The sequence below is a fragment of the Homo sapiens genome, chromosome 8, assembly GCF_000001405.40.
Source record: "Homo sapiens chromosome 8, GRCh38.p14 Primary Assembly".
Classification (NCBI taxonomy): Eukaryota; Metazoa; Chordata; class Mammalia; order Primates; family Hominidae; genus Homo; species Homo sapiens.
In genome coordinates this window covers 130446750-131600182 of record NC_000008.11, presented here as the reverse complement: position 1 = coordinate 131600182, position 1153433 = coordinate 130446750, and the positions used below count along the sequence as shown (strand labels likewise).

At 39.9% G+C, this 1153433-nt stretch overlaps 1 protein-coding gene, 8 long non-coding RNA genes and 1 pseudogene across 20 annotated transcripts, besides 20 other annotated features; 5 read left to right on the top strand and 5 right to left on the bottom strand.

The window, feature by feature from the left end:
* Positions 95151 to 95338: a silencer, noted in NCBI's record as "fragment chr8:132517092-132517279 (GRCh37/hg19 assembly coordinates)". NCBI's record gives its function as "represses an EF-1alpha promoter that drives an FKBP-Casp9 reporter gene in an ReSE screen in HepG2 liver carcinoma cells {active_cell/tissue: HepG2}" and the evidence as "EXISTENCE:reporter gene assay evidence [ECO:0000049][PMID:32094911]".
* Positions 129840 to 137073, top strand: LOC105375763 (uncharacterized). The gene is made up of 3 exons (XR_928659.2): positions 129840 to 130333; positions 132564 to 132669; positions 136676 to 137073. It is a non-coding gene; the product is annotated as an uncharacterized LOC105375763 (long non-coding RNA).
* Positions 166039 to 166582: an enhancer, noted in NCBI's record as "OCT4-NANOG hESC enhancer chr8:132445848-132446391 (GRCh37/hg19 assembly coordinates)". NCBI's record gives its function as "activates a minimal SCP1, AML or CMV promoter by ChIP-STARR-seq in primed H9 embryonic stem cells {active_cell/tissue: H9 hESC(primed)}" and the evidence as "EXISTENCE:reporter gene assay evidence [ECO:0000049][PMID:30033119]".
* On the top strand, positions 167228 to 167407 carry LOC124900258 (uncharacterized; annotated as a pseudogene).
* Positions 172584 to 172692: a silencer, noted in NCBI's record as "fragment chr8:132439738-132439846 (GRCh37/hg19 assembly coordinates)". NCBI's record gives its function as "represses an EF-1alpha promoter that drives an FKBP-Casp9 reporter gene in an ReSE screen in HepG2 liver carcinoma cells {active_cell/tissue: HepG2}" and the evidence as "EXISTENCE:reporter gene assay evidence [ECO:0000049][PMID:32094911]".
* Positions 207110 to 207757: an enhancer, noted in NCBI's record as "OCT4-NANOG-H3K27ac-H3K4me1 hESC enhancer chr8:132404673-132405320 (GRCh37/hg19 assembly coordinates)". NCBI's record gives its function as "activates a minimal SCP1, AML or CMV promoter by ChIP-STARR-seq in primed H9 embryonic stem cells {active_cell/tissue: H9 hESC(primed)}" and the evidence as "EXISTENCE:reporter gene assay evidence [ECO:0000049][PMID:30033119]".
* Positions 242896 to 243048: a silencer, noted in NCBI's record as "fragment chr8:132369382-132369534 (GRCh37/hg19 assembly coordinates)". NCBI's record gives its function as "represses an EF-1alpha promoter that drives an FKBP-Casp9 reporter gene in an ReSE screen in K562 erythroleukemia cells {active_cell/tissue: K562}" and the evidence as "EXISTENCE:reporter gene assay evidence [ECO:0000049][PMID:32094911]".
* On the bottom strand, positions 282296 to 287704 carry IADEN (IGF2BP1 associated definitive endoderm lncRNA). The gene is made up of 2 exons (XR_007061185.1): positions 284300 to 287704; positions 282296 to 282849 (listed from the first exon to the last, which is right to left on the bottom strand). It is a non-coding gene; the product is annotated as an IGF2BP1 associated definitive endoderm lncRNA (long non-coding RNA).
* Positions 287705 to 303334: 15630 nt separating this feature from the next.
* Positions 303335 to 560661, bottom strand: LOC105375760 (uncharacterized). 3 transcript variants are annotated; one of them, XR_928653.3, is made up of 6 exons: positions 560573 to 560653; positions 522951 to 523062; positions 470202 to 470304; positions 310097 to 310295; positions 306060 to 306274; positions 303335 to 304736 (listed from the first exon to the last, which is right to left on the bottom strand). It is a non-coding gene; the product is annotated as an uncharacterized LOC105375760 (long non-coding RNA). The 3 variants fall into 3 exon arrangements; XR_007061183.1 differs by lacking the exon at positions 303335 to 304736 and adding an exon at positions 546401 to 546530 and having other exon boundaries at positions 305945 to 306274; positions 560573 to 560661; XR_007061182.1 differs by lacking the exons at positions 303335 to 304736; positions 306060 to 306274; positions 310097 to 310295; positions 470202 to 470304 and adding exons at positions 510600 to 510848; positions 546401 to 546530 and having other exon boundaries at positions 560573 to 560661.
* Positions 380798 to 381997: an enhancer, noted in NCBI's record as "P300/CBP strongly-dependent group 1 enhancer chr8:132230433-132231632 (GRCh37/hg19 assembly coordinates)". NCBI's record gives its function as "activates an origin of replication core promoter dependent on BRD2, BRD4, P300/CBP, MED14 and CDK7 cofactors, with strong dependence on P300/CBP, by STARR-seq in HCT116 cells {active_cell/tissue: HCT116}" and the evidence as "EXISTENCE:reporter gene assay evidence [ECO:0000049][PMID:35650434]".
* On the top strand, positions 455282 to 470410 carry LOC105375759 (uncharacterized). The gene is made up of 3 exons (NR_188078.1): positions 455282 to 455349; positions 468966 to 469107; positions 469495 to 470410. It is a non-coding gene; the product is annotated as an uncharacterized LOC105375759 (long non-coding RNA).
* Positions 461861 to 462048: a silencer, noted in NCBI's record as "fragment chr8:132150382-132150569 (GRCh37/hg19 assembly coordinates)". NCBI's record gives its function as "represses an EF-1alpha promoter that drives an FKBP-Casp9 reporter gene in an ReSE screen in K562 erythroleukemia cells {active_cell/tissue: K562}" and the evidence as "EXISTENCE:reporter gene assay evidence [ECO:0000049][PMID:32094911]".
* Positions 558996 to 559534: an enhancer, noted in NCBI's record as "H3K4me1 hESC enhancer chr8:132052895-132053433 (GRCh37/hg19 assembly coordinates)". NCBI's record gives its function as "activates a minimal SCP1, AML or CMV promoter by ChIP-STARR-seq in primed H9 embryonic stem cells {active_cell/tissue: H9 hESC(primed)}" and the evidence as "EXISTENCE:reporter gene assay evidence [ECO:0000049][PMID:30033119]".
* On the top strand, positions 559274 to 819882 carry ADCY8 (adenylate cyclase 8). Of its 5 annotated transcripts, NM_001115.3 has the most exons (18): positions 559274 to 560809; positions 609641 to 609790; positions 648185 to 648315; positions 656721 to 656832; positions 662983 to 663110; positions 690317 to 690475; positions 696141 to 696411; positions 715422 to 715619; positions 732237 to 732337; positions 750380 to 750581; positions 752670 to 752759; positions 763734 to 763906; positions 778763 to 778841; positions 785956 to 786114; positions 799611 to 799757; positions 814708 to 814800; positions 816378 to 816492; positions 819306 to 819882. In NM_001115.3, exons 1-18 carry the CDS (start codon positions 559850 to 559852, stop codon positions 819791 to 819793), a joined length of 3756 nt encoding a protein of 1251 aa, NP_001106.1. In that variant the 5' UTR covers positions 559274 to 559849; the 3' UTR covers positions 819794 to 819882. The 5 variants fall into 5 exon arrangements, with proteins under 5 accessions (NP_001106.1, XP_006716564.1, XP_005250826.1 ...); XM_006716501.4 differs by lacking the exon at positions 715422 to 715619; XM_005250769.4 differs by lacking the exon at positions 752670 to 752759.
* Positions 559535 to 560074: an enhancer, noted in NCBI's record as "H3K4me1 hESC enhancer chr8:132052355-132052894 (GRCh37/hg19 assembly coordinates)". NCBI's record gives its function as "activates a minimal SCP1, AML or CMV promoter by ChIP-STARR-seq in primed H9 embryonic stem cells {active_cell/tissue: H9 hESC(primed)}" and the evidence as "EXISTENCE:reporter gene assay evidence [ECO:0000049][PMID:30033119]".
* On the bottom strand, positions 693204 to 714240 carry LOC124902068 (uncharacterized). Its single transcript, XR_007061184.1, has 3 exons — positions 714056 to 714240; positions 711632 to 711777; positions 693204 to 693268 (listed from the first exon to the last, which is right to left on the bottom strand). It is a non-coding gene; the product is annotated as an uncharacterized LOC124902068 (long non-coding RNA).
* Positions 695249 to 696448: an enhancer, noted in NCBI's record as "BRD4-independent group 4 enhancer chr8:131915981-131917180 (GRCh37/hg19 assembly coordinates)". NCBI's record gives its function as "activates an origin of replication core promoter dependent on BRD2, P300/CBP, MED14 and CDK7 cofactors, and independent of BRD4, by STARR-seq in HCT116 cells {active_cell/tissue: HCT116}" and the evidence as "EXISTENCE:reporter gene assay evidence [ECO:0000049][PMID:35650434]".
* LOC105375761 (uncharacterized) lies at positions 714285 to 715638 on the bottom strand. Its single transcript, XR_001746091.3, has 3 exons — positions 715532 to 715638; positions 714644 to 714787; positions 714285 to 714342 (listed from the first exon to the last, which is right to left on the bottom strand). It is a non-coding gene; the product is annotated as an uncharacterized LOC105375761 (long non-coding RNA).
* Positions 716033 to 750046, bottom strand: LOC105375762 (uncharacterized). Of its 2 annotated transcripts, none has more exons than XR_928658.2 (4): positions 750019 to 750046; positions 749104 to 749219; positions 716415 to 716526; positions 716033 to 716109 (listed from the first exon to the last, which is right to left on the bottom strand). It is a non-coding gene; the product is annotated as an uncharacterized LOC105375762 (long non-coding RNA). The 2 variants fall into 2 exon arrangements; XR_928656.3 differs by having other exon boundaries at positions 749941 to 750036.
* Positions 791046 to 791095: a silencer, noted in NCBI's record as "silent region_19555". NCBI's record gives its function as "represses an Ori minimal core promoter by ATAC-STARR-seq in GM12878 lymphoblastoid cells {active_cell/tissue: GM12878}" and the evidence as "EXISTENCE:reporter gene assay evidence [ECO:0000049][PMID:35858748]".
* Positions 852746 to 852932: a silencer, noted in NCBI's record as "fragment chr8:131759497-131759683 (GRCh37/hg19 assembly coordinates)". NCBI's record gives its function as "represses an EF-1alpha promoter that drives an FKBP-Casp9 reporter gene in an ReSE screen in K562 erythroleukemia cells {active_cell/tissue: K562}" and the evidence as "EXISTENCE:reporter gene assay evidence [ECO:0000049][PMID:32094911]".
* Positions 871772 to 872971: an enhancer, noted in NCBI's record as "CDK7 strongly-dependent group 2 enhancer chr8:131739458-131740657 (GRCh37/hg19 assembly coordinates)". NCBI's record gives its function as "activates an origin of replication core promoter dependent on BRD2, BRD4, P300/CBP, MED14 and CDK7 cofactors, with strong dependence on CDK7, by STARR-seq in HCT116 cells {active_cell/tissue: HCT116}" and the evidence as "EXISTENCE:reporter gene assay evidence [ECO:0000049][PMID:35650434]".
* Positions 883942 to 884111: an enhancer, noted in NCBI's record as "experimental_101181 CRE fragment used in MPRA reporter constructs". NCBI's record gives its function as "activates a minimal promoter by MPRAs in K562 erythroleukemia cells, with activity observed for both the introgressed and non-introgressed 8:131728403 variant alleles {active_cell/tissue: K562}" and the evidence as "EXISTENCE:reporter gene assay evidence [ECO:0000049][PMID:34662402]".
* Positions 924395 to 924484: an enhancer, noted in NCBI's record as "active region_27988". NCBI's record gives its function as "activates an Ori minimal core promoter by ATAC-STARR-seq in GM12878 lymphoblastoid cells {active_cell/tissue: GM12878}" and the evidence as "EXISTENCE:reporter gene assay evidence [ECO:0000049][PMID:35858748]".
* Positions 924535 to 924584: an enhancer, noted in NCBI's record as "active region_27987". NCBI's record gives its function as "activates an Ori minimal core promoter by ATAC-STARR-seq in GM12878 lymphoblastoid cells {active_cell/tissue: GM12878}" and the evidence as "EXISTENCE:reporter gene assay evidence [ECO:0000049][PMID:35858748]".
* Positions 927202 to 927346: an enhancer, noted in NCBI's record as "145 bp enhancer 239 fragment used in the MPRA reporter construct; PK_construct_3773". NCBI's record gives its function as "activates an SV40 promoter by MPRA in K562 cells {active_cell/tissue: K562}" and the evidence as "EXISTENCE:reporter gene assay evidence [ECO:0000049][PMID:23512712]".
* Positions 927269 to 927279: a transcriptional cis regulatory region, noted in NCBI's record as "NFE2L2 motif; enhancer 43 activity is reduced when this motif is scrambled". NCBI's record gives its function as "necessary for full MPRA enhancer 239 activity {active_cell/tissue: K562}" and the evidence as "EXISTENCE:site-directed mutagenesis evidence [ECO:0005528][PMID:23512712]".
* LOC105375758 (uncharacterized) lies at positions 1050982 to 1073239 on the top strand. Of its 5 annotated transcripts, none has more exons than XR_928646.2 (5): positions 1050982 to 1051173; positions 1060080 to 1060278; positions 1064989 to 1065046; positions 1071269 to 1071339; positions 1072632 to 1073239. It is a non-coding gene; the product is annotated as an uncharacterized LOC105375758 (long non-coding RNA). The 5 variants fall into 5 exon arrangements; XR_928647.2 differs by having other exon boundaries at positions 1059927 to 1060278; XR_928648.2 differs by lacking the exon at positions 1072632 to 1073239 and adding an exon at positions 1071564 to 1071743.
* Positions 1071082 to 1072281: an enhancer, noted in NCBI's record as "CDK7 strongly-dependent group 2 enhancer chr8:131540148-131541347 (GRCh37/hg19 assembly coordinates)". NCBI's record gives its function as "activates an origin of replication core promoter dependent on BRD2, BRD4, P300/CBP, MED14 and CDK7 cofactors, with strong dependence on CDK7, by STARR-seq in HCT116 cells {active_cell/tissue: HCT116}" and the evidence as "EXISTENCE:reporter gene assay evidence [ECO:0000049][PMID:35650434]".
* Positions 1151646 to 1151940: an enhancer, noted in NCBI's record as "tiled region #3250; HepG2 Activating DNase matched - State 9:DNaseU, and K562 Activating DNase unmatched - State 20:ReprD". NCBI's record gives its function as "activates a minimal TATA promoter and a strong SV40 promoter by Sharpr-MPRA in HepG2 and K562 cells {active_cell/tissue: HepG2 | K562}" and the evidence as "EXISTENCE:reporter gene assay evidence [ECO:0000049][PMID:27701403]".

The window sequence follows — 1153433 nt, the reverse complement described above, 5'->3', positions numbered from 1 at the left end:
TGTGTGTGTGTGTTTATAAACCTAGAAGAAAGAAAAAAAATTCAGAGCCTGGAATTAATGTAAGTTCAGTTCCAAGCTAGGATAATTTCTTTTATCTGGTTTAAATACATGAAACAAGGGGGAATTTGTTGAGCACCTGGTTATTAGCTCCAATGCAAGGGGACTCAAGAAGGAGAAAGGCAGATTTTTCTCTTGGAGGCAATCCCATACTTGAAGTGGGCTCCAAATACCAGTCTACAGAGGTCAGCCTGTGCTGAACGTCTAACAATGCTAGTTATTTCCTCATTATTATGTTCATTTTTGCTTTGGTAAAAGGAGAATCCCTGGGCTTTCCTGGGGAATGCAGTTATGGGGTCATGGATAGGAAGATCCCTACTTTCTTGCCCATTCTTTTTTTTCCCTCAATACTATGCCGAGGCAGTTCTGACATCTTGATCTCATTTACTGGGGGTCATCACTGTGTCTAAGGTTCAAGAAGTCAACCTAGCAAACCAATATCCAATCCTTCCTGGAATCTAATTATGGAGTTGCATTTGAGTTCTCTAGGTTACTGAATTCTGTAGTCATGTTCCCCTAGTTCCTGTAGTACATAGTCATGTTTTGCAATTGTTTAGATGTATATGTTTTTTTCTTCTGGATCAGGGATTATATATTGTCACTTAAATTGGTCTCAGGTCTAACCTTCGTTATTAGCCTGAATGCTTTGAGGGGTAATGAAGTAAATATACAAAAAAAGCCATTTTGTGAGGCATCTGTTTAGGTGAGGCCATTGCATGTTTGGAGGCAAATGGAAGATACACTATTTTAGCAAATTGGCCTGGATTCCCCCAGGGATACAGCCTAGCCATGATGCAAATGTGGCATAATAATGTGATGCTGTGTCTGTGGCTACATGTGGGGCTGGCTGTGGCAGTAGTAGAAACCTGGATTGAAGCCATAAGGACATAGCAACCCATTGCTAAGACCTCTGTAGGCCAGGGGAGTAGAAGGTGTGTTGGTCTAAGGTGATGTAAAAATCAAATTCAACAGAGACTCCTTTTTTGTAAGCATGCTGAAATGTCCTGGCACTTCCACTTTGCTTTACTGTAAGCCATCTTCCAGTCCAGGCCTGGAGGAGCCATCTATCTCACCAAACTCATCTCAGATCATTAATATCAAGTATTAGGTAAGTGCCTTCATGCCAATAAATTCTATCCTGTTCATTGTTCTATTTTTCTCACCTGGTTAACAGCCACCATACTTACTCTTACATGCATTTATTCAGTTCCTTCCAGATCATATGAGCTAGATTTTACAAGTCTGTTAGTGTATAGCCCTTCTCTTCTGGGACTCTGCTAAACTTGACTCTAGTTATAAAGCTGGGGACAGGGAAAGTGGTAGGAGATCAAGTATCATAGTGCAAGGCACCAGTTCAGGTGAATCCATTGCATGATCCCCAGGCAAAAGGAGATCTCATCTGGAAAAGAGTAAAACGCTTCTTCTGCTATGTGGAGAGTTTAGAGGATTAGAGTTTAGAAGATTAGGAGGTGGCTAATATCTGGCTCATTAGCCTAGATATTCCTATCCAACACCTATCTTATATCGTATCCCAAATAATCCTTTTCCAAGATTCAGCTTTCTTCTTATCAGGCCTCTGATTTTGATATATGAGACTTGTTGAGACAGTTCCTTTAATCTTTGCAATTCTTCCACCCCTGCTACAATCTATTCTACTGCATAGTCTGTCCTTTGGCTGCCAGGGCTAAAAGTGTCTTTTAATTTATCATAGATGTTTCTGGCTTTTAGATCATGCTTACAGTTGACAATTAACCAGCACTGGAATTTTTTTTGGTGTGTGTAGAAAATCTCCCATGCCCCCTCCCCCCAGAAAATGACTCTGCTCCACAATTCTTATAATTTTCATAGGTACCAAATTGATTAAGCATCAGAGCTACTCAATCTCCCAAAGTTTTCTTCTGATCCCATTAATGACAGATAGAAACCTATGTACTCATGATGCCACTTACTACAAGCAATAGAGTTTTATTGCCTTCACACCAGTGGGAAATCCAATTCCTAAATTCTTTCTGAGAGTGTTTGTAAGACCACTTCTGTTACCAATAATCTTAGGTAGGGTTTTCTAGAAGCAGAACCTGAGATATAAATTAACTGTCAATGTTTTATTTGGGAAATATAATCTTAGGAGGCAAGAGGGAGGGAAAAGTGAAGAAAGTAAGCAAACATGGGAAACAATGCAAAACAATGCATTAACCACTCTGGCCTCTGCTTCATGTTGAGCCAAGAAGAGCCCTATTTGGTTTCTATGAAGGTATGTCCTGTTTGTCATGAGGGCATTCTTGACATATCTGGCTGTACAGAACAGCGCATTGACATGTTGTAGAGAGAAACAGAAAATTGGCCACAGGCTCTCTACTTTTTCCCGTCCCACTGGTTAAAATTTCCAACACTGAACTGACCCCTTTGACAGCTGCTATGGAACCCAGGTCCTGGGACACACAGGTGGGAAGAGGGAAGAAGAGCCAGAGACCCTAAACTGTTCAATATCAGGTCATAGATGGCCTGGGTTCACATGTGGTCTGTGAGTCATGGTGATAGCTGAGGCTAAGTTTGTGAGTATATGTGTGGGAGACAGTTGAGAATGAGAGACTCTGAGAAGGCACATAGATATGTTTGATGTATGAGGTTTTGTGAGAGAATGACTGAGTCCACTCAAGGAGAAACAGGGATAAAATGCAAATACCCATTAGTTATAAGGTTTGTTTTCTGACTTGCCTTGATCAGAAGTTGTGCACAATCTCAAAAACCCTACCAGGAATAAGAACCAGAGTATACGTATTAAATATGTACAGTGTGTAAATAATTGTCCTAAACACTTTGTATGTTATATCTTCTTTTGTCCTCACAATAGTTTATGAGGTAAGTGCTGCTATTAACCTCGTTTTCATATTAGAAAACTGAAGTTCAAAAATATGAAGTAACGTTCTGAATATCATGCAGCCATTAACTGACAAGGCCATGATTCAAACTGACAGCCACCTGATTCTAAAGACCACCTCTTAAACTAAATATGAACTGCCTTGAATATCTGAACATAGTTCAAAATATTTCTCCTAGTGTTCTCTTTTTTACAGGCAAATATACTTACATGCCAGGAGCACTTATTGCCCATAAGACATTTGAAAATTCAACATTAAACTTGTTGAAGCTTAGCTCCAAAGCCACCCTCAAATAAAGACAGGCCTAGCCTAGGTCCCTTGGGTGGCACACGTCTGGCCTGCAGTAACCCTGACCTCTCACGGAGCACACACATACGGCAGAGACCTGACCTGAATGTGGTTCTCAGGCAGAAGCTTATTGTGTAGAACCTTGGCACACTGTCAAGGGGGAATAGGGCCTCTTTTAGTGAGATACTGGACCTCACAGGCTCTGAACCAACAGTGATGGCTACTGTAGCCTTGTAGTATAGTTTGAAGTCAGGTAGCGTGATGCCTCCAGCTTTGTTCTTTTGGCTTAGGACTGACTTGGCAATGCGGGCTCTTTTTTGGTTCCATATGAACTTTAAAGTAGTTTTTTCCAATTCTGTGAAGAAAGTCATTGGTAGCTTGATGGGGATGGCATTGAATCTATAAATTACTTTGGGCAGTATGGCCATTTTCACGATGTTGATTCTTCCTATCCATGAGCATGGAATGTTCTTCCATTTGTTTGTGTCCTCTTTTATTTCATTAAGCAGTGGTTTGTAGTTCTCCTTGAAGAGGTCCTTCACATCCCTTGTAAGTTGGATTCCTAGGTATTTTATTCTCTTTGAAGCAATTGTGAATGGGAGTTCACTCATGATTTGGCTCTCTGTTTGTCTGTTATTGGTGTATAAGAATGCTTGTGATTTTTGCACATTGATTTTGTATCCTGAGACTTTGCTGAAGTTGCTTATCAGCTTAAGGAGATTTTTGGCTGAGACAATGGGATTTTCTAAGTATATGATCATGTCATCTGCAAAGAGGGACACTTTGACTTCCTCTTTTCCTAATTGAATACCTTTTATTTATTTTTCCTGCCTGATTGCTCTGGCCAGAACTTCCAACACTATGTTGAATAGGAGTGGTGAGGGAGGGTACCAAAACAGAGATATAGACCAGTGGAACAGAACAGAGCCCTCAGAAATATTACCACACATCTACAAACATTGGATCTTTGACAAACTTGACAAAAACAAGAAATGGGGAAAGGATTCCCTATTTAATAAATGGAGCTGGGAAAACTGGCTAGCCATAGGTAGAAAGCTGAAACCGGATCCTTCCTTACACCTTATACAAAAATTAATTCAAGATGGATTAAAGACTTAAATGTTAGACCTAAAACCATAAAAACCCTAGAAGAAAACCTAGGCATTACCATTCAGGACATAGGCATGGGCAAGGACTTTATGTCTAAAACACCAAAAGCAACGGCAAAATTGACAAATGGTATCTAATTAAACTAAAGAGCTTCTGCACAGCAAAAGAAACTACCATCAGAGTAAATGGGCAACCTACAGAGTGGGAGAAAATTTTTGCACTCATCTGACAAAGGGCTAATATCCAGAATCTACAAAGAACTCAAATTAATTTACAAGAAAAAACAAACAACCCCATCAAAAAGTAGGTGAAGGATATGAACAGACACTTCTCAAAAGAAGACATTTATGCAGCCAACAAACATATGAAAAAATGCTCATCATCACTGGCCATCAGAGAAATGCAAATCAAAACCACAATGAGATACCATCTCACACCAGTTAGAATGGCAATCATTAAAAAGTCAGGAAACAACAGGTGCTGGAGAGGATGTGGAGAAATAGGAACACTTTTACACTGTTGGTGGGAGTGTAAACTAGTTCAACCATTGTGGAAGACAGTGTGGCGATTCCTCAAGGATTTAGAACTAGAAATACCATTTGACCCAGCCATCCCATTACTGGGTATATACCCAAAGAATTATAAATCATGCTGCTATAAAGACACATGCATACGTATGTTTATTGCGGCACTATTCACAATAGCAAAGACTTGGAACCAACCCAAATGTCCATCAGTGATAGACTGGATTAAGAAAATGTGGCACATATACACCATGGAATACTATGCAGCCATAAAAAATGATGAGTTCATGTCCTTTGTAGGGACATGGATGAAACTGGAAACCATCATTCTCAGCAAACTATGGCAAGGACAAAAGACCAAATACCGCATATTCTCACTCATAGGTGGGAATTGAACAATGAGAACACTTGGACACAGGAAAGGGAACATCGCACATTGGGGTCTGTCGTGGAGTGGGGAGAGTGGGGAGGGATAGCATTAGGAGATATACCTAAAGTAAATGAGGAGTTAATGGGTGCAGCACACCAACATGGCACATGTATACATATGTAACAAACATGCATGTTGTGCACATGTACCCTAGAACTTAAAGTATAATATTAAAAAAAAACAGTGATGGCTCTTTCATGCTTAGGGTGAGCAGGTTCCATGAAGAGAGAAAATGGACCATGTCTCCTTGGGCCTGAGTGTTCACACCTGCACAGTAGTTTTCTGATTCAGCAGTCTGGAAACAACCTTCTGTTTCACCCAGTCACAATCCAACAATGGTGAATCCTATTATTTTAATCATCACAGGTTCTTCATTGGTAGTAAAATATTTTACTTTTTCTCTATTCTTCAGCCATGGAGGTTCCAGGCATTCTTTATTTCAATTTTAAAAATAATAAACTTTTGGAAGAAAAGCCCTTCTTGATTCCACATAAATATTAGTTACTCTGATATACATGCTTAATCTTTTTTTTTCTCCTTCTTAACAACTTACATCAATTACTTTTAGGCTTCATTTCTTACATGAATATGTTTTCCCCTCTGCTAAACTGCAAGTTTCCTAAGGGTAGGGAGCATGGTTGTCTTCTTTTCTGCAATATTTCCATTGCTTGTTACAGTGCTGGGTATCTAGTACATGCCCCAAAACAATTTTTGTCTTTTTGAATAAATGAATAAAACTGCACCTCTTAACACCTCAGAATTAGAGGAGTTATTTGAGTCATCCCTGCATTCTGAAACTAGACTTTCTTTCCTAAATATTGGGCAAATATAAAGGTTTTCCATCCTTTTCTTAAGATCCTCTTCTTGTAGGCTGTTCATCGATTTATGCATGTATTTCTGAAACTATAATGTATGTCTCAGTCAGAATGAAGTTCTTTAGATCCCTACATGTTTAGGTTAGTATTGACCCTCAGACCCAGGCAGAGATGGGCCTGAAGATAAGGATTAGATTTTTCCAGCCCTGAGAGAATGGGAGCCAGGAAGTACATTGCCAAGACAGCTAGTATATAGATTGATGTCTTTGATGTCTCGCTAGTGCCTTCTTCCCTGCTCCAGAAAAATCATATACTTTTGGGATGACATATAATTAACAATAAAAATGCTAGTGAGAAAAGCACACATTTTTAATATTTAGATAATGACTATGTTAGTGATTATCATACTAGATATGAGTTAATGATTAATTGGGATTATTATTGTAATAGTAGCAGGAGAACAGTTTTACAAAAGAGATTAATTAGAAATAAATTTTCAAGAAGCTGGAATGGATAAGACAAAGAGGACGAGGCTTAATTATATAGTGTAAAGAGCATCAGATATGTCACTAGAGATGTAGATTTGATTGGCTAACAGACACATGCATTTATTCTGTAAGTATACATTGGTCATCTATGATGTGCTAGACAATCTATGTTTTGGAGTTATGGCAGTGATCACAAGAAAAAATTGGTATCTTCACTGAGTTTACATTCTGTTATAGGTTGAGTTGTGACACTCCCCCCAAAATTAGTATGCTGAAGTACTAACCTCCAGTACCTCAGGATGTAACCTTATTTGAAAATAAGATCACTGCAGTTAAGGTGAGTTCATAATGAAGAAAGATCATCTCCTAATCCAATAAGACTGGTATCTTTTGCAAATGGGTAGCCCACTTTAAGAAGGGACAAGACAATATTGAAGATGAAGCCTAAGATGGGAGACCATCCATAAAAATCTGAGAGGAAAAAAATCAATCTTGTTCATGCCAAAATGGAAGAGAACCAATGATTAACAGTACAAACAATAGCCAACACCATAGACATTTCAGTTGATTCAGCTTACATGATTCTGACTGAAAAATTGAAGTTGTGCAAAGTTTCCACTCGATGGGTGCCAAAGCCATTGTACCCAGATCAGCTGCAGACAAGAGCAGAGCTTTCAAAAAAATGTTAAACAAGTAAGATCAAGATTCTGAAGCATTTCTTCAAGGAATTGTAATAGAAGATGAAATAGGTTAACGGTATGATCCTGAAGACAAAGCACAGTCAAAGCAATGGCTACCAAGAGGTGGAAGTGGTCCACTCAAAGCAAAAGCACATTGATCAAGAGCAGAAATCATGGCAACGTTTTTTGGGAGATTGTATTAGTCTGTTTTCATGCTGCTGATAAAGACATACCCAGGACTGGGCAATTTACAAAAGAAAGAGGTTTAACTGACTTACAGTTCCATGGGGCTGGGGACGCCTCACAAGCATGGTGAAAGATGAAAGGTATGTCTCACATGGTAGCAGACAAGAGAAGAGAGCTTGTGCATGGAAACTCCCCTTTTTAAAACCATCGGATCTCATGAGACGTAGTCACTGACACAAGAACAGCACGGGAAAGACCTGCCCTCATAATTCAATTACCTCCCATCAGGTTCCTCCCACAACATGTGGAAATTCAAGATGAGATTTGGGTGGGAACAAAGCCAAACCATATGAGGGATGCTCAAGGTATTTTTCCTGTGACATTTCTGGAAGGCAAAAGAACACTAACATCTGCCTATTATGAGACTGTTTTGGGAAAGTTAGCCAAAGGTTTAGCAGAAAAATGCCCTGGAAAGCTTCATCAGAGAGTGCTTCTTCATGGTGACAATCCTCCTGCTCATTCCTCTCATCAAACATGGATAATTCTGTGAGATTTTCAGTGGGAAAGTATTAGGCATCCACCTTCCAGCTATGATTTGGCTTGTTCTGACTTCTTTTTGTTTCCTAATCTAAAAACATCTGTAAAGGGCACCCATTTTTCTTCAGTTAATAATTTTAAAAAGATTGCATTGACATGGCTAAATTCTCAGGATTCTCACTTTTTAGGGATGGACTAAATGATTGATATTGTCACTAAAAAAGTGTCTTGAACTTGATGGGGCTTATATTGGGATATAAAGTTTATATTTTTAATTTTTATCTTTCCACAAACTTTTTGAAGTCTCCTTGTAAACTAATATGAATAATTTCTCCCATCCCTAAATTTAAGCCCTGATTTGCTTGCCAATAAATTTAAAGGCTTTTTTTCTTCCTTTTTTTGTCCCCTCAAACATAACAAAGACACACTCTCTGAAACTCTAACAGTGAAGACATAGGGAGAAAGTATGAGACTTTAGCCTCGGGACTGAATGGAGTCAGAGTTGAATGCCCTGCATCATTAGGCATTTCTCATACTTTTGCTTGCCCTGGTGATTGATGAAGTCATCTAGTCGTCTTCTTGTTTGGTAGATGCATGGTTCATATTTGGAATTTACTAACTTTGTTCTTGTTTTTGTTCTTCTTTAAGATATATTAAGGTTCCAAATCCTCATAAATGGAAAACACAGAGAGTAAAGGGATGTTGTTCACTGATCATGTTCCTTTTTTTTCTTTCTTTTATCCATTTAATTAGTTATCATTAATTTAGATAGTTCCCAAAGGCATTTTCCTCAGGAAGTAGCTGAACTCAGGAGGCTGAGATGAAAGGATTGCCTGAGCCCAAGAGGTCAAGGCTGCAGTGAGCTGTGATCGTGCCACTGCACTCAAGCCTAGGTGACAGGGCAAGATCCTGTCTCCGAAAAAAAACCAAAATTGTCATGGAACAAAAGGTAAAAATAGGGCTGGGCATGGTGGCTCATGTCTGTAATACCAGCACTTTGGGAGGCCGAGGCAGGTGTATCACTTGAGGTCAGGAGTTCGAGACCAGCCTGGCCAACATGATGAAACCCCGTCCCTACTAAAAATACAAAAATTAGTTGGGTGTGTGGTGTGTGCCTGTAATCCCAGCTACTCAGGAGGCTGAGTCAGGGGAATCCCTTGAACCTGGGAGGTGGAGGTTGCAGTGAGCTGAGATCATGCCCCTGCACTCTAGCCTGGGCCACAGAGCAAGACTCCATCTCAAAAAATAAATAAATAAATAAATAAATAAATAAATAAATAAATAAATGTGATGAAACTAATATCAGATGAAAGTATTTTCTTCATTTGCTTATTTACTCATTCAGTCATTCCTACTAACTCATTTATTTGTCCATGCATTCATGAAGGCCAGGCACTGTGATAGCAGCTAGAAACATAATGATAAACCAAATAGCCTTGGTCCATGTCCTCATGTAGCTCACACTGTAGACAAGAGGAAAAATGATATTACATGCAATAGAAGTAACATGTAAGAAATCCTATGATACTAAAATAACAGGATGCCATAGGAGCAGGTAAATGTCCCCCAGTTGTCTAGTGTGGTCATGGAAGAACATAAACCAATTTGTGACTCATGAAGTCTCCTGGTATTGAATCCCATTTCCTTTTTAATTAAAGGTGCAAGAATTCATGTGATTCAGAAACTGAATAGCAAAAAATTGAGATGAATATATTACTCTATAAAAATGAATCTGAAACATCAGAGTACTAAAGAACCAACTGAAAAATATTTTTAAGTATGTGGATTCCTGGGCCTCATGCCTCCCCCACCAAACTCCCATCCTCTAGCCCAGAGATTCTGATTAAATAGGATTGGTGTGGGGCTCAGAAATTTGTATGTTTGGTGGGCATGAAAGCTGATTCTCATGGTGGGTGAAAAGGCTATGAGACTCATAGAATCACTGGTTTAAGATACCTACTATAGAATATTTTAATAAATTATTCCCTTTTAATTGAAAAATAAATGCTATACCTCTGCATCGTTTTGTCAATTCATCACTCTGGCTCATTCTGTCCTAAAATGTGAGTTTATAAAGAAATGATAATATTACTGTAATAATTTTCCATTTCTATCTCACATTGTAATTCATAAATTAATTAATTCCTTTATTCATTCACCAAAATGCCAATGCAGCATCAGGATTTGTGGCAAGTGCTAGGAATTCAGAAAACAATCGTATATGCTCCCTCTCCTAAAGCTCATACACCTGGCATGAAACAGGCACAGTGTGGTGTTCCTGCTACCATGAATAGGAAGAAAGGTGGCATAAAAAAGGGAGAGGTCAGTTTTTCTCAGGGGTGAGGGGACATGCATGTGTCAGGAATGGCTTTTTACCTTTTACTAGTAATTATTATTCTTTCTAACAGAATAATTAATATAATAATAATAGTTGGTGGTGGTGGTGATAGTATTTTTATTATCCCTGTGACAAAAGCATAGTCAGCATCTGTCACCTTGCAATGTATAAGGCCTGATGTAAGTATGTCTGGTGGGGTCCTTATCTAAACATGCAATTTGATTAAAAATACAGTTATAAAACTAATGAGTCCATGTGAAGCATAGTGGTTTATCAGTGAGGATTTAGAATTATGTGTAGAGAAGAGGTACTTACATATTTGTTTTTTGTCCAATCATTGCACATAAAGACTTTTTCTAGTATCTGGGCACTGTCTCTTTGTGTTCAAGTACAGGAGTCATTTCTCCATATTCTTTATTTGTCAAACATGCCATTCTTAATATCAAATTTCATATTTCACATTAGAAGAAACTGTAGCATTACTCATAATGCATGGCTCTTTGGAGCCTGTTTGTGTTGGAACAATATAGATTCTCTTACATCTGCAGTTCCCTAATATAATTTACAACAAATTACCAGCTATAACATTACTCCGATGCAGCATCATTCTTTAACCCACTTGTGTATATTGACTTTCAGTGGCTCTCTGATGTTATTATGGTGCTTTATTGATGATGAACAAAAGTGCAAGTCTTACCCAAAATATGCAGGAAAACTTGAATGATGATTCATTTTCTAGCCATGTTATATTAACTGTTCAGAATTGTATAGCATAAAGGTGCATCCATCAACCATCCCTGCTCCTGAACTCTTAAGGCAGTAATCACTGCATTCTTAGAATGTGATCTCTTCCAATGGTGATCACACTTTTGCCTCTAATGTATTGACCCCGGCATGGAGGAATGTGTACAGAATAGTCCAATTTATTTAAAAAATCTCTATCTCTCATTCAGCATGACTTAAGATCTACCTGGGGAGAGTACAATGTCACTATATTAGTCAGAAGCAAGAGTAGCATCAATTGGAAGGGCTCGTTGCTGTTGAGCAAATCTCTGAAGATTTTGCGGGAGACAGATGTAGCCAACTCTTGAGGAATATCTTCAATATAACACAGAACCTTCAATGGGGGTCAGTGACTGGGACCCCAGATGTCAGTGGCACAGCATTAAAAATTTATAACTCTACTTCAGCTACCCTCAGGTGCTGTAGACCAAAGATGGTACCACAGTCGATACATAAATGGATGGTAACTGATGCACAGGCCTATACATGTAGCTTAGGTTGAAGGGTTGGCAGTGGGCTCTTGTTGGGTCAGAGACCTGAACTTTTCCTATATGCAGTGTGAGTGAAAGTCACCCCAAATCAACACATTAGTACCTTTCTGGAAGCTTAATTTTGCCCTTTACCATGAAAGAAAAACCACACCGACCAATGGAAGTAATTTGTTCACCAGGCCATACTCCTAGAAGCAGGGCTAGGCCCAAAAATGACCTCATAGACACAGATCTCAGAGCAGCTTGGGACAACTGGTTGACCCCACACAGGGAAGATGGTTGGATACTGCTCTGAAGGGTAGAAATGGGGGACTGAAGTCCACCCAAGTCCTGGTACAAGATTGGAGTCCTCTGTCTGGGTTGTACTGTTGTTCTCAGCAGGTTCCAAGCAATGGGGGGTAGCGGGGAAGGGGCAGACTTAGACCACTTTCAGGAAATACTGCAAAGCTCTGAGCCCACTGAGGCACAGGGTTCAGGCAGGGATCCCCCCGTGAGAGTCTAAGGGTATTATTTGTCAATATTATTATTGTTATTTTACCAGGAGGCCAAATGACTTGCTCAGGGTCATATTCGTAGGGAGATAATAGCTGAAATCTGGGTTTCAAAGCTTCTTACAAGTAAACAACCAATTGATTTAACTTCATCCCAGTCATAACAAATCTGACAAATAAAATTTCACTAACAGAAAATTCGACAACGTAAAATAAGCCAGAGCCAAATTAAAATAAACCTTTAGTTGTTGACTGTCTCAGATTATGTGAGACAATGTGCCTCTTTAATGACAGAAATGCTAATGATTCTTCAAAAAATATTTTATGTCTGTGTAGCCTTTTATCACAGCATCCCTGGGAGTTTAGTAGGGCAATGCTTAACACTTGTACATCCCAGCTGGGGAAATGCAGTTCAGAGAGTTTCACTGTTTTGCCTGGGTTTTACACTTTTCAATGGAGGGTTGGGATTCAACTCAGTCTCTTCGAATCTAAAGCTCATGCTTTACCTACTAATTCTCTCCGAGTTTTTTAACCATACTGAATATTTTCTTACTCAGCATTTTTCAGGTTTATTACTGATTACCATTCTCATAGTTTCCTCTATTTTCAACTCACATCCTGTTCATAGTGAGTTACTATGGAGACATGACATATTATTGGTTTCCCTGTAGGACAATGACCTGGCATATTTAAAAATGTTCTGGGTTTCTTAGCAACTCGACCAACGTTATCCATTTCTGCTTCCATGATATGTTATTTTACCTCAGCAAATGAAACCTGGATTATGGGCTAGGTTCTGGGATGGTAATGGAGTTTTAGAAAGGAAGTGAGGATTAAATGTATCAAATATAGACTCTATTCCTACAAATGCCTCTCCTCTTTCTCTTAAAGTATTTTTGAAAATGATTAGCAGAGATGGAACGGAAAACTAGTGAATGGGATTAGAACCTCCAGAGCTTTAATTTCTACCCACTCCTTTGCCATTGCAACATTGAATGACATTAACCTAACCCTCAGTTCTTCAGTCTCAGTTTCCCCATATCTAAAATAGACATGAAGATTGTACCTACTTCATAGCCTTATTTTTATCAGAGTCAATTATGTGAAAATGCTCTATACATGATGAAACCTTGAGTTACTACTTTTGATGCTGATTCAAGGGCTCATTCATTCATTTTTTTTCAATTAAGTGTCTATTTTGTGGAGAGCCTTCTCCAAAACATCAAGGGGAGAAGAGGATGCAGTGCCTGCCACTGGATACCTCAGAATCTAATTAGGAGAGTAAGTTAAATAATACATCAATCCAGTTGTTCAGTTCAAGGGATGTGGGCAGGTAACGTGCATGCAAGTGCCTATGAGACTCCAAAAGAGGAGAGTGTTACAGTCCGTTGAGAGTGGCCAGGGAAGGCATCCAGAAATTTTTACAGACCTAAGGAAGGCATAAAAGACCCTCTGTGAGATGGCAGCTCCTTTCTTATGTGACTTCATCTCACTCTTCTCCTGTATTACAGCCACATAAAAGCAATTGAGCAACCAGATCTTAGAACACAAAAGTCTAAGTTTCAGCCCTTGCTCCAGTAATTAACTGGCTCTGTGACCCGTGGTTTCACGTTTCTTGTTTGTGTGATGGGCATAATAATAAAACAAAATTTAAAGTGTTACTGAGTTAAGCTACTTAGGCAGTACCTGAAACACTCTATGCACCCCAAAAATATTAGCTATTGTTGTCAGGCACTATTCTTCAAATATATTTTGCTTCCAACCTTTGTGCTTTTGCATGTATTTTTCCTCCCGACTGGACAGCTCTTTGTCTTTGTGTATGTCATAACATTAATATTCAAGATTTTGCTCTTAGACACTTCTGCTGGAAAGTTGTCCCTGCTCTTATCTTCTCTTTTAGTCCTCCCTAGAAGATTTGTCTCTTCAATGTGTATATGTGTGTGTGGGTGTGTGTGCATGTGTGTGTGCACCTATTGTGTCTTATAAATTTCTCTGTAATGAGCTGATCACATTGTATTGCAAACTTCATTGCTTACATATTTGTCTTTTTAAGTTTCTTTAAGGCAGATAAAAAACCTTAGCTGTGTATGTACCTCCAGGACCTAATACAGTATCAGATAAATGCTTGTGGGTTGACGGGTAGATGGAAGAAGGAAGGAAAGAAGAAAGAAGGGGAAATAGGTAAGGATCCAAAGAGGAAAAGAAGAGTGAAGAATAGAAAGGAAGAATTTATATTGAGGAGGTAACATGAGCAAAGTCAGGGAAACTAGAATGAATACATGTTTGGGGGAAGCATTGGATAAATTGGCTAGACAGGAGGCTATGATTTCCGTAAGTGAATAGTGTTGGCTCAAGTTGATTTGTAATAACTTCCTAGATGGGCCTCACTCCAGAGAAGAGTCTATCTTAACATGGTCTGGAGTTAAGACAGATGGAGAAACACAGGGGCAAAAGTGATACATAAAATAACGTCTACCATGGATCTCAAAATACTTCAAAATGCAGTTGTAGTAATAAAAATAAACTTGTTTTGAAATATATTGTGGCTTTATTGAGCTCCAGGGAAATAATCAAATATACTATTCTGCCTCTGTCAAAGATTTGTATTAGTTTTCTGAAAATCTGTTGTTTTATAAACCTAGAAGGATGCTCCTTCTGCTGGGTGAAATTTAGTACTAAGTTGACTAAAGGCTGTGCATGTAAATAAAGTGTTTTCCTGAATCTTTTTCTAGAATGTGTTCTCAGGCAGAGGGGACTGTTTTATTAGCTAATTCTAAATCAATGAGTTTCTCTGGCCAATTAAGTTTGGGAAAATATGCCTTGGATGTGTATGACAGCATCACTGTACTGAAGACTTTGAAATTTTTGCAGTTAAAAAGCTTCATTAACTCTTTGAAAGATGCACTGTATTCAAAACTGAGCTACCACCGAATTATGTTTTTCAAAATACCTAATTTTGTGATATTGCTGCTTTAACAAAATCATTTCCTGAAAAAATGCCAAAATGTATCTATATTTTCAATACCTCACTCCCCATGGTTCTTTTTCTTAATTTTACACATTGATAGGTGCCTTTTAAACATCATCTCTTTTAAACCTTACAAATTTCTAGTAAGGTAATGAAAGAGGGATCATGACTCTCATTTTATAGTGACAAAACTGAAACCCAGAGTGGTTCATATTATTGAAAAGAAATGAATGAAAAATAAATGAATGGATGTGTGAATCACACACTGAGTGAGTCAGTGGGCTGGACATTTACAATGAGTGGAAGATTTCCCCAGGCTTTGTTTCATTGATTTGATAAATGTCTTTTCAGTGTTTGCTTTGAACCAAGCACTTTGCTTCAGAGATCATAGAGAGCAGTAAGACAACATCTCCAATCTCATGGAACATACAAAGTAGCTGCAGAAACTGACAAACCCTAAACAGAATTCTTCATGCTACAATCATAGTAAGTTCCAACAAGTTACAGAAAGTAGGGGGAATGCTGCCACTATATGAGTCTTTGTTTAAATTAGGCAAAAGGGCTCCTTCAAGTGGAGACAAATCACATGAGTACAGGCATGGTTAACAGACCCCTTTGTGTGAGAACAACAAAAACATACCTGAGTATAAGCCTTGGTGAGAAGCACCAGGTAATACCTTTTCTCTCTCTGCATAGTGGACAATTACACCTTTGGCATACCATCATCCCCAGACTTTGGGCTCAAGGAAAGTATTGTTTGGAGTAGAATGGAAAATCAATAGAGGCTCCTGGAAGATGCACCAAGAGCTTGTTCTTGGAGGATGATTACATGCTGACAAAGTGGACAACGGGATTTGAGTAGATGGAGGAAACACCAGGGGTGAAAGCCCAGTGGTGATGAAGTGTGTAGTGCCTTCTAGGATCTGATAGGAGAGAGTGATATGGCTTGCTTCTGGGTTCCTACCCAAATCTCATCTCAAACTGTAAACCCCACAGGGAGGGAGCTGGTGGGAGGTGATTGGATCACGGGGGTGATTTCCCCTGTGCTGTTTTCATGATACTGAGTGAGTTCTCATGAGATCTGGTGGTTTTATAAGTGGCTGTTTTCTCTGCTTGCCCCTGCTTTGTGAAGAAGTTGCCCGCTTCACCTTTGTCTTCTTCCATGATTGTAAGTTTCCTGAGGAATCCCCAGCTATGTGTTACTGTGAGTCAATTAAACCTCTTTTGTTTATAAATGACCCCGTCTCAGGTATTCTTTATAGCAGTGTGAGAACAGACTAATACAGAGAGGCAAGAGGTTGCTAGAGATGAGTGGCAAGGGAGCCAGAGCACTGATTCAGGGGAAGAGTTAAGTTTATTTTAAGAAAAGTATAGGAGAGAATCCACCTCTGTCTTTTCAAAGCTGGGTACAGTACAAGGCACAGGGTTGTCACTCAATAAAGTTTGTTGAATATTAGAGGGGGCTGGAAACCAGAGCAGCTTTTCTTGTTAATCTCAGACACATTAGTCGTTACCAAAATTTTCTCTGAGATACCTTCATAGTAACACATATTTATGGTGCAACTACTATGACCCAGGCCGGTGAAGTGACAGCAGCCTTAAAAACAGGCACAGTGATTATAGCACTATGTAATGAGTGTGAAATTAGAGGCAATGCAGGGGTAGAGAGGAAAGACATCCAACCCAGCAAGAAGTGGTAACCTGGCGGGTCTTGGAGGATGAATAGGGTTGTGCCCAGATGAAGAAACAGGGCTGCCTCCAGCACAAGCCGTTTTTCAGAATTTGAAAAATTATTCACTTTGAACATATAAATCCACAAAAGCATATGCCCTCTGAGCATTCAATTAGGTAAAGGTATCCCTGCCTCCATATTGACAGCACCCTGGGACAAGCTGGATTTTGGCTCTGGGTTGAGGCCCCTCAGCCTTTCACTGGCAAGAGCTTGCACAACCATTTACCCAATCTCAGTAGACCTAAGTGGAGAAGGGCATTCCAGAGTGAGAACACCAACAGAAAAAGTACCTAGGCCTGCTAGAGCATGGGGGAGAGTGGGGAGCCACAGATGGTTTGGTGTTGCTGAAGAGTGTACACAAGAAGGCATGGAGAAGTGGGGCATGAAACCAGGTGCAGGTGAGGTTAGATCACGCAGGGCCTTGCTTGCCATGCTAAGGAATTATAGGCTTTATGCCAAAATGTTGGGATTCACTCAGGATGGTGGCAGAAATATTAAAGAGAAATATTAGAGAAAGTTATAGGAAATAGTCACAAACATTTTGGAAGGCCGAAAGGTTACACAGCTTGTAATAATTGAACAGGCTGAAGGCAGCCAGTTCTTACTTTAGAGCATTAGGTCATAGGGTAAATACTCGGGACAATAGAGGCTTCCCCAGTTAAGTCTGTTTACCCTACCTCCATTAACTAACCTTTGAGCCAGTTGGCCCTCTTGGTGGGGGGGAGGTTGACCAAGGATGTTGCCCCCAGTGATATTTACTTTAGACCAAGGTACCTGAGCTTTAATCATTCGTAGAACTACTCTCCTAACCATGTTAATTATCCACAAGTGTGTTTACTCAAAGCTTCTGCTGTTAATTGTATACTAAATAAATGCCTGGAGTGCGAGCTGCTCAGGACCAGCCGCAGTGACAAACCTCTCTTGGTGTGTAGGTGGTCAGACACTCAGCAGGACTGGCAAAACAGAATATCTGTGTGTCAGTGTACGTTTTATTCATCCATCATTTGGGTCAGGGTCTGCGGGCAGACCCCACAGCAAATGCTCTCAAGTGTGAGGAGCAATACCTCAACCGGCGCCCCGTGTGAGGAGCCATACCACACCACAAGCCATTGCAGCATACAAAACCATGTATTTTCTCTGGGACACTGTATTGGAACCCACTGGGCTGCTAATTAAATATAAACTTGGACTCCATCAAATATAAACTACCTTAGAATCTTTGAATGTGGGCCCCAGGAATGTCTGTGTAACAATTTCTCCAAATGATCTTTACCTCCATGAAAGTTTGAGGATCATGCCGTGGTGGATGGAAAGGACTTTGTTTGTGTTTTGGAAAGATTACTGTGGCTGCTACATGAATGTGGCATTGTTATGGGAACGCTGGTAATAGGAAGCTCTAAGAGAGAGCTGATGAAATAAACTGGAGAAGTCTAAGCAAGTATCTGTTTGACCTGTTTTAAGCAAATTTCTTTATCCAGAAACTTATCCCCTCCTCAGATGAATCAAATTATGACTAATATGGACATCCATGTATTCCTCAAATTGGGCACTATTATTATAATTTCACATGTGTAGGGGACTCATTAGATTATTTTTTGGTAACAGAAGTCATTTGGGAGAATCCTCCCTTGCTATCATACCCATGACTCAAAGATGAACCAAAAGTTCTTATGAAGTTCTTTATTCATGCCTATTTCTTATTGTAAATAGATTTTTCTCATGTCCTTTTATTAATGATGCAATGGAATTGTTTTGAGTGACTCAAAACCACCTAATTAATCGCATTCAGTTTTGATTGCAATAATTAATTGTCCCAAGCCAGCCAGCATTATAGCTGAATATAATTAGTCATCCGCAATGGTAGTGGCTGGTAGGTGGTTAGTCATGGATGACCTACACGATGTGCTAACTGATTAGGCTAAAACTCTTGCTAAAAGTCCCAAGTAGGCTGTATCTTAAGGTCAGGAAACCATTTTAAGTCTAGGGCTACATACTGGAAACTTGGATCCTAAATTGCTCTAATTTGACAGATAATTGGGATCATTTAAAAATAACTTATACACATTCTATCCCATGGATCTACCTGCCAGTCCATGAGACTCAGTCATGTGTAGGATATTCTAGTCAAGGATCGTTCTTTTATCAAACAAGTTTAAGAAAAACATTTTTTTGTTTTGTTGTTGTTTTTTTTTTGGAAAGGATAAAGGACCCTCACTGAGAACTCAAAGACAAGAAGTTAAACAAGGGGAGTTCATAGGAACCTCAAAATCATTAGACATCTTCTCTCTATTCCTTTCTTGGGACAAAATATGTATTTATTTTTTCTCTATAAGAATGCTCCATTTTTTCCTCTGCAAACCAGCTTCCTTGATAAGGCACTATTCTGTTAACTTTGAGTTAACACTGTTAACTCGAATTCTAAATCTGTCTTCTCTATGTGCGCTTAGACCTTCACTTCCCAATATGCACTGCTTTTGATGTTTGAGTTCAGATTCTCAAAAGTGGGGATCAGCTAAAGGACCACAATTCTGCAATGTGTCCAATTACCTTTGGTAAGACTAAGGCACAATCTGATACAAACATGTAGTTCCAGGCCTACTTCTTCAGCAGAACAGGGCTGGAAGCTTCTGAGAAGGGAAACTGAACTGGGTACATAGGAAAGTGATCGAAACAGGTTAAGGTCACAAGAGCAACTCTGTCTTAGATGTCTCAGGTAACATGCACCTAACCCATGGTATCTATTATTTAGGAGAAATCATATCTCACCTTCCTGAATCGTGAAATACCACTTTCTTATGCCTGCCTTTATCCCAAAACATATTCAAAATCCTGGTAACCATATCTTGAGAAAGGCATAAACTTCTATATGTTTCCTCAAGTTTGGACCCTGGGAAAGAGTAGTAGAAGCCACCACATTTTGCACAGGTTTAAACTCAGAGGGAAAAGAGAGACACAAAGTCTTTTGGGGACACAAGGATCACTGAGATGAAGAAAAGAGTAACTTAAAGAACCATATGGTGAAAGTGAAATTCAAGCAGTATAATATATTGTATTTCCTGAGCTGGAAAGTTATGCCATATTATGGCATAAAGGGTGTGTTTGTGCATGTGTGTGTGCACACACTTTATTTTCTTTAGGACATTGACCACTAGACTGTTTTAAGATTAAAGAGGATAGTGCTACCTTAATTTGATTATTACACAGCGTATAAATGTATTGAAACATCACATTCCATGCTGTAAATATGTAAAATTACTATACATCAACAGAAAAAAAATTAATATAAAATAAATTTTAAAAAAGATTAAAAGGGAGCAATCACTGATGAACCCCTGTTATTCAGCATTGTTGAGAACAAAATTATCTGTTTTAACCCTATGTCTTTTATTCAGGGCTAGTCCACCTGTGCACTATATAACCAAGAACTGTTGGAAGACCCCACTGAATCTTCAGTCCCACTCTAACTCTTAACTTGGGGTTTCTTGTTTGGATTGTGTTTTTCTTACTTTCTACTCCATTCTAAAATCCAATCAACTTTGAAACCTCTTAGCTTTGTCTGGATTTCAAGTCCTGAGCTTAAAAATAATAGCATTCAATTTCACCAGCTTTGACTCTTAAGTGTTTACTAAGATGCTGGCTATTCTCTCTTTCTCTAGCTCTTCCCACTCCTAGGCTAGTTGAATAACTATAGTACTTGATCTAATTCTGAGCCTTTGAAAAAGTCCTTAACTCTTCCTAAATGGGCCTATCCAAATTTCAGGAGGAAAAACTATGCATTCTTGCTTTGCAACTATAGCTCCTGAAATATGCTCATTATTACAAATGTTTAGTAGTCTTTACATGTATCTGTAGTCACTACACCTGTAGAGTGAAGTAGAGCACTCTTCTACAGCTCTGTTGATAGTCATCTTGTGTTACCTCTTCCCTATCTCATAGAAATTTCCCCAGCATTCATGATGCATGGAAAACCAAGTTCACAATGGCAACAGCATAAAAGCTGGAGTTTCTCATGATCTTCCAGAGCTGAACACAATGCTTGTAATAGGGTCTGCTTGTTTTCCCAGGAGAGAATGGGAGTGGAGTAGGAGGGAGTTTTAGTTGTTCACTCAAGAAGTATCATGTAATGATTTCTAGTTTAGAGGGAATTCCCAAGAGATACTCAGTCTTTATCCTGCATTGGCCTACTAGTAAAGCCAACCACCTAACACAATCACTTAGCCCTCTTGAGCTGGGGTCTAGCATGAGAAATTTTTGTGTTGGGTATGAAAGAAATCCTTCCATCCTCCTTCTTAACAGTCACACACTTTTAATGAACTTTTGCTTAATGTACTGCCAACAAAGAAAATAGTTACATCTTTTGGGGATTTACACTAGTCATTTTGAGAACTGTTGCTGTAAGACATGAAGCCTTATTGAAAGGCTCTATGGAAAGAATGACATGTCGGAGACAGTTGCCACACCGCCATCATAAGTTACCATGGCTCCTGGGAAGCAACTAAAGCCTAACCCACTTCCACTTCCACCATCCTGAGCTAGGGCATACATTTTTGCTGTTGGAGAAATTTGGGGATTTTAAACTGGGTAAGAGTGAAATCTAGATGTTCAGTCTGGCTTGTGGGCTCTGCTGTAGTTTATATTGGGTGTATCTCCTGTTGATAACACATTCAGTAATGTGAGAGATGATAACAAGAAATATTTCTGTAGAGGAAAGATCATGACATGCAGCCTCCAGAAGCCTGGCTGCCATTTTACTTCCAGATGTGAGGACTGGGTCAATCCCTTCACGTCTTCTGAGATACAATTTATTTGATTGTAATATTAAGATAACAAATAAAAATTAAATTATATATATGCATATTGCTTATAACTTATAAAGTGTTGTAAGATACCTACATTGGCTTTAGTCAACTACTGGAGTTAACTAAACTGGAGTTATTTCCCTTCTGTCTTTATATTCATTCTATCATCCTACATCAATTTTATAAGCATATAAAGAGTATTTATTATGCACTTTATCTCAACTCTCCTTAGTGAGTGCCTGCTATACACTAATATCATATCCATTTGTAAATTGATTTTTCAAAGGAAGCAAGCAGCTATTAACAGCTGCTTTCTATTCAAGGCTTAATACATACCTGGCACTAAACTGAACATGTTGCATAAATTAGTTATTTAACTTAATTTATCCCTCAACTATCAAATGTAGGAATAAAATCCCCTAAGCATAGGCAATTAAAAATTATTGAGTAACTTGCCTTAAAATCCACAGATAGTAAGTGGCAGCTTCAAATTTAAACCCAAATCTTGATATTCCTAATAATGGACCCTTTTAAAAAATGGTCTATATTCCCAACGTAGCTACTTAGCTTTGAAATGTCTACTTTTAGTATTTGAAGTTTGATTTCAAGAAAGGTACTTTTTCAATCAACTTTATCTCCTGTTAGTAAAATATTTTCTGTTATTGTTATTATTACTTATTGGGAATTGTCTTCTCCGATAGTGACATAGTGAACTATTAGAACAGGCAAAAAGGAAGACAGTTGAGGGAGACTGAAAATACTGAAGGCAAAACAACAAAACATGATGTGATATCCTTGTTAATTGATGTTGCACTGGAGCAAAAGTCTTAGAAAGCAGAGCAATCACCCATTATTTTGATAACAGGAGAAAAGTTAGAGAAAATGAGTTTTGCAAGCGTTTTACTGTGTGTTTTAAAAACTTAAAAATATCAGGCACACCTCACAAGTGTTATTGAAATCCATGGAAATTATTGGAAAACTCAATAATTCATTCGTATTTTCCCATCTTTTATTAATTCAACTATCTCTTTACCCATGTATCTATCCATCTATCCCTCATCCACGTATTTATTTCCCTGCTCTCTTTATGTTCATTCTATCATCCAACATCAATTTTATAAGTGTATAGAGAGTGTTTATTATGCTCTTTAACTCATCTATGCTTAGTGAGTGCCTGCTATACACTAATATGAAAATGACATATATATATGTGTATATATATATATGTGTGTATGTATATATATATATTTTTTTTCAGCCTACTGCCAGGCACTTTGTAGTGATGGAAAAAATATGTGTCTGAGACAGCTATCTACTCTCAAGTCTTTAAGAATGGGAACAAGGCATTACTATTGTGAAAGTCGTCAGAATCAAAATGAAGTCACTAATGTTAAGAAAAGCGGCTGGGCGCAGTGGCTCAAACCTGTAATCCCAGCACTTTGGGAGGCCGAGGCAGGCGGATCACAAGGTCAGGAGATCAAGACCATCCTGGCTAACATGGTGAAACCCCGTCTCTACTAAAAAAATACAAAAAATTAGCCGGTCGTGGCGGTGGGCGCCTGTAGTCCCAGCTACTAGAGAGGCTGAGGCAGGAGAATGGCATGAACCTGGGAGGCAGAGCTTGCAGTGAGCCAAGATCGTGCCACTGCACTCCATCCAGCCTGGGCGACAGAGCCAGACTCCGTCTCAAAAAAAAAAAAAAAAAAAAAAAAAGAAAAAAAAAGAAAAAAGAAAAGCTTGGCAAACAGAGCTAGGAAAGGCCATGAAGAGTGGGTTCTCACATTTATACACCTGATAACAAAAACTATCACAAGTACTGCAAAAACAACGTTGCACAAAAGCTATCACAATCTTATACAAAAAATACTTCTGTATGGACATTCTCCAAGCAACTCCCTGCACAACCTCACACTGGTGTCACCTTTATTATTGATCTTTGCAGCCAAGGATAATTACTTCAAAACAATTATATAATCCTTCTCATTTTTTTCCTTTAAAAACCTTTATATTCCTTTACTTCCCTAATGTGCACGTAGTTTACTATGGAATACGCATTCCCACTGTAATGCTTTTTTCCTGAATACATATACTTTTTCTTTAAGAGATCCTGCCTCTGTTTGTTATTTAGGTTGACAACATAAAAATAAATTAGCTGAGAATTCAAAGGTATATTCCTCCAAAGATAAAACCATAAAAGTGGTTATGCAGGAAATCATATAATTGAGTTCTAAATAAAAGTCTCTAAGAGGAAATGTCTAAGAGAAAAAATGGGACAAATCAAGGCTCCTCATCTTCCAATGTTTATTTTTAATTTTATGAAAAACCCGTGTGATTTTTAGTTTTTAATTTTTATTTATGTTTTTTAACTTTTATTTTAGGTTCCGGGTACATGTGCAGGTTTGTTATATAAGAAAACTCATGTCACAAGGGTTTGTTATACAGATTATTTCATCACCCAGGTACTAAGCCTAGTACCCAACAGTAATTTTTTTTTATTCCTCTTCCACTTCCCACCTTCCACCCTCAGGAATACCCCAGTAATTGTTGTTTCCCTCTTGGTGTCCATGTGTTCTCATCATTTAGCTCCCACTCATAAATGAGAACATGCAGTATTTGGTTCTCTGTTCCTGCGTTAGTTTGCTAAAGATAATGGCCTCCAGCTCTCTCCATGTTCCTGCAAATGACATGATATCGTTCCATGAACAGTGTTCCATTTTGTATATGTACCACATTTTCTTTATCCAGTATACCATTGGTGGACATTTAGGTTGATTAGGACATTAGGTTGATTCCATGCCTTTGCTATTGTGAATAGTGCTGCAATGAACAAACACATTCATCTGGCTTTATGACAGAATGATTTCTATTCCTTTTGGTATATGCCCAGTAATGGTATTGCTGGCTTGAATGGCATTTCTGTTTTTAGCTCTGAGCAATCATCCCACAGATTTCCACAATGGTTGAATTAATTTACACTCCCATCAACAATATATAAACATTACTTTTTCACCACAATCTCTCCAACACCTGTTATTTTTTGACATTTTAGTAACAGTTTTTTTGACCTGTGAGAGATAATATCTCACTGTGGTTTTGACTTGCATTTCTTTTTTATTTTAATTTTTTAATTTTAATTTTAAGTTCTAGGGTATACGTGCAGGATGTGCAGGTTTGTTACATAAGTAAATGTGTGCCATGGTGGCTTGATGCACCTACAAACCTATCACCTAGGTATTAAGCCCAGCATGCATTAACTCTTTTTCTTGATGTTCTCCCTTTCTCCACCCCATGCCCTAACAGGCCCCAGTGTGTGTTGTTTCCCTCCCTATTTCCATGTGTTCTCATTGCTCAGCTCCCACTTATATATGGTGTTTGGTTCTCTGTTCCTGTGTTAGTTTGTTGAGGATAATGGCTGCTAGCTCCATCCATGTCCCTGCAAAGGACATGATCTCATTCCATTTTATGGCTGCACAGTATTACATGGTGTGTATGTACCACATTTTCTTTATCCAATCTATCATTGGTGGGCAATTGGGTTGATTCCATGTCTTTGCTATTGTGAACAGTGCTGCAATGAACATATCTGTGCATGTATCTTTGTAATAGAATGATTTGTATTCCTTTGGGTATATACCCAGTATTGGAATTGCTGGGTCAAATGGTATTTCTGGTTCTAGCTCTTTGAGGAATTGCCACGTCATCTTCCACAATGATTAAACTAATTAACATTCCCACCAACAGTGCAAAAGCATTCCTATTTCTCCACAACCTCGCCAGCTTCTGTTGCTTCTTGACTTTTTAATAATTGCCTTTCTGACTGACATGAGATGGCATCTCATTGTGGTTTTGATTTGTGTTTCTCTAATGATCAGTGATGTTAAGCTTTTCTTCACATGTTTGTTGTTCATATGCTTGTTCATGAACGTCTTCTTTTCAGAAGTGTCTGTTCATGTCCTTTGCCTACTTTTTAATGGGGTTGTTTGTTTTATTTTCTTATAAATTTGTTTAAGCTCTTTGTAGATTCTGGATATTAGACCTTTGCTGGATGGATAGATTGCAAAATTTTTCTCCCACTCTGTAGGTTGCTTGTTCACTCTGATGATAGTTTCTTTTGCTGTGCAGAAGCTTTTTAGTTTAATTAGATCCCATTTTTCAGTTGAATCCATATTATGAAAATGGCCATACTGCCCAAAGTAATTTATAGATTCAATGCTATTCCCACTAAACTTCCATTGACATTCTTCACAGAAATAGAAGAAACGATTTTAAAATTCATATGGAACCAAAAAAGAACTTGTATGGCCAAGACAATCCTAAGCAAAAAGAACAAAGCTGGAGGCATCATGCTACTGGACTTCAAATTGTACTAAAAGGCTACAATAACTAAAACAGTATGGTACTAGTAGAAAAACAGACACACAGACCAATGGAACAGAATAGATAACTCAGAAATAAGACCGCACATCTACAACCATCTGATCTTCAACAAACCTGACAAAAACAAGCAATGGGGAAAGGATTCCCTATTTAATAAACATTACTGTGAGAACTGGCTAGCCATATGCAGAAAATTGAAACTGGACCCCTTCCTTACATCTTAAAACTTCTCCAATTCTGTGGTTGCTTATTCTGTTGATAGTTTCTTTTGCTATGCAGAAGCTCTTAAATTTAATTTGTTCCCGTTTGTCAATTATTGATTTTGTCGTGATTGTTTGGGCAGCTTTGTCATGAAATCTTTGCCAGTTTCTATGTTCAGAAAGGCATCTTACAGAAGGTAAAAGAAATGAGGGGAAAATCTTCAGTGAAATAGATAGTACAAATAAAAAACAATAAAAACTTCAGGAAATAATGGATGCACTTAGAGAAATGCAAAATATTCTGGAAAGTCTCAGCAATAGAATTGAGCACGCAGAAGAAAGAACTTCAGAGCCTGAAGACAAGGTTTTTGAATTAACCCAATCCAACAAAGACAAAAAAAGAATAAGAAAAAATGAACAGAGTCTCCAAGAAGTTTGGGATTATGTTAAATGACCAAACCTAAGAATAATTGGCATTCCTGAGGAAGAAGAGAAATCTAAAAGTTTGAAAAACATATTTGGGGAAATAACCAAGGAAAACATCTCTGTCCTTGATAGAGACCTAGACATCCAAATACAAGAAGCTCAAAAAACAACTGGGAAATTCATTGTAAATGATCATCATTTAGGCACATTGTAATCAGGTTATCTAAAGTCAAGGCAAGGTGAGGTGCAGTGGCTTATGCTTGTAATCCCAGCACTTTGGGAGGCCAAGGCGGGTGGATCGCTTCAGGTCATGAGTTTGAGACTGGCCTGTCCAATATGGTGAAACCCCATCTTTACTAATAGCTGGGCATGGTGGCAGGTGCCTGTAATCATAACTGCTCGGGACACTGAGGCAGGAGAATCTCTTGAACCTGAGAGGTGGAGGTTGCAGTGAACCAAGATCATGCTACTGCATTTGACTCCATCTGGAAAAAAAAAAAAGTCAAGATAAAGGAAGAATTTAACAGCTGTGAGGCAAAAGCACCAGGTAACCTAGAAAAGAAAACCTGTAAGATGAACAACAACTTTCTCTGCAGAAACTCTACAAGCTAGAAGGGATTGGGGCCCTATCTTCAGCCTCCTTAAACAAAACAATTTTTAGCTAAGAATTTTGTATCCAGTGAAACTAAGCTTCATAAATGAAGGAAAGATACAGTCTTTTTCAGACAAACAAATGCTGAGAGAATTTGCCACTACCAAGCAGCACAACAAGAACTGCTAAAAGGAGCTCTAAATCTTGAAAAAAGTGCTGGAAACACACCAGAACAGAACCTCTTTAAAGCAGAAATCTCACAGGACTTATGAAACAAAAATGTAATTAAATAAAAAACAAGGTATACAGGCAACAAATAGCATGATGAATGGAATAGTACCTTGCATCTCAGTACTAACATTGAATGATTGAATGCAAATGGCCTAAATGCTCCGCTTAAAAGCTACAGACCTTCAGAATGGATAAGAGTTCACCAACCAAGTATCTGCTGCCTTTAAGAGACTCATTTGACATATAAGGACTCATGTAAACTTAAGGTAAAGGGATAGAAAAAGACATTCCATGCAAATGGACACCAAAAACAAGCAGGAGTAGCTATTCTTGTATCAGACAAAACAAACTTTAAAGCAACAGCAGTTAAAAAAGAGAAAGAGGGGCAATATATAATGATAAAAGGCCTTGTTCAACAGGAAAATATAACAATCCTAAATGTATATATAATACACCTAACACTGGAACTCCCAAATTTATAAAACAATTACTACTAGACCTAAGAAATGAGACAGCTGCACAATAATAGTGGGGGACTTCAATACTCCACTGATAGCACTAGACAGGTCATCAAAACAGAAAGTCAACAAAGAAACAATGGATTTAAACTATACCCTGGAACAAATGGACTTAACAGATATTTACAGAACATTCTACACAACGACCACAGAATATGCATTCTATTCATCAATGCATGGAGCTTTCTCCAAGATAGACTGTATGATGGATCATAAAACAAGTCTCAATGAATTTAAGAAAATTGAAATTTGATCAAGCACTCTGTCAGACCACAGTATAATAGAACTGGAAATCAACTCCAAAAGGAATCTTCAAAACCATGCAAATACATGGAAATTAACCTGTTCCTGAATGATCATCTGGCTAACCATGAAATCAAGATGAAAATTAAAAAAATTCTTTGAACTGAACAACAGTAGTGACACAACCAATTAAAACCTCTGGGATACAGCAAAGGTGGTGCTAAGAGGAAACTTCATAGCCCTAAATGCCTACATCAAAAAGTCTGAAAGAGCACGAGTAGACAATCTAAGGTCACACCTCAAGGAACTAGAGTAACAAGAACAAACCAAACCCAAACCCAGCAGAAGAAAGAAAATAACAAAGATCACAGCAGAATCAAATGAAATGGAAACAAAAAAATTACAAAAGATAAATGAAACAAAAGGCTGGTTTTATGAAAAGATTTTAAAAAATTGATAGACCATTAGCAAGATTAACCAAGAAAAGAAGAGAGAAAATCCAAATAAGCTCAATTAGAAATGAAGGGGGAGATATTACAACTGACACCACAAAAATACAAAAGATCATTCAAGGCTACCTTTACACACAAAAACTAGAAAACCTAGAGGAGACGGATAAATTCCTGAGAAAAAATACAACCCTCCTAGCTTAAATCAGGAAGAATTAGATACTCTGAACATACCAATAAAGAGCAGCAAGATTGAAATGGTAATAAAAAAATTACCAACAAAAAAGGTTCAGGACTAGACAGATTCACAGCTTAATTCTACCAGACATTCAAAGAAGAATTGGTATGAATCCTATTGACACTATTTCACAAGACAGAGAAAGAGGGAATCCTCCATAAATCATTCTATGAAGCCGGTATTACCCTAATACCAAAACCGGGAAAGGACATAACCAAAAAAGAAAACTACAGACCAATACCCCTGATGAACATAGATGCAAAGATCCTTAACAAAATGCTAGCTAACCAAATCCAACAACATATCCAAAAGATACTCCACCATGATCAAGTGGGTTTTATACCAGGGATGCAGGGATGGTTTAACATATGCAAGTCAATAAATGTAATGCACTACACAAAATTCAGAACAAAAATCACATGATCATCTCAACAGACACAGAAAAGAAGCATTTGACAAAATCCAGCATCTCTTTATGATTAAAACTCTCAGCAAAATCGACATACAAGGGACATACCTCAATGTAATAAAGGCCATCTATGACAAACCCACAGCCAACATAATACTGAATGAGGAAAAGTTGAAAGCATTCCCTCTGAGAACTGGAACAAGACAAGGATGTCCTCTCTCACCAATTCTATTCAACATAGTCCTGGAAGTCCTAGTGAGAGAAATCAGACAAGAAAAAGAAATAAAGGGCACCCAGATGGGTAAAGAGGAAGTCAAATTGTCACTGTTTGCTGATAATATGATTAATAAAAATCCTAAAGACTCCTCCAAAAATATCCTAGAACTCATAAAAGAATTCAGCAAAGTTGCAGGATACAAAATTAATGTACGCAAATCAGTAGCTCTCCTATACATCAACAGCAACCAAGCTGAGAATCAAGTCAAGAACTTCACTCCTTTTACAATGGCTGAAAAAAAAATTCTTAGGAATACACCTAACCAAGGAGGTGAAAGACCTCTACAAGGAAAACTACAAAACAGTGCTGAAATAAATTATAGACAACATGAACAAATGGAAATACATCCCATGCTCATGGATGGATATAATTAATATTGTGAAAATGACCATACTGCCAAAAGCAATCTACAAATTCAATGCAATTCTCATCAAAATACCACCATTATTCTTCACAGAACTAGGAAAAAAATCCTAAAATTCACATGGAGCCAAAAAGGAGCCTGCATAACCAAAGCAAGACTAAGCAGAAAGAACAAATCTGGAGACATCATATTACCTGATATACTATAAGGCCATAGTAACCAAAACAGCATGGTACTGTTATAAAGATAGGCACATAGACCAATGGAACAAAATAGAGCATCCAGAAATAAGCTCAAATACTTACAGCCAACCAATCTTTTACAAAGCAAGCAAAAACGTAAAGTGAGGAAATGCACCCAATTCAACAAATTGTGCTTGAATAATTGGCAGGCCACATGTAGGATAATGAAACTGGATCCTCATCTCTTACCTTATACAAAAATCAACTCAAAATGGAACAAGGACTTAAATCTAAGACCTGAAGCTATAAAATTCTAGAAGATAACATCAGGAAAAATCCTTCTAGACATTGGCTTAGGCAATGATTTCATGACCAAGAACCAAAAAGCAAATGCAATAAAAATAAAGAAAAATAGCCTGGACTTAATTAAATTAAAGAGCTATTGCATGGCAAAAGGAACAGTCAGCAGAGTAAAAGACAACCCACAGAGTTGGAGAAAATCTTCACAATCTATACATCTGACAAAGGACTAACATCCAGAATCTACAACGAACTCAGACCAATTGACAAGAAAAAAACACATATTTCCCATCAAAAAAGTGGGCTAAGGGCATGAATAGACAATTCTCAAAAGAAGATAATACAAATGGCCAACAAACATTAAAAAATGCTCAGAATCACTAATGATCAGGGAAATGCAAATCAAAACCACAATGTGATACCACCTTACTCTTGTAAGAATGGCAGTAATCAAAAAATTGAAAAATAAGAGATGTTGGCCTGGATGTGGTGAAAAGGGGACACTTCGACACTGCTGGTGGGACTGTAAACTAGTACAACCACTACAGAAAACAGTGTGGAGATTCCTTAAGTAACTAAAAGTAGAACTACCATTTGATCCAGCAGTTCCACTACTGGGTATCTGCCCAGAAAAAAAAGAAGTAATTATACATAAAAGATACTTGCACATGCATGTGTGTGTGTGTATATGTATATATATATATATGTTATATATACTTGCACATGCATATATATATATATATAATGTTGGAATATTACTGAGCCATAAAAAGGAATAAATTAGTGGCATTTGCAGCAACGTGGATGGGATTGGAGACTACTATTCTAAGAGAAGTAACTAAGGAATGGAAAACCAAACATCGTATGTTCTCATTCATAAGTGGGAGCTAAGCTATGAGGTACAAGGCATAAGAATGACACAGTGGACTTTGGGGACTCAGGGGCAAAGGGTAGGAGGGGGATGAGGGATAAAAGACTACAAATTGGGTTTGTTGTATACTGGTTGGATGATGGGTACACCACAATCTCACAAATCACTACTAAAGAACTTACTGAGGTAACCAAATACCACCTGTTCCCAAAAACCTATGGAAATAATCTTTTTTTAAAAAAATTAAGTTACATTAAATAATAGTAATAATAAAAGGAGCAGATGAGGGATTGGCATCTCTGTAGAGTAGTCACCCTGTAACAAATGGTAAATATTTTCTGAATTTCTCTTTTCAAAGAGGATCAGCATCTCCTAGTGGAACTGTTAGCTGAAATGCAAACATTTCCTGAAAATAATAATAGCAATGCCTTGGCCAGGCACAGTGGTTCACGCCTATAATCCCAGCAATTTGGGAGGCCAAGGTGAGCGGATCACCTGAGGTCAGGAGATTGAGACCAGCCTGTCCAACATGGCGAAACCCCATCTCTACTAAAAATGCAAAAATTAGCCAGGTGTGGTGGTGCGTGCCTGTCATCCCAGCTACTCAGGAGGCTGAGGCAGGAGAAGAGCTTGAACCTGGGAGGCGGAAGTTGCAGTGAGCCGAGATTGCACCATTGCACTCCAGCCTGGGCGACAAGAGCGAGACTCTGTCTCAAAAAAAAAAAAAAAAAAAAAAAAAAGCAACACCTTTAATGATGTTATGGGACAACAATGTTATTAGAATTCTTTACTTTCTTTCAGAGAATGTATATTTTACATCTTAATGAGGTACTGTACTTATCAGATCTAGATTCTATTTTCTGAAGATTCTTGAATTATAGGAGTTAAAGATTTATAAACAACGGTAATTCAACAAACCAAATCTACAAAATGCTGAATATACTAGGTGGTCACACCCTGAAAACAAGCAATCCACAGGAGTATAATTTATTATCAAAACTGATCTCAAAATACACACACAAAATGCATAGTACAACTTTTAACATAAAATGAGAATTATACTACTTTCTACAAAGGATTGTAATGAATACTAAACCTGTTATTAAATATTGATAAACACATCTGGTCTGAGCACATAGTAACTGCTTAATAAAAGTTAGTTCCCTCTGCCTCCCTTCTCTCAATTTTATTATATCAGTTCATACATTAGTGTCTGAATCCTCCCCTTTATTTGTCTCTTCCACTTTGTTTTCCTTTCTCTTCTTTCTTGCTCCTCTTACACATAACAATTTTATCTCTATTGAGAACATGGGAAATATTTTCAGACTACATTCCATTCCATTGTATTTCCATTAGGCAAAATACTTTTTTATTAAAACAGACTTGGAATTTACTAGTCTGAAATATTCTGGTTGTTCCTGAAAGCTGTGAATATTAATTACTCACTGGCCTTATCAGATCTTTTCCATGAGAATGAAGGCACGTACTTTTACCTCATACAAGCTAAGAATTCTTAGAGGACACCTTTAATTTGGAGTGTCAAAGCCCACTTTGGACTCTTCTGCTGGACCTGAAGCATCAAATTGTCTCTGGTACTATACTCCTGATCTCCTCCAACTGGGAAGCTAGACTCTATAATTCTGACATTGGAAAATGTGCAGCCAGGGTACTGTGACCTACAAATTGCTTTATGGCTAAGAGAGAGATAGTATGTGGGGTAATGTCAGTCCCTTGTGTGTGTTTGGGCATGTTTGTGTGTGCATGTGTTTATTAACATTCACGTAGATTTAAACTGTAGGGATGAATGAAGAGCTCTTTCTCTAGGAGGAGGAGAAGAGGAAGTCCCCAAAGAGTAAATTTAGGGGCTGAGGTAATTCAAGAGAAGATTATTAGTACTCAGAATATTTTGCACATTTTTTCAAGATTTTATTTAAACCCCTTTGTTTTTCTTTCCCATATTTGGGGTCTAAATTTCAATAAAATCTGATGCAGATGATTTGGTATTGGTAGTTAAACTCTAAAGGGATGTTTGGGCTTCCTCATATTGCCCTGCTAATGAGATCCGAGTGGAAGTGGCAGCACTTATGTACGGGACACAGTGGTTCTGAAGTTACAGCATCAAAGAAAAGAATCCAGCGGCACGACTGAATGTGGTACAGAGAAATAATCTCAGCTCATTCAATCCCAGGAGTGGGCATGAAGTATCATTGGTATAATGGAAGCATGTGATTCTTCAGGTGAAAGTAGACTCAATACTTCAAGTTACACTACTATGAGAGACAATCACTGTAAGTTAGCTGAGCTTGAATCTGAATCATTTTCCAATGAAGGCCAATCTTTTTTTTTTCACTTGTGAAAAAAATATGCTTCAGAACCTCTTCAGTTTTTTGTCATATTGTATATATCCTCAATCCTTTGCTGCAACTAACCTACCTTCAGAGTTTCTGATATTGGATGGAAAGCCTGCAACTTCAGAATACTACAGTGATCCAGTGATCTCTCCCTTAAAAAGAACTCTTCATCTAATGAAATGATCATTGATGCATAACTAAAGTGATGATTTTGATGGCCTTTAAGACGTGCTGAAAAATATAAACAGTCAGAAAGGATTCCAAGAATAAAAGGCTCCCTATTCTAAGAAACACTTAACTCCCTCCACCTCCATACAGGCAGCATTTTATAAAAAGCCAACAACTGTTAAAAATAAATTATATGAGAAATCTAGTTGCAGTGCTGGGTATCAAAGTGTACAGAGTTTGAAATCAGAAAGTTCTAGGACTGAATGCTAGCTGTTTGCTATACTTTTTTCTCTGATGATGCTAATACCATATACAAAGACACACTGTATATATTTATAACTATATATTTTTATATGTAGCAGGGAGTTGATAAATATTAATTTGTTCTCTGTTTAGCTTCCTTTTATATATTTAACTGCTGATTTATACTTGTCTTCTCTACATCAAATGAGGTGTATTTTCTGCAAGATTAAAGAGTCAAGGAAAATGGTAAATACATGGTTAAACATAGATGAAAATTAACTGCACAATAAAATAATAATATCATGTGGAATTTTAATCATTTGTAGATTTAAATAACTGGAACCAAAATGAGAAAGACATAAGCTAATTGAACTCTTTTAAGATCCTTGTGTTGTCAGGAAAGTAGTAAAATTATTAATTTATATTTTATTATAATAAAGCACTTGTGTTTTAGTCTCTAGGATAATCATTATAATAAAAGTAAAATAATCTATGAGATAAAGAAGGTGGGTAAAATAAAAATAAATTACTTGACTAATACTAAATAATAAACAAACAAGTAAATACATAACTGAATAACCAAATAAATATATAACCACAGTGAAAAGAGTTGAAAAAAACAAGTAAGAATTTTTTTGAAGTGCGTAGAAAGTCATGGAAATGGGCTTCTGTCTTACAGTCATCTGAAAAGATCTTATATAATGAGATGGCAGGTTTTCTGAGATATGGCTCACTCATAGAGGCCCGGCCTGAAAGAGTTAGTGGTAGAGTATTGCACTCAGAAGAAACAAAAATTACAAAGGAAGAATCGAGCTTGCTATCCTAGAGGAATAGGAGGAATAGTAAGGCTGCTGGAATGGAGTGGAGTTGAACTATCCCCTCCTAGGCACAGAGTGCTGAACTATACCATATGTTTATAGCCTACATTGCTCTATCAGAGCTCTACAGTATAAATATTATCAGCCTTAATTTACAGATACTGATATGCCAAGTAATTAAGTGAATTGAGTAGCATTAGTAGGTACATTTTCATCAAATGTGTTTTGTAGACAATCATTTGAAACTAGTCTGCCATTAATGAGAGCAATTTGGAAAATTTACTTAAGCTTCACCTTACATATTTGATAAATGGAGATAGCAATAGTATGAAATGCAAGGGTAAGATGTGCTGAGAACAAAATCAGATAATGTAAAGTGCTTAACAAAATGGATGAAACATATGAGTAAGAGTTAATTCATGAAATTGTCTCAGATATTCCATATGATAAGAAAAGGAGACTGTATTCTTTTTTTTTTTCTTCTTTTTGAGACAGAATCCCACTCTGTAGCCTAGGCTGGTGTGCAGTGGTGTGATCTTGGCTCAGTGCAGCCTCAACTCCCCAGGCTCAAGTGATTTTCCCACCTCAGCCTCCTATGTAGCTGGGACTATAGGTATGCACCACCATGCCTGGCTAATTTTGCTCATTTTTTTGGTAGATGTGGGGTCTCACTATATTGCCCGGGTTGGTCTTGAACTCCTGTACTCAAGCGATCCTCCTGCCTCAGCCTCCCAAAGTGCTGGGGTTACAGGTGTGAGCCTCCCTGCCCAGTCTGGGGACTGTATTCTGACCCAAATTATATTTTAATGAAGTCTTTGCTCCCTCTATTTCACCTCACATTCTCTTGAAATACCAAGGAGACAAAAGTGAAAGACTATGAGTGATCTAAGAAAAGCTGGAGCAAAATACTATGGAGTACAGCAGAAAAGGCACAATAAGTTCAGTCTTACGGAGTGGAGTCAGGCATCATCAAAGGCTTATCAGAGGGAGGAATGTTTGAGTAAAACTTTGGAAGATGGGGAAAACATGAGTGCTGGGCCGAAGGGGGACAAAGCTGGGAACTTCATCCTGTATGGCACTACTACACACCAGTACTCCTTACTGGTCCCCAAGGACTCCTGTGGAATGGGTGAATTGAACTGGCAACAAGCAACCTGCTCTCACCACAGATCTCTGGAATCCTAGCAGGAGGAGACCGCACTACTGCCACAGACACTTGAGTTGGCAGGCAGAGCTGCTTAGAGAAGGGCTAGGGATGGAACTCCAGCCAGCGTGGAGCCCAGAGGGTTTGGGGCAGAAGCATCTGTAGTGGAGCATGACCAGGGCTGCACATCCCCCTAGGCTCTACTTGCTCCCATAGAAGATAGCCCTAGAGGAACTGTTGAACCTGAACTCTGCAGAGCCATCGTTCCCATGAGACAGGGCCAATATGACCTGAGCCCTCCTTGGTCTACTGGCTTCTCCCAGGACCCCAGCCCAGCCACACACATGCTTCTGGTGCAGCCTTGGGTGCCCATGAGTGGCACCTCCTAGGGACCAACATCATAGGTCCTGCACTGGTGGAACACACCTGACTGCAGAGAGTTCCAGCAAAGCAATCTTCATGGACACACAGCAGCCCACTCACACCCTCCCCCCCAATGCAGACTCCCCATGCCACTTTGCCTGCATGCCCTTACCCATGACTACCCCCGACATTGTTCTGCAGGAATGTGCGTGCATGGGCAGACCTTGCCTCTCCTTCCCATCTAGCACGTATCTGTGTGTGCACCCTGTCATGCCACTGCTGCTGGTATGAATACACCCTGCTCCCCACCCCCACACCACCACACCACCACACCACGACACAGCCATTACCGTTGGAGCAATGGCTGACATAGAGCCCACTGACCCCACCCCCATCAGCATCTTGCCTCTGTGCTATCACTGCTGCCACCGTGGAACTAAGCATGGAGAACAGAGGACCCATCCCTGCCTTGAGGAGCCACCACTGCCCCCATGAACATGCACAGGGGACACACACAGTCCTGTGCCCACAACTGCCTAACACCTAGCCTAACACCACCACCAGGATGAATGCATGCCCCCAGTCTTCCCCATGCCATGCTGCGACCACCACTGATGCAAACGCCCAGATGGAGGCTAGTACCTGCTAACACTCCACTCGAGCTGAGGAGCATGAACCCATGTGCTGCTGCTGACACATGGGAACAAGGACAGATCCCACTGCCTTCATCACCCTATGAAATACTTCAGTTGGCACCACCCATTGTAGCATTGTGACCAGCAATCCACAAGCACCTCAGACTCTCCAGTGCAGCAGGTTCCTAACTTCAAGGAGCCAAAGAAAGGATATACAGTGGAATGTTACATCACTTTTTTTTTTTTTTTTTATTAAGACGGAGTTTTGCTGTTGTTGCCCAGGCTGGAGTGCAATGGCATGATCTCGGCTCACCACAACCTCCGCCTCCCAGGTTCAAGCAATTCTTCTGCCTCAGCCTCCCGAGTAGCTGGGATTACAGGCATGCACCACCATGTCCGGATAATTTTTGGTATTTTTACTAGAGACGGGGTTTCTCCATGTTGAAGCTGGTCTTGAACCCCTGACCTCAGGTGATCCACCCGCCTCGGCCTCCCAAAGTGCTGGGTTACAGGCGTGAGCTACCGCGTCCGGCCACATCACTCTTTTAAACTGATAACCTTTATTCAGCTCAAGCCTCAAATGCTCAGGCAAGAATGGTTTGCTCCTTGCAGACTTTGTAAGTGGCTCCCACGCTGTGGTTTTACATTTCTTATGCACATTTTCTATTAATCAGGATCATCTGTTTCCTCATTCACATCTCAACTAGACTATGAGCCTCTCATGAACATATATGGGACTGTATTTATCATTCCATTCTCAGCACCTAGTGTAGTACTGGTCCGGAGTGAGGACAGTAACTGTTTTTTTTTTTTTTTAATTTTGTTTTTATGTGGGTACATAGTAGGTGTATATATTTATGGGATACCTGATATATTTTGGTACAGGCTTACAATGTATAATAATTACATCAGGGTAAATGGGGTATCCATCACCTCAAGCATTTATCCTTTCTTTGTGTTACAAACAATCAAATTATACTTTTAGTTTCGTTTAAGTGTACAATAAATTGTTTTTGACTGTATGACCCTGTTGTGCTACCAAATATTCAATCTTACTCATTCTATCCAACTATATTTTTGAAACCATTAACCATCCTCCCTTTTCCCTGACGCTACCCATCGTAGCCTCTGGTAACTACCATTCTATTCTGTATCTCCATGTGTTCGATTGTTTTAATATCTCCCACAAATAAGTGAGAACATGCAAACTTTGTCTTTCTGTGCCTGGCTTATTTCACTTAACATAATGACCTCCAGTTCAACTTATGTTGTAGCAAATGACAAAATCTCATCCTTTTTTATGTCTGAATAGTACCCCATTGTGTATATGTACCATGTCGCCTTTATCCATTCTTCTGCTTCCAAATCTTGGCTATAGTGAATAGTGCTGCAATGAACATGGGAATGCAGATATCTCTTCAATATACTGATTTCCTTTTTTTTTTTTTTGAGTATATACCTAGCAGTGGGATTCCTGGATAATATGGTAGCTTTATTTTTAGTTTTTCAAGGAGCCTGTGAACTGTTGTCCTTAATGGTTGTACTAATTTATGTTTCTATTAGCAGTGTATGTCGGTTCCCTTTTCTCCACATCCTCACCAGTATTTGTTATTGCCTGTCTTTTGGATATAAGCCATTTTAACTGCGGTGAGATGAGATCTCATTATAGTTATAATTTGCACTTCTCTGATGATCAATGATGTTAAGCACCTTTTCATATACCTGTTTGCTATTTGCATGTCTTCCTTTGAGAATTGTCTATTTAGATGTTTTGCCCATTTTAAAATTGGATTATTAGATTTTTTTTCCTATAGAGTTGTTTGAGCTCATTATATATTCTGGTTATTAATCCCTAGTCCAATGGGTAGTTTGCAAATATTTTGTGCCATTCTGTGGGTTGTCTCTTCACTCTGTTGATTGTACCTTTGTTGTGCAGAAGCATTTTAACTTGATGTGATCCTGTTTGTCCAGTTTTGCTTTGGTTGCCTATGTTTGTGGGGTATTATTCAAGAAATCTTGTCCCAGTTCAAAGTCCTAGAGAGATTCCCAAATGTTTTCTTCTAATAGTTTCATAGTTTGATGTCTTAGATCTAAGTCTTTGATCTATTTTGATTTGATTTTTATATATGGTGAGAGACAGGGGTCTAGTTTCAATCTTCTGCATATAAAGAAGAAAACTGCATATGCTGCAGTTTTCCCAGCAGCATTTATTGAAAAGACTGTTTTTTTCCTTAATGCGTGTTCTTGGCACCTTGGTCAAAGACGAGCTCACTGTAGGTGTATAAATTTTCTTCTGGAGTTCTCTATTCTGTTCCATTGGTTTATGTTCTGTTTTTATGCCAGTACCAAGTTGTTTTGGTTACTATAGCTTTGTAGCACATTTGAAGTCAGGCAATGTGATTCATTCAGTTTTGTTATTTTTGCTCAGGATAGTTTTGGCTATTCTGGGGCTTTTGTGGTTCCATATAAATTTTAAGATTGCATATTCTATTTTGGTGAAGAATGCCTTTGGTATGATGATAGGGATTGCACAGAATCTATAGATTGCTTTAGATAGTATGGACATTTTAACAATACTGATTCTTCCAATCCATGAACATGGAATTTCTTTCCGTTTTCTGTGTCCCCTTCAATTTATTGCATCACTGTCTTATACTTCTCATTGTAGAGATCTTTCACTTCTTTGGTTAATTTTGAAGTATTTTATTTTACTTGTAGCTATTGTAAATGGGATTACTTTCTTGATTTTGTTGTCAGATTGCTGGCTGTTCGCATATAGAGATGCTAATAATTTTTGTGTATTGATTTTGTTTCCTACAAATTTACTGAATTTGTTTTTCAATTCTAGCGGTTTTTTGATGGAGTCTTTAGGTTTTTCCAAATATAAGATTATATCATCTGCAAACAAGGATAATTTGACTTCTTCCTTTCCAATTTTGATGGCCTTTATTTCTATCTCTTGTCTGGTTGTTCTAGCTAGTACTTCCAGTACTATGTTGAATAACAGTGGTGAAAGTGAGCATCTTTGTCTTGTTCCAGATCTTAGAAGAAAGGTTTTCAGTTTTCCCCAATTCGGTATGACAGTAGCTGTAGGTCTGTCATATATAGATTTGTTGTGTTGAGGTATGTTCTTTCTATACCTAGTTTTTGACAGTTTTTATCATGAAGGGATGTTGAATTTTGTCAAATGCTTTTTTGACACCAGTTGAAGTGATCAGATAATTTTCGTCCTTCATTCTGTTGATATGATGTGTCATTGATTGATTTGTATATGTTGAACAATTCTTGCATCCCAGGGTTAAGTCCCACTTCATCATGATGAATGATTTTTTTTTTTTTTTTTTTTTTTTGAGACGGAGTCTCGCTCTGTCACCCAGGCTGGAGTGCAGTGGTGCTATCTTGGCTCACTGCAAGCTCCGCCTCCTGGGTTCATGCCATTCTCCTGCCTCAGCCTTCCATGTAGCTGGGACTACAGGCGCCTGCCACCAGGCCCGGCTAATATTTTGTATTTTTAGTAGAGACGGTGTTTCACTGTGTTAGCCAGGATGGTCTCCATCTCCTGACCTCGTGATCTGCCCACCTCAGCCTCCCAAAGTGCTGGGATTACAGGCATGAGCCACCGCGCCTGGCCAAATGATCTTTTTAATGAGTTGTTGAATTCAGTTTGCTAGTATTTCATTGAGGATTATTGCATCAATGTTCATCAGATAAATTCGCCTGTAGTTTTCTTGTTTCCATGTATCTTTGGTTTTGGTATAAGGGTAATATTTGCCTCATAGAATGAGTTTGGAACTGTTTTTTGGAGCTGTTTGAGTAGGATTGGTATTAGTTCTTTAAATGTTTCGTAGAATTCAGTAATGAAGCCATCAGGTCCCAGGCTTTTTGCTTAGCTAAGTTTATATATGGCTTCGACCTCATTGCTTATTATTGGTCTTTTCAGGGATTTAATTTCTTCATGGTTCAATATTGGTAGGTTTAATGTGTCTAGAAATGTATTCATTTCTTCTAGGTTTTTCAATTTATTGGCATATTGTCACTTATAGTAGCCTGTAATGATCCTTTGAATTTCAGCAGTATTGGTTGTAATGTCTCATTTTTCATCTCTGATTTTATTTACTTGGGTCTTCTCTCTTTTTGTATTAATTAGTCTGACTAATGGTTTGTCAGTTTTGCTTATCTTTTCAAAAAACAAACGTGATTCATTGATCTCTTGTATTCTTTTATTTCCATTTCATTTATTTCTCCTCTGATCTTTATTATTTATTTTTTTCTACTAACTAGGTTTGGTTTGCTCTTGCTTTTCTAGATCTTTAAGATGCAATGTTAGGTTGCTTGTTTGAAGTTTTTCTACTTTTTTGATGTAGGCACCTATAGCTATTAACTTTCCTTTGAGTGCTTATTTTGCTGTACCCCATAGGTTTTGGTGTGTTGTGTTTCCATCATTATTTGTTTCAAGAAATTTGTTAATTTCCTTCCTAATTTCTTCACTGACCCATTGGTCATTCGAGAGCATATTGCTTTAGTTCCATGCATTTGCATAGTTTTTTAAATTCCTCATGTTATTGATTTTTAGTTGATACAGAAACTTGATATAGTTTCTTTTTTTATTTTTTAAAGATTTGTTTTGTGGCATAACATATGGTCTATTCTTGAGAATAATCCCTGTGCTGATGAGAAGAATGTTTATTCTGCAGCCATTAGATGAAATGAAATTTTCTGTAAATATCTATTAGGGTCATTAATCTATATATACTGCAGATTAATTCTCATGTTTCTTTATTGATTTTTTAATCTGGATGACATGTCCAATACTGAAAGTGGGGCACTGAAGTTTCCAGGTATTGTATTGTGTTCTTTCTATCTCTTTATCTCTAATAATATTTGCTTCATATATTTGGATGCTTCAGTATTGAGTGCATATATTTACAATTGCTATATTCTTTTGCTGAATTTATCCCTTTATTATTAAATAATGACTTGTTTCTTTTTAGTTTTTGTCTTGAAATCTATTTTTATGATATGAATATAGCAATTTGTTCTCATTTTTGGTTTCTATCCCCATAGAATATATTTTTCCATTCTTTTATTTTTAGTCCATATGTGTCTTTATAGGTGAATCATGTTTCTTGTAGGCAACAGATCATTGGGTCTTTTTTAAAAATCCATTTATCCACTCTATGTTTTTGATTGGAGTGTTTAGTCCATTTACATTTAATGCTATTTTTGATAAGTAAGAACTTACTCCTGCCATTTTATTATTTGTTTGCTGGTTGTTTGGTCATCTTCCCTTTCTTCTATATTTCCTTCCTTTCTTCCTTTTAGAGAAAACTTATCCTCTGGTGATAAGTTTTAATCTCTTGCTTTTAATTTTTTTGTGTATCTTTTGTATGTATTTTTATTTGAGATTACTATGAGGCTTGCAGATAATATCTTTTAAGCCATTAGTTCAAACTGATGACCATATTGCATAAACAAAGCAGCAAGCAAGCAAAGAAAAAACTATTAAAAACTCTACACTTTAATTTTATCTTCCTGCTTTTAATTTTTTCTTGTTATATTTATATCTTATTGTACTGCCTATGCATTGAAAAGTCATTGTCATTTTGATCAGTTCATCTTTTTTCTTTGTACTAAAGATATCAGTATTTTACACACCACAATTACAGTGATACAATATGTGTTTTTTTTCTGTGTACTTACTATTACCAATGAGTTTTGTACCTTCAGATGATTTTTTATTGCTCATTAATGTTCTTTTCTTTCAGTTTTCTTTCAGTTCTTATAGAACTGGCCTGGTGTTGATGGAATCCTTCTGCTTTTGTTTGCTTGGAGAACTTTTATTTCTCCTTCATGTTTGAAGGATATTTTTCCTGCATATGCTATTCTAGGGTAAAAGTTTTTTTTTTCCTTAGACACTTTAAATATGTCATGCCTCTCTCTCCTGGCCTGCAAGGTTTCCACTAAAAAGTCTGCTGCCAGATGCATTGGAGCTCTATTTTGTGTCATTTATTTCTATTATCTTGCTGCTTTTAGGATCCTTTATCTATCCTTGACCTTTGGGAGTCTGATTATTAAATATCTTGAGGTAGTCTTATTTGGTTTAAATCTGCTTGGTGTTCTATAACTTTCTTGTATGTGAATATTGACATCTTTCTCTAGGTTTGAGAAGTTCTCTGTTATTATTTCTTTGAATAAACTTTCTACCCCATCTCTCTCTGTATCCTGTCTTTATTACCAATAACTCTTATATTTGCCCTTTTGAGGCTATTTTGACATATTACAGGTCATTTTTTTTCTTTGCTGAGTATTTTTAAATAGCCTGTCTTCAAGAACACTAATTCTTCTGCTTGATCAATTCTCTAACTAAGATACTTTGGTACATTCTTCAGTATGTCAATTGCAGTTTTCAAGTCCAGAATTTCTGCTTGATTCTTTGTAATTATTTCAATTTCTTTGTTAAATTTATCTGATAGAATTCTGAATTCCTTCTCTTTGTTATCTTGAATTTCATAGAGGTTCTTTAAAACTGCTATTTTCAATTCGCTGTGTGAAAGATTACATATCTCTGTCTCTCCAGAATTGGTCCCTTGTACCCTATTTAGTTATTTGTTGAGACCATCTTTTTTGGATGGTCTCTATACTTGAGAATGTTCATTGGTGTCTGGGCATTGAAGAATTAAGCATTTATTATAATCTTCACAGTCTGGGCTTGTTTGTACTTATCCATCTTGGGAAGGCTTTTCACGTATTTGAAGGGACTTGGGTGTTGTAATCCAAGTTTTGGTTTTATTACAGCCATATCTGCATTAGGGGGCACCCAAGCCCAGTAACGTGATGGTTCTTGGAGACTTACAGAGGTACCGTCTTGGTGATCTTGGATAAGATTCAGAAGAATTCTCTTAATTACAAAGCAGAGACTCTTATTATCTTCCTTAAATTTTGCCAAACAAAAGGAGTCTATATTGAGCTGCCTGGAGCTGTGGGTCAGGTGGCACAATAATCCCCGTGGCCACCACCACTGGGACTGTGCTGGGTCAGACTTGAAGCCAGTGTGGTACTGTGTCTTTCCCAAGTCCTACAGTTACCACTGCCTCACTACTGCCTATGTTTTTTCAAGGCCTAGGGCTCTGCAATTATCAAATGACAAAGCCAGCCAGCCTTGTTTCCTTCCCTTCAGGTGGCAAGTTCCCCCTTTCCCAGGTAGATCCAGAGATGCCATCTGGGAACTGGGACCTAGAGTTGGAAACCTTAGCAATCTACCTGATGCTTCCTCCTACTTGAGCTGATCTGGCACCCAAGACACAAGAGAAGTCTTTCCCATTCTTCCTTCCCATTTTTACAATCATAGGAGCATTTCTTTGTGGCCACCACTGCCCCAGGCCCTGCATAAAACTGTCTGGCTACCATCAATGCTCATGCAAGGCTCAACGGCTCTTCAGTCAGCTTGTGGTGAATGCTGCCTGGCCTGGGACTCAACCTTCAGGAAAGTGGGCTCTCTTCTTGCCCAGGATAGGTCCAGAAATGCCATTCAAGAGCTAAGGCCTGGAATCGGGGATCCTAAGAGCCCACTTTGTGCTCTTCCCAACTGTGGCTGAGCTGGCATCTAAGCTGCAGGACAAATTCATCTTTCCTCTTCTGTTCTCAAGCAGAAGGAGGCTTTCCCCATAGCAACTACAGCTGGTAATGTGCTGGGTTACACCTGAAGCGAGCATATCTCAGAGCCTCGCCAAGGTCCATGGTGAGTACTGCCTGGGTATTGGTGCTGATCATTCAGGACCCAATGGCTCTTTAGTCAGCAGGTGATGAATCCTGCCAGAACTGAGTCCTTCTCTTCAAGGTGATGAATTCCTTTATGCTTAAGGTGTGTATAGAAATGTCATTTGGGATCTAGGGCCTGGAAGGGGGGCATCAGGACTCTCCCCAGTGTCCTATTCTACTGTAGTTGAGCTGGTATCCATGTTGCAAGGCAAAGTCTTCTTTACTCTTCCCTCCCCTATCCTCAAGCAGAGGGAAGGAGTCTCTCCTGGTGCCTAGTGTTGTGGGAGGTTGCACGCCCTTGGCCACCTCAGCTGGTGTTTCAGTAGGTCATATGTAAGCCATGTCCACTGGCTCTGAGCTCAGCATGGCACCAGAACCTGCCTAGACTGCCTTTCAAATTTATATAGGACCCCAGGGCACTTTACCTTCCAGTGTTGAGGCTTGCCATAACTCAGGTTCTGACTGCTGGGGCGGACAATTTGCCTCTGTCTAGCGCTAATCTAAATGCTCTGTCCATGGGTACTGGCTAATTTCTTCCTGGCAATGCTTTCTGCTGTGACAGGGCAGCACTCAGTTCCAAAGCAAAGTCCCACAGTCACTGTGCTCTCCCTCCATCAAGTGCACAGATTCATTCTTCACGCCAGGAGGCCACTGCCAGGAAATAAAGCAGGGGTGGCATTGGTGATTCAAGCCTGTTTTTTCTACCATCTTCAGTGTCTCTTTCAACAATTAAAAGTTAAAACTAATTGCTGTGATTGCTTACCTCATTTTTGGTTCTTATGAAGGTGCTTTTCTTGTGTAGATAGTTGTTAAATTTGGTGTCCCTATGGGGGTGTGGGGGAAATGATTGATGAAGACTTCTATTCAACTGTCTTGTCCACCTTCTCACCTGATTTTGGTTCTTATGAATGTGCTTTTTATGTGTGTAGGTAGTTGATCAATTTGATGTTCCTGCAGGGAGGACAATCACTGGAGGCTTCTATTTGATCATCTTGCTCTGCCTCCCTCCTCAGTAACTGTTTATGACTGAGAGATACGTAATCTTTTAGCTCTTCTTATGATATAGTCGAATCTTGAAATGTTAGAATGTTTTACTACTTGGATTTATGTATCCAGTAGCCCAAATCATACTCACTCTTCTCTGACAATGTCAATATTATGAGTAAAGTTCAGAGGCAACCATATCAATAGCTATTAATTATTAAGCACCTATTGTATGACAAAATTAATAACTCTTTTGCATATAGTTTTTTTAGTGTAAAATTAGTGGAGTAGTACCTTTTATAACCAGAGTTATTGTGACTACCCAAATCAAAATGAAATATTTACCTGCAAGTAGTTTGAAGAAGGCAAAGTAGTGGGTGTGTATATATCCTGTAGTATATATATATATACGTATATATATATATATATATATATATATACACACATATATATATACACATATATATACACATATATATATATACATATATATATACACATATATATATACACATATATATATACACATATATATATACATATATATATACACATATATATATATACATATATATATATATACACAAACACACACACACATACACACACACAAAGATTTTTCCAGCCACTGCCTTCTTCTTCATAAAATTTCCACTGTTCCTACCTTTATTCCTAAGTACAGAATAGACCTCTATTTATTTAGGTATTTATTGTTTATTTTTCCCTCTATTTATTTAGGTATTTATTGCTAACATGCCATAGAAACTTAGTTCAATTACTTTGATTAATTAATCCCCACCCCAAGCCTGAGTCCTTTCTTTCTAACCTACGAATAATGCTTAATTGACAGTTTATAGAAAATAAATTTATGTGGAACATTCAACATAATCTGTGGCATATAGTGTGCTCACAATAAATATTTTTCTTCCCTTCTATCTATCCCTGTCATACTCCCTGTTAAAATTATTTTGGTATATTCTCTGGATCCAATACAGCTTTCTTCTTTCCACTTACAGGAACCTGTGCTTTTATTTTTAACACAGAGTAGTGCATTAATGTGTTTTCTCATGAGAAGTGTCCTTGTTAACATTATCCTGAAAGGTAATTGTAGAATTGGATTACACAGTAAGCATGTATTCAAGTCTTCAATTATTCATAATGAACGGCTGAGCAATTAACAAGTCAAGGTACATTTGCTGGAAAGTGCATGATGGCAATGTTTTTATTCAGTGATCAGAGCAACAATTTCTGAATTTTATCTGACCATCCACAAGTGGAGAACAGTATTCTCCCAGCGGCATATCATTGTGATCCATCTTTACACTCAGTGAGGCTTAACAAGTCATTTTGAAATCCAGGAGCTCTCAGATAGTATTTTTTGGCTTGTACTTGCTCATATTCCAGGCAGAGTTAATAGCACCATACAACAGAAAGCTTGATACCTACAATATTGGCATGGAGAGTTGGCAGATATTTACTAGTTACACACATGTATGAAGTGAAGTTGTTACTTCACGCAGTGTTATTCCAGTGGCATACATGTTGAAATTTTGTTTTGCTTTGTTTTTATATAATTGAAAAATCAATGAGTTGATAATCTTTATTAGGGGTTTTAATACTAAATACATGCAGGACCAAGAAATTAAATGAGTGAAGCAGGCAAGGTGCAAGAAAATTATAGTAACTAAAGAAGGTAGTGGAACAGTGGTTAACTGGAGAGTTATGACCCATCTTATGGGACAACCAGTATTTAGCCGAAGGGAGATATTGGACTGTTGAAAGGGAAGCCAGAAATCTAATTTTTTTCAGTACAACATCTTTCACTTTTTTAGTGTTGGCAACTAATATGATTCGGTTTTTGAAGCATGGTGTGAGACAAGCTAAATATCTTTGCAGGCTGTATACTCAAACTTCTGATCCTAAAAGTGTAAATGACATGTTTGGTGTATCTGTTACTGTTTCTTTGTTGACAGTGAACTAAAAACATGTGAAATGTTTTGTCCTCATTCTTGGTCAATGATTTTATTCCTTTTCGGGTGCTTGCATTATGCCTCTTCTGATAACTTCCTAAGATCTGGGACTTTTGTTCATTTCCTTTCTTTGAAGATTGCAAAACACCACAGAAAACTGTTAAGTTATTTCCCTTGCCTATGAGCATTTTGTCCAGGTGAGTATCCTTGCCTGGAATAATATTTCACCCAATCTCTCATTTTCCCCCCAGTTCTCAAATTAGGCAGTCATTGTTCGTGCAAGCCTTCCTTGACTTCATTTATTCTCTTATGGCACCTGCTCAGGAAGGTGGCACAGGGTGTTGGTTAAGAGATTTAGTGTGACAAATGTTATCATATTTCAGTGTCTAATATATTATAGTACTTAGATTAAATACTAATTATACCTATTTTCCCCGTCAATGTCTGCTTTTGGGTAGTCAAAAGTATGTTTTGTTTATTTCTATAACCAGTTTTCACCAAGGTACCTAGCACATACTAAGCATTCATTTAAAAATGAAACATTTACTATCCTGCCCTGAATTATAAGGCTTTGGTGATCAGTAGATGAACATCCAGTTTCCCTTTCATCTTTTTTTTGAATTGTGCCTTCTTGGTCCCTATCTGCAATGATTTCTTAAAAGACATCTTGGCTATACCCTTCCTCTATTTTCCTTTCACTCCAATTGGATAGTGGATAGATAGGATAAAATCAGTTGAAGAAAGAATAAAAAAGATAGTAGGAAAGAGAAGATATCAGATAGCTTATAGGATTTGGTAAGAGAAAAATATTTGGCAAGATCTGAAAAGATTAGTTTGAAGAAGTTGAATGAAGAGAAGAGGAGATAAGACAAAGAAAATAAGAAATAGGCAGAAAGATAAAGGGATAGAATATCGATTAGGATTGGCTAAATTGTGTTGGAGTGATAAGCCACTCCAAAGGCCACAGTGACTTATAGCAACAAAGGTTAACTCTTCTCCTATGTCCTTGTGGGTCACTTACAGCTTTGCTCTTTATCTTCTTTCTTCCAACACACAGGCCAATTAAACATTCCTTTCTGGAACACTAACAGTCTATGGGGATGAGAGAGAAACATTTGAAAACATGAGTTGGCTCTTAAAGGCTCAGATATCAATTCTGTTTATATTCATTGACAAAGTGAGTCTTCTCTCACTCCTTGGTTCAACATGGTGCAGCACATATGCTCTTCAAGGGAGGAACTCAGAAGAGTTTTAAGAGTAATAAAGTTTATACAGATGTAGAAATTGTAAAACATGTCAAATAATATAAGTTTTCGGGAAATCTTTTTTTTATTTTATTATTATTATACTTTAAGTTTTAGGGTACATGTGCACAATGTGCAGGTTAGTTACATATGTATACATGTGCCATGCTGGTGTGCTGCACCCATTAACTCATCATTTAGCATTAGGTATATCTCCTAATGCTATCCCTCCCCTCTCCCCCTACCCCACAACAGTCCCCAGAGTGTGATATTCCCCTGCCTGTGTCCATGTGTTCTCATTGTTCAATTCCCACCTATGAGTGAGAATATGCGGTGTTTGGTTTTTTGTCCTTGCGATAGTTTGCTGAGAATGATGATTTCCAATTTCATCCATGTCCCTACAAAGGACATGAACTCATCATTTTTTATGGCTGCATAGTATTCCATGGTGTATATGTGCCACATTTTCTTAATCCAGTCTATCATTGTTGGACATTTAGGTTGGTTCCAAGTCTTTGCTATTGTGAATAGTGCTGCAATAAACATACGTGTGCATGTGTCTTTATAGCAGCATGATTTATAGTCCTTTGGGTATATACCCAGTAATGGGATGGCTGGGTCAAATGGTATTTCTAGTTCTAGATCCCTGAGGAATCACCACACTGACTTCCACAATGGTTGAACTAGTTTACAGTCCCACTAACAGTGTAAAAGTGTTCCTATTTCTCCACATCCTCTCCAGCACCTGTTGTTTCCTGACTTTTTAATGATTGCCATTCTAACTGGTGTGAGATGGTATCTCACTGTGGTTTTGATTTGCATTTCTCTGATGGCCAGTGATGGTGAGCACTTTTTCATGTGTTTTTTGGCTGCACAAATGTCTTATTTTGAGAAGTGTCTGTTCATATCCTTTGCCCACTTTTTGATGGGTTTGTTTGTTTTTTTCTTGTAAATTTGTTTGAGTTCATTGTAGATTCTGGATATTAGCCCTTTGTCTGATGAGTAGGTTGCGAAAATTTTCTCCCATTTTGTAGGTTGCCTGTTCACTCTGATGGTAGTTTCTTTTGCTGTGCAGAAGCTCTTTAGTTTAATTAGATCCCATTTGTCAATTTTGGCTTTTGTTGCCATTGCTTTTGGTGTTTTAGACATGAAGTCCTTGTCCATGCCTATGTCCTGAATGGTAATGCCCAGGTTTTCTTCTAGGGTTTTTATGGTTTTAGATCTAATGTTTAAATCTTTAATCCATCTTGAATTAATTTTTGTATAAGGTGTAAGGAAGGGATCCAGTTTCAGCTTTCTACATATGGCTAGCCAGTTTTCCCAGCACCATTTATTAAATAGGGAATCCTTTCCCCATTGCTTGTTTTTCTCAGGTTTGTCAAAGATCAGATAGTTGTAGATGTGTGGTGTTATTTCTGAGGGCTCTGTTCTGTTCCATTGATCTATATCTCTGTTTTGGTACCAGTACCATGCTGTTTTGGTTACTGTAGCCTTGAAAAGAATTTTCAACCCAGAATTTCATATCCAGCCAAACTAAGCTTCATAAGTGAAGGAGAAATAAAATACTTTACAGACAAGCAAATGCTGAAAGATTTTGTCACCACCAGGCCTGCCCTGAAAGAGCTCCTGAAGGAAGCACTAAACATAGAAAGGAACAAACGGTACCAGCCACTGCAAAATCATGCCAAATTGTAAAGACCTTCGAGGCTAGGAAGAAACTGCATCCACTAATGAGCAAAATAACCAGCTAACATCATAATGACAGGATCAAATTCACACATAACAATATTAACTTTAAATGTAAATGGACTAAATGCCCCAATTAAAAGACACAGACTGGCAAATTGGATAAAGAGTCAAGACCCATCAGTGTGCTGTATTCAGGAAACCCATCTCATGTGCAGAGACACACATTGGCTCAAAATAAAAGGGTGGAGGAAGAGCTACTCAAGCAAATGGAAAACAAAAAAAGGCAGGGATTGCAATCCTAGTCTCTGATAAAACAGACTTTAAACCAATAAAGATCAAAAGAGGCAAAGAAGGCCTTACATAATGGTAAAGGGATCAATTCAACAAGAAGAGCTAACTATCCTAAATATACATGCACCCAATACAGGAGCATCCAGATTCATAAAGCAAGTCCTGAGTGACCTACAAAGAGACTTAGACTCCCACACATTAATAATGGGAGACTTTAACACCCCACTGTCAACATTAGACAGATCAACGAGACAGAAAGTTAACAAGGATACCCAGGAATTGAACTCAGCTCTGCACCAAGTGGACCTAATAGACATCTACAGAACTCTCCACCTTAATCAACAGAATATACATTTTTTTTCAGCACCACACCACACCTATTCCAAAATTGACCACATAGTTGGAAGTAAAGCTCTCCTCAGCAAATGTAAAAGATCAGAAATTATAACAAACTATCTCTCAGACCACAGTGCAATCAAACTAGAACTCAGGATTAAGAATTTCACTCAAAACCGCTCAACTACATGGAAATTGAACAACCTGCTCCTGAATGACTACTGGGTACATAATGAAATGAAGGCAGAAATAAAGATGTTCTTTGAAACCAAAGAGAACAAAGACACAACATACCAGAATCTCTGGGTCGCATTCAAAGCAGTGTGTAGAGGGAAATTTATAGCACTAAATACCCACAAGAGAAAGCAGGAAAGATCCAAAATTGACACCCTAACATCACAATTAAAAGAAGTAGAAAAGCAAGAGCAAACACATTCAAAAGCTAGCAGAAGGCAAGAAATAACTAAAATCAGAGCAGAACTGAACGAAATAGAGACACAAAAAACCCTTCAAAAAATTAATCCAGGAACTGGTTTTTTGAAAAGATCAACAAAATTGATAGACCATTAGCAAGACTAATAAAGAAGAGAGAAGAATCAAATAAACCCAATAAAAAATGATAAAGGGGATAGCACCACCGATCCCACAGAAATACAAACTACCATCAGAGAATACTACAAACACCTCTACGCAAATAAACTAGAAAGTCTAGAAGAAATGGATAAATTCCTTGACACATACACCCTCACAAGACTAAACCAGGGAGAAGTTGACTCTCTGAATAGACCAATAACAGACACTGAAATTGTGTCAATAATCAATAGCTTACCAACCAAAAACAGTCCAGGACCAGATGGATTCACAGCCGAATTGTACCAGAGGTACAAGGAGGAACTGGTACCATTCCTTCTGAAATTATTCCAATCAATAGAAAAAGAGGGAATCCTCCCTGACTCATTTTATGAGGCCAACATCATCCTGATACCAAAGCCAGGCAGAGACACAACCAAAAAAGAGAATTTTAGACCAATATCCTTGATGAACATTGATGCAAAAATCATCAATAAAATACTGGCAAACCGAACCCAGCAGCACATCAAAAAGCTTATCCACCATGATCAAGTGGCCTTCATCCCTGGGATGCAAGGCTGGTTCAATATATGCAAATCAATAAATGTAATCCAGCATATAAACAGAACCAAAGACAAAAACCAAATGATTATCTCAATAGATGCAGAAAAGGCCTTTGAGAAAATTCAACACTTCATGCTAAAAACTCTCAATAAATTAGGTATTGATGGGACATATCTCAAAATAATGAGAGCTATCTATGACAAACCCACAGCCAATATCATACTGAATGGGCAAAAACTGGAAGCATTCCCTTTGAAAACTGGCACAAGACAGGGATGCCCTCTCTCACCACTCCTATTCAACATAGTGTTGGAATTCTGGACAGGGCAATTAGGCAGGAGAAGGAAATAAAGTGTATTCAATTAGGAAAAGAGGAAGTCACATAGTCCCTGTTTGCAGATGACATGATTGTATATCTAGAAAACCCCATTGTCTCAGCCCAAAATCTCCTTCAGCTGATAAGCAACTTCAGCAAAGTCTCAGGGTAAAAATCAATGTACAAAAATCACAAGCATTCTTACACACCAATAACAGATAAACAGAGAGCCAAATCATGAGTGAACTCCCATTCACAATTGCTTCAAAGAGAATAAAATACCTAGGAATCTAACTTACAAGGGACGTGAAGAACCTCTTCAAGGAGATCTACAAACCACTGCTCAATGAAATAAAAGAGGATGCAAAGAAATGGAAGAATATTCCATGCTCATGGGTAGGAAGAATCAATATCATGAAAATGGCCATACTGCCCAAGGTAATTTACAGATTCAATGCCATCCCCATCAAGCTACCAATGACTTTCTTCACAGAATTGGAAAAAACTACTTTAAAGTTCATATGGAACCAAAAAAGAGCCCGCATCGCCAAGTCAATCCTAAGCCAAAAGAACAAAGCTGGAGGCATCACGCTACCTGACTTCAAACTATACTACAAGGGAAATCTTTTTTTTTTTTTTTAAAGAAAATATTTGGGGAGTGATTAGAAAGTGGCTGAAGGCGGATGAAAGTCAAGAGACAAAATGGTAGTTGAAGGGGAAATGAAAGAGTTAGAAACCAGGGAAGATGAAGATAAAGAATAAAGGCCTCCCATATTTGGGTTGATAATATAGTACAGTGAAAACATGGCTTAGAGAATACAAGTACGAGCTGTACCATCAGGCAGACCTGGGCTCATCACAGCCCTTTATTTTCCTGTCTATATTTATGGTTCCTATCTTATACTGTTACCTAGAGAATTAAGTGACACAAATATGCATGTAATTAGACATTGATTTGTGCTTTTTCTGTTGCCATGAGTATTGTGAACTGTGACCTCCAGTTAAAAGAAAACGCACCACTATTATTCCACATCCTAAAAAATGCTGTCAGCAAATGAGCTTATGAGATGGAAAACAAATCTAGCTACAAGTGATCTCCACTCTAAATTGCACCCATCCCAGTGGAAGGTTTCTAGAGTTTTGCCAAAACTATAGTGAGAGGAGACAGTGTTATAATGTGCCTGGAAAGAGGACATTGCCAATGGCCTTTTCTGACTCATTTTACAAGTGCATAAGAAAACCTGAGATATTTTTATCACTCCATTTAAAGAAACAAGGAATTTTAAGGGAGTGGCAGGATCTGTGAGTTTGTCTAGTCCATATCCAAGAGAAGAGACTGGTGGTATTGACCATATTAGCTCATGAGTAAGGTGAGGCGTGACTGCCTCTCTCTAAGGATGTCTTTCATGATGAAGGAAGCTGGGAGAAGGTAAAGATGCCCAAGAAAATCACACATGTCACCAAGCTAGAGGTCGTCTGTAGTGAGGTAACTAGGTGAGAAGAATAGGCAGAGATGCTGGCCATCACTGACAGCTGGGATGTTCTCCAAGGTAAAGGTTACCTTCATTACCCTAATTCTCCTCTTCCTCCCCACTTCCTCCTTCTCCTCCAGCTCCTTCTGTAGATCTATTACAGGTAGTTAGACAAGCATAAATGGGGTAGGAGAGGGCTCTCCCCCATCCACTAGGAATGTTGGGTGATGGTTCAGCAATTATCACATTGCCTCTCTAAAAGTAATAAATTGGTAGCCAGAATCAGGGAGAGATTATTCATGATGGTTCACACCTGTTGCCCTAAAGTGTTAATTGAATGCAGTGAGAAGCAACTTCCTGGGCATGTGCATTAAGAGACAAAATTGTGGAGCATGACCTTCCGGGGGCACACCACAAGAAAAGGGAGGAAAGCCTCAGATGAGCACGCATACAACTTCCTAAACTCACTGCAGATGCTCACCTCCCAAGGGTAAGGAGGGCACTGTGCATGCAGGCAGCCCACCCTAAAGGAGGAATCATGGGAAAGAGGTCAGCCTATAAACTCCTAGGATCAAGGTTAAACACTGTACTTGACCTTCAGGTGCCCACTTGGGTCTCTTTCAGGTGAACTTTCTTAATTTCCTGTTCTGAAGCCTTTCTAAATAAACTTCCACTCCTGTTCTGAAGCTTGCCTCGGTCTCTTTTTCTGCCTTATGCCCTTCAATCAAATTCTTTCTTCTAAGAAGGCAAGAACTGAAGTTCCTGCAGATCCATATGGATTCACCACTGGTTGGCTACCTTCCACTGGTAACATATTTATAGGAGTAGATATTAAACAGGGAGGAAGATGACTCTCCCAGAATCTGACCAGGCCCTCCTTCTCAAGGTGCTTGGGATGAAGGACTGAAATAAAAGTCAGTTCAGGTGGCAACTTGCCACTGCCTACCTCAGGTCTCTTGATCCACGAAGTAAGGGGAAGTGGGACAAAGAGATTTAACTCAAGTTTGTGATTGAAGCTTCAGAATGAAATGGAAAGTTATTAACTGAAAGCGATGGGAAATTTTCTGGAATCTAACCAAGATATAATTAAGGATGAAAAAGAGAGATTTGATAAAGCAGAGTTGAAGGCAGTGATTGAAAAGAAAGACAATTTTATTTTTATATCCCTACTGAGATGGGACCTATATTAGTCTTCTAGGGCTTCTATAACAAAATGCCACAAACAGGGTGTCTCAAGCAACAGAAATTTATTTTCTTACAGTTCTGGAGCCTGGAAGTCTCAAATCAAGGGGCTGTGTCAGGTGGTTGGTTGCTCTTGAGGCCTCTCTCCTTGGCTTGCCAATGGTCACCTTCTAGCTGTGTCCTCACATGGTTCTGTTCCATGTGCGTGTGCATCCCTGGTTTCTCTTCCTCTTCTTATAAAGACTTTAGTTGTATTGGATTAGGGCCCACTCTAATGACTTCATTTAACCTTAATTACTTCTTTAAAGGCCCTATCTCTAAACACAGTCACATTGGGGGTTACGGCATCAACATATGAATTGGAGTTTGAGGGAGAAACAACTCAGTTTATAACAAGACTAAAGTGGTTTCACATGTGAGGCATCTGGCTTGGAGATAGAAGCATTCACATATGCTACATGTATGATGAAGGTAGCCAAGGAGATGCTTACATGAGTGGGAATGATGGAGGCTTGGAACATGAGGAAATGACATTGTGGTGAGATGTGTAAGGCAACCCATGACCCCAAAAATGCCAGAAGGATCCTGAGTTGTTAATAGAATGTTTCTTTGATTATAATAATGATAATGACAAAAACATTACTAACATTTCATGAGAACTTACTATATAGCAGGCAGGGATAGAAGTTCATACACATATTTTGAAAACTTAGTTTTCACTACTGGTTATTATTTTCATTTTACAGATAAGGTAACTGAGGCTCAGAGTGCAAAGATCACTTAAGGGGTAATGGGGGGGCAACATTCCAGCCAAGGTACCCTGACCTCACATATTATACCCTTAACCATACCATAAATCAGCCATGCTTTATGGCTTTTCCGGCCAAAGGAAGAATAGCAATTGAATCCATCTTCAAATCTATCCACCTCTACCTTCTTGAGGTCAGCCTGAAAATGGACTCTGCTCTGTGAGGGGTAGTGGGCTTAACCATGGCCACAGGGTGTCTTCTGTGATGAAGAAAACCTGGGAGAAGGTAAAGACTGCCCAAGATGACCACACATGTCACCACCCTAGAGATCATCTGTAGTGAGGTAACCAGGTAAGAAGAGCAAGCAGAGTGGGCACCCACTTCTTCCTGTAGCATTCCTTTTGTGATGAGCTGCAGACCTTTTAATGCTTTCCTGCTTCTGCTTTTTCTAAAAATTTCAGCCTACCTTGAAAAAATATATAGCCTTGGAAAACAGCAATATGGTGACCTGAATATCACAAAACTCATGTTACTAAGTAACATGAGTCTCTCTCTCTCTTTTTTTCTTTCTCTCCACACACACACAACACACACATACACACACACAGTGTGTGTGTGTATGTGTGCATAATTCATGATGATAAATGTATATGTCCCAGTTAAAAAGAAAATTATGTGTACTTTCCCCAAACTTTCCCAAACTAAAATTTACCTATATTTCAGTTGTAGAGAGTGTGGACTAAAGTAATGTTTAATAACTTATAAAACCTTTTCTTTAAAAATTAAAATCAGATTAAATTGCATCTCTTGAATGTTTTAATTAGGGAACAATCACTGATTGCTCCCAAAAGAGCTCATCATTTTCTGTTTCCTATCTATTTTTTTCTTTTTCTTTCTTTTTTTCTATTTATTACAGTCCAGTTTGTTCACTAAAGTTTGGTGGAGAGTTTGGGAGAAGGCTCCCAAACTTTTTTTAATGGCTCTCCACAAAGCTGTATGACCTTAACTCCAAACATGGAAAATCCAATAGTCAGAGACCACTTTCCACTTTCCCCCAGCCACCCACATTACAGAGGATGAAATCGAATTTGAACATGTTTTAAATTATTGTTTTTGAAGTTTTCTGGCTGACCAGAGAAAGTTACTTTTATGAAGCTCTTAGAAGAACAAAGATGTGTTCAGCACCTGCAATGTAGAGATAAGGAAACAACCTCACTTTTTGCAGCAATATCTTGAACTGAAGTATTCTTAGCAGTCTTGGGGTTGGTTGCTCCCACTAGAGAAAAGGAAGAAGAACAGAAAAAGAGGAAAGAAAGAAGAAAGGAAAATTTGTGCAGATGAATGGAACAATGTAGCATTGAATTTTTCCTCCTTAGTTCTAAGCAAAATTAATTCCTCAAATGTTTGAAAGGTAGGAGCAGACACCCAAACCATATGGGCATTCTAGATCAGAGTTACAAGTCTTAAAAACCTGCAGCAAAATAGATCTGCTGTATGTTAATTGTGGGTATTAACAGAGCTGAAGACTGACATGCTAACAGAGGACAAGCAGGCAAACAATTATGTAAAGAAGCCTAGAAATATGAAAAATTTCATGTTCCTTTTAGTTAAATTTTCTCTGACTTTTGGTAGACTTAGGACATTAAAAAGTTTTGTACTCCAAGAAAATAATGTAAATATAATGATAAACAGAATTCTACAATTAAATTCAGTGAAGGGAGACAATAAATTGGGGTATCGTATTGGCTGTTCCTATGCAACAATGCGTTTCCAAACATAGAGATTTAAAATGACCATTAATTTGGCTTATGACCCTTTGGCTCAATAATTTAAGTTGGTCTCAGCTGGGCAGCGCTGCATTTGGCCTATCTCATTCTCAGATCTGCTGCCAGTTGATGGTTGGCTGGGTAAAGACTGATGATTTCACATGGAATGGCTTGTCTCTGGTCCATATGCTCTCTCAGCTTCCAACAGGCAAGCCTATTGTTCAAATGGAGACTGAATAAATTTCCAAGTTACTTTGTCTGGAAGTGTATAAGGCCTCTTGAGGCTATATTCAGACCTGTTTTAACATCACTTCTGCCACATTTTATTGATCAAACTAAATCAAAAGACCAGCGTAGAGAAAAAGGATGGATAAATAGGTCTAACCTCTTGATGAGAAGTGCTACAGTCACATTGCAAAGTGGAATGGGCACAGGAAGGGGAAAATTATGGACACTGTATTAGTTCATTTTCACACTGCTGATAAAGACTTACCCAAAACTGGGTAATTTATGAAGGAAAAGAGGCTTAATGGACTCACAGTTCCACATGGCTGGGGAGGCCTCACAATTATGGCAGAAGGTGAAAGGCACATCTTACATGGTGGCAGGTAAAGAGTGAAAGAGAGCCAGGTGAAAGTGGTTTCCCTTATAAAACCATCAAGTCTCGTGAGATTTATTCACTTCTGCCAGAATAGTATGGGAGAAACTGCCCCCCACAATTCAATTATCTCCCACCAGGTCTCTACCACAACACACAGGAATTATGGGAGCTACAATTTAAGATGAGATTTGGGTGGCAACAAAGAAAAATTATAACACTGTGCAAGCAAACAACCACAGAAGGACACTGAAGAGTAAATGTCATGATTTTAGGGGGCTCTGCTCATAGTAATTGTCAAGTAGAAATTCAGATCGCAAAAGATTATAATTTCCACTTGTCCAAGAAAAATCTCAAAATATGACTTTAATATGAAATTTCTATAATTAAAAAATGTTAGCTTACAGTTTTGTCATACAACATCATTTGGGCAAAGAAAACATGTCCACAGGTGGGAAATAGCCTGCAGACCATGTGTTTGCAAACTCTGTTATTGGAGTGAAAGACAAATGCTGGATTTGAGTTTTGATGCCACTGAGCTGTGTGAACTGAAGGAAAGCTCCTTTCCTTACCCATCAAAAATAGATGAAAATATCATCCACACAGTTTTGTTGTGAAGATTAAATAGAATAATGCAGTTGAAATTGCATTATAAACTATTAAAAAATATATGTAAGTTATTTTTGCCATTGTTATTTTAATAATGTCTCCAAGGTAGTTTATAGTTCCAAATATATCTCTAATTTCTATTTCTTTAGATCAAGTGTTGGCAAACTTTTTCTCTACAGAGAAAAAGAGTAAATAGTTTAGGCTTATGGGACTATAGTTTGTATCACAGCTGCTAAGCCTTGTAACATAAAAGCAGCCATAGATAATATATAAATTAAGGAGAGTGGCTGTATTTTAAACAATTTCATTTATAAAATCAAGATTGGATTTGTTCTATAGAACAAGATTTTCTGACACCTGCCTTAGATTAATAATCCACATGAACAAAGAGAATGTGATTCTTAATATCAACCTTCCTTGACTCAACAGACTTGGTTAAGTCCCTTGTTATACATTTCTATTGTCTACTCTAGTTTCCTTCCTTACATTTTTCATTACCGTAGTTCACAAATAATTTGTGTAATTTTTTTAAATTCTCTTTACCCAGTGAGACACTGAGTATTTTGAGATGAAGAACTATGTCTTTCTTTGTTTATAATTGCATCTTCAGCAACTGTAACCTTATAGATGCTCAATAAAGGTTTGTTTAATGAATTTGTGAACAAATATTCAGTCATCATTAGACTATGGGTGTCATAGTGTTCTTTCCCTAATATCTATAAAAGGTCATTCTGATCACAGTATTTGATGATATCTAGTCCTCATTTCAGACATAGACACATTAATGAAACAACTTGGATTTAGTTACCTACTTTATATGACATTATTTTATATGTTCTTATTTGATATGGTTGTGCTTTGTGTCCCTACCCAAATTTCATCTTGAAATGCAACCCCCATAATCCCCATATGTCAAGGGAGAGAACAGGTGGAGGTAATTGGATCATGGGTAGTTCCCCCATGTTGTTCTTGTGAGCTTACAGTTTTGTCATGCAACATGAGTGAGTTCTCTTGAGATCTGATGGTTTTATAATGGGCTCTTCCTCCTTAGCTCTTCCTCCTTAGCTTCCTGCTGCCTTGTGAAGAAGGTACCTTGCTTCCCCTTCACCTTCTGCCATGATTGTAAGTCTCCTGAGGTGTCCTCAGACATGCTGAACTGTGAGCCAATTAAACTCTTTCCTTCATAAATCACTTAGTCTCAGGCAGTTCTTTATAGAAGTATGAAAACGGACTAATACATAATTCTTTGTTTACCAACCATTCCAGTGAGTCTCTTACAACAAAGGGAGGTGTGGACCTTAAGGACTGAGCCTGGAATCTTAGTCAAAAGCCAGAGACAACAAAAACCTAACTTATCTCAAAATGTTCCTCTGTCTTTTGTCTTCATCCCTGGCTGTGGGATGAATAGGGGTGCTGGAATTTATTGAGTGCCTTATAAGTACCAGTCTCTGTAAAAGCACTTTAAACATACATTATTCATGTATTTGTTCATCCTTTTATTCATCAATTCACTCAACAAATAACTAAGACTGTTTTTAGCATTGGAGATACAGTGAATAAGGAAATGAAAAATCCTTACTCTTGTGGAGCTTTCGTGCTATGAAGAGTAGAGGCAGATAATAAACAAGATAAGTGAGAAAATTGTGCAAGTTTAGAGGATAACTAATATGGGAATGTAGAGAGGATGGGAAATGTCAGGATAGATGCAGGGAAAAAATTCTATTTGCTTCTCACTATAGTTCTGTCTTCTCCCTATAGCTGTGTCTCTAAGTGAGGCATAATTGTCCTCATTGTACAAATAAGACAGAGGGAAATTCAAAGCTATACCTTTAGAAATAGGGAAACTGAGTTTCAAACTCAAGTTTATCTGATTCCAGAGCCCATGGTACCTCTAAGGACTCTTTCCCCCTCTCTTGGATACCAAATAAGAGATACTGGTGGCAGTCCTGTTCATCTCTCTACCACCAATATTTTGGCTTTAAGTGAGTCTATGTTCTTAATATCTATGCTTGAAGGACATGCTATAAAAATGTGAGATGATCGAGAATATACTAAGGTAGGATTATGGTGGGTTAAAAAGAATAACTAAGACTGTTGTTTAATGAGGTTTCTGTCAGCAGGAAAGGTTTGAGATAGAAGTGAAGTTGGGGTGATCACTGAAACATCAGGCTCTGTTATAATCATCCACATGTTCAATATTTTTGTCTACTCTTTGAGAAGAGACATAGACACCTACTCAGGCTTCTAAAGGTACAAAGTGGAGGTACTTGTTAATGTGTTGGATGACATAGCCAACACGTGAAAGAGAATTTTCACACACTAGATTAGCAAACTGAAACAAGCTACATGACATTAAAAATAAGTATTAAACTCTGCCTATAGGTTAAAATAAAATCTCACAAGGAACAGTTAGGTGAGACTTAGCTTGACAGATACTTTTATAAAACAACTTGGAGATTTTCATCAACTGCAAAGTAAGTAAGAACCGGCAGGATGACACTGCTGCTGATATGCTCCTGCACCATGGGCTTGCCACATATTGTATGAGAGAGGGACAAATTAGAGCTGCAATGCAATATTTTATGAAGAACAGCTGGATAAACTAACTTGGGATGTTTGATTTCTAAATGCATAAATGTAAATTTTTTTTAACTTTAGAGTCATTTTTTACATGAAAAAGAGAGGATATGTGTTTTTTATGGACCCAGAGAACCAAATTGAGACCATAAAGATAGAAGTGGCTAGACAACTGATTTTAGCCTAATAGAGCTTTTGAAAATTCAGAGCTACCCATAAATGGAATGAGTGGCAGAGTTGGTGGCATACATTGAGGCTTTACTTTTTCCCAGACCTTGCATGCTTTGTAGGCATGTGTTATTATTATTTCTCTTTGTAGATGAGAAAAACTATGATAGTGAAGCTAACTATTTTACATAAGAACACACAACTGTGTAGAGGCAAAATGTGAATTCAGGGAAATGTAATTCTAAATAAAGACCTCTAAAAAATCACCTCCTCCATAAACTAAATGAGAATACTGGCAAAAAAAAATGTCAAAATAAACTTTTTCAGAACTCCAGACATTAGTCAGAGACTAGAAGAAGTCAGGAAAACATATATTTAGAAAAAAGCTAAATATCAGTAAGAATAATGGGTTTTTGGCATTTGAACTTGCCCTGTTTCCATCTCCTCCTACCCTGAAACATGGTAGACTTTAAAACCAAAAGCCAATGTTTCCTGTAAAAACCAGAAGCCTGGATGCCACTGGACAGAGAAAAATATGTTTGGGGTTCTTTCAAAATCCACTTTCAAGAGAATAGACATCATTTGACTTGTTCAGTGGTTTTCTGGAAGATAATGCCATCTTTATTCGACCAGACCTGGAGCTTGGCCAATGTGAAGAGTCTTTTCTCCAGGGACATTTGTCAAAAACAATCAGAGGTAATTGTTTAATATCAGCTTCCTGAAGTAGTAATAGTTGTGGAAATAGGCTGACCAAAAACACTTAAAAGGAGAAGCTGGGGGGTGAGATATCTAGAAACGGCTTTGAAAAGCTCCAACATGTTTACATAAAACTAGAAGACCACATGCATTTATAGGGCTGAGCACACATACAGGGTTATGTACATGCTTAGGAAAGACCTCAGAAGGCCCTAAGCTTTCATCTTTGGCTAATTTTGTGGCTTCATCTAAACAGGAGCTGAAGACTATGAGAGCTGTAAAATGTATGATGAGTATTGAAGTTGTATCCTAACAAGCATACAGATTCCTTTGGAAAAGACTGGGAGACTTACAGTTTTCAGGAGTTCAAGAAAATCTCTGTCCAATCACTAGCCACATATAACAAAAGTATAAACTATATAATTAGTTCAAAGAAATTACCAAAACAACAACAATAACAACAACAAACCCTGGGGAAAAGAGAATGTGATTGCTAGTGTTGCTACATTATAGTATTACAAATGTCCAAATCTGAACATAATATTATAAAACATATGAGGAAACAAGGAAATACGGCCCATACACAGAGGAGAAAAGCATTCAATAGAAACTGCCTCTCTGAAGAAGCCCAGACATTAGACAATACAAAAATATTTTACTACAGTTATTTTAAATATGTTCAAAGACCTAAAAGTACTGATGGACAAGGAGCTAAAGGAAACCAGAAGAATGATGTTTCAATAGTATAGTACATCCATAGATAGAAATTATAAAAGGAAACAAATAGAAATCCTGGAGTTGAAACGTGGCAAAACTCATTACAGAAATTCACCAGCAGATCTGAGCAGTAGATGGAAGACTTGGCAAAACAAAGATAAGTCAATTGAAATTATCCAATCTAGAGCAGAAAAAACGATGTGAGAAACAAAAATGAATAGAGACTTCGAGATCTAGGAGACATCATTAAGGCAACAAAAATATGCATAATAGGAGTTCTTGAAGGAGAAAAGAGAGAGAACACAATATACATAACAGTCAAAAATTAACTAAATTTGATGAAAAACATTAATTGACACATCTAGGAAGCTAAACATACCAAAGTAGGATAAAATTAAAGAGCACCACATCTAGTCACATCATAATTTAATTATCCATAGCCAAAGACAGAGAATTGTGCATGATGAATATATAAAAGTTTTGTCAATCAAAACAGATACATAATTTTTGAAAAGTGTATAAAGAGATACCGCTTCATACTAAGAACCTATACTTAAAAAGCAGATAGTACCAAGTGTTGAAGATGATGTGAAGAAGTTGAAACTCTCATATAGTGTTGTTGTGAATATAAAATGGAGGAGCCACTTGACAATTTAGCAGGTCATAGAAAATTTAAACATAGAGTTAGCATATAACCAAATAAACCTACTCCTAGAAATATACTCAATGTAAATAAAAGCATGTTTACATATAAAAACTTGTATATGAATGTTCTAGCAGCATATTTATCATAGCTAAAAAGTGCAAACAACCCAAATGTCTATCAGCAAGACTGTACAAGCAAAATGTGATATATTCATACAATGAGATATTCAGTTACAGAAAGAAATAAAATATAGGCTATAACATAGTGAACCTTTAAAATGTTATGCCAAGTGACAGAAGTTAGACACAGAAGTCCACATACTGTATGATTCTATTTATATTAAATGTCCAGAATAGTCAAATCCATAGAGACAGAAAGTAGTTTAGTGGTTGCCAAGGGCTGTGAGAAGGAGGAAATGGGGAGTGGTTACTAATTGGTACAGGGTTTCTTTTTGCAATAATGAAAATGTTCTGTAATTAGATAATGCTTGTGGTTGTAAAATATTGTGGATATCCTGAAAATCAGTGAATTATATACTTTTAAAGGTTGAATTTTATGTCATGTAAATTATACAACAACAACAAAAATCCCCACTGAGGAGCATTCTATAAAATACATGACCAGTAATCATCAAAACTGTCACGGTCACCAAAACCAAGAAAAATCTGATAAACTATTACAACAAAGATGAGTCTAAGGAGAGTTGACTGCTAAATGTTAATGGTAACCTAGATGGTACTGTAGACCTTAAGAAAGGACCTAAAACTTAATAATGGAAAAACTGAGGAAGTGTAAAGTATGGACTTTGGTAACAATTATGTATCAATATTAGCTCATTAATCAGGCCAAATGTACTATAATAATCAAAGATATAAATAACAGGGGTAACTGAATCTGTAGTATATGGGGACCCTTTGAACTGTCTTCAAAATAGTTTTGTAAATCTAAAATTGTTAATTAAGAACAAAATAAACAATTGAAGCATAGCAGTTGGTAAAAGCATTGTTTAGGCAGAAAGACATTGTCGAGTGAAGAATGATCCAGCGAGGTTTGAATGCCTGATACCAGATGTTTTTCAAACTTATCAGTACTTACCTGCCTGGGAGAGGAACTTAGGAAGGGAATATAATGTGGTAGAAAGAAAATAAGTTTAAAGGATGTAAAGACGTACATTTGAATCTCAACCATTACTAAGGAATTTTTTTGTTTGTTTGCTTGTTTTCATTTATCCTCCATGAGCCTCTGTTTTCTGACTTACACTGTGGAAATAATGATATATGATTTAAAGTGCTGTGCAAAAGATTACATGAAAAGCTATGTGCAAAAGTTTGGCCTTAAGAACTAGATTATAGTAAGTGCATAACAATGTTTCCTTTTTAAATGACTAAAAAATTCATTTAAAATTATTAATTTAAGAAGTACACTTAGGGTTTTTCCCACCGGTTTCTTATAATGAATTTAAGGTTGCAAATTTTGGGCATATCTACCAAAAGGCAAAATGAAGTCTGGTGTGATCTAATAGGTTTGATTTTAAAATGTATAAGCCAAAGTATTGGCAGCAATCAGGCTGGGTCTGGACATTCTGAAACTCTGAACGGCTCATTGTCTTACTGGATCACTAACATGCCAAATTCTAAATGAAATTTGGAAATGTTTTTTTAATTTTGATTTTTAGTTTTCATTCCAGCAGTGCAGATGTCTGTAGCCATCCTCATTATTTCCATCAGCTGTTAGTTTATGGCGTTACATTCATCTCTATTTCTTGTTCCAAGTCATGCTCATTTCATGTCTGCACATTCAACCAAAGATGAACAGTAAGCCTGTTTCCCATACTGGGAATGGTATTTGCTAATTTATCCACTCTGATCTTAACATCTGCTTCCCTCTTTATGCATTAAGAAAATTGTACTTAATGGACATGCTGGTCAGTCTTTTCAGATGCAATTCAGATTAGATGGAAGCTTCCCCCATTTCTCCTGGTCTGTTTCCAGACTTGCTCAGAGTACATTGTCTGCAGCCTACATCTCTTAATTACCTATGCCCCCACTGGCATTTATTATTATTCTTGTAAATCGTCATTACCTACTTGGCATTTAGGCCTGCACATTTGCGTGCAAAAGGATCCAAGAGGACGCCTCACCATTGTGTGGCTGTAATTATCAGGGACACACAATAATGACTTTAGACCCTGCTGTTTTTGTGCAGTAATTAACAGGTGGCAAGCTTTTACTGCAACATTTTCCCCAACAGTTACTGGAGAAAACACTGACATCTGGGTAAATAGATTCAACATTGAAAAATGGCTCTGAAAGGGCCTCCTCATCTGACCCTGCCATTAGCCTGAGTTTGCCAAGTTTCAATACACTACATACATTTAGCACAGGAAGAAAGGTTATGCCTTTTAGAGTCATTCAATGTGTATCCAAATTCTGGCTCTCCCTCTCTCTGGAACATGATGAGATCTTTACAAGGGTTAGCTTCCATTATTATGATACTGCTGGATTGGTATACCTGGTATAGTCTTTGCTTCCAGGTTCTTAACATGTCATTCAGATCCCTTCATTGTCTGATGCTAGCTGTGTTTCACCTATCTCTAATGTGACTTTATCTCTAGACATTCTGGACTGGTTACCATTCCCAAATGTGCCCTACACAACAACAAATTCCAACAATTATTATTATCATTTTAATTATTCTTTTTATTGATTGAAACATCCCATTCATTCTCTTTTTCCAATATCCTAGGCTTCTATTCATCCTTTAATTTGAAAACACCCTTTTTAGATTTCTTTAGCTTCATCTGTGCCCCCAAACCTTAGTGTCTTGCTCAGCCTTAGATGACAACTTGGCAACCGACTCTGTATATTTCCCCCTAATGCTCAAGACTAGACACACTCTGCTCCCTCACCATAGTCCAAGACTTATATGAAACACTGTGCTATGAAACAGCAGCTTTCAGAGAGGGCAGGCAGTTCTGGAGAGTTTTGTACCTGTGAGCATACTTTGACTGAAAAGAGAAAGAATATGAAAAGAACCTAGAAGATAAACATATCTTTCTTCCTTTTCATTGGACTATGCCAAACATGAATTTCTGCCATATAGGAGGCACACTGTGTGGCCAAGGAGGGCTGCCTGAGGAATGACGGGCTGGGTCTCTCTGAGACTTGTCATGGAACAATGGTAAGCATGGCAATTTATCATTATACTTTGCTTCTCCTCCTTGCTTGCCTCATTTTATGTTTGCTTTACTCGTCCTGCTCTGGGGCTGTACTTCCCAACAAAGAAGTAGCATGTAATATTTTGCCTCTGTATTAGTCTATTTTCATGCTGCTAATAAAGACATATTGAGACTGGGTAATTTATAAAGAAAAAGAAGTTTAATGGACTCACAATTCCACGTGGCTGGGGAGGCCTCACAAGGCAAGGAGGAGTAAGTCACATCTTATGTAATGGCAGGGAAGAAAAGAGAGTTTGTGCAGGCAAACTCCCCTTTATAAAACCATCAGATCTCATGAGACTTATTTACTATCATGAGAATAGCACTCAAAAGGCTTGCTCCCATGATTCGATTACCTCCCACTGGGTCTCTCCCACAACACGTGGGAATTGTGGGAGTTACAATTCAAGATGAGATTTGGGTACGGACAAAGCCAAATCATACCATTCTGCCCCTGGCCCCTCCCAAATTTCATGTTCTCACATTTCAAAACCGATCACGCCTTCCCAACTGTCCCCCAAAGTCTTAACTCATTTCAGCATTAACTCAAAAGTCCACAGTCCAAAGTCTCATGTGAGACAAGGCAAGTCCTTTCCACCTATGAGCCTATAAAATCAAAAGCAAGTTAGTTACTACCTGGATACAATGAGGGTACAGGCATTGGATAAATACACCCATTCTAAAAGGGAGAAATCGGCCAAAACAAAGGGGCTAAAGGCCCCATGCAAGTCTGAAATCCAGCAGGGCAGTCAAATCTTAAAAATCCAAAATGATCTCCTTTGACTCCATGTCTCACATCCAAGTCACAGTGACACAAGAAGTGGGTTCCCACAGTGATGGGGGGCTTTGCAGGGTACAGGCCCTCTCCTGGCTGCTTTCACAGGCTAACATTGAGTGTCTGTGGCTTTTTCAGGGGCATGGTACAAGCTGTCACTGGATCTATCATTTCCACTTCTCACAGCTTCACTAGGCATTGCCCCAGTGGGGAATCTGTGTGGAGGCACCCATTCCACATTTCCCTTCCACACTACCCTAGCAGAGGTTCTCCATGAGTGTCCTGGCCCTGCAGCAAACCTCTGCCTGGACATCCAGGAATTTCCATACATCCTCTGTAATTTAAGTGGAAGTTCCCAAACCTCAATTTTTGACTTCCATGCACCCACAGGTTCAACACCACGTGGAAGTTGCCAAGGCTTGGGGTTTGCACCCTCTGAAGTGATGGCCTGAGCTGTACCTTATCGCCTTTTAGTCACAGCTGGAGTGGCTGGGACTCAGGGAAGCAAGTCCCTAGGCTGCACACAGTAGGGGGACCCTGGGCCCAGCCCAGGAAACCAATTTTTCCTCCTACGCCCTAGGCCTGTGATGGGAGGGGCTGCCATGAAGACCTCTGACATGCCCTGGAGACATTTTCCCCATGGTCTTAGGGATTAACATTCACTTCCTCTTATACAAATTTCTGCAGCTGGCTTGAATTTCTCCTCAGAAAATGGAATTTTTTTTTTTCGAATGCATTGTCAGGCTACAAATTTTCTGAACTTTTATGCTTTGCTTCCCTTATAAAACTAATGCCTTTAACAGCACCCAAGTCACTTCTTGAATGCTTTGCTGCTTCTAAATTTCTTCTGCTAGATACCCTAAATAATCTCTCTCAAGTTCAAAGTTCCACAAATCTCCATGGCAGGGACAAAATGCTGCCAGTCTCTTTGCTAAAACATAGTAAGAGTCACCTTCACTACAATTCCCAACAAGTTCCTTATCTCCATTTGAGACCACCTCAGCCTGGATTTCATTGTCCATATCATTATCAGCATTTTGGTCAAAGCCATTCAACAGGTCTCTAGGAAGTTCCAAACTTTTGTTAAAAGTCCAGTGTGATGTGGCTACCATCTGGCCCATAGATTGAGTTCTATACCACTACTCAAGGGTTTCCACATATGGGTAATTGTGTATAAATTTCTGGGGAGAACCCAAGAACTCTACCTTCAAACATTATTGTCCAACAGGATAGGACCAGGAAACCAGAGTTCTTGAGACCACATCAGAGCCATCAGAGTCAGGGTACATATTGAGACCCTTTGGGCATCATAATTGGAGCCCACCATAGCTGGAGTTGAAAGTTTCCATGAGAAAGAGGAAGGGAACCAATGTTGCTTTTCTTATGAAACACATTTAGTCTCTCTCTCTCTTTCCCCATATGTCAGCTATGGTAACATAACCTATGAAGATGCCCTGTTAGAAAAGGTAGGGCTAGGGAAGAGCCAGGGGAAGGAAAGCATGAAAGGGGAGGCTTTTTGAGAGGTAAGTACAAAAGAAGCCTCTGGGTATGGTACTAAATATTCCAGCTTAGCTCACTAGAGTGGAAGAGCTGGTGGGCCATTGAAAACCTTATTGGTTGGAAATAACAACTCTTATTTCCTCTGGCATGTCCACTATACCTATTACTTACAAGATATAAGTATGGCAGTGTCTTTGGCTGAACAGTCAGAATGACAATTCTATCCAAGAAACATAGCTCATCATCCCATGTATTTTTTTTCCCAGTAATTCTTTAAGAATTATCCAAAACAGGAAATGTAAACTTTATCTTGAAGCTTAGAGTTCTGAGGGACAGTAAATAACATAACTGGAAATCTATGCTATTAGATTGACCCATAGTTTATCCAGGGGCAGGAGCAAACAATTCAACAAAGTGGTTTTATAGGAGTTGAAGTAAGAAAGTATGCATCTTCTTTCTGTTTACATCCTACCAACCAAATATAATTTTTCATCAAGTAAATAATTGTTATTGATATTATTTTTATTATGAATATACTCATTGAGTAAATTAGGGTGAATGCCTATGGTCACCATATTAGGATAGAGCTGGAAAATTTATTAAAATCAGAACAGTGAGTGTGAAATTCAAAGCTAGAAAACCTGGGATCAAAAGTCAATGGGTCTGAATCTCCCTTTCTTCTTTAACATTAAAATATATTTTTAATTGATAATTTATAATTGCATATGCTTATATTGTACAAAATGATGTTATGATTTATGAATATAATATGGAATACTTAAATCAAGCTAGTTAACATATCCATCATGTCAAATACTTAACATTTTTTGTGGTAAGAATATTTGAAATTTACTCTTTTAGCACTTTTGAAATGAATTATAATCTATTGTTAACTATATTTACTATAATGTGCTATAGATCTTAAAAAAACCGTATTTCTACTGTCTGACAGATATTTTATAACTTTTGACTAGCACCTTCCCATTCTCCCCACCCCACATCCTCTCTGTAATCAGCATTCTACTCTCTGCTTCTGAGTTTGATTATTTTATATTTCACACTTACATCACGTGGTATTTGTCTTTTTGTCCTTGCCTTATTTCACTTAAAAGAATGCTCTTCAACTCATCCATGTCATCAGAAATAATAAAATTTTCTTTTTTTAAGGATGAATAATATTCCATTGTGTGTGTGTGTGTGTGTGTGTGTGTGTGTGTGTGTGTGTGTGTATTTTTTTTTTTTGAGACAGAGTCTTATTTTGTCACCCAGGCTGGAGTGCAGTAGCACAATCTCAGCTCACTGCAACCTCCACTTCCCAGGCTCAAGCAATTTTTGTGCCTCAGCCTCCCAAGTAGCTAGGACTACAGGCACACACCACCATGCCTGGCTAATTTTTGTATTTTTAGTAGAGACGGTGTTTCGCCATGTTGGCCAGGCTATTCTCAAACTTCTGACCTCAAGTGATCTGCCCGCATTGGCCTCCCAAAGTGTTAGGATTACAGGCACGAGCCACTGCATCCAGCCTATACTATATATTCTTTATCTATTCATGGGAACTATTCAATACTTTATTCATAAATGGATTAAAAAAGTATATATACATAATGCATATATTGTGTATATATACTACATCAAACAAAGTCTTCTACATAGCAAAGGAAATAGCAGTGGGCAAAGGCAACCTACAGATTGAGAAAAAATATTTGATTAGGTTGATTAATGTTGATTTCTTAATAAATAGTACTTAGGTTGATTTCTTAATAAATAGTATTTCAGTGAATATGGGGTGCAGCCATCTCTAAAACAAACTGATTTCAAATCTCTTGGATAAATACACATAAGTAAGATTGCTGGATCATATGCTAATCCTATTTTTAGTTTTCTGAAGAACCTCCATAGAGTTTTCCCTAATAACTGTACTAATTGACTTTACTGTTTGCAGTGTGTAAGGGTTCCCTTTTCTTCACATCCTTGCCAACACTTATCTTTCATCTTTTTGATTTTAGCCATTCTGACAGCTATAAGATGCCATCTCATTGTTTTAATTATGTTTTCCTAATTACTACCAATGTTAAGCATTTTTTTCCATACATCTGTTTGCCATTTGTATGTCTTCTTCTGAGAAATGTCTGTTCAGGTCCCTTGACCACTTTGCAATTGGGTGTTTTGTTTCCTTGCTATTGAGTTGTTTGTGTTCCTTATATATTTTGGATATTAACCCCTTATTGGATGTATGGCTTACAAATATTTTCTCTCAGTCTGTAGGTTGTCTTTGCACACTGTTATTTCCTTTGCTATGTAGAAGATTTTGAGTTTGATGTAATCTCATTTGTCTATGTTTGCTTTTGTTGCTTGCCCTTTTGGGGTCAAATCCAAAGGAAAAGCATTGCCCAGACTAATGTTATGTAGTTTATCCCCTATGTTTTCTTCTTGAAGTTTTAAATTTCCTAGTACTTACATTTAAGTTTTTAATTTATTTTGAGTTGATTTTTCTATATGTTGTGAGATAAGAATACAATTTCATTCTTTAGCACATGGAAATTCAGTTTTCCCAACAGCATTTACTGAAGAGACTATCCTTTTCCCATTAAGTATTCTTGACACCTTTGTTGAAAGTTGATAGACCATATGTACCATGAATAAACCCATATTTATTTCTGGGCTCTCTATTCTGTTCCATTGATTGATTGATGTATCTAATTTTTTGCCATACCATGCTGTTTTAATTACCGTAACCTCGTATTAAAGTTTGAAAACAGGTAGTGTGATACCTGCAGCTTTGTTCTTTTTGCCCATGATTTTTTTACTTATTTGGGTTTTTGGTGGTTACATATGGATTTTAAAATTTCTTTTTACATTTCTATGAAAAATGATATTGGAATTTTGACAGGGATTACATGGAATTTGTGAACTGCTTTGGGTAGCATGGATATTTTAACAATATTATTCCTTCCAGTCCGTGAATGTGAGATATGTTTTTGCTTATTTGTATCCTCTTCAACTTCTTTCATCAACCCTTTACAATTTTCAGTATACAAGTCTTTTACCTCCTTGGTTAAATATATTCCTAAGTATTTTTTATTGCTATTGTGAATGGGATTGTTCTCTTGATTTCTTTTTCAGATAGTTTATTGCTAGTGTTTAGATATTCTACTGATTGTGCGTGTTGCTTTTGACTACCTCCTCCTCCCTTTCCAACCCAGAGACAATTGGCCACTCTTTTTTGTCACTGTATGTCCCATCTGTTATCACATGTGTAACATAAGCCTTTTTACCGCATTAACTGTGAGATTTTTAAGGTGAGGGACTCAACCTTGGCAATAACAAATGTTTCAAGAAGGAAGGGAGGAAAAGAAGGAGAAGAAAAGGAGGTGTTATTATCAATTTTATAGCCAAGAAAGTTTACGTTCAGATAGGTTAAATGCATGTTTATATGCTATTTCTTATTTCTAGGCATAAAATATAAAACTGAGGCTTAGAAAATTTAAGCTCACTTATTCCAAGAGCTCCTGGTTAAAATTCAAACCTAGGGCTTTTAACAACAAATCCACTATACTATCAACGTAGGGGAATCCACTTTGTATTGGTTAAGAGCTTCAGCAATGAGTCAGGTACTCTGGGCCCAAATCCTGGCTTGACTACTTGCTATCTGCCTAACATGGGGCATGTCTATAAATCTCTCTAGTCTGCAATTCCCTCACCTGAAACAGAGCAAATAATATTGACTATCTTATGAAATTGTTGTAATTATTTAAGTGAAAAAAATCCATTTAAAACATTTAGTATGGTGCTTAGCTTCTGGTTGACAGTCAAATATTAGCTACATTTATTATTATTTCTTGTTGTACTATAGCTGAATAATACTGCACTAAGAAAATGGTAAGATTAATTCCACATGAAAGAAAACACTATCCACCCTCATCACCAACACCCTGTGTTGGTAGTCAGGACCCAACAAATTTAACCCAAAGCTAGCGTTTTCTGTTCTCTACAAATCTAACCTTATTCACTACTTCTAATGTTTGCCACTGATTGACAGTACAGAAAAGGAATTGTAGTATCCTTGGGGAACTTGACTTTCAACTATTAACTGTAAGAAATGATGGCATCCCCGTCAGTTAAGTCTCTCAGCTTCACTTCTTCCTTAATTCTAAGACTGAGATAAATAATCAAGTCATTTTCAAGGATACCCACAATTACTACTACTACTATACTACTAGTAGTACTAGTAATAATGTCTACAATGTATCTCACACATACAAGGGCCAGGTACTTTATGCACAATATCTATATGCACCTAGTTGAGCCATCTTATTACTAGAAGTATGAATATTAATGCTACTTTTCCTAATAGGCACTTGAACCTCCACTTGGCTTTGTTAGCAGAAAATCCAGTATCTGATACTAATTGAGCATCCTCCACACCCTGAATTTTCCAATCACTCTGGGAGGTAGTTCAGCCCCCAAATGTCCAGTCTGCTACGAGGAAAAGGCAAGAGAATAAATGAAGTCTTATATGTCCGCTAACTGTGGCTTTCATTGTAGTCTCATGGGTCTTGCTTCATCTGGGCTGTTGCTTTATTGATGCCTGGGCTCATCCCCTTTCTTCTGATTCCCACAGTGGAGTGACTGTCGTCACTTGCATGCTTAGTAAGGACTCTCAAAGTGTAGTGCCAAGCTATGGTCCAGATGAGCTTCTAGTCGATTCTGTGTAATGTGAAACTCTATGTCCTTATGTTGAACATGTATGAGCCACCCATACTTGTTGTGTTCCAACTCCTCAACTGGGACTATGGAGTTCTTTTTTTTTTTTTTTTTTCTAATTGACCACATTCGGACCATTCTAATGCAACAGAGAAATTCTTATCTTGTTGACCCTTAAAAGGGAATGGTTGTAGAATTCCAAATCTCCTTTCTCCTAGGAGTTTTTAAATCCCTAGGCCTTATAGCTACTGTGGGGAATGTCTTATAATATTAAAATGTCATTAAGAAAGAACATGTTTTGTTAAGCACAAATTATTTATTTGTATGCTCTCCTAGGACTGTGGAGATAGTTTTACATTATATTTGTTTAACGCCTGTGTTTATTGAATATTATGCAGCAGCTGAAGATCCAAGCTCATTTTCCTCCTAGGTCAGAAAGCAGCTGGAAGCTTCTCTTCATAACACTCTTTGAGTATTGTCTCATCAGCATCCTCATCAGCACCATATTTAAGTCTAAGTAGCTCTTCAAGTAGTTATTACTACCCTCATTTCTTGTATAATGAAGTAAGTAATAGAGGTTACTACCTCTGGGTCACACTGCTAGCAAGCAATAAAAGTAGGATTCTAAAAGAAATAGGATGTTAATTCAGATCTACCTGACTCTAAGAATCTGGCTTATATGCAGGGCTTGTCCTTGTTCCAGAGCCTAAGAGCAGCCACATTTGTGTCTTTCTTCAAGCTGAAATGCTGGAACTTAGAGGACATTCCTTTCATCTCCCCTTTCAACATTTCTCTTTCTTACTCTCTCCTTTTCTCTCTGCCTGTCTCTCTGTCACATACACACACCAAATAAGAACTTTGCCCAGGATTGAGCACCACTCTAAAGTCTAAAATCTTATATTTGTCTATGCTCCTTACAGATAAATATCTGACCCCTTCTGAGACCTAAGAGAGTTCCATTCAGGGTTCATACTTCTCCACAGTTAATGGTAGTCACTTGCTTCTGTAGAATCAAAAGTTAATAGGGAAAGCTTCAGATCCCAGTTTCATTCATTCTCAAAGAAACTTTTGGTATTTATTTTCCAGGAGGCTTCAGATTTCCAACTACAGCTTTCCATCCATATGCCCACTAAAATAATCTGATGGATGAAGGCTAGTCTTGATGAAACTGTAGAAATAACTCCTTCATTTTTTTTCAAGCAAGGCTAGGAAAGTAATTGGATTGACCCCTGAAAGCTAATCCCATCTCCCACTGGAAGGCAGGGCAACATCCTAATATTGGGTACTTGTTGCCAAGACTGCTGTCCAAGTTGCTGCCAAGATTTATAAATATTTTACTAACCTTCCTTGAAAGCTTGTCACTCCCCTGCCCTTTCACTCGAAGGATGCGCCTGAGTCTCAGGGCTATAAATGTTAGGTGTATTCTAATTGATTATCTGAGACCAAAAGCTTTCATAAGTGACTCATGGAGTGAATTTCTTGAATGAGTTCTAATTTTCCAGTGCACTTAAAACAGAATTAAAAGAATAATATATATTCAACAACATCTAAAAATAATTTAAATAGCAACACATATTAATAGCCATGGCCATTATTATTTATAGCATGTCAGCCCTATACTATCATTTTAATTGTTAACTTTTTTATTATTATACTTTAGGTTCTGGGGTACATGTGCAGAACCTGCAATTTTGTTACATAGGTATACATGTGCCATGGTGGTTTACTATGCCCACCTTTTTAATTCACAAATAAAATTATACACATTTATGTTGTACAACATGATTGTTTGAAATATGTATACTTTGTGGAATGGCTAAATCAAGCTAATTAACATATGCATTACTTCACATGCTTAGCATTTTTTTGTAAGAACACTTAAAATCTACTCTTTCAGCAATTTTCAAGTGCACAATACATTTATTAATTATAGTCACTATGTTGTACAGTAGATCTCTTAAACTTAGTCTTCCTGTCTAATTAAAATTGTGTCTCCTTTGACCAACATCTTCTCAATCCCCCTTGTCCCCCAGGCCCTGGTAAAACCACCTTACTCTCTGTTTCTGTGAATTTGTCTTTTTAACATTCCACACAAGTGACACCATGTGGTATTTGTCTTTCTTCTGTGCCTGGCTTATTTCACTTAGCACAATGTCCTTCAGGTTCATCTATATTGTCACAAATGACAGAATTTCCTTCATTTCTTAAGACTGAATCGTATTCCGTTATGTATATACCACATTTTAAAAATCCGTTCATCCACTGATAGATGCTTAACTGATTCCATATCTTGGCTACTCTGAAGAGCGCTGCAATGAACATGGGAGTGCAGATGTTTCCTCAACAAACTAATATTATTTCCTTTGGCTATAAACACAGTAGTGGGATTGATAGGTCATATAGTAGTCCTATGTTTACTTTTAGATGATCCTCCATACTGTTTTCTATAAACGGCTGTAATGATTTACACTCCCACCAAAAGAGTGCCAGTGTTCCCTTTTCTCCACATCTTCACCAACACTTGTTATTTTTTGTCTTTTTGACATGGTCATTCTAACAGGTATGATGTGACATCTCACTGTAGTTTTAATTTTCATTTCCCTGAGGATTTGTGATGTTGAGCACCTTTTCAGATACTTGTATGTCTTTTTTTTTTTTTTTTTTTTTTTTTTTTTTTTTTTTTTTTTTTTGAGAACTGTCCATTCAGGTCCTCTACCCATTTTTAAATTGAATTATTTGGTTTTTTTGCTATTGAATTTTTGAGTTTCTTACATATTTTGTATATTCACTCTTTATCAGATATATGGCTTACAAATATTCTCTTTAATTCTGCAGGTTGTCTTTTTACTGTGTTGATTATTTCCTTTGCTGTGCAGAAGCTTTTTAGTTTTGATATAATCTTATTTGTCTGCTTTTGCTTTTGTTGCCTGTGCTTTTGGGCTCATATCCAAAAAGTCATTGCCCAGACACCTGTGATAGAGATTTTCTCATATATTTTCTCCTAGTAGTTTTATAATTTCAGGTCTTGCATTTCAGTCTTGTTTATTTTTATTTTTTTTTTACTTTTTGTGGGTACATAGTAGGTATACATATTTATGGGGTAATAGAAGATATTTTGACATAGGCATACAATACATAATAATCACATCAGTGTAAATAGGGTATTCAGCATTTAAGTATTTAATTCATTTTGAATTGATTTTTGTATATGGTGTGAGAAGAGGGTTGAATTACATTCTTCTGCATATGGATATTGTTTTTCCAAAGCAATTTATTGAAGAGATTATCCTTTCCCCAATGTTGTTTTTAATACCTTTGTCTAAAAACAATTGACTGTAAATGTGTGGATATCCCATGTTTATGGTTTGAAAGAATTAATATTTTAAAAATACTCATACTACCCAAAGTGATCTACAGATTCAATTCAATCCCTATCAAAATTCCAATGACTTTTTCCACACATATGGAACAAACAAACCTCAAATTTATATTAAATCCCAGAAAACTAGATAGCCGAAGCAATATTGGGCAAAAAAAGAAAAAAAGAAAAAAGAAAAGTTGGAGGCATTACACTACCTATTTCACAATATACCACAAATCTATAGTAATCAAAATAGCATGATACTGACAGACTAACAGACTCATGGACCAATGTGACAGAATAGAGAGCTTTGAAATAACACACATTTACAGTCAGTTGATTTTATACTATCAATTTTTAACCTATATATATTGTTCTTAGTAACACTTTATAAAGTGTTATTAAGGGTTATAAATATTATTATCCTCTCTTTACAGAGGATGAAACTGAGACTCACAGAAGTTGTTACCTTCTAAGGCCACAGAGAGCATAGTTGAAGTTCAAACCAGGCTGAAATAAGTGAATTCTGTAATTTTTCATAAACATATATTTTCTATATTAATGCTTAGTTTATTTCACTATCTCTACTATCTCTAACAGGTCACTAACCTATTTCTGTATCTTTGAAATCCTACTGTGTTATGAAACTTAACAGTTATATTCAATTCAATAAGTATTTATCAACTTTCTGCTACATATAAAAATACAATATTGGGTTTTGGGGCATTGAAAAGTGATGTTAGAAAACATCCTGTTCATGCAGTAGCTTAACTTTTATGTAGTCTTGATTTCTTTTGTAAGTGTTTCATTTATATTAATGATAACTTAAGGACTTTAAATGTATTTACAACTTACCATGTTCCAGAAAATTTTACATATGATTTTATTTAATCCTTACAACAATTCTGCCATACCCACTTCATAAAGATGAAGTGACTTCTCCCAAATCATCAAGATTGGTGCCACAGTCACAGTTTGATTCTAGAGCTTTCCAGCTCTTAATTTTAGTGGACATTTGTCAATGTCTGGGAGAATTTTTTAATTGTCACAATTTAAGGGAATTGGCATCTAGTGGGTGTAGGCAGGAGATGCTGTTAAAATCCTACAGTGTTCAGGCAGTCCCCACACTAAAAATATCAGTAGTGTTGAGGTTCAGAAACTCTGCAGTATACCAGAAAGTTTTCTAAGAATAAGTGTTATATTTTACACATTTTTAGTACCAGATATGTTTGTAAAGTCGTTAAGTCTTACAGCCAGCATTTTAATAAACATTGAATTTCTGTTATGTATATGCAGGGTTTTGCTTTAGGTATTTTTTCATTTATTTGATAATCCAGGATTTATTGGAAGCACAGTTTCTAATCACACACTCATATACTGAGAGTTCTAATATGTGCAAAAGGGGTTTCTGAGACTGCAGAGCAAGTGGACAAGTTAAATCATATGGTTGTTAGCATAATTCAATAGAAATGCTTTTGTTGTTGTAAGAGTACTTTTTTTTAACTTTCAGGAGCTTCAAAGAGAGACAAGAAAGATAACACAGAGAAAAATGAAATGACATGTGTATTAGTCTGTTCTCATGCTGCTAATACATACCAAAGACTGGGTAATTTATAAAGAAAAGGAGGTTTAATGGACTCACAGTTCCACATGGCTGAGGAGGCCTCACAATCATGGCAGAAGGCAAAGGAGGAGCAAAGCCACATCCCACATGGTGGCAAACAAGAGAGAGAGAGAGCATGTGCAGGGGAACTCCTCTTTATAAAACCATCAGATTTTGTGAGACTTATTCACTATCATGAGAACAGCATGAGAAAGACCCACCACCATAATTCAGTTACCTCGCACTGGGTCCCTCCCATGACATGTGGTAATTATGGGAGCTACCCATTTAAGATTTGGATGGGGGCAGAGCCAAACCATATCAACATGTTAACTTCTTCCGGCACAGCAGGAAGGACTGAGTACCTACAAAGTCTGGTGAAATTCAGGCCACAAGCAGTTTTATTTTGCAGCCTAAGAGCTCAAGTATAGCCCTGAGTAGGCAAGAGGAGGGAGCCTCTTCCTCCATATCCTGCCCCAGAGCACCTTCTAGCCTGGCCACCATAAGAGCTCAACATGGTCTCCAGGAAGATTTACAAGCTCATAGCAGCAGAGTCCTAGAAACATCTGACTCTGGCAGTGGTGAAACCCTCAGCAGGGGCTGAAGCAGAGATTCGAAGGGCTCTGCTTGACAGCTCCAGAGGCACTTAAGGGATTTTGGAGGTAAACAAAGACCATCTTGAGAAGAGGTGGTCAGCCTAAGGCCCTGAAAACCATTGCATTTTGAACAGGGCTGATAAAATGATGGTATTTAAGATCAAAGTCTCCTGGAAACTGGGATGTTTGGATTTCACAAGCGAAGGCATAGACATGCCCTCAGGAGATTTAGAGTGGAATTAGAAAGAGGTAATATGCACATAATTTTAGGGGAAAGTATTGTTTATTCATCAACTATACTATACATTACTCCTGCTAGATACTTCACATAACATGTGGAATTCTTATTCCCTCACTTCTCTCCACAATAATTGAAGATAGAGATCAATATACTCACTTTATAGACAAGGAAACTACAACTCAAAAATGTTTCCAAGGTCAAACAGTTTCCCAGATATCCTTGCTCTTTTATGATTTTGGGCCTTCATATATTTTATTATTTCTTGCTGAAATATTTCTGCCCACCATTGGCACCTGGCTAACTCCTCCTCATCCTATTAACTTCAGCTTAGAGGTTTCTCTGACCCATCAAGCCTGGATCAACATTCTCTTATATGCTTATGGGATTCTTTTTTTTTTTTTTTTTTTTTACTTTGTATAATAGTCATAAACTTTACTCTTGATGTTTTCAATTTTATTAATCTTTGTTTTCTCTACTAAATTGAAAGCCTCTTAGGGCAAGAGTGACAACTTCTTTGTTCACCTTTGTATTCTTAGTCTATGCAACTGTGCTGGGTTTATAGTAAGCCCTCAATACAATTTGTTGATGGAATGCCTGATGACTGAGGTGTAGGGAACACCAGAAAGTAGAATTTTGTATAGCCACAGAGAATACAAAGGGAGCTAAAACAAACAGCTGGAAAGTTAAAATGTTACCAGGTGTAAAATAGAAAATACCAACTATGGCATTTGAACTTTGTTCCGTAGACATTGGGAGGCACTGATGATTTAGAGCAGGGGAGTGGCTTCATTCTCTCTCTTCTTCTTAGTGATCTTCTGGAAGCTCCATGCATGTTGATTCACAATAGGAGTAACTGAGATGGAGAGATACATTAGGTGGCTGTTGCAACTATTGCAGTTGGAGGTAATCAGATCTGAAGTATGACACAACAGAAAAAGGAGGGAAGGGAATATGATGGGAACTATTTCAGGAACATAATAGAAAAGGACAAAAACAGACATGCTGGAGCAGGAAAGAACATGTTGTCAGAGAAAATTTCTGATTTTCAAACACGATGTTGAGAAGGATGGTAAGGTCATTAACAGAAACATGAAACAGTTTTGAGGGTAAGAGAATGAGCTCATGTATGGCCTGTTCTCTATGGGTTTGTCTTGGCTGTCTTTTCTTCCTTCTCCCTCTACTCTTTCTTAGTCACATCATTTCATCTCAGGGTTAGGAGAGGTAATTGAAGCCAGCATAATGTCATAGAATGATGCAAAGAGTGTGCTTTGGGAACTTTAATGCATCAGGTTCAAATCCTGGTTCTACTTTTTTTTCCTCTCTGTAGCCTTGAGTAAGTCAGTAAATCTCAGAAACCCTCAGTGTCTTCATCTATTAAAAAAAATAGTACAATATATTCATAATAAAGCCATAATTAGGATTAACAATGATTTCTTCATAGCTCCTAGTACATAATAACTGATCAATAATTTCTTGACCACATAGGTGATTAGGAATTCCAGTGCTGAATTGCACTCCATAAGGGGATTTTATGGTCATTGAAATAGTGACCTGATTCTAAATGAAGCCTTCCCACTTTTGGAGGCCTAGGTGAGAGAATTGCTTGAGCCCAGGAGTTTGGGACCAACATGGGCAACATTGTGAGATCCTGTCACTACAAAAAATTTTTTTTAAAGTAACTAGGCATGGTGGCGAGCCCCTGTGGGCCCAGATACTCAAGAGACTGAGACAGGAGGATCACTTGACCCCAGGAGTTCAAGGCTGCAGTGAGCCATGATCACACCATTGCACTCCAGCCTGGGCAATAGAATGAGACCCAGGCTCCAAAAACAAACAGTAACAAAAATGAAGTCTTTCCACATTGTCTTAGGGATACATTTTTCTCTAAATTAAATATTGTTGTGCCAAATAATTATTGTCTTCATGACTGCTCATATAAATATTTGATATTATAATTAATATTTTAAAGTGCCCAGTATATGTAAGACAGGCTGTAAGTGCTTTCTATTCCCTATATTTTCTTATATTTATATTCCTTATATTTTGACACACCACACAAAATGTATAAGTTAGAAGTTGCTGCATAACAACCACCATATTGAGCTCACAATTCTGTGAGTTAGTACATTTTGTTGAGCTCAACTGAACTGTTGTAGTCTGCGTTAGTCTTGGCTGATCTTGGTTGGATTTACTCGTGTTTCAGTTAGCTGACAAGTAGGCTAGAGCTGGCTAGTCTAAAGTGGCATGGCAGCTAGACTTCAAAGATGGACTTAATGAACTATGCCTCCTGGTATCCATGCCCTTCTACAGTTCCCTCTCACACCCAATCTGGGCTGGCCATGTGGCTTACTTTACCAATAAAGTGCAGAAGAAGTGACTGCAAATTTGAAGTAAGCTTAAGAAAGCCTGAGCACTTTGACGTTTGCTTTTTTGAGAATCCTGAGCTGATAAGAAGTTTAGCTATCATACTGGAAAGATCTTGTGGAGATACAACAGAATATTCAAAAGGAGAGGCCTTGAGAGTTGCGAGAAAGGAAGGAGAGAAGAGACAGGGAGGAAGAAGAGAGGGGAGAGGAAGAAGGAGAGGAAGCAGAGAGGAGAAGAGAGGAGAGGAAAAGAGAAGAGAGGAAAGAACAGGAGAAAGGAGAAGAGGAGGGGAGAGAAGATGACAGAAGAGAAGAGAGGACATGATAGATACCTGGCTATTTCAGCATCTCAACCTTCTCTACTGAGGCACCTGACATCCAGACATGTGAATGAGCCATCTAGGGTGTTCCAGTCCAGAAGAGCTCTCAAATGACTGCCATCCCAGCCAACATAATATAGAACAGAAGAAGAACCCAGAAAAACTCAATCAACACACATAATTATAAGAAATTTTTTTGTCAATGTCACTGTGTTTTGGGGTTGGTCGCAGCAACATATACCCAAAACAGATGGCCTCTTTCATGTGTCTAACACATAGCTAGCTGTCAAAACAGTGGTGCAACAGAAATGACTGGGACACATGTCTCTCATCCTCCACCAAGGTAGTCCAGATTTGTTCCCATAGTTGAAGCAGAGATCCAAGAGGGTAAGCAGAAGGATGCAGGTCCTTTTAAGATTTGGGCTCAGAACGGGCACAAAGTGTCTTTTCCTGAATTCTATTGTCTAACAAGTCAAAGGCCAACCAGAATCCCAAGGCAGAGATAGACTCCACCTCTTAATAGAAGGTGCTGCAAAATAGCATTGCAAAAATACCATGAATACAGAGAGGGATGGAAAACCGCAATCATTTTTGCAGTCTACCACACAAGGCAATGATTATTATATCTACTTTTACAATGATGCAATCAGGGCTCAAGAGAGATTACATGATTTGCCCAAGGCCACAGAACTAATATATAACAGGGTTGGGATTCCCAAATAGGTATGTCTTCCCCAGAGCTCACATTCTATCTCTTCTATCACGCTGTGTCTATGTGTTAGTGATTTCTTTTGGGTGCATTTATTTTAGCTCTAGTAATCTTTCCCAAGTGAATCTTTAAGGTTTTCTGGGTCTGGTGATTCTCCACAACTTAAAAGTGAGAATATTCTGGTTACATGTCTGTGACTTCAAAGTTGGATGCTGAATACATTAACCTTTAAGTCAGAACTGCCCAGGGAGCTATTGACTCCCCCTCTTGAGCATCTGGGTTTGTCACTAATCTTCTCAAATGGGTTAGTCATCAAGGCTCTTTATTAACTGTCAAGCAATTGATTCCAGATGAAAGTTTTCAGAATTGCTGCTGAAAACGTGCAGGAGGCCCTAGAGATTGGACACGTTTCTGATGAGTCGATTTGCCTTTATTCCACCATTTTCAATGTCCATTTTGATGGTGCAACTAGAGTAATCTCAGCTAATGAAAAAATAATTTAGTCCAAAGTGGCTGTTGATAGAGTTGTGTAATGACGTATATGTGCTTGATGTATTATAATTCATAATAAATTTATAAAAATATTATTCATAATAATATTTATACCGATTATTATTGCTTTATTATAAATCATCATTGCATTTTTATGATGGGAAGATTACACTATAAGACTACCTTATTTTCCCCCCAGAGAGGGACTATGACCTGCACCAGAAACCTGTGTTTCTTTTTTCCTTTGTACTGCATCCAATGGTGCACGTGTTATATCTTTCTCAGCCACTTTGGAGAATCACTTGACAATGAATTGGAATTTGGCTGGAAACTTGGATCTCTAAACTCTTTAAATCCTAAATATCCCATGAAGCTTTGAAGAGGACATGGTGTTTTGAAGATGAAGCAAGAAAAAAATTTTTTTATCATAAGACTCTTGCCCCACATCCTCCTCATCTCCAAAAAAATAAAAGCCTTATCTCACCTAGTGAGCTCGACCAGAACCCAAGAGGGCCCCTGTTATTCAGAGGTTCACATATAATGCTCTCTTCAATGATGTCAAGGTGAATCAAAGAAAACAAGATTTTCACTGGGAGTTCTAGATTTGGAATATTCTGTTTATCTTGAGCCTTCTCCAAAAGAAGCAGATTCTGGTAAGAGCAGCCCTACACTCAACTTACCTCATCTGCTTCATAGAGGTAAGAACATTTCCAGATAATATCGCCACTCTTTTATTACTGAGATACTGCAATTTCCTTGCATTTGACCCGTTCATCCACTCCTTATTGGTGGAGTAGGGGTTGAGGAGGGAAAAGAGTCTTGGGCTCTCACTAGATACCACCACATTCTCAAACCAGAAAATGCCAAGCTTTATTTAACTCCTATCCTCCTTTTCTTTTGTAGAAGTAGACTTCAGTAAAGAATGCCAGGTTGATGAATCCTATGTTTGGCATACTAAGATTCCATTTTCTGTCTTCTCCCTCCCTCTATAACTGAGTTAGTTTTGTTCATGTAAGTCTAAAACTATCATTGAGAAGAACTGTAGTTTTATGGGAAGAAAGCAAGGAAAGCCAGTGGGGCTTAAATGCTGTGGTTTGGCCTTTTCTGCTGTAGATGAAAATGTACCGCTTCCACTACCTCCACTTCACTCTTGATTAAGAAGCTATGAGCAGAGAATGCTTGTTGTTTCTTTCTTCGTTTTTTGTTTGTTCATGTCTATCCTCAATAGCTTATCCATTATTTGATGCTAGCACTTAATAGCATCCCTATTTGAACTAAGATTAAATGAATTCACTAAGCCAAAATATAAGATGCTGAATATTCTTATGAAGAAGAGGTCAGAAAAATTGATACTAGCTGAGGGCTGCAAATTTACTTGCATGCACATGATCCACACAAGATATGAAAGGGCCTCTGGATAGACAGAGTTTGACAGACTTACCCATGAGATTCCAAGGCAGTGTGCTTACTTCAGCAGCAGAAAGTCCTGTATAGCTCCATATTGTAAAGGGGACAGTTCCTGGCTCTCCATAACTGGTATCTAGTAGTAATAGTAGTCTAGTAGTATTGATAGTAACGTTAGTAGTAATAGTAGTAGAATGATAGTAACAATTGTCATTGTCCCCTTGCCATTCCAAAAACATTGTCTTTACTCATGATGTTCCCTCACCTATTCTTTCTTCTTAAGCTATTGAAGTTCTGGATATCTTTTCAGTATTTACTATACATGCCACCACTTCAGGGAATCCTTCCTTGCTTATATAGTTTGGAATCAAAAATATCTCATCTTTCTCCCACAACAATTTAACCATACTTCTCTTAGAGTTATCAATTTATAAATATATGAAAATAATCTGTTCATTGAGCTAGCTCTCCCTTTATGTTGCAAACGAAGGTTCTGTCTACTAACTTTTCTGAATTAAAAAAGTGCTTAGCTTAGTATCTTGCCCATCTGTATTAGCCCATTCTTGCACTGCTATTAAAAAAAAAAACCCTGAGACTGGGTAATTTATTTTTTTAAAAAAAGGTTTAATTGGCTGATGGTTCTGCAGGCTATATAGCTATCTAGGAAGCATGGTGCTGGTATCTGCTCACCTTCTGGTGAAGGCTCAGGGAGTTTTCAATCATGACAGGTGGAACAGGCACATCTATGGCAAAAGCAGGAGCAAGGGGTCGGGGTGGGTGGCTCATACTTTTAAATAGCCATATCTTGGTAGAACTCACTACCATGAAAACAACACCAAGCCATGAGGAATACACCCCCAAACACCTCCACCAGGCTCCACTTCCAGCACTGGGGGTTACAATTCAACATGAGAGCTCAACTATATCACTATCATATGCAGTAAAGTTTGCTGAATTATGAATAAACAAATGTAAACTAAATTCAGTGAGGGTTAAATTACAGAATAAAAAACATTTTCAATAGTGAGATTTCTAAGGTGTCATGTAAGATATTTCAACATACAGCAGGACTCCGTAATACAGATAGACTCTGCTAAGTAATGTTACATATTCATCCAAATATGTAGATCATGACAAAAATCTAATGATCTCCCAAATGATGACTTGAATTAGTCAATATGAATATATAGACGGATATATGACTCGGGTTAAATCTTACTAAGGACAAGCACAGATTTGTAAGCCACCACTAAATTGATACCATTTGATTCTAGCAATTGAAGTGTGTGGGTGATTACTCAGTTAATGAAACATTCCCATTATTGGCTCTCAAGAATTAACATTAGTCAGATGTTTAATCCAATATAAAGAAAGTGATTAACCTTTGCCAAAATATTAGACCTTAGAATTATTCCTTTAATAGTAGCAATTTCTTTTTGTGTGTAATTATTCATAAGTCTTCTGGAAATTAACATCCTAAATGAGGCCACATATCTCAATGAATTCATTGAAATATTCCATATAATTTTTGTGTATGCAAAAGCACAGAAAATTGTTTTACGTCTGCAAAAACACATAAAAAACAGAATCCTTCAATCCCAGGGATTGACATGTTTTTTGTTTGTTTGTTTTTGATAAAACACTTCACGTGATGAATATCCCAATTAACCTAAATTGATTGTACAAATGTATCAAATGATCACATGTACCCCCAATATGTATATTCAATGTGTATCAATAAATAAATAAATTTTTAACACACTTCATAAAATAATTTTAAAAATGACTTTATCTGATAATCAAATACTTGATGAACATTTAGAGATTCATAATAAATATTTATAAAATGATGTATTTATCTATAATTTGTCTTGTTACTGAAAAAATCTGAGTAGGTTATAAGATTACATAAAATACCAGAAAATAAAAATAGGTAAGATTAAATAAAATATGGGTGAGAAAGGACAGTAAACCTGAGTACAAATATGACATAAAGCAGGAATAAGTTTAATGGAAAGTTAGTCTCCATAAACGTCCAATATTTCTTACTGCAAGAGTAGAGAAGATTCGTATACAAGGCTCTGAGAGCTCCAACAGGATTACAAGAAAATAATTTTGATAAATCCTTGCAGTAAAAATGACTAAAATGCTCAGAAAAGTGTAAGTGACTCAGACAGAAATGTGCAGTGAAAACTAATGAACAATATCTTCAACCGCATCTCTATAGTAGATTCAATAATGAATTTCATAAAGCTGTATCATAGACCATCTTTCAATACAGGCCATAGCATTTAGTCCAGCATACTGAACTAGCATACTCTAGCCATAAACTGTTTCTAGATCAAGGAAATAAGGAGTGGCATGATACAGTGGGAGCAGGACAGTCTTGGACCGGAAATACCTGTGTTTCAATTGTATTTGTGTCTTTAATTAGCTGTGTAACTTTAGAAAATAAATACGTTAAAACCTAAAACTGGGCCTATGCCAGGTCAATCTATGTGATGGTTCATACTGAGTGTTAACTTGAGTGTATTGAAAGATACAAAGTAGTGATTCTGGGTGTGTCTGTGAGGGTGCTACCAAAGGAGGTTAACATTTGAGTCAGTGGGCTGGGAAAGGCACACCCACCCTTAATCCCATCTGATCAGCTCCCAACAAGGCCAGAATATAAAGCAGGCAGAAAAAACGTGAAAAGGTTAGACTGGCCTAGCCCCCTAGCCTACATCTTTCTCCGGTGCTGGATGCTTCCTGCCCTCAAATATCAGACTCCACGTTCTTCAGTTTTGGGACCTGTGCTAGCTCTCCTTTCTCCTCAGCTTGCAGACAGCCTATTGTGCGACCGTGTGATCATGTGGGTTAATATTTAATAAACTCCCATTTACATATATATAACTCCCCTTTATATATATAAAATATATATATGTATATATGATATATATATCCTATTAGTTCTGTCCCTCTAGAGAACCGTGACTAATACAATCTACTTTCTAGATTATTTATGAAAATCTAAATGAGATAATAGTTATAGATGCTAATACTGTAAAAATAAGAATTACTTAATTCTGAATAGGTCAAATTAATTTTCTTTATTTCCTGAGAGAATTCTAGTATTTTATTTAACTTAAATGATTTTTTAAAATAGAAATAAAGAAAAGTCTAATATTGCCAAGATTTCTGTCACTTATATTTAATTCAAGAATTATTTAATGAGCACTTCTCTTGTGCCAGATATTTGCTAGTCACAGGTAACTACTTATATGGTATAAACTCCCCCTTTCTCTTTCTTTGTCTTCATTTACATTTTGAAGGTTGAAACTCTCTAATTAAACATTTCCCACCCACAGTAAAATTTATTTATACTTTTAAGCAAGTGGCTTTTCTCACTCTGCAACCCATTCCTTTTGTGGGCATTTTTATTAGTTAGAAAATCCTTCCAGGAGATCGTTTAAGAATTAGAAATTAATATTAATTATTTCTCCTACCCAAACTTATTTCCTCTGCCCAAGCCCTTTTATACTAACAGGTCCTCTGATGCCCTTTCCTATAGAAATGGAACCTAAAATATCCAGTATCAATCCAGATAGAGGTGGGACACATCCCAACCCTTTAAGGTTCCTGATCTGTGGGTATTACTAAGGCATTATCCTTCAAACCAAACAGTGTCTTGATTCCCCATGAGGATCATTCACCATTGTGATCCCTATCCATGCTTTTCTTCAAGCCTCTCCTCTACTTCAAGATGGCCTAGGATAAGAACTGGACTCCATCCAGCTCATACTACTAGGTTTCTAAGAGTGGCTCTGAAGATAAACTTTTACCATTAGGACTATACCCCTATCCAGAGTGGTGTCATTTTTTCTATCCCGGGGAGCCTCGTCCTGAATAGCGACCAGTAACTGGGTTTCACCACCCAAGAACAGGCCCTTAGGTGAAGGAAAACTCAATTAAAAACACACATTTATCCTTCCATTTTATTCATTCAACAGATACTTATTGTGTACCAATCAAGTATCAGGTACTCTTCTAGGAATTGAGGATGAGAGACAAATTACACGGAGATGACAAATCACAGATAACACAGAGAATGGAGATATATCAGTAAACAGGTAATTCTAATTCAGCTCACAAAGTGGTAAGTACAGGGTACTTTGGAGCTAAAGAATGGGTCTCAATTTAGCTTTAGATAAATGAGAAGGCTTCCTGGGAATAGTAACATTTAAACTGAAGCCTGAAGGTGTGTGAGATGACGCTAGGTGAAGATGAAGGTGAAGGAGTTAGATGAAGAAAGTACTGGTAGAGGGAGTAAGAAAGCCATGAAGACAGGAAAGAGGTGGGTGCATCCATGGGAAAACAAGATGCTCAGTGTGGGTGGACTGCAAGGGACAGTGTCCATAGATAAAGCTACAGAGGTGGGCTGGAATTAGGTTTGAAGCACTATTGACCCCTGATAGTCAAAGTGATATAGGAGTTAAGAAGAAATCACTCAGGCAGATAGCAAGGGTATGGGAGTCTTCAGTAAAGCTTTTATTTTTAATGAAAAGCAGCCCAATTTTCTAACAAAGAGCAGTCTGTAAATTTGAGCTGCAGACATAGACAAGCAAACTGGGAGTTTGCATGGGTGAATGCCGGCAGGAACTAAGGACTAGATATTTTCAAGATGGCAGCTTCATCTTCCTTTCTCTGCCAGCCACGTGTATTGTAAGGAGCAGATAAGACGGCAGAGATCAACTGGAAAGCCCACTTGCATAATAAGATTAGGGTGGGATGACCAGCCTTCTCCATGTGCTAGGTGAACATCATACCTGATCGAAACAATCTATAAGCCCTATGTAAATCAGACACCGCCCGCTCAAACTGGACTATAAAATTCAGCACATTTGCTGCAAGCCAGTCCTTTCTGCTTGGAGACCCCTTTCTCTACAGAGGAAGCCATTTCTCTGTCTCTTCTCTTCTGCTTTTTAAACCTCCACTCCTAAACTCCTTGTCTGTGTTCCTGTCTAAATTTCCCTAGTGGATGACGACAAACCCCGGGTTTATACCCCAGACAATGTAGCTGCTTCAAAAGTGTGGTCTAAGGGCCGGGCGCGGTGGCTCACGCCTGTAATCCCAGCACTTTGGGAGGCCGAGGCGGGAGGATCACGAGGTCAGGAAATCGAGACCATCCTGGCTAACACGGTGAAACCCCGTCTCTACTAAAAAAAAAAAAAATGCAAAAAATTAGCCAGGCTTGGCGGCGGGTGCCTGTAGTCCCAGCTACTCGGGAGGCTGAGGCAGGAGAATGGCGTGAACCTGGGAGGCGGAGCTTGCAGTGAGCCGAGGTTGTGCCACTGCACTCCATCCAGCCTGGGCACAGAGAAGACTCCGTCTCAAAAAAAAAAAAGTGCGTTCTGAGAACCAGCAGCATGGGACTAGTTAGAACTACAGAATCTCAGATTCCACCTTAGACCCCTTAAATCAGACTCTGCATCACAACGAAGTTCTACAGCGATTTCTATGCACATTTAAGTTTGAGAATCTGAGTCTAGGCCACACCCGTAAGTTTGCAGCTGGTCCTAAGGTCCTGGGGGGTGACACTGAAAAGTTCTAAACAGAGGAGTGGCACGATCATTGTTATGCTTTAGAGAAATCTTTCTGCTTGTTGAGGAGAAATGGATGAGAGAAGTGAGGTCTAACAGTTGTCTGGGACTTTAAAACGCTATTGCTTTTATTTTCACTGAAGAGCTTACTGCCAGCTGCTCTTTGAATTATAGGTGAGCTTTACCCTGTTGTTACATCTGTCTCATCCTGATGAGATCCAGGGCCATCTATTCTCTTAGACCATTCCCTGAAATTGTCCTACCATCAGGAGGAGGGGCACTAGGTTTTGCATATTACCAATAATGATTTTTTTAGGGAAGGCTTCTTTCCTTTCCATTCCCCCTCCCATGGTCTCAATCAAACCATCTCTTCTTCCCTGGATCTTTGCTATAATCACCTCCAAATGCAGCATTGAAGCTGAGAATCTATTAACTAGACAATTTTTTCAAATCCCAGGTATACATTTATTTACTATTAAACTTGGACAAGTTATTTAACCTCTCTGGGCCTCAGTTTCCTAAACTGTAAAATGGAAATGATAATAATAATATTGAGTTTGAATGTTTCTCTGGGAGATATAATAATAGCTCAGTACAATTCAAATATAGAAGTTACTCTACTTGTCATCAGTCTTATTTTTCTTCAATCAATCTCACTGCTGATGTGTATTTGCATTCACTGGACAAGCTTAAGGCCTGTACAAGGGTTGGTTTCCAGCAAGCCTTAAATGGGATGCAACAGGGCCATGTGTTGCAGAATGTGGCTCTGAGGAGATATTGAAAGCGTAAGTTAAAAGTGGACATCTGGTCAGTCTAATAACAACATTAAACTGAGAGGACAAAGAAAAGACAACTAAAAAGAGACTTAACCTGGTAAAAGGACAAAAAACTGGGCCAGGCACAGTGGCTTATGCCTGCAATCCCAGCACTTTGGGAGGCTGAGGCGGGCGGATCACCTGAGGTTGGAAGTTCGAGACCAGCCTGACCAACATGGTGAAACCTCATCTGTACTAAAAATACAAAAATTACCCGGGCTTGGTGGTGCATGCCTGTAATCCCAGCTACTCAGGAGGCTGAGGCAGGAGAATCGCTTGAACCCAGGAGGTGGAGGTTGCAGTGAGCCGAGATCATGCCACTGCACTCCAGGCTGGGCAACAAAGTGAGACTCTGTCTAAAAAAAAAAAACTGGACAAAAAACTGAGAATCTAGGATAGGACAAACAAATTTGGGCAGGAAGTAAGGGAATAAGGAGGCTTGGAAAATTTCTCTGACGTGCTGGAGTGCAGCAGTTATTATTTTTTTAAAGGACAGGAGTCCCTACTCTCTGGGTTATGATGGAGAGTCTGTTAAATGTGCATGTTGATTTGGAGAGCATAGTGATCTTCTAAAAGTAAAATCTTATGAGGTTTCTCCTCTGCTTGCAACCTGCGTGGTCCCCATAGTATTCTTTATAATGAGATACAAGTGGAGCTTGACTTGGGGCCTTACCTCTCTAATTTACGTCTCATCACTGCTCAATGTATACTCAGGACTCTAACCGTGTGAAGAACTACAGATTACTCAACTTATCCTACCTTTCTGCATGGTTCTGACTCCAGTGAGAAATCTCTCTCCCACAGTGCAAGCATATGCCTGACAATTCTTGAATGTTAAATTTAAATATCAACTTCCTTTTTGAAAAATTGATTTCTGAAAAAAATCAATTGCTTCCTGATCTGCATCCCTTCAACGGTGCTCACCTTGCTTATTTTAGAGCAATTATCACTTTATATGCAGGCATTTATATACCTATATTCATATACATATATTTGTATGCATGTGTGTACGTATTTATGTATGTATATTAGTCAGTTTTCATACTGCTATAAAGAATACCTGAGACTGGGTAATTTATAAAGGAAACAGGTTTAATTGATTCACAGTTCAACATGGCTAGGGAGGCCTCAGGAAACTTACAATCATGGTGGAAGGTAAAGGAGAAGCAAGGCACCTGCTTCAAAAGGCGGCAGGAAGGAGAAGTGCAGAGTGAAGGGGGAAGAACCTCTTATAAAACCATTAGGTTTCATGAGAACTCACTCACTGTCACAAGAGCAACATGGGGGAAACTGCCTCCATGATTCGATTACCCCCTTCTGGTATCTCCCTTGATATGTGGAGATTGTGGAGATTATGGAGATTACAATTCAAGGTGAGATTTTGGTGGTGACACAAAGTCTAACCATATCATTATGCTTTCTGAATTCATTTCCCCCTAACAAGCAGAAGGATCTGCCACCCCATCTTACTCTATTCAAGGTGAGATGTAGACTTACTGTTTCTAAGAATTGAATCAACTCAATGGGAATATAAGTTTATTTAAACAGACCAATGTCAATGTCACTTGAAAAAAGACTGGATAAAGAAAATGTGGCACATATACACCATGAAATACTATGCAGTAATAAAAAAGGATGAGTTCATGTCCTTTGCAGGGACATGGATGAAGCTGGAAACCATCATTCTTAGCAAACTAACACAGGAATAGAAAACCAAACATTGCATGTTCTCACTCATAAGTTGGAGTTAAACAATGAGAACACATGAACACAGGGAGGGGAACATCAGACACTGGGGCCTGTCAGCGGTTGGGGGGCTAGGGGAGAGATAGCATTAGGAGAAACACCTAATCAACTCATAGATGACGGGTTGATGGGTGGAGCAAACCACCATGGCACGTGTATACCTATGTAAAAAACCTGCACATTCTGTAGGTGTATCCCAGAACTTAAAGTATAATAAGAAAAAAGAAGAAAAATAAGCAGAGCCTATTTTATTGTATAGTATCAAAAATTAGCTGCCTTCTTGATAGGTGGTGATTAGTAATCATAACTCTTGCAACTACAGCTGAAAGGTGGTATTGTCTTTTGCCTATGTTCTTCCAACTTAAACTGTAGCTTGGAAGCTGGTAGATAAGCATACATCTCTCAATGATGTTTAAGCAGAGAACAACTTCTTCCTCCACCACACCAACAGCTATTCAGACAATGCCGAGCTGACAGGATGATTCAGGCCAGTTGTTATTAGTAGTTGAACCATTGGGCATCCCAAGAGCATAACAAGAGAAGAGCTCTTTCTTCTCAGTTCTAAACTGAGTCTTGATTCAACTCACTGGAACAGAACTTCTGACTTCTCAAGGCTCCTCTTTGGTTCCAATCTTCCATTTGCTGCCATCTTCTTCATCAGTGCCAGTTCCAGGAATTGTCTTGTCTGTGTGTGAGAAAGAGTGATAAATCACTTTGTATAGTTCCCAAAAGAACCCCTTCCCCTTCCCAAGCAATCTAAAAGTTCTTACAATTATACAATTGAAATACAAGTCATGACCTTTCTATACCTCAGCACAAGTTTCCTACTTCCCCTAGCAAACAGATCATCTCACTTCACAAAACCATCCATCTTTTATAGAAACTACGCACTAGCCACTGCTGTTGAATTTGTATTCATAGTACATTTTTTAGAATATTTCTGTAGTCTATGAATTTGTTCACTGAAGGAAGAAGCCACTTTAGAATCCCATTGAAATATTCTAGTTTGATAGGTGCTTGTGGTTAAAGAGAGAGGGAGAGAGAGAGAGAGAGTCTTTGCCTGTAGAATTTCATACTTTAATAAGGAATACGGAAAAATACAAATAACTGCAAAAAATAATGTGGCCAATACTATGGTTTAGAGACTTGGTCAAGATCTAGGGGAGCAACACAAAGGAGAAAATAATCCATGAATTGGACAGCCTGGGAATACAACGTTGAAGTGGTGATATACGGGGACTAATCTCCACAACATGAGTAAAAATTGTCCAGGCAGAAACTTGCACAAGTGTATTCTCAGCAAAGGAGGCAGCTGGAGCAAAGTTGTAGGGATATTAAGGAATATAAACCATTTGAAAAACTGCTGGTGCTTCATTGTAGCTGGATAATATAGTGGAAATCAGAAGTGGCTGAGGAGAGGCTACCAAGGACAAAAGCAGATTGTGGAGGGCCTGTGGAGGGGAGAGATCGCCACTCAATCCCCAAAAGAACCCCTTCCCCTATCCAAGCAATCTAAATGTTCTTCTAATAATACAATCAAAATACAAGCCATGATCTTTCTATACCTGAGGACAAGCTTCCCCTTGCAAACAGATTGCTTCACCTCTCAACACCATCCATTCTTGGTAGAAAATATTGAAGTATGTATCTATACATATATGTACATATTCTTAAGGGAGAAAGGGCAAGATAGGTCAGATAACTCTCCAAACAAAGCTGACTGCTAATCTTGGATCGAGCCTTTGGGCCAGGAGTTGTTATTGTTTCCAGGGAATATGTTATTGATGGGGATGGAGTGGGTTGACATTGGTGTTAGAAATGTAAGGCTTCAGGTGAGGCTGTTGCTTATTGGCCGGCTTTCAGAGGCTGTGGCCTAGAGTGACTGGCTAGATGGCAAAGCTGAGGGTGTCACTTGCTGGCTGGCTTTCAGTAGCATGTTCCCTGAAGCAAGCTGTCAGTAATGATTAGACTGAGGGAGCTGTCACTGGTCAAGCAGGCTTAAAACCATTTCTCCTTTACATAACTGGCCACAGTCTTCCCCTAGGGGTATTTGGGGACCATGTTGGTGCTTGGACTTATGAGCAATGAGGAGTCACTGAAGGCTTTTATGAAGAGTGATAAGATTTGTAACTTGAAAAGGCTATTTTGACCTGAGTGAGATGATAGTGGAGGGATAAATGCTCAGTGTCCAGTCAGCAGCTCTTCTAATAGAGAATGGAAGGAGTCCTGGGGGAAAGTGAGTTTTCAGAGAAGGTGGTTAGTGTCTGCAGGCTGGAGAATGTGAGAAGCCATAAAACAAAGCTCCACAGATTCAAAAGAATTGAAACTATTCACCGGACATGATGGAATTAATTTAGAAATCAATGACAGAAAGACAGTAAGAGAATCTTTAAACATGTGGAATGCAAACAGCAAACTTTTAAATAAACCATAGATGAAAGAGGAAGTCTGAAATGAAATAAAACAATATACAGCACTGAAGAAAACAAAAACCTGTTATATCAAAGTTCATGGGACACAGTTACAGCAGTGCTGAAAGGAAAATTTACACTAACTGCTTTCATTAGAAACAAGAAAAAAACTCAAATCAATATCTTAAGCTTCTACCTCCAGAAACAGAAAAAGGAAGATGAAGATAAGCCAAAGAATGCAGAGGGAAAAAAATGAAGCTAAAAATGTGATTTAATGATGTTGAAAATAGAAAAAATATAGAGAAATTCAATTTAAAAAGTCAAATGTTAAAAAGAAATCAGGAAAATTTGATAAACTTCTATCAGAACTGAGAAAAATGAAAAGAAGGAAGACAGAAATTACCAGTATCAGGAACCAGGTAGGGGATATGATGATGCTACCACAGGCATTAAACATGTACGAAGGATATACGATGAACTTTACACCACAAATTCAACAACTTAGATGAACTAGAAGACCAGTTCCTCAACTTTGGTTAAACTGTTTTTATGTTTTGTTGCCTTGAATGTGTCATTCTATTGTTTTCTGGCCTCCATTGTTTCTGATGGAAGTTCAGTCAACTGTATTGTTTTCCTAGACATGAGTTATTTCTCTCTTGCTTCATTCAGTATTTTCTCTTTATTTTTGTTTTTCAGCAGCGTGACCATAATGTGGTTAGGTGAGGTTCTTTTTGTGTGTATACTACTTGGGATTCATTGGCCTTCTTGGATCTGTTGATTAATAACTTTTATCAAATTTGGGAAGTGTTCGGCAATTATCTCTTTTTAAAAAGTATGTCTTCTTTCTTTCTTTCTCCTTTCTTTGTGGACTCCCATTGCATTGGTATAGTATAATGACTTTAATCTCCCTATCATCTTCCCAGAGAATGTCATCTATTATTTTAGTTTTACCTTGTAGTAAACTTTATATTGGTATTATTATGGATTTCAACATAATTTATCAGTATTTCTAAGGTGGTGGTACTGTTTTTTGCAACATTGCATCTTGCATCTTGTTTCTTCTAAATTCATTGTTTCCTTCTTATTAATGTACATATGTCATTTGCTGTTCTCTAAGACTCTAAGAGTGGTCTAATCTCTGGATTTTTGATACTCTGAAGATATCTTCACTATTTCCTCATTCTTGAATGTTATTTTAGTTGGGTAAGCAGTTATAGATGTGATGAATGTCCTTGCAAAATGTTCGGCTGTAGGTTTTGGAGTCAGACTATCTTGTTTGATTCCGAGCTGTGCTCCTTGCCAGCTTTACTTAAGTGATTTTTAAAAATTCAATTTTCTAGTTATTTGTTTCTGTTATATATGAAATTGACATCTGCATATTGATCTTAAATTCAATCACCTTTCTTAAATCTGTTATTATTTGAATAATTTATTTGAATATATTATTTCATGGTTTCAATATGGTTGATCATATAATCTTCAAATAATGTCACTTTAGTAATTTCCAGTCTTTTTGCAACCAAGATCAAAATAATATTTAATGCTTATTCTGAATGCAAAAATAAAAGAGTTTAATAATACCAAATGTTAAAGAGGATGCACAGTGACAGGATATCTCAACTGCTGGCAAAAGTGTCAATTGCTACATCCATTTTGAAAAACAAATTATTTTGTAAGCTACAAACACATTATATGGTCAAGTTATCTTGCTAGGTATCTATCTAAGAGGAACTCCAGTGTATTTTTTCAGGAGATATTTACAAAAATAATCAAGTAGATATGTTCTCAATAGCCACTTGGTACAATACAATGAAATATTATGAAGTTTAAATTAACAAATGACAGATGTACACCATATAAAGGATGTTTAGTGATATAATACTGAGTAAAAATATAATTAGCAGTATATGAGTAAGTACAAAATAAACTGCAAAACTGGCATACAATATATCCCTTTTCATGAATCGAATAAAGCTGAACAATACAGAACAATACATTTTTAGAAATACAAATGAATATAATACCATGACATTTTCTTCAAAAAAAATCTTAGTATTAACACAAAATTTTTAGATGGGGCTTGTTTTTTTGGGGGGGATGGGGGGGGAGATTTTGAGACAAGGGCTTAAAATTGGAGATAATCAAATAAGTAGATGTTAGTCACAGTGTTCCAGTTTCTGTGCCAGTGGTGAACCCACGGTAAAACAAATAAACAAATACATAAATAATAAAAGAAGAAAATACATGGACCAATAATGAGAAGTTTCCGTGAGTCAAGATTATGATTACTCGATGACTGTGCACCTGAGTTTTTGACAAAGGAGAAGGAAATTCCTTGGTTCTGCCTCTGTTTCAACAAAGTAATTCCCTATGTACTTATTCTTCTCAGAAAACATATATGTCAGTTTAAGTATTATTAGCTACTCAGAGAGTTAAGAAACCAATTAAAATTTCAGATTTTATGAGTTACAGATTTATTTCATGGGAAATAGCAATATGTTATGAGGTTCAAAGGCTTACACAAATCCTTCATACAAGTGACCTTTACAAGGACAGGTTTTAAATTGTTAATTGGCTTATTGAGGTGTAATTTGGATGCAATAAGACTTACCAGTTTTAAATGCTCCAATTGGTGTGTTTTGATATATTAGTATAACCACCACCAAAGTCATGATCTAGATTATTTCCATCATTCCCAAATTTTCTCATGTGTCTTTTCAATCATTTTTTTCCCCATCTTTGGCCCCTTGGCAAAGACTGATCTGCTTTCTGTCAGTAGATTTTTGCCTTTTCTAAAATTTTATATAAATGTAAGTATATAACATATAATATTTTGCGTCTGGCTACTCTTGATTAGCATAATGCTTTTGGAATTAAATTATATTTCTGAGTATATTTGTAGATTGCTATTGTTTGTTACTCAGTGACATTCTATTTTATGATGTATCACCCTTTGTTTGCCTACTTACCACGTGATGGCCATTTGTATTATTTTTTTACTATTACTATGAGCATTTGAGTAAAAATCTATCTGTGAACATGTTTTAATTTCTCTTGGGAAATAACTAGTGATGGGACTTCTGGGTTGTATAAGTGTATGTTTAAGTGTATAGGAAATTGCCAATCCACTTTCCAAGTGACTGCACCATTTTGTATTTCCACTAGTAGTATATCAGAGTTCCAAATGCTCCACAGCCTCAGCAACACTTGTTATTGTCTTTTAAAAAAATTTAGCCATCCTAGTGGATGTGTAGTGGTGTCTCATTGTAATGTACATATACTTGTGAATAAATCATGGTGATTGTCTTTTCATATACTTTTTTTCATACATAAATCTTTATGGGTTTATTTCTTTTCTTTTCTTGAGTTTTGAGAGATCCTTACATTTTCTATGTATAAGTCCTTTATAGATATATTTTTGGCAAGTATACTCTCTCAGTCTATGGTTTGTCTTTTTATTTTCTTACCAGTTTCTTTTGAAGAGCAGAAGTGACTAATATTGATGAAGTCCAGTTTATCAAATGATAAAACAGTTTATTTTTGTCACATATAAAATTTTTTTGCCTAATTCAGGGTAATACATATTTTTCCATGATTTGTTTTAGAAACTTTTAACTGTTGGCTCTTACTTTTAGATCTATGATCCATTTATTTCTGCTTTTTTTTTGTTGTTCTTGTTTTTGAGATGAGGAGTGTCATGCTGTGCTATCCAGGCTGGCCTCGAGCTCCAGGTCTCAAGCAATCCACCTGCCTCAGCCTCCCAAGTAGTTGAGACTATAGGCCCGAGCCACCACACCTGGCTATGATCCATTTTCAGTTAATTTTTTCATATAGTGTGAGGCTGACTGTCAAGGTTCAGTTTTTTTGTTTTTTTTGTTTTTGCAAATAGGTGTCCATTCTAGCACTATTTGTTAGAGTATCCTCTCTCCAACAATTACTTTAGAAAGTCTGTCAACAGCCAATTGGCCATGTTTGTGTGGGTCTACATTTTAAATCTATTCTGTGCAGTTATCTATATGTTTTTATGCCAGTGCCACATTACTGAGGGCAATTTTAATTTTAACAGCAGAAAGAAAAAGAACAGAGTTGCACACTTTCACTTTACATTGGGGTAGAATGTAATACTAATATGTTAAAAATATTTTTATAGTAAATAAAAAGTAAACCTCCACTTTTTCAGAACTAGGGCAAAATAATATATTTTATTTTTGTTACTATCCTTATATTGCTTATAGATATTACACTGGAATTATGTTGGAAAGCATTGAAAAGATGAAAAAAGTACATCTGAGGAAATTAAATGGGCATAAGAGAATATTAAGAAATGGACTACAAATATTTTTTGCCTGTGTATGCTAAGATAGGATACTTTTTAATCATATGATGTTTGATTGTCCTTTTTTTCCCTGATACCTCTCTAAATGATGAAGACATCATACACATATAAATTGTTCAACAGAAATTTACCAAATGAAATGAAATAAACAAATAGTAGGGTGTGAGCTGTGGCTCATGCCTATAATTCCAACACTATGGGAAGCCAAGGCAGGTGGATTGTGTGAGCCCAAGAGTTCAAGACCAGCCTGGACAACATGACGAAATATCATCTCTACGAAAAAATGCAAAATTAGCTGGGCAAGGTGGCATGTGCCTGTAGTCCCAGTTACTTGGGATATTGAGGTGGGAGGCTTGCTTGAGCCCAGGAGGTGGAGGTTGCAGTGAGCTGAGATCATGCCAGTGCACTCCAGTCTGGGTGACAGAGAAAAAAAAAAAAAAAGAAAGAAAGAAAGAAAAAAGAATTAGAAACTGATGAAATTAATAATTTATTATTCTGCCTTGTTTTCTTTTTTCTGATGGTGCTGGCCGACTAAATTTTTGTCATGTTTCTCCCCCAAAATAGTAACAACAATTTAGTTGTGTTGATTTGTGTTTTAGAAAAGCCAAATAGGAAAGCATACACCATACTTCAGAGTATGTTTAGAATGCACTCTTTAGGGCAAAACATGGTGGCTTCCCCCTGTAATCCCAGCATTTTGGGAGGCTGAGGCAGGAGGATTACTTGAGGCAAGGAGTTTGAGATCAGCCTAGACAACATAGCAAGACCCCATATCTATGAAAAATTAAAATTAAAATTAAATTAAAAAATAAAAACTTAACCAGGCATGGTGGTGTGTGCCTATAGTCCTAACCACTTGGGAGGCTGAGGCAATAGGATTGCTTCAGCACAGGAGGTTGAGGCTGCTATAAGCCATGATCATACCACTGTACTCCGGCCTGGGCGACAGAGAGAGACACCATCTCTGAATAAAATAATAATAATACTAATAAAATAAAATTCCCTTTTAACATCAGCAGCTTTTGACTACTAGAATATGAGAGAGTGTCAAAACTAAGATGGAAATTAGAAATGGTGTGGGCCAACCCATTTACTTTAGAGATGATGAAAGCAATAGCTATTGAGATGTTCTAGTCAATTTGATGTGGAATAAAATTAGTAGTAGAAATTACACTTCCTTATATTCACTTAGAGCTTTGAATTTTAAAAAGGAATTTCATATTCATAATTCTATTGGATCCTAATGACAATAATATGAAATTGTGTTATTTTTCCATTTTACTGTCAATAATAAAAGCTCATATTCCTAGGTATTTACCATGTACAAGTAGACACTTTTCTAATGTTTCCAGGTAAATAAACTTGCTTATTCTCACACAATCCTATGAGATAATCACTATCACTTTAACTTTTAAAGATGGAGAAAATAAACCACAAAAGTAGTCACCTAATTAATAAATGGCAGAGCCAAAATTCAAACTCATCTAGTCATCTTTGGAGATTGTGTCATTAAGGACACTGCCAAGCAACTCTCAGGAAATAAAACCACGGCCTTACTAGACTAAAGAATTAACTTCATTTTCATGGCTAGGAAGTAGCTAAGATTTTCAACTCCAATTGTCAGACTCTAAGTTACCTACTCTTTCTATCTTTTCTGGGAGATAATGAGTTCTGAAGGAGAGAGACAGGGATGAAATGACTTGACACACTAAGATATCCAGCAGTTTGAGTCAAGAAATCCATAGTTTTGTCTCTGATCTTTAAGGCACTATTTTTCTGAAGAATATCAATTTAACCCATCTTTGTCATTCTGAGGCACACACTGGAATCAATAGGTTTGCTTGTTAAATAGACTAGATATGCCAATTAGTCTGTTTGTAGTGCTAAACCTTGAACTTGACTTCTGACAGCACTAGAGGCCCATGGAAGGGTGTTTATCATGATATTTCCATTGGGCATCTTTATTTTACTTCCTCCCCCAGGCAAGCCATGAGGACTCCATAATGGTGATAGAGGGATATTGCCTGTTTCTCAGGGAAAAGGAACAGGGGTGAGAGTTATGTCTTACATTTATCTTTAGGAATCCAGATCCTAGGACTTTACCTGGTGTGTATAAATTCTCCATCAACATTTGGTGATGACGGTGAAGATGACTCAAATTCTACATGTTAGGGACTGTGCATACATTCGGGTATTTAGTCCTTACCACAGTGGGATGAATGGTATTATCCTCATTTTATAGATGAATAAATCTCAGAGAGATGACCTTTTCTAAAATCCTACAACTCCTTAATGTTAGAAGTAGATAGAAAAAACAAGTGGACAAAAAGGGAGAAAGTAGCAGTAAAAGAAAGGTAGAGTGGGAAGGTTTGTAGACACTTGGTTTTCAGTAAATAACTACATATACATAAATATGATTTGCTGTAGTCATTGTTCTAAATAATTAGAAAGTCATGTTAGCTATATTTCTTAAACTGTTAGAGTAAAGCCAATATTTAAGGAACCACTTTGACTTCCACCATAACTTCACCTCTGTGATACTAAACTGGAAGGATTTGGCCCAAACAAAAACTGTTAGAATTATTTATACACACACACAACATGGAAAAAAGAACAAACAAACATCCACTTCTTCAATCAAACAGTCCACATTGCCTGTAAGGTTAACTGTTTTAATTCATTCTCTCACTGCTATGAATAACTGCCAGAGACTGGGTAACTTATAAAGGAAAGATGTTTAATTGACTCACAGTTCAGCATGGCTGGGGAGGTCTTAGGAAACTTACAATCATGGCAGAAGGGGAAGCAGGCACATCTTACATGGCGGCAGGTGAGAGAGAGAGTGAACAAAGGGGGAAGATCCCCTTATTAAACCATCAGATCTCATGAGAACTCACTATCATGAGAACAGCATGGGGGAAACCACCCTCGTGATTCAATCACCTCCCACCAGATCCCTCCCTCAACACCTGGGGTTTACAATTCAAGATGATATTTGGGTGTGGACACAAAGCCTAACCATATCAGTCACTAATAGTAGAAGGGTATTGAAATGAGTTTGCAGGTTAAAGCCTCAGTTTTGGAGTTGTGGAGATCTGATTCTATTTCCACATTTCTTTGTTCATTCAATATTTGTTGTTCAATGTCATGCTCCAGGCCCAAGAATCACAAGAGTGAACAAAATATTCACAGTTCCCAACCTCAGAAAACAGAGAGGCAAAGACAATTAAGAGTAATTGCCATAAAGGTATTCTGTGACAGTGACTTTTTAGAGAGTTTAGAGATACCCAAGGAAATGAGAATTGAAATGAGACCTGAAGGATAAGTGGAAGTGAGCCAAACTTTGGTCAGGGAAATGGGAATAAAGTAAATCCTGGGCCCCAAAAGAGGAATAAACACTGTAACCTCAGGTTATGTAGTTGCAAAATGGGAATAATAATAGCTATGTTAGAGGATCATTGTTAAGATTAAATGGCATAAAACAAGTTGCTTAGCATTAAGCCTGGCCCAGCTTGCACACTCCCTAGTCATTTCCATTAATGATTGGATTCATTAGGGACACACTTAAGTCCCATTCTATTTGGTGTGCCCATGCTATGTTAGAGATAAGCACTAAATTATTATTCCAGTTAATCCATGGCTTAGTAAAATTAGCATAAGTCAAGGATTGACAAGGCATCCTGAGGGACATTTTGCAGAAGACTTTGGACCACAGTAGCTGGTCATTTATGATGAGCATGTGTGTCCTTGGTACCTAGGGCCGTGCCTGACATGTAAGAGATACTTAATAAGTGTTTGCTGACATAATATGATAAAATATGATAAACACAAAAAATAAGATAAACACTATTTTTGGTCCATCAGTTGGAAGAAAATATAAAAATTAAGGTTTCTTTGGCATATGAAAAATTTTTAATTATGAAATGTAAGTAAATTATTTCCTCAATTAACTGAATTGCTAAAACTGAGAGTTAACATTGTAGAGAAAGTTGAGCATTGGAAAATGCTACCTGTTATTTTTTCCCTGCAATTCATTTTTCTTTTAATACATTTTTGGCCCTTTTTTGGTTTGGCTTGCTAAGCACACTATTATGATTGAATTATGATTTAAACAACAGAATTAGTTCCACCACTTTATCAAGTCTGAGGGGGGAGTCAACCCACCACATTGATATTTGTGGTTCTCATTGCTGTGATCAATTGTAATAAAAGCCTGTCCTTTGAATGCAAAATGCTGTTTCCTTATTCTACACCTGGGGAATGCCTGTGAAGTTGTTTCTTCTAAAATGTTGTGAGTAATTTAATGGGATTATAGCTCAATTTGTCAAATATTGTACATATGCATAAATGCACACACAAAACTGATTATTTAAAGATAAAATTCAATGCCACTCAATTGATTTCACCTTAAATATTTTATCAGCTCTAGTTTACAAAGATTCAAAATTTTAAAATATGTACTTGTGTCATGGCCCTTTGAATCCATATGAAGGGGAGATATTTTGCATTTCGGCAAGGTATTTTGTCTTAATTAATTTATAATTTTATGAAGACATACATATCCATGGTTTGAAAAGACAAACAATCCTAAAATGTCCATGCTATCCTGTCAACTCATTTTCTTTAAGGCTGCTTCATTAACAATTGTAGAATCATTCCCTAGTATTTATTTAAATACTTCTAAATAACATGCTGAAATTTCATAATTACTATTTTTCTTTTTCATAATAGCTCTTGGCTTTCTGTAATGATATGATAAAAGAAAACTAAGCTTTTATTAAAAGTACTGAAAACCATTCTGTCTCCTAATTTCTAGTGTTATTGTTAAGAATAATATTGCTTAGAGGATTTTTGATGCTTTTTATGAGACTTGGTTTTCTTTCTCTCTGAGCGATTTAAAGGTCTCCTCTTCTTCCTTGCTATTGTGGAATTCTGGAAATATATGCTTGATGTGTACTTCTTTTCTCCATTCAGTGCTAAACACGTACTGTACCACAAACTTGTATTTTTCATTACTAGGACATTGTACTATCTTTTATTGTTGCTGTTGTTGTTAACTTCCTCTTTTCTGCCTTCCCTGTTCAGTGTCTCTCGGCTTTGTCTTTTTAAACTCCTATTGGTTGAATACTGCACTTCATAGGACGATGCTCTGATCTTTATGTACTTCCTCTTGTTTTCTTTTCTGGGAGATTTTATCAATCTTATTTTCCAACTTTTCTAACGATATTTTAACCTCAGCTATTAGAGTTTTATATTTCCAGAGCTTTTTCTTGTTTAGTAATTATTTCTTTTTCAAGCATTCTGTTTTTATTTCATGCAGGCAACCTCATCTTTAGGCTCTCTCAGAACATTAATTCCAGTTAGGGTTATTTTGTAATGCATGTCGGGGAAGAGGAAAAGTAGTCTATTTTTTCCTAATTTGGATATTATTTCAGTTCCTTCCAGTTTCTTTTTTGTATCACTATTTTGATCTTTCATTTATGTTGGAGATTTTTTTAAGTAGCTGGTTTGCTTTTGTTTTATAATGAGAAGGCACTGAAAAGCTGAAGCCCTGTGTCTGTGAGCTGGTTTTGTCCACTGCTGGGCTTCAGTGCAAGGAGATTGAATCACTGTTAGTGTCTTGCTTGTAGAATTTTGGAAGTCTGATGAACTTCTTTCATTTTGCTTAGTCTCCATCCCTTTCAGTTCAAGCTGTCAACATTTCTGCTGGTATAACATTCTCAAAAATACTGTGGGCCTCCCATGTATGTCACCCAGATTTACATTTTTAGACAAGAGGCTACTCTCCAAATCCTTCCTAAATAACTCCATCTCTATTCCGGAATTCTGCTGAAATCATTGATTAGATTCATGAGGGACACACCTAATCTCTTTAGCTGAAGTTTATCTTGCCCTACCTTCATCATCTCTCCAGAGCAATGCATTTCCAAGCAAGGTTCAGCTGAGTTGACAGAAGTCCTCAAATTAAAGTCACCTACTGGAGGAGTCCCGATGGGCTTGCATTAGTATTTCTGTTGTGCTCAGCCATTAGCTAAACTTAGTCTCAGTATAGATACAGTAGTGAATCTGTACTAATTAATTAATGTAGATATAGTGGGGGCAGAAGCTGGGGTTATCAATCACCTATGCTTTCTGTAGCAGGATCTGATGAGCACATTTTCATGACTGTCTGATACAATATATTTTAAAAATTAGATCACACAAAAATTTACATAATTGTCATGAAAAAATCAGGAATATATTGGTTCTTCTTACACTTATTTTATAGTCTGGTATGGTTTTTCTTTAAATTTACATAAAGTTGGAGTGAACTCCATAATGCATCCGGCACCTACGATCTCTATTGGACTCGGACTACATTGTGGACAACAAGAATCACCTTGCTTTCTGTATTTCCTTATTTTTGTCTTATCACACTTGAAAATATTGCTTTGCTAATAGCAATACCCAATGCTGTGCTTTGTATACAAGTCCCATTAACAAATGTTGTCTGTCTACCTACCATGTGTATATGTGTGTGTATGTGTACGTGTATGTGTGTGTGTGTGTGTGTGTGCTGAAGTATTTAGGATTGGTTTGCTGCTCTTATATCTGACTATGCTTCTTTCAGAAACTCGAGAAAGAAAAACTGCTCTCGATTAAAAGAGAAAAATTACAGTTTATTCAGGCTGAGAAAAATAAAGAGGACCCATTATTCTATCATTAAGTGACTCCTTGTCCTTTTTGGGAATTTATGTCCTTATCACTACAAAGAAAAAGTGGGATTAAGTGTAATTTCTTACATTCCTCCCTGGTTGAGTGGCCTGGGATCCCAGTTAAGACTTGATTATTCTCAGGGTGAACTGTGTTTCTCATTGATTGCTTCTATTCTCTGCCTTAACCGTACTGTATTTCTTACGTAGTACCTCCAGTGAGGAGGAACATCTGGCATACTGCAAAGCAGCACTTATTTTTAGCCAGTGATGAGCTGCAGATGTTGAATTTTTCTAAAATCTCTGTTTCACACAATAAAAGGGAATTTGTCATTCTCCCCACTTGTCCCCTTCCCCCAATGAGACACTATCTATAAGCTCAGGTCTGGAAAACTGAACAATTTTCTCTTGGTGGACAATTTGTACAACACTGTTAGAAGTGAGGTCCTGAAAGAAGTATCCACATTGATGGGCTTATTTACTTGATCTAAATCTGTACTTTTATTATAAGTCCAAGGTGGGGGATGCACAAGACACATTGTCAATAATTCAGAGAGAGACTGTCATTTTTCCTTTGGTGTTGATCACTTTATATTGAATTCATTTGTTTACCTGTCTGCCTTCCTAACTAGACCGTTAGTGCCTGGTGGTCAAGAACTGTCCTATTCATCATCCTCTTCACAGCACTAAACACAGTAACAGTTTCTTGGTTTTATTTGCTGAGCAATGGGTCAATGGATTAATGAATAAGTTAAATAAGTAAGTGGTTAGACTTTGTAGAATCATAGTTCTACAAAGATTTCTAAGATGTCATCCAATATTTTCCCTGTCCTCAGGCCTGATTTTTCAACTGGTACCTTCTTGTCAGTTTCAGTAGCTCTTTAATAATCAACAAATACATACTGAACATCTAGCCTTGTATTAGTCAGGGTTCTCTGGAGGGACAGAACTAATAGGATAGATGTATAAAGAAAGGGGAGTTTATTTAGGAATATTGACTCACATGATCACAAGGTGAGGTCCCACAATAGGCTATCTGCAAGCTGAGGAGGGAGCAAGAAAGCCAGTCCGTCCCAAAACTTCAAAAGCAGGAAAGCCAACAGAGCAGCCTTCAGTCTGTGGTTGAAGGTTCAAGAGTTCCAAAGCTGAAGAACCTGGAATCTGATGTTTGAGGGCAGGAAGCATCCAGCACAGGAGAAAGATGTAGGCTGGAAGACTAAGCCAGTCTAGACTTTCCACATTCTTCTGCCTGCTTTTATTCTGGCCGCACTGGCAACTGATTAGATTGTGTCCACCAGATTGAAGGTTGGTCTTCCTCTCCCAGTCCACTGACTCAAATATTAATCTCCTTTGGCAACACCCTCACAGACACACCCTGGAACAGTACATCGCATCCTTCAATCCAATCAAGTTGACAATATTAAACATCACCAGCCTGTTCTAGGCACTGTCCAAAGTGCTAAGGATCCAATAGTGAATTTGAAAGATTGGGTCCTTGCCTACGTGAGACCACGTTAAAAGGGATACATTTCAGGTAATAATAGACACTATTAAGAAGAACAAAGCAGATTATGGTAATTATTAACGCTGTTTACCAAGAACTTCCAGTCTTCCCTCCAGACAGATGATAGAATTGCACCTGAACTCGTGATATTATATATACTTAGGACTCACTTTGATCAATTAAACATGACAGGTATTGCTTCTGGGTGAAAGCTTTAAAAGCCAGTGCTTGACTTTCCTTACTCTTACCCAAAGTGGTGGATGATCTGCCAGTTTGTTTCCTGGAGTGAGGAAACATGGAGTAGAGCCCACAGCTGGCTTGTGATGGACATGAGAGTGAGCAAGAACTAAAGCTTGGTAGTGATAAGCCCATGTTTGTTTTGTTTTGTTTCTGCAGTATAACTGAGTCTATCCCAAGTAATTTATATTGGTTGATGGTATAGATAAAAGAGGATCAATGCAGTGAAGTTGAGAAAGGGAAAGCATTTATAAATAAATATTAGAATATTTGAGTACATTATAAATGATGAGGAGTGAGGCTTCTGAATATCTTGGGGGAGAGATTTCCAGCTAGAGATGTTATGCCTAGGCTTGGAGGAGGAAACAGACTTGGCTTGTGTCAGGAACAGAAGAAGGTCAGCATGCCTGGGTGGCCGTGAGCACAGGGGAGACCATTAATGCAGCCAGTGTCCACATCAGGTAGTGCTTAAAAGGCCATGGGTGAGAGTGTGGATGGGGGATTATTGAAGGTTTTAGCAATGGAGAGGTTACCTGATTCACATTTGTAAAAACTCACTGTCATATTGGATGGGGATCCTGTTACTTGAGTTCAAAGGATACATAATGTCTCTAATGAGGAGGCCATTGTAGTGGTCTAGGGAGGAGATGATGGTGGATTCAAGTCAGGTGGTGATGGGAGGATTGGTGACAAATGGTCATTATCAGGATATTATTTTAAAATGTCATGTAAGTCTGAGGCAAAGTATCTCCCTGTTAGAAATCACAGTTCCTGTGTTGCCCAGGTTTTCTTTCTCATCTTTCCCATAACACTTTCTGCCTGATATAATATGACCTTTACCCTATCTTCTCCCTGAATCTAATTGCCTTCCATAAAAGATGACTTCAAGTTATCTCCCTTTCATGTGACCCTCTCTAACCAGCCTTACCAATTATCATATTTCTATAACAAGAGTTATTGATTCATTCTTTCACTCAATCATTGGAGAACTAATTTTTAAGGACTTAGGATGTTCCAGGTACCAGTCTAGGCACAGGCACAGGGGATGATGACAGACTACACAGATATATTTTAGCCTTTATGGAGCTTACATTTATAACTAAAAAGAACACATTAAAATACGTATTTATTTAAATATGTAATTATTTCATTGAAATTGTTTAAGATGTTGCAAATGGGAAGTCAAGGGTATTACGAAAACATACAAAAAAGAATATAACCTAATTTTGGAGAAGAGGTAAAAAATGTTATTGAAGAAGATTATTTTAATCGAGTTCTGAAGAATATGTCAGAATCAGAAAAGTGAAGAGAAAAAGGAACTCATTCTGAGACTCTTGGAAAGAAAGAAACTTTAAATTAGTCACTCTTGTAAACTAGCATTTCATCAAGTTTTGAAAATTAAAAGTGCATAGATCTAGTCATGGCTTACACTATCACAGGCAAAGTTTTTCTCCTGTTGGAACCTTATGCAGACATTTTAAGAGTTCATATAAGGTTATGGGTATAGTCACTTCAGACTTTAAATTACATTATTTCTCCCTTCCCCATCGTTTTTGAATACAACTAACTTGAGCCATTCACTGCCTGGTGGAAGGGGGCAAATGTGTTTCTTTTTATTGAGAGAGGGCAGTAATTTCCTCATTTTAAGTGTCATTAAAATGTGTATCTCCTTTCAGTGTTCATTATCCTTCATAATAGATGCGTTGCCGCATGTAACTGGTCCCCATATTATATCTGTAGATCATGGAAAGTGTAATATTGGCCAATCTTCTGCTTGGAGAAGTATGTAAACCATTCAACTGGTTACTTAAAACTTATAAAATGCATTTTAACCTGACTTTTCTATTTTGATGTGGGTAGAAAATAATGCACAAAGCTGGGACACTGGCTGAATTGTCAGCTAAATGAAAAAAGTAAGCAAATCAAAATGTATTCAGGTCTTTATTTCCTCATCAATCAAAAGGCTAATAATATACACTGCGTTAAAGTGCAATATAAGGCTGACATCAAACAGAGTAATAGTTAAGGAAATTGTCATGGAGATGTGTAAATGCTTCATGATCACAAGTTGCTATTTATTCTGGAGTGAATAATGTAATTATACTGGTATTCAAAGGTATTGAAGATAGGCAATTTGCTCAAGTATTACTTGATTTTCAAAACCTGATGAGTTATATATTAATAGCCTATTTTTCACACGAGTGGATTAGAACTCAGAGAATTTAAAGTACCTGCCCAAAATGACCCAGATGGTGGAACTAAAGCTGGAACTTAGATCTGCTTGAACTCAGAACTTCATAAGCTCCGTTCCCTAAGGCTTTTTAATTTCAAAACACTTGGTGAAATTCTCGTTTAGATTGGTGGTTAATGTGAAGTTCCTTTCTTTCCAAGAATCTTAGCTTATGTTCTTCTTTGTACCAGGGTATTTCCAGAGACAAGGAAAGGTGTTGATAAATCAACTGGACACAAACCTGTACTTCAGATTATGTACACTGATTAAACCAGAGGTATACTTAGGCCTGTATTTCTTTTATTCTTTTCTTCCTTTTTTTTTTTTCTTTTTGAGACAGAGTCTTGCTCTACCAGCCAACCTGGAGTGCAGTGGCACGACCTCGGCTCACTGCAACCTCCACCTCCTGGGTTCTAGTGATCTTCCCGCCTCAGCCTCTTGAGTAGCTGAGACCACAGGTGTGCATCACCACGCTTGGCTAATTTCTGTATTTTTAGTATGTTTAGTAGAGACGGGGTTTCACCATGTTGGCCAAGCTAGTCTTGAACTCCTGGGCTCCAGTGATCTGCCCACCTTGGGCTCTGAAAGTGCTGGGATTATAGGCATGAGCCACAGCACCTGGCCTTAAGAGTGCATTTCTTAGTGCCCCCTATGTGATCATATGACAAGCTTAATCACCAGTGCCAGATAAAAGGAAGCACAGGCTCCTTTCCACATCTGCTCACAAATCTGGCAGAATTCAGTAGAACACATACAGATTCTGGAGTCAGAAGGAGCTCTGCTGGAGTTCAAATCTACAACATCCTAATGTGTAATGTGAATAGACTTGGAGCAAGTTGTTTAATCTCAGCAAGCATTGGTCCCTCTGTGTCCAGAATGGGTGGGTTCTTGGTCTCACTAACTTCAAGAATGAAGCCGCGGACCCTCGCGGTGAGTGTTATAGTTCTTGATGTGTCCAGAGTTTGTTCCTTCTGATGTTCGGACATGTTCAGAGTTTCTTCCTTCTGGTGGGTTTGTGGTCTCACTGGCTTCAGGAGTGAAGCTGCAGACCTTCACAGTGAGTGTTACAGCTCTTAAGGCGGCACGTCTATAGTTGTTTGTTCCTCCCCTCTGGAGTTGTTCATTCCTCCTGGTGGGTTCTTGGTCTCTCTGGCCTCAGGAGTGAAGTTGCAGCCCTTCACGGTGCGTGTAATAGCTCATAAAGGCAGGAAGGACCTAAAGAGTGAGCAGCAGCAAGATTTATTGCAAAGAGCAAAAGAACAAAGCTTCCAGTGTGGAAGGTGACCCAAGTGCATTGCCACTGCTGGCTCGGGCAGCCTGCTTTTATTCCCTTATCTGGCCCCACCCACATCCTGCTGATTGATCCATTTTACAGAGAGCTGATTGGTCTGTTTTACAGACAGCTGATTGGTCCGTTTTGACAAGGTGCTGATTGGTGTGTTTACAATCCCTGAGCTAGACACAAAAATTCTCCAAGTCCCCACAGAGCACTGATTGGTGCACTTACAAATCTTGAGCTAGACACAGGGTGCTGATTGGTGTGCTTGCAAATCTTGAGCTAGACACAGAGTGCTGATTGGTGTATTAACAATCCCTTAGCTAGACATAAAGGTTCTCCAAGTCCCCACCAGATTAGCTAGACACAGAGTGCTGATTGGTGCATTTACAAACCTTGAGATAGACACAGGGTGCTGATTGGTGTGTTTACAAACCTTGAGCTCGACACAGGGTGCTGATTGGTGCATTTACAAACCTTGAGCTAGACACAGAGTGCTGATTGGTGTATTTACAATCCCTTAGCTAGACATAAAGGTTCTCCAAGTTCCCACCAGATTAGCTAGATACAGAGCGCTGATTGGTGCATTCATGAACCTTGAGCTAGACACAGAGTGCTGATTGGTGTATTTACAATCCCTTAGCTAGACATAAAGGTTCTCCAAGCCCCCACTAGACTCAGGAGCCCAGCTGGCTTCACCCAGTGGATCAGGCACCGGGGTGCAGGTGGAGCTGCCTGCCAGTCCTGCACCGCGCGCCCGCACTCCTCAGCCCTTGGGCAGTCAATGGGGCCAGACGCCTTGGAGCAGGGGGCGGTGCTCGTCGGGGAGGCTATGGCCACTCAGGAGACCACGGCCTGGGGAGAGGCTCAGGCATGGCGGGCTGCAGGTCCCAAGCCCTGCCCTGCGGGGAGGCAGCTGAGGCCGGGCAAGAATTCGAGTGCAGTGACAGCGCCTGGCACTGCTGGGGGACCCGGTGTGCCCTCCACAGCTGCTGGCCCGGGTGCTAAACCCCTCACTGCCTGGGGCCTTTGGCGCCAGCCTGCCGCTAGGAGTGCACAGCCCACCCGGAACTCGCGCTGGCCCGTGAGTACCGCGCGAAGCCCTGGTTTCCGCCCGCGCCTCGCCCTCTACACCTCCCTGGAAGCTGAGGGAGCTGGCTCCCGCCTCAGCCAACCCAGAAAGGGGCTCCCACAGTGCAGCGGCGGGCTGAAGGGCTCCTCAAGCGTGGCCAGAGTGGGCGCCGAGGAGGCGCCTAGAGCGAGTGAGGGCTGGGAGGGCGCCAGCACGCTGTCACCTCTCACCTCTATCTGTAAAACGGAGGTAATAATAAACCCTCTATTTATACATGCACATGTGTATTAATCAAACGAGGCAACACACGTGAGGTAGTTATCACTGAATGCCTCATTCACTGAAGCCAGTCTTACTTACTGTTTATCACCTGAGAAATAATATCCTACAATATTATCGGTCATAGAAAAGTGTTATCAGAGAATTTATGGTCTACTTAAAGGAAAATAACTCCATTCCTATATCTTGGGAAGAATAGGGTATCTTTATCGCCCTTGAACATGACTAAGATTTTTTTTTTAGTTGAATTACTGATTTCAGCTCTACAGGTCTGAGATTCTTGTTTATGGAGGTCAAGTGTATATGGTCACACTTCTGGACTATTTCCCATTAGTCAGGGCACTTCTCATCTCAGGAAAATCACTCACCTGCCTCAGCAAATCTATCCTTGTGTCTTAGAGGAAACTTAAAATCTTATCTAAAATTCCTTTTCGAAAATTCCACAAGAAAGCATACACCCAGAGTTGCTACTGTTACATAAACAGTAATAGTTTATGTCTTGAAAGTTCCTATATCTCTAGATACTTTGATCTTTCAGAATGGAATCTAAAACTTAGAATCCCCTAAGTTCTGCTTATGTCTGATTCTGCCCACTAAGATAAAGACAGGAAGGGCTTTCTATTCTCTGGTGCTTACTAAGTAGCAGGTAGAACAGAGTATAAATAATCAGATCTCTGCTTTGGAAAGATGACATCACCTCAACATAGAAGACAGAGTGGAGGAAAGTGACTCAGATGGGGACAGAGCTAATGTGGTGAAGAAGTTAAGAAACGTCTGGGCACAGTGGCTCACACCTGTAATCCCAGCACTTTGGTAGGCCAACATGGGCGGCTTATGAGGTCAGAAGATCGAGACCATCCTGGCTAACACAGTGAAACCCCATCTCTACTAAAAATAGAAAAAATTATCCGGGTGTGGTGGCGGGTGCCTGTAGTCCCAGCTACTTGGGAGGCTGAGCATATTCCTGAGTATGGCGTGAAACCGGGGAGGCGGAGCTTGCAGTGAGCCGAGATCGCACCACTCCACTCCAGCCTGGGCGACAGAGCGAGACACTGTCCCCACCTCCAAAAAAAAGAAGAAGTTAAGAAACATGGGCTCAGCATCCTATTGCTGGTTCCACCACTTATTTATTTTCTTTGCCTCTGCTTCCACATCTGAAAAATGAAAATATTCACTGTGTCTATCTGATAAGGCTGTTGTGAGGATTAAAATAATCCATGTAAGTAAGCACTTAGAATGATACCTGTCATAGGTTATGCATTCTATATTAATTCCATATTATATTAGAGCCATAATATTAATCCATATTTGATGATGGAGTTCTGACATGGAGCAATGACAAAAGGGAGATGATATCTACAATTTGATGACAGAGAATGCAGTAGGAGAGGGATAAGGCCAAAAGGAAGCTCAACAAACCAGGAATTTATAATAAGAGTAGGGGCTGTCATTGATAAGCACTGGGAAAAAGGTAAAAGGGGAGTTGAAAATAGCTAGAGGAAGATCAAGCCTGAAGATGAATAGGTCCAGGTAGAACGAAAATGATAAGCAAAGATATGGAATTGAGGAAGTCCATGATGAATAAAATAAGTGGAGAGCTGGAACTTAGACCCTGGTTTGTCTAGATATGTCCCAACTCTAGACACATGTTATTAGATAAATTTCCAAAGCCTGCTGGCTCTCTCCCTTGGGTGATTTGTAAAACTTGGAGTTTTCCTGGTTCCAAGGCGGAGCTTATGTTTCTCTGCCACCAGACAGCCTGGTAGTTGCCACTCAGTCTGCTTCCAAAAAATAGAAATAAGCAAAAGACCTGCTTACATTGGGCCAGTCCAAAGTAGCAACTTATTAAAACATTGCCACATGCCTGCTGGCAAGGACAGCTAGACAATGTGACAGCTTGTGTTTGTCAAGCATGGGGGACAGATCCCAATTCAGAAGTTTAGGCTATAATTTTTCATCTGGCTGGGTCCCTCTTTTCTTCTCTCTGCTACCCAGCAGGAGGTCTACCTGGACCCCAGACTGATGCCACCTGACTCTCTTTTCCCAGTCTTCAAAGGAATAAGATTAAAAGACAACGGACTTCGAAGTGTCATGAGAGTGAGTGCGTGGAATTTGTGGTGTCTGGGATTAGGACACTGGTCAAGCTTATTTTGCCACAAATCAAACTGTACTCAGAAAATAAGAGTATGTTTCTGTCTCTTCTTCTGTATGTCCATTTCTAGCTCTCAAAATATCTCCCTCCTTCTGAAATACAGACATGATCATTTGATTAAAGACTTTCACATGTTCGTCTTGACCTCAGATAAATATTTAAGCCTTTTAGTATGGAATTCAATGGGTATTGACATGTTGCCCTGGCTTCAGCTCTAGTTATTCTCCTGCCCACCTTCTTCTCGGATGATATCCTGATGTGTCACACACTTTTATTTATTTATTTTTTTTGAGATGGAATCTCGCTCTTCTCACCGAGGCTGGAGTTCAATGGCACGATCTCGGCTCACTGCAACCTCTGCCTCCTGGGTTCAAGTGATCTCTTGCCTCAGCCTTCCGAGTAGCTGGGATTACAAGTGCCCGCCACCACGCTTGGCTAACTTTTGTATTTTTAGCAGAGATGGAGTTTCACCATGTTGGCCAGGCTATTCTCAAACTCCTGACCTCAGGTGATCAGCCCACCTTAGCCTCCCAAAGTGCTGAGATTATAGGTGTGAGCCACTGCACCCGGCTGTGTCACACACTTTCATACATTTGTGGCTTTAAACATCCTCCCCACACTTGGAACACATGCTCTCTGACTTTTCCAACTTTCTAGGGCTCACTCTAGTAATTTCCGCTACTGGAATCCATTACCGCACCCTAGTGTTCCTTCTTTGGCATTTATCTGTGTGGCTACAAAGCAGGGCCACATCTTTTCAGTCTCCACTTGAGCACTTGGCACAGTGCCTAAAACATAGCTGAAAAATGGAAGTGAGAAAATTGGCTTGATCTTTTCTATTTATGTGTCTCTTTCCATTTTTCTTTGGGAGTCTGAGTTTCACTCTCTCTTTGTTGCTGTGTCTCTCATCTTTACCACCACTCCCCAGTAAACCAAGGCCTTTTCTCCTCTCCCTGTTCCACTGTCTTTGGGCTAATTCTTTGCTTGCTAAGCACCAAGTTCTCACCCTGATTTGGTGAGTTTTTCTTTATGCCTTTCATAAGCCAAAACATTTAGTCCACTCATTCAACGGCTCTAGGTCCAGGGCAGTAAGGATGCTCCTTTTAGACCTCTTTTTGAGAATATCTTATGAGAAAACAGCTGGAAAATCAAACCTGAAGAATGAGCTGAATTTCTGATTCTTCTTTGGGGCCATAGACAGTTAACTTATTACCACTCTGCCATCCAGTGTTGCCCAGCCACAACTCATATCTGGAGGATGAGCCTAGGGTATGTTAGCACAATGGCTTGTGTCAAGAAATAATTGACACATTATCCTCATTTTGCAGATACACTGGTAAGAGGAAGCAAGGCTTGTGAAAGTCATACATATTTGAGGGAGAATGAATTTTGGATGATGTAAGCATGCAACCCCAATAAAAGATGCTGAAACTCATTCATCAGTGAAAATCATATTACAGATATTCTGTGCTCCAAGGTCTATACCAGGTACTGTGGAAACACTGATCAATAATGTCATGTCTTGGCCTTCAAGCAGTTTATAGCTCAGTATGCAAGCTCATCAGGGAAACTAACAATTATAACATAATGTGATAATTTCTGTCCTAGAAGCCACATCTTTTCTCTCCGGAAGAGGGGCTGGTTTTACATCAGAACACATCGGTTCATCCTGTCAAACTAGGTTCAAATTTTCAAAGCCCCCTGGTCCATTGTCTTTGAAGGAAATTGTCAGGTGGCATAGTCTCTCATCTTAGACCTCCAGCAAGTTCCTGAAATTGAGGATAAGCTCTTTTGCCACAAAGTTATTTTAAGAAATTTAATAAGCAGAAAATGCTCTATGACACCCTATTAAGTACTACCTGTGCAGGCTGCTTGAGGTGTGCTAGAGAGTAAGAACTTCTGGGTGACCTCAGTTTGCACATCATTGTTATATACCTTCTTCCAAGTGCTCCTAAGAGATGTGACCTGTGTTGCTTTGGTTTACAACCTTGAAGCATATCATGCCTTCCCTGATGCACAAAATCTTTGACATGACCTATAATTTTCTGTTGCACTCAATTTCAGTCAAAATATTCCCTCTTGCATTCAAGTTCAGCTCTCTCTTCTGTCTCCTGATTTGCTATCCAGTACAACCACAGGGGAGAAAACTTAATTTTTTGTTACTTTGTTACCTTCTTTTTTGTTCCCTCTTTACATAAGATGAACTGTGTGTGTCCATTGACTTTCTAAGGCCCACTCAGTCTAAACGTTTGTTCACACAGGTCTGTTTCACAGTCTTGTCACATTAGGTGTGGCTTGCCTGTAATACGGATGCTGCTAGTGGCTGAGTGACTGCAGAGTGCATTGCTGAAATTGATCAGGAGAAACTTAATTGATTAAAATTAAGCACCAGATACTATAAGCCCTGCCTTAATGAAAACTTTGTTTTTAAGCATAGGGGCTTGGATGCAGTCATGGAATTTAAATATAGGAAAGGATGTAGAACAACAATAACACATATTTCTACCTGTCAAAATAAACTACCACTCACAATTTGGCACTACTGGTTCCAGTCATTTTTTTAGGCATATTATTGTTTTAAAATTATATAAGTAATATATGTACAGATAGTATTTACCTTTTTCAAAAACATCTACAGCATTCTGGTTAAATTTTAAAGTCCCACTTGACCTCTGTCTCTAAACACAGCCTTTTCCTAAACATTTTTCCATCTCAAAACCACACATCCTCCTTCAAGAACAATATTATTTTAAATTTGGGTGAATCCTTCCAGTCTTTTCTGTATTCTATATACATACTTATAAAAATATGAAATATAATTTTTCAATTTACATTTTGCATTACCTGCTTTGTAATGTATGTAACATTCTACCATTCACTTTTTAAAATTTTAAAGTACTGTTTGGGGAACTTTTCATACTGTTACAAGTAGACACAATTTACTTATTTGAACTTCTAGTCTATCATATGTATTTATTAGTTTTTAATCTATTCCTTTTTGTTAGACATTTAAGTCATTTCTAATTTTTCCCAGTACAAACAATGTTATGAGTAGTATTCTTATGTTCGTTTTGTGCTTTTATGACCAGAATAGGTATCTTAGTTCACTTTGTGTTGCTATAACAGAATACTAAAGACTGAGTAACTTATAAAGAAAAGAAGTTTGTATAGTTCATAGTTCTGGGGACATGGAAGTCCAAGGGCATGGTGCCTGCATCAGACAAGGGATTTTTGTGCTGAGTCATCCTATGGTAGAAGACAGAAAAGCAAAGGAGGGTGAGAGTGAGAGAAAGAAGAGGAGGCTAAATACACTTTTATAACAAGTCCATCCTTGCAATAACTAACCCAGTCCCAAGAATACAGCATTAATCCATTGATGAAGGCAGAACCTTCATTATCTAATTATGTCTTATTTGTCAACTTCTGCCAATGCATTAGGAATTAAGTTACCAGCACATGAACTTTAGTGAACCCATTCAAACTATAGGATTGGGTATCCCAAGAGCAATTACTGGACATAGGGTAAACGTATTTTTAGATTTTTATCAATAATGTGTGAGAATGTACTCTGTTAAGGATTTCAGCAAGGGGCTTGAATGTCCTCAAAAATATAATTTCTTAAGCTACAGATTGGACCTATTATGCTCATCAAAGCCAACAGCTGGTAGAAGCACCATGAAACAATGAGAGGATAAATTTCAGAGTAATTTGGATTTTGTGTGGAAACCTTAAAGAGTTTCAACATTTTCAGGTATGATATTTAGGACCTTGACAAGTTAAACTCAGCTCAAACTTCTAGGGGAGAAGTCTAAAATGAGATGCCACTGCTTTTGAAAAACAACATGGCCCTTAGCTATTGTTGAGTGAGAAATTTTGCAAAGATTTCTAAAGCAGCTTGCCCTTTTATTCAAATAAAATCTTACTGAGAAGATCTCAATACAATACAGAGGAAAGTGGAGCTTCTCTGCTAGAGTGGGGAAAAACTACCTATATGATATGGTTTGGCTGTGTCCCCGCCCAAATCTCATCTTGAATTGTAGCTCCCATAATCCCCATATGTTGTGGGAGGGACCAGTGGGAGCTAACTGAATAATAGGGGAGGTTTTCACATGCTGTTCTCGTGATAGCGAATAAGTTTCATGAGATCTGGTGGTTTTATAAAGGGCAGTTCCCCTGCACACACTCCCTTGCTTGCCACCATGTAAGATGTGCCTTTGCTCCTCCTTTGCCTTCCACCATGATTGTAAGGCCTCCCCAGCCATATGGAACTGTGAGTCCATTAAACCTCTTTTTCTTTATAAATTACCCAGTCTTGGGTAAGTCTTTATTAGCAGGGTAAGAACAGACTAATACACTGTAGATCCTCTGTCCTGTCTCCACACATCCTCCATAATCTATGACAAGGCAGCCTCTGAGGTCTATCAGTGATGCGCCCTTTGGAAATCAGTGGGTTAGTCCAATCTCATTATTTTTCTGAAGATGTTGAAATTCTGAAAAATAAATTTATTGCAAGTGTTTTAGATGTTTCCAAAACTTAGGCCTGGGTTTCTTTCATAACCATGCTTTTCTTTTATCTGGGACATCTATTATATTCCTTATCTAAAAGGATGCTAAGCAACCTTTAAGGCTTATCTGTACTGCTTGAAGCCTTCTACCAAAGATGGGATTTATCCTTTTTCCTTCTTTAATATCTCCATTTAGTTGTAGACCTCAAGCTGAGAGAGCTCACTGGGACTCAGAGGCAGACACAGACACGTTGAAATTCACCAAAAAGTCCTGACTCTAGAAAAGGCAGGTATGTGAATTCATTATTATCCCCTTAAGGCAGAGATGATGAGCTATGGTTGTATTCAACAATATGTTCATGACCCCACTGGAGCATGATCAACAAGATAGCCCCTTTTTTGCACATTAATACACTAGATAAATATCCTTTTTAGAGAAACAAAAATGTTTTCAACATTATATGTTTTTAGCCGTTGTTGAAATGTGTCTAAATTTCCTTTTTAGAAGGGTCATTCAGAGCTTAGTGAGACTTAATTAAGAACAATCAGCAATAGTCACAGCACAGTTTGCTAATTTCCTGCTTTCTCTCTCTCTCTTTCTCTGTCTCTCTCCTCTCTTTTCTCTCCCTCTCTCTCTTCTTTGCTTTCTCTCTTTCTTTCCTTCATTTGCTTCTAGAGACTCTTAGGACTTCATGCCAAGAATAGGAGGTTTAACTCAAAGTCTCCAGGACATACTGTCATGCATTTTGGGGGAAATCAAACTTCTCTGTGATTCTAGCCTTCTAAAAAGTATACTAGGCTGCTGTTTCAAATTCACTATTTCCTTCCCCTCAGAAGTGTTATGCAGTAATCCTTGTACTGATAAAAACAACCAAAAAAACTAAAGTCACATGGGGAGGAAACACAATATTCCCTATAAATAAAAAACTACCTATTTTTTAAGTCCTACGTTGCTATACTTCCTAAATGGTATCTTGTGGCTCATATATGTGCCATGAATGGTTTACAAGTGGCCACAATATGTTTCTCTTCAGCACTAGGGCAGAGGCAAAGGTTTGGTTTGTGGGATCTGCCAGCTGGAGGCTTTTGGGAGGCAACTATTAATGGCTTCACCTACTTACCCAGTGTACCATTAAAATATTGTCATTTTCTGCATGTTCCGTGATGTGAGAAAGGTTGGGAAACTTGAGGAATACCATGAGAAATTGGTTACCAAACAGATAGATAGTCAGAAAATATTAAATGGAAAATTCCAGAAATAAACAATTCATGAGTTTTAAATTGCATGCTATTTTGAGTAACATGGAGAAAATCTCACACTGTCCCTCTCCATCCTGCTCAGAGACATGAATTGTTCCTTTGTCCAGCATAACCAAGCTGTATACTCTGCCTGCCCATGAGTCACTTAGAGGCTATCTCAGTTATCAGATCAACTGTCACAGTATTGCAGTGCTTGTGTTCAAGAAATACTTATTTTACTTAATAATAGTCCCAAAGCATAAGAGCAGTGATGCTGACAGTCTCAATAGCCAAAGAGCAGCCATAAAGTGCTTACTTTAAGTGAAAGGGTAAAAGCTCTCCACTTAAGAAAAAAAAAATGTATGCTGAGGTTGTTAAGATCTAAGGTAAGAGTGAATCTTCTATTCCTGAAGTTGTGAAGAAGAAAAAATAAATTTATGCTAGTTTTGCTGTCACACCTCAAACTGCAAAAGTTATGGCCACAGTGCATAAGTGCTTAGTTGAGATGGAAAGGCATTAAATTTGTGGATGCAAGAAATGAATAGGAATATGTTCTGACTGATGGCAATCAGGTTTGATACTATATGCGGTTTCATATATGCAGCATCCAGTGAAGGTCTTGGAACATATTCTCCTGAGAAAATGGGGAACTACTGTAACTTTTAACTTCAAGATGCTCAATGCATCTTAGATGAAAGGATCCATGCATAATGAAAGAGGATTCTTGTGTATGAGACTTCACCATTGCACTGTAGGCACCTTGAGAGCAGGAGCTGCATCTTATGTATCTCTGCATCCCTCAAGGTTGCATAGTGGCTAATACTAGCTCCAGTGGGTCTGCCTAAGTTTAGATTCTAGTTCTAGGTCTACCACTTTCTATCTGTGCAGCTTTGGGAAGTCAAGAAACTTTTTGTGTCTCAATTTCTTCAACTGCAAAATGGATATCATTCATTCATTCATTTATTCACTAAATAGGTATCTAATGGTACTGGTGATACAGAACAGAGGTTAGCAAAACAGACAAAATTCCTGCCTTAATGAAGCTTTCATTATTTTGAGAAAGAAAGACAGCATATATATCCAGATTCTTTTATGTTCTAAAGCAAAATAAAGCAAGGTAAGGGGAGATAAGATGATGAAGTCTAATATTTTAAATATGGTGTTTAGGAAAGTTGTCCCAGAAAATTAAACGGCATAGAGATGAGCCATGTGGCTATCTATCACAAAAGCATTTCATGCAAAGGGAATTGCAAAGACCAGCATCCCTGATAATATCGGCATTTATGTCATAGATGCGTATAATTATAAGAATTAAATGAGATAATAGAGAGTGAAAAATGTTAGCTTTATGATCTGGCATGGTTTCAGATATATATTAACATCTTTTAAAATGCTTAGTAAATAAATTATTGATCGGGAAGAAAATGAACATGTTAATATTTGTTGGGTTTCTAATATGAGCCATTGTTTTGAGTGCTTTCCAACATTCTCTTGAAGATTGTAACAACCTTGTGTTATGGTTACGTAAGTTCTCTGGAGTTTTACTTTCAAGGATCACATCTCTACCACTTATTAGCTGTGCAATCTTAAAAAAGAAATTTAATCTCTCTGTGACTCAATTTTCTCATTTGTAAAATAAGGCTAATAAGAGTGCTATCTTCCTAGGGTTCTTGTAAAAATTAAATGACTATTATATGTGAAACACTTACAGTAGTACCTAGCACATTAAGCCCTCTCTGTGTTTTTGCGATCAACATCTTATAGATGAAGAGAGCTGAGACCAGATAGATTAAGAAACTTGCCCAAAGCAACCCAGCCCATGAATAGTAGTAAAGAGATATAAATCCAGGTCTTTCTGGCTGCAATGTCCATGTGATTTCCTAGGCACACCGCACATGGAATTGGAATGATAGCAATGGAGTACCACCCAGAGTCATTTGTTTCTCATTCCATACCCTTGAGGATGACCTTGATTATAGAATCTCAAAAATAACAATTGCTCAGCAGCATTTTTCTCAGCTGGCTTTCTGAATTAGCTCTGATCTTCTTTAATTATGCAACACATACGTCCTCTGAGTGAAGACAGTTAGGCTTCAGTGGAAGATATCTATATTTAGTCTCATAAAATCACCAAATGCTTCAGGGCAAGTTCGTTAATTCTCCTCCACCCACTCCTCAGTAATGTATGATTTTCACTTAAAGTCTCCTATTTACTACCCCTTAGTGAGGCCCACATTTATTTTCTAGTTGTCAAAGGATTTAATTTTCACTCTCTGAACCACACATACCCACACAGAGGCACCCCAGGGTCTTAGCAAAGGGTTTTGTACTAAATCCCTTAATTCTGACATACGTTATTTAACTCTATTCCTAATGACTTTCGGTTTTAAATTGAAGATTCACTGTACTGTTTTGTCTCTGCAGATGGCAAACAGACTGTTATTTCTCCATCTGGAGCTGTCACTGTGTATATTTTTGGCTTGAAAGTTTGATAAAGGGGAGTAAGAAGGGGAATTTTATTTCTTTGTGCTATTGTCTTTCTTCCCCTTTTCCTGTATTTGTTCCCATTTATTCGTTTTCCTCTCCAACTTGGTTCACGCATGTCTACTTACCATGTTATTGGATGTGGAATCTCTGTTATCCCTGACTTGCAGCTGTCTGGTAATTATTCAGAAAGAACAGACTAAAAGAAAGAGAGGAAGAGAGAGAGAGAGAGAGAGAGGGACTTTGTGAGTACAATTGACAAAACAAATATCTCATGATAACATATTTTACTTGCTCTAAATTGGTTTGGCATTGGTTTACTCATCAAAATGCCAAAAGACAAATGGGACCTCATAAAGACAAATGAGGAGTTTGCATATTTACAAAAATACACTTAACTTCATTCCGGCTATTAGGGCACACACTTCCCACCTAATCATTACAATGTAATCTATACTGAAAAATTGTCCTTTCATAAAAGGATTTCTAAATGAACTGCTAATAGATGGGGAAGGATTGCTTAGAAAAGGTTGGATTCTGGAATGAGGAATCTGTAAGCGATCTTAGAGGTATTCTAACCTGAGATACTCATTTTACAGATGAAAACACAAAGCATAAGTGACTTAACCAAAGTCCCAGCAATTTTTGAATGGCATAGCCATGGCTGAAACCCAGCCAGCAATGTGTTTCATTGTGCTGTGTTGGTGGCTGAAATGAAAATAAATAATACTGATAATTTTTATTTTATTTTTAATGAATTGGGCTCTAGTACATAATTTAAGAGAAACAAAAATTCAAGTGACTTTAGACCTAGCATAGACGTGAGACATTGTTTTGTCTAGGAGCTTCCCAATGACTCTTTATGGAGAACTTGTCATTCTGTGGAAGTGCCTCAGAGAACACAAGCAGGAGAGGGTGGGTCTCAGTGTCTGGAACTTTAGCAGACCTCTCACTCCACCAGTATCTGTTATTAACTTAGGGCTTTGCTTTTATCATCTTACATTTTATTTCTTAAATTTTATTTTTGAAAATGTATTCATCAACCAAGGAACATTAAGAAAATCTGATTGAGTTCCACCAGGCTGTTTGAAGATAAGCAGATAAATTAAATATTTTCTCAAAATGATTAGTTGAGTTAATGAAAAAGAATTAACAAGATCTCACATCTCCAAACTCATCCATCCAATTTTTGCTCAGTCAGACTGCTTCAGAGACATCATGTTATGAGAGCTTGAGAGTGGAAGGGATGTGAACACCAAATCTCTGAGTATGCCTTCTCTTGCCTTGTTGCAAGGTAAACCAGGAAAGGCAATCAAATAAAAGATGCCGGCTGGACACAGTGTCTCAGTAATACTAGAACTTTGGGAGGCTGACACAGGTGGATCACAAGGTCAGGAGATCGAGACCATCCTGGCCAACATGGTGAAACCCTGTCTCTACTAAAATACAAAAAATTATCAGCATGGTGGCACGCACCTGTAGTCCCAGCTACTCAGGAGGCTGAGGCAGGGGAATCACTTGAACCTGGGGAGCAGAGGTTGCAGTGAGTGGAGATTGTGCCACTGCACTCCAGCCTGGTGACAGAGCAAGACTCTGTCTCAAAAAAAATGCCACATTTTAACCTTTTCATACAGGAATAGATTAAAAAATTAATAAAGGATTACAGGGATAGGTTTTCCTAACCTTTGTAAGCTGGTGTATTAGTTCATTTTCACGTGGCTACAAAGAACTGCCTGAGACTGGGCAATATACGTATAAAAAAGAGGTTTCATTGACTCACAGTTCTGCATACGTGGGGAGGCCTCAGGAAACTTACAATCATGGCAGAAGGCAAAGGGGAAGCCAGGACCTTTTTCACATGGCAGCAGGAGAAAGAAGAGTGAGTGAAGGAGGAACTTACCAAGCACATAAAACCATCAAATTTCATGAGAACTCACTCACTATCCAAGAACAGCATGGGGAAAACTGCCCCCTGATCCAATTGTTGTCTCCCACCAGGTCTCTCTCTCAATAGCTGGGGATTACGATTCAAGGTGAGATTTCGGTGGGGACAAAGTCAAACCATACCATTCTGCCCCGGGCCCCTCCCAAATCTCATGTCCTCACATTTCAAAATCAATCATGCCTTCCTAACAGTCCCCCACAGTCTTTACTCATTTCAGCATTAACACAAAAGTCCACAGTCCAAAGTCTTGTCTGAGACAAAGCAAGTCCCTTCTGCCTAGGAGCCTGTAAAATCAAAAGCAAGTTAGTTACATCCTAGATACAATGGGGGATACTGGCATTGGAGAAATGTTCCCATTCCAAATGAGAGAAATTGGCTAAAATGAAGGGGCTACAGGTTCCATGTAAGTCTCAAATCCAGCAGGGCAGTCAAATCTTAAAACTCCAAAATAATCTTTGACTCCATGTCTCACAACCAGGTCACCCTGATGTAAGAAGTGGGTTTCCACTTTCTTGGGCAGCTCCACCTCTGTTGTTTTGCAGAGTACAGACCCCCTCCCACTGCTTTCAGAGGTTGGCATTAAGTGTCTGTGGCTTTTCTAGGTGCACAGTGCAAACTGTGTGTGGATCTACCATTCTGGGTTCTGGAGGACTGTTGCACTCTTCTCACAGTTCCAGTAGGCAGTGCCCTAGTGAAGACTCTTTGTGGAGGCTTCTATCCCACATTTCCCTTCTGCATTGCCCTGGCAGAGGTTCTCCATGAGGTCTCCACCCCTGCAGCACACCTCTGCCTGGACATCCAGTTCTTTACATACATCCTCTGAAATCTAGGCGGACGTTCCCAAACCTCAATTCCTGACTTCTGTGGACTCAGAGGCTCAACTCTATGTAGAAGCTGCCAAGGCTTGGGGCTTCCACCTCTGAAGCCGTGGCCCGAGCTATACCTTTTTCCCTTTTAGCCATGAATGGAGTGGCTGGGATACAGGGCATCAAGTCCCTAGGATGCACTCAGCTTGGGGGCCCTGGGCCCAGCCCTTGAAACCATTTTCCCTTCTAGGCCTCTGGACCTGTGATGGGAAGGGCTGCCGTGAAGGTCTCTGGCATACCCTGGAGACATTTTCCTCATCTTTATCTGAGACCACCTAAACCTGACTTTACTGTCCATATCACTATCAGTATTTTGGTCGAAGCCATTCAACAAGTCTCTAGGAAGTTCCAAACTTTTTCACATCTTCCTGTTCTCTTATGAGCCCTCCAAACTGTTCCAACCTCTGTCTGTTACCCAGTTCCAAAGTCGCTTCCACATTTTTGGGTATCTTTACAGCAGCACCCCACTCTACTGGTACCAATTTAATATATTAGTCTGTTCTCATGCTGCTAATAAAGATATACCTAAGACTGGGTAATTTATAAAGAAAAGAGGTCTAACTGACTCACTGTTCCACATGGCTCGGGAGGCCTCACAATCATGGCAGAAGAGCAAGGGGTGTCTTTAATGGTGGCAGGCAAGAGAGAGCTTGTGCAGGGGAACTCCCATTCAAAAAACCATCAGACCTTGTGAGACTTATTCACTACTGCAGAAACAATATTGGGGAAACTAGTCCCATGATTCAATTATCTCCACCTGGTCCTGGTCTTAACATGTGGAGATTATTACAATTCAAGGTGAGATTTGGATGGGGACACAGCAAAACCATATAATTTTGTGCCTACCCATTCCCAAATCTCATGTCTTCACCTTTCAAAACAATCACGCCTTCCCAACAGTCCCCCAAAGTCTTAACTCATTTCAGCATTAACGCAAAAGTCCACAGTCCAAAGTCTCATCTGAGACAAGGCAAGTCCCTTCCACCTAGGAGCCTGTAAAATCAAAAGCAAGTTATTTACTTCCAAGACACAATTGGGGTACAGGATAAATGCTCCCATTTCCAAATGGGAGAAATTGGCCAAAACCAAGAGCCTACAGGCCCCATGAAAGTCCAAAATCCTGCAGGGCAGTCATTAAATATTAAAACTCCACAATAATCTCCTTTGACTCCATGTCTCACATCCAGGCCAGGCTGATTCAAGAGGTGGGCTCCCATGGCATTGGGCAGTTCTGCCCCTGTGGCTTTGCAGGGTACAGTCCTGCCCTGGCTGCTTTCACAGCTGGCATTGAGTGTCTGCAGCTTTTCCAGAAATATTGTACAAGCTGTCAGTGGATCTACCATTCTGGGGTCTGGAGGATGTTGGCCCTCTTCTCACAGCTCTACTAGGCAGTGCCCCAGTGGGGTCTCTGGGTGGGGGCTCCAACCCCACATTTCCTGTTTGCACTGCCCTAGCAGAAGTTCTCCATGAGGGCTCTGCCCTGCAACACACCTCTTCCTGGACATCCAGGCGTTTCCATACATCCTCTGAAATCTAGGTGGAGGATCCCAAACCTCAATTCTTGTCTTCTGTGCATCCACCGGACCAACACTATGTGGAAGCTATAAAGGCTTGGGGCTTGCACCCTCTGAAGCAACAGCTTGAGCTGTACCTTGGCCCCTTTTAGCCATGACTAGAGTGACTGGGATGCAGGGCACCAAGTCCAGAGGCTGCACATATCAAGACCTTGGACCTGGCCCACAGCCTTTTTTACCTCTTAAGCCTTCTGGCCTGTGATGAAAGGGACTGCTCTGAAGGTTTCTGACATGTCCTGGAGACATTTTCCCCATTGTCTTGGAAATTAACATTTGGCACCTCATTACTTATGCAAATTTCTGCAGCTGGCTTGAATTTCTCTCAGAAAATTGGTTTTTCTTTTCTACTGCATCATCGGGCTGCAAATTCTCCAAACTTTTATGATTTGCCTCTCTTTTAAAAATAAGTTCCAATTTCAGATCATCTCTCTCAAGTTCAAAGTTCCACAGATCTCTAAAGTAGGGGCAAAATGCTGCCTGTCTCTTGTTAAAGCACAGCAAGAGTCACCTTTACTTCAGATCCCAATTAGTTCCTCATCTCCATCTGAGACCACCTCAGCTTGGACTTCATTGACTATATCACTATTGACATTTTGGTCAAAACCACTCAACAAGTTCATAAGAACTTCCAAAATTCCCCACATCTTCCTGTCTTCTTCTGAGCCCTCCAAACTGTTCCAACCTGTGCCTGTTACCCAGTTCCAAAGTTACTTCAACATTTTTTAGTATCTTTATAGCAGTACATTAAAGTACTGTATCTTTAATACAGTAAATTGGTACCTACTTCTGGTACCAATTTACTGTATTAGCCTGCTTGTTTTCACACTACTATCAATAACTTCCCGAGACTGGGTAATTTATTTTAAAAAGAGGTTTAATTGACTCACAGTTCTGAATGGCTGGGGAGGCATCAGGAAATTTACAAGCATGGCAGAAGGCAAAGGGGAAGCATGAATCTTCTTCACATGGTGGCAGGAGAGAGAACAGTGAGCAAAGGAGAAGCTTGCCGAGCACTTACAAAATCATCAGATCTCATGAGAACTCACTCACTATCCTAAGGACAGCATGGGGGAAACCACCCCCATGATCCAATCACCTCCCACCAGCTCTCTCCCTCAACACCTGGGGGTTACAATTCAAGATGAGATTTGGGTAGGGACACAAAACTTAACTATATCAGACAGGAAGGCAAAACAAGTTCTAAAGCAAATAAGAAATCACAAATCTAATCTAGGAGGCATCATATCACAAAGGAGATAAGAGTGTGGTTTTTGTTTTTGTTTTTGTTTTTTGTTTTTTGTTTTTGTTTTCGTTTCTGTTTGAGGCAGAATCTCACTCTGCCACCCAGGCTGGAGTGCAGTGTGCAGTGGCACGATCATGGCTCACTGCAGCCTCCACCTCCCATGCTCAGGTGACTCTCCCACCTCAGCCTCCCAAGTAACTGGGACTACAAACACATGCCACTATGTCAGCTAATTTTTGTAATTTTTGTAGAGGTGGGATTTTGCATGTTGTCTAGGCTGATCTGAAACTCCTGGACTTGGCATCCACCCATCTTGGCCTCCCAAAGTGCTGGGATTACAGGTGTGAGCCACTGCACCTGGCCAAGAAGTGGAGTTTCTGATACAATGGCCTTGGTGGAATTCAGAATTTAGAATAGCAGTGAGAGTCTGGTGAGAGTCCAGTGATGGCAAGGGGCCTGATAAAAGTGGCCAATGAAAGGCAGAAGAAGATGGAAGAAGAAGCAATTGGCTCTCACAAGACTAAAATCCTAGGGCCTTCAGTCATCAACTTCTAGTCAATTTTCTGAAGCTTCTGGGCATACAGCAGCGTGTGCCCTAAAAAGCTTCCATACAGTCACTGCAGCTGGGTGCTGGTCACTCCACGGAATCTCTTGAGATAGTTCCTCTTACATTTGAACTGTCACTTTCATGTGGACAGTTTTTTATCCTTAACTTTGGCACATACTTAGATTTTTAAATTCTGTTCAGTCCTCTATAATTGGCACCATAATTTGCAGAGTTCCTGGCTTTTATTATTGCATTGCATATAGTCTCAGCCAAGCTCTAAGAGACTATACAGCCCCTGGCTGGAATCGGATTCAATGCTGTAGTGCAGAGCTCAAAACTGGTTGAGGAAATCTGAAAGACCAGTTACTGAGAGACCAGAATGAATCAGTAGAGTGAGTGTGGTTCTTCAGCTGAAGGTAAGGGGTTTAGGGAGAACACGGTTTTGTTTTCCTTATCTCTAGGGAATATTCTTATCTCCAAATACGTGGAATATAGTTGTAAAAACTGTTTTGATATCCCTGTGTGCTAATTATCACATCTGTGCCAGTTCTGGTTAATTTAGATGGAAGTTTTCTTTTCATTATGGGTATGGGTGATGTTTTCCTGCCTTTCGCATGGTTGTAATATTGCATTAAAACTTAGACATTCTGAATTTTATCTGGTTGGACATTGCATATTTTTGTATTTCTGTCAATATTCTTGAGCTTTGTTCTGAAATGCATTACAGTCATTGAAAACAGTTTAATTATTTTCCTGCAAGAAAACAGTTTCTTGCATTTCGGACGTGTTCAGACAAGACTGGAGCAGCAGTTTGTCTAGTGCTTATTAGTCCCCACTAATGAGTCAAGAGCCTTCTGTATACTCTATCCAATGCCCATGAATCATAAGATTTTCCAACCTGGTTGGTGGTTCTATGCACTATTTCAGTCCTTGTGTAGGCAATAGGCACTGTTACCATTAATCCTTTCAGGTAGTTCTCTCCTTGACCTCCAGTCATTTTCTCGTATGTGTACACTGACTGGTAACTACCTGAATGCTTGGGGTGAATCCTTTGCAAACATTTAGAGTTTTCTTCCTGTTCAGCCGTTTTCCTCCGTGGTACTCTCTCCTGAAGGTTCAAGCTATCTTTCCTGACTTTCGGCTCTGCCTCCTCAACCCAGCCAGTTCTCATGGCTCTGGGTTCTCCCTGTCTTTTTGTGAGCTGGAAATTCTCTCAAGGTAGAAAACTGAGGACATGATAGTGCTAACTTCATCTCCTCCTCCTTTCATGGGTCTCTTTTCTTCTACTAGACATCTTGAAAACTGTTTTTCACATATTTTGGTCCATATTTTGAATGTTTAATACAGCAGAATAATCCCTATCCTTGCTAATTCTTCTTGGTGACGTGACATTTTTAGGAAAAAAATTTTAAGAGCTTGCTTTGCAGTTTCCTGCAGAGCAGACACAGAGGTGGAAGGAGCATAGGTTTTGTACACACAAGTCCGTGTTTAAATTTTAGCTCCACTACTATGAGACCTTGGGAGGTATTGTACTTTTAAAATGGCAGTTTCCTCATGTTTGAAATGGAGATAATGGTAATGCCTGTTCTGTGTATGTAGATGAGAGATTAGCTGAGACTGTGCATGTAAAGCATCTATTAAATGTTGGCTGCCAGAGTAACACTGAAACACGGATTTACTCTCCCCTCACTACAGCTATCATTTCCCTCTCCCTTTTCCTTCATTCTACTTTTATCAACAGATCAACTTGTTTTATAATTTTTGTGTATTAGCCAGTGTGCTAAATTCTTTACACCTTTTAACTCATGAAGCTTCGCAACAACCTATGACATAGGTACTTGGCATTATTTTACAGATAAGCTGAAGCTACCACTTGTCACAGCAAAACAAAAGACTAGAAGCAAGAGCCATCCATCGTATTCCAGACAATCCACAGAATATGACAGATAATAATATATCGGTATTTTTAGCCACTACGTTTTGGAGTGATTTGTTAGTGGATGGCCAATCTTTCCTTTTGCTTAGAGTTGAAGGCTTTTGTGGGATGCAGGACTTTGAGTGGTAAAACTGGAACAGTCTTAGGCAAACCAAGATAGACAGCAATAGATAATTAGAACAAGCCTGTGATCACCACTGTTTGATCACCATTGATGCATGGTGATTAAGCAATAGATACTGGGTATAAAAACCAGCTGCTTTGACGGTGGACCTCCCTATGTTATTCTGCCTCCAGAGTCAAATCAGAATGTTAGATTAAGTCAACCTTAAATTCATTTCCATTTCCAAATCCTAAGTTCCTTAGCACATCTTCAGGGAAGACCTTCAGGTAGCCCCGGTCCTCTTCTGAATCAGATGAGATTCCTGCAACATCACACACATACTTTGTGATGGTCAGTTTTGCAATTATTTTATTAAAATGTGTTTTGCTCACTAGACAGTGAGTTCAATATTGAATATCCAGCACCTACCTTAGTGTTCATTATGTGCAAAATGTCACTTCAATATTGGTTAAAATAATAAATGTTTTAAAGCTCCATAGACTCATTTGAAATTTTCTTTAAAATGTGAGAGAACCAATTTTGATGCTGGTAAATGTCAACATTGTATTTCCGGATTGATGTACTTTGATTTTATATCTTCTCATAGGCAAGATGGAGAGGAAGGCATAAATTGGTTAATTTATACTTCATCCTATAAAGAACAGATTCAAAAGGAATGTATAAAAATTCTAACAGTATCTGAAAATGTCAAGGTAAACTTGTATATTAAAACATATTTAAGTTGAACATTTGAAATGGTCATACCTAAAAAGCTTTTCTATTTCTGTTATGTTCTGCAATTTAAATAAAATTGTTATATTTAAAATTGTAACATGTTTATTTTAAAGTATGTGATGTATTTTGTATAACCTTTTTTGATAGAAATATTAAACTCTGGACTATATCCAATTATCTAAAATTCTGTTCATAACACCAAAAGCTCAAAATAAAAAAGGAAAAATAGTTAATAAGAAACAGTTTCCATGCCCCCAAAATCTTATCTGTACGTCTTGACATCAAGAAAATCCACTGGCTTTTTGCCTCACTGAGAATCCAGAATGCAATTAAACTAAGCAATTTCAAATGACTTACTTAAATAACATTTTTTTTTAAATTGAGTAACAAAGTAGGCCGAAATAAACCTGAATAAATTAGAAAACTGAGTTGGGAATAAGAGTGCTTCAGTCTCTGTTTTCCATGGATTTTGTGAAGTTTAACAAGCTCTGCTCTTGTTTTGCCGTGTCTAACAAAATTGCAGTTTGCTAAAATAGTCTGGTGTTCAAATCATGTTGACTTTTTCAGTTAAATTGTATTGTCCTGGGGCCCTAAAGTGTCATCTAGAATTCCCCTCCTTCGTTGACAGATGAAACTTGGAGCACAAGAATGGAAAGGTCTGAAAGGATCTTTCTCCAGATAATTCAGCGAATAGATGGCGCAACTGAAACTGAAAGCCAGGCTGGCCAAGGCTTAGTTCCAGTTTTTGTTTGTTTCTTTGTTTACCTGTGTTTTTGTTTTTGTGGCTATGGGCAGAGAAGGGAGGGAAGAAAGAGAGCTGCAAGGATGCCTTCCTTTTCAGGGTTTTTCCTTTGCATCCTTCCCTACACTTTCAGGACCAAAATTTTATTTGTAATATTTTAGCCCACTGTTTAACTTAACATGACAGTAAAAGCACTTTTTCATGTTGCTTATAAAATCTTTGTGACTTCATTTTTGATGGCTATACACTGGTATATTGAATGCATGTGCCATTATTTATTAGATTCAATCATATGACTACCATTTTGTAGGTTAAAAATTGTCCACATTCGCAATTCATATCATTCAACCTTTAACTATCCATTCTATGTTATGGGACATGTTTAGGTTTTTAAATTAGCTACAATAGATACCTTGAGGGAAAGTGACATTTGGTTAACTCACTTTTGCAGCACACATCATGCATGTGCCAGAGTGTCACCAGCCACATTCTCCCGGGGAGCAGGTAGCATCGTAGCCAGCCAGAGTCTCTAGGACCGTTAGTAGGAGTCATTTACAGTTCCTACCTCCAGCCCAGGCCTTGGAAAAATGGCAAAGAAATTATTCCAAAGACCCTGACACTGTCCTCACCCACCAGGCTTCTGTTTGTGGGAAAGCACCTTTGCAGGTCTTGGCAAGGCCAGATGAGACAGCTTTTGAGAGTTTATTGCATTTGGATGCCGCTTCATCTGTGCTCTGTCTCTGTAGCCACCAGGAAAGAACAGCCTGCCTTCTATTCTACTGCCTTTGGATCTTTAAATGGCTAGCTTGTTTTTTTAAGCATTGGAGTTGATGTTCCAAGGCAAAAATAACAGCCTGGCTTTTTACCATTATATTTGAATTGAGTAATGCTTGGAAAATTTTAAAAAGTTCTTATCTATAAATTAGGGTTAATAGTGATAGTTTTTAGGGTTGGGAAAAAAGCACAATACCCTTAAATGATTATAAGTAATTATTGAGAGTATTAGCAAGTCCTGATCTAATCATTATCACCCATACACAAATATTTTCTCTGGATCTAATGAGCTGTGGAATGGAAAGAAGCCATAGACAGAATTCACAAGGCTGAACTAGATGTAATGTCTGGAAATGCAGGCAAAACCACAGCCTCTGTCAATTATTAACTATATAGCTTCAGAGAAGGCTTTTTTTTTTTTTTTTTGAGACAAGATCTCCTTCTTTTACCCAGTGCAGTGGTGCAATCACAGCTCACTGCACCCTCAACCTCCAGAGCTTCAGCCATCCTCTCACCTCAGTCTCCTGAGTAGCTTGGACTATAAGCACATGCCTTGATACCCAGCTAATTTTTGTACATTTTGTAGAGATGGGGTTTGGCCATGTTGTCCAGGCTGATCTCAAACTCCTGGGCTCAAGCAATCTACCTGCCTTCGCCTCCCAAAGTGCTGGGATTACAGGCCTGAGCCACCACGCCCGGCTCCTTTTCTTTGCTGAGCCCCAGTGTTCTCACTGCTGAGCTTGGTGTAGCTGAAGAGATTCCTGTTCGTGAATGTAAAAAAATACCTGGTACATTGGAGAAGCCCCCATCGATGCTAGTAAGGAGGCGTGCAGTGTATCAACTTAAGAGCACAGGCTTGGCCGGGCACAGTGGCTCACGCCTGTAATCCCAGCACTTTGGGAGGCTAAGGCGGGCGGATCATGAGGTCAGGAGATCGAGACCATCCTAGCTAACACGGTGAAACCCCATGTCTACTAAAAATACAAAAAAATTAGCCAGGCGTGGTGGTGGGCGCCTGTAGTCCCAGCTACTCAGGAGGCTGAGACAGGATAATGGCGTGAACCCAGGAGGCGGAGCTTGCAGTGAGCCGGAATCACACCACTGCACTCCAGCCTGGGAAGCAGAGTGAGACTCTGCCTCTAAAAAAAAAAAAAAAAAAAAAAAAAAAAAAAAGAGCACAGGCTTTCAGCATGTAGATCTGAATTCAAATATTATCGCCATTAGATTTTTTTTAACACTCAGGGATTCAGTTTCTTCGTTTGGTAAAATAATTATACCTGCATTTAGAGATGTTGTTAAAGATCAAAGGAGAGAATGTATGTGTTGTGTTCAATCTAGCACCTGATATATGGTAAATGTTAACTAAATGGTGGTTGATTTATATTTTTAGATTATAATATTTTCTTCCACTCTTCTTTTGACAAGCACTTAGAATGCAGTCAGATTCCTTTTCCAATCCAGTTATTAATATGTGCCCCAGTATGCTTTCCAAACTCTGGCTGCTTGTCAAAAATGAATATTGTGTGTCATTTTGATCTGCTATTCTTTTCACGGTACCTTCATGGTGGCAAGTTCTTTCTTCTCTATATGTCACAAAAATGCTTAATAATAGACGCTAATCCTACGGCACTCTAGTAACAATTTCTAACTGCTTGTATTCCAAAACCACGGTTGTTTTACATGCTCTAAGCATGCTTAATTAAATCTCTGTTTTCACCAGCTGAATGAAATGAAAGGTTAACCAAAAGAAAGCCTCTATGTATGTGTATGTGTGTATATATATATATGTGTGTGTGTATATGTCTCTGTGTGTTATGTATGCACAAAGATAGATATGTATAAAGAAAGAAAGATGACAGGTGATTGACAGAGATAAGTAGGTAGATAGATACATAGATAGATACATAGATAGGAGACAAATAGACATGGGGGCCCACATTTAATTACCAAGATCATGAAATTATTATAAGTGTGCCATGAAGTCTTTCTCCTTTTACATTTATTTTTTTTTTTTACAATAAGGATTCTATGCAAAAGTATGAGACTCTTCTGCCAATTTCTGCCTGCCTGCTAAAAAATTCAGACATTGTAATAGTTAATTTCCAGCTCATGTGGATCAAATTTCTGTAGGTTAGCAGAAAGCAAATAGGAGTCCCAAATGTCTGTCACTTAAATAAGAGATACATTATTTAAACTAAAAGGACACTTATTACAGCAGGAATTCTATTACACATCAATCAAAACCAGGGATTTGCCTAAGGTTAGTCTTGTCCTTGTTGTTCAGCCAAACTCTGCTCTTCAACTTTAGATTTAACCTTTAGAAGAACGTATGACTGAATTTTAGCTTTATTTCCTCCGTCCTTGAACTTAAGTGATTGTATGTAGAAGTATGTGAAAAAGCACTAGAAATAAAAATTACATATATGAAATAAGTAATTATATTTATCTTAAATCTGCTTCTGTCCCAGGATACGCGCCAGCCTCCTACATGACCTACATCACACATAGGATGATTGGAACCGTTGTAGCTGTGGAACCAGGGTCCTTAGGATCTGAACATGGAGACTGGATACTCCTACTCTTGCTAGTCTAGGGTGAAATGCCACACCACAGAATACGGGATGTGACTTCCTGGACACTTACCAAAAATAGGCCAGGTGAATAAAACTCAGAAAGTGCAGGGAAATCATTTTCTCATTGAGTGAAGTTTGACCAACTAGGAGAATATGGGAAACAGTCTACATGCTCTGTAGTCTGTTTCTCCTCCTGCAGGTGTAATAGATAGGCCTAAATGAGAAACCAGCTGTCTTTTTGTGGCAATGTAGTTTCAAAATTCACCATCTTGATTTTCTTCTCCTCTTCCCTGCTTGAGCATGAGCACTTCCTTTATTCCTATTCTTGTTTTGTTGGAATTAGACCTCCAAATAAAACATCAACACTTAAGTTTTGACTAATGCTATTTTGTAGGGAAGCTGAGATAAGATGGCTGGTTACGGGAATAGTTCTAGAATGCATACCTACCGGTTGAGATTTAGTACTAAAATAGATTCTCTGTCTAGAAGCAATGGGCACCTTTGTTATTACCAGTAGGTGCAGTGTTAATAACCCGTAGCATGCAATGGCATAAAAATTATTAAAATTTTTATCTGTAGATAGTGTGATGAGGTACAGGATGAGATCGAATCATTGGAGGATCAGTTGATGCTACATTAATCCATATGAAGGAAATGGTAATTTAAAAATTGCAGTGTGATAGCTTCTTTTGACAACATCGGAGGCTTTGCAAGCAGAAAAGGATAGGTTTAATGCAGTTAATTACTGATATAATACTTTTTATGAAAATCAGAAGGCTATTATAGTAGCTTTTAAAAAACAATTATCTCCTGCAACCACAGGGACACGTTGCAAAATAATAGTTGTTCTTTTCAGCACCCAGTTCCACCACACTTTATTGCCCTCAAGACAACAACTAGAGCTAAGTCTCAGCATGAACCAACAAGAAAATTATAGCCCCTTATCCAAAAATAAATAATCCATACCTAAAAGAATTGCAGCATGTGGTTAATAGATACCAGGAAGATAGGAGAGAGCACATGTGAAGATGTATCTTGAGGGTACTATACCCAGGAACATGGAATATAATGCTGGATGGGTAATAATTCATTGAGAATTGGCCACTCACCTGTTGTTAGGGATTTGATGTTCTGGGAAGGACATCTGAAAATATCCCTATTAGCATTGCAGATGGCTCCAAAGCCTGGACTTATTAATCACCGATAGTAATAAAAGTAAAGATTCCAGAACTTCCTTCTTATACTACTGGAGAAGGATTCACAAGTCTTAGAGAGGTAGTATATTAGGCTGTTCTTGCATTGGTATAAAGGAATACCTGAGGCTGGAAAATTTATAAGGAAAAAAGTTTAATTGGCTCATGGTTCTGCAGGCTATACAAGCTTAACGTTAGCATCTGCTTGGCTTCTGTGGAGGCCTCGGGAACCTTTTACTCATGGTAGAAAGCTCAGTGGGAGCAGGCACATTATGTGGCCAGAGTAGGAACAAGAGGGGGCTGAGGTAGGTGCTACACACTTTTAAACAACCAGATCTCATGAGAACTCACTATCGTGAGGTCAGCACCAAACCATGAAGGATATGCCCCCATGACCCAAACGCCTCCCACTGGGCCTCATTTCTGATGCTGGAGATCACATTTCATGATGAGATTTGGGGAGACAAATATCCAAACTATATCAGATAGCAATGACAGAATGGATTTATTATGCAATTTTAGAACCCATCACCTGACTATATTTTCTTGGAAGGCCAGAACTCACCTTTCTATTAAAACAATGACTAATGTGCTGGTTAAGAGTCCACTATTGCCTTTGAGATCCACTTGAGTGGCTCTTGTATACAGGCCATGGTTGACAGTGGATGATCCTACCATGGAGCTAAGCCCCCTAATCTCTTAGGGAAGATGGGATTCTGTACTAGAAGAAGCCACGTTGTAGGACCATCATAAGCAAGGTTGATATAATGGGCTTCATGGTTAGAGTAGCAGTAAAGTGCATTGACCCACAGGAATCTGTGTCTATAGTAATTAATATTCCTTCAGGGAGATAGAAGGATACCCTAATAGGTATAACTTGGTTTCTAAAATCAGAAGAAATCTAGATCTGGTGAGCAAAAGGCTGACATCAGCCACCAAAATTTAAAATGACAGAACCTCATCCAGTTCTCAGACCTGACTCCCTTCACAGTCTCATAACTCACTGATTGAGGGAGAGTCCAGGTTCTCTTGAATAAGAATCCTGTAGTGCCACCAAATGTGTGTATAATGGTGTGTTATTAGTTATCATTAATCCTTTCCCATAGAAATCTCTGCCATTTTCCAGAATAACCATGCAGTGAAGAAGTAAATCACCCAGACTTTTTGAAGACAGTTAAATACAGGGTCTAAACTGACACTGATGTCAGGGAAACAAAAATGCCATTTTAGTCCCCTTGTTACCATGGGACTTATATAAGGTATTTGGTAAATTACCTTGGCTCTTGTCTTTCTTAAAATGGATACAATCGGTCTACACACTCATATTGTATGTATTTATTTTCACTCATCATATTCTGTGCTTGCTTATCTGTGCCCCAAATGAATAACTGGGATATATAATGGCTTCATGAAAGGGACAACCAAATGGAGTTCTTTAAAGTGCCCATATATCAAAATGGGAAATCAGAAGCAATGCCTAATTCCTGGATGGTTGATGTAGAGATTAGTGCCTGTCCTTCAGCTAACCATGTCCTTTATCTTTACCGGTGGGGGAGTTTCTTTCTGCACTGACTGCACCACACATACCTCAAGCAACTCCCACACCCATTCTTCAGTGGCAGTCCTCAACCAAGGAGCATGAGTGTTGGTGGGTAAATGCCCTAGTCTCTCAATCTTTGGAGGGAAAATTTTGAAGCACATTCTACAGAATTCCTCAATCAGTGCCCAGAAACACTGATCTCCAATATCCCACAGTAGCTCCATAACACAAAATATATTGGCTCTTCCTCCTTCCCAGTCCCACTTTCAGGCTCTGCTTCTGGTGAAACACAAACTAAGAGAATGCTTCCATCAAAGACTTGAAAGATTCGTAGGCTATGTTTCCCCCATACCCCAATTCAATTAGACTTTTGCAAGCCTGATCTGTCATGCTAGCTGTCAGTGGCCCACTGAAAATGAATCAGGTTGTAGTTTTTATTTATTTTTATTATACTTTAAGTTTTAGGTTACATGTGCACAACGTGCAGGTTTGTTACATATGTATACATGTGCCATGTTGGTGTGCTGCACTCATTAACTCGTCATTTAACATTAGGTATATCTCCTAATGCTATTCCTCCCCCCACCCCACCCCACAACAGGCCCCGGTGTGTGATGTTCCCCTTCCTGTGTCCACGAGGTTGTAGTTTTTATTGTAGTAGCTGTGCTGGAAGCTTTGTCTTTACCAGAGACAAACAATACAGCCTCTGGCAATTTGTATGTCACCATTGATTAAGTAAATGCTTTTTCCCCCCTCTATACCAATCAAGAGTGAGGATCCAGCAATATATGCTTACTTTCTTGCTTCAGAACTATGGAGGCAAGGCATGGGTCCCACAGTGCAGGTCCCATGTACTGTCAACAGCAGAAACTGATGCTGAGCATTAATTTTGGGCCCATTCCTCATGCAGACCAGACAACCAACTGATGGCAAGTTGACTCTATTTAATTCCTTCCACATTGGAAAGGGTAGTTATTTTTCCATACCAGGATTAATACATATTTCACATATAAAAATATAGGGGAGTTACTGCCCTTGGCATAATAATTGATAAATGATGGACAAGAGACAAAAGAGAACCAGCAAATGAACTTCTCTCCTTTCCTCCCCCTAGGGGACTATTCTAAGGCAGCATGTTTCTGTCGGGCCTGATCGGAGGTGTCCTGTACAACCAAATGACTGTTCACAACTTTGCATTGAGCTGTGGCGAGCTCACAAATACGCCCACTTTCCACTTTCTTTCCTGCTCACTTCACTTTCCCCTCAATCTTACTGCTCTGAATTTCACCTCCTGATAAAGTGTTAGTGCTTGAAATTTGCCATAGGCTCTGCTTTTTAGGGAAGCTGGACTAAGTCCATGTCTTCTTTAATGAGTAAACAAAGCTTTGCATTGAAAGTTTTATTCAATAAAATTTTTTCACTACTCTCAACTAAATATTTAAGTCCATGACTTAAAGAGAATACAAGCATATGCTTAAATCATTTAAAATCAGAGCAGAAGGCAAGCTTAAACTCTTGGACATAACATTTAGCTTATACCTTCAGAGATAGCAAATAAAGGAAAATCCTTGCTCCACAACCGATTTTAAAATAAAATAATAATTTAGTGTTACAAAGTATAGTATAGGGACATAAGAAAAAATCTTGAATCTGACAATGCTGAGAAATCATTGCTTATTAACATTTAGAAATACAAATATCAGAATTTTAAAAGCTTACTGGATTTTAACAATGAAATGCTGGTGAGAATAATATTTACTTTTTAAATTAAATTCCAGATTTAATTGGTATCCTATAAAATGAGGTGGCAATATTTGGCTCTGGCTTTGGCTTTGGTCAAATATTGATCTTTCTACTCAGTCCTTTGACATTTGTCCAATATGAATTTTTAAGACACATCTGAAGTGAATCCCCCTCTTTAAATTCCACTGAATGGCATTTGTTAAGAATATAATACAGAAGCTAATAATACTTACAGTAGTCGTAGTAACAAGTAGTTAAATATATTGAACAAATCCTTTGTTACAGGCACTCCACAGAACACTTTAAATGCACAATTAATTTAGTCTTTGTGATAATTTTTCACAAAGTACATAATAATTATCACAAAAGTACAAGATAATTTTTCATTTATGTGCACAATAATTTCTTTAGGTGAGCACATTTACCATCAGGAAACTGAAAGACAGAGAGTTTCACAAATTGCTCACTGTCATCCAGCTTATAATGATAGATACAAGTAGGATTTCAGGTCAGTCTCAGCCACAGCATATGCTCTTTATAACAGGGAGTATTTATTCTCTGCTGGGCATTGTACTATGACGCTTTTCATGTTCTAAATCCCAACAAACAAAAGAGATAGCTATTGCAATTGTTTCCATTTGACAAATGAGGAAAGGAAAGGCAGTGAGAGATGAAGTAATTTGCCCAAAGTTACACAATTAGTAACTGGAAGTGCAGGGATTCAAGAAATCTGACCCTAAAGCTTACTCTGTATCAATCACTCACTTTCTCCAGTTCCAGCCAGAGAGAAAGTGTATCTTTAAGGATTACTGTAATTGATTAATATAACATCTTTATTTTTTGACTGTGACCTCAGTCTGTCTTTTATTTATTTATTTATTTATGGTTTTTTTTTATTTTTATTTTTGAGACAGAGTCTCACTCTGTTGCCCAGGCTGGAGGGCAGTGGCGCAATCTCGGCTCACTGCAAGCTCCTCCTCCCGGGTTCCCGCCATTCTCCTGCCTCAGCCTCTCAAGTAGCTGGGATTACAGGTGCCCACCACCATGCCTGGCTAATTTTTTGTATTTTTAGTAGAGATGGGATTTCACCGTGTTCACCAGGATGGTCTCAATCTCCTGACCTCATGATCCGCCCGCCTTGGCCTTCCAAAGTGCTGGGATTACAGGCATGAGCCACCACACCCAGCCCTCAGTCTTTCTTAACAAATCCTTTGCTGGCCTTATAATGTCTTGAATACAAGAATTCTGCCAGATTTTTATGTAGAGGCGTATCCAGATCAGGTAGCCTCACGTACAGTGGGCATGACATAGGTAAGCAGCCCTTCTAGAGAGAATGGTTTTATAATGAAACTATTTTTGGAGCCTGAGTGCTCTACATATAATATATGCAGGAGGTGGGACAGTTCTGATGCTCTCCTAGACAGCAAAAAATCCATGGGAAAAATCATACCTTATAGAAGATACAACAGAGTCAGCTTTTGACACTGATGAATACATTAAAGGAAGACAGCTTCAGGCTGTACCTTCTTTACTTTTTCAAAATCCCTGCCTTCCTTATAAAAATAAGCACTTCACAGTCTTCATGAGAGTTGCTATTGTTCTGCTTGGATGACTTTGGAAGATAGGTGGTAACTAAAATAATTTTAGTCCACTTGATTCTAATAGCTCATTTGCTTGACAATACTTGAAAAGGTCTAAAATTTAAGATTTTATAAAACACTAAAGGGAATATTTACATAATAAATATTCCCATGGCATAAGTGTTCTTAGAATTTTTAAAATAAACATATATGAACTTCTTACAAAAAGAAATTGCAAAGATAAATGTCATGCAATCCTAGTGCTAATTAATGCATCTTCACTACTCTCACGGTTATGATGAGCTAATATTATAATCTATTACCTACACATTCCCAAATTCACAGAGAGTTCAGTTCTTCACCAGTGTAAAGGCTGAAATTATGTAATTTCTATTTCTATGATTTATTCTATAAAAATCGTATGGAATGATTGAATAAATCTTTACGCCATTTTTAAACTAAAGTGTAATTCTCAAGCAGTAAAATTTCCTCTTTTTGTGTTAAGCATGTTTTGAAAAAAATGCATACTACCTTGTAATCATCACCAGAATCAAGATATAAAGATAGAGAACATGTTTATCACTTCCAAAATAAATTCTCTTTGCCCCCATTTAATCAATCCCTCCACTCCAATTTATTATTCATATTAATGGGATCATGTAGTACATAGACTTTTGAGTCTGTTTTCTTTCATTTAGCACAATGCATGTTTTAGTAGTTCTTTCCTTCTAATTGGCAGCAGGCAGGGTGCATTCCATTGTATAAATGTGCTATGTCTTGCTTATCTATTCACCAGTTGAAGGCCATTTGAGTTGCTTCTAGTTTGGGGCTGTTAATAACAAAGCTACTACAAACACAGACAAAAGTTTTTGTATGAACAAAAAGTTTTATTTTTTCTAGATAAATATTTCTGAGTAGAATGAAATTGTGTGGCTCATTTATATTTAACTTTATAAGAAATTGCCATACTGTCTTTCAAAGAGGCCATACTATTTTGCATTTGCATGAATGACATATGAAAATTCCTATGTGTATCCTTGTCAGCATAGGGTATTATCAATGATTATTTTAGCCATTCTAGTAGATTAGAATAGCAGTCCCTGCTTTTTCTTCTGTTTTCCATTTGCTTGTAGATTTTTTCCCCATTCCTTTATTTTGAGCCTATGGGTGTCACTGCATGTGAAACGAGTCTTTTAAAGACAGCATACTATCGAGTCTTGCTTCCTTATGCAACTTCCCACCCTATGTGTTGTTGTTGTTGTTGTTGTTGTTGTTGTTGTTTTTGAGATGGAGTCTTGCTCTGTAGCGCAGTCTGGAGTGCAGTGGCTTAATCTCCACTCACTGCAAGCTCTGCCTCCTGGATTCACACCATCCTCCTGCCTCAGCCTCTCTAGTAGCTGGGACTACAGGCACCCGCCACCATGCCTGGCTAATTTTTGTATTTTTAGTAGAGATGGGGTTTCACCATGTTAGCCAGGATGGTCTCGACTTCCTGACCTCGTGATCCGCCCACCTTGGCCTCCCAAAGTGCTGGGATTACAGGCATGAGCCCAGCCCACCCTATGTCTTTTAATTGGAGCATTTAGCTGTTTACATTCAAGGTTTAAATTGATATACATGGATTTGATTCTGTCATCATGTTGTTAGGTGGTTGTTATGCAGACTTGTTTGTATGGTTGCTTTATAGTGTCAATGGTCTTTGTACATAAGTATGCTTTAGTAGTGGCCAGTAGTTGTCTTTCTTTTTCATGTTTAGCACTCCCTTCAGGACCTCTTATAAGGCAAGTCTGTTGGTAAGGAATTCCATTAGCATTTGCTTCCCTGAAAAGGGTGTTATGTCTCCTTCACTTATGAAGCTTAGTTTGGTGGGATATGAAATTCTTGGTTGGAATTTCTTTTCTTTGACAATGCTGAGTACAAGCCCCCAATCTCTTCTGGCCTGTCAGATGTCTGCTGAATGGTCCACTGGTAGCCTAATGGGGTAGCCTTTGTAGGTGACCTGCCTCTTCTCTCCAGCTGACTTTAATATTTTTTCTTTCATTTCAAACTTGGAGAATCTGACAACCAGGTGTCTTGAGATAGTCATCTTGTATAGTACCTGGCAGGGGTTCTCTTCATTTCCTGAATTTGAATGTAACCCTCTCTAGCAAGGTTGGGGAAATTTTCATGGATGATATCCTGAAATATGTTTTCCAAGTTGCTTGCTTTCTCTCTCTCTCTTTCAGGAATATCATATCAATGAGTTACAGATTTGGTCTCTACATAATCCCATATTTCTTGAAGGATTTTTTTCATTCTTCTTTAATCTCTTTTCTTTATTTTTGCCTGATTTATTTGGGAGAACCTATCTTTGAGTTCTGAGATTCTTTCCTCAGCTTGGTTGATTCTGTTGTGGATAATTGCAATTGTTTTTTGAAATTCTTAAAGTGAGTTTTTTAGCTTTATCAGTTCAGTTCAGTTCTTTCTTAAAATGGTCATTTCATCTTTTATATCCTTTATTATTTTATTATTTTTCTTAGAATCCTAGGATTGGGTTTCAACTTTCTCCTGAATCTTGATGACTTTTGTTCCTATCCATATTCTGAATTCTATTACTGTCATTTCAACCATTTCAGCCTGGTTAAGAACCGTTCATTACTGGGGAACTGGTATGATCATTTGGAGGTAAGAAGACACTGGCTTTTTGAGTCACCAGAGTTCTTGCACTGGTTCTTTCTCTTTTGTGTGGGCTGATGTTCCTTCAATCTTTGAAGCTGCTGCCCTTTGGATTTATTTTTTCTTTTATCTTCTTTGATGCTGTTGGGGATTTGATTGTGGTATAAGGTGGGCTTAGTCAACTGGTCATTTCTGAAAGAATTTCGGGGGCTAGGGCTCAACTCAACACTCCAGGGCTGTGTGCTCTAACTCTGGGGGGCTGGTTTCAGACCCCTGGCTTTGTTCTCTGGCCCCTCCAGGTTAGAACCTGCTGCACTAGAGTGGACAAGGTGTTCCCAGAGAGATGACTACATCAATCTGCTGGGTGGTGCTGGACAAAGCAGTTAGTTGGGGTGGTGGCAGTGGGATTGAGGCTTGTTTGTGTATGCCAACAGGAGAGGCAGCAGGCAGGGTACATGTGCATTGGCTGAGGTGGGGTCCTGGTGGGAGCAAGGCTGCTATGTTCCTGTGCATGCTCATGTTGGTGGTGATGATGGCAGTGGCAGAATGCTGGATGGATCAGGGCTTCTAGTCTCTGTGTGTGAGTTTGCAGCCATGATGGTGGCTGCATGGGAGGAGGTTGCCAGCAGATGTGGTGGGGGACAGGGTGTGCTCACCCTGGCAGCAGTGTTGTGGTGGAAGGGATGGTGTTGCAGTGAGCTCACATGGTCTGGCAGGGAAGAGGAGGTAATGAGGTCCACGCATCACAAACTGGCAAGGTGATGAGGGGATGGAGACTAGCCATGGGCAAGTGCACTCTGGTGAAGTAGCGTAGGACAGGCTGTGGCAAGGGAAGGGTGCACATGGACTGGTGATGTAAGCAGGGATGCTCTGCTGGAGTTCTCTGACAGTTAGGTGTGGTTTACCAGCAAATAAGCTGTGATGAGGGCCCCCGGAAAGCACCCTGGTCGGACATCTGAGGCTGCACTGCAAGAAGGCACTGCCAGGCTGTGTACCCAGGGGAGACCTGCGGACAGAGGGGACACTCAGGTTGGACTGGTGCCAACTCATGGGCACACCTGCTCTATCCAGGTCTGACAGTCCCTTAAGGTTTCTGTGTGTGAGAGGAGCATGGTGACTTTTAGGGGATAGGTGTCCCTGGCCATGCTCCAATGCAGAAATTTCCACATCAGACTCTCTGGGTTCCACACAGGCTTGAGTCCTGCCCCTACCATCTCTCCAAGCAGCTCTACCTGCCAGCTCAAGTGTCCATGAAGGTTGTAGGGTCTCCTGCTGCCAGGATTCCAGAGGTTCCTGGTGAGAATAGATCATTTCTCACCCGTTCAAGTCATCTCTTCCCCAGGAATCACAGAGGGTCAGGAACGAGTCCTGTGTGCAATAGCTACATGCAGGGATTCCAGGTTCCATGCCTTTGATCTTAGCATCTGTGTCTTCTCTCCCTTCACTCTCAATGCTTTCCCTCAACAGATCAGCTCAGGGTCCACCAATCTTCTTGATATCCTGCATATATTCCTCCTGGCTGCATTTAGTTGGCTATCTGAGTCCCCTGGATTTCTGTGTTCCATTGATCTCTGTGTTTTTGCTTTTGTCAATATTACACTGTTTTGATGACTGCAGCTGTGTAGTAACTCTTGAAATTGGGCAGTGTGAGTTTTTCCACTGTGTTCTGTTTTCAAAGTGTTTTGCTTATTAGTTCCTCTACCTTTTCATATATCTACCAAAAATCTTGCTAGAATTTTGATTAAAATTGTATTCCATTTATAGAAATCTTTGGGAAACGTTGACATCCTAACATTATTGAGACTTGCATTCCATAAATGTGAACTACATTTCCATTTATTTAAAGCTTTGATTTATTTTATCAGTGTTTTGTAGTTTTCAGCATATAGACATTGCACATACGTTGTTAGATTTATACCTGCATATTCTTTTACTTTATTTCTTTCTTAAATTTCACAAATATTTATTCAACCCTTTCTTTGTGGCAGAAAATTTTCTTAAGAACTAAATAGGACTGAATTTTTCTAAAAGTAACTGACTTCATGGACCATTAATTAGAGACAGACAATAAATACATCAAATCTTTAATATTTTTCAAAGTGATAAATTTTATCAGACAAATGTCTTAGGTGGGACTAATGTAGAGTGTGGTGGTTAATTAAACAGTGTAGCCATAGAAGGCCCTACTTTCAAGGTTAAATGAAGAAAAAAAACACTTGAAGGCATTTCTTAGCAGTAGTTGATGAAAAGATTAACAAAGCAAATGCCCTGAGGAAAGAGTGTCTGTGTATTAGAGAAACTGCAAGGCAAACAGTGTGGCTGAGTGAAGTAATAGACAGGACTAGGAAAACATAGTCAGATAGATAAAAGGGAATGATGTGTATAAGGCATTGTTGGCTATCATAAGAAACTTGGGATTTAGTCTGAATGAAGTAGAAGTCATTCTAGAGTTCTGAGCATAGGGAAGTCATGAATTAACTTATATTTTATGTATTTATTTATTTTACATTAAAACAAAATTTTTTTAATTCTTTTTTTTTAAATTATACTTTAAGTTCTGGAGTACATGTGCAGAACGTGCAGGTTTGTTACATAGGTATACACGTGCCATGGTGGTTTGCTGCACCCATCAACCCATCATCTACATTAGGTATTTCTCCTATTGCTATCCTTCCTTTAGTCCCCCACCCCCCAACAGGCCCCAGTATGTGATGTTTCCCTCCCTATGCTTTTACACTGTCGGTGGGAGTGTAAATTAGTTCAACCATTGTGGAAGACAGTGTGGCAATTCCTCAAGGATCTAGAACCAGAAATACCATTTGACCCAGCAATTCTATTACTAGATATATACCCCTAGGATTATAAATCATTCTACTATAAGAGCACATGGACACACATGTTTATTGTGGCACTGTTCACAATATCAAAGACTTGGAACCAACCCAAATGCCCATCAATGATAAACTGGATAAAGAAAATGTGGCACATATACACTGTGGCATAATGCAGCCATAGAAAAGGATGAGTTCATGTCCTTTGCAGGGACATGGATGAAGCTGGAAACCATCATTCACAGCAAACTAACACAAGAACAGAAAACCAAACACCACATGTTCTCACTCCTAAGTGGGAGTTAAACAATGAAAATTAACTTATATTCTAAAAGAACTTCATTCAGACTAAATCCCAAGGTTCTTATGATGGCCAACAATGCCTCAGATTGCACCACTGCACTCTGGCCTGAGCAACAGAGTGAGACTCTGCTATCATGGCTGTGTTAAGACTAAACAGTAGGGGAATAATACTGAAAGGAGAGAGACCAATTAGGAGACCGCTGCAATAATTAAGACATGAAACTATTAATACAATGCACCAGCAATCATATTTTAACAAGCTCAACATCACTGGTCATTAGAGAAATGCAAATCAAAACCACAATGAGATACCATCTCACACCAGTCAGAATGGCTATTACTAAAAAGTCAAAAAATAATAGATACTGGCAAGGTTGTGGAGAAAAAGGAGAGCTTACAGAGCATTGGTGGGAGTGTAAATTAATTCAACCATTGTGGAAAACAGTGTAGTAATTCTTCAGAAACCTAAAAACAGAAATACCATTTGACTCAGCAATCTCATTACTGGGCATATACCCGAAGGAATATAAGTCATTGTAGTATAAGGACGCATGCACGCATATGTTCATTGCAGCACTATTCACAATAGCAAAGACATAGAATCAACCTAAATGCCCATCAATGATATATTGAATAAAGAAAATATGGTACATATACACCATGAAATACTATGCAGCCATGAAAAAGAATGAGATAATGTCTTTTGCAGGACATGGATGGATCTGGAGGCCACTATCCTAAGCAAACTAAAGTGGGAACAGAAAACCAAATACCACATGTTCTCACTGACAAGTGGGTGCTAAATGACGAGAACACATGAACACAAAGAGGGCAACAAAACACACTGGGGCCTATCAAAGAGTGGAGGGTAGGAGAAGCGGGAAGATCAGGAAAAATAACTAATGGGTACCAGGCTTAATACTTGGGTGATGAAATAATCTGTACAACAAATCCCCGTAACACAAGTTTACCTATATAACAAACCTGCACATGTACTCTTGAACATAAAAGAAAAGTTAAAAAAAAAAAAGAAAGTACAATGGATTGAACTGCAATATTTCTGGAAAATGTGAGATGATTTAGTGTTCTGGTTATATTTTGGTAAAAGAGAGAAGAATTTTCAGATGGATTGTAAGTAGGCTGTTTTAAAAGGAAAGCAGTGAAAAAAAAGGATTCAACGAAGTTCTTCAGGCTAAAGGAAAAAGAAATAGAAAAAATTTGTTATGCACAAAGAACGAAGAGTGTTAGAAACACTAAATATAAGGACAAATAAACAGGCATTTATTAAAACATAATTTAATGTATAAATCAAATTAATGACAATGCATTGTGGGATTTATAAAATATGTAGAAGAAAATAGCCCAGAGAACAGGAAGGGATAAATATAAGCATACAACAAGGTTCTTACATTATGCATGAAGTAAGTATAATATTATGTGAGGTTAGATTGTGATGATTTTAGGATATATTTTACAAACTTTAGAGCACTTGTTCACAAAGTGTAGTCTTCTCCAACCTAATAAAGGATATAATGAACTGTTGTTGCTCACAACATTTGTGACACGAAATGTGCGTGTTTCCTCTCCCCACCACATCAACCAATTCTCCAACTGTCCAGACAATCAATTCTCCAACTATCCAGTGTGTACACCAAAAAAATAGAAAAACTTCAGATAAACAACCAATGTTGCATCTTAAAGAACTAGAAAAGCAAGAGCAAACGAAACCCCAAATTAGCAGAAGAAAAGAAATAATAAAAATCCGAGCAAAAATGAATGAAATTGAAATGAAAAAAATACAAAAGATCAATGAGTGAAAAGTTGGCTTTTTGAAAAGATAAAGAAAATTTACAAACCTTTAGCCAGACTAAGAAAAAAGAGAAGACACAAATAAATAAAATCGAAGATGAGAAAGGAAACATTACAACTGATACTGTAGGAATTTAAAAGATCATTAGTGGTTAATATGAGAAACTGTATGACAATAAATTGTAAAAACCTGAAAGAAATGGGTAAGTTCCTAGACACATATAACCTACCAAGATTGAACCATGAAGAAATCCTAAACCTGAACAGCCCAGTAACAAGTAATGAGATTGAAGCCATAATAAAATGTCTCCTGGCAAAGAAAAGCCCAGGACCAGATGGCTTCACTGCTGAACATTTATTTGATTTGATTTTAAATATTTTTTATCTCAATAGCTTTTGGGGTACAAGTAGTTTATGGTTACATGGATGAATTGTAGAGTGATTAAGTCTGAGATTTTAGTACACCTATAACCTGAGTAGTTTTTATCCCTTTTATACATTGAGGAAAGAACAGTCTCTTCAATAAATGGTGCTGGGAAAACTGGATATCCATATAAAGAAGAATAAAACTAGACCCTTATATCTCACAATATAAAAAAAGTCAAACCAAAGCTGATTAAATTTAAATCTAAGACCTCATACTATAAAATTACTATAATAAAACTTTAGGGAATTAGACTGAGCAAAGATTTCTTGAATAATAGCCCACAAACATGAGCAATAAAAGCAAAACTGGACAAATGCGATCTCATCAACTTAAAATGTTTCTGCACAGCAAAGGAAACAGTCAACAAGGTGAAAAGACAGCCTACAGAATGGGAGAAAATATTTGCAAACTACCCATCTGACAAGGGATTAATAACCAGAATATATAAGGAGCTCAAACAAGTCTGGTAGGAAAAACATCTAATAGAAGTACAAGAAAAAATAGACAAATCCATAAATATGGTCAGTGATTTCAATACCCCTCTCACAATAATTGATAGAGCAAGTAGAAAACCAGTAAAGATGTAGGAAACTTTCATTATCAACCAACTAGAGCTATTTTACATTTCCATAACACATCATCCAACAATAGCAAAATGTACATCCTTTTTGAATGCACATGGAACATTACTGAAATGGACCCTATTCTGAACCACAAAATAAGCCTCAGTAAATGTAAAATATTTCAGTTTATACAAGGTGTGTTCTCTCATCACAATTGACTTAAATTAGAAATCAATTACAGGCCAGGCCAGGTGGCTTACCTGAGGTCAGGAGTTCAACACCAGCCTGAGCAACATGGTGAAACCTCGTCTCTACTAAAAATACAAAAATTAGCTGGCTGTGGTTGCATGTGCCTGTAATCCCAGCTACTTGGGAGCCTGAGGCACAAGAATTGCTTGAACCCCGGAGGTGGAGGTTGCAGTGAGCCAAGACCGCACCACTGCACTCTGGCCTGGGCAACAGAGTGACTCTGTCTCAAAAAGAGAAAAAAAAAGTAACCAGTAACAGAAAGATCTCTAAAAACATCCAAAATATTTGGAAACCAAAGAACATACTTCTAAATCACCATTGGATCAAAGGAAAGAGCATGAGAGAAATTAGAAAGTATTATTTGAACTGAATGAAGATGAAAACAGAATATATAACTTGTGAGATCTGTTAAAATAATACTTAGAAATTTATAGTACTATATGCCTTTCCCAAATCAATGACCTCTTCTTTCTCTTTAAGAAACCAGAAACAAAATAGCAAATTAAAGCCAAAGCACATAGGAGAATGAAAATAATAAAAACCAAATAAAAATCAATGAAATAAAATTCAGAAAAATAATAGTCAGTGAATCTATAAGCTGGTTCTTTGAGAAAATCCATAAAATTGAAAAAGAGATATATTTATCAGGAAAAAAGAGAAGATACAAATTATCAATATAAATAATGAGAGAGGTTACATACAACAAATTCTACACATTCTAGAAAGATAATAGGGGAATATTATGAACAATGTTATGTCAGTAATTTTGACAAGATAGACAAAATGAAAAAAATTCCTTGAAAAATGTAATCTGTAATCTACCAGATCTCAGTCCAAAAGAAATAGCTAACATTAATAGTTCTATGTCTATTAAAGATATTAAAATTATAGTTTAAAACTTCACCAGGACTTCTCTTTTTTGCGAAGATGGAATAGACATACTTTTACCTACTCCCTCTTGCTAAGTACAACTAAAAATCTTAGACATTGTGTATTAAGGAAACATAAGAACACTGAGAAATGGAGACAAGAAGACAAAAATGTTAAGGACTGAGGGATTCAAGGAACATGGATGAGTTTCCAGTTTCCTGTGTTTTCTTTTTGACTTGTAGCTGATGAAGGTGACAGTGAAGAAATGCCAATGGGGACAAACCAAAAGCCTGAACAGTCTGCTCTCTATTGTCAAAGGATCAGGAAAGAGGCAGCCTAGTGAGGCAGAACATTTAGACAGTCACTGCTCTGCTATACCAAAGGGTGGAGCCTAGACTTCTACCTTCTTCAGGCTGGATTAAGGCACCCCATTCTGCTGCCAGGCTGGTATGAGAGAATGCTGAGTAGAAAGCTTATAATCTAATTTCCCATGGGAGGTAATGAAGCCCCTGCCCCTCCAAAGTGGCAGTGAAGACCACGTGGAAATCTTGGATTTCCAGGCTGAAATGTCTTGACTCTATCAATGTCAATATTCTGGTTCTAATATTGTAATAGATTTTTCACAAGATGTTACTATGAGGGGAAACTGGGTATGATGCACAATATTTCTGTATTACTTATAACTGTATGTGAATCTACAATTGTCTAAAAATAAAATGTTTAATTAAAATTATGTCCTATTATTAGGTAAAATTAAATACTTCTCAGTTATAATAAAGAAATTCAGTTTCCGTTAATAAACAGAAGCAAAAACATAACTTCACACAAAGAAAACTCAAGGCCTAAATGGCTTCAATAGTGATTTCTACCACATTTTGATAAAGAAGCAATATCCATTCTACACAAACTCTTCCAGAAAACTGAAGAGAAAGGATTAGTTCCCTATTCATTTGATCAGACCAATATTGCCTTGGCACCAAACCAGACAAAGGTATTCCAAGCAAAGAAATCTACAGGCCAATATCCCTCAGGAGTATAGATGTAAAAATTCTAAACAACTTTTAGCAGATAAAATCTAAAAACATATTCAAGGACTAATACATCATCACCAAGTAGGATTTTGCCTGGAATGCAAAGTTGTATCAGGTTAAAAATCAGTATAATTCATTACAGTATCCATCTAAAAAGTAAAACTCTATGGCCATCTCCACAGACACAGAAAGAATCATTTTTAAAAAGCCAACATCTATTCCTAATAATAACTTTAATTGTGCTAGGAATAAAAGAGAACTTTTTCAACCTGATCACAGGCTTCTATAATAACCTAACAGCTAATATCATATTTAATGGTGAAAGACTAAATGCCTTTTCTCTACAATATCAGGAACAAATCAAGGATACTTGCAATCAACACTTCTATTCAATATTGTTCTAGAGATTGTAGCCTGCTTACAGTCTCTGTTTGGTACCTACTTATTAGGAACAAAAAAAGCATTCAGATCAGAAAAGAAGAAGTGAAACTATGTCAACATGGGAATGGATAATTAAACTGTAGTATAGCCATACAATGGTGTAAAAAGCAAGGAAAAAGAAGGCTATTGATACAATTACGTTGATGCTACAATGTGAATGGATTTCAAAATACTTAGGCTGAGTCAAGGACGTCAGACAAAAAAGAGAACTTACTGATTCAATTCATCTGAAAGTTTAAAACATGCAAACTAATCTATAATAATAGAAAGCATCTTTGTTGTTAGGCTGAGATAAAAGATAATGGTGGGGACGAGATGAGTGAGAGAAAGTGACTGCAGAAGTAGGAGAGAAAACTTTGGGGGTTGATGAATATATTCACTATCTTGATTATGATGATAGTTTCACGAGTGTATATGTATGTCAACATTTAAAACTGTATGCTTTATATGTGGATTAGTTTATGCATATTATGCCTGAATAAAAATACTTAACAAAATAGAAACAATAAGGATAGCCAAAGAATGGGGAAAATATTCACAAATGTATACTTGATAGAGCAATTTTGTCCAGGATATCTAAAACCTCTTGCAACTCTATATAAGTTAAAGAATCAGATTAAAAAATGTGCTGGAAGATTTAAATATGCAGTTCCAAAAGAAGATTCATAGATAGTCTCAATAAATAATTGAATGGCACTCAGCATCAATAACGAACAGGGAAATACAATGAAAACAATGAGAATACTACATAGCCACTACAATGGATAACATTAAAAAGCTGATTATACCAATTGTTGAGGATGAGGCAGAATACCCTTCCTGTCTGCAGATGACTGTCACAAGGAGATATTCTGAACCAAAGATCTGATGGTGAGGATTAAAAATAATAGATCTAGGGAAAAAGGAGGGAGAATGTGTGAAAGTGACTTTGTGAATCAAAGGGTACATTAGGCCAAGAAGCACCGGGGGAAAAATGCATACTTAATAGTGTTCAAGGAGAAAGAGTGTTTTCAGAGGAAAGGCAGATTTCTGTTGGAGCAAGAAGGTAAAAAGGACATTCAGAAAATTGAGTGAAAATGTGTAGTGTTTTGTTGATGATGGAGACTTATGTTTGAATGTGCTCATAAAAGGGTCTCTGGGACTGGGGAAGAATGAAAAATGTATCCAAAATGGAAATAGACACTTCTGTATAGATTTGAGGAGTTTAGGGATAGAAGAAATGTTGGCAGTCTTGGTCTTTTGACTGATACAAAGAGTTACAAATTGCATGGTAAGATTCATTCTGATCTTGTCTACATTAACAGTGGATGTTGAAGAAACATGAGGTGAAGACTTTTTCCAGAATCTTGCAGTGCCACCACTGGCCCTGCTCTGTAACTTTTGTAATTCTTTTATGGAAAAGATAAACTCTTATGTTTAAACCTTTGTTATTTGGGGATTTTTCTATTATGTGCAACCAAACTGAATTGCACTTGATATAGTTTGCTTTCTCTGATGCACTCAAGAGTTTAGAAACCAAAATGTATAATCTATTAGGCTATAGTATGTCACTGATGTTTATCTATGACAGTGAGATGAATTAACCTAAAACAATTTGTAGACCCAAAACAAATTTACTTTAGCTTAGTCCCAAGAGCTTAGAATTCTTTTCATAGAGAGATGTGAAAATTTTTCTAAGAAAGTGGTAAATTTGAGCCGTCAGGAATTGACCTGCTACCGCAAGCCACTTGAGAAATTGTTTTGGTTTCCATTTGGCTTAGCAAAATTAAGAGAAGATTCATTCTCTTGTACCTTTAACACCAGTCATTTCACTTTTATTGTCAATGTTCCTAGGAAAAAGATGTATTGTGGTAAGTAGGTAATTAAACCAAAGCCTCTATTCTTCCAGACCTAGCTCCCCAGGTGCTATGTACAGATAAAGTTGCTCCTTAGGAGTAACAAATGCACAAACAATATCAGAGGAGGAGAGCCACCCGGCAGTGCTAGGCAATTGACAAATGAGGCCAACAGTCCCAGTATCTCAGTACATCTGCTGCCTCTGCAAGAGTCATCCATCAATGCATGCCTGAAAAGGGCCAAGCCCCCTTGGCATCCTGCTTCATGTCTTGGCTTCCAGCTGCCTCGCTAAACATGGCTATCATCAGCATGCCTGAGTGGCCAAGCCTCCCACATCTCAGGCTGGTCTGAATGCTTGATGGTTGCTTTAATTTTGGCCCTGGTGAAGGGTAGCATACATTTCAATTAAAATGTGACCAGAAATCCCCCTTGAGCAATGTCATGGAGGCTGAGTATAGAAGAGTTTGAGTTATGAACTTAAGTTCAAATCTTGGTTAATTCGCCTGCTGATTATGTGAGCCTGGATAAGTCACATAACTGTTATGAGTCTCTATTTCTCATGCTACAACTGACCCAGATTCACAGAATAGTTAACAAACACCTAGTAAGAGCTAAACGGTGTGCTAGGGAGAGGTGTAAATAAAACAAGATACAGTTCCTGCCTCAAACCTCAGAGGTTAGTGAAAAAGGTCTAGATTATATGGGTAATACCTTCTCATAGGGTTGTTGAGAAGAGTTACATGAAGTGCTACATATTTAAAAAAAAAACGTAAAAGCCTGATGTCAATAAATGCAAGCTGACACTATAGTTCTTGAAAAGGTACAAATCGGTAGCACATTTAATGGCAAGCTTAACTTCATTTGGGATGCTCTAACACTTGTATGGTAGAGGTTTCTAGAAGACACTCATTCAGGACAGTTCTCTGAGTGCCCTTTCACTGACCCAATTCTCCCTCCCTTTCTTATTTACAATCTCAAGAATAACTGTAGAATGTGCTGGGAATTTAACCACCTGAGATAAGTGGGTACTGGCCAGAAAAGCCTGTGTTATTTTTATCTACCTCCCCTGCTCCTTGAAAAAGATGTTTTTCAATACTTTAGCCAAATGTGTCATGTTACCCCAGGGTATAAAACTCAGATTAGGCTGATTTCTGGGGTTCTCCACCTGTGGTGCAAGTAAGGCATGTGCAGATGAGACACCATCCGCCCCAGCCAGCTTTTCTAAGCCTTGAGGGATTGACTCTCAATGAATCCTAGGCTTCTGTTGTCCCTTGCTGTCTATCTTTAGGTAATAAACCCATCTCATGTAACACCTTGTATGTGTGTGTGTGTGTTCTGTCTCACTGGACCCAGGCAAGTTTGTAACCAGTACACAGTGAACCTGCTTCACAACTCGTGTTGGGTCCTCCCTATCATCCCAGACCATGGGAGAATTACACTTCTTTACTCCCATGTAACTAACTTTGGCCAATAGGCTATGACCAGAGGTGATAATGCATTATTTGGGATGAAAGTATGTAATTGTTGATGAGAAGTCTTCAGTAGTCATGTCTCCTGCCATGAGTGATGAGTATGCCTTAATTTGCAGGTGGTTCAAGTAAAAGATGCTGGAGCCTTTGTGGGCTTAGATTGTTGAATTGCCTCATGGAGGACATTTGCCCTGGAAATTTTCCCAGATTTGCACTTGATTTTTCATGAGTAAGAAATACATTTTGCTGGTTTAATCCATTGAAATGTGGATGTTGTCTTATTACCTCATGATAGGCTCACTTAACCTAACACGTTTGTTAGCTATAAGGTCTTACTTTGGTAAAAGGCTCCACATAACTGATCCTAACTGAAACTAAGCTGCCTTTTTACAGTGGTATAATTAGATTATTTTTATTTACATGAGAGGCTTCAGTTGGCTTTTTTCTGTAGCCCATGGTCAGTGCTACACCTTGGGCTCCAAAACGGCCGCCTTTTCCCTTGGTTCTTGGTAGAGTCAAATTAGCCATGTGTTAAGAGGTCACATTTCTGAAGTTAGATCATCAAAAGCTTCAATCTTGTCATTGCCATTATTAGTTTTGTGACCTTAAACAATTAACCTAACTCTTTGAATCCCAATTTCCTTATCTAAGAGAATGAGATGTCCACAATTTATACCAGTCAGGGTTGATGTGGGGATTCAATGAGATGATCCCGGGGAATCATTTAGCCTGATATGCAGTAAGTGCTTAAAAACTGATGTTTATTATTGCTGATGATTTTATTATTATTTCTCATTCCATGAATACAGGGTATAAATAAAATATAAATCTCTCCTAACCTGTAGTTAACTGCATGCCTACCTCTTCTATCTCTAAGGATGCTGTAAGTTACCCCCAGAAAGGCTACAGCTAGAACTTATTTGGCAATCTCTAGACAAACAATAACCAGATCTCTGATAAACAATACTTGTTCCCTTTTTCTTTATTTGATTCTAAGTGTCTTTGCCCTGGTTTTTCTGAACTAAAGCCTTTCTCACTTTTATAAAATCTGCACAGAGTACTCAGCTTTTTTTGTTTATATGTGCCCCAGAGTAACAAGAAACAACTCAAAGTAACTCCACATAAGCTTTTAAATAATTCTTCTCTTCAATAAATTCAATGATGATAATAAAATCTATCCTGCAAATCTGTTGTATATATTCGGTGAATTACAAAATGTGAAAGTACTTTATAAACTACACAGAGTTGTAGAAATGAGGGGGCTTTATAATAAAGTTGCTATAGATGTTAATCCTAGGATTATAATCTCCTACTTGAGAGAGTTAGAAAAGAGCAGGGAAGTTAGAAAGGAAATTAGCCTAGGTCTGTATTACTGTGGCTCTGGTATGAGGTTTCCTCTAGCTCCTGCCTACTTACCATGGTCATGAGTACAGAACCCCACGAGCCCAGTGCTGCTGCTGAGGAAGTTTCTGTCTCAGAATGTAGAAGTTGCTCATTTATTCACAGGAGAAAGGGAACCCTGAATGAGGAAAAGAGTGAGGTTTTCTGAATAGGGCAGTTATCTTCCTTTAGTTTTCCCTTCTTCAGTCCCGATTAACCCAGCCTTCTGAAAATTGTCTTTACTGAGCTGTAGGCAAGGAACATGTTATATTCTCCTTGCTGTGGCTGGTAAATGGCCCTCAAAACTCAATCTTATTCCACTGAAGTCCTAAAACCTATTAGATACTCACCTCCATCCACCTCTAGTATTTCATATGTGTACAGAATGGCAAGTAAGAAGAAGTGGCTTCAAGTGTGCAGAGGCCTCCTATGGGGAAGAAAAATCAGGCTTATTCCATGCAGCTCAGAAGAGCTGGAAAAGAATCAATGGATAAAAATTTAGTGAAACAGCTTTCAGATATTGGAGGACTGTGGGCTATGAAGATAAAACTACATATTCCATATCCTCAAGGAACACAAAAGAGAGAAGAGGTATACATGTAGGCAGATGCATACCAAATAATATGATGCTTGCAGTACTACACTGCTATAAATAGTTGCTGTGCCCATGTCAGCTGCACTCACACAAAATACCACTTACTCTACCTTCAAAACACTATAGGCATTCTGGATTTCTAGAATCCAACTCTTTTGTTATCTCCTTTGTTATCTCTCTGGTCTAAGACACTATAATATCTCCTGGATTATTGAAGTGACTTGCTGATTCATTGAGTTCTTGCCTAAACAGTCTGTTCTCTACATAGCAGTGAGAGATCCTGTTAAAGCACAAGGCAGAAATTTCATATCTAGGTATGGAAAAAGACCTGATACAGATAGAGATTTCTTGCTGTATGTATGTGCATATACATACACACACAATATAACTATTTTCTGCCATCACTTCTTTGCTCAAACCCTTCCAGTGACTCCCCATTTCAATCCGTGTAAAATAAGAAAAGTTCTTATAATAATCTAAGAGGATTTGCAGATTGGGCTCTTTGCTATTTCTCCTCCCTCCCCTTTTAAATCCTATCTCTTGCTCACTCTAAATAGCTGCAGTGGCTCCTTCACTGTTCCTCAAATACTAAAGGCATTTTCCAACTCAGGACATTTTCAGTTGCTACTCCTTCTGCCCAGGCTGCACTTCCCAAATATATCTACCTCAGATGTTTGTTATCAGTGAAGTCTTCCCTAATTCCTTATTTAAAATTGATTTTTTCTTCTACTGACACTCTATACATTCCTTCTACTTAATTTTTCTCCATAGTGCTTATAATGACATCACACTGTATATAATTTGATTATTGACTTCACTTTTTGTTTCTTCCTATTAAAATGTAAGTGTCATGAGAAATTAGGAAAATTGTCTATGTTTAGCACTTAAAACGGTACCTGGAAAAGAGCAGGTGCTTAGTAATATTTATTCATATATAGCTAAGTGAATGTACTCACTTTAGAAAAACTAGTTTCTCAGTGGTAAATACTATTTATTTATAGTCTTTCTTCAGGCCCAAAGGGAATTAAAGCATCTTTAAAAATACATTTATGATAATATTTAATATCTCTACTTAAATATCACCTCCATAAAGAGGTCATCCCTTAATGTCATTTGTTTTTAACATAATAACTAAAGGAGAGGAAACCCTTTTAAATTAATGGCAGAGTAGTAAACTTATAGCATGAACTCTTCCACAAATGAAAATTTTTAAAACAGTATAATTAGAAAAAAAAACTAGTTTAAGATACTAGAATGATTGTCCAACCTGGTAAAAGTCTCTAAAGAGTATAATTGAAAAAAACACAAATAGAAGGGGTAAAGATTGGTTGTGTGTGTGTGTGTTTTGCATTAGGAAACTGTCCAACCACTTTGACTACAGCTTTAGAAACATAGTTTTACTGGCTTAAGGTGCCAAAAAAATGTCAGGGCTATGAATAAAAAAACCGCTGTAAATTTAAATGGGGAATTTTTGAAGACAAAGAACAGCAAAAAGAATAAGAATTAAAACGATTCCCTATTTAATAAATGGTGCTGGGAAAACTGGCTAGCCATATGTAGAAAGCTGAAACTGGATCCCTTCCTTACACCTTATACAAAAATCAATTCAAGACAGATTAAAGACTTACATGGTAGACCTAAAACCATAAAAACCCTAGAAGAAAACCTAGGCAATACCATTCAGGACATAGGCATGGGCAAGGACTTCATGTCGAAAACACCAAAAGCAATGGCAACAAAAGCCAAAATTGACAAATGGGATCTAATTAAACTAAAGAGCTTCTGCACAGCAAAAGAAACTACCATCAGAGTGAACAGGCAACCTACAGAATGGGAGAAAATTTTTGCAATCTACTCATCTGACGAAGGGCTAATATCCAGAATGTACAATGAACTCAAACAAATTTACAAGAAAAAAACAAACAACCCCATCAAAAAGTGGGTGAAGGATAAGAACAGACACTTCTCAAAAGAAGACATTTATGCAGCCAAAAGACACATGAAAAAATGCTCATCATCACTGGCCATCAGAGAAATGCAAATCAAAACCACAATGAGATACCATCTCACACCAGTTAGAATGGCGATAATTAAAAAGTCAGGAAACAACAGGTGCTGGAGAGGCTGTGGAGAAATAGGAACAGTTTTACACTGTTGGTGGGACTGTAAACTAGTTCAACCATTGTGGAAGTCAGTTTGGTGATTCCTCAGGGATCTAGAATTAGAAATACCATTTGACCCAGCCATCCCATTACTGGGTATACACCTAAAGGATTATACATGATGCTGCTGCAAAGACACATGCACACGTACGTTTATTACGGCACTATTCACAATAGCAAAGACTTGGAACCAAGCCAAATGTCCAACAATGATAGACTGGATTAAGAAAATGTGGCACATATACACCATGGAATACTATGCAGCCATAAAAAAATGATGAGTTCACATCCTTTGTAGGGACATGGATGAAGCCGGAAGCCATCATTCTCAGCAAACTATCGCAAGAACAAAAAACCAAACACCGCATGTTCTCACTCATAGGTGGGAATTGAACAATGAGAACACATGGACACAGGAAGGGGAACATCACACACCGGGGCTGTTGTGGGGTGGGGGGAAGGGGAAGGGATAGCATTAGGAGATATACCTAATGTTAAATGACGAGTTAATGGGTGCAGCACACCAACATGGCACATGTATACATATGTAACAAACCTGCACATTGTGCACATGTACCCTAAAACTTGAAGTATAATAAAAAAAAGAATTAATTCTGATTACGTATTCTGCCGAAATCTCTAGAAGACAGTTAAATTATTATTGCATAAGCAGACTCTGGAGTCCATATAAACTGCAGACAAAATCCAAGAAGAAATCTAATCTAGAAAGAGAGAGCAAAGTGGGTCTAACCTGTGAGCTTGCTGGGTTTTGAACTAATTGGACACATTCGCCAACTTTGAACAGATCAGGTGGCAAAGTCCTGAAGCTTCACAGGCTTGAAGTGTCAGAGGACAAAGTTTTAAACCAGCAGAACCGCTGAAAACTAGGAGGGAGTCCCTACAAGAAGCCCTGAAGAAGGTGAGCTCCAATGCCACCCACATTTTGGGATGAATGCCAAATTCTTCAGGCCTAGGAGAGACCCCTAGTACAGTAAGGAGGCTAAAAGCAAACACACAAACAAAAAACAGAAATGTAAAATACAAAAGCAGAATAGAGATATCAGCTACTATATAATGCTTGAAAAAGAAGGTTACATTTTAAATTCAGGCATGTTAAATTCCCAATAGAACGACAACAAAATAATAACAAAACAATAATTCTGAGGAGAAAACAATAGAATCCAGAGCTGCTATAAAATACTGTATTATTTACAATGTTCATTTCTGAAGCAAAAATTACTAGCTATGCAAAAACAGTAGAAAGGGTACTCAATAGAAATTGAATCCAAGATGTCTCAAATATTTGATTTAGCAGAAAATGACATATATATATGTATACATATATGTGCATCACTAAATAAATAAATAGATTGGGAAAGTCAACAGAGAAATGGAAATTATTAACAGACAAAATATCAACAGATGAAAAGTTGAAAAGCAGAATCACTGAAGTAAATTTTTAAAGTATTTTTGTTGATGTATAATAATTGTACATATTTGGGGGTGCATGTGATATTTGGACTCATTTATACAATGTGGTGTAATTATCAAATCATGGTATTTAGGATATTCATCATATCAAACATTTATCACTTATTAGTGTTGGGAATATTTCAAACCTTTTCTTCTAGCTATTTTGAAATATTCAATAAATTGTTGTTAACTGTATTCACGCTACAGTGCTACACAACCTTAGAACTTAGAATTTATTTCTTCTATCTAGTTGTATGTCTGTGCCCATTAACCAACTTCTATTCATACCCCTCACACCTTCCCAGCCTCTGGTAACCATCATTCCACTCTTTACATTTGTGAGATTAGCTTTCTTTAGTTCCCATCAATGAATGAGAACCTGCAAAATTTGTCTTTCTGTGCCTATTTCACTTAACATAATGACCTCCAGCTCAATCTATGTTGCTGCAAATGATAGGATTTCATTCTTTTTTATGGCTGAATAGTATTGCATTGTGTATACATACCACATTTACTTTGTCCACTCATTGATGGGCACGTAGGTTGATTCCATATCTTGGCCATTGTGAATAGTTCTGCAATAAACAGAGACACAGTTATTCGTTTGATATACTGATTACCTTTCCTTTGGATAAATATCAAGTAGTGGGATTGTTAGATCATATAGTATTACTATTTTTGTGTTTTTGAGAACCTCCATACTACTTTCTATAATGTCGATACTAACTTACATTCCCACCAAGAGTGTATAACAGATTCCTTTCTCTGCATTCTCATCAGCATTTGGTAATTTTTCTGTCTTTTTGATAATAGCCATTTTAACTGATACTTCATTGTGGTCTTGATTTACATTTCCCTAATGCTCAGTGATGTTGAGCATTTTTTCATATACCTTGTGGCCATTTGTGTGACTTCTTTTGAGGAATATCTATTCAGATCCTTTGCCCAATTTTGAATGAGATTAGTTGTGATTTATTGTTGAGTTTCTAGTATATTCTAGATTTTAGTCCTTTGTCAGATAAATAGTTTGCAAATATTTTCTCCCATTCTACAGGATGTTAACTCTGCTGATCATTTACTTTGCTACGAGGTAGCTTTTTAGTTTGGGACTACCATTTGTCTTTTGTTTTTGTTTTTGTTTTCTGTGGTTTTGAGGTCTTATCCTAGACCAATATCCTGAAGTGTTTCCACAATGCTTTTTACTAGTACTTTTATAGTTTCAGGTCTTATGTTTAAGGTTTTAGTTCACTCTGAGTTGACCATTGTATATAATGAGAGATAGGGGTCTAGTTTCATTCTTCTGTATACTGATATCCAGTTTTTCCAGCACCATTTATTGAACAGGGAGTTCTTTCTCTCATGTGTGTTTTTGACACCTTTATTAAGCATCAATTGACTGTAAATATCTGGATTTATTGCTCTATTCTCTTCCATTTATCTATGTGTCTGTTTTTATACCAAAACCATGCCATTTTAATTACAATAGTTTTGTAGTATCATTTGAAGTCAGGTAGTGTAATGCCTCCAGCTTTATTCTTTTTGCTCAGTATTACTTTGGCTTATTAGGGTCTCGTGGTTCCATATGAATTTCAGGACTGTTATTTCTGTTTCTATGAAGAATTTAATTAATATTTTGAGGGGGCTGCACTGAATCTATAAATTTTTTTAGTAGTATGGTCATTTTAGTAATTTCAATTCTTTTGATTCATGAGCATGGGATGTCTTTTAGCTCTGTCAAGCTTTGTTTTATTTATATTAATGGGTTGTTGTTTACTGAATGGACATTTAGAATTGCTGTGTCTCCTGTATCCTGGGTCCCCTTATTATTACATAATCACCCTTTCTATCTTCAGTGACTTTTTTTGCTCTGAAGTCAACCTTAGCTGATGCTAATATAGCCTTGCTTTTAAGAAAAGCCTGTGTGGTATACATTTTTTTTTATCCTTTTACTTTCAGCCTACCTATGTTATTTTATTTGAAATGAGTTACTCGTAGTCACTATATCATATCGTTTGATCATGGTTATTTTTTTACAACCATTCAAATAATGTTTTTTAAATCATGTATTTAGACCACTAATTACCTAAGGTAATTATTTACATGTTAGGCTTAAGTCTTCCATATTATTATTTCTTTTTTAACTTTGTTTTTCTTTTTCTTTATTTTTCTGCTTTGGCCTTTCTTTTGAAACTCCCCTGTGGGTTAATTAAACATATTTTAGAATTTCATTTTTACTTATTTATAGTGTTTTTGAGTATACTGCTTTGTTTAGTTCCTCAGCAGCCATTTTAGGTATTATAATATGTGTATATTATTTACTAAATCCTACTGATATGTTTTATCACTCTAAAGTATGTAAACTTTACTTCCTTTTAGGTCATTTAATTTTCCCACTTTTAAAATATAATTATTTTTATTATTTCTCTATATAAATTGAGCACTAAATCAAAAGATATTATTTTACATAAGCCATCAAATATGATTTAAGACACTCTGGAGAGAAAAATATTTAATTTATTTCTACTTTTGTTGACTTTTATGTTCTATTTTTTCTTTCTGAAGTTCCAAGTTTTTTTTTCCAATTTCTTTCTGTTTAGAGAACTTTCTTTAATCATTTTATAAAAGTAGATTTGCTAGCAACAGTTTTTCTATCTATATATTCAGTGTAATCCCAATCAAAAATCCCAGTGAGATTTTGTGTAGAAATTTAAAAACTCGCTCTAAAAATCATTAGATATGCAAAGAAACTAAAGCAGTCTTAGCAAATGTAAAAAAAACTTAATTTCTGGGGACATATGCTAACTGACTTTAAGAAATTAAAATTAAGACAGTACTTATGTATCTCAATAAAGCTTTTAAACACAACAATAAAAGTGTTCGTTCTTTGAGAGAGATACTATCAATACAATATATAACAAGGCACAGGCTGAAAGAAAGTAACAAAATGCAAATTTCTGACGGGAACTTACATATATAAATAACTTTTAGAATTTAATAATAAGAAGACTATTCAATAAAAATGACAAAAGAGCAAAGTGTTCAAGAAGGCATTCCACATACACACAAAAAAAGATATACACAAATGTCCAATAAGCACAGAAAAACAAATGGTCATCCTCATAAATCATTAGGGAAATGTAAGCTTCCCCAAAGACGTGCCACCACACATCCACTAGTGTAGCCAAAATTACTGTAACCCAAGGTGCCTAGGTTTTCACTGCAAAGAAGTAGCCACTTGTAACTGCTCCATCTTGAGTTCTTGTTGTTTCAGAAAAGTTTCAGAGCAAAGGTGAAAGTAAAGCTCTTACTGGGCTGGTTAGCTGAGTCATTGCATGTAGAGGTAGAATAAAGGCAGCACAGGCGCAGTCATTGATCATGCTGTGCCACTGATTATGACCAGCCCCAGCAAAACAAAAACAAGATGGATCCAGAGATGCCTGAGTTGCAGGTGAATTTGGCAAACTCTCATCATTGCCATACTAAAAACACAGCCCAGGGAGGAGCTTACTCTCCATTTTCCACACATGCGTCTTAGGTAGAAGCATGATCAATGACTGTGCCTGCACTGCCTTTACTCCACCTCCATATGCAATGACTCAGCTAATCAGCCCAGTAAAAGCCTTATTTTCACCTTTGTTCAGGGAGGCACTGCTTTGGGGGACTACCTCTGGTTTCTTCCTTACCTGTTGCAAGTAATAAAATGTCCTTGTTAAATCCTCCTTGGTTGTGGTCATTGGACTGTCACCCACCAAGCAATTGAACCCACCTGTTGTGTCGGTAACATTACTGACAATACCAAATGTTGGTGAGGACAATATCAAGTATTTGTGTTGCTTTCATATGTAGCTTGTAGGAAACATTGTCCATTTCTTTTTTTTTTAATAGTTTAACTTTTATTTTAGCTTCAGGGGAACAAGTGCAGGTTTGTTATATAGGTAAACTCACGACTCAGGGTTTTGGTGTACAGATTATTTCACTTACCATGAGATCCAGAAGTCCCACTCTTGAGTTTTTATTCCGGTGAGATGAAAACTTATGTCCATGTAAATACTTTTATGTGCATTCATAGAGATAATTTATAATATTGCCAAGTTAGAAACAACTCAAATGTCCACTAATAGAAGAGTGAATGGAAAATGTAATGGAGAGCTAGTCAGCAAAAGAAAGGAATGATCTACTCATATATTCAGGAACATGGATCAATCTCAAAAGCATTGTGCTAGCGAAGGAAGACAGACACAAAAGACTATATTGTGTATGTACACAATTAATATTAAATTGTAGAAAAGACAAAACTCTGCCAATATTCTCATTGCTCTGATTTTGTAATAGTCAGGACAGCCTAAACATTTGCTATATTTTTTTAATTTTTAATTTTAATTTTTGTGGGTATAACATTCACTATATTAAGATCATGCATGTGCCCCCAAACCTAATTCTTTTCTTAAGTCTAGTTTTATAAATGCTAATGATGAACGCAGAAAAGAAAAAGGAGATAAAAAAGACAAAGAAAAGGCATAACTTTAGTAATAGAAACAGCTCAATGGTTTCCCAGGGCTGCATTTGGGGGAAGACATTAATTACAAAAGGTCATGAGGAAAGTTTCTGGGGTGATATAAATTTTCTGTATCTCAATTTTGGTGGGTAAGTGGCTATACCAGTTTGTAAAAACATATGAAATATGTACACTTAAACAAATTTTATTTTATCCAAATTATACTTACAAAATGGCCTTTTTAAATGATTGACAGTAGCAAGTACTTCTGGTTAAGCACCTGGCTGAGAGGTGAAAGAGGTTGAACTCCTATACACTTGTTGATGAGAAAGTAAAATGGAACAAACACTTTGGGAAACTGACCACTTCCCTCTCAAAGCTAGATACATTATTCATTAAATATTCCAGGAGTTCCATTCCTAAGTATTTGCCAAAAATAAATGAAAATGTACCTTTATGCAAAGGCTTGTACAGAAATGCTTATTGAAGCTTTATTCACAGTAGCAAAAACAAGAAAATCGTATATACAAGTATTAATCAAGAAGTGAACAATAAATAAAATGAGGTATATCCATATAATAGGATAACAATATAAATGACCATAACAGTAACAATATAAGTGAGCTATAGATATGCAAAAACATGGATGAATCTCAAAGTCGCTATGTAGATTGAAAGATGCCATATACAAAAAGTCCACATTGTACAATTCTACTTACAAAATTTTTTAAAATGCCAACTAATCTACAGTGAAAGAAAACTAATCAGTGGTTGCTTGTCCATAATGTTCACTGCTGATGGTCCAGTGCCTCCCAAAAGCCTTACACATAACAGGAATGACAATGATGATGATGATGATGATGATGATAGTAACTATTTGATATGTATTTATTGAATATATAATGTATTAAGAGACTATTAATAATGACCCTAACTCCTAAAGTGGTATTATGGTGGAGGCCCTTTATAAATCTCAACACCAGAGACCAATAATTAAGGGGTATGTAGTGGGGAGTAGGCAAGTGATATGAGAGCATTGGTTTAAAAAAAATGTATTGAGAAATGTGGAAGCAATTAATCAGTCGTGTGTGGATGGGATGAAGACAGTCTTATGTAACTGGGGACTTCGACTAATTCTTCAGTGAGTTACTGGATTTAAGAAAATAATACCTAAGGGGATAGGGCCTGAGGCCCATTCATGTAGGTGGGAGTGACAACGGGAGCTCTGCAGAGCAGTTACATTTACTGTGATATCAGAAAACCAATGTAAATAATTGTCATGTGTCCTACAAGTAGTCTGTTATTAACAGCAGTACAGATATATGAATGTTGTACTTTGGATTGTATAAGTAAAGTGGATCCAAGGTTAATTCAGTAATAAGTTTGCTCTTACTTACTTGCCTTCTGATACATTTTTTTGAATGGGTCAGAAAAAGTTTAGGTTAATATGAATGTACATCTTAAGTCTACATGTACTAGTAGTATGTTGCACAGATTCATGCCTTCTGTCACGTGTTCTTCCACACAGTAAAGGTAGAGAAGTGCTGCTGTGAGTTATACCTGAGTGTTTAAGAAAATGTGGTACAGATGGAATATGCAGCCACAAAAAAGAATGAGATCATGGTTTTTTTAAGGAACACAAATGGATCTGGAGGCCATTATCCTTAGCAAACTAACACAGGAACAGAAAATCAAATACTGCATGTTCTCACTTGTAAGTGGGAGCTAAATGATGAAAATTTGTGAACACAAAGAAAGGAACAAGAGACAGTGAGGTTGGAGGGTGGGAGGAGGGAAAGGAGTAGGAAAAAATAACCATTGGGTCCTAGGCTTAGTACCTGGGTGATGAAGTAATCTATACAACAAACCCACATGACACAAGTTTACCTATATAATAAACCTACACAAGTACACCTGAACCTAAAATAAAAGTTAAAAAAAGAAAAAAGAAAACTAAGAGGGCTGAGCTTGGAGCCCCTTGAGGCAACAATGGAGTTGGATATTTAGGTCTAGTAAACCTTACACTGGGTGCAACAATAACTAACATGTTCTCTAATAGACTGAACTGTCTCATAGTGATAGGTTTTAGGGATGCAAAAATGAACTAGAGACAGAAATGTGTTCCCAAGAAATCTGAAGTATTGCAGGGGATCAAAAACTCTTCCCTTAGGCTTGATTTTCATGCTTTCTTCTCAGAAAGTGACTCCCTGAAAAAGTTTAAGAACTTCCTCCTCTTTATCCTCCTTCCAACTCTTTCCCCCAATTCAATTTTTATTATTACTTTCAATTTTATTTATATATTTATTTATTTATTTTGGGAAACACAGTCTTTCTTACTCTATCACCCATGCTGGAGAGCAGTGGTACAATCTCAGCTCACTGTAGCCTGGACCTCCAGGGCTGAGGCAATCCTCCCACCTCAGCCTTCTGAGTAGTTGGGACTACAGGTGCATGACATCATGCCCAGCTAATTTTTGTATTATTTTGTGTAGAGATGGGATTTTGTCATATTGTTCATGCTGATCTAATTTTTAATGTTTGTGGATACTTATATTTGTTTGTTTAACATCTTCCCTATCCTATAAGCTCTCTGAGAGCAAGGACCACTTTTTTTTCACAATGTATACACAGGGCTTCATACAATATGTGGCACAAAGAAACACTGTAAATATTTATTGAAGAAATATATTCAAAGATAAATAAATTAAAAGGTGAACAAATGAATAAACATATGTATGTATTTTTCAGTTTTTAACCTCAGGGCAAGCTCTGTTAGGAGGGGGGTTTATTTTTGTTTGTTTGTTTCAAAAGCTGTTCACAGGGGCTTATGAGAAGTGTCGAAAAGTCATTTCTGATTAGCGTGTATGTGTCCAGCAGCACCACCTGTGACTAATTCACTCTTATTTTCCAGAGATGGATTTCAGAGCTTGGTAATGAGTGGCTACATAGCTTTAATGGCAGTGCTACCTGGACATGAGTGCTTAGCAGACAGTTCTTGTGGGAAGCAAGGGGCAAATCCCAGATGGCCAATGTTTCAAAGCCTAGCAACACCTTGCACCCATCCCACCACATGACATTAAACTGCCCATTATTTAGACTGAAATCATCACCTATGTCCTACCAAAGGAGACACTGATTAACAGGATTCCCAACTCTACCAGACTCCCAATTCTGTGTGCATTAGGTCGACCTGAGAAATGTGGTGGTATTGGCTGGTAAGTGAACACTGGGCCAGCTAAGAGGTCCCGGGCAGGAGAAAGAAGGCCAACATATGGTCTTAGTGAGGTATGACTTTGGGAAGCCACTTATCTACCTTGAGCTTCACTTGGCTCATCTATCCAGTGTAGATACACATAATTTTCCAACAAATCATGGTAGGTTACATGAAATTAGGCACACTCCAACTGTTTGGCCTTAACATGTATATGCACATGCAAGGCATGTACTCAAAAACACTTTGTGTCTATTTGTTCTTTAAAAATTACATTTAAATATTTTTAATTTTTCAATTAAAATGGTAGATGCTTTTACACATACAAGAAGGTACAAAGGATAATAAAATGAATATTCATGAATTCACTACCCATTTTTATAACATTGAGTCTTCCAACTCATAAATGTACATACTACAATCTCTATTTATATAAATCAACTCCAATGTCTTTCAAGAAAGTTTTTAATGCTCTCCATAAAGGCTTTGCATATTGTTAAATTCTTTTGTAGATTCCTTTATGTTCAGTTACTATTTCAACTGTATCTTGTCTTTTTAAAACTTGCAATTGCTGTGTACTTCTTGTGTTTCATATATTGATCTGATATCTAGCAAACTTAATGAACATCTTTTGTCATCCTAACATTTAATATGTATATTTCTTGGCTTTTCTATATTACATCACCTGTAAATAATCCAGTTTGGATTATTTTTCAGTACTTTTCATTATTTAGTTTTTGATTATATGATACCAGCTAGAATCTCCAGTTAAGTGGTGATAGGGTTTTGCTGTGTCCCCACCCAAATTTCATCTTGAGTTGTAGCTCCCCAAATTCCCTCTTGTTGTGGGAGGGACCTGGTGGGAGATAATTGAATCATGGGGGCAGGTGTTTCCAATGCTGTTCTTGTGATACTGAATAAGTCTCATGAGATCTGATGGTTTTTATAAAGGGGAGTTCCCCTTCACAAACTGTCTTGCCTGTGGTCATGTAAGATGTGCCTTTGCTTCACCTTCCACAATGATTGTGAGGCCTCCCCAGCCATGTGGAACTGTGAGTCCATTAAACCTCTTTTTCTTTATAAATTTCTCAGTCTCAGGTATGTCTTTATTAGCAGCATGAAAACAGACTAATACAGTAAATTGTTACTGGGAGAGGAGCATTGCTGTAAAGGTACCTGAAAATATGGAAGCGCCTTTGGAACTGGCTAACACGCAGAGGTTGGAACAGTTTAGAGGGCTCAGAAGAAGACAGGAAAAAGTGGGAAAGTTTGGACCTTCCTATAGACTTGTTGAATGGCTTTGACCAAAATGCTGATAGTGATATGGAGAATAAAATCCAGGCTGAGGCGGTCTCAGATGAAGATGAGGAACTTGTTGGGAACTGGAGTAATTCACTTTTGCTGTGCAAAAGGACTGGCAGCATTTTGCCCCACCTTAGAGGCTTGTGGAACTTTGAACTTGAGAGAGATGATTTAGGGTACATGGCAGAAGAAATTTCTAAGCACCAAACTATTCAAGCGGAAACAGTATAAAAGTTTGGAAAATTTTCAGGCTGACAACGCAATAGAAAAGAAAAACCCATTTTCTGGGGAGAAATTCAAGCCCTCTGCAGAAATTTGCAAAAGTAACAAGGACCTGAACGTTAATCACCAAAACAATGGAGAAAATGTCTCCAGGGCATGTCAGAGACTGTCACAGCACCCCTTCCATCACAGGCCTGAAGGCCTAGGAGGTCAAAATAGTTTCGTGGGCTGGACCCCGGGTGCCCCTGCTCTGTGCAGCCTAGGGACTTGGTATCCTGTGTCCCAGCTGCTCTAGCCATGGCTAAAAGGGCCCAAGGTATAGCTCAGGCCATGGCTGTAGAGGGCCCAAGCCCCAGGCCTTGGTGGCTTATGCATGGTGTTGGGCCTGTGGGTACACAGAAGTAAATAATTGAGGTTTGGGAACCTCCACCTGGATTTCAGAGGATGTATGGAGACCCCTGGATGACCAGGCAGAAGTTTACTGCAGGGGTGGGGCCCTCATGAAGAACCTCTGCTAGGACAGCATGGAAGGAAAATGTGAGGTGCAAGCCTCCACATAGAGTCCCCTCTGGGGCACTGTCTAGTGGAGTTGTGAGAAGAGGGCCACCATTCTCCAGACCCCAGAAGGGTAAATCCACAAACAGCTTGTACTGTGCACATGGAAAAGCTGCAGACACTCAATGCCAGCCCATGAAAGCAGCCAGGAAGGAGGCTGTACCCAGCAAAGCCACAGGGGTGGAGCCCAAGACCATGGAGATCCACCTCTTGCATCAGCCTGAATGGATGTAAGACATGGAGTCAAAGGAGATCATTTTGGAACTTTGAAATTTGACTGCCCCATTGGATTTTGGACTTGGATGAGGCCTTTAGCCCCTTCTATTTGACCAATTTCTCCCATTTGGAATGGGTGTATTTACCCAATGCCTGTACCCCAGTTGTATCTAGGAAGTAACTAACTTGCTTTTGATTTTTGATTTTACAGGCTCATAGGTGAAACAGACTTGCCTTGTCTCAGATGAGACTGTGGACTTTTGAGTTAATGTTAAAATGAGTTAAGACTCTGGGAGACTGTTGTGAAGGCATGATTGGTTTTAAAATGTGAGGACATGACATTTGAGAGGGGCCAGGGGCAGGATGATACAGTTTGGTTGTGTCCCAAGGCCTCCCTAGCCATTTGGAACTGTGAGTCCATTAAAGCTATTTTTCCTTTATAATTTATCCAGTCTTGGGTACACCTTTATTAGCAGCATGAGAACAGATTAATACAAGTGGTAAATGTAAACATGCAATGAACGCCTTATGCTCCCAAAGTTGGTTTTAGGTGATCATTCTTTTGCAGTTTACCAAAATTTCTATCTATTCCTATTTACTTTTAAATCTCAAGCCTCTAGCTCTGCAACAAAGTAGATATCTAATAATTAGCTGAATGTTGAATGAATATTATAAAGTTGTTTATGCTGAATTACTGAAAAAATGGCACATATAGACAATGTTTTCAGGACTTAGAGGTGAGTTTGTACTGTGGATTCTAATAATTAAGTGACTTTAAACTAATAGATTAAAAATATGAGTTGGACATTAAAACTATTAAGTGCCAAATCTGATTTCTTTATTTTAATGTGGTAAGAATATATAAAATGAGATCTTCATGTTGTTATCTGTAGATAAAATATTGTGCAGCAAATTTTCAGGACTTATTTATTTTGCATAACTGAAATTTTATCCTCATTCATTTGCATCTCCCCATTTCCCCTTCCTTATGGATAAATGGATTTAAAAATTGCAGTATAAACATACAATAGTATATTATTTCACCATAATTTAGAAAGAAATCCCGCTACAGGCAACATCATGGATGAAACTGGAGAACATTATGTTAAGTGAAATAATCCAGTCTCAAGGACAAATATTGCATGAGGTGGCTAAAATCTTCAAATTCATTAAATACAGAGAGTAGAATGGTGATATTCTTATATGGAACTCTTATATCAACTTAAGGATTAAATGTTATCTCTGCTTTTCCATAAAGAAACTATTAAGGGAAAAGTGAGACTTTGAGCATGCTTTCAGGTTCATGATCTCTACATTATGCCCAGGCCCACCTTAGACACCTCTGTCTATGCATGATAATATGAGGCTTGGATAGGCAGGACAGAGAAAAAGAACAAAGTCAGGATGCCTAGGCCATCCCTTAGAGTATATAGCACCTGCAACAGATGCCCTAACACACTGTATAATCTAAAACAAAAAGGAATTGGTCTTTAACATAATTGCCTTGCCTGTCTTCTTAGCTATTGATGAACTAAGGCATCATCTTAAAAAAGAGGTTGTTTCAGATCACTGTGCATCAACATTTTGCATCTGTGACTAGACCTGCTGATCCAGGATGTTTTACATCTCAATCCACAACTATTAACCAATGTTCATGCAGTGCCTGAGCACACATACAGAACTTGTGATCTGCAGCACTGGCTGAGGATGTCAGTCCACTGGTGTATATTGGAAAGCTAATTGGGGATTCTTTAAAGGGAACTATTGTTTGTTGAATAACTTTTATGTTTGCTCTATGTTTTTACCTTGGATTCTGATAGGTTGATAAATAAACTCTCTTGACCTAATTTATTGCTAGAATCATAGACTCATTGTTAAATTCAGCTCCAAGGTAATATTAAGGATCAAGTAGGTGCCAGACACTGTGCTAGTTGCACTCAGAGGCAAGTAAGCAATTGCCCTTGCATTCTAATTGGAATACAGGCCACCATTTTCATGTGCCCTCATTCCCCCTAGTATTAGATAGGACCCTCCCACACATTTTCTTCATATCACATTTTATGATAAGATTTTGTTCCTGTTTAATATTCTTAAATACCTTGAGCAAGAAAGTGGCTAAGAAGGGCTCAGGAATAGGATAAAAGATAATTTTAGCCTTAGCAGATATCAGTAAGAAATGACTCTAGAGAATGGTAATGAGAAGCAGAATAAGTACTGCATTTGCAGGTATTAAAAATGTTGCAAAAATTACCTGTACAAATGAACCTACCTGAGTATAAATATTGAGAAATTGGGATAGGGAAGGTGTCACCAGCATGGTGCACAGGAAGGAAAGGCTAGAATGGTGATCTTGCTTCTGTTGGGGGAAAGGAGACTGGATATCTAGCCAGACTTCTGCTCCTCTGCTCTGAGACTGACTGCACAGGTATGCCAGCTGGCAGTACACATGGAGAAAACCACAATTAATGCAGACAGCTTTCATGTATTTGCATTTGATGTTTGGGGGGATTCCTCTGTGTGTTGAGGTTTTCTCATTTTATTCAGACCTTGGTTCAAATGCCATTTCTATAATAAGGACTTTCTTGACCAACCTATTTAAAATAATACCCCCTATATCCACTCAATCTCTGTTCCTTTTATCTTTTATACTTTTTATCTTGGAATGTATTACCAGCTTTGTCTATTTGTTTGTCTATTTGTTTATTTTTTATTTTCCCCTTCTAGAAAGTAAGTTGTATAAAATGAGAACTTCACCATCTTTGGTTCACTGTTCCATTCCTAGTGTCTATAACAATGCCTCAAAGTGGACTAGCATCTACACTATTTTTCTTTGGACCTAAATTTTCTTAAGGTTGTGTATCTGATTCATTCAGTCTACTATGCTCTTTGAGAAAGATTGGGCTTTTTTCCAAGAGTCTCTAAGGTGGTATGCCATTCCCAGCTGTATTGTAAACTGACTAGTAATTTCCACTCTTCAATAGACAGCAGAATTAAAACAGGCTCTTTTTCAGAGGCCAACTGAGAACTCACCTGGAACTGTTAGCATTACCCATGCAGTAATGACTTTAACTAAAAGTTCTCACAAGATAGCCAAGTGAACCTTACTTGATCATTTGTTTTTCAATAAAGATGCTATATTTTTATTTTTTCTTTGTAATGTGATCCAATTGTGGATCCCTATAGTGCCCTATACTGATGATTCTGAGCATTCCAATCACATAGCCAATATCTGTCCTCCTTGAAGACAGATTATAATATATGAAATACATATGAATATAATGTAATGTTTACATATTACATATAATGATATATAATTATATAATATATGTTATGTAATGTATCATAATATATAATGATTACACACTATTATAATAATATATATTATGTATAATACACGTGCTACTACACTTACTCATTGTATGTTAAACCCATCATAAATTGAAACCCATAAACCCATCATAAATCGAAAATATCACAAATCGACCAGCCTGGGAAACATGGCGAAACCCCATCTCTACTAAAAATACAAAAATTAGCCTGGCGCAGTGGTGTACACCTGCGCACCTCCAGCTACTTGGGAGGCTGGGGCAGGAGAATGGCTTGAACCCGAGAGAGGGAGGTTGCAGTGAGCTGAGATTGCACTCCAGCCCAGATGATGAGAGTGAAACCCTGTTTCAAAAATGAAAAGAAAAGAGAAAAGATCACAAATCTCAAGTGCATTTAATATATCTAATCTACTGAATGTCATAGTTTATCTTATCCTATCTTAAATGTGCTCAGAACACTTACATTAGCCTGCAGTTAAGCAAAAATCAACTACCACAAAGCTTATTTTATAATAAAGTGTTAAATGCTTATAATACAGGGATGTAATTTATTGAATACTGTATCGAAAGTGAAAGCAGAATGGTTGTATGAGTACCCAAAGTATGGTTTCTACTGGATGCATATTGCTTTTGCACCACTTTGAAGTAGAAAAATTGAAAGTCGAACCACTGTACTTTGGAGACATCTTTATCATATTACATTTTATGTTAATATTATATATGTTTATATATGTTAATATATAATATAATATATTGTAATTAATACATTATGTTAATATAATTATATATTAATTATGCATGATTAATATATTTAATTATATTAATTATGCATGATTAATATATTTAATTATATTAATTATGATAGCATTAATGATACAGCTAACAATTATATATTGATATATTCAGTTAATATATAATCCAGCCCTTGGCAGAAAACCTTGCCAAATCTGTTAAATATTCATGACAAAATTATGAAATTTTTCTCTCTACATTTTTTCATTTCTTAAGTAAGGATAATTGCAGTGCATATCCCATAAGGTTAAATAACTTAATAAATATAAATGCTTTGGAACGATATTTGGCATTTTGTACTAACACAATAAATATTACCTATTGTGATGATAAGTAATCACACCCTTCTCCTTTATGGAATCTGAAATAATTGAGAAAGAATTGCTGAAGTGTTTTGTACCTTTAGCTTATATAAATATACCACATAGAACATACCTTGTGTTTAGCACTCTTCCAAGCACTTTACAAATGTTAATTTACTTCATCTTCATAATGACTCTTTGAGGTGGTTACTGTTATTACTGCAGTTTTATAGATGGGGAAACCAAGGCACAGAAAGATTTTTATTGTTGTTGTTGTTGCTTTGGTTGTAACTTGCCTGAGGTCACATAGCTAGTCGGTGAAGGAATCACTATAAACCTCCTGAAGCTTGACTGGGACTCCCCTGAGCATTTGACCATGCTCCTATTGAATTAGTCTAATTTTCCCACTAAGTGGCAGATGAAGAAACCTCATCTGGTGGGCGGAGACTTGGGATCTGCAGAGGGGAACTAAAGATCCTGCAGGAACAGAACCTTTCTCCCAGGCACCACAATCAGGTACCTACTCCCACTCTCCAAGGGCTGAGTGTGTCAGATTGGTGAGAATACAGTGTCAATTCGTATAGTTCTGTCCTGCAGGGAGGAATGGGAGTCCTCTCTCCTCACTCCAAGCTTGAGGCATTTGAGTAAGGGCTTCCCTCTATGGGAAGCAGTACTTGCTTCTAGAGGAGGCTTCCCTGCACTCACTCAGGACATGCTGGAAAAGCTTTATTTCCATAAAGTGGCAGATTCTAGGAATCTCTTGTTTAGGGAGGACTGGTGGTGAGTCACTGCTGATAACTACAGAGAGAGGCAGAACTGCTGTCTTGAATCAGAAAGCAATCAAAGTAACAAGATCTAACATGTATTGAGCAAATGCTACATTACCTCTAACCATCACAATCGCCCTGTGTGGTGGGTGTCTTTATGCCTATTTTACAGATAAGATAATTTAGAGTCACAGAGAGTCACTAATTTCCCCAAAGCCACGAGGTAGATAAATGACAGTGACAGAATTTGAACCAAGATAGGTCTGAATGCAAAACCAACCCTCTTAACACCTGGCCTAGAAGCTAGACAAGGTCTTAAGCTGATTATTACACACAACTCCCAGTGCCTGACAGTGGGAAGGAGTTTATGCCATGACCTCCTGGAGGGATGGGACAGGTCTTATTAATATTGGTGGCCCCAAGCCTATCACAGTACTTACCATATGATAAGTGCTCCCCCCCAGGAGGGCTGACATTTGGACCCTACATTCCCACAATTCAACTTGGAGACTCTGACTATTTGGGAAGGCTATAGGTGCCATAATTAAATGCACAGGACGTACAATGAGCAGATTGTGGTCCAACCCCTAGGACCTCCCCTTACATTTTCCTTACTTAGCAGATGGCCACGTCTCCTGGGTGTGCTGTGAGAATTTCCTGAGCACTGGTAAGTGAAATTCCCACTTCAGAATGCAAGCCCAAATAAGTCATGCCTATTCACCATCACTACTACTACTGCTACTACTACTGGGATCCCAGTGTCTTCTCTTGTAATATGATATGTTTGAGTGAATAGTCTTTAAGGCATCCTTCAACTTTCAGTTTCTAGGATCCCAAGACCCTGCTTATTTACTGAGCAGGACCTCTCAAACTCTCAGAGACTTTAGTAATTCATTTGAAAATGACTACTGACCAAAGCTTTACTCCAGATTTTTTCTTCTATAAGGATTTCTTACATTTGAAGTTTAGAGTTGTCTGCTATAAGGTTCCAACAGTTAACCTAACCTGTCCTGGAGCCTAATATGGCTAATGACTGTTTTGTGTATGTGGTAGCAATTTTCTTCCTTTCTGTCATGACTTGCATTGCCCCTCTCCCTGGAATAATGCCCCCACACTCAAACATACACATGTTTGCATTCTTTCATCATCAGATCAATGCCATATTTTTATGTCCTCCTAGTATTTTTATCTGTACTGTCCATAGCACTCCATATCATTTATGATGATTACTTATAGCTATGTCCTAAACTTATATTCTAAATGAGAGATACTTGAGAGTAGAAGTTATATCCTATTCATTCTTTTCCTCTTTGCGTAATGTCTTGCACTCAGTAATTATAGAGTAATATTTTTGGAATGAAGGAAAAAAAAGAGGAAGGAAGACAGAATTTGTTTGGTCATATTAATTTTCTATTAATAAACTAATAATTGGGTAGTGTTTTAATCCACTGCATTGGTGATGATTGTTGCACAGATTACCACAAATGCAGTGGGTCGAAATATTACCTAATTATTAGTTTACAGTTCTGTAGTTCAGAAGTCCATCATGGGATGACTAGGTCATCTTCACAAACCTGAAATCAAGGTATCAAAACACTGAGTTCTCATCTGGATGCATTGGGGAAAAGTCTGCTTCCAAGCTTCTTTTGTTTGATTGCAAAATTTAGCTCCTTGTGCTTATAGGACTTGAGGTCACTGCTTTCCTGCTGGATGTAAGGTGGGGGCTACTTTCAGCAACTAGAGGCCACCCACATTCCTCTGCATGTGGTCCCCTCCATTTTCCATCTTTAAGCTAGGATCAAGAGGTCTAAATCTCTGATTTTGTCTCTGACCTCTAGACCCAGACTTAAAGGGCTTCTGTGATTAGGTCAGATTCACCCAGATAATCTCCATATCTTAAGGATATGATAATCTCCATATCAACCGATTTGAGACCTTAAATGTGTCTTCAAAATCCCTTTACAATAACACCCACATCAGTGTTTGCTTATATAACTGGGAGATGTATGTACATCAAGAAGTCAAGGATTTGGGAAACAACTTAAAATGTCTGCCTGATACACTGATCAGTTACCTTGTTGAGCTAAATTGTTTTGGACTTTTATTAGTACGAGAACATTTATGAGTAAAAAGTCTGGGATCCACATACATAGTTTACATCTTGGCTTGCTGAACTATGATGATATAATAAAATGGAAATACTTCTAGGTTTGGAGTCACTAGACCCTATTAGGATCCTGTTTTACCACTTACACCATCTGACTTCCACTCAGGTCTCTTAAATGTTGAATGAAGACATTGTAATTAACTCATGGAATTGCTGGGCCATTAACTTCATTTAAGAGCTTCCCAGCACCTAAGAATTGGTGTGTCTGGCAGCTTTTATTTAGGTTCAGACCCAGGTCTTCTGGCCTCACTTGTCTCCAGGGCCCTTGCCACTTGTTCCACATCATGCACCTCTTTGGGCACAGGATCTGCATGTGCTATCAACTCTTACACTCTGTGGCTCTCAAATAGACACTGCAGCATCCGCCTCATCTCACAGGCTGACCTGGCCCACCTGTGGCTATTGCCCCCTGCTCTCTAGTTCTGTGGCATAACTTGAATCAGCTTCACCCAGAGGGTGACCCTTTGGGCTTCCTCAGAATCTGCTGAAGGGGCCAGGTAATAATCTGGAAGTGCAAAAGGATTAATTCCTCTGGGATGAAAGTTGGCCAGTAGCAGCCAGGAGGAAATAATCTGAAAATTTTCCTATCTCTCCCATTCCCTAAAAGCAAGACTGTTCCAATGAGCAGCAGCCTCATTTTCTCTGAGTTTGTCTCAGAAGAATAGTAAGCAGCTTATTAGTAATATGTATCCATCTGTACTATGGTGTAGACAAGCAGGCTAAAAACAAACAATTGATGTTTAATAGGTGTGAAGCAATCAATTTTGTTGCATCTTAAAACTACCTGGGTACTGGAACCCATGGCTTAGAAGGTCTCTCTCTGGCTCTTCTTTAGCTACTTTTTGCCCAGGTAATATGTTTTCAGTGCCAATGGATTTCCCCACCTGGGTCACACCCTAGTTGAAATTTCTGCATGTGACACTCTCTTCCTCTTGCTTTATTTTTCCCTATCTCCCAACCCATATTTGCAAGCAAATTATTCATAAATATATTTGTCTATATTCACTGTCAGATATGAAACTCTCTGAGTTCATGACTGCTCTTTTATATATATAGTTTATTACACATATAATACTTCATATACATTCTCCCAAAAAACTTGAAAGAACATGCTATTTTTATCTCTATTTCATAAGTGAGAAAACTGAGGAGCAGTGTACTAAAGACATTAACTCTCAAGATTCCATAGCTAGGCAATAGTGCAATGAGGATTTTTAACCACTGTATTGTGCAAAAGCAGCATCATAGAGGGTGATGTAAGCCACAGGAGGGAACAAATTAACTGGGAAAGTTCATAAAGTAGGAACTTACCCAATCTGGGACTAAGCCTGAGAAGCCCCAACATTACATAGATGAGTTAGGATAAGGTGGTTGCAGAGGTACCTGAGAAAGAATGACCTCAGAGGCAAGAAGAAAACCAAGTATTTGTGTCACAGATGTCAAGGGAAGACTGTGTTTCCTTTAGCTTTCCCTGGACTGATTCCATGTGTTCTCGTTGTCATTTCTATGGATGATATTAGGTTCTGCTTTTCACAGATGATCCAAGAAGGGTCCAGAGTCACTATCACTGGAAGTCAGTGGCCTCCTCTCCACTCACCTTGGCCTGATCTGCAGTCAGATCCATGCATACCCTACAAGGGTACCTCTCCATAGATTTTCAAAGGATGAATAAATAAATCAGAGAGCTGATTTTCACAAGTCATATGTACCCATGGATTCATTTCCTACGGCTGCCATAACAAAACAAAAAAACAAAAAAAACTGAGTGATCCAAATGACAGAAATTTATTCTGGAGTTTAGAAGTCTGAGAGCAAGGTGTCTTCAGTGCCACGTTCCCTCTGAAGTTTCAAAGGAAGAATCTATCCTAGGCCTCTCTCTTACATTCTGGTAGTTCCTTGGCTTATGGCACCATAACCCTTATATTTACACATCATTCTTTTCATGTATGTGTTTTTCTCCAAATTTCCCCTTTTTATAAGAACACAAGTCATATTGGATTAGGGGCCCATGCTACTCTAGCATGACCTTGTCTTAACTAATTACATTTGCAATGACATCATTTTGAAATAAGGTCACATTCTGAGGTAACTGTGGTTAAAACTTCAACATATTTTTTTTTTGTAGGGGGACACAATTCAACCCATAACAGCATATATACTCTTTCTGTTTCAGCATCCTTATTTCCTTCTGATCACTGATGTCAGCCTTGGAAGCCATACGACATCACAGCTAAGATGATGGGCTCTGGGTTCTGTTTGCTATTCACCAGCTGTGTGATTTTGAGCAAGCTACTTTGCCTCTCTATTCTCAGTTTCCTTATTTGTAAACTTGGAATAACAATGGTTCCTATTCTTCTGAGTTGTCATGAGGAGCCAAAGAATGCATGAAGCATTTATCATGGCACCTGGAATCTAGTATGTACTAGATATATTTACTTGTTTATTACTATAAATCTATGACCTTGCATTTAGGTGGAGTTTGAATTTATAAAGCAGGTTTCCACATCTAACATCATTTGATCAACATAGAACCTTATAGATTATGCCAGAATTTTGATCTTCATTTCCAAGACATGAAGATGTAGAGGTACAGAAGAATGAGTCACTCATTACACAAGGAGGTAATGCAAAACAGAATTAGAACCCAAGGGATGGGATTTCCAGGCTTGTTGTCTTTAATCTATACCAGGCTATGTGGCTGATAAGATTAAATTCAAATATAAAGATTTGAATTTCAAAAATCTTTCAATTGACCATGACATGAAGAAAATGCTTAAGTATGGTCAAACTTTAAGCAGAGAGAATACCATGACAGTATTACGATTTATAGATGTGTGCCATCTCATTTTTTCTTTGGAAATCCAATTTGCTGTTTTAGGTTCTGTGGTAGTTCTACTACATTTGTCTCTAATATGTTATTCCTGAAATCTTTAGAAGGGGAAAGATTGAAAATCATGTAGATTGCTCAGGCCTTCTGAAAATTATGGAAGGAAAGAGTGATGGCATTATGTTAGCCTCTGAAAATCACCCAGAAATGAAATGACACCTTATTTTAAAACCTTTCTAAGGCTTTCAACATGGACCACATGAGTAACTAATTTTGAAATTGCTTTGCATTTACAATTAGAACTCCTGTGGTGTCCGAGGAATCCAATTATGGCTGGGAAGTCATATAATAGTATGGAACCTATTCTGATCAAAATGAGATTTTACTAAGTTCGTTGAAGATTAAGATTGAATAATGCTGAAGTGTGAAATCCTCAATTATACGTTCAGCTCCAAAGAAAGAGGTGCCTTTTTACCAGATATTTGTGATTTTTCTCACCCTAGAAATATTGATTATGAACTCTCTCAGATTTTTTGAAAATGCCATTCTAAACATGAATAAACAAGGCAGAATAAAAAGTGATGTAGGGCAGTGGAGGAGAATGACTGACTCAGGAAACCTGGCTTTAGTCCTTGCTCTGCTTGTCTTTTATTACCATCTTACTCTGAGCATACAACTCCACCTCTCCGTGCCTCAGTTCCTTCTCTGTTAATGGCATGATAGCACTATGAGATCATCAACAGTTCCTTAGCTTCATGATTGAATTGTTCTGTAGTTCTTGGCATGAAATAGTAATATTATTACTCCGGGGTTTTCCATATGGGATTTCTTAATCAATACAAATTAAACAGCAAACATACAAAAAGTCTAACATACAACTTTCAGCTTTTGCTTTTTCAAAGTAAAGTAACTTTTTAAAATAATTTCATCTTTAAAAAAATCCCATAATTATATTATATATATAATTATAAAAGAAACAACAATTTAGCATCAAAACTAAAAAGGGAGGAAAGATCATCTCTAATATAAAAAAGACAAATTTGTAGCAACTATAGGGCATGCACATTCATACACATACACACCCACAATGGTTCAGTTTCTTTTTGCATGGTCTAATGAGAATTTTATTATGCACTAGAATTTGTAAACCTTTGAGGGTAAAATGCATATAAGTAAAATAGACAAAAATGTATTAGGAAGTTCAAATTTTAATAGTATTTCAGAAAAATGTTGACAACAAATTTGTTTTGTACACAAAATAAGAAAAGAACAAAATACATGGGGAGGAATAAATTAGATGAGCAGTTCAACATCTGTGGGTGTCTATATTATAGAACACTAAGTAACACCTGGATATATGCAAAATTTAATTATAGAAAAGTTATAATTTTAGAAAATTTTGGAAGGAAATCAACCAGGAAGGAAAGATAATGCAGATGCAAAATGAAACAATGAGTCTATGATGCTCAGTCTTTGATATGGTTTGGCTGTGTCCCCACCCAAATCTTGAATTGTAGCTCCTATAATTTCCATGTGTCATCAGAAAGACTCAGTGGGAAGTAACTGAACTATGAGCGTGGGTCTTTCCTATGCTGTTCTTGTGATAGTGAATAAGTCTCACGTGATCTGATGGTTTTATAAATGGAAGTTCCCCTGCACATACTCTCTCTTGCCTGCCACCATGTCAGATGTACCTTTGCTCTTCCTTTGCCTTCCACCATGATTGTGAGGCCTCCCCAGCCATGTGGAACTGTGATTCCATTAAGCCTCTTTCCTTTATAAATCACCCAGTCTTGGCTATGTCTTTATTAGCAGTGTGAGAACAAACTAATACAGTCTGCATTCCTCCAATATGATCTTTTATTTGTCAGCAAGGCTGGGCTAAAAAATGCCCAGAGAGCTGGTAAAAAACTATTTTTTGATATGTTTGTGAAAGTGTTTCCAGAAGAAATTAGTATTTGAACTTGTAGCCAGAGTAAAGAAGTTTTCCTTCAGCAATGTGAATGGGTGTCATCCAATAAGTTGAGGCTCTGAATAGGATAAAATGGCAGAGGAAGGGCAAATTTGCTCTCTTTATATGAGCTGGGACATCCATCTTCTTCTGTCCTGGGACATCAGCACTCCTGGTTCTCAGGCCTTTGGACTCAGACTCGGAGTTATGCAAGCAGGCTCCCTGATTCTCAGGCATCTGGGCTTGAATTGGAACACACCACTGGCTTTCCAGGACCTCTAGCTTGTATATGGCAAATTATGGGACTTCTCAGTATCCATGATTGCATGAGCAAATTCCTCCTAATAACTTTCTTTCTATATATCTACATATGTTCTATGAGTTCTGTTTCTCTGGATAACCCTAACAATACATCTGGATATACAAGGAGGTAACTACACACATCTAATTTGGGAAAAATGGAGTGAAAACAGAAAACAATGGAAGGGGAAGTTGTTTTTTTCTCTATCTCCTTTTTTCTTGCAGAGATATATAAGTCCAAGTGTGTTTGAAAACTTCTGGAGATGTTCCAATTTGTGGCTTCTCCTGCTAATTCCAGTTAAGATGAGCATATTTAGTAAATCTTGTACTTGTAAATCTTCATTGCCTCATTTCTCCTGACAATCAATTTCCATCACTGCCTGAAGGAAAAGGTAGAAGTCCATACTTCTGATGCTGAGTTTGAGCCAGAACTCTTCAGGACACCATATGAAAAACGGCTTTCTTTCTCAAGTATGGATTGCATGTTGATGTCCACGATGTGTTTATTTGCCTCAAGTATGTTTTGGATGATGATGTCCAGATAGAGAAATAGAACTGGGAGTCAATAGGAAGAAAATGTCATACCTCATTCAAGAAGCAACTTTTTTTTGCCTTCTTTATTTAGTCAACATCATTTACTTGGCCACTACTGCATGCTGGGCATCATTTCAGGCACTGTAGATACAGCAATAAATAAATCTGTGAATGGGTGTGAGCACAGATTAATTTACAATTAAAATACAAAGTGAAAAGTCATACTGGAAAGGAAACTGACCTTGGTAATGCACAATCTTTACTACATTTTTGCCTGTGATGGTAGTAGTGGAATGGAGGGGTGTTCCAGACAAAGGGATGACTGTATATAGTTCCTGATGCTCAAGTGTGCATGGCATATTCCAAGAATGGCAAGCACTGCGGACTGGCAGGTGCATTAGATATCATTCTATTAGTGGAAGGAGAGAGAGAGTCTAGGAATACTGAGTTTGTAAAACAAGAGATTGCATTTTGTATGAGTTGCTAGGATAGGGTGGTTTAGGAACAGGACAAGTGGATTTCCTGAAAAGTTACTGTACCTTCTTCTACAGGGTCCTCAATATTCACCAGCATAGAACCTTCCTTTTGTGTGCTGTTGGAACACCAATCCTTTTGTGCACCCATTTAGCCAATTCTGAGGCATGCAGAGACAGATTCCTCCCAGGAGGGCCAGCTCCACTTCTCCTGAGCGGTGCCCATCCATTCTAACCGTGGCAGAGGTGTTTTGTGGTTCTCCATTACTCCCTTTTAAAATTCCCGGTAAACTCTAAACCACAAGTAATTTTCTTTTTTTCTTTTTTTTGTATTCATTTTGTTTTTCTCATCAGCTAGATAGAATCCATGATATAAACAGTTCTCAGCACACTTACTTCTATGAGAGTTTGAGCGAGGCTTTAACTTATTACATCCCATCTCCACTGGACCCTGAAAATTCACCTGAAAGATGTACAGAAATAGAAGCCTCCCTACAATTGAACTCTTCAATATGAGTTTAAGAGCCTATGAATGGCCTTCAAAATTCAATATGAGTTTAAGAGCCTATGAATGGCCTTCAAAACCATTCCTCCTGCCTCCTGCTTCCCTTTCTTAGTAGACAGGAATCACCACCATGAAGAGTACACAAGTATTATAATTCAATGTGGAATTTTACAAAGGCTTAGTATGGAAATTCTCTTATACTTGTTTGAATCAAGCTCTTTGATCACAGAATCTGGATTTGTTTTGCTACTTTATATGTCAATTCAATGTATAAATCATTTTTATAACATCCCTGATGGGGTGTCTTGCCTTATTTGAACACCTTTACAAATTATAAGCTCATGACTTCAAAAAGCAGCTTATTCCCCATAAAGTTAGCACTAATTACTAAAAACTATTTTCCTATATTCAACTAAAATCTGCTTTCTGATAACTTCCATCCTAGCTTTTAATTAAGCAACACTAAGAAAATCTCTATCCCCTTCCACATGGTATCACTTTATATATTTGAAATTAACCATGAAGAAGGCAGTCATACTTGGAGAGGTTAAAGAGATGCACAGGACACACAAAATACTCAAACAATCAGATTAGCCTATACCATTATGTTTAAGAAGAGGCAAATTTTTGAAATGTTTACAGTAGAATTCTATAATTATGTACTAAAGCTCTATTGAAGTATATAGGAATCCTTATTTCTACATTAAATGATTTCAGAACGCTACTCTTTTTGAATTGGTCCATCTGTTTCTTTCCCTGTTTGGAATTTCTCTGTTTCCTTATTTTAGTGTGCTTCTTTGGGGGCAATTTCTTCATTTGTTTCCCTTTCTTTAATCTATTAAAGAAATAGTGACCTATTTGCAAAATAAGCAAATAAGAGTCAGTAGGCTCAGAGTGATGCTGGCCAATAGAATAGGAAAGGCAGCTGGTGATGAGCTGCACCTTTGAACTTTTAAAAGCTAGTTTTCAATTCCAACATCTTATTAATTATGCTCTGTCATCACTCACATGGCCTTTATTTCATTAAATGTAATTATGTTTAAAGCAATGTCTTCAATGAAATGGGAAGTTGCAAATGCTTTGGGCATCGCAGAGGCCCTGTTTCAGCAATTAGGTCAAGTAATTGTCCCTCTTGAAGGATTCTGAGTGCCTTTTGGTAGTTTTTTAAATTCCTCCTGCTTGTTTACTGCCTGTAATATTTTATGAGCTCAGTATGTGTAGTGTGACATTTCTAAATATCCCATTGAGTCTGACTCTGTGCCAATCACTTCCTGTTTTAATACATGAAGAATATCATCTAGTTAAAGTATTATACTTGGTTTTACTTATTGGGGGACTAGGAACTCCTTTGAGAATATCATGCTAGTAGTAAACCCTTTCTTTCTCCAGCAAAACTGCTTTTTGTATTGCTATCTATGGGTCCATAGATCTCTGAGACCCAATCATGACATTCTTAACACCTGTGGATTCCAATTAACTATCCTGATTTAAAAGAATCCTTTGTTCCTCATATCAGCAATCTGGTTCCATGCTGGAAAGGGCCATTTTGCTGACACCTGGTTCCCCCAAATGGCCTGAGGCCTCTCTCCCAGCTCTGATCAGGTGCCTTCCCCAAGGACATCCCTCTAGCTGCTATGTGAGGTCCTGCTCCTAGTGCCCTTATTCTTGGAATCAAGAATCCAGGCTGATTCTCAAGGTAATGCTGTGAGACAGAATATTTCATGTGTATTTGAGTGTGTGGAACTTCTGTGCCAGACCTTCCAGAATAACGTATCTATCATAAATAGAGTAACACTAGCTCCTGACCCCTTTAATACTGTTCTCCACAAAGATATAAATTCTGCCATAATGAGGATACTTTCTGTCTTGGTTCAGCCACCATCAAACAGGGTGAGCTAAAATTCTTACTTTGCACAGGAGAAGGAAGAGATGAAAGTGAGAGTAAAGTCAGGCAACAAATAGCAGAGAAAATGCAAGAAAGGACAAATAAGATCTTCACATCCCTAATACCTCTAATAGCCCCCTGGTGTTTCATGTCTCTCTGGATTGGATCAATCTCCCGGTCTCCAGCCAGGAGATTTTTGGAATAAGATTTTTTTGTCCTTCAAGCTCCGGTGGGCCACAGAAGCATAATCACAATAATCCCCTCAACAGTCAAGCTGAAGTAGACCACATCCTGTTGGCCCCAAACTAAATAGAAACACGGAAATAATTGGAGAGCACAGAAGGCCGGGCGGAACTCCTGACTAGCTGTCTGCACAGGCTTGCCTTGATCCTTGCTTTAACATCCCCATAATACAACCATATGTTGTTTAAATTTTGATATCTGTATTTTACCTTGTGATGGGGTTTCCTTATATTACTGCTACCAGTGAATACCCCTTTGACGATGATGATCCCATGGTATTTACAAGACTCTTACCTAGTTCATCCACTTGTTTCAGATTTCACCATCCTCATTTCTTGGTCTGGAATCTAGGTGAATAAGCTGAGACTTTGAAGGTTGTCCAAGGCTACAGAGTCAGGTAGTAGCAAATCTGTGATTTGAACAGAGATTGGTCTTTTTTCCAAACTCCAAAACCCACTGGTCTTTTCTATTCTCAAAATTATGTGCATTTCACCAGCTATAATTTTTTGGTTTTTGTTTTATTTTGTTTTTAAGGCAAGAAATAATCCTTTCTCAGAGTCCTCAGTCCTCACCCTGTAGTATGTACTCAATAAATACTGCTTGAACTAAATTTGAGTTTTAAAATTAGAGCACTAGCTTCTTAAATGGGCTGCAGGCAAAAACCTCACACCTGGAAATAGTAGCTACATACACTTTATTTCTCTCCTTTAATAGATGCTCAGAGAGTTTCCTTCCCAGGGTCTCTAGGAGACTGATCTCAGGAAAAGTCTAGAGCACGGTCACTTTTACAAGAGCTTTGCAGCCTTCAAAATCCTGGAAAAACTGCACAGGGCTAAATTTTGCCATTGAAGGAGGTAATCTTGAGCTCTGAGGGATTAATTACTTATGCAAAAACAAAAGAGCCAGTTTAATAGGATAATTGCCAATGAAAGAAAATTAAATGGAATCAAAAGAAAAATTGAAGCCACAATATTCTTTTGCCTGCTGGAGGAACAAAGCTAATTGTTTTCTATCTGAAGTTCCCTTTTGGATGTTTCCTCCCAGCTAATTTTTCATGTTATTTGTATTGCACTGAAGATTCTCATTTTAACTTGTAGGAAGTGAGGATTCTTTAATTCTAGTTTTTGGAGTTGATTTGTTTAACTTGAGTGCAGTGCTTTGGGTTGTAAAAGTTGACATCGGAAGTTATAAGATAAAATAAAGGGACTATATGAATGATGGTAATGAGCTCAACTCCTTTGTGATAAACCAGTTTGATAGTGCTGCCAGAAACCTTTGTAATCGTAGTTTTATTTAGGGAAATTGTATTTAGAACAAGGAAGGCATAAATCAGTCCTACTCTGCATCAGCCATTTTGCACTTAAAACCATAATTAATTACAAACAGCCAACATTTTGAGAAACGCTAGCAAATTGGAATGGCTCCCCAGGACAAATAGGTGACAGTTGATGCACTGTTTTGAAAGAGAAAATTGTAATACCCAGTGTTAGTGTGGTTGTAGGGGGAAAGTCCTTCTTATGCACTGTTGAAATGAAAATTGACTGCTACAGTATTTCTGGATGTATCTTGGAAGCACACACAAGAACTTTAAAAACTGTATGTGCTGATGTGCTGTGACACAACTCTCACACTCCTAGAAATTTATTCAAAAAAAGAACAAGTGCAGCAAAGATAACATTGCAAAATTGCTGGTTTTTTTTTTTTTTGTTTTTTTTTTTGCATTTTGAGCTATTGGAAATTCAATGAATTCTTAAAATTGTGATTAGTTAAATACATTATAGTGTTCACAACGGTGTAATATGTAGCCATAAAATGAAATCTTAAATTGCTGTTTACTGATGCAGAAAGTTTATAATATAGAGTGTATTGTATAAACTTGAATGAATATTTGTTTAGAAATTATCATATGTATACACCTAAGCATAAGACAAAGTATGGGAGATTATATCATATGTTAATATTGGTTATATATAAAATTGTTTTCTCCAAAAGTTTATCTTCTATGATGTCTATAGTTTTATTTCTATGAGTTTTTAAACTATAAAATAAAAATAAAAGAATAGCTAAAATTCAGGGATGATTTAGCTGGGTTAATAATTGATCTGCAAAGATTTACGCTGCTCTTGAAAAATGAAATAAATGAATAGAATAAAATTGTACATTTATTCACGATAACTTCAAACAGATGCCAGAATGAAGGAGAGGATGCTTTAGAGGGCATCTGGACCATATACAAAGAAAATCTACACAGCAATGGAATGAGTGACCTTAGGGGTAGCAGGCACTCTAGATAGAAATATAGGTGGATGCTGGATAATTACTTATTATGTAAATGCTAACTAAATATATTTTGAGTGAATGAATAATTCATAATATTTTTGTATATTTTGAACCAACACAGAGGTTCTATATAAGAAAATAACATAATAAAATCAAATAATCTATTTATTGAACAATATTCAACTGGCACAGGCAACCAAAACAAAAATGGACACTTGGGATCACATCAAGTTAAAAAGCTTCTGCACAGCAAAGGAAACAATCAACAAAGTGGAGAGACAACCCACAGAATGGGAGAAAATATTTGCCACCTACCCATCTGACAGGGGATTAATAACCAAAATATATAAGGAGCTCAAACAACTTTGTAGAAAAAATCTAATAATCTGATTAAAAAATGGACAAAAGATCAGAATAGACATTTCTCAAAAGAAGACATACAAGTGACAAACAGTTATATGAAAAGGTGCTCAACATCACTGATCATAGAGGAAATGCAAATCAAATCCACAATATCATCTTACACCAATTAAAATGGCTTTTATCCAAAAGACAGGCAATAATGAATGCTGGCAAGCATGCAGAGGAAAGGGAACCCTCATGCAGTGTTGGTGGGAATGTACCTTAGAACAACAACTATGGAGAACAGTTTGAAGATTTCTCAAAAAAAACTAAAAATAGGGCTACTATATGTTCCAGCAATCCCACTACTGGGTATAAACCCAAAAGACAGGGAATCAGTATATTGAAGATACATCTGCACTCTTTGTTGCAGCACTGTTCACAATAGCTAAGATTTGGAAGCAACCTAAGTGTCCATCAACAGATGACCAGATAGAGAAAATATGGTATATATACACAATGGAGTACTATTCAGCCATTAAAAAGAATGAGATCCGTCATTTGCAACAACAGGAATGGAACTGGAGATCATTATGCTCACTGAAATAGTCAGGCACAGAAATACAAACATCACATGATCTCACTTATTTGTGTGATGTAAAAATCAAAACAATTGAACTTATGGACATAGAGAGAAGAAGGATGATTACCAGAGGCTGAAAAGGGTAGTGGGGGAATGGGGAGAGGTGGGGATGGTTAATGATTATAAAAAAATAGAAAGAATGAATAAGACCCACTATTTGATAGCACAACAGGGTGACTATAGTCAATAACTTAATTGTACATTTTTAAATAATGAAAGGAGTGTAATTGGATTGTTTGTAACACAAAGGACAAAGGCTGAGGAGGTGGATACCCCATTCTCCATGACATGAGTATTTCACATTGCAGGCCTGCATCAAAACATCACATGTGCCCCATAAATACATACACTTATGATGAAGCACAAAAATTAAAAATTAAAAAAAATTAGAAATCAAATAATCTTGTCTAGCCTGTCCACTAATGAGAATATGTACTTCTTACTCCAAGCAAAAATAGAATATTGACTCTACATCTCAGAAGTTATATAAGACTTTGCTTGGTTTTGGTAGAAATATTTTTTATAGATGTAATTTAAATTTTTAAAATGTTTTCCCTAGATCTGTAGAAAATCTAGATGAATTAGAACAGGGCACTCAACAGTTCAAAGAATAATTTCTGTTTCTGTTAATCAGTTAACAAATTAGAGAATATTAATGTGAAAATTCTTTTTCTACCCTGAAACTGTAGTTTATTCAGCTCATTAAAAAGACAGGGTGGTGCAGTAAGCTCCAGGAGCAGAGAAACTCTCTGTCTTGTTCACAATCTATGCCAGTTGTAAGTTTGGAGAGTAACATATAGCAGGTAGTCAGTAAAATTATGTTGAGTGAATAAAATGAATTTGAATCAAGCTTAGAAATTAATGGTTGGGCAAATAACTTTTTAAGCTTCCATTTATTCGTTGGTAAAAGAATGCTATCTTTCTGGAGGGCTGCTTGGAGAATTAAACATAATATATACAACTGTCATATTGCAGTGCCTAACACTCAGTAAAAGGTATTTGTTATTATCATAATATTGTTGCTAATTTGTGATTACTATTTTCCCATTTTGGTCTAGGCAAAATAACATGTATGTACTGTTTTCTCTTTCTTAGCTTACCTCAACTGCCAGTGGGCTTTTCACTTTGTATAATAAGGGACTCCAAACCATTGAGTTTATGAAAGTCAATATAGGCACAAACTATTAATATGTTAGGCATCAATATATAAGTGGCTATAGCTGTGGTTAAAATTGTTTTGCCAAAAGTAGCATTTTCTTGTTTTCTCCACAAATCCAAATTCTACTCATTCTTTCTTTTGCTTCAGTCTTCTTTTTCTCATAAAGCCTTCCCTCCTTTCAATGCTTCTGCCTACTGTGCTATATTTTCCTTCATGCAATAGATCCTTTTCTTTGAGAAAGGGTCTAGGTATTTGACCAGACCTATTAGTCCATGGATGAGTGTGTGATGCAAGTTGAGCCAATCAGAATTATCTTGACTGATTTGAGAGAATTTCTCCCTTTATTCAACGTGCTAAGCCGAACTTATTTGTGTCTGGAGTTGCTTTAGGCGATGTTCTCTTCCAGTCATTGGAGGAAAGCCCACATTCAGGAAAGAGGGGACTATAACTGAGAAAGGAAGCTTTGAAAAAATTGGTTCCTATATCTGGCCTGCCAGTAGAATCACCCTTGTATTTCACTGGTTTTCATATGCTTAAAATAGAATGAGTTTGATTTGTCTTGCAACCAAGTGAGTCTGTTACATATTGAAATGTGACTTAAATTCAATTTGTCACTGAAATTTAATGGACTCATTGATGAATTTTCAACCAGAAACAATCTTCTTTCTGATCATCCATTGTGCCAGGGTCTATGTTTCCAAGAAAAAAAGCAACTTCCACTTACAGAGTGCCAAATAATGTGCTCAGCTTTGTGTTCAGTGTGCTATGTCTAGCATCTCAATTACTCTCCCAGTAATCCTATGAGGTAGATGCTATGATCACTCCGATTTTATACATGAGAAAAATTGGCTCCAAGAAGCTAACTGGGCTGACTAGGTGGAAGATTAGCTCTACACTTCACCCTCTGGAGATTATGGCACTACTGCATTATTTCCAGATTTGGTAAGCTTGGCACAAAGGAGTGCTGAAGATATTGTTATTAAGACCAATGCCTGGGCAACTCTTCAGTGACCCACTGGTTATTAATCTCAAGCCTGGTTCACATAAACCAGAAATTATTATGATACCAATACCAGGCAGTGAACATCTGATATATATTGAGACTTCATATGCATTAGCTGTAGTCCTTATAAAATTCTATAGAGAACAGATGACAAGTTCATGTCTGGCATGGATTCTGGTCTGGTTATGGCTACCTTGAGCATGTTTTAAAAAGAAATATTGGGTTTCAATTGGGTTCAGTTAAAAAAAATTATGCCTGTAATGTAAACCAAGAGCAGAAAATGGAAGAAGGCACATGGTAAATTCTCTACTCCTTCTTCAGGATTATCTTAATTATTCACATCTTGTAGATGAATTAACTGAGGTTTGAGAAGTTAACTAACTTGTCCATGGTCATTCTTTTAGGGAACTGCGATTTGAACCTGGGTTTATCTGAATCCAAACCCCCTACTCTTTCTATTTTATGTGATTCTCTCTCACTGTGGCAACTTATGCTGTTAGTTCTTTAGTGACATTCGACTGAAATAAAAGGTAAGTCTTCAGTTTTGTTTCCAAGGATCTATTGTGACACTCAATGTAGATGGTAATTGACATAAAATGTAAATACGTGAAGATGATCTGAAGATTTAATTGTTCCCATATACCTAAAAGCCATGTGTGCATTTCAGCCTAGTATTGAAAATTACATACCCATAAGGCAGATACATTTGCTAGTAGACAGTGATTTGTGTCATAAATTAGATGCATGTAAAGAAGGTAAAATAGGAGTTTATACAAAGAAAATCATGTCTTTTACCCATCAATTTATTCATTTATTCATTCCTCATGAATGCACTCATCAAACAGTAATACTATTCTACAGGCACTGGACTGATTTAGGAACACAAATTTGTAGGGAGTTAACTCAATTCTTGTCTTTATAGAGTTTAAAACCATGTGAGAGATTACTGAGGTATACCATAATAATGTTGAATTTAACCATAACTCTGTGACCCTAGATAAAAGTGACAAATAAATCCACACCCCCACCACTTTGTGTTTCACAGATGACCTTCTGCAAGGCACTGTCCTCTCTCTATGGTTTGAATAAGATTCACCGATGATGCTCGCTTGTTTACTGGTGACAAATCCTATCATGGTCATGGTTTATTTGGAATGTCATGGTTTATTTGGAATATCAGGAAATAAATTTCTTTGTGATGATATGTGATGAGTAAGGATTTTGCACAAAGGGCAAAACCTTGACAAGTATGTTAGAATTTCTTAATGACTCCCTCATAGAGTTATTAAGTTGTGAGAGAAATGAACTTAAGTGGAGATTATGGAAATTTGGCTTATAAAATAAGTGTGCATGCACCTTTTTCTAAATTGTACTTGGGCCACAATGTTGCTTAACTAGTTTTAATGCTGGATACCACGTGCCAAGATATTTCTCTTAGAATTATGTTGGTTGTGATGCAGGCACACACCAAGTTTGGGCTTAGCCCAAAAGCGTTCTTGGCTTCACTTAGGAAAGAATTCAAGGGTAACTGAGCAGTGAAAATAAGCAAGCTTATTAGAGTAACAGTGTACAGCAAAATGTCTGCTCCCACAGCATGGGAGCAGCAGCCACAGCATGGATTGCTGGCTGGCTACAGTTATATCCACTCTTGACTATATGCTAATTAAAGGGAGGATTATTCAGAATTTTCTAGAAAAGAAGCGAGGACTTCCTGGAACCATATGAGGTAACTTCTAGGTGGTTGCCATGGCATTTGTAAACTGTCATAGTACCAGTGGGAGTGTCTTTAATAATGATCTGTGAGGACGGCCTGGTGCGGTAGCTTACTGCGTATAATCCCAGCACTTTGGGAGGCCAAGGAGGGCGGATCACGAGGTCAGGAGATCGAGACCATCCTGGCTAACACGGTGAAACCACATGTCTACTAAAAATACAAAAAATTAGCCAGGCGTGGTGGTGGGCATCTGTAGTCCCAGCTACTTGGGAGGCTGAGGCAGGAGAATGGCATGAACCCGGGAAGCGGAGCGTGTAGTGAGCTGAGATCGCACCACTGAGCTCCAGCCTGGGAGACAGAGCAAGACTCCATCTTAAATAAATAAAGAAATATTTAAAAAAATAAAAAATAAAAAATAATGATCAGTGAGGGCAACCAGAGGTTGCTTTCGTCACCATCTGCTGGTTTCAGCCAATTTCCTTACCGCATCCTGTTTTTGATCAGCAGGCTCCTTACTGGTGCTCCGCTGATCTCCTCCCTCAGCTGGTCTTCAAATTATCCAAGATAATTTCCTGCCCAAAGGGCCCCAACCACTTAGAGAATGTATCATAGTATCAATAACAATTTTTACATGTTTATTTTAGGGGATTGTAGGTTTTCCAAATGAGGTAAAATTCAGAATGCTAAATAAAATTCAAGAGAGAATTTGGGAATTGATAAATAGGTAATAAAATAGAGCTGTGAGTGTGGATGAGATAGCATAAGAAGTACACAGAGTGAGAAAGGGAGAGGGCCTGGAACAGAAGCCCAAGGTCACTTATGTGAAGGGTAGACATTGCAATAACAGCCAGCAAAGTCTACTGAATAGAACACATTTGTGATGTGCAAAGGCACAAAGCTAGAACTAAGAAAAGAGACAGTTCAAGTAGGAAGAGAGGAGCGAACCTCTTGAGAGCTTGAGAATTCAGGTAAGAGGAGGACTAAAAAGCACTTGTTATCCCTAACCACTGAGACTACAGATAATCTAGGTAAGGACATTTCAGGGCAACATGAAGGAGGAGGCCAAATTAAAATGAATTCAGAATAATAATGTCAGGTGATCCAGTTGATGTAGACAAATCTCTCAAGAAGTTGATCCTGCAGAAAAGGGGATAAAGAAGTAGCTGAAGGGAAAAGAGGAGTTGCTGGAGGTTGTTCGCCCCACCCTTTTTTCCTTGTTTAACAAAAGGAGATTTTAAGATGTTTAAATGCTGTTGGAAAAAGCCAGTTTATAACGGGAAAGGGGGATAATGGAGTGTGTCCCTAGCAGTGGGAGGGTATGAACCATGATGCACAACTCAAATGACCACCCTTAGAGGAAAGAAAAGACTTGCTTTCCTCCACATACAAATGGGGGATTCGGAAAGAATGTGCCACTGTAGGGCAGGGCAGAAAGTTTGGTGCTGTGGAAGAAATGAGACAATTGAATTAGGGAAGGACAGTGGCTGAGGGATAATGCCAATGGCACAGGAAAGACTGCACACCATGATTTCTAAAGGTACCAGTCTAAGAGGTTGTATAATTTTCCTGTAATTATTCCGTATCCTAGGTGGAGAGAACAAGAACACAGATTCATTCTCTGCCCAGCGAAGTTAAATAATTAAGCCAGTATCACACAATGAGTTACTTCCATACATTTATTCCCCTGGGTGTGAATATCCAGTTTTCCCAACACCATTTATTGAAGAGACTGTCCTTTCCCCACATGTGTTCTCATATTCTTCAACAAATATTTATCACACATTATGAGTCAGGCAAAGTATTTTAAGCACTTGTGAACAAATAGACTTTTTAGTCTATTAAAGTTTCAGTTATGGAGCTTACATTTTAGTGAACTCAATTTTAGAATCAGATCCGGAGATGTGTAAGTTCAAAATGTTTCCATCTCCTAAAAATGAATCTCTTTGCCTGCCTTTGGAGAAAAATAAAGCCCTAAACTTTCTGAATGAAAACATATAATGTTAGTGGAATTAATGTTTATATTTTGTACTTACAGCATAAATGCCACACTGAGGAGAATATAGTCTTACTTAGACTCTAAGGAGCAAGTCGTACTTTATTTCTTTATTTTTTCAATAATGCATAAAACTTTTGGTACTAGAGTTATTTCCACTAGACTCTATGCTGTTTGAATTTCAGGAATGTTTCTTACTCATGTTTATATTTTCTATACCTAGCATAATACCTCACACATATTATGTCTCAATAAAGAGTTGTTGAACTAATGAGTGAATTAATTCAAACATGACACCATTAAATAAATGGAAACAGTGATTTATAATAAGAAATTGGATATTGCATCAAAGAGAAATATGATGTCTCAGGATTCTTTTCCATCACCTTCAATACCAGGCATACACAGGGCTCGTTAACAATGTCAGATGCATCCCTCATTACCACTCACTAAAAACCAACAACAACAAAAACTCTCTACAGTGGTCATAAAATATGTGGAAAATAGGGAAGACAAATTATAACCCTAATATTAATTTCAGCAATTTTCACTCAAACTGTAAGTTTCAGGGTGTTTTATTGCTAGACTTTTATAACCTTCAAATTCTTGCCATGAACTACAATAAATTTTGAGTAGAAGATCCACTTAGCTGTGAAAAATAGTCATGGCCTTGATGTATTCTGGGTAATTTGGGGCCATAAATCTAGGGGAAACACAAGAAACAACATTGTTTGTGGTAGTTGCTTTCCTGAAAATAAAGAACAAAAATTGGAGTCATGGAAGGGACCTCATCTTCACAGATTTCTTGTTGGGTTACCCATGCAGATAATTTAAATTTGCTAAAGCTCTGTTTGATTACCTATAAAATGGGCATTATAATAACAACTGGAATATAGTAGTTGTTTAATAAATGTGTGTTTGGGCAAATGTTCTGCAAAGAGAACAATTTTTGGAGTACACAGAACTGAGTTCAAATCATAGCTCTGTCACTGACGTGTATGTGTTTGTGTGTGCGTGTGTCTTCTAGTCATGGTCATTATGCTATTTAATACACATAACAAACTGATGAGGCAAGCACTATGATTCTTCCATTTTACAGATAAAAAATACAAGTACAGATGAAGAGATTAAAGAACTTTCCCAAGAGCTAGGAATTTACAAAGCCAATAGTCTATCCCAGAAATTCTGACTCTAAGTCTGTGTTTTAGGATGTATGAGATATAAATGACATCCAGACAAAAAATATTGGCATCAGGAGCAGAAAGAAAAGATGTCAACTAATTAATTTATTCATGCAGAATATTTATTGAGAACCTACTATATGCCCCACACTCTGCTGGTGCTGTGAATATGGTGGTGATTCACAATAGAAACAGACATCGTTCCTGGCCTCATAGAGCTAACAATACACAGAAGGAAGATGAACCATATCGTGCCATAAAGAAATAAATATAGATGGCAAGGCTTTAAAATGAAGATGTGTTTGCATATGTGGTCTTTTTTTCTTTTAGACTGGTCTCAAAAAGCAAAAGGAAAGTGCCAGCTACTGGATAGAGGCTCAATAAGTAAACCTTGAATGAAAATCAAAGACCTAAAGACAGATACCATTTGACTCAGCAACCCATTGCTGGGTATATACCCAAAGGAATAGAAATCACTCTATTATAAATACACATGCATGTATATGTTCATTGCAGTACTATTCACAAGAGCAAAAACATGGAATCAACCTAAATGCCCATCAGTGATAGACTGGATAAAAAAAATGTGGTACATATACACCATGGAACACTATGCAACCATAAAAAAGAACAAGATTGTATCCTTTGTAGGGTCATGGATTGATATGAAGGCCATTTTCCTCAGCAAACTAACACAGAAACAGAAAACCAAATACCGCATGTTCTCACTTATAGGTGGCAGATAAATGATGAGAACACATGGACACATAGAGGGGGACAACACGCTGGGGCCTATTGAAGGATAGAGGGTGGGTGCAGGGTTGGAGGAGAAGGAGAACCAGGATAAATAGCTAATGAGCACTAGGCTTAATACTTGGGTGATGAAATAATCTGTACAACAAACCCCTATGACACAAGTTTATCTACGTAACAAACCTGCACATATACCACTGAACTTAAAAGTTAAAAAAAAAAATCATACAGATGTTAAATCATGTTTAAAAATGCTGTTTTGAGAAAGCAGAAAATATATATTTCAAAATGTTTCAAAATCAATTCGATATAGAATAGATGATATTAGAAGAAAGTTTGTAAACATAAAAAATGCTTAGCTTTAGCTTCTAGTAATGTTAATTTATGTGGATAGTCTTAATTTCTCACAATGTAAGATAATGAAGTATGATGCACGTCGTTCTCCTCTGTCTTAAATATCTCTATGATAAAACATAAAAAATAAATATGGTATTTGGGGCCAAATAATGGAAGAGGTTTCATCAATATAAATGGACAAAGATTCAAAGGTATGAGCCTTGTACTGTGAATAAAGCAAGCATCATAGCCTAATTGTCTTCAGGATAAAGGCCCAGCTGTTTGTTTGTTTTAAAGGATCTCCTCAATCCTTCGTTTGATCACCCCTCTACTCTATACTCCTGGAACTTCTTACATAAATCTTCAATGCTGCAGTCTCTCTTCTCAGTCTGGGCCCCTCTCTCACAATGGTCCATGTGTTTGGCATCGTTACTAACCATGCTTTACTGCCTTACTCATCCATTAAGGCCAAACACAAGCTCTACCTCTTCTTGGCTTACTTCTGTCATGGAACTCAATGACTTCTCCCTTGATGTGTTAGTTTGTTCTGGTTTGTTTTTTTAACATGTTCTGCCCCTGATATCTCATCACATCCCTCTATGTATTTAGGATATACTCCCAATATAGAATGATAAACTTGTAAATGATGGTAATGTCCCTTTGGCTCTATTGTGGAATAAGCCTGTTCCCAACACAGAATCTAAGTTACATGTTAACATGTGTGGCAGAGCACAGCTGAATGTACCAGTCCTGTTTCTTCTTCCTAGCCACATCAAAAAAAGACTATATTCCCCACTTTATCACAAAAAGTTTGGGCGTTGAGATGAAATTGTGGTCAGGGTAAGATAGACAATAACAGCAAAAACTATGCTTTTCCTCCGCTCTTTATTGCAGATGGAAGCAAAGGGTTCCATGACATCAGAACCACATGAAGGAAGGAATCAGAGTCCTTCAGCTGTTGCTCTCCTGGAGGACAGCCACCATGAGAGCCCCAGAACTATATAGAACTGTGACACAGACTGGAAACAAATTTCAATCATGTTGAACCACTAAGATATAAGGACATTGGCTAGTATAAATTATTCAGACTAATTTTAAAAATAAATTAATTAAAAAAAATTCTTGCACAGCTAGGGAAATAATCAATGAAATGAAAAGGCAACCTATGGAATAGAAGAAAACATTTGCAACCCAAATACCTGATAAGGGGTTAATTTCCAAAATATATAAGTAAATCATATAACTCAATAACAAAAACAAAGAAGCAAACACAAAAAACTCAATTAAAAGTTGTGAAAGGACCTCAATAGATATTTTTCCAACGAAAATATACAAATGGCCAGTAGATTCATGAAATGGTGCTCAAAATCACTAACCGTCAGGGAAATACAAACCAAAACCACAAGATATGACCTCACACCTGTTAGAATGGCTATTACCGAAAAGACAAGTGGTAACAAGTGCTGACAAGGATATGGATAAAGGGATTTCTTGTGAGCTGTTGGAGGGAAAGTAAATTGTACTGCCATTATGGAAAACAATAAAGAGGTTTATCAAAAAATTAATCAAGTTAATCAATTCGTTTGTTCCAGTAATCTCACTTCTGGGTATATATTCATAGGAAATGAAATCAACATTTGAAAGAGATATCTGCACTCCCACGTTCATTGCAGCATTATTCACAATAGGCAAGATGTGGAAATAATAGTGTTCATCAACAGATAGATGTATCAATAAGTAAATATGCCACAATTTCTCTCTCTCTCTTTCTCTCTTTCACACACACACACACCACACACACACACACACACACACACACACACACACACATTCATACACGATGGAATATAATTCAACCTTAAAAATGAAGGGGCCAGGCACGGTGGCTCACGCCTGTAACCCCACCACTTTGGGAGGCCGAGGCGGACAGATCACGAGGTCAGGAGATGGAGACCCTCCTGGCTAACATGGTGAAACCCCGTCTCTACTAAAAAATACAAAAAAATTAGACAGGTGTGGTGGCGGGCGCCTGTAGTCCCAGCTACACGGGAGGCTGAGGCAGGAGAATGGCATGAACCCGGGAGGCAGAGCTTGCAGTGAGCTAAGATCCTGCCACTGCACTCCAGCCTGCAGAGCGAGACTCCATTTCAAAAAAAAAAAAAAAAGAAGAAGAAGAAGAAGTAACTTCTGCCTGGGAAATAGCCCCTTCCTTCATCTTCAAAGCTATCAGAATAGCATCTTCAAATCTCTTTTTTCATGTAAGGTAACATATTGAAAGGCCTTGGAAATTTGGAACTGAACATCTTTGGGATACCATTATTCTTTGATCACAAAGAGGATCATTCCATGTCCTTTTTTTTTTTTTAAGATGGAGTTTTGCTCTTGTCGCCCAGGCTGGAGGGCAGTGGCACGATCTCAGCTCACTCAACCTCCGCTTCCTGGAATCAAGCGATTCTCCTGCCTCAGCCTCCCAAGTAGCTGGGATTAGGCACCTGCCACCAGGCCCAGATAACTTTTGTATTTTCAGTAGAGAGGGTTTCACCATGTTGGCCAGGCTGGTCTCGAACTCCTGACCTCAAGTGATCCACACACCTTGGCCTCCCAGATGCTGGGATTACAGGCGCAAGCCACTGCACCCAGCCCATTCCATGTCACTTGACTAAGCCTGACATTCGTAGAATAGGAAAATATAATACCCCCAGCAAAGAGCAGCAACTTCTCTGAATTAATCTATTGCAAATTAATAAAATTTGGTACTCATATTTTGATGCCAGAGAAAACCTCCTAAAATTGGCTATAACAATCCAGTTTAATGCCAGCAGCTCTAACAATAGAAATGCATACCAAGTACAAAGTCAGTAAAAGAAGAAATTGATTGCAGCCTGATAAGGTAGAGGGAGAAATGAAGGTGAAAAAGGGGAGACATAATTAGTAATTTTGTTAATGTAACTAGAATGTTTCTGGCTGCAAGTAACAGAAGGTTCAAACACTGGTGTTTTGAATCATAAAGACAGTTATTATTTACTTAATGAGAAATATGGAAGCAAGCTATCCCAGGGTTCCTTCACAGATCAATGATGCCACAAAGATGCGGACTTTTGGCATCTTTCCCTTCTGTGATGCTTAGCATGTTAGGTTTCTTATTTTCATACTTACTGCCTCAGATACGAGACGGTTATATCATTATATCAGCTCTAGGCATTATATCCTGACATTCACTTCCTCAGCAATAAGAAATGGCAATGTGCAGTCCCAGTTAGTTCCAGAAAGTCAAATATATTTCCCAGAAGCCTCCAGCAGATATCCCCTCACTTTATTTGTCAATTTGTTTACTTATATTTTGGTGAGAACATTGTCTTAGGACTAGACTCCATTAATTGCAATTGGAGCTAGAAATATGGTTGTTGAGTGCAGAGAATCAGGATTGTCATGGATGGCATCGTTGCTCCTGTTATGATTCAGTGCCTGGGCTCATGACAGCCTTGAACAAAACTTGGGTTCTATGGTTGGAAATGATGGTTTTATAGTCAAATAAGACTACTGGCCATACAGCACACTAGTGGCAAAAAATCAGCCCTGAAAGGAATGTCTCCTGATTTCTATCTCCACAAACTTCACTTCTTGTCATGAATTTACTGCTTCTTTGAATTCTGCTGGGCTAAATGTGTGTTCCCACGACTCCTCTGTGAATGCTGTTGCGTGTGTCCTTCCTGGGAGAAAGTGGACATTACAGTTGCCCTGCTCTTACCCTCGAGAGATACAGTCCAAGATCCCCAGTGGATGCCCCAAACCTAGGATAGTATGGAACCTGATGGTCATCAATTGGAGGGCATTTCTGTGCATGTCTTCCACCCACAAATTTAATGCCTTTTTTCATCTTAAGCCCTTATCATGCACTGTGGCCGTGACTTTGTAGTTTCAGGTGCAACAGCAAAACTAGCACAAATTTCTTTTTCCTTCTTCACAATTTTATAGATAGATGATTCCTTCTTACATAGATCTAAGCAACCCCAGCATAGGATTTTTTTCTTTCCATTGAGTTGAGAACTTTTGCCTTTTCTCTTAAAGGGAGCACTTAAGCCTTCTCTTTGGCTTGAGTTGCCAGTATCACTACTCTTTGTGCTTTTAGGGAAGTGTTACGGAAAATAAAGGTGACTTGAACACAGGCACTGTGATGCCAGGACAGTGGTACCATGGAGGGTTGATAACATGGGGGGCTGATAACCTGGAGGGCTATTAAGTGACTCACTCACTGTCAGGTAACATATACAGCATGGATATGCTGGACAAAGGGATGATTCACATCACAGGCAGAACGGAGAGGGACAGTGCAAGATTTCATCACGCTACTCAGAATGGCATGTCATTTAACATTTATGAATTGTTTATTTCTGGCATTTATCATTGGATATTTTCTGACCACAGCTGACCTTGGGTAACTGAAACCACTGCAAGTAAAACCCTGGTTAAGGAGGGACTACCATTTATTGTACTAAGGAGAAAATCTAAGTCATTTTTTTCCATGCAGCAGATTTACAATAATCATCAAACCAGCCTGAAGGCAGTTAAATGCGACCCTATCTTCTATTGACAGAAAGCAATACTAAATGTTTCTGAGTTGTGAACAAGAGTTTTTGAAAATGCAGAGGTTCCTCATCCAGACACAGGCAAGCACTTGTGAAACGTGTCACTGAATGGGGATGCTATTATAGAGGATAAACACCCAATCACACACTCTGCCTTTTTCAATGGATCAGTTTTCTCTTACTTGAATCTAGGTTAGAGCTTTTAAATTCTCCAATCATATGCATTCAAAGTTCAAAGAATAAAAGACTGGTTCAAATTCTAAACATTACAGTCTTTTATTTTCTTCCATAAATAGCATGTTGCCAACTGAAATCAGGCATTAACTAAACTATGACTCAGTAATGCGCAGTATTCAAATACTGTGAGTAAAAGTAGCAATTATTCTACATGAGGTATCCAGTTTATTAAAAGAGACATAAATGAATTCAATTTTTTCTTGTCGGCCATAAATATTTAGCATTTCTGAGCACAACCCATTTAGACTGGTGAGTAGCAGTAATTCAATTTATTTATCAACAATTTGGTTTATTTATCAAAATAAATTAGTCTTTCATCCTTGAGCTATTGGATTATTCACAAAATGCAATCACTTCAAAGTGGCTATGTGAGTTTGGGCAGGTCCCTTTTTCCCGGACAATACATATAAAATGAGGACAGTTAGTGTAGGTGATGTGTAAAGTCCCTGCAAATCCAAATTGGATTAATTCTTCTACGAAAATGCAGAAAGCATTCAGTTGGAGCATTGGGCCCAAGTTCTAATCTAGTTTTTACCAACTTTAATTAAAGAAAGTATCTTTATTCCCTGTGGTTCAGAGTTTTATCACATGTAAATTAGTGACAATATAATTCCTACCGCTTCAAGTGGAAGTAACAATCAAAATAAACATATGAAAAACTATTTGTTAAGTTGATGGGCTAAGGCAGGTCCCCAAATGTCAGTGGGAACTCAACTTCAGCTGGTATCCAGGTTCTTGACACCATTCCAAGAAGGAATTCAAGGACAAGTCATAAAATAGCAAAAGTATGGAGATTTATTGCAAAATGAAAGTACACACTCAAGAAAGGGGAATGTGAGTATACTCAACAGAGTGAGTTGTGCCCCGTGGGGTTTGGGGCATCTATCTCTATGGGTTTATTTAACCAAGGGGAGTCATATTCATGAAGATTTCTTGAAAAAGATAAAGATTTCATGTAACTATGGTGCCACCCATTTTCATACCAAATATCGGTGTTCCTGAAACTGTCATAGCACTAATGGGTGTGTAATTTAGTATGGTAATGGGAGTATAATGAGGTTTTAGGTGAAATCTAGGTCAAATCTAGCTCCATGTTGGGTCTAGCTGGTCTCAGCCAGCTTGGCCCCCATTCTGTTTTTCAGGGTTTTATCATTCTCTAGTGTATGCAACTATTTCAACTGTTACCTTTTTGCTAGTCATGTGAGACTGCGGCCTGGAATTTTCTATTCTCCTGTGACCACCCTGTATTATTCATATATTAAAGTGAAAAGTTATCTATAAATGAAAGGTTATCTATAAAAGTTACCTATAAATGAAAGGTTTTCTGCGTGTCATGTACTACGGCAATTTCTACAAATACAGCAGTGACAATTAGAGACTCCCACAAATAATGCTCATTGTGGGACAGTAGTTAACAGATAATGCGCTAAGAATAAATAAAGTTTGTTAAGCAGTTGTTGTGTATAGGCTGTGTGCTAACCACTTTCTTTTATTTATTCCTTTAAAAGTATTTACTGGGAACATATTCATAGCAGGCACTGCTTTATCACTTATATTATGTTTTCTTCTTGCATAAATCTTCGCAACTAGGTTATGAGACACGTTATATTACAGTGCTCCTTTCAAGGAGAAGGATACCAAACCTCAGAAAATTTTGACAACTTTAACCAATCTCAAAAGCTAACAATTAGTAAAATTGAGTTAGAGTTAGAGTGTTAAGTTTTTCTGAATTTAACATCTGTATTAAATTTTAACCTAGAATTTAACTGACCTGGCAAGGAGGCCATTAGGGAAGCCCTCAAGGGGTTAAGAGTGGAGAGGAAATCTTGTTATAGGAGATCTCCCAGTAGACAAGGGTTTGGGGAGATATTTTTAAGACAAAGAATTCAGGGCAGGTGCAGTGGCTCACGCCTGTAATTCCAGCACATTGGGAAGCCAAGGTGGGCGGATCACCTGAGGTTGGGAGTTCAAGGCCAGCCTGACCAATATTGAGAAACCCAGTCTCTACTAAAAATACAAAATTAGCTGGGCATGGTGGTGCATGCCTGTAATCCCAGCTACTTGGGAGGCTGAGGCAGGAGAATCCCTTGAACCTGGGAGGCGGAGGTGAGCCAAGATCGCACCATTGCACTCCAGCCTGGGTAATAAGAGCGAGACTCTGTCTCAAAAAAAAAAAAAAAAAAAGACAAAGCATTCAGCAAATGTAAAAACATGGAAGCAGGAAACAGCATGACACCTTGGGGAAACTAAATGGCACTAAATAGCAGGGCTATAAGGAGCCTATTGTGCAGTTATTATTATGCAAAACTGACATAATTGGCCAGGTTCAGGGAATTTTCCATCCTAATTACTTTGTTCAGGTAGTTTCACTTCTTCTTCCATCAACTTATTGTTTAAAATGAGATACTAAAGAAAAATCAGTTGGCCATTCTTAGAGCTGGTTGAAGTGATTTTTCAGAGGATCTGGACAGCAGCCTGCATTGGTTTCAGCTCAGAAAATACATACTACCAAAAATAAACGCATCTCTGTCTACAGTTCTGCAGCTGGAGGAAACAAAGCAGATGGCTGTGAAACCAAGAGCAGCCTCCACAGAACACCTTGAAACAGTACAGCCAGCGAGGGTAGGCTCCAAGAGCCCAAAAGGGAAAGTTTGGGTGGTGTGTGTGTGCGTGTGTGTGTGTGTGTGTGCGTGTGTGTGTGCGCGTGCGTGTGCACACACTCGCAGCCTTCAAACTGTCCGCAAAGAAAGCACATCAGAAACCTTATGCTGGAAGGAACACCCACTCCAACTTTCCACATCTTCCGTACATGTTACGGACGGGAATTACGGAGGTCATATGGTGTGAACAGAGTTCTGGAGTCAGGCTCCCCAATTTTTATCCTAATTCTGCCACTTCTTATCTTTATGACCTTGGGCAAAATACTTTATTACTCAGTGCCACAATTTTATCTTCTTCAAAATGAGGGTGATAATAGAACTTATCTCCTAGGATTATTGTAAGAAATAAATGTGATAGTTTGTGTGTCCAGCCCACGGCAAGTGCTCATGAAATGATAGCCTTTTGTTTGTTGTTTCTGGTGTTGTTGTTGTTATTTTTTTATGGAGCACCATGTATTTCTTATTTCTAATCTTATAAACTACTCCATAATGTGCATAGCATTTTTTTCCTCTTTCTTATTAAGGAATGGGAGGTCCAGACAGTTAGAGTGGTTTGTCCAAGCTCATTCAGCAGGTAAAAGAACTGGAATTTGAATCCAAATTTATCAGATGTTAAAATTCACGCTCTTTCTGCAATATACAATTGTGTTGCACAGAATAAAATGTATATCCATTGATAGTAGGACGAGGACTAGAAGCCCAAGCAGATGGCAGTCCTAGGGTATCAACTGTGATATAATGGGGAATATCAAGTGTAGAACAGTCCTGGCTTTGAATACAAGCTCTGTTGCTTACTGTAGGGGCTCAGAAAATCATTTAACTTCACTGAGCCTGCCTCAGTGTTCTCATTTTTAAAAAGGAGTTTTGTAGGAGTTTAAAATGGACTTCATAGAGATTTTGCTAAGATTATCTCAGCACAATTTTTAATACCCCCAGGAATCCATTGACCCCATGACTAAATCAACTCTGTTGTTATAGACATTTATCACAGTAGGCAACTCTCCCTGTAGTGTCTATTACATTGGCAACTTCCATTCCCCCTTTTGGTCATTATTTTATGTTTTTCTACCATGCCTGAGTGTAAACCTCAATAAGAGCTGAGCTCCTCATTTTAGCACCCAGTTCGGGGCCTTCTGGCACACACAGTATGAGAGAGCTCCATAAAATGTTAATATGCTAATTTTTTCACTTCTTGGCTCCTAGTTCAGTGTTCCATCCACTGCTGCTTAGGGAGAAACCCTGTATCCCAAAAACTCAAGCAGTGAATTTATGAACCAGAACGTGTAGGAAGCAACTAACTGATTTTCAAGGCTGGATTAAGCTATATTTTTCAGCACTGAAAATGAGTGACCAAAAGTTTCCTCTGTTAAGTCAGAGGTTTAGTTGAGATGATGTCCGAAGGCTTTTTTTAGGAGTAAGAAGTGACAATTGCATCTTGGTCAGAAAATCGAAGGCTATGAAACTTAGAAAGACTCTGTGAAGTCATTTAGCCAGATATTCATTTTGTGTGTAAATTGTTCTCCCGCACAACAGGATGAAGCTAACCCATCCTGCTGTTCTCCGAACGTTGTTCTGAAGGATAAAATTCTATTTTGTAAGTACAAACACATTGCTGAAGAGATGATGAAAATTCAATCCCTATTGCATCAGCAATTAAAAGGCAATCTTTAGAGGTGTTTTAAAACACAAGATGGCTCAGCTAATTTGCATATGATAGAGTTTGCAAGTGTGTCAACCACAGTGTGTTTTCCCTTTTCAAGGCAACATATCATGTATTAGCATGGGCTTGAGTTATGGGGATCAGAAATAAGCTCAAATTCTGATCCTTTCATTTATCATTTTTTATTACTGTGAGAGCCTGGTGTCTCCTTTCATCGTCTGTATGAAAGTGATTATACTGCAGAAATGATGGTGATGATGATGATGAACTGTGATTGTCAACTCTTGAAAGTAAAGATGAAAATACGACTAACTTATTAAAAAGATCATGCCTTTCACAGCAACATAGAGGGATCCGGAGGCCATAACTCAGAAACAGAAAGCCAAATACTCCATATTCTCATTTATAAGTGAGAGCTAAATGATGTATAAACATGGACATAGAGAGTGGAGTAATAGAAATTGGAGACTTGGAAAGGCGAGTGGATGGAACTGGGGTGAGAGATGATGGATTACCTAAGGGGCACAGTGTATATATTATTTGAGTGATGGTTACACCCAAGTAAAACTCCAGACTTCACCACTATGCAGGATATTCATGTAATAAAACTACACTTTACCCCCTAAGTCTATAAAAATAATAAAATTAAAAAACAGAGATACGGTTTCAACCTCTTCCTCTATTTTTTTTTTTTAATTTTTTTTACAGACAGGGCCTTGCTAAGTTGGCCAAGCTAATCTTAAACTTCTGGCCTCAAGCAGTCCTCCCAACTCAGCCTCTTAAGCTATTACAGGATTACAGGAGTAACTGCATCTTTCTAGTTGTTTATTTGTTTTGTGTTTTTTTTTGGGTTTTTTTTCCTTTTCAGAAAAAAAAAACAACAGAGTAAGTGTATTTGACAGTTCAAAATTCACAGCAAGTACATATTTTATTTAAATTGTTTCATGACTGTAAATAATTTAAATATATCCCTATAATAGTCAACAAGTTTCAGGAGAGGAAAATTTTGCTGTATTAAATTTGTTACTCTAGGTAATATAAGGTACTAATTGCCAAGATAAAATAAATTATGTTCTATTTCTTCTATTTGAGTTTATACGGAAACAAGCCAAAGAAAGTTAAATGTCATCCCCCCGACCCTATTTCCTGATGTAACTAACATGAGGAGAAAAACCACTGAGCAGCAGAACCAAAAAGAGTCTGCTTTGATGGGAAGGATTGTCAGTGGACATCAAGAAGAACTCAACTTTGGTCACAGACAAGGTCCACCCTTGAGACTCAGCCCTATCCTTCCTGTATGTTAAAAATAGGCTCCCTCATGGAGATGCTGTGGCCCCAGGAAAAGCCTGGGTTTCCAGTGGGTCAGGTTCATCCTGGGGGAGCCTTACAGATGTCTCATCATCTCTACATTAGTCTGCTAGGGCAGTCATAGTAAAGTACAACAAGCTGAATGGCTTAAACAACTGAAATGTATTTCGCTCAGTTGTAGAGGCTGGAAGTCCAAGGTTGAAGTGTTGGCAGAGTTGGTTTCTTCTAAGTCCTCTCTCCTTGGCTTGCAGATGATGGTCTACTCCCTTTGTCTTCACAGGGTCTTCCCCCTGTGCCTGTCTGTGGCCAAATCTTCTCTTTTTATAAGAATGCCAGTCATGTTGGATTAGCACCCATACTAATGACTTTTTTAACTTAGTTATCTCTTTAAAGGCTGTACCTCTAAATATGGTCACATTCTAAGGTACAAATGAGTTTTGTCAGGGATGCAACTGAACCCTTAACAAGCTTCAACCCTCAGTCCACTGTTTGCAGAATGGAATTGTGTGATTGGTGCCGTGTATTTTTTTGTTTTTTCCTTTTGATTCACACAAACCATCATTGGGCTTTTCTAAGTGTCCTGTGTAAATGAGTACTTGATTCAAACAAATAAGATGGATACACTTGAAAGAATTGAAATTGGTTCTAAATTGTGAAAATTAGTTCCTGAAAATATAAATAAATAGCTGGTTTTATTTGAAGCTACCTAAGTTTCAGGCATTCTTTTTTGTACCAGGTTCAAAGAATTAAAAGGAAAGGACATCTCACCCTTGTGGAGTCTAGGGTATAAAGCAGAAAAGAGCAAGCAAAAAACAAGCAACTAAAATTGAGGTCAATGCTATGAAGGAGAAAGAGGTGATGCAGGAGTGTTTTATAATCCTGAACGGTGACTTTGAATTTTTCAGATATAAAGGTTAGGGAGAGAAGGGGTATGCAATTTCAGACAGCAGAAAGTCTTTGAAGAAATAACTAACGTGACTCCTTTGGAAAACCTCACCATGCTAGTGTGGTTGGAGACCCAAGTGGGAAGGGGCCAGGGTGCCGAGAGACCAGGTTTCAAATTGGCAAGAAAAATATCACAGAGAGATTTGCTGAACCAAAACTCAGCTCAGCCTACTTGCCAATTTTGCCATTTTTGTTATTTTATGCTGGTGCTATTTTTATTCACTGTTGTTCTTTTTTCTGACTAGAGATGGAATTAAGTCCAGGATTCATTTCTGTACTCTCTTTATAGTGTTCTGTCTTACGTATTTTTCCCTGAGAAGGACCAGAGGATGTGGTCGCCTTTTCAAAACTTTGCAGTGGGCGTCCTCATCCCCAACATCCTTCCATACCTCCCTCTGTCCCTATCCTCGCAGTACCCTCAGGTTGCTCAGTTTTTGTTTGCCTCCAGAAGAGGAGGGGAGATTGGGAAGAATGAACTGGGCTAGAACTTCCTCCTGACTTTAGAAATGCAAGTTTGTGCAGCTTAAATTTCTGCCACCCGGAAGGGACTAATCCTGGAGCTGCCATAGGCTTTGGGGAACCTCATCAAGGTAGAGAGTAATGGATAGTCTCTGATTCTTTCTACCAGTGGACCAGCACCTTCAACTCAATTCAGAAACATCAGTAAATCTTTTTCCAGGCTAATAACACACAAAGTATGCTTACCCACATGTATTAGGTATGAGACATTACTTAGTACATACAGTATGTAATCATTACCTATTTTCATAAACAAATGCTACTCAGCACCTAAGTATCATTCCAGTTAATACCCCCACTCTCACACTATGCATTTTCCATGAAAGAAGCATCAAACCACCCTCAAGCCCTCAGAACAGCCCCTATTTATAAAATACTGGGTCCACTCTATTTCATTCATTCATTCATTCCTTTGTTTATGTGACAAACAGTTTTTGAGGAGGTATTAATAATGCCAAGCACTATTCTTGGTGATACAGAAGTGAACAAGGAATGGTTATTATTAATGGCTTCTTTCTAGCATTAAATTCTAAGACCACTCATGTACTTTTCTTAATAAGTCAGCACCCTCATTGACCTCATTTTTTTTCCAAGTGATAAAGGATGTTAGATCACAAGGGAACTACCTGCTGAAAGTTAAAACTCAGTGATGATTGGCAACTAGGAAAAGACAGAAAAACTTTCAACCAGAAAAGCATAGATAATCTAACCCATAATCTCTGGAGATATCTCCAAAGTAAATGTAATTTACTGATATGCATAATGACAAGTGATACATTGAGAAAAAAGCTTAGTTTTTCCTCACTCCTTTCCTCAATTAAATTTACGATCAATTCCTATCAATTATACCTCTTTATCATTTTCTATATTAATACCTTCTTCTTCATTTTCTCTGCTACCATCTTGAATCACACCCATATTATCTTTTTCCTGAATTATTGTACTAATTTTCTACCTGTCATATCTCCTTCCAACATCTCATGACTCCAGTATATTCCCTCCAAAGCCAAGCTGATCACTCTGAAGTGGAACTGTTAATGAGCACTGTTCTTAACTAAAATTATGTAGTGACTCTGTATTTCCAATGGCATGTATTTCAAAATGTCATAAAAAGTCCTTCAGGATTTGGCCCCTGCAACCCTGTCCAATCTCCTTCTTGGCATATGGAATGAACTGTGGCTTGGCTCCAGATCTTAACTCCCTCTTTTCACTGCCCAAGATTCCTTCTTTCCAATGTACATCTGGCAAAACCAAATCACTTTTCAAGAATTAGCACAGTTGTTACTTCCTCTTACTGCCCCTCGCCTACTCCAGCTTTGTACCTCTCCTCTCACTGTGTGTGCACTTCTCCAGAGTTATAGCATATGGTATCTCTTTCTGACATCTGCTCTATGTATCCCCAGATGTTCAACCACCTTAGGGCCAGAGCCAGTCTTAATTATTCATTTCTATGTTCCCAAACCTTCAACAGTACCTGTTGTGTAGTATTTGTCTAGTGAATTTGTGTCAATGAATTTAAATACAGAATTAACACATAAATAGTGAATAAATGCAGTGTCCTCAGTGTAATTAGATAGAAAAAATGAGTAATGATTTAAAAAGGTTTCTATCACACAGTTGTTACAGAATTTTTTAAATGTTTTAAATATTTGAACAGAGAATTGTCAATATTCAAGAGGATTCATTGGTTAAGAACACCCCAAATTAGAGCTGTTAGTATTCTGTGCTATTGTTGACCATTTATACATGTATCTCCCCAGAAAGATAGATGATAGTCTTCTTGAAATAATTGGCCACACCTTCTCTATTACTGTATACCCATCGTATACAAAAATACATATGCTTCATAAATATTGAGGTTTTTACATTTGTTTTTTAAATTGTGATAAAATATATATAACATAAAATGTTACAATTTTAACCATTTTTAAGTATACAGTCTGGTGGCATTAAATACATTCTCACTGTTCTGCAACCATCACCACTGTCCATCTCAAAATCTTTTTCACCATCCCAAGCTGAAATTCTGTACCCATGAAGCACTAACTACACATTACTTTATCCCTCTAAGGCTTGTAACATCTATTCCACTTTCTATCTCCATGAATTTGACTATTCTATGTACCTTATATAAGTGGAAACACAATATTTGTCATTTTGCTACAGACTTATCTAATTTATCATAATTTCTTCAAGATTCATCTATGATATAGTTTGTGAAATTGTTTAAACAATTTTATTCCTTTTTGAGGCTGCATAATATTCCATTGTATATATATAGCACATGTTTTTATCTATTCATCTGTCAACGGGCATTTGGGTTGTTTTCATCTTTTGGCTATTGTGAATAACACTGCCATAACCATCTGTGTATAAAGATGTGAGTCCCTGCTTTCATTTCTTGTGCACATATATCCATAAGTACAATTTCTGCATTATATAGTAATTCTATGTCTAAATTTTTGAAAAACTGCTAACTTGCCTTCTGTCATGGCTACACAATTTGACATTCCCATAAGAAATGCACAAGTGTTCTAATTTCTTCATATCTTCACCAACATTTATTCTTTTTTTTTTTTCAGAGTAGTCATCTTAATGGGTGTGGCCTCTTAAATATTTATGCATAAATGAAAAAGCAAACATGATCTACCGAACTTCTTCATAAGGAAGATCCAGCAAGCGGGTTAATAGATAATAAATAAATGTAGGTACAAGGGCAGTGGTCACTTATTTAAAGCACAGTTTTGGGGAGTAAACTTTTGGTTCTTCCATTTACCAGTTTAGTAAACGACGGAGAAATCAGTATTTTCCGGTTTCTCAATCTGTAAAATGGGTTTAATGACATCAAGTGCACAATGTTATTTTGTCAAACAAATAATGCCAATAAAAGCCCTCCTAAAAGCATTATTCCAAAGAGACCCATTAATAGTGTGATTATTACAGTTTCAACAAATCAAGTGCCAGTGGGGCTTGTGAGACATTTCCTTTTACCACCACCCACCCTTCTCCTAAACATTCAAATAACAGTAGCATTGTGTCTTTCCATTTCCTTGGGAATGAGCAGGGACGCTAGCTGAGAGTCAGAAGTCTGCAGTCTGCATCCTGTTCCTCTTATGAGCCAGTGACCTTTCATAAGGTACTTCACATATGTGAGCTTCTGTTTTCCTCACCTGAAAATAGTGAACAAGATAACTATCTCAAAGCATGGTGGTGAGTAGCAAATGAGATAATGTCTAGAAAAAAGTGTCAGAAGACCTGAAATAAATAATAGCCATATTTGAGTCTAAATCTCTGCTCTCTGCAGAATGAAAATAGGCATGAATTGTTCAATCAGAGAAGCTAATCTGGGCTTTCATGCAAACCATCCATGTGTTCCCCATTTCCCTACCTGCCATAGAGGATCAATGAGATAATACATGTGTATAATTCCCTTGAAAGTGCTTTGGAAAGTATAAAGTACTATAAAATGCAGGTTGTCATTACAATTCTTATTAGGGGTTTCATTCAATGCTATTAAAATTCGACAGCAGGTGGAATAGAAAAGTCAGGCAGATTTCCAAACAGATAATAACTTTTATCAGCATCAGACTGAATCCAAAGTATGCACGCACTTTTATTCAGCAATGGAAATAGCTGCAATTAATTTAATAACCAAGCAAAGCAATGAATTAATGGGAAGTCATTTTCTGATGAATTTTTTCCCAATGAGTAAAAAAAATGACTGAAATAATTAAGCAAATATATTGGTCATGCTGATTTGGAAGCTGGTATCAGGGCAAACTTCATTTGTGCATATACCATGGTCACCTCTTTGTATAAATGTAAATGGGAAGATGAAAGTATGACCTGATACAGAGAGAGTAAACATTGTTGGGAGGTCACCAAATAACATGAAGTCAACCAGTTATAGTATATAGGTAGGAAAACTGAAGATCAGAAGTGAAATGACATGCCTTAGTCCACCCATTTAGTAAGAAGAGCCAGGCCTAGAACTCATGTCTCCCAAATGTCATACCAATAAGATTAAATGAATAAGAACCTCAATTCAGAAGATTTTGGTTTGAGTCCAGACTTTGTTACTTTTAAGAGTATGACCTCAGTGAAAGGTTGTTATTTGTTGGCTTCATTCAAGGCTTTTCATTTTAGAAGTGTAAGATGGGCATTCCAGTGCCTTTTTTGTTGTGTTTTGCACATTTGACCTAAAATCGCTTGGTCAAAACCTTAATCGGTTACTAAGTATGGACAATTTCCTCATTAGCCTCATCTAGAATCTACACTGAACGTAGAACAATGTTTGTTAAACTGGAACGTGCAACCCAATCACCTGATTCTGATTCACATTGTTGCGGTTGGTTCCTGAGGTTCTGCATTTCTGACAGGCTCCTATGTGATGTGGATGCTGCCAATGCATGCACCATCCTCTGAGAACCAAAGACAGAAACAATGTGGAGACCACCTCCCACACAGACCCTTGGAATACTTTACCTTAATTATGTCTACCAGTGATACAGTTTGAATATTTGTCCCCACCCAAATCTCATGATGAATTGTAATCCCCAGTGCTGGAAGTGGGGCCTGGTGGGAGCTTTTTGGACTATGGGAGTGGATCCTTCATGGCTTGGTGCTGTTTTCGTCATAGTGAGTTCTCATGAAATCTGGTCATTTTAAAGTGTGTGGCACCTCCCCACTCCTTCTTGTTCCTGCTTTTGCCACGTAACATACCTGTTTCCCCTTTGCCTTCTGCCATTATTGGAAGCTTCCTGAGGGGTCTCCAGAAGCAGATGCCACTATGCTTCCTATACAGCCTGCAGAACCATGAGCCAATTAAATCTCTTTTCTCATAAGTTACCCAGTCTCAGGTATTTCTTTTTAGCAATGCAAAAATGGACTAATACAACCAGTGTCATGGAAATATGATGTGCTATGCTTCAAACCCACATTATAGATGGACAAATGTTGATATAAATTAAGACTATTTCTTCATTACAAGATCTTTCTCATTATAATGCTCTTCAATCTTAGTCATCTTCCTATCACCAGAGCAACTGGCATTACACAATAAACAGCCTGATCTGTTTTGAGGAGAAGTAACCCAGACAAATCTGTGAATTCAACTTTGTTCCTAGTTAGAGGCACTGCTTTAATCATTTTCGGGGAACAGTGTCTCTCCTCATTAGTAGCGGACAATTTCCTAACTCTCCAGGAAATTTCTGATCTTTGAATTTCAAAATATATGTAGATTCATGTATGTCCTCCTTCATAGCTCACTCAATGGCATTTTAGAATCTCCTTCCATCTCAAACTGAAAAGAGAGGAAAGCCATTGAGTTTATAATGCTACTGCTTCTGCTGCTAATGATGATGATGATAGCAATCATTTATCAAGTACTTACAATGCACAAGGTATTGTTTTAGGCATTTTACTATGTGAATTTGTACACTCTTTACAATGACACTAGATAGATACTATTATTAGTTGTTATTATTAGTCAACCTACTCAAGATTGCACATCTAATAAGTGGGAAGTTAAGACTTAAATCTAGCTGATTTGAGTCCTGGGTCAACATATCTGACATTTACATTGTTAATGGAAAAACCAAACTGTAAAATATTTCAGAAAGATTTATTCTGAGCCAATACAGAGAGCTACAGCCAGGGAAATCATAGTCTCAAGGAGTCCTAAGAAATTGCACTCGAGGCAGTCAGATTACAGTTTGGTTTTGCACATTTTTAGGGATGTGGGAGATAACAGGCAAAGACATAAACCAATACAAGGAAGATATATGTTGTTCTGCCCAAAAAGGCAGAATATCCTGAAGCAGGAGCTTACAGGTAATAGGTAGATTCAGAGATGCTTTAATGTACAATTTGTAAAGGAGTAAGATTCTGTCTAAAACTTGGAGTCAGCAGAAAGGAATGTTTTAAGTTAAGATAAGGATGCCTATGTAGCAAGATTGATGCCCTGTGGACATGACTTAACTTTTGCCTTGCACAGCCTTAAGTCTTTTTTATAATTTATTACCTTATTGCCAGAAAGAATCTGTTTTGTCACTCTCATTATCTCTATTTTAACATTAATGCTGGTCAATTGTTGTGGCTAAACTCCAAAAGGGAGGGCATATAAGGAGGCCTGACTAACCTCCCTTCCCATTAAAGCCAGGTACTCTTTGTTTAAGGTTTCTCTGGGGTCCCCTTGGTCAAATGGGGGTCTATTCAGTCACTGGGGACCTTAGGATTTCATTTTTACTTTACAATGTTATAAAAATAAAGTTCAAATTCCTATCATACAAAATCTGTCATGACATTGTCTCCAAAGAACTTTCCCATCATAAATTCAGCCCTCTCTCCCTTGTTCTTCATCCTACCTGTCAAAATGCAACTCATGGCGGGGCATGGTGGCTCACACCTGTAATGTCAGCATTTTGGGAGGCCTAGGTGGGCAGATCACTTGAAGTCAGGAGTTCAAGACCAGCCTGGCCAACATAGTGAAAGCCCGTCACTACTAAAAATACAAAAATTAGCCAGGTGTGGTGGTGGGTGCCTGTAATCCCAGCTACTCAGGAGTCTGAGGCAGGAGAATCACTTGAACCGAGGAGGCAGAGGTTGCAGCAGTGAGCCGAAATCGTGTGATTGCATTCTAGCCTGAGCAACAGAGCGACTCTGTCTCAAAAAAAAAAAAAAAAAAAAAAAAAGAGTAACTCATCTCTTTAACTCTCAACTTAAGTGAAATTTCCAGAAAACTCTCTTTGTAATCCCTAGGTTGGTAGAAATGCTTTTCTTTTGGCCTCAATGAAACCTCAAGCATCTCTGGACATTTTATTTTTCAGAATCACCTTTAAAATATCCTTTACTCAACTCTTATTCTACAGTTCTTACACTTGAATAGGATGTGTTTTATTACTTTGTCAAAATGAAATGATTTTCCTTAAATGCTTCACTCTCATTCTCTAGTACTTAATGCATCTTGTAGAAAGTGTTCTGCTTGCATATTTGTCTCCTCATTGATCTAACAAGGTGTGGATCAGATCTACTTTATCTCAGTATTCCAAAGGCCTACCATTTACTGATGGCTCAACAAATACCTATAGTCTGAACCCTACTGCAGTGTAGAGATGAGAAAACAGAGGCCCTTATCATCCAGTGAGACCACCCAGTGAGGGTCAGATCCAGGTCTTAATCTTTGGTTGCATGACTCAAGAACTGCTGACTATTCCTCTGTATTCTGCATATAACTATGGACAGGTATACAATGCCCACACTTCAAGAAATTTATACTGAGAGAATTGCAGAATATTCATTCAGTGTATCACGAATGAGACTGTTACTATTGAAAGAGACCAAGAGGGAGTATTTGAGAGAAATTACATTTTGACAACATATTAAAAAGCTACCTGACCTTATTCAAGTGGAATGAATAGGAGGAACTGTACCAGAAGATGCTCAGAAAAGCCAGTGCCCATTCTTATCCAAATAGGCCCTCTGAGTCTTCTTTCATTTCCATTCAGAGCCATTATTTGGGACCTAAATTGCTAAAGGGCAATTGCTTCCTTTTCTAATGCTTTTGAATGTGTGAGGCCATTATCTGTGGCTTAAAGTATAGGATATAAAATTCACATATCAAGTATCATTTGAGGCTCACACACACCATGGAATCATCCTTATGAAAAATAATTGGATTTGGTGAACATCTTCTCTTCGCTATAGAATAATATCTTTGGGAAAAAGCACATTTATACATTTATTCATCATTCAATTATCCATTCAAAAAACCAACAAACATCTATTTATTCATTCAACACATTCATTCAAAAAAATGTCTTTTGAGCTTCTTTTATAGAAGGCACTAGAATTTGAGTAGAATATAGAATGATGGTTGAAATAGATGAGATTCCTGTCCTCTCTGTGTTTCTAGTCCAGGGCCTGGGAATATAAGATAATTATTCTTGCTCTTACAAAACTCGTAAATCATTAATTCATTTTAAAATTAATTCTGGGCTGGGTGTGGTGGCTCATGCCTGTAATCCCAGCACTAAGGGAGACCGAGGCAGGTGGATCACCTGAGGTCAGGAGTTCGAGACCAGCCTGGACAATATGGCGAAACCCAGTCTCTACTAAAAATACAAAAATTAGCCAGGTGTGGTGGCACCTGCTACTCAGGAGGCTGAGGCGGGAGAATCGCTTGAACCTGAGAGGCGGAGGTTGCAGTGAGCCAAGATTGTGCCATTGCACTCTAGCCTGGGCAACAGAGCAAGACTCTGTCTCAAATAAATAAATAAAAATTATTTCTGCAAGTGCATATTGAGAAATTACACACATTTCAGTTTCTGCTTGCTTGTGGCTATAATTGGTTTGAAGAACAAAATTGAATTGACATGCACATTTTCTTGTACACATATGGCTCATCACTACATAATTTTTACCAATGTAGAATTTATAAGGAACTCAGGACAGCTTAACTGATGTCTCCAGCATGATACAGCAGAAAAGGAAAGAAAAAATGAATTAGAAATCAGGGCTAGCACCCTACATCTACACTGCACCTTTTCCACTATTTCACCTGAGTAAGGATGTGGCATTTTTCATATATTCAGTACAAAATTAATATGATAGTGACCGTCATCTTTTAAATTACTGGTTGTTTATAAGGTACTTTTGTCCAGTGTTTTCATACATTCTAAGAGCTTGCATTCAGAGGTGATGACTCAAGTACTGTCAGTGAGGAGCTAGCACTTGCACCTATTCTAAAGACATCCCCATGTTTTTTTAATTTCATGTGATTTCTCTATCTGGTCATGGTTCAGTCCTACTAATTAGTTGCCCTCTCTCATAACTTCTGGCCACTACCTCTTGTCTGAGTCCTGATGTCTTTGGACATTTGCTTGTCCTGTTTTGGTTTCAGCAACAGTGATAAGATGAGCTACAATGATATTCTTCTGTATGGCAATTATGTTTTTTTTTCTCCTGGAATAAAATGGAGGTGGGCAAGGAAGAAACCAAGTAAGACAGATTGAGGTCATAGTAAATCCATCTTAATGAGGAATGCTGCGGTAGAGTGGTGCTTGAGCTCGCCCAAGTACCGAGTACCAAATCTGGGATGTAAGGTAGGTTTCTGGCAATGTGACCTACCCAGTCTCCATCAATACACTTATTTTGGGCATATTTTATGCCCTCTATCTCATGCTTTGTCCCAACTCATTGCTCTGGCCCTTGCTATGGCAACCATCTGTATGGAGGTGTATCCTCAGAGACATCACTCCGTTTCAGCCATGTGGGACATCTGTCATGAGCTGCTCAACCATCCTGGACATATACATACTTAAAAATGTCAAAGAATTAACACCCTCTGAAGTTATAGGCCTAAAACTCCTCAGCAAATACTGGCCTCTCTAGTGCTTTGAGGGAAAAGTCTGAGGTGCATTTCATAGGTCCCCAAGAAGTCTTCAGTGGGATTGAACTCTACATGCCCAGAGCAGTAACCAGCCTCAAAAATGCATAGTGAAATTGGTCTCCTTGGCTTTCCTTTTACTCCCTCTAGACCCTCCACTCTCATCCCCTGAGGTCACTACCTAAAGCAAATTACCTGAATAAAATCCTTTCTCTCGGGTTCTATTTTCTATATCAGAGGAATCTTTCAGGAACAAACACAATAGTCTAGAGAACATTCTATTCTAAGAAATTTTCACTGTTTTGATCACATCACAAGCTAAAACACCACGTAAGAGTGTTTTGTAATCTTTTTAAATGCATATGTTTGAATGGTTAATTTTATGTGTCAACGTGACTGGATTAAGAGATACATAGGTAGCTGGTAAAACATTACTTAAGGGTATGTCTATGAGGGTGTTTCCAGAGGACATTAGCCTTTGAATCAGTGGACTGAGTAAAGAAGATGTACCCTCACCAGTGTGAGTGGGTCTCATCCAATCCATTGAGAACCTGCCTGAATAGAATAAAAAGGTAAAGGAAAGGAGAATTCTGTCTCTCTCTCTCCTCAATCAGAACCTTCCATCGTCATCTGCACTACCGCCATTGGAGCTACAGGTTCTCGGGCTTTTGGATTACAGGATTGATGCCGAAGCCCCCTCCCCCAGTTCTCAGGCTTTTGACTTTGGACTGGAAGTTATAGCATAGGCTTTCCTGGTTCTCAGATGCTCATACTTGGGCTGAGTGACACCACTGTCTTTCCTGAGTTTCCAGCTTGTGGACCATATATCATGGGACTTCTCAGCTTCCATAATTGCTGGAGCCAATTCCCATAATAAATCTCTTATCTATCATCTATCATCTATTATCTATCTATCTATCCATCTATCTATCTATCTATCTATCTATCTATCTATCTATCTATCTGTCTATCCACTTATCTATCTATCATCTATCTATCCTATATACCTATATCCTATTGGTTCTGTTTCTCTGGGGAACTCTAACTTAACATGTGACATGGCATAAAGAAAGGAAAAGTATTTATAGGCCAAAACATGTTAAAAAAAAAAAAAAAAAAAACATGCCTTCAGAGAGGTGAGCAAGTACCCAAGACAGGAGCTGCCTTTGGGATATCGACAGAATTTTGGCAGTCTAAAGCTTTGGTTTTAAAGAGATGCACAGGGACAAGAGATAAAATTTAGACTTAATTCAATGGAAAGCATGGATTTGAGACTCCCACATAAAACATAAAATATGGCACCTTCAGAGAGTAGACTAAAAAATAAGTACCCAGATAAAAGAGGTAATATGAACACTTAATCTTTTTTTTTCTTGGCCCATTTAGGGTAAAACAAAGTAAACTTGTCTCCTTGAGGATTTACAATTATATTACACTGATTATGAGATTTTAGAGCTTGAATTAGGTCTCGTTGAAGATTCCTAAGTGAAGATTTTAATTTAAAAGGGTCCTAGATTTGTAGAACCGAGGTCTTTGCATAATTCTAGATCATTCCTTTAATCTGCTCTTCATCTTTAACCTTTCCTTCCACTTTTGCACAGTGATTATTCCAAGCTTTCTTCATTCTACTGAAAACCTGCACTGCATACACATTTTAAAAGCTATATTATGAAAATCAGGTATGACTTTGTAGACTCTGAGAGCCACGAAAGTCTTTACATAATGTGATTAAATCAGTTGAAATTTTATCAGAACATAATACAGAGTATTGTGTTTGTTCCTGAAAGATTCTTCTGATATTTTATGGTGATTTGATTATAGTAGAACAATGTTCCATAGGCTGAAAAAACATTGAATGAATAGCAAGCAATATACTTGAAATTACTGTAAAAGTAGATTCTTACTAGCTCCAAATACAATCTATATTGATTTTGTTTTAAAAAAAAACAATGTCTTACAAAGGAAGGGAATAACCATCTCATTTCAGTGAAAAATTAAATATTTTAGCCTGTTCCCAAAATGATCAGGGGCAAGCCATTCTCTGTAAATATTCTTACAAATAGGGTGCTTCCTTTGGCAGAGCTGGGCAATAAACCAGTGACTTGGTAAGTGTGACTAAAATTTTGGGACAAACATGGAAGATCTATACCATGGTATTGGTGGGTAACAGAATTCCACCTTGGACTTTGTGTTTTACCCTGATGGATCTGTCCCCAAAATTCAGTACTAACAGTTGCTTTAAGATGCTGTCTGAGTGAGATTCAATGTATGCCTTCTGCAAAAGGTATCAGGAGAACCGAGAACATATTATTGTATTTTACTCTTCATTTAAACATTCCAATTCTCCACCTGGCTTCACTTCTGGACTCACAACTTCAAACTCTCTTGCAGAATAGAAGTTTTTGTTCTTTGAAAGAGTAAATTGCCTTGTATAAGCTACTGTCCACCCTAATAAGGCCTCATAGCTTATAAAAAGTCAGAAGACTTTTTTATATTACCTACTCACATTTTTTTGGCCTGACATCTGTTCCATTAGTATGAGTGTTTCATTTATGCTTGAGAGTAATGAATATCCTGATTATAGAGCATAAGGTTCTGAATTTGTTCATTATCTTGAAATTACTAATGCATTGTTCAAATCATCTACAGGCTATGACTGTTTCATTTATTCCTCTATCAATTATTGAGAATACTATCAAATACTGAGAGTATTCAATCTCCCACTGTATTGATGGATTTTTCATTTTCAGCTTCTAATACTTTTGATTTGAAGAATTGTTATGGCTGGGTGCAGTGGCTCATACCTGTAATCCCAGCACTTTGGGAGGCCAAGGCAGGCGGATCACCTGAGGTCAGGAGTTAGAGACCAGCCTGGCCAACTTGGTGAAACTCTGTCTCTACTAAAAATACAAAAATTAACCAAGTGTGGTGGTGGGCACCTGTAATCCTAGTTATTCAGGAGGCTGAGGCAAGAGAATTGCTTGAACCTGGGAGTTAGAGGTTGCAGTGAGCCAAGATGGTACCACTGTACTCTAGCCTGGGTGACAGAGCGAGACTCCATCTCAAAAAAAAAAAAAAAAAAAAAGAAGAAGAAGAATTGTTATATCTGTTGGTAGTTTATTTTGCTGTACAGAAGCTCTTTAGTTTAATTAGCTCCCACCTGTCAATTTTTTGGGTGACAATTGCTTTTGAGGACTCAGTCATAAATTATTTGCAAAGGCTAATGTATAAAAGGTTATTTACCAGGTTATCTTTTAGGATTTTGTTTTTTTTTTTTTGCAATCAGAGGTCTTTTGTTTAAGTGTTCAATTCATCTTGAGTTAATTTTTACAAATGGTGATAGGTAAGGGTTCAGTTTTATTCTTCTGCATATGGCTAACCAGCTTCCCCAGTACCACTTATTGAGTGGGAAGTTTCTCCATTGCTTATTTCTGTTGACTTTGTCAAAGATCATTTGTTTGTAGGTGTGTGATTTTATTTCTAGGTTCTGTTAGGTTCCATTGGTCTATGTGTCTATTTTTGTACCAGTACCATTCTGTTTTGGTTAGTAGCCTTGTAGTATAGTTGGAGATCAGGTAATGTGATGCCTCATGCTTTGTCTTTGTGCTTAGGATTGCTTTGGCTATTCAGACTCCTTTGGTCCCATACGAACATTAGAAAAGTTTTTTCTAATTCTGTGAAAAATGCCATTGGTAGTTTGATAAGAATGGCATTGAATCTACAGATTGCTATTGACATATGGACATTTTAATGATATGGATTCTTCCAATCCATAAGCCTAAAATGTTTTTTCATTTATTTGTGTCATCTATGATCTCTTTCAGCAATGTTTTATAGTTAATCTTACACAGCTCTTTCACTTTCTTGGTTCGATGTATTCTTGGATATTTCATTTTTCTCAGCTATTGTAAATGGAATTGTATTCCTGATTTGGCTCTCAGCATAAACATTATTGGTGTATAAAAATGCTACCAGTTTTTGTACATTGATTTTGTATCCTGAAACATGACTGAAGTAATTTTGTAATTCCACAAGCCTTTTGTTAGGGTCTTCAGGGTTTTCTAGGTATAGAATTGTATCATCAGTGAAGAGGGATAATTTAATTTCCTCTTTCCCTGTTTGTTTGCCTTTTATTTCTTTCTCTTGCCTGACTGATCTGACTAGGACTTCCAGTACTATGTTGAATAGAAGTGGTGAGAGTGGACATCTTTGTATTGTTCCAGTTCTAAAGGGGAATGCTTCCAGCTTTTGCCCATTCAGCATAATCTTGACTGTGGGTTTGTCATAGATGGCTTTCATTATTTTGAGGTATGTTCCTTTGATGCCTAGTTTGTTGAGGTTTTTCATTATGCATGGATGTTGGATTGCATTGAAAGCTTTTTTTGGCATCTAATGAGATGATGATAAGTTTTTTGTTCTTAATTCTGTTCATATGGTAAATCATGTTTATTAATTTGTGTGTGTTGAACCAACCTTGCATCCCAGGAATAAAGCATACTTGATTTTGGTGGATTAACTTTTTAAGGTGCTGGTGGATTTGCAGCAGAGTAAACAGACTATCTACAGAATGGGAGAAGATATTTACAAACTCTGCATCCAAAAAAACCACTATTATCCCGAATCTATAAATACCTTGAACAAAACAAAAAGAAAAAAAATAAACTCCATTAAAACATGGGAAAAGGACATAAACAAGCACTTCTCAAAAGAAGACATACAAAGTGGGGATAAGTAGAAACAAGATGGCCGAATAGGAACAGCTCTGGTCTACAGCTCCCAGCATGAGTGACGCAAAAGACGGGTGATTTCTGCATTTCCATCTGAGGTACTGGGTTCACCTCACTAGGGAGTGCCAGACAGTGGGCTAGAAAACCCCATTGTCTCAGTCCAAAATCTCCTTAAGCTGATAAGCAACTTCAGCAAAGTCTCAAGATACAAAATCAATGTACAAAAATCACAAGCATTCTTATACACTAATAACAGACAAACAGAGAGCCAAATCATGAGTGAACTCCCATTCACAAATGCTTCAAAGAGAATAAAATACCTAGGAATCCAACTTACAAGGGACATGAAGGACCTCTTCAAGGAGAACTACAAACCACTGCTCAATGAAATAAAAGAGGATACAAACAAATGGAAAAACATTCCATGCTCATGGGTAGGAAGAATCAATATTGTGAAAATGGCCATACTGCCCAAGGTAATTTATAGATTCAGTGCCATCCCCATCAAGCTACCAATGACTTTCTTCACAGAACTGGAAAAATTCTTCCTTTCCAATTTGGATGCCTTTTATGTCCTTTTCTTTTCTAATTTCTCTTGCTAGGACTTATAGTACTTTGTTGAATAGAAGTGGTGAGACTGAGAATCTTTGCATTCTATTAGATTTTAGAGATACAGTTTCAGTTTTTCCCCAAAGATTAAGATGTTAGCTATGGGTTTTTCACATGCAGCTTTTCTTGTGTTGAGGTGTTCCTTTTATACCTATTTCTGAGAGTTGTTATCATGAAAGGAACTGTTTTTTCTGCACCTATTGAGATGATAATGTGAATTTTTTTCTTTCAATTAATGTGGTGTTTCACATTGATTGATTTGCATATCTTGAACAGTATTTGCATCACAGGAGTCAATTCCACTTGGCCATGGTGTATGATTATTTAAATGTGCTGTTGAATTCAGCGTACCATTATTTTTATTGAGAATTTAAAAATGTATATTCATCTGATATATTGGTCTATAGTTTTGTTTTCTTGTGGTATCTTTGCATGGCTTTGTTATCGAGGTAATTCTGGCCTCAAAATTACTTCAGAAATGTTTTCTCTTCCATTTTTTTGGGGAGAGTTTAAGAAGAATTGTTATTAATTCTTCTTTCAATGTTTGGTAGAACTCACCTGTAAGGCCATCTGGTCCTAGGCCTTTCTTTGCAGGAGGATTTTTGATGATTGATCAATCTCCGTACCCATTATTGGTCTGTTCATATTTTCTATTTTTTCATGACTCAGTCTTGTTAAATAGATTAAATAAATCTATTTAAAATCTATTTTAAAATAGATAAAATAGATTTATCTATTTTAACATGTTCTTGGCATACAGTTTTCAATTATAGTTCCTTATGATTTTTAAATATCTGAGGTATCTGTTATGATGTCTCCTCTTTCATTTCTAATTTTATTTATTTAAGTTGTCTCTATTTTTTTCTTAGTTATTCTAGCCTGAGTTTATTGATTTTATCTTATCAAAAGTTAATTCTTATTTTTGTTCATTTTTTTCTATTTAAAAAATTCTCAAATTTATTTCTGCCTTTATTTTTAATTATTTTCTTCCTTCTGTTAACTTTGGGCTTAGCTTTTTTCTATTTTTACTTCCTTGAGGTGTAAAGTTTTTTATTTGAGAACTTTCTTCTTTCTTAATCTAGGTGTTTATTGCTATAAACTGTCTTCTTAGTACTGCTTCTGCTGCAGTACTTCAAGAGTGTGTGGTTTAGTTTCCATGTATCTGTACATTTTCCTATTTTCTTTGTCATTGATTTTTTATTTTATTCCCTTGTGGTCAGAAAAGATACTTGGAATGACCACCTTAAATTTTTTAAGACTTGTTTTACAGTGCAACATGTGGTCTATCCAGGTGAATGCTCCATGTGCATTTCAGAAAAATGTATAGTCTTTTGTTGTTAGGTGCTATGAGATAGAAATGGTGTTGCTATTCATTTATTATAAACGAAGAACTGCTCTAAGGTTAATGACTAAAATCCAACTCTGTTGGATTCCTATTTTTTTCATGTATTGTTTTTTCTGATTTTGTTGAGGGTTCAAGCTCTCCTTAAACTTCTTCAAAAAACAATACTTTTGATTTTTTTTTTTCAGGCAGCCTACAATTATGCCTTTTTCAGTGTCAGTTACTGAGAATATACTGGGTTTCTTTGGTGATTTCATCGGGTGCAGGTACTATGTGTGCAGTTCCAAGGGTGGCAGGAAGGGTTGCAGAGAGTCAGGTTACCGAGAGAGGTGCATACAGTGGCAGGTCCAGCCCCTGGGGAGGGAGGAACAGCAGAGGCTCTAGTACCAGAAAGGGAGGTTGCAGCAATGAGGATTCCAGACAGCTCTATCAGCTACAGTCAGTGTCAGCAAAGACTGTAGGGGTCCTAAGTTGCATTGGCCATGGGCATCTGCAGTGGTGGAGAGGGCTGCTGGAGTCCTTGGTGGTGAAGGCTGCTGGGGTTTTCCTGTTCCCCTTTCCCCTGTGGGAAGAAGTGAACCCCGAGAGGATTCTTCTTTGTACAGACTTGTGCCAGCCTGAGTGAGGTGAGATAGATAAAATGTTTCCTACACTTTTCTATGAAGCCATCCTTAATTTTTGTGCTCCATTGGGTTGCAGTAACACACTAATTATACTCCGCAGCTCTTCCAGAGCTAGTTTCTTTCATAGATACTTGTTAAACTATGGTTTTTGGTGGGATAAGAACTAGGACCTCACAATCTGCTGTTTTGCTAATGTCAGTCTCATTGCACATTCTTTTTGTTCTCTTCAAGAGATACTTAACATAGAGGTTAAGAGTAGGGCCTCAGATGCCACATTGCTTGGGTTTGAATCTTATTTCTGTCACCAAACAACTTTTAATTATGGGAAACATTTAATTTCTGCAATCCTCACCCTTCCATCTATATAATGTATTTAATAATTGTATATATCTCAGGGTTATAGCAAGGACAAAGCCAGATAATACATGCAAAGCACTTAGCATAGTACTTTATGCATAAGTTCTCAATAGTTTTTAGTTGCTATATGCTAGTCACAGAAAAACCAGTCAAAAATAGAAAATTAAGCTGGAACCATGGATATAAATGTGTGGTCCAAATTTACTCTTTCAATATATGAATTCAAAACTAAAATTATTTAGTGGAATAACTAGTGTGGAGCTGAAGAAACTTTAAAATGTCTGCTGCAAATATGAGAGCATCGATAGACCTCTATAACTCGCAGCATTATTATCTTTCAAAAGAAAAGAAAAACAAACAAATCACAAGAGGTGATAAAACCATGAACAGTAAGAATAAGTGCCCAGCCCAATCAAAAGGAAAATTAGCAAAGCAAAAATTAGGAGGGTTAAAAAAAAAAACAATTATTTGTCAAGAACAGAAGATATAAAAAGTTTTTTTTTTAAATAAGAATCATATATACAAATTCAATATTCAGTACACAGGTTAAAAAGTAAATTAGAACAGCTTAAGAGAGAATTTATTTAGTAAAAAGATCATCTATATTAGTAGAGAATTCCCCATGAATGTATCATATTTCCACACATCTAACCATTAACAGCTCTTGTGTTCCAGTACTATCTTTTCAGACACGTTTATGTAGTTAGGAAGCCCTTGAATTACAGAGACAAAAACTTCTGGAGCACACTTAACTACATTATGGATAAGTGAAGGTAAACAGAGTTGCTCCTTTTTGAGAGATATTGAGATGTCTCTCCAAGGAGATATTCGAAGATAATAAACCCAGAGATAATTTCCTCCTCTCCCCAGAGATATTTGGCTTCATGCAAGAGTGATAAAAATAATATATATTTTCAGGAGAAGAAAATGGGCAGGTTTGATAAGATGAGAGTTTCTAGAGCTTGGGGTTCCTCTCCTATAATGAATCCCCACTGCATATGTGGTATCACTTACCTCTCACCACGCCACTCTTGGGTTATTGGAGCTCAGGGAGCAAAACTAATATGCGAGTCTGGCTGTTGCTCTTTCTCCTAGTAATAAACTGTCTTGTCTCTGACTCAGAGGTTTCTGTTTTCCTGCCAATATAAATATGAACCTGTGACAGGCTAACTTGATTCCTTGCAAATCAAGTCTTAGATTTTTCACAGTTCTTAAAGTTCTAATTGTATTTAGCCTGGATTCAGAACTTAGTGGAACTGGGGTGGCTCCACAGTTACACAAATTCACCTTTCCCCTTGGCTCTTGGTTACCTACAGAACTCACTTTGCAGATGGCTCTCTCCACATGGAGGAAGTCCTGTTGGACCTCAGAAAATAAAGGAAACCTTGGTACACCTTTGCATTTTTGCACTCTCAGTCTTACGCCATAAGGTAATGTTCACCTTCACTAACATCTCTGCACTTGTGTTTAGTCTTTACTGACAATAAACTCTCTCTAGGCCACATTTTAACCCAGGAAGGAAAGCAGAATCAGTGCCTAGATGTCATTTAAGGGAAATTTTACCTCCAGAATGCTTCCACTTACAGAAGAATGACTCCATTCCTAGATTAATTTAATTCACCTATTCCTAAATGCCCCTGATACTACTTCGATCCAAAGATCTAAATTAATAGAGATAGAGACTATGTTTATGGGTATGAAAAAAAAAAAGCTATCGTAAAGAAATCATTTTGTCCTAAGAACATGAATAAATGTAATAAAATTTCAAACAAAATCCTAGTAGATTTGATGTGTGTGTACATGTGTAACTAAAATAGCTGATTATAAACAAAGTACATATATAAAATAGTCAATAAATTTTGAAAATGGAGAATGAAAAAGGAGGATGATCTATTTAATCAGATATGAAGGCATTTTAAAGAAGCTGAAATTAAATGAGTTCAGTATATTATAGAAATAAGCAAATAATTACATGGAGCATAATTCTATAGGTTCCATAGAAATAAGCAAGTAATTACATGGAGCTTAATTCTCTATGTTCCACGTATCATACAACACTGCAATCCCACTTCCAATCTTGGACTCAAGAACCAAATGAGAAACAAAGAAGCTGTATCTTGGACATACTGCTTAACCTTTCTGAGTCTAATTTCTCATCTCTAACATGGAGTTATGATGCCCACCTATTTGTATTATAGGAAAAATTATATAAGAACATAGCCAGGAGCTTACTAATTAGGTATATCTTTTTTTTTTTTTTTTTTGAGAGAAGTCTTTCTCTTGTCCCCCAGGTTTGAGTGCAATGGCTCGATCTCGGCTCACTGCAACCTCCGCCTCCTGGGTTCAAACGATTCTCCTGTTTCTGCCTCCCAAATAGCTGGGATTAAGGCGCCTGCCACCACATCCAGCTAATTTTTGTATTTTTTAATAGAGACGAGGTTTCACCATGTTGGCCAGGCTGGTCTCAATCTCCTGACCTCAGGTGATCTGCCCACCTCGGCCTTCCAAAATGCTGGGATTACAGACGTGAGCCACTGTGCCCAGCCATAATTAGATATATCTTTAAGTCACCCATCTTCCCCTTCCTCATACTCAGTGAAACATTACCACTAGACCTAGTTATTAGAAAATAAATTAGCTGAGAGTATTGCAAATACATAAAACCCCCATTAGATAAGAAGCAGTAGGGTGTGGAGATCAATCACAATTTATTCACTGAAAATTAATCTAGTCTGAGGTCACAATTATTAAAAATTGAGATAGAACATGAAAGGTTTTAAAAAATAGGTAATTATTAACCCTTTATTTATTTTACCCATATATTTACCATTTCTAGTTCTTTAAATTCTTTTGGTGGATTCTATTTTTTAATAACAATAGAATTTTTTTATTAATTGACAAATAATATATTATATGTACTTACACAATGTGATGTTTTGATATATGATCACAATGTGAATAACTCAAGCTACTTAATAAACCTATGACCTCACATGCCATTTTTTGAGTTGAAAACATTCTACTCTTTTAGCAATTTTCAAGTGTGTAATGTATTATTATTTATTCTGCTCACTGTTCTGTGTAGTAGATACTAAAGCTTATTCCTCTAGTACCTTCTGCTCAGCATCTCCCGTTTTCCCATCCACCCCCACTCACACTCTTGAATTTTTCATCTTACTTCATTTTCCTTCATTTTGAGAAACTTTCATATTTCTTGTAGTAAAGATCTGCTGGTGACAAATTCTTTCAGCCCATGTTTGTCTGTGAATATATTTTGCCTTTGGCTTTGGAGGATCTTTTTTTGACGAATACAATTCTAGGATACACATTTTATTTTTATTTTTGCACTTTAAAAATTCCATTCATGGGCCAGGCATGGTGGCTCATGCCTGTAATCGCAGCACTTCGGGAGGCCGAGGTGGGCAGATCACTAGGTCAGGAGATGGAGACCATCCTGACCAACATGATGAAACACCGTCTCCACTAAAATTACAAAAATTAGGGGGCGTGGCAGCATGCACCTATAATCCTAGCTACTCGGGAGGCTGAGGCAGGAGAATCGCTTGAACCTTGGAGGCGGAGATTGCGGTGAGCTGAGATCGTGCCACTGCACTCCAGCCTGGTGACAAAGCAAGACTTCACCTCAAAAAAAAAAAAAAAAAAAAAAAGTCATTCACTCCGATCATCTTCTGATTTGCATTGTTTCTGATAAGTAAGTGGAATTCTTATTCTTATTTCTCTAGATGCACCATGTCTTTTTTTTCTCCAGCTACTTTAGATTTTTTCTCTCCTGGTTGTTTTTCATCAATTTGATTACATGGTGTGCCATGGCTTGGGAGTATAGTAAAAACCTGAAAATATTATCCATTAAATGCAGAGGGAATGGTGAAATTGCAGATTCTGTGACATTCAGTACTCTCAGAAGTTGACAGGACAATCAAGAGAAAATGGAGCTAATCAAATGTTCTGCTGGACAAAGCACAATAACATAGAGCACGTTCAGATCGTTGTTTTTAAGGAAAAAAAAGACTACTTTTCCCCAAAAATGCTTTTATTTTTCTCTAAGTCATAGTGGTAGAAAGGACCTTAGAGATCATCTAGCAAAAATTTTTGTGTTATATTGATAATAAAACTGAAGCCTAGGGTGACTAATCAGCCAAGTGAATGCAGCTAACTAGCAGCAGAGCTGAATTCAGTTCTGAATTCCTGACTCACTTATTATCAAAGTTTTCAATCTTGATTCATTCTTTTACTTCTTTTATTATTTATCACTCAGGTTAACAATGGAGTAGTGATTAATATTTTTTCTATAAATTTACTTTAAATCAGCTCACTTTTATTTGTATTGTGCTGAGTAATAATGTCCCTAAAATTATATATGTGTGACATATTGGTAACATTTTTCTAATGCCCTTTAAAATAAATGTGTAACTATTAAATAAGTGTGGTTGAGGTCACGCTGTATATTATACTGTGCATGCTACACCACAATGGCCAACACCAGTCTGTCTCCTCTCCAAGGGCCTGAGACCTCCTGAGATGAGGGAGAAAGTTGTTTTGGCCACTCTCTGTTATTTCACCAACCTCAGGTTCCAATGTGGTTTCTAGATGGAGTTACCCTCCAGTTCTTTTTTCAGCACTAGTTTGTTTTTTTTGGCTTTGTTCCATCTTTCTAAACATGATTTTCCTTCTGAACAAATTAAAGGTCATTCTAGCAAAAGTCTTTCAGATGCTATTTGGATCCTACTTTCTGAGAGTAAAATGTACACATTTACATTGTATGCAATGTTGCTAAAGGCAAACATTACTTGTACTACTAATCTGTGTGTCTATTTATTTTAATATTCAGGCTTTAAAAAGAATAGATATAGAAAACATTGTGCCAAAACAGAAACTCATAACTTAATGTCAAATGAGGAAATAAAAAATGCAAACTTGTATCTATGCAATAGTTTCAATTATATAAAACCCTCATATGCAGACAAAAAAGCTTCATGAACAAATATAAATTATTCTTATATTTGAACATTTTGAATGGCACCATTATTTAGATTTTAATAAACATTTGCATTTTTAGATTTTGTTTGTTTTATCAATCTTTATTGTCCCTTAAAGACTGTTATACACTATAGATCTTCAACAAAACATTAGAAAGCCACCAATATACTTGTTCTTCAAAATATTTTTGTAACTTATTAACTTAATCAAGTTCAAGTTAATCAAGTGAAAGGAAAGTCTATCTTGTGGGTATAAAGAGAAAAGCTAGATCTTTCAGGATTGGTGCTAAAAACATTTCTACACATGAAGAAAGACACCTATTCACCTCAGAGCTTCTGTGGTGATCTCTTACTAATTGCTGCTGTCACTGCTATTTTACCTCGGGGATTTAAGTGTAGTAGGAAGAAAAAGCGTCATTATTCCTCTTTTTGTGCTTGTTACTGCCTTTATCCTTCCATAGTATGCTTTGAATCTTAGCTAAAGCAAAATTTGAGCACACAGAATTTCTTTTTCATGTTTTAGTAGATAATAAACAGTAAACCATGTGAAGCTAATTAGTTAGGCTTCCAAGAGAAATTGACCATTGATATTTTGAGATGCTCTCATTTCTTTGCCCCCAACCTGCCACCAGGAGCTGGATATCATTGTAGTATCCTTATCTGGTATTACAGCTTCACCACCCACCCTCCATAATGTCTAGACACAAGCGATTGATACACAGAGGACAGAGGGATATCTCATTTCCCATATCACTAGGATTTGCCTTCTGAGCTCTCATTTTACTTTTCTAAGAACTTGATGGCCCTCAAGTAATTAATGGTGCAAAGTTACAGTCCACTTTTGAATATTCCATATTACCCTAAAAGCCTTCAGAGAAGACATCAGAGTAAGCCCAACATTCACATACACAGTCAGTTATGCGTGAGAGTGCTGTGGGGGTGGTCATAGGCCAACATAGACCATGGTACAATCAGGAGTTAAACCAAGGAAATCTAACTTTCAGGCAGTGGTAGTACTTTATTTTTCTTCCAAGTAGAAATTAGGAGGAGATTCTCACGTCATGAGATTTGACATGGGTGTGGTAGTGTGAGTGTCTTTGGTTTACTGACAGCAAGAAATTGTGCTCACATTTAAGATACTGTGGACTAAGAGACAACAGACTATAGGATTAGCCTTGGGAAAGACCAAGGACATGATCCCAGGGAATTACTCCTTAGTCAGGCATAGGCTGCAGTGCTAGGAATAATCTTTCCTCTGGATGGCATCTGGCATTGTGCTGGAACAGCATCCGGATTTCTGGTGGTTTCTGCAGTCTGAAAAGCAAGGTCATGGCCTTTGTTAAGGCAGGGTCCAGGTAGAGTTGGAGAAGAAATTACCTGCCGAAAGCAAGGGCCGTGACTATGAGAACTTTGGGACCGTTAGCATTATGGTCACTTTCCCATGTCTATGATTCCGTTACTCCATTCTGTGCTCCCACTTGGCTACCAGATGCCAGTGTTGTCTATTTAGAGAGCACTCCACCTTCCAGACTCAGACTCACTCCAGATGGCTGTTGTTGACATGCCATTAACTCAGGTCCCTGTGGTGTCATCCTTTGGCTCTTCTCAAAATTCTTTCCTCCATGTTTATTTTTATTTCCATTTTTGTTTTACCTTTTATGACATTTTATGTCCATTTTTCCAAAGTGCAGACACAAGTGCCTCATAATAAATGATAAGATGTTAATTACTGAAAAACCTGTATTATTCCTACATTTTATTATTTCCAAACTAAAATTTTGAAAAAATACATTATTCTTGGGAGTTTGCAAGCATTACTACTATACAAAAAGCTATTTTTATTTTCTAATAATATGTTGTTTTAAATGAATAAATCATTATCAGTGGATTTATTAACAAGTGCTTGATAAACAAAATCTGCTTGAATATTATTTTACAGCAGAAACTGGTTTGTTAAAATACACAACTGAATTCCTCTGAAGAAAAGTTTGATGGAAAGCTCCACGGTTATATATAAATCACAGCTGAACTTTAAATTCTATTTTTATAGCAGTTGATATTTTTCCTTAAAAATGCCACTTTGTTATTTCTTATGTGATTGTACATTTCAGAGCATTAGAGAATAGAATTTTTCAAAGCGATACATAATAGACACTGTTTTTGCCTTAAAATGCTTCTGTTTCTCACTGTTCTATAGTCTCTCATGATATCAGTAAGCCTCTCTGAGCCTCAATTGCTATATTCATCAAATGGAATGATAGTACTTACCTCATTGTGAAAATGAAGTAGGATAATGGAGTGAAAAGACTTTATCATCAGCAACGATCATACGCCCAGAAGATGACGTTATGAAAATTATCACTATGTTTGCTTTATTGTAACCCTGTTTCTAATCCAGAAGAACTGCAAAAATTATCATAATAGGACTTTAATTTACACACAGTTTTACAAAGATATAAATTATATATCTGCCTAATGTATTCACCATTAAGATAAATGTTGTGGAAATGTTTAAAAAAATGGTTTTACCTCAAATGTTTGTCATCTAGTTATAGAGACAAAAACATAGTAAAATAAAGTGATTCAAAAACACTTTATTGCCGAAGAGGCAACGCTGAAAAAATAATTGACTTTGGAATCAGAATTTGAACGCCTGTCCAGGAGAGCCTAAATTAGAGTCAAATTGTGGTTCTTTCAATATACAAACATATGGCGTAGAAAATGGACCCCTAACAGGGAAAGGGCAAAACATAATATAAGAAAAGGTACCAGAGGGGACTGGGGTAGGTGTTTTGTATAATTAACTAGAAAAATTATTCCAACTGAAACAATAATAAGGGTTAACATACATTCTATTTTCCTGGGATAATCCCATTTGTACATATTGCCCAAGCATAATTTTTAGTAGCTCCGCATTTTATTCTTAGATATATATCAGGGTCACTTTAGAGAAGATACATAACTAAGAAGCGACAGGAATAGAGTTGGATGGGTTGAAAGAGCCAAGTCACGGAATCTCAAAAAATAAATAAATAAATAAAATGTAGAACTTATATTTCTTCTTGAACCAGAAAGTGCTCAGATTATAAAGATAAACCATGGTTTATATTATTTTTCTTTTTTTGTGCAAATTTAAGTGGTACAAGTGCAGTTTTGTTACATGGATATATTGCATGGTGGTGAAGCCTGGACTTTTAGTGCAACCATCACCCAAATAGTGTATGCTGTACCCATTAGATAATTTCTCATCCCTCATCCTGCTCCTACCCACTCACCCTCTGAGTCTCCAATGTTTGTCATTCCATACTCTGTGTCCGTATGTATACATTATTTAGCTTCCACCGATAAGTGAGAAAATGTGGTATTTGACTTTCTCTTTCTGAGTTGTTTCACTTAAGGTAATGGCTTCCAGTTCCAAGCATGTTGCTGCAAAAGACATTTTATTCCCTTTGTGGCAGAATAGTATTCCATTATGTATATATGCTACATTTTCTTTATCCAGTCATCCATTGATGTATACTTAGGTTGATTCAATATCTCTGCAGTTGTGAATAGTGTGCCATGAACACACAAATGCATATATATTTTTTACATAATGACTTTTTCCTTTGGTTAGATACTCAGTAGTGGGGTTTCTGGATCAAATGCTAGTTCTATTTTTAGTTGTTTGAGAAATCTTCCTACTGTTTTCCATAGAGGTTGTGCCAATATATATATTACCACCAACCATGTATAAGCCTTCCCTTTTCTCCACATTCTCACCAACATATGCTACTAATTCATTCAAAAGTACATATTCATTATTGTACCAAAGATAATTACTCCTGCAACTGTGAGCCTAAAAATCATGTAGTAGCACATAGTTAAATATATTAAGTTAGAATAATCTTTGAAGATTTAACTGGTTGCATTACATTTATCATATCACAGGAATCATTCTCTGAAGGGTAAATTATCTCCAAATATTTTAAGAATAACATTGTATTCTCCAATGTACTCCCTGTAGCTTTCCATGGGAACCTGTACAATTTCATTGCATCTAAAATGCCTTTCATGCACATGTGTGGAACCCACTGCCACCACTTCAATGAAGAGCTCTTGCTGCCCACCCTCTGTCCCTGCCAGTCCATGAGAGTGTTGTTGCCAGTGGACTGGGAACACCACATGCTTTCCAGAAGAGGAGGAGCTTAACCTCAAGGGGCCAGAGAACAAAACTGTGGGTCTGGACCCAGCCCCCTAGGAGTAAAGTACACAGTCCAGCAGTGCTGAGCTGGGTCTTCGTCCTCTGAAATTGCCCAGAAAGCAGGCCAGTTGAATGAACCCAACTTATACCACAGTTGAACACTCAAGGGCATCAGAGAATATAAAAGCAAAAAACCCCATCCAAAGGACAGAAACTTCAAACATTAAAAGAACATCAGCCCACACAGATAAGAAAGAACTAGTGCAAGAACGCTGGCAACTCAAAACGCCCGAGTGTCTTCTTACCTCCAAATGACTGCACTAGCTCTCTAGCAATGGTTCTTAACCAATCTGAAATAGCTGAAATGACAGACAAAGAATTCAGCATCTGGATCACAACGAAGATCATTGAGATTCAAAAGAAAGGTGAAATTCAATCCAGGGAATCTAAGGATATAGGAGACGAAAGAGAAAATAGTCATTTTAAGAAAGAACAAACTGATCTCATGAAGCTGAAAAACTCACTATAAAAATTTCATAATACAATTGGAAGTATTAACAGCAGAATATACCAAGCTGAAGGAAGAATCTCAGAGCTCAAAAACTGGTTCTTCAAGTCAATTCAATCAGACAAAAATAAAGAAAGAAGAATTAAAAAATGAATAAAACCTCTCAGAAATATGGGGTTATGTAAAACGACCAAACCTATGACTTATTGGCATCCCTGAAAGAAAGAGTTAGAGAGCAAGCAACTTGGAAATCATATTTGAGGATATTGTCCCTGAAAATTTCCCCAACCTCAGGTCAACATTTAAATTCAGGAAATTCAGAGAACCCCTGTGAGTTATATAAAAAACCTTCCACATAGTCATCAGATTCTCCAAGGTAAACTCAAAAGAAAAAATATTAAAGGCAGCTAGAGAGAAGGGACAGATCACCTACAAAGAGAATCCCATCAGGCTAACAGTGGACATTTCAGCAGAAATCCTACAAGCTAGAAGAGGTTGGGGGCCTATATTCAGCTTTCTTAAAGAAAAGAAATTCTAACTAATAATTTCATATCTATCCAAGCTAAGATTCATAAGTGAAGAAGAAATAAAATCCTTTTCAGACAGGCAAATTCTAGGGGAAAATGTTACTGCCAGACCTGCCTTGCAAGACGTCCTTAAGGGAGTGTTAAACGTGAAAACAAAAGACCACTACTAGCCACCACAAAAACACTCTTAAGTACATAGACCACTGACGCTATGAAGTAACTACAGAATCATGTCTACAGAACAACCAGCAAATACCATGATGACAGGATCAAATCTGTATATATCAATATTAATCTCAAATATAAATAGGCAAAACACCACACTTACAAGGCACAGAGTGGCAAGTTGGATGAAGGTGCAAGAACAAACTATATGCTATATTCAAGAGACCCATTTCACAAGCAATGACACCCATACGCTCAAACTAAAGAGATGGAGGAAAATATACCAAGCAAATAAAAAGCAAAAAAAGAACAGGGATAGCTATTTTAATTTCAGACAAAACAGACTGGAAACAAGCAATGATCAAAAAAAGCCAAAGCATGGCATTACATAATGACAAAGCTTTCAATTCAAGAAAAAGACTTAGCTATCCTAAAAATATATTCACCCAACAATGGAGAGCCCAGATTCATAAAACAAGTTATCAGAGACCTAGGAAGAAATTTAGATCACTACACGATCATACTGGAATATTTCAAAACCACACTGACAATATTAGATAGATCATTGATGCAGAAAATTAACAAAGATATTTGGGACTGAAACTTGACACTTGACCAAATAGACCTAACAGACATCTACAGAACACTCTACCAAATAATAGAATATACATTCTTCTCATCTGCACATGACATATTCTCTTAAATTGACTACCTGCTCAGTCATAAAACAATTCTCAACAAATTCAAAAGCAAAACAAAATCATACCAACCATGCTCTTGGATCACAGAATAATACAAAATAGAGATTAATAATGTGAAGATCTATTGAAGGCAGGGCCCAGAGAGCAGACTAGAAACAGCTCGCATGCACCACCCTCACAGAGAGGAAGCAAAAGGGCCAGTGAACATGGACCCTGCAGGCTGATCATCTATAAAACCATGTTGAGATTTATCAGAGCAGCAGGGCAACACAGAAAATAGAGAGGAGCAAAGCTGGGCCCCAGGCCACCTGGACTCAATATGGAGTCAGGAGTACCTCTTCAACATGGGAAAGGGTGAGTAAGTGAGAGCCCCCAGAAGGATTGTTGCTCTCCACAGAGGCCTGCACAAGACTGGGAATGGGAGAATCACCCTGGATCCTCCTGCACCCTCCCACCATGCTTCTAGACTGAGGCAGAGCCACCTGGATGTTTTATGGGGGCAAATCACAAGTCCAAGGGGAACTCCAGAGGCCTTGGGACTTACAGCAGACCAGCACCAGTGCCACAACCCCAATAGTGCAATAGTGGCCACAGTTGTGGTACCAGAGAGCAGTAATATCACTCCACCACTGTTTGCTGGCCAGGGCTCAGCAACTTCTGGCTCAGTAGTCCTGCTTTGTCCTGAACTTGGCTGGCCACCCCTTAAACCTCTGCCACTGGTAGCAAGAGGCAACACTTGCTAGAGTTTCCAGCCCAGAAGTCATACATTTGTGTGAACTTAGCTGTAGGGTACAGCTTCCTGTTGTCACAGGAAACACCCAGACAGCAGAGCCCAAGACCTCATCCATCCCCACCACTGACAGCCAGGAGGCCAACACCTGCTGGAGCCTCCAGACCAGTGGACCTGCTTCTGTGTGAGCTCAGCTGAAGGGTGCAGCTCCCTGTTGTCATGGTACATACCCAGATGAAACAGTGTTAAGAGGAAAGTTTACAGCATTAAATGGCCACATCAAAAAGTTAGTAAGCTCTCAAATCAAAGACAAACATCACCCCTTCAGGAACTAGAAAAACAAAAGTAAACGAACGCAAAACTAGTAAAAGACAAGAAATAACCAAAATCAGAGCTGAATTGAATGAAATTGAGATGCAAGAAAACGTACAAAAGATCAACAGAACCACAAATTGGTTCTTTGAAGGAATTAATAAAATTAATAGATCACTGGTAGCCAAGTAAAAAAAAAGAGAGAAGATCCAAATAAACACAATCAGAAATAACAAAGGAGACATTACCACTGACACCACAGAAATACCAAAAGCAAAAAAACTTCAGTGATGGTTACAAACACCACTTTGCACACAAACTGAAAACCTAGAAGAAATGAATAAATTCCTGGAAACATAAGACCTCTCAGTATTTATCCAGGAAGAAATTGAAACCCTGAACACACCAGTAATCAGTTCCAAAATTGAATCAGTAATAAAAAGCCTATAAACCAGAAAAAGTCCTGGACCAGATGAATTTACAGTGGAATTTTATCACATATATTAAGGAGAGCTGGTACCAATCCCACTGAAACTATTTCAAAAAATTGAGGGGGAAGGATTCCTTTCTAACTCATTCTATGAGTCCAGCATCATTCTGATACCAAAACGAAGCAGAGACACAAAAGAAAGAAAACCCCAGTCCAATATCGCTGATGAATATAGATGCAGAAATCCTCAATAATAAACTAGTAGGTCAAATCCAGCAGTTCCAAGACCAGCTCGGTTGGGGAGACCCTAACCCAGCAGCACTAGAGGAATTAAAGGCACACACACAGAAATATAGAGGTGTAAAGTGGGAAATCAGGGGTCTCACAGCCTTCAGAGCTGACAGCCCCAGAGATTTGCCCACTTATTTATTAACAGCAAGCCAGTCATTAGCATTGTTTCTATAGATATTAGATTAACTAAAAGTATCCCTTATGGGAAATGGGATTAACTAAAAGTATCCCTTATAGGAAACACAAAGGGATGGGCCAAAATAAAGGGATGGGTTCGGCTAGTTATCTGCAGCAGGAGCATGTCCTTAAGGCACAGATCGCTCATACTATTGTTTGTGGTTTAAGAATGACTTCAGGCAGTTTTCCGACCTGGGTGGGCCGGGTGTTCATTGCCCTCATTCCAGTAAACCCACAACCTTCCAGCATGGGGTCATGGCCATCATGAACATGTCACAGTGCTACAGAGATTTTGTTTATGGCCAGTTTTGGGGCCAGTTTATGGCCAGGTTTTGGGGGGCCTGTTCCCAACACAGTAGCACATCAAAAAGCTAATTCACCATAATCAAGTAGGCTTTCTTCTTGGGATGAAACATTGGTTCAACAGATACAAATCAATAAATGTGATTCATTACATAAACAGAGCTAAAAACCAAAACCACATGATTATCTCAATAGACGCAGGAAAGGTTTTCAATGAAATTTAACATCAGGCTGGGTGTGGTGACTCATGCCTGTAATCCCAGCACTTTGGGAGGCTGAGGCCGGTGGATTACCTGAGCTCAGGAGTTCAAGACCAGCCTGAGCAACATGGTGAAAACCCATCTCTACTAAAAATATACAAAAATTAGCTGGGCGTGGCAGTGCACATCTGTAATCCCAGCTACTCAGCAGGTTGAGGCAGAAGAATCACTTGAACCCAGGAGGTGGAGGTTACAGTGAGCAGATATCATGCCACTGCACTTCAGCCTGGGCCACAGAGTGAGACTCCATCTCAAAAAAAAAAAAAAAAAAAAAAAAAAAAAAAAAAATTTTAACATCTTTTGATGTTAAAAAGCCCTAAACAAACCAGTCATTGAAGGTACATACCTCAAAATAATAAGAGCCCTCTATGACAAACCCACAGCCAACATCATACTAAATGAGCAAAAGCTGGAAGCACTCCCCTTGAGAACCAGAGCAAAACAAGGAGGCCCACTCTCACCACTCCTATTCAACGTGATACTGGAAGTTGTAACTAGAGCACTTAGGTGAGAGAAATACATAAAAGGCATCCAAATAGGAAGTCAAAGTATTCCTCTTCTCAGACAACATCATTTTATACCTACAAAACCCCATAATCTCTGCCCCCAAACTCCTAGATCTGATAAACAATATTAGCAAAGTTTCTGGATACAATATCAATTTATGAAAATCAGTAGCATTTCTGTATATCAACAACATCCAATTAGAGAGCTGAATCAAAAATGCAATCCCATTCAAGCCACACAGACAATCACACAAAAATATTTAGAAATACTGCTAACCAGAGAGGTGAAATTGTTCTACAATGAGAATTATAAAACACTGCTAAAAGAAATTAGAGACAACACAAACAAATCGAGAAACATTCCATGCTCATGGGTGGGAAGAATCAATATTGTTCAAATGGCCATATTGCTCAAAGTAGTTTACAGCTTTAATGCTGTTTCTAACAAATTGCCAATGACATTTTTTTACCGAATTAGAAAAAAAAAAAACTTTTCTAAAATTCACATGGAACCTAGGGAGAGCCCAAATAGCCACAACAATCCTAAGCAAAAAGAACAAAGCTGAAGCATCACACTGCCCAACCTCAAACTAAACTATATCCCTGCACTAACCAAGACTGCATGGTACTGGTACAAAACAGATATATAGACCAATGCTGCAGGCTAGAAAACTCAGAAATAAAGTCACATGCCTACGGGCATCTGATCTTCCACAAAATCAACAGAAACGAGCAATGGGAAAGGACTCCCTATGCAATAAATGGTAGTGAAGTAACTGGCTAACCATATGCTGAATATTGAAACTAAACCCCTTGCTTTCACCATATACAAAAGTCAACTCTAGATAAATTTAAAAATTACATGTAAGGCCTAAAACTATAAAAAGCCTTAGCAGAAAAACTAGGAAATACAATTCTGGACATAGGCCATAGCAAAGATTTCATGATGAAGCTCCAAGATCAATTATAACAAAAACAAAAGTTGACTAGTGATATTTAATTAAACGAAAGGGCTTTTGCACAGCAAAAGAAATTACCAACAGAGTAAAGTGACAACCTACACATTAGGAGAAGATATTTGCAAACTGTGTGTCCAACGAAGGTCTAATATCCAGAATCTGTAAGGAACTTAACTGACTCAACAAACAAAAAACAAACAACCCCATTAAAAAAATAGAAAAAGGACATGAAGAGACACTTCTCAAAAGAAAATATACATGCAGTCAACAAGCATATGAAAAAAATGTTCAACATCACTAATCACTGAGACATGCAAATCAAAACCGTAGTAAGATACCATCTCATACCTCAGAATGGCTATAATTAAAAAGTCAAAAAATAAGAGATGCTGCTGAGGTTGTGGAGAAAAGGGAATGCTTATACACCACTGGTAGGAATGTAAATTAGTTCAGCCACTGTGGAAAGCAATTTGGATATTTCTCAAATAAAACAGAGCTAACGTTCAACTCAGCAATCTCATTACTGAGTATACACTCAAATGAATATAAATTGTTGTACCATAAAGACATATGAAAATGTATTTTCATTGTAGCACATTCACAATGGCAAAGACATGGAATATTTGCCCATCAATGGTAGACTGGATAAAGAAAATGTGGTACCTATACACCATTGAATACTATACAGCAATAAAAATGAGATTATGTCCTTTGCAGCAACATGAATAGAGTTGGAGGTCATTAACCTAAGAGAATTAATGCAGGAACAGAAAACCAATACTGTATATTCTCACTTATAAGTGGTAGCTAAACAGTGAGTACACATGGACACAAAGAATAGAACAGTAGACACCAGGGCCTACTTGGGGTAAAGAGTGGTAGAACTGTGAGGATTCAGAAACTACCTCTCAGGTACAATGCATAGTACCTGGGTGATGAAATAATCTGTACCCCAAACCCCTACAACATACAATTTACCCATGTAACAAACCTGCACATATACTCCCTGAACCTAAAATAAGAGTTAAAAAGAAAAAAAATAAATAAAATGCCATCAATTGTAAGTGACACCATTATGTGTTTAGTAAAGAAAAATGTGCTAATTAAGTGATACAACAATGTTTTCTTACCATTTACATTTTTATTTTATACTTAACAATCACTTTTATACTTAGAAGAAATAGATTTTCATCTACTGTCACTTATGTGCACACATAAAAAGGAAAGACAAAGTGAAATGTATTGGTTAAGTTTCTCCTAAAATTTCTTCATAATACCTGATTTTTCAAAATCACATTTGGACCCAAGTCTTTAAAATATTTTTTGTTCCCTTACAATATCCTCTGTGATTCCTGTGTTGGAAATGCGAAATTTCTCCAAAGATGCTCTATTATTATTCCTGGAATTTGCTTCCAACCTGTTGATGCCCCTTCTGCAAGTTTTGATGCATATACCCAGGCAATAAGATCTAAGTCTTGACTGCTGCCTTACTGTAAGCAATTGTAAAATCCATTCTAATTTCAGAGATGTTAAGACTTAAAAAAAAGTATCTTAAAATTGATGGACAAGAAAAATGATCCAAACCATGCTTTGTTTAGATCTTTTGGCCTTTCACATTACGCCACTACCAGGATATGTGACTTTGTGCTTTGAAGACAATATTAATAATACCAGCTAATGGTTATTGAGTGCTTAACATATACTAGTCATAGTACTAAATGCTTTTTATACAACATCTCCTTTAATCTTTACAAAACTTTCTACAAAGTAATTATTGATTATAATCATTTCTTCAGATAAGAACACTGGAGTATGTCAAGATCTCAATGTTGGTAAGTGTCTAAATTGGATTCAAAACCTGCCAGTCTGGTGTTGGCATGTGCATACTCAATCAAGAAGCTCTTTTGCCTCTTGAGGTTACTCATATTTTGCATATCTGTTGAGATGGTTCTTGTTTCCAGCATAAAGGAGGTAGCAGTCTTTCTAAAGCAATGAAACAGGACTGCACCATGTGTGACCTGAAAGCAAGTACAAAGATCAGATAATGAGAGCAGGCAGAAAAAAATATCCCTTACTACTCTTACCCCAGTTGATTCCAATTTTACTTTCATGTTAAATAATAATATAACTATGATGAACAGTGCTTGCCATTCCCTTTGTGTCTTCAAGACACACAGATTGTTCTTTCCTTCACTTTCAAATATTCTTTAAGTGCTTACTGTGAGTCAGACCCTGGAAAAAGAGCAGTGAGTGAAACAAGTCCCTGCCTTCATGAAACTTATACATTTATGTGTGGGGATACAGACAAAAGACAAATAATTACATAATGTGACTACGAGTGATAAGTGCTATGGGGAAAAATACATAAAAGTAAGGGGCAAAAAGAGACCATTGGAGGCAAAGGTACTCTTTTATATCAGAAGCTCAGGAAGCAGCTTTCTGATACATGACATGTAATTAGTCATCAACCTGAATTATCTGGAGAAGGAAATATGTTACTATCTACCCTCTCCAGGGGACTCTGAGAAGTGGGTGTAACCCAACCTCAAAGAATTGAAGAGCAGGTGATTATGATGGTAGCAAACACGTATTGAGCCCTCACTCCGAAGAAGCCACTCTGCCAACTGTTGTATGTCTATCTACTCCCGTAAGCAACCAGGACCTTGTGTCCTATTTACTATGACTCCCCTTTTACAGATGAGAGAATTGATGTTGGTACAGGATAAATGGCTTGCCCAAGGTCTCTCTGTAATTAACCCATATTCTGTCTTCAGAACCTATTTTCTTAATCTTTGTACCCACCAACTCTTAATAAATAAAGTTTAATTAATAATTTTAGAGAGGAAACATAAAGGACACATTCAGTAAGTAAAAAGATCCTGACCTAGATGACAAAACATTCTTGGTAAAGGGACTATGCTCTTTATTCTTCTCAAAAACTCCTTCCTAAAATCCTGGGCACCGTGCTTTTCTGAAGTGTTTTTTTTAACTTTTTAAATTTTTTTGTAGCACCAACCAAGATTTTCTTTTTTCACTTTCCAACCCATTTTCATAACAGATGAACCAAGTGCTTTCTGTTAAGCATTGTCTCACAGATCAAAGACCCGAGTCATGCACAGGCTTCAACACAGAATGAAAACAGTTGCCTCTGGGTGCCAATGTTGCCCGAGTGCTGGTGTTATATTGCTGCTGTTATATTTCTAAGCCAAACAAACACTAAGAGCAAAATGTTGAGCCTCATGGTATATACACTACAATAGTGAATATATAAGTTTTCAAACTTCAGCATGTAGATTGTGAAAATGGTATAAGTTCTTCTAAGAAGACATTCCCCCAAAAGCAATGCCAACACTGAGCAAGTGGGAGATGGTATGCTGACTCCTGGCTAGTACTGAGATGAGGCATCTGTAAGCAGGTAACAGAACCAGTGATTAGTTTGAGGTTGAGGCCCTGGTTAGGGTCCAAAAACTGGGCCATTGGTTTATGAAGTTCTGTAATGTCAGGCTGTCACTAAGAATAAACTCAGGCACAGAAATAAAAGAAGGCCCCATAAATGGAACAAGGTTTTGAAGGCATGCCATAAATATATTCATCCATTTCTTCTTTGACTTGTCACATATTTGTATGTACCTGCGAGACTCTAGTCACTTGGCCATTTCATGAATATTCTTTCTTTTAATAGATGAACCAATCTTGAGAGATAAGGTCTTAGGCAAAGAAACTTAGGCAAAACTTACGCAAAGAAAATTTAGGCAAAGCAAGTTTGAACAATATTCTAAAGTCTACACAGCTGCAGATCCAGGATTTCCACAAATATCAAAACTATGAAAAGGTGAGACTTTTACTTAAAAAGATTTGATGCCCAGTTAGGGTTAGAGCTGCTTACATCCCTGGAGCAACTTTGTACAACATGTGATCCAAGAATCACCTGTGTTAGCTGTAGGACTTGTCAAGGATGCAGATTCTGGGGACCATGGTCTCAGATACTCCCGTGGGGAGGATGTAGCATGGGTACTGAGAATCTGAATGTTAAACAATTTAATCTCAATATCTGGGGACCAGGATGAGCCTCATTATTGGAGGTTGTGAAGAGAGGTGGCTGAGGACAAGAAAAATTTAGGCTTGAAGAAATTGATTCACACAAGGACATAAAACCACACTAAGCCCATTCTGCTGTCCTGTCCACTTGGCATCAAGGATAAGAGAAAGGTGATGAAGCAGGCACCTCCCCAGTCACTCTATTACAATAGCAGGCATCATTTGTTTGATAGCCTGTATTAGTTGGGGAGATCATCTGGTTGACTGTTTACTTGTTAATAGTGTTTATATTCCTGCCTGGAAATTATCCTCTTGGAAGGCAAGGACTGTCATGGCATCATTTGTCTTGGTGTCACCAGTGCCTGGCACAGAGAAAGCACTCAGTAAACACTGGATAGATAAATAAAAGAATGAAAGAGTGGGCCCAGTGCAGTGGCTCATGCCTGTTTTCCCAGCATTCTGGGAGGCCAAAGTGGGTGGATAACAAGGTCAGGAGATCGAGACTCTTCTGGCCAACATGGTGAAACCTCGTCCCTAATAAAAATATAAAAATTAGTTGGGCATGGTGGCTCATGCCTGTAACCACAGCTACTACGGAGGCTGAGGCAGGAGAATCGCTTGAACCAGGGAGTCAGAGGTTTTAGTGAGCTGAGATTGTGCCATTACACTCCAGCCTGGTGACAGAGCGAGACTCCGTTTCAAAAAAATAAACAAATAAATAAAAAATGAATGAGTGAACAGCATACAGGACTGCCAGGCTTTACTTATTTCTTCCTAAGTATTATATTTCTTATAAAGATTTGGAGCTTTACCGGCTGTAATAGGCTCTACCCTTTTATTTATTTTTCCCCAAAGGAGGCAGAGGGATTTAACTTACTGGTAAATTTGGGAATCATAAATCAAATCGGGCATGATCAGCTCAGCCCGTCCCTTCTTCTCCCTGAAACTGTGCTTTCTGACACCACATTCTACCGCTCCTCCTTCAGGGGCAGACTCTTCCCAGCCTGGGATGCCTGCCCCTATGGAAGGTGACCTATAACCCTGTGGGTAATTTAGTCTAATCCTGATGTTTAGACAGCAGGCCCACTCCAAGATACATGCTCCAGCTCTGTCTTTTTCAGTAATGAAGGGGGAATTTAGTGCTTTTTTGGTCAAGGAATTTTTTTTTCCTTCATCAATCTTTTCAGAACCTGAGTGGAGAAGAGAAATGTTATTCATCAGACAACTTCAGGAACTCACATCATTCTAGGACTATAAAATGATCTAATAGAGTCCAAATGCTCTTTAAAGAGTCGAACAAGTTGGAAAAGTAATTTTCTGGAAGCAGTAGGTGCTAGAGGGGAGAGCTCAGGAGTCAAAACCCAAGACACCAACCCCAGCATTGCTAGTTACCTGCTGTGGCCCAAATATAGCATTTGACCTCTAAAAGTCTCAATTTTGTTTTTGCTAAAAGCAAGATGTTAATTCCTGCTAGCACTTTTGTGGCGATCAAATAAACCTACATTAATGGAAGTTGTTAAATGAATAGCCATATATATGTTCAAGGGAATCATTATTTTTATTGACATAGAAAGATGCTACAGAGTTTGATTGTCATTATTGACTTAAACGCAATGATTACACTCTCTTTCTCTGAGCTGACACACATAAAATATTATGCTGTTTCTCTGATGTACCTCAAGTTCCATGAACAAATTCATTGTAATAAAAAGGTTTTTTCCAGTTTTGGATATAGAGATGTACTTGACCAGAATTGTCTAATATGGTACCATTTTCCTAAATATGGAATGGGTAATTTTTTTCCATGCTTATAACTGAATGTGATTTGACTCTTTTTACATTTCTCTAATATGTTAATTCCTTCTATAAAAAGCTGTCCATTGATAAGGTTGCCCACTTCTAATTTCAGAATGCACAGTTTAAAATGGAGGCCTCATGAGAATTTAAACCCATTACTGCATCATTGCACATTTCACATTTTAGACCAGAAAACATTTTATTGAGGGCAGTATTTTTTTATTTGCAAAGAATACGGGTGTTGAAGCCCTGGTTCCCAGTTACTACATTAAGACTTACTAGCTTATGTTACATCAGGCAAGTCACCTAACCTCTCAGAGCTTTGGTTCCTTTACCTTTAAAAGTTATATGTGAAAATTGAATAAGATACTGTATTTCAAGCTAAAAATATAGTATATATTAGAAACTCTGAAAATATTCACTTAATCCCCAACCCTTGGGCACTGGGTAAAAATCAACTTGTGATAACAGAAATCTGAATTTTATGTCTTAAGCCCATAGAGTGAAAAACAGCAAGAGAAGTCTAAATGCACAGAATTCTGTTGGCAGGGATCTCTGGATTCTTTTCTACAACAGTCAAGAGTTGCATGCATTTGACACCATTGGAGAAGTAGTTTTAAGTTTTAAGACGTATTGAATGATCATTAAGCTTACTAGGTTTATCATCAGTTTCAAGACATATTCAACTAAACCCTCCTAGGAAACCCTCAGAAATCATTTCACCCAGCTGGAAAGTAATTTTAATTCCTTCAGATGATAATGGAATAATTTGGAATCTTTTTATTTTTGATGCCCACTATGTGGCCAAACCTTATTAATTGTGGAAAATTGAGAAAAGGCTCATTGCAAATAAACATCTATGATATGGTTGGCTGAGGAATAGGAAACACCAGCCAAGTCGCTCATTACGGAGTGAATTCTACAAACTCAGGGGTGCTGTATGTAGTTACGCCAAGTCAGAGGGCTGGAGAATGGAATGCTTTGGAAGTGAGATGGTGTGTGCCAGGGAGCCCAGTGCAGAAGGGGAAACACAACAGCACTGGAGATCTCAATTTTTACTTCAATAACATTTTCATTCTTTAAATAAATGAATGAAGAGAAGGCTGAGTGTGGTTGAGAAAGGAAATCTGGACTCAGATTTTGGTGTTTGAAGAAGCTTATGAGGAGTACTCCTCTCTTCCTCACCCAAGTTCCAAATAAAATAACATACAGATACAGGAGTCGGGCAGATGGGGATGGAAATTTTCACCTATTTTAATAAAATTAGGAAACTTATTTTATTTTAATAAACTTAGGAAACTTGGTTTAGGTGTAAGGTTAAGAGGGCTTCTGAATATTTTATTTGAAAATTACATTTCAAATATTTTATTTGAAAATTTCAGTTCCTGAAATGATGGGCCAATTGTATAGCAAAAGAGGAGCCCTGCTAAGTTTGTTGCAGAGCCCAAAGCAGATGAAAATGTGTGCTCAAGGAAGGCATGTTGCAAGTGTGATTGCTTTTTGAGACAGACCTACAAGGCTTCTTTGACTCTTCCTGCTCTATCACCTCCAACCCCACAGTACTTAGTCACCCAACCCTTCCAGCCCTACTTCCTAATGTGTCTCCGATGCCTCCAGTTCCCATTCCTACCACAACTGCTGTTGTTCAGGCCTTTCTGTAGACTATTGCATCAAAGTTGCCTCCTATTTCTCCTCCTGCTGAACTCGAGTCTTTTCAGCCTCCTCTCCTATTACAGCCCCTCTCTTGGCACTTTACCCTGCTGCCAATGAACCACTTTTCATCAGCAAAGTGCCAATCTGCATCATGTCTCTATGTCTTTGCATGTGCTGGTCTCTCTCCTGGTAGTACAATAATAGCCTCTGCCACGTTCGTTTATTCCACCTCATTTTTCAGAATCCATCCCAGGTATTGTTTCTTCCAGCTCTTTCCACTGTAGTTCATCATTCCCTTCTCTGTATAATGCCTGTACTTTCACAGGCCCTTTTCGTTGTACTTGCTATGCTGGACTCTAAGTATGTGTGTACTTGCCTCTCTCCACCACAAAATTTTGAGTTTCACTAGGACTGGAATCACATCTTTTTCATGTTTATATTTGCAGCATCTAAAACAGAGCTCAGTAATGCTGAAGGAATTGAATCAAATGGAATATGCTATCTGAAAACTATGAGGCATGACTTCATTAAGCAAGTATAGGGAGGATTTCCATCACGCCTGAATCATAAAGGAGATAGTTTTTTCTCGCTTCCAAATGCACTAGGGAGATGTAACCCACCGCACTATTGCTATGCATGAAAGTATAGGCTCATGACTTTAAATTCTGCTCTGTGGATGATGCCATATAACTCAAATTAATCTCCATTTTGCACCATCTGTTAATAATCACTCCATGTTCTTATTGCTACAAACAAAAGGAAAGAGACAGGTAATGGTATGGAGAATGTCACAAAGAAGCAAATGTATATGTTTTGGCAAGATTGAGTATTCAGAGGTGAATTCTTCTGGGCAGATTAAATTCACTGTCTTTTCAGTGGGAGTTATGAACCCTCTGTGGCAGGGGAACTAAGCATTTGAGACCCAAAGCACTAATGAATTTTTCATGTAACAATCTTCCTTACTGTGAAGGGAAGAGGATGTATATAGTCAGCTCTGGGTTCTCATGAACTTCTCCTGAAAGGAGGATAATTGGGAAGCCATTTGAAAGTTTCCCTTTAGCTATGAATCTCCCTAATGGGTCTTGGCTAAATTTAAAGTTCTTTGCTCAGGGATGAACCAAGACAACTTTGGGGAAGTGCAAATGGGTGTTGAGGAGGCATTTTCAGTTTATGTGACTGCAAAAAAAATGTATCTGCATTAAACTCAGCACGGCATGCAGTGTTGGACAGGGAAACACCTTGAAAGTTATATAACCAAACCTATTTTCTAGGTAAGGAAATTGAGGCGGCTTAGAAAGAAGTGATATAGTCAGATATCATATTTGAAAACCTCATGATTATTGCAGATGGCTTCTGTAGATGGGAATTTTTTTCTTGTCTTTTTCTTTTTTCACAGATAGTAGACATTTCAACTTCAATTTGGGCTTAAACAAATGTAAAACTTATTAGCTGAAGAAATCTTCTGAATAGTTCTCATGTATGACTTGACAGGCATTGAACAACAGTGCTTATCTCTCTTGGCTCTGCCATATCCATGTTGCTTTGATTCCCAGACTCTGCATGGTGACAAGAAAGCTGCCTACAAGAAGACTGTACCCTCTTAGATTCATGCTCAATAGAAAAAGTGCCTGCCTTACTCAGCAGTCTTGGTAGAAGTCTCATTGCGTCTCATAGACTTCAAATTAGTCCTGTGTCCAAATCTGAAACAATCATTGTTTAGTTAAGAGAGCATAATGCTCTGATTGCCCAAAACAGAGTCACATGCCCACCACTAAAGTTTAATAGGAAAACACTGCCAATGGAAGCACATGGACTGGGAGTAAAAGAGGAGGTGGTTCTTTAGAATACAATTAGAGTAGATTTATCCAAAATAGGGATGAATGGACGCAGGAGAGACATAAATGCTGTCTGTTATGCTTGCTAGCCAGTTTTTCTGTCTCCAGTCTCATCACTTGCGCTCCACTCATCCTTTACACTCCTAAAATCCATTATTCTGAATGCATCATAAATGATCTAACAAAAATCTCAGTTGAAACACATCAAGGGCTAATCATTGCCAAAGATAAAGATGGAGTTAGTGAAGCATTCAATCTCTCCATGACCTTGACCCCTCACATGGCCTCTCTATGACCTGGTCTAGGCTCTTCTTCAAGATTCACATCATCTCCAGCCACTTACTTCCTGCCTCACCCACCTTCCTTTTCTTACTAAATCTCACTGATCCTCCTAGAGTCAGCTAAGGCATCATATGCTCCAGAAAATCTTTCTGGAACTCCAGCTTAAGTTCATATTTCCAAACCACCCTCTTCATTTCCAGGCATTCTACTCACTTCTTTGCATTGAATTGCTGCTTATGTCTGTTGCTCTTTCTATTCCATTCACTTCTCAGGGTCAGGAATCCTAAAAACCTTACACAATGCTTGGCACAAGAGAATGTTTAATCAATATTTGCAATATTGAGCTCTCTTGAACTATTGATAAAGCCAATATAGTGTTCTGGAAAGAATATGGAGTCTGGAAACAGGCATTGAAGTGAACTCTGGCCCCCATCAACTCCCAGTAAGGTATTGGGAAAGTCATTTATCTCTTAGCTTCAATATCTTTACCAGTAAGATGGAAGAGTTTTTCCTTACCTTGAAGGTTTATTATGAGATTATACAGAGCTCTCAGAACAGTTCCAGGCATATAGCAGGTGCTCAGGAACTGTATTATATTGGTAAGCATAGAATTCACAACCCCTGAGGCAACTCACGGCACCCATGGACCTTACAACAAGCTTCTCTCAGTGTCTCCTGATTCTGGTTGTGACAAATCAGATCCTTACCGACCTATTTGTTTGTTATCTTCACTACACAGAAACAGCTCCTAGGAATGTTCTTGGTATAACTTAATAACTCTGAACGGGGGCTTGGCAAGTGGACAAGTGAATTGCTTAATTCTTGGGTATTTTCTCCTCGTCTTCAGGAGATTCACAGGTAATGAAAGCCCAATACGTAATGGTTAATTTAAGATGAATATCATACCCCAATATCAAAGATTCCTGAAATTATATTCAATATCTTTGCTACAAATACCCATTCTACTTTCTGCCTCTTTTTATGTGTTCATCACAATTGTAATTACTTACAGTACATGCAAGTACATGTGACAATAGCATTTGACCCATAGGGAGTATTGAATAAATGTTGGTTATTTTAACTTGTCTTAGCATTTCAAGAACTATCAGCCTAAATTTTGTCTTGGTATCAATAGCTTTCCCCAAGTACTTTAAGAAATGTGGGCTTTGTCCTCAAATAATCACTTTTCCTTAACTCCCTGTGTTTTATCCACCAAAGAATCCTTTCACTTCAACTCCCTGGCTATCTTTATTGCCAGTGGCCTGCGTTGTTTACAGTGACTACTTAACTCATTTATTTACTTCTGTACTTGTCTTCTAAAAATCTTTATTCCTTACCACTTGAGAGATATTTTCAAAATACAAATATGATTATTCATGCATGCACCAGCTAAAAGACTTTCAGTGGCTCTCAGAGCCTATAGAATAAAGACAAACTAGCAGAGCATTACAAAATCTGGGCATTTTTCATCATTTCTGCTATCTTTAAAACCTTATTTCTTACTTTCCTGACTCTTGCCTTAATTATTTTTCAAAAATGCTGTGTTTTTGACCTTTTTAATTTTGTTACATAATTCCTCCTCTGTTTGGAATGCATTTTCTCACCATCTTTGTCAGATTGACAAACTCATTTGTACCTTTTTAAGACAGCTCAAATATCACCTGCTCTTGTTAACTTTCTTCACCTCTCAATAATGACTAGATTCTTGTTTTTGTCCTCTTATAGCTTCTTGTATTTACGATATTGAATTAGTGCATGACTTGTTAATTATTCTCTATCATTAGAGCATATAGAATGTGGCATATGGTAGACGTTCAGTATATATTTGGTGAATTAGTAAACTGAATGAAAGTTGTTCTTTTTTTAAGTCTAGTCCTCAGCATTCAGGATGTTGGAAGGAGGTGTGATGGAAATAGGGGTTTTTATGGGTCTGTGGCTATCAGCCTTGCCAAGCCTAATTCTTTTTAGGATCATGTGAATCAAAAGAAAACCCTAGAAGTATCCTTGCAATTGCATTAAAAAGGGACAAGAAAACACAGCTTCCATGATAGCAATGAAGAAACAAAAACCTTTACCAGGGAGTCAAGACATGAGATAATGTGTTTTTTGTTTTTTGTTTTTTTTGAGATAGTCTCAATTCGTCACCCAGGCTGGAGTGTGGTAGTGTAATCTCAGCTCACTGCAACCTTGCCTCCCAGGTTCAAGTGACTGTCTTGCCTCAGACTCCCAAGTAGCTGGAATTACAGGCACACACCACCATGCCTGGCTAATTTTTTTGTATTTTTAGTGAGTCTGGGTTTCGCCATGTTGGTCAGACTGGTCTCAAACTCCTGGCCTCAAGTAATCTGCCCACCTCAGCCTCCCAAAGTACTGGGATTACAGGCATGAGCCACAATGCCTGGCTGAGAAATGAAATAATTTTGAAGGAAGAAGGCATAGTAGGCTTTCCAGAGAAAACCAAGAGTAATGGTGACCTAGGAGATCCATACAGTCCTAGTGACTGGTGAGAACCGAAGGCTTTGTACACAGATTCATATTGAAAGACAGGACCAGCTGGATTTCCTAGGCTAAGAATTCCTAAGTCTAGCTGGGGAAGGTGACCACACCCACCTTTAAACGTGGGGCTTGTAACTCAGCTCACACCCGAACAATCAGGTAGTAAAGAAAGCTCACTAAAATACCAATTAAGCTAAAAGCAGGAGGTAAAGAAATAGTCAATTATCTATTGCCTGAGAGCACAGGGGGAGGGACAATGATCGGGATATAAACCCAGGCATTCAAGCCTGATCAGGCAACCCCCTTTGGGTCCCCTCCCATTGTATGAGAGCTCTGTTTTGACTCTGTTAAATCTTGCAGCTGCACTCTCTTCTTGTCCGTGTTTGTTCTGGCTTGAGGTGAGCTTTCGCTCACCGTCCACCGCTGCTGATCACCATTGTCACAGACCTGCCACTGACTTCCACCCTTCTGGATCCGGCAGGGTGTCCGCTGTGCTTCTGATCCAAGGAGGCACCCATTGCTGCTCCTGATCGGGCTAGAGGCTCGCTATGGTTCCTACGTGGCTAAGTGCCCGGGTTCATCTTAATCAAGCTGAATACTAGTCGCTGGTTCTGTTCCATGACCCACAGCTTCTAATAGAGCTATAACACTCACCGCATAGCCCAAGGTTCCATTCCTTGGAATCCGTGAGGCCAAGAACCCCAGGTCAGAGAACAAAAGACTTGCCGCATCTTTGGGAGTGGGCCCACCGCCATCTTGGGAGTGGGCCCACCGCCATCTTGGGAGCTCTTAAGAACAAAGACCCGCCGATAAAAATATGACATTGAAGAAAAATCAACCAAGCTTTATTTATCACAAATGTTTGAGGTATGAGACAAAAGTTTGCATCAGAAATCTGTGCATGTACTATTTACCACTGGCTTGAGTCTCACTCTAGGCACTGCATAAAAACAATTACAGGTACAGGAAGCAGACACTAACTGTCAGTTGTTCTGTAGATCTTACCTTTGGGCTATACTTATGCTTACTCAGTTAAGTACCACTCAATCTATGCCCAATTTTGCATGTGTGAGCTTTGATGTATGAATCCAGGCTTTTAACTAGAACCTTCCCTCAAGCATTTGTACCTGAATGTCTTGTAGGAATAATGCATGGCATTAAAATTATTGAACTTTACCTTGGAAACATGTTGAAGAAAACAATAGAGGAAAAAAGTAAGAAAGGAGGGAACAGGGAGAGAAGGAATTAATATTTATTGGGCACTTGTTAAATGTCAGATGTTGTAAACAGTTTGAATTACGTGAAGAGGTATTTTACAATGATGAGATTCAGTTTGAGGGTCAAAAAAGTAAAGTTACTTTTCAGCAGGGGAGAATCTGGGATCCAATTTAGACCTTCTATTTCCCAGTCCAATATCATTTCTATAATTAATCAGAAAAGAAGCAAATGTGAAGAGGGTAGGGAGAGTAGAGGGAGAAGAGAGAGAGAGAGAAAGGGAGAGAGAATGAAAATTCTGTAACTTTGTTGGGGATCCTATAACTGAATTTTCCTTGTCTGGGTGGTTCTAATAATCTTTTCTTTTTTTTTTTTTTCTTTTGAAGGCAGAAGGGAATATTCTGAGTTAAGATGTTTGCATATATATTCTCTGTCACCTTTCATGTACAATGCAGAGGAATAATGGTAACTCTGACAAAACTGCTGCATCTCCTCCATCACCTTGCCTTTCCTCAAAGAATTCAACAAGAACAAAGACTCCTTCCCTAAAATAAGACATGAATCCCTCCATGGTTTTGGAAGATTTGACTGACCTATAAGCTCCTGGAGAATAGGCAATATTTATTCTTCTTTTTTTTAGAGATGGAGTCTTGCTCCGTGGGCCAGGCTGCAGTGCAGTGGTGCGATCTCAGCTCACTGCAACCTCCGCCTCCCTGGTTCAAGTGATTATCCTGCCTCAGCCTCCTGAGTAGCTGGGATTACAGGCACATGCCACCATGCCTGGCTAATTCTTTTGTATTTTTAGTGGAGATGGGGGGGTTCACCATGTTGGCAAGGCTGGTCTTGAACTCCTGGCCTCAAGTGATCTGCCTGCCTCGGCCTCCCAAAGTGTGGGGATTACAGGCATGAGCCACTGGGCCCAGCCAATAGGTAATATTTCTTGTTGATGGTTGTATCTGCAGGGCCTTACATACCGATTTGAGGACAATATGGGACCAAAAATATTGTTTTTTAATGAATGAATGAAAAGGAAGAGCTATATAAGTAACAAGAACATGTTCCTGGATTTCTCCATCTTTTCTGAGCCCTCTCTGTCTCTTTGTTTCTCACCCTCTGTCTCTGTCTCTCTCTCTCTCTGGTTCTTCTGCCTTGTAGGTCTCCAGAAGGCCACTACTCCCCTCTCTAAAATACACAACAAGTTTGCTTCTCTGTTTCTTCTTGATGCAGCCAGGAAGTCCAGCATTCACTAAGAGAACCTCACTAAACACCAACAGATAATGGAATAGGACCAAGATGACTAATAGATTTACATAGTTACGGATCAGACACTCCCTGTCTCTACCCCAGCTATAAGTAAATAGAAAAACTGCTCAGCCACATGGCCCAGCTGCTGGCTTTCCCTAAAACTCAATATGCATGAGCATAACAATATTTGTGAGTGTGTGTGTCTTTTCCTACTGTTCACTCCCTTATATATTTTCAGGTAACTTGGACAATATCCAGGGCAAATCCAGTGAAATCCCTCTACATCTGGAGCCTCACTCCTGTTTTAGCACTGGAATCCAATGGGAAGGAAAGTTGCATTCAGAGTCCATTGGTAAATATCACAGTGAACAAATTATCTCCATGCATTATCTTCTTGTGTGTACATGAACACAAGAATTTGAAGTGGCCTATTAAATGTACCACTCAGATTTTCCTTCAAGAGAACTGCTGTGAGAAATGTAGTTGGTTGACAACCATTTGTTCTACCTTTGAACCTGCCACAGTCTTCACAACAATGCCACAAGATCTCTGAGTGGATCCTAGGTCACAGACAATGACTCAGCAGGACCATTTCTACTCAGCACAGGATTTCTCTAATGTCAGTCTTCACTAGAGATATTTTCATTGGCCTGGCCAAGATTTTCTCAGAATTTCCCAGCAGTTTGAGGCCTCTTCTACCCAATCATCCTCATTTCCCTCTCTCCTTTTACAGATCCCACATCTGCATCACACCCTGAAGTGTCTCTCTTATTCTTTCTTTCTTCACCATTTGTCATGTACTGACATTTCCCCAATACACCTCTTGCACATCGAATTCCATTTTGGTGTTTATTACTCAGAGATCCCAAATGGACACAAAGTGTATCCTCCAAAAATCACAATTGTTATATCAATGCTGGGTAAAATATCTGTTTCTTATGTAACTAGGATATTTGTTTTCATATTCCAAGAGAAGTAAATAAAGTAAAAAAGACCTGACATCAAATTTTATCTTTTCACCTTATGAGCTGTGTGACTTTGGGGAACACAATAAACCTCTGAGCATAAAGTTAATTTTCAAAATGTGAATGAAAGGAAAAAAGATTACCTTAATTTGTGTTCTTAACTCATCTCAATTAGGAGAAGAATTAGGAAAAATGGTAGTATTAGGAAATAATAGAAAGTATAGAAAGTTTCTAGAACATAGTACATGACAAATCAATATTTGTTCTCACCTTAGATATATCACTAAGTCAGAGTCTATGTTCAAAAAAATTTTGAAGAATGCAGAATGCATGAATCACGCCCCTGGATCTGTACCTGGAGCTAGACTGCCTGAGTTGAACTACTGGCCCTAGCACTTTTTAGCTGTGTGATCTTTGGCAAGTTACCTAACATTTTTGTGCCTCAATTTCTTATCTGTAAAATGGGAACAGCAATGGTTGTATTTCACAGTGTCGTTTTGCAGATTAATTGAATTTACATAAGAGCCCTGTGTGGCACATGGTAAGCAGATGTTAGTGTATGCTACTGCAACTTTCTGAGCCTTTTGCCCTTATTTAGTTTCTTCTCTCTTCTTACCCCTACACCTCCTCCCAAACTGCATCCTGACAACAGTAATCTTACTAGTAGGATGTCTGGATGCCAATAGCCCTGTCTCCCTCACACCCAACACACACACACACACACACACACACACACTCTCTCTCTCTCTCTCTCTCTCTCCCCTTAAAAAAAAATTAGCCCCAGTGAATTATAAGTGATAATTTTCATTTTCAAGGTCAGGAGGAAATACAAAGATATTTGGGATCTAATTGAATTAATATGGCCCCAGGGTATTTCTTAGACTTTTGTTTTTAATAAGAGATAGATGTCGGCATATTTTCTTGTGATTTTCTTTTTTCTTTGCAAATTAGAAGCATGTTATCTTGCTAATTAAGGAAACTGGTTAACTTGGTTTCAGTCTATTTAAGATTTTATTAAACACTGCTTTCATACATTTGGCTGTAGATAAAATAGGCTCGCTTCCTAACATTTACAAAACATGTTAAAATGTGTGCAGTCTTTTTGACTACATTCTCTCATTTAAAACTCACAATGCCCTTAAGAGGTAGGGATTTTTATTTCTATTCCATGAATAATGAAACAGACATGCAATGACTGACCTTGCATAATTAGTATGAGGCAGAGCATGGGTAAAACCTTCAGTGATGTTACCCATTTTGATTCCCAAACCCAGGCATGGTTTGATACCCTAACCCTAACCAACCATGCCTGGGATTGATTCCACTTTAAGTATTAGGGTGGTGCAAAAGCAATTGCCATTTCAGATTGTGGATTTTAAATCATTAAAATTAGGCTCCAACACATCTTTATTAATAAAAATAGGAACCACTACAATCAACACATTTTTGCCAATGAGAAATAAGTTTGTTTATTCCTGTAGCATAAAAAATCTGTGCTTCGGGATTTGATGAACTCTTGGAAAACATTTTCTGCATCCTGATGGTTGTGGAAGTGTTTTCCCAGCAAAAAGTTGTTGAGATGCTTGAAGAAGTGGTAGTCAGTTGGTGAGAGGTCAGGTGAATATGGTGGGTGAGGCAAAATTTCATAGCCCAATTCATTCAACTTTTGAAGTATTGATTGTGCAATGTGTCGTCAGACATTGTCATGGAGAAGAATTTGGGCCTTTCTGTTGACCAATGCCAGCTGCTGGCATTGCAGTTTTCAGTATATCTCATCGATTTACTGAGCATACTTCTCAGATGTAATGGTTTCACTGGGATTCAGAAAGCTGTAGTGGATAAAACCGGCAGCAGACCACCAAACAGTGACCATGACCTTTTTTTGGTGCAAGTTTTGCTTTGGGAAGTGCTTTGAAACTTCTTCACAGTCCAGCCACAGAGGTGGTCATTGCCAGTTGTCATACATAAAATCCATTTTTTGTCACACATCACAATCTGATTGAAAAGTGGTTCATTGCTGTTATGTAGAATAAGAGAAGATGACACTTCAAATGATGATTTTTTTTAAATTTTTGCTCAGCTCATGAGCCACCCACTTATTGAGTTTTTTCATCTTTCTAATATGCTTCAAATGCCAAATGACTACAGAAAGGTCGACGTTGAGTTCTTCAGCAACTTATCATGTATTCATAAAAGGATCAGTCTAGATGATTGCTCTCAATTGATCATTGTCAACTTCCAATGGCAGGTCACTATGCTCCTCATCTTCAAGGCTCTCATCTTCTTTGCAAAACTTCTTGAACTACCATTGCACTGTAGGTTTGTTAGCAGTTCCTGGGCCAAATGTGTTGTGTTGTTGATATTGTGAGTTGTCTCTGCTGCTTTATGACCCATTTTGAACTTGAATAAAAAAAAATCACTCAAATTTGCTTTTTGTCTAAAATCATTTCTATAGTCTAAAATAAACAGCAAGTAATAAGTCATTAGCAAAAAAAAACCATAAAGTGAGAAATGCCCATTAAAATGCTGTATCACATAACCACATGTATTTAAGAATATATTCCAATATCAAATGGCAAATTTCAACAATGCAAAAACTACAATTACTTTTGCACTCTCCTAATACTTCCTAGATATGTGACTATGAGCAAGTTTCTTAACTTCTCTGAACTTGTAAAACAATGTCTCCCTTGGCAATTGTTGGAAGAGTTTAGGAAGACAATTCATGCTAGAAGGTGGAAGGTGCCTTACAAGTTAGTACGTTCCTTCTTGGTCTTCCCTGATTAACATCTTCTAGGTATTTTAGACATTTGGTTTTTTCTCTTATCAATGACTCTAATTAAGGTTAACCACTGGGTTTACAGAAAGTCATATGTGTGGAAATAAAGAATAATTATTGTGTAAGTTATCAAAAATGCCCATCACTCTAAGTTACATAAAGGTGCCTCTTAGATATTATGCTTTATTTTTCACCTGGGAACTGCAAAAAAAAAAAAAAAAGAAAAGAAAAAGAAAAAGCACAATGAAAGGCCTGTCAGGGAGCAATGTGGGGGTGGACATTAGGCACAGCTGGGCTTGATCACAGACTCATGGTATTTCATTTCTAAGTGGGAAATGACTGCAGAGTTGGCCAGTTGTTCTTCTTATCAGGTTGGACGAGACAAAGATGCAAAGGAATCATGATTTAGAACAATGCTTCCCTAAAATAATGGGTATCTTGTTGATATCATTTTGCTGTGTCCCAACCCAAATCTCATAGTGAATTGTAACTCCCACAATTCCCACATGTCGTGAAAGAGACCTAGTGGGAGGTAACTGAATCATGAGGTTGGGTCTCTCTAGTACTGTTCTCACAACAGTGAATATGTCTCATGAGATCTTATAGTTTCAATAAGAGGAGTTCCTCTGCACAAACTCTCTCTGTTTGCCTGCTGCCATCCATGTAAGATGTGACTTGCTCTTCCTTGCCTTCCACCATGATTGTGAGGCCTCCTTAGCCACATGGAACTGTAAGTCCATTAAATCCTTTTTCCTGTATAAATTACCCAGTCTCAGGTATGTCTTTATCAGTAGCATGAAAACGGACTAATACACTTGTTAAAACTCAAATTCCTTTTCAGTAGGTCTAGGGTGCAACTTGAAAAGTCTGTGTTTTTAACAAGCTCCGAGGTGATGATGGTCTTGCTAATTCATGTACCATATTTTTAATAGCATGAGTTAGAACAAAAGTTAAAATCCCAGCTTTTTATTCACTGATTTTCTGGCCTTGGACAACTTAATTCAGTCACTGCCTCATGCTTCTCACTAATAAAGTGGAAAAATAGTAATACCTATCTCGAATTGTTAATACACATACATTTAATATATGTCTGGCTCATAATAAGTGTTTGGCTAAACTTTAGCTATAATTATTGGTATTATTACACTGTAGTACAAAGAACAGTCTTGTCGGAACCAGTATCAGGGTAAAGTGTTGGTGATATGGTTTGGCTGTGTCCTCACCCAAAATCTCATCTTCAGTTGTAAGCCCCATAACCCTGATAATCCCGAGAGTCAGGGGAGAGACCAGGTGGAAGTAATTGAATCACGGGTGTGGTCTTCCCCATGCTGTTCTCATTATAGTAAGTGAGTTCTCAGGAGATCTGATGGTTTTAAAAGTGTTTGGTAGTTCCTCCTGTTCATTCTCCCTCCAGCCACCTTGTGAAGATGCCTTGCTTCCCCTTCACCTTCTGCCATGATTATAAGTTTCCTGAGGCCTCCCAGCCATGCAGAATTGTGAGTCAATTAAACCTTTCTTTCTTTCTAAATTACCCAGTCTGGGGCAGTTCTTTATGGCAGTGTGAGAACAGGCGAATACAGTTGGTTGTTGGAAAAAAATAACCTGGGTTTGGAAAAACACTTTTTTCTAGTTTTTCATGTTGTGGTAAAATACACATAACATAAAATTTATCATCTTAACCGTTTTTAAATGTACATTTCAGTAATCTTTGCTGAGAAGGTTTGAGTCTTTCACCATTGAGTATGATGTTAGTCATAGGATTTTCCTTATGGCTTCTATTATATTAAGGTAGTTTACTTCCATTTCTAATTTGTTAAAAGGTTTTATCATGGAAGTTTGTTAACTTATATATAATTATAACATTTAATATATAATTATATTAATATAATGTATTAAACTTATATATACTATATTAAATATTATAATTATATCTAAGTTAAAGATATATGTTTAATATATTATATTAATATATAAATATTTTAATGTAAGTTAAATATATTAATATATTTAATATATTATAATTATATAATATATATTACCATTTTATATTATATATATGTTATATACATTATATATTTATATATATATATATATGTATATCACCATTGAGTATGATGTTAGTCATAGGATTCTCCTTATGGCTTCTATTATATTAAGGTGGTTTACTTCCATTTCTTATTTGTTAAAAGTTTTTATCATGGAAGTTTGTTAAATTTTGTCAAGTGTTTTTTCTATATCAACTGTTAGGATCATGTGTTTTCTTTTCCTTTATTCTGCCAATTTGGTGTATTACACTGACCAATTTTTACATATTTAACTATCCTTGCGTTATGGCAATAAATTCCATTTAGTCATGGTGTATAATCCTTTTAGTATGCTGATGAATTTGGTGTGTTAGTATTTTGTTGAAGATATTTGCATCAATTTTGATAAGGGATATTGGTCTATAGTTTTTTTTTTGTAGTGTTTTTATCTGGCTTTGGTATCAGAAAGTAATACTGGCCTCATAGAATAAGTCACATATAATTAAACATATATAACATATATTATATAATATAACATATGTATATATATTAGTATATCCATCCCTGCTCTCTTTTGGTTACTATGCTCATGGAATATACTTTTTCATCTTTTCACTTTTAATGTGTTTGTATTTTTGGATCTGAGGTGAGTCTCTTGTAGAAAGAAGAGAGTTAGGTCATGTGTTTTATTCATTCTCCCAATCTCTATGTTCTTACAGATTTAATTTGTTCTCATTTAAAGTAATCACTGATAAAGAGGATCTTTTATCATTTTACTGTTTGTTTTCTAAATGTTTTATCACTTTTAGTGTCCCTCGTTGCATCACTGTCTTTTGTATTTAGTTGATTTCTTGTAGCAAAATGTTTAAGGTTATTTTTTCATTTCTTTTTGTGTATATGTTGTAGCTATTTTCTTTCTGATTACCATAGAAATTACATGTATCATCCTAAAGTTATAACTCTCTAACTTAAATTTATACTATCTTAACTTCCATAACACTCAAAATCTCTGCTCTTTTACAGCTCCATTTCTTACCCTTTCAGTTGACGTCACAAAATTACATTTTTATATATTGTGTGCCCAGAAACATAAACTAATAATTTAAAAAATGTGTTAGTCTCTTAAGATATGTAGAAACCAAAAAATGAAGTTACAAACCAAAGTTACAATAATACTAGCTTTTAGATGAATGTTGTTTAAATTGTATTAGTCTCCTAAATCATGTAGAAAATGATAACTGGAGTTTACCAATCATTTTAACAGTAATACTAGCTCTTATAATTGCTTGTATAATTACCTTTATTGAGATCTTTATTTCTTTAGGTGGCTTTAAGTTATTTTTTAGTGTCCTTTCATTTCATCTTTCAGGACTCCTTTAAGCATTTCTTGCAAGGTATGTCTAGTGGCAACTCTTGTTTATCTAGGAATGCCTTAATTTCTCCCTCACTTATAAAGGATAATTTTGCCACCACTTTGAGTATATTGGCCAACTGCCTTCTGGCCTCTGGAGTTTCTGATGAGAAATCTACAGATGATTTTATTGAGGATCCCTTGTATGTGACAAACTACTTCTCTCTTGCTGCTTTCAAGATTCTTTGTTTTGTGTTTTGAAAGTTTGGCTATAATGTGTCTTGATGTGGGTTTCTTTAAGGTCATCCACATGGAATTTGTTGAACTTGAACTTCTTAGATGTTTATATTCATGTCTGTTATCAAATGTAGGAAGTTTTTTTTTTTAACCATTATTTTAAAAATATTTTATCTTCCTTTTTCTTATTCTGGGATTCCCAAAACGTGTGTGTTAGTCTACTTGATGGTGTCCCATATGTCCCCTAGGCTCTGTTTACTTATCATCATCTTTTCTTTATCTTTTTATACTTCAGACTCAATAATTTCCATTATCGTTTCATCAAGTGAGCTGATTATTTCATCTGCCTGCTCAAATCTACCTTTAAATTTCTTTAGCAAATTTTTCATTGTATTTACCATAATTTTCATCTTAAAAATTTATTTTTTGTCTCTTTTTAGGTTTTCTATCTCTTTGTTGATATTTCTATTTTGTTCATACATTATTTTGTTGACTTTCTTTTGTATTCCTTTAGTTCTGTGAGAATTTTTAAGACAATTTTTTTAACATTTGTGTCTAGTAGATCTACCGTGAGGATTTTCCAGAGGTATACTTTCCTGGTTACTTTTGTACATTTTGATTTTTTTTTTTTTTTTGAAAACTGATCACCTGAATCTCATAGTGTGAAAACTCTGAAAGTTAGATTCTTCCCCTTTCCTAGGATTTGCTGGATTTTGTAATTCTTCTCATTTTTTTTTTATTATTGTGGGCTTTGCCAATGATCAGTGTGAGGAGTAAACCGAATGACTTTTCAGTACTTTTCTGAGCCTGAACCTTTCCCTGAGCATGCATAATCACTTCCTAATTTCTCCTCTATATGCAGTTGTTTCTTAATGTCCTAATTTTTAATGCCTGGTTCCCAAAAAGAGATAAAGAGAAAAATGAAGATGGGAAAGAGGTGTTGGCTCTTTTAATCCCTTGGAAGTAATTTTAATTGGAGCAGTAAAGGCAACAACAATGGCTGCCTGCCTCTCTGTATCTGCACCCCTGTGATCAGAAGCAGCAGTTAGCAATTTGAGCACAGATCTTGAACATTTGGAGAACAGGGCCCTCTTTGCCCACCCTGGCTCCTGCAATCTGTCTGCAAGCTGCTCCAGAAATCTGTGCACAGCTGCCTGCCACCAGAATGGGGGTGGATGGGGGATGCATAGCTGCCACTATGTTGAGTGGAAACTGAATGAAGCAAATACAACTTACTGTCCAAGGCTCCCCTTGGAAGTTACAAGCTTTCAATACACTACAAATTTCCCAAATAGTTATATCAGACGGATTCTGCCAGTGTGATTGTTGTCTTGGTGGAAAGAGAGATTCCTGTGCTTCCTACTGTGCCATCTTCCTTTTGATCTTAACTTAAAAAAAGAAACCTAGAAGGGTGTGCCCACTTGTTTCAGTATTTCCAGATCCCACTTTTGTCAAGTTTTGCATGGTATATTAGTCATCTAGGGTGACCATATCAAAATATCACAAACTGGGTGTGGCTTAATCAATAAAAATGTATTTTCTCACAGCTTTGGAAGCTGGAAGTCCATGAACAAGGTGTTGATAGATTTGGTTGATGGTGAGGGATTTATTCTAGGCTTGCATATGGCCTCCTTCTCATTATCTTCTCACAATGTATTTCATCAGTGTGTAGGTGAAGAGAGGGAGGTCATTGGTGTCTCTTTCTCTTCTTATAATGACATTGGTCATATTGGATTTCAGCCCCATCCTTATTATCTCATTTAATTTTAATTACCTCTTTAAATGCCTTCCAAACACAGTCACATTAAAGGTTGGCACTTCAACATATGAATTTGGTGGAGTGATGAGAAGGTGCACAGTTCAGTTTATAATAAATGGAAATAAAATTATTCATTTTCCAGTGTTTTTATAGTGATCAAATGCACAATGTGTATTTGTGTGACCGATAATCAGCTATCTTTCTTCTCCCATTAGTCACTGATGATGCCTGAGGCTTAATCTGTAGTCCACCTACATGTTATCTATTAGCAGAGTAAGAGAAGAAAATAGTTACCATGCAACACTTCCCTAAAATCCTTAGCCCTCTGCCTCACAGAAGCTTTTGAAGATGTTCATTCTAGGTCTTCTACAGTTTTGCAAGAAAGCAACTTGATTTACCTTATTTGAAGGTTAAATCTTGAGGTCCATCAAAATTAAAAATGTACAAATCAATTTTCCAAGAATTTTTTCCACAAATTTACTCTACAGAGAAGTTTCACAAGAATAAAAAAGGTGAAGCTACAAGATGATTCAATGTTGCATTTTTAAGTTATATTTTATTTTATTTATATAAAATTGATGTTTTGGAGTGTTTTATAAATTGTGACACATCACAGATTCATATATCAACTAATAAAGGATACTAATACCAAAAAATAAATAAAATAAAATAATAAAATAGCATGCAACCGGAGAAAAAGGATGTTGATCAAAACAGGAACAATAAACTAAATCATGGGGCATACAAGGCACTTAATACCAGGTGGCCATCAAAAAGTGAGATGCAAATATGAATGATTCTATGTATATGTGTGATGTACATAAGTAAGAGTGTGTGTGTTCTGAGAAATACACAAGAAAGTGAATGAGATGACTGCTGAAATGTGGGACTAAAAGGCATTGTTGTAAATCCTTTCCTTCTATTTTATTAATTGTTTCCATTTACAATTATAATAGGAAAATTTAATTTAAAAAGAAGAATAAATTGATTAAAACTTTCAAAAAGTACATTATTTTAAACCTAAGTGTTTGGGAGAGAATAAAACATCCAGTGTATAGTAGTTTTTAATTAAATGTTTAATTCTGAGATTATTATAGATTTACATGCAGTTGCAAGAAATGATACATGTTATAAAACTATAGTACAATATCACAATCAGGATATTGAAATTTATAGTCACTATAACAGAACAGTTCCACCACCACAATACTCTTGTGTTGCCTTTTATAGCTACTGTCACCTCCACCTGCCTCCCCCAATTTCTGAACCCTGGTGAACACCAATATGCTCTCCATTTCTATATTTGTCATTTTGAGACTACCATATAAGTGGATTTACACAGTTTGTGAACTTTTGGGACTGGCTTTTTTAACTTAGCATAAACCCCTGGAATCCATCAAAGTCATTGCATTAATAGTCTGTAATTTTTATTGCTAATTAGTATTCCACGGTATAGGTTTACCATAGTTTGTTCAACCGTTCATTGTCTGAAAGACATCTGGATTGTTTCCAATTTTTGACTATTAAGAAAAAAATCTATGAACATTCATGGACAAGTTTTGTGTGACCACATTTTTAATTTCTCTGGGATAAATGCTCACAAATGCAGTTGTTGGGATGTATGGTAGTTGCACGCTTAGTTATATAAAAAACTACAGAAGTTATATAAGAAACTACAGAAATGTTTTCCAGAGTGGCTGTAACATTTGAGACTCCCACCAGTAGAGTATGAGTGATCCTATTTCTCCACACCCTTATCATCATTTGGTGTTGTCAATATTTTTTATTCTTATAGATGTAGAGTAATAACTCATTTTGGTTTCAGTTTGCGTGTGATTAATGGCTAACAATGTTGAAAATCTTTGCAAGTGCTTTTATTGCTATCTGTGTATTGTCTTCAGTGAAATGCTTTTTCATGTCCTTTGCCCATGATTTAATTTGAATGCTCGTTTTTCTTTATCATTGAGTTTTGAGAATTTTTAATTTATTCTAGCTCTTAGTCCTTTGTTGGTTATTTGATTTGCAAATATATTCCCTTAAATTGTAGTTTGTCTTTCATTTCTTTGATATTGGCTTTTGCTGAAGAAAAATTTTTAATTTTGATGAAAACATTTTATTAATTTTTCTTTTTATCTATCATGCTTTTGGTCAAATCTGAGAACTCTTTGCCTAGTCATACATACAAAAGATTTCTCTCATTTATTTTCTTTGAAGTTTAAAATTTTGTTTTTACATTTAATTCCATGATAAATTTTGAGCTTATTTTTGTATAAATGGGATGTTTAAGAGTAGATTATTATTATTATGTGGATGCCCAATTGCCCCAGCACTATTTGTGAAGTGGCTGTGTTTCTTTCATTGAATTGCCTTTGCATGACTGTCAAAAATTAGTTGTGTATATTTGTGTGGATCTATTTCTAGGTTCTCTGTTCTCTTCCATTGGTCTTTGTGTCTGTTCCTCTGCCAAAACCACACAGTCTAATGCCTATAGCCATATAGTAGGTCTTAATATTCAGTAGAGTGATTCTTTCCACTTCAACCTTTTTTGTCAGGATGGTTTATAAGCGATCCTTAAGCATATGCCCTTCCATATGAATTTTAGAGTAAGCATGCTTTGTATACAATTGCACTAAACCTATGGATCAATTTGTGGAGAATTGACATCTTTACTATGTTTAGGTTTCTCAATTCATGACACAATAGCTCTTCATTTATTTAGGTCTTCTTTAATATATTTAACAACATCTTATAATTTTCAGCATAAACACTGTATATGTTTTAAGCTTATTCCTAAGTGTATCATTTCCTTTGGAGTGCTTGTAAATGGTATGATCTTTATAATTTTGCTTTCCACATTCATTGTTAGTATGCAAAAATGTAATTGATTTTGTTGTGTATCCAGTGTTTTTAATTAAATTAACCAATAAAAATATCTCTTACTTAACAGATTCAGATGTCCTCACTCCTCCAAAACAGGAAAACCTAAATTCTAACTGAATTGTCTTGAATTTGAATTTCATTTCACAGATAATGCAGTTGGAACAAGGAAAGCTTTGCATTGCAGTAAGAAGAAGGTGAACTTTGAAGTCCAAGAGATGTGAGTATGGATTCTAGCTGGCCACATACAAGATTTATGGCCAGGAGGAGGTTAATTAAGTTATCTGAGTCCCATTTCTATAATAATAAAAATAATGACAGTGATAAGAGCTATTACAATGAAGCATTTCATGTAAGACAGAACTTGTTTTAAGAGCTTTCCATTTTGCTTGTTTTGGTGTGTGTTTTGTTTTGTTTTGTATTAGCTTGTTGCTAATCCTTTTGGCAGAAAATCTAAGCCTGAATTTATATGAAACTGTTTATCATTTATCTTTATCTCACCTATTGTGAAAGTTTTTGCTGTAAAAATATCAATGCTTTTGATTACAAGGTGCTTTTTATTACAGGTAAACTTACCCTACTGTGGAACCAGGTAGTCTAACCTCAGCTCATTCTTAGTCACCATGCTCTAGGTATCCTTAGGCTACATGAACTACTGCACATGAAAAGTCTCAGATAGAGTCCTTGGGGGGCATCTTGAAGAAATATTTAACTTCTCCTGAAGCTTTTCAGGGTCTGCATTCTTGGATTTCGAGGTATAATAGAGGTAGAGAAGTCAGTGGCTCATCACTGTTGGCACAGACTTCCACATCTGCCATAAAGGGTATCATCACACATTTCTGGAGACCATTCATGGAAGATGGTGTGATGCCTCATTGTCTGCAGCCTGAGATTTCCCCAAAGGTGTAGCTGAGTGATCCCTGTGACACTCTTTGGTTTAATGATGCTTAGTCATTACCACTTTCATTACAGCTCTAATAGACTAAATATCATATCACCATTTAACATCTTTCCTTCAGTTTTTCATTCTGTATGGCAGCTGAACAGGATATATTTGCCCCAAAGCCTGATTGAAGTAATACAAAGCTTTATCATTTAACTTGGATTAAACTACTTTAGAATGAGTCTGATTATAAAACCACTCTCAGCTCATTAATTTCTGTGGCCAAGATGAATGATATGTCATAATGCCACCAACAAAGCTGGACTGGTCAGCATTCATATGACACCAATGTCACATTCCCCATACACTGCAAGGGTCTAGACTCAATGCCAGCCAAACAAGAAGGTTGAGTCACAGAAGCCACTGAAGGGCAAAATAAGTTTTCAAAATATGTAAGAGGTAAAAATACAAGTAAAGAATAAGGGAGTTGGAAGAAATCTAATTGATCATTCGACTTTCTAATCTTAAAAGTATGGAAACCAAGACACAACAACAAAAAAAAGGGGATACACCCAAGGTCATATAAATGATTTCTGGAAGGATCACAGGCAGTTACATAAGCCATGAACTCTGAAAGCCATCCAAAATTAATAATTTTTAAAGACAGATTGCATACCGTTGCTAATTCCATTTTCTAAAAGATTCATCGGCTAGCTTAGTATTTCATCTGTATTCATCTCAATTTCCTTAAACTATACACACTTGAAATAAATCAGGGCCAATATTGTATGCTTATCTAGAAAATACCTTGTGAAATTGCTCTTATTTAATATTGATGCTCCCTTTCATTTTGTCCTGTCTATATTAATTTTCCTCTATGTATTTCAAGAGAGAAATACATTTCTGTGTCACTAAGGAACCCACTATAATTATTCATGTAATTACACATTTTTGTATAACTGCTTTCATATTCTAGTTAAATGGTTTTAAATGAGCAGAGAATGAAAAAAGTATACATTATTTTCTATTATACCAAGAACATATTTTGCCCTCAATATGTATATGTTAAATTTAACAAACCAATGACATGAATAAATATCTGTAGGGTTAAGGTCATAAAAAAGTAGCATAGTTTAGTAAAAACCAATCTTTCAGGGCAGATTATGCTTTGATAAAAAAGTGAGGCACAGAGCAAGAGAGAAGCTTGTTTACCAAGCTTGAAATTAACCTCTTTTGAACTTTTTCACTCAGACAGTAAGTAGTTACTGAGTGCCATGTGTTAGGCTTTTTATTTACCAAAGATACAGTGTAGAAATAAAAACAGAGATAGTTTCTGCCCTCAAATAGCTTAATGCCAAGTGGGAAAAATTATTAAACAAAAATCTCACAAAGAAATATACATGTGTATAGTTTTGTGTAAGAAAAGTCCTGGGTCTGGGAGAATCTACCAGGCTGTGATGAAATGGGGACCAGATGCTAACTGGTTATGTGGTCTAAAAGCAAAACAGTGTCATTGAAGGTTTTTAGCAGGGTTGTGCCATAATACTTAGTATTTTGTTTTGTTTTATTTTCTGTGTTCTTGTTTTTGTTTTGTTAACACAAATTATAGTAATCAATCCTTTTAGTCTTTAAAGTTATAGCTAGGATGGTTGTGAGGTGGCCAGCCTTCACCATAAAGAAATACTGGAACCTGTGACTTATTAAGTACCCATTGCAAGACAGCATAGCAATAGATAGTTTTTACCCTTGCATATTTAGGCTTATAAGAACAGATCAGTGGTACAATTTCTAGAAATGAAAATATTGTGTAGTGATTCACACTTTCATGCATGAGAAATAAGGATTTGTTGTTGTCTTCATTTATTTGTGCTTCTGTAATAAAATATTTCAGACTGACTGATTGATAAAGAATAGAAATTTATTACTGATGGTTCTGGAGGCTAAGAAGTCCAAGATCAAGGCACCAATAGGCATAGTGTCTGGTGAGGGCTTCTCTCTCTTTCTAAGATAATGCATTGTTGCTGCATCCTCTGGAGGGGATGAAGAATGTGTCCTCATGTGGTGGAAGGAACTGAAAGGCAAGAGCATGCTCCCGCTAACATATAGCCCTTATAAAATGATGCTAACCCCATTCATGAGGCGAAGCCCTCATGACATAATCACTTCCCAAAGGCCACACCTTTGGGTATTACATTTCAATATATATTTTACAGGGGCACACCTTCATGCCAAAGCCCTTGTTATAAGCCACTGAGATTATGGACTGCTTATTACTGTAGCACAGATGACTAATATATATGTGAAATATAAACTGTTTATCAGTGGCCACTAATAATCTGTTTTCAAAGTAAAATGTGTTATCTGAAGAAAATTCCTTCGTCTGAAATACAGTTGTTAAGACTCAGTTCTTATTTATCCCTGATATTTTTATTACACAATTTTTTCCTGTATAATTTTTTGTTAAGCTATTCATTCTGCCAATTCATGGGACATATGATTAATAGTTGACGAATCTTTCAAATGTCTTCAATACTTCTAATATTTAGATATGAGCTTGTCTATTTCTAAAGTATTTAAGTTCATTATAGGGTAATTACAGACTTATTGTGGGAAAATACATTAATGTGTATATTAACCTTAGATGATCTGATATTATATCAATATTTAGTCGTTCTTTTCTACAATAGGAGTTTTTAATGAGATTTTCTCAAGCCGTAATTTCTCTTTGTAATTTTCCCCCATATAATTCCTTTTTTTTTATTATTATACTTTAAGTTTTAGGGTACATGTGTACAACGTGCAGGTTAGTTACATCTGTATACATGTGCCATATTGGTGTGCTGCACCCATTAACTCCTCATTTAACATTAAGTATACCACCTAATGCTATCCCACCCCTCTCCCCCAACCTCACAACAGGCCCTGGTGTGTGATGTTCCCCTTCCTGTGTCCATGTGTTTTCATTGTTCAATTCCCACCTATGAGTGAGAACATGCGGTGTTTGGTTTTTTGTCCTTGTGATAGTATGCTGAGAATGATGCTTTCCAGCTTCATCCATGTCCCTACAAAGGACATGAACTCATCATTTTTTATGTCTGCATAGTACTCCATGGTGTATATGTGCCACATTTTCTTAATCCAGTCTATCATTGTTGGACATTTGGCTTGGTTCCAAGTCTTTGCTATTGTGAATAGTGCCACAATAAACATACGTCTGCATGTGTCTTTGTAGCAGCATGATTTATAATCCTTTGGGTATATACCCAGTAATTGGATGGCTGGGTCAAATGGTATTTCTAGTTCTAGATCCCTGAGGAATCGCCACACTGACTTCCACAGTGGTTGAACTAGTTTACAGTCCCACCAACAATGTAAAAGTGTTCCTATTTCTCCACATCCTCTCCAGCACCTGTTGTTTCCTGACTTTTTAATGATTGCCATTCTAACTGGTGTGAGATGGTATCTCATTGTGGTTTTGATTTGCCTTTCTCTGATGACCAGTGATGATGAGCATTTTTTCATGTGTTATTTTTGGCTGTATAAATGTCTTCTTTTGAGAAGTGTCTGTTCATATCCTTTGCCCACTTTTTGATGGGGTTGTTTGTTTTTTTCTTGTAAATTCATTTGAGTTCATTGTAGATTCTGGTTATTAGCCCTTTGTCAGATGAGTAGATTGCAAAAATTTTCTCCCATTCTGTAGGTTGCCTGTTCACTCTGATGGTAGTTTCTCTTGCTATGCAGAAGCTCGTTAGTTTAATTAGATCCCATTTGTCAATTTTGGCATTTGTTGCCATTGCTTTTGGTGTTTTAGACATGAAGTCCTTGCCCATGCCTATGTCCTGAATGATATTGCCTAGGTTTTCTTCTAGGGTTTTTATGGTTTTAGGTCTAACATTTAAGTCTTTAATCCATCTTGAATTAATTTTTGTATAAGGTGTAAGGAAGGGATCCAGTTTCAGCTTTCTACATGTGGCTAGCCAGTTTTCCCATCACCATTTATTAAATAGGGAATCCTTTCCCCATTGCTTGTTTTTCCCAGGTTTGTCAAAGATCAGATAGTTGTAGATATGTGGCATTATTTCTGAGAGCTCTGTTCTGTTCCATTGGTCTATATCTCTGTTTTGGTACCAGTACCATGTTGTTTTGGTTACTGTAGCCTTGTAGTATAGTTTAAAGTCAGGTAGCATGATGCCTCCAGCTTTGCTCTTTTGGTTTAGGATTGACTTGGCAATGAGGGCTCTTTTTTGGTTCCATATGAACTTTAAAGTAGTTTTTTTCCAATTCTGTGAAGAAAGTCATTGGTAGCTTGATGGGGATGGCATTGAATCTATAAATTACCTTGGGCAGTTTGGCCATTTTCACGATATTGATTCTTCCTATCTATGAGCATGGAATGCTCTTCCATTTCTTTGTATCCTCTTTTATTTCATTGAGCAGTGGTTTGTAGTTCTCCTTGAAGAGGTCCTCCATGTCCCTTCTAAGTTGGATTCCTAGGTATTTCATTCTCTTTGAAGCATTTGTGAATGGGAGTTCACTCATTATTTGGCTCTCTGTTTGTCTGTTATTGGTATATAAGAATGCTTGTGATTTTTGCACATTGATTTTATATCCTGAGACTTTGCTGAAGTTGCATATCAGCTTAAGGAGATTTTTGGCTGAGACCATGGGGTTTTCTAGATATACAATCATGTCATCTACAAACAGGGACAATTTGATGACATTCAAATTCAGGAAATACAGAGAATGCCACAAAGATACTCCTCGAGAAGAGCAACTCCAAGACACATAATTGTCAGATTCACCAAAGTTGAAATGAAGGAAAAATGTTAAGGGCAGCCAGAGAGAAAGGTCGGGTTACCCGCAAAGGGAAGCCCATCAGACTAACAGCTGATCTCTCGGCAGAAACTCTACAAGCCAGAAGAGAGTGGGGGCCAATATTCAACAGTCTTAAAGAAAAGAATTTTCAACCCAGAATTTCATATCCAGCCAAACTAAGCTTCATAAGTGAAGGAGAAATAAAATCCTTTACAGACAAGCAAATGCTGAGAGATTTTGTCACCACCATGCCTGCCCTAGAAGAGCTCCTGAAGGAAGCACTAAACATGGAAAGGAAAAACCAGTACCAGCCACTGCAAAAACATGGCCAAACTGTAAAGACCATTGAGGCTAGGAAGAAACTGCATTAACTAATGAGCAAAATAACCAGCTAACATCATAATAACAAGATCAAATTCACACATAACAATATTAACCTTAAGTGTAAATGGGCTAAATGCTCCAATTAAAAGACACAGACTGGCAAATTGGATAAAGAGTCAAGACCCATCAGTGTGCTGTATTCAGGAAATCCATCTCACGTGCACAGACACACATAGGCTCAAAATAAAAGGATGGAGGAAGATCTACCAAGCAAATGGAAAACAAAAAAAGGCAGGGGTTGCAATCCTAGTCTCTGATAAAACAGACTTTAAACCAACAAAGATCAGAAGAGACAAAGATGGCCACTACATAATGGTAAAGGGATCAATTCAACAAGAAGAGCTAACTATCCTAAATATATATGAACCCAATACAGGAGCACCCAGATTCATAAAGCAAGTCCTTAGAGACCTAGAAAGAGACAGACTCCCACACAATAATAATGGGAGACTTTAACACCCCACTGTCAACATTAGACAGATCAATGAGACAGAAAGTTAACAAGGATATCCAGGAATTGAACTCAGCTCTGCACCAAGCAGACCTAATAAACAACTACAGAACTCTCCACCCCAAATCAACAGAGTATACATTCTTCTCAGCACCACACCACACTTATTCCAAAATTGACCACATGGTTGGAAGTAAAGCACTCCTCAGCAAATGTAAAGGAACAGAAATTATAACAAACTGTCCCTCAGACCACAGTGCAATCAAACTAGAACTCAGAATTAAAAAACTCACTCAAAACCGCTCAACTACATGGAAACTGAACAACCTGCTCCTGAATGACTACTGGGTACATAACAAAGTGAAGGCAGAAATAAAGATGTTCTTTGAAACCAACGAGAACAAAGACACAACATACCAGAATCTCTGGGACACATTCAAAGCAGTGTGTAGAGGGAAATTTATAGCACTAAATGCCCACAAGAGAAAGCAGGAAAGATCTAAAATTGACACCCTAACATCACAATTAAAAGAACTAGAAAAGCAAGAGCAAACACATTCAAAAGCTAGCAGAAGGCAAGAAATAACTAAGATCAGAGCAGAACTGAAGGAAATAGAGACAGAAAAAAACCCCTCAAAAAATTAATGAATCCAGGAGCTGGTTTTTTGAAAAGATCAACAAAATTGATAGACCACTAGCAAGACTAATAAAGAAGAAAATAGAGAAGAATCAAATAGATGCACTAAAAAATGACAAAGGGGATATCACCACCGATCCCACAGAAATACAAACTACCATCAGAGAATACTACAAACACCTCTACAAAAATAAAATAGAAAATCTAGAAGAAATGGATAAATTCCTTGACATATACATCCAAGACTAAACCAGGTAGAAGTTGAATCTCTGAATAGACCAATAACAGGCTCTGAAATTGTGGCAATAATTAATAGCTTACCAACCAAAAAAAGTCCAGGACCAGATGGATTCACAGCCGAATTCTACCAGAGGTACAAGGAGGAGCTGGTACCATTCCTTCTGAAACTATTCCAATCAATAGAAAAAGAGGGAATGCTCCCTAACTCATTTTATGAGGCCAGCATCATCCTGATACCAAAGGCTGGCAGAGACACAACAAACAAAGAGAATTTTAGACCAATATCCCTGATGAACATCAATGCAAAAATCCTCAATAAAATACTGGCAAACTGAATCCAGCAGCACATCAAAAAGCTTATCCACCATGATCAAGTGGGCTTCATCCCTGGGATGCAAGGCTGGTTCAACATATGCAAATCAATAAATGTAATCCAGCATATAAACAGAACCAGCGACAAAAATCATATGATTATCTCAGTAGATGCAGAAGAGGCCTTTGACAAAATTCAACAACTCTTCATGCTAAAAACTCTTAATAAATTAGGTATTGATGGGACGTATCTCAAAATTATAAGAGCTGTCTGTGACAAACCCACAGCCAATATCATACTGAATGGGCAAAAACTGGAAGCATTCCTTTTGAAAACTGGCACAAGACAGGGATGCCCTCTCTCACCACTCCTATTCAAAATAGTGTTGGAAGTTCTGGCCAAGGCAATCAGGCAGGAGAAGGAATTAAAGGGTATTCAATTAGGAAAATTTTCCCCATATAATTCCTAAACAATTTTTTGGTAAATGCATTACTATGTATTCTTTTAAATCAGTTTTATCGTTATGAGAATTAAGTTTTATTAATAAATTTTTTATCTTGTTATAGCTGAAGTGTAGAAAATGAACTGGGTAATTATTCTTTACAAAGCTACTGCCTTGAATATTTTTTGTTGGTTCTAATAGTTTTCAGATGACTCGAGTTTTCCCAACACGTTGCCTATAAAAAATAATAATTTTGTATTATGCCTTCAAATAGGAGTAACTCTAGTATACTTAATGTCATTAGAAGCAAATTCCCAGGGAATTTTATCAAAAGTGGTAAACCAATTATCCTTGTCATTTCCATTTATTTTTTTAAGAGATGGAGTCTCATGATGTTGCTCAGGCTAGAGTGCAGTGGTCCCATCATAGCTTACTGCAGCCTCAAACGCCTTGATCAGCCTCTCAAATAGTTGGGATTACAAGCATGAGCCATGGTGTCTGACATTTTTTTTAAAGTTTGATAAGAATGTTAAAATAAAAATATTTTAAAATAAAATTGTTTTTTAATTTTTTAATGATTATATGCTTATTTGTTTTATTAGAAATAGTTGTTGAATTTTCTCAAATCCTTTTTTAAAAATATTTATTAAGATAACATTTACATTTTGTGTAAGAACTATTTACATCAAATAATCCCAAACTCCATCATGCTGAAATGTTTAACAAGATTAATCTAAAACCTCTTAAAATTAGCTGATTGGAGCAGAACTTCATCTTAAACAGACTCTGGGAAAATTAGTAGCTTTCTTCCTTCTGTTTACCAACACTTTCTCCCTTCTCATTACCCAAATAGACACCCTGCTTGCTGTTTCTACTCTTAGATCCACTTCAAACAGGCATGACTGCCTTCATTGTGAGTCATTTCCCTTGATTATTCCAATTACTGCCTCATGGAAATAATTATATTAACATTTATTTTGGAATATTGTCCTCTTTTCATATACATATATATATATATATATATATATATATATATATATATATATATATATATATTATTTTTTTTTTTTTTTTTTTTTGAGATGGGGTCTCGGTTGGCTGCTCAGGCTGGAATGAGGTGGCGTGATCTCAGCTCACCACAACCTCCGCCTCCTGGGTTCAAGCGATTCTCCTGGCTCAGCCCCTAGAGTAGCTGGGACTATAGGCGTGCACCACCATGCCCGGCTAATTTTTGTATTTTCAGTAGAGACGAGGTTTCACTATGTTGGCCAGGCTGGTCTCAAACTCCTGACCTTGTGATCCACCCGCCTTTGCCTCCCAAAGTGCTGGGATTACAGGCGTGAGTCGCCGCGCCTGGCCAACATTGTTTTTTACTTCATTCAACATCCTCATTGTTTTCTTTCTTCTTCAAGACCAACCTTGTCCCCCAAGGAATGTAACATCTTTCCTTTTTATCTTCCACCATTGCCTTGACCCTAGACCCATAATTTTAAATCTTTTTCCTTTGTTCACAAAGTATTACAATTTTGAAGTGCAATTATTTTGAAGCTGGAGGAAAAAAAAATGGCCTCTTTATAATTAGAGGTCTAGATTTCTGGGGCCAATGCACTTACGTAGAAGGAGACATAAATAAATAAAGTGACATTCCTATTGTCATGGTGCTTATGTCCTTGAGGGGAAAACAATCAAAAAGTATGGATCAGACGGTGAAAGGTGCAAAGAGAAAAATAAAGCAGAGGAAAGGACCATAGAATGAAAAGGTGCTAGTGTTAGCCAAGATCTCTGTGAAGATAAACCATGCGGGTGCATAGCAAAAAAAAGCACACCATGCAGTGTTTTTGCATAGATAATGCAAACACCCTAAGATAGGGTGTGCTTACTGTGTTTGAGGAACAGCAAGGTACTCGATAGCTGCGTCAGAGGGACAGTTGGAGGAGGCATAGGGGATAGGGCATGTGACTTGAGAGGTAGCAGGAATAAAGGAGACAATGGGTCATTTTAGCAATAGTTAGAGCTTTGATAGAGTGCAGTGTGCATTGGAGCATTTTGAGCAGAGGATTGACTTAGGCTGCTCTGAGAAGCATAGACTACAGTGGAGCAAAAAGGAAATGCAGAAAACCCATTAAGAAGACTGTCACAATAATCCAGGTGAGACATGATGGTGCTTAGACCCGAGCGGCAGCGACAGAGTTTAGATAAGTGATTGGATGCTGTGTGTATTATTTCAAAGTTAACAGTTGTAAAATTTGCTCATGGACTGAATATGGGAAATAGAGAAATTAGAGGAACCGGTTACTCAGAGTGTTTTACCCGAGCAAATGAAAGAAGGTTTCCTTTTCTTGAATGGATACGTATATAAAAAATAGATTTTTTTGGTGAGGGGTGGGGTGAAAAGAGTTTGTTTCACATATGTTAAGGTAGTGATTCTAGAGGAACATCACACTGGGGCTGCCAAATAGACAGACAGTCTGATATACATGTAGAATTAAAGAGGGACGTCAGAGCAAAATATATTACTTTGAGAGCCATCAGAAGAATATTGATGTTATTTAAGGCTGTGGCATTGGATGGGTAAATCTAGAGTGTGTGCACTGATTGCAAAGAGAAGCCAAAGGGCTGAGTCCCAGGACATTCAAATTAAAGAGGTCAGGAAGATGGAGAGCACACAGAAAAAGTAAAAAAGAAGGAGCAGTCAGCAGGTGAGAAGTAAATCCAGAGGCAGTGGGACCCAGAGGCCAAGCAAAATAAAGGTTTCAGATAAGCAATGGAGACATGGAGTTCTCAGAAGAAGCACCTTGGTGAGATGCCTTTCACAATTTTAATATTGTAATTGTGTTTCTCTTCCTTTTTGTGCTTAATATAATCAAGAAAGTAAAATTATTCATCAAGTAATTCACAAGCCACATTTTTAAGAGTTAAAGTGGAGCCTAACTGAAAATATTTTTGCTGGGCAGTTAGGAAACTAAGTTATAGCCCTTGGTTTGGACAAGCCAGGTTTCCTCTTGTGCACTTTTGGACTCACCATGTAGATAGCTCTTCGCTCAAAGAATGAAGACATAAAAGTGGGTGATATCCAAGCTCCTAGTAGGTAACATAACGACTAGTCTACCGTAAGTGCCCAATAATGACTGAGTAAATGAATGAATAAACAGGCAAATAAATGTTCTTTCCAGCTCTAAGATTTTATTATTGGCATTGCAACTCCCTTTCCTGTTAAGAAACATGGGCAGGACTGGGGTGAAACCACATCAGCAATTGCAGCTCTTTTTCGTTTATTCCTAGTGGCTTGCCTATAGAGACACTTAATTATTTATACTGCCTTTAGGAAGTGCAACTGGGCTCTGCTGCTGTGGATGCCGTTTCTGTTATTATTAGTCTCAGAGCTATTTCTTATTTCCTCCAGCACAATGAAGGTGGTGAAATAAGTAACCACACTTCCTTTTCCAAAGCCGCTGAAGTGCTCAGCTCAGCAGTAGTCAGACTCCTCCAGCATTTAATGAGAACTATGAAAGACCTAATTTCCTTTGTTGTCCTCAGTTCCCTTGACCTCAGATAATCAGATAAGCAGCAACACAAGAGGACCGGTGAGTTATTTCAATGGTTTCTCTCCAACATTTTTTTGTTCATGTGCAATCTGAGCATGACTATGATTTGTTGTTGTTGTTGTTGGTTAGCCTTTTCTCAAAACTGACTAGGCTGTAGCATTCCATTACTTTTCTGAAAAAAACAAAAAAACAAAAAAACAAAAAAAAAACAAAAAACGAAAAACAACCATTCAGCACCTGCTAGATATTTGTTGCTATAGGGCTAGGAATCTTCATTTTGTTACTTCCTTCTTTCCTCTTTCCCTACCCTTTTTTTCTAAAACTTTTGTTCCACCATTTTCTTATTTTCTTTTGATCAGAACACCAATTTAAACTATGAAATACACTAAGGCCTCAAAATTGATTAATAAATGTTAACTTCATGGTTCAATGCTATGCACAGTGTTTATAAACGTTAGACCACACAGTCCCTGTAATGGAGATAAATGTACTCCAGTTTAAAAGGAAATGTCAACATATCTGCTATTCAGGTGCAGTGATCATTATTTGATAAAATATTTAATTTACCCAGTATCTGTTGAGAACAAAATTCCACATTGACACTAATTGTAAATGGTTGGCACTCTATGGGTTCATGGTTTAGTGAAAGAGGTTTACATATAAGTGTATTCTGTTGCAAAGTTGACAGACACCAGTGTAGATGTGTAAAACAACGTGGATAGTGAGAGTGAAAAATATTTTATCACAGTTAGATCTTCAGTTAGAATGTGAAGCAAGGACATAGTTTCAACAGGCAGGTATGAGTTTGTGAATTTTCAGTGATAGACTAGCTTAAAAAAATACCAGCGTGATAGGCATAGAGGGAAGGTTTTTGAAAAGACATATCATCCATGAACACATTTTTTTGTAGCAAGTCACACATTGGCAAAAGTGAGCAAGGCCCAGAAGATGCAACGTTCAGGCTGAGCAGTATGTACGGGGGTAAAGAGGAGTTGGTATTTCCTGAGCACTCACTGTGTGTTATCTTTATTTAAGACTAAGGAAAGTGATATGGGGAGTTTATGTGATTTAGCCAAGGTCACAAAGTTAGTGGTTGAAGCATAATTCAAACACAGCTTATAGTTTTTCTAAAGACTATAACTAAAAATGTGTGTGCTAGCACTAAATGTATGTAACTAGTTACTTAGCACGACTGACTTTTAGGATCAAAAATAAAGAATTAGGTACAACTATACATCTCTGTCTATGCAGAGCAAATACTGAACTGAATTAACTATCTGGCCAATCAAGGAACAAGCTTGATCATGCTCTGTCTCCCTCAGTATCCTAGATCCAACTACCTGAAATCACCAGTGAATGAGATTTTTGAAATCCTGTACTATTTACATAATTGAGATCTTGCTTTTAGTGAGAAAACACTGATTTTAGTAGATTCAGTGTGTTCCATAAAAGCAGAGGTAGGCTCCAGCGCAGCCCTCAATTCCACGATCTCTTATAAAGGTCAGGGAGAAGGAAGAACATCTAGCATCAGGAGGCAGGCTGACTTGGAACAGAACAGAAGGCTGGGAGCTAAGGAGGATCTTCAGCAACTATCGTAAGTGCTACTAGTGCTTGTGGTTTACCATGATTTGTTCCCTTCCGTATGGGTGTAGGTAGTTTCATGCACATCCGTGTGAAGAGACCACCAAACAGGCTTTGTGTGAGCAACATGGCTGTTTATTTCACCTGGGTGCAGGCGGGCTGAGTCTGAAAAGAGAGTCAGTGAAGGGAGATGGGATGGGGCCGTTTTATAGGATTTGGGTAGGTAAAGGGAAAAGGGGGGTTGTTCTCTGGCGAGCAGGAGTGGGGGTCACAAGGTACGCAGTGGGGGAGCTTTTGAGCCAGGATGAGCCAGGAGAAGGAATTTCACAAGACAATGTCATCAGTTAAGGCAGGAACTGGCCATCTGGATGTGTACCTGGAGGCCACAGGGGATATGATGGCTTAGCTTGGGCTCAGAGGCCTGACATTCCTGTCTTCTTATATTAATAAGAAAAATAAAACGAAATAGTGGTAAAGTGTTGGGGTGGTGAAAATTTTTGGGGGTGGTATGGAGAGATAATGGGCGATGTTTCTCAGGGCTGCTTCAAGCGGGATTAGGGGTGATGTGGGAACCTAGAGTGGGAGAGATAAAGCTGAAGGAAGATCTTGTGGTAAGGGGTGATACTGTGGGGTTGTTAGAAGAAACATTTGTCATTTAGAATTATTGGTGATGGCCTGGATACGGTTCTGTATGAATTGTAAAACTAAACGGAATAAGAGAAGGAGAAAAACAGGTATTAAAGGCCTAAGAATTGGGAGGACCTAGGACATCTAATTAGAGAGTGCCTAAGGAGATTCAGCATAGTCCTGTCAGCAAAGATTACTTATTTACTTCAAGAGATAAGAGTCGCAGTTTGGGGATAGCACCAGGAGATATCAGCTGTGATGGCTTGGAGAAACAGTGTAAACCAGCAGTGTAAACAAGAGCAGGGCATGTATGAGTAGTTGAGAATGGTGAATAGGAGTATGACTAGACAGAAGATAGTAGGGATGACAAGTTTTTTTGGGGCACACTCCAAGTTGGTCTGGTGTCTGGAATGAGACTGGGGCCTAATAAAAAGGAGCATCTATACAGGAGCTCAAATGGGCTGTACCCTGTAGCATTCTGAGGACAGGTCTGACTTCTGAGAAGGGAAAGTGGTAAAAGTATTGTCCAGTCCTTTTTAAGTTGGTGGCTGAGCTTGGTGAGGTGTGTTTTTAAAAGACCTTTAGTCCGTTCTACTTTTCCTGAAGACGGAGGACCATAAGGGATATAAAGGTTTCACTGAATACTAAGAGCCTGAAAAACTGCTTGGCTGATTTGACTAATAAAGGCTCATCTGTTATCAGACTGTATTGAGGTGGGAACGCTTAACTGAGGAATTATGTCTGACAGAATGGAAGAAATGACTGTGGTGGCCTTCTCAGACCCTGTAGGAAAGGCCTGTACCTATCCAGTGAAAGTGTCTACCTAGACTAAGAGGTATTTTAGTTATCTGACTTGGGGCATGTTGAGTAAAGCTAATTTGCCAGTCCTGGGTGAGGGCAAATCCTCGAGCTTGATGTGTAGGGAAGGGAGGGGGCCTGAATAATCCCTGAGGAGTAGTAGAATAGCAGATGGAACACTGAGAAGTTATTTCCTTGAGGATAGGTTTCCACGATGGAAAGAAAATGAGAGGTTCTAAGAGGCGGGCTAGTGGCTTGTACTATAGCATAGCCTGCCTTTGCTGGTGTGTGGCGATTAGGCCTGGTGGAACTGCCATCAATAAATCAAGCATGATCAGGGTCCTCACCCTGATCAGGAAAGAAGGAAATATGGGGAAATGGGGTGAATGTCAGGTGGATCAGAGAGATACAGTCATGAGGGTCAGGTGTAGTATCCAGAATAATGTGGGAGGCCGGATTGAAGTGCAGGCCAGGAACAATGGTAATTGTGGGACTTAACAAAGAGTGAGTACAGCTAAAGGAGCTGGGGAGCAGAAAGTATATGCATCAGGTGTGAGGAAGAAAATAGATGTTGGAAGTTATGAGAAATGTAGAGAGTGAGTTGAGCATAGTTTGTGATTTTTAGGGCCTCTGAAAGTATTAAAGCAGCGGCAACCGCTACATGCAGACGTGAGGGCTAAGCTAAAACAGTAAGGTCAAGTTGTTTGGACAGAAAGGCTACAGGGTGTGGTCCTGGCTCTTGTGTAAGAATTCTGACCACACTAACCATGCCTAGGAAGGAAAGGAGTTGTTGTTTTGTAAGGGGTTGAGGTTTGGGAGATTAATCAGACATGATCAGCAGGGAGAGCACGTGTATTTTTATGAGAATTATGCCGAGATAGGTAACAGATGAGGATGAAATTTGTGCTTGACTGAAGTAATGGGGGCTGTCTGTGAAGCCTTGCAGCAGTACAGCCCAGGTAATTTGCTGAGCCTAATGGGTGTGAGGGTCAGTCTAAGTGAAAGCAAAGAGAGGCTGGGATGAAGGGTGCAAAGGAATAATAAAGAAAGCATGTTTGAGATCCAGAACAGAATAATGGGTTGTAGAGGCAGGTATTGAGGATAGGAGAGTATATGGGTTTGGCACCACGGGGTGGATAGGCAAAACAATTTGGTTGATAAGGCGCAGATTCTGAACTAACCTGTAAGCCTTGTCTGGTTTTAGGACAGGTAAAATGGGGGAATGGTAAGAAGAGTTTATAGGCTTTAAAAGGCCATGCTGTAACAGACGAGTGATAACAGGCTTTAATCCTTTCAAAGCATGCTGTGGGATGGGATATTGTCATTGAGTGGGGTAAGGGTGATTAGTTTTTAATGGGATGGTAAGGGGTGCATAATCGGTCACTAAGGAGGGAGTAGAGGTGTCATACTTGTGGGTTAAGGTGGGGAGATACAAGGGGAGGATGTGAAGGAGGCTTTGAACTGGGGGAAAAGGCAGCAATGAGGTGTGGCTGTAGCCTAGGAACAGTCAGGGAAGCAGATAATTAAGTTAAAGTATCTCGGCCTGATAAGGGAACTGGGCAGGTGGGGATAATTAAAAGGAGTGCTTAAAAGAGTATTGTCTAAGTTGGCACCAGAGTTGGGGAGTTTTAAGAGGTTTAGAAGCCTGGCTGTCAATACGCACGACAGTTATAGAAGCAAGGGAAACAGGCCCTTGAAAATAAGGTAATGTGGAGTGAGTAGCCTCCGTATTAAGAAGGGGATGGACTTACCTTCCACTGTGAGAGTTACCTAGAGCATCTGTGATGGTCCTGTAGGCTTCTGAGGCGATTGGGCAGTGTCAGTCTTCAGCTGCTAAGCTGAGAAGATCTGGGAAGGAGTCAGTCAGAGAGCCTTGGGCCAGAGTTCCAGGGGCTCTGGGAGTGGCTGCCAGGTGAGTTGAACAGTCTGATTTTCAGTAGGGTCCTACACAGATGGGATACGGCTTAAGAGGAATCCTGGGCTGTGGGCATTCCTTGGCCCAGTGGTCAGATTTCTGGCACTTGTAGCAAGCTCTGGGGGAGGAGGTTCTGGAGGAACCCCTTGCAGCTGCGGTTCAGGCATTTGGAGTTCTTGTGTGCTGTAGACGTGGCTGGGGTTTGTCTCAGTGGAGGCAAAGAATTGCAACTCAGAAATATGTTGCTACTTGGCTGCCTCTACTCTATTAATTGCACACCTCGAAGGTGAAGTTAATTAAGTCCTGTTGTGGGGTTTGAGGGCCGGAATTTAATTTTTGGAGCTTTATTTAATGTCGGGAGCAGGATGGGTAATAAAATGTATATTGAGAATAAGATGGCCTTTTAATCTTTTAGGGTCTAAGACTGTAAAGCGTCTCAGGGTTGCTGCTGAATGAGCCATGAACTGGGCTGGGTTTTTCATATTTGATGAAAGAGCCTAAATGCTCACTGATTTGGGAGAGTTCTGATAAAGATAAAGGAGCATTAACCTTGACTATGCCTTTAGTTTCAGCCACCTTTTTAAGAGGAAATTGCTGGGCAGGTCGGGGAGGGCTAGTCACGGAATGAAACTGTAAGCCGGACTGGGTGAGAGGAGGAGAGGTGATAAAAGGATTATAGGGTGGAGGAGCGGAGGCTGAGGAAGAATTGGGACCTAGCTCGGCCTGGCGAGGAGGGGAGAGGTCAGATGGGTCCGTAGAAAAGGAAGATTAGAAAGACTCAGCGATGCTTGGGGTTGGGACTGAGGGGACAGGCGGGAGGGAAAGAAGGAGGATTTGGGATGAGTTGCATTGGGCACAGAGACTAGGAAGGGACCAATGTGTAAAAGAATGCCTGGATGTCATGCACCTCAGACCATTTGCCTATTTTACAACAAGAATTATTTAGATCTTGCAGGATGGAAAAATTGAAAGTGCCATTTTCTGGCTATTTGGAACTACTCTTGAGTTTGTATTGGGGTCAAGGGGCATTGCAGAAGAAAATAAGGCATTTAGGTTTTAGGTCAGGTGTGAGTTGAAGAGGTTTTAAGTTTTTGAGAACACAGGCTAAGGGAGAAGAAGGAGGAATGGAGGGTGCAATGTTGCCCATAGTGAAGGAAGCAAGCCCAGAGAAAAGAGAGAGTAGAGACACAGAGGGAAGGGGTTTGGGGGTTCTTACCTTCCAGAAAAGTGGGAAAGGGGTCAGGGCATGGAAATAAGGGATGGGGTGCAGAGATAAGAGGCCGGGGCATGGAAATAAGGGATCTGGGTGCAGAGATAGGAGGTCGGGGCATGGAAATAAGGGATTGGGGTGCAGAGATAAGAGGTTGGGGTGCAGAAATAAGGGATTGGGGTGCAGAGATATGAGGTTGGGGTACTTGCCCCTCCCCTAGAAAAGCGGGACTTGCCGCTAAGAGTGAAGGAGAAGGGATTGGGGGTTTCTTGCCCCCCAGAAAGGTGGAGAAGGGGTAGAGACATGGAGAGAAGGGTTTGGGGTACTTGCCTCTCCCCCAGAAAAGCAGGACTTGCCACTAAGGGTGAAAGACCAAGGCAAGCATCCCTGCACGGTCTGACACCTCTGAAACCTGGATGAATAATCCGAGAGGCGTCCCTGAAATGATTAAACACCAAGGGAAGGCTGCCTTCCCAGTCCATGACTGGTGCAGGAGTTTTGGGTCCATGGATAAAACATGTCTCCTTTGTCTCTACCAGAAAATGAAAGGAATTGAAATTAAGAGAAGGGAGAGACTGAAGTGTGGCACCAAGATTGAAAGGAGAAAGAGGTTGAGGGATAGTGAGGGAGGTTAGAGAAAAGAGTAAAAAGAGGCTGCTTACCGGATTTGAAATTGGTGAGATGTTTCTTGGGCTGGTCAGTCTGAGGACTTGAGGTTGTAGGTGGATCTTTCTCATGGAGTAAAGATCAGGAGGACAGGGGATTGATCTCCCAAAGGAGGTCCCCCGATCTGAGTCACGGCACCAAATTTCATGCATGTCCCTGTGAAGAGACCACCAAACAGGCTTTGTGTGAGCAATAAAGTTTTTAATCACCTGGGTGCAGGCAGGCTGAGTCTGAAAAGAGAGTCAGCGAAGGGAGATAGGGGTGTGGCCCTTTTATAGGATTTGGGTAGGTAAAGGAAAAAGGGGGGTTGTTCTCTGGTGGGCAGGAGTGGGGGTCACAAGGTACTCAGTGGGGGAGCTTTTGAGCCAGGAGAAGGAATTTCACAAGACAATGTCATCAGTTAAGGCAGGAACAGGCCATTTTCACTTCTTTTGTGGTGGAATGTCATCACTTAAGGCAGGAACCAGCCATCTGGATGTGTATGTGCATGTCACAGGGGATATGATGGCTTAGCTTGGGCTCAGAGGCCTGACAGGTAGAAAATACTGACTTCCAGAGATATAAGGATTAGGCTCAAAAGGCAACACTTAGCTGGAGTTTAGAGGCAGGAATTAAGTCTTAAAAACAGGTGATAGAAAAGGGAATCATCAGATTAGGAAATGAAAAAACAAGTCTCTTGTTTGGTTAAGAATTCCTCAGCTGGAGAAAACAATCCCAAGAATTAGGAATCTGGAAATTAGGCCCAAAACAGACTTAGCTAAAGCAGGATTGATTTCAACAGTATGTAAAAACAAGGCCCCTGAAATCTCCATCTTAACTGATACTGTTTGGTATAGGAACAGAGGACCACATGCCTTTAGCTGCAGGGATGAGAAAGGGCTAAGAACCATACAGAGTCTGATATTAATATAAAGAAAGATTTTTCTTAAGCATATTTTTGGCCAAGCTGGTATCAGTGGTTTTGAAGATGAATGATTACTATTTATCATAACCCCATGCATGGGAATTCCAATTTTGGCTCCAACATGTAAGAGCTTCGAAGTTCTTATTCCCATGCCTACAATAAGAAAAAGCTGAAAATTCTGAAAAATTACTTTTGTTTTATGCTACTTATCAGAAAACTGAGGTCACAGGGCAAATTGCAATCTGAAATCTAGAGACAGGTACAATCAGAAAAATACAGCAACAATGGAGCAGAATGTAATAGAGCCATATACCCTGTAAAGATACTGAAATTGCAATTTTAACAAACTGACGGAGGCTAACTGTATAATAGCTTGAGAGGGAGAGCCTTTTGGGGACCACAGTTTTAGGAAATCCCATATTTGCATGGGCTCTATTTCAAGGAAACCTATCATATCCTCAAAGTAAAGATCCAAGAAAGACCCTTTCCTGGCTGTGGCATAGAATAGGGAAGAATCAAAATTGTGAAACACACCCAGAGTGTTCTCTATAACAAAGAGCTGCCCTCCAGAAGAAGAGAATGTGTAGAGATGTATTTCAGTTTAAGAAAAGGCATTTTTCTCAGTCTAATCCACTCTTCTCTTCCTGTCTCACACATGAAGGGAAAAATATAGCCAACAGGTTTTGGGGACTTCAAGGAAATGCAGTGGAAATGTAGCAGCTAGAAAGCAGGGGAGGAAATGCTATACCATTTGAGAAACACATAGGAAGGCCTCAGCCCTGAGGCATGTGTCCAATAAAAGACTGAGATATTATTAGAAGATTATAGAACTGTGAGAAACTTTGGAATACCAAAAGGAAAAGAAAGACAGAACCAAACAGAAAAAAAAAAATTGAAGTAATAACAGCAAAGAGCTTTCCAAAATTAATGAGACACCAAATCACAGATATAGAAAGTTTAGAGAACCCCAAACATTGAAGTAATAACAGCAAAGAGCTTTCCAAAATTAATGATAGACACCAAATCACAGATACAGAAAGTTTAGAGAACCCCAAGCATAATAAAGACAAAAAGCAACAACAGCAGCAACAAAACAAACACCACCACCAACAGCAAATACATACTCTTCTTACCATATTCATACTGCAGAAAATCAAAGTCAAGAGTGTCTTGTGCATCCATGTAAAGAGACCACCAACAGGCTTTGTGTGAGCAATAAAGCTTTTTAATCACCTGGGTGCAGGTGGGCTGAGTCCTAAAAGAGAGTCAGCAATGGGAGTTAGGGGTGGGGCAGTTTTATAGGATTTGGGTAGGTAGTGGAAAATTACAGTCAAAGGGGGTTGTTCTCTTGCAGGCAGGGGCAGGGGGGTCACAAGGTGCTCGGTGGGGGAGCTCCTGAGATTCATTGTCCAGGAGAAGGAATTTCACAAGGTAATGTCATCAGTTAAGGCAGGAACCGGCCATTTTCACTTCTTTTGTGATTCTTCAGTTGCTTCAGGCCATCTGGATGTATACCTGCAGGCTTGGGCTCAGAGGCTTTACAAAGAGAACACCTTGAAAGAAGTCAGAGAAATAAAATACCTACTTATCAGGAATAAGAATAGGAATAGCAGACTTTTTGTCAAAAACAATGCAAGCGGAAACAAAGTGGAGTGAAATATTTAAAGTGTTGAAAGGAAACAAAACACCAGCCTAGAATTCTATATCCAGTGAAAATTATCCTTCCAAAGTTAAAGAGAAATAACAAATTTATCTGACAAAAGCTGAGTGAACTTGCAACCAGCAGATCTGCTGTGCATGACATTTAAAAGGTCTTTGGAGGGGAACATCACACACCAGGGCCTGTTGGGGGGTGAGGGCCTAGGGGAGGGATAGCATTAGAAGAAATACCTAATGTAAATGACAAGTTGATAGGTGCAGTAAACCAACATGGCACGTGTATACCTATGTAACAAACCTGCACATTACGCACATGTACCCTAGAACTTAAAATATAATAATAATAATAATAAAAGATCTTTGGGCAGGAGGGAAATGATGTCAGAAAATTGGACTTACATAAAGAAAGGTAGGGCATCAGAGAAAGAATAAATGAAGGTAAAATAAAATATTTTATTTTTTAGTTTTAATTGATATGAAAGGTAACTTTGTTTAAAGCAATATTAGTAACAATGCATTAAGCGATCATAACATAAATAAGTTAAAGAAATGAAGAAATTCACAAAGGACAGGAGGGAGGGATTGAGAATATTATTATGAGGCACTTGCATTACATGTGAGGTGATGTGCTATTTGAAGTAAAATTTAGATTAGTTAGAAATGTATATTGGAAACTTGAGGAAAAGTAGTAAGTTTTTTGTTAGTAGCATTACTGATATGCTGAAAGGAGAGATAAAATGGAATTATATAAAATGTTCAATTAAAGTGAGAGCAAAAGAAAAATAAAGGAAAAGATAAAGTGCAACAAATAGGAAACAGCTACAAATATGGTAGATATTAATCCAGCTATATCAATAATTACTTTAAATGTGACTGGTCACATTACACCAATTAAAAGACATATATTGTCAGAGTGGATAAAAAAAAGAACAACAACAACTCAATTATATGTGAGCTACAAGAAACCCACTTTAAATATAAAGATTCATGTTAAAAGTAAATGGTTTGTATCATGAAGGAAGGGATGCTGAGTTTTATCAAATGCTTTCTCTGCATCTGTTGAGATGATCATATAGTTTTTGTCTTTAATTTTTTGTTTATGTGATGAATCACATTTATTGATTTTTGTAGGTTGAACCATCCTTTCATCCCTGGAATAGAACCCACTTCATCATGAGTTTGATCTTGATATTTTTGATATGCTGGTGGACTTGGTTGCTAGTATTTTGTTGAGAATTTTTGCATCTGTGTTCATCAAGGATATTGATTTTCAGTTTTTTTTGTTGTTGTTGTTATATCATTGTCTTGGATGATACTGGCTTCCTAGAATGAGTTAGGGGTAATTCTCTCCTCCTTAATTTTTTGAAATAGTTTCAGGAGGATTGGTACAAGTTCTTCACTGTACATTTAATAGAACTTATGCTGTGAATACATCTGGTCCTGGGCTTTACTTTGTTGGAAGATTTTTATTACTAGTTCAATCTCAATACTATTTATTGGTCTCTTCAGGATTTCTATTTCTTCCTGGTTCAATCTTGGCATTTGTATGTTTCCAAGAATGTATCCATTTCTTTTAGGTTTTCTAGTTTGTAAATGTATAGTTGTTAATAAGAGTCTCTGATAATCTTTTGTATTTCTGTGATATATGTTGTAATGTTTTCTTTTTCATTTCTGATTGTGTTTATTTGGATCTTCTCTTCTTTTTTTGATTAGTCCAGCTACTGAGTTATCAATTTTGTTTATCTTTTTTTTTTTTTTTTTTTTTTTTTTTGAGATAGAGTCTCTCTCTGTTGCCCAGGCTGGAATGCAGTGGCACAATCTCCGCTCACTGCAAGCTCCACCTCCCGGGTTCACAGCATTCTCCTGCCTCAGCCTCCTGAGTAGCTGGGACTACAGGCGCCTGCCACCACACTCAGCTAATTTTTTGTATTTTCAGTACAGACAGGGTTTCACCATGTTAGCCAGGATGGTCTCGATTTCCTGACCTCGTGATCCACCCACATCGGCCTTCCAAAGTGCTGGGATTAGAGGCGTGAGCCACCGTGCCTGGCCAATTTTGTTTATCTTTTTAAAGAAGCAACTATTGGTTTCATAAATCCTTGCATTATTTTCTTGGTCTCATTTTCATTTAATTCTACTCTGATCTTTGTTATTTCTTTTCTACTGCTAGCTTTGGATTTGATTTGTTTTTGTTTTTCTAAAGTTCCTTGAGGTGTGATATAAGGCTGCTAATTTGTAATCTTTCCATATTTTTCATGTAGGCATCAAAAAATGCTATAAACTTTTCACTTGGTACTGCTTTTGCTGTATCCTAAATATTTTGGTATGTTATGTTTTCATTTCATGCAATAATTAAAAATTATTTTAAGTTCCATATTAATTTCATCATTGACTCAATGGTCATTCAGGGCATGTTTTTAAATTTCAGTGTTTTCATATCGTTTCTAGAGTTCCTTTTTGTATTGCCTTCCAGGCATAGAAGGAACATATCTCAACATAATAAAGCCCGTATAAAATAAACCCTCAGCCGACATCACACTGAATGGGTAAAAGTTGAAAGAATTCCCCCTAAAAACTAAAACAAGACAAGGATGTCCTTATCTTGTTTGGTCAATTTCATTACTCCCATTCAACGTAGTCCTGGAAGTCCTAGCCAGAGCAATCAGGTAAGGGAAAGAAATAAAAGGTAGCCAAATTTGAAACAGAGAAAGTCAAATGATCTCTGTTTGCTGACAATGTGATCTTACATTTAAAAACTCTAAAGACTCCACCAAAATATCTTAGATTTGATTTAAAAAATTCAGTAAGTTTTCAGGATACAGAACCAACATATAAATATCAGTAGAATTTTTATACACCAATAACTATCAAGCTAACAATCAAATAAAGAAGATAATTCTGTTTTCAACCACAACAACAACAACAAAAAGTATCTAGAAACCAAGATGGTTAAAGATCTCTACAAGGAAAAATACAAAACATTGATGAAGGAAATTGTAGATGACACAAACAAATGGTAAAACATTCCATGCTTATGAAACAGAAGAATTACTATTGTTAAATGATCATTGTGGCTTTGATTTGTATTTCTCTAGTGATCACTGATATTGAGCTTTTTAAAATATGCTTGTTGGCTGCATGTATGTCCTCTTTTGAGAAATTTCTGTTCATGCTCTTTGTCCGCTTTTTAATGGAGTTGTTTGTTTTACTCTTGTAAATGTGTTAAAGTTCCTTATAGATGCTGGATATTAGATTTTTGTCAGATGCATAGTTTGCATATATTTTGTCTCATTCTATGGGTTGTCTGTTTACTCGGTTGATAGTTTGTTTTGCTGTGCAGATGCTTTTAAGTTTGAATAGATTCCACTTGTCAATTTTTGCTTTTGTTGCTATTGCTTTTGGTGTCTTTGCTGTGAAATCTTTGCTCATTCCTATGTCCAGGATGGTATTGCCTAGGTTGTCTTCCAAGGTTTTTATATTTGGGTTTTACACTTAAGTCCCTTATTGCTTGTTTTTGTCAGCTTTGTTAAAGATCAGATGGTCGTAGATGTCCAACCTTATTTCTGGTCTCTCTATTCTGTTCCATTGGTCTATATACCTGTTTTTGTACCAGTACCATGCTGTTTTGACTACTGTAGCCTTGTAGTGTAGTTTGAAGTCAGGTAGCATGATGCTTTCAGCTTCGTTTTTTAATTTTTCTTAGTTTTGCCTTGACTATTTGGGCTCTTTTCTGGTTCCATATAAATTGTAAAATACCTTTTTCTACATCTGTGAAGAATATCATTAGTAGTTTGGTAGGAATAGCATTGAATCTGTAAATTATTTTGGGCAGTATGCCATTTTAGTAATACTGATCCTTTAAACAGTTGTGGAAATCAGTATGTTGATTCCTCAAAGACTAAAAGAGGAACTGCCATTTGACCCAGCAACCCCAGTCCTGGGTATATACCCAGAGGAATATAAGTCATTCTACCATAAAGACACATGTGTGAAAATGTTCATTGCAGCAGTATTCACATTATCAAAGACATGGAATCAACCTAAATGTCCATCAATGACAAGTTGGATAAAGAAAATGTGGTACATATACTTCATGGAATACTATACAGCCATAAAAAAAGAATGAGATCATGTCTTTTGTGGGAACATGGATGGAGCTACCAGTTATTATCCTTAGCAAACTAATGCAAGAACAGAAAACCAGATACCGCATGTTCTCACTTATGAGTGAGAGTGAAATTATAAGAACTTATCAACACAAAGAAGTAAACAACAGACACTGGCGTCTACTTGAGAGGGGAGGGTGGGAGGTAGAAGAGGTACAGAAAATATAATTAATGGGTACTGGACTTAATACCTGGGTGAAAAAATAATATGTACAACAAACCCCAGAGATACATGTTTACCTATGTAACAAACCTTCACATGTACCCCCAAACCTAAAATAAAAGTTAAAAAAAACACTAAAATGATTATACTCTCCCAAACATCTACAGATTCAATGTCATTTATATAAAATCCAAATATCAGTTTTTACAGAATTAGAAGAATTCTAAAATTTATATAAAACCAAAAAAGAGCCTGAAGAGCCAAAGCAATCATAAGCAAAAAGAACAAAGCTGGAGGCATCACATTACCTGACTTCAAATTATAGTAGAAGGCAATAGTAACAAAACAGCATGGTACTTGTGTAAAAATAGACACACGGATCAGTGGAACAGAATAGAGAACCCAGAAATAAAGCCACATATCTACAGGCAACCGTTTTGTCAAAGCCAACAAAAATATACACTAGGGAAAGGACATCCTTTCCAATAAATGGTGGGAAAATTGGATTGCCATATGCAGAATAATAAAAAGGGACTCATCTTTTACAATACACAAAAACCAACCCAAGATGTATTAAACACTTAAATTTGAGACCTGAGACTAGAAAAGTACTAGAAGAACACCAAGGGAAAACTCTTCTGAATATTGGTCTAAGGAAAGAATTCATGACTAAAACCTCAAAAGCACAAACAACACAAACAAAAATAGACAAATGGAACTTGACTTCATTAAACTAAAAAGCTTCTGTAGAGCAAAAGAAATAATCAACAGATGAACAGATAATCAGCAGAATGGGAGAAAATACTTGCAAATATTTGCAAACTGTGCATCCAGTGTGGGACTAATATCTAGAATTTACAAGGAACTCAAACAACTCCAGCAACAACAGCAACAAAAAGCACCATTTAAAAGTGGGCAAAGGCCATGAATATATATTTTTCAAAAGAAAACAAATGACAACAAGCAAATGAAAAAATTCTCAACATCATTAATCATAATGTAAAGGCAAAGTGAAACCACAATGAGATATCACTTTACACCAGTGAAAATAGCTGTTACTAAGAAGTCAAAAAATAACCTTAGTGAGGTTGCAAAGAAAAGGGTTGGTGGTAATGTAAATTAGTACAACTTCTCAGGAAAACAGTATGGAGAGTTCTCAAAGAACTAAAAATAAAAATGTAGCAATCCCACTACTTGGTAACTACTCAAAGGAAAATAAATAGTTATATAAAATAGATACCTGTTCTTGTGTGTTTATTGCTGTACTGTTCACAATAGCAAAGATACAGAATCAACTTAAGTGTCCACTAATGGATGGCTGGATAAAGAAAATATGGTGTATATATACAAAATGGAATACTATTCAGCCATATAAAAGAATGAAATAATGTATTTTGCAGCAAAATGGATGGAACTGGAAGCCATTGTCTTAAGCCAAACAACTCAGAAACAGAAAGTCAAATTCTGCATGTTCTCACTTGTAAGCAGGAGCTAAATGATGTGTACACATGGACAAAAGAGTGTGGAATGATAGACACTGGAAACTCAGAAGGCTAGGGCTTGAAAGGAGGAAGGGAGATAACAAATTACTTATGAGTACAATGTACATTATTTGGGTGATGGGTACACTAAAAGCCAAGACTTCAACACTATGCAATACATTCATATGACAAAATTGCTCATGTACCCCATAAATTTATAGAAATAAACTTTTATTAAAGGGATGTTTATTATCTCACCGATTGGGAGAAAACATTTGCATATTATATACCTGATAAGGGATTTGTATCTACAATATGTGCAGAGCTCTTACAAAAAAGCAATAAAATAAAATATAATACTTTTACACTTGTAAAACTGACTATATAATGAATACCTGAAAATAGAATTCATAGAAATACAAGTTTGTAGATTTTTCATTTTGATAGGTGATACAGTTTGTATATTCATCCCCACTCAAATCTCGTGTTGAATATTAATCCTCAAATCTGGAACTGGAGCCTAGTGGGAGGTGTTTGGTTCATAGGGGCAGATCCTTTACAAGTGGCTTGGGCCATAGTATGCCAGCTCTTGCTGTGAGTTCTCCTGAGATTTTGTTGTTTATGTGTGTGTGGCACCTCCCCCCCAACTCTCCCTCTTGCTCTTGCTTTTTCTATGTGATGTGTCTGCTCCCCTTTCACCTTGTGCCATGATTGAAAGCTTCTGAGGTCACCCCAAAAGCTGAGCAGATATCACCACCATGCTTCCTGTAAAACCTGTAGAACCATGAGCCAATTAAACCTTTCTTTATAAATTACCCAGTCACAGTTATTTCTTTACAGCAGTGCAAGAACAACCTAATGAAGAAAATTGCTACCAAGAGAAGGGCATTTCCATAAATATATCTGAAAATGTGCAAGTAATTTTGGAACCAGGAAAAAGGCAGAGGTTGGAAGAGTTTGGAGGGTTGAGAAGAAGACAGAAAGATGAGGGAAATTTTGAAACTTCTGAGAGAATAGTTAAATGGTTGTGACCAAGATGCTGATAGTTATATCAACAGTGAGGTCTCAGATAGAAATGAAAAATGTATTGGGAACTGGAGCAAAGGTCATGCCTGTTATGTCTCAGCAAAGAACTTGGCTGTATTCTGTTCATGCCCTGAGGATCTGTGGAAGTTTGAATAAACAGTGATTATTTAGAGTATCTGGCAGAGGAAATGTCTAAGCAGGAAAGAGTTCAAGATGTTGCTTGGCTGCTTGTAATGAGCTATGCTCATATGTGGGAGCAGAAGAATGACTTAAAGTTAGAAGTTGCATCTAGAAGGGAAGCAGAGCATAAAAGTTTGGAAAGTTTGCAGCCTGGCCATGTGGCAGAAAAAAAGAAAGCTTTTTGGGAAAGGAATTCAAACACGCTGTGGAACAATCACTTGCTAGAGAAATTTGCGTAACTAAAAGAAAGCCAAGTGCTAATATCCAAGACAATAATGGAAATGACTTCAAAGGCATTTTAGAAACGTCCACAGCAGCCCCTCCCATCACAGGCCCAGAGATTTTGAAGGGAAGAATGGTTTCCTGGGCATGGCTTAGGGCCCCTGCAGCCCTGCACAGCCTTGGGACACTAATTCCAAGATCCCAGGCACTCCAGCTTCAGTTGGAGCTCAAAGGGCCCAGGTACACCAAGAGCTGTCACTTTGGAAAATTCAAACCATAAGCCTTGGCAGCTTCCATGTGGTATTAAGCCTGGGTGTGCAGAGTGCATGAATTAAGGAGGCTAGACCTCGACCTAGATTTCAGAGGATGTATGAGAAACACTGGGTGCCCAGGCAGAAGCATGCTGAAGCCCCACAGAGAACCTCTAATAGGAAATGCAGAGGGAAAATGTGGGTTTGGAGCCCCCACACAGAGTCCCCACTAGGCACTACCTATTGGAGCATAGGAAAGAATCGCAGAATGATAGATCCACTAGCAGCTTGCACCTTGCACCTGGAAAAGCCTCATGCACTCAATAACCTGTGAGAGCAGCCACAGGGGCTAGGCCTTGCAAAGCCACAGGGATGGAGCTGCCCCTTGTGCCAGTGTGCCCTGGATGTGGGACATGCAGTCAAAGAAAATTATTTTGGCTCTTTAAGTTTAATGACTGCCATGGTAGGTTTTGAACTCATGTGGGGCCTGCAGCCCCTTATTTTGACTGATTTCTCCCTTTTGAATGGCAATGTTTACCCTATACTGCCTATACCACCATTTTATCTTAGAAGTAAATAACTTGTTTTTGGTTTTACAGGCTCATAGATGGAAGGGACTTGCCTTATCTCAGATGAGACTTTGGACTTTGGACTTTTGAGTTAACATTAAAACAAGTTAAGACTTTAAAGGAGTATTGGGAAGGCATGATTGTATTTTTCAATACGAGAAGAACATGAGATCTGGGAGGGGCCAGAGATGAAATTATATCATTTGTATATTTATCTCCACCCAAATTTCATGTTGAAATGCAATCCTTAATGTTGGAGGTGGACCTAGTGAGAGGTATTTGGATCATGAGGATTTGGATCATGAGAGTTCACATGAGACCTGGTCATTTAAACAAATGTGTGTTGCACCTCCCTGCTAAGTCACTGTCTTTTGCTCCTGCTTTTGCCATATAATGTGTCGTCTCCCTACTTTGCCTTCCACCCTGAGTAAAAGCTTCCAGAAGCCAAGCATATACCAGCACCATGTTTTCTGTACAGCCTGAAGAAACATGAATCAAGTAAACCTCCTTTCTTTATAAATTACTCAGTCTCAGGTATTTCTTTGTAGCAAGCAAGAATGGCCTAATTCAATAGACCTAACATATAACCTTCCAAACATAGTACACCAACTTGCTTTCCCAGGAAAAGCGTAGAAGAGGTAGAATAAGTATTTTCAAAATATTGTCCTCCTCTGCCATTGAGGCAGAAGGATAAGAATTTCATTAAAGAATTGTATAGTATGTTCTTGCTTGTGTACCTCTGCTAATGGGTACATTGCAGGTTGACAATAGATTTAAGCTTTAACTCTCATACATTGTCAGTGAATAATAAAAGGGGAAAGAAAGCTGACTGGATCAGCCTATATAAACATGGTACATTTAATCACCACAAAAACATTGAATGTAAAATAACTTTCTTATTTCCATTCAAAATGTGGAGAAAGTGAGATTTAGAAATATTATGACACAATGGAGAATACTTTCTAGTTAAGAAAAAGTTAAAGCCAAATCCATATTCTTTAACTTTTTTCCAATGACAATATTTTATCCCTGATATTGATACCCTAAGGCTATGATTCTGACCATAGTAATAATAGCATCAATAATTACAGCTAACATTTATTGGAGTGCTTAATATGTGCAAGATAAGTACTCAAATAAACTTGAAGTCTATTATGTGAAGTTACACTGGCAAGTAAGTAATACTATTCTTATTTTAAGGTTGAGAAAATTATGGAATAATGGTCAAATGATGAAATGACAAAATTAATTATAGAAATGGAGAACAGAATAGTAATTACCAGGGGTTCAGAAGGGTTGAGAGCTAAAGGGAAGTGGATGTGGCTATTTGAAGACCACATGAGTAATTCTTGTATTATGGAAATGTTCTGCATCTTGACTGTACCAATGCTGATATTCCACTTGTAATTTTGCACTACAATTTTACAACATGCTACCAGAAGTTGAAACTGGATAAATAAATACATGGGATTTCTCTGTATCATTTTTTTCAACTTCATGTGAATCAACAGTTATCTCAAAATGTTTAATTAAAAAATGTGAGAGGAATAATGTCACACAATGGCAGAGTAGAAAATTTTACAATGCAATGGAGAAATTGATTCCTCCCCCAAATAAATCACTGAGCTGAAAAAAGTGATTTGGATCAATTTCATTGGAGTTCTGGAACCTGATCTAACACTTACAGCAACCAGAGCAGTGCTCAATGAAGGGAAAGGCTGCTGATCTCATGTAAGTGACCAGCGTGCTCATGCTCGAACCCAATATCATCTCCTATTTCTTAGCCCCTTCAAGGCTGTGGGGTTAGCATCCCACATTTTGGAGTTGCTGTCTGGTGCCAGAACAGGCAGTGGAGACCTTCTCCTCTAAACATTTGGAGTTGTGTGTTTAGGTTGGTCTGGCAGTGCCCTGAGGAACCTGCCCAAATGCTTGCCTTGGTTTTGGTCCCCTCAGCAGAAGCAAAATTCCTGAGAAGCATCTATCAGATTTAAGGAGACAGCATCTTTTTAATGTTCTTTCTCATTTTGGAGTCAGTCAGACATTTAAAGAATTACTTGTCAGGCTGATCACAAATACAATAGAACAGAAACTTCAATGGCCAAACACACCAGGGAATGCACGCTTTGCAAAAATTATTTGGAAGAGTTACATAACTGAATTTAAAGTTAAAACTATAATTTTTTTTATTATACTTTAAGTTTTAGGGTACATGTGCACAATGTGCAGGTTAGTTACATATGTATACATGTGCCATGCTGGTGTGCTGCGCCCATTAACTCGTCATTTAGCATTAGGTGTATCTCCTAATGCTATCCCTCCCCCTTCCCCCCACCCCACAACAGTCCCCAGAGTGTGATGTTCCCCTTCCTGTGTCCACGTGTTCTCATTGTTCAATTCCCACCTATAAGTGAGAACATGCAGTGTTTGGTTTTTTGTCCTTGTGATAGTTTACTGAGAATAATGATTTCCAGTTTCATCCATGTCCCTACAAAGGACATGAACTCATCATTTTTTATGGCTGCATAGTATTCCATGGTGTATATGTGCCACATTGTCTTAATCCAGTCTATCATTGTTGGACATTTGGGTTGGTTCCAAGTCTTTGCTATTGTGAATAGTGCCGCAATAAACATACGTGTGCATGTGTCCTTATAGCAGCATGATTTGTAATCCTTTGGGTATATACCCAGTAATGGGATTGCTGGGTCAAATGGTATTTCTAGTTCTAGATCCCCGAGGAATCGCCACACTGACTTCCACATTGGTTGAACTAGTTTACAGTCCCACCAACAGTGTAAAAGTGTTCCTATTTCTCCACATCCTCTCCAGCACCTGTTGTTTCCTGACTTTTTAATGATTGCCATTCTAACTGGTGTGAGATGGTATCTCATTGTGGTTTTGATTTGCATTTCTCTGATGGCCAGTGATGATGAGCATTTTTTCATGTGTTTTTTGGCTGCATAAATGTCTTCTTTTGAGAAGTGTCTGTTCATGTCCTTCACCCACTTTTTGATGGGGTTGTTTGTTTCTTTCTTGTAAATTTGTTTGAGTTCATTGTAGATTCTGGATATTAGCCCTTCGTCAGATATTAGCTCTTTGTCAGATATTAGCCCTTTGTCAGATAAAAACTAAAATATTTTTAAAAGAAAGCATAAGAAAAAATTGTCATGACCTTAGATTTGGTAATGGTCTCTAAGTATGGTAATAAAACTACAAGTAATTTAAAAATGAATAAATTAGACTTCATCAAATTTTTTTTTAATTAGCATTGACACTTGGTAATGATAGAACACTATCAAGAAAACCAACAAAATGACAGAAAATATTTTTAAAACATATATCTGAAAAGAAATTCATATCCAGAATATGTAAGGAACTCCTATGACTCAATAACAAAAGAAATGACTCAAAAAGTGAGCAAAAGACTTGAATAGACAGTTTTTCCAAAGAAGATATACAAATGATCAATAACCACATGAAAAAGAAAATGTTCAACATCATTAGTCATTGGGAAAATGCAAATCAAAGCCACAGTGAGATATCACCACTTCACACTCACTAGCATGACTATTATCAAACAAATAGAAAATTACAAGTGTTGGCAAGGATGTGGAGAAAATGTTATCTTTGTGAACTGCTGGTGAGAATATAAAATGATGCAGTCACTCTGGAAAATTTTGGCAATCTTCAAAATGTTCAACATAGAATAACTATTTGACCCAGCAATTCAACGTCTAGGTATATACCCAGAGTAATTGAGCAGACACTCACTCAGGTAGTTCTATACCAGTGTTCATAGCAGTGTTATTCACAGTAGTCAAAAGGTAGAAACAACTCAAGTGTCCATTAACAAATGAAGAGATAAATAATATATATACATATATTTACCATATTTTATATCTATCTATCTACCACAGGATGATATTCGGCCATAAGTAGAAATAAAAGTCTAATACATAATACAACATGATGAACCTTGAAAATATGCCAAGTAAAGTAAGTCAAATACAAAAGAACAAATATTGTATGATTCTACTTATGTGGGGTGTCTAAAATAGGCAAATTCATATAGGCAGAAAGTAGAATCGAGATTACCAAGAGCTGGGGATGGGAAGAATCAAAAGTTATTGCTTAATGGCATAGAGTTTCTGTTTGGAATAATGAAAAAAGTTGGAAGTAGTTGTGAGCATTGCACAACATTGAATGCCACTGAATTGTACAGCTAAAATAGTTAAAATGGTAAATTTTCATTATGTACATTTTACCACAATAAAAAAGTCCTATTCCCATTAAAAAATGAGAGTTAAACAAAATGTAAACCATATAAATAAACGATTATTACAAAACATTGTTTATGGCCCAGCTGACTGTTTCTTCTCTATCTGGCTGGGCTTGTTCATTCATCTGCAGTCAGCAGATGTTAGCTGGGCAGCCCTGCTCCCAGGTGTTTCTCAGCTGTCAAGTGGGGCAATCAGGAATCCGGGCCCCATGTATCTCATCTAATCCCATGTAACCACCACTAAAAGGGTAGCTCACATTTGCTTAAGTAGTGGCTTGTCAGGATTCCAAGGCAGGAAGTAGAAGTCTGCAAGGCTTCTGGGTGTGTCGGCTCAGGGTTGATGCAGTCACTTCCACCACATTCTGTTAATCAAAGACCAGTGGGGAAATAGTTTGCATCTTTTGATAAGAGAAGCTTCAAAGTCGCATTGAAAAATGGTGGGAATACGGATAAGAGTAGAGATTACTGGACAATTCTTGCAGTCTATTAGGATATAAAAGCCCTACAATAAGGGACTGAATAAATGAATAATGCAAATATTGAAATAATAAACAGTAATTGTAATTTTAAAGAATATTTAATAAAATAAGAAAACAGGAGTTTAATACTAAATATATTAGAATAAATATGTTAAAATGTATAAATATTAATGTGGAAAATATTAAACTCTATACACATATATATGTTGATGAATACATACACATTTATTTTCTATATTTTCTAAATGCTAAATTTATTCCTCTTGAAACTTAGGGAAAAGTCAGCTTTCTTAATAACATTTTAAAAAATGTGCTTGTGTTTCTTTTATCCATATATTCTTGAACTTACTTGAACTTTGGAGGCAAGATTTTAAAGATCAAAAATTTTAATATGGCCTTTGTGTTATCTCTCATATGATTGACAATAAATATTAGTAATCCAGGATTAATTTAGATCCTACTATACTGGAACTGTTCAAAAGACAATAACAATTATTTTTGGCATTCTACAATCCATCTTTATCTCAACCTTTATCTTTTAATCTAGATATCCTCTGCTGGAAGCAAAAAGCTTAAATAACTAGGGCAACAAATCAGGACCAATGTACTTTCTTGAATTTGATGGATAGTAAGAGAAGAAAAGCATTACATTCTACCTGAAGTTTATTTTTCATTGTTTACCCTTAGAGTTCACCTCCCAAATCATGCTTTATTTCATCCCTTCCATAAATATTCACTGAGTTTGCACACTCCCTGTTTTTGAAGAGTTGAGAATTCAGTGAAAAAACATCTAAGTGAACAAACATAACATTTATTGTTGTATCTGTTCATCTGCTATAATAGAAGGCAGTAGATAGTGCCATATGAAACCCTCTGACTGTAACATATTTTTCATTTTGTGGAGGAGGGAGGTGTTGGAGGTAGTTTAAGAAAGTTGACTTTTAAGAATACGGATTTGAATTTATTCTTTCACCAAATATTTATAGTCCACCTATTTTGTCCTAAGTATGCCTAAACTGTATTAGATACTTCAAGTAGAGCAGTGGAAAAAAAACTCCTCTTATTCTAGGCACATCCTACGTGAGGAAAAAAAACAGTAATGAAATAAATACATACCATTGAAAGGAGTAATAAGTGCTATGAAGAAAATAAGTGAGAAAAGAGCTGAGAGAAGATGTGGAAAGTGTTACAGGCAGAGGACAGTACCTGGGTTGATTCTGGGATGTCCTTCTGCCTGTCTTCCTTCTACCTCCAACGCTTTGAAGATGCAAGTTCTCCCTTCAGGAATCTCTCATCAGGTGACTGGACTGGAGTACTCATATTACTCTTCTTCTCTTGGAATCAAAGTTGCTTAAGACAACATGATCTTTCTCACACGTGCTTGCCAATTCACCATAAGCCCAGGGCTGCAACTTAAAAATCTACGTAGAACAAGTAGATCACACCAATGAGTGAGTTGGGTCAAGTATAAGATCTTAGAGGGGTTGTGAGGCCTAAAGTGTACTGGATAGTGTCTGTTTCCATTAAACAAATTCAAATAAAAATTTTCAGAAATCACTCATTTTGGGGACAGCAGGTTTTTATTCCTTCTGTAAGAAGTCCCTCACTCTAGGTGACTGAACGAGGCACGTGTCAAATTGTCAAGGGCAAGTGATATTTTAAATCAGCAAATATAAATTACGTTTGCTGGGGTCAGCTGAATCATTCTTCTGTTAATGCAGTTGAGAATTTAAGAGATTAGTAGTGTGTGGATACTAAGAAGTAATCTCCATTCAAATATCTCTGCAGTAAACATTTGCTTTTGTTTCCTCACTTTCCTCTTGATTTTTCTTTGGGGAAACATTTTTTCACCATTTTGGCAGCCTGGATGGGGCCACCCATCAAATTTACTCCCATCCCCAAATCCTAACTCCCACCCTACAAACGCTATTCCCAGGCAAGGAGTGGTCATAGATAGGATCCAAGTCTAAGCTAATGCTAGCACTCTTTATCTTAAGGCATTTTCCCTTTCTTTTTTTACTGTGGTAAAATATGTATAACATATTTATCATGTTAACTATTTATAAGTGTTTGATTTAGTGGTATTAAATACATTTACAGTGTTGGGTAACCATTGCCACTATCTATAATCAAAACATGTTAATCATCCCTAACATAAACCCTTTCTTCATTAAACAATAACTCTGCATTCCTGACTGTCTCCAGATCCTGGTAACCTCTATTCTACTTTGTCTCTATGAAATTTGTCTATTCCACCTTATATAAGTGGAATCATACAACATTCATCCTTTTGCATCTAGCTTATTTCACTTAGCACAATGTTTTCAGGGTTCATGCATGTTGTAACCTATATAAAAATGCTATTTCTTCTTATGGCTGAATAATATTCCATAGTGTGTATATAGCACATTTTGTTTATCTATTTATTTGTTGATGAACACTTGGGTAGTTTCTACCTTTGGGCTATTGTGAATAATGCTGCTATGAATCCTGGTGGAAAAAGCTGCAGGAATTCTGATAGAAATTGTGTCAAAACTACAGATTGCTTTGAATAATATTCACATCTTAACAATGTTAAGTCTTCCTATCCATGAATGTGGGATGTCTTTCCATTTCTTAAGATCTTCCTTAATTTCTTCCAACAATGTTTTACAGTTTTCAGTGTACAAGATTTTTCACTTCTCTGTTTAAATGTATTCCTAAATAAATCTAAATTTAAATAATCTTTAAAATTTTAAAGATTGTATTGTAAAATTAAAAATTACTTTTTAAATTTTCTTTTTGGATTGTTCATTGGTGGTATACAGAAACAAAATTATTTTGTGTGTGGGTCCTGTGCCCTGCAGCTTTGCTTACTTCTTTATTAGCTCTAGTAGCATTCTTGCGGATTATATATATATATATATATATGTGTGTGTGTGTGTGTGTGTATAACACATGTATATACATGTATACACACATACACATATATATCATCTTATCTGTGAATAGAGATAGTTTTACTTTTTACTTTCCAACATGAATACCTTTTTCTCTAAAACTTTTGAATTTTAATCTAGGAAACTGAAATTAACTAGAAATGAATTATCCCAGCAACAATGTCCTCAAAAGATAGCCCATACTGCCCAAGTTCATAAGAGTGACTGCAGGTCATGTGTTTCCAAAGGCTAGATTTTGTACTATTTTCCCTTTATTCTGTTATCATTTTTTAGCAGAATTTGTTTCTGGTGCTTCTAACTCAGGAACTCTAGATGATCTACTATCTCATCCGTTTTCTTTTGAGCAAAGAGAATGCTTTTAAAAACTAACATAAAGGAAGAGAAAATAGGGTCTTAAATTGGACTTTATGATATTAGATCCAGTTCTCTTTGTTAGTACTTCTTAGGTTCAGACTACAAAAGAATTCCCGTTAAATTGTTTAAAATGCAAATTACTAAAATTCATCACTAGAGATTTTAGTTACTACTTTTTAACGAGCAGCCTAGGTGATTTTCATGTGTATGAACCACAGACGACACTTTGAAAACCACCGTATGTTTTGCAGGACTGGCCTCTATAATGTATTTGCCAAATAATGATCTAGTTAATGATTGAGCACCTCTAGAGTTTTGCTAACTCTCTATGCCACAATGTGAATTCATGTCATTTGGGAACAACTCCTTTTAAAAGAGTAAAATAATAATAAAAAGGCTTTTATATTTTGGCTAGCAATATACTCAGTATGAAACTGAATCACTGAGTCACATAATTTTATGTTTGTAGAATTATAGAGATTTTTTCATTCTCCTTGCCTTAAAAGAAACAATTTCAAAGAATCAAATGAGCCAAATAAGACATATGTCTTCACATAAATGCTTTCTGCTGAAATCATATTTCTTTTTATTCTAAATAATTTAATTTCACATAAGCATTTGTATGTGTACTTGTAATGATCTCATTGCCATGGTAAAAAAGGTGGTATCTTGGGTGTTGCTGGGTAGAACCCCAAATCCCAAAATAGCAATCCTCTTTTTCCTAACGGAGGTTTATTTTCCTTTGGTCTTGACAACTTTTCTGTCTTGAAGAGTGAAATAATGCAGACACCTCGATGAGGTGCTAAGCTTTACCAGCTAATGACTTGGATACCAGTGACACCAGAAGCAGGGTGCTGAGAGAGAAAATGAAAGTGCTGTCACTGTGAGAACTGTGTCAGATTGTTTTACATTTCTTAATTCCCCCTTATTCCTGGTTTTCATTCCTCCATCTGTTTCTCCATAGTGATTGGTATTTAAACTCTAAAAAGAACATGTGCTGCTGGAATAAGATGTTTTATTTAAATAAAAGGATAGATATCTGATAATATGCATGTGAGATCTTCCAAGGTTATTAGCATTTTTCATGTTAATCAGAACCTTACACTCATAGGATAAAATCATCATACCATGGTAGAATTGTTGGTGTCAGCTAGATTTAAAATGGGCTTCTTGGTGAGGGGAGGGGAGGTCAACCAGAGCTTTTCTGTCTGTAAAGTGCCTCAAGTTCACTTATTTGGCTGTGCTAAATAATAATCTTACAAGGCAAAACAATTTAGTGGAATGAACACAGGCTAACGTCTGGCACACTTAACTTCAAACACTAGTTGCATAGTCTAGGTATAAAACCTGATTCCACAGACTCTATTTCTCTATTTAATTCAATTGTATTTGATTCAACATATAGTTATTGAGCACATGCACTTGAAACTGCAGAGCACTAGAGATACAATGGTGTTCGAGAGATTCCTTGCCTACCTGTACTCAGCTTAAAGTGGAGCAGGAGAACGAACAGCAAAAAAATCACACACAAAGGTCAATTATGATATATACACCTATTACACATTAGGGTTAGAATTTTGAGAATATACTACAGATTAAATAAGTAACAATGGTTACTTTCTCTCCTTTTGAGAAAGAATGTTGAGCATGACAATGACATGGCAATTTAATAACATTTTCTTTCAAGTTCTGACACATTTGTTCTGAGAAAGTATTGTACTGGAAGCCTGCAGGTACACACATGCATGTGTATTTTCTTTACTCACTATTTTCCTCATCTTTTAAACTGCACAGTTGAATTAACAAATTCTTTCTCTGGAAATGGATTCTTATTTTGAAACATAAAATTGCCTTCATGACTAGAAAATAAAATAAAGTGGAAAAATGAACACGTATATAGATTTGTAGTTAAATAGGAGGTGGGAGCTGGAAGTTTCCAGGTCTACCCACCTAGTTTCACTGACAGATAATCTCCATCAGAGAAGGCGCCTTCCTTCCCAAGATCAAGGAAAAGTAAGATGCTCAGCCATGCAAAGAACTCTGATCTTTCCATTCCCAGTCCACTGTCAATAATGTCAGTCAATGCCATGTTTTCAGAAATGCCGTCTATACCCAGAGTGAACCTCTTGAACGGGAAGCATGATTTTATCTGCGAATGCAAAAAAGAGGAATAGCTTATCTTCAGCCTAATTGCCAGATAAGGTTGATTGACTCTGAACAGACTGTTTGTCTGATAAGACTGTCAGTACTCTAGAAAGAGCACAGGTTGAGGTGTTGTCCAAGTAGAGGTACATGCAGATCCTTGAAAACAAAGCTTGACTAAACAGAAGAACCCCAACCTCTCTTTCTAATGTTAACTTGGATAAAATGCTTGCCAAAAGCAGACTGAAGCTGAAGAAGCAGCATTTTAGCACTTCCTCCCTATTTACCTGAGAACTTTCAGTGCTCAATTTTCCAAACCAGCAAACTCCCTTAATAGCCTCACATCTACTTGACGTTTGGCAGAATGAAGTCCCAGAGTGCCCAGCTGTCAAAGTAGATAAGTCTTGCTAAAGAACTGAACATCAAGATAAGGGCATTAGAAATAAAATAATTGTCTGCAATTGGTTCTAGGCCTTTCTGTTTTATACAGTCACTAACTGCAAGATCAATAAAGATAGATAGATTTGAGTAAATCTAGAGATTTTTGAGTTGTATTAAATATACACAAGTAGCATTTGGAGGCAAACAGGAAACAACAATAATACATTTTAAAAACCTGAGGAAAATAAAAAAAGACCAAATGTGAAATAGCACAGTGATTTGGAGCTCAAGCTCTTGAAACAAGCAATTGTAAGGAGAGTAAAGAATGCTTTTGCTGGCTCAGTGTTACTCACCCACAAAGCCCCATGCCCTTAGCAGAGACTATGAGGTGCCCTCTCGCCAACCCTTGTCCATCACCACTCCATTGTGCATATTGAATACTTCCTCATTGATATGCATTATGATGATCAACACCAAAAGATATGCATTATGATGATCAACACCAAGTCTCTCTTTTCTCCCCACACTTTATATGATGAGAATTTACAATCACATACAGAGTTAAAGGAGTAGTGCATTAGTCACCCTTATCCCCAGTTTCACTTTCCAAGATTTCAGTTACCCTCCGTCAACCTCAGTCTGAAAATAAACAATTTCTAAGTATTAAACTGTAAGCTATTTTGTGATGAAATCCACCCTGCCTGGGTCATGAATCATTTCTTTGTCCAGTGTATCTACTCTACATACACTACCCACCCATTAGTCATCTACATGGTCTGCTCCTGAAATACCACCATCAACTTCATCATGGGTCAGTGATCCAGGATCACCTGAAGCAAATGATCCTCCTTCTGACATATCTTCAGAAGGTCAGTGGTAGCCTAATGCCTCACTCCAATGCCTATGTCATTTATCCCACTTCATCTCATCATTAGGCATTTTATCATCTCACATCATCACAAGAATGGTGAATACAGTACAATTAGAAATTTTGAGAGACCACATTCACATGTTTTACTACAGTATACTGTTCCAATCATTCTCTTTCATTATTAGCTATTGTTGTTCATCTCTTACTGTGCCTAATTTATAATTAAACTTTATCATAGGTATGTATGCTTAGGAAAAAACATACTACATAGAGGTTTTGATACTATCCATAGTTTCAGGCATCTATGGGGGGTGGTCTTAGAATGTATTTCCCATGGATAAAGGGGATTTATTGTACAGGGATTGGTAAACTATGCCTGAGAGCCAAATCCAGCCATGTGCATTCTTAAATGCATTGTCAATGTCTGCTTTAATACTGTAAGGGCAGTGTTGACTAGCTATGGCAGAGACCTTCTGGTACACAAAGCATAAGAAGTTTGTTATTTACTATATTTTTTAGTGTAAATTACTATATATATGTAAAGTGGCTTCTACAGAAAAAGTTTGCCAACCCTTGGACTTACACAAAGAACACCTGTATACCTTCCGAGAATTGTCAAAAGTTGTTAACATTTCATCATAGTTGCTTTATCTCTCTATATTTATAAATAATAAAGGGCTTATATTCATATTTTTCTGATCCATATGAAAGTAAGTTGCTGATATCATGATCTTTTCCTTCTGAACACTTTGGATACCTCTGCTAAGAATAAAGACATTCTTCTATAAAGCTGCAATGCCTTTCGCACACAAATAAATTAACAAGTATTCATAATTTTGACTAATAGCCCACAGTCATAATTTCTCAATTATCTTTAGACTCTTTCTATATTTGTTTAAAATTTAAAATCAATATCCACTCAAAGTTTTATGCATTATCTTTCATCATTACGTTTCTTCGAATTCTTCTATCTAAAACAAATCTGCCATCTTTTATTTTTTCTTTTCTCCCCCAGTTAATATTGACTTCTGGAAGAGTCTAGGCCAATGGTTTTGTAAAAAAAACTCCACATCTCTATTAATTTATATTTATTGAATTTTCTTATGGTATACTTACCCATTTTTTCCCATCTACTTTTTCTAGAAACTGAGCATTGGTTCTAAAGGCTTGCTTAGATCCACGTTAAACATTTTTGGCAAGGTCATTTTACAGCATAAAAGGAGAAAAACAAAATCAAGTTTTCCAACTGTTGATAAGGCAAAGTTTGATCATTTGGTTAAGATGATGGTCAACCTGATGTTTGCATGGAAAGGTACACATTTCTTTTTGCTATTATCTACGAGATTTCCTGGGGTGGCAAAGGAGGTAGGGGTCTTTTGGCATCATGGAATATCTGTTTCCCCTACAACTTTTTATTTAATGATTTTTTATTTCTGTGATATTGCATTCTCCCTTCCCTTCTCCTATGCTTCTGTTTCATTTGGCTGTTTCTTTATAATAAACTAGCAAATAAAAATGAAGTAACTTCCTGAGTTATGTGAGGTGCTCTAGCAAATTATCAAAACCAAGGAGAGAATTGTGGGAACCCTAGATTTACAGCTAGTCAGTCAGAAGCAGGAGAGTCCCCAGGACTCACTCTTGGCGTTTGAAATAGGAGCAGTCTTGAGAGACTGAGGCTTTCACCTATGAGGCTTGACGCTAACTCTAGGTAGTTGGTGTAGGAACTGTATTGAATTATTGAACACCCACTTAGTGCTGAGAGGTTAGAGAAGGGTTGTTGGTGTGGAAAAACCCACACATTTGATATAAAAAGTTTTGTGAGTAGAAACAGGTCATAATTCCATTGATGATCATTGCTTAAATTAATTAAAATGACTTGTTTTTCTAATTCTGTAATCTCTTCTACATATGTAAGCTGACATTCTTCTGTATAGGACAGGTTTTTTTTGTTTTTTTTTTTACCCTTTTGTTTCTCTCTCCCTTACTCCACCTCTCTCATATTATACATTTATAAATTATAAAAAATTAAATGCACTACAATAAATTATAATCTTTTTTTTGTGCTTACATTTCCAAAAATTAGCCAGTGGGAACCCCTTCCCTCTGCTCCTGTGTGTGCTGGATGCAACTCATCAGTCTTTGAGTTCTTTCTTGATTTCTGGCAAAAAAAAAAAAAAAAAAAAAAAAATCTAGTTTACCTTGTACTTTTCCACCTCAAACCTAGAATCAGCCATTCCTGTAAGGATCTCTGGCTTTTTTTTGTTGTTGGGTGATAGTATTGAGAAATCAAGATTTAGGTAATGCAGTGTTTGTTTTGTGGGGGTGCTATTTTTTCTAGACTTTTTCAATGTACACATGCATGTATAGATATGTACATAAAATTATTAGTTTGTATTAGGTGCCAGGACTCTTCTTCTTGCAAATAAAAGGTAAATAACCCAAGAGACTTAAGGCATAATAGAAATGAGAGGTATTGACTAGCCCTATAAGAGGAAGTACGGCTTTAAGAATAGCTATGTCCAGGACCTCAAATGATGCTTTACATCTTAATGGATTTCTCAGCTCTAACTTTTTTCTCTGTATTAGATTAATTCTCAGGCACTGCCACTCATATCCCCAACAAGTGATGCCAAATTCTAAAGCAGTAGTTCCACTGTACTGTAAACTGGAAAACAAAACAGCTGGAGAACTCTGAAGTTCTGTCTCCGTTACTGGGATGAGGGTTCAGCAAAGGCCATGAGGGTTTTCCTAAACTCTCACTTGTTCCTCACAATTGATAAAACTTTGTGAAAGAAGGAGTCTGTGATTTTAATGTTCTCCAATATCACTTCATTGTACTACTGTAGTCTTATTTAATGTTTTCTTTCACATTAATTGCCCTATAGTAATTCTCTATCTCCTAGGCTCTAGGCACGTTTCCCTTATCTACAAATCTTTGAGCAGGTCTCTTAGAGGCTATCAGGCACAGCACTAATGTTTGTTTGTTTGTTTGTTTGTTTGTTTGTTTTGAGACGGAGTTTCACACGTCATCCAGGCTGGAGTGCAGTGGCGCAATCTTGGCTTACTGCAACCTCTGCCTCCTGGATTCAAGTGATTCTGCTGCCTCAGCCTCCCGAGTAGCTGGGATTACAGGTGCCTGCCACCACGCCCATCTAATGTTTGTATTTTTAGTAGAGACAGGGTTTCACCATGTTGGCCAGGTTGGTCTCGAACTCCTGATCTCAGGTGATCCATTGCCTCGGCTTCCCAAAGTGCTGGGATTACAGGCATGAGCCACTGCACCCAGCCACAGCACTAGTTTTTGTTGATGTCTCTTTTAGAACTTTCATCTGCTTCTGCTTAATTACTGTGTCCCTGAAGATCTGCCAGCATTCTTCCATTCACAGCCTACTCAGTGATGCTTGGCTGATTTCTTAATTCTCCCACATCTCATGTCATAAGGCACTTTCCCATCCAAAGCTATAGAGTATGACTCTTTCTCAGAAAACTCTTATTTTCCCAGCTAAACTTAGAAGGTAATATCAACTTTAAAAAGCACCTTTGGGATCATTAGGTCTGTTCCCCAATGCACATCATTTTACCTTCAGAAAATGGAAATCCAGGAAGGGAACAGGCAGGCCTAAGATCAAACCAGAAATGACAAGAAACCATGGCCCCTAATTTGAGACTCCTACATCCTGGCCAGTTTATATTCAAGAAATGCTATCAAGCAGACCAGTAATCCAAGGGTCTGTGACAGGCATCCTCCTGAGAGGACAGTTCATGGGAAAGCAGAAAAGGGCACAAGGATGTGAAGACAGTTCTGAGGTTGGGGCTGGGGTCTCTGACTCTACATAACTGGCTTTATGACTCTGACTATGGGACTTGACTTATTGTCTGTGAGAAGTAATTAATAATATCTGACTCATCTGAGACTATTTCCACATGAGGAGCCCTTGTTACTAGAGGGATGGCATGATTTTCTCTGTCACCATCATCGGCTCCATCATAAATACTATTAAGAGAATCCCTTCTCTGAAACCAGAGTCCTGGGCTAAATCCCATCTCTGTCACTTTTAGCTGTGTGGCTTTGAGGAAACTTACTTTATTTTTTTGTATCTCAGTTTCTTTATTTACAAAACAAGGATTTCTGTTTTATGAATAGCAAAGTATAGTGGTGAAAAATGCAGTCTTAGTCTTTCTGTGTCTCATTTTTCTTATCTCTAAAATGGGAATAATAATGATAGCTCACCCATAGGGAAAGGTTAAATGAGATAATACATGTAAAATGCCTGGAACAACATCTGGTAAATAATAAGCAACCGTTTACTCTTTTTGTTTTTCTTGTTATTATTGCTTAGGTATAGGCTGAGCAGACTGTGATGTTCTGTGATTAACTGCACCTAGACTATGGGATCTAACAGGGCAGAGATTGCTTGTCACCTGTAGAGTTTGACATAAAAACTAGCATGTAAAATACTAATGAACAGATACTAGTCATTATTGTTATTGTAGTGTTGCTATGAGAATTAAATTACATCGTACATGGACACACCTAGCATGGGGCCCAGCACATAATAAACACTGCCATCAGCACTATCATTGTCATCTTCCTCATGTTCCTCAAAGCAGTCAGCTCTTTTGTGGCTACCTCAGCTCCCTGGCAGAGGTCAGGGTGGAAGCATTCATTCCTGTTAAGATAATGTTACCCCAGAGGGTAACATCCACTCAAGCAGGGGAAGAAGTTGGCCTTTATTGAAGAGTGTCTAAGCTCTTCTTTGTTTTGTTTTTGTTTTTCTTTTGAGATGGAGTGTTGTTCTCTCACCCAGGCTGGAGTGCAGTGGTGTGATCTTAGCTCACTACAACCTCTGCCTCCCAGATTTAAGCGAATCTCCTGCCTCAGACTCCCAATTAGCTGGGACTGCAGGCACACAACACCACACCTGGCTAATTTTTGAATTTTTAGTAGAGATGGGGTTCCACCATGTTGGCCAGGCTGGTATCAAACTCCTGACCTCAGGTGATCCACCCACCTCAGCCTCCCACAGTGCTGGGATTACAGGTGTGAGCCACCATGCCTGGCCTGTCTAAGCCCTTCTAATATGGTGGTGTTGAAGAAAAAATACTGGCGAAGGAATTGAGGGTTAAAATCCTCTTTTTGCCCTATTGAAGTCATGGAGTAAGCTAGAACAAGTCACTTCCCCCTAACTCTGCCTTGCCTTCCCAATACTCCTGGTGTGTCAGTTTTCCATGAAAGTGGCATGAGGTTTATGGCATGAGGAGACAAAGACAGCACTGAAGCCCTTGGTCCAGGAACTAACAACAACAAAAAATCCTGATTTGTACCATTTGCCAGTTCCTGCAGTGTAAGTACTTCCACTATGGTCAATTTCAAGTTACCAGTGTGAGTCAAATGGCTCACGGAAGTCTTCAAAATTTTAGTTATCAGCTCTGTGAGGTGATAAGAGCCAGCTCCAGCATACCAGGACAGATGTAGAAATTGCTATAATTTGGAGTTTATGAGGGGGTCCAGAGACCAACTTGCACCCCCTCATCTCCTGGAACTCCATAATATTAATAAAGGGGTCCTTTTCTTTCTTTATTTTTCATAATTACTTTTGTACGATGGGCCTCCAGGATAGAAGCTGTTTATTTATTCAGTAATTGTGTGTTGGGAACTTGCTGTGTGCCGGATTCTGACATAAGCAGTATGAAATTGAAATACTGTCTTCCCTCAAGGAGATGCATGTAAGCAAATGCTATATTAGGGTTGGAGGTATGTGTAATTTTTGTTAGAGGTGGGAGTATCTAGTTCTCCTGGGGGAGCTGGGGAAGATAAAATAAATGGCAAAGACAGTAGTTATGATGATTCATAATATTTATTGTCTGTCTCTCAGCACTGCTCCTCATGCCATAACTCAACTCAGTATAGGACTTAGCAAGTAACAGCCTCTTTGAATTTTACTTCCTTGGCCTAAATACAGCAGAATGGGGACATGGGGAAGGAAAAGAAAACAATGCCTGACCTTCTTGCTTATACAGAGTGTGTTTGTTGAAAAAGAAGATCAGAGACCTTGTAAACTGTAAGAGACTACACAAATGCAACAAGATGTTGAACCAGAGACCAGGGCTCATCAGAAATTACACCTGGACACAGGTGGACACAAACACTGATCTATTAGAGCTGGGGTACTAGGAACCTCACTCAGCTTTTGTTTGTTTCATTTCAACCAGCTTTGTTAGTTTTCCCTAATCCCCAGGCTTTTCTATAGCACTGAAATCCAAATAACAAAGTATCAAATATGTACAAGAGATTTATCTTTCTAAGATGGAAATAACTTTACTGTTTTATATGTTTATAAAAGTAAAACATAGGAGTTGTTCCAAAAAACAAATGATTCAGAAAAAAAAAATAAAAAGAAAGGTAAGTTACCTGTGATTCTGCCATTCACAGGTAAACATTGCTAACATTTTTTATATATAGCCTTCAGGAATTCAAGCACACACACCCACACACACATACACACATACTGTATTTTACAAAAAAGTAGCCATGTTTAACATGCCTGCATACACAATAATTTTTTAACTTAACATGTAATGGAGTTATTCAATGTCAGATATAGTCCGTATCTTAATTGATTATTTTGTTTTTGTATCAGATAGCTAAGAAGTGAACTAACAGGGCCAACTGATTGAAAATAAAAAAGTTGAAAGACCTACTATTTATTTAGCCTAATTCAGGAAGCATATTGAGATAAAGTTTAATTATAGAAAATATATGGACTTTATAAGATCACAGAATTTGAACCAAAATACCAACACTCACCCTGTAGTTGAAGAGCCTGACCTCTCTGAGACTTTGCTCCCTCATTTATACAATGGAAACAGTAGTGAAGAAAATACCCACTTCACAGATTGGAACGTCATTTTTATTCCCTAAACCAGTATCAGTGTCCACACAGAGTTCCAGAGATACAAAATGAATAAAGCCTGTTGGCTATTCTTCAAGAAGAAAACAATCAACAAAACAACTGTGATCCCAAAGACTAAATAAGAGTCTGGAATTCACATAACAAAGTTTAAAAGTATTGTTGGGTTATGTTAAAGAGCTACCCAAGAAAGTATCCCAGACAGCAAATCAGTTCAGACACATACTTAGCTATAGTGTGGCCTGCCTCTTAATGCATAGTGGGAAGCTCACTTCCATGGGAAGCTTTGCAGAGATAGGCTTATTAATATGCGCTTGGCATGTAACCTAATGAACCTGCCCAGCTAGACTCTCTCCGTTGCTGGGTTGCAGAATCAGTTTGGATAAGACACTTGCCCTAATTTCCTCAGTAGGAATGAGCAAATTATGAACTAAACCTTCCCTTTTGCTTAAGGTGCTCTCTGATATCAAGTTCACTTGGTAAGTCTCCCTCTAACCTTCCTTCCCATTTCAAAGCAATTTAGATATGATCAATGCTCTGAATATGGAAAGCATCAGGCAACATACTAGACCTTTCTGTAGCAACCCCACACTCACCACCTGCACATAGTCATATGTGTCTATCCTCTCTGGCCTCACAATCTCCTGTGTTTTCCTCAATATTGCATACACTACAATTATTTATTATTGGTTCCACCTCAAAGAACTGTAAAGTTACTAACAAAGTCATGTTTTCTTTAGGTCTATGTAATACCCAGCACCTAGCACTGTGACTTGTTCATAGAAGCAACTTAGTGGGTGTTTCTGGATCTGAAATGATCTGAAGCAAATAGAACCCCAATAAAACTGAGGTGCTTTGTGGACTTTACACCTCTGAATGATGTAAGAAGAAACAAGTTTGGCATCCAAAGTAATTGGAAATCAATTGAATATTGCTGGTATTTTTCTGTAAAAAAATCAAGAAGACGTTACATGGCTCAGACCACAGTAAAATGACCTAAATTATCTTTCCTATTACTCTTTGACTCTCCTCTTCAAACTTTATAAAATTCTCTAAATACAACTCATATATTGGTAGTTAGTCTCTACGCTCTCCTTCCTATTTCCTTTTCCTTTTAATATGTATGTGACAGTCTGCCCTTTCCAATGCAAACCAATCTAGCCTCTCTTGACTCCCAGCTTCATCTATTACCTTGACCAATTTCATAATAAAGCACAGATACAATAAATGCAAAATAGAACTCTTTCTTTTAAAGGACAGGGAAAGGGACATGCTGATATTTATGCACTAATATTTTAGTTATTGTGACATAAAGATCATCATAGCACAGCACAATGTAGTGGTTGTAGGTATAAGTGTTGGAAACTGAAAGACTTGAGAACTAATTCAAGGTCTGCTACTTAAAAGTTTTAATAACTTCTCTTTCTAGAAACTTGATTCTTCATTTTTTAAATAGTGTAATTTTATCTGCCCCTTTGGGTTTATTGTAAGGGAACAAATGATATATCCTGAATAAAATGTTTAGTATATTGTCTGTCAAACAAATAATGGCTCAAGAAATGGTATTATTGTTTGGCTCATAATCTGATGGGTAATAAGACGTATGTCCAGGTAAATGCAACATGAGATGTCGTAAGTACAAAAAGGTAATGATAAATTAAGTACTGAGGGCCAGTGCTGGTTTCAGAATCAGAATGATTGACTTCCTTCTTAGACTGGACTCATATCCCTGTACTGTGTGCCTGTGTTACCTATGTTTATCTGTTATTGAACACACCATTTAGTATTAACTGTAATTCTTTGGGCCTCTCTTTTCTCCACTAAATGGGGAACTCATTAACCAGTGATTTTGTCATTCTTCACCAACTAGCATACTGTGTGGAATGTAATAGATGCTCAACACATGGCTATTACATTAATAGATGTTACAGAAGATTGCATTTTCAAAAGAAAAAGGGCCACAATATCTCCCATCCTGCATGTTTCTCTTGCATTGTGATTTTAGTACTCCTGCTATCAAGACATTAAGTAGGGATGGACTTGTGAGTACAGTGGAAATGATGCTGTATGATTTCTAAATCCAGAACTCAACCTAGTCAGCATTCATGAGTAAGCCCAAACAACCCATGCAGAGATAAACTTTGGAGGAAGCTAAATTGCTGCTCCACTGCAGTTGCTGTTCCCAGACAATAATCAACATCAACTTGCCAGTCACGTGAGTGAACCACCTTGACAAAGGATCCTCCAGCCCTCAGTCAAGGGGCCCAACTTAATTCCATGTGGAGTAGGGATGAAAGATCTCTGTGTTTTACAACAATTCTTCATGGTCTTTCACATTTCTGCTTATCTTGAAAGTGATGCCCTAATTGCCATTTTGTTCTGAACTTTTAAAGCATGTTTGTATAGTGAATAGCCTTGAAAGATAGAGAGAGTCTCCCTGCAGAGCAGAGGGCATGTTTACGTGCATCCTTTTTTAAAAGATCCAGGTTTTTTAAGTTCAAGGTTCCTCCACTGTGATGCAAACCCTCTGTGTTTATAACATCATCCTGGAGCACTCAACATAAACACCGTGTGATATAGTTTGGCTCTGTGTCCCCACCCAAATCTCACCTCAAATTGTAATCCCCACTTGTCACAGGAGGGACCTGGTGGGAAGTGATTGAGTCGTGAGGGCAGACTTCCCTCTCACTATTCTCTTAATAGAGTTCTCATGAGATCTGGTTGTTTGATAAGTGAGTGGTGCTTCCCCTTTTGCGCTCTCTCCCGTTCTGACATGAGAAGAGTTACCGGCTTCCCCTTAGCTTTCCACCATGATTGTAAGTTTCCTGTGGCCTCCCCGGCCATGTGGAACTATAAGTCAATTAAACCTCTTTTATTTATAAATTACCCAGTCTAAGGTAGTTTTTTATAGGAGTGTGGGCATGGACTAATACACCATGAGACATGAGAGGGAAAGGAACCAATGTAAATATAAAACCTCGTGCTGATTTCTGTGCTATGTATAGTCCTTTGTCTCCATGCTAGGGGGTGCTTATGTCTTCTGACAACATCTGTGAAGCTGTAGCAGGCTATCTTGTTACCTTACAAGTAGGATAAAATGTCAGGCCCATCACAGTACTTGAGTTCCGTGAGTTCTAATTATAGACAGATTCATGAGTGAAATAATTGATTACTGTTGAATTAAGCACTAAGTTTTGGAATAGTTTGTTATGCAGCAATCTATACAAATGCTATATACAAATTATTTGAAATAGGGCAAGTAATTTAATTTCTCTAAGCCTCAATTGACTCCTCTATAGTTGGGAATAATATCTGCTGCAAAATTTGGTTGTGAGACTGAAATAAATGTATAAGCTATGCAGACTCTAAATCAGAGAGCCTGAGCTCAAATATTGGCTCTGTCAAAGATTAACAGTGTGACTTTCATGTAAGTTACTTGACCCCTCATATGGTTTGAATGTGCCCCTTCCAACAGATGTTAAAATGCAATGGCCATTTTGATGGTACTAAAACGTGGGGCCCCTAAGAGGTGATTATATAATGAGGGCTCCTCCTCTTATTCATGAGATTAAGGTCCTTATAAAAGAGGTTTCATACAGCAGTTGACTGGCTTGCCCTTACTCTTTCTGTTGTATGAGGACACAGTGTATGAAATGCAGCAACAAGGCACCATCTTGGAAACAGAGAGTAGCCCTAATTAGACAACAGAAGCTGCTGGTCCCTTGATCTTGAACTTCACAGCCTCCAGAAGGGTGAGAAAAAAAATTATGTGCTTTATGAATTTCCCAATCTCAGGTATTTTGTTATAGCAGCACAAAACAGACTAAGATAACTCTCCTGTGTTTCAGATTCTTCTTCTGGCAAATAGGGAAATTAATAACTTATTTGTGAGATTTTTTATGAAAAATCAGTCAATAAATGTAAAGCACTTAGAACTATTCCTAGAAGACAGTAATTACTCTGAGCCATCACATAATAATTACCATCATCACCATGACCATCAGCAGCAGCAGCAATCATCACCATCATCATCATCATCATCATCATCATCATCATCAGGATATTGAGGCTTTCTCAAGGACTTGGAATGTGAGCTGGATCATGATGAATTGGTCTTTCCCACAACAGTGAGTGTATGTCAGGGGCCATGTCCTTCATTTATTCATGGGGTCATGCACTCATCTGATCACAGAAGCATCCATTTAATTTATTAATCCATTTAATTTATTAGTCAGGATAGTCTAGATTATTCTGCCATAACAAAACACCCACAATCCAAGGAGATTAAAATGGCAAAGGTTTATTTGTCATGGTACCTGTCCATCATGAGTCAGAAGGGGATTCTCTTAGTTATATTTGCTGAGATACCTAAGCTAGTAAAACAGCCATCATTTTGGAGGTTGCCAACCACTGTGTCAAAGATAAGAGAAAATCCTAAAGGATTTCAGGACAGCAGACAAACGCATATACCATCCTTGACGCATGGACTTCTCTCAACTCAATTGCTGTAATTAGTCACATTGTTTCAACCAACATGATAGGGTCAGGAGCAACTATCCTACCATGTCCAAAATGAGGGAAAACTGGAAACAATGAGTGTATTGGTTAGCTGTATGTAAAATAATGTTGTTTAACAAAGCAACACAACAGTCAGTGTAGTATAATATTTTCTTGCTCTTGCACCTGTGGTTTCATCTGGGGTTTGGCTGATTTAAGCTAGACTTAACTAGGCTTGGTTCCAAGCTCATATTAGGTCTTGATCTACCCCATGTGTTTCCGATTTCCCATAGATTAACATCCCAGAGCAAAGATATAAACAAATTTCAATCATTTGCTTATATCACACCCATAAAGATTCATTGGCCAAAGTAAATCACTTGACCAAGTCCAACATCAATAGGGTAAGAATATATACTCCTTCCAAGAAAGTAACAAGGAAGAGGTAATTATTTACTGAATGATGATATAACAATTCTCTAACATCTAATGATGATATAACAAATCTCTAACAATTGCCCTCTTCTTTCCTTGTGAAAAAGTCTGATACATACATTGATATGGATGTGAATAGTTTGTTGGGAGTGCTCTCAGGAATAAAACCTATGAGAGAAGTCAGAAGCAGTATTGGAATGTAAGAGAAAACTGCGATGATGTTACAAAAGAGTCCTCAGCTCATAGTATAAGGAAAACTTAAGTTTGAATTGACCCAGGTGAGGCATAGAGGCTAGACTTTTGTGCCACTGAACTGACTAGCCATTTGGATTAGAGCTGTCCCTGGAAAAAGGCAATGCACACTTACATGGGGCAGCTTCCCTAGGCTGAGGAAGAGTCCTGTGGAGGGACTTAGCTGCGAATTATAAGCTAGGAGTGTTCTGTTTCAAAAAATTGGAGCAGTGGAGAACAGCACCCGTTGAATCAATCACATCCATTTCCTTCCAGTAAGTTTGCTTACCTGGGAACAAATCCTTGAGAATACTAGTTTATCTTTATTCTTGAGAAATTTTACAGAAAAAAAAGTGAATAGTTTGTCTAGTACAGCAACAACTATTTTTTTATCTCTTTCTTCTGCTACCAATTCTAGACTTCCCACATTATCTGCTAGCACTTCTGCTGTTTGAGGTGACTTACCTGCTGTAGTCAACCAGACACTCATTCCTGAGGAGTCTGAGCTCATGGTCATTTTATCTTCCTCAAGCCATGGCTGCTGTGCTTCTCCATTTACAATCAAAGTTGGGTATGTGATGGACCTGTGAATCAATTAGATGACAAATGTATGTGTCCCTACCCCATTGTCTAGCAACATAACTACCTCCTTCTGGTGACTCGGGTCAATTACTTCTGCCAGGATGATGACTCTTTACCTGACTGTCTCTTGTCACAGGGACTTGTACTTATCAAGCCACAGCCACTGCATAAAGTGTCATGGCGGCTCTTATTGTACTCCAGAGAGAGGCATTAACCAATGAGAATGATGATCTCTAGTGTTAACAGAGCATAGAATGACTAGGACTGGAAATACTCATTTCCAAAGTGTCTAATGTGGCCCAAAGTGCTGAGCCACTCCTATTTCACCTCTTGGTTTATGAATATGTATACTTTACCTTTTGGGGATGAAGTACCATATAATGATGGTTGATGCAAGTTTACACTCCTTCCTGGAGGGTGGTATTTCATCATCACAGAGTAGTATCTCCAGGATAGCATCCTAGCTATGCCATCTCTTTATAAGGCTGATAGATTTGGGGTGATGTATAGTATGTGATGTAGCCAGTGAAACATGTACCTATGTTCACCTTCGGTGAGCTAAAGGTGGGGACCCTTGATCCAATGTGGTGTTATGCAGCTTCACATGCTAGTGAACCAAACCATCTATAAGTTCTTGGAAAATTTTGCTGACTGAGGCCCTTAAGGGAGAAAATATGAACTCATACTCAGAATATGTGTAAATTCAAGTCAAAATCATTCACCCAGCTTGGGTAATATGGTGAAACACCATCTCCACAAAAAGTACAAAAATTATCCTAGCATGGTGGCACATGCCTGCAGTCCCTGCTACTTGGGAGTCTGAGGTGGAAGGATCACCTAAGCCCAAGAGATTGAGACTGCAGTAAGCTGAGATCACGCCACAGCACTCCAGCCTGATCAACAGGGGGTTGCTCTGTTTCAAAAACAAACAAACAAACACAAAAACAATTACTCGCCTCCCTTTCCCATTGTAATCAACGTTCCATCAAGTATTTAATTGGTCATCTTGAGAGAAGGTGCCGTCTGGAGTCTCATCATTTGTATTTGTTGCTGGCAGGTTGAATACTGGGTGGCAGTAGTAGCTAAATGAGCCACAGTAAAAGGTAGCTATGCTCAGTTCCCCATGAATGGCTTCTATGCCTGCCACCATGGCTATTCCACTCAGGTGTCCACCGTGTTAGCTGGTCTAGCTGGCCACATTACCTCTTTTCTTGGTTATTTAATACCTCCTGCCTGATAAACACTCTCTATGTTGCATACAAATGTGATACTAAGATTTTCCCAATTTGTGCTTAATGAGCAAGTTGAACAATTCACAAGTACCCATGAAGATGTGTGTTCAACCCACTTCTCTTTCCATTCAAGGTGTTCCACTTTCCACTGAACTTCTCAAGTGCCTGAGATATATTCACTTGCCAGAACATTCCTTCCTACAGTTATTCTATCCCAGTACATCAGCTGTAAAAATGTTTCAAGTTGTACTGCTCCAGCATGCCAAGGGTTATCCACACTCCCCCTGCCACTAGTGACTGGATCTTCATTGTCAGTCAGTAGATGACTGATCCAGATCTAACATCTCATTCTACATTCTGCTTTCTTAGACCACTCCTGGATCCAACTTTCTTTGATTGTGTTTTCTGGCAACTCACCATAATATAGACATTATTCTTAGAGGAAATTTGTTAGCAGTACTCTCAGTTATGACATGTATGTGAATGAAGGAAGTAGGGTTAGAAAAAGACGATGAAGGGTGATGAAATTCAAATGAGACTTCAGCTGATCCAGTAGGGAAGTCTGGGTCTAAAATGACCGTTTTTTTTTTTTTTTTTTTTTTTTTTTTTGAGACAGAGTCTCGCTCTGTCAGCCAGGCTGGAGTGCAGTGGCACGATCTCTGCTCACTGCAAGCTCTGCTTCCCCGGTTCACACCATTCTCCTGAGCGTCCCAAGTAGCTGGGACTACAGGCGCCTGCCACCATGCCTGGCTATTTTTTTGTATTTTTAGTAGAGATGGGGTTTCACCATGTTAGCCAGGATGGTCTTGATCTCCTGACCTTGTATTCAGCCCGCCTCGGCCTCCCAAAGTGCTGGGATTACAGGCATGAGCCACTGTGCCCGACCTAAAATGACTCTTTAGATTTGTCTCTAGTTGAAGCAATGCGGCTATCTTAAGTGGGGAAGGGATGTGTACTTGGTGAGGCAGCTTCCCTACGCTGATGGTAATTTTTTGGAAGAGCCTCAGCTGTGAGCCATCAGGAGGCAACAGTCCTTATGGAAGAAACTGAGTACTGTGGTCCTGCCTGAGGGGGTAGGGCAGCATGGTATCCACTAAAATGATAAATATTCACATTATCTATACCTACAAAATACACTGATACAACCCTAAGATGTCTTCCTAACCTCATTGAATCAGGGCGTACTCAAATCCAGAATCATACATTAAACGCATTTTGCACCATCTCTTGGTAGAGTGACTAATGAATAAAAAGACAAGGTGTTTGCCCTACTTACATTTGACACATAGTATTGGGACATGGACAGGATAACCACAACAAACACAAGGAGAATGGGAGGTACATAGCTGTAAACAGTTCTGGGCAATGCTGAAATCTCACTGGGCAAACCGTGCCTGGTTCTTTGATTAGATCTCCTTGTGATTTCTGGAAGTGACTCCTCAGTCCACTGTTCTCCATGGTTCATGGTTTTACTGTGTGAGAAATCCTCCTCCTTGGTCGCTTCTGAAGACGGAATTAAAGAATATATCCTTTTGGTATGTGAGCATATTTCTCAGCCTGCTTCTTCCTTGTAGAAAGTTACGATACCAGAGCTATTTTTATATCAACAGTGTCAGTCTCTCTCAGTTTCTGTCTCAGTCTCTTTTCTTTTAGTCAGGATAAATGTGGGTTTCTCAAAACCTTTGTGGGTTTTTAAAAGAAAAAATTCTGATTTATTCTTTTTTATTGTGATACGAACACTTCACCTGAGATCTATCCTTTTAAGATTGTTTTAGGTGTACAGTACAGTATTGTTGACTGTAGGCACAATGTTGTACAGCGAGTCTCTAGAACTTAATTTTATCATGTTTAACTAAAACGTTATATCCATGGAATATCAGCTCCCCATCTACCCCTCCTCCCAGCCCCTGGAAACATTTCACTCCGTGATTCTCTCCTCTGAATTTGAATATTTTAAATAACTCATATAAGTGATATCATGCCATATACGCCTTTCTGTGACTGGAATATTTTACTTAGGATAATGTCCTCAAGGTGCTCCCACGTTACCAAATATGACAAGGTTTCCTTCTTTTTAAGGTGGAACAACATTCCAACTTATGCATATAATTGTAGTGCAATGAGCATGAGAGTTCAAATGTCTCTTCAAGATCCTGATTTTAATTCTTTTGAATAAATACTCAAAAGTGATATTGGTGGATTATATGGTATTTCTGTTTTTTTGTTTGTTTTGTTTTGTGTGTGTGTATGTGTGTGTATAACTTCCCTACTGTTTTCCATAATGGCTGCACCATTTTACGTTCCACCAACAGTGTATAAGCGTTCCAATTTCTCTGAATCCTCAACAATAGTTGTCATCTTTTGTTTTTGTTTGTTTGCTTGTTTGTTTTGATAACAGCAATCCAACAAGTGTGACAATCCCACCTCTGAGTAGATATAGAGCTGCTCTTCATGTCTCTCTCTTTCTCCTTAAAACTGATAGCTGCCTAACTCACATTCCTCTCATGGTAGAAGGAAGGAATGCACAAAAAGAGCGGAGCGCAGCTGGGTGCGGTGGCTCACACCTGTAATCCCAGCCCTTTGGGAGGCCGAAGCGGGCAGATCACGAGGTCGAGAAATCGAGACCATCCTGGCTAATACGGTGAAACCCTGTCTCTACTAAAAATACAAAAAAATTAGCCGGGCGTGGGGGTGGGCACCTGTAGTCCCAGCTACTCGGGAGGCTGAGGCAGGAGAACGGCATGACCCGGGAGGCGGAGCTTGCAGTGAGCTGAGATCACACCATTGCACTCCACACTCCAGCCTGGGCAACAGAGTGAGACTCCGCCTCAAAAAATAAAAAACAAAAAAAAAGAGCCAAGCGCACAAGCACATTTCTAGCCTTTGCTTGTGTCGTGTCCACTAACATCTAAATTACATCATGGCCAGGGCTACTGTTGCTGGGGCAAAGAAATACATTTCTCCCATGAAGGTGAAGAGGGTGAGAGTGATTATTTACCAAGCATAATCTAGTATACCATTTGTGTCAAATAACACTAATAAATGTTACATGCATTTATGTAATTATTTTTTATTGAGTTCGTATTAAGTGACAGGCACTGTATTAAATGCTAAGGTTGTAGAGATAAAGAAATAATTCTAACTTTTTTTTTTTGGCATGAAAAATCAAGTACATTCTATTAATTAAAATCCAGAGACAAAAGTGTAGTGACAGACCTGCACAAGCAACTATAGGAGCGAAAAGGGAGACTTGGTTTTTTGCTTGTTTGTGGTTATTTTGACCAAACCTTAGAGGATGGTGGATCAGAGAAAAACTTTGCTAGAGGAGGTAAGACACAATTATTGAGCAAAATCTTGAGGAAACATTAGGGGATAGAATGGTGAAGAAAACAAAGAAAAACATTCCAATGAAAGGAAATTGTGAGTGGAAAAATATAAAATATAGCGATATGAGAGAACTGTAAAATCTAGGAAAATCATAGGAAGAAAATTCTCAAGATGCTAGCAGAATACTAGTCATGCTTATGTTCCAAGCTAGAAAACAGAACTTAATTTTGCAGGATATTAAGTATTCTCTGTATTTAATTTTCCCCAGAGGCTAGCTCATAGAAAGGATTAATAAATGCTCAGTGAATTTTTGGTCATGCATTCATTCTCTTCGGGGCATTAACATACTATTTACTGCTTTTTTGAGCTATGTGTGTCCCCTGCACTCACTATTTATAAAATTTTAATTTTCTTTCAATACTCAAGCATATCTAAACCAGTATAGTTATTTTCATTCTCTACATTATTGTCATTACTATCATCATCATCATCAACATCGATTTGCATTTCATTTAATCTTTACAACAACAATATCATATAGGATCTATTGTTTAAACCATTTTTATAAATGATAAAATTGAGGCTTAGGGAAGTTATCTCTCTTTCTCAAGAACACACAGGTAATAAGTTGAAAAGGAAGTAGAATCAGAGCTGTCTGATTTCAGTGCTATTTATTATAGGTGAGGAGAAAGATTCAAACAAAAAAATCAAGTGTTTGAGAAGTGTCTCTAATATTAATCCACACTGGGGCCAGTAGATCAATCTAATAGGGCCATCAACAAAATACAAATGAAGACCTTTATCCTGCAGAAAAAGGGTTAGTTATTTCTGATCAAGCCTTTAAGGAAGGTCTGAAAGGACAGAGAATGGAGTATTTCAACTGGCCCTTGAAGAATGCGTAGACTCTCAACAAGCAAAGGAGTGATGGATGGAAGAATCTTCCAGGAAGAGAATATAGCTAGATTAATGGCTTTCAGAATAAAAAACAAAGAGCATTCTTGAAGAGACTTGAATGATCCTATCTGGATGCAGGAGAATGAAGTAGTGAGATGCAAGATCCCAGAGAGTTTTTTGAATGTCAGGGCCATTGAATATTCACCGACAGACATTCATATACTCACACAGAGAGTTGCTCCCCTCCTCTATGGAATTTTTACATTTACTAGATGCAGGGCAGATATCCATGGCCATGACATAGATAGAGAGATGGATAAAGAGGTAGAGATATACATTCAGCTACATAGAGGCAAAAAGATATGAATAGATTAATAATAATATAGCTACAACCTTGAATAATTCTTTATGTGGTAAAATGGTGAAAAAAAATTGTCACTGCTATAGAGGTTATATTAGAGACCATAAATCAAGTACTACATTACTGATGCACTATATATTGCGTATATACTATAATAGAAAATAAACCTGTGCCACCTAATGAACCATTATTTTAATATTCCACTTGAGCCTTAAGAGCAATATGTTGCCATAGAAACCTGAGTCTGTCTAGTCATTAGTGCCTTGTTTTCTTTTTTCCCCCACATACAGGAATTTGAGTGTAATGTTGTTCTCCCAGCAAGAATTAAATTAGCAATTATTCACCTGAAAATAGCATCAACAGGATCTAAGCAAACACCCAGCACTAATGATTTGCTACATCCACACATCCACATACATTTTCTTTGAATTATGCTGTGATCATGAGAATCCAGTGTAGCTCATACATGCATTGAATGCTTGAAGAGGAGAGACCATGAAGACAGACTTTGCTATGTTGAGACAGGAGAGTGCATTTGGTGAACAAAATCCAACTTCTCAATGAATTTTTTTAATGATTTTTCCCTAACTGGGTAAGATCTTTCTACCCTATGAAGCTCCCCAAGCACGTTTTTTCTAAATCTCTCTTATCCATGGGTTATCTTATTTTTTGACATGTATATCATGTTATCTGCCCAGGATCTACTCTCCTTTCTCCTGGTAAACAGTGTCTTGATTTTCTTTTAGAGAAATATGTCTGGTTAGTTCACACAGTGTTAATGGAATTCTTTTTATTTTATTTTATTTTATTTTATTTTATTTTATTATTATTATACTTTAAGTTTTAGGGTACATGTGCACAATGTGCAGGTTTGTTACATATGTATACATGTGCCATGTTGGTGTGCTGCACCCATTAACTCATCATTTAGCATTAGGTATATCTCCTAATGCTATCCCTCCCCCCTCCCCCCACCCCACAACAGTCCCTGGAGTGTGATGTTCCCCTTCCTGTTTCCATGTGTTCTTATTGTTCAGTTCCCACCTATGAGTGAGAACATGCGGTGTTTGGTTTTTTGTCCTTGTCATAGTTTGCTGAGAATGATGGTTTCCAGTTTCATCCATGTCCCTACAAAGGACATGAACTCATCATTTTTTATGGCTGCATAGTATTCCATGGTGTATATGTGCCACATTTTCTTAATCCAGTCTATCGTTATTGGACATTTGGGTAGGTTCCAAGTCTTTGCTATTGTGAATAGTGCTGCAATAAACATACGTGTGCATGTGTCTTTATAACAGCATGATTTATAATCCTTTGGGTATATACCCAGTAATGGGATGGCTGGGTCAAATGGTATTTCTAGTTCTAGATCCCTGAGGAATTGCCACACTGACTTCCACAATGGTTGAACTAGTTTACAGTCCCACCAACAGTGTAAAAGTGTTCCTATTTCTCCACATCCTCTCCAGCACCTGTTGTTTCCTGACTTTTTAATGATCGCCACTCTAACGGGTGTGAGATGGGATCTCATTGTGGTTTTGATTTGCATTTCTCTGATGGCCAGTGATGATGAGCATTTTTTCACGTGTTTTTAGGCTGTGTAAATGTCTTCTTTTGAGAAGTGTCTGTTCATATCCTTTGCCCACTTTTTGATGGGGTTGTTTGTTTTTTTCTTGTAAATTCATTTGAGTTCATTGTAGATTCTGGTTATTAGCCCTTTGTCAGATGAGTAGGTTGTGAAAATTTTCTCCCATTTTGTAGGTTGCCTGTTCACTCTGATGGTGGTTTCTTTTGCTGTGCAGAAGCTCTTTAGTTTAATTAGATCCCATTTGTCAATTTTGGCATTTGTTTCCATTGCTTTTGGTGTTTTAGACATGAAGTCTTTCCCCATGCCTATGTCCTGAATGGTAATGTCTAGGTTTTCTTCTAGGGTTTTTATGGTTTTAGGTCTAACATTTAAGTCTTTAGTCCATCTTGAATTAATTTTTGTATAAGGTGTAAGGAAGGGGTCCAGTTTCAGCTTTCTACATATGGCTAGCCAGTTTTCCCAGCACCATTTATTAAATAGGGAATCCTTTCCCCATTTCTTGTTTTTCTCAGGTTTGTCAAAGATCAGATGGTTGTAGATATGCGGCATTATTTCTGAGGGCTCTGTTCTGTTCCATTGATCTATATCTCTGTTTTGGTACCAGTACCATGCTGTTTTGGTTACTGTAGCCTTGTAGTATAGTTTGAAGACAGGTAGCATGATGCCTCCAGCTTTGTTCTTTTGGCTTAGGATTGACTTGGCAGTGCGGGCTCTTTTTTGGTTCCATATGAACTTTAAAGTAGTTTTTTCCAATTCTGTGAAGAAAGTCATTGGTAGCTTGATGGGGATGGCATTGAATCTATAAATTACCTTGGGCAGTATGGCCATTTTCACGGTATTGATTCTTCCTACCCATGAGCATGGAATGTTCTTCCATTTGTTTGTATCCTCTTTTATTTCCTTGAGCAGTGGTTTGTAGTTCTCCTTGAAGAGGTCCTTCACATCCCTTGTAAGTTGGATTCCTAGGTATTTTATTCTCTTTGAAGCAATTGTGAATGGGAGTTCACTCATGATTTGGCTCTCTGTTTGTTATTGGTGTATAAGAATGCTTGTGATTTTTGCACATTGATTTTGTATCCTGAGACTTTGCTGAAGTTGCTTATCAGCTTAAGGAGATTTTGGGCTGAGACAATGGGGTTTTCTAGATATACAATATGTCATCTGCAAACAGGGACAATTTGACTTCCTCTTTTCCTAATTGAATACCCTTTATTTCCTGCTCCTGCCTAATTGCCCTGGGCAGAACTTCCAACACTATGTTGAATAGGAGTGGTGAGAGAGGGCATCCCTGTTTTGTGCCAGTTTTCAAAGGGAATGCTTCCAGTTTTTGCCCATTCAGTATGATATTGGCTGTGGGTTTGTCATAGATAGCTCTTATTATTTTGTGATATGTCCCATCAATACATAATTTATTGAGAGTTTTTAGCATGAAGGGTTGTTGAATTTTGTCAAAGGCCTTTTCTGCATCTATTGAGATAATCATGTGGTTTTTGTCTTTGGCTCTGTTTATATGCTGGATTACATTTATTGATTTGTGTATCTTGAACCAGCCTTGCATCCCAGGGAGGAAGACCACTTGATCATGGTGGACAAGCTTTTTGATGTACTGCTGGATTTGGTTTGCCAGTATTTTATTGAGGATTTTTGCATCAACGTTCATGAAGGATATTGGTCTAAAATTCTCTTTTTTGGTTGTGTCTCTGCCAGGCTTTCGTATCAGGATGATGCTGGCCTCATAAAATGAGTTAGGGAGGATTCCTTCTTCTTCTATTGATTGGAATAGTTTCAGAAGGAATGGTACCAGCTCCTCCTTGTACCTCTGGTAGAATTCGGCTGTGAATCCATCTGGTCCTGGACTTTTTTTGGTTGGTAAGCTATTGATTATTGCCTCAATTTCAGAGCCTGTTATTGGTCTATTCAGAGATTCAAATTCTTCCTGGTTTAGTCTTGGGAGGTTGTATGTGTCGAGGAATTTATCCATTTCTTCTAGATTTTCTATTTTATTTTTGTAGAGGTGTTTGTAGTATTCTCTGATGGTAGTTTGTATTTCTGTGGGATTGGTGGTGATATCCCCTTTATCATTTTTTATTGCATCTATTTGATTCTTCTGTCTTTTTTTTATTATTATTATACTTTAGGTTTTAGGGTATGTGTGCACAATGTACAGGTTAGTTACATATGTATACATGTGCCATGCTGGTGTGCTGCACCCATTAACTCCTCATTTAGCATTAGGTATATCTCCTAATGCTATCCCTCCCCCCACCCCCACCCCACAACAGTCCCCAGAGTGTGATGTTCCCCTTCCTGTGTCCATGTTTTCTCATTCTTCAATTCCCACCTATGAGTGAGAACATGCGGTGTTTGGTTTTTTGTCCTTGCGATTGTTTACTGAGAATGATGATTTCCTATTTCATCCATGTCCCTACAAAGGACATGAACTCATCATTTTTTATGGCTGCATAGTATTCCATGGTGTATATGTGCCACATTTTCTTAATCCAGTCTATCATTGTTGGACATTTGGGTTGGTTCCAAGTCTTTGTTATTGTGAATAGTGCTGCAATAAACATACATGTGCATGTGTCTTTATAGCAGCATGATTTATAGTCCTTTGGATATATATCCAGTAATGGGATGGCTGGGTCAAATGGTATTTCTAGTTCTAAACCCCTGAGGAATCGCCACACTGACTTCCACAATGGTTGAACTAGTTTACAGTCCCACCAACAGTATAACAGTGTTCCTATTTCTCCACATCCTCTCCAGCACCTGTTGTTTCCTGACTTTTTAATGATCACCATTCTAACTGGTGTGAGATGGGATCTCATTGTGGTTTTGATTTGCATTTCTCTGATGGCCAGTGATGATCATTTTTTCATGTGTCTTTTGGCTTCATAAATGTCTTCTTTTGAGAAGTGTCTGTTCATATCCTTTGCCCCCTTTTTCATGGGCTTGTTTTTTTCTTGTAAATTTGTTTGAGTTCATTGTAGATTCTGGATATTAGCCCTTTGTCAGATGAGCAGATTGAGAAAATTTTCTCCCATTTTGTAGGTTGCCTGTTCACTCTGATGGTAGTTTCTTTTGCTGTGCAGAAGCTCTTTAGTTTAATTAGATCCTATTTGCCAATTTTGGCTTTTGTTGCCATTGATTTTGGTGTTTTAGACATGAAGTCCTTGCCCATGCCTATGTCCTGAATGGTAATGATTCTTCTCTCTTTTCTTCTTTATTAGTCTTGCTAGTGGTCTATCAATTTTGTTGATCTTTTCATAAAAACCACCTCCTGGATTCTTTAATTTTTTGAAGGGTCTTTGTGTCTTTATTTCCTTCAGTTCTGCTCTGATTTTAGTTATTTCTTGCCTTCTGCTAGCTTTTGAATGTGTTTGCTTTTGCTTTTCTAGTTCTTTTAATTGTGGTGTTGGGTGTCAATTTTGGATCTTTCCTTCTTTCTCTTGTGGGCATTTAGTGCTATAAATTTCCCTTTACACACTGCTTTGAATGTGTCCCAGAGATTCTGGTATGTTTTGTCTTTATTCTTATTGGTTTCACAGAACATCTTTATTTCTGCCTTCATTTCGTTATGTACCCAGTAGTCATTCAGGAGCAGGTTGTTCAGTTTCCATGTAGTTGAGTGGTTATGAGTTTCTTAATCCTGAGTTCTAGTTTGATTGCACTGTCGTCTGAGAGACAGTTTGTTATAATTTCTGTTCTGTTACATTTGCTGAGGAGTGCTTTACTTCCAATTATGTGGTCAATTTTGGATAGGTGCAGTGTGGTGCTGAAAAAAATGTATATTCTGTTGATTTGGGGTGGAGAGTTCTGTAGATGTCTATGAGGTCTGTTTAGTACAGAGCTGAGTTCAATTCCTGGGTATCCTTGTTAACTTTCTGTCTCATTGATCTGTCTCATGTTGACAGTGGGGTGTTAAAGTCTCCCATTATTATTGTGTGGGATTCTAAGTCTCTTTGTAGGTCACTAAGGACTTACTTTATGAATCTGTGTGCTCCTGTATTGGGTGCATATATATTTAGGATAGTTAGCTTCTCTTGTTGAATTGATCCCTTTACCATTATGTAATGGCCCTCTTTGTCTCTTTTGTTCTTTGTTGGTTTAAAGTCTGTTTTATCAGAGACTAGGATTGCAACCCCTGCCTTTTTTTGTTTTTCATTTGCTTGGTAGATCTTCCTCCATCCCTTTATTTTGAGCCTATGTGTGTCTGTGCACGTGAGATGGATTTCCTGAATACAGCACACTGATGGGTCTTGACTCTTTATCCAGTTTGCCAGTCTGTGTCTTTTAATTGGAGCATGTAGCCCATTTACACTTTAAGTTAATATTGTTATGTATGAATTTGGTCCTGTCGTTATGATGTTAGCTGGTTATTTTGCTCGTTAGTTGATGCAGCTTCTTCCTAGCCTTGATGGTCTTTACATTTTGGCATGTTTTTGCAGTGGCTGGTACCTTTTGTTCCTTTCCATGTTTAGTGCTTCCTTCAGGAGCTCTTTTAGGGCAGGCCTGGTGGTGACAAAATCTCTCAGCATTTGCTTGTCTGTAAAGGATTTTATTTCTCCTTCACTTAGGAAGCTTAGTTTGGCTGGATATGAAATTCTCTTTGAAAATTCTTTTCTTTAAGAATGTTGAATATTGGCCCCCACTCTTCTGGCTTGTAGAGTATCTGCCAAGAGATCAGCTGTTAGTCTGATGGGCTTCCCTTTGTGGGTTACCCAACCTTTCTCTCTGGCTGCCCTTAACATTTTTTCCTTCATTTCAACTTTGGTGAATCTGACAATTATGTGTCTTGGGGTTGCTCTTCTCGAGGAGTATCTTTGTGGCATTCTCTGTATTTCCTGAATCCAAATGTTGGCCTGCCTTGCTAGATTGGGGAAGTTCTCCTGGATAATATCCTGCAGAGTGTTTTCCAACTTGGTTCCATTCTCCCCATCACTTTCAGGTACACCAATCAGACCTAGATTTGGTCTTTTCACATTTTCCCATATTTCTTGGAGGCTTTGTTCGTTTCTTTTTATTTGTTTTTCTCTAAACTTCCCTTCTTGCTTCATTTCATTCATTTCATCTTCCATCACTGATACCCTTTCTTCCACTTGATCGCATCGGCTCCTGAGGCTTCTGCATTCTTCATGTAGTTCTTGAGCCTTGGCTTTCAGCTCCATCAGCTCCTTTATGGACTTCTCTGCATTGGTTATTGTAGGTATCCATTCGTCTAATTTTTTTTTCAGAGTTTTTAACTTCTTTGCCTTTGGTTTGAATTTCTTCCTGTAGCTCAGAGTAGTTTGATCATCTGAAGCCTTCTTCTCTCAACTCATCAAAGTTATTCTCCATCCAGCTTTGTTCCATTGTTGGTGAGGAGCTGTGTTCCTTTGGAGGAGGAGAGGCGCTCTGCTTTTTAGAGTTTCCAGTTTTTCTGCTCTGTTTTTTCCCCATCTTTGTGGTTTTATCTACTTTTGGTCTTTTAGGATGGTGACGTATAGATGGGTTTTTGGTGTAGATGTCCTTTCTGTTTGTTAGTTTTCCTTCTAACAGAGAGGACCCTCAGCTGCAGGTCTGTTGGAGTTTGCTAGAAGTCCACTCCTGACCCTGTTTGCCTGGGTATCAGCAGCGGTGGCTGCAGAACAGCAGTGGCTGTAGAACAGTGGATATTGGTGAACCACAAATGCTGCTGCCTGATTGTTCCTCTGGATGTTTTGTATCAGAGAAGTACCTGGCCGTGTGAGGTGTCAGTCTGCCCCTACTGGGGGGTGCCTCCCAGTTAGGCTGCTCGGGGGTCAGGGACCCACTTGAGGGGGCAGTCTGCCCGTTCTCAGATCTCCAGCTGTGTGCTGGGAGAACCACTACTCTCTTCAAAGCTGTCAGACCGGGACATTTAAGGCTGCAGAGGTTACTGCTGTCTTTTTGTTTGTCTATGCCCTGCCCCCAGAGGTGGAGCCCACAGAGGCAGGAAGGCCTCCTTGAGCTGTGTGGGCTCCACCCAGTTCGAGCTTCCTGGCTGCTTTGTTTACCTAATCAAGCCTGGGTAATGGCAGGCACCCCTCCCCCAGCCTGGCTGCCACCTTGCAGTTTGATCTCAGACTGCTGTGCTAGCAATCAGCAAGACTCCGTGGGTGTAGGATCCTCCGAGCCAGATGTGGGATATAATCTCCTGGTGTGCCGTTTTTTAAGCCCGTTGGAAAAGTGCTGTATTAGGGTGGGAGTGACCCGATTTTCCAGGTGCCGTCTATCACCCCTTTCTTTGACTAGGAAAGGAAACTCCCTGACCCCTTGCACTTCCCGAGTGAGGCAATGCCTCGCCCTGTTTCAGCTCGCACACAGTGGGCTGCACCCACTGACCTGCACCCACTGTCTGGCACTCCCTAGTGAGATGAACCCGGTACCTCAGATGAAAATGCAGAAATCACCCGTATTCTGCGTCGCTCACGCTGGGAGCCATAGACCCGAGCTGTTCCTATTCAGCCATCTTGGCTCCACCCCCCTTAATGGAATTCTTAAAAGAGGTGCATTAACTTCTTATAGCAGATTCTATTAATCTCTGTCCCATATCCCTTTGAACCCTGTAGGTTTTCCACAATAGGAGCTCATTTGCTTGCCAACCAGAGCAATCCAGAAGTGGGGAATCAGAGGTTTTCTACATAGTTTATGATAACGTCTTTTCTTCTTTCCCTGTCTCACTATCCCTGTTTTCTCACTTCCATTTAGTTCCTGTCATCACCCTGCAAATAAACTACAAGCACTCAAGTTTTTGATTCCGGATTTGCTACTGGAGAAATCCCAATTAAGACACCTCTTGTGACTTAGATGTTATATGTGACACAAATTCAGCCAGTTTAGCCCATCCTCCATGCATGACTTTAAATTTGGAGCAGTGATGAAATGATGGAGAATGGTTGGTGTTGGCTGACTAACTTTACTGACCCTCAGACACTGCCCTGCTTCCAATGCCTGCAGAGGGTTCTGGTTAGCTGTCCTTTCCAAGGCCTGATGGTCTAGCTTTTCCTTAAAGTCTGTAAGCTAAAATATATATTTTCCAAAAAAATTTTCTTCTTGGTTTAACCTTGGTGAAACTAGTTTCTTTTCCCTGCAATCAAGAGCCCTAACTTGCACCTTTCCTATTTCTTGATTTAACACATATATTTTGAGGCCCAACTATGAGCCAAGAGACCCTGTATCTGTGTACATGGAGGTGGAGCTATGGAAGAGTAGTACTTTTTTTTTCATGAGACAATGCTCAGGATTTTTATAAAAGAAGACTCTCTGTCTTAGGGTTTGGCTGGGGAATAGTTTGTAATTAGTTAAGTGGTAGGAGGTGAGGATGGAGACATTCTATGTCATGAGAGTCTGGTCAGTAATACTAAGGGGTTTAAACTACCTGAATGCTGAAACTGAGACATACTTGGATGAAAAGATGAGAAATGGGGGGTAGTCATTAGGATACCCTCTATTTTCTCAGGACGGTAAATGGTCAGGCCTTCTGCTGAGGGAGTGGGAGTACAGAGAAGAATTAGATACCTGAAGCATGTCAAAATGGTGTTTAGGACAGTTCCTGAAGAGTTGTGATAGGAATGAACAATGGGTAACTAGATGGCTTCAAATAGATTAACAATCAATCATTTCTACTTTATAGTTCCTTGTGCTGACCATGCAGCAGGAGTGGTACATGGTGGTAGTTCTCAAACTTGAATGTGCATCAGAGCACTTCAGAATCACCTGATTCTAAAGCACAGCCTTCTGAGCCTCATCACAAGAGTTTCTAATTTGGTAGGTTTCAGTGGGGACTGATAATTTGCATTTCTTACAAGTTCTCAAGAGATACCCATGCTGAACCACACTTTGAGGACCATTTACATATGGACACTGTCCTTGAAGACCCTATGTTACGACGAGGGGATAGAAATAAATCACTGTGAATCAAGGAGACCTCATGGCTCTCTTCAGTCACTCAAGGGCTGCAAAAAGGGCAAGGGAACGTTACCCTGACCATGTCTAGCTTATTATGGATGAAGACCTAATTCTTCAGTCATTAACTTAACCATTCATTCAACATGCTTGGAGGTTCTGTTACATAACAGATATTATGATTGGTATAGGGGCACAGATACAAACATGCACACCTTCAGCCTGCAAAACTCTCAGTTTAGGTGAGGAGACAGATGTATAAATGATCAGGTGTGATAAAAAGTTCTAGGCACTGTGATAGGAGTCCATAGAAGCCACAGCAGGGGCATGTAAGTTGGAACAAACCAGTACTATGGCAAGAAGGAAAAAGATTATCAGGAAAAATGTTATAATAAAGTGATCCTGACTGAATTATGAAAAGTGAATGCTTATTTTTAGATGATTTAAGGGATGGGATCAATTTTCCAGAGAGAAAAGCAGGAGCAAAGGCCCAGAAGCCTGAATGTGCAGTTCTATGTAGTAAGATGTAAGTAAGTGACAGTTCACATGCATAGGAGTACACAGAGGGATGAGGCTGAGGCCAGATCAGGGGATGTATGGGGTGGAGGGCCTTGAGCAGTTGAGGTGGTATTGTGGTATGTTGCCAAGTGTACCAAAGACTTTAACAAAGGACTGGGCCAGATTATCTTTGAGGTCTCTCCCAGCTCCAAGCATCTGTGAATTTATTATTCTCAATGTTTAGGGATGGAATATAAATTAGGAGGTTATTGCTGTAAGTCTTCAAGGTAATAGTTGATAATAGTAGATAAGCATTTGTTGATAAACAGACAAAAACTAATGGATTTGTGAGCCATTTTAGAAATGTAAGGCAGAGGGTATGGTAACACTAAATGCAAGTATATGAAAGAGGAAAGAATAAAAACTGATGCCCTTATTCCTTTTATCTAATGTGTTTTTATACCCATTAACCAAACTCTCTTCACCCCCTTTGATATGGTCTGGCTCTGTGTCCCCACCCAAATCTCATCTTGAGGTGTGAATCAGAAGTGTAATCCCCATATGTTGGGGAAGGGACCTCATGGGAGATGATTTAATCATGGGGGTGGTTTCCTCCATGCTGTTCTCATTATAGTGAGTGAGTTCTCATGAGATCCAATGGTTTTATAGGGGACTTTCACTCTCTTTGCTCTGCACTTCTTTTTCCTGCCGCAATTTGAAGAAAGACATGTTTGCTTCCCCTTCTGCCATGATTGTAAGTTTCCTGAGGCCTCCCCAGCAATGCAGAACTGGGAGTAAATTAAACCTCTTTTCTTTATAAATTGCCCAGTCTTGCATATTTCTTCATAGCAGCATGAGAAGGAACAAATTCACCCTCCTCCCCACTACCCTTCCTAGCCTCTAGTAATCACTATTCTACTCTTTACTCCACTATGTATCCATAAAAAAATTAAGAACAACTATAAAAATGTCCAGTTTCTGGCTTGAGGATTTAGACAGCTGTTGGAAACATTCAGTGGGATCGGGAATATAGCAATAGAAAGAAATTATACGGGGGACAAACTCCCCCTTCTCTTTTTGAGATAAAAATGTAGTTGAAGGCAATGGTGGAGAGAAAAGGAGGCTCATGAATAAAGGAATTGTTAATATTTGGGGACAAGAAAAGGAAAAAAAGGCAAAAAACAAAAACTCCAAGTCAAGGGAATGCCAGTCCCATTTAAGAGTAATCAGTCTGAATTAAAACAAGCTGTGGTCTTTGGAGCTCTGAATCACGAGCAACCTAGCCCCAATGGGAGAAGAATGGGAGAGGAAGAGGGTGAGCATGGGTGAGACAGGGCTTACGAAATTCATCTCACCTACAGAGACTGGTTGTTGACTGCTCAGGTAAAATTCAGACTTTCCTGGGGCCGAGGTCCAGAGGAGCACAGTGCAGCAGCTGGAACTCCTTATGTTTATCTGTCAAAAACCTTAAATTTTTCAAATAAAAAAAGGTAATCAATTGATACCTATAACCTGAATGTGTAAGGGCAAGGCAGGCTGAAATACTGTTATCCATTTCATTTTTCTGGATTACCTTTCTCTGTCCTCTTACAAATATCAACTGTTCCTCAGCATGGCACCCGTCAAGGTAGTAATATAGGTGCAGCAACAAGCCTCAGGCACTTACTTCACCAAATCCAGGGGGAAAAAAAACCTTCACTGTCTTGGAAATCCTGGAGAAGTTTCTGTATCTTCTCATCAGCCATGTTATGTGGCCATCCTGTAGCTAATCATTGCAGCCAGAGGAATGCTCTAGGTTGATTGGCTTGGACCAATGCTGGAACTGGGAGTAGAGTCAACACAATTCAAACCTTATTGGTTGTTATTGGGAAAGATGTAGATTCCAAAGGTGAAGATGTTGATGGGAGGTAAAGTAGTGGTAAGTGTTGCTGGAAGAATTGGAAATTAATTTCAGGAAAGGAAAAATAAATTCTCACTACAGAAGGTAAATTGAGGCTTGGTTTAGACAGAAGTTAATTTCAAAAAAGGGTCATGAAGATGAGCATAGACAGACTAAGATAAACAAGAAAATAGATTTTAGAAAGTTAGCATAGCCTAGTAGTTAAGAGCTACACACTGCATTCAGGTTCCCTGAGTTCTAACCATACCCCCAGCATTTCCTGTAGGCATGACTTTGAGCAAATTACTTTTCTCTGTGCTTCTGTTTTTCCATCTATAAAATGGGAATGATAATTATATCATTAAGTAAATTATCATGCAAAATAATAACACAACTCAGAACAGTACCTGGGACCATGTAAGGGTTTATTATTGTTATTTTTTAGAATTATTAATAGACATATTTTTTAGAACAGTTTTAGATTTACAGAGAAATTATGCAGATTAAACAGTTTTCATACAACTTCTCCACATCAGATTCTCATTGTCTCTATTATTACTATTTTACATTAGTATGGTACATATTACAATTAATGAACAAATCTTAATATGTTATAATTAACTAAAGTCCATCGGTTATCTATTTTTTTTTTGTTTTACCTAATGTTATTTTTCTGTTCTAGGATATCACACAGAACCCTTGTTACATTTGCTTGTCACAAGTTGTTAGGTTCCTCTTGGCCGTGACATTTTTTTCACACTTTCCTTGGGTTTGATGACCTTGACAATTTTGAGGAGTACTAGTCAGGCATTTTGTGGAATTTCTCTCTATTGAAATTTGCCTGAAGAAGCTTTTCTCATGATTAGACTGAGGTTGTGGGTTTAGGGAGGAGAATCACAGAGACAAAGCGCCATTTTCATCACATAAAGGAAGAGTATATATTATGAATACGATTTGACCATTAACTACCCAAATGACAAGTGTTTCTAGGTTTCTGCATTGTAAGGTTATCTTTTTTTCTGTACTGTACTCTTTGGAATAAATTCACTATGCACAGCCCTCATTCAAGTAGTAGAGAGTTACACTCCTCTTCCTTTAGGCTAGAGTATCTACAGAATCTGTTATCTTAATCTGCCTTACAATTTAGTATGCAGTATTTGGATTACTCTAACAACGCATTGCCCCTTGATTCTTAATTCTCAGCAGCCTAATTTATATGCTAGCACAATTTAAATATCAGGGTTTAATAGGCTATCAATAGTTAAAGTAGACGCTGATGTTTTTTAATTTATGCTGACCTCTGGAGAACTTGCATTAATTTAGAATCCTTCTGAACTGACCCTTACTGGGGAAGGAAGCAAATAAGATTGGAAACCATTTGAGTAGATCTATTTTGGGTCCCTTGGGTATCCAAGATGCCTTGGCAAACACAAGTACTCAGTGTAACCAAGGAAATTTCTTTGCTCAGCCCTTGAGACTGGTTAGATCTGGGAAGCTTGGGGATGAAGTTATTTGCAGTTAAACAAATTCATTTAACGTAGGCCATTCTTAATGATCAAAATAACCAGCGCACAAGTGGTCAGCCCAATTACTTTATTCATTTAATGTTTCTAGCAATCTCTTAAAACTCTAATTGTGAGTTGACTGTTAAGACAATGTAAAAAACAGATTCAATTCATATGAGCAACGTTGCTACTGATTTGCTGGTAGGAAATGCCTTACCTGCTCATCTGAGGCGAATCACCCATTGCTGTTATTTTTATAAGCCACTGCTATTTTTTTTGGTCTTCAAAACCTGGGATCCCAACCTTAGGATACTTTTTTTTTATTATACTTTAAGCTTTAGGGTACATGTGCACAATGTGCAGGTTAGTTACATATGTGTACATGTGCCATGCTGGTGTGCTTCACCCATTAACTCGTCATTTAGCGTTAGGTATATCTCCTAATGCTATCCCTCTCCCCACCCCACAACAATCCTCAGAGTGTGATGTTCCCCTTCCTGTGTCCATGTGTTCTCATTGTTCAAATCCCACCTATGAGTGAGAACATACGGTGTTTGGTTTTTTGTCCTTGTGGTAGTTTACTGAGAATGATGATTTCCTATTTCATCCATGTCCCTACAAAGGACATGAACTCATCATTTTTTATGGCTGCATAGTATTCCATGGTGTATATGTGCCACATTTTCTTAATCCAGTCTATCATTGTTGGACATTTGGGTTGGTTCCAAGTCTTTGCTATTGTGAATAGAGCCACAATAAACATAAGTGTGCATGTGTCTTTATAGCAGCATGATTTATAGTCCTTTGGGTATATACCCAGTAATGGGATGGCTGGGTCAAATGGTATTTCTAGTTCTAGACACCTGAGGAATCGACACACTGTCTTCCACAATGGTTAAACTAGTTTACAGTCCCACCAACAGTGTAAAAGTGTTCCTATTTCTCCACATCCTCTCCAGCACCTGAAGGTTCCTGACTTTTTAATGATTACCATTCTAACTGGTGTGAGATGGTATCTCATTGTGGTTTTGATTTGCATTTCTCTGATGGCCAGTGATGGTGAGCATTTTTTCATGTGTTTTTTGGCTGCATAAATGTCTTCTTTTGAGAAGTGTCTGTTCATATCCTTTGCCCACTTTTTGATGGGGTTGTTTTTTTCTTGTAAATTTGTTTGAGTTCACTGTAGATTCTGGATATTAGCCCTTTGTCTGATGAGTAGGTTGCGAAAATTTTCTCCCATTTTGTAGGTTGCCTGTTCACTCTGATGGTAGTTTCTTTTGCTGTGCAGAAGCTCTTTAGTTTAATTAGATCCCATTTGTCAATTTTGGCTTTTGTTGCCATTGCTTTTGGTGTTTGTTTTAGACATGAAGTCCTTGCCCATGCCCATGTCCTGAATGGTATTGCCTAGGTTTTCATCTAGGGTTTTTATGGTTTTAGGTCTAATGTTTAAGTCTTTAATCCATCTTGAATTAATTTTTGTATAAGGTGTAAGGAAAGGATCCAGTTTCAGCTTTCTACATATGGCTAGCCAGTTTTCCCAGCACCATTTATTAAATAGGAAATCCTTTTCCCATTGCTTGTTTTTTTCAGGTTTGTCAAAGATCAGATAGTTGTAGATATGTGGCGCTATTTCTGAGGGCTCTGTTCTGTTCCATTGATCTATATCTCTGTTTTGATACCAGTACCATGCTGTTTTGGTTACTGTAGCCTTGTAGTATAGTTTGAAGTCGGGTAGCCTGATGCCTCCAGCTTTGTTCTTTTGGCTTAGGATTGACTTGGTGATGCGGGCTCTTTTTTGGTTCCATATGAACTTTAAAGTAGTTTTTTCCAATTCTGTGAAGAAAGTCATTGGTAGCTTGATGGGGATGGCATTGAATCTATAAATTACCTTGGGCAGTATGGCCATTTTCATGATATTTATTCTTCCTACCCATGAGCATGGGATGTTCTTTCATTTGTTTGTATCCTCTTTTAATTCATTGAGCAGTGGTTTGTAGTTCTCCTTGAAGAGGTTCTTCACATCCCTTGTAAGTTGGATTCCTAGGTATTTTATTCTCTTTGAAGCAATTGTGAATGGGAGTTCATTCATGATTTGGCTCTCTGTTTGTCTGTTATTGGTGTATAAGAATGCTTGTGATTTTTGTACATTGATTTTGTATCCTGAGACTTTGCTGAAGTTGCTTATCAGCTTAAGGAGATTTTGGGCTGAGACAATGGGGTTTTCTAGATATACAATCATGTCATCTGCAAACAGGGACAATTTGACTTCCTCTTTTCCTAATTGAATACCCTTTATTTCCTGCTCCTGCCTAATTGCCCTGGCCAGCACTTCTAACACTATGTTGAATAGGAGTGGTGAGAGAGGGCATCCCTGTCTTGTGCCAGTTTTCAAAGGGAATACTTCCAGTTTTTGCCCATTCAGTATGATATTGGCTGTGGATTTGTCATAGATAGCTCTTATTATTTTGAGATACATCCCATCAATACCTAATTTATTGAGAGTTTTTAGCATGAAGTGTTGTTGAATTTTGTCAAAGGCCTTTTCTGCATCTATTGAGATAATCATTTGGTTTTTGTCTTTGGTTCTGTTTATATGCTGGATTACATTCATTGATTTGCGTATCTTGAACCAGCTTTGCATCCCAGGGATGAAGCCCACTTGATCATGGTGGATAAGCTTTTTGATGTGCTGCTGGTTTCGGTTTGCCAGTATTTTATTGAGGATTTTTGCATCAATGTTCAGCAAGGATATTGGTCTAAAATTCTCTTTTTTGGTTGTGTCTCTGCCTGGCTTTGGTATCAGGATGATGCTGGCCTCATAAAATGAGTTAGGGAGGATTCCCTCTTTTTCTATTGATTGGAATAGTTTCAGAAGGAATGGTACCAGTTCCTCCTTGTACCTCTGGTAGAATTCGGCTGTGAATCCATCTGGTCCTGGACTCTTTTTGGTTGGTAAGCTATTGATTATTGCCACAATTTCTGACCCTGTTATTGGTCTATTCAGAGATTCAACTTCTTCCTGGTTTAGTCTTGGGAGGGTGTATGTGTCAAGGAATTTATCCATTTCTTCTAGATTTTCTAGTTTATTTGCATAGAGGTGTTTGTAGTATTCTCTGATGGTAGTTTGTATTTCTGTGGGATCAGTGGTGATATCCCCTTTATCATTTTTTATTGCATCTATTTGATTCTTCTCTCTTTTCTTCTTTATTAGTCTTGGTAGCTGTCTATCAATTTTGTTGATCTTATCAAAAAACCAGCTCCTGGATTCATTAATTTTTTGAAGGGTTTTTTTGTGTCTCTATTTCCGTCAGTTCTGCTCTGATTTTAGTTATTTCTTGCCTTCTGCTAGCTTTTGAATGTGTTTGCTCTTGCTTCTCTAGTTCTTTTAATTGTGATGTTAGGGTGTCAATTTTGGATCTTTCCTGCTTTCTGTTGTGGGCATTATTGCTATCAATTTCCCTCTACACACTGCTTTGAATGTGTCCCAGAGATTTTGGTATGTTGTGTCTTTGTTCTTGTTGGTTTCAAATAACATCTTTATTTCTGCCTTCATTTCGTTATGTACTCAGTAGTCACTCAGGAGCAGGTTGTTCAGTTTCCATGTAGTTGAGTGGTTTTGAGTGAGTTTCTTAATCCTGAGTTCTAGTTTGAATGCACTGTCGTCTGAGAGACAGTTTGTTATAATTTCTGTTCTTTGACATTTGCTGAGGAGAGCTTTACTTCCAACTATGTGGTCAATTTTGGGATAGGTGTGGTATGGTGCTGAAAAAAATGTGTATTCTGTTGATTTGGGGTGGAGAGTTCTGTAGATGTCTATTAGGTGTGCTTGGTGCAGAGCGGAGTTCAATTCCTGGGTATCCTTGTTGACTTTCTGTCTCATTGATCTGTCTAATGTTGACAGTGGGGTGTTAAAGTCTCCCATTATTAATGTGTGGGAGTCCAAGGCTCTCTGTAGGTCACTCAGGACTTGCTTTATGAATCTGGGTGCTCCTGTATTGGGTGCATATATATTTAGGATAGTTAGCTCTTCTTGTTGAATTGATCCCTTTACCATTATGTAATGGCCTTCTTTGTCTCTTTTGATCTTTGTTGGTTTAAAGTCTGTTTTATCAGAGACTAGGACTGCAACCCCTGCCTTTTTTTGTTTTCCATTTGCTTGGTAGATCTTCCTTCATCCTTTTATTTTGAGCCTATGTGTGTCTCTGAATGTGAGATGGGTTTCCTGAATACAGCACACTGATGGGTCTTGACTTTTTATCCAGTTTGCCAGTCTGTGTCTTTTAACTGGAGCATTTAGTCCATTTACATTTAAAGTTAATCTTGTTATATGTGAATTTGATCCTGTCATTATGATGTTAGCTGGTTATTTTGCTCACTTGTTGATGCAGTTTCTTCCTAGCCTTGATGGTTTTTACAATTTGGCATGATGTTGCAGTGGCTGGTACCTGTTGTTCCTTTCCGTGTTTAACGCTTCCTTCAGGAGCTCTTTTAGGGCAGGCCTGGTGGTGACAAAATCTCTCAGCATTTGCTTGTCTGTAAAGGATTTTATTTCCCCTTCACTTAGGAAGCTTAGTTTGGCTGGATATGAAATTCTGGGTTGAAAATTCTTTTCTTTAAGGATGTTGAATATTGGCCCCCACTGTCTTCTGGCTTGTAGAGTTTCTGCTGAGAGATCAGCTGTTAGTCTGATGGGCTTCCCTTTGAGGGTATCCCGAGCTTTCTCTCTGGCTGCCCTTAACATTTTTTCCTGCATTTCAACTTTGGTGAATCTGAAAATTATGTGTCTTGGAGTTGCTCTTCTCAAGGAGTATCTTTGTGGCATTCTCTGTATGTCCTGAATCCAAGTGTTGGCCTGCCTTGCTAGATTGGGGAAGTTCTCCTGGATAATATCCTGCAGAGTGTTTTCCAACTTGGTTCCATTCTCCCCGTCACTTTCAGGTACACCAATCTCATGTAGATTTGGTCGTTTCACATAGTCCGATATTTCTTGGAGGCTTTGTTCATTTCCTTTTATTCTTTTTTCTCTATACTTCCCTTCTCACTTCATTTCATCTTCCGTCACTGCTACCCTTTCTTCCACTTGATCGCATCGGCTCCTGAGGCTTCTGCATTCTTCATGTAGTTCTCGAGCCTTGGCTTTCAGCTCCATCAGCTCCTTTAAGCACTTCTCTATATTGGTTATTCCAGTTTTACATTTGTCTAAATTTTTTTTCAAAGTTTTTAACTTACTTGTTTGCCTTTGGTTTGAATTTCCTCCTGTAGCTCAGAGTAGTTTGATCATCTGAAGCCTTCTTCTCTCAACTTGTTAAAGTCATTCTCTGTCCAGCTTTGTTCCATTGCTGGTGAGGAACTGCATTCCTTTGGAGGAGGAGAGGTACTCTGCTTTTTAGAGTTTCCAGTTTTTCTGCTCTGTTTTTTCCCCATCTTTGTGGTTTTATCTACTTTTGGTCTTTGATGACAGTGATGTACAGAAGGGTTTTTGGTGTGGATGTCCTTTCTGTTTGTTAGCTTTCCTTCTAACAGGACCCTCAGCTGCAGGTCTGTTGGAGTTTGCTAGAGGTCCACTCCAGACCCTGTTTGCCTGGGTATCAGCAGTGGTGGCTGCAGAACAGCGGATTTTTGTGTACCGCAAATGCTGCTGTCTGATCGTTCCTCTGGAAGTTTTGTCTCAGAGGAGTACTCGGCCTCGTGAGGTGTCAGTCTGCCCCTACTGGGGGGTGCCTCTCCGTTAGGCTGCCTGGGGGTCAGGTGTCAGGGACCCACTTGAGGAGGCAGTCTGCCTGTTCTCAGATCTCCAGCTGTGTGCTGGGAGAACCACTGCTCTCTTCAAAGCTGTCAGACAGGGACATTTAAGTCTGCAGGGGTTACTGCTGTCTTTTTGTTTGACTGTGCCCTGCCCCCAGAGGTGGAGCCTACAGAGGCAGGCAGGCATCTTTGAGCTATGGTGGGCTCCACCCAGTTCGAGCTTCCTGGCTGCTTTGTTTAACTAAGCAAGCCTGCGCTATGGCGGGCACCCCTCCCTCACCCTCACTGCCGTCTTGCAGTTTGATCTCAGACTGCTGTGCTAGCAATCAGCAAGACTCCATGGGCGTAGGACCCTCTGAGCCATGTGTGGGATAGAATCTCCTGGCCGTTTTTTAAGCCCGTCAGAAAAGCACAGTATTAGGGTGGGAGCGACCCGATTTTCCAGGTGCCATCTGTCACCCCTTTCTTTGACTAGAAAAGGGAACTCCCTGACCCCTTGCACTTCCTGAGTGAGGCAATGCCTCGCCCTGCTTTGGCTCGTGCATGGTGCGCTGCACCCACTGTCTGGCACTCCCTAGTGAGATGAACCCTGTACCTCAGATGGAAATGCAGAAATCACCCACCTTCTGCTTCACTCACGCTGGGAGCTGTAGACTGGAGCTGTTCCTATTTGGCCATCTTGGCTGCCAGACCCTTAGGAGACTTTTGATACAACTAAAAAGGCACAGGACTTGGTATGAGAAAACCTGAAGTGGAGTCCCTTACTCTTCCCCTTATTAGTCACAGTACCTGTCTGAGTCATAGTCTCCTCATTGTAAAAGGGAACAAAAATCTTGCTTGTGAAATACTTTATTAATTTTATAAATGAGGACCTAACATTATATTATTTTTAATAAAAATTGAGACCTATTATTTTCAGAAATACTGCTCTTTGAAAAACATGTTTGATGATGATGATAATGACAATGGTAATCAAGGGGTAGCCAAAAACTGGAAGTAATTAACTAATTACGATATACTTTTTAATATATACTTTTCCAGAATCCAGATGATATTCAGAGGAACAGGGTGAGAGTAGCAAGGCTAGAAAGCAAGGGACTATACTGGCTCACAACTCTGCTTCGCATTGGATCACCTAGAGGCTTAGAACCACAGATCTCAGGCAATGACTATGGTGCCCTTTGAGAATAAGAAGATGAATTAAAGACCAAATAGCTGTATCAGAGTCAACACTACTTTGTTTTGTAATATGTGACTGAAAAATAAAAATAAATGACTTTATTTTATATTCTTTTTAATTTCATGTTATGTGTTTAATTATGTGCAATGGGAATGTCCCTGTTGAATTCTCTATCAAGAGTGTAGCACTGGTGATGATACATGCTGAATATCTATTTTGTGCCATACCCTACTTTAAGTGCTTTCAAATGTTACTTCATCCAAGTTTTGTGAAGTAGGCATTATTGTCCTTATTTTTTTCAGAAATCAGGAAACTGAGCTCATGAAGGGATTGCTGCTGCTGCTGCTGGTAATGATGATGGTGGAACCCTTGGGAATATGTCTGCTTGTAAAGAGGGGTGGGGACAATGGTGCAGAGACAATAATGACCAAATATCATATGTGCTCTTGTTCATTTCCCAGACCACTAAATATTGAAGTGGAACAATGTTGCCAGCTCTGGTCAATGGACTATGATGCATGTAATTTTCTGTGCAAGGAGGTGAACCATCAGATACCTCATACATTCCCCACTGGCCACCATGGTGCCACTGGAGGCTGAGAGTAAAAGATGGTAGAGTTAGAAGATAGCAGAGGGCCACATGTCTTGCATCAGATTTGATGCAAATGAGAAAAACTAAAGTTTATTCTGGTATGCTCCCAAATATGGAGGGTTCTTTCTTTGATATTAGTCAAGTCATTCTGCTAATACAGGGTAAAGAATAATTCTATATGTTGACGTATGGCTTCTCTGCCAAAGTAGAGACATAACTGCTTAACTGCCCAAATATAACCAGGCATTCAGAGTCTCTTCTTGCCTCACTCCCTGCCAAATTATCTGCATTATCAGGGAATAAAAGGGAGTCTTGGTCACCTATCTCCTCTTCATGCACCAAATTCTCATTTACGTCAGTAACAGTACCTCAGTCCTGACAGTAATGGGGACACCTGTTAAGGCCTTCAGAAGCAATTAGCCTCAAATAAATGTGGCAGGCATTTGCCCATCACAGTGGATTTACTGAAGGCTAAGTGTTCTGTAATTCAGTCTTAAACCTTGAGGTGTTATTTTTCAGCCCTAAAAGGTGTAATATATTTGTGCTCATCCCCACCCTCTATCACAGCCAACACACAACCTGCCAAACTTCCATTCCTGGGAAAAAAGACAATGCTGGTCCCTCCGGCCAATGTCAAACCACATTTCTTCAGTATACTTTTAAAAATATAAACTGATGAGACAGAACTTGAGTAATAAAAACAATGAGTAACAATTTGATACCCCCTGAGGAATCCAGCTAGTTAAAAGAGTATCCTAAACAGGTTTAAAAATGGAGAGGGAATCAGTTCTGTGTTTCAAAAACAAAGCCTTCAAAAATAATTAATAATGGCTTAACTTTATACCCATTAAACTTTATTATTTTTAAAGGTTTTCCCTTTTGAAACATAGATTGACTTCTTCTCCATTTTTAATCTTGTTTAGGATGCTTTTATCTATCTCACGAGACTCCTCTGGATAAGTTAAGTTCTGGGCATTCTATCACACAGAAAGGCGACAGTGATTGTACTTAGTAATAATGTATTGTATCCATCAGAATATCTACAAGAGAGGATTTTAAATATTTACAACACAAGGAAATGATGAACAGTTGAGGTAAGTAATGGATAGGCTAATTACCCTGATTTGATCATTTCACAATGTATATGTTGAAATATCACTTTGAACTCTATAAATATGCAGTTATTATTTGCCAATTAAAAATAAAACTGAGAAAAAATAATAATGGTTTAAATGCATGCATTGATTTGTTGCAAATTTATAGTTTGCTATTACATTCATTTGCATCACAATGCATGGCTAAAAATACAATGGAAGTAGAGACTGTATTGGTTCGTTTTCACGCTGCTGATAAAGACATACCTGAAACTAGGAACAAAAAGAAAGAGGTTTAATTAGACTTACGGTTCCACTTGGCTAGGGAGGCTCAGAATCATGGCGGGAGGCAAAAAGCACTTCTTACATGGTGACAGCAAGAGAAAATGAGGAAGAAGCAAAAGTGGAAAGCCCTGATAAACCCATCAGATCTCATGAGACATATTCACTATCATGAGAATAGCACAGGAAAGACTGGACCCCATGATTCAATTACCTCCCCGTAGGTCCCTCCCACAACACATGGGAATTCTGGGAGATAAAATTCAAGTTGAGATTTTGGTAAGGACACAGCCAAACCATATCACTGTACTTACTTTGAAGTTTCCAAACTGCACTGCTTAAATCAGAGGTGAAAAGTTTCAGCAGAGGAAACACACACAAAAAGTCTGTTAGTTTCTAAGTTGAAGGCTATGAATTGGCAGCAGACAACACCACACTGTCTGTTGAATCTTCATTGACCTGAGAAGCAGGGACTGCTGGGATATGGGTTGACCAGAAACAAAATGGAACCCGAAGAATGGTTTTGTTTCCCTTGTTTCTGCTTGTTTACTCTTCACCCACTCCCTACTCTTCTTGACTCCAGCCAGAAACATAAGGTGCTTATCTGTTTCTGACTATGGTTCCCATCCTGGGCAAAAATGGCCAACAGATTGTCTGTGGGTCACTGATACATCATGTCAGTATTGCTATTAAAGATAACAAATGCCAATAGTAAAGCTTAGAGCATTCACTTTTAGAACATGAGCTCACTTAGCTTTTTCCTCAAAATCAGTTGGTAGCTATATCTACCAATTTTTCAAAATCCTAAAATTTAGTCATGATCCTGTCCAGGGTCACACTGGGTCTAGAATACAGGATTCAAATCCAGAGCTCATACTCTTTCTTTCTCCATAGTTGCACTGCTTGCCACAACTGAAGACTAAGTGTAAGATTTATCCTGGTTAAAGCGTTAGTAACTAACAGGTGTGTAATGTCATGCTCACCCATAACCCCTCCCCCACTGTTCAGCAATAGCATATGGAAAGGTTGACAAGTCAATACAGGGTTGTTGTTTCAGACACTTCCTATGCTGTCTCCTAGCATCTTGCACTTGCCTCTAATTCCAGCCATATCTACACCAAATCATTCTATGCCAACTTTGACTCACTTTCTGCTCACGGGATCATGCCTTAGCATGAGCCACACGCTTCTCGCTTTCAGTCAAGGACATTACCACTGTGTATGAACAGTGTATGAACACCAGTGAGAGTCTTATTTGAATCTGTGCAAGCCAGAGTGGATTCAAATTCAATTGCTTTTTTTACTTTTTCTTAATGGCAAATCTCTTAACCTTTTTCAGCCCCATTTTTTCTGTCTAATAAAATAAGGGTGAGAATATTTAACTCAAATAAATACTATGGCAGCTGTAGATAAAATATGCAAAATGATACATAGAAGCTGTTCTTTAAGTGTTAATGTCTCTGCTTTCCTAGCTATCATCCTATTTCATCCACATGGATGAGAGCCTTAGGAAAATCCCAGTGGAGACTATGAATCATGCCCATTTTGGAATAAACGTAAAACTCACCAATAGAAGAAAAAAGAGCTCCCCTTTCTCTTTCTCCTAGCAAAGATTATAATTGATTGTCAATATATGTTCTAGAGTTCACACGAATTTGCAGGGCTTTCCAATAGTAAGAGAATCTTATTAACAAATTATATTCTTTTCATGATTTATAATAAACATTTTATGTTTTCCACTTTTGTAAATTTTTGATAGTTGCAAACATAGTGGATATACTCTGAGGAATGTTTTACAGTTAGTAAAAATCAACATTGATGAACCCCTCTTTTTATGTAAAAAAAAAATTGTAAAACAGTTCTGAGAAAAATTTGGTGCTCAATAGCCCCATCTACTGGAAGAAGATAACACTAAACATGCATTTCTCCCATTGTACCCTTAGAAAAAGAAAATTGAGGAAATAATACAATCTAATTTATTTCTTAAATATTTCACATTGGCTGCTTGTGAATAAGAAAACCACAGGAGATATGGGCAAAAGTAGAAGCAGCGAACATTTGGATTCCACAGCAATGATTCTGGAGAGAAATTACAGTGGTATGGATTAAGGCAATGTACACAGAGATGAAGAGAAGAATATTGATTCAGGTTAAAGCTGAGAGATATGCTGATGGAGTGAAAGAATACTTCTATGTCTTTAACATGAACAACTAAGTCAATAGGGATGTTATTTTCTGAGGTGGGAAGATCAAGATTGATACAAATGGGAACAAGGGAAAGTGAGAATCAATGTTTCAACTGGGTTATGTTGTGTTTGAAATGCATGCTAAATATGCAAGTGAAGATGGTAAATAAGTAGTTGGATATCTAAGTCCAGAACTCAATGAGTGGTCAGCATTGAAAAGATAAATTTAGGAATCATGGTCATCAAAATGTTACCGAAAGCTATTATACTGGATGAATTCATTTTAGGAGAAAGGGCAGAACCAAGAAGACCATAGCTTCCAGAAACCGGTTCCTGGAGCCCTCCAATATTCAAAGGTCAAGGAACAAAGCAAAGGTAGCAAGGAGCTTGAGTATGATCAGGAGGGTAAGAGGAATATCAAAGAATGTGGTATCTGGGGAACCCAAAGAAGTGAGTTCAAAAAGAAAAGAAATGTTGCAAATAAGGCATTATAGAGCCTTGACAAGAACATGGGAATGGTGGCAATGGGGTGCAGAAGGACTGCTGGAAAGAGGAGCAAAAAAAAAATGGGCCGGTAGCTGTTCATGAAAGAAGGAAAAAGGGAGACTCTTCAGGTGGAAGATTCCACAACATCAATAAAAATGATATTTTAATAAATTTACTTCTCATTTTTAAAATATATTCAAAATTTACAAATTATTTTGTATCTTTTTTCTGTTAACATTATGATGGTGTTAGCTTATCAAGTTATTATAGATTCTGCATAAAGAAAATTTTAAATGAATGTATAATGTTTCATTGAATTAATTTCCCATAGTTTATTCTTTGAGCATTTGTGTTGCCTCTAACTTTTTGCTATTAAAAATGAATCCTTTTGTGCATACATATTTTTCTCTATTTTGGACTATTTCTGTAGGTCAGTGTCTCAGAAGTGGCTTTTGAGATACATGACCAAATGGCTTTCCAAACTACTATAGCAATTTAAAATGCCACCCACAATGTATGAGGTTGTTACATTCACCTCACTGCCATTAGCATTGAGTCTAATTATTTGGGGAAGGTGATAATTAATGGGTAAAACAAGCACGATCGTGTTTTATTTAATATACCTCATGATTATTTGTAACAGTAATTTTTCCTGTGTTTGTTTTCTAGTTGGGATACATCTGTTGATGTTCTTTGCCTGTGGATTTTTTAGAATTTCATTTTGTTTATTTAAATTGTCAGTTGAAGAGTTCCAATGTTTTACTGAATATAGTTTCCCAAGCTTATCACTTATCTTATAACTTTAGTTACATGTTTTGCTTTTTTTGGTTACTTATGGAAGTTTTTTATTTATGTAATTAAATATGCCTATCTAACGAATGTGTGTTCTTGTCTTAACATTCCTTTCTCATTCACAGATTGTCTGTGACAAAATTTTAGCCCCAGACTTCTTCTTTCCCCTACATCCCTTGGCATATGTTTGAGGAAGGCAAGATCATTTAATAATACTGTCAATTTAGACTGCTGGTATGTATCAGTCAAGAACCAACTGTGTTGCCAAAATAACCATCTAATAACTTTTTTCCTAAAAGGTAAATGTAGTAAAGTCGTTTTTATCTATACTCAAAGCAATGTCAGAGATTTCCTGGTTTATTGTCATCAGAAACCCCCACAGTAGGAAGGGTTATGTATCAAGAATAAACAGACTGTCTGAAGGAGGAGAGGGATGCTCAGCATATTTCTTTCTGGGTTCTATTAGTACAATCCCACCAAGCTCCTGCTGTGGATTCTGTTAATCATATAAGCCTCAGTTGGCTGAGTATTTACCATATGCTAAATACGTTGCACACGTTATCTCATTTAATGCTTTCAACGGCCCTCTTATATAATAATTATTATCTTCATTTTATACTTCTAAAGTAATGGCACAGACAGGATTCCAGGCCAGGTTTGCTTGACTCTCAAAAACTCACAATCTTAACTCATATACTCTATGCCTCTCTTGTGCTGTCCCTGCTGGGGGTTCTTGATCTTTGCTCCATGACCTTCCCTCACTGGCAATGGCCAGTAAGGGGCTCAGCTCTGATCTCTCTTCCCCAGAACTGATGACAACCTTCTTGGGCTTCTGGTTTCCGTTCCCACTCTTGTCTCACTCCCTGGCTCTGCCTCTCAATAGGGTACAACAAACAACCAGAAAACTTAAGAGCACAGGATTGCTTTGGAGGAGATGTTTAATACAGTTAAAGATGCATGAATATTAGTCTGTGAATTAAAGTATTACTTTCAGTGTTGTTTTTAGGGCAAATATGTGTGTGGTTAATGATGTCCTAATTCTGAAAATTGCCAAACCCTATAAGGAACACAGTAGTCTTAGGATTTTATATTTTTAGAGTTGTCAACAACCTTAGGAATTAACTTCTTTATTTCCAACTCTCTATTTTAGAGACAAATGTCATACAATAACTTTTCTTGTAATTACCAGCAGAGCTGGGACTAGAACACGAATTATCTTCCTGCTCATTAATCTGGCTCTTATCACTTGCTGGTTTCCTAAAAAACCCATTTAGAGAAGGAGAACAAAAAGGGAACTAAAATTTATTGGGCCACTCTTATATATCTGGCACATCATTTAGCATTTTATATGAATCATCCCATTTACTACTAAATGCTACTAGTATTCTTATCTCCAAAGCATAGATTTTTTAAATGGGTGAAGAATAGAGTCACTTGCCCATGATCAATAGATAATAGAGCAAAGATTTGAATTCATGCCTATGAAACTTTATATTGTGTCCCGTACACATGGTCATCCCACTAACAGCAGTTAAGAAAACCGTACATGAACTTTTGGCCATACAGCTCACCCACATCAGAATATGTCTCTTCCTACACTCCTGACTCCCCTCCCTGAAAATATTCCAGGGATAAACTGTCTTTGACCAAGCAGTGAAATGCCAACTTGACCCTGGACTTCATCAGGGCCAAAAGCTAAGTTAGAGCTGAAAAAGAGAAACTAGAATAGTCAATAGGGTAGCAATTAATTACAATGCTGCAGCAGCTTAGAGGTAGAGCTGAAGTGACTGGGATTATTTAGTCTGAAGTGAGGTAAAGGGATTGACATAATCGCAGTTTTCAGACCTATTAAACATTACTATACTTAAGATGGTGGCCAGCTGTTCTTTATCATCTCTAAGAACGACATCAGAGGACCCTACATTAAATGGAACAAAATGGAGAAAAAGCAGGGCTTCCTGTCTTCGAAGGAGAGAATGTGATCAGATGTTGGGAGGTGATGGTCTTCTTTGGAGAAGCACATTCAAAGCACACCTCTTGGAAGAACTAGCAAAAGTTCTCTGTCAGGTTGTTTAGAATTAATGATGTAATAACCTAGAACTGTATAAATAGTAGAAAATTTGTCCTAAGTGCAATAATAATGATAAACAAAAATACATATAATGATTACAGTAGGAAACTATTATTTTATAAACAGCAATCCTGCCTTCTTCTGAGGACATTCTTGTTCCTGCTGGTTCTTTTGAGATTCCTTTGCTCCCATGTTATTCACCCCATTGAAGCAGCTACTATACATGGGCAGCTTACGGTATATGAATCTGCCCTCTTTATACATGATTGGTGCAGGGCTTGGATCAATAAGCCCCTTCCCTGGAATTTTTGAACTTGGAAAAGAGAGATTCATGTCAAAAATACTAAACTTGTAAATATGAGAAATCTTTGGGAGCTCCCCTTTGCCACTTATTGCATAGGTTAAATCTGAGGAATGGAATGAGGATGGCAGTAGAGGGCATATAGCTTAAAACACAGAAAAAAAAGTAGACCAGTAAATAATATTCAGAAAGATGAACAAAGATAATTGACCAAGGATTCTACTGCTACTCAAGTTTCTTTTTCTGATGTATCCTAAGGTTCAGGCCTGTTCCTATCTCATGCAATCCTAAGAAAATTTGTAATACATTGTTGTTTTTGTTTAAGCTAATTTGAGTTAGATTTCTGTCATGGAAAACCTAAGGGTCTTAACTAATACCATGATAACAATGACAGTGAGACTCACATCAACTATAAATGGAGCCACCACCAGTTATGCAAACACTTGACCCAATTACCTTATTTAATTCTCACAAGATCCCTTCAAGGTAAGCATAAATATTCCCATATTAAAGATGAAAAAACTAATAGAGACTGACAGAGGTTGACTAACGTGTCCTATATCATGCAGTCAGCAAAGGGCAGAATTGAGATAAACATCCAGGTTAGCCATCAGTTCCATGGATCAGAGGATAACATTAACATCACTAATCTAAGCATTCATTAAATTAGAATTCAAGTACTTTTTTCTGGGTCCAAAATTTGAAAAAAACAAAAGAAATAAAAACTTATGTTTAGTACATTTGATTAATGTTTATATTATTATTTCATACTTTTGGTCTCTACATTTCCATAAATGTCACCTTGTTATTCCTCTTTAGAAAATACAGGTGTTGGCTGGCTGCAGTGGCTCATGCCTGTAATCCCAGCACTTTGGGAGGCTGAGGCGGGCGGATCACAAGGTCAGGAGATAGAGACCATCCTGGCTAACACGGTGAAACCCTGTCTCTACTAAAAATACAAAAAATTAGCCAGGCGTGGTAGCGGGTGGCGGGTGCCTGCGGTCCCAGCTACTCAGGAGGCTGAGGCAGAGAATGGCATGAACCCGGGAGGCAGAGTTTGCAGTGAGAAGAGATCGCGCCACTGCACTCCAGCCTGGGCAACAGAGCGAGACTCTGTCTCAAAAAAAAAAAAAAAATACAGATGTTACATTGGGATAGAGAAGATTAAATTCATTGAAAATACCACTATTAAGACGTATTGACAGTCTAGAAAAGAATAAAATGACTCTGACTCTACCTTAAGGAAGATTTAATAATTTTTGAGGAGGACTAAAAAATGTGACTTGGCATTGCTTTTTTATGAAACCCAACACTGTCTGGCCTTATATCCTGCAATCCTCCCTCTTGTTCATGCCACTGACTTCTCCAATGCTATTAGGTCCACTTGATCCCAGGGCCTTTGCAATGCCTTCTCCCTATGTGTGGTACTCTCTTCTAAATATCTGCATGGCTCGTTTCTTCATCACCAACTAGCCTTTGCTCAAATGTCAATTTCTAACCCCTTGATGATAAATGAGTTAATACAACCGAAATATTTAGGAGAGTGCTTGAAACTTCATAAGCACTGGGTATTCTCCAGGCTATGGTGACTTGCTGGCACTGGGATTGGAGAGAGTGAGGGAGGTGTATAATGAAGTTGCAAGAATTTAATACTAAAACAGTGAATTAATTTTCAGCCCCCAACAGTTAACTTGTTGAGCCCCTGCCACTTTTCAAATATCACATGAAGAAGTTTGAAAGCTCACCTGGAGTATCTCACTTGTACTCCCAAATGTCAGTCCTTCTGGCTGCCGTATGCATATTCTGTCTTTCCTCTATGTTGCTTCCAGCTCCAGATTAGTAATTGACAAGTTTTTGCAGAGATAGTCTATGAATTATTGATACAGGCCTTAGAACTAGGTCTTCAGAAACCTCTGCACTAGGCTACAGTGGGAGAAAGTCCTCATCTGCTTGAGTATCCTCTGTTATAAACCCACATGCCTGACTTCTGTCCTCTGAAACTTGGTTTCATTTATTTTCATTTCCCTACTCTGTAAAAGTAATCTCAAATGCACTTCCTTTAGGAAGTTTTCCCATCCTCTTTAGAGACCAAGACTTTAGCACTAGAGCTTTTTTTTTTTTTTTGGTCCTACCTCTACTGGGGCTGCCTTTTCATAGGTCTGGTGAAGGAGTGTGAAGGATGTGAGCTGCTTGAGATGGAGGAAACTCTGAGTGATGTTAACTGGGCTATGATTAAAAAAAAAATTTGCTTCTCCTTTTCAATGATTACCCTAAACAATCTGGATACCTAGATGGTTTCCCTGTCCAAATGAGTTATTACCCCTGAGGTCCACTGCTGGAGATGTTGAGGGGAATATTGTTTCCTAGTGTCTTAAGGAGGAGGAAAAAGGGGGCATACAAACACATGTCTTGCATCTAGTCAAATACCTGGCTAGAAGTTGTATTTATCATTTATTCCTCACCATAACACAGTAATGTAGATAACACTATTCTTGTTTTTTGGAATGAACCAGATTTTCAGAAAACTTGCCCACAGTAATACAACTAGTAATAACAAAGCTAGAAGCTTTGCTACTAAATTCACTGCTCATGCTACCTTCCACACTTGCTACTGTTCTTCCCACATGTCAGAAAACAGATTCCTAGACCATTGTCTCAGCCACTTATGTCTCAGACAGCATAGGACACAAAAAGTATTAGTAAGAACTCAATTTAAGAACAACTGGCATGTGACAAATGGTAAACCTGAGGCTTGGTAGGGGAAGTGACTTAGCCTCAGTCACCTGGTAAGCTAATATCTAAGATGGGGGTATCCCGACCTCTCCACCAGTGTTTCATTTTTTCCAAAATTACTACAAGTGGTAGATTGGGGCTAACATGTGGATGGTCTTAGTTTATACCTGAAACAATCCCTAACACTAACTTTGCAAGCTGCGTTGCATCAAAGGCAACAAATCACAACCCCATGAGCACCTGGCATTCTCTTCTAAGCTGCTGACTGCTTTGTGCAGCTTCTAGGGGCTGGGAGAGTGACCCAGCTTGGCAAATGTCTAGGGAGACTACTGAGCAAGTGACTGAACTAAGCTAGTGTCTATTTGCTCTTGAAATGACCTTAACTACATCTGTCAAGAGATTTCCACTTGAACAGTTTAACATGAAAACTAGAGGGTGAGTGGATGCTTCGAGCTCTAAATCTGAAAGATTGACCAATTACGTTTCTCTAGGGCTCCTTTCTTTGGGCTCTTCCCAGGCTCAAGTGCTGCAGGCAGCAGACAAAAGGCAGAATAGCGGTGGAGTCTGAGACAGGCCTCTCTGGGAAAAGTGGTTTCTTCATCACTGACACTTTCGTTCCTCCCACCTCCTGAATGTAGGAATCCTTGAGACTCAATTCTGTGAGGCACTGGATACTCAAGGTATTTTGAAGAGTATCTAATGTAAAAAGACCAATTCACTGCCTCCAGAGCTCTGCAGTATCCCTAAGAAGATTCTCTGCTTGAACTTCTCTGGTGAAAATGAACTCACTGTACAGTCCTATCCCATTAGACTGTGTTGGATATGAAAATGTAGGCTAGACTCTGACATGTAAAGATCTGAGCTTAAATATGGGTAAACTGTGCGATTTTTGGCCCAGTTTCTTACCTCTCTGGACCTCAGCTCCTATAGTTATGAAATGGGAATATTAACACAATCAGGGCTGGTGGGACAATTCAGTGATTTAAGGCCTAGACTGTGCCTAACAAACACAGTGCCTTTTTGTTTTCTTCTCTTCTAATACAGTCTTTCTACATCTTAAACAACATCATGCAGTTTCAATGTTTAAAATAGCCCTTCTTTGGAGTTTACTTCTAAGTAGAAAAGTAACTATGGTCTTGGTTTTCTCCGAATCTCTTTCCTAAGAGCTCAATGTGTTTAATGAATATCTCCACCTCAGTGTCCTACTGACACCTCCAGTGGCTTGATTTGTTATTGAGCAGGCTAAATACATGTCAGCACACACTCACTGTATCACATGCTCATTTTCATGTCTTTAATCCTGTTCCCCAGTGTTTAACACTGCTGCTGAGCTCAGATGCTGGTCTATACATGTTCATCCATGGAGCAAATTAATGATGTACATATTCAGTGTTAGAATTTGACAGCTCTATCCTAAGCACCAGTTCTACAATGGGCCTTTTTTAAGCACTAGGGAATCAGTGGTCTCCAGAGTCACAAAGCTTACAACCTGTGAAAGTGAAAATGTAATCATTTCAATCATTCATATAAGAATACAATTGGTGGGAGCCAAGATGGCCGAATAGGAACAGCTCCGGTCTACAGCTCCCAGCGTGAGCGACGCAGAAGACGGGTGATTTCTGCATTTCCATCTGAGGTACCGGGTTCATCTCACTAGGGAGTGCCAGACAGTGGGTGCAGGACAGTGGGTGCAGCGCACCATGCGCAAGCCAAAGCAGGGTGAGGCATTGCCTCCCTCGGGAAGCACAAGGGGTCAGGGAGTTCCCTTTCCTAGTCAAAGAAAGGGGTGATAGACAGCACCTGGAAAATCGGGTCACTCCCACCCTAATACTGCGCTTTTCCAATGGGCTTAAAAAAAAGGCACACCAGGAGATTATATCCTGCACATGGCTCAGAGAGTACTAGGCCCACGGAGTCTCGCTGATTGCTAACACAGCAGTCTGAGATCAAACTGCAAAGTGGCAGTGAGGCTGGGGGAGGGGTGCCTGCCATTACCCAGGCTTGATTAGGTAAACAAAGCAGCCAGGAAGCTCGAACTGGGTGGAGCCCACCACAGCTCATGGAGGCCTGCCTGCCTCTGTGGGCTCCACCTCTGGGGGCAGGGCACAGACAAACAGAAAGACAGCAGCAGTAACCTCTGCAGCCTTAAATGTCCCTGTGTGACAGCTTTGAAGAGGGCAGTGGTTCTCCCAGCACACAGCTGGAGGTATGAGAACAGGCAGACTGCCTCCTCAAGTGGGTACCTGACCCCCAAGCAGCCTAACTGGGAGGCACCCCCCAGTAGGGGCAGACTGACACCTCACACAGCCAGGTACTCCTCTGAGACAAAACTTCCAGAGGAAGGATCAGGCAGCAGCATTTGCGGTTCACCAAGATCTGCTGTTCTACAGTGGTCTACAAGCACACCGCTGTTGTGCAGCCACCGCTGCTGATACCCAGGCAAACAGGGTCTGGAGTGGACCTCTAGCAAACTCCAACAGACCTGCAGCTGAGGGTCCTATCTGTTAGAAGGAAAACTAACAAACAGAAAGGACATCCACACCAAAAACCCTTCTGTACGTCACCATCATCAAAGACCAAAAGTAGATAAAACCACAAAGATGGGGAAAAAACAGAGCAGAAAAACTGGAAACTCTAAAAAGCAGAGCGCCTCTCCTCCTCCAAAGGAACGCAGCTCCTCACCAGCAATGGAACAAAGCTGGACAGAGAATGACTTTGATGAGTTGAGAGAAGAAGGCTTCAGATGATCAAACTACTCTGAGCTACAGGAGGAAATTCAAGCCAATGGCAAAGAAGTTAAAAACTTTGAAAAAAAATTGGACGAATGGATAACTACAATAAACAATGCGGAGAAGTCCGTAAAGGAGCTGATGGAGCTGAAAGCCAAGGCTTGAGAACTACGTGAAGAATGCAGAAGCCTCAGGAGCCGACGCGATCAACTGGAAGAAAGGGCATAAGTGATGGAAGATGAAACGAACGAAATGAAGTGAGAAGAGAAGTTTACAGAAAAAAGAATAACAAGAAACGAACAAAGCCTCCAAGAAATATGGGACTATGTGAAAAGACCAAATCTACATCTGACTGGTGTACCTGAAAGTGACGGGGAGAATGGAACCAAGTTGGAAAACACTCTGCAGGATATTATCCAGGAGAACTTCCCCAATCTAGCAAGGCAGGCCAACATTCAGATTCAGGAAATACAGAGAACATCACAAAGATACTCCTCGAGAAGAGAAACTCCAAGACACAAAATTGTCAGACTCACCAAAGTTGAAATGCAGGAACAAATGTTAAGGGCAGCCAGAGAGAAAGGTCGGGTTACCCACAAAGGGAAGCCCATCAGACTAACAGCGGATCTCTCGGCAGAAACTCTACAAGCCAGAAGAGAGTGGGGGTCAATATTCAACATTCTTAAAGAAAAGAATTTTCAACCCAGAATTTCATATCCAGCCAAACTAAGCTTCATAAGTGAAGGAGAAATAAAATACTTTACAGACAAGCAAATGCTGAGAGATTTTGTCACCACCAGGCCTGCCCTAAAAGAGCTCCTGAAGGAAGCACTAAACATGGAAAGGAAAAACTGGTACCAGCCACTGCAAAAACATGCCAAAATGTAAAGACCACCAAGGCTAGGAAGAAACTGCATCAACAAATGAGCAAAATAACCAGCTAACATCATAATGACAGGACCAATTTCACACATAACAAAATTAACTTTAAATGTAAATGGGCTAAATGCTCCAATTAAAAGACACAGACTGGCAAATTGGATAAAGGGTCAAGACCCATCAGTGTGCTGTATTCAGGAAACCCATCTCACATGCAGAGGCACACATAGGCTCAAAATAAAGGGATGGAGGAAGATCTACCAAGCAAATGGAAAACAAAAAAAGGCAGGGGTTGCAGTCCTAGTCTCTGATAAAACAGACTTTAAACCAACAAAGATCAAAAGAGACAAAGAAGGCCATTACATAATGGTAAAGGGATCAATTCAACAGGAAGAGCTAACTATCCTAAATATATATGCACCCAATACAGGAGCACCCAGATTCATAAAGCAAGTCCTGAGTGACCTACAAAGAGACTTAGACTCCCACCCAATAATAATGGGAGATTTTAACACCCCACTGTCAACATTAGATAGATCAATGAGACAGAAAGTTAACAAGCATACCCAGGAATTGAACTCAGCTCTGCACCAAGCGGACCTAATAGACATCTACAGAACTCTCCACCCCAAATCAACAGAATATACATTTTTTTCAGCACCACACCATACCTATTCCAAAATTGACCACATAGTTGGAAGTAAAGCACTCCTCAGCAAATGTAAAAGAACAGAAATTATAACAAACTGTCTCTCAGACCACAGTGCAATCAAACTAGAACTCAGGATTAAGAAACTCACTCAAAACCACTCAACTACATGGAACTGAACAACCTGCTCCTGAATGACTACACGGTACATAACGAAATGAAGGCAGAAAAAAAGATGTTCTTTGAAATGAACAAGAACAAAGACACAACAAACCAGAATCTCTGGGACACATTCAAAGCATTGGGTAGAGGGAAATTTATAGCAATAATGCCCACAAGAGAAAGAAGGAAAGATTCAAAATTGACACCCTAAAATCACAATTGAAAGAACTAGAAAAGCAAGAGCAAACACATTCAAAAGCTAGCAGAAGGCAAGAAATAACTAAAATCAGAGCAGAACTGAAGGAAATAGAGACATAAAAAACCCTTCAAAAAATTAATGAATCCAGGAGCTGGTGGTTTGAAAGGATCAACAAAATTGATAGACCACTAGAAAGACTAATAAAGAAGAAAAGAGAGAAGAATCAAATAGACGCACTAAAAAATGACAAAGGGGATATCACCACTGATCCCACAGAAATACAAAGTACCATCAGAGAATACTACAAACACCTCTATGCAAATAAACTAGAAAATCTAGAAGAAATGGATAATTTCCTCGACACATACATCCTCACAAGACTAAACCAGGAAGAAGTTGAATCTCTGAACAGACCAATAACAGGGTCTGAAATTGTGGCAATAATCAATAGCTTACCAACCAAAAAAAGTCCAGGACCAGATGGATTCACAACCGAATTCTACCAGAGGTACAAGGAGAAACTGGTACCATTCCTTCTGAAACTATTCCAATCAATAGAAAAAGAGGGAATCTCCCTAACTCATTTTATGAGGCCAGCATCATCCTGATACCAAAGACTGGCAGAGACACAACCAAAAAAGAGAATTTTAGACCAATATTCTTGCTGAACATTGATGCAAAAATCCTCAATAAAATACTGGCAAACCGAATCCAGCAGCACATCAAAAAGCTTATCCACCATGATCAAGAGGGCTTCATCCCTGGGATGCAAGCCTGGTTCAAGATACGCAAATCAATAAATGTAATCCAGCATATAAACAGAACCAAAGACAAAAACCAAATGATTATCTCAATAGATGCAGAAAAGGCCTTTGACAAAATTCAACAACACTTCATGCTAAAAACTCCCAATAAATTAGGTATTGATGGGATGTATCTCAAAATAATAAGAGCTATATATGACAAACCCACAGCCAATATCATACTGAATGGGCAAATACTGGAAGCATTCCCTTTGAAAACTGGCACAAGACAGGGATGCCCTCTCTCACCACTCCTATTCAACATAGTGTTGGAAGTTCTGGCCAGGGCAATCAGGCAGGAGAATGGAAGTAAAGGGTATTCAATTAGGAAAAGAGGAAGTCAAATTGTCCCTGTTTGCAGATGACATGATTGTATATCTAGAAAACCCCATTGTCTCAGCCCAAAATCTCAAGCTGATAAGCAACTTCAGCAAAGTCTCAGGATACAAAATCAATGTGCAAAAATCACAAACATTTTTATACACCAATAATAGACAAACAGAGAGCCAAATCATGAGTGAACTCCCATTCACAATTGCTTCAAAGAGAATAAAATACCTAGGAATCCAACTTACAAGGGATGTGAAGGACCTCTTCAAGGAGAACTACAAACCACTGCTCAATGAAATAAAAGAAGATACAAACAAATGGAAGAACATTCCATGCTCATGGGTAGGAAGAATCAATATTGTGAAAATGGCCATACTGCCCAAGGTTGTTTATAGATTCAATGCCATCCCCATCAAGCTACCAATGACTTTCTTCACAGAATTGGAAAAAACTACTTTAAAGTTCATATGGAACCAAAAAAGAGCCTGTATCGCCAAGTCAATCCTAAGCCAAAAGAACAAAGCTGGAGGCATCACGCTACCTGACTTCAAACTATAGTACAAGGCTACAGTAACCAAAACAGCATGCTACTGGTACTAAAACAGAGATATAGATCAATGGAACAGAACAGAGCCCTCAGAAATAATGCCGCATATCTACAACCATCTGATCTTTGACAAACCTGAGAAAAACAAGCAATGGGGAAATGATTCCCTATTTAATAAATGGTGCTGGGAAAACTGGCTAGCCATATGTAGAAAGCTGAAACTGGATCCCTTCCTTACACCATATACAAAAATTAATTCAAGATGGATTAAACACTTACATGTTAGACCTAAAACCATAAAAACCCTAGAAGAAAACCTAGGCAATACCATTCAGGACATAGGCATGGGCAAGGACTTCATGTCTAAAACACCAAAAGCAATGGCAACAAAAGCCAAATTTGACAAATGGGATCTAATTAAACTAAAGAGCTTCTGCACAGCAAAAGAAACTACCATCAGAGTGAACAGGCAACCTACAAAATGGGAGAAAATTTTCGCAACCTACTCATCAGACAAAGGGCTAATATCCAGAATCTACAATGAACTCAAACAAATTTACAAGAAAAAAACAACCCCATCAAAAAGTGGGCAAAGGATATGAACAGACACTTCTCAAAAGAAGACATTTATGCAGCCAAAAAACACATGAAAAAATGCTCACCATCACTGGCCATCAGAGAAATGCAAATCAAAACCACAATGAGATCCCATCTCACACCAGTTAGAATGGCGATCATTAAAAAGTCAGGAAACAACAGGTGCTGGAGAGGATGTGGAGAAATAGGAACACTTTTACACTGTTGGTGGGACTGTAAACTAGTTCAACCATTGTGGAAGTCAGTGTGTCGATTCCTCAGGGATCTAGAACTAGAAATACCATTTGACCCAGCCATCCCATTACTGGGTATATACCCAAAGGATTATAAATCATGTTGCTATAAAGACACATGCACACGTATGTTTATTGCGGCACTATTCACAATAGCAAAGACTTGGAACCAACCCAAATGTCCAACAATGATAGACTGGATTAAGAAAATGTGGCACATATACACCATGGAATACTATGCAGCCATAAAAAAGGATGAGTTCATGTCCTTTGTGGGGACATGGATGAAACTGGAAACTATCATTCTCAGCAAACTATGGCAAGGACAAAAAACCAAACACCGCATGTTCTCACTCATAGGTGGGAACTGAAAAATAAGAACACATGGAAACAGGAAGGGGAACATCACACTCCAGGGACTGTTGTGGGGTGGGGGGAGTGGGGAGGGATAGCATTAGGAGATATACCTAATGCTAAATGATGAGTTAATGGGTGCAGCACACCAACATGGCACATGTATACATATGTAACAAACCTGCACATTGTGCACATGTACCCTAAAACTTAAAGTATAATAATAATAAAATTAAAATTAAAAAGTAATGCAATTGTTAATTGGCACATGGACTATGCTACGTGCTCACCAAGTCTTGTTGTATATCCCTCCTTCCTTGACGAATGGAATATGAGTCCTCCCAGCCTTTTGTAGCTAAGTGGGGCTATGCAGCTATTTTTTGACCATGAAATGTGAGAAATGATGTGTATTTCTTCCTGGTTGAGCCATTGTAAAACACCACACAATTCTTCCATCTTTTTCTTTCTTGTGACAGTGAATTGACAAGTCATATGTCGAGATAGCGGAGCCTCCATGATGCTGGGTCCTTGAGTGACTCTGTGGAGTGAAGCCTCCCCCCATAAATATGCACTGGATATGGGTATATGCAGGAAATAAACATATGTTCACTTATACCACTGACATTTCAAGGTTTATTTGATAACTTCAGTACAACCTACCTTATCCTGATTAATGTGGCACTCATTAAGTAACTATAAAAATTAGAGGTACAAAAAATTAAAGGTAAGAAAATTTACCTTTAAACGTAAGAAAAATGAAATATACATTATTGTATTAATGTATAATATACATTATAATGTATATATTATATACATTATATTACATAATGTATATATTATATACATTATATTACATAATGTATATAATATATACATTATATTACATAATGTATATAATATATACATTATATAATATATACATTATATTATATAATGTACATAATATATACATTATATAATATAATGTACATAATATATACATTATATAATATAATGTACGTAATATGTACATTATATTATATAATGTACGTAATATATACATTATGTAATATAATGTACGTAATATATACATTATGTAATATAATGTACGTAATATATACATTATATAATATAATGTACGTAATATATACATTATATAATATAATGTACGTAATATATACATTATATTATATAATGTACGTAATATATACATTATATAATGTACGTAATATATACATTATATTATATAATGTACGTAATATATACATTATATAATGTACGTAATATATACATTATATTATATAATGTATATATTATACATTAATACAATTAAAGGTAAGAAAAATGAAATATACATTACTGGAGGAAAATATATGCTTTTAATAAAACTTTTCTTCTAAAAGGTCACTATTAATCTCAATTTTCCTAACTAATTCATGTTATTTTATAACTCAGATTGGTGGTTTTAAGTTCAGCCTCCATGGTAAGGGTCCAGAGATCACAGCCACTAAAAAATAGGCAATTAAAACTATGTAACATTTATTTCCTGGGAAATCCAGCATGAAATATTTTCTTATTAGCATAGGCTTATTGTCCCTTTTTACTTCTTAGGCTAAAAAATCTATCCCCTTTGACTTCAGCTACATGTCAGGAAACATTTTCATCTCCCTTCTCCTGGTTTCTCCCATGACTGTTTGTTCTAATTTGGATTCATTTCTAATCACACCTCTGGAACCCATTTACATGGTGCAATAGAGCACAGAAAAAAGTAAACCCACTTATCAAGCCTTTGTTTCAGGCACTTTTACCCCATTGTTTTACTTAATCCTCCTACCAGAGAGGGAAGCATCATAGTCTTCATAGTCCCCATTATGCTGATGAGGAAGTTGAAGCTCAGTGCATTTATGTGACTTACCCATAGCGACACAGGCAGCAAATGGCTGAGCCAATATTCTAATTAATAAGTGTTTGATTCTAGAGCCTGCAGAACAGGGGTCAGTGCTCGTTCCTGACTTTCCCTCTACCCAGTTGCCTTCAGTAATAAGAATCCACTAAACATTGAAATGGACTACTAAACATTCATGAAGTGCCTAAAATTTTACAAAATATTTTAGAGTTTGTAGCTACTTTCATCATTATTATTATTATTATTATTATTATTATTATTATTATTATTACTATTTAGATCTTCACAATCTTCCTGCAATTGGTTTGGTATATAGGTTACAATTTCAGGAAGCAAAACTTCCTGACTCTGTAACTCACCAAATGTGAGGCTCAGGCACATTTCAGCATCCCTTTGAACCGTGATTTTCCTGTCTATAAAATGGGGAGGCATTGCTTGCATCAACATAATAGAGTTGTTGGCAGAATTAAATGAGATAATCGATGCCAAATATATCTGATGTTGCTTGGAACATGGCACATGCCTCGAGGGTGTCAGAGTTGTTATTAATGCTGCTGAGTCTTATTTAGTGGAGGAAATGAAGACTCAAGGCTAAGAGATCTGTGAATGGAGAGAAAATAAAGCTTCATCTTCGGTGACTTCTCCGTCATCTCCAGTGGCTTCACAGAGCTGTTACTAGCAAAGTTGTGACAAAGAAAGGTCTTTTCCCTGCTTGTCCACTGTTCAGCTTGCCTCACCTCAACTTTATGGGCCAAGTTATTTCCATAAACTGGCTGGGAATTCCATTGCCTGGCTTATCGATCTTGCAAAACACAGAAAGGATAAGAAATAAAATTAGATAAAATAAGATAGTCCAGGTTTGAAAAATGCTAGCAGTGTTTTTAGCCATAAATTACTCTTACTAAGGTGGAAAGCAGTAAAACTTGTTAGCTATCTGGTGGAGTCAGACAAAGAGGAGTTTGAATTTCAGCTCTGCCAGTTATAGTCTTTGTGATTTGGAACAAACTATTTAAATTCTCCAATGATTAGCTTATTTATCTAGAATATGAGGATAATAATTATATTTACTTCATTTAATGTTTGCAATAATTAAATGTGAGAACCTAGGCAAGTGCTGCTGAAGTAGGAAAAAGATATAACAAGGTTGGCAATTCTTATTCTTGTTTTAATGATTTATGCAAAGTGCTTAGCTCAGTACATATCCTGACACTCAATACAAGGTATCAGCGGTGATTTTTTTGTACAAAATGAAGGGATACAAAAATACAGTCAGAAATAATAAATTCTAGTATTCAATAGTACCATAAAAATTATAGTTAAGAATAATTTATTGTGTATTTCAAAATAACTAAAACAGAGAATCATAATGTTCCGAGCACAAAACAAAGATAAATGTTTGAGGTGATGGATATCCCAGTTACCTTGATTTGATCAATACAGATTGTATACATGTATCAAAACATCACACAGGCCGGGAGCGGGGGCTCACGCCTGTAATCCCTGCACTTTGGGGGGCCGAGGCGGGTGGATCACAAGGTCAGAAGATCGAGACCATCCTGGCTAACACGGTGAAACCCCGTCTCTACTTAAAAATACAAAAAAATTAGCCGGCGTGTTGGCGGGTGCCTGTAGTCCCAGCTACTCAGGAGGCTGAGGCAGGAGAATGGTGTGACCCAGGAGGCGGAGCTTGCAGTGAGCCAAGATTGCGCCACTGCACTCCAGCCTGGGTGACAGAGCAAGACTCTGTCTCAGAAAAAAAAAAAAAAAAATCGCACATACCCCCAAAATACATACAACTTTGATATATCAATTTAAAAATAAATTTAAAAAGTGAGTAAACTTTCTTACAAGATTTCAAAAAAGTTCTCGACCTTGAGAGGGAGAGAAAATGTGATTTTAAAAAATGGCTAGTTGACAGCTTTTGGAAAGCTTGTGTTCAATAAATACATACACAGTTAGGCATTTGTGTATGTGTATGTGTGCGTGTGTGTTTGTATGTTTACAGTCATGTGTTACATAACGTTTCAGTCAATAATGAACGATATATACAATGGTGCTTCCATAAGATTATAATACTGTATTTTTACTATGCCTTTTCTGTGTTTAGATATGTTTGGATACACAAATACTATTGTGTTACAATTGCCTACAGTATTCAGTACAGTAACATGCTGTACAGGTTTGTAGCCTAGGAGCAACAGGCTATCCCATATACCTAGGTGTAGAGTCAGCTATATCACCTAGATTTGTGTAAGTACACTCTATGATATTTGCACAATGATGAAATTGCCTCCCAACACATTCCTTAGATTGTATCCCCGTGATTAAGCAATGAATGACATATATATATATATATTCCCAATAATTCTGCAAGGTATTCTGTGAATGAAAAGTTGAATTGCAATGTAATAGTCTCTTGAAGAATACTTAGAATTGATATTGGCCACATAATGTAACTAATGAATGCAAATGACAAATAATCTGAGCTCAATTGTAACCCCAGAAAAATGTGAATGTAGCTCAGAAATGAGAGAGAATTGTAGCATGTGTGTGTGTGTGGTAAAGAGAAGTTCAAGATAGGCTTCTTTGAAGAGATTACCCTGGAGCTGGATTTTAATTAATATGTAAGATATGTATCTTACATATTTATGTGTGCGTGTGTGTGTGTGTGTCAATGTGAAGTATAAGGGGATTCCTGGAATAAGGGATGCAATGAGCAAAGAAATATGGGAGAATAAGAATGGGGAGAAAAAGGAGAAGGAGATGCATGGTACAGTGGGGCAAAAGTGCATGTGTATGTGTTTATGTTTACATTTGCATGTATTTATGTATGTATATGTGTGTAGATATGGGTGTATACATATGTGTGGGTGCATGCACCTCTCTGTGCATATTGGGGAAAACAAAGTTGGAAAGGGAAACTAGGGCCTGAATGTGAGGGACTATTTATGCCTGATATGTTTTGGCTCTGTGTCCACACCCAAATCGCACCTTGAATTGTAGTAATCCCCACATGTCGTGGGAGGGACCCAGTGGGAGGTAATTGAATCATGCGGGCAGGGTTTTCTCATGCTGATAGTGAATAAATCTCACGAGATCTGATGGTTTTATAAAGAGGAGTCCCCTGCACATGCCCTCTTGCCTGCTTACATGTAAAACGTGGCTTGTCTCCTCCTTGCCTTCTGCCATAATGGTGAGGCCTCCCCAGCCATGTGGAACTGTGAGTCAATTAATCTTCCTTCCTTTATAAATTACTCAGTTTTGGGTATGTCTTTATTAGCAGCATGAGAACAGACTAATACAATGCCTGATAGTTTTTATAATTTATTTATAGACTGTAGGAGTTAACATTTTTAAAGATGGAGTTGACAAGATAAGAGCTAGAGCTTTTGGACTATAAATCTGGGAGCTGAATAAAGGATGATTTGAATAAGGAAAGGATTAGACAAGATGCTAATTAAATGACATTTAGTTTAAAATACATAAAATATGAATGCTTTAAATCATAAAACTATAGTCAGTAGCAAGAGCTATTTGCCAGGTATTTGGGGCATCCATTCCTTTAAACAGAGTCTCAGAACTTTCATAAGTCAAATGGAAGAAATTAGAAACATACAGATTTTATTCTAAAAAAAACCTGATATTTTAGAAATGAAGTAAAAATTCCTTTGAGAAGTTACTTCTAAAGTATTAATGCATTCCAATTATTTGCTGAGATGTTGAAATGCAGATTAGGAGTGGGGTGATCTTTCTCCTTCTGGCAAAAGCTTTAGCTTCTGAAAAACATTGTTGAAATCAAGTTTCACTTCTTTATTGAAAATTCATTGAATCTAGAAAATGTATCAAAATGGAAATCAACTTTTTAATGGAACTGTTAATTGACATTTAGATGGATTGTCTGAGGATTATATGAGGTAACTGGAGTAAAACAATTTCCATATATGCAATAAGCACCAGATAATTATTAACTGCTATTGTGTTGTTATTATTGCCTTTAATCCGGTACTCGATTCTAAATATGTGGCCTGTCCGCGGTTTCTTCTCTCTAAATCTGCGGTTGTGGAGATTGGTGTATAGATATTTCCTTTTGATGGGAAAAGTTGCTCCCCATGTGAGATCCTTCAATTGTTCAATGAAAGGCTACTTCCTGCGTCCCAAAATCAAACATCTTACAGCTTATTAGGGGTATTACTATTGAAACATGTCGTACTCTTTCTCTTGGGTTACAGCTTCACACAATATATTCTCATTTAATCATCCCGACATTATTTTTACAATACCTAAAAATGTTAACACTTAGGAACATTATATATTTTTCTGTTAATATTACTGCTACATAGGGAAAATACCAGAATCCAAATCGAGTTTTCTCTCTCTTTTTAAGTTTGGAGGTACAAGTGCAGGTTTGTTACACAGGTAAACCTGTGTCATGGGGGTTTGTTGTACATATTATTTTGTCACCCAGGTATTAAGCCTAGGACACATTAGTTATTTTTCCTGATCCTCTCCTTCCTCCCAGCCTCCACCCTCTTACAAGCCCTAGTGTGTGTTGTTCCCCTCTATGTGTTCATGTGTTCTCATAATTTAGCTCCCAGTTATAAGTGAGAACATGTGGTATTTGGTTTTCTGTTCCCACATTAGTTTGCTGAGGATAATGGCCTCCAGCTCCATCCATGTACCTGCAAAGGACATGATCTCATTCTTTTTATGGCTGCATAGTATTCCATGGTGTATATGTACCACATTTTATTTATCTAGTCTGCCATTGATAGTCATTTAGGTTGATTCCATGTCTTTGCTATCGTGAACATATGCATGCAAGTGATTTTATAACAGAATGATTTGTATCCCAGTAATGGGATTGCTAGGTCAAATGGTATTTCTGTCTTTAGGTCTTTGAAGAATTGCCACACTGTTTTCCACAATGGCTGAACTAGTTTACATTCCCACCATCAGTGTATAAATGTTGCTTTTTCTCCACAACCTCATAAGCATCTGTTATTTTTGACTTTTTAATAATCCATTTCAAGTTCAGTGCTTTTTGCATTCTTTAGGACAGCTCAGTAAACTTTTTTTTTTTTTTTGAGACGGAGTCTCGCTCTGTCGCCCAGGCCGGACTGCGGACTGCAGTGGCGCAATCTCGGCTCACTGCAAGCTCCGCTTCCCGGGTTCACGCCATTCTCCTGCCTCAGCCTCCCGAGTAGCTGGGACTACAGGCGCCCGCCACCGCGCCCGGCTAATTTTTTGTATTTTTAGTAGAGACGGGGTTTCACCTTGTTAGCCAGGATGGTCTCGATCTCCTGACCTCATGATCCACCCGCCTCGGCCTCCCAAAGTGCTGGGATTACAGGTGTGAGCCACCGCGCCCGACCAACTTTTTAACATTTTGAATGAATGTAGTGCTTACTCTATATCTATTGCCCAATACTTATCAGAGGACTTCATATAAAGCCAACACTGTGCTGGAAGCAGTTCGGGAGTTTTACAAATCAGTTGTTACAAACAATTAGCTTGGAATTAGGCATGGTGGGAGTATTTTCACCCCACAGAAATTGATAAACGCTACAAATCTACCTCTCCAAGGTAAAATAAAAGCGCTGATTATTAAATATTTACCCAAAAAGCACTGGAAGTCACTCAATAATTCAGTGGTGAATGAATATTATGTCTTCTAACCAATTATCTTCCTTTGAACATATCATCCAATTTTAAAACTAAAATTATCAGTTTTCAATTATGGAAAATTCCACAGAACTGATGGAGTCTAAGTCATATTATTTTTAGAATAAATGGAAACTATCAGTTTATGTTAATGGTGAAAAATAAAGTCTATCCATTTAATTAATGTTAAAATTATAAATTTTTAAATAGCAATACTTTGAAGATTGTGATAGAATTCTTATGCCTTTTTGCTTATTTTTTGAAGAAAATTAGTACTGTAAACTTACTCAGATGTGAGTAATGGTTCCCTTATCATAAAAATCACTGTAATATTTTCCTGCTGGAAGTTTTGGAGAGCTCAGTTTACCTCCTGGGAGCCACTGCCCTCAGCATGTGCCCAAAGAACGTGGAGGCATTCTACTGATACAACTATTTCAAATGGTATTGTCAACTAGTAAAGGGATCATTTATGCAGCATTTGGGCCTGGGAAGAAGATAGTTCACCTTTAGTTTGGAAGAAAATTGTATAGAAAGCTTTTGATACTCTGTCTAAAATAATCTGAGTGCTTTTTTATACTATTGGAGGGTCTCTGTTGTTTCATTTACCATAAAGGTTGCAGCAGGCATTTCTTAGGCTGAAAGAATGAGAAAGGAAGGCAATTAGCATTTATTAAGCTTCTGATATTAGGCAGATACTTTACATATATTAGTTACTTAATCCTTACTATAGCCCTGTGAAGTATTATCATCATTTTATATGTGGATAACTAAAGCTCAGAAGAGTTAAGCAACTCATGTAAAGTTATGCAATTAGTAAGTGTAAAAAGGAGCAAAGAAACGTGAGGGAATAGGAATGGGGAGTACATGGAGAATGTGTTAGTACTATGGTGGGGCAAAAATGCATATATGTGTGTTTGTTTATATATATACATGTTATTAAAATGTGTGTGTGCATGTGTGTGTAAAACCCTGGTACTCAACATTAGGTTTGTTTGATTCCTAAAATATTAAAAGAATATATCAGGCACATATAGGCACCTGCATGTTGCATTTTGTTTAAACCTTACAGCAATCTTTGTTGCAGAGACAAGGTCACTGAGGTTTAGGGAGGTTATGTAATGTCTGAGTAAATGTATGAGCCATAAGAATATAGTCAAATTACACCATCATTTAGCAGCATTTATTTGTGATTTAATTGGGCTACAGTGTTAGAGTAGATGGGTGGTTGGTAAGTTCTATTCAGAGCCAGGAGAGATGATGTCTTTGTCTATTGTGCATGCACATAAGAATGGTGTCAGCATGGCTCACGCCTGTAATTCCAGCACTTTGGGAGGCCGAGGCGGGTGGATCACAAGATCAGGAGATTGAGGCCATCCTGGCTAACACGGTGAAACCCCGTCTCTACTGAAAATACAAAAAAAATTAGCCGGGCGCGGTGGCGGGTGCCTGTGGTCCCAGCTACTCTGGAGGCTGAGGCAGGAGAATGGCGTGAACCCGGGAGGTGGAGCTTGCAGTGAGCTGAGATCGCGCCACTGCACTCAAGCCTGGGTGAGACAGCGAGACTCCGTCTTAAAAAAAATAAAAATAAAAAAATGGTGTCAGCCAGCCTGAAACCCCATGAAAATACATTGGTGACAGTGGAAGCCTGAACCTAAACCTCAAGGTTTCTTCACAGAGAGAAGAACAGGACATGGAGACAACTGGTGGCTTGTCGTCAGCTTTCTTTACTGGTTGCATAACCTTTGCTCATGGAAAGGGGGGAGAAAAGACAGGCTTCTGGGCAGCCTGGTTCTGGAAACTAAGGAATAGGAGAGAGCTGCATTATTGCAACTAGGCATCCCTATATAAGAGGACAATATCCTGGCACGTTAATAGCTATCCCTGGGTAAAGAGGGAAGGACAAGGGGTAGAGAAAGGAGAATTTAAAAAGTAAAAGAAAACGGAGGAAAGGGAGAGAAAGACATTTATTGAATCACTCCATCCCAGACACTATTTATAAGTTAATTAATTTGATATTCATGGGAGATCCATAATGTAGACATATTAAACTGAATATTAATTTTTATTTACATGCAAGATACTCAGGTACAAAGTGGTTAATTAGCTTGATCACAGAGCTACCAAGTAACGGGTTTGGGTCCAAATACAAAGCACTATAACTCCAAGTAAAAAGAGTTATTATTTATGAACAGTCTCAACCTGAGAGACACAGGGTATTTAACTGACATTTAAGAATCATGACAATATTGCAAAGCAGGGATTGAAATCCTTCTTTTATGACTAAAAAATCTGAGATGAGAGGACATACCAGTCTTTTTCAAAGTCATGTTTACAAATTATGGTCTCAGGATTTGAAAACTGGTATTCCTGACTACAAAGCTTATGAGCTTTTTTTCTTACTTTATTCTCACTATTGCAGGAAATCTATTTCCACAAGCATACTCTCCTTTAAGACCATAGCTCTCCTTCCTGAAATTGCAAGTACTGCTAGCAACTTAGAGCTCTTAAAGTCAATGTCTCAGCCATGTGTGTGACCTCAAAGCATTTTTGTTATTAATGATGTCATGATTTTCTCCACAGCAACACTCCCTTATGTTCCAGATTTCATGAGTGAAAAACATTAAAGCCACATGGAAGGAAGTTGGTGGCATATAAAAACAGAAAAAAATTCTTTTTCCAAAGCACAATTTTGAAAAGACTGGCATTTTGGAAATACTGAGAAATTAAGAATTATAAAGCCTAACACACTCAGGGTACTAGAAAGGGACACGGAGACTTATTATGGCTGTATCACATTTATACAGTGGGAGGTAAGGGACAGGGAGTAAGATCTGTTCTCCATGGTATTTACTATCAATGACACTTTACAAACTTCTGCACTTGACAAGCTTAATTATAAAGATAACAACACTCTTAGATGACGTACATACCAAGCCCTAGACAAGCATTTTACATACCTCACCTGAATTAATCCTTATAATAACCTTAGTAGAAAACTATACTTATTGAGGTTAGCTTCTTCCTCCCAAAGCTAACAAGTGGCTGGACTCAAATTTGAACTTGACCCTGCCTGACACCAAAGTTCTGCATTCAAAATAAGCACATTTCATTGGACCATTTATCTAAGGGTTGCCCACATATATTTGTTTTCTATAGTTCTCTGATCTACTGGTTTAGCTATTAAAAGCATAATCAGTCTATTCCTGAGTAAGGTGAGGAAAGGGCTATGAAAACGCAAAGGGCACGTTAAAAATAACTACATTAAGCAAATCACTTCCCTTCACTGGACCTGAACTGTACAGTAGGGAGATTTTAAAAGAGAACTGCAAAGATCTTCTTCAAGGAAATGTGTTTGAGAGGCACCTGGGTGATGGAAAGTGGGTACCAGTTTCAAGTCACTGTTGCACGAGCTCTATCTCAGCTCTGACACTTGCTAGCTCTGTGACTCTGGGCAAAAGATTGCATCTGTCTGCACCTTCATTTCCTCAACTTTAAAATAGGAATAAAAACACCAACCTGTGAGTTAACATAGACTTAATGGGATAAAATGTGCTGGAAATATCCCACACAATTTCTGGAAAACATGATCAACACATTTTGTTTTCTTGCATTTCCCTCTTAACAAGAACCTTGTGAGAGGTTCTTGAAAGAATGAAGAAGGGAGAAGATCAATTCTTCAGATGAATTATATGATGCAGATCATTGACACATGAAAATATAACATCTGCTTCTCACTGTTTTTGTTTCTGTTTTCTCTAATAAGCAGAATGAAAGTGAATAAATCTTGGAATGAGAAAGTAACATTAGTTAGGAAAAATCAAAACCCAAGGAAGATTACGAGGAAAAATTTTATCTTATTCCTTCCTTTGGCACTCAGCTGAGCCTCTATTCTTAAGTCTAACTATTCATTAAAGAAATATTAACTTGGAAAGTGCCAGGTCCTATGTTTGGCTCCAAGAGTAAATGGGAACCTAGATAAAGTCCCTGTCCTCAAGGTACTAAAGGTAAGACCTTAGGGATACAAGCAAATAATTTTTTATTTTAATGCAGTGCAAAAAAAAAAAAAGTGCTCTGATAGGGACAGGACAACTTGCACACAACCTGTATCTGAGAGGCCAGCAGGGGCAATGACATATAAAACTAGAGAAGAAGGCACATTTTAATTGAAGAAAAATGGAAGGACCATGAAGCACTGATGCTTTGGCTTGAGAACGGATGGATAGGAGAGCCTTAGATGCCTAGGCAGAGATCTAGGTCTTTATTTCAAGGATATGGAGCATTCAAGAAGTAATGTGACATGGCCAGAAGCAATGACTACAGCACCACATGCAAACAGACAATGTGTGTGTGTGTGTGTGTGTGTGTGTGTGTGTGTGCGCGTGCACACATATGAAGATGAGAGAGAGGTCTGGGTCTATATAGCATGTCTGGTAATAATTTTATCTTGGAACAGTGCTGCAGCTCTGGGCTCTCCCTTAACCTGTTCTGGCCATTTGTTTTATCAGATAATCTATTTCCATTCTCTTTTGTGTAGCTACTTTTTGCTCCTTAAGATATTTTTTTTTCCCACTGTCAATTCTCCTAAAAACCCCCTTATTTATCTCTCAGGGGACCAGCTCATTCACTTCAGTACACATTGTCGAGGCCCACGCACTCTCCCCTAGTGCCAGTTTTAGTACAGGTTTATCATCCTTCCTTTGAAAGCCACTTCAGGTGTTTTCTCTTCTTCCCCAAACAGCACAGAGGCTGAAACAGGTGAGGATTCATCGAGAAGAAAGGTCACTGGTTAATAGGCACGGCCGGAAAGTTTCCATCAAACAGGTTCTTTTACATAGTTCATAAAGCCCCAAGCAGCTCTGGGAAATGGAAAATGGCCCAAGGAGAAATGGCTAGGTGTCTCATGCAGAGGCTGCCTCATGTACAAAACACCTCAAATCCATCCTCTTCTTTGCAGGTTAGAAAAAGAACACAGTTTTTAATTATACATACACACACACCATGGGTAGTAGTGAGCAAGAACTCACTGCCCCACACTTTCCACCCCCATCCAGCTCCACATAGTTAAGCACTTTTAATTTCTTGAACTTTCTTTGCATTTTTTCTAATAGTTACTTATTTTTAAATATGCCTATACTATTATTTCATAATTTCTCACTTTGAGACATTTTTGGTTGATTTTAGAACTCCAGAACACTTCCACCCAACCTTCTCTCCATCCTTCATCCACTAGGTGTGACACTCTCTCTGCTTTCCATGGTTCCCTCCCCATTTTTATCTCATAGGCATTCTTCCTAATTAGATGATGGCATGTGTAATTGAATTTTGACATCTCTTTCTTGGAAGGTCTGGATTAAGAGAGTATCTTTCTTAAATTCTGGGACTGCCACAAGATAAAGTCTAGATTCCTCAGCAAAGCACACACAGCCCTTTACAGTTATTACTAGCCAACACCCATTTCAAGCTGTGTCTCATCATACATGAATCCAGACTCCCCAGGGATCACCACCCACTCCTTCCTCTTGTTCTTTGTACATGCCATTCCCTTTCTTATTTCTGGAATTCCTTCTTTTCTCTTGCCTACCTGGGAAACTTCTCATTATTCAGGAATGTGTTCAATCACCCTCTCTCACCCCCAACCTGTAGGTGGGGCACGATGTCCCCTGATGTTCCTGTCACCCTCACAGTACTCTGCTGAGGTCTATTGCAGTTTTGACCACAAAGTGGGATGGCTTTTTTTTATGTGTTTGGCTCCCACCTGGACTAATGATCTTAGAAGGCAAGCTGCATCCCCCATATCGCTTCCTCTTCTGTCAATTGGGAGTAAAGGAATGAGGCTGTTGTGAAGAGAGAGACCTATATTTAAATCCTGGCATTTAATAGGTGAAATCACTTCAAAAAGTGACATTCAATAAGGGACATCATTTATTGGTTGCTTGACTTAGATCATGTGACTTAGTTTTTTGAAGCCAAATGAGGCTTCTCTGGCAAATGAGGACAACAACACTAAGGGTGGCTTTAGACCTGCTACAGAGAATATCATGCTTACTCCTTCATGGAGAGACTCCTGCACAGCCCTAAACTCTGAAGTTTGATTTGATGTGCAACTAAATGGGATTCTGGGGTTGCATCCTTGGAGGGAAGGAAGGGTGAGTATATTTTGTATGCTAGATGGAAAGTGAGCCAAATATTTGGCAATGAAAAGAGGAACTATGTAGCTTATTAATTGTGTCTCCCAAATATTTCTGGGTCCCTCTTTTTCCAGACAGATGGTAGGATTGTACATCCTTGGCTTCTTGGATGTAATTCTGGCCATGTAACTTTCTTTGGTGAATGGAATGTGATCAGGCTATATAGATTCCTTCTGGGCAGAGTGTTAAAGGCTGGCATGCGATCCATCTTCTCACTCTGTGTCCCACTGCTGTGCATCTGGTGATGTTCTAGACAGTGGCTGTTCCATCAGTCTGCTTCTTAGAGGGAGGGCATTGAAGAACAGGGTTAGAGCCAAACCATTATGAACTTTGTTCATAAGCGAAAAATTAGCCTCTATTTCTTCAACCACTGAAATTGCAGGGCTGTTTGTCACACATGGTAGGAAAAATTCAAGGTGGTCTCATTACCTTTTCTCCCTGGTGTTACTCCCAGTCCTTTACACTGCAAAAGGGATTTTGCAGATGTAATTAAGACTATAAATAACTGATAAGGAGATTACCTGGGTGGGCCTAATCTAACTGCATGAGTCCTTTAAGAGAGTTGTCTCTGGCTGGTGGCAGAAGAAATTAGTTTTCAAGTGTGAGGGGCATTCAGTGCAAGGGAGATTTTTGCTGCTGAGATGGGAGGGATCATACGGAAAGACCTGAGAATGGCTTCTAGGAGCAGAGAGTGCCCCCAAACAAACAGTCAGCAAGTTGTCATCAGCCAACAACTCAAATGAGCTTGGAAGCGAATTCTTTCCCAAAAACTCCAGACAGGTGCCCCACCTGCCAGACACTTCTATTTAAGCCTTGTGAGACCATACAGAGAGAACTAATGCTCATGAATATTTCTGGTCTATGAGCTAATAAGCTATGAACTAATAGGTGACTTTTAAGCTGCTCATTTTGTGCATTTGTGATGAAGGTATGGGAAACCAATACATTAAAACACCACATCCTAGCCCACCTAGACTGATACACAATTCAGATTTGCAGTGAGGATGATTCCACTGTAAGCGCTTTTAAGGCAGAGACTGTGTCTTAAAGCATTTCTTTATTGAGAACCAAGAAAAGTGCCTGAAAATTATGTGCGCTTATTACTCATGACTTTAATCAAACAGAAAATAAGATTAATGCAATGTGTTTAGCAAAGTGTCAGATGTATACTCAATAAAATTTCTTGTAAGCATGTTATAAAAATCACTGGTGTAAATTGGAAAATGTATCACAGCTTTGAGAAATGTATCACAGCTTTGAGAAATGGTTAACTCTTTCCTCCATTCTTTTCAAACCACATAGTAGCAGTATATAATTGGAATTATATATGTGTGTGTATGTGTGTATGTGTGTATATATACACATATATATGTGTATATATATACATGTGTGTGTATATGTGTGTATGTGTGTATGTGTGTATATATATACACATATGTGTATATATAAATATGTATATATTTATGTGTATATATATAAATATGTATATATTTATGTGTGTATATATAAATATGTATATATTTATGTGTGTATATATAAATATGTATATATTTATGTGTGTATATATAAATATGTATATATTTATGTGTATATATAAATATGTATATATTTATGTGTATATATAAATATGTATATATTTATGTGTATATATAAATATGTATATATTTATGTGTATATATAAATATGTATATATTTATATGTGTGTATATATATAAATATGTATATATTTATGTGTGTATATATATAAATATGTATATATTTGTGTGTATATATAAATATGTATATATTTATGTGTGTATATATAAATATGTATATATTTATGTGTGTATATATAAATATGTATATATTTATGTGTGTATATATAAATATGTATATATTTATGTGTGTATATATAAATATGTATATATTTATGTGTGTATATATAAATATGTATATATTTATGTGTGTATATATAAATATGTATATATTTATGTGTGTATATATAAATATGTATATATTTATGTGTGTATATATAAATATGTATATATTTATGTGTGTATATATAAATATGTATATATTTATGTGTGTATATATAAATATGTATATATTTATGTGTGTATATATAAATATGTATATATTTATGTGTGTATATATAAATATGTATATATTTATGTGTGTATATATAAATATGTATATATTTATGTGTGTATATATAAATATGTATATATTTATGTGTGTATATATAAATATGTATATATACACACATATATACATATGTATACACACATACACATACACATACTATACCTGAATACATAATAAGCAAAACTACATCCTTCAGAGTCATGGATCACTACTGTTTTCAATTCCTCAAGAATCCTTCTCTGAACCCTCAGAGTAGATGGAGTAGATGGAGTCTTCTGGTTATATTTTTTCAAAGCATCCTCTATCTTTCCTCTAATCAATTTTCTCAACTATAATCAAATAATTATTTGTGTAATTGACTACTTAAAGTCTGGCTACTCCCTCTAAGGACATCAACCATGTTTGGGTGATTGAAGTTGTTTTTCTGTGACATCTTCTACTTCCTGACATATAGTAAATGTTTGATGTAAAATCCCAACAGAGAAGAGGAGCAAGCCAGGAAAGAACAGGGTCAATCTTCAGTAATGCTGCACAGGGCAGGACTTATTCTTCCAAGGATACGTAAAGGAAGAGGAACACTGGCCAGCATGCTAGGGACAGGACATTAGGACATCATTCTGTGTAAGGGATGCTAGTTGAGCTCTAATCCAATGAGCTAGGGTTCGGGGGACTGGAGGACAAGCAAAAAAAAAAATCCCAGTGGTAAATTCTGGCCTTCAGATTGGGCTGATACAATGAGAGTTGTAGGAAAACCTGATTAGAAACCAAGTGGGCTCCCAGTTGATTCATTCTGAGATTCTAGTGTCAAGTCTGTTTGACAACTGTGACCTAGCACAAGAGAAACAAATTGTTTCTGCGTCAGGAGATCAGATGTGGGTCTGGGGAAGGGAATTAATTATAAGACTCATAAGATACTTGATAACTATAGACGACACTTACCTAGTGTGTTGGGAATAGGAACTGGTTAGGCACTTTATGTGTTGTCATATTTTTATCATCTATAGAGAAACTCTTAGAGGGAAGTGCTAATAGAATCTTCATTTTAAATATGAGAACTTGAAGCAGCTTCTCAAAATTATAAAGCCAGTATCAAGGTCATAAGGCTGATCAGTGGTAAAACATGGCAGTCTGCAGGCTGAGGCCACAATCTAACATCATCTCAGTGTGAGGTGACGAAAGGGAGTGTGTGTTGGAAGCCACACATAGAGATGAAATCTGGTCCTACTATTTTGCAGCTGGGCTAACGTAAACAAATTTATTAACCTTTCTGAGCTTTGTTTGTCCTTTTCTACAAAGTAGGCACAATTATAGTTAAGTCCAGGAGTGGTGATGGGATTAGATAATCATAATCATGGAAAGTGTTCAACAGAGCAGATTTTCAACCCATTACATAGCCCCTCACCTTCTTTCTGCCTCTTTAGGGATTGATTTGTGCATCTGAGGGGGCCTTTATCTACTTGCAGAAATCCTCAGACCTTACCCAGCTGGGAAGGTTAAGGAAAAAGAGAGGTGAGATAATCAAGAATTGCCTGCCTTGCTATTTCTGGCCTATTTGCTTGCTGCTGAATGAAGATAATAGTGCTTAGCTTACACGGTTTTTATGAAGATCATATGAGATCATTTTTGTAAGAGTGCTCTACAAATGTAATATAAGGGCATGTCAGGTATTATTATTCCTTCAATTTTGTCTCATTCAACAGAAAAGAAGACAGAAAGAATCCCAAAGCCAGAGCATTGTTAGGAGACAGATTTGTGTTTTCAATTGTTCTTCTTGGAAATTCTAAAAGTAGTTTCAGCCTGAATGAGTATTGAAGCGATTTCAATTTCCTTTTAAATTGAGAGATTCCAAAACTCTGTGATTTAGGCCCTCTGGAAAAACCACTGAAGCTGTCTTCCTGCTCTCGGTTTTAATCAAGTACTTGATACTTAGCTGAAAGTAAAAAAAAATAATGTCTTCAATAATGGTTAACCATTATAGAAAGACAAGCAAGTTCACCCATTGAGGAACTGCTCTGGTTTGAAGAACCAAATTCATTATGTTGGTTTCCAAGGTCCTTTATAGTCTGAAACCTATTTTATTTTTCACTCTGACTTTCCCCTCCAGCTTCCAGTCCCAACTCTGTTTGCACTGATCTACTCACCACTCAGTTGATATATCATTCAACCCCATGCCTCTGTGCTTTAATTCATGCTTTTTGTCTGCCTAGAATGAATGCATTTCCCACCACCAGCCTTCCCACACCATGTATAGACTTCCCTATCCTGAAATCAGAATTTATGTTTTCTTCCTCTGTGTTTCCCCTGGAGTCATTTATCCAGCCAACCATCCCCTCCCTTCCTTCCCCCATCCAACTCTCCGTCCATCCTTCTCTCTCTTCCTCTGTCATCCAGCATCTGACAGTCTCCTGTATTCCTGGCACTGTCCAAAATCTTAAAGCCCTACAAAAGGGTAAAAAAACAAATGAGCAAACAAAACACTACTGCTCAGTCTTCAAATGGCCCTTTATTTAATATGAGTAATTACAAAATATTGTGGTCACAGTGAGAAGCTAAGAAAATGGTTACAGCTGAAAACAGAAAAATATTTTCTCATGGGAAAATCAAATAAGACTTCAGATAGGAGGTGATATTCCCATTTACCCCTTTTGAAGAATGAATATGAAATTGTCATATGGAGCACCTAAATTGCAGCAAATTTCATACTGTTATATGCTACTTGAATATGTGCCTTCCTACCTCTGTTATTCTGGGAGTCACTGGAGAGTATAAGTCATATTTTTTGTAGATACTGGATATTCATATTCATACCTTGTCAGATGCATAGTCTGCAAATATTTTCTACTATTCTATAGGTTTTCTGTTTACTCTATTGTAATTTCTTTTGCTTTTCAGAAGCTTTGTAGTTTATGTCCCATTTATCTAATCTATTTTTGTTGTCGTTGTTGCATTTGTCTTTCGGGTCTCAGTTTAAAAATGTTTTGCCTAGATTAACATTCAGAAGACTTTTCCCTAGGTTTTCTTTTACTATTTTTATAGTTTTAGGCTAAGTCTTTAATTTATCTAGAGTTGATTATTGTATACGGTGAGAGATAGGGGTTCAGTTTCATTCTTCTGCACATGACAATTCAATTTTCTCAGCACAATTTATTGGAAAGAGTGTCCTTTCCTTGGTGTATGTTTTTGCCATCTTTGTCAAGCATCAGTTAGCTGTATTCACAAGTACCATGCTGTTTTGGTTACTGTAGCCTTGTACTATAATTTGAAGTCAGGAAATGTGACGCCTCTAGCTTTGTTCTTTTTGCTTAAGGTTTCTTTGGCAACATCATCCACAACAACAACTAAAATCTCTAGTACAAAGTGGGCAGAGGACATGAATAGACATTTTTCAGAAGAAGACATACAGATGGCCAAGAAGCATATGAAAAAATGCTCAACATACTTAATCATCAGAGAAATGTAAATCAAAACCACAATGAGATACTCTCTCACATCAGTCAAAATGGCTATTATGAAAAAGATGAAAAATAACAGATGTTGGCAGGATGCATAGAAAAGGGAATGCTGATACACTGTTGGTACTAATGTAGATTAGTACAAGCTCTATGAAAAACAGTATGGCGATTTTTCAAAGAACTAAAAATAGGACTAGCATTTGATCTAGCAATCCCACTACTAGGTATCTACCCAAAAGAAAATAAACCATTATATAAAACAGATACCAGCACTTATATGTTTATTATAACACTATTCACAATAGCAAGGATATAAAGATATGGAATCAACCTGAGTGTCCATCAGTGGATGATTGGATATATATTTTTATATATGGAATACTACTCAGCCATAAAAAAGAATGAGATCATGTCTTTTGCAGCAACATAGATAGAACTGGAGGCCATTATCCTAGGCAAAATAACTCAGAAACACTAAGTCAAATACCACATGTTCTCACTTATAAATGGGAGCTGAATTATGTGTACACATGGACATAGAGTATGGAATAAAAGACACTGGAGACTCAGAAGGGTGGAAAGTTATAAGGGGGATGAAAGATGAGAAATTGCCTAGTGGGTACAATTTACATTATTTGAATGATGTTTACACTAAAAGCTCAGACTTCACCACTATGCAACATATCCATATAAGAAAACTGCACTTTTGTCTTTTTTTACATACAACAAAAAATGACTTATTCATTCATAGTCTTTTAAGGAATTCCTGGCACATTGAAATGAATAGATAGACAGATATATGGTGAGGTTTTAGGGAGAGGAAAATATTTTCTTTTTCTTGACATACAGGAGCTCATGATGACAATATAAGACAAAAACCAGGCTTAGAGATGAGCACTAAGAAGAATCTCATGCTACATTATGAAACAATAATAATAACTAATGCTTATTAAGCACTTAGTAGGTTACAGACACTTGCTGAATATTTTCCCTGTATTACCATAATCTATAAAACAATCTTGGATATGGGGATTATTCTTATCTCTATTTTAAGCTGAAAAGACTGAAGCACAAAGAGGTGAAGCAGCTTTCTTATGTCACAGACTTATGATTCAGCTAAGATTTAACTCTGGCATCAGTAGCATTCCTGTACATTAATAGTATCCAAGCCAAGAGCGAAATCAGAAATGAAATCCCATTCACAGTTGCCACAAAAAGAATAAAATATCAAGGAATACAGCTAATCAGGGAGCCGAAAGGTCTCTACAAGGAAAACTACAAAACACTGATCCACGAAATCAAAGCTGACACAAACAAATGAAAAAAAATATTCCATGCTCATGAATCGGAAGAATCAATATAATTAAAGTGCCCATACTGCACAAAGAAATATATAAATTCAATGCTATTCCTATTAAGCTACTGAAATTCTCTACAGAACTAGAAAAAACCATTATAAAATTCATATAGAACCAAAAGAGAGCCCAAATAACTAAGGAGATCCTAAGCAAAAATAATGAAGCTGAAGGCATCATGCTACCCAACTTCAAACTATACTATAGGGCTACAGTAACCAAAACAGCATGGTAGTAATACAAAAACAGACACATAGACCAATGGAACAGAAGAGAGAGCACAGAAATAAGGCCACACATCTATAACTATCTGATCTTTGATAAAGCTAACAAAAACAAGCAATGGGGAAAGAACTCCCTATTCAATAAATGGTGCAGGGATAAATGGCTATCCATATGCAGAAGATTAAAACTAGATCCCTGCCTTATACCATATACAAAAATCAACTCAACATGGAGTAAAGACTTAAATGTAAAACCCAAAAGTATAAAAACCCTGGAAGACAACTTAGGCAATACCATTCTGGACATAGGAACAGGCAAAAGCAATCACAACAAAATTGAGAAATGTGATCTAATTAAACTAAAGGATTTCTTCACAGCAAAAGAAACTATCAACAAAATAAACAGACAACCTACAGAATGTGAGAAAATATTCACAAACTATGCATATGAAAAAAGGTCTAATATCCAGCATCTATTAGGAACCTAAACAAATTTAGAAGAAGAAAAAAACCCATTAAAAAGTAGGCAAGAGACATGAGCAGACACTTTAAAAAAGAAGACATACATGCAGCCAGCAAGCATATGAAAAAATCTCAACATCACTGATCATTAGAGAAATGCAAATCAAAACCACAATGAGACACCATCTCACACCAGTCACAATGGCTATGATAAAAAAAAAAAAAAGTCAAAAAATTACAGATGCTGGCTAGGTTGTGGAGAAAAAGAACACTTAAACACTGTTGGTGGGAGTGTAAATTAGTTCAAACATTGTGGAAAACATTGTGGTGATTCCTGAAAGAACTAAAAACAGAACTACCTTTCAACTCAGCCATCCCATTACTGGCTAGCTATTGAAAAGAATACAAATTATTCTATCATAAAGGCACATGCATATGTATGTCGACTGCAGCACTGTTCATAATAGCAAAGACACAGAATCAACCTAAATGCCCATCAATGGGAGACCGGATAAAGAAAATGCGGGATATATGCACCATGGAATACCATGCAGCCATAAAAGAGAATGAGATCATGTCCTTTGTAGGAACTTGGATGGAGCTGAAGGCCGTTATCCTTACCAAACTAATGCAGAAACAGAAAACCAAAATACTGCATGTTCTCACTTAAAAGTGGGAGCTAAATGATGAGAACACATGGACACAAAGAGGGGGACCTCACACACTAGGGCCTATTGGACGGTGGAGGTTAGGATGAGAGAGAGGATCAGGAAAAATAACTAATGGGTGCTAGGCTTAGTACCTGGGTGACAAAATAATCTATACAACAAACCCCTGTAACACGTTTATCTATATAACAAACCTGCACATGTACTCCTGAACTTAAAATAATTTTTTTTTAAGAATTCCGCGTCACGCTTAGTAACTAGTTTTTTATCTTGCAGGTTGTAAGCAGAGCAAGAACATTTTCAGGTTAGTTTTCTCTACTGACCACTCTGATGGCATTACAGATAATAGAATAGAGAGAATGAGATTGGCTGAAGGGAGCCCAAGAGAGTTACTGCAGTAATCCAGGCACGAGGAGAGATGATGGGTGCCATGGTTTGAATGTTCCCTCCAAAACTTCATTTTGAAATCTAATTGTTATTGTGACGGTACTAAGGGGTAAGACCTTTAAGAGGTGATTAGGTGATGAGGGCTCTGCCTCATGAATTGATTAGTATTGTTATCATGAGAGTGAGTTAGTCTTCATAGTAGCGAGTTTTTAACAAAAGCATTAAGTTCAGACCTCCATTCTCTCTGTCTCACATGCTTGCTTGCCTTTCTGCGATGTTGATGCAGTACAAAAGCCTCTGTCAGATGCCAGCAGGATGTTCTTAGACTTCCCAGTCTCAAGAACCATAAGCCAAATAAATTCCTCTTTATTAAAACTTACCCAGTCTCAGGCATTCTATTATTGCTGCAAAAAGTAGACTAAGACAATGGGCCTTAAGCTAAGGTAGTGACAGTGGAGATATCTAGACAGGGGGCATTTGAGAGACATTAGGAGTCACTGCAGGTTGATAACTGTCTGCGGATGGTGAGGACAGGGATGGAAGAAGTTGAGGTTCCTCTTCCAGATCCTGCTTCAGACATTGTGAAGTTGGCCACACCAGGATGAGCAACACTCAGAAGAGAAAGCAGACGAGGCACTGGTGGAACCCTAATTGGTGATATCCTGCTGATGGTTGGATGTATGAGTCTGAAGTTAAGAAAGTTCTGGTCTTGAAGACACAGGCACACATATGTTTATTGCGGCACTGTTCACAATAGCAAAGACTTGGAACCAACCCAAATTCCTATCAGTGATAGACTAGATAAAGAAAATGTGGCACATATACACCATGGGATACTATTCAGCCATAAAAAAGGATGAGTTCATGTCCTTTGCAGAGACATGGGTGAAACTGGAAACCATCATTCTCAGCAAACTAACACAAGAACAGAAAACCAAACACCGCATGTCCTCGCTCAAAAGTGGAAGTTGAACATGAGAACACATGGACACAGGGAGGCGAACATCACACACTGGAGCCTGTGAGGGGTTGGGGGCTAGGGGAGGGATAGCATTAGGAGAAATATCTAATGTAGATGACGGGTTGATGGGTGCAGCAAACCACCATGGCATGTGTATACCTATGTAACAAACCTGCACGTTCTGCACATGTACTCCAGAACTTAAAGTATAATAAATAAATAAATAAATAAATGAAATAGAAACTTACCATAGTTTGTAAAGACATGATAATTAAAGCCATGTGGCTGGTGGAGTAACCCAGAAAGATAACAGAGTTTGCAGAGGGAAGAGAGACTTTGGCATGTATAAATGATGGAAACAACCTGGAAGAGAGGAAAGAATTGAAGGTATATAAGGATAGTGGGGTCTAATCAGTGCAGCAAGATTCCTGAGAGTGGAATTCAATCCACAATGCAAGAAGGTTAGCTTTATTTAAAGAAGGACCCATTGTCTGTGGTGTAAGAAGGGAATGAGGAAAATACAGATGCAGATGCAGGTAAGATGTGGGAGTTGTGCCTTGTATTTTCTCCGTGAAGTAGGAGGCAAGTTGATGTAATTAGATTGAGAAAGGAAGGTTTGAATGATCAGATATTTGGAAAAAAATTAACGGAGGTTTGAAATGAAGGTGTTCCAAAGCAGTGTGCAGGACCTGGTTAGAGTGAGAGGCTGAAAGCACATTGCAATTTCAGGGGAAACAGCATATGAAGTAGAGCATGACAGGAGAGAATTAAGGATATTAAGCCACCCGTGCCTTCGGTATTCCCTGATTTTAACATCTGCCTCATCCAGTCCCCAGCAGTACCAGCAACTGTCATAAAGACTGATGTTGAGGGATGGCACCAACTTCCAGAGCACCCAACATCTGTTTTTATTCATTTGCTACTAGATTTCAGATCCCTTTTGAACCAGCATTGTGAAACATTTTAGAGAAACTGATAAACAATAGAGCTTTCATGTTGGGTGAATGTGCTTAGTTACATTTCTCTTAAGTAACAGGAAGAGACTTAAAATAAAACTCTTTGGATTAGATTAATATACCACTAGGTTAAGGCTAACACATCTCTATTTAGTCAGAGAAAAATTTAAATCACCTTAAGTACTTATCTCCATACAGACAGGCAAGTCTATGTTACTATGGCTTTTATTTCCATGGTAAATTTACATAAGGAATAGTAACAGTTCTCTGAGCTTTGTAATTAGCCCTGAGTTGGAATCCTGGCATTGCCACAAACCAGCTGTGAGACTTTGGGCAAATTAGTCAAATGCAAATGCACTGCATGTCAATTTTCTCATCTGTAAAATGGGAGCTTTGAGGCATACCTTGGAGTATTGCATAAAATACTAGAAATAATATATTTTAAATGTCTAGAATAGTGCTCAGTAACAAATACGTCACAATACTTTATTGTTATAAAAAAGAATAAATGTTTATAAAAGGGATTCATACACTCAGGAGAAAAGAATGTATTTTATTCTTAAGCAAAACCAAACACTGTCTTTATCCTGAAGAGATGAGAATAATGGCAGCTGACTTGTCATAAAGTATAAAAAAATGAATTTTCCCTCCGTTCTTCTGGAAACCAGACAAAGAACTGGGTCGCTGCTGTTCTGGGGAGACAATTTAGGCTTAATGCAGTGATTAGACAAAAAAGAATAGACATCAGGCTGAGACTGTTCAACTGGCAACACAATCTAACATCATCTTCTATTTGTTGTTTTGTGTTTGCTTTATTCATTACATTATTTTCAAGTTTGCATTTCACTTATGGCAAGTGATTCTTATTTTCCATTTAAGATAGTAATTGATGTTCATTTTTTAAATTTTATTATTATTATACTTTAAGTTTTAGGGTACATGTGCACAATGTGCAGGTTTGTTACATATGTATACATGTGCCATGTTGGTGTGCTGCACCCATTAACTCATCGTTTAGCATTAGGTATATCTCCTAATTGCTATCCCTCCCCCCTCCCCCCAGATGTTCATTTTTAAAGTGAAAATTTTATAGTAAAAAGTGAATCAGTTAAAAGAGAAATACTAAATATCAGTGTTTTGCATATAAGGCAAATATCCTAAATATGACAAAGAAATGATTGATATTTAAGAAATACTGGCTCAGTTAAGGAGAAGTCTGCCTACTCTTCAATCTCTTCAAGTCTCACCTGTTATGGTTTTGCATTCATGAGGGAGTCAGATAGATTCAGTATTTGATAACTTGATGACAGTGATTCTCAAAAGGGGACAACTCTCCAAAATGAATTTTAGAAAGGTATAGTGAACATTTTCATTTATCTCCCAAATTGGGCATAGTGATCAATATTTTATATGTGAAAATCAGGATGCTGGTGTTCTGCATTGCCAGAGACAGCCCCTCACATAAAAAAACTGTTTCTCACTCCATATCATTTTCAAAGTTTCTACTCTGTACTTTTTAACAAATGCTTTTAATTATTACACACACACATGCACACACACGATTGTAATTTTCATGGTACTAAAATAAACATAATTGTCCAGGAATGCAGCTACCATGCAAAATGAGAAAATATTTTGTTATTTTTAGAATGTTACTACGGTCTGTTCCCCACTGAGAAAATCACCAACAGTAATGAATTTGTGATATTTGAGTTGCCAAGATAATACACTCAGATACAATGTGTTTGTAGCTGTCATATTCTGGTGAGCCTGTGATCCTGGAAACATCTGACAATGTGTTAAGCCTTCTAGAATATTCATACGTCAGTAATCACAGATAAAATAATTACAATAATAAAAAATTTCTGTGTACATTGTAAAATATTTATAATCCAGTAGCATATATTATGTATTGGATTAAAGATTTTGTTTTATTAAAACTTTATTTTATATACTACATTCAAGTCTTTCTGTTGGCTTTTCTTGAAATTATATGTGTAACTGGTTATATTATCTATGAATTTCACCTGATGATTTTACAAAAGGGCCTCTAAAAAGTGGAGATGTTGGGACAAATAGAGTACCCTGACTGATATTGTTGAGTCCACCAGTGCTAGGTTCAAATTCTGACAATTTACACCTGAAGTCCTCTAAGCTAGTTTCTATATTTGAATCTTACTTTTCCCATTGCAGATACAAAAAAAAGAAGCATATAAGGTTTTACAAATGCAACTTTTATATAAAAGCCAACTTCTTAGTTGCATACCCCCTAATGTTATCCCTGTGATATCTTGAGCAGTTTTTTATCTGGGTTCCTATTTGCAGCCTGGCTTCCTATTTGCAAGGAGAGGATTATATCAGTGTACTGAGGATTGTATCAGACCCCGCAATGCACTTAGCAGGGCACCTAGCACATGTAAAGTATTAAAAATATGCTAGCCTTTCTGTATAAATTGTAATTTTGCAAAGATTGCTTACCCCTCTGAGCCTCATCTGTGAGATGAAGATAAAAACTGTTATTTCAGAAGATTGTTACGAGAATCTACTGATACAATGTTTGCAAACTAAGCTTTGTGCTTGACAGGTCATAAGTCTTTAAATGTTAACTCTTTTCTCTTCATATGTGCTCATCTTAACTCTACCTCCTATAAATCCTATTCCTGAAACCACAGCACTCAATATGTTATATTTAGGAACTATAGCCTCTCTAAATTAATCACAGTAGAGAAACATGGCAATTAACAGGTATGCCACTCCAAAGTTGGCTTTTATATGACAGTTGAATCTGTAAAACCTTGTATGATTCTTTTGTTTTTTTTTTTTGTTTTTTTTGTTTTTTTGTATCTGCAATGGGAAAAGTAAGCTTCAAATATAAAACCACAGTCAAAGACTTCAGGTGTAAACTGTATGTATTTCAGATTGCATATGAATTTAAATGGCTTTCCTGATAATATTAGTAAGATAAAATGGAAGGGATGCACATTTCTCCATTCTGAGCTCTTCAGAGCCTTCACATTATTTAGATTTGGACATTTCATTGGAGCTCTGGGCACCCTGTAAATTGCAAACGTGCTTGTACTATGAATAGTCTTAAATGTTCAGTGAGTAATACAGTCGTTCATATCCCCCTCTCACCGGGCATGCAATTCACCTGTCTTTTTTTTTTTTTTTTTTTTTTTTTTTTTGAGACAGTGTCTCACTCTGTCACCCAGGCTGGAGTGCAATGGCGTGATCTCGGCTCACTGAAACCTCTGCCTCCCAGGTTCAAGCGATTCTCCTGCCTCAGCCTCCCAAGTAGCTGGGACTACAGGCACCGGCCACCACACTCAGCTAATTTTTTTTTATATTTTTAATAGAGACGGGGTTTCACCATGTCGGCCAGGATAGTCTTGATCTCTTGACCTCGTGATCCACCCGCCTCGGCCCCCCAAAGTGCTGGGATTACAGGCGTGAGCCACCGTGCCCGGCCAATTCACCTGTCTTACATCAAGACTGGTTATAGGTGGTGTAGAGGCTACCCAGACTACACCAGTGCTAATTAAGACCTGGAGCTTAGGAAAGATCCACAGGTCATTTCTTCCAGACTTCCCTTTACACCTCCTCTGAATTCCCACATCTTCCTTATCCTTCAAGGCAAAAGTTATAAAAAGCATAGATTCTAGGCTTAGACAAAAGGTTTGAACTCTTACGCAATCACATATGAGCTATATAACATTATTCAAACCCTCATCATGTTAATTTCCTTATCTATAAAGTAGAGATCACATACACTTGTTATACATTTGACAATAAATAAATGAGATAATATGTAATGAGTGCATGACGTGAAATCTCTTTTTTTCAAAAAGGCAACTTTTATCTTCCAATGAACATTTTTTTAGTGCTTAATTTATCTTCCAGCTAGCAATTGCTTTTTTTACATATACCTCCAAATGTTAATCTTCACTTAAAGCTGTTGAAGGTGACAACATTCATTTTTTATATGTCCCCAGCCAGCCCTAAAAGTTTCTAACATAGAGTTGAATACAGATAAATGATAGCATGTGGATGTGTATTTCAGGCATATGAGAACAGCAAACAGTGCATCAAGAGAATGAAATACAGTCATCCCTCCATATCTCCATGTCTGCAGGGCCACCTGTGGGACTTGAGCATCTGTGAATTTTGATATGTGAGGGGGTCCCAGAACCAGTCCTTCATGGATACTGAGGGACAACTATGTACAAGAAATGTTTGGTGGCCAGAAAAATCAGGCATCAGTTTTAATGTATATGTAAATTAATAGTCTATTCAAATACTTTTCTACAGCCTGTACTACTTTTGGACAGAAATTATTATTTTCATTTAGTGGAAATATGGGCAGATAATCTGATGGGTCCACAGTCATGAAACTGGTTAGTGTCTGCATCAGTTAAAATGCTGTCAGTTGCTAGGGGAAGAAAACCTGATTCAAACCAGCTAAGAAAAAGGGGAGTGGGTGCTCACGTAAGGTAAAATGTCCAGGATTAGACCTGGCTTTACCTAAATCATGATTCAGGGTCCAAGCGGTGTCACAAGTTCCACTTTTCTCTCTAGTTCCTCTCGGTGGGACACATTATGGGTTCTTCCTGGTGACTCCTGAAATAGCTTCAGGTTATCAATGCCCCAGCATCTGTTCCAGCACTTCCCAGAGAGTGCTGACAGGAGTCAGAGAACTGAGTCATGGTGACAGTGAATGGCCTGAACTGGATCACTTCTCAACTCCTGAACGGGTTTCCATGGCTGGGGGTGCTGTATGCATTGACAGCATAGCTCAGTCAAGGCCTACGCATCTGGAATCTGGGTGGAGGGGATTGTATGGGCAGGGGAGGGGGATAAAGTCAGCCTTGTTTACCTTATGCATGTGGACCAGAAAAGGAAGGACTATCCTCCCAAAGCAAAATCAGAACATTGTTCTCAAAAGATTGATAAGGCATGTGGTAGGCAAAATAATAAAAGTCTACTCCTGTGGCAGAATCAAGAGAACACACTCCTCACGAAGGTCTTATAATTGTCCTTTTCCTTAAGTATCCTGGGATTATCTGTTGGAATTCATATATATGTGTGTGTGTGTATATATATATATATATATATATATATGTGTGTGTGTGTGTGTATATACATATGTCTGTGCATATATGTGTGTGTATGTATATATACACACACACACAAATACACACACATGCATATATCATCCATATCTATGTATTATATACATGCACATATATATTTTTCATTTCACTTCAATACTATATATATATACATGCATATATATGTGTGTGTGTGTGTGTGTGTGTGTGTATATATATATATATATAGTGTTAGTCCATTCTCATACTGCTATAAAGAAATATCTGAGACTGGGTAATTTATAAAGAAAAGAACTTTAATTAGCTCATGGTTTTGCAGACTACAGAGAAAGCGTAGCTGCTTCTGCTTCTGGGGAGGCCTCAAGGAGCTTCCAATTATGGCAAAGGCAAAAGAGGGGAGTCAGCACTTTACATGGCAGGAGCAGGAGAAAGATAGAGAAAGGGGAGGTGCCACACACTTTTAAATTACCAGATCTCACAAGAATTTACTTGTGAGATCTGTGTGGGGAGTCTGTGTGGGGCTTGTAGCTTCACATTTTTTCTCTACACTGTCCTAGCAGAGGTTTTGCCTGAGGGCCCTGTCCCTGCAGTAGGCTTCTGCCTGGACATCCAACCTTTTTCATACATCCTCTGAAATTTAGGAAGAGGCTCCCAATCTTCAACTCTTGCATTCTGTGTACTTGCAGGGTTAACAACACATGGAAACCATGAAGGCCCCTGGCTTGAACCCTCTGAAACAGTGGTCCAGGACCCATTTTATACCTGGACCCATTTTAGCCATGGCCAGAGCTGGAATGGCTGGGGTGCAGGAAGAAGCATCCCAAGGCTGTGCAGGGCAGAAGGGCTCTGTGCCTGGACCATGAAAGCATTTTTCCCTCCTAGGCCTCTGGGCCTGTGATGGGAGGGGCTGCTTCAAAAGTCTCTGAAATGACTTCAAGGCCCCTTGCCCTTTTTTCTTGGCTATTAGCACTTGGTTCCTCTTTACTTATGCCAATTTCTGCAACCTGCTTGAATTCCTCACCTGAAAATTGGCTTTTCATTTTTACCACAGGGCCAGGCCACAAAGTTTTTAAACGTTTATGCTCTGCTTCTCCTTTAAGTGTAAATTCCAGTTTTAAGTAATTTCTTTGCTCATGCATATTAGCATAGGCTGTTAGAAGCAGCCAGACTGCTTCTTGAATGCTTTGCTTCTTAGAAATTTGTTCCACTCTCAAGTTCAAAGTTCCACAGATCCCTAGGGCAGAGGCACAATGTCTCCAAGTTCTTTGCTAAAACATAACATGCACAATCTTTGCTCCAGTTCCCAATAAGTTCCTCATTTCCATGAGACCTCTTCAACTTTGACTTCACTGTCTATATCATTATCAGCATTTTGATCACGACAATTCAACTAGTCTCTAGGAAATTCCAAACTTTCCCTCATCTCCCTGTCTTCTTCTCATCTTTCCACATTCTTCCAACCTCTGCCTGTTACCCTATTCCGAAGTCACTTCCACATTTTCAGGTATCTTTATAGCAATGCCCTGTTCCTCAGTACCAATTTTCTGCATTAGTCTATTCTTGTACTGCTATAAAAAATATCTGAGACTGGGTAATTTATATTTTTAAAAAAGATTTAATTGGATCATGGTTACATAGGCTATACAGGAATCATAGCAGCTTCTGCTTCTGGGGAGGCCTTTGGGAACTTCCAATTATGGAAGAAGGCAAAAGTGGGGAGTCAGCACTTCACATGGCTGGAGCAGGAGGAAAACAGAGAGAGAGGAGGTTCCATACACCTTTAAAGAACCAGATCTCATGAGAACTCACTTATTATCACAAGAACAGCACTAAAAGGCATAGCCACCCTCATGATCCAATCACCTCCCACCGGGCCCCACCTCCAACATTAAGGATTACAATTTGACATGAGATTTGGATGGGGACACAGATCCAAACCGTATCAAGTATGAAGCATGATAAAGTGACTCTCACAGAATTTCCATTGTGCTGCAGCAGTGCCAAGGCTGTGGTAAAAGTACAAATAAACTCAGCACACAGGGCCAGAAAATTAACTGTTAGCTGGGAAACTGGTTCCAATCTATAGTCTAAAAATAATAATAAAAGATTGATGAATGAGGAAAAGACACTAGTAAACTGTGAGGTCAATATTTATCCTTTCAGAGAAATAAAACTACAGACTCAAGGTCTTGCCCATTATCACATGGCTCTAGAGTCTATTTTTCCCCAAGTTATATTAACCAGAAACTTACTTATGAGTTATTTTTTTTAGTTTTCTTAGAGTTAAAAGTTAACATTATTTGGAATTAAAAGTTAATATTATTAGTTATATGATTATAATTAATATAAGTAATTAATATAATGTGAATGGTAGCCATTGTATTGGCTTTTAATTTGGATCACTGTAAACAGTAATAACCTGAAGAACACTTTTGAAATTTTTATATACCTGTTCTTAAATACATTGATCATTATCTTTACCAATAATCCCTAGGTAAGACTCTGTAAGATTGAGATAACTCCTCTAAGAATTAACTCAAGCCAAAGAGTTAATTTTTCTTGAAAACTTTATTACAGCTCCTTTTACCAGCAAAAAATAATAATAATTCTTCATGATAAAGAAAAAGCTCATATCTAAATTTAAAGTTCACTTAAAGTGATTATTTGTTCATTTAACAAATATTTACCAAGCACCTAGATATTTTAAGAAATGCAAGCATGGCAGTGCAAAAGGCAAAGTCTCTGCTCTAATGGAGATTTCATCCTGGTAGAGAGCAAAATGTAAATAAATGTACACTGTAATATCAAGTAATAATAAGCATATTGAATAAAAGGCATTCTTGGCCTATGTTTTTGCAATACCCATTACTTTCCTAGTACCTTACCTACCTCTCAATAAAGTTTTTCAGTTTATCACCATGACAAATCCTTTGAAATAAAGGTTTTTGCTTTAAACTGCCTTCTTTTTTTCTGAAATTAGTTTTAGCCTAAATGTAAACATTCCTTAACTTGAATCAGATGATTAGATTTGTTCCTATTGTATTCATTGCAATGGACTCACATAGAGCTTGTAGTCAGTATTGTTGTTAAGGATTCAAGGAGAGACATAGGAATATGACCAGTTGTAATAAAATGTGATAAGTGTTATGCTAACCAGAAGAAATAGGAATTCCAGAGACAAATAAAAGCATTCTAGGTAGGTAGAAACAGCAACATCAAAATGTATTATTTGCCTGCCCAGCACATTTAATATATTTGAGACGTGGGGTGGTGAGATAGGGATGATAAGAGCGCATTGGTAGTTAAGAAACAAGTGATGAGGCTGAAAAGTGGTTGTAGGTGTCCTATCAAGATGAGCCTTGAATGTCATGCTAACAATCTGGGACTTGACCCTGTAGATCTAATATCGGCAGTAACATCTGTGTGAACAGAAGACTAAAAGAATGGCATTTAACTGATGCCAACTCATCACTCAACGTCCTAATCGTTTTCCTAAAAACACACAGATCTTGTAATCAGCTTTTTGAATCAATATTAGATCTCGTTATTTCTCTATCCAATTGCTCCCTATCTTATATATAGTAAAAACCAGACTCTCTGAGTTAACCTTCAGAGTGCTGCATAACCTGATCTATTGGTCCTCTGACCTCATCTCCTCTACTCTTCTCCTTGCTCAATCTACTGTCACTCTTACCTTGTTTTTTTAACATGACAAGTAATCTTCTTCCTTTTTACTTGTCTTTCCTTTTGCCTGGCATGTTCTTTGCCTAGATGCTCACATGGCTTGCTTCCTCCACTCTTCAAATTATTGCTTGGTGGGGTCTACCATGTCTATACTACTCAAAATTGCAGAACTTCACACTGTTTCTTGTCCCCACATCCTATTTAATGTTTGGCCATAAAACTGATACCCTCTGGTATATTATATAATTTACAAACTTACCATGATTATAACCTGTCTCCCCCAACTAGAATGTCATATTGAGAAACACAGGGGAGTTTGTCTCTACTGTCCTCTGCTGTATCCCCAGCAATGCATGGCCCTTGGTAACAGCTCAGTAAGTATTTGTTGAATGAATGAAATAATAAGTGAATCTCTCCAACTCCAAATCTTTTCCCTGTAGTCATTATTCAAGACTATAGAACCACGGTTTTCTTAATGTGCTCTCATAAATTACTATTTTACAACCAATTTATTCTGAGGACAATTTTTCATTGTTCACAATTTCCTGTTACGTTTCCACCATTTATGACTAAAAAGCTAAAGGGAAATGAACATGAAGAAAATGGACAGAAGTAGTATACATAATTTTTACACGTGCAGTTTTCACTTGCATCATTTATCCCTTTTTAATCAGGAACTGGTGATGCACAAAAGCAATCGACAGATCTGAAAGAGCTCAAGGGGATCACAAGAATAAAGATACAAATAGCCAGTGATGCATTTCCCTGATGTTAATTGCTTTCATTGCTTAGACCATAAAAATCATGCACACAATACTAGATTTGATGGGCCTTCTCCTTCCTTTAGGTTGAATAATGACATTCTTCCAGGCACCCATTTTCCCTATGTTCCAGTTTTTAAATCGCCAATTTTTCTCTTTCCAAAACAATTCAATATAGTAGTATGTTAATACTGTTTTTAGTACCTTCTCTTCATTTTTGTTAGCAAGTATGGGTATCTTTATTGTAACTTCCTTCCCAACAGGTTCCTTTTCTTTTGACTGTTAAATGTTGGTGTTACTTCTGGATTGGCTGAGTAAGGGGCTTAACAAATCCTTTTTCCAAAAACCAATGCTAAAACTGGACAAATTTGACAAAAACAATTCTTTCAGGACTTTGGAAATAGATGTGTCTATTTCTCAAGGCATGTGTCTCCACTTGAGAAAAGTTTCTTCAAGAATGAACTACCAAAAAAAAAAAAAACCTTGGTAAAAACAGTGATTTACTTTTTCTGTCTTCTCTTTTTAATATTTTTTGCCTCACCTTCTGACCTACAAGGTCTCTTTTCCCTGTCTTTCCTAGCCAGAAAGAAAGTCTATGGGGTGAGGTTTACACCTGTGTTTTAGCTACCATAGCCATGCAACTTATAGCAGAAGCTTGCTTTTTGGCAAAGCCAAAAATTGACAAAAGCACACTCAAAAACTACTTGAATGTGGATTATCTCTGTAAGTTTTGACTGGACTCCATAGATTGTCCATTTTTGCATACTTTTAAAAGTCACCAAGGACATCAGCAAGATAGCAGAATATGAGATTCCCACTCATATTCCACCATAGCAACATTTTCAGCCATTCACAAACAAAACTGCCTTGTTGGAACTTTGGGATTCAGGTAGGAGGTTATAAAACCCCAGTGGAGCCCAAAACCTAAGCAGGTCATCTTGAGAAGGCAGAGGCACACCCTTTGGCAGGCCTAAAGCATAGTCCTGGCTCCAGATCCAGAAATGGTCTCTTATATACTCAGCTACATCCCCATTTGACCTTTGTCTTGCCATCAGAACTATCCACCAAGGGAACTAGAAGGAGCCATGCCCTCACATGCCTCAGGTGACAGGCCCACTGACCTTGGTCCCAGCTGTGACAATACAACAGCCCTGAAACTCAACTCCAGATCCTCTCAGCTCTGCTCTGGGAGTAGTACTACTCTTTTCAAACCAGCAGGAAGCATGATTGTCTGTGCCTTTGCAGGCCTACCAACCTTGGCAGATCTTGAAACAGCCATGTAACTCTATTGCATCCCCTCCCAACCACTGTCCAGGAGCAGTCTTGCCTGCCAGAGCCTGATTCCCTAACTCAGGTACTAGTCTGCCCTTTAAGTTCCCACTGACTGTCTAACATACTTTATCTTAGAGCTCAGAATAGGTCTGAACACCCTTGATATGCTCAAGTGTCCTCTAGCTAAGGAACTGAATGTAGCCAAGAGGGAACTTAGCAGGTTATAATTCAGTTGATTTACTCAGAAAATGTGCAAAGAATACACTGAAAAGCTAGGTGCCATTATGTTTTCATAAACCTTTTGCTTTATTCCCAACTTTGATTAAATTAACATTTGTCTGCTCTTTGGGAGGCCAAAGTGGGTCTATCACTTAAGCCCAGGAGTTCAAGACCAAACTGAGCAAAATGGGTTGAATAATGTACAAAAACCTCATCTGTACAAAAAATACAAAAATCAGTCGGGTGTGGTAGTGTGCACCTGTAGTCCCAGCTACTTGAGAGGCTGAGGTGGGAGAATCACCTGAACCTGGGGAGGTCAAGGCTGCAGTGGGCTGTGATCAGGCTGCTGCACTCTGGCCTGGGTGTCAGAGTAAGACCTGTCTCAACTATAAAATTACACTCAATGGAAATATATTATTGAATATTTAGAAAATATAAGTAAAATCAAAAGAAATTATCCAAAAATTTTTAAAATATGTCTTGAGGGAAAAGAGGGAAGATGAGAAAAACCATTATTCTACAGATGATTGTTGCTAAGACTACCTATAAGAAGGGCTGCTCACAGTCAATCTAGCATGCAGTTATCACAGGAAGAATTAAAACCATATAAGCAGGATATTATTGAAGAATACACAAAGTTAAACATCTGGAAACATGGAGGAGACAACCTGTGATCCTAAAAAAATTTAAGTAACCAAATAAATGCAGGGAAAAAGAAGAAAATGTGGGGAAAGATCAGACAGGACAAATATAAAACAAAAAGAAAGATGCTCAATTTTAACCAAAACATCAATCATTATATTAAGTATAAATAACATAAATACCCTAATTAAAATCAGAGATTGATAAACTAGATTAAAATGTCATAAGGACCAACTACGTGCTGCCCACAACAAACACAGGCAAAAATGAACACACTCATAGGTCAAAAATGAATGAAAAAAGATTTATCATGCAAACACTAATCAAAAGTCCGAAGTAGCTATATCAATAAAAGACAATGTAGATTTCAAAGCACAGAATATTATCATTTCATAATAATAAAGAAGCTCATTTTATAATGATAAAGGGATAACTTCATCAAGAGAACCTAACAATCTTAAGCTTTTAGCCACTTAGCAAAATATGGGTTTCAAAAACATGAAGAATTGAAAGAAGAGATGGGCAAATCCACACTTACAGATGAATATTACAGTACTCCATTCTCAGTAATTAATAAAGCAAGTAGATAGAAAATCACTAAGATTTTAGAAGACTTGCAAAACACTATCAACCAACATGACTTGATTGACAATTTAGAAAACTCTGCCCAACAATAGCAGAATTCACAATCTTTTCATGTGCACATGGAACTTACCAACATTACTATGCCCTGTCCTATAAAATGAATCTCAATAAATAACACTTTGATATCATACAAAGTATGTTAATTGGCACCATGGTACTAACTCAGTTACAGAATGGTATCTGGAAAATCCTCAAATTCAACATATTTGGAAAGTAAATAACATGTTTCTAAGGATGACTCAATGAAATAATCAAAATAGAAGTCAGATATCATTGTGAACTGCATAAAAGTAATGGCAAACATATCAGAATTTGTCGGGTGCTGACAATGCATAGAGAAAAATTTATACCACTAAATGCTTTCATATGATAAAAAGAATGGTCTCAAATCAATGACCTCAGATTACATCTTGAAAATCTAGACAAATAAGGCCAAATTCAAAGCAAAGTAAGCAGAATAAAGAAATAATAAAGATCAGAGTGAAAATCAATGAAATAGAATACAAAAATAGATAAAATTAATAAAACCAGAAGTCAATTTTTTGATCAAAATCATGAAACCTGATAAACATCTAGCCATATTTATCCAGCTGAAAAAGTGGAAACAAATTCCCAACATCAGGAGTAAAAGGTTTAAAATGGATACAGATTACAGATATTTTTAAAAGTTAATAAGAGAATATTAAAACATTATGTCAAAAATCCCATAACGTAGGTGAAATTGACAGCTATTTTAAATACACAAACTACCAAAGCTCACATTGTAGCCCAAATGGTCATTAATAAATTTAACTTTATATTTAAAACCTATTCAATATAAATTTTTCCAAAATAATTGAAGAGGAGGAAATACTTCACAACTAATTCTATTTGGTTTCCCCATAACCAAAATCAGACAAGGACACTATAAATAAATAAAAGCCCAGATTAATAACTCTTATGAATGTCAATGGAGTTATTAATAACAAAATTTTAGCAAAGACATACAAAAGTTATATGACCCAGTAGCTTATTCTAAGAATGCAAGGTTGGTTTAACAGTAAAAGACTAACAAGTATATGTCAGTATCTCAACAGAATAAAGAAAGAGCTGTATGATCATCTCCATAGTTACATAAAAACTATTTGAGAAAATACAACATCTATTCCTCATTTAAAAAAAAAAAAACATTCAGCAAATAAAGGGAAAACAAACTTCCTAAAACATCATAGATAAAGATGTAAAAATTGAACATTTTTTCCAGCGATGAGGAGAAAGGCAAAGATGCTCATGCTAACCCCTTCTGTTCAACATTTTACTGGATGTTCTAGTCATTGTAAAAATACATGAAAAGAAATTACAGGTATACAGATTCCAAAGAAAGAAGTAAAGCTGTCTTTATTCCCAGAGAACATGATAACATATGTAAAACATTTACTGGTGTCTATAAAATCATCTTCTAAAATTAATAAGTGAGTTTAACAAGGCCGAAGAATAAAAGCAATATATAAATAATCGTAACTTTGTATATTATGAATAAGCAATCAGAAATTTAAATTTAGAAAGCAATTGCTTTGCACTGCACTCCAGTTTGTGAATTTGTTTCCCACAGGGTCATGGGCTAAAAATTCTGGTGCTTTATACATTTATACCAGAATTGAACAATTAAGTAAATGAATGGCAAAAACTGGTTTCTCAGTGTTACAGTATAAGTTTACAGATAAGCAAGGAGAGGAGGCCAGAATGGCCCATATGGTAATGCATTAGAATTGGAGACATCAGTATTAGCTCATATTTAATTTAATAAATATAGATTATTACATATAGGAATATAGATATGCATATATGTGCAAATTAGAATATAACCATATATGGTTATTTTCTTTCTCTGTCACCTGAGAGGACCTAGAAATAATAATACCCAGCAGCAGTAACCATACCTAGCATGCACAATTCAGATTCTAATACCATTCTCAAATGAAAGGAATTCAGTCTTCTTGGAGAAATGGCTGATTCTAGAACTGGGGCAGGAAATATATGAGATTTGAAATATCTTGTGGTACTAGAAAGAAAGAAGTCACTTGAAAATAAAACAACACACAGTACACTGATGGGATATGACAAAGAGACACTAACTGAAAGTGCTCTTAGTGGCCAAAAATGTAATAATCAGAGCAATAAATAAATACATGGTATATATAATATGATATAGTATATGTAATACAAAGTAGTATCAGATTATAAACAAAAGAATAAAATAAATATCCATGAGTCCATAGTGATATAACTAAATAATAAATAAATAAATAAATTACAAGAGATACATCTCACATGCAGAAGACTTATAAATAATTTACATAGATATTTCACCTTAAGGAAGTGGAGCATTCCCATTCATTAATGTGGGCTAACCGTAGGGAATCCCTTTCAAAAAGTACAGTATTCATAAAGTAAAAAAAAGAATAACTTTACCACGGATTGCAATAGAATGATGCTTTACAAAATACCAGACCACTATGCCTCAAAACTGCCAGTTTTATCAAAAATTAAAAAAAGTCTTAGAAACTGTCACAGCCAAGAGGGGCCTAAAAAGATATAATATGTACATATAATGAGATATACTGGCTGAGAACCTAGAACAGAAACAATACATTAGATGAAAATGAAGTGTATTAGTCTGTTTTCACCCTGCTATAAAGATACCACCTGAGACTGGGTGATTCACAAACAGTAGAGATTTAGTTGACTCACAGTTCTACATGACTGGGAGGCCTCAGAAAACTTATAATCATGGTGGAAAACGAAGGAGAACTTTACAATTCTGTAACAATTTGACATACTTTGAAATAAGTCTAAAAAAGAAGTGTAAAACTTGTGCACTGGAAACTATAAAACATCACCGAGAGAAATTAAAGAAGTCTTAAATGAAGAGATAGATACGCTGTGTTCATGTGTCGGCAGACTCGGTAGCTAAGACATCAAATGTTCATAATTAACCCACAAATCTAATAGAATTTCAATCAAAATTCCAGAAAGCTTTTTTTTTAATTGACAAACTGATTCTAAACACCATATAATAATGCAAAGGACTTAGTAAAGCTTAGGCATCCTTGAAAAGAACAAAACTTGGAGGACAAATACTACCTGATTTCAATAATTCAGAGCTACAGTAATTGCGAGAGAATAGTGATAACATCAAGACGGACACACTTATCAATAGAAAAAAATAGAAAATACAAAAATAAACGCATACATATATGCACAACTGATTTTCAACAAAGATGTGGACGCAATTCAGTAGAGGAAAGATAGCTTTCTTAGTAAATGGTACCCAAAGAACTAGTAAATGGTACCCATATGCAAAAAAAATTCACTTCGAACCAAATTTTGCACCATCCATGAAAAATAACTCAAGATGGATCATAAACCTCAATGTAAAACCTAAATCTATAAAATTGCTGGGGGAAAACATAAGAGAAAAATATCTTACCTTGAAAACTATGGCTGATAAATTTTATAAATTATAAATTGAACTTTATAAATTTGAAAACTTCTGTTCTTATGTCTCATTGCCCAGAGCTTAGTTATATGGTCTCACAAAGCTGCAGGAGAGTTTAGATAACACAGTTGCAATTCTGGGATGCCATGTACCCAGATAATAATTCTCTTACAATGGAAGAAGAAATGAATGGAGAAAGGGCACAACTCTTGGTCCCTGTCACAAATACTAAACACAAGTTAAACCTACAGAAGTCAACAAAATTATGTTTTTTCCATATTAGTGCTCCAGTGCTTTGGTTGAAATATTTATATATTCTTTCTATTATTTAAAAGTTAATTTTATATCATACTTTAAAAATAAAACTGAAAGAAGGCAAAACAAAAAGCAAAAACCCTCCTATAACACTGTCCCATCCTAAGATAATTTGCCTCTTTTATGTAACTTGAATAGTATTGTTGATGTCATCTGTCCTCCCAGACTTTCAGTCCCATTCCATAGTTAGCCCTGCATAGGACCTGGCACAGAGTATTTGCCTCACAGTTTTCTAATAAAAGCATTAACAAATGAATGAAAACAATCTGAATGTCCACAATAGCAAATGACTGCTAAGAGTAAAGTAATGGTTCAACTTTTTTAGGCATCTAATCCATGACAAGCGTTGCACGATATATAGCAGCTCATGATAACCGCACACAACAAATCTTTAGTCACTATTGTCTTATTTTAAAGATGAGAAAAACAGAGGTTTAGAAACTTTTAGTTAATTGTCCAAGTTTGGTATGCTATTAGAAAGCAGTGGTCAGATGTTACTTTAACAACACTGGATGAACTTGCCTAAGTACTAAGTAAGTGAACTTGGACAACTCGTTCTTTATTTTCCTGATAGGAAAGAAAAGAGGGCTGCATTGTGTGCAGGAAAATAGAGTGAGAAAAGAGGTCTGCACTGTGTGTGTTATCTCTATGACCATTTGTTATGTCTGTTACATATGACTTAGCCTATAGGTGGCATAACTTCTCTGGATAATAAGAAGCCCGCTTTCATCCGCCTCAAAAATGCCCAACCCTGTGTTCCCCATCATCTAGACTGTTTATTGCATCAAGTTTTGATAGGTGTCACCTACCTTCTCTTTCACAAACTTTGGGACCTTGTGCAGATGGTACCCCTAACATCTGAAAAAGCAGAAGCATGTCTCCAATTTTGCATAGAACATATTTTCCCATTATGAAAGAGAGAGAGACACAGTAAGAAACAACTTGGAAACAGTGTAATGACAACAACTAATCTGATTATATGTAAAGAAACAAACACTTTCACTCTTATTCCATCTGAGGATAAGACAACAGAACTCTTTACCTCAGGTCAGAGAAAGGAAACAATAAATAATGTAATGTATTATACATCTGTTGCCCTTGATAAAAAAGCACCATTGTGACACTTATAAAGGATTCTTTTATTTTTTGCATTACCTTGGGAGGAGAGAAGGAAATGTCCCTAGTCTCTTTTCTGAAATGCATTTATGCAATGTACCACTGAGGTGTGGAGGACAAGGATTTGGTAAACCCCAGGACTCTACCTTTCACTAAGTCGGTTGTGATTCTTGGGATTGTTACATCAGATTTTCTTAAAGAGTCTCTGTGTTGGTACATACAGCATTTGATTAATTGAATAGGAATCATATTTTCAGTAAGAAGACTAGGGAAATGTTTGATTCTGAGGAGCACTAGGACACAGAAAGAGCCCTTCCACACAGTCAGAAGAGGAGGGATAGATCCCAGGCTCTGGATATATCAGTGACCACAAACATCTCAACTTCTGTCAGCCTCAATTGACCCACAGTTTAGTTAGCAGAACAGTTGCAAGTCAGTTTCAGTTTTTAGAATTCCCTGAAAATTTTGGATTATTAAGCTTGAAATAACGTCATATGTATTTTATCCCTTAAAGATACTTTTACCACCTATTAAGCCCTTTCTTCAGGCCAGGTACTAGGCTAAATACATATATAGTCTCATTTAAGCCTTATAAGTACCCTGAGAGGTAGGTGTTATTCTAAGTTCTTCATATAATTGATGAAGGGACCTAGACTCCAAGCAGTAAGTAATTGTTCCTGAGTCACACAGCAAGAAAATTGGTAGACTCTAGATTTGGATACAGACAATGTGAGCAAACACGAAATAAGTAAATAGGAGAGCCACACAAACAGCTATGGGGAACAACAGTAGGGGGACTGACAATGTCCTATGGAGTGTGTCTTGATATCGTTTAATCTAGGTCAGCATTTCTCAAAGTGCACTCATTCATAAGCCTACTTCACTATGCTTTCTAGATCCTTCAGCTAACTGGCTATCTTGATGGTTCTGACAATCTACTTTGGTGTCTTGAGATGGCATTTACCTGGTCATAAGCACTGATAGTTGTAAAATCACAATTATCAGTGCTTATGGAGATACCAGTTATATTTTAAAGTAGAAAGCTAGAGAGAATTATTTTAAAACACATTAAACACATACTCATCAAAAAAATTCTGTCCTTCTTCTAAAATTGTTTTGAATATAAGCTCTGCACTTTGGGAAGTTTCAGACTTGCTAATACTGAGCCTTCAATAAAGTTGTCAAATTGTATTAAATATGTTCTTTCTTCACAGTGAAAGACTTTACACCCAAATAGTGAGTTATTCTACCTGCTCCAAATTACAGTCCCTCTCCTCAAACACTCTATAACAGAAAAAGCAGTAGATAGAATGCAGGTAGGTGCTAAGGTTACAGAGGGACAGGTCCCGCAAGAATTTTACCTAGAGAACAGGAAGCTGTTTCCCTGTTAACCTGCAATTGATGAGTCAGACACTTGCTGAGTTACTGGAAAGAGTGACATTCCCATGACAAAGCCAACTAAAGATGAGCCTTGCCCAAGTGCACAAGTGAAGATGAAGGTTAAGTATATCCTTGAGGAAGTGTCATTCAAGAATAGACCAGCAAGAGCAGAGAGAGAATGAAAGACATAGAGCTGATTCAGCTGCACCTGGAGGAAGTTAAGGTGGCTTTCCTGAGAGACCAATGCTCTGCCTTGGGGTTTCAGCTAGTTCTTTAAGGAGGAGTAACTCTAAGCTTACATCAGATCCTCCCATAGAACTTTAGCAAATTTGGAATATGTATTTGCATACATGAACAAAATAGAAAGATATATTGAGCCTTCATCTCAGAATGTGGATGACAAATCCTTATTTTAGTCTTTATAAAATCTGAGGTTGAAGAAACCCTCCAGGCATTGTAGACAGATATGTGCAATGGATATAATGTACACTTGTTGTAAATTTTGTTGCAGTGTCCAGAATGACAAATCTGTTAAGAAGTTCCCTCATATTGAAGAATAAGACTCGTTTCTCACTAAACTTGCCACACATTGCCCTGATATAGACAAAGGGTAGAAAGTATCAAATATATGAGAACATTTTAAATGAAAGAAAAAGAAAAATTTGTAAATGAAATTTTACTAAGATTTATTTGTGTGAATTGAGAAAAACGAAATCAGAAAGTACTAGTTACAAAGTCGGGCTTGGGAGTCTGCCCTGTTTGTTTCTGACTCAATGACAAGTTTACTAACTAACTGATCTTTGGCTAATTGCTTAACATTTCAAAACCTCAATTTACAGGAAAATTTAGTACAATAATACCATCAAACCTCATAGAGTTACAGTGAATTTTAAATGAGATGACAAATTTTTAGTAGAATGCCTGAAAATAGCAATCATGCATTAAAATAAGGCAGGGTTTCTCCTATGTTTACACCACAACACTTAGGTCCACATTCTTTATGAGAGTTCCAAAGAAACCTAGTATGCAAATCTCAATGGTTCTGACAGTAATTGAGTTCTATAATTTAATAAATAGCAGTGTATCCTCAGGTACCTTTTAGAACGTTTGTGAAAATCACATGGAAAAATCAATAATAGCAGAAATGATAAGAAAGTTTCCTCAACATAGCTTTGTGCTTGTTTTCCATTTCAAAGCATTTTCATACCTCTTATCTAGTGGAACATCAAATAATTAGGAGGCTTAAAATAGATATGATCCTTTTATTTTACAGATGACATGAGCCGAGTCAAAACACAGATAAAGGGCTAAAATCAAGAAATTCTAAAATGCAAAATGACTTACCCAAAGTCAATATAAGTAAATGGTAGAGCTGGAGGTATAAGAGAAATGGAGAAGGTATTAACACATCCTACGACCTCACAAAAGAACACTGAGTTTCATTTTACAGATGGTGAGTTCCACTTTACAGATTTTATGTGTCAACTTGACTGGGTTAAGAGATGCTTAGAGAGCTGGCAAACCATTATTTCTGGGTGAATCCATGAGGGTGTTCTGGAAGAAATCAACATTCGAATCAAAAGACTGAGTACAGAAGATCCACCCTCACAGATGTGGGTAGATGTCATATATCCACGAGGGCCCTGATAAAGCAAAAATGAAAAGCAAGAGTGAATTTACTCTCTCTCTTCTTGATCTAGTAAATCCATCTTCTCCTGCTCTTGGGAATCAGAGCCCTGGTTTTTGGGACTTTCAACTCCAGGACTTACATCAGTTGTCCCTCCTCCCCCAACCTCACCACCCAAGGCCTCACTAAGACTGGGAGTTACATCAAACTGAATTACAGTGCTGGCTTCCCTAGTTATAAAGCTTGCAGACAACAGATCATGGGACTTTTTGGCCTCCATAATTCTGTGAGCCAATTCTCACAGTAAGTCTCTTCATATCTATGAGCCTGTAAAAGTCTCTAGGAAGAGCCTATCAAGTCTCTTCCACCTATGAGCCTGTAAAACCAAAACCAGGTTAGTTACTTCTAAGACATAATGAGGACATAGGCATTGGGTAAATATTTCTGTTCTAAAAGGGAGAAATTGGCCAAAAGAAAAGGGCTACAGGCCCCACGCATGTTCAAAATTCAGCAGGGAAGTTGTTAAATCTTAAAGTTCCAAAATAAACTTTAATTCCATGTCCTACATCCAGGGCACACTGGTGCAAGGGGTGGGCTTCCAAGGCTTTGGGCAGCTCTGCCTCTGTGTCTTTGCAGGATTCAGAGGGCTGCTGTTACAAATTGGGAGTGAATGCTTGTAGCTTTTGAGATGCAGGGTGCAAGCTGCCAGTAAATCTACCAATCTTGAGTCTGGAGGATAGCAGCCTTCTCCTCACAGGTCCACAAAGCAGTGCCCCAGTGCGAATTCTGTGTGAAGGCTCCAACCCCATATTTCCCCTAGGTACTGCACTAATACAGGTTCTCTGTGGTGCCTCTGCATCTGCAGCAGGTTTCTGCCTAGGCACCCACGCTTTTTCATATAACTTCTGAAATCTAGGTGAGGCTACCAAGCGTTCACTCTTGCACTCTGCGGGTTGCAGACTTAACACCACATGGAAGTTGTCAAGGCTTAGGGCAGCTTAATCTCTCCAGAGGAGTGGCATGAGCAGTATCTGGGGATACTTTGAGCTGAGGATGGAGAAGGAACAGCCAAGATAAGGGGAGCAGTATCCCAAAGCTGCACAGGGCAATGGGTCTGAAACTATTTCTCTTCTGAAACCATCCTCTCCTCCTAGGCCTGAGAGTTTGTGATGAGAGGGGCTGCTGCAAAGGTCTCTGAAATGCCTTCAAGGCCTTTTTTGCATTGTCTTGGCTATCAGCACTCGGATCCCTTTTAGTTATGCAAACATCTCTAGCAAGTGGTTGCTCCATGTCTTGCTTGAATTCTTCTCCTGAAAATTGGCATTTCTTTTCTACCAAATGGCCGGGTTGCATATTTTCCAAAATTTTATGTTATGCTTCCCTAAGTTTCAGCTTTAAGTCATTCCTTTGCTCCTGAATCTGAGCAGAGGCCCTTAGAAGCAGCCAGGCCACATCTTAAACATTTTGCTTCTTAGAAATTTCTTCCAGCAGATAGTGAATTATCACTGTCAAATTCAAACTTCCAGAGATCCCTACAGTATGAATAGTATGCAGTCAAGTTCTCTGCCAAGGCATAACATTCATGACTTTTGCTTCAGTTCCTAGTCATTTCCTCATTTCCTTCGGAGACCTCAGCAGCCTGGACTGTCTACATCACTATCAGCACTTTGGTCAAAACTATTTTTCCAATCTCTAAGAAACTGCAAACTTTCCCTCAACTTCCTATCTTCTTATGAGCCCTCCAATTCTTCCAATCTCTGCTCAGGTATCTTTATTGCAATGCCCCATCCTTAGTACCAATTTTCTTTATTAGGCTATTCTTTTAATTATATAAAAATATCTGAGATGGGTAACATATAAGAAAAGAGGTTTTATTGGCTCATGGTTCTGCAGGCTTTACAGAAAGCATAGTGGTATCTGCTTCTGGAGGGGCCTCAGGAAGCTTCCAATTATGGCAGAATGTGAAGGGAGAGCAGGCACATCACTTGGCAAAAGCAGAAGCAAAAGAGAAGTAGGGGAGGGAGAGAGAGAGAGAGGAAGTGCCACACATTTTTAAATGATCACATCTTGTGAGAACTCACTATCATGAAGACAGAACCAAGTCATGAGGGATCTACTCCCATGTTCCAAACACCTCACACCAGGCCCCACATCCAGCTTTGGGGATTACAATTCAACATGAGATTTGGGTGGAGAAAAATATCCAAAGTGTATCATGAGGTATTTTACATAAAGCTCTAGACCTGTGCCTAACACATGGCAAATGCTTCATAAGCAACAGTTTTTGTTTTGCTATTGTTGTTATTATTTTATTTCTAGTGCCATGGTAGTCTTCTTTCTAGAGCAGCAGTTCTCAAAAAGTGGTCCTTGGGCCAGCAGCATCCACTTTACCTGGGAACTTGTCAGAAGTTAGGTAAATTCTTAGTCTTATCTAAGATCTATTGAATGAAAAACTCTGGGATGGGACCCAGAAATCTGAATATCAAAAGCTCTGCAGGCAATCAAGTGTACCCTAAAGTTTGAGAACCACTTTGGTAGAAAAAATCCTGAGTATCTTCCTACCTTCCTTCCACCTGTGACTAAAAGGGTGAGCAAATATATTTCCTCATCCATGTCCCTAGTTTAATGGATTTACAGAGTTCTATAGGCCTACTTCTGTTTCTCTCTCTCTCTCTCTCTGTCTCAATCCCCAACTCTCTGTCTGTGTACAAGGTGTGGATTTATATTAGGAGAAATTTACCAATCTAATTGAATTTTACAAAAATGGAATAACGAATACATCCTCAAATTCATCAAAATTGATATTTTCTTTCTCATTTATCTATCATATTAGACACTTTGCTCCACCTGTAAAACCCTTAGAGGTAAGTAAATTCCTAACACAAATTTGTTAATATTTTCTATTATTTTATTCTCCTAAGCAACATTCCCACTGAAACAGGTTTTTACTGCTCTCTCTGGCTGCTCTTCTTGCAGGAAGGTAGAGAAGCATGCATATTATTTCATTGAAAAATGCCCATTGGGTTTATGAGAAAAAATTGATTTAATGTTAAATGAAGAGACAAGATATATATAATAAAATTAGAAATTATAAACAATGCTGTTTTTTCCAAATAAAATAATGAAGAAATTTTCCTTTGATGCCCAAATTATTGACAGTTTTTAACATGAAATGATGTTAAATTTTATCAAAAGCCTTTTCTGCATCTATTAAGATGATCATGTGATTTCTGTTTTTAGTTCTGTTTATGTGAAGAAGCATATTTATTGATTTGGGTTATGTTGAACCAACCTTGCATCCCAGGAAAAAAAAAAACCTACTTCATCATGGCCAATTAGCTTTGTATGTGCTGTTGGATTTTATTTGCTAGTGTTTTATTGAGGATTTTTGCATCTATTTCATCAGGAATACTGCCCTTAAGTTTTCATTTTTGTGTGTGTCTCCGCAAGATTTTGGTGTCAGAATGATGTTAGCCTCATAGAATTAGATAGGGAGGAGTTCTTCCTTCTCAATTTTTGAAATAATTTCAGTAGCATTAGTACAAACTGTTCTTTACACATCTGGTAGAACATGGATGTAAATCTTTCTGGTCCAGGGATTTTCCTGGTTGATAGGGGTTTTTTTTAATGCTGAATCAACTTTTGAACTCATTGTTGGTCTACTCAGTATTTAAATATCTTTCTGGATCAATCTTGTGAGGTCATAAGTTTCCAGGAATTAACAAATTTATTCTAGTTTTTCTAGTTTGTGTGCATAGAGGTGTTTTTAAAAGTCTCTGAGAGTTTTTTTTGTATTATGGTGGCATAGTGGTAAAGTCATCTTTGTCATTTATTATTGTATTTATTTGGACCTTCTGTCTTTATTCTCTGTTAATTTATCTAGCAGTCTGTCAAACTTATTCACTCTCCCAAAGAACAAACTTTAGGTTTCATTAATATTTTGTGTAGATTTTCCCCTCTCAATTTTGTTCAGTTTGGATCTGATTTTGGTTATCTCTTTTCTTTTGCTAGCTTTTGGGTTGGTTTGCTTTTGTTTATCTAGTAGCTTTAGGTATGATGTTAAGTTGTTAATTTGAGATCTTTCTAACTTCTTGATGAAGGTGTTTAGCCCTATAAGCTTTACTCTAAACTCTGCTTTAGCTGTCTCTGAGAGATTCTGATATGGTGTATCTTTGCTTTAATTAGTTTCAAAGAAATTTTGTATTTCTTCCTTAACTTCATTCTTTACTCAAAAGTCATTCAGCAGCAGGTTGTTTAATTTCCATGTAATTGTATGGTTCTGAGGTAAATTCTTGGTATTGGTATCTATTTTTATTACACTGTGGTCCAAGAGTGAGGTTGATATAATTTCAGCTTTTTTGAAATTTTTGAGAATTGCTTTATGGCCAAGCATGTAGCCAATCATAGAGTATGTGCCATGTGCAGATGAAAAGGATGTTTTTTCTATACTTCAATGGAATATACATCAAAATAATAAGAGCCATCCATGACAAATCCATAGCCAACATTATAGTGAATGGGAAAAAGCTGGAAGAATTCCCTTTTGGAACCAGAAGAAGATAATGATGCCCACCATCACCACTCCTATACAACATAGTACTGGAAGTTTTAGCCAGAGCAATTGGGCAAGAGAAAGAAAGAAAAGGCATGCAAAAGAAAGGAAGTCAAACTATCTGTCTTCACAGACAATATAATTCTATAACTAGAAAACCCCATAGTCTCTGCCCAAAGGCTCATAGAACTGAAAAACAACTTCAGTTAACTTTCAGGACTCAAAACCAATGTACAAAAAGCAGTAGCATTTTTGTAAACCAATAACATTCAAGCTGAGAGCCAAATCAAGAACACAATCCCACTCCCCACCAAAAAATAATAATAATAATAATAAAGAGAACACAGCCCCATTCACAATAGCCACAAAAAGAATAAAATACCTAGGAGTATAGTTAGCCAGGAAGGTGAAAGAGCTCTACAATGAGAAGTACAAAATGCTGCTTAAAGAAACCAGAAATGACACAAACAAATGGAAAAACATTTCATACTCATGGATAGAAAGAATCATATTGTTAAAATGGTCAGACTTCCCAAAGCAATTTACAAATTCGATGCTATCCTTTTCAAACTACCAATGTCAGTTCTTACAGAATTAGAAAAAAATATTCTAAAATTCATATAGAACCAAAAAAGAGTCTGAATAGCTAAAGCAATCCTAAGCAAAAAGAGCAAAACTAGAAGCATTACATTACCTGACTTTAAGCAAGCCTACAGTAACTAAAACAGCATGGTATTTGTACAAAAACAGACCTATAGACCAATGAAACAGGTTAGGGAAAGCAGAAATAAAGTCATACACCTATAACCAACTGATGTTTGACAATATCAGTAGTTACAAGCATTGTGGAAAGGACTCCCTATTCAATAAATGGTGCTGGGACAACTGGCTGGGCATATGCAAAATATTGAAACTGTACTGCTACCGATCATCATATACAAAAACCAACTCAATGTGGATTAAAGATTAAATGTAAAACCTAAAAATAGAAAAACCCTAGAATAAAATCTAGGAAATACCATTCCAGACATAGGCCTTGGGAAAGATTTTATGACAAAGCTTCCAAAAGCCATTGCAAAAAAACAAAAATAGACAAATAGGATCTAATTAAACTAAAGAGCTTCAGTAGCATTTTCTGATTTTAAAAGCTCAGAAATCAATAGAGTAAAGAGACAATCTACAGGGTAGGGGAAAATATTTGCAAACAATGGATTTAACAAAGGCCTAATATCCAAAATCTATAAGGAATTTAAACAAATCAACAAGGTAAAAACATACAACCCCATTAAAATGGGCAAAAAAACATGAACAGACACTTATCAAAAGAAGACATGTACATGGCCAACAAGTATATAAAAAATGCTCAGCATCACTAATCTTTAGAGAAACACATCAAAATCATAGAGTGATTTAAAAGAATATGATTTGGAAAGAAACACAGCATTTTCTGCCACATATAAGTTACATATTGTTTGGCAAGGTGTTTAACCTCTCCAATATTTTGATTTCTCTTTTGTCACATGAGGATAGTATTTCTACTTCAGAGAAATGCAGTAAAAATTAAATGTGACAATGTAGATAAATTTATTAGCAAAGAGCCTAGAATATAGGTATTCAATATCTGAGAGCTAATATTAGTATCAATGTTAATATTATTTCTAGTATTAATATTAGTAGATCAATCATCTTTCACAAATTTAAAATCAACACTATTCATAATTCCAATGCCCCCCAATCCTGGTTTTTCCATTTTTCTAAAAGGCAATTCAAGACTGTCTTAAGATCAAGTTCATCTGAGAGCTGAGGAATTTAGTTGATAAATGGTGTACATGTGAAGGCGGCAAGCTCCCACAGAAATACCACACTGCATGTAAGCAAAACAGCTAAGTGCTCCTTTTCCCCAAGGTTACTCAGAGTCCTATCTGAGTCACAAAACAATACTGGTGCAATGTCTTGTCCTGGCCTTCCAAGAATAAAAAATGTGCAATACAAGAGACATAGCCACATTAAGTTCCATCAATCAAATTAAGCACAGTCATTTGTGTGGCAGGTTTCCAGCTTGGCAGCCCATAGAATATTAACCTTAAAATCCAGACATGCTTGCAGACAGCTCAAGAATTTCAGGGGAGAATTGATAGGGAAACATTTGCATGAAGGACCAAGAGGCGTCTTGGTATGTATTTTGTCTGAAGGGAAAAGAGATCTGGAGCACTCACATCTGCTCCAAGGCAGGCACTGACAATGAAGTAGCGACAAGCATTGTAGTAATTGTGACTACAGCTCAGGAAATGTTCAAACATGTCCAATAGGCTTGCTCTCATAAACTCACTCTAACTTTGAGAGAGAAAGGCCCGGCATGGTGGCTCACACCTGTAATCCCAGCACTTTGAGAAGTTGAAGCAGGAGGATCATATGAGTCCAGGAGTTTGAGACCAACCTGGGCAACAGAGTGAGACACTGTCTCTACAAAAATAAATAAATAAATTTTTTAAAATACAAAGAGTTGCAATTAAAAAGAGAAAGAAACTAGTATGGGCCATTGGGAGAACAAGTAACAGAGGCAGATTCAACAGTTTCCAGAGCAAGGGAAGGTGATGACCTCAGTAGAGGTGGGATATCCCAAGGCTCGCCTCCATGCCCATGGTCATGTCCCTGCGCAGTAAACCTCACCACAAGGAGGTGGGGCAGAGAAGAAGAACAGCAAATTCAGCAAGTAGCAAACCCAATTCTTAGATTCAGAGCATTAGGTATTCCTTGGAAACTTTCCAAAGTACTTGAGATGAGTATGATAGCAGAGACAGTAAAGTGACCATAGAGTATAAAAGGCCAGAAATGAATAAAGAGTTTTTGTTCCCTTTCTGTGCCTCAAGTTTTACTCATGTTGCATACTTTGGAACAAGGGATACCATATGATGTATTATAAGTGGAGTAGCATGCCATGTAGTTCTAAGTCAGACATCTTGCAGTATTGTTAAAACATTTACCTTTCCATCATATGTGTATTATATTCAGCACAACAAATCTGGAAAAATCCACGAGTCATAAATACAGAAGAAGAAAAAAATGTCCAATACATTAGCCCAAATACAATCATGGTTAACATTTTCATTAATGTCCTCACACTCGTCAGAAAATACAAATTTTCATTAATGGAATCACAGTCCCTCCATGGACACTAAAACAAGACAACCAGTAGATAAAAATGAAAGTCAAATTCAAGTCATGCCCAGGTCAGGAACAGAAATTCATCCAGGTCAGGAAGAAGCCAGGTGTCATGGATGGGCTGATAACAGAGTCAGAAAGAAGTTCAAGGTAGGCAGAGTCTGTCAAGCAGATACCAGGATAAAGGCTCAAAGAAGGACTCTAGAGGAGACAGTCTAGTACCCCTGAGAGGCCCACCAGGAGGGACCTGGTGATGACAGGTTCATAGACTGAGGCTGAAGCCTTGGATCCTTCTAGTCTAAAAATATTGGCTTAAACTTCATGTTACTATAAAGTCACCTTCTTTACAGGGCTCTTAATCCAGACTCTCATTATTCCTTTATGCATTCATTTAGAACTTTGTAAGCACCTACTGTGTGCCAAGTACTGGTATAGGTTCTGCAATACAATGATAAAGACAGGCACAATCCTTACCCTATGAAGCGCACATTCCAATGGTTGATATAAAAACTAAACTAAGAGATAGACAGATAATACAAATACAGTCCTGTGCTGCTCCTCAATGACAGATCAATGATGGACCCAGAAGATTATACTACATACTATGGTGGTCCCATGAGATCATAAAGAAACTGAAAAATTCTTATCACCTGATGACATCATAGCCATATTGACATCATAGCCATATTAATATCACAGCACAATGCATTATTCACGTGTTCTTGATAATGCTGGTGTAAATAAACCTACTGCACTGCCAGTCTTATAAAAGTATAACACATACAGTTATATACAGAACATACTTGTTAATGACAATAAACGCCTATGTTACTGGTTTCTGTATTCATTATACTTTTTACCTTAGAATGTACTCCTTCTACTTAATTTTTTTGTTGTTGTTTGTTTTGTTTGTTTTTTTTTTTTTTTGAGACAGAGTCTCTCTGTCACCCAGGCTGGAGTGCAGTGGCACGATTTCGGCTCACTGCAAGCTCCGCCTCCTGGGTTCACGCCATTCTCCTGCCTCAGCCTCCCAAGTAGCTGGGACTACAGGTGCCCACCACCATGCCAGGCTAATTTTTTTTTTTTTTTGTATTTTTAGTAGAGACGGGGCTTCACCGTGTTAGCCAGGATGGTCTCGATCTCCTGACCTTGTGATCTGCCCACCTTGGCCTCCCAAAGTGCTGGGATTACAGGCGTGAGACACCGTGCCCAGCCTCCTTCTACTTTTTTTAAAAAAGTGAACTGTAAGTCAAGCTCAGGCAAGTCCTTCAGGAAGTATTCCAGAAAAAGGCATTGTGGTCATAGATGACAGATCCATGCAAGTTATTGCCCCCACAGATCTTCCAGTGGGACAAGATGTGGAGGTGAAGACAGTGACATGGATAATCCTGACCCTATGTACATCTAGGCTAAGGTGTGTGCTTGTGTCTTAGTTTTTAACAAAAAAGTTTAAAAAATAAAAAAATTAAAAATAGTAAAAAGCTTTTAAATTTTATTTTAAATTTAGTGTATTTTTATAGAATAAAAATACAAAGATATAAAATATTTTTGTACAGTCATACAATGTGTCTGTGGTTTAAGCTAAGTATTATCACAAAAGAGTCAAAAAGTTAAAAATAATCAATTTTTATACTTTAAAAAATATTATAAACTAAGGTTAGTAAGCTAAGAAATTTTTGTATAAATGTAGTGCAGTTTAAATGTCCTGTGTTGATAAAGTCTACAGTAGTGGACAGTAATGTCGTAGGCCTTCACATTCACTCACTGCTCACTCATTGACTCACTCAGAGCAACTTCCAGTCCTGCACACTCCATTCATGGTAAGTGCCCTATGCAGATGTGCCATTTTTAATTTCTTATACTGTATTTTTACTGTACCTTTTCTACGTTTAGATACACAAATACTCACCATTGTGTTATAATTGCCTACAGTATTTAGTACCATAATAGGATGTATGGGTTTGTAGCCTCAGAGCAGTAAGCTATACCATGTATCCTAAGTGTCTAGTAGACTATACCACCTAGGTTTGTGTAAATACACTTTATGATGTTTGCACAATGACAAAATCACCTAACTATGTTTTTCTCAGAACATGTTGATTACATGAGGCACAACTGTATATTTGTATTAGTATAATCTGCTCTTTGCCTACCTGAGGTGGTCATCTGAGGACAGATTCCCTATCAGTAATATGAGTGAATATCATAACTTTTTCCCTGATTATATGAACAACATATGTTATTTCTAAAACTCTGAGAATAAAGAAAATTATAAATTAATTGTATAGTATTTCTTTATTCAGCTATTTTATTAATTTGAATATAAAATTAATGTGTAACTTTTCTATGTAAATGAAATACAGGAGCCACCTGCCAGAACTGAAATAAAACGACCAATAAGACTATTAATTTTACTAGAAAAAAATGCTATTTTTACTAGAAATTCAAGAAGAGTGATAGCCACATGCTGAAAACACTGGGTGATTGCTATACAATAATGTAAAAACTGGATCAAAGAAAATACCAATATGCCAATAATTTGCCACATCTGAAGAAAAAAGGTGCTAGAAATGGCAAACAGGAACACTTGCAATCTCTGAGAGAAGGTCACCATGCACCCCTCACAGAAAATACAGAGCCCTCTTGCAAGCATGATGCAAGACAAAGAGAAGTCAGGAACACAAGGATAGATACTACAGTTCAAAAGATTCAAAAAAGAGTAAGTAAGAGAAAGAGAAGGAATCTTTCACATTCTGAAATTAATTTTCTTATCAAGATAGGGGTCGGGTGTGGTAACTCACGCCTGTAACCCAGCACTTTGGGAGGCCAAGGTGGGTGGATCACCTGAGGTCAGGAGTTTGAGAACAGCCTGACCAATATGGTGAAACCACAACTCTACTAAAAGTACAAAAAAATTAGTCAGGCATGGTGGCTTATGCCTCTAGTCCCAGCTACTCAGGAGGCTAAGGCAGGAGAATCGCTTGAACCTGGAAGACGGAGGTTGTAGTGAGACAAGATCCCACCTCTGCAGTCGAGCCTGGACAACAGAGCAAGACTCCATCTCAAAAAAAAAAAAAAAAGGACTTAGAATCTTTAAAACAAAAGCATTCCAGTCACAAAAAGAAAATTATTTCATATCAGTTAAAGCTAAAGAGATGCAAAAAGCTAATTGGCCATTATTAAGAAACCCAATAGAAATCATAACATTAGTTTGGGTTACATGAAAGAACAGGTTGGTAAATGTCCCCAGATTCAAATTCATAAATGAAACCAAGATAAAATTTATAATAGAACATAAACGACATGAAAGACTAAATTAAATAACTACAATAATAAGATTGTAATGGTAAAGACTTTTCCTAGGCTAAAGAAAAAATCTGTAGCTTGCATATGAAAAGTACCCACCAGGCAATATTAATGAAATGACATTAATCCTTTAACACAACAAGTTGTGATTCTTTTTACTTTCCATGTATAAAGAAAAAAAGTCCTTTAACATTTAGGGAGGAAAAAGAACCAATAAAACAGTTTCTCTACACAAAAGCATAAGTTAACCTGGACTGAGATGTCACTTTTATCACAAATAAACTTGTAAGTTTTAAGTATAATATTGTCTTCAAACTCACTTTTTCTTTATTTTTTAGACAAAATGCTCATCTATTTATTATTATATTTAATTGACAAATCATAATTATATACATTTATGGGATACATTGTGATATCTTAACATATGTATACAATGTGGAATGATTAAATCAAGCTAATTAATATAACCATAATCTCATTTACTTATCATTTTTTGTGGTGAGACATTTGAAATGTACCTTCTACTTATTTTGAGATATACAACACATTATTGTTGATGATAGTCATCCTGCTATGCAAGAAATCTCAAAACATCTTCCTTCTGACATTTTGTACCCTCTCCTTCCCCTGTTCCCCAGCCTCAGGTAACCATCATTCTACTATCTACTTTTATGAATTTTGCTTTTATAGATTCTATATATGAGTGAGATCACATGGTATTTGTCTTTCTGTGCACAGCTTATTTCATTTAGCATAATGTCTTCCAGTTGTATCCATGTTGTCACAAGTAGCAAGATTTCCTTCTTTCTTATGGCTGAATAGTATTCGGTCTTGTATAATACCACATCTTCAGTCCTACTTTAATTTTTAGTTATTCCCAATCACTCAGCTCAGCTCTCAGTAAGTTGTGCATCTTGGAAAACTCAGTGTCTCAAGTACTGTAAAAAGTAGTTAGGGCCCCAAATGGAATAGTGCACATTTTCTCCTCAATGAGTTCATGGAAGATTGGGAGTTGTAGAATCACAGATAAAGATAAAATCAAATGTGGAGTGGGAGGATGAAGATACACATACACTGTAATGGAACCCAGAATAGCAGTACCTAATCACATGGGGGCTGGGAGTGGAAGGGATCGAGGAATAGTTTCTGAAGCAGATGATGCCTGAGCTGCAGTTTAAAGTACAGTATGTGTAAAAGTTAATCAAACTCAGGTGATGAGCCGGGGAGGGCAGCCCACGCAGAAGAACAAGCATGTATGTCACTAAATATTGAAACTGAAGAACACAAGCACAATTTGACTGAGTGTCCTGAATTATGCCCAGATTCACTAAACCTGTCAAATTAAGTTTAGTCTGAAGCTGCCTCCTTACATATTTTAAGTTCAGCCTAACGGTTTCTCCATATATGAACTGTAACCTTACTGAATATGTGTAAACAGACTGTAACCTACTCTTGTGCCAATCACTGAGGTTTGGCCAATCAAAGGTTGGCAACTGTTTACATTGTGTTCAAATAAAGAAAATACCAAATTGTAAACAGTCTGGTTGTTTTTGTACCTCACTTATGTTTTCTGTACACCATTGATCTTTTCCTGTTCAGAAATCTTCTTCAACCAAGCAGCAATGCCAGAGTCTCTCTGAACCTATTCTGGCTTGGGAGGCTGCCCAATTCATGAATTGTTCTTTGGCTAATTAAACTCTGTTACATTTAATTTGTCTAAAGTTTTTCTTTTAATGTATCTTTAAGCCTCAGTTTCCTCATCTATAAAACAAAAACACTCCTGGTACTTTTGTGCAAATGAATTGATGTAACATGCTAAAACTAGTGTCTGGTACTTAGTAAGTATTAGTTACTATTGTAACAATGATGATGGTGATGCTCTTCATCATCTTCCTCATCCTCTTCTCATGATCGCCCAGTCCAGGAGATAGAGAAAGTTATATTGGAATTCCCACTGTACCACTTCCTATTTAAACTTTCACAGGTTAATATATTTATCTTTGCCTCATAGTTTTCACTTTATTAAGGTAATCATGACTATCTCATGAAATTTCTGAAGAAATGAAATAAAATAATATATGTAAAGTACCTGGCAAATAGAAAGGGTTTAGAAAGGTACATTGCTTTTAACAAACCCAATGTGCTACTGTGAGTTGCAAAATGTAAGAACAAAGAAATTCACAAGTTTGTCTTGAATCTTACATTTGAGAAAGTCCAAGATAAACTTGGAAACCTATCCAGCAACTTAAAGTGGTCTATCTCTTCAAGCTGGTTTCTCTCAGTGTCTTTTCCTGTTCTCCTTTTATTCTAAGGGCTACACACAAAGAAGTCCTAGCTCCTCTGGCTTTCAGATAAAGATCTTCTGAGTGTTCAAGATGATGTGTTTTTGTTTCTGTTTCATTTGTTCTGTAGTAGATTTCATGCTTATTTTCCATTTTATTCCCTTTCAAATGTGCTGAGATTTATCTAATCTGTGTCCCTATACTGTATCCACTAAGTGTTCACCAACCTTAGTTTCTAGACACTATTAATTTGGGTGATGGTTAGTTACCTTTCTCAAAGAAGAAATTGAGATTTACAGCTTCAAAGTCATCTGTAGGTCTGATCAAAAATGGGAGTTTTTCCTATACCCATACCAGTGATGACCATAGCCTGGAATAATCCCCTCACTCCCTGAGACCAGAGGATTTGATGAAGTACCTCTCCTCTGGGGCCCAACAGGTCCCTCTACCTCTACCACATTTAACAGACTGTTTCGTGATTGTCTGATTTGTTAATGGTATGCTACATTAGACTCCAGTCTCAAAGACGGCAGAATAAAGAGCTCTTTTTGATCATTTTTAAGGTGCCCAGAACACAGTATAATACCTAGTAAACAATGGGTTCTTGATAAATATTTGTGTAAGAACTGATTAAACAAAGTAATTCTGATCAATGTGTGTATGTTTGTAAATTCATCATAAATAGATATTTAAGGCACTCATGGCAAGACTACATAATTATTTTCATAGCCATATTCAGACTCTCCACGAAATTTGTGATTTCTTGGGTTTTCTTCCAGTTATTCTACAACAGTGAACTTCACTGCCTGATTTCACTTTTATTTTTAGTAATAGTTACTAGCTACTAAGTTAGATTTATTAAATTTTTATGTTTTCATAAATTTTTATGCTATTGATATTCCTATTAAAATGTTTCTTTAAATGGTTTAACATCTTTTAAGACATACCCTTATGATAAGCATGTTAATTTTCCTGAGAAATCATTTAGGATATTTTTCATACAGATCATATTTATAAAATCAGTTTTTTTTTTTTCAGACAGAGCCTCACTCTGTCACCCAGGCTGGAGTGCAGTGGCACGATCTTGGCTCACTGCAACCTCCACCTTCTGTGTTCAAGCCATTCTCCTTCCTCAGCGTCCTGAGTAGCTGGGACTACAGGTGCCTGCCACCATGCACAGCTAATTTTTGTATTTTTGGTAGACACAAGGTTTCACCATATTGGCCAGGCTGGTCTCGAACTCCTGACCTTGTGATCCACCCACCTTGGCCTCCCAGAGTGCTGGGATTACAGGCATGAGCCACCATGCCTGGCCTATAAAATCATTTTTTATGGTACTATGAGGAGAAAATTTCAAATACTTAAAAGTAACATCACTGTGGCATATTTTTTTCCTCCTCTATAGATGTCATTTTGTCCTCTCATGATGATTACCTTTCCCTTGCATTTCAGTAGAGTTGCTCAAGGTTGTCCTCCACTAATTCTGGTCCCATATCAAGTTGCCAGGTTACTGGATTTTCCTTTACTACCTGTATTAGTAATTTTAATTCTATCGAATTTTTTATTTCTTTATAGTCCTTTCTATTTCTCCTAACCCTCTTGCCTTCCAAGCCTGCTGTCTTTGCATTTCAATTTGTTCTTGCTTAACACTTTCTGCTTTTATTTTATAGTAATCCTAATTTCTTGGGTTCTACTAAAACATTCTTTAGTTTTCTAACATTTACTTCTGATTTCTATAAAAATAATATCTATAGTATGAAAATCTCCTGTATTCAAAATAATCTTTTCGCTTTGTTTTGTTTTTCATTTGTTCTGCAGTAGGCTTCATCCTCACTTTCCAATTTATTCACTTTCAAATATGATGAGAAACCTGGGGCCCTATAACATATATCTGTACACTTAGTGTTCACCAGCCTTAGTTTCCAGGCATTGTTCATTTAGGTGATGGTTAAATATCATTCTCAAAGAAATTGAGATTTACAGCTCCAAAGTCATCTGTCAATCTGCTCAACAATTGGAGATTTTTCTATCCCCACCACAGGATTTATTGTTCTCTGAATCAATGGACTACAGTGGGGAAAAAAAGTCACAAAACAGCCTGCTAACAAGTTTCCTTTTTTTTTTAATCCCAAATGAAGTGCTCTATTTTCCAAATATAGTACATCACTGCCAATTATCTTTTTTTAATATACCACAGTTGTTTTACAGAAGAAATGGTTGTAGTCCAAAAACAAAGCAATATTGAGTACCTCCTATGTCCTAGGTTCTCTTCTAGACGTTAAAAACATCATGATGAACACAATAGATGTAACCCTGTCCTTCTGAAGACCATACTCTACTTAAGAATTGGTCAAAAAGTGACAGTTTGGTAGGAGGAATAAGTTCAAGAGATCTATTGAACAGCATGTTGACTATAATTAATGAAGACATATCAAATTCTTGAAAAATGCAAACAGAGTAGATGTTTAAATGTTCTCAGCACAAAAATAGCTATATGAAGAAATGCATATGTTACTTAGCTAGATTTAACCATTCCACAAGGTATTTGTACTTCAAAACAGCATGTTGTACATGGTAAATACATGCAATTTTATCTGCCACTTTAGAAAAAAATCAGATATTAAATAATTCCAAGTATGATATGATCTGTATATACGAAGGAGAACTAGCTGTGGACAAAGACATGGTGACTGCTTTCAATAGAATAACTTAGGGTTAAGAGAGATATTGGCTCCATTTTCTTTTAGTTCAGACCTTGTATTTCAGATCTATAAACCAAAAATTGGGTAGGATTTCCTACTATATTTTCAGAAAAGTAAATTTGATATGTTTCCACTGGCTACATTGAAATTTGTTGAAAATTATTTGTTTCTATTTTTCAAATTTATGGTAATTTGTTAAAAGTGCATTGGATTCCGGTAATTTTAAGTTTTAATATTTGATGCTGTTGACAATTTTTGTCTTTTTTAAATATATATTTTTAGTAATAAGTTGGAGAGAAACTACATCAAAGACTGTTAGCCAGATTCATTTTTAAATTAATATGAAGTCATATTTAAGATATTTTCAGGAGGTAAAACCTATAGGGGCTGCTGATGGATTAAATTGAGAAACAGGGAGAAATTTAGTAAGACTGTTAGGTTTTAGCAAATGAACATGTGAGTGTAAGCTTTGAGAGGAAGTCTGGGCTAGATATAAGAATTTGAAAGTCATGTTGTAGGCCATTGGTATCTAAAACCTGAAAGTTAGATTTAAGACACCTCAAGGCACTTATTTTCCTTGAATGTTGTCATCTTGAAATATGCCAAAAGCTAACCCAAATGAATCAAAGTTTGCTCTCTGTAGTACAACTTACACTTTTTAAAAGTAATAACAGCCAAGAGCAGTGGCTCGCACCTATAATCCCAACAATTTGGGATGCCAAAGCAAGAGGATCACTTGAGCCCGAAGAGAAACGTTCAGGTGCAATTAAATTGGACTAGTCACTGAAGTCCAAGTGACTATATATATTCAGTAGATCTATACTCAAGCCAAAGATGGAGGCAGAATTGATTTTGCCCAAGGGTTTGAAGGGAGAATGTATGATTAAAGAAACATTTAAAATGTGTCCTGTCTGGGCATGGTGGCTCATGCCTAAAATCCCAATGCTTTGGGAGGCCTAGGCAGGAAGATCACTTGAGGCCAGGAGTTTGAGACTAGCTTGAGCAATGTAGTGAGAGCCCATCTCAACAAAAATTTAAAAATTAGCCAGGTGTGATGGCACATGCCTGTAATAATGGCAACTCAAGAGACTGAGGCAGAAAGGTGGCTTGAACCCAGGAGTTTGAGTCTATAGTGAGCTATGATTGTACCACTGCACTCCAGCCTGGACAAAAAGAGTAAGCCTCTGTCTCTAAAAATAAAGTAAAATAAAATAAAATGGGTCCTGAAGGAGAAATACAATGCACTTCTCACAAAGACGACAGTGAAAAAAATTTTAAAGTAAGAACATATTACTTTCCTGCTTGAAGACTGCTAATGGCTTCCATAACACTTAGAATAAAATCCAAACTTCTTGCTTTGACTTCCAGAGCCCTGTGTAATCTGGTTTGTGACAATCTCTATGACCTCATCTTGTACCACTTCCCTCTCTGTTATCTCCATTCTAGCCCCTGACCTATTGTCTTTTCCTCAGTTGTGCCAAAATTATCCCTGCTGTAGGGCCTTTGAAATGGCTACTTCCTCTGCTTGGAATGCTCTTGCTCTTGCCCTTCATATATCTCAGAGGGGTTTTACCTGACACCCCGTTTTTGTCTATTATCTTACCCTATTGTAATTCTCTTTTCAACATTTATTATTAACTGATATTTATCTCTTTCTCCTCCTTTTCCTCCAACTTTCCTTCTGTCTTTCTCTCTTTTCTTTTTTCTTTTTTCTCCTCCCTTCCTTCCCTCCTTCCCTCCCTCTTTCCTTCCTTCCTTCCTTCCTCCCTCCCTTCCTCTCTTCCTTCCCTTCTTCCCCCTCTTCTATTAGAATACAAACCCCTTGAAATCACGGACATTTTCTATGTTGTTTACCACCGCAATCACCAAGTGTAAGTTCATACATTACTTATTGCATAAATGAGTCTTATTTTGACAGGCTGGAGAAGTAGGAAGAGTAAAGACATTAGAAACTCCATACAGCTTCAAGAGTGAAAGCAAATTATCTATCAGTGTAAGAGGTTGTGTACTTTCATACCTAGCATTTTTCTCTTAAATCCGGATACATCACAGTCTCCCACTTTGCAAGACCCAGGATGTCTGTTGGCAGAATATTGTGTGCAGCTCTGGTACTTGTTCTTTCAGAAAGACTTAATGATATTTTAGATGTTCCCAAAAGGGCAAGGGCCAGCAGAGGCTGCTGCACAATTCCAGACTAAAAACATAAGGATTGTTTTGCCTTGCAATATTAGGTTTAGAAAATGTAGAAACAAAATTTGAAGGGATTTAAGGAGAGGAAACATCGTTTTCTTCAGGAAAACTCAGACTCCTATTTTCAGGCCTTTCTTAAAGCTTAAAAGAGGCCTTCTTTAGGGCAAATAAAATATAATTACCCTTCATTGTCATGAAATTTTATGTTTACAAAATTTTTATTTTATTTTTTCTAAATATCCACACATCATCTGTACGGGGAGTAACATTATTCCTATTTTTTAAATTTAGAGTATTTTTAAAATTTAGGTTGTTCCCCTAAATTCCTTGAGAGAGAGAATCATGTCTGTTCTATCCTTTTAGTGTCATTAGTAAAGGTTTTTCAAAAAAAATGGGAAATCAATAAATGTCTATAAAATTGAATTGGCTGAAACCTGAATAAGTCAGGAACAGGAGTCCTAAAAATGCCTGTGCCATTGGTGCTCATTCTTTGTCATAAGAGGTGAACACAGATAATTTATTTTATTGTCCCAAAGTTCAAAGCTCCCTCAACCCTGACTAATAATAAGCAGAATAAACTCAGAAGTTTAAATTGCAATTAAAAGATATTAACATCTGTAAACTGAGCCTGGAGGAAATTAGTTTCAAAAGCAAAGGTGATCATGAGATTCCTTTTTCCATTCCTTGATGAAATTATGAAATATTATAAGATCCTTTTTCAAATCATTCTTGTAAAATCTAAGGAGGGGAGAGGGTCATAACAAACTAAAAAACTCTCAGTTTGGGTTGGTCAAGACTCAGTAAGTTCACTTCACCTTGTCTTTCTCACTAAATGTAACTGCAAACCCTGTACAGAATGCCTACAGCAGCTATCCGAGGAGTATAAAAAGCAGGTGGTAGCCGGCAGATTGAGAAAGAAAACCAGAACTCAGAATAACACTAAACTGGTAATTATGTTCTTCCCTGCCATCACCCGCCCCCACCCCCAAGCCTAAAACTCATAAGTTTACACCAAGTGTGGGCAAAAAGAATGGTAGTTTGCTAGTGCTGTCATGACAAAATACCACATAATATCCAAACAACAGAATGGCAGGCTTAAACAACATAAATGTATTATCTCATAGTTCTGGAAGCTAGAAGTTCAGAATCAAGGTGTCAGCAGAGTTGATTCCTTCTGAGGGCCGTGACTGAGGGATTTGTTTCAGGCCTCTCTCCTGAGCAGGTCGATGGCTGTCTTCTCCCTGTATCTTTTCACATCATGTTCCCTGTACATGTGTCTGTGTCCAAGCTTCCGTTTTTTATAAAGACACCAGTCATATTTGATTAGGAGGCCATCCTACTTCAGCATGACCTCATCTTAACTAGTTACACATGCAATGATCCCACATCTAAATAAGGTCACATTCTGAGATACTAAGGGTTGGGACACCAACATATAAATCTTAGGAGCACACAATTCAACCCATAGCAAAGTAGAAGAAAACCTCCCTTGTGGGTCCAAGCAGCAGGAAATGGGTTAGAGACAACAGTATAAATTTTCTGGTTTTTTGTTTCTTTTGTTTATTTTTTCTCCCACCATGGTCCTCAGACAATCCCATATTAGTATGGTAAAAATGACAGCAGTGGCTGGGGAGGCACCTAAAACTCCAAGAGAGGAAATAGACTACTGACCAGAAGAACTGTGGTACCAGGAGAATAGAAGAAATAGCTGTTGCTGCTTTTTATCATTTTGTATCCCCTCATTGCTTGGCCCCTAATGCAGACTCAATTGCAGAAAGTACATGGCAGAGATGGGCACCTAAAACCCCAGTTTCCCAGAGAGAAAACCAAGGCAGAAGTGGGGGTGAAACGAGATGTGGAGGCTGGGAGCCAGAATGTGCCAGGAAAATCATAACTAGGAAATAAAGTGGTACCATAAAGTTATGTATACATTTTTGGGCTTGCCTTCAAGCTGTGCATTCATGGGACTCAGCCCTAAATTGCATACAAGAGGCTTTTAGAACCAAACTATGTGGTAAATCCCCATCTAGATCTTAGATTTGTCACTGAGTGGTACGTAAAAGAGACAGATCTAAATAGCACTTCAAAGGCTTTGAAAATTAAACCTACATTGGAACTATATCCTAGAGGGAAGGCAGACAGGAACTTATAGCCTGATACTGAGTCAATTACTTGCTAAAACAAGCTAACAAAAAATATTCTGTGTGAGATTTTTTAAAAGACTCAGACCCTTAGAGCATAATATTTAAAATGCCCAAGATATACTATAAAACTATTAAACATGAAGAACCAGGACATATCAATATCTTTCAAGAAGATAATTAACATATGCTGAACCCAAGATAATACAGGTATTAGAATTATTAGATAAAGGTTTTAAAGCAGTAATTTTAATCATGCTCTGCAAAGTAAGTGTGAACACTCTTGAAATGAAAAAAATATATATCTTCAGATAAATTGAAGCTATAACAAAAAAATGCACATTTTAGAAGTGAAAAATACATTAAGCAAAATAAAAATAGTCACTGGATAGGCCCAACAGTAGACTGGAAATGACAGAGGAAAAAGCTAATGAACTTTATAAAATATTGATAGAAATTATCCAGTTTTAACAATAGAGAGAAAAAAAGATTGAAAAAGCAATAAATAGAGGACTCTTGAGTCAATATCAAAATGGCTAACAGTTGTGTCATCAACATTCCAAAGGAAAGCAGAAAGAGTGGTGAAGAAAAATATTTTGAAAATATGATGGCTAATATTTTCCCAAATTTGGCCCAAGGCTTAAATAATGATCCTAACATCTAATTATTATTATTATCATTGCTGGCATTGATTTAGCACTTAGTCTGCATCAGGATATGTTCTAATGTCTTTACACGCTCCTCTAATATTCAAGGAATAACACATATAAATCTTTGCCCAAGGTCACAGAGGTATTAAGTGGTGGAGACAGGAAACAAATCCAGAAATTCTGCCTCCAGTGAGCAAGCTCTTAAACTCAAGCTCTTAGACAATCTGGTACTTCTAGGGTCAATCTTTCCTCTGTGATTATATTCCTAATAACAGCTACATTATTCTACTGCAATTTTTTTAAAGTATGTATAGTTCTTGGTGGAGTATCTAAAATATGGAGACTTAAATGCATTTGAGAAAGAAAAGAATAAACAACTGCAATACTGGGTGAAAGTGATCAGGGTGGACCTCAATTATCTAATAAGACTGTAAATTTCTCAATGAAAGAGGCTTCACTGACGCAGTTATGTTGCATGGCATCTAGCATGTTCTGACCCGTTCAGTTGCATAATTTCAAAAATTTGTAGCTTAATGAAAGAGGAATAAAACTATACAATTTATATGAAAAACAGTGTAATGGTATGAAGATATGCCTCTGGCATTAACTCATTTCTTGATCTTGAAGAAGTCATTTAACCTCCTGGAGCCTCAATAACTTTTATTAAAATAAAAATAGTTCTAATCCCAACTAAGGTATATTGTGAAGATCAATGAGTTAGTGTGTGTAAAAATGCTTTGGAGAGCATTACACAAATGACATTTTATTGGATTTAACTCATTGCAAGGCAGGCAGAAATAAGTGAAATGCACTTGATAAAGAGTGTGGCAGCCTAGAAGAGGGGGAGACTAATTCCAGCTGGGAGCATTGACAAGGTTTTATGGATAAAGAAGACTAACAAGCTGGGGAGGAATTCTTTAATAGAAAGCAGTTCAAGACTAGAGTTGGAGAGCTGGTAAACCCCCACCACTGGAACTTACTTCTGACCTTCTCTTCTCCCTGGGGCTTGGTAGAGATATAATCTCAGGGAATATGCTCAAAATCATCACAACTATTTAGAACACTTTGTAATCCCAAGGAAAACAGAACAGCACATGGATGAAAAGCAGGAGGCAAAAGAGAGTGGTTTTAAGATGAACAAGTTTTTTACAAAACATTTCTTTATATTTTATTTTTGTAAATTTTGGGGGCTTGTCTTTTCAGAGTTAAGCCAAATTAGTGATTTTCTAGTCCAACTACTGGGGAAACCCTCATTTGTGTCTATCTGTGCTTTTGTATAAATTTAATGGCAGTGTTTTTCAAACTTCAGAGTGAATGAGGATACTTTGAGGAGCTTATTTAAAAAATAAATATAAAAAACAAATTCTCAGACTTCATTCCCAGTGCTACTGATGCAGTCTGTCTGGATGAAGTTGGACCAGGGTTCTTCATTTTAACACCTAACCAGCTGCTCCAGATGTAGGTAGTTCATTTTTCTCACCATAGGAAAGCCCAATGTATACCAAAGCTGAGAGCATAGTTATTGGCACTCGAAGCAACTTCAAAGATGCTTGGACTCCTTTTCTCCTTGAACACCAGCTTGGGGATATGGACAGAGAAGGAGATTTGAATCCATATTGGACTTTTCCAGATTGCTTTATTTTATTCTCTGCATCCCCTCCTGCTCAAAAGTAAAGAAAAAAGAAAAGAAAAGCAAAAAAAGGCCCCACGGGACGCCATGAGTCAACTTTTACGTAAAACATACTTTTTTGGTAGGACCTGGCCACCATACCACCCAGTTCAGGAAACAATGCAACCATATTATTTTCAAAATAATTTGAAGACATAGTTCTGTTTTAATCCCAAGACAAACGTGGTATGCAATACTTTCTTTATTCGCCGTAAAAAGAGAGGAAGAAACAATCAGCGCTAAACAAATAAAATGAAAATTACCTCTTTTTCAAATTTTGATGATGAAAAATGTTTCAAAGCACCCCATATACTCACAGAAATACTAATTACTTTCTGCCTTCTTGGGGTGAGCACAGGGAAACTTGCATTGTAATAGTCTCATCAGAGTTGTATAAACTGCAACAAAAGCAATAAAATTTCCCAAAACATCTGGGCCTGTCTACTCTTTAAAATGTTTGTAAGCATCAGACAAAATTGACATTAGGATGTTTGATATCAAGCCTTAGGGTGGTGACTGTGGTTCCAGTATAAAATCACATTTGAATTCCTGGAAGTCACCTGTGAAAATCACTTCCAAAGAAGATTATGCCCAGAAATCTAAGATATGTTGAGCCAAATCATGTATCTCAAGGAAAAGCATATTTCTCAATCCCTAAAACCTTCTTATTCTAGTGCTTAGATCCAGACAGTGAAAAAGGAAAACACCAATACTTAAGAATACTTACTCTGGAGCCAGGAGTGTGTTGGGAACTTTACAAATGTTACGTGGTTTGATTTAATCTACCCCACAAAAAATCTCTATTGCAATAATCTCTATTTTACAAATGAGGGAGCTAGACTCAGAGAGGTTAAATAACTTGCTTAATGTCAAAGAGATACTAAATGGTAAGATAATAATTTAGGGTTATCTGATTCATACTTAAGTGGTAACATTTAACTCAATTATCAACGTGCTAAGCCTTTTATAACCCATCTTCCTCAATCTGGGTAGACAGTCTTTTTTTCCCATTTTAGTTTGCACCTAGCTGACAAGAGACACAATGTGGAAGATCTGTTCACACTAGTAGATTGTGAGTTAGAAAGCAGAACCACATCTAATAACATGACGCTGGGATCAGACATCACAAAATATATGTTCTGACTCCTACATTTACTACCTGTACGCACCGTGAATAAGTCTTGTTTTTTGTTTTACGTTTTTGAGCTGCAGTTCTCTCTTCTGTAAAATGGGAATAATAATCTCCTGCCTTCAAAGTCACTATGTTGTTTCAGTGAGAATACCTGTAATGGATCCAGAGCATACTTCCTGCATAGGACACACTCCACAACTAGTTCCCTACCCCCTTTCCCTACTGCCACAGTGCAGGGCATATTGTGGGCTTTCAGTAAGAGTTGGTGACTGACTGATACACAGATGATGTGCGAGTCAGTAAATAGGACTCCTCTTTCCCACCCAAGTTCTAAACCAAAGTGAAATGTAAGCCTAAGAAATGAGACTCAGGGAGGCCAAAAATTTACCTTGATTATTGACAAGAAGCTGATATTAGACAATACAGCTTATATCTCTGGGCAAGTAGACTCCCAAGATTAGGCAGATTTACCCACTTTTTCAGGGGTAAAAGTGGAAAACCACAAGTTTCTCCAGGTTGAAGTTACAGCATGATCCCTGCCAGAAAGCAAGAGGAAGAGGCTGAGCCATTTGTGTCCAGTTCCTCTCACAAACTCACCTATTAAGTAATGCTTCCTTCCTCCCCAGTGGATGAACAAGGGGTAGGCAGTCATCTAAAAATGTTTAGGAAAATGCTTCCACCCAGGGACCAAAAGTGAAGAGCGGCTACACTCCCGCCCCCAGCTCAACAGCTTGCATGATGGCATAAAACCCGTTCCCTGCCAAGCTCCACTCCACCATGCAGTAACTCAGGCCTCTCAGTACTTCTGCCCTATCCCAGGCTCCTCCTGGGCTCCCACATGGGAGGATTTAAGGAGCTAACAAGAGAATGAAAACTATTCTTGGTCTTAGTCTGACCTTGCAATTCAGTCACTGGGCCTCACCTTCTGTTCTCTTCACCAAGTCTTCACTGTATGTCTGCCTCTGAGTAACTGGGTCCCTAGTGTATTTCCCATGCCTGAGATCCTCTTTACTTCTCTTTTTAGAGCTCCACTGACCCCAGGAGGGTCATGATCTCTGATGTGGAGCCCTCTTAATACTAATGTAGCTCCAATCACAAAGCTGGAAGGCACAGTTAGCAGTTTATCTGATTACTGGAATCGGCCCGAAGAGTGCAGGGGTTTACAGGATCAAGGAGCTGGATGGTGATGAAACTCAGGATTCCTGATGTTCAGCTCAATGTTATTTTGAGTCAAGCAGAGAAAAGTAAATGGAGAGAAGGAAAGGCATCATTTCCACCACTGGTACAGCCTGATAATAGAATTCATAAAATCTGGAGTGATAGCAGAAGACATGAATAACTGACCAAACAGGTCAACCTTCTTAATAGAGAAGGATCCCTGGGACTAGGGCCATTGAGAACACTGAAAGACACCACAGTTGATGGAAGGAATATGGCATTTATTTATCTACTCACTCATTTCCCATGTTTAATAAATATTGAATGTCATATGTGCACGCACTTTTGTAGGCACTACTGATGTAACAGAATAGGACATACAAAAATTCCTGCCCTCGTGGGGTCTACATCCTTTTAGACAAACACAGATAATATACCAAAAGGTGAATATAATATGCTGTAATAACTGTCAATATAATAAGCAGCAGGAAATTCTAAATAGGTGTGTTGGAGGCAGGGATGGCTATCTTAAATAGACTAATCAGGGAAAAATTGACAGTCTGACATTTGGGTATAAACCTGAACGAGTTGAGGGAATAAACCTTGCAGATTCCAGGGAGAAGAGAGTTCCAGGAAGAGGCCAGGACAAGTGCAAAGGCTTTGCAGCTGGAGTGTGCTTGCTGTGGTTTAAGGAACAGTGTGGCAATTGCTCAAAGACCTAAAAACAGAACTACCATTTGACCCAGCAATCCCATTATGGAGTATATACCCACAGAAATAGAAATCATTCTATCATAAAGACACATGCACATCTATGTTCAGTGCAGCACTATTCACAACAACAAAGGCATGGGATCACCCTAAATGCCCATCAGTGGTAGACTGGATAAAGAAAATGTGGTACCTATACCATGGAATACTATGCAGGCATAAAAGAAGAATGATATTATGTCCTTTGCAAGAACAGGGATAGAGCTAAAGACCATTATCCTTAGCAAACTTACAAAGGAACAGAAAACCAAATACTGTACACTCTCTCTTGTATGTGGGAGCTAAATGATGAGAACACATGGACACATGGAGGGGAACAGAGAGGCTTGTCAGAGTGTGGAGAGTTGGTGGGAGGAGGGGAAGAATCAGGAAAAATAGCTAAGGGGTACTAGGCTTCATAGCTTGGTGACAAAATAATCTGTACAACAAACCTCTATGACACAAGATTACCTATATAATGAACCTGCACATATACCACTGAACTTAGAATAATTTTTTTTAAAAAGAAAGCTTGTGTTATGGTTAATACTGAGTGTCAACTTGATTGGATTGAAGGATGCAAAGTATTGCTCCTGGGTGTGTCTGTGAGGGTGTTGCCAAAGGAGATTACATTTGAGTCAGTGGGATGGGAAAGGCAGACCCATCCTTAACCTGGGTGGGCACAATCTAATCAGCTGCCAGCATGGCCAGAATAAAAAGCAGGCAGAAAAACATGAAAAGGCTAGACTCGCATAGCCTCCCAGCCTACATCTTTCTTCCATGCTGTATGTTTCCTGCCCTTGAACATCAGACTTCAAGTTCTTCAGCTTTGGGAGTCAGACTGGCTTCCTTGCTCCTCAGTTTGTAGATGGCCTATTGTGGGACCATTGTGTGAGATAATACTCCTTAATAAACTATAATAAAAATATATATATGGAGGAGTTTATTAAGGAGTATTAACATAATAGGATATATATATATATCCAATTAAGGAGTATTAATAGGATATATATATCCAATTAAGGAGTATTAATATAATAGGATATATATATATATCCAATTAAGGAGTATTAATAGGATATATATATCCAATTAAGGAGTATTAATTCTGTCCCTCTAGAGAACCCTAATACAGATTTTGGTACCAAGAGTGGTTCTAGGGGAACAGAATATTAAGGATGGAGTGCTTTTATTGGTTTGGGGGTTTCTAGAGTTGGCTGCGTAATATGACTTGATCCCAAAGTGCTAAGGATTCTACTTCTAATAGTATGGAGAACACTTACAGTCCTTGGTGTGAACTGTTCAGAGAGTTATGCAAAATAAATGCATTTGACACTCCCGATTCACTGCTAGCGAGAGGCAAGGAGTTTACTGACACTATACCTAATACCTTTGGCCATATGTGGAGAACCAAGGAACATAATGAAATTCGTTGGTTGCTCCTAAGTTCACTGGACAAAGTGATTAAAGAAAATGATGAACTCAGGGATTTTAACTCCCAGCTTCAGAAGCAGGTACTGAGCCTCAAATTTGCTAAGATTGCCCTGAGTGAGAGTCTTATCTCCTGTAAGGAAAGAGCTGAAATTGTGGAAAATTAGACACAAACTCTTATCATGAAAGTGGCTGACCTGCAATGAAAGGTTGCCACAGAGCCTTGCCAAGTGTCTACCATTAAAGCGAGGGCATTGATTGGAAAAGTAGGGGACCCTGCAACTTGAAATGGGGATGTGTGGGAGGACCCTGATGAAGCTGGGTACATTGAGCTTGTAAACTCTGAAGAACCTTTTTTTCCAGAAGAAACAGCTTCCCCATCCCCAGTAGTGGCGACATTCCCTTTCCGATCCACACTGCCATCAGCCTTTCCACCTGTGTTTGAGGAGATAAACCCTGCACTGCCTGAGGCAACAGTGATGGCCTCCCCTGAGGCAGTTGCCAGGCAAGATAATGTTGATTCTCCTCAGGAGCCACCCTCAACACCCCTGTTTGCTTCTAGACCTCTAACTAGACTAAAGTCCTGGCAGGCCCCCAGAGGTGAGGTTCAGAGTGGGAACCATGAGGAGGTGCAGTACACTCAAAAAGAACTGCTTGAGTTTTCTAATTTACATAAGCAGAAATCTGGAGAACAGGCATGAGAAAGGATATTAAGGTTGTGGTATGACGGTGGAAGGAACATAGAGTTGGATCAGGCTGGAGGTATTGATTTGGACCCACTGAGTAGGGATTCTATATTTAATGTTGTAGCTCAGGAATTAAAAAAGGTTCTAGTACTTTATTTGCTTGGTTAGCTGAAATATGGATTAAAAGATGGCCCACTGTGAGTGAGCTAGAAATGCCTAATCTCTGTTGGTTTAGTGTAGAGAAAGGGATCCAAAGGCTTAGGGAGATTGGGATGGTGGAGTAGATTAGTCACTTTAGGCATACCCATCCCAGCTGGGAGGGTCCAGAAGATATACCCTTGACCAATGCTTTGTGAAATAGATTTGTTGAGGGCAGCACTTGCATCTTTGAAGAGTCTTGTAATTGCTCTTCTCTTTATGTCAGATCTAACAGTGGGAACCACAGTCACTCAACCACAAAATTTAAATGCAAGGTGCCATGGCTCATACCTGTAATCCAGCACTTTGGGAGGCCAAGGCAGGCAGATCACCTGAGGTCAGCAGTTCAAGAGCAGCCTGCCCAACATGGTGAAACCCTGTCTCTACTAAAAATACAAAAATTAGTCAGGCGTGGTGGTGTACACCTGTAGTCCCAGCTACTGGGGCAGCTGAGGCAGGAGAATCACTTAAACCTGGGATGCAGTGGCTGCAGTGAGCCAAGATTATGCCATTGCACTCCAGCCTAAATGATAGAGTTAGACTCCATCTCAACAAATTAATAAATAAATGCAATGGGAATAATTGGATCCTGAGGTAGCAGGGGCCAAGTGGTGGCACTCAACCATCAAAGGCAAGATGGGCAAAGCTACCATAATGGACAGCAGAGGCAAAGCAGCAATCAGAATAGTTGGACTCATGTAGAGCTCTGGCATTGGCTGATTAATCACAGTGTTCCTAGAAGTGAAATTGATAGGAAGCCTACAGCATTCCTATTTTATTTATACAAGCAGAAAACTTCAGGTCAAGTGGACAAAAGACTAATTTGAATTATAAAAACAGACAATCACAGCCCCTCAATCAACTTTCAGACTTTAGCCAGTTTAAATACCCAGAACCCCCTGAATGAAAGGGAGGCTGGGTCACCCTGAGGAAGAAGCTCACTACACTACCGACAAATTATGCTGTTAATCTTTCTCCCAACCTTCCCTAAGGAGACCTCTGGCCTTTTACCAGGGCAACTGTGCATTAGGAGAAGGGAAATGATCAGACATTTCAGGGACTACTGGACACTGACTCTGAGCTAATGCTGATTCCAGGGGATCCAAAATGTCATTGTGGTTCTCCAGTTAAAGCAGGGCCTTATGAAGGTAATGTAAGTAATGGATTTTAGCTCAGATCCAACATACAGTGGGTCCAATGGGTCCCCCAACTTATCCTGTGGTCGTTTCCCATGTGCCAGAATGCATAATTGGCATAGACATACTTAGCAGCCGGCAGAACGCTTACATTGGCTCCCTGACTAGTAGGGTGAGGACTATTATGGTGGGAAAGGCCAAATGGAAACCATTAGAGCTGCCTCTACCTAGAAAAATAGTAAATCCAAAACAATATTGCATCCCTGGAGAGATTGCAGAGGTTAATGCCACCATCAAGGACTTGAAAGACGCAGGGGCAGTGATTCCCACCACATCCCCATTCAACTATCCTATTTGACCTGTGCAAAAGACAGACGGATCTAGGAGAATGACAGTGGATTATCGTAAGCTTAACCAAATGGTGACTCCAATTGCAGCTGCTGTACCAGATATGGTTACATTGCTTCAGCAAATTAACACATCTCCTGGTAACTGGTATGCAGCCAATGTTTGGCAAATGCCTTTTTCTCCATTCCTGTCCCTAAAGCCCACCAGAAGCAATCTGCCTTCAGCTGGCAAGGCCAGCAATATACCTTTACTGTCCTACCTTAGGGATATATCAGCTCTCCAGCTTTGCGTCATTATCTTCTTCAAAGAGACCTTGATCACTTTTCCCATCCACAAGATATCACACTGGTCCATTACACTGATGACATTATGCTGACTGGATCCAGTGAGCAAGAAGTAGCAAACACACTGGACTTATTGGTCAGACATTTGTGTGCCAGAGGATGGGAAATGAATCTGACTAAAATTCAGGGACCTTCTACCTCAGTAAAATTCCTAGGGGTCCAGTGGTGTGGGGCCTGTTGAGATCTTCTTTCTAAGGTGAAGGATTAGTTGCTGCATTTGGCCCCTCCTACACCCAAGAAAGAGGCACAATGCCTAGTGGGCCTATTTGGATTTTGGAAGCAACACATTCCTCATTTGAGTGTGTTACTATGGCCCATTTATCGCATGACCCGAAAGGCTGACAGTTTTGAGTGGGGTCCAGAACAGGATAAGTCTCTGCAACAGGTCCAGGCTGCTGTGCAAGCTGCTATGCCACTTGGGCCATATGACCTAGCATATCCAATGGTGCTTGAGGTATCAGTGGCAGATAGGAATGCTGTTTGGAGCCTCTGGCATGCCCCCATAGGTGAATCACAGCAAAATTTACTGTATTCGTTTGTTCTCACACTGCTGATAAAGACAATTTGCCCAAGACTGGGCAATTTACAAAAGAAAAAGGTTTAATGGACTTACAGTTCCATGTGGCTGGGGAAGCCTCACAATCATGGAGGAAGGCAAGGAGAAGCAAGTCACGTCTTGCATGGATGGCAGCAGGCAAGAAAAGAGCTTGTGCAGGGAAACTCCCGTTTTTAAAACCACCAGATCTCATGAGACTCATTCACTATCATGAAGACAGCACAGGAAAGACCTGCCCCCATGACTCAATCACCTCCCACTAGGTTCCTCCCATGACACATGGGAATTGTGGGAGTCACAATCCAAGATGAAAATTGGGTGGGGACACAGCCAAAACATATTAGCTAGTGTGTCTTGGAAAAGTGGTAAAAGACTAGGTCTGCATGACTTTGAATTATGGATGTCCTTGTTGTCAGGTATTTATATTCATTAACAAGCAGGTTAGAACCATTTACACAATAAAAGGCTTCCTTCCAGAAAGCTCCCTTCCATGAAGCTCTGTCCACATTTTGTCTCTAAAAGAAAAGAAGGGAAGGCCGGGCGCGGTGGCTCACGCCTGTAGTCCCAGCACTTTGGGAGGCCGAGGCGGGCGGATCACGAGGTCAGGAGATCGAGACCATCCCGGCTAAAACGGTGAAACCCCGTCTCTACTAAAAATACAAAAAATTAGCCGGGCGTCGTGGCGGGTGCCTGTAGTCCCAGCTACTCGGGAGGCTGAGGCAGGAGAATGGCGTGAACCCGGGAGGCGGAGCTTGCAGTGAGCCGAGATCATGCCACTGCGCTCCAGCCTGGGCGACAGAGCAAGACTCCGTCTCAAAAAAAAAAAAAAAAAAAGAAAAGAAGGGAAGAAAACACGACTGTTTTTTGGTCAAAAGAAGTTAAAGCCAAAAGACGGTCATTGATTTGGTTGGGTATGATCAGTGAAGTCTGGGATTTCAGGGGTCCTTGCGTGGCTGGAACTGGTTAAAGAACTTCTATAATCCCTGAGAGGAGGTGGACAGGAGTCTAGGTATGAGGATGGTGGGTTTCACAGCAGACAAGCGAGCAGGCTAAGCAAAGACATTAGTTGTACTCCATAAAAAAAATCCTGAGCAGGAGTTAAGAGACCTGGATCATTTCAGGCTCTACCACTTTGTAGTTACAGAGTCTTGGGAAGATCATTTTCCCTCTCCGGACTTCATCTTTTTCTTCTTTCAAAGAAGCAATTATACAAAAAGATCTCCAAGTTCCACTTAAATTCTAGAATTCTATATCTTTGTCATCCAGGTGAAACAGAGAAAGAAGAAAGCTGGGAGAGACCAAAAGTTAAGGGGAGCAACCCTAAGTGTTTTGTAGTTCTCAGAAGTAGATAAGTGAAATTCAAGCTTTGAAAAACAATTTAAAATCTGTTTCTCCCCAGCTACAACTACTGCCTTGGGGACTTCAGAAAATTAAAAATGATGTGTGTTCCTATTGGATATATTTTTTAATTATTAAATGCAAATATCTGAAGAGACAGGCTTAAGGCAAATACTGGTAAAATTAAAAACTGCAGCAATTACCTGTAAATCAAAGGCCCTCCCTCAGCAGGAAGTAGAAGAAGAAATCTTGATATACTCTAATGGCTGTTGTGAGACAAGTAGATGTTAGGTATATTGACAGATGGGTACATGTCTATACATACAGTACATGCCTGTATGCATGTCTGTGTGAGCGTGTGTGTATTTATAATTTTGCTTGTCTCTAACCCAAGTTTTCTCATATTTGTGCTTATTTAATTAGCATCCAACTCAGCAGTTAAGGAGACTAATTATCCCTGAAGACACATCTATTATTACACATACTATAGCCTAATGGATGGACATTATCCATCTGTTCCATGGATGGAATCTGACCATTCAATAGATTCCATCCATGCATGCATATCTCTTACAGTTGGACTTACATATCTCACCAGAAAAGGTGAAGTGCAGCCCACATGCCTGTCTGTCATAAGAATACATACATACATTTACCACCTTTCTACTGCTCCTGCACTTTTCCATAGGAGGCTTGAGTTCATCTGCTAAGATAACTCTGTTGAAGTACAAGGCCTATGAGTAACTCTAAAATTAAAACTCCTGCTTGTTGAAAGAGCTGTTAGTGTAGAAGGTGGTGAACTAGTGTTTTTTTTAAGATCATATTGACTGTTATCTACTTAGCCCTATGTTGCCTTTAAACCTTAAGAAAATTTTAGAAGGGCATTCCACAGTCATTTAGCAGATGTGAAAAACATGAATCTTCAGAGACTAAATGAAATAAGGAAGTACAATAGCCTGGCACACAGTAGGGGCTTAATAAATACTTGTTCCCCTAAAAGTAGCCATTTAGTTTCTAATTTCAAGCTGATTTGCTCCTCTATGTATTAGAAAACTGCATCTGAGTCCAGGGAAATAGCAGTAGCATCAATGTCACATTAGGAGGCTTAGAACAATGATATGTGACACATGAAGGCGATCAGGCTCTGCCAGAATGATGAGGGGGAAGCTGCTTCTTAGCACTGAGGGCACTTGGTCGGGCAGTCTCTCAGGGCTGGTTTCAAGGGCACCATGAAGACAGGACAGAGGCAAATAGACAAATGGCTTTGGACAGAGAAGGCAGTCCTTCCCTGGCACAGGAGAAAGCACAGCATGTAGAGTCAGAAGCCCTGGGTGGATAGAAGAAAGAAATGAAAAAAGTTCTACATCTCCTCCTGAAGATTAGGGATTTGTGGTGATCCATGGGCTATTTTTAATAGGAAAGTGATGGATATAACCCCTGTTGAACCAAAACCTTGGAGGCATGGGAAGTGTGGATTGGGTGATAGCATCGAGCAAGCTTGTCCAACCCACAGCTCACAGGCCGCAGGTAGCCCAAGATGGTTTTGAATGTGGACCAAAACAAATAGATAAATTTCCTTAAAACATGATGAGATGTTTTTTGTGATTTTTCTTTTTAGCTCATCAGCTATCGTTAGTGTTAATGTATTTTATGTGTGGCCCAAGACAATTCTTCTTTTTCCATTGTGGCTCAGGGAAGTCAAAAGATTGGACACCCCTGATAGAGGCTGATAGACAGCATAATCCTGGTGTGAGGTGACACATGACTGAGTTTGGTAGAGGGAGTGGGGATGAGAAAACAGGGTTGGACAGGAGAGGAAGGACAAAGAATGAAGCAATATGGCCTGAAAATTGATTAGAGTTTTGTTTAGAGCTATGAAGCCTCCTGGATGGGCAGAATAATGGAACCAGTAAGAGGAAGGTCAAAGTCAGAAGACACATCTGTACCTGGCACTGTGCTAGGAAGATACTGTGAGGTTGACAACAGAAGGACAGGAGGTACTTATATCCCCTCTGGGTTACCACAGAGTCACATGGGACTTGTGCCCACACAACACCACAGTATCTCGTCAGTTCTCTGAAATCTGGCCCAACTCCTGGTTTCTGCCCTTGTAGAAGCAGGCAACTGATGAGTTCTGCATTTTCTCACGCTGTGTCCTTGCCCAGGCTCACTCGCTCTGGCTATCTGAAGACAAGGAACTGGACCAGGAAGATGCTAGTCCATGACAGCAGATGGTACAGAGCATGTCTGTTTCCCAGAATCTTGACTGTATTTGTCTATGTTGAAGGCTCACAGTGTGGGGCAGAAAGGGAATTGGAAAAAGAAAAGCAAAATCTGAGAAACAAGAAGGTGACTTGCATTGCAGTCCCTGCAGCAATGGGTCTATTTTTACAACTGCCACATGGGGCAGAGGGTGTAAGTTGTCAACTCAAACGGCTTCATCTTGACCAAGTCAGGATTATACATGACAGCACTGAAATCAGAACATGTCTCCAGGCAGCTGAGGAGGAGGACTTCTAATTGCTCTGGGTATCCAAAGTTACAACAACTATCCCAGCTTGTTCTGCTGTCTGGGAAAGGGAGATCATTAATTCCCCGAACAGAAAAAAAAAAGGAGATTTCAAAAATATGAATACAATGCCATACAAAACAATGACCTCATTGTGATATGGTCTGCCCCTGATATAAAAGGGCTCAATTTCCCCATCACAGACTCTTGAATAATCTATATTTATTTTAAAGAAATATCAATAGAAACAGGGCAAGAAAGACAAAAAGAAATATCTAAGACCAATATCTTGGGGGTGTAGAAAATGGATTCTAAAAATAATATTCATTGCTTTGTGTACATTTCATTTATTTCTGTATCCCCAGTGCCTAGCACTATGTCTAGGTATTTAATGTGTTGGTAGAATGAATTAATTAATAAAGTAATACTTTCCAAATATGCCCTACTTGAGATGTCCTTCCTGTATGTTTCTTTGACTGGAAAATTCCTATGCATATTTTATGTCATATCAGAAATAACATATGAAATATCACTTCCTGGGATAAATCTTTTCCATCAACCAAGACTGAAAGTATCACTCCATTATTACCTTTAGCACAGCATCAGATTTACCATACGACCACCAAACAAGTCCTGTTTACTGTTGTCTTGTTTATCTCTGAGGAACCTGGAGATAGAAAGCATTTCTTATTCTCTCTCTCCTAAATTCCTGGTGTAGTTTGGTACCTAGTAAGTTCACCACAAATAGGACTTAGCAAACTGCTTCAACAGACATTGGAAAGTATTGATGGGCATTAATTACCAATGGAATACAGTATAAAAGAGAGGGAAAAGTTAATGATGAATAATCACTGAAATCTGCTGTCTCTTCTGTCTCTTTACAATAATGTTTCTTTATTTGCCAACAGTAAATGATCCACACATTCTTTACAAACCGATATAATCTGTCGGCCCTGATTTCTTGCAGTAAGGCTTTGTGCCACAAAGTTGCAAATAAAAGACAAAAATGTGAATGATGTTTTCTGTATGGTAGTTGCCTTTTAAAATTATTTTTTCCAATTATTTCCAAGGTTTAAGTTTGCATGTGGTCTTTCGGAGGAGAGAGCAGCTTTCCTGTGAAAATGGGCTGGAGCAGAGCTCTGAATATCTTCCCAAAAGGGAATTTCCCATGCAGACAATTAGATCCTATTCTATGCACCTCTGTTTCCCCCTAAATCACTGTATATTTTTTTGAAGTTTATGTGTTATCTGTTAGATGAATTACCAGTCTCCTTCCACAATGCAGGAGAACGGATCAAGTGGAAAATTTTATCGACATCATTTTCCCTCAGGAAACTTAGTGACACATATAACTTCGCCTTGTCTTTCCATGGGAATGACCCCTAACTCTAATCATCAGCTCCACTCTGTCTTTGGATCTTCGAGTCAGTGTGTTCCACACTATCTTCACCCTCTGGCATGTGAAATCCCACGTGTCTGAAATCTAACTTAACACCTCCTCCCTTTGCCCTGCAAAACCAGCTTCCCTCATGGACCACCTTGCCCTCAGGGGTGATGCTAGCTCTCTCCCAGGCACCCAGACTCAAGCCAGACACATCAGAACAGGAGCTTTTTAGTGGATTTTCTTGTCACCAGCCCCCTGCACATTGCCTCTAGGATTATAGTCATAAAGTTTCATTTCTTTTATAAACTCTAAACTCTTCAGCCTGGCTCTCAAAACCCTCTACAAATTGGCTGTTCGTTACCACTCCAGGAGCTCTCTTGAAATATCCTCCAGGAATACTCTATTGAGTCATTCTATTTTCTGTTCACTAAACAGACCTCAACCCTCAGGCTCCATCCTCAGACTCACTACCCTGGATTAATGGAGCTTATTGCTTTGTTTTTTTTGTTTTGTTTTCCCTGCGCCTGTGCTATACAAAGGCTTTGGGTCTGATGCTTCTGCAGGCTTGCCAGTTCAGTATGATCCCCCAAAGCCCAGATGCTGACTGTCAGCAGTACCTTGGATCTATATCTGGTAGCTCACAGGGTAACTCAACCCCACAGGCAGCCCTCTCCCTGGTTCCCAGGACCCAGGGTCAGGGTTTGTTTTAAAAGGAAGTTGAGAAAGTAGTCAAGCAAAAGCAACCTAGAGTCATATCTAAAGAAAAAAGTGGGATCATTAAATGAAGAAAGAGTAGAAAATTATGAGATGAAAAGGCATGAAAGATGTCTTTCAGATGTGGTGCACCATCTGGGTGAATTAATCAGGACTGTTTTAGTTACTACCATTGGTAGAGACCTAACTTAAACCAGCTTGAGCCATAAAAGGAAGGCATTAGCTCATGTAACTTAAAAAGTCCATGGGTATATTGGCTTCATGTTTGGTTGCATACAAATGTACTGATGACGTCCTTGGACATCTTTCTCTCTCCATAGGTTGATTCTGCTTTCTGCTGTGTTTCCTTAAGTTGGTCTTCTGCTTGTGCAAGCAAACTCAAAGCTTCTATCCTACCAGCTTAGCAACCCCAGAGAAGATAGTGCCTGTTTTACAATGATTGCACCAAGATGCTGGATGGTTTCTCAATGGAATGACTTACACCTTATCCCCATCCCTGAGTTAATCACTGTGAACAGGAAGAAGAAATACACCATCATAAAAATTGGGCACTGCTAAAAGGAAAAAAGACAAGCTGTTGGTTGGGTGAAAAACAACCAATGTCCACTCTGATGGATAAGTTAAGCCAGGTGATTCAGGACAAAATGTGTGCTAGAGCCCTGAATCTTGTTATCACTTATAGGTCCCATGCTTGGCCTGTCTTTTATACCCTGGTACATGTGAGAGGAGTCATGGGTGATGGTGAGCCAAAAAAAATAGGTGAAGTGGGAAGGAAAGGAATGTGTTGTGGTTATGTAAGAAACAACTTCAAATAATTTTCAAAGGCAGGAAACTCTTCAACCCAGGTTATTTCAACTTGCCCATGAATTTACCTCATTATAAACTGCTTATCTTTTAAAAGATAGAGTCTCTTTAGGGAATAGTTCCTTACTCTAGCACCCTTAACCTGTAAATGATCCTTTACTGACCACATTCCAAAGCCTTTTCTTGTTCTGTACCTGAGATTAGAGTCCAAGGGTCCCTCTGAACCCCCTGCCACCACTGCTTCCTTCATCTAGGCCCTAGCGGAAACAGATTCTTCAAAGCCCAGGTCAAATTTCTCCTCTCCTATAAGCTCTCTTAAGATCCTCAATTTCAGTTAGTTTCTCCCTCCCCTAAACTCCATAGGATGTTGTTTACTCTCCCACAATAGCATTTATCACAGTCTGCCTTTGAGTTAGAGTTATTTATGTATGTGTCTGTCTTTGCTGATAGACTGTGAGCTCTCAGCAGGCCTGAAATAGCTCCTATTCATCTTTGTATTCCTCTCCCTACTAGTGTCAAGTGCAGCCCTTTGTACTGAGCAGATAATCAACAAATGTTTGCTAGATTGCTGAATCCAATCATGTTAGTTCCTTGCACAATAGTTTTCAAAAGTCCCATGTTAACTATAGCACTGCTTCTAACATTTTAAAATATACACACTATCTTTAATAAATAAGAAGCTCATACCTTCTGTTGAGATTGGACGGGGTCTAACAAATCATCTCTACTCCTCTCTACTTGTGTTTTTAACCAGTTAAAGCATTAAAAAAAGAGTAAGACAGAGATTGAAGGCAGCTTTATTACTGATAAAATTTGAATTGAGAAAGTGGCTAAGGTAGATGGCAATGATATGGAGGAGGGGCAGGGAAGTGCTGGGTAGAGGAGAATGTGGTCCCCGGCTAGGGCTGCACCCCCAGACCTGTGCCCACAGACCTAGGTGAGGATAGGCATTTCTATTTTCCTGCCCAAATCTTGCATTTCCCAAGACCGCCCTGGACTGCCAAGCCCCGATCCTGTGCCTATAAAAACCCCAGAGACACGAGTGGCTGGACATCAAGAGGAACACATCTGCAGAAGAAGACAAAAGCAGCTGGATGTGGAGAGGAATGCCAAGGCATAAGAGCACACCAATAGACACTGGCAGGTTGGCAGGCCATCCACCTGTGGAATGAGGTGGAGTTTGACCAGGGTGGCCAGAGGAGAGCCTGGGCCACTGAGTGGCCCAACTCCAGGGGAAAGACATCTCCCTTCTGGCTCCCCCATCTGCTAAGAGCTACTTCCACTCAGTAAAACCTTGCACTCCTTCTCTAAGCCTGCATGTGATCTGATTCTTCCAGTACACCAAGGCGAGAAACCCTGGGATACCGAAAGCCCCCTGTCCTGGAGATAAGGCAGGGGTATAATTGAGCTAACACAAGCCACCTACAGATGGCTTAACTAAAAGAGCACCCTGTAACACACACCCACAGGGCTTCAGGAGCTGTAAACATTCACCCCTAGACACTGCCATGGGGTCGGAGTCCCACAGCCTGCCCATCTGTATGCTCCCTGCAGAGGTTTGAGCAGCAGGACACCAAAGAAGCGAGCCATACCCCCATCACATGCCCTGTGAGGGGGATAAGGAACTTTTCCCATTTCAGCAAGACAAGGTTTCCTAATTCTGAACACCAACCCAAGGTCTCCCATAGTGGGCACACTCATTTAAAATGCAGAGCAGAGGAAAAACAGAGCAATAATTTGTGTGCTTTGTGAGCAGGACAGCTCTTAAGAAGAAGGCTGAGCTATGCATATGTGCCCTTTCTTACCGCACATTCAAGTTACTCTTTCTTCCATGGGGAAGACTAAGAAGAGGGTAAAGAGATGCCTGAGTGCGGCTAGAATGAAATGTCCCTTTACCTAGGTTTATGTTTTTAACAAACACCTACGTTCATTAGAAATTATTCAGTAAATAGCTTATCGTCATCTACTTCATTCTGGGGCACAGTGATAGAACTTCAGATGTAGTGGTGAACAGCGTAGGCCCAATTGCAGCTTCCTGGGGCCTTAAAATCCAGAGTGGTGAGCGGAAACAAAACGTTCTCGCAAGCATGAGGAGTATCCCTAGGGAGCTGTGGCAGAGATCCAACCAAAAGATCCAGAAACGCCTTACAAAGAAGTAAGATTTTTGTCTGTGACTTGAATGATAATAGGTATTGGATTAAAAAAAAAAGATAGGAAATGTGTTTAGTGGAGAGATGTGAAGGAGGAAAGAGAGAATTAGAGAAGGAAGCTCCAAGCAGAGGGAATAGAATATGCAAAGACCCTGTGGTGAGAAATGACCTGGAGGGTTCCTGAAACTGAAAAGAAGTGAACCCACTCTAGGGAGCAGGGAGTGAGGAGGAGAACGATGGGAAAGGAGACCACAACGGGGAGCGGGAGCCCAATTCTGGCTGTCCTGGTGAACCAGGTTAATGGACTTATATTCTTTACTAAGAGCACTGTTTGGAGCCCAGGAAAGACTGCCAGTCAGATGTTGCCATGCTGGTCCAAAGGAGCCAGTTCAGTTTGCCATTCAAGTTAGTCCATAATTTTGTTTTAAGCTATTGTCTTCTTCATGTCCCTGGAAAGAGATCTCCACTTTACAGAGACTGCTGTACATACATCACCAAACTCTCTCCCTCTACCTCTATGCTTTCCATCTGTTGCTTGGAATGCCCTCTGCCCCCATGTCCACCTCTTCAAAATCTGCTCCTCTGCTAAGTCCATCAGTATCCAACCTCTCACCTGAAATCTTATCAGCTCAAGAGAGTAGCATATGATGCAAAGAACGTGGGCTTCAAACTCTTTAATTCCAGTTCAGTGTCTATTGACTCTCAATGGATTTCTTAATCTCTCTGAGTCCCAGTTGACATCAGTCCAAAAGTGGGATAAGATGATCTGCCACTCAAGGTCATTAGGAGGATTAAATGAAATGACATTTGTAAAAGCACCCAGTACATACGAGGTGCTCAATAATCACCAGGTTCTTATCTCTCTCTTCCTCTGAGCTAAATCCTGTATAACACAGAGTGGAAAATTATGTGCTGCTTTAAAGTATATTTTTTATTATTATTTAAATTTTCAAGTGGCCCTATCACAGCCACTAGTGTAAGCAACCAGAAATAAGAATGGATAAAAAGCTGTTATTGATAGTAGTGGAAGAATATTTATGCTTAGAATCTAGAAGCACCAAATGACCACTCAGGATGAAGCCAATCAAGATTGATGGGGGCAAAACTGGGAAATAAACTAACAGTCATCAGATTATTTTCTGTGGAGTGGACACTCACAGCAATAGATACATTTATAAAATTGAGGTAAAATTTATGTAACGTAAAATTAACGATTTTAAAATGTTCAATTTCAATTGCGGCACTATTCACAATAGCAAAGACTTGGAACCAACCCAAATGTCCAACAATGATAGACTGGATTAAGAAAATGTGGCACATATACACCATGGAATACTATGCAGCCATAAAAAATGATGAGTTCACGTCCTTTGTAGGGACATGGATGAAGCTGGAAACCACCATTCTCAGCAAACTATCGCAAGGACAAAAAACGAAACACCGCATGTTCTCACTCATAGGTGGGAATTGAACAATGAGAACACATGGACACAGGAAGGGGAACATCACACACCGGGGCCTGTTGTGGGGTTGTGGTGGTGGGAGGGATAGCATTAGGAGATACACCTAATGTTAAATGACGAGTTGATGGGTGCAGTACACAAACATGGCACATGTATACATATGTAACTAACCTGCACATTGTGCACATGTACCCTAAAACTGAAAGTATAATAAAATAAAATAAAAAATAAAATAAAATGTTCAATTTCATGATATTTTACGCATTCACAATGTTATGCAGTCATCATCTCTAACTAGTTCCAGAATATTTTTATCACCTCAAAAGGAAACCCTATAACAGCTTCACAGAACTGTTAAGAGGGCTATCATGCCATCCTCTCCCCACCCCTCATCTGTTATGTATAGCAATAAAGCCCATAGAAGTCAGGAAACATAAACGAGATCATACAGCTATTGATATGAAAATTCAAACCCAGGTCTTTGGGCCCATGAGCCATGTTCTGTGCTAATCACAGCAACAGATTATCCAGGATAGTAAAATGTGCTTTCCCCTCCAGTATGATTTTACTTGTCTCAAAATGTAGCCTAATTTGAGATTTAATAATATGGTTTACCCTACTGATGTGGAAGAGAGAAATATGTACCTTGCCGCCTCTTCCTCTGTGCCCAAATCCACAAGGAAGGGTCCGGAAACTCTGGAAATGTCATTTCCAACCCTCTGTCTATCAGTTTACTTTCTCTTCCTCTGTCTCACACTCAATTCTAACTCAATCCTGTTCATCAGGAGAACAACCAGAAAAGTGGTTCTTAAAGTGTCTTAAAGTGGTCCCTGGGCCAGCAGAGTCAACCTCAAAGCTTGCTAGAAATGCATATTCTTAGATTTTACCCCAAACCTAGATCATAAATTGTGTAGTTTGGGCCAGCAAGAGTGTTGTATCAAGCCCTTCAGGGGATGATTGTGATTTACCCTAAAGTTTGACAATCGCTGGTCTACTGTAGAAGAAAGAGGAGTACCCCCCGCACACACCTCTGCAGCTCATTCAGAATCAGAATCAAGGCATGCAGCACACAGTCCCAATAGGGGAGACATGAGATCAGGGTATTCCTCTCACTTCTCACTACAACTATGTGAGCTTTTCCATAACTTCTGTCAAACTTCATTTATGCATCCGTGAAATAAAAGGAATGACATTTATTGAGCTCTTTCAAAAGAGCTTCTCAGCTTATCTTTGCGTTTCTCACATTATATGCCAGTGTTACAAAAATTGTTTAGTCCAGCAGCCAACATCTGAAAACAGATTGTGAGCTTTTGAAAGCTGGTATTATACACACCTAGGAGGTACAATACTAAATCTACAAACTCATGTATACAATATTTCTTTAAAATTTTATATGATTCAATTTAGTCAAAGGAAGAGAGAGGCCAACAAGATCTGAAACAAAAAAGCTGCATTTATTGCTTGCTAAACAAGAAAAAATTGTACTTGCAAGACAGTCACCCCAAACAACACAGGAAAGGAAATTATGTAAGCATTTGGGAAGTGTGCAGTTCCATCATCAAAGTTCTGAAGAGTGTGCATTGTGACATAATGTGTGTTGAAGATCACCTTGTCCTCGCCATTAACTCTCCAGTATCATCTACTGTGCTGTCGTTCTCTCACATGGCCTTTGGTCATTGGTTCAGACAGGTCAGCATCACTGACCATAAGCCTCTTCTATATACTCCTGGGTCAATCTTGAACACCCAAGAATTCTGTTAACCCCCTGCCAGTCCGGGACATGAGAATCTGCAAAACTGACTGACACTGTATCGGCTAAAACTTGTCATCCTACCATCCTGGTGGAGACCTGCAACCTCCTTCAGCCTCTACCCGGGAATCCATCTGGGGCTTGTGTGCCTCACCTGGCTTAGTCCAGGAAGCGTAAGATAAAGTTTCCTTTTACAGGAACTCATCAAGGTCTAACTAAACTCTATTGCTTCCTCTTAAAATTTATTCCCCTCATCAGAGAAATCATTCTTAGAGTAAGAGTGGGAGCAGAAAAGACAGAGTATCCTTACCTAATCATTCAGTTTTCTCTCAAATTTAGTATATGTCTACAGTACTTTCTGCTTCCCAAAGATCCTAATGTTTATGACTCCAAAGCCAAGAAAAGCCCATCTTATTTTTGTTATCTACATTCTCCCTGTCATGTTCCTTCTCTGAGGCAATGAACAGAGAAAGGTAAGGATATCTAGATACAGCTCTACTCCAATAGGGAGAGGAGAAAGGACATAAGGAGAAATGGTAAAATAGACAAAGATCGCTTAATAATTCATTTTTAATTTTTTTATTATAATTTATATGTGTACACAGAAGATGTGTATATTTATGGGGTTCATGAGATGTTTTGATACAGACATGTGATGCGTGATAATCACAGCATGTAAAGTGGGGTATCCATCCCCTCAAGCATTTATCCTTTGTGTAACAAACAATACATTTATACTCTTTGGTTGTTTTTAAATGTACTATAGTCTATAGTGACTATAATCACCCTGTTTTGCTATCAAATACTAAGATCACTTAGTATTTCAAAATTTTTATTCTGCCAAATTTATTCAGTTATATTATTTATTGTTCACTATTCTATGTATATTATTTACTTTTATACTAAAGTAGTTTTCAACATTTTCTGTCCAAGGCCCTTAAAACAGATCTTGATTTTGGCAGTCAAGGCCAGAATTTGTAGTGATTATATTAAAAATCAGCAATTATTTTTCTTGATCTAATAAAGATTGTATTAATAAAATCAGCTCATATGTTATTACAGAAGGCATACTGTACAATATATTTCTATGTGTTATACATGAGTTCATTTATTTATTCATTTGATAAATATTTTGTACACAGAATTCTTTATTACAAGGAAAGTTCTATGACTGGCCCTGAGGCAATAAAGAGAACAAAAAACAGGAAATGCAAAGTCATAGACATCAGAGATTAGAAATGGAGGTAAAACAAGGATTAAAACAACAAATAATATGTAACTGTTGACCTAGCCTCCTTGGGGTTTAGTAATAATAATATGTAACTGTTGACCTACAGTCATTCAGGCTCCAGAATAATAATATGTAACTATTGATCTAGTGTATAGGGAATGTTCAGTTGGAGCACTATTGTCATTCAGAGGAGGAAGATATTACATCAGTCTTAAGGCAAGATCTATTTAAAGAGGTAAACTTTGGATCCTGAAAAACAATGGAAAAAATATGGATATATTAGAGGGTAGGAGAATTTTAGGGGAATATCCTCATGATAGTCCCTTAATATAGTAGATATAGTAGATATTCCTAAACTATATACATAGTACAGTCCTCATGTATATTTCTATTTTGTAACTCTTTTTATAGTCATAACATGCACAAATACATATATTTTTCTTTTAACTTAAAGTATGCCTCTTTCTCATTAGCTTGTAGATGCAGAGAAGGGAAGGATTGGATCAACTTCATTTACCACTGCATCCCCAACAGACAGTGCATAGTAGGCGCTCAGTAAATATGTGTGAACAAAAGAGTGAGGGCATGCATGAATGCCAAACAGACAAAATTTCAGATCAAACAAACATAAATGATAGAGAGAAAGTAGTGATGCTGAAGCTATGTGCATAAAGGTGTTAGTAGTAGGAAGAATAAAGAATTTTGGAGCCACATCATGGCATACAATGAAAAGTTGCAGCCTCTGTATTTTATTCCATAGGCCTTAAGAAGCCACTGATGCTTTGAGAAATGGCATGAGTAGAGGTGTTTGAGAGCTGTGTATGTTAGAAAGATCACCTTGGTTAGAAAGATCACCTTGGCTGCACATAAGACCTTAATGGAATGAGGGCAAGCTGAATGGTGGATGTAGGAGAGCGTTATATTTCCAGGCTTGGGGAGTGGAGTGGTGAGGCAGGTGGGAGGAGGACCCAAAAGACTTCAGAGGGAGAAATTACAGGAACTAGTAACTTATAGAAATTACAGGAACTAGTAACTTATAGAATGGAGGAAGAGTTAGAGATTATTCCAAGGGTTTAGTTTGGCTAACGAGATGGTGGTAGGACCATGCAAATAAATAGGAAACACAGAATCAGAAAATCATCCCTATCATCCTCCTTTCCCAACAAGCCCAATGCCCTTGGTCTGTTGAATAAAATCCAGACAAGTATCATCTTGCATAGAAACTCAGGATACCTTAAACCAGATCTATGTATCCTGATCCCAACCCAGGGATAAGACTCTTTACTACTGCACTTCCATCCATCTTAAGCCTTACCATTCCAAGTATGACTTTTCCTAAAGTAATAGAAAGTATCTTTGTGTATAGGAAAAGCATAATTTTTCCTCTTGGCTTTTTTCTTATTTTGACATACTTTCAAATGTACATGAGTGTCAAGAATAAAAAAAGTCTCATATACCATTCACCTAGATTCTCCCAATGTTAATATTTGCTTTCTCCTTGTCTCTTCTCCTTCTCTTCCCTCCTCCCACATAATTAAATCTATTTTTTTCTGAAATGTTTGAGAATAACTCACAGACATGGTGCTCCCTTACCCTGAAGGAATTCAGCTTGTAGTAGTTAAAGACAATGATAAATGGTACTTACTAATATAATTATATGGCCTTTCCTAAGCTAGTGTCTTTGTTTTCCTTACTCTCCCAGACAATTGTGTCTTTGGAACAAAGACACAAGAAGACTATGCTAAGACAATACTAGAAGTAAGGATTATAAATAGACAGGAAAGCCTTTCTTTCCACCTTTTGGGTTAGATGTCCCATTCGGCATCTCTGCACAGCTTGGTTGAATACTCTTTGGTAGCCCTTATAACATTAGCAACTTTTGTTAATGGAATAATTCTGCATTTACCACAGAGCCTGACACACAGTTTGCAATCAACCAACAATACACACCTATTGAAAGAATGAAGCCAAGTCCTACTCTGCTCTTAACCTTTGAGACACTAAGGGAACTACATGATTGCTTAAGACCAGATAATACTAGCTAAAGCTTGAACCATAAATCCTAACCCAGCATTCTCCCTTTAGCAAAATGACTTAGTCACAACATGGGGCTTTTCCGACTAAAATAAATCCTCCAAAGTCTTTGAGTGAAAATAGACAAAGAAGCAAACTTATTTCTACTTTTCCTCTAGATAAGTAGTTCACCACTATCACGGTACATCAGAATTTCCTGGGATGCTTTTTAAAACACAGATACCTGATATCTGAACCCTGTCACCAGAGATTCTAGAGTTTCTAATTGAATTGTCTTGTTGCGGAGTCTATATCATCCTTTTTTCTGTTGTCATTGCATTGTGCTTTGTTTCGTATTATCAGTTCGTCTTTTAGAATGGTTCTGTGGTGCTGCCACCACTATCTCTCAGCTTTGCTAAATTATTCCATGGTAACAAACAACCTCCAAAACTCTCAGGCTTGCAACAATAGAGGTTTATTTCTCTCCCATAGTATCTGTCCACATGGGTCATATGTGGCTCCTTTCACATTCTCTTCACTGCAGGACTCAGACTCAGACCGACAGAACGTCCCTCTCTGGGACGTCGCTGGTCTCAGGGAAGAGCTACTACATGTTGCCTTATGTGAACGTCCTTTGCACACAATGAAACCTCAATATTAACATTTTTAAAATATCATCATTGCTAGGTATTCAGTCAACTATCAGAAATACTATTACCAGAGGTAGTCATACAAAAGAACTACAGAAGTGGATCTCAAAACACAGATTTTCCTTCCACTGTGCCATCTCAAGGTGATCCATTTTTCTCTTTTCACATCACCATGTCTGTGTGGATATGACAGACTGCATCCCATAGAAAAACTACACACACAAAACAAATCTTCAAAATCCTGGCTCTTTTTTCAACTTCTAATGTTTCAAAACATTTCAAAATTACAAACAGAAGCCCAATATTTATTTAGCAATGATATTTCATCTGCTTCTCTCACTCTGCTTCATACTAAAATTAAAAGCTGATTGCCAAGGTGTCCAGGTATTATGGAGATTGGAAACATAAATAAGGTTAAAGCCTAAGAAAGACAGCATGGCTGAAAGAGAAGGCCAGAGAGAAAAACACAAAATCATGAGGGTGGGAGGCAGGAATATCAGCCCTAAAAAAATTCTTCAGGAAAAGAGATAATTCAAACTTGTAGACATACTTCTTAAATACAGCCAAATTCAAACACGACCCACTTGGAGGTTTTGGCAGTGTTTTTTCTTTCTCTGAGAAAAATGTCTAGATTATCAGAATCTTAATTATCAGAACTATCTAAACATAAGAAGGCAGGGAGACCACAAAAGGCTCTGTTTGATTTTTAATGTCACCAATGACAGCTGGGCGGACCCTAATAGCAATGAATTGTTGACCCCATATATGACACCACTGTCTGGGAACCCATTTCCCCAAATCTGGCCATAATAAACAATTAACAATTATGATGTTAAAAGGCAGTTAATCAATATGCAATACAGACTACAAACATGAACTCCCTTCTGAAGGTCTCCCATTCATGCCACAGTACGGCAAAGCTAAAAGAAAGTTTAAAGATTACCTTGTCCAATCCTTTCATTATATATCTGAGATGTCTCAGATGCGGGGAATAGATGTAATCTTCCCAGCAGGCAGCAGCATACCAGTGGCGGGGGTAGATTTAGAACCCAGACCCCCACTTCTTTTATACTCATTAGGTTTCAGTTAATGCATTGAAACAAACTGAGAAGGGTCAGGAGGTGAGACATGAAGACAATTATGTTAGCTGTATCATGGACTAAAACTTTGTGTGATGAGCACTCAAACTGGCTTAGTAACACTTCTTTGAAATGAACTTAGCCCCTAAAACTGCAGACTTTCCTTGTAGTGGGTGAAAGATGCTCCACTGAAGTAGAGAGAGCAGGTCAGAAAGCTTCCTTTTGCAGATAGACAGATCCCAAAGGAAACCCGGAGTAAGGTAAGCCATTCCTGCTGGGTTCCTTCTTCCAAACCCACCAATAAAATATGGTCAGTCCTCTTCTGGTTGAAGTGGAGATGCAGAGGTATAAAAAAGTTGGGGCAAGAGGCCAGGGACATCATTCTAAAGAAGATCCTTTCATAGAAAACATGAGACCAGGAGAAAGAACTCTCCCTAACATTTCAATTCCCTAACATTTTCATAATTTATAGAAAATTAACATTTTTTAATTATAGAGCTCAGTCATCAACCCAGGATCTTCCAAGGGGTTATATCATAAGGGGTTATAAGCCAACCCCTTATAACAGAAGATCAGCAATCTACCAAATTATTCCTTTCTCCCTTTTCATGAAGTCACTCCTTCAGTATTAACCATTATACCTCGTGGTATCCTTCTGGTAAACTGAATATTTTTCCCCCAGAATGGGTCAGACAGCCCTACAGTATGCCAGATAGATATAAGTTAAATTAACTCCAAGGCCATGCTGTACCTAATACTAGAAATTTATATTTTATTCTACCAAATTATGCCCTGCCACTTTGTCCAAAAAAGCTCATCAGAGGTTCTGTAATGAGATCAAATGACAACCTAAATGGTGCTCCAGCTCTCAAATATTGGAAATGTAGAGATGTTGCAGATGTAAGCCAACATGTCCAGCCTAGAAGGATTCTTGATCCCTTCACTTCTATAACCTGGGCTGTCATACTATAATAAATATCTTTCTGATAGGGTCTCAGATTTGTATAAGTCCAATTCCAAATCTCTCATGAGCTCCCTTTTTTAAAGAATCCAAAGAATTAATAGGGCTAAAAATATTATTTTGGCACTTACTTCATGACCAGAAAATTAGAAAGCATAAAGTCTCAGTCTCCAAATCACTTAACCCAAGTAAAATGTTATTCTGGTACTTAATTGCCCCAGGGAATAGCAGAAACTCAGAAGTATCTGAGAGCATTGCGGATACTCATGACTAGAATGCTGGTCAGTCTATTTAAGCTATGAAGAGTCTATAGACTTGAGCTGAAACTTATTTAGGAGAAATCTACCATCAAGTATTAATGGTGTATTTGCCATACCTGATGGGGGAAAATGTCTCACTAATCTACTTTCCTTTTTTTTTTTTTTTTTGAGGCGGAGTCTCACTCTGTCACCCAGGCTGGAGTGCAGTGGCTTTATGTCGGCTCACTGCAAGCTCCGCATCTTGGGTTCAAGCAATTCTCCCGCCTCAGCCTCCCTCCCGAGTAGCTGGGACTACAGGCACATGCCACCACGCCCAGCTAATTTTTTTGTATTTTTAGTGGAGATGGGGTTTCACTGTGTTAGCCAGGATGATCTCGATCTCCTGACCTCATGATCTGCCCACTTTGGCCTAATCTACTTTCTTAAAGGGCTGCATTTATGAAACTCCTGCCTTTCACAAAAGCAAGGACATACCCATATGTGGAAGCCCCTGTTAATTCAAAACCTCTTAACACTCTTGATCATGTTGAGCTCAACATTCCTGGCACCCAGGACAATGTCAGTACCTCAGCCTTCACATTATCTTTGTGAGCAAGCATGTTCATTTCTGAGATGGTGCTGTTCCTTCTTGCAATGAAATTCCTCGGGTCATAAAAAAAAAATCTGCCTTCTAGACTTCTCCTTATCCAAACATTTGTTTCTGTTAAAGTCACTCAGTATATTCTGGAAGTAAGGCTGCTATTGATGCTTTGGAAATGTTTGTTCCAGGGTCCTGGTGAGGATCACTTCTTCTTCCATGAGCTCCTCAAGACATTGTCTTTATTCCTTTTAAATGATCCTGGTCTTGAATAGAAGTTCTTTCTGCTACATGCTATTTTGCTGCAGTTAACTATGCCTTCAATGTTTCTTTTTCCTCTGTTCTGCTAAGTCTCACAGGAACACTTAACTGAGTTTCTAACTATTCAATCTGCTTCTTTGGCATCTTTCCTTCTCTAACAAATAAGAGTTCTACTATTCGCTGTAATTAAATGCCTTTCTTCTTTTCCTTCCCTGCTTTTTTGGTCAAGATATTTATTTGTCCAGTATTATACTCTTAATTTTATCTTATAGGCTGTTTCCCACAATGCGACATGTAAAATAAATAATTTCTTGGTGTGCCAAAAGCCTCTCCCATTTCAATAAGTCTTGTCCATTATTATTTATTGAGTTGAAGCATGCATCCAGGAGATAATTTTCCATCAGACTACATCTAATGTAGGCTGGACTTAATCATCACTATTTTGCTTAGATTCCCTATGTGTTGTGGTAGACAGAATCCTAAAATAGTCCCTAAGATATCCTACTCTAATCCCTGGGACTGTGAATAGGATAAGCTATCACACTGGGGATTATGCTACATTATATGGCAAAAGGAATTCTGAAGATCTAATTAAAATTATTCATCGGTTGACAGTGAGTTAATCAAAAGGAAGATTGTGCTATCATGTAATTAATCTAATCATTTAACTGTGAAGAGTTATCTCTGGATGGTAGCCTTAGAATCATAAATCCAAAATTAGATTACATGTAAAAGCTGCTAGTTCACCTATAACATCTATGTCACTGTGAAGTCGATCCAGAAGTTCTTTTGCATATGTTCTGATGATTTCTCTTGTCTGTCCAGACTTTCTGGATCACTCACATGTCTCTCCCAGTCTTCAGGGGATTCTTTATATGGTCACCGCTTAGTGAGTGCCAGCACCCTGGCACGTGAATTCCAGTCTAATTTCCAAGATCTTTCCTCTTTATTATATTTCATTGTACAACTGTCATGTTTTCTGATCTAAGAACAACCAAAATATTCTAAGGCCCTCTTTTAGGGCAATTATACCAAGATGCATTACTTTTAATTTTATATCTGCTTATCATAGTCCTTAATATCAATTTTTCCTTTTATATCTGCCTTATTATTTTTCTAAGATGTCAACATTTCTTCTATGGTAATCTGTTTTTTGTTTCTGCTTTAACACTCTCTTCCTATAGTTAATTTCCATTTTTCTATTGCTATTGTCCAGACAATAAGACTAACGCATACTAGTCAATATATTCTAGTTCTTCCTTGATTTTCTACATAATCCCTTTGTGGTAAATATTCGAGGCACAGGCAGCCTTTTGAGTTACCTGATTAACCTCTGGATTTTCAATAATTATCTCTAAGAAAATAATTTATTCTTTTTTACGGTGAAGATCTCTCTTTATTTTGTTTGCTGAAAAAATATACCACCATTCTGTAGACAAAATCATTTCATCTTGGGAAATTAAAGTCATAGTCAGATGCTTCAAAATGAACAAACTCTATGCCAACTTGACACCATGCAGTGGTATGTAACTATCAGGAACCAGCAGACAAGCTCATATTTGTAAGAAATTGGGACCTTCAGGTTCTTCCTTTGGTCTTTAGTGTAGCAAATGGAATTTAGAGCCACAAGTTTAAGGCCGCCTGCCTAGGCCTGACAATAACAGTTTAAAGCAAGAACTTAACACATTAGGGCTCTGCAGTACAAGTGGAACATAGCTAGCTTTATTGTTTTGAAGTCCCAGTTGCAGATCTGACTCTTGGCTGAGGATCTTGGGAAAAGCAGACATTCTGTACCACCCATCAAGACCAAAAGGTTCTAATCTCTGTCTCAACCTTGCCTGAAATACTAAGGCAAGCCACATCTGAATGCTTTAAGGTCCACTTACAACAGCCCAAAATGAAGATCTAAATGGCCATCATATTCCTACGGTGTATGATTATTAAAATTCCACCTTGCTTATATAATAAAACCTACTCATTTGTAGACAAAGCCTCCACAAGGACCAAGTACACAACTGTAAAACCAAAACCAGTCCCATGGTACAACACAGATCACTACAAACTGGTTAAGATCCCCCATGGATACCACAAGCCAAAGCTTTGGGTCCAACGCCATGCTCCTGTGTTGCCAGAAGTCAGGGACCCCGAACAGAGGGACTGGCTGGAGCCATGGCACAGGAAACATAAATTAGGAAGATTTCATGGACATTTATCACTTCCCTAATAATACTCTTATAATTTCTTATACCTGTCTTACTTTAATCTCTTAATCCTATTATCTTCATAAGCTGAGGATGTACGTCACCTCAGGACCCTGTGATGATTGTGTTAACTGTACAAATTGATTGTAAAACATGTGTGTTTGAACAATATGAAATCAGTGCACCTTGAAAATGAACAGAATAACAGCAATTTTAGGGAACAAGGGAAGACAATCATAAGGTCTGACTGCCTAAGGGGTCGGGCAAAAAGAGCCATATTTTTCTGTTTGCAGAGGGCCTATAAACAGCCATGCAAGTAGGAGAGAGATCGCTAAATTCTTTTCCTAGCAAGGAATATAATACGAAAAGAATTGCATTCCTGGGAGGAGGTCTATAAATGGCTACTCTGGGAGTGTCTGTCCTATGCGGTTGAGATAAGGACTGAGATATGCCCTCGTCTCCTGAAGTACCCTCAGACTTACTAGGATTGGGAAACCCCAGTCCTGGTAAATTTGATGTCAGACCGGTTCTCTGCTCTCGAACCCTGTTTTCTGTTAAGATGTTTATCAAGACAATAAGTGCACTGCTAAACATAGACCCTTCTCAGGAGTTTTTGATTTTGCCCTTTGCCTTGTGATCTTTGCTTTGTCCTTTGCCTTGTGGTCTTTACTGGCCTCAGAAGCATGTGATCTTTGTTCTCCTTTTTGCCCTTTGAAGCATGTGATCTTTGTGACCTACTCCCTGTTCGTACACTCCCTCTCCTTTTGAAATCCCTAATAAAAACTTACTAGTTTTGCGGCTCAGGTGGACATCACGGACCTACTGATATGTGATATCACCCCCGGTGGCCCAGCTATAAAATTCCTCTCTTTGTACTCTTTATTTCTCAGATCAGCCGACACTTAGGGAAAATAGAAAGAACCTATGTTGAAATATTGGGGGCAGGTTCCCCCGATACTCCTGACCAACAAATCCTCTATCCTCTACCTTTTATTTTACCCTTAAATATTATTTCTTATCTGTGTTTAAGATTATTTGCTTTCACCAAATGACAGATATTGGTAGTCAATAACTAATACCTCACTCTTTTCTAATTATGGAGCCAACTGATAACTGGATTCAAGATTGGAGAAATGAAAATCAAATATCAGCTTCACTATGATAAAAGCTGTTAATAGTTATTAATATGATTTCCATATAGAGCCAATGGGCTTACTAACACTCTGAATTAAACTTAACTCCAAATCACTGTTTCCCTCTTTGGGCATACAAAGTCAGCCTCCACTAAATTGGTGCATAATGGAGAAAATAGACTAGATGGTTCCTCTTTACAAACAGGAACATCCCAAAAAGAAGAATCAGAATGAACTGAGCAATTCACTAGTCAATTAAATTACTCTTTCTTCTCTGAAGATGGTGGTAAACAAAGAGGCCAAGATGTTGCTGTAATGGGGGACCTTCCGCATAAAAACATAAAGCCAAGGAGGAAAGAGGCTTACCACTGAACAGTTAGAAACCTGGCTCAATTTTGGGTGTTGCTAAAGAAATTAAGTCAATCATATAGATGGAACCATGCTAATTAATTATTAAATGCTACTCTTAATATAAAATCAAAGATATAAAGAATTAAGAAGTTATCCAGTTTAATCACTAATTTATTGATTCATCCATTCATTCCTTTATTCTAGCAAAATTTATTGAAGGCCTACAATATATATGACATTGTTCAATCTCTTCTTTTGAAAATGAAGAAACCAAGGACTAGAGTGGTAAAGCAGTTTGACCAATATCACGCAACAAATTGGAAACAGAGCCTAGAGTGAAACCCATTCTTCCAGGCATCCTGGAATGAGCGGACATTAAAATATGTGGTGTGGGGTGGGTCACATTTGAAATGCTGAACTCAGTTCTACCAGCCTCCAAGAAGTTATTGACAATGACCATGACCTAAAAGGAAAAAACCAGAGTAGCAACAGAAAGTGTGGAAAACATATCATGTGAGAAGTTAAAGAAAGTATGCTGTGGTGGAAAAAATTTGTTCCCCAATGTCAGATGACCTGTTTTCAAGACACAGATTCACTCACGTGGACTTGCCATAACTTTGGTCAGGTCCCCCCATCTTCCCAAGCTTCCATTTCCTCCTCTGTAAAATGAGGGTGATAATAAAGTCACTGCTGTTCTCACAGGATTGTAGTGAGAATTATAGATGATGATGGGCCAGGATGATTTATGTAAAGCTGATGTGAAGTTAGACATTTATTATTATTGTTGTTATTAATATTTTAAAAACAATAGAATTGAGAACATTGAGTCAAGAGACAATAAGATCAAGTTGAGCCATGGATATTTGAGGTACTATCTCTCAAAACAAAGGGAAAAAAAGATGAATAAAACATCTGTTTCTTTGGTACTTTTCTAAATTATTATTACAAACTCACAACTAAATAGTGCTGTGGTTATTGTGATCCTAACTATGCAGATGAGGAAAACGAGGTTTCAGAGAAGCTGTGAAATTTGCCCAAAGCAGCATGGTGAGGAAGTAGAGGAGACAAGGCTTAGATGGACTGGAACTCCATCCTCTCTCCCTGCACCACAGTGCCAATCAATATACCCTAAAACACAGCACAGCTGGGAGAGCAGATCAGAGAGGTGGAGAATGAACTGGGATCAAACTTGAGTTTTCCTGGCTGGCTCAAAGCATAGCTACTTTCCATCATCAAGGCAAAGAGCAGTGTGAGAAGGGTGTAAGCTCTAGAATAAAACTCCTTGGGTTTGCATCTGGGTTCTAGCAATTACTTGCTATATGGTTTTCGGCAAAATAATCTGTCTATGTCTCCCTTTTCTAATCTGAAAAATGGCAATGATAATAGATGATCTTTTCAGGCCATTATTATATGAGAACATGTGAGATAATGCAAGTAGGATGCTTGCAATTGCATGGTATAAATACAAGCATTATGCTGAACTCTTTGCCAGAGGAAATAGAATGCAGTCTTTTGTTCTCAGGTCCAAGATTGGGAGAGAGATTGGGTCAGGTAACATTCAGGTTCCCTTCAAACTTTTAGACCCTAACTACACTTTTCTTTCCCTCTACCCTATTTATTGCCAGCCAAAGGCCTCATGGAAGAGTCCTGTAGCCCAGCAAAGTACTTCACTCAACATTGATTTTGATCATAGCAAAAGGAATTTGGAAAATAACATCAAAGTGCTAGGTACAAAAATTGATTTTTAAAAATAGGTACACTAAAGCCACTTCAGAGAATTTGCTGGCATAGTTCAGATATTTAGGGATTTTTCTGCCTCTTCTTTTAAACTGATCAAACATTTATCACAGTGTCCTAAAAGGCCTAGATTCCAGGAAGTCCATACTGAGGCAATAAAAAAGGTTACAGCCAGACAGCATGCTGTCACATCTTGATGGCAGAGATCAAACTTCTCTCAGGGTATGAGGAGGGGACAAGTCTTAACAGGCAGTTTTAACTGTAGGATAAGAATAAGCAAGGTGGCATCATTTTCCAAGTCCCATTGATACTGGGTGAAAGTGACAGAAAAACCAAACTGTTTCCCTATCCCCCACATAACTCAATGTTAACATGGCTCTAATTGAATTAAGGATAAGTTCCTATTTGAGGTGATACATACTTTTGGTTTATTTTAACTAATTTTTTAAAAATAAAATTTAAAATAATTTTTAAAAATAATTGTAGCAATGGAGGGGTGGGGATGGCCGCTCTTACAAAATATTGATGAGAATGTGAGATACATCCTTTTGGAAGGCAGTATGATAATATACATGCATCCACTCCCACAATGTATTTTGACCCTAAAATCCCATTCCTAAAAAGGTTATTAAGCACGTAAGAAACATCAATGTGTGTGATCAATGCAGCTTTGTATGTGACAGCCAAAAATCAATGGAAAAACAAAGGTTCAGAACTATAAAACCAGTGAAATAAATTATGACATATCAATTAAATGGAATACTAGCTGGTTATCAGACTGAAGATTTAGGAAAAAAGTAATGACAGGAAATCATTATAAGCAATAAAATGAGCAGATTATTAGAGAGTGTGAGCTGTATAAGTGTAATTGTGTGCATTCATTTACATAGAAAAAATAAAACCTAGAAAGATGGATTACTAAAATGTACACAGTGGTTACTTGGAGATAGTGGGATTTGGATAATTTTTATGTTCTTTTTCATCCTTTCATGTATTATCCAAATTATTTCAAATAAATTTCACAACAAATATCAATTCACAACAAGAAATAAAATCAATAACCTATTTTAACAAAGGTTGATCTACTACTACTTTTTATAGGCTAAGAAGACAAATGGAGATTTGCAGAAGAAAATGTCATATGGGTTATCCTGGTAGTCTCCAGAGAATTAACTGAGTCATCCACATTATTTAGCTCCATCTCCATCCTTCATGTGATAGGAAACAGAGTTTTGAAGTCGAGGTAATCATAAAAAGGCCCCAAATCACCTCTGCCACTTATTGACCATGTGATGTTAATTTTGCTGAGCTTTAATTTCCTCATTTGTAAAATAAAGATCGATAGTTCAAAGCTTTATTGTGAGAACTCACTGAGAAGATAATTTTGAAAGCAATTGAACATGGCCTGTTCATAATTGGACCTTAATACATGCAAGATGCATTACTATATCATTCACCTATTTAAACAATGAGTTAAAAACATTAAATGAGATAAGGTCTGAAATGCAATTATGTGATAGAGGACACAGAAAGTGAGCACCCACTGAAGGTTGGCTCTCTCTTCTGCTCTTCTTTGTCTGCACCTGAACTTTATTCCCTTCTCAAGCCTCTGCTCTCACTTTCCTTTCAGGACATAAGGCAGCATCACCAAATGCTCTCCAGGAGAGTTGCTACCTCTGCCAAAGGCAAAAAGGAGATAGGGAAGCTGCCATAGCATCTGTTGGTTCCAGGAAGAAACCACCTTGCCTGTGGCCTGGGGATAGAAGGATGACACCTCATCTAGTTACTTTATGCATGGCAGTTCTGCACTAGCAAAAACTCAGAGGCCAACCCCCAGACTGGAGCCTGAAATGTTGCTACATAAAACCCAGTGTTTCCATGACCGAGCTTGCCAGCTGCAACAACAATATCAGCAGAAAGATCGCTTCTGATCAACTTCTCCTTCCAAATCTCATGTGAGTGCAAATGCTGGCAGAAACTCAATTTAACCAGAACCCTACTTGTAAGGGAGTCTGGGAAATGTAATTTTTAGATTACTAGTTTTACAAATATAAATGTATATGGAAGGAGGTTGGAATGGAGGTTGAGTGCTGATCTGCCATATCCACATCATATCTCCTTTAGACTCTGACACAAGAGGTGGCCTTTCCCTGAACCCTATGTTTTAGAAGATCCTGAATACCACAGATGCAATATGAGTAAATTTATAAAAACACATTTGTGCTCCTATCTCTTGGGAACCTATATTCAACAATGGCACAGCACAACTCATAAACCAAAGCATTAGCTCACAGACATTGTTCGGGCCTCAGAGAAGTGTTTCTCAAGGTCACTTACCATATATTCTTGAAAGGAAAGATGGCCAAGTCCAAATTCCATGTAAGTTTGTGAATGGAGCCACTTCAGACTTTGGGGGTGGACACAACTTTGCACAGAAGACCTGAAAAGTGAAAATATTTGGGAAAGAGAAAAGATAAAATTACTACCTTGTGAATTTTTTCCTCTCATGAATAATTTTTTGGCATTATTAAAGCACCAGATTTCCAGGAATCTCAAACATCCATTTTTCTTGAATCTTTTTATATTACAATTTGTGGTTTGGAAGGTACTCTACTATTCAGAATAATTGCACATATCAACTGAGAAACATTTCAATATTAAGCCATGCACTTCACTCTTAAAATTGTATATTTTTAAGCTTAAGTGTAACGTGTTTAGTATTATCTCAATTCTTTACATTGGCAAGTTGGTGATCATTGAATGGAAGAAATGTGAATATGTTATTTTTATAAATGTATTTAATAAGATTTATACACATAAAATTATTATATTTGAATTTTACTTAAATTTTCATATTAATTCATTTTAATGATATTTCATATTTCTATTTTAATAAGCAATATTAAATATTATATAAGCCAGGTATGGTGGCTCATGCCTGTAATCCCAGCACTTTGGGTGGCCAAGGTGGGAGAATGGCTTGAGTTCAAGAGCTTGAGACCACCTGAGCAACATAGTGAGATGCTCATCTCTATAAAAAACTAAAATATTAGCTGGGTGAGGTGGCACATACATGTAGTCCCAGCTACTCTGGAGGCTGAGGTATGAGAATTGCTTGAGCCCAGGTGGTAGAGGCTACAGTGAGCCATGATCCCACCTCTGCACACCCAGCCTGTGCAAAAGAATGAGACTCTGTCTCAAAAATTAGAAATACTTTGTAAGACAATTTTTGAAAATGAATGCAAAATAATTTTAATTTTGTTAATATTTACACTTTTAGAAATATAATTTACATTTTAGTTTACATTTAGTTTAGTTTTTCTGAAAATATATTTAACTTGTATATACTTCAAATAGAACTCTATTTTATATTTTAATTTTTTAGAATATTACTGCCAGTAGAACACAAATAACATAAATATTTTATTACAAAAGCATCATTATTTTGCTGAAATAAAGTAAACAGAATACACAGACATGAACAATAATTCTGTTAAGTTGCTGACATATTTTGCTTACTTCCTTTCTTTGTTCTACTCCTATTCCTTGGGGTCATAGAAAAGATACCTATCCTTCATTGTAACTGACAGGCCCTGAAATATTTCAAGAAAGTAACTGTGAACCCGTGAACCTTCTCTTCCCCAGGTCTATTTCAGATTAAGCATATACTCTGCATCCATTGTCCATTCAGTCACATCACTATTATTTCAAGTGAAAATCCCTTTAAGAATACCTGCTGTGTGTTGGACATCATGTCTAAGCACTAAGCACACAGAAATTAAAACAGATAAAGACGTCAAGTTACAGCAAAGAAAACCTTGAGCAATCTCTTTTGATATTTGATAGCTATTTGATAGTTATTCCTTTTAAATGCAGTGCCAAGAAGTGAGCAGCCTATCCAGGCATAAGAATGCACCTATTTCCCTTTTATTCATCCTTTTATTAAACAGCCATTAGCAACAACAATAAAATATTGCCTGCTCATGATGTGTCAGGAGACTTGGGGATTCTAAGATGGAAAAAACAGAATTATTATCCTTAAGGAGTTCAAGAGCAAATGACAGGGAGATAGACACAAATTCAACGTGTTAAATTCTATGACAGAGGCCAGTATAGGATGCTATGGGCATTTTCTGCCGACTCAAAAATAATTTTATTTTACTCCATTTCATCTTCAAACTACAACCTATGTAGCCACCTTGCTTATACTCGTTGTCACAACTTCCTCACCTCACTGAAATTTTTAATTCACCGAAATCTAATGTCAAGCCCACTTCCCACTTACACTGCCCTAAGCAAGCTCAGCAAAAATCTAGACCTAAAGCCAATGGCGTTTTCATTCCTTACCTTACTTTACATGAACATCTGCCTCCTTCTTAAAGTAACTTTTTCCTTTGGCTTCCACAACAACACATTCTTTCAGTGGTTTCCCCAAACCTCTGGCTAATCATCTGTTTCTTTTATTATTTCCTATTATTCTGCTCATCTTTTAAACCTCAGTCCTGTTAAAGCGAACTAAATATGGCCTGAGAAGGATTCCGTACTTCAGTATTTGAGTCCTTGTGGATGACCTGCAGCCTAGCTTAATAGGTAGACAAGATTGAAAACTTAACTTAGGTAGGAGTATGCACCTGCAACAATAGCTAAGTCTTGACCAATCCCAGCAGCCGTATTTCAACCATTCATACACTGCTGAGTGTTCAAACTGTGTTCAAATACGGCAAAAGCGGAGCTGTAACCAATCCAGTTGTTCTGTACCTCACTTCCGATTTCTGTACCTCATTTCGCTTTTTGTGTCTATAAATCTTCTTCCATTACATGGCTGCGCTGGAGTCTCTGTGAATCGGCTGTGATTGTGGGGGCTGCCCAATTTGCTAATTGTTCCTTGCTCAGTCAAACTCCTTTAAATTTAATTCAGCTGAAGTTTTTCTTTTATCAGTCCAGTGGATGTTTCCCAGAAATCTCTCCCTACTCTCCCTGGGTGGTTGCAACCATCAATATGCTGAATACTGGTGAATATGTGTCTGACCAAAATCTTTCTTCTGAGTTACGATGTGTATACCCAACTGCCAACTCAACACTTCTCAGATGTCACTCAGGCCCATTAAACTCAGGCTAAACCAATAAACAATTTCTACCCCAAATGTTTTTCTCCTCCTGCAAACCTTATGACAGCGAAGGAAGACGCCATTTACCAAATGTTGGTCGTTACCGTTGATGCTCGTAGTGCCCCTCATGTGTTTAATCAGCAACAACTATCAATTTCTGCCGCTAAAAAGGTTTCTGTCTCTCCATCCTACATCTGCTATTTGTGCTCAGACCTCTCTGTGGTTTCCAGCTGGTCTCCTGCTCTTCCAAAATGGCCTGCCATCTTTCAAAAATGCAAATCTGACTATATCACCTCATTGATTAAAACTTCTTAATGACTCTTATTTCCCTGACACATAAAAGAACAAAGAGTGTTGGGAAACAAGAAGAAGCTTGGAACTACAGGAGTATAAAGTTCGAAAGGAGGATAGTCATGTTCATAGAAAGCAAAAGCTTAGCACACACTAAGGTGGAATAAGGAGGTGGTCATTGGAGCATCCGTCTCCAAGGTCAGTAAAACAGAACTGAAATAGAACAGCTGCCAGTAAACTCAAGTTTTTATCCAGAACTTACAGGATTGGAGAAAATTACATCAGTTTCACTTCCACCAGTAAAATGGTGTTCTAAAGAGAAAATAAAAGAACACTTCTTACTGGTGCTTTGTTCATTATATCTGTTTAGAAATTTTGCAGCACGGCACTGAAAATTAAATTATGCCACTAGAGGCAGCAATATGAATGACAGTTACTTGGAGCTAACTGTTACAGTTGAAATGCTGAAAGCAACTAATGCATGAAATATTGCTATTGTAATAGAATCCATTTGTATGCAGCATTTGTCTTTAGAGGAATGAATAACCAATATCTTCTCTTGAGTGATACAAAAACCGTGAAATGCCATGTTATATGATTCCATTTATATGAAAGTCCAAAATGGGGAAATCTATGGCAATAAAAAGTTCCCACAAACATTGAAAATATAAAAATTTAAAAAAGAATAGTTCCTTAGGGCTGCGAAGGAATGGGTATAGACAGGTGATAGATAAAAGATTCGTGTTCTCTTTTTGAGTTGATGAAAATATTATAAAATTGACTGTCTTAATGGTTACAGATATCTGTAAATATGCTGAAAACAATTGAACACTTTAAGTGGATAAATTGTGTGGTATGTTAATCATATCTCAAAAAAAGCTGCTTTTTAAAAAGTGGAAATAATTTTATATGCTTGAAAGTAATAAAATTATAATATTTTCAAGTACTATTTTGTAAAAGCTTTATAACGTAAACTATCTTCCCCATTTGATTTCAGAAATTTGTTGTACTTTGCCTTTCCTATAGTCCTAAGTAAATTAAAAGTTTATAATCTGTAAACACTGTGAAATAAAATATCATTTCAAATAAGACATCTTTTTTTCACATTCATGTGTATGTCATAAATCCCTTATTTGGAACAAAAGCAAATAGTAAATAATTTTAGTAATAAAATTGTCATCTATCTTTTATTTCACTGAATAAATATTGAACAAATATTTTTAAGTGCAGATTTGAAGGAACCCAAAATTTTGAAACTGCCACAGTCCCAAACATGCCTTGAAATTTAAGGAGCAGATTTTGCTGTTTTTCTAGGGCTAGAGTCAGCCCACCTTAGAAAACTGACTGCTATTAACAATATTGAGGGCAGAGGCAGAAGTGGGCTGTGAGGAAGAACAGATCGATGGAGAATCAGGAGAGGCCTAGCATGTAACGGTGATGAGAATTTACCATGAACCAAGTGTGAAGAGGACCAAGAAGAAGGAGAGAGGGAGGAAAGAGGAGAGGGAAGGGGAAAGAGAGACCAAGTCAAGATACTTAGTTTCTAGTCTCAACTTTGATTAGTTCCATGGCTGCGGGCAAGTTGTTTTCTTCTGAGCCAGCCCAAGATATAATGCAAGCCACATGTGTAATTTAAAATTTTCTGGTAGCCATATTTAAAAAGTAAAAAGGAAAAGATAAAATCAAATTTAAATTGTTTCTATTTTAGCCCAATATATCCAAATTGCTACTTTTAATAATCAATTAACAATTATTAACAATATATTTCAAACTTTTTTCTTACTAAGTATTTGAAATCTGATGTGTATTTTATACTTTTGACATATCTCAATTCAGACTAGCCACGTGTGGCTGCTGGCTAAAGTATTACTCAGAGGAGGTCAGGGCCTAACTCTCCTTCTCAATGAAAAATTTTAAAAGTGGAAGTGTTCTGTGCATTCTAAGTGTTTTCCTTGCTCTGACATTCTCTGATTCTTACTAAGAGATTTAAAATACATCTAGACAAGTTATACACTCCTACACTTTGTGGTCTCTGAACTCCTCTAAGCCAAACAGGAATCATACATTCAGGAGGGGATTGTAAAGATGACTCTTCCTCATTATCTTTGATCTGTTGGCATCTTTTAGCTAGGAGACGTGAAGTTAGGAATTAGAGTCAGTGAAATTTCTAAGCCATATGGAATCTGACCCATAATCTTTCCCCAATTACACAGACATATTACTCACATCAAGCTTTGCTCTGCTACTTCAATTCCAGGTTAGCAAACCACAGCAAAAGCTGAAAACAGACACCACACTGCCCTTCAACATCCTCCATCCACACGTGTCCTCTCCATGCATAGACCCCACATTCTCCTACAGCAGAATCCGTTGTATGCATCTTTACACACCCCTCCAGAAATCACCAGAGGGCTCCTATGTATTCAGCTAAACAGACACCACCATCCAAGCCATTCTTGAACCCAAGGGATAAAACAGATTTTGTACAATCCAGAATCCTCTTCAATTCTGAAATGTTACCCAAAATCACTGGTGTGAGATGGTCACATTCTCTCTTATGCTTGATGACCAGCTAGTGTTATGACTCCTAGTGTGACCATAATGTTGCATGTATTTTAATTCTGCCCTACAGGAGGGCTTTTGGAGACTCTTTTTGTCTTGTCTGGAAACATATGCCCCTCTGTCTCATCATGCCATGAAACGTAAAAATAGAGGTACCTCTCAGTCCTCATTACTCTGAGAAGCAGGCATCATTCAGTCTAGTCTTAAATTTGGAAGAACTTTATGGTACATGTCTTGAGTTTAAAAGCTCTTTTTTAATGACTTTAGAGGAAATTTGGGAAATATCACTTGTAATAAGGACAACATGCAGTCCACCATACCTTTATTCCATAAGCATTTGTTGGCCATTTATTCTGTGCCTACTGCTGTGTTAGGTCCCAGAGATGTATATAATAATGACTCCTACCCAACATAATGTCCACTGGGATCTTAATAGGAAGGTGTGAATAGGAAGGATTTTCAGCCACGGAGGCGCATGCATTTGCTCACACACTCAGCATTGATCTCATTTTTCTACGTTGAAATATTATGAAGGGCATGATGACAGATAGATATAGATATAGATATAGATGTAATTTATGAGCGGAGAATGAAGCAAAAGTATATAGTCATAAAAGGAATAACAAATAATTTAAGTAAGCTCCCAAAGAGTGTACCTTTCCCCAGGGCAGGCAATATGGTAATGTGGAAAGCACTTTGTACTCAGTGGACTAGGTTTGAGTCTTAACGTTGGAGAGATCTCATAAGCTCTCTGAACTTGAGGTCTTCTCACTTGTAAAATAAAGTGATGATATCTGCGGTGTTCTTTTCCCCCAGTAGTTCCATGAGACATAAATAACATAAAAATATATTTTTAGACGGTAATACATGTTTTGAAAGAAAAAAAAAGGCCAGGGATGGTGGCTCACGCCTGTAATCCCAGTACTTTGGGAGGCCGAGGAGGGCAGATCACTTGAGGTCAGGAATTTGAGACGAGCCTGGCCAACATGGTGAAACCCCATCTCTACTAAAAATACAAAAATTAGAGAATGGTGGTGAGCACCTGTAATCCCAGCTACTCAGGAGGCTGAGGCAGGAGAATTGCTTGAATCTGGGAGGCGGAAGTTACAGCAAGCCAAGATCACACCACTGCACTCCAACCTGAGTGACAGAATGAGACTCTGTCTCAAAAAAAAAAGAAAAAGAAGGAAGGAAGGAAAGAAGGAAGGAAGGAAAGGAGGGAGGGAGGGAAAGAAAGAAAGAGGAGAGAAAGAAAGAAAGAAAAAGAAAGGAAGAAAGAGAAAGAAAGAAAAGAAAGAAAGAGAAAGAAAGAAAGAGAAAGAAAGAGAAAGAGAGAGAGGGAGAAAGGGAGAAAGAGAGAAAGAAACCTGGATGATATGCTTGGAACTGGCTATTGTTGAAGTGTTCAGAGGGGGTTGACACTGATATCTAAAGGAAAAGAAGCTGTTCTAAGCCATATAAAGATCAGAGTGGGGAGGACATAAGAAGACTGGGGAAAGTCCCAGGTGTTGAAATACAAAGCAAAGAGGACTTAGGGTATGGAGGAGCTATTGTAAAGGTTCTGCCATTGGAGCAAGCTCAGCATGTTAGAGGCGCTGAATGATGATCTTGTGTCTGGAGAAGAATGGGCAAGAACAAGCTGTGTCAATGTTTATGACACAGAGGCAGCCAGAAACCAGACCGCAGGGGGCCTTGTAGGGCCCAGGAAGGGGTTTGGATTTTATTATAACAGCAAAGGTCACTTGCCATTATTAAGCCTCAGAAACCCAACTGGATCAAAAGCAGAGGCATTAGGATGTTTCTCATGTTCTCTCTGTCTCTCTTTATTTTTATGTTCTCTCTCCCCGTATGCCCAAATTAAAACCTGTAGATCTTAAACTTCCAATAAAGAAGTAAATGATGCCCATTGAGGGTTTATAGAAAGGTCTTAAGGGGGTCTTGGTAGGGAAGGCAAACCATTTCCAGCTGAAAGTCATAGAAGGGCAGTAAAAGGAGGTGATCTCTGGGGTGAAATGCTAACTCCAGAAGCGTTGTGCTTCTACGGAGAGTGCAGCACATGCTTGGATTTAGGCAGACACAAGTTCAAACACTTCCCAGTTGAATGAAGTTGGGTAAAGTATCAAGCCACTGTGAGCCACCATCTCATCTGTAAAAATAGTACAGAAATATCTACTTCACAGAGTTGCAGAGATGATGAAATATGACAGCAAACATAAAGGAGAGCCTGGCCATGCCAGATGGCCAGATGCACCCCATCGACAAGCCAAGGGACTGTCTTTCTGCTTTGATTACCATGGTCTGCCTCTTCCTCTGCCCTTCTAGCCTGAGAGAATCACTGAATGTCCCTGTCGGCCAGTTTAGGACTGCAGTGAAAGAAGCCAAGATGCTGAAAGCCAATATCTGGCATATTAGCTCGTCTTTTGATGGCTTCTAGAATGCCAGCTTCTCTTCCCTTCATCTCCCTTCTGCCTCTGCTGAGAGAGGCTGGAAAAACTCCTAAGTTTCCCCAGAGGAAAGTGGGAGGAAAGTGGACACTCAGTAACCTCTGCCTGGATCCATTCCAGGCTCCAGAGAGTGTCCAACAGTGCCTTCTCTGGGGTCATTCATAAGTGTCTCTAATGTTCTCTCTGGCGTTTCCCAAACTATCTCAATCCAGTTGCCTGATAACTGGTTTTGCATAGAGGCTATGTGCCTTTCTCTTTGTTTTTCTTTAAAATGCTTTTTTTATTATTATTATGGTGTGAAGGGAAGAACTCCATAGTTACGAGTTTTTAATGTTTCATAGAAATCCAGAGCTTTTGATAGCAGTCCTCTAAGAAGTCAGTTGATAAACCCTAGTGTCCTGTAATGTTGGCATCGCATGGAGGATTAGATGTAAAATTTAAGTCTTCTCAAATGAGAAAGGAAATACAGAAAGTGTAAATTCTGTGTCCAAGACCACACAGTTTATTGAATCACAGTCAGAGCTAAAGCTGAGGTTTTCTGTCTCCCCATCTGTTGTTCTTTCCCTACACCTTGCTGCTTCTCTGTCTTAAGTAAGCATAGTAACAAAATAATAAATAAATCCACTTTAAATCCCTTGTGGAATCACTAGTAAAAAAAACTTGTCACGGCCCAGTGCGGTGGCTCATGCCTGTAATCCCAGCACTTTGGGAGGCCGAGGCGGGCAGATCACGAGGTCAGGAGATCAAGACCATCCTGGCTAACACGGTGAAACCCTGTCTCTACTAAAAATACAGAAAATTAGCTGGGCATGGTGGCCGGCACCTGTAGTCCCAACTACTCGGGAGGCTGAGGCAGAAGAATGGTGTGAACCCGGGAGGCGGAGCTTGCAGTGAGCCGAGATTGCGCCACTGCACTCCAGCCTGAGCGACAGAGCGAGACTCCGTCTCAAAAAAAAAAAAAAAAAAACTTGTCACATTGACGCTCCTTAATCAGAGTTGTACGAATGTGTGTGGGGATAACTCATGAAATGAAGACTGCAAGAAGAATGGTGTTTTGATATTTTAATAGAAATATTCAAATAACTAAGCATATTTGGGACTCATCCAATATCGCTGCAAGGAATTCCCTCTAGGAGTTCATTGGTCCGCTGTTGCTAAAATGTTCTTGAAGGAAAGAAGCAACGACCTGACACTAATGTTAATCCCATTGGTTAGGCAGATTTATTATTTTCTCCCATCTTTCTTTTCAGGTAGAGAAAGAGAGAGGAGGATATGAACAAAAGCACAAAAGTAAAAGTAGTACGTGGTTATCATGGATGGATAATAAAAGATATGGTAGGAAAAATGCAATCTATTACCTAGAGGATCCTGGGACTCAATCATTTGCAGACAAATCTAGGGAAAACAAGGTCGAAAGTAATTTTTGTCCCTGTGATTTTTGAGCTGGATAAAATAAGTGTTTAAAAATGGAGTCCTTCATTAAAAAAATCAAAAGGATGCAAGATATAGTGGAGGTTAAAGTGATTTATTGTATGAGAGCAGTTCTGGAAGGTGTTTATTTATAGGCAATTATACATATTCTCAACAAGGACAGTAATAGCCTGAAAGAAGACATGCCCCACATAGCTTCTCTGGGCCAGTTAGAGCCTATGCATTCTTTAGAGCACTGCTCTTCTTCTAGGCTAAGCCCAGAGGCATGAGGAGCCATAAGATGGACCACTGGGGCTTCCAGGTGCTTTCCTGAACTAGCTTAGGCTCCTTTCATGGCATCTCTGACCTCTTTGACATGTCACTGACAGCCCCCGGACCAAGAAAAGAACTTCCTTCCAGAAGCACTTTTTGCCCCCTTTTAACACGAGAGATATGAGGTCAGCTTAAAACTCTCTGGGGCATGGAGTGAGACAAACATTAAATACTAATGTTAACAATAATTAATCACAATGACTGCTTTTGTGGCAAACACTACATCATCTACTTGGGATTTTAATTTCTTTACTGTCACCAGTCCAGGCTACCTCCTCTCCAGCATTAATTACTTTATCAATACATCTCTCTTATCTCACTGCTTTTGTTCTTTCCCCTATGCTGTCTACCTTCTCACAGCGGGAAAGAGCATTTTAAGGCATAAATCCCATTGTATTATGACTTTGCTTAAAATTCTCAATGGCTTCAGATTGCACAAGCAAAAAATCTTACCACTCACTCACTCCATAAATTCCAGCCACATTGGACATCATTTTGTTCCTTAAACTTGACACACTCATCCCAAAGTGAGGACAATTGCTATTGTTCCCTCCACATGGAAGATATTACCCCTCGTTGTCCTGCAGATATCAGTTCAAAAGCCCCTTCTTCAGGAAGCCTTCTCTGATCACCTTTTGGCCATCTCATAATTCCTCTTCTTTGTTTTTGTTTTCTTCACAGCATTTATAACCATTTGAAATTATCGTATTTACGTACTTATTTGTTTGTGCATTATCTCTCCATTGCCTCTTCCCTATCCCAACCATGGCCATAAAAATACAAGCTCCATAAGAGCAGGCCTTCATCCAAATCCCCAGTGACGAGAACTCTGCTCAAAGCCCAAGGTGGGAGATCACAGGGCCCATGTTGGAACAAAGTTTGCTCGTGTCCTGCATTTTCACTGTGATCAGCTTCTCTCTGCCATCATCTTCACACAAAACAATTTTGAATCCAAACTCAGAGAGCCACACCAACTGAAGCCAGCTTCTTGTGAAGACAAAAGACTGCTACACAAGTCTGCCCTGGGTCTGTGTCCACAACTCACTGTTTAATGAACTTAAAGTTAAAGGTGCTGCCCAGTGGAAGATTAAGAGCTGCAGCTGCCCTTTGCCTCATTACACATGATCTGTGTCACAGAGAAACCCTACAGCAATGACCCAGAAAAGCTTTGAGGGGAAATTTTAAAAATTAATAAGGCTCATTAGAATGACCCAACAAAGTAAAAAAACAAAGATAGAAGACACATCCTCCTAGAACAGACTGCCTGCTGTGAGTTAATTAAAGTCTCTTTCCTAAAAGGTTTCAGTCCTTATTGTATGAGTGTCTTAGAGCACGTGTTCAAGACCACAAACACAATCTTTCCCCACACCCCCAAACCAGACACTAAAATAGAATAAATAATTCTCCACTCTCATCTCCTGCAAAGTCCTCTGCAGCAAGGAACCCCCATGAACCTCAGGGCCTCCTCTGAGATACAATTCCTCTTTACAAATGTTTCCTTCAGAATGAGTGGACACAGGATTCATTTCAATGATCATTCACTGAAACAGCCTCTCAGAGACCTGCTTTTCAGGAGATTCTTCTGATGAGGATAGTTAGTGTTTTCTAAATAACCTGCTTCAGCAACCTAAGAGCAGCTATAAAATATAATAAAGAAATCCTCAAAATGTGGGTCAAGAACAACTAGCATCAACTCAGGGTTCTCCAGGTAGACCACAGGCTGCTATCTTGAAATAGATCAGTAGAATTTTAGAATTGAAAAGAACATTGAAAATTCTCCAACCCCAGCATTTCCCAATGTATGTTAAACTAAACACGGGAAACTTAAGAGGTTATTAGGTGGAAAGGAGGGTTCAGGATGAATTAAGTGAAAAGAATGCTATGTTTTTGACTTTTAATTCCAGACTGGCAGTGTAGAAGAAAGCTGGCTTCACTCCCCCAGAGAAAACCAAAATCAGATATACAGTGCTCAGATTTTTCACAAGCAAGAACTCAGAACTCAGAGATGAGGGAAAGACCATTTTCTGTTCCCACAAAGGAGTGAAAAACCCAGAGCAGATGGTAAAGAGAATCAGAATTCCACATTTGGGATGACCCTCACCCACATTCTGCCCAGCAACAAATGCGTGGAAAATCTTCCCCCAATTCATGGTTTCTACATTGGAAAAAGTGAGATGGAGATGATCAACCAGCTTTCCTACCATCTTGGGTGCCCTGGCAGGAGACCCATCCCTTCCTTAGCGCACAGAAAACATTGTGACTACCTGAAGGAGACATATTCCTGAAAACAGGCAGAGACAAAGAAGGGAGGTAGGACCACCATCTCCAGCCCTGGAAATTCTGCTGTCTTACTTGGCCAAAAGAGGTCCCAAATCAGAGTGGCTGTTGAGCTGCACCATGCTATAGGAGTTACATCCTACAGGTCCTCTTGGCATTAACCCCTAGCCAGCCTTGACACACTGCCAGGAAAATCCCTTTGCGACCTCCCCCATTCAGGAACAGGCAGCTCTCTCATTGTTTATTAAAGCCAAGGCAAACCCAGGCTTATGCCACCACCTAGAGCCATAAAGGAGGCAGCAACCTAGCAGTAAAGATTCTCTAAGCAAATATATCCAATAAAAAATGAAACAAGCCTGACAGAGAAAACTACAATAAATTACTGATCCTTCACTGCAAAGACATAGACACATACCCACAAGAAATAAGAGCAAGCAGGAAGCCACAACCTCCCCAAAATGACAAGCAAAAATCCAGTGACTAATACTAAGACAGCAGTAATTTGTGAGCTCTCTGACCAAGCTTTCAAAATGGCAGTTTTAAGAAAACTCAATGATTTCTAAGGTAACACAGAAAATCAATCAGAAATTTATCAGAGAAACTTAAAAAAGAGACTGAAATAACAAAATAAAAATTCAAACAGAAATTGTGGAACTGAGAAACACATTTACTGAACTGAAGAATTCATTAGAGTCTCACAATAGCAGAATGTACCTAGCAGAGGAAAGAATAAGTGAGCTCAAAGACCAGTCATTCAAAAATACACAATCAGAGGGAAAAAAGAAGAATGAAAAGAAACAAACACTGCCTACAAGATATAAAAATTCCCTCAAAAGCCCAAATCTAAGAAGTATTGATATATAAGAGGGAGCTGAGACTAGGTGCTGTGGTTCATGTCTGTAATCCCAGCACTTTGGGCAGCCAAGACAAGAAACTCACTTGAGCCTAGGAGTTGGAGACCAGTGTGGGCAATACAGAGAGACCTCATCTCTACAAAAAAATAAAATTAGCCGGGTGTGGTGGCACAGCCTGTGTTCCCAGCTACTCAGGAGGCTGAGGTGGGAGAATTGCCTGAGCCCAGGAGACTGAGGGTACAGTGAGCCATGATCGGGCTACTGCACCCCACTCCAGTCTGGAAGGCACAGAAAGATCCTGTCTCAAAAAAAAAAAAAATGGGGAGCTGGAGCTGAGCATGAGCAAAGGAATGTTAACAGGAGTTTTTTGATCTGAAAAAAGAAAGACTTATGTGTAAAAAGCAAACTTTTCATGCAAAAAACTGACTGGTAAAATTAAGAGAACAAACCCAGGATGCTCTATTATTGTAATGGTGAGAGCAACCCATTCATAAATCTATTATAAAGTCCAAAAGACAAATATATCAAAAACAGTAATAGTTGCAAGAACTTGATAAGACATAGGTAATATAAAGGTATAAATGGAGGTAACTAAACGTCAAAACATGGGGGAAAAGAGTTCAAGCATTGAATTTTGTAGGTGTGTTTTGCCTTTGTTTCTGTTCTTGTATTTGTGATCTCTGATAAGTTGTCATCTTTTAAAAATAATTTGTTATATCTATAAAATGTTTTCATAAGCGTTTGTATAACCACAGTGCAAAAACATATAATAGACTCAGTAAAAATAAAAAGCAACCAACTAAAAGGTGCTGTCAGAGAAAAATCATTTAACCACAAAGGAAATCAGTAAGAAGGAAAGAGAGAAGTATCAAAGCAAACAGATAACAAGCAACAAAATGGCAGTAGCAATTTCTTACTTATCAGTAATAATGCCGAATGTAAATTGTCTCAATTCTCCAATTCAAAGGTATAGAGTGGCTGAATGGATAAAGAAACAAGACCCAACTATACATTGCCTTCAAGAAACCCATGTCACCTGTAAAGACACACATAGATCGAAAGCAAAGGGGTGGAAAAATATATCCCATACAACTGGAAGCACAAAAAGAGCAGAAGTAGATATAATTATATCAGATAAAACAGATGACCAATCTAAGATTATAAAAAGAGACAAAGAAGATCAATATATAATGATAAAGGGACAAATTCATCAAAAGTATATAATAATTATAAATATCTATGCACTCAACACCAGAGCTCCCAAGCATATAAAGCAAACATTAATAGATATAAAAGAAGAGATAGACTGCAATACAATAATAGTAACAGACTTTAATATCCCATTCTCAATAGTAAGCCAATCATCTAGACAGAAAATCAACAAAGACACGCACAGTTACACTACATACCAGACCTAATAGGCCTAAATGACATTTACAGAACATTTCGCCCAACTGCTACAGAAACACATTATTTTCATCACCACATAGAACATTCTCCAGAATAGATTGTATCTTAGGCCACAAAACAAGTCTGAACAAATTCAGTTAAATAGAAATCATATCAAGTATCTTTTCTGACCACAATGGAATAAAACTGGAAATCAATAACAAGAGGAACCTCAGAAAATATACAAATGCATGGAAATTAAACAATATGGTCCTAAACAACAATTGAATTAATGAAGAAATTAAGAATGAAATTGAAAAATTTCTTGAAGCAAATGAAAATGGAAATACAGTATACCAAAATCCGTGGGATATAGCAAAAACAGTACTAAGAGAGAAGTTTATAATAATAAATATCTATATCAAAAAAAGTAGAAAGACTTCAAATTATCAACCTAATGGTGCACCTCAAGGAACTAGAAAAGCAAGAAGAAACCAAACCCAAAATTAGTAGGAAGAAAGAAATAATAAAGGTCAGATTGGAAATAAAATTGAGGCTAAAAAAAGCAATAGACAAGATTAACTGAATGGAGAGTTGGTTTTTTGAAAAGGTAAACAAAATTGACAAACCTTTAGCTACACTAAGAAAAAGAGAGCAGACCCAAATAAATAAAATCAGAAATGAAAAAGGAGACTTAACAACTGAGCCCTCAGAAACACAAAGAATCATTAGAGACTATTATGAACAATGACATGTTTAACAAATTGGAAAATCTGGAAGAAATGGGTAAATTCCTGGACATATAAAATATACCAATATTGAACCATGATGATATATAAAACCTCAACAAACCAATACTGAGATCGAAGCCACACTGAAATGTCTCCCATCAAAGGAAAACCCAGGATCTGAGGGTGTTATGGCTGATTTCTACCAAACATTTAAAGGACTAGCACTAATATTACTCAAACGATTCAGAAAAATAGAGGAGGATGGACTACTTCCAGACTCATTCTATGAGGCTGGTATTACCCTGGTATCAAAACCAGACAAAGACACATAAAAAAATTACAGGCCAATGTATCTGAGGAATATTGGTGTAAAGATCCTTAATACTAGCAAACCAAATTTAACAATACGTTAGAAAAATCATTCATCATGAACAAGTGGGATTTATTCCAGGGATGCAAGGATGGTTCAACATACACAAATTAATCAATGTGATATAGTAACAGAATGAAGGACAAAACCATACGATATTTTAATTGATATTGAAAAACCCTGTGATAAAATTCAGCATCCTTCCATGATTAAAAAAAAAAACCCTAAAAAAACTGGGGATAGAAGGAACGTGCCTCAACACAATAAAAGCCATAAATAACAAAACCACAGATAGTATCTTACTGAATGGGGGAAAACCGAAAGCCTTTCCTTTAACATCTGGAACACATCAAGAATGTCTACTGTCTCCACTGTTATTCAATATAATACTGGCAGTCCTAGCTAGAGTAAGCAGACAAGAGAAAAAAATAAAGGGCATCCAAATTAGAAAGAAAGAGGTCAAATTATCTTTGTTTACAGATGATATGATCTTATATTTGGAAAAACCTAAAAACTCCACAAGAAAACTAGTAGAACTGATAAATTCAGTAAAGATACAGGATACAAAATCAACATTCAAGTATCAATATCATTTCTATATGCCCACAGTGAAAAATATGAAAATGAAATTTTAAAGGTAATATCATTTACAATAGCCACACATAAAAACAAATGCCTAGGAATTAACTTAACCAAAAATGGAAGATCTCTATAATGAAAACTGTAAAACAATGATGAAATAAACTGAAGACAACACAAAGAAATGGAAAGATAATCCATTTTAATGGATTGGAAGAATCATTATTGTTAAAATGTCATGCTACCCAAAGCAATCTATGGATTCAATGTGATCCCTAACAAAATACCAATGACATTCTTCATAAAAGTAGGAAAAGTAATCCTAAAATTCATATGAAACCACAAAAGACCCAGAATACCCAAAACTACCCTATGCAAAAAGAACAAAACTGAAGGAATCACATTACTTGACTTCAAATTATATTACAGAGCTATAGTAGCCAAAACAGCATGGTTCTGGCATAAAAACAGACACATAGACCAATGGAATAGAGTAGAGAACCCAGAAACAATTTGACACATCTACAGTAAACTCATTTTCAACAAGGTGCCAAGAACACACAGTGGGGAAAAAATAGTATCTTCAATAAGTGGTACTGGGAAAACTGGATATCCGTATGCAGAAGAATAAAACTACACTCCTATCTCTCACTACATACAAAATTCAAATAAAAATAGATTAAAGACTTAAATCTAAGACCTAGAACTATGAAAATACTACAAGAAAACATTGGGGAAAATCTCCAGGACATTGATCTGAGCAAAGATTTCTTGAGTAATGCCCCACAAGCACAGGCAACCAAAGCAAAAACAGACAAATGAGATCACATCAAGTTAAAAAGCTTCTGCACAGCAAAGAATACAATCAACAAACTAAAGAGACAACTCACAGAATAGAAGAAAATATCTGCAAACTATGCATCTGACAAGGGATTAGTAATCAGAATATATAAGTAGCTCAAACAACTCTATAGGAAAAAATCTAATAATCTGAAGAAAAATAGGCAAAAGATCTGAATAGATGTTTTTCAAAAGAAGACATACAAATGACAAACAGTCATATGAAAAGGTGCTCAAAATCATTGATCATCAGAGAAATGCAAATCAGAACTACAATGAGATATTATCTCACCCCAGTTAAAGTGGCTTATATCCAATATACAGGCGATAAAAATGCTGGCAAGGTTGTGGAGAAAAGGGAACCCTTGTACACTGTTGGTGGGAATGTAAATTAGTACAATCACTATCACTATGGAGAACATTTAAGAAGTTCTTCAAAAATTTAAAAATTGAACTACTGTATGATTTAGCAATCCCACTGCTAGGTATATACCCAAAAGAAAGGAAATCAGTATATTGAAGATACATCTGCACTCCTATGTTTGTTGGAACACCGTTTACAATAACCAAGATTTGGAAGCAACTGATGCCTATCTAAATAGATAAAGAAAACGTGGTACATATATGCAACGGAATACTAATTAGCCATAAAAAGAATGAGATCCAGTCATTTGTAACAACATGGATGGAACTGGAGATCATTATGTTAAGTGAAATAAGTCAGGACAGTAAGACAAATAACACATGTTCTCACTTATTTGTGAGATCTGAAAATTAAAACAATTGAACTCATGTATATAGAGAGTAGAAGGATGGTTGCCAGAGGCTGGGGAGGATAGAGGAGAGCTGAGTGGGGGATGGAGATGGTTCATGGGTTAAAAAAAATAGAAAGGATGTCTAAGACCTACTGTTTGATAGCACAACAGAGTGCCTATAGTCAATAATAATTTAATTGTACATTTTAAAATAACTTGATTGTAATTGGATTGTTTGTAACCCAAAGGATAAATGCTTGAGGGAATGGATACCCCATTCTTCATGATGTGCCTATTTCACATTGAATGCCTCTATTAAAACAGCTCATGTACCCCATAAATAGATATACCTACTCTGTACCCACAAAAATTATAAAAGTATTACTTAAATGTGGTACATATACACCATGGAATACTATGCAGGCCTTAAAAGAATGAAATCACAGGTTTACAGCAACATGAATGCAGCCGGAGGCCATTTTCCTAAGCAAATTAATGTAGGAACAGAAAACCAAATACTGCATGTGCTCACTTTTAAGTGGGAGCTAAACATTTGGTATTCATGGACATAAATATGGCAACAGTAGACACTAGGGACTACTAAAGGCAGGAGGGAGGGAGTGGGGCAACATCTGAAAAACTGCTGGGTATACGCTCAATACCTGGTTGATGCTCAATACCTGGTTGATGGAGTCATTTGTATCTCAAACATCAGCATCACACAATATACCCATGTGAGAAATCTGCGCATGTACCACCTGAATCTAAAATAAAAGTTGAGTTTATATATAAAAAAGCAAGACCAAATGAGTAAGTGAATGAATAGAAAGGGGCTTTGTAAACTATAATATAACATTCATTGTTTGGGCAACATAATGTTAGTGATAGTCCACTGAGCATTCTCTTTTATGCAAGGCCTAAGTCAGGAAGATTAAGTCCTGGCAGAGACAACCCAAATAGGCTCAGAAGCCACAATGGATGTAACCAGGAAGGCAAAAACTTCTCACACATAAGCAAAGAAAATCCTTTCAACAAAGAAAAGCTGTGAAACTCAGGGCCTGGATGGCAGTCTGCCAAGCAAAGAGGAAACAGAAAAGAGGATCAGTGTTTTCCTGGTGAGGAGTACAAGACTTCTGTTCATGAGATGCAGTGGAACATGGCATCTGGCACGAAGAGGAGGAGAGGCATGGCATTTGTCCTAATGTGACATGAATCCACGTCAGGAGCAATGAATGCCTTCCCAGGTGGAAAATGTCACCTCAGGAGCAGTGACAGTTCCCCACACTGAATGGGGACTTGTCAACAGCAAGGACAGGGAGGAAAGACAGCTGGTGACATCTCTTCTTTTGATTCTAACAAACATTCTGTAGCTTTTCACTTGCAGATGAGACAGGAAAGAGAAAACTGATCATAATTGAGCTCTTGCTGTAAGCCAGGTACTCTCACTTGGCAAATATTTATAGATCTCTGAATATGTTTGTAGATATAGACTGAGGCATATTAGTACACAAAACACACAAAATCACTGCCCTTGGTGGGAGCGACTTCATATTGTGGGGGTAATATACAATTAAAAATGAACAGACTAAATGAATACATTTTCTAGCTCATTAAAAAGAGGTTAGGTGTTACTAAAAAACATCGTAGTCAGGCATGGTGGCTCACACCTGTAATCCCAGCACTTTGGGAGGCCCAGGCAAGCGGATCACCTGGAGGTCAGGAGTTCAGACCAGCCTGACCAACATGGAGAAGCCCCATCTCTACTAAAAATACAGAATTAGCTGGGCGTGGTGGTGCATGCCTGTAATTCCAGCTACTCGGGAGGCTGAGGCAGGAGAATCGCTTGAACCCAGGAGGTGGAGGTTGCGGTGAGCCAAGATTGCGCCATTGCACTCCAGCCTGGACAACAAGAACGAAACTCCATCTCAAACAAAACAAAACAAACAAACAAAAAAAAACAGAAAACATAGCAACACAAGCGGAATCAAGAGGACTGGCGAGAGAACTGTAGTGTTTGGTGGTCCCATTAGGTTTTATTGAGAAGGTGAAATCTGAGCAAAAACTTGAAATAGGTGGAAAAAATGAGCCATTCAAGTACATGAAAAAGAGAGGGTACTGGGCAGAGGGACAACTAGTACAAAGGTCCCACGGCAGCTGCTTGTGTGGGCAAATTAAGGAACAGTGAGGAATCAAGATGGCCAGATAAGAAAGTGCAAGGACAGAGACAGAGCAGAGGGCTGAGGTCAGAGAGGGTATGAGGGGCCACTTCACACAGGCCCCCATTGGTCATTGTGAAGCTTTGCTTTTATGTTGAATGAAATGGGGAGTCATTGCAGGGTTTGAGCAGTGACATGACCTGACTTAAGATTTTGAAACATTATATTGTCTTCTCTCCTGAGAACCAACTATAGGCATAACTTATTTTATGGTGCTTCTTTTCATGGCTGTTCACAGAATTGTGTTTTTTACAAAATGAAGGTTTGTGGTGAGTCTATCGACACCATTTTTCCAATAGTATGTGCTCATTTTGTGTCTGTCACATTTTGGTAATTCTTGCAATAGTTTAAACTTTTTTATTGCTATTATATCTGTTATGGAGATCTGCAATCAATGACCTTTGATGTTACTATTGTAATTGTTTTGGGATGCCGCTAACTGCATCCATGTAAGACGGTGAACTTAATCAATAAATGTTGTGTGTGTTCTGACTGCTCCATTGATTGGCTCCCTCCCTGCACACACACATCTCTCTTCCTCTCCTCAGGCCTCCCTATTCCCTGAGACACAACAATCTTGAAATTAGGCCAATTAATAAGCCTACAATGGCTTATATCTATTCAAGTGAACAGAAGAGTCACTTTAAACAAAACCTAGAAATAATTCAGCTTAGTGAGGAAGGCATGTAAAAAGCCAAGACAGGCTGGAAGTTGGGTCCCTTGTGCCAAACAGTCAACCAAGTTGTGAATGCAAAAGAAAAGTTCTTGAAGGAACTTAAAAGTGCTACTCCTGTGAATACACAAATGATAAGAAACCAGAACAGTCTCATTGCTGATATGAAGAAAGTTTTAATGATCTGGATAAAAGATCAAACCAACCACAACATTTCTTTTAGCCAAAACTTAATCCAGAAAAAGGCCCTAACTCTCTTCAATTCTATGAAGACTGAAAAAGGTGAGGAAAAAAAAATTAAAGGCTAGAAGAGATTAGTTCATGAGGTTTAAGAAAAGAAGCTGTCTTCGTAACATAAAAGTACAAGGCCATGCAGCAAGTGCTAATAGAGAAGCCACAGCAAGTTCTCCAGAAGATCTAATTAAAATAACTGATGAAGGTGCCTACACTAATAACAGATTTTCAGTGCAGACGAAACAGCCTAATACTGGAAGAAGATGTCATGTAGGACTTTCATAGCTAGGGAAGAAAAGTCAATTCTTGGCTTCAAAGCACCAAAGGACTGGCTGATTAATAAGGGCTAATGCAGCTGGTAACTTTCGTGCATTGCCAATACACATTTACCATTCTGAAAATTGTAAGGCCCTTAACAACGATGCTACTCAGCTTGTGCTGTATAATGGCAGTCTACTCGGCTTGTGCTGTATAATGGAACAACAAAGCCTGGATGACATCACATCTCTTTACAACCTGGATTACTGAATATTTTAAGCTTATTGTTGAGATCTATGGCTCAAAAAAGAAAAGATTCCTTTCAAAATATTGCTGGTCATTGACAATGCACCTGGTCACCTAAGGGCTTTGATGGATATGTACAAAAGAATTAATGTTGTTTTCATGTCTTCTAACCAATACCTATTTACAACCCATGGATCAAGGACTAATTTTAAGTTTCAAATCTTATTATTTAAAAATTACATTTTGTAAGGCTCCAGGTACCATAAATCATGATTGCTCTGATGTATCTGGGCAAAGTAATTTGATAATCTTCGGGGAAAGATTCAGCATTCCAGGTGCCATTAAGAACATTCATGAATCACGGGAGGAAGTCAAAATATCAACATTAACAGGCATTTGGAAAAACTTGATTCAAATCCTTGGAGTTCAAGATTTCAGTGGAGAAAGGCACTGCAGATATGGTGGAAATAGCAAAATAGCTAGAATAAGAAATGAAGCCTGAGGCCAGGCACAGTGGCTCACCACTGTAATCCCAGCACTTTGGGAGACCGAGGTGGGAGGATTTCTCGAGCTCAGGAGTTCCAGACCAGCCTGGGCAACATGGTGAAACCCCATCTCTACAAAAATAAAAAAAAAAAATAGCCAGGTGTGGTGGTGCACAGCTATATCCCCAGTTACTTGGGAGAACGGCTTGAGCCCTGGAGGCAGAGGTTGCAATGAGCTAAGATCACACCACTGTACTCCAGCCTGGGTGACAGAGCTAGGCCCTGTCTCAAAATGAACAAACAAACAAACAAATGAACAAACAAAAAACTGGAGCCTGAAGATGTGACTGAATTGCTGCAATCCCATGATAAAACCTGAGCCAATGAGGAGTTACTTCTTATGGATGAGGGGGGAAAAAAGTGGCTCCTTGAGATGTGATCTACACCTGGTGAAGATGCTGTGAACATTGCTGAAATAACAAGAAATGATTCAGAATATTACATAAACCTATGTATAAAATATCATCAGGGTTTGTTAGGGTTGACTCCAAATTTGAAGGAAGTTCTGCTGTGGGTAAAATGGTATCAAACAGCATCACATGCCACAGAGAAATCTTTGGTGACAAAATTTTTTTAAAAGAGTCAATCGTCTTTTAAAAAACTGCAAACATCATTGTTGTCTTATTTTGAGAAATTGACACAGCCACCTCAACCTTCAGCAACTACCACCCTGATCTGTCTGCAACCATCAACATCAAGAACCTCCACAAGCAAAAAGATTATGACTTGAATGCACAGATTATCATTATATATTTTAGCAACAACTTATTTTTAATTAAGGTATGTATATTTTTTTTAGACACAATGCTAGTGCACACTCAATGGGCTACACTATTGTGTAAACATGATTTTTACATGTACTGAGAAACAAATAAATTTCTGTTACTCAAACTATTGAGATGTTTGCCTTATTATGGTGGTGTGGAACCAAACCTGCAATGTCTTAGGTATGCCTGTTTACAGGCATCATTGTCAACGTAGGGAGAGTTCTAAAGAGGCTATCACAACTGAGCTGAGAAACTATGTGATGTTGCCAGTATGATAGCCATGGACTTCATAAAAATCGTTGGATTCTAGTTGTGTTTTGAAGGAGGAGACAATGAGATATTCTTATTTATTATATGTGAGGCATGAAAGAAAGAGAAGAGTAAAAGATGACTCCAAGGGCTTGGTCTGAGCAACTGGAAGGATAGAGTGGCCAATGGCCATTAAAAGATTTAGGTAAGGAGATGCGTGGAACAGCTTTGGGGGAGAATATCAGCAATTCAGTTTTAGTTATGTTTTGAGATGAATCTAAGATGTTCAAGTAGAGATGTCACATAGTCAGTTGTTTATATGAGCCTGGAGTTTTAGGGAAGGGCCTAGGATGGAAACATAAATTTGCTTTACTTACATTATTTCATGTCGTCCTCCTCATGACTCTTCCCTGTGGTTTATTCAAAAGTGATTGTGACTTACTCATGATTGCATAATTATCAAGGTACTAAATGAAATTTTGAATTCTTGTCCCCTCCCAAATCTTATACTTTTTGAAAGCAAATTCTTCAAGAGAAATATATTTCCTTTTTCTCGTCTTTTTTTCTTTTAGTTTCATTCCTGTGACCCATTATATAGAAAGATCAATATGGAATTATAGAGGAATAGGCTTAGAAAGACTACACAGATCGTGGTTAGGCTTAAAGACAGTCAGGAGGCACTTGAAAATGTTGAACCCAAAATGAGGACTTAGAAAAGATGGAGAAGCAATAAGAGAAGGGGACTCAAAGAAAAATGGGAAAGTTGAGGTCACTGGCTGTCATGGAAACATCATGAATATGAGATATCAATAGAGTCACTGTCAACCTTATTATATGCACCACTGCCATTTTATGTTATATATATAACAACATACGTATCCCAGGTGCTTTTGTACATTGAGCACATGTATTCCCAGTGCATAAGGATCCCAGTGGTCATAAGAGACCATCTACATCTTTTTTTCTCATTAGATTTTGAGCTCCTCAAGGACTAGAACTTTCTGTGTCTTACTCATCTTTGTAATTTCAGCACCCTATATAATGCCTGGCTCAGAACCATGCAAGACAGTTACATGAATGAATGAATGGCTAAATGCTAGACATGGAAGAATTTGTTCCTAGAGTTTCCTGAGGGGACATTCTGGAAAGAAAAAATAATAATTTGAGCAGAAATTAAGCATCTTGTTTTCTACTTCAGCGTGAAGGGTAGCAGATTTCTGTGGACATCTATTTGCATATCTTTTTCTTAAATAGGCGGGCCAATTTACATACATTTCTATGTTCAATTCAAATAAACTTGCTGTCAGTATGTAAATTACTTGGCACATTGAGTTCTTTTCTTCTTTCCAGTTTTTTTTTCATTTTTACTGTTTCCTTTTCATATTTAATATGTATGTTTTATGCAAATTATCTCCATACTTTGATAGGGCCTTTCAACGGACTGTATTATTTTAAATGAAAGCTATAACTATGCATGTATTATATGTGTAAGTTCAGTATACATATAATATATATTCTGAATTTTTATTAACCAGAATAATCACATCTTTACATTTTAGCTTAAGAAATATTTTATTTGTATTCTCCTCCCTCTAAATCACAAAATTTTATATACAGAGAACCCTGATTCAAGGCCTTTTGGTCCAGCTCTGTCACTAACCATCCCTATAACCTGAGGCAAGTAATCACACCTCTGTAATTTCCGATTTATTTTTTGGAAACATGGAAACGTTGAACTTCCAAGATCATTTCCTGGTTAAAGATTTACCTACAAGCATTCATTGCACATCTAGCAGCTAGTGCAAATCTCCTGGAAACACACAACCTCAGAGACACAACAAGATAGAAAGCAATATCACTACCCAAGAGACACATTGGGCTGGTTGGGGAGGACTGATAAATATGGGGGACATGAAATCATTTCCAGAGAAGAATAGTGGAAGCAACTGAAGACATGCACAGGAAAGAAGTCCAAGTAGTGGGCAAATCAATGGTCCCTAGGAGCAACATACAGTAGTTCCCCTTTGTATTAGTCTGTTCTCACACTGCTAATAAAGACATACCTGAGACTCGGTAATTATAAAGGAAAGAAGTTTAATTGGCACAGTTCCACATGGCTAGGGAGGCCGCACAATCATGGTGGAAGGCGAGGAGGAGCAAGTCACATCTTACATGGCAGCAGGGAAGACAGAATGAGAACCAAGCAAAAGGGGTTTCCCCTTATAAAACCATCAGATCTCATGAGACTTATTCACTACCATGAGAACGGTATAGGGGACACCACCCCTACAATTCAATTATCTCACACCTAGTCCCTCCCACAACACATGGAAATTATGGGAGCTACAATTTAGGATGAGATTTGGATAGTGACACAGCCAAACCATATTACCTTTTATCCATGATTTTGCTTTCTGTGGTTTCAGTTACCCAGTGAATACTACAGTAAAACATTTTGAGAAAAAAGAGAGAAACACAATTCACATAACTTTTATTACAGAATTTAATTATAATTGTTCTATTTTATTATGGTTGTTAATCTAATACTGTAACTAATTTATCAATTAAACTTGATCATATGTATAGGAAAATATAGGGTTTAGTACTGTTTGTGCCTTATGCATCCACTAGATATCTTGGAACATACACCCTTCAGGGGTATATAAAGTCTCCCCTTCAAGGGAGACTTCTGTATACCCAAACAATACTAGGAACACTTTGCTTGTTTTGTGTTGTTTTTAAGTTCCATTCCTGAGCTCATTAATTTCAAGGTGCAATCCTTTTCTTAACAGATTTACACTGAGAAAACAAGAAAGTGTTTCATCTCCCCAAAAAAAGGCCACCTGCAAAAGTTCTCTCAGTGTAGAATTTGCCTTATTCTCAGGGAATAGAATGTTGCATAAATTGTCCCCAATCCCAGAAGTCAGTGATGTAGGGATGGCGATCTCTGCCTAAAGATGTGCCATTCAAACAACACACAGCAGTGTCCACCAAGAAACTTAAACTAATGTTGCAGGCAGATAATTTATCCACCCACTCACTCAGTTCTTTAACACTTACTGAGCTCCTGCTGTATGCCAGCCACAGTCAAGGGAACATGAAAGATACAGATGTATCTAAGAGGAGTGATCAGCCTCATCAGATCCAACACTGCTATCTTATTACAAATAAATCTAATGACTCCTTTAGAAATGAAGTTCATGTATAATAATATAGCCTACTATTACACATAATTTTTAAAGTCAATAAAAGTCCATATAATTCTCTAAGTGTAGCATAAAGGATAATTACACTAAGAGATGTGATAGTGGTAGGTACTTACCCTTACTTATAATAAAAATGTAAAGATTTTTTAAAAGCAAGGCAATTTTTAACCAACTGTTGCTGACCCTGTTTCTTTCTGTTTGATATTTGTAAATAAGAGCTATGGGAATAGCTATGCTGTAGTAGATGATTTGGGATTTTTTAGATTAGAAATGCTGAACCAGTAAGTATAATTAAACTATTCCAAAATAAAAACAATCCAAAATTTGAAAGACTTCTGGTCCCAAACATTTTGGATAAGGCGTACTGAACCTGTAGTAGATTAAAGTCAGGATGCTTTAGTCAAAGGATGTTATATCAGGGTCCTGGCAAATTAGCACAGACAAATGGGGTAAATAAGGAAAATTTATAAAGGGAATATTTGTAAAGATGTGAGCAGATTAAGGGAAACCGACAGGGATGATGAAGCCCCCCTGGGGTAACAAACCAGGGGAGACATTGCCACCCTAAGTAGCAAGGGGAGAAGCAGTTTACACGAATCCAGGCACAGTAACTGGAGCTGAAGGCAGCTGGAGAAAATAATTCTGTAATATTTGCTTAGAAATAAACAGGCAACTCAAGGCCTGGAAGAGAAGGATTGAGGGGAATGGACATAGATGAAGCTTCTTCCTTCTCTGTATTTCCTGCTGGTTTCTCCCCTTGGTCAAACCCAACCAGAAGTTGGACAGCAAAGAGCTCAGTTGATGCACTCCACAGAAGTCAGCTTCCTGGGGCACCAAGCAGGTAGAAACCGGATCTCTAGGGACAAAGAGGACACATCTAGGGAAGGATTGAAGGAGACCTCTGGAAACTGAAGGTGGCCTCTGACCAATAGCTCACAAGAAATTGAATGGTGCCAACAACTACATGAGCTTGGAAACAGTTCCTTCCCCAGTTGAACCTCAGATGAGATGCAGTCCTGGCTGATGCTTTGATTCAAGTTTTGTGAGACTCTGAAGCAGAAGATCCAGCTAATCTGTGTCCAGACTCTAGACCCACAGAAACTGAGCTAATAAATGCTAGCTCTTTCAAGCCACTAAGTTTGGGACAGTTTGCTTTGCAGCAATAGAAAACTAATTCACCAGCTGGGCGCAGTGGCTCACACCTGTAATCCCAGCACTTTGGGAGGCCGAGGCAGGTGGATCATGAGGTCAGGAGATCGAGACCATCCTGGTTAATACGGTGAAACCCCGTCTCTACTAAAAATACAAAAAATAGCCAGGGGTGGGGGCTGGCACCTGTAGTCCCAGCTACTCAAGAGGCTGAGGCAGGAGAATGGCCTGAACCCAGGAGGCGGAGCTTGCGGTGAGCCAAGATCATGCCACTGCACTCCAGCCTAGGTGACAGAGTGAGACTCCGTCTCAAAAAACAAACAAACAAAAAAAAAACTAATTCACCACTCCTAAAAATGATGAGTCTGAAACTGTCTTACCATTGTGGCCTATGTTCTATCTCTCTCAAACCTTCTGGGCTGTGCTTGTCCTGATTTGCTGTCTTCAGGAGAGCCACTGCAGAGATCTCAACAACGAGAAAGAAAAGGGGGAGAAAAAATAACCTAGTACCAGGAAATAGGAATACATTTGTTGATAATACAGAATCCTTGTTGTTAGAGACTTCAGCTGGACAGTCTAAAAATATCAGTTTAATACTATTCTGTTTCAGGCCCTGTGCTAGATATTTGGGGAGACAGGAGTAAACAGTTGATAAAAGCCTTGTCCTAGTGCAACTTAGAGCATCACAGTGATAATAGCCAGGTAAAGAAGCAATAATAATACAAACTAACAACTGCCTCAATAGGTCAACAGCGGGATGTGTGAGCATAGTTGTTCCAAAAGAAGTGTTGCTGCTCTCCTTTTGTAGATGCAGAAACTGAGGCTTAGAGAAACTGTAAATTTCATTAAAATGACTCCAGCAGACAATGCCAGGCACGGAATTGATTCTCTCTGGGGGAATGCATAGTGCTTGCTTCTGCAGTCACCTTACTTTCAGTTAGAGGGCTTTAAGCGGAGAGAGATGGGATCTGATCCATGTTTTGATGTGCTCCTAGCTGTGGTGTTGATATGGGTTGGCTGTGTCCCCACCCAAATCTCATGTTGAATTGTTGTTCCCATAATCCCCACATTTCATGGGAGGGTCCTGGTGGGAGGTAATTGAATCATGGGCATGTTTACTCCCATACTGTTGTTCTCATGATTGTGAATGAGTTCTCATGAGATTTGATGGTTTTATAAGGGGCTTTTCCCTCTTTACTCATTCTTCTCTCTCCTGCTGCCTTGTGAAGAAGGACATGGCTGCTTCCCCTTCTGCCATGACTGTAAGTCTCCTGAGGCTTCCCCAGCCCTGCAGAATTATGAGTCAATTAAACCTCTTTCCTTTATAAATTACTCAGTCTCAGATATGTCCTTATAGCAGTGTAAGAATGGACTAATACAGGTGTGGAGAAAGATCAGCATTATGACATGACCTTGGGTGGGGACACCACCTAGAAAGCTGGTGCAGAGGTCCAGGCTAGAAATGTTTGCCAGGCTCCTCATTAGAAAACTCCAGAAGGAGCCATTCATAACCTGGAGGGTGGTTTTTAAAATCGCTTTAACAATTAAGGAAATAGAAATGTTAGAATGTTAAGAACATATTCAAGAATCCAATTTATACAGACAAGGACTTAAACAGCCAGGACTCTAAAGCAGGTGTCTGCCTCCACTTCTCAGGATTTCCCAATGTTTCCTTGTGCCTCTTTTTTTTTTTTTCATTGTTATTTTTATGGTAACAACACTTTGGGAGGTGTTGATTTTGTCTGTTACCTTGACTGTGGTGATCGTATCACAATGGCATTGCCATATGGTGATGCATATGTCCAAGTGCATCAAATTTTACACACGAAATATACACAGTTCTTTGTGTATCAATTATAATTAAAAAGAGCTGTTTAAAAAATTTTTTAAATCTCAGAATTTGTCCTCCCTTCTGGTAGAAACCTTAAAGATTCACTTAAGTACATTTTATTAAAAATTAATGAAAGCATTAACATCCCCATTATTCTGAAAAGGTACTTAGGCCTAGAAATGTGATGACCTTTTTACAAAGTCACAGATAAGCAAGAGAGACAATGAAGCAGAGCTTTCATACTCTGCAGGCATCTGGTAAAAAATCCACCTGATCATTACGGTTCTTCTATTAACTCTGAAACACTTCCAGAAATAGCTAATAAAAAAATTAGCACGCTTCAATGAGTAGGATCTTGAGAGCTTAGGAGGGAAATATGTAAAATTCGCATTATTAGAGGTAAAATTATTACCTGAATTAGCTTTCCTTTCCAGGATATCCAGGGTCCCTCCTGAATAAACTTCTAGAAAATAAAAAATGGGACAAGCCCATCCTGCTGCTAACCTTGGTCATCTCACAGTTACTCAATTAAGAGAAATGTTTATTGAGTATCTAGGAAGAATTCGGCTCTGTGTTGGTGCTGAAGGAACAAAGGGAGGCTCTGGAATATGATAAGGTAGCAATGGCGGAAAGAGAAGAGTGTAATCTTGGGGTCAGAAAAATGAGGGACCTTGGGAAAGTCATCAAACCTGTTTGTCAACTTCTTGGGCAAGTTATTTTCTATTTATTTATTTATTTTTAATTATTTAATTATTATTATTATTAAGTTCCAGGGTACGTGTGCAAGATGTGCAGGTTTGTTATACAGGAAAACGTGTGCCATGGTGGTTTGCTGTACCTAACAACCCATCACCTAGGTATTAAGTCCAACATGCATTAGCTCTTTTCCCTAATGGCTTCCTCCACTGCCCTCCCGCAACAGGCCTCAGTGAGTGTTGTTCCCCTCCCTGAGTTCATGTGTGTCATTATTCAGCTCCCACTTATAATTGAGAACAAGTGGTGGTTGGTTTTCTGTTTTTGAATTAGTTTGCTGAGGACAGTGGCTTCCAGCTTCATCCATGTCCCTGCAAGGGACATGATCTCATTCCTTTTTATGGCTGTATAGTATTCCATGGTGAATATGTACCACATTTTCTTTATCCAGTCTATCATTGATAGGCACTTGGGTTGATTCCATGTCTTTACTATTGTGAATAGTGCTGCAATGAACATATATGTGCATGTATCTTTATAACAGAATGATTTATATTGCTTTGGGTATATGCCCAGCAATGGGATTGCTGGGTCAAATGGTATTTCTGGTTCTAAATCTTTGAGGAATCACCATGCTATCTTCCAAAGTCATTGAACTAACTTACATTCCCACCAACAGTGTAAAAGCTTTCCTATTTCTTTGCAACCTTGCCAGCATCTGTTGTTTCTTGACATTTTAATGATTGCCATTCTGACTGGTGTGAGATGGTATCTCATTGTGGTTTTGATTTGCATTTCTCTAATGATCAGTGATATTGAGCTTTTTTTCATGTTCCTTGGCCACATGCATTTTTTTGAGAAGTGTCTGTTCATATCCTTTGCCCATTTTTTAATGGGGTTGTTTGCTTTTTTCTTGTAAGTTTGCTTAAGTTCCTTGTAGGTTCTGGATATTAAACCTTTGCCAGATGGATAGATTGCAAAAATTTTCTCCCATTCTGTAGGTTGTCTGTTTGCTCTGATGATAGTTTCATTTGCTATGGATAAGCTCCTTAGTTTAATTAGATCCCATTTGTCCATTTTTGCTTTTGTTGCAATTGCTTTTGGTGATTTCATCTTAAAATCTTTGCCTATGCCTATGTCCTGAATGTTATTGCCTAGATTTTCTTCTAGGATTTTTATAGTTTTGGATTTTACATCTAAGTTTTTAATCCATCTTGAGTTAATTTTTGTATAAGGTGTAAGGAAGCCATTCTGCATATGGCTAGCCAGTTCTCCCAACACCATTCATTAAGTAGGGAGTCCTTTCCCCATTTCTTGTTTTTGTCAGGTTTGTTGAACATCAGATGGTTGTAGATGTGCGGTTTTATTTCTGAGTTCTCTGTTATGTTTCACTGGTCTATGTGCCTGTTTTGGTACCACTACCATGCTGTTTTGTTTACTGTAGCCTTGTAATATAGCTTGAAGTTGGGTAGAGTGATTCCTCCAGTTTTTGTTATTGTTGTTGTTTGTTTGTTTGTTTGCTTAGTATTGTCTTGGCTATGTGAGCTCTTTTTTTGTTCTATATAAATTTTAAAATAGTTTTTTTTTATTATTGGGGCAAGTCACTTAGCTTAATTATGTTAGGAAAGTAAACTAACTTCTTTGAAACTGATTATCCTCACCTGTCAAATTAGAATAATTATTCTTACTTAGTACAGTTGGTTGTTCCAGGTAGGACTGAAATATGCAATGTACCTAGGACTATAGCACATAGCAGTCATCGCAAATATGTTCATTTTTTCCCCACTCCACTATCCCCAAGTCCTTGGCTGCAAGAGAACATGACATGATTAAGAAGATAATGGTTCCACAGAGAAAACCAGATTAATAAATAATTATAGCAAGAGTCCTAGATGAATAGGTTGATCTATATCTGAATACCATTTTCAACTCAGGAAGTCAGTCAGTGGGCATTCCTATACCCTTGAAAATCTGGTTCATCTGCCTTCAGCTCCCTCAATCCCAAAGCCATCACCTCTCAAACTCTGTGCCTTTCCCAAAGATTTTTCTCCTAATTTCAGGACAATTACATTCTCCCAATCTCTTCCTCATCTTGGGCTCTACCCTCCTCCAGTGTTGCTTCTGGCCAGCTCTACATCTACTCAGGCTGCTTTTCAGTGTCTGCCCAACACTGTTGAGCTATGATAGAGCACATAAATGCCTGCCTCCTCCAGGCCCTCTCTCCCTCTCCCATCCCTCCTAGTTATCCCATCTCTCCCTACCAGGAAATTCTACTTCTTCCATCTTTATGGTCTGACCTATTCCCTTACCATCCTCTCATGTCAGGACAGACCATCTAAGGGAAATTCTGAGTAACAAAACTTTCTTACCCCAGCTACACATTATTTTTTGTTACTTTTACTGCTACAGTTGCTGCTCCTAATCAACTGCATGCTGTTTGTTTGAGAACTTAAAAGGTCAATGAGCACAGGCTCTGGAACAGGCCACCTGGGTTCAAATTCTGGTTTTGCCAAATGGTGACCTGGAACAGTAACTTAATCCACCTGAATGCCTCCATTTTATTTGTTTATTTTTTTAAATGTGTAAATTTAGACTTTTTAACTTTTATTTTAAGTTCAGGGGTACAAGTGCAGGTTTGTTACATAGGTTAACTTGTGTCATGGGGGTTTGTTGTACAGATTATTTTATCACCCAAGTACTAAGCCTAGTACCCATTAGTTATTTTTGCTCATCCTCTCCCTCCTCCCACCTTCTACCTTCCAAAAGGCCCCAGCCTGTGTTGTTCCCCTCTGTGTGTCCATGTGTTTTCATCATTTAGCTCCCACTTATAAGTGAGAACATGCGGTATTTGGTTCTCTGTTCCCGTGTTAATTTGCTAAGGAAAATATCCTCCAGCTCCATCCATGTCCTTGCAAAGACATGATCTCATTCTTTTTCATGGCTGCATAGTGTTACATGATATATCAATGGTAGACTGGATAAAGAAAAATGTGGTACATATATACCATGGAACACTGTATTAGTCCGTTCTCACGCTGCTAATAAAGACATACCAAGACTTAGTAGTTTATAAAGAAAAAGAGATTTAGTGAACTCACAGTTTCACATGGCTGGAGAGGACTCACAATCATGGCAGAAGGTGAAAGAGGAGCAAAGCCACATCTTACGTGGCAGCAGGCAAGAGAACATGTACAGGGGAGCTCACTTTTACAAAACCATCAGATCTCATGAAACTTATTCTCTATCAGGAGAACAGCTCAGGAAAAAGCCTTTCCCATGATTCAGTTATCGCACACCAGGTCCCTTTCACAACATGGGATTGTGGGAACTACAATTCAAGATGAGACTTGGATGGTGACCAAGCCAAACCATATTAAATACTATGCAGCCTCCATTTTAACACAGGGATAATAACAAAACCTACCTCTTAGGATTTCTGTGAGGATAAAATGATTCAGCCTATGTTAAATCCTTTAAAATAATTTCTGGGACATAATTGCCAAGTGCATATTAATTACAAGTATCATTTGGAGTCAGAGAGATGAAGACTTTTTTGCCTAATGCAGGTCACATAACATCTCCAACCCCCTCTTTTATTATATATAAAATGGAGATATTTGATGCCCACCTTGAAGGTTATAGTAAGAATTAATGTGAAAATATGTATAAAGAAGGGTCTGGCACTTCAAAGGTACTCACTATATTGTCATTTTCATTCCTAGTTTAAAAGTTTTGTTAATGCTCTATGAAAATTTTTGCCTACATTGAGCTGCAGAAACACTCTAACATCATCTTGATGTTTTCTTGCTGAAATGTACAAAAGTACTAACCTCTGATTATTGTTCTCTCATTTTGTTTTTTAGCTTCTCAAGCTGAAAACAGCAATTTGAGTTTCCCGAGTTCTAACCATGTAAACCATGCTGGATTCAAGGTGGATGGATTGATTTTCATCCTCATTCAATGTAATGGAGAACATAGACTAGTAGGTACAAATGAAGTTTGACTATTTCCAGTGATTTTACTTCTGCCACAGCTTCCAGAGAACCTCCCATGCATCAAGATTGACATTTAAGGGCCTGGGGCAAGAGCCATGGCCCAGCTAACCTTCACCCTAGTGTGACACACTGCTTGCACTCTGAGCCAGTGTTCTTATCTAGAAAATGGGGAGAATAGTAGCATTAAACACCTCATGGTGTTTAATGGGATTACATGAGATAATTCATTTAATGTGCTTAATATAGTGCTTGACATGACAATGTTTGAAATTATTTTGATGATCATGATTTAAATTTTCCCCAAAGACTTCAATAATCAAAGGAAAAAAAGCTTTTCTTACCCTCTAGGCATCTTCACAAGCCCTTTCTGCAGTTCTGTCATTTTAAAAACTTGCATTCTGGGGTGTAAAGTCTGACTCCTACTGAAAAGTGAGAAAATCCCTCCAAATGAACTTCACAAGCTAAAGTTAAAAATAGGCTTGCCAGTCAGACACAGGAAAGACTCCACAGAGAATCCCAGACCCTCAATCCCCCAAAACAGAAGCTCCATCCAGGGCTGGACTAGCAGTCCAGCAAGGAGTATAGTGGCAATCGTGGTTTCCTAGAGATGACATAAAGTACTAGCACAAACTGGGTGGCTTCAAAGAACAGAAACATACTCTCTCTTAGAGCTGAATGCCAGAAATTTGAAATTGAAGTGTAAGAAATCCTCCCATGCCTCCTACCAGGTTCTGGTGGCTCCCAGCAGTGCTTTGAGTTTTGTTTTTTTTTGTTGGTTTTTTTTTTTTTTTTTTTTTTTTTTTTTTGAGACAGAGTCTCGCTCTGTCACCCAGGCTGGAGTGCAGTGGCGCGATCTCGGCTCACTGCAAGCTCCGCCTTCTGGGTTCACGCCATTCTCCTGCCTCAGCTTCCTGAGTAGCTGGGACTACAGGTGTCCGCCACCACGCCTGGCTAATTTTTTGTATTTTTAGTAGAGACGGGGTTTCACCATGTTAGCTAGGATGGTCTCGAACTCCTGACCTCGTGATCTGCCCACCTCGGCCTCCCAAAGTGCTAGGATTACAGGCTTGAGCCACTGCGCCCGGCCACCTTAACTTCTTGATGCATCACTCCAATCTCACCTCTTTCTTTACATGGGCTTCTCCTGGGAGCGCCTCTGTGTAGCCTCTCTTTTTTTTATAATTACACCAGTCACATTCGATTTAGAGCCCATCTTAATCCAGTATGATCTCATCTTACCCAATATATCTACAAAGACCCTGTTTCCAATTGAGGTCACAATCTGAGGTTCCGTAAATTTGGAAGACACAATCCAACTCAGTAAAGTAGCTCAGAGTCAAGGCTCCAAATTCAGACAGGCTTAGATTCCTGTCCTAGTGGCCTCACTAACTTCCTCATGAACTTGTTCCCCAATTTCTATATAGAGAAAGTAAGAATAGCAATGGGACCCACTGAATTGTGGTGAGAATTAAACAATAACAACAAAAGTCAATAACATTGACTGAGGGCTCACCATCTGTCAGATTGTTTTAAGTTTTTCTTTTTCATTAACTCACTAATACTCATAGCAGCTTCATGAGATAGTAGAATCATTATCCCCATTTCTCAGATGAGAAGGCTGAGGCCTGAGAAGATTAAATGATTCTCACAAAGTCCCACTATTGGATTTAAATTCAGGAGTCTTGTTTTTATGAAAATATCCTTAGCTGAGCTCCCAAAAATCTAGGAACTGTCCAATAAATGAGAGCCTTTTTTATTAGTACAGCCAGAGTCCATTCTCTACCCCACATCTCTCGCAGCTCAGGGTCAACCCAGGTTGCTCCTATCTGTCCCCAGAGTTCAATGCTTGAGCACACTTACTATCTCACCTCATCTTACAACCATTAATCACACAAGCACAACATAAAAATAATACAAGCGTTGGAGACAGTTATTTCTAGTAGTAATCTCAGAGTAGATGCATAAAAAATAGACATCCCCGACTCGATTAGGAAGCTTGGATAATGGAATATCTGCAGCTACATGGGGAGGGCTCCTGGTAGCCAAGTAGCAACTGCATGAAAGTTGGACCCAAAAGCAGTAGCCGGGCTCAGACCTCTATCCAGGCTACTTTCCCAGGTCCTGGAACATAGCCACCTCCAAGACTCCAAGCCATACCTGGAGCACCTGACCAGGTTAGCTCAGATTCCAGAACTATTATCCTTCTTCTCTATGCCTGTCTTCCCCATCCAAATCTGACAGCTTTTCTTAAGCCTAGACTTAAAAAGGTTGTTACAATAGCTTCTTTCCTAATATATGCTGCCACTTGCCCTGTAACCTCACTAAGTAAATCACCCCCACCCCCATGCATCCAGAGAGCCTTTACCCCTCCCCAACCTCCACCAAGGACACCACCACCAGGGAGCAGCAGCTGGTTCCCTGACACATCTCCTACTACAGCTTAGAGATGTGGGTGCGTCTCACAGATCATAAAACACATGGAGTTTGTCTCAGAGACCTTCTGACTCTTGCTTTTAGGGTCCTGTTTACAACTTTTATAACTTCACCCCTCTTTCCTGGTATACAATGGTGATATGGTTTGGCTGTGTCCCCACCCAAATCTCACCTTGAATTGTAGCTCTCATAATTCCCCTGTGTCATGGGAGGATCCCAGTTGGAGATAATTAAATGATGGGGCAGTTTCCCCCATACAGTTCTCTTGGTAGATAATAAGTCTCACAAGATCTGATGGTTCTATAAATAGGAGTTCCCCTGCAGAAGCTCTCTTGTCTGCCACCATGTAAGACGTGACTTTGCTCCTCAATTGCCTTCCACCATGATTGTGAAGCCTCTCCAGCCATGTGCAACTGTGAGTCAATTAAACCTTTTTATAAATTAGCCAGTCTTGGGTATGTCTTTATCAGCAGCATGAGAACAGTCTAATACAAGTGGCCTCTTTCATTCTTTCATGTATTCAGATATTTATTCATTCGTTCAACCAGTAATTTGCTGAACATCCAATTGTGTGTAGGCCCTGTGTCAGTTGCTTTTATTTATTTATTTATTTTTTTTTTTGAGATGGAGTCTCACTCTGTCACCAGGCTGGAGTGCTGTGGTGTGATCTTGGCCCACTGCAACCTCCCACTCCCTGGTTCAAGCAATTCTCCTGCCTCAGCCTCCTGAGTAGCTGGGATTATAGGCACATGACACCATGCCCAGCTAATTTTTGTATTTTTAGTAGAGACGGGGTTTCACCATGTTGGCCAGGATGGTGTCGATCTCTTGACCTTATGATCTGCCCACCTCGGCCTCCCAAATTGCTGGGATTACAGGTGTGAGCCACTGTGTCTGGTTGTCAGTTGCTTTTGTATACTTACAGATTCATTATTTTACTCAAAATCCATGAATCTACTCTGCCTACCACCATATTATGTGTATGGCTATAAAGATAAATAAGGCATCATCTAGATACAAAATCCTGAATACAAATCTCACTGTCTAGTGGAACTAAGTACTATGTAAAAATACACACTGCAATTCAGTAAGGCACATGCTATATGTGAAGTAAGAACAAAATGATGTAGAAACGCAAAGAAGGTGATAAATAATTTTACCACCCTTTCACTGTACCTACCATTCTATTCCCTTACAAAGTGAGCGTTGTGTTAATTAACTTGAGTGTGGCAATCATTACACAATCTACATATACATCAAATCATCACATTGTACACTTTGAATATATACAACTTTTATTTGTCAGTTATATCTCAATAAAGCTGGAAAAAATTCTGAGTCAAACTTTTTCTCAGCTAACTGTGACACTGAGAAGTCATAACATAGACTGTGCTGCAATAACAAACTTCAAAATCTCAGTGGCTTAACTCAACAAAAGTTTATTTTTACTCACGTAATATGTCATCCAGGGTCTCTGACCAATACTGTCACTAGCGACTCAGATAACAAATGCTTTATCATCCCAAAAGGAAGCTTAGTTGTTACTCATACAAGAAAAACAGGTAGAAGGCGGATCACAAACTAGCTCTTAAATGCGTCAGTCCAGAAGTGATTTTGGTCAGACAGAGCCATATGGTTCTGTCTATCTGCAAGAATGTATAAGCATTTGTGTGCATATGGGAGGAGGCACATTGATAATCAATGCACATCGGTAAAGTCTGCTACAAAAATCTTTAAATATCTAATTTTTAGAAGTAAATGTGTATATTTAAATTATACACATTTAAAATTGTGTATATTTAAATATATAACATGATGTTATGGATAGTAAAAAGGTGAAACAAATTATATGTATCATTTTACATAGCTACCCTTTTTGTTTGTTTGTGTGGCAAAAAGCAGCTAAAATCTATAGGCATATTTTGGAGATATTGTGGGTTCAGTTCCAAGCTACCTCAATGAAGCCAATATTGCAATAAAGAAAGTCACACAAATTTTTTGGTTTCTCAGTGCATATAAAAGTTATGTTTACACAATACTATAGTCTATTAAGTGTGCAATAGCATTATGTCTAAAAAATAAATATACTGGCTGGGCATGGTGGCTTATGCCTGAAATCCCAGCATTTTGGGAGGCCAAAGCCCGAGGATCATCACTTGAGACCAGGAGTTTGAGACCTGGGCAACATGACAAAACCTCGTCTCTAGAAAAGAAAAAAAAAAATTGGCCGGGCATGGTGGCATGAGCCTGTAGTCCCAGCAACTTGGGAGGCTGAGGTTGGAAGATCCCTTGAGCCCAGGATGTGGAGGCTGCACCAAGCCAAGATTACACAACAGAACTCCAGCCTGGGTGACAGAGTAAGACCATGTCTCAAAAAAAAATATTTATACACTTTAATTTTAAAATATTTTATTGCTAAAACATGGTAATGATATGATCATCTGTGCCTTCAGCAGGTCATGAAGGTTTTGCTGATGGAGGGTCTTGCCTTGATGTTGATGGCTACTGACTGATCAAGGTGATGACTGCTGAAGGCTGGAGTGGTGTGGCAATTTCTTAAAATAAGACAAAAATAAAATTTGCCACATCAATTGACTTTTACTTTCACTAAAGATTTCTCTGCAGCATATGATGCTGTTTGATAGCATTATATCTACAATATAACTTCTTTCAAAATTGGAGTCAATCCTCTGAAACCTGCTGTTGCTTTATCAACTAAGTTTATGTAATATTCTAAATCCTTCTTTTTACTTCAGCAATGTTCACAGCATCTTCACCAGAAGTAAATTTCATCTTAAGAAACAACTTTCCTTTTCATCCATTAGAAACAATCTTCATGATTCACGGTTTATCATGAGGTTGCAGTAATTCAGTCACCTCTTCAGGCTCCACTTCTTTCTAGTTCTCTTGCTATTTCCACCAAATCTGCAGTTCATTCTTCCCCTAAAGTCTTGAACTTCTCAAAGTCCTCCATGAGGATTAGAATCAACTTCCTCCAAACTTCTGTTAATGTTGATATTTTTACCACCTCCCATGAATCATGAATGTTCCTAATGGCACCTAGAATGGTGAATTCTTCCAAAAGATTTACTTGCCCAGATCCTTCAAAGGAATCACTATCTATGGCAGCTGGAGCTTATGAAATGGATTTTTTAAATAATAAGACCTGAAAAATCTAAATCAGTCCTTGACTCATGAGTTGTAAATAGGTGTTCTGTTAGCAGGCATGAAAACAACATAAATCTCCTTGGGCCTCTCCATCAGAGTTCTTGGTTGACCAGGTGTGTGGCCAATGAGCAGTAAAATTTTGAAAGGAATTTGTTTTTTCTGAGCCATAGGTCTAAATGGTGAGTGTATAACATTCAGCAAACCATGCTTTAAACAGACGTGCTGTCATCCAGGCTTTGTTCTTCCATTTCTAGAGCATAGGCAAAGTAGATTTAGCATCATTCTTAGAGGCCTTAAGATTTTCAGAATGGTAAACAAGCACTGGCTTCAACTTAAAGTTAACAGCTGCATTAGCCATTGACAAGACAGCCTACCTATCCTGTGAAGCTTTGAAGTCAAGAATTGACTATTCTTCTCTAGCTATAAAAGTCCTATATGGCATCTTCTTTCAATATAAGCCTATGTCATCTACGTTGAAAATCTGTTTAGTGTAGCCACCTCATCAATGACCTAGGCTAGATCCTCTGGATAACTGGCTGCAGCTTTTGCTTTGGCACAAGCTGCTTCACCTTGTACTTTTGTTTTATGGAGATGGTTTCTTTCCTTAAACCTCATGAACTAACCTCTCCTAGCTTCCAACTTTTCATCCTCAGCTTCCTCACTTCTCTCAGCCTTCATAGAATTGAAGAGAGTTAGGGCCTTTCTCTGGATTAGGCTTTAACTTAAGGGAATGTTGTAGCCAGTTTGATCTTCTATACAGACCGTTAAAACTTTCTCCATAATAGCATAAGGGTGTTTACTTTTTTATTATTTGTGCAGTCACTGAAGTAGTACTTTTAATTTCCTTCAAAAACTTTTTCTTTGCTAACTGATTGGTGCAAGAGGCCTAGCTTTCTCCCTATCTCAGCTTTCAACACGCCTTTTTCACTAAGCTTAATTATTTCTAGCTTTTGATTTAAAGTTAGAGACTTGTGACTCTTCCTTTGACTTGAACACTTAGAGGACACTGTAGGATTGTTAATTAGCCTAATTTCAAGATTGTTGTCTCAGGGACTAGGAAGGTCTGCGAACAGGGAGAGAGGTTGGGGAATAACTGGTCATTGGAGCAGTAAGAACCACACAACATGTATTGATTTAATTCACCATTTTATATGGGCACAGTTCACAGCATCCAAAAAAATTACAGTAGTAACATCAAAGATCACTGATCACAGATCACCAGAACATGTATAATAATAAAAAAGGTTTCAAATATTGTAAGAATTATCAACATGTGACACAGAAACACAAAGTGAGCAAATGCTGTTGGGAAAATGTCACCAATAGACTTGTTTGATGCAGGGTTTCCACAAACTTCAATTTGTAAAACACATGATATCTGAAAAACACAATAAAGCAAAGCACAATAAAGTGAGGTATGCCTGTACTCATTTAGTATGAATCCCAAATGCAGGACAGTTTTATTATCTATCAACCTCATGTTAGAATTTTTAAGTTGTCTATTCCAATAACCTAATTTTACAGACAGCCAAAAGGTAGGGTTCTCCTCTTCCAAATTACTTAATTTTCAATTAATATCTTCTTAACTTCTAGTCTTTCCATCATCCACAAGGATATTAAGGAGGGTTTATGGTCCTTCATATGGATATCAGCTTTTGAAAGGTGTAAAGGATTAAAGTAGAGACTGCAATAATAAATTAAGATGGTAGATATAAGCTCAACTATATCAATAATTACATAAACATAAATTAGTCAAATTCACCCATTAACAGATAAAGAATGACAGATCAGATTTAAACAATACAAATATATGGTATTTAGAAAACTATATGGGTATGCAAAATAAAGTGTATATGAAGTTAAAAGTAATGAAGCAAAAGATCGTGTATTCTATTGAGCTCAGTATTTCTCAACTTCAACACTTTTAACATTTGAGGCTAGATAATATTTTACATGTATAATCCTGTATATTATAGAATGTTAACACCATCTCTGAACTCCCCTGCTGTGTAACTGTGTAACTCCCCTGCTGTCTAACATCCCCCTCCCCTGCTGTGTAAACCAAAAATGTCTCCAGACATTGCCAAGTGTCCCCTGGTGAAGGTGCAAAATTGCTCCCAATTGAGAAACACTGACCTAAAACAGGTTAGTTTTCCTATTTATTCATCAGTAAGAGGGCATTAATGATAGTATCTTTCCTCAAAGATGGTTATGAGGGTTTTATGAATTTACACATACATTGTAGAAAAAACTCTTGGCACAGAATGAGTATTTAAGTCATTTAAGAAACTGCTATCATATCAGCAGTAACGGTGGAAGGAATAGGAATAGGAGTATTATTGTAGTAAGGGTGTCTTCTTACAAAGGGTACATTTTCAACTTATATTCAAAACAACAAGCTGACTCTTCTGTAAAGGGGGAAATCTACTCATTTATTTAATCCTTGTACCTGTAGCAAGGATTGAGCTAGACTATGGGAATAAACTCATAAATACTTGCAGTAAGGTTATAAAAGCGGTAAGATGAAACCAAAAATGAAAAACAGGAGAGCTAGAGAGAGAAACAAGGATAATAGAAATCTAGTGAAATACAGAAAGACAGAGAGACATGCAGGCAGACCGACCAACAACTGTTACTATTTATTGGGCCACCTCAAATCCTAATATGAACCTGCAGACCCTCAGCTTTAGGGACTCAATTTAGCAACACAGAGCTCAGGAAACTAAAATAAAACGTGAGCCCAGCCTGAAATTTCTCCTGAGATACTTGAGAGAAATAAATAGAAAATGACCATTAGGAATAACCCACCATACCAAGACTCACAGTATTCTGAAAGATAAAGCCTCACTAACAATGAGTTCACAAATCACATAGAAAAGTCCCTGGCAGAGTTAACATTTTTGATAATGGTGATGGTGAAGACAGAGCTAACATTTTTTGAGCAATTATGTGTAATGCTCTTTTAATTATTTTAAATATAATATTAATTCCTAATATCTCGATAAAATAGATTATATCAATATGTTCATTTTACATTTGAAGAAAGAGAGGCTTTAATAGTTAATGTGTATTAAGATAACTCAGCTTGTACTTAGCAAGCTTGAGATTCAAACCATGCATTCTGACCCCAAAATGTTTTCTTAACCATTTCTAGATTGTTTCTTCATATAATAGACAAGCAAACTATGGCTAATGTCAGAAAACAAGAAATTAGAAACATAAGAAAAAAAACACTGTGAAAGAAGGAACAGATACATAGAACTTCCATAGAACTTCTGTAAAGAAACAAAGCAGTTATTGAAGTTGAAAACTCAATGGACAAGTTAAACAGTAAATTAGACACAATTAATTCTTTAGAGAGAGCCACGTAATGAAAAATAGATCTGAGGAAATAGATACCATACCACTGCAAAAAGAACCAAAGAGGTAGCAACTGAATAAATTATGTCATTCCAACATGTCTATTAGTAGTTACACAAGGAAAAAACAGATAAAATGAGACAAGATATGATGTCTGAGAATTTTCCGGAATTGAGGAAAACCATGAATATTCTCATTAAGAAGAACGTTGAGTTATATAAAGGATAAACAAAACAAGATACACATCTAGAAATCTTATTGAAAAATTCAGGAAACCAAAGACAAAGAGGAGGTCTTGGGAGCAACGAGGGAGGGAAAAAAAAGCCAGATTTGCTGAGAAAAAATATGTTTCAGACCAACATTAGTTTCTCTACACCAACCTTAGAAACTAATAAACAGCAAAATAATATCACTGAAACTTTGGGAAAATAAGCCATCAGCTTAGAATAGTATACCCACTTAAGCTGTCATTCAAGACTGAGGGTGTAATAAAGAAATTATAAGACAAAATTTGAGAGACATAATCCCTAACAGATCATCACTAAAAATAAAATAAAATAAAAAATAAATAAATAAATAAATAAAGCACTAAACAATGTACTTCATGAAGAAAGAACGTAAACCCAGAAGGAAGATATATGCTGCAAAATAGAATGATGAATTTTAAAAATGGATAAACTTGTAAGTAAACCTAAACAATACAAAATCATATAACAATGGTTTTGATCAACTTAGAAGTATCAAAACAAGGGGAAATTAATAATAAAAAGTCAACACATAAAATCAGTGGTGAGAGATTGGAAGAGTTAAAGAATTTTAAAGCCTTTGCATCATTCTGAAGTAGGGAGGGAGAGATACTGATTATCATAAACTGTTCTAAAGTACACTAAAAGAATGGAAACAGCATTAGAAAGAAACAAACTACCATAATGATTTTACTTTAACTAAACCTTGTGTTTTTGCAAATTCAAAACAATCCCCACCCAGAAACAGATTCTAAACAGAGAAAGTTACACCTTAGCAAAGACTTGCAGGGGTCAAAATGTGTTTTGGATAAACAAAAGAGGCTCTAACTAGAGTCTGATATCAGGAGTCAGGGAATAGTACTTTAGAACTGGAATATCAAGCCTCCTGCACCCTGGGTTGGAAAAACTCTTCAGGGCTCTGCGAAATCAATATTAAACTTTATCAGTGAATACCATTTGTCTTAGTCCATTTTCTGTTGTTATAGCAGAATACCACAGACTGGGTAATTGATAAAGAATGGAGGTTTATTTTGGCTCATGGTCCTGGATGCTGGAAGGTCCAAGAGCATGGTGCAAGCATCAGACCAGGGCCTCCTGCTGCTTTATAACATGGTGGGAGATATCACATGGCCAGAGAGGAAGCCAAGCTTGCTTTTTATAACAACTCACTCTCATGATAACTAACCCCCTCCCACAAAAACTAGCTTATTCCTTTAAGAATGACAGTAATCCATTCATGAGAGTGGAGGCCACACAACCAAAGCACCTCCCACTAGGCTCCACCTCCCAGCACTGCTGCAGTAAGAAATTAAGGTTCTAACAAATGAACTTTTGGTGGATACATTCAAACTATATCACCACCATAACATTAGTAAGATGAATATGAGAATTGTTAGGGAGCTTCTCAAAATCTCCACATGGAAGCAGCACAGCCACTCCCCTTCTCGATTCATTCGTCAGAACTTGTCACATGAATCTGCCCAACTGCAAGGGGATTAGAAAGTCCAGTTACCAAAATGCCAAGGAAAACAGGAAAAACTGAATAGTGGTAGGTATTAATAACGTGTACCTCATCATTTCACAAAATTCTGAGGTGCCATACTTTTTATGCCAGGCTAAAATAGATGAAATGTGTTTCATATTAAAAATAAATAGATAAGCTTAGAGTCCTTTCCCCACATCTCTGGATTTTTCTTTAGTCCTAGAGATCTGAATGACTACTGCAAATGAGAATAATATTTGATTATGTTAGAGTTCTTAGCTTATAAATATATATTGCAAGGTATTATGTTGCAATGCTTGATGTCATACATTTATTGATCACTTATTATGTGCCAGATATCATAGACACGGTGAATTACTTCTTCCATTTTGAATCTGTGAATGGAAAATAAAAACTCAGGACCCCAATTCACTATGCCAAAAGAAAAAAATTAAGCTGAAAGTTGAGTCATTTAAGAAGCTGCCTTTTCTTTTGTTACTAAGCAGACAGGTATAGATAAAAGGTTAAATATCTCCATAGGTAGGATGTATGTTCACCTTATCCTATGTAAAGTGCTAGATTTACTGAGCACAAGAGAAATACATAATTAACTCTTCTGCTACCTGCTCCTTTTCTCTTTCAACATGTGGATTATCATACCCTCCTTCTTTCTCCTCCAGCCCACTTTTCTCCTTTACCTATTGAAGCCCTCAAAATCATCTTCAGAGAAAGGCACAGGCCACGACTGTTTCTGTGATTCCATGCTTATTTTTTCCAGGAATATCCTTTACCTTGGCAAATAAACTAAATTGATTGAGACCTGTCTCAGATACTTTTTAGTTTACAAATCCAAGGTATTAGAGGCTCATAGATGTTAAATAACTTACTTAAGATACCCAAAACAGTAAAAGACAAAGTAAGTTCTTCATCCCTGGTTTCTAACATCAAGTGTTGGACTATTATCAGAATACTGTATTTTCACTCTTATGGCTGTACTGTCCAACCTGTCCATGGAAGTAAATAATTGTGCAGCAAAACATGTCCATTTGTTCATTCCCCCTTCAGGCTGACTCCCTGGATGGTGCTCCTTTGTTTGTATGTTTGTTTTGTTTCGTTTTTCTATACCTGGACACTCTTTCTTAATTGGTATTAAAGTTGACCCTCAGATTTGGCTTTGGAAAAATTCTCAGTATCCTTTGTCTATCAAATCAGTGGCTGCCTTTGACATACCCTCCAAGAGTCTAGTGGACATGCCCTCTGTCCAGCCCTCCTCTCCCACCTTAAGGAAGGCCTGCCCCTTCTGGAGTGTGTAGAGGAAGTTATTCATCTTTCCCCTATCCCACTTTAAATCTATGGTTTTAGTGGAAATTTGTGATACCTCGAACTTTGGCTATAATGACTGGGTATGCAACCCATCATGATCTGAACAGGGATTTTTCAAACTATAACAGAAAAAGGAGAAGAGGAGGTTACAGACTGAAAGAGAAAGGAAGGAAGGGAGAAAGAAAAAAAAGAGGGGTTTATTAGTTGTTAAGTTAAACAATTTAACTTAATCATCTTTTTTAAAGGGCTTATCTCCAAATATAATGTGTAGGTAGTAAGTAAGGGTTAAGAGCTTCAACACAGGAGTTTTGAGAGGTCACAAGTCATCCCATAACACAGAATGAGAGAGGGAGAATGAAAGGAGATAGAAATAGAAACACACACACACAAAGAGACAGAGATTGAGAGACAAAGTAAAAGAGTATCTTTTCTCTACAGTCTAGAGCAGTAAGGCAGAAAAGGGAAGGAGAAGTGGATGCACATAAAGAAACAAGGGTGGGTGAGGAAAATATTCTGGTTGGTAATTTTCTGGTTTTACTTTATCTTTGTCTTATTTATGGTCTCTATGGCATTCAATAAATTCCTTGAGCCCATCAGAAATGAATTTCCATTATGAATAACCTAAGTCCCCTGACCACTACAAAGAGGCTTGATTCAAATCTGGAGTCCAAATCTGCTTGGTCTTGACATGTAAATATCAGTATAAGCCTTCTGGAAGGAAATCCCAAGATTTGGGGGGTGGGGGGCTATATGTAAATTTTCTTCCTAGACAGAAATGTTCACACACGGATATGACCCTCTGAAATGGAACTCCTGATGTGAAGGAATGGTTTCATTATTCAAATTCTGAATAGATTTTACAAACAGGTAAAGGATATCATAATAAAAAATTAAATAATTATAAACATTAAAAAATACTTATTCTCATTACTTATCAAGGAAATTCAAATTTAAACCACAATGAGATACTATTTTTCTCCTCTTGGTTTTGGCCAGAGTGTGAGGAAAGGAACACCCTAATCTATTGCTGGCTACAATTATAAATTAGAAAATTCATTCTAGAGTGCAATTTGGCAATGTATTTCAAAAATCTTTGATCCAAAAATTTTACTTCTACAATTTTGATTGGAAAGAATTCTTCCTTAGAAAAAATAATTTTGGGGCTACTTACAAATTTGCATTTGCAAGAATATTTATAAACTATAATTTATTATGAAGATATCTGTAAATCACATAAATATCAATCAATAGGACATCAAGAGCAAAGCCACGGTAAGTATATACAATACTTTGTTTTAAACTCTTTTTTTTTTCTTTTTATTATTATACTTTAAGTTTTAGGGTACATGTGCACAACGTGCAGGTTTGTTACATATGTATACATGTGCCATGTAGGTGTGCTGCACCAATTAGCTCATCATTTAGCATTAGGTATATCTCCTAATGCTATCCCTCCCCCCTCCCCCCACCTCACAACCACAACAGTCCCCGGTGTGTGATGCTCGCCTTCCTGTGTCCATGTGATCTCACTGTTCAATTCCCACCTATGAGTGAGAACATGCGGTGTTTGGTTTTTTGTCCTTGTGATAGTTTCTTGAGAATGATGGTTTCCAGCTTCATCCATGTTCCTACAAAGGAAAGGAACTCATCATTTTTTATGGCTGCATAGTATTCCATGGTGTATATGTGCCACATTTTCTTAATCCAGTCTATCGCTGTTGGACATTTGGGTTGGTTCCAAGTCTTTGCTATTGTGAATAGTGCTGCAATAAACATACATGTGCACGTGTCTTTATAGCAGCATGATTTATAATCCTTTGGGTATATGCCCAGAAATGGGATGGCTGGGTCAAATGGTATTTCTAGTTCTAGATCCCTGAGGAATCCCCACACCAACTTCCACAATGGTTGAACTAGTTTACAGTCCCACCAACAGTGTAAAAGTGTTCCTATTTCTCCACATCCTCTCCAGCACCTGTTGCTTCCTGACTTTTTAATGATCGCCATTCTAACTGGTGTGAGATGGTATCTCATTGTGGTTTTGATTTGCATTTCTCTGATGGCCAGTGATGGTGAGCATTTTTTCATGTGTTTTTTGGCTGCATAAATGTCTTATTTTGAGAAGTGTCTGTTCATATCCTTTGCCCACTTTTTGGTGAGGTTGTTTGTTTTTTTCTTGTAAATTTGTTTGAGTTCATTGTAGATTCTGGATATTAGCCCTTTGTCAGATGAGTAGGTTGCAAAAATTTTCTCCCATTCTGTAGGTTGCCTGTTCACTCCAATGGTGGTTTCTTTTGCTGTGCAGAAGCTCTTTAGTTTAATTAGATCCCATTTGTCAATTTTGGCTTTTGTTGCCATTGCTTTTGGTGTTTTAGACATGAAGTCCTTGCCCATGCCTATGTCCTGAATGGTATTGCCTAGGTTTTCTTCTAGGGTTTTTATGGTTTTAGGTCTCACATGTAGGTCTTTAATCCATCTTGAATTCATTTTTGTATAAGGTGTAAGGAAAGGATCCAGTTTCAGCTTTCTACATATGGCTAGCCAGTTTTCCCAGAACCATTTATGAAGTAGGGAATCCTTTCCCCATTTCTTCTTTTTGTCAGGTTTGTCAAAGATCAGATAGTTGTAGATATGCAGCATTATTTCTGAGGGCTCTGCTCTGTTCCATTGGTCTATATCTCTGTTTTGGTATCAGTACCATGCTGTTTTGGTTACTGTAGCCTTGTAGTATAGTTTGAAGTCAGGTAGTGTGATGCCTCCAGCTTTGTTCTTTTGGCTTAGGACTGACTTGGAGATGTGGGCTCTTTTTTGGTTCCATATGAACTTTAGTTTTTTCCAATTCTGTGAAGAAAGGCTTTGGTAGCTTGATGGGGATGGCATTGAATCTATAAATTACCTTGGGCAGTATGGCCATTTTCACGATATTGATTCTTCCTACCCATGAGCATGGAATGTTCTTCCATTTGTTTGTATCTTCTTTTATTTCATTGAGCAGTGGTTTGTAGTTCTCCTTGAAGAGGTCCTTTACATCCCTTGTAAGTTGGATTCCTAGGTATTTTATGCTCTTTGAAGCAATTGTGAATGGGGGTTCACTCATGATTTGGCTCTCTGTTTGTCTGTTATTGGTGTATAAGAATGCTTGTGATTTTTGCACATTGATTTTGTATCCTGAGACTTTGCTGAAGTTGCTTATCAGCTTAAGGAGATTTTGGGCTGAGACAATGGGGTTTTCTAGATATACAGTCGTGTCATCTGCAAACAGGGACAATTTGACTTCCTCTTTTCCTAACTGAATGCCCTTTATTCCCTTCTCCTGCCTAATTGCCCTGGCCAGAACTTCCAACACTATGTTGAATAGGAGTGGTGAGAGAGGGCATCCCTGTCTTGTGCCAGTTTTCAAAGGGAATTATTCCAGTTTTTGTCCATTCAGTATGATATTGGCTGTGGGTTTGTCATAAATAGCTCTTATTATTTTGAGATATGTCCCATCAATACCTAATTTATTGAGAGTTTTTAGCATGAAGGTTGTTGAATTTTGTCAAAGGCCTTTTCTGCATCTATTGAGATAATCTCTTACTTAAAAGTGACAGAATGGACAGAATACCATTACTAGCTCAGATAAATTACTAGTTACTAAGATGCTAAGTATCTAATACTAATAGTATACTAATTCTAAGATAAATTACTAGTTACATTACTGCTAGCTAAGATAAAATAAGTAACTTAGTGTTTATGTAGCCAAAATCTCCAATAGTAGATCTGGTTTCAGGTACTGAGGAACTACGAATTCAAGTGATTAATTTAATAAATTTTTGTTGTGCACCTATTATAGTCAGGCAGTGGTTGAGGTTCTTAAGACACATTAATAAACAAAATAGAGAAAGTAATCCTGTCCCCGAAAGCTTGCATTTTATACTATGTGATGGGGTGTGGGGGTAGATGATGAACAAGTAAATTATGTAAAATGATATAAGATGATAGCTGCTGTCAGAACACAAGATACAATAGAATATCTAAATGATTATAATTTATGCATAAATTATAGGGTTAAACAATTGGCTACTTAGTGCATGCCTCGTAGAAAAGATGAACCTTGAGTGGAAACTTGAAGGAGATGATAAAGGAATTAGCCAAGCAAATACTGGGGGAAAAAAACATTCCAGGTAAAGCCAATGGCTAGAGTTAAAAGTTTCAATATAGATTCATGGCTGGTGTGTTCCGAGAACCTCTGAAGGCCTCTAGGGCTAGAGTGAAGTGAGATTGAGGGAAAGTTACAGAAGAGATAGCAAGGAACCAAATTAGATAGACCTTTGTAGGCCATTGTAAGGGCTTTGGTTTTTACCCTAGGGGATACAGGGAGTCACTGTAGGACTTTGAGTAGAAGAGGAACATGGTCTCTTTACTTGTTTGAAGGATCACCACATACTATTTCCCAGGCAGGGAGCAAGGACAGCATTGGAGTGTCTCTGTAGATCTCCCAGTGAGGAATGGCCGTGGATCTACCCAGGGTGTCATCAGAGGACATGGTGAGTGTAGTTGGACTCTGGGTACGTTTGAAGAAACTTACAACAGAATTTATGGACAGACTGTTTGCTTAGTGTAAGTGAGAGGGGTCAAAATCTTTGAGAAACTACAAGGATAGGGATGTGCAAGGCTGTGGGTAGAGTAGGCTAGGGTGTAGAGGAGATGAGGAGTTCAACTGAGGATATGAAATATTGTTATCAGAGAGCAGCAGCCTTTTCCTGTAGATCTTGCAGAAAAGCCTAAGGGAGGATCCTGGCCTGGCATCTGTGAAGCTGAACCACAGGAAACAGTTCCCTTTGTAGGTCAACTCTGGACTCATCACTCTGCTACTGGGAATTTTTTATCCTGGTCCCAGGATCCCCCTGTGAACAGATGGGTGGAGGACAGTGTCCCGCAGGGGAGAGGCTTGTGTTACTACCAGAGCTGGGAAGAGACACTAGGGAGGCAAAACATCCAATATTCCTTACTGTGCTTTCTTCTCTTTTTTAAAATAAATCTTTATATAAACTTTCTATATTCTAAGTTCTTTACAAATGAGTATTTACTTACTTTATCCTCATAATAATTCTATGAGGTATTAATTATTAATCCTCATTTTACACATAGGGAAACTGAGGAAGAGAGAAGTCAAATGACTTGCCCATTCAGGCCACACAGTTTGTAAGCAGCAGTGCAGAGTTTAAATCCAGACCATCTGGCTGTGCAAGCCACATTCTTACCATTGTGCTTTTTTAAATGATGATGGTGATTTTTATATATAGACAAGGAAACAGATCCAACAGTGTGCTACATTTTTTAAAAAGGATTTTCAAAATAGCACGATCAATATGATTTATTTACATATGAAACTTCACTTTAAAATACATGAATGGAAGGGTAGGTACCAGCAGGGCAGCAATAATAGCTAATATTTATTTAGAACCCAATATTATTCTAAAGAGTTTAAGTGCAGTGTTTCGCCTGAAACACCTAACAGCCCAATGAGGTAGCTTCTTTCATTATTCCCCTTTTATAAAAAAAGAAACCGAGGCACAGAACCTAAGACGTCCGTCCAAGAACACACAGTTAATAAGTAACAGGGCCAGGATTCAAGCCCTAGAAGCCTGGCTCCAGAATCCAAAAACCTTTTTTTATTTCTTTATAATTTTCTATATTCTCTAAAATTATTGCAACAGGGTAGTACCATTGTTACTGTTACACATAGCAATACAGCAATATTCATTTTGAAAAAGAAAAGTTTGTTTGATCACTAGTATCACAGTGGGAAAGAAATCCTATGTAACCATGGGGACTCCAATAACTAAATGTGATCTGTGGCATGGCGCACTGAAGGGTCCACGCTATTGGGAACTTTCTAAATTACATTGCCTTGGGTCTCATGAAGCAAACACTCTGCCTCCAACCCCTTTGCCAATAGCACACAGCAGGTTCACTTCTCAAAGTTATGCAAAGTGCATTGTGCAGGTGTCAGCATTGAGGCAGATAAAATTATTGCAATTATGAACTTCCAGCTGCTTTGTGCTCCCAGGGCGGTCCTTGCTGGGGGCCTCTGAAAGCACAGAGTAAACCAAAAGGATGTAAAGAAATAGGTAGCGTGGGCTGTATTGCATTTAAGCAGCAGAATCTGAAAAGGCAGAGTAAAATGGATATTTATGGGCATCTCAGGAGCTTCCTCTCCCTCAGGATTGGAGTCGGAGACTGCAAGCATTATAAGGACCACTCTTTTCAAAAAGAACAATAAGAACAAAGGCCCTAGCTAGCTGCCAAGACCCCTGCCAGCATCACCACTGTGCACTTCTAGACCTTCTAGCAGACTCCCCATGGAATCAAACTTCTGTTTTTCCACCTCCTGATTTATGAAGGATTCACACTGTCATCCCTCTCCACACTCCTTACTAGATCAAAAGATACTAAATAATTAATAATAATAATAATAATAATAATAATGAACTATGACCGTAGATTTTGCACCTTCTCCTGGTTCTATACTGTACAAAGCACATTAGTGTATAAACTCCAATTTTTACAGCAACCCTGCAATTTGCATACTTCTGATTCAGTTGTACAGGTGGGGAAGCTGAGGATTAGAGAGGTTAAGTGACACTTCCAAGGCCACACAGCTATGTAGTGTTGGTGTCAGAATTCAAGCCCAGGTTCAATGATTTCTGAGACCATAACCTGTCGACTCTAACAGATGGCTTCTTTTCTCAGACAATCTGAAATCTTTTGGTCCTATCACAGCTTCTGTAGCAGAGGGGAGGTGAAATAAATATTTGATTGATTAATTAAAATCAGTTATGTCTTCTGAGGAATTATAGGGGAAATTGAATGCTTATACTTCTTTACCACTGGGAACGTTCAGCCCTCACTCTTCTACTTCTTGGAGTTCAGCCTGTAGCTTTCAAAGCTCAGCCCAAGGGCCTCTGAAATCATTCAATATAGGGTGCATATACATCAAACATTTAACATATGTGACATATGCTGAGTTAATCCCAGTATCCTGGAAAGAACACCTCCAAAACCAGAAGTATGAAATTTTGCTCACCTAAAGATTCTGTTCTTCCTTGGCAGCACAGACTTGAGTAATCCATTAGACTCTCAGGCATGTTTCTTTCTCACCTAATGGGAAGCATGTGTGTTCTACTTCTTTTATAAGTCTGTTGGGAGAACAAAATTAAATTGAGCTAAACCATACACAACACTTAACACGAAGTGGCTGCCATATAGTATGCACTCAACAAATATTTGACTTGATGTTGCAGTTGTTCTTTCAAAGCATTGCAAAAATATAAAGTATTGTTACGTATATGATTATTATATTTTGCGTTCCCCCAAAATACACAGCGAGATCTGAGAAAGCAGGGACGCTGGGATTTTTTTTTCTTTCATCACATCTATGTCCAGACATTCGTCATCTTTCACCTGAATTACTTAAATAGCTGCTTAACTATTCCTTTTCCTTTTAACTTCTTTCCTCCAATTTATTCTCCACAATCAACAAAACAAATCTAAGTCCATTCTGTGAAAAAACCTATCAGGATGTCCCATTGCATAGGGAATAAAAGACAAAGTCTTTGGCATGTTACATAAAGTCTTCCATGACCATGAACTTATCTTCGAGCCTGATCTGCCTCTACGAAACCTCCCGCCCTATTTTCCATTAACCCTGTGGTCCATTTTATATGATTTCCCCTTGAAAGTAGGATTCCATTCTCATTATCTAGGCTGGTCCCATCTTCTGTAGCTCACTTTACCATCTTCTGCTTCTACCCCAGTGGACACAGGTACTACCTCTCCAATCAAGCCAAAGTTTTCTAATCCCCAAGCACACAAAAGTGCCCTTCCCTCTCAAACACTCAATCAGGAAAAGTCCTACCAATCTTCAAGACTGTGTTCAAATATCACTTTCTCAGGAATGTATTTCCTGACTCCCCTGGCTGAGTCAAATGAGCACTGAGTGCTCCATCAATACTTGGATCTCACTTTGATTACAGCACTTGTCACATTATATTGTGGATGTTTGCTACATGTCTTCACCATCCCACCATCTATACTATTAGTCCATAAGGCAGGAACCTCTGATCCATCTTTGTTTTTCTAGTTTCTAACACATAGAAAGCATTAAAAGTAATTCTAAATTTCAGAGGTAAAGAAAGAAAGCAAATATAATCAGAGGCCTTTCCCAAGCACTGTGTATAGGGAATTTTTCATTTGAATGTATTTGGTGCTATCATTAAAAATCATCAGAAAGGTAAATAATAAGAAGTGAAAGATGAAGAAGGCTGAAATGAGAATGGGAATAATATGGGAACTGGGAAAAATAATGATGACTATGCAATGGAATTGTCAGTGAAATGAGCAACTAACTTAAATTAGGAACTATTCACAAAAAAAAATTGTGAGGATAATTTGGAAAAAAGTTTAAGAAGAGCTTGTGTGGAAAATAGAAATTGTTAGCTTTTATATTTAACAATGACAGCTATTAGAACATGACATGGGAGCAAAAAGTAATTATGTATAACACAAGTTCAGCATGGTGGACACTCAACTCATGGTTACTGACTGATCAATTATTATTTGAAGAATGTGACCTGCAAGTTGTTTCTTTAGTTCATGGTACAACACGTGTATTAACTGCTTTAACTAAGTCAATATTACAAATATTCCAAAAATCAGTGTTTTAATCAGCCAGAGCTGCTATCACAAATTACCATAGACTAGGTGGCTTAAACAATAAACATTTATTTCTCAGAGTTCTGGAAGCTCGAAAGTCCAAGATCAAGATGCCAGCAGATTTGGAGTCTGGTGAGCACCAGCTTTATGGTTCATAGACGAAGCCTTCTTGCTGTGTCCTAACATGGTGGAAGAGACAGCTGAGCTCCCTTGGGCCTCTGGTATAAGTACACTAATCCCTTTCTTGAGGTCTCCAGTCTCATCACCTGATTACCTCCCAAAGGCTCCACCTCCAAATATAGTCACTCTGGGGATTAAATTTCAACAGATGAATTTTAGGAGGACACAAACTTTCAGTCTGTAACACAGTGTGAAAATATTTCTTACATACTTTATAAAAATAACATACCACAGAGGAACAGCATGGGCATGGAATGAAGGAGCATGAAACAATGGAGGTAACATGGCCGTTGGGAGTTCAAATCTCACCCTCCTTGTGTGATGTTGGAAACTCTAATTTCCTATCTATGTCTCCATTGTTTTTCCTCTTTAAAATGACGGGAACCACACCTTTTTCATAAAATTGTTACAAAAATTAAATGAGCTAAAATAGTAGGTTAGTTCTTTGATTTTTTTTTCTAAAAATTAATTGTTTTGGTCCAAAGAACAAGACCTGGTTACTGGTTCTGATCTTTCCTAGTTTTAAATGAACATCCATAAAAGGCAAACTGTCATATCACATTGAACTTTAATTTCAATAAAATGTGTATCTCATGCTCTTCTTCACTTCCCTGTGTAATCCTGGCACCTGCAAGGCTTGTGCTTGCTTCCGTCATTGCAGCGGCAGCAGCCTCATTATGAATTGTTCATAATTTCATCAAAGTCTGCATGTTTACTAACTTTGGGTCTGAGCTACAGCATTTTCATCTGTCATTTTTATATCAAACATATTCAAGGATCACACAAAACTGATAACCTGGGGAAGGCTTGCTCTCCTTTTGCTCTTGTTCCTGTCTCCTTTGATTTTCTAAATGGGAATTGTTCTAATGTGTGTGTATCTCAAAGCTGTCTGCATAATTCCAATTAAATGGACAGTGGACAAGTATTTATTGGGTGGGAGTGGGCCAGAAGCTAGGATGTACATTTTACATACATTATCTCTAAACCTATAATTTAGTAAACAAGCATGGTGACATGTAAAATCTATTTATAGCCCCTTATTACAGATGAGGAAACTGAGGCTCTGAGAAGGCCTAAAAGTTGGGTGACAGCAGAGCTGAGCTTCATGCGGGGATCTGTTTGACATCACAGCCTTTGCTCTTTCTGGGACATTAGGCAAACTCTCATGCTATAGCCTTTCTCCAAATGGCCTACCACTGTCACTCAGTTAATATATACTATAGTTTCTTGATTACATTTTCATTACTCTGGTCAAGTTGGAAAATTCCCTGACTGAAGTCATGAGTCCCTTATTTCTTGCTTCTTTGACTGAAATCTTGAATCTCTTATCAATTCTTGTTATCCATTCTCAAAGATTTGGAATCTATTTTCATAGTCTTCAGTTGCCAAGCATGCCCTTGATCCAAAACAAATAAATTACTAAGAAAAGCAGTGAGGTTGTCATGTGCTTCCCCCTAAATTCTATAGGCTGGTTTGGATGGAATAGAAGTGTCCTCAGGAGGCCGAGGCAGGCGGATCACGAGGTCAGGAGATCGAGACCATCCTGGCTAACATGGTGAAACCCCATATCTACTAAAAATATAAAAAATTAGCCAGGCATGGTGGCAGGTGCCTGTAGTCCCAGCTACTTGGGAGGCTGAGTCAGGAGAATGGTGTGAACCCAGGAGGCAGAGCTTGCAGTTAGCCAAGATCGAGCCACTGCACTCCACCACTCCACCCTGGGCGACAGAGCAAGACTCCATCTAAAAAAAAAAAAAAAAAAAAAAAAACAGTGTCCCTGCCCCCAGATCACTACAACTGAGAGCTGGCCATACCCACAAGAGCCCACCCTACCCATCAGTCACCCATTTTGTCCAAGCCATTTTCACAGTCAAATTCCTCACCAGGAGACATAGTAAAAGACCCATGGAACTTTAGGCCATGGCTGCCCTCTGATCACTTCAGACTTCCTTTGCCAAGACAGAAGAAAGCAAGGAAAGACTCACTATCCTGACAGGGGTAACTGATGGCCCATTCAGAGGATTTAAGTAGGTGACCCTCATTACCTGTTTCAGACCTCCACTGTTTCACAACTGGCATAGAAAAGAAAGAGTTTGATATTCAAGTGGCCCACAGACTGTTACTTGGTGATCTTTGCCTAATCTTGATGGTAATTAGTCAAGAACTGAAGCCACAGCCTGAGAAGAGCATAGTGACCAATGGCTCAGATTCCTCAGAGATGAGAGTCTGTGCCACTGATTAAGACCAGCATAGGTAGTAGCTAATGGTGAAGGGAAACTAGATTGATAAGGAAAACAATGTGATTCAGTTACAGCTCCAAGACCAGCTACAAAAGCAAGGGTTATACATTATCCTGCTAACCTTTTCTTATAAGTTTCCCCAAGAAAGACACAATCCAGGATCCTGGAGAAGTTGGTCTCCAATGGGCTAAACTTAACGTAAGCAACAAGCACATTTGAACAGAGCAAGAAGTGGGTTATGGTGGATGCTGTGATGTGCCACCCGTATCCCCTTCAGGACTGAGGCATTCACCTTCCCAGCTGCCAAGAGTGTGCCTGATGGAGGATCACCACTTTGCTCCTCTCTGGGAATTGCCTCCAGCCACAGGAATGAGCTACCCCAAAGGTTACATCCCCACTCCAGGGCAGCCCTCATCTAATGACTCATCTATGCAAAGGTACAAAACCCAGGCTCCTTGCCTCAGTTGGGACAACCCTGAAGAGCATCCTAGCTTCAGAGCCCCACATGTTTTTGGCTGAGTTATCCATGTTAACTGCATTCCAATTTAACTTTTCTATCTGCCCAATCCTGCTTTTCCTCACTTCCTCATGGAATACTCCCAATAAACCTCCTGAATACATATCAGATGTGTTTCTAGGAAACCTGGACAGATTTTACATCTATATAGTGTTTGTTCATTTCTTCGAACAATTATAATAATGACTGATTTACATTCCATTATCCTTTATCTTCCATCCCTCCTTTTCAATTTTATATCCAATCAATGAATTCACTGTGATCTATAGAGTCATTCATACTGTCTCGCCATCACAAACATACATTCTCTTCACTAAGTGTTTGACTCTGCTTTTTTTTCTCAAAATATTTTATGTAAGAATGAATATATTTTCTTGTTTTCCTATTTGACACCACTGTTTAACTCTTAAACAATTTAAATATTTCCCTCTGGGGAGACTGGAATTTATTTTGCATGATTACACAACATAAGATAGTCATTGCATTCTCTGTCTCTCTGGATGAAGGCTCTGTCTTAGGTAAGCAGTCTGCTACTTGCAACCTCTGCAACCTTAGACAACTCCTGATGTCTTTTCTTGGGTCAAGACTGTGGCTGATCTGTAGTCAGATGCATTATCCATTGTGCCACTAACCCTAGAAGAAAACCTAGGCAATACCATTCAGGACATAGGCATGAGCAAGGACTTCATGTCTAAAACACCAAAAGCAATGGCAACAAAAGCCAAAATTGAAAAATGGGATCTAATTAAACTAAAGAGCTTCTGCACAACAAAAGAAACCACCATCAGAGTGAACAGGCAACCTACAAAATGGGAGAAAATTTTTGCAACCTATTCATCTGACAAAGGGCTAATAGCCAGAATCTACAATGAACTCAAACAAATTTACAAGAAAAAAAAAAACAACCCCATCAAAAAGTGGGCAAAGGATATGAACAGACACTTCTCAAAAGAAGACATTTATGCAGCCAAAAAACACATGGAAAAAATGCTTATCTCACTGGCCATCAGAGAAATGCAAATCAAAACCACAATGAGATACCATCTCACACCAGTTAGAATGGCAATCATTAAAAAGTCAGGAAACAACAGGTGATGGAGAGGATGTGGAGAAATAGGAACACTTTTACACTGTTGGTGGGACTGTAAACTACTTCAACCATTGTAGAAGTCAGTGTGGTGATTCCTCAGGGATCTAGAGCTAGAAATACCATTTGACCCAGCCATCCCATTACTGGGTATACACCCAAAGGATTGTAAATCATGCTGCTATAAAGACACATGCACATGTATGTTTATTGCGGCACTATTCACAATAGCAAAGACTTGTAACCAACCCAAATGTCCAACAAAGATAGACTGGATTAAGAAAATGTGGCATATATACACCATGGAATACTATGCAGCCATAAAAATGATGAGTTCATGTCCTTTGTAGGGACATGAATGAAGCTGGAAACCATCATTCTCAACAAACTATCACAAGGACAAAAAACCAAACACCGCATGTTCTCACTCATAGGTGGGAATTGAACAATGAGAATGCATGGACACAGGAAGGCGAGCATCACACACCGGGGACTGTTGTGGGGTGGTGGGAGTGGGGAGGGTTAGCATTGGGAGATATACCTAATGCTAAATGACGAGTTGATGGGTGCAGCACACCAACATGTCATGTGTATACATAGGTAACAAACCTGCATGTTGTGCACGTGTACCCTAAAACTTAAAGTATAATAATAATAAAAAAGTAACAAAAAAAAAGAAAGTAATGAGTGAAAACATGAAGTTTGGTTATAAAATAAATAACGTAAAAAAATGTCATGAACATATTTAAAGTAGTCAGAAATATGAACAGCATTATTTTCTCATTTATATAGCAATTACCACAGGGCTTGTCCCAGATAGTAAAATATAGTTATGTTATTTTTCAAGATCTGTCCTTTAATCAGCCAAGGAATTTAATAGTTGATGTATGAGACAACTTTTTTGTATGTCCAAAAGATGACAGTTTTTCCCTTTAAGAATTCTACTCAATTTGTGTTTAACTCCATTTGACATGAGGTGATAGAAGAGTCTGAGTCCACCTGTCGAATATGTTGGTTTATTTTCAGTGCTTGAAGATACATTCACAAATACTTGGTCTGGGAAGACGCCATTTAATGTTAAGTCAATTTGCATGTTATAAATGTGTTTTATATTTAAATAAAGAGGAAAATTTTTTTTAAAATCTAAAACAAAAAAAAGACTGTGGCTGAGCAGCTTTATACTTTCCATTCTCCTTGTCATTATTCTGATTATCTTCAGGCCTGGGTCCTTGATACCCACAGAATGGGGCTGCCAGATTTAGCAAATAAAAGTACAGGAGACCTGGTTAAATTTAAATTTGAGATAAGCAAAAATGAAATTTTAATATAAGGGTGTACCAATTATTGCACGGACATCCATGCAATGATGGAAACATAGTTAAACTAAAAGTTATTTATTGCTTATATGAAACAAATTTAAGTGAATGTCCTGTATTTTATCTGGAAACCTTAACATAAACTATATTAGAAAATTTTTTAAAACTCTAGAACACTCACCATAGTCTTCAAAGTACTCGATTTGGAGACAGATTTGAGTTTGAATCCAAGCTCTTAGTTGTGTGACTGCAAGGTAGTTACTTGAATTTGCCAATTCTTGGTTTGTTAATCTGTAAAATAGGCATAATTGGACCTATCCCACTTTCCAGGTCCTGATAGGGATTGGAAATGGTGACAAGGATGTATGTTATAATATGAATATGTAAGCAGAGGCTCTAAGTTGACAGGATAAATACTGTACCTGGAAGCTATATCTTTGGTACAATGCTATGCACATTTTTAAGGATTTGCTTTATATTCATAAACTACTCTTCAGTAGGCTTGAGCCAATTTACGACTGGTAGATGGGAATGTCTGTTTTCTCTCCTAAACCAATGCCAAGTTATATTCAGTAATTTCAATAATTAGAATGTCTGTGATATTATCAAGTGTAGTTGATAAAAACTAATATTCATAGTCTAACCTTGCAGTGCAGTGTCATCTCACATGAATAATGGTTCTATTATCAGGAATGGATAATGCAGACTCCTTTACATGATGGATTGGTCAGGTTAAGCATAGTTTTCCCTTAGCAAATAAAAAATAACACATTATTACTTTATGTCTGACATACCAGCTAATGTCAAGGTTTAAATTGCCCCAGCCTCTGCCCACCCATTAAGAGATGATTTGCTCATTGGAATCTTATTGAAATGGATTTAGAGGAAGCTAATATATTGGAAAGAAAGCCTTCTAAAAGCCAGGACTGCCATTAGCGATCTTGAAGTCTTTACGAAAGTTACTAAACTTCTCTAGGACTATATTAATTAAAAGAGATAATCTCTCAACCCTTCCAGGCTGTGACAGTCTCTGAATCTATAGTTTGAGGTTTAATTACTGTTATATGAATATTAAACTCTAATTCATGTCTTACATAAAGATGTCATTCATTGAGCCCAGTGTTCTGTGTGAATCAGGTACTAAGGAATGCATTTAAGGAAGTTTTATTTACTTATTCTTTTATATATATTGATTCTCCTCAAATAATTTTCAATAAATGACTATGAGAACATTAATTAGGCCAAATTAATTAGGACAAAAACCAAGAGCCAAGAGTAGTGCAAGTAGAAAAAACTTTGGCTAATGATAACCATTATAGTAGAATGCCCAACTTAGTATGAGCTTCCTGGTTGGCAAGGCAAAAAGGACAATGCAATCAACCTCAGTAGACATGTACGTCTCAAAATCTGACCAATGGAGGAAAAATATCTGTTCTTCAGGAAAAAGTGTGTTTTCAATTTTGTTCTCTTCCACTAAATTCTATGTGGGCATTTACAAAAATCACTGTTGCATCATTGAAATGGCATATATCCTTATACGTGAGGATGTAAGGATACATGTCAAATATAAGGATATATGTCTATTTCCTTATATTAGGTCAAATACTTGAAGGTTCATGAACTCCCTCAGACATCCTTGATTTCACTTGACTATCCAAAATATAAATGTGGTACAAGGCATCATCAGAAGTCTTTGATACCTTTTTATAGCCTCAGTTCATGCCACCTGTTAGAGTAACTGTATACCTGTAACCATCTAAAATAATAGCCGTTAGTCATCTCTGCCTATTGGATATTTGCTGTACGGCTGGTTCAAATTGACATATGTCCTAGTGCAAAATATACACTGGATTTCAATACATACTGTTTTCAAGAAAAAAAGTAAAATATCTCATTATTAATTTTTATGTTAGAGAACATTGGTACTATTTGGATAAATTGAGTAAAAATGTTACTAAAATTCATTTCACCTGTTTCTTTTTACTTTTTATAACGTAGTCACCAGAAATTTAAGATTGCATATGTGGCTTGCATTTGTAGCTCATGTTATATTTCTACTGGGCAGCATCCACGTATAACAATAATAGTAATAAAATAATAGATTTTTGAGAAGCAAACAGGTGCAGACAGTTAGTGGTGCTGTAGATGTATTATTTCATTTTCCATACAGTAACACTTCATGTCAAACCGAGTCAGAGAGGCTTAGGTACTTGGTTCAACATTGCAAAACTAGTATGTGTCAGTTGCATAAACCAATTTCCAAAAAACTTTTCTCATCTTTTAAAGTTCTGAGTCTTCAGGTCCTCTTGAGAAGTTGTTCATTTTGTCACCATAATCACGTTAATCAATATTGTTCAGAGATCAGAGAACTGAATTAAAATAGGGCAGATTTAGGTTTCAGTCCCGTCTCTGCTATCAGCTTAGTTCTCCCCACCGGACCTCACTTTACCTTCTTCAACCAGATTATCTAATTAGCTAATGTATATTAATGTTATTATGCTTTAGGCACTTATCTAAGCACTTTACATACTAACTTATGCAAACATCATTACAATTTATAAGGCAGTTACTACTATAGGTGTATTTTTCAATGAAGAAACCAGGGCATTAAGAGGTTTATCAACCTTCTGAAGATCTTACCACCAGGAAATGGAGGAAGCAGAATTTGGACCAGTTTGTTTAGCTCCAGAATCCATGTGCATAAGTTCTAGTGGCACCAAGGGTGGAACCAGGAGGCAGTCTGTTCTGGGTGTGGGCAATAAGGAAGTGCATTGTCTTAAAGAACTTGAAAACAATAATACACCTTGCTAAACATCAGTCTGTTTATTGTCACCAAGCACTGGCAATTCTAAGTGATTTCAGGGAGAAAAATACATGTTTCTCCAAATTATTTGTTGGTCAAACAATTGCTGCTATTAATGTTGACTTTTATTGATGCGTGTATAAGTTTCAAATAGGCACATGCTTATTGCCCACTAATAAAAGATAAAGTTAATTCAGAGGACTCTCAATTCTAGAGTAGGCCCTAACACAGGCAGGACCAGCTGCACACATTGGTTTAGAGAGTAAGTTTGTAACAATTAGGAATCATTTAGACTCCATTCAGGTACAGGTGTAGTTTGTATCTCCAACCTCTGTGGTAGTACATGTTTTTATATTTAACCAACAGTTGAAAAATAAACAATGAGAGTAGAGTGATGGCAAAGATAAAGAAAAAGTGTCTGAGTTGCTTCCATTCTATCCTTCTATGTGGCAATGGGGAATGTTTATTTCTGTTTAAAATGTCAAACAATCTGATTTTAGTTATTTCTTGCCTTCTGCTAGCTTTTGAATGTGTTTGCTCTTGCTTTCTAGTTATTTTAATTGTGAGGTTAGGGTGTCAATTTTTGATCTTTCCTGCTTTCTCTTGTGGGCATTTAGTGCTATAAATTTCCCTCTACACACTGCTTTGAATGCGTCCCAGAGATTCTGGTATGTTGTGTCTTTGTTCTCATTGGTTTCAAAGAACATCTTTATTTCTGCCTTCATTTCGTTATGTACCCAGTAGTCATTCAGGAGCAGGTTGTTCAGTTTCCATGTAGTTGAGCGGTTTTGAGTGAGATTCTTAATCCTGAGTTCTAGTTTGATTGCACTGTGGTCTGAGAGATAGTTTGTTATAATTTCTGTTCTTTTACATTTGCTGAGGAGAGCTTTACTTCCAAGTATGTGGTCAATTTTGGAATAGGTGTGGTGTGGTGCCGAAAAAAATGTGTATTCTGTTGATTTGGGGTGGAGAGTTCTGTAGATGTCTATTAGGTCCGCTTGGTGCAGAGCTGAGTTCAATTCCTGGGTATCCTTGTTGACTTTCTGTCTCGTTGATCTGTCTAATGTTGACAGTGGGGTGTTAAAGTCTCCCATTATTAATGTGTGGGAGTCTAAGTCTCTTTGTAGGTCACTCAGGACTTGCTTTATGAATCTGGGTGCTCCTGTATTGGGTGCATATATATTTAGGATAGTTAGCTCTTCCTGTTGAATTGATCCCTTTACCATTATGTAATGGCCTTCTTTGTCTCTTTTGATCTTTGTTGGTTTTAAGTCTGTTTTATCAGAGACTAGGATTGCAACCCCTGCCTTTTTTTGTTCTCCATTTGCTTGGTAGATCTTCCTCCATCCTTTTATTTTGAGCCTATGTGTGTCTCTGCACATGAGATGGGTTTCCTGAATACAGCACACTGATGGGTCTTGACCCTTTATCCAATTTGCCAGTCTGTGTCTTTTAATTGGAGCATTTAGTCCAGAGCAGAACTGAAGGAAATAGAGACATAAAAAACCCTTCAAAAAATTAATGAATCCAGGAGCTGGTTTTTTGAAAGGATCAACAAAATAGACTGCTAGCAAGACTAATAAAGAAAAAAAGAGAGAAGAATCAAATAGCTGCAATAAAAAATGATAAAGGGGATATCACCACCAATCCCACAGAAATACAAACTACTATCAGAGAATACTACAAACACCTCTATGCAAATAAACTAGAAAATCTAGAAGAAATGGATAAATTCCTCGACACATGCACTCTCCCAAGACTAAACGAGGAAGAAGTTGAATGTCTGAATAGACCAATAACAGGATCTGAAATTGTGGCAATAATCAATAGTTTACCAACCAAAAAGAGTCCAGGACCAGATGAATTCACAGCCGAACTCTACCAGAGCTACAAGGAGGAACTGGTACCATTCCTTCTGAAACTATTCCTTTCAATAGAAAAAGAGGGAATCCTCCCTAACTCATTTTATGAGGCCAGCATCATTCTGATACCAAAGCCAGGCAGAGACACAACCAAAAAAGAGAATTTTAGACCAATATCCTTGATGAACATTGATGCAAAAATCCTCAATAAAATACTGGCAAAACGAATCCAGCAGCACATCAAAAAGCTTATCCACCATGATCAAGTGGGTTTCATCCCTGGGATGCAAGGCTGGTTCAATATATGCAAATCAATAAATGTAATCCAGCATATAAACAGAGCCAAAGACAAAAACCACATGATTATCTCAATAGATGCAGAAAAGGCCTTTGACAAAATTCAACAACTCTTCATGCTAAAAACTCTCAATAAATTAGGTATTGATGGGACGTATTTCAAAATAATAAGAGCTATCTATGACAAACCCACAGTCAATATCATACTGAATGGGCAAAAACTGGAAGCATTCCCTTTGAAAACTGGCACAAGACAGGGATGCCCTCTCTCACCACTCCTCTTCAACATAGTGTTGGAAGTTCTGGCCAGGGCAATTAGGCAGGAGAAGGAAATAAAGGGTATTCAATTAGGAAAAGAGGAAGTCAAATTGTCCCTGTTTGCAGATGACATGATTGTATATCTAGAAAACCCCATCGTCTCAGCCCAAAATCTCCTTAAGCTGATAAGCAACTTCAGCAAAGTCTCAGGATACAAAATCAATGTACAAATTCACAAGCATTCTTCTACACCAACAACAGACAAACAGAGAGCCAAATCATGAGTGAACTTCCATTCACAATTGCTTGAAAGAGAATAAAATACCTAGGAATCCAACTTACAAGGCATGTGAAGGACCTCTTCAAGGAGAACTACAAACCACTGCTCAATGAAATAAAAGAGGATACAAACAAATGGAAGAACATTCCATGCTCATGCGTAGGAAGAATCAGTATCGTGAAAATGGCCATACTGCCCAAGGTAATTTACAGATTCAATGCCATCCCCATCAAGCTACCAATGCCTTTCTTCACAGAATTGGAAAAAACTACTTTAAAGTTCATATGGAACCAAAAAAGAGCCCGCATTGCCAAGTCAATCCTAAGCCAAAAGAACAAAGCTGGAGGCATCACACTACCTGACTTCAAACTATACTACAAGGCTACAGTAACCAAAACAGCATGGTACTGGTACCAAAACAGAGATATAGATCAATGGAACAGAACAGAGCCCTCAGAAATAACGCCACATATCTACAACTCTCTGATCTTTGACAAACCTGACAAAAACAAGCAATGGGGAAAGGATTCCCTATTTAATAAATGGTGCTGGGAAAACTGGCTAGCCATATGTAGAAAGCTGAAACTGGATCCCTTCCTTACACCTTATACAAAAATCAATTCAAGATGGATTAAAGACTTAAACGTTAGACCTAAAACCATATAAACCCTAGAAGAACACCTAGGCATTACCACTCAGGACATAGGCATGGGCAAGGACTTCATGTCTAAAATACCAAAAGCAATGGCAACAAAAGCCAAAATTGACAAATGGGATCTAATTAAACTAAAGAGCTTCTGCACAGCAAAAGAAACTACCATCAGAGTGAACAGGCAACCTACAAAATGGGAGAAAATTTTCGCAACCTACTCATCTGACAAAGGGCTAATTTCCAGAATCTACAATGAACTCCAACAAATTTACAAGAAAAAAACAAACAATCCCATCAAAAAGTGGGCGAAGGACATGAACAGACACTTCTCAAAAGAAGACATTTATGCAGCCAAAAAATACATGAAAAAATGCTCATCATCACTGGCCATCAGAGAAATGCAAATCAAAACCACAATGAGATACCATCTCACACCAGTTAGAATGGCAATCATTAAAAAGTCAGGAAACAACAGGTGATGGAGAGGATGTGTAGAAATAGGAACACTTCTACACTGTTGGTGGGACTGTAAACTAGTTCAACCATTGTGGAAGTCAGTGTGGCGATTCCTCAGGGATCTAGAACTAGAAATACCATTTGACCCAGCAATCCCATTACTGGGTATATACTCAAAGGACTATAAATCATGCTGCTATAAAGACATGCACACGTATGTTTATTGTGGCATTATTCACAATAGCAAAGACTTGGAACCAACCCAAATGTCCAACAATGATAGACTGGATTAAGAAAATGTGGCACATATACATCATGGAATACTATGCAGCCATAAAAAATGATGAGTTCATGTCCTTTGTAGGGACATGGATGAAATTGGAAATCATCATTCTCAGTAAACTATCGCAAGAACAAAAAACCAAACACTGCATATTCTCACTCATAGGTGGGAACTGAACAGTGAGATCACATGGACACAGGAAGGGGAACATCACACTCTGGGGACTGTTGTGGGGTGGGGGGAGGGGGGAGGGATAGCGTTGGGAGATATACCTAATGCTAGATGACGAGTTAGTGGGTGCAGCGCACCAGCATGGCACATGTATACATATGTAACTAACCTGCACATTGTGCACATGTACCCTAAAACTTAAAGTATAATAATAATAAAATAAAATAAAATAAAATAAAATAAAATAATTTAAAAAATAAATAAATAAATAAAATAAAATGTCAAACAATCACGCAGTGTGAAATCCAAAATGAAATATTTTCATTTGCGAAGTAAGAATTTTAGTTTATTCATAAAATATATTCATTCCATTACACAATTATTATTGAAAATGCTTGTGCCCTGCAGAAGAAGGAGGTATCAAAAACAGACCTAATTTGGGTATCAACTATGCTGTATCTACCACTTAACTCTCAGAGTTTCTGGAAACAGCAGCCTCTCTGCATGTCCTGCCTGATCTAAAATGCCATGTTTTATGATTATATCAACTCTCAATCTTCCTGTTTCAGAATGCAGGCAGTTCAGAGTGCCTGAAATCCTTCTAAAAAATTGAAGCAGGGAATAAATAAACAAAGCTTATTTACACCGGGCCCCCTCCGTCATTTTCTTCATTTTATTCTGGACCTTCTTGACAGTGTTTCTCAGAAATGTAATTCCCAGACCACAATATAAAGGTGATGTTTCTTTGTGGCTTTGAGCCCAAAGTCCTCCCCAACTTCATTTCCAAGGAAACTCTTGCAGTTACCCTGGATGTGCCATGATCTTCCTCTCTTTCATACATACATGTCTGTTCCTCCCTCTACCTGGAGAGTCTCCCTACGCTCCTTCTCTCTGACCCACCTTAGGCTTTGGAAAAAGCCCACCTCCTCCTTTAGGATTCATCTTACATGTGAACATCCCATGGGAAAACCCTCCTGAAAAAGTTACTGGTTACTTATTTATTGAACACATACAATAATCCTCACATTGCTGGTTTACAGGTCCACTTCCTCTTACCTCACCTTAAAAGTGACCTGCTGAAGTTTAGGAATAACTTTCTCTGTATTTTGCTAACTAAGAGGCCTGGAACAAAATCTGTCTCCTAGTATTGCTTCAATAAATCTTTAGCTAATAAATTCATGAATGAGGTCCAATGTTTTCTGAATGCTTAGGTTGATGTCCCTAGGGAAGAATATGATAATATTTAAAACAATAAGGAAAATTATCTAAGCCTGAGTTTCCTGGAAAATAGACTGAGGCAAATCTTAATGTCTGAATACAATGCCTGGCCACAAGAGAAAGGAACCAAAGGGAAGACAGAGAAGGAAGAAGGAAAAACACAAGCTTGGCAAGACTAAACTGTTCCAAGTTTCAGACAAAAATATATTGGTCATGGGACATGTCCCTGGAAAACTGGAATGGAACTAGTGTGTTTCACTGCCTCAGAGGGAAGAATGAGCAATTTCTCCGCCAGCTCTTTGGCGTCTCTGTGTCTCACTGGTCCAAGTTCACCCCATAGGATGTGAACTCCTCCATAGTCCTTGGCTATGTTGCCTGAACCCTACAGACAGCCTCTTGGGAAGCTGGAGCCTTGTGGGTCTGCTGGGGTCAGACAAGGTCTGCTGCTGCCACAGTTCTCAGCACTGGGGGCTCCATGGAGGCCACTGCTGAAGCCTGACTCTTGTCCCCAGAAGAGGCAGTGGCAGGACACAGATGATGGGGGCCTTAGCCAGGTTTGCTGCTGCAGAAATGGCAGGAACCAAATTTGGGAAAAGAGCAAGTGACCAATGCTAAGCAGCTCATCAGAAGTGCATCAGCTAGGTTCACTACGTAATGATTAATAACAAATAGCACCTGATGTGTACTAAGCACTTACACTGGATCAGACTCCATATTGGGTCCTGGGATCACAGTGGTGAGCAAAAAAATGACATAGTCCTTTTTCATAGAGTGTAAATGGTTTGATGAAGAAAGCAGACATTAATCAAACAATCACCAAGTAAATGAAAAATCATAAATTTGAAAAGCACAACCAAGAAAAAAGTTCTTCATAAGTTTATGTCAAAGTTTATGTCGTCTTTTCAAATCCTGTGACAGGAGCTATTCGCCAAATAAGGGTGTCAGGGAAAGATTCACTAAGTGTATAAGAATGAAGTAGAAATATTAAGGATAAAAAGGGGTTATGGAGGTCAAGAGAATGGAGGAGGAAAATACAGACGTACGAGCAGCGGTGGGCAGAGGCCCATTGGTTATGTGGAGAACGTGCTTAGAAGATGTGATGAAAGAAGTTGCTGGCTGGGTGTGGTGGCTCACGCTTGTAATCCCAGCACTTTGGGAGGCCGAGATGGGCAGATCACCTGAGTTCAGGAGTTCGAGACCAGCCTGGCCAACATGGCAAAACCCTGTGTCTACTAAAAATACAAAAATTAGCCAGACGCGGTGGCGAATGCCTGTAGTCCCAGCTACTTGAAAGGCTGAGGCTGGAGAATTGCTTGAACCCATGAAACAGAGCTTGCAGTGAGCCAAGATCACAGCACTGCACTGTAGCCTGGGTGACAGAGCAAGACTCCATCAAAAAAAAAAACAAAAAGAAAAGAAAGAAAGATGTTGAAGATGTTGCTCAGGGCCAGGTGAAGATGGAGAGCTAGACAGAGGATGGCTCAAAGGAGGCCATGGAGTCCATACAGGCAAATTTATGGAATTGCTTCCATAAAAGCAACAGGAAGCTACCAGAAGAATGCAAGGAGACCAATGAAGAAGCTAGCTTAGCTTGTACTGAAGAAGAGATGATGGAGTTGAAAATAAATGCAGACAGATTTGAGGCTGACTATGGCAAAATGTCTCACAATAGTAATGGGACAAAACTGGAGAATGGTTATAGCAGGCTATTATAATAACCTTAATTTTACTCCAGCCTTATATGGCTTAAAAACTGTGAGTTATGCATACGCTGGTATTATTTTTCTCCTGAGTGCATTACTTTATAGTTTCCTGGATCATGTACCTTTTTCTACTCTCTCCTGAGACAATGAAGCACTTTTTCCTATCAGCCAGGTATTCCACAAAGCAAAACATCCTCTACCCATAGAAGGATTATCTTCTCATTCCCTCTGTTGTAATGTTTAATAACATTTTACAATGAGTACTTGTATGGATTTCTGAGATTATTCATTTTCTTAAAATAATTATGATAACAATGGAAATCATATTTATTATAACCAACATCTTAATTTTCTGGTTTGGATGGAGTGTCCTCTATTCTTGAGAAGCTTTGCACAGATCTGCAAAGCACAAGAGCAGAAAGCAAAAGAGAGTGACCAGTTACATTTTGCATGAATGCAGGCAAGACTCAACCTCACTGCTTACTCATCCTCATCTTCACAAAGACAGAAAACAATCACCAGATTATTGTATAAGTGAGAGTTTTCAGTTAAAACAAACTATAAATCACTTATAACAAGAATTATTAAAATTACAATAGGGAATTGTAAAAGTATTATTTAGTATAGTGCAAAACAGTATACTAAAAGATTTTTATGACAATATAAAATATCATACTATTATTCCATATTATACCAGTAATTCAAGAAATCTTTATAAAACATAATGATGATAAGAACAGACAAAATACAAAGTAATGCAGAGGATATTAAATATTAAACTTCTATAAAACATCCAAATAAAATGCCATCAAAATTGTAATAGGTAACTTGAACTTACTTCTATGATAACTTCTATTTTATACTGGATTTTATGCTTGAATTGGCCACATACAATTTCTAATTGATATTTTTAGATGAAGCCCTTTTCAAAGTTTTTAATGGTTACCACAACTGAAAACTGCCTTTGTTCAGGTAGGTGATAATAAAATGTAAATCTATTTTTAAAACCCTTCAATATTTGCAATAGCTGAAATTAAATTTACAGAATCCAGAAGATCTTTTTCTCCTTTAGTTGATGAAAGTAATAAGTACATTTCTTGCCATAATGTAAATAGATTTCAAATGCAATCAACCATTTTTATAAAAAATATTTCAAAACAATGAAGAAATTCTCATCTGAAAACATGTGAGTTGCTAAAGTGATTATCCTCTACAGCTAGTTTGGACAGAAAGAAGATAAAAGAACTATCACTAGAAGAGCATAGCAACCACAGATAGAACAGAAGGATCCAGTATTGTGAAGACTGAGCCTCTGGGCTGGCCCCTGAAGTTGTGGCTTCTAGTCCTTGAAGAAGCTGCCTTCCAGATTTTCCACCACTCCCACAACCTAGGCTACAGGCCATGCTCCCAGGGCATCTGGAACATAAACTTCCTACACTCTGCAGACATGTGGTCCACAAAGGGCAGAATAGTGCTTCATGACTGAGGCTCCCCTAGCTAAGTTTCACAATTCACAGTCTAATAAGAATAGCCAGATATTGCTTATTCTGGTCGTTGCGTGCAGTGGCCTCACTTGACCTCAGCCATCAGTCCCCACTCTTCACCTAAAAACTCCTATGAGTCGGTGAAGTCAACAGACAATGGGATTCATCAATATCATCTTCTCAGGATAAAAACACAAAGGCATCCTCGCCACCCACTTCCAACCACTGTCTGGAAAATGCTGGCTTAGAGGAACATTCTTCAGCCTCAGTGAAGAGAAAGGCAAGAGTCTATGTTCATAAGATACTTGCAAATTTAGTATTAGCACAGCAGGTGTGCTGGCATTCTGAAGGGATTGTAATCAGATTCAAATCAATATGCCCTGGTGTTTCAAGTGGTCTTGTCCGTGATGCAGTGGAATACAGCTCTGTCTCCTGAACCCTTGTCCAAGTAGTGTGGAAATTTTACTTATCAAGGACAAATCTGAGCTTTTAAATTTAAAGGTGAACATGAGTCAACAGAACATTAGATATGCAGGTTGAAATAATTAAGGTACAACTGCATCCAAGTAACACCTCAGAAGCAGATTAGTAGACATAAAGCTCATTCATATTCCACAGCTCTTGTCAGATGATAAAGAGTTCAACATAATTCAACTGGTGGCTTTTGTTTGGTAGAGCAATTATCAAGTGGAAATCATGATTCATTACAAATGTCATCAGTCTCTTAAAAACGATTATATATTTCTTTGCCTGGAAGACATCTCCTCCAATTTCTTTCTTGTTTAAATTCTTAATTTTCTGCCTAGGAAAACCTCTAAAACAGAAAAAACTAAATTTCTCAATCTTACACATGGCTTTAGGCATGTCACTTAAGATCTGTGATCCAGTTTTTCATTTATAAACCAAACAAATGAGCTGAAATTATATATGAGGCTGCATAACTTTAAAATTCTAGAATGTTATGTTTGATTTATTTCCACAAGTCACTCAATTGATTTGGAATATTTTTCTCAGAAACTGTACATTTTCCCCAATATAAAATGTTATTTGGATTATCATTGAAACTCAAGAAAATTAAATAATGGCATAAAATGGTACAAGCTTTAGGTAACATGAGCAGAGAGAGAGATGGCATTATTTATCTTTGCATCCTCAGGGTTGTTTGGTGTGTATTCAGTGCTCAGTAGATATCTGATAGATTCAAAGAAGGATCTTTGCTGAACACATAACCTTCCATGATTGTTTTGGTGGATTTATTTTCCTTGCTTGTTTTGCTTTTGTTTTTGAAAGGGAACTTCTTAGCTTGAACTTTTCAATACTAAAGCTGTGTGACATATAGGAATTGAAAAGGCCCCAATACAGATAAAATCATCCGCAGATATCTTTCTTGGTTCATACCAGCTTCACCCTAACCTTTGGCATCATGTATAAGGCTGTTTTCTTAGGCTATGCCCTTGACCCACTTATCAGACCATTCATTCCTTTCAAGTACCTACTCTGGGTGCAAAGTCTATGGAGGTCAATAAAAACAAACAACCGTCTAGCTTTCATGGAGCTTATATTCTAAAGGAGAAAGACAGGGGGAAAACATCTAAATATGTGACAAAGAAAACTTTCAGAAGGCAATAAGCTTTATGAAGAAAAATATATAACTGGAAACAAGGATAACGGGGAGAATTGGGGTGAGGAGGCACTTCAGCTAGGGTGCTTCCAGAGAGGTCATTTTAGGGAGATCACATGACAAAATAAAGGCAGTCTGTGGAAGATCTTGGAACCCCGTGAAAAGTCACAGGCAAGGGCAAGCACTAAAGTCCTAATAGGAGACCTTGAAGAGTGGCAGGAGGAATATAGGTCATCATGGCCATAGTGTCCCAAGAAAGAGAAAAAAAGAGATGAGAAATTGAAAAGTTAGAGGACGATATTCCAGTCTCTACTGACTGCTTAGTACTTGTGTGGAGTCAACACATTTCATTTGCCCTCTTTGAACCTCCGTGTATTCCTGTATATTAGGGAATAATACTTGCTTCACAGGATGGCTGTGAGGATTCCACACAACAAAAGTCTTTCAGTGCCATCCCATGATATGCCAAATGAAATTCAAAGTCCCTAACACAGCCACCCAGGAGGCATGGCTACCTCTCTAACGTCACTTCAGCTGCTTGACACAAATACAATACATCTTTGCAGTCCCTCAAATGAGTCAAGATTTTCCTCTTTACTTTATATGTTTCCCCCCATCTTTCTCCTTTAGAATATAAGCTCCATGAAAGTGAGACTATTGTTTGTTTTATTTACCACCATAGGCTTTACATACAGCATGGGTACTTGAAAGGCATGTATGGTTCAGTAAATGCATCAAGGGCATAGCCTAAGAAATGAGAGGAAAATCTCGACTCGCTCGAGGGAGTGCAAAGACATGTTGTATCCTTGTTGAGCAGCTGTAGTGAAGTGCAGTGAGTCTGTGCCTCTCACTGGTGTTCCCTTTAATTGAAATACCCTCTACCTTCTTCTTGCCTTATCTCACTTTCACTTGAGTATCAACTAGCTCAAGCAATACTTCTCGATGGGAACTTCCCTGATATTTCCAGTGTGGTGACTATGCCCTTTGCCTGTAGTCCAACGACACACTAAGCACCAGGGACAGCATGCTCAGTGTATAGCCACTATGGTTTGTCTCACCCTGTCTATTATACACCCCTTGAGAACAGACACAATGCCATATTTTCACGCCAGACTCCAACATAACCTGGAACAAGCAGGGGTCCAAGAATGTTTATTGAGCAACCCTCATGTCAACTGGAGTCCCTCGATGCTGAAGATGTGGACATAACTGACACCCACTGTGAGGTTCAAATTTCCAGAGTTAGTCAAGGTAAGATGGGCCATTTCATAATAACAAATCTCAATGGCTTGATACAAATAAGAATTATTTCTTACTCATGTAACCTGTTTAACCAAGGTTTGAGGGGGAATCTGCTCTTTGTTGTTCTCAGGGACTGAAGAAGACAGAGGCTCCTTTTTGATGCCTGATTCCTCAGACAGTGCCACAGTGGCAAGGGAAGATGGACCGCTGCACACAGGCTCACACAGCTTCTCCAGGAGGTGACACATGATGCTTCTGTTCATATTTCATTGCCCTTCAAAGAAACAGGGCCACGCCAAATTTCAGAGAAGGGAGAAGCTAAATCTTACCATGTTTCCAGAACAAAATAATGTTTGTGAACAGATATAATAAATAGCACATCTCCCTCACTCTCAATTAATTCCCAGAGGCTTATACACCTGTAGTCCCTCTGACCCTCAGCCATAGGATCCACATGTATCATCTCTATTATATGTAACAGATTTAGATGCAAAAATTAAACTCCAACTTTAACAAATTTCTTTAAGTTTACCCATATTGAATATTTTGTGTGTTTGGGGAAATCTAATGAAGACCAAGGACCAAGGGCTCACTTGCCTAGAAACCATTTTAGTCCCCAATTATTTTAGTCTTTACTCTGACCTCCAAAATTCCTCGAGCCACAAATTTATACAGAACTCCTTCAATTCTCTAACCCTTAAACTTAAACATTCAAATGGGCAAAGTACCCAGTAGAACAAGAGCCCCCCAATGTTCAGGAGTCTCCTTCTTCAGAAAGTACTTTAGTGGTAGTCATAGTTCTAATTGGTTTCTTTGTTATGTTTGAATAGTGAAATGAGTGGTGAATAAATGAATGAATAAAGAACAAAAAGAATACTGAAGAACTCTGTGCACTTTAAAACACTTAACCAACCGCAGTTTTTATCTGGATATTTGGCTTAAATGCTTTCTAAGGTGATAGTAAGCTGTGGTGTATACAGGACTCATTCAGTCTTTTAGTGACTAATTGGTGACAGTGAACAAACGCTTTGGACGCTAATGAATGAAGTGCCAGAGCTTGTGTGGTGTTCTAGTTTTAATTTGCAGCTTGCCCCAACTTTGTCAGTCTTTTTCTCTTGTTTAAAGATCTGGCTAAACAATTCTCGAAGGCTCATTTTCTGATTTCCCATAAAGTGCTCAGTTGCCCAGTTAGCTAGAATTTTCATGAGAACAAATACATTCCAAGAGCTAACTGTGATGGAGAAGAAAAGTCTGCACATGTGTGCATACATACACACACACAAACAAGTGAGCAGGAATACACACAATATGCAACAATTCATTCCAAAATGTCACCTGAGCTTAAAGTCCTATAGTCATCAGTGCCATCTACCAGGTGTTCAGGATAGAGATGATTTGGCTGGTGCTCTGCTCTCTTGGCAGTTATATTATATTAGAGTTAGCATTAAGGGCCATTTCTGTGTAGCAGCTTCTTCACCTTTATCTAAAGTAAAATCTAGGACCCACCAGTAGATAGTTAGTGATATTGGACAAGTCACTTAATATTTCTGAATTTCATTTTCTGTACCTCTGATAATTAATAGCAACAGGGCCATAATAATAATAGTAGCAACACCTTATACACATTAGACATCTAGATGCATGCATAATTCTACTTAATTCTCTGTCCCTCTCTCTCTCTCTTTCTCTTCTCTTCTCTTCTCTTCTCTTCTCTTCTCTTCTCTTCTCTTCTCTTCTCTTCTCTCTCTTATACACACATGCACACACAGATACCATATTTACTAGTACTAGTATCCTTCTCCAGCCAGACCGGAATATTCTTGCAAAGATTCAGCTTGACATTGTTACACAAATCCATCTTGCCCCCCTAAACTCCCCCATTCTAGTATAGGTAGGAGTTTGCTTTACCTTTGAAGAAACAAGTCTGTATAAAGTATTTTTTCTGAATAACATACAGAGAAAGGAACAGATGGAGGGATAGAATGGGGAGAAGAAAGAAAAAAGGGAGAGAGGGAGGGAAGGAAGGAAGGAGGGAAAGAGGAAAGAAGGAAGGAAGGAAAAAGTTAGCCTTTCCCCAAAAAAATAATGCCTAAAAAGAAACTGTTAGCAGCTTCATAGTAGCACTCTGATCCACTAGAGAATGAATGCTTACCTGTGCCAAGGACTTCACAGTGTCTCATTTGTATCTTAGATACATTTTGTGATATATACTATTATTCCTGGTTTGTAGATGAAGACATTGAAGCGGAGGGAAGTTAAGTGACATGGCCAAGGTCACAGAGCTGTCAAGGGGAAAAGTCAGGATTCAAAGCCAGATCTCACTCCTCGACTGTGTTCACCCCACTCACATCAATTTACCCGTCCTGCAATGAGTAGACCTGGGTTCCAGTGTTAACTTTGCCTCTAGCTGGTGTCATGATTGTGGGAAACTCTTTTATCTTCTCTGTTACCTCACCTATCAAATTAAAGGGTATGAGTCTCCACATTTCTTCCTTCCATAAATTAAGGCTTAGTTATAACCACAACATACTGTATTTCTTAGAATACGACATCACTATTTTATACATTACTAAAAAATTGAAAATTCTACTAAACTATGAAGCAATGTTTTATCACTTTGAATTTTAACTTTCTACATATTTTAAAAGCTTTTTAGGTATAACCAAATAAAGATTTTATCATATATTACACTTGGATACATGTAAAAAGGAAAATGTAAGAGAAATTGGGAGATACAGTCCTGAAACTTTTGAAGTGATCCTCTTTAGAATAACTTCTCAACATCGGTATCCATATTTTCCAGAAAATATCATCTTCTATCTGTACCATCAAGGGTGCTGCATCCTTTCATTTCTTAAATGGCATTTGCAATTCTCTCCTGGAATCTCTCCCAAGCAGTTCACCACCATTCTTCAAGTTTTCATCTGGGCACTTCCTGTATTTTACCAGATCACATCAACAGAATATTTTTTTAGACAACCTCATGGAGATATAATGTCAAATGGTAAATTTGTGGTCCTTTGTCAATTTGAGGGCCTGGAGAAAAGGGGCTTCCTATGTTGGAACCCCCATTCAGGGCCATCACTTCACTCCAAGTCATCTTACCATGGAAACTCTTAGATAAGTTTAGTTGGGAACTTAGGCTCTGGGCACATGGAGAACTCATGACCAAATCCTGCCTTGGATCCATCAGCCTCACCAAGCCAAAGAACTCTGCTCTGTCTTAGATGACCTCCTTCTGGGTTCTATGCCATGAACTCTATTTATTGGCAACCTTCCTGGGATTTGTAAGAAGTACACTCAAACCTAATTAATCAATCTGATGAATAGTATGCACAGTCATTAAAGAATCACCACAGCTTTAATGAAGACAAAAGAGCACCAGATGTCCCTTGGATCAGACCTTGGGCTATTCTGTCTCATCCCTCCCTATTCTTTCTTTCCTGGCCTGACTCCTCCCAGCCTTCAATTCGTTTTCATCAGACCTTCTGGTGTCTCTTGTGTCCTTTCTCCTGGGATTTGGAGGCAGGCACACCAACTTTAAAGCTTCTGCTGTTACTGGATCCCATTCTTGAATCATCCAAATAAATCACTGCGTGAGCTTCACGAGGCTTGCTTTCCTCAACTGTATTGTGGGAAGAATGATATCTACCCTGCAGGATTGCTGTGCAGATTAAATACAATAAAGAATTTGAAAGCGCAGGGTTCACACTGAGTAACTGCACGGTACCATCCTTCCTTCTCACTCTTTTGCCTTTCTCAGTCGTTTCTTCCGTTCTTCCTTCCTCTTCCCCTTTTATATCTTGGTCTTTTCAAAACCTGCTCCAACTTTTATCCCCCCATCCCCTTCCTCTCTCCTTCTCTTTCCCTCTTCCTTTCTTTATTTCTTTCCTCTCTCCTTTTCTCTCCTCTTCCAGGCTACCTCTTTTCCTCCACCTCTTCTTTTACCAACTAAAGTTAACACGAACACAGTAGATCTGAGAGTTCTCTGGATGTCTAGCAAGACTGGCAAGTTTTTAAAAGACTAAAGCACAAGAATAGTAATTGAAGGGGCAAAGAGATAATGGTGTTTGTGTTTGTTGCTATCTTTCTTTTAATATATTTGCTAGTGAGGAATATACAATAAAATGGGAGACTGAGCAGGCCAGGAGAAAAGAAAGGGACCAGCCTCTCCTATTTGATATCTCCTATTTTATATGTTGTATTAATTGTCAACACAGGAAAATAGATATGGCTCACTTTGAAAAGTTTCAAATATTTGAGCACTTTAAATCTGTTTGCAGTCACATACATAATTTGACTGAGCTATAAGGAAAATTAAAGGGTGTTTTTGGTTTTTATGTTTCTGGATTTTTTGCAACACAGTTTAACTGTTACCTGAACATTGGTTCTTCTCTTTGCCTGAACTATAGTCCCAAATAGATTTCTCTTATCACCATTGTCAACCTGGAAGGGTAAAACAGTCACATCAATCCTGTTTCTCATTTCTGCAGCTTCCCTTGCAGTTTTACATGGTCATGTGTTCCAGTTCCAATGACATCTAAGTAGAGTCTGCCAAGGAGGTGGCTTGGGGAAAAGCTTTTACTTCCTAATGAAAACAGGATAGATGTTCAAGGCTGGAAGGCAGAGTGCTGCCCTCATCCCTTCCTTCCTGACTTGAATGCAGATGTGATGACTTGTCCTACAGTAGCCATCTTAAGACCACGAGACCCATAAAAATTACCACCCAAGTACCTTCGAGACTCTGACTCTGCTTGCAACCACCTACCTAGAGAAAACTAAACAACCATCTAGTTAAGCTAGTTATTCAGATATACTGCAACTTGTAGCCAAAAATGTTACTAGTCAATAGTCTCCTGGTCTTTGGAGAAAAGTTAGAGTCCAACCGTCTCAGATCTAAGTGGGGAAGTTACACCAGATACATCCAAATGCATTCAAAGTATCTTCCTACGGTTCTTATAAGGATAAAATCAGATAATGCAGGTGAAGTACTAGCACTACACCTGATAAATAGTAGGTGCCTAAATTCCTGGTCTCATTTTCCTTAGGAGGGATCACTCAATGAAGAAGCATCTCAATTAGAGCCCAGTGAAACATTCCCAATGATGTAGGCTCTCATTTCCTTATTTTGTTTGCTCTGGTCTAGCTCATAAGTATAAATTTTCTCCTAATCTGGCTAACTCTGCTTCTATGGTTAGCCAACATCAGAGTCATTATTCAGTTAGTTAGTTATCAAGACTGGGTCATTTTTTACTCATTCATTAAAAACTGTTTACTGAGCTTCTGCTGTTACCAAGCACTGGGGAAAGAATGACAAATAAGAGAGAATGGTGCTTGTCTTGGAAGAGCTTACACTCTAATCAGAGAAGACAAAAAAAAAAAAAAAGCTAACAACTAAGTAAGATAATTGCAGATTGTAAGATGTGCTATACAGGAAATAAACAAGTTTGTTTGGAAAATTCTGGGAGCAAGGAACTTAAATGCAATGGTCAAGGATCACTTCTCTGAGGTGACTTCTGAGTGACACCACAAAATGGCAGCTAAGCAATGATCCAGAAAAGCACTCTAGACAAAGAGAACACCAAGCAACAGTGAAGGGCAGCTTGTCCTTTCCACCTTTGCTTCTTAGCTAATACTTGCACTTTAGTGCCTATTTATCATTCAAAGTCTGGTGAAAATCTCTTCTCCTGCTATATCCACAGCATGCATCCATGTGCACGTAAACTAATTAATGAACATTCATTTGACCATTAAGTAATTAATTAATTGTAAGTGTAAAATATTACTAACTCCAACAGGAAGCAAGTTAACAATTTTAAACAAAGAAGTGATATTATCACTTTTACATGCTGGCTCCTGCCCCAAGTCACTCATTACTCTATTAAAATAAAAATGATCATTGAAACCACACAACACTTCTTCTTTATAATGAATTATATAATTATCTCTATGTATAATGAATTAAAAACAAAGAAATGCTTTTCTGTCATTCTTACTAGTGTGTAACTGAAGCTCATTACTTTGGTCTTGTTTTGCTGTTTTGTTTGTTTGTTTGAGACAGATTCTTACCCTGTCACCTAGGCTGGAGTACAGTGGCGTGATTATGGCTCACTGCAGCCTTCTCAACCTCCTTGGGTTAAGCAATCCTTCTACCTCAGCCTCCTGAGTAACTGGTATTACAGGTGCATGCCACTACACCTGGCTAATTTTTTTATTTTTTGTAGCAATGGGATTTTGTCATGTTGCTCAGACTCCTGAGTTCAAGCAATCCTCCTGCTTTGGCCTCCCAAAATGCTGGGATTACAGGCATGAGCCACCATTACAAGCCTTTTTTTTTTTGCTTTTTCTTTCAAAAAAACTTAAAACCTACTGGACAGTCAGATAGTATATTAGCTACCTATTGCTGCATAACAAATAGCCCCAAAACTTAGGGGCTTAAAACAATAAACATTAATTATCTCACCGTGTATATGGGTCAGAAATTTAAGAGTAGGTTAATTGGGTGATTTTGGCTCAGCATGTCTCATGATGTTTCAGTCAAGCTCTTAGCTAGAACTGCAGTCAACTGAAGGCTTGACTGTGACTGGAAAATTTACTTTCAAGATAATTGACCAATGGCTGCTGGAAGGAAGTATCAGTTATTTGCTGGCTATCGGTATGGGGCCTCAGTTTCTTGCTACATGTGGCAACCTAAATATCCAACATGGTGGCTGGCTTCCCCAAAAGTGGGCACTCCAAGAAGAGTAAATCATATGCCACAATGTCCTTATGACTTAGCACTGGGAGTAATGTGCCACCATTTATGTTGCACTATGTCAGCAACACAGACTAATTTGAACACATCATTGAAGGCAAATATATATGGGCATGAATACCAAGAGGTATGGGATCATTGGGAATCATCTTGCAGTTTGGCTACTAAGACAAACAAAGGGGAGGTGACTTGTTAGGGCTGAGATAGAGATGTACAGTTTGCTAAGAAAAGAGCTAGTAGGTAATATAAAAATAAACCTGTTGCCTGTCCAAGAATCAGCCATGACATGCTTCTTTTTATCAGATCTCTTGATCCCTAGGAAGGCTGCCTCAGGACCCGGCTTAAGGGTAAGCATAGGTTACAGTTCTGGCCAATGAGATATATGTGGAAGTCTTCTACGAGTTTCTGGAAAGACATTTTTCACTTCTGATAAGAAGGAGGTATTCAGGGGGAACTCCTGGCTGTATTACTACCCTTGTGAGAGTGAATGAATGTTTAGAGAAGTTGCAACCATCTTGTGACCATGAGGAAAGGTCAAAGTTACTCTTGAGTTGCCAGCACAAAGCCCCCGATATAACTGGAATCCTGATCCACCAGCAAATCCCTACATCCATGCTTCTTGCTGTGTAAGAAAAACAAACTCCTATTTGTTTAAGCCACTCTTATAGTTTTCTCATTAACGGTAGCCGAAAGCATTTCTAACTTATACAGACATCTAACAGACATAGGAGGCTAAGGGAAGTTTCTTAGAGAAGGTGACATCCATGCTAAGAGCAAAAAGATGCATACAAAGACTCCAGGCAAAGGAAACAGTAAGAGAACAGGACACCTTTGGGGAACTAAATGAAGTTAAGTGTGGTTGAAGCACTAAGAGCAAGAGGGGTAGAAGTGAAAGATGGGGCTGGAGAGAGAAAAAATAGCCAGTCCTGGAGATGTTTGCCTTCTATTTTAAGGCATTTGAGGGTAAAGCAGAGTTATCACAAAATTCAAAGCAAGAGAGTGACATGATCAGCTAGGTGGAGGGAGAGGGGAGGGTTGTTCTTTGATAGGTATAAAATTTCAATCATGCAGGGCTGAGAGGGGATTCTGGGGACCTGTTGTACAACAATGTGGATGTTGTGGACAATATTGAACTGCACACTTGGAAATTGGTGGGAGGGTCAGTCTTACGTCTTATGTGTATTTTTTCCACTATTAAGAAAAAGAGTAGCATGATAATATTTTTAATTTAGACTGATCACAGCAGCTGAAGAAAGGAGGCAAACTACAGCTAAGAGATTCAGTGTCTACTGAAATCATCTAGGTGAGGGAGGATGGTGGTCAAAATACGAAAACAGGAGTGCAGCAGTGGAGTGAAACAGAAGAAAGTTGAGAACTATTTTGTTGGTATTCAGTAAGTCTTGTTTATTGAGAATGTGGAATGAGGTGAGTGCATACATACTGAATGTTTCCCACGTGTGATGCATTGTACCAAGTGCTTTGCATGAATTACCTTTGATCTACATAAAATTTGGCAAAATTTTACTTTTCCACCATATTGTGAAAGTTCAAAACGGTTACATAACTTGTTCAAGGTCACAGAGATAAAACATCGTAAGTCCAAAGATTTTGATAAAGTATTTTTCTGAAATTTTGTCTAATTTTCTTCAGTTCTTCACTTCAGGGGGAAAGGATTTGTTTTATACCAAAAAATGCCTTTGTATACCATAACAAAACAATATTTATCACTATGGTTGTGTTTTACTGTTTTACTTATTTATTTTTTAAATACCAGTTTGACCAACTACATTGATTTCACAACCCCACAAGTCAGTTGGAACCCACAGTGTGGAAAAAAACTGATCTAGGAGGATTTCATACATTTCATACATTTAGTATATGTGGATGCCACTTTCAAGTATTAATTCATGAGATTTACTGTGTATGCCCCTTTTTCCATTCCCTCATTCAATTTTTCTGTCAATCGCTTCAAGAAAGGAGTAGCAGAGACAAACTATTCTTTCCATCTTTCCAGTTTTTATTTTTCCAAAAATGTATCCCAAAAGAAAACTTAAAGGTTTTAGAGGTACAAGAAGTTACAAGGAACAAGGAAAAACAGAAGAAGGCAGGAAAAGTCAGATATGCTCAAAAAACAAGGATTCTCACTAGACTAGAAAGCAGTTCTCTGCAACTGGTGGGGTTGGGTGAAGAGTCTGTGCATCCTAAATAATGGCTTTTTGGTATATCCTGGAGAAGGCACAGCATCCTAAAGTAGAAGGACAATGTGCTATGTCAAGTAAATGGGATCATGGGCAGACCTGTACAAAGGTTCACCTGTCTACTTGTTGAACAAAAGCAATGCAGAATGCTGCTGGACCCACAGGATAGGACCACATGGGTAGGACCAACAAAAGCCTAAGTGGTGACCTTTGTGAATGAACAGTCAAAGACCAGAAGACAAGCACATGCATGAGGGCATCCCCCACACACATCTGGCACTGCATTAGCACCTAGAACTATAGCATCTTCCTGGGATTAGGAGGGTACAGGTGAAAGTCCCAAGAAGGATGTGGGTTAAATGTCTCACCAACTGTGCAGAAACAGAAATACATTGATTCTGAAAGGGAAAGAGATATTTTTTATGCTAAATTAATGAATTAAGATTAATATATGCAATGATATCAATGCGACTATATAAATGTATTTGCATTATAATGTCTAAAAAGTGCTAGCTTAGTCAACATAAACATCAATAGCCCACATGGAGAAAACAGTAATAGAGTGAAATATTTTTAAAAATAAGTCTGTGATATTAAAATAGCCATCAGATAGATTTTTTTAAGAGGATAAGGGAAAATTATCTGCTTTATTTCCCAATGGGTCTGCTCATTTTTTGCCCCAAGACTTCATATAGGTACCAAATTAAAATGCATAGCCAAAAGAAGATTTAGTGACACGACTGCACTAGCTGGAAACCCACTTTTTCTTTGCTTTCATTACTGCTTTTCATTACCTTATGTTACTAATCATTTCTCTCATGGTGTGTGTGAGTGTGTGTGTGTGTGTGTGTGTGTATGTGTTCTTTTTATTTTAGGACTTCAGTAAGTAAAGTCTTAATTACTGATGTCATAGTTAGCTCATCCTCTAGTTAAACCAGCATCAAGAGAATCATCTTTTAAGAAGAAAATATTTAAGTCTATCTCCCTTGCAGTTTTCTTCTTCTGACTGCCTGATGGATGAGCTATGCCTTTCTTGTCTCAGAATTGTTTTCCCACTGATGAGACACTCTTCTCCTTCCAGGCACCAGAATCTAATTTAAACTAGTTCCTGTGAAGATCCAAAATGTCTACAAACATTTTTTCCTGTATTTTTCAAGGCAGAGAAAATATAAGATAAAAGTAACATAGACATCTTCTGTATTCTATTGTGTATTGTACTGCATTCCAGATGAAATGTGAGTGCAAAGTTTTTAATTCATAGAACTTTTCAAAGATGATCCCTATGTATCTAAGACATTGACATTTCCTGGAGTGCTGTCAAAGCAGCTGATACTTTTGATATTTCCTAAGAGTAATTCTTCCAGGCAAGGCAGGCATGTAATATTCCTTTAAGGATTTTCTACTTTGGAAGCTGCTTTGTCACAAACACCCTCCTTCCCTTTGGAAACAGGATCTCTCTGGTTTCATGTCCCCTTCCTGAACTGAGTCCATCTTTTCTTTTACATGTGAATATTTTATATGTCTTCAGTAAGTGTCAGAGTTTCTATGCGTACTTAGCAAAGGTTATGGCTCTTAAAAAATTTAAATTCATATATTAATATAATCAACCTAGGAAGTCAAAGGTACATCAAGGGAGAAAACAAATTTCCTTTTCTTAAACATATCTACTGTAAATGTGGCCAATGGTATGTAGCAACATCACTAAACAAATAAGTTATTTTCCAGTGAAACAATAGGATATTTCCCCCACCACCACAACTACCTAAATGAAATAAATTACACCAAGTTAAGTATTTTCGTTAAACTCAATTGTGAAAGTCTGGTTTTTTTCTATAAATTATAGAAATAGTGTCTAAGTTTTGAACAGAAACAGAATTAGTAGGCCCTCCATTCAAACAATAAAGAGTTCTACTACCTTCATCTGCGATTCAGGCTCATCCTAACAGATTTCTCAAAGTCTAAATGTCTCAGAAGTTTCTTATTTACTTTGCCTTTGAAAACTCAAAAAAGTGACATTTTTATTTCTATCAGTTACTGACTGCTTATGACAGCATTTTTATTGAGCATGTGGATGTCAGATTCCTGCAATACAACTTTAAGCATTGGATTTAACCACGAGATCCTGGGCAAGGTACTTAGCCACATGAAGCCTCGGTACTCAGTATCCTAGTCAGTAAGATGGAAATAATAAAATAGAGAAGGACCTAATTCACATAATTACTAGAATGATTAAATGGGACATTTGTAAAAAATCTTAAGAAAGAGCTGACACCTAGTAGGTGCTAAATCGTGGCTAACATTATTATTATCTTATTATCTCTATGTAAATTATAGTTGCTAGAAGTTGGGGGATATGGGCCCAAGGAAAATCAGTTTTTCGCTTCAGGGAGCTCACTGTTTCATGGGGAGGAGTGACAGATACATACGCCAATGGCTAGTCCCTGTATAAGGGACCATACCAAAAGTACCCATAACAGACTATTAAACAGAGAAGGAAGTCATTAGTTCTCAATGGGGATATCAGGAAAGTTCTCATGCAGAGACAACATTGCTCAAACTTTGAAGGATGAGGTAAGCAAGTATATTCAGGGAGGAATACAGGGGAAGAGGAGGAAGTTGTGTGCAAAAAGACACTGAATTGTTAAAACGCTGTCCTCAGATCACAGTAGAGACCCTGCCTTAATAAATATGCAGAGGATAAATGAAAGCATTATGAAAGATCTATCATAGCTTCAAAAGAATGTGTGGACTTCTCTTGATTTTTTCCCTTTCACTCTCTTTCTTTCTTTCTTTCTTCTTCTTTCTTTCTTTGACGGAGTTTCACTCTTGTCGCCCACGCTGGAGTGCAATGGCGTGATCTCGGTTCACTGCAACCTCTGCCTCCCGAGTTGAGGTGATTCTCTTACCTCAGCCTCCCGAGTAGCTGGGATTACAGGCATGCGCCACCACACCTAGCTAGTTTTTGTATTTTTAGGAGATAGGGGGTTTCACCATGTTGGCCAGGATGGTCTCATTCTCTTGACCTCGTGATCCGCCGGCCTCGGCCTCCCGAAGTGCTGGGATTACAGGCGTGAGCCACCGCCCCCAGCCGACTTCTCTTGTTTTAAGTGGCTCTTAATCATTTGGTGGTTTGCATATTCCAAAAAGCTTCTAAATATTTGTGTTGAACCAATGCTTTCATTCAAAAACAGAATGCTTCTTGGGCTGAATGGCACTATGTCATCCCAACAAGAAGAACATCGGAATCTAATTGTGTCATCCATGTTCTTATTTTAAAACAATCTACGGTAACACCCTTCCAGCCATGAAGCGTTCAGTCAGTTGAACAGATGTGATGTGTTCTCCCTGATGCATTAGCTTCAACCTCTGAGTTCATGAAATTGAGTTTCTTTCTGTAGCATGCTGTGTTCATTCATCAGCCTGAGTCATTTTATCTGATTGGGTCCAATCTCCCCCTCCTTGGCCCGCCTCCTTTTGCTGCTGAATAAATCATCCTGGGAGCTGTCCAGGTTGGAGAAAGATTTTCATAGGAAAGTTCCAACTGCATCCAGCCCCTCATTTATTCAGGCTGAGTCCTTAGGGCCCCAAGGAGAAAGAAGTGAGAAAATAAAGTGATGCCTTCCATTGCCAAGTTTGCTAATATGGTCATTAGCACAGATGCCTTCGGGCAATGCCCGCAGAGAGAGGACACAGCTACCCACACATTCTGGCATAGGGTCTATAGGACAGCCTTCCCAGCTGTGCTCCGTCTGGGTTCCCATCTCAAGTTAAGAGACTCATTACCCACCCGAGTTCCAGTAGGGTGAGGCTGATGAGTCCAAGAAATTCAGGAAGGAAGAAGCAAGAAGCATTTCTTTGACAGGAATGTAATTGCAGGGGTTATTTCATTAAGGGCTAGATAACTGTAACACAGAGTTGTTTGAGGTACTTTTACCCTTAACTTCCAGGCCCATGGGATAGGCCAACTATTCTGGGAGATCTTTAATGTTAACAGATTAATTCATCTACAAGCAGAGTTAAAAATAGAATCAGCCGTCTATCTATTTAAAGTTGAGCGTTTCATTTTGGCTTTCTTGGGGGATGGTAGAATACAACTTAAAAGGATTGAAATTAAAGAAGTCTTTTCCAGGGAGTGAACGAAATTCTAGAAATCTACTGGTTAGGGATTGGGGGGAATATTAGAGGATTCTTTTCTCTTCCTTCTGGAATTCTGTGTGCAAGGCAGGTGGCCCGTTTTGGGTTTAACCCGAAGCCGAAATGCGTGGGGAGAAAAACAGGAATTAAAAAGCAAAGAATTAAACCCCGCGTTTCTGGGACACGGCCGACAGAAATAACCCTGGAGACAGTGTATGTGGTTGGGGGTGGGGGTATCGAAATTATTTTTCCTTAGGACAGGCAGGAGGGAAGGGAGCTTCTCTTCTTGCTCAGGAGGGACTGAGGGGGCGGCAAGGCAAGGCGGTCATTTGGGCTTTCATGGGACGCCACGGGGAGCCGCGAACGCGCCCAGGGCCTGACGTCATTGGCCATCAGCTGACTGTGCTCTGGGCCCGGGCTCCACTGGCTGCAGCCGCAGTCTTGGTGGAGGAGGTGGTGACCACCACCGCTCCTCCACCTGCATCCGGCTGCGGGACTGCGGCGGCCGCGTTTGCCCTGCAGACCCTGCACCCCGGGACGCGGCTCATCTGTCATTAGCACCGGCACTAAGCTCCCACCGCTCAGCGACTTGGTCCGCCGCAAGCTCCGCCGCAGGCTTTGTCCGCTAGCGCTCGGCTGAGTCTGGGCGGGCGGGAAACCTGGGCTAGGGCGAGGCGGGGCCCCTGGACATGCCTTTCTCCACGTCCGCCTCCTCGACCCTATTGTAAGCGGAGAAACTTAGTGTGCGAGGCAGGCAGGGGACGTCCCCATTTTGATGTCCCGTACCCTCCACCCCCTTCGGATCGAGGTAGTAAAGAGGCTCCTGTAGGAAACTGACTGCCTCTATGATTGCGGCCTCTTGGGGGATTTTGCGTTTAGCCCGAAAGTTGGCTTTGCCAAAAGACGCACGGGTAGGAAGGGCGAAAAGGAAACCCTGTATTCCGTCGCGCTGGGCTCTCCGAGTCCGTGCGCAAAGCGGCCTACGAGTCCTGGCTCCGCACCTGCAGAGGACAAGAGCCAATGCCTAAAAAAGAACAGCGGAGGAACCGGCTGGCGCGGCCAGCTGGAACGCTGGATCGCAGTGCGCCCAGGGAAGGCCGGGGGCGCCCGCCGGCCCTAGCCCTCAGTGGTCCTCTCCCACGCCGGCCCGCGCGTGCCTCTGCCTACAAGACCTGGGGCGTCCTGGCCAGATCTGGATGGCAGGTCCCTCCGCCACCCCCGGCCCGGTTCCGGGGGCGTGGCTTGGCGCGGGGGCGGGTTTAAGTCACCGCGGGTGTCTGACCACTCTGACAGGTCTCCAAATTTCTCCCAGTCGCCTGGCGCCCGCGGTGCGTTTCAGAGCTCCAGGGTGGCACGCGGCGGCGCTTCCCTAGATCCAGAGGCGTCTCTGTCGACTTCCACGCGGCCTCGGGCCTCCCTTCTCCTCCAAACCTTCGCCTCATCCGCCAAGCTTCGGTTCTCAGCCTCAGATATCCGCACCGGCGGCTTCTCTTCGTTCTCGGAGCTCTTGGCTTTGGAGCCCTCACCACTTTTTCCTTCCCCCGCCTCTCCTGATCCTCCTAGCTCCGAGCCAAATGGACTCCAAAGAACGAAATAAAGGGGATGAGAACTGTGTGCTGCGACCCTTCGAAAGCACAGCTGAAAGCGTTGACCTCGTCTTATAGCTCAGGCTGGGACCCTGGAGCGAGAGTCCCCACACCCCCTCCGGGAGGGATGCTTCTGGCCAGAGCCAGCGCTGCGCTGTCAGTCCTTGCTCCCGAACTAGGAAAGAGCCTAGGAGGGAGCCTCAGCATACCCCTTCCTCCAAATTAACTATTTGGTGAATTGTTAGCGCCGAGGCTACCACCTCTCCAACCCTGTCGCGGGGCGCCCCGCCACCTCACCGTGACCCCCTCCTCCTCCTTCTTTGCCCCCGCCCCCAGCTCCGCCCCTGCTCCCCATCCCGGCGCAATGGAGTTCTCCGAAGGGCGATGATTCCAGCCACATCTGCTAACTTCGCACCCATCGCTGCCGCCGGTCACCGCCGGCCAGGCCCCCTGCAGCCGCGGAGCAGTGGGCGTCCAAAGCCCAGTGCAGCAGCCAGGACCCGCCCGACGCGCAGCAGAAGCACGGCGCCCAGGCGCTTAGGCGTCTCTTGGAGAGCAAAGGCTGCGCCAAAACGCTGAGCCTAGAATCAACCAAGGAGCCTGAGCCCAGGAAGGGGCTGCGTGGCTCACAGCGCTGCGGCTCCTGAGGACAAATAGCCACTGCCGCTGCGTACCCAAGCTGCGCCGGCTGGCGGGAGAGCAGCACGCAAGGACGCCGAGGTCCGCCGCGATCTTCCAGGTGCCCTTTGCCCCTGGGCACAGTATGACCCGACCTACAGGGAGCCCTAGCGCAGGGCTCCTGCAACGGGGCAGCCTAGGATAAAAAGGATCCTTGCCAAGCTCCTACCAGGCCGCCTTTGAGTCTTTAGGAACCCCTCCTCCGGCTGCCTCCCCAAGGTTCTGGGCCTCCTTCCCTGCGGCCCAGAGCCATGGAGCTCTCCGATGTGCGCTGCCTTACAGGCAGCGAGGAACTCTACACCATCCACCCGACGCCCCCGGCCGGCGACGGCAGGAGCGCCTCCCGGCCGCAGCGGCTGCTGTGGCAGACGGCGGTGCGACACATCACGGAGCAGCGCTTCATTCACGGGCACCGGGGAGGCAGCGGCAGCGGGAGTGGAGGCTCGGGCAAAGCCTCGGACCCTGCGGGCGGCGGCCCCAACCACCACGCGCCGCAGCTGTCAGGCGACTCGGCGCTGCCCCTCTACTCGCTGGGCCCGGGAGAGCGAGCGCACAGCACCTGCGGCACCAAAGTCTTCCCGGAACGCAGCGGGAGCGGCAGTGCCAGCGGCAGCGGAGGCGGGGGCGACCTGGGCTTCCTGCACCTTGACTGTGCCCCTAGCAACTCGGATTTCTTTCTTAATGGGGGCTATAGCTACCGAGGGGTCATTTTCCCCACCCTGCGCAACTCCTTCAAATCTCGGGATTTGGAACGCCTCTACCAGCGCTATTTCTTGGGCCAAAGGCGCAAATCGGAAGTGGTGATGAACGTGCTGGACGTGCTGACCAAACTCACTCTCTTGGTCCTACACTTGAGCCTGGCCTCGGCCCCCATGGACCCGCTCAAGGGCATCCTGCTGGGCTTCTTCACCGGCATTGAGGTAGTGATCTGCGCCCTGGTGGTGGTCAGGAAGGACACCACCTCCCACACGTACCTGCAGTACAGCGGCGTGGTCACCTGGGTGGCCATGACCACCCAGATCCTGGCAGCAGGCCTCGGCTACGGGCTCCTGGGCGACGGCATAGGCTACGTGCTCTTCACGCTCTTCGCCACCTACAGTATGCTGCCGCTGCCGCTCACCTGGGCCATCCTGGCCGGCCTGGGCACCTCGCTGCTGCAGGTCATCCTCCAAGTGGTCATACCCCGGCTGGCGGTCATTTCCATCAACCAGGTAACTCCTGCCTGCCTTGCATTTGTTTCCCCTCTAACTTCCCCGGGTTATTGATCATATAGCTTCCAGAGAGCCAGGGTTGCCTCACTCTCTTTAAGTCTCCGCCTTCAGTCTGGCACAGTGCCTTGTACCTAGGAGGTCTTGAGTGTTAGCGGAATGCAATCTCTTCTTAAAGTGGAACTAAATGACCTCTAAAAGTTTCTACCAACTCTACCCTTCTACTCTGATTCTATGAGTAATTCTACTCTGACATCAGCTAAGAAAGTCTGCTTTCTGCTCCTCATTCCCCTCCCTCAGGGTCTGCAGTCTCCGGAGCAGGAGACAGAAGGGGAGGAGAAGCATCCAGATTTAGAAGGTGACCCATTCCTTAACATCTCTCCTCAGGAGAGTCGCAGCAGGGTGTTGTAGCAGGCTCTGGGCTTCAGAGTTGGGTTTTTCCGTATCTCTAAGCCACAAACCCTCAGTTCTCAAAGGAACATACATTTGTTAAACACATACTGATTGTCAGTGCTGAGTACTGTACGTGTTATGTCATCCAATCCTTCAAACAATCCTATGACACATGGTTTTCTCGGGAATTTTTTATTGCCTTGGTGACCAAACATGATATCTTCTCTCATGACACGATGCGACCCCAGTGCTTTGAATAAACCAACCTCAGTAATTGGGGGTGGCAAAGAATGCAAGTTTTGATTAATTGGAAAAGGGCATTTTGATGTAGATGCTTTAAATATTATATTTAGGTGGAATCTTGTTCTTTAGGTATCTTTCCCTCCTTTCTCCTCCTTTTTTTTCTATTCTTCCCCTTAAATATGGATATGCTTATGTGAACAAAGTTCACATTGTCTATGGATGAGAAAGTAGACAATGTTTCTATTGTTTAAATTTACTAGAACCAATAGCTAATTAATGGCATGGCACTGTCTTTGCAAAATGTATGGTAGGTAACAGGAGAGTGACTTTGGGGGTTTCTCAAAAATGAGGGAAACATGTCAAGTGAAGTGTTTTCAAACAGATGGCTGGTGTGAGATGCATGGTCAGGGGGCTGCTTTGTATGGGCCTGCTCTGTCGTTAGCCTCTGTATCATTTTTGCTGTATTAGAAGCTTAAAACTCCTCTTCCTTATGGTCGAATTTGAATAGATGATGCTTAGAATAAACAGGCACGACCCCACTGAAAATTGTTCATGATGTTTAGATTGCCAGCACTGTTAGAGTGCTTCACCCATCACTGGCCTCCTGGACTTCTGGTCAATGTGGGATCCTGTCTCTTCTCCAATGGTTCTATATTCCTTTGCTCAGGTGACTTATCTGGTTGGCTGCTTTTACAGTGCTTTCTGAAGTCTCTCTGGGTAAAGCAAAGAGTTTATAAATTACATGCCTGTGATTATCAAGCATGAAATGGAGAGATGAGAGACTCTGAGTAAGGGTTGATTGACTGAACTTTTTCTTATTAAAGACAATAATGAGTGTTTTATCACAGTCACCATGAACCTTCATATCTACATATAACAAATAAGTCTCAATCTGGGAAGTGGAAGTCAAATTCTTTGGTATTAACTATTTCTCAATCCTGTTTACATGAAGATCTACATGCCAGTACATCTAAATCTACTTTCTTCCAAGCTCTCTCATTCTCTTTTTTATTTTTCTTTGTTGTATACATAGACATTAGCAGATCTTTTCTTCCCTGTCTTCCTCCCCTTCCTCCTTCTTTTTCCTTCTCTTTGCCTTCTCTTTTTTTCATCTAACTCACTATGAGTTGTTTTCACGATAAAGCATAGCTATCTGATCATGTATAAGAAATTCCATGTATTATAACCCACTACTTTTCACGCAATAGCCTTTCTCAGTACACACAACTAGAAAACTTAATAAGTAAGTTTGGAATAGTATTTAGAATAACACATCCTAAGTGGCAAATTATGAGTGTTTTCAAAGTTCTAAGTATAGATATATTTTTCTTGCCAAGTGAATCCAGAAAGTAAATTTTGGCTCCATATTTGTTTTATATTCTACTCAAATACTACCAGATGGGAGAAGATTAAAAATAACCCCCAAATGTCTTCCCACCCTCATCTCATCATAAACAATTCTCCACTGTGAAATCCAAGGTCCTGATGCATGTAAACTAAGCTCATTCAATTTTTTGTTTGGGTAAGAATTACAGATAAACTACGATTTCATAGGTTGAGTCACCTTTTACCAAAACTCTAAAAGAACAACCAGAGCGCTCTCCCCTCACTTCAGTGCTGAAAGGGCTTTTAAAGGTCCTTTGGCGCCCTCTATTGGCTTAAGAGTCTTTCCTAGATCGCGCAGATGGACGAAGTAGAGAATAAATCGCTTTTTATAAGAATCTGTGATTTTTGAATAGGTACTATTTAGTTTTCCATGTCTGGTAACACATAAGGAATGCTCAAAACCTGCTAAACACTTCTTATAGCAACTCGAGTAAAATCCTAACTTCTTACCACAGCATGCTTGATTCTCTGAGCTAGTTGCTTCTTCTCTCTCCAACCATATTTCCCTCTCTTCTCTTCTCTTGTATTCTCTTCATTAGGCTCCAAATATGCTATTCATTTTTGCCATATTCCAAGCTCTTCCTAATTCTGGGTCTTTTCACCTGCTACCTAGAGCAACTTTTCCCAAGTCTTTATAAGACTGGCACATTCTCATTGTTCCAGACTCTCAAATGCTACTTTCTCTAGTAAACGACTTGTTTCATTTTCTCCAGAGCACATCTGCTATCTGAAATTATCTTATTTGTTTATATCTACTATGTTTCTCCCCACACCCTCACAAGAATGTAAACACCATAAGGGCAAGGATGTTGTCTATCATAAATAGCATTTTATCCTCGGCCTGTAGAAAAATGCCAGACATATAGCAGGTACTCAACAAACAGTCACTGAATGAAGAAGACAATTCATCATATAGGAAATATTATAAAATATCCAAGTGCCCTGATGTTGTGTTGGTGAAAGCTTTCTATACACACACACACATACACATCATATGTGTGTAACGCAGTCTTACACGTAAACATCTTCTAAAGAAATCAAAAACAATAATAATCCTTTACTTTGCACAGTATTTTACATGTAACTAAGCACCCTTATGTGCATCATCATATCTAATGATGAAAAATAGATGGTATCATCCTTCATTTTCATTTCAGAGAAAAAAATGACAGAATCCTAGAAACTTTACAGTGATACCCTGAGGATCAGGAACCTGGCAAGTGGAGGACAGAATTCAAACCCTGACTCTGATGCCAATTATTCTTCAGAAACCCTTTAGTGATTATCCTTCTAAACATGTAAGCATTTGAAACTATTAAAGACTGAGGAGTACTTCTTTTACTACTTAAGAGAGTTAAATAAACATTTAACGAAGAAGCCAAAGGGAAATTATGAGAGAAAAATGAGTGAATTGCTGGGCATAGGCTCATTGTAGCTAGCTCATCATTCTGCTTAGCTAGATACAAATCTGTCAACTAAAAGCCATAAACACTGGAATAGCATCTTTCTCCACATTAATCTTCATTCTCTTTAGGAGGATAGCTAATGTTTAACTTAGCATTTTCAGGATTTAGGAAACGAAAATGGGAGTATAGAGTTAGCACACCTTGGCAGCTGTTTCACTTCACTGAAAATGTCATTTTTGAAAGGAACAAATGAGCCAATGATTGCCTTCCTTTAATCTAAGCTATGAGAATCTGCTTTCCCTCTTTCTACCCTGAAGGAAATGACATCTGTGACTTGACAGGGTAGCAACCACACTGAAAATCTCTGCAGACACCCTATATGAAGAGACAAAGCCCTGTGTTTATTGAATCACCATTTGCTTTCCACTGTGGATACAAAATGGAACCTAAAAGGGGCCACTCAGGAAATTCCCTGCCATCAGCAAAGAGATGGTTTATGTTTTCTCTACTCAATTAACACACTACAAACATTGACTTCCCACCCAACAAAGAGATTATTGTCTAGAGCAGACATAATCACCCATATGTTTTCTGCATCTGGAGTGGCATCGGAAAGACCGAGAAACTTTCAGAAGGCTCAAAACCCAGTTTGAAGGGTTCCTTTTATTTCACTCTGACTTAGCTCAGCTATAGGTAGCACTAGGGCTACAATCGTTTCTTTCTTATGAAACCGCACCCAATCCAAGTTAAATAAGCCTCAAACCAATGATAGGAATACCTTGTCCAGATTTTCCTAAGACACTGGTTTATTTTTTCCACATCATAAACCAATTGTTTGTATCACCAATTCGATTTATCCACCAGGAAATTCATTACAAAATGATGTTATATGTATAAATAAAGGATTGATGATAAGATTATATTTGCTAGGTTCTTTCACAAGGTAGAGAAATTCTAAATGCTATTGCTATAGTTAGCATTTTACTCTATTTTAATTGCTGGTGACAATAATATGAGCTATCTTACATTTGAAACTCATCTCATTCTCATACTTTAGCTCATTAGTGATAAGATGGTGGAAATCATTTAGTTACTGGAAAACTGAGAGGCAGCAATATTTAACCAGAAAGATCGCTGCATTATGGTTCCCTCTTGGGGATTCTAAAATATTACAGCTAGTGGCTAATTAGTTTTCTGTGCCTCTTGGTGAGATAGATAAGCGGACTTGTCAGAGTGGAGATGATTTCTCCAAGATAACTGTACAATCAAAGGCAGTCAGATATGCAAATCCAGGTTACTTAGTGCTCAAGGTCATGCTGTCAGATTTAAATTCCTCATGCAACATTTTCTTTCCTACCTTTCAACATCCTATCAAACAGGAGAGACTAGAGCCAGAAAAATGCTAAAGAATGATTGTTAAACTTGACTTACAATGAGGGACATTTAGCCTAACATTTGGCCTTTAAGAAATCCTTTAGGGGAAATTTTTTTTTCTTTGTGCTGGATAAGATAGTGGTGTATAGTATGAGTAAGTTGGGTTCAGGAGGGGAGCTGACTTTCTATGTGACTTAAATACACATTTCTGACCACTTAAATGAAGGACTGACTTCACAGTAAAGATAAAATAAATATAATAAAATTACCAACTTCTCTCCCATCATTTATACAGTTTAAACATAAGATATTATATGTTCTTTGTCTAAGTCTAAGGTTCTTTGTAGCTATCTCAAATCAAATAAAGGGAATCCTGTGACTACTTAATGTACAACAAATGGCATGTAATATAAATCATTCCAATTTGGTAGTTGGTATCAAGGTACGTACTCATTTGAGAGACATAAATATCCATTAAATGAGTATGACTGGAATCCAATTTAATGCACCTCACTAGTTATGGTGTGCATTTCTTAAAACCCCAAATATCTCCATTTCTGTACATTTTTCTTTAGGAAATTCATATAGGCTTTAAAAAAATAATGTCGGCTTTCCAGCATGTCTGAGAAAAATGCCTTTCAAAAGCCGATTTGAGTGTCAACCTTCCCAAGAGATTCCTCTGAACACCGAGAAATGGAAATATTATTCTCTCTTACTTGTAAAAGATACCCAGAGAGTCTCCTTTTTCTTTCTTTCTATTTTTCTTTTCTTTCTTTCTTCTTCATGTGTATGTGTGTGTGTGTGCTTTTGTGTATGTGTGTTGGTGGAGAATGGGCTTTACAAAGGATATCTTAATGACTGCTGAAATGACCAATTAAATCCCTTCAGCTCTGGCCTGTAGACATCTTTGCCCTGGAGTTGCAAATAGGCTTGTTGTCTCTGTATTTAGAGAGTTGTAAAATGATTGTGTAGTGTGTGCTTTGCAAGATTGAATTATGAATTTGTTTTCCTTCATATCTGGTAATATCACCTGACTGTTATCAGCAGGTCAGAGCATAATTAGATTAGAACTGGGAAGATTGGGAGGACTTTGCTTCTAGAGCAGCTGCTACAATGTCATGCTAAGTAGGACAAATGCATTAGTCATATTTACACTTTGATGATTGATGACATTTTAAGAGCTCATCAGAAATGAGTGAAACCAAGCAAAAAAATGAAATATTTTTAAAAAGAGTTTATTCCATATTCAGTGCTGCTAGCAACATTTAATCAGAGGACACTACTACAATCATGCTGATGTGACATTTTACTGTTGTCTAAATATTTCTTAAGATGCTAATTTATTCATTTCACAAGTGTGTCTATTTAAGTTGATTCTACATGTGTTTATTTCCAAAACATAGGAGACACTTGCAACATTCATCTTAAACCTTTCCTCTCAGCACCAAATAGGTACAATATTGATTCTCTGGGAGACCAGTAGACTCAGAATATGCAGCTGGACAACATAGCAGTTCACTTGACTTATCACTTCTGAAGTGTGTTCTTGGTTTTCTCTTTGGGGCAGAATTAAAGTAACAGAACATGAAGATTAGTGGCAGTATTGAAGGTTGCAAAATTTCTGTGATACATAGGTTTGAACCTCAGTTGGCAAAAGAGTGAGTTATATAAAGAATTTTCTTCCCAGGATTTTTGTGGGGACTTAGTCGAGGAATGCTGCTTCAGCCAGCCACAACAGAGCAGGGAAAGCTAGTATAATCTTCCCTGCACTTCCCCAGGAAATGTAATTGGATTTACACACTCAAATTATATCATGTGAGTTTTGTTTATGAAGGACTATTTTAAGAAGTCAGGTCACTTAAGCAGTGCTTCGGAAGCCAGATTTTCTCCCTGCAAGATTTTTTACAGTCAGCCCTGTGGGGGAGAGGAAGAATGCAGAATAGATTAATTAACTATGGAGATGCCAGACATTCCACAGGAGGCCCAGGCACATTCTGGTAGGCATAAAAGCCACCTACCAGCAAATGCCACTATGCCACTACCTTCTCGATAAAGGAACAGAGCTTATCTGACAAGGTGTTGTCAGATAAACCTATGTTTGCTTGTTTCTTTGATCTCTATGCACTGGACTCTGAATGTGCATGTGTAGAATTTGATATCTGAATTTCATTTAACTAGATCATATATTTTAATATATGAAATACTTTGTACTTTATAGCTACTGGGGTTTTCTATCCCTTTCACTCTGTTTCCTGCTTTATATATCCAAGCTCAAGTGCTACTAATTGCAAAATGTCTTTGAAGCACAAACTTCCCCCAAATTAGGGAATGATAAAGTTATACATGGTGAAGACATAAGCCGGATATGAAAGTAAATCACATTAATGTCTTGGGGTTTCTTGTTAAATGAGTAATGTTTTTACAACTGCCGTTTCCATCTACAGTGCCAGTGTAAAAATTTCACATAAAAACAAAAAACTATAACCACTTCATTTTGTAAACAACACATCCTCATTCTATGTCAGCTGATTTTTCAGTTGACTGGAGTAAACCGTTTCAGAATCTTTTCTTCATTTGTGTGTATGTATGTGTGTGTGATTACACGCTGAATGCACAAGATTGCTTATAAAATAGAAACTACTAAGGGTTAGAGAATGCATTATCAAAGTACATGTATTTCTTTGACTCAGAATATAGGGAGAAGAAATAAGAGCACAAAAAAAAAATCTAACAGAACCCATCTTATGCTGCTATAACAAAACCTGAGACTGTGTAATTTATTTTAAAAAAAAATCAGAAATTTATTTGGCTTCTGGTTTTGGAGACCAGGAATTCCAAGACTGAGGGACCATATCTGGTGAAGGTTTTTTGTTGCAATGTAAGATGGCAGAAGGTATCACATGGGCATAAAAGAGCAAGAGATTGAACTCAAGGCCTCAAACACTTTTAAAATCAACATTAATCCTTTCATGAAGGTAAAGCCCTCAGGATCTAAACACCTCTCATTAGGCCCCACTGTAACGTTTGGGATTAAGTTTCCAACACATGCTTTATGAGGGGCATATTCAAGCCATAACAAGGACCAAAAACAAAAAACAAAACAAGGAAGAATACCTCTGGAAGGCCTGAACATAGAAGGGATATAGAAAGAATATGGTGACTGCCTTTAAATATTTGGGGTTCTGCCATGACAAAGAGACTGGTTATTTTCTGTGTGTCTCCTGTGGAATGGAATTAAGACCAATGGATAGCCATTAAAGCAGGAGAAATTCTGATTCACAAAAAGGTAAAGTTTGATAACAAACAGACCTGCCCAGGGAGCTGCTTTTTGAGATGATGAGCTCCTTGCCATTGGGCATTCCCCAAGGAGAAGCTGTGCAACAATCCATCAGGGATGTAATCAAGGAGATTCCTATATAGTGATCTATATATCTATTCCTATAGATATATAGGAATATCCTATGTAGGGAGATATATACATATATATTCCTATAGAGGGAATCCTTTATTATATCCCTGATGGATTGTTGCACAGCTTTTCTTCAAGGTCAGTTGAAAGTCATTGGCTGCATCTCATGTCATCATGGTTGCTTTGCAGGCATGGAAAAGTAGAAGACAAAGGGCAAGAGGCCAAAATGGTAAAAGGGCATAAGCCAACTGAATTTGTGCCCCTTTGAGGAGCTCCCCTGGGATCTCTGCCCAATAAGACCTCCTTGTATTTCAGGCGACATAATTAGTTCTATCAGCAAGAAAGGATGGCCAAAAAATGATTTTGCTGGGCTTTAAAAGATCAGGATTGCATTAGAATGAAAGGTGGAATAACTATTGAATAGATAAACTTTTCCCCCAAATATTTGTTGACTGCCTGCTGGGTTTTATGTCCTAGAACACAGCTAGGTACTAAAGAGATAAGGTTATTGATGTAATGGAGCTGATGCTTGGATGGATTTGGGTAGGGAATTTGTGACTCCACTGCAGAGGTTTGGCTGGAGGTTCACACCTGACTCTTAGAACACATCTGGAGCACAGGATTCAGGGATTCAGTAAATATTTTACACAAATGCAAGACTTGGACTCTTTTTACTACAGACCTCTAAAGTATGAAACATCAAAGCTGCAGTGGATTTCTTTTAGAAGTTACATGAAAGGAAAGGTCAGACTCCAGAAGAAATAGTGGAAGGGTATGGATCTTCCTCCCTGGTGAAGAAAAGAAGAGCGTGCAAAAGGACCCTGGGATGGGCCAAGTCATCAGTTGTCTGAGCATCACCTTATCACAAACTGAATTTGTCACAAGGCTGGTGACCTGGAGACATGACAGGAGGGAGCATGTGCAGCTCTGGGAACTCATAGTCACTCTGTGCTCAGAGTGACTCCAGCTGAAAACTGAAGAGCTGCCCTGAGACTCTAGGCAACCCATCCCCACACAAACATGGGTAGACAGTAAGTGTAGGCAAGGCTCAAAGTCACTTTCCTTGGTACATTTCCACATCCCGTGTTTTCCTCTATCAGAGCAATGTCATAACGTTCTCACATGCCCACCAGACTATGAGCCCCTTGAGGTCAAGAATTGTATCTTATCCATCTTTGTGTCTCTAGCAGCTAGCATAGCATCTGGCACATGGATGGCTCTGAATATCATATTTTAAATGAATGGAATGAATGAATAGTAGATGACCATTTCCTTCCTTCCCCTAGCCACCCCCTACTCCACCCCCACCCACACACACACATCATTACAGAATCATCAACAGGGAATGAAAAACTGGCAAGAGAAGAGAAATCAGTCTCTCTGTCAATACAGCAAAAGTACACCAGAAATTATCCCTTGAAGCACTTTGAGCAGAAAGCTGCAGCTGAGTTTTTGCTATACATATTCATATACATGTACATATTAGATAACGTGAAGAAAAATTCAAGTAATTATCCAGATCATTTAAGTTAAGACAAAAGTTATGGGCCTGAATTATTCATGGGTATTTGTCGATTATCAAACACTTTAAATGGATCAGGCCCATCTACTCAAAATAGAGTCCAATTGCTAGCAAATACATCACCCTCTTGTTCTCTTCCCTCTTTGTTCTTCAGCATCCTGGCTCTGAATCTCTATACCCAGCTCTGGAGTTCTTTGCTTTTATAGCTGCAGTCCCCAACCTTTTTGGCACCAAGGAATGGTTTCATGGAAGATAATTTTTCCACAGACATGGGTGGGGGATGATTTTGGGAGGATCCAAGAGCTTTACATTTATGTGTATTTTATCTCTGTTATTATTACGTTGTAATATATAATGAAATTATTGTACAAGTCACACCATAATGTTTTCCTGCAGCTAGATGGTCCCATCTGGGGATGATGGGAGACAGTGACAGATCATCAAGCATCACATTCTCATAAGGAGCTTGCAGTCTAGATCTCGCGCATGTGCAGTTCACAATAGGGTTTGAACTCCTATGAGAATCTAATGCCACCACTGGCAACTGATCTGACAGGAGGCAGAGCTCAGGCGGTAATGCAAGCGATGGGGAGTGGCTGTAAATACAGATGCAGCTTCACTCATTTGCCCTGCCTCTCACTTGCTGCTGTGCAACCCACAACCTGCTGTGCAAGCACACTGGAAATCACTTCCTGGGCTTGACGTCTCAGTGGTGCCCCCTTCTGGTGGGTGCTCACCATCTGGGTACATACAGGTACAGCTGGGGGCAGGAGGTACTCCCACACTTCCACTTGACTCCTGGTACTCCATACCCGAGGGGCTGGTAGGCCTCACTCCTTAGGGGAAGATATCGGACAAAGCAGGTTGACTTTCCTAAGCGTAAAAAATGGATAGGTGCTTAGTCCACTGTTTCCTACAGCTTAAAACCTGTCACATAAAGACCATATTGTACCCTAACTGGACCAGTTTATCTACAGACTTCTAAAAAGCAAACCAAAGTCAGATTTTAGAGAATGGAACTCAAAGCAATTAACTAAAACTGTCTTTATAAAGTCCCAAAAACGGTCATGAGTCTTTTTAGTTCTTTTTTTTTTTCTGCTAATTAGTTCAAGAAAAAAAATCACTAAGAGCAAGCTGGTTTTCTTCTAAAGTCAAATCTCCCACACCCTCATTCATCGGGTGAGCCTTCCCAGCCTATTGGAGGCGGGTAGTTCATTTGAGAATGAGTTCATGGCCCCAAGTGGTCAATGTGCAGTGACTACAAAGTCTCCTCTTTTCTATTTATGAGAGATATATTGCCCTTGGCTCTTGCCAGGTGAATTATGACATGATACGCAGCTCTTTGGGCCCTGCCCAAGCCATCTCAGCCAGAGAGAAGCTGTGCCAATGGACAATGAAAGATATTTTTGAAACCATGTAAGTATATTTCCTTAAAAACATAGAAAACACAAATTCTCCTCCTGTTTTTGCTATGGGTTTTTCACAGCAACTTTGGCTTCAGCTTCTTTGGGCCAAAATTTCTTCATGTCTAAAAGAAGGATAGTTCAACACTCCTGACCCAGTTAGATATTCCTCCTCTGAGGGCATGGCCCTTTACCTGCCCATTTATCCTGCCTCATTTTGCAGTGCTATTGGCTTCCACATCTCTCTCACCAGCTGGGCTGTGAGCTTCACAAAGTCTGGGGTGGCATCTGGGTCACTGTTAAGTCTCTACAGCATAGTGTAGTGCTGGTTACATACTCTTCTTTCTCAGGTTCCTCCAGGTCTTGTTTTTCAATTCACCTCTTCAATGTTGGGGCTCCTGAAGTTTCCGTCCTATATGACTTCACATTATCTCACTCCACACCACTCCCTGGATAATCAAATCCCTCCCTCAGTCAGCAAGTATGTATCTTTGTGCTGCTAACTCCTAACCCTGTATCTCTACCCCAGTTTTATCTGCTAAGCTTAAGACCTGGCAATCTGGAGACCTACTGGATACCTCCATTGAGGCAGCCCAACCCCAACAAGTAACAATTGACTCCATCCCGTCTGATATCTACATGAAATTCTGATGGTTTAGTCTTCCATTGCTGGGGTCTGTCCACAGCTCTCTATCCTGCTCTTTCTGTTCTAGTGCAGCCCCACCCCCAAGATTCATCAAGCCACCCCATGCTCCGCTGAACCACCCCAACACTCCCCAGTGGGAGCTTCTCCCATATGCTAGCATTCTCACCACTTCACTTCACTGGGTAAGTTCTACTGTTGAACCTCATCACCAGTTTTCTTCATATTCCATGCTGGCTTCTGCCTGTGTGTGTTTTCTAGGACAATTGTTTACCTTCCTTGCCTGGCAATATTCAAGTGTCACCACTTCCTGGAATTCCTTCTGTACCCCTTCTCCGGGACAAGTACCTGCTTAAGAATAAGTGGGGTGTGTTTAAATGGAGAATTGTGTTTGTTTGACTTTGATAATCTAAGCTCATGTTAGGTGTTTAAGGAAAGGAGGGGCAGAGAGATAAGCAGAATTTGACAAAAAAATGAGCAGTCCTTCAAGCATGACTCTCAATGAGACAGAACTGTATTGGAGATTGCTATATGCCAAACTTAACACACTTCCCAAGGAAAGAAAAAAGCATAGAGTTCATAGCACAGGATGTGGATTCAGACTGCCTGGGATTGATCTGCAATTTTTTCATTTTATAACACTGACAAGAGCCTCAATCTTTCTGCACCTCACTTTCTTCAGCTGTAAAATGGGAATAATAATAATAGCTCAGGAGGTTGTTGAAGAGATGAAATAATACACATGGAGTATTTAAATCAGAACCTGGTAAAGAGGAATCAGGTAATACATTTCATTTGATTTTATAATTTAAGTTTTAAAACAATCACCCTTTTTCAATGAGTTCTCTGCCCTAAGCTGACAGTTTCTGGGCTTCACCTGGCTTAACCCCTGCATCTTTTAGACCAGTGCTTCTCCAACTTTAATGTGAATAGGAATCACTTGGAGATCTTGACAAAATTTGGATTTAGGAGGAGGACCCTAGGTTCTGTGTTTCTGACAAGTTGCCAGGTAATGGATGCTTGCAGTCTGCAGATCATAATTTGTGGGAAAGGCTTTGGAGTTTGGCACAGACCCCACCTTCTCTTCAGTGGGTCCCTGCTACTCCACCAGGTAGATTTAGATCCCTGTCCTCTAATTCACTTATATTATTGAACATTCAGGCTTCCATAGCAATATACCATAACTGACTGACTTGTAACAAACAAACAAAAAAAAACATTTATTTCTCATAGTTCTGGAGGCTGGGAAGCTCAAAATCTAAGCACCAGTAGATTTGGTGCCTGGTGAGGGCCTGCTTCCTGGTTCACATGGCCATCTTCCGACTGTGTCCTTGCAGGATGAAAGAGACAAGGCAGCTCTCTGAGGCCTTTTTTCTAGACACTAATCCCATTCATGAAGGCTCCACCCTCATGACACATTCACCTCCCACCTCTTAATTCCATCACCTTAGGGTTAGCATTTTAACATGTGTATTTTGGAGGGACACAAACATTCAGACCATAGCAACATTCTTCCATCATTCATTAATGCATGCTTTCATTTAGCCTCATATGGCGAATATTTATGGAGTACCACAGTGTGCTGCATGCAGGCAGTAGGGGTGCTGTGGTGAGGAAAAGAATCCAGGATCCTGCTATTAAAGAGATTATAATCTAGAGTTATAGACAGTCATCCATCAAATAATCACCTAAATAAGTGAATGATTTCAAACTGAGTTAAGGACTTTTAAAGCAGGTTTGATGTGGGGCCATGATTAGTTGAGAAAAGTGAGGCATCCAGGGTACAAAGCTTACAAGAAGCACTTGTTCTCAGGGGCTGACCCTGCACTTGTGCAACCCTGCGAAGGAATAATTCCTGAAATTGTGTGCTCTAGGCATTCAGCTTGCACTCATTTCTATTTAAAAGGAAAATCCTGACTAGACCTGAGATGAGGAAATTATTCTTAATATCTACAGGAAGAATTCATGTTAGCAGGTAAGATTGGAATTATGTTTTATTTATTTGTCTCTACTGTTAAACAACGTGCTCTTTGAGAGCAGGGTCTGTCCTTTTGTATATCACCGGAATGGACACTGGCACATCACGCGGGAATCTCATATCAGAAGCTTGTTGAGTAAATGCCTGAACAATCATATTCGCATCAGTATTGCTGTTTCCCTTTTTATAGTTGAGGATGCTGAACACAGAGTTGTTACAGCATTTCCCTTTGGTCATATGATGAATACGAGATTTCATCCACAGCTATCTGATTCCAAAGCTGCCCTCTAGATTTGATGCTTCTTTAAGGCCACTTTATCTCAATAACTATGCTCATTTCAGAGGCAATAAGATTAATAAAGAAAAAGAAAAATGAAATGTACCTTGCAAATAGTAGCAATGTTTATCATGATAGTTATCACTATCATAGATAGAGCCAAGGGGATAAGCACACTGTATTGAAAACAACACCTGAATAAAGGGTCATCAAAAGACCCACCTCAGATTTTACATACAAAACAGTGCAACTTTCTTCAAGCCACTCAGCCTGTCTTGGCTTCAAAATGAGTTTCTGATAGCTCTAAAATTCTATGACTATGAAATGATTTCTGAGTTTCCTTACAGCTCTCAAAAATTTTATTCCATGAGTTATAATGAATGTGCATGTGGGGATTGGTATGCTTTCCCCATTTATTTGCCTCCCAAGATCAGATAATGACAATTCTTATAGAACACATAACTTGTTGAGGTCTTTGACCTCTGAGATTCTTAAGAAGAGAATTATGAGTAATGATTTAGCAAATACTGAAAGAATCACTCCCTAGATGGTATTTAATATTTAATTTCTCCTAGTGGTTTAATTACATTGGCACCATCAGTTGCAAATTTGTGTGTCATTTTAGTCATTCAGTCATTGAATTTGTTTCGAACGGACTAGTAATTGTGATAATTAATTGACAAACAATTGTGTACTTTGACTATATAATTAGTGACTTCATGGCACTTGCCTATCTCTCATTTCCACAATGTGCATGTTACTGTAATCAACAGCCATTTTGTGAAAGTATTACCGAGCCATGATTGAATTGGACATTTACACAGCCTGAATAGTCACAACCTGGAGCCCGACTTTGGCACATTCATCTTCCTTGTCTATGGACCCCAGGAAATAGATAAGGTAGCCTGAAGGAACTCACTTAATCCTGCTATAGGTTAGTCACTGCATCCATAACAAGATGAGAATAAAGTAGCTCCTTTATCAGTAAATGAGCTAATGAATAAGAAAACATTTTGAACCAATATACAGCAGTAAACAAACACTGGGCTGTATTATTATTATTATTATTAATTATTCCTATAACACAGTTGTGTCTGATGATGTCACGCAATAGCAAGCTGTCTTGTTCTGTCATTGGCGTGAAACTGCCAAACACGCGACAGTGGTCCACAAGGTGACTCCACTCATGAATCACCTGAACAGTGGATGAAACAAATGGTGCCCTGGGCCATTGCTGGCAATAATGAGCATTGCACACTAGAAACAAGAACTACACTGCAGGATGAGAGGATGTCCACTCATGGACAAAAATAGCAATCATTAGCAATCACCTCTTTGCCCTGTATCTAGAACACTCTTATAAGGAAGAGAAGCCATGTTGCTCTAAATGCTGGTATGTCTTCTTAGAGCTTTCCACACTGAAGTCTTTCCTTATGTAAAGTCCTTCTTAATTTTGTGGAAGGTCTATACAAATTTTTCTTCAACATCCTACAAAAAAGACCCAACTAGCCATGGGTTCGAGGTAATTTGGATATAAAAAAGCCTAAAAGTATCCTTTTAAAATCTAGTTAATAAAATTGATCTCCTTGGGCATATCTCATGCACATGTGCAGATTTCAAACTGGGAACTTATCTCAATATCAAACAACCATTAAATGACAGCAAAACTAATCCATTGTCAATAAAATTGCTAGGAAATATGTAGTAAGATAAATATCAAATTTCTTCCAACAAATAGGACGAACAAAAGATTTTTAGAATAGTGGCAGCTCCTTTTTCAAACTAGACTAAGCACTAAAATATAAAACTTATGAAAGTGGCACTGTGTGTTGGGCAAGGAGGGAAGATACAGTCTGCCTCTCCTCCTGCAGCACTGCCATCTTCTGCTCTGTGACCTACCAAGGCACTGCCAAGCTTCCACCAAAAAATGTTTCAGAACTACCACTTTATAAACCCACTCCTAGGTCTTTAGCTGTTGAGGACTTAACTTAGATGTTCCTAAAAGGAGAGTAAGGTAAAAGAACACGCTCATATGTGGCAATAATTTATTGGTGTTGATTCCAGTGTCCATGGGCATCAGGGCAGAAGGGTCTCTTTTGTTTCAGAGTAGCTTAGGCACAGGGCAATGGCTGTGATATCTAGCACTTCCTACACACCTACCATATCTGAATCTGCATTATATGGTTTGCACACATCCTGTCCACTCTTAATGGTATTCCTGCATAATATTGCAGGATTGCAACCTCCAGTTTGAAAATGAAGAAGTTGAGGATTAGAGAGTTTAACCTAGCTAGAGTCATTCCGATTGTGTGTGGCCAAGTGAGGATTTGAACTGAAGTTAATTTGGCTCCAAACATGCATGGGTTCCCACTGACTCTCACCATCACCACCCTGTACATGCTGAGTGGTCATTTAAATAAATGTATATTTACATTTAGTAATTCATATTCCTTCCATCATTCCACCATCTACTATGTGCTAGACTTGAGGGAAGCAGTCAAATAATACATGTGTTCTACCCTGGAGCCACTTACATTACCAGAATACAAACACAAGAAAGAAAAGTTTATCTGTTGTTACATGGACTGCCTCTTGTGTTGGCCCTGCTGAGAGCTGCAATGGGTTTTATACTTTAATGGGTTTCATCCTTTCCACTAAGAAACTTGAGAAATGGTTCATTCTTTTACCTGGCCGGCACTTGCTGCCTGTGACAGAAGTAAAACTAGCATTTATGGGGAAAATATAGACATCAAATAATATAAAGTTCTGATGACTTCATAGTTCACCATCTTTCTTTAAGACCAATCCAAATGCCCATCAATGATAGACTGGATAAAGAAAATTTGGCACATATACACCATGGAATACTATACAACCATAAAAAAGGATGAGTTCATGTCCTTTACAGGGACATGGATGAAGCTGGAAACCTTCATTCTCAGCAAACTAACACAAGAACAGAAAACCAAACACTGTATGTTCTCATTCATAAGTGGGAGTTGAGCAATGAGAACACATGGACACAGGGAGGGTAACATCACACACTGGGGCCTGCCTGGGGGTGGAGGGTAGGGGAGGGATAGCTTTAGAAGAATTACCTAATGTAGATGACGGGTTGATGGGTGCAGCAAACCACCATGGCATGTGTATACCTATGTAGCAAAACTGCACGTTGTGCAAATGTACCCCAGAACTTAAAGTATAATAATAATAAAAAAAACAGATTGGTGTGCACACCAAATGGAAAAAGAAAAGAATCATTACATAATATATCAAAATACGCAGACCAAGCATTTATTTTTACCCAGATCCCTACTAACAAAAATAAATTCCTTTCTTTCCTACTTATATTCCTGAAAGTAATCCAAACTTAGTTGCCCACATAATTCTGAATTACCCTAAATTGTTTTTGCATATGTTTGAAAATGATAAGCCATTTGAGGACACACTTGTTGTATTAGTCTGTTCTCACACAGCTATAAGGACATACCTGAGACTGGGTAATTTATAAAGGAAGGAGACTTAATTGACTCACAGTTCAGCATCGCTGGGGAGGCCTCAGAAAACTTACAAGCATAGCAGAAGGGGAAGCAAACATGTCCTTCTTCACATGGCAGCAGCAAGGAGAAGTGCCAAGCAAAAGAGGGAAAAGCCCCTTATAAAACCATCAGATCTCGTGAGAACTCACTCACTATCACGAGAACATCATGAAGGTAACTGCTCCCATGATTAAATTACCTCCCACCAGTTCCCTCCCACAATGTGTGAGGATTATGGGAACTACAATTCAAGATGAGATTTGAGTGGGTACACAGCCAAACCATATCACATATAGAACCAAACTTTATTTTGGGAGGTAATGTGCCCAGTTGCATTACTAGAGGATTTGGAGAAGCGTTTAAAAGGTGTCTGATCCCTCTGGGAGACCCACATTTTTTTCACCCACCCTACATCCTTTAGCCATCTTTCTACCTGGTAGACAGATGTCATGACAGCTCCAACAGCCATCTTGGACTATGAGGAGAGATGGAAGCCATACAGAAGGTTGGTGGGCCACAAAGAAATAAGAATCCAAGAACGCTGATGATACGACTAGGCACCATGCCAGCCCTAGACTGCTCATTGCTAGATTTTTTTTAAGTGATAGAAAATACTCTACTTTTGTTTTAGTTCTCCTTTACCAATATCTAATATAATTTCTAATCAATATTGGCTGCAAAATATACTCATGCTGTATCATCCAATAAATTAACATTAACTATTTTTTGAGATAACATTGTAATTGCAATTCTTCTATCTTATACTTATCTGTTTAATCACCTAAGACAAATAGAGCCATTTACATTTTATGGGTGCTTTGTTTTGCTTTGCTCCATATTTGAGATTTGAGAAACAGAAAGACCTAGATCAGATGTCATGTCATCTGATGTATAATTTATAGCACATAATAAATACCAGGCAACAATTATTGCTGGAGAAGACTAGTGGGACTATTTCCCAAGGGAAGAAACTGATACCTTCCTACTTGTAACTCTTTGAAAGTGCACCAGGCCTTGTGAGATTAGAAAGTAGTCCCCGAGGGTGCTTAGCAGAAGCCAGATGCCCATCATCAGGGATTTGGGGAAAAGAAGAAGGAGCTGGACTAAACTATTTTAAAGGTCTTCTCTAATTTGCAGCTTATGATTCTGACTCTTGAAGTTATAAATAATTGGTAAGATGTAGAATAATTGGACTCTAAAAAGTAGAGAAGTCCAATAAATCTTCCAAATCTCAGAAAGGAATGTTGGATATTTACATCAAACTATGTCCCTAACTTTGTCCTCCTCCTGGTTCTTGATCTCAATGAATTCAGCATTCTCTATTTCATCTTTGCAGTTGCCCAAGACAGAAAGCTCAGAAGGCATCCCCAACAATTCTCCCTCTCACTGTCCCATGGCCAGTCCATTGCAAGTTTGCCTGCTGAATGTCCTCAAGTGCATCCAATCCGTGTCTTCTCCTTCCACTCTAGAGCAGAAGATACTGGTCCTCACCTGAATCACAGTAGCCTCACTACATCCACTTTTGCCCCCTTCTAATCTATTTTCCACAGTGTTACCAGGGTGCAATTTTTTTATGATGATGGCTTAGAATCTTCAGTAACTGCCAATAGCTCCTTATTGATCTTAAGACAGAGGACAAATTCTTTCCTGGGATCTACCTCTTAGATCTGACTGCTCTCCCTCAGGTAGTGGTAATCTTCATCTTGTTCTCCTTCCACAATATTTTTCATTCAGTTCTTTGAAAGACCTATGCCATCTTCTACCCCTCAGCTGTCTAAGTTTCTGTTCTTCCTTTGCCCAAGATGTTCTTCCCTCATTCTCAGCTCAAGGAACCTTTCTCAGGGACGCTTCCTCTGCTCTCTCTTAAGTCACAACTCAATTCCATTTCATTTTCAAAACACCCGCAATTTTCTTGAAAAACACTCCCTTATTGAGAGAGAGAGAGAGAGAGAGAGAGAGACAGACAGAGAGAGAGAGAGAGAGAGAGAGAGAGAGAGAGAGAGAGAATTTGTTCCATGTGTTTTCTGGTTTTCCCAGCAGATAGTAAGAGCAATGAAGATAGGGAGTGAGTCAGGTATGCTTGCTCACCTGAGTAGTCTCAGCATCCCATGTTTGTTAAGTATTTATCTAAGAGTAAATGTATAAATGAGAATACCCAAGGCTGGTGCTAAAGGCTTGTATGTATGGCAATAGGATGTGTATGTCCAAGAAGGTGAGATATACCTGGGTTGGATTAAGATTCAAGTTAGTGCTTCTACCAGACTTCTGGCCTGTTTCTATCTGGCTCAAATCCTAGGTAAGGCTAAAAATTGAAGCTAAAATGTTTCCAGTACCAGCAGCTTAACAGGAATCATATCAAGAGAAGATGACCCAAAGAATCTGCCAAATTGTAACTCCAATGATCCTACACAAAATCACTGTGCCAGAATGATGTTCTTCTTTTAATAGCTGATGTTCTGGTAAAAATACTTGTGGCTTCCACAGCCTTTAAATAGATGGTATCATTAAAGAAGCAAACACAAATTTTATTAAACATAATTTATCTCATTTTGTTGCTTATGTGGCAACTCTACTTGTAGAAAACATTTGTTGTTGACCTGATATAGTTAGCTACCCTATTTGTGCAATGCTAAAGGCCAAGATTGCCTAATATACACCAGCTCATCATTTTCATTAATACCAACAATACCGTCAATTTCATACCATCATATTCCTCTTTCTCCTCCCTCCTCATCACCTTCACAAGAGTCCCTGGCATTTCTGTAGTGTTTTGAGCTAAAATGAAAGTGTCATTATTTCTGAGAACATTGAGGAAGACTTCACCATGGAGGTGGCAGGTGAACTGGGTAAGATTTAGAGATAACAACAAAAATAGACCTCCACTGATAGACATGGAGGCCTAACCTCCTCCTAACCATGCCCTTCCTTATATGTTAATCTCCAGGAGATTAACACTCCTATATTTCCTCTCAAATGGAAGAAGATGGTTTGGCAGAATGAGTGAGAACACATGCTGTGGAGACAGAGTACCTGGCTTGAATTCTGACACCATCACTCATTAGCTGTATGACCTGGCAAATCACTAAACTTCCATAAGCCTCAATTCCTTCATCTATAAAATGGGATAATTACAGCATGTGTCTTATATAGGAGTGAGCATAAACAGAGACAATGCAGGTAAAGTCTCAGAGTGGTGCCAAGCCTGTAAGTGTTACCTGTCATTGTGCAGCTTGCAGGGAAAGCATCATGATGGCTGTGATCTTGATTCTCTAATTTACTGTCACATCTCCACTCTTGAGAACAATGCCTAGCACACAACACATGCTTCATGGAAATTTTATTGAATGAATGAACAGAACCCCTGGGGAGGGTAGTGTGGCCAACCTATGAAAAAGTTAGCAGCAGACTGTGACAAAGCACAAGAAAGAAGCATGATTAATTGAAATGCATGTCTTTGATATTTTAAACTGATATTTCCAAACCATGCAACTGAAAACTGAAAAAAATAAAGTTGAATACGAGCATTATTCCTTCAAGGTAGTGTATTTTAACAAAAGGAGGGGAAAGAACTACCTCTCTTTCTTTGAGGGTTCTCTTTGAGCTTTGAAAAATAATAATTGCTAAAGAAGACAGTATCAGAACTACATTGAGTCATTATTTTATATGAAATATTGAAGAAGGGTAAGTACTTCAAAGCCCACTTCTTTCCCTTAAACCAACACTTATTCCAAATGACAAACTCCCTCAATTACCCGTAACATTAATGTTTATACTCGGCATTTGTAATACAATAAAACATAAAATGTTTATACTCGGCATTTGTAATACAATTTATATTTTAAAGTTTTCTGATATTTGATGTATCAGATGTTGGTGCTTATCAGATAAGGAAACAAGGGTCCGAAAGGTTTCTTAACTTCCAAGAGCTGAGCAGGCTGCTAACCTGGTCTGCTCATCTCCTAGTGGGATTTTTTTTTTTTCTCTTACATGGCATACTTCTCTGCCATCATTTTTAAAACTCTGAGGGGGAAAAGGAAGCTAAATGTTAACATGCTGTGACCAGTAAACCAAAGATGCAGTGATTGCTAGTAGGCTCCATCGTCGGCCCCTTGCAGGTGGTGGGGACATATTCAGGGGTGGTGGATATCAGTGAGCACAGCCCCTGACTGGTGGCTGCCCATGCAGAGTGTGGGGGTGGGGAGTAGATGGGGGGCTTTTCCTAATGCATCTAGCACCCAGTGCTCTCTGGCTTCCTAGCTTTTCCCATCCCATACCATAAAGAGTAGTTATGTAAGCATATTTCCTGTACTTAAATTCACAAGCCAATGTGTGGAGACAAGGACTTAGGATAGGAGTAAAGAGTCCAAATTTGAATGTCTCCAGCCATCTAGCTCCGACTGCTGCCTGCTCTGACTTTAGAATCATGGACATTCCAGCCCGGTGTGGTGGCTCATGCCTGTCATCCCAGCACTTTAGGAGACCAAGGCGGGTGGATCACCTGAGATCAAAAGTTCGAGACCAGCATGGCCAACATGGCGAAAGCCCGTCTCTACTAAAAATACACAAATTAGCCGGGCGTGGTGGCACATGCCTGTAGTCCCAGCTACTAGGGAGGCTGAGGTATGAGAATCACTTGAACCTGGGATGCAAAGGTTGCAGTGAACCGAGATCATGCCGCTGCACTCCAGCCTTAGTGACAAAGTGAGACTCCATCTCAAAAAAAAAAAAAAATCATGTACATTCCAATGGACATTCCAAGTTGGAGTGGTCCTCAAGGCCACCAAAGTCACCTTCTAATCAAAGCACGAGTTCTTTCTCCAACATCCTAGATAGGAATAGGAGAGTTACTCTTAGGGCTAAAGAAACTTCAGGAAGAGTTCAGGAGGCAGCCTGTCTGCTAGTTTGTGTTCTGTCAATTTTAGCAGATGGGCCAATGGCTTTTGGGGGATAACTCTTGAACAGAAGTCAGGCCTGTCCTCTGCTCCAAACCTAGAAGGACTCCTCATCTCATGCCGGGTCGAGCCAGTGTCCCTACAATGGTCCAAAGACCTGCCTCTGGCCCTACACCTTCTTCATCCCTGTCTCCACATACTCTCTCTCTCTTTCTCACTCTGCTCCAGCCTCACCTCTCTCCCAGGAGTCCCTTAAATGTACCATCTTGGCCTTACCACTGGCTATTCCCTCTGCCTGAATTATCCTTTCCTCAGAGATCTGCAAGACTCACTCAAGCTTTGACACAAAAGTGACCCAATCAGTGAGAGCTCCTCCTGTGACATTCTTTTTTTATTTTTTAAAAGAGAGAGATGGGGTCTCGATTGATCACCCAGGCTAGAGTGCAGTAGTGCAATCATAGCTCACTGAGGACTCAATCTCCTGGGCTTAAGCAATCCTCCCACCTCAGCCTCCTGAGTAGCTGGGACTATGGTCGTGTGCTACCATGCCTAGCTAATTCTTTTTACTTACTCTATTGCCTAGACTTGTCTCAAATTCTGGCCTCAAGTGATCCTTTTTCTTGGCCTCCCAAAGTGCTGGGATTGCAAGTGTGAGCCACCATGCCCAGCCTCTTATTTAAAATTGTAACCTCCCCCCACCATACTGCATTCCCACCCCAACCCCATGTTACTCTCCCCTTTAACTGCTCTATTGTTTTAAATTACTTTTTACCTTCTATCACTCCAGATAATTTATTTATTTAAGTTATTTGCTCCTGCTAGCAAAGCAGGCACATAGTTTGGAGATCATGTCCATTTCTCACTGACATCCCCAGGGTCTACAGAAATGCCTGACATGTAGTAGGTACTCAGGAAGTATTAATCAAATGATGAATGAAGAAATGGATTTCCATCAATAACTGTGTATTGATGTTTGCTGTCATTCTTAGGTAGACACAGGCTTCCTCTCTAGGTGTTAGGATTAAAAATAGAGTCTTCAGAAAAGGAGCATTTGGAATCATCAGATTTGGGTCTGAGTTTGGGTCCAGCCCTCTCTACCTAGCTATGTGCGTAGAGAAGTTGTTTTACCTCTCTGAGCCTCACGTTTCACACCTAGACGTGGATATAATAACTCCCATACTGACTTGTCATTATAAAAAATAAGATAATTTTTTTAAATAAATCACTAGATACCAAGGAGAAAAATAATACATTTAACTACTATTTTTAGAGTAGTAACAGCTGGATAAAGCTATGAATTGTTTAGAGATAAAATAGCCAAAATTAAAGGGAAGACAATAAGCCTTTCTGGACTGAGTTTTTAAAGTCTCTGTAAAAGTTGATTTGTTTATATCTTCTCTACCACCCTTTATTTGCACCATTCAGATTTATGAAGGCAATTGCTGCAAATGTTTGTTGATAATGGAATCTGTACTCCTCATTACTCCTTTGGATACCTGCATAGTGCGCTCACCATTTGGGGTCTCTGCGTAAATATAACCTCATCAGAGATACCTTCCCTGGCTACTCCACCTAAAATGGAAACTCCCTTCTTCTATAATTTGTTTCTCCTTTTAATCAGCTTTATTTTTCTCCATAGCACTTTTCATCAAGGCAAATAAAATGTTATTTTTTCTTTGTTTATTTTCTGTCTCTCCATAAGGCAAGTGAGAGATTTCTTCTATTTTGATGACTGACATATCCTCAGAGCCTAGAGTTGTTCCTGCTCTCACCAAATTGAAGAAACTGCTCTTTATCAATCAATTTTCCAAAAATATAGTTTGAAGACTTATCTTAGAGGCCTATGTCTAACCCAATAGCATGTGCCCTGGGTAAGACCTTAGTGTGCCCAGAATACTCCACATTTATGCCTGTCTCCTTTCTCTCTGAAATACGTCCCATTTTGTACAATAAATGACATTGTCACAATAACCGTGAAGTTCAGAAGAATTAACTATGACACATAATCCCACATTAAAAGAACAGATGGTATAGATGAGAAAAAGAAAGAAATTACCATTGATAGTAACAGCTAATAGTATTAAGTGCTATTATATGCCAAGGGGTCTATGTAATTATGTCACTCAGTCACAACAACCTATGAAGTAAGTCCCATTACCATTCCCATTTAACATATGAGAAGTCTGAAGTTTAGAGGGGGTAAGTAGATTCCCTGTGTTCTCACAACTAGTAAAAGGCAGAGCTGGGATTCAAATCCCAAAAACAGATCTTTGAACTACTAGGCTAGAATTGCAAGCACTATGGTGAGGCTTTTCCCTGTGTGGCCTCATTTTATCCTGTGTTAATACTGGAAGGTAGTTATCAATTATCCTGCTTTAAAAAAAATGGTAAAATAGGCTTAGCTGTGTTAAGTGGCAGAATTAGGATTTAAATCTAAAATAAGCATATTTATTTTTAAAAATTGTGAACAGGATGGTGTTAGGTATGAATCACCATGGGCTAAAGATATTTTATGTTACTAGCTTCCATTATATTTTTACTACCTAATGTGTCACAAGGTATATAACTCAGCATTATAGACCAAAACCCATTGCACTTACTCATAATCACCATGTACATAAATTTCGGAAGAACATTTTATTTGATTGAAACGTGAAATGAGTAAATTTGAAAAAGCAAGGGTAAACTAAATGCTTGTTAATAGATTTGCTTATGCTTATTCCCTGCTGTAGAGGTTAACTGATGCCTCTCTTTAGCTAGATCACCAATTTTAAGCCACTCTATTCTCTATACTCATCAGAGAAAAGGAGTATTGGGAGACCACTTGATTGGTCTCAGCTTGTAAAATAATACAGTTGAGAAACTTTGTAAAGTTATTTCATGTGAAGTCACCTTCTTTATGAGTGGGGCTACTCAATTTGTACTTAACAAACCATTTTTTCATTTTTCTTAGGCTAATGTGAGATTCCTTTGCAACAATAAACACACTTTTTTGGTAAAGTATAACAGAATATATAATGGACTTCTCTGAAGGAGTTAGGATCAAGACTTAGGTGACTTGGGAAAATGTTCCAACTTTTGGTGCATACTGTACTTTATCAACCCTGAACAACAGATGCATTTTAAGAGAAAACAAGCCCTTGGCAAGTTGCTATTTTTCGCTCAGTAACTAATGATGAATCAAAATGCTTCTTCAAACCCAATTACCCAATAAAAATTGCCATAGTAACCATCACATTACACCACACACCCTTCATGCTCACACCAAAAACTTCCTTAGGAACTGCTGACACTACCTCCTTGACACTGCCATCTGCTATGGAGGAGGAGATGGTGGGGGAAGTTGGCAAGGAAAAGGTAATTCTGTGTTTTGCAAATCACTGGGGGAGGGGGTCTTGTGGCAGAGATACACTGGTAGAAAAATTATTTTCTGAAGAACTCTATATCGGTTTTTACCATGAGCTTGAAGTGGCTCAACCCGGGAGCTTCAGACCTAAATTTAAGCTTGGTCATAAAGTGACCTCTTCCCTTCCTCCTTCCCTTACCCTACGGCACTGTAGGATCACCCTCCCTGCTCTCCTTCTGCCCAGAATAATTGTTGCCTGGGTCTTTTCTTGGTCCACTCCTCTTCATTTGTCAGGTTTTATCTAAATATTTCATCCCCAGAGGTTTTCCCCTGACTACTTAATTTAAATGAAAGTCTCCACAGGATGTCCCATTGGGAAGGGGCCTAATTTGTCTTATTTGTCACTGGAATCTAAATGCCTCAGTCATACTTGGGACTCAATAAATGCTTATAAAGTGAATGAATGAGGGAGGAAATTATATATGGGTAGTCATTATCAACATTAACCTAATAACCTAGATGGTACAAACTAATTAAATCCATTGATTAGGTTTATTTGACAAATTCATTCATTCAACTGCATTAGTGAGGGTAATGCACATTTGTTAGTTGTTCAAAGTTAGGTCTTCTGAGAAGCAGACTCTGAGAAGGAGATAAGTTTGTAGGAAGCTTATTAGGGATTCGGTTGGGATCAGTACCCACGGAGGAGAAAAGTTGGAAGCAGAAATAGACAAGTTGAGCTGTGACGCAATTTCAACAGAGACCACAGTCAACACTTCGGAGAGTTCTGAAGCTGGGATGACCTTCCCAGGATGTTCTGAGTTCCATTATGAGTTCCATTATGATCCTTTATGCCTCCATGTTGATCAGTTTTGGAGCATGACCTTGGATGAGAAGACCCTCTTTAGCTGAGGTAATCCTCAAAGGAGACTGGCAGCTGAGGACTGTCTGCCAGAAGCAATCCTAGGAGGACAAGTCCATCTTTCCTGAATGGAGACCCGATGGCTCATCACAGGATCCACCACGGTGCACCCCTTGTACCTCTAGGATCCACTTCTTCATACTGTTTCTGAGAGCTGTTCCTCTATGATCCTGGTAGGTTTCTCTTCTTTGGGGAAATTTAAAAAAGGAAGATTAGTGGGACAAATTACAGTCCCTTTTGCTGCAGTTGAGTCTTGGGGGCACCAACCGATGTACATTATTCTAGATTCCCCTCACACTCCACTAGTACCTCTGCTGGTCTTGTGGTTTACCTGGTGGTGTGACCCAGACTCTAACCTCTGAGTGCTCTGAGCCTCTGGTCACCATGACTTCCTCAGGCCATAGAAGAACCCATTCCAGATGGTGATTCTTCTTGTCTGTTGGTCACTTGACATGAAGAACCCAACATGCTCAGGTGAAAGTCATGGTTTAGAGTTCAGTGGGACTCTTGCTCTGTCACCTGATGAAAACATTCAGTTTTGGCAACCTGGAACTCTAAAGCAACAAAATGCAGAGTTTCTGGTTCTGAGATGCCAGGCTCCCCAAATGGGTTCCTGGGAGTGATGGTAATTGGGGCCACTCCTGCCTCTACCCCCTTGTTCCCCTGACTCATGTATTCTACCTATCAGGGACACAGCACCATTTAGAGGCCTTTGATTTAGTGTGTCCACTATGTCCTGGAGGGTGACAACCCATCCTCAGGGAGTATTGACTGCAAGATGGCTCTTCAGCTGCACCCTCACCAGGGTGCTCCTGCATTCTACCTGGGCATCAGCTTCTGGGGGGTAGAGTCAGTGTTGGAACCAGAGGATCCCACGGTTTTATGCCAATTCTTGCACCCCATCTGCTGTAAGGGAGGTCCCTTTGTCCGACACAACACCTGGAGGAACCTACAGTATTCTCCCCAAGCCAGGTCCTTCAATACACATCACTCCCCAAAGCTATAACAAACCTACCCCAGGCCCATACTGTCACCTCCACTTTTAGATGATTACAGCTAGCCTTAGAAGAAACACTCTTAAATGTTGTTAAAGCAGAGCCCTTGCTGTCCCATCCTCTGGGGGTCAGGCACTGAGAATGTGGTGAGAAGGGCAGCTTTGGCAGTGACCTGCTGGCCCAGGTCCATCCAGCAGGGGAAAGAGTCACTTGATTCTTTCAGGTCCCATCCATAAAGCACTCTAGATGCAATGCTTGGCAGGCCCTACATAAAGAGGGGAGAGAATTGAATCGGTATTCACTCTGGTCTTCAAAACATATCTAATTTGCCTATCTGTGAATATTTATAGACTTTATTTCCACAGCAATGTTGAAAATGTCCCTGTGTCCACATGAGGAGCCTTCTCAGAAAGTATACCTGATTCTTTTCTGACAGCCAGCAACTCATGGGTCATTAATTCTTTTTTTTTTTTTCATTCAATAAACTTTTAATATGCACCTTTCATTGCTAACTACTCTGCCAGGGGCTGCATGCGTCTATCCTAGATTCGAGGCACAGAAGACTGGATTTTCCAAGGTATACCTCTTTTGCTCACTTCTACATCTGTTTCATGTGTTATGACTGGATTGTGATGCATATTCTATTTTGTAACTTAGGTGAAACCTAACTTCCTTGGAATCACTGCTTCACTGGGGTTAGGTTTTAAAACCAACAGCTGAGTAAAAATCATGCTTTTAAAAACTCTCTCAAATGCCCACAAAAATCAGTAAATGGATGTATCATATTTCAGCAAGTCCAGGATAGCCAAATTTCCTTTCTGTATGGTTGAACTCCAGATAAAGCAGTTGGCTTGTATTTAGGTAGCATGATTATGAAAGAGATGTAACTTTAAACCTAGTGACACACTGAGTCCAGTGGAGTGAGCACGCTATTGGCGGCCACAGCTTGAGACACTATAGATCCTCATCTTCTCACTCCATGTCAAATGCTCATGAACAGACAGCATTGCTGGAATTATTTAAAGTGCTTTATTTCCTCCTTTCCTCTCCCTTTTGCTTCCTTTTACTTACCTTCATTTTTCTTCCCTTATTTGTGTATCTGTTTTTCTCTCTCTCTTTTTTCTCTCTTTCTCTTTCTCTCCCCAAATATTTAATTAAAATGGCATACAAACTAAAGACACAGATGTGAACATTCCACTGCATTATAATATGTTACTTTGTACAACTCAAATTCAAAGAGAGAAACTTCCTCCAAAACCCTATGCAGATTTGACAGAACTCTGAACCTGGTTCTTTGTTTTCCTTGCAAATAATAGTTGGATTTTATTATGCACATGATCCCCTAGAAGCAGCATCTCCCCATAACACTCAATTTATTAACATTGATACTAATAAGAATTATTTGGTGGTGACATCTCTAGCTCGAATGTTCAAGGAAGTGTTTGTGACCTCCTAAAATAAGAAAGTCCATATATTGTGAGGTTCAGAATTGGACATATTGACATGAAATGGATTTTGGAATCCATACTCTCAGCTCCATTGTAAATATGTAATTCTTGGGCAAGTTAGGTGAGCTATCTAAGCTGTCTTTCTTTTTCATACAAAACAATGCAGTCATACTTTGCAGGATTGGGATGAGGATTTAAGGAGATAATGGCACTATAATGTGAGGCATTTAGGTATGGTAATCTCTTGGCTCTCTCCTTGCTTCCCCAACCATGTGCAGCCACTCCAACCTTACCATCCTATTCTCCAGCAATTCTGGGCACTTTTTTACCTCCCCAAATGCTTCCCGCATTTTCTTGACTTTCTACCCATTGCTTCTTTAAAACACTTTCCCCATCCTTGCTTGCCTAACTTCTATACATTATTCATGAATCAACTTAAATGTTACCTCCTCGAGGGAGCCTTCCTGGATTCCCTACCATCTACAGATTCTACTCTAATGCATTATCTTTACAGCATAGTATAGTTAGTGCTTAAAAGCGCAGTCTTTGTGTTAGTCCATTCTCATGCTGATATGAAGAAATGCCCAAGATTGGGTAATTTATAAAGAAAATAGGTTTAATTGGCTCACAGTTCTGCATACCTGGTGAGGTCTCAGGAAATTTACAATCATGGTGGAAGACACCTCTTCACAGGGTGGCAGAAGATAGAATGAGTGCCAGCAGGGGAAATGCCAGATGCTTATAAAACCATCAGATGTCCTGAGGACTCACTCACTATCATGAGAATAGGATGGGGAAAAGGGGGAAACCACCCCATGATTCAAATACCTCCACCTGGTCACTCTCTCAAGCAATGGCCCAAGCTGATGTTGGCCCCTTTTAGCCATGACTGGGGCTCAGAGCGCCAAGTCCTGAGGCTGCACAGAGCAGCAGGGGGGCCCTTGGCCTACCCCAGGAAACCATTTGTTCCTCCTGGGCCTCCAGGCCTGTGATGGGGTAGGGAGGCTGCTGTGAAGGTCTCTGACATGCCCTGCAGACATTTTCCCCATTGTCTTGGTGATTGACATTCAGCTCCTCGTTACTTATGCAAATTTCTCCAGCTGGCTCGAATTTCTCTCCAGAAAATGGATTTTTCTTTCCTCTTGCATTGTCACGTTGCAAATTTTGTGAACTTTTATGCTCTGCTTTCTCTTGAACCTTTTGCCGCTTAGAAATTTCTTCCACTAGTTACCCTAAATCATCTCTCTCAAGTTCAAAGTTCCACAGATCTCTAGGGCAGGGGCAAAATGCAGCCAATCTCCTTGCCAAAACATAGCAAGGGTCACCATTGCTCCAGTTCCAAAGATGTTTCTCATCTACATCTGAGACCACCTCATCCTGGACTTCATTGTCCATATCACTATCAGAATTTTGGTCAAAGCCATTCAACAAGTGTCTAGGAAGTTCCAAACTTTTCCACATTTTCCTGTCTTCTTCTGAGCCCTCCAAACTTTTCCAACCTCTGCCTGTAACCCAGTTCCAAAGTCACGTCCACATTTTTGAGTACTCTTATAGCAGCACACCACTCCTGGTACCAATTTATTGTATTAGTCTGTTCTCACACTACTATGAAGAAATACCCAAGACTGGGTAATTTATAAAGAAAAGAGGCTTAATTGACTCACAGTTCCACATGGCTGGCTGGAGAGGCCTCAGGAAACTTACAATTATAGTGTAAGGCACTTCTTCACAGGGCAGCAGAAGAGAGAATGAGTGCCAGCAGGGGACATGCCAGACGCTTATAAAACCATCAGATCTCATGAGAACTGACTGATTATCCCAAGAATAGCATGGGTGAAACTGCCCCATTGTTTCAATTACCTCCATCTGGTCCCACTCTTGACACATGGGGATTATTACCATTCGAGGTTGGATTTGGGCAGGGACACAAAGCCAAACCATATAAGTCTCTGAAGCCTGACTTGCTGGGCTCCAAATTTGTTTGGAGGGGTGAGCTGAAGCAAGTTACTTAACTTGTCTTTGCTTCAGCATCCTCATATATAAACTGGGGATTAGGGTGACGTTGCATCCCTATTTTCTTATGAAAAATGAGGTTTAGACCTCTGACCCTAACAGAATTACTACAAACAGCCCTTTCATTGTCAAAACCATTCTGATTGGACAATAAATTATATGGTCACCCTAATAATAATAGTAGCACCTACCTCATTGGCTGACTATGTGAATTTAATGGGTAGCAATGCCTATGACACAGTAGATATTCAATAAAATCAGCTGTTCATGTGACAGGTATCAATTGTCTCAGTGTACCTCTGTCCTAGCACTCATTCCTCTATGCAGTAAGTGCATGTCTAATTGTCTGCCTTCCTCACCAGACCTGAACTACTTGAGGGCAGGGAGATCATCTATCATGATCATATTTGTACCCTCAGTGTGCAGTTCAATGGATAGCTGTAAAGTCACATATACAAAAAGAAAATAAATCCCTATCACAGGATTAGAAATTTGTAAATGTTTGAAAGATAATTGCTGTATTTTGCAAACAAAACAGATTTGTAAATGAAGCTGCACACCTCTCATTTATCTAGCAATAATTTACTGGGCATCTACTGTATGCTGGTGACTGCTAAGCTCTAGGAGGTTTCTCAGTCTTCAAACTATTGATATTTAGAGCTAGATAATTTTTTTGGTGGGGGAGAGAATATTGTCTTGTGCAGTGTAGGTTGTTTGGCAGCCTCTATGGCCTCCACTACTATATATGCCAGTAGCACATGCTCTCTCTAGATGTGACAACCAAAAACCTCTTCAGGCATTGTCAGATGTCTCCTTGCAGGTAAAATAGTCCCCATCTGAGATCACTAATAAGGAGGTAGGACCTACCTCTTTCACCTTGGAAATGGTGCTGGGAGTCTGGGAGATCTAGTACTTGCAAATTTTGCCTAACAAAAACCATGCATGGGATCCTGACATAGTTCATATAGTCTTCTTATTTCCTCCCTGAGTAATTAGTATTCATAAAAAGTTAATTCAGTACTATGTGCTTTTTTTAACTAAAAGAGTTTAATCAATGAATTTAATAAAGATAACACATCTGCATAAGATTTTCTTTTTTACTGTTTGTAAAAAACATTCATTCATTATTGTGTGCCTACTGTTTGCCAGATGGTTTATCTTCATTTGGGATTTTATCTCCTTTGGACATGATATCTTTTTCCTCTCTTCTTTGGTATAATAAGCAAAGAATCATATACATCCATTGCAGATAAGTCATGAATGGCTCTAAAAGATTGATATCATCAAGAAACTGAAATCCTCTGTTTGAGAACAAAGCCTCCATGGAAACGTTGTCATCTGGCCTTGGCACTCACCCATGCCTTTCTGAGGAAATTATTACAGGTCTTTTGGAAACCCTCAGTTCTGACATTTCTCATGGAGATCTAAACAGGATTGGTGAGAGAACCTCTTGTTATTTGTGTTTCCTGCCACTCCTTCCCTTTTTATCAATGTTGCCCAGCATTGTTGGTGACCCAGGCAGTGATCTGTCCGCTAAGCCACCAGGGATTGTGACTGTGAAAATGTAAGCTTCCTAAGATTTCATGTTCCATATGCAAATGGAAAAAAACTAAGGTCTAGAATCCTGCCATGTTTAGATAGACTTTTTAGGTAGTAGATCCTTTATTAATAATAGTAAGTCATGGGGAAAAATCTCATCATTGCCAGAGTAAATAAACTTGAAAAAGCCCCACTGCCCAGGAAATCATTCTCTTGATAAGGGCATATGATTTTTTCCCTTGAGCCACAAGCACACAGAGGTCACTGGTGCCTCTTCAGTGCCTCTCCTGCTGAATCTCCCAGCGGCTCCTACAGACAACCACAGGAGCGTCCTGTCAACAAAGATTTACTGAATGACTGCTGTGTGTCAACTACAGGAATACATCAATGGATGGCAGTAACTCCTGCCCACAGGAAAACACAGACAAGACCCAAGAACTGACAGGAGCTATAGAGCAGTATGATAACAGTTTGCTGGCAGGAAATGTGAGAGGGGGACAGCCTAAAAGATAGGGGGCTTTCAGGGAAAGAGAAGCTGCTTCTTGTGCATTGTGAAGCATGCTGAGGAAGTAGTTGTGTGTGTGTGCGTGTGTGTGTGTGACAGAGAGAGAGAAAGAGAGAGAGAGAGAGAATTTGGAGTGGGAGCAGGGAGACATTTAAGGAAAAGGGAACCAAATGTGCAAACACCAAGGTGTGGTTCATGTATTATTCAGGGTTCCAGCAGGAAACATTCAAAAGAGTAAATGAAGTAAGCTGAAGCAAAGTTTTGAGATGGGATTAAGGGAGCCACAAGGCTTGATGAAGCACCCATGGACTAGCTGCAGAGGAAGCTGTTTCCACTCCTATGGGCCTGAAGGGGCAAGGGGAGGGATGGTATCACCAGGCCCTCACAAGAGCTCCTCTACAGTAGAGGAATACAGTAATTGCACAAACTCCAGCACAGCAGGATAAGCAATTGCCCCAGATCTTGCTCTCTCTCGTTCCTGATTTTTCTGTCTTCCTCTTCGGCTAGCCATGGCAAAGCCCAAATGGAAACTAAAGATGAAGAAACTTGATAGATACAGTCCAGAGATAACAACTTTTCTGGGCAAAGAGTGGGACACAGAAGGGCAGTTTTTTAGAGGCCAAAGGAGAATAGCCAGCAAAGTTGGTCCAGTTAACTCCAAGTTATCCTGTGTGACTAGAAGCCTGGAAGTACACAGGGAAGAAATAAGAGTCAGGAGAGGGAACCAGAGAGGAGAGGGAAAGCACCAAATCCCAAAGGCTCATTCATAGTCTCTGCCCAGTGCTTTAGTATGGAGGCAGCCTGTATGAGGACGGCAGTACTAGTGGCTGCCATTTTGGGATATTTACTGTGTATCAGGCAAATACTAAGTATTTTGTAGACAGCGCTTCCAATGGCCTCGTTTAGCCTTTATAGCCACCCAGGAAGAATCCTCATGCACTGACTGCTAAGTTCCAATTCCTTTAATAATGATTTGACAAGTTCTGCTTCATTTTATGCTCTCAGTAACTTTAGGTGATAAGGATTTATTTTTTCTTTTGCATGTGAAGAGACTGTAATTTCACTGGAATATGAGATCTAGGGGGACAGAGACTTGTTCTGTATCCCTGAGCCAGGGGTAGTGTCTGGCACACAGTATATAATAGGTCACCAGTAAGTTAAAAACTAAAATAGACTCAGAGGCTCTCAGAGGTGGAGTTTTGGAGTTAAATTCTGACTTCCAAACTCTGAAAGCCCTAAACCACAGAATGATCCCAGCCAGTTGAGGGGGGAAGAAGTGCACTTCCCTTCAACCCTGTGAGTGTCCATGAGAATCTAATTTAGCAGAGGCCTTCCCTAAGAGAAGGCTGCCTGGCTCACAGCCCTTTAGTCTCTCCCCTAGAAGGACTGCATATTATTAGTCTGTAAGCTCCAAGAGGGCAGGATATGTGTTTGTTTGGTCCACATACGTATAACCCTAGCACACTGCTTGACCTATAGGAGGCACTCAGTAAATATTTGATTACTCTACAGATGAATAAGAAGCAGCACCGTGATGAATAAATGCGAGCACTGTGCAAAGCACTGGGGCTAACAGAGTTCATAATGGGTGAGCCTGATCACCAACATTTAAGGGCAATAGTAGATGCCTATACAGAGTACAGGTCGAGAGATCAAAAAAGAAAAGAGTGATTGACCAAGATGAGGCTTGACCTCCATGAATTAAATAGATGATTGTCAGACAGATGAGGAGGAAGCTGCAGAAAGAGCATGCCAGAAAAATGGTATGGCTTCAACAAAAAAGCATGGGAGGTGGAGTGGGAATGGGAGGTACATGTGAGACTTCCAGGGGCAGAACAAAGAAAGATAAAGCTGGGGAGGGTGTTGGGAGGCAGATCACAGGCAACCTGTATGCTACACTGTGAAGTTCAGGCTTGCTGCAAATGCCCTGCCCTGTACCTACTTACTTTGCCTGTTCTTTGCTCGTGTAAACCTAATCCCTCCATGGTACACTAGACTACATCCACCCTCTCACCTGCTCAAGGACTTCACTCTTGCAAATCTTCCCCCACCCTTTCCCGATAACTGTGAAGACCAAAAGGAAACCTTTTTTTCTCTGCAGTTACTCCAGCATGGTGGGGGAGGAAAGGCTCAACAAGTCTTGTTGCTGTTGTTGTTGTTTGTTTTTATTTGCAAAGAGCCAGGCAGTAAATAAGTAAATATTTGAGGCTTAGCCAACCACATAGTTAATTTCCCTCCCCCTCCTCTTCCTCTTCTCCTCCTCCACCTCCTCCTTCTTCTCCCACACTTCTTTAAAAATGTAATTATTCTTAGCTCACCCATAATCTGTGGACCCTAGGAGAAAAGTGTGGATAAAACTCCTCCTTGTCTTCCCAGAACTCTCCAGGTTTTAAAATAAAGCCCTGTGTCCCAGTCAAACCAAGACAGTCAATCACCCTAGTACCACTTACTAGCTCTATTATTTAACCTCGCTGAGCCTCAATTTTCTTTTCTGTGAAATGGAGCTAATAAGCCCAAGCAGGACTGTCCATAAAATAGCATGTGTAAAGGCTAAAGCACAGGATCTGGAAAACAGCTGGAGTGTGTAAACAGACGTTCCCCCAAGTCCCCTTCTGAAGAGGTTGGCAGGATTTCTAAATGGTAGAATTAAGTCAGGCTGCAAAACACTCCTGGAATAATTATGGCTACTTGTTTTGTCCACTTCTCTGAATACAATAAATAGACATTTTGAATATGTTGATATCTTAAACTACTTTGCATTAGCATAATTTAACTTTAAAATTTGTGCAAAAATTCCTTCATCATTTTTACCTATTTTTAAATGTTGTAATCACTTCTTTTATTTTTTCTCAATTATGGGCCTTACTTTTAGCCTTTAACATTTTTACTTCTTCCTTAATGTTTGTGTGTGTGTGTGTGTGTGTGTGTGTGTGTGTGATGGTGTTTCACTCTTGTTGCCCAGGCTGGAGTGCAATGGTGCGATCTCAGCTCACTAGCTCACTGCAACCTCTACCTCCTGGGTTCAAGCAATTCTCCTGCCTCCACCTCCCAAGTAGCTGGGATTATAGGCATCCACCACCATGCCCGGCTAATTTTTTTATTTTTAGTAGAGATGGGGTTTTGCCATGTTGACCAGGGTGGTCTTGAACTCCTGACCTCAGGTGATGCACCTGCCTTGGCCATCCAAAGTGCTGGGATGCAGGCGTGAGCCACCGTGCCCAGCCTTAGTTTTTTAAATTCATTTTTTTAAAAACCTTATATCCCTGTTCTTTTTCTTTTCATTCTATTTTTCAAAATTCTTTCTGTTATCATTTGAAATGACTGTTTTTTTCCCCTTCTTACTTTGTAATTTCTCAGGATATTATTCTTGGAATTCAAGTTGTTAATAGAGGTTTTTCATCATTCAGTTTTACTCTTTTATTTATTTTACTTTTATTTACTTTTTTAGCTGAGTTCAGGAGGCCTCATTTTTTTTTTTACCTTTTCTTAGATTTTTACTTAAGTTTACTACTTTATTGCTATGTTATTTTTTAAGCTTCACTATGAACTATTTATAATTCTTTCTCCAATTCAGTGTGTACTATTTATAAAGGGCAGGCAGGAAGCATGGCCACAGAGCCAACAGCTGTGGGAAAAGCCCACGACCCTGGCAGAGGATGTTGGTGGGAACTGTTTGTCCTTCCTCTTATCTCTGCAGCTACTCCTATAGATTTTCTTCCTCTTTTATCCCTTTCTTCACTGAATCCTTAAAGAGTTTAACCTTCGCGATAACTGTTCCTCAAGTGGCCTTTCTATAACACATACCCGACCAAGTCACTTACCTGTTAAATCCCTTCAGTGGGTCACTGTAGTGACATATAGACAATGAAAACAATAATAATGACAATAACTGCAACCACAGTCAATACATATTGAGTAATGATTGTGTTACAGGTCTTCTGCTAATTTCATTGATTATCCAACATTTTGAGGAAGGTATTCCTGTTTCCAGGTAAGAAAATTTGGGGGCCAAAAAAGTTGATTAACTGAGCCAAGTTTACATAACAAGTAAATGGCATTATTAGAAGCCCAAATTCTTAGCCACTAAGCTAAACTGTTAAGCTCTATGCGTAGCACAGCAAATCACACTTTGAGTATCCACTCCCGTAGTGAGGATAAGGACTTCCTACAGTCCCCCTGGAGGTAAATGGCAGCAACAGGACTGAAGGCCACTCTGTCTGATCCCTAAGCACCCCCTCTACTCTTTTCCCTGCAGAGTAAATAATGGACATAAATGTTCTTTGTAAAGCACCGTAAATATAGAAGACTTTAATACTTCATGGTCCTCTGGGATATTTCTTAACCTGGAGGAAGAACATCCATGGTGCATCATTTATCCAGAAATAAAATAGAAAAAAATTACACCATAAACTAGACTTTGGAAAAATAGATGGCCTCATATTTCCATATATATCTAGCATTTATTGGGCATTTGTGATCTGCTAGACATATTCATATACAGTATATATATATAATGTATATATATAAAATATTTGTATATATAGTATGTGTATATATTAGATATATATAATATATAATATTTGTATATATAGTATGTATATATATTAGATATACACACACGTATATATAGTATTAACCTCACTTGTATGAGGCAAGGGTTTATTCCCATTGGTCAGATCAGAAAGTTGAGGCTCATCGAGACATAAAGTGACTTGCCTAAACTCACATGGCTAGCAGGTGGTGGAGCTGAGGAATGCAAACCCAGGTCTCTGATGACAAAAGCTCCAGCATCTGGCAGGTGCAAAGGCGTTTAGTAGGAAGCTTCCCCACCCACTCTCTCAGGACGCCCACCTACTGCAGATTCCAGACACCCCTGAGAGCTGTGGAGAGCGTCTAATCTCCTTCCAGGTTTTCTCCCTCACTCCTCGTCCTCAGGCTTTGAGGCGGAATAGCCCAGGTGGTAATCACCGCTCCAGAATTTTTTAAGCTACTTGGCTTTGGGCAAATTACTCTCAGGGCCTTAGCTTTTCCATTTAAAGATAGAGATATTATGGTGTGCTTGAGAACACCTTTGTGAGGGAAGGGATAAACATACAGGCCCTAGACAGGAATGGGACCTAGTTCACAGTGAAATGCTCCATGAACGTCTTAACTGAATGAAGTAACTATTTTTTACGATGCATTTGAAGACCCTTTCCCTGCCTTAGGTGGCTCTTTTATTTCCTAGAGCCACCTGGAAGCCAACCTGGTCTTCTAGACTGTGCTGGAAAGGCCTGCAGACAACGCGCACCTCCTTCCCAAGGTGCGTGTTGTCTCTTTTCCCTTTACCAGGCTCAAGAACTGATCTGTAAAAATGGCCGAATCCTAGGGTGCATGTGGCGAGCCTGGATTTGTTGATGGGGTGAACTGTCGTTGTGTTAGTCCAGCAGAGACTCAGCCATGGGGTTGGTGAGCACAGCTGTTATAATTCAGGCTCTGGCTCCCATTACCAGGGATCACACCTCAGCTTTACCACTTGCGTCATTCATTATCTCAAGCAAATGACTAAACTTCGAGCTTCAGTTCCGGCATCTACAGAATGCTCATGTTATAGTGTCTACCATATTGGGCTATTGTGAAGACTAAATGAATTAAAATATGCAAGGCACTTTGGATGATTCCTGGCACATATTAAGTGTTCTGCTCAACAAATGCTAGCTAGCTATTAGAGAATGAGGCCAACACTTCTTCAGCCAGGCTCGTTTACCTGCATATATGAGACCTTTACCTACATTTTTCCCATACACCCAGCACATTGTGGCAAAATATTAAACCTGTGTCCTGCCTTGTCCAGTATTTATTTACTAAATTATACCCCTGTCTCCTGAGTGGGCTTTGTTTTCTCTGAATATCAAAGGTCTCCATCAGATCCTAGCCAGGTCTTGCTTAGACCCCACCCTCCTGTACCCAATTCCCAGGCCTACCACTGTGGAGCTGTTTAACTTTAGAGATGTTCCTTAACTTCTCTGATCCCAAGCTCCCACATATGTGAAATAAACATAATAATGGCTCCTTCCTCACTGAAATTAAATATGAACATGTATGAAAGGGACTTTGTAAAGTGTTCTGCACTTAATATAAACTCAATTAAAGTAAGTCATACTTGTTATTATTTAGTCTCCCAATTTCAGTTTTAACATTCTCCAAAATTTATGATGAAACATCAGTCCTAAGGACAAACCAGGGTAAAAGATCCACAAAAGAAAGTATTGGAAAATATCCAAATGCAAATCAGTACTGGATTGCAACACATCGTTCCTTTATTTTCTGTCTAAATGTTTAAAAGAAAATGAACTCAAGGCCCAGATCCAGGGATCACTTTCCCAGAGCTGGTCTTTCCACGCACACAATCACACTTGAGTGGGTGCTTCGGGGAGATCCAGAAATAGGTGGAAGTATCTTCTTTCCGCTCTGAATAAAGCAGGCCTTTCTAGCCTTCAACAGCTTGGGCTGCAGACTGTGGGGATGTTCCTTGTACAAAGTGTGCTATGAAGAAAATATAGTGCAACTTCCTGTGGCACCAGAAAACACACAGTGAGTGCAGAGTGGAGAGGACGGGCCCCTCAGGACACCCCAGGGAGATATCCCCCTTTCCCACCTCCACTCTGGGGAGTTAGGCCCTTAAAACACAAATCCTATATCAATGGGGAAGCTGGCTCTGTGAGTGCTTCCAACTTTGAACTCCCTGGCATCAAACAGCAGTGCCCATGCTGTCTCTATCACCCAAGCTTCATGGAGAACCTTTCCACTCCTGGGGTTGGGGGAACGAGAAGGGGAAAGTGAGGAGGGAATCTTCTTCCTGTTCCAGAAGAATTCATAGAGGACTTCTCACCTCAGAGTGACAACTTTCCACTTTCCGGTGATCACAAAACTGGACCAAAGAGGTGGGCAATTGGAATTCACTCATGTTATTGTGTCAACTCAGTTAGATTCACCAAGTGTATGAAGCACTGGGATGCTAGGCCCTGTGCTAGGAGATAAGAGACGGTGGACACAAGCTCTGCCCTGGGGGAGTTCAGATTGAGTAAGGTTGATGGACATATAAAAAGGATATCAAAGTTCAGGGTTATACGTGATCATCAGGTCATTGACATGACTCAGAGATTTCTTCATGCCAGTCTATGGACCCACCGCAGCAGATCGACTTGGGAGCTTCCTAAAAATAAAGTTCTCCAAGATCACATCCCTGGATATTTGTATTCAGTGGGTCTCAGTATGGCCAAAGGATCCGCATTTTTTTTAACTAGAACTTGCTGAGAATCATCTTTGTCTCTTCTCTTTTCTATGTAGTCCACAAAAAATCCACCAGCAAATCCTGTTGTCTCTTCCCTTGGAATACATTCAGGGTGTGGCCCTATCTCATCACCTGCATAATTACCACTGTGGTCCATGTCAAAATCTCTTTTCAAGGAGACTCTTGGAAGCAGCCTCTAACTTGTCTCCCTGACTGTCCTTGCTGCACTACTGTCTGTTTTCTTCCCAGTCGCCCAAGTGACTCTTGAAACACAGATGGTAGGTCATGTTTCCAAGTGCTAAGAACTTTGCAGGGCCTTCCCATCTCATGGAGAGAAAAGCTTCAAGACCCTCCATGGTCTGGCCCTTTGAGACCTTTCAGAGTCTGCTTCTGAAAGCTCTTCCCCAGGCTCCCACAAGGCTCTCTGCTCCAGCCACAGTGGGCCGCATGCTGGGCTGAAGTGGGTTCTTGCTTCTCCTGCCTCAGAACCTTGGAACTTTTCTGTGCCTGGAATGCTCTTCCCAAATGAGGATGACTCCCTCACTTCTTTCAGGTCATTGCTCAAATGTCTTCTTATCAGAGAGGCCTTCTCTGAACTCCCTTTAAATTAGCAGTCTTATTCCTGTGCCATCACTTTCCATCCTACTTATGCTGCTGTATTATTATTTATGGCATTTATCACACTCTCATACCACCACCACCACCATGTGTTAAATATTCCTTGGCTTGCTTGTTTATTGCCCATCTCCCACCACTAGAATGACAGCAGGACATTATCTGCTTTGTACACTGCCAGTTTATAAAACTGCCTGACACATAGAACTCGTTCCATAAATAATTTCAAATGGATTAATTAATAGAAGTGAGGGGTTAGGAAGGCTTTTCAAATGTAGTTTACAGATGCATAAGGGCAGGAAAAAATGATTAATAAATATTTCTCAAGTATATCACACCTAGCACATCAACTCTGGGTCAGAGGTGGCTTACAGATAGGATGGGACCCGAGGGATCCAGGTAGAGCCGTAGGTTGGAGGGATTACAAAGCACAACCAATCTGAGATGGTCATCACCATATGCATTTAACCCTTCATGGAACTACCAATCTGCTACTGCCACAATGGAGTGGTATTTCCATCAAAACATTTAGTAAAAATTAATAATAGTAATAATTGAACAGTTCAGGCATTTTTAGATAATTACTAGATACTAAAACCCAAACACTTATTTTTAAAGTTATTTGTGAGGTCAGTTACTGGCCAATATCAGGAGACTCTATCTGGATGGTCTTTTCTGCATTGTTTTTTTCTCATTGGTTCCAGACCTCAGGATTTGTTCTACTGGCTGCATAAGTTTTGAACATCCTGCTCTGCTTCTCAGACTCTCAGTCATCTCTTTTGGAATCTGCAAATGCTCCCAGGAAGGAAGAAGCCCCAAATGCTAGGGTCACCTGTCTAAGTGTAGATCTTGACACCTTAGGGTTTGTACTGCCTTGTTAGATCTCCACAACTGAGTTTGTTTGAATAACTTATTCTTCCTATTTCAGTACACACACAGATACACACATATTTACACAAGTGCGTGCAGACTTACGTACTTATTTTTATTTATATATGTATATGTATATATGTATATGTATATATATATTTCTTCATATTTTAAGCATTAGAATCACATTGAATTTATAGATTTGTATGTTAAGTGCAGTTTAAAATATTACATTTTACTTAATTCATCAGAGATTTGCTAATGTCATTAAGTATTTTAAATGCAATTTTACATTCTTTTTGTTTACACAGACCACAATTTATTCAGCCATTTCTCTTACTGTTAAAAATATGCAGTTTCCATTTATAAATTTTTCATGAATAAAGCTACAATGAATATTCCCTAACAGAAGTTTCTAATGTTCTGTCTGATGATCTCCTAAAGACAGATTTCTAGAGGTTGGGTCAGTGGGTCAAAAGAAATGAGTCAAATTTTGCAACATGTTGCCAATTTTCTTCTCATAAATATTACAGTAAAGTTCCTTCATATCAGCAAGGTATCAGATTGGTTTTGTTAATAAGAACCAGTTTTCTTTAATTTGAGACTTTGCTCACATTTTTCTGCTTAGATTAGAGCAGTATTCCCCTTTATTTTTCCCCCTTTTTATAGTTTCATTTTCCACATTTAGCTCTAATCCATTGGCATTTATTTTTGCATATAATATGAGGTGACTATCAGTCCATTTTTTTCCCCTGTAGTTGACCAATTATCTTTTTTGGGAAAATTTTCTTTCCCTTTAAACCTTTGATCTTTGAGCTACATGTATCATGTACAAACTTTTTACAATTTTTATTGTCTGTTTCTATACAGCATAGTCTACTTTATTCCATTAGTTTTGCAGTTGGGTTTTTCTCTGCTGTGACAGTTTTAATTATCATAGCATTATACTACATGTTACCTTCTGGTTGGTCAAGACCCCCCTCTAATCTCTTTTGTTAAAAATTTATTTGATAGTCTAACTCATGTGTTCTTTCAGATATACTTTTAAATCATCTTTCAAGTCCCAAATAAAAATTCCATATGGGATTTTGATTGTAATAATATTAAAGCTGTAAATCATCTTAAGTCATGCATATATATAGTTACATATTATAACTATTAACATAGTTAATAATAGCATTTTTAACAGAAATACCTCTCTTCTTTATCTTTTGTAAAGTCATGTACTTTTTTTCTTTTCTAGCTCTCATGCATTTGTTAGTATTGCTTAAGAATAGTTTTGGTGTTTTATCTTACCAATGCTATTGTAAGATCATTGTTCTGGCATATTTTATAAATGATAATTACTGGTACATAGGAAAGCTATTCACCCATTCATGTATTTATTTATCAAATATCTAGAACTTATTAAGTGCTGAGCAATTAATTGACACTATGCTGAGCATTTATTTACTGTGCTGGATGCTAGTTGTCCATTAATGGCTAAAACAAACATCATCTCTGTATTATTAGAACTCACAATCCAGTGCGGCAGATAGGCATCAAGTAACCAAGCAAGCAAATAATATATAATTACAATTTGTGATAAATTCACAGGGTGCAGGAATAAAGTATAGCAGGGAAATCCTACTTTGATATAGTGATCAGGGAGTGTCTATCCGAGAAAACTATAATAAAGCCAAGAACAGAAGGATAAGAAGAATCAGCAAGGCAAGAAGTATGGAGAGTAGTGTTCGAAGAAGAGGAGATGACATTTGAATGTCCCAGAAATGATAAAAATCTAATGAAGGAATGGAAAGTAACAGAAATCAGATTGGTTAGAGCAAAATGAGTAAGTGAGGAAAAGTACAAAATGGTCTTGAAGAGGATCAAACGATCCTCACTGTCATGATGGGAAGTCTTCATTTTACTATTTTAACAATGTATTATATTATAATAGGTACACTACATGCACATATACAAAAACCAAAAAGGTAGAGTTTAAAAACCCAGACTTCAGTTTCTGTCCCCAGCATTACCCAATAACTTATTGAGTGTGTCTGTGCATTTAAAAATGATAGTACATGTTAGTTCTTTCCTTCTCCCAAGCCCACTTTTCAACTGGATGGATTTACAATATGACCAATCCTCTGTTTAGGGTCATTTAAGTTATTTCTAATTATTTATTATTGTAAAAGATCTTATTATATCCTTTGATCTTTGCACATGGATGGTCATATTTATGAAATAAGTCTACAGAATTAGGGTTACTGAACTCATGAGTAGAAATATTGTCAATTTTTACAGATATTGCCAGATTCACACATTTCACCAACTAGGTATAAGAGTGACTATTTTCCCCACAACCTAGCCAGTGTGAAATGTTAGTAATCTGGGAAATTGACATTAAAATCATAATGGGAGACCATTCTGTATCCACCAGGTTAGCACTGAGTATTCCCACTCCACACCCCAGAGTCACCTTTGCACATGTGCCCCAGGAACATGCCCACAATGTTCAGAGCAGCATTTTCCACAAGAGAATGGGAGTGGAAATAATCAGAATGTCCATGAGTGGTGGAACAGATAAATATTTTGTGGTGTATTAAGTACTATTTAGCAGTAAAAATAAAGGAACTATCAATGTATGCATCAAAATGAATAAAGAAAATAATGTTTAGTAAAAAATGTGATTCCAATGATATAAAATTTAAAAACAACTGAAGTCAAACTAAGCAATACGAGAGATTTTTCAAAATGTTCATGCCCACTTGACTCCACAGGATCAGTGATTCCTCACAGTTGTTTATTTAACTGGATTTAAATGATGGGTTTATGGTAAGATAATATGGATTTCAAAACTTTTTGCACCAAAATAAACTTATACAAATGTGGCAATGTGTCTAAATAGGATTCAACTTGAGATACTAAAAAGGATAAGATATCAGTTACAAAAGAACCCCTATCAGAGCAACATGAATTCTGCTAAAATTGAAGTAAGGACAAACGTCAAATTGATGGGGAAGCTTTGGTGGAAGAATGGTGAAATCACTGGTGCTTTACAAAAGTTCATAGAAAGAATGCCCCAGAGAAATTGGCAGTTTACAAATGGATCACTCATTTTAAGAAAGGATGAGATGATGTTGAAGATGTAAAGCCCACAGGGCAGACAATCCACATCAATCTGTGAAGAAAAAGTTAATTGTGTCCATGTCCTAACTGAAGAGGACCAACTATTAACGGCAGAAACAATAGCCAATATCATTGACATCTTAATTAGTTCAGCTTACACAATTCTGGCTGAACAATGAAAGTTGATCAAACTCTACGTGATGGGTATCAAAATCCATGTGCCCAAATCAGCTGCAGACAAAAGCAGAGCTTTCAGTGGACATTTTAAACAAGTAGGATCAAGATCCTGAAGCATTTCTTTGAAACACTGTAACAGGAGATGAAACCTGGTTTTCAAAATTTGCTGAGGCTAACTTCAAGTCCTATCCTAAGATGATATTTTACAAATTTTCAATATGTGCCTTAAAAGAATTTCTACTATCTAATTATTGAATAGCATGTTTGTATTAGTCCGTTTTCATGAGGTTGATAAAGACATACCTGAGACTGGGTAATTTATAAAGAAAAGAGGATTAATGGACTCAGAGTTCCACGTGGCTGGGGAGGCCTCACAATCATGGCAGAAGGAGAAAGGCATGTCTTACATGGTGGCAGGCAAGACAGAATGAAAGCCAAGTGAAAGAAGAAATCTCTCATAAAACCATCAGATACCTTAAGACTTATTCACTACCATGAGAACAGTATGGGGGAAACCATAGCCATGATTTAATTTTATCCCACTGGATCCCTCCCACTACACCTCAGAATTATGGGAGCTACAATTCAAGATGAGATTTTGGTAGGGACACAGCCAAACCATATCAATGTTTCATTTCACGGTTGTTAATCATATGAGCTTTCCAGATTATCTCTATCTTTGCTGACTTTTTAATCTGTTTGGTATATAAACTGCTGAAAATTGTTTTAAAAGAGACCACTGTGACTATAGATTTATAAATAATTACATAGACTTTTATCTTATTTTGCAGTGTATACTTTGAGGCTGTGCTATTAAATGTGTAGATGTTCAGAATTTTTATGTATTTCTGATGTATTAAACCCTTTATTATTGTATAGTGACCCTACTTATCTCTAGTAATGCCCTTTTCAAAAAATTATCTTTAGTCTGGCATTTATACAACAAAGCCAGCTTTATTTTGTTTTCACTTCCAAATTTTTATATCAATATATTTTAGGACTATATTTTACAAATAGGACATATAATATTTCTTTTTATCTAATGTGAAAATCTTTATCATAACTGAAGAATATGTCTCCTATATGTAACATTTTTATCTGACTGTTTTCAAGATTTTGTTTTTTTAGCATTTGGATTATGATGTGCCCAGGAATAGTTTTGTTCACAGTTAACCTATGTAGGGTTTGCTAAGATTATTGAACGTGTAAATATGTATCTTTATAAAATTTATAAGAATTGCATTATATCTTTAAACAAATTAGTTTAGCCCCATTCTCTCCTTCCTTTCCTTCTGAGAATCCAATTATATGTATGTTAGGCCCTTCAATGTTGTCACACGAACTACTAAAACCTTTTCATAAATCATTTAAAAATTTTTTTTTGGCTGTCCGTGGTGGCTCACACATGTAATCCCAGCACTTTGGGAGGCCCAGGCAGGCAGATCACCTGAGGTCAGGATGTCAAGACCAGCCTGGCCAACATAGGAAAATCTCATCTCTACTAAAAATACAAAAATTAGCCACATGCGGTGGTAAACACCTGTAATCCCAGCTACTCGGGAGGCTGAGGCAGGAGAATTGCTTGAATCTGGGAGGCAGAGGTTGCAGTGAGCCAAGATTGTGCTACTGCACTCCTGCCTGGGTGACAGAGTGAGACCCTATCTCAAATATATATATATATATATATATATATATATATATATATATATATATATGCCAGATACAGTTGCTCATGTATGTAATCCCAGCACTTTCAGAGGTCAAGGTGGATAGATCACTTGAGGTCAGGAGTTTGAGACCTACCAGCCTGGCCAACATGGTGAAACCCCATCTCTACTAAAAATACAAAAATTAGCTGGGCATGGTAGTACACACCTGTAATCCCAGCTACTCAGGAGGCTGAGGCAGGAGAATCACTTGAACCCCAGAGGCAGAGGTTGCAGTGAACCAGTATCACACTACTGCACTCCAGCCTGGGTGATGGAGTGAGACTCCATTCAAAAAAGTATATAAAATATATTTTTATTTATTAATATATATTATTAAATAATTATTAGTAATTTTTTCAAAATGGTTATATTCTATTGGCCTATTTCCAAATTTACTGATTCTTCCGTCATCTATGTTCTGCTGTTAATATCCAGTTGGTTCAGATATTTTCTTTTTCAGTTCTGAAATTTTCCTTTTTTGAGGTTTCTATTTCTTTTCTTATTTCTTATCTTTTCATTCACTGCTAAAATATTTACTTTCAGTGAATTTCATTCACTGCTAGAATGTCACTGAGCAAAGTTGTAAGAACTATTATAATCTCGACCTGCTGATTCCAACATCTGGGTCAGATTAGAATAGATGTCTGTTGACTATCTTTTCTCTTGAGATTGAGTCACATTTTAATGTTTATTTTTATGTCACATAATTCTGTGCTATGTTCTGGGCATTGTGAATGCTCTATGGTTAAGACTGAATTATCTTACATTCCCCTGGAAATAGTGATTTTTGTTTTGTTCCGTTTCACTTTAGCAGGTAATTAACTTGATTGAAATCAAAAGAAAGTCTGTCTTTTGGACTGCAGTTCAAATATCAGTTCAGTTATTTTATCCTTAACTCAATTGCTTACTGTCTTCCCTATGCATATGTGGTTCAGATAAGAGGTTATAAAACAATTTTAGGTTTTCTTTCACCGGGTTCTTTTCTTTTTGGAATTCTCCTCCCACCTTCTGGAAGCTACAGTGGTCTGGAACTCTGTTCTTTGCTTCTTTAAGCCACCTGCATTTTCTACTGGAGTTATAGCTACCACACACTGCATGAGCTGTGACCTGTTCTCAGGCTAAAGCCATGAAAATAAAGAAATTCATACTTTGTGTATGAAATTATTCCATGTGTTGACCCCTTTTCAAGAATCTGTCTACTTTTCTTGACTGAACAGTAGTTAGAAGGGGGGCAAATGAAAAAGTAGGAAGCCCAATTTAAGAGTCCAGGAAGCATATTTTGATGCCTAGAAATAGAATAATGGAAGTGGAGATGAAAAGCAATAGAAAAACGTGTTTCTTTTCTTGAGTTAGAAACAAGACTTGGATTCTATCCAAGAAGACCCGAGAACACCAGAGTCTAAATATAGTAGTCAATGTATTCGAAGGCAAAGGTATTCAATGGATTCCTTTCCTGTTTCTTATTAGTCTCTTCTTTTTATTCCCACCAGATTCTCCAGCCCCTTAAAAGCCAGAGGCTTTTGCTGGTGAAGGGGAGACAGATAAGGTGGAGTGAAGAAGCCAACCAGATTCCCTCTTTTTCACAGCAGGTTTCCCATGAAGACTCCAGTCTAAACCTGGGGAGAAAGAAGCCTTAAATTGGAGAAAGTGGTGAAAGAAGCCCTCTCCAAAGGGATGACATTTGCCTCAAGATCTGAATGAAGGGCATAGCTCTACAAACATGCGATTAAACATATGGATTACTACATTAGGATTTACCTTGGAAATTCATATTTATTTGTGTATTTTATTGTTGCTTGTAAATAGCTTTTGTTTTAAGCGCCTGACCAGACTGTGTTTATTTTAGGTTGTGGCCCAGGCAGTGCTATTCATGTGTATGAACACAGCTGGAATCTTCATCAGTTACCTGTCAGACCGGGCCCAGCGCCAAGCTTTCCTGGAGACTCGGAGGTGTGTGGAGGCCAGGCTGCGCCTGGAGACAGAGAACCAAAGACAGGTACCAACTGACAAGGCTGTGTGTTTTAGTTATCACCTAGCCAGTCTCTAAATTATATGGAGCTACTGTTTTACTCCCAAACACGTCCTGACTTAAAAGTGTTCTCTTAAAGTTTATGTCACAGGATTCCAGAGTCTGAAATAGTTGTGTTAGACTTACAGGTCAAAATGGGTTGGTCTTATTCTCCACACTCAATTCATCGTTCCCCATAAGAAATAAAGAGGTTACAGTCACAAATTTATTTTCTGACACCTTTCACTGACATCTGTGTTTGTGAACAAGGTCATGATTCCTCAAAATCATCGGCATGCCTATCTTTGACCCTCTTTCTTTTAAACTGTAAATGTGTTATTTCAGACATTTTTTTTCTGTTTACCAATTCAAATTAGAGTAAGCGCATGGAAGAATCTTACACATGTCTAGTCTCTAAAACCACAACCTGATTTTTAGAAGAGATGTACACAAAAAAGTCCTGTCGACATGATGCCAACATCAAAATAAGGGATACAGTAGGAAAAGAAGTTGGATTGCAGGGGGCAATAATGTGTTCCAATTTGGAGAGGTTAAGATAAAAGAATTTTTTGGACATCCTGATTGGGTGGATGTTATAAGAACTTAAAAGTAGCTTTGGCCTCAAATAATATATTTCTCCAAAATTAAATTTACTTTCAAAGAATAAAGATTTGTCCCTATTAAAGATATTTATATATTTTAAGTCCATGAATACCTTTGTTCTGAACACAATTTTCCAGGAGGAATATCAAGTATGTGTTGAAAACTGATTTTAGCATCAACTTGTAGCATCCTAAGTATATATGCTCTTGGAAATTTTATGCTTGTAGATATATTATCTCTACAATCCTAGACCTTTTTTTAACTAAGCCCTTTTTCTTAAAGTTATGTCTTATTATTTATAATACAGCACATTTCTTATTTAAGACTTTAGGCAATAATAGTTTGCAAAAATCATAAAGAAAGTAGCAGAGAAAGACTCAACATTTTCTTCATGATTAATTTGCATCAAATCACCAGGAAGTCAGGGATCTTTGAAGTAAGTGAAGCCAGGTCCGTGTGACTCTAATGGATGAGACAGACAGGTAGGGCCTACCTGACAGGACTGAACTCCCACTGCCATCTGCTGTCTCCCAGGGCAGAGGAAACTACTGAGTTTTCAGATCTTACTTTGACTTTACAAAATTCAGAATAAGGAATTTCTATGTTATTGCCTAAAATAATTCTGGAACCTCATAGTAGTTTCTCTGAATAGCCCTTGGAATAATTAAGAAAAATAACTTTAAGAAAGAAGACACCTTGTACAATAAACATGAGTATCTCCCAGGACTACTGTATTATGTTCGTGTGCAAAACAGATCAGTTGCCAGACTGGCATGTCACTCTTTCCATGGGATCTGTGCCAATTCAGAGAATGCTGCCATATTAATAATTTATTCAACTGTTCTTAATGCTTTGTCACAACAAGAGCTGAAATTGTGGGTGAGTTGTATGGGATGCCTCTTATTTCGTGTTTATGATATATTGGAGACACTAAAAAATATTGCCTTACCATCTCCATAAGACTTTTTGCTTCTTTTCTCATCCTTCAAGCTGGGTGTCTTGGAATCACTGTGATCTAATAATCTAAAATTGTGGAGGAATCATCCACCATTCTCTCTAATCTTTATTTTTTTTAAGTTTGCAGAAGGAGGAAGAAAATAATAATATACAGAGGTAAGAGAAAGTGACAACTAGAATTTAGTGAAAAGACCACTAGAGTTTGGGTCATGGCTCTTATTACTTCCTAGTTGGGCCACCTAAGCTACTTAACTTTCCACCATAGGTTCCTTTTTTATACATGGGCCAATATCTTTCTCTTCTGCATTATATTTGCCTCAAATGAGATACTATGTAGAAAGCAATACAAACATATAAGTCAGTTTCATTGATTTCTTGGATAAAATACAAGAAAAGGCTATCTTTTGTGGAAGGTTCTTTGTTCCTAGGATTAAGTAAAATACTGTGTAGGCTTCTTTTAGTCCTGTGTTCACAACTATGATAAGAAGTTTGTGGCATGTTGACCACCCTTTATTTACCCAAGGGTATTGTCTGAGATAGCTGACTCCACATCATCAGTGCTAAAGTTACTTTCCACTGGCATCTGATCTCTGCTTCAGGTTTCCATTATCCTTGAGAACTTCCTCAGTAATAGACGGACAGTGTAGTCTGGCAGAAAAAACATAGGCTTTCAAATGAGATTGCCCTGGATTAGTAATTTTTACTTACTTACTATTTTAGTGAGCTTGAGCAAGCTCTGAGTCTTAGTTTGCCCATCAATGGCATGGGAATAATAACATCCTTCCTGAAAAGTCTCCTTAATGGTTAGAATTACTTTGTGTGAGATGCCCTTGCAAGTCAGTGAAGAGTTTCTATTAGCATTATTGTGTGTAATGATTTATATGAATCAGTCAACATAGTTCAGTCCCAAGAGGACTCATGTGAGAATTTATTATGGATTGACTTGGCTCAGTTGTAATAACTTAGGGTTATTTATATGGAGGTAAATCAGGATGATGGCTCTCCTTAAGTGCATAGCAACCAGAATCATCGTTAGGTCCCATTCATATCTTTTAAAATATCATGTGTCATTGACAAATGAATTCCCATTTTCCTCTTATCAGAACTAATTATAATGCCATAATTGTTAAAAATTCTATACCCTGTGAAGGAGATGCTGTAAGAACCTAAGCGACAGCAGATACCTTTTCCTTGGATAATGATCCTAAATAAGATTGATAGTAATATTTTGCAATTATAAATTAAGAATCAAATAGGTTATATTCAACAGAAATGACTGGGTTTTGTGGGATTTTTCAAGCACTCATGATTTTTATCTCATGGTAGGATACAAAAAAAAATAATTATTTAATTTGTTCAACCGTGAATTAATTTCTTTATGGAGGGTTTATTATGTGTCAGGAGCTCTGCTGAGCAATGGGAATATAATGCTGACTAGCAATCAGATCCTGGCCTTAAAGAGTTTACCAGGTGTAGAAGAAGCTGAATGACTACACAGACATGTATGGCAATAGTGTATGGGTCAAACCTAACCTGGAGGCTTGCAGAAGGCTATCGAAAAAAAATTTTACCTGAGCTGACATGTGAATAGGATTCAGCTCAGTGGAGAAGCAGTAAAGGGTACACCATAAAGAGCAAAAAACACATGCAAAAATCTTAAAGGAAGAGAGAAAGTGGTTTGTCAGAAGGATTTATGAGAATTCCCATGATCATTCATTCATTTATTCATCTATCTATTCACCCATTCATTCTGTAGAGAGAGAGCCCAATAAGACTGTCTTTACTCTGAATTGGACCTGGAGGATGAGTATGACTTTAATTATTAGAAGAGAGGGAAGAAAGAAATTAGCAAAGATACCGATGACAAGATACGTATGACCTATTAAAGGACAGCAATGCTGGACACTAGGTTTTCTCTGATATCCTGCAGCAAATTGTGAACCTCTTAAGTGGAATATTACTGCTTTCCATTCAATAACAGATATATATTTCCTGAGTGTTAACTATGCACCAGGCATTATTCAAAGTGCTGTGTACACCAAAGTGAAGAAATTCTTTGACAGATCTGTGTTAACAGCATGCCACACTGGATCTCAATCATTGCATGTCTCTTTCCCCAAACTGCTATTTCACCAGCCTGTGCCATGTATTAATAGTTCTGGGAAATCCACCTCCCTCCTAATGTGTCTCTACTCTTCTGCCTCAGCATTCCTTTCTCCAGGAGGCTTGCTTTTGTCTCCCAGGTAGAGTTGAAATTGTTTTCTTGTACTCGCTGCATGTCATGATAGTTAAGTCTATTAAAGAATGCATCCCACTTTATTACATATACTACTCTGTGCTTCTCTCTCTCTCCACAATCTCTAAAGACTAGTTAAAGGCAGCTACTCTACATAATTCAATGGAGTCTCTGGTTTTTATCTAGCATAGTGGCTGAAATGTAGGATCTTCTGAGTAATATTTATTTAACTAGTTCTATTGAATTCAAACTTTGGCTCCTAGCTTCACTTCTACCTATATGAATATTAAAATAACTCCTTTGCGTAAAAATAAAGATACCTGTGCCCATTGTGCCCTCCATTAGAAAACTAAGTGGGAAGAGCACTTTTACCCAATTCAGGAGAGACTGGGACAGGCTAAGCATACATCTTAAGCTGACTTGTTAGGGGAATTTTCCATCTGGAAGCTACATCTTGAAGCATCTTTCTTTAGGGAGTTAGATTCTAATTTAGTAGTTTTCATAATTCTGCTGCTTCTCCCAAATGATGCAAATGGCCCATATTTATTTTAAATATTAAAATGAATTAATTGTTTTTCTTGCAGCTTGGAGAATTGTATAAACCTCCTTATGGTAATCATGGCATTTCGAGGTGTCTCAGAAGCTCTGGGGGCACTGGAATAAAGTTTCTGATGATACCATATGTTGCAGCAGCAGGAAGATTATTTTTAAATGCAGCAGATGTTTTAGCTGTATTAAAGCAATTCTGTTAAACTTAAATATCTTTGTTAGACAATACTGGTGTAAACTGGTGGTTCGGACAGTAGATTGAGAAAACTGGGTTTCCTACTGAGTTCTGAGTTGATTAGTTTGATTCATTTTGGTACCTTTTAACATCTTGGGGACTTTTTAAAGTTAAAAATAATATTGATTAGTACAGTAGAGCTTTGTCATTGTTAATTCATTCAGAGAATCAAGGTTGACCTAAAAGTGGTAGAACCTTGGAATCTTTATTCTTTCTGCTCCAACTAGATGGGTCTTCTCATTATACTCCAAAAACCTCTTACTTCCAAGTCATTTTCTGTTATTCTTCATTCCTTACATTCAAAGCCACCCACTGACCACCCATCATGTTCAGCCTTATCTGTTATCAACATCTTTCATATTCATTATTCTTTAGTTTATACTGAAATATTCACTGTTTCTTACACATTCTTCTTACCCTCTACACTCATGCCTTTGTTTACACCTTTTTCCCTACCTGGTGTAACTTTCCTTTCATCCCTGCACCTTATCAATCCTTCAAAACTCAGCTCAAATGTCACCTCCATGAGAGTTTCATTCATACATTTCTGTATGGAATTAATCTCTTTATATATTCTGCTATACCCTTGCCTTATTTTTGCCTCCTCGTATCCTTGATTTTCACAGCACTTGGCATTGCTGAGTCACCCCCCAACCCCCTTTCCTTGAAGCACTCTCCTCTCTTAATTTTACTAGGGGGAACTTGATTTTCTTTCCAGTCTTTCAGATTCCTGTTTCCTTCACATATCCCTCTTCCTCCTCCAAACACTTAAAGGTAGGCATCCTTCAAGGGCCTCTCCTTGACCCCTTCTTTTTTGTTCATGTCTTGGTTCTCTTTTGGTGCTGTATCATGGCTTCAACCTTCACTTCCGGATTGTTCCCACATCAGCATCTCTAACATTACATTCTTTTCTGAGATCCAGATGCCCACCACCAGCACCAGCTTGATAGCCTCATCAGCATGTCCCACATATATCACCAGCTCGGCCTGTTCATGATCCTCCCATTCCCCCAAAAAGTACTCCTCTTTCTCTGTGATACACGCTTGTACCTGATCCTTTCACATCAACCATGGTCCCTATCACTGTGGGTGCTATTTTCACCATATATGCACACATTTTTTTCTATATTTCCTTTACTAGCACTGCCTGGTTTAAGTCCTCTCACAAAATAGCTTTCTAATTGATGTTAACCAGTTACTAACCAGTGTATACTAATCTAGCCACCTGTAGTCACTCACCTTAACATTCTTCTTGAAAAATAAATCTATTTCCCTTTTCTCCACTTTCCTTACGATCTATGAAATTAAAAAAAAAAAAAAACTAAACAAACTTACTGAGCTCTGCAGGGCATGAAGCCAAAGCCACTGCTTTCTTTCACCTATTCTTGTCCTTCTCTAGCTGATGTTGAGATGGTGAGGCAGGAATCCATTGGTTTCTCTTTTCCAGAGAGCAGTATTCATATGTTAGAAGTCATTGTATATACATTCTCCAGACCTTTCTGTCGGGTAAGAATGTGCTTCCTCCCCACAGGCAGTCTACCCCACAGGGAGCCCACTCATGCAGTCTCCTCTCCTCCCCACAGGGAGCCCACTCATGCAGGCTCCTGTCCTCCCCACAGAGAGCCCACTCATGCAGTCTCCTCTGTCCCACACAGGGAGCCCGCCCATGCAAGCTCTTGTCCTCTTCACAGGGAGCCCACCCATGCAGGCTCCTGTCCCCTACCCCTGATAGGAAGCCCAGACATTCAGGCTGCTGTCCTCCCTGCAGGGATTCCACTGATGCAGTGAGCCCACAGTAGCCAGCTACTCTGCCTCTGGCTGAGGAACTGTGGCTATAGAGCAGAAAGAAAAAATAGGAAGCTCATGTCTGCTTCCTTTGCAGCCAAGTCTCCCATTCATTTGCCAATAATAAAGTGGCTGCTTTGATTGAATGATTTGATTTGGTCGATTCCTGTCTGTCTTCCATATCTATTTCTCAGTTGGTTCATTTGAGAAGGGAGGTGTATGACTAACTCACATCTCAAAACCCCAGCACAGAGTATTACACCTGTCAGGATCATCTTCTTAGTGCCTAATTTGGATTATATAAGACCTCACACTAAATGTGAGAAAGCCCCAGGATTGCTACTGCCCATAGAACCCACCCAATTTCATTTACCCTGCATCACAGCCCATTCACCACCTGTCCCCAGCGTGACATTCCAATCATGTCACTTGCTACCTCTCACTTTGTACTCCAACACTTCACACAGCCCAGCAAAGATGCCCCGCACGTCTATGCCTTGGATTTCTTGCTGGTCGTTCCCTATCTGTCTCCCTCCCTCTCTGCTTCTCTGCCATTCTCTCTGCCCCTGGAGTGTGGCCTTTATGGATCTCATCAACAGACTCATTACCCTCTGGCTTCTTGTTGGGTTCGGCCAATGGGAGGCACTGGATGTGAACTAGAGTGTGGGAGGACAGAGACGTCCATACATTTATCTTCCCATATCCTACCCTGCTGGATTGTAGATTTACAGTGGCTGCATTTATCTACCAAAAGCCACAGTTCCTATTAGGCAGCCCTCGCTTAGAGTAAAGGATTTGCCAGATTCCATGGGTGTTTGTAGCTGCCTGCCCTTCCTAACCTTGGGGTGCTTTACCATCCATTGTTGAGTACCTTAATTTTTCAGTAACTCTCTTTTATTATCCCTTTTGAGGTACCAGCTATGTCCTGCCAGGAAACTAAATGACATGCCACTATTGCTCCATTAGGATGAGATGTTCCACTCCCACTCTGCATATATTTGTGAGGCAGTTCAGCAGAGCAGAAAGACACTGGGCTAGAAGTCAGAAAATCTCTACTCTGTCCAGTATGGTACTAGCCCTCTGTGTATATTTAGCATCTGCAACGTGCCTGTTTTAAAATGAGACATGCTGTGCATGTACAATACACACCAGATGTTAAAGACAATCCAAAAAAAGAAGAAATGCAAAATATCTCATTAATGACTTTTTACAAACTAATTGAATGTTGATTATACATTGAAATGATATTTGGAATATATTTGGTTAACTAGAATATACAATTAACAATGAATTTCAACTGTTTCTGGCTAATTTTTTATGGAATTTTTAAATTATATATGTGGTTCACATTGTATTTCTATTGGACAGTATTGACCTAGATGCTTGTCCCATTTCTATTTCTAACTTGCTAGTGTGACTCTGAGCAAGTTGTCAAACCATTTTGTATGTGAGTTTCCTCATCTCTCAATTAGAAATGATAATTCCTTCCCTAACCCACAGGAGTGTTTTGAGAGACAAATAACATAATGCCTGAAAAAGTGTTATTTCAGCTGTAAAGAATTCTACAAATGTTAGGGCTATTTCTGTGAAAATTTCACCAACGCCCCAATCTGATGCTCAGATGCCCCGCCCCCCTTATGAAGCATCCTCTAATGTTTCCTGTTGTAAGTTATTTCTTTCTTTTTGGCACTAAGACATTTTTGTTAACATGAGTTTATCACATTCTGTTTTATATCAGGGTTAGCACCATGCTTCCCTTCAATTGCCAGGAAGGTTTTGAGTGGCAAGCACAGTACCAGCGTTAATGGCCTCTGATCTCCCTGTAACAATTGACTTCATTCAAAGAACTGTGTTTACCCGATGTGGGTAGGACACCAGCTCTTGTGTTCCATCTGGCTGCCTGGTTCTTTGCAATCTTCCTAGCGCATTATTTGCATTTTCTGGCATGACGGAAGAAGTGAAGGCTTTGAAGAAAAACAAACCTGTATTTGATTCCTAGCTCTAAGTCTATATCTGGGTGACTGTGTGTACACCAACCTTAGATTCAACATCTGTCGAAGATAATAATCCCTAGATCTCAAGCTGGTTGTAAGAAAATCAAGCAGTATATAGAAAGCATCTGACCCATTGGCTGACATAGTGGGGCCTCAATAGATGAGAGCTGAGGGTCATGGCTGATCCTTGAACTGTTGGATCACCCAGGCCATATCCTAAGTTTCAAAGTAGAAGGTATTCTGATTCTAGTAACAACAGTTTTTCTTCTTGTTATTTGTGTTCTTATTCAAATTTGGCATCCACAAGCAATACAAATTTTTAATGCTACCCTTGATTCAAAGACAGTTCATGACCCTATGCTCATGTGCAATTATAATTTGCATACTGAGGCCATCCAGAAAGCAGAAATCAATCACCATCAGGGACCTCAACACCTTTGATCCAGCCTGGAGGAGCTGCAGGAGCCACTGAAGAACTCTGTGGGGGCTTTTTATCTTGAAAGTCTGTGCAGATAATTTTGACTAAAGAAATTGAAATTGGAAACCTAATATAGCCTAACTATAAAATGCTGAAGAGAAGACATGCTCTGTTGCCTTGATACAGTTGAAGGCACTTTTCAAGAGTGGCAGTAAAATAGAGCAGGAGAAAAATAAAATAAGTATTTTTTAAATAACCCATGCCTAAAATAGCTTATTTTAGTGGGACTTGAGTATGGGTCAGTTGACCAGAATTCTACATTTACTATTTTGCATGAGTCACACCCAAAATAGATTGGCTATAAAAGAGGTAAAATAATTTAACGGCACTATCTCAGCTATCTTGGTGTAAAACCATCCTAGAATTTTTTTCCTTCTAATCTTTTGCAAATGTCTTGCCCACACCTCATTTGAAAGCAATGTTTTTAGAATGAAAGTTTTGAGTATAGTGTAGTATTCAACTCATTTTTCATAGAAACGAAAGCTTGCTTATCATGAACAGATTTGGAAACAAACATTACTGCCTCTTGGTAAAGAAAGATAGGACACAGCTAGCAGACGTGGGGGGTAGACTTGAAAGAACCAGCTAGCTATGAGTGTTTAGTGTATACTGTTGACAGCCTTTCACAGTAGATAGGCTAGTGAATCACTTAAGTGGGGTAGGGAGGCCACTGTGATGCAGTGCTATTCTGTAAATTATTTATGAAAAGTCCAAAATTCCAAGTTTATCTTTTAAAAACCTTGACACTACTCTTGATCGGCCATTGGAATCTAGAAAGTTGAGACAGAGGCTGAGAACTATGCCGTCAAAGCAAAAGGAAATCTGGCATAGGGCAAAACCATTATTTCATCCTTCATTTGCTCAACAAGTATTGATCTTTCCTTCCCAAAACATTTGCCCTTGCAGTATTTCCTATCTTAGTGAACAAACAGCACCACTTGTCCACCAACTCTTCAAGCTCACACTACCCGTCCTCTCCATTTTCCCTGACATGCAGTAATAATTATGAGCAGTTAATTCTCTTTCTCATCCATCTTTTTTCCACATTTTTTTCCAACGTTTCTAACCCTACTTCCTTCTCCATTTCTCTCCTGCATCACTGTAACAACCCTTTGGTTCCCTGCAATTCATTCTCCAGGCTGCAGCCAGAGTGATCCTTCTAAAATCTAAAACTAGTTAGGTCATCTCTATGACTTCTGTACTGGGTTGAATAGTGTCCCCCTAAAATGCATGTTCCCCCGAACCTCAAAATGTGATCTTACTTGGAAATAGGATCTTTACAGATTTATTCAAGATGCAATCACACTTGATTAGGGTGGGCCTTAATTCAATATCACTGGTATCCTTATAAGAAGAGAACACAGAGAATCCCAGAGGCAGGAGCAGGAAACGCACAAAAGAGCACCACATGAAGACAGAGGCAGAGGTTGGAGCGAGGCATCTGCAAGGACTGCTGGCAGCCACAAGAAGCCAGGAGAGTGACATGGGACAGTTTCTCCATCAGGGCCCCAGAAAAAAATCCAACCCTGACAATACCTTCCTTTCAGACTTCTGACCTCCAAAACTGTAGGAGAATACATTTCTATTGTTTTAAACCACCAAATTGTGTGGTAATTTTTTATGCCAGCTTAGGATACTAATACAACTTCCTATTGCTGTTAGAATGAAGTCAGACCCATTTCTTACCTCTCTCCCCTCCTTAAACATTGCCTGGATGGAAGTAACAGTGACTGGCTCTGATATAGCATTTACTATGTGTGAGGTTCTGTACTTCACATAGATTACTTCATTCAATCCTCAGATAAATCCTATGAAGTGGGTGAATTTTTTACCTCCATTTTATAGATGAGGAATTTGAAAAACATAGAGGCTAAATAACAGCTAGTAAGTTGTACACCTGGTACTCAGACCTAAACAGTCTTCTCCAGAGCCCATATAACCAATTATTATGCTACGATGTCCTTCAACATGGGATGCTCTTCACAATCTACCCCTCTCTCCACTGGGAGGGCCCTAGCCCTCCCTTCCACATGGGCACGCTCCTTTAGCCTCAAATGACAGGAAACTCAACTCATATTGGTTCTAGCAATAAGAAGAACATATTGCCTCATGTTACTGAATATCCAGGGGCAGGTGTACAATTGTCACAACAGGACTGTAATGTGATCAACAGGAATACACATAGTGATGTGGGGAAATCAGATGAGTTGTCTTAATATAGGGAAAAGATATAGTTCAACACACACTAAAGCTACCCAGAGGAAAAGACCCAGTAGCCCATGAAGGTGCCAGCTTCCAATGAAGGCTCCCACCCACAGTGATATGTCCTGACTAGACTGAGGATAGTGCGTTCTTCAGGGAGCTCCCTTTGCCCTTCTCACATGGGATTTTATGCTCTTGTAGCTCTTCCAAAGTATTCTAAAGGCTCCAGCTTTCTCCTTTCCTACCCACCAAGTATGAGAAAACTGCTAATAATCATAGAACATTACTTATTCCATGGTAGACTGTCTTCCGCCCCAACCAGCATTAGACCTAAGTTCTATTTCTAAGCAGGCTTCAGGCACAGCTTGGTCCAGGGGCCATCTAGTACGCTTGTTTGATCACTTCATTATTCAGGACTCAGCAAAGGCATTAAAATCCAATCAAAATTCTATACTAATTGACTTTTTTCTTAGAGTCTTCCACTCAAGAGTTCTCTTCAGAGCTTTGGTGATAGTCAAATACATCTTATCAAAATCTAATTAGGTTACTGCATTATAGAATACATACTGTGGACCAAGTCCTGAGTTAGGTGCCGGAATTAAAAACAAGAGGAGATTTTTAAATAGAATTTTTTTGTAACAAACTAGAGTTTGGTAAGCTTGGCAGTTTCCAACTTAGTCTTAGAGTTATATATGTCATGTCTTCATATCTCCTCTGCTGGATTACAAGTTCCTTGATCCATGGAGGAATTGTGATTTTCCCCCTATAATATCTATCCTGATATTTAAACATTCACTAACACTGTATCAAATGAGTAAAGTAATAATTAACTTAAGGAACATTTCCAATGAGCATTTCTCTTTCCCCAAATATGTGATTATTATCAACAGATATTGAAGAATCATTTTCTTCTCTCTTTAGTAAATTAGAGGCTAGTTTTTGATGAATTTTCATATCCAACAGAGAATGTTCTTGTTGAACTCTATAATCCATTAACTCTTCTTTCTTCATTCTCACTGTCCAACTGAATTTGCAATTTAGATTTATGGGAGCCATGTCTTTTGTATATTAATTACAGGGATGTAAATATTTCATCTTTACAACCCCTGATTCCCCAACAGCTCAAAGCATTTTAGTTTTCACACAATTATTCCAGAATCTCTTTGGAATATGCAAGGGACATATGATGCCTTGTGCTGACTTCTATGGTAATGTAATTAATATTTCATTATAGTCATTTTCAGTTTCTCAGCCAAGCAGACTGCAAGCATGGTGAAGGCAGAGTGAAGCTTCTCCACTGCTCTCCCCAGTGCAGAGCACAGGGCCTGCCACTAACTCATTCCTTACTACACGTTTGCTGAAGAACAGTTTGTCAGATGCATGAATGAGTAGTGGAAGATATTTCACAATAGATTAGATGGAATCATGGAAAAGATTATGACTCGAGAGTCAGCCCCATGTGATCCACTGCACCCAAGAAAAGGATGAACTCTAAATCAGATTCTGCAACACAGAGCCTGAAAAGGAGAATTCACTAATGAATCCAGATGCCTGTGTGCACATCTGGGTGCTGCCACTTACTTGCTGTGTGTCCTAGGACAAGTACCTAACCTCTCTGTGCCTCAATTTACACATCTGTGGAATAGTGGTAATAAATATCCCTATCTCATTAATTGTTATGAGGATTAAATCACATAATTCATGTGCAAATCTTGAAACATAGTAGGTGCCCAATAAGAGCTCTCACTGGCAGTGGTGTAGTCCATATTTATTGCTTCTCTCCTTTAGGCATTTTCTTTAATTGTGAAATATATACATTCCACAGAAAGCAAAATCCTCAGACTACCAGAGACTGAATTGATTTTAAATAAGTAAAGGGAGAAACCAATAGAGATGTTTGGAGTATGAAAAGAGGAAAAAAGCAAAGAAGGTTGGATTACACCTTATGGATGATTCAAAAAACAAGAGACCCACTGAATGAATGAGTATTACAAGTATTGTCCAAGTAAGCTCTGTTGATTCTGATATTTTCTGTTTTTCGAGTATAAGTAAGAAAGGTTGGATTGATCATTGTTCTTCTCATGAGCAGAAAATTGACACAAGCTTACAGTTAAATGCTGGTGTGAAAAGTGACAATTCCATTTATTAAAGGCTCTGAGGAGGAGGTTGCAAACACCATGCGCTCACACCCGACCCGGGCAGTTTCTCCAGGCAATGTGAGGAGATATAGTAGTAAAGGGGTGGAGACTTCCAGCCTCTGATCAATTTCTGTTTCGGAGCACTGGCCTGGATGGTCATGTTTTCTTGATAGCTGAGATGCAGCAGAAGCAGAATACAGGGTTGATGTCCTGCGCGATGGGACAGGTTGGCCTTGAGCAAGGTAATCTCTGAGCTTCAGTCTCCTCACTTGTAAAACCATTTTAATAATTCCTACCAAGGTTGTTTTGATATAAAATGAGCTCCATGTAAAGGTAATTTTTAACTGTAAACACACTACAAATGTAAATTATTTTTAAAATTTTTTAAATATCATATTTGAGGAGGATATATAATCTCCTGAGAATGCTGCAAGCAAAGGGCTTCTTATTTGAATTTTAATTATCTTTCAACTTCCAAATTAGCTCCTCCAATTGATATTAAAATATGATCTTCTTGAATAAATGTGAAAAGCTCAGTTCCACATCAAGATAAAATATAAATTCAATATTTTTTAAATTTCAGTAGATGAGTGCATAAAATATATATCAATGAATAAGAAATGACTTCAGAATTATAAAAATTGAATTAGAAACTAAGAATTCGCTATGTAGATGATGGTGTTCAAATAACCTCTGAAGCATGTATTATGGCATAGGGATAATCAGGTATCTATGGAAACTGTCGCATATTAATACTTGAAATAGGCAATAATTTGCTTTATCTGTCCACATGCAGTCATGGGTTAGGTAGTTATCCAAGGTGTTAGCATCTTCCGACACCTACAATAATGAAATACAGTTTGCTTTATCACAAGTGCCCTTATCATCAAGCCAATGATGGTTAAGCTTCAAAGGCCTTCACTCGCAAGCCCCTTCTAAGGCCTTCAGAGGGGCCCTAGCAAGTTCGCAGTTATGATTTTCACAGTTTTTCTTAAAGAGTATTCTCTTACCCCACCCCCAAGTTATTTAAGTCTCAGGACCCACAAAACCTGGATCAATCACTACTGCTATCCCCTTGGAGTAGACAGAATGTTCTTGGAGGGGTGGTGAGGAAACTTACAATGTAAAGGTCTTTTCCACACCACCATTTGCAGTTTTCCAAAAGATAGGTGGTGGTTTTTTTTAGCATACTGAAGTAATATTTTAGTAGCTTTTATAAAATATCCTGCCCCCATCACAAATTATAGCATGCATTTTAAGGGATTTTGAAGTTACTATAGTATAAAAGTAATTTTCAGAATTGCGGGCAGTGTCACTGGGAATTGTCCAATAGCTAACAACACCCCAATCTATCTGTGACTTCTGATCTTTCAATGTTAGAATTCTTTCAGCAGAAGAATTTCTGAGAGACTGTTAACTGTATTTATAGACAACTTAATGGCTACATAGACAATAGAGTTAGACAGGCCTGGTTTGGAACACCAGCTTTGCATCTCATTAGCTGTATAAAATTGAGCAAAGAATGTAACTTTACGTGCTTCAGCTTTCTTATCTATTACATTGGAATAATCCAGCCTGCCTCACTGAATCACTGTGACACTTATTTGAAATAAATGCTTGTGGTTTAACTAATTTAGGGACTGACACCAACTGGTACCCTTTCCCCATCCCCCGTGTCACTCTTAGTGTCCCCAGAGTTCAAGGTTCTTGCTTCTACAATGGACCTTGTTTTGTGGTTGGGAGTTTCTTGCTCCTGCATTCCCCACAGACTGTGTGTTCTTCAGGATGGTGACATATTTAACTCCCAGCAGCACATTCAGAGCCTGTCACATGTCAGCATGACTACTGTTTATTGAAGGGAATTGAATTGAATAGTCAAACAGAGTCAAGTACGCATGTTCTTTGGGTATGGAGTGGGATGGTAGAGAGATATGTGGTGCAATATTTGCAAATATATGGTCAGAAGAACTTCCAGGGTGTACATAATTTCTAAGGGCCTGATGAATTTTAGAAAGGATTTTTGAGAGTGTTGATTAAATTATAAAATGCCTTCCTTCTCCTCTCACCTCTCCCACGATTAAACAAGAGGACAGCACTGTTCTTGCCCATGGGCCTCGGAGGTGGGTGAAATTCTCTCTTGATAGATCGAAGCTTCTCTTCTGAACCTGGTGAAGCAGCTTCCCATTTATTATAAAGGGCATAGGTCAGAAAACCACCATTGCCACTGCTGTTAGCTCCAGAGGTATGTCGCCTTCTAGATACACCCTGGCAATATGTGGACAATAGCCACCTTCTGAACAGCCACAAAACTTGTGACTAGACACTGGAGGGCTGCTATTTAAAAATCCATTATCTCCGTAACTGTGGTTGCCAGGAATGAAAAGCAGAAGTAGCTAAGAATGCTCTCCTTTTAACCTTCACGTTTTAAATCTTGCAGGGGTGCATCTAACTGGCAAAACTCAAGCAACATCCAGAGCTGCAAGGATTCTGGGAAATTAAATCATTAGCTTTCCAGCCTCACCTATTCAGGAAGGAATACTCATGGCCTTTTTATTTTTTCAACTGCAACTCCCAGTAAGAAGTTCATTTTACTTGATGATTTAGTACACAAAGGCATACAGGCATATATAAAACAAATGAAATCTTCACAAAAAAACTTACCTTTATAGTTATTACAGTCTGATATTTTCTATTTTCTTCTATTTCATTTTTGCCTGCTGGGTATGATCCACTAAATTTGATTTCAAGCTCACAAATGTGTCACAAACTCCAATTTAAAAAATACTGCACTGGCTGTGCTTGGAAGAGATGTGGAGGTCTTGGCTACCATGCCCACCACAGTCCTTTATGCCCCATTCCAGCTGGATCTCATCAGTCTCTAGTGTCTCTAGCTAGAGCCATTAGCTTGTAAGTAATTTTGATTCTTCAGGATTCAGGCCCCCAAGAGAAAGCATCCCGGGCACAGGGCATCTGTCCCTCATCCAAGACAGGAGCCAGCAAAGGCTGCCATTCTTGATAATAAAGCTCAGAAGTTAGGGAGGTGGAAAACCCATCAAGGGATAATGGGCCACACAAACGAAGGGTGCTTTGTTGGATAGGTTGCTAGTCTACTCTACAGACAGAGAGACAGCTTTGGAAGCACTTTGTATACACATATTATCAAGAGTATTCAAAAGAGTATTGGCTTGTGTGTCAAGCTTACCAAGTTTTCAAATCTGGTTCTGTCATCTGCATTGTTGAGTCTCTTGAGCAAATTTCTTCATTTCTGAGTCAATATACTCAGAACTATAAAACAAGATACTAATTCCCACTTTGTGATATGTCCTTGAATGATATATAGTATCTCTCTGGATTTATTTTCTTAGCTATAAAATATGCTTTTTTGCTCCATTGAGTAGCTGTGAGGATCACATGAGGTAAGCTAGGTGACAACAGCCACACACAACAGGAGCACTCAGAAGCCGTTAGCCCTCCTTCCTAGTCATGTAGCCTAATCAACCATCCTGTCTTTCCATATGTGTTAATTCATTGTATCAATTATCTTTTGCTCTGTAAAAAAGTAACACCAGAATGTAGTGGCTTAAAGCAATCACCATTTACTTAGCTCACAAATGTGTGTTGGCTGGAGAGTTCTGGTCTGATCAGCTCTGCTGACTCTGGCTGCTGGATGGTATAGGGCAGCCTCACTCACATGCCTAGTATTTTGGAAGACTGTGGACCAGGGCATCTAATTCTTCACCATGTGCCCTCTCATCCTCCAGCAAGCTAGTGCAGGTACATTCATATAGTTGTCTCACGGTTCCAAGCATTGCAAAAGAAAACATAAGCCCTAATGTACAAACAATTTTGAAGATTCTGTTTATGCCACATTTGCTGTTGTCCCATTGGTCAAGGCAAGTAGCATGACTAAGCCAAGAATCAACATGTAAGGCATTAGCCAAAAGGAATTATTATGCACATATGTGCAAGCAATCTACCACATTTAGTAAGTTTGGGTTGTCTGTGACTCCCTTCCCAAAACTCTACAGGATACAACTGGACAAAAAACACACGTACCTACAGGCTTATAGGAAAAGGGAGAATTTTATTGTAGATACTGTAGATAGTTGTGACTTGTCAAAGAGGCAAGGGATGAAAGTAAATGCACTAGTATTAGCCTTTTTTTCTGTTTCATGTTAAGGGTTTAAAGTGTAAAAGAAAATAAATGTGGAGAAGGATTTAGCTCCCACTTATGTTAGTGACTCTAGTTGTCATTTTCACATGAGCCACTCCATGAGAGGCTAATTATCGTTCCCATTTTACAGATTAAAAAAAAAACTGATGCTTATCTCCTTATCCCAGATGGTTTGGGGGAAAAAAAAACTGATGCTGAAGGAAGGTCACTCAGCTAGAAAATGTACTGAAACCTAGCCTGTCATACTCCAGAATAAAATTACTTTCTTCTCACAGGTAGCATAAGACCAGGGTGGCAAATGTGTTGGGCTTCATTCGTGCGGTTTCCTAAATGACCGCCAGGAAAGAATATTCATTTTAAATGAACAAAACAGGTTTATAAATATAAGCTGGCCCTAAGAGAATATCAAAGTACCCTACTTTGGTTGCCTTGATCATTTAAGAAATACCATTTTTCAGACTCGGGAAGCTATTCCAAAATAGATATTTTGGGTCTTTTTAAGTTTTTTAAATGTTGTCCTATTTCTGGCTTTATTATTATTACCTTGCAAATTGTTTTTTCCTTACAAAGCAAATGAATCAAGGTCTAAGTTTGATCTGTTTCATTGTCTGTATGTGTATGTGTTGCAAATTGATCCCAGCCCTGTTGACAACTGGAACATTAAGGTTTAGCAAAACACACATGATGAGAGATGACAGCAGACTGTGGACATATATTTTTCTGTATTGACCTATATACACTGAAATCTCACAGCTACCTCATCAGTTGTTGTGAGAACTAAATGATTCATGTACAGGGCTTGACACATAGTAAGTGCTCAATAAAAGTATGGTTGGTAATGGTTTTGTCAAAATGATTGCTATTCTCTCTTGGGCTTTTGCTTTATTATTGAAATAATGTATTCCCTCCTCCTTGTAAGAGTGGTGATTGTATGAGGACACAAGAGGCTTCTAGGGTTCTATTATGGTCTGCTTCTAGGTAGATTCTGTTTATGAGAGTGGTTTTACTTTATGAAAATTCATAGAGCTGTAAACCTGTGATATGTACATTATTCTCTATGTAAATTGTACTTCAAATAAGAAGAGATCCTTCAGTAGCCCCCAGTAGCTTTCAAGATGAAGTTGATATTCCCCAGCTTAGTACACAAGCCTCTTTATAATCTGGCCCTTGCCTAATTCCACATCCAACTATTTGAAGCTCCATGAATACATCATCTTTGTCATATCATCATTGCTTCACTCATACAATTTCTTCTACTTAAAACCATTGTCACTCTTATCCATCTAGCTAAAGTCTGCTTGTGCTCCAAAACTCAGCTCACATATCACCTCTTCCAGGAAGCCTTCCCTGAGACTAGACATCCTTAATTGGGCTTGCACTGTCTTTAACCTTCCATCCATCACTGCATTTATCACACTCAGTTATCCTTATTGACTTGCCTGAAGCTCTGTAAGAGTAGTAACCTTTTCTTCAGTAAATTGCATCATTTTGAGAGTTTGAAAAAATATTTAATGAATGATTATCTCAATAGATAAATGAATGATATTATGATGAGCAATGAACCCCTTTTAAAATTGTGATTATAGAGACATGGGAATGAGAAAACACAGAACTGTAAGTTCTGCAGTAATATACAAATAACATTGGGTTCTCTATGTGTATCAATATCATGTTCAGTATCCTTAATTCACACTTAACCCTCTTGTAAGAGGTTCCTTCTCAGCAGGGCTTCTGTAACTGGGAATAATACTTTGACTTATAAATAATCTAAGCAAGAGTACCAAATACAGGTGATGTCTAACTCTATCACCAGGAGCTTGTTATTAACATACAATAATTAACATGACAATGACCACTTGTTAACACAGTAACACACCAGAGATATTCAGCAAGCAAGGGTTTATTGGGCTCCTACTGTATACCAGACTTGTGCTAAACCTAAAGAGGTGTAAGATTCACTAGCCTTTGACTTCAGAGAGCATATTAATAACATCAGTACCTAATGTTATTGAATCCTTTCTACGTGCCAAGTCTTCACAAAAATTATCCCGAATGTCTTTCTTTCATCCATCCCTCATAGCCAATCTGTCACACCATAGCAAAAGTAGATCTAAAAGCCATTCACCTCTCTCCCTGCCACCATGTTCCAGGTCCCTGTCATTTCTCATTGGACACTCAGAATAACCTCACTGGATACTCAGAATAACCTAACGGGTCTGTTTTCATTCTTGCTTTTCTATAAGCCATTCTGCAACCAGAAGTGAGAGTGACCTAAAAAAGAAACAATGAGGAAACACCCCCAATGGCTTTCCACCAGAGTTGGTGAATTCCAACTAGTGGAACCAACACAATATCATCTAGGGCAGCAGTTCCCAACCTTTTTGGCACCAGGGACCAGTTTCTCTAAAGACAATTTTTCCACACACCAGGGTGGAGGGGGATGGTTTGGGAATGATTCCAGTGCATTACATTTATTATGCGCTTTATTTCTATTATTACATTGTAATATGTAATGAAATAATTATATGAGTCACCATAATGTAGAATCAGTGGGAGCCCTGGGCTTGTTTCCCTGCAACTAGACAGTCCCATCTTGGGGGTGATGAGAGACAGTGATAAATCATCAGGCATTACATTCCCATAAGAAGCACGCAACCTACACCCTCACATGCACGGTTCACCATAGGGTTTGCGCTCCTATGAGAATCTAATGCTGCCACCGATCTGACAGGAGGCAGAGCTCAGGTGGTAATGTGAGCAATGGGGAGTGGCTGTAAATACAGATGAAGCCTTGTCGGCTTGCCCACTGCTTACCTCCTGCTGTGCAGCCCAGTTCCTAACAGGCCGTGGACCAGTACCAGTCCATGGCCCAGGAACTGGGGACTGCTGATCTAGGGAGCAGGCAACTGAGTTAATCCTGCAAAGCTGCATGGATGTAGGCAGATTAGGTTGAAAGCACATGCATAGCTGAGCCAGGGACTATTCAGAAACTCACAAAGGTGTCATTGTCCCTGCAGAAAGGACCCTATAGTTATAATTTAATGCAGAACATAAGATAAATGAACAAAATATATTAAGATACAAAAATTAAGAGGAAAAGACACTGCATCAATAAAGCTCAGAGATAATGACCCTAATAAAATCCTGGTCCCACTACTCACTTGTTGTGTGATCTTAGGCAAGTCCCTAATCTTCTCTGAGCCTCAGTTTCCTTATCTGTTCCCTGTTGGCAGGGGCGGAGATGATGCATAAGAAGCAGTCTCTTCCACCTTTGTCCACATCATTACATACATAAGAAGGGTTAAGATTTGCTCTAGGGCTAAATAAAGATGCTGCTCATGGTTAGAGGTGACTGACCTGAAGACTCTGGCAGCCCCAAGAGCTGCACACCCAGGTTACAATCTATTTTTGGCAAATCATTGTGGCCAGGAACACATTTGGGAAGTTCTGAGAAACTCAATACAGGGTCTTCACATGACAAAATGATGGGAGCTACAAGTGTAGTTAATAATAACAATAGCTACAGTAACAACAGCAATGATAATAACTATACTATGTATATTAGTCAGGGTTCCACAGAGAAACAGAGCCAAGAGAATGTGTAGATAGAGAGAAAAAGAAAGAGAGCTTTATTTTAAGGAATTGGTGCATTCAGTTATGGAGGCTAGCATGTCCAGAATCTGCAATTCAAATTCTACAGCCATCAGACTGGAAACTGAGGAAAGAGCCAATGTTGCAGTTCAAATCAAAATGCCATCTGCTGCAGAATTCCTTTCTGCTTGGGAGAGGTCAGCTTTTTTTTCTCTATTTAGGCCTAAAACTGATTGGACCACCCATATTATGAAGGACAATCTGCTTTCCTCAAAGTCCATCAATTTAAATGTTAATCTTGTCCAAAATCACCTTCACAGAAACATCCAGAATAACATATAATCTAATATCTGTGCACCATGGCCCAGAGGGTTGACACATAAAGTTAACCTTCACACAGTCCTTAATGACACAATGCTTAGCAGTGTTTTCTGCGTCTTGATAGAAGTAGCGAAACTCCTGTAAAAAGATGTTTTGGCACTCTCTAAAAAGACTTTGAAGTCTTTAAGCCCTAAGATGTGGTTAAGAGAAAGATTTTTTCCAAAGGGGGCTACTTAGCAGTAGATTCAGTGTCTAATGTCTTCTGGGCTTGCAAATGTGTTCTTTATTCCTCACATTTGACTAAATACCTTTCAGGAGACCTCAGCATTTTCCCCAAGTGTTTATCATTTTATTATCAAAGAAAAAAGTGCCTTCCTCTTTATTTCATAATGTTAGAATTGTTGCTATATCAGACTAAGACCTCAGCTAAAGAATACCGCTGATGTCCTAAGCATTACTTAAGGTTAAACTGATCGTGGGTTATTCTACATGAGAAGAGCTAATCACTGGAGTAGGGTGGAGAGCCACAGAGGATGTGCATGATGCCACACCATCTATCAAGCAGTCACCTGGGAGCAAAGACTGTTTTTTTCACTGCCATTGTTTAAAACTGCCAAGGAATAGTGATGATAAAAAGCAGAATAACTGGCCGGGTGCGGTGGCTCACGCCTGTAATCCCAGCACTTTGGGAGGCCGAGGCAGGCAGATCACGAGGTCAGGAGATCGAGACCCTTCTGGCTAACACGGTGGAACCCCGTCTCTACTAAAAAAATACCAAAAGTTAGCCAGGCATGGTGGTGGGCGCCTGTAGTCCCAGCTACTCAGGAGGCTGAGTCAGGAGAATGGCGTGAACCCAGAAGGCAGAGCTTGCAGTGAGCGGAGATGCGCCACTGCACTCCAGCCTGGGTGACAGAGCGAGACCCTGTCTCAAAAAAAAAAAAAAGCAGAATAACTTTTAGTCATTTTTTTTATGATTTTAAATTCTCTACAGACCACGGTCCCTCTTATTGCCTGCATCTAGTACAGACCACTCTTCATTCTCTCTCCCCCACCTGCCCATGCCCATGGCATGTCACTGCCACTAAGCATGTTACAAGAACATATCACACTGTGTTCAATAATCTCACAAGGGAGCTATTATTATTTTACAGATGAGGACAATGAGGTTTGGAGAGGTTAAGTAACTTGCCTGAGTTCCCACAACTAACTTACAGAACCTGAGCTTCTGTCTGTGAAGTGTGGCCTTGGCCTGCCTTATGCATTGGGGTCTCCTGGCACAGAGTGAGCATCTAGCAATGATTGAACAAATCAGGAAAGAGCTTTGTCCCAAAGTTCCCAGTTTGATGTATTTTAGAACTGCTAATAAAGGCATCTGAGAAAATCTTCACTCCTTAAAAACATAAAAAGAAAAAAAAACAACAAAATATGAAACCTGAATACCTGAATTTTGTGACTCATTCTTTAAATCACATACCATATCCATGGAATATAGACTATAGAGTAATGCAGACCATGGCCTGTGAGTTGAGCACTGGGAAGAATTAAAACATATCTGATGGCCACTGCTATTTTCTAATCACCTTTATAAGGAGCATTTTCATAAGGAGCTTTGTCATTTAGTCTAAACAATCCTGGGAGACAGGTATTGTTCTCACTCTGTAGATGAAGAAACCAAAGCTCAAAGGAACAATATAAGTTATCACAGTTACAGAGCAAGCGAGTTGCTGAGCTTAGCTGGGATTCAGCTCAAGCTTGCTTGACACGAGAACACTGCAGTCTTAATATTTCTGAGCAGAACCAAAATTCCTAGGGTCTTAGACCACTAACAAATAGACATGAATGTTATCCAGACTTCCACCCTCCTTGCTGAATCAGTCTGAAGTGAACCTACAGAATATGACTTCAGGAGCCAATTAAGCAACAGCTTCTGCAATGCTATGCTCACAATTGGCTTTTAGAAACATTTATGGGTGAAAATTCCATAAAAAACCCTTTAATATATAAACCCAAATGCCAGAGTCAAGATTTTGGCAACAAAAATTTTTAATTTTTTTTCAAATTATTAACAGTTTTCACTGTGTAGCACAATTGTCTTTTCACATATGAGGTCTATTCATTTCCCCTATATTTTCTGGGTAATTCCTTTTTTCTAAGAGTGAAAGCTTTAGCACCAATATACAATTAAAGTTCAAAAACAATGATTAAAATAGAGCAGGCTTGCCAGTAAATTTAACAAACATTTGGGTTGTGGTTACAATGTGCTAGATGCTATCTAATTCTTTTATAAATATTAACTGATTTAATCCCACACCAACCCTATAAAATAGATGTTATTATTATCATCTGCAATTCACACAGGACGCAACTGGTACAGAGGGGTTCAGCAGGTTGTCCCAAGTCAGAGCTGGAGAGGGGCAGAGGTAGGGTTCAAACCCAGAGCCTAGCTTCAGGATCATGTGCATTATTCCTCTACTATGCTGCCGCTTGCTGTCACTTACCATCACTTCAGGTTCCTTGCTTTGCTTCCCCCCTTTTAGGGTTAGATACTTGATGCTGGTCTGGGTTAGGTATTTGCCTTTGATTCATCTGTTCCTTCTACAAACATGCATTGGCAGCCTTATTGTACCAATTTATTTCCTGCCCTGCCCTTCATTTTTCTGGGACTTCCCTTCTTCCCTCTGCACCTAACCCACCCCACTCTTAACAGTGACCCCCATAATAAATATGCTTATTCTCATGGCCCTGCACCTCAATCATGTACGTTAGGCAGGAGTCATTGTTTGACCCATGCAGAGTTCTTATTCAGACATGTTAAGACTGAAACTGAACAAGTTTCCTCCAAATGCATAGACATAAGGTGCAAGGATCCAGAGGTCTTAGTGGCTGAGAAGTGAGAGGGGATGAGGAAGCTAGCCTTCAGGAGAAGCAGAGATCCAAGTTTAAGGGTGTCATGATGAGTCATGCAGACTCTTTTGTTCCCAAAGTCCAGCCTCAGTTTCACCCTTAGATTCCATAAGTCATCCCAGTTTACTAATGATCAAGCATGATTTTGCTTCAGGTGAATACTGAGGAAAATATGAGTATCTTGATGACCAAAGGAGTCCAGACAAATACAGCCACTTCTTTTTTACTAAGCTTGTGTTGGGTTCTGGAGGTAGAGAAAACATCTTGGTCTCAAATATTTCACATTCTAGGGAGGATGACAGACATTCAAACAGAAATTGCAAATTTCCTTTTAGCTGAAATAGTCTGTATGGGCTGTTGCTTGGTTAATTGAAAAAGCAAACTAAAATGAAGAATTATGAAAAATTATACATAAACCTTTTATTTGTAACTTAAACATAAAATGATAAATTTATTATCTATTCTTTTGAAATAATGCTGAGCCATTTTTAAAAAAACTTCTGTAAATTTCCATTTTACATTCAAATGATTATCAGAAATCAAATATTCTGATAATATCAAGTTTGAATGTGGGTTCATGGGCATACACATTGCTAGTAAGTAGAGCAGCTATTAGTATGTTGTAAGAACATAACATTACTTAATGAGGTTGAATGTGTGACTCTCATGATGTAGCCTGATGATGTAGGCACATACCACAGGTTTATTTATTTTATTTTATTTTCAACTTTTATTTTAGATTCAGGGGTACATGTACAGGTTTGTTGCATTGGTATATCATGTGATGCTGAGGTTTGGGGAATGACTGATCTTGTCACCCAGTCAGTGAGCATAGTACCCAACAGGTAGTTTTTCACACGTTTCCCCCTCCATCCTCCCTTTTGGAGTCCCTAGTGTCTATTATTTCCATCTTTGTGCCCATGTGCACTCAATGTTTAATACCATTCTAGATTTCAGCCTTGGCCAAGAACTTATGACTGAATGCTCAAAAGCAATTGCAACAAAAGCAAAAGTTGACAGGTGGGACCTAATTAAACTAAAGAGCTTCTATACAGCAAAATAAACTATCAACAGAGTAAAAAATGAAAGAAATCCATTTCTACAGAATGAAATATTCACAAACTATGCATCTGACAAAGATCTAATATCCAGAATCTATAAGAATGTAAACAAACCCACAAGCATAAACCAAATAACCCTTTAAAAAGTGGGCAAAGGACATGAACAGACACCTCTCAAAAGAAGACATACGAGAGGCCAACAAACCTATGAAAAAATGCTCAGCATCACTAATCACCAGAGAAATGCAATACAAAACCACAATGAGACACTATCTCACACGAGTAAGAATGGCTATTATTAAAAAGTGAAAACATAATAGATGCTGGTGAGACTGTGCAGAAAAGGGAATGCTCATATATTGTCATAGATTGTTGGTAGAAATGTAAGTTAGTTCAACTACTGTGGAAAGCATTTTTTTAGTGTTGATCTATTGTTTCTTACAGAGACCATAGCCAAAGTGCATTAGTTAATATTTCTAGTTCCTTAAAATGTACTGAGAATTTAAAAGTACTTTCAAAATTATCAGAGTGACTTCCAGATTTTTATAATTTTTTTCACAGATGTTTACAGCTATCTTGCCGACATCTAATTTAGTGTCATTGTTTTAGCTGCTCAGCATTACAAAGTCTTCCCAAAGTATTTGATTTCATTATCATGCAAAGGGCATCTCTCTTTTCCTATTTACTTAGTCTTTTATTTAATATTTAATTAAATCACATAAATACACTAACAGATGATAAAACTAACATAGCTGGGTTTGAGGACAAGCTCAGTGATTTCTGTTCAGCATGGGGCTACAGATAGAATAGAAGCTGTAGGTATTTATAAATCTGTTTACCATCTGGGAACCTTTCACCCTGCAGTGGCCTGATCCACTGACATGTGTAAGAGAGTGATTGAAGAGAGTGGGTTAGTCCAGTAAATCAATTAAGACAGAGAGTTGATTAAATGGATGTCAGCCAAGAGAGCGTCTACCACACTAAGGTGGTACAGGTGATGATTTAAAGGTTGATGCAGGTTTCAGTGAGGCAGAAGGATGCAGGTCTACATGACGTACGAGGACTTGGGGGAACTTCATGGAGGTAGTGTCACTTCAGCAGACCAGTTAGAGAAGGCATCCCAGGTACAGATCTAGCATGATCAAAGGAATGTATGACCCATCTGAGTAACCTCACAGTCTAAAACATTGGGGTGGAAAGCCTTTATTTTAGTGATAAGCACGTCTTATTTCTTATTTCTAGAATTTCTTATTTCTAGTTTTTAGTCTCCATAATCTTTCTGACACTTGGTCTCTGTCTTGCTCTGAGTGTGGATGATAAACCATGCAGAAGCCCAGCTTTTCCTCCTTTCTGTTCTCAGCTATCTAAAACCTTCCCAGGGTCTCACCTGCTGCTGATAGAACAGCCAATCAATCCTAAGTAACTGAGTTGCCTTCCCACATCTCTAGCATGGGCCTGCTCCTGACTTACTGTTGTAGTATTCATCAAACTACTGCTGGACCTCTCTGATACCATGACTATCATCTCTCCCCCTCTCCTGTCATCTTGGGGACTAAACCCCCCATGAAGTAGAGGATCATGTCTGCCTTGTTCAACTCTAAATTTATAGCGTCTAATACAGTACATTGTCTTAAGTAGGATCTCAATAAAAAATTTGTTGAATACATAAATGATTTAATTTAATAAAAGACAGCATACCATAGCCTCAGTATTGACTGTTCCCCTGTGTCTGAAACACCCTTCCCTAGCTCTCCACAGGTCTAGCTCCTTCTGTCCTTCAGGTACCAGTTAAACATCACTCCCTTGAAAATTTCTTCATTGACCATTTTGCTAAAGCAGCCACAAACTCCCCTTAAACTTCACTACAGGGTTTGTTTGCTGCTTTTAGAACAATGGTTCTGCAAAAGTGAACACCATGTCTGTTTTTCTTTTCTGCTGATTCTTCCTGCCAAGGACTAAGCCACTTACTCCTGGACTTAGTAAGTAAATGATTAAATGGGTGAACTATGATCCAAGTTTCAGAAAAAAAAAAAAAAAAAGAAAGAAAAACACGGGCTTGGGTCTTCACTACGCACTTACCAAATGCGTGACTCTGAGTTGCCTGATTTACTTAAACTCTTTGATTTTCAGTATCTTCATACGTATAATGGAATGAAAATAGCATCATATTCCCTCTTACGATTAATGTGAGGTTTTAATTAGACAATAAATAGGAAGCACTTGGTGTGCTACGTAATGTGTGATCAACAACAATAAGATATTTTTTGTAACTCCAGAACAAGTCTCTCCCCAGTGCCTGGAACTTGGCTCCAGTTAATGCCACTTTGCCTGCAGTGGAGAGAAAGAGATTAATAAGAAGTCTCTCCATTTGTGAGAGCCTGAAAGTGGCAAGCTCTTCCTGAAGCTGTTCAGAAACACTGCTGCTATGTGTAAGCCCAAAAGTGCTGTCTGATTCACAGGGCTGCGCTGATACCTTTATCTTCACTGCTATAAGCATTTGCATAAAATAAAGATCCTGAATCCCTCACTGTTTTCACCTTGACTTCCCCTCAGGGTGCACTGTAGCAATTGATGCCTGTAAAACCATTTTGACGACTTGAATAGAGTATGTTATGTGAGATGAGAGGGGAATCCAGACAGGAGCCACTAATGGACTTTGAATCAATCCAGGGTCTCTTTTCATGCAAATGGAAAAACTCAGGGAGAAAAAGATGTGCAGAATGTGAGCACAAAGGCCACCCAGGGCCACAGTCTGGCTCCAGGAGAGAAGCTGGTACTTCTGATCCCCAAAGCCAGAAAAGGATATATTGCGCCCCAGCAGGAGTTGGGAATCGTATTAAAGAGCAAACTTTCCTATTTTATTTCAGAGTGTGTTTTCAGGGAATTTAAATGATGTTTCTCAGGCAGTGAACAAATGTGAGGGAAACAAAAGTGTTGAAAATGGGCTTTTATTAGCAGACTCCAGGCAAACTCCCATGTCTTGCAGAAAATGCTTTACAGAGGGAGGAGCTGGGATGATTGCCAGTAGCACAACTGGCTGGAGGCTGGCAAGCCTGGGTGCTTGAGAATTTTACCAGTAAAATTTTATTTTCAAAGTGTCCCATGAAAGCATCGATGACTTGAGGATCTAATGAGTGTTGGCACTTAAAGACTATTTAATAATGTTGTTTTCTTTTTAGAGACAGAGTCTCACTCTGTTGCCCAGGCTGGAGTACGGTGGCATGATCATAGCTCGCTGCAGCCTTGAACTCCTGGGCTCAAATGATCCTAGAAACTATTTGCCCAATGTTCTCTACCAGGAACATTACTGGTCACTGCAGAAAATGCATCCATGAGCTGGATACAGCCGCTGCCTTCTGTATGTTCACAAGTTTGCTCGAGAAATATTTACTTAGAACCTGCTACTCTCAAGCACTGAGGAAGTTGCTGAGGATCCTGAGTGAACAAAGAAGACAGAATCACTGTCTTCCAAGCATCTGTAGTCTTGTTAGGGGAACCAGACAACTAAACATGTGTGATGAGCATTACAAGAAGGGAAGTGGAAGGATAAAAAGATTCTGTGTTGCAGGGCAACAGTACATAGACCTCTCAAAGGAAAGAACATTAAGCAACTTTAAAGCAGAACTATGAAGGATGATTCGGAGCTGTGAACAACTGGGGAGAGATTTATGAAGACTCATAAAGACTCATAAATCTCTTCATAAAGAGATTTATGAAGAGATTTATGAAGATTTATGAAGAAAGTGATTAGACAGTAGCTCACACCTGTAATTCCAGCGCTTTGGGAGACCGAGGTGGGTGGATCACTTGAGGTCAGGAGTTCAAGACTAGCCTGGCCAGCATGATGAAACCCCGTCTCTACTAAAAATACAAAAAATTAGCCAGGAGTGGTGGCAGGCACCTGTAATCCCAGCTACTCAGAAGGCTGAGGCAGGAGAATTGCTTGAACCCAGAGGCAGAGGTTGCAGTGAACCAAGATCTCGCCACTGCATTCCAGCCTGGGTGACAGAGTGAGACTCCGTCTCAAAAAAATAAATAAGAAAGAAAGTGATTGGAGATTTTAAGGAAGTAAAAGGCCTCCTTTGTGCTTTTTGCCAAAAATGAGAGGGAAGGGAAAGAGTGACTGGAATCCCAAACAGTGGTCAGTAGGTATTATAAGGGGTTTGGAATTTCTCCTAAGAACAGCAGGGTTTAAATTCGGTAAGTGGCATAATAGAGACTAAGAGGTATGTTAAAACCAAAACTAAGTCAGGCAATCTATGGGATTGGCCTGCCTATGAGAATACAGATTCATATCCTCCAAGAAGACACTGGACATATGATCATATATGATCACCACAGTCTTCCCATTTCACATTCATTTACTCCTGGGCCATTGTCCCATCCCAGATTTGTTCACTGATAGAATCTCCCCTTTCCCCTGCTTGAATTTTCCCCTGTTTGTATTCAATCTACTTTAGTGTTGTTGCTGTATCTTCTGGCACTAGCCCATCCATGCTCTGTTTTTATTGCAAGACAATGTAGTTGTCCTGTCCACTCCCATTCTGACCATTTCCAGGCTCTTTTTCTGATTGTATCATTCTCGCCTGTGCCTAGGTGGCTGCAGAAACCCTCTTGCTCTGTGCAACCTAAAGTAAGACATGCTGAAATCATAAGGTCAAGCAAGGACCTGGATTTGCTTCATAATGATATTCCCAGGATAAATAGGTTTCATTTCCTTTGTTAATTCCATTCAATTAGTGATGCCTGCCAGTGCTGTTTTTGGAGGCTGAGCAAGAGCCAGTGTTCAAGTCAATTAATGATGTCTACATGGACAGAAGTAAGAAAGTTAAGCAGTACATGCTTGGGTCATTTTTCTTTCCCAGTCCAGAGTAAATATTAATACCTGCCTATGGGAAGTCTATTCAGGTAGATCCAAGGTTCCATCCTTTACAAGTCCAGAAACCCAGGAGTCCTCTTGATACCCCTCTTTCCCTCTTTCACAGTCCCAATTCCTACAAGTCTCCCTCCCATGTGCCCATGTTTCTCCATCTCCACTGCCATGAATTTGGTCTAAGTTTCCTTCACCTCCTGCCTGGATGATTACATTAACCATTTAATTCCTTTCATTCTTCCTTCCCTCTATATTAACCATTTCATTGAATCTACTCTTTTCTGTATTTCAGTTGGAATGATGTTGAAAAAAATCTAAATGTGATCATTTCTCTGATCTCCAAGCCAAACACTTTAGTTGCTTCTGGTAACTCTCGAGATAAACACCCAGCAAGGCCCAGCATGTCTCCATACCCTCACGCCACTCTACTCCACTGCACTTGGCTGGATGCTAGCCATGATCCTTCTTTTGGTTTCTCAAACATGCTGTGCCCTCTTCAATCAGGCCTTTGCACATACTGCTCTCTTCTGTTAGAATGGTATTCCACAACCATTAGCACACACATAAACACATTTGTACATGCTTGCATACACACCCTTCAATTAACTGTTCATCTAAGTTAATCCTTTCACTCTGGACTCTCGATGAACCATTTGTGTCTCTTTCACATAACTTGTTACAGATGTAATTGTATAATTATTACTATGCTTATTTGATTACTACCTCAACTATCCTGCCAGACCATGCAGCCTTCATGTCTTGCTTGGTCTGTTCACCAATGTTCTCTATCTATTGCTGTGCTTGGCACTAGAAACAGTTACAGGAATTATGAATCACAGCTTCATAGCTACTTTATTTTCTGTTAAATGTTACACTAAGGTAAATTTTCAATAATGAGGAAGATTAAATGAAGAATGTGTAAATTGGGTATCTATACTCACCCATTTTTCCTGTAACCGAGAAAACCATATGAACATTTCTGGTGGCAAAGTCAACATTGTAATTACTAAATCAAAGGTAGACAATTCCAATGTCTTCCATAAGACAGTTTCAAACCTTCCATAAATCTATTCAAATAGAGAGCATGTTAATGCATGTCAATATATACTTTAATATAGTTTAATATTTTAAAAACCGGTAATACAATAAGGGTTTAATTTTCAACTGTACAATATTATACACTCTCTCACTTCACAATTATTACTTGTAGAACAGTGGACTGAAAAGACAAGGATCAGTTAAATCAAGTTCGTAATTACAGAAATCCTACAACAAATATATATTGAGGCCCTATATAAACCAGGTGTTATTCTAGGTGCTGGGATTATTGAACTGAACAAAAGAGACAAAAGGTATATCATCATAAAGCTTATATTTAAGTGAAATAGATAGACAATAAACAAGATAAGTTAATAAAATATATAGAAAATTAAAAAATATTGAGTCCTAAGAAAGAAAAAATAAATAAAACAGGAAAAGAGTGTGATATGGTTTGGCTGTTTCCCCACCCAAATCTCACCTTGAATTGTAATAATCCTCACATGTCAAGGGCAGGGCCAGGTGGAAATAACTAAATCATAGGGGCAGTTTCCCCCATACTGTTCTCCTGTTAGTGAATAATTCTCATGAGATCTGATGGTTCTATAAACATGAGTTCCCCTGCACAAGCCTCTCTTGCCTGCTGCCATGGAAGATGTCCTTTTGCTCTTCCTTTGTCTTCTGCCGTGATTGTGAGAGCTCCCAGCCATGTGGAACTGTGAATCCATTAAACCTCTTTCCTTTATTATTACCCAGTCTCAGATACGTCTTCATTAGCAGCGTGAGAAGAGGCTAATGCAGAGCACATGAAATGAGAGGCCAGGAGCATGTGACCACTGAGATATGGGCATAAGGGGAGGTCTCCACGAGAGGGTAACTTTTGCATAAAGACCTCAAGAAAGTGGGATGCATTCATTGTTGCTTATGCATTCAATTTTCTACAATTATTTACAAACTGGGCTGTTTTAATGTCTGAAACTCTCTCTTTTTACTACCCACTTGCTTATAAAGCATCATTTATGAACAAATAGATTTATTCACATATTTTTTGTGGGCGTTGGGGTATGTCCTGGGTCCTCCCAAGGGATTATGTTGCTCACTAAGCATCACTTTTCCCACATGTCGTAACCCAAAGACATCCAGGAGAATGGTGCAAACTATTGGTAGATCTACCATTCTGGGGTCTGGAGGACGGTGGCCCTCTTCTCACAGCTCCACTAGATGGTGCCCCAGTAGGGACTCTGTGTTGGGCCTCTGACCCCACATTTCCCTTCTGCACTGCCCTAGCAGAGGTTCTCCATGAATGTCCCATCCCTGTAACAAACTTCTGTCTGAGCATCCAGGTATTTCCATACATCTTCTGAAATCCAGAAGGCAGAGGTTCCCAAACCCCAATTCTTAACTTCTATGTAATCGCAGGCTCAACACCATGTGGAAGCTGCCAAGACTTGGGGCTTGCACCCTCTGAAACCACGGCCTGAGCTCTACATTGACCCCTTTCAGCCACATCTAGAGCTGCTGGGACACAGGGCACCAAGTCCCTAGGCTGCACACAGTATGGGGACCCTGGGCCTGGCCCATTAAACCATTTTTTCCTAGGCCTCTGGGTCTGTGATGGGAGGAGCTGCCATGAAGACCTGTGACATGCCCTGGAGACATTTTCCCCATTGTCCTGGGGATTAACATTCAGCTCCTCGTTACTTATGCAAATTTCTGCAGGCAGCTTGAATTTCTCCTCAGAAAATTGTTTTTTCTTTTCTATCACATCGTCAAGTTGCAAATTTTCCAAACTTTTATGCTCTGCTTCCCTTATAAAACTGAATGCCTTCAACAGCACCCAAGTCATCTCTTGAATGCTTTTCTGCTTAAAAATTTCTTCCCTTAGATACCCTAAATCATTTCTCTCAAGTTCAAATTTCCACAAATCTCTAGGACAGCAGCAAAATGCCACCAGTCTCTTTGCTAAAACACAACAAGAGTCACCTTTGCTCCAGTTCCCAACAAGTTCCTGATCTCCATCTGAGACCATCTCAGCCAGGACCTTATTGTCCATGTCATTATCAGCATTATGGTCAAAGCCATTCAACAAGTCTCTAGGGAGTTCCAAACTTTCCCACCTTTTCATGTCTTCTTCTGAGCCCTCCAGACTGTTCCAACCTCTGCCTGTTACCCAGTTCCAAAGTTGCTTCCACATTTTGGGGTATCTTTTCAGCAACGCCCCAGTCCCGGTACCAATTTATTGTATTCGTCTGTTTTCACGCTACTAGTAAAGATATACCCAAGACTGGGTAATTTATACAGGAAAAAGGGTTTTAATTGGACTTACATTTCCACATGGCTGGGGAAGCCTCACAATCATGGCAGAAAGCAAGGAGGAGCACATCCCATCTTACATGAATGGCAGCAGGCAAAGAGAGAATGAGAGCCAAGTGAAAGGATTTTTCCTTATCAAACCATCAAATCTAGTGAGACTTATTCACTACCATGAGAACAGTAAGGAAGAAACTACCCCTGTGATTCAATTATCTCCCACCAGGTCCCTCCCACAACACGTGAGAATTATGGGAGTACAATTTAAGATGAGATTTGCCAAACCATACCACAAGGCATTATTCTGGGCCTTGGATACAAAAAGATGAACGCAAAGAGCTCCGAGTTTACCAACTGGTATATAAGCAAACAGGTGCCATGTGGTGTAATAAATGCTGTGAGAAAGATCTGAGCAAAGGGACATGCTTTTGGAGGTAGTGACTAATCCCCTTCACCACGGAAATGAGATTTACCCTCAAATTTGAAGATGAGTAGGAGTCCATGTGCAAACCACAGGAAATGACAATGGAGAAAGGATATTTAAGGACAGAAGAACAGTAGCACGCATTGTAGTGACCTGTGCTCAGTTTAACACAATAAATAGCCCATAATCTCCTGCTCAGAATAGAGGATGTGAGGATAGACAAGACTATCTCTCACTATAGGATCCTACAGTGTGTCAGGGTTGGGAGAAGAAAACAAGGGTTAACCAAGGAGAGCTGGACTTTTCCATTCAAAAATACAAATCTAGTTCCACAGATTTTTTTGTTTGTTTGTTTGTTTTTTTGAGGCAGGGTCTTTCTCTGTTGACCAGGCTGGAGTGCCGTGGCACAAACACAGCTCACTGCAGTCTCGACCTCCCTGGTTCAAACGATCCTCCCACCTCAGCCTCCCAAGTATCTGGGACTATAGGCACATGCCACCATGCCTGGCTAATTATTAAATTTTTGGTAGCAATGAGGTCTTGACATGTTGCCCAAGCTAGTCTCAAACTCCTGTGCTCAAGCATTCTTCCCAGCTCAGTCTCCCAAAGTGCTGGGATTACAGGCCTGAGCAACCACACTCGGCCTGGCTCTACACATTTAACTTCAGATGAGTTGCATTTAATAACTGCTTCCCTAGGCATTTCTTTGCATCAGAAAATCTGATGCAGAGTCCATGTGTCTGAAAAGTAGCTGAGTTCCACAAAAGGAAACCCACTATGGGTCATCTTAGATTGCAGTTGTAAAGTTTCTTAATTTTTCATTTAAAAAATGTTTTTAGTTTGCATAATGTATGGTAGCAACAATTTTTGGCACCATTTGACATATTTCCATTGATTTATTTTAACTGTACTATTCTGTTTTATTTTTATTTGTTTGCATTAAGGATTCAATTAAGTAATCATTGAGTATCATGTGTATGTTTTGTTTAACTGTAGACATAATTGTGCACCACTAATTGCAGTGGTAATTACATTTTCAATTTCTGAAAATGGGGCTTGGAGGGATTTTTTTAGGAACAGCTTTCTGATAAGGTGAAGGGGAAGCTTCCAACTGGCTCTGGGGTCTGATAGACTAGATACTGGCCCTTCTTTGCTGTATAACCTTGAGAAACTACTTCTCCGAGACTTCATTTTCTCAGTTGTTCATCTACAATGAGTTATTTCTGCCATGGAGTTATGTTGAATGTTATATGAAATTATATATGAAGCTCTTAACTCAGTCCCTGGCCCACAGTAGTTGCTTCAGAGCCAACTAGATGGTAGCTCTGAAGTAAGAATGCGTATCTTTCCATGCCATTCCAGGAGCCTGTCAGTCTCTACCTATAAAGTCTCCCTCTTGAATCTTGGCTGTCTTACTCTCTATGTATCTATATATCTCCCATATCTAGAACTGAGCTGACATGTAGTATGTTCTCAATAAATATTTGTTAGATGAATAAATAAATAAATGTTTGAACCCTCACACATTTTTCAGGAACCCTCCTTAGAAACTCGTCCCTCATCTTCCTTAATGAACAATGGTTCTTTCCTCCTCGGAGGCTTTGTTGCATACTGTTAGCTCCAATCATAGGAATATCCCACGTGCTGCCTTAATTTACAATTTTCTAAGAGCCATGTGGATCAGATAAGAAGTGATTAGAATACATTTTGTAGGAAGTGCAGTTGTTAGAGCTATTTTGGGAATCAGGAGAATTTGGTTTCAATTCTTTGCTATTTATGATCTAGGTGCTCATGTTGCTAGGTAATCAGTTTACTATAACCATGTGTTTGTTTTATTTGGAACATAATCTGTTTTATGGAGCTATAGTAAAGGTTGAGTATAATAAAGTGCTTAGTAGTGCTTGCCACAGGATAGGCCAGAATTTCTCAATCCTACCTGAGTATCCCAAAAACCTAAGGAGTTTTTAAAAACTCCACCCTCTTGACCATTTTTCTCAGAGTCCAATTCAGTAGGTGTGGGTGGGGTCAGGGCAGCTGCACTTTTATGAACCTTCAAAACATACTGATGAATGGTCAGATCACAGAATCCATGGGATAGCCTTATAAATATGTCCATGGACTTGAATTTCAGGGAGGAACATCTTCCTAACTAGGTCCTGTGAATGAATAGCTTTCTTGTGTCTCTCTTCAGTTCCCATTTCTTCCCTACACTTGGATCATTATATGTGCTGCATCACCACCTTTTTATCTCCTGTGCCATTCTCTTCCTAACATAAGTTCTTCCATTTTTCTCACTCTGGTTATTAAAACATCACTGTAATACAACACTAGTGTAAGGATGATTTGCAATCAAACACTTTTACAAACTGACCGTGGGGTCCTGGAGTGTGTGTGGATTGTGTATTACAGCTCTATCACTTACAAGTGCAGATGCAGTGGCATCTTAATTAAACATCCCCAGCCATTGACAGAGCACTAGTGCCCCTCACAGCTGTAATTAGCACCTACTCCCACCCAGCAGCAATTGAGAGAGCAGGGCCACAAGTACCTGGGAAGTTGACAAATAGCACAAATGAACACAAAATGGACATGATGTTGGGGCATTTGCAGAAAGCATGCCTCTTAGTCCCGTGATGGGATAGCACTCAAGAGAAGAAAGGGCTTCATCATATGTCATTCAATGGGCATTTCATTAATAAAGCCTTTTGCATGAGAGGCAGAGTGAAGTAGAGGTGAGAGGAGGGAGAAGGACTTGATGCCAGGCCCCTCACATATTTTATTGCATTGAATTCTCACAGCAACTCTTTGAAGTAGATGATATTATTGCTATTAATATTTGCCAAATTAGGGAACTAAGGCACAGAAAGATGAGATAGTTTACCTAATGGATATCCAATGATAGAGTTGGAATCTAAACTTCTTCATCAGACTCAATCCAAGACTTTTCCCATCTCACCAAGAATCCCAGCTAGGAATAACAAGGGAAAGGACCGTACCCTGCAACTGCCGCTTGATTAACTGTTCAGGTTGTGCAAGTAACTTAATCTCTCCTGGACTCATTCTGTCCATTATATGAAAATGATTATTTCTGCAAGCTGATTGTCAGGGTTTCGAGAGAAACACATGAAAGAATGAATGGTGACAATGCTTAATACCCATAAATAACTACAAAGATATGAGGAACTGTGATGATTAGAACGTGCCTGTCTTAAACTGTTTGACACTATAGTAAACCATAGACCAAGAAAAATTTTATCTCTCTATAGTGATATGCCTCAACTAGATAATTCCACATGACCTATTATTATCATATCAATGATAATTACCCTATTTTCTATTATTCAACTAAAAGTATTAAACTTCATCTATCACAGTAAACCACGTAACCAAGTAAACCATGTGTCAGAAGCCAGCCTCTTGCCTAGTTTCCACAACACAAAGACTTTTTAGAATTTAATTCATGTTGCTAGTTAACCCATTACTTTCCTTTTGTCTACAGTGGTGATCACAATAGAAATATTATTGTTTGGTGTTAGGAACCCACTTTCAGGCTGCGTGCGTCTCACTTCCTCTCATCTTTGATAAAGAGCTAGTGCCTTGTAAGCCTGGTTTCTTTTGTATGTTCGCTGTTTCTGTAAGTGTAGCTCACTCTCCCAGGCAACTAAAGTCAAAACTAGCTATCATGGTGGGCACACCCTTTTTCTTTCCTGCCATCTCGGTTGCCAGTTCTATGAATCTTATCTCACCTGGACACTCCAGGAGCTTCCCCCACCTGGTCCCTCTGCCTCCAGCCTTGGCTCCTCCCCAGAACACATTCTCCAAATCCCAGCCAAAGTGATCTTTTAAAACATAAATCCAATTATGTCACTCTGCTGCTTAGTACCATTTAGTGGCTTTCAGTTGTAGTTGGAATTAAACACAAACATTGTATGCTCACCTGCAAGATCTAGCTACACCTCCAACCTCATTGCTATCACCACCCTCCAGCCACACCATTGCTCATTTCTGCCTCAGGATATTTGTAGTTATTATTTTTAATTCCTGGATTTCTCATTGCACTACACAGGACAGACTCCTTCCAAATTTTCAGGTCTCAATTTTAAATATCAGTTCCTTGGTAAGGCCATTCTTAATCCCTGATATGCATCGCTGTCATCAACCATTGTACTCTCTCATCATGACCTGTTTTTGCATGGCATTCATCACATTTTGTAAATGTGTGTAGGTATCTTTGGGTATGTAATACTTAATGTATCTTCCTTATTAGAATGTAAGCTCCACCAGAGTCAGAACCACATCCATTTGGTTCACCACTATATATCCAACACCAGCAGAGTGCCTGGCAAATAATAAGTACTCAATAAATATTTGTTGTATTCATAGAATGGTATGAAATTAGCAATCCCAAAGGGAGTTCATCCAAAAGCCCCATGACTTCTCCACCCTCCACCCTCCCATCTGAGACTCGCTGGTCAGCCTAACAGGACCGTCCCTCTTCATTTGTTCCAGGAGCGGCTCGTGCTTTCTGTGCTCCCCCGGTTTGTTGTCCTGGAAATGATCAACGACATGACCAATGTGGAAGATGAGCACCTGCAGCACCAGTTCCATCGGATCTACATCCATCGCTATGAGAACGTCAGGTGAGAAACACAACACCCTTGCCCCGGCTCTTGCATGATCCATGTGTGTTTGGGTGCTCTCATTGCACTTCCGTGACTTCCGTCTGCTTGAATGTCAGCACCTTTCCTCATCTGGTTGATTAATTCATTACCTAGTGATTATTCATCAGAGAGTTCTACATTTCCAAATTAAGGCTAGAGAAGAATGTCACAGATAAAATTATATTTGCTGGTTGACTTACTGCCTAGCTCTCCTACAGTAGGCGTGTCTGTCTTTACATTTTGAGTGGGAAAGGCAAACACCTTTTAGACTATGATAAGAAAAATAATCCCAGAATGTAATCTGGGGGTTTCAGGTGTGATCACATACATCCCCTCCTTATATTACTCATAAGTGTGTTTAAAACAGTACAAAGAGGATGACAGTTTATTTTCCTTTGCAAACTTATTTTTGGCCAACCATCCATCTATCCATCCACCCATCCATCTATCCATCCATCCATGTATCTTCCCACTTACTCCCCCATCCATGCATCAGTGCCCTCTATGTGCCCAGCACAACACTGGACAACATGGCATGTACTGAAAATCAAAGGGTGAACTCCATGGTGAGGCACACAAGCTTTAAAATCCCAATTCTGCCTATTCCTTGTTTGTGATCTTGGGAAATTTATTTACCTGAATCTCAAAATTCTTCCCTGTAAAATAAGCATCTTCTTAGCCACTTTGCAGAGTTTTATGTGGATCATATAAGTGAATATTAATACAAAATATAAAACAGGCAGAGTTAAGCAAGTAGTAGAGCATTCGGTACATTGTAGTTCATTTCAGACATGTTTCCTAGTTTCAGTCAAAAGAATCCAACCATGACTGATTTAAAAGAAATGTACTGGCCGGGCACGGTCGCTCGCGCCTGTAATCCCAGCACTTTGGGAGGCCAAGGTGGGCGGATCACGAGGTCAAGAGATCGAGACCATCCTGGCCAACAAGGTGAAACCCCATCTCTACCAAAAATACAAAAATTAGCTGAGTATGGTGGTGCATGCCTGTAGTCCCAGCTACTCAGGAGACTAAGGCAGGAGAATTGCTTGAACCCGGGAGGTGGAGGTTGCAGTGAACTGAGATCGCACCACTGAACTCCAGCCTGGCAACAGAGCAAGACTCTATCTCAAAAAATAATAATAATAAACGTATTGAAAGGTTATGTCATGGATTACAGAATAGTTAGGGAAGAATGGAGAAGTACATGAGGGAAATGGGCCAGAATGAAGCAAGGCCACAGAGTGAAAGGCATAGGCAAAATCAAGCCAGAGCACTTAGGCCAGTTAGGAGGCCACTGCCACTGTCTCTGACCAGTCCATTGCTTGTGCAATCAACCCTGTCCCCAAACCAGCCCCCAAACCCTGACACAGCCACCACTGCAATTCCCTGTCCCCAAACCAGCCCCCAAACCCTGACACGGCCACCACTGCAATTCCTCCTGCAGCCCCAGAAACTGACATTGCTGTCTTTGCTCTGCCCTGACTTCCTGCTCCTGCTGCTTCTTTGCATCTCAAGTTAAAGCCTGGAGCAGATGGGTCTGATTGGCTGAGCCCAGTCATTTTCTTTAAGTGCCTGGAAAGCAAGTCTCTGGCATTTTCAGCTTATACAGTGGAACTGTATCTCCCACCCACCAAATATCATAAGGTAAAACTTTCCCAAACATAGAGTCAGAGTCCTTACATTAAGCAACTTCAAAAGTGACAAACCTATTCTCATAGTTCCTTTCCTCCTAATGTCAGCAGGATAGAGGACAATTTTGCACTTAGCAGCATCTGTAGGTGTTCTACTCCTGGCATGCAGGAACACGCGTTTTAAAATTCAGTAGAGATCATGATTCTAACACAACCCTTCAGCGGGCATAGCAGGATAGGTCATTCCCAGGGTCTTGTCCAAGAATTGAGCTACACTGATTTAGATGCTTGAGTTTGCAAAACAGCCCTTTGTCAAACAGCAATTCCAGGAAGAGATGCGCCCCAGATCTAGGAATTGGTCCCACACATAATAAGAACTCTTCAATACTAGTTCTAAGACAATAGGAACCTATTAATCATAATAGAATATGGGGTTTGATTATTAAGCAGGCCACAAATGCCAAGAGATCATAAAAGGAGGAAAACCTGGGGCAAGGAGGTGGAGGGCGGGACAGGGAGATAGGTAGAGAAACCTTCCTGGAAGAGATGATGATTCTTCTTGGCTTTATTTGAGACGAAGTCAGCCAAGTGAAAAACACAAATACATGAATTCTGAGCAAAGGGGTCAGCAGAAGTGAAGGCAGAGCCACGGTCCATGCAGAGAATCATAGGTGGTGTTCCATATTCCTTCCCTGGTGGCAAAATGGCTTGACCACGAATGCAGATCCAGAGAAAGCAGAAATTGCGTGAATATTTGGGGAAAAAATAAATATTTAATTACATACTCATCTATAAATATATACAAATCATATAAATTTATAAATAAAATATGTGGCATATGATGAAAGTACCTGTCACCATGGAGAAAGAAGGAGGGAAAAATACCTTTAAAAAGAAAAATAAGGAAAATTCAACAAGCCAGCGCGTCCACACCAACATGCTCAGGTGCCTTAAGTGCAATAAACAGCATGTTCGGCGGCTCGCTTTCTGCAGGAATCCTTCTTCAGTGCTCCCGTTACTCTTAAGCAGCTAGTTTCTTCTGCCCCCACCCCTCCAACCCCGCCCATTTATTTTAAGTCATTGAACTGAGTTCTTGTGCTGGAGACCCTTTTCCAGAAGTTCACGCCACAGTACATTAAAATTTCGTTTTCTGCTCTCCGTGTCTCCGCGTTTTCAGAGCCGTTACTAGGGGGAGGAGAATTGATGCAGAAACCAGCCGCCGGCCCTGTTGCTCCCGGGCTATTCTCAGAGCAGCGTGGTGAGATGCCCGCGGCTCCGGGGGTTTCGGGAAGATGAACTCAGCTCGGGGCGGCGGGGCGTCTCCTGCCCACTGCGAGGCTGCAGGGTGCTAAAATAAGACCGGAGCCTTGAAAGCAGAGGAGGACGGTCCCTAGCCCAAGTCGGAGAACAAAGCCAACTGGCTGCTCCACCCGCTTCCCCAGCCCCCAAAGCAACCCCGCTGCGGTGTTGGGAGCATTTTTGAAATCATTTCCAAGCCCGTCACCCTCTTCATGGTAAACTGCCTGGTGCATTATTTTTTCTCCCTTGGCTTTTTTTTTTTTTTTTTTTTAATTTTGAAGACTCTTTCCTAAAAAAGTGCTGTACACATCTAAGTCTTGACTTACATTTCATACCACTGTTTACCTTCATCAGGAAAGGGTATGCTTAAAGGCGCCATGCTTGGGGGCATTCGTGTGCCCACGTGGGCTGGGGTAGCCACACCCTTGGCAAGACTTCGACTGCATCACCTCATCCCTGTGGGCCTCCGTTTCCCAATCTAAAAGCTGGACTCTTTGAACGCTCAAATTGACTTCAGCTATCAACCTCTGAGACTTCTCCAGGTTCACCTGAGGATCCACCTGGCCACCAGCTTTTTACTGGAAGTCATTCACGCTCTCCATCCCACCTACCCGATTGTATTGATCTTTCCTGTTTTTCCCCCAGATACTTAAGACACTTCTTGTATTCATTAGGGTAATGCTATCTGCTCTTTCAAATACCCTTTCAATTTCAGTGATTTTTAACTCAATCAAGTTTATTCATGCAAGTGTTCACTGCTGATATTACTGGTCAGTGGGTGATTCAGGAACAAAGGCTCCTTTGTTTTGTAACTACCATCCCTTGGGCCTCAAAGTTCCCAGCATTTGGTTATTGGAAGGGGAAGCAGAGTACTCACACCCACTTTTTTTTCCACCTTAACCAGAAAATGACGTATGTCATTTCTGTTCAGATTCCATTAGGGAGAATCAATTCCAGGTGCCCACCTAGAAACAAAGTGGGCTGGGAACAGTGCCTCTGGCTCAATGGCTTTTCCTAGTGACAGGTGGATTGACTATGCAAATAGAGGCATGGATCTGGTGGACAGTCATCCTTCTCTGTCATGGTTCTTTTTCCCATTTCCTATTGGCCCTGCCAATTCCATTTCATGTACATTTGCACATTTGCTGACATACATTTTGTGGGTCTGTCTGGGAGACATGTTTGTCTTTATCTCTCCCTATGCCATGGTAGATATTTTAGTGACCAATTGTCAAGGATCAAAAAAATCCTCGTTTTTAGAGTCTTGCTCAGTCTGTTCACTTTCTTGACTGGCTGTTAATTTCCAGCCAGCCCTGTCAACATGTGTGATCACTACATCTGTCCTGTAGACTAGAGTTTCACGAACAAGCAAAATGCAATTGAATGGAGCTAGAGAACTTGATGACTTTCTAGATCCATCCGCATGGCAGTTAAGCACTTCCAGATTCGTAAAAACTTCCCAAAGAGGTTATATACCCTTCATTTATTGAGAATTATGCAATGATTTACAAGTTGTCTTCTTATGGTAGTCCTACAGAGTAGCTTTAATGACCTTTGCTGTATTATCAAGGAAAATGGAAGCTCAGAGAGGTTAAGTAACTTTCCCAAGAACACACAGTTATGATATTGGAACACCGAACACATCTGAAACTTAGTTAGTGAGAGGAGTCTACACAGGGACCACGTTCCTAATGATTCTATTGAACTCCGCAAAAGCTTCCTTGGGGATTCTATTTGAAGAGTGACTATTAGGTAACATGACTTATTTTTAGCCAAATAAACAATTTATTTGGCTAAAAGTTGGCTAAATTAGAGTTGAAAATTACTATGGCCCCCTTGGTATATTCATCCTGGAAAGCTACAAATTATGCCAAGAATCAAAAGACTTGATGATCTGAGCTCAGCACCTGGAGGTGGCAGAACAAGCAATGGAATGAGAACCAGGGCCCTGGTTTCTGCTTCTGGTCTTTTATTCAATAAATCCTTATTGTACAACTATGACTTAAACCAGTGCTTCTGAGTCTTAAATGTGCACACAAATCATCTACGGCTCAGTTAAAGCAGATTGTGGTACAGTGGGTCTGGAGAGGTGGCTTGAGAGTCTACATTTCTAACAATTTCATGAGATGCCACTGGGGGCCATGACCATGCTCTGAGGAAGGAGGACTTAATTCTGAATGTTTCTGTTGATTGGACTAAGGAAACATGTAATAGGGCCAACTGTGTGCTGGGCAGGTGGGATGCAGAGGTGACTTCATTCTTGTTCTTCAGCTAATAGATGGAGCACACTTAGCCACATATGATTGTGCTATTGAGAGTTAAGTGTTATGACAGAGAGGGGCACCAACAGGGCGAGAAGCTTGAGTTGGGGATAACTGGCTATGCTTGGGGAAGTCTCCAGAGGGGTATAGACTCTTAACATGATTTTAACACCTGAGTGGGGCTCTGAAGGACAAGTCAGATTTTAACAGGTAGCAAAAGGGGGAAAAATCTATACCAGGGAGCAGGCATAGCATGTACAAAGATACAGGTGCATAATGTATGGTGGGATCGAAAGACCTGGAGAAGTTTGATGATATTGGAACACTGAAGACATCTGAAACTTTTATGACCTTAGCTCTCAGGGAATCCATTTGTTCTTTCAATAGGCTGTGAGCTTTATAAAGGCTGGGATGATGCTATCATCTGCTCACTACTTTATCTCCACTGCCTGGTGTATAGTAGTCATTTAATTAATAAGCTGTTGAATGAATAAATAAATTGGTAAACCATTCTTGCCATAGACAGATGGATACTAGTAGCTTTGGGCTTATGGATTCATAAAGGGAATGTGTTAAACCAAGTGATCTAAGAGCCTGTCCACTTCCCACCTGTCATAGCAATGACTTTTCTTTCTTCAAAAATAGCATAGCTGAGCAATAAAGAGGATGGATGCCAGAGCCAGGCTTCCTGGTTCAAATTCTAGCTCTTCATGATTATAGGCAAGATACGTAGGCCTCAGTTCCATAAAATGGAGAAGAACATGATAGGTTCTCCCTCATAAGTTACATGGAATAAATGAGTGAATACATGTAGGGCTCTCAGAGCATTACCAAGTCCACAGTGAATACTCTGTAAGTGTTGCTGCTGCCTGGCAGTTCAGGCTTCATCAACAGTTAGGAATGCTTTTAGCTACAAGTAATACATAATCAAATGAATGGCCATATTATTTTCTACCTCTGTTACCTCTCTCTTCTCTTTCTCTCTCAAATATAACATGCAATTATAGTATAATTTTGTAAAATGATGATAACAAAAGCTAACACGTTTAAGGAACATTTACTATGCTGGCAATTGCCAGGTGATGTGCTAAACACTACCCACTAATGAGGCAAGTATGCCAGTTATCTCCAGTTTACAGAGCTAGGGCTTACAGAAGTTCAGGAAGTTGCCCAAGGTCATAGAATTCCTAAGTGGTGAGCTAAGATTTGAACCCAGATCTATCTAGACTCAAATTCTGTGCATATGACCATATGTTCTGCCACCACGGAACTGTAGAAGACAATGGCAGTATAGTCACTCTGCCAAAGGTAGCTTAGTAAACTGAAAATCTATTGGCATCATGTCCATGCTTAAATCCCATTCACTAGCTTTCCATCACTTTCAGGACAAAGTCTACATTCTTCATCCTGGCTTACCAGCCCCTTCTCCATCATTGCCCCACCTGTATTTCTGACCTCATCTCTCTCTTCTTTCTAGCCTCCTTGCTCAGTGATACCTTCTGACTGGCTGCCCTTGAATTACTGCAGAACCTTGATACATACACTTATTCTTCCACCAGACCCTAGAATGTACTGTTCTCTCTGCTCAGAGCATCCATCCTCCCAATCACTTCGCTCATCACATTCTTCAAGAACCAGCTGAGACTTTTCTCTACTGGGAGACTCCTGATCCCTCTGTGGCTGGTCACCCCCCAATATGTCCTTCAATCACAGTGATCATCACCCTGCACTGTTTCCATTTTTCTTTTTGTCTTTCCAGCTCCATTCCTCAGACTCAGCATCTTGAGGAAAGGCACTAGGTCTTATATATCATTTAATCTAACTTTCTAGTCCAGTGCCTAGCTGAACACATAGTAAATATATAAATATTTGCTGAAAGAATGAGCCATTCAATAATTAACTAAAGCAATAGATCTAAGGATTCCTAATGATTTCATGAATGGACTTTGCGGAAGGTAAAAATCCCTTTAAGTGAGGTGCAAAATTTTGAATGCTCGTACATTTTTGGGAGAGATAATCCATAGTCTATGTCAAATTCTTAAAAGGGTTTGTAAAGGAGATGAATTTTAAGAATTATTGAATAAATGTGGTGACTGATGTAAGTCAACACATTCCACGATGTCTTCTAGCCCAATTACCTATTTCATTAAAACTAAATTACACTCATAGGCTGATTGTAAGACTTGTCATTATTTTAGGCAACACTAAGAAAAGATGTAAAAAGCTCGACACAGCTAAAGTGATCAATTGTAAGACACATCTCACTTTCAGAGAGGATGAAAAATGAGAAATGATCAAATATGGTATCCTGTTTTGTGTCCTATCTTTCCTTTCAGAGGTCCCTGAGATGACATGGTAAGATAATTGGAGCAATATCCCTCAGTGCAATTCAACCAAATGGACAATCCCAGCTATGCCATGTGCCACTAGTGAGATGCTGGGCAAGTCTCCTTGCATCTCTGAGCCTCAGTTTCCTCATGGGCTGAATGGAGAGAACTATGCTTGCCCCACAGAGTAACTGGATGGCTTAACCAAGAGAGTAACCTGGCTTTTAGAAGGCTTTGGGAAGCTGCCCTGTCCCTTATACCAGGCCATATACATAGAACAAGACCTCACCTAACTGAAATCTTTAGTAATGTGAGAGTATTGGGAAATTAATTATTCTGCCTGAGGTCTCCCAGATTTGCCACCTATTGTCATAATTTTTGAGAAATGCCTATTTACCTGCCATTTTGGGTACGGTACCTGTCATTGGGTTCAAGATGATGAGGTTTTCGGTTCTGCCCCTGCCCCTTGTGACCATTTTACTCTGTGTTCATTGCATGTGCATTGCTGTTCATTGTGAAAATATGGAGATAATTCATAAAGTTTCATCTTGCTTTTCACAAGAAATTGATATCTTCATGGTGACAAATTCTTTTGGATTGTTTGCATTGCCCACTCTACACAGCCCTGCACAGGAAAAAAGGGCTTCCTGTTGTCCCCTTGTCCTTCCTGAGCTCCTGAGTGGACTCTCTGCTGAGATATTTATTAAATACTGAGACATTCCTCCTGACTCTCATGGCAGCAAGAGCTAAAATCTCAGACCACAAAGACAGTTTATCTGCTGGGATGGTGTTGATGTGTATCCCAAGATGGACTAAAATATTAATATACTTCCTCCCCCCACCCCCACCCTCTTCCCTGTGTTTAGTATTCTTTTTGCAGATGTTAAAGGATTTACCAACCTCTCCACGACCTTGTCTGCTCAGGAGCTGGTCAGGATGCTCAACGAGCTCTTTGCCAGATTTGATCGACTGGCCCATGTGAGTTGAATTTAATTTCCTCCTCGTCTTTTGCAGGAGTGAGGGACTGCATATGGAATAAGGAAAGAGAAGGATTCAGCCTTCTTCCCCAATGTCATTACCATTCTGCATCCTGTCCCTAGGCATGGACCCTGACCCTCTCACATTCTGGGGACTGATGTTAGCTATTTACAGGTCTCATGCAGGAGGTTTGTCAGATTAATTTTCTCAATTGAGAGACGGCTGGTTGAGTGACAATCAAACCCCAGTCCTTTTTATCTGCTTTCCACGCCCCTATCATTGCTTCCCCTTGCACGTGGCCAGGTGCCATCCAGCTGCAGCTTCAGTGCTCATGCATGCAGTAATGATGGCCTGCAGTTTCCCAGCCAACCCTGGCCATCTGGGATGAATTAGCATGTTCTCAAAAACCAGTAATCTGCTGGGCCATCCCACCACCATCTTGATCAACCTAACTTAAGAGCTTTGTTTTTAGCCAACAAGACAGTACCTTCATTTTCCAGCTGTCTTGATCAGAGCTAAGCTAGAAAACAGATTAAAGGAGATGGACATTTGCTATCAAAACACAGATTCATAGTCCTAAAGCCACTTGAGTTACGAAGTAATATCATTATCACGCTGTACTTCAGAGTGGGCTTTGGGTTCAAATAGACATCTTAATTTCCTGCTGTGTAAAGTGTGTATGTTAGTGCCAACTTCACAGAGCTGTAATGAGAATTAAATAAGACCACATCGGTGGGAGTTCATTTTTAGAGCATCAAAATGTCCTCTGTTAAGGCTGCCTCACTCTATGGGAAATACATTAATACTTGCATTTAAGCACCTACTAGGTATTGTACATGCTGCTATGTGTTAGGAATATGAGAATGATGAAAACACACCTCCTCCCTTCCTGGAATTAAGTCTAGTTAGGTATTCATTAATAGGTAAGGAATGTAAAATGTGCCATGTGTTATGAGGAAGGTAAGTCTGGGGGCCATGGAAACACAGAGGTAACACATGACCTTTAGATGAGAGAAGACTTCTTGAAGAAAGTGACTCTTAAGCTGAGTCTTAAAAATGATATAAATAATACAATAGAATACTGTTCAGCAATAAAAATAGGATTATCCACTCTTACGTGCAACACCAATGAATCTCAAGTGCAGTATGCCAAGTGAAAGAAACCAGATACAAAATGCTAGGTATTTTATGACTCCATTTACAAGACATCCTATAAAAGGTACAATTACAGAGGCAGAAAACAGATAAGTAGCTGCAAGGAGGGCTGGGAATGGAGTAAGCATATGGATAGCAATGGAGCATGGGGTGGGGTGATTTGGGGGATTACATAGCTGATTTATATTTTTATTATGGTGGTTGTTTTATTATTACAGTTTTGTAGAGAGAGGGCATGAAGCCCCACAGTCAGACAGACATGGGTTTGAATTTGTCAAGAAGGTGATTTTATTATACATAATTTATACACTAATTAGCAAGGCAAAGAAATCAGAGCAGGATATTTTATGCAGAGGAGAAAACAAGCATAAAGATGTTACTCTGTATTTGTGAAGAAACCAGAAGAGATTGCTAGAGGATAAAGTGCAGGGTAGGAAGTGGTGGAGATGAGGCTAGAAAGACAGGCAGGGACTTGTCAAGCAACCTTAGTATAAATTTCAGCTACTGAACAGCTACTAGCTAGGAGACTGACGGGGGCGGAGGAGGAAGTGGAAACTGAGGGATCCTCCTAATAGGAGGGTTGGTTTTAGCTGGAGGGCTAGGGACTGGGGGAAAACATGTATACCATTTCCTTTTATTGTTGCATCAGTGGTGGTTGGTATCAGTTACACATAGCTATTCCATTTCCTATTATGGTTCTGATATTTTTTATCAAAGATGCCAAGATGAACAAAAACGGCCATCCAAAGGCCATTGGCAGATGTGATTAAGGTGCATTTCTGGTGTCACAGTAAACCCTGCTGACCCAGAGAAAGAGAAAGGGTACTTTTTCAGGTACTGCGCAAGACTGAAAAGACAAAACCAGTCCTTCCCCTCAGGATGCTCAGAATCTGGCAAGGGAAAATCACATGTGAATGCATAGCAGCCTCCACGGAGAGGGCAGGAAGACCAGGCTTCCAGGGTGCTGTGTGTCTGACGAGAAGAGGCCATCCTAGGGAACTTCAACCTTATCTACAGTTTCATTTTTACTAGGACAATATATTCACGTACTACTTACGTGATTACAATTAGATAAAATACTATAAAGTTTTTTGGGATTTCTAACTTTTTAGAAAAGTACACTGATAGCACTAATGTTTTTGCTTTGAGAGTCTTTTTCATTTGTATTGAGTTTTTCTGCTTATTAAAGTTATACATGTTCATTACATAAAATTCAAACATCAAAGATGTACACAATGCAAAGTATACATCCCTGTGATTCTACCCTGTGAACAATATAACCATCTTTGATAATTTGGTGCATTCATCTCCTAATTTTTGTCTATTGTCTGTATGTGCAGTTTCATAAACTCTTGGGAATTTTCCAAGATTTTGATAATGTCAAAGTCATCAAGACAAGAGGAAAGGATTGCAATAAGGCCAACTCAATAAAATTTTCAAGAAGATCCTCACCCTACTTTATTTTTCTTTTTGAATATTTTTTTCCAAAGCAGTCTGTCTTCCTTTATGTGATCTTTTCAAGGTAGTTTCTGGTACAAATAAGTTATTCAGATATTACTGTCAAGTCATCTGACAGCTCATAGTATTTGATCAGAAAAATGTGTCTGCAAATTGACAGACCTTGACAGATAAGAATCCAGGCCTTTAATGTATTATATATATTACATACATTTTATTTTTTTGTATAAAATAATTTTATATAATATATATGCGTATATACAACCATGTATTTGGGATCCAAAGAGTTTCAAGGAGGCTACCAGCTCCACATTTTGTTGGAAGAATAACAAACCCTGGACGTGAACATCATCACATCATTATCCAATGTCTGCCTCAGACGAGTAATAAACTATTTTACACAATCTCCTTCTAAAACACACTTTTGTCAGGAGACCTACCATTCTGGACTTTGCCATAATTCCTGCAGTTTTGCCAAGAGAGAGCATGGAGCCCCACAATCAGACAAACATGGGTTTGAATTCTTCTTCTGCCTCTTACTTGCCGTGTGGCCTTTCCCTCAAGCCTGCTGTTCCCATCCGTAAGATGACACGTGACTTAGAAAGTGGTCCTGAAGACTGAGATAGGTGTAATGCATTTAGTACATTGCCTGGCACATAGTACATGCTCAATGACTATTAGCTCCTGTCCCCACTTAGATTTTTGCCAAAGTGCTTTCACCTCTGTTTTCAGGGAAAGATCACAGATTCAGAGTTGGTGAGGGTGACATCCAGCCCAGGTTGTTACTGTTAGCTAGCTCCTCTGTAGCACAGGAAGCTTCCCCTCTCTCCACTGAGATTTCTGTATCTGTAAAACAGACGTGACTTTACCTGCTCTGCCATGTTCAGAGTTTTATTGTGAAGCTCAACGAAAAAAGATAAGGAGCAGCATGTTGAACATTGAGAAGGCTACTTCCAGGTGTCAGTTGTCATTGTCATTGTTAAGTAATGGCCAAGCTTACTCTGTTGTGTATTAAGGACAAGATAGATTATTTTGGCACTTGTCACATATGAGGAATTGAAACCCACATACAGTGGCTTCAGTGTCTTATCCAAGGTCAAACAGCTGGTAAATTTCTCTGGAATGCAGATGTCAGATTCTTAGACCAAAGTAATTTTTGTTATGCCCCTTTCCCTCATCCCTCCCTGTAGCAAACAGGCAACAGGCCAATCCATGCATCTGATTTTGATGGTACCAGGCTTTCTTTCGCATAAGTCTCTCATACCAACCCGATGCCCCAAAAGACCATTTGCAGATGAAGTCACCAATCCCTGCCTTCCAGTCTCAGTGTTCGGATCTGCAAAATCAGAGTAAGATTTTGGAACACTGGTTCTCAAATTCTCCTTCATACACAAAAATTGGAAATTTTAAACTTGGCATGAGATTTTAAAAATGATAAAAGCAATGTAGTGAGTTTTCATAATGTTAAATTTATTTAGGTAAAAAGAAAACCTTGCCTTTATTCTGAAGATATGTCTTTCCAGTAGTTCTGGTGTTAAAAATATATTTGCTTTTATAAGTGATGGGGATAGTAGATAGTATTTGGGTTGCTGTTTTTGGTGTTTGTTGATGGATTGTTCATACTTTCTTGACAAAAAAAAAAAATGTACCCTACAACATCTCTAAACCCTCTGATTTCTTTTTCCATAACAGTCCCACTGACTCCACAAATCTGGGCACTGCTAGCACCAAAGAACAAGAAACTTTCTAAGTTCCATTCTGATCCTGACACCCTCAAGGTCTTAGAAGAAACAACTGAAGGCCTTAAGCTTCTTTTATTTAATGAATCAGACCTAATTGTCAGCTGTGTTGCAAAATTAGCTGCATTGAAGCAGCCAATAGACAGGAGCCCAGATCCCCTAAAAATAATCCTGGGATGGCTGTACATGCTGTCAGAGTTCTGAAGATTGCATCTGGGCCCATTTGGGAAGGTTGACAAGGCTCCAGAAATCTGACGGGAAAGTACCAGAGACAGTTCTGATTCTCTTTTCCCTGTCTAATATTTGTTTTTCTTGGGATAGTATATTTACTTATCCATTACCCAAACATAATGTCCAACTCCTGGTGAGATTGGGAAACCAACACAGTGCTTTACAGCTTGCTACTACAAGGGCATCAACAGTACTGTTGGTCTCTCAGTGGGTACTTTTTATCAATAACTCCCCTTCTCCAGCTCTGGGGCCCTCCTTTTCCCACACAGCCATAGAACCATAAGCCTCTAGGACTTCAGATCTAGAAGGCATCTCAGAGGTCATTCAGCCCCAACAAGCTGCCCAAGGAAACCAAGAGGATATGTCACTTGTCCATGATGAAAAACAGATATGTGAAGGAGCTAGGCCTGGAGTCCAACTCTTCCTCATAGAAAGAGGCAATATTAATTGAGTGCCCCATCTGCCAGGCCCTGTACTGAGCTTTCACTTGCACCATCTCACTTAACCCTCATAGTGGCACAAGGGGACAGGCCCTATGATTATCCCCATTTGATAGATGAGGCACCTGAAGGCCAGAGGTTAGGTAGTTTACCCAAAGACTCACAGAAAAGACAGAGGCAGTATCTGAGATTTGATCCTGTGCAGTGTGACTCGTAAACCAGTGCCCTTGGCTCCCCATGCTATACTACCTTAAGTTCTCTTTCTACTAGAACCTATAACATCTAGCTGCTTCCTATCCAATATAAAAGCATGCATTATTTTCTTAATGCTTGTTGTTCTTTGAAATTTTGTAAGAGTTGTGTCTTTAAGATTGGGAATCCACCAAACTAACAACTACTTCTCACCGGTGAAATGGAGATAAAAAACAACCCACCTTAGAGGGTTGTTGTGAGGATTAACTCTGTTTTATTTATAGTGCATAATAGGAGCTATTATTAGTCATCTTTGGGTTAGGGACAATGTTTGCCTTATTATAGGTGCCCAATTGATTTTTAATTTTTTCAATGAACAAACATATAAATTAATAAACGAATAAAAGGATATATAAGAAGACTTAGTTCCTCCTCATAAAGTGCAAATGTCCTTGCTGGAAAGGAACTTTATAGAGTTGAAGTAATAGGAATTCCTAAGTGATGTACATTTTTAAGTGCTTACTATTAAGCTAAAGACTGATGAAAGCTGTTAATTCACAGCTGTTTTTGAGAAGAGAGACATTGCTTGGGGCTGAATTTGTAGGAGATACTATGAGCACTCTGTCAGGCCTGACCAAGTGACAGGTGTGCAGACCATAGAGCTAGTATATAGCAAAGCTTGGATATAACCATGTAGCTTTTGAGCTCAAAACCTAATTTCTTTATGATTCCATTCCACCTCTGGGTCCTTCAAACCCCCATTTAGGTTACACCTCAAATATTTTAGAAAGACAGGTAGAAGTATATTTCAAAGGTAGGTTCTCCTTACCCCAAGTTGCAGACCACCTAACCCTGCTCGCCTCTTTCTCAAGCCTTTCTGAAGAACTGATCCTTCTGCTGACATAGACCTTTCCCTCTTATCCTGTTCCTTCCAGGAGCATCACTGCCTTCGTATTAAAATCCTGGGGGACTGCTACTACTGCGTGTCTGGACTTCCTGAGCCCCGCCAGGACCATGCCCACTGCTGTGTTGAAATGGGTCTCAGCATGATCAAAACCATCAGGTAATTTGTGATCCCCATCATGTTACCTGGGTCTTCAATGTGCACGATCACAGGCCACTTCACCTACCCTTTGTGGTAAATCATATGTATGGTGAAAGGCAGAACCTTTTGACTTATTTCACAAAAACTGTGTGCCCCTTAGTTCTCCCATATAAACCAATGAACCTGTTAGCATCATTGTTTTCTAAGTTTACCTCACTTTTAATTATTTGTGCTACAAGTTTGTATTACAAATGCCCTTGTGGAGATGCAGCAAGGAACAAGATGAGCATAGTCCTTACCTTCAGGGATGTTACAGTGCAGAGAGAGAGATGAATGAAAGAATGAATGAATGAATAAAAAATTTCAATGCAGAACAATAAGCTTTGTGATAAATCAAATCCAAGTGCTTGGGGAAAATAGAGGAGGAAGTTAATTCAACGTAGGATGTTGGGGAAGGCTTTCCGGAATAGAAATGTCTAAGCTGTTGACTGAAAGGTGGGTGGACATTGACAGGATCTTGGAAGTGGAGGGGAGAGTTTTCAAGAGAGGATGGACATGTACAGAAACCAGGATGTGCTGCAATGGCTACTGTGAAGCCTGGGGTGGAAAGAGTAGTGACAGATGGACTGTAGGCTGGCAGCAGCCAGAGCCCATATGACCTTCTCAGTCATGTTAAGAGGTTGCACTTTATCCTATGGCCAATAGGAAATTACTAGAAGGCTGCCACCAGGGTTGGCTTCATGGATGTGTGGCAAGTGCTTTTGGTTTTATTCAGCATATCTGACAAACAGATGATGGATCAAGGGGGAAGGAATTATTGGGGTTGAGGACTCTGGAACTAGGCTGTGTGTGGCTTTCAGACAGAATCTTAGTATTGTCAGCACTCCCCTTGAGGTCCAAACTGGTTGCAGAGCCTCTAAGTGTCACGTCCTCACAAAGCCACAGCAAAAGCAGTAACAAGAGGATGCATAGGCAGAAATACACACACACACACACACACACACACACACACACACATGTCAGTGCTTGGGTGACTAACACCCTCAAAAACTCAGACTTAATTGATCTAGGGAAGACCATGGGCTGTTTGTAAGCTTCTTCCATGAGACAAAGGTACAGCCAGCCTTGAAAACCACTGTCTTTAGAGAGATTTTAAAGGTGGAATCAGAGCATACCATGGAAAAATCAGTATAATAGAGAGTTTCTCAAAATGTAGCTTCACAGATATGAACTTTTCACATGAAGTTTTCCCACCTGCAGTAAAAGATATTTCCACAGACAACCCAGTTTTCACAAAGGAAACAAACTAGCAAACGTCATATTCTCCCAGAAGCTACCATGAGGAAAAACCACGTTTGGTTGAAAGAAGGCAGTGGGCAATAGGCGTACAGCCTCTAAATGAAAGCTGTGTAGCAAAGATGGTCACTCAACAGTCTTCAAGTGGAGTGCTGTCTGTAAACTGCAGGGCCTTTGCTGTCTTCTGCAAACAGTTGAGTAGGGTGTGCAGTTGCTGTAGCACATTGTCTTGCAAAAAGGAGCAGCAGGAACTCACCAGACCAGGCACAGGGAGGTGGACTGTCAGGAGGGACACAGAGGTCATGGTTCTGGGTGTCTTAACGTCAAAATTTGGGATTCTTTCCTTGTCTGGGTAGCATCATATTTTTATTCTTTCAGAAGAGAAGGAATCTGAGGAGCAGGAGACAAAAGCACTCTAAAAACCTTCTTTCTCCCTTTACGCCATCTCTTAATAGAATTTTAAGCATTATCTGGCCAAGCTTTCCTGCCCTACATTAGGCTACCGCCCCAGACTACATTAGGCTGGGCTGGCCAGCTTGATGATCAAAGTGGATCCAGAGTAATTCTGCATGCATCCAAGCCTCTTCGAAGACAGCTGGATTACCATTCCAGCACAGGGCAAAGAGACTAGGAATTTCCAAAATCTTTTTAGTACCTTTCCATCAGCAGAAGGCATGTGTCCATAGTGACAGCAGCCTACCTCTGGAAAGGCACATGTAGAGCTTTATCATATCTCAAGAAAAATATCCAGTTGTCACAGTCTTCTTATGTCATTGATCCTATGGAAAGAAAAAATTTTGAGTAACAATTTCAGAGGCCTTATGCCTCATTTAAGGGATTTATCTGAAAGTCTCCCATAAAGCCAAAAAAATGGAATCGGGAGATGTACAAGTGGGATGAGAATTTATGGTACTTTTCTGTGAAGTGTATGATGGAAACCAAACCCTTTACTGTCCCTAATACCAAGTAGGTAGGTAGATAAAGAGACCCAAGATGTCCTCTCTACTATCTCCCTGTCTTCTGTAGAGATGCGGAAGTACTCCACTTTAGGAACTATGGAGAGAGGAATCTATGGGTTCCAACACAGAGTTCCCTTTTGTTTGGGTTTTGGTTAATGGAAAAGGCTGCAGATGTTTTTTAACTGCTAATTTGGACACTTGAGAGTTTTTCCCTGAAAACTAGGATGAATTGTAATAATACTTTAACTGGTGTAAAGGGGGACAATGGGACTGCGATATGGTTCGGATTTGTGTTCCCACCCAAATCTCATGTCAAATTGTAATCCTCAGTGTTGGAGGAGGGGCCTAATGGGAGGTAATTGGATCATGGGGGTGGATTTCCCCATTGCTGTTGTCATGATAGTGAGTGAGTTCTCATGAGAGCTGGTTGTTTATAAGTGTGTAGCACCTCCTTCTTTGCTCTCTTCCTCCTTCTCTGTTATGTAAGATGTGCCTGCTTCCCCTTTACCTTCTGCCATGATTGTAAGTTTCCTGTGGCCTCGCAGCCATGCTTCCTGTACAGCCCGTGGAACTACTTGTTAATTAAACCTTTTTTCTTTATAAATTACCCAGTCTCAGGTAGTTCTTTATAGCAATGCAAGAACAGACTAACACAGACTGACACCCAGAAGATCAGAGATCTCTACAACTAATTAGGTGTGTGAGCCTTATTCTGTCAATCAGTAAACCCATCAACAAATGTTTATTGAGCTCCACTATGTGTCAGGAACTGGGCTAAGCCCTAGAAATACAGTGATAAACATGTCACCTGGAGGTCTTTGTACATGGGTGTCCTTTAGGGGAACAATTAAATTTATTGCCTACAAAATGAAAAAATCAGATCAGACAACTTTGAAGTCTCCACCAGTTCTGAAAATCTGTGATTTATAGCCACATAAACATCAGAGTTTAAGCAGCAAAACTTTCTACAGACTTTCCATAAGGATTTGTATCTTAGCCTTAAGTAAAAGATATGTTACAGAGATAACATTGGAAAATAAATGAGCATCTATAATCAAATACTTTAAGATACTTAGAGCATTATTATTTCTCTTTCTGGAGAGGACCTTATTCTTCCTGATCATTTTATTGAATTTAAGATCTCCTTTCTGGAGTTTTGAAATTGAACAGTGAGAAATGATTCAAAGTCTTTTTCAAACTGTATGAATCAAAATCTGTTGATATCCAAACAACTCCTTGATTCTAATCTAAGTAACATGAGGTCCAGTATTAATTATTCTAGTTAGCAAGAAAGCATGCTAAAAAGGAATTAATAGGAGCCCTGGAATTAGATAAACCTTGGTTGCAATTGGCTCAGACTTCTATAGTTTCCAGTCTTACTGCCAAATATTTCACTCTGAGGAATGGCTGGTGAACAATATTTGCACCTTAATGTGTTTAGAAGAAAATGCCAGTTACATAGCTTTATCAAAAAGTTAATAATCTTAACCAATTACTGCTTACACAAGATGGAATTTTTTATTCAGCTGCAAAGTTGCTTGTTCCAATTTGAAAACTTGATAGAAGCCATAAAGACTGGAAATGTTCATAATATTATATTGCATATATCATAATGTTATATGTTAATATAACATTTGTTTACTGGTGTCCCCAAATTTCGTGTTGACCCTCTTTATTTGCTGTCAGAAATGGACCCCTGTTTGAGGTTTTGTCTTTCCCTTTCAGCAGCTCTCCTTGTCCCTATTTCTGGCATTTTCTCAAAGTTAGGATACCATCAATCCCCAGAGTGCAGAAAGACAACAAGGGGCCAGTGCTCTGTTGGTAAGATGGCATTTGGATTTTTAGTCACTGTACCTAACAACTCCAATAATTTCCTTGTTTAGGTGAGATCTATAATTTTTGTGCAAATGGCAAACCAACACTCAAAATGACCCTAGTCTCTTACTCACTGATCATTCCAAACATGTGATAGAAATCCTCTACAACCATAGATATGGGTAGGATAGGGTGCCAATATCACGAAAGGCCAGGGTCGTCCACTGCTAGTTAGTGCATTGGCAGGTTTCAAAGAGGGTGAGGAGTAGTAAAGCCAGTTAATGAAATAGGACTCTCTTGTGATTATTCTCTAACAGAAACATCAATTTGAGCAAGTATTCATATGTGAAAATAGCTTCAAAAGAGCTAAGGAAATCAGGTGAGATGTCATAATACTCAGCTGTAGCACAATAATAATAAAAGGCACATTAAATGGAGTAGGCAGGACAAATTTATATTATATTACCCATATCATCCTTCCCCCATCCCAAGCAGCACAGTGCAGAAAAATATACCATCCATTTGGGGAAAAGAGAAGGAAGTGGGCATAGGACTTTGACTTGGACCCCAACACTGGGCCTGCCACAGTAAAACCCAGCACTAGGCAGACCCTCATGATCCCATATACCAGGCTGGTACCCACAGACTAAGCCTCTACACACGCCCCGATGGCAGATAGGACCACACAGCTCAAGGCTACAGGCTTGCTTGGCCAGTCTGATCTCAGGCACACACCACTATTAGGTTGACATTAGTGGACCTGGGCTCTGGACATCCCTTAGCAATGGGAAAGCCTCAGTGGTCCTAGGCTTCTGGCCCACCCAGAAGTAATACCCATGTAGTAGATACCATGTTTCTAGCAATGTCACTCTGGCTGCAGCTGCCCCAGGCTTCTGGCATGCCCCAGTACCACACCTGCCGTAGTGCTTTCCCAGGAAAATCCAGTCTGTGAAGACTATAATAAGGACTTACTTATTCAACTGAGCAGGGATTGAGGCACAATGATGAAGGTCAAAAATCATCAGGGAAATATGACATCACTAAGAGATAAAATAAGGTACCAGTGACTGAACCTAAAGAAATGAAGATGTGTGAACTACCTGCCAAATATTTCAAAATAACTATTTTAAGGAATCCCAGCAAACATGAAGAAAATGCAAAAAAAAATTAATAAAATGAGGAAAATAATAAGTGACCAGAACAAGAAACTTAATGGAGTGATTGAAAATAATTTTTAAAAAGAAATCTGGAGCCAAAAAATATAATAACCAAAATGAAAACTGCAATAGAGAACATCAACAGCAGAATTTCTCAGGCAGAAGAAAGAAATTGTGAACACCAACACAGGTTATTTGAAAATATACAGTCAAAGAAGAAAAAAGAATAAAGAAGTATAAAGAAAGCTTACAAGATTTATAGGACAACATCAAAAGAGCAAATATTCAAGTCATGGGGGCTTTAGAAGGAGAAAAATAAGATAAAGGGGTAGAAAGCTTATTTAAACAAATAGTAGCAGGAAACATTCCAAACTTGGAAAAAGGTGTAAATATCCAGGTACATGAAAGTCAAAGATCTCCAATCAGATTCAACCCAAATAAGAATAGCCAAAGAAACATAATAATCAAACTATTAAAATCAAAGACAAAAAGAAGATCCTGAAAGCAACAACAACAATAAGAAGCAAATACCATATATAGGAGTCCCAATATGGTTAACATCAGAATCCTCAGCAGAAACCTTACAGGCTAGGAGAAAGTGGGAGACATATTCAAAGTGCTGAAGGGAAATGAGAAACCTGCCAGACAAAAATACTATACCTAGCAAAACTGTCCTTTAGAAATGAAGGGAGATTAAGACTTTTCCAGACAAACAAAAGCTGAGGGAATTCATCACCACCAGACTTGTCTTATAAGAAACGCTAAAGGAAGTTCTAGCTGAAAGAAAAGGATGCTAATGAGTATCATAAAAACATTTGAAAGTACAACTCACTGGTAAAAATAAGTACAAAGTAAAATTCAGAATATTCTAATATTATAGTAATACAGGATTTATGGGACAACTCCAAAAGAGCAAATATTCAAGTCCTGTGGGTTTTAGAAGGAGAACAGAAAGATAAAAGGGTAGAAAGCTTATTTTAAAAAATAGTAGCAGAAAACTTTTCAAACTTGGAAAAAGATGTAAATTACTTATATCTTTGTAATGTAGGATAAAAAAACAAAACTACTACAAATGATAATACCCACATTAATTTGTTAAGAAATATACAATATTAAAATGTAAATATTGATATAAAAATAGAAAATGCTGGAGAGAAGTGGATTAAAAATATACAGTAGGGTGTGTGTGTGTGACCAAAGTTAAGTTGCCATCAGCTTAAAATAACCTGTTATGAATATGAGATGTTTTTGTAAGCCTCATGGTAACCACAAAGCAAAAACCTATAGTAAATACACAAAAAATAGAAGCAAGAGGCTGGGCGCGGTGGCTCACACCTGTAATCCCAGCACTTTGGGAGGCTGAGGTGGGTGGATCGTGAGGTCAGGGGATCGACACCATCCTGGTTAACACGGTGAAACCCTGTCTCTACCAAAAATACAAAAAATTAGCCAGGCTTCGTGGCAGGTGCCTGTAGTCCCAGCTACTTGAGAGGCTGAGGCAGGAGAATGGCGTGAACTTGGGATATGGAGCTTGCAGTGAGCTGAGATTGTGCCACTGCACTCCAGCCTGGGTGACAGAACGAGACTCCATCTCAAAAAAAAAAAAAATGTAGAAGAAGGAATCCAAATATAACACTAGTGAAAATCACTTAACCTCAGAGGAAGACAAAAGGAAAGGAAGAAGTAACACAAGATCTACAAAACAACTAGAAAACAATTAACAAGTCTCTACATGTAATGTAAATGCATTAAATTCTAGAATCAAAAAATGTAGAGTGCCTTAATGGATGAAAAACAAGACTCAACTATATGCTGCTTACAAAGGCTCACTTTACCTGTAGGACACACATAGATTGAAAGTGAAGGATAGAAAAGGTATTACCTGCAAATAAAAAACAAAAGAAAGCAGGAATACCTATACTTATGCAAGATAAAATACACTTTACATTAATAACTATGAAAATGAACAAAGAAAGTCATTATGTAATGATAAAGGGATGATTCAGCAAGTGGATATAACATTGTAAATTTATCTGCACCCAACATCAAAGTACCTAAAAATACAAGGCAAATATTAATAGATATGAAGGGAAAGATAATACTATATTATAACTATAGTAGAGGACTTCAACATCCCAGTTTCAGCAGTACACAGATTATCCACATAGGAAATCAATAAGGAAACATCAGACTTAAGCTATCCTCTCAAATAAGTGGACCTAATAGACATATATAGAACATTTCATTCAATAGCTGCAGAATATACATTATTCTCAATTTCACATGAAAGATTCTCGAGGATAGCTCATATGTTAGGACATAAACAAATCTTAACAAATTTAAGAAGATTCAAATCATATAAAGTATATTTTCTGACCACAAGGGTATAACACTAGAAATTAATAACAGGAGGAACTTCACAAAATTCACAAATACATTGAAATTAAACAACATGCTCCTGGACAACCAATGGATCAATGAAGGAACTTAAAGGAAAATTTTAAAATTTCTTGAGACAAAATTGGAAAACAACAAACTTATGGGATACAGCAAAGGCAGTTATATAAGGGAAGTTTACAATAATAAACACCTGCATCAAAAAAGAGGATCTCAAATAAACAACCTAACATTGCACCTCAAGGGACTAGAAAAACAAGAACAAACTAAGTCCAAAGTTAGTAGAAGAAAGAAAATAATAAAAATCAGGACAGAAATAGACTAGAAAAAATAAACAAAACCAAGAGTTGATTTTTTTTGAAAAGATAAAGTTGAAAGACCTATTGCTGGACTAATTAAGAAAAAAACAAATAAAATAAAATGAATAAATTCATTTGATGCATGCAATCTACCAGAACTGAATTATGAAGAAATAGAAAATCTTAATAGACCAATAGCAAGTAAGGAGATTGAGTCAGTAATACAAAGTCTCTCATCTAAAAAAAGGCCCAGGACCTGATGGTTTCACTGTGAATTCTATCAAAATTTAAAGAAGAATATCAATTCTTTTCAAACTCTTCCAAAAAATTGAAGAGGGAAAACTGTTTCCACCCTCATTTTATGAGGCTAGCATCATCCAGAGACCAAAGCCAGACAAAGACACTAGAAAAAAGAAAATTACAGAATATTCCTGATTAATTACAAAAATATTCCTGATTTTATTCCTGATAAAGAAAAATATGCAATAAAATTCTAGAAAAACAAATTCAACAGCACATTAAAGGGATCATTCACCATGCTCAAGTAGGATTCATCCCAGGATGCATGGATGGTTCAACATACATGGATCAATAACTGTGATACATCACAATGACAGAATAAAGGACAAAACCACATGATCATTTCAATAGATGCAGAAAAAGCATTTGAAAAAATCCAACATCCTTTCATGATGAAAATTCTCAATTAATTAGAGAAAGAATGTACCTCAAAATAATAAAGGCCATGTATATGACAAACCCAGGGCTAATATCATACTCAATAAGAAAAAGTTAGGCCAAGTGCAGCAGCTCACACCTGTAATCCCAACACATTGTGAGGCCAAGGTGGGAGGATAGCTTGAGGTCAGGAGTATGAGACTAGCCTGAGCAATAATAGAAAGATCTCATTTCCACAAAATATTTAAAAATTATGTGGGTGTGGTTGCACATGCCTATAGTCCTAGCTACTTGGGAGGCTGAGGAGGGAAGATCACTTGAGCCCAGGAATTTGAGGTTGCTGTGTTAGCACCACTGTATTCTCTTCGGCAGCCACAGGTGACTGCTTTGGTTCTTCAAATTGACCTCCCCCAAGCTGGACATAGTGGCACTGGTAATCCCGTAACTACTCAGAGGGCTGAGGTGGGAGGAGTCCTTGAGACCAGGAGTTTCAGGCTGCAGTGAGTTATGATTGTGCCACTGCACACCAGCCTGGGCAACAGAGCAGGCCCTGTCATTAAAACAAATTTTTTAAACAATAAAAAGTTGCAATCTTTTCCTCTAAGATCTGAAAAAAGACAGGGATGTCCACTCTTGCCACTTCTATTCAATATAGGTACTGGAGGTCCCAGCTAGAGCGGTCAAACAAGAGAAAGAATTAAAAGGCATCTAAATTGGAAAGGAACAAGTTAAATTGTTTCTGTTTGCAGATGACATGATTTTATATAGAGAAAACCCTAAAGACTCCACCAAAAAAAAAATGGTTAGAATTAAACAAATTTAGTAAAGTTGCAGGATATAAAATCCACATACAAAAATAAGTAGCATTTCTATATATTAACAGCAAACTATCTGAAAAACTAAAAACTTTCTGCATAACGAAAGAAACGATTAAGATAGTGAACCTAAACTACAGAATGGGAGAAAATACTTGTAAACTATACTTCTGATGAAAGGTTAAAATCCAAAATATATAAGAAATTCCAACAACTCAATAGCAAGAAAATCAATCACCTGATTTTAAAATGGGCAAAGGACCTGAATATACATTTCTCAAAAGAAGGTATACAAGCCAACAGGTATATTTTTTAAAAAGTTAAACATCACTAATCATCAGGGAAATGCAAATAAAAACCACAATGAGATATCACTTCACACCTATTAGAATAGCTGCTATCAAAAAGTCAAGAGATAACAAGTATTGACCAGGAGGTGGTGGAAAGGAAACTTTGAACACTGCCGGTGGAAATGTAAATTAATACAGTCATTATTTAAAACAGTGGCAGTTCTTCAGAAACTTAAAAAATAGAACTACCATATGTCTAATAATTCCACTACTGAGTAGTTATGCAAAGGAAATGAAATCTGTATGTTGAAGAAATATCTGCATTCCCATGTTTATTGCAGCATTATTTACCATAGCCAAGATATGCAATCAACCTGAATGTCCATCAATGGATGAAATGGATAAAGAAAAATGTGGTGTGTGTATATATATATATATATATATGTAATGGAATACTATTACACCATAAAGAAGGAAATCCTGGCATTTTCAATAATATAGATGAACGTGGACATTATGTTAAAAAATATAAGCTAAGCACAGGTAGATAAATACCTCGTGATCTCACTCCTATGTGGAAGCTATAGAAGCTAACCCATAGAAGTAGAGGTGGTGATTATCAGGGTCTAGGGGTGGTTGGAGTGTGGTTGAGGAGATGTTAATCAAAAGATACAAAATTTCAATTAGATAGGAGAAATAAATTCAAAAGACCTATTATACATCTTGGTGACTATAGTTGACAATATATTTTATTCTTGAAAAATGGTAAGAGACTGGATGTCATGTGTTCTCACCATAAAAATGATAACTGTGAGGTAATACATGTGTTAATTAGCTAGATTCCACAATGTATATATGTTTCAAATCTTCGTGTGGTATGCAACAAATATATACAATTTTACCTGTCAATGTACAAAAAATAAAATAAAAAATATTTTTTAAATGCAAAGTGGGCAAGAGTCAAGTCAATCAAAAGTACGAGTATGAGGGAAACCTTTTTCCCTGTCATTTGCCTTTTACTGAGCTGTTTGCACAGTAGCCTTTTAAACCAAGAACCAAAGGTTTTTTTTTTTTTCCTGGAAACAAAGGCTTGAACAATGAGTCATGCTAGCTGTTAAGAATGGCAAAAGCCACATGTATGTGTGCATTAGTGTATGTGTGTACATATGTATGTATGAGTGTAAATGTATGTACCTGTGTGGTATATATGTGTGTGTTTATATGTGTTTGTATGTATGTGCATGTGTGTGTGTTAAGCATTGAAGCTGACCTTGGTGATTACCACAATTCTAAATTAAAACAATAGGGTTAGGGTACGATACGCTGGGGCTTTATCCCTCAGGCAATGAAAAGTCACTGACTCTTAAAGTAGGGAAGTGACATGGTCAGATCTGGATGTCAGGAAGATGACTGTGGAGAGGGATAACTCTCTCTCCCCTTGACACTGGAATGGAGGAGCAGAGGCCAAAGGGAAGGAAACTGGTTTGGGGATATTCTCATACTAATCCAGGGGAGAGAAGTAAGGATCTGAAATAGAGCAGCAGCTGTGAAATAGAAAGGATGGGATGATAACACATCAAAGCTGAGTTCCAAGAGTCACCCAACAGACAATATGTGACATACAAATTTTAATTAAACCAAACATTTATCATGACATTAAACTAATTTTCAATTGACTACTCCAAGAATTCCAGTCAGGATTCCATTTTATTAAAATTATAATTCATTGCTGGATGTGATTGTGACAAAGCTTCCCTGAAAGAGTGCCTATTGTACTGTAAGGTGACATAGAAAATATGCTGAGTGAGTGGGATGGGTTGGGGGGCCCTTGACAGGCAGCAACAGACCTACCCTGTTTCCTGCCTCTTCCTGTAATTAGGTCTGTAATGATGGGTGGGTGACTTAACTTATAGCCTCCATGGCCTCGTCTGCAAAATGAGGATAATAAGATCCCAATTTCAAATAGGAAAATTCAAATAGGTAGCATGCATGTTATCACTATGGAAATATTTTTAATAGAATATTGCAAGGGAGGCTGAGTTTGGGTCCTGGAAAATTTGATGCAGTTGAGTTACAGAAACCTATTGTTTTACCATGGCTTCTATTCTATGCCCATAAAATAATGATAGCAGTTTGAGTTTCTTTTTGTTTGTTTTGTTTTGTTTTTTGTTTTGTTTTTGAGACAGAGTCTCACTCTGCTCACCCGGGCTGGAGTGCAGTGGCGCGATCTTGGCTCATTGCAACCCCCACCTCCCGGATTCAAGCAATTCTCCTGCCTCAGCCTCCCCAGTAGCTGGGACTACAGGCGCATGCCACCAGGCCCAGCTAATTTTTTTTTTTTTTTTGTATTTTTAGTAGAGACTGGGTTTCACTGTGTTTCTATCTCCTGACCTTGTGATCCACCTGTCTCAGCCTCCCAAAGTGCTGGGATTACAGGTGTGAGCCACCGTGCCCGGACGCTTGAGTTTCTTAAACACTAACTATATCCCAGATACTGAGATAAATGTCTTGCATGTATTGGCTCATTAAGTCCTCATAAAAATTCTAGAAGATAGGCGGGGTGATAGGCCAAATACTGAAGAACTAAGTATGTCTGCAGCATGGACAAATCAGACTAGTTTAGAGCAACAATGAGAATGGATGCAAACAACAAACAATATAGCTAGACAGGTTTGTCCTAACTAATGGAAGGTCTGGAAGTGGGCTCCTACTTTACCAATGAGAAAATTGGAGCTGTGTAGTGCTGGACCCCTATTGCATCCAGTAGGGATGGTACGGTGTCTCAGGCTGAAGATGAGACCTAGAGACAGCAAATAAGACATAGGGTTTACAGGGGGAAATTACATATGGGGTGGTCTAGTGGTGGCACCCTGCACAAGAAGACAACTACCATTTGTAAAAAGTATGCTGTTTATACAGCATTTTTACTTAGTGCTCTCTACCTAGCAACCCCCATTTCATCCAAAGCAAAGGGCGTCAGTCCCCTTACAGCCTGTGTGCCAGGGGAATGAGCCAGAGGTTTGGCTGTTCTTCATGGATAAGCAGTGGATCTCCATGTTGGCCACTCTCAGATTCCTTAGCTTGGAACTCCAAACTAACGCTCTTCTTAGACCATAGGGTCACCCTCAGGGTATGCTTCAGTTATGGCTGTCAGGTGCCTCTGCCATACAAGCTAACAGAGGTTGTATAATTACCTCCACCTAGATCACATGACTAGTCAGTGGCAGCACAAGGGGACCAATTCTGGAATCATCTGACTTCAAAGCCGTCTATCTTAGTCATCATGGTAGCCCACCTCCCAACTCCAGATTTGTGCAATTGCTACTGATGCCTGAAATTTGCCATCAATACCCAAAGGATCAACATATAGTTTAGGAGATCCTACATACATTGGTACATTTCTAATACTTTAGCAGAACTGATATTGAAAGAGGAAAATGTCAGTCAATAAACATCTAAGAATAACAAGATAATAAGCCCTAATCAAAACAGCCTCATAGTAAATTCAATCCACCAAAAATACTTAATTTTAGAAACATGATATTAGCTAGATGAATGGCAAAAAAGAGATTGAATGTAATTTTATTTCCAATGAAACACTTAATGTCATCTCATGCATGTCTGTTCATAAAATTAAATTAATTAAAATAGGTTTATATAATAGATTCTATTACATAGATTGAAAAGTGGCTCCAGGTGGCTTCTCTTCACATATTCTATGTCTGTTTTGGGGAGTCCTGATCGTTGAGAAGATGCCAGGGCTGACACTGGGCTCTGTCATATGCAATGTTTATTAATGATCTGCAAAAGTTGTTCTTGATTAATCTTAATGAAAATTGCAGAGCTTGGTCTTTTCAGTGCAATTGCTAAAAAAGTCATAGGAATGACAGCAGAATGCCAAGTAGTAACTGGTTTGTCCCCAACAGTTAATCAGAGTAAAGGTCTTAATCCTTGTGGCAGGGTCACCCTGCCAAGCAATATGGCAGGACAAGAAACGAAAAACAGAAATTATATTGTTTTTACTGAAGGCAAGAATGCCTAAACCTGCCTCCCAGCCTCCTTTCCTTTTTATTTCTCTCTTTGTTACATTTTATTTTTTTCTATTTTTTTCTGTCTATTCCTTCCTTCCCTTCGTCACTTCTTCTCCCTCTTTTCTTTTCTCTCTTTCTCTCTCTCTCTTTCCCTTTCTTTATTTCCCCCAAAAATCCCTTGTCTCACTCTGTTCCAAAATGTCATTAAATTCAGCACTCATAAGCCTGCTTCAATTAGAGTGATGTTCAGTACATGGACAGAAATTTTTATTTTTAGCAAAATTATTTGTAATAATGAAAATTGAATATATCTAGAAATAATTGTTGATAAACTAATATTGATAGAATGTTTGCCATGTGCCAGGCACTATACTAAATAATCTACCTGAATTACTTCACAAATACCAAAACTCTGTGAAGAACAATTTCCAAATGAAACTCAAGCTCTGATAGAATAAAAACATCTTCTGACCAATGACACACAGCTTGTAAGTGACATAGCAAAGGCTCTGAATCATGTTCATCTTTATTAGCCCGTTTTCTGTTGCTTACTGACAGAATATTTGAAACAGACTATGCCTAAAGAAAGGGAATTTATCTGCCCGGCCACCACCCCGTCTGCGAGGTGTACCCAACAGCTCATTGAGAACGGGCCATGATGACAATGGCGGTTTTGTGGAATAGAAAGGGGGGAAGGTGGGGAAAAGATTGAGAAATCGGATGGTTGCCGTGTCTGTGTAGAAAGAGGTAGACATGGGAGACTTTTCATTTTGTTCTGTACTAAGAAAAATTCTTCTGCCTTGGGATCCTGTTGATCTGTGACCTTACCCCCAACCCTGTGCTCTCTGAAACATGTGCTGTGTCCACTCAGGGTTAAACAGATTAAGGGCGGTGCAAGATGTGCTTTGTTAAACAGATGCTTGAAGGCAGCATGCTCGTTAAGAGTCATCACCACTCCCTAATCTCAAGTACCCAGGGACACAAACACTGCGGAAGGCCGCAGGGTCCTCTGCCTAGGAAAACCAGAGACCTTTGTTCACTTGTTTATCTGCTGACCTTCCCTCCACTATTGTCCTGTGACCCTGCCAAATCCCCCTCTGTGAGAAACACCCAAGAATGATCAATTAAAAAAAAAAAAAAAAAAAGAAAGGGAATTTATTTCTTATAGTTCTAGAGGCTGAGAAGTCCAAGGCTGAGGGACCATATCTAGTGAGAGACTTACTGCTGCTGGAGACTCGCTGTGAAAGCGCAAGGAGGCACAGGGCATCTTATGATGAGGGGTTGAGTGAGCTAATGTGCTGGCTCAAGCCTCTTCCTCTCCTTATTAATCCACCAGTTCCACTGCCATGATAACCCACTAATCCATTAACCCATGAATCCATTAATCTGTGAATGGAATCATTCATTCATAAGGGCAGATCCCTTATGATCCAATCACCTCTTAAAAGCCCCCTTTCAATACTGCCACTTGGAGACTTTCTAATACATGAAATATGTGGGACATATTCAAACCACAGCACCATCTGATGCCATAAATGTTCAAAGGTACGGAAATGATTATATAAATTCTGGCATATGTAAAAAATAGAAAAATGGGTAACGACCAGGTGCAGTGGCTCACACCTGTAATCCCAGCACTTTGGGAGGCCAAGGCAGGCAGATCACCTGAGATCGGGAGTTCGAGACCAGTCTGACCAACATGGAGAAACCCCATCTCTACTAAAAATACAAAATTAGCCAGGCATGGTGGTGCGTGCCTGTAATCCCAGCTACTAGGGAGGCTGAGGCAGGAGAATTGCTGGAACCCGGGAGGCAGAGGTTGTGGTGAGCCAAGATCATGCCATTGCACTACCCTAGCCGGGGCAATAAGAGCAAAACTCTGTCTCAAAAAAAAAAAAAAAAAAGAAAAGAAAAAGAAAAATGGATAACCATTAAACATCATGGTTTACATTAATATTCAATGGCATGAAAAATGCTCATGCATTTAAAGTATACATAGTAGAATACACACATACACACATGCACACATATTTAAACCAACTTCAGCTTTTTTAATTTTTTATTTATTTTTAGCTACCCCTGCTGGAATGGGAACCTCCACTTCTTAATACATCTATTTTTATAAAAAGAAAGGACATAAAGCTCTGTGATGAAATTGAGTAGTTTTAATTTTCTTCTTTATTCTTTACTATATTTTTTAATATTTGGGAATAATCATGTATAACTAATAGAACTAGAAAAGAAAATGTTATTTCAAAAAGGAAAAGTATTGACAGGTAGAGATGACAGGAAGGTGTTTGTGTTAGGGTTCTCTGGAGAAACAGAACCAACAGGGTGTGTATTACTTATAAAAATTTGTTTTAAGAAATTGGTTCACAAAATTGTGGAGGCTAGTTAAGTCTAAAATCTGCAGGGTGGACCAGCAGGCTGGAGATCCAGGGAAGAGTTGATATTGTAGCTTGAGTCCAAAAGCAGGCTGGATTCAGAATTTCATCTTCCTTGGGGAACAGCAGTAATTTTTCTCTTAAGGCCTTCAACTGTGTAAAGCCCACACACATTGTGGAGGGTAATCTGATTTACTCAGTCTACTGATTTAAATGTTCATCTCACCTAAAAAAACACCTTCCCAGCAACATCTAGCCTGGTGTTTGACCAAATATCTGGATACAAAGGCCTAACCAAATTGACACATAAAATTAAAAATCACAGTGTTCCTCCCTCCCTTAGGCAATAACATCTGCAAAAGCTCAGAGTTAGAATATATGGAGATGAGTCAGGGTGACTATCAAAATGTATTAATGGCAAAAACCGCAATTACTTTTGCACCAACTTAGTAATAGTAAAAACACTTTCACTTCATTGGATAAGTGGCAGAGCCTTTAGAGGTTTGTGGGCAGGGGAGTCTAGTGTGACCACAGCTGTCTTTCCCTTTGAAATACCAGGAGCCCCACATGCGGTGGAGCCATATTCCATTAGCATCCTTGGATCACGGTGTTTTTGGTTCTAAATGGAAGGCTCCTCACAGTGTCCCTGGCACACTGTTTGTCTGTTGCTTACTGTCTTCATGTAACACAGTTCTCACTCTAACCCAGTGACACTTCTGGGAAGAGGCCACGTGATATAATAGGAAATGCTTAGGATTTAGAATTCAGGAGAACTTGGTTTACATTCTACTTCTAAGAATCTTTTTTTTTTTTTTTTTTTTTTTTAAGAAACGGAGTCTCGTTCTGTCACCCAGGCTAAAGCACAGTGGTGCAATCATAGCTCACTGCAGCCTGGAAATCCTGGGCTCAGGGGATCTTCCCACCTCAGCCTTCCAAGTAGCCGGGATTATAGGCAAATGCCACTGCACCAGGCCCTGCTTCCAAGAATTTTAAACATGCTGAATCTCAGTTTCTTCCTGAGGAAATGGGGATAATAATGTGGAAGGCCACACCATAAGGACTAATCCAGGTTTGAATACTGGAGGATAGTTGAAGTGACTTCAGCTCATTGCCACAACAGAAACAAGCAAGACACAAAGCACAGAGGAGTAAGGGCACAGGAAGTGGGCTGGGCTGTGGTGTCCCTCTCTGTTCCATACAGAGGGAAGTGAATTGCAGTGGTCTCAGCTGCCCCTAGGAGGAGAAAACTACCCAGTCACAAGCCTTAAAAAGTGATATGCCTAGGTCAGCCCCTGTCTGTTTGCAAAAGCCAACTGTTAAACTTGCAGGAATTTTACAAGCCAGTTGACCTCAAGTTGGAAGCTTGAACTCATCCATGACAAAAATAGTGACACCACAGAAGTTGACAGACATCACAAATCAGGACCTTTTCTTCCCAAAGAGACAGTTGTTAAACATTTACCCACCCAACCCTCAAGCTCTGCACCCACTCTTCTGCAGGCTAGGAGAGAGGCCACATTGGCACTCAGAGATCAACCCCTTTACATGAAATTCCTGTTGACACAGAGCCATGTTCTTGCTCTCACTGTATCTATGTGCCTACAGCTGGCCTGGCCATAGCCCATCACAACATACATCATGTGTGTGGTGTGTGTGTGTGTGTGTGCGAGTGTGAGTTAAATAATGCACACAAAAATCTTTGGCCAGGACTCCCCACACTCTCCACATGAGCCTGTAACTGTTAAGTGTCTGGGCCATGTTAAAAAACAGCAAAAGGGTAGATGAAGTTTCGGGTTAAATGACTCTCCCAGTTTGGACATGCGATACTGACCAGTCCCACAGAGCTCTGTTTAAACAGAGACTTCTCTCATGGAACACCTAATGGGATACACACTTTCTCTTTTTTGGAGACGGACTGTCACTCTGTCGCCCAGGCTGGAATGCAGTGGCATGATCTCGGCTCACTGCAACCTTCACCTCCCGGGTTCAAGGGATTCTCCTGCCTCAGCTACTCCTGAGAAGCTGGGACTACAGGCGTGTGCCACCATGCCCAGCTAATTTTTGTATTTTTAGTAGAGATGGGGTTTCATCATGTTAGCCAGGCTGGCGTCAAACTCCTGACCTCAGGCGATCTGCCCGCCTTGGCCTTCCAAAGTGCTGAGATTACGGCATGAGCCACCGTGCCCGGCCAGGATACACAATTTCTATAGCACTGGATTAGAGGTTGTCCAATGGAAGGGTTTGATTCTGGTTTTTAAAACAGTGATTTACAAACTCTTTGCTCCATACTCTCTAAAATAATGTTGAAAGCTACATCCCTCAAACAGTTCTAAGTTGACATCTAAAATTTTATCCAACATTGTTTATTTTTACTGACAAGAAACAAAACAAATAATTTTTAAATTAATTAAAATGGGAATAATCTCTTAAAATATATTTCATAATATAGTTTTTTTAAAAAAATAGGTTTTACTCCCTCATTTAATAAATCACACTGCTATGGGCTGAATTTTATCCCCCTCAAATTCCTGTGTTGAAGCCCTAACCACAAATATAACAGTATCTGGAGATGAGGCTTTTGGGATCTAATTAGGTTTAAATGAGGCTTAGTGCCCTTATTAGAAGAGACCCCAGAGAGCTTGCTGGCTCTCTCTCTCCACCTTGTAGGGGCACAGTAGGAAGGCAGCCATCTGCAAGCCAGGAAGAGGGCCCTCACCAGAACCTGATCCTGCTAGCACCGTAATCTCAGACTTCCCAGCCTCCAGAATTGTGAGAAATACATTCCTCTTGTTTATGCCATCCAGTCTATAAATTTTGTTATGGCAGCCTGAGTTGATTAAGACCCACACAAAATCAGAGAATCATAAGAATATTTATCCCTGAGTATTACCCTATGTATCTTGAAAATTGTAATAACTCCAAAAAACATTCCAGTTGTATTTAAAAGAAACGATGGCCCCAACCCAGAATGTTTGGGGTTTTGAATCCAGGCAGTGAAGCACTGCAGCAGGCCAGGCTACAGGGCCAGATGTGGGCTGCTAGGGAATGCTGAGTGCTTCCAGGCAGGTAGGACAGAGGGCACGTTGGAAAAGGAAATGCACTATACAATAAGGGGCATCTTGAAGGAAGGAGAGGAAATTAACGGGAATAAAAGAAGCACCAATGGTTTCACCCCCAACACACACACACACACACACACACACACAAACTCCCTGTGCCTCCCTCACCCCTGAGTTAGGGCCATTTCAGGAAATAAATTGTCCTAAAAAATCCAGAATTCAGAACTTCAGAACTCCCCTGAGCGGGATCAACAAGGAAATGCTGACTTGGCGCACAGCTGCTGTCCTGACTTGGTCTCTATTGTTCTTCTAAGATTCCGGGGCACCAGGGCAGGAAGGGTCAGCAACGCTTTCATCTTCAAGAACACCATTGCTCTCACTTTTCTCTCCCTAGATCCACCCTGCTTTTGAATGTGAGTGCAGTTAGGTCTTCCCCATTACCTTTCCACTGGAAGGGAGTGCAAGCAGCAGCAAAGTATCCAAACACCATTCAGCTTGGAGTCTGGCATTACCTAACACCCGTGTGACTTAACCTCTCTGGGCTCCAGCTTCCTTGGTTGTAAAATGGGAATAAACCACATTGATGTAAGCTCCATGAATGCAGAACTTGATCTGTCTGTTTGGGTCACTGCTTATATCTTTAGAGTTCTTCAACAGACACTTGTTGAAAGAATAAATGGATGAGCTGTATATGTAGCCTGTGGTGGAAATGAGGATGAAATGAGGTTATTAAGGTAAAAGGCCTAGCACAGGAGAGGTAATAACCGCATCTTAATCCTCTCAGAGCCTCAGTTTGCTCATCTATAAAATCAAAATTTATAATATTGATAGGCATCTACCTTTCAGAGTCACTGTGGCTATCAAAATGAGAACATGAATTGGGAAGCACTTTGTGAAATCACAACTTTCATGTCAGGGTAAGCATGGTGCCAAGACCAGCTCGGTCGGGGAGACCTTAACCCAGTGGTGCTAGAGGAATTAAAGACACACACACAGAAATATAGAGGTGTGAAGTGGGAAATCAGGAGTCTCACAGCCTTCAGAGCTGAGAGCCCCGAACAGAGATTTACCCACATATTTATTAACAGCAATCATTAGCATTGTTTCTATAGATATTAAATTAACTAAAAGTATCCCTTGAGGGAAACGAAGGGATGGGCCGAATTAATTGCAGCAGGAACATGCCCTTAAGGCACAGATCGCTCATGCTTTTGTTTGTGGCTTAAGAATGCCTTTAAGCGGTTTCCGCCCTGGGTGGGCCAGGTGTTCCTTGCCCTCATTCCCGTAAACCCACAATCTTCCAGCTTGTGCGTTATGGCCATTATGGACATGTTACATTGCTGCAGAGATTTTATTTATGGCCAGTTTTGGGGCCAGTTTATGGCCAGACATTGAGGGGCTTGCTCCCAACACACGGTGGCTTTCAAACATTTTAAGAAGCAGATGGACCCTACGTTTCATACGGCAGGCTGACACTAAAGTCCAGCAGAGGCAATAGAATGGATCAGGGTTGAAGGAAAAGTTGGGCTTCATGGCCACCACAATGGCAGTCCCTACCCCACAATGACTCCTGAAGTACCCTCAGCAAACTCAGATCTATAAGAAGGGAGGCTTTGGAGATTAATCTGTAGAGACTGTGTCCATATATTGGGCTGAGTCAGCTCAGACCCCAGTAGTCCACATACTTCCTTTTGTATTTCCCTTTAAAGAAGCCATGCAGGGAAGTAGAAATGGACCAATGGGTTCAGGCTTATACACCCGGGGTGAAATTCTAACTAGTCCATCAATAACTGTGTGACGTAAAGCAATATACCTCTCGTGACTCAGTTCTCTCACTTGTAAACTGGCTCTGGTAGTGATACCCAGGTTTGTTATGAAGATGATTCCATAGCTGCACAAAACGCCCTGGGCAATGAACGTAGTTGACCTCCATAACTAACTCCCTTGCCTTTCCTTTGTTCTGGAATGTTCAAGGGCACCGTTTTTTCCAGGTGACTGGGGCCCAATCAATTCTGCCTAAATTGTAACCATTGTTCACTCTGTTTAGACCAGTTTATGCCTAAGAACTGTGCCGCTGATGGGTTGGTTGAAGCTATGTCTGTGTGAATAGAGTTGATGTAGGCAGAGTTTTAGCAGAAAAGGGTAGGTAAAGTGATCAATTCATCATTTTATTGGTCTGATTCAATCTGTGCAATTGAAAAATGGTATTACTTCCAAAAGTTAGTACTAGGTACTATTTTTGAGTGTTCAGTATCCACCAGGCTAAGTGTTTTACATACATTATTTTATGAACCACCCTAACACCTCTACAGAGGACCAATTCTCTTCCCCATTGCACCTGGGAAGACTGAGACACTGAGACTAAAGCAACTAGCCTGACATCCACAAGCAGTAAATGGAGAAGTGTGATGTCAGATCCGGGCCTGCTTTAATGCATGTTCTATGCCTGTGTGGTGTTGCTGGGGAAATATGTGTAATTTGCTCTAGCCCCTACAGCATTGGGATTCCTGTCTAATGTATAGATCAATGATTGCTACTGAATTATGCGTCCTGTCATTCCTCTAGCAACTCCTATGGATTAATTGTCTAAAAAGAACCCTTTGAAGCATTTAAGTTGAAAGAAAAAATCTAAGGTCCCTCATTTTTTACCTTATAATTATAACATGCTTCCTTAATAGTTCAGTTAAAAGAAATAATGTTGTCAATCTTTGGTTTGTTAATTGTTGCATGATTTGTCCCCAGCTAGACAGAGGTGAGCAAAAATAATAATGATAATTACGTGTGTTTTTTATTTAAAAGAAATTTTGAATGGAATCTCACCATGAAGAACAGAAAGTAGATTTGCTCTGTTTGAAAGGAGGAGGTTTAGGGGGTTATCCCCTCCCCAACTAGGAGGTCCTAAGGCAACTCAGTGGTTTCTCTGGGACTCTTAGATCCATCTTGGGACAGCCAAAGGCCTGTGAACCCAGAAAGCCATTGAGCTTTCTCCATTAACTTGATAAATAACTTTCAGCACTGACTATGTCTGTGTGCTGAGCTTTGAGCTAAGTGGGAATGGAAGGTGGCATCCCTGCCCTCCAGAATCCGAGTGTCTAGAGAAGAAAGAGAAGATGCAGATGTCATCTATAGTCCTTTTCTCTTAATTTGTGACTGATTAGGCACAGCAAAACATCCCTGGGGCTCTGCTCTGGAAGAACTGAACAAGACTTGTCGCTAGGAGTAGAATTGTCTCCATTTTAGCTTCAAGAATGCTCCGAGGTCCTCCCCTCAAGAACTGATCTTGAAATACATTGTGTGTGTTTGTGGTTCTTTGCAACCACAGGGTAGCCTTACTAATGAGTATCAATGTCTGTAAATTATTAATTACTTTTATATAGTTTCATTCTTATCTTTAAGTCAAATCCCAGACACAAAATGAAAGAGAAAGAAAAGCTATGCAGTAAAAAAATGTGAAGTCTTCTTGCTATGCTTCTTGTTTTGTAGAGGAAAATAAAAATCATCTAAATGTCTTTTCATTAAGATGCTCCAGTGCATTCTCTGTATAATGTTAATTGCCTAATGACATTAGCGCCGTGTGCTGTTTAGTAGTCTCTCACCATTAGCTGGCAAAGCACTTTAACATCCATTATTATATCCTTCGGGGCTCACAATAGTTCTGTGTGTGAAGCAATCAGGTAGTGCCTTATTTTACAACTATGGAAACTCAGGGTCAGATTAAACTATGTGCCCAGGATCACATGTTCAAAGAGTATGGGTTTTAAAAACACAACAGTACCAGTTTAGTCCTGGAATCCTACTTACCAGCTCTGGGCCATAGGGAAAATCATTTTACTTTCTCAGGCTACAATTCCTTCATAAATAGTAGACAAGCAACTAGTCCTTATTATAGGCCAGGCACTGTTATAAACTCCCTGCATGTGTTTATTCACTTAATCTTGACAACGTTATTAACATTTTATCGATGCAGAGATTAAAGCATCTGTAGGGAAATAAAATAACTTCTCTAAGTTCATGTTGCCAGTCAGTGATGGAACAAGATGAGAACTTGGCTGTCTAGCACTAAAGTCTGTGATATTAACCCTCATACTACAGTGACAACAGTGTAATAAGGAAAACATCAATTGGGACTCATGATTGTGCCAGTCAGGATAGTAACAAACATCCCTAAAATCTCAGTGCTTAAAACAGTAAACATTTATTTTTCATTCACACTTTATGTTTATTTTTCATTCACACTTTATTACAGGAGGGGGGTGTGATAGCAGGATATCATAACATTTTATCCTGATTCAAGGACCCTGGTTAGAAGGCTTCATCAGGAGCTCCTTGACTCATGATGGTGACACAGGAGAGAAAAAATTTTAAAGACTGTGGTTGATCATGGTCTTAAAGCTTCTGCCCAGAAGTGACACATATTACCTCTGCTCATATTTCATTGGTCAAAAGTAACATCAATATCCAGACAAACATCACATGTTTGCACTTATTTGCAGAATCTAAAAATCAAAACAATTGAACTCATGGACATAGAGAGTAGAATGATGGTTACCAGAGGCTGGGAAGGGTAGTGGGGGGTTAGGAGGGAGGTGGGGATGGTTAATGGGTAGAAAAAAATAGAAAAAAGAAATAAAACTTATTATTTGATAGCCCAACAGACTATAGTCAATAATAACTTGATTGTACATTTTAAAATAGCTAAAAGAGTGTAATTGGATTGTTTGCAACTCAAAGGATAAATGCTTGAGGGAATGGATACCCCATTCTCCATGATGTGATTATTTCACATTGCATGCCTCAAAACACCTCATGTACCCCATAAATATATACACCTACTATGTATTCACAAAAATTAAAAATTAAAAAATTATGCAGGGAGGACAATCCTACTATACACTTGAATAGTATAGTAGTGGGCATGGCTGTGGATAGCACAAATGACTCCTCTCAATGACCTCCTGCACAGAAGCTCACTGGAAAAGTGCCTCAGAAACTGATGTGCTCCTCTCAAAGGCTGGATTCCATTTCTTCTCTTGCCTTGTCAATTTTTTTTAAATGGCTCCTACAGTTTTCATTGTCAGTAGATATAAAGTACCATATGCTTTTTAACTTGGGAGTTAAAGTAAAAACAATGACCCAGAAACCAGGAACTTCACCAAGATCAAGAAAAACCTCATCCATTAGTTACAAGCATTTCTTCTAATGTTCACAGGTTGCCTGCCTAATGTCTAATTTATTACAATATTTCCATATTCTCAACCCAATTCAACTTTACTTTCTTATGTAAATAGCTTTGCATTACCTTACAATTTAAGAACAGAGACTGCAAAGATTCAATTGAGTACATGGAATCATTCATTCATTCTTTATTTATTTTTTTCTTTTAAAAAAGGACACTGCATGTCTTAAGTCCTACTGTATGGAAAGCAGGATGCTCCAGGCTGTGAGGAATGTAAGGCTGCCTCAGGCAGGAATAATGCCTTCGAGGACCTTATACTCTTTACCAAAAAGCTTGGATATATATGAACATTAATAGAAAGTATTGGACACCCAGGCATCCACCCATCCACCTACTCAGTAAACACCTGCTAAGTGTTAACCACGTGCCAGATACAGTACAATCTTAAGAGGGGAACATACAGAGTAGTTGTTCAAAGTCCCCATTCTCAATTAGTTTACAGGAGACAGATTATTATAACACAGCACCCTAATTACTGTTCACCCAGGATGCAATGAGAACACAGGGAAGGGTACATAGTCAGACTTGGAAATCAGGGCAGCTTACTGGCCAGAGTTAAACCAAGCTTCACTCTAAAAGATGGAGTAGAAGCTCTTCCATTGAAAGAGGTAATGGACATTCCAGATTGAGGAAGCACCATGGTCCCAGAGAGGAAAGAAGGAACACAAGGTTCAGACAATGACTTGTTGTTTGGATGGCTGGAGTCTAATGTGTGCATGAGGAATGAGAAGAATAACTAAGGCACTGGACAGATCATGAGGAATTTTGTGTGCCAGACTAGGAATTTTCCATTGTATCTTATAGACCAGTAGTATCTAAATATTTTGATCCCCTATTTTTATTAATAAAATTATATGAAGATATGCATATCTAATAAAATTATATTTATTAACTATTCTATTAATTATATTTAATTATATTCATATGTTTAAAAATATATACCATAAAATATACATAATATAGGGATTTTAAAGGATAATGAGAAAATAAAAATACTTTAAAGTATTTTAATTTACAGTATCCAATTTAATTTAAATATTTTAATTTGATTACAAATTTAAAATTTAAAATTTTAAATTAATTACAATTTAATTTAGACTTTTCTGCTTTCACCATTTATTAGAGAGCAATGGGTTTAAACATAATTCTTTTTAAAAAAAATTTTTAATAGTTTGTGATATAGTAATGTAAAGGTCAGGTTTTAAGTTCAATTTATCTCTATACCAGGCTTCAGTGGCTATCAGAGCTAAACATATATCTTATAAATGTTTTCCAATCTCATAAATGGATTTAAGCCCTTATAAATGGGTTCTGACCTCATCAGAAATCTTCATTTAGAAGATATTTAAACATTAGTAAATGTGCAGCTCTAAGAATTTTGATAGATGATATAACATAACTTTGGTTTTACAACAAAATTCTTAAAAAGATGGAAACATTTCCAAACTTCCATTCTCAAAATGCTTTCTTCAGAGCATCAATTTCTTTAAAAATCAGTTACTTTCTTGCTCATTCTTAAGTCATCATCTTGAGTTGGAAGAAATAAATTAAGCAAGTTTGTGTGTTTTTTTCAAATATATGCTAGAAGGAATATTAATGGCGACTTATTATCACAAAAATATCAGCAAATTTGGAACACTTGTCTTCTGTCAAAGACAAATGAATAGCTCACTTTTAAGTCTGACAACTCTTTTAAGCATTTTGAAGTCACATAATCATTGCATTTGGGGGCAATGAAGGTTTTTCTAGTAATTCTACTACAAAGTATTATCTTCTACCATTTGATTTTCTGCATAAATGACATCATTTAATCATAAACTAAAATTGTTCAAAATACTCTGAAAGAAAGAACGCTCATGACTACAGGAAATCATCCAATGGTAGAAATTCTTCTGTCTTCTCAAGATGCCTCCTCCATACTTACAGTCAGAGGATGACCAGACATGTATCCCCTAAGTTTCCAATATCAATCTATATATCAAATGTTGGTAAAGCTTTTCAACATAAGTAACAAAAGCTGTGAATGGAAGTTCTAACATTTTCCTCCTGCATCTCAACGGATGACCCAGTTCAGCCCTGGGATGTAAACACTCTATTTCAGAGACCACAGCTCTAAGTAGTAGGTCAGAAAAGAGTGATGGGGTAATGAGGTCACATTTGTGTTTAGAAGGAGCAGCTGGAAACCATGACAGTATGGGCTGGAAGGAGGTAAGGCTGAGGCAGGGATCCCAGACTCAGGCATGATGGTGGTCTGAACTAAGTCACAGAAGGGCTAGAAAGAAGGAAACAGTTGACATTTTGGTTGGAAATGGAATGTGTAATGAAGTATGAAATCAATAATCTATCTCAGGTTAATGTTGGGTAGAAAAAGATGCTGGTGCCATTCCCTAAGACAGAGGTTACAGAGCAGGTTTTGGAGGAAGGTTTCAAAGAGCCCTTAAAAGTACAGATAAAAGGCTAAGGATGTTCAGAGACTCTTTCTAGTTATTAAAGAACCTAAGAAGGCTTCATGGAAGGGGTGACATTGAAAGTGAAGAGGTGGACGGGCGTGGTGGCTCACACCTGTAATCCCAGCACTTTGCAAGGCCGAGGCGGGAGGATCACGAGGTCAGGAGATCGAGACCATCAAGGCTGAGGCAGGAGAATAGCGTGAACCCGGGAGGCAGAGGTTGCAGCTCCATTGCACTCCAGCCTGGGCGACAGAGCAAAACTCCGTCTCAAAAAAAAAAAAAAAGAAAAGAAAGTGCAGAGCCAACGATGCCCACTCTGGTCTTATACATGTGTCTCTCCATTTACCTATGTCAACAGGTATGTGCGGTCAAGGACAAAACACGATGTTGACATGAGGATTGGAATCCACTCCGGCTCGGTGCTGTGCGGTGTTTTGGGACTAAGGAAGTGGCAGTTTGATGTCTGGTCTTGGGATGTGGATATTGCAAACAAACTCGAATCTGGAGGAATCCCTGGGTAAGATAAAGCAAAGCCCTTTTCATGCTTAACGGTTGTCATTGGCTTATTTTGTGACAGTGGGTTTCCTGTGTACAGAAATTCAGGGTTAGATCTAGGAAGCAATTATTTGGAAGGAGACCAGACACTGAAACATCATACAACTATTAGCTTCCAAAATCTAGTAAAATGCATCAGAGGCAACAAGGATGTGGAATAACACTGAGGTGTTCGGGTCTCTGCCCTGCACAGCATTGGTCCTTAGACTTGGCTGCACATTCGAATCTCCAAAGGAACATTTAAAAAATACTAGTGTCCAGACCCCATGCCAGTTTATTTAAAGCAGAATCTGTGCAGAATCTATTTTAAGTTCTTCAGTGAATTGTAATGGGCAGCCAGGATTAAGACCTACTGACTTTCCATGCATGATCTAGGACTCAGTGAGGAAATCAGGCTCTTCCTTAGAAACTCAACATTTCAAATTTGGCTGTCAAGGTTGGTTGACATAGGATCCCCAAAGGTGCTAGTGGTCTGCAAAGGCCACTGCAACTAATGTAAGTCTTGAAAAGTTGTATCAAGATTCTGTTTACACAGATTGGACCTAATAAGATCTCAGATATATGTGAGCCAGTGTGATTTTCTGCAGCCTCTCTTTCTTAAAGATGATGGATGGATGGATGGATGGATGGTGGATGGATGGATGGATGGAGATAGAGAAAGAGAGAGAGAGAGAGAGAGAGAGAGCACTTCCACATATTCCTTTTCCTACCCCCTAGAACTGCCCTTGGAGTCACAGATTTCTCTGGTATGTGCCATCACTCCTTGCAAACTATGTTTAATATCAAGTAATATGTTATCATGGGGGAAACAGACAACAAGAGGTGGAATCAGAGTAACTAGGATTCCCACTCTGCCCCTTGCTAAACTCTATTATCTTCAGCAAGTTATGTAAAGCATGCACAGCACCTGGCGTGTGATTTTAGTGTGAACTTGGCTTGCATCACTCTACCTGTGTGATCTCAGGCCAGTGCTTAACTTCTGAGTCCAACTTTCTTCACTGCAGGAAGAGAGATAATACTACTTATGATTTGCTACCTTGTGAACTTATTTTCCTCCTCCATGAGAGTTTGTTCTCTCATCTGCTATAATGGCATAATCCACCTCACAGGTCTCCTCTGAAGATTATCTCAGGCAATGGGTATGAAGCGCTTTTTTTTGTACACTGTGCAGGGACACCCCAGGTCAGTTACTATTCTTATGGGGATCCTTCACTCTATGTGGTGTGTCATGGCTGTTTGCCAGACAGGTTTAGAATTGAGGAAGGTCTGATGTGTCACTGCTGGGTTTCTTAAATCTTTCCATTCTTTAGGATTTTCCCACAAGTAACTACCTGCTGAATTTAGACAAACAAGTTAGCCAATTCATCTGTGTTTCCAGGCCTGTATCTTAAAAGCATCACCAAATGGGGAATTGCCCATATACTCAATAGATTCCTTTTGCAAACCTTAGAGGATGCTTTGGGGGTTTGTAAGATACTGCTTTGATATCTGGAAGCCAGTTTAGCTATTGTTCTCAATAACATTAAGAAACAGAAGAGTGACCAAGTTTAAATCAGCACATCACCATGCAATACTACAAAGCCATAAAAAGGAATGACATCATGTCCTTTGCAGCAACATGGATGCAGCTGAAAGAAATTATCTTAATTTAAATAATGCAGAAACAGAAAACCCAACACCACATGTTCTCACTTCTAAGTGGGAGCTAAACATTGAGTACATATGGACATAAAGACGAGAATAGACACTGGGGCCTGCTAGAGGGAGAAGGGAGAGAGTGGGACAAGGGACGAGAAACTACCTGTTGGGTAGTATGTTCACTACCTGTGTGAGGGTTCCTTCTTACCCCGAACCTCAGCATCATACAATATGCTTTGTAACAAAGCTGCACATATACCACCTGATTCTAAAATAAAAGTTGAAAAAGGAAAGAAACGAATAAAATAATTTGTAAAAAGAAACAGAAAAGTGACTGAGTTTAAATCATCTTTCACACCCTTATTTTTCATATCATGAGTCATGAGTCTGAACCGTGGGTTTACTACTTACCAGTTATGAAGTCTGGAAGATTGTGGCAAGTACTTCATGCCCTTCCCAGTTTCTTCACTGTAATTTTGGACTGAAAACATTATCCGCCTTAAAAATGTAGTTTCAAATATGATAGTGCTTATAAAGCACGTAGTCTAGTCTTCTATTCAGTATCCATCTCTGCTTAGCCATGGCATGTTGTCAATGTGCAAAATGCAGGAATGTCAAAACGGGACCCCAGACTCACCATGGTTTGATATTGTTATATATTTTTCCACTTTTTTATTGTCTTCTTCTTTAACACCACTGAGCCTTGGGTTTCTAGAAGAACGGTTCTCAAACCTCAGCCTTGGAATTACCCGAGAGTTTATTAAACCATAGCTTGCTGGGCCCCACTGCCGAGTTTCTGGTTCAGTATGTCTGGCATGGAACTCAAGATGATGCTTTCTACCAGTTCCTGGTAGGAACTGCTGGCCTTAGTACCACACCATGAAGATCACCATTTTTGAACTTGTGTTAAATGAAATAATGCATATAAAGTCCTTTGTCCTGTACTCAGTAAATATTTATTGTGGTTGTGCTGGTAGTAGTTACCATATAATACAGTTCCAGGGTGGTAGAGAGACGCTGAAAGTAAAAGTTCTTGTCTCAATCCAGCACTGCCACTAACCACTAATATGATTTGGGGCCAAATATGTACTTGTTACTTCTGGGCCAGTTTCAGCATCTGCAAAAGGAGACAAAGAAATGTCTAATACCTAAGGTTGTTGAAAGAACGGAAATTATATGAGATAATCCATGGGGCACACAGTAACACCTTTGGCTACTAGATAACATTTATGCAAAACAAGAGTTACACAATTGTTAGGTCTTAATTTAGTATCATGACTACTTTTATTATATCCTAGCATTAAAATTTATCAGAAAATGCCAAGTTTACTTGACTCATTTCCTTAGAAAGAAATGCCTGAAAACTGACACATTTCCTTAGAAAGAAATGCAATCTTCAGAATCTCATCTGCAAATGTCTTACCCCAAAGCTCAAGTTAGTAACAAGGATGAAAAGAAACATCTAAAACCCAGTTTCTACCAAAACATTTAAGTGCATATTGATTAGCACTTCAGCAGAAGAATCAGTGAAGGCAAGGATCTCTTTCACTAGTGAAAACATAATATTGATTTAATACATGGAAGTATTTGTCCCCTTGCATACTGACAGCAGAATAATAAAAATAGAATCCAGAGAAATGCTAAAAGGGGTTGATATGTAACTTAATTATCTTAAAAGAAAATCAACCATGGTACTTTAGAAAACCCTCCTACCAGGTTCATTTTGTCTAGGAGAAAAGGTAAGCTTCCAGTCTTAACTCAGATTCATCTGAGAAAGCGGATGGGGACTTCCATTTCATGGAAGGTCAAACGATCTGTTATTCTCCCAGGTCAATATTATTGAGTTCATATGTATTAACAAAATGCATCTTGGGAATATTTTGTATTTATTCAGCACATTTCTCAAGAGAGTGAAAACATCTTTCACACATTTATTTTTAACATCTTGCACTTGAAATCAATCAAGATATTTATGTGGAAGATGTGGAGAACATGAAGTATCAGAAATGATTTGTTTGTAGTTTCTGGTTTTTCACATGTTCTTTGCAATGAACTATTCTTTCTGTAAGGAGGGATTTAGCAGAATGGGTTAGAAGGATGAGAGGGAGTAGCAGAGCTAATACTAAAAGTAAACTGCATTTTATTTAATTAATGAATTTATTTATTTTTTCTAAGACAGGGTCTCACTTTGTCCTCCAGAATGAAGTGCAGTGGCATGATCTCGGCTCACTATAGCTTCAACTGTCTGGGCTCAAGCGATCTTCCCACCTCAGCCTCTCAAGTAGCTGGGACTACAGGCATGCACCACCACGCCCAGCTAACTTTTGTATTTTTTTGTAGAGATGGTGTTTTGTCATGTTGCCCAGGCTGGTCTCAAACTCCTGAGCTCCAGCAATTCACCAGTCTCGGCTTCCTCAGCATGAGCCACTACAGTGCATTTTTAAAAGCCACTCTAAATTTTTTTTAAAAACTTTTCTGTTTACTTGGATATATTGTTCTTAGCATTCCAAAAGCCAATCAAAATATTAAGCATTCTTTCATTCAAATGAACACTAAAGTAAACTTAGGAAGATGACTTTTGAGCAGAATTGGACAGTAGGAAATTGTTAGTAAGCACCAAATAGTACGTTGAATCTGGAGAATTGCCAATTACTTGAATAGCTGGAGAGAGCATAGGAGAGCTATATTAGAGGAGTGTCAGAAAATGAGCTTTGAAGTGACAGAGCCAGAGAATGAAAGCTTGGAGGCCTTATTCAGAAGGCCTGACAATAGTCTTCTGCAAGCCTTGAGAAGGCATGGAATACACAACAGTAATATGATGACAATGGCATTTTTTAGAATACTCTTAATAACTTACATATTTGCTTTTATAGTGTATATGTTGTACCATGCACTGTTTTGACTACCTTACACAAATCAACTCGTAGAATAATCACAATAATAGTCAGAGATAGGTGTTATTATGTTTCCCATATTATGGGTAAGAAAATGGACTGATAGAAAGGCTAAGTAATTTGCCCAAGATCTCTCAGCTGGCAAGTGGCAGAGCTACGGTTTGAATCTAGGAGATCTAGCAATGAAGTCCATGTTTGTAACCACCTTACCTTGCTAGTCTACCCAGACCACACTATAACGCAATAAGTAGTATGATTGAGTTAGACAGTTACGAGGACAGAAAAACTCTTCCCCAGAAGAATTTACCATGTGAAATTTCCATGAATCAAGTTTGATCCTCAAGGCCCTGATGTCATATGTTATTTTGCTAAAAAAGAAGCCTGAGTCATGAGCCACAGTGGCTGACAATTGTGCAGCCATGAGTCACTTCACTTGTGAGTGAGCCCAGCCAGCTGCCAGCCTGCACATGTCCACAGCTTTGTTCTTTGCTCCTTATAATATACATGTTATAGGGGAAATTGTACCCTACAGTGGTTTTCCCAAAGGACCCTCAGTGCAGCCCTATGGACTTATCAGAATCACCCTTGAGAAGAATATAGACAAGTTGGAGAAACAAGTTACAAATACATGAAGATTGAAATGATAGGACAGGTTCCAAGACGAAGAAAGAACTGTTTTTGCATGGTGATTTGGATAATGATTGCCACTGGGGTTCAGAAACATTTGCAGCACTTGTTTTTCCAATATAATCAACACGACTGAAAAAAAAAATCACTGTTTTGTAAAGTTTGCTGGGATCAGGCTGACAATCATAAGAAAAGCCAAAAGATGTGCTTAGGTGTGGCTCAGAAGGGCTGTATTTTATCAGAGGCAGCAGTGTCTCTTGGGACGATGTCCGTGATACTGTGCTCATGAATTTATGCTTCTATTTTCTTTTATTCTTTCTACTTTTTAGGAAGACAAGTATTGTCCCTGAGGACATGTCCTAATAATACCCTTGTGTAACCCTGGTGTTGGTTTTGTACAGGTCAAAAAAATATAGCCTTTGCAGGCAACATCAGGAGTGTGTAATGACCTATGCCTTCTACACACAGGAGGATTCACATTTCCAAAGCCACGCTGGACTGTCTCAACGGTGACTATAACGTGGAAGAGGGCCATGGTAAAGAGAGGAATGAATTCCTGAGGAAGCATAATATCGAAACTTACTTAATTAAGCAGCCTGAGGACAGTCTGCTGTCCTTGCCTGAAGATATCGTCAAGGAGTCAGTGAGCTCCTCAGACCGGAGAAACAGTGGGGCCACATTCACTGAAGGATCCTGGAGCCCTGAACTGCCCTTTGATAATATCGTGGGGAAACAGAATGTAAGTCCTCTCTTCCTCCTTCTGCTTGGCCATGAATGCATGCTCGTGTGCATCTCCAATCCAGACACCTCAGAGAAAACTGATTCATCTTTAACCTTTTCTCCAATGAACACCATAATTGCAAATGATCAAACTATCTCTCTGTCTCCTCAGGACAGAATTAACCTCGTATGCAATTTCAGGAAATGCCAGAAATGCCAGAGGGTTCCTAACACCCTCTCTCTCTCTCTTTTTTTTTTTTTGTAACCTAGCTAAAAATAAATATTATGTGAAGCTGAATTGTAATTTTACCAAAAAAAAAAAAAAACCACTCATGTTGGAAAAAATAAACCCTCTGTTATTAAACTAAAGGGGAGGATCAAGTACATGGGAATGCCCCTTTTTCGGTAGCTGGCCATCATCAGTTCTGTGTCACCCTCTGAGATTCAAAATCAGGGGGGCACTGCAGATTTGGAAATAGGAAAGGAGCACCAAGTGATGCCTAGAGTTAGGGAGTTCAGGAGGAGCATGCAATTTCAAAGCCACCCACATGATTCTATTTTTATATAGCATGGATTTGCATCTTCTATGAAGGACAGGGCTACTAAGTCAGTACATAAGGAGTAGATCACCAATAACCAAAATTCTTTTTAAATTATTTATTCAAATATTGAAATCACAGTAAACCCAATGAGATGCTCAGACTCCAAGAGGCACTTAGAGAACTGAGGCTGAGCCAGGTCGAGAACCAAGGTGGACACAGAGATTCTGTTCTCCCAGAATGCTTGCTTGGAGCCATGGCAAAATTACCTGCTCTAATATGGATTTTCCCTTTAACCTCTTAGACACAGCACATTTAGTTGAATTCACATAAGTTCAATGATGTGACTGTACTATACATTTTTAGAGAAAGAAATAAAAATAGCCAATATATAACACTTATCTGACAGTTATCTGACAGTTTCTGATAAGATCCTCGACCAAGCAGAAGCTGAGAGTACCATGAAGTACCCAGCCAATAGTGTCTGGAGTTTTATGAAGACATATAAGGGTTAATTTTTAAATTCCATAGACCTCAACATTTCTCATTAACTTATAGATAAGAAAAATCTGTCTGCCTAAAAAAATTTTAAATGGAAAGGTTAAAATGCTGAAAGTCTCCCCTCTTTTTTCTGCATTTGAAAGTTTGATGGGGCACTCTGAGACTAGGCTGTCTTTGGTTTCTTTCTGGATCTGTGGGGGAAAAACTATGAGAAAATGCATGGGCCAGATTCCACTGGGAAAAGCTGCAGGTTGAACCTAGGCTGCATGCCTTGCAAGAGTTGACCCTTAGGTCTTCGACAGCTCTTTTGTGAGTGTTTAATTTCCCCCAAAAATTATTATGCACACAAAAGTCATAACTGATTGCAATGCCTAGGTTCTTTCCATCTCTGAGTTGGTGTGCATGGTACAGTTTGCTGTTTTATAAAATAATGGTGTTATATACTTCCTGGAGTGGGTGCATGACCAGCTGACAGTGCCCTCTCTGCTGCTTTTGCCTATTGTTAGCTTGGGTCTGTATGCTGATTATTTAAAGAGAAAGAAATGCATGCCTCATCCTGAATACCTCAGCATAAAGTTCTCTCTCTCAGTTTTAGTTTTTGTTTTGTCTTTATTTTTGAAAAATCTCTCTCCAGTTATGCTGATTGTAGGAATTAAGATAATTCCTTAATGTTCTAATCTGTATTGTACATGAACTTGCTACTAATAACTGAGAGCCAAGAAGAGGGAGGTGGAGGTTCTTGGTTTTATTCTATAGTTGATTGATGTGGTTAAACTGTATAGGAATGCTTGAAATATTTATTTGCTGATTTCCTAAAGATATTTCCTGATGTCACCAAATACCTATTATAAGAGATGTCATTATTAGCTAGAGATTGTTAGTGTTGTTTAACCATACCGTGTATTTTTTTAATGCCCAAGTTTTGCCTGGATGTAACCCATCTGTGCCATCTTTAGCACGAAAAATCTGAATTCATTTTGATGCCTTCAGACTGAAGAGCAAGTGAATGTGTGCTGATATTCATGAATAACCGCGTGCCACCAATAATATTTTGGAAATTACTGAGCCAATTAAAACCGTCACAAGTATTCAATGTTTGTACTTATGCCTAACTCTAGAAGTCAGTGAGCCATATGTGCAATTCAGAGACATAATTTGTCCCTGGAAGAGATCAAGACTGGTCTGGCTGAGCCTATGCTTTGCCAAAACACCCAGTCAATTCCACGGAAGCCCCGACCATCTGAGTGTTTGCATAACACAGATAAAGCATGCTAATGCTTCACTGGGGGTATTCCAGCTAAATTGGCCAGATGTTTTGGCTTCTATTCATTCATAATATGTGCTTAGAAATATGTTTAATGGCATCAAATTGCTGTGTCATATTCTGTGCTATGTAGATAGCAGATGTTCAGATAGTTACATCCTCATGTATTCATTCATTCAATAAGGATTAATTGAGCATCTATTACAAGCCAACTACTGCTAGTAAAAAAAAAAAAAAAAAAAAAGAGGAGGGATGGGGAAAAAAAATCACTTTAGAGACAAAGTCAGCCAGTGGTTTATATTCTTAATGAAGATAGAAATTATATCCGTTTCACTTACCACAATTTAGCCCACAATTAGAACAATACCTGGCAAATCACAGGGCTTGATTAAAGTTTGTTGAATAAGTGAATTAAATGATAGATATGGGTAGTGAGGGAGAGGAATCAGTCAAGTTTGAATTCTAGATTTTTTGCTTGGAACTGCGTCGATGATAGAACTTCCAACTAAAATAAGCAGTACTGGAATAGGAGATTGTGTGAGGAAGACTAGGAATTCTCTTTGGGACATGTGGAGCTTGAAGTGTCTGGGAAAAATCCAGGGAGAGTGATCACACATTTCTGAAACTCAGGCATAAAAGAACTGTGCAAGGGATGTGAATTTGGTATTCATAGTCACGAGAATTTTGGTGTTAGTAGAAGACATGGCAGTGAAAGAGATCACTGTTGAGAATCTGTAAAATTAAGGAACAAGAAGACACAAGCAGACCTTGAGGAGCACAAGTTGGAAGGTGAAAGATTCGTATTCCTTGGCAGAGACAGAGAAGAAACAGTCAAAGTTGTCAGAAGAGAACTAGGGAATGTGGTGTCACAGAAGCCTAGAGTATGGCATTTTAAGAAGGAAGGGGCCATCAGCAAAGTCAAATGGAGACAAGAGGCCCAGGAAGATGAAGACTGATAGCTGCCTATTGGAACTGGATTGAAGGACATCATTGGCAAGAGGCAGATCTGGTGAGATGGTAGAGTCAGAAGCCAGGTCATCATAATTGGTAAGAGGTGGCTCTGGGTTTCCAAGAACTCCAGTTCCACCCCTGTTCCCTTCCCTCTACCCATTTCAGTAGTTTGTAAATGGCTTGGAGGAGCAATGAAAATCACTAATAATTATCTGTGGCCCCTTATGTGAGTCTTCCAGTTTCTGTCTGCCTGACCATACTCCCTTGGTTTTGATGCTGTGTCTTGTCTGCCCCTGTATCTGTATCCATTTGGGTTAAAATTGTTGGTTTGACCCCATTCTGGTATCCAAGTTTTGCTCTTGGACATCCTGAACACCCATGCCCTTTTATATCCCTGGCCCTTGACAAGTGCAGATGTTCTGCCTCTTAATTTGATGCCTTGGTTTCCTGAACCCTGACTCAGATCCCAGTGAGACTCCCCATGCCTTGAGTTTCCAGGTGAAATGAAAGTAAGGAAACTAGAAGGCAAGAAGTTTATGATCACAGGTGGACTATTGGAACTTAAGATTTAAAAAGTAGAAGGAGATGATTGAAGTAGATCAAAAGTGAAAAATTTCACATATGGGGGAGAATATCCAGGAAGTTCAAGGCTAGATTATTAAATGAGTTATCAACATGGACATTGAATCTCTCAGTTGAAAGACAACATTGCAAATGAAAGGAAGATAAGAACAGGATCCTTATCATAAAGGTTATATTTTCCTTTTCTGCTGCATGCTCTGAGTAAAATCTATATCTGGGCTTGAGCTATTGTTCATTCTGTTATTTAACAGATACTCAAGTGTACTACATACTGAGGATCCAGTAATGAATGAATCCTGTCCTCCAGGAGCTTATGTTTCTTTTCTTTTCTCCTTTTTTTTTTTTATTGAGATGGAATTTCACTCTGTCGCCCAGGCTGGAGTGCAATGGCACGATCTCGGCTCACTGCAACCTCCGCCTCCCGGGTTCCAGCGATTCTTCCAACTCAGCCTCTTAAGTAGCTGAGATTACCGGCGCGTGCCAGCACCCTTGGCTAATTTTTGTATTTTTAGTAGAGATGGGATTTCACCATGTTGGCCAGGCTGGTCACGAACTCCTGACCTCAAATGATGCACTCGCCTCAGACTCCCAAAGTTCTGGGATTACAGGCTTGAGCCACTGCACCCAGCCCAGGAGCTTACATTTCAAAGGAGTGAGGAATGCAGACAATTAATCAAAACATATAAGTGTAATGAAGGAAATAGAGAGATATGACCAGGGAGTATATAGCATACAGAAGGCATTGTCAGAGAAAGTCTCTCTAAAGATTTAATATGAGTGCTAAAAGGACTCTCATGCAAATAAGCAGGAAAAGAGCATTCTAAACAGAGGAAAAGCAGTGCAGACACCCTGAGGTAGAAAGGAGTTTAGTGTGTTAGAACAGCAAAAAGTCCCAAGTGGCTAGAGCATAGTGAGCAGGGAAAAGGAGTAACAGATGGAGCTGAAGGGGCTGGGACCTCCGTCCTGCAAGCTTTGTTGATGTATTTTATTCCAGAAGTGATAGAAAGGGTAAAAGCGGGGCAGTGATGTGATCTCAATTAGATTTTTAAGGGATCACTTTGGCTGCCTGTGAAGAATGGACTGTCGGGACAAGAGTAGACTTAGCAGAAAAAAGATCCGTCTTAGACTTCAGATTTTCAAGAAGATACCAAAGGTTTTTATGTAGCTATAAAAATGTATTGTGTGTAGGATATTAATCATTTTAACTGGATTTTTATGACAAGTGATATGCCAAGAGAACTGAGGCTACTCTTTGAGAAGCAAGGCCCCTTTTCAGAGCCTGGAATTTGTTTCCGTATGTTGTGGAATCATCTTCATCCCATCCATCCCTTTCACATTTATTACAGCCTGAGAATCCAGGCATGTTTCTGTTACTCCGCTAGGCCTTTTGAAAGAGTCATATGGAGAAAAGTACACAACTGGTACCTCCACTGTATGTTTTAGTCATTTCTATGCAATAGACTGATTTGAGGCATTTTTGTTATCTTGAAATTAATGTGTTTACCATGAGGATTATAAACACAGATGGAATTTCTATCTCCATGTAACAAATGGAGAGCAAACACACTTCATTGCCTGGAATATAGATAAACATCCACAAGGTCACCAACACTGACAGGAGTAGAGAGCTTCGGGACAGGTAGCATGTCGGGAGTGGTGTGCCCATGTTTTTCCACCTAATTCTCACACCAACCTTACAGGGTAAGTGTGATGTGCCTACTTCACAAATGGGAAAATTGGGATTCAGAGAGAATTGATTAATTCCCTGAAGGACACATAGCTGGTAAATAACAGAGATGGAATTAGAGCCCCATATATCTGACTCAAAAAGCCCCATGCTTTCCATCAGTTCACACTGCTTCCATCTTTGTGGCCTGAAGATATATGCTGGGTGTCATCTTCTACCTTGTTTTCAGGTCATCTGTCAGTCTCAGAAGGTGAGTGAGTATTTATGTGTGTTGTGTGTGTAGTGTGTGTGAATATGTGTGTGGTGTGGTGTGGTGTGTGTTATGTGTATTTGTACATGGTGTGTATATGTGTAGTGTGCATGTATATGTGTGTACGGTATGTATGTGGTGTATGTGTGTGGTGTTTATATGTGTATTATGTATGTTTGCTGTGTATGTGGTGTGATATATGTATATATGTGTGGTATGGTGTGTGTGAGATGTGTGTATATATGGATGTATGTGTGGTATGTATGTATATGTTGCATGTGTTGTATGTGTGTGATGTGTGTATGTGCATATGATGTGAGGTGTGTATGTGTGTGTACATGTATTCACCCTCTCATATATGTGGGTCACTTGCTCACCACGGCTATTTAGAAATTTTAAATGAAAACATCAGGAAATGACCAGATTCTGCTCCAGCTAAATTTTGGAAATCCTACCCAACCAAGAAGGATCTCATTGCCTGAGTGTCCTCGCATGATGATTGTTTGCCTGGAACAAGGCAACACTAGGCAGCCTCTCACATGTGCCTAGTAGTAAAAACAAACAAACAACAATTTGATTTAGTCCCACTTGAGTTGGCAAATGTTGATACCAGAAGAAAAGGAAATGTGAAGTCAGTGGGGGCTGGCTGGGCTGGTGAACATGGTCAAAGAATATATTTAGGTTACTATATCTTCACCAATTCCAGCTGGGACTTTTCTTAGATCTTGTTCTCTGTATTTATTAGAAGAAAAGGAAGAATTCTCATCTGATTGCCGTCCTGATTGAAACCTCCTTGTGGATCCAATGCTGAGCCTCAGGCTCCTCAGAGTGAACTGGTTAATTCTGTAGACTGTGAGTCTTGTGATCTTTGAGTAAATCTCTGCAGGAATTGAAATTTGCACATATGATAGTGGAAGGGCCTGAATAGAAACTAAGCAGAACTGAGTTGGAGTCAGATTTGTCCAGTTGCTACTAAGAGACCTTGGGCAACCACTTCTCCCCTCCAAGGCTCGGTGTCCTCATTTGAACAATAGCAAAACTGGACTGGATGATCCAACAATTCCTTTCAGCTCTGACATTGCCCTATTCAGTTTCCCTACCTCAGACACAGGCTCCAAGACTGTGGCCATACTGGTGAGCCACATACACTTCAGAATTCTACCATCCATAAATAATTTACCAGGAAGCCATGGGGACATCCACTGTTTACAGTTATCTTACTGTAGGGTAACAGCTACACTTATCCTGGTGAACCGTCTTAAAACATGAATACCAAATTCAGCAACAGGAGTTAAAGAAAAAAAAATTAAAAAGTATTTGAGGTAAAATCTTACCTAACTAGGGAATGAGATTTACCCTTTTCTCTAAGCATAACTTATGATTTTATGTAGATAAACACCCAAACATCATTACAGACATCATCACACTTTGCCTGCTTTCAAGGTCCTGTTTTCACCATGGTCATTATGTTCTCTTATTGAGTGATATTGTTCCCTGGGATTTGATTTCTTTCCTTCTTCTTTCTGCCCCTAAAGGGTGGATTCAAACTAAGGGGCAAGCCTCTTTTTTGTGAATATGAAGGCGTGCAAAAAAATGCATTCTTTAAATTCAAACTCATCTTACTTTTATCATTCAGCTTAAGAAAGGCAATCCTATCAAGATGCTTATTTGTTCATTCATTCATTCAGCCATGCATTTATCAACAGCTTACTGAGAAACTACAATTTGCCAGTAAAGTTCTAGGATCTGGGGATAGAGACGAAGGTGGGGCAAGCACTCCGGAGCTTAGTTTGATGGTGCTACTAAGAGGTCAGCAGGCTCACTGTGAACATTGTTACAATTATGGCAGGACAGAGTAGTAGAGTAGTAGATGAGGGAAAATTGATCTGAGTTAATCAGGAAATACCTTAAGCTGAGATCTACAGGCAAGCAGGAATTAAGCCAAGAATGAGGGAACAAGACCTTAGAATGGGAGAAAAAGCAAGTCCACCATCTCAGCCTGAGTTTCTTTGCTCAAGACCAAAGCACAGATTTCTCTTTCCCTACAGGGAATTCTGACCTGAAATTCCTCCCCCTAAAAACACCTGAAATATTGAATCTTGATCTTTAGAAAGGTGTGTTTTCAGAGGTAACTGCTTCTGTGATAAGTTACAGGACATCTAATTGTCCATATTCAATATAAATATGCAGAGAATCACAGGCATATTTTTCCCCACAGGTAATTTTTTTAACCATTTTAACATCAGATTAAGTTTTGATGCTTATTAGATAAGACATCTGCAGACTTAGGGTCAAGAACATGGAAATCTTTGGAAATTTTCCTGAAGTCAAGCTGCATTCTTCCAGTAACATGGCTTTTTCTGACAATAAAACTCCCCAGGCTGTCCTGAGCTCTGAATCTGAGGATAGCTGCTGAGTTCAGCCAGGGAGAATCATTAGTGGGGTCTGCTTTTTCACTCTGTTTCAAAAGACAAGTGGATTTGAAGGCTTCCAGAGAACATTGAATGGATTAAGTAGGCAATTGGATCCATTTGCTTTGACTCATCATCCTTCCTTTCTCTGAAGTTCCTGGGGTAGACTAAGGAAGAAGAGATAAAGGTAGAGATAGGACTGAGGCTTATGTATAACCACAGACATGAAAAATACACATTTAGGTTGTCAAGCATACATCATGCAGCCACGGTTACTCCCATGGCTGATAACCTGCTAAAACTTTTCTACACAAACGAATTGGACTCTTCTTTTATGAGATATTGAGTCATTGTTTGGGGAGTCATAAAACTGAGGGCTGACAAACAAGACCCAATAAACGTATAGCACTTTAAATATGTCAAGGTGGAAATGTATGATATTTTAAATATGAGAAGATAGGTAGGAAGAGTAAAAGCAAAAATCTGGATTCTTTTCCCCTGACTTATTTCCTCAATTTGAAAACAAAGAAGTGGGATTTATTTTCTATCATTCTTGGTGTTCACTTTGCCAAGGACTGGGCTCAGATCCTTCAGTGTAAAATCTCTTCATTGAGCTACACCAGGATTGCTCTCATCTCTTTGCCACCAAGTATAACTTTTATTGTTTGACACAGCGCAGTTCATATCGAGGAAGGTTTTTCTTTCCAAGCAAAATTGCATTTGATGTGAGTGAATTTTTATTCCCATTTTTCAAGTAATTTTATATGTGCCCTGACCCACCAGTTTTCCTGCTCTACACAAACACAAGGGTCTTCCCATTCTAAGGTGACTGAATTCTAGCCAGAGAAAAGATAACGGATATTTTTGTTGGCCTGAACAGCCACGGTACTTATATATGTACTTCTTTTTACTTCCCCTTGTGTCAAAAGAGACTTACAGTGGCTTATCTTCAGTAAGCATACAGTATGGATGGAAGTTTTTGCAAGGTCCTCTTCTATCTCAAGGATTCCCAAACTACTGTTGTGAATTTCAGGTTATGCACCACTAGATTTGGCAGTGTCTCTTCCCACTGTGTGACTTTTATGTTACCTTTAGTCCCCTAAAGAATCATGTCACACTGTGAGATAGTAAGGACTTTGGATACATTGTATGAAGTATCACCCACTCTGGACTTCATGTCTGGGGAAAACTTAAACACAGGACCACTGATAAGGGATAAGCCTGGAAATAAACACGCGGGATAATAAAAAACCAGAAAAGCTAAACCAATTACACCATTCTTATAGAAATGTGTGTGTTGGGAAAGTTAGGGTAAAAGGAAGTAGCAGGCACAACCCCAAAGAGGTAGCAATGTAGCTCTAACATAGACCGTTTCTTCTTTTCCCAGTTTTGCCCTGACACAACTGGTGAAAAGTAAGAGATGCTGGATTCTTGAAGGTCAGTAATTTGTTGCTCCATTGGAATTAAATTAAGGAAAGCATCAATAACTACATGTGATTAGTAAATTGTATAAGAGTGGTCTGAAAAAACTCATACTGAGAAATTTAAAACACCAAACATGAGCAATTTATCAGCAACCCAAGATGTGTAAGTTTTTCATCTGCCTAAATTAAAAGTTACTTCTGAACCTTCAAAGCTAAACATTTAAATAATTCTATTTCAATTTTCTCAAAATTTCTATTAAGAAAACACAACCACAACCACACACACAAACATGCACACCCGCAAACACACACATAAACATGCACACCCCAAAACACACAAACATGCACACCCACAAACACACACACGCATAAACATGCACACACACAAACATGCACACCCACAAACACACACACATAAACATGCACACACACATAAACTTGCACACCCACAAACACACACATAAACATGCACACACACACATATAAACATGCACACACACACACACACACACACACACACACACCTTCTTCTCCCCATGGTATTGACACCTCTAAAAAATCCACATCTTTGATGTTCACAAGAAAATGGAGTAACTTAGGTCTGGATATATGTTTGTTTATTCATTTCCTGAGCTAAAATTCTCCAGGTTGCCAACCCAAGGTCATTCAGTCAATGGGATAGTGGTCATCTCACCAACTACAGCCAATGACATTTCAACCCAGCTAATTCAGTGCTAGGAGATATTTCAATTCACACCTACCCTGTGGCCCTATGAACAAACCACCAATGTTTCAGTTTCTCTCTCCCCTACTTGTGAGTCCCATGTGAATCCTGGCAGAAATCTTGCCTCCATTCCTAGATCGTACCTTATCCCAGCACTTACACCATCCCTAATCTCGAGATGAAGTCCGTGCTGGAGTTTGCATATCTGTTCCACACATTACTACGGATGTGATACTTAAAAAGCTAAAAATTCAATTCAATTGACAATTTGCCTCAAATCATGTGGCGTCAAAGTGGTCGGATCTAAATGAGTGTGCCAAGTTCTGTTTCCGCCAATTCTGCAGAAGTTTAACAACATTTTTTGATTTTATAAAAATGACCCAAGTGTGTAATGTCTCAGACATAATCACATTTCCCAAACTGAGATGAGAATCTTCTTTTTAAGGAGCTCAAAGAATAATATCAGAGGCAAGCATCTAGGATTAGCTAATAGATTGGTGGAATAGAGTCAGGCAAGCTTCTCAGGCAGGAGGGAATCATTGTCAGACCCCACTTGACCCAAGTTAACCTGGCTGGATTCCTTAGGCCAGCTCTAAGGGACAAAATCTAGAATGTTGGTAATTCCCTCTGTGAGGTCTCAGTCTTCTTATCCTGAGAACTCTGCCCAATCACGGGGAATTGTGGTTGAACCTGGAGAGAAGCCACAGCGGACCACTTGCCCACATCACATCTCAAGAGAACCAGGAGAGTACATCTGTGTCTAAAGCCATGACCCAGGAGTAGGTTGAACTGAAGCAAGAGGTGAGGCATTTAATGCCAGGCAAAGCACACCAGGAAGACAGCCCAGGATTGTGCTTGGATATCCTGGGACCTAAACCCCCAAATGATTAAACTGTTTTCATGCTCCAGTTTACCAATATTAGTTGAAAGGCCAAGAGTGAGGTTGTGGGGTTCCAATGAGTAGCAAATGAGTAAGTGCCTAGTGTGGTATCAGCCAGAGTCGGGGCACCTGCCTTGTCATTGTTTTATTTTCTTCATCATAGACTGAAATTTCAGGACACCAAGGAACAAAAGTCAATCAAAGGATGTCACAGATCCCTTCATCCCTATCAAAGTTAGCATCCAGACAATAGTCGGAAACTTCCAATTCTGCCTAAAGATGGGAAGCAACGATTTCCCAAATGACCTGAGCCCCAGACTGACATTGTTTACTCATAACTGGGAAACCAGACAACAGAGGGGTGCTGAAATCCTACAGTAGGCTTATAGAAATGTCTAGGCTATTATTGCAACAGAATGGACATTCTGACCCCTGTTATATCGTTTCCTGGGGCAGAAGCTATGAGACTATTATGAAAATTATTTAAACCGCTTTCCATAGCAGAATCCCACAGACCTTCTCCCACAATAAGATCTCGTTAAACATTCATTTGCTTTTCTTGGAAAACAGATTACAGTGACATAAATATTCAAAAAATAAAAGGAAAAGTAAGCATGATTTCTAACTAAAAAAGCATCAAACAGATCATTTGGCTGTACTGTTTCATTTTCTCTTAGTATAGACAAGAAAAGTTGCAACAATCTTAACTAAGATACCTTGCTTATGGGAAATGGTCCTATTCACTAGCACCTCCACTCCCATAAGAAGGAAAACTTGTTATAAGACAGGGTCTTGGAGATCTCATGTGGATATTTTATCAAGGGCTCCCCAAGTCAATGTTTACTCAAATACCACTTAGCATTTTCTTACTAGGAAAATATTTCATCTCATATCTCCCCATTCCCAGATTTGAGGGAAAAAAATTGTGCCATTTTCAAACATAACAAGCATTCTCCTCCCTGAGGTCCTCAATGCAAACCATTGTAGACTAGATCACCTTGAAGCTTTCCCAAGGTATGAGCTTTCTTAAGAAGAATAAATGATAAGTATTTAAGATGATGGGTATATTAACTAGGTTAATCTAATCATTGTACAACATATTCGTATATCATATCACAATGTACCACATAATTGTATATTATTATAATCTGTCAAAAAAAGAACACAAAATGACTCTTTTTAAAGTAGAAGCCTTCTCTTCCAGGGGTTGGGTTGGCATTTTAACAAACAGTAGAGAAAGAATCGCTGTAATGTGCACTGTTGAGGTACTCTTACTTAGGCTCACTGTTTTTCCTGTGTCTTGTAGGACATAGGAAGTTCATAAGAACTGAAAGGTGGAACCTCTGCCTTTTCCACAACCCAAAGGCTGCAGGCATCAAGTTTAAAATAGAGGTACAGAGGCTTCCAAGTTAGGCACAGAAACATGCTGCCACAGGGGTAATGGAAGCGTGCTCCCAGAATAGGTTGGGGAAACTACTGGCCCTACCTACTTCTGAATGAAGATTCCAGCCTGAAACTGAAAATAAGCAGAGTCTTTGGGAAAGGTTAGGACATCTCAGCATGAAAGACAGAAGCTGCACAGCTGTGCCTTGAGATTGCTGAGCCTGGCGTTCTCGCTAGGTCTTTTCCATATCAGCAATGAGTTGGCCCACACTGTGAGACCTCAGTCACAACTACTATAGCTAAATCTAAAGACTACCACATCTGCCTTGTCCAGGAGCTAATAAAGAATAAAGTGCTTTCACTAGTGACCTTAACCTCCTTCCACAACTGGCTCATGGAGAACACACAAACTGAAGTTAGCCCAGGTGCTGGTCCCAGAAAAGGCTCAAGGTTACCCCTTGCCAGCCTGTGGTCTCTGGTGCTCTAGCAGCCAGCACTGGGAAGTAGTAATGGGAGTGACATTCTCTGGATCCCAAAAGTCTGAATAAAACCTCACATTGACAAGCGTCACTAGGCTGCCTTTAAAGGCCCTTGCTCTTGGCTGGAATATTAACTGCATTGGTAGTGCCTTTTATCTCATGCTGAGAAAAACTAGGCATTTGATCAAATAGCAGGAAAATAAACTACTTCTTATTTAATACAGTTTGGTAAACAGAATCTTTCCAAAATTTGAAGTCCATTTGGGAGAGAACAGAAAAAAACTAAAGGGACTTTTGCAGTGAAAGACCAGAAACACTGCCCTAGGGACAATCTTCTTATTTTTTTATTTTTAGTTTTATGTTTTATTATACTTTAAGTTTTAGGGTACATGTGCACAACGTGCAGGTTAGTTACATATGTATACATGTGCCATGTTGGTGTGCTGCACCCATTAACTCGTCATTTACATTAGGTATATCTCCAAATGCTATCCCTCCCCACTCCCCTGACCCCACAACAGGCCCCGGTGTGTGATGTTCCCCACCCTGTGTCCATGTGTTCGACAATCTTCTTATAAAGGCACTTGACCTTTCGTCTATCCACTCATCCATTCCTTCCTTTCATATACACTTATTATGAACCTAGCAGATATACCAGGTGCCGGAGACTCAGTTATAGATAAAACACAGTGCCTGGCCTCAAGGAGATCATAGTCTAGAGAAACAATCACCTAATTAGGCAATTACAATGAATCATAGTAATGGTGATAAGGACAATTGCAGCCTCAGAGTAGGCTTACTGGAGGAGGTGATGTCTTATTTGTTTTTTATAGTAGCAGTAGGATACATGCCTAGATGCTACATGTTTCAATGCATAAAATGAGTAATTACTTAATAGGTCAGATTATGTTAGGTGTCCATGTTCCACCACAAGGTCAGATGCCACGTGCACTGGGTCTGATACTCTGTGAAGTAGTGCCCACAAGGCAAGGACAAACTAAGAAGAATTATGCAATATGTAGAAACTATATCACCTATGGAACAACTGGGGAAATACATTTCATGTGCCTGGTGAAGAAAGCTAAGGACACTGGAAAGCAGCCACATGAAGGGAGATGGATGTAGATCTTGTTCAGAAATCGGAAACAGGTCTAGTGTGTGGAAATTCTGAATAAAAGCAGGGAAGAACTTTAAAGCACTGTTTCCCAAATAGCATTCCATGAAACATATAGAGGCAATTCAAGAAAAGGGGGATTTGTGGTCAAAAAAGTTTGGAAGATGCAGAGTTTAAAAGTCTTATTTCTGTGGAACTTATCAGTGCCTTTATCTCAATAAAGTGTATTGAGATAGGAAGATATAAGAAATTTTTCATTCAGTAAACACATTTATTGTGGTTACAAAGTACTTAAGTGACTACAAAGTATCAGGCATTGTCATAGGCCCTGGGGACAAAGACATGAACAAAAGAGACAAAATTAAGGTAAGGAGAAATGGCAGTAAACAAATAATGGATCTACATTTTCTAAACTGATTGGTCCACAGAACCACTTTGTAATGAAACATCTCATCATTCTTGTGCTTCTTGAAACACATTTTTGAGAAAGAGTGAATTAGGAGGATCTAACAACGAAATAGATCACTCCAGTGCTGTAACTATGTAAGCTGATTTGCAGTGTCTGTAAGGATGCTTTAAAGGGTCTTTTGAGATTTGAGCGTATGATCCCTAAGACCTGAAATGGTTTTGACTCAACAAAACTGGATGTTTCTAGACAGTACACCTTCAGCCTGCAGTCTTGCTGGGAAGAATTATTTGCTGTGACAAACTGATTAATGAATACCAAATTTTATGACAATCCATGAAGTGATAGGATCTGCAAGAAAAGTAGGATTTTACTGGGAACACAGATAAAAGACAAGTCCTAAAGAAGAGTCTTCTGATCATAAACCAAATGATGAGCTTAAGAGGATTTGTGACTTCCCCCAGCCCATTCAAATGCAATTTACAAAGGGCTACCTGACCCTCTCATTATAATTTTCACCAGAACCCCCAAACTGTCAAGCAAGATCCTATCATCAGAGACTCAGTTCAGAAGGAACTCTGGTTCTCATTTGCACTTTGATCTATCTCAAGCACCTGTGAGGGAGGAAACATTTATGGAAATACCTGAGGAGAGCACGAATCTCCATTAGGATAAATCTAGGGAATTCAACATCATTTTGGGAAAAAACTCAGTCATGAGAGGCCATCTCAGCTGCAAACTCTGCCATTTCTGCTGCTCCAACTGACTTCCCAAATACCTAAAACACCAGCTAAAGTAAATGAATAGCATTATTTATTTATAACATCATTTATAACATTATTACATTGCTGCTTCAATCTGACATCCCAAATATCAAAAACACCAGCTAAGTATACACATATACATATATTATATATAAATACAATGTATACTTCAATCATACATTGAAGCATACGTTCAAATATATGTATTCTATTATATATATATTATATTATAGTCAAGTATTATGGCATTTTCCATTTTATTCCATTTTGTCCATTTGTTTTTCCTATTCTTTAGCCAATTGTTTAGAGTGTTTATGTGAAAGAACCGTCTCAACATTTTGGAGGTCCATTTAATACTGGAATCACATTTGGAAGCTTATGCTATTTTTAAACATGATCTCAGTCTAGCTCGCACTGGTGCTGTAAGTCTTAAAAAGAGAAAGCCCTATTCTATTAAAAATAGCTCATTCCAGTATGACTCTAATGACTCTAAATAGACAAATAAGACAAGTTATACCTGTCTCCACTACTGATTACAAATGAATCACTGTGAATATAGTGAATATATCAGTGTATGGATTTTTTATGTTGGTAACATTATCCCACTGAAGGTGACATCTTAGTGGTCATTACTAATGACTAATGAGATAGAGGGGTATCACAGATAATCCCAAATCATAGTCACCCCCAAAGACATGTAGCCTTTGCAGTGTACTGAGGGTTAAATGAAAGCAGATGATTTCCTGATGTCCCTCTCTAGTTTCAATTTGCTTGCCTTCTTGAGTTAATGATGGTCTTCCCTTAAGCACATATACTCCTAAGGAGTAAGGTAGGTGCTAGAGAGGTTGCTGGCCAAACAGCATTTGTAATTGTCATATGTAATTGACAGAGGAAATAATCAGAAAAAACATCACTGAAAATTGACTACCTGCATAAAATGCTAGGAAAACACTTGCAAAGAATAAAAATAACTACATGGGCAAGAAAAGAATTCTCCACCACATTATTGACATTTTGATGAAAGGAGCTCCTTCCCAACTATTACCTATAACTTGGTGGTGGTGATGAAAGAAAGAAGAATGCCTCTAAATTTCTCTCTCATTTGAAGCAACCACATAGACAGCCAATAGAATGTGGAGAGGAGCAGGGGAGTTTCGAAAGGAGGAGATTTCATTGGTCTGTATCCTACAGAAGTGGCCAATGGCAGCAGAATCCTTCTCTGAATGGACGGCTGAATACAGCACAGGCAACCAGGAAGCAATGTCTATTCCTAATTTCCAAATGTCCTCTACATACCAGTATCAATTCCTGCTAACATTTTCACCAGTTCACATTAATATGAGAAAAATAAGGACAAAGTAGATAGTTATTTATTAAATTAAATGTATTCAATGTAAAGGACTGTCTTTTATTCTGAGACTACATCATTCCTGTTAAGGAAAAAAAAAACGCCCTTTCTTCTATTACATAATGGTCATATTAAAGAGCTGTGGTTGCTACTGCTGCTGCTGCTACTGAAATTTAAAGAAATCAATCCCCAAACTATTTTTTGAAACTTCTCTCCTCTGTGAAATCCAAAAGTCTTAGAGTCACTGAAGGCACAAGGGACTGGTAGAGTGGATAAGCTCAATTTAGTTAATAGAAGGAAAACCATATACAAATAAAAATATCAGACAGTGAGAGATGCCTAACTATGAATGTGCTCAGATGTTGTAGCAGATTTCCTCTCCAGCTGTTAGACCCCAGCTCCAAGCACTTACGAGGGCACCCTGGCATCCCAAGGTCAGAATGTATGGTCAGACGAGGACAGCTGGACTGTCATTTCCATCTCTTCTCCAAGACGGAAAATGGAGTTTTATCACTTTCCATGCCATATGAAAAAAATTTCTGACCAAAAAACCAATGAGAAATCCACCAAGTGGCTGACAGTTCAGCTTCCTTTGCTCTCTGGGATGCTGCACTAATAGCATTTAATTCCAGGGACTAAACTCTCTGGCCCCGCATGTATCCTGCTTTTCAATTCTCCAGAACATTGGTTCTGGCCTCCTTGTCTCTGCTCCAGCCCTTCTCCTAACATGCCACCCCCTAACATCTATTTTTTTCTCTATAGTAGTCTCTTTGGTACTCAGAGCTGAAATTACATGCTTCAGTGCCCTAAGAGCATGTACTTTGCTTTCTCATGTTGGCACAGGCAGCTCTATTCTTTATTCTAGGGCTGGAGAAGAGGGTTTCAGTAAAGTCTAGCCGTGATGAGCCTTGCTATAGAATGCTTTAGAAGCTTTGAATTTATGTTACATTGATTACCTTCATGAAGGTTAAAATGAAGGGTTCAATAACACCATAGGGAGAATCCTTATGGGGTGGGCTGGATGGCTTCACAGAGGTCAAAGCTCCTGACTCCAGCTGTGGTCCTGGAGTCAGCAGATCTGGCTTGGCGGCAAATGAGCAAGTCTCTCTGAGGCTCATCGATATCTGAAGGTTTGGCAAGAGGATCTGCAAGGTCCTATGTCACCTCTCACAGGCTGCCATTTGATGACTCCATAATCTTATCTTCATCTAGCCTGTGTTCTAAACATAGCCAAGCTGAGAGGCTGGCAGAGAAAAGCAAATGCAGTGAGTGTGTATAAAGGCAGAGAATTTTCACTTCCTTACTCACTCTACAGATGCGTGGCATCCTCTACTTTCCTTCAAGAAGATCTATTGGAAGGATGGGTTGGGCTTCCTTGTCCCTATATATCCCTTCAGGTCCAACTCACACTTTTTTTTTTGTTTTTTGGTCTAAGAAGCTGCCTTAAATTGGTGCTGTGAGTGAACACTGCATTTGGCTAGATACAGCCAGTTAATCTTATCCTGGCTACTGAATCACCAGGAGGAAAGGTCTCCTTGCCAAACCTGGTGTGTCTTCGTAAGCCAATGCAGTTTCTGCATCCATGTATCCATATCCAGTGACCAGCCGTGGTGGTTATGCCTTTCCCCGTCTCGTGCTGTGTAACCCTGTGAAATGGTGGGAGGCTGCAAGTTGCTTGCATTTTTTACCTAAAAGAAATTACACACATATATCTATATGAATATATAGATATATAATGGCCTATGCTGAGGGAGGGACATATTAGCGAAGTAAAAAATTTAGCAATCTTTATCAAGTTTAAGGAGCAGATCCTGGCATATTTGGCTGTCTTTCTATGAGTAATGCTAAAAAAAAAAAAAATGCAAGCCATAAGACCCCAAGTCTCTCCACCACCATTAAATGAAAGGTCACACGAAAATGTGGAATCTACTCAGTTGGAGATGATCATTTTTGGGGACTTTTAACATATATTTACTTTCTGTTATTTTTTTGGTTCTCTTTCTCTCATACCCAGGTTGTGCCTGGTTAGAGAAAGGGTCTTGATTAACATTTCTAAGCCAACAACTCTCCAAATACCTCAACCAAAGGAATTCAGTGTGCCTACATAGAGAAAAAGGAAGTGTCCCTCTGGATGTGATATTTTGCCAGGTTGTATTTCTCTGCACCAAATGCTATCAGATCAACTTCTGTAGGTTTCACTGAATACAACTGCATGGAATGCTATTACTGTTTGCAATGCAACATGATTTAAAAACATTGCATTTCTGTTTTATCTAAAGGGGACTAGCAGGTTTATTGTGTTTGCATGTGCTTTCCCCCTAGACTCTGGCTGCCCTAACAAGAAATTCAATAAATCTGCTTCCAAACCATCTTGCACAAGCTTTGCATGTCCAGTCTGGGCCTGAGGAAATTAACAAGAGAATAGAACATACCATCGACTTGCGGAGTGGCGATAAATTGAGAAGAGAGCATATCAAGCCATTCTCACTGATGTTTAAAGACTCCAGCCTGGAGCACAAGGTAGAGCTGGGTCTCCACAGCGGCTCTTTTTCTGAGTAAATTGTGGTAGATGTTCATGGGACTAGAGAGAGAGCCCAGGGGCTGTGGTTTTGGTTTCTTTGTTTGTTTGCTTTGGTTTGGTTTGGTACTGTCTTTCATTTTTCTCCTTGAAAATCATGAGTAGACTGAAGGTCATGAAAGGAGATGAGAGTTAGATTAAGAGAACATCAGCTTGCTCTTTAAGGAAAAGAAGACTCAAAGAACAAAGACTCCTTTAACTCAGTAAGCATCAAGAGTTTCTTCCACTTTCAGATTATTAAGCCAAGTGGCATTAACAGCCACTTACCTTTGCTTTTAGATGAATTCACATCAGCTGCAACCATTTTAACATAATAAATGAGGGCACCCAATAACTTGATGTAAGCGGTCAGTGATAAACACTGTCTTTCTTAGATTTTAGATATCTATTCTCCCCTTTCCCCAGTTGTCTGCTGCCTCAGAGTCTTCTGACCTAGGCATAGTAGAAAGAAATGGGTTGTGGATTCAGAGTCAAATTTGAATTCCACCTCTGCCACTTTCTTGCTATGTGAACTTAGATAAGTAAAGTAACCTCTCTGAGCGTGAGTTCCCCTCTGTATGATGAGGATAATGAATGCACCTACCTCACAGTTAATATGAAAGTCTTCAGGGCAACACCTTGATTAGGTAAAGTGTTCAAGGATGGCAGCTATCACCACATTAATGATGACTTTTTCCATTCCCCTCCCCCACCTCAGCTTTGAACTGGAGAAGGGAGTGGGCAGATGGGGTGCCGACCTTGCTTAACTGGGTTGCTCCTTTGTGCTGATAGAAGCTGACAGACCTTCCTTGACTGAGCATAAGAGGTGCCTGGCATCTGCAGGAGCCTTGGGCAGGAACAGCAGGGAATCTACAAGCAAATTTCAGGAGTTTGATTCAATACTCTGTAAAGCTCCAGTGAGCAATTTTTTTGTAAGTTTGTTCAGCTGCCTGGGAGATTTGCTTTCCTTAGTTTAGAGAATTCACAATTCTGTGCACATACAGCATTCCCAATGAGCTTCTTTGATAGCTACCTAAGGATTGCAGACTCCAAAATTAATACCTTCACCTACAGTTCCCAATTTGAGATGGATTGTGTCTATGTACTAACAAAACAAAAGGAAAAGAAACATTTTGCCTCACTCAACCCACACAAAAAAAGTAAAAGACACACTTCTCTTATTCATCATATAATTAAGGGCTTAAGGTCCAAATTAAATACATTTTCTTTCCCGGTTACTGCATTGAAGAAGCTAGGATGAAGAGCAGATTGCTTTACAAAGAAACTTCTCAATTAGCTTGTGTAAATACCTGTGTCCAGAGCTATACAAAACGCTTTTATTTATTTTTGCTAAAGATGTACTTGCTTCACTAATAACCTAACCCGTGCATACTACAGATAGTTTCTAGTGTGTTTTATTTAATAGCATTCACATCTAAGGGAGGAACAGCATGCCTGAGGTTGATTTCTGTGACCAGGGAAGATTCTTCTAGAAGAGCCAGAGTACAGCACCCTGAACAAACATGGGACTTGCCCATTGACAGTCTAGCCACAGACCACCTAGCCTGTGCTATGCATTGCATGGGTTCCCCAGTGGTGATGGCAACAGGACACATCAGCAAACGATCACTCCTCTCCTGTCACCGAGATATTCTTCACTGACTCTTACCGAGATACTCTTCATTGACTCTTGCTCTGAGACCATCTCTAGGGACTGTGTTACTGCTGAGCAGAGAATATATCACAAGTAACATTCATTGGGTATTTACCAAGTACCAGGCACTATTTCTAAGCTGTCTGCATAAATCAACTGACAAAAACAGTAATAAAAAGTAGATGTTATTATGAGCTTCATTTTATACTTGGTGAAACGTGACATGGAGAAACTACTATGAAGCTTTTCCAAAGTCAAACTGTCAGAGAGGGACTGGAATCTGAGCCTACCATGATGCCATAGCCACTGCTCTTGTCTGTTGACTATGCTGCCTCTGCCAGGAGTCCCCAGGACTTGATTTCCCAGGGTTTCGTACGAAGAAGACAATCCCGTGCTGTCTTCATTTTCCTTTTGTCAAACTTTGGATGCAGTGGGAGGCACAGAGAGGGAGTTTACAGGAGAGGCTAAGTAGGAAAGGGTTCTAGAGCCATAACAAAATTAAAACAAGGCTTTCAAATACATAGGATTCCAGAATCAGAAAATAGCATTAATATGCAGTTCCTCTGTGCTTGCTGTTAGATACATCAGTTTACTATTCCACTTACAAAAGAGAAAACTGAACCTCCAAGAGGTTAAGTGGAGATCTTAGATCTCAAAATCCAGCTACTATATTTCATTGACTCTAAGGTGTCATCAACTGTGAGATGCTGTATTTTCTATGCAGCTCTCAGAAAGGAAAAAAAAAAAAAAAAAACCTCAATATGGGTTTCTAAGAGGAAACACACACACATACACACACACACTAATAAACTGGGCTTACACCCTCCGGGTAAGGATATGGGGGGCTGAGGGGCTAGTGGGACAACCCCCTTAGACAAGGGTAGTGAGGAAACCCATATGCCTATACCCTGGTATTGATTTAATAAAGGGAAGAAGCTCCCCAAGAATTTAAACTCCGAAATGGAATCTGCATAGGTTTGCTGCATGAATTCACACTTTGAATGTGGACAAAAAAAAAAAAAAATTATCAGAGAATTTAATTTAAAATGATCCTGGGTTGATATTGCCACCTGGTGACCACAGAAGCAATTGCAAACCTCCCTGGAAAGAACTCAAGATTTTAGGATTCCCCTGATAATAAGGTGCATGCTGATTTCAGAGATGTCAAGGTGTACATTTTAAGGAAAATTGAACATTTTTATTAAGAATATATATCTTAGAATTTTTTAAATACATACAATATTTATGATTCTAAAGCCTTTTCTCTTCCCACTGCCCTACCTTTCTTCTTGGGAACAAGTCTGGACCATAAAAGTATGTTTTCTGAAAGGAAAAATGGAAATGGAAAAATAATTGTTCCTTTGCAATCTTTGTAGGAAAGGAAAGGCTTTATTCCGTTTGAACAATAAGAAGACAAATGAATATAGGAACCCGTTTGCCTTTCCACCTTTATGAAAACACTGAAATGTTCAAACACCGAAATGAACAAAGCTCCATCGAAATGTACAGAAATATCATTCACACATTCCCTGGTCACGTTTGCCTATAATAATTGGCGTGCCTATCCACAACATTATGTGAAACAGGACTTTTATATAATTCATGGTATTGCATAAATACTTGTTGAATGAATAAGGAAATGAATAAAGACTCAGTTTAAGAAGGTTAGATAAGACTGCCTCACCCCCTGTAGCTGTTTTCAGGATATTTTTTGTGAACTCTAAGAGCCGAAAGGCATGGGTCAATTTTGATCTGACTCTTTTTAGTGGAGTTTCAGCAGAGAACAAAAGTTCTGTGTACTCCCTGCCATGGAATTTCAAAGGTGGCTCACTCCCTGCTCCCTCACAGGAGTCTTTTGAGTTAAGCTTCAGAACAGTATGCTCATGACTCATGTAGCTTAGCGAACATATCTTTCCTTCTCTAGTCCTTGGATTCTTTATCTGTGAAATGAGGACGTTGGACAGCTGCTGACCACTTCAGCAGTTAATGCTATAAATCTGTGAATTTCCTATGATCATGGTGGCCATATGTCCTGGTTTGCCCAGGAGAGTAGTAGATGTCTATTTTTACAATGTGAAATTAGTATCACCTCCCTTCACTCTAAAAAATCACCCAGTGTGGATGATATGTAACAAGTCATGTGACCCAAGGCTTGGGCCTCAGCCAGGTTAGAATTAGTGACTCAACATCTTCCTTCACTACCCAGCCAATCATCAGGACTTTCTAAGCAGAACTCTGGATAGGGGAGAGGAGACCTATTGCAGTTGCCAAAGGCCTTCTTCAGCTCTTCCCACATTTCCCAGATGAATCATTTGCCCTTCTTTAGTCAGGCTAGATATTTCCTAAGTGGGCTTACAGATCTCATGGGCAAGCACAAATCAGAACTATGGTAAAGATATGTAGAAAACTTAATGTGTCTGTCAGATGCTACCAATCACATTGGTATTTCCTTATTGAATATTTCTTATTGGATATTTTCTTATTAAAAGAAGAATGCATTTTCACCAGTAAAAGTTGATACTAAGTATAAGGCAAAAAGAAAAAAATGAAATCTCTTTGGATCTTTCAACCCAGGGTAACCACTGTTACCATTCTGGCATCTGTCATTCTGGTCTTACATGAGTGTGAATCTATAGACTTATGTACACAACCGTATTAGTCCATTTTCATGCTGCTGAAAAAGACATACCTAAGATGGGGCAATTTACAAAAGAAAGAGGTTTATTGGACTTACAGTTACACATGGCTGGGGAGGCCTCACAATCATGGCAGAAGGTGAAGGAGGAGCAAGTCACATCTTATGTGGCTGGCAGCAGGCAAAGAGAGAGCTTGTGCAGGGAAACTCCCATTTTAAAAACCATTAGATCTCACGAGACCCATTCACTATCACGAGAATCGCATAGGAAAGACCCACCCCCATGATTCAGTCATCGCCCCACTGGGTCCCTCCCACAACATGTGGGAATTATGGGAGCTACAAGATGAGATTTGGGTGGGGACAGAGAGCCAAACCATATCAAAAATTTTTATAAAAATAGACCATTGTATGCACAGGGCTTCGTAACATAGTGTTAAACATTCTTTGCTTGAGCTTTTTTCCTCATTATTAAATATTCACTTACACAGTAATTTTAGTATTTACATACTATCTCATTGCACATTTAACTATTTCAGGCTTTTAAAAAAAGTTTTTCACTATTATAAATTACAAATTATGTTGTAATGACTATTCTCATAGTTAAATTATGCACTTTTGCTTATTTATTTTTAGGATAAAATCCTAGGGGTGGGTGAAAGAGAATTCACATTTAAAAATACTTAATAGTCATTTTGAAGTTGCCCTCAAAAATTGTGCTTACACTTTTAAAAACTTGTCAATTTGGTAAGAAGTAAAAAGCAGCACCTGCCTGGCATTTCTGTTTTTATTTTTAAAATTATTATTGCAGTAGAAGGTTTGTCAGTACATATTTTGGCCTTTATAATTCTCCTTTTGTGACTTGCACATTTCTTATACCTTGATGGTATGATTTACACATTTGTCTTCATTGCCAATCTTTTATCGCAGTGCTCACCTTTGTCTTTTTTATTTGTGAGCCTTCTTTACACACTGAGGAACTTAACCTTTTGTGGGATCACTTATCTTGGGCCCTTCCATTTTCAGAGCACTTACAAGAAGGTGATGTTTCTCAGCCTCTGGTCCTCACTTCTCTTCTGGGAAATGGCTCTGAATGAGGCTTAGGATAGGGAAGACAATTAATTACATTTACTTATGGATGTTTCCAAGCCAGAGTAGCCAACCCAAAACTTTAGCATCTTAAGAGAGCTTAATAACACAGGAACACTTATTTGGAATTATTTCATTAAGCTAAGTGTTCCAAAAACAATATTATCACCTTATAATAAGGTGACTTCCTCATCTTGAATAAAGATTAAGACATGTTTAATATATACTTCAAAATTGATTGCATATTTATGCTTTGGATATGGGCATTTTTGTGGGTAAACTGTGATAATCAAGCCATATCAAGGAAGATTAAAGTTCCTTCCTTCTTTTAATGCTGATATTTTTCCTCTTGATTCTTAATTGCTTTGAGAAAAGGCATCCTTTGTCCTTGTGACAAATTTATGTACTAAAACTCTCTTTGTCTCAGGCTAATAGTTTTCAAACTTAAGAATCATCTGGGGATCTTGTTTGAAATGCAGGTACCATCCCATCACTCTGCCCCCAAGATTCTGATTTTGCAAGAAGACCTGCATTTTGGTAAATACTCTTTTTTGGATTTTGTTATTCTTGGTTGTTGGCCATCTTTCTCTGTCCTTGATTGAGCATGAGACTCGGGCTGGTCACTTGCCCCACATCTTCAGAGATCAGCTTACATCAAAAAGTCCCCGGGTCCTAACTCAAGGGTAATATGGCTTTTAACAAGTCTAGAGGAGATGTCTCCAAGAGACTAATAATGGCTTCAGGACCACAGTCTTTGGGATCAGCTAGACCTCAGTTCAAGTCCCACTTTGGAAATAGAAGTGAGCATAAAGGACAGTTGATTAGTTTACTGATCAATAATGGGTAATGACAAGTTGATATCTTTCTGTCACTCAAATGGATACACACACACACGTATAAAATCCTCATTTCGCTCACCAGTATTTAGTCTTCGTTGAAAGACAGAGGAAAGAACATAGACTGGATTCTGACTTGAACCCAGTTCCAACCAGTTACCGGTTGGGTGATACAAAGCAAGGGGCTTGATCTCATCGAAATGAGTATGATTGTCTGCCCCTAGGGGTTGTTGTGAAAATTAAATGGCACAATATTCATATAACAGAAGTTTGTATAAATGCAATAGTCTTTCTTTTCCCTTGTCCTTCTAATTAATCCTCTTCTAACCCAAACCTGCACAAGGCAAGACCCTCTTTAAGATAAATCTCATATGGGCCAATCTTAATGCGTCTTGTATCCCAGGGTACCAGGGTTCCAACCGTCATTAATCTAAGCAAGTACAGCCTTGTAGCTCATTGGAAGAGGTGCTTCCAACAATCTCCCAGGATCACTGGAGCACAAGCAGTGACCACCTTGGCCTCTGAGATGTGTTTAAATTTGTAGGTGTCATTTGCTTGTATTTTCTCTAAATGATTTGATTATTCTAAGATCCTTATTATCACTATTTTCCAAAAAAAGATAAGGATTGTTTCTCTCTTCAAGGATGATAGATGTTTTATCATTCCCAAAGGCCATGCTTTTCTTCCTGTGAGGACAAGCCAGCCAAGGATTAGATATTTCACGCATGGGTTTCTTTATGCTCCTGCAAAAGATTGTCTTTCTGTCCACACTTCTTGTGATTCCTTGGGAGTCCATCAGGCATGGCTCAGAGTGTTCACTCTAGTGATTCTTGGGAAGTGCCTCCAGCAGAGCTCAGAGCATTCATGCTATTGATTCTTGGGAAGTCCATCAGGAACAGCTCAGAGCATTCAGTATGCTTGGTTTGGATTCTGTTTGTGTCCACTCCATTGGGCATCTTATACTGAGATGATATAGGAAGACATAAAGCCACAGCTTCTGTGCCCTGGGAACTTACACTCTGGCTTGTGATCTGGGAACTTCCCATCCTAAAATTGGGCATGATAATGGCCACTTTGCAAGGTGGTGCAGATGAAATGCAGATAATACTTAAGTGCCTTGGAGGCTGCAATGAATTGCAACTGAGGCAGCAATGTGACAAGGAAACTGGTATTTGCTGATCACTTACTACCATATCAGGCCCTATCATGACTATTTTAAATGTTTTACCTCATTTTACTTAAGTGTCACAACTTCCTTTATGGAGGTACTAATTGTACTATTTGACAGGTAAGGGAGTCTCAAAGAGTTTGAGCAGCTTTTCCAAGGCCCACAGTAATAGAAGGCAGCAGAGTGGGGATTCAAGTAGAGTTCACTGTGTCTCCCAAGCTATTCTACCACTTCTGCCACACCTTGAAAAATCCTGTCTTTCTCCTAAGCACCTGATTTTCATATAGTTTGAAATTCAAGAAGGATGCAGCCAGTGGGTTGCAAGGGAGGAGTTATACAGTAATGCATATGGCAAATATACCATAGAGACCAAAAAAAAGTTAAAACCATGAACATTTCTTTTATCCTCTATTCATTCCCCCCTGCCCCCCTACACACACACAAATATCCACACATGTCACACATGTACACATACATAGGCACACACATATACAAACAATCCACCTCTTGTTTCTGGCAACAGACACAATCTTGATAAAGGTAGCCTGAAAACAAAGGCAACTCTATCACCCTAACTATGCATGAACACGTAAGAATCAAATAAGTGAATACATGAACACATGAAACATTTTTTCTTAGGCCAGTGGGAGAAGGAATGATGAGTCCTCGAACCACCGTTGAACTGTGTATCCCAAAAAAGGCTGATTAGCTTGAGCAATCAAGGAGGTAGTTTTGTGACAAGATGGCTCAAGAGAAGACAAAGCCAGAAATAGCCTCCCAGAACAATCAAACCCGGCCGGGAGTGGTCACTTATGCCTGTAATCCTAGCATTTTGGGAGAATGAGGCGGGTGGATCACTTGAGGTCAGGAGTTCAAGACCAGCCTGGCCAACATGGCAAAACCCTGCCCCTACTAAAAATACAAATATTAGCCAGGTGTGGTGGCACACACCTGTAATCCCAGCTACTCGGGAGGCTGAGGCACAAGAATCGCTTGAACCTGGGAGGCAGAGGTTGCAGTGAACTGAGATCGCACCACTGCACTCCAGCCTGGGTGACAGAGCAAGACTCCATCTCAAAAAAAAAAAGATCAAATTCATATTAAACAAAACTGAAGTTGAATGAGCTTCGTTTGCTACACACAACTAAGCTTTTGCCAGTTTTATATTATGATAACTATTGTAAATAGTGCTTACTATGAACCAAGTTCTGTGCTGAGTATTTTCAAAAACATTCATTTAATGTTATTTCTTTTTTCGGTTAGCAGCCACATAAAACCAAGGATTTGCCACACAAGAGAATCTTTAGATAATTATTTGGCTCAGTACAATTGGTTCTTAGCTATGTCCAGAATGTCTCTCAGTTTTTTTCTGTCATTTATAAAGAAAATCAAAGTTAAATGGAGGCTTTAAAAACTTCAAGAAAAATGAATCATAAACTCTAAAATGTTTCTTACTTCATCCCATCAACTTTTATTGGAGTTGTAATGATTAGTATAAAATAATAAAGGAGAAATCTGGGCAAAGAAAAGAAGGCTAAGCAAATGAATGAATTTTCTGATGGGTTATGATGTTGGACTCTGGAATTAGGTAACGAGCAAAATGCACATTTTTGTCTTGGGGACATTCAGAATTTGTTGAACCACTCCATGTCTTATTTAGATGAACAGAAATGGGAACATGAAGCATGAACCAAATGGTCTCAGCTTTTCTCTTTCATTTTTCTAAATCACATATCTCCTAGTCATTTTCATGATCTTATTGTTAAAATGATTTTTAAAGATTTATTCTGTTATAGCATCAGGCTGCTCTTGAGTTTTTACTGCTCTAGTAAGTCCCAACATAGTATGAATATCTTGGCCTCCTCCTTCAGATGTGAAGGACAGGTTTCAAAGAGGCTTCGGGAAGAAATCCATCCCTTAATGAGACAGTAGCCTTATAAGACTCCTTTATTGTCTTGATATTATCTTGCAAAATTACAGCTGTTTCTACCACCCTCTAGGTAGTCAAATGATATCAAGTACCATTTCGTGTGTATTTTTTAATCAGATCAATTAGCCAGTTCCAGTCCCATAAAGCCAGCATTTTCAGAGTCAGAAGTGCCAATTTCACCTATAACAGTGTAATATAGAATTACAGAATTATGAGGCCATTGACCTGGTCACTGAAGCAATTGTAACGCTTCATGGGTAGACATCATTATCATCTACAACCAGGGACTTCTAGGTAAAGAATATAGCAATAGTTACCACTCTCTTGGCTTCTCCATGGCTGGGGGTGTGGGTGGGGGGCTGGACCAGTGAAGAAAGGAAGAGTTCTTCCTCCCAAGGATGAAAGATGTTGGGGAGGGTGAGCTGGAAGAATGGTGGTATGGAAGGTTTTTAAAAGTTTTTCTTGAAATTCTCATGTGCCCAGTCTAACCCCGCTATCAAGGAAGGACATAACATTAGGAAATGTATTACCAACCTAGGGTCTTCTGTCACCCCTGGGCAGGTGTCCTCCCAGCCTTGCACTTCTGAAGCCCATCAATCTTAAACGCATGTTAGCATGTTTCCTTGTGAGTCAACTTAACATGATTAAATCCACATTTGTTCAGAGGTCAGTTTGCTTGGGAAGAAGTATGTCAGTGAGACATTCTGCACACTCACCTGTCACTCATAGAATTAATTGCTCTTAATAATAATTTTATTGGTGTAGGAACCAAGATAGAGAAGATGGCCTATTTTGAAATTCAAAAATTACTGAAAATTAGTCTCATTGCAATTATGCCTTGTATCCAAATGGTGTATTTTATTTATTTATTTATTTATTTATTTATTTATTTATTTATTTATTTTTTAAGTCAGAGTCTTGCTTTGTCTTCCAGGCTGAAGTGCAGTGGTGCCATCTCGGCTCACTGCAACCTCCACCTCCTGGGTTCAAGTGATTCTCCTGCCTCAGCCTCCTGAGTAGCTGGGACTACAGGTGCACACCACCACACCCAGCTAATTTTTGTATTTTTAGCAGAGACAGGATTTCACCATGTTGGCCAGGATGGTCTCGAACTCCTGACCCCAGATGATCCACCCACCTCGGCCTCCCAAAGCACTGGGATTACAGGCATGAGCCACCGCTCCCAGCCCAAATGGTCTATTTTAAGGATGCTCTATGCTACTGCCATGCTACAGAATGCATGAATTTAACAACAGAACAGTGGTTAAATTTCTTCATCCACTAATGCAAAATGAACAGGTTATCCCAGTTGAGAATTTTCTTTTACAACTATATTAATATATACTAATAAAAGATGTGCTAGAAAATTTTCTTTAATCAAACTAAATTTATCCAAAAATGAAATGGGCTCCCAATTGAGGACTTGATTTCCCCCAACACTGGAAATATTCAAGCAGGAGTTAACAGCTTATACCTGAGAGATATTAGTGAGTTAAACTGGCATTAGTAAAGATTGGAGCAAGATGACAAATACAATTCATTCCACCTAGAAGATTCTGTAATCTCACCTACAATCTTTGATAAAAAGACAGAGTGGCCAGGCGTAGTGGCTCATGCCTGTAAGCCCAGCACTTTGGAAGGCTGAGGCGAGCAGATCACCTGAGGTTGGGAGTTCAAGACCAGCCTGACCAACATGGAGAAACCCCGTCTCTACTAAAAATACAAAAAATTAGCTGGGTGTGGTGGCGCATGCCTGTAATCCCAGCTGCATAAGAGGCTGAGGCAGGAGAATCACTTGAACCTGCAAGGTGGAGGTTGCGCTGAGCCGAGATCACACCATTGCATTGCAGCCTGGGCAAGAAGAGTGAAACTCGTGTCTCAAAAAAAAAAAAGACAGAGTACAGTTACAGTTTAGGCAATTAACTAGATAATTGTTTTAGTTATAAGCATCTTCTACATCTTGTAGAAATGTAAGAATCTTTCAGTGCCTTTTACCTTACAGTCAAAATGGAGAGTCTAGGAAAGCACTGTGGTTTTCCTCCCCCTCACCTAGGAAGAGTTCTTAGGACTATCCCAGGCATGGAAACATGGAAGGCTGGAAGCTCTGTCCATCACCTCTGTAAACGAACTTCCCTGATCATCTCTCTGTGGATAAGAAATCTGAAATAGATTTGTTTTGCATGTGATCAGACTGGGGTTTCTCAGCTTCTTTGTGGTGGATCTAAAAACCCATTGACCCTCATGACTATGATTTCATTTCTGAATATGTCTTTCAAGATAATTCAGGGCCAGAATCCCCAGACATGAACAAAATGAAACACAAGTTTATCCTGCTCCACTTCCTTGGAAGGAATGGGTCTGAACTTCATCAAATCAAACAGGAATTTTCATTTTTGAAATGATTTGTTTATCATTTGAAGATTGTGGTCACTCTCCTTCTGTTGCATTTAAATAAAATCTACTGTCTTTTGTTTTCTTCCCTATTATCAGTTCACCCATCCTGGCCTAAAAAGGGGCTCATTATTTTGCATTGCATTGTGATGAGGATCCATTCATCAATCAGGAAAATATAGCAGTGGCATTTTATTAAACTAATTTTTAGGCTGTTTCTAATGTCCATTCTTTGCCCATATGCTTTACTTTCATTCTAACCAAGATTTACATAGGCTTAAATTTTTAACACATTCCCTTTCTGTATATCATAAATTGCATCACTGAAATATACCCAAGAAATCTGATCATGCACCTATGAACAAGATAGCCTTACTCTGAAAATAGCAAGGAAGCAGTAGCCAGTGAGTCCCTGCATTCTAGAGCAAAACTCACTGGATTCTCTATTTGCAATCTGTGAAGGTGTGGTTGAGTTACTCAGTTATTCAAACCCTCAGTTTCTTTATCTACAAAGTGAGGATATTATAAACAAGACCTTCTTCAAGAGTTGCAATAGTTAAATGAGAACATTCATGTAAAGCGTGTATCACAGCACCAGCCTTGCACTAGATATTAGTCCTTATTATTCAAATTCCTTATCCTAGATTTTGACCTTTTTTTGAATCAACTAAGACCCTAAAGATTGAGAAATAATAATATTCCAAATCCTAATCTAAGATCTCCGAAGAAGTATTTGTAATTTGTTCCAAGTGTCTGAATTTTGCCACCAACTGACTATGACAAGCTCTTTCACATCTCTGATCCTCAAGTTTCCTATCTGAAAAAAATATATATCTATATACATATGTGTGTGTGTGTGCACGTGCGTGTGTGTGTGTGTGATTGCCAAGTTCTCTTGTAGACCAAGGGCTCAGTAAATTACAAGGGTTCACAGGTCATTTCCAAGAACACTTTTCCTAAGGATCCTAGAAAAGTTAAGAATTCTACCCGGTGGTGGGTAATCTTTCAAGAAGCAAGGGGAATAATGAGAGTGGGGTCTTCTTCCAAGTTAAAAAACACACAGGAGGTCATAATTTCTTTAGAAGAATCTTTTATAACATGGTGGAAAAATCAGTCAACACTTTTGGGGTCACCGCTGAGTGCAAGGTACAATACTGTACAGAGGAATAGAAGACAGCATCCTGCAAGGCAACACCATTGAAAAGGCAAGCTTCACATAGAAGAAAGTATAGAAATAAAATAAGTATAATTAATTGATTGACAGTAGGTAACATTTATATAGGATTATCGTGGAAGGCACTGTTCTAAGCATCTTATATATATTACCTCATTTCATTCTCCCAGTAACCCTTATGAGATAATTCCTATTATTGTATCCATTTTCTAGATAAGGAAACTGAGACATAGAAAGCTTAAAGATTTTGTCCAAGGTTGCATAGGTGTTAGAGCTGGGATTCAAATCCACTTAATCTAGCTCTTGATTAGTTCATGCTCACAACTGAGATATAAAAGGATAAGTGGGGCCAGGTGAGGACAGAACAGAGATGAGACAAGGAGTCCTTAACTTTGGCAGGCAATAAGCACACAACTAACTTAATAAAGCTATGAGCCAGAGTGTTCAGACCTTTACAAGTCAAGAGGAAGTTAAATGAATCACTAATCAATCTCAGTACTCTATCATTCTGAGCCAATTAGGAATTTTCTTTTCGAAGTCCTGCTCTCCTTGCATTTCCAGAGTAACAATGCACCACATTCTGAAACACAGCATTTTATATTTGATGATGTCAACTTCACAATTATAAGATTCTTCTTTTATGTGATTATGCTAAGCACTGAAGTTCAAACAGGAAAATAATAGAATGCTTCAAACTTATGAACTACATTAACGCCAAACTTATGAACTATATTAATGTTCCCATTTGACAGATAAGAAAAGTGAGGTTCAAAGAAATTGGCTTTGCTCACAATAAAATAGTGACAAATCTAAAAGCAAAGTACGTCTCCGTACTTTGTCTCCACCCAATTTGCCATCTGAAGAAAATTGAAAATATAATATCTTACGCAACTTTAGTCTGGACAAATGATGATTATGTCACATTTTTTAAGTCATCAGTAAAAAACCTTCATAAAAGTAGTCACAGAGACTCAGGCTTGGGATCTATAGGAAGGGATCTTTTCATAGGATCATGGGCCAATAATGGAAAGGAAGCCTTTGCAAAGCAATGAGCTCTCAGGCTCAGGATCTGAGTGTTCAACTTGAGGGTGTTTAGAATCCTGAGATGCCCTGCTTAGGACCAGAGAAAAGAAACCCACTTTCCCAGATAAAGCAGAGAAGGTCATCGGATGATAATCAACAGACATTTGAGGAGACATCAAGAATGTTATGAAAAGGATTTCTGAATTGGGAAGGCAATGGTCAATTACAGCTCCAGGATGCTGTGATGATGATAGTGATGATGACAGGTGGTGATGTTCATGATGATGATGGGTGGATGACATAAAAGAAGAAAAGAGCCAGGCACGGTGACTCATGCCTGTAATCCCAGCACTTTAGGAGGCCGAGGTGGGCGGATCACAAGGTCAGGAGTTTGAGACCAGCCTGGTCAACATGGTGAAACCCCATCTCTACTAAAAATACAAAAATTAGCCAGGCATGGTGGTGGGCACCTGTAATCCCAGCTATTCAGGAGGCTGAGGGAGGAGAATCACTTGAACCCAGGAGACAGAGGTTGCAGTGAGCCGAGATTGCACCACTGCACTCCAGCCTGGGTGACAAGAGCAAGACTCCATCAAAAAAAAAAAAAAGAAGAAGAAAGAAGAGGAAGAGGAGAGGAGGAGGAGGAGGAGGAAGAAGGAAGAAGGAAGAAGAAGAAGAAGAAGAAGAGGAGGAGGAGGAGGAGGAATTTTAGTGTACTGATTAACTACACTAAAATGATTATTACTGCTGTTTTTAAATTTTCATTATCAAATCTACGCAACCATGCTGGTTTGAAATTAACCAGTAGCCGGCCGGGTGCAGTGGCTCACGCCTGTAATCCCAGCCCTTTGGGAGGCCGAGGCAGGTGGATCACCAGGTCAGGATATCGAGACCATCCTGGCTAACATGGTGAAACCCCATCTCTACTAAAAATACAAAAAAATAGCCAGGCGTGGTGGCAGGCGCCTGTAGTCCCAGCTACTCGGGAGGCTGAGGCAGGAGAATGGAGTGAACCTGGGAGGCAGAGCTTGCAGTGAACCGAGATCACACCACTGCACTCCAGCCTGGGCGACAGAGCGAGACTCTGTCTCAAAAAAAAACAAAAAAACAAAAAAAAATAAACAAAATAAAAAAAAAACAGTAAGCCAAGGATGAATAATTAGATCCTCTGTAATTGGTTGTTAGAAGGAATTCAAACATTTATCTTTCTTTGAATTAACTGCTTTGTGGCTAATTAATTTTCAAGCTGCTCTGTGTAGGCCTCTATGATTGTGACCTGTTCTTGGGTAGCACTATTGGTAACTATTAATAATATTAATAATATGGGCTTTCTGTGGTTTTATCAGGGTTGAGGATGGCTTAAAGTGATTCTTCAGAGCCATGTTCCTGGTTTCCCTCCAGATAACAAGCAGGTTGCCAGCAAGTGGACAGAGGCCTCAATACTGGAGAGTAGAAAAAGCATTGCCCTGCAAAAGCAATAACTGTGCAGTCTCTGAACAGCATTGTGCTTCATCCAGAGAGCTCAACAACTACAGGATATTCTCCAAACCTTAGCTATGACACTAAGAAGTGGGGTTCAGTCTAAAACCCAGACCACCCCAAGAAGTCAGAAAAGAATAAAAATCATGTAACTGTTTATTGCAAACACCATACCAACAACAGATTGGACTGATTTTATTATTTCTTGACCTGACTGAAACCTTGTCTTGGTATTGTGGACATAGAGCCTAAGATGTTGTGAGACCTCTATTTGCCAGCTTCTTGTTTGAAGTAACCATGAAATGCAAATCAGAGATTACAAAGTTCCAAAGTGACACTTAGTTTTCTATCCCCCAAAAATAAAATAACCTGCCTGCTACTAGTCCTCTCTCTCATTAAGGTCAAATGTGGGGCTTGGTTTAGGCTAATTCTAAGGTCTTTTTCAGTTTTAAAAACTTTCCCACCTTCTGGAGGAAGTAGATATTCCCCAGCTTAGTAACTCCAAGATAGTTCAAGAGAGTAGGCAGAAGTAAGGCAAATACACATTGAGTGCTGACCTTCTAGAAGCTTTTAAAGCTAGACAATGAAATTACTGAGTACTCTGGATAATCAAAATAAAGTTACCACCATTCCCCAGGGCTGCCTTGAGCAGACACGAAGGGCATCAAGCATATTGGTCTATTAGTCTTGGTTTCTCTTCTGTGAAATGAAAAGGCTACACTAGCTGGAGATCTCTTAGGCTATTTTCTATTTTAAGAGCCTGAGAATTTATTTTTAATAAAAAAAAGGAGGCAGAAAGACTTCCTGGTAAAACATTTCCCTGTGTTCCCAAACTTAACACGAAACAGTGCAAGATCCTTAAATGACTTAAGTTTACTCATGAAGAAAGTCAATGCAAATTTGATTTGCTGCATATATGGATGTGCGCTCTTCTGTTCTGTTAAAATAATGTTAGTTCAGAGGGAGGGGAAGAACTGGATAAGCTCATGCAAAGTATCCCTCCCATTGTATTTACTCCTGGGCTCTCACTGGAAAGTTGGCAGGAGGGATGGGGATAATGCTCTGTGAAGGTTTTATTAAGATATGAATTATTCTTAATTTAAAAAAAATCTAATTGCCTTGTTTCTTCTTGATGTTTCCCTCAACCTCAAACACTGCACTCTGCTGCAAAGTAACTCATTCTCTCTTTTTTTAATTACAGTATTCTCAAATGAGGGATGAAGTGTTCAAGTCAAACTTGGTCTGTGCATTTATCGTTCTTCTATTTATCACGGCAATACAAAGTTTGCTTCCTTCTTCAAGGTAAATGTAAAAGAACTAATTGATCTGGTGAAATATCTTTGTGAGATTCCTCATGTGGAGTCAGCCAGCTGACTTTTCAAAGAATCAGAATTTAAAATAACTGAGTCCAGGACGCATACCAAAATGTTTGACAGTATCAATGTCTATTCCGGTTGTCTTACTCTGCTAATAATCTCAAAACTCTGTCCAGACAATAATCTTTTTCCCAATCTTAATAAAAACAACAACCAAAATTAAAATAGGCCCCACTCTTATTTGACATGACACTCATGAATGCAGAAAATAGGTATAAGAACCTCAACACCATTTACTTGTGCTTTTGTTAGTATAATTCATTCACAGATACAGCATCGTAGCTCCTTGGGTCCGCAAAATCAACACTTTAATAATAATGCAAACACCTGTTTGTGGCCAGCCACTGTTCTACTTTACGTACAAAAACTTCTGGAATCCCCATGACAACCTTATGAGGTAGGTGCCATGATTATCCTCATTTTAAAGAGGAGGGAACTGAGGCTCATAATAGTTAAATAAATTCCCTAAGATCCCATAGTTCAAGATGTTACTGCCTAGATTCAACCCAGGAAGACTAGCTCTAGAGTCTGGGTTCTTAACCCTCTATTAAACACATATTGTCCAGGTTATAGATGCTCTAGCCAGGATTTGAACCTAGTTCTGGATTAGTCCAATAGCTATGCTTTTTCCTCTCCTCTAAACTATAAGCTAGCTCCTGCCTCTTTTCTCAGCTAAATTGCCTTCTCCCTATACTTACTATGAGTTTTCCCCTTTCACATGATTAAAAATAATATCAACAAATATTTTTTAAATACTTAATATAGGCTAAGGAACATTATAGCCCCTGAGGATGACACAGTTTTGGAAGAAGAGGTTCTGTAACCTCTAAGACATAATTTAGTAGGTGACAAAGACATTAACAATGGCTCCCAGTTACTGAGCACTTATACATGCCAGGAAAGTACTACATCTTTTCCATGGATTGTCTCAAAAAGCCTCAAAAATAACTGATGAGTGAGGCAGCATTCCAATTCCCATTCGTAGATGAGGATTTATCCCAGGTCACATGTCTGTGTAATATCTGAGCTGAAATTTGAACCCAGAGACCAAGTCTGTGCTTTTAGTTACTAGACTGCTTTGCATCAAAATTAGTGATTCATTCTGACCACATGACTCAAGGAAAAATTTGCAGAAAAGGTTTTGATTTCACTAAGATGAGAGAGGAAAAAGTAGGAGAGTATTCCATTTGGAAAACTGCTCTGGCAAGGCCATACAAGTGAGAAAGGCCTTGTGTTTATAGAATAGTGATTAAATGTAAGAGCCAATAGCAAAGGGCTTGTGCAAGAATATAGTAGACACTATGGCTGAAAAAGAAGAGAACCAGCAGAAGTTCAATGTTCATAACTATGTTAAAGACTTTGGAATTGATTCTGAGGGTGAGAAGGGGCCCCAGGAGATTTTTAGGAAGATTGTAGCATGATGCTGTGGAAGAAAGATGTTCAAGTTAACTAATATGCAAGGGCAGGCCATGCTTGACCTTCCCCCTAATTAGCAGAGGACATTAGAAAGAGAGAGGGGATTCCGGGAAGATGATGGGACAGATGGTATATTTCTTAATCTCTCAGAATTCTTACGAATCTGACCAACTAGATAGCAAAACCAAAAACCTCATGGACTATATTTATAATAAACAAGGGTGATAGACCCATACATTCCAATATAGAAGTGGGTAGCAACAATCCCCCAATAGCCCCAAAATCTGTGTGATATCAGTACCTGTATGGGAGAAAGCAGAAAGAAGTACTGGGCATGTCACACCGGGGAACAAAAGGATCTCAATACAGCCAACAGATATGCACTGAGAAGTGCTGTGAGCCAAATTAAGAAAGCAAATGAAAGTGGGAAGGAGTTTGCCCAATCCAATAACCTTTTGAAAGGCATGAAGAGCTGGAACCATCAAGACACTATGAACTCGTGAAACTGATCATCTAATCTCCCTCTCATGATAAAGGCCTGAAAGGAACTGTGTGAGTGAAATCAAAATCACTTACAATAAGGGCTATACAGGTTAAAGTGGGAAGGAATTCTAGCTATGATGTTTTGAAACACTGCATGAAAGCAACCAAAGAGAAAGCTCTATAGAGTTAAAAAAATAAATAAACAACCCATGCTCTTTCTAGAACTCTGAACCATGCTCTTTCTAAAAGTTCAGGGAAGTGTTTTACACAAAAATGAGCAACAAAATATATTGATGGCAATACTATACTATTATAAAAAATAAGAGAATAACAAGTAGAATAATCTTCTTATAGTCATTGAAAGTGCTCCAGAAAGACATGCTCACAAAATATATCAAAACTTTAACCTATTCTTTTAAAAGAAGCTGAAGCACTTAATGTTGTTCAAGACATGAAATAACAACCTAACCAAAATTAGAAAAACTTAGAAATTTGGAAAGACAGCTCAAGAAATAAATAAAAATTTTAAAATATATATATTTCAGAAATGAAGACAGCAAAAGAGAACAAACAGCACATAAACGCAGCAAAAATTACTTAAGAAATATAGAAAGTGAAAGAAAGAACATCATTTTTTAAGTCAAAAAGAAAATTTAAAAGATTGACAGAGCCTTCTTCCCCACACCTTAATGTCACACCAACAAGGACCCTGTATACTAACCACGGATACTAACAGCTGAAAGAACTGCAAGACACAGATTCTTTCTGAGGAAGAGTACTTAGGGAAGCCCATATCAAGAGGGGAAACTAATACACTAGAGGAATTTGAAGCTACTGGAACATACAACTATAGCAAACCTTAACCATAGCTTAACTCCCAGCCAGAGTGATATAAATCCTCACAGAAAATATCTATTTACTTCATTTTCTATTACCTGATACAATATGAACAGTTTTCAACAGAAAATTACAAGGCACACCAAAAAAAAGAAGAGGCAAAGCAATCATCAGAATCAAACTCAGATATAACAGTGTTAAAATTATCATACAGGGAATTTTTAATAACTTATTAATATATTAAAGGTTCTAATAGAAGTAGGCAATGTGCAAGAAAAAATGGGCAATATAAACAGAGAGATGGAAACTCTAAGAAAATCAAAGGAAATAAAAGGAAAGGATAAAAATTTAAAAACACCTAACAGAAATAATGAATGCCTTCAATGGGCTCAATAGTAGGCTCAGAAAGGCCAAGGAAATAATCAGTAGGCTTGAAGACAGGTCAATAGAAACTTCCCTAACTGAAATGCAAAGACAAAAGTGAATGGGGGTTGGGCAGGGGACACGGGTCAAAGCATCCAAGAACTCTGGGATGATTTCAAAAGAAGAAATATACACATAATTAGATTACCAAAAGGAGAAGAAAGGAGAGCTAAGCAAAATAAATATTTAAAGTAATAATGGCTAAGAATGTTCCAAAATTAATAATAGACAACAAACCACAGAATCACAGAAACACAGAATTTTAAAGGTTAAATACTTTGGTTAAATAAAAATAACCAACCAGGATAAACATCAAAAAAAGATATTGTATTCAGACTGCAGAAAATGCAAGACAAAGGGAAAATCTTAGAGGATACCACAGTGAAGGACATCATCTTACCAGAAGGAAGGACACTGCCTTACCTGTAGAGGAACAAGGATAAGAATTACATCAGACTTTTTGTCAGAAACCATGTAAGCAAGAAGAGCGTGGAGTCAAGCATTTAAAGTATTAAAAGAAAAACCATCAACCTAGAATTCTATATCCTTTATAAGCAGAGAAAAAATACTTTCTCAGAAAAACAAAAACTACATTTTTAGCCAACATTCCCTGCAAGAAATGTGAAAAATTTCTTCAAACAGCAGGAAAATAATGTAGATTAGAAACTTGGATCTCCATAAAGAAAGAGCATCAGAGAAAAAATAAATGAAGTTAAGTAAAATGTTTTTATCTTAATCTTAATTGATCTAAAACATTATTTTTTGTTTAAAGCAACAATATTAACAATGTATTTGGTGGTTATAAATATGGATAAAAGTGAGATGAACAATAGCAATGTCACAAGGGACATAAGGAAGGAATTGGTAATGCTTTATTTTAAGGTAACTGCATTATACATGAAGTGGTATGAAGGCTGAGTTACATTAATTTAAAATGCATATTTTAAGCTCTTGAGCAAACACTAAAAAAACGTTTTTAAAGAGAGAAATATAATTGATATGCTAGGAAAAAATAAAATTAAATCATATAAAATGCTCAATCAAAATCAGAGAGAATGTTAAACAAGGTGAACAAACAAAGAATAAATGCAATGGATGAAAAAGATAGTTACAAAGATGATGGATGTTAAACCAAGCACAAAAATATTACTCTTTGATGTTAATGGTCTCAAGATACCAATTACAAAGCACAGCTTGTCAGAGTAGATAAAAAAAAAAAGGCCCCAATAGATGTTGTATACAAGAAGCCCACTATAGGTATAGACTCAAATAAGTTAAAGAAATGAAGAAATATACCATGCTAACATTAATGAAAAAAAAACTTAAGTAGCTATATCAATTTCACACCAAATAGACTCAGAACAAGGAAAATTATCAGAGATAAAAATGGAAATTACATAGTGATTAAAAAATCAATTCTCTAAGAAGAACGAGCAATATGAACATTTATGTGCCTAACAAGAGAATGTCAAACTACATAAGGCAAAAACAGATAGAATTGAAAAGAAAAATAAATAAACCCACTATTATAGTTGGAGACTTCAACATCCCTCTGTCAGTAATTAATACATCATGTAGGCAGGAAATCATTAGAGATATAGATAACCTGAATTTACCTAATCAATATTAATAGACTATTCCACCCAATGGAAGAATACAGATTCTTCTCAAGCTCACATGAACAGTAACCAAGGTAGACCCCATTCTGGGCCATAATACACCTTCATAAATTTAAAAGAAGAAAAATAACACAAAGTATGTTCTCAGATCATAGTAGAGTTAAACTAAAATTCAATAATAGAAAGATAGCTAGAAAATCCCAAAACACTTGGAGATTAAATAACACACTCTTCAATCACACGTGAGTGAAAGATTTCAAGAGACATTTAAAAATATTTTGGGCCAGGCGCGGTGGCTCACGCCTGTAATCCCAGCACTTTGGGAGGCCGAGGCGGGCAGATCACGAGGTCAGGAGATCGAGACCATCCTGGCTAACACGGTGAAACCCCGTCTCTACTAAAAAATACAAAAAATTAGCCAGGCGTGGTGGCCGGCGTCTGTAGTCCCAACTACTTGGGAGGCTGAGGCAGGAGAATGGCGTGAACCTGGGAGGCGGAGCTTGCAGAGAGCCAAGATTGCGCCGCTGCAATTCAGCCTGGGAGAGTGAGACTCGGTCTAAAAAAACAAAACAAAACAAAACAAAATTGAACTAAATGAAAATGAAAACACAACTTACCAAATTTGTGGGATGCCATGAAAGCAGTGCTTAGAAGAAAATTTACATTAAATGCATATATTATAAAAGAAAAGAGATCTAAAATTAATAACAATCTAAGCTTCTACCTTGGGAAACTACAGAACAAAAAGCAATTTAATCTTGTAACAAAAAGGAGAAAATAAATTCTACCAATTAGGGCAAAAATCAATAAAACTGAAAACAGGAAAACAATAAAGAAAATTAACAAAATTAAAATCTAGTTACTACCGACCAATATCTCATAAACATAAACATAAAACCTCTCAACAAAATATTAGCAAATGAAATCTAACAATGTATAAAAAGAAGCATACGCCATGCTCCAACAGAACTTCTCCCAGGTATATAAAGTTTATTCAACATTCTAAAATCAAACAATAGTGGTTAACTATATTAGTAAGTTAAAGAAGGAAAATCATATGATCTTATCAATTGCCAAATAAATGCATTGGATAAACTTCAACGTCCATTTATGTTAAAAACTCTCAGAAAACTAGCAGCAGAAGGGAACTTCTACAACTTGATAAAGAATATCTCCCAAAAAAAAAAGCTATAGATAACATCATCTTTAGTGGAAAAAGACTGCAGCTTCCCCCCAATATCAGAAACAAAACAAAAATACACTCTCACCACCTGTATTTAATATCATGTTGGAAGTCCTAGCTATTGAAACAAAACAACAAAAAGAAATAAAAGGCATACATATCAGAAAGGAAGAAATAAAACTATGTTTATCTACCAATGACATAACTTTCTATACAGAAAATCCCAAAGGACCCACCAAAACATTTCTAAGACTAATAAACAAATAAGTCACAGAATACAATGTCAATATACAAAAGTCAATTGTTTTCCTTTATATCAGCCATCTAACGTTGAAATTTGAAATTAAAGAAACAATATTATTTACAATAGCACCAAAAATGAAATACTTAAATATAAATTTAACAAAATTTGTACAAGAAATCTTCAAAACACTGATGAAATAAATCAAAGATGTAAATAAATGAAGAGATATTCTGTGTTCATGGATTGGAAGACTTGCTATTGTTAAAATGTTAATTTTTCCCAACTTGATCTATAGGTCAATGCATTGTCAATCAAAACTTCAGCAAGCTGTTTTATAATATCAACAAACCAATGCTAAAGGTTGTATGAAAAGACAAAGAATATAGCATAGCCAACACAATACCATAAAAGAATAACAACAAAGCTAGAGGATTAATACTACCTGATTTCAAAACTTACTATAAAGCTACAGTATGATGCTAAAGAAAGAATAAACACATCGCTCAATAGAACAGAAAGAAAAGCCCCAAAATACACCCACACAAATATAATCAATTGATTTGTAGCAAAGATGTTAAGAAAATTCCATGGAGAAAGGATATTCTTTTTAACTAATGGTACTGATAAAATTGGATGCCCAATTCTCAGCAAACTAATACGGGAACAGAAAACCAAACACCGCATGTTGTCACTCATAAGTGGGAGTTGAACAATGAGAACACATGGGCACAGGGAGGGACACATCACACACCGGGGCCTGTTGGGGGTGGGGGGCAAGGGAAGGGAGAGCTTTAGGACAAATACCTAATGCATGCAGGGCTTAAAACCTAGACGATGGATTGATAGGTGCTCCAAACCACCATGGCAGATGTATACCTATGTAACAAACCTGCACGTTCTGCAAATGTGTCCCAGAACTTAAAGTAAAATAAAAAAATAAATTAAGAAATTGGGTATCCATATGCAAAAACTTGAACCTATACACAGACCTTAAACCTTCACAAAAATTAACACAAAATGGTTTATATACCCAAATGCAAAACTATAAAATTTCTGGAAGAAAACACAAATAAAATTTTGGTTTTGAATTTGGTGATGAGTTTTAAGACACACCACCAAAATTATGATCCATGAAAGAAAAAAATTGTAAGTCAGACTTTACTGAAATTTAAAATGTCTGATCTGTGGAAGACACTGTTTGAGAATGAAAACACAAACCACAGACCAGAAGAAAATATTTGTAAAACATGTGTCTGGGAAAAGATTTCCACCCAAAATATTCAAAGAACTCCCAAAACTCAACAACTAGAAAACAACCCAATTTTTTAAATGGACAAAAGATTTAAACAAACAACTCACCAAACAAGATATACAGATACCAAATAGGCATGTGAAAAATGCTCAACATCATTGGCCATAAGGGAAATTTAAATTAAAACAATGACCTACCACTACATACCTAGTACAATGACTAATATATAAATAAATAAATAACTGTCAATACCATTTGCTGGAGAAAACAACAACAACAACAAAAACTCTGTGGCATATCCAGACAATGAAGTAAGATTCCATTTTAAGAAGGAATAAGATATCAGCCACACAAAGACATCAATGAACCTTAAATGCATATTCCTAAGTGAAAGAAACCGTCTGAAAGGCTTTATATATATTATTCCATTTATATAATGTTCTGGAAAAGACAAAACTATAGAAATGGTAAATAGATCGTTAGGTGAGAGGAGCTTGGGGAATGAGGGAAAGGAGAATAAAAGAGATGAAGTCCAGCATATTTTTTAGGGTAGTGCATTCAGTATACTGTAATGGTATATACCTGACACCATGCATTTATCAAAACTTATAAAACTTTACAGCACAGAGAATGAACTTTAATATATACAGGCTTTAAAACATTTTATTTAGGAGTTTAGGGGATCCCATGATGGAATCAGACTGTGACAAAAGAATCTAACTGTATTAAAAGTGTATGAAGCAACCTCCCTGAAGGGGATGTGGGGAGTAAAATGGTGTACTAAGTAGCTTTGAAAATGAGAGAAGTCTGTAGGATTAAAGGCAAGAGAAACTGCACTTAAGCACTGTGCTGTAGTTGATATAGGAATTTCCCATTGAGGCATGGGTTAAGAATTTGCAACACCTATATAGGTATACTGGAACTAAACAATTGTGTAAGTGGATGGCAGATGGTGGGAGTCAGTTTTCTCATTGTTGGAATGGAAGTTTACATGCAAATGAAGGGAGAAAGTTAGAAATATCCTGGTGGTAATGGATTAGAGTTGGAGACATCCATATGAACTCATGTATAGCTTAATATAGATAGAGATGGTTACATGTAGGAATATTTATAGATATGTTTATATGCACAGGTTAGAATGTATACATACATTTCCTTCCTCTGTCAGTGGAGAGGGCCTGGAAGCAATGACACCTCAGTGGTAATGAGCACATCTACCACTCACATCTTGGTTTCTAATGCCGATATCCAATAAAAGGAACCAGGGCTCCTTGGAGAACTGTCTGAGTCTAACAGTGAGACAGGAAATATACAAGATTAGCCTTGGCGATCTTGTAGGGCCAGAAAATAAGAATGTGCTAAAACATACATACATACACATGCATACACACACACACACACACACACACACACATATACATGATAATGGGAGTATTTCAAAGGGACACAGGAACCAACAAAAGAGCCCCCGAGGGCCAAAGCTGGAATAAATTGAGCAACAAAATAAACAATGTAATATTTATTTATAATCCACAATATAAAATAAATATCCACAAGTTCATACTAATATAAATTAATGATATGTCTCCCATGCAGAGAAAGTCTACATATTTTATGAAGATAATTCATCCTCAGTGAGGAGGAATTTAATTCCCCACTCCTTAAGTATGGGCAACAGCAAAAGTGACTTTCTTCCAAAGAGTAAACTATGTACAGGGGGCAAATATGGAGAAACCTCACAAGCACTACCTCAGCCAGGGGATAAAGATTAATACCAACAGTGATAAGTTATGTTAATGGGATCTAGTAAGTATGGCATATAACCTCTGTGGTCTTCCTCCCCAAACCCGTAATGTAATCATGAAGAAAATTTCAGACAAATCTCAATTGAGGGACAGTCTACAAAACACCTCACCAGTATTCCTCAAACCTGTCAAAGTCATGTAAAACAAGGGAAGTCTGAGAAAATGTCACAGCAAGGAGGCACCTAAGGAGACATAACAACTAAATGGAAGATGATATCCTGGACTGGAGAAACACCTATGGGGAGATTTAGAAAGAATGACCAACTCAGCATCCATGAGCATACCTCAGGGCTAGATTATGGTCTTGAAGTAACATATCTGTTTTTTAAAAAACAATTTTGGAGATATGGCTAATTTTAGGGCTGGAACAGGAAATGTGCTAGATGAGCCTAGAACATCTTGTCCTACAAGAAAGCAAGGATGCCATCAAACACTATTAGGATCATATCAAAAGAATGCAGGAGCCACATTATAGAAGTTCCCACTGTCCAAAGATGGAATAATTTGAGCTGCAATGGGGATAATTATTAAAATACTTATCAAAACCCAGCAAATATATTTAGCTTTATGAGTTTGTAATGATTTTTTTAAGTTTGTAGTGTTTAGTGGATGATAGGGAAATGGTTGATTATCTGGAAAACTTGTAAAAAAGTGAGAGAAACCAGTGGCTTTTCACCATAAGATCACTAAATAGTAAGTGAGGGAAATATCATAAAAGTATCCTAGCTATAACATTTTAAAGAAATAAAAGAATTAAAATATCATCATATTCCAACCCATAATGATTTAATGAATCTACAAATTGAGCATCAGAGGATGCTATCAACACAAACAAGAGAGACAGCCATACCTCCTGGTGGGGGCGCACACCACCTATGGTCTTGCCAATGGGATCAAACCTAAATTTGGTCAGGCCTTTGATTCCAGCTTCCAATTTTCAGGAATTATAGAGGACAGAGAATGTTGACTAAGTACACACCAGTAAAATCCAGACAGTGAGAAATGCTACGGGTCAGAGGCATGTGTTTTTCGATAAATACGTTGTAAGGAAGATAAAAGGATAAAGAGACAAGTTACAGATTTTAAGATTTAAAAGACAAATCAGATTTAATAAAAATGGATGAGACTAAACTGTAGTGTCTATAAAGAAAGGATAAAACTAATAAAGAAATGGAAATGGAAAGTGATTAATGGGGGTTGACAGAGAGGATTATCATTGGGACAGGGCTCATGGATGGGCTTTTGTTTTTATTTTTATTTTTATTTTATTATTACTTTAAGTTTTAGGGTACATGTGCACAATGTGCAGGTTAGTAACATGTGTATACATGTGCCATGCTGGTGTGCTGCACCCATTAACTCGTCATTTAGCATTAGGTATATCTCCTAATGCTATCCCTCCCCCCTCCCCCACCCCACAAATGGATGGGCTTTTGGTGTGCCCTGCAAAGTTCTATTTCAGGAATTGATGGTCATTACAAAGGCAGACACTTTATAAGAACTAATTAAGCTATACTTTTGTGTGGTTTTCTTTATTTATGCTTCGTTTTACCATTTTTAAAAAGTTACTAATGACTTTTGCCAAATGTGGGCTAGGAGTCCTCCCACCAACAGCCATTGGTGGTTATTATGTTCCAGACTTATTCCAAACACTAGGAATAAATCTCAAGACAAAAAAAAAAGATGACAAGAACAAAATCCCTGCCCTCCTGGACTGTATAATCTGGTGGAATGAGACTAAGACATAAGGAATATATATGTATCTGTCCAGGTGTATATACTATATATGTAGCTACTTATATCCTACGAAGGTAGACACATATGTAGATATGTATATGCTATGTATGTCGATATTTATGTGTTATCCAATTAATAAATCAGAAGAAGGGTACCAGAGAATACCAGGAAAGAATGAGTTTCTTGACTACCTAAGAGACAATGAGGACTAGGGTCCTGACCGAAGGCACCTCGGGGTGGCGAGCTGTGAGTGTTGGTGGGGCCTGGCAGGATTCAGCCAAACCTGCTGGGCTCCTCTAGTCACTCTTGTCAATGGGAAGGTGGTAGCCAAGAAGGGCCCGGCCGTGTCTGTTGCTTCCTCTGGACTCCTAGAGCTCAAGGTGTTAACATTCCTGGCAAACACTCAACAAACATCAGTGTGACAGTTTGTGCTGGATAGTGATGGGGATATACAGTCAGGGTCTCTGCCATCATAAAGCTGACCATCTAGTAGGGCTAAAAGACAATTAGCTGAACAGCTATCATATGGGGTGATGACTATTGTGATAGGAAAGGTGTAAGCTGGGATTCGATGTGTGGGAGTTGGGGTGAGGCAAAAGTAGTCCTTTTGCCTCTGGGGCAGGCTTCCCAGAGGAGATGACAGTGACAGCTCACCTGGCTCCTAAAGGAGCTCACCAGGTCATGGAAAAAGACTGAGAAGGATTAAGGGGAGGAAGGGCTGGAAATAGAGCATTCTGAAGGATAGGAGTTGTGAAGTTCATTGAGGCGTTGTGACTGGTTGGCAGAGGAGTCTTCATTAAAGCATTTTAATGAAAGAGATGATGTGATCAGATTCATGTTTAGAAGGATCATACTGAACGGGGATGATGGAGAGGTGGGAGTGAAATCTGGATTTGGGATGACCAATTAGGAGGCAACTGCAAATAAAAAATCTGGCACAAAATAATAAGGAGAAGAGAGTGGCAGAAGGGTGGACAGGAGAGGAAGAATTTTTAAGATATTTAGGGCAGAGAGTTGACGGTTCACAGTGACTGGCTGGATGTGGGGGATGAGAGAGATGGAGAAGACCAGGATGAGCCCGCGGATCTGGACTTGGCACTGGACAGGAGAAGGGGCCACTGTCCTCCACGAGAAGCGAGCCTCACACTTCCCAGCGGGCCTGGGCTGGATTTCTTTCTAGGTGGTGTGACGGGGTGGGGGAGGGGAGCAAGCCTTGATGCCCTGGTTCCTGGGGTTCAGGGGGAAGAGACCTGGACCCTCACCCAGCAGCTAGTCATAAGGAGTCTCCAACTCTAGAATTCAAGGTGAAGCCCATAACTGAAATACAGCCCACACCCCAACCTTACCTAGCGAGGAGAAAAATCCTGACAAGGAAGGAAACTGAACTCTGACCAGACAATCCATATGCTGTGGGAATTGGGTAGCCCATTTACCCCAGACACAGCAAAAGCTTTCTTTAATATGTGCTGGTTCCCTCTCCAACTCATTTTGTTTCTGTTTGATGCTTTGAAACTAAACAGATGGTGGGTGCTTTTCACTCGCATTTCTTCTGTCATGGATTTTTTTTGGCAGATGAGGGAGTTTCTACTCATATGACCACAGCTAATTCTTAGCCCCCAAAGCAAAAATTAATGGACTCTGGAAAAAAAAAAAAAGAGAGAGAGAGAGAGAGACAGTGCTTACCCAGCTCTTTCCTTTAATTTCCACATGCCCACAGATGTTCCTCTCCAAGAAGGGTAAACGAAGGAAAGACTAGAAAATACTTCTTGGGACTATAGAACAATGTATCTGGTCTGCATGTGATGATGAGAAAGAGACAAAGACACAGAAAGAGAGAGGGGGAGGCAGAAAGGGGGAAAAGAAAAGGGGGAGGGAGGGAGGGAAAGGGAAAAGAAAGAGAGGTAGTGACCTACAGAGGGAGGGAGGGAAGGAAGGGAGGGAGGGAGGGAGGGAGGGAGGGAGGGAGGGACGGAGGGAAAGAGGCAGGCACTGGGTCTTATTATTTTCTGTGCATTATACTACCTATATGTATGTATTTAACCTCTCTGAAACCTCTGTTTCCTCATCTGTAAAATGGGAATGATAATGCCCACTTGCCAAGACTGCAGTAAAAATTAAATTAACCAAGCCTATTTCTGGCAAATTCCCTTTTGGAGTCACAGTATTTTCATCTGTTGAAAGGGCTTAGAATATCTTTCTTCAGGGTTGCTGCAAGGATCAAAGACACTATTGTACCCATAGAGTCTGTAGATTCTAAAGTGTTGTCCAGGTGCCATCTTTCAGTATAATCTGAGTTTTTGTTTCCTATTGCACCACAAGCTGCTATAGGCTGTTCACTCATCCCCACTGATTCCTGCCTTCCCAGCAAATGTCAAATCACAATATCAATACAAACCATTTTAAAGACAGACTGCAGAGAATAATTAGGACTTAATGTCTAGAAATGATTTGGATAGAGCTTTGCAAAACTAGTCATTCTTTTTGAGACTCGATTTCAGAAATGAAAGGTTTCCTTGCCTCTTATGTGCACCAACAATGCAAAAGCAAATTCAGAACCCCTGGATGCCTGAGTGGCTCTATAATTAGATAAAATGTACAATCTGATGTTATAATGTTTACATGTAAAGAAATAAATGAATGCTGAGGAACTGCTGCAGAGATTTCCAGAGAAATGTAATACACAGTGTCAGTACTTTTGCTTAAAAAGCTAATCTTGTAATTAATACCCTTGCCATAGAACTTTAAAGTGCTTTTGGTTTCCTGAATTTCATGATGAATAGAGAAAGAGAACTAACATTTCTTTAAATTTTTATTATACTACTTTATGACTTTGTTTAATCTCAGAGCCTCCTTTAAAAGGTAGGCTTAAAAAATCCCTGTTTTACAGATTAAAAAGTAATTCTCAGAGGAATCAATTACCTTGCCCATGACCACACTACTAGTTATGCTTCAGAACTACAGGTTCAAACATATAAGACTTTGCTCTTGCCACTGGACCACATGGCCTGTCTTTCACCTCCCTTTCCCTTTTACAGCAAACCCAGAAGAAAGCCATTTAAAACTGGGTCAGGGACTCAGGTGAGTTCTGTGTGCAAATCCTCCCACACAGCCCTATAGATACCCTGATGAACTCCCCGCCATGCCAAAGATTACACATAAGTTCAATCGCTAAATGAGAAAAAAAAAAAAAAAAAACATCAATTTTACAAATTTCCAAACAATTGCCCATTTAGCCTATGCAAAACTGTGATAAAAGCTGGAATACAGAATGTGGCTTAAGTCAAGAGACCACATGGCCTCCATCCTGAATCTCTTCTCTGCTGGCCCTCATATCCCACAGTTAAACTCTGGTGTGAGATCCTACCACTATGATGCTGCAAAAGATTAAACCAACGCACTCCACCAGTGTCAAAGGTGAATGAGGCAGACCTGAGACGGTGCCATCTGTGGCCAGAGCCAGGGTTAAGCCAACCTGGGCTTTCTTCCTTAAAGGCAGAGATGCCCTGGCCAAAGAGAAGAGATGGCCAGCCCTCCTCCCATAGGGTAGATCAAGGCTCTGGCTTCCCTGTCATCTCAGTGGATCGAAGAGGAGGAGAATATAAGTGTCTGAACTGTGCATATATACTGACCTTTAACAATGGCCCTGCCCTCCAAGGAAAATGAGGTCCACTGAGCACCCCCGATAGTTTCTGGATTAGCCCTTCCTCCTTCCTTGGAGAGATATAGTGAGCAGGCAGGGAGATAGTCTGGGCATGTAGGTGGAAGTCTTCTTCCCTGTGAAGGCTGCTGAGGGGAGGAGCAGAGTCTTCTCTTCCCAGAAAAAGCATAAGTCAATGAATACTTATTGAGCACCTTCTGTATACTCAGCCCTATGCCAGGTGTCATGGAAGAATCCAAAGGAAAGCTGAGCCTTGCAGGAATAACAGGACACACCATGTTAAGTGCCCATAAGGCAGAAAGTGCATAGCACTGGCGACAGACTGCACATAGTTCAGCATTGTCCAGACCATGGGGTGCAGAAGGGTGAGGGAGGAAAAAAAAAAGGCAGGAGAGAGAGCCAAGAGCAGACACTCAAGGCCCTGTATGCCATGTGGAGGTCCACAGGCAGTGGTGGCCATGTAAGAATTTGAGGCTCCAACTCAGCGTCTTTCAAAGCTGCCTTTCCCTGGTTTGCTTCTGTCTCACACTTTGAAAAGAGACATTTTTATACTCGTTGGTTTCCTCATGTGAATGAGCCACATGAGCCTTGCAATTGGCCCCCTCTCTCATGGGACTTCCTGACAAAGCGATCCGCCTGCATTCTCTTTCATTTATCTCCCCCTGGTGCCCAGAAATAATGGTGTGTTGTCAGGGAGTGTTTTTCCAGCCTGTTTGGAGGGAAGTTTCCCATCTGCCTAGAGCCCTCTGGGAACTCACTGATGCACCAACCTTCTGTTCTTATATAGAACTCCTACAGAGATTTCTTGTCAAGGTGATCCATAAAATCAAAACTTTGCTAGTCAAAAACAAACAAAAAAAACCTCTACCAACAATAGCTGAGGCTGTGGGAGGAGTCACTTTCCAGCCTTAAAGTAGCCTCATCATGCAGAGGAAATTGACATTCTTGGTTACTCTTTCCTTGTGAATTTCTTATCCCCCCTGCTGCCATGATGCCATGCACTCCTGCTCTCCTGCTTATCTAACCACACTTCATAAACTCCCTTTGCTGTCTTCTCTTCTTCCAGCCCATTAGCATCCCCCACAGCTCATCTTGGGTCCTCTTGATTCTTGCTGTACACACTATCCTTGGGCAAATGCTTCCATTCCTTGATCTCAATCACCACCTATTCCCTCCAGCCTCAGAGTTCCTCAATTGTCCCTCACTGCCTGGACATCTAGATATCTGTAACTGAATGATCTACAAGTACCAAACATGCATTGTGTCCAAAATCAACTTTATCAACTTATCTCCTGTACAGACTAGCTTCTTTTCCTGCATTTACCAGTTACAATAAAAAACATTAATGTCATCGTTAATGACTTCCCTCTCTCAAATACCCTCTACACATACATACAAAACACAGATTAATATACCTCCACATCTTTCCCTGCACCCCCCAATTATCATACTGTTCCCCTGTGTTCCTCCCTCATTAACTCATGCCTTAACTATTTAACTCTTCTGAACACGTTTCCTCTTCACTTCATCCTCCACCTCCCACCACAGTTGTCTTTCAAACACGCAGATCTGATTACTTCCTTCTGCACATTGCCTACAGGACAAAGCTCCTGAGCACAGCCACACTGCCTGGGTTACTGGGAAACTCTGAAGACACTGGTCACTCCCATTCTTCTGATGTTTTGCTCATGCTCCCCACTCTTTCCTACCTGCAAGCCTTCTCTTTAACCTTCACAGCCTAACCCAATGTCACCTCTTTTATGAAGCCTCCCTTGATTCCCTTTCCTATTTTTCAGTTGATGTTTGTTTAGAACTCTTTATAGATCCCGGAATATTATATAATAGTTCATCATTTGCATGTTTATATTCCTCTCTCAATTATAATCACCTAGATGAGGAAGATGTGTCTTTGGCCCCAGTACCCTGATGCCTGCCACTGTATACCTGGGAAGAAGACTTGTTGAATAAATAAATATTATGATGAAACCATAAAAGCAAAAAAGATGATTGCAAACATGGGAGATCTATTACTCACCAAAGTGATTAGAATATCAGAACGGTATAACAGAGTGGACTTTAAATTCTGGCTCTAACACTGACCAACTGTATGATGCCTGGGAAGTTTCTTCCCTCTGAGCCTTGAATCTTCATCTGGAAAAAAAGAGATAAAAAGACCTCTTTGGTTCATTCTAAGGAATGGAAATTAGATATTATATATAAAATGCTCAGCATAGTGGCTAACACATAATCAGATCTCGATACATTATTTATACTAGTGTTATTAATAATACATAAGAAGTTTAAGGAGGAGGATAGTAAGAGATGGTGTTAGGAAAAGAAGGTGAGTTCAACTTTATTTGCTGAACACACATTTATTTAGCACTGGCCAATGGAAGATATTAATGCCAGATGAATAAACCTCAATTTATAGAAAAAGGAGCAGATATAAAATTTCCCTCCACTTCTATCAAGGTACCCTTTAACACCTGCATCAGTTTGCTGCCTGAAATAGAGATGGAAAAATTAGAGCTGCCAGTGTAGAACATGAATGGCTACACAGAGTTGAGAACAAAGAATTAATTCCCAAGGAGAAGCAGATTGCATGGTGATAAATAGGTTGATAGGGGAGACAGGAGTTAAAGATGCCTCCAGAGATGGAGTTTTAGATCACAGACTGACTAAGCATCCTGACACCGAGCACAGGTGTCCAACTGACACAGGCTACCATGGGACAGAGTTTTGATGAGAGTTTGAAACTCGAGATGTAAACTCGAGAGTGATGCTGATGCCTTGGACAAGGATGAGTTCTCCTTACCCATGTCTCAAATAACTTATGGTATAGTCCATGAAAACCACAAAACCAGGAACCAACCTGAGCAACTTAAAACCAATGCCAAATCCAGTTCTTGGTATCAGGATAGGTGGAGGGGGAAATCTTCATAAAACCCACCTTGAAGGGAAAAGGGTATGTGGGTTCATCCCACAGCCAGAGTGTTGATATCAAACTAGAGTGGTGTGTTGCCATGACAGCAATTGCCTAGTGACAAAAATTAATAAGAGGGAAAAAATGGGCAGGAGCAATAAATCAAGCCAAATATTCTGTTTTTTTGCAAAGTTTCTCAATAGAGAGAGTGCTCTAGGGATGCATGTAATTTTTAAAAATCTCTCCTGCTAATAACCTTTTTCTTGGACAAACAGAACTTTCAAAGAAGTATCCGATGCAAGGGATGGGAAAGGAAGACCAGGAATAGAATTTCAGTGTTGCTCAGACAATTGATGCCAATGACCCAACATTCTGTGTTTCCCTGCAGAGTGATGCCAATGACCATCCAGTTCTCCATTCTGATTATGCTGCACTCGGCTCTGGTCCTCATCACCACAGCAGAGGATTATAAATGTTTGCCCCTCATCCTCCGGAAAACTTGCTGTTGGATTAATGAGACCTATTTGGCCCGGAACGTCATCATCTTTGCATCCATTTTGATTAATTTCCTGGGTGCCATCTTAAATATCGTAAGCATCCCACATCCACCAACCCTCTGGTGTCTAGTGTGCAGTTGAGCATGAAGTTTATGGAGCCTGCAGCTTCCTGCATTACCCTTCCTTGGTACCAGTTACCTTTATGTGCCTGGTCCAGCCCCAAGCTTAGGGACAGATAACAAAGATGTGGCTACTGCCAAAACTGTGCATTTTACTGTTGGAAAACTGTCTATTTCCCAGTGGGATAGGTTATTTTCTCCAAAGGAGTTCCAAAAGCCCTTCAATTTCCATATTGTCAGTAGCCAATTACATCATAAATAAGAGTTACCATGTATCAAGTACCAGTACCTACCTGCTATGTGCCATGCACTGAAGGAGGACCTTTACATATTTTTCATATTTAATCCTCACATAAACCCCGTGAGGTAAGTTTAATTATCCCCACTTTATGGCTGAGGAAACTGAGGCTCAGAGACATGAAATAACTTGATAATAAGGTCTGTCTGACTCCATGACCCACGCCCCTCTAATATGCTAAATTGTATCTCTGGGAGTGGGAGTGGGGTGGGGGAAATGGAAATGAAATAGCTGCCATTTATTGAGCACCTACTATGTGCTACAGGTAGGTATTATTGTCCCCATTTAATGGATGAGGAAACTGCATTTCAGGAAAGCTGAGTATCTCACCTATACTTTCTAAAAGTTTGTATTTCACGTGACACATAGAACTCAGATGAATTTCCAACTGCCATGATATTTATCACTGTTTAATTTGCTGACCCACATTGTCATGGTTTCATTTTTTCTCAAGAATTGTACCATGGTAGCTATAGGTATTTTCTGTGCTTTTACAAGTAGTCTGTGTTGTCCATGACTCAGGCAGCTAGATTTTTGAGGTGATTTGTTTGGTTCCAGGTCTTAAACTTGGCTTGTTGAGAGAGGCTAGTTGAGGCATTGTCATGTGGTTGAATCCATCACTGTGCCCTTTGGGCCTGAGGGAGGGTCCCCAAGTGTGCAGGGACCCAAGCTATAGACTCCCACAATTGTTGGCCTGTGACTTGGAGCCCTAGACTGCCTGAAATCACTGTCCAATTTGGCCCAGTAATTACCTTACTTAAGTTCTGTGGTTGTCCTTCTAGTGAAGGCTCTGTGGATAAAGGAAAAGAGGAAAAGGAAAATTATCATCTAATTTAGTTCATCATCTAATGAATATTTTATAGATTATGATAACTGAAATGGAAGTACATGGGATCAATTGATCACAGGCTGCAGAGAAGCAGCCAGGACCTTAAATTAAGTCTTGATAACAAATTAGATATTTCTGGGGTGCAGAATTTGTAAGTAAGCCCAATGACTGTAGGTCAGGGTTACCTCTGAGGCCAACTGTGCCTCAGTGAGTAGTGTGGTAGGAAGATCAGAGGCTTTGGAGTCAGATAGACCTGTGTTCAAATCTCAGATCCACCAGTCACCAGCTCAGTGACACTGGACAAGTTACTTTACTTCTCAGAGTTTCGTATTTTTCAATTGTAAAATGGGGATTAAAAATAGCAGCTACATCACAAGGTGGTTGTGAGGCTTTTTTGTACAAAGTGTCTGGCACAGAGGAGGCATTTGGCCAATGGTAGTTATTCTTTTCCTAATACCACAAAATCTCCTGCAGCAACTTCTGTCCTAGGAAATGCCCATCACCCCAGTGCTAAGAGTCTTTCTGGAAAATGTACCCCTTCAGATTCTTCAAGTCCTCCCAGCTGTTGATCTGGAGACAGGCTATGAGTTTACCCAAGACCTCTTCTCCTGCCATCTGGCTTTCTCTTCTGAGCTCCACAAGCACACTCCAGTGACCTTAAATGATGGGGCCAACAGAGCAGTCTAAACTTAGTTTCATGACTGGCTTACAAAAGGTCTTTCTGAGCAAGCACTTGTTTTTTAAATAAAAGAAATCAAAGCTGGCACTTTGGCACTTCCATTCTGACTTCAAGTCCCCTCTAGGGTTCAGTCTACCCAGGCTCGTGCTGAAGCCCAGCCACTGATAGCACACTGCTCCATTTCCAGCACTCACACTGACTTTGTTGTTCCTGTTTTTGTTTTTGTTGTTCTTTTTTTTTTTTTTTTAATCCGCAGCTGTGGTGTGATTTTGACAAGTCGATACCCTTGAAGAACCTGACTTTCAATTCCTCAGCTGTGTTTACAGATATCTGCTCCTACCCAGAGGTATTTATTTATGAGCTCCCCTTGGTGAGAGTTGGACATAGATATATCTCTACCAGCTCCAAATAAACAAGACTGGCTGAAGGGCCATAGAAAATACTCAAGAGGCCTGTTTTCCTTCTTCTGCCTCTTCTTCTTTCCTTTCTTCTTCTTTCCCTTTTCTGCCTTTCCTTCTCCCCTTATATTTTCTGTTTCCCAGTCCTCTTTCCTGTCCCCTCCTCTGCCTCTTTTTCATCTTCACCCCTTCCTCATTTCTTTCTCCCTCTTTCTCTTCCTTTTCTTCCTTTTCACCTTTCCTTCTATCCATTTTCCATTTGCCCTTATCTCTTCCTTCTCTATGCATTTCTCCTAGCTTATTTGTAAAATCCTGTAGCAGAATGCACTGTTATCTCTATTAGCAGGCAGAGTTCTTTCTCAAACAGTATTTGCTGCAGAAGGAAAGAGGGAGGGAGGGAGGGAATTAAGGAACAAAGGAAGGAAGGAAGGAGAAGGAAGGAAGGAAGGAAGGAAGGAAGGAAGGAAGGAAGGAAGGAAGGAAAGGGAAGGGAAGGGAAGGGAAGGGAGGGGAGGGGAGGAAGGAAGGAAGGGGAGGGGAGGGAAGGAAGGAAAGGGAGGGGAGGGAAGGAAGGAAGGAGAAGGAAGGAAGGAGAAGGAAGGAAGGGGAAGGAAGGACAGAAGGTAGGAAGGGGAAGGAAGGAAGGAAGGGGAAGGAAGGACGGAAGGTAGTAAGGGGAAGAAAGGAAGGGGAAGGAAAGAAAGAAGGAAGGAAGGGGAAGGAAGGAGGGAAGGAAGGAGAAGGAAGGAAGGAAAAGGAAGGAAGGGAGGGAGGAAGGAAGGGAGGGAGGGGAAGAAGGGGAAGGAAGGAAGGAATGAAGGAATGAAGGAAGGAAGGAAGGGAGGGAGGGAGGGAGAGAGGGAAGAAGGAAGAGAGGGAGGAAGGGAATTACAAAGGCAGAAAATTAGAACTAAACTTAACTGATACAAAGAGTGCCAGAAGCACCATGTGTTCTGTAGGCATCCCAACAGGCCACCTATGATCATAATATGTGTATCTTACTCTATGTTTACCACAGAGCCAGTGGTCTGTTTCTGGGCCTTGGGGTCAGCCTATGGGGTCTGTTATTCACAACCCAGAACTTTACATATTAGGGTAGACATTCTGGGTCATAAAGTAGAACAGTTAACATGTCCCAGCAGACCCCAGCCAACCCCATACCTAGGACTCTGGGTAGATTCTTGTTCTCTAAGAGGCTGCCACACTCAGAAGGCCCTCCAACATATGAATGGAGAAAAGGCTCCCTGTAGTCTCTTCTAGGCCTAAGAATTGGTCCCAGAAACATTCCAACAAGGAGACCAAGCCTCCTCTCCGTCCGTCCATTTGCATAGAGCACCTGCTTGATATGCATAACATCATCAAATCCTTCAGATGTCTGGGGTAGAGGCTATTACTGTCTCCGTCTTATAGATAATAAAACTAGAGCTCAGAAAGCAGCTTGCTCAGTGCTGGTTAGGGCCACACCTGCCTGATCTTATTTCTTCCTCACTTCTTTCCCTCCCTTCTTCTTTCTATCCTTCCTTCCTTCTTTTATTAATTCAATTATCAAGGCTTGATACTATAATTTGAACCATATCTACCTTATTCTTTATCTTCCCTGGTCCCTAGAGGAGAAAGTAGACTCTACTAATGGATGTGCAGGACAGGATGGGACTAGGTCCCATTTAGGAGCTGCATGGGCCAGACCATGTGCCCTGGGACTCCCTTCTACCTAGGAATGAGTGGAGTCCCAGCTTAGTGTACTCTGTGGGACAATGGCTCCCTGAGAAATTCTTGGTTTGAGGGGCTTAGGGAATGTCTCAACTTTTGGAGAGAGTAAGTGGCCCAGAATTGGATGGTCAGAGCTAGGCGAAAGCTGGTTTTCGTTTCCAATCAAGCCCCCTCACTTGCTAGAAGTGGAACCTTGAATCAGTTCTTACCCTCTCTGGACCTCAGTTTCCTCATCTGTAAAATGAGAAAATTAATACCTTCTTTACATGGCTACTGTGGAGTTAAACAATGTGTTCTCATGGTGCCTGCCTAGATGGGTTAGCAAATATTTAGCTCTTCACATGGCATCTGACATGAAGCAGCTATTTATCTGTGCCCACACATCACTTTGAATTAATATTGTATACCCTTGACCTAACACCTGAACCCCCAAACACAAGACCACAGCACTCAGAGATTAGCCAAATCCTAAGAAAGTGGTGGGTAAGATTTTTGATCACACAGCTTTGTTTCAGTGCCTCAGTTTCCTTATCTGTAAAACGGGGATAAAAGTAGGGCCTTCCTTATTGGTTAATTACAAGAATTAAGTGAATTAATCCATATAAAGTGTTTAGAAGCCACACCTGGCACAATGTATCTGCTCATTAAATGTCTGCTATGATTTATGTATTATTTTCAACAAAAGGGCTTTGAGCATGTAATGCCAATGTATGTTATCGTCAAACACCTGTACATACCCGAACCACTGTGCGTAATATACCCGTGTATGTTATGATACAACTCAACAACAGAAATGTTTAAAAGTAAGATAAAATGAATATGGATTGATGTTACCATTTTCTCCACAATGAAACGGTCATCTTGTTCAGGAGGTCAGCAAACTACAGCCACAGGCCAAATTCACCAGCTGCAACAACCACCTGATCTGACCCACCAGTTGACATTCTGATACATGTATGTATGTGTGTGTGCATATACGTGTGCATGTGTATGTGCGCACACATGCTTCACTGACTAGGCATTGCCAAACTAAAATGGATTAGATATTCAGACCTTCTGAAAGAGTTAATCCAACTCCCCAGCACTCATATACTCACAAGTATGTGTCCCCAAGCAAATCGCTTCATCTTTGTGATCCTCAGTTTCTTCAAATGTATACCTGACATTTCTGCCTCACCCTATGAGAAATAATATCCAGTCCAAAAACATGTTATCAAACTGGATGATGTAATACAAAAAATGAGGCTTTTACAATGTATGATATAAAGTATAACTTGGTTCTAAATTCGAAGCTTGTCAGATGCTAAAAAAGAGTGAAGATGCCAGGAATGAAAGTAAAGAAAGCTATATTCCAGTCATGGTTGGAGAGTAGTCAAGGAGAAAGAAAGGCACAGGTTTGTGAAATGAATGCAAATCACATGCACAAACCCAGAGTGTCATTATCTCAAACATCTGGATGTGGTTCTCAGGAGATTCGGTGGGAAGACCCTCACTTTAGAATTACGCCCCTTTATTATATGCTCTGGCACATCTGAATAAACAGTTCACTGTATCTGCAAGAGCAGTCAGAGCTTGCTATGGTTTTAAAGGGTCCTGAAGAGCCCATTTTTCCATAGAGATGTGATCATCTGTGTCTTGGCATGCTGGCATTTCCTTCCCTTTCTTCTCCATTTATTCAGGTCCTACCCAGCCTTCAAGCATCCCTTTTTCCATAATGTGGTTTGACAGGCCCAACTCCTTCAGGTCACTCTCCTTCCTGCCATCTCACATACCCTTATGGTGTCATCTTAGCATTCACACTCCATCCTTCCTACAGTTGATTTATTTATCTAGGACATCCTTTCCATCCTGTCAAATTTATTGACGTAAGGAGTGAAGATAATATTGTATAGCTATTAAAGATTGACTAAAGGGCCCAGCACAGGACAAGGCCCACAATCTATGTTTTAAAATATTTAAAGAGAAAGGAAGCATTCTTCCAATAGACTAACAGGAACAAGATTTACCTTTCCATCTGAAATAACTAAAAACAAACAAAATATATGAAGCAATAGTTTTCAAGGCACTGGGCATCAGTCAGTAAAGGACAATAATCCTGAAAGACAGGAAGCAAGTGATTGCCTGAGCTTTATTATTGCTTTAAGAGAATTTTTAGACTATGGCTCAGGAAGAGGAAACCAAGGTGGACTCCCTGATTTGAGAATACTAAGCTGAGAGTCCTGGGAGACCAAGGTGGCTACAGTCTGCAGAACATACTACTCTGGAGAGTTGCATAGAGAGAAAAACCTAGAGATCTGAAAAGGGTTCAATCAGTGCATGCATGTGAGGAAACTGACATGGGAAAAGAACCATCTGGAAGGATCAGTACCTGGAACTCACACAGAGCTGAGAATAATTTTTGTTCCCACCAGTCAGACTGAGAAAGATTCATGGGGTAGTAGGTTAGAGTATTCAGAAAAGTCTTGCTTCAGCAGAGTAAAATCACTGTTTCTACATCATATGCTGCTCTGATCCTTCCTTTAAAATCTTAAAAGTTAGATCCAAAGAGATCAAACCTTTTAAAATAATTTAATATGTGTCCTAGAATAAATTTCAAGAATATGTATAGGAATACAAAAATATCTAGGATTTAACAAGGTAAATACACAATGTCTGGCACCCAATCAAAGATTACTGGCATCAAAAGGAGGAGGAAAATATGACTGATAATGAGGGAAAAAAATCAACCAAAGAAGACCAACTCAGATTTGACTGAGTATATTTGAATTAACTTTTTTTTTTTTTTTTTTTGAGACAGAGTGTCACTCTGTTGCTCAGGCTGAAATGCAGTGGTGCAATCTCGGCTCACTACAACATCCACTTCCCAGGTTCAAGCAATTCCTGTGCCTCCACCTCCCAAGTAGCTGGGACTACAGGCATGCACCAACACACCGAGCTAAGTTTTTTATTATTATTATTTTCAGTAGAGATGGGGTTGGCCAGTCTGGTCTCAAACTCCTGGCCACAAGTGACCCACCTGCCTGGGCCTCCCAAAGTGTTGGGATTATAGGCATGAGCCACTGCACCCAGCCAGGCAAATAATTGCTATAACTGTATTCATGATAGACAAATATTAGATAGTGCAGAAGAAAAAAAGTGAAACTGATAACATAGCAATATAAAGTATCCAAAATAAAACACAAAAATTAAAAAATAATAAAATAAAAGCAGTACTGGGGACAACTTCAAGCAGCATACTATATGTGTAATTGGAGTCCTAGCTGCTAACCTAAAAGAAAGACTAAGAGAAAGATGAGGAGATTGAAAAGCTATTTAAAGAAATGGTGGCATGAGTTTTTCCACATTTGTTGAAAACCATACATCCACAGGTTCAAAACCTCAATATAAACACACACACAGGCACACAAAGGCACATCATAATCAAATTACTCAAGCCATAATAAAGACAAAATCATAAAATGGGTGGGGGGAACATATTGCATAGTAAAAGACAATGATATGAATAACAGCAGATTTTTCAAAAATACAACCATGGAAAACCAGCATCTTGAATGAATCAAAGGACCACTAGGAGTGTACTAGAGCACCAACCACATACAAAATTTTCTTTTCCCCTAATTAACACAACCCAGTGAACACCCTGGAGAGTCAGACCAGCCATCTTCCCATCACCTTGTGGTGGTCCCCAGGTTTATGATGCCCTCCTTGCTCGACATTCTGCAGAGTCTAGGCTGGTCTCAGAAGAAGCAGAGCAGCTTCTGTCATTTGCCTGGACACACTTCACTGTGTTGCTTATGCCAAGAGCTACAGTTGCTAAGAATCAGATTTTGTGTAAAGCAATAAGTCCAGATGATTTCTTTAAACTATAGTGACTTTTGAAAATTGTCTGCTTGATTTCTTTTCTTCTTGTCTCATGAGTTCATGATGTTATGGGATTTTGGCAGCAACCAGATAGCTCCAGGGAGTCCAGTTTGTCTGACTTATGTGGGTAGATGCTCAATTCCCTCGTCAGTTATCATTGTCTAAAATAATTCTTCTTCCTCCTCTTCTAAGAGTAAATTGTGCATATATTGCCAAGGCAATTCATGGTGCATTGACAATGTCCTTCCAGCCTGGCACAGTTTTTGGTGTGTAGTGGGTTCTCAGTCAACAATTGTGGGAAAATGCATGATTTAGTTTGTAAACTGTTTGTTTCATGGAAACAGGTTCAGTTGTTGCTGCCCTTAACACCTTGTCATATCATGAGATTCCAATTTTTTCAGTACAGACATTGAAGAAATTGATCTCCCAAGCCAGAATATCTATCTGAGAGAAGAAAACCTTGTATATTCAGAAGAAGAAAAGTGTTACATATACTTCCTCTCTTCTTTAAAGTGGACCCAAGAATAATACCTGTCCTTGGGTCATTTAAGGAGTTAAATGAGATGAAACACATAAAGTCATTCAAAGACATTCACAGAATACGTGCCCAATAAATATTTAGGTTTAATTGTTACATCTACTTTCCACCAACTTAATCGCTGATTTACAGACATCCCCAACCCAGCTGGTCCCTCCACCAATCTTACCTGGAGTTCATCTAATGTAAGATGAATCTGGTCTCTTTCACACCTCCACGTCTGTAGGGGTTTTTTGTCTTCTCCTGTCTACATTTTATTTTACCTATTGAAATGCCTTTGACTTCTTTTTCCTAACCAATTTTTTTTAACGGTAAAAACTGAGGTGTCATTATATACTTTCCCAAGGCAAAGGTGATGCACTTACAATGCATAGCTTGTCTGCTTCCTGTATCAGAGATTGCTGGGAACTTTGCTCACTACCTAACATTTCTCATACAAATCTTGGCATTATTATTTTTTATCATTAAAAGGTCTGGGAAAAAACAGAGAACCCCATTACTATATGGGAGTCAGAGTTCTCTGGAGTACAGGGATTTACCCCAAAACACTGTATTCAACCTACTGTTTCATTTGATATTGCACATTAAAATAAAACTAAAGGACATTACAAAAGGAAATAATCCACTCAAAAGCCATGTCATGTCTGTGTAGACATATTTTGCATTCTTGTAATCATAGTATATATATAATTTTACACCCTGCTTTCCAGTTTAAAATTATTTTGAAAACTCTTTGTTGTCATTTAAAAGGCTCCTCTGAAAACTCTTGTATATAGAGCTCTTTATTCTTCGGGCACATGTTTCTTCACTATTGTCTTCTAGTTCTCCTCCTCACATCCCCAAAAATGCCTAATCAATATTCTTATTTCTCTTCTTCCACAGTCCTTCAAACATGGTAGGCTCTCAATGTTAGTCTCTGTATCTTCTGTCTTTACTTGTATTCTGCTTGAGTGGTTTCTTCCACACCTGTAAGTTCAGCTGAATGATGCTAAATGTGTGTCTCCAGACCCCATCTGCCTTCTGAACCCCAGCCTCATTTATGTCATTGCTCACTAAACATCCTTCCTGAATCACCCCTTCTATACCTAAAGCTTGATAGGCCTAAAAAAAGAACTCACTGCCTTTTCCTCATACTTTAAGTTTTTTCTTACTTAATAGATTAATACAAAGTGGAAATATTAGTGCTACCTCTGACTCCTCTCTCTTTCTTACCTCCCCATAAAACTAGACAATGTTGTCCAACTTTTATATCTTGCTAAGTTTATTGGGTATATTTGCCAAGATCTTGTCTTTAAGTCCTCAGCTTTTCTCAATTAATCCTGATACATCGTATATTCTACCCTACCGCAATTTATTTCTTAGGCACTGACCTAATGAATCCATTACAAGCAAGAAACTCATCCGTGGTTCCTTACGGACTGCAGAATAAAGTACAGATTTCCATACTAGAGGATTTTTTACAGTGTGGTTTTGCCCCTTAACTCTGTCCTACTATACCTATGAGCCCCTTATACCCAGGATCCATTTAGGGGACACTTTAGGAGCTGTGGGCCTTCTAAGTTCCTGGAGTAATATAACACAAAAATTGCTTGTTTTTTGACAGAAACTAAGTAATTGCATTGAGCCCAGTTTCTTCCCAAGTTACAGGACACATGCAATTTATGGGTCCAGACCCAGCAAAAGAGAAATGTTTTCACAAAGCTTTCACAAAGCCATAATACTTCTGTAGCTTCCTGTTGTTCTCCCATTTCCTGGTCCCACCCCCCACTATTCACTCAAGGTATAAAAAGCACAGAGGAGATTCCTCTGATGTTGTCCAGGGGCCTCATTCTGTTTGATGTCCCACGGTTCATATCACCTCCAAAAGGTTCACCTTTCTACTTTAAAGTAAAAAGTTACCTAAACCATGCAAGGCAGTGGGTGATTCCTTTAGATGGAATGGGGGATAGGAGTAAAGAAGGCAAGAGCATGCTGCCACAATTGATTGAGGCAACAAAACGAGAAAGACCCATCAACACATTGTGCAAATGTACAATTATATTTGCCTATTATACCTTCAGCAGCCTTGTTAGAGAAAGGAGGAGGGCAACACCTTCAAATCTTTTCTTCTGCTTGTGTTACTAGTTCTCTTTATGAGTAGTTGTATGATTCTCTAATATGACCTAAGGAATCAATCCTCCTGACACCTTGTTCCTTTACACTTTTGCATTCATGTTATTCTGTCTTCCTAAAATGCCCGTCCCTTTCCATTTTCTACTGTGTGAAATCCTCTCTGTCCTTCAAGGTCCAGTTCAAACTCATGTCCCCTGTATAGCCTTCTTCAGATGTGCCTGCAGAATGCACAACGCTTTGTCCTTCCTCTGTACCCACATTGCATTTGGTCACATTGCTGGCAAAGCACTTTCCACCATGATTATTGTTTGTATTTTTATGTCTGCTTTACATTTTAGACCACGACTTCCTTTAGGCCTGGGCCATCTCTTACTCTCCTTTGAATTTCCAGTGCCTAGCACCATGTCTTGATTGTAATAGGCACTCAATAAATGCTTATTACATTTTATAAATTAACTGTTGTGACCACATAAGTTTTTGTTCCAAGGACACAATCATTTCAATGGCTTTTTATCCAATAAATGATTCATAATTTGCAAAAAGCCATGCACCGCCCCTTGTTGTGATACAGGCAACAATGAAACAGGACCCCTCAGATCTAGTCCTCTTTCTTTGGCCTTTGTCAAACTGGAGGGCCTTAGAGTTTCTCTGGAGCAGAAAATGAGCTCTGGAGAATGAACTTCTTATTGCCCAGTCACTTCAGACACAGCTTCCTATACAGAGGCATCAAAATGAATTACCTAAAAATCTTCCCCAAGATCTTAAAGGATAGCTGAAGAAAGCCTATCATCCCATTTGAGACCAGAAAATAATTGGATTTCTTGGAAAAGGAAAAGACAGAAGTAAAGGAGACACTAGACACTAGGCTCCTAATGGCAAGGAAATGCCTTTTTCACTTATGAGTCCACCCCATGTACCACAAAGGCATGGGGCCTTTGCCCTCTGAGAGAACACAGTCAGGACACTCTCCACACTTGTCAATGTCAACATTTGTTGAAAGGATGCATAAATTAGCCAGCTAGGCTTAGAAATCTGTAAACAATCTTCAGTAATTACTTAGACATTTTTGGAAATTCTTACCCAACACCCCTGCCCATACAAAAATTGTCTATGTAATAGAAAAGACAAGTTGTTACAAACAGCCATGTATAACAAGACCAAAAAGAATTTTAGAAATTATCAAGTCCAATATTTTAACTAGAGTCCCATTTACGTGAATTGGTTATATCCTGGTGACCTAGATGCCACTTTATAGCCAAGAGATCTTGGACAATTTACTTAAGCTCTATGAACCTCAGTTTCTTAACCTATAAAATAGGAATTATGACTCCCATCTTGACCAGTTACTTTGAATGTTACAAGTGAAAATGTGTATAGAGATCACAATATTGCCACAAAATGGGCCTTTGATAATGCAAGTTTTATTCTTTTTGTTTTTTGTTCCTGATAGTCAGAGTCTGAACCCACCATCCAGAATGATATATTAGGATACTTCTCTAAGGGAAGGAATAGGCTGGGGAGCTTCCCATAAAAGGCTGAAATCTGGTGGGGTAGACTGACACCTAAGGGCTACTCTAATATTCCAGCTCTTGGCTAATTCCAAATTTGCAATTTAAGCAGTTACTTCTAATACAGGGTGATAGGTGTTATGCTGGTCTATGCAGGGTGCTGTGGAGGAATGAAGCAAGATCCAAACGTAGCTGGAGATATTGAGGAAGTCTTCTTAGAGGAGAGAACACCTAAGCTGACATTTGCCAGAAGAGTAAGCCCTAGGCATATGGATGAGAGTCGAGCAACAGGGCCCTGGGACTTGGGAGAAGGGTTTAGAGAATGAAAGGAAATCTGATATATGATGGCCTTGTGAGCTTTACTATTCAGAAAGGAGAATATAATTTGAGATAGTGGAGAGCCATGAAAGAACTTCAAGTTAAGAGGTGACATGATCAGATCTGTGCTTTAGAAATATGGAGTAGAGAACGATATGGGTGTGGGGTGGGGACTGGGGACTAACTGCAGACAGAGCTGCCAAAAAGCTATTCTAGAGCTGTTGGTGAGAACTAAGACAGAAACAGTGTGGAAGAAGGCTGGCTGAAGGGAAGATCTATTAAAGAAGAATCAGCCAGGCATGGAGGCTCATGCCTGTAATCCCAGCACTTTAGGAGGTCAAGGTGGGTGGATCATCTGAGGTCAGGAGTTCAAGACCAGCCTGGCCAACATGGTGAAACTCCATCTTTACTAAAAATAGAAAAGTTAGCCAGGTGTGGTGGCATGTGCCTGTAATCCCAGCTATTGGGGAAGCTGAGGTGGGAGAATTGCTTGAACCTGGGAGGAGGAGGTTGCAGTAAGCCGAGATGATACCACTGCCCTCCAGCCTGGGTGACAGAATGAGACCCCATCTCAAACAAACAAAAAAAAGTAGAATCTACCAACTTAGGATGGCCTGTGTAGGGAAGAAGGCAACAAAGATGAAACCAAAGTTATTGGCTTGGGAAATGCTATGAATAGTGATGCCATTCAGAGAAGTAGGGCTTGGCAGTAGGCAAATGAAGAGTTTGATTTGGGACCTGTTGAATTTCAGGAGGCCTTGAGACCTCCAAATGGAAACTCTCTGCAAATGTGTGTAAGACCTACTAGCATCCATGGCTAGGAGAGGGAACTGCTGCCCCCATTGAATCTGACCACCTGCATTCTCTGTTTCCAGTACTTTGTCTTCACGGGGGTGTTGGCCATGGTGACCTGTGCAGTTTTCCTCCGGCTGAACTCCGTCCTGAAGCTGGCAGTGCTGCTGATCATGATTGCCATCTATGCCCTGCTCACTGAGACCGTCTACGCAGGCCTCTTTCTGCGTTATGACAACCTCAACCACAGTGGAGAGTAAGTGCCCACCACCGTGAGTCCAAAGTGTGCTCAACTTCCTGTGGGAAGTGGAATTGTTGGGAAAATGATGCCCGCTGCATTACTAAAACTTAAGGCCTGATTGGATATTGACTTATATCTCAAATCAGGCATTCTGTAGTTTACAAGTCCAAGCAAAAATCCTGACTTTTCAGTGGTATCATTTATATGAATTACAGATGAATTAATCAAAGTTTGGACTGAATAGTAGCTCAGGTCTCCTCCAAGTCTGATCACTTATGATTTCTTCAAATTTAGTGGCTTCAACACTTGTAGGATCTGTTTGTAATTTGGCTGTAGCAATATTAATAATAGCAGCCACTGTGTATTAAGCCCTCATGCTCTCCCATTGCATCGTACAGTTGGACCTCCATATCCACAGCATTGTGGATTCAACTAACTTCAGATTGAAAATACTTTAAAAAAAATTAAAAATATTACAAACAAAAACAGTATAGTTTAACAACTATTTACATAGCATTTACATTGTATTAGGTTTTATAAGTAATCTAAGGATGATTTAAAGCATGGGGGGGATATGTATAGGTTATATGCAAAATTATGACATTTTATATAAGGGACTTGAACATGCATGGATTTTGGTATCCACAGGGCTGATACCAAGGGACAAACGTATTACTGCTGAAATATAGAAAAGTACAAAAAAGAATATCTTACCCAGACTCCTTAGAGAAAAACAGCCCAAGGCAAGGCTAATGAAACCCCAAGGCAGTGAAAGTGAGGGAAAAGAGAAGTGAGGAAGAAAAGGATGAGAGGCGAATGCAAGCTACCACTACATTTTGCTGGCAACATGGGCTCTGAAGAGATTCAGCTGGTGCCTTGGAAAATCCACTCGCAGAGCCATTTGAAATGCCTCTGGGCAGGCTCTAAGGTGGGAAAAAGTGTCTCAGGACAGAGGAAGGCAGAAAAATATGTCTGCTGGCTCCTTCCCTGTCTCTCCCATTGGCAAGAGTTCCCTTTTTGCATGCACTTTCTGATGACATCACTTGGACCCTTTCACAGCTGCTGGGGTAAACAGACCCCACACAAGAAGTGATGGAAGGAGCCAGTCCAGGCTGATTGGTCTCAGGTATTGGAAGCACACAGGACTAGCTGAGGCCAGAATAAGTGGCCAACAGTCAAAGGAAAAGAATAAGGCCAAGATAATCCAAGAAGGCTAAGAAAATATGCCCAGAACTAATAATATGAATGTCCATGAACCAAGCCCTGGAAGTAAACAATGCTAACAACTAGTCATATTTTCTTATGCATTTTTAAAAGGATAATGTGTTTCAGATGTTGAAATTCCTTTCTCTAGTATTATTCTCCTCTCTGTCTCCTCAAATCCAACTTCTAATGTACTGAATATATATCCTTCCCATCCATGTTATATATATAATGTATACATACACACATATATACACACGCACATATAAACACACACATATATTTACATATACATATAGCTAGGTCTGTATCTATAAATTATTTATAATATTTACTATTTTGTTGTGATGTAATATTATCTTTCTAGATCCATCTAGGTTGATATATATGGATTTCATTTTAGTTGTTGTCTGTACATATGAAATAACACAAACATCAAAATATGTTTATCCTTTGACCTATTAATAGAGACATTTAGGTTGTTACCAGTTTTCCCTATTATAAAAAATGCTTTAATTACCATCATTGATCATATCTTCTGGGGTGTAGACATAAAAGCACTCTTGTTGGATTGTAGGGTATCTGCGTTTTCCACTTTTTAAAATATTGCCAAATTGCTCTCCAATGTGACTGACACGATTTTCCTCTTACAAGCAGTGGTCCTGTTGCTCTCATTCCCACCTACACTGTTAGATTTTTAAAATATTTGTTTGGTTGAGTGTGTGTTTTATTGCACTGTTTACACTTGTGCTTCTCTGATTATGTGTAAGCTTGCTCATCTTTTTGTTTATTTGTTGGCTATTTGGGTTTTATTTTATGTGAATTGCCAGCTCATATCCTTTACCCAGTTTTCTGTTGGGTTATTCATCATTTTCTTGTTGAATTTGTAAGAGTTATTTTTGTTTTTAATTAACAAATAATTGTATATACTTATGGTATAAAACATGATTTTTTGACCTATGTATATGTGGTAGAATGGCTACATCAAGCTAATTAACATATGCATTACTTCACATGCTTTTTTTGTAGGTGGTGACAGCACGTAAGATCTACTCTCTTAGCAATTTTCAAGTATACAATACATTGCTATTAGCTATAGTTGCCATGTTTTACAATCGATCTCTTGAATTTATTTCTCTTGTCTAACTAAAATTTTGTATCCTTTGACTAAAAGCTCCTCAATTTCATGTCACACACACACACCTCAAGTCTCTGGTAACCATAATTTTACTATCTGCTTCTATGAGTTCAAAATTCTTAGACTCCATATATAAATGATAACATGCAGTTTTGTCAACAAGAGTAGGCCTACCAGTAGTGACCCTGTGCTCAGTTTGCTCATAGGTAAAGTGACATATATATCATCTGTCTATATTAGTCAGCTCAGTTGGCCAATAACCAAAATACCACAGACTAGTATAAATATCAGAAATTTATTTCCCACAGTTCTGGAGGCTGGGAAGTCCCAGATCCAGATTCTAGCCTGGCTCATTTCATTAACATAATGTCATCCAGGTTCATCCATGTGGTAGCAAGTGGCAGGGTTTCCTTCTGTTTTAATGCTAAATAGTATTCCATTGTGTTCGTATACCACATTTTCTTTTTCCATTTATCCACTGAAGAATAATTTCAGATTGCTCTCTCATGTTCATTGCAGCATTATTCACAATAGCCAGGATGTAAGAGTTCTTTATAAACTTCAGATACTAATGTCTAATTTACATGTATATCAAGCATTTTGTGTGCTTTATTTAATCTTCAGAGTAACATTCTGAAGAACAAAGGCTAAGAAAAGTTAGCAATTACCCAGGTTCACACGGCCAGTAAATAACAGATCCGTATTCAAACTTGGGTCTTTTTGACTCCAAAGTCCACTTTTTAAGTACTGTGTGCACCGCTTTTAAATCATACTGAATAACATTCCACCATATTCCAAGGGTTCAAAGAAACTCAAAACATTTTCAAATTAGGTAAGATGGTTAGTGGCCATGGATATATCATGGCCATGCAAAAATGAACACAAAAGAGGGCAAAGATATGTATGAACAAAATAAGCCACCTTTAGAGTAAAAATAAAAGTAAAACCATCTACAATTTATGGAATTAAAGGCAGACACAACATTAACGGAATAAGCTGGGTCTTTGGCTTCAAATCTAGACTCTGTTGCATATGCAAAGTCATATGAATTTGAGGGGAGACAATTCATTTCATAGCATTGCCCTAGGGCTGCTGTGAGGCTGTTATTTGCCTGGCACATAGCAGGTACTCAATATATGTTGATTCCTATTCCCTCTCTCCTTCTTATGAGAGAAGCTTAGTTCTGGATTCTGTTTGGAGGTCTTCAGGAAGAGTTTGTAATCAAATTAACTAAGATCATGAAAGTAAATATAACTCCAGGTTCATTGCTGCTGGCGATCAAGTGCTTTTTTCAGCTTTTTCCTGACTTGAGAACAATCATTGGCTAGTCTTCTATTGCCTTACTCTTTGCTATCAATGGAATGAAATCAATAAGAAATGAAGGAACTCAGCCAGCCTTCCATCTCAGCTGTATTATAAATCTACAGGTCGATAGTCACTCGGTAGTGAATTGGCAGTCGTAGGCTACTCACGCTGTTTGGATTTAACCAACACTTTAGGAGTTCACAATAGTTCAAGAATAGTTTTTGCTGGTTGTTCCTATACATTAGGTATCTGGGGAAAACAGATAAAATGTAAAAGGTAGCACAGAAAACCCTGGACACAACAACCTGGCCGCATCTTCATTGGGATGGCCCTGAATACTTCACACTGACATCTCCCAATCTGCTCGTCAAACTACCTGTCCCACAACAACCCTCTGATTTAGTTCATGATGCCCAGCCCAAAACAGGAGAGGCACCCTTACCCCTAACATCTTAGCAGTCACTAGAGACCCATCTTCCTCAGCATTTCTTGTAGGGAAGCACTATATCTCAATACTTGTGAGTACAAGTTTAGGACTTAAACCAACTGAATTGAAATCCCAGCTGTTCCATCAACCAGATATGTGATCTTGATCAAATTAATTTAAAATGATTTAACTTCTCTAAGCCCTGTTTTTCTCATCAGTAAGGAGGGAATAATAATAGTCCCTATGCTGTAGAAATATAAAAGGAAACAAGTGTGATAATAGAAGCTTAGCACAGGTCTGGCATATGATAAGCACTTGATATGTGCTAATGTTTGTTATTAGACATCACCCCTCCATATCACAAATGCTGCCACTCTGGAAAGATCCTCACTCTCATCTCTGGACTGATGTCCTCTAACTGATCTCTTAAACTCCACTCTCAATTCCCCCTCCTCAAAGGCATGTGGTGAACTCATATTCTTTCTAAAAACCCTTTAAGAGCTTCTTGTTACCTCTAAGAAGTTAAATTTTCAAACCAGTTTACTTAGGATTTTTAAATCTCTCCTTCATCTGGACCACACTGACTCCTTACTACACAGGTCAACATTTATAGGCTGTATTCGAACCATGGGAAATCACGTCTTTTCTCAAATGAGCTTCTGCACATATATCCCCCTGCCTGATATGTCCATCTCCCTGAATGATTCCAACCTATCATTCTCTAGACCCAATTTAAGGACACTCTCCTTGGCAAAACCATCTTTGGCCATTCCTCATTTTCCAATCTGTGTACTTAAGTGTTTATTATTGCATTTACCTCACTGTGTTGAAGTAACTAATTTTCATGTCTTCCTCTTCCATTAAAATAGGAAATTTTGAAGACAAGGACCATTACTCATGTTCATATAGTAAGCACTTAGGGTTATCTGGCAAGGTGTCCAATTAAATATTTGCAGAATGAAATATTAAATGATTGAGTGACTGAAAGAAGCATTAGCTCATTTGGAATCATATTACATCATTGATTCACACACAGTAAGCCAACTATCATTCACAACCCTTAAGATTTTTTCTCATTATTGCCCTTATAATATGTGCTCCTCAACCTATAAGCACAATTTGCTTTTGGATTTGTGTCATACTTCACATTTAATGTGGTTTTTTTCTATTTGCCCAAGCCTTCTGGCTTGTTCCAAAGCATTTAGTGTTTTGTCCTCTCATAGTCTTTATTACTTATGTATTCTAACTGATCACCAGAAGATACTATTTCCACACTACCTACACCTTGTTGACTTCTTAAAACATAGGCAAAATACTGGAATGCATTAATGCATTGTAATTCAGGTTAGAAAACCTAGAATTGAGTTCTGGCACCTGTTTCCACTCATCAGTGGGCATGTTTTTAATTCAGGGAGGCAACAAAATAGACTTAATAAGAGCATCAGTTTTGCTGGTCCTAACAGCACCTTGTAGGTGATGTGCTGGGAGGGAGTCTCCCTCACAAACCCACCCTCTTTTTAGTCTAAAGTTTGGAAGAGGCAATGACAGTGAAGTGGCTATGTTGTCTGGGGTAGATACCCAAGGTTCATCACCTCATGCCAGGAAAATTTAGGATATGGACACACATGAGGGGTGTAGGAGTGGAGATTTAATAGGCAAAAGAAAGAGAAAGGAAAACAGCTCTCTCTCTATTGAGAGAGAGGGGACTCCTGAGAGGAAAGAATGATCAGGGACAGATGCATCAGATTTTATAATCAGGTTTGAGGAAACAGTGTCTGATTTACATAGGGCTCACAGATTAATTCAATCAGGTATGACATCATATCATGTGGGGAAAGCTGACCCCTCCACCCTAATATTATTATGAAAATGGGCTTTCCAGTTGACTGGTGCCATCTTATCTGCTCCTTACTGTACACGTGGCTGACAAAGAGAAGGGAAGATGGAGCCACCATTTTGAACATGATTGTCACAATGTCAGCATCTATGTCTGCAGCTTGATTTTTACAGGCTTTCCTTTGTTAGAAAGGAAAATAATTTGGGGCTGCTTTTCAATTAGAGGAAAACCTTACTGAAGACTTCCATGCCCTCACTATCTGCCTAAGTAATTTCTTCTTAACTCCTGTATCGTTCCTCCCTCTGGATTGGTAACCCTAAGTGCTGTTAGGGGTGTTGGATGACAAAGGTTTCTGGCTACTTCCTGCTGAAAAGGGCATTGTGTGAAGAACAGCAGCTAGGGCTCCTCCTGGGGTAAATCTAAGGGTCCTTGGAAGAAAGGCATGTTCATGCATGGTTCTGTCTACAGCACCATTTGGAGTTTGATTGCTGTCAGCCATTCCAGTGGGTTGTAAAACTGGTTTACCTCCACCAGATGTTGCTGAAATGTCAATATAGAAGTAACATTCCTTTTAGGATAAGTGGCATTGGATTTGGGTGGCTAGAGTAACTTTAGTGTTAACCTTGGCTAAATCTTTCCTGCAATTATTAATCCTTTCATGACTACCATAGACCATGTAAGACATGCTTAAACTTTCCAACTTGTCCCAAACATCCTTCTTTTTAAACAACCAACTATTCTTTTTAGGACAAGTATTTACCTTCCTTATAATCCTTTCATGACTTCCATGAACCATCTACAACATGTTTAGACCTTCTGACTTGTCCTAAACATGCTTCTTTTAAACAACCAACTATTGTCTTTAGGACAAGTATTTATCATACAAGATCCTTTCTTACATAAAATCTCTTTCCTTTATAAACTTCTTTTCAAAGCCAGGGTGTGACATATTACCAAACCCAATAAAAAGTTTACAGTTCACAATCTAAAACAAAGATGATACCAGCCCCTTCCTAAGATATACTTCCCTCTTACCTGGGAACCAGACCAAGAAACTAGCCACAAGATTAGAAACCATGGCTTAGGAGTCACACAGCTAGAGGCTACAAGATTTTGACCCTCTCTAAACTGCTCTCAAGATCAGTGCTTAAGATATTTTATAAACCCTGCCCTTGATGGATCAGCTTGCCTACCCAGATCGATAAACTGGCTTATCCAGGCACGGTGTTGAATGTGCCACCCATGGTTGCAGGCGTGACCTCGGCCATGGAACCAGAGGAACTAGGTAATTGGGATTTGTCACGCTCACCCATGCAACTCTAGTGCTCTGCCTGTGACTTCCCTTTGACTATCTAGACTTTTGTGACCTGCCTGGCTCCCCCAGCCAAAAAGAAATGGATCTCAGGAGAGACTACGTGACATTTGCACTTGGGCAACTGTTACACTTCCCTCCTTTATAAAGGAAGTGTGCTGGTTTGAGCTCTATACCCTGCCATTATCACCTGTGCTAAAGTGTTCACCCTCCAAGAATGGTTCTGGTTAACTTCCAAACTTAAAATCCCCTTACTAAGTAAGTACCATTCTAACTGGAGGCAGAATAGGTGCCTTAAAAAATGTAAGGACCAAATGGCCATTTACCTACTGATGGGACAGTATTGAGACTAAAATTTGGTTTCAGAAGATATTTTACTCCTAATTGTTGAAGACAGAATTTTCCCATTCACCAAAGCAGCATAAAGCCTGGTTTTTAGTAGAGGGGCACAAAAAGGGAGAATTGGGAAGCTAGGGTGTTTCAGAAAAAGACCAACAATCTGCCTCATGGAAAGGATCCCTATTCCACTAGGTGGCACTGTTAACCTTGAAACACCATGCGGTTTCCAGTCCAAGGGCAGAGAGAGACCTGGAAATGCCATGTGGTCTCCAGGCCAAGGGCAGAGAGAGACCTGGAAATGCCATGTGCTCTCCAGACCAAGGGCACAGAGTGACTTGGAAGTGCCATGTGCCCTCCAGGCCAAGGGCAGAGAGAGACACTCACTGTGGGTGGGGGGGACCCTCTGTTCCTCAAAAATCACAAGTACGCCTTCCCTTGAGCTATATGCCTAGTTACTATGACATTGCCTAATCTTGCCAAACAAGATTACTTTTGTAAAATTTCCCCCACATTGCATACACAGAGAGGATAGGAGACATGGCTGTCTCAGACAGGAAAGGAGGAAACTACAATAGGAAAGTTGGAGATCCTGTTGCCAACACCCCATCAGGCAGTTGGAGGCTGGCGTCAGTTCAGAAGCCTTTGGATAACCCCGGGGGTTAGCCCCAGCTGGAAATCCTCAGTTGCTCCAGAACCTCTTCCAGCCCCACACGAAGGCTAAGTCCTCCTTGAAAGGAAGCCGGTTCAAACACAGCCAACATGCCCAGTAACCAGGATTCTCCATGTTCTCCCCAGTAATGATCGTATCTGAGTCTTTAAGAACAGCAGCAACACTAACCATATTTTTAACTGGCTGACAGATGCCTGTTATTGATTTGATTTTATTTAGTTCTAAAATGGAGGCTGAGAGCTCCAAAATGAAAGGATAGAGTTGGAGTCCACTCCTCTATTTACCATTTCAATGAATGTTGTACCTTGGTATCCCAGATGAGGTCCCCAATATGAAGCAGCTACATTGTCTGGGGTAGACACCTGGGCTTGTCATCTTGTGCCAGGAAAATTTAGGACACAGACATACACAAGTGGTTTAGGAGTGGGGTTTAATAGACAAAAGAAAGAGAAAGGAAGAGAAAGGAAACTAGCTCTCTCTTTAGTGAAAAGAGGGGACTTCCAAGAGAAAAGACTGGCCAGCAGCAGATGTGCCAGATTTTATAGTCAGGTTTGAGGAGGTGGTGTCTGATTTACATAGGCTCACAGATTGGTTCGATCAGGTATGATGTTTACATAGAGCATGGGGAAAGCTGGCTGCCCCACCCTAATCTTATTATGCAAATGGGCTTTCCAGTTGACCAGTGCCATCTTGTCTGCTCCTTACTGTACACTTGGATGACAAAGAGAAGAGAAGATGGAGCCACCATCTTGAACATGATTGGCACAACTTGCCAGCATCTGTGTCTGCAGCTGGATTTTACAGGCTGCCCTTGTTAGAAAGGAAAATAATTTGGGGATGCTCTTCATTAAAAGGGAAACCTTAATGAAGACTTCCATACCCTCACTATCTACCTAAGAAATTTCTTCTTAACTCCTATATCAACATACTCATACTACTCATCTGCTTCCGCAGAACATCAAGAACATATATTTTAATTCAACAAAACATCTTTTTTTTATACTTTAAGTTCTGGGGTACATGTGCACAATGTGCAGGTTTGTTACATATGTATACATGTGCCGTGTTGGTTTGCTGCACCCATTAACTCGTCATTTACATTAGGTATTTCTCCTAATGCTATCCCTCCCCCAACCCCCCACCCCACGACAGGCCCTGGTGTGTGATGTTCAACAAAATATCTTAAGATCTACTGTGCACCTGTTGTTACAAAGAAGATGCTTACAAAAGCAACAAATACCACCTCTGCCTTTTGTTTTGGTATCTAGCTGCCTCCCACCCCATCCCACCCCAAATACCCACCGCTTTATTCATGACACTGCTGTTTCCGCTTTCTGGCATCTGGAGGCTAACAGCATGTGTAGGGGCTTCTCAGAGGTCTCCAGGCTGCAGATAAGCCATGGTTACCAAAATAATCATTGCAAGATTATACCAATAATGTTAGATGTTGAAGGCATTTCAGACATAAAATGTACTACCAGATGAGACATAAAATGTACTACCATTCTCATGAATGAGAATGAGTTAGAATAGATAGTATCTAGGAAAAACACTTATCTAAAAGCATTTGGAGGGAATTAAAGAAAATTGGCACAGGCAGAATCTAGAAGCCATGTGGTGGAGAAAAGATTTTTTCTGACCTAAAATTGTTTTAGTTTGATCCCCATTTGTTTATTACATCGGAAATGTTCATTTGTCCACACAGTCCTCATAAATAACCAGAATTGTAAAGACTGATGATAGTGGCCATATATCAATTTTCTCTCATATATATACAATACTTAATAGTTCATATGTCTCTTTCTAATTTATCATCTCATTTAAACATCTTGATAACCTTTTGATGTGAGTGCCATCTTCCTCTTTTCAAACATAGGAAGATTCAGTCTTCTTTTAATGATAGGGAAACTATGAACTACTAGTATATGACAAAGCCAGTTCTGGAATGCCATTCTTTATGCCAACCATGTTCAATGTACTTTTCACTGAACCATTTCCAATTCTACTCTCATGTTTATACGAGAATATTCATCAAAGTGAAAATAACCCTAGGAGGTCTCCAACTTTGTTGCCATGCCCAGTACTGTGGCTGAAAGATCCTGCGGAAGTAGTCCTCCAGGATAATTTCAGTCCATGCAGCTGAGTCTCTTTAGTGTCTCAGGATGACCGCCTGTGTGGCCACTATGCTGATGGATCAATAATGAGGCAGAGAGACAGAAAGACCAGGCACAGACCACACCAGAGTAAATCAATCAAGGTCTGCTCAATTAAAAAGTAAAAATTAGGTCAGTATAGGCAGGACACAGCGAAGAGGTTAGCCACATTCTTCAAGGAAGATTTAAGATTTCCATCCTCAAGTGCCTCATCAGTGACCATACTGTTGCAGAAAACAATGTCTGCATAAAGACACATCAGACTTTTTAGAAGCAGAACTGATCTTCTCTAGGCCCAGCCTTAAAACAGGAACTTTTCCAGGTTTATGATGGAAACTACTTCACTTGGGCCAAGTGCACCTCATCAGTCTGAGTTACACAACACAAAATATGAATACAAATCACAGGGCACAGTACACTTGAACTTGGGCACACTTCCCATTCATCATCTTCAGCCTTTCAAGGCAAATGCCACAAAAGTAGAATTAAGATAAGTGATGCAGATCTTGCTACCCAATCATGAAAACAGACACCTGCAACATTTCAGCGTTGTATAACACATCAGTCCTTCCTACAGAGAGGGGTTGGTTAATAGATACAAAATTCAACTAGATAAGAGGAGTATGTTTAGTGTTCTATAGCACTGCAGGGTGACTATAATTGACAATAATTTACTGTATGTTTTTAAATAGCTAGAAGAGAGGATTTTGAGTGTTCCCAAAGAAATGATAAATATGTGAGGTAGTGAATATGCTAATTAACCTGCTTTGATCATTACACATAGTACACATGTATTGAAACATCGCTCTGTGCCCTATAAATATGTACAATTGTTACACATCAATTAAAAATAAAATTAAAAAGAATCAAGAAGGTTTTGGGATGCACAAAAGGATTTTAACCAATGAGAAGTTGGGGTAATTCAAAAGAACACTGTCTGCTACAACTAAAGGACTAGATGGGGACAAGAATGGATGCAGAAAGACTATTTGGGAGGCAACTGTAATGGCCAGCTTCATGGATATGTGGCCTGTGCATTCACATAGGGCTCTGCACTCAGAAGGGCCTTGCTTTGTTTAATGCCCTGCTTTCACCATCTTGAAATTCTCTAAAAAAAAATTTCAAGAAACCCCTGCATTTTCATTTTACAGTGGGTCCACAAATTATTGAACCAGTTCTAGCTATTGCACTAATCCACATGAAACAGCAGGGTCAATAGGAGGAATGAACAACCAGGAAATAATCCACGTGTAGAGTCAAAGCCAAATAACATTTGTCCAACATCACACGACCTTCGTGAATTCGTCCATGTATCCATTCAATACACATTACATTGTTTTCTGTGGGTTTTTACTAGGCCCTGCAGGTTCATAGATGAATAAGGCATTATTTTTATCCTTTAGGACCTTAAGGGCAAGCAATTATAAGTAGGTACACAGAGGAGGGCATTGTAGCTACTGAAAAATACCACTGAGATCTGAATTGATAGCTAGTCTTCACTGTTCGCTAGCTAATTAAGTTAAATTTTTTAACAACTCAGTCTTGGATTTTTTTTCTAGAATGGGAATAATAGTATCTTGATTGTTGATATGACAATTAAAGTAGGCAGAATATGTAAAGTGGTTATTAGAGTATGGCATAAAATTAGCACTTACAGTCATTATTATGACAACAGAATAAAAGATAAATTCAAGCTGAATGGTTTATTATGAGTGTCATAGAAGCAATTGGGAACTAATAATAAACTAAAAATTCGGGGTCAAATGTGCTATAATGAACATGCTGAATTTGGTGCCTGAGCTATGAGTTCTCATCCTGGCTCTGACACAAATGAGCTATGTGACCTTGGGAAAATGACTACTCCTCCGTGGGCCTCAGTCTCTACCTGTAAAATAAAAGGCTTCAAGGGATATTACATTATGTGTGGTGCACATAATATGAACTAGAATAAATCTGCTAAGTGCACAAAAGGTACTTAATTACTTGAAATTATTTTCATAATTTTTAGTAAGTCTGAAGTAGCTTACGAAACAGTATGAGAGCTATGCAATCCTAAATTTGTAAACATACTTTTTTGTATGGGGTAAAAGGAAATGACATTTAGTTAACTCCAAAATTTTAACCATTGTCTTCTCTGGGTGGTAGGCTTAAGGGCAATTTTTATTTTTTTATATGTGCATCTTTATTAGTTTCCAAACTCACTATAATTAGCATAAATATTTCTGTAATGAATAGCACTCAAATATTAATTTTTGTGATACATCAGATAAGATGATCTCTAAAGATTGTTATAGCCCTGAAAATTACATTATGCTACATGGGTTTTCACTTAAGAATGTTCCTTTCTATTAGCATAAAGAGATGACAGTATTAACTCAGTGATTTTATTAATACAAATAAATTAGTTCAACATGTTCTTGGTTTTAAGTCCCTGGCAACCAATATTAAGCAAAACATTATAATACAGTACAGATTTCAGTCATTTGGCTCTCTTTGGAAGTTCTTTAAGGAATCATTGAAACTACAAAAATAAAAACTTTCTAATTTCAAACCACAGTTCTGATGCTCCTCAGCCTGGCTGACTTACTGTGCATATTCTGCAGTCTGTGCTCAGGCTGTTTTTTCCATCTGCAATACAGTGAATGACTCAAAAATTGTTCATAATTTTTACTTTTTCTTCTGAGTTTTGTCTAGTCATCTTTCTATTTTTGGTCAATCACTGCTTTCAAAATAATTCAAGAGGTATTTGTGTTTTCTCTTGAAAATGTGTTTCAAATGATAAATTTCTGGGCTTAAAGTCTTCTGTATGGCAAAGCAAAGGATATCCAAAGTGCCAGGCAGAGCAGGGATTTGGGAAGAAGTCACAAGGAGGAGCTGAACGCAGGACATGCTCATTCAAACTAAGCAATGTGAACAAGTGACTTTTTAAAGCTCCACCACCATGAGCAAGATGATGTGTCAGGTGCTTCACAGGGTGGCAAGGGGGAAATGTGGGCCAGGCACTGTGCCAAGCACATAACCATGATTAACTCATTTAATCCTCACAATTATAGAGGTATACACTATTAAATACATTCAACTGAGGCTCAGAGATGTTAAATGACCTTTCCAAGGTCAAACAACTGGTCAGTAGAAAAGCTGACATTGGAACCTGGATCTTCACGAGTCCAAACCTCATGTCTTTAATCTTTTTTCAGGGGTCCACAAACTTCAGAGGCTAGAGAATTGAGTGACATGAAAGAATAAAAGGATGGTACTGGAATGTGTCTATGTCCTCAAAATAAGCCTGATGGTGATGGTGGATGGCTGGAAGGATGGATGGATGGATGGATGGATGGATGGATGGATGGATGGATGGATGGATGGATGGATTCATGGATTCATGGATTCATGGATTCATGAATGGATGGATGACTCCTCAGCCCTAAAATGCAGGATGACAATGTGTGGCTCACAGTCCAGCCCTCTTCACTTTAGCACTCACAGTGGACAGCTCTGTTAGCACTCTCTCCTCCTGAGTCTACATATGGCTTCAAACATGATATATGACATTTATTTTTTATCCCCATACTGGAGACCTATAAACCACCTAGCTAAGCAAAATAGATGTCCTGTACCTAGAGAACCCATCCCACTTTTTCCTTGTGAAGCCTTATCTTTTAGGATTCAGCTCTTCAGCCTTCCCTGAACACCCAGCCTGGGTTGCTTTTTTTCCCGTGTATTCCTATGGCAACAAGGATGTATCCTTTCCACGGAGTTTATCATATTATAAAATTATCTGTGTATTTATTTCTCTTACTTAATGTTTCAAGGACAAAGACAACATGCCTTCTTCATCTCTATATCCCAGAATATTATGCCTGGCACACAGTAGATGCTCAATAATTATGTGCTTCTCTGGGTCTATAGAAGCATAATAATTAGTATCATCTATTGTTAACATCTTTTCTCCAAGGTATTCACAGATTTGACTCTTGTCCCAGCCCACAGAGTTATTTGGTCCTCTTAATCCTCATATGCAAAATACCTCCCTAAGAATGTACATTTTCACTCCTAAGTCTAAGTCCCTGTCCAATCCTGATGAGTTGAACTGTGCCTGGCCCAGTATAAGCTGGGAAGGTTTTTTTAGCATAAAGCTAGATTCCATCTTCACATGGATTTTGATAGGAAAGTATAAAGGCTGTTTAAAATCTATAAAATGTGTTCTGCACATAGAAAACATTATTATTAATGTGAGTGTACCATCTAGACACTAGACTCTAGAATCTCTTTCACCATATGTGTTCTGGGTCACCTCATACCCTTGGGGGTCAATTGATTTTTGAATTAGCCAATGTGCAAACCCTTAGAGCAGCCACTATCACATAATAGGTGCTGAAAAGATGTGTGTTTTTTTCTTTTTATACCACTCCTTTCTGAACCTCAGTTTTCTCATAGGTCTCCTTGAAGTCCCCCCATGGTTATCAGTTCCTTTTTTCTTCCAACAGAGATTTCCTGGGGACCAAGGAGGTATCACTGCTACTGATGGCCATGTTCCTCCTGGCTGTGTTCTACCATGGACAGCAGGTAATCTAACATTTCGCTCTGACTGCTCTGTTACCTGACATTTCTTGTTACCATCAAACTGGCCTCTGCTGCTCTTTGCAGCAAATAACTTTTAGCTGCCTGTGGCAAGTTGTGGTTCTTAAAGAATCAATTCCTAATAAAGACCACCTAATGAAAAACAAAGCTGGAGAAGATCTGGTAAACAATGTGGTTTTAATGACCTTTGGATACATCTCTTTCAAAATATCATCCTAGTGAAAGAGCTTTCAATTTCTGCCTAAGACAAACTGGGATCCCTCCCAATTCTGTTGCCTGGATGAAATTATTACTACTACAAAAGTTGTGTGCTATATTAGGTAAACATGTGGGTTCAGCTGAGCCTGGATTCTAATCACAGTTCTTACTCTCAGCAGTGTATGATTTTGGGCAAGTTACTTATCTCCATGAGCCTCAGTTTCCTCAACTCTAAAATAAATTAGTAATACCTAAATAGGGCTGTCTTGAGGAAGCGTTGCAGATTACTGTGTGTAGAATTTTGTGCACTGACTTGCATTGTTTATAATAAAGACTTCGTTACAGATCTGTCCTAATTAGATAAAATGCCTGCCATATGGATTATGCTTTCCATGAGCCCCTACTCTTTACCAGAATCTGGAGTGGGCACTGTGGGCAGAACTGTACAAAATCCCAGCTCTGGTCCAGTCTCCTGGAGTAGAGCTGACCCCAAATAATGCAAACATGTTATGTGTGGAACAGACTTAGCTAGGGACTTCGAGAAAGAAAATTATTCTTCATAGGAACATCTAGGCAGGGTTCTCAAAGACCAGTAGGTCTTCTCCAGGTGAACTCCAACCCATGAACGTTCGTCGCTTGGGGAGATTCTCACCCCCTGGTAGAAATCAGGCACTGCCTCCCTCACTACCCTTCTCTGGATCTTGGTCCATCTTTCTGTGGTCTGTGTGTACTTCAAAAACCATAACCAGAAAAGGAGGAAAGCACAGCAAGGAGACTGTCAGCCAGACCAGAAATAGAAGCACATTGCTGGGAAATCACCATGGAAATGGAGGTAACGAACCCTGAGAAAATAGGGATGAAACAGCCCAAAACCCCAAGAACACAGAGACACATAATTAAAGTTATTTGTAATAAAGGGGATTGTACAGTGTAGTCAAGAAAAAAATAGATAATATTAAAACTTGGCAAGTGAAGGAAATGAATAAAGAATTAATATTTATTGAGTCCCTACTATGTGCCTAGCACTTTCTCTCTATTCTCATTTAATCCTATCAACAACCTGGAATGGAAGTTATTATTACTCCTGTTTTATGGACGATGAAAGTAAGGCTATTCAGCTAGTAAGTAGGAGGACCAGAATTCAAATCCTGATCTGTCTTCAAAGCCTCCCCTTTCTACTTCACTGGGCTGATCAGAGCAGAACAAAGATGCTGTCTGCATACGAACACAGTGACCCAGGACACTGCATCTTGCAATATGCTTTGACTTGTTTTCCCATTTTGGCTAAAATTATGATGAAACACTAGGCCAAATGTCAAAGTCTAGCCATTTCTAGAATTCCTGTTTTTAGGTCTTTCCAGCTATCTGTGAGGACTGGGGTCTTGTCTTCTGCTACTTGACAGCTTTCATTTCTAGGGGAGAGTGCCTTAGTCTGACACACAAATGACAATCCATTTGAGAACTACAAAAACAGATTTAGACAAGGCCATCACCCTATAGACAAACATATGCTCACTCAATTACACAGGTTTTAAATTGACAAGTGAGAAATCCCTGGAAATAGCTGAGAGAACAAGTTCTGGGTAAGGGTCGTCATTCCATAAAAAGGAGAATGGTTCTGTCTCTTCTGTCACCTTAGGGAATTACTTTGTGCCCTGTCAGTGCCTTCCTCAAATGGTACCCTAATAACATTCAGATTTGATTTATCCTGTGCTCCATTTGTCCTGGGAAAGCAGATAACCTAATTGCATTAAGATTATAGGTAAAGTACGGGTATGTAAGTATTCAGTGAGGGTCTGAGTGACTGGGTTTAAGTGACATCTGATATTTTTCCCTTTTATTTTTAACTTTCAAAAGGCTTTGAAATTATATAACCACATCTCATCACTATAGCAGTTACAAGTACAGGCTTTGGAATTGGGCAGATAGTATTAAAACCCCAACTCTGCCACTTAGTAGCTATGTGACTTTCAACAATTTACTTAACTTTCTGATTTTCAGTTTCCTCACCTGTAAAATGGGTATGATAATAACAAGTTCTACTTCATCGGGTTGTTAGAGTGTTATATGAGAATATAATTGTAATATACTTATCCCAGTGGCTCGCACATATAAATTTTCAAAATTGATAGCTATTAATATTTTACTTTAAAAATAAGCTGATGACAAAAACAAGGCAGGTATTGTTAGCCATCTGGTCCTAAGACAAGAACAGAGATTGAAGTCCCCTGAGGTCACAAAGCCTGTAAGAAACGCCAGACTGGAGCGGGAATCCAAATGCTCAAGCTCCTAGTTCCATTCTGTTTCCTTCACATGCCACTGCCTCCCTGTGATAGGGGCGGCTTTCTGCAGGGTTGTATCACTTCAAGTGTCTTCTATCTGCAGCATCGTTTTGGGTCCTGTTAATCTCCGATCAAGCCTGCCCACTCCTGGGCTTGCTCCCTGCTTCTACTGGTTTTCCCTTGTGACTCAGAGGCCCTCTATTTTTAATAGGGGCTAAATAATGCCCACTGATGCCTGGTACGCAGAAGCGTCTGGTGGGGGCATGTGTAATTAAACATCTCCAGAGGGACGGAGGTGGTTATGTAACTGAATAATTGGAAATTTTTATCTTGCACATATGTGGAAATGACATGCCAAACACTTCCTCCTCTGAGGCAGGTGAACATTCTCAACATTGAACAGAGACAGCAAACAACTGGGTGCCTCCCACCTGGTGCCTGATTCACTGGTAGCCCTGGAGGTTTGGGCTTTGCCTGGGACTCTTCGGTTTTAGCAGAGGAAGCCACGCCTCCACAAGGAGAAAGAGAATAATGAGGTCCTGTCTCCAGTAACTTCCAGGTGTGATAATGGCAGGCACCTGAGATTGTGTGGCTCAGAAGGAAAGACTCAAGCCTTGGAACCAAATATTCTTGCTTGAGTCCTAGCAATTCCACTTCAAGAATAGGTAACCTTGAGAGACTCAACCTTCCAGGGCTGTCATTTCTTACAGTTTATTGATTGCATTCTCTAAGGCATTTAAGAAATTCCCCTGTCCTTTGTTTTTGTTTTGTTTTGTTTGTACTGTATTTCTGTCCAGAAGCTTGGTGAGATTCAGGTTTAATGATTTCTGCAAAACATTTAATTGGTTGGTTTTATAGACTACAATTAGGGGGTGCATAATGTCTCCTTATCTTTTTGTGATGTTAGCAGCTGCTTATGATAATCGCCTATATTCACTTATTTTATACAGTGATATGCTAATCCTATCAGTTCTCCATAATTTATTAGCTGGAATACGTTACTAAAGAGAACCATCTCCTCACTATTTGTTACCTGGAAGTACAATTCATAAAGCAAAGATAAATGCTGAATTTTTTCCCTATAAGTTTGTTTAAGTTTCCCCATAAGTTTTTTCCCTAGCATCATTCAGAGGTGACCATGAGGTTCTGGTTTTTAAGTGTCATTTTGAATTTACACATTTTACCATATTCTCTGTGTTTCAATTCATTGCAATTATTAGTCTTATTAAGCTAAACGTGTCACATCTTTGACTAGTGGGAGTTCATTCAAGTTGGCTTTTGCATCATTTTGACATAACCCTGGTAGTCTCTGATAGACTCCTGGTTTCCCGTATTAAAAAATCTTCCAATAAAGTCATTTACTTAAAACAAGACATAATTAAAAGTACCTAAAATTTGGGCACCTCTGAAAAGAATGGGAATTTTTTTGTAGGAACTGATATTTAGAAACCACAATCTGGACACTGGGAGTTATTACTACTAAGTTTTCATTGTTTCTAGAACTTGATTTCAGTGGGCAGAGCTAGAAAATCTATACATCATGAGTTCACAGTGTGATACTTCCACTTCATAGTGAGGACCACAAGCTTTTGACTTAACTTCATCAATCTTGTATCTGCAGCTCCTTTTTCTCTTCCCCAAAATTCCAGTTTTAATGACACCAACACAGTTACTCATTTACTTTATCTTGTGATTTACTATAATAGTCTAAGTATATTAATACAATTGTTACCACCTATAATGTGATTATTGTAAACAGTTTTGACATTCTTGTTGAGCTCTTTTTATCCTTAGGGTATTTCCCTCTGGCAGCATGTCATCAAATTATTGTGCAAAAGGACATCTGATATAGTTCCTCTCTGTGTAGGTTCATTTGTTGGTTTGTCTGCTTGGTTATTTGTTTTTACAGAGTTTTTTGATAATAGATTTAGTTTAATAAGTAAAATATTGGAATTATTCTAAAGTTATTTACTTAAAACAAGACATAATTAAAGAAATTTAAATTCTAACCCTATTTTCCCACACCATTCCCTTCCTTTGTCATTTCATAGATTAAAATATAAACCATTTTATAAAATGTAAAATGGTTTATATGTTAATGTTTTAATAAATTAATTAAGAAGGCCAGTCACAGTGGCTCATGCCTGTAATCCCAGCACTTTGGGAGGCAGAGGCAGGTGGATCACGAGGTCAGGAGATCAAGACCATCCTGGCTAACACGGTGAAACCCTGTCTCTACTAAAAATACAAAAAATTAGCTGGGCGTGGTGGCAGGCACCTGTGATCCCAGCTACTCGGGGGGCTGAGGCAGGAGAATGGGGTGAACCCGAGGGGCGGAGCTTGCAGTGAGCTGAGATAGTGCCACTGCACTCCAGCCTGGGCGACAGAGCGAGACTCTGTCTCAAAAAAAAAAAAAAAAGAAAAAAAAATTAATTAAGAAATATGTGTGTGTGCATGCATGTGGATAAAGAGATCGATCTTTCTTAGATAAATGGTAGCATACTATATACACTTTTCTCCTCTTGGAGACCAGTTCCTCAAAGTATGGAGAGATAGTCTTCATTTCTTTTTAATAGCTGCATCATGTTCAATGATATTTCTGTACTAAAGTTTACTCAGCCAACAAAATGAACATTTGGTTTGTTTCCAGCCTTTGTTATTAAAAATTCTGCTGAATGGATAACCTTTTGCATATGGTCTTTTCATACTTTTGCCATCCACTGAGACTTTAAAATTTTTTTAAAAAGAAAAGAAGCTATCTGAACTGTCTAAGCCCTTGAATTCAGGGCAGCTCACCATGTGTTTACCAGGGCAGCATACTGTTCATGTCAACAGTTAAAGACTGAAATAATGACATACGCAGAACTGCAGTAAAAACGGGCTGTGAGATCCTTTGGAAAGGACACTGTGCACCTTCTCATGAGAGGGGAGGCTAGGACAAGAGGGAACCAATGTGTATTGAGTGCCTACTATGTGCCATGTGTTTATCTATAACTTCCTATAATGCCTATTCCGCCCCTGCCTGGTCACTGATGTTCACATCAATTTCAGAGATGAGGAAACTGAGATGAAGTAACTTGTCCAGGGTTAAAGTGTGTAAATGTGGAACTAGAACTCTAAGCTATATCTGTCTAGCAACTAAATCTGTAATCCTTTCACTAATGAGTTCATTCATTTATTCTATATTACCTAGTGGTTAACAATTCAGATTCTATATTCTGATTTTTGAATCAAGTTCAAATCCTGGCTTCCACTAACTCATGTGTGATCTTAGTCAAGTTATTAATTCATGTTTGCTTTGATTTTCTTATCTGTAAAATAAGAAATGACAATAATACCTTCCTATTAGGGCTATTACATGGATTAAAGGATTTAATATATGTATATTGTTTAAAAACATTCCTGGTATATGATAAGCACCATGTAAGTGTTAGCTAGTTTTATTATGATAACTTATTTAATGAGCCATCAAATATTAAGTGCCTGCCCTGTGCCAAACCTGTTACTACGTGGTAAGTGTATTCGTATCTCCACCTGTCGTACATAACAATATGCCATAGACTGAGTGTATTTAACAACAGAAATTTATCTTCTCATGGTTCTGGAGGCTGAGAAGTCCAAGGTCAAGATCTGGAAGGGTTTGTTTTCTGATGAGGGCTCTTATTTGGCTTGCAGATGGCTGGCTACCTGCTTGCTGTATCCCAACCTGGCCTTTTTTTAGTGTGTGCATGTGGAGAGAGAAAGAGCGAGTGTTCTCATGTCTCTTCCTACAAGGGCAGTAATCTCATCCTGAGGGATACACCAGCATGACCTCATCAACCCTAATTACATCCCAAAGTTTCCATCTCTAAATGCCATCACATTGGGGGTTAGGGCTCCAATATATGAATTTGAGAGGGACACAGACATTCAGTCTGTAACAGTAAGGATGTAAAGTCGAACAGATAGAAGCACCTCTGACGATATGATATGGTTTGGCTGTGTTCCCACCCAAATCTCACCCTGAATTATAATAATCCCCATATGTCAAGGATGGGTCCAGGTGGAGATAACTGAGCCATGGGGGCAGTTTCCCCCATACTGTTCTCATGGTAGTGAATGACTTTCATGAGATCTGATGGTTTTATAAATGGGAGCTCCCCTGCACAAGCTCTCACTTGCCTGCTGCCATGTAAGAGGTTCCTTTGCTCTTCCTTCATCTTCCACCATGATTGTGAGGCCTCCTCAGCCATGTGGAACTAGAAGTCCATTAAACATCTTTCCTTTATAAATTATCCAGTCTTGGGTGTATTTTGATTAGCACCACGAGAATGGACTAATACACCATACAACACTGACAGTCTAGTAGAGGACACCAACATTATCAGGTAATCACACAAACAAGTATGAAATCACAGGGGGCAATAATGCTGTGAAAGGCAGGCGCACATCCCTGTGAAACCTAATCATTCTCTGATCACTTGGCTTCCAACAAAATGCCTCCCAAAATATTCAGATCAGGCTCTGTTTCATTTGTGAAGAGTTCCAGAGAAGCCTTTCCTGCCTCCCAGTTGTCTGTGCCTGAAGCCTACACCTCAGAAGTTTACCTCATTCTCCTCTTTCTCTCACATGTACTGCAGCTGGAGTACACAGCCCGCCTGGACTTCCTTTGGCGAGTACAGGCCAAAGAGGAGATCAATGAGATGAAGGAGCTGAGGGAACACAATGAGAACATGCTCCGGAATATCTTACCCAGCCATGTGGCCCGCCATTTCCTAGAGAAGGACCGAGACAATGAGGTGAGCCAGGGGCTGGTCTAGCCAGTGAGAAAGGGTGGTGGTGGGTGATGTGCAGTTGTTCACATTGATCCCAAACTCTGGGAGAATTTCACTGTCATCATGTGAGTGCATGAGAATGGAGAAACTCCTAACACTATGAAATTTACACATGGCCTCCCAACCTCAGGCACCTCATCTACAAGATGGATATAATAAGGTCTCCATTGAAAGACTACATTGGAATTTTAAAGTTGTATGTGCATATGCATGTGTGTGTGTATATATATGTATATATATGTATGTGTATGTACGTATGTATGTATATATACACAACAATTTCACTTCTGGTTATATACCCAAAATAATTGAAAAAAGGGTCTCAAAGACATATTTGTATATCTAGAAGCATTATTTACAATAGTCAAAAAGTTGAAGCAGCCCCAAGGGTCCACTGATGGACGAATAGATAAACAAAATGTGATATATACATAAAGTGGAATATTATTCAGGCTTTAAAAAGAAGGGAATTCTCACACATGCTACAGCAATGGATGAATTTTGAATACATTACGCTAAGTAAAATGGGCCATTCGCAAAAAATAAATACTATATTATTCCACTTATATAAGGTACCTAGAGTGGTCAAATTCATAGAGATGAAAAGTAGAATGGTGGTTGCCAAGGGCTGGAGGGAGGGGAGAATTGGAGTTATTGTTTCATGAGTGCAAAGAATTTCAGTTTTGCAAGATCACAAGAGTTCCAGAGATAGATGGTGAAGATGGTTGCACAACAATGTGACTATACTTAATGCCACTAAACTATACACTTAAAAATGGTCAAGATGGCCGGGCGCAGTGGCTCACGCCTATAATCTCAGCACTTTGGGAGGCTCAGGCGGGTGGACCATGAGGTCAGGAGTTGAAGACCAGCCTGGCCAAGATGGTGAAACCCCGTCTCTACTAAAAATTACAAAAATTAGCCAAGCGTGGGGGCAGGCGCCTGTAATCCCAGCTACTTGGGAGGCTGAGGCAGGAGTATCGTTTGAACCTGGGGGGCAGAGGTTGCAGTGAGTTGAGATTGTGCCACTGCACTCCAGCCTGGGCGACAGACTGAGAATCCATCTCAAAAAAAAAAAAAAAGATCAAGATGGTAAATTGTATATTATATGCATTTTACCACAATTAAAAATAATAAAATATATGCATGTATATATACATAAATGTATGTATGCATATATGTGTGATACATGTGTGTATATTTATATATCAATATCTATACACATATATGCACATATACATACATATGTGTGTATATATCTTCTTAGCCCATTGCCTAGCATGTAGCAAATGCTCATTAATGTTCTTTTTACTTAAAACTGTTTTTTCTTATTACATTATGAAGGCAGTCTAGAAGTCTGAAATCAAGGTGCTGGGAGTCTCATGCCCTCTCCATAGGGTCTGGGGGAGAATCTCTCCTTGGCTTTTCCAGCTTCTGTTAGGCCCAGGAGTTTCTTGGCTGTGGCCACTTGGCTCTAATTTCTCTCTCCATTTTCACACAGCCCTTCTTAAAAGGACAAGTGTACTCTCCTTTTAACATCACCAGTCATAGATTTAGGGCTCACCCTAATTGAGTATGACCTCATCTTAATTACACCTGCAAAGACCCTATTTCCAAATAGTACCATGTTGGACATGACTGTTGAGGGGAGCATGAGTGTTGGTGGCAGGAGGCACTAGGCACTATTCGGACCACTAGAAGGAGGAAGGGTTGTATGGTGAGAGCTGTGAAGGGAAACCCTAGACAGAGCCTAATGGTCAAGCTCCATGGGCGATGGTCATTTCCACATACAATGGGAGCCTTTGGAAGTTTTAAGTGTAACCTAGTCAATTGGCTACTGATAGAGAGTGGATAGGAGGATCATGCAACACAAAGCCAGGCAGGAGACTCTAAAAGGGCCCAGGCAAGACCCTGGTGATGAGGCCTAGGATGGTGGCAGTGGAGATGGAGAGAAGAAGATGAATTACAGACACCTTTAGGATATAGAATCAATAGTTCTTGATAATGGAGCAGATGTGGGAGGTGAGAAATGACAAAATCAAATGATTTGGTTCCCCCTCTAACCTTCAAGGGAAAGTAACTCAAGAGGGAACTGAAGGTGTCTTTGAAAGCCCAAAGTGGCATTATTATGTGAATGGGTTTGGTCTTACTCTGTGAGACTCCCAAGGGAAGGTCTAGAACCATGGACTGGCCCACAGGGGACATCTTTGGGTTTCGTGTTAGGAGGAGCCTTACAAGGACAGAGCCATCAGGCCATCTCATCCTCCTAACACAGTTAGATCCACAAAGCAGGGACTACATCACCCTTGGTCACCACTGTGCCTGGCTGTGGCCCCTGCTCTTAAAATGCCTGTGGATGAACTGGAGTAGTGGGCTCCCTTGCTGAGGCATTTAACTTGGGAAAGCTAACCCCTTGCTGAGGATGCTACAAAGGCAATATGGATTGTCTGAGAGGCAGGGATAATACCGCTCTTCCAGGACTAGATTTTCAGACTGAGCTAAACAGGAAATGAAAAACCCTTAGGACAAGAATTACGAACTCTAAGACCCTGAGACAAATCTGACCAATGAGCCAGTTGGCTTGGACAGTGGGTTAGTTGATTGGTTTATAGTTAATTTATGAATGGCTCTTCAGTTTACCCATCTGTACCCTGCCATTTATGTTACCTGTAGCGCCCCTAAAAGCATTGGGGTTTGTGATCCTTGCCTTAGGACCATAGAGGGCAGAGCTAGGAGAGAATGATGAGGTCCATTTTTCATCTGAGCCACTGAAGAAAAACTAGTGGAAGACAAGCCAAGGGAATGAGTAATCAGCCACTGGAATAATCAGATCTTGATGTACTCAGGTCTTTGAGAGTCTCTTGGGTGCGGAGACTCCACCCTCCTCAACAGATGGAGTTCCCTGAAACTGGGCTCAGGCCTGGTTTCCTCAAGGCTCCCTAAGGTCAGTGTCTTTGTTGCAAGAGCTTCTTGATGAAGCCATGGAAGCAGAGAGAATATCAGTGTGTATCAACCATGACCACCAGATGGAGACAATAAAACCCCACATGTAAAATCCAAAGAGAAATGAGAAAAAAAAACAGCTTTTTAATCAAGACACCGAAACAGTGAGGCACATAGGACCAGTGGAGAAGAGCAAGGACATACTGGTTCCATCCTGAAAGGAAGGAAACCAACCAGAGACGCATGCTGAGACTCCAGGTCATCAGCTGTCATTCAGGCCAAAGCAAAATAAAGGACTGCTTCAGCATTAATCGCATGTATAAGACATCTTGTCAGGATTATTTGAGATTTTATAAATATTTAAACAGTTCACACTGGACTAGGATTAAACACCAATCATGGTTACATTGCCTAGAGAATTTTCACATTAGGATAAAACATCATTTACTGAACACCTACTCCATGCCAGATACTGAAATAGGCAATTGAGAAAATTATCTTTCATTCTATTTACAACCTTGAGAGTTCCATCAGCCTCATAGTATTGATGAGGAAACTGGGGCCCTGAAAGGTGCAGGGTATGCCCTACTTTCTTTATGCAAAGCCACAAGGGGAGTCCAGTCCCTCAGATTGCTTTCTTCTGTGCCCCTCTCCCCCTTACAATGCTGCTACCCATACCACCTCTGGAGTATGGCAAGACTAGTGTGTGTGTGTGTGTGTGTGTGTGTGTGTGTGTGTGTGTAGAAAAAGAGAGAAAGACAGAGTCATACAATATGTGAAAGGGTGACAGGGAAGGGGCAGGACTGTAGTGGCCGGCAAGAACTCCCAGTTTCATTCTCTGTTACCGTAAGAGGCAAAGGCATTTTTAGTTTCTCCTCTTGCTACAGATCTGAACTGTGATACAAATTTCTGAACATCTGACTGGGGACATCTGTGAGTTTCACGGAGCCACAATAGCACCCAAAGCACCACCTTTTCCTCTTATGCCAGGTATCTCCCAGGTGTATCCCTGAGGTGGCAGTGCCTTCATGGCTGATCTTCAGCTGACCTAGAAGAGTTGTGTGATGCACAAAGCCTCCAACTGACTTGTTTGCATCAATGTGGGCCTCACACTTTAGAAAATAATTCCACAGACCGCACTCAAAGAGGAACCGAATGTACAGCCTCCAGCTGGCAAAGCCAGATAACTTCTTAGTTGTAACTTTTGTGTATGTCCCTGGCCACAGCAGCCAGGGGTATGCTGAAAGCCATCAGTGCCATCATTGCTGCAAGCTCAGACTCTCTTTTCTCTCCCTCCTTGGATTCTAACCCCTTTTGAGGTGTTCCAAATAAGGCCATGTGACCTAGTGGGAAAATCCCAACGTATTAAGCCAGAAGGACATGTATTCAAATCCCAGCTCTTCCACTTACTAGCGTGTGATTTGGAGCAAGTTAGTTAAGTTCTCTGAGCCTCAGTTTCTTCAACTGTAATATGATTCTAATTCTTACCCTCCTAGGACCAGATGTTAATCAGTCAAGGAGGTGGAGGAAAAGAATTCCAGACAGACAGGCCCAAATGGCCAAAGGCATAAAAATGAGATACTATAGGATATTTGCTGAGAAGGACTGGGGGGACTACAAGCACCCAAATATTTTAAGGGAAAGAACAGGCCAGAGCAAAGGTATCATAAGTACAAAGAGACAAGTCTTGAAGAGCATTGAAGTAGCTTGGATCTGATTCAATGTGTAATAGGAGGTAGGAACTATTATCCCCATTTTCTAGATGAAGAAACTGAGGCTCAGGGAAGGAAAGAAATTTACCCATGGTCACAAAGCTAGTGAGTAGTGAGCTCAAATCCAAACCCAGGTATGCGTAACACCAAAGCCAGTGTTCTTTCCCCTCCACCTCACTGTAAGTACATGCAGAGAAGGGAAACTGTGACAAAGGATGACTCAAACCATCCAAACACAGGCGGTGGACAGGGCCTCACACCCAGAAGCATTCTGTCCAAGGCAGTGTTACCCACACCAACATTCTGGCAGCTTCTGCTATTCTGCTGTGCTTTTGGCTTAGAATAGCACTCACTTCCTCTGGTCAGGAACATTCTTGCAGATAAAGCCAGCTGGAGGTCCGGCCTGAGTATCTCATCAATGTCAAGCAGGCTAGCTCTGAGTCCCGGGAAACCCACTGGCTCATCATGGCTTTATGAGGAGTTGTTGAAAAGACACTAGCAAGGGCAGCTGTCCCAGGTGCTGGAGAGTCCACACAGCATAAATCCCATCTCTGTCACTAACTAGCTGTGTGACCTACGCCAGGTTACCCAACTCTTTGGAGTCCATTTCCTCATCTGATTAATAGGGGAAATAATACCGACCTTGCTGAATTGGGGTCAGAGCTAAATCGGATAACAACACATTAAGTCCCCAATGCAGCCCGGTGCCAGGCAGCTTCATTATAGAAAGGCCGTGTGTAGGTGCATTCAAAACCCCAGTGCTGTGGGTTTAGTTCTGGTTCCTCCTTTCACTACCTTTATGACCAATGGCAAATGATAATAACCCTTTCTGGACCTCATTTTCCTCATGCCCCTTGTTGTGCTACAAAGGGATCATAACCATACTCTGCATCTTCATCTGATTCATTACATTTACATGCGTTATCAAGCCTAAAGCACTTACATGGTGCTTGACATATTTTAAACGCACACTGGTTGTTGGCTATTGTTTTTTATATATGTGAGTCATTGCTATTTTTTCTACTCCTTCCCAGTCACAGCCCCATCCCCTATCCCTTCATTCAACCATTCCTTCCTCAAGTATTTATTGAGGGCCAACCATGTGCCAGGTGCTATTCTAAATACCGGGGTTAAAACAGTGAAAAAACAACAAAGGCCTTGATGCTCTGAAACATGTGTTTCTGTGGGAAGACAAGACAGTGAAGCAAATAAATAAATATATAACATAGTGTCAGAGAATGATGAATTTGATGAGGATAGAAGTAGCTGAATAATGGAATAAAGTGTTGAAAGGGTATTTACAATGGTATCTTAGTTTGTTTGTGCTGTTATAACCAAATACTTGATACTGGCCAATTTTTTTTTTTTTTTTTTTTTTTTTTTTTTTTTTTTTTGAGACGGAGTCTCGCTCTGTCACCCAGGCTGGAGTGCAGTGGCGGGATCTCGGCTCACTGCAAGCTCCGCCTCCCGGGTTCACGCCATTCTCCTGCCTCAGCCTCCCAAGTAGCTGGGACTACAGGCGCCCGCCACTACGCCCGGCTAATTTTTTGTATTTTTAGTAGAGACAGGGTTTCACCGTTTTAGCCGGGATGGTCTCGATCTCCTGACCTCGTGATCCGCCCGCCTCGGCCTCCCAAAGTGCTGGGATTACAGGCATGAGCCACCGCGCCCGGCGATACTGGCCAATTTTTAAAGAACAGAAATGTCTTTCCTCCCAGGTCTGGAGAATGGAAAGTCCAAGATCAAAGTGCCAGCAGGTTTCATGTCTGGTGTGGGCCCTTGTTTCTGCTTCCACGATGGCACTTTAAACTCTGTGCCCCCACATGGTGTAAGAGCCAGAAAGAAGAAATCCACTCCCTCATACCCTTTAACAAGGGCCTTAATGCTATTCATGAGAGCTCCACCTTTATCACTTAGTCACCTCCTAAAGCCCTCACCTCTTAATACTATCCCACTGGCAGTGAAGTTTCAACATATGAATTTGGGGGACACATTCAGAAAAGAGCAAGGGTCATGGAAGCTCTCTCTAAGGAGGTGACATTTGATCAGAGACCTGAATGACATGAAAGGATGCTAATAAGGTTTGCAAGTCTCAGACATAGTTTCTCCCATGCTGAGAGGTGGCTTAACTTGGTATAAGCAACGCAGGACTTGGAGTTGCTTGAGCAGGTGAAGGACCAGACTATAGTTCCCCAGGCAGAGAGGACGTCAGTCCTCATACTGACATATGCAGGTGTGCGACGGAGCGCATGCACATGTTCAAAATCCTCTACTAAGTCCATACCTTCGACCAACCAGAGGAAGATCACAATAAACCAATAATAGCTTTTCTATATTCATCAATTCCTCCCCAGTTTACAAAGTGTTTTTATATTTTTGAAGCCCAAAATATCAAGAAACAGATGGCACACTCAAGGCTGTTGACTGGAGTGAGTTGAGTGAAGGGACTGTCTCGGAAGGTGTATGTAGGTTGTCCAGAGCTCCTCCGTGTGCCCCTCAAAATCCCTTCACCTCTTCTCTCTGCTCTTCCTGAGGGGTCACGGGTGAGAGGGCTCATCTACATGGGTTACATCTGTGACCTGCTAGGCCCTCAGGCACCCAGGTGAGGGATCATCAATGGCCGGCCCTGGGTAAGAGATGAGGGGAAGTGAGGAATGTGAGGTGAGGATGTTTATTCCCTTGCGATTGCCTGAGGCTGGCTATGTCACTTCACAGAAATTAATATCTCCTCCCAAGGCCACTGCTGTGCTGCCTCCAATGTCAAACGAGCTCACTCCTTTTGGGCTCTTCTCATCCCTTTGAGCCTAGAGGGATGACTGCTCTCCCACCACTAGCCTTGGGTTTCTGGGAGATTTCTTAGGGTTTCCCTACTTCCTGCCCTCATCTTTCTAATTAAGCCCTTTATCAGTTAACCCTTCCTGAATCATCTTGATCTGAATGTGTGCCCTCTTTTCTGCTGGGTCTCTAATTGAAGCAATAGGGATAAGGAGGAGATGAATATTCCACTGTGCTCAGCAATTGTGGGAAGCTGTGATGGCTCCCAGGCTGAAAGGGACAAGGAGAAAAAGCAGTTACTGGAACCAGCGTGAGTAGCCACTGCCAGTCATGGCACAGAGGAGCAGGCAGACAACTGGAGTGGAGCATCTCAGGGCCACCAAGGGCAAAAGCAGAGCAAGAGCTGGCACTGTCATCAACTGCTGAGGGACCTGTGGTCAGAGGAGTCACCTCACTTGCCCAGAGTCATGTGCCCACAGCTGTGGGGGTCGAGCGCTCCTCTCTTCCCACGTTCCTGCCTTCACCAGCTGAGGAGGAAATCCCTCTAACACCGTCCACCCTGTGGGGAAATGCCGGGGAGGGAGTCTCTCCCTCTCTTATGGTGCTTTACCCCACCAGACTGGGGAAAGACAGGGTCACTGGACCTCGAGACAATTGTGGGGCCCGGGTGCTAAAGACCCACAAAGACCTCAATCTGTCTTGTATCCTCATGGACCTGTTTGTGCCCAAGGTGAACCCACCTTCTCCTCACATGTGGCAAGCCACATAACACAGGTTTCCCTTTCTGCCCCACAAGAAGCTAAAGACCCACCATTCTCCAGGCTCCCTGCCAGCCACTGAATAGACAAATTAGCTCAGTCCCACTCTGTCTCACAGGAAGGAGCTAAAGGTTCCCATTTATGCCTCAGATCCAAGACACATTGTCCAATCCATCCTTATCTGAGAGTCTGTGTTGGGGGTTTGGTCTTCAACTGACTGTCAGACCCCTGTAGCCACTCCCTCCATCAGTTAGCATCTTATGGAAAGGAGGGGTGAGTCCCAGCCCACCCTATTCCCACTTCTCCAACCTCCAGCAGGATACCACAGAATCAAGATCTGAACTCAGGTCATATTTCTTCAAGCTCTTTCTTACCCCTCCACTGTGAAACGACCACCCAATCAGATGGACAAACCTAAACCAGTTTTCAGTTTCCATGTCACTTATTCCTGCTTGTCATTATTATTATTACTGCTGTTGTTGTTGCTATAATTATAGTTATTATTAGCAGTACAAATTTCAGCTCTACGTCATAACAACTATGGGGCTCGGGTAAAGTATTTAATCTCTGTATCCCCCAGTTTCCCCATAGATGAAATAAGGGTCTTACTTGTATCTGTCTCATGGGGACATGGTAAACATTAAATGAGATGATGTATGTGCAATCTTTTGCATTGTGCTTGGCACATAGTAAGTGCTCAAAAAAGTAGCTAATATTATTATCACATTTTTATTTAAGCAATCAGAATATTTCAAATGATGGAAAGACTGAGAAATAAAACTAAGGAAAAGGGCATGAGGCTGGGGGCAGTAGCTCATGCCTATAATCCCAACACTTTGGGAGGCCTAGGTGGGTAGATCGCTGGAGGCCAGGAGTTCAAGACCAGCCTGGCCAATGTGATGAAACCCCATCTCTACTAAAAATACAAAAATTAGCCTGGTATGATGGCAGGCGCCTGTAACCCCAGCTACTCAGGGGGTTGAGACATGAGAATCACTTGAACCCAGGAGGTGGAGGTTGCAGTGAGCATAGATCCTGCCACTGCACTCCAGCCTGGGCAATAGAGTGAGACTCTGTCTCAAAAAACAAAAACAAAAGAGTGTGAGAGGAGCTGGCATTCATTAGAATATTCAGGGAGACAAACAATCGTTAAGACACCCCTGGCTGCCTGCCATTTTATACCATGGAGACATTTACATCACAGGGCATAAACCAAAGTGGGAAGGGATCTGGACTGCATAATTACACAATGAATTTTAGAGGGTAGGATCTTCTCTTTTTTCTCTATTTCTAAGCAGAAAATAAAAATATAGGCATAATGGACTGAATTATGTCTCCCGAAAATTTATATGTTGAAGTCCTAACCCCAAGGATCTCAAAATGTAACTGTATTTAGAGACAGCATCTTTAAAGAGGTAATTAAGTTAAACTGAGGTCATTAGGGGGACCTAACCCAACATGACTGGTGCCCTAATAGAAAGAGGAGACTAGAACCTAAGGGAAGACCAAGTGAAGACACAGGGAAGACAGCATCTGCAACCATGGGGAAAGCCCTCTGACAACACCAACCTGCCAACACCTTGAACTTAGACTTCCAGCCTCTCCAATTGTGAGAAAACTAACATCTGTTGTTTAAGCCACAGAGTCTATGGTCCTTTATTACAACAGCCCTAGCAAACAAATACTATAGGTAATACAGTAAACAGAGACTTTCCCACCAAACCACAGCCATTAGGAGGATGCACATTTACTTAAGCAGGATCTCTGACTCCTGCTGCACAGTCAGGCTCCTTCGTGGCATCACCATATTGTTCAAAGCCAAGGAAAACAGAAATCCACCTTTGAAAGCCATTTACCTTTGCTCTGCTCCCTGACTGCTATCTGCACTCTTTCTACCCTGCCCAGCCCTACCTAGCCAGTCATCAGCTGCCTGTGCTCTTTTGGATAAGGACTAAAGAAGGCATCAGTTTAGATTAATCCATGCTTAAAGTTCAAGAGAAATTGATGATGAATCAGTGACACCATCTTTCTCTGACCTAGGGCATGCATGTGGAGGAGGCACACTCACATGTGTAGTGCAGGGAAAGGCCTTGGGAGTCCTCTGATCCTCTCTTCCACTACTAGCTGTGTGATCCAAAACAATGACTTAACTCCTCTCTGTCTCATTTCCTGTATCAGTAAAGTGGGAATAATTATCATATGACTTCATAGAATTATTGCAAGGATTAAATCACTGAATTCATATGAAAGCAATTTATAAGGTTTCATGTTTCCTACGAAGGTCAGGAAGTCATTAATCAACCAACAGTTTTGAGTATTTACCTTGGACCAGACTGTCTAGGGTGTGCATTATATAGGGGCATCTAAAAACTACTAATCGCATGATACATAATTGGAGTGCAATAAGATGAATGGCATGTGGTTTTTGCCCTCATGGAATCCACACTTGAAGGAAGAAATGGATGTTAAGACAGTAATGCAGGTGGCAAGGGCTATACTGTAGAGTTTTTGAGGTCACTGCAAAGCACCAAGTGCAGCCTCTAAACCCCCTCTGTGACTTGTGGAAGTCGTGGTCTCTAAATGGTTAGCGGAGGCAGAAAACAAGAGTTAGCCTGGTAAAGGAAGCTAACTGCAGGGAAGGAAGAACATTTCCCACCCAGGGACAGACGGTAGGAATAAAAGCATTTAAGTGTGAAATAGAACAGGGTTTGTGTCTTTGTTTGGGTTCTTCCAGAAGCAAACCTTGAGACAAGGATTTGAATGCAAGTAATTTACTCAGCGGTGGTCCCAGTAAACACAAGTAGCTTGGAAAATGAAAAGGAAGGCAACCGATAAATGATGCATCATCCGATTAGTTACCTCTGTGGGCGACTGGAGCTTAATCCGGCTGGGAAATTCAGGGAAATGGTGTGAGAGCATGCCTCAAAGTTATCAGGCCCAAGGGGCGAGGGAGCCGGGACTCTCCAGCAGTTCCCACTGGCATTGGTCAAGTGCTGCTTCTGAGGGGTGTTAATTTCCTGGCACCTCCCAAGGCTGCGTGTCACTTGGGCAGAGTGCCCTCTAGTGGCCAGACAAAAACACCATCTAGCGGAGAAGAAACACAAGGGTTGACACTTGAACACTGGGTGAGAGGATGCAGGCAGAGCACCTACAGCATCAGACACCACATGCACACAGAAGTACAAATGCTTCCGTGTTCTGGAGCACATATCCAACTGGGGAGTTGCAGACAATAAAGCTGAAGAGATAGGTGGAGGCAGGGGCATGCATATATGTCATGCTTCAGTGTGTGAGCTTTATCCTGAGGGCAATGGTGAGCCATTGGAGGGATTTAAGATAGGGAGAGGCATGGTCAATAGTGTATCTTTAATAGATCACTCTGGCTGCTGTGTGAAGGATGCCTTTGAATGGAACAAGACTGGAGTCAGGAAACCCAGTAGAAGGCTCTCATTTTAGTGATCAAGAAGGAAAATGGGAAGAGCCCGATTTTTAAAAACACACACACAGTGGTAGGAGCAAATATGTTTAGAAGACAAAAACAAGCCCAGCAGAACTTGATGATTTATTGAAGATGGATACAATGGGGAAGGAGTCAGGATGACTCTAAGGGTCTCTCATTTTGATGATTTGGCAATGCTGGTGCCACCAAGTGAATTAGAGAGCAATGCAGTAGACACAGGCTTAGTTGGAGAGAAGATGCACTCAGTTTATGGAATTTGTGATTGGAGGAGGGTGAGGGCAACCAAGCATGAGACATGGTAGCTTGAAGCCCAAGAAGGATAACTAACCTTAACACAGGAATTTAGAAACCGTCAGCACATGGGTATTGAAACGAGATGGACCAGGTAAGTGTGTAAAGTTGAGCCATTCAGTGGGCCAAGGACAGAACCATAGCAATCACCAACATTTAAGGTGTAAGAGAAGCAAAAAAAAAAAAAAAAAAAAGGCATTCTCAAAGGGGCCAGGCATGAGAAAAGCAAAGGACATCACTAAAGCATAAAAAGTCAAGAGAATCAAGATCTTGGGGTGATCAATAAAAACACCAATCTGCAGGTGTCCAGCAGGATATAAACTTACATGTGTGCATTGATTTTTCCACTTTGACTGCAGGCTAGACTGTTCTTAGTTCATTTCATTCCAGTCTGAGATGCCAGTGGGCATTAAGAGCGTGGGAATAGGCAGTGAAGGTAACTAGTTTGAGAAGTTTGGAAACAAGGAGGAAGAGAACCTAGTTGATAGCCACAAGTGTCTGCAGGATCCAGGGCACTTTGTTCTTTTTCTTAGAAGAGACTCTTAGAAGATGAGGAGGAGCAGGGAGAGGAGGCTAGGAGAAAGAAATGAGAAAGAAAAGGATCACTGAAAAAGTAAATTGCTGAAGAAGTTATAAAATGATCAGGTAGAAGTATTGACCTTCAGCAAGAGAAGGAAAGACAGACACATCATCATCTGGAGTTGAAGTGAAAGAGAAGAAAATGAATAACAGGCAAGTCTATGAGGATTGGAACAGAGGTAAGTCACCACCAAGAGCCACCACCATGTTCTCAATGAAGTAGAAAGGTAAGATCATCCACTGAGAGAAATAGAGTAGAGGGTTAAGTGGAGATCTGAAGGTTTGGACTAGCCATTGAGGAGAAAAGAAAAGGAAGCTTACCAAGAATGAATGAACTGGCAGTCAGAACTCAGGCCCCAGCTGAGGCTGGAGACCATGAATTTTCAGTCATCACATTCCATATGGTGATGATGCTGTGACTGTGGTGCAATGGACTGAATATTCATGATCCTCCAGAATTCCTATGTTGAAACCCTAACTCACAAGGTGATGGTATTAGGAGGTGGGAAATTTGGGAGGTGATTAGATCATGAAGGTAAAACCCCTACTGGATGGGATTAGTGCCCTCATTTTAAAAGGCCCCAAAGATTTGCTTTGCTTCTTCCACCACTTGAGGACACAGTGAGAAATCAACATCTCTGAACCAGAAAGTGAGTCCTCACCAGACATCATATCTGCCAGTACCTTGATCTTGGACTTCTTAGCCTCCAGAACTGTGAGAAATAAATTTCTGTTGTTTATAAGCCACTCAGTCTAAGGTATTTTGTTATAGCAGCCCACATGGACTAAAACACACTGTTGACATAACGATATCCAAGCCTCATTTTCTGTCTCTCTGTGGGTGACTGTGCACGTGTGTACCCACATGTGTGCACAGGAAGCATCACTGCAGAACCGACCTCTGATGACCATTTCTGGTGCCCTCTGTGTGTCTCTGTCCAGGAGCTGTATTCTCAATCCTATGATGCTGTTGGGGTGATGTTTGCCTCCATCCCAGGATTTGCGGACTTTTACTCTCAGACTGAAATGAATAACCAGGGAGTGGAATGCCTGCGCTTGCTCAATGAGATCATTGCTGACTTCGATGAGGTAAATCTAAGCCTGAGACATTTACAATCACAAATGGGCATCGTTGTCAAAGCGTTGTGTTATTCATTGTAGGAATTACTTATTTTTTTTTTTTGCACTTAACGGAATTCCAGCCTGCATTATAAACACAAACATGTATTATCTGATTTAATTATCACAATTATCACCTGAGTTAAATGCTATTATTTCCCTATTTGGGGGATCAGGAATATAAGGCTCAGGGAGGCTAAGTAACATAACCCAGTGTCACACAGCTGGCAGATGGCAAAGGCAGGACTTGACTAGAGGCCTCTATGAGGCCAATATTACTCAAGCACTGACACCACAGAGGCTGGACACTGAAGCAGGCATTGCTCCATCTTCTCAAAGTGTCAAAGATAAAACTGTCCATTTGCATTTGGTCAGAGAACTAATTGCAAGTACAAACATACTACAGATAGCGGTTTCTTCCTCCAGGCTCCATGAGTCTAGTGAACACATTCTGTGGGGGGAAATGCTCACGCTGCACTTCAGTTCCATTCATAAACTTGACACAAGTGGGCCTTCTACTCCCCCATTCCCCATCTTGAAGGACACCAGTGTCCATCCAGTTACTTAAGCCTGAGCTGGGAAGCAAGTGATTCACTGAGAAAATGCTACGGAATAAGCCAAATCCCTGCCTAACTCCAGAGGGAACTCAGGCACATAAATGGTACAACTGTCTCACACTGAGGCAGGGGGCCAGGCTTTTGGATACCCATATTGGTCAGTCATTATTGGTCATGGGCTGCCCTGGTAGGGGTACCTAGCCTCCCAGGCATTTCCAGCAAGGGAGTTCTCATGAGGCCAAGCAAATTCTCCAAAAGGAGGTGCAGTAATGCATTGTCAGCAGCCAGCACTCATGGCATTTTGGAGGATGGCCCCACAAAGGGGCTTGGGGCGGGAAAAAAAAACAACTACTACATCACTCTAAACAGCATCCTGTCCCTCCATCCCTACATTCAATCCAGCTTCTGAGTCCAGTGAAGTCCTTCTTTCCATTGTATATATTTATGGTGCAAAATGTGATGTTTTGATATATGTGTACATCGTGGAATGATTAAATTAAGCTAATTAACAAATCCATCACCTCACATCTTACAACGTTTTTGTGCCAGAAATATTTAAGATCTACTCTCTTGGCAATTTTCAAGTATGCAATACATTATTATTCACTATAGTCACTATGCTGTGCAATAGATCTCCAGAAAGTACTCCTCTTGTCTAACTAAAACTTTATACCCTTTAACTAATATCTCCCTCTTCCCACCCCACCCCCCAGGTTCTGAAAACCACCATTCCACTATTTGCTTCTGAGTTTGACGTTTTTAGATTCCACGTATAAGTGATGTCATATGTACTTGTTTTTCTGTGCCTGGGGTATTTCACTTAGCATCATATCCTCCAGACCCATCCATGTTGTTGCAAATGACAGGTCTTCCTTCTTTTTGTGGCTGAATAGTATTCCACTGTGTGTGTGTATATGTGTATGTGTGTGGTGTGTGCATGTGTGTGTGCATGCGTGTGTGTGTGTTTCCATTCATTTCTCAATGGAAGTTTAGGCTAATTCTGTATTTTGCCTGTTGTGAACATGCTGAGATGAACATGGGCGTGCAGACATCTCATCAACTTTCTTAATAGCTCTCACACCTGCCTTTTTCTCACCATCAATGCTGCTTTTACCTTGATTCAGACCATATTATTTCTCTCCTAGACAACTGCAGTCATGTCCTATCTGCTCTCCCTGCCTGCATCTCACCATTAGCAATCACCAAAGGCAGGAGAATTTTGTCACATCCCTTTGAAGCCTAAACACTTCAGTGGCTCCCCTTCATCAACTCTAGTAGGTCTTGCACTCACTGTCCCTGCCTCCTCTCAGCCTTACCTCTTACTGCAGGCCACCTGGCCAGCACCACCTAACTACTTACAAGCCAACAAGCCCACCTGGCTCTCACACACTGCACTTTCTGCCTGGAGGCCATGCCATCCTCGCCCTTACCCCATCCTCTCTCCCTCGACTCCATGACCAGCTGAAAAGCTAACATTCATTTAACAGTCAATTCAACGCTACTTCTACGGTTGAAGGCTTTTTTCTAACCCCCATCTCTATCCAGGTAAATGTTGTCACTCCTTTTTTAATGAAAAACTCATACTCTGAAAAACCTCCTATCATAAAGGCTGAAACCCTTCAGTACCACCCTGTTTACCACCCAATAGCCACTTAGTTCTAGGGTAGAAACCCATGTTACTAATCTCTATAGGTTTTTACAAGTGTTGCCAGAAATGCAAAGCATTTTCAATATATATCATTTAATAGTTATTTATCTCTCATACAAACCCTTAGGCTAGGAATTATTAGCCTTCATTTTAAAAATGAGCAAAGCTGAGACTAGAAACACCAAAAATGACCAGAGTCACATACCACTAAGTGGCAAAGCCAAGATTTGAACCCCAGTCTCCCATACTGCTTTGATTTGTAATCATTTGTGTTGCACTGTTTCTCACTTACCTGGCATTTCATGGTAATGATTTTGAAGTCATAAGCTCAAACATGGTCACCGTAGTTGCCCTGGGATGGGTGTGGGGGGTCAAGATGGATAAGACGTGATCACTTCTTGCCTCCCAAGGCTTCACCATCCAGTGGGAGGCAGGGTGACTATGAGTTGCCCTTACACAAGAAGTCACTGGTAAGTGTACTAGTACAGAGGGTCTTGCAAGGTGGGGAGGGGAAGGCAATTTTGTGACAATAGCACCTTTAACTCCTGTCCTCTATGCTAGGCCATAAGGTCACTAAGGTAGAGACCATATTCTTGTATCTTGTTAAGTCTCCAGGGCCCAGCTCTGTGTCTAGCACATAAGAGATGGACATGGCAGATGCTTGCTAAGTACTTGCTAAAGGAATGAATTCATTAATGGGGGGACAGAAACAAGCTGGCAGATAGTAAGGTGAAGATAGGTTAATGCAATTCAAAACATACTTCCAATTTTTTTAATTACCCTATTAAAAATATCTGACTAAAGGTTAAGACGTCAGGCTTTGTTGTATTTTAAACTTTATAGCAGGGGTGTCCAGTGTTTTGGCTTCCTTGGGCTACAATGAAAGAAGAATTGTCTTGGGCTACCTATAAAATACACTAACACTAAGGATAGCTGATGGGCTTTAAAAAAATTCGCAAAAAAAAGTCTCATAATGTTTTAAGACAGTTTACAAATTTGTGTTGGGCCACACATTCAAAGACGTCCTGGGCCACATGTGGCCAGTGGGCCGCAGGTTGGACAAGTTTGCTTTATAGCAACCCATCTTCCAAAAGTGCTCCCTCTCATATTTTAAAATTGTAGTGAATAAAGTATATTTGAATTACATTTGCATCTCAGTGAACCAAATTGTTGACACTCTAGAGTCTTGGAAAGCGGAGAAAGAGGGCAGTGCCCCTAGTGATTGAAATGGGTGTTTGCAGAGGGAAGTTGGAAAACAGGGAATTGGTCTAGGAGGCTGGGTTCTTTAGAACATGGGCATTAGACCAGGAGGAAAAGTATGAATAAGAGGAGGGGGAGGATAAGTAGATGGGGAGGAGGGGAGAGAGGAGAGGGAAGAGAGGCAGCGATGAAGAGAAGAAGGATGAAAAGAGGAGGAAAGGGGAGGAGGTGGAAGAGAAAGGGTGAGGCGGGGGGAAGGTAGGGGAGAATATAGTCAACAGGAAAAATAAAAAAGCGGCCTGAATTGCCAGCCCAAACACTCTCAGTTTTGCCTGTGTGTGGGTCCTTGGGTCACTCAGACCTGCCTTTTTTGTTTTGTTTTGTTTTGTTTTGGTCAAGAGAGGTCCTCTAGATTCTGCCTGGCTGAGTTCCAGCCAGACCCCTGCTGTTCACTTTAATACTGATGCTTCTCTTCTTGCTGATATAATTACCACAGGAACCTGAGATCATGCAAAATTCTTTCCTGGCTCAGAGAAAAGCTGAACTTTGCACAGATCACATCTCCAAGACTGTGTTTGCAATAACCCAACTCAAGGGCTCCTCATCCCACAGCCCCTGCCTCAATAAAGGGCTGAAGAGCCCTCTCACATCTGACTTCCACAAATGGGCTGATCAGGGACCACTCTATGCCCCCAGACACTTTTAGCTATAGAGTAAATAAATCTGCTGGATGGATATTAAATGAGATAATGAAGTTCCTTTCTGCCTCCAAATTATCTTCTGAGGGGGAGGCTTACCAGAGCCTGAAGCTGGCTCTTGGCCAAGTGATTCTGAAGAGAAGAGAAGGAAAAGTACCTGCTCTCCACAGGACCACATCAGATCAGTCCACCACCAGCAGAAAGCTGGGGGAAAGTAGTTACAGGGAGGCAGAGGGAGGGAGGTGAGTAATTGAAGATGTTCCAGGATTTTTAAGCTGAAACATTAGCAGCTGAAGGGCGCCAAAACACCAAATATGTTTGATTAGTGTCTGAAAGCAAAGATCAGTCATGATCCAAGGCTGAAGACCTGTGTACCCTGGGCATGACTGGCAGAATCTCTGTGACAGCAGAAGAGGGGCTTCACTTTAGTTCAAGAAACAAAAATAATAAACAAAGGCTGCCCCTGCTGTAAATCAGGCTATACATACACACAAACACACACACACACACACCAAAGCCAAGCACCTACCTGTGTTCTCCATGTTCCCAGAAGAGTTCCTCTCAAGGAGGAATTTTCCAAGTTTCTTAGCCCCTGATTAATTTTGAGATGATGCCTGAAACAAGAGAGTCTGTAGAGAACCCATCTTCTGCTCCGTCTGCCTGTCTGTCCACCCCAGGATGACATGAGACCTGGAGGATATTACAATCTTAAATGGAGGCAAAAGCTAGAGAATCAGAAATTACATCTAAATATCTGCCAAGAGTGGGAATAAGAAGACAAAGTTTAGACTTGGGAATCAGTGAGGTTTGAGTTTTAGCCTAACTCTCCCACTCAGGGTCGGCTTCGCGAGTGTGCAGCTTGTGCAGTCCCAAAAGGAACCCATGCTTGTTTTAATGTTCTGCTATTGCTCTCATGTGTGTCTTAATTTTTGAAAAAGGTGTTCCACATTTTCATTTTGCACTGGACCCTGCAAACTATGCGTGGTCCTGTCTCCCCTTTCTCACCCTGGGACCTTGGGACACATTATTTTACCGCATGGAGGCTCTGCTGATTCATCTGCAAAGTGAATACTAAGCTCAAAGTGCCACTCAGAGAAACAGATGATCGACGGAGGCAGAGCCCCTAGTTCTGTGCCCCAGTATATGCGGACATCGCCTCTTCCAGTCTACTTTTTAATCTCTTTAAAATGTTTAATTTATGCTTTGTATACTGTGGGGTTTTTATTTTTAGTAGAGACAGCGATTTTCACCACGTTGGCCAGGCTGGTCTCGAACTCCTGACCTTAGGTGATCTGCCTGCCTCAGCCTCCCACAGTGCTGGGATTACAGATGTGAGCCACCACCCCAGCCTGGAATTTTTAATCTAAAAGTTACCTGCAAGGGCATTGAATTTATGTAATTTAGCCATTTTCTCACTCTATGTCCTTAAGCAAGTTATTTAATCCCTCTATGCACCTCAGTTTTCCCATCTACAAAATGAGATACAGTAGGGTCATTGTAAGTTAAATGCAGAGATTAAAAAGCACTTAAGACTGTATTTGATGTGATGGACTGAATAGCATCTCCTCCCTAAAATTCATGTGCTGTGAGAAATGAGTTTCTGTTGTTTGTTTTTATTATGGCTGCTTGAGCAGACTAATACACTTGGCACATAACTATGATCATTAAAAGTTCATTTTATTATTATGTGTATTTGTTTCTAGTGTGGCTGTAACAAAGTACCACACATTTGGTGTCTTTAAACAACAGAGGCTGGCCGTCGTGGCTCATGCCTTAATCCCAGCACCTTGGAAGGCCGAGGCAGGCGGATCACGAGGTCAGGAGTTCGAGACCAGTCTGGCCAACATAGTGAAACCCCATCTCTAGTAAAAATACAAAAAATGAGCCAGGCGTGCTGGTGGGTGCCTATAATCCTAGCTACTCGGGAGGCTGAGGCAGGAGAATCACTTGAACCTGGGAAGTGGAGGTTGCAGTGAGCCGAGATCGCACCACTGCACTCCAGCCCAGGCAACAGTGCAAGACTCTGTCTCAAAACAAACAAACGAACAAACAAACAAATCCAGAATGCATTCTTTCACAATTCCGGAAGCAAGAAGAGTGAGATCAAGGGGTGAGCAGGGCCCTGCTCCCTCTGAAGGCTCTAGGGAAAACTCCTGCCTTGCCTCTTCCCAGCTTCTGGTGGTGGCTGGCTGACCGTGGCAGCATGATTCCAATTTCTTTCCATCCTCACATGTCTTTGTCCCTGTGTGTGTCTCTGTGCCCTCTCCTCTTCTTATTAGGACACCAGCCATAATGGATTTAAGGCTCACCCTAATCTAATATGACCTCTTCTTAGCTTTAAAAATTACTCTGCAAAAAACTTATTTCCAAAGAAGATCACATTCTGAGAGTCTGTGAGGACATGAATTTTTGAGAGGCACTATTTAACCCAGTATAGTATTCACACCCTTTTTAGAAGTGCATAGGGATAAAATGTAAGTTTGTTTAAAAGGAAGGGAGAGGTGCACTTATGATCTTCTAAACTAATATGTTCTACTTCTCATCATTCTGCAACTAATACTCTTCCACCCTGGAAATGCACTGCGAATATGAAGTCCATGTGACAGTGATTAACTGAATCTTGCTTCATTGACAAGAGTGACACTGAAAGCCAGCCTCAGAGAATTTGCTGTTTATGGGCTTATTGAACCAGTATCTAGTGAAGTCCTGCCCTGGGCGCACAAGATATAATGACAAACTAAACAGGCATAAATCCTGTTCTCATGAAGCTTATACTCTATTGTGGGTGAAGAACAATCAAAAAGAATAACAAGTAAATATGTTGTACAATAGACAGAGATACATTCGGTGGGGGAAGATAATGCAGGGAACATGGGAAGGAAGGTTTGGAGGGAGGGGTGCAATTAGAGTCACCCACTCATCGCTTACCCAGGACTTTCCTGGTGTTGGCACTAAAAGTTTTGCATCTCAAAAAATCCCCCGACCTGGGTGAACCGAGATGGTTGGACACCCATAGTGCAATTTCAGAGAGGGTTCTGAGAAAGGGCTTACTGAGAGGCCTGGAGGAGATGAGGACGTGGAACTGATCCATAGAAACAGCTTGGGGGGCATGGCGGCAGGCAAGGAAAAGCCCACGTTCTAAGCCCTGAGGAGGGTGTGTGCAGCAGGCTTTCTCTTGTTCTCTTGAGCAAGTCAGGTGATGGAACCTGACTTGTGCTGCCTTAGGGGTGAGCCAGCTGCATCAGCATGTCTTGGGTACTTTCTATTTAGACAGGGAAAGACTTGGGCCGCAGCTCCTGGCCACACAACATGCAAGAAGAAGGCTGGAGCTGGTTCCTGCCTTTAAACCAGCGTGGCAGGGTCAGTGGCTGATGGAGAGAAGGGCCAGAGTGCCAAATATTACAGGACCTCATGGACCAGAGCAAAGGCTTTGGCTTTTACTCTGAGACTGATGGGGATGGCTACGAGGGTTTCCAGCAGAGAAGGGATGTAACGTAACTTTGATTTTAACAGGGTTCCTCTCAGCTCTGTGTGAAGAACAGGGTCAAGAGTGGAAGAAGGGAGCCAATTAAGAGGCTTATTTCAATAAAAGAAAATGGATGAGGGTGGCTAGGACCAAGGAGGTGATGAGACAGGGTCAGAACCTGAATGTCTTTAAAGATAGGGCTAAGGATCTGCTGATAGATTAGATGTGGGTTATATGGGTTTTATTCTGAAGCAACTGGTAAAATGGAGACACCACTAACCAAGATGGGGGTCGATGAGGAGGAACAAGGGGCCAGCTTTGAGAATGGCAGATCTGAGACACCTGTTAGACCTATAATGAAGACATCATGTAAGCAATTCCATACTGAGTCTGAAGGTCAAGGCAGGGCATGCAGTTAGGAGTTTTCAGCAAAGAGATTGTATTTACAGCTGTAAGACATGATGATACCACAAGGAAATGAGCTAGATGGAAAAGAAAAGAGGTCTGAGGCCTGAGCCCTGAGGCTCACCTATGATATAAGATAATGGTGGAAAGAAGGAATTAACCACAGAGACTGGTGAAGCATCACCAGTGAAGTGGAAGTAAAATCTGAAGTTGGGGAAGCTAAGTAGGAACAAAGGTATAAACAGGAGTAGAGCCCCATCAGCTGGGTCCAGTGCTGCTGGTAGCCCAAGAGAAGCGAGGCTGAGGACAGCCAGCAGCATGGGACATGGAGGGCCTCCAGGACCTGGAAAGGAGCAGTTTCAGTGGCATGGCAGGACCAGGCTTAGGAAAAAATGGGGAGGAGGAAAATGGAAGCAATCAGTCTAGACAACTCTTTTCAGAAGTTGTACAGCAAAAAAAGGAGACAAGTAGAAAGGAAAGTGATGTCAAGAAAGACTGCTGTAGGATAAGAAATTTCACAGCAGGCTGTATGCTGATGGGAAAAATCTAGCAGAGAGGGTGAGATGGATGGAGTCAGGGACAAAGGAGAATGCTGGAGCAGCATGCCTACATGACAAGGGATGGACCTGTAAACACCTGTGGGGCTCGGCCCTCACTAGGAGCACTGAGAGTTCCTCCCCACACCTGGAGAGAGGCACATGTGTGCACACAGGTGCAGGTAAGTGGAGTGAGCTGTAGAAGCAGGTGTGCACTACTATAATCTCCTGCCAAAGGTTCACTCCAGACATGAGGTTAAAGCTGTGCCCTGTGCAGCCTTGGAGGTGAGCCAGCCGCATCACCAAGTCTCAGGTACTTTCTTCTTGTAATAGGAAAATACCTATGCCACAGCCCCTGGGCATACAACATGTAAGAGGAAGGCTAGAGCTAGTCCTTTGCCTTTAAATCAGTATGTCGTAAGCAATTTCTTAAACCAGAGGTCAGCACAGTTTTCCTGTCTTCTCCAGGCACTTCTCCAGCCCACTCCGCTTACCGGCACCTGCCCCTGTGTGCACATATGTGCCTTTTCTCCAGGAATGGGGAGGAACTCTCAGGGCTCCTGGTGAGGGCCGAGGCCCACAGGCATGCATAGGTCCCATCCCTTGTCACCTAGGCATGCTGCTCCAGCATTCTCCCCTTTTCCCTGACTCCACCCATCACCCTCTCTGCTAGATCTTTCCCATTGGCATACAGCCTGCTGTAAAATTTCTTTTTGATTGTTTCACCCACAATAGAGTATAAGCTTCATGAGAGAGAGCAGGATTTATGTCTGTTTATTTTTGACTTTGAAGCCAAAAAGTAAGTAGTGTAAAAGCAGAGGAGACCCAACCCAGCTGTGCTGAACCACACAGAACCATGTTCTAGCCGTTGGCCCATGCTGTTCCCAAGAATTTGGGAAAGGGCATGAACGTGTAAACTGAGTACTACAGATCTGGAAACTACATCATCAAGAGATTACTCTGGGGAAATTCAAAGGAGATTTGGGAAATAGGAGAGATGTAAGAACCACTTCTGAGTACCGTCACTTGAAGGGCTGGCCCATGGAGAAGAGTTCGGCTCTTTCTATATTGCCCCAGAGCTGCCATCTCAGCCCAAAGGTATAATGGATCGACGGAGGAAGGATCTCTCATTCAGAGGCTTCCCAACAGTGGCCTGAGCTGAGGTCCCCAGGGAGTGAATCCCTACCAGCCAGCATAGATGGGGGTAAAATGGATGACCTGGAACTAAATCCTGTTCATCTGTGACCTGTCTGTGCCCCACCACCACCAAAAATGTGAGGCTTGATTCTTTGAAAAGCCTCAACTGCAAACTCCAGGTTAAAGTCTCAGCAGAGTAGATATTTAGAAAGTTGAGGAGGGTGGCAAGGCTTCCTGTGTAATCAGAGGTGGAGACATGCTGTGTTTCATTAGGCACGGAGCGAACTTTGACATGCAGGTCACAAAAATAGAACAGGCTACTTTATAATGGGATTGTGTACTATCATAGCCCCTACCATACATGAACACTTATAGATATTAAAAACAAGGAGATAGGAGGCTTTGACGTTTCACCCTCCTAAATCATTTCAAACTGGGGAATTCAAAGCCAACGCATCCCATGGGTCTCTCTAATAATCATATCTGAGAATGGGAATTGAAATGTGCCATGGCTTATTCAGTGCTTAGGTAGAAGACACCACAGAACCGTATAGTTTAAGTTCAAATCTGGAAGAGAAGTTCAAATCCACATTAACTCCAGCCCTCAAAGCAGCATGCACTTGTCCATGATGTGTGGGGATGTGCAACTCAGGACACGGCAAGCCCATCAAAGGCAAAGACTTTGTATCCCTACCTCAGTGCCTGGAATATAATATTCAATAACTACCTACTGGATGAATAAATGAATGAATGACTTGACTATCCCCCAGGCAGCTCATCCTCTTCCTTTAAAGTGGTGCTTCTCTGACTCACGCATGCACTAGAACTACCTGGAAAGCCTGTTAAAACACAGGTTGCCAAGCCCCATCCCGAGAGTTTCTGAGTCAGTAGGACTGAAGGGGCCGCAATTTTGCAACTCAACCAAGTTCCCAGGTGATGCTTATGGGACCACACTTTGAAAATCACTGCTTTAAGGCAAGGTAGCAGGAAAGGCAGGCGTGACTTTGGAGTCAAGCAATCAAGATTCAAATTCTGTTCTGACTCTTCTTAGCTGGGTGGCCTTTAGCAATTCCGTCAGCCCCTCTGTGCCTCAAATTCCTCCTATATAAAATGGGGACAAAATATTGACTGCACAGGGTTGCAAGGTATATTATGGATATCGGGTGAAGTTTTCTTAAACTGCACTGAGGTGAGAAGCCATCCAAATATCACCTAGTGTTTCCAAGGAATATTAACAATTATCAGTGCATCCCAGACCATTAGACTTGGGGTACAAGGAAACATGCAATGTTGTACCCACTCTCCAAAATTATACTGTCCACTTGGTATGGCAAACACCAATCATTCAATATAAAGTGACGATGACAGACGAGGGCTGTTGGTGCAGAGAGAGGCACCCACGAAGCTTCCTCAGAGGAGAGGCCAGGCACAGGGATACATGCTTCAACTTGTCTAGGGAGCCCACAGACATTGAGATTAGCCAGCCCATTAGAGTTTAGGGAATGTCTTTACTCTTAATAGCATATATTTGGTTTTATGTAATTATTTTAACAGGTTTGTTGTCTTATAGTTGATTCAAAAACCTGCATATAAAATATACAATTTGATAAGTTTTGATATGTTTAGACACCTATGAAACATCACCACAATTAAGATCCTGAACATATCCATCATTCCCAACAGTTTATTCATACCTTCATAATTCTTTCTTCCTGCTCCTCCCCGTCCCCTCATTCCAGTGCAACTATTGATCTGCTTTCTATTACAATAGGTTACTCTGCATTTTCCAGAATTTTATATAAATGAAATAATCATGATAGGTACTCTTTAATATCTGGCTTCTTTCACTTAGTGTAATTTGTTTGAGATTTATCATATTCTTGTGTGTTTCAAGAGTTCATTATTTTTGTTCTGGAGTAGTTTCCAATTTGGTGCAAATAAATTTGCAAATTTTTTTAATTTCTTAAAGTTTTATTTTAATTGACAAATATAATTATACATATTATAGAGTACAATGTGATGTTTTGATACATGTATATAATATGTAATGATCAAAACAGAATAAGTAGCATATTCATTACCTCGAATATTTATCATTTATTTGTGATAAGAAAATTTAAAATCCTTCCTTCTAGCTGTTTTTAAATATACAGTATATTATTATTAATTATAGTCACTCTACTGTGCAATAGAACAGATCTTATTCCTCCTATCTAACTGTAAGTTTGTACCCATTGTCAAGCATCTCCCCAGTCCCTCTTCACCCCCATCCCCAGTCCCCACCATTGACTCTCTACTTCTATGAGTTCAACTTTTGTAGATTCCACATATGTGTGAGATTATATGACATTTGTCTTTCTGTGCCTGGCTTATTTCACTTACCATAATGCCCTTCAGATTCATCCATGTTTTCTAAAATGACAGGATTTCCTTCTTTTATGGCTGAATAGTATTCCGTTGTGTATATATAACACATTTTTTGAATTTACTCATCCATTGATGGAAACTTAGCAATCCCACTACTGGGTGTATACCCAAAGGAAATGAAATCAATATGCCAAAGGAATGTCTGCACTCCCGTGTTCACTGCAGCATCATTCACAATTGCCAGGATATGAAATCAACTTAAGTGTTCAATGACAAATGAAGGGAAATATTGTATGTGAGTTTATAGCTTGTCAATCTTTGGAGCTTAGAAATTCTTGGTGCATAACACCAAGCCAATATGAAATAAATGCATGTGATAGACAAGCATGTGATATAATCCAAAACTATTCTTGACTTTCTTGACACCCCTTCTCTGCCGCCTGACTGCCCCGAACACAAACGCACACACACATGCACACATGTGGACACACATATAAACACCACACACATATGTACATATATGTGCATGACTACACACAAATGCACACATGTGGATGCACATGCACATAAACAACACACATGTGTGTGTGCACCCACACACAGGCACACATACATGTGGACACAGGCATGAAAACAACACACACATGCACACATGCAAATGCATACTCACACAAATGCATGCATGTGGACACATACATGGACATACATGTGCACATAAACATCACACATGCACACATGTACTGTACACATGTAGACATACACACATCACTACACATGTACTGTACACATGTAGACATACACACATCACTACAAATGTGCCCACATGTGTGTCCACACACATATGTATGCAGGTGGACACACATGCACATAAACACCATACACACATATATGCACATATACACCCACACCCACACGCAATATGCACACATAGTTGCACACAGGCACACACACACAAATCTACATCTGGGACTAGCAAATGTTAGAAGCTAATTTGCAGGAACGCCACACAGCACCAATCTTGTTGATTCTATCACCACCAATATAATCTTTCAAAATATCCATATATCTGACTCCATCCCTAACCCAAGCCATTGTCATTGCCTGCCTGGATCTTGCAGTAGGTCTCCCCTCATGTTTCCCTCCCCTCATGACAATAAGAATGAACTTTCCAAAATCCAAACCTGACTTGGTCTCTTTCTGCCTACACCCTTTCAGTGCTTGTCACTACTCTTAGCATAGAGACCCATTGTCTTCAATATCATCTGTGTGTCCTCCAGGGCCTTGTGTGTTCTGGCCCCCACTACCTCTCTCAGCTCTTTTCCTTCAACTTATGGCCTGGCTTACCACACTGTGGCCAAACTGACCTCGTCTTCACTCTTTGGACCTCCTGTACATTCTCCCCAACTTCCAGACCTCATCTATGCTGGCCCCTATTTCTGGATGCTCCCCTTCCCATGCCCCTAGCTTCCCCAACACACACAAACTCATACACTCACTGCTAGAAAAACCCCTCCTCACCCTTTAGAACTGAAGCTAGAAATCACTTGCTGAGGGATCCCTTCCTAGATCCTTCAGATTAGATCAAAATGGCCTGATCTCCTCATCCCTCTACCCTGTATATTTCCAACATAAATTCTATTAAAATTGAACTAGGGCATGTTCTGTGTATTTATTTTTAACATCTGACCTCCCTACTTGGGTTGGTAGAGCTCATGTATCTTGTTCATCCAACATATAAGAACTCAATGAATAGTTACTGTATTAATTTCCTACTGCTGCTGTAACCAATGGCTACAAATTTAGTGGCTTGAAACAACAGAAATCTATAACCTTACTGTTTGGAGGTCAGAAATCCAAAATGAAACTTACAGGGCTGTGCTCCTTCCAGAGGCTCTGCAAAGTCCTTTTTGTCATGTAACCTGACATATGCACAGGTTCCAGGAATTAAGACACAGGCATCTTTGGGGCCTGGGTTCAGGAAGCATTATTCTGCCTACCACCATTGCTAAATAAGACACCAAGGTTTCCCTCTCTTAGCATTAAAACCGAAACCACAGGTAAAGGTAAAGGAAATGTCCCAGGATAGCACCCATTCCTTCATTTAATCATTCACTCATTCATTCTTCTCTACAGTCTGTCTAGGTGCTGAGTAGTAAACACAACAGTGGAAAATATATGCTCCAGGAATATTACATTCCCTAGAGGAAGAGGACAATAAATAAGCAATATCAGGGATAAGTGCTAAGGAGAGAAGGTAAAACAGGGAAGGAAGATAAGAATATGTATGTGGGAATGGGATGCTGCGTTCAATTTTAAATAAGGTGGTCAAGAAGACTGCACTGCAAAGATGAGATTTGAGGAAAGACCTGTAGGAGGTGAGGGAGTAAGCCATACACTTGTCCCAGGGAAGAGTAGCCCAGCAAGAGAACAACAGGTGCAGAAGTCCTGAGGCCAAAGCAGGCTGAGCTTGTTCTCAGGTCAGTGTGGCAAGGGGCAAAGGGGATCAGTGCAGCTGGAGCAGAGTGAGAGAGGGAGACGATAAGAGAGCGGACAGGTCTTGGCAAGCCTTGCAAGTCACAGTGAAGACTGGTTTTGACCTTGAGTAAAACAGAAAGCCATAGGAGGTTTGGCACAGAGCAGGGACAGGATCTGATTTACATGTGAAGGGGCAGACCTACTCCTTAAAGAGTACCAATTTACACCCATCTCCACTCCTGACCCTTAGCAAGTGCTCATTAAATATATGTGACTGGCTGAAAGCATGATTCTCAGAGAGAAAAGCAGATAACTAGAGGATATTGAACCATCAGAGGTAGCTCATTGTGAGCCAGGGGCCTGTTTTCAGGAGCCCAGGCTGCTGGAAGAATAAACACCAGGGCTAACACCATTGCCTGGCTCTCTTTCAGTTGCTTGGTGAAGACCGATTTCAAGACATTGAAAAGATTAAGACCATTGGCAGCACCTACATGGCCGTGTCAGGCCTGTCACCTGAAAAACAGGTAAAGGACTCTTTGGACTCAGCCACAATGCATGGTGGGGTCTTGCTGTTGTCATGTCACCGACGGTGGTGAAGCCTCTGTCACCAAGATCCTTGGGGAAAGATGGGGAGAAAATCTAATGGACTGGATTATAATAGTTACGTGATGTGGATTTGCCCCCAAGGTAGGTAGAGTCTACCAGATGAAGCCACGCTGCTTTTTTGAGAAACTTCTAGGCTTTGTTCTGAACCTCATTGTTCCCTTGAACAAAATCAAGAGCCCAGAAATAGCCTATTGTGATTTAGTTGTGGATCTTACTAAACCCCTAATACTAGCCTCTTTTTTCCTATTTTGGTTTTGTCTTTCAAAAGTCTTACATCATAATAATAACAGTTGCTGCTTTTTGGAGTGTTGACTGTGTTCCAGGCACTGGTGTTAAATGGCAACACTGTCTACCTTCCAGGGTTAATGGATGAATTATCTCAGATAATGTCATGCTCCCCAAGCAAAGCCTTGCATCTAGTAAAGTCCTCAATTAGTGTTAAAAGAATATGAGTCCAAGATACTTGGGGAAATGGAATTCTCATCAATTTCTTCCAATCCTTCGTATGCTTTTTTCCAACTAAAAACAATAAAATACTTCAAGAGTGACTATCTGGGATGAAACTCATGCTGGTTATTATTTGGTACGTGTGCAGCAGGGATCAGAAAACTACAGCTCACAGGTCAAATCTGGCCCACCATCTGTTTTTATAAATAAAACTTTATTGGAAAACAGCCATGCCCATTCATTTATATTTTGCCTATTGCTCCTTTCAAGCTAAAATGGCAATGTTGAGTGTCACAACAAAGACCATATGGTCGACAAACCTTAAAATATTGGCTATCTAGCCTTTATTGAAACTGTTTGCTAACCTCTGTTCTACAGGGGCACAAAGTTCTCTCATATAAAAAATCTCATTCAATACCTACGAGGTAGGAAGGGCAAGTATGCTTATCCCCATTTTATAGATTTGGAAACTGAGGTTCAGAGAGGCCCAGAGGCTTATGCAGCACTTCCCTTAGGAGTTTTGTAAGCAAATGTATCCCTTAAACACACACTGTGAGCAATTCAAAGGAAATAGACACAGTTCTTAGACTGGAAAACTACACATACATAAGAGCACATATACACACACATACCCATACCCACACATATACCCATACCCACACACATACCCATACCCACATACACTCACGGCCACCCACACGCCCACACACCCCCAACACACACACACATACACACATACACTCATTCACACACATGCCAGTGAACATACACTACGGAATTGATGCTACATCAACCTGAACAGACAGGTGTAGATGTGGAAGAAGGAATACAATGACCCACATATACTACACTCTTGCAAGCAAATCTTATGTCTTCCCATGTTCTGAGATACCAGTGACTTGAGTGTAGAGGGGCTCACCCACATGATTATTTCCTTAAAGGGATGTGCAGGTAGGGTTGGGTTAGGACGTAAAGCCCCTGCTGCAGAAATGTTAATGTTCCCCCACATTCCGCATTAAATGATTTCTTCTCCTCATGTTTGCTTCAGCAATGTGAAGACAAGTGGGGACATTTGTGTGCTCTGGCTGACTTCTCACTCGCCCTGACAGAAAGCATACAGGAGATCAACAAGCATTCATTCAACAATTTTGAACTCCGGATTGGTGAGTAGCAGCTGCAGGTGGGGCCTGATAGAGCCAGCTGACCTTGCTCCAACAGACCCTCCCCTGCCTTGGGCATCAATCCAGGAAAGCTTTTTCCTGCAAAATGCAATAGATCTAGCATGACCCTGCCAAGGATAGGGACAAGGTCAGCTCAGGCCTTTCTTAGTTTCCTCTCAGTCAAGATGCTGGAAACAAGAGTAGGATACTGGCTTGTGTGCAGAAATACAAAGCAGCCAGCCTTTGGCAAATGCTAGACTATTGTGAACCCCTCTTCCAACTTGCCTGCCCATGCAAGGTCGTGCATAGAGATGTAGCTGACTAATCAGTCATTTAATTCTGACTCCTGGGTAGCTCAATGCTGGTGGTCAATGTATTGCTCTCAAGGTCTTCAGGATAATTCCTTCAGACAAAAGCAGGATTCTACTCCTGAGGATGGCAGATACTATACTTCCAGGGACAGGCTTTACTCAGCCACAAAGCTCGCCATTTCTTTGGGCTTAAAGACATCACCGCACAAAGCAACAACGTAACATTAATCACTGCAATCAATAATAATCCTTTATATTTGCCATTCCTTCCACATCTCTACTGAGCCTCAGTGACCTCCTAAAATGCAGTCTGAATATCCCTGGTCTAGTCCACATTCTCATTTTGTAGATGAGTAAATGCGGGCCTATGAAAAGGGAGTAACTAGCCTAAGATCACACAGTCACACCAGCAGCAGCTCCAGCATTTCCTAACTCTGAGACAATGACATTCTGGCTGCCAGAGTGCAGTTTAAAATAACTTTTGCTACGGTCCTCACACTGTAGACATCTTCTGGCTGATATGCCATTTTACTTTATCTGCTTCTCCCTTAGCAGCTTTCAAGAAAAACAGGTCAAGAAATACCAATATCTGACTTGTCAGATCTAAGGAATGCCATATGTCTTTGCTCTTTGCATTAAAGGGCTTATATTTTATGTTTTTGATCTATGGATGGGATGTTCAGCGCTTGTTCCCACATCTTCCATCAATCTTATCAATGTCATTTCTGAAATTGTTGACTACACAATTGAACCAGGAATAAAAAGGGAACTGTAATGCTGAACAGAGATATTCTAAGTAAATTCTGAAGATGTTGCCAAATCAGGGTCAACCCTTGCCATGACATATTACACTCGTAGTATAGTTTCACTGATCTCAGAGGTTGGAAAATTAACTTCCCAACTGAATTAAGCATCTCAATTTGTGTTTTGGGTCTGCTGTAACCAGCTGTATGACTTTGGGTGAATCATTTAAACCTTCTGTGTCTCCGTTTCCTCCTATGTAAGCTGGGTGTTAAATTATTACCTCCTCTGCCTCTCTACCTCACAATAATAATATGAGAATCAAATGGGATATTGGCTGTCAAAGTTCTCTGCAAATTTTAAAGAGCTAACTATCATTGTGATTCCCATGTACTCCATAGAGTGAGATTTTCAAATTTCCAGTCACTTATATCAGTGGGTATACGTGTCTTGCTTTTGCCTCGGCCTAGAATAATCTTACCGAGATATCTGCATGGCTATTCCCACCATATTCTCTGCTCAACAAGGTCTTTGCTAACCTCCTTACTCCGAGATATACTCTCTTCCATCTTTCTCCATTATTTTACCCTCATTGATTTTTCTTTGTAGCCCTAATCATTCATTAATATTATATTACATTTGTAAAATTATTTTCTATCTCTCCCCAGTAGAAGGTAAATTCCATGGGGACCAGGGCTGTATTTCTTTCCTTTCCCACCACATCCCCAATGCCTAGGACTGTACCTGGCTCATAGCAAGTGCCTAGTCAATGTTTGTAGAATGAAATAATTGTCTTTTAGAAAGAGACATACATGCCCACTAACAGGTTTAGTGAAATGCTACCATTTCTAGAATTCTATGCTTCCTAGTGGAGGAGGCACTGAAACTGTCTTTAAAAGTATTTACCAGATAAACTGTGAAAGTGTGGGGAAGTAATAGCACAAGCAGGGGGAAAGTCAGGACAAAGGCACAAAGGTGGGTACTGGCTGGAAGGTTAGGAAAACTCCAGCAGTTCAGTGTGAATATAATGCAGCAGTAAGGAAGAGAGTGGGATAAATGAGGCTGGAAAATCAGGCAAAAGCCATATCAGAGAGGTTATTGATTGTGAGTCTAAGGATCATTGGCTTTATCCTGTAAGTGAAAGGAGCCCTGGAAGATATTTAAGTGGGTTGTAACTTGATCAGATATGCAACTTGATCAGAACGAGCCCTCCCGCTCCTGCAGCAGTGTGGAGGATGAGCTCAAGGGAACAAGGGAGGAGACAGGGAGGACAGTTAGAAAGCCATCGCCATGGACCAAGGGAATGATGCTGAGGACCTGGGCTAAAACAGAGAGGGAAAAGGCCTGTGCAGGCTCTCAGAGCACTGTGTCAGCAGAAGCAGGAGATCCTAGGGTCCTGACTTCTGGTCCATGCTCTGATCATCTCACAGACTAAGACAAGTCAGTGCTCATATGACAATAATAATTATATTCAATTGAACACTCACTGGTTGCCAGGCACCATGCCACAGTGGCTTTACTTGTATTATCTCATTAAATCTGCCTTTAATTATTTCCATTCTACTGATGAGAAAAGTGAGGTCCAAATAGGTTAATTAACTGACCCAGGTGATACATCTAATAAGTGACTGGGGGCAGGATCTGGACCCTCCCGTTCATCCACAGAGACCCCACACATAGTGATCACTGTCCCAGGGAGGGGTCCAAACACCCCATTGTCCCCCTTCTCCCTCTGACTTCTTGCTCCTTTGCTTCACCCCCCAGGCATCAGCCACGGCTCAGTGGTAGCTGGCGTTATCGGCGCTAAGAAACCACAGTATGACATTTGGGGCAAAACTGTGAACCTGGCAAGCCGAATGGACAGCACGGGGGTTAGTGGCCGGATCCAAGTCCCAGAGGAGACCTATCTCATCCTGAAGGACCAGGGCTTTGCCTTTGATTACCGAGGGGAGATCTATGTGAAGGGTATCAGTGAACAGGAAGGAAAAATCAAAACGTACTTTCTTCTGGGAAGAGTCCAACCCAACCCATTCATCTTGCCCCCAAGAAGACTGCCTGGGCAGTACTCCCTGGCCGCGGTTGTCCTGGGACTTGTCCAGTCCCTCAATAGGCAAAGGCAGAAGCAGCTACTCAATGAGAACAACAACACAGGAATCATCAAGGGTCATTACAACCGGCGGACTTTGTTGTCACCCAGCGGCACAGAGCCTGGAGCCCAGGCTGAAGGCACCGACAAATCTGATTTGCCATAAAAGCATTTTCTTTCTGTTTTTTTTTTTTGTATTTCTTTTATATATAAAATAAATATACTAATAAAAAGGTTTAATTTTTTTTAGAACAAGGATGGTTTCGTTGGTCTTTGAATGTACCAGATCAAGGACACAATTTGAGATTCTCTTCAAATGTTCCCTTCACAAATATTTATTGGTCACCTCTTGTGTACAAGGTTTATTGGGAGGCAAAGATAAATGAGATCTAGTTTCTGACTTTGAGAGTTTGAGAGACTTACAACTAGGTGGAAGAGTGGGACATGTGAAGTGAACAGAAACTCCATACAGTCAGATACTCACCACCATCTGCTATTTTTGAGCACTTGCCATGTGCCAGGCCAAGCGCCAAATTTTTTACATAATGACCTCCTGTAATCCTCACAGCACTTGACCAGTACGTTCATCAGTATTTGCTGAGCAACTACAATGTGGATATGGCTGTCCTATCCTCCAGGGAAATCCTAGCAAAAGTGTTTCCCTTATAGAGCTAACATTCTGGTTGGGGAATAATATATAATATTCTTATTAACCAATACATAAATAATCTGCTTTCAGATTGAGGTAGAGGCAACAAAGAAAATTAAGTTGGCCACTTGGGATAATAATCTGCTTTCAGATAGAGGTAGAGGCAACAAAGAAAATTAAGTTGGCCACTTGGGATAAAGAATGGGAGGACAGGGATGCTGATTTAACTGAGTCACCAGGGAAGGCTTTTTTGAAGATGTGATGTCAATGATTGGCCCTAAATAATAGAAAGAGGTGACCCATAAGACCTGAGAGAAAAGTTTCACAAGAAAAAGTAACAGCAAGTGCGAAAGCCCAGAGGGGTATCAAGTCCGGCACATTGGAGGAACAATGAGAAAGGCAATGGGTAAGTGAGCTACTGTGGGCAAGCACACTGTTTCCTGGAAGACACCTACGTGCTTATGACCACAAGATTGCCAGGAAAATTTCATACAGGTGAGAAAGCCCAGAAAAATTAAAGGATTTGGCCAAGGTCATGTAGTTAGTTGTAGAACTAGCTTCATAACTATATTGTTCAATAAAAGCCAACTGCTATAACAAATAACTCCCAATCTTAGTGGCTAAAACACAATAAAAGATGTACTTCTTGCTTATGTTCTATTGGATATGTGTCAAGGGGTCTCCTGTGCAATTTTTGGGAAGCCTAACCTCCTTCTGCATTGGAGTTCTCTTCTTGGCCCTCTCTATCCAGCCATCTGAGGAGAAAAAAGGGAAAGAAACAAGAATCACTTAGAAGGTCTCAGCTACCAGGCATACATCATCTTTCTGTCCCACCTCACTGCAGGGGAAGTTAGGGAATGGATGATTCCTGTGTTCCCTTACCAAAAGGAAAAGTGAAATGTAACTGCCTATGCCACAGGCACCTGAGTCTTTCTGAGCCCAGAGTCCATGTTTATAAACACTAAGCTATTCTGATAAGCGCTATGTTGGAGGTACAAGGTTTAAGTAATTGAATGAGAATTATAAAATCCCAACCATTCTCTAAACACTTGACTCTGAACACCATCCCATTTAAAAGAAACTTAGCCCCAGGTAACAAATCCACAGTAGATATACCCTCAAAAAAACATCTACCTGAGGCATCTCAAGTGGGACCCTAATGTTAGAAGTGAAGCTGTCTTCTCTTGAGGCACAAAGCAGAGAGGGAATTGATTCAGGTAAACCTTGAACTTTGAACCACATTTGGGATGCTGTTTGCTCTAGGAAACGATATACACATCAAAGAAGTATGCCCCCTCCAAATTCATGCAAGGCCCCAAAGGAATGTGAAGATGACAAGTGAAAAGCCTCAGCATACTGTAAATCCCTCTACCAATGCCAGAGGCTGTTACAATCTTCATAGACTCAGAGAATCCGAGGTCAGGAAAGCCCCATGGGTTGTTCAGTCCAACAGACTGAGGACATTTAAACAAAGTAAAGCTTCATGCCTGCTGAGACTTGGAACCACCAGATGCAGGTGGGGAGCTGAGCTCAGGTAGGTCGAGGCTTGGCAAACAAAGCTAGCAAAAAGGCTGGCCTCCAAAAGGTAGTTAGGCTGTGAAGGCACGGTATCTGAAAAACAGAAAACTTGATGTAGATCATCAAGCTCTGGTCTACCCCAGAGCATAAGGCCCATCTCAAAACCACAGCCAGTATCAACAGAGACTCCAGTAGGCAGACAAGCCATGGTGAGCTGGATCTACCCCCAAGAAGAGAGGCTAGTAGGGAAAGACTTCGTTTCTAAACCCTGAGCTAGGACTCAGGACAAAGTCCCTGGACTAGAAGAACTTGGCCCTAGGCAAGATAACTGGGCAGAAACTAAGGTAAGAACCATCAGGCATGTGGATGCCACCAATTTGGGGGTGACAGTGGGGTTACCACTGTAAAGCTTCACCCAGAACCTGTTCCTGACTCAATGATGTCAACCCTCAAGATACAACATATGGAGGAGGTGGACACTCCATCCTGGGTCTGGGAGGTGTGACTTCATTCAGGACTCCAGGAAATAGAGGAGCAAGGGGACATGATGATGCTGAGAATTCTCATCAGATTGCCAAGGAGCCCATCAAGTGGGCATCTGGCCTCTACTCCAATTCACCCAGCACCAAAACGTTGAGTCCCTTCCCTCTAGATCAGCACATTCATTGGAACCAGCAGATGTGGTCTTTCCATACTAAGGCAAAAGGACAAGAGACAGAACCATAAACTGGCTTATGGTTGAATAGCTAAGAAAACAACCCTCTTCTTGGGCCTTGCATGAGTCCGGAGGGGGACATGAAGGCACACGATCTTCCTGAATTAGAAGTATGTTTCTGTTTGCCTACATTTTTGGTCCATTCAGCTCACTTAGTAAAAGAACCTGAAATGTCAAGTGATTTCTGGGAAACCTGGCATAGTATTTTAGACAGGGATATCAATCTTACCTTTTCCTGCTCTGAACTATGCCTGTGAGATGTGGGGTTTGATTTTAGAAATGTCAAGGATAAACACATGCCAAGGGAATGGTGCCCGAAATGCTGAAATACAAGGAGAAATTCAATAAGGTTTAGTTGAGGCTTTCTCAATAACTCTGTATTTTTGACTTACTCTTCTGGAAGCTGATCCAGGTGGGTGCCCCCACCATTCATCAGCCTGTGTAGGAAAAGCACAGTCTCCCGTGAGACAAGCACAGCCTTGCCTAGAGATTGGGCAAGGTATCTTTAGCTTTCATTCAAGGACTGGGTTTGAGGAGCTGCTGCCTCACAATCTGCCATCACATAAAGCCAGGTGGGTCACCTGGAGCTCAGAAATGCCCCCACACCAGTTTCACCAATTCCTTCCTTCTTTAGGAACCATGGGAGTGTAGCTGCTTTCCACTGGAAGTTACAACTATGTTGTCATCTCCATTTTACAAATGAGGAAACTGAGGCACAAAGAGCTTGAGCAACTCACCCAAGGTCTAGCAACTGGAAAACAGGGATTCAAAGCCAGGTGGTCTAGCTCAAGAGTCCTGTCCTTAAACACCACTGTTGAAGCTTGTAAGGGGGTGAATAATGTTCATTAAATGAAAGTTGGATGTCTGAGTAGACTCCCCACTTGCATGCTGCAGGCTGTGTGAATGGGTAAGCTGTGAAAAACTCTGGAATGACAGCCATTCAGACAGCCTGGGGCCACTTGTCCTGATCCCAAACAGCTTCATCCTCTTCCCCCAATGGGTTAAACAGCGATTTTTATTTTCTTTCTGTCCTGTGAGATGAAAAAGGTCAGAAAGTACTGGGCTAACTACTCAGAGGCAGTTTCTTGAGGTGCACAGGCTTTGGTTTGAATGCTATATTTATCACTTACCAGCTGTTTGATGCTGGGCATGCAGCAGGACCTCTGTGTGCCCCAGACTCTTTACCTACCACCTGGGCATCAGAAAGGAAGTTGTTGTGATTTAGAATCCCGAAGTTGTAAGACTTGAAAAGTGTGGGAAACGTATCATATACAGAAATATCTCATTTTATTTCACTTCACTTTATGTATTTCACAGATATTGCATTTTATTACAAATTGAAGGTTTGTGGCAACCCTGCCTCAAGCAAGTCTGTCACAATCATTTTTCCAATGCATGTGCTCGCTTTGTGTCTGTGTCACATTTTGGAGATCCTTGCAATATTTCAAACTTTTTCATTATTATTATATGTGTTATGGTTATCTGTGGCCAGTGATCTTTAATGTCACTATGTATTCTTTTTGGGGTGCCACAAACTGCACCCACATAAGATGGCAAATTTAATCAATAAATGTCACGTGTCCTCTGGCTGTTCCACTACCAACCATTCCCCAATCTTGCTGCTTCTCCTTGGGCCTCCCTATTTCCTGAGACACAACAATATTGAAATTAGAACAATTAATAACCCTACCATGGCCTCTAAGAGTTCAAGAACCTGTATTAATCCATTTTCATACTGCTGATAAAGACATACCCAAGACTGGGCAATTTGCAAAATAAAGAGGTTTAATGGACTTAGAGTTCCACATGGCTGGGGAGGCCTCACAATCCTGGTGGTAGGCAAGGAGGAGCAAGTTACATCTCACCTGGATGGCAGCAGGCAAAAAGGGAGCTTCTTGAAGGAAACTCCCATTTTTAAAACCATCAGATCTCATGAGACTCATTCACTATCAAGAGAACAGCACAGGAAAGACCCACTCCCATAATTCAATCACCTCCCACTGAGTTCCTCCCATGATGTGGGAATTATGGGAGTTACAATTCAAGATGAGATTTGGGTGAGGACACACCCAAACTATATCATTCCACACCTAACCCTTCCCAAGTCTCATGTCCTCACATTTCAAAACCAATCATACCTTCCCAACAGTCCCCCAAAGTCTTAACTCATTTCAGCATTAACTCAAAAGTCCACCACCCAGTGTTTCATTTGAGACAAGGCAAGTCTGTTCCACCTATGAGCCTGTAAAATCAAAATCAAGTTAGTTAGTTCTTAGATACAATGGGGGCATAGGCATTGGGTAAATACAGCCATTCCAAATGAGAGAAATTGGCCAAAACAAAAAGGCTACAGGCCTCATGCGAGTCCAACATCCAACAGAGAAGTCAAATTTTAAAGCTTCAAAATGATCTCCTTTGACTCCATGTCTCACATCCAGGTCACACTGATGTAAGAGGTGGGTTCCCATGGTGTTGGGCAACTCTCCCCCTGTGGCTCTGCAAGGTACAGCCTGGAGGCTGGTGTTGAGTGTCTGTGGCTTTTCTAGGCACATAGTGCAAACCGTCAGTGGATCTACTATTCTGGTGTCTGGAGGATGGTGGTCCTCTTCTCACAGCTCCACTAGGTGGTGCCCCAGTAGGGACTCTGTGTGGGGCTCCAACCCCACATTTCACTTCCACACTGCCCTAGCAGAGGTTCTCCGTGAGATCCCCACTCCTGCAGCAAACTTCTGCCTGAACATCCACGCATTTCCATACATCCTCTGAAATTTAGGTGGAGTTTCCCAAACCACAATTCTTGACTTCTGTGCACCCTCAGACTCAACACCACATGGAAGCTGCCAAGGCTTAAGGCTTGCACCATCTGAAGCCATGATCTGAGCTGTATCTTGGCTCAATTTAGTCATGGCTGGAGTGGCTGGGATGCAGGGCACCAAGTCCCCAGACTGCATACAGCATGGGAACCCTGGGCCTGGCCCACGAAACTATTTTTTCCTCCTAGGCCTCTGGGCCTGTGATGGAGGGAGCTGCTGTGAAGACCTCTGCAATGCCCTGAAGACATTTTCCCCATTGTCTTGGGGATTAATATTTGGATCCTCATTACATATACAAATTTCTGCAGGTGGCTTGAATTTCTCCTCAGAAAATGGGCTTTTCTTTTCTATCACATTGTCAGGCTGCAAATTTTCTGAATTTGTATGCTCTGTTTCCCTTATAAAATTGAATGTCTTTAACAGCACCCAAGTCACCTCTTGAATGCTTTGCTGCTTAGAAATTTTCTTCCACCAAATACCCTAAATCAGCTCTCTCAAGTTCAAAGTTCCACAAATCTCTAGGACAGGGGCAAATTGCTGCCACTCTCTTTGCTAAAACACAAGAATCACCTTTGCTCCAGTTCCCAAGAAGTTCGTCATCTCCATGTAAGACCACATCACCATGGACCTTATTGTTCATATTACTATCAGCATTTTTATCAAAGCCATTCAATGAGTGTCTAGGAAGCTCCAACAAGTGTCTAGAACTTCAACAAGTGTCTAGGAAGTTCCTGTCTTCTTCTGAGCCCTCTAAACTCTTCCAACCTCTGCCTGTTACCCAGTTCCAAAGTCACTTCCATGTTTTTGGGCACCTTTTCAGCAGCATTGTACTCTACTGGCAACTATTTAGTGTATTAGTCCATTTTCATGCTGCTGATAAAGAAATACCTGAGACAGGGCAATTTACAAAAGAAAGAGGTTTTAAGGAGTCAAATCTTATATGGATGGTGGCAGGCAAAGGGAGAGCTTGGGCAGGGAACCTCCCATTTTTAAAACCATCAGATCTCATGAGACTCATTCACTATCATGAGAACAGCGCAGGAAAGACCCACCCCTATGACTCAATAACCTCCTACCAGGTTCCTCCCACAACATGTGGGAATTATGGAAGTTGCAATTCAAGATGAGATTTAGGTGGAAACACAGTCAAACCATATCAGAGCCTCACATCTCTCCCTTTAAATCAAAAGCTAGAAATAATTAAGCTTAGTGAGGATGACACATCTAAAGCCAAGACAAGCTGAAAATCTAGCCCTCTTGCACCAAACAGCCAAGTCATGAGTGCAAATGAAACATTATTGAAGGAAATTAAAAGTGCTCCTCCAGTGAACACAGGAATGATAAAAAATAAATAAGTGAAAGAGCCCTATTGCTGATATAGAGAAATCTTTAGTGGTCTAGATAGAAAATCAAACCAGCTACAATATTTCTTTAAGCAAAAACCTAATCCAGAGCAAGACCCTAACTCTCTGTAATTCTCTGAGGGATGAGAGGGATGAGAAAGCTGCAGAAGAATGTTTGAAGCTAGCAGAAATCGGTTCCTGAGGTTTAAGGAAAGAAGCCATCTCCATAACAGAAAAATGCAAGATGAAGCAGCAAATCCTGATATAGAAGCGGCAGCAAGTTATCCAGAAAATCTAGGTAAAATCACTGATAAAGGCGACTACAATAAATAGCAGATTTTCAGTGTAGAAGAAACAGCCTTATTTTGGAAGTAGATAACAACTAGGACTTTCATAGTGACAGAGAAGTGAATGCCTGGCTTTAAAGCTTCAAGGTACCATCTGAATCTCTTGTTAGGAACTAATGCAACTAGTGACTTGAATTTAAAGCCAGTACTTATTTACCATTGTGAAAATCCTAGGGCCCTTAAGAATTATGCTAAATCATTCTGCCTGTCTTCTATAAATGGAACATCAAAGCCTGGATGACAGCACATCTGTTTACAGCATGACTTGCTGAATATTTTAAGACCACTGTTGAGACCTATTGCTCAGAAAACAAGATTCCTTTCAAAATATTACTGTTCATTGAACAATGCACCTGGTCACCCAAGAACTCTAATGAAGATGTGCAAGGAGATTAATGTTATTTTAGTGCCTTCTTATACAACATATATTCTGCAACCCATGGATCAGGGAGTAATTTCTACTTTCAAGTATTATCATTTAGGAAATATATTTCATAAGGCTATAGCCACCATAGATAGTGATTCCTCCAATGAATCTGGGCAAAATAACTTGAAAATATTCTGGAAATGATTTACCCTTCAAGAAGCCATTAAGCATTTTGCTACATGAATCATGAATGCTACATTCATGATTCATGAAAGAAGGTCTAAATATCAATATTAACAGGAGTTTGGGAGAAGCCGAATCCAAATCTCACGGATGATTCTGAGGGGTTCAAGACGTTAGTGGAGGCCAAAACTTCAGATGTGATGAAAATAGCAAGAGAACTAGAACTAGAAGTGGAGCCTGAAGATGTGACTGAGTTGCTGCAATCTCATGATAAAACTTCAACAGATGAGAAGCTGCTTCTTATGGATGATTAAAGAAAGTGGTTTCTGGAAATGGAATCTATTCCTGGTGAAGATGCTGTGAAGATTGTTGAAATGACAGCAAAGGATTTAGCATAAATAAGAAACTGCCATAGCCACCCCAACTGTCAGCAATCATGATCTTGATCAGTCAGCAGCCGTCAACATCAAGGCAAGACCCTCCACCAGCAAAACGATTACAGCTCACTGAAGGCTCAGGTGACTGTTAGCAATTTTTGAGCAATAAAGTTGGGGTTTTTTTTTCTTGAGATGGAGTCTCACTCTGTCACCCAGGCTGGAGTGCAATGGCACGATCTTAGCTCACTGCAACCACCACCTCTGAGGTTCAAGCGATTCTCCTGCCTCAGCCTCCCGAGTAGCTGGGACTAGAGGCATGCGTCATCATACTCAGCTAATTTTTTTGTATTTCTAGTAGAGATGGGGTTTTGCCATGTTGGCCAGGCTGGTCTCAAACTCCTGACCTCAGGTGATCCACGTGCCTCGGCCTTCCAAAGTGCTGAGATTACAGGCATGAGCTACTGTGCCTGGACACAATAAAGTATTTTTAATTAGGGTTGGTACATTGTTTTTTAGACAAAATGCTACTGCAAACTTTATAGACTATGGTATAGTATAAACATAACTTTTACATGCACTGGGAAACCAAAAAATGTGCATGATTCACTTTATTGTAATATCTGCTTTACTGCATTGATCTGGAACCAAACCCACATTATTTCCAAGATACCCCTGTACAAGGAAACATCTCCAGGGGCCTGAGGCAGTGTGCAATAATTAAGCCTGTTAATGTTGTAAACAAATAACGATTTACACCAAGTAGCATAACTAACGTTTCTAAATAGGACTCGTGTTTTGCTCCCAAATTAGCCACAAAACATACTTTAGCTTTTAGAGCTCTTTGAATTTTGAACTTGTGGATACAAGATTGTCAGCCCACAGCACTTCATTAGACTGCCCTAAAGATAACAGACAGTAATACATTTCAAGCGCTTTAGCTTGGCCTTGCGCCACACTCAAATACTGCTTATTGTGGCTGGTGTTGTGTTTTGTTTTGCTTTTGAGACTGGGTCTCATTCTGTGGCCCAGGCTGGAATGCAGGGGCAAGATCACCACTCACTGCAGCGTCAGCCTTCCCAGGCTCAGGTGATTCTCCCATCTCAGCCCCCTGAGTAGCCGAGACTATAGGCCCGTGCCACCATGCCCAGCTAATATTTGTATTTTTGTAAAGACAGGGTTTTGCCATGTTGCTCAGGCTGGTCTCAAACTCCTGGGCTCAAGCAATTTGCCCACCTCAGCCTCCCAAAGTGCTGGGATTACAGATATGAGCCACTGTGCCCAGCCTTGTTGCTGTTATTAAGCACACAGTGATTTTATTGAAATAGTGAACATCTGCAATTTTTCTGAGTCTTTTTTACTTGTCTGTATTTGCAAAATATTCTTTAATAAGTATGTGTTACTTTAATAATGAAAAAAGTGACAGTTAAGCAAAAGTAAAACATGGGTTCACTTTAAAAACTGCGAAGGATTTCACTTGACCCTTGCTGATTGAACCCTGAGTCAGAGGTCTGGACCACTCCTAGAACGGAGTGGACATCTTTCAGAGGAGCCCTGCCCAACAGACAGCCCTGTATGGCGCTCCCCTTTAGGTAGAGAGATAATTTTCCCAGGGCCACCACTGCTGACCCAGATTTCAGGGCCATACCCTGCCCTTTTGGATGCAGTAAGAGAAGGAGTGTTTAAATTCATTTCCTTCCCTGACATTTTTATTCCAGACCCACAGACTTTTCTGACACTCTGGTGCCTGTGACAATCAGCATTTCCGAACGAGAATGTTGCTCTCAGATTAGCTGTGGGCTCCAAACAACTGAACCCAATATTTTATTGATGGGTTACGAGAGTCAGGGTGCCCTGCAGAATAACACCATGAGCCTATTGGAATTATTAATTGCCTGTCAGCCACACACTTCCAGCCACCCTCCTGCCTTCTCCCTCCCCAGAAAAATAACATCTCCGTTCATTGGGTGAGCATCCAAAGCATTGCAAGTATACTCCGTGCACCTGTCTTTACCTTTTATAAAACAGACAGTGTGACTCAAACACAATTTGTTTCCGTTTGGACATAATGATTTCGAACACAGTCTTTTCATAATACATTGACCCTATCATGACATTATCATAATAATGAGAACTAACATTTTTAGAATGCATTGCAGTTTGCAGAGTCCATTTCCAAATATGATTTCAATTGATCTTCATAACAGCTCTTAGGCAGATTATTATCCCAATTTGCCAGGAAATGAGGGGTCATAAAAATTAATAAAAATAAATTATAAAACTCTATCCAAAGGAGTGTTAAAGCTGAAAAGGGCTTAAAGATCATACACGGTCCAAAGTCTTGATTTTATGTAGGAAGGAACTAAGGCCCAAAGAGGGAGAAATAATTTGGCCAAGATTCAACAGACAGACATAGAATTAGGGCTGGGATGCAGAGTATCTGATTCCTTGTCCTATTTTGACTCCACCACGGGTGTTCTGACCTCTTTTTATTGGCTTACTGTAAGTCAGTCAGCCCTGTGACTGGGAGCTTACTTAAGTCTTCCCTAACCCATGGACTTGAATGAGATCGATTCAAATCTCAGTGGAAACTGACCCCCAGACCCCTGAGGCAGACCCCTCACACTTCTGTTTCCCATCACTGTTCCACACTGCTAAAACCCAATACAAAGCTCAGCCTTTTCTTAATTTGCATACACACATGCACACACATACACTCACACTCACACATATGTGCTTACACTTATGCTCTCACACATAAATACATACACACTCATATATACACACACACTCACATACTCATACACTCTCACATGCTCATGCACACTCACTCTACACACACGTACTCACACACTCATACACAAATACACACACATACACTCATACTCTCTCACACTCCCAACCTTTATGTACATTCTCTCACACACACGCACGCATTCTCTTACATTCACACTCCCTCATACACACAGCTTACACACACACCTCACACATGCACAAAGCACAAAGTGTTCATGCATGCAGTAGGCTTTCCCCTGTATTTCAAGAGAGGAGACAGAAGAGTGGTTAATGTCAACGTAACAAAATAACTTCAAGTTAAATGTTAGGGCCCTCCCTTCATAAAGTGTCACTCAACAACCCTTCCCCATCTATCTTCAGGGTCCCCAGCCCACCTTCAGTATCTTACAGTCTCCACCTCCTCCCTTCTCTGCTCCCTCTCACCTTTCTCCCCTACTCCTGCTTTTCGACAGCAAAATCAAATTCCTCTCATTTTCTCATGCAAGCAGCTTAAACTTCCCTGCATCCATTCAACAAACAATTACTGGGCATTACCCCACTCCACAGATACTTCCTGCATACTAGGGCTGTGTTATTTTTGTAAGCCTAGTTAGAAATGATCTGGATGAAATTTAAGCAAAGACTCGAAGGAAGTAAGGAAGTGAGCCATCAGACGTCTTATAGAAGAGTCTTCCAGGCAGGGCAGACAGCAGTTGCAAAGGCCCTGTGGTGTGGTGGGACCACGCAGGGCCTGTGGCTGGGTGGAGCTGGAGAAAGTGAGCACAGGGCAAGGGGAGGTCAGAGAGGTGGCCAGGACCCAGCCCTGATAGGTAACTTTTGGTCTGTTTGTTTTCTTGAGCTCCAGCCAACATCTTATCTTCAACTCCAAGATACTTAACAAAGTATTTTCCCAAACAAAGAGTTTCCTTCAAGGGAGAATGCTGATCCCAGCTACAAGTATGATAAAATTTTCAACTCATTACACTACATCCTATACTCCCTTCATTGTCTGAAGAACTGAAAACCCACAAACCATTGCATTAGGGATGTGTCTTTCTTCTTGCATGGAGGATTTTTGGAAACATCTCAGAAAAGCAATCCATTCTAAACCCTCACCACACTCCTTAAGGGCCTCACCCTGCCTATTCCTCTGTGAAAGTCTTCAAGGCCTGCTTCAAAGGTTTAGCAGCACTGCAGCCCCCAACACACACACACACGCATGCACTCACATGTGCTCACACACATATATGTGCCCTTTGGGCATCTGCTATTCAAAAGGATGATTTGGGCACACTCATGTTTTCTCTATAACCAAGAAAGTGACCCTGGCTCCCAATCCAAAGAAATATTTCAGCAAGAGAAGAAAAAGAGAGGTACATTATTCCTTGGAAAACTTATTCTGTTGGTTGTCTTAATTCCTTCCCTCCTAGATCCATTTTTAAAACCAACAATTGCTGCAAATGGCAGTAGCCAACCTCAGCCTTTCCTAACAACTGTAGTGCCACCATAGCTGCCTACTCTTCCAGGGGGTGGAGATTGTTAGCAACTGGAGGGGAAGTTGTGTGTCACGCCTGGAGTCACCAGTGAACAACTGACCAACTGTCCTTTTGAGTGACAGCTTACTCTTCTGCAAAAGTGACCAAACATAAAAAAGCTATTGAAGTAGCCCAACTTATGGATCTTTGGGACGCCTTCCCTTGGTCACCAGCCTCTGAGGAAGTGTCCACTACTGGTAGCACTCTGAGGCTGAAGGACAGGTAGCCTCCAGTGAGTGTGCCAACATAGCAAGGAAGACCCTGACTGTTCTCAGACGATATCACAATCTGCAATTTGCATCCCCTGACACTACCAAGTTTCCACTGAAATAAGCATGTTCTTGCTTAAAAGTAATGAATCTCCTTTTATTTGGGTAACCTGTACTTGGGATTGTTACATCGTTTTTAAGCAAAGAAATGAGAGGTGTGGGGACCAGCAAATACTGGGATTTGAAACAATCCCTTCAGCAGCCAGGCTGTAAACATTCCACTATCTCACCTCATGGCACCTTCTAACTGTTGGCTGTCCCCCCAGGAGGACACTGGCTCCTGCCTTGCAGTTCTGTTATTAAGGGGTTTCCTCTGAATGAGATGGGCAACCACTCAAGGGTTTTGGGCAAAGGAACCACATGTCTGGACTTATACTTTTGCAGCAACCATCTGATATGGTTTGGCTGTATCCCCGCCCAAATTTCATGTTGAATTGTAGCTCCCATAATCCTGGTGGGAGGTAATTGAATCATGAGGGCAGTTTCCCCCAGGCTCTTCTCATGAGAGTGAATAAGTCTCATGAGATCTCATGATTTTATAAAGGGCATTTCCCCTGCTCACACTATCTTCCCATGCAAGATGTGCCTTTGCTCCTCCTTTGCCTTCCACCATGATTTTGAGGCCTCCCCAGCCATGTGGAACTGTGAGTCATTAAACCTCTTTTTCTTTATAAATTACCCAGTCTCAGGGTATCTCTTCATAGCAGTATGAAAATGGACTAATACACCATCTGTCTGCCATGTTGTGGTACAGCAATATGGCAAGAATGGAAGCAGGAGATGAGTTAAGAGGCTGGTGCGATAACCTGGAGAATGTGCTTGGGCCAGACTGGTTGACATGGGGGTGGCAAAAAGTGGTCAGACTCAGGATATACCTGGATATATAAACACTGAGTTCACAATATTTGAAGATAGATTGAATGCAAGAGATGGAAGACAAGAAGCCGGGGGGATTTACTGAGATCCTGAAGACAACAGGAGGAGCAGGCTTGGGACAGGATGATCAGTTTGCTTTTGGACAAGCAAGTTTGAGAGGCCTAATGTACATCTGGATGTGTGAGTCTAGAGTCCAGGGGAAGATCCAAGCTGGAGATACATGCAGTCACACACTGGACCTTTCTGGAGTGTCTGAGCCAACCAGCCCCTCCCTCCTCCATATAAGGTTCATCTCCCTGCTGATAATGCCCATCACACCCTGCTGGTGTTGATTACACCTCTTTGGCTTAGTCAGACATCTCATTGTGGTTCCCTGACTCCTCCTGCATCCTCACCTGCTTTGTCCCTCCACACGCCCCATGCTCAATCATACTTCTTCCCATGATGTCAGCCACCACCTCTGCAGATGATTCTCAAACCTAAGTGTTAAGTGAGGACCGCTTACCTGAACTAGGAGATCAAATGTCTAACTGATGCCAAGGCAACCCCCAGAGATGTCCTATGAGCACTCAAGTCCAATCCTCTGTAGAGAAGCTCATCCTCTCTTCCTTAGCATACTACTAAATATTGCCCCAGCCAGGCTGAGTACAACTCCTTAAATCCTAGCTCAGCTGAGGCACATCTTGCTGGTTCTCCAACCACTTTTTTGTCTTTTCCTTTTCCCTGCTCTCCTGACCCCTTACCACCACAATTACACACCACGCACACACACAGAATTATTCCTCATTAAGATCCTGCACTGAACATGCTGGTTTGCCTTCCCATAATACCTATTTGACTTTAGACCTACCTGCCTGGAATCCAACAAGACCATATCATCTAGTGTGTGGGTTTTGGAGTCAGGTGAACTGGACTAGAATCCAGTTACTAGTTATGTAACCTTGTGCAATTTACCTAACCTTTCTTTGTATCTATTTCTTCATCTCTATGAATAATGTGATAATGGTAGTATCTGCTTCATAGAGTTGTGACAAATAAGAATAGATAACTAGACAGACAGATAGATTAGACAGATAGATAGATAGACGGACAGACAGATAGATGGATAGATAGACAGATAGATACTTATATAGAGAGACAGACACAGAGATATAGACATAGATATAGTGTTTAACCAGCACCTGGCACAAAGTAACTTCTCTGTCCCAAATCCCTAAAGCAGGCAATATCCCCACAAAGACTCTCTTTTCTCTACCCAGCTTTATCCAGCAGAAGACTTCTTTTCCCTAAACAAAATTGGGGATGGTGTTAGAAGTTGCTGGGGACCTAAAATAGCCATCACCACCCTCATCCCATCTTTCCCCCATGTGTTAGAAAGAAACTAATAGAGAAGTAAGACACAAGGGACAGACAGAGAGTAGGATTTTAGCTTCCTTACGGAGGAAAGCTGGAAAGCACGGTTTGGTTCATCAGCCAAAAGGCATCCCAGGAGGTCCCCCTGACTTGAACTTACTCCCTGCTAAGGCAAATCTCCGCTGTCAGAGAGTGCCCTGCCCGGTGCTTAGCCCATAATGAAGACAGACATGGAGAGTAAAGAGGGGCCTGCTGTTGGGGCCGACAGACCTGAAGCAGGTGGGACAGGAGCACTGTTCCCAGTACGCGCAGTCCTTTCTCCAAATCTCACCCCAGTGGAAAGTGCACACCGGGATGACCAAACCAATCTGATTGCTTTAGAGCCCACCAGGAGGGGACAGCCTCCCTGTGACAATACCTCCACCTCCGACCTCCTCCCGGTGTTTCTCCTCCTCCTCAGCTCATCCCACCCCTGCGCTCCTCCACCTGCAATGTTCTCATTATTTCTACAGGGGCCTTCCTTGCCCTACTTTCCCCAGCATCACGGCAAAACCCCTTATGGCTTCTTTCTGTCCGTGGAGCCCATCATGGATGTGCTAAGCACAGTTGTCACAAACCTGGGTCTGTGTGAAGTGGGATCGCAGGGATAGAAACCCATCCAGTGCCGCACTCTAGGCAAACCTAAGGCAAGGCCAGGCAGCTGACTTAACGCTTACTCTACTGCCATCTCCTGGAAGGAAAGGGTATTTCTTCTCTTATAATAAAGGCAAGATCCTTGCATTTGACCATTTCAATCTCTTTGGGTAAAAATGGACCAACTCCTCCATAAAGTAGGGATGGGAAATGCTTTCTTTGTATCAACAAAGGCTCCCTTTGTTAGGGAAAACAAAAAACACTCCCAACTTGTGGTGGAGCCTGCTTATTGCTCCCTGGTTCCCATTCTTTCCACTTTAAAGGTGGCAAAGGTGTTAAGAATGGAGGCTACATTCCTGGCCTCCAGCAGCTGGCTGTAGAGCCATGTGACTGAGTCCTGATTGATGCAAGGTAATAAAAGCGTCAAGTTTCACCTTCTAGGAACTCACCTTCCTCCTCCCCCTCCATCCTGCACCCTGGAATGTCTTGGACCATGTATTATCTGTTGCTATGTAACAAATCACCTCAAAGCTGAATGGCTTAAAAGAGAGAACATTCATCATCTTACCATTTCCATGAGTCAGGAATTCAGAAGAGGCTAAGCTCGGTGGTTCTGACTCAGGAACTCTCACAGGGTGCATCAAGACATCAACCCCAGCTACAGTAACCTCAGGATTGCCTGGGGCTGGAGGATCTGCTTCCACAATGGCTCACTCACATAGGAGATCTGTTTCCTCCTAGCTTTGGCAGAGACTTTTTAGTTCCCTGCCACATGGGCCTCCTCATAGGGCTGCTTGAGCGCTCTCACAATATGGCAGCTGGCTTCTCCCAGAGCTCGTGATTGAAGGAAGAAATAACATTGTCTTTTTAGAACTTGGTTACACATCATCACTTTCCACCACACCCTATTCTTTAGAAACAAGTTGCTAAGTCCAGCTCACATTCGAGGAGAGGAGAATTAGGCTCCATTTTTTTTTGGAGGAAACCACAGACCATATTTTTATACTGCCATAGACCCTGATATTGAGGCTATCTCGTAGAGCAGGATACCTGTCTGTGGCCTGTTAGGAACCAGGCTGCACACCAGAAGGTGAGTTGGCAGTGAGAGAGCAAAGCTTCATCTGTATTTACAGCCACTCCCCATTGTTTACACTACTGCCTGAGCTGCCTCCTGTCAGATCAGAGGCAGCATTAGATTCTCATAGGAGTATGAACCTTATTGTGAATTGCGCATGCGAAATATCTAGGTTACGTGCTCCTAATGAGAATCTAATGCCTGATGATCTGTCACTGTCTCCCATCACCCCCAGATGGGACTGTCTAGTTGCAGGAAAACAAACTCGGGGCTCCCACCAATTCTACATTATGGTGAGTCGTATAATTATTTCATTATTTATTACAATGTAATAATGATAGAAATAATACACTTGAATCATCCCAAAACCATCCCCCCACCTGGTGCATGGAAAAATTATCTTCCATAAAACCAGTTCCTGGTGCCAAAAATGTAGGGGACCACTGCACAGAGTACCCTGCCAGCCTTGGGCTATCTACAGACTCTTTCTAAAACGCACAGAAATATAACACTATCTTGTTTACACCTCCAGTGTTTGGGGTTCTCTGTCATTTGCAGCAAAGTTTAATGCAAACTAACAAATGAAACTTAAGTCAACCAAAGCAGCAAAAAGCAAGTCTTGTGGCCAGGAATTCTTTCATTTATCTTTCTCCCTCAACCCCACATCCACAGCCAACTATTTCTCTAATCTCAACTTCTCTTAATCTCACATCCCATTGCAGCCAAATCAATATATTGACTCACCTCTTCTCCTCACTGTGTCCTCACTGGCTCATCTCAATTCACCCTTTATTTCCTCCCTTGCTGTCTACACAGCAGCCACAGCTATCATAACATGTAACAAGCCATGTTTCCCCCCTGCTACGACTCACTACTTCCTTCTCGTAAGAGTTGGAATTAAAATTCTGAATCAAAAGGTTGCAAGCAGATTCACAATTCTCCAAATTTCTCTTTTTTAACTAATAAATCACGGCTGTATATATTTGGGAGGGTACATGTGATACTTACATACATACAGTGTGTGATGATCAAATCACAGTAAATGAGATATCCATCACCTTAAACATTTACATCACGATTCTCCAAATCTCGTGAATAACAGTAACCTCAATAATATTCTACTTTCTCAAAACACAACTGAGAAGAGCCTGCTTGCTGCATCCTGACTCTTGCAAAACTGCCACAGCTCTGCTTCCCGTTTTGGCGAGTACCACGCTGTACTAGTGTTACTATAACATTGCCTGTCTTCCCTGTCTTGCTCTTCATCACTCTCCAGTGCCTAGCCCAAGCCTAGCAGTGAGCAAACAATGAATAAACATTTGTCAAATCATTAAACAAATGATTAAATGGAGCAGTGAATCACCAGTCCCGAGATTCTTTGTTTGGAAGGAAAGAGGAGGCAGAGATTTTTTTTAATTGAGTAAGCATTCAGCATTTAAAACACTGGAAAATTTTAAAATCTAGATCTCTGGCTCCTCTGAAAAAGTTGGATAATTCCATTTGCAATAACATGGCTGAACTTGTAGGACATTACGTGAAGTAAAACAAGCCAGGCACAAGAAAAACAAATATTGCATGATCTCATTTATACGTGGAATCTTTACAAATCAAACTCAAAGAGTCAAAGAGTAGTGGTGACCAGGAGCTGGGGGTGGGGATGGAGGAGATGTTAATTAAAGGATACAAAATGTTATTTAGAAAGGGGGAATAAGTTCAAGAGATCTATTATACAACATAGTGACTATAGTTAATAACAATGTATTGCGTACTTGAAAAATAGTAGATTTTAAGTATTCTCATCACACATAATAAGTAGGTGAGGTAATGCACATGTTAGCTCAAGTTAGTCATTCTATAAGGTATACATATTTCAAAATATGTTGTACACCACAAATATCTATAATTTCTATATGTCAAATAAAATAAAATAATTGGACAATTCGTTTACATAGAGTCTATCATCTGCCTGGCAGCAGTTGGCCAGAGCAGAAGGGGAAGGGGCTCCCCTCTTGAAGGAGGGATGAGCCTAGCCATGAGCTGGTGTCCCCTCCCAGCCAGTCTTGCTCACTGAAATTAAACCTGTGGCACATGTTGCGTCTGAGCTTTCACACCCTAACATAGAACATCCATTGTGGGGACTATGTGACCAAAAGGGATTCTAACTGATTATGAAGTCCTGGGCCTCCCATAGAAAGATACAGACCAAGCCTATGGCAAATAGAAGCCAAGATCTGACACATGAACTGCTGAGGCCACAGCCATTGCCACACTGCATGGGCCGGGGGGCATGGGATAAGGAGGAGGTTTAGCACAAGGAACTAGGAGTCGAGCTGGCTGGTTGGAATCTAAACTCTGCCACTTCCTCGCTGAGTGACCTGGGATGAGTGATGGGTGACTCCCAGTCTCCATTCCTTCCTTTGTTGAGTGGAAGTGATAATCCCACTTACTGCAGAAACTTGGGAAGATTTAGTAAGAGAAGTTGTGCAAAAGCATTCAACTGTGTTGCTGGCACAGGAAAAAGGCTTGATAAATAGGAGCTAATATTATCATCCCTCTTCTCTTCTGAGGGAAGAACACTTCCCTACACATAACTAGACCTTCTAGGCTCAGGCTTAAGAAACTTCCAACAGAACCCAGCACCTGAAGGAAGGTACATGTGGAAGGAAAGGCAGACCTCTAGCAGAGTCTGCTAATTAATCTCTGCACATATATATGGAGAGAAGAAGAGATTATTCACATTAATCAGCAGATTAATACATGTATAATATGCATATATATGCATAAAGATTATCAAGCAGCAGTTAGAGATGAACTACATCAACTCTGAGATGCATCCCAAACAGTTCTGACCTTTCGCATCCAATGATCTTTGCAACAATAATTGAATGTACTATGGGCACTTATTCAACCTGAAGTCTGCCAAGGTTTCTGGCAGCTAAGTAGCTTCAGACAGTTGTGATATTATGGAGATGCCTCCAGCATGCTCTCTGCATCTCGTAATAACAGTAAAGAGGTACACAAATACAACACACTTCCTTACACAACCACACACTTCCTTCCTCAGTAATGTGTGCCTCTTTATCCAGTAATGTGTGCCTCTTCTCAAACATCAGCATCTGTCCTGAACAAAGGAACTGCCTTGGGACATTGTCAAATGAAAGAAGGCACCAATTCCTCTGAACAGCCTGGCCACCGTGTCTTTGTTTACTCGCTTCTTCCTTCACCTGTGCGTCAGATATTTCTGAAACACAGAGATGGAGAGGAATGAGTTAATATTTAACACGTCTGCACTTTGCCAAACACTGTGGTGGGTCCTTTGTGTAAATATCTCATGATTCCTAAAGAACAGATGTGGGGAGAATATTACCTGCATATTACAGAGGAGGACATAAAAGCTCGGAATGTTTGCCCCGCCAGAAAGAAATAAAGCCAGAAATTGAATCTAGAAGGTACTCTTAGGGGCTCATATAATCTTTGCAGAGCTGAGAAAGAAAAGGTCAGGGAAGTTGTTCCTGGAGGCTGGGAAGTACCTCCGGATACCTCAGCCTGATGTCCCAGTGAACATGGTTCTTGAGACTCACCTGGCAGCCTCTGTGAATCTCACACCTGTCTACATGAGGGGCATAAGAAATCATAAAAGTATTAATTTGGGGAACTGATAAATATCCATTAAATCATCACAATTTATGTTGTTCTGCCACGGCTTCAGCAGGTCTCTCTGTTCGGGGTCCCTGACTTCCCGCAACAGGTTCCAACAAGTTTCAGCCAGCTTTGCTGTTTTGCAAGCAGGGGGGATTTCAACAACCTGTCTCCTTATCTGCCATTTTGTAAAACAAGCTCAATAATTCCTCTAAGTCACCACTTGCTTTAACCCTGTCAAGCACAGTTTCATTTATTTCTCCACTGAAGGCTGAAAACCATTAGATCAAAAACCTGATAATGCCAAACTCAGCTTTTCACACATTCGTTTTTAAAATAGTGCACACAAGCAGATTTTTAGCCATTTAGGGCCTGCCTGCTTTTTATACTCCATGAAACTATACCCAGCATCTGCTGACCCCTGGTGAGATGGAGCCTATAAGATGGTGCTTATAGGACCCCAAGCCACTGCTGCCCTTCAAAGCTCTCTGGCCAACAGATCCTTCCTTGTGCTGTGGAGGGACACCACCTAGAGACACCAAATCTCCTCTCTGATCTATCTCCCTGCCCCCACAACAAGGCTTGTGCATGCCACAGCTCATGGTCATGTTTTTCCTTAATCAGATCTAAAATTCCTTGAACCTCCTACACCTGGGAAAACTGTCACTCAGGGGTCCCTGGGGAAGGGGCTCTGGGAAATGCAGTTCCTGGCTTCTCTGTGACTCAGAGGAGACCCTAGAAGTGACAGTAGACCCAAGTTGATAACCAGCAAGCAGCGTGCCCAGTGTCCCCTTCCAGCCCACCACACATGCTGCGTCTCAGCACCACTGGTTCTCTCCCCACGTTTAGTTGGGTTGCCATGTGTTCATCCATCAGTTCTGGTTGCATCTCGTTGATTGCAAGGTGGCGGAGCAGGAACTCCCACACTTCTCCCAGCCAGATTCCAAAACAACTGAACCCCTCGACAGCACCAAGGAGCTACAGGTCTGACCTGCTGATCTTGAGTGCCCCAAGCAGCAAAGTCCCTGATGCCAGTGGTGGAGCCAGGAGTCACAGCTTCTACTGCGTCTGTTGAAGTCACTTTGGGAACTGTAGATCCACTGCTGAGCTGTCACATTAGAGGAGGAGAATCTCCAGCATCATTGGTTGCAGTCTCCATCCTTTCATAAGAAGCCAAGTCTTTCACCAAGGTAAAGAAAGAACACTGCTTTCCTCCTATTGTCAGACTGAGTCAAGGGCTGTCCCATGGAGAAGGTGCCTAGACTTCAGAGCGTCTTGTCCTGGTTGTGGCAGACACTGTTTTCTGATCAACATCAATTGCCATCTCTCATCTTTGCCCAAGTTTATGCAGGACAGCCACATGCCCAGTCCTGGGTGATAAATCATGATTAAGTCAAGCTTTGGCAAACTACATACAGTTCACAGGCCAAATCCATCCCAGTCTTTGCATGGCCCATGGACAAAAAATAGTTTTTATATTTTTAAATAATTACATTTTAAATGATCATTTAAGAATCTACATAATAACTTTAATTTTGCTTTTTAGTGCACACAAAGCCCAAAATATTTACTCTCTAGCCTTTTAAGAAAAAGCTTGCTGCCAGGCGTGGTGGCTCACACCTGTATTCTCAGCACTTTGGGAGGCCAAGGCGGGCAGATCACCTGAGGTCAGGAGTTTGAGACCAGCCTGACCAACATGGAGAAACCCCATCTCTACTAAAATACAAAAAAATTAGCCAGGTGTGGTGGCACATGCCTGTAATCCCAGCTACTTGGGAGGCTGAGGCAGGAAAACTGCTTGAACCCAGGAGGCTGAGGTTGCGGTGAGCCGAGATCGTGTCATTGCACTCCAACCTGGGCAACAAGAACAAAACTCCATCTCACAAAAAAAAAAAGAAAAAGAAAAAGTTTGCTAACTTCTGTGTTAAGCCATTCATGATAAACCTGCTCCCCATGTTACCTGGCTTTCCATGCAGTTTTGACCACTGAGAGTCAAGGGGAAATTTGTTTTCAGAACTTCTGGGAAAGATTCTTCTTTCCTGATAGAAGCAGTAGATGTGGGCAGCACCAACCTACTCTGCCTCTTTCTGCCACAAATATGGATGCAATAGCTGGAGCTGCAGCAGCCATTATATAATGATATGGTACAACCAGGAGAATTACATAGACATAAGCCATGACATCACTGAGCCACTGAATCAAAGTGAATAACTGCTCTGCATAACATGTTATAAATAAGTGATAAAGAGCCGTTTGTTTGAGCCGCCAGACTTTTCTGATACTTGTAGGTGAATGCATCTTAAGTGATATGCACATAAATGAATAGTTGTCTCCAGGAAGTAACCACAGCATAAAAACAACTGGGTTTAGATAGAAATAAGAACCAGCCAGAATTATGGAGCTCACGATCAGAATTATCTTTAGGTCATGATGCTAAGTTGGTTAAGTGAAGCTTACTCTTTGCTATCTCTTTCTTTATAATACATTCCCTCTCAGGGAACCTCTTGGCTCCTCCAACCACTCCTTTGTCAGACATCCCCTGAGGTTTCCAGGTGGTTTTCTCAACACTTTTTCTTTTTCTCAATAGAGTCCCAGAGTCCCACTGTTGCTTCTCCAGGAGCTTTCTTCCACCTCTAAAGACTATTTGTTACAAACAGATAATCAAGAAGAGTGTCCCAGCTCAATTTAAGGCCAACAGCATCCAGAACTCATATATGAACTGATGCACTGGAGAAAAGTGATTGGAGCCCAAATAACTAACTGACGGCATGTTGGATTTCCCCATCAGATATGAACTCCTTGAGATTGGGGCTATGTCTTATACTTGTTTTTAACTCCATGGCTAATGCAATGACTGGCCATTGTATGTCCTCAAAATCATTTGTTGAATGAATAAACTAATAAATGAACCAATGAACAAACTCAGGAAGGAAGATGTCAGTGAGCAGAAGCCAGGTCCACCTGCTCAGAAGATACAGCCCAAACTTCCTGAAAAGTCCTTCCAGACCCAGCCCCTGTACCCTCTTCTGCCTTCCTTCGAATCTTCCCCTCCCTTCATGCTCCAGGAAGACAAAATCACTTTATGTCCTCCAGCATGCCCTGACCACTCCTGTTTCCCTACTTTGCCTCCTTTACCTGGGCTGCTCCCTTCTTCTCCTTTTCTGACTGATTCAGGGTTTGGGACTCACATTGGAAGATACCCTCTCCTCTGGGCTCTCTCCTTGTCCACCTCCCTACACTTGGTTAACCATTCTTATGTGTGCTCCCAGGCACAATGCTACAGTACGCATTAAAGTTTATTGAACTATTGACTTCCCCCGACTTGGCTGTTAGGGCCAAGGACCTAGGAGTTCTCTAATCTCATCCTTCCCATCTCCTCTTCCTCCCCAAGGAGAACCTGAGAAAGCTCTGTCTACGCGCGCGCACACACACACACACACACACACACACACACACACAGAGAGAGAGAGAGAGAGAGAGAGAGAAAGGGAGGGAGGGAAGAAGGGAGGGAGGGAAGGAGGGAGGGAGGGAGGGAGGAAGGAAGGAAGGAAGGAAGGAAGGAGGGAAGGGAGGGAAAAAAAGAAAGAAAGAAAGAGAAAGAGAATGAAAGAAAGAAAGAAAGAGAAAGAAAGAAGAAAGGAAGAAAGAAAGAAAAAGAAAGAAAGAGAAAGAAAGAGAGAAAGAGAGAGAGAAAAAATCATTCCAACTCTGGTTAAAATGGTAAGAAAGATAATTGCAATAACAGTATTACAATAGGGGAGAGAGAGATCACACTCAACTACAGAAAGGACAAGTGGGGGGTTATAGCCCAGAAGCAGGGTGAGGGTCAGTGGATGGGAAATTACTAAGAGGAACATCAATGTTAGCGGGGCCAAAAACTTATACATCAAATATGGGGGGTGAAGGACTTGATCAGATATCAAGGCAGGAAGAGATGACTTAGCAGCATTCTTCTAAAAGTGGGCTGTGCAGGCCCAACAAGGACAGGATGGATACAGAAGGCCAAAGTCAAAGCCTAGTTGAGAAGATGGTGCAAAGGAGCTTAACTAAAATTTGGCCAAGAAAACAGTCTCTGTCAACACACACACACAAAGAAATAGCAGAAGCAGAATCAAAGTGCCACTTTCCTAGCAGCTGGACCAGCAGATGGTGGCACTCATGGATTGATGGTGGACAGATGATGGTCCCCTAGTAAAAGTCAAGTTACAAAAACAGCTGCAACCTAAGCAGGGCCACCTACTTCTCCATCCAGTGGAAACCTTGGAACCAGTATAGTAGACAGAGTGACAAGAAGAAATATATGGCCAGGTCTCCAGTTGGAAGGGGATGGGGGGAGTCCTGATTCAGTTTACTAACTCTGCCACATATGGAGGAATAGAAAGTGTAAGAAAAGAACAAAGAATGGGCTTCTGCATTGTGGTATGGTGACCCTGCCCCCAGCAAATTATTGCCCAGTGATGTCCTGAACTCTGACTTATACAGCAGCCCCTCTTTCCTTATGGAGAGAGAAAGCACTGGAAGAGGACAGGGAGGAGGGACAGAAGTGTGTGATACTGTTACCATCCAATGGGTTCTAGATAGAGTCAATTTACCAAAACAGGGGAATTGAAATAGAGAGTTTACTTCCCACAGAGCCAAGCAGCCTGCACAGAAGACAGAGTTTTATTATTACTCAAATCAGCCTCCCTGAAAATTCAGACACTAGGATTTTTCTTATTTTATTTCAGTTCCAAGGTACATGTGCAGGATGTGCAGGTTTGCTACATAGGTAAATGTGTGCCATGGTAGTTTGCTGCACCTATCAACCAATCACCTAGGTATTAGCCCACCATGCGTTAGCTGTTTTTCCTGATGGTCTCCCTCCCCTCACCTCCTACCCTCCAACAGAACCCAGTGTGTGCTGTTCCCCTCTCTGTGTCCACGTGTTCTCATTGTTCAGCCCCCACCTATAAGTGAGAACATATGGTATTTGGTTTTCTGTTCCTGCATTAGTTTGCTGAAGATAATGGCTTCCAGCTCCATCCATGTCCCTGCAAAGGAAATGATTTTCCTTTTTAATATTGCATAGTATTCCACAGTGTATATGTACCACAGTTTCTTTATCCTGTCTATCATTGATGGGCATTTGGGCTGATTTCATGTCTTTGCTACTGTGAATGACACTAGGATTTTTCAAGGATAATTTGGTGGGCAAGGGAATGGGTGCTGCTGATTGGTTGGGGATGCAATCATAGGGGTGTGGAAAATGGTCCTAAGAAAATGTGCTGAGTCTCTTTCTGGATGGGACCATAGGGCCAGTTAGTGGGTCCAGGTGGAGCCATCGGTCATCAGAAATGCAAAAACCTGAAAAGGCTTTTCAAAAGGCCAATCTTAGATTCTATAATAGTGATGTTATCTGTAGAGTAATTGGGGAAGTTGCAAATCTTGTGACCTTGTAATCATTTATGTCTACACCTTAACAGAATTCAGGCTCCTCTCATCCTCCTAACCTGATGGTCTTTCATTAGCTTTACACAGGTGGTTTAGTTTTGCAGGAGGGCCATTACCATTTAAATTTATAAACTAAATTTCTCCCAAAGTTAGCTTGGCTTACCCTCAGGAATGTCTAAGGGCTGTTTGGAGGTTAAAAGCAAGTGGGGATTGGTTAGATCAGCTCTCTTTCACTGTCATAATTTTCTCAGTGTTATAACTTTTGCAAAAGTGTTTTCAATGACACCCACTCCAGTCTCCAACAGTCAAGAACAAATAGATCCTCAAAGTCTTCCATGGAAGATCCCTGGGTAAGGGGGTGGGGTGGCTATGAAGAGGTCATGGACAGCCACATGCCACCTTGGGGACTCAGAAGCCCCCAGTCCATGTCCTCTCTCTCAGACCTGAGAGCCAGGAACCCCTTTAGATAAAGTCTTGGATTTCCAGAATGGGCCCTGGCCACAGCCGAGAGTCACTGGGGCTGTTATACCCTTTGTTTTGCTCAGGGTGTTGATTTTCTCAGTTGCTTAAAGATCCCACTGCCCAATTTAGCTCAAGCCTCAGTCTCAGGTTACAGCCTTCCTCCTGCTCATTAGATTCATTCTTGGCTGTCATCATTTTAATTTCTTTTCTCCATTTTTTGGTGTGAGGCCTGGACAGAGGAGCTGCCCAGAGTGGCAGGGGGGCCACTTGGCAAGTCTCCAAAGCCTGCAGAGGGAATGCCATTAGCTTCCAATCCACAGTGCAGGAAGGGAAGCTGAGCTCCTATAGGGTTTAGGAGAGCAAAGGCTCAGCAGAAAACAGGAAAGTCTGGGGTTAGGCTCTTGCTTTTCTGAAGCAGAGGGAGGCTGGGAGCTGGCACTGGCGAGACTGTTCTGAAGAACACAAAAGAAGACAAGGACAGGGAGGAGACGGAGGCTATTTCAAGCATGCATACAACTACCAATCACAGAAAGTGCAGGGATCCTCATGAAACTCCTGCAAGACAAGATGATTTGAATCATCTTTGCAGGCTAAAATATCAGACAACAGGATTGAGACAAGGTGAAAGATTCACCAGAAATCAGAATTCTTCTGTTTATCTCCTTTGTGTTAGGTCACATCTGCCTTCAGAGAGACAGTAGAGTTCCAAGTTCAAAGGCTGCCTCCACTTGTGCTAAGCTGCAATGCCCTGGATAGGTGTTTAATCTCTTTGAGTCTTGGTTTCTCATCTACGCAGAAAGGGACTAACAAGAGTACCCTCATAAGGTTGTTATGTCAATTCAATGTAACCCTGTGCACAAAGCCACTACTAGCCAGGCCCAGCCCACGTAGCTCCCAAGACAGGATAACAACAGATGTGTTCAGAAATAAGGCTTTGGTGTAGGTTGTGGGAATGGTTCTCCCAGCATTCTGCCATCGGTGGAGAAAGAGCACCAGACAGAAAGGGAAAGGCAAGCCTTGTCCCAGCTCTGTCCTTCACCGACGAGTGCCTTAGCGTCTCTGTGCCTCACCTCCCAAATTCTATGATCACCTTGGGTGCCAGATACTCTGCAAGATCAAGGGACAGGGTACCAAACAAGGCAGGTGTGGTCTTGCCCTCCCTCAGCTTACAGACCCTTGGAGAGTGGGACAATTAACACATAAATTCCTAAATAATGTGTGATCCATACAATGTAAAATTCTATATATCATGAGTGAGAATGATAGCTAGGAAGTGGGCACAATTTGTGCAACACTCATCAGTTCTTGTCTGAACACATGCCTATATGCCAGACCTTGTTCCACATTGGAGGTCCATTGGGAACTGAAAGCAGCCCTGTCCCAAACATCCTAGTGATTGGAAGGCCACAAACACTCAAAACTAACTTACAAAATAAAGAAAGAAAATCACTTCTGATAATGGTAAGCACTTTGAAGAAGCATGAGAGAATGTGGGGGCTACCTTAAGTGGGAAAGTCATCCCTGGGGAGGTTATATTTTGAGCTCAAACCTGAAGGAACAAGCCATGATAACCACACCAGTCTCAAAATGAGGTGGTAGACAAGGATTCCTGATCAACTGCTGTACGAATCCGAGGTGGTGCTGTTATATGTTCCAAATGCTGGCATCTGGCCCACACCCCACCCTGACTCCTTGTCCCCACCCCCAGGGCCCCAGTGATCTGAGACTGGGGCACTGGGCATAGGGATAGGTGGGTGTTTACACAGCTTGATATGGTTTGGCTCTGTGTCCCCACTCAAATCTCATCTTGAATTGTAATCTCCACATGTCACGGAAGGGACATGGTGGGAGGTGACTGGATCATAAGGGCAGTTTCCCCCATGCTGTTATCGTGATAGTAAGTGAGTTCTTATGAGATCTGATGGTTTTATAAGGGTCTTCCCCCTTTGTTCTCTTTCTCTTTCCTGCTGCCTTGTGAAGAATGTACTTGCTTCTCCTTCCCCATCCTCCACAATTGTAAGTTTCCTGAGGCCTCCCCAGCCATGTGAAACTGTGAGTCAATTAAACCTCTTTCCTTTATAAATTATCCAGTCTCAGGTATTTCTTTACAGCAGTATGAGAACAGGCTAATACAGGAAATTGGTACTGGAAGTAGGCATTGCTATAAAGATAACCTAAAAATGTGGAAGCAAATTTGGAATTGGGTAATGGGCAGAGGTCAGAACAGTTTGGAGGTCTCAGAAGAAGACAGGAAGATGTGGGAAAATCTGGAACTTCTTAGAGACTTGTTGAATAGTTTTGACCAAAATGCTGACAGTGACATGGACAATGAAGTCCAGGCTGAGGTGGTCTTAGGTGGAGATGAAGAACTTATTGGGAATTGGAGCAAAGGTCACTCTTGCTATGCTTTAGCAAAGAGACTGGCAGCATTGTGTCCCTGCTGTAGAGAACTGTGAAATTTTGAACTTGAGAGAGTTGATTTAGGGTATCTGGCAGAAGAAATTTCTAAGCAGCAAAGTGTTGAAGAGGTGGCTTGGATGCTCTTAACAGTGTACAGCAATATGTGCTCGCAAAGAGATAGCTTGAAATTGGAACTTATGTTTAAAAGGGAAGCAGAGCATAAAGGTTTGGAAAATGTGCAGCTTGACCATGTGGTAGAAAAAAAACTCATTTTCTGTGGAGGAATTCAAGCTGGTGGCAGAAATTTGCATAAGCAACAAGGAGCCAAATGTTAATAGCCAAGTCAATGGGGAAAATGTCTCCAGGGCATGTCAGAGCCCTTCAGAGCAGCCCCTCCCATCACAGGCCCAGAGGCCTAGGTTTCATGGGCCATGCCCAGGTCCCCATTGCTCTGTGAAGCTTTGGGACTTGTTGCCCTGCATCCCAGTCACTCCAGTTCCAGCCATGGCTAAAAGGAGCCAAGGTACAGCCCAGACCACTGCTATCCACAGCCCAGTACTACATAGAAGCTTTGGCAGCTTGCATGTGGTGTTGGGCCTGTGGGTAGACAGAAGACAACAGTTGAGTTTTGGGAACTTCTGCTCAGATTTCAGAGGATGTATGGAAACACCTGAATGTCTAGGCAGAAGTCTGCTGCCGGGGCAGAGCCCTCATGGAGAACCTCTGTTAGGGCAGTGTGAAAGGGAAATGTGGGGTTGGAAGCCCCACACAGTTTCCCCACTGGGGCACTGCCTAGTGGAGCTGTGAGATGAGGTCTACCATCCTCCAGACCCCCGAAAGGTAGATCCACTGAAAGCTTGCACCATGCACTTAGAAAAGCCACAGGCACTCAATGCCAGGCTATACCCTGCAGACCCACAGGGGTGGAGCTTCCCAAGGCTGTGGGAGCCCACCCTTTGCATCAGCATGCCCTGGATGTGAGACACGGAGTCAAAGGAGATCATTTCAAAGCTTTAAGATTTAATGACTGCCCCACTGGGTTTCAGACTTGCATGGGGCCTGTGGCCCCTTCGTTTTGATCAACTTCTTCCATTTAGAACAGGAACATTCACCCAGTCCCTGTACCTCAATTGTATCTTGGCAGTAACTAACTTGTTTTTTATTTTACAGGCTCATAGGTGGAAGGAACTTGTCTTGTCTCAAAAGTTTTTGACTTTTAACTGAAAAGTCCAAGTCTAAAATGAGACTTTGGTGTTAATGCTAGAATGAGTTAAGACTTTGGGGGATAGCTGGGAAGGAATGATTGGTTTTGAAGTGTGAAAAGGACATGAGATTTGGGAGGGGCCAGAGGCAGAATGATATGGTTTGGATCTGTGTCCACACCCAAATCTTATCTCGAATTGTAATCCCCATGTGTGGAGGGGAGGAATTTGGTGAGAGGTGATTGGATCATGGGGGTGGTTTCCGCCATGCTGTTCTTTTGATAGTGAGTGAGTTCTCATGAGATCTGATGGTTTGATAAGGGGCTTGACAGTTCCCCTCTAATGCTTTCTCCTGCTGCCATGTAAGACACCCCTTGCTTCCCCCTCAACTTCCGCCTCAATTGTAAGTTTCCTGAGTCCTCCCCAGCTATGTGGAACTGTGAGTCAATTAAACCTCTTTTCTTCATAAATTACCCAGTTTCAGGTAGTGTCTTTATAGCAGTGTGAAAACGGATTAATACACAGCTCTACTAGATGGAGGCCCAAAAGGCACCTCCTGCACATGCTGCCCCTTCTCACCCAAGCAGCACCAGGCCTCTATAAAAAGGATTCATAACTAGGCTCCGCACAGGCCCACAGTTCTGAAGCTCAAGGAGCAGTGACAGCTCTGCTTCCTAATGCAGGGACAAGCAATCAGGAAATCTGCAGAGGCCTTCAGCACGGCAACAGCCTTGTCCAGGGGACACGCTTTCCTTTGCTGCCATCTTCTGGTCAGACTGGGGAACAGAAGCCTGAAGTGAGAGGTTCTTCTTCTCCAAGGAAGCTTAACTAACACCAGAACGACTTGGAGCTGTTCTAGGTGCTGGTGCTGGTGCTGGAGACAAAGCAGAGGACTAAACAGGCAAAAGTCCCTGCCCTCCTGGAGTTTATATTCCAGCTGGCTGTCTCAGATGCAGCTACATGAAGGCTGAGTCATTCCTGTTTGACGGAGGAAATGATGAGGTATAAAGAGGTAAAATATTGGCCCAGACCACACAGCTTGCAAGTGAAAAAGCAGAATTTGAAGAAAGTTTCCTTTGCGTAACACCCTCTTGCCTCCCTGTAAGCCTGTCAAGAGGATAGGAGGTTGGCTCCGAGTAGGTGTGATGGAGGCAAGTGGCAAAGCCTGAGAGAGTGACAATGTGCTGAAGGAAAGAGCCCTAGGCCAGGACTCTGGAGACCTGACTTCGGGTCTTGGCCCTAGCACTTTCTAGCTGTGTGACCTTAAACAAAACAGTAAGTGTCTCTGGTCATCTGCAAAATGGGCATAATGAGACCTATGTTACCTATGGTTTCTTCATCCCACCACCAACTTATATTAATACCTGTCATGTGTGGGTGGCCATCTACTAGAAGTTGGGGTCACAAGGCTGGTAAAGTCTTTATCCCCCTCTAGTCCTCTCTCCCGTGTTGAGACACAGCCTTCAGGCTTCCAGCACTCTACAGTTCCCCTCTTTCCTGCTCTTTACAGCTGTGGTCACTTTGGTCCCCCAAGTTTCTCCCATCTGGCTGCCTCCTCCTGTCCTCACATCTGTACTTGAAGTGGTCCCCATGGTCAGTCAATGTAACAACACTACCCTTCTCCCTCTCTTGCCCCAGCCAGAAGTTGTGAAATGGCAACACCAGCAAAACTATTCTAACTGAAACCTCCTATTTCCAAATGCCCCAGACCTTCTAATTACCTACGGGCTCTATCTGATATGTGGCCTCCTTTCTCTGTCCCTATTGCCATGGCACTCTTAAGCTGCTGACTTCTGTTTCATTTCTTCCCCAGATTTGCTTCTAGCAGAAGCTGTCTACCTTCTGTGTCTCCACTGCCTTACCATTGGACTCTCCAGGCTGACTTCTGTCCTCACCTCATCTGTGATGGTTAATACTGAGTGTCAACTTGATTGGACTGAAAGTATTGATCCTGGGTGTGTCTGTGAGAGTGTTGCCAAAAGAGATTAACATTTGAGTCAGTGGGCTGGGGAAGGCAGATCCACCCTTAATCTGGTGGGCACAATCTAACCAGCTGCCAGGGAATATAAAGCAGGAAGAAAAATGTGAAAAGGAGAGAGTGGCCTAGCCTCTCAGCCTACATCTTTCTCCCATGCTGGGTGCCTCCTGCCCTCGAACATCGGACTCCAAGTTCTTCACTTTGGGAACTCAGACTGGCTCTCCTTGCTCCTCAGCCTGCAGACAGCCTATTGTGGGACTTTGTGGTTGTGTAAGTCAATACTTAATAAACTCCCCTTTATATATATATATATGTGTGTGTGTGTGTGTGTGTACATATATATATACACACACATATATACACACACTTAACAAACTCCCATATATGTATAAGTCTGGGTTTCAGACTTGCATTATATATGATTAAGTACTAATATATATATACTAATATATATATACTAATATACATATATCCTATATACTAATAGGATACATATATCCTATATTTTATATATATATATATATATAAGTTCTGTCCCTCTAGAGAACCCTGACTAATACATCCTCCTAAGTACAAAGTCCTATTGCCACTGTTGTTGCACTTGACATAGCCCAGCATGGCCTGCATCTGTCTTGATGGATTCTCCTCCCTTGTCTCCTGGCCCATCACACTCTCCTACCTCTGAACACTCTGTCCTGGATCACTAGCTACAGGAAGAGTCCCATTACATGGGCTCTGCTGAGAAATGCAATCCCATTCCTGTTGTTTAAGTTGTTCCCTGCCTGCCACCCTACTCCCAACCCCACTCCTTGGTCATGTGGTCTAAGATCCTTCCAGATGCCACAGCATTTACTGGGCACTGACTACACTCTAGGAATTGGTCTAAGCCCTCTTCTTGAATTATCTTATTTATTCCTCCCAACAATCCTATTAGGTGGATGATATTTTCCCAGTATGACAGATAAAACTGAGGAGTTTAGCCAATGTCACAAAGCTAATAAGCAGGACAATCCATCTCCAAAGCTTCCCTCTTACCTATGAAATATATCCTCTGAAATTCACTGACAGAGAACCCATGAGAACTTTGGTCCCCCAAAGGATCATCCCTGAGGGGTGTCAATGTCACTTGATTATAGGCTCTTTGTGGGGTAGGGGTTTAAATGAGATTTTCTGTAGGGTCCAGCCCTACGGGCTTAGCAGGTGTTCTCCCCATGTGCAGTGATGAGAGACTGTAAGAAATAAAGACACAAGACAAAGAGATAAAGAGAAAACAGCTGGGCCCGGGGGACCACTACCACCAAGATGAGGGGACCGGTAGTGGCCCAGAATGGCTGGGCGCGCTGACATTTATTGCAAACAATACAAGGGGGACAAGGTAAGGAGGGTGAGTCATCCAAGTGATTGATAAGGTCAAGCAAGTCATGTGATCATGGGACAGGTGGCCCTTCCCTTCTAGGTAGCCAAAGCAGAGAGGGAAGGCAGCATACGTCAGCATTTTCTTCTATGCACTTGTAAGAAAGATCAAAGACTTTAAGACTTTCACTATTTCTTCTACCGCTATCTACTACGAACTTCAAAGAGTAACCAGAAGTATGGGAGGAACATGAAAGTGGACAAGGAAAGTGACCATTGAAGCACAACACCACAGGGAGGGCTTTAGGCCTCCAGATGACTGTGGGCAGGCCTGGATAATATCCAGCCTCCCACAAGAAGCTGGTGGAGCAGAGTGTTCCCTGACTCCTCCAAGGAAAGGAGATTCCCTTTCACGGTCTGCTAAGTAATGGGTGCCTTCCCAGGCACTGGCATTACTGCTTGACCAAGGAGCCCTCAAGTGGCCCTTATGCAGGCATGACAGAGGGCTCACCTCTTGCCTTCTAGGTCACTTCTCACAATATCCCTTCAGCACCTGACCCTATACCTGCCGGTTATTTGTTATATTAGTAATACAACAAAGAGTAATATTAAAAGCTAATGATTAATGTTTATATTAATGATTGATAATGTCCATGATCATCTCTGTATCTAATTTGTATTATGACTATCCTTATTCTAACTATTTTCTTTATCATACTGAACATTTCGTGCCTTCAGTCTCTTGCCTCAGCACCTAGGTAATCCTTCGCCCACATTTTCAGTGCCATCAGAGCAGTTTCCCTTCATAAAATCTATAACAATTCTGAATAATACATTCCTTTGTAACATCATTCTTAATGGGTTCCCCTTCTAAACTGGATTGGCTCTCAATAAATACTTGGGAACAAAAGAGTTAGAAAGAGAAAGAGGGAGAGAGGGAGGGAGGGAGGGAGGAAGAGAAGAAAAAGAAGACAGAATCTGACCTGTGGATCATGCAGCTAAGGGGTGGTCAAGCCATGTAGCCAAGGGGTGGTCAAGGCCATGCAGCTAGGAAGAGGTCAAGGCCATGTAGCCAGGAAGAGGTCAAGACCACGCAGCTAGGGACTAGTGAAGCTTAGAATATGACCCCTGAATTTCTAACTGCAGAACCCATATTACCACCTAAACCCACCACTCCTTGCTCAACATCTGCAAGGCCAAAGAACTTATGCCATTTAAAATGATCAAAGGGGAAAAATAGAAGGGAAAAACAAAAACAACTAGGCATACCATTCTTTAATCAATATCACATTTCTTCTTAGTCTGTGTATTCATTATTAAACGTGTATTAAACATTAATATCCCCTGAATCCTTCCTCTTCCTCTTCCTGCCTCCCTCTACAACAGTAGTTTTTGACAAGAAGGGGTGTCAAGGGATAGAAACACTGGACATTTGGCAGTGTCTACACACATTTTGGTTGTCACAGTTGGGTGGGGTTTGCTTAGCAGAATCCAGGCATAGAGGCCAGGATGCTGCTAAACATCCTACAGTACACAAAAGAGGCCCGACAACACAGTACTATCAATGGTGCCATGGTGGAAAGACCCTGCTCTCCACACCCTCCTGGGCCATCACATCCTCTCCCACAGGTCCAAATGCCACCTGTAGGCTGACACACCTAAATCTGTATCCACATGCCAAGGTTTCTCCTAAGCTTCAAACCACTTACTGGACATCAAATCTGTCTCTGTCCGACACATCATTCAAAGTCATCCTTATCTGCACCTCGTGTGATCCCAACCACACACCCGTTTGCTCCTACTCATATCATATTCCAACCATTCTAAGACTCACATTTTAACATCTCTGAAATTGGGATGCATTGTACAATCAAGGTCAGGTTTAATTGGCAGCAGTTTTCTTTCTTTGTGGCCCATAAAATAATGGTGCCTATTCCTTGTTAGTTTACCAAGTTGGTGGCTCTTCACTGGCAAAGTGCAGGTGCTCAGGCCCTGCCTTGTGTTGCATGGACCCCTTTTTCAGAAAATCTGTGGATATTCAAGACCAGATCCAAGCTTGGGAAGTAAAGGGAGTAGCTCCAGGAAAGAAGGCCATAGATCCCTACCCTGCTCCTCAGGTGTACAGGTTTTCAAACATAAGCACTTCTTCTCTTGCACAACTCCATGAACACACACAAAAACATTGAATCATTTGCTTTAAACAGGTGAATATCATGGTATGTATATCTCAATAAAGTTATGAAAAAGGAAATGCTCCTTAATTTCTGTTATGCCTGTAGTCAACTTTTAAACCCCTGAATGGCTTTTTTAAATCATTTTTTCCAGTTTTCTACTTGTTTTTGACCAAAAGGATCCATCTACCACCTCAGACCACCATAACTGGAAAGCCTCAAAGAACTTTGAAGGAGATAAACAGATTGTAGGTTATTTGCAGTTTCTTCTGTTGACTGTGTGTTTGTGTGTGCACACATGCATGTGTGTGTGTGTGTGTTTGCTTCTACCAGCAATTAACAATCAGTTTATTCCACAGCATCGACCAAGTCTTGTCATGTCTATGTAGAGTCCAGAGCTTGTGAGTAGAGACAAGATTGTGACAGATAATTCTAAGGTAATAGCTGGTGTTGACTTTTGGAAGCTTGACGTCCATCAAAATGTTACTGTTGAGCACACATAAAAGGGGGCCCACGAATGGAATGGGGGACAACTGTGCAGAGCACTCTGCTTAAGGGTCTTCTGTGTCCAGAGATTCTGAGTTTGCACTTCTCTCCCCTTTGTTCTACCCAGTGATGCCTTGAAAGCTCCCCAATTTCCTGTGTCTTTTATTTTGGGGGGTTTTTTGTTTTCTGTTTTTTGGGTTTTTGTTGCTGCTGTTGTTGTTTTGAGACAGGGTCTCACTCTGGTTGCTCAAGTTGGAGTGCAGTGGCATGATCTTAGCTCACTGCAGCCCTGACCTCCTGAGCTCAGGTGATTCTCCCACCTCAGCCTCCCGAGTAGCTGGGCCTATAGGCACATGCCACCACGTCTGGCTAATTTTTTGTATTTTTTATAGAGATGGGGTTTCACCATGTTGCCCAGGCTAGTCTCGAACTTGTGAGCTCAAGCCATCTGCCCACCTCAGCCTCCAAAAGTGCTGGGATTACAGGAATGAGCCGCCACCCCTGGCTGGCCTATGTTTCTTTGTATATCATTGGTATTATGTGAGCACACCCAAGACTCATGCATTCATTCATTTAACAAATATATACCCTGTGCTAAGTTTTGAGAATACAGAGAAGGGGAAAAAAATTCCCCAAACTTAAACATTAGCAAAAAAGGCAAGTAATTATAACAAATTGGGGTGCCTTCCACGGTGAAAGAAGTGCAAGCTATTTCCTTTAAACGAACAAAACAAGTTAAGCTTCTCCATGCTTGGGCTACCATTAGCTATTTAGAGCTGAGTCATTTTTCCATGTTTGCCTTGCAACATCTATAAGATCTTGGCGTTCTACCACATCTTTTGATGCTGGATATTTTGAAGACATTGCATGGCTCTGAGCAGTACCGGGTCACTGGGAAATCAGGGACATGTTGGCCGAGCTTTTAAGTTTTGACAATGTAGGTATCAAGCTCCTTGGAAATCACCAAACTGGATCCCTGGGGAAAAATACCTCTAAACCGAAGAATGGATTATGCTGACTCATTTCTCTGGTCTCTCCTGCTAAGGTCTCAATTATCTATAAGAAGATGGGTTGCTTTCACAATATTGGCAGGGAGGGGAGGGGAAGAATTTGCTCCAATGAGACAGTCAAATAATTTATATCCCAACTCCATTATTTATCATCTGGGGGACCTTGGGGAGTTATTCACTTCTCTATGCCTCAGTTTCTTATCTGTCAATGAGATCATCACAGTGCTTACATCATAAGGCTATCATACAGGCCAAAAGAGTACAATTTATATATAGCTGGCCCAAAATTAGTACTCCAAAGATATCAACTATGGATATTAATAATATTATCTTGGTTCTTGTCAAGGAATATTAACTATCTTAGTTCATTTAGACTGCTATAAAATGCCATAAACTGGATGACTTATAAACAACAGAAACTTATTCCTCAGTTCTAGAGGCTGGGAAGTTCAAGATCAAGGTGCTGGAAGATTTGGTGTCTGGTGTGGGCCTGCTTTCTGGTTCACAGAGAAGACGACACTTTCTCACTGTGTCCTCACATGGTGAAAAAGGCAAGACAGCTCTCTGGGGTCTCTTTTATAACAGCATTAATCCCATTCAGGAGAAATCTTAATTAGCACATGCCAACAGACCATCATTCTGAGATGGTCCCATGGCTTGTGGCCCAAAAATGAAGCTTCAATGTATCGGCCATGAAGTAGTATGGAATTATGAAAAGACCAGGGATGTGACAAGCTGGGTGGAAGCTGTGCACCCACCTCTTTCTTGCAGTTAGTCTCTGCTAGTCTTTGTTCTATTATTCCTCTAGGATAATAGGAATAGTAGCTAGGTCTTATATTTCAGAGGTTTGTTTCATTGATGCAGCAAAAAGTATGTAACAAAATGAGACCAGAATCCTATTTTGAATCCTGGTTCTTTCGCTAAGTCATCATTTAACCTTTTGGACCTCAATTTCTTTAACTGTAAAATTAGGAGTGCCAGCCAAGCTGCTCTCTTCTAACCCTAACCTCCCTTACTCCTATAGGATGGAATTAAAACAATGGTCCAGCAAAAGTGCTGATCTGGCAACAACAACAAAAACTAGCTCGAGGTAAAGAAAAGGAAGAAAATGAAGAACAGGATGCTATTGCAATAACAGGAGACAAATTATTTATTTTTGCAACTCTCAAGTGCAGAATGCTTTCATCATAACTGACAAAGCATTGATCTAGTTTTACTTATTCTTAGACATGATCAATTGTCTTTAATCTATGAGATCAATAAGAGCTAAAAGTCAGTTCAACAAGTGCAAAGACAGAAACTCTGGGTAAACCCCCTCAAGCCACCGACTTAGTCTCTTGGTCAGAATCCTTTTCTTTTTCAAGTTATTTAAAGCAATGCTCCAATCATGTTCAAAGCTAAACAAAGAAAGCAGTCTGGAAATTTTTTATTGATAGATTTATATATTTTCCAAATAGTTTGGACTCTGAATAAGAATGTGTGGCTCTTGAAGAATTTAATTTTATAACCACAAATCCCCTTCATAAAATTTTATATTTATATCATTCTCCGTTTTAATCAATCACATCAAGACTCCAGCCCAGCACTTCTGGACTGAAGAAAGAAAAACAGGTCTCTACTTGGGGTTGCCCTTCATGCAGGACTACTCTTTCCTATGTTGAAAATATTTGGAACAATTTTTAACCATTGACTCCACCATTAAGCTATCTATTGTTGTCTGTTTGAAGATCTTAAGAGAAAAATGTAGTAACAGCCACCCCACAGGGAAGACAGATTCAATCAATTCTACAAGACAGATTCAATCAATTCTACCTACTTCTCATCAGAGTACTATTTTGACAGTTGCCTGTAATGGAGAAATTATTAGTGAGGCTAGCATTTACTAAGTGCTTAGCACTTGACAAGTACAATACTAATGCTTGTGGTGGAATCCCACCTTATTTGATTTAGAAACATTCAATTATTGGACCATGTCAAAGATAATAAAAGAGAAATTCCACCACTTCACCCCTGTCAATAAGCAGAGACCTCCACAGAGGCCTATTCCAATCTACTGTTCCCTCTTGGCATCCTGGTTTCCCCATCTCTTAATAGTCTGAGCTTCTGGCCCCACTGAATGTGGATACATGAGTTTCCTAATAGGCATCTTTGTACAACATGGCCACAGAATGGAAGTTGAAGGCTTTACTTGATAATCAACTAAAGAAACGTGGTGTTCCAAAGCTGGAGGGAAAAAACAAAGATTCTATTCAACTTATTGAGGACAGTATTAGCAGGCATTCCCAATCTCTAGTCACCAATGTGGGACCTTCTCAGGGAGTTTTCAAGGGCAATTTTACAACATGCAAGAAATACTCCTGCTACCTTCATTTTCAGTGCAGTGTCTCTGCTACAGATAACGAAGACCAATGGATATCAGGCTATCCACATTCACGCCAATCATCTGAGCTGCTCACTTTCCCGTGGGGAGATAGAGAGGGGAACTTGAAGGGCTCCACAAATACACTGCCTTTGGGGCAGTAGAACTGAAATTACCTGATGGGAACATGAGGATGTGCTTCCTCCCATAATAGCATTATTTCACATAAAACCTAGTTGTGATAAAGTAATTGATTTACTTTGTCAGTGAACAGCATCAGCTTAAAATCCAAGAGGATGAATAAGATTGCCTTGAAGAAATATGATATACTATGTATTTCTAAGAAATGTTATCTATTCTTCTATTAGAATCTTCTATACCGTCTATTCAATTTCAGCTGCCAAGGTCTATGTGGACTCAATTCGAGTCTAGAAATACTTAACGGTGATGCTGTTCTATACCAAGAGCTGAGCTACATATTTTCTTATCTGAATCAAGTCTTGGATGCAATCATAACAGAACAAAATTGGAAGGGACTATAAAATACACATGATAAGCAATTTAAATTGTGACACAAGATTTGTGATATGGATAATCAAAAACTAAAGAGATCAGTATGAATTAGATTTTCTCAAAAAAATGAGCGAAGAAGCTGACTCGAGACGGCTATTTAACACGCAGAGTCAGCCAGCATTTACAGCACTGAGCTGAACACATGTCCTTCTCTATCTACTGGTTGTAAGGGACACCAGGTGGCAATAGGTGTAAGCTGAAGGGTAGGCCAGTACAACAGTGGCAGCTGACATGGAATCTGGGCCACATGCTGTGTGACTTACTTCTGCTCTCTGGACCTGCTGAAGCCTAACCTCACTTCCATTTCATGATGGAAGTCCTCAGCCTGCCTGACCTTATGACTTGGTGGTCTAACAGAACTCAGTTCACAGTGGGCAGCTGTGGCTACAGAATCACTTGATGTCCCATGATCAGATAATGCTTTTCAAATAGTGTGCGGTTCTCTACCATAGATAACATAACCTTGCTCCAAAGGCCTGCATTGTGAGTGTTCTATTGTGGTTTACCATAAACTCTATGCAGCATCTTTTCTCATGACAGATACTTCACATGCCATAGTGGTTATATGACCTGAGCAGCTGAGCCGCTTGTACTGCAACCTGGAGTTAGGGTGGTCCTTCAAAGTCGTCACAAAGTGAAAAGAGAGAACCCCATCTTGGTAATATCCTTATCATTGGATGTGGGCTGCCCTAGGCTATACCTGTCAGAGTGTAAACTCAGATGAATCTACAGTCAGTCCCCAAAGGACACTGGCCAGAGTTTTCAGTAACCCACACAACCACTGGAGGTATCTAGCAGTGGAAATCTAGGCAATGCAGCAGCATTCACTATACACATTGTTACTAAAAATCAGGATTCATGGGTAGTTCCCATTTTTTTGCTTGATTTAATCTTTTACTGATGTAAACATATATCAAAACATCATATTGTACCCCATAAATATACACCATTTTTTAATAATATCAACTTTTCTTTTAGATTAAGGGGTTCATGTGCAGGTTCATGACATGAGTATATTGTGTGACACTGAGGTTTGAGGTACAAATGATGCCTGTACCCAGGTAGTAAGCATAGTACCCAATGGGTAGTTTTTCAACTCACTCCCCTTCTTCCCTCCCCTCTCTTGTAGTCCCCAGTGTCTATTGTTCCCATCTCTATGTCCACGTGTATTCAATATTTAGTTCCCACTTATAAGTGAAAACATAAAGTATTTCGTTTTCTGTTCTTGAGTTAATTTACTTAGGATAATAGCCTTCAGCTCCACCCATGTTGCTGCAAAGAACAGGGTATCATTCATTTTTATGGCTATATAGTATTCCATGGTGTATATATACCACATTTTCTTTATCCAATCCAGTGTTGATGGACACGTAGGTTAATTCCGTGTCTTTTCTATTGTGAATAGCATGGTGATGAACATGAGTGCATGTACCTTTTTGATAGAATAAATTATTTTCCTTTGGGTATATACCCAATAGTGGGATTTCTGGGTCAAATGATAGTACTGTTTTAAGTTCTTTGAGAAATCTCCAAACTGCTTTCCATGGTGACTGAACTAGTTTCCATTGCTACCAACAATATACGTCTTTGCAGCCGGGCGCAGTCGTTCATGCTATAACCCTAGCACTTTGGGAGGCCGAGACAGGTGGATTGCTTGAGGCCAGGAGTTCAAAAACAGCCTGTGTAACATGGTGAAACCCCATCTCTACTAAAAATACAAAAAAAAAAAAATTTTTGGAGGCTGAGGTTGCAGTGAGCAGAGATCCTGCTGCTGCACTCCAGCCTGGGCAACAAGAGCAAAACGCGGTCTCAAAAAAAAAAAAAAAAAAAAATCTTTGCTTTTCTCCACAGCCTTGCCAGCAAATGTTATTTTTTGACTTTTTAACAATCGCCATTCTAACTGATGTGAGATTTATCTCATTGTGGTTTTGATTTGCTTTTCTGTGATGATTAATGATGCTGAGCATTTTTTCATATCTGTGTTGGCTGCCAGGAAGTCTTTTTTTTAGAAGTGTCTGTTCATGTCCTTTACTCATTTTAAAATTGGATTATTTGTTTTTTGCTTGTTGATTTGTTAAGTTCCATATAGATTCTGGATATTAGACCTTAGTCAGGTGCATAGGTTCCAAATATTTTCTCCCATTCTATAAGCTGTCTGTTTACTCTGTTGGTAACTTCTTTTGCTGCACAAAAGCTTTTTCATTTAATTAGGTCTCACTTGTCAATTTTTTCTTTTGTTGCAATTGCTTTTGGGAACTTAGCCATAAATTCTTTGCCAAAGTTAATGTTGAGAAGGGTATTTCCTAGGTTTCCTTCAGAATTTTTATAGTTTGAGATCTCACATTTAAATTATTAATTTTTTTTTTTTTTTTTTTTGAGACATGGTCTCACTCTGTCACACAGGCTGGAGTGCGGTGGCGTGATCTTAGTTCATTGCAATCTTCGCCTCCCAGGCTCAGCGATCCTCACACCTCAGCCCCCCACGTAGCTGGGACTATAGGCATGTACCACCATGCCCAGCTGAATTATTAATTGACCTTGAGTTAATTTTTATGATTGAGAGACAGGAGTCTAGTTTTGTTCTTATGCATATGGATAGCCAATTATCCCAACACTATTTATTGAATAGGGAGTCCTTTCTCCATTGCTTATTTTTGTCAACTTTGTTGAAGATCAGATGGTTGTAGGTATGTGGCTTTATTTCTGGGCTGTCTATTCTGTTCTGTTGATCTATGTGTCTGTTTTTGTACCAGTACTGTGCTGTTTTGGTTAATCTAGCCTTATAGTATATTTGGAAGTCAGGTAATGTGATGCCTCTGGCTTTGTCCTTTTAGCTTAGGATTGCTTTGGCTATTTAGACTCCTTTTTGGTTCCATATGAATTTTACAATCATTTTTTTCTAATTCTGTGAAAAATTATGTTGGTGTTTTGATAGAGATAGCATTGAATCTGTGAATTGTTTTGGGCAGTATGGCCATTTTGATGACATTGATTTGTCCAATCCAAGAGTAAGGAATATTTTTCCATTTATTTGTGTCACCTCTGAATTCTCTCAGCCATTTTTGCAGTTCTCCTTGCAGAGATCTTTCACCTCCTTGGGTAGAATTATTTAGGTATTTCAGTTTTTGTTGCTGTTATAAATGGAATTATGTTCTTGATTTGGCTCTCAGCTAGAATGTTATTGGTGTATAGAAATATTACTGATTTTTGCCCATTGATTTCGTATCCTGAAACTTTACTGAAGTTATTTATCAGTGCCAGGAGCCTTTTGACAGAGTCTTTAGGTATTCTAGGTCTAAAATTATAACACCAGAGAAGACAGTTTGACTTTTTTCCCCCCTATTTGGATGCCTTTTATTTCTTTCTCTTGCCTGATTGCTCTGGCTAGGATTTCCAGTGCTATATTGAATAGCAGTGGTGAGAGTGGACATCCTTGTCTTGTTCCAGTTCTCAAGGGAAATTGTTCCAGCTTCTGCCCATTTAGTATGATGTTGGCTGTGGGTTTGTCATAGATGGCTTTTATTATTTTGAGGTAAGGTCCTTTGATGTCTAGTCTCTTGAGGGATTTTATCGTGAAGAGATGCTGGATTTTATCAAAGGCTTTATCTGCATCTATTGAGATGATCATATGGTTTTCTGTTTTTATTCTGTTTATATGGTGAATCACATTTATTGACTTGTGTATGCTGAATCAACCTTGCATCCCAGGAGTAAAGCCTACTTGGTCATTGTGAATTAATTTTTTGGCGCGTTGCTATAGTCAGTTTGCTAGTATTTTGTTGAGGGTTTTTGTGTCTATGTTCATCAGGGATATTGGCATGTAGTTTTCTTTTTTCATTGTGTTTCTGCCAGATTATGGTGTCAGGATGATGCTTGTTTTGTAGAATGAGTTAGGGAGAAATCCCTCCTCATAGTTTTTTGGGATAATTTCAGTAGGATTGGTATCAGGTCTTCTTTGTATATCTCATGGAATGGTTGTGAATCCATTCGGTCCAGGGCCGGGTTTGGTTGGTAGAGTTTCATTACTAATTCAATTTCAGAACTTGTTATTGGTCTGTTCATGTTTTCACTTTCTTCCTGGTTCAATCTTAGGAGGTTGTGTGTTTCCAGGAATTTATCCATTTCCTCTAGATTTTCTACTTCGTGTGCATAGAGGTTTTCATAATAGTCTGGGGATCTTCTGTATTTCTATGGAATCAGTTGTAAAGTCATCTTTTTCATTTCTGATTGTGCTCTTCTGTTTTGTTTTTTTGTTTCTTTACCTATCCCTAGCGGTCTATCAGTCTTGTTTATTCTTTCAAAAAAAACTTGGTTTTATTGCTCTTTCGTTGAGGCTTTTGGATCTCAATTTCATTACTTTCTCTTTTGATTTTAGTTATTCCTTTTCTTCTGCTAGCTTTGGGGTCAGGCTGTTCTTTTTTTCTAGTTCCTCTAGGAACCATGTTAGATTATTAATTTAAGATGTTTCTAACTTCTTGATGAAGATATTTAGTGCTATAAATTTTCTCTTAACACTGCTTTAGCTGCATTCCAAAATGTTTGGTAAGTTATGTCTCCATTTGCATTAATTTCAAAGAATTTGTTGATTTCTGTTTTAATTTTTTCACTCATGAGTTATTCAGAAGAAGGTTGTTAAAATTTCTATGTTTTTGTGTAGTTTTGAGAGACCTCCTTGCTATTGACTTCTATTTTTATTGCACTATGATTGAAAGTGCTCTTGGTATCATTTTTATTTTTTTGAATTCATTAAAACTTGCTTTTGGCTGAGCACATGGTCAATCTTAGAATATCTTCCATGTGTGCATGAGAAGAATGTATAGTTCATGATTGTTGGGTAGAGTATTCTGTGGATACCTATTAGGTCCAATTGGTCAAGTGTTATGTATAAGTCCAGAATTTCTTTGTTAATTTTCTTCCTCAATCATCTGTCTAATGTTGTCAGTTAGGTGTTGACATCCCCCAGTATTATTGTGTGGCTGTCTAAGTCTTTTCATAGGTCTAGAAGTACTTGTTTTATGGATGCAGGTGCACCAATGTTGGGTGTATATATACTTAAGATAGTTAAGTCTTCTTATTGAATTGAACCCTTTATCACTATGTAGTGCCCTTCTTTGTCCTTCTTGATTGTTATTGGTTTAAAGCCTGTTTTATCTGGTATTAGAATAGCCATCTCTGTTCTTTTTTTGTTTTGCATTTGCATGGTAGATCTTTCTCTATCCCTTTATTTTGAGCCTGTGGATGTCATTACATGTGAGACATATCTCTTGAAGATAGTAGACTATTAGGTCTTGTATTTTTATCCAGCTTGCCACTCTATGCCTTTTAAGTGGGGTGTTCAGACCATTTATATTCAGGGTTAATATTGGTATGTGAGATTTTGATCCTGTCATCATGTTGTTAGCTGTTTGTTTTGTAGACTTGAATAATTGCTTTATATTGTCTGTGGGCTATGTGCTTGGGTGTGTTTTTGTGGTAGCAAGTTTCAATCTTTTGTTTCCATGTTCAGCACTTCTTTAAGTATATCTTATAAGGCTGGTCTGGTGGTAACAAATTCCCCTAGTTCTTGTCTGAGAAGGATTGTATTTCTCTTTTGCTTATGAAGCTTAGTTTGGCATGATATGGTATTCTTGGTTTTAGTTTCTTTTCTACTAAAAATAGGCCTCCAATATCTTCTGTCTTGTAAGGTTTCTCTTGAAAGGTCTTCTGCTAGCCTGATGGGGTTTTCTTCGTAAGTGACCTGACTTTTCTCTCTAGCTGCCTTCAGGCAGTGGTCTACATGTTCAGAGAAACTTCTCTAGTATTGAACTATAGAAATGATCCCTGGATGTGTAGTGTTTCATGGGTACTTCTTATAGATATCAGGGTTAATCCCTCCATCCTTTGTTCTAGCAACCCTTTGTTCAGACATCTATTTCAGCATTCATCCTCTAGTATCCATTTCTCTTTCTTTTCAGTTAGATTGTCAACTCTTCTAGAACAAGGATTATATTTATTTAATGGTTGCACATTGTCCAGCATATAAAGAGGAATCAAGTTTTCTAAGTGGATAAATAAATGAACAAATAAATAATCCATACAACTATGTTGTTCATATATGCTTGAAATAGATAATATCTCTATTATGCGTGTCAGCCAGTGAGTGATATGACTCAACACTTTTAGATTCCTCTAGTTTTATGTCTAGGAAATTGGAGCAGTTCTATAACATAAAAGCCTTTTTTTCTGAAGCCTAATCATCACCTACCTATGTTTAAACTACTTTAAAATAAATACTTTTCCGTTTCTTTTTTCTTTATTTATTTTTTCAACAAATATCAATTGAGAGAACCAGGCCACGTTCTATTATTCCCCATTTTACAGATGAGGAAATCAAAGAACAGCGTGGTTATGTAACAGCTTGCCCCAAGATTGAGTACACAGCTAGTAACTAACAGTACTGGGATTTTACAGTACTGGGATTTGAACTAGGATTTGGCTCTAGAGTCTCTGTTGCTAGGCAATAACAAGACAAACAGGATTTCTTCTAAGTTGGACCTTATAGTCTAGTGGGATAGAGAGGTATTATATCTTTTAATGAATAAAACAAGTATCTATTGAGATCATTGATAATTATTTAGTAGAAAAACTACTGGTAAGTGATATTTAAAGTAATAAGAGGTTCTACTTTTAAAACAGTGATCAAGGAAAATCTCTTTAGAGAAAGGATTTACACTGAGACATAAAGGACAGGGAGCTAGTTATGAGATGGAACATTGCAGATGCAGGAATAAGATTATCTTGTTGCAGGAGCTAAAAAGACACCATGGTGCCTGGAGCTTGGTAAACAAAGAAGAGACAAGCAAATGATAATACATTTAAAGATACAGGTATAAGCAGACAATGCCGTGAAGTCTTAAGCAATGAATGTGATTTTACCCACTGTAACGGGAACTTGCTTTTGCTGAGGTAAGCGATGACATGTGATTTTAAGAGAATCACTCTGGCTCCACAATCCATGTGGAGAATGGATTGAAGAGGAGGGAAGTGAAAGCAGGAGACCAGTCAGAAGGTTACTGCAATTGTCCAGGTGAGAGTGAAAGTTATCCCTGGAACTTACACCCATTCATCTGATGCTGCCCTCTTTTCATATTAGAGTATGCCAAACACCTATAAATCAGGCAAGGACTCAGGTATTTTTTAATAGAAAGCTACCAGCACTCAAAAGAAAAGTCTCGTAACCTTTCTGACTTAGCTACTTTCTTTAACATCAAAACTTCTTGTTCTTTTTAATGCCTTGAATAGTGACTAATAAAATGAACAATTCCTCCACCCCAAAACACCCTAAATTAAGAACTTAACATTCCATTTATAGTGTCCTGTACCTGGAATAATTAACACCAGATGCAGAATAATGGCAGTGATTAGTAATTTTCCCCCATGAGAGCCATTTTTAGGAAGGATACAGATAGCAATTTACTCCACCACCTCCAATCCACCCCCTCCCAGCTGTTTCCTCAAGCTGGGTGCCCACTCACCTGACTGACAGCACTTCTCATGCGGATGGAGCATCTTGGTGAGGAAAGAGATTAAAACCAAAAACATCCAATATGTAGAATTGTAGTTAAACTAAGAATAGCAAGAATCACATAAGGGCTATCATTTGTTGAAAGTCAGGTACTATATTAAGAACTTAATACACTTTTCCAAAGAACTGACATGTCTCACCAATTTATAACCAATTTATTATCCAGGATCATACTGGAATCTTATCAGGTTCCCCCAGCTCAGCAAAATGCTATAAGCCACATATAGGAAAAACAGTATGCAAATGAATTGCTGTTTACAACAGTCTAGTCTTTAACCTATTCAAATAGGCTGTCGTCTTAACTAATCATACATTTTCCAACCCTGAGTTTGAATCTCTGGATTTTCTCCTCTACTTGTCCATCCCAACTTGCTATTTAAATGATTTTCTCAGCTCCCCATCAGCCTGCACTAATTTCCGGACTTTGATACACATCTATGCCCCGAAGACTAACCTCCTCATAAGTGCTTCTCATAAAGACTTTCATGCTAGTGTGGGTGTGTGAAACCTGCCTCTATGTTGCACTGTCCTTCCCAGATCGGTACCCAGGGTCTAGAGAAGACCACAGAGGCATGAAAATGCTTTCAGTAAATTAAAAACTTTAATTTCTGTTTTTAGAGATAGAGTCTTACTCTTTCACCCAGGCTGAAGTGCAGTGGCATGACCACTGCTTACTGCAGCCTCAACCTCCCCAGGCTCAGGTGATCCTCCCACCTCAGCCTCTCAAGGAACTTCGACTGCAGGGCATGCCATCACACCTGGCTGATTTTTGTATTTTTTGTAGAGATGGGGTTTCACCATGTTACCCAGACTCTTTTCCTACTCCTGCACTCAAGCAATCCACCCACCTCAGCCTCCCAAACTGTTGGTATTACAGGAGTGAGCCACCACGCCTGACCAATTTTAATTTAATAGCATTGAATAACCTTAATTCTTTCAATTATCTAACTTTCCTCTTGCTCCATGTTTCATTGTTTAAAGAAAACTTTAGACGAATTAAATTTGACAGGCCAGGCACAGTAGCTCACACTTGTAATCCCAGTGCTTTGGAAGGCCAAGGCTGGTGGATTGCTTGAAGCCAGGAGTTTGAGATTATAGTGGGTTATGATCATGCTGCTGCACTCCAGCCTGGGCAATAGAATGAGATCCTGTCTCACAAAAAAAAAAAAGAAAAGAAAAGAAAAGAAAAGAAAAGAAAAGAAAAGAAAAAAATTAACAAGTTTAATTGAACAAAGAAAGATTCAATAATTGGGCAGCCCTCAGAACCAGAAAAGGTTCAGAGAGCTCCATTCAGTAATGTGGCTGCATTTATGGACAGGAAATGTAAGTGAGGTACAGAAATAGCTGATTGGTTGCAGCTCAGCATTTGCCTTATTTGAACACAGTGGCTGCTTGTGATTGACTGAAGCATGGCTGTTGTGACTGGCTGAGACTCAGCTGATGTTACAAAAGTATACTCCTAAGTTAGGCTTTTAGTTTATGTACTAAGTTAGGCTTCAGTAGGGACTCAATGTACATGGGCATCCTTAGGCCAAATTTAGTTTAATTTAACAACTTGTACTTGGTCAGCCTCAACCTTGCACATGTGCATGAGTCATTGTTGTCAACTGCAAAAGTAGTTGCCACAATTCTTCACTACTCTCTGTATCTATGCACTTTTTAACGTCACTTTACAGCTCTCTTTCACCATGCATTTTATCTGAGCTGGCCTTGTAACTTGCTTAGGCCAACAACATTTAGTGAAAGCAGTGTGCTGCCAGTTCTAATTCTAGGCCCCAAGAGCCCTTGCACACCTTCACCCTCCCTCTTGGAAACCTGTGACTGCTCTGCAACCAAACCCAAGCTGGCCAGCTATAGAATGGAGACCACATGGAGAACAGAGGAGCCAACCCCCAGAAGGCGAGTTGCCTACTAACCTTAGCTAATTACAGACATGAGGAAGCCCTGCTGAAACTAGAACTATCAAACTGCAGCACAGACCCACAGGCAATAGTCATTTCTGGCTATTTTAAGTCACAACATTTGAGGGACTTTGTTATGCAGCAGCACATAACTGATACAGTCCAAACACCATTTGAGAAAATTGTTCAAGTCACCATTTTCATCTGCTTGGCCATCAAGCTCAGTTCTTACTGGTTCTGAACATGTCTATGGCTTCTACCTTGGTAGTGATTTAGCCCCTCTAAGATTAAAATAATCAAACTCTGGAGTTAACTACCCAATAGACTCTGTTTTGACATATAACGTACAAGTCATTCCTATTAAAAATTAAAATCAAAATCTCCTAATTATGGATCTCTGTGGCAGACACACACTAAGGTGACCCTCAACAAATCATGTCTTTCTATAATGCCCTTTCCTTGAGGAGAGGTGGAACCTGTGACTTGCTTCTGGCCAATAAAATACGGCAAAAGTGATGGAATAGTCACACCTGTGGCTATATTAGGTTATATAAGCCTTCATCTTAGCAGAGGCTCCCCTCTGGCCTTGAAGAAGTGGGCTTCCATGTTGGGGGAGGACCATGTGGCCAAAAACCCTAGTGGCTTCCAGGACCTGAAATTAGCTCCAGGCTGACAGCCAATCAAAGGCAGGGACCTCAGTCCTACAAACACAAGTAACTATATTCTGCCAACAGTTACATGACATTGTAAGAGAACCCCAAGCTCTAGAAAGGAATTCAGTCCAGCCGACATCTGAATGCAGCCTTGAGAGATTCTGACCAGAGGACCAGGCTAAACTATACCAGGACTCCCGATCCACAGAAACTGTGAGATAATAAATATGGGCTGTTTTAAGCCACTAAATGTGAGGTAATTTGTTGCACAGCAATAGAAAACTAATACAACCACTCTCTCATCACTATCCTAAATCCTTTCTCATCTTTTCAAAGTCAACGTCCTAGGAAAAGTCATGGATGCTTGGTTAACTCACATCCTCACCCATTCTTTGCTCCTCAACCCATCTCAATCTACCTTCTTTCCCCAACTTCCCATTGCTGTGGTTTGTGTCAAAGTACCTAATGACCTCCTCACTCAAAGGTTTTATTTTAATATCTTCACCTTACATCTTTATAAATATTTTCCACTCTTCTTGATCCTCTTTTCTACATTGCTTTAAGAACACAGCTTCTTCATGGTTGCCCTCTTCTTTCCTTCTTGGTTTCTCTTGCAGCCTTTTCCTCTTTGGTCTGCCTCTTATATGGTGGCGTTGCTCAGGGTTCTGCCTTTAACCCTCTATGCTTCTCATTTCCCTGGGTGATTTCACTAATAAGAAAGGTTTTGGAGATTCCAGCAGCTCCCAATTCTTTGTCTTCATCCCAGGCCTCTTTGCTCCCCAGACTTGAGGGCATTTCTACTGGACTGTCCCACAGATGTGTTAAATTCAACAGGACCAAACCTGAGTTCATGATCTCACGCTTACAAACTCCAAAACATGTTCCATTCCTGTGTCCCCTCATTAAATATTACCTCCATCCAATTGATATCCCGGGCCAATCAGTTATTTTAAGTTACCCTCCACCATTACCCTCCCCAGCTAGTTGCCCACGAAGCTGCATCCAGGGCTTCTACATCCCACACTAAAATCTATCCCTCTTCTTCATTCTCATTGCTATTGCTCAGGTTCAGACACTAGTTGTTTCTTGCCTGGATTATTAAAACACTTTCCGTTTGATGAACTCATGATTCTTTTCCCACCGTCCCACACATTTCTAACAAAAGTCTTCCTAAAATGAAAATCTGATTACGTTCATTACTTGTTTAAATTCCACTGAATGCCTGACTCCCAGTGGTGTCAAGGTAAAGTCCACATTTCATGTCATGGCCCACCAGGTTTCTAGCCTCCTTTTTCTGGCATCTTTTCTTTCTCTCCTCCACATGCACCCAACATCTCTCCCATACCATCATGCTCTGAAACATTCAATTGCTCCCCACTTCTCTACATACTACTTCCTTAAGACTCAGCTCGAACTTCATCTATTCCGGAAGCCTTCTTCTATCACCATCGCCACCTTCCTTGTCTTCTTCCCTGTTTCCAAGCTGAGTTAGGCACCTCCAAACCCCATGTGTTTTCCTGGTCCTTTGCAGGCATCGCACAGGGCTGTGAGCTTCCCCCACCACACTGTGCCCTCTTCAAATACCCAGACCAGCTGGTGTTTCAAGAACCCACTACAGTGACTAGCACAGAGTAAGCATCAATAAATGCAAAATTGGATGAATGAAAAATTATAAGTAGGAATGAATGAGTGAATAAATATATGAATGAATGAGAAATAGGTGGAGCAGCTTGGGGATGCTTTAACTGAGAAAAATATTCATAGAGAACAGGCATGCTGGCTCTAATTCTAATGGACAGCCACACAAAGGAAGGGTAGGAATTTCTCCGGGAACAGTCCCAGAATAGCGGTTGCCAGTGGTAAAAATTGTAGGGAAGTGAATTTTATTCTGGCCCAAGTTTGAACTCCCTCCTCAAACAAAATCAGCTTCCACCACAGTTCTCATTATGTCATTTAAAGATAACTCCACCCTTCCAGTGGCTTAAGTCAGAGATACTGAAGGTATCCCTGACCCTTCTCCTTCTCTCACACCCCACTTTCAATCACTCAGCAAATTGTGGTGGTGCCACCTTCCAAATACTAAATCAGAATTCTGCTTTTTTGCTATTTCCACTACTACCACTTTTGTCCAAGTCATATCATCTCTCACCTGGATTGTTGCAATAGCTTCCTGACTAATCACACTCCTCCCACTCTTACCTTCTGTATTATAATCTTTAAAGGGACCTAGAGGGATCCTGTGAAAAAGTAAATCAAATCATATCATGCCTCTGCCCAAAACCCTCCCATAGCTTTCCACTTCAATCAGAGTAAAAGTGATATACTTATGACAGCCTAAAGCTAGTACACAGCCTGCCCCACCTTACTCTGACTCATCTCTTCCTCATCCCCTTGTTCACTCTGCCCTAGCTACATCAGCTCTGCTATTTCTTGAACATAACAGGCTCAGGACCTTTGCATGGCCTGTGTCAGATTCATGGCTCATTTCTTTGCCCCCTTCAAATCTTTGCTAAAATACGATCTTCTCAAGGAGACCTACTCTGAAACCCCTTTTAATATTATACTCTCATTTTCCTTACATTGCATTTATCACACTCCAACATGTAATTCTTATGTACTTACTGTTTCTTACATGGTCCCTCTGCTAGAATATAAACCATAAGGGCATTAATTTTGTTCCTTTTTGCTCGTCAACTTATCTCTCGTGCTTAAAGCAATGCCTGGTGCAAAGAAGGGAAGCAATAAATGAGCAATCGAATGAGTCAGTGAATGAAACAACAAAATTTTAAAATCTTTTAAATCTTTAGCATCTAACAATAGAATGAGCTGCTTTTACAAGCAAGGAGCTCTTCATCACTGTAGGGATCCAAAGAGCTGGCAATTTCCCAGCCACCTTCCTTCTTGGAATGAAGGTCTGAACTGAGGGTACCTCATGTTCCTTCCACCCCTGGGATTCTAAGATTCTTGATTCCTGTCTTTCCTAGAAAGCACAGCTGCTGTGCTCTCAAGGCCAGCAAACAAAGGAGATCTCCCCCAGTCGATGTCTCCACTGGCCTTGGCTTTGGCACTGGGTCAGTTTCTGTTTCTGATGAGTCACTGTGGCTGGGAGAATGTGGAGCGAAGTGTCAAGGGCAAGCCTTCAGCAGAGTTTTTCAACGTGGTAGTTTTTAATCATGATCCATTTTCTACTTCCAACGTGCTACAAGTAAGTCCAAGCAGAGAAAAGAGAATCCTCTGGTGGTTTAATGGTTTGCTCAAAGTCCTAGAGCTAGCATCAAGGTAGAGAGTGAGCTTCCTGATGCTCAGCCCTGCAACACACTCATGGGACTTTTCAAATTATCCTCGGGCTTATTTCTGAAATTAGATTGTGAATGTTGGGAAGAGGCCCTGGAGAGGAAGCATTGGCTGCATTTCCATAGCCCTGCCCTTGGAGGGAGCACTCTACTTCCACCAGGTCTTTAGACACAGATCTCAAAAGCACAAATGCATTAATAATGTAATAGTAAATGGTAACTCTCTTAGTCCACTTGGGCTGCTATAACAAAATACCTAAACTAGATAATTTTTAAAAAACAGAAATGAACCTGAAATCATAAAATTTCTAGAAGATAACATTGGAAAAACTCCTTTAGAAATTGATTGAGGCAAAGAGTTCATGACCAAGGACACAAAAGCAAATGCAACAAAAACAAAGATAAATAGATGGGACTTAATTAAAATAAAAAGCTTTTGCATAGCAAAAGAAATAACCAGCAGAATAAACCAACAATCCACAGAGTGGCAGAAAGTATTTGCAAACTATGCATCCAACAAAGGACTAATATCCAGAATCTACAATGAACTCAAAAAAATCAGCAAGAAAAATAATAATAATAATGCCATCAAAAAGTGGGCTAAGGACACGAATAGACAATTCTCAAGATATACAAATGGACAACAAATATATGAAAAAATGCTCAACATCACTAATTGTCAGGGAAATGCAAATCAAAACCACAATGCAATACCACCTTACTCCTGCAAGAATGGCCATAATTTAAAAATGAAAAAATGATAGATCTTGACGTGGCTGTGTTGAAAAGGGAACACTTTTATGCTGCTGGTGGGAATGTAAACTAGTACAACCACTATGGAAAACAGTACAGTGATTCCTTAAAGAACTAAAAATAGAACTACCATCTGATCCAGCAATTCCACTACTGGGTATCTACCCAGAGGAAAGATTTCATTATGTGAAAAAGACACTTGCACATGCATGTTTATAGCAGCACAGTTTGCAATTGCAAAAATATGGAAACAGACTAAATGCCCACCAACCAGCAAGTGCCTAATGAAAATGTGGAAATTGAACAAGCTGCTCCTGAATTACTCCAGGTAAATAACAAAATTAAGGCAGAAATAAATAAGTTATTTGAAACCAATGAGAACAAAGAGACAACGTACCAGAATCTCTGGGATGCAGCTAAAGCAGTGTTAAGAGGGAAATTTATAGCACCAAATGCCCACGTCAGAAAGCTGGAAAGATCTCAAATCAACACCCTAACATCACAATTAAAATAACTAGAGAAGCAAGAGCAAACAAATCCAAAAGCTAGCAGAATACAAGAAATAACTAAGATCAGAGCAGAACTGAGAAATAGAGACACAAAAAACCCTTCAAGAAAATCAATGAATCCAGGAGCTGTTGTTTTTTTTTTTTTTTTTTTGGAAAAAATTAACAAAATAAATAGACCACTAGCCAGACTAATAAAAAAATAGAGAAGAATCAAATAGACATAATGAAAAATGATAAAGGGGATATCACCACTGACCCCAGAGAAAGACAAGTTACCATGAGAGAATACTATAAACATCTCTGTGCAAATAAACTAGAAAATCTAGAAGAAATGGATAAATTCCTGGACACATACACCCTCCCAAGACTAAACTAGGAAGACGTCAAATCCCTGAATAGACTAATATCAAGTTCAGAAATTAAGGCAGTAATTAATAGCCTACAAACTAAAAGAAGCCCAGGACCAGATAGATTCACAGCTGAATTCTACCAGAGGTACAAAGAGGAGCTGGTACCATTCCTTCTAAAACTATTCCAAACAATAGAAAAGGAGAGACTTCTCCCTAACTCATATTATGAGGACAGTGTCATCCTGATACCAAAACCTGGCAGAGACACAACAAAAAAAAGAAAACTTCAGGCCAATATCCCTGATGAACATCATTGCAAAAATCCTCAGTAAAATACTGACAAACCAAATCCAGCAGCACATCAAAAAGCTTATCCGCCACAATCGAGTTGGCTTCACCCCTGGGATGCAAGGCTGGTTCAACATATGCAAATCAGTAAATGTAATCCATCACATAAACAGAACCAGTGACAAAAACCACATGATTATCTCAATAGATGCAGAAAAGGCCTTCGATAAAATTCAACATCCCTTCATGTTAAAAACTCTCAATAAACTAGGTATTGATGGAACATATCTCAAAATAATAAGAGTTGTTTATGACAAACCCATAGCCAATATCATACTGAATGGGCAAAAGCTGGAAGCATTCCCTTTGAAAACCAGCAGAAGACAAGGATACCCACTCTCACCACTCCTATTCAACATAGTATTGGAAGTTCTGGCCAGGGCAATCAGGCAAGAGAAAGAAATAAAAGATATTCAAATAGGAAAAGAGGAAGTAAAATTGTCTCCGTTTGCAGATGACATGATTATATATTTAGAAAACCCCATCATCTCAGCCCCAAAACTCCTTAAGCTGATAAGCAATTTCAGCAAAGTCTCAGGATACAAAATCAATGTGCAAAAATCACAAGCATTCCTATACACCAACAATAGACAAGCAGAGAGCCAAATCATGAATGAACTCCCATTCACAATTGCTACAAAGAGAATAAAATACCTAGGAATATAGCTTATAAGGGACATGAGGGACCTCTTCAAGGATAACTACAAACCACTGCTCAAGGAAATAAGAAAGGATACAAACAAATGGAAAAACATTCCATGCTCATGGATAGGAAGAATCAATATTGTGAAAATGGCCATACTGCACAAAGCAATTTATAGATTCAATGCTATTCCCATCAAACTGCCATTGACATTCTTCACAGAATTAGAAAAAACTACTTTAAATTTCATATGGAACCAGAAAAGAGCCCATATAGCCAAGACAATCCTAAGCAAAAAGAACAAAGCTGGAGGTATCAGGCTACCTGACTTCAAACTATATTACAAGGCTATATTAACCAAAACAGCATGGTGCTGGTATCAAAACAGACATAAAGACCAATGGAACAGAACAGAGACCTTAGAAATAACACCACACATCTACAACCATCTGATCTTCGACAAACCTGACGAAAACAAGCAATGGGGAAAGGATTTCCTATTTAATAAATGGTGCTGGGAAAACTGGCTAGCCATATGCAGAAAACTGAAACTGGACCCCTTCCTTACACCTTATACAAAAATTAACTCAAGATGGATTAAAGACTTAAATGTAAAACCCAAAACTACAAAAACCGTAAAAGAAAACCTAGGCGACACTGTTCAGGATATAGGCATGGGCAAAGACTTCATGACTGAAACACCAAAAGCAACTGCAACAAAAGCCAAAATTGGCAAATGGGATCTAACTGAACTAAAGAGCTTCTGCACAGCAAAAGAAACTAGCATCTGAGTCAACTAGACAACCTACAGAATGGGAGAAAATTTTTGCAATCTATCCATCTGACCAAGGTCTAATATCCAGAATCTACAAAAAAACTTAAACAAATTTACAAGAATAAAACAACACCATCAAAAAGTAGGCAAAGGATATCAACAAACACTTCTCAAAAGAAGACATTTATGTGGCCAAGAAACATATGAGAAAAAGCTCATCATCACCAGTCTTTAGAGAAATGCAAATCAAAACCACAATGAGAGTCAGAGTGGTGATTATTAAAAGTCGAGAAATGATAGATGCTAGTGAGGCCACGGAGAAATAGGAACGGTTTTACACCGTTGATGGGAATGTAAATTAGTTCAACCACTGTGGAAGACAAGTGGTGATTCCTCAAGGATCTAGAATGAGAAATACCATTTGACCCAGTAATCCCATTACTGGGTATATACCCAAAGGAATATAAATTTTTACTATAAAGACACATGCACACATATGTTTATTGCAGAACTATTTGCAATAGCAAAGACATGGACCCAACCCAAATGCCCATCAATGATACATTGGATAAAGAAAATGTGGTACATATATACTATGGAATACTATGCAGCCATAAAAAAGAATGAGATCATGTCTTTTGCAGGGACATGGATGAATCTGGAAGCCATCATCCTCAGCAAACTAACACAGGAACAGAAAACAAAACACCGCATGTTCTCCCTCATAAGTGGGAGTTGAACAATAAGAACACATGGATACAGGGAGGGGAACAACACACATCGGGTGCTGTCAGGAGTTGCAGGGAAGGGGAGGGAGAGCATTAGGACAAATACCTAATCCTTGTGGGGTTTAAAAGCTAGACGATGGGTTGATAGGTGCAGCAAACCACCATGACACACGTGTACCTATGTAACAAACCTGTACGTTCTGCACGTTATCCCAGAACTTAAAGTAAAATGAATTTTTAAAAAAAGAAACCTTTAGGCCGGCACGGTGGCTCATGCCTGTAATCCCAGCACTTTGGGAGGCTGAGGCGGGCAGATCACGAGGTCAGGTGATCGAGACCATCCTGGCTAACACGGTGAAACCCCGTCTCTACTAAAAATACAAAAAATTAGCCAGGCGTCTCGTGGCGGGCGCCTGTACTACTCAGCTACTCAGGAGGCTGAAGCAGGAGAATGGCATGAACCCAGGAGGCGGAGCTTGCAGTGAGCCGAGATCAGGCCACTGCACTCCAGCCTGGGTGACAAAGGGAGACTTTGCCTCAAAAAAAAAAAAAAAAAAAAAAAAAGAAAGAAAGAAAGAAAGAAAGAAAGAAAGAAAGAAAGAAAGAAAGAAAGAAAGAAACCTTTAGCCAAAACTGCCCAGCTCCCTTCCTCTGTACTTCTAATCATCAGAAACTGTTTGAAATAATAAATACTTGTTGTTTTAAATTGCTAAATTTGATATCATTTGTTACACAGCAATAGATTGTTCCTGACATTGGTACAGACATTGGAGCCTGGAAATGGAAGGATGCCATAACAAAAACTTTAAAATGTGGGAGTGGCTTTGGAAATGGGCAGTGCATAGAAACTGGAAAGAATTTGAAGGGAGCATTAGTGAACATTTGAAGATCCTCGAAGAAACTAAGAAGCACGATGATCTTTGAGAAGGTTATGAGTGAAGACTTAAAGGAAAGAAAACTTTATTGGAAACTGATGGTAAAGGGATTCTTGTCATTTGGTGACAGAAAGTTTAGTAACACTATTGCCTGAGTAATGTGGAAAGAGAAAAACAAGTCTAATAAAGTGCCCTAAAGAAGGAGAAAAAAAAAGAAAATGTGATATATATATATGTACACCACAGAATACTATTCAGCCATGGAAATGAATGAAATAATGGCATTTGCAGCAACCTGGATGGAATTGGAAACCATTATTCTAAGTGAAGGAACTCAGGAGTGAAAAACTGAACATCATCATATGTTCTCACTCATAAGTGAGAGCTAAGCTATGAGGACACAAAGGCATAAGATGATACAATAGATTCTGGGGGCTCAAGGAAAAGCGTGGGAGGGGGTGAGGGATAAACATTGGGTTCAGTGTACACTGTTCAAGTGATGGGTGGACCAGAATCTCAGAAATCACCACTAAGGAATTTATCCATGTAACCAAACACCACCTGCTGCCCAAAAACTATTAAAACAACAATAATAATAAAGAAATGTATTGCTCACAGTTCTGAAGCAATACTGGGAAGAAGGCTGGGAAATCTAAGATCAAGACACCAGCAGATTCCGTGTCTGATGAGGGCTCATTTCTCACGGGTGGTGTCTTCTACATGTCCTCATGTGGCAGAAGGGACAAACAAGCCCCCTCAGGCCTCTTTCATAAGGGCACGAATCCCATTCATAAGGACATAGCCCTCATGACCTAATCACCTCCCAAAGACCCCAGTCTTTAATACTATTTATTACATTGGTGATTACGTTTCAAGATATGAATTTTGGGAGGACACAAACATTCAGACCATAGCCATCATCCTATGGTATGGTCCCTATTGTTAATGGAGGGCACCCTTTCAAGGGGTAGAGCACCCCACACTGCCATGTTCGTTTACACGGTTTATAATTCCATCTCAGCACATGTCACATACTATGGTAAGAACCATGTTTCCTCAGTTCCAAGATGTACATATTTGTTTACAATGAAATCATTCTGAAATTGAGACGTGTCTTAAAAGCACTGTGTACATTTAATACAGTGTTTCTTTTATCCTTATAAGCTGTGAGTAAATTAACAATGCATCTTAAATTCAGTAGTATCTTAGAATCGAGGAGATCCAAGTGTGCTATTTTTTATTTGTCCTTCACCACTAAACTGAAACCTTCTTAAGAACAGAGACTGAAATACATTCATCTGGCATTTCCAGTTTGCAGCACAGGGTAGGCTCAAGAGATGTGAAATGAGCAAATAAATGAACAAATGAACAGAAATGTCTATTAAACAGAAAAAGGGAAATACATTTTACAATGTCCCAGTGCACATATCCCTTATAACTATCTCTCTGTGTTCAATTTTACACTTCCCTACACATCCCTCTGATCAGTGGTTCAGTCTCTGGAGGCGACATTTGTCCCAGTGAGAAGTGTTCTATGAATACTTGCTGTCCTAGTTCTCACGTCACGAAATGTCACGGAGGAAATTGTTATTAATTTGGCACGTTGGTTCATCCATCAGGCTCTTGGCAGTCTGGGCGGTGTGGAGCAGGCCCTGCAAGTGGTTCTACCTGCTTGAACTGATAGAGTCAAGTTCCAGCATCTATTAAGGAGCCACTCTGATCCTGGATAGCCAACTATAACTTCTGCCATGTCCTCCCCTAACCACCCGGGCACATACAATTAAAAATCAAAGGGCCTCATCTAATTCCTCTAATAGACATCTCTGGACTTGAAAGAAGTTCAGGAAAAGAAGAAAAAAAAGTGCTGCAAAAGTAAATCTCTGGACCTCCCTCCCATCTGCAAAATGAACTGCATCCATTCAGATAAGTGAACCCAACATTAATCCAACGTTTCTGAGCATGACTGTGCCAGGTGCTATGACAGGGAAGGTCAACTGTAAAAGACTGGCTTACAGAGCAATAAAACAGGAGGGAGTTCAAAGCCATCAAGACTCAGGTACTTACATTTATGCAACATCTTTGTGTTCATTGCCTGACAATAACACTAATTAGTAAAGAGATCTATTGAGATTACAATTGCACTTGGCTCAAAAATCAAAACAATTCAACAAGGTATCGGTTGAGAACTCTTACTACAATACAATTTCCATTTGCTCCAGTCCCTCCTATCCCTACAGGTAACCACTGCCACTGGTGTCTTGGGAATCCTCACGATATCCAAGTGGATATGCAGAACATACATCATTATTGATTTTTAGATGAAGGAGAGGAGGCCACAGGAAGTTAAAGCACTTGCCCAATGTCACACCACTGGTAAGTAGCAGAACTTGAAATCAAACTCAAATCCTGTGCCTGAAAACTCATCTGTCTTAGTCAATGCAGGCTGCTATAACAAAGTGCCATACACTGGGTGGCTTATAAACAACAGAAATTTATGTCTCTCGGTGCTGGAGGCTGGAAGTCTGAGATCAGGGTGCCAGAATGGTTGGGTTCTTGTAAAAGCCCATTTTTCGGTGGCAGACTTCTAACTTCTCATTGTATCCTCACATGACAGAAGAAAAGCTAGCTAGCTCTCAGACCTCTTCTTTTTTAAAATTATTTTATTTTTCCATAGGTTATTGGGGTACAGGTGGCATTTGGTTACATGACTAAGTTCTTTAATAGTGATTTGTGATATTTTGGTGCACCCATCACCCGAGCAGTATACACTGCACCTTATTTGTGGTCTTTTATCCCTCGCCCCATTCCCACTCTTCCCCCCACGTCCCCAAACTCCATTGTATCATTCTTATGCCTTTATGTCCTCATAGCTTAACTCCCACATATTATGTCCTCATAGCTTAACTCCCACATATTAGTGAGAACATACGATGTTTGGTTTTCCATTCGTGAGTTACTTCACTTAGAATAATAGTCTCCAATCTCATCTAGGTCGCTCCAAATGCCGTTAATTCATTCCTTTTTATGGCTGAGTAGCATTCCATCATATATATATATATGACATATATATATATGTCACACCACTATATATATATGTGTGATATATATGTGATATATATTATATATACACATTATATATTATATATATTTGTAATATATATAAATATTATATTTATATTATATTATATATACATATTATATATTTTATATATATATATTATATATATCACAGTTTCTTTATCCACTCGTTGATTGATGGGCATTTGGGTTGGTTCCATGATTTTACAATTGTGAATTGTGCTGCTGTAAACATGTGTGTGCAAGCTTCCTTTTCGTACAATGACCTCTTTTCCTCTGGGTAGATGCCCACTAGTGGGATTGCTGGATCAAATGGTACTTCTACTTTTGGTTTTTTAAGGAATCTCCACACTGCTTTCCATAGTGGCTATACTCATTTAAATTACCACCAGCAGTGTAGAAGTCTTCCCTGATCACTGCATCCATGCCAACATCTACTGTTTTTTGATTTTTTGATTATGGCCATTCTTGCAGAAGTAAGGTGGTATCTCATTGTGGTTTTGATTTGCCCTTCCCTGATCATTAGTGATGTTGAGCATTTTCCCATGTTTGTTGGCCATTTGTATATCTTCTTTTGAGAATTGTCTACTCATGTCCTTAGCCTACTTTTTGATGGGATTTTTTTGTTTTGTTTTGTTTTCTTACTGACTTGAGTTCATTGCAGATTCTGGATATCAATCCTTTGTCTGATGTATAAATTGTGAAGATTCTCTCCCATTCTGTGGGTTGTCTGTTTACTCTGCTGACTGTTCCTTTTGCCATGCAAACGCTCTTTAGTTTAATTGAGTCCCAACTCTTTATCTTTATTGCATTTGCTCTTGGATTCTTGGTCATGAAATCCTTGCCTAAGCCAATGTCTAGAAGGGTTTTTCCAATGTTATCTTCCAGAATTTTTGTAGCTTCAGGTCTTAGATTTCAGTCTTTAATCCATCTTGAGTTGATTTTTGTATGAGGTGAGAGATGAGGATCTAGTTTCATTCTCCTACATGTGGCTAGCCAATTATACCAGCATCATTTGTTAAAGAGGGTGTCCTTTTCCCACTTTACGTTTTTCGTTTGCTTTGTTGAAGATCAGTTGGCTCTAAGTATTTGGGTTTATTTCTGGATTCTCTATTCTGTTCCATTGGTCAGATCTCTTCTTATAAAGACACTAATCCTATTCATGAGAGCTGCGCCTTCATGACCTAATTACCTCCAAAGGACCCACCTCCCAACACTGTCACACTGGGATTAAGATTTCAACATTAATTTTGGGGAGACACAAACATTCAGTTCATTGCACTATCCCTTCACAGAGCCCATCCCAGTCCCCCTAGCAGGGGGTGATAGATACTAGTTAACAGAACTGAAGGAAGGCTATAGCCCAAAAGAATACTCTACTAATGGTGATATATTTTTTAAGGAGCAAAGCAGATATCTATGTACAAGAGACCTCCTCAACCTTCCTTTAATCAAGGACAAAAGTTGCTCCTTCCGAGGGACTCCCCAGGGCCAACCCGGCTTCATCTCTAGGTCTTTTTATGCCCTGAGTCTGGCCTCTGCATAGATGTCAAAAACCTTGAGGTTCACTAGAAAAAAAAAAAAAAAAAAAAAAGAGACAACCTCTCAAAAAGGAAAGAGTGGAGAAAATCCAGAAATCCAGAGAGTGAGCCAAGGCTTGCAGGCTCAGTCAGAAATCCAGAACCGGGACTCAGCAGGCCCAGGGGCCAGCCCCACCAGCTCAGAGAATACTAGTGCTGGAAGCCAGTCTAGGGTAAGTTTAAGTGCCTGGTTTTAAACATGACACCCAGAGAGGTTACATGACTTGTCCGTATAGCTCCAGCATTGTCTTAGTCTGTTTGGGCTGCTATAACAAAAGACCTCAGACTAAGTAATTGAGGACTAAGTATAGACATTTATTTCTCATAGTTTTGAAGGCTCAGAAGTCCAAGACCAAGGCACCTGCAGATTCAGTGTCTGGTGAAGGTTCGCTGTCTGCTACACAGATACCACCTCTTTTTTGTGCCCTCACATTGCAGAAGGGGAGTACAACTCCCTAGAACCACTTTTCTAAGGTAACTAATCCCATTCATGAGGTTTCCATCTCCATGACTTAATCATGTCCCAGAGGCCCTGACTCTTCATACTATCACATCAGTGATTAAGTTTCAACATATAAATTCTGGGGGAAACACATTCAGTCCATAACAAGCAGGTAAGTGGCAAGCTGGAATTGGACTCTAAGTCTGAGGGATCTTAGTGTATTTCTACTATAACCAAGAAAAGATCCTAGGATGGCCTTCTGGGTATATTCCAAAGAAATTATCCAAAGTATGGTATACACATGCCAGAGGTATAGGAAATGATTTTAAAGGGTATACAGATGAATGTTCATGTGTATTTGTTTCAATATGTTTTCTTTATAAAAGTATATTTCTGGTTTCATAAATATTATCTCTTCAAATGAGGCTAAAATAGGTAATTGGTTTGTATAAAAGTGAACCTAATTAAAGAAATAAGCAGGAATCCTACTTTCGCCTATCATAAAATAGCTTGTATCAGACTAATGCTCCCAAAAAGAACAGCTATAAAATCTGGATATATACAAAAGGAAAGCAGCTGTTGAAAGTATCTGAGAGCAATCAAGTACAGCAATTGAGACTAAAGAGGCCAAAATCCCCAGAGAAGGGGAATGCCTAGAAGTTAGCCTTGTGTTTGGTGCTATTTTCTTCCTTTATGGCACTTGCCAGTTCACAGCACAGGGCAAAGAGGTCCAAAAGAAAGAAGGAGCCTGAAACTTGTGAAAGTCTCCCGGACCTAGAAATGAACAATTTAAGTTCAGGGCTAACAAAAAAGCCAGGGTGTCAGAGACCAATGTCTCAGAAGAAAAGGAACTCCAGAGAAAATTAGCATGAAATTTCCCTTTGAGAAATTTTCTGACATTCCAGGCTGTGTATACACACCAAGGAGAAGGCAGCTAATAACAGGCTTAAAATCTGTAAAGATATTCTGCAGCACAGGACTAGGGAAGCAAACAGTGGAGTCCAAGCTCCATCAAAGAAGATCCCTGCTGCACACCCCAGGCTTCCAAATGAAATCCATTCTGCCTGCCACAAGAACACTGAATCTTATCTGGAGAAAGACCACTTCACCCAAAGCCTATCCATTTTTTTTTAATTTTTAGAGATGGGGTCTCACTATGTTGCCCAGGCTGGACTCAAACTCCTGGGCTCAAGCAATCCTCCCACCTCAGCCTTCTGAGTAGCTGGAATTAGAGGCACATGTCACCATGCCTGGCATTTTTTTATACACAATATCTAACATTCAATCAAAAATTTATGGGCATGCCAGGACATGAAAAATAAATAAAAATCAAGAGAAAAAGAGAAGAAAAAAAATGACACAAGTAGACCTTCAGGTTATCCATATGTTGGGGTTATTAAACATAGACTTCACTATCTGCAAGCTTAAAATAATCTACTTAAGGAAATAGATGAAAAGGTGGCAAATATTATCAGAAAAAAATGAAGCCTATTTTTAAAAGTATCAAATAGGAATTCTAGTAATAAAAACAGTTAAATAAAATTGATAATAAAATATATAGTTTTAATAGCAGGTTAGGAACAGCTACCGTGATGATTAGTACTATGGAGCCACTAGAAAATAATCAAATTAAAGCGCATTAAAAAAAAATTTAAGGTAGAAAATACAGGAAACAGTATGAGACATATAAGACATACTGAAAACATCTAATATATGTGTAATTAAAATCTCAAAATGAGAAGAGAGAGAATATAGGCAAAACAAGTATTTGAGAATACACTGACTGAGAAGTTTTCAAAACTATTAGAAGATATCAAGCCAAAGATTAAAGAAATTCTGTAACGCACACATGGTTTAAATATAAAGAAAGCAACATTAAAGTACATCACAGTAAAACTGCTAAAAATCAAAGATAAAGTAAAAGTCCTAAAAGCAACCAGATTTTTAAAAAGATATTTTACCTTCAAAGGAATAGCAATAAGCTCGATCGCCGGTTTTCCAAGAGAAATTACAGAAGCAAGTCAACAGCGTGATACCTCTAACGTACTGAAATAAAATAACTGCCAAATGAGATCTCCATACCCAACTAAAATCAAACATCCTTCAAAAATGAAATCAAATGGCCAAATGACGATCATGCCAGAAATAGAAGGTTGGTTTCATATTAGAAATTATATTGACATAATCCATCAAGTTAATAGATCAAAGGAAAAATGTGATTATCACCACATATGCTTGAAAAGCATCAAAATTCAACATGTAGTCCCTATTTAATCATTCAAGAAAATAGGAATTGCTGAATATTTTCTTAGCAGCATATTTCTTAGTGGGGAAATACTGCAGGCTTTTCCTCTAAGATCAAAACAAGAAAAGTATGTTTACCATCTCCTCTACTACTCAACATTGTAATGCACATATTAGCCAATGCAATTAGACAAAGCAAATCAACTAAATGCATGAGAATTGATAACGAATAAGTAAAGCTGTCTCTATTTTCAGTGATATGAATAAATGATAAAATTAACTCAAATAAATAAAATATAACGTAACATATTATAAAAGAAGTCATCTACAGAAAGTAATAATTTTATATACACAAATAATAGTCAATTATGATGTAAAATGGTAGAAAAAACACTACTCCTTGTTACAATAACAACAAAGAAAAATAAATAATTGAGAATAACCTTGATAAGGAATGTGCAACATCTATATTGCATTAAAACACTCCTGATGAAAACAGTTTGGCAATTTCTTTAAAAATTAAAATATTTATCTACCCCTTGGTCATCTAGATATTAATCCAAAATAAATGAAAGCATATGTCCATATAAAGCCATGTACACAAATTTTCATATCAGCTTTATTTGCAATAATTAAAAAATTGAAACAACCCAAAGGTACACCAAGAGATGAGTGAATGCTTTATGACATTGAGCTTGACAGTGATTTCTTAAATATGACACCAAAAGCATGAACAATGAAAGCAAAATTAGGCAAATGGGATTACATAAAACTACAAAGCTTCTGCACAGCAAAAGTAATCAGCAGACTGAAAAGACAACTTAAGAAATGGGAGAAGATATTTGCAAACTATGTATCTGATGAGGGATTAATGTCCACATTATATAAGGAACACCTAAAACTCGATATAAAAACTTAATTTTTAAAATGGACAAAAGATTGGAATAGACATTTATCCAAAGAAAACATATAAATGGCCAACAGGTATATGAACATCCCTAATCTTCAGGGAAATGAATGCAAATCAAAACCACAATGACATATCACCTCATACCTGTTAGGATGGCTTTTATCAAAATATAATAATAATAACTAGTGGTAGGGAAAATGTGGAGAAATTGGAATTCTCATAGACTATTGATGGGAATGTAAAATGGTGCAGCCTCTGTGGAGTATGGAAGTTCCTCAAAAAGTTAAAGATATAGTGGCCCTATTATCTAGCAACCCTACTTCTGGGTATATATCCAAAAGAATTGAAATTAGGATCTCCAATAGATATATGTACTCTCAAGTTCATTACAACATTATTTATAATGGCCAAGATAAGAAAACCATCTAAATGTCCATCAACAGATGTATGGATAAAGAAAATGTGGTACATGCATACAATGGAATATAATTCAGCCTTTTAAAAAAAGGAAATCCTGCCACCTGCAACAACATGAATGAATCTAGAAAACATTATACTAAGTGAAACAAACCAGTCACAGAAAGACAAATACTGCATGAATCATTTGAATTAGATATCTAAAACAGTCAAACTCAGAAAGTAGAATGGAGTTTTTCAGAGGCTTGGGAGAGGGGAAAATGGTGAGCTGTTTTTCAATGGGTATAATGTTTCAGTTATACAAGATGAATAAGTTCTAGGGATCCGCCACAAAACAGTGCCTACAGTTAACAATACGGTATTATGCACTTAAAAATTTCTTAAGAAGGTAGATCTTAGGTTAAGTGTTCTTACCACCAAAAAAAAATACCACAAAGGATGCAAGAAAAATTTTGGAAGTATTAGATATGTTAGTTATCCTGATTGTACATAATTATGGTTTCACAGGCATACACATATGTACAAACCCATCAAATTGCATGTATTAAATAGGTATGTTTTGTACAGTATGTTATACTTCAATAAAGCTATTAAAAATTAAAAATAAAAGACTGTGAAAACTGTGGTGCCTTCATACAAAGTAACTCTAATCAGCAATATGAAGACTGAACTATTAATACAAGCAGTGGCATGAATGGATCTCAAAGTTATTTATGCTCAGCAAAAAAGGCAGACAAAAATGAGTACATACTGCATTATTCTGCCCAGATAAAATTCTAGAAAAACTAATCTATAGTGACAGAAGTTATATCAGGGTTGCCTGGGGACATGAGGAAGGGGCTGGAAGAAAAGAGTGCACAGGGGTACAGGGGAACTTTGGGGAATGAGGGATATTGCACAGTCTTGACTGTGATGGCAATTTCATGGATATAAGATAAAAACACTTGTGAGTATTGCACCTTTCATGGGGACTCAAGAAGAACATTGAAATTAGCACTGTGCTTCAAGTGCATGGCCTCCGCTCTGCAAATTTTTGGAGGATAGAATACAGAAAAGGTAAGGAGCTCACAGCTTACGTGTTGGGAGTCAGCAGACAGGTAAGTGCTCTCTGCCTCTTTGACACCTCCCTGCCCCAGATCCTGAGCACCCTACCCTTCCACTGTCTACTAATTGTCTACACAAAGTAACACTACTATGTATAGAGTGATATTTGTTGTTTCCAATTCTCACTACCATCTTGCAAGGCAAGTGTTATCTACATCATACTGCTGAAGGAATTGAGGCCCAACTGGTTTTAGCCACATGCTGGTAAGGAAAGGGAAGGCATGAATTTAAACCCAGGTCTGCTGACCCTGCAGCGTGGGGTCATGAGCAGTGGTTAAGAGCATGCACTCTGGAATCAGGCAGGCAAAAACTAGAAATCTTCACCTGTTAGCTGTATGACCTTGGGTAGATTAGTAACCTGTCCAATCACCAGGGTTCTTCTCTATAAAATGAAGATAATAATAATAGATCTATTAGAAGGAGTAGAAATAAACAATACATCTAAACATTGCTGGGAACAAGAAATAGCTCAAATAATATTTAAGAAGGTCTGTGTCTATTCAGAGTCAGCTAAGTTAAAACCCGAAAGAACCTTTCAAAGCATCCTGTACAATATGCCTCCCAATTTCAAAGATTGTATATTTTTCCTCTACATCCAATTATTGTGAAAATCCCTCTTAATAGGATTTCATAAACAACTTCATTCCTTCTTCCTGATGTTATCTTATGTTACACAGTATATTGCTTTTAGATTCTCCAGACCAATCAGAGTAGAAAATTATCATCCTGTCTTTCTCTGTCACTCTCTGTGACCACCTGCCTGGCTCACTAATGTCTGTTCCAGACCAGGACTGGAAATAGCAGCCTTTAGTTAACAGCCAAAGCCAAAAATATCACATTCCCTAGGTAGAATAATTTAGTCACTTTAGACCAGACCTTTTTCTTACTGTACTTATTTTCAAAAGCAATGTTGAATGTAGGTTGTTTTATTCCTAACGCACTGATAAAACATCCACGTATAGATAAAGGAAACACAAACTGTAGTTTTTTTCCATTCATTTTTTGGATGGAAATGGTAATTTTTTTCTATTCATTTATTCAAATAATATGCATTGCATGCCTACATACCTGTGCCAGGCATATTCTAGGTGCTAGGGACAAAAGTAAACAAGCCAGAGGCATGATTCCTGCCCCCACAGGCCTCTGGTCTAGCAGAAAGACAGCAGTCCTCAGTTTTTAAAATAATTGTATAATTACAATTGTGATGAGAGCTGAGAGAACAAATCAGAGAGCTCTAAGAATGTTGAAGAGGTTGCTGCCCCTGAAAGATGATGCTGTCTCTCCCTCTTCAATGAGCTCAACCTGCAGAAGGGCCTGAGTGGGGATAGGCTTCAAGGGAAGACCCTGCCTTACCAAAATAACAAAGCAATAGAACTACATCAGATGTGTGGGGCAGAAAGGGTAATTCTGGCCAGGTCAATATCTGTATCAAACTTCTAAGGTCTCCTCTGGTCCTGCAGAGGTTGGAATTCTAAAACCCCATATCCTGGACTCCCTTGCAGCTAGAGTTCTGGATCTGATTTAGGTTTCTCCTACCAGCTGTGCCCACTGAGGGCATCAGTTCCAGAACTGGATTAACCAGGAAGACAGGAGGCAGTAGGTGAGGTCCATTTTTTGGGGATGGATCTAGAGTGGGTGACATAGCTCTCAGCCAATAGTTGCAGTAACATCTTCCTAATCCTCAGATCAAGACTATGGTAGTGTCAGTTTGTAACCGACTGCTGAAAATCCAATTCCCCAAAAATAGCTGACACTTGTCCTGCTCCATGCTACATCCCCTCATCTGACCTGGTTTTAGCATAGCTAGGGTGGGAAGCTGCCTGCATTCTACCTCAAGCCCCTGCCATGCCAAGTCACTGTTTCTCTGTATCAACCTTCAGACTTTCTCCAAAGTCATAAAATGTGGTCCAGCTCATAGAGATGTAACCCAAGTTCTAACTGTTCACACACTTGAGACCAACCCTTAACCCTCAGGGAGCAGGTGTCATGGAGAAATGCCCCAGCCTCTCATTGTAGAAGGGAGAGTTATCAGGTGCATTCCATTAAATTCCTCAGAGGGTCCTCAGAGGTCTACAGTGGAAAACTTCACACTAAATGTGCACTTTCTTGCCATTCCCCACTCTTCTCTGTCTCAGTCTCCCCAGGCCCTCATCCTGGCTTTCTAGGATAAAACTGCACACAAGAACTATCAGCACCCAAGTCCTTATCTCAGGCTCTAGAAGCCAAATTAAGCCATAACATACAACTTACAGATTAAGGCAGACAAATAGTTCCCCCATTAGGCCAGTTCTTCAGTAGTTTTCTGGAAACTGTCTTGGAGACCCAGCCAAGAGCTGACTCCTCCAACACTACCAACAATTACTGAAGCAATAATTCCCTGTGTCAAATCCTTTTCTAATCAAAATCACTCAAGTGGTCCATTGGCTGTATTTGAACTGCAACTTGCTACATGTTTCCTATATTCTGGATGGAGCACTTCCAGCTTGACTTTAAGGCTAATGCCAGTGGAGCTACTTCACCCCAGCAGATGAAGAAAACTGCAGGAATGGCTTTATTCTTCTTCAGGTCTAACACGTAACCCAATCATTCTAATTTGAAATTTTCCTTTGTGCAACTATCACGTTTACTTTTTAAAATACTACCCAATTCACTACTCCTGTCTTCTTTGTTCAGAATAAGACCTCTGAACAATACTAACCAACAGAGAAATTTTTAATGCCTGAGTGTGGAATGGTTTATTAATACTTCATGAAAACACCCAGTTACTGTTTTTCTCTAAGAGATCGAATAATTTCAGTGCTGAGACCAAATAATACTAATAGTGAGGTGTATGGTAATGGGGGTAAGGTGAGGATATCTTTTTTCTTGCTAAAATGTTGAAAATACATAAAAATATGACAAATATCATACTAAACACCTAGGATTTTTTTTTGTTTTAAGATTGAGTCTCACTCTGTAGCCCAACCTGGAGTGCAGTGATGTGATCTCAGCTCACTGCAACCTTTGCCTCTGGGGCTCAAGCGATTCTCGTGCCTCAGCCTCCCAAGTAGCTGGGACTACAGGTGCATGCCACCACACCTGGCTAATTTTTTGTATTTTAGTAGAGACGGGGTTTCACCATGTTCCCCAAGGTGGTCTCAAACTCCTGAGCTCAGGCAATCTGCCTGTCTCCACCTCCCAAAATGCTAGGATTACAGTCATGAGCCACCTAGGATTTTAAGACGACATCATACTTGCTTCCAGCTTCAGCTACTTTTTTAAAAGATTAAACACATAAAAATGGACAAAGTTGAATCCTATTGCCACCCTCCTCATTCTAATTCTCCATTCTCCATCTCCCTCCCCGAGAGGCATCACTGTCATGAATTTCATGTGGGTCTTCCAGTCTATACAACATAGCTTTGTTATAATGATAAATCCATAAGCATATATGGAAAGTTTATTTTTCTAATTTATATAAATGACTCATTATATTAATCCCTTTGTGACTTCCTTATTTTACTTTATTAACATTTTAAATCTATTCATATTGAAACATATAGATCTATTTCATTCATGACTAGTTAGATTCCTTTCTCCATTTACTCATTGATAGACATGTAGATTCTTTTTAGATTTAGGTTATTTAAAACTTTACTTCAATACATACCCTTACATGACTCTGCTTATAAACGTGTGAAAGTTTCGTTAAGGGCTATACTTAGAAACGGAAATGCCAAGTATATTCTCTAGAGTATGCACATGTTCAATTTTTCTAGATGTTACCAAACTGTTTTCCAAGGTGGCTGTAGCAATTTACAATCCCATAAGCAGTATAAAAGTTTTTATTTCTTTACACATTTGCCAACACTTGGGTATTTTCAGAATTTTTTAATTTTACGAAGCTATAGGTGAGAAATGGTATCTTATTTTGTTGTTTAATTTGCATCTCTCTGATTACTGGTAAGGTTGAACATCCTGTCTTATTTATATGATATCCAATTTCTCTCTTTTGTGAATACCTGTGCATAAATTATATGCATGTTTCTCGTGTTGACTATTTCATATTGACTCATTGAATGTGTGTGTGTGTATGCTGCATTATGTCTATTATATATGTTGCTTCTTCCCATCTTAGCTTATACTTTAATTTCACTTACGTGACGTTTCTTATTAGGAAGTTTAATTTTAATTTGATAAAATTCATCAAACTTTGTATTACTAGGTCAAGATTTTTGTATCTTGTTGATAGAGTTTGGTTCTGTGTCCCTGCCCAAATCTCATTTTGAATTATGATCTTCAGTGTTGGAGAAGGGGCCTGGTGGGAGGTGACTGGATCATGGGGGCAAATTTCCCACTTGCTGTTCTCATAATAGTGACTTCTCGTGAGATCTGGTTGTTTAAAAGTGTGTAGCACTTCCTCCTTCGCCCTCTTTCTCTCCCACTCCACCATGGTAAGACATGCTTGCTTCCTCTTCACCTTTCACCATGATGGTAAGATTCCTGAAGCCTCCCCAGCCATGCTTTCTTTACAGCCTGTGGAGCTGTAAGCCAATTAAACCTCTTTGCTTTATAAATTACCCAGTCTCAGGTAGTTCTTTATAGCAATGTGAGAAGACACTAATACAGAAAATTGGTACCAGGAGTTGGGTACTGCTATAAAGATACCTGAAAATGTGGAAGTGACTTTAGAACTGGGTAACAGGCAGAAGTTTGAACAATTTGGAGGGCTCAGGAGAAGACAGGAAGATGTGAGAAAGTTTGGAACTTCCTAGAGACTTATTGAATGGTTGTGACAAAAATGATAGTGACATGAACAGTGAAGTCCAGGCTGAGTTGGTCTCAGATGGAGATGAGGAACTAATTGGGAACTGGAGCAAAGGTCACTCTTGCTATGCTTTAGCAAAGAGACTGGCAGCAATGTACCCCTGCTCTAGAGAGCTGTGAACTTTGAACTTGGGAGAGATTTTTTGGGGTATCTGGCAGAAGAAATTTCTAAGCAGCAAAGCCTTTGAGATATTGCCTGGCTGCTTCTAAAGCCTATGCTCATTTGTGTAAACAAAGAAATGACCTGATACTAGAACTTATATTTAAAAGGGAAACAGAGCATAAAAGTTTGGAAAATTTGTAGTCTGACCATGTGTTAGAAAAGAAAAACCCATTTTCTGGGAAGAAATTCAAGGTTTTAGAAATTTGCATAAGTAAAGAAGAGTCAAATGTTACTAGTCAAAACAATGGGGAAAGTGCCTCCAGAGAATTTCAGAGACTTTCACAGCAGCCCCTCCCATTAAAGACCTGGAGGCCTAGGAGGGCAAAATGTTTTAATGGGCCAGGCCCAGGGCCCCATTACTCTATGCAGCCTCAGAACATGGCACTGTGCATCCCAGATGCTCCAGTCATGGCTAAAAGGGGCCCAGGTACAGCTCCGGCTGTTGCTTCAGAGGGTTCAAGCCCTAAGCCTTGGCAGTTTCCATTTGGTGTTGGACCTGTGGGTGTACAGAGGGCAAGAGTTGAGGGTTGGAACCCTCCACCTAGATTTCAGAGGATGTATGGAAATGCCTGGATGTCCAGACAGAAGTCTGCTGCATGGGCAGAGCCCCCATGGAGAACTTCTACTATGTGCAGAAAGAAAATGTGGGGTTGGAATCCCCACACAGAGTCCCCACTGGGGCACTGCATAGTGGATCTGTGAGAAGGAGACCACTGTCCCCCAGACCCCAAAATGGTAGATCTGCCAACAGCTTGCACTGTGTACCTAGAAAAGCCACAGGCACTCAATACCAGCCAATGAAAGCAGCCACAAGGGCTGTTCCCTGCAGAGCCACAGAGGCGGAGCTGCCCAAGGCCTTGGGAGCCCACCCCTTGCATCAGTGTAGCCTGGATGTGAGACATGGAATGAAAGGAGATTATTTTAGAGCTTTGAGATTTAATGACTGCTCTTCTGGGTTTCAGACTTGCATGGGGCCTGCAACCTGTTTCTTTTGGCCAATTTCTCCCATTTGCAATGGAAGCATTTACCCGATGCCTGTACCCCCATTGTATGTTGGAAGTAAATAACTTGTTTTTTATTTTACATGCTCAGAGGTGAGAGGGACTTGCCCTGTCTCAGATAAGACTTTGGACTTGGACTTTCGAGTTAATGCTGGAATGAGTTAAGACATTGGGGGACTGTTGGGAAGGCATGATTGTGTTTTGAAATATAAGAAGGACATGTGGTTTGGAAGGGGGCAGGGCCAGAATTATATGGTTTGGCTCTGTCCCCACCCAAATCTCATGTCGAATTATGATCTTCAGTGTTATTATAGAAGGGTCCTGGCAGAAGGTGATTGTATCATGAGGGCAGATTTTCCCCCTTGCTTTTTTCATGATAGTGAGTGAGTTCTCATGAGATCTTGTTGTTTAAAAGTGTGTAGCACATCCCCCTTTGCTCTGTCTCTCTCCTGCTGCCATGTGAAGATATGTTTGCTTCTCTTTCACCCCTCCGCCGTGATTGTAAGTTTCCGATGGCCTCCTTAGCCATGCTTCCTGTACAGCCTGCAAAACCATAAGCCAGATAAACCTCTTTTCTTTATAAATTACCCGGTCTCAGGTAGTTCTTTACAGCAATGTGAGAATGGGCTAATATACTTGTTTAAGAAAATATTCTCTACCCTAGGACAAAGTCTGGCTATTTACTGAAATGCATGTTCTCTCTTTCTTGACATGCTGCTAGACCACAGCATTTCCCAGTGTTGCACCTCTGTGGTTGACCAGTGGAGTGCTAGCAGATGTGATGTGTGTCACTTCCAGGCCTGGCCTCTAAAATGTCCTGCATGATTCCTCATGCTCTTTTCTCCTTCATTAATAAGGTTGATGCAGAGAATCCAGATAGGATTTCAAAGACCTAAGGTAAGGTAGAGCCATTAGATAAAATGGTCTTGAGTCCCTGAGTGAGGCCATGGAAAGCTGCCCAGTGAACTCTGCCATGAGTAAGAAACACTTGTTTAGTTGTATTAAGTCGCTGTCATCTGATGTTTTATTTGTAATCCCAGCAGGTCCTAACCTTTACAAGCTAGTACGTCCACTGAGTCAAAACTTTTTATCCTATATTTGCTTTTAAAGTTGTAAAGTCTTGTTTTTATATTTAGTATTTCAAGACTTCTGAAATTTATTTCCTATAAATAGCATGAGAAAAAATCCATTTTTTCTTTCTGACAAGCTAATTGTGTCAACCCTGCACATTAAATATTTATTAAGTAGTTCTCCTCCATCCATCATATATCAAATTCCCAATTTCATGTGTACATCTGTTTCTAGACTATTCATGCTGTTATATCATTTACAGGATGTCTAAAAAATTAAAAAGCATTAAATAAATTTATTCTTTTTTTTTTTTTTTTTTTGAGACGGAGTCTCGCTCTGTCGCCCAGGCCGGACTGCAGACTGCAGTGGCGCAATCTCGGCTCACTGCAAGCTCTGCTTCCCGGGTTCACGCCATTCTCCTGCCTCAGCCTCCCGAGTAGCTGGGACTACAGGCGCCCGCCACCGTGCCCGGCTAATTTTTTGTATTTTTAGTAGAGACGGGGTTTCACCTTGTTAGCCAGGATGGTCTCGATCTCCTGACCTCATGATCCACCCGCCTCGGCCTCCCAAAGTTCTGGGAATAAATTTATTCTTAAATAATATATTCATTGCATTCTTCAAATCATATGTTCTATTTATTTTTATCAACTTTCAGATGCTTTTTCATATCTCTAAATGTAAAGCAATGAATTCAATTATCAGTTTAAGAACAGCACAAAAAATGTGTTATTTTCCCTGTGTTTCCAGGCTTTCTGTATAGTATACCATCTTTATTCTATTTTTCAAAGAAACCTATAACTTACAGATAACAGAATTTAGCCAAAGGTAATCTTATTTAAGATCTTTGCTACAATTTGATTGGGTATCTTTTACCAAAAAAAATCTTGCTTATTTTTTTAATATTTAATAGTTTAACAGAAACTAGAACACTGAGCCTAGAAATAGAATAAACAAAATATGTTCATGATCAGAGATTTGTTTTATAGTTTCCCTTTAATGAAAGCTAATGTTCTTCATAAAAAAAGATCCAGATTTCTGATGTATTTTTCTTCCTCAAGAGTTGTAGTCTATTAATTCTTTTTTTTTTTTTTTTTTTTCCACACAGTCTTGCTCTGTCACCCAGGATGGAGTGCAGTAGCACCATCTCAGCGCGCTGCAGCCTCCGCCTCCCAGGTTCAAGCTATTCTCATGCCTCAGCCTCCTGAGCACCTGGGATTACAGGCATGCACCACCACACCTGGCTAATTTTTGTACTTTTAGTAGAAATGGGTGTTCACCATGTTGGCCAGGCTGGTCTCAAACTCCTGACCTCAAGTGATCTGCCTGCCTTGGCCTCCCAAAATGCTGGGATTACAGGCATGAGCCACCACATCCAGCCTGTATTCTATTAATTCCTAACCAAAAATAAAAAATTATTTGGGGAATTTTTATTAAAGTACATATGCGAAGATAGACTATTTTTTTTTAATATCCTTGAACAATATTTTCTAACTTTCTCTATGGGACATATGGGTTTCTAAAGGACATTCATGCATTTCATTAATTTAATTCAAGTACTTTCATGCTATAATTACAAACCGGATTTTTTTCTATGCTCCATTATGTTTTTTGTTTTCTATTAAGTTTCTAACTGGCTTTTGCTGATGTATAGGAATACCATTGACTTCTGTATTAGTCCATTCTTGCATCGCTATAAAGGAATACCTGAGGATGGTTAATTTACAAAAAGAAGTTTAATTGGCTTCTGGTTCTGCAAGCTGTACAGGAAGCATGGTGCCAGGATCTGCTTCTGGTGAGGTCTCAGGAAGCTTACAATCATGGTGGAAGGCAAAGAGAGATCAGGCGATGTCATGTAGTGAAAGCAGAAGCAAGAGATAAAAAAAGAGGGAGGTCCCAGACTCTTTTAAACAACCAGAGCTCACATGAACTAACTGAGCGAGAACTCATTTATTACCAAGGGGATGTTGTTAAGCCATTCATGAGGGATCTGCCCTCATGATTCTATCACCTCCCACCAGGCCCCACCTCCAACACTGAAAATCACATTTCAACATGAGATTTGGAGGGGACAAACATTCAAACCGTATCAACTTTTAAATACTAATCTTGCTTATGTCGCTTCTTTCTAACACCACCAAATTTATTTTTATAATTCGTCTGTAGATTCTGTTGCATTTACTATGCAGATAATCATTACATTGCAAATAATGTTTCTTTCTTTCCAAATGTTAGATATCACTTCTTTCTTCTTATCTTATTATATTGGCTTGACCTCCAGAAAAAACATTGAATGATTGATGATGGTGAATTTGTTGATTATCTTTTATATTTTTTAATGCTGTTGGTCTATTTCATTTGAAGCTGTGGTACTGGGTGCATGAAAATTTAGCATTGTTATATTTCCTCAAATGAAAAGCATTTTATTATTTTATATAGTAGCTTTCTTTATCTCTGTAAGGGTAACTCATCTATCAGCAGGTTTCATTGGCTGTGTATTTTGTGATTTATGGTCTCTTGGTATTTGTTTTGTTTTATTATTGAAATGTAATTCCCATACCTCTAGTTTTTTTAATAAACATGATTAAAGCTGTAAGTTTACTCTCACCTACTGTTTCACTGCATCTCACACATTTGAATGTGCAGTAATAACATTTCATTCTAAATGATTTTAAATTCTATTGTGATTACTTTGAGGCATAGGAGGAGTGGGTTTTTACTTAGTCCAAATTGTATATGTATTTTTAAAAGTTACATTTTACTTGTAAATTTCTAATTAAATTGCATTTTGGAAAGAAATCTGGTCTCTACAATGTCTTGGATTTTGTTAAAACTTTATGGTTTGATACATAGTGTTTATAAATGTTCTATGTGTGTTTGTCTATAAATGTTCTTGTGTGTTTATAAATGTTTTGTATGTATGTATGTACATCCTCTATGTTTTCATGAAGCCACATATATAATTTCAAGTTTGTTCTCAGTTTTCAAACTTCTGCACTCTCAATGAATTGGTAGCTGTTCAACCTATAGGTCTCTTTCTCTCTCTCTCAAAATATCTTCACCTATAGGTTAAAGAGCTACCAATAAATAAATATATTAATAAATAAATATATTAATATATTGGTAGCTCTTGACCTATAAGTCAAAGAGCTACCAATAAATAAATATATTAAATAAATATAAATAAATATATTAAATCTGCTCTTAAAAGTATAGCTACATCAATTTTTCTTATAATTCCATCAATTTTAGCTTCACATATTTTAAACTATATTACAAGGTCTACATAAGTTCATGTTCATTACATCTTATTCATGAATATTTCTACTGTAGCATGCAGGATACTATTAACTATTGCTGTTTAACAAACCAGCTAAAAATGCAACAGCTTAAAAAAATAAGCACTTATTATGACACATGAGTCTATGGGTCAACTGGACAGTCTTGTTGATCTGGGCCAGGTTCAGCTAATCTCAGCTGGGCATGCTCATGCATCTTGATCAGACAGTGGGCTGGTTGGGAGTTGGCTGCTCTGGGACGGCTTCAGTCACATGGCTGGTGTTGGCTGGCTGTTAGCAATAACAACAGATGTAACTGAGCCACAGTTCTCTCATCTCCCAGCAGGCTAGCCCTACCTTGTTCCCATGGCACTGCTGGGGCTCCAAAACCACAAAGGCTTCTTAAGAGCTATGCTCAAAACTGGCACAGCGTTACTTCCAGAACATTCCCTTGCCAAAGAAAGTCACAAACTAGCCCAGATTAAAGGGATTTAAATAAAAAAACAGAGAGAGAGACTTTTGTTAAGAGGACCTGCAAAGTTATTTGCATAAGGAGGGACAAAGAATTGAGCATGTTTTAAAAATCAATCTGTCACATACAATGCTTCTTCTTTCCTCAAAAAATGCTAAATATTTGAGACATATTAATACCGACCTACAGTAATTCCCCCTTATTGGCAGGGAATATGTCCCAAGACCTCCACTACCTGCCTGAAACCACGGATAGTACTGATCGCCATATATATGTTTTTCCTATACATGTATACCTATGACAAAGTTTAATTTATAAATTAGACACAGTAAGAGATTAACAATTGCTAATAATACAATAAAGCAATTATAACAATATACTGCAATAAACGTTATATAAATGTGGTCTCCCTCTCTCTCAAAATATCGTATTGTGCTACACCGTGGGTAACTGAAGCCATGGAAAGTGAAATTGTGAATAAGGGGGGACTACTGCATTTACGTAATATTTCTTTAGTTTTTTCTCATGAAGTCCAAATTTATTATCTCTATCTCACTTTCAAATAGGACAAGACACTTGGCATGTTTTAAATCAAGCTTGTCCAACCCACGGCCCACAGGCCATGTGCAGTCCAGGATGGCTTTCAATGCAACCCAACACAAATTCGTAAACTTTCTTAAAACTTTATGAGATTTTTCTTTTTACTTTTTTTTTGCTCATCAGTTGTCATTAATGTTATGTATTTTATGTGTGACCCAAGACAATTCTTCTTCCAAAGTGGCCAGGGAAGCCAAAAGATTGGACGCCCCTGTCTTAAATCATTAGAACTGCCCCATTTCTAGCTTTTACGTTATTATTGTCTAAAATTTTTCTTCCATTGTTTTATTTAAATCCAAAAAGGTGTGTGTGTGTGTGTGTGTGTGTTCATGTGTAGGTTTTACTCTAAATAGTTCATGAGTAACTACATATTTCCACAGTTTCTTTGTTTACAGTATTTTCTTGAACCTTACTTCTTTCTTCCATATTTGTTTTTCTTCTTGATGAATTTTATCATTTTGTAGTTCTTTGGGCTGTAATTTCCTTTACATTCTTTCTTTTTATTTTATTTCATTTTTTTGAGACAGGGTCTCATGCTGTCATCCAGACTGGAGTGTAGTGGTGCAATCACAGCTCATTGTAGCTTCGACTTCCCGGGCTCAAGCGATCCTCCTACCTCAGCCTCCAGAGTAGCTGGGACTACAGGTATAGCCACTATTCCTAGATAATTTTTTAATTTTTTGTAGAGATGGGAGTCTCTCTATGTTGCCCAGGTTGGTCTTGAAATCCTGGGCTCAAGCGATCTTCCCACCTCAGCCTCCCAAATTGCTGGGATTACAGACATAAGCACCACATTCAGCCCCTGCTTTTATGCTTAAACAAATTTTCTACGTAATTCTAGGGTGGTAATTATTTTATCTCTGCTCTTTGGGTGGGGATACACACACACACATACCTATAACATATATACACATATATATAACTTCAAAGCCAAAATTTCAAACATATTTTTAGGTTGGTGCAAAAGCAAACCTACCTAACATTTTTATGAAAATGTTGGGTTTACCAGCCATCCCATTACTGGGTATATACCCAAAGGACTATAAATCATGCTGCTATAAAGACACATGCACATGTATGTTTATTGCGGCATTATTCACAATAGCAAAGACTTGGAACCAACCCAAATGTCCAACAATGATAGACTGGATTAAGAAAATGTGGCACATATACACCATGGAATACTATGCAGCCATAAAAAAATGATGAGTTCTCATCCTTTGTAGGGACATGGATGAAATTGGAAATCATCATTCTCAGTAAACTATCGCAAGAACAAAAAACCAAACATCGCATATTCTCACTCATAGGTGGGAAATGAACAATGAGAACACATGGACACAGGAAGGGGAACATCACACTCTGGGGACTGTTGTGGGGTGGGGGGAGGGGGGAGGGATAGCATTGGGAGATATACCTAATGCTAGATGACGAGTTAGTGGGTGCAGCGCACCAGCATGGCACATGTATACATATGTAACTAACCTGCACATTGTGCACATGTACCCTAAAACTTAAAGTATAATAATAATAAATTAAAAATAAATAAATAAAAAAGAAAAAAAGAAAAGGTTGGGTTTAATAGTAAGTTGATTTAAAGGAAAATAATCAGTAAAGATTAGCACAGAAAGTGTACAGGTAAAGCAAAAATAATGCAATGTTACCCAAAAAGAAAAAAAAAAAAACTGAAGTATGAGAAACGCCGTTTAAGCCATTCTAAGTTCCCTCCTCCCCCACCACACTGGCCAGCTGTCCCCGCCAAGCCTCTGTGGATAAGCTAGGTGAGCTCTCAAAGCAAATCCGAAAAAATGCAAAAGTTTAGGACTTCCCTTTCTACAGCCTTTCCCAGAATTACCTGACACACTGCAAAGGTGCTACCTTTACCACTTTCAGCGGAGGGAAATATTAAATGCAGGATCCAGCTCGAAAGGAAGAAACTAGAAATAGTTGGTTGTCAAGCATGAAGAAACATCTGAGATGTCTTCAAAATCCCTAAGAGAAGAATCACCATTAACAGGGATAAATCAGGCTTTGCTCCATTGATTTTGATTTTCAGAATCTCATTCCTCACACTCCCATCTGTCCTTCTGATGAGTCTGCAGTTTAGACGCAGCTCACAAGAGCCTCCTCTTAATGCTATTAAGTAAAGTAGTCAGTGTGAACTTAATACCACATCTCCCCTGACACTAAACGCGATATCCAAATTTAAGCCCTTCCCATATGTTCCCATTGCCAGACTGGACTTGCTTAAGTGGAAAGTCTAACTAATGCTCAGAAAACTTTACTTTTACAGAGTCAATGCTGCAGTGAACTGTGCCACAGAGTGAACTGGTGCCTCTGCTTTCTTTGGGCTTGTTTTTCCTCTGTGAAGCTGACAGGGGGCATTTTTTTTTCAAGTTCCTAGGCCTCAGAACTCCAAAAGAATGATAATTCCTTTCAAGCTTTCATTGATAAATAATAGGATATGGGAAAACACTTTTAGAACTAGAGCATCCTTTCTTAGTAAGGATAAGGAAAAATGGATGCATTCATACATTGCTGAAGAAAGTGTAAATTCCCTCCCAGAAAACATCTGGCAGGGTCTATTTAATAATATGCATGATTTGCCCTCCAGCATTTGCAGTATTGTAAGATAGCCTATTATATAAGGATAAATTTATATAAGAATGTTTACTGCATGATTATTTACGATAGTGGCAGTACACTGGAAACTACTTCAATATTCATCAATAGGGAACTGGTTGAAGAACTATGATGGTCATGCTATGAATATTATGTAGCTATTAAAAATAAAGAGATGTATATGTATTGAACTAGAAGAATGCCCATGATATGTTATTAAGTGAAAAGTATTAAGTTATAAAGTAATGTGTAAAATGTCATCTCACTTTTCATTTAAAAAAGAAAAACTACATATACAAATATATAAATACACACACACAAGAAGAAATATACGTGTATACATGTAAATATATGAAAGAGTACCTCTACACACAAACACTATTAGCATTGGTTAGTACGAAGAAAAGGGATTGGGAGAAGATAGGAAAAATCCTTAACTTTTTATATATCTTTCACACTTTGACTTGTTACAGTGGTCATGCATTATTTTTATAAAGTAAAAAATATTAAGTTTTTTAAATTAAGCACAATGCATTCCAATCCTATAATATCAATATATTAAATAATATTATCAATACTATTCTCTTTAAATTGGGATACATCATTACTTTAATCATTCACTAGTTCATCTAATAGGCATTGCATCCAGTCAATCTATATTTAGTAATGTCTGACATACCAGGCACTGTGCTAAATTCTAGGATACAGCACAGAACAAAACAGACACAGACACTGCCTTCATGGAACTTATGGTCTACACGGCCAAAGAGATAGAGATATTAAACAAGTAAAGCATTTATAAAAGTTGTGACTAGAGCAAGGAAAGGAAAATATGGAATACTATGGAGGTGACAAGGAAAGCCATTCTGAAGAGAACACATGTAAGATGAGAAGATGTAAAACATGAAGATTTGGAAGATGTAAAAGATTGGGAAGTTTTACATCTTCCCAGAGATTGGGATCTTCCCCCTGAACAAGGGAAGGTGGAATGAGATGAGGTCAGAGAGAAGGGCTAGATATTACATAGCTATCTATGCCATGGGAAGGAGTTGGATTTTGTTGTGAAGTGCACATAAAAAGTCAACACAGAGGGCTGCCATGACGATATTTCTGTTATAGGGCAAACGCTGTATACACACCTGTGATAGAGACAGTTAAACAAGTAAGTATGGTGTGGGGCCATGACAGAGATCTATAGAAGCACAGTGAGGAATAACTAACTCTGCCTGGAAGGATCTGGAAAGGATCCCCAGAAGATACAACACTTGACATGGGTTTTAAAGAATGATTAACAGTTCACCAGGCTGAGGCCAAGACAGGTGGAGATGGGAATCAGGTAGAAAATGTAGACAGACAAAAGTGTGCATAGATGTAGATGCTTAAGAAAGAAAAACTTCAGAGGGAAATGAACCAGCCTTTCCATGTAGCTTGAGAATAAGATACATAGCCAGAGGGAGACAGTGGTGGATGACAGACAGTGCACAGACTTGGGGGACCTTTGTAGACCATCCTACTTTTTGGAATTTATCCTATAGGACACAGGATTTTTAAAAACAGAAATGTGTAATAATCACTTCTAATAATTATACTACATTCCAATTCATCACTCCATGAACCTTCAATTGTTCCATAAAAAGTTAAGACATGATCATAATTTTTGAATTGGATTTTGCTATCATATGGCAAATGCATGTTTAATGCTAAGAGAAACTGCCAGTTTTTCAGAATGTTTATACCATTTTTAACTCCACCAGCAAAGTATGAGAGTTCCATTCACCTCATTCTCTCACCAACACTTGATACTGTCAGCCTGTGTAATTTTAGCCTTTCTTTTGGGATGTAGACTGTGTTAGGTTGTTCTTGTATTGCTATAAGGAAATATAGGTATATTGTTCTGGCAGCCCAAGTAGCTTAATACAGTGGTGTACCAGTATATTGTACCAGTATATTGCTGGGTAATTTATAAGAAAATAGGTTTAAGTCATTCCTGTTTTGCAGGCTGTACAGGAAGCATAGCACATCTGCTTCTAGTGAGGCCTCAAGAAGCTTCCAATAATGTTGGAAGGCAAGGAAGACCAGACATGTCACGTGGCAGGAGCAGGTGCAAGGGAGAGAGTCAGGGGAAAGGAGCCACACACTTTTAAACAATCAGATCTCACGAGAACTCACTCACTATCACAATGACAGCACCAAGGCATGAGGGATTCACCCCTATGACCCAAACACCGCCCACCAAGCCCTACCTCCAACACTGGGGATCACATTTCAATATGAGATTTGGGGTGACAAATATTCAAACTGTGTCATAGAGGTATCTCAGTATTATCAACATTGAGCATCTTTTCATATGTTTATTGCCCATTGTAATATCTTCTTTTGTAAGTGCCTGTTCAAGACTTTTGCCCATTTTTAATTGAAATATTCATCTCTTTATTATTGATTTGCAGGAGTTCTTAATAAATTCTGGATTCATTTGTTTCACATCTAGTCTAATTCCAGGCAGAGAAATAGAAAGAAAATGAATCTTGACAGAAAATGAAGAAGGCAAAGAGAGTATGTATAGACTATCTAGTATATGTCAACCAAGTTGCTAGGTAGGCTTAATTTGTTACTTAATTTTGTCCTCCCAGCAGCCCTTGTAAATTGGTTTCATTGATCCTATTGAATAAACGAGGAAACTGAATCTAAGAGGGGTTAAGAGACTGAGCCAGGGTCACTCAGCTATGATGTAGCAGAATCTGAGCTGACTGAAATCCATATCCCGACCCCTCTGAAGTTAAAAGTCTGCCTCTCCAGATGGGCCTCAGCTCCCTCAAGATCCTGGGGTTGACAAGGTTAATGTGACTTCTTTGGACTTCTCCCTAAATAAATCAATTTATTTCCTAGTCCTGGCTCTAACTGGAGGATTTAATCTGCTAATGGTCCTTTCCACTGAGACACATGTTCACCATCTTTTAACCAGGGACCACATCTCCATGAGTACTAGCTTTCAAGGAGCTGCAGATCAATGCCTGTTACTCCATCTGCAAATTCTCTATCCTGAAAAGTTTGCCTCGAATAGATAAGCTGGACCCTGTCTTGCAATGAACGGTAATAGGTGTCTGACAATTGCATCCACGAGGGGAGTCAGCGGGTCTTGACAAAAACATGTGCCCTGTAAGTGCTATGTGAAAGCTAGCAATAAAGATTCCCACTAGATGTAACTGGCATTGGGATTTCACAAACACAGAGAATCTTAGAGGAGAAAAGTACCTCAGAGAATCTAATCCAATCCCTTCATGTCACAGATGGAGAAATGACGACAAAGTCATTTTCTTAAGACACAAATCTGACAATGTCATTCCCATGCTTAATGCCTCCTCATCAGCTACAGGATAATAATAACAGTAACAACAACACTATTTCATCCAACGCTATCTGCCATCAATTATAAGTTGTATCATCATTTTTGTTTACCACTAAGAAAGGAAAAGATATCTGCCAATTAAACTATGACACATAGCCCAGGGGGATATATGAATTGCTCACACCAGCGTCTTGTTGCTTTGAATGTTTTTCATCTATTTTGAAGAATTTGACAATCTCTGTTGCCATCAGTTGTAATGCTTTGTGTTCAACAGGCAATCCTTTTGCGTGCACCACATTAATGAAATTTTAATACAGCATCATCTCTTATAGGTGTCTCCCTTCTTAAAGCCTGTAAAAATACTTGGGTTTGCTTTGCAAGAAAATATAGGATTATTGTTATCCCACCAATGAATATTTGCTTCACTACTTTCAAATCTACTTTCTACCACTCTGTTTTGATGCCTTTCTATAGATACAATAATTTTTTATTTAATACCAAATTATAGTGTATTATTTTTAAGATATTTTAAGTGGCAACGAAATTAAACATTTGTCATATCAACAATACTTATCATGTTACTGAAGTCAGAACATGGATGGCTACACCCAAGGTCACACGTGTACGGGCAATGTCACATCTGCTGCCTACTTAGCAGCAATTGTAAAGTATTACACACTATAAGTCACATCTAAAGTTCAGGCATGTTATACTACAGAAGAAGAAAAATGTGCATCTTAGAATCAATGAAGTAAAAGGATAAAAGCCAGCACTAATTGAGCATTTACTATATGCCAGTCATTTCTGAAGTCTTTTTCAAGTCTAATGAATTTAATTTTCAGGGGCGGGACAAGATGGCTGACTAGACACAGCCGGGATATGCCTCTCTCACCAAGAGAAACAAAAATATTGACTAAACCATAACATTTCAAACAGATCTTTTGAGATAAAATGCTGAAAGCCAATAGAGAGGTGATGCAAACACTGTGGTTGAAGAGGGAGGAATCTGAGAGGCCTGCATAGAGTTGCCAAGTATCAGGATCAGCTCTTGATCCAGAATAGGTCCTAAGGAAGGCGTGAGCGAAAGAACACCAGGGCACCACACTCCTGCCATGGACCTGTGGGACCCTAGCTACAAGAGATCCCATGATCCCCAAAGCCATGTGAATTGGCAGGTGGAATTTCCCAGAGAGTAGGAAGAGGCAGAGCTTGAACCTGTGTGAAGCCCAGGAGGCTCTGCCTGTGGGACAGCTGAGGCAAAACGCAACCACAGCCGCCCATCCCAGGCTCTCCACCTTGCCCTGAGTGAGATCTAGCCCCTGCTGACTGCCAGGCCGGGAGAGAGCAGGGCTGTCCATCCTGTGATACTGGGTCACACCTGATGTGCGTGTCCCATTGTCCTTCAGTCCCTCCCAAGGCCCCTCCCTGGCCGCTCGTGCAACAAGGTGCCCACAGCCCAGCCTCTACTGCCCCGACTGAATGTTTTGCCATCCACCCAGGAGCAATATGGACCCCAGAACAGCCAAGGGCCCAGGTACAAACCTGTGGGCCCAGTGTTAACCCCTCAGCATTCAAGCACACTGCCCAGGAGTAGTAAGATGAGATCTGTGGCCTGAGATCGAGCTACCACTCTCAGAACACTGAGAAGAGTGAGCTGTGGGTTTGTGTGCTGGTGCAGGAGCTGGGCATCCCTCTCTCCACAAGACCAGTCTGGGAAGGGGTATCCTGTTGGCCAGCTGCAGCTTCTGCCTGAGGGAGCCCCATGGCTTACAACACCTGGAGTAGCCCAGCAACCTGGGTGCAGATGGCTTGGGACAAAACTAGCTGAACAGACCTGCTCCTGGGGAAGTCAGCAGAGGAAGACTGTCAAGGGAACATGAGATGGATGGTCCCACCGCTGTCTTCTGGGCAAAAAGCCCCAGACCAAGGGCACCATACCAGTTGATATGGTTTGGATTTATGTCCCCACACAAATCTCATGTTGAATTGTAATCTTCAATGTTAGAAGAGGGACCTGCTGGGATTTGACTGGATCATGGGGGCAGACTTCCCCCTTCCTGTTCTTGTGATAGTGAGTTCTCATGAGATCTGATTTTTTTAAGTATGTAGCACCTCTCCCTTCTCTCTCTTCCTCCTGCTCCAGCCATGTAAGTTGTGTCTGCTTCCCCTTCACCTTCTGCCATGATTGTAAGTTTCCCAAGGCCTCCCCAGCCATGCTTCCTGTACAGCCGGTGGAACTGTGAGCCAATTAACCTCTTCTCTTTATAAATTACCCAGTCTCAAGTATTTCTTTATAGCAGTGTGAAAATGGACTAATACACTAGTTATGCACCCATGGCACCATTGCTCCACCCAGAAATCCTCTGGCCTTGACCCACTGCATCAGCAGATCACCCGCAGACATACCCTACAACCTGCTCTGACTCTGCCAAGCTCAGGGAACCAGCAGGCCCCCAGGGAGTTGTGGGTCCCCCGGTGACCTAACCTTTGGCTTCTGCTGCCCCTAAGAGGGGGGAAAGTGCAGCCCAACTGGGACCTCCTTAGGGCTAAGGAAACATGGACACAGCACCAATGACTGGAGAGGATCCCTAAGGCCTAGGAATGGATTTTGTGAGGGACTCATCTTCCCCTGCCACCACCACTACCATCTCCCTCTCCCCAGAGTACTGCTGTGTACACACTGAAATACAAAGGAGGCCTATGGCTGAGTAAAAGCCTATCTGCTGGCTTTTATTGTCAAGTGCCATCTACTGGATCTCAGCTTAAATTACGCCACCAAACAAAAACAAATTCCTTCACCATGTATCATCTGTGAAACAATGCAGAAAACTAGCCACAACTAAGGAATCCATACAGAGCCTGGGCCCCCTGAAAACACCCAGAAATGAAGCCAATTGACTATACACAACACATACCACAGTCAAACCCTCAAAAGAAAAAAAGAACATAAGAACAAAAAGCCCCCTTCAAATGACAGCAATTTCAAAAAGATAAAGAAACACCAGCCCTCTCAGATAAGGAATCAGTGCAAGACCTCCAGCAATTCAAAAAGTCAGAGTGTTTCCATATCTCCAAATGATCAGACTAAGTCTCCAGCAATATATCCTAACCATATTGAAATATCTGAAACGACAGACCTAGAATTCAGAATCTGGATAGCAAAGAAGCTCAACAAAATTCAACAGACAGTTGAAACCCAATCCAAGGAAGCCAGAAAAACAATCCAAGAGTTGAAAGATAACATAGCTTCTTTTCAAAATAATCAAACTGAACTTCTAGAACTGAAGAATTCATTATATGAATTTCAATATATAAGTGGTAGCCTTAACAACAGTCTAAACCAAGCTGAGGAAAGAATTTGAGGGTTGAAAGACTGGGCTTTCAGATGAATCCAGCCAGACAAAAAAATAAAGATTTTTTTAAAAAATAAGCAAAACCTTCAAGAACTATGAAACTATGTAAAGAGACCAAACCCATGGCTCATTGCAGGTTTGGTTCTTGAAAGAGGAGGAGAGAGAGAGTAAGTCACTTGGAAAACATATTTGAGGATACAGTCTATGATGATTCCCCCAATCTGAATAGAGAGGTCAACATGCAAATTTAAGAAAGTTGGAGAACCCCTGTGAGACACTATACAAGATGACCATCCATCTTCAGGACACAAAATCCTCAGAGTTTCCAAAGTAAGTGTGAAAGGAAATCTTAAAGGCAGCTAGAGAAAAGGGTCAGATCTCTTACAAAGGAAGCCCTATCAGGCTAACAGCATACTTCTCAGCAGAAATCTTACCAGCCAGAAGAGACTTGGGGCCTATTTTCAGCATGCTTAAAGAAAAGAAACAATATCATATCCCACCTAACTCAGTTTCACAAGTGAAGAAGAAATAAAATCTTTTCCAGATAAGCCAACACTAAGGGAATTCATTACCATTAGATCAGCCTTACAAGAAATATTTAAGGGAGTTCTGAACATGGAAACAAAAGAACAATACCTTCTACCACAAAAACACACTTAAGTAAATGGCCCACAGACCCTACAAAGTAACTACACAATTGAGACAACAAAGCAACCAGCTAACAACACCACGAAAGGATCAGAGTCTCCCATATCAGTATTAACCTTAAATGTAAACAGTCTAAACACTCCACTCAAAAGGCAAAAAGTGGCATGTTGTACTGAAAAAAAAAAAGACACCCAATCATGTGCTGTCTTCAAAAGACCCATCTCACACATAACAACAACCATAGGCTTAACATAGAGAGATGGGAAAAGATCTATGATGCAAATGGAAAACAAAAAAGAACAGAGGTTGATATTCTTATATCAGAAAAAATAGACTTTTAACCAACAACAGTTTAAAAAAAAAAGGACAAAGAAGGCCATGAAATAATGATGAAGGGATCAATTCAACAAGAAAACTTGACTATCCTAAATATATATGCACTCAACATTGGAGCACTCAGATTCATAAAACAAGTACTTCTGGACCTACAAAAAGACTTAGACAACCACACAATAATAGTGATGGACTTCAGCACTCCATTAACTGTGTTAGACAGATCATCAAGGCAGAAAATTAACAAAGAAATCCTGGACTTAAATTCAACACTTGACCAATTGGACCTAATAGACATCTACAGTATACTCAACAACTAAAAAATACATATTCTTCTCATTTGCACACAAAACAAACTCTAAGGAAGGCCCTACAGATCCATTTTATAGATGAGGAGCTACACCCCAGAGAGACTGACAAACTTTCCCGAGGTCACATGACTAGCAAATAGAAGTAGTCAGCAAACCAGGCAGTATTGCTCTTGAGATCTTCTAACCCTATGCTATATTGACACTGTAAATCTAAATTTCATATTATTCTAATTCAAGGACCTATGTATTTGGGTCTGGTCTGTTCTCTGCATATCCATCTCACATAGCTCCTGTCTTTAAACTTTGTGTTTCAGTGGTGCTTTTACACTCTACACTGCCCCACCCTTTCTTGCCTTTCCTCTCTCTGGATTCCTGCCCTCTTGTTGCTTCCTCTGGTCAATCTTCCTTCATCTTTCAAGATTCAACTCTGATGTCACCTCCCCCAAGAAGCTTGCTATGATAGCTCCTTCCAAAATGTGGGTTAGGTGCCTGCCCTGTGCTTCTGTGATACTTGAATTTCCCTCTATAGGAGCATTAATCACATTGTATTTTCATCATCCATTCACAGGACTGATAGTCAAAATGCACTGGTTCAGAGTCCTGGCAAGCAACTTCACCAATTAGGCAGAAACTTATGTCGGTGGGTCAAGGCCTGTGGCTGCAAATCATTCAAGGGTGTTGACAGCACCACCACATTTACTTATCTATCTCTCCTAACTAATGAAGACTCTTCACATCCTCATGATGGAACCCTACACTTAGAACATATTAGGCACTCACTAATTGAATTCCAAAGTGAATTCAATTGAAATTTTCTCAAGGTCATACAGCAAACAACCACAGAACGAGTCTGTTCACTTAGTCTTGGACGTTCAGAGTACAGACTTTGGAGGATCCATCCCACCCCCATTAGAGAAATCCAGCACACAGACAGGCAGAGAGGTAGGAAGAGCAACGTCTGTGAGAAACAAGAAACAAGCCATGGAGAGGAGACCAGGAGAGGCACCAGAGCCCTCTGCTCATTCAGTGAATATCAGAGCCAAGAAAACCCTTAAGAGATTTGATCTGTCAGTTCTAGAAGAGAGGAAATCAAGGCCCAGAAGAGGTGGTTCCTGGCCCAAGGCCTCTGGCCAGTAGAGGCAGAGCTGGGACCAAAACAGAAGTTTTGGTCGCCCATCCCCTCCACCCACAGGGCAAGAGCACTGGCTATTGAGCCCTTCAAATTCAAAGGCAAGAATTGCAGCAAGTGGGTTCCTATAAGTAGACCAGAAATTATAAAAAGACCACTTTCCTCTTGGAAGGCTTGTTCTTTAGCCAGGAATTTACTTGCTACATTTAGGAACAAGACAGATGAATCAGAGTTAAAAATGAGTTTGAGAAGTGTATATAAGAAAAGTGTTGAAGGACTCTCTCAGGACAAATTCACCAGTTAATAATCACAAAAATCCTGACAGAAATCAGCCATCCTTGTCATGAAAGACAGGTGATGAATCTAAGCCAAAAAGTGGAACATTGTGACTGGGCCTAACATCAAATCCAATCAAAACTGTCAGGCAGCTAATGTTCACCCCAAAGCATCAATAAGCTTCATAGCACCTAGGTTTGTAATCAATTTCCCACCAAAATAATGGAATGATTATGGACCTAGAAGAAGATAATAAGTCCTGAAGGGCAGGAGGGGTAAAGGAGGGTATGAAAACAAGATGCTAACATTACTGAGCCCCTGTTTTTTTGCTTAATCCCCAGTGGTTCTACAGCCATTACGCCCATTTCACAGATAAGGCAACTGGGACTCACAGAGGTGAAGTGTCTTGCCCAAGATCTCAGGTCAGGTAAGCAGTGGTGTCAGTCAGGGACTGGTCAGGCAAACAGAAAACAGTCTAGATGTTTTAAGCTGAAAAAGATTAGGCATGTTAATCCTAATTAGGCATTAGGATCTTACAAGACTGTTGGAGGGACCCAAGAAGTGAATGTTGGGGGAATAGGGGGACAGATTTGCCCATCACCAGCTTTCAGGTTTATCTCTGCAGCTAGGGTATAAGGATTGCCTCCCAAAGATAAGGATAATTCAGAAAGACATTGTCAATGCTGTACCTCCTCCAAAGCCCCAAATAGATAATGACTGTTAGATAAATAGAGAAGCTGCTGCAAAGAATCTCACATTTACCAAAACTACACATCTGGCCCTGCTGCCAGTTGGGGGGTGGGTGGGGGAAAGCTTCTAAAAGCTTCTACTTCCCTTCCTCCATCTATGTCTCAGGCAAGTGCATTTCACTGGAAGAGCCTTTTCATATCAGGAACCATCCTGGCAGATGAGTAAAGGAAATATAGTTCCCAGGCTTCCAACCCCTGCAGTGCAGGGGAAAGCATCAAAGGGGTGAGCATGGTGCTAGGGTTCACAGATAATATCCAGAAAAACAGTTCAGCTGAAAACCAAACTCAGGTCTGTCTGGTTCCAAAACTTCTACTTTCTCCACTAGCTCTTCTTCTAACTTGAGGAGGATCTCTAAGAAAACAAGTAAGAAAAGTTAAAGGTTTCCATGGGATGATAAAAAGTATCTCTGTATTGCTTTCCAAAAGAATTAAAAGGAGTAAATAGTTACATACTTTGATTTTTAAATTTAATAATAGTAGAATTACTTATTACCAGGAAAGTTGATCTATACTCAAGTTAACTGAAAAGAGTTTATGGATAATTCTTTATTGCTATATATACAGTATCTGTTCAGATATCACTAATTTCTGAACTCATATACAAGGAGGAAAACTGAAAATCTAACAATCTACTAAAAAAAACTTAAATAGCTTCAAAGTTTATGATATGATTTTACAAGCATTATCACATTTGAGCTTCAAGACAACCTCACAAGTGGGAAAACTGCATATTACTCCTGTTCCATGTCACAGGAGAAATGAAGCGTGAAGTTAAGTCTTCTAACATACTGAGTTACGCCACTTGACACCACACTAACATCAGGGCCTCTCAACTCTCATCCCAGCCCTGCTATGACCTTGCTGTGTGACCTTGGATCAACGTGTCACCTTTCTGGAACCTTAATGCTGACATGTTTATTTACCTGACAGAATTGTTGTGAGGAGCATTCATGTCAACACATTCATGAAACATCTATCCTGGCTATGTTCTGAATTCAACACATCCATGAAACATCTATCCTGGCTATGTGCTGAATTACATTCAATTATGCCTACAAGGAATAAACTTGGATAAAGTTAAAAGAGCTATACAAGTGCAAACAATTAGCATATCAATTTTCTTTTTTTGGTGTTTGTCTCTTTCCAATAAAAGCCAAATGTATGGGAAATTTTGGCTTAGTATTCCCACCTGTTTCTTTTTAACTGAAACTAGAAAAAGAGGTCCCTGCCCTAAAGAAACTTACAATAGAAAAGACAAAACATGAGCAGATAGGTCTTGTCTTACCCACTTTTCCTCTCAACTTTTCTAGGGTCAATGGTGGTTTTCATGCAATGTGGAATTTAATAAAATACTGCCATATTTCATGCAATGTGGAATTTAATGAAATACTGCCATATATATACGCATATATGTATACATATATACATATATATATATATACAGTATATATAATATACATATATACTGCCATGTATTTTGTGATTGTCAGATTGGTCTCTACAACTAGATTTCAGATATCTTGAGGGCATAGACCCATGAAGGACGATTAGTTTTGTCTTGAACGCCAAAGCTCATTAATTGGATGACATCACTGCTCCAAATGTGGTCCAAAAACCAGCAGTATTGGTGTCACCTGGAAACTTATCAGAAATGTAGAAAATAAGACCCAACTCCAGATCTACTTACTCAGAATCTGCACTTTGACATAATGCCCGGATAAGTCATGTGCCCATTAAAATGTGACAAGTGCTGACCTTGATAATGGTGATAAGAAAGATTCTGAGGCTCTCAGCTGCAAAGAGCACTTCAATAGTTGTGTGATATTTTTTCATGGCCAAAGGGAACAAGAAGCAATAAATGTATTAACCTTGACAAAGACCAAATCTTGTATTTCTATATTTCCCACATCCCCACACATAATTCTGGGCAGAATTTAAGTACAGTAGATTCATGACACTCATATAATGAACTTATCTGAGTGCTTTACTTACAACCAAATTTATAGGTACCATTAAACCATATAGACATCACAAAGGCCTATGACCTCCTCCATAGCATGCTCCATAGTATAACTGTAAATGGAGTTGCTATGGAACTGACAGAGACAAAAAGTAGATTAGGGGTTACCAGGGTCTGGGAAGCAAGTGGGGAATTCTTGCTTCATGGTCATAGAGTTTCTGTTTGGGTTAACAAAAAGGGTTTTGACATAGATGGTGGTAACAAGTCAAACAACATTTTGAATATAATTAATGCCACCAAATTGCATACTTTAAAATGGTTTAAATGGCAAATTGTATAATACATATTTTTACCACTATAGAAAATGAATTTAAAAAAGGGAGAGCTGCTATGGGTCAGGAACATTGTGTATGAGATGGTGTGAGGCTGGGATCCATAGGCCAGTATCCAGCAAGGCTCAAATCCTGCCTTCCACCCATTTCTGTGCAGTCCCTCAGGGGAAGGGCCACAAAACCAATAAAAAAGGCAAAAGAGCATGTATTCCCAGCTAAGTGGTTACTTAATATTCACAAAAGGTATGAAAATGTCATAAGTCTTCTAAGAGAAGTGAGAGGTGACAGCTTGGAGGAGAATCAGGTGCCTGGAGATTGGTGGAGGCTGGGAAAGAGTGAAAGCCCTGATCTGACAGAGGGTTCGGGGATGTCCCAGATGGGCGATAGAACAGGACTGAGGAAGGGCAAAACATGCCTGGGCTTGCCAAAAGATTGGAGAAGTTACAAAATGGGGCAATTTCATAAAAGGGCTTTATGATCATGATAAGGAACTATAATTTTTTGAGGGGACACAGTCTTGCTCTGTCACCCAGGCTGCAGCACTGTGGCACAATCATGGTTCACTGCAGCCCCAACCTCCCAGGTTGATATGGTTTGGATTTGTGCTCCCACCCAAATCTCATGTCAAATTGTAATCCCCCATGTTGGAAAGGGGGCCTTTAGGAGGTGATTGGACCATGGGGTCAGATTTCCCCCTTGCTGTTCTCACAATGGTGAATGAGTTCTCACAAGATCTGGTTGTTTAAAAGTGTATAGCGTCTCCCCCTTCTTCCTCTTCCTTCTGCCCTGGCTATGTGAAGATGTGCCTGCTTCCCCTTCACCTTCCACCATGATTGTAGTTTCCCAAGGCCTCCCCAGCCATGCTTCCTGTACAGCCTGCAGAACAATGAGCCAATTAAACCTCTTTTCTTTATGAATTACCAAGTTTCAGATATATCTTTATAGCAATGTGAGAACAGACTAATATACGGGCTCAAGCAATCCTCCCATCTCAGCCTCCTCAGTATCTGGGACCACAGATGCATGCCACCACACCCAGCTAATTTTATTTTTTTTAGAGAGAGTGTCTCACTATGTTGCCTAGGCTGGTCTTGAACTCCTGGGTTCAAGTAATCCTCCCACCTCATTCCTGTAATCCCAGCCTCCCAAAGTGCTGGGATTACAGGAATGAGCTACCACACCTAGCCTTATATTTTTAAGAGACAGAGTCTTACTCTGCCACCCAGGCTGGAGTGCAGTGGTACAAACATGGCTCACTGTACCCTTGAATTCCTGGGCTCAAGCAATCCTCCTGCCTCAGCCTCCTGAGTAGCTGTTTGACCATGATAAATCCCCACACATTAGCACTAGTATAAAGGTTATCTGTTTATTTACCCTTCAGCAGAATAGAGACCTTAGTCAAGCCATGACAGCCAGTGAGTGGCACATCTGAACCAACCTTTTGGATCCTGAATGCTATCCCTTTCCCTCCACCGTTTTGAGCCAAGGACTATGGCAAGGATTTCTGTCTATCACAAATTATTCATGAGAGTCTCTGTCCTCCTTTGTCCTGGTATGTCTCACAAGAAGCAACAACTAACAGTTTGAAACCATCAATATAAGACTTTAATAGATTTAAAGAGTGGGGCCTGTACCCCAGCCAACCACTTCTCTAGTCCTTTGAAGTCCAGCAGTTGTTATGGCCAAAGACCAGAGGGCCAGAGAAAACAATTAGCAAATGCATGAATGTGGGCTCTGTTTATTCTTTTCTTGTGAGGGGTAATCATGTGTTAGTTGAAGTGAGATCTTATGACTCAATTACATGTTGGCTGAGCACAACCACTGCTAAATTAATAAGAGATGATTATTTCATACCAAAAACATCGCCAGCTTCTTCAACAATAAATATGAATTGCATAAATAAGGTAACCAACTGTCCCAGTTTGCCCACCAGGACAGCTGTCTAGTGTGAGAGGCTCTCTAGTGTGAGAGGTTCTCTGGACATGAGATTTTCAACACTAAAACTAAGAAAGTCCTGAACTAACTGGGAAAAGTAGATCATCCTGTGTGTGTACCTACCATGTGCTACACAGCATAGAGAAGTGCAGAAAGAAATGAAATATAAGCCTTTTCCTCAAAGACATTAGAATGATGGCAGAGGTAGTTTTAATGAGAATGTGCCTGTTTCTGTGCATTTCCACATATGTGACCTTCTCTCTGATAAATGAAAGGCATCCATCTGCCATGGCAAAAAAGTAGAAAGATGTGGCTGGGGGTGGTGGCCCACGCCTGTAATCCTAGCACTTTAGGAGGCCAAGGTGGGTGAATCACCTGAGGTCAAGAGTTTGGGAGTAGCCTGGCCAACATGGTGAAACCCCGTCTCTACTAAAAATACAAGAATTAGCCGGGCGTGGTGGCATGGCCCTATAATCCCAGCTACTCAGGAGGCTGAGGCAGGAGAATCACCTGAACCCAGGGGCCGGAGGTTGCAGTGAGCCAAGATCACACCACTTCACTCCAGCCTGTGGGTGAAAGAGCGAAACTCCATCTCAAAAAAAAAAAAAAAAAAAGAAAGAAAGAAAAGAAAAGAAAGTAGAAAGATGTGTGTGATTAGAACTCTTGGAGCAGAAATGCAAAGACAAAAAAAGCACATTTGCTATTCATCTTTTGAATAGTAAAATAAAATTATCAAGACAGTATTTTGAGCAAGGCACAGAGAATACTTAGGATGTGATGTGGTGGAAATCCCACCCGATAGGGAAATTGCTAAGCTTTCCAACCCAGTGCAGAAATAAGAAAAAGGTTGGGAGTACGCAATCAGACACGTGTGCAATGGCTTCCACCTCCAGAATTCCAAAGCAGAGAAGCAGACAGTTGGAGGGCTTTGCTGCACATCCGTGATACCCTGGTCACCTGCTAACACGGGGCAGTCACACAGGCTTGATTGGTGATTAGCACAGACAAGGCAGAAAAACAACCTAAAGTGCCCTCCTGAGGTCCATCAGCCCCTTCCTACCCACAGCATGGAAAGGACCCAGAAGCCTATGCCTTCCTGGTGAGGGGAGTGGAAGGTAACTGCACTGAGAACCCCAGCAAACCTCACAAAGCCATGTCAGGAAGCAAAGTGGCAGAGCCACAGGGAGCACGGGGGAAGGCAGGATAGAGCACAGGCAGCATGTGAGGAGACAGAAGCAGAGACAGGGAGAAACAGAGAGACAGAGAAAGAGGAAGAGAACAGATCCCAGATTCACCAGCTGTGTCTCAAGGTCATCTGGGCAAGTGACCTGGAAACCATCCCAAACCATCCAGAGATCAGCAGGGTAAACCTTCAGCCACCCAGGCCTCCTTTCCCACAGCCACAAAGGTACATAACTCCCCTTCCCAGCCAGACGCCACCTTAGGGAGGAAAGGGGATGAATTCTGGATGACTAAGCATTTGCCAAAATGAAAGTAAAAAATCGTCTAAATCAGAAGAGACTGAGATATAATTTATTGGCAAATAAAATTATTTCTGTCCTACCCCATCTTCCTGGCTTCCTCCCAACCCTCTATCCTATGCAATATGGGCTCATAACGATTCATCAATTATTGAAAATATGAACAAAATGAAAAAGAGGGAGAGTTATTTAAAGGTAGACTATTTCATTACTTATTGGATATGATTTGAAAATAAAGGCACAGGACAGGCACATTTTAAGTGAGAAAGACTTTGCTAAGACCTCATCGCATCACTCAAGAAGCTAGGTTGTGTTACAGTGAGCAATAACCCAAAATTTCAGCAGCTCAGGACCACAAGCATTTATTTTCTACTGTCACCACATGTGTCTTGTGCGTTGGTGGGTTGATGCTCCCTGAAATCCTTCAGGGACCCAGGCTAATGGAACAGCCACCATCTGGAATTTTGCCAGTTGCTATGCAAAGGGAAAACAGCTCAGAAGGGTCTCAAATCTGCAATTTAATGCTTGGGCCCAGGATGATGCTAACTACTACTCATAACTCATTGGCTGGGGCTAACCCCACTGCCCCACCCAACCACAAGGGGGCCAGAAACTTAATACTACCATGTGCCGGAAAATATTTGACCAATAGCATTAATGATTGCCCAAAAAGAAAAGCGAACTTTATTAATTCCTCGTATCATGCTGTTTCAACATCAAATGATTCAAAGTCAAACTGACTGCCTGTATAAGCTGATTAATTGGCTAAAAGTTTAAACAGCAGCAGACAGTAAATCATAACATTAGCCACATTGTTAGACTAAATTCTCCAAGGCCAGATCAGAATCCATGTCACATTTGTCTCTTTAATCTGCAGAGCATAGTGTTTATTAATATTCTTTAAGAAATATTAAATCCAGCCCTAACTGGTTTGTGCAAAAAGGAAACTGATTGGCTCATGTAGCTAAACAGATCTGGGTTTCAGGCTAGGCTGTATCCAGGGCTGAAATGATGTGATTGAGACAGTTTCTCTCTTTGTTTTTCAGCTCTGCTTTCTTTGCAGAGCCTCTATTCACAGGCAGGCTCTCCTCTTGGGGTCCCAAGATGTCTTCCAGTAGCTCCTGCAGCTTTGTGGTTGGGGGCAGGAGAAAAGGCTGCTTCCTGATAGTTCAAAGAAAAGTCCCCTAGCTGAGTCATGTGCCCATTCTTGAACCCATTACAGGAGGTACAGGAGCCAGGGGAATGGATTATTTGAGACAGTGTATATCAATCAGGGCTCACTCCAAGAGATGGAGATGAAAGTCAGGAAAAATGGATAAATTTGCTGAATACTTAGCATATGCCAAATAGTGTCCTAATAATTCTACAGAGTCACTTGATCCTGACATCAATCTTATGAGCCAGCTTTTACCATGATCTCCATTTCATAACAGAGGAATGGCTGAGTAAGGTCAACTCAGGTGCTTATGTTTACACAGTGGTAAGTGGTAGAGCTGAGATTCTAACCCATGCATTCTCACTAGGGAGCCCACACGTGTAACTACTATTCAAACTGGCCCTGTGCCCATCGCACCCAAACTCCTTGACTGGGAAATGTGTGGTGCAGTGGGAAGCAGGGAATTGCTGCTGGAAAGACAACCAGATCATGTCTGCCATAGTGCTCAAAGAAAAATAATTTTAAAGTTACAGAAAGAATGAAATCTGCACTATACCAAAATTGTATACAATTTTTACACAAAATTGTATAATTTTCATTAACATCCTGATTATGTAAACATAGAATCAACTATTTACACTGTTTCCCTAGACGTGCTGCACAGACATTTTAGTTGGGGCGTTCTTTCAGTCGTGTGTTTAAAAAGCGACTGTCACATGAACCTATGAACAGCCCTCTCCACTTCCACGAGGCTTTCCTTCATCTTCCCCTCTGGCTCCTGTTTCTTAAATCTCCAGGGTTGTGTCTACAAACCACTTGAGGTGCATTTGCATTTTCTCCCCACTTGTCTCTTTAGAGAACAGGAAAACTCCTTCCAGAAGCCACTCCCCTCATAAACATTTTCCTTGTATTTCTTTGGCCAAGACAAGTCATCTATCATCCCTTAACCAGTTATTCTCAAAGGGGGATGGAATTAACATAATTGGCTAGATTAAGCAAGACTCATTCTCTAGGCTGTGCACTGAGACCTCCTCTTCTAAGCCTGCTGCCAATATCCAAATCAAACTATCTTCTGTTAAGTAAGGTAGAAGGGGACAATGGCTGTGGGTAAGGACACATGTCTACCACTGTCCCACACCACAGCTGCTGCTACAGAGACCCCAAGAGAACAAGGCTGCCCCGCCAAGGGCATTATCCTTTTTCTCTGATAAGAGTGACTGAAGCTGCTTCCTGAGGACTTCTGCCACCACCGGACACTTCTCTATCACCCTCTTTCATCACCTCTGGTCATCAGCTTCCCCTGCAGATGTCCCCAACCACCACACTTAAACCTCTGCACCCCAGACGTGCCAGAGCTTCTCCAAGCAGCTAGCACAAATTGCTGGTTCATCTTATTCCTGGCTTTGTGATGAAGTATTAACTCTTAAGATTCTATGACGAGAAACTCTAATGATCCACATTTTACAAGAGAGGAAACCGAGGCTGTGAAAAGTTAAGCGAATTATCCAGGATCATGCAGCTAAAACATGCCAACACTTGAATTCAAAGCCAAGATAACTGAACTCTGGATTCTGACTCTTAACTATCACCTGTCCTACCAGGGTCATTTATAGGGATGCAGAGGACATAATCCTTTTGCATTTCTCTGGTCTGTGAGCAACAAAGCAGCTCACCTACTCTATGAGTTCAGTGAAAACCATTTTTCCATTTTTTGACTTACACTGCATTTGTCCCCCTACCACTCCCCCAAGACTCCTCAGACACAAGGCAATGATGGCAGGCCGAGACCATACCCTAGAAATAGACTCTAGACACACAGCCATATTGATTTTGAAGTGGGCCCTCCCATCCATTATCTAGAGCTTTTTTACAAGTCGGAGTTTCTCCTCAGTTTCTTCTTCCTGTTCAGTTTCTGCTTCCATTAGACTCAGTTCTTCTCCAGGAGGCTTCTCAGCCCCTCAAACAAATAGACTTGCAATGCCCCCACCACCTCCACCCCTGTCAGCCTGATCTGCCCAAATGCGTTGGAATGCCTGCCCCACAGTAGATACTGCCTGGGCTCCCTTTATTCTATTTCTTATTAATTATTATTCTGCTTGATAATAGTAACACAAACACCTTACATTATTGTTTTTCTAAAACACTATATAAATTACATCATATCCAGACAGAAAGATAAAAGCCACATAAAAACATTCTGGATGTTTCTTCTATGATTTTCCTAATCTGGGCACAAGAATCCTGACCAAAACTTCCAGGGAGGGTCTATGCAGTCCATAACTCAGAAAGGATCTGTAACCTGAAATTTTATTAGTAACCCAGATAACAACTGGATGCTAAGAGATTTATGTGTAATTAGCTAAAATCCCCTTTCTATAGTCTCTGGAAGTCCAGAACCCTCTTTATGGTTTCTGTGTCTTTCCAGAGCTTCCTCTCCTGACTCCCTTTAGTCAGTGCCTACATCTGCATTTGCTATCACTGTTTTGGATCATCTCACTCAAACTCAACTTCTTATCCTGTTTCCATAAAATACATACTTCCAGTAGACATTTGAGAGTTCACTTAAATTATATTAAATGTTATTAATTTTTAAATAAATAAAAATTAAGTAAATTTAATATTAACTTCAATAATGAATTAAATATTAATTAAATCTACTGAATATTTGTGGCTCACGTGACAAGATAGATTCAGGAGTACACCACTGTATTAAGCTACTTTGGCTGCCAGAACAATATACCACAGGATGGGTGACATAAACAACAGAAATGTATTCCTCATAGTTCTAGATGCTGGTGCCAGCTCAAGGTGCCAGCTGGTTCAGTTCCTGGTGAGGGCTCTTTCCTGGCTTGCAGACAGCCCCCTTCTTGCTTTGTCCTTTTATGGTCTTACCTCTGAACACGTGCAGGAAAAGACAGAGAAAAATCTTTCTCTCTCACCTTCTTTTTATAAAGCCACCAATTCTATCAGATCGAGACCCCACCCATATGACCTCATTAACCTTAATTATCTTCCTAGGGCCCTATCTCCAAAGAGTCACATTGGGGTTCAGGGCTTCAACATGTGAATTTCAGGGATATAAAATTCAGTCCATAGCAATCACCTTCCACTATATCAGTCATGCTTTTCTGCCTTTTCTTGTTTTATCTGTTTCCTCTCCCCTCTCTCCCTGCCACTCTAGTTGCACATGGAAGTACATATCCTGAATCCTCTGTTGTATAGAGCAATCCTCCCAGTCTACAGCTCCAGTTCCCAAATCTCCAAATTCAAATCAATGAATATGTTCAATAAAATTAAGGTCTCCTCTAAGTGCCTTTATAGAGAATATAAATATTCCTTATGTAGACAAGAATTTGGAGAATATATTAAAGACGACTCATTTAGTCTGCCTCTCTAGAGCTTCCATTCATTGGTTCTAATTCTATCTTCTAGAGTGTATTAGTTAGCCCTGGTACAATACTGCATGTTTTTAATGCCAAAATTTCAGGGGCCTACAACAATAAAATATTTTCCTCCCTTGCAGGTTTACAAGTCAGCTGTACCAGTTCAAGCAGCTGCTTTGGGCTATAGTTAAGTTCAGGTCTGTTCCGTGCATCTCTCATTCTGGGGCAAGCTGCCACCTGAGCCTTGCTCTTCTCTTGGAAAATGCAAGAAGCCAAGCCAAACTGCACAGGCCTCTGCTTGCATTATGTCCACTCACACGCCACTAACCAAAGTGCCAAGTCCATCAATGCAAAAGGGAAATGTACTCCTCTCTCAACCCCAGGGAGAGGGATGGGAAGATCATGGCTAGAGGGCAGCGTAAAGGAAGAGTTTATGAGCACACAGCACAGTCAGCCGTATGGATCAACATGGAATGAAGCAATTCTATGCACTCCTTCTGTCCACACTGTGTCCCTAGACATTTTAGAGCAAATCCAAAAATCTCTTTCAAATTCAATGATTCAGATAAGTGTCCCTGCATTACAGACTCCTCCCTCATCTGGAAGGCTGGCAGTAGAGTCTCCAGAAAAGTGTGTCTGGACTATGACATGATATGAGAAGGATTAGAAAGCATGGATATATGGAACCCTAGCTTCTCAGACGTAGAAGCGCCTTGGATCAGTGTATGCTTCTCATATCCTAGAACACTGAAGTAGACAGGTGGAGCTGCTCATGGCCAAAGGCATTGTGTCCAGGGAGCACTGCCACCCCAGCATATTCCTGGCTGCCCCTCAAGTTCAGAGATCAACGTCCCAGCACACTTGGAACTCATCACTGCTCACTAGTAAGGAAGATCTGCTACAGAGACCTTCACCTTGACACTCTGAAGCTAGAGGACCCTTAATAGCATCTCTAACAGGTGGTCCTCCACCCTCAATGTATCCCCCTCTCAGGGAAGGATACTCACCTCTCCCAAGGAAGCCCAGACAGTTTTGCACATCTCTAACTGCTTGACCCATTCCTTCATTCACCAGACATGCTATTTTATACCTGATACACCAGCCTCTGTCCTAGATCCTGAGATACAGAGAAGGGTCATTCATGGCTTCTCCCTCAAGGAGGACTTGTGGTAGTGAGAGAGACACAGCACACTCCAGTTATTGTAATATGAAGAATAAGTGATATGTGAGTCAAAGAAGCACCCCAAAAAAGCATGATCTAAGATATTAGAATTATTTATGTTGAGCTGAAGTGTTTTTTGTTTGTTTGTTTGTTTTTTGTTTTTTTTTTTGAGACGGAGTCTCGCTCTGTCGCCCAGGCTGGAGTGCAGTGGCGGGATCTCGGCTTACTGCAAGCTCCGCCTCCCGGGTTCACGCCATTCTCCTGCCTCAGCCTCCCAAGTAGCTGGGACTACAGGCGCCCGCCACTACGCCCGGCTAATTTTTTGTATTTTTTAGTAGAGACGGGGTTTCACCGTTTTAGCCGGGATGGTCTCGATCTCCTGACCTCGTGATCCGCCCGCCTCGGCCTCCCAAAGTGCTGGGATTACAGGCGTGAGCCACCGCGCCCGGCCGAAGTGTTTTTTGTTTTTTGTTTTTTGTTTTTTGTGTTTTTTTTGAGATGGAGTCTTGCCCTGTCACCCAGGCTGGAGTGCAATGGCGTGATCTTGGTTCACTGTAACCCCCGCCTCCTGGGTTCAAGCGATTCTCCTGCCTCAGCCTCCCAAGTAGCTGGGATTGCAGGCACATGCCACCACCCCCTGCTAATTTTTTGTATCTTTGGTAGAGACGGGGCTTCACCATGTTGGCCAGGCTGGTCTTGAACTCCTGACCTCATGATCTGCCTGCGTCGAAGTTTTTCTTTATGTAGCTGCTACCCATTTGTCCTACTGGCCCCATCCCTTTAGGAAACCAACCTAATTTCTCTTCTAAAGAGCATCTTAGCTGATATCTGAATCTACTGACCATTCATTTACCCCTATGTCTCCAAAGGGGAAAAGATTTGAGGTGAATCTAAATTTTCCAGATGGTAGATGATTGGCTCTATCTATAGGAGATCATCAGGAATGGTAGAAAGAGCATGGGTTTTGGGGTCAGATGCTTCCAGGTGTGAATCTCCCAAACCTTAGCCCTCTTGCAAGTCAATTTCTCAGAGCCTCCAGTTCCCGATCTGTGAAATGAGACCATAGCATCTCCCTTGTAGAGCCATAGTGGGGATTAGATGAGCTGGTGCGTGACTCACAAAGTTACTGGCATGGCACAAGCATTACAAAAATGGTATGGTGCTTCCCCTCTTTGCAATTCTCCAGCAAGCATGTTTGACCTTCAGTAACCTACTTTTGCTCAAAAACTGGTTATCATTTCACTTCACCGCCAGGTGGCAGTATCTGAGGCCATTGGGATTTCCTTCCAGCAGCTAAAGCAATAATGGAAAAACAACACAATATTAAAACACAGCTAGTAAGTGATAACTGGCTTCCAAACCAGAGCTCCAACATAATAAATATTTTCTCATCAAGCAGAACCTGCCAGCAGTATTTGATTTGCTTTGTAGCTGGGTGTTACATGATAAAGTGACTGAGCAGCCTGCTAATTCCGGAGCCGCGCTCTCAGTGAGGAGGAGAGAAATGATTTATGGAGAAAGCAAAAAGCAATGGTAGGAATCATGCCAGGTATGGTGGCTTATGCCTGTAATCTCAGCACTTTGGGAGGCCGAGGTGGAAGGATCACTTAAACTCAGGAGTTTGAGATCAGCCTGGGCAACATAGTGAGGCCTCGTCTCTATACCAAAAGAAAAAAAAAAGAGTCTAAATAAAAAAGAAGAATTTTAAAAAGCAATGGTAGGAATCAAGAATAAACTGTAATGGTTTTAAAAATTAAAATAAAAGATTCTTAATTTTAAACCACAACCTATAAAAAGGAAAAAATGAGAATCAGAAATCTAATCCCTCGTGTTTGGGAACCAACCTGAATAGAGCCTGGTGTAAAATATGTTTTTCACGGATACAGCCAGATATGCCGCAGATTGTATCATTTGTGTAAGTCGACAAAGGTATACCTTACCAAGTGTCTCCCATGTGTCAGGCCCAGGATTAAAAACATGATGGTACAATATGAAAAGAATCTTAGCATAAGATTGTCCAGAACACTATGGAAGCATCCAACGAGGATCATGAAGGCTTCTCCAGAGAGATGACATTTTAGCTAAGCACAAAGGGAGTGGACCTGCCGTGGTGAGTGGATGCTGGTAGGACACAGGAAGGGGGCCCTTGGAGAGGTACCCAGAGAGGCAGAAAGATGATCCAGGTGGAGTGAGCAAACATCCAGAGGTGTGAATGATCTCATCTAAATAACAACATCCAACTCAGAAGACAGGGGAGGAAGTGATGGGAAAGGGGCCAGAAAACTAAGCAAAGCCACAGTTAGCAAGAGGGTATGAACAATATAGGTAATAGAAATTATAAACACCAAAGACTTTCAACAAACTGGAAACCTGGTCAGATGGTGTGATGGTAATGATAATGACCCAGCAGTGTATCAATAGCTTAACAGACATTGCCTTTTATAATTCTCAAAATAATTCATCACAGGGGAATAATTACTTCCATTTTATAGATGAGAGCCAGAGGTTTATGTGTGTGTCCCAGTTGATAAACGAAGCGCCTTGCAGTTAGGAGTCAAACCAGGTTGCCTGACTTCAAAGCAGATGTTTCCAACACTGGCATATAATGGAGTGGAAGAGTTAGTATCTTGGAAGATTAACATGGTTTTATTTTGTTTTATATTGTGGTCCTCATATTTCCTTGTACCCCGTGTTCCTTTCCCTGCATTTAAGCAGCAGGCACAACATTCAGTGTTCCTTGGCTTAAGGAAGAAATGACCCAGAGGAATGCGGCCAGAACAGAAGATACGATTTTGGGTTTTCCGTTTTTAAAGCCTTAACTCTCGAAACAAGAGAGTTAGAAGAAAGTGTAGTGAGGATGGACTATTATGCTTTGGGTTTTCTGAGACCACAAGAAGCTTGCCTGGACCAGGTTAAAGACAGAAGAAATAAGGAGATGTGGATCCCATCCCCATCCCAGCCAGGAGTCCAGGGAGTGGGTGAGCCCCCGCAAATAGGTTTAGAGAAGTCAAGAGAAGGCAGAGTCTGTGGAGCCACAAGCCTGTCCCCAAGCCCAAGCTCAGAATGGCGTGGGACCAGAAGACATGCCTGTACGGTAGATCTAGATATACCTTATGGCAGCCTCACAGGGCCCCCCATGCCTCAGTCTGTTGTGAGAACAGCAGAATTAGACCAGAAATGGTGTTTCGTTTACACTACAGTGGGTCAGGGAATGGTAGAATATTCTCCCATCCAGAGGGTCAAAGGAGGACTGACTCATGGTCAGACACGAGAGAGGACAGAGCAATGGACAAATGACTGAGGCTCTAGGGGGAATGTCAGCCTGCAGCCAGGACACCACCGGGCTCCAGGTGCCTCCTCCACAAAACTCCCAGAGCTCAGATGCATCCCCAGACAGCAACGCCCAAGTGGACTGAAATTATCTTTTCTGCACTTAAACCTAGCAGCAACTTGAAATCAAAACTAGAGTCCCTTGTAGGAGAAAAAAAAAAAAAAGTTACATTTCTGGTCACACCTGAGGTCTTGGACCTAGATTCGTTTCTGCTGTGGTATGAATCTAGCAGCCTCCACATGTGAGCAGAGCGGTGGTCTCCCAGCGGGCTTCCGCAGAAACTCCTAACAAGCACTGCACGGTGCCACGTGAACATCTTTCTCGGCTGCTCTGTGAAGCAGATGGTTCCGCTGTGGGTGATACCCAGTGGTAACACTCTTTATTTAGTCTGCCAGGTCCCTGAGAGTGTTCATTTCTGTTTGCTCAGAAGTGGTTTACAGTGGCTTCTCTGGTTGGAACATCCAGACCTAGGGGCCTTCCAACCCCTGTGGATTGCTGCTTTCAGAGTCAGGAAGGGTGGAGGCAGCTTCCCTTAGGAGGACTCTGGGTATTTCAGAGAGCCTTGAGCCAGGGGTCGGGAAGCCTAGGTCCCCATCTGGGCCCTGTCATAATCAGTGCAGGGACCTTGGCCAAGTGAGTCAACCTCTCTTTGCTTCGGTTTCCTGTCTTAAAATAGAAGATATCATTTCTTCGCTGCTTAGTCACGGCAGTAAAATGAGGAAAAAATGAGGTCAGGAGCGGAAAAGCTGGAATAGGGGCCAGAGAGCAGCTTCACGCAGTCCCAGTACCCTTCCCCTTCTTTCTTCTCGCCTTCTGCCATCATAGATTTCAGGGTGCATCTTGCTTTTTTGGACTGTGAGCTCACCTCAGCTGTGGGAGAACATAAGAAGACATAGTCCTTACCCTAAAGAGCTCTCCAGCTTACAAATCGCCTGCACAAAACCCTCCTAGGGCTTCCCATTATTCTCGCAGCAAGTTCCAACTTTCCTCCAGGGTCTACACTGTGCCCCACAGGACTTGACTCTGTGCCTTTCTCCGACTGTTCTGTGGTGGGCAGGCCTATGCAAGCCTACCCTCAAGGGAGCTGAGAGGCCGAGGAAAGAGGCTAACAAATCCAGTTCCTCGGAAGAAATATCTACTAAGGACTTATATACAGAACCGAAGCCTTGGAGGGCCACAAAATGGTGGATACTTGCACCCGCCCTCCAGAAAGTATTCTTTATATAGCAAGACTTTAGGGTAAAACATGCAGCTGGTCACATCTTCAGACTTTCTTGCCACAACTTGTGACCACTGGGGAGCTTAGATAAGCATATTTATGAAGGGTTATCTGCTACTGGCATTGTTTAAAGAGCTTAATGCAGAACACCTTGGTACGTGGGAGTCAACCGTCAGTGATCACGGTGGTTTCTCTTCAAGATGGTGTCACTACTGCCATGCAATAGGCAGTTTCCTGCACCAAACTCATCACCTGTGAGGCCACTTTGCCCACTCGGCTCCCCCACACCGGCATTCTTCCTGCTGTCAAATGCTCCAAGTCTGTTCCTGCTTTAAAGCCTTCATGTTTGCTGTTCCCTCTGGCCAGGACATCCTTCCCCCAGATCTTTCCACACTCATTCCCTCACTTTCTTCAGGTCTCTGAGCAACATCATCTCCTCAGAAAGAGACATTCCCTGGCCAAAAATTATACCTGCTCCATGACCTACTTTTCTTTTATCCTGCATGTCTCTTAAATATATAGCTTCAGAGCATATACTCTGTCGTCTTGTCTATTTGTAACTCAATAAGGGCAGAAATTGTCTGTTTCATTCATCTATATATCTTCAGCACCTAGAACAATGCGTATATATATGCTGCCACTGCTAACAAGGACTGTTCTAAGGTTTAAATAAGATGATGTGTGTATGTCAGATGCTTAGCACAGGGCTGCTGTATTAGTTTCCTGTGGCTGCTGTAACAAATTACAAATTACCACAAACTTGGTTTTAAACAACAGAAATGTATTTTCTTACAGTCCTAGAAGTCTGAAATCCATATCACTGGGCCAAAATGGAGGTGTCTGCAGGGCTGTGCTCTCTCCAGAGGCTCTAGGGGAGAATTCGTCCCTGGCCTGTTTTGGCTTCTGGTGGCTGCCAGCATTCCTTGGCTTGTGGCCACATTCCTTCAATTTTCAAGGCCAACATCTTCAAACCTTGCTCTCTGCCTTTATGATCATAGTGCCTTCCCCTCTGTGTGTAAAATCTCCCTCTACCTCCCTCTTGTAATGATATATGTGACTGCACTTAGCATTCACCCAAATTATCAAAGATAATCTCCCCATCTCAACATCTTTAACTTAATCACATCTGCCAAGATCCTTTTTGCCCCCATATAAGGTAAAACTAACTCACAGGTTCCAGGAACTAAGACATGGACATCTTTTGGGGCTAGCTAGCTAATCTAGCTGGGCAAACAATAAGTGTTCATAAAATTTCACCTGATCATATTACAAATTTTCCTCAACTAGACTTTTTTTTTTTTTTTTTTTTTGATATGAGGTCTCACTCTGTCACCCAAACTGGAGTGCAGTGGCGTGATCTCGGCTCATTACAACCTGTGCCTCCTGGGTTCAAGCGATTCTCATGCCTCCGCCTCCTGAGTAGCTGGAATTACAGCCGCATCCCACTGGCTTATTTTTTTTTTTTGTATTTTAAGCAGAAGCAGGTTTTTACTGTGTTGGCCAGGCTGGTCTCAAACTCCTGGCCTCAAATGATCCACCAGCCTTGGCCTCCCAAAGTGCTGGGATGACAGGCATGAGCCACCGCCCCGACCCAGCTAGGCCATTTTAAAGCTTTGGAATCTAGATGAGATTTAGTATTAAAAAGCATATGCAACAGTGCATTGTATGTATTTTTACCTCTAAAAAAAGGTTAATAAAATGATGATGTGTCTTACTAATATGTCTTAAAATCAAAGAAATGTTGTGTTATTGTTGAGGAATTGTACCTATTATATCGTAGGGAGAAAGTGACAAAGATATATCCTTCTCCCACCCTGCAAACACCCTGCACGCACGCACACACACACACACACACACACACACACAGTCATATACCCACAGACATTAAGTTGGTTGCAAGGTCACAGAAAAAAATTAGTACATGGCAGAAATTTTTAAAGAAGGGTTGAGCCTAAGGAGTTTCTGGAATTTGTCCTCATTGGTTGGCAGATCAGCTAACCAGAGCTCAAGGAACATGGGTTCTAAAGGCTAAAGATTGGAGCAGAACAATCCTATACTTTGGAAATTGAGATTTAAACAACAGCAAAGAGAAAAGTTAAGAACTCATCAATCAATATTTATCTCTGATAGAAGGATGTGACCAAAATGGAACCTGAGCCAGCAAAGATCAGCAGGGGACAGAACTGCCCCTTGCTCGTTTTCTCAGTGAGACCTCTACCACACTCTCCACTCCAGCAAGTCATGAGTAGCTACCAGTGCCAAAAAGACCGCCATTCTACTCCCCTGCTTGGCAAACAACAGCTCATCTTTCAGTTGTCAGCTTTAACATTGATCATATCCATATCTGACCATCCAGTCTACCTTCCACCCACACCCACACACACACACACACACACACACACACACACACACACACTCACACTCCACCCTATCCACCTCCTGTATTTGAAACCCAGGCTTTACAAATCAACCCCTCCAGGCTGCAGGATGACTTTTTAAGTAAAAATATTATTTTTAATTGAAAAATCATAATTGTATTACATTTGTGGAGTACAATGTGTTGTTTTGATATATATGTACAATGTAGAATGATCAAACCTGAGAGTAAATTTCAAATGTATCACCACAAAAAAATTGTTAAGTAAGTGAAATGGATATTCTGAATGACTTTGAATTTCACAAAACATTGCAAAAATTTCTCTGCCTCATTGACTCTTTACTTTAGTCCTTTTTCTTCCTCAGTTTTGTTAAAGGATAATGGACAAATAACATCGTGTAAGTTTAAGTTATACACCATGATGATTTGATATATATTGTGAAATGATTACCACAATCAAGTAGTTAGTTAACACAGCTATCACATCCCATAGTCACTGTTTTTTGTTTTTGTTGTTGTTGTTGTCGTTTTGTTTTATTTTGTTTTGTTTGAGACAGAGTCTCACACTGTCACCTGGGCTGGAGTACAATAGCATGATCTCAGCTCACTGCCTCCCCCTCCCAGGTTCAAGCGATTCTCCTGCCTCAGCCTCCCAAGTAGCTGGGATTACAGGCACCCACACCACACCCAGCTAATTTTTTGTATTTTTAGTAGAGACGGGGTTTCACTCTGTTGGCCAGGCTGGTCTCGAACGCCTGACCTCATGATTCACCCACCTCAGCCTCCCAAAGTGCTGGGATTACAGGCGTGAGCCATCTCACCCGGCCAGTCACTGTTTTTTGTTTGTTTTTGGCTCCATTTTATGGTGAGAACATTTAAGATCTGCTTACAGCTTTCTGGCGGGATTTAAATACTTTGAAGGCAAGTTGGAAAAGAGTAATGGCAACTGGTAGGCTGCCAGGTGTCTCAGAAAAGTCAGACTTCCTCAGTTCCCCTCTCTGCTCTGTAACCAGCTCTGTATATCACATTCATTCACATGGCTTCCAACTTCTCCCCTATAGAAACAAAAGGCTTTAACTATAGGATCCCTGAATATCCTTCTAGTTCTAACAATTCCTTGATGCTCTGAGCACATCCAACTGTTTAGCTTCTTGACTTCCAGTGTATACTCATCACTCCGTGACACTTAGGACTCATCAAATCTGAAGTCAACTGTACATTCTATATAACCAAGACCTAGATGGAAAGACAGGCAAGTCACTGAGGGGAAAATACTGCCCTAATTTACTCAATAATCTCTGGCTGGTGTTACTTTTCAAAGCCTGTGACCAGAGGCCATTTCTCTAGCCTAGCAATTTTCTTTGCCTCGGGGTTCAATGGAACAAAATAATTTTCCTTAGGTTAACTAAGTTAGGGAAGGATTTGGATTCTAGACAGTTCTTACACACACACACACACACACACACACACACACACACACACACACGGATTCATTTGAAAGACTTTTGTATTGTTTTTGGAAGCCATAAAACATTAAGCATATGCTCAATTTTTTTAATAGTCTCATGAAAATTATAGTGTGTTTTAAACGGGTTTTACCTTCCTGTGAGCTCGTAGCTCTTGAAGTTGGTTAAAACCTACCTCCTAGGAGTTAAGTAACTTGAAAAACTCTGATATTGATTTCTAAAAACCAGAAGCCTGAGTTTCATGATCCTGAGGCTGTTCTAATCCTGACTTACTCAGATGACCTTAGCACCAACTTCCTAAGCACAGTAGGAATTGCTTAGGAATTAATTGCTTCATATCAGTTAATGCTCTGTCTGTGCTAGGTACCACCCCAAAACTTAGTGGCTTCAAACAACAACAATTTGCGGCTGAATATGTAGTATGGAGCAGGATTCAGCAGAAACAGTTATCTCTGTTCCGTTTGGTGTCAGCTGGACAGCTTGAAAGCTGGGACTGGAATCTTCTGAAAGCTCTTTTTCTCACTTGTCTCCTGGACTGGGAAGACTCAAACAGCCAAGGACTCTTCCCATGTCCCTCCATATTTCTATGTGATTTCTCCTCATGCTGTCTCTTACTTGTGGCTTCAGGACTTCCTACAGGTGATCTCAGGGCTACTGAGGTGCCGGGTGCATATCCCAAGACAAAGTCCCAGGCAGAAGTTGTATTGCCTTTTATGACCTAGCCTCAAAAGCCACACAGTCAGTTCTGTCACAGTCTGTTTGGTCAACAAGTCCCGTATGTCCAGTAAAGTTCAAGGAAGGGAAACATGGACCTCACCTTTCAATGAAGGAGTGTCAAATTCACATCATAGGACAAGCACATGGCATGGTATATGTAGGTGCTGGCATCTTTGAAAAATACAACCTGACACACCTCAAAACCTGTCAGGTAGATATCAATGCCCCTAATTACAGATGAAGAGAATGAGCCTAACAAAAATGAAGTGGCTTATCCCATGACCATATGATGAATAAATGTCAGGGCTGGAATTTAGGGGGAGAGGGGCCTGGAGGATGGGAAGTTTGGGGAGTAGAGGTGAGAAGACCCCCGGTCATCCCAGGGTTGCTATAAGAGAATGAGGCAGAAGAGGCAGTACACAGAAGCAGGGGCTCAGCTTGTGTCCCAATGTGAGAGTAAGATCCATGGAGATAGGGACTACCTTGCTTACCTTTTTATACCAGCAGGGTTTAACACAAGCAGAACGGTAATGCAAGAAAAGCATAGGTATGGGAGTTTGTGCAAGGCTGAGGCTGTGTGATCTTGGTCAAGACTTAACCTCTCTGAGCTTCAATTTCCTTATCTGTTAAATAGGGAGACTAGTACTCTTATAACAAAGTTTTATAAAGAATCCAAGATGCTAGCTAGTGTGTAAAGTTCTTGCTATATAGTAGAAAATCAACTAATGGTCATTACCATTATTATACAGATATTTGCAAAATTGAAATAAATCAATAAGTTTTGGGAGTTGATGTTTTTGTTAATATTTGGTCAGGCTCAGGTGCAAGTTATGCTGGGACCTCTAATATTTGAGTTGATAGGAAGAAGAACAGAACTGGGTCTGAGAAGAAATGGCAGGAGGGAGCTAGTTTGCTAGTTCAGAATAGTTGAAGTAAACACCAATTACATGGTTATGGACATTGGAATCAGATGACTCTATTTGAGCTTGGTCAGACTGCTTACTCCTTCAAAGCACCAGTTTCCTTATCTGTAAAAATTAGATAATGGTATTGTATATAAATTGGTATATAAGTGAAATAATCAATAATAAAACACCTAGTAAACTGCCTGCTATATAGTAAAATTTCAGTGACTATGAGTTCTTTCCCCCACCCACTTACCCCTTTACCTTAATATCTGAAGAAGAACAGTTGTTTACTCATAATTATATTGACTCTTCACATTCAATTAAGCTGTTGAGTTGAATTTACACCATCCATCCCCATGGACTGATTGGGGTCATACAACTATGTGTTTTAAGAAGTATTTATCAAGCACCAATTATGTTCCAGTCACGGTGCTGGATCCCAATATACATCTGACAAACAGAAACACAGTCCATTGCCCTTGAGGAGCTTACAGTGTGGAAGGGAAGACCTTGGCAGGGACTGTCAGGGAGGACTTGCTGAATTACGGGATAGAAATAAGCCTTTCATTTGCTCCTTGTCATCTCTGCTAAAGTCTGCTCTTACATGTTATCTTCATCGTCTCTGTGAACACGGACTCATGCATGTGAAGGCATTTCTCGTCCAGGTCAGAGATCCCGATGGTTGTAGGCAACAAGCATTGCCTCTTTTCCTGGCCTCCCCTGGACCCCTTGGCCTTGCAGGACAGACACCTGGAGGCGGGGCCAGCTGAAAGGAGAAAGGTGACATAGATTGAGACCTGCTGCCAGGCCTCCTGCCTTCTCCTGCTTTTCCCAACCTCTCTCTGGTACTCTTCTCTCTGCTACCTCCCACTTTTTGGGACAAACACGCCTGGGTTTTCACTTCCTCCCCATACCAAAAGCCTGCTCTTCATCAGACATATGTTCGCCCTTTCACACACGGGTTCCTCTGATCAGCGTAACAGCTCTGCAGGTTCGGTTTCATTATCCCCTCTTCACATTAGGCTCAGAGAGATTAGGTGTCTTAAGGGGTTAAGCCAGTGAGTGGTAAAGCTGGATTTAAAAGCAGGCTGCCTGATTCCAAGTTCACCTTGCTATTAATTCATTTCTGTTCAACATGCATTTAACACACAACTGCCTTATGCCAAGCACTGGCAAAATAGCAAAGAACAAGGTAAGGTTGCTGTTCCCCAAGGACACACAGACTAATGGGGATGTCAGGCATACCAGGAGAAATGCTAAATCAGAGTTAAATTAGATAACATATGTCAAATGCTTGCTTCGGTGCCTGGCACATAGAAAGCTCTCAGTGGAGGTCAGCTCTTGTTCCTATGAATGTAAGTACCAATGTAAAGGGAAGGGAACAAGGCCAAGGTGCACAGACAAAAGACAGGCAGCCCAGTCTTGGATGCATCACGTGAGTTCTGCATCCTGAGCTACTTGCCCTTTAAGCCTTATTGTGTTTAGTGTAGAGCATCATTCTGCAGAGACCCCAGGGAAGACTGGAACAGCTCCAGGAGAATGTCCAAAGGGTGAGAGGACTTGAGCTCTATCACAGGAGGACTCCTGAGAGAACTAGGGATGTGTATGCTGAGGCAGAGAAGATTGAGCATCAAGAATTTCATTTGCCTGCTTATAAAAATGACCAGAAATAATACTATTTTATTTTCAAAAAATAATTTTTTTTTAATCTCAATGGAAAAAGCATGCACGTGTGCATAGCTGCTCCAGACATTACAAACTCAGGTTCCTTCTACCTTTCTGCTCTGCCAACCTTGGCACTGGCTTCTATCCTCATGGTTGCCGCGTGTGGCTGCTGTAGTTCCAGCTATCACTTCTCCATTCTAGTCAGAAAATGGAAAGAAACCAGGAGGGGTGAGGGGAAGGGGAAAGGATCAGCTATCAACCCCTTTTGAGGAATTTTCTTGGAACTCTTACCCAACAGCTTTTGTTTACATCTCTTTGGCCAGAATTTAAATTGCCCCAGCTAGCTAGGGAGATTGGGAGATGTATTCCTTAATTAGGAGCATCAAACTCCTGAATAAAATTTGAGAACTGTTTTTAAGGCGAAAGATAGACTAGATATTGGGTAGGCAACCAGGAGACTCTGCTGCTGCAAACATAGTGTCCATCTCGACCTACTTACAAGGGCTGTCCAGAAGAAGAAGGATAAGTACATTCCATAGAAGGACAGAATTAGGAGACAAGTTTCAGCTCAATCCAAGGAAAAGTTCACCAAACCATGGACTATGGCTGCCTCATGCAATAGAGAGAATTCTCCTTTAGAGAGGGGAGTATGGATAAGTGTATGGGAGTGCTGTGGCAAGGATTTGGAACATCAAGAACACAACTGGGCTTGAGGAATGTGAAGATTCTCTTTCTAGTTATGAAATGGAAGGTTTTTCCCTTGTTAAAAGATTTTTAGGCATCCTCCAGCTAGGAGAAGAGGTATTTCAGGAGAATAGAGCCATCCTTCCAAAAAGCCTCAAGGTCCGACATAGGCAATTACAGACTAGGCTCACGAGTCTGAGCAACAGGCATGCCAGGTGAATACTGTGTTTGTTTTTTAAGGTACATTTAAATGTTAATGGTATGAAATTTATGGAAAAGTTAGGAAATCCCAATAAGGGAAAATTTTGAAAATTAAAACCATCAAAATCCCTTCAGTAGGTGTCTGACAGCTCTAACAGAAAGAGCATTCTCTTTGGAGTCAAATACTCCTCAGCTCAGCTCCAACTTCCACCTCCTACCAGTTCACCATGCATGGAGAACTTATTTAACTTCTCTGAGCCTTGTTTTCCTTGTCTGTAAAAACACAGCAATTGTAACTACCTTCAAGAGTCATTGTGGCAATTAAGATTTAAATGCATTTAAGAGGCAAACACATATATATTTAATACACAATACATCATCACAAATATTTCCTTTCTTCTTTCCCACTATCTATCCAAACCACTATGAATATTTAGGAGTATTTTGTTACATGGTTTTAACGCCATTACAAAGATATTTTTGTATCCTGTATTTTACTTAGCATATGTCATAATCATTTTTGTTTTAACAGACTCTTTATAAACAATTTTCATGGCTGTGTAATGCTCTAGCTAATAGATATATCATAACTAATTGGATGTTGGGAATTAATATATTTCTCCTATATTTATATATAGAAAGGAACATTTTGTGAATAAGATCCTTTCCTCATTTTGGATCATTCCTTTAGAATACATTTTCAGAAGAGAAATCATTCTACCAAAGAGTAAAAATAATTTAAAGCCTTTGATACATATTGCCAAATTCCTTTCCAATATTTCATTTTTATGTATGAGATGGATTTATAGTTAAGTTTTTTTGTCTGTTATTCTTTTTAAATTGTGGGCCTCTTGAGGACAAAGCTGTATTTTTTTCATCTTATAACTCTATCCCCTATGACAGTGCCTGACCATAGGGTGCATTTTAATAAATATTTACTTAATGAATAAAAATGATCGTGCCTATTCACATGTTCATCAGCACAAGAATGCCTGTTTCATTACATCCTCATCATTATAACTGACTATACTGAGATGGGAGTGGGGGTGGATCCAGAGGACAAATTCCTAAATAGATGTCTTTCATGACCTTTCTAGAATTTTCTGGGCTATCCCAGAACTTATAAAGGCTGACAGAACACAAGTTTCTGACTTCTTGTTTAATCTTAACTTGTATGCACAGCTGGCAAAGGCACATATTTAAAACTAGTCTTTGGATCTTAACAAAAGCAGTGAGCTTTCTGAAAAAATGTCTATGTGTCTCTATTGCTGTGTGATAAACCGCCCCAAAACTTAGTGAGTTTAAACAATTTATTTAGTTTATGATTCTACAAGTCAATTTTTTTTGAGACAGGGCTCACTCTCTCCCCTTGGGTGGAGTACAATGGCATGATCAGGGCTCACCACAGCCTTGACCTCCTGGGTACAACTGATCCTCCCACCTCAGCCTCCTTAGTAGCTGGGACTACAGGTGTGTTCCATCATGCCCAGCTAATTTGTGTACTTTTAGTAGAGACGAGGTTTCACCATGTTGCCCAGGCTGGTCTCAAACTCCTGCGCTTCAGCGATCCACCTGCCTTGGCCTCCCAAAGTGCTGGGATTACAGGCTTGAACCACCATACCGAGCCAAGCCAATAATATTTAACATGGGTTCAGCCAGGCAATTCATCTGATCTTGATCAAGCTTACTCATATATCTGCAGATGCAGACAGCTACCAGGTCAGCTCCTGGCTCAGAGAGAGGCTGGCTAACTGGGGATGGCTTATCACCCTCCAGCAGGCTAGCCCAAGCTTGCTTACGTGGAATCTGGAAGGGTTCTAAAACTATGGTGGAGGCATGCATGGTCTCTTGAGGCCTGAGCTCAGAATTGGCACACTATCACTTCTGTTGCATTCTATCAGCCAAACCATGTCACGAGGCCAGCCCAAATTCAAGGGCAAAGGGGTAAGATTCCACCTTTTAGATAGAGGAGCTACAAAGCCATGTTGCATGGGGTGTGAATACAGGAAAGGAAGGAATAAAAAATTTAGCCCTTTTGCGATTTCCCACAGTGCCAGTGGCCACTTAGCAGAATGAATCTACTAAGTGCAATTACTTAATCTTGTCTATTTTAAACTTGAAGATGATTTATCCTCAATTATGTATGTAGTGCCTCAGAGATTTAAAAGATTTAAAATGGTGTTACCTTGGCTAAGTTTTTGTGTGACAGCACATTAGGCAGGTTGAGTGGACAAAGGGCTCCCTCCTCAATTTTTAGATGGAAGATGAATCTCAAGGAAGTTTACCCGACGGGGAAGCAGGTAGAGTCAATCATTCACTCCCTAGCCATCTCCTGCTCTGTCTTAATTATGAAGGAAGTTTCTTATCTCCTTACTTTCAATAATAACAGCCCCAATGCCATTCATTTCTAAACCACATTGCATTATTCAGAAATAAGTTGTAAGTGTTGAGGTGGGGAATAAGTTGTAAGGGTTGAGGTGGGGAATAAGTTGTAAGGGTTGAGGTGGGGGTAAAATTAGAACAGAAGGTGTCATGAGTCCATTTTCACCTACCCCGGTTTTGGCAATACTGTTTCAAGTCAGGCTCTGAGGCAACATTAATAGCCTGAATTTGTGCTGAGACCTCACAGAATCCTCCAACGTGCTCGGCTGCGTTCACCATTACTTGTCACCTATGAGACTTGATTTCAGGAGGCAGAAAGGAAACAGTCCTACATCCCACCTGCCAAACCCTGCTTGTGTGAAATTCCCTTAATGGAACACCAAGCCATTCCTTCCACAGTGAGAAATCTGTTTGAAAGTGTAAACCCTCAGGAAATCCATTATTATAACAATTCTATAGTATATTATAGAATTAAATACAAACAGGCAGGCCCGGCATGATGGCTCACGCCTGTAATCCCAGCACTTTGGGAGGCTGAGACAGGAGGATTGCTTGAGGCCAGGAGTTCAAGACCAGCCTGGGCGACATAGTGAGACCCTATCTCTACAAAAAAATTAAAAATTAGCAGGGTATGGTTGCACATCCCTGTGGTCCCAGCTACTCAGGAAGCTGAGGCAGGAGGATCTCTTTAGCCCAGGAGGAGGTTGTAGCTGCAGTGAGCTGTGATCACACCACTGCACTCCAGCTTGGGCAACAGAGTGAGACCCTGCCTCAAAAAAAAAATTAATTAAAAAAATAAATAAATACGGACATGCATTGCTTAGTGATGGGAATATGTTCTGAGAAATGTGTCGTTAGGTGATTTCATCATTGTGTGAACATTATAGGGTGTACTTATACAAACCTAGATGGTAGAGCCTACTACATACCTAGGCTATATGGTATAGACTATTGCTCATAGGCAACAAACCTGTAGAGCATGTTACTGTTCCAAATACCGTAGGCAACTGTAACACAATGGTATGTGTGTATCTAAACATATCAAATATAGAAAAGTTACACTAAAAATACAGCATTATAATCTTATGGGGCCATCAGCATATATGCAGTCCATCATTGACAGAAATGTCATTATGCAGCTCATGACTGTATTTATGTATATAAATTCATATAGATAATATGTATCTTATATAACACATAATATGTATATATTTTCTATAATATTATATAATGTATTATACAATTACAAAACATAATTCTATAATATAACAATATAATAACTTTTTTAGTAGACAAAATCTATGAAGCCCTAGACTTCAGGCAAAGAAGGAAAATAATCCTTAAGAGATGGGAAACGAATGAGGAGAGGCCTACAATTGCCCCAGTTTCTGCTTTGAGAGTTTCCAGGCCATGGAGAGGGTTTTGTGTTTGATTATCGATGTCTGTCCTGGGCTCAGAGAGGGTCAATAACAGCCCCCAACCACATATTCCCCATTTCTGCATGATTGTTAAAATCTTTGGCTTTTCTGCACTCTATTCTCCTACCTTCTTCTTCACAGACTAAAATTTTATCATTCTCTACTAGGTAGAGAAAAATGTCACAGCAAAAACACAGAAATTCCAAGTTGCTGGACTTCTCACTTTCTATTAACATTACTTTATCTTGGACAATACATAAACTGTTTTATATACACTGTATTAATTGCATCTCATGATTGCCCAATACAGCAGTTAGCACACTTTCAACTCCAAATAACAGAAACCCCCTTTCAAAATGGCTTAAACACTAAAAGGGTTTATTTTCTCTGATATCGAAATGTCTGCAATGAGGCACCTTCACAATTTGTTAATTCAGTTTCTCAAAAACATCACCCAGGACCTGAGATCTTCCCATCTTTCTCTTCTGCCAGTCAACTTTGTATCTCATGGTTCAAGCTGGATGCCACATGTCCAGACACTACATGTGGACACCACAATGTCCCCTAGTGCAGCCACTATTCTTCTCGCCTGTTCAAGATCTGTATGGCTAGGATGTAGCAGAGCATCCTCTCTAATCCACATCTCCTGACTCTAAAGCCAGCGCTGATTTTACTATTCTAAGCAGACTGTCTGTAGGATGATCCTGCCCTGGTTACGGTTAATGACCAAGGCGAATTGTTGGCTCATTTTCAGCAGGGAATTTAAAAGAGTAATTACCAGGTTTGACTTCTCTCAAAGAGGAAGTTTAAATTTAGCTTTTACCTGCAGTTCTCTGCTGTGACTTTGGAGCAAATCTACTCAACATCACATAGAAAACACTAATTGTCTTGCATAGTTTGGATACAAACTAATTATGTTATTGCTGCCACAAGTGCTAGAACACACCTAATTATAGGGTTTGAGGAATACATACTTTGTCTATGACTATGACAGCCCAGAATGGCTAGGCAGGTTTTTTAGCTCACTGCCTCTGGCAAGGGAGATATCATCATCCTTGTTCAAGCTGGTAATTTATTCTGATGACAAAGTTGTATTCTTGTGCCCTGTTATAATGTAAAACAAGCAAAAAAAAAAAAAAAAGAAATTAAATGCCTATCAGGACCCAAGTGCTGTAGCCAGCACTTGAGAGATTATATCGTTGATATATCACAGTGGTCAAGAACACAGACCCTGGTACCTCACTGGCATTGGCTGGGTTTTAATCCTAGCTCTGCTCCTTATTAATTGTGTGATCTTCCTCAAATTGTTTAATTTCTCTAGGGCTCACTTTCCTCATCTGTGAAATGGGGATACTGATTACAATATTATCTCTCTGACAGAGTGTGTGAAGCACTTAAAACTATCTGTAACATATAGTAAGTGCTAAGTATTATTATTTCACCTTGTTACCTCATTTATGTGAATGTTTCTAAAAACCCCATAGAATGGATGAAATTTGGATACCAGAGCTGTTTTGAGGGTGATAGGAGATGATGTGTGAAATACTCAATTAATGGTTGCAAAAACCCATCCCCCATGAGGAGACAGAGGCCAAGGGTGTAAGTGACTTACCAGGTTATCCCAACTGGCACTGGCCCTGCTGCTCCACAGAAACTCTTCCCTGGACACACTTTTCTTCTTCCCATTGCTTCTGGTCCAAGCTTATCACTCCTCTCTCCTCGGTGCCTGCAAATGGCGGCCTGCTACACTGAGAATCAAGTCCAGGCTCTGGGCATTTACAAAGGATCTCTCTGTTGTACCTCTCTAACCTCATCTCCTGTTCCTCCTCTCCTCACTCACTCTAGTCCAGAGCATGGGGCCTTCTTTTTCTTCTTTCCTCATGGTTAAGTTGATTCCCATCTTGGAACTTTTGCCTGAACTCATACCTGACTCCCTCCTATTATTCAGAACTTGGATACTTGTCACTCTTCCCAGATCCCTTCCCTGGTCACACACCCCGAAGTAGCCATTGGCCACTAGTTACTAGATCACTTTATTTTAATTCCTTGTCTAACATATTATCTGATCACTCCCTTGTCATATTTCCTCATGTACCTGTGAGACTCATGAGAACAGGGACCTTCTCTGATTATGTCCCAAGATGCCAGAATGGTCCTTGGCATATTGCAGGTATTCCACAAATATTAGTTGAATGGATGAATAGGATGTGAATCTATCTTTTGCTTCCACCTCTAGTGCTCATTCTCCTACAAGTCATTTGCAGGGTTGCTGCTAATATGGGTAACTCCATCATGAGAATTTGAGAAAAGTACCCCCTCTGAATAGATGAATTGTAAAAAGGTGCCATTTCTGAGTAGTGTTGTGGGAAGCCAGGGACCCCAAATGGAAGGACCGGCTGGAGCCGCGGCAGAGGAACATAAATTGTGAAGATTTCATGGACATTTATCAGTTCCCAAATAATACTTTTATAATTTCTTATGCCTGTCTTTACCTTAATCTCTTAATCCTGTCATCTTCATAAGCTGAGGTGTACATCACCTCAGAACGACCGTGATAATTGTGTTAACTGTACAAACTGATTATAAAACATGTGTGTTTGAACAATATGAAATCAGTGCATCTTGAAAAAGAACAGAATCACAGTGATTTTTAGGGAATAAGGGAAGACAAACATAAGGTCTGACTGCCTGCGGGGTCAGGCAAAAAGAGCCATATTTTTCTTCTTGCAGAGAGCCTACAAATGGACATGCAAGTAGGGATGATATCGCTAAATTCTTTTCCTAGCAAGGAATGTTAATATTAATACCCTGGGAAAGGAATGCATTCCTGGGGGGAGGTCTATAAATGGCCGCTCTGGGAGTGTCTGTCTTAGGCAGTTGAGATAAGGACTGAGATATGCCCTGGTCTCCTGCACAACCCTCAGGTTTACTAGGATGGGGGAAAAACTCCGCCCTGGTAAATTTGTGGTCAGACCGGTTCTCTGCTCTCGAACCCTGTTTTCTGTTGTTTAAGATGTTTATCAAGACAATACATGCACCGCTGAACATAGACCCTTATCAATAGTTCTCCTTTTTGCCTTTTAAAGCATGTGATCTACTCCCTGTTCTTACACCCCCTCCCCTTTTGAAACCCTTAATTAAAAGCTTGCTGGTTTGAGGCTCAAGTAGGCATCACAGTCCTACTGATATGTGATGTCACCCCTGGCGGCCCAGCTGTAAAATTCCTCTCTTTGAACTCTTTCTCTTTATTTCTCAGCCGGCTGACACTTACAGAAAATAGAAAGAACCTATGTTGAAATATTGGGAGCAGGTTCCCCCGATAGAGTAGACCAGGTAGAAAATGGCCCTCACACTCTGTGGATAATGTAGAAAAAGGTGCCCATCTCTTGGACTGATACAGCCTTGCTCAACATCACATGACCTGGCCAGTGCCCACATGTGGTGTACAACCAGTACAGAGAGGTGGAGGAGTGTGTTTGTGTGCCACATGTATGTGCATGGTATGTATGCACACATCATTTTGAAAATGTCCCTGGTCGCTAAATGTTTAACATTACCAAGTTCAAAGTCACAAAACATGTCAGAACATCAGAAGCCATCATGCATTCTCTCTCTCTCTCTTACATATGAGGCCAGATGATAAGGAATTGATAGTGACATATGTTTATTCTGTGCTATGGTTCAGACCACATCTAAAATCTTTTGTCAGCTCACAGCACCCCATATGAAAAGTAATAAACTGAAACACTTCTAAGTGAAGGCCCCCTAGAAGTGAAGGACACCCCAAACCATGTCTGATGAGAGTAGTTGAAGCCTGGAGATGTTTAGCTTAGAAGAGTCCCAGGAAGACCTGATAGCCATCTACAAAACCTTAAGTGCTAACACAAAAAGGATACACTTCACTTACTCATTTATTCACCAACTCTCTATCAAGTATCTGTGATGTGTTCTCCATGTTGGAGTTACAGCAGCAAACAAAATGAAACATAAAAAATCCCTGCCCTGGCAGCACCTACATCCTACATTCACTAGTTACAGGAGACACAGAGCAAACAAGCAAATACAATGCAATAGAATATAGAATCAAGTTCAGGCTCTGTGCAATTTACAAATTTATTATCTAATAATAAAATATTAGATAGTGACAAATGCTATGAAAAAAGCAAGTGGCTGGGGACAGGAGCCACAGGAAGCAGGTAGTTTAGTTGAGTGGTCAGAGAAGAGCCTCCAACAAGATAGCATTTGAGCTGAGACCCATATGAGGAGAAAGAGCTTTTATTCTGGTGAAAAGCCATGTCAGGCAGATAGAACAGCAAGTGCAAAGGCCTAAGGTGAGAACGAGCTTGGCACACTTGTGGAAAAAAAACAAAAGGACAGTGCAGCTGAGACTTAGTGATGGTGGACCAAAGGTAGGGGGTATTGTTCCTAAGGCTGGCAGGGGTTAGGTCCCATACAGCCTGGAAGATCATTGTAAAGAGTTTGGATTTTTTTCTAATTTTTTTAAGCAGAAGAGGGATATGATCCAATTTACATCTCTAAGGATGACTTTGGTTGCTGGGGAAGAATGGATTATAGAGCAGCAAGAGTTCTCTGTGTTCTATGAATAGAACTAAGATCATGGGAGAGAACCACAGGAGACAGATTTTAGCCCAAGACAAGTGCTTTCTAAATGAACGAGCTCATTTAAAGGTGGTGAGTGTCCTCCACTAGAGGTATCCAAGAGAAGGTTAGATGTTTCTTTCTGGGAGGAGGCTGTGATGGTTAATTTTATGCGTCAACTTTGCTGGGCCACAGGGTGCCCAGATAGTTGACTAAATATTACTCTGGGGGTATCTGTTAAAGTGTCTCTGATTGAGATTCATATTTCAATCAGCAGATGGAGAAAAGAAGATTACCCTTCCCAATGTGGGTGGAAGTAACCTAGTCAACTGAAGGCCAGACCAGAACTTACATCATTGGCTCTCCTGAGTCTCCAGCTTGCCGGCTGCTAATCTTGGGATTTCTCCATGTCATGTGAGTCAATTCCTTATAATAAATCTCTTCATTTATTACACACATACACATATATACACATATATCCTATTGGTTCTGTTTTTCTGGAAAAACAAAACAAATCCAGTAACACAGAGAGGAATGTTGCAGTGAGATTTCTGGCATCAGAAGACATCTTGACCTAAAACCCCTATAGAACCCTTCCAGTCCTGGAGGAGAGGATACAGCCCAAAACTTTGGACTATATGGTGACTTTATTTCCCCATAGTTCTGAAATGTGTGCTTAAGTGTTTTTTTCTTTCTTTCCTATTTATTTTTTAAGTAAAAGAATAGAAATACATGAACATGGTAAAATACTCAACCATGTAGTTTTAAATGTAAAAGCAAAGACCTTCCACCAACTCCTTTTACCCATAGGTAACTACTATTGACAATTTCTTATGTATCCTTCTAGAAAAATTATATGCTTGTGTCAACATATGTACTTGCATAGATCTTTTCATTTACACAAATGGGATTATACTCTACACACTGTTTCATGCCTTGCCTTTTTCACTTAATAATATGTAAGATGCTTCTTTTTTTTTTTTTTTTGAGACAGAGTCTCACTCTGTCGCCCAGGCTAGAGTGTAATGGCGCGATCTCAGCTCACTGCAAGCTCTGCCTCCTGGGTTCATGCCATTCTCCTGCCTCAGCCTCCTGAGTAGTTGGGACTACAGGCGCCCACCACCACGCCTGGCTCATTTTTTGTATTTTTAATAGAGACAGGGTTTCAGTTAACCAGATGGTCTCAATCTCCTGACCTCGTGATCTGCCCACCTCGGCCTCCCAAAGTGCTGGGATTACAGGCGTGAGCCACTGCGCCTGGACCCTTTTTTTTTTTTTTAAGCTTTCTGTCCTTGAATTGTTTCAAAACACTGGACAGAGGTCTTCCTATCTTAAGAGGGTCACACCAAGATAGGTTATTTTTCTTCAACTTATTTTAAGTTCAGGGGTACATGTGCAGGATATGCAGGTTTGTTACACAGGTAAATGTGTGCTGTGGTGGTTTACTGCACAGATCATCCCATCACCTAGGTATTAAGCCCAGCATCAATTAGCTATTTTTCCTGATGCTCTCCTGCCCCCAGCATCCCTCACTACAAACAGGCCCCAGTGTGTGTTGTTCCCCATCGTGTGTCCACATGTTCACATCATTCAGCTCCCACTTGTAAATAAGAACATGAGGTGTTTGGTTTTCTGTTCCTGTGTTAGTTCTCTGAGGATAATGGCTTCCAGCTCCAACCATGTCCCTGCAAAGGATGTGATCTCATTCCCTTTTATGGCTGCATACTATTCCATGATGTATACATAATACATTTTCTTTATCCAGTCTATCATTTGTAGGCATTTGGATTGATTCCATGTCTTTGCTGCTGTGAATAGTGCTGCAGTAAACATACACACGCATGTATATTTATAATGGAATGATTTATATTCCTATGGGTATATACCCAGTAATGGGATTGCTGGGTGTTTCTGCCTCTAGATCTTTGAGGAATTGTCACATTGTCTTCTACAATGGTTGAACTAATTTACATTCCCACCAACAGTTTAAAAGTATTTCTTTGTCTCCTCAATCCCGCCAGCATCTGTTGTTTTTTGACTTTTTAATAATCGTCATTCTGACTGGTGTGAGATGGTATCTCATGGTTTCGATTTGCATTTCTCTAATGATTAATGATGTTAAGCTTTTCTTCATATGTTCATTGGCTACATGAATGTCTGCAGACGAGCCTGGGCAACATGGTGAAATCCCATCCCTCTCTCCCAATAATGGATAAAATTAGCCAAGCATGCTGGCACACACCTGTGGTCCCAGCTACTTGGGAAGCTGAAGTGAGAGGATCACTTGAGCCTAGGAGGCAGGGGTTGCAGTAAGCCAGATCATGCTACTGCACTCCAACCTGGGCGACAGAGTGAGACCCCATCTCAAAGAAAAATAAAAAAGTTTAATGGAAGATGAGAAGTGGCCTATGTGTATGGAAGCCCTATTCCGAGCCAGGTGCTCTGCCTTTGACATTGCTATATCATGCCATCTGACTAATCAACCCCATGCTGGACATTAGATCGTGAAAACACCTTTCTTCTCTCCCTGCTACTCTAACTGTCCCTCATTCTCCTTTCCCTCTCCTGTTTTTCTTTTTTCCTTTTCCTTTTTTTTTTTTTTTCCTCAGAGGCTTGCTGAGTCCAGGTATGAGGTAAAAAGGATCTTGGCCTGTGTGTGGTATTGTTACATACCTGGTATCTACCAATAGGTATTGGCCTGTGTGTGGATTTTAGAGTCAGACACGGATTTGAATTCTAACTTGACTATGTACTAGTTGTGTGACCTTAGGCTTATATGTCACTTAACCTAATGGCAGTAGGCAGCTTTCAGGTGGCTCCCAGTGATCGTTGCCTCCTGGTACCGTCACCCATGCATAATTGCCTCCCTTTAAGTGTGGGCTGGACTTAGTGACTTGCTTTTCATGAATAGGATATGGCAAAATTTGATGGGATGTCATTTCTTTTTCTTTTTTTTTTTTTTTGAGACGTAGTTTTGCTTGTCACCCAGGCTGGAGTCCAATGGCACAATCTCAGCTCACTGCAGCCTCCGCCTCCCGAGTTCAAGCAATTCTCCTGCCTCAACCTCCTGAGTAGCTGGGATTATAGGCATCCACCACCACGCCCAGCTAATTTTTGTATTTTTTAGTAGAGATGGGGTTTCACTATGTTGGCCAAGGTGGTCTCGAACTCCCGACCTCAGATGATCCACCACCTTGGCCTCCCAAAGTGCTGGGACTACAGGCGTGAGCCACCGCACCCGGCCAATGGGATGTCATTTCTAAGATTCAGTTAAAGACTGGGACTTCTGTCTTTTCTGTGCCCTCTCTCTTTTCCTCTCCCTTGCTTGCTCTGATGAAGCCAGCTTCCATGTTGTGAGCTGCCACATGGAGAGGTCCACATGGTAAAAAACCAAGGCTTTTTTACCATGGACCAGCTGGGGCTATTGTGGCCCTGCCTCTGAGGACACCCTGGAATATTGGCTGCAGTATTAGGCCTTCTTCCTACCAGGAAGTAAGAAGAAGGGAGAAATTCCTGAGCTCGTTGGGAGATGAAAACAGGCTGGCTTAACTTCAACGTGTTATTTAGTCAGCAAATCTTTTTGAGAAGGTATAGCAGAAGGAATGAGAGTTATCTCTTTCTATCCTGTTAGTGTGAGAAAGAGCTAAGCTTGAGTACTGAACTTTGTTTCTTACTAGGTTTTGGGCAAGTTATGTGACTTCTCTATTCCTCAATGTCTTCATCTGTAAAACGGGGGTTAAGAAATTTCTATCACATAGGGCCATGTGAGGAATAAAAGGGATAATCATGGATCATGCTTAGGACAGCTCAGATCTCTCACCTTAAAAGGGGGATTAAAAGCAGGACAGACTCTCGGGCTTGCTGCGTGGATGGCATTAAGTCGTGCGTGCTAAGTCTGGCACCTGCTACCAGAAGAGGCTTGTAGTGGGTTGAATGTGGGCCCCGCAAAATATATGTCCATCCGGAATGTATGAAGGTGTCACTAGGTGGAAAAGGGGTCTTTGTGGATGTAATTAAGCTAAAAATCTCAAGATCATCCTCGATTGGGGATGATCAGGGACCCTAAATCCAGTGATAAATGTCCTTAGAAAAGAAGAGAAAGGAAGATGGCAAACACAGGAGGGTACTACATGAAGACAGAAGCAAAGATTGTCGCTATGCAGCCCCAAGCCAAGAAATGCCTGGAGCCATGAGCAACTGGAATATGCAGGGATTCTCTCTTACAACCTTTGGAGGAACCAAAGCACTGTGAACATCTGGATTTCAGACTTCTGGCCACCAGCAGTATGAGAGAATAAATTTATTTTAAGCCACCATGTTTGGGATAATTTGTTGCAACGGCCCTAGGAAGTTATTACAGGGCTTAATAAATGTACACTATTACTGTTATCTGTTGCTTTTTTATTTTTTTTTTTTTTTTTTTGTTCCACCAAGATTGGAAAGCCGCCTGCATTCTACGGAGGGAAAACTGAAATGCCTGGGCTAGGACCCAAAGGGAAAAGGTCCATCTGGCTTAGTGCAGGTCCCCACCCCTGCCCTGCCTCTGACCCATCCCTCCAGGCAGGGTTTCATCCTCGGGCCGCCTTCATTGCCAGGGTTTCTGAGGCTGACAGCACACCCTGAGCCAAGAGATTCCAAGTCTCAGCATGAAGGGAATAATTGTCAGCGAGCTCCCAGATTGTTTTGTCACTTCCACTTTGCAATATGACAAGTAGGCGTCCAAAATATGCTCCAGGAGGGGGAGCCAGAAATTTTCCAAAAGCATACGTGGCAGCCCGAGTCACTGCTAAATAAGTGTCAGCTGAGTTCTTGGCTTCCCTCCTTACGCCAAGCCGTGCTGTGTCCCTCAGGATGGGGAGTGCCGCTGGAGCACCACCAGGAAAAGAAAAGCCTGCTCTCAGTGGCATTGGAACCATCAGCGTGGCTTCATTGACTACTTTGGGATTTGTCTAGATGACCTCATAATAATAACTGTATTTCTAGAATCATAAAAATGACAACAATAAATCGCTATTAGGTACCCTGCGTGAGGTGCTGTACTAAGTCATTTATGTACTGTCTATTCTTGCATCTTCATGACAATTCTATGAAATGGCAATGATTATTATTATCTCTCTGTTACAGAGAAGCAAACTGAGGAAGAAGGAGTTTAAATAATGTGCCCAATATTTCATTTCTAGGGGAGGGACTAAAAAAGATTCCATTTCTAAGAAGTGGTAGAGGTAAAAATCCAACTCTGATGAGCTCATCCCTAAAGCTGGAGATGTGTACTACACAGTCACTTTGTACAGTATTTTACAGTTTGTTGGAATAATAACCATGATGCCCTCATTCCCATTGGGAGCTAAGGGTCATCATACCAGAAAGGGACTGGCTATTCCAGATAGGAAGTGAACAAGACTGTTAAAATGCAGAAAACATAGGTAGCATAAATAGAATAATTAAAGTAGACCAGATTGAGTTTTCTTCCTCTCCCACCTCTTTTCCTGGAGCTTGGCATGTATAGATGCTAACGCAAGAGAAGGTCTTTTATCATGTAACTCAGGAATAGGAAGGAGACTGACATTTTTCTTTTTAGCACAACAGGATACAAAAGAAATGCTAGCAATAGGTTGATATTTGCAGTTGAGAGGCTTAATTGAGGCCAGATTGTTCCAAAGGCCTCTTCCCTTCCCCTCTTTACTCTTAAGATCTTACTATTGGTTGTCTACCCAGCATTCATTCCTGTCTTCTTCCTTCCAGATAAAACTCAGGTTTTGTTCTTTCTCTCCTACATCAAAATCAGTGGTGGTCGACCTCATTTTCAGCTCCAGGGATGGGCTTGATTGATCTAAGAGGAATTCTATTCTCTCTGGCAATGACTGGTTAAGGAATGGTGATCCCACAATTCTGGCTAATGAAACATGAGAAGTTTTCTTCTAGGATGGGTGGTGGCTTAGGGGCTTTTGCGGGAAATGTCTTTCCTTCTAGGAAAGAACCACAGGGAAAAAAGAAAAAAAAGAGCCCTTCTTCCTCTCTATCTTGTCTCATCCAGATATGATGCTCAGAGCTGCAGCCACCATATCGTTACGAGCCTGAGAAAGAAGCCAGCTAATGATGACAGAGCAAAGAGATAGAGAGAAACTACTCCCGAATGCCACTGTTGAAAGGCTAATTCAACCAGCCTCGGATCTGCCTGCCCCCTGGAATTCCTGCTATATGAGATAATAATTCTCTATTGTTTAAGCCAGCTTGAGTCAGGGTTTTGTTTCTGCCACCAAAAGCATCCTGACTAATGCAGGATTCAAAGTGCACTCTCCTCCCCCTCCTCCCCCATCCAGCAGCTGAACTGAACCTGAACATCACTGAGAATAACCAACATCCCATTGCAGAGGCTGTGCAGAAGAGGAAGAGGGGAGTGAGGGTGGGATGGAATACAGGAGGTTTAAAGACTGAGGAGTTCATAGGAATGGAGACAGAGCAAAGGTATAAGAGACAGGGATACTCTGTGCCACCTGCGGAGGGTAGAAACACAGAATGTGCTCAGGAATCAAGGACTAAGACTCCATAACTGTGGGCAAGGTGAATACATTAGACCTGCCACTGCTGAATCCTCACCATCCTCGACTCTGAATGTGCTGGACCATTGTGTTTGAAATTTAACTAAAGAACTGATTGAATAGACTCCATGGTTCCATATGGTGCTTCCCAGGCCAATAGTCCAACCACCCTTTTTCAGGTTGTGTCACCCCTACTTCCTGAAATATGGTGAACTGCTGGGATTACAGATTGTTGATCCCAGTAGACTCTTAAAAGGCCAACTAATCTAACCCTTTCCCTTTGTGAATGGGGCTCTAAGACTTAGAAAGGGGAGGTGAATTCCCTGAGACAGTGCAGAGTACATTTGTGGCAAAGCGGAAAAAGAAATGTAAGTCTCCTGTCTCCCAAGTCGGTTCCTACTATACCACCATTTCCCCCTAAGTGTACATCAAAAAATTGTCAAAGATTTTGACAGCCAGAACAGTTTTCAATGATCAAATAAGCTTGTGAAGTACTGCGTGAAGTATTAATAAATCATATTAAAGTTTTTTCTACTAGCAGAACTTCTCATAGTTTTGGTTTTGTTTTGTTTGTTTGCCAAAAAAATGCTTCATGAATCTCTAAAACTGAAATATAACATATATTCATATATTCTTTCTCAATCTATTAGGCTATGGAATCTTTCTCCCAGAGCATCTCATCAGAAGAGTGCTCTGCAAATTACATTTGAGCAAATGCACAACATTTGCCTCCAAAAAAGGGAATGAGGTCAGAACACAAAGAAAAGCAGAGTTCAGGCAGAAGTGAAAAGTGGGTAGATAAGTCATCAAATGGATGGATGGGTGGAAGAATGAATAGATAAATCATCAGATGGATGGATGGTTAGAAGAATGAATGGATAAATAGTCAAATGGATGGATATGTGGAAGAATGAATGGATAAACAGTCAAATGGATAAAGGGGTGAAGAGTGGATGGATGAATGGGTAGATGGTTAGAGAAAGGCAACATAATTTGAGTCCCCAGTATAGCAGACCTGTTACATGGCCAATATTTTTTTCCCCATAAGCTAGGTTGTGTAAGCTAGTCAGGTTTTTCTGTTGTTCTTGTGATAATACTGTATAACAAATGATTCCCAAATTTCAGTGGTAAATTTTGTGATAAACAATGTATCACAAAATTGTTTATACCATACTCTCAGGAAAGCTGGGCCTGGCTCACCCCCAGGATATGCTTACATTCAGGTCTTTTTCATTTGACTTTGTTGCAGAACCAAGACTGAAGGAATCAATGCTACTTGGTATGTGCTCTTCTCATGGTAATAAGAGGAAGTATCAAAGAGCTGGTAGACACTTGCCTCTTAAGACCTCAGCTTGAAACTGGTCCATAGCCACTTACAGCCACATTCCACCGGCCAAAACAAGTCTCACTGCCAAAGCCTAAACTCAATGGGGGGAAGAAAGCTATACTCTGTTCACAAGGAAGCCAAGAGCAGGGAGGTAAAGAAAAATAGTGGACAGATGCTTAAATTCCACCGGAAATTGGGTCTTCTATGGCTTACAAGCCAGAGTCCTGAAAAATTCAATTGGCTGGTTAATTTGGGGAATCCCTGCCTAGTAACATGCCTCTAACTTTATAGCTGGTCCCTGCTTGGTAAAGCGCCTCTAAATACTTTATAGCTAGACAAACTAGGCTGCTTTACTCACCTGGACTGTTCCTCATTTCTGAAACATTCCCTCTTCTCCACTCACTCTTACTTCTTCCTTCTTTTCAAATTTGACATAAACTTTTGTTTCTTGTTAGTATGTTTAACACAGACTTTTATAATTGTGTGATAGACAAACAATTCAACCTATTACATGATAGAGTGGCCTGACAGCAGCTCACTGCTGGCAGGGTTGTCATATTTGTACAGCAGTGATTGTTTAATTATCTGACTGTTTCTACAGGTATTGAATTCATTATTTTCTTTTTCTATTTTTCAATGATTAAATAATTGTTGTACGTATTTGGGGGCATGTGTAATATTTTGATACCTGTATATAATGTATAATGATAAATCCAGAATAACTAGGATTTCCATCACCTCAAACATTTAGCCTTTCTTTGTGTTGGGAACATTACAATTCTTTTCTTGTAGTTATTTTGAAATATACAATAAAGAATTGTTAACTATAATTTCCCTACTGTACTAGTAAATACCTCTCTATCTAACTGTATTTTTGTACCCCTTAACCAACTTACCTTCCCAGCCCCATTCGTTATTTTCTAAAAATGAACTGCATTGGGAAAAATGACAGAATTGACATTAACAATGAGAAGCAGAGATCTCATAAACTTAAGGCATTTGTAACAGAGATGGAAAGCGTTGGGCACACTCTAAATTGGGAATCTTGAGCCTCAAGAGGATCAACTGTAGATTCAATTATGAAGGAAACAAGCAAAATTAAAGAACGAGTCTGTGGTTCTGAATGTTGTTGTTGAAGACTGTGTTGCAAGGTGAAGTATAATTGGGGATTCGATTATATTTTACAGGCCTCCAGAGAAAGAAACCCCTTGGTGATATATACAAGGATAGAATTTGATTTTCAGATATACTGTCTGAGGAACATACTAAAGGAAAATAAATATTTTACTGCCTGTATCTACGAAATAATTAACATGAATATGGTCACCTGCCAATCAGTGAGCATGATTTGAGAGCTCACATTAATCAGGAGGGTATAGCATGGTGTATTGTTACACACAGAAACCTAGTCCCCAGTTTTGGGACTTTGGGAAAATTACTTAATCTCAGTTTCCCCATGTGTAATATGGAAGATGATACTACAGACATCTCATGGTTTTTGAGAAGTTCAAATCAAATAATAATTAGCTCCATCTTCTTGCTATGGACCAGGCAGGGTTCATATACTTTACATAGTTAACACATTACTTACAACACTCTGTGAGCGGTTATCTGTCCTTTACAGAGGAGGAAATGAGGCATGAGGAAGGGAAGTGGCATGCCCAAGGCAACACCGCTGGTTAGCAATAGAGCTAGGATGCCACCTCAGGCCATCTGGCTCATAATCTATGCTCCTGTCCAGTCCACTGTCACATCTCCAGGACAAACTCAGCATGGGGAGAGCAACACAGGGCAGATTCTTAGGTAATTGGCACATCTCCCTTTTCACCTCAATGGAGATGACAGACACGGAAGCACCCGCCTGGGCTCTCGTGCGTGTGCCTGCGTGCTTCGTATGTTTCCTTGATGATGCAGGTTGGGCAAGTGTGGGGTGGCTCTGCCTCCTTCTAGCTCTGTGACCTTTGGCAAATCATCAAGTTTCTCGTCTTCCACTTCTTCACCTGTCCGTGGGGCTGATAATACTCGCCTCTAATATTTTACAGAACTCCTGTGAGGTCCGAAGAGATAACAAAGGCTCAAGTCCCTTGAAAATTTAAGTCCTCTGCAAATGCTAGGTTTGTTTTATAACATAACGAGGCTGATCTTTTAAAGTAACATACCAGACCCAACCCTCCCAAGTGAGAGCTGGTCCTTCAGAGGCGTCCTCCTCCTCTGCTACTGAGACAGAGGCTTTTTCTAATTATGCCGTTTTTGCTCAAGGCATGTTTGGAATGTTTCCTTGGAAATTACCTTTCCAGCTAGTTTACAGGCCAAGTGAGAAAATCAGTTTTATTACCTCACAGACAGGCCTCCATTTCATTTCGGGGAGCCAAAAATGGTGTTTCTGATCTTGTTCTCTCATCTTATTCGTAAGAAGCCGTTCTGAATGAAGTATGTCTATTTTAAAAAAATCAAATCCACCCTCAGAGGGGGAAGATTTGCCTCATGGAGACTATCAAAGGAAATTGATGTGGGAATCTGAAAGCAATATCATTATTTCACAGTCATATTTCACACTCATCAACCTCAAATGACAGCTGTGCCCCATTGTGCCAGCCAGGTCTATGAGCAAGTGCTGAGCCCGTCAGATATTAAGAGATCCATCCCTACGATCATCCTCAGACTGAAAAGCATCTTAGAAGTCATGTTATCTAGGCAGGGCACAGTGGCTCACACCTGTAATCCTAGCACTTTGGGAGGCCGAGGCAGACTGGTCACTTGAGGTCAGGAGTTTGAGACCAGCCTGGCCAACATGGTGAAATCCCGTCTCTACTAAAAATACAAAAAAAATTAGCCAGGCATGGTGGTGGGCACCTGTAATCCCAGCTACTTGGGAGGCTGAGACAGGAGAATTGCTTGAACCTGGGAGGTGGAGGTTGCAGTGAGCCCAGATCAGGCCACTGCACTCCAGCCTGGGCAACAGAGAAAGACTCCGTCTCAAAAAAAAAAAAAACAAAAAAAAAAAAACAGAAATCTTATTATCTAAATCATTCAATTCATTCATTCAGTGCATCCATTCCTTCAAAAAGCCTTACACTAAGTATCCTCAACAAACACACCCTCACTCTAATTAGAGAAGCAACAGGAAAACACACAGGTCAAAGAGAAGTGATGCTCACTCTGATGGAGGCCTGTGATCGCTGAGACACCAGGCTGGCCCGACCCCAGAAGCCACGTTTAGGGACTTTTCTGGACGAGAGGCCCTGGAGTGGGATTTAGAGGTCCAGTTACAGTTAGTGAAGTCAAGAAGGGTCCAGGAATCTGGAAAGAAGGATAAATGTGTATCCAGGCCCAAGACGTGGAAGGACATGCCGCTTTTGTACAACAGCAAAACTGGGAAAGACGTGCAAGTCCTCAGAGACCCAAGAACGAGTAAGTTTGGTGCCCATAGTACAGACATGGCATAACAAATGCTAAAGTGCTTGACAATATTTCAAACTCAGAGTGGAGAGAAAGGGACTATTACCAATGTTTTAACTTCCACCTTTCCTAGAAGAGGCTAGCAAATGCATCTGTAGTTATTTCTAATGATCTGCAGGCTAAATAACTCATGCCCTTTTGTGTTTGCTCAGCCTCTTAGGCTTGAGTTTTTCTTACAACTGCCCACTTTCCTCATTCATATTGCCTTCCTGGCTTCTGCTGGTACTGAATTGGCCACCTTGCTTTTAGCTGGTTGACACCATTTACTATGCCCTATTGAAGAAGCTCTTTTTTTTTTTTTTTTTTTTTTTTGAGACGGAGTCTTGCTCTGTCACCCAGGCTGGAGTGCAGTGGTGTGATCTTGGCTCACTAAAAGCTCCGCCTCCCGGGTTCACGCCATTCTTCTGCCTCAGCCTCCTGAGTAGCTGAGACTACAGGTGCCCGCCACCACGCCCAGGTAATTTTGTTTTTGTCTTTTTAGTAGAGATGGGGTTTCACCATGTTAACCAGGACGGTCTCGATCTCCTGACCTCATGATCTGCCCGAAGAAGTTCTTAAATTGAGATCTACAGACTCCTTGTAGGATTCAAGAATTAAGGAAGGATCCATGAACTTGAAGGGGAACAAAAGTTACATCTTTTTTTTACTAATCTCTAACTTAAATTTAGATTGTTCTTCATTCTTCAATGTAGGCAACAAACCACGGTAGTATTAGCAATGCTTCTACCTGTGGGTTCATCACCAGTAGGAACAACTACTATTTCCATTTTTTTACGAGGGTTGTTGCAGAATCTCAAAACAGTGTTTGCATCCATTGCTGCTTTGAAACTGCAATACATATTCGACCTGCCATTGGATCTTATTATTTAACACCTCAAAAAAGCACATATATTTCTATATTATAAGATAAGGATTTTTTTTTACATTTTGATAATCATTTCTCAATAGAATTGGTTTCCTCTATAAAGCTATATATTTCATTTTAAACATTTAATCCATTACTCTGAGAAGGGGTGTATGGCACAAAAAAAATCTTAATAATCCCCACTTAGACACTTCTATGTGCTTTAAACAAAAATGAATACATTTAATTATTGCTGGCATAATTAATTATAATTATCGCTGCTGGCTTTTACAGATGGAAAAAAACTGAGTCACAGAAAGATGAAATGAACTACAAAGTGCCACATAATCAGGAAGTGGCAGGGCAGGGAAGGGATCTCAACAGCCTGGTTCCTGAGGCCATGCCCTCAACCACTGGGCTGTCCTGCCTTCTAGAAGAACCTGGACAGGGAACAGGCCCAGAGCCCCAGGGCCTCCATTTGATCCTAGAGGTAACAGGAAGAGCAGGAGGAGAGAGAATTGCATCTGTGCTGCGGAAAGATAAGAGAATGGAGTAGAGGAGCCTGGAATGAGATGTGGGTAGAAACCCAAAAGGGAGGAAATGGCCCAAACCAGAGCAGTAGCTGTGAGCAGAAGAGTGGTAATCAATTTCACCAATCTTTAGGCTATGGAATCAATACACCTTGGTACCCAGAGAATGAAGTGCTCCCAACCAGATAACCAGGTAACTGAATAAGGTTCTTTTCTCATTAACTCTGCTATCCTAAATCAAGAAAGCAAAACAATGATTCTGAGGCCAAATAGAACCCATGGAGTAAGGGCTAAAAGCTAATTATTTAGAACATTTGAGTTGATTTGAATGGTCAGGGGTTAAGCCATTGGATTGCCAACAATTTCCAATCCAGTTCCATACACTTTGGTGGACCCAGTAAGCATCAGATATAGTCAGAGGTCAAAGGAGAGACAAGGACTACACAATGTGGCCTAAAGGAGGTGCCCTGGGATTCTGTGCAAGCTTCTACTCTGAGCATTGCAGGGCACTTAACAACCCTAAGCCCTGGGCATGAAATGCCTTTAGCACTGCACCTCATTGCCGTGACAGCCAAAAAGTACTCCCCCATATTTTCAAATCCCCCCACCCCCAGGAAGCCCTCCCACCCTGCTTGACAGCCTCTAGGCTACAGACAAAAGCAATAATCAGAGGCTGGATCCATCCACGTAAGAGTCATTCCTGCAATCCTGCAGCAAAGTTCTGTTATTAATAATTCAATCCTAACCACAGAGTCTTCCCTGAACGTGCTCTCTGTAATTCTGCTGTGCCTTTATCCATGCTGTTTCCACCTCTGACCACACCCTCCTCCCGTGCTCATCAGCCGGGCAGACTCAGCATCTGGCACGTGGTCAGAACTCAATATCCATTAGCCATTATGCACACCTGCTCTGTGAAGCCGCCTCCACTTCCCTGGGGAAATAAGGCACACTTTCCATAACCACCATGCTTTACGCTTACCTCCATTAAAACAGTGACCAAACGGTGTTGTGATCATTTATTTCCAAATAGAATGCACATTTTCTAATAGACACTCGGGAAGATGTGTTGAATGAATGAATAAATAATATCTTAATTTGCCCAGTGATCTATACTGTCAACAACTCAAGCAGATCAGGCCATATTTCAATTTTGCTGAGAAGAAAACTGTAAGTCTCCCTCTTCCCAAAAAAAAACTACCATTTATTGAATATTTAATAAACATTATTTATTAAATAACATTTAATAATGTCATTAAATGTACTGCCCTGATAATTCCTGATTGTATGGCATTGTGTGTTTAGCAGTGTACTGTCACTTTAAATTCATTGTACCAGTTAAGAGGAAGTCTAAGAGGCTAGGTGGCTCTCCCAAGGTCAAGGCCACACAGCCAGTGAGGAAAGGGCTGAACCGCATGCAGACGGCCTCGGCCTTGTGATCTGTGGGGCTTATCTGGACACAGCAACTAAATGGGGCACAAAGCAAATCCAAAATACTGTACATGTTAGGATTTATAAAGAGAGGAACATTAGGGTGGGAACTCTTTTAAAAAAGGATTTCAGGATGATACCTTTAAAAGCATAAGCTCCCTTGTAAGTTAAAAATCTTCCTGATTAACAATCACTAATTTTCTCACCCAGCTCTGCAGGAAGACACCAGTTGCACAAAGTGGGGCCACCTGCATTTCCAGGAACACAGACATCCCAGTCAGTGCCAGGAAGGTGGTGAATGTCCTCAGCCTGTAGGGGTTGCCATCAGGTCCCCACTGGCCCCTGCAATTCCTCCTCTGGTGTGAGTGACGGTGTTCTTGGTTCTGCTTGCTGGGAGCTCACCTAGGAGAGAACCCAGCACTGAGAGAGACCACAGGGCGTGCTTGGCTCCAAAAGACACCCACTTTGGGCTGAGGTTGGGGGCTGCATTTTGCATTTGCCTCAATGCCTGGGTGGTCTCCAGGGCTGGTGCCAAAGAGCACACATTGCAGCAATTTAGCGGAGACCACAGAAGTGGGTGAGAGCGGCAGAGGTTGAAGTGGGTTTGGAGACAGGCTCCACACCCCCACCCTGCTGACTCCCTCTTGCCACCCACAGAATAAAAAGGTGCTTCTGGTCCATGCATAGTGTGTTGCAAAGGCTGTTTTCCATGCTGGACAATCAACTGCCAGGCACTACCCTCCCTGAGCCTCTGTTCACTCAGATATGAAAATAAGGGTGAGAACGTCCACCCTTATTTAACGTGAGGACGAGATGGTGCCTTGTTTGGGTGCTTAGAGTAATGAATTCAGTGGTAGAGAGGGGAAACCTTTGTTATCCACAAGGCTGAGAGGGTGCACAATTCAGTTCAGCAACTATTTATGTTAATAGCTGCACCATTCCAGTCCCTTCTGGAGATACAGAGATAGAAAAGATACAGCCCCAGCTGTCATAACTCTGATATGAGGCCTGGTTTTCATTTTCTTTCAACATGGAAAGACAGAGAAGGCAATTGGGATGTGAAAGGAGGCGAGTGCCTTGGTAGGAGGGACGGAGGTTAAAGGGCTGACCCCCAAGAGGCCTCCACTCCAGAGGCCTGGGGCCTGGGTCGGATTAAACTTGACACCAGCTTTTAATAAGAGCACCATGTAATGAGGGCCTGCCATGTGCCAGCCCCATGCTAAGCACATCAAATACATCATCGGATTATCTTCAAAGCAATCTTTGAATGAATGATGATCTTCAACTCTGCAATGGAAGCATCATTAACCCTTTTTTAGAGGCAGCACTGTGTACTGGCTAAGGATGTGAGCTTCAGAATTGAGCAGCTGTGTGACTCCTGCAAGTGGTTTAACCTGAGCCTCAGTTTCTTCACCTGTAAAATGAAAATCATGCACAGCTCCCTCCTGGGTTTATTTAGGGAAGTTAAAAGCAATATACATTTAACTGCTTAGCACAGTATCTGGAAATCCACTGCGGTTACTATGAAATGGTAGCCTCAAGAGAATGTGTACTGTGTTCAAAATACTGTGGGCGCTTAACAAATGTTAGCTTTCTGACTACATTTACTGTGCTACCCCTCCTGCCCACCAGCCCCACCTGAGCTCTGCATTCCTAGTGCTTAGCACAGAGTCGCACTCCAATGCACTGACTGGAGACGTGAAATGGTATTATAGAGTGAGGATGTCAGGCCAGAACGTTTCCTCTAGATCTGTGATTCTAATATTGTTTTATTCTATAACATCTTTTGAGAATATAAGCATGCCCCTTCCCCTCTCTCTCTCTCTCTCACACACACACACACACACACACACACACACACACATCAGTCATATTAATGTCGCAACAATCTGTGAGTTCCAGGAGAGAGGAGATCCATTTTAAGATGCACTCGAGTCCAATACCCCTTGGCTATAGCGCAATTACTTGCCAATACTGTTCTTAAAAGAGAGCCGGGCCCCGACAGCTGGAGTTGATGCTCTCCAGGCCACCCCAGTGGGCCCCACACCTCCGGCTCCTTCACCTGATGGTGACCCAGTGATTCGGCCCTGCCATCTCTGGCCGGGTTTTGCTGTTTTCCCAGCCAGAGCAGCAACACTCCAGGAGTCAAAAGGATAACAGGAAGAACTCCAACCTGAGCAAGAGGTTTTTTTTTAGTGGACCTATGCTTTCATATGGCAGCCACACAAAGGCACAGACAGAAATAGTTACTGCAAACTGTTTCCCTTCGAAGCTTCTCCTTCCAAGGAGATGCTTATCATCATTGAGACTGCTTGTTTGAGAAGAGCTGACTGTCAGCGCAGGGTCAGGCCAGGCAGGGAAGCGAATTCCAGGGGACCAGGGCTGTAGCTATTACCAACAGCTGTCAGAGCTGGAAATGTGGAAACATCTCTGAGCCAACCTCCATCCACACGTACATGAAACCCAAAGGGGAGAGAACATTCCCTCTCTGGAAAGAGAGTAAGGTGTTCATGTTTCTTCTTTTCCTTCTATTTATTTCCCCCTTTCAGAGATAAATTTGCTATCCTGCAGGTCTGGAACTAAGAGATGAATGCTGCTTCCAGACAATGGGATTATTTTCTCTCACAGATTGAAATACGACCTTGTCTCAATACAGCACATTGAGTTTTGTTTTGTTTTGTTTTGTTTTGTTTTGAGGGGACAGGGTTCACTATATTGCCCAGGCTGGAGTGCAGTAGCTATTCACAGGTGCGATCATAATGCACTAGCAGCCTTGAACTCTAGACTCAAGCAATCCTCATGCCTCAGACTCCTCAAGTTGAGTAGCTGGGACTACAAGTATGGGCCACCATGCCAGGCCTACCTTGAATATAATTCAATTAAATTCAACAAGCATGTGCTAAAGGCCAACAACAGGCCGGGTACCTTTGCTAGAGGCTTGGGAAGCAGAGATGTATCCTCATCCTCACTTAGCCTGAGTTATTTCTAAGTATCCTTACTAGAATACCTTACACAGGGTCCTGCCCTGTAGAAGGGCCCACTCACTAACTCATCATCTTCCCACACTCCTTCTCCAGTATCTTGGATTTTCTTAAAGATTTCATTTACCCAGTTATCTTCTCTTGGGTTCAGACAATCATCTTCAACCCTTCACTTTCCTTTAGCAATAGGTTCAGACAATTCTAACTGCTAAGTGACCTGGAATTCCATCCCTCTCCATTGGGTCCTTATTGCTAATTGCTATGACCTATTCAACTTTTTTGGTTTCTGCCAAGACTTATGCTAGACCCTCCTTACCGGACTCCTTTACCTTCAGTTTGTCTACTTCCAAATTCTCTTCACTCTGTATCCAGAACCATCTATCTCTAACATAGTCTGACTATGTCTCAACCCAGCCTTAGCACATTTGACTGGTACCCATTTTCTCTAACATGAAATTTTCACCCTATTTCACAGAGTGCACAAATCCTATCTTCGCTCAGGCTGCTATTGCAAAATATTATAGACTAAGTGGCTTAAGCAACAGAAATGCATTTCCAACAGTTCTGGAGGCAGAGAAGTCCAAGATCAAGATTTTGGCCAACTTGGTTTCTGGAGAGGGCACCCTTCCTGGCTTGTAGAAGGCTGCCTTCTCACTGTGACTGCACATGACCTGTCCCCAATGGTTGTGCATAGAGAGTTAGAACAAGCTCTCTCTTCCTCTTCTTTACATGGCCCCCAAGCTATTGGATTAGGATCCCACCCTAATGAGGTCATGAGACCTCACTTAACCTTAATTACCTTCTAAAAGCCCTATCTCCAAACACAACCACATCGGGGATTAAGGCTTCAACATGTGAATTTGGTGGTGGGGACACAATTCAGTCCATAGCAAGGTCCTTCTCAAACTAAGTTCAATTTCTATCTACTCTTGTCTCCAATTACTCCTCCATCCCATACTCCTGCTGGGCCTCACCACAAGGAACCACTTGAAGGCGTCCCAATACCGTAGCTGACTCTTATCTCTGGCATCTGTTGTTCAGTAACCAGAGTAAGGTGGGCACCGCTGTCCTGCCACAATGGGCCATTTTAAAGTGAATGCCTGGTTACATCTTGATCATTAGAATGCAGTGTGCTTCATGGCCTAAATTATGTATTTTCCTCAAGGTTGTTAAGGTGTCACTGAAGAATGTCTACTAGCCAAAAATCTATTTTGAATGTAGAGGAGGTCATTCTATTTTGCAATAATTGTTTCTTTCCAGCCACTGGGTTCCCCCAAGTCTGAACCCCCTATGCTTAATCAGCATCTGCTTTTATTTCCAACTTGTGACTGTCACAAGAAATGACCCAGATATCTCAGAGGGCTGGTGAGTTTTTATTTTTACTACCAGTCTGTTGCAATATTTGGCAAACAGGGGGAGGAGTTATTATATTATGTGATTTTAATATTATAATAACTAATAGTTTGTATCTTGCACAGAATGCTTAGACGTATCAGACAAGCCTTTTGCATACATTTGCCTGACTACTTTTCACAAAAACTCAATGATATGATTGTTACTTTTATCCTCATTTTACAGAGAAGTAAACTGTGATGTGTGAAGATAAAGCCATTTGCCCAGCTAGTAAATGCTAGATTCAGAATCTGTATCAGATTTGTATGCCTTCAAAGCCAGATAACTGGCATGAGCCAGCTCATACTGGCTTGAGAGAGCTGATCATACACATCTGTTCCCAGCTCCACATCCATTGACATCATGCTGGTTACTTGAAATTGACCACGGCAGGAATATTTACACCACAGAAATTGGCAATCACCACAAATCACTTCTTTTCTTCTGGAGACACAGTTTTTAAACATTTAACAGCACACGCATAGATAGGTGTGGTTTTCTGGCTTGGAGGAGGGAAAAATAAGAAAGAGAAGGAAAGGCAGAGGAATTTCTGTTTTTCCTGAGGCTTTGATTTTATTGACCCACTTAACAGAGAAACAATCCTAGAATGAGTCAGCTCAGAAAGAGAGCTTAAAAAGAAGTCGAAAATAATCTCTCTAAATTTCATCCATTTTAACACTCTATGACTCTGAAACCTGAAGTTTTTTCATCCACAGCAAGAGCCTACTATGTGCCAGGCCCTGTTCTTGGGAGCTTACACCTGGGGGCTGAAATCTTCATGCAGAAGTTTCACTCTCCCCGTTGGAATTGCGGAACTTGCGAGTGAGTCTATGATTGGGACTCCCAGGCGGTGTCTGGGAAAGGAAAACAAGCAGAAGGCGATCTGGGGTTATCTGGTTCTGCGGAACCTCCTTCCCTCACAGGTTTTCTTCTTGGGTAGCCCATATACATGGAGCTCAGGAACACTCCTGAGCTGTGGTATTGCTTCAACCAATGCCAAAATCTGGGTCAGGCCTCACTTTCTGTCACCAGCCCCACAGACACAGCCTTTACTCCTTCCCTTCTCAATAAGGACAGTCACCCAGACAATTCCCTGGTCAGATTCATTTATTAATTTACTGAGGGCCTATCTTGTTCAGGGCCCTGAGATAGGCATTGAAGATACCAAGATGCATTAGGCAGAACCTGGCTTGTAGGAGTTCACAGTCCAGTGGAAGAGAAAACATAAGGAGACAATAACAATAGAATGTGACCTTTGCTCCAGAGGGAGACATTATTCCCATCTTCCAAGGCTGTAAGCAGACTTGCCCTTTGCTCCAGAAGAAGATGCTTTATCTTCCAAGGCTGTTTGCTATTAAAACAACCTTGAAAAGATAGTCCAGAATAAAAGACATACATGCCTCTGCTTGCAAGACATGCAGAAACACAGAAGACCCATGGAGACTTGTTTTCCAGCAAACTGTTAGAAGTTGTAGTCTTTGCCATATCACTGCATATTCACTTCACAGCATTTTAGAAGAAAGGGAGTATGCATCACTTTTTCACTGTTTATGAGATTGGCATTCCATGTATTAAGTTGCTTGTCTTATAAATTTGTTTCTGGTATTGACTGTATCCTCTACATTTTGTCTGTCAGTTTTTAAATAAATCAGCAGGGTTTATTTCAGCTTCCCTTTTCCTGTTCATTTTGAGATGCCTGTTTCAACATTTATTTGCCAAACTTTCCAGTGACTAATCCCAGTAAAGACAGCAGTGGCTCAATAGCTTTATAATTGGAATGTTGCTTTGAAAATTGCAACAATCTCTTGCTAGGTATTTGGAAATAAAATTTAAGCCATATAAGTATGATTTTTCATATTAGTAACAGTACATAATGCACTTTTGTCACTGTGTACATAAGATAAAAGGAAATTGGGATGTTTTTCAGAGTAAATGTGTGGTTCTGGCTGCAAATTCAAAAATTCATATCATACTTGTGAGCACAGGGACACAATGGGAAGACATTAATATTTTTGAAACATGCTAAAAATTCTATAATAGCACATGTCTGGATTGAAAATTGAGAATTGAATTGAAAATGTACAACTTCTATGCATTTAGAAAATAATCCCAGATAAGAGCGAGGTTGTTTAGAACACAAGAATTTGAACTTTGAGGCACTGATAGATGACTGCAATCTCAGATCAGCTCCAACCTCCAATCCAGTTCTCTTTTGTTTTGGCCACAGTTCAGATAAAAAATCTTTTCTTTTTTGAGATGGCGTTTCACTCTTGTTGCACAGGCTGGAGTGCAGTGGCACAATCTTGGCTCACTGCAACCTCTGCTTCCTGGGTTCAAGCAATTCTCCTGCCTCAGCCTCCCAAGTAGCTGGGATTACAGGCATGCACCACCACGCCTAGCTAAGTTTGTATTTTTAGTAGAGATGGGATTTCACTGTTGGTCAGGCTGGTCTCGAATTCCTGACCTCAGGTGATCCAACCACCTCGGCCTTCCAAAGTGCTGGGATCACAGGGGTGAACCACCACGCCTGGCCTCAGAGAAAATCTTGATGTGTATAAAAAATTAGATTGAGAATAGCAATTTTAAAAACCAGTTGTTTCATTTCAGTGTTCTTCTTTCCTTTCTGAAGTTTCAAGCCTTCTATTATAATTTCCTTTCTGTTCAGAGAACTTCCTTTACCCATTCTTTGAAAGAAGATGTGCTGGCAACAAATTCTCAGTTTTCTTTCATCTGAGAATGTCTTTATTTCCCTTTCATTCCTAAAGAATAGTCTCACCCAACAGAATTTGCAATTGACAGTTCTTTTCTTTCAATATTTCAAAAGCATTGTGCTATTTCCTTCTGGCCTACCTGGTTCCGGGGGAGACATACTCTGTTCTTCCAGTGGTTTTTCCAATGTAAACAATCTGTCATTTCTCTCAGGCTGTTTTCAAGATTTTTTGTTTTGTTTTGTTTTTCTTTCAGTTTTTGGAAGTTAATCTATGTTGTTTCTTAGATTTCTTTGAGTTAATCCTACCTGGGGTACTTTTAGGTTCTTGAATCTGTAGGTTACATATTTCACCCAATTTAAGAAGCTTTCAGCTATTATTTTGTTGAATACTTTTTTTAGTTCCACTCTCTCTCCTCTCTTTCTAAGACTCTGATGATACAAATTTAACTCTTTTGTTACTGTCCCACAAGCTCTGTTCACTTTTTTTTTAATCTATCTTTTTTTCTGTTGTTGGGTAGATTCTATTGATCTGTCTTCAAGTTCAGGCTCTACACTCTGTCATCTGTACTCTACTATTAAGCCCGGCCAGTGAGTCTTTTATTTTAGTGATTACATTTTATTTTATATTTTTTATTTTAGTGACTATATGTGTATAACTTCTATTTGGTTATGTTTTTATAACCTCTGTTTATTTGTTGCAATTTTCTAGTTTTTCATTTGTTTCAAGAAAATTAATAAGTACTTGTTAAAGCCTTTTGGATGACTGCTCTAAAATTCTATTCAGATAATTCCAATAACTGATTCATCTCAATGTTGGTATGTATTAGCTTTCTCATTCAAGTTGTGATTTTTCCTGATTTATGCTATGATGAGTGATTTTGTTATTGCATCCTAGACATTTCGGATAGTATATTATGAGACTCTGAATCCCTTTTAATCTTTTTTTTTTAGTAAGCAGTCCTGCTGCTGAGGTGTAGACCAAGAGCCTTGTGGGTGTATAAGTGATCATCTTCCTACTGGGCTCTGGAGCTGACTCACAGTGCCTCATTGAAGATGGGTAGGGTGGAAGTTCAGCTCCCTCCTTGGTCCCACTGGCACCTTCTAGATAAATGGGGGACACCATCTTGCATCACCTAGTTTCCTCCAAGTTGGGGTGTAAGCTCAGCTCTCCACTGGGCCCTGCTGCCCATCAGGAAAAGAGGAAGTAAAGGGCTGACTCAAACCACTTTTTTGCTGCAGAGAAGGGGTAGAAGCTCAATTTCTTGTTGGTCCTTGCTGACACCAGACGAGAGCAGAGGAGAAGAAGGAAGGGGAGGGGAGAGGGGGAGAGAGGAGGGGAAGGGAGGGGAGTGAGGTAGTAGAGAAACCTATTAGCTCCCCTTTCAGCCATCTCATTCCACTTCACTGATGCCAGATAGGGGTGAAGATGCAGCTTCCCACTGGGTCTCACTTACATAGGAATGAGGGAAGGAGAAGTGGAGTCCTGACTAGGCCCAACTTGCACTGCCTCATTTAGTATTTCTGCTCCCCGGTATAGACGGCTGGACCCTACTGAGACTACCTCAGCAAGGGCATTAGAGCACCATTTAGAGTTTCCACAGTTATGTCTTCATGTTCAGTTATCTTCTGTTGTGCAGTGTCTATCTGTATTAATTCATTCAGTATAGTTTTTAAATTTCAGATACTGTGTTTTTCATCTCCGTAAGTCCTTTGGGCTCCTTTTTGTATTTCTCACTTCTCACTTCACTATGCTTGTTTTCCTTAAACTTACCAAGCCCATTAAATATATTTATAGCAGTTGCTTTAACATTCTTGTCTTCTAATTCCATCATCTCTGTCATTGACTAACTTCATATTGGCTGATTTTTCTCCTGGTTATGGGTTCCATTTTCTTGCTTCTTCATATACCTTTTTAATTGAATTCTGAACATTATCATTTTGTGTTGTTGGATGTTAGATTGTATTTTATTCATTTAAAGAGTGGTGAACTTTTTCTGGCAGTCTGTTAATTTATTCATGGATTAATTGAATCTTTTTGAGGCTTATTTTTAAGCTCTTTCAGGACATGTCTAGAGTAGCTTTTATTCTAGGGCTAATTCACCCCAGTTCTAAGATGTGGCTCTTCTGGTATCCCTACTGAATGCCTTGGTATTCAACAAGGTATCTTCACACTGGCTAGAGACAAATTAATTATGTATCTTGTGTGAGCTCTGAAAATTGTTTGTTTATAGCTTCCTGATAATTCTTTCCTCAAAAGTTGTTTGTGTCCCATCCTATCAGGTTTCATCATATGCATGCATAAATTAGCATTCAGCTGAAGACTCAAGGGAACATTAATGCATATTTCTGGAATTTTTTTTTCTGTACAGGTTTCTCCTCTCCATAAACCTGTCCCACAAGTCCTAGCTGACTTGATATCCTCAAACTCCAGCCTCAGTCTTCTCAACTGAGCAAGATTTTCAGCCTCTCTTGAGTTCCCTTTTCCTATACTGCATCCTAGAAACTGCCTCTGAGAAGTAATCTGGACCAATGATAGAGCTCACCTCATTAGTCCCATCTCTCACTGATCACATTTCCTTCACTGCCTAAATGTAATGTCTGAACACCATTGTTTTATATATTTTGTCTTATTTTCTAGTTGTTAATAGGAGAGGACCTTTCCCATAGCAGTTAAACCTTCATGATTTGAAAGAAAACTTCAATACATATTGTTGAATATATATTGTTGACTATATATTATTGAATAATGAAGTAATCAATGTGTCAAGGGATATGCAAAACTTTAATTGGATAGGCCTAAGTCATCTGACCACTCCCAGAGCTGGGGTAGAGTCAACTCAACCTAAACTTCACCTGAAACACATCAACTGAGAGTGAGGGAGTAGGTATTTCCCAGAGGAAAATTTTGATAAAAATTACCAGTAGAAGGGTGAAGGAATATTAGGGAACAAAAACAGAAAATATCCATGACACATATCATCTAATCCATTTCTCTGTCTAAAACAACCCAGCAGTCATCTAAAATCTTCTTGATTGCCTGAAGTGATGAAGAACTCACCACTTATATTGGCAACCCATTCCATCTATGGTTAGTCTTTTTTTTTTTTTTTGAGACAGAGTCTTGCTCAGTCACCCAGGCTGGAGTGCAGTGGTGTGATCGCGGCTCACTGCAAGTTCCGCCTCCTGGGTTCACTCCATTCTCCTGCCTCAGCCTCCTGAGGAGCTGGGACTACAGGCGCCCACCACCACGCCTGGCTAATTTTTTTTTTTATTTTTAGTAGAGACGGGGTTTCACCATGTTAGCCAGGATGGTCTCGATCTCCTGACCTCGTGATCCACCCTCCTCCACCTCCCAAAGTGCTGGGATTACAGGTGTGAGCCACCACGCCCAGCCTATGGTTAGTCTTAATCCCTAGAAAATGCCCCCTATGTTGAACCAGGATCTGCTTCTTCCTTCTAATTTCTTATTACTTCTAATTTTGCCATCTACAGCCACACCAAGTCCAACACTTCTTTCCATGTAATAGTGCTTCAAATAGTTGGATCTTTTAGAACAATGGATGATGGTTTGCAGGAATTCGATAAAATTAGGCCTACTAATAATACACTGCAGTAAGTCTACAGATCAATTATTTGAGAGAGTTGTTTGGTTATTTCAATGTTGGATAAATATAACTGGCTGTTTTAACTAATTTGCTATTCAAATAAGAACATATTGGTTATGAACATGGACTTTAGGTTTTTGTGAACATGGACTTTAGATTTGGGTTTGAATTCTAGTTCTGCCATTTAGAGACTATACAGCATTAGAAAATATACTATGATCTTAGTTTTCTTCTTTGTGTAATGGGAGTAATAATAGCTTCCTATTTGTGAAGATTTAATATGGTAATATTTATAAAGCATATATTTCAGGGTCTATTAAATAGTAAATATTTATGAAACAGTAGTTGCTATAACAGCTGGTCTGAAAAATTAGTCAATTAATTAATTCAGTACAAGCCTTGTGCTAGGAACTGGAATAATGGATGAATAAGATGTCATACTGCCCTCTAAGAAGACAACCAACATTAAAATGATATGTTAATTTGATGTGAGACTAGCAATAAAAACAACATGCTAACAAAACACAGACAACAATATTTTTAGAGGAAGTGATCTTGGATCTAGGCCTTGGAGAATCTAGTTTTCCAGGTGACAAAGTGGGGGTGGGAATGAAGGAACACTATAGGCAGAAGAAACGTTAAGAAGAGATTCACAGAGCTGCTATAGCCATTTTAAAACATGGCGCCAAAATTCTTTGTCACACTTTCTATCTGTGAGAAGTGGAGTTTATGTCATCTGCCCTGAAATCTGAGTTCTGTGGCTGCTTGAGCATCAGAATACCATGGAAGTAAAACTGAGTTGTTCCAAAGCCCAGTCCACTCCCTGTATCTTTGAAATACTCACACTTGGTACCCATTTAGCATGCTGAGAAGAAGCCAAGAAACCATATGAAGAGGCCATGCATGTACAGCTTTTCCAACTGACAGCCCCAGCTGAGATCTCAGCCACCGGCCAGCTCCAAATGCCAGCTACATGAATGCACCATCTTGGAAGTGGATCCTCCAGTCTCAGTCTAGCAGCCCTAGTGGAAGCTGCCTGAAATAGAGATGAACCTTCCCTGCTAAGCCCTGTCCAAATTGTAGATGCATGAGCTAAATAAATGATTGTTGCTGTTTTAAGCCATTAAATTTTGCGATTATTTGTTATGAAGCAATAGTTGAGAAAGTTGACAGACTGTTTACAGACTGACAGATGCTCTGACTTTGGAAAGAATATAAGATGCAAAGCAGAGAATGGTGGAGGGGGCCTTTGATATATTCTGCCTGGAAGAAGATGAGGATTTGCTTTAAGTCAGAAGCATGGGGACACAGAGACATGAAGACCAATGATGAAATAGCAGTTTCAGACAGTCTCTACTACAGTATTTCCCATGTGATAGTCCAAAAAAAATTCTATGGTCACGTAAGTTTCATGGCCACACCCAGAATATATTAACATATTAAAGAATATTTCCAAATATATTTTGCCACCCACATACACTTTTGTTTCTGTGGAAGGCTAATAACATAGTGTGGTAATTGTATTCAGTGGGACCTCCTTTGAAAAATTCTACTCTATCTCCTCTAATAAGTTGAATATTTCAGAACTCATCTTGTCTTCACTACTTTGAAGAAGTCTTAACTGCCCCGAAAGGTTAATGTACAACACACAAAAAACTCTCCCTTCTGGCCTAATTGTTGCCTCAGGACAATCAGATTTATAGACACCAGCACAGTCATGCAGAAGGGCTCAAGGGGAAAAGAAGGTTTACGTTTTCCAAGAATCAAATCAATACCCACAACACTTTGACTTCAGAGCTCCCACACCTTTCATGAAGACTTGTCAAGCACAATCTGTTTGCAGGATGGTGTGTCTCAGGCTAAACAATCCCCATAAATACATGTGCTTCATCTATTTTCCTTATTTGTGCCAGGTGGATTTTCTGAAATTTCTGTCTGTCAAACCTGTATGAATCTCTTATAGGTTCTGGACATGCAAAACCACATCTGCAACCTCAGCAAAGGTCAGTCTTAGAGGACAGAATGTGGTGGGGGTGGGTGAGTCACAGGTGTTTTCCATTCATTCAATGAACTGTCACTGAGCACTGGGTAGGGTACAGGTTACACAGCAGGAAATAAGACAGGTCCCTGACCAAATGAGACTTAGAGTTCAGTGGTGAAGATAGGCAAAATCAAAGGAAGAAACAAATACACATGCCAAATACGGACAACTAACAAGTACCCTGAAGGAAACTCACAAAATGTCAAAGTGGAGAATAAAGAAGAAATTGGAGCCTATTTTAGACGTGATGGTCAGGAAAGATGAATCTGAGAACATGACAGTGGAAGGTGAAGACAGAAAAGAGTATTCCCAATAACTTTAGCAGCATTTATAGATGTGCCAGGTCAGTCGTACAAATCTTATAAGGTCTACTGAAGGCCCACTTGGTTTAATGCTCTTGGTAGAGAAATAACAATCAGTTTCGGGGGGGACCAGGTTTCTAATTGTTTTGTAAAGTGTTTTCATAGATTGGATTCCTCAGAAGCCGATTCTGACTGAAAAAAAAATGCATGTGAAGTAATTTATTAGGAATAATTTCCAAGGAAAACAAATAGAGAGTTGGAAATGTGGTAAAGGAAGAGAAGGAACCCAAGCAAAAGCTCAGTGTATTACTCTGTTTTCACGCAGCTCACAAAGACATACGCAAGACTGGGTAATTTATAAAGAAAAAGAGGCGTCTGGGTGTGGTGGCTCATGCCTGTAATCCCAGCACTTTGGGAGGCCAAGGCGGGCAGATTGCCTGAGGTCAGGAGTTCAAGACCAGCCTTGCCAATGTGGTGAAACCCCATCTCTACTTAAAATGCAAAAATTAGCTGGGCGTGGTGGTGGGCTCCTATAATCCCAGCTACTCGGGAGGCTGAAGTAGAAGAATTGCTTGAACCCAGGAGACAGAGGTTGCAGTGAGCCAAGATCACACCACTACACTCCAGCATGGGTAACAGAGCGAGACCCTGTCTCAAGAAAAAAAAAAAAAGAAAGAAAAGGAAAGGAAAAGAGGCTTAATGGACACACAGTTCCACGTGGCTGGGGGGGCCTCACAATCATGGCAGAAGAGCAAGGGATGTCTTACATGGCAGCAGACAAGAGAGAATGAGAGCCAAGCAAAAGGGGTTTCCCCTTATAAAACCATCCGATCTCATGAGACTTATTCACAACCACAAGAACAGTATGGGGGAACCACTCCCACGATTCAATTATCTCCCACCAGGTCTCTCCCACAACACGTGGAAATTATGGGATCTACAATTCCAGATGAGATTTGGGTGGGGACACAGCCAAACCATGTCCCTCAGTATTAAGTCAAGTATCACAGAGAAGAACTTGGGCTCAATTCCACAGGGGAACTTTCAGGACAGCATAGATCACACCCAAGTAGTTCCGACCAGAGGATTAGGGGACGAGGGTATTTACCCTCCTGCACCCTTCAGCACTGGTCAAAAGCTGCTGTCAGTGTGATATAAGTTCATAGGCATTTCTGGGCTTTGCAGGGCACAGGTGAAGCAGTCTCCAGCAATCTGAAGGCACCTTGCTGTCAGAGACACAGGAGCTGGCTGATGCATGTGAGATTACCCTAGCCTTCAGTGTAGTCACAGACATCTTCTGCTCTGAAAGTATTTATCTATTTGTTTCAACTGAGTTTTCCAGTGTTTATTGCAGTCATTACTGCCTGTTAAGAGGCAATCAATACCTGCGTGAAACTCCAGTTATCGCATTCCTAACCTGTCAATACCATCTCAGCATTACAGTCATTATGAAATCACTGAGCATTCTTGGCATATTCTAAGATAAAATCATCCTCAGCAGAGTTGTAAACAGACCCAAAACAATATGGTTTTTTTAAAATAATTTTTGGATTTATAATTTTTTTATTTATTAAATAAAGACAAAGTCTCACTATGTTGCCCAGGCTAGTCTCGAACTCCTGAGCTCAAATAATCCTCCTGCCTCAGCCTCCCAAAGTGCTAGGATTACAGGCGTGAGTCATCACGCTTTGCCTAGAGCAATATGGTTTCTAGGCATCAGAAGACTGTTTATTTGGGAGTCCACATTCAAAAAGAATCCAAACAAAATAGCAAGTCTATATAAAGTGTGCATTTTACACATCCTAAAAATCATGTTACTGGGATAATTGAAAAACAATTTGCTATAGTGCATAGCATTGTGTTGTATATGATAGATATATACCTAGCAGCTGATTGGAGCAATTGGGGAATACCAGAGAGGATAGAAATATACAATCATGGAGATGACACACTGATATCCTCTCAGGTAATGATTCTGGGTGACAGGTCTCAGTTGTCTATTTTGGTGACTTCACTATCTACCATTAAGATTTTCGGGGGGAACTAAGATGCCTAAACTCTAGAAATATTATTAACCTAGAAATAAATCAGATAAATTATCTTCTACTGAAGCTATTTCTGATGGCAAATCTCAACCCAAATGTGATTTTCATCCCAAATAGGGAGTAAATCTATTTCTGGGGCAAAGTGTTCTAGAATTTCCAGGTGTACAAACCCTTGTTTGGGGACAGAAGGGGAGGGTTTAGAAGCACAGAATAAATATGGAAGAAGACAACCTACCAGGCCCAGCACTGAGCAAGGTAGTGAGCGTTAATGAAGAGAAAATTCAGTAAGAACCCTCCCCATCATAGAGCCTGTGAAGAAGAGAGATAACTCAATAAGCAATAGCAATGTCATACAGTGCAATTTACCTGAAACAGACGAGCCCATGGCAGGGCTATCTTTCCTCTTCTACAGGGATGGGTAAAGGGAAAAAATCCTGACATCAGTAAAAGTTGGCCTAAGAAGAAGAGTTGGATCAGTGTTTGGTGCAGAGGAAACAGCAAAGTGAAGGTTGAGTGTGAAGAGATTGTGATGGTATGGGTGGGGAAAGGCAATTTGAGGAACTAAAGCAGTCACCAAGGGCTGACCAATGGAGAAAAAAATGCCCATGGTAGAAGGTGGTGAGAAGAGGGCAGACTAGTAGATGGGCAGAGGCCAGCTATGATGGTCCCTGGTGAAATTTGAATTATATCCTGAGGGTAAAAGATGGCCATTAGAGGACTTATTTTAGATAAATATTTTGGGAGGAAACCTCCTTATTTTTATTTTTTTTTTATTTTTTAGTTATGTTATGTTATTTATTTATTTTTTGAGACAAGGTCTTGCTCTGTCACCCAGGCTGGAGTACAGTGGTGCAATCTTGGCTCACTGCAACCTGTGCCTCCAGGGTTCAAGCAATTCTTGTGCCTTAGCCTCCCAAATAGCTGGGACTACAGGCATGCAGCATCACACCTGGGTAATTTTTTATATTTTAGTAGAGACAGGGTTTCACCATGTTGGCCAGGCTGGTCTTGAGCTCCTAGTCTCAAATGATCCACCCGTCTTAGCCTCCCAAAATGCTAGGATTACAGGTGTGAGCCACAGAGCCCAGTCCTCCTTATCTTTATATTTAAACAAATGTAGGTACAGAGTAGAAAGGAAATCATTGTTTTTAAAAGACAAAAAATAGAAAATTCACAACTTAATGTGGCCTGTCACCGCTTTGACCCTTAGGTGCATTTTCCTGAGAAAGTTTCAGAAGCACAGCCTGGACATCAATTAGTCATCCTAAAGGGGGAAGAACTGTCAGCACATTAAGGAATTTGGAAATCCTGAAAGACAGAGGCCAGATGCCAAATGTTTCACTGAAGCCTTACAATTCAATCTCGTGTATTTGACAGGGGGTCTGGCTTCCCAGCAGGAAAGTCGAATCCTGGGAAATCATATTCATATTAGTGCAAACCAAGCACACGTTTAATTACTAACATCCACTAATGTGGATCCACTAGCGAATAAGGCCCCAATGTGTTTGAAAAAGAAATCAATCTACTTTGTATATTAAAAGTGAAAAACGAGGGCTTATTTTTTACTCAATAAGTATTTATTAAGCTCCTAACTATGGGCCCTGGCCCTGTTCTGGACACTTGGTATACATCAGTGAGGACCAGACTAAATCCCTGCCCTTATGTTGGACTTATATTCAGGAGGTTTGTGCTTTTTCTTCCCAGATGCTGACACAAGAGCCAGAGAGGATGACAGACATCTATACACACCCTTTCATATATTCAACTTTGGGATATTATTATCTTGGAAAAAATGAGTTTTAAAGCTGTTAAACTAGGCAGACTATCTAAAATTTACAAAGGGATTTTATCCTCAGCATCATTTTTAGCCTTCTAACTGGTTTCTAAACTTGCACGTCAGCCATTTTAAAGTTTGACAAATTCAGTCACAGTGTTTGAAAAGCAGCTAACAATTTACAATCAAAGTGAAACCTTCCTTACCCACTAGCCCACATGAGTCTCTCTGGCACTGGACCACAAGCAGGAGTAGACTCAAGCTTGCATCTCACCCAGGGATATAGCCTGGCTCTTGTTAACTGTTGCATGATGTGGAAGTATTGGGAGATTATTTTCTAAATTAGATTTTAAGTTCCTTCAGAGAATATGCCTTTCAAAGGCTTTTCTTCTGGTTTCCAAACAGCTGCGTGGAGGCCTAGCATTCTCCCCCTCTGAATTTAGAAAACACAGGTCAATAGGAAGTACTGAAATCAACACCAATAATGATGGCAATGATGATGATAATGCTAATAGTAATAGCAATAATCTTAATAGCATGTCACTTTTTTTTTTTTACAGCCTCTTACAGATTTCAATGGCTTCCATGTCTATTAGTTATTTAATTCTCACTCTAATCCCATGCAGTGAGCTCATGGGCATTGTTAGTAATTATTACCCAGTAGTGGGTGGTAGAATGCTGATGGTGCAGATTCGATATAGGTTTGTGGGATCAATGCCAGTTTTTAAAACAATTTATTGAGTTTAAGGTCTTATCATTGTTTTTGGTCTTTTTTTCAAAAGTATGCAACACATGTTGCATACATGTTGTTTTTGGTCTTTTTTTCAAAAGTATGCAACATATATTCACCGCTGAATTCATAGTAAGCAAAAAGAAAAAAATCAAATAGCACAACAATCTAAAAATCCCATAACCTAGAGATAACCTCCTGTTTGATGAATAGTCTTTGAGATACTTCTTCATAAGTAGAGTTATAAATATGTGCATGTGTATTTCAAAGGAATCCATGACATTTACTCTTTTCATTTAATCTACTGTTGACCTTTTCTATGACAAAAAGTGTGAATCTACACAATTTATTGACACACTAGGTTGATAAACCATAACTTATTGGATATTTATATTTTCAGCTTTTTCTATTATATATGTTACAACAAATATTGATAATTGTACAAATATACAATTGTTATTTGTGCAATTATCTATTTATTTAGGATAATTTCTTGGAAGTGAAAGTTCTAGGTCAAAGAGCAGGAGTGTGTGTGTGTGATCAACCATATTGGATATATAAAAGTAGAGCATCATATTTAAGACAGAAACAGAATACAAATATATACTTCTACTATTTATGAACATGCCCATCCCCCCATAGCCAGACCTAAAATGGACATTAATAAAAACATACATTCATATTTCTTTGGCTTCCCTTCTTCCTTCCTTCCTGAATAATTTAGTCAAAAATCCATTTGGCAAGCCTGAATGAGGAAGGTGGCCCCATGGGGGATGAGAACCCAAGTGAGAAAAGCAGCCAAGTGAGATGTCAGCCCAGCAGGCTTGGAGAGTAGATAGATATTGGAGGGGGTGGCTGGTGAACAAGTAAGTATATATTGAAGGATAATGGGAGCCAGGCTTCTCATTGTCACAGAAGGGAGTTACAAATGCAGAAGAAAAAGGGAATGCTAGCATGAACCATGTGGTATTGAATTAGATGCTGAGAGAGCCTGGAAGCCATGATACCCAACTAATCACGAACACATCTAGCACCTAGATCTTGGTTTCTAAATAACTTTCTCCATTAAATAAAAAAGGACTCCTTAGAAAAATGAGTAATTCCAGGGCTGGTTAGGGAAAGTGTAAAATGAGTCTAGAATATCTTGTTGTGTTATAAAATGCCCAAAATGCTCAAAGAATGATGGGGATCTACAGGATCCAGCTTGAAGGGACTCCTACTGGCCAAATCTAAGACAATTTGAGTATCAAAATAAATAAGAATAATAATGGATGATATGTCATTAGATAAATTAAGAATCTATAACCTGACATAAATAAAAATACATAAATGAATAAATAAATGGGAAAAATAGAAATTTCTTTCTTGCAATAGAATGCCAACTAATAGACATAGAAGAAATCATGAATTAGAAAACCACCATTTGGCAATTGTCATAGTAAAAAATAATTCAGGCAAGAACCATTAATGAGTGCCGAATAGTAGGGGAGTAAAAATTGAACAAGGAAGAAGATAGTCCTGAAGTATCTCTTCACAAAAATACTTATTAATTACAAGGGTAAAAAGACTAACTTTACAGTGGAGAAGCCTGGCACCTTGATCAAGTGATAAAAGTGAACAACATCAGGAATGGTTCAAAGCAGCATTGCGTGCCACTTGATGAGATGCAGTAAGAGGATTCCAATGTCTCTTCTGTGAAATTCCTACCAAAGAAACACAACCTGAATCAATCATCAGGATACATTAGGCACACTCAAATTGAAGGACATTCCACAAAATAAATGGCCCATAGTGCTTAGAAAAGGTTACTATTCAAGAAGCATCGATGAATCATAAGAAAACATTAGATATTGTAAATGCATTTTTCACTGTCAAAATCTTACAATGGGGAGAGGTAGAACAATATGGCCAAACAGAAGCCTACAGCAATTATTTCCCCAACAGAAACACCAAATTGAACAACTATCCATACAAAAAAGCACCTTTGTAAGAGCCAAAAATCAGGTGAGTGACAGTACCTGTTCTTAACATCATATTAAGGAAAGAGGCACTGAGGAGGGTAGGAAAGACAGTCTTGAATTGCTTATACTACCCTACCCCAATGACCCAGTAGTGTCTGTGTAGAATAGAGAGAAAATCTATGTGCTTGAGAAGGACAATCTGTGGGATTGTGAGACTTCGCATTGGAACTCAGTACTGCCCTGTCACAGCAGAAAGCAACATAGGGCAGAACTCAGCAGAGACCCATGGAGGGAGCATTTAGACTTAGACCAGCCCTAGCTAGAGGCAAATCAATCATCCCAGTGGTCAGAACCTGAGTTCCAGCAAGCCCTGCCACCATGGGCTAAAGTGCTCTGGAGTTCTAAATAAACTTGAAAAGTGGTCTAAGCCACAAAGAATGCAATTCCTGGGCAAGTCCTGGTGCTGTATTGAGCTCAGAGCCAGTGGACTTGGGATGCACATGACTTAGTGAGATACCATCTGGGATGGCCAAGGGAGTGCTTGTATCCACCCCTCCTTCAGCCCCAGGCAGCACATCTCACAGCTACAGGATAGACTCCTTCCCTTCGCTTGATGAAAGGAGTTGGGAGAGTAAAGAGGATTTTGTCTTGCAACTTAGATACCAGCTCAGCCACAGTAGAACAGGGCACCAGGCAGAATTCCGAGGCCCCCATTCCAGGCCCTAGTTCCTGGAAGACATTTCTAGACTCACCCTAGGCCTGAAAGAAACCCTCTGACATGAAGGGAAGGACCCAGTTCTGGCAGGATTCATCACCCGCTGACTAAAGAGCCCTTGGGCCCTGAATAAACACCAGCAGTAGCCAGGCAGTACCCACCACAGGCCTTGGGTGAGACTCAGAGCCATGTTGGCTTCAGGTGTGACCCAGCACATTCCCAGAGGTGGTGGCTCTGGGGTTGGGTGGTGGGGGAGCAAGAAACCCCTTTTGTCTGAGGAAAGGAGAGGGAAGAGCAAAGGAGACTTTGTCTTATAGCTTGGGTACCAGCTTGGCCACAGTGCAGTGGAGCTCCAAGTGGGTTCTTGGGGTCTCCAATTCCAGGCCTTGGCTCCTGGACAGTATTTCTAGACCTGCCCTGAATAGGAAGGGAGCCCACTACCCTGAAGGGAGAGACTCAGGCCTGGCAGCATTCATCACAAGCTGACTAAAGAGCCCTTGGGCCTTGAGTGAATATTGGTAGTAGCCAGGCAATATATGGCATGGCCCAAGGGTGGTGGTGACCATGAGGAGAGACTCCTTCTGCTTGATGAAGAGGGAGGGAAGAGTGGGAAGGACTTTGTCTTGTGGCTAGCATGCCAGCTCACCCACAGTAGAAAAGAGCACCAGGTATATTTCCAAGGTTCTCAACTCCAGGGTCTGGCTCCTGGACAGTATTTCTGGACCTGCACCAAGATCGGGGGAGCTTGCTGCCCTGAATGCAAGGACACAAGACTGGTTGGATTTTCCACCTGCTTATCGTGGAACCCTTAGGCCTTAAGTGAATACAGGCAGTAATCAGGCACTGGTCACTGCGAGTCTTGGGCAAGATCCAGTGCTCTGCTGGCTTCAGGTCTGATGCAGTGCAGTCCCAGTCGTGGTGGCCACAGGGGTACTGGTGTCATGCCAGCCAAATGTCAGCTGGTGACACCTCCAGACAGCTCAGCAAACCATCTGTTTGGGGCAAAGCAAGGGAAGAGAACAAGAGTCTGTGCCTGGTAATCCAGGGATTTCTTTTGGATGTTACCCAGCACAACCAAGATGGTACCTCTGTGAGTCTCAAAGGTCACCATGTTACTGGGCTTGGGGTTCCCCCCAATGCAGATATAGCAGCAGTAACCAAACACTTAGATTATAACACCCAAGTCACTTCAGGTACCTGGAAGGCCTTCCCAAGAAGGATAAATAAAAACAAGCCCAGACTGTGAAGACTATAATGAATACCTAACTCTAATTCTCTAATACCTATCTCTAATTCAGCAAGAGAATATAACAATTAGAAATATATATGCACCCAACACTGGAGCACCCTGATTTATAAAGCAAATATTATTAGCACTAAAGAGAGAGATAGACCCCAATACAAAATAGCTAGAAACTTCCACGTCCCAGTTTTAGCATTGGACAGATCATCCAGATAGAAAAACAACAAAGAAACATTGAACTTAGTCTGTGCTATAGGCCAGATGGATCTAATAGATATTTACAGAACATTTTATCCAATGGCTGCAGAATACAGACTATTCTCCTTAGTGCATGGATCATTCTCAAGAATAAACAATATGCTAGGCTACAAAACAACTCAAAAAATTCAACCTATCTTCACAACTAAAAGAACTAGGGAACCAAGAACAAACCAACCCCAAAGCTAGCAGAAGATAAGAAATAACCAAAATCAGAGCTAAATTGAAGGAGATTGAGACACACACACACACACACAAAAATCAAAAGATCAACAAATCCACAAATTGGCTTTTTGAAAAAAGTTATAAAAGAGATAGATGACTAGATAGACTAATAAATAAGAAAAGACAGAAAATCCAAATAAACCCAATTAGAGAAGATTAAAATAAACACAATTATGTGTGACAAAGGGGATAGTACCACTGATCCACAAAAATACAAATAACCATCAGAGACAATTATGAACACCTCTATTCACATAAACTAGAAGATCCAGAAGAAATGAATAAATTCCTGGACAACATACATCCTCTCAAGACTGAGCCAGGAAGAAACTGAATCCCTGAACAGACCAATAATGATCTCTGAAATTGAATCAGTAATAAATAGCCTACCAACCAAAAAAGCCTAGGGCCAGATGAATTTACACCCAAATTGTACCAGATGTACAAAGAACAGCTAGTACCATTCCTACTGACCCTATTCCAAAAAATCGAGGAGGAGGGACTCCACCATAATTCATTGTTTGAGGCCGGCATCATACTGATACCAAACCCTGGCAGAGACACAACAAAAAAAGAAAACTTCAGGCCAGTATTCTTGATGAACACTAATGCAAAAATTCTCAACAAAATACTGGCAAACTAAATCCAGCAGCACATTAAAAAGGATGGTTCAACATATGCAAATCCATCATTTAACAGAATGAAGGACGAAAACTATATTATCATTTCAATTGATGCTGAAAAGCATTCAACATCCCTTCATGATAAAAACTCTCAAAAAACTGGGTATAGAAAAAACATACCTCAACACAATAAAAGCCATATACAACAGACCCACAGATAATATTATATTGAATGGGGAAAAACTGAAAGCCTTTCTTCTAAGATCTGGAACAAGACAAGGATGCCCACTTTCACCACTGTTATTCAATATAATACTGGAAGTCCTAGCTAGAGCAATCAGACAATTTCTTTATTTATTTTAAAAGAAATAAAGCGCATCCCAAATGGAAAGGAAGAAGTCAAATTATCCCTGTTTGCAGATTATATGATCTTATCTTTAGAAAAACCTAAGGACTCTACCAAGAACTATTTGAACTGATAAATAAGGGGAAGGGGCTAAGATGGCAGAATAGAAGCAGCTCATGTGTGCTGCTCTCATAGAGAGGAAACAAAAGGGCTAGTGAACCCTGACTCTGTAGGCAGATTAGCTGAGAAACCATGTCAGGATCTGTCAAGGCAGCAGGGGGACACAGAGAACAGAGAGAAGCGAAGCTCCTGACATGGTTTCTCCTCACTGAGGAGCCAGAGAACCTCTCCAATATGGGAAAGGATGAGTGAGTGAGAGCCCCCAGGAGAATTCATGCTCTACACAGAGACCTATGCAAGACTGGGAATGGCAGAATCCCCTTGGCCCCCCCGCCCCCCGAACTGTGCTTCTAGACTGAAGAAAAGAGCCACCCAGGGGACTGTAAACTAGTTCAACCACTGTGCAAGTCAGTGTGGCAATTCCTCAGGGATCTAGAACTAGAAATACCATTTGACCCAGCCATCCCATTACTGGGTATATACCCGAAGGACTATAAGTCATGCTGCTATAAAGACACATGCACACGTATGTTTATTGCGGCACTATTCACAATAGCAAAGACTTGGAACCAAGCCAAATGTCCAACAGTGATAGACTGGATTAAGAAAATGTGGCACATATACACCATGGAATACTATGCAGCCATAAAAAATGATGAGTTCACGTCCTTTGTAGGGACATGGATGAAATTGGAAATCAACATTCTCAGTAAACTATAGCAAGAACAAAAAACCAAACACAGCATATTCTCACTCATAGGTGGGAATTGAACAATGAGAACACATGGACACAGGAAGGGGAACATCACACTCTGGAGACTGTTGTGGGGCGGGGGGAGGGGGGAGGGATAGCTTCAGGAGATATACCTAATGCTAAATGACGAGTTAATGGGTGCAGCACACCAGCATGGCACATGTATACATATGTAACAAACCTGCACATTGTGCACATGTACCCTAAAACTTAATGTATAATAATAATAAAATTAAATTAAAATTAAAAAAATAAAATAAAATAAAAACTAAACTGAGCTGATAGAGCTAAAAAACTCACTTCAAGAATCTCAGAATACAATCACAATCAGAGGTTTTGGGACTTAGACTGGCTTCCTTGCTCCTCAGCTTGCAGACAGCCTATTGTGGAACTTCACTTTGTGACGGTGTCAGTCAATACTCCTTAATAAACTCCCTTTTATATATACATCTATCCTATTAGTTCTGTCCCTCTAGAGAACCCTGACTAATACATATGATATCCTGAAATACGTTTTCCAAGTTACTTACACTCTCCCCATTTCTTTCAGGGACATCAGTGAGTCATAGATTCAGTCTCTTTACATAATCTCATATTTCTCAGAGGTTTTGTTCACTCCTTTTCATTCTTTTTCCCTATTCTTTTCTGACTGTCTTATATCAGAAAGCTAGTCTTCAAGCTCTGAGATTATTTCCTCAGCTTGATCTATTCTGCTATTAATACTTCTGATCACCTCACGAAATTCTTATAGTGTGTTTTTCAGCTCTATCTAGTCGGTTACAGTCTTTTCTATACTGGCTATTTTTTCAGCTCCTGTATTGTTTTATTGTGATTCTTTGCATGGATTAGGTTTCAGTGTACTCCTGCATCTCAATGATATTCATATCATCCATATTTCAAGTCTTATTTCTGTTATTTCAGCCATCTCAGCCCGGCTCAGAGCCCTTGCTGGAGAGGTGGTGTGGTTGTTTGCAGGAAAGAAGGCACTCTGGCTTTTTGAGTTGTCAAAGTTCTTGTCTTGGTTCTTTCTCATCTTTCTGGGCTGTTTCTTTGATCTTTGAAGTTGCTAACCTTTGGATAGTTCCCCCCGACCTTTTTTCCTATTTGATGACCTCAAATGTTTGATTGTGGGATAAGGTAGATTCAGTCAATGGGCATCATTTCTGGAAGATTTTAGTGGGCTAACACTCAGCTTCTAACTCCTGGACTGTGTGCTCTAACTCTGGGGGACTTGTGTCAGGCCGCAACTTTGTTCTATTGCTTCTGAAGTTTAGGAATCCACTGCTCTAGCGGGAGAATGAGGTGCTCCAGGACTTGGTCACTACACTCCAATGGATGGTACCAGCCAAAGTATTTCATAGTGCAGTGGCAACAGGATCCGTCCTCCTTCACACATGCTAGCAGCAGTGGCGGTGTGGTGGGGTGCATACTCTTCAGCTGTGGCAGGGTGCTAGTGGGTGCTAGGGTACCTGCCTCCATGTGAGCATTCACTACAAGTCACTGTCCTTTAACTGTCTTCACACCATGTTGTTACAGAACAGATTACCATTATTGGCTAAATGAATTCCTTCCTCAGAGTCTTACGGGTACAAATGACATAAAGCAGTGCCTCCTGACTAAGGGTAATAAATAGTTGGGTCAAGATATTAATCCTCTTGGCTCTAAGGCAACAAGGAAAGGCCTGGGGCTGTTGGAGCCCTGGAGTTACTCACTTTCTTCTGGGGTCAGCTTAGTCAGTTCACAGCAGGACTCTGTTTCATGAGGCTAGGAAGATTTTAGGAAGACCTGACTTAAAGGACTGCCTTAAGAGAAGCCAAAGAGTCAAACATGTCAATATTTCTACATCTCAAAAGGCTGGTTCTCTTACACAGTAGACATCTGATTGTTTTGATTTGCTTGTGGTGTTGGTGTTTACCTTCCCAATACCTTTCTCTGGTTTTCTGATCATGACATCAATTTCTCTGAGGAAATGTTCCCCCCTCCCACCACTCCATGTGTTCTGAAGGAGCTCTCATCTACAGCATCCTCTCTTTCAGGCTTCTGCTTTGGATCTGTCCAGTCTTTGTATTTCAGACATTTGGCAACTTTGATTGGTTCAAGAGACAGTCACATGACTAAGCAAGGCCAGACACCTTTCATGGGATGTTTCCTGAACACTCGGGGAAGGACGTTTTCCCTTTCAACTAGGTTCCTAGGTTAGAATGGTGTTGGACTAGAACTGCTGGCAGCCATTTTCCCCGCCACTTGGAGGAACCCAGCTGTGGAGGAGAGAACAAGGCCCCTGCACAGGGACAGCAGAGCTGAGAGGGAAAAGGGGGAGGGCAGTGGAAGAGATGGAGCCCGGAAGAGAGTTTGGCTCTTGCCTGGTGTTAGATCTACCCACATCCCATTATCAGAGGAATTTCTCCTCTCCAGTTCTCATGTTTCATGTCTCCTTTGAAAAACCCCACCACAGAACCACGTCCGACTTCCTTCTCCACCCTTTGCTTTCTCTTCCCCAGCATTTGATTGGTGAGGTGGGAGGGGACTGATAGCTATTATTACAAGGCTCTCTAATTGGCAGGATTAAAGTGCTACCAATTACTATTTTCATGTGATCTCCCCTTCTCTGAAACTTCCTGCCCACAGAACAGAGATGGTCTTCTCATATTCTCAACTTCATGAGTGTATGAAATACTTTCCTGTCTGTCTTTTCTTCAACACCAGAGACCCAATTTATCTTTGTAAACCTAGCATTTACCACAGTGGTGCTTACATATGTAGGTACTCAATAAATAATTGAGTTCAATGAACCAAAGAATGCAGGAATTGCCTTGGGTGCCTTTCAACACTGTACTCATGCTCTCAGGAGAACGTGAGTATTTTTGTGAATTTGTTTGTACCATGCCCTCATGGACTCATCTGAAGGGCAATTTGCTATATCTGGAAAAGTCTCAAGAACAAAGAAGCAAGATTTCACAGCAGGACAGAACTCTAACCGGAGTTCCAATCCATTTAGCAAATAATGTGTTTACGTGCCTCCTTAGTGTGAATGCTGAGCTAGAAATACCCTAGGCTCCCAAGCACCTAGGATAATTCATTTTTTCTTATAAAGTGAATTTCACCTTGAAATGGATTTACTTATTCTGATTAGCTAAGGCTTTTTGAGTGTTCTGCCCTTCCTTTGATGTATGCATTGAAACTGTCTTCTACCAATATATGTATTGATGATTAATTCACAGTGCATTGGGAGCCTTTGGCTTATTCATGCTTGGTCAAATTTCTAGCTATTCTATTATTCTATTACATTTTCAATCAACTACTGATTTATTATTTTTAAAATAGCACATATCTATTTCCTGATCAGCATTTCTGGAAGTCTCCTCTGCAGTTTGTCTTGTCTTTAGGTGGATGCAGACAGTCTCAATGGTGCCTGGGCAGGACAGAATGTTTGTTTGCAAAGCAGAATGAGGGAACAAAGGCCCTGCATCTCATTAAGTAATGGGACGTGAGCAGCGTAGTATCCAATTTGGCCATCGCACAGTGATATATGAGTTGTAAACTCACAAAGAACCCTTCATTTAATCTGCAAGGGAGAGACAATTCAAACAGAGGAAAAAGACCTGCATGTATTGGAAATGTAACCTGCCACCATGTTAGCATCAAACACCAAATATTCTGCCAAGGATCAAAGCAGAAATTGCTGTGTGCTGAGGGAAAAAGATAGGAGTCTGGGAGCCCAGGGACTTGGGTTCTTTTATGCTCTGCTGTTAGTTCACAGGGTGATATGGTTTGGATATTTGTCACCTCCGAATCTCCTGTTGAAATGTGACTTCCTGTGTTGGAGGTGGGGCCTAGTAGTAGGAGGTGTTTTGGTCTTGAGGGTGGATCCCTTATGAATGTCTTGGTGCCATCCCCATGGTAATGAGTGAGTTCTTGTTCTGAGTTCATGTGAGATCTAACCGTTTAAAAATGTGTGGCGCCTCCCACCACCTCTCTCTTGCTCCCACTCTCGACGTATAATACATCAGCTCTCCCTTTGCCTTCTGCCATGATTGTAAGCTTCCTGAGGCCCTTTCCAGAAGCAGATGCTGGCACCATGCTTCCTGTCCAGCCTGCAGAACTGTGAGCCAATTAAACCTCTTTTCTTTATAAATTACCCAGCCTGAGCTATTCCTTTATAGCAACACAAGAACAGACTAACACACAGGGAGATACTTCGAATTTTTTCTGGTCCTCAGTTTGCTCATATGTAAAATGAGAAGAGGCTGGAAAAGAGGAACAATCATACCAAGTGATCTCTAAAATCTCTTCTGTGACAGCCCATGAACACGTGGATTAATGGCCTCATACTTTCCAAGTCTCTGGCTTTCCTGGGACCTTAAAGATGCAGGGCAGTCCTCCTGGCTTCCCCATTTGGACTGCTCATCTTTTCCCCCACAGTGGTTCTTTTACATGCCTTGTGTATCAGTCTGTTTTCACACTGCTATAAAGAAATACCCCAGACTGGGTAATTTATAAAGGAAACAGGTTGAATTGACTTACAGTTACACATGGCTGGGGAGGCCTCAGGAAAGTTACAGTCATGGTGGAAGGGAAAGCAGGCACCTTCTTCACAAGGCAGCAGGAGAGAAAGCATGTGAAGGAGGAACTGCCAAACACAAAACCATCAGATCTCATTAGAACTCACTGTCATGAGAACTGCATGGGAGACGCTGCCCCCATGAACCAATCACCTCCCTCGCTTGACACTTGGGGATTGCAGGCCCCTCCCTCAACAGGTGGGGATTACAATTTGAGATGAGATTTGGGTGGGGACACAGAGCCAAACCATATCATCTTGCTCTCTTTCCAAGCCTCCTATACTCTATCCTCTTACGCCCCACATAGAAGATGCCCTTGCATCTACTGCACAGAGGAGCCAAAAGCCATCAGGTGGGAATTCCCCAACATCCCAATCCCAGGCCTACACAAAAACCTGCCTCCATCCTTTGCTTGTCACCTACCCTCCTGGCCCCAAAGAGGCTCCTCATAGGACTCCCTCTGGTCTGAGAAAAATCCCAGCATGAATCCAGCCTCCCAGCTCCACGGGTACCTTGGAATATTGATGATGATCTCTCTCAATCTCTCTCTCTCTCTCTCTCTCTCTCTCTCTCTGTCTCTCTCTCTCAATCTCTCATCATCCTCATCATTATCCCCTCCTTTCCTACTTGCCCCTTCCCTTCAGCTTTAAACACACTCAACTCTCCTTTATCTCAGCACAAGCCCTCTTTGAGCTCACAGCATTCTCACAGGTACAGACTCATCCTTCTCATTCCTTTCACAGTCAAGCATCTGAAATGAGTTGTCTATACTTCCTATGCACACTTCCTCAACCTCACCTGGTACCTCAACCCCCTACAACTGAACTTCTTCCCTCATCACTCCACAGACACCACTCTTGACCAATGATCTTTTTGTTGCCAAACCCAAGTGACACTTTTCATTACTCGTCCCATTTGTCCAGTCTGTAATTGTAGTACTGTAAAATGCTCCCTTGTCCCTGAAATCCTCCTTCCTTCACTTCGGTAACGTTGGGTTTATATGGTTTTTCCTCCTTCCAGAAAGTCTCCTATAATCCTCCCTCCAACCTGGGCAAGGAGCTTGTAATAGGGTTCTCCAGAGAAACAGAAGCAAGAGAGAGAGAAAGAATAGGATTTGGCTCACATCATGTGGAGGCTAACAAGTCTCAAGAGATGCAGGATGCAGGGTGAATAGGCAATTTGGAGAACCAGGAGAGCCAATGGCATAGTTCCAGTTCAAGCCCAAAGTTCTGAGAACCAGGAGCACCAATAGTGTAGTTCTAGTCCAAAGGCCAGCAGGCTAAAGACCCAGAAAGAGCCTATGTTTCAACTTGACATCAAAGGCAGAAAAAAACAATGTCCCAGTTCAAAGGCAGTCAGACAGGAGAAATTGTCTCTTATTCAGGGGAGAGTCAGTCAGCACTTTTGTTCTATTCAGGCCATCGACTGACAGGATGAGGCCCACTGCCGTTAGGGAGGGCAATCTGCTTTCTCAGTCCACCAATTTAAACATTAATCTCATCTAAACACACCCTCGTAAGAACACCCAATAACATGTGACTAAATACCTGGGCACCCCATGACCCAGTCAAGCTAACACATAAAATTAGTCATCACAGTGCTGTCCTTTGAATACACCTCTTTCACCATTTTTATTACTATAGATTGTCATTGTTTCCTTAACTATTTCTTTCACTAGAATCTCAATGTCTTGAGGACAGTGAATATTTCTACTCTGCATTTCTGTCTTCCTGGCACAGTGACTGGCCTATAGAAGGCTCTCAATATATGCTTTGAATAAATGAATGAAAGAGTCTAAAGGACAGGCTTTACTTTGGTTATAATCACTTAAAAATTCTTATACATAGTCTTACTGCATCAATAAGATCATCTCAATTTAATAATATTTAACACTAATTCAATGAATACTGTAAGCCAGATACTGTTCCTAGTGCTTTTCATGTAGTAATTTATATAATTTGCATACCAATTTTGAGGTAGACATTGTTATTACCCCCTCCCCCATTTACAACCTCAGAAACTAAGGCATAGAGAGGTTAGGTGAACTGCTCAAAGTGACCCCGCTAATAAATGACAGAGCTCTGCTTAGCAAAAATCATCCTGCCTTACCCCAGAGTCCTTTCTACTTCTCCAGGAACTTATTTGGGAGTGTTTCCTCCTAGGTCATCTTTACCAAAAAATTGGAAGATTGAGAGGCCTATAGGAAATGCTGTAGTTTCATTGGGGCATTACTATGTGCCTCAGTTTCCACAGTGAAACACTCCCTTTAATCCTTTCCCAGGAAAAGAAGTGATGAATCTGTTTGGTACATTTATGGGCAAGAAGCACTGAGCAAGATACATGAGTATTTTTGGTTCTCTCTTCCCTCCCCTCCCCACTCTAACCTGCCCTGTATTCTTCTCCCAGCTCCCTCTGCCTTAGGGTAAACATTCAGGGCAGTTGCTACCATAGAGGTTGAGATGGGACAAGGCATGTATTTGGCCACCTGCTCCATCTATGGCCTGGTGGTAAGTTCAGTTCAAGGGGAAAACACTGCAGGCCATTTGAGCCTTGGGTCCACGCCCCCTCCTTGAATACAGCATTACCAGTGTTAAAGTTAATTATTTTGATTCATATGTAACTCTAGTGCCCATTTATCATTTGTATGGGGAATCAGAGCAGATGAGATGTGACTGATATCCCCTTCAGACTCCACCAGAATTCTAGTGGGGTATATTGCATCCATTCTGTAATTCATATTTTATAAGCCAAGTGCTACCTGTTGTTGATTCTCAACCTTTACCAACACAAAGAAGGCTTTTTAATATCAAAAATCATCACGAACACCCACATGAGAATAATCGCACTTCTGAATCTATTAGCAATTCAAATAAATAAAGGACTATGAATTCAAAAATCTTTCTGGATTCATTTGCATGTGATTATATGCAACAACATCTATATTCAATTGAAAGATGCTTATATGAACTTGACACATAGTAAGTACTCAATACATACTTGTTTATTTAACAAGTAAATGACCATACACATGATGCTTTTATTTATCAGGTTTAATGATGAGGTTTGGTGCACAATGGACCTGCAGCAACCTTATGCATAATATAAGATATGCATGGTCTTAGACCCTTGAACATCAGCATATAGATGTGCATGTATACATGTTATAGGTCTAAATGAGCCTGACTTTGTTGTTCATGGCCATTGTATCTGGAGAACCTCAGGGTTCTTCAGAGAAACAGAATGAACAGGAAACAGGTAGGGGTGTGTGTGTGTGTGTGTGTGTGTGTGTGTGTGTGTGTGTGTGTAAAGAGAGGGGGCCAAGGAGAGGGAGAGAGATTTATTTTAAAGAATTATCTAAAGTGATTGTGGGGCTGGCAAGTCCAAAATGTGTAGGGCCAGCTGGCTGGCTGGAAACTCAGAAAGGAAACTCAATCCTGAGGCAGCATTATTTTTTCTTCTCTGGGAAACCTGAGTTTTTGCTGTGAAGGCCTTCAACTGATTGAATGAGGCCCACTCACATTATGGAAAGTAATCTCCTTCACTGAAGGTCAACTGATTGTAGGTATTCACCATGTCTGTAAAATACCTTCCCAGCCAGGTGCGGTGGCTCATGCCTGTAATCCCAGCACTTTGGGAGGCTGACGTGGGTGGATCATCTGAGGTCAGGAGTTCGAGACCAGCCTGGCCAACATGGTGAAACCCCATCTCTACTAAAAATACAAAAATTAGCTGAGCGTGGTGGCAGGTGCCTGTAATCCCAGCTACTCAGGAGGCTGAGGCAGGAAAATTATTTGAATCCAGGAGGTGGAGGTTGCAGTGAGCCAAGATCATGCCATTGTACTCCAGCCTGGGAGTACAAGAGCAAAATTCCATCAAAAAAAAAAAAAAAACCACTTTCCCAACACCTAGACTAATATTTTACTAAATAACTGGCACTATAACCTAGCCAAGTTGACACATAAAATTAACCTTCACAGTCTGGGCACAGTGGCTCATGCCTGTAATCCCAGCACTTTGGGAGGCCGAGGTGGGCGGATAACGAGGTCAGGAGTTTGAGATCAGCCTGACCAACATGGTGAAACCCCATCTCTACTAAAAATACAAAAATTAGCTGGGTGTGGTGGTGTGTGCCTACAATCCCAGCTACTCAGCAGGCTGAGGCAGGAGAATCGCTTGAACCTGGGAGTTGGAGGTTGCAGTGAGCTGAGAGGGAGCCACTGCACTCCAACCTAGGCAACAGAGCAAGACTCTGTCTCAAAAACAAACAAAAAAAATAATCTTCACAGACATTTTTCCTCATTACTTTATACATAATACATAGGCTTAATACATAATATATATGTCCATTTGTGTCAACACATAAAGTTCATTTAAACTCTGTTTCTGCTTTTCTTCCTTTACTCTTGATGTTTCCTAGTTGGGGACCATGAAGGAAGTTAGAAGCTACTTGAGCTACTTGTAATATCTCAAAAAGACTGGCAAGCATGTCCTACATTTTCTGATTAAAGAGTCATTTTCTCTTTTTTCCGAAGTTATATCTCCACTTAGCAAGTAGTTATTTCATACAAAACAAAAAAGTATAATTTAATAAATGTGCTGTATTAAAAGATTATTTGAAACATGCAGTTCACTGTGGGAAAATATTTACAGGTGTCTTTGGTGGGAAAAAATTTTGGCATTAATCCAACATGTTATGAATTCATAAAGGTTTCTGATTTGGGCAGTACAGTGTCAAAGCCTTTGATGAAACTCAAAATTCAAACTCACTAATCAGTTCCATGCCCAGCGTCTACTAGTTCTGTCTGCAAGAGGTAATCCATAGTTTTCTCAGACAACATGTGAACAGGAATTCTCCCATACTGCAAGCATCCGAGCACAGTGGGGCTCATTTTCACCTTACCTTTGACTTGTTCTACCTCCCAACTTCCTAGTCTGTGGATTCCCCACTTCGCAGACCCAGCATCCACCCTAACTTCACTCCCCAATCCCAACCCCCACGGACTGACTTCTCCAAGCCACTCAATATCACAAGTCAATGCCACTGTGGTGTCTTTAAGGCAAAACGGCCGTCCATATTCTCCATCAGACCTTCCCCACCCGATCCCTGACTCCAGGAAAGGTGTTCTTAGCTGCATCTCCTGGATCTGCCTTACTCACAAGCTGGGTGCCAGGCACAACTTGCAACATCTAGTTACATAAATTCATCTCTGCTGCTCCTTGTTCAGGAGCAGGAAGCTGTCTGAGTAAGAGACACCTGTACTCCACAGCAACACCAGCTATTAGAGGGTCTGTCTCACGGCTCTTGGCTTGGGCTCCTGGTTGACATTCCTTCCTCATAGTTGATATTTTGTTTCTCTGTCCATCCCCACCAGCAGCCACATTGGCCTCTCACGCTTATGTATATATGATGTTTAAGCAAATGTATAAAATAGTAACTAATTTTGAGCACTTATTTTCTGCCATGGAGTAAGACATGAACTCTATATGCTTTATCATCACCTGATTAAATCATTATAACAACTCGATAAGGCAGTTGTTATTATTTTCTTCCACTTTGTAGATGAGGCACTGATGCTCAGAGAGCAGAGAGCGCCTACACATGTGCTGTGAGGCTTGTGTGCAGATGATCTTCTTTGCACTCTTATGGAGTTTACCTTTAGACTAAACTCACCTAAGCCCTGTGCAGTTAGAGCTGCAGGTGATGGACAAGGTCACAGGGTCTCATGGCACACTGCCTAGGTTTGGATCCAACCCTTACCAATGACCAGTTGAATGACTTTCCTGGATTCTCTAGGTCTCCATTGCCACATCTGTGAAATGGGGATAACAACAAAACTTGCCTTCTAGAGTAGTTGGGAAACACAGTGGGTGCCAGGTTGCTGGCACTGCATCACATTTGCCTGATTACACTGCCCTTTCAACAGAGCCCCAGGCTAATAAAACTAACCAAAGGGATCACTTGTTTTACATGGTAGACATTTGGCACTAGGTAGAAGAAATGTTGGTTATTGGGATGAGAGAAGACAGAGAGAAGTCAGGACATTTGTTCTGCTCATGGGCAAGACAGAGCCTGGCATAAGGGGGAGTGCTAAGAACGGCAAAAATCTGGTCTACCGAACAAACACAGGGTGGGCAAGCAGTTGGCAAGAGGGAAGGGATAGATAAGGGAGAAATTATGCATGATGAACCAACAGATAGTGTAATGGATGGCAGTACCAATTCTGATGCCTGATTGTCTGACATAAGCCCTGACTCCATCACATCTGAATGGTATGTGTTTGGCAAATTGTATAATGTCTTTTTGATTCAGTTTGCCCATCTATAAAATGAAAGTAAGAATATTGCTGACCACCAACCGTTATTGTGAGAATTAAGTAAGAATACAAAAACACTCAGATAAGTGTCTGGTTTGATCGCTATCATTATAATATATTGTATCCTATTGCTGCTGTGATGAGTTATCATAAACACAGTGGCTGAAAACAATACCAATTCATTCTCTTACAAGTTCTAGAAGTCAGAAGTCTGAAACCAGTCTCACTAGGCTAAAGTTAAGGTATTTCCAGGGCTGGTTTCTTCTTTAAGCTCTGAAGGGAAGGAATTGGTTTCCTTGCCTTTTCCTAGCTTCTAGTGGCCGCCTGTATATCTTGGCTTGTGGCGCCTTCCTCTGCCTTCAAAATGCATCACTCCAATCTCTGCTTCCATCATTACATCACCTTCTCTTCTTCTGCTAATCTCCCACTGCACCCCTCTCATAAGGATACCATCATTCTATTTAGGGTCCATTCAGGTAATCCAAGATGGTCTGCCCATTTCAAGATCTTTAACCCAATTATATCTGCAAAGGCTCTTTGCTATCTATATAAGTAATATTCACAGCTGATAGGGTTAAAATATGAACATTTTGGGGGAGGGGCATCATTCAGCTCACCATACAGATTAATAATTCTAGTGGGTGGATAACAGAGATGGGGAATCTGAGGTGCATGATAGAGGAGAAATTGGTATGCATTGAGAGTGCTATTAATAGTTACATTCATGATCCTGGGTCTTGGGGAAGATTAAGCAAGGTATTATCTGCCTGACACAGAGTCAGTTCTCAAAAACCATCAACTGTGAGTGTTATCACGGTAGTTCCTTAGTCTTCAAAATCCCACTCTGAGTAGTGTGGTAGTTGTCTTCCCAACATTATTTCATCTCTCATCTCTCTCTCACTGCATAGCCCATGATTTGAGTAGCACTGACCCCAGCTGCTTGCTGGGCTGAAAATGATCTGGATGCCAGCACTGATCCTGTCAGCTAAGATGGTCCAATCCAAGCTGAGAAAGCTGCTACATGTAGGTATCTTGACATATAAAGGAAGCCGGCCTAAAGATGAAGCCAACACAGAAGATAGGATGGGAATAAAATTGTGCAGAGGAGTGGAGCCAGACCCCTGATCAAACTATATCTGAAGTCTTACCTCTAGACTTTGTAGTTATCAAATGCAATGTTTCTTTTATTATGAAGCCATTTGGAACTGGATTTTCCCTTCCTTGTCACATAAAGTATCATGGAGAAAAGTAGATATTGCCAACCTCAGTTTATAGCTGAGAAAATTGAGGCTCGGAGGGATGGGTGACTTGTCAAGCTTAGATAACTAGTACAGGACATCATGAGGCTTCAACCTAGGCCTGCGTGACTCCATAGCCAGTATAGTCTCCCCCACCAAGTACTGTGCAGTGGCATCTTCCTAATCATCTTCCTCTCCGGTTGACAGTATACTGGGGGTTGTCTGAGGGATACTAACAGGCGGTCAGATGGTCCCACCTGTGGAGGGAGCCACACAGAGGCTGAAACCGTGTAGCACCAAACGAAGATCCCATCTGCAACACCTCAACCCAGCACCACAGACACAGGAGGAATGAAGGACCCCAGAGGCTGTGTTGCCTGGTATATATCTGACATGCTCCTTCCCACATTGATTCTCCTTCAATGATAATTACTTGAGAAATATTGCCCCTTGGCTCCTCATGAAAGCAATCTCAGCTGCATTTTAATTATCTCCAAACAAGATGTTGTAATAAAAGCTCAAGGGAAGTGGAAAGTAAATGGGCTATTTTTGAGTGATCTAGCAAGTGCCATGAATTGCTCTAAGCAACTGCTTATGTTGTGTCATTTAATCACCATAACCCTGTGAGTAGTATAATAATGCTCACTGGGCTCATGGGGAAACTGAGGCACTATAGGTTTAGGTCACTCTCCCAGCTGGTAAATGGACAAGGCAGAGTTTGTGTCCCATGCCTGGATCGCTGAACACTGCATGCTATTTCCATGACATCACACAGACTCCTCTAAAAATACTGCTATGATCATTGTTTCTGGGACATTGCCTAATGCAATGACCTCAACACCATCCTAGCCCAGGAGATAATGAGAGAGAGGGAAAGGACCAAAGACACAATGGAGGGGAAGGAGCAAACAGTCTATGGAATGCTCGGTGAATTCACAAGGTGATCAAAAAAGCCTGCAAGTAGAAAGGTACCTTGGGAACATCTTAGGGACCAGATGCCTTGAGTGAATACCCCAAGGACAGCCATGATCTCAGATTCAGTCATTACCATGTTCCCAAAAGAGATCCAGAGGACAGACATAAAAGGATCAATGAGTCATGCTTGAAAAGGCATAGATAAGTTTTTGTCCCGCCCCACAGAGACAGCCAGGCTTAGATGTCAAGGCAGGAGCTATTGCTAGGAAAAGGATGGAAAAGGCACCTGGGCTTTGAGTCCTGTCTTTGCCTCGGCAATGAGCCAGCAGCCTGTATTTGAAAACTGTCCTTTAAATCAGCTACAGAGTCACCTTCTTCCCACTGACCCAAGTGAGTTATGATTTATAATACAGGAACTGAATGGAATGCTTGGTCATCTCATTGTTTGCCTGCCTCCTGGGACAGAGAATGGGCTGGCATGTTTTCAAATGTAATTTTCAAAGGTGGTATTAACTTTGAATCCAACCAGAGGGAGCTGTTGCTAGGGAAAAAAAAATAATGTCAACAATCCCCAGGACACAGGGAGGAGTAGAAGGTAGAAAAAAAGTTGCAGCTAGAAAATACCTGAGGTTTACATATAAATACATAGACAACTGTTGGAATCTTAGAAAAGGTTGTGTTTTGTTTCGGTTTGGTTTGTTTTGGTTTGGTTTTGAGACAGGGTATTGCTCTGTCACCAGGCTGGAGTGCAATGATGGTCATAGATCACTGCAGCCTCAAATTCCTGGGTTCAAGGGATCCTCCGGCCTCGGCCTTCAGAGTAGCTGGGACTACAAATGCACACCACCATGCCTGGCTGATTTCTTATTATTTTTTGTAAAGACAATGCCTCACTTTTTTGCCTAGGCTGGTCTCAAACTCCTGGGCTCAAGTGATCATCACACCTTGGCCTCCCAAAGTGGGCATGAGCCACCGCACCTAGCCTGAGGAATGAGTTTTCTTTAGTTTGGTTTAATACTGTGATTTTCTGAGAAAGAAACAATCAGAGTCAAATGCTGATTTCTCCAGTTATATTGTTCTACCTTTTGTCCTCATCATTTTTACCCATCAGTGAGGCCCTGGGTTGGTCCAGCAGGACTGACCTTTTAAGAGGCGAAGGATTTCCATTATTAAAAAGTTGAATAATAGATGTTGGCCTGGATGTGGTGAAAAAGGAATGCTTATACACTGCTAGTAGGAACATAAATTAGTACAACGTCTATGAAAAACAATATGGAGATTTTTTAAAGAACTAAAAGCAGATCTCCCATTCAATCTAGCAGTCTCACTAATGGGTATCTACCCAAAAGAAAAGAAGTGTTTATATCAAAAAGACACCTGCACACATGTTTACTGCAGCACAATTCACAATTGCAAAGACATGAAACAAACCTAAGTGCCCATCAACCAATGAGTGAATAAAGAAAATATGGTATATATACACCATGGAATATAACTCAGCCATAAAAAAGAACAAAATAATGTCTTCTGCAGCAACTTAGATGGAGCTGGAGGCCATTATTCTAAGTGAGGTAACTCAGAAATGGAAGACCAAATAACATATGTTCTCACTTATAAGTGGGAGCTAAGCTATGGGTATGCAAAGGCATACAGAGTGGTAAAATGGACATTGGAGACTCGGAATGGGGGAGAGAAAGAGGAGGGTAAGGGATAAAAAACTACATATTGTGTACAGTGTATACTACTTGGGTGATGGATGCACTAAAATCTCAGAATTCACCACTGTACAATTCATCCATATAAACAAAAACCACTTGTATCCCAGAAGCTATTGAAATTTAAAAAAAAAAAAAAGAGGTAAAGGATCTAAGACACAGAAGAAAATTGGCCACTGAAACATCTACAGAAGGTTTACAAGGGGTGGAAACTCTTGCTTCCTGGCAGTTCTGATTACATAATTTGTGGCATTCATTTATGCTTTCATTCATTTTGCCAAAATTTCCTGAGAACCTACTTTGGGTCAGGCATTGTACTGGGGCTGGAATGAACCTTGTAGTGTATTGTTATCATGGTTAGGTGATATGGTGGTGTTGGTGATGGTGGTGGTGGTAATATAGCAATGGTGATATGATGGAGGCAGAGATGATAGTGAAGGTGAGAGAACAAACAACTCAGATGCGTGTGTCTATAGTAGCGGTAGCAGAGGGGTGGGGTAGTGATGGGAATAGAGGTGTTGCTACTGTTGACACTGACCGTGCTGGGCCATTGCTGGTCATGGTGGCAATGGAGCAGCAGTGGTGGGGTCGCAGTGGGGGAACATGAGTGATGGTGATTTGCTGATGGTGACGTTTGAATTGGACTTGGCTACATTTCTGTCATTTTGTCTGACCCCTTACTCACTGAGAAGTTCTCCTAATCACTTTATCTGACTAAATCAGTGTTTAAATCATGTCTTAAATGCTTATTGTGTACAAGAGATTTTCAACCCTATTATCCAACAATAGCACTGTGAAGAAGACAGAATTGTCCTCATTTTACAAATGAGGAAACTGAGGCACAGAAGGAACAGAGGAATTTCCTAAGATCTCATAGTGAGTGGCAGAGACAACATAGCAATCAGATTTTTCTGATTCTGGGTCCAGAATCACTTGTCTCCTCCAGGTGCTTTTTGATCCTCAGACCTCAGGAAGTCACTGAGGAAAATGGAAGGGGATGGCTCCATTGCCTGGAGCCTGGTCAGATGGACCAAGGAAGGAATGAGCAGGACTCATAGTATTCATTGGTATTCATGTGCCGAAAGGTGCCTTTAATGAAATGACCTCAGGGCCCTTCACAGTTCCCTGGACTCTCTAAGCCCATCCCCCAGGCACCATAGCCCAATTTAGTCTTGGGACAAGCTGGCTCAGCATAGGCACAGGGACAAGCTAAGTTCTACCAGGGAAAGCAAGTCTATGCAGAAGAAAGAGTACAGACTCACAGCACACAGTCTTGGGTTCAAATTCCATCCATTGTACTTCCTAGCTGTGGCCGCTAGGCAAGTTATTGACCCTTTGGGAAACAGGAGTGGCGTTAGAATTAAAGGTGATAACAAATGCAGAACACCTGGCTCATGGGTTCTGCAGTGGTCACAGAAACCAGAGGCAATGAGGCAAATCCTCAAAGTGGAGACTCAGCTCAGATGCTGCTACTCATGGGAAACTGGTGTGGGAGAAGTGGGTGGGTGTATTAGTCCATTTTCATGCTGCTGATAAAGACATATCCAAGGCTGGGCAATTTACAAAAGAAAGAGGTTTATTGGACTTACAGTTCCACATGGCTGGGGAGGCCTCACAATCATGGCAGAAGGCAAGGAGAAGCAAGTTACATCTTACATGGATGGCAGCAGGCAAAGAGAGAGCTTGTGCAGGGAAACTCCCATTTTTAAAACCATCAGATGTCATGAGACCCATTCACTGTCACTAGAACAGCACAGGAAAGACCCACACCCATGATTCAATCATCTCCCACCAGGTCCCTGCCACAACACATGGGAATTATGGGAGCTACAAGATGAGATTTGGGTGGGTACACAGAAGCAAACCATATCAGCGGGGCCTGGAACCTCCCTGGTGTGGTCTCTTTGAGTTCTCTGAGTTAAATGCCTTGTCTCTAAATCAAGCCTCAAACCATTCATTCTTGACTCACTGTGGCAGAAAAGGAGTTGGCTTTTTGACAGTGGGTACTGTTGGTCTCTGCAAAACCCGTGTTTTGGGGGTCCTTGATATGTAAAAGTCTCCCATAGCCCAGGCCAAATATATGGACTGGTTTGCCCCTGGTAGTCCCTGTGGGGCTCTACCTGGCCCCACACCATAGGAAGATGCTTTTTCTCTGAGTCAGTATGGGAGCTCCAATCTCCCAGGAGCAGCCAGGAACAGCGTTGACTTCTTTTAAAAGCCTCATCAATAGCTACTGCCAGAAAGGGTCTCAGGAGAACCAAGGACCAACGTCAGGCAGCATGGAATGAGGTTTGGATTTACAGCCCAGCTCTGCCATTTCCTACTGGTGTGACCTTGGCATGTCACTTCTCTCTAAATTTCAGATTCATCATCCAAAAATGGCAACAACGACCCCTATTTCCTGGGGTGGGTTCAAAGACAAATGGGACAATGACACACAAAAGCTTTTAGGTCCTTTAGCAAGTAATTTAAAATCCTTTCAATTATTTTGAGGTACATATCAGAAATTGATCCAGTAATCTTTTTAATGATTTTGCATTGATATTCTTCTTAGCTATTATTCCACCAGTTCTTTGGATAGTGTGAAAATACAAATAATTGGCACCAAAATGATGCCATGCTGGCTCAATAAATATAGATTTTGTGATAATTCTGTGCCTCACACTGGCCTTAGGTACTAGGAATAATTTTCCAATTTTCATGTACATAAGAATTTTCTAGACACAATGTAGATTCCCAGGCCACATCTACTAGTGATTCAAGTTCAGTGGGTCTGGGGTAATGTCCAAATAGCTTCATTTTTTAAACTATTGTGGTTATGATACTTAACATGAGATCTACCTTCTTAAAGTTTTAAATGTACAGTACATTTTTGTTGACTATAGGTAGATAAAGAAAATGTGCTATATACTGGCCAGACGTGGTGGCTCATGCCTGTAATCCCAACACTTTGGGATACTGAGGCGGGTGGATCGCTTGAACCCAGGAGTTCAAGACCAGCCTGGGAAACATGGCAAAACCTCCTCTCTACTAAAAAACACAAAAATTATCCGGGCGTGGTGGCACGTGCCTGTAATCCCAGCTACTCAAAGCTGAGGCAAGGGAATCACTTGAACCCAGGAGGCAGAGGTTGCAGCGAGCCAAGATCATGTCACTGCACTCCAGCCTGGGTGACAGAGCACGACTCAACCTCAAAAAGAGAAAAAATATTCAACAATATGGATGAACCTTGAAAACAGTATGCTAAGTGAAATAATCCAGTCACAGAAGGACAAATACTGCATGATTCCCCTTACGCGAGGTACCTTAAATAGTCAAATTCATAGAATTAGAGTAAATGGTGGTTGCCAGGGGTTGGGGGAGGGGAACATGGGGAGTTGTTAATCAATGGGCATAAAGTTGTAGTCCAGCAAGAAAAAAAAAAAAATCTGTGTTTTTAACAAGTACCTTCGACTCAGTGTTTTTCAACTTTCTCCACAATATTTTTTAAAAGATTACATGGTAACCTAGTGTACACAACTAAAACAGAAGTTTTATAAAACAATAACTACCCAATAATTTGCCTTACGACCTGCAAGCCACATAGATGTGCCTATTGTGTGCTCTTTTTAATCTGATTCACGTTTTGGTAATGCTAGTTGTGACTCACTATGCTAATTTTGTGACCAAAACTACAGTTTAAAAAACACTGATTCTGGTGCAAGAGGTCTGAGACGTGCTTTGAGAAACAATGAATTCTGGATTTCAAAACGTTAAAAAATAATAATAATAAAACACAGACCCTGCCTTCAAGGGTCTCCAAGGGCTCCCCGCCTCGAGGTGGAGACTCACAGGAACCATGTGTGGGGAGGGTCTGTGTTGGCTGGCAAAGGGGCGCTGCCTTAACAAAGTACCAAGACTGAGTGCCTTCAACAACAGACATTATTTTCTCACAGTGCTGGAGGCCAGAAGTTCAAGACTAGGTATCAGTAGTGTTGGTTCCTTCTGGGGTCTATACTGGAAGAATCTGTTCCAGGCCTCTCTCCTTGGTTTGTAAATGGCATCTTCTCTGTCTCTTCACATCATCTTGCCTCCGTACATGTTTGTATCTAAACTCCCTCTTCTCATAAGGATGCCAATCTGTGTCCAAACTTGCTCTTCTATTCAGGACCCCAGTCAGACTGAACCACTATAATGACCTCATTTATCTTAATTTCCCCTTACAGGCCCTATCTCCAAATACAGTCACATTCTGGGACCGCAGATTATGAACACAGGAATGTTTTGACACTGGAGACTGTGGAGGGAACTCAGCCCAGGGTCTGATTGGTGTCAGGCTCTGTACATGGACACTGTGGTGGAGGTAATTACCTGCAGCTCTAGGAGCACCCAGAGAACAAAGTCATTAACTCATTAGGCCAGAAGGAGACTAGGAAGACTCCACAGAGAAGGTAAGATGGGAAATGGGCTTTAAATGAAAAGATTTCATCAGGTAGAGAAGATTTTAAAATAGAAATTTTAAGTAGATGAATCTACTTAAAATGCCAGAGCTTAAAAGTATGAAACAATGAGCCACATTGAAGAGAACTAGGTGAAATAAGAGAGGAGAACAGAGAGATGGTTGGAAATGAAGGTGAAAGGACCACTGGAGACCAGATTACAAGAGGACTCCAATGTCAAAGATATTAATAGACTTGATCCTTTGAGTTGGTTTCATGAACACCTTTTTTCAGAAAATCATTGAGTCCTAGAATGAGAACCACCAGCTACAACTTCTGTTACAGATGAGAAAAATTGTGGCTTAGAAAATACAAGTGAGTTAGTGGCAGAGAACCTCACCAGCACCTGAGGGGGTCATTCCTATATGCTCTCTACAACATCACACATGGTCCCCGGGACTGTGAAAGTACAAAGATTTATATATACTGGAGATTAGAACAGGAGAAAAAAAATCCCTTTTCCATCATCCTTCCAATCATAATAACATTATACTGGGTCACAAGTGAGGCCAGGAAAAATAGTTACCTTCAGTGATTTATGATCCAAGAACGGAGACCACCTACCATGCTCGGGCCTGAAGCAGATTTCACTTCAGTTTTGAAAATAACATTCTGAGTGCAGCCGGCCTGCTAGCCATATGCCTGCCTGGGCCCCTGCCTCTGCATCAGGACCCGGGAGCCTCAACAGCCCTGTATTCACTTGGTCTTGCTGCTTATGAGGAACAAGATGTGCAGACTGATTGGGGAGCAGGGCATGATTTATTTTTATCTCTGTCCCTGGAAGAAAATTAGTCCCAGACCATCATGCCAGGATGGAGGGCGGGTAGCTGAGATCTTTCCTGGGAAACTAAGGGCAGCTACCAACCCTGGAGAGGATTATATAATAGGTAGGCTAGGGAACCAACCAAGACCATCCCTCAGGTGGGAACTTTGCTTACAGATGACGTTAATCCAATGAGTCTGGGTCTTCTAGAGTCACACTCAGAACTTTAGAGGACATCTTGGTCATTCCTTTTTTAAGCTTCAGTGAATCTGAGGCAAAGAGGAGTAGCTTGCCCAAAGTCATAGAAAGTTGGCAGAACCAAGTTGCTCGATTCTCAAGCTCAGTGCTTTTTCCATGATAGTCTGTCAACTCCTTCAAGCAAGAATGGATATCAAGTGTTGGGAACCCATCCCCTTGTTACTTGAAGGGCAATGCAAGGTCCCATCTCTCCTGTACACTGTCCACCCCTATCCTCCAACTAAGCCATCCTCTCTTTTGCCTGGGATGCAGATTTTAGCTAAATTTCCGGTTTGGACAATGGGTAAATGCTGGTACTGGGTTTCCTCAATATAAATAAGGTGGCTAAATTAATATGTGAGAAACTTAGACCGTGGGAAGCCCAGCAAGTTGGAGGCTGGGGAGCCAGTGGGAACTAGAGGAGATAGAGTGGTGGTAGTAAGTAATAGCAGAAGACTGCAGGTTAGGTAAGGCTGGGGATGGTTCTTCAGAGTGGCCTTAGGGAAAGGAAGGGACCAGAAAGTGGGAGAAGAGCTGGTACAGGTGGCATTGTCAGCCTTCAAAGTTGGTGAAGTCAGCCCCTACCTGAAGAACTTGGGGAGGACATTAGGTAAGCATGGATCTGGGAATCATGAGAGGCAGCTAGCTGGGTGGGGCAGAGGGGCCTGAGGTGCTAAGCACTCAACCTCACCATGCCCCCATTTACTCAACTATCAAAGTAGAATTCTAACAATTCCTCTGTCTTCCACCAGGCAGTTGTGGGCGGGAAGCTGGGAACTATGAGCCACAGTATTTGTTATTCCCCAGGCTATAAGGAAACATTGCACAGGAGCGGCAGGGCAGGAAGCGTGCTTTATGAAGATTTACCCGGCAGCAGGTGTGAAATTGGCAGAAGAGACAGGAGGATGACGCTGAGAAGTGAAGGGCTTGAGGCATAAAACAGTTAACAAACTGTTGAAGCTGTCTTGGGGAGAGGTAATTAATTCTGCTCAGCTGTTAGTTGGTGTTCTGACTGTACACATTTAGAATGATGGGCTTTGACAGGCCCAATGTTGTTTTGCAGTATAAATGGTAAAATAGTCATTTCATAGAAAAATCAACACGGAATCTTTTTGCCTAATTGATCCCTAAGCTCCTGACTTTTGCCTCTGCCCCCAGCACTGCTCCCCTTGAATCACGCCCTCTCCGCATCCTCTCCTCACCCCTTGCTTCACTGCCCAGGCTTCTCCCTCTTAGGGCAAATACCATGAACATGTAGTTGTTATTAGTTGACATTGTGTGGCTGAAGGCCAGTGAATAATTACATCCATCTCATCTCACCTGTCTCCCATGGCACCGACCAGAGACATCAGGCACAGGCAACCATCTCCAGAGTACATCAGCCCCTCGGGGACCTGCTCAGGTTGGCTGAATCTCTGCCTCAGTGACACATTTTGTGCTGAGCTGTGAGAATTGCTTGGGAACCAAGAGCTGCTGGCAGAAGGGCTAACTCTCAACAGCAGGAAACTTCCCATGGCAGAGGGCCCCCGCAATGGCAACCCCGTGCCTTCTGAGCTGGAGATGCCTCGCTGCCTGACCACATGGCACCATGAGTCTCTAGCTCCCACCACCACCCCAAATCCTCACCCTCAGGGCTCGGGCCCAGGTGCACAGGCCTGAGAGCTGGCAGAAAGGGAGTTGTCTACAGCCAGAAGGGGATTTTCTTCACCATCCCACCCAAACGTTGTTTGGCTGCCGCTGCCTCTGAGCTTTTCAGAAATGAAAAAGAGAGATAGGGAAGTGGGAGCCCTGGTGGGCTCTGGAACCCTTCTGTTTTCTCAAGGGCATGGCAGTAGGTCCAAAATGTCCTCTGGGTTTGAAAATGAAATGCCGGCACAGAGCAGATTCCTGACAAATGTGGCCCAGATGTTTCTGAGCGATTTATTTTTGCTGATGGAAAATGGCTGAGCTAATAACCCTCAGAAACATTTCTGTAGGGAGAGTTGAAGCCTATTTTGCCTCTGTGCTTGTGTTTTGCTTGTGGTTTTCTTTTACGGAAGAAATTAGATGTAGGAAAAAGCCCAAAAAACAACTCTGTCTATAACAGCTGATGCCAAAATCCCATGCATAGATTGTGTGACCTGATTTCTACCAATTATTGACAATTCAGTGAGGCCCAAGTTCTTCTCATCAATTACCTCATTTAATCCCTATGACAAGGAGGAGACCAAGGCTCAGAGCAATGACATTTCCTACCCAGCCAGAGCCACACGGCCTGTGACAGCATGGCTGAGAATCAAACCCCAAGCTTTGACTCTAGATCAAAACTCTTTCCACCACTATACTCTTATAGGGAAATGACAAGGAAAATACAAGGGTTAAAAGAGACTCTGAGAGGCTGGATGCAGTGGCTCACACGTGTACTTTGGGAGGCCAAGGTGGGTGGATTACTTCAGGCCAGGAGTTCGAGACCAGCCTGGCCAATATGACAAAACCCCGCCTCTACAAAAAAAAAAAAAAATAGCCAGGCATGAGGGTGCATGCTTGTAATCCCAGCTACTCGGGAGGCTGAGGCAGGGGCAGCAGAATCACTTGAACCCTGGAGGCAGAGGTTGCAGTGAGCCGAGATCACACCACCACACTCCAGTCTAGGAGACAGAGCAAGACTGTGTCTCCAAAAAAAAAAAAAAAAAAAAAAAAAGAGAGAGAGAGAGAGAGACTGTTAGCGGTCTTCTAATTGATCCATGGGCTTTTCGTCAGCACCTCAATTTTACACCCTAAACTTGGTCAGAGAGTCTAGTGAGTTTCCTTTTCTTTAAGGGAAAGGCACTGCTTTCTGGGCAGCAAGAAAAGGACTGTCTTTGATGTCCCCACTCCCCAACATCTTTTGGCAATGAGTGACTGTGCTATCTAATGCTATATTCATAGTGAAGTGAAATGGCTTTGAAGCAGACAGAACCAGGACCAAATCTAAGCTTCACCACTAACAAGCTAGGTGACTTTAAGCAAGTCAGTTATTAAAGTTCTCTGTGTTTAGTTTCCTAATTACCAGCCAAGAAGCTCTCTCTAGCTCTGTCTCTGTTGCTGTAGCTGCAGCCTATGGAAGGACTGTTGTGAAGATAGCTTCAGCATAGCCCTTAACACAGAGTCGGCTCTCTGTAAATGGTGGTGATTATTAACTATTCCATAACTATGGAAATGAGTGAGCAAGTGAGCAGTGAATGTGCTTCTCCTCCTCTGTGAGACTAAGAGAGACTCCATGATTGTCAAGTTTAGCCATGAGGAAAGGCACATAACCCTTCTCCTTGGTGCATTTGCCCCAAGTGGCTACTTTGTGCTTACAGGAATTTGCAAATGACATTACAAGAGCAGCATAATGGGCTGAGAGGAAACAAGCTTGCCATGACCTTCACCTCCTCTTGCTTCCACCTATTGGGATCCCAGGACTATATGGGATTCAGCAGGACTGCCTTGTTCAGAACCTACTTCCAAGCAAGATGAGACTTAAACCATCTCTAATGAACAATTATTGCATATCTGCCATGTGTCAGGCACTATGCTGGCATAGATAGGTAAGTCAGTAGGTAGATAGAACAGAATAGCTAGATAGATGGTAGACAGATAGATGATAGATAGATAGATAGATAGATAGATAGATAGATAGATAGATAAATAGATAGAGATAGATGATAGAGATAGATGATAGATATAGATGATTGATAGATAGATAGATAGATAGATAGATAGACAGACAGACAAACAGACAGATAGATAGATAATCTCAGATCATCTTATCCTTCCATAGAGGCAGGACAGGAGGATAGTGAAAAGAGCATAAACTATGGACTCAGGTAAGATGATTTGAAATCCTGGCTCAATCCTTTTCTCTCTGTGTGATTTTGGGCAAGTTGTTCTTCTCAGAATCTCTGTAAAAGGGGGAAATTACATCTGCTCAAATGAATTGTTTTTAATCAGATAAAAATCCTGCAACACACGGGACACTCTCTGGCACAGAGGAGAGTCACGGGGGAGCTGACTCTCATTTGTATCTACTCTGCAGAGTCGTTGCCATCATAGTGTACCGGTGAGAATGTTGAATTCCAGGACAGAAGGGGACTTGCCCAAAATCACAGAGTTAAGGGGCAGACATGGAAAACTGGTTCTCATGCACCCAAATCTATTTCTGTTCAAAGCTGCAAAAAATATTCACTGAGCACTTCATTAGGCACCCATGCAATGGGAGAAGGGCTAGGCATTTCTAGGAAATCCAGGATCCCAAGAAGCTCACATCCCAGTGGGAGAAACATTTACTTGGCAAATATTCATTGTATTAGTCCATTCTCACGTTGCTATAAGGACATATCCAAGACTGGGTAATTTATAAAGAAAAAGAGGTTTAAGGGAATCACAGTTCCACGTGGCTAGGGAGATTTCACAATCATGGAAGGTGTAGAAGTTGCTAAGGCACGTCTTACATGGCAGCAGGCAAGAGAACATGTGCAGGGCAACTGCCCTTTATAAAATCATCAGATCTCCTGGGACTTACTCACTATCACAAGAATAGCACAGGGGAAAAATCCACACACATGATTCAATTACCTCCCACCAGGTCCCTCCCACAGCATGTAGGGATTATGGGAGCTACAGTTCAAGAAGAGATCTGGATGGGGAAACAGCCAAACCATATCATCTATTTCATTACACATTCTGTATCTTTGGCAGCATGGAAGACGGTAGAAATGCAAAGGTATACCTAACAGGTATAACCTGTGGCTGTGTCCCACACAGCGTATTGTTTTGAAGGCAGATGTACGTATAAAATGAAATATGTTAAGCACTCCCATGGGAGAATCCTACAGCATGGGGACTCACCAAGGAAGCAGCACTTGAGTAATTTTGAGGCACCAGGAATGGAGAGGTTAGGACTTAGTTGGAGCAGCGTTGGTCAGGGAGGGAGCAGAAGGTCCCAGGAGTGGTCTGGAGAGGAGAGACTGTGTAGTCCTTGAAGAAATGTGGAAGGTCAATGCAGCTGGAATTGAGTATAAGAGGGAATAGCAGGCTTAGGTAAGGCTGGAGGAGGGCTGGGGCACGGAGAGCCTTGAAACATATGTTAAGAAACCTGGAGGCTTTAATGAGGCCAGTGCAAAACCTTCAAAGTATTTTAAGCAAAGGAGCAGTAGGATTTACATATTAGAAGGATTACTCTCATTACAGTCTGGAAAAAGGACTGGGGATGTGGGAGACACAGAAATAAACAATTACCATTAAGGCAGGGGATTAACAATTACCAGGAGGCAAGGGAGTTTTACAAATATTGAACAATCAGTATCAAATGGACATCAACCAAATAGAATGTAAGGCTGCTGGAGAAAGTCCTCCTGCTCATCCCTACCAGTCCCAGCAAAGGGACCAAGTGGCAGGGAGGGGGCATTCATGGGAGGGGCATTGATGGTGAAGGCAGTGGCTCTTTCCCACTTAGCATGAACTCATTTGAGTATCTTAGCCACTGATAAGGCCACCCAGACGCACTTGATTGTCAATGTCAGCCAGGGTAGGAGTAAAAGCCAAGTGTTTGGAGAGCCTGGAAAAGACCCAACAGGTTTCATGCATCTCACCTGTGAGCCAGGAACCAAGGAAAGGCCTTTTCTGTGCTCATAGTGTAAATACCCTGAATCCTGAAACTCCTGGTGAAACAACTCTGACTTTGGAGAAGGATATGTCACATGGAAGAATAAGGACATGGCTGCTTTAAAAGGGATGCAGTCTCACTGCAAACTGACTCCTGGTCACAGCCGCAGCAGAAGAGCATGTCCAAAGCCACCAGCTGTGGTCGAGCAGACTTTGTCTTGGATTCGTACCCAACAACTCCCACTCTTGAGATGCTTGATATCCTTCCTGTGTCCCGACCCTGACCAGGTCCTCAGTGAACAATTTTTCTAATTCTTCCTGATTCTTCTGTTTTGGTTTTTCCTTCTCTGCAGACACCACACCTGCCCAGCTCCTTTTTAATCTCATCTGTGTCTTGCAGTTTCTTCTACTGAATCATCCAGCTGAGTGCAGGCCCCTCATTCCCTGCTGGTGCCCCAGCTTTTCTGTGGGAGAAGCAGTGCTTCAGAGAGAACTCAGGTTCAAGTACAGTGTTTGCTGCTTTGCAAACTAAGATACTCAAAACAGTGGAGCAATTCATTCATTCATTCAAGTCCTCCTGCTGGGGCAGAGTAAATGCTTGTGGGGTTCACCACTATTTCCACAACTTTAATATTCTTCCTGGAATCTACAATGCACTCAGTAATGATTCACTGAGCATCTACCACTACATGCATGGTCTGTGCCAGGACTGCTGAGGATACAAGGATGACATGGCCCTGCCTTTACTGAACTTTAATCAATTAATAATTATTAATTCATTCATTGATTCATTCAGTCATTCCATCATCAGGCATTTAGAGCCAGCTGACTGAATGCCCACTTTGTGTCAGGCACTATGGATAAGGAACAGTTACGAAACTCAAAACAGATCGTGGTTAAAAAGGAGAGAGGAATACAGGAACCACTACAGGGCAAGAGGTATCTCTAACTGAAAGATTGTATCACCCATGAAAAATGAAGACGGGAAATAAAACCAAAGTTTCTAAAGCTGTTTTAGCATTAGGTATTGACTTTGGCAAGAGGATGGAGAATGTGTGGTCCTACTTGAATGATGAGGCCCTAAACCCTATGCAAGAGTTTTCCAAATCCATCTCATTTCAAAGGTTGAAGTCTAATGGGTAAAAGAAAAAAATGCACTTGGACTGTGAGCCAGACCTTGAGTTCATATGTGAGACTCATGCTCTGTAAACAGCTTGCTTAGACCCTCGGCAGTTCACAGGCAAAGCCTTGCACAGGTTCGTTGCATCTGCTCTCTCCTTTGGCAAGATACAAAACTTAGAACAAGAGAAGCTGTTCCTTCAACACAGTCATGGCCGCACAGATGCCAGTAAGAAGCATCAGATCTCAGTAACCGTTTATGAGATTTAAGCTTCTGCATTTGTTCTTCATTCAAAAAGTATTTATTGAGTCCCTGTGTGTACCACGTACTGTGTTAAGAACTTGATGCATGGTGTGAGGTACAGTCCCTGCTGGCATGGGCTTTAGAGACAGATGGGGTTCTCATTATAGACCAGACAGTGTTCTAAATAAACCACTTACAAATGTAGAAACTGAGGCACAGAGAAATAACTAACTCACCCAAAGATACATTGCTAGTAAAGGAAGAGCTGAGATTTGAACACAGACAGTCTGGCTCCAGAGCCCACATGTGCTATTACACATCTCTAGACGAGTGAACAATATGGCAGTCTACCAAATGCCATGAGCCACATTGAACAAAACTGGGAATTAGGGAATAACTATGGTAGGCAAGCAGGAGAGAAGGGAAACACTGAAAGTGGCTGGGGAAGGCATCGCTGAAGAGGGGACAGTTACACTGGAACATGAAGGGTGGAAGCAGTCAACCATACCCTGAGCTGGGAAGAACATCCTAGGGCGAGGGCCCCAAGAATGGAGGCATGCCAATCAGAGTCCAAGAGAAAGAGAGAAGTGGCATGAGAGGACCTGTAGATGGAGGCACAGCCAGATCGTGGGCCTTGTAAGTGAAATGAGGGGCTTAGAGTTTGGGCAGAGGACCCATCCGAGTCTCAGAAGGGGAGGTATGCCAGGCCCTAATTTGTGTGCCCAAGGATGAGGCTAAGATGGGAACATTGAGACTGTAGAAGCACAGGCTCTGAGGCCAGGAAGACTGGATTCAGACCCTGACTCCTCTACTTTGGGAAAGTTATTTATCTCTCTAGGTGTCAGTTTCCTTCATTTATGAGAAAGAGATGATACCTCCTCTGTAAGATTGCATATAAGGAGAAATTAAATATGAATTGCTTAAAACAGTGCCAGCCACATAGCTAGCAGTCTGTAAATATCAGCTTTAACATCCCCATCCCCACCTCCATTTCCTGCTGAATACAGCTGATGGCAATAGTATTTTGGCACACCCTGTAATTAAAAGTAATACATGTTCAATGCAGGAAATTTGGAAAATAGAGAAAAGCACAAAAAAAATCATATTCACACCAACAAAAGAAAACCATCATTAATATTTTGCAGTTTTGTCATCTCTTTCAATGCACCTCTCATAAAGTACAAAAATGTTATCATGTTTATGTATGGCTCTATAGACTGCTCTTCTTTTTAACTCAGCAAATACTGCAGGCTGAATTCTCCAGAGGTAAACATTGAGACCGTTTTGGAGGTGTGCAAGACGTTTATCTGAGATCAACACATGAGGAAGAGAGGGGGAGGAAGACAGGTAGGGCAGAGGGAGAAGTCAAACTTTAATGCAGGTGTTAAGTTACTTATATATCATATACATGCACAAATCCATACATACGCACATATACATGCACACACCCATACATATGCATACATATGCATCGATCTATCTATTATATGGAGAATGAGGAGATGGAGGGAGAGAGAGAAAGTTTGATTAAGACAGGAAACATGAAATCTCTGGTTCAGAGAAGAGACCTTTCTCACTCACAGAGCATATTCACACCAGTTCTTCACACCCCAGTCCCCACAGGATGATGCAGTAAGGGCCAGGTGCATTCAGCAGGGGTGCAACATAGGTTGCAACCCAAAAACTCATGGAATTCAGAGCTTATATAGGGTGGCTAGTACATCTGCCCATCCTCCCCTCTGAAGAGAGATTTTGAGTCTGAAATATAAATATATGTTTCTGCAGGAGAGAGGAAGGCATCTCTGGACTTATTTCCCTAAATGTGAGCAAATATCTCCAGGAAAGATAAGTCTCTAAATCTCTCTGGAGCCATACACAATCTCTAAGTTGCAAGACATGTTAGTAATTCAGTCATCTTTTAACCAAGTTTGCTCGTGTTCTTTGCTCAGAAATCCCAGGACATATAGGATATAAAAAAAAAAAAAAATTCATGGAGAATTGTTTCCCTGTGGAGGACTTGACATAAGCCAGGCCAACCTGGTGGGGAGCTCTGGAGCATAAATGGTGTACCAGAATGGTCTGCACTGGGTAGAAATGGCTGGGCTTTTATGCCCCTACCTCAATCACTGGATGTGTGAAAGCAAAGAAGGATGTGTCCATGGCTTGTCTCTCTCTGCAGTTGAGACAAACCCTGATGGAACTAACACTCATGGTAGCAAGTCCTTCCTTGAAGGAGGATCTGAGCAGCACATCTCCATGTGTATCACAGAAACATACTATGAATATTTTCTCACATCAGTGATTTCTAAGGTTTGCATGTGATATGGTTTGGCTGTGTCCCCACTCAAATCTCATCTTGCATTGTAACTCCCACAATTCCCACATGTCATGGGAGGGATCCAGTGGGAGGTGATTGAATCATGGGGATGGGTCTTTTTCATGCTATTCTTGTGATAGCGGACAAGTCTCATGAGATCTGATGGTTCTATATAGAGGAGTTCCCCTGCACGAGCTCTCTCTCTTTGCCTGCTGCCATCCATGTAAGCCGTGACTTGCTCCTCCTTGCCTTCTGCCATGATTGTAAGGCCTCCCCAGCCACGTGGAACTGTAAGTCTATTAAACCTCTTCCTTTTGTAAATTGCCCAGTCTCAGGTATGTCTTTATCAGCAGCATGAAAACGGACTAATATACCATGGTATTTCATTGTTCTAATTATCCTAATTAGTGAATTCCCCATTATTGAGCATTAGATTGTTACTTTTTGCTCTTCTAAATAATCCTGCCACGAATTCCCTACTGTGTTATATCTTCGTATCCTTCTCTAGTTTCTCCTTAGGACAAACTCCTAAAAGTGGAATTCTAGGTCAAGGTGTTTGGATATTTTTAAGGCTATTGATATGCATTACAGAACTGGCCCCCATTAAGGTTATGCAAGTTGATACTGTCTTACAGTGGTTGAGCCTGTCTGCTTCTCCTGCATCCTGTGAACCTTGATTCTCGTTACTCTTTTAAGTCATCGTTAATCAGATAGGGAAAAAAATGTATTCCACTGTTGTTTTTATTTGCATTTTAATAATACCATGGATAAACCTTTTTCACGTGCTGTTTGACCATTTTGATTTCTCATCTTCTGAACTGTTTGTTTACATTCGTTCCCCATTTTTTCTGGTGGAGTATTTTTCTTTTCCTTATTGATTTGAAAGACCTCTTAAACATATCAACCCACTCTCACTATCATATGTGTTGCCATTATTTTTCTCAATTTATAGTTTGCCTTTTCATCTTGTTTATAGTGTTTTTGACATCCATGTTTTATAGTTTATTAGAGCCAAATCAATCAATCTTTTCCATTTTTGACTCACTCCTTGTCATTATGTTTACAAAGCTTGGTTCATTTTATAATCCAGGTGCAGGATCTTAGTTCTTTTTCCTCTATTAAATTTGACCCAATTCATTTCAATTCATTGTTACAACCAGCCTAGATCTTTTAGAGTCTTGATGATGTCAGCCAGCATTTCACCTCTTCCTCCCAGCCTTGAGTCAAAAGCAAATGTGATCTGCACTCTTTGTGTGACTTCATCCAAGTCATCCATCACCCCTCATCCATTTCTCTAATGATGTTCATTCAACTTGTCTGAAATGGAGCCAAATGGAGCCTTTTGTATCACCAAGACAGCAGCCGACTGGCCCTAGGGACTGACATTAAGGAGGAAAGTCACTGCCAATGGGATGCCTAGCCTGTTTGGATCAGTGTTTTCACAGAGCCTGTCACCCTTAAAACCTTCACATTAGGGTCATAATAGTTTATTTACATTTTCTTCTCCCTTAGATGTATCTGTCTTTTTCCCTTTTGGAATTATAAGGGAAGAAATACATAGAAATAATGATGTCTTTGATGGGGCATGGAATGGCAGTGCAAACTGCCCAGAGTCACATTTGATGTTCAGTTCATTTCCTTGGAATATTGGGCAAGACATTAAAGATTATTTGGTCCCTACCTTCTTCTCTCACCCACCTGATGAAAAGATCCTTTTTATAGTGTGTGGGTTGACTATAGATGTCATGATGGAGACCATCTAGGAACCAGACAGTTTACTGCTTTAAAGGAAGAAAAACACTTAGAATTCAAGACATTAAGCCAAGATCACACAGTCTGAAAGTGCTGGAAACTAGATCTGAACTCACATCTATCTGCATCCAACTCCCATACCAAGTTGCCTCCGCAGCTGGGGGCAAGCCACCCCACATTCTTTGATGACCATCAGGGATGGGAACTTACTTCTGAAGATGATTCCTGGAGCACTCCAGGAAATTCTGGATGTTGGCCTAAATTTCCCTTTCTGTCTCTTCTCCCCCTTAAAAACATACAAACCTCATCTTCCCACCCTTCCTCAAGATAAGTCTTTTTAAGATTCTATTTACCCTTTCTCCTCTCCCTCTGATCTGCTGACAGTTCCGCACAGGACAGAGCTAGAAGGCCCTTCATCCTCCTGCCAACTCCCATCCGATCTTGCTCTGAGTTATGCCTGTCATCCACATTGTGAACCACTGAATGCCATGCGCCGAGTGGGCTCTGATTGCAGGTGGACTCACATCTCCCAGAACAAACAGGCCAGGTTCTTTCCTTCTATTCCAGGAAGTTATGGGAAGGGGAACAGCCTCCTTTCCTCACCTCCTACTCCCAACTTTCTGTTACTCCATCCTCAGATGGGAGAGATTGGGAGCAGATGTTTGTTTTTTATTTATATTCATGCAAGCCTTGCCTTTGAACCCTGGTGGATACCAGGAGTGGTCACACAACCTCCTTTTCATGACAAGGTTTTTTTCTTACCTGCTTGTGAAGCAAGATCCTGTCCTGGCTTGACTGTTCTTTTCTTACCTCCCAGGCTTACTCTGGAATTCCTGACTGCCTTCATCAAACATTTATGTTTGGAGATGCTGTTCTTACTTCCTGATGCTCACAGAATGAGGGAGAAACAGGCTAGCAGATAAGAAAGCTCAGAGTTTCTGATCAGGGCTTCTAAGGTGGGGAACCATACAGCATAGAACCAGTGAGGACCTCTTCAAAAGTGGCTGGTCACATGGCTGACCTCACTTCTATTGCTGCATCTTGGAAGGAATCAGGAATGGGGACCAGGGAAGGTGGTCCCCAAATGCAAGGAAGTAGGAGTAGAGAAGAGCACATCACAGTCATTCCATGATCTGCCTCATTTCCTAGTTACTGTGTGCTATGTCTTCTCTTCCTACATGCTCATTTATCTCATTTCTAACATGGGGATAATAATATGACTTTCTTCATGGGTTTCTTGTGAGGATTAAATGATATAATGAATGTAAAGTGCTTAGGACAATAAGTGTTCCACAAATGGTGACTAATGGTATATTCACTCTAGCCCTAGATCTATTTATTTCAATTAACAAAGCACCAGGCTATGTTTGAGAAAAACGTCCTTGCTTTTTTACCTCTTGCATTGGAGCTTTCTCACACACCATGTCATCTGAGCCTCACTACAACCCTGGAGGAGGAAGCGCAGCAGACCTTATTGACCCTCACACAATGAGGATACAATGAAGATTTGGATGAATGAAAGGGTGATGCCAGAATTTGTCCATGACTCTCAATCGCCACTTTGTTTTTAATGAAGATTACTGACCAGCAACAAGGCTTGACTGAGTTGAGTCTTGCCTCCTGTCTGACAGGTCCTGCCTCCATTTTATCCTTCTTTTGTCTCCCTCAATCCCCATAGGAGGACTCAGCAACAGCTCCCTGTTTGAGGTTGAGGCTTATCCCACTGCCCGAGTTGATCATGAAAATGGCAAAAAATTTCTCCGTCCTGAAAGTTGCTTCAGAGTTTTGATCTTCACCATCAATTCTGGATTCAGCCCAGACCTCACTTCTGGACTCTCATGTTGCATTAAGAACTGTAAAGTGTTATACTCTGGTTTCTCTTCATATCGCATAAATCTTTTGCCTTTTACTAAAGAACTGTAAAGCGTCTGCATCTTACCCTACCTGAAATCTAATAAGTTATTCTACCACAATTCCTGGGTACTGGCAGAAGATACAAGACTCCTGGGTCAGAGGTGGACAACTTATTACTCAGCAATAGCAGTAGAGCAGTAGCCAGAATATCATCATTGGTGGTTCCCTGACTCCCAGTTCCAACATGGCAATGTGTAGAGAGCCAGGTAACTCCTGCACATTCAGTGGGTTGCATTACAGGAAGGGAATCCCCAGTTTAGGTAATCCTTATCTTTTAAAGGGATTGTAAGCAAACATCCCAAATTTTGCCCTGGAGAGAGACATTGCCGGTCAACAAACAAATATGCCCTCTGCCCCAGAAGAAAACACTCTATGTTAAAGTGCTATTATACACACATCCTTGAAAAGGTAGTTGGAAACAAGAGCTCTCAGTGCCTCTGCCCGGGAGATGTGCAGAAACTTGAAAGATTTATGGATAACTGAGTCCCAATACCTTTTTCCCCCACCTCTGGGATCTGCCTGTCTACTCTGGCCATAGATTCTGGGACAATATCAATAGCCATGGCCTTATTGGGATCATGATAATAACACTATGAAGTCATAGGAGATTTTTGGAAGGTGCTCTGGTTTGAATATTTGTCCCCTCCATACCTCCTGTTGAAATTTGATCCACAGTTTTGAAGGGGGCCTATTGGGAGGTGTTTCGGTTATAAAAGTAGATCCCTCATGAATAGATTAATGCTTCCCTTGGAGGTGGGGAGTTCTTACTCTATTAGTTCTCACTAGAGCTGTTGGTTAAAAAGAGCCTGACACCTACCCTCCGCCCCCACCAAACCCGCCACTTTTCTCTGGCTTCCTCTCTCGCCATGTGATCTTTGTATACAACAGCTCCCTTCGCCTTCCCACATGAGTGGAAGCAGTCTGTGGCCCTCACCAAACGCTGAGCAGATGCTGGCACCATGCTCCTTGTACAACCTGCAGAACCACGAGGCTAACAAACCTCTTTTCTTTATCAAGTACCTAGTCTTAGGTATTCCTTTACAGCAATACAAAAAAGACTGAGACAGAGGGCTAATGTGTCTTGTGCTGCATGCTGACAATGGTTACGGGCAATGTGTGCCTGGCTTCCTGAGGAAAGATCAAGTGTGACCCAGGGTTTTGAAGCCAGAATGGGTAGGAGTATGAAGTCTGATTAGAAGAGACATTAGCATGAATTGTATAATAATGGCCAAACCCATTTATCTGACGATAGAAGTTCATGAGTCCAACACTGAAGGTTAGTTAACTTCAAGGTGTGAGCAGTTAACCAATGTGGATTCTCTTGAGGTTTGTGTCCTTTACTCGAAGACTATGAACACAGGTGGACAAACACAGCTGGCTCAAATCCAGGAAAGTTCACATCAAACGAGCTCACCATTCCCCTCCATGGTTCATCTAAACATTCCCTCATCCTTTCACCCAGTGGATAAAGATTTATTACAGTGCTTCCTATAGGCCAGGTTCTTAACCTTACATAATGAACAGCATGGTGCAGACTGTATAGCACTGTCACCTGACTGCACTGAAGCGACCTGGCAAAAAGTTCCCATTGCTCTTCCAGGGCTTTGCAAATACACATCTTTTTCTCTAGCAATTCCACATCCAGGGATGTATCCTAAGGAAAGAATCAGAGACAAACAAAATGGCTTTTCTGAGGAATAAATAAACTAACACAAACAAAGTGCTAAGAGCAATCTACAGCTCAATATATTTTGTTTTTTGTTGTTGTTGGTTTTGTTTTGTTTTGTTTTTGAAATGGAGTCTCACTCTATCGCTCAGGCTGGAGTGCAGTGGAGCAATCTTGGCTCACTGCAACCTTCGCCTCCTGGGTTCAAGCAATTCTCCTGCCTCAGCCTCCTGAGTAGCTGGGATTACAGGCTCGCACCACCAAGCCCAGCTAATTTTTGTGTTTTTAGTAGAGACGAGGTTTCACCATGTTGGTCAGGCTGGTCTCGAACTCCTGACCTCATGATCTGCCCACCTCAGCCTCCCAAAGGGCTGGGATTATAGGCGTGAGCTACCGCACCTGGCCAACATATTTTGTTTAAATGCTCAGCTCGGCTTTACTTATAAGTGAGTAGAATAAACTAAATCTTTAAATAAATCTCCAACAGTAAAGAATTCAAGTAAATTACAAAATGCACCTAAAGTGAATTTTAATGCAGGTATTAAAACCTGCATATTGTACCTAGGTTCTCCCCATGTTTAGGATGTAGAAGGCAATGAAAGACATTGAGTGCATTGGTCAGTGTAACAATAAGAAAGCACTTTGTCTTAGGCAGTTTTCTGTTACTATAACAGAATGCCTGCGATGGGGTGATTTATTTTTTTAAAATGCATTTCTTACAGTTCCTGACTGTAGGAAGTCCAAGGCTTAGGGGCCACATCTGGTGAGGGCCTTCTTGCTGGTGGGAACTCGCTGCAAGCATCACATGGCAAGGGGGTTCATGAGAAAATCAAACTGGCAAACTGGCCTTTATAACAGACCCGCTGTCAGGATAACTAACCTGCTCCTGTGATAACCGATTAATCCACTAACCCCTTAATCCATGAATGGATTAAACCATTCATGAGGGCAGAGCCCTCATGATTGAATCACCTCTTAAAGGCCCCACCTCTTAATATTGTTAGCTTGCGGATTAAGTTTCAACACGAGTTTCAGAGGGAACAGACACAGCACATTGATAAGCTAAAAAAAATCGCAAATAGGCCAGGCACAGTGGCTCATGCCTGTAATCCCAGCACTTTGGGAGGCTGAGGTGGGCGGATAACTTGAGGTCAGGAGTTCAAGACCAGCCTGGCCAATATGGTGAAACCCCATCTCTACTAAAAACACAAAAATTAGCCGGGCATGGTGGCACGCGCCTGTAATCCCAGAACTGTGAGAGGCCAAGGCAGACAGATCGCTTGAGGTCAAGGGTTCAAGACCAGCCTGACCAACATGGTAAAACCCCATCTTTACTAAAAATACAAAAATTACCCAGGCATGGTGGCATGTGCCTGTAATCCCAGCTACTGGGGAGGCTGAGGCAGGAGAATTGTTTGAACCCAGGAGGCGGAGGTTGCAATGAGCTGAGATTGCACCACTGCACTCCAGCCTGGGTGACAGAGCTGAACTCCATCTCAAAAAAAATAAAAAATCACAAATATATAGGAATAAATTAACAAACAATATGAAGACCTTTTCACTTAAAACTACAATATATTGCTAAGAGAAATTAAAGACTTTAAAAAAGAAAAACATACCATGTTAACATACTCAAAAACTTAATTTTGTTAAGCTATAAATTCTCCCCAAGTTGATCTATAGAGTCAGCAAAATTTCAATCAAAATCTCAAAAGGCTTTTTTTGTAAATGTTAATAAGCTGATTCTAAAATATATATGGAAATGGCAAGAACCTAGAATAGCCAAAATAATCTTAAGAAGAATAAAGTTGGAAGACTTGTATTATTATATTTCAAGACTTACTATAGAGTTATAGTACTTAGGATAATGGTTAATTTTCAGTAGACAAATAAATCAATAGAAATGAATAGAGAGTCCAGGAATAGACCAACATAGATCTAATCATTTGTTTTTTGACAAAGATACCAGTGAAAATCACGGGGGAAAGGAAGCCTTCTTCAATAAGTGGTATTAGAACAACCTAATATATGCACGAAGAAAAAAAAAACCTTGATCTCTGTCTCACACCATAAAGAAACATTAACTCAAAATGAATCATAGACTTATATGTAAAAGCTAAACTATGAAGCTTTTTGGAGAAAACATTGTAAAAAATCTTAAACTTGAAATAGGCAAAGATGTCTTAGGCTATAAAAGTAAATAACCATAAATAAAAACGTGATAAATGAGATTTTATCACAATTAAAACTTCTATTTACTCAAAGACGTTGTTAAGAAAGTAAAGAGGCAAGACACAGATTAGGAGAAAATGCTCATAATACATACATCTAGCAAAGGAGTTGTATCTAGGATATGCAAAAACTGCTGCAAATATAATAATAAAATACAAATGTCCCAAATTTTAAAATGTGCAAAGAACTTCAACAGACACTTGATGAAAGAAGATATTGGAACAGCCAGAAAACATATGAAAAGATGATTAATTTCACTGATTGTTTGAGAAATAAAAATTTAAAACCATACCCAAAAAACGCTCCCAAATTGGCTAAAATTATAAAGACTGACCATGTTGGTGAGAATGTGAAAGACTATGGAAACCCTAATACCTATGGAAGTATAAATTGGTACAACCGCTTTGGAAAAATGTTTCTCAGTGTCTAATAAAGTTAAACATTCACCCTCCCAGCAAATGCTATGACCCAGCAATTCCACTCCTGAATATATATGCGAGAGTGTATGTGAGTACATATGTCCACAAATATCTTTGCATGAGAATGTTCATAGCCCCTTTATTCATAGTTGCCCAAAACTAGAAACAACGCAAATATCTGTTAATAGGAGAATTGGCAATCAATTTGTGGAATATTTATACAAGTTATTAGTTTTTTTATGAGCTCTGAATACATTCAATCACAGGATGATTCTCAAAAACATTATGTTGAATGAAATAAGGGAGACACAAGCATATACACTACATGTTTCCATTTAAGTGAAGTGGAGGAATAGGCAAAATTCAGGTATAGTGATAGAAGCTGAAGCAATACTTAAGGTGGGGGCAGCAATCAGGGAGTGGATTAACCAGAGTGGGGCATGAGGAAAGAGAAAATTCTCTGGGGTGATACAAATATTTATATCTTGATATGGGTTGTGGCCACGTGTGTGTGTGTGTGTGTGTGTAAAATATCTGTCATAAATCATTGAACTGTATGCTAAAAACTTGTGCATTTTACTGTATGAGAATCATACCTCAATAAAGTACTGAAAAAAACATATTGTAGATAAGGGTATGGGGAAATTTTTGTGACATATTATTAAATACCAAAAAATGCAGCTACATGTAATAGTCCACAATGTGATTTCAATCTTGTTAAACACCCAAAGAAAGACTTATCTATTATCAGTGTCTATGTAACAGGATGAAGGCTTCTCTTATCCTCTTCCAGGTATTTTTCTTCCCTTCTCCGTCACCTGAGGGTTCTCTAGTAACTCATCGAGGAGACTGAATATTTTCTTAGCACAATAATATCTCAAAGTACTGTTTTGAGAAGGGGTTTCTATAAAAGGATATGTATACATATGTGTGTATAATATATAATATACATTACATATATGTGTGCATAATATATAATAATAATGTATATTGTTTATATGTATTAGTTCATTCTCACATTGCTATAAAGGGATATCTGAGACTTGGTAATTTATAAAGAAAGAGGTTTAGTTGGTTCATGGTTCCACAGGCTGTATAGGAAGCATGGCGGCATCTGCTTCTGGGAGGCCTCAGGAACCTTACAGTCGTGGCAGAGGCGAGTCTTACATAGCAAGAGCAGGAGCAAGAGAGGAGGAAAAGGTGCGACACATTTTTAAGTGACCACATCTCATGAGAACTCACGATCGTGAGGACAGTAGCAAAGGGATGGTGCTAACCCATTCATGAGAAGCTGCCCCCATGATCCGGTCACCTCCCAACAGGCCCCACCACCTACACGGGAATTACAATTCAACATGGGATTTGGTGGGGACACAGATCCAAACCATTTTCTCTAGATAGATAGACAGTTGTTGCAAAAGTAATTGCGGCTTTTGCCATTTAAAAATAATGGCAAAAACCATTATATTTTACTATACGAGAATTAGAATAGATGATATAGATACAGATATATAATAAAGAGAATGCTTCTCTTGCAGATGCTCCACCCTCAGAAATCTGAAAGATGAAAAAACCTCTTTACACAAGGAGGGGAAGAAGGGACAAGAAAGAGTTGAAAAGACAAGGCCGGGCGCAGTGGCTCACGCCTGTAATCCCAGCCCTTTGGGAGGCTGAGGTGGGCGGATCACAAGGTCAGGAGATCGGCCATCCTGGCTGACACGGTGAAACCCCATCTCTACTAAAAAATACAAAAAATTAGCCGGGCGTGGTGGCAGGCGCCTGTAGTCCCAGCTAATTGGGAGGCTGAGGCAGGAGAATGGCATGAACCCGGGAGGCAGAGCTTGCAGTGAGCCGAGATCGCACCACTGCACTCCAGCCTGGGCGAAGGAGCAAGACTCCATCTCAAAAAAAAAAAAAAAAAAAAAAGACAACACAAAGAAGAGAAAATAGAACGGAGGATAGAAGGGGAAGAGACCACAACAATAAAAGGGGGAATTGCTGGTCCCTGGTCCCTCTGCCAAGCCAGACTCTGCATGGACTACAAAATGACTCACAGAGGGAAAATAATGAATGCCTCATCTTTTGGATTCTGTGTTTGTTTCTGATCAGTTACTGGTCAAACTCTTTTAGTTGGTAATGAGCTGTCCCTGCAGGCCTTTCCAGCAAATTTAAGTTTAACTGAAGAATAAAAAATGCATGGGGAAATGTCTGGAAATGCATGGACTAGTATCTTCCTAGTTTTCTTGTACTCCTACACTCAGGAAGCACCTGCACCATGTGTGCCCTCCGGGGAAGTTGCCAAACCCCAGGGTCTGCCATCAGTAACCCCAGGTTGATCCTCCTCATTCTTTACTAGCTTCCCTTTGCTAAACCCCAGGGTCTGCCATTAGTAGTTCTTGGACTTTTGGCCCATCTTTAAAAGGTGCCATCTCCTGCCCATGCCAGATGGTGCCCTGACAAGGCCGTGGACCACCCCAAAAACCAAAGCCCCCCTAAAAATTGGGATTACAGGCCGGGCGCGGTGGTTCACTCCTGTAATCCCAGCACTTTGGGAGGCCGACACAGTCGGATCACGAGGTCAGGAGATCGAGCCAGGAGATCCTGGCTAACACGGTGAAACCCTGTCTCTACTAAAAATACAAAAAAAAGAAATTAGCCGGGCGTGGCAGCCTGCGTCTGTAGTCCCAGCTGCTGGGGAGGCTGAGGCAGGAGAACGGCGTGAACCTGGGAGGCGGAGCTTATAGTGAGCCGAGATCGCCCCACCGCACTCCAGCCTGGGCGACAGAGTGAGACTCCGTCTCAAAAAAAAAAAAAAAAACCGGGATTACAAACTCCTTCATCTAGAGCCACATTGACAGATCAGCCCTTTTACCTACTGAAAAGCAGAACAGAGATTGATTTGCAAGGGATTATTTTCCTTTAACTGATGTACCCTCTATTCTCCCCAGACCTCTAGGTTCCAGTTGTTTAAGAGTTCCATTTAATTCCAACTTCAAATCCCACTTCTGCCAAGATGCTGCTCTCTAATTCTGACTAGTATTGACTCTCCCCGTCTCTGGCTGCCTATGGTAATTGTAAATGCATGAGTCAGAATATTCTATCTGAACTAGCACTGCTTTTCTACCAGCTTCCTCGTCACCCTGGGCAACAGTTGTAACCAACATAGTTTATGGAGTCACTACATATTTACATTCATTAACTCACTAATCTTCAAAACAGGCCTGAACACCAGGTAGTACTACCCTATTTTGCATACGATTGAGCTGAGGTTCAAAAATGTCAGTGCCTTGCTCAAGGTTGCCCCACCACAGAGCTGGGATTTGATGCCAGTGCTCTTCCATGCTACTCATCCATCGATCACTGTGCTTACGGCATTATCCTGAAAGTATTAGGTTCCATGCTTGTCTCCCACCGGGATCTCAGCATTTGAAGGGCAAGGACTGAATCTTACTCATTTTTATATCTACAAGTTCCTAAGATAATATGGGGCATTCACAAGCTATAAACAAATCTGACCTGAATTCAGTGATTTCCTAGAAGGAGTATTTCCCAATTCTCACCCAGAAGGCGTGTTGAACATATAGCTTCTCATACCCTTGGACATTCTGACTCCCGGTTCTCAAATTCACCCCAGGATTTGCAATTCAACAACAGCCCAAGGAGATCATGATCAGCAGTTCTTCTTACAGTGTAATATGCACAAAAATTGCCTGGCAAGCTTGTTAAAATGCAGTTTCTGATTGAGTAAAGTTAGGATGAGGCCTGAGACGGCATTTTGAATAGGCCTAGCTAGAATACCAAACACAACAATTGTAAAAATGAGCAAAAGGCTGCTTAGGAAAGGCTCACTTACCGGTCCCGGTATGAAACAGTGACATTGACACTGTAGTCTAATGCGCAGAGAGATCCAGCTGTGCGCAGATTAGGGGAAGGATCTCCCAGACAGAGGAAACAACTAGGGCAAAGACCCTAAAGAGAGGAATGAGCTTGGTGTGTTAGCAGGTGAGAAGGGAGATGCATGAGGCAAGGTTGAAAAAGAAGGCAGGGATTTGTAGCCTGGAGTATAAGGGATTTGAACACAATCGGATTTGCATTTTTAAAAGAATAGATTTAGAAGAATTAGAAGAATTAGATTCTTTTAAAAATTAGATTTAAAAGAAAAGAAAAACTATTGCAGCAGAATAAATGAAGGGAACTAGTATTGAACTACAGTGGAGTGGACGGAAGATGATTAATTTGAACTAAGGCTGGGTGAGATATCCATGTGAAGATGTCTGGGCTAGACAAATAGGTCTGGGCTAGATACAGAGTAACCAGCCATTGGACATAGTCTCATTCATTCTTTATTCCAATAAACACAAAGTTCCTTCTCTGTTCCATGCACAGGACTTGGAGGTGGTAATGCAGAGGTAAACAAGACAGTCATGGTCCTCGCTCTGATGGAGTTTCCATGGGAAACAAATGATTAAGCAGTCCAAGTCAGGACCATTTGATGTTAAACAATTTATTATACAAATAATGATTTCATTTCGTTTGTGGTAAATGCTACAAAGTACACAGCCGAAAAGCATGAACAAGGGACTGATCTACTCTGGAATATCAGGGAAGTGACACTTTTTGAGCAACTGTCCTTTGAACCCAGCTAGCAGGAATTAAACAGGTGAAAAGATGGGGCAGATGTTTTCAAGCAGAAGGCCCAGTATGGACAGAGGCCCAGAAATGGGATTCAGCGTGCCTTGTTTGAGCCTCTAAGAGAAGAGCAGCCCAACTTAAAGGCAGAGAAAGAGAGGGAAAGTAGAGGTGGTGGTTAAAATCTTGAGATGGATGTCATTTTCCAAGGAAGCATGTCAACTGTGAAGAGGAAAAAGTCAAGCTAGAGTTAAGAGAACCCAGATATTTCAAGGTTGCCTTGCAGTTGCCAAAGCCACAGATAAGCCCCCAAAGCCAGAGATGTGGAAAATCAAGACTATAGACACTTTAGAAAACCAACAGCTTCTTAGGTACTGAATTTGCAAACCTAAGTCTACAATTGATGGAAATGTTACTATGGGATTTAAGAGTAAATTGTGGAATTTAGGAATAAATTAGTGCAATTCAACATTTCTGGAAAAAGGAGACAAATTTCTGGTGTTAATATAATACTCTTTCCTCTTGGCTATATTGCATGCCCCATAAAAATACTCTTTATGGTGTGTTTAAATCACTGGTTTTCATGCTGTGTAAAATCAGCTCATGATGGGCCATCTGAGAGTCATGGCTATACTCTCTCAGCAGGGATGCCTGCCGATAGACACTCTCAGATGAACTCTGAAGCACTCAATCCATTAGATTCAGGAGGCTACGGATGTCATTAAACTTCTCAACCTATTCACTTTCTCCTGACTGACATGTGGCAAGCTGAAAATCTGATTATTTACTCTTTAGATGGGGACAGCACTCAGGAAGGTCCAAGAATTGAGCACCGGTGTTGCTCCGGTCACCTGTATTTATCTTTCCTGAGCAGGAGATTATTGGCTGCAGATTTGAGCTTTGGTTATTATCTGATGTCCATGAACAAGAGGAAGAACCCACATATCCCTAGAGTAGTGGTTCCCAAAGTATGATGTGAGGACCCCCAGGGGTCCTAAGACCTTTACAGGATGTCTACAATGTTATTTGCCTTTCCAACTCTGTTCACATTTGCACTGGAGGTACAAAATTAGCAATGGGTAGAACTGCTGAAAGTTTAGCAGGAATCCAAGCAGGGAACCTCAAACTGCACTAATAATTATTGTATTCGTCACTGCCAAAAAAATCACAGTAAATGAATGATGATGATGATGATGATGAATTTTTAAACATTTAAAAAGAAGTTCCATTTTAGAATGTCTTTGATGAAGCTATAAAAACTCTTAATTTTATTTCCTCTTGACCCTTGAGTACACATCCATGAGATAATATGGGAAATATGTATGAGGCACTTCTGCTGCCTTGAGGTATACAATTCTGTCTCAAGGAAAAGTAATACTCATGCCATCATCTGAGTTGCAAGCTGAGCGAGATGCATTTTTCAGGGAACACCAATTTCATTTGAATGAACACCAACAGACAAATTATGATATTCAGACTTGGGTATTTGGCAGACATTTTATTGAAAATGAAGTGAGCCAGTCATTTAAAGAAAAAAACACAATATTTTTCCCATGACAAAATTCAATTTTTCAAGGAAATATTAGAATTTCAGAGAGCTTCTCAGTGTTTAATGACTCATGATCAGATTGGTGGTGGTTGTGGTGATGAATGTGATTTTTTTTGACATTGTGTAATAAAAAATGTCAACAATTAGGAGAGCTATATAACTCAGTGGGCCAATATTTTCTAAGTGACCAATGCATTCTGTTCAAAACCAAACATGGGTACAAGATCGATTCAAAGTGCAAGATAGAGTAATAGATTATGTAATGGAGCAGAATACAAAGAGCTTTTAACTGCAAAGTAGCCCAGTTTTCTGTGTGCTTTTGAGCCCTGTTAAGGATGTGGCTTTCAACTGTTAAATCCAGGCAATGCTAAATTGACTATCCCAAATTTTTTTCCCGCATTCAGGGCCAAGATGGCAATTTTGGAGGGGCTAAATTTGGATCTTTGTGGCTTGTTCACAAACTCAAGAGTCATGCTCTATGATGTGATCCCAAATGGAATTCAGACTGTTTAATTATATATGAAAGATAAATCTCCCCTAAGAGGCCATTTCCTTGGCCAAAGAAACTCTGCAACAAGATTCCATTGAAACAATCACGCCAGTGGTCACCTGGTACTCACCAGGATGGCTGTACCAAACATTTATGGTTAGCATCTGTTCCAATTGGTGAGAATCTGTATTAGTCAGGGTTCTCTAGAAGGACAGAACTAATAGAATAGATATGGAGATATATATATATATATATATATATATAGAGAGAGAGAGAGAGAGAGAGAGAGAGAGAGAGAGAGAGAGAGAGAGAGAGATAAAGGGGAGTTTATTAAGGAGTATTAAATTACACGATCACAAGGTCCCACAACAAGCCATCTGCAAGCCGAGGAGCAAGGAAGCCAATCTGGGTCCCAAAGCCGAAGAACATGGAGTCCAATGTTTGAGGGCAGGAAGCATCCAGCACAGGAGAAAGATGCAGGCTGGGAGGCTAAGCCAGTCAAGTCTTTTCATGTTCTTCTGCCTGCTTTTTATTCTGGCTGCAGTGGCAGCTGATTAGATTGTGCCCACCTAGATTAAGGGTGGGCCTGCCTTTCCCAACCCACTGACTGAAAAGTTCATCTCCTTTCACAACACCCTCATAGACACATCTAGGAACAATACTTCGCATCCTTCGATCCAATCAAATTGACACTCGGTATTAACCGTCACAGAATCTGAGTCCTACAAGTTTTATTCACTCATTCAACAAATATTTACTGAGCTCCTACTATGTGCCAGGCAAGGACAGATTTGCTATGAAGCTCATCAAGTGTAACCCTCAGGGCCTCTCACCTGCACAGCCCTCGCCTGAGGATTCATATAGTCATGGTACACAAAGTATACCAAATAAGTTATTTTACCCACAGCTAGTTGAGGTCATTGTCTCTTACCTTTCAAGCCTTCCCTCATTCACACTGTCCTTCACGTTGATTGATGTGGGAGTAGTTGTGGCATTTTAGAGATTTAGCTAAAGTTGAGAGGTGGATTAATTTAGTGTGGGTTTAGTGTGACAGATTTATGTGCACGCAGTCACTTCCATGTATGTTACATTATTGTTACCTGTGCCAGAAAGAAATAACTTTCAGAAATACAGTTACTGCCCACTATACCAATGCACCTAGGGTTATGATACAATTAATGTCCACAGCCAAAAACTGCTTATTAAAATATGGACATCTTCTATGGTGCCTGGTATAAAAGTATGGAGAAAAAAACACGGCGCAAAAGAAAGTCAGGGAAAAACCCCTCCTTATTTTATAGCTCACAAATGGAAGAAATCTGATAGAGATCTTCCTAACTTTGACATTACCAGTAACACACGGGGAAGCTGAAAGAAACTTTCCTGAAATGTTATCAATGAAAAAGCAAATTTCAACCAACCATGCAGGAAAAAAAGATTGAACTGTCTTTACATTTTTTGTAGAAAATATTGCAAAATTATTGTCTATTTATACTATTAGTTACTGAGGAATGTGTTGAAGTTTCTCACTCTGGTAGCAAATTTGTGTATTTTCTCTGTAGCTTGGTTAAATTTAACTTTATATATATATGAAGCTATGTTATTTAGCATACACAAATTTAGAACTGTTTTATCTTACTGGAAAATTGAACCTATTTGTATTACGAAATGTCCTTTTTTATGTTATACTTGCTCTGTAGTCTTGTTTTAGACGTGACTCTTTAAAGATCAGATACCTGGGGTTTGTTTTTCAAAATCCGTTCCAACAATCTTTTTTTTTTTTAAGGAGCATTTATTCTATTGACATTTAATTAATGTGATTACTGTTATATTTGGATTTTAACTAACCATCTTACTAAATACTTTCTACTCATCCTATCTTGTTTTTATCTTTTTTGCCTCCATCAAGATTGGTTCAAAAATTTATTTGTACTCCATATCTGCATGAGAGTTACATATAAAGATATTTCAGAGGTTATTCTCGAGATTACAATATGCATCCTTGCTTTATCTAAATCTAATAAGCACTTCCAGGTCAATGCAAAGTTCTTAGAACATTTTAACATCTTTCCAACTTACATACCACTTTCGTTGTGCACAATACATGATTGTTGACTATAGCTACAATGTTGTATAGCGGATCTCTAGAGCGTATTCATCTTGCTTGACTGAAACTTTAGACCCGTTGATTAGTAACTCCCTATTTCCCATAGCCCTCCCACAAGGTTGACTGTGTTTTAAATGTGTATGTTTGTGTAATTTCAATCACATACAGAAGGGGTCATTTTCCTTCTGTCTGAAGAATACTCTACTTTTTTTTAGTGTGCATGCTAAATCCTCTCACTTTTGTTTTTCTGGAAATGACTTTATTATTGCAAGATATTTTCAATGGATACAGTAGTTTTAGTTGGCAGATCAATTTTCACCTTTTCAGCACCTTAAAGCTATCATTCCTTCGTCTCTAGGTTCCGCTGTCTCTGTGTTTCTGTTGATAAGTCAGCTTTCAGTCATCTTTGCTCCTTTGTAGGTAACAAGATCTTTTTGTCTAGTTGCTTTTAAGACTTCGTGTTTGATTTGATCTTTAAGCAGTATTTCTGTAAGATTTCCAGGTATATTTTTCTTTGTATTTATCTTGTTTAGGCTTAGCAGGGCTTCTTGACTCACAGTTTGATGCCTTTCATAAATTTTGAAATTTTGCACTTATGTCTTCAAATATCACACCCCGTTCCCTGCTCTGATGTGGGCTCTAATTTATTATAAATTAGGCCTTCATACAGGCTCATTTGGGGCTCTTACCTTCTGATTTTTTTTCACCCTTTGCTTCCCCTTGTTTCATTCAGAACATTTTCTTCTATCTTCCGGTTTACTGTTTCTCTCTTTAGCAGTCTAATGTGCTGCTGAACCCCATTCACTGAGTTCTTAATTTTATTTGTTGAATAAATTTTCATTCAACAAATAAAACAGGCTGGCCATGGTGGATCACACCTGTAATCCCAGCACTTTGGGAGGCCAAGGAGGGAGGATCACTAAAGTCCAGGAGTTCAAGGCCAGTCTGGGCAACATGGTGAGACCACATCCCTAGAAATTCTTTTTAAATATAAAAAAAATTAACAAATAAAACAGCTTTAGAATTTTCATTTGGTTTCTGTATGTTTTCCAGCTTTCTGCTGATATTCTTAATTATGTCTTTTATCCTCTTGAGCATAAGTGCGGCTATTTAAACATCAACTGTGGGCCTATTACCTCTATTGTTTTTTTGATATTCATTTATGTTATCTTGTCTCTTTGCATGTCTGTTTTTAATTGTGTCTCACACATAGTTCTTATAAAAATGTTTGTAAAATAAATTTGAAACCTAAGGTGACTCTATCCTCCATCAGAAACTATTCATATTATCTATTGCCAAGCACCTTAAAGCACTGGTACTCCAGGATCACCTTAATCCCATTTCAGGGATCAAAATGTTTCAAAGCTGAGCGTGGGTCCCTGAGGGAGCCTACTTCTGGTTCATCTTTCCTCGTAGGCTACTTCCACACAGGGTCCTACTCAAAGTTAACGTTACTCACTGTGCTCCTCACCCCGTGATCCTTGAGAGTCAAAAGCGCAACGCTTCTTGACTTTTCTCTTCAGAACTGACAAACTTTCCCAGAGGAAAAAGTGGCCCCATATACTGAGATCATGTGCTGGGGCCTCTGTCCCTTCCTGGGTACTGGCATGGGAAATTTGTTACCATCTGATTAGTTCTCTAGTGCCTCAAGAAGATTTTATTAAATATTTTGTCCAGCTTTTCTAGTGGTTTTTAGCAGAAGGGTTGGTTATTGGTACCTAGTATGCCATTAGGTCAAAATTACTTTTTCTGAAAAGTACATTTTCTAGGCCTGACGCAGTGTCTCATGCCTGTAATCCCAGCACTTTGGGAGGCTGATGAAGGCAGATCACGAGGTCAGGAGATCGAGACCATCCTGGGCAACATGGTGACACCCCATCTCTACTAATACAAAAAAATTGGCCAGGTGTGGTGGTGCACGCCTGTAGTCCCAGCTACTTAGGAGGCTGAGGCAGGGGAATCACTTGAACCCAGGAGATGGAGTTTGCAGTGAGCTGAGATCACGCCACTACACTCCAGCTTGGTGACAGAGCAAGACTCCATCTCAAGAAAAAAAAAAAAAAAGTACATTTTCTGTCATTAAAGGAGTTTTTCCAATGGAAGGGCAAATAGATACATTTGTTTCATGTACATTTTTAATTTTGTGATCTATAATTATCTTTGTATCAACACTCAGGACTATTTCTGGTACACAGCGGGGTACCAATGAATGTGGACTGCATGAGTAATGCTGTCTGAAAGGTGCCTGCCTGACACAAAAATGTTAAATCCTTTTCTTGCTTTATAAAAGTCATTTTATGTCATAATTGCTTATTTAATAGTCATAATTTCACCAGCGTGGCCCTGCCACATAAAAGATAGCATTTGGCGAAATAGGGAATTTCCAAGGGAATATTCATATTCCCTTCAAATTTCCTAGCTAGGTAAATTTATAAAGCTGCTGGGTAGCTATTCAACAATTAGGGAAGGGTTTTTGTTTTTTTGGGTTTTTTTTTTTTTTTTTGCCTCTTTTCTCCCTTTTGTGGCAATGCCTCAATAAGAAAGGCTAGGTATTACCTGCAGGTAATTCCCAGACTTGAGTTTATGAGAGTCATAATTATAGTCATAATTATTTGGAAGGGAAAAATTTCTCACAAAAAAAAAAACATAAAACTGACTAAAGCAGCAACTAGAAATCATTCCTTAAGCAAGAAAGTTACCTTCCCAAACTAGAGGGTTGATTAATGCCACTAGTGCATAATGGGTTTGTGCAGACTTTGGCGTGAAGAGTTGGAAAGTGGAAGAGGAGAGCCTCCAACCCTCAATCTGCTCACTTTAAGTTAAATGAATGGAACAATCTCGTCTACTGCATTTATGCTACTTTTCTGAACAGTCCATCACCAAGTGCCTTGCGCTTTTGTTGAACTATTTCCTGCATATATATTTATTTCCCCAGCTAGGCGGTAAGCTCCCCAGCAAAGGCACAAGACATGCACCACTTTTGTGTCCCTTCCTAGCACTGTGCTGGATCTGTCAATCAATCCATCCTTCCATCTAACATCCATTTATCCAGTAGTCATCCCACCATCAATTAATTCAATTTTATACTCTCTGTTATTAATTATTTCAATAACATCTACTAACTGTCAGGAACTGAAGATGGAATGTTGGTAATGTGTGTCCTCACCTTTGAGGAGCTAAGAGTTAAGTTGGTAATGTTAAGAGTTAAGAGTAATATTGGTAATGTATGTCCTCACCTTTGAGGAGTTAAGAGTAACAGGTTTCAAGTACATTTGAGCAAGTACCTTCAATATATGTGTTTCTATTTATATTATTTACCAGTATATAAGTTATAAGTAATTTTCACTCATTAATGACACAAAACCCTCAATCTCACCAAAATAAAATTATTAACAAAAACAACATATTTTTTGTTAGAGCGATATGGTCAAATATGCTTCCTTATTTTTAAGACGTTGGTTTCAGGCCAGGCTCATGGCTTATGACTGTAATCCCAGAACTTTGGGAGGCCAAGTCTCAAGGATCGCTTGAGCCCAGGAGTTTGACACCAGCTAGGCAACATAGCGAGACCCTATCGCTACAAAAACATAGAAATAAGTAAATCATTTCTTAAAATAAAAAATAAAATGTTGGTTTCACTTTGTAGCATGACTACCCATATCTTTGTGAGATAAATGTTACCCCTCAGCCTCCGTTCTACTGTCCTTCTGCATTGGGGGATTATATCTCAGACTCCCTTGCAATTAGAGCTCTGGATACAAACTAGTTCTGCCAATTAGATGTACCCCCATTGCTATCTGAGAAGGAAATGGTCCTGCTCTCTTTTGGCTATTTCTTCTGACAAGCAAGAAAGTGGAGATGTGAGGTTTCTCTGATGTAGCATCTTAGCATCCATTCTCCCTCATTCTGCATCTTCAGGGACAATGGCAGCAGTGGCTGTAGGGTGGCAGCAACAGTGGGCTCTTGATTCCAGCTTAGCTCCAATGGTGGCATTAAAAGGAATGACTCCTCTTATGTTGTCTATATAGTTCCACAGTTATTCCCGGAAGTTCAGTCTAGAACCTTTTCTCTCAGCCTACTTAATAATTTTGTTAGCACCATTTACCTATCTTTAGTCCCTTTCTAATTAGAATGACTACAGAAGTTTTATTTCTTCATCAAACCCTGATTGACATACTTCTGACAAATCCCTTTTTTGCCGATGCTTGCCAAAGGTAGTTCTGTTGCTTGCAATCAAAGAATCCTTTCTATAAGTGCCTGAAGTGACATTTGCAGAAGCTAAGCTACTCCTGAGGTCAGGAGTTTGAGACCAGCCTGGCCAATATGGTGAAACCCCGTCTCTACTAAAAATACAAAAAAATTAGCCGGGCGTGGTGGCGTGGGCCTGTATTCCCAGCTACTCAGGAGGTTGAGGCAGGAGAATCACTTGAACCTGGGAGGCAGAGGTTGCAGTAAGCCGAGATCGTGCCAGTGCACTCCAGCCTGGCTGACAGAGTGAGACTCCGACTCAAAAAAAAAAAAAAAAACTTGTTTAGATTCAGGAGACCTAAGTTTGGCCACTGAGAAGCATATGGCTTGGGTGTATCATTCGTATTTCTGAGCCTCATCCACAAAGCAAGGAAAATAACACCCATCTCACAGGATGATTGTATGGATTAAATACGTGAAAAACTAAAAATGTGTTCACTACCTAATAGGCATTAATAAGTGTTGGTTGGAACTGCACTAGTTTATTGAACACATTAGCAATTATCTAGAAAGTTTAAGTTTTTTAACTAAGAAAACTCATGAAAAAAAAAAAAAAGCAGACTTTTAAGGTCCCATGAGGTCTACAGAAAATATGCTTAGTTGTTTTTTTTTGAGACAGTGTCTCACTCTGTGGCTCAGGCTGGAGTGCAGTGGCAAAATCACAGCTCACTGCAGCCTCAACCTCCTGGGCTCAAGTGAGCCTCCCACATCAGCCCCCTGAGTGTAGCTGGGACTAGAGGTGTACACTACCACACCCAACTAAATTTCTTATTTTTTGTAGAGATGAGATCTCACTACGTTTCCCAGGATGGTCTCAAACTTTTGGGCTCAAGTGATCGTCCCATCTTGGCCTCCCAAAGTGCTGCGATTTTTCTGAGATGCTGTTTCACTCTTGTCGCCCAGGCTGGAGTGCAATGGCATGATCTCGGCTCACTGCAACCTCCGCCTCCCAGGTTCAAGCGATTCTCCCACCTCAGCCTCCCGAGAAGCTGGGATTACAGGTGTCCACCACCATGCTCAGCTAATTTTGTATTTTTAGTAGAGACAGGGTTTCATCACGTTAGCCAGGCTGTTCTCGAACTCCTGACCTCAGGTGATCTGCCCACCTCGGCCTCCTAAAGTGCTGGGATTACAGGCATGAGCCACTGCACCCAGCCCATGTTTTTCTTCTTATTGGTGGCAGAATGAAAAGTTGAACAGCATCTGGATCTTTGAAGATGCTCAGGAGCCACTGAATTAACTAACCTTGCACAACATTTTTTAACCAAGATTTTGGTTGGTGTTCTGTTATTTGAAGCTGATGCCAGCTGATAACCCTGGGAAACAGAAACTAAGATGATGGTTGATTGAGGCACATCCTCAGGATGGACACCGGTCAGAAAGTGACACAAACAGGACTGGGCAGAAGGAATTAAAATGCAAGGTAGCTGCAAAAGAGGTCTCAGCCAACCCATGGGGAATGCTGGGGCCAGGACCAACCAATTAGAGCTGACCCAAATGGAAGCTAGAGGCTGGCCCTCTAGTCTCCTCCCTTATGACTCTTGCATCCACCAGTCTTTTGGTATGAGTTGCTCCCAGGGAACAGGCATGGCCTGGAGCAAAGCAGCAATTCCTGGGCAGGAACTCAGCTGTGAACTATCAGCAGACAACATTAACATCAACAGGAGGAATGACTGCATTGGTCCTTAAGGGAAATGAGGCAGCCCCTCAGAGCATCCACCCCACACAGAACCTCTAATTCAAGTTGCTGTGCAAACAGACTCTCATGAAAGAGATATATGATGATTAGACCTACCTACTATAACCAAAAATCCTAAATATGTTGAATCACGTAATGGCATTGTCATTTCTGTTCTTAGAATCTGTGAACTAGAAGGCACTTCAGGCTCATAGTATAGTGAATTCATTTACCCAACATGACAGAGCCATTCTGCGGGCCTGATAGCGCCGAATGCAGAAGTTTGCTGTTTTGACTCATAATTCATTACATGACTCCAGCTCTGCATTTATTTAGCAGACATGTCTGGCTAGCAGAATATTATGCAAATGTTATACGATCTATATGGCTACATTTATGAAGTTTAAATCATTCTGAAAAAGTACCCTCAAGAGTCTTACTTAATTGTAAAGCTTTTTGCATATACATCCATTAGCATAATTGATTAAACCATAAGTGCCTGTGTAAAATTAAATATAGTCTTCTGTTGTCCAAGTACAATTAAGCCCCTGATGACAGATAGATCAGAAATTTATGACTCAACATGTATTCAATTCCAAGGAAGATAACTGGTTCTAATAAAGGCTTCATCTGGGTAATAAGTTCATGTTCATGCACACTATAATTTCATAGTATTGTGTCTTCTGCACATGCATTATCTCATTTAATCTTCCCAGAAACTGTGACATGGGCAGGGAGCAAATTATTAGTTTCAATTTAGAGATGAAAACACGTATCAAGAGAAGTGAAGTGACTGGCTGAAAGGTACACATCTTGTAAATGGTGGGGTCAGGGCAAAATGTAGGTCATCTGTCTCATAACTCAGTGTCGCGAACACACCCCAAGCTAACCCCCAATGAGTCACGACCTTGTTTAATCTCCTCCCCTTAGCACCTGTGACTTGATTAGACTATACCAATGATGATGAAATGTCACTACCTCGATTAGTGCAAAGATGTTTCAACATCACTCTCGTGGTTACATTTTGTTATGCAGGACTCTGTAACTGGAGAGAGGGGCACCCTTACTGGCCTTGAAAAATCAATCTGCCATGTGTGAACAGCTTTTCCGGAGGGAGGGAGGTCCACATGGCAGGGAACTGTGGGCAGCCTCCAAAACTGGAGATTGTTTGCCTAGCCGACAACCAACGAGACATTGGGGCCCTCACCCAAATTCTGTCAACAACCTGGATGAGCTTGGAAGCGAACTCTTCCCCATTCAGGCCTCCAGATGAGAATGCAGCCAAGCAGACGCCTTCAGTGCAACCCTGCAAAACCTGGAGCAGAGAACCCCTGAGTTCCTACATATAAGTGAGACATGCTCAGATTCCTGACCAACAAAAACTGATATACTAAATGCATACTGTTTCAAGCTGCCTAGTTTGTGGTAATTTGATACATAACAATAGAAAACTATTACACCTAGCATTCCTTCCAAGACAGTTCTGTCAAAATCACATGTCCCTCTACCTCATCTTACTCTCTGGGCTCTATAGCCAACCTCCTGGATTAAACCTACTTCCACCATTGAGGAGCTTTGTGAACTTAGCCAGTTTTTTTTAGCCTCTTTGTGCTTCAATTTCTTCAATAAAACTGAAATAACCATAGTGCTTCCTTCATGATGTTCTGAGGATTGAATGAGATCATCTGTGGAAAAGATCTTTTCAAGTGCATGACACAGAGGGACTCATCAGTAAATGTTGTCTATTAATATTAGTCTTTTTTTTTTTTTTTTTTTGAGACATGCTCTGGCTCTATCACCCAGGCTGGAGTGCAGTGGCACCATCCCACTCACTACAAACTCTGCCTCCCAGGATCAAGTGATCCTCCCACCTCAGCCCCCCAAGTAGCTGGGACCACAGAAGCATACCACCACACCCAGCTAACTTTTGTATTTTTTAATTTTTTTTGTAGAGATGGGATTTTGCCATGTTGCCTAGGCTGGCCTCAAACTCCTGAGCTCAAGCAGTCCACCAGTCTTGGCCTCCCAAAATGCTAGGGTTAGAGGTGTGAGCCACTGCACCCAGCCTTAGTATTAGTTTTGTATTGACATGAGAGTTTGTAGCTGTTCCCCAGTTATTTGTTTTCCAATTTTTCCATAGGAATAGAAGTTTTAGCTGAACATAAAACTACCCATCTAAAAACTACATTTTCCAATCTCCCTGGCATTTAGATGTAACCACAGGACCAAGTCATGGCCAATAGAAAGTTGTGTGTGCAAACTTCAGGTTATAAAAATTGTTGACTCCCTGAAATAGCCATGAAAATAACTTATTAATAAGGAAAAGTTGAGTTTATTGCTTGCCACAGTAAGAGAGAATATTACCTTAACAAAATCCTTATAGAATCATGAAGTAGAAAAGGTTGTTAACAAATGTATGAGAATCAAAAGTTTGGTTTCAGGTAGGTCTTTCAGTTAGGGGAGAAGGAATTAATTGATTGGGATTGGACAGAGTTTGTGAAATAATAGGTAGGCTTGGTAGACACCATGACAGAGTGAAACACTCATGGAAACCAAGCAAACTTCAAGTCCTTTGATAAGCCTTCTTGAGCACTCCATTGTCCTAAGAAGGGGTATTTATTCTACCTAGGACTATAGGAATAGTCTGTCTTTCTGATGAATGACTTTTGGGGAAGTTCTTGAAACCAACTATAAAGTTATTTGTAACTCCTCCTTCCTATGCCAGAGTTTTCTGGAATGATAAAGCCATGTAAACGCAGACCGCCAATAGTAAGATTACATTAAGGTAGACAGTTTGCTATGCTCTCACTTGTTAAAATAAAATAAAATAAAATAAAATAAAATAATAACAGGCATTACCTTTTTTTCTCTTCCTTTCCCCTGCCTGGAATGCAGAGTGAGAGTTGGAGCAGCCATCTTGAATCACATAAAGTCATCTGTGCGCAGAGGATGGCAGAGACACAAGACAGAGCAACGCAGTCCCCCAAATGTCAAGCTAGCCTACCAGCCCTGGGCCACCTGGCTAGACCTTTATCTCAGAGAGAAACGTGGTTACACACAGTTTAAAAATGCAAATTCAGAATTTTCTAAAATATAGCTTTGTCATTTATTTAAGAGAGGGATTAAGAACCAGATGAAGCCAGGGACTAGTTCACCTAAATTCTTAACACATCCATTTTATGAGTTCCCATTTATACATGAGCAGGGACCAGCGTTACCATGTTTCCAGAAATTGTTTTCGGATCTTTTAGGTGAAAGTGGTCATTGTATTGACACATTGACATTTTCAAGAGGCTGATAACATACATGTAAAGGGTGAATTATCTGCAGATTTTGCAAATGAGAGGGGAAAGGTGAAAAGGCAGGCTGGGCACAGTGCCTCATGCCTGTAATCCCAGCACTTTGGAAGGCCGAGGTGGGTGGATTACCTGAGGTCAGGAGTTCAAGACCAGCCTGGCCAACATGGTGAAACCCTGTCTCTACTAAAAATACAAAAATTAGCCAGGTGTAGTGGTGGATGCCTGTAATCTCAACTACTCAGGAGGCAGAGGCAAGAGAATTGCTTGAACCCGGGACACAGAGGTTACAGTGAGCCAAGATCATGCCACTGCACTCCAGCCTGGGTGACAGAGCGAGACTCCATCTCGAAAAAAAGAAAAAGTAACAAAACAAAATACACATCTAGAAGAAGATGTTAAGTAGACATGTAAACAGAAAGAAAGCCACAGGATTCCTTCACAGAGCAAAGAGGAGTGTGCCATTGAAGGAGTCAAATATTAAGACTGTTGCTTGCTGCGATTTTCATTTTTAGAATATTTGCCACAAAGTTCTCTTGATTCTGGGGGCTTCAGTGCTCTCCAACTTTGGATGTTTACATCCACACATAAGTAAAGATTGTTGTGAATTCCACAGTTGATATGAGCCCAGTGGTTTTCCAGGTCATAACAGCAGTCCAAAGAAGTCATTGCTCCTGTAGCCTGCAGCAGCTTTTCCAGACTTTGTTATAAAATTTACTGTTAGCCACACGATGCCACAGGATCCATAGATGCCCCCTCTTACTGTATACTTTAAAGCTGCCATAGAGTGGTGACAACTTAGGCTTTTAGGTGATTAAGCTTAAACATCATAATTGGCTGAGGAGTCAGACTCACATTGTTTTGGTGATGGTTTTAGTATAGTTGTGGCTTGTCGTCCACTGGTCTCTGACTTTGTAGCACAGAGCCAACTTGTAGCAGAGAGCAGGTCTTTATTCATAATTCCTTCCTGTGGACTCGATCTCCCAGCTAGAGTGACGGGGTTGGCATGGAGTCCAGTGCTGTCCTGGCATTCACACTTCAGATGAGAAGGAATGTATTTTGGACAAAGAAAATAATATGCCCTCAGGGACTGGAGCCATCACAGGCTCTCTCCTGATAGTGTCGTCTGGTCTATGGCTCCACAGTCTTTTGAACTGCAGCCCTCACATACATCATGACAATTGGAAGAACCTCAGGCTACTTGAGGCCTGCTTATTTGTTGCAGTTGGCTTCTATAACAGAGATGTGGGATGGAGCAGGCTGCCTAGATTCTTATTTGTGAACCTATTTGTGAATATTAGTATCATTTATACCATAACTTCAAGAGGAAAGCAGTCAGCCCACTTTTTAGGAGTAATTAATTACCCATTTTTTCTTCTGTTAACAAAATTCTGAAGCTCCTACCTTAGGTGATAAGCTCCTCAATGTGTAAATGTTTTTCTCCTTCTAACCCTAGGTTTTTTAAATTAATTATATGCTAAAAAAGGTGTTTTTTAAAGCTTTGAGATCTGATGGAGTTCTGCATTCTTTATATTCTTAGGACTATAAAATTCCTACAAGATATTTATATTATATCCAATTGAATTTTGGATATTTTATGTGGCTTAGTCCAACGTGCAATCGCAATGTGTAAAGTCTTTCTTATATTCCTCTTGTGTGAAAAAAAATGCTTTCAAATACATTATTTACCAGACACATCATAATCAAACGGCCAAAACAAAGAAACAAAAAAAAAACCTGAAAACAGCTAGTGAAAAATGACGTATTACTTACATGACTACTTTTCTCCTAAGTTCTTTAACATATGTATTATAGTTAAATCGAAAATGATTGACAGGTGAGATTTTCAATGTATATACATGAAATACATATGACAATTACAACATAAAAGGCAGAAGGGTACATGGACCTATAAGATGCACACTAGAAATGGTAAAATATAGATTCTAAGTAGACTATTGTAATCCCTAGAGTAATCACTAAGAATAAAATACACAAAGAGGTATTGTTTAGTCAGCTCAGCCTGCCATAACAAAATGGCATAATAAAATACCAATAGACTGGGTGGCTTGGACAACAGAGATTTATTTCTCACAATTCTAGATACTAGAAGTCCAAGATCAAGGGGACAGCAGGGACGATGTCTGGTGAGGGCCCTCTCTTTGGGCTGCAGAAGGCCACCTTCTCCCTTTGTCCTCACGTGGCCTTTCCTTGGTACATGAGAGTGGGGAGAAAGGAAGCGAGCTCTCTAGTGTTCCTTCTTATAAAGTGTATTAGTCTGTTCTCACACTGCTGTAAAGAACTACCTGAGACTGGGTAATTTATGAAGAAAAGAGGTTTAACTGACTCACAGTTCCACAGGCTATACAAGAAGCATGGCTGGGAGGCCTCAGGAAACTTACAATCATGGCAGAAGGGGAAGGGGAAGCAGGCATGTCTTAACCATGGTGGCAGGAGACAGAGAGGGAGAGCACAAAGAGGAGAAGTGCTACACCCTTTCAAACAACCCCATCTTGTGAGAATTCTATCACAAGAACAGCAAGGGGGAAGTTGATCCCCTGATTCAACCACATCCCACCAGGCCTCTCCTTCAACACTGGGAATTACACTTTGACATGAGATTTGGGTGAGGACACAGAGCCAAACCATATCATAAGGTCACTAATTCCATCATGTAGGCATACCCTCATGCCATCATCTAAAGCTAAATACCTCCCAAAGGCCCCATCTCCAAATACCACCACATTCAGGGTTAGGACTTCAGCATATGAATTTGGGGCACACAATTCAGTCCACAGCAGAAATAGTCAAAAATTCCATAGATAAGTCAAAATGAAATACTGAAAAATATTCAAATAATTCCAAAGAAGACAGGAAATGGAAAACAGAAAAAATAAAAACATACGGAATAAAAAGAATCCAAATCATAAGGTGATAGAACTAAATCCAGACATATCAATTATCATATTAAGTGAAGGTATGATCCCCCCCTTACAGATAAGGAAGCACAGGCTCAGAACAGTGCTGTAACTTAACCAAGGGTGCACTGATGTAAGTAGCAGAGCCAAAGTTCCAGTCCAGCTCTGCCCAGGCCCCCAGACCCACCCTCTTCTGATGTTTTAAGCTTGTAAAGTTCTCATCACACCCTCCAAGTAGCCAGGAGTCCCAGGCCTGCACATAGAAGGTGTTAGTACCCTCAGTCAGAAGCCAGAGAGGTAATAGGCCTGCATGCCCCAAATACCCAAATCTCTGGGATTCTGCAATCCTGCTCACCTTCTGGATCTTAATTGGGAAGGGAAATAGCAGTGTTCATACCCCTAAAGGCCAGCCTTTGGAAAATGAGCGTGGAGGAATCATCAAGGAGCACATTATAGGTAAAGCAGTCCTTAGAAGCCTCAGGTTAGAGGCGAAATGCCTTCAGACCGGTGGTTGAGCCTCCTCTAACATTTGTAGTGCTTGTTACAAAGATGTGTCCGTGAGGTTTCAACAGAAATTCACGAATACGGTCTTTCCCAAGTACAAAGTTCTCTTTTAAGCACTCTTACCCAGATCATCCCATGCAATTCCAAAGGCTGCCCTGCGCTGTGTTTTTTTCCCCTTCAGGTTGGCAGAAGGAAAAATCCCAAGCTACTCAACAAAGGCCTCTGCAAGTGCTGTGCTGTGCTTTGTCCCAAGAAGTAAGTTGCCAGGAGAAGGTGCTGCACTTTAAATGACTCCCTTTCAAAGCTCTCCCTTGGCCTGGTGCAATCCAAACTGACCACTCTTGCTCTGCCTCTAGGAAACCAGAGGAAGAATCTTCTCAGCACTGGTTCCCGCTTCTCTGAACCTCCAAAGAGCAGCTTCCTGCCAATTCAGCTCGAAGTCATTACAGTAAAACTGCAGCATTCCTTTATAATAATAGTAATGATACAAGCCACTATCTGTCAAGCATCTAGTTGCCAGGCAAAGTAGTGTTTATTATCCTTACTGTAATACTAATAATGACTAACATTTTTGAGTATTATTGTTGCCAGCCCCTGTACTAAGTACCTTTCATGTATTATTTCACTCACTTACTACATTGAACCTACAAGGCAGGTTATATTATTCCCATTTTTCTACTGAAGGATTTGAGGCTCAAAGAGGTTAACCAATGCAACCAGGAAGGAGAGAATCGGGACTGAAAACTGGTTCTGTCTCATTCCAGGATCATGCTTATTCTGGTAGCAACATCTTACACGGGGCATAAATTTAAAAGACAGCAATAGTATGTCTCATTTTGGGTTTGTCTTGTTTTGTTTTGGAGAGACGGAATCTCACTATGTTGCCCAGGCTGGTCTCGAACTCCTGGGCTCAAGCAATCCTCCCACCTTGTCCTCCCAAAGTGCTGGGATTACAAGCATGAGCCATCACACTCAGCCTATCATTTTAATATTAGTATATAACATTGTCACCAGGATCCACCGATAAAATCAGGCCAAACCACAATGAAGAAATGCCATCTTCTAGTAATGTTAATTTCCTGGTTAACTCATCTGTGATCATATGACACTGTGCTAGACACAATTTTCATTTATCCATTCCAATATTTAGTGAGCCTCTGTTATATTAAATAGTGGGAGATAGCACAGTGAGTAAAACAAATAAGTTCCACATCTTTGCAAAAGCTTACAATCTAGAGGAGGAAACAGACAAATAATAAATTAGAGGACAGGAGAATAATTAATAAGATAAATGAGATCACAGAGATGCACCTCACACAGCCCTGCAGAATAGAGGTGGAGGCAGGGTGCTTTCCAGAAGGAGGAGTACCTAAGGCAAGACCTAAGACTGGTTGAAAAAGAAGCCAGAAAAATCTCTGAGGAAAATATTCTTAGCAAAGAGGAAAACTCATGTGAAGGCCCAGAGGCAAGAGAGAGTATGGTGCCTTTGAGAAACAGAAAGGAATTCCTTGAGGATAGAGTTTAACCAGGAGAGCAGAGAGAAATGAGAAGAAAAAGAAAACAGAGGCTAGATCATTCAGAGTCTTATTAAAGATTTGGTACTCTATCTCATGAGCAATGCGGCATCATCAAAGACATTTTGCCAGGAAAGCACAACGTGATCAGATTTTCATCTCAGACCTCTTTGAATGCAACAGGGGATTGAGACTAGAGGCAGAGAAACCAGCCAGGAGGCTAATGCAGTAAATCAGCAAAGAGATTATGTCAGCCTGAACTAGGGTAATGTCATGGGGATTGAGAGAACTGAATTGGATCAAGAGATGTGAAGAAAAAAGCTGGACATACTTAGGAACTGAAATGTGAAGGAGAGAGAAGGAAAGAGCAAAAGATGATGGGGAGGCTCTGGCTGGGAAAGCTGTGTAGGCGATTGCTAACACTGTTCACTTAGGGCAACAAGAGTAAGAGCAGGCCAGGGTCAGGATGGTAATGGTGCAGGAGATTAGTTTTAAACATGCTGGGTTGAGGTGCCTGTAAGGCATCTAAGTGGGAAGATGTTGCATAGGCCAGAAACATAAGTCTGGTACTCAGAAGGAAAAACTGGACTAGAGTTATAAATCTAGAGACATTATTCACATACAGAAAAATCATCCTTGAAAGCATGGGCATAGGTAAGCTCACCAAGAACAAGGGTGTACACTGTGAAGAGAAACAGCCATGAGGCAGAATCCTGGAAAAAAAAAAAAAAAAAAACACAAACTAAGAGTTAAGGAAAGTTCTGAGCAGGAGTATTGATCATAGTGATGGGAGGAAAAACAAGATGAATGGAGCCAAAGGCAAAAAAAGCCTTCAAGAGTGACTGGTCAACAGTAACAAAAGATAAGAGTTGAAAGCTATTCATTGAATATGGTAGCAAAGAGGTCAATGGATACAGAAAGCCATCCAGAAGAAATGAGTGTTTCCTCCTTCACTTCAAGGAAACAACAAAATTAATTATCAGAGTAAGTTTTATGCACATACCATTAGCAGAGGCCACATAGTAAGTTGAGAAGAGCAAGAGACCTTGCCTTAATCTGTTTTGTGCTGTTATAACAGAATATCTGAGAATGGGTCATGCATAAAAAACAGAAATTTATTTCTCAGAGTTCTGGAGATTGGGAAGTTCAAGATCAAGGTGCTGGCAGGTTCTGGTACTTGGTAAGGGCCAGTCTCTGCTTCCAAGATGTTACCTTAAATATTGCACCCACCAGATGGGAGGAACACCATGTCCTTTCATGGGAGGAGGGGCAGAAGAGAGGGAACCCACTCTTGCAAGCCCTTTTTATAGTGGCAGTAATCTATTCATGACGGCAGAGCTCTCGTGACCTAAACACCTCCCATTAGGCCCCACCTCCCAACATTGTTGCATTGGAGATTATGTCTCAACATGAATTTTGGAGGAAACAAAAACATTCAAACCAGGGAACCCTGCAGCCACCTGGGATGACATTCCAACTCTGCAACTCACTAGCTCTGTGGCTGTGGTCATGTCATTTCACCTCTCAAAGCCAGTGAATCTCCATCTGTTAATGGTGTTAATAATAACTGATCTCAAAATGTTGTTGTGAAAATTCAAAAATATTATGCACAAAAGATGTCTGATGAGAGATGGCCAGCACTCATCTCCTCCACAAATGACCAAACAGCATATAGATAACTACATGTCAAATAGAACTTCTAAGAGAGAACACTGGAATTCAGCAGGGAAATGACGGTACGTCTGAGGCATGGAAGGAAAAGAAAACAAGGCAGCTGGCCCAGACAGGATCAGCTCAGAGCCAGGAGAAACTCCCCATAACAGAGAAAAAGTAGATAGAAATCCCTAGCAGTTCACATTCCCACTGCAATCCTAGACATGGGAGAGCCTCTCAGCCCTCACTGGCTCTGAGATTAGTATAGGGAGATGCCTGGAGTCCATTTAACAGCATTATTACATAGAGGGAGTTTGCATTGGGTCCCACACACCCTCCGAGACCCAAGCAGTTGCAGCATGGTGCCATTTTGAGAGCCCAACTCCCGACAGACTACATCCTCCCCTGGAGCCTAACAACCCCTGTGTCTCCACATCCCTGTAGCCAATGACATCCCATGCTCATGGATCAAAAGAATTAATATAGTCAAAATGACCTGCTGATATCTCCCCACATCAACCAAAAAGGGCCGCAGTGTTGAACGCCAGCTGAACCCCCCAGTGTGGCCAAATCCCCCACACTCTAGTCCAAGTAATGTCCTACAGCCCAGGGAATAGGCAGTGCAGCTCACCAGGGGGGCTGTCCCCTGGGACAAAGGGAGCCAAAGTGTGTGATTCCCAGAGTGTGTGATTCCCAGAGCGTGTGATTCCCAGAGCCTGACAGCCACCTACCCAGGAGCACTGTCACTGATAGTAACCCAACCTCTCCAGTGTCAGGGCCACTGCACACTTGCACATGCCTTCAGGAAACCTGGCGTCTGGCCCACCTGCATGCTATTCCAGGACCTGAGGACAGGCTCTTATACCAGATGCATAGCTATCAACATAAGAACACAAGAAACATGAAAAGGCAAGAAAACAGAAACCAAAAGCATGCAGGATTAGCTATACCTATATCAGACAAAATATACATTAAGTCAAAAAACAAAAAGAAGCAAAAAAGGTCATTACATAATGATAAAGGAATCAATGCAGCAAGAGGATATAACAATTGTAAGCATATATGCATCCAACACTGGAGCACCCAGATAAATAAAAGAAATATTATTAGAGACAGACACAGAGATAGACCCCAATAATAGCTGGGGATTTTAACACCCTACTTTCAACTTTAGACAGATCATTTAGACAGAAAATCAACAAAGAAACATCACACTTAATCTTCACTGTAGACCAAATAGACCTAACAGACATTTACAGAACGCTCACTCCAATAACTGCAGAGTGTACATTCTTCTCATCAGCACATGAAACATTCTCCAGAAGGCCAGGCATGGTGGCTCACCCCTGTAGTCCCAGCACTTTGGGAGACCAAGTTGGGTGGATGGTGTGAGGCCAGGAGTTCGAGAGCAGCCTGGCCAACATGGTGAAACCCCACATCTACAAAAAATACAAAAATTAGCAAGGTGTGGTGGTGCACGCCTGTAATCCCAGCTACTACTCAGGAGGCTGACGCGTGAGAATCACTTGAACCTGGGAGGCGGGGATTGCGGTGAGCCAAGATTGCACCACTGCACTCCAGCCTGAGCAACAGAGTGAGACTCTGTCTCAAAAGTAAAAAAGAAAGAAAAGAAAAAAAAAAAGAAAAGGAAAGGAAAAAGAAAAACATTCTCCAGATAGACCATTTGTTGGGCCACAAAACAAGCCTTAACAAATTTTTAAAAATCAAAATCACATCAAGTATCTTCTCATACCAAGTTGGAATAAAACTATAAATCAATAACAAGAAGAACCTTATAAATTGTTTAAATACATGAACATTAAACAACATGTTGCTGAACAATGATTGGGTCAATGAAGAAATTAAGAAGGAAATAAAAAGTTTTTTGAAATAAATGAAAATGAAAACACAACATACCAAAACCTATGGAATACTGCAAAAGCAGTGTTAAGAGTGAAGTTCACAGCAGTGAATGCCTACATCAAAAAAAGTAGAAAGATTTCAACTAAACAACCTAATGATGCACCTCAAGAAAGTAGAAAGGTGAGAACAAACCAAACGCAAGATTAGTAGAATGAAAGAAATAATAACAATCAGAGCAGAACTAAATGAAATCGAGATTAAAAAATACAAAGAATCAAAAAAATGAAAATTTGGTTTTTGAAGAGATAAATAAAACCAATAAACTGCTAGCAGACTAACCAAGAAAAAAGGAAGAAGACCCAAATAATAAAAATAAAAAAGTGACTTTACAATGGATAGCGCAGAAATACAAAGGATCATTAGAGACCATTATCAATAACTACATAAGAGAAAATTGGAAAACAGAAGACATGGAAAACTGCCTGGATACATACAAGCTACCAAGATTGAAGCAGGCAGAAATAAAAAACCTGAACAGACCAATAATGAGTAACAAGATTGAATCAATGATAAAAAGCCTCCCAACAAAGAAAACCCCAGCACCAAATGGCTTTACTATAGGTTTCTACCAAACTTTTGAAGAACTAACATTCATTCTTCTCAAACTATTTCAAAAAATGAAAGAGGAGGGAATCCTTCCTAAATCATTCTGTGAGGTCAACATTACCCTGATAACAAAATCAGACAAGGACACAACAAAAAAGAAAACTACAGACCAATATCCCTGATGAGCACAGAAACAAAAATCCTCAACAAAATACTAACAAACCAAATCCAACAGTACTTCAAATAGATAATACAACTTTGGGAGGCCAAGACAGGAAGATAGCTTGAGCCCAGGAGTTTGAGACTAGCCTGGGCAACACAGGGAGACCCCATCTCTACAAAAAATTTAAAAATAGCAAGCTGTGGTGATATATGCCTATAGTCCTAGCTACTTGGGATGCTGGGGCAGGAGGATAGGTTGAGCCTGGGAAGTTGAGGCAACATTCAGCCGAGATCATGCCACTACCCTCCAGCCTGGGTGACAGTGAGGCCCCATCTCAAAAAAACAAAAATAGAAAATACATCATAATAAGTGGGATTTATGCCAGGGATACAAGGATAGTTAAATTTATGCAAATCCATAAATGTGATACATCACAACAACAGAATGAAGGACAAAAACCATATGATCATTTCAATAGAGAGAAAAAGCATTTGATAAAATTCAACATCTCTTCATGATAAAAAAAAAAACTCAACAAGTTAGGCATAGAAAAAATATACCTCAACATGATAAAGGTCATATGTGACAAATCCACAGCTAACATCATACTGAATGGGGAAAAGCTGAAAGCCCTTCCTCTAAGAACCAGCACAAGACAAGGATGCCAACTTTCACCATTCATATTCGACATAGTACCAGAAGTCCTAGCCAGAACAGTCAGACAAAATAAAGAAATAAACAGCATCCAAATTGGAAAGGAGGAAATAAAATTGTCCCTCTTTGCGGATGACATGATCTTATATATGGAAAAGCCTAAAGACTCCACCAAAAAGCTCTTAAAATTGATCAGTAACATTTCTATACACCAATAATAAACTAGCTGAAAAACAAGGCAAGAAAACAATCTCATTTATAATAGCTACAAAAAATAAAATATCTAGGAATAAATTTAACCAAGAAGGTAAACAACCTCTACAACAAAAACTACAAAACATGGGTAAGAGAAATTAAAAGGATAGAAACAAATGGAAAGACATCCCATGCTCATGGATCAAAAGAATTAATATAGTCAAAATGACCGTACCACCCAAAGCAATCTACAGATTCAATGTAATTCCTTTCAAAATACCAGTGACATTCTTCACAGAAATAGAACAATTTTTTTAATTTGTGTTGATCCACAAAAGACCCTACAAATGCCTAAGCAAAACTGAGCGAAAAAAAACAAAGCTGTAAACATCACACTACCTGACTTCAAAATATACTACAAAGCTATCATAACCAAAACAACACGGTATTGATTTGAAAACAAACACATAAACCAATAAAACAGAAAAGATAACCCAGAAATAAATTCACATGTTTACAACCACTTGATTTTCAACAGAAGTGTCAAGAATGTACATTGGGAACAGGACACCCTCTTCAAAAAATGGTGCTGGAAAAACTGCATATCCACATGCAGAAGAATGGAACTAGATCCCTATCCCACCATATACAAAAGTCAACTTGAAACATATTAAGGACTTAAACATAAGATCCAAAACCATAAAAAACTATGAGCAGAAAACAAAAGTGAAATGCAAGACATTGGTCTAGGCAAAGATTTTATGGCTAAGACTTCAAAAGCACAGGCAATAAAAATAAAAACAGACAAATAGCTTTTATTTTAAACTAAAAGCTTCTGCATAGCCAAGAAAATAATCAACAGAGTGAAGTGACAACCTGTAGAATGGGAGAAAACATTTGCAAACTATTCATCCAGCAGGGAATTAATATCCGGAGTATACAAAGAACTCAAACAACAGCAAAGTAACAAATAATCCCATTAAAAAGTGGGCAAAGAGTATACATAGACATTTATCAAAACAAGACATACAAATGGCCAAAAGATAGATGAAAAAATGCTCAGCTTTACTAATCATCAGGAAAATACAAATCAAAACTACGTATCATCTCACCCAAGTTAGAATGGCTATTATCAAAAAACGTAGCAAATGCTGATGAGGATGCAGGGAAAGGGAAACACTCATACACTGCTTGGGGGGAATGTAAGTTAACACAGCCACTATGGAAACTTACTAACAGTAAGTTGGTAAGCCACTATGAAAAAGGATTTTCTCAAAAAAACTAAAAATAGATTTTTCACATGATCCAGCAATTCTTCTTCTGGGTCTTTATCCAGACAAAAGAAAATTAGTATATCAAAGAGATATCTGAACTCTCATGTTTATTGCAGCACTATTCACAATAGTAAAGCTATGAAATCAACCCAAGTGTCCATTAATGGATAAATGGATAATGATAATGTAATATGTATACACAATGGAATACTATTCAGCCATAAAAAAAGAACAAAATCCTGTTATTTGCAGCAATATGGGTGGAACTGGAGGTCATTATATTAAGCAAAATGAGCCCGGCACAGAAGGACAAATATCTCATGTTCTCATTTATATATGGGAGTTTAAAAAGTTAATTTCATGGCAGTAGAGTAGAATGATGCTTACCAGAAGCTGGGAAGGGTAGGGAGGGTGAGGATAAAAAGAGGTTGGTTAATAGGTACAAACTTACAGTTAGAAGGAATACATTCTAGTGTTTGATGGTGTGCAATCATCACCAAATTCAGTTTAAGAACACTTTTTTCATGTCTGCAATAATAAACCCCATACCCTGTAGCCATCATTTTCCATCCCAGCCTTCATCCTCCCCAGCCATAGGAAACCACTAATCTACTTTGTCTCTATGGATGATTTGCCCGTCCTGGAAACTTCATATAAATTGAATCATATTAAAACAATATGTAATCTTTTGTGACACACTTGTAGCTTGTAGCAGTGTGTCATTCCTTTTTATTACTGTATAATATTCCCCTGTATGACTGCATCACATTTTATCCATTCACCAGTTGATGGAAAACATCAATTCTTGCATGAACTACTGCTCCCACCTTCTATTTGACTTCCCTGCATCCAGCCCACTCTACCACATATAATATGACTGCATCACTTAAAGCCCATTATGACTCCTAGTTGCTTTGGTATTTATCCAAATGCCCAACATAGCAAGAAAGTCCTTTTGTGATTTGGATCCTGATCACCTCCTAAACCTCACGTCCCAAGTAAGTTCCCATCCTTCTGAATTTCCAATGGTTCCTCAAAGGCACCATACTCTCACATGCCTCCAAAATGTTGCATGGGCAATTTCCTCTGAAAGATCCTTGAGAACAGTCCTTTTTTTCTGTTCTACTCATTAATGCATCCCAAGCACCTAGAAGAATGTCTGGCATAAAGTAGTTGCTCAGTAAATATTTGTGCCTACAAATGGTTTCATTTCAGTGTGTAGATGGCCTCTAAGATAGCTTCCAATGATCTCCACCTCCTGCTATTCAGTCCGTTGTGTAGTCCCCCCACTGGAGTGTGGGCTAGATTTAATGACTCTCTTCTAGATTACTGAATATGAACAAAGCCATTGAATGAAAATTCTAAGATTAGGTCATAAAGACAGTGGCTTCCATCTTAGGGGCCCTCTCACTTCCTTTCTCTCTCTCTCGGATCACTTATGCTAAAATACACAAGCTGCCATGTCACAAACAGCCCTGTGAAGAGGCCTACATGATACAGCAAAGAACTGAGGCCCTCAGTCCAGCAGCCAGTGAGGAATTAACACCCTCAATCCAACAACCTGTGAGGGAATCAAGCCTGCTAATGATCAGATAAGTGAACATGCAAGTCCGTCCTTCAGTGCCAATTGAGTCTTTTCTTTTTCTTGGGATAGAATCTTATTCTGTCACAAAGCGGTATGATCTAGGCTCACTGCAACCTCTGCCTCCTGGGTTCAAGTGATTCTCCTGCCTCAGCCTCCCGAATAGCTGGGATTATGGGCACGTGCCACCACACCCAGCTAATTTTTGTATTTTTAGTAGAGACAGGGTTTTTCCATGTTGATCAGGCTGGTCTCGAACTCCTGACCTCAGGTGATCCACCCACCTCAGCCTCCCACAGTGCTGGGATTACAGGTGTGCACCACTACGCTTGAACTGATTTTTGTATTTTTAGTAGAGATGAGGCTTCATCATGTTGGCCAGGCTGGTCTTGAACTCCCGGCCTCAAGTGATCCACCCACCTCAGCCTCCCAAAGTACTAGGATTACAGGTGTGAGCCACTGCACCCAGCCCCTACTTGAGTCTTAAGATGAGACTGAAGGCCTGTCTGACAGTTTTACTGCAATCTCAAAAGAGACCTTGAGCCAGCAAGATCCAGCAAAGCCACTCTGGATCCCTGAGCCACTGAAACTGTGAGGTAATGCCTGCTGTTTGAAGTTATGCAAAAATAAATAAATAATACAGATTTTGGTACTAAGAGTGGGGTGCCTAGGTATAAAAAACCTAGAATGTAGGAATAACCTTAAAACCAGGCAAAGAGTTTTGAACAGTGTGCTAATGAAAGTTTAAAGTACCTTGAATACAACTGTTCACAGAATTTTGGATTTTGGGGATGCTAAGGTGAGAGCTTGCAGGACATTGAAGAAAATCTTATTGGAAACTGAACGAAGGGGGATATTTGTTATAAAGTAGCAGAAAGCTTAGCAACACTCTCACCTGCCGTTACGTGAAAAGTTAAATATCTGTCTAACGGACTGGGTAATCTAGCTAAGAATATTTCTGGCCAGGCACGGTGGCTCATGCCTGTAATCTCAGCACTGTGAGAGGCTGAGGTGGGTGGATTACCTAAGGTCAGGAGTTTGAGACCAGCCTGGCCAACATGGTAAAACCCTGTCTCTATTAAAAATACAAAAATTAGCTGGGCGTGGTGGCACACACTCATAATTTCAGCTACTTGGGAGGCTGAGGCAGGAGAATCACTTGAACCCAGGAGGCAGAGGAGACTCCATCTCAAAAAAAAAAAAAAAAAAGATTATTTATTTTATTTATTTATTTATTTTTAGACGAAGTCTCACTCTGTTGCCCAGGCTGGAGTGCAGTGGTGTGATCTCAGCTCACTGCAACCTCCGCCTCCTGGGTTCAAGCAATTCTCCTGCCTCAACCTCCCGAGTAGCTGGGACTACAGGCACGTGCCACCATGCCCAGCTAATTTTTGTATTTTTAGTAGAGACAGGGTTTCACTATGTTGTCCAGGCTGGTCTTAAACTCCTGACCTTGTGATTCGCCTGCCTTGGCCTCCCAAAGTGTTGGGATTACAGGCGTGAGCCACCATGCCCAGCACAAAAAAAAAAGAATATTTCTAAGCCAAGCTTTGAAGATGCCACCAGGTTTCTTCCTGCTGCCTGCAGTCAAATGTGAGTGAGCGATCAATTGCAGAAAGAGCTGTAAATAAAAAAGAGCTAGTACCTGATGGTTTTTAAATTTCTCAGCCTCTCTAGATGGTAAGTTATGTTAAAATGTAGAAATGGCTTCTCAGCAATGAAGAAATTCAGGAAAATGCTATGCTAGGAAACCATGGTGTTTGAAAGCCAAGGGTTTGAGTAAGCTTTGAGTTGACTACTGCTCCAATTGGCAGCTTGATTGCAGCCTCAGGAGACAGGTTGACCCAGACACCCCCAGCATGCAGCTCCCAGATTCCTGACCCCCAGAGGCTGTGGAATAAGAAGCATTGTTTTCAGTGCTCAGTGCTCAGTTTGGGGGTAATTTGTTACGCAGCAGTGAATCACAAATACATCAAGCCTCTGGATAACATGCTGTTAGCAGGGGTGGGAGGAGGGAATAAGATTACTGACCAAAGAAAGCTAAAAAAAAATCTTAGGCAAGCCAGGCACGGTGGTTCACGCCTGTAATCCCGGCACTTTGGGAGGCCAAGGTAGGTGGATCATGAGGTCAGGAAGTCAAGACCATCCTGGCCAACACAGTGAAACCCTGCCTCTACTAAAAAAAAAAAAAAAGAAAGAAAAAAAAAATTAGCCAGGCATGGTAGCACACGCCTGTAGTCCCAGCTACTCGGGAGACTGAGGCAGGAAAATCGCTTGAACACGGAAGGTGGAGCTTGCAGTGAGCCGAAATCGTGCCACTGCACTCCAGCCTGAGCTACAGAGCAAGACTCCGTCTCAAAAAAAAAAAAAAAAAAAAAAAATCTTAGGCAAAGCTTGAGGCCATAGCCGTGAAAGTAGGTCTTCCTCCCACTAACATATTTTAAATACATCAATTCTCTTTAGGTGGCAGTTACAGAAGAGAGAGATAAATGGTGAGATGAATGGCTTCTGCCAGCTGGACTTACTTGCTCTTTCTGCCTGAAGGATTAAGCAATGCCTTTTCCTGGCCAGTTGGAAATAAGGGCAGACACTCCTTATTTCCTGCCCTTCCCCCTACTTATTCTCTTCTAGATGAGGTGGTAAGGATTCTGGGCTCTCCCAGGCCCAGGCAATGAATTTGAAATCTCCCTCCTCTAGCCGCCTCCCTCTCTGGCTTCATACCCCATCCCCACAAAACCTACAAGCTAACCCAGTGAACCAGCTCCGGGCAAGTTCTGTAAATGGGGATTTATCGAGTCTCAAAGTTGAAGGAAAGCTCCTCTAGCCAGTCTTCTCTTCACACTACCTTGAGGACTTGATGATCATGGGTAGATTGAGTTATTTACACCTTAAACGAACCTCACACAGATGCGTGGAGAGAGACTAGGGAAGGATCAAAAGCCAAAAGTCCTCCTATGCTAAGTTGGATCCAGTCCCACTTCTCTCTTGTGACTGATATGCCAAATGCTCTTCCTCCACATCCCCTACCTTGGCCAGTGGCAAGCCCTGCCCAACTGCTTGGATGTATCCCCCATACCCCCGAGAACCAGACTGCCTCCATTTTCCAAGCAAAGACAAAAACAACTGAAGAGCAACCAGATGTTCCAGAAAATCCTCAGGATGCCTCTAGGCTTGTAGATGAATTAGAAGATGGCATAACCTGGCACAAGATGGCAGCAGAAATTCTGGGGTCAGCGAGGCAGCCCCAGACATGTCCAGTTGCTCATCCAGCCCCAGACATGCCCAGTCACTCACCCAAGAAGCTGCTGCCGATGCCTCCATTGTCCTCTTTGCTCCTAGTCTGAGTGTCTTCAGAGCTGATGGCATTCCCTCTCCAGCTGGGGAGACCAGCACACATGCTGCCTCTCAAAGGAACAGCAGCTGGACAAGCCTCTGAACCTCGCCTAGGTGGGACCAAAACCTCCTATTTGAATCTCAGAGCTCTTCTTCATTTCTGCTAGCAGCAGAGGGGAAAAGCAGGGCTATTTGTGTGGAGCAGACAGGTATGGCCAGGGAGAGGCTGGTAGTCAGGAGATGAGGGTCATCAGGGCAGGGAACATGGAGCAGAAAGAACCAGAGATTTTTCTCCCTAATCCTCATCCATCCTAGATTTCCGGAGGGCAGTTTTTGATCACATGCTGGGTTCAAATACTGGTTGTGTGATTTCACCTTTGAGTTTCTTTGGGTATAAAATAAGAATGAGGGTTCCTCCTTGCTGGGTTGTCACAGAACTAAATTAGACGTTGTATATGAAGTGCCTGACACAGCAGCAGGCACATGGCAGCCAATCAAAGCATAGTAGCTATTATTGGCCATTGTTGTCTATTTTTTTTGAGTGCCCGCCAGCAGGGAAAATTACAATAATCATCTATATTGGGGTAGTGTTTTATAATTTCCAACCTATGTCACATACATTTTCTCTCTTAGTTTTCCATCAGTCCTCTGACAGAGATTTTATTACTATATTGTTTCCACTTTTGAAGGAGAAAACTGAGAAGAAAGAAGCAGAAACAAGAGAGTCAAGAGGGAGAAATGGGAAGCGAATTTCTAATGAGTTTACACCTACTCAGAAGTGGGCCAGGGAAAGTGAGCCACACCCCCAAATAATTCAAACTGTGCATGCCAACTTCTTTTTTCCAATCCCAGGAAAAATAAGCAACAAAACACATACTAGAATCAGAAGCTCCAGACTCACATACCAGTTATGCCCTTTACATGCTAATGTCCCCAGAACTTAGTTTCCTCACCTGCAGAATGCAGGTAACATTAATACCTTTCAGAGAGTAGTGCTCAGAAGATCCAAAAAGACACTAGAGGTAAAAGGACTTTCTAACCAGAGAACAGTACCTATTTTTATGGAAAGGCTACCTTGAAAACTTTTCTCCAGCCTTCATTCTCATTTTGCAAACTCTCAAATCACAGATTTATTTTTTCCTATGCCTCCCACAATATTCTGTACCTTTATGCAAGAGCTCTTATTATCTATTTACATATCAGCTTTATTATCTATTGCCATCTGAGCCCTCCCCATTAGACCATGAGCTCCAGCCAGGAGCTAGCATAGAGTTGATATTCAATAAATGCTTGCTGCATAAAGATATGAACATATCTCCAGTTTCTCCAATCTAACATAAGTCCAAACAGGTGAAAGGAACTCTGAGGGCAAGCTGAAAGAAGGAATCTTCTCTTTCTTGGTCCTGTCATCTCTCCTGCACTTCACTGGGTCATCAGGATTAGAACAAGAGCAGCTGTTGAGGTTTCAACATATGGAAATGACCAGGGGCAAGAAACTGGAAAGACACCATGAGATCCAATCCCAAAACCAGAGGGCAGAGTTCTGGTGCCAAAATTGGCCTTGAGGCCTTGCCCTGCTACAGGCCTGTCATCACCAAGCCAGCTTGGACAGGTGCTTGGCTGGACAGCCAGCAGTCAGAGTCATTTCAGCTGGGATGGAAATAAATCTGAGGGTAGATTGTGGCCAGACACCGGCCAAGCTTCTTATCTAGTCAATCTGAGTGTTCTGTAAGCGTGTGAAAAACATTCTCAGAGATTAAAATGGACTTTTTAAATAAGTGGCTCTAGGAAAACAGGCAGGCATTTGAAAAAAATTAGAGCTCACACCATACACAAAAATAAACTCCAAATAAGTCAGAGATCTAAATGTAAAAAAAAAGAAAAAGAAAAAGAAACCACACAAGTACCAGAAGAAAAGATGGACACACGTGTCCTCATTTCATTCTCCATCAGCCCTCTGACAGAGATTTTATTACTATATCATTTCCACTTTTGAAGGAGAAAATTGAGAGGAAAGAGAGAAGTGGAGACAAGGAAGTCAAGAAAGAGGAAAGTGAAGTGAATTTCTAATGAGTTTACACCTACTCAGAAGTGGAAGGGATTTCGGCAATATCTGACAAAAGCACATATGCACTTACCCTTGGACCCACCAATCCCAGGTCTAGGAATTTACCCTAAATTACACCTCCAACACAATCAAAATACATATGCACAAAGTTATTCATTGCAGCATCATCTGCAATTGCTAAATATTGGAAACAACCTAAATGCACATATGTAAAAAATTGGTTGAGACTATAATATGTGCACACAATGAAGTGCTATACAGCTGTAAAAGAAAAAGTGGAGTGCTTTCCAGGGAATATAGTTACATGAAAACAGCAAATTGCAAAAGATGATCTATAGTATGCCACCTTTCATGTAAGAAAGTGTAATGGTTAATTTTAGGTGTCAACTTGACTAGATTAAGGGATACCCAGATAGCTAGTAAAATATTATTTCTAAGTATGCCTGTGAGGGTGTTTGAAAAAGATATTGGCATTTGAATCAGTGGATTGAGTAAGAAAGATCCATTTTTATCCAATGTGGGTGGATGCCATTCAATCGACTGAGGGCACTAATGGAACAAAGAGGCAGAGGAAAGGAGAATTCTCTCTCTTTCTCTCCTGGAGCTAAGAAACCCTTCTTCTCCTGCCCTTGGACATCTGAACTCCAGGTTCTCTGGCCTTCAGACCCTTGGGGCTTGTACCAGGGGCTCCCAAGTTTCTCGGAACTTCAGCCTCAGACTATAGCGGGTGTCTCATGGGACTTCTCAGCCTCCATATTCTCATGAGACAGTTCCCCTAATAAATCCCCTCTCATCTATCTATCTTTACATATTCTGTTCCTCAGGAGAACCCTGACCAATATAGAAAGAGATTTTTTTTAATGTATTTGCTACCTTGAACAAAAAGAATCACCAGAAGAAATCAGAAACTAAGAAATTAGGTACAGGGGTGGGTGGGAATAGAATGGAAAGGATGGGTGAATGGGAGTAATGTAGAGGAGAAGGGAGGATGACGTTTATCTGGATGTATTTCTTTGTGTAGTTTTGACTTTCAGAATATTGTGTCTTACACACTAAAGGAAAAAATAAAAACGGTCAGGGAAGAAAAAGAAAAATGGAATACAAATAGAAATAAATCAGTCTAACTAGATTTCAAATGAATAACACAACCAAACTTAGGAGAGGCAATGAAAAGAACTCGTGTAAATCTTGATCACAGTCTAACTAAATACCTGCAGGCTAAAGACAAAAAGAATTGTAAACAATTATTGAACCTCAAATCGTGAGTTTGTTTTCCACAATGGTATAGAAGAGCAATTCCAGGATATAATGTATATTCCAGAATTAAACAAGTGAGACTCAGTTTGCACACAGCCAGAAAGGAGTTTTCAATATGAGAAAGGCTTCAATGAACTCACTGGTGTTGAACTGGAATTGAAGGTATAAGTGTGAACTCATAGTTTTGAGGAAGGACAAGAGAGAGAGGTGCGTATGTATATACATACATGTATTAGCAAAAATAAAAAGTAAAAAAAGAAGGGTGGTTTGTGTGAGAATTGCTAGATTAAACCAAGTCAAATAGGTTTCCTTACTTCAGGGCTCTTCAGAATCTTTAACTTCCTAATGCAAACTCTGAATCTCCAATGGGGTAAGATAGTATTCCAGTTTCCAGTTTCCAAAGTCATTTAATGGTGGAACCCTTTCCCCATCGGATATGACACAGAACTAGAGTTTACACTAGAGTTAGAAGATGGCCAGAACCAGGTTGGAAGTGCTACCACCCCTTTCTAGCTGGGGGGCTTGGGCAAGCTCCTAATATCTACAAAAAAAGATTAAATAAGATCACACTCAAGTACCTTATTATATTTTTACTTTTTCTCTGTGTTCCCCAATTCCCCTTTTCTCTCCCTCCCTCCTTTCCTACAACACTCCCATCTTATACTCTCAGGGAACCAGTTCCTGGTGCAGCCGGCTTCCAAATCTAGCCCATGTTAGGGCTGTGCAGACAGTACAAATAAGCAGGCCAGCCCGTCTGAAAGCAATTAGCTTTGTGGAATGCCGTGGTTTTTTCTCTCCTCCTTTTGAAACTGGTTCTGCCTGAGCTCAGCACCTGGGTGACAAGTTGAATTTAGGAAGCCCAAAGAAAAGAAAAGAAAAAGTGAAAGGCAATTAGCATGGCTTGCAGAAAATCATATCCCTCGTTCCTAATTGTCAGGCGGTGGGTACGTGGCAATGGAAGGGCAGAAAGTAGCCAGGGAAGGCAAAAGGTGGCCCCACTACAGATGCTGTTGGCCTCATGGAGTTTAGCTTAGTCCTGGCTGACGAGATCTGAGTCATGGGTTGAATAGTGAGCAGACAGCTCTGATTAGTTGGGCAACCCCAGCCACTTTTAAGTGAATTTAAAGTGAGCCAGACCCAGAGAAGCCCCATACGTTCTCTGACAGCTGGGGACATGATTGGAGAAGGGTGTTGGAGACAGGTCACCAAGATTTCTGATCATTTTTTGTACCCCAGTGGGTAATTACTCAGCCCCACCTGCAGGTTCAACCTGAAAGCTCAGTGATTCACTACATGAGGATTTAAAAAAAAAAAAAAAAATCACTGGCCAGTCCCCTGCAGCAAGTCAAAGAGACAGAAGCCAGATTCCACAAAGAGGCCAGGCAGAGTGGTTTAAGTGACCAAGGCCAATTCCATCCACTCCATCCCCTGGGAATCCACAGCCCTGTTTCCCAGCCCTCTTCTCTTGCTGTTCCTCATAATTGTAATAATCAGGGAGGTCGTCTGGCACAGTCTGTGTCAGGCACTATGCTAAACACTATAATGCACGTATCTATTATATTATCACATTTAATCTTCACAATGACCCTGCAAAAGCGATATTCATTTACTCAAGTATTTATGTGTTAGATGTAGTCTATGTGCCAGAAACTGTGCCATTGTGCTATTGTGCTACTGGTGCTGGCAACACCATGATGAATTTACCAATAATGGAGGAATTCGTTTCCCATTCTACAGATAAGAAAACAACCTCAGAGAGGCAAAGTGAGTTTTAGCCAGATTGCTCCTATATTCTTTAAGCAGTTAATTAAGGCACCACCACATGAGGGAGGCTACGTACTGAAATAGTAGAAACATTCAATAGAAAGCAGACAAGTTCTTTTCTTTCAACAAGAAATTGAACTTCTTTTCTATTGTGAGGACAGCTTCTATTATTAAACAAGCAATCACTTGTCCATTAGTTAATCATCACTTCTAATAAAATAAGACAGTCAGCAGGAGTTTTCTAAGGAAGAGTTTCACAGAGCAAATATAACCAGTTCACCTCAGCACCTAGAGGGAGCTCAGCGGATATGGGAGAAAAGATAAACTGAGGCAAAAAAGCATTACATAATTTTCCTACTTTGATTAGAATCACAAAATGCTAGAACCAGAAAGGGAACTCATCCAATCTAAAGGGCAGCCTGTGGGAACTTCCCCAGCACACACTTGCTTCTCTTGGTCAGAAACCCCAATTTTCATTCAGGTAGCCACACCTCCCTCTCACAGCCTGTTTACTTTGGAGATGGTGGTACCACTCCAGCTCCAACCAGGCACCCCACTTCCTGGTCTCAGTTACAAATTCAGAGATGCTCTATTGGCCAGTGTTGTCCGGTGAGGTGCTGGCAGAGCTTTGCTGAGGCTTCTTGGAGAGAAGCATCCTTGCTCTTCTAGAGTGTACTCACTTGGGATTTGGAAGAAGTCAAGAGCCCGTTGCCTCAAAGATGAGTGCAAAGCAACCAACCTCAAAGAGACAGAGTCTTGAGCATATCATTGACCCACTGAGTCAAAACAACCTGGAAACCCATTCTTATTTTGCTTTCTAATCTCTTCAGCAAATAAATCCCTTGTGTGATTGTAAGCCTATTTCCACTGGGTTATTTACCACAGAGGAACAGCAGCCAACATAAGGCCAAATTTTTCCTCTTACAGGCAAAGAAACTGAGGCCCAGAGAGGCTCGATGACATGTTCAAAGTCACATATCCAGAAGAGGACGGAGTCAAAGTCTTTCTGGAAGTTTCCAAAAGGAAGAATAGGATCCTGGTTTGGAATTTCTCTGAAATTGGACTTCTAATTTTCTGTAGGAATGAACGTTCCCAAATTGGAGCTGTCCAGCAATAAGGTGGATTGCCTTTGAAGAAGCTGAGTTCCTTGCCATAGGAAGTATTCAAGCAGAAAGGTACAAAGACTCAACGACAGAGTGCCAGAGAGGATGTCTTATGGAGATGGTTGACATAAACCTCTCTAACTGCATGGGCTAGAAGGGATCCAGGAAGCCCCCTAGTGAGTACCTAAGAGTTCTTTTAACATGGAGATGGTTTGCAGACCTAGAGAAAGCACCACGATACATAATGTAAAAAATTACACCCCATAACACTTACCATCTTAGCCATTTTTAAGCGTGTGGCTCAGTAATGTTAAGTCTATTCATATTGTTAGGCAATCATTCTCCAGAACTTTTTCGTCTTGCAAAATTGAAACTCTGTACACATTAAACAACAGCTCCCCATTCTCCTTTCTCCAGCCCCTAGTAACCTCCATTCTTCTTTATGTCTATGAACTTGACTACTCTAGGTACTTCATATGAATGGAATATTATAACATTTGTCCTTTTGTGTCTGTCTTATTTTTCTTACAATGGGGTCTTCAAGGTTCATCCATGTTGGAATACTATGCAGCCATAAAAAACGATGAGTTCATGTCCTTTGTGGGGACATGGATGAAGCTGGAAACCATCATTCTAAGCAAACTATCACAAGGACAGAAAACCAAACACCGCATGTTCTCACTCATAGGTAGTAATTGAACAATGAGAACACATAGACACAGGGCAGGGAACATCACACATGAGGGCCTGTCAGGGGGTTAGGGGCTGGGGGAGGGATAGCATTAGGAGAAATACCTAATGTAAATGACGAGTTGATGGGTGCAGCAAACCAACATGGCACATGTATACCTACGTAACAAACCTGCACTTTGTGCACATGTACCCTAGAACTTAAAGTATAATAATAATAATAATAATAATAAAGGTTCATCCATGTTGCAGCATATGTCAGATTTTCTTTCCTTTTTAAGGCTGAATAATATTTCACAATTCCACTGTGCAGGTTGTTTCTACCTTTTGGCTATTGTAAATATTGCCCTATAAGCATAGGTGTAAAAATATCCGTTTGAGTCCCTGCTTTCAATTCTTTTAGATGTAAACCCAGGATTGGAATCTCTGGATTGTATGGTAATTCTATTTTTAATTTTTTGAGGAACCACCATACAGTTATCCATAGCAGCTGTACAGTTTTACATTCCCATCAATGGTGCACAAAGGATCCAATTTCTCTCTACATCCTCAGAGGAGCTGGGTTTGCCCCTTCTGAATTTGATATGAAGGCAGGACATCTGAGTGCAACTGTCCATGAGACAGTTGGAGATACTATGACTCAGGGGACAGGATGGTACTGCAGACAAATCTGGAATTTATCCAATAAGAAATGAGAGACGCCATGAAGATAAATGAGCACAGATGAGAGTGGAGGGTGAAGAGCAGGAGTTGAGGACTAAGCCTTGGGGAATGGCTCAGTTGGGTGGCACATTAATTCACAAATGGCAGCTGCTAATTGTTTCTAAAAAAGCTCATTCCCTAAGTTAAACCTTCCCCTGCAGTCCCTGGATATGCTTAGCAAACCCTTTTATATTAAAATAAATACTAACTTACTCCTGATGGAGTTATTCAAAACCAAAATTAAAGATTCCAGTGATAGTTAACATCTGTAGAGGTTTTATTTCATATATTTAATCCTTATAACAACCCTGTAAGGTAGATATTATTCTCACATAGTCCTCTAGTGGGGAGGCAGAGCAAAGCACCCCTCAAGGAGAGAGACAAGCTCTCCTGACTTTACTGCTTACTCCCACCCAGGGGGCGTTAGAAGGGAAGGGTCAGATATCAGACACTGAGAATAGTGTGTCTGCTAGTCGGCAGAAACATTGTGGATTTAAAGTGTAGGCACAAAGATCAGTGGTTGCCAGGGGTTCAGCAGGAGGGAGGGAGGAATAGGTAGAGCCCTAAAAGGCAGAGATGGATATATAGCATTAACGCAATTGTCAAAACGTATAGAATGCACAGCACCAAGAATGAACCCTAATGTAAACGATGGACTTTAGCAAAAAATAATCAATATTAGCCCATCAACTGTAACAAATGTGCCACACTAATGCAAGATGTTAATAATAGGGGAAGCTCAAGGAGTGTAGTAAAGGAGTATATGAGAACTCTTGTACTTTCGGCTCAATTTTTCTATAAACCTAAAACTGCTCAAAAAAATAAAGATTACTTTTGGCCGGGCGCGGTGGCTCACACCTGTAATCCCAGCACTTTGGGAGGCCAAGGCAGGCGGATAGCCTGAGGTCGGGAGTTCAAGACCAACTTGGCCAGCATGGTGAAACCCTGTCTCTACTAAAAATACAAAACTTAGTCAGGCTTGATGGCAGGCACCTGTAATCCCAGCTACTCAGGAAGCTGAGGCAGGAGAATCGCTTGAACCCAGGAGGCAGAGGTTGCAGTGAGCTGAGATCACGCCATCGCACTCCAGCCTGGGCAGTAGAGTAAGACTCCATCTCAAAAATAATAATAATAAATAAAAAATAAAGACTACTTTTTAAGTGTATGCACGTAGTGTGGCCTTCTTTTGTGGTCACCCCTCTCCCATGCTGCAGGAGTGGTAAGGAGACCCGAGGGACAGGCCCCATGCTCTGCTCTGGAAACATCTTTCCCCCTTCTTCAAGGACCCCTCTTAGAGGAAGCCCTGCCATCTCGCTCTTTTCCTCTCTGCTCTACTTCCATGTGGCAGCCAGCTAGACCCCACACCCTGCCAGCTCTTCCTTTGGCATGAAGATAAACACATTCTATGAATCTGTCCCTCTCCAGGTACATTCTGCCTAGTTCTGATAAATGGGTTCTATTAGTTTTGGATTTGAAGCCATTTACACCTAATTACCTTAGGGGAAAATGTGTGATTCATGAACCTGAGTCACGTTCACATAGCTTGGGCCTCAATCCGGCTAAACACAAAATGGTGCTTGTTTTCTTGGCTCTCGTGCTTCATGTAACTATATCCCTTGGGAGTCTCCTGGGAAGAAGGTATGGCTAAACCAAAGCAGAATTCTGATATTCTTTGTCCCCTAGCAAAATGCCAGCTAATAACAATCCAGAATTCCTTGTAACGCCTAACAATGGAACCCATTTTATAGATGAGGAAACCAAGTATTGATCAGCATGAGTGACTTGCTCAAGAACACACCTGTAAGTGGTGGGGCTGGAAACTGAAACTCAGATCTTCTGACTCTAGAATCTATATTCTCTCTATTCTTCTACCCCACCTCTCTAGAGGAATGAGGTCTTTGATATTTTAATTTTTCTTTAAGCATGCATGGTTATGCACACTCAGTTAACACTTGAGTCTTCTTAACCCAGATCCTATGGCTTTCTACCTGTGCACATCATAATCTTAATGTGGGGCAAGACCCTCGCCTCAGGACTAGCCCCTACACAAGAGTCACGCCAAGAAAACGAAGATCAGGGTGAGGACAAGGGCATTAAATCAAATATAAATACCCAAGGCTTTGTGTCCTTAAAGAAAAAGATTTTCTGTTTCTGGAGAAATAAGATGGATTCAGTCATTCAGTAAACATTTACCGAGGCTTTGGGAAACGTGAATAACACATAGTTCCTTCCTTTAAACAACAGATCACTATCTCAAGGGTGGGGTAAATGAAGACAAATGAACAGATAATTACACGTGGGGGTAATATGCAAAATATTTTATAACTGGAAAAGCATGGAAGCTAACCAATCAGAATGGATGCTTACCCATTCAGAACACATTCCAGCCATAAATTAACCACCTGGACATACCTATGTGTATTGGTCTGCTCAGGCTGTCATAACAAAATACTATCAACTAGGTGGCTTAAACAATGGACATGTATTTTCTCACAGGCCTGGAGGGTGGAAAGTCTAAGATCAAGTTTCTGTCAGGGTTTGGTTCCTGGTTAGGGTCCTCTTCCTGGCTTGCAGGTGGCCACTTTCTTGCTATGTCCTCACATGGTGCAGAAAGAGAGCTCTGGTATCTCTTCCTCTTCTTATAGGGGCACCAGCCCTGCTAAATTAGGGCCCCACCTTTATGACATTATTTTACCCTAATTAACTCCTAAAAACCCTGTCCCCAAATATAATTCACGTTGGAGGTTAGGGCTTCAATACATGAATTTAGGGAGACACAAGTCACTCCATAGCAGCATGTGTGCCCTAATGGCAGCATAACAGTGCAATAACTGATCCAAAGGAATTAACCATTGGGTGTCTGAGAGGAGCACTTCCCTAGTGACAGCATTTTGGGTTTTTTTTGTTTGTTTTGTGAGATAGTCTCACTCCCAGCAGGACCCTCGAGCTGGCCACTACCCTAATTTGTTCCCTCATATCTACCTGTCACTCTGATCTTACCAAACTTTTGTCATTGTATTGTCAATTACAATAGTAACATCAAAGGTCACTGATTACAGATCACTATAACAGATATAATGAAAAAGTTTGAAATACTGTAGGAATTACCAAAGTGTGACACAGAGACATAAAGTAAACACTTGTTGTTGAAAAAATGGCACTGATAGACTTTCTTGAAGCAGGGCTGCCACAAACCTTCAATGTGTAAAAAAGACACAATATCTGTGAAGTACAGTAAAGCGAAGCTCAATACGATGGAAGGATTCCTGGATTTTTGTTATGGCAGCCCTGGGAAATTAACACATTAATTTTGTATGTTGTTCATTATAAGTGATTTCTTTGAACACATAGTGGACAGTATAGATTTGCTTGGAGTCCAACAGGGGCAAAAATGTTTGCCCAAAGGGAAGCTGGGTGGGGCACCAATTTGGGTAAATGCAATATGTTTAGTGCAGCAGAGAATATGCTCATTTATTTTTTATTCATTATTACAGGAAACTTTCTCAGAGGTTTCCTCTCTCAGCTTGGAGCCCCCTCCCTCTGTCTCTACAGGTGAGCTTCTTCTTTCTTTCTTGGCTATTTAACTCTCTGCTCCTTAAAATAAAGAAAATAATAATAATAATAAAACTTTCTTGAAGGCTTGCTATGATCCAGGGTCTGTGCTAGGGAAGTACAACGCCAATAACTTCTCTACCTTATTTTTCTGAATGACAGCTCATCTGTTGACAGCATGGTTTACTGAATACTTTAAGCTGACTGTTGAGACCTGCTGCTCCAAAAAACATATTCCCTTCAAAATATCACTGTTCATTGATAATGACCCAGTCACCCAAGAGCTCAGATGGATATGTACAAAGAGATTAATGTTTCCATGGCTGCTAACACAACACCCCTTCTGCAGCACATAGACCAAGGAGTAATTTTTACTTTCAAGTCTTATTATTTAAGAAATACATTTTGTAAGGCTATGTCTTCCATAGATAGTGATTCCTCTAATGGATCTGGAAAATACAAATTGAAAACCTTCTGGAAAGGACTAACTATTCTAGGTGCCATTAAGAACTGTCATAATTCAAGGGAAGAGGACAAAAATATCAACATTGACAGAAGTTTGGAAGACGTTGATTCCAACTCTCATGGACAACTTGTTCAAGACTACAGTGGAGGAAGTAATTGCAGCTGTGATGGAAAAAGCAAGAAAACCAAATTAGAAGTGGAGCCTGAAGATGTGACTGAATTGCTGCAATCTTATAATGAAACATGAAAGAATGAAGAGTTGCTTCTTATAGATAAGCAAAAAAAGTGGTTTCTTGAGATGGAATCTACTCCTGGTGAAAACACTGTGAACACTGTTCTAATGATAACAAAGAATTTAGCATATTACATAAACTTAGCAGTGGGAGAGTTTGAGAGAATTGACTCTAATTTTGAGAAAATTCTACTGTGGATAAATGCTGTCTAACAGCATTGCATGTGATATGGTTTGGCTGTGTCCCCACCCAAATCTCATCTTGAATTGTAGCTCCCATAATTCTCATGGGTCATGGGAGTAACTGAATCATGGGAACAGGTCTTTTCTTTGCTGTTCTCTTGATAGTGAATAAGTCTCATGATAACTGATGGTTTTATAAATGGAAGTTCCCCTGCACAAGTTCTCTTTGCCTGCCACCATGTAAGACATCCGTTTGCTCTTTCTTCATCTTCTGCCACGATTGTGAGGCCTCCCCAGCCACGTGGAACTGTCAGTCCATTAAATCTCTTTTCTTTATAGATTACCCAGTCTTGAGTATGTCTTTATTAGCAGCATGAGGATAAACTAATACAGCATATCACAGAGAAATATCACAGGAAGAGTCATTCAATGCAGCAAACTTTATTGTTGCATTATTTTTAAAAATTGCCACATCCACCCCAGTCTTCAGCCACTACCACCCTCGTCAGTCAGTAGCCATGAACACTGAGGCAAGACTCTCCACTAGCAAAAAGGTTATGACTCACTGAAGGCTCTGATGATCAGCATTTTTAGCAATAAAATATCTCTTAATTAACATATATACTGTTTTTAGACATAATGCTATTGCACATTTAATAGACTGTACCGTAGTATAAACATAACTGTTATATGCACTGGGAAACCAAAAAAATTGTATGACTCACTTTATTGCAATATTTGCTTTAATGTGGTGGTATGGCACTGAACTTGCAAGTCTTTGAGGTATGCTTGTACCACAAACTGGGTGGCTTAAAATACCAAAAATTTATTCCCTCAGTTTTGAAGGCCAAAGTTCCAAAATCAAGGTGTTTTACAGGGTTAGTTCCTTCCAGAGGCTCTGAGGGAGAACCTGTCCCAGCGTCCTAGCTTCCAGGGATGGCCAGCAATCCTTGACATTCCTTGGTTTATAGGACTCTATTTATTCCTAATCCAATCAGGATAAACTCTGCCTTCACACTTTTTCCAGTCTCTGCCTTCATCTTCACATGGCTGTGTTTCTATAAGGACAACAGTCATATCAGATTAGGGGCCTACCCTATACACTAGTATAGTCTCTAGCTAATTACATCTGCAATTAGTCTATTTCCAAATAAGACCAGATTCTGAGGAGCTGTGGGTTAGGAATTCAATATATCTTTTGCAGAAGACACAATTCAACCCATAACATACAATAACTTCACAAAAAATATCATTTAGGAGTCTTATTTAGTAAGCACAGGTTAGAACCTTTTGTTGACAACAGCCCTGCGGGGAGCTCCCTGGCATCTATTAGAGTGTGGCCGATACGGTCTCCTGCAGGTGAGAAAGAACACTGGGCTGTAGATATGAACTCCAAGTGAAAGAAGAACTTGCTGGTGAAGAACAGAGGCCCTGCACACAGACTGCCTGAGTTTCAATCTCAGCTCTCGCCTTCTGTGTGAATTGGGCTGAGTTCACTAGTCATGCTGTGCTTCGGTTTCCTTCTGTGTAAAATGAAGATAATAATAGTACAAACCTCATATCATTGCTGTGAGGATTAAATGAGAAAATACCCATAAAGTATGTTAAAAATTATTGGCACACAATAAATACTAAATTTCTAATTAGCAATAATACTTATTATTATTTGGCATTATAGGGATAAAGATAGTAAATGAAACGTGGGGAGTGGATGGCATGGTGGGTGAGGTAGAAAAGACCTAGGACAAAGCTGTAGGAACACCAAGATTTAAGGATCAGGGAAAGGAGGAGGAAGAAGAGCTGGCAAAAGAGACAGAAAAAAAAAAGGTAGGGAGTTTCAAAAGAAGGGAGTGCCCTAAGAGATATCTGTGCCCACATGCTCACAGCAGCATTAGTCACAATAGCCAAAAGGAAGAAGCAACTCAAGTGTCCATCAGTGAATGAGTAGATAAGCAAAATATGGTATATACAATAGAATATTATTCAGCCTTAAAAAGGAAGGAAAAGCTAACACAATGCTATGGTATGGATGAACCTTGAGGACATGAGGCTAAATGAAATCAGATAATCACAAAAAGACAAATACCGTATGATTCCGTTTATAAATGAGGTGGACAGAGTAGTCAAATTCATACAGACTGTATTAAGCCATTCTTGCATTGCTATAAAGCAGTACCTGAGACTGGGTAATTTATAAAGAAAATAAGTTTAATTGGCTCACAGTTCTGCAGGCCGGACACGAAGCGTGGGGCTGCATCTGCTCGGCTTCTAGGGAGGCCTCAGGAAGCTTCCGATCGTGACAGAAGGCAAGTGGGGAGCAGGCATGGCACATGGCGAAGGCTGGAGCAAGTGAGAGAAAGAGTGGCGGGGGAGGAGCCACACACTTTTAAACAATCAGATCTCATGTGAACTCAGAGCAAGAGCCCACTCATCACCAAAAGGATGACCCACGCCATTCATAAAAGATCCACCCCCATGATCCTATCACCTCCTACCAGGCCCCACCTGCAGCATTTGGGGATTACAATTCAACGTGAGATTTGGGCAGGAATAAATATTCAAGCTATATCAGAGACAGAAAAAAGAATGGTGGTTTCCAGGGGCTGGGAGGAGGGAGAATGGGAAGTCGTTGTTTATTAGGGACAGAGTTTCCGTTTTGCAAGATGAAAAGAGTTCTAGAGATGGATGGTGGAGATGGTTGTACAACAATGTGAATGTACTTAACACTACTGTACTATATACTTAAAAAATTGGTAGAATGGTAAATTTTGTTATGTGTATTTTGCCACATTTAAAATTTAAAAAATAAAAAATAAAAAGAAGAATAGAGCGGTCAACAGTATTTAATTCAGCTGAGAAGTCTGGAAAGCTAACCGGAAAAGGGTGGTTGGTCTTATCAACAAAGAGGTTGGTGGTCAGGCTGCAAGGGCAGCAGAGGGGCTTAGAAACCAGGCTGCCATGGGCTTTGGGGTGACTGAGAGATAAGACAGAAAGCCAGGAGCTTGCCTACAAAGGAGGAAGAGATGTGTGCTCATAGTTAAGGGAGGATAAAGCTATTAAAAGGGCTTATCCCCTTTCTTTATTAAATTCCTTTTTAAAACTACAAAATTAAGGCATGATTTGTAAAACACATTGGCCTGTGGAGAAAACATTGATAATCCTCCCTACTCCTCTCCACTTCAACCCAGTTACTTGTGTTAACAGCCTAGTGTGGGCTTTGCCACTGCCTTCACACTCACAGCAACATACGTCAATGTATACAGTGTGCAAAGGCTCTGAGACCAAGGTAGACAGTGTTCAAGGAAAAGCCCTGTGTCACTGAAGAACATGAGCAAAGGAGTCGGGGGGATTGGGAAGATAGAGCTGGGGCCATGTAAGACCCTGCAAGCCTGTGTGTTATTCCAAGTGTGATAAGAAATTATCGGAAGATTTGAGTACAGGAGAGATCTGGTCTGTGTTATGTTCTACGAGATCACCTGACTGCTGGATAAAGATAGCTACAGCAAGTGTCGAAATAGAAAAACTACTTGTAAGAGGTCACAGCAAAAGTCCTGGTGAGGAATGATGGTAGCTTGGCCCAAGACAACAGTGGTGGGCATGGTGAGAAGTGGATTCAAAATATCTTTTGAAGGGAAAGATGACAGAGCTTGCCCCTGGATTGAGCAAGTTACTCAGAGTAGTTTTTAAAAGTCCCTAAGCTCTTACATCTCTTAAGAGACAGACCAGTATTCAAACCTGATTCCTCTACTCAATAAGTATTTATTGGCCAGGCACAGTCGCTTGTGCCTGTGGTCCCAACACTTTGGGAGGCCAAGGCGGGTGGATCACCTAGGGTCAGGAGTTCAAGACCAGCCTGGCCAACATGGTGAAACCCCATCTCTACTAGAAATACAAAATTAGCCAGGCGTGGTGGCACATGCATGTAATCCCAGCTACTCAGGAGGCTGAGGTGGGAGAATCGCTTGAATCTGGGAGGTGGAGGTTGCAGTGAGCCAAGGTCGTGCCATTGCACTCCAGCCTGGGCGACAAGAGTGAAACTCCATCTCTAAAATAAAATAAGTATTCATTGAGCATCTGTGTTAGACCCTGGGAATGGAACAGTGAACAGCACTCCTCCCCATCATGAAGCTCATATTCTAGCCATGGAAAGCCAGTGTACCACAGCAGTTAAGAGCACGGCCCTGACAGGCAGCCATGCTGACATCCCAGCTCTTCTGCTTAGTAGCTACGTGATCTTGAGCAAGTTACTTGATCTCTTTATGCTCCATGTCCTCATCTGTAAGATGGAAACAATAGTCATCACTCCCGCCTCACTGCTTGTTACAAAAAATAGATGGATAATATTATGCTTTAAATATCCCCTCCAAAACTCATGTTGAAATTGAATTGCTAATGTAATGGTATTTAGAGGTGGGGCCTTTAAGAGATGATTAGATCATGAGGTCTTTGCTCTCATTAAGGGATTAATGCCATCATGACAGGAGTGTGTTCCTAATAAAAGGATTCAGTTCAGCCTACATTCCCTCTCTGTCTCCTGTGCTCACTTCCACCTTTCACCCATCCACCCACCTTTTCGATGTGCCTCTCCAGATGCCTGTACCATGCTCTTTGACTTCCCAGCCTCCAGAACCATGAGCTAAACAAATCTCTGTTCTTCATAAATTACCTAGTCTGTGGGCATATCTTTTATAGCAGCAGCAAACAAACTAAGACAGCTAGTACTGTACATAGAAAGTGCTTAGAACAGAGAAAATACTTTATAAATGTTACATTTTATTACTACAGAAGTCAAGCTCTTAACCATTATGCAATTAGGTCTCGGTTTCAGTATCCCATTCTGGCAATGCAAATTGACAATGAATTTTTTCCTTCATTCTGCAAAATAGAGTACGTGATATTGAGCTTTCACCCAGTGGCAATTGCCTCTGTAAATATCAGAAGTTAGAAAAATCACCATGTATTTATCTAGGTATATATGAACAGTGCCAATCTTATGATGGTTTGATTCATAATTTTTTGACTTTATAATGGTTCAAAACTGATATACATTCTGTAAAAACCACACTTCAAATTTGGAATTTTGCTCTTTACCTGGGCTGGTGATATGTGGTATGATGCTCTCTCAAGATGATGGTCAGTAGCTATGAGCACAGCTCCCAGTCAGCCACACAATCACAAAGGTAAACAATGAATACTCTCCAGTGCACCATGTTGCTTGATAATTTTGCCCAACTGTAGACTAATGTATGTGTTCTGAGCATGTTTAACGTAGGCCAGGCTAAGCTTTGGTGTTCAGTAGGTTAGGGGTCTTAAGTGCATTTTTTTAACTTATGATATTTCAGCTTACGACAGGTTTATTGGGACAATGCCATCATAAATCAAGAAGCATCTGTAAGTCCACTGAAATAAAACGGTAAGGATAGATCTCAAAATGATGACACTGTGTGGTGGGATGATGGGATTAAGGGTAATACTTGATTTCTTCTTTATGTCAAGTTCTCTGCCATAAGACTTTGTTCATGTCCTAGTCATAAGAGCAATCATAGTTATTTTTACAAAAATATCTGAGCAAAGGATCTGTAAGCCCAGAACAAACAGAAATGCATCTATGTCCTTTCCTCTTTGCTTTCAACTCAGGACATACCCTGAGAAATGACAAAAACACCAACTATTCACCATTGTCCCAAGGCAAGATCACAAAGGAATGACTCAGAAGTGGCTTCTGACACAAGGCAGAGGGATGACTCAGAAGTGGCTTCTGACACCAGGCGGTGCCTGAGATAGGAAAGTGCATGAGAGCCAGCAGCAGCCAGCCAATTTCTGCAGAGAACCCTCCCTCTCTAAAGGAATATGGGTGGGGTGGGCTGCGGGGGTGGGGCTGGGAGAGCTGACAGCGAGTTTTGACCCTGAACCACACAAGGCTGGACTAATTAGGCATGTTAATTGCCAAGAGGGAGCTCTAAACAATCAGACCCAACACATTGTGGAATTAGAGAATAGCCAGGCTTAGAAGCACTGCCCCCCACCCCAGTCCAACTCCCTCACTGTTCCACTTGCAAAAAAAATCAAAAATCCCCAGCATCAAGATTTCTTTTACTTTAGCTCCCCACAGAGTCCTGCACTGGGCCAGGAACACAGGAAATAAAGTGCTTTGACTATTTTAATCTCTATTTCTTGTGTTCCCTGCCCAGCATCTATTGCTCCTTTTCCTGGCAACAATGCCCCAGTTTCTGTCTGGGGAGCCACCCCTCCCCCACTCCTGGTGGGATTGTAAGTCAAGGTGAACTTCCTTCCCTGACCAGGTGGTGGACACTGAGCTCAGGCTAAGCCAGTCAGATGCTCTTTTCCTTGAATCAGGCCAGAGTGGATTCCCCACCCTCCCACTCCCCATTCCCCACCCCTGCTACAAGGCTTTTTATTGGTTTTTGTCACCCAAATCCCTGGACCTGAAATGATTCCTACCCTTTTAGAGATCTAATTCCTCAAATTTTCTCCATTTCTGAGAGCACCCCCAATATTCTCCCAATAAAGCCCTTTTTGATTTAAGAAAGATAGAGTCCTATTTCTGTCACCTGCTCCTAAAGAATCCAAATTTGCTATTCATCATCAAGAGAAAACATAAATAAAATCAATGAGGATACCTAGCATTGATTGGAGTGTTACCATTAATTATTTTCACATTCATTGTCTCCTCTGGTCTTACAGCAAACCAGCAACTCAGAGAGGTTCATTGACTTGCCGAAGGCCACAAAGCTGTTAAGTGTTCAAACAGATGGCGTCAAACCAGATCTTTAGCCTCAGGGACCAGAGCTCTGCAGCCTGGAGGGGACCTTCTGCAGCATCATTGCACAGAAGACATCAATCAATCAGTCTTTCAGTGGCCTTACATTTTTCTCCACTTGCAGGTTATGGGTCACCATTTTACAAATTCCTCCAGGACAGAAAGAAACTGTTTCTCCTGCCTGTTCTTTCCCAGCCCAGGCTGTCACCGGGGATCCAAATGTCAGGCTTTATGCAAGTTCTCGATGTTGGAACCTCTCATGAAAAGTGGAGTGAACAAGAGGGAAAGTGGGCAAACCTCAGGCCTCACAGCTTTAATGCCACCGATGCATTTGGTGAGGGACCTGATCTCTCTGCTTCCAAGACAGAGTCTTGTTGCTGTCTTCCGGAGGGGAGGAACCCCGTGTCCTCACGTGGCAGAAGAGCATAAGAGAGCAAACCCACTCCTTCAAACTCGCCTTTTAGAGATGGGGTCTCACTCTGTCACCCAGGCTAGAGCGAGCATAGTGGTATGATCCTAGCTCATTGCAGCCTCAAACTCCTGGGCACAAGCCATCCTCCTGCCTCAGCTTTCTGAGTAGCTGGGACTACAAGTATGTGCCACAGTGCCCAGCTAATTTTTTAATTATTTTTTGTAAAGACAGGGTCTTGCTTTGTTGCCCAGGCTGGTCTAGAACTCCTGGGCTCAAGCAATCCTCCCCCCTCAGACTCTCAAACTGCTGGGATTACACTGTGAGCTAACACTCCTGGCCTGCAAACACTTTTTATAATGAGTGTCATTAGTCCATTTATGCAGGCAGAGCTCTCATAACCTAAACACCTCCCATTAGGCCCCACCTTTCAACATGGTTGCACTGGGGATTCAATTCCCAATACATGAATTTTTGGAGGGGACAAAAACATTTAAACCATAGCATACCTCTAATCAAAGGCCCTTCACTGTCCACACTTCTTACTGCTCTTCACAACATACATCACCAAGCAGACTGATATTCTAGCTGTAATTACAGAAAAACTGTTCCTTCAGCTTCATCATGGTGTGATATGTTTTATTTCCCCCATTTGCCCTATATTCTCATAGCCGGCGATAAAACCAAGTGGTAAATGAGTGATTCTGACCTTCCTAACTGGTAAGGATCAGAAGGCTATTGAGAGAGGGCAAGAGGAGGTAACTCAGCTAAAGCAAAGAAAACAAACAAAACCAAGTGTAAGAAACAATCCCACAGTGGAGAACTGTCAAGCAAACTACTTTTTTTTTTTTTGAGACAGAGTCTTGCTCTGTCACCCAGGTTGGAGTGCAGTGGTGCCATCTCGGCTCACTCGCCTCCCGGGTTCAAGAAATTCTCCTGCCTCAGCCTCCCAAGTAGCTGGAACTACAAGCATACGCCACCACAGCCGGCTAATTTTTTGTTTGTATTTTTAGTAGAGACGGGGTTTTGCCACATTGGGCAGGCTGGTCTTGAGCTCTTGACCTCAGGTGATCCACCCGCCTCAGTCTCCCAAAGTGCTGGGATTACGCACATGAGCCACCACACCTGGCCCACAACTACCTTTGGCTTTAAAAACGTGGCTTTAAAGTCTGGAGGCTGTGACCGAGCCAAAGCTAAATGTTCCCCAAATCCTATTTCATTTTCCACTTCCTGGGCACAAGGGAAGACCATAGCTACCAGCAACCTTTCCAGTTAATCTGATGCCATGTGATCCATTCAGGCCCACAGCTATGAGCACACATGATACACATCATGCTCTTTTTTAATTTGTCACAGATATCTTGGAAGCCATAGGTTGATATAGTGGCATCACAAAATGAGGCAGCCTCGATCAGGAACGACTGCAGAGAGCACAGCTGCCCCGGAGAGTCACCAGACTCTGCATGACGCAGACACCGTGGTGCTGGGTGGATTTGTTCCCGCATCATAGGCCAGGCCTTTCCCAAACAAAACATGAATTTCCTGTTACCTCTCAGTCTATACGCAAAGGGTGTCATAAAATGTTCAAGAAGCCTCAGCTGAATGGAGCATTTAAAAATGGTGAGGTCCAATTAAGTGGGGGAAATGAGAGAACATGGAGGATATTTCATTTGTCACATAGTTATGGGCTTGACCTAAGCCTCAGTTTCCTCCTCTGGAATATAGGAATAAAAATAACACCTACCTCAGGGAGCTGTGACATTTTTAAGAAAGGATTTATTTCACAAACATTTACATAGTATTTACTATGGCCAGGCACAGTTCTAGGTTTTGTTTTTGTTTTTTTTTTTTTTTACCAGTGTTCACATGTTCAGTCCTTGTATTAGTTTCCTGGGGCTGCTGTAGCAAATTAACCACGAACTGGGTGTCTAAGACAATGGAAGTTTATCCTCTCACAGTTCTGGAGGCCAGAAGTCTGAAATCAAGGTGTTACCGGGGCCATGCTCTCTCCAAAGGTCCTAATGAAGAATTCTTTCTTGCCTCTTCTAGCTTCCGAGCAGGGATAGGACATTCTATTGGCTTCCAGGAATTCCTGGCATTCCTTGGCTTGTAGCCACAAGACATTATAATCATCCTACAAGGGGGTACTAATATTATTCCCACTTTACAGATGAGAAACCTAAGAGAAAATAAGCAACTTGCCCGCTGTGGGCCACTTGACTCTCAAGTTTTTGTCGGGACACTGTGTTGTTTCTGAGACAATACACGGGAAGTACTTTCCACAATGCCTAATAAATGTTAGGGGTTTCATGCACCAAGCTCAGCGCCAGAGACTGGACAGACAAATATTAGCAGGGAAGAATCCCTCCTTCCCTGTGGTTACCGTATTTTAAAGGGAATAAGCAGGGCACAGTGGCATGTACCTGAAATCCCAGCTACTGTAGAGGCTGAGAAAGGAGGATGGCTTGAGGCCAAGAGTTCGAGACCAGTCTGGGCAACACAGTGAGACCTCATCTCTAAAAATAAATACATCAATAATAGCCAGGCGTGGCAGAGCATGCCTAAAGTCCCAACTACTTGGGAGGCTGAGGTGGAAAGATCATCTGAGCCCAGGAGTTCAATGCTGCAATGAGCTATGATTGTGCCACTTCACTCCCACCTGGGCAACAGAGTGAGACCCTGTCTCTTTTTTTTTTTTTTTTTTTTTTTTTTTTTTTTTTTTTAAAGAGGGGGCTGAGGCAGAAGAATCGCTTGAACCTAGGAGGCGGAGGTTGCAGCGAGCCGAGATTGCGCCAGTGCACTCCAGCCTGGGCGACAGAGTGAGACTCTGTCTCAAAAAAAAAAAAAAAAAAAAAAGAAAGAAAGAAAGAAAAAAGAAAAAAAAAAAAGAGGGAATAAAAAAATGTCATCATAATTCCAAGTAGAAAGCTCTAAGAGTTACAAGACAGACTAAACAAAATGCTAAGGATTTAAAGGAAGAAATTTGAAGATAATTAGAAATACCTTATAGAAAAGGAGGATTCAACCTGGATGTCTAACGGGTGATAGTAGGAGTGGATCAGGGGTCAGATAAAACCTCATGATAGAAGGCCACGTGATAGACAACAGCAGTATTAAGAAAAGCCATATTTATTGAGTACTTGTTATGTGTCAGGCACTATTCTAAGCACTTCTCACAAGTTACCACATTATTATTTAATTATAAGGCTTTAATCTGCTGTTGGAATGGCTGTTTCCCTTGCTAGACCATCAGCTTCTGGAGGCAACTTGTGTATTCAGCTTGTATTAGTGTGTTCTCACACTACTGTAAAGACATACCCTAGACTGGGTAATTTATAAAGGGAAGAGGTTTAATTGACTCACAGTTCTGCATGGCTAGGGAGGCCTCAGGAAACTATGATCATGGCAGAAGGCAAGAGAGAAGCAAAGGCAGGTTTTACATAGCAGCAGGTGAGAGAGTATGAATGAGCGAAGCGGGAAGAGCTCCTAATAAAACCATCAGATCTCTTGAAAACTCACTATCACGAGAACAGCATGGCAGAAACTGCCCCCATGATCCAATCACCTCCCACCAGGTTCCTCCCTCAACACATGGGGAAAATGTGGATTACAATTCAAGATGAGATTTGGATGGGGACACAGCCAAACCATATCACAGCTCTACTACTCAACTTGGCACAGAGGAGATGCTCAAGAAGGAAGGAGGCAGGGGAAAACTTCACCCTAGATCAGTGTGGAGTCACTGAAAGCTTCTGAGCAGGGCTGGGACATTACCACAGGCATGGAAGCTGAGCACGTGACAAGGATCCTCTCCCTGACAAAACTGACTCAGCGCTCTCTCAACTAGGCCCCAAACTTGGGCCCTTTCCTTGGCCTACTTAGTCCAGTTTTAGCAAGAATCCTGCTGGGTCAGTTTAGTGAACATCACCTGCCTGATATCTTATCACCCTGGCCTGCCTTCAGCAAGAACCCTGTTGAATTATTATAGCAAGAGTCTCCCTAGCTTTAATATTTCCTCATAGTAATGTTCCATCCACCGACCTCTTCCACCCTGTTGACTATAAATCTCCACTTGTCCTTGTTGTATTCTGAGTTGAGCCTGATTTCTTTCCCCTACTGAAAAACCCCCACTGCAACTGTCCCTCTTGAATAAAGTCTTCTTTCCACCTTTAGCAACTGTCATGAATAGCTTTTCTCTTCAACATATGAAAACTCAGCCCAATCACTTCTGGTTTGACCATAACCAGGCCAATATTTATTTTATTATCTTGACAACTGTGAGATAACCAGGGGTGTCTTCTTGAAGTTGTCCAATCTGAGCTAAACGTAAAAAATAATAATAATAAATAAATAAGTACTTTAGATGATCAGCAAAACCATGTAGGAGGACTGGTCATTACTTGTTTTAAAGACTTCTAGAGATACAGGAAGCCCACGTCTAGAACCACAGAGATATAAAAATCTAATATGCCTTCTCATCGCATTATTTATAAAACATTGGAAATAATCTATATATTGATTACTATGAAACGAGATAAATCAATTTTGGTACATCTATTTTATGAAATATTAGGCAGCCAATAAAAGTATAATGTAGATCTAAAAATTTTTTTAAAGTATAATGTAGATCTATTTGTGCTTACCCAGAAAAACATTCAAGCAAGGTGCCAAAGAGTATGCTGATGGGCACAGTGGAGCTTTTGTGGAATATTTTTCAAGTGAGTCCAGTTGGTGGCAGTCTACAAAATTTTCAAACAAAAATGCAATTTTTTTTTTTTTTTTGAGAGGGAATCTCACTCTGTTGCCCAGGCTGGAGTGCAGTGGTTGGCTCACTGCAACCTCTGCCTCCTGGGTTCAAGCAATTCTCCTGCCTCAGCCTTCTGAGTAGTAGGGACTACAGGCACATGATACCATGTCCAGCTAATTTTTGTATTTTTAGTAGAGACGGGGTTTCACTATTTTGGCCAAACTGGTTTTGAAATACTGACCTCGTGATCTGCCTGCCTCAGCCTCCCAGAGTGCTGGGATTACAAGTGTGAGCCACTGTGCCCTGCCAAAGATGCAAATTTTTCATCAACTGACTGGTTTCATCTATTGATAATCCTTTATTAATTGCAAAATGGCAGCTAATTGTTTCACCATTCTTTGTCTATTTGGGCTGCTATAAGGAAATACCATAAACTGGGTGGCTTATAAACAATGGAAATTTATTTCTCACGGTTCCAGAGCCTGGGAAGTCCAAGACCAAGATGCCAGCAATTTGATGTCTGATGGGGGCACACTTTCTGGTTCATAGATGGTGCTTTCTTGTTGTGTCCTCTCATGGTGAAAAGGGCTAACTAGCTCCCCGGGGTCTCTTTTACAGAGGCATTAATCCCTCTGTATGAGGGCAGAATGCCCATGATCTCACCAGCTCACAGGTGGGGGGTGGGGGGATGCATCACTTGCAGCTAAACATCAACTGCATCTGGAGAAGCAGCAGCAGATTAGGCTGGAAAAGTCTCAGGAGGCCAGATGATCACAGGGGAGACTGCAATTCACATTGTCCCCCTCCACTTCCCTCCTGTGGCTCTGGTCTGAAAGCTTCTCATGCACAGTGCAGGAGGTTCTTATGCCTGCGTGTGATTTCTTTCACAGCTAGAGTTCCGGAGCTTTTGTGTTGGCTGCAACATAGAATATGGAATTTCCCTCCCAAGCAATTCTTTATCTTTGGCAACTCACTGGAGTGTGATTTTGGCACTTGTATGACGTGGCAGGAGCTCAGCTGGTGCGAGCCCAGAATACCCTGTGGCTGTCGTGCCAGCTGCTCAGCCGAGAAAGGTGCCAAGGATTCTGCCAGAATGGCCAAACCTGCCATGGTTCCTGGTGACAACATCAGTACCATGCCCGCTTTGTTTTCCCCATTTCACTTTTGGTCTTCCATTGAGAGGAGGGAGAGAGAGGGCACAGCCATGCTTTTGTTGTTTTGGGAAACAAACCGCTTTCTACCTTGAGGGCATGAAGAAGTCACTGGCTTCAGAATCAAAACTCAGCTGGACTCCAGTCAGTCCCAGATCTCCCAGACTGACTTACTATGTGACCTTGACAACCTTAGGGAGGGAGGCATTATGACCTCTCCCAAGTGCCAGTATCCTCATCTCCAAAATGGAAATGATAGTAATTTCTACCTCAGTGGGACGTTATGGGATTCAACAAGAACCTGTGTAAAGTGCCACAGTAGCATTTGGCACGTAGTAGGTGCTCAGTAACTTCCAGATCATCCTACACATGTCTTCTCTCCATACTCCTTGAAAGCAAGAGCCATGTTCAATCTTTGTTTTCTCCCATAAAGCCAAGCAGAGTACCTTGTACAAATTAGATGCTCCATAAATACTAGTTGAAGAATTAGCAAGTGAGAGAAATGTACAAGTTGAGTGAATGAATGACAGGCAGAGAAGCTGTTCTCAACACTCCCCATGGAATCCACCGACTGAAATGGTGGAACAGCAGCTTCTCATCTCCCAAATCTTCTCAGAACACAAATATGGATCCACCAAGCAGAACAACCGATGCAAGCCCCTCCCAGCTCTCTAGATGCTCTCTGGGCACTCTCTTCTTCTACATGCTCTGGAAGTCTGGACACAGCTCCCGGACCCACCACCAACCATAAAGCTCCAAGACTCTAGGTCTACAGAAAAGGACTCCCCTCCCCAAGCCTAAACAGAGGGGCACCCACCCCAGGCATGCAGAGAGGGGACAATCCCACCCCAAGCCAAAACAGAGGGGCTGAGGTACATATTACTATTATATCCATTTTGCAGATGAGGAAACTAACACCCACCCCAGGCTGCAGAGAGGACTTCCCACCCCAAGCCCTAAACACGGGGGCACCCACCCCAGGCATGCAGAGGACTCCCCCACCCCAAGCCCTAAACAGGGGGGCACCCACCCCAGGCATGCAGAGGACTCCCCACCCCAAACCCTAAACACCGCAGGCATGCAGACAGGACTCCCCCACCCCAAGTCTAAACAGAGGGGCACCCACCCCAGGCATGCAGAGAGGACTCCCCCACCCCAAATCCTAAACAGGGGGGCACCCACCCCAGGCATACAGAGGACTCCCCCACCCCAAACCCTAAACAGAGGTGCACCCACCTCAGGCATGCAGACAAGACCTCCCCACCCCAAGTCTAAACAGAGGGGCACCCACCACAGGCATACAGAGAGGACTCCCCCACCCCAAGTCTAAACAGAGGGGCAGCCATCTCAGGCATACAGAGAGGACTCCCCCACCCCAAGTCTAAACAGAGGGGCAGCCACCACAGGCATACAGAGAGGACTCCCCCACCCCAAGCCTAAACAGAGGGGCAGCCACCACAGGCATACAGAGAGGACTCCCCCACCCCAAGTCTAAACAGAGGGGCAGCCACCACAGGCATACAGAGAGGACTCCCCCACCCCACCCCAAACCCTAAACAGGGGGGCACCCCCCACAGGCATACAGAGAGGACTCCCCAACCCCAAACCTTAAAAAGAGGGGAACCCACCCCAGGCGTACAGAGAGGACTTCCTCACTCCAAACCCTAAACAGAGGGGTACCCAGCCCAGGCATACAGAGAGATGACCTCACTAGAAGACAGACCAGAGGGAATTGCTGAAAGAAAGCCACAAACTCAGTATATTTATGGATTTTACTCCTGAAAAAGCCCCCGAGTACCCCAGCCCACCCCATGGCCCTGCCAGTCAGAAGACTGGCACCAAGGCATTGGCAAGATGTCTAATTTTTAAATGCTTTTGTTTCCTGGTCCCCGGATATCACCTCCTTAGCCCTGTCTCCTTCACCTCCCCCTCCCCTAGTTTGCACAAAAACACCATTTGTGGGCTCAAGTCTCCCAACCCTGGCACTGAGCCACACGGTGAAGTAATTGCGCAATTAGAGCTTAATTGCTGGATTTAATTTCAGGCTTTTTTTTCTTGGCATCTCAATTGTTAAAAATGTGCAGTTCCCGCCTTCGAATGTCTGATGAGTTCCCTGGGTCTGCCCTGGGAAGCGGTGTGCTTGCTGGTGGGAAGGGAGAGGCAAAGACAGCCGGCTGGGTTTTGCATCTCAAAGGGAATTTGCGAAGTCAACCTGCCCTGTAGGTGGCTGAAAGCCAGCTAGGAGGGAGAGATTAACTCTGAGATGTGGTGGCAAAGGGTTTTTCCCTCGGGGCTCAGATTTTCAGTGACCTTCAACAAATGCCATGCCCTTGCCGGGCGCGGTGGCTCACGCCTGTAATCCCAGCACTTTGGGAGGCCGAGGCGGGCGGATCACGAGGTCAGGAGATCGAGACCATCCTCCTTAACACGGTGAAACCCCGTCTCTACTAAAAATACAAAAAATTAGCCGGGAGTGGTTGCAGGTGCCTGTAGTCCCAGCTGCTTGGGAGGCTGAGGCAGGAAAATGGCCTGAACCCGGGAGGCGGAGCTTGCAGTGAGCCAAGATCGCGCCATTGCACTCCAGCCTGGGTGACAGAGCAAGACTCCGTCTCAAAAAAAAACAAAACAAAACAAAACAAAAAATGCCATGCCCGTGCTTGGCAGATGGATGGCATATCATTGCACTCACTGAGGACATGCTATGTGCAATGCACATGAAGCCAAGTTGTGCCATTGAAATCCTCAAAACAACCCTCCCACCAGAGGGCAGCTAGCTACTTTTTTTTGTACATGAGGAAACTGGCTCAGAGAGGTTCAGCAGCTTACCCAAGGTCACACAGCCAGTTAGTGTTAGAGCTGGAATGCGAAGGCAGGAGCTAGCTTGTTTCTTTCTTTTTCTTGTGGTTTTAACAGCTTTATTGAGGTCTAATTTCTATACCATAAAATTCAACCATTGTAAGGATACATTTCTATGACTTTTATTAAATTTATAGACTTGTGCAGCTCTCACCACAATTCAGTTTTAAAACATCTCCATCACCTCAAAAAGTTCCCTTGTTAATTCCCACTTCCAATTCCAGGCCTAAACGATTACCTTTTTTTTTTTGAAACAGAGTCTTGCTCTGTTGCCCAGGCTGGAATACAGTGGCATGATCTCTGCTCACTGCAACCTCTGCCTCCCGGACAAGCAATTCTCATGCCTCAACCTCCTGAGTAGCTAGGATTACAGGCATGCACCACCATGCCTGGCTAATTTTTTGTATTTTTAGTAGAGACGGGGTTTCACCATGCTGGCCAGGCTGGTCTCGAACCCCTGACGTCAGGTGATCTGCCCACCTCAGCCACCCAAAGTAGTGGATTACAGGCATGAGCCACCACGCCCAGTCAGCAACTACTGGTCTGCTTTCTGACACTATAAATTTGCCATTTCTGGACATTCTGTATGAGTGGAATCAATCGTACAATAAATACGTAGTCATCTTTTGCATCTAGCATCTTTCACTTAGCGTTATATATTAGGGGTTCAGCCACGTCATAGCAGGTAACAGTAGTTCATTTATTTTTAGTGCCGAATAGTATCCCATCAAAAGAATACATCACATTTTGTTTACCCATTTTCCAGTGAATGGATATTTGAATAGTTTTCAGTTTGGGGAGGAGCCACCTTATTCCATCCTCCTCTCCCCAAAGGGCCTAGCACAGTAGCCACTCCAGGAAAGAAAGTGCAGTGAATCAATCGAAAAATGAGAGGATGGGCTCACTTCCCACTTTTCCTGCTCAAGAGCAGTGAGGTTCCTGCGACTCCCCACCCTCCACACACCCCACTCACAAAACGCCCCACACGCCTCTCTGATCTGTCCATACTTCATTCACGCAGCCCTTCTCCCAGCCTCTCAATAGGTGCTGTTGCCAGCACTCTCCTTCCATGCCCTGGAAAGGCAAGACTCGCCAGCCCCACAGCCTCCAGCTGGCTCAAGGACCTGGCCCCATCCTGCCTTCAACACACACTGCTGATGGACACCTCAGGAGGCAACAGGAACTTGAGTGCCGTTGACAGCAGAAGCTCTGGGAATGGGCATTTATCTGCACACTGGGCTCAGGGTTCCTAAGGCAGAGCCTTCATGTCTTCCCCTTTCTGTATTTATGGCACAATCCTAAATGCTAGAACTTTGGGGGGTTCACTAGTTAGAATGTGCTCGTCAGGAATCATGCTTCTCGCTCGGCCTCCTTTTGCTCTTGCTCTTGTCACTTTTTGAGTGGAAACTCTCATGCCTAACCATATTCTCTCATATCCTTCCCATGAGCCTAAATCCTTGTGTGTCTCAGCAAACAAGCACCAGCTTGAGTCTATACCAGGGGTCTGCAAACTACAGCCCACAGTCAAATCCAGCCTGCCACCTGGTTTTGAACAGCCTGTGAGCCAAACATGGTTTTTACATGTTTTAATAATTGGGGGAAAAATCAAAAGAAAAATGGTATTTCGTGACACATGAAAAGTATATGTAATTCAAATTTTGATATTGATAAAGCTTTTTGGAACACAGCCGTGCTCATTCTTTTGTGTATTGTACGTGGAGTAGTCGCAACAGAGACTATATGGCCTTTAAAAGAAAAAAGATGCTAACCTCTGATCTATACCATTGTGGCTTACCTCTCAAAACAACTTTATAGCCCATTTTCTTTCATAACCCTCTTTTCCAACCATCTGACAGATGCCTCTATAATGGTCAGCTCCTCTTTCCTGCCGAATGGGATTCCAGCTGTAGCCCATCCATAGTCACACCCTGCCATTCAACACGGTAGGTCCTGACAGGACATGGATTGACCCTAGCCTTTGCCTCCATCCCAGCCCGCAGTAGGAAAGGCATAGAGATGGAGTGGAAGCTTTAGATTTAGACTACATGGGTATGAATCCTGGCATCTCCATTTACCACCTCCATGAGCCTCACTCAGTTCCTGCTCTGGAAATGGGGAATACAGGTTGAGTAACCCGACCCTAGAAATCCAAACTTCAAATGTTCCGATGAGCATTCCCGTTGAGCATCATGTTGGTGCTCACACAGTTTCAAATTTTGGAGAATTTCAGATTTTCAGATTAGGGATGCTGAACCAGGAAGTGTAATGCAATATTTTCAAGATTAAAAAAAAAAAAAACCCAAAATATGAAACGCTTCTGGTCTCAGGCATTTTGTTTGGATAAGGGATACTTAACCTGTGATAATACCCACAACATCAGGATGATGTGAGCATTAATTGAAAGGATACAGGTAATGGGCTTGGCACAGACCCCATCCTATAGTACATGTTCAGTAAAGGTTGAATTGTTGGCTACAGGGCTAAGCAGACAGGAACGTGATCCCTGAACAGTGAGCATTGATTCAGGAGCATTTCTCGGAGGCCAGTCTCATTTCTCCAGTTCTGTTACCTCCTTTTCCTCCCTTCTCTCTCCTGCCATCCAGTTCCTGTCTTTTCCTTAAATATTGTTAACAGCCTCACATGTGCCCTTTGCCGCCACTTAAAATGTGTTGTATCTTAATTTCTCCAACTGCAAAATGGAGATAAAGTCTCCTCCCGATCTACTTGACAGAGCTGCTGAGCAAATGAGTCAAGGGATAGGGTGTACAGAATCAGTTTGCAAAGTACAATACTCTATGCAGGTATTACTTATGATCTTTAATACCTTTGAAGCAAAGGGTATTTGGAGTGGACTGTGGGTTAAATTGTGTCCCCTTGAAAGACATGTTCAAGTTTCATTACCTGTAAATGTGACCTTTTTTGGAAATAGGGTCTTTGCAAATGTAATCATGTTAAGATGAAGTCATACTGGATTTGGATGGGTCTTAAACCCAATGATTGGGTTTTTTTTTGTTGTTGTTGAAACGGAGTTTCTCTCTTATTATCCAGGCTGGAGTGCAATGGCACAATCTCAGCTCACTGCAACGTTCACCTCCCAGGTTCAAGTGATTCTCCTGCCTCAGCCTCCCAAGTAGCTGGAATTACAGGCACGCGCCATCTCACCCAGCTAATTTTGTATTTTTAGTAGAGACAGGGTTTTACCATGTTCCTCAGGCTGGTCTCAAACTCCTGACCTCAGGCAATCCACCTACCTTGGGCTCCCAAAGTTCTGGGATTACAGGCATGAGCCACAGAGCCCAGCCAGTGTTCTCACAAGAAAGGGGAGCTTGGAAAAAACACAGAGGGAAGTGCACCATATGACAACAAAGGCGGAAACTGGAATAATGCAGCTGTAAGCTGAGTAATGCCAAGAATTGCCAGGAGCCACCAGAAGCTTGAAGGGGCAAGGAAGGTCCCCTAGAGCCTTCAGAGGGAGCATGGCCCTGCCAACACCTTGACTGGGAATTTCTGGCCTCCAGAACTGTGAGAGAATCCATTTCTGTCCTTTTAAGATACCCAGTTTGTGGTTGCTGGTTACAGCTGCCCTAGGAGAGTAGCACGAAGTGCAAAGTCACTCTTACCAGCCAAGCCTCGCAGAGCTCCTACAGTGGTACTCACGCTCTTTAACCTGACAAGCCACCTCTTTGACCGGTCTCCCTCTCATACCAGCCCCCAGACCTCACTCTGCCACCAGCATAGCCCGCGCATGTTTTCTTCCACCCAATATCGCGTCTGTCACCCCCTTGCTGGCATGCAAACACAAGGCAGCATGCTCCATTCTGACCTCACCACAGCAGATGCCAGGCAGCACAGTTGCTGACATCGGCGGGCATCGTGCCAAGGGTTTGTGTTTGAGCAAAGGCCCTCCTTGCTGGTGGCGCCTGTTCAATTGCTAAGCAGAAAAAGGAAAAAAAAAAAAAAACCCCGAAATGATTCAGGATGAGCTTCTGCATGGTTCTGAGGCCTCATCAAGCCCTGATGAAAATGATGAATTACTCCTGAGGTCCCCAGAGCCCAGGCTCATCTGTTATTAATAAAACCCACCCCAAAATAGAGCTCAGAGGAGGGAGACTTGCCTTTTTTATTTTTTTTAAACAGTACAAGAAAATATCCACCCACTTCCCCTGGCCTTTAATCAGGACTCAATGCTCCCTGGGCAGTTGTCCACCCCCTGCCTGTGCTATTCTATTCCTTTCTCTGAGAATGTCCTTTCCCAGTCCCAGATTTGAAGCAGCTCCAATGCCTCCTCCCCTATGACGCCTTCCAGAATCAACTCCAGCCAGGGTGGCTTCAGGGGCCTGTGACCTGTGCAGTCACACAGGCCTCCATACTTGGAAGGACTCCAAATTAATGCTTTAATGCTCTGCTGTCACCAAATTGAAATTTGTAACCATTTTTGAAATAGCAGTGTTGAATTTTCAATTTTTACTGGGCCCCAAAAATCACGAAGCTGGTCCTGAATCCAACCTTCTCCAACCAGTCAGTCAGAGTAATCTCTTCTACTCTGGACCCTGAGAGAATGCTATTTACCTGTACATCTCTTTATCATGCACTCGAGGAACATTTATTGAGCACCAGTTAGGGTGTAAGGCCCTGTTCTAGGCAATGGCGATTTGGCAACAAACAGGACAGTTCCGACCCTACTCTTATGGACCTAACAATCTAGTGTGAGTGAGATGCAATAAACACATTAAATACAATAAAGGTAGATTAGAAATCCCCTTACTTTCTTGAAGTAATCATCAGTTTCTACTTGTACATTTTGTTTTTTTTTTTTTTTTTGAGACACTGTCTCTGTCGCCCATGCTGGAGTGCAGTGGCACAATCTCTGCTCACTGCAACCTGCACCTCTCAGGTTCGAGTAACTCTCCCACCTCAGCCTCCCAAGGCTGGGGCTACAGGCGCGTGCCACCATGCCCAGCTAACTTTTTTATTTTTTTCGTACAGATGGGGTTTCACTGCGTTAGCCAGGCTGGTCTCCAACTCCTGACCTCAAGGGATCTGCCTGCCTCGGCCTCCCAAAGTGCTGGGATTACAGGTGTGAGCCTCCACACCCAGCCTTGATTGTTGATTTCCATACACTTGTTGCTCCTCCAAAAAACACCAAAATCCCCAAGCTGACCTGTGGGGCCTGTGCAGTCTGGCACCCACTTTCCCTGCTCCCTGGTTTTGCCCTCTCTGAATCGCTCCAGACCTCTTTCAATCTCCTATACACTTTTGTCATAGGCCTTTGCATACAGTTCCCTCTGCCTAAAATTCTCTTCACTTTATAAACTCTTGTGCATATTTCAGGTCTCAGAGCCAATATCACTGCCTCCAGGAAGCCTTCCTGAATTGCCCTGACTCCTCTACATCCTACCCCACCCTAGCACCCCAACCATCACTTCATATGTGTGTGATTAATGGATTAACATGCACCTCCTCCATTGGACTGGGCCCTGCTGGAGCTGAGAATTCTGCTTTGCTTCCTATTTGTATTAGTTCTCACACTGCTATAAAGACATATCAGAGACTGGGTAATTTATAAAGGAAAGAGGTTTAATTGACTCACAGTTCCACATGGCTGGGGAGGCCTCAGGAAACTTACAGTCATGGTAGAAGGCGAAGAGGCTCGTCTTACGCGGCAGCAGACAAGAGAGAGCAAGTGTGCTTTGGAGAAAAATCTCAAACACTTATAAAACCATCAGATCTCGTGAGAACTCACTATCACGAGAACAGCACAGGGGAAACCACTCCCATGATCTAATCACCTCCCACCAGGTCCTGCCCTTGACACGTGAGGATTACAGGGATTACAATTTAAGATGAGATTTGGGTGGGGACACAAAGCCAAACCATAGCACTATTGTATCTCCAGCTCCTAACCCTGGAACATAGAAAATGCCTGATTAACAGATATTGAGCTTAGCCAGCAAGAAAGAAGACAGGCTCCTGATGAGACCAGGACTCAACCCTCAAGGCATTTGGCAATGATTGAGTAAGTGATTAAATAAAGGATTACCCATAAAGAAAAGCACCTGCCCTGCTTTCTGCATCTCCCAGATTCCTCTGAGTCCCCCTTTTCCCCAGAAGCTTTTGCTGTCTGCCAGACCCACTCAGCTGCTCTCCCCAACCCCCATGTGGAATGTGGGGAAGGTAAAGCCCACCCCAAGGCCTGCCCAAGAGCCCCAGTAAGGAGCAGGTTCCTGAAAAGACTTTGGAGCCCTGAACTTCAGACATGGCTCAGCAGACATGGCAGGGAGTTCTGCAGCCTAGTACTCACTGTTGACACAGATATGCAGGCAACACACACACACAGCTCCTCCTCAGGGTTCGCTTCATCTGCTTCATCCATGCCAGCATGTTCTGAGTGGAGCTATCCGTCTAAGGGTCTACTCAGGAAAGTGTGGCCCTGAGAGTCTCATTAAAGCTACAAAAATGGACAACTAGAAAAGTGCCTCTAGGTGCAATTCCAATGCCTGCAAACTGTACATGATGCAAATATACAGTATGCGTGGATGCAAACCAAATGTTCCTGAAATTGAATGAAGATGGGATGGACCTGAATCTAATAAATAGGTGCACATAAGCACACATACAAATGCATATGTGTGTGCACAAGAAGCTTTCTCCATAGATACTTGCATGTGTGCTTCCCACCTGCCCATTGCTCCACCAAAGTCGGCACGATCCTCAAGCCCTGAGTAGACAGAGGAACATGACAGTACACACGGACAACAGACAAGATTCCCAAAGGTGAATCTACTGGAGAATCAATAATAATGTAGAACCAGATGGGGTGGCATGCACCTATAATCCTAGCTACTCGAGAGGCTGAGGCCGGAGGATCGCTTGAGCCCGGGAGTTTTAGGCTGCAGTGAACTGTGATAGAGCCGCTGCATTCCAGCCTGGGTTATTGAACAAGATCTTATCTCTAAAAAAGGGGGAAAAAGGATAGTGAGACTAGAGTATTGGACTCATTTTGCTCCCCATCCCCCACCCTTAAACAAATGGAACCAAGAACTGCAGAGATAGTTTTCAGCTCAATCCAAAAGCAGGATGGAGTGGATCAACTCTGGGTGGTGAGTTTGACATCCCAGGAGGTAGCCATCCCTGGGCCAGGCAAATAAAGGGATTCTTGCAGTGGACTTTCAGGATTGTGTAGGGCATTGGATTGTAAGGTCCTACAATTTTAATAAATATAATACAAACGTACCCAGCTATTTAGAAGTTGTATTAGTTAGAAAATTTTTGCAACCTATCCATCTGACAAAGGTCTAATATCCAGAGTCTATAAGGAACTTAAAAAAATTAACAAGAAAAAAACAACCCCATTAAAAAGTGGGCAAAGGACATGAACAGACATTTCTCAAAGGAAGATATATATGTGGCCAACAAACATGAAAAAAAGCTCAACATCATTGATTATTAGAGAAATGCAAATCAAAACCACAATGAGATACCATCTCACTCCAGTCAGCATGGCTATTATTAAAAAGTCAAAAACAACTGATGCTAGTGAGATTGCTGGCAAGGAACATTTTTACACTGTTGGGGGAAGTGTATATTAGTTCAACCACTGTGGAAGACAGTGTAGCAAGTCCTCAAAGGCCTAGAGGCAGAAATGCCATTTGACCCCGCAATCCCATTACTGGGTACATACTCAAAGAAATACAAATCACTCTATTACAAAAATACATGCACATCTATGTTCACTGCACCATTATTCACAACAGCAAAGACATGGAATCAACCTAAACTCCCATCAATGACAGACTGGATAAAGAAAATGTGGTACATACACACCATGGAATAGTATGCAGCCATAAAAAGGATCATGCCTTTTGCGGGGACATGGTTGGAGCTAGAAGCCATTATGCTCAGCAAACTAACACAGGAACAGAAAACCAAACATCACAGGTTCTCACTTTAAGTGGGAGCTGAATGATGAGAACACATGGACACAGGGAAGGAAACAGCACACACTGGGGCCTGTTGGGGTGGGGGAAGGGAGAGCATCAGGAAGAATAGCTAATGGACGCTGGGCTGAATACGTAGGTGATGGGATGATTTGTGCAGCAAACCACTATGGCACACGTTTACCTATGCAACAAACCTGCACATCCTGCACACGTACCCCTGAACTTAAAAGTTGGAGAAAAAAATAGAAGTTGTATTAGTTCTTCTCTAATCACAGTATTGTTACATCTTAATAGTTATCATTCACAAAGACAATCTCTATGTACCAGGAACCAACACACATGCTTTACATAAGCCATCTTATTTAAATTTTGCCATCGCTCCAATGGGGTATTTTAGCCCCATTTTAAGATGAAAGACTGAGGCTTAAAGAGAATACCAATGTGGCCAGGCATGGTGGCTCACGCCTGTAATCCCAACACACTGGGAGGACAAGGTGGGCAGATCGCTTGAGTCCAAGAGTTCAACATGGCAAAACCCCATCTCTACTAAAAATACAAAAATTAGCCTGGCAAGCTAATTAGCCTGCTGGCATGCACCTGTAATCACAGCTACTTGGAAGGCTGATGCAGGAGGATCACTTGAACCTGGGAGATCAAAGCTGCAGTGAGCCGAGATCATGTCACTGCACTCCAAATTTACAAGAATAATGTGTAATTTGAGATCCTGTCTCAAAAAAAAAAAGTGACAGAATATCAATGAGAACTCTTTTTTGATGTACATGACAGTACATCTTGTTCAAACTGCCTTAAAAGAAAGAGGGAAGTTATCGGTTTCCATAACTGAAAAGGCAAGAGGTGGGGAGAAGGCCTTCAGGCTGTGTGTGATCCAGAGGCTCATAACATGTCAGGAGGACTTGGCTCCATCTCTCCCTGCTGTCCTAAGCCTTGGCAGTCTCTCTGTATTGGCTTCATCTCCAGCTGGCTCCCCATGCCAAGCCAAAAATGGCCAAAGTTCCTGAGCATGAATCTTCACTTCCTACTGTTTTCTGAGGAAAAAGCAAATAGTTTTTTCCAGAAGCCCCAACGATGGTGTGTCTGCATCTCCTTGGACCACACTGTTAAGGATCCTGAGATGAGAAGATTTTTCTGGATTATCTGGGTGAGCCCTGAATGCCATGACAAGTGTCCTTGTAAGAGAGAGAGACAGAAGGAAACTAGACACATCCAGAAGAGGAGGAGGCAATGGGATCCTGGAGGCAGAGACTGGAGGGATGCAGCTACAAGTCAAAGAATGTCTACAGCCACCAGAAGTGGAAGATGCAGGGATAGATTCTCCCATGACCCTCCAGAGGCAGGGTCACCCTGCCAACACCTTGATTTTAGCTCAAAATGCTGATTTCAGACATCTGGCCTCCAGAACTATGAGCGCATACATTTATGTTGTCTTAATCCACCAATATTGTGGTCATTTGTTATAGCAGCGATAGGAAACTAATAAACCATCTAATACCCACACACTCCTGGGGCTGGGCAACATAGGATGCTTTCATGTCACGGTATGACCTCGGTTGAGCACATAGGTGGTATGAATTTTCCTGGAAGCCAGTCCTACACTAGGACAGCTAGCAATAAATTTACTATATATGGAAGTTACTGTGAATCACACATAAATATAACCCACCAAACAAATAAGAATGCAAACCCAACTCATCTGACTCTCCATCAGATTCCCAGACTTCTCCCAGGCACTCCAGTACTATTGATCAAGAGAGGAGGTGCAATGGAGGAAAATCAGAGTGGAAAGAGATCGTGGCTGGGCACAATGGCTCAGGCCTGTAATCTCAGGACTTTGGGAGGCCGAGGCCGGAGGATCACTGGAGCCCAGGAGTTCAAGGCTGCAGTGATCTATGACTGCACCATAGCATTCCAGAGTGAGATCCTACCTTTAGAAAATAAAATAAAATAAAATAAAATAAGACAGTAGTCTTAACTAATTGCTGTGTATTTGGAGCGAGGGAATTCCAAGAGGTTTTTTTATTTTTAAATTGTTTTATTTATAGGTAATAGACGTACATATTTTTGTAATAACTTGAAACATTTGCGTAATCAATGAGGGTAATCGGGATATTCATCACCTTAAATATTTATCTTTTCTTTACACCAGGAACATTCAAATTATTCTCTTCTTGCTATTTTGAAATGTACAATCTATTGACATTAACTGTAGTCACCCTACTATCTATCAAACACCGAGAACTGCAGTTTAAAGCTCTTAATCTAACAAATTTTACAAAAATATATGAACATACAAAGTTGTTGCTAGGGCCCCTCCCAAAACTTTGCAAGGGGCTCTGCAAGCCACTTCCCGCTGATGTGCTTTTGACAGGGTCACTCCAGCCATGTACTGAAACTAGACTCAAGGGATGAGGGTAGAAACAGGAGACCCACAAGGACATCCTTTCACAAACCCAGGTAAGGCACAATGGATGCTCAGACCAGCTAGGTGGCAGGGCGGGTGGGAGAAGTGGTCTGGTCAAGTTCTGGATGTATTTTGAAAGTGGAAACAATAGGATTTCCTGGTGGATTGGATGTGGGGTGTGAGACAATGAGTCAGGAGAACTGCACATTTTTTATCTGAGCAGCTGTGAGGATGATGCTGCTATGAACTGAGATAAGGAAGACCCTTTTTTTTTTTTTTTTTTTTTGAGAGAGAGTCTCACTTTGTTGGCCAGGCTGGCATGCAGTGGCGCGATCTCAGCTCACTGTAACCTCCACATCCTGGGTTCAAGCGATTCTCCTGCCTCAGCCTCCCTAGTAACTGGGATTACAGGCACACGCCACTGCCAGGCTTATTTTTGTATTTTCAGTAAAGACGGAGTTTCACGATGTTGTCCAGGCCTGTCTTGAACTCCTGACCTCAAGAAGTGATCCACGCACCTCACGTTCCCATAGTGCTGGGAATACAGGCGTGAGCCAGCGCGCCTGGCCAGGAAGACTTTTTTTTTTTTTTTTTTTTTGAGACGGAGTCTTGCTCTGCTGCTCAGGCTGGAATGCACTGGCACCATCTTGGCTCACTGCAACCTCCACCTCCTTAGTTCAAGCGATTCTGCTGCCTCAGCCTCCCGAGTAGCTGGGATTACAGGCACCCGCCACCGCCCCCGGCTAATTTTTGAATTTTTTAGTAGAGACGGGGTTTCCCCATCTTGGCCAGGCTGGTCTTGAACTCCTGACCTCGTGATCCATCCACCTCAGCCTCTCAAAGTGCTGGGATTACAGGCATGAGCCACCACACCTGGCCGAAGACCTTTTTTTTTTTTTTTTAAGTGCTACACTCTGTCCTAGCACCCCCTTTAACACAGGAAATTACTCCATATTCTGAGGCCTGGGAGAGAGTCCACGAATAAAAACACTTTGAATTGTCTCTAGGTTTTTTTGTTGTGTTTGTGTTGTTGTTGTTGTTTGTTGTTTGGTTTTTTGCCTTTGCTCTTTTTGTTGGCCTTTTTTCTCCCTGCTTCTTCGGTTTCCCCAAGGAAACACCTGTTTCTCCCATTCCACAGCTGATCCTCCGACTTCATACTCGATTCCTTGCCTGTGCCCTGGCGTGGCACCTGTGCAACCTTTAAGTACGGCTGGGCCGCAAACCGTTCTCCTGTCTCCCTGGGGAGTGGTGCAGGGGAACTTTGGGGGAGGTTTCCTGGGGCTCAGAGTTGATATGCTAATTAAGTGGCTTGGTCCCCACCCACTGCCTCGCCCCCCTCCTTCTGTGCCTCTGACAGCCAGCTCCTCCCACAGACTGCGTGGAAAGGGAGCTGAATTCTTGAGAGCCTTAAATGCCAAAATCTGCACTCTCTCCGTGGCAGTCTGGGAGTGAGATCCTGCAGCCACATCCAGTGTGGGAGCTGTGTGTGTATATGTATTTTGTGTCACTGTCAGTTTCAGGGTCTAAGCCATATTCTCCATTGAAAAATCACAGCATATAATTAAGGAATCTCAGCTGGGTTCAGTGGCTCACACCTGTAATCCCAGCACTTTGGGAGGCCGAGACGGGTGGATCACCTGAGGTCAGGACTCCGAGACCAGCCTGACCAACATGGTGAAACCCATTCTCTACTAAAAATGCAAGAATTAACTGGGTGTGGTGGTGGGCACCTGTAATCCCAGCTACTCGGGAGGCTGAGGTAGGAGAATCGCTTGAACCCAAGAGGCGGAGGTTGCAGTGAGCTGAGATCACGCCATTGCACTCCAGCCTGGGCAACAGAGTGAGACTCTGTCTCAAAATAAATAAATAAATAAATAAATAAATAAATAAATAAATAAATAAATAAATAAGGAATCTCGCTCCCTGGACATACTGAAAGCATCTACGTTGTTGAAGCTACTTCTGAACAGGACAATAATCGTAATCTCAAAGATGATACTACAACCTCTGCAGTAAGTACCATTGACATCATTTTACAGATGAGAAAACTCAGGTTTCTTTCTCACGTCACCAGTGGGCTCTTCCAGCTCTGGTCCCTTGCACTTGGTTATTTCCTCTACCTGGAACTCTCCTCCCCAGGCTCTTCTGCAGCTGAGTCATTCTCATCCTCTCATTCTTCATGGCTCAGCTCAAATGTCACCTCCTCTGAGAAGCTGTCCCTGACCACCCTCTACAGCACCCTCCCCACCACTCTTAGTTTTTCTCTATCAAATCACTCCATTTCATTCTCAAAACTCAAAACAATCTGTGTTGTTGTTTGTTCATTTGTCTACCTGATTAGAGCATGTCTTTCCCCACCAGAACATATGCTCCTTGAGGGCAGAGGCCTACTCTGTTTTATTCACTTCCACATCCCAGGAACTAGATTAGCGCTCAATAAATGAAGCTTTTCACTAGCTCCTTGATTGACTTTACTAGTCCAGGCATTTCTTGCCTTCCTCTGCAGTACTGTTCACTGCATTGGTGTGAATTTCATGCCTTCCTCTGCAGCTCTGTTCACTGCATTGGTGTGATTCTCATGCACACTGTAGGCCATGCTGGGAATATTTGTATGCCCCTTGGTTAAGCTGGCCCCAGGTGCCATTGAGTGCCTGGAGTTTGAGAAGCTACAAATGAACTAAACAGTCTCTGTAGGATAGGAATGAACTAGATCCCGTAGACGACAAACTGGACACATAGTGTGTCTGCAAAGGTAAACCATTATTAGGTTGGTGCAAATGTACTTGTAGTTTTTTGCCATTGAAAGTAATGACTGAAACCGCAATTACTTTTGCACCAACCTAATATTTGGAAATTAATAATGCCAAAAATTTACAAAGCAAAAAAGGAAATACCCAGCAGAGCAAATAATGTCAAGGGGAGACATCTGCTTGGGAGCTATCTGTTTCTGCTCACCACTGAATCTCAGTATTTGGCATATCGCAATGCATCTGGCCAAACTCGTTGCCTGGCACAGGAAGTGTTCTGTACATAATCAAGACAATAAATATTAGTTTAATTGATTTAAATATATGTGTGCCTACAAATATATACGTGTGTATGTATATATGGAAGTGCATTTATGCACAAATCTCTGCCAAAACATATACCTACAGGTACATGTATGACTGTGCATACACACGTAAATGCATAGTCCTCCTTTTCACCCCACACAGATGGAATTATATTATTATGCCTTGCTTTTTTCACTTGACAATAAATCTTGGTGACTTTTCATGTGAGCATAAATAGATCCTGCTCCATTTTTTAATGATAACACCATCAGCTTTTGTGTCAATATACTGTAATTTATTTAATCAGTCATCTTTGATGTCTACCTAGCTGGTAAAATGCAACATCGAATACACCAGTTGTGATGGTTAGTTTCATATATCAACTTGTCCAAGCTGTAGTACCCAGCTATTGAATCAAACACAAATCTGGGTGGGGCTGTGTAGGTATTTTGCAGATGGAATTAACATCTATAATCAGTTGACTTTAAGTAAAACAAATTGGATTCAACACTGTGGGTCAGCCTTATCCAGTCAGTTGAAGACTGACATTCCCCAGAGAAGAGATTCTGCTTCAAAACTGCAGCGTCTGCACTTTATGCAAATAATTAGGCCAAGTATAATAAGACTAAAACCTATTTGGCAAATAAGTTGGTCCTACTATGATTTGTTTTTCATAGAAATGGAAAACTGGAGAGGAAAAACTATGTTTCAGAAAAACTAGAGTACACCTATTATTAGATTCCAGCCTTGTCCATTGTTTTTGAGCCTCTGCTGATGACCCAATATCTGATTGATTCTTGGGATCATTAACCTGGATCCCTCAAGGGTTCAGGTCATTTCTATAAGGCATTCACTCCTCATGTTAGGGCTCTCATAATCTGCTGTTCTCTTAAATGCTGTACTAAAGCTGGGATAAGAGCACCAATGCTTTTGTTATGCAGACCTTGGTGCCCTGGAATACACAGAGACAAATGCAAAACAATTTCATTCCTCTGACCCTAGAGGCAACCCGGACCGACGACATCCCTTGAAAAGAATTAGAAGAAATTAGAGTAATCCCTCAGCCTTTTCCTATCTCGGTAGCTCACACCACAGGGTTGAGGTGTGTTAAAACCTGAGGGTGGGGCATTGAAACCACCTTTCCAAAATTATAACAGTAAGAGAAATCTGACATAGTTGATTCCCTCTTGCTTCTAAACTCCAAGCTGTTTTTGGTCATTCCTGGGCATAAGCCAAGCTAACTTTGACAGGAACTTAATTTATAGTCTAACATTAAAGCAGAGATGATAATAGCCCTTCTCCAAACCGAATCACCTTTGTAAAAATAAGGAGAGGCCATAAGATTAAAATTATGAGAGGGGCTTGAATTCTGCTAAGATGTAGGTGTTGTTAAATGATAACCAACCAATGTTCCAGAGGCCACAACGTTTATGACTTCCCCAGTTACTCCTGTAGATAACATCACTATTAAAGAACCTAAGATTAGCCTTTTGGAATTTTTTTTCAGACTTTTGCATTTCTCATGACCAGCTGACTCCAGCTGGACTCATGACTCAGCAGGTCTCGTGGCCCCCACCCAGAAGCTGACTCAGCACACCCGGACTGCCCTCCACACCCTGTGACTTCATCCCCAACCAACCAACATTCTCTATTCCCTAGCCCCCTGCTCACTGAACTGTCCTTGAAAAACCCTAACCTCTGTGCCTTCATAGAGGCTGATTTGAGTAATCCATTCCATCTCCTGTGTGGTGAGCTTCACATAAATTAAACTCTTTCTTTACTAGAAAAAAAAAAAAAGGCTGCAGCATCAACTCCTACCTGAGTTTCCAGCCTTCTGGCTTGCCTTGCAAAAATTTCAGACTTGCCAGTCCCACAATTATATGAACCAATTCCTTAAAATAAATCTCTTTATATGTGTATATAAATGTATACATACACACATATATAATGTATTCTATATGTACCTGTAAATATAGTTAATTATATGTAATATATATTTATATATTATATATAATATATAAATATATTTATATATTATATATAATATATAAATATATTTATATATTATATTTATATAATTTATATAATATATAAATATTATATATAAATATAATATAATATATAATTATATAAGTTATATATTATATAATTAATATAAATATAAATATAGGTGTAAGATATATATGCACACATATTGTGATAGTTAATTTTAGGGGTCAACTTCACTGGATTGAGGGATGCCTCACTGGCTGGTGAAGCCTTGTTCTGGGTGAGTCTATGAGGGTGTGTATTAGTCTGTTCTCATGCTGCTGATAAAGACATACCCAAGACTGGGCAATTTGCAAAGGCAAGAGGTTTAATGGAGAACTCACAGTTCCATGTGGCTGGGGAAGCCTCACAATCATGGCAGAAGGCAAGGAGAAGCAAGTTACGTCGTACGAGGATGGCAGCAGGCAAAGAGAGAGCTTGTGTAGGAAAACATTTTTTAAAGTTAAACTTCTTTTAAACTGGTTTTTACAACCATCAGATCTCATGAGACTCATTCACTATCATGAGAACAGCACAGGAAACACCCTCCCCCATAATTCAATCACCTCCCACCAGGTTCCTCCCATGAGATGTGGGAATTGTGGGAGTTACAATTCAAGATGAGATTTGGGTGGGGATACAGCCAAACCATATCAGGGTGTTTCCAGAGGAGACTGATGTGGGAGTCCGTGGACTGGGAGAGGAAGACCTGCACTCACTGGGGGTGGCCAATATCCAATGGGCTGGGGACCTGGCTAGGACAAAGCAGGCAGGAGAAGGGTGATTTTCTCTCCCTCTGCTTTCTCTCTCCCTTCTAGAGCTGGATGTTTTTTCTCCTCCTGCCCTTGGACATCAGACTCCAGGTTCTTAGGCTTCTGGACTCTGGGACTCACACCAGCAGTCTCCTGGGGGCTCTCAGGCCTGACTGGGAGCTTCACTGCTGGCTTCCCTGGTTCTGAGGCTCCTAGACTCTGACTGAGCCACGCTACCACCTTTGAGCCACACTGCTGGCTTCTCTGGTTCTCCAGCTTGCAGACACCTATTGGGGGTCTTTCTCCTGAACCCTGACCAGGGCACATAGGTTATATCCTACTGATTCCATTTCTGGAGAACTCCAACTGATAAGTTAGTCCTTGGACACTCCTCACATTACCTGCTCATTTCAAAGTCCCCTCATTGTTCTCAGGATGAAGCCTTCCTGGGGCACAGAACTTCCTGATCCAGCCTTGCCTTCCCCTCCCACCTCTCTCTCCCACCTGCCCACCCCGCCTTTCCTAATGCAGCCCCACCTAAGCACTTGGCACTCACCAAATACATGGCATTTTGCTTGCCTCACTTCACAGACTTTCCTCTACGACACTTTTCCCACTAACCCCTGCTCTTCCTCCAGTCTTCTCTGGGATTTCACCTCCTTTAAGAAACCTTGCCTGGGCCAGCCATGATGGCTCACGCCTGTAATCCCAGCACTTTGGGAGGCCAAGGTGAAAAGATCACCTGATGTCAGGAGTTCGAGACCAGCCTGGCCAACATGGTGAAACCCTGTCTCTACAAAAATACAAAAATTAGCCTGGCTTGGTGGCACATGCCTGTAATCCCAGCTACTCGGGCAGCTGAGGCAGGAGAATCACTTGAACCCAGGAGGTGGAGGTTACAGTGAGCCGAGATCATGCCACTGCACTCCAGCCTGGGTGACAGAGCAAGATTCTGCAAAAACAAACAAACGAAATACCTTGCCTAGCCCTCCAAGATTGGCTTAGGTGACCTTCCCCTGAAGCCCCGAGTCCCCAGTAATTGCCACAAGAGACTTGGCACTCTGCAACAGACATTGACACGGTGATCATGGTGATCATGAAGTACTGGACCACCAGTCTAACAATAAAATCCATTTATGGGAACAACAGGACAATATGTTTGAAACCGAGACTATTTCGGAAGATTGGGGATATTTATTTGTACTCTGTGAACAATGAGGGAAATAAATGTTGTTCAACAAACATTTATTGGACACCTACAAAGTTCCAGGCTGAACTGTTACTGATAAAGAGACGAGCAAGACACATTCGAGTGGAAAATTTGGATAAACACCAAGCTGCTTCTTGGATGCGGACATGGGAGCCTGACTTCAGAGAAATCTGGATCATAAGTGCTAACACTTAGTGAGCACTTACTAAGTGCTGGCTCTTCTTCTAAGCATTTCAGTGCCCTAATTCATTGACGTAATCATCTCAAAAGTTCTGCGACATGGTACCTCCAATCAGTGCTCTGGAAGCAGAGCCTGAGGCAGGGATTTGGGTCCATTTGTGTTCTCAGGACCAGGGAGGAGCAAGGCAAGCATGAGGTAGGTCTCAGCTGGAGGCAGCTCAAGTCTGGTCCCACAGGGAGCTCTGGTGCATGAACCACATCGCAAATTTAGTCTCACCATAAGGCAAAGGTAAGTCTGACTTGCAGGCCCTGTTCTTCAGCCATTGACCTCTGGCTGCCTCTGGGATTCGAAGAGGAACGGACATAACATCTTAGGTGGGGAACCCTTATTCAACCTAAGACAATTTTCTGGAGAAGGGGCAGCAACGAGCTGCCAGGAACAGCCCTCGAAGCAGCCAGAGGATGGGTACAGAGTGACCCCAGCATCTACTACAAGGAGGGACTATTATTGTCATCTTGGTGTTACCAAAGAGGAAACTGAGGCCTTGGGAGGTAAAGAAATGAACCCATGCCCACAGCTGGAAGTGAAGCCACCGAGGTCTGTTGGAGCCACTGCAGGTCTCACTGGTTCCTGAAAGTCATAGGCCTTTGCCCAGAGTTTACTCTCAAAAATATAAGAGACTCGGGAGTTCTGGTCTCTGGAGGAAAGGTAGATAGAGACTAAGCCCTCATTTAAACAGATGACCATTCTGAACTTGCCAGAGGCAGAGCTGTTAAGTGAGTCTCATTGGAAAGGGGAAGGGATGAGAAGGGATGGGGCTGCAGGCTCTTCACTCATGGAATTTAAAGCCAAGCTCCAGAGCCACATCTGGGTTCTGTGAAGTCAAAAACAGCCATGCCTGGAGACTCAGTGCCCCACATTTGTTGTGGTGCCCTAGGAAGGGCTCAGCCCCTGCAGCTCACCTGGCAAGGATGGCATTCACTAGGCCACCTACGGGCTGTTTGACTTTGGGCATGTTACTGCATGTCTCTGTGCCTCCATTTCCTTATCTGTAAAATGAGATAACAATAGTCCCAATCCTCTGGGGATGTAGTGAGAGTTGAATGAGTTGGTGTTGATAAAGCATTTGGAACCATGCCTGGAACATAGTAAGCATTTCATTTGTATTTGTTAAACACACACACACACACACACACACACACACACACACACACACACACACAAGGATTTGTTGAATAAATGAAAGAATGAATGCAGCCTGGCAGACCTGTGTTCAAATTCCAGCACTGCGTTGTGTATATGCTATGTGGCCTAAACCCTTGATACTACAGCATAGCCTGCAGCCCAGCAGCTGCCCTGGGAGCAGAATCTCAGGCCTCAGCCCAGACCTTCTGAATCAGGATCTGCATTCCAGCAGGATTCCAGGCGAGAGGTGAGCACATCAAAGGTGGAGATGACAGCCCTCGTGCCCAGTGCTATGGGAGAGGAAGTCCCTCACTTCCTGTCTCTGTGCTATAGGAGAGGAAGTTAGGCCCATGGATTCCTCAGGATGGACATTTCCAGGTTTGGTGCACACAATCTAAGACCACCAGAAGTGCCACCCATCACTCTGCCTTGCTCTCCCATCCTCTCAGTAGAGGGGTTTAATGGGCTTCAGGTTGCTTGGGACCAACACAGCCCTGAGCAGGTGCATGGCTTTCTCTCTGTGGGAGTCTCTTGTGCTCCATAGAGAATCAGGCCAGAGTGAGGGGAGCCAACCCTCTGAAACATGGGCCTCCTAATTTATCCTTGATTCTTTGGTTTTGACCCCCCAATCCATGGTCCATACCGACCCCAGACTCAACTTTTGAAGCAGGTCTTATTGTCAACTCTGCTCCCCATCTCCCTTCAGTGGCTCTTCAGTGGCTCACCATTGCCCCTGGATCAAGTTCAAACCATTTATCCTGTCCCACCAGCTCCTTCCCAGCCTGACCTTAACCTAACTCTCCAGCTCTCTCCCTCCCTGACCTCGCTGAGACCTTTCTGGCTATGCTTTTTCAGGGCTATGACCCTCCAAAGGACAGGATTTGATGAGCAAGGAGGAGGAGAGGCCAGGTGTAGTGGCTCACCCCTACATTCCCATCACTTTGGGAGGCCAAGGCAGGAGGATTGCTAGAGCCTAAGAGTTCAAGAACTGCCTGGGCAACATAGTGAGACCCCTTCTCTACAAAAAAAACTCAACCAGGTGTGGTGGTGTGCACCTGCAATCCCAGCTACTCAGGCGGCTGAGGTGGGAGGTTCACTTGAGCCTGAGAGGTAGAGGCTGCAATGAGCCATGATCACACCACTGCACTCCACCCTGGGCAACAGAGCAAGACTCTGTCTCAAAAAAATAAATAAATAAAAGGAGGAGGGGAGGTGTCCCGGGCTGGGCAAAGCTGTACAAGGCATGAGGTTGGAATGTGGGGGAGGTGTTCAGAGCTCCACACCTTTGGTGGTGCAGTACTTACTGCTTGGAATGCCCTTCCTACTGTACCTCCAACTCACAGGCTTGGCCCAATCCTTAAGGTCCAACCCTCCTACAATCACCTCTCTTAATCTACCCAGGTGGAGGTAAATGCTCCTTTCTTTGTTGTGCAGGAGCATTTGAGAATAGGTGGCAAAGGATACAAGGCAGGGCCATTTATTTATTCATTGCTCTTTCCCCCGCAAGACTATTGAGGCAAAAACTATATGCTCAGGTTCTAGCCTGGCCCTTCACCTGTTGTGCGTGCTCAGTAAATGTTTGCAGATGAAATGAATGAACACACAACTTGGTTTTTGTTAGAGAAGGAATGTCACCCTGCCACCCAGGCTACATTGCAATGGCGTGATCATAGCTCATTGCATCTGAATTCCTGGGCTCAAGTGATCGTCCAACCTCAGCCTCTCAAGTAGGTGGGACTACAGGTGAGTGCCATTACACTCAGCTAACATTATTTTTTTTTTAAGAGACAGGGTCTCACTATATTGCTCAGCTGGTCTCAAACTCCTGGCCTCAAGTGATCCTCCCACTTCCTGTATCTCATAATTCAGTATACCCCAGTAGATAGGGGTTGGCTCAAAGAGCAATTGGAATATCTAAGAGCCCAGGGCCAAAGGATTCATATAGGCTCACATTGTTGTATTATAGAGAATGGAAAAAGAGTTCAGAGCCGTTAAGCAACGTAGACATTGTAACACAGGTTGTTCAAACGACAGCTGGACCCCAACTCTGCTCTCAGGTTTTTCTCTTTTCTTTTCAATGTTTTAATTATATTTTTACAAAGTGACCTACACTCATGGTTTAAAAAATCAAATATTACAAAAGTGTGTATAGTATTATTAAATCCTCCTTCTCTTCTCTGATCCTCAGTCCCCAATTCCTTTCTTATAAGAAGTTCATTGCTATTGTTAATATGTACACACATTTACATATACTGTATATACACATTTCTACAGACATTCTATGAGTATCTATTCACATATATGGTATTTACCTCCTCTTACACTAACAGTAGCAAACATAGAACAGAATTTTTCAAACTGTTGCTTGTGATGCACTAATAGGTTATAAAGTTCACTATAGGTGTGGCCTTGTTTGTTTGTTTTGTTTTAATGAAAAAGAATGGTATGGGATGGAATGGATTAGAGTACATCCACATAAAAGATCAAGCATTGTTTCATAAAACTTGTTTCAGACTTTTTAAATCAAGCTTATTGAGTTATAATTTACATATAATAAAAATTCACCCTTTTTAATAAAGTATAAAATGTGATGAGCTTTAACAAATGTATTCAGCTGTGTAACCACAGTCACAGTTGAGACACAGGACATTTGCATGACTCCAGAAAGCTCACTGGTGCCCTTCCCCCTCATCTTCAGCCCTGCTAGCCACTGATTTGCCTCTGTCACTAGGGTTTTGCTTGTTATATTTATATAACAAGTGAAAATAGATATATTTTATATATTTGGTATATAAGATACATTATATACAATCTTATAATAATATGTAATTTATAATAATATATTACATATCATATTATATATTACATAATAATGGTTATATAATATATAATTATATATTATATATTATTATATATTTATATATTTTATATGTATAAATTTATATATAAATTTTTATATATTTTATTATATATAATATATTGTACATATTATATATAATATATTATATTATTATATATTATATAATGCATTTAATATGATTGTGTATACTATAATATAATATATTATTAATAACATAATATATATGTTATTAATAATATATAATATATAATATAATTATATATTATTAATTATATATAACATAATTATATATTATTAATTACATATAATGATATATAATATGGGATATATATCATATGATATATATTATAATATACTATATATAACAAGTTAAAAAAGTTAAAAAATAGAATATACATATATTCCATAATGGCAGGGATTTTTTTTTTTTTTTTTGAGACAGAGTCTCGCTCTGTCACCAGGCTGGAGTGCAGTGGCTCTATCTCGGCTCACTGCAACCTCTGCCTCCCCGGTTCAAGTGATTCTCCTGCCTCAGCCTCCCGAGTAGCTGGGATTGCAGGTGTGCGCCACCACGCCCAGCTAATTTTTTTGTATTTTTACTAGAGACGGAGTTTCACCATATTGGCCAGGATGGTCTCAATCTCTTAACCTAGTGATCCACCCCTCTTGGCCTCCCAAAGTGCTGGGATTACAGGTATGAGCCTCTGCACTGGGCCCTGGCAAAGATTTTTTAATCTATTTTTTCACTTTTGTCTCTTCAGTGCCTAATTTGTGTATAACAACGTAGTAGTTACTAAATATTTGTCCAAAAAAAATGAATGAATGCACCAGTTTGTGATATGAAATATAATTCTTATGGTGGGTTAGGATCAAAAAAGTTTGAAAGCTCCAGCTGTAGATGATGCCTCAGAGTTAGTATGTTTGAGAGCTTGCTCCATGTCATTATAAAGCTACCACATTGCTTTTAAAGGCTGCAGAGCATTTCAAGGTGAGAGTGAAGCATACTTTAAGTGGCCCTCTGTCGTTATGTTATCGCCAATCTTCTTTTTACTAATAATATCTTTATACATATGTCATTAAGCACATGTGTTAATGTACATGCAGGGTAAATTCTTAGAAGTGGTACTGCTCGGTCAGGGGATATGTGCATTTTTGTATTTTGAGAGACATTGCCTAATGGCCCTGTGAAAGCTTACACCAGTTTGTACTCCCACAATGACAGAGAACGTTGGTTTTTCTACCCTTAACAACGTGTATCAAATGTCTTTATTTTTGCCTGTTTAATAGATAAATATGGTATCTTACAAAAACTTTGCATTTTTTAACAGTGAGTGAGCGTGAGCACCTTTTGTGTGTTTCAAGACCACTGTCATTTATCTTCCTATGAACTTAGAACTCTCTGCTCATGTCCTTTGTTTTTCTTTTGACCAGTTAGTCTTTTTCGTTATTCCTCTGTAGAGGTATTGAAAGGAATTAGGCCTTTGTATCTCACATGTTGGAAACATTTTTTTCCAACTAAGTTTGTTGCTTATCTTTTGACTTAATTTTTGGAATGCAGAAAATTTTAATTTTATGACATCATAATATTGATTGTTAGCAATTTTCTTTTCTTATATGGATTCTAAAGTTTGTATCACGTTTAAGAAGGCAAAGTTCTTCCTCCATTTGGATATTATTTAAATAAGATCTCCCATGTTTTCTTTTAATACTTTTATGGATTTTTTAAAAAATTTAAATCTTGGCTCCATCTGGAATTTATTTTGGCATAAGGAATGAAGAAGAGATCTAAACTCTGTGTTAGATGGCTACCATTTGTCTAAACATAACACCATTTATTAAATAATCTCCTTTTCTCCCACTAATTTGAAATGTCCTCTTCATCACAAACTAAATTTCCCTGCATACTTGGGTTTATGTCTGGCTCTCCACACTGTTTTATCTGTCTCTCTATCTATCTATTCGGGTACCATTACCAAACTACTTAATTTCTTTTAGCTTTATAATATAATATCCTCTAGGCCTAGATTACTGTTGATTTTTCAGAATTTATATGGTTATGCTCATCTGTTTCTTTTTTCATATAAACTTTAGCATAGCTAATCTTTTAAAAGCCTATTTCCTAAATGAGATTATGCTATTTTTTTTTTTGAAACGGACTCTCGCTTTGTCACCCAGGCTGGAGTGCATGGCACAATCTCAGCTCACTGCAACCTCTGCCTCCTGGGTTCAAGCAATTCTCCTGCCTCAGCCTCCCAAGTAGCTGGGACTACAGGCGCACGCCACCACACCAAACTAACTTTTGTATTTTTAGTAGAGATGGGATTTCACCATGTTGGCCAGGCTGGTCTCGAACTCCTGACCTCAGATGATCCGCCCACCTTGGCCTCCCAAAGTGCTGGGATTACAGGCATGAGCCACCATGCCCAGCCAGATTATCCTAAATTTAAATATTAACATAGGGGCAATTGGCTTATGTAGCATGGAGCTTTTTCTCTTACACATTGTCTTTCCATTTTTCCTGTATTTGTGTATATTCCTCAGTAACTTCTTCAAAGTTTCTTCATATACAATACATCTTACACACAACTTGATAACTATATTTATTGCCAGGTATGGGATCTGTTTGCAGCTATTGAAATACACTTTTTCCTCGTTTTATTCTTGTCTGCTTACGATGTTGGAAGATACTGATTTGTTACCCAGATGCCCTACTGCATTCTACTGTTAGCAATGTTTTTTAATTGAATATCCTGAGTGTTGCAAGCATAGTCATATCTACATAGAATAAGTTTGCCTCATTCTCTGTAATGTTCACATCTCATTTCTTTCTCCTTTCTAACCCCATCAGCTCTGCCTCATGACCATTATCTGGTAGTGATTGCCATCATGGACACGTCACATTCCTGACTTTAATGGGATGACTTCTGGGCTTTCATGATTTGGCACATGGTGTGTGTGTGTCCTATTATTTTCACAGCTGGCACGGGGAAAGGGAGGAAGCAGAAGGAGACAGAACAGACCGAGACAAATGAGCAAAGCAAGTGAATTCTGTGCTTACATCCCAGACAGCCTCAAACATGCATCTTCCTCCTCCCACCTTGTCTTCCAAGCTCTAGAACAGTCTCCTTTCCCAGGATCTCCCCAGGCTTTAGCTCTCTACCTTCATTCAGTCACTGGAGCTCAGATTCTAGCCCCAGCCTTGCCACTGTGCTTCTGAGCCTCAGTTTCCTCATCTGCAAAGCAAGCTAATAATAACTACTCTGGCTACTTCCTGGGATGGGTGTGAAAACTACTTCATGTAAATGACATTGCAACCATGAGAGGTTATCATTGTGGAGCAAGTTTAGGCAGCTGATGGTCCTCCAGCCACACAAATTATGCTTGTAATGATAACTTGGAGCTTTCTCACCAAGTGAAAACAGAACGGAGTTATGCACAAGGAGAGAGATGCTACAGGATCATTTTCTTTTAAACTGCATCCAGGGGTAATGCAACAGGCTCCCAGGACCTGCACGAAACTACAGTCCTGTCGTCCCGGCTCTCAGCCCCTTAAGCAAAGCCCTGCACTTCTCAGGAAAGGAAAATAAATGGTAATGGCATTTCTGACTGACATGCCAGGGCCTTGGAGGACAGAACTGCTTTTTTGCAGGTCAGGCTGGGTGAGAAGAACCTTGACAGCCATGGGCAAACACTCACTGCAGCCAGTGTCAAGTCAGCCCACCACTGCCAATCAGGCAGCCCAACTCCGCAACTAGATATCTGCAGGGCAAGAGACCAGGTCGTAAAATCTAGGCAGCCACTTCCAATATCGAAAACCACTTTTTAAAATGCAATAACAACAAATTAGAAAAAAATTATTGGGGGGGAAAAGATGCCTACCACAATTTTGAGTGTTTAGGACACTGATCTTAAGCAAATGAATAAGGAGGTCATCAAGATCGTCAACGAATAAATGGGCAAGGACAGGAGCAATTTCCAGAAAAGACAGCCAAGAAACATACAAGGTTTTTGCCTACCCTCTTTCTACTTATTTATAGCTTCTCAGTGTTCTGCAAAGAGCACTGATATTACCTTGGCAATCAGAAAAGGATTATTTTATTAATCTAGACAGTGATTTCAAAAAAGGCCTAAGGCTTCTTCCTTGCTGTTGTGTTCTACAACAAAACAGCCCCTGCTGTGCGCTTAATATCAGAAACCTACAGCTGCTTGTCACTTAGTCACTTAGATTAGGAGCCATCCTGGGCACAGAGGGGAGGGCAGCAAGTTGGGGCACATGAGGAAGCAGAAGATCGAAAATAATGAAGGAAAAGGATGGCAGTGATGGGCCCAGGGTATACGGTCAGATGTCTAAGGTTTGCGCACCAGCTCAGCTACTTAACAGCTATGTGACCTTAATCAACAAACTCAGGCTCGCTCAGACTCATCCCCTTGTCTGTAAACTGGGGATAATAGTTTGTACCTTTCAGGATTGTTGTGAGAAGTAACCGAGGTAATGTGCAGAAAGGGATTAGTACTGTGCCTGCCACATAGTAAACATTAAATACATGTAAGATGCAAGTAGCACTTTTACCATTAGTAAAGAAGGAGTGATCTGGAGCAGTGGAAGGACCACTCCTGGATGGGAATTTAGTCCTAGTCTACGGGACTTACTGTGTGGCCTTGGGCAAGTCATGTCACTCCTGTGTCCCAGATGAACTCTGAAGTCTCTTCCAACAGGACACTCTGAGTACTGTTCTTAGACCCTCCCTGCTGGCCTGCCCTTGGCTCCCAGCTAATTCTCCTAGCCACCGCCCTCACCCAGATGGGATGCAGGTGACACGATGTGCTGTGGAAATGCCACAGCACATAGCTGAGACTCTTTGCTGATGGGTCAGCCCTCGCTTCCCCAAGAAAGCTGACTTTTTGTTTGGGCCTCAGCCATTTCCATGGAGACGGGGGACACAGCAGAAGGGTTATTGAAAGTTCTTCCTCCAGGAAAGGCTCCTCCCTTCCCCAGGGAGCCCACACTCTAGTGATGCAGTTTCCTGGATCCACTGAAACCACGGGGACTTCCCATCCCAGCTGCCTCCGGGCTATTCTGGGGAAACAGGGCCAGGCAGCCCCTTTGAGGTGACTCCCAGCCCTCTGCCCACACTCAGGCTCGGCTTGCACCCAGGCAGCTTCCATCCGGCTGCCTGCAGATTCCTTCTCTCCTACAGGTACCTGCTTGCTCTTGGGATGCAGGAGGAACTTTCCATCATTCCTGCTCTAGGAGCCAAGCCCTTGGCAGCAGAGAGTCAAGCCTTCTGAAGAAAGCCTGGAGCGGACTGTCCCTTCTCTTGGCAGAGTTCAGACTTGTGCCACACACAACCCCGCCACCCCCCACAAGGCAGGACTCATGCCCTGTGACTGGGCTTCCGATACTCCCACACACAACCCCATGAGTCCCTTCCAATACTCCCACACACAGCCCCACATTGAACTTCCCACTAGTGAAACACGCAACCCTGCCACCCCTCACAAGGCAGGGCACATGCCCTGTGACTGGGCTTCCAATAGTCCCACACACAACCCCACTAGTGCCTTCCACATTCAACTTCCCACTACTGAAACACGCAACTCCACCACCCCCACAAGGCAGGGCGCATGCCCTGTAACGGGGCTTCCAATACCCCCAATACTGCATCCTGACTCAGAAGTGACGTCCACCTAAGGCGAATCCTCAAGGCAGCAGGGTCAATCATGTTGGACGCTTTTCTTGCTTCTCCCTTTGGCACTTCTGGGCCCACCCTCAGTGCCCAGCCCCCTCCGCTGCCCAGGCCACTGCATGACCATGGGAAACGCATGGGGATTGGAATTTTCAGTCCAAATACCAATCTGTCACTTACTATTTGGGTGATGTTAGACAAGCTACTTAATCACCTGTGCCTCTGTTTTTCTCATCTGTAAAATGGGAATAATAAAAACAGCCTCACGGAGTTGTATGTATTCCACAAATGCTTACTGAGCTTACTTGAGTGCCCAGTGTTATTCTAGATGCTGGAGAAGCAACAGTGAGCAAAACATACCCGAATTCTTGCAAATTAACAGAGATGACATTTGAAAAGCACCCTGTGGCCTTCCATCCCTAGGCATGATTATTTGTATCACATCAACACTCTTTCAGAAAATAGCTATCAAAACTGAACTAAAATGCAAACCAAAAAACTAAAACCCAGTACTTTGAAAAGCACAGAGCAACAGCTTTTCAACTTTAATTTTTGTTTTGTTTTGTTTTGAGACGGAGTCTCGCTCTGTCGCCCAGGCTGGAGTGCAATGGCCCGATCTCGGCTCACTACCACCTTCGCCTCCAGGGCTCAAGTGATTCTCCTGCCTCAGCCTCCTGAATAGCTGGGATCACAGGCACATGCCACCAAGCCTGGCTAATTTTTGTATTTTTAGTAGAGACGCGGTTTCACCATGTTGGTCAGGCTGGTCTTGAATTCCTGACCTTGTGATCCACCCGCCTCGGCCTCCCAAAGTGCTGGGATTACAGGTGTAAGCCACCGTGCCCGGCCTCAATTTTAACGTACTTAAGAGAACTTGTTAAAACTGTTTCCCAGCTGGGCTCAGTGGCTCATGCCTATAATCCCAGCATATAGGGAGGCCAAGGTGGGCGGATTGCTTGAGCCCAGGAGTTTGAGACCAGCCTAAGAAACATGGCAAAACCCCAACTCTACAAAAAATACAAAAAAATACCTGGATATGGTGGCTTGTGTCTGTAGTCCCAGCTACTCAGGAGGCTGAGGTGAGAGAAATCACTTGAGCCTGGGAGGCAGGCGGAGGCTGCAGTGAGCTGAGATCGTGCCACTGCACTCCAGCTTGGGAGACAGTGAGCCTTTGTCTCAAAACAAAACAAACAAACAAAATCCTGTTTCCTGGGCTGCATCCCCAAAGCTCCTGACTCAATTGGTCAAATTTGGGCTCATGAATTTGCATTTCTACCAACCTTACAGATGATGCCAGTGTTCTAAGGACCACTCTTTGAATTGCACTGGCAGAGGAGAACCATCAAGGTGCCCAGAACCTGAGAGGCAAAGGTGCTGGAGAGAAGGAAGTCTCTTGTGATGAGCCTGACATTCTGAACCTCTCCTGCCTTTGAGGCATCTACTGATTTGCAAGCCCCATGAAGCCAAGAGACCAACCTAAAAACAGCTACTAAGAGTTTTCACCAGTGTCGTGGCTATGGAGATAGTCAGAGTTTGAGGAGCCAAGATCCTGGAGAAAAATTAACTGCAAAGAAGCAAGCCCAACATTCTGCTCATCCTTTTCCTGGAGATATTTTTCAATTCCAGCTCCTTCCTGTCCATGCCTGGTTCTGAGAGCTCTGAGAATCCACTTGCCTGGGGTGCACGTCCACCCACACACAACCTTCAAGCACAGGGGAGTTAATGCCACATCAGGTGAAACTTTGATTAATGGAAGACAGAAGAGGCTGGATAAATTATGCCCTTAGGTAGAGTCCTGAGACACAGCCTACATGGTTTCTTGAGGGCACAGTCCTGTGATCTGAGCAAAATGTTTCACTTAGCAGTGGCTAATATGAAACGATATCCATTGGTGTTCTTTTCATAATGCTAGTAGATTTCCAGTATGCTCCACACAGATTTTTCGTCACTACTCTCACCATCAAAATCTACCTGTTTCTTTTCTTTTTGTTTTGAGACAGGGTCTAGCTCTGTTGCCCAGTCTGGAGTGCAGTGGTGCCATCATAGCTCACTGTAACCTCAAACTCCTGGACTCAAGTAATCCTCCTGCCTCAGCCTCCTGAGTAGCTGGGACTATCAGAGTGCACCACCATGCCCAGCTAATTTTTTTTTTAATTGCAGATATGGGGTCTCACTATGTTGCCCAGGTTGGTGTTGAACTCTTGGGCTTAAGCAGTCCTCCCACCTGGGCCTCCCAAAGCACTGAGATTATAGGTGTAAGCCACCACGTGCAGCCAATTTCTTAAAATAACAATAGCAAACATTTATTGAGAGCTTACTCTATTCTAATTAATGTTCTAAGTGCTTTGCACATACTAATCCATGGAATTACCTCAATTATCCTAGGAGGTAGGCACCAGCATTACCCTCATTTTATGGATGGGAAAATAAAGGAACAAAGAGGTTTAGAAATATGCCTGAGCTGATCAGAGTTGATCTGGGATTTGAGCCTGGGTACCCTTGCTGCAGACTCTGCCTTCTTGAACACCTACACAGCTTCGCAGAGCATCACTGCCTTAAATTACTGAAGAGAATCTGTTTAGGAAGAGTTTTCACGTGTATCCTATTACCTGTGCTTAAACAGTAATCCTGTAATATAAACATGAGGACATAGTGCTATCTCATTTCACAAGTGGGAAAATTGAAGCCCAGAGGTTATTAGAAAACTTCCTGATACAGTTTGGATGTTGTCCTCTCCAAATCCCATGTGGAAATGTAATCTCCAATACTGGGGGTGGGGCCTGGTGGGAGGCGATTGGATCATGGGGGCAGATTATGAAAGGTTTAGTACCATCCCCTTGATACTGTCATCACAATAGTGAGTGGGTTCTCAAGAGATCTGGTGGTTTAAAAGTGTGAGGCACCCTCCCCTCTCTTGCTCCTGCTCTGGCCATGTAATGTGCCTGCTCCTCCTTCGCCTTCCGCCATGATTAGAAGCTTCCTGAAGCCTTCCCAGAAGCCGAGCAGATGTTGGCATCATGTTTCCTGTGAAGCCTGCAGAATCATGAGCCAATTAAACCTCTTTTTCTTATAAATTACCCAGTCTCGGGTATTCCTTTACAGCAATGCGAGAATAGATTAACACACTTCCCAACATTTCCAAAACTAGCTAGCAGCAGAATCAGTATTAGAAATTAAGCCTTAGAGTGAATTAAAAGAAAACGGTATTACTATGTGTCAGTCACTATGCTAAAAGCTTTATATACATCATTCATTTTAAGCCTTACAGCAATCCTATGAGGTAATTATTAGTTCCCCCATATTAGAGAGGAGAAAAATAAAAATGCAGAGAGATTTGGCAAGGTCACAACTAAGAAAAAACAGAGATGACTTTTTAAGGACACTTTATTGAGACATAATTCAAATACCATATAATTCACCCATTTAAAATGTGTACTTTGGCCGAGTGCAGTGGCTCATACCTGTAATACCAGCACTCTGGGAGGCCAAGGTGGGACGATTGCTTAAGCCCAGGAATTCAAGACCAGCCTGGACAATATAGTGAGACCTCGTCTCTACAAAAAGTAAGATAAAATAAATTAGCCGGGCAGGGTGGTGTGCATCTGTGTTCCCAGCTACATAGGAAGCTGTGGCAGAAATATCACTTGAGCCCCGGAGACTGAGGCTGCAGTGAGCCATGATTGCACTACTGCACTCCAGCCTGAGTGACAAAGCAAGTCACTGTCTCAAAAATAAGTAAAATAAAAGGTATAGTTTGATGGTTTCTAGTATATTGACAGGGTTTTGCAACTATACCATAATTAATTTTACAACACTTTTATCATCAGACCTGGAATTTGAACCCAGATCCACCCAGCTCCAAAGCTTATGCCCTTAATCACATTTTATTACCACCAAAATCCAGGTCAGAGCGCCATCCAGGACACAACACTGTCTTTCAGAATGTAAGCCACCTTCCAAAGCCTGAGCATGTTCCCATGAGGCCCTGCCACATGCTTTGGGATGCAGAAATCCCTGAAGATGATGAGGGTGGTGTACAAACAGCACCTGAGAACCGAGGGCTGAATTGAAAGCAGAGCCAGTCCCCCACCAACCTGTGACTGATTCAGCAGACCTCAGAGACAGGGCCCAATCCAGGTGGGGCCTGGAGGTGAAGGTGAAAATAGAACTGAGGTGAAGCTGAAAATAGAGAGAACAGGTCACAATGTGAGCAGGGGCCAAGGATGGTCCAAGCGGATGGCTCTGTCTTTAAATGTTCAGTGATCATGAGACCATGATCACGTAGGGAGGTGGAGGGTGGATAAAAGACTGATCTTACATCTTCATTCACTCATTCAATGTGCACTTACTATTGAATTAGGTATTTTATTATCGTAACAGAAATACCTGCCATCAAGGAGCTCACAGTTCATGAGATAAACCAAGAACAAATTATTATAATCCATTTAGTCATTCATTCCATAAATGTATTTATTATTATTTTTTTTTTTTTTTTTTTTTTGAGACGGAGTCTTGCTCTCTCCCAGGCTGGAGTGCTTTTTATTTGAGGAGTCTCACTCTGTCACCCAGGCTAGAGTGCAGTGGCACAATTTCAGCTCACTGCAACCTCTGCCTCCCAGGTTCAAGCAATTCCCCTGCCTCAGCCCTCCACGTAGCTGGGATTACAGGTGCACACCACCACACTAGAAATGTTTATATTTTTAGTAGAGACAAGGCTTCACCATGTTGGCTAGGCTAGTCTCAAACTCCTGACCTCAGGTGATCCCACCCGCCTTGGCCTCCCAAAGTGCTGGGATTTACAGGCATGAACCACCATACCCGGCCCATTCCATAAATTTATACTGAATACTAATAATGTGTCAGATACTGTCCTAGGAGCTGTGGATCCAGCGATGATCAAGACTGGCATAATTGCCAGCTACCCCCAAATGCCATCCTGCACTCCTTTCACAGTAAGCCTGCATTTTCCAACCCCCAGCACTGAGGAATGGCCAATAGGAAGCAGAATGGCCAATGGTACTGGAAGTGACACGTGGCACCTCCAGATTATGACTTTAAAGGGAGGGGCCTGGTCCTTCTTCCCCCACCTCTGTCTCCTTTCCACTGCTGGCTGTGAGTATGGCAGTAAGCTGTAATGTATCAGGCAATACCCATAGCTGACAGACCCGAGAGAGGAGCCTGCCTCCATGCTACCATGGAATCTCCATATCAGCCTTGAACTGTGCACACCTGACTATTACATGAGGGCAAGAGGAGGCTGTCTCTTGTTTAAGCCACTGGTATACCGGTTTCTGTCGTAGAAATCAACCGTGCATTCTAAAACAATAACAAACACAACTCCTCCTCCACAGGTGGGATATGGAGGGAATAAAAGAGCCTGTGCTTGGGAAGAATGAAGGAAAACAGCAGGATTAATTAGCAGACATGAGACAGAATCAACTTAGTTTCCAAGAAGAAATTCCTAGAGCTTTCAGCCGGGTGCCGTGACTCATGCCTGTAATCCCAGCACTCTGGGAGGCTGAGGCAGCTGGATCACCTGAGGTCAGGAGTTTGAAACCAGCCTGGCCAACATGGTGAAACCCCATCTCTACTAAAAAAAAAATACAAAAATCAGTCAGGCATGGTGGCAGGAGCCTGTAATCCCAGCTACTCGGGAGGCTGAGGCAGGGGAATTGCTTGAACCCAGGAGGCAGAGGCTGCAGTGAGCCAAGATCACACCACTGACTCCAGCCTGGGTGACAGAGGGACACTCTGTCTCAAACAAAAAGCAAAGCAAAGAAAAGAAAAGAAACACATAGAGCTTTGAAGGGAAAGGCTAGCAGTGCAGAGCATAAGCTCGTCTTGTATTTGCCATACAGGGATCCATGACTCTTCCCAGGACTCATTGGAATACTTAGGGCCCCAGAACATGGCATACATTAGGATGTGTTCAGTTGCAAGTAGCAGAAAAACTGACTAAAAGTGGCTAAAACATGAGCATGTTTATTGTTTACTAAAGAAATCTAAAGGCAGTTTATTCCATTGTTGGTTTAGCGGTTGACATCACTGAAGACCAGTATTTCCATTCTTACACTCTACTTAGCTCACTGTTTAGTCTTAAGCATTCCAACTCATGGTGGTAAAATGGTTGCCTAAGCTCCAGCCCTCATGTTCTCATCAGGCACAAAGGGTCAAAGTGGGAGTAGAGGAGAAATTGGGAAACAAGGCTGCAGGAGAGAGCTCTCTTATTTATCCCTTCCTGGAAGTCTTCACCCAGCAAATATTTTATTAAATAGTAGTTGTTAGAACTCAGTCTGTGGGCCACTGTTATCTGTAAAAGTAGTTGAGAAACTGAAAAATTTGATTCTGAAGTCTCTTTTGACTTCAAGTAGTGGATGAGAGAGAAAGGTGTTGTTATATCATAACACTTAAGAGAATTAGAGGAGGTTATTTAAAGCTCTGTCTGGAGACCTAGTCTCTCTCTGGGGTTGTTCTGGTTCAGGTTGAGGCCTGACACCAACCAGGAATTGTAATTTAAAAGAAAAAAAAAAAGTTGTTCGGGCACAGTGGCTCATGCCTGTAATCCCAGCACTTTGGATGGCCGGAGCAGGAGGATTGCTTGAGGCCAGGAGTTCCAAGACCAGCCTGGGCAGCATAGCAAGACCTCGTCTCTTTTAAAAAAAAAAAAAAATAGCCGGGTATGATGGTGCACACCTGTAGTCCCAGCTACTCTGGAGGCTGAGGTAGGAGGATCGCTTGAACCCAGCAGGTCAAGACTGCAGTGAGCCACGATTGATCATGCCACTGCACACCACCCTGGGTGACAGGGGGAGATCCTGTCTGTAAAAATATTTTGGAATTTTTTTCTAAGCCAAATGTGGTCTGAGCTATACTAGATATGAGTCCTGCACCATCTCGGCCCTAGACTTTCAAGGCTTTTCTCTTGAGGGAAAGTCAGGAGAAGGGAGGACGCCTGCAAACCTCCTGCCAGCTCCCTTCCAAGACCCTTGCCCCGGGCCTTTTCCTGCTGGACTCCTATCTGTCAGAGACAGAAGGGGTACTAGGTGGTTTGGACACTGGTTTGAGGGTGAGCATTTTTTCATCCCCAGAGCATAGCCCTCCTCTCAGGATGAGCCAGGCCCAGCAGGGACCTTGAGGGTCAAAATCCCCCTCTTTGGGGTGAGAGGCCCCTCTTCTCTTTAGTTAGCATGGACTTCTACATATAGCAGGGAAACTCTCTACAGTTTGCACAGGACTGGTTTCAACGTCCTCCCCATTGCAATTGAGTGCACACAGCTCCTGCATTTTTTTAAGCTATGTTTGTGTGAGTCTGTGTGGTTGTGTGTGTGTGTGTGTGTGTGTGCGTGTGTGTGTGTGTGTGGTGCTGGTTGTGAGGAAAGCAAGAAGTATGTGCCCAAGGCTCCCAGGAAGGAGAGGGACTCATCCTGTCCTGTGGTCTCAGGGCTGCTGGTATAAATCAATTTCATCTCTCATTGACTTGGCAGAATATTAAAAGCTCTGGGAATGCCGAACATTCCTATAAAAGAGATGTTTGCTGAGATAAAATAACTCACAGGTGACTGTCTGCACCACAGACAGGATCTCCAGGATCTAAAGAACAAATTCCTTTATGGTTATGTTTCCCAGGGTCAAAGGCCAAACTACAGTCATTTGAAGGTCTCCTTCATCTGGCCCCAGAATGGCTCCTGATACGTTTCTCTAAAATGGCTTCTTTACAAGCCCCAAATATGATTCTGCTTCTCCTTCTGCCTGGAATGAGCCCCCTCTCATCTCCATGTGACTGACCTGCCCCTCCCCCACAAACCATACCCAGGGTTTTCTATTATGCTTGCAGTAAAATTCAAACTCCTCCCTATAGTCTCAGGGGCCCTGCACACTTTGGCTCCACCCACCTCACCAATCTCATCTTCTTTCACTCTGCCTTCTCTGTGCTCCGGCCACCAACAACCAATACTCCTTCCTGCCTCAGCACCTTTGCACTTGCAGTTTCCTCTGTCTCAAACTCTGTTTTCCTAAATCCTTGCAAGGTTGACCCTTATAAATCTAAGACCCCTGCTGGGTGCGGTGGCTCACGCCTGTAATCCCAGAGCTTTGGGAGGTCAAGGCAGATGGATCACCTGAGGTCAGGAGTTCGAGACCAGCCTGGCCAACATGGTGAAACCCCTGTCTCTACTAAAAATAAAAAAAATTAGGCCAGGCACAGTGGCTCATGCCTGTAATCCTAGCACTTTGGGAGGCCAAGGCAGGCGGATCACCTGAGGTCAGGAGTTCAAGACCAGCCTGGCCAACATGGTGAAACCCCATCTCTACTAAAAATACAAAAATTAGCCAGGCACGGTGGCACGTGCCTGTAATCCCAGCTACTCGGGAGGCTGAGGCAGGAGAATCACTTGAACCTAGGAGTTGGAGGTTGCAATGAGCTGAGATTGCACCATTGCACTCCAGCCAGGGTGACAAGAGCAAAAGAGCAAAACTTCATCTCAAAAAAAAAAAAAAGGTAAAATAAAATAAATACAGAACCCAATATAAAGTAGCCGTATATGCCCCAGGCATAATCTTTTGATCAATCTGTTTGATTTTTTTCAAGGCACTTATTCCAGATTTTCCTGTTCATGATTTGTTCACTTGTGTTTTTACGTCTCCCTCCCCGCTACTAGAATAGGAGCTCCATGAGAGCAGTTTCCTTTTCTGCCTTGTTCAGCATTACCTGGGTGTTTCTAGCACTTGGCAGAATTCTTGCCCCTATAGCAAACATATACTTGCTGAGTAAATGACTGAAAGCTCAGTTTAGGTGGAACCATCAAAAGATTTTGCTTAAGGCCAGGTATGGTGGCTCATGCCTGTAATCCCAGCACTTTGGGAGGCTGAGGAAGGTGGATCGCCTGAGGTCAGGCGTTCAAGACCAACCTGGCCAACATGGTGAAACCCTGTCTCTACTGAAAATAAAAAGTTAGCCGGACGTGGTGGCATACCCCTGTAACCTCAGCTACTCGGAGGCTAAGGCGGGAGAATTGCTTGAACCCGGGAGGCAGAGGTTGCAGTGAGCCAAGATCACGCCACTGCACTCCATCTTGGGCGACAGAGCAACACTTCATCTCAAAAAATAAAATAAAATAAAATAATATAAAATAAATTAAAATATGCCAGGCGCAGTGGCTCACGCCTGTAATCCCAGCACTTTGGGAGGCCGAGGCGGGCAGATCACGAGGTCAGGAGATCAAGACCATCCTGGCTAACACGGTGAAACCCCGTCTCTACTAAAAATACAAAAAATTAGCCAGGCATGGTGGCGGGCGCCTGTAGTCCCAGCTACTCCGGAGGCTGAGGCAGGACAATAGTGTGAACCCGGGAGGCAGAGCTTGCTGTGAGCCGAGATCGCGCCACTGCACTCCAGCGTGGGCGACAGACCAAGACTCTGTCTCAAAATAAATAAATAAATAAAATAAAATAAGCCTTTGCTAATTCCCTGAGCTAGAAATAATCTCCCTCCTCTGAACGGCAAAGCCACACTCTCTGCCTCTCCTAAGGTCCTCAGCACTTCTGCCTGTACTGCAGTTATTTATAGCTTTTATCTCCCCTACTAGAGCTTGGGCTCCTTGATCTAGCTCCTCACCTAATTCATCTCTGTATCTCCCATCTCCTCCCAGCTTCTAGCAAAGTGCCTTGTGCACTGTCAGTGTTCCTTCAATGCTGAATAAGTGATGTTGACTGTCCTCACAGACCCCTAAGAACCATTTGGAATTCCATAGCTATGTATACCAAGCATCATGCTCGACACTCTGTTCAAGACAACTGCGAATATATGCAAATATGATTTCCAAAGACGAATATTGCTGGGGAGATAAAATTGAGTAAACACAGGGCTTTACTGGCAGGTTGTTCTGATGATAATTTTCTCCTCATACTCAGCATAATTGGATGGCTGCATCTAGGTTGTTTTGCACCAGCCCTCTTCAAAGGAGGGTGATTAAATGCCAAGAAGATGAAAATTGAAAGCAACAATCTTATTAGGGGAATGGAAAAATGACAAATGCCACTGAGTCTCTATAAAGATGCAAGGCAGAGAGGGACTTTTTCAGTGCTGGTTGGACCTTGAGGGGCCGTGAGGATCCCGACTTGGTCTGTTTCCACTCTGGTACATCTCCACCACAAGCCTTAAGGTTGCATTCACAGGTCTGCCTTTCGCTATAGCATCCCCTCATACTTTGTTGGCTTATGCAGATATTACCATTGTTTCCTAGTGGAGGATGGATTTGGGGGGATGTTTTTGTTTTACCAGGTGTTTCAAACCAAACTCCCTCTGCCATGCACTTTGCTCTGAAATCTCCATTCCCACTCCTCCTTGGTCTCCTCAGGCATGCTCCTGTTAGGCCAAATTACAATCTCCCAAACATGCCATCTTGCTTTACAACTATTTCCACCAGTGGCTTGTTCTACTTGGGAATGCCTTCCCCATCAGGCCACTTTCAACATCCATCCATGGGAACTCACCCATTAAGGCCAACTCCAGCCACGCCTCCTGAGAGCCAAGGCCTTCCCTGAGTTAATTATTCTCCCTGTTCGTGCCTTCACTAGATCTTGTTCTTGACCTATCACAATTGTCACCTTGAATTGTCTGTGTCTATCTCCTCCCTTACCCAACTCTGAGGTCCCGAGGGCAGGGGCTGAGTCTAGTTTGTCTCTATAGCCCCTGTGCCTAGCATAGTGCCTGGCACACAGCAAGTGCTCAATAAATGTTTGTAGAACACAGGATATAGAACATGAGCCAAAGTCCTTACTACCGCACAGTATGACAGAGTTGTTAAGTACATGGGCCCTACAAAGAGATTGCTTGAGTTCAAATCCTAGATCTCGACTTGCTAGATATATGATGTCGACCAAGTTACACGGATATGGTTTGGATATTTGTCCCCTCTAAATCACTTATGTTGAAATGTAATCTCAGGAAGAGGGGCCTGGTGGGAAGTGTCTGGGCCATGGGGGTGGATTCCTTATGAATGGCGTGGTGGCCTCTTTATGGTAATGAGTGCATTCTCCCTGTGAGATCTGATTGTTTGAAAGTGTGTGGCACCTCCCCCCTCACACTCTTGATCCTGCTGTCACCATGTGACACGCCTGTGCCTGTTCCACCTCCGCCATGAGTGGAAGTTTTCTGAGGCCCTCACCAAAAATAGATACTGGCACCATGCTTTCTGCACAGTGTGCAGAACTGTGAGCCAATTAAATCTCTTTTCTTTATAAACTACCCAGTCTCAGGTATTTCTTCATAGTGATGCAAGAATGGACTAATACATACATGAAGTCCGCTTCCTCATCCCTAAAGCAGGGATGATGACGATCATGGTAATAACAGCCACCCGACCATCACAGGGATGTTGCAGGGGTATTAACACAGCACACGTACGGTGCTCAGACAGTGCCTGACAGATGGTGCACGTGGCTGTTATCATTGCTAATGGGGTGATCGTGGGTAAATCATTTACCCATTCTCAGTCATTTCTACTTATTTCCTCAGTAACAAAGTCACAATTGCTGGGAGGCTCAAATGATACAATACAATACGTGAAATTGCTGGGAAGAAGAAAAATACCGTATGAATAAGGTGAAATCCCACATCATGAAAATTGTGAACTGCCTCTTCCTCTCCCACTCTTTCTGCACGCCTCCCCTTCATTTGGAAATGCGTGACATTATATTGCTCCTCTCAAATAAATCAGAAAATGCGGAGATATTACCCTATTTGAGTGAAAAACAAAATTATCATCTATAATTAGGCCACGTACACTAGGCAAAGTTGTTCATCTAACCCCTTGGGTTAAGGTCAGGATTACCTGCTTTAGTACCCCATGGGGCTGGCGCAATAGTAATTGTGATTTTTGCCATTGAAAGTAATGGTAAAACTGCAATTACTTTTGTTTTGTCTTGTTTTGTTTTGAGATGGAGTCTCGTTCTGTTGCCCAGGCTGGAGTGCAGTGGCACAAACTCAGCTCACTGTAGCTTCCACCTCCCGGGTTCAAGCAACTCTCCTGCCTCAGCCTGCCAAGTAGCTGGGATTACAGGTGCCTGCCACCATGCTGGCCTAATTTTTTTGTGTTCTTAGTAGAGACGGGGTTTCGCCATGTTGGCCAGCCTGGTCTTAAACTCTTGACCTCAAGTGATCCGCCTGCCTTGGCCTCCCAAAGTGCTGGGATTATAGACATGAGCCACTTTGCCCAGCCAAAAACCACAATTACTTTGGCACAAACCTAATAATTCTGTAATCCATTCTTCATGCCTTTTGAATCATCTATTCTAGTCACCCTCTATAACAGCATATGCAACATAGGTGGGACTAGGGATGTGTTTCCTCAACCTTTGCTCCTTCAAATAAAACCCGTACAACTTTTGCCATATCTTCTTAGTGTGTTTCTTCTTTAGACTAGCTCCCTTTTAAAATTTAAATAAATTTATTTACAAAGGGAACTAGATGTAGAAAAAATGAAAAGTGCTTGCTATAAATAAAAGGAAACAAAGAAAGAACTACAATGAAAACACAACATTATTGTTGAATTCCAGCCAAATGCCATTGCTTCTGTAAGACTCTTAGCTTTGTTCAGGAAAAAAAGGTTAAGAAGAGACAGAAAGGCGTTTCACTTATTGACCTTGAACTGAAACTTCCTCCATATTGTTGAAAAGAAAAGGGAGTGGGGAAGCTACTATCTCACTTTATGTTTTAAGGTTAATTCCATATTAGTGCACCACAGAAAATCAGCTCATGTGTGCCATACAGGCATATTTTACTAGTAGTACACAGGTGGCCCTGTGGAAACACTGGCTAACTTACTAGAAAATCATTATCATGGACTAAATGCCTTCAGACATCAACCATAGATAACCCAATCTGAGCACAGTCTAGACCCTTTTTCCCCGTCACTTCATACAAATCTGCTATCAGGTCCTATAGAGTCTGCCCCTTCGTGGCCCTTGAATCTCTCCCTCCTCTCCATCCCCAGCACCATCTTCTGAGCTCAGCTCCTCATCAATTCCCTGTGGACTGGTGCAGTATCCTTCTCTAGCATCTGTTTCCTAAGGCCTCTCACATTCTTGCTCCATCTGCCATATGCCTGCCAAAATCAAGATCCTAACAAAAGTTTGTTGAATGAATGAGCATATATCTTTAAAGACCCAAATAAGTCACCATCCAAAGGCATGATTGGTATTTCTTGGAGACAAATTGGAGTGAGGATAAGGTCTGAAAGTTCAAGAAAAAAGAAATGTGGCCGGGCGCTGTGGCTCATGCCTATAATCCCAGCACTTTGGGAGACCCAGGCGGGCGGATCGCTTGAGGCCAGGAGTTTAAGACCAGCTTGGGCAATATGGCAAAACCCCTTCTCTACAAAACATACAAAAATTAGTCAGGCTTGATGGTGCATGCCTGTAGCCTCAGCTACTCACGAGGCTGAGGCGGGCAGATTGCTTGAGCTTGGCAAGTTGAAGCTGCACTGAGCCATGATCATGCCACTGCACTCCTGCCTGGGTGACAGAGCGAGAGAAAGAGAAGAAAGAAAGAGAAAAAGAGAAAGAGAAAGAGAGAGAGGAAGGAAGGGAGGGAGGGAAGGAGGTGGGGAGGAAGGAAGGAAAGAAGGGAGAGAAAGGAGTGCAGTGATTAATTAGATGAATTAAAGAGCTTTCTGGAGCTCTGGAAGACTGTGACAAAAGATACAATACTCCTTCCCAACCAGAGAGGATATAACCTTATCAAGCAACCACCCCTGTCTTCTCAGCCTCACTATTCCCCCAGGGGACCCCTGCCCCAATGTCCTTTATGTGTTCTGTTCTGTAGAGCTTTGAGCTCTGTCTATATCTTTTTCCCCAATAGACTGTGAGCTCCTTGAAGGTAGAGACCATACTTTGGTCAGTCTCTACATTCCCAACGCTTAGTACATTGAGGAGATGCCAAATAAATGCTGGCTGAACTGAACTGCTGAAGTCAAATGCCTAGTAATTCCACCTCACCTGTCCCCAGTTACCTCTCTCTGCCAAAGCCAACAGGATCCTTGTCAGCCATCCAAGGCCTGAACACAACCTTGTGTAGTTTGCAAGCAGGATAATTTGTTTCTTCTTGGGAGATCCTGTCAGCCTCTTCTTTAAGAGGGAAAAGTTTAAAAAAAAAAAAAAATCTTGGCAGAAGACAAATCCAACTGGAAAACACCTCAGATTGTGATTAAGAAAGAGTCTTGAAGGTGGCTCTTCCAACAATCTCTTATGTACATCTCCAAAAATTCATATAATGATAACTGCGGGTCAGCAACATCTTCCCTTGCCAACAGTATAATTAAATTACCTTTGTCAGTGACTGTGGGCCCCAGGGACTGTGCTGAGGGAAAGCCATTTGTTTAATAGGAGGTTCAGCACAGGAGCCTGTCCTTTGCCGCCTCCCCCCAGGCATTTGTTTCACTACCATTTAAAGAGTATTCTGTGCTATGAGATGGATACTTTGGCAGTTTCTATTTTGCAGCTGCAGGATTGAGGCTCAGATAAGTCAAACAACATGCCCAAGATCACACAATACCCATAGCCAGTGTCACTAACCATTACACACACTGTCCCTTTTTCTCCCAGACCAAGAGCCTTTTTAATTACCTATCACTCTGTTCCTGGTAAAAGGTCTGCATAACAACTCTCAGGCCACGGTCTTCAGGGGGAGGGGTGCTCTAAAAACATGTGGGTGGAAAAACACTCCTCAAATCCACGAATATATCCATGAACCTGTAGCAGAGATGTAAGGATTTTCCAACCAGACACTGCACCACTGCCAAGCCAGGCTTTTAGCCCATATTATATGTAAATATTATATGATGTATGTATATATGTGAATATATAATTTATATATATTGAATAGTATATATTTTATATAATATCCCATATTACATGTGAATAGTAATACTTTTACATACACATACATATTTCTATTTCTTTTCAGGCAGTGAATGCCACATGAACTTGGATCCCTTTCCCTTCAAGGCCCAGCTCAAATGGCACCTCCTCTGTGAAGACATCCTTGATTCCACTAATAGCAGTGGTCAGGCTTTTAGCCTGACTAAAACCAGGGATCCTTTAGTCAGGCACTATTTTATCATTTTCAAGAATTCAATGAGGTGGGTATTATTATCCCCTTTCTATAGGTAAGCAAACTGAAACACAGAGAGGTTAAGTACTTGTCCGAAGTCACAGAAGTGGTAAGCGGAGAAGCTAGGATTTCATTCATTGAGCAAATCTTTACTGAGTGCCTTCTATCTGCAGGTGCTGTTCTGGTTCTTTTTTTTTTTTTTTTTTTTCTTTTTCTTTTTTTGAGACAAAGTCTCGCTCTGTCGCCCAGGCTGGAGTGCAATAGCACGATCTCAGCTCACTGCAACTTCCGCCTCCCAGGTTCAAGCGATTCTCCTTCATCAGCATCCCAAGTAGCTGGGTTTATAGACGCTCACCACCATGTCCATCTAATTTTTTTTTTTTTTTTGTATTTTTAGTAGAAACGGGGTTTCGCTATGTTGGCCAGGCTGGTCTCCAACTCCTGACCTCGTGATCCACCTGCCTTAGCCTCCCAAAGTGCTGGGATTACAGGCATGAGCCACCGTGCCCAGCTTTGCAGGTGCTGTTCTAGAGACTGGAGAAATAGCAACAAACAAGATCATCAGAAACCTTCTATATCCATGCTCTTTGTATGGGTCCACATACCTGGAATGAGGATGATGACAATGATGATGACAACTAATACCGCTATTCGCTGAGTACCTACTATGCACCAGACTTCAGTCTGCTCAACGGTAAAATGGGGTTAGTATTGTCTGTTCCATTCCATAGAGTAGGAGCATATTGTCTCATTTAATCCCCAAACTCCATGAAATAATATGATGATGCCCAGCTTACAGTTGAGCAAAGTGAAGCTGAGTAAATTTAAGTTACTTGCCTACGAGTCCATCCTTTCCTGATCCATGCACCTAGATGCTCCCCATCCTCCAGGGCCTGGCTCAAATCACACCTCACTACAAGGTCTTCCTTGGCTGCCCCCGCCTAGTCACCTCCGGCACGTTCCTTTTTTTTTTTTTTTTTTGACGGAGTCTGGCTCTGTCACCCAGGCCGGAGTGCAGTGGCACAATCTCGGCTCACTGCAAGCTCCACCTCCCGGGTTCATGCCATTCTCCTGCCTCAGCCTGCCGAGTAGCTGGGACTATAGGCGCCCGCCACCACGCCCGGCTAATTTTTTTGTATTTTTAGTAGGCACGGGGTTTCACTGTGTTAGCTAGGATGGTCTCAATCTCCTGACCTCGTGATCCGCCCACTTCAGCCTCCCAAAGTGCTGGGATTACAGGTGTGAGCCTCCGTGCCCAGCCCTTCCACATTCTTATAATGACAATCATCTGGACAATCTGGAGAGAGACATCTGAAACCAGGGAAACATAAACATGTATGAGGCAATGTCTTTGAGGTGCTGGCACAAAGTTTAGGCCATAGCTGCAGCTCCCTCTCACAGACTCCCCCACCACCACTCCCACCATTGGAATAGGCTTTAGGGTTTCAGAGCTGCAGCTCCTCTAAACCTCAGTGGCTTCTTTCTGTGAAAGACAGTATTTCCTTTATCTGGGTGGATGCACAGAGCCAAATCCAGGTGGTTTTACTTTCTTGGGAAGATATTAATATCTTCACTGTGTGACATTGTCCATCACCAGAGAGGAATTGAGTGGACTCACCACTGAGAGCACCACTTATTATAACAAACTCTGGTCTGTTCTTATCTACCCTTGAAACACCAGAGAAACAACTATTTAGGCATGGCCAGGCCAGGTTAAAGCTTCAGAAGTGCTATCCAGCCCATCCATGGGACCAAGGGACTGAGGCCACCAGGTCTTTGCACACAATGTTCCCTCTGTCTAGACTCTGAATGACATTCTTTGCAATATTTTTACCTGGTGAACTTCCATGCATCTTTCAAGACCCAAATTAAGGGTCATCTCCCCTGTGACTCTTCCTGACTGTCAGGGGCAGGTTCAGCCCCTCCTTCCTCTGTGTTCCCTCTGTACCTTATTCATATGCTCATTAGACATATCCCATATCATATGTGAATATTAATATTTTTACACACACATACATATTTCTATTTCTTTTTAAGTTGTGTACTCCACAAGGATTTGGATACCTTCCCCTTCAAGGCCTGGCTCAAATGGCACCTCCTCTGTGAAGACTTCCTTGATTATACCAAGAGCACATTGTTTGATTCTCCACTATGGCCTTTAAGCCTTGGTGCCTGGATGAGTATATGAGAGAGAGAGAATGTGTGTGTGTGTGTGTGTGTGCATGCACATATGTGAAATCTGGTGCTCCTTCTGGGTTATGAGCTCCTTGGAGGCATGGCCGGGTGTTTGTTTGTTTGTTTTGAGATTCGCTCTTTCACCCAGGCTAGAGTGCTGGAGTGCAGTGGCGTGATCTCAGCTCACTGCAACCTCTGCCTCCCGGGTTCAATCGATTCTCCTGCTTCAGCCTCCCGAGTAGCTGGGATTTCAGGCGGGCCCCATCACGCCCAACTAATTTTTGTATTTTTAGCAGAGACGGGGTTTCACCATGTTGGCCAGGCTGGTCTCGAACTCCTAATCTCAAGTGATCTGCCCACCTCAGCCTCCCAAAGTGCTGGAATTACAGGCAGGCATGAGCCACTGCGCCCAGCCGGCATGGCTGTTTTATGATACATTTCTGTGTCCCTGCCTCCTCACCTAGATTCTAGCATATGATATATGCTCATTATTTGTACAAAGCTTATAAACCCTGAGTCCCATATCCCTTGTTTTTGGGTGCAGTTGAATTGAAAGAACCATAGTCTTACAGCCAACATAGTGAAAAAGGAATCCCATTCTTTACCTAGGTATCTCCAAGAACAGGAAAGGGGATGCGATATATAACTGACAGTGACGCTCATCCAAAATGTCTTCTCCTCTCCAGCTCTCTTACGCTCTGAAATTGCTCTGGAGCCTCTGGCTGCCAACCCTACCTCCCTTTCCCCTGCCACATCCTCAAGCACTCTCCCTCACACAGCCCCGAGAGGCCGAGAGGCCGTGTGACTGGTTCTTCCTCTTTGACTTCCCTGCCTTCTCCCTACCTCACCTCTCTCTCCCCATTCTTTGTTAGGTAAATCTGCTTCTCTTTTTGGCTTTTCTTGTGGGTCCATAGTAGTTGTATATATATATATTAATTGGTTACATGAGATACTTTGATACAGGCATACAATATGTAATAATCACATCAGGGTAAATGGAGTATCTGTCACCTCAAGCGTTTATCCTTTGTGTTACAAACAATCCAATTGCACTCTTAGTTATTTTTAAATGTACAATAAGTTATGGTTGACAGTAGTCACTCTGTTATGCTATCAAATACTAGCTGTTTTCATTCTATCTAACAATATTTTTGTACACATTAACCATCCCCATTCCCCACCAAACTACACTTCCCAGCCTCTGGTAACCATCATTCTCCATGATGTTGAGAAGTTTCATTTTTAGCTCTCTATCCGTAGGTCTCTATCTCCATGAGTTGAGATGTTTTAATTGTTAGCTCCCACAAATGAGTGAGAACAAGTGAAGTTTGTCTTTCTGTAGCTGACTTATTTCACTTAATATAATGTCCTGCAGTTCTACTCATGTTGTTACAAATGACAGGACCTCAGTTTTTTTATGGCTGAATGGTACTCTGTTGTGCAAATGTACCACATTTTCTTTATCCCTTTGTCTGCTTTTTTTAAATTATTATTATGAAGACAGGGTCTCACTCTGTTGCACAGGCTGGAGTGCAGTGACAAAATCATGGCTCCCTGCAGACTCAAATTCAAATTCCTGGGCTCAAGCAATCCTCCCTCCTCAACCTCCTGAGTAGTTAGGACTACAAGTGTGCACCACCACACCCAGCTATTTATTTTGTTTTTTACGGAGATGAGCTCTCACTATATTGCCCAGACTGGCCTTGAACTCCTGGGTTTAAGGGGTCCTCCCCACTCAGCCTCCCAAAGTACTGGGATTACAGGCATGAGCCACCATGCCTGGTATGATTTTTCTGTTGATGGGTACTTAGGGTTGCCTCCAAATCTTGGCTACTGTGAATAGTGCTGCAATAAACACAGGAGTGCAGATATCGCTTGAACTTCCTTTCTTTTGGGATACACCCAGTCTTTTCTGCCTTTGGTTTGCTTTCCACTTTAAGCAAGCGTCCTTTCTCGCTTTCCTCCCATATCTTTGGAACTCTGCCTCTCTCTACCTATTTCCCATTTTTGTGCCCTTCCTCAAGTCTAGGGAAGCAGGATGACAAAGGGCAAATCCTCCCTCAGAAGGAGAAGAAAGGGCTCAACACAAGCAGGTGGCTGGCATCCACTTGCTGAGAAATCTTGTCTTAGGCTAAGCATGGTAACTCATGTGTGTAACCCTAGTGCTTTGCGAGGCCAAGGCAGGAGGATCACTTAAGCCCAGGAGTTTGAGGCTGCAGTGAGCTATGATGATGCCACTGAATTCCAACCTGGATGACAGAGTGAGACTCTATCCCCCCAAAAAAGAAAGAAAGAAGGAAATTTTGCCCGAGCCACATGTGTTTCTTGAATGGATAGACGGATAAATGGATCCAGAGTGTCACTGTAAGTTACATCACTTATTTATTTAACACATATCCATATAACACCTACCATAAGCCAGTTATCGACACTAAGAAGCTGGCCTTAACAGGAGGAACAAGGTGGAAATCCTAGCTGATAAGGTACACACATCAAGCTTCCCTTTTTGTGGGAAGAGGGTCCCAGTGCGTGTCCCCAACCCTAAAGAATGTGGGTTATTCTGTTTTTAAGCAAACATACCAGTGTTGAGAGCCTCCTTCTCCATTTGTTAGGTAGGAAAATGCACTCACAGAAGTCAAGCGAGTTACTCAAGATCTTTCAGCAAGAAAATGGGAGAACCTGGGCCTTTGCACTTTGCCTTAGGTTTCAATGAAGAGATTGCCTTCTTTGGAAATTCGTGATATAGTCTTTTGGCCCATTGACTGCTGAGTGCAGCTATTTTAGGGTTTGGTTTGAACAAAAGTGCAAAAATGAGTCCTAATATGAATATATACTTCATATAATAACAATGATAGGTACTATTCACTAAGCATTTACCATGAGCTAGGCGCAATGCTATACCCTCTATGATGCATGATTTCAGTTAATTCTGCTGATAGTCCTACAAGATAGATGTTACAGACCAGGAGACTGATACTGTGGAGAGACTAAATAACTTGCCCAATATCACAGAGACAAGATTCAAACAGAGGCCTGAGGGATTCAAACTACTGTGCTCTCAGCCAAGATGGTCAACTCCTCTCCCTCCCGACAGAGCCCGTTTCAACTCAGGTGGTCTCCAGAATGCTGTGAACCAGGGCGATCTTTCTGGTCTATGTTTTGCTCTTTTCTCCATCCTTTGCCCCCACGTTCTCCACCCCTAAACACACACATGCACGTGTGCGTATGCGAGCGCGCACACACACACACACATCTGGTAAAGGCAGCAATATGGTTTGGCTCTGTGTCCCCACCCAAATCTCATCTTGAATTGTACTCCCATAATTCCCATGTGTTGTGGGAGGGATCTGGTGGGAGATAATTGAACCATGGGGGTAGATCTTCCCATACTGTTCTCGTGGTAGTAAATAAGTCTCACAAGATCTGATGGTTTTATCAGGCCTTTCTACTTTTGCGTCTTCCTCATTCTCTCTTTGACTGCTGCCATGCATGTAAGACGGGACTTGCTCCTCCTTGCCTTCCGCCATAATTGTGAGGCTTCCCCAGCCATGTGGAACTGTAAGTCCAATTAAACCTCTTTCTTTAGTAATTACCCAGTCTCAGGTATGTCTTTATCAGCAGCATGAAAACAAACTAATACAGACAGTGACTTAGGGAGGCAGTGGTGGCAAAAGAAAAGATAATCCAGCAGGCAATAATTAGGAAGCCCCAAAACTCACATCCTGGAATGTGGACGTGGTCCGAATAGCCTCAGCACCCTGAACAGTTCCTCCTCAGCCCACATTGGTCACCAGTGTCCTGTAACACCCCTGCAGTAGGCTGCAGAGCCTGAGGAACAGCCCCGGGCCTGCCTCCCACCTCCTCACCTCCATTCTGAATGCAGCTGCTCTGCCCTAGTGGCTCCAGAGACTGCACCCACAGCCTCTCCCCGAGTTTCCACATCCCAGCCTAGCCTCTGGGTTGACACTTATTCCTTCTGAATGCTGCTTTTCAGCCAAAGCTGCGTAGAAACAGTGGGACCTCCAGGCAGGGAAGTCTCATGCACCTTGAAATGGATATTCTTTCAATATCTATTCTGCATTTATTTAAAAGAGAGGGGCAGGGTGGGTGAAGGAGGCCTTCTTGTTAGTGGCCACCCCAGCCTGTCCTCCACCATCACAGCAATTTGGCTCTGAGCTTGCCCATCAAACTTTGCAAAACCAGAGTCCCAACAACTGACCCAACTGCAGCCTCCCTGGAAGGCAGTTAGCAGCCTGAGCAGACGTTTTGAAGATCCACGTCACCAACATCCTCAGTAGCATCTTATTGAAGTATTTCTTGCAACCTTCTTGCAAGCATGCACTGTATTTTCCTTGGAAGGAGTTCTGGGAGCAAAGATTTACTCCATGCCCTCAGAACTCCAGTGTTGGCCAGCCAGTTAGGTTTTGTGTCTGCCTAGTGGCCTCTGCCTGTTCTCAGATCTCTCTAAGCTGTAAACTGGGCCTCTCAGCTAGTCCTGCCCACTTGATGCTGAGAAGAGACTTTCTCTGAGTCCACACTCAGGTGTAGGAGATACCAGATTTTGGAGAAAGGGAGTTCAAACAGCGTATTTTCACAATGTTAACAGTTCTGTCATTGATATGCTTATCACAGTTCATGTGGCCATTCAGTGTGGCAGCACTTCTTATTGTTTACCCAAAAGCTGTTATTAAATCAGAAAACAGCTGACAATCCATGGTATCTTGAAGACATCTGTAGCCTTCATTAATGCACAGACACCACTCCACCACACACACCCAGGCAGAATGCTCTTGCTGTCTTCATCGTCTTCCCACGGCCCTTTATGTCTGCCTCTTTTATAACCCTTGTCAGGGTGCATCATCATTGTTTGTTTGCATGTGTCGTCTCACACACTAGACCGTGAGCTCCTCAAGGGCAAAGGCTCTGTCTCATTCACTTTTATACTCCAATGACTAGCACTATGTCTAGTACCTGGTAGGCACTGAATTCAATTTGGTCGAATTGGAAAGAGACCGAGTTCAGAGGTCAGGGGAGACACATCAATCCTGGAATCTAAAGGGCTTGGGGTTCTCTTTTTATTTTTCACTCATCAGTGTAGGCAGCCATGGACCTCTTCGGGAGGGCTCCACACATTTGTTGTGGAATGAGATGACCCAAACAGATGATGGATTTGTTGACCTTTCTAGGGAAACTTCAAACCCTGAGGTGATGCTACCATGAAGCGTCCTTTCTACAGTGTCTTGGAGCTCCCTGTCTGTCCCCTGCATCAAGCTCAACGTGAAAAAATACAATAGGTGACTCACACTGAAAATTGGAAGGAACGAGATCTTGTATTGTGGAGCCCTTATTGGCAATCGTTCTATTGATTATTTAGCATCAGATTTTTCATAAGATCTTTGGGGATTTCACTCCAGCCAGATGACCTCAGGCATACTGAGATTGATGGCCTCTTGTGTGAGAAGTAAGGCTATGAGGTAACAAGGAAGAGAGGCTACAATGATGCATGAAATTGTATCTTTCCCATGGTCCCCAGTGAATCAGGCCAAGGTTGCAGCAGTTGCCATTTTGAAAAAAGGTATGACAAAATTCACCTGCCAACTTGTCCCTTTGTAGTAATTATAATATATTCACCAACACGTGTGGGTTTATATGTGCCAGGTACAGTCAGCGGCATACAGTAGTCACTCAATAAACTTTTGTGCACAGAATAAATGAATGAATGTTCTACCTACACACACAATCTCTTTTAAAATATACAACAACTCTTTGAGGTGGGCACCGTTGTAATTCAGATGGAGAAACTGAGGCTTACAGAGGCAAAGTGACTGGTCAAAGCTTACCCCCTTTACCAGAACAGAAGATACATGTCCCCATTCAGTGACCAAAACCACTTCTCCTCAGCAAACCAGGGCCTTACAATGACCTGCAAGGCTCTACATAATCTGATCTTTGCCCTAATGTCACTTTTTCATGGAAGCCTCCCCTGACTACCCTATTTTAAATTGCAATACCTCTGTACATGCCCAACTCCATGATTTATTTTTCATCATAGCAATTACTCATCACCCATGATAACACATATCTTATTTTTTTGTTTGTTTGTTGATTGTCTGCTTCTCCCCAGGAGAATGGAAACTTACGGAGCAAGAATTGTTTGTTTTGTTCACTGTTGTATTACTTAGCATCTCAAAAAATGCCTAGCCAATGAATGATTGTGGAATGAATGAATGAACCAAGCTAAATCTTTTTTTTTTTTTTTTTTTTTTTTTTGAGATGGTCTTGCTCTGTTGCCCAGGCTAGAGTGCAGTGGTGTGATCTCGGCTCACTGCAACCTCCGCCTCCTGGGTTCAAGCAATTCTCTGCCTCAGCCTCCTGAGTAGCTGGGATTACAGGTGCGAACAACCACACCTGGCTAATTTTTGAATTTTTAGTAGAGACGGGGTTTCATCATCTTAGCCAGGCTAGTCTTGAACTCCTGACCTTGTTATCCACCCACCTTGGCCTCCCAAAGTGCTGGGATTACAGGCGTGAGCCACTGCGCCCGGCCTGACCAGGCTAAATCTTTGGGAGCACTGCTATCTACTAATGCAGGGCTTCATTGCATACCTGGATACTTGCAAAAGTCTCTCAGTTGGTCTCCCCATTAATCAGTGGTTCCCTCCTCTTTCCCCTGGGTCAGAATGACCAGGTCAGTTTGGACTAGATTGTGAAGCAGCTTGAATGTGAAAGTTAAGAGGTATGGCTCTTACCGTCCGGGCACGGTGGCTTACGCCTGTAATCCCAGCACTTTGGGAGGCCGAGGTGGGCAGATCACGAGGTCAGGAGATCAAGACCATCCTGGCTAACACGGTGAAACCCCGTCTCTACTAAAAATACAACAAAGTAGCCGGGCGTGGTGGCGGGCGCCTGTAGTCCCAGCTACTCGGGAGGCTGAGGCAGGAGAATGGCGTGAACCCGGGAGGCGGAGCTTGCAGTGAGCCGAGATTGCGCCACTACACTCCAGCCTGGGCGACAGAGCGAGACTCCATCAAAAAGAAAAAACAAAGAGGCATGGCTCTTACCTAGGCAATGAGGACATCTTAAAGGCTTTTAAGAAGGGCCAAGTTGTTTTTTCAGGCACATGACAGGCAGGAAGAGAAAAGATGGAATTGGAGTTGCGCAATAATCTAGTCAGAAAGACTAATAACGAAACTGTCGAAACTGTCGAGACAGTCCTGGTTACTCTTTCACATTGTGTTGCAGGAGCTGAAGAGCCCCATTGCGGGTGCTCCTGGGGTCACCTGAGGCCAAGGGGGGCATTGTGTAGAAAAGAAAAAGAGGCCTGAGTTTCAAAGAGTGGCTGAGCCCATAGGTTACTTTATTTGGAAATGGTACACGTTAGTTTGAAAACAAAAATCACAAATCACTGATGTATGCAAATCACATTGCAAATCACAATGAAACACAAAGAGAGCATGAACAGGAAAAAGGAGGAGGAAGAGAAGGGGGAAGAAGGAGAGAAGGGAGAAGGAAGGGGAGACTCTCACAATGAGGCAAGCATCATGTTCTCCAGAGCTGCAGTCATTTCAAGGCATCCAGGGCAGATCTGCATCCACGTTCCCTCAAACGGTTGTTGACAGGATTCAATTCCCCGGAGGCTGTTGGGATGACAGCAAGAGCCTCTGCTCCTGGCTGACCATAAAACAGCTCACAGTGGGCCAACTTGGCTTCATCAGAGCAATCAAAACCTTGGAAGTGACATCACTTCTATGTATTAGAAGCAAATCACAAAGGTCCCGCCCATGCTCAGGTGAGGGGATTAAACAAGCGTGTGAGTACAAGGAGAGTTATTGTAGAAGAGCCAGTCACATTCGGGAATAATCCCCAACAAGACACACGTAGGCTCTACTGCCTCCTCAGTTTCTCCTCCCCTGGAGAGAATACGTGACATCTCTGACTCCTGAGTCTGGGGAACAGGAACTGAGATAAGTAGGCGAGAGCTCCTCCTTTTTCTCTTCCTCTTTGGGATCCACTGTCTGTGGAGAGCTAGCTTTGCCTGCTACTGCCATGCTGGCAGCTTAGCAGGAAAGGCTCTGTCTCTTCTGGCAGAGGTTTCTCCTTTTCTAGAGCCACTGGGGACAAATCTGTCATTCTGGGTTCAGAATTAGGCAGCCCAGTGTGGCCAGGCACCACATGTTACAATCCAAAATAAAGCCTTGCCTTTATCCAAAAGAAAGCTGGCATTTTTTATCACTATTGGCCTGACAGTTTTGGTTTTCTCAACTGGTTTAGAACTCAGGCAAGAAAGAAAGGTACACCTTGAAAGACCAATGCCATCCTTGAAGGAGTTGGCATTTGGAATACAACCGACTGAGCAGGGCTGGCTTGATGGACATGCGATTTATGTAGGCATGCATCAGGCCCAAGCTTGGTTTCATGCTGTCGGCATCTTGAAATTAACAATAATTTTTGAACAGGAAGTTGCATGTTTTCATTTTGCACAGGGACCAAATTATCTAAGCAACGCTGAACCCGAGTTTGATCCCTTTTTTGCCACTAGCCACAAGGTCTCAGGCGAGTGGTCATCTTCTGTACTTTCTCACTTGCATAAAAGGGCTGCAAAGATACTGAAAACAATGTCTAATCTTAGGGTGAATGAGTCTCAACTGAGACATTATAAGGAAGATGAGCTGTCCAGTTTATAAAAGTGTACCTGAATGTCTAATTTTCAATGAATGAATTAGTCACCTCGTATGTGACCAATGTGCCCTTGCCCCAGGCAGGTCCTGACTGAAACAGCTGAACCAAGATGGCAGGAGGAAGGGACAGGAAAGCCAGTCTGATTCCAGAATCAAATCATCAGTCTGAGATTTCAGCACCAACACCACTGGCAAACAGAGGGTCAGAAGGCAAGGAAGTCTGCAGGCAAAGGCCCTCCCTGCAATTCTGTGAACAGCTCCCATAACGCACTGCTGATGGGGCCACCTGGGAACATCCAGGCTGGGATGGTACAAGAGCTCTCCAGGGGACCCAGGCTTCAGGGAATGATGTGTGAACACAGGAGAAAGAACTGGTACCCTGAATGCTCATGTTTCAACCTAAGAGGAAATGTTTGCAGACACCAGGCTATCAACTAATCACAATTTGTTGTCTGAAAAAAAAAAACAGAAACAAAAAACCCAATGTCCATGTCACATTAATATATCTCATTGAAAACTACCAGGGAGAGATGCTCTGTTTGCTACTTGCGTAATTTACTGCATTTCATGTTTAAATTGAAGTATCTAATTATACAATTATGAATCATCCTGATTCAAATAAAGTTCACCAAAATAATCTCCTTATGTAACATTATCTTCCAATATACCTGCTATCTTCATTTCATTATGTGCTTTTATTCTGCCAGTCTAAAGATCTAATTGTATTTTGTAAGTGTCCCATTAAACCAAAATAACAATTCTGCTACAATAACCATCAGGAGATAGTTGGTCCTGACTTGTATTACATTTTGAAATGTCATGCTTTTTTATGGTTGTTTTCTCAAGACAGTTTATAGCTTTTGCAATTAGGCAGCCTTGTAAAGCATGGTTTTAAATGCTTTTAATGTTTCAAACCAGCTGAGCATTTCACACACCAATTTCCTTTGCCTTTTTTAACCTAATAATAATGCCTTTCCTGTATCTTGGTTCTGTACAATTTACAAAGCACAATCACGTTTGTTGTTTTATTTGATCCTACTTTCCAGAGGTTACACGCTAAGAAAGGGTTGAGGTCGCCAACAGAGTGGGGTTGCCAGAGACAAAGGAAAAAAATGGAAATAATTTAATATATTTTTTAAAAGCATTAAAGTGGTCTTCTTGGGAAACATCAGCCCCCGGTTTGATTTTTTCATGTTTATATTATGGCTGAGATGGCGACCATGCAGTGACATCTTCCAATTTGAAAGCATCTTTAAGCCCGCCAGCTTTTCAAGGAGCTGCTTAGATACCGGGGGGAATCCTACGTGGGTGTCACGGCCCAAGGTCAGAGCTGGGGGGTTTCCAGCAGTCATTTAGTCCTCTGTTATGTGCTAGTATGCCTGTTAGGGTACTTGACTGCAAACAGCAGAGACTGACTTGGGCTAACATGAGTATAAAAAGAATTTATTGGCAGGATAGCAAGCAGGCTGCTCAGGGATGAAGAAGTAGGCTAGAAAACCTGGCTCCCACAGCACCGGGGACCAAGCTGGGAAGCTGAGAACACAGCCAAGAGCTTGTCACAGCAATAGTCTAATTAGAGCGCAGACACCAGGGCTGCCAACTCCGGACACTACTTCGGCTACTGGGCTTTGTTTTCTTTTTAGTTGAGATATAATTTATATAGCGCTAAGGGCACAAATCTCATGTGCGCATCTCAAATACATCTATGCCTATGTAACCACCACTCTGTTCAAAATATACAGTATTTCTAACACCTCAGAGGGCTTTCTTATGCCCTCTCCCAGTTGACAAAGGATTCCCCCTAAAAGCAGTCACTTCTTTTTGAGACAGAGTCTCACTCTGTTGCCCAGGCTGGAGTGCAGTGGCACAATCTCAAGGGATTCTGCTGTCTCAGCCTCCCAAGTCGCTGGGACTACTGGCGCACAACCACCACATCCAGGTTTTTCTGACTTCTATTACTATTGATTAGTTTTACCTGTTGTTGAACTTCACGTAGATAGAGCCAAACAATATCTACTCTGTATATACTCTTTTATGCCTAGGCTTTCTCTTTTGTGCCTAGGGTTTCTCTCTCTCTTTCTCTCTCTCTCTCTCTCTCTCTCTCTCTCTCTCTCATTATATCTGTGAGATTTGTCCATGTGGTTACTTGCAGTATTGTTCATAGTTCTTTTTTTTTTTTTCGAGACAGAGTTTCACTCTTGTTGCCCAGGCTGGAGTGCAGTGGCGTGATCTCGGCTCACCACAACCTCCGCCTCCTGGATTCAAGCGATTCTCCTGCCTCAGCCTCCTGAGTAGCTGGGATTACAGGCAAGTGCCACCATGCCTAGCTATTTTTTCCATTTTTAGTAGAAACGGGGTTTCTCCATGTTGGTCAGCCTGGTCTCGAACTCCCGACCTCAGGCAATCTGCCCACCTTGGCATCCTGAACTGCTGGGATTACAGGAGTGAGCCACTGCACCTGGCCTCATAGTTATTATTATTATTATTATTATTATTATTATTATTATTATTATTGTGTAGTACTCTGATGTATAATTTACCAAAATGTTTTATCCATTCTCCTTTTAATGAACCTTTGAGTTACATTTAGTTTTTGGTTGTGGTAAGTTATGCTGCTATAAAAATGCTTAGACCTGTCTTTTGGTAGACATATTCACTAATTTTTCTTAAGTATAGCAATTCCAGTAGAATTACTGGGTCATAAGGTAGGTATATGTTTTACTGTCATAGATTTTTGTTGATGGACTTTTGAATCTCTGGCAACCACTGTAGATAATATTCCCTGTCCCTGCATCTCACTGTACATGTGAAATCCTGGGAGCACTCAATAGGTCCAGACTAAGTCTCTCGCCCCACCTAGTAGCCATGGAGCAAAGAAAGGCTGACTTTGTCGGCTTCTATAAGATGAAGGGATGCTGCCTTCCAGGAAGACTCACTCACATCTGGAATGTTGCCCCCAATCAAGGTGAGGCTCAGATATCCAGCATCAAAAAATTAGGCAAATGCCAGCTACAGCATATTAATCTTCAAGATTCTTGTTCTATTCACATATCACAATAGTCAATTATCATAGACTATTTTCCTTTGATCCACTTTTTAAAAATTAGATTTATAGGCCGGGCATGGTGGCTCATGCATGTAATCCCAGCACTTCGGGAGGCCGAGGCAGGCAGATCACGAGGTCAGGAGATCGAGACCAGCCTGGCTAACACAGTGAAACCCCATCTCTACTAAAAATACAAAAAGTTAGCCGGGCGTGGTGGCGGGCGCCTCTAGTCCCAGCTACTTGGGAGGCTGAGGCAGGAGAATGGTGTGAACCTAGGAGGTGGAGCTTGCAGTGAGCCGAGATTGCGCCACTGCACTCCAGCCTGGGCGAGAGAGCAAGACTCTGTCTTAAAAAAAAAAGAAAAGAAAAGAAATATACAGTAAGCTATTGTTAATTAAAGTCACCCTACCGTGGTATTGCACGCAAAAACTAATACCTTCTCTGTATGTTTGGATCCATTAACCAAACTCTCTTCATCCTTACTCCCTCATCTCAGCCTCTGTTAACCATCATTCTACTCTCTAGTTTCTTGAGATCAACTTTTGTAGCTCCCACATATGAGAACATGGGAGATCTGTCTTTCTGCACCTGGCTTATTTCACTTAATGACTTCCAAGTCTATCCATGTTGCTGCAAATGATAGAATTTCAATTTTATGGCAGAATAATATTCCATTGTGTATATATACCACATTTTCTTTAATCATCTGTTAATGGACACTCCTGTTGATTTCATAGCTTGGCTATTGTGACTAGTACTGCAGTAAACATGGAGATGCAGGTATTCCTTTGATATACTGATTTCTTTTTCTTTGGATAAATACTCAGAAGTGGGATTGCTGGATCGTATGGTCATTCTATTTTTAGTTTTTTGAGAAACCTCTGTACTGTTTTCCATAATGGCTCTACTAATTTACATTTCCACCAACAGTGTATAAGAATTCCCTTTTCTCTGCATCCTCACTAACATTTATTATATTTTTGTCTTGTCAACAGTAGCCATTCTAACAAGAGTGAGATGCTATCTCATTATGGTTTTTATTTGCGTTTCCCTGATGATCAGTGGTGTTGAGCATTTTTTCATATACCAAGTTGGCCATCTGTATGTCTTCTTTTGAGAAATGTCCACATTCAGGTCCTTTGCCCACTTTTTAACAAGATTTGGATTTTTTGTTTTGTTTTGTTTTGCTGTTGAGTTGTTTGAGTTCCTTGTATATTCTAGATATTAGTTTCTTGTCAGATGAATGGCTCGCAAATATTTCCTGCCATTCTGTAGGCTGTCTCTTTACTCTGTTGATTATTTCCTTTGCTGTGCAGAAGTTTTAGTTTAATAAGGTCTATAGGATAGTTTTCCTAGAGGTGGTCCACATCAGTCCACAATACTCATTACCTATTGAGCCTCTACTGAGTGCTATGCTGGTTGCTGGCAATAAACAGTGAATCCCAGAAACTCCCTCTCCACTTACATGAGGTACCCTAGTGTAGTCACATTCACAGAGAGACAAGGTAGAATGGTGGTTGCCAGGGACTGGGGTGGGAGAAGGAATGGAGAGTTGTTGTTTGATCAGTACAGAGTTTCAAATTGACATGACAAAAAGGTTCTGGGCCGGATATGGTGGCTCATGCCTGTAATCCGGGCACTTTGGGAGTCCGAGGCAGGCAGATCACCTGAGGTCAGGGATGCAAGACCAGTCTGGCCAACATGGTGAAACCCCATCTTAAAAAAAAAAAAAAAAAAAAAAAAAAAAAAAAAAATTGTATTTTATAAAAATACAAAAAAAAATTGTTTTGTAAAAATACAAAAATTTTTTTTTGTTTTGTAAAAATACAGAACAATTTTTTGGTTTTGTAAAAATACAAAAACTTTTTTTTGTTTTGTAAAAATACAAAAATTAGCTGGACATGGTGGCACATGCCTCTAATCCCAGCTACTCGGGAGGCTGAGGCAGAAGAACTGTCTGAGCCCCGGAGGTGGAGGTTCAGTGATCCAAGATCTCGCCACTGCACTCAAGCCTGGGCGACAGAGCAAGACTCCATCTCAAAACAAAAAAGGTTCCAGAGACAAATGTTAGTGACAGTTGCACAACAATTTTTTTTTTTTTTTTGAGACAGAGACTCACTCTTGTTGCCCAGGCTGGAGTGAAATGGTACGATCTCAGCTCATTGCACCTCCGCCTCCTGGGTTCACGTGATTCTCCTGCCTCAGCCTCCTGAGTAGCTGGGATTATGCACAACAATTTGAATGCCTAATGCCACTGAAATGTACACTTAAATTTTATGTTGTGTATATTTTACTGCAATTTTCAAAAACAGCAGTCTTGGTTCTACCCCACCCCACCCTAGTTTCTCTGACCTCCCCTTACCTGCTGTGCTGTGTTTTTCTACACTGTAGACCTCATCAGACCTCATTACCTCCAATATATTAGGTTATTTGCTTTTTTTTTTTTTGAGATGGAGTCTCGCTCTGTTGCCTAGGCTGGAGTGCAGTGGTGCAATCTCGACTCACTGCAACCTCCACCTCTGGGGTTCAAGCAATTCTCCTGCCTCAGTCTCCAGAGTAGCTGGGATTACAGGAGCACACCATCACACCCAGCTAATTTTTGTACTTTTAGTAGAGACAAGGTTTTACCACATTGGCCAGGCTGGTCTTGAACTCCTGACCTCAGGTGATCTGCCCGCCTCGGCCTCCCAAAGTGCTGGGTGGGATTACAGGTGTGAGCCACTGTGCCTAGTCGCTAATTTTTATGTTTATTGTTTCCCCACCAGAATGTAGGCTCCACATGGGCAGGGATTTTTGTCTTTTTTGTTTAATTTTGTTCACTGAGGTACTCTAAGCACCAAGAACAGTGCCTGTCACATAGTTGGTACTCAGTAAATATTTATTGGATCCATAAACCTGTGATGAGTACATGAATGGATGGAACGCTTGTCACCTGCTTGCTGGGTACCATTTTTCACTTAGCAATCATTGGAGGCACCATGAAAGTCCATTCTACATATGAGGAAACTGAGGCACAGATAGGAGTAATAATTTTTCCATGATTCAAAGAAAAGCCTGGGTCAGAGACTACATACAGAGAAAATAGCAAATCTAATAGGAAAGGAAAATCAGCTTTCAATGTCAGAAAAATAAGAGATTCACGTGCTTATCTTTTTTTTAGCATTTGCCCTCAAGAACAAACTTGTTCAACTTACAGTTAAGAAAAAAAATCAACTTCATGTTTTCCAGCAATATCACTGCTGGATTTTGTCAATCTTTTCCTAACTAAAACATAGTTGGTAGGTGATGGAAAGGGATAGTAAAAGATTGGGGCAAAGGGTGAGTAACAGGTTGGATGAACTGCTTGCTAGGTGTTTATCACAAAATATAATTTCTCATTCACTTAAAAAAAGTATCTTGTGGTTTCCAGATAAATATCATGAAGGTGATTCGTTTTGTTAGGAAAGAATTTTTTCCTTTGATTTCCTGGGGATCACAGGAGACTGGGATTTATTCCTGGTTTTAACGTTTTAACATGATCTTTCTGTTTAAGTAACTTCTCCTGTTGGGTCTCAGCCTTATCATCTGGACAGAATGGGGCGGGAGGAGGGCACGGGAAATGTGCTAGATGACTTCCCGGGTGTCAGAGCTATGTGAGCATGACAATCACATCTTTTGCTTAGTTTGTGTGTTAGACATCAAAAATGGCAAAGAATTCTAAAGATGTTTCTAGTCATACTTTACATACTACGTTTTGATTTGATTTGGGGGTGACTGATAAAAATAGAGGGAAGAGGAGCCCCTTGAAGCATTCCTTGTGGCCATCCCTGCAGAAAGGGGACTGTCTGGCAGCAGCAGAGACTCTGAAAGACAAAGGTGCAAACAGAACCACTGAGGGGCCTGGGACAAGGGGGTGCTAGGTTTGGAAAAGAGCTTTAGAGGCTCTAAGGGATCCATGGCAGGGATGCCGTGTTCTCGTTCTTGTGGCAGAACGCTGCAGGTACCTGGTGGGAGGGCTTCAAGGGCAGCCGATGGTCACGAAGAAGCTGGAGTAGATGAACCTTAGGGGTTTGTTTAGAACCCACAGGAGATCCCCTTGGAGATCCCTGAAATAACTGGGTCAGATCCTGCAGGGAGGGAGGTGACATCCTGCTCAGGCAAGTGAGGGCAACCAGCCTGTGAAATTTGAGTCATGCCTGTAAATGGGGTGACAGCCAGAGATGCTGTGGCTTCATATGCAAATTAGTTAACTTTTCAGACAAATTAATGGAAAGATATTAAAACAATGGAAATGGCTCAGTGGCTGCTCAATGTGTACTGCAATTAGAGATCTTAGACAATCTGAAGTTTCAAGTACATCGGTTTGATTTCACTTTCAGCTGACGTATAAAGTGTGTGGTTAAACAAGCAGACTTTGAGTTTATAGTCAAGTTTAAAAACATAACGGCTATCTGGATTCATTTCAAGAGCCAGCACATTGGGGTCCATGTAGTGGAAATAATAATCCTGGCCTTCTCTGCACTGGTCAGATGCCATCTGGAGAATTTACTGACTTCTGAGGGCCATGTTTCAAGAGGACATGAAACAACTCTCATGGGGTCAGGCAAGGGCAACTGGGTAGGGGGAAGGATCTAGAAGTCTGTTATCCGAGAAACAAGATCTGGGAGACTCGGGGAGGATCATCAGAGCTGTGTTTGAATGCTTGAATTTTTGCAGAGATGCTGTATGGGAAAGGGATGGGACTTGTCCTGCGTTACTCCAGCAGGTAGGATCTGAACCATAGAGCATTATAAGCACAGGAGCCTTGGCTCTATTTAAGAAAGCATCTTCAGGATGGGCGCGGTGGCTCATGCCTATAATCCCAGCACTTTAGGAGGCTGAGGGGGGCGGATCACCTGAGGTCAGGAGTTGGAGACCAGCCTGGCCAGCATGGTGAAACCCCGTCTCTACTAAAAACACACAAAAAATAGCCAGGCATGGTGGCACACGCCTGTTATCCCAGCTACTCAGGAGGCTGAGGGAGGAGAATTGCTTGCACCTGAGAGGCAGCGGTTCCAATGAGCTGAGATCGCGCCACTGCACTCCAGCCTGGGTGACAGAGTGAGACTTTGATTAAAAAAAAAAAAAAAAAGGAAGGAAGGAAGAAAAAGGAAGGAAGGAAGGAAGGAAAGAAAAGAAAGAGAAAGGAAGGAAGGAAGGAAGGAAGGAAGGAAGGAAGGAAGGAAGGAAGGAAGGAAGGAAGGAAGGAAAAAGAAAAGAAAGAAACAGAACTTTTATCTGGTTTCTTCTTCCAAGGAGGCTGACATGAGCTGGGGTTGAGTCCCCTGGGTCTGCCTGGGGCAGGGTCAATGAGCTGTGGGAAGCTGGGAACAGAGACAGCCACCGAGGCAGAGCTACACCAAGTCTGCAAGCAAGAACAGTGCCGAGACCACAACAGGACTGGAGCAGAAAATGGGAGAGGGGCCAAGCCTCAGGAGCCAGGCAGAGACGGCCGGGAGCTAGCAGCGCTGGCCTAACCTCAGCTGACTGGCACTCATCAGTGGCTCATGGAATAAGTGCAGAGCCATTATCTTAAAGAATCCAAGTTATAATCAAACTCATGAGCTGGTCTCTGGCAAAGTCATGTGTCAGGAAATATCCCAAGCCTGGAGGCATTCAATAACTGCCTGGTGGCCATCTATACTTTCAGCAGTTCAACTTTAAAAAAAAATTTAATTGTGGGAAAATACACATAACATAAAATTGACCATCCTAACCATATTTAAATGTACTTAAAAGTTGTGGTATTAAGGACATTCATATTGTTGTACAACCATCACCACCATCCATCTCCAGAATTATTTTCATCTTGCAAAACTGAAACTCTGCACCCATTAAACAACCTTACTCCCTTTCCTCCTAGCCCCTAGCAACCACCATTCTACTTTCTGTCTCTGAATTTGACTGCTCAAAGTATCTCATATAAGTGGAATCATAGATTATTTCATGACTGGCTTTTTTCACTTAGCGTAATGTTCTCAAGGGTCATTTCTATTGAGGTATGCGTTAGAATTTCCTTCCTTTTTAAGGCTGAATAATACTGCATTTTGTGTACATACCACATTTTGTTTATCCATTCATCCGTCAATGAACACTTGGGTTCATTGGATCAATTTTGCACTGAGACCTCCAGTAAGCACTGAAGTTAATATAATGAATATGACCCTCAAGGACCTGACAATCTACTTGGAGTGGGAAAAGGGCTGGGGCGGGGAGTGGGAGTGTGGCAAATATGTATACCAATTTTAATAATGCATTTTGAATAACAATATGATTTTTTAAAGTCTCTACAGGATATATTGGGTTCACAATGAAGGAAGACATCAGTTCTGGGGGTAGTGCAGAGGGAGGAGTATGAGTTTTTTTTAAGAAGGCAAGTGTCTGAGCTGATGAGATCAATAATGCTAGAAAACCTTCTTTGCAAAACTTGAATCTGACTGCCTGGCAGCCCACTGGTACCCAAAAGCTGGATCGGTTGCTGGATCTAACTCCTTGGGACAGCTTTTAAAAATATTGATCCCAAAAATTCTGATTCAGTGAATCTAGGATGGGGGACAGGAGTCTGTATTTTTTATTTTTTTGTAGAGACACCGTCTTGCTATGTTGCCCAGGCTGGTCTTGAACTCCTGGCCTCAAGTGACCCTCCCAACTCGGCCTCTCAAAGTGCTGGGATTACAGGCCTAAGCCACTGAGCCCAGCACAAAGTCAGTATTTAAAACAGCCTATCCTGGTGATTTTGATGACAAATAGGCTTGGCAGGCACTGGGGAAACATTGAAGGTTGTAAGGTGAGGTTGACATTTTAGATACACCTCTCTGACCTCACTGTGGATGGGGGCAAGGATGTGAAATTAAAAATAAACTCAAGGTAGAGAAACCAGTCCAGCCCATTAGCGCTACATTCCACGGGCTGGAACTGCTGAAGATGGGCATGTGTGGTGTGTTCATCTTTCCATTCATTCAGCTATGCACCTACTGTTTGTTACCTGGACTAGAGCGCCCTGAAAAATCCCTTCCATCTCTCAGATTCTATATTCTATTGATCATTAAAAAAAAAAAAAAAAAAAAAAAGCCTCAGCCAACAGAATATGGCAGAAATGAGGTTGTGAGAGTCCTGAACCTGAGGCAATAAAAGGCCTAGCAACCTCTTTTGCTTCTCTCAGAACCCTGCTGCTGTATCAACAAACCTAGTCTAACCTGCTGGAAGATTAGCAATCACAGAAAAAAGTGATACACCATTTTGACTGACCTGGGGGATGTCCGTAAGTATATAAATAAACCCAGTTTAGAGCAGATGAAAGCTACCCAGCTGATTCCATCCAAATCACCAATCCACAGAATGAAGGGCTGGATGGTTGTTTAAGCCACTTAGTTTGGGGATAGTTTGTTATTCAGCAAAAACTAACTGATACACCTCCTTTGACACTCCATTCATTCAAAAATCAGCTATGCACCTACTGTTTGTTACCTGGACTACAGCACCCTGAAAAATCCCTTCCATTTCTAAGATTCTATATTCTAATGATGCTTTTTTAAAAAGGCCTCAGCCAATAAAATATGGCAGAAAATAGGTTGGTCATTTGGCAGAAATGATAACTTCCTTTGGTTCTAGAGACTTTACACATGCTCTTAGTTCTAGACATGTGTTGGTTCTTTACACATGCTGTTGCCTGTTCATGAAATGCTCTTTTTTCTTTCTTTGCCTAGTTAACTCCTAATTATCACAGCTCAGAAAAGTTTTTCCTGATCTTGATTAAATCTCTCTATTTTAGGATCCCATTGCAATTTTTACCTCTCTGGTGGCACTGCAGTAGTTACAATTTTATATTTATTTGTATGCATGATTTGGTTAAGGTCTTTCTCCCCACTTAGACTATAAGCTTCATGAGCCCAGGGACAGTGTCTATTGTGTTCACCATTACATTCCAGCACCTAGTACAGTTCCTTGCACATAGTTGGTGCTCACTGAATATTTATTGAATCAAAGACAACAATATTGCCCTGGAGGAAACAGGGGTTTGGGGATTCTTCTTTAAAATAATGACCCTCACAGCAGTCCTCTCCTCCCTACTATTACAGAAATTAAAAATGGACACGAGTCACTGTATGAGAATGTGTTTTGTAATTTTTAAAGGACTGTACATATGTTAGTTCTTGATTGTTAGTGTTGTTATTCTGAGATAGCAACAGCTGGCTTTAGGGGAATCCTTTCCCTTCCTCATTCCCCTGAAATGGCCCCAGGCAGCTTCCTAGCAGCTATGATTATGGCTGGATAAGCAATTTACATGCTGGAAGTCTTGCCTACAGTAAAAACATGGATATGTAAATATCTCTGTAGCTGCAACCTAGCAAGCAATCTTCAGGCTGGTTAATTGCAGAACTTGGTGGTAATGATACCAATGCTGAGTTCAATTAAGGACTATTTACAAAACCACCGGGGGAGTATTTTCCACTTTTTCTGAAACAGTAGGCCCAGACTAGAGGGACCTGTTATTTCACAGTATAAATCTATGGCTCAGACACACTAAAATATCCCTTAGATTTAAAGTTGGCAAATTCCATGCCTTATTTTGGCCCCTGGAGCTCAGTTTGCAGCAAGAGAGCCTGAAGGTAATTGCCAAACACAAATACCCTGTGTGTAACCTTTCTGAGCCTCAGTTTCCTCGTCTGTAAAATGTACATATTAGTAGCTTACCTTATAGGTTTATTTTGAGATTAAATGAGATCATCAGTAGAAAGTGCCATCAGAATCATTAGAACAGTGCCAGGCATACAGTAAGTACTCAAATTTTAGTTATTGCTCATTGTCAGCATCATTACTGTTATTAACACACATAGTGCCATTAGAATCATTGGAACAATGGCAGGTATACAGTAAGTACTCAACTTTTAGTTACTGTACATTGTCAACATCATTACTGTTGTTAACACACATGGTTGTTTCCACCCTGAACTGTTACTGAAACACCAGGGTTTCGGTGTAGGTCCTGCTGCTCGCCACATAGAAAGTCAATGACTGAGATGAGTACTGTCAAGGAAGAAGGCTTCAATCAGGTGCTGCAGTGGAGGAGATGGGAGATCAGTCTCAAATTCATCTCTCTAACTGACTAAAATTAGGGGTTTATATGGGAAGGGAGAAATGCAACTACGTATGAGAAAACAGGAACTGGGGAGGAGTAAGGAAGCAATCATGATGAATGAGGGGCCTGGCATCTCATTGTCTGGATCTGGTGAGTTTCAAGGTTTAAGACCAGAAGGGTAACTTTCAAATGTTTATCAGAAGAAACTGTCTATGAGACTATTTGGTCAGTTTCAGAACAACATACCTGCTGGAAAAGCCAGCTCTGAACTTTGCTAATTCAGGAAATGACAGGGTTCTTTTTTCCAACAGCTGGTTTGTGATGATGTTTTGTAAAGCATGTAAGTTCATTCATGAGACATGAGTTGACACACTGTGTGCCTTGTACTCTGATAGATGCTGGGGATACAGAGGCAAATAAGAGAATCTCTGCCCTCAGAAACTATAGGGGAGAGACTGTGCATGGTGGTTAAGGCTTGTCAGCATTGATCTCAAGGTTCTATGGAAACACGGAGTGGGGGACTTCACCCCAAAAGGTCAGGGAAGGCTTGCTTTGGACCTCCTGGGGTTCCCAGGTGAAGAGGGTGAGGCCCTTATTAATTCCACACACAAAAAAAGCAGACCTTACTTTCTTAAGAGATTGTTGCTGTGACCCATTTATCTGACCCTTTTATCACCAAGGTCCATTATAGCTGGAAATGAAGCTTTCAGAATTAATAACCTAAGAACGGAAAGCATTTTCCCTGATATTCAGCAACTCTAGAGGAAATGCCAGAGTGTTTATCTTACAGGGCCCCTTCAGGGTGTGTTTTAGCTGAGTGGGGCTTCATTAACAGTGTAATGGGAAAGATCTCATCATATCTCACATCCTTATGACCTGGGCACGAGGAGTGACTCCAGGATTTACACTGATTGGGTATAGTACCGTGGCCAGGTTTTCAGGGAGAAAAACTGCCCTGGCACTCAGTGACCCTGGCTTTATTCTGACCACACTGCCAGCAGCATGTGCAAACCTGATCCAATCATTCAATTGGAATGGATGAGCTCAATTTGAGGATATATATGGTATTCCCAACTCAGCGGAGACTCTGCTTACCACATGCCTCTGTTTTTCCCTCTCCACTGGACCCTTCTCTTGCTCTCCCAACTGGGAGAAAAACAAAACAAACCTTCCCTGGGATCTTCCTAAGCCTCATGTTACTATTCCATCTCTCTCACCTTCATTACTCAGCTTGAAAAATAATAAATTTTTAAATGCTGATACCATAGTTCTTAAAAAAGGAAGAAAATGGCCAGGCATGGTGGCTCATGCCTGTAATCCCAGCACTTTGGGAGGCTGAGGTGGGTGGATCACCCGAGGTCAGGAGTTTGAGACCAGCTTGGTCAACATGGTGAAACCCCGTCTCTATTAAAAATACAAAAAAGTAGCCGGGCATGGTGGTGGGCACCTGTAATCTTAGCTACTCAGGAGGCTGAGGCAGGGGAATTGCTTGACCTGGGAGGCGGAGGCTGCAATGAGCCAGTATCAGGCCACTGCACTCCAGCCTAGGCAACAGAGCGAGATTTCGTCTCAAAAAAATAAATAAATAAATAAATAAATAAACACAAAGGAAAAAAGTGATGAATACTTATTATGCTCAGGCACTTTTACATGACTAAATTCATTTAATCCTCTCAACAACTTTATGAGATGGGTACTTTTATCCCCATTTTATAGCCAGGAAACTGAGGCTTACCCCGTTGTTACTAGGTAAAATGACACTGCTAGTAGGTGTTTGAGCTAAAACTCAGCCTTCTCCACTGCAGCACAGGTTCTTTTATTTTGTTTTGCTTTTGTTTTGTTTTTGTTTTTATTTTTCCTATGACGATGTAGCACAGGTTCTTAACCACCTGGCTGTGTATGTTCCATGTGCCGACCCCACTTCCCACTCTCTCCTTTCTTCCTCTCCTCAGCACCCCTGGAATGCTTTCTTCCCGCCATCAAGGATCTTTGGATGGCCCAAAGAGGAACTTCTTGTAGTAGATAGATTGGTTAGGTTTTAGGTGCCCAGATCCATTTTCTCTTTTTGAAAGCCCTTGGTTTTCCATGGAATTACCTCTCTTCCATTGGCTCTTGTCCTGTGGGGCTGGGATCAGGATCCTTGTCTTCTCCTGGCTAAGGGACAAGGGAGTGACCCAGGCTGGAATTTGCCTCGTAAGCAGCAAGGCTGAGAAGGCTAGAAGAGTTTGGCATTCTGTTCAGTCCATCCAAGTGAGTGCCAACAAATTCAGTCAAGATAAAGAATATTTTAGTGCAATTGTTAAAAAAGAAAAATGAATGTAAAAGTTCCAAGATGAACAAAATACTAAAATTTTAAATAAAGACAGAATCAGGGCCCCGTGTGGTGGCTCACACCTATAATCCCAGCACTTTGGGAGGCAGAGGTGGGCGGATCACCTGAGGTCGGGAGTTTGAGACCAGCCTGGCCAACATGGAGAAACCCTGTCTCTACTAAAAAAATACAAAAAAATTAGCCAGGCATGGTGGTGTGGGCCTGTAATCCTAGCTACTCGGGAGGCTGAGGCAAGAGAATCGCTTGAACCCAGGAGGTGGAGGTTGCAGTGAGCCAAGATCACGCCACTGCACTCCAGCCTGGGTGACAGAGCAGGACTCTGTCTCAAATAAATAAATAAATACAGACAGAATCAGTATGACTGACTTTCCCTTTTGCCTTGGGCTCCAATATGGCTGGACATGGCACTGCCAGGGATGCCCCTAGAGTGGATGCCATCCATGTCTTGCCTTCCAACCCTTTGTACCTCTCTCATTCTTTGTTCCAAGGTTGTTCTGGGCCTCTGCCTTTCCTCATGTGGCCCCTCTCTGTGTGAAAGGCCCTTTCTCCTACCCTACCTTGCTGAACTCACCCTCCTTCACCATCATACTTCTCTATGTGTCAGTTTCTTTATCTATAAAATGAGCACAATAAAGAGTGCCTAATTCATAGCCTTGTAGTGAGCATTAACATGGGCACAGCACCTGACTCCAAGGTGTGCACTCAACTAACTCCAGCATCAACGTTGTTCCCATTCCACAAGAAGACAATCAGTGACCATGCTTCCCACTGCCCAAAGGTCAGGGCTGCCACTTAATGTTGGTTAGATGAAAAGCTACACCTAGTTCCCTGTCTACATGGCCTCTCTTCTTCTTCCTGTCTACTTTCTCTCCAGACCATGTATAGATATCCACAGCCTCGAGTGTGCCCTCTTGTCTGTGATACATGTGTGAGGTCTGTATCTCCAGGTCCAAATTTCCAAATGTGGTCTGGATACATCACCAGTGCCTAAATACCACTAAAATACTAATAAAGATAGCCAGCAATGATTGAACACTGACCAGGCATCCTGTACTGAGCCCGATGCTTTACATGGATTACTTCATTCAATCCTCTCAAAAACTCCATTTTACAGATTAAAAAAAAAAAGAAAAAGAAACCAAGAGAAGGCAAGAACGTCACTCAAGGTTATGAACCAGAGAAGTGGTGGAGCCAGGATTTCGAACTGGACACAAGTGCTTTTGCTAAAAAAGGTTATCAAACGGCTCACCTTTTAATCAACAATTTTCAAGTGATGTAAGGAAAAGCTGAGAGAACAGAGGTCTCAACTGGGGGCAATTTTGCTTTCCAGGGAACATTTTGCAATGCCTGGAGATGTGTTTGGTTTTCCCAACTGGAGGGTTGCTGCTGGCATCCAGTGGGTAGAAGCCGAACCTCCCCGAGGGGAGGCTGCTGTTGAACATCTTACAAAGCGCCAGAAGCCAGCTACTCTAACAAAGCGCCAGAAGCCGGCTACTCTTACAAAGCGCCAGAAGCCGGCTACAACAAGGAATCATCCGGTCCAACATGTTAATATTGCCAAGAATGAGAAACCGTGCACTAGAAAAATCCAGATGACGCAAGACTGTGAGAAGCTAGTGAAGGGTGCTATCTTTTCAGATGCTAACTCCCCCACTCACCAACTGAGCAGGTCCCTCTGCCTCCCTCCTGCCCACCCCCACTCAAGCCCAGCCCCCTCCCCAGCCTAGCAAAGCCTCGCATTCTTACCCACCACCTACTCCCTTCTCTGCAGAAAGCACAAACAGGAACTCATTATCTTCCTCCTCAAAACCTTCCTATCCCTCACTCTTTGTCATGGTTAAAAATACCACCCTCCTCCTCCTTACAGGTGAGCACCATTGTCCCCTCCTTGTGTGTGCCCCACCACCAGCCAACAAGCTGTGTTTGTTGAATCTCCCAAGTCTCTCCTGCTCATCCTTGCCTTCCTACTTCACTAACTTACTTGGGACAAAATAGCTTCTCATGCATCTCTTTTCCAGTCATTAGGCTGAAGTCACTTTTTATTCATCTACGTTTGATCATCCAGAGCATTTTTTTTTCTTTTGAGATAGGGCCTCGCTCTGTTGCTAAGGCTGGAGTGCACTGATGCAATCATGGCTCACAGCAGGCCTTGACCTCCAGGCTCAAGCGATCCTCCCACCTCAAGGGATCCTCCCACCTCAGCTTCCCAAGTTGCTGGAACTAGAAGCACATACTACTATGTCTGGCTAATTTTAAATTTTTTTGTAGAGATGGGGTCTTGCCATTTTGCCCAGGCTGGTCTCAAACTCCAGGGCTCAAATGATTCCCTTGCTTTGGGTCTCCCAAAGTGTTGGGATTACAGGCATGAGCCACCTTGCCTAGCCCAGAGCATGATTTTCATAAGGAATTAAACTCAGGGGTCTAAACTCAAGATACCCACCTAGCTCCTGGTCTGTGACTTCAGGATGTTCATGGTGGAACTTTAGAGTTCTGCACCTTGCCCTTCGGCCCTCTCCTTCAGCAGACAAGGTGGCCTCTTCCAGTCCAGGGTTCGTGCCCCCAACCCACTCTAGTTCCCATCTCCTCTCATCCTCAGTACCTGTTCTATCAATGAACCATCCCTTCCTCTCAACCTCACCTACCAACCCAGATGCTTGCCTGCCCACACATTTTTAAAGAAGCCTCTACCCTTACCTCCCACTTGCTAGACAGCTACATTTCTGAAAAGAGTTGTCCACGCTTACTGTCTCCCACTCCGTCCTCAACCCACCGCAATCTGGCTTCCAATCCCTCCACTCCATCGAGACAGCTCTGGTAAAAGTTATCAGCCTTCTCATTGTCAAATGAAATGAACACTTGCTTTCTGGTCCTTTCTTGATGAAATTTCCTGTGACATTTGTGAATGTTGCTCATTCCTTCCTTGTAAAAGCAATTTCTTCCCATGCCCCCTGGTTCTCCTCTGGTTCTCTTCTTCTCATTATTCACTCTCCCAACAGCTTGAACTGGCAAGAAAGACAGTGCAGGGTGGTGAAGAGCCTGGACTCCAATGCTCCTTGATATGGTTTGGCTGTGTCCCCACCCAAATTTCATCTTGAATTCCCATATGCATTCCCCTGCACAAACTCTCTCTCTCTTTGCCTGCTGCCATCCACGTAAGACATGACTTGCTCCTCCTTGTCTTCTGCTGTGATTGTAAGGCTTCCCCAGCTGCGTGGAACTGTAAGTCCAATTAAATGTCTTTCTTTTGTAAATTTCCCAGTCTCACGTATGTCTTTATCAGAAGCCTGAAAATGGACTAATACACTCCTCTACTCACTAGTGGTTGGCCTTGGGCAAGTTACTCAACACTCCTGTGCCTCAGTTTCCTCAACTGCAAGATGGTGTAAGGCTTTTTAGTCTCATTGTTTTCCATGTCTGAACATGCATCATGTTCTCAGATCATGCTGAACCTGGTAGAGTCACCCACATATATTATGTGTTCATGCTCAGTCTTTACTCAGGCACTTGGGAGTGCCCAGCCAGTATCTGTGAATATATGCATGAACACTACTCTGGATTGGGTTTCCCCAGAAGTATACCTTGAGACAAGGAGATGGGTGCAGTTACTTTATTTGGGATCCCAAGAACAAATAAGGAAGTGAGAAAGTAAGGCAAGGAAGGGAGAAGAGGCAAAATCAAAGAGTGACTTAATGAGGGAGTGACTGCTGGGGGCAACTGGACTCATTCCTACTGGGGAATTCCTCTGAGGAACTGCCTTGAGAGCATTTGAGAATTGATCTTCCTTAGGGAAGGGGAGGCTGACACATTCATC

What these genes read in the sequence shown, in the direction of transcription:
- ADCY8 (NM_001115.3), top strand. Translation starts at nt 559,850, where the DNA reads ATGGAGCTCTCCGATGTGCGCTGCCTTACAGGCAGCGAGGAACTCTAC. An exon ending in CGGTCATTTCCATCAACCAG is followed by an intron (nt 560,810 to 609,640) that starts GTAACTCCTGCC and finishes TGTTTATTTTAG; the next exon opens with GTTGTGGCCCAGGCAGTGCT. An exon ending in GATTTGATCGACTGGCCCAT is followed by an intron (nt 656,833 to 662,982) that starts GTGAGTTGAATT and finishes TGTTCCTTCCAG; the next exon opens with GAGCATCACTGCCTTCGTAT.